The 852500-nt window shown below is 42.5% G+C and overlaps 21 protein-coding genes, 1 long non-coding RNA gene and 3 pseudogenes across 57 annotated transcripts in view; 11 read left to right on the forward strand and 14 right to left on the reverse strand.

The window, feature by feature from the left end:
- Window positions 1-27835, forward strand: part of myt1la (myelin transcription factor 1-like, a) — a 54096-nt gene extending 26261 nt beyond the window's left edge. For 8 of the 15 annotated variants that reach the window (XM_052470759.1, XM_052470763.1, XM_052470771.1 and 5 more), the window contains 18 exons: window positions 2081-2616; window positions 4305-5480; window positions 7529-7663; window positions 8321-8411; window positions 11424-11534; window positions 11867-12093; window positions 13170-13417; window positions 16118-16351; window positions 17288-17436; window positions 17560-17628; window positions 17796-17858; window positions 19227-19325; window positions 21844-22065; window positions 22219-22310; window positions 22426-22529; window positions 22828-22971; window positions 23955-24017; window positions 24884-27835. In XM_052470759.1, coding sequence (XP_052326719.1) covers window positions 2081-2616; window positions 4305-5480; window positions 7529-7663; window positions 8321-8411; window positions 11424-11534; window positions 11867-12093; window positions 13170-13417; window positions 16118-16351; window positions 17288-17436; window positions 17560-17628; window positions 17796-17858; window positions 19227-19325; window positions 21844-22065; window positions 22219-22310; window positions 22426-22529; window positions 22828-22971; window positions 23955-24017; window positions 24884-25024 — 3904 coding nt within the window. In that variant the 3' untranslated portion in view covers window positions 25025-27835. The remainder of the gene's footprint in view (window positions 1-2080; window positions 2617-4304; window positions 5481-7528; window positions 7664-8320; window positions 8412-11423; window positions 11535-11866; window positions 12094-13169; window positions 13418-16117; window positions 16352-17287; window positions 17437-17559; window positions 17629-17795; window positions 17859-19226; window positions 19326-21843; window positions 22066-22218; window positions 22311-22425; window positions 22530-22827; window positions 22972-23954; window positions 24018-24883) is intronic. The other 7 variants (XM_052470764.1, XM_052470765.1, XM_052470766.1 and 4 more) reach the window with 7 other exon arrangements.
- Window positions 27836-28395: 560 nt separating this feature from the next.
- On the forward strand, window positions 28396-42828 carry cep43 (centrosomal protein 43). 16 transcript variants are annotated; one of them, XM_052470774.1, is made up of 20 exons: window positions 28398-28624; window positions 29013-29062; window positions 29227-29281; window positions 29408-29496; window positions 29620-29757; window positions 30200-30226; window positions 30868-30924; window positions 31074-31144; window positions 31399-31460; window positions 31991-32052; window positions 32167-32247; window positions 32690-32746; window positions 33526-33755; window positions 37518-37586; window positions 38079-38156; window positions 38527-38613; window positions 38838-38938; window positions 41488-41515; window positions 41669-41759; window positions 42252-42828. In XM_052470774.1, the coding sequence occupies exons 1-20, from the start codon at window positions 28537-28539 to the stop codon at window positions 42330-42332; spliced, it is 1602 nt and encodes a 533-aa protein (XP_052326734.1). In that variant the 5' UTR covers window positions 28398-28536; the 3' UTR covers window positions 42333-42828. The 16 variants fall into 16 exon arrangements, with proteins under 16 accessions (XP_052326737.1, XP_052326734.1, XP_052326736.1 ...); XM_052470776.1 differs by having other exon boundaries at window positions 37521-37586; XM_052470775.1 differs by having other exon boundaries at window positions 28401-28624; window positions 41672-41759.
- Window positions 42829-45161: 2333 nt separating this feature from the next.
- LOC118398461 (C-C chemokine receptor type 6) lies at window positions 45162-50640 on the forward strand. The gene is made up of 2 exons (XM_035793830.2): window positions 45162-45454; window positions 46004-50640. The coding sequence occupies exon 2, from the start codon at window positions 46010-46012 to the stop codon at window positions 47201-47203; it is 1194 nt and encodes a 397-aa protein (XP_035649723.1). The 5' UTR covers window positions 45162-45454; window positions 46004-46009; the 3' UTR covers window positions 47204-50640.
- A 13211-nt stretch (window positions 50641-63851) lies between these two features.
- Window positions 63852-68804, reverse strand: LOC118398462 (kelch repeat and BTB domain-containing protein 11-like). The gene is made up of 2 exons (XM_035793831.2): window positions 68457-68804; window positions 63852-68017 (listed from the first exon to the last, which is right to left on the reverse strand). The coding sequence occupies exon 2, from the start codon at window positions 67384-67386 to the stop codon at window positions 65263-65265; it is 2124 nt and encodes a 707-aa protein (XP_035649724.1). The 5' UTR covers window positions 67387-68017; window positions 68457-68804; the 3' UTR covers window positions 63852-65262.
- A 25072-nt stretch (window positions 68805-93876) lies between these two features.
- LOC118398464 (disks large-associated protein 2-like) lies at window positions 93877-104743 on the reverse strand. The gene is made up of 5 exons (XM_052470794.1): window positions 104604-104743; window positions 102382-102800; window positions 100956-101047; window positions 99163-99327; window positions 93877-98914 (listed from the first exon to the last, which is right to left on the reverse strand). The coding sequence occupies exons 1-5, from the start codon at window positions 104741-104743 to the stop codon at window positions 98699-98701; spliced, it is 1032 nt and encodes a 343-aa protein (XP_052326754.1). The 3' UTR covers window positions 93877-98698.
- Window positions 104744-108831: 4088 nt separating this feature from the next.
- LOC118397714 (disks large-associated protein 2) lies at window positions 108832-112414 on the reverse strand. Its single transcript, XM_052468946.1, has 3 exons — window positions 112199-112414; window positions 108951-109374; window positions 108832-108835 (listed from the first exon to the last, which is right to left on the reverse strand). Exons 1-3 carry the CDS (start codon window positions 112404-112406, stop codon window positions 108832-108834), a joined length of 636 nt encoding a protein of 211 aa, XP_052324906.1. The 5' UTR covers window positions 112407-112414.
- A 22432-nt stretch (window positions 112415-134846) lies between these two features.
- On the reverse strand, window positions 134847-260857 carry LOC118398463 (disks large-associated protein 2). Its single transcript, XM_035793833.2, has 6 exons — window positions 260301-260857; window positions 192412-193622; window positions 149625-149851; window positions 142227-142404; window positions 140855-141074; window positions 134847-137033 (listed from the first exon to the last, which is right to left on the reverse strand). The coding sequence occupies exons 2-6, from the start codon at window positions 193543-193545 to the stop codon at window positions 136237-136239; spliced, it is 2556 nt and encodes an 851-aa protein (XP_035649726.1). The 5' UTR covers window positions 193546-193622; window positions 260301-260857; the 3' UTR covers window positions 134847-136236.
- Window positions 178431-464527, forward strand: LOC127909420 (uncharacterized). The gene is made up of 2 exons (XR_008071068.1): window positions 178431-178489; window positions 463426-464527. It is a non-coding gene; the product is annotated as an uncharacterized LOC127909420 (long non-coding RNA).
- Window positions 273343-274628, forward strand: zgc:193593 (uncharacterized protein LOC564090 homolog). The gene is made up of 2 exons (XM_052470797.1): window positions 273343-273510; window positions 273728-274628. The coding sequence occupies exons 1-2, from the start codon at window positions 273445-273447 to the stop codon at window positions 273890-273892; spliced, it is 231 nt and encodes a 76-aa protein (XP_052326757.1). The 5' UTR covers window positions 273343-273444; the 3' UTR covers window positions 273893-274628.
- On the forward strand, window positions 279525-282981 carry LOC118398465 (4-galactosyl-N-acetylglucosaminide 3-alpha-L-fucosyltransferase 9-like; annotated as a pseudogene).
- On the forward strand, window positions 292859-304615 carry LOC118398466 (cytospin-A-like). 4 transcript variants are annotated; one of them, XM_035793837.2, is made up of 12 exons: window positions 292859-293313; window positions 294694-294860; window positions 295765-296289; window positions 296415-296488; window positions 298469-299088; window positions 299898-299991; window positions 302251-302326; window positions 302456-302504; window positions 302598-302694; window positions 302797-302913; window positions 303011-303070; window positions 303172-304615. In XM_035793837.2, the coding sequence occupies exons 2-12, from the start codon at window positions 294806-294808 to the stop codon at window positions 303259-303261; spliced, it is 1857 nt and encodes a 618-aa protein (XP_035649730.1). In that variant the 5' UTR covers window positions 292859-293313; window positions 294694-294805; the 3' UTR covers window positions 303262-304615. The 4 variants fall into 4 exon arrangements, with proteins under 4 accessions (XP_035649730.1, XP_035649729.1, XP_035649731.1 ...); XM_035793836.2 differs by lacking the exon at window positions 292859-293313 and adding an exon at window positions 293581-294038; XM_035793838.2 differs by lacking the exon at window positions 292859-293313 and adding an exon at window positions 293583-294038 and having other exon boundaries at window positions 302459-302504.
- On the reverse strand, window positions 304664-306433 carry grcc10 (gene rich cluster, C10 gene). Of its 2 annotated transcripts, none has more exons than XM_035793844.2 (4): window positions 306330-306433; window positions 305888-305946; window positions 305351-305527; window positions 304664-305249 (listed from the first exon to the last, which is right to left on the reverse strand). In XM_035793844.2, exons 2-4 carry the CDS (start codon window positions 305937-305939, stop codon window positions 305110-305112), a joined length of 369 nt encoding a protein of 122 aa, XP_035649737.1. In that variant the 5' UTR covers window positions 305940-305946; window positions 306330-306433; the 3' UTR covers window positions 304664-305109. The 2 variants fall into 2 exon arrangements, with proteins under 2 accessions (XP_035649737.1, XP_035649738.1); XM_035793845.2 differs by having other exon boundaries at window positions 305351-305524; window positions 306330-306421.
- LOC118398467 (SAYSvFN domain-containing protein 1-like) lies at window positions 306542-307537 on the forward strand (annotated as a pseudogene).
- Window positions 315535-323966, forward strand: bpnt1 (bisphosphate nucleotidase 1). Its single transcript, XM_035793846.1, has 9 exons — window positions 315535-315668; window positions 316486-316607; window positions 316717-316821; window positions 316974-317081; window positions 317209-317257; window positions 319817-319908; window positions 320056-320256; window positions 323544-323649; window positions 323751-323966. Exons 2-9 carry the CDS (start codon window positions 316488-316490, stop codon window positions 323897-323899), a joined length of 930 nt encoding a protein of 309 aa, XP_035649739.1. The 5' UTR covers window positions 315535-315668; window positions 316486-316487; the 3' UTR covers window positions 323900-323966.
- On the reverse strand, window positions 324675-333893 carry LOC118398472 (serine/threonine-protein phosphatase PP1-beta catalytic subunit-like). The gene is made up of 8 exons (XM_035793849.2): window positions 333742-333893; window positions 328383-328514; window positions 327663-327893; window positions 326937-327041; window positions 326792-326863; window positions 326555-326706; window positions 326337-326471; window positions 324675-326251 (listed from the first exon to the last, which is right to left on the reverse strand). Exons 1-8 carry the CDS (start codon window positions 333791-333793, stop codon window positions 326147-326149), a joined length of 984 nt encoding a protein of 327 aa, XP_035649742.1. The 5' UTR covers window positions 333794-333893; the 3' UTR covers window positions 324675-326146.
- On the reverse strand, window positions 334060-364523 carry LOC118398471 (phospholipase B1, membrane-associated-like). Its single transcript, XM_035793847.2, has 42 exons — window positions 364331-364523; window positions 363689-363742; window positions 362806-362869; window positions 362638-362672; window positions 361453-361534; window positions 361295-361346; window positions 361111-361188; window positions 360940-361005; window positions 360781-360851; window positions 360576-360651; window positions 358492-358602; window positions 358241-358306; window positions 358064-358135; window positions 357545-357619; window positions 357357-357417; window positions 356701-356759; window positions 356445-356524; window positions 356225-356268; window positions 355916-356024; window positions 355719-355770; window positions 355513-355593; window positions 355291-355356; window positions 354783-354889; window positions 354462-354543; window positions 354230-354334; window positions 352512-352607; window positions 347998-348069; window positions 347706-347783; window positions 347434-347494; window positions 347126-347184; window positions 341586-341653; window positions 341393-341436; window positions 340693-340795; window positions 340422-340473; window positions 340079-340159; window positions 339881-339946; window positions 339656-339750; window positions 339456-339537; window positions 339129-339233; window positions 338923-339018; window positions 338433-338507; window positions 334060-334713 (listed from the first exon to the last, which is right to left on the reverse strand). The coding sequence occupies exons 1-42, from the start codon at window positions 364377-364379 to the stop codon at window positions 334447-334449; spliced, it is 3297 nt and encodes a 1098-aa protein (XP_035649740.2). The 5' UTR covers window positions 364380-364523; the 3' UTR covers window positions 334060-334446.
- LOC118398475 (protein yippee-like 5) lies at window positions 380115-383205 on the forward strand. 2 transcript variants are annotated; one of them, XM_035793854.2, is made up of 3 exons: window positions 380115-380320; window positions 381111-381330; window positions 381986-383205. In XM_035793854.2, exons 2-3 carry the CDS (start codon window positions 381190-381192, stop codon window positions 382208-382210), a joined length of 366 nt encoding a protein of 121 aa, XP_035649747.1. In that variant the 5' UTR covers window positions 380115-380320; window positions 381111-381189; the 3' UTR covers window positions 382211-383205. The 2 variants fall into 2 exon arrangements, with proteins under 2 accessions (XP_035649747.1, XP_035649746.1); XM_035793853.2 differs by having other exon boundaries at window positions 380116-380320; window positions 381165-381330.
- On the reverse strand, window positions 383564-401165 carry LOC118398474 (AN1-type zinc finger protein 3-like). The gene is made up of 7 exons (XM_035793851.2): window positions 401014-401165; window positions 400518-400885; window positions 397599-397639; window positions 394310-394507; window positions 386052-386120; window positions 385784-385957; window positions 383564-385597 (listed from the first exon to the last, which is right to left on the reverse strand). The coding sequence occupies exons 2-7, from the start codon at window positions 400580-400582 to the stop codon at window positions 385443-385445; spliced, it is 702 nt and encodes a 233-aa protein (XP_035649744.1). The 5' UTR covers window positions 400583-400885; window positions 401014-401165; the 3' UTR covers window positions 383564-385442.
- LOC118398473 (BTB/POZ domain-containing protein 9-like) lies at window positions 401853-429271 on the reverse strand. Its single transcript, XM_035793850.2, has 11 exons — window positions 429107-429271; window positions 427880-428098; window positions 425556-425919; window positions 425042-425309; window positions 424639-424858; window positions 416015-416134; window positions 415796-415905; window positions 415430-415619; window positions 415211-415318; window positions 415021-415099; window positions 401853-403522 (listed from the first exon to the last, which is right to left on the reverse strand). The coding sequence occupies exons 2-11, from the start codon at window positions 428065-428067 to the stop codon at window positions 403322-403324; spliced, it is 1848 nt and encodes a 615-aa protein (XP_035649743.1). The 5' UTR covers window positions 428068-428098; window positions 429107-429271; the 3' UTR covers window positions 401853-403321.
- Window positions 433342-436630, reverse strand: LOC118398477 (lactoylglutathione lyase-like). Its single transcript, XM_035793855.2, has 6 exons — window positions 436465-436630; window positions 435996-436078; window positions 435506-435646; window positions 434925-434992; window positions 434721-434810; window positions 433342-434534 (listed from the first exon to the last, which is right to left on the reverse strand). Exons 1-6 carry the CDS (start codon window positions 436531-436533, stop codon window positions 434392-434394), a joined length of 594 nt encoding a protein of 197 aa, XP_035649748.1. The 5' UTR covers window positions 436534-436630; the 3' UTR covers window positions 433342-434391.
- LOC118398478 (uncharacterized) lies at window positions 444416-460412 on the reverse strand. Its single transcript, XM_035793857.2, has 3 exons — window positions 460306-460412; window positions 445900-448739; window positions 444416-445146 (listed from the first exon to the last, which is right to left on the reverse strand). Exons 2-3 carry the CDS (start codon window positions 448380-448382, stop codon window positions 445062-445064), a joined length of 2568 nt encoding a protein of 855 aa, XP_035649750.1. The 5' UTR covers window positions 448383-448739; window positions 460306-460412; the 3' UTR covers window positions 444416-445061.
- On the reverse strand, window positions 452578-455139 carry LOC127909418 (uncharacterized). Its single transcript, XM_052470791.1, has 2 exons — window positions 454462-455139; window positions 452578-454232 (listed from the first exon to the last, which is right to left on the reverse strand). Exon 2 carries the CDS (start codon window positions 453993-453995, stop codon window positions 452631-452633), a length of 1365 nt encoding a protein of 454 aa, XP_052326751.1. The 5' UTR covers window positions 453996-454232; window positions 454462-455139; the 3' UTR covers window positions 452578-452630.
- LOC118398479 (4-galactosyl-N-acetylglucosaminide 3-alpha-L-fucosyltransferase 9-like) lies at window positions 460474-464527 on the forward strand. The gene is made up of 2 exons (XM_035793858.2): window positions 460474-460738; window positions 461473-464527. The coding sequence occupies exon 2, from the start codon at window positions 461481-461483 to the stop codon at window positions 462579-462581; it is 1101 nt and encodes a 366-aa protein (XP_035649751.2). The 5' UTR covers window positions 460474-460738; window positions 461473-461480; the 3' UTR covers window positions 462582-464527.
- A 2739-nt stretch (window positions 464528-467266) lies between these two features.
- Window positions 467267-468038, reverse strand: LOC118397782 (ankyrin repeat domain-containing protein 9-like; annotated as a pseudogene).
- A 20872-nt stretch (window positions 468039-488910) lies between these two features.
- LOC118398480 (leucine-rich repeat and fibronectin type-III domain-containing protein 2-like) lies at window positions 488911-635856 on the reverse strand. Of its 2 annotated transcripts, XM_035793859.2 has the most exons (6): window positions 635011-635856; window positions 592714-592838; window positions 560751-560864; window positions 553947-554047; window positions 513089-514485; window positions 488911-491856 (listed from the first exon to the last, which is right to left on the reverse strand). In XM_035793859.2, the coding sequence occupies exons 5-6, from the start codon at window positions 514462-514464 to the stop codon at window positions 490821-490823; spliced, it is 2412 nt and encodes an 803-aa protein (XP_035649752.1). In that variant the 5' UTR covers window positions 514465-514485; window positions 553947-554047; window positions 560751-560864; window positions 592714-592838; window positions 635011-635856; the 3' UTR covers window positions 488911-490820. The 2 variants fall into 2 exon arrangements, with proteins under 2 accessions (XP_035649752.1, XP_052326758.1); XM_052470798.1 differs by lacking the exons at window positions 553947-554047; window positions 560751-560864; window positions 592714-592838; window positions 635011-635856 and adding an exon at window positions 535847-535994.
- Between the last annotated feature and the right edge of the window lie 216644 nt (window positions 635857-852500).

Consider the following 852500-nt stretch of genomic DNA (forward strand, 5'->3'; position numbering starts at 1 on the left):
GAATTTTAATTGGTGTGGCCTGCCTGTGGGAAACGTTGAGGTGTCCAAGGTCATACTGAGCCGAACACACACACGCACACGCACACACATGCACGCACAAGTACGCTTGCACACACACACACACACACACACACACACACACACACACACACACACACACACACACACACACACACACACACACACACACACACACACACACACACACACACACACACACACACACACACACACACACACACACACACACACACACACACACTGAGACAGATGACAGTCTGCACCCACAAGCTGTTTGCCTAACAGATATAAGATAAATAATATTGGTTAACCCAGAACTAAAGACTTGCGAAATTGGTCAGATGCTCGATTCAGTTCTGGGTCCATACATGTTAATTGAAGAGATGGAACGAGGATCGGAACCAGAACAAAGAGCTCCACCCTCTCTCTTTGCAAATTAGAGACAGGTCTATGGGCCAAATGTCCCCTCCTCTGTCCCAAATTTCGAAAGATGCTAACACCTGTAAAATAGTGATTTCTCCAAGGCACTGGAACTAATGCTGTTGGTAATCTCACGCATCCCGTTGTACCGTGACAGATCCAAGGTGCCATTTATGTTTACATGTTATGTCCACAAGAGATGATAGGATAAAAGGGAAAGAGGAAGAGAGGGATCATGCGAGGAGAAGACACCAGGGCAAAAATAAATGTCAGACGAATGCAAAATGAAAAGGGATCCTTCTCTGACCACAGCCTGTGCTCTCCCCGCACATCTTTGGCACCTTCTTTTTGTTCTTACTCTCTAGTCTGTACAGCTGAGTCGACAATAAGAAACGGATCCACCAGTTGGACGTGTGATACGTTGTGTGTGTGGGGCGTTTGTATGTGTGTACCCTAACTGTTGTGTACGATTGATAATGGAGCAGAGATGGAGAGGCCCATTAGCTGGGAATGCGTTGTTGTTGTGCCCGATTGCCGGTGGTCCTTCAGTCGGGCCGAGACTGACGATTTGCACACGTTAGGGCAGGCTAGGCCGGATCCGTTGGCTGAGTGAGAGGGCGGATAAACGGCGGTAAAAGAGAGTCGAAATGTGGGCCATTTCACAGCCCGATGACTCCTAACCAAGCATGTGAGCTGCATGCACGACTGTGAGGAAAATATACAGGACGGATGAGCCTCTACACAGTATGACCGGTGTTCATAGTCAAGTTATGTTATGTTTTGATGCGCATACAGTAGAAACACATTGGACAATGTATGATTGTTTGACTTGGAATTCTCTATAAAAGAGACAATGACAATACATTTGAAATCTCACTATGTCTGACCGGAGTTTCAGGTGTGGTCCTGCTTTTCTCGCCTGGGATCCACACTGAACATCGCTCTGTTTTTACTGTTGTTTCACTTCAACAATAATGAAACATATGATATTGAGTGTGGATTCCAGGTACACTACTTCGAGTCTACATTTTCACACAAAGAACTGTGGCATATCATCACTGTCTATTCTAGTCTCATTGATAAAGAACACAAACCTACTCTCCCTTCCTCAATAGAAATAAGCCCTTTCATATGGAAATAGACTAATTGATTCCCCAAAACCCACATTAAAACCTTGTATAATTGCAACCGCTGTTTTGGAGCAATTAAAGGGGAATTTCTCAACAGCTAATGATTATTATGGGATTTGTGTAATTGAGGGCTGGTTGAATAAGCTTTTGGTTTGGAGTCTTCGAAACTAAGTCTTCTGGCTTTCCGCAATGCAGTGGCTTTTGGGAATGTAAGTGAAGTAGAGCATGCATGTTCCCAAAATTACGGTATGTAAAATAGGTTTGGAAATATGTATTTCCGTTCTTGTTTAGTTGATATTATGCAATTATTGACCTCTTCACAATGCTATTGCATTGTAATATGAAATAGAAATCATGTAATTTACCTTGATTGCCAGATTGCCAATATACTGCATCACGCTATCTAGATATCTCTACATTTGTAGTTATCTATATATCTCTAGATATAGAACACTTACCTTACTAAGACCATTGAACAAATCTCTATTCCTCTCATGTCTTTTGTATAGTGTCTATGGCTGCCCCCTGGCCAAGAAGAGGAAGACCCAGGAGAAACAGCCTCTGGAGCCTTCCCCCAAGAGGAGGCCCTACTTAAACCCTACCGATCCAGAGGTGAACCCTGCTGCCATCTTCCCCTCCTATGAGCCTGAACCCATGGATGAGGGAGAGGAGAAGGAGCAGGGGGAGGTAGACGGGGAGATTCAGGAGGAAGGAGAAGAGGAGGAAGGGGAGGAGGGGGAAGAGGTAGAAGAGATAGAGGAGGAAGGATTTTCTGAGGATAACGGGGAGCTAGGTGAGGAAGAGGAGGAAGGAGAAGAGGCAGATGAGGAGGAGGAGGAGGTGGAGATGGAGGTAGTAGGGCCAGTGGAGGTGGAACAGGTGGAGGAAGGGATAGAGGAAGATGAGGAAGCAGATGATGGGGATGATGAAGAGCAAGAGGAAGGGGAGGAGGAAGAGGAACAGGAGGATGAGGGTGACGAAGATGAACATGAGGAGGAAGAAGAGGAGGAGGAGGAAGAAGAGGTCCAGAGTCACCATGAGCCAGGTGAGTCCATATTTCCAATGTTCTGTTTTCTGGGGAAATAAGAGGGGGTAATTGTGTTGGGTGGAGCTGGGAGTTATTTGCCACACTAATAAGCTGCCACTAGAAATGAGATCCCTGAGTCTAGGATATACTTCTTATCAACGTGGTGCACCTTTGATGTGGCCAGTGAAAGCCATACCCAATCATGGCGAGATGGAGGCATAATATCCCAGAGAGAATTGAGTTGTTGAAATGGGACTGTCAGGGTGGAGGGAGAGAGGCATGATGGTCAATCTGGGAACATGTGGCCAATAGGGTCCCCGGGAGGAGAGGGGGGTGTAGTAAGAGGTCCTCTACCTTCAGTGAACCAGATGCGCCTGCTCTCCCTCCATCAGCCCTCTCCCTCGCTCTCGCCCCCTCTGCGTGTCCTCAATCGTTTCTGACAGTGCCTTCAAGAGCAATGGAGAGAGGAGCTCTCTGAGTTATTTAACCCCCCTCCGTCTCAGCGGACGTGTCACATGTGCTCAGTCTCCCCCCTTCCTCCCATGGAAATGGCTTCTCTCGAGGATATTTTGGGCTCCCGAATCAGAACACCTCATATACGTCTCTCTCATTCCCTCCCACTGTTTCATTTGCCGCTGTCCCTAAAACCAACACTGAAACGTATTAGGTGAGGGTGTTACATGGTTCTCAGACGCTCTGGATTATATGTTTTGTGAAGAATGGAAGAATTAGAAAGCATTTGGTTCATTAGTATATACTTTCAATTTATTTGAGGGATTTTTTTTCGGGGGGGGGGGGCTCTAAAGTATAAATATATATATATATATATTATGATAAGGCTACTATTGTTTCCTGGGCGCAGTTTCGTTAGCGTCATACTTGCACAATTTCTACAGCGAAAACTGTTTGTTTCTAGTCCAAACCGTTCAAAAGATCTGACCCATAATACTGACGCAATGTATTTTATTCGGGGGCCCCGCATTTTACCCTCATAAACCATGTCGCGATCGTTCAAAAACTATCTGCGGGTTGTTAACCATTTGTTTTACACCTTGTTCAGTCATGTTTGTTTTTTTTTGTTTTTAATTTTTTTTTTTACAACCCTGTCTACAACATCAAACTATAAAAAGGGGCAATCAGCAGTTGAAACAATAACAAAGGTTCCTCCCTGACACTGTTTCAGTAAAAAGCTGAGGGATGGGGTTGGTGTAATGTAACCACTTTCAAATGCGGCGCTAAGGATGCAAGGACCGAACACCCATGATATCAAAATGATAGTTTTAACCACGTTTTAAGACACCACCGTGTTTGTTTACATTTACTTTGTTTACATTCATTGGAGTAAAACACGGTTATATTTTGGATTCTGATGGTGTACAGCAGTTGAACTAAGCTCATGAGGCATTTTCTAAGTTATATTAAGACATAAGTCCAAAAACGGACGTAGCAACTGCAGATTGTCCCTTAAAGCTCTCTAACATAATCAATTCAATGTGATCATTAATATCCAAAACAATATACATTAATACATTGAGGCCATTTAAGGGCTTAGTAGTCAGCAAACATCACATAACTGGCATAAATGTTTTTGAAAAATGTTGAATATTATACTAATATCCCAAAGAATTAAACTATGACGAGCTAGTTCTTCATCTACCCAACTATAGTAAGGGCTGAAAGGTCTATCCTTCCTTTCCTGACCACAGAGAACCGGCACAAAAATGGCGGACAATCAAAGCATCACCCTACGGGACAGAAGGATAACATCAACAACAGTGCCCCTGGCCCTAACGTCGGCCCTAATGGTGAAGAGTATGAAAACTATGATGAGCTGGTGGCCAAGTCCCTTCTCAACCTGGGGAAGATCGCAGAGGACGCCGCCTACCAGGCCATGACCGAGTCAGAGATGAACAGCAACTCCTCCAACAGTGCCGGCGAGGACGACGATGACGATGATGATGATGATGATGATGATGATGATGATGATGATGATGATGATGAGGGCAACGAGCGCGGCGGGGGCAGGAAGGGCAAGCTGAGCGTGGATCTGGACAGCGACGTGGTCCGGGAGACGGTGGATTCGCTCAAGCTGTTGGCGCAGGGCCACGGCGCTGTGCTCCCCGACGATGGCTACCCAGAAGGCACTGGTTTGGAGGATGGCAGGCATCCCAATGGGCGAACCCACCACCATGGCGTCAGGGGTCAGGCTGAGGAGAGCGAGGAGGAGGTGTGCCTCAGCAGTCTGGAGTGTCTGAGGAACCAGTGCTTCGACCTGGCCCGCAAGCTGAGCGAGACGTCGCCTTCCGACCGCCTTGGACACCCCGGCCTGCAACACCACCAGGCCCATCAGAACCACCACCCTAACCAGTCCCACCACCACCTGCAGCATCAAACCGGCCACCACCACCACCAGGCTCAGCACCAGCCTCCGGCTCAGGCCCACCACCTGCCCAGGTACGAGAGCTGCCAGGAGGGCCAGCAGCCAGACGAGCGTGGGTCCCTGGAGCGCAGCTACTCGGACATGGTCAACCTGATGAAGCTGGAAGAACAGCTGAGCCCGGCCTCCAGGGGGGGCTACTCGGCCAGCTGCCACCAGGAAGGGGACGAGGACACCACGTCGGTGGCCTCGGACCGCTCGGACGAGGCCTTCGACATGACCAAAGGCAACCTGTCCCTGCTGGAGAAGGCCATCGCCATGGAGTCAGAGCGAGCCAAGGTCATGAGGGATCGCATGGCCTCTGAGGGACATCATATGGTGGCCCGAAGGGACAATCATCATCACCACCACCACGGCGAGCACAGCCCCAGACAGAGCAGCGGGGCGGAGGAGCGCAAGTCCAGAATGCACCACGATGGGTCAAAGAGAGCATACTACCCTAAAGGTAACCACTCCCTGAAAATCTCAACACACCCATTCACGACATGTCAGCTAGTATCCTCACCCTGTTGTGTACAGTATTGATGATCCACACAGTGCTAACTGCATTTCAGTCAAACTGGACCGCCTCTGTATTTAATTAACACTCAAAGGCTAACAGGCCCTGGCCTACTGATAGTGTTTCAACAGGCACCAACAGGCCCCGCAGTAACAGACTTGCGTAACATCAAGCAGTATAACTGACGTCTTATTTCGCTCATGAATCTAATAACATTGGACGTTTGCTTGACCCCTGCCCAGTAGTTCAGCTCCTCGCTGGGAGTAGACGGACACATTTCCCCTGGCTGGTCTCAACGCTGCATATCGCAGTGGCAGCAGCAGCATCGACTGCAAGCTTATGTTGTTAAATAGGCCGGCATGCTAACATCAGAGGCTTGGCTTGTCAGGCATGAGTAATGGCAATCTGCAAGGCCCGTTAGGACAGCAAATCTCATCTGCGGGATTCCATCCACGGCCTATTTCTTTTAAATCCACTCTGATACACACCCCCACCGCCTGTGGGAGTGAGTCGTACCGTCTCTGTGTGTGCATTTATTAACCCATAAGAAAGCTTCAAAGCAGATCAGTGGGGAGCGTTTCAGACAGGGTCATTACGCTAGCATCAGGGGGGTGTCGGTGGCACATGGCGTTCATGATTGTTGGATTGTGCTGCTGTGTTTTGAGTGACATTCCAATGGACACAAAGGACGTTGATCTAAAAGTGAAATACTGCAGATACTGGTCTGCTCTGGTTGAACCAAAGGGGACATTTTAGTAGTTGAAATCCAAAGCCATTGGAAGTCATTTCTCTAGATAATTCTGCCCGTTGTTCTAAGTCTCCAACAACACGTCTTGCCATCAGTAGCCACAGATCGTTGAATGGCACGATTCAAATCATGCCAGCCCGACTATTAATAAGGGCCACCCATCGTCGGTTATCACAGATATGTACTGTAATAGTATGTAATTATCTTCCATTAGCACAGGAAGCGAGTGGGGGGAATTCTCAAGGAATAGGATTAGTATGCATAATTTCAGTCTCGAGAACATATAGCTGGCTATACTATGTGTATAAGGCTCTGGTAGGACCCTACAGATCTGTCGACATGCTATTTGTTTTTTCCAAAGGCCATAATAACATTCTAAAAATCTATCCTCAATGAATCATTTTAAATTCAGTCTTCATCATCAAAGGAAGGGACTATGGCCTTTTTTCTAATATTTGCCATGGGGTCGGGACTACTGATTAGTATTTCAGAATAAAAAACATTTTGGGACAATGCTCATACACACAGTCTGTGCTCAACGTGGTTGGGTTTGAGCCGTGTCCTTGGGGGCACCATTGACGATTGGTGGAGATGGGGGCGATAGTGAGCTCCAGATATACACATGGGAGAACTGCTGATAAGCCAGTTTCACACAGGCTTAGTCATTCTGTGTTATCGCCATAGCGAGTGTACATTTTTTATGAAATATGAAATTGCATTTCTGGGGTGTTGGGATTGAACAATTGCACCAATTTTCCTATGTGAGAGTGTGTGTGTGTGTGTGTGGGGGGGGGCTTGCCATTACATGTTAAACAGGTGAGAGTAGTCTGCACTCTTAGAAAAAAAGGTTTTCAAAGGGTTCTTCGGCTGTCTTCCAGTTAGAACCCTTTTTGGTTCCTGGTTTAACCATTTTGGGTTCCTCTGTGAAAACCCAAAGGTGTTATACCTGGAACCAAAAAGGGTTATTTAAAGGGTTGCCCTATGGGGACAGCCAAAGAACCCTTTTAGGTTATAGATAGCAACTTTTTGTTTGCTTCTTACCACCTCCTAACTACTAGGGCCAATTTGGTGGGATAATACTGTTAAAAACCCATATGAATTTATGACACTCTAAATGCAGTAAATGAAACAACAGTGTAATGGGACATTCCATTAATAGCGGTGACATACTGTAGTACCCTGGATGCAATGCTCACCTAGATAGTGAGATGACTTTTTAAACCCCCAATATTGTTCTTCTTGGTAGATTCTGCAAGGGGGGACAAGAAGGAGAGTAAGTGTCCGACCCCGGGCTGCGATGGGACAGGCCACGTCACGGGTCTCTACCCCCACCACAGGAGCCTGTCAGGCTGCCCCCACAAGGACAGGGTGCCACCAGAGAGTAAGTCCCATTGAAAACGTCTTACGTCCTGCTTGGGGAGACTGGATTGAGCATTGCCCTCCCATCGCCTGCATTTTTCAGTTGGATCTCATTTTCTGTTGAGTTTCTGGGTAACTCTTTTCCAGCAATTGCCCTTCAATGGTTCTTGTGTTGGGTTGACACACGAGGTCGTCTTCCGATCAGCATGGGGCTGCACTCACTCTCTTTTGCTTTCACCCTGCTTGATCACTGTTCATGCCTGCATGCAAAGTAATGTCTCCTCCATAGACCAGATACCTAATGGCATATGCACATCCCTTTGTGAGACTGCTTATGTTGACCCGACGTACCTCGAACTCTGCTTCAGTAAAGGACATAACGTACGTACCATGTAACATTGGTTAGTACAGCTAACGTCTGCCTAGATACCGCTTTCAATCCCACCTGATTGGTCTATCAAGATTCTGACGAATGACAAACAACATGCCCGACTACCTCTGAATGCTGCTTGATTGAATCCATTCTTTTTTTTGCTGCCTGCAATGAGCATCAACGTTACATTTTAACAGTGCATGCCACTGTCTCCGCTCACTACCTAATAATAGTTGAACAATAACCACTGACTCTGGGTGCTCCTAACCCCTTTGCTGTCTCTCACCTCTCCCTATCTGTCCTAAGTTCTTGCAATGTATGAAAATGTTCTAAAGTGCCCTACTCCTGGCTGCTCGGGGCGTGGCCATGTCAATAGCAACAGGAACTCCCACCGCAGGTGAGTGGCCCGGCAACTAGGCAGAGCATGCACTGGGAGAGACAATAAGAAATAAAATAGTGGAGTCAATGTATAGTCTGATAGAACATAATAATAAAAATGGTGAAAGAAAGAAAGGGTTCAAAACGGGTATATGTGGGGGTGCCTTAGGAGTCTGCCACGAGGTACGGTGTGTCTCAGGGTGAGGATTCTATTGCCTGCAGGTACAGTGCCTTCCCTGAATTCACACCCATTGACTTTTACACATTTTGTTGTGTTACAGCCTGAATTGAGACTTTGTGTCACTGATCTAGACATAATACCCCCATAATGTCAAAGTGGTTTTTTTTTTACTAATCAATTAGAAATTAAAAGCCTAAATAAGTACAGGAGTAGAAATTGTCCCATAATAAGTTGCATGGACTCACTCTTGTGTGCAATAATAGTGGTTTTTGAATGACTACCCATCTCTGAAACACACACATAAAAATGTTCTGTAAGATCCCTCAGACGAGAAGTGAATTTGAAGTATTTTTTATTCTGTACAGGCTTCCTTCTTTTCTCTCTGTCAATTAGGTTGGTATTGTGGCGTAACAAGCATGTTGTTGATCCATCCTCAGTTTTCTCCTACCACAGTCATTAAACTAACTGTAACTGTTTTAAAGTGACCATTGGCCTCATGGTGAAATGACGAAGCGGTTTCCTTCCTCTCCGGCAACTGAGTTAGGAAGCATGCTTGTATCTTTGTAGTGGCTGGGTATATTGATCCAAAATGTAATTAATTCACTGCTCGACTGAGTGACCTTACAGATAATTGTACGTGTGTGGTTTTTTTCATTTGTTATTCATTTGTAAACATTTCAAAAAACATAATTCCACTTTGACATTATGGGATATCGTGTGTAGGCCAGTGACATTTTTTATATTTTTTTATTCAGTCTGTAGCACCACAAAACATGGAAAAAGGGGTGTGAATACATTCTAAAGACACTGTACATTGTATAAGTACGCAGACAAAATCACACACAAGGCATACACTATGAATACACAATGCACACACACACACACACAAGCACGCACACAAACACACACCTCCCTCTCCACCCGCAGTTGCTGTAGGCCATGTTATATAGAACACATCTTGTGGGACTGGCACACACACACACACTGTGTAGTCATTAGTAGGATGGGGGAGCAGTGCATAACAAAATGGAGAAAAAAATGGAGATGTATAGCTTTTGTGTCTCTCGTTTCTCTCCTCCTCGCTGTTGTCATGGAAACTATGATACTGACAGCAGTCCTTCTGTCAGGTTGTCACATGGTCCTCACAGATTTCTCTAACACTTTGAAATGTGCGCGTCTGTATGCGTGTGTGCGTGGGTGCGTGTGTGTGTGTGTGTGTGTGTGTGTGTGTGTGTGTGTGTGTGTGTGTGTGTGTGTGTGTGTGTGTGTGTGTGTGTGTGTGTGTGTGTGTGTGTGTGTGTGTGTGTGTGTGTGTGTGTGTGTGGGTGGGTGTGTGTGTGTGTGTGTGTATTACGGGGCTGGCCGTATAACATTTTTATACCACTCATGGATATGAAATGATTAGGAGAGGCCCCCGGCACCACATTTGTCTCACACACAAAAGCAGCGACGGTTTATTTGTGAGAACAACTGATTTGTATGTGTATGAACAGCCTGGTCTCATAAACTAGACGTAACATAGTACACATAAGTCAAATCGAATTAGTATGATATGTTACATTTGGTATGGTTACATAAGACAGAAGGTTATTTAAGGCAAAAACTACAGTAGGATGGTTGGTCGTGCCGGATGGGTGGGCGTATAACGCAAATGTCTAGCAACCCAAAGGTTGCGTGTTCAATTCTGATCACAGATAACTTTAGCATTGTAGCTAATTAGCTACTTTGCAATTACTAACTACTTTTTAGCTAGTTTGCAACTACTTAGCATGTTAGCTAACCCTTTCCCTAACCCTAACCCTAACCTTTACCCGTTAACCTAACTCCTAACCTTAACCCTAACCTTAACCTTAACCCTAACTTTAATCCCTAACCTTTAGCCAGCTAACATTAGCACCTAGCTAATGTTAGCATTGGCCACATAGCTAACATTAGCCACAACAAATTGGAATTCGTAACATATTAAATGTTTAGCAAATTCGTAACATAATGGACAAATTGCAATTCTTAACATATTGTACCAATTGAAATCCATAACATATCATGCAAAAAGGATGATAGACATCCACTAATTAATACATACCATTCAAAACTTAACATATCATACTAGTTGGAGTGTCCCAGATTTACATTTGCTATGTTACGTCTACCACTGAGTCCAGGTTAATTTGAAAAAATACTCTCATATACTGTAAGAAGTGCAAATGTGAGGGAGAAAGGGGAATAAAACGAGGAGATAATAGAGGATGAGGAAGCAAGAGGGGGAGAGGTGATAGGGGAAGATATGAGGCTGTACAGTAGCTGGCATTGTGGTGAATTAGTTCTCCCCACTGTGCCTACCCAGAATGCCTGAAAAGACTGAGGTATATAGCTAAGCTCAGCAGCCCCTCTTGCCCAGGCAGCCAATAACATGTATCTGCAAAGCTCCGGCTTTGCAATTAAGAACTAGGCCATAGAAAATACATAATTCATACGTGGGGCCCCATCGTATAGCAGGACATTTGTAATTCTGTTTAAATCAAAGCCAAATTTAGCTGATTGACTGGATGTGCCTGTTATCGGTGAGGCAGACTGTGTAGGTGTGTGGGGGGGTACATGTCTGTGCAAGTGATGTCTGTGTGTGTGTGTGTGTGTGTGTGTGTGTGTGTGTGTGTGTGTGTGTGTGTGTGTGTGTGTGTGTGTGTGTGTGTGTGTGTGTGTGTGTGTGTGTGTGTGTGTGTGTGTGTGTGTGTGTGTGTGTGTGTGTGTGTGTGTGTGTGTGTTTGCTTGCGTACGTACATGCATTCGTGTGCATGTGTGTGTGTGCTCTGGCCAATTAGGCCTCACTCTGTTTTGTGAATGCTGTTACAGTCTCTCGGGGTGCCCCATCGCTGCTGCAGAGAAGATGGTTAAAGTCCAGGAGAGGCACATCCCATGTGACGGGGGCCCCAAGTCCAACCAGGCTTCAGACCGTGTGCTGAGGTACTCACTCACACCCTCATCACATGACCACCACTCCCCCAGCCTTCCCGCTCATCCCAGTGCATTCCTGGTAGCCGTGAATATAACCTCTGACCTGCATCAATCTCTCATACCTCATATAGACGTAGAAAGGGAGAACATACGGTAACATCATGTACATTGTACATACAATAGACAGGACATAGCCGACCGTAGTAGCTCTCATGATTTTGCTCTTACAAATGAAGTCCCCCTAGTGGTTCAGTGAGGACGTACACCATGCAGTCAGACAGTCAGACCGCTCTCACCGCGTGTACACAAACACCGCCCCCCTGTCCATGGTTATCTTCCAGGCCAATGTGCTTTGTGAAACAGCTGGAGATCCCACAGTACGGTTACAAAAATAACGTCTCCACCAGCACGCCGCGCTCCAACCTGGCCAAGGAGCTGGAGAAGTACTCCAAGACCAGCTTCGACTACGGCCAAGGCTACGACAGCCAGCAACACATCTACGGTGGGGGGAAGAGAGGCCTGGTCCCCAAGCCCCAAGGACGGGACTTCTCGTCTAAGGGATATGACGGTAGGGAATGACTGCCTACGCCCTCTCACGCATGCACACACACACACACACACACACACACACACACACACACACACACACACACACACACACACACACACACACACACACACACACACACACACACACACACACACACACACATGCAAGCACGCATGTTGGCACACGCATGCAGGCGCGCACACACACATGCACAAACACAGACAGGAACACAAACATTACTCCCAGGTTCTAGATCACTGCTAAGACAAGGGGGTAAATGTGTTGAATAACTCTATGCAACACATATACAACGCAAAGAAACGATTGAAATGTGTATTTCTCAAACCCAATTTTTGGAGGCTATGTTTCATTTCCATCAATTTGATACTGCATGGCATAGTTCATATCAGATGGAACAACTCCAATCCAGATTGGAGATGAATATAGAACACCGCCCATTTCCTTGGCCCTGATGCATTTTCAAGCTGCTTGGATGCAAGGTTTTTCTCTCCCTGTAGCGTGGAGATGCTTTTAGGGCAGGTTTCTGGTTTCCCCCGGCTCACTCACACACTCTGCTGCCTACAAACCCTTACTGTGAAGCCCGTATTCACTTGTCACACCGCTCCCATCCCTCTCGCTCGCTCGCGCTCTCTCTCTCCCTCCTAGCACTCCCGCGCTCTCCATCTCTGTCTCCCTCGCCTCGTTCTCCAACCAAGAGCACAATCATTTGCTCTGACACAGCATTCACCGTGGAGCAAACCATCCACGGGAAGACTTCTCTGTAGGTGTTAGAAATGATCTATCTACCTATCTTTCTATCTATATCTATATATACAGAATGTGTATATATATATATTCTTTACATTTTTCTATATTTCATGTCTTTTTATACATCTCTGAATTTTTTTAAATTGGCGGGGCCAAAATCTGGCCTTCGGCATCATTGTGTGTGAATTTATCTATGTACTGTATGTGTGTGTGGGTGTGTGTGTGCATGGATGATGTCCTGTCCCTGATGGCTGCACTGTATGTGTATACCGTTTGTGTGTCTATATGTCTGTGTATGATCTGTATGGTGTGCTCCCTCCCTGCAGCCAAGCGCTACTGTAAGAGCCCAGCCAGCAGCACGACGAGCAGCTACGCTCCCAGCAGCAGCAGTCTGAGCTGCGGAGGGGGAGGGGGCGGCAGCAGCGCCAGCAGCACCTGCAGCAAAAGCAGCTTCGACTACACACACGACATGGAGGCTGCCCACATGGCCGCCACGGCCATCCTCAACCTGTCCACGCGCTGCAGGGAGATGCCCCACGGCCTGGGAGGCAAGCCCCAGGATCTCCTCTCCCAGGTAGGGAGGACTACGCCCCAGACTCATGCTCATACTCACCCGGCAGGCTCCAGCTCCGCCTCTGGGGCGTTGCGTAGCTCTCTCTTGCTTTTTTTTTCTCTCTCTCTCTCTCTCTCTCTCTCTCTCTCTCTCTCTCTGTCCAACATCCCTTCTCTCTTTATCTCGCTCTCTCTTTCTCTGAGCCTCTCTTCCCTTCTCTCACTGTCTTTCCCCTATCTCTCTCTCTCTCTCTCTGTCCAACATCCCTTCAGTCTATTTATCTCCCCTATCTTTCTCCTCTTTTCTCTATTTATTTCCTATCTTTCCCTTCTCTCACTTCTTTCCCCTATCTTTCTCCTTTTCAGTCTATTTATTTCCCTATCTTTCTGCCTTTCAGTCTATTTATTTCCCCTATCTTTCTCCCTTTCAGTCTATTTATTTCCCCTATCTTTCTCCCTTTCAGTCTATCTATTTCCCCTATCTTTCTGCCTTTCAGTCTATTTATTTCCCCTATCTTTCTCCCTTTCAGTCTATTTATTTCCCCTATCTTTCTCCTTTTCAGTCTATTTATTTCCCCTATCTTTCTCCCTTTCAGTCTATTTATTTCCCCTATCTTTCTCCCTTTCAGTCTATTTATTTCCCCTATCTTTCTCCCTTTCAGTCTATTTATTTCCCCTATCTTTCTCCTTTTCAGTCTATTTATTTCCCCTATCTTTCTCCCTTTCAGTCTATTTATTTCCCCTATCTTTCTCCCTTTCAGTCTATTTATTTCCCCTATCTTTCTCCTTTTCAGTCTATTTATTTCCCCTATCTTTCTCCCTTTCAGTCTATTTATTTCCCCTATCTTTCTCCTTTTCAGTCTATTTATTTCCCCTGTCTTTCTCCTTTTCAGTCTATTTATTTCCCCTATCTTTCTCCTTTTCAGTCTATTTATTTCCCCTATCTTTCTGCCTTTCAGTCTATTTATTTCCCCTATCTTTCTCCTTTTCAGTCTATTTATTTCCCCTATCTTTCTCCCTTTCAGTCTATTTATTTCCCCTATCTTTCTCCTTTTCAGTCTATTTATTTCCCCTATCTTTCTCCCCTTCAGTCTATTTATTTCCCCTATCTTTCCTGCTTTCTTTATTGCTCTTTCAATCTATCAGACCATATTTGCATTGTATCTCTGACAAAATAGGGGATATTATATCTTCCTTACTGCCACCCTGAGTCAATTCTAGTGACAAGTGGGCCCTTGTCTGATTCAGTCAACAATGAGTCAGAGGCCTCCTCCACAAGGTTAGGTGTCAGAGGCTTTTCTATGCCATATCATTTAGGCTTTGCAGCTTTGCTTATTACAGAATAACGCAGTCTGGCCTGGCGTCCTGTGATTCTGTGCGGCACATTCATTACATTATGGGGTACAGCCTGCGCTAAAGAGCGGCCAATTTGGCAAAATATGCTGTTTGACCAGGAGTTTTAATTTGGGATCACCCTGCAAAAAAAAAATATCCTAAATATATACAGTATATATTTTTTTTACATTTACAAATCATGTCGTGGGCCATTCTAAAACTACTTGTGGGCCGGCATTTGTTTTACACCTTGTTCAATCATGTTTGTTACCTCATTATATAGCTAGCTGACAACCTGGTAACTTTACCAGTATATGCAAACATTTGGGGACACAGAAAGAAAGGAAAAGGGATAGCTTCTTGAGGAGATCAATGGTCATAGCAATGAATACATGTCAGATATCTTGCATGTCATTATCACAAACTTGACATTCTTAAAGAGACAGTGCACAATATTCAATGCAATGCATCTCAATAGGAAAATGGTGCTTTTACACAATGTAGAGACCTAATACTCCACAAATGACTTGTAAATTTCAATGACAAGTATTTGGATCAACGTTTTTGCTTTCTTTATATCAACAAATGTATTTACATGGTTACATTTGTTTTTAAATTCTAGGGCACAACATGTGCTTCAGAAGTAACTAGAATTAACATAGGCTATATCTCAGTAGATACAATAAAACCGTATTTTCTGGTGCTCCTAAATTTGATGTTATGCTACCAATGGTGCACCGGTGCTACCAATATATATTTTTAATTTAGAGCCCCGGTGCAGGGCAAGCACAGCCATGAGAGGAGTATATTATCTAACACTGTGAGACAAAGAGATGCATTGGGCGCGGTGGACTGGAGCCCTTGGCTTTTTAAGACAGCCTGGAATGGATCAATGAGCATTTCAGTTGCCACGCTCACTCTCTCTCTCTCGCTCTCACACTCCCTCTCTCGGTCTCTTTCTAGTAATCATGCCCACTGTGCAGAGGCAAGAGAGAGTGACCTCTCTGTGAGGACATGGTCTTGCTCTGGCGCAGTCTGTCTCTGTGTGCACCATCGTCGTCATCATCATCATCATCATCATCAGAGCGCCGTGGGGATATTCCCTGTGTTGTACATTAATCTCCTCTCTACCACAGTGCGGACTGCAGAGTGGGCCAAAGAGGAGGAGTAATTATTCTCTCCCTCGCTTTCTCTCTGTGCTTCTCTCCCTCTATCAACCCTCTCCATTCTCTCTCTCATTCTCTCTCTCTCCTCTTTACCTCCTACAATCTCCTTATCGGGCTCCTCCTTCTCTCTTCTCCTTCTCATCTTTCTTTCATTCTATTTACCTCCCTCTCCCCCCTTCTCTCTTCATCCCTCCCTCCCTCCATCTCGCTCTCTCTGACAGAGTCCTGATGGGGACGTGGATGACAACAGTACCCTGGACCTGAGTGTGAGCCGTGGGCAACCTGGGGGTCCTGAGGGGAGTGGCACGGTGCTGACGCCCCTGCAGCCCATGTCCCCCCAGCGGCAGGCCCTGCTCAACAGCAGCCGCTGCTACCAGATGAGTGAGGCCGACTGCTGGGACCTGCCCGTGGACTACACCAAGATCAAGCGCATCACTGACGACGATCACAAAGAGGTATGGGGAAGGGCCGCAGCATTATGGGTAATGTAGTTATGGGGTAATGTGTTTTTTTTGTGTTCAAAATGTTTATCTATTGAACAGAATAGTCCTCTATTATACTCCAATGGTCTCTTGCAGTGGAGGCACAATTCAAAGGTGGCTTATCCAGAAAATATTTTACTCTCTGCGAGTGTTCAATATTCCTTAATGAGCCATAGACCGGCAGCACACAGGTAATGGTGATTTGATTTGGGGGGGTATCCAGTATCCACTGATAGTCTTTCACTGACACCTAGTTGATGCTACCGGTACTGCATTGACTCAATGAGTGAATCTCAATTGTTTTCCTTGATACCTCACATCCTCCCTCATCGTCTCCTTCCCAAAGCACATTGGAGCAGAAGATCTGAGGTTCCTCCCCTCTGAGAAGGTGGAAAGGAAAGAGGAGACGTGGAATCAAGGAAATACATTTGAGATTCACCCAATGACTGCTTGACGCACACAATTGTGGATTCATGGTTTGTGAGATACATTAAGGCTCAGCATCATTATATAGTGGGTGCCTGATAGATCATCTTTACACGTTGTACTTGAATCTCTGATATTACACAAAGCAACCCATGCAGTAAATTGATACACTTGCAATGTCAGATTAAAAAGCTTGAAGTTGAAGGGGTGTAGTCGTAACCGTAATTGGGCTTGCTAATAAGGCATGGATGAAACATTTTCAGGGGGGGGCATGAGCATTGAGAGTGAGGGGAGAGGGTTTCTTCGGGATTGCTTGATACCAAGAAATTGGATCTTGCTGAGTAATTGAAAAAATTGGGATGTGAGATGTGTGGGATGCGAATATGAGTATGAATTGTAATCGTGTGCTCATTGGAAAAAAACATGTAGGATGTGTGAATATGCCAACGTTATGATCATAGGCTACATGATGACATGATGTAGTCTTCCTTTTTTTCATCCCTCCACCAGGTCGATGACCTGGACCCATTCCAGGACCTTCTGGATGAGCAGCACTATGGAGAGGACGTGACCATGCCCAGCCCCAAACACAAGTACTCCGCCTGCAAGGAGGGCAAGAAGGAACTCATCACGTAAGTCCAAAACAAGCTTATTTTGTCATCCCCTTTTAACTACTTGACATTCATTGTACCCGCTTTACCTAGTGACCATTTTCCACATCTGATGTTGTCATTGTATGTCTGTGTGTTCTCTAGTCTCTCAAACTGCCAGTTAGCTGACAAAAGCATCCGCAGTATGATGACAACTAATGCCCAAGACCTCAAGTAAGCATAACCCCTATTTATCCAGTGTCTCTGACAGAGACAATTGTGCATTCTATATTTTAGTCTTTACATAGCCTAGCAGACCAACAGCCTGATAAGTGTTGACGCTGTCAGCTTTGGTATTACCCAGTACCCTGTAGTCACTCTCCTTGTCCCCTCTGTCCCAGGTGTCCCACTCCGGCATGTGACGGGTCTGGACACATCACTGGGAACTACGCCTCGCACAGGAGGTAGCTTGCAACCCATCATAATGACAAAAAGCCACGCAGGATATTTGGCAGCCCCTAACATTTCAGATTGTAGAAGACAGTGATGCATAGATACATATACAGTATATTACCTATTTTGTAGTGCATACCTGACATTTGTATGGATTGTTTAGACTTCTCTGTTTTCAGTATCACTGAGCTCTGATAGTCATTTGTTACCGTATATGCATGTACACTACCATTCAAAAGTTTGGGGTCACTTAGAAATGTCCTTGTTTTTGAAAGAAAAGCACTAGTTTGAGAAACAGATGACTCACAAGTCCTCAACTGGCAGCTTCATTAAATAGTACCCGTAAAACACCAGTCTCAACGTCAACAGTGAAGAGGCGACTCCAGGATACTGGCCTATTAGGCAGAGTTGCAAAGAAAAAGCCATATCTCAGACTGGCCAATAAAAATAAAATATTAAGATGGGCAAAAGGACACAGACACTGGAGGCCAGCATCCCGGAGTCGCCTCTTCACTGTTGACGTTGAGACTTGTGTTTTGCGGGTACTATTTAATGAACCTACCAGTTGAGGACTTGTCAGGCTTCTGTTTCTCAAACTAGACACTCTAATGTACTTGTCCTCTTGCTCAGTTGTGAACCGGGGCCTCCCACTCCTCTCTCTATTCTGGTTAGAGCCCGTTTGCGGTGTTCTGTGAAGGGAGTAGTACACAGCGTTGTACAAGATCTTCCGTTTCTTGGCAATTTATCACATGGAATAGCGTTCATTTCTCAGAACAAGAATAGACTGACGAGTTTCAGAAGAAAGTTCTTTGTTTCTGGCCATTTTGAGCCTGTAATCAAACCAACAAATGCTGATGCTCCAGATACTCAACTAGTCTAAAGAAGGTCATTTGTATTGCTTCTTTAATTTAATCAGGACAACAGTTTTCAGCTGTGCTAACATAATTCCAAAAGGGTTTTCTAATGATCAATTAGCCTTTTAAAATTATAAACTTGTATTACCTAACACAACGTGCCATTGGAACACAGGAGTGATGGTTGCTGATAATGGGCCTATGTACCCTATGTAGATATTCCATTGAAAAGAATATCAACCGTTTCCAGCTACAACAGTCATTTACAACATTAACAATGTCTACACTGTATTTCTGATTAATTTTATGTTATTTGAATGGACAAAAATGTGCTTTCAAAAACAAGGACATTTTTAAGTGACCCCGAACTTTTGAACAGTAGTGTATAGGTTACATGGCTTTTCTTGAAAACATCTGATACCAACTTTACAGAGCTATCATTCTGAGATGTGATTTGTCTTTTGATGAACTGCAAATGGACTGATGTTGTACTCATACTCTTAAGATGGTAGTGAACTGCACAAGACCTTTCCCCTCTAGTCTGTCAGGCTGTCCACGGGCGAAGAAGAGCGGGATCAAGATACTGCACAGCAAGGAGGACAAGGACGACCAGGAGCCAATTAGGTGAGGGTTGGAACGGATAGTAGTATAGCATCTTGGTGAGTTTGTGTAACGCCCGTCGGACGGAGTGGACCAAAGTGCAGCGTGGTACGTGTTCATGATTCTTTATTAAATCCGAACACCAAACAAAACAACAAAACAACTTCACGTTCCGTAGGCCACGCAGAGCTAACAAAAAACAACATCAAAAAACAACATCCCAGAACCTAAGGTGGCAAAACAAGTATGATCCCCAATCAGAGACAACGATAGACAGCTGTCCCTGATTGAGAACCGTACCCGGCCGAACCTATAGGGGGGGGTCCAGGTGGGCATCTATCCGCGGTGGCGGCTCTGGTGCGGGACGTAGACCCCGCTCCACCTCTGGCTCACCCCACTTTGGTGGTGCCTCTGATGCGGGGACCACCGCCGCTGACTGGGGACCCTCGTTGCGGGCCCCGGACTGGGGACCCTCGCTGCCGGCCCCGGACTGGGGGCCCTCGTTGCGGGCTCCGGACTGGGGACCCTTGTTGCGGGCCCCGGACTGGGAACCCTCATTGCGGGCCCCGGACTGGTGACCCTCGCTGCCGGCCCCGGACTGGGGACCCTCGTTGCGGGCCCCGGACTGGAGGCCGTCGTTGGAGGCTTCGTGCCATGGATCATCACTGGAGGCTTCGTGCCATGGATCATCACTGGAGGCTTCGTGCAGCAGGTACAGGACTCACCAAGCTGGGGAGACACACAGGAAGCCTGGTCCGTGGAGTAGGCACCGGATACACTGTGCGTAGAGCCGGTGCAGGATATACTGGGCCGAGGAGGCGCACTGGAGGTCTGGAGCGTAGTGCTGGCACCTCCCTTCCTGGCTGGATGCTCACCCTAGGCCGGCAACTGTGGGGTGCTGGCACAGGACGTACTGGGCTGTGGATACGCACCGGAGACACAGTGCGCAGAGCCTGCGCAGGATATCCTGGGCCGTAGAGATGCACTGGAGGCCAGGTGTGCTGAGCCGGCACCATCCGTCCTGGCTGGATGCCCACTCTAGCCCGGCCGATGCGGAGAGCTGGAATATAGCGCACCGGGCTGTGAACGAGCACTGGAGACACCGTGCACTCCACCGCATAACACGGAGCCTGACCAGTACCACGCTACCCACGGTAAGCACGGGGAGTTGGCTCAGGTCTATAACTTGACTCCACCAATCTCCCCATGTGCTGCCTCTCGGGCTTCTGTGCTAGCCGTGTCCCCTCGTAACCCTGGGCCCCTTTTCTATCTGCCTCCACCTGTTCCCATGGGAGGCGATCCCTTCCGGCCAGGATCTCCTCCCACGTCCTGGATCCTTTGCCGTCCAGGATGTCCTCCCATGTCCAGTCCTCCTTACCACGCTGCTTGGTCCGTTTGTGGTGGGATGTTCTGTAACGCCCGTCGGAAGAAGTGGACCAAGGTGCAGCGTGGTCCGTGTTCATGATCCTTTGTTAAATTCGAACACCAAACAAAACAACGAACATCACGTTCCGTAGGCTACACAGAGCTAACAAAAAACAACATCCCACAACCTAAGGTGGAAAAACAGGCCGCCTAAGTATGATTCCCAATCAGAGACAATGATAGACAGCTGTCCCTCATTGAGAACCATACCCAGCCAAAACATAGAAACACAAAACCTAGAAATAAATAACATAGAATGCCCACCCAAATCACACCCTGACCAAACCAAATAGAGACATAAAAAGGCTCTCTAAGGTCAGGGCGTGACAGTTTGTCAACATACAGATGTAGGATCTTAATTTGAGCCAGAAAAATAATCCCGCTGCAACAGGAAATGTGAATTATTATGTAGATTATAATCATTGGACATTTTTTTGTAGGATTTAATACATTTTTCACAAGGGCAAATCAAGTCTGGCATTTTAAAGTGAAAAGTACAAACTTTAGAAGCCTTTTTAAACCTTGAATACACTGCAAGCAAAATTCTCAGCAACAAAAGAGTGATCAAATTAAGATCCTACATCTGTATTCTCTTGAAGTCATGGTCATGCATTTCACCTCAGATTCTCTACAGCCAGTGTAGTACACCTAGTGGGTACAGTACAGTAAAGGTTACCTTTCCACCACTTAAAGAATGCGATAATGTTAAGCGCATATGACCTTGCCGCAAATCAACTAAAGTTCACTATGTGTCCTTTCACCAATCACTTCCCAATCTCTGCACAGCTGTTGCTGCCACCACTATCCCTGAGAGGTTCACTGGATGTACCATCATCATTAACATTGCAATCATAATTAACACTGACCCCTCCACTGTCGGGGTGGAGCGGCCCGCAGAAACTGTGCTAATACTAATCAGCCCAAATGTCACTCTGAAGGACAATGTAGAACCACGGGTAAATGTCTTTTAACCGGAGACCGTTTTCATTAGAGTAGCTCATCTTTTTCTAGTTGTCTTTGTATTGTGTGGATGACATTTACCAGGGACAGGTGTGCTGCAAGTGAGGAGAGCGTGGTCGTGTCCTGACTAACCTTTGTGACCCCCTACTCTCCGCAGGTGTCCAGTCCCAGGCTGTGATGGACAGGGTCACGTGACGGGGAAATACGCATCTCACCGCAGTGCGTCGGGCTGCCCCCTGGCGGCCAAGCGGCAGAAGGATGGCTACGTCAACGGCTCCCAGTTTGCTTGGAAGTCCGGGAAGACAGATGGCATGTCGTGCCCGACCCCGGGCTGCGATGGATCAGGACATGTCAGCGGGAGCTTCCTGACCCATCGGAGGTGGGTGGCGCTCTGCATGGCTCTGGTGTAGATGAGCAACTGTGTCTAAATGTAACCAAGTACTGGATCAATAATGTAAATGATGGTTGAGACCAGCAGGGTTGGAGTCATATGATTTTATTCACCAGTAGTGTATATTCCTTTTTTCCTCAGTCTTTCTGGTTGCCCCCGTGCCACCTCAGCCATGAAGAAAGCCAGAATGACTGGGGTAGAAATGTTAACGATCAAGCAACGGGCAAGCAAAGGTAATAACCAGGCACAAATACCAGTCAGAATGCCCCTTGACTATGCCACTTCCTGGTTTTATCGAAACATATTCAAGCTGAATCCACAGTGCATTCTACGTTTCCCCTTTTCTAGGAATAGAAAATGATGAGGACATCAAACAGCTGGATACAGAAATCAAAGATCTAAACGAATCAAACAATCAAGTGGAATCAGACATGATTAAACTTAGGACACAAGTAAGATTCATGCATTACTTAATCGAGATTAATTCATTAATTATTATAGGGCAATCAGTCATGCTAGTTTTGGGCAAATTCTGAAACAAGTTGATGGATTAAAGCTGAGATCAAGTGCATTTAACTTGATTTTGATGTCTCTACCCCCCAAGTGACTGTGATATGACTAGCGCAGTACATTGTTAAGGATCCATAAGAAGTCCCTCAGTTGTCAGACAAAACCCTCTGTTGTCAGTTGTCAAACAGTCAGTCACTCTGGTTCATCAACTTCCATGCACTTCTGTCTCTCCTTTCCCAGATCACCACTATGGAGACTAACCTGAAGTCCATAGAGGAGGAGAACAAAGTTATTGAGCAGCAGAATGATTCCCTACTGCACGAACTAGCCAACCTCAGCCAGTCTCTCATCAACAGCTTAGCGAATATCCAGCTCCCACATATGGTAAGTACCATCACAACAGTTACTGTCGGACAAGCACTGTATCAAGTCGAACTAAGATGCCATAGGAATCAAGAACGGGTTCATGGGGAAATAGGACGTGAGGTTAGGTAAAAAGGCTATGTTGTCACACTTGAAAGCATGCCAATTTGACGTTCCATGATTGCAAGTGTTGAAACCCAGGGCCATTTGGAGTAAATTAGTCAACGTGAGTGAAAACAAGACATGGTCATATCATGGTAGTGGCTTATTCCACTCATTCTACCAAATTGGATATGTTTATTTCCATATTGATTGTTTGTTGATGCCATTTAAACAGAACACATCAGGAATTCGGAAAGAAAAGTACATCTCTTAACCTGTTATGTGCTTAACAAATCATTGCAACACAAGGGCCGACTGCAATGACCCAGTCGGGTTGTTTCATCTGCTGCTTTCTGTTTGTCACTTGTTTTCTCAGCAGTTCATATGCTTCTGTGCTACAACACTTCCTGTAACAGACTAATAATCTAATCTAATAACCCCCCCACACACACACACACACACACACACACACACCCCCCCTGCTTTGTTTCAGTTGAGAAATAAATCATGGCTGCCTTGACGTGTCATGTGCCTGTATTATCCAATTACAGCTCTTGCATATGAAAGAACAGGGCTGATTGGATATTGCTTGATTTAAAAGGCACCAAAGTTGCTTAGTAATGAATGAGATCTCTCCCTCTGAATATGGCTCCCTGTTGTCTGACCATTAATGTGAGGGGATCACGTTTTACTAGGGTTATAAAGCATTTTGCTAGCCTGGAACCATTTCTGTTTGTGTTATAGCCAACTGCTATAGTCATTGTTATGCCAAACGTCATGAAAATAACTATTAGCAAGCGAGCACAAAAATATCTGCGACCAGGCTAGAATTTTGCTCCCTTTTGTACAGCAGGCTAATAGAATTATATCTATCTCTATTCTCTTCACACCTCTTCCTGTAGAAACCGATGCCACAGAAAGAGGCCCCAGTTAAACATAGCTGCTGTTTACAGATGCCCCACAGAGTAAGAGACTCCTTTTCATAGTCTAATTATTATCCGTTTATTCTGCACTATCATCTCCTCCCTTTAAGTCTTCCTCCTATACTCGTGAACACTCCATACATGTTGCTGCGTTATACTACGATTCAATGGTTTGATCATATTTAGAGAGACGTTTTGTGGCTTCTTAGAATCATTTTGTTGCTGACAAGGAAGTGGCCGTGATGGAGTAACACCACGAGCCATATTTTCACAGTTATAACACAGTCACAGTCAAGGAAGCGAGTATGTTCAGTCTGCTATTGCATATTCAATGTCTGTCTGTCTGTCTGTCTGTCTGTCTGTCTGTCTGTCTGTCTGTCTGTCTTTCTGTCCGTCCGTCCGTCCGTCCGTCCATCCGTCTGTCTGTCTGTGTCCGTCTGTCTGTCTGCTCACGCTACTGTTACAGTGTGTGCACCTATCTGAGAAATGCCTCCCACAACTCCTACATCTCACTAGCTGCACACATTACATTAGTTTCTTTATGCGATGTCAGTCATAATTTTGTCTCCATAAGAAAAGCATCAACCATCATGCCTTCTATGAGTTGCTCAAATCAACCTACACTGACGTTGCATGTTTTGGAGCTGCATTAGGTCCACTGTAGTGTACGTAGGACTATGTAAATGGTTACATTTTATGAAATTGATGAAGTATTGTATAAACGTAGTACAGCCCCCGTGCCCATACTGTCCTTACAATGTTTGCAGCTGTCAATGTCCTTCCCTGAACAATTTCTCTTTCCCTTCCCTTCTCTTTGAAAGAAAATGAATTGATCATCAATATGAAACCCGACTGAATCTGATTGCGTATGTACCATTTTCCTCATTGGAGTCTTTTTCCCCTCACAGGAGCCAATGAATGAACAAAACTTTGATAGTTATGTGAATACTTTGACAGATATGTACACCCATCAGGACCAATACCAGAGTCCAGAGAACAAGGCCCTATTGGAGAACATCAAACAAGCAGTGCAAGGCATCCAAGTGTAGTAGCCCATCTACCTGCGAAAAAGGCACTGTCAGAAGCTAAATCAAATGATGTTAAAGTGACGAAAAAGGGTCAAAAGAGAGAATGGATCAGGATTTTCTTTTGCTGCTGTAAATTACCATCATGTTTCTTTTATTACAATGTTATGCTCTGAGCTTCATGGTTATGATATTTTTGCCTTGCTTTAAAAATATTTCCCGATGGCAAAAAGTTTAAAAGAACATACACGTTTTGTACATTTTCATATGACCTAATATAACGCGATGTACTGTTTATAGCTGCTAATGTATGCACATTTTTGTGTATATGTATTTATTAATTGTAAGCTTGTTTCATTCATTATTTGAACGCTTATTGATAAAAAAAAGGACTAAACTGAGTCCCATGGGTCGGGAGCCAGATGAGGGCAATGTGAGGAGCAATCATTTTTAGATAAGCGTTTCTTTTTGTGATTTAATAGAATACAACAACAAAAAAAAGACCTTTGGTGTGAAGATTGTTTAATGGATGTAAATGTATCGATTTTTGTAACAATGTTTGAAAAAACTCTTTGTCTTCAGTGGTCTGTGTGGAGACTAATAATAATGTCTATGTTTAAATAAAGTACGAGAAGAAACTATGTATAAATATGACAAATTTCAAACATCATGAGACGGAAACTAAGTGGTACAACTCCCATCATCTGGAATGGACTGTACTTCATTAAGTTAGAAATAAATAAAAAAGTCTTAGTAATATGTGCTGTTAAACTATTTCCATTTCAAACACAGAGCGGGAGGACCAATGGCTATGGGAAATGTAGGAGACAATCTAGCGTTACTCATTTATTTTAATCGTAAATCTTATCGAATAGCTAGTAGGTACAACTTATCAGCAATATTGGTATAACAATGATTAAATCACTTGTTTAGATATGGGATGCAATCTATATAGAACAAAAGTTTGGGTATATGCAATTTCTTATAAATAAAATTAGCTGAGCTGATAAATCTTTTTACTAAATGTAAATGTATTAAGTTTTGTATAAATCTTTTAATACAATCATGTTTTCGGGATTCATCATGCGGCGATCAGTTCCAAAGTGAAAGATGGATGAGTTTATGAGTTTCGTTCTCTCATGTTCGATTTTGCACAGGAACACCTTGGTTTTGATGTTTTTATTGACACTTAAAGGGGTACTTGAAGGGTCAAATTGATGGTTCAGAAGTTTTCTAGAAAAGTTATCTTTATAAAGGCTGATTGATGCGCTGGACTTACAGGGTCAATGTCCCCCATTTATCGTAGTATATTATTGCACTGTCTTTGCGATCATGCATAGTATGTGTCTGAGCCACACAACATGACACGAGCTAAAGAACGCTTTTTGATTCTGTCCTAAAAAATGAATCTATTGGTCAAAAAAAACTTTATTGATATCTATTATAACAGCAAAAGAATAACGGAAGTGATACTGCTAATAGTGGTCCACGATTTACTAGCGTTTCTATGATTGATGACAATTTCATGAGGAAATTGCTATCCCTTTCTATGAGACACCCTCAATAAATGTTTTCATAGTACTTAAAAACACCATTATAATGCAATGTGAGTGTCACTGTCAGCCCCCTATAATGCCACAACCTTTTAATCATGAGCCAACTGCAACAAAACTACCCTTACATAGTATTTACTAATGAATCATTACATTTCCTTTACAAATTGGCATAACCATGTGACATGCACTTGCTGAAGATGACTCTAATAATGGATTATATGTGTGTTCTTAATACAGTTTATTGTGCATGCACATCATGGGGAGTATGTCCCAATTATATCAATAAATAGATATCATTATTTTAATTTAAATGAATGTATATGGCAACAGTATCTAAGATGCACTGTCCTTGGAAGTAGCCTATAGTGAAGCCAAGGACTTCATTTAGACCGGCGGTCCAATTCTGATATTTTTTCCAAGTAATTGGTCTTTTGACCAATCACATAGATCTTTTCACACCAGATCTTTTCTGAACTGATCTGATTGGTCAAACGACAAATTAGTGAAAGAAATATCATAATTGGGCTACCTGTCTAAATGCAGCCGCGAGACTTAGAGCTGAGTGAGTCAATTCAATTCAAGTTCAATTCAGACATCCCTTCTTGGTAGTCAACATGAGGGTGCTATGGGCTTAGCTAGTCATTGAGCTGATCTCACACTTCAAAGCATCTTTTTGGACCTCCTACTAGACTTGAGGTCCACATTCCATATGACTCCACATGCCTGTGTCTAAAGCTTTGTGTCTGCAGCTTTTTGCCAATAAAGTAATGCTATAGATAGATCGACAGCTTGTAAAATTTTCTTCAGTCAATTATTCTTACTGATACAAAGGAAATGGGAATTTTAAGCACAAATGTCCTACTCACCAACAGTCAGTACATATTGTAATAACAAATGTAAAAAGGTTATCTGTGATTATTTACATAGAGAACACTAACATGTCACATGCTAGAGTGCAGAAGAATTTTCATATGAATATTTGTGAATTCATCTATTGATTAAACTGCTACAATTACGATTTATTTTGAGTAATGCTTTGATGAAAGGATTTTATACAACATTAATGTCCTTCTATCCTTTCCCCTGTTCCTCTCTCTCCCTCTTGCAAACTTTCCAACTTAATTTTGGTACCACATGGCATGATTTTTGTTGATCTTTAATTTTGTATGTTTAAGATCACAAGTTGCTGTGATATTTCATTTGGAATTGTGAAGTTTGTACGATTTTTATCACGCTGGTGTTGACATCTCTTACTCTGAATAAAACGTGTGTTACAACACTAACTTGTATTGTTTCCTCAAACGACTGCGTCACATATGAATGAAAATAGGAGAAGAGAAATAATCCAAGAACACACTTAGCTGCAGAGTCACTGAAATGACTTTAACAGAGCCAGCAAGCATCTGTAGTCTATCCTCTTGTCCTGAACGACAAACAGAAAGAGGAACTATGTTATTGTGAAGTCCAACTACTGTGAGAGAAAAAAAAACTATGGACAAACAAATGTTAGGGCCAACAAATCATAAACCACCCACAAAAAAAAGAAAGGGATTCACCCAATTTACAAAATACGATATAATACAAATATACACAACCACAAATGATAAGAGACATGAGTCAAAAATGGCTCATGACACATGAGGCAGATCAGCAAATCAAAAGCAATTTTGATCAAAACATCAGATATGTTTAACATGTCTGATATCTCTCTATACATTACTTCCATTTTGATACAGAACTTGCATTATTTGAGCCTAATCCACCAATTGATACAGCACCAACCTATTTTGACATCACTCCCTCCGTGTTGAACTAAAGAGGGGCAAGATTGCGTGTGCCACGATGCTGGTGAATGGTGAAAATCGTGCGCGCGGGCTTGCTGTTGAATTTTTTTCCTGGAATCTGCGTTGCTGAATTAGCAAATAGCTAGCTGCCAGTGTTTGTTTTGGTTGTCTTGGTTGCCGATTAGCTAAAAGAAAGATGTCTGCCACGGAGGACGACACTGAGTTGCGGGATCTTTTGATCCAAAACCTAGAAAACAGTGGTGTCTTGAACAAACTAAAGGCACGTAACTACTGATACTGTAAAGTCATGTGTCGAAGGACTGTTCAAAGACTGAGGATTTTGTTGTTGCAGCTTATCGATGGCTAGCTAGCTAGCTAGCTAACGTCAGCTAGCTACAGTACTGTAACTAGCTGGACCCCGGAAAGTCACCGACTTATCATCATGCGATCTAGTGTCGTGGGATAGCTAGCTAGCTGCTGTACCTTCTACTATTGGATAACCAACAGCTAACGTTAGCTAGATAGCGAACTATTTTACAAGGAGTGCATTTGTTTAGGTACTTAGCAAGTACTGTTACATAGCTAACGTTAGCTAGGTAATTCAGGCCAGTTTGAGGCCCTCTTGCTTGGCTAACACCTTTTTTGCTCGTACTTCTCTTATTCTGTAGGCAGAAATGCGCGCCGCTGTCTTTCTGGCTATGGATGAACAGGATAAAGTGGAGGTAAGACGATAGCTGACTTATGTGCATTGTCAATGAATCCTTATAGTGTTAGATTAGGTTTATTGCTTCTCTTATTAATGACGTTACATTTTTGGGGGGATGTCAGTGTAGCGTATGATTTACATCTGCATAACCTCTGCTACCACCCATTATCCTTCCCCCAGAATAAAACTCCACTTGTCAATGAAAACCTGAAGAAATGTCTTGATACAAAGGATGGTAAGGGTTGTGTTATCCACCGTGATGGTCTGAACAATCGTCTGGTAATCCCATAATAATCAACATGCAGTACAATGACTCATTCTTTCCATGATGAGGCTGATCATATCCTTCCCTTTTTAACAGGACGCCTGGTGGCCAGCCTCATCATAGACTTTCTACAGGTCTTTCACCTGGACTTCACGCTTGCTGTCTTCCAGCCAGAGATAAACTCAGTGAGTGTTTTACTTCCAGTGAATACGGCTGGCCCGGCATTCTGGTCAAATAACTTGGAATTGTCAGTGTTCCATTCACCATTATGGCATGCAATTTATTGCGCGCGTGTCTCCTGTCCTCAGCTAAATGGCCTAGACAGCCGTGAGCAGGTCTCTTGTGAGCTGGATATCACCGAGACTGATATGAACAGGAACACTCCTCTCCTGCTGGAGCTCGTCAAGCGGGGCAGACACAAGGAGAAGGCCTCCATCTTCTCCGAGGTAAAGAAAGACACACCACTGCACAGGGCTTGCCATTTTACAAACATAGGTTTAGTCATTCACTACATTAGTGTATTAGTGGAGAAAAGAGCTTCTGACATTAGCAGTTGTCCAAACCTGAAGCCTCCCTGATTAGCTTTTGTTGTTGTAAGATTGTATTTAATATACATATGTGTGTGTGTGTGTGTATTTAATATATATATTTAAAATTATTTTAAAAGATGAACAATCCAAAACATACACCTACAAACGACAACATACAAACATCCACAACATCACCGCTGCCCAGAAGTCTACCCGATTTGATTATGCTCTTGAATGGCTGTCCTTCCTTTTTAAAATGTATTTTCTTCTGAACGGAGTGTCCCACTTGTGATTTATAATGGACTGCTTTCTTGCTCTACTGATTTCCCCGCTCTGGCCTGCTGTTATCTGATGTAAGGGGGACAAAGCCACAAACATCCCCAAGGTAGTAATTCTTATGATCTTCATTGCCTTCCTTTTCACTCACTAGGGTACATTTACATCTACATACAATGTTATGAATGAGCACCAACTGTTTCATCATGAGCTATTATACATAGCCTACAAAACATGAGCACACTGAGATGTAATCCTTCATACAACAACATTTGAAGTATTCTGTCAATGGACCTGAGCTGCCAGAGAGAAAATAAACTGTATCACTCATAGTTGTCATTTTGCCGTGACGACCTAATTTATAATATTATCTGGGTCAACAGAAGGCAGCTTGCCATTAGTGTAAATGTACCCAGACGATTGAGAGAGAGAGAGCCAAAATGGTTTTCCTGTTGTTCAGCGAGATTCTGACATAACAAGTTTGTCCCACTTTCTTAGTCATGTTTCATGCACTGCTCAGATCAGCAGAATGAGCTCACGTAGCTATCCTTATTCGCCCGTTCGTACAGAGAACTGCGGGCTACGAAGGCGCACATGAAGAACTAGCATGTAACATATCAAACCATCAAGCTCACAATTTCATGTTTTGTATTTTGATCACCTGTATTGATCCCAAGAGGATGCAACATCAAATGTAGAGAGATTTCTCCGTCTGATATCAATGCTCTTCCGTTCTTCTCTTCTTTTTAGGAACTATCCCCCAGGCAAATAGCAGACGCCCGGAAGAAGTTTGATGTTTATGACAAGGTGATAATTTTTTGTTGTTGTAGATGTGCTCATTTTTGGTCATCCTCGTAAGTTCTCCATTGCCATTGATGACCTTGTGGAGGTGTTTAAATGTCCAAGATTCTTCCAAGATCCTGCCTTTTACTCTGTTTAAACTTTCTGTTTCACAGGCCAGAACTGGTGGGATACTCAAAGAGGATTTGAAAGTTGTGTTTGGAGATGTTTTCCCCAACTTCAACAAGTATGTTTGGGCCGTGTCATTCAAGCAAAATGACAAAAGAACTTGAGGGCTCGTTCCCTGGACACAGGAAAGCCCACTCCTGAACTAAAAAGCATGCATTTCCATTGAAAGTGCTTTATCATTCAGGAATAGACTTAATCTGTGTCTGGGGAAAACCTGCCCTGACTGCAACGCTGACACGACAATGCTATTTGTGACGTGAATCTACAGCTCATCTCGTTTCCTTAACAAGTAGTCTGTGTGTCCAATAACAGGAACATGCTGGAGAAGTTTGTCACTGATGAACATAGAGTTGGAGACAAGGCCTCCAGTAAATGTAAGTGTTCTGTAGACTGAAATGAAGTGACATCCTTAATTGAGTGTATTTCATTTAACCCTTATTTAACTAAATTAATATTTACAATGACGGCCTAACAAAAGGAACTCCTGCGGGGACGGGGGCTTGGATTAAAAATATAGGACAAAACACACATCATGACAAGAGAGACACTACGTAAAGAGAGACCTAAGACGACGACATAGCACGGCAGCAACACGTGACAACAACATGGCAGCAGCACAAAACATGGTACAAACATTATTGGGCACAGACAACAGCACAAAGGGCAAGAAGGTAGAGATAACAACACATCATGTGAATCAGCCACAACCGTCCATAAGAGTGTCCATGAATGAAGAGATGGAGATGAAACTGTCCAGTGTTTGATAGTCTTTTGCAGCTCGTTCCAGTCGCTAGCTGCAGCTGAACTGAAAAGTGCGGCTGCTATAGTTACAAGCATGGCAACACAAAGCCGTGGAAAATGTCGTCATCTGTTCTAATGCTTTGCCTCACCTCTGTCTCTGTAGCTATAGACTTCCAGGAGTTTCTGGGCTTGTACAAGCGCTTCTTCAGTCAGTGCCGAAGTGTGGTAAGACACCTTTACTGTCTTGAAGTTCTTTTTTCGATTGTGTCATAGATTGAACTCTGTATGAACCGTTTCTTGGGATGAAACACAATGTTAAATGTGTCCTTCCCCTTCCAGGTCACCCATGACACCTGTGATGTAATTCACAATCCCAGTCAATTTATTGAGGAGAAGAAAAGCACTTCACCGCCGAGTAAGGTACATTGGCACTATTCAAACTATGGTGCAGTGTATGTTGTAGTGCTCTATATAAAATGGCTGTTGTGTGGTTTCTCGTAGGATCACTTTTTTTTCTTACTTTTAATACCTGTTTGTGTGAACTGTTATGTCATAACAGCTTTCTTGTGAATCAATTAATTTCTATGGAACTTGACTTAAAATAACAGAAGAAATCACAACCAAGAGACCTAGCGTTGTATTTGCAGGATGTGAGCATAGGGTATACATGACATGGATATTTTTTAAGAGAATGTTGATTGTTAAAACAAAGCCTCTGTTTTTCCGCTTTCTTTTCGGAAAGGACGAAGAGGTCAGTAAGACTAAACTGTATGCGATTCTCCCTAAATGTAGCCACCTTTACCCGGCATCCATCATGTTAGTGAGTGTGTGAGAAGGCTGATAGCTGTGTTCTCATGCACAGATCCCCAGGTTTAAAGGACATAGGCACAGTGCACAGGCGGAGAAGGCTGACATCAAGGTAAACCGCAAGGCTGGAAAAGGGGTTGTGCTCATTAGGCACCAAACGTAAGAAAAATCTACTGAAACGGAGAGGGACTTGCTGGACTGATATGGAACACTCGTTTTCATTTTGGTTTGCTGTAATGAACACAACCCAGGTGTACAAGTACCCATGTGCACACACCGGTTGAATGCACGTTGTTTGCACGTCATTTCAATGAAAGGACGTGGAACCAATGTGGGAATAGACTTTTAAATTGACGTCTGCCCAGTGGGTAGGCTCATACCAACTCCTCCAGGGGAAGTTCTGATTTCAAAGGCATGTCTGTACCATAGTCTTCTGTTAACCCATGGTTTACTTGGTATGGTGTCACCATTAGCGCAGGGAAGATAGGTTGGCAGTATCTCAGCGCAGCCTCTCAAATGTGCTCTCGATCACCAGACTGATTCTCATGAACGATGAGTGTTTTCCAGTTTTGATTGAAACTCTGACTGTGCTGTGTGCATGTGTTTTACTAATTGCTCAACTTCACAGTCTTAATGGTTCATAGAGTAGGTACGACTAACGTAGCTAAGCCATTAGCCAAACCTCTAACAAGACCTTTACTTGTGCCGGATAGTTCTCAAAATATCTTTCCTATAGCTAATATTTCAGTGCCACTACTAACTCTCCCTGTCGCTTCAATCCTCTAACCATTTGCAACTAAATGCTAGCTGCACCCACTGAAATACACAGAAGCGGCTTTAAACGTGTGTTTTTGTTATTTGTGTTGTCTTGTTCCCACATGTACCCCACAGGGCGTGGAGGTCAGTCACAGCCACAGTGACACCAGCCTGCGCTTTGGCTCTCTCAAGGGCAAAGGGCCGGGTCACGTGACGCCAAGGCACAGCGAGGTGTCCGGGGACAACGACAACGGCCCCACGGCGAGCCTGAAGAAGGGGCTGGACCTGGAGGTGGAAGAGGACCTAGACGAGGACGACTCGTTCTTTGACGACCCTCTGCCTAAACCACAGAAAACCTACGGCTGGTGAGGACGGGGATTGATTGTCATACGCGCGATTGAACATGTGTGCTGCTGCTCCATGATCCATCACATAAAGTCATGCGTAATAGCGATAAATGTAAAACATGGATGCTGTTAATATTAGCATAGAAATTATGTTGCACCATAAGCCATGATCAATATCTTAAGAATCTTAAAATACAGGGGCGTTAATCAACTCTGATGGGCTGGGAGATGTGTGGAGAAAGTCTACAGTACATATTTATGATTGTTAGGTTCTGAACAAACAGAGTTTCTGGTAGGGAGACACTAGAGTGTGCTAATGGGCCACAGGAGATTGCAGAAGGCTAATGTGTAACACGGGAAGGGGGTTTTATCTCTCGCCGTAAATACCACTGTTCCCGAACAACACTTGTTACCGAGGTTACTCCGTTGTCCACCTAATTTCACATAGATCTATGGCCTCACTGCCACCGCAGCTGGGGCTTTAACTCCACTGGGACCCCCCCTCATGAAATGGGTTTCTATGGCTGAGCAGCCGCACACAAGCCTAAAATCACCATGCGCAATGCCAAGCATCGGCTGGAGTGGTGTAAAGCTCGCTGCCATTGGACTCTGGAGCAGTAGAAACTCATTATCTGGAGTGATCACGCTTCAACATCTGGTAGTCCAACTGATTCATCTGGGTTTTGCGGATGCCAGGAGAACGCTACCTGCCCCGATGCATAGTGCTAACTGTAATGTTTGGTGGATGAGCAATCATTTTACGGACACGTTATTTAATTTTGTTATCTTGAAGGGAAATCTTAACGCTACAGCAGAGTTGTAGTACTCGAGTCCGGTCTCGAGACCACATATTAAGTGTCTTGGTCTTGTCTCTGTATCGGATACATTTGTACTGGATCTTGACTCGGTCTCGGACAGTTGAGGACTCGTAATTTCTTCCCGAGACCAGCAGAGTAAAAAACTAATAATTATCAGCTTCCATTCAGTCAGCTCATAAAACTGCTTCGCCAGGACACATATATCCACTTTTTTCTTGAAACATTCATACAGTATCTTAACAGCCTTTATATATATTATAGACATGTTAGTATAGTGGTGAACCTATAGGTCTTCAGTGTGTAACAGGTTAGTATAGTGGTGAACCTAATGGTCTTCAGTGTGTAATAGGTTATTACAGTGGTGAACCTATAGGCCTTCAGTGTGTGACAGGTTGGTGATGCTGAAAGGACAGCCACCGTAATACCAGGTCACTCATGTAGGAGAGAGCACTTTATGTAAAACACAAATGTCCAGTGGTGTAGTGGAGGGTATACACAGGTATTAGCCGTATACCCACCTTTGTTTTCGTGGGCGTTGCGTTTATTCACTTCTTAATCCCTACTGATGCATATCAAAGTAGTGTAGTGGAGGTATGAGACTTATCAACTATGTAGTACAATAGAGAAATCATGCACAAAGTAGCCTACACAATGTCAAAGCTCATTAAATGTATTTACACACACAGCCTAGTATCAGCGGAATATCATTTGCCAGGCAGCAACAGTGTTCAGCTCTCAACTGGTTTTGTCATGGAGCAGCTCACAGAAGAATGACATCGGTAGCCGGTAGGGTAGGAAAGATGTTTCAACTTATATCTACCAGTAAATGCTAACCAAGGCAACAATGGGAACGCAAACCAGGTATTAAAAAAGTTGAATCCGAAGTGTTGGTTATTAGGCTACATGTGATGTGCAAATGTCATCGTGCTCTGTTTGCATCAGGTGCGTAGACTTGGATGTGCCTGGCTGCACAGGGGCACAATTTGAGTATTTTTTTCATTTAAAAAATATATATATATATTTTGAGAGTGAATCTGAAAAATCTAGGAAAACTCATTTAAAAAAACTATAGGAAATCATCTAATGTTTTTACACAGGGTGCCTTTCCTTCGCTGGAAGGGCCGTTTGGGAACTTTTGGGCAAATTTATGCTACAAAACCAACTTTTATAAGAGGTTTAAAAATAGTTCTGACTCACTGTTCCATGACGTACATTATAGAGGTCGATCGAATATGATTTTTCAACGCCGATACCGATTATTGGAGGACCAAAATAAGCCGATGCCGATTAATCGGCTTTTAAAAAAAAATACATTTTATTCTTATTTTTTTGTAGCTAGACCGTGGCAAAACTACTGCTCTCTACCTGTTGGCCTTTTAATAAGGCAGATGTTTCCATTCATGTTTTTGTAATCAAGGTCCCACCCATTAAGTCAAAATGTGATTGGTTGATTTGACTATCACCCCCAAAATTTTGCCCTTATACAGTTGAATGGCAGATGCTTTTATATATTTATATATATATATATACATACACACACACACATACATACGGCTGACTTAGCTAGCTAGATTCATTTACATTTAAGTCATTTAGCAGACGCTCTTATCCAGAGCGACTTACAAATTGGTGCATTCACCTTAAGATTCATTCCCCAGAGACCAGCAAAGTCTTCAGGGTTAATCCTTTTTCCTTTCCAACAAAAACTGAAGACATTAACCAGGACAGCGGAGTCAATCACCACCTTCCGGAGACACCTGAAACCCCACCTCTTTAAGGAATACCTAGGATAGGATAAAGTAATCCTTCTCACCCCCCTTAAAAGATTTAGATGCACTATTGTAAAGTGGCTGTTCCACTGGATGTCATAAGGTGAATGCACCAATTTGTAAGTCGCTCTGGATAAGAGCGTCTGCTAAATGACTTAAATGTAATGTAAATGTAATTAAATCAGAACATCATTGAAAATAATGATAATTATAAATCCTTAGTCCTTCTCTGAAGGCGTGGAAGGCCCATTTGTTCCCCACTGTGTTTGGGTTAGTAATCATTTGTAGAGTGGCTCTGTTTTCCCTCAACATGCATTTATTCACTATTCAGAATGTCTAAAGAACCCATATGTTGTTCTGAAATATGAACACAGAAATACTGGATGTTTTGAACTCTTATTACGGTGGTGATTTGACAAAATTACAATAATGGTCTTGAATTGGACTTTCTTCTGGTCTCGGACCCCTTGTCCCCCTCCTGGTCTCGGGTTTTGACTCTGTCTCGCTCCCCCCCTCTGGTCTTGACACTGACTATATTTACTCTGGTCTTGGTCTTGAATCGGTCTCGTCTTAGGTGCTCTCGAACACAACACTGCGCTACAGCATACAGTGACATTCTAGACTATTCTGTGCTTCCAGCTTTGTGGCAACAGTTTGGGGAAGGCCTTTTCCTGTTTCAGCATGACAATGGCCCTGTGCACAAAGCGAGGCCCAGACAGAAATGGCATGTCGGGATCTGTGTGGAAGACCTTGACTGGCAAGCCGAGAGCTGTGACCTCAACTCCATCGAACAGGCCTAATCGCCCAACAGCAGTGTGCGACCTCACTAATGCTCTTGTGGCTGAATGGAAGCAAGTCCCCACAGCAATGTTCCAACATATTGTTGAAAGCCTTTCCAGAAGAGTGTAAGCTGTTCTAGCAGCAAAGGGAACCAACCCCATACTAATGGCCATGATTTTGGAATGAGATGTTCAAGCAGGTGTCCACATACTTTTGATAATGTAGTATACATTGTTCCCCTTTTCTCTCACAGTAACATTTCATGCACAACGTTCCTCTAATACAGTAGCAGCAGTAAATCTATTTCAAGCTAGAACCCAACATTAGGAAGTATTGTGTGAAGAGAAGTGTGGCTCTGTCGCCGCTCTGCTCACTGTATGTTCTCTCGCTCTCTGTCATGCTGCGTATGGAAGTAGTAACCTTCCCCTGGCTAAGAGTAATTCAGGGGCCAGTCTCTCTGAAAAGAGAAACGGTCAGAAAGAGTAAGTATGGCCTCACTGTAAACTCAATGAGTTAGGATACAGTGACTCATAAGAGTTTGAAATACAGGGCCGTGTTCATTAGGGGACGCCATAACAAAACATTTTGCAATGGAAAACCTAAACACGGGTTTCTTATTTGACAATTCCAGGTAGTTTGTTGGTGCCTAATGAACGCGAACCCTGTTCTATCTATAGCAGGTCATCGCAAATAGATCTCCTTGTTAGCTTAGTATTCTGTACTCTTATTGAAAGTACCAAGGAGGTGTTTGTTAAGATGACTGAAGTGGCTTAGAAACATGGACCAGCGTGTGTGGGGGGCGGTGGGGAGTTTGGTTCCCACATAGGAGCACTGTGCTGTCTGTCTCTGCTCTGCTGTCACTTGTCTCCCCCCCCCCCCTCGGGTTTCTCCTCTGCCTGCCCAGCTTTTTTTTCTATCCTGTTCTTTTCTTCTTTTCTGTTTATCTGTGTGTCCTTTCCTCCCTCCCCAAGCAGCTTCGTCCGCTCTCTGAGGGAGGAGGGCCTCTCAGGGCGCTCCTTTAACCCAATGAGGAGGGGCACTAGCCTCAATGAGTGAGTGTGCATGGTGCTGGTGTATCACTCCTCCATTAGCGGAGGGATAAAGCCGTGACAAGTCTGACCATTTGCTTGCTGCCTCGAAACCAACAATTAACGTTTGTAACATTGGCATTGACCTCTAAATAATAACCGATACTAATATGGTGTTCATGGTCTTGTACTTTTCCGCTTTTGTTTTTGCATGTGTGTGCGTGTTTTATTTGTCGTGTGTATTTCTGTGTGTTGTGTGAGTGTACTTCCTTCACTATGCTCCTGTGTGTTTCCTGCCTCTCCTCTCTCTCTCTCTCTCTCTCTCTGTCTCTCTCTCTCTCTCTCTCTCTCTCTCTCTCTCTGTCTCTCTCTCTGTCTGTCTCTGTGTGCTCAGCCTGTCTGCTCTGGGTAGTGACACAGAGGGCGATGGGGACGAGCTCTTTTCTGACTATGATAATAAACGGAGCTGCTTGGAGCACAGGTGAGCTGCAGGCTTCTCTTTCACGGCAGGCATCTTCTCTCTCTCTCTCTCTCTCGTACCCCATCCCCTCTGTTCCCCCTCTTTCTCTCTGTGCTGTGCAGTGCCACCCTCCTTCTTAGTATCTCTTACATGACATGCCTGTCTCCTGCCTCAGTCAGTGGATGTGAGTTGAATGTGTTTTTGGCCTCCAGCCTTAGGCCTTGCTTCTTTTGTTTTTTCACCAGGAGAGCAGCAGATTCGGACCCGCCCCCCCAGAGGAGTGCTGCAGGTGGGGGGTTCCACTCAGGAGAAGCCCATCACAGAGACCTCTCAGGCAGCAAGAACGGTGAGAGCAGTGGTGTGTGTGTGTGTGTGTGTGTGTGTGTGTGTGTGTGTGTGTGTGTGTGTGTGTGTGTGTGTGTGTGTGTGTGTGTGTGTGTGTGTGTTTATGAACTGTAGCAAGGGTTGTGTAGACTAATTTGAACATGAGTAGGTGAGTTGAGTACATACTTTTATCTCCAGAATGATGCACTTTTTTAAGCGCTAGTACCAGGGCCGTGCACAGAGCATTAGTGGGGCATGTGCTACCCCCCATTAACTTCATTGGTCCATGGCCTCCCACAGGCACAAAGCTGAAGTGTGCTACTTTCATTCATCTGCTTGCTCTGCCCTTATAGTTAGCCTCGCATTGAAGTGTTCTACCATTTTCTTTTAAGGACAACCAGGGCTACACAAACACAAAACATGAACAGTTGCATTCATGACAAATGTCAATAAACAAATAAGATCTTGCTAAGCAAACATCTGATTAAATAATAATAAGCATTTCTGTAAGTACAGAAATTGTTTGCTCAATGGGAAATGAATATCCAACAAGTCAGTGACCACTGTTTGGAGTTTATTACAGTATTATAGACAATATATCCAGGGTTTTCCTATGATCTACTAGTCTAACGACTATTGTGTGGATTTTCATAGTGGGGTCATAAGTCTGTAGCTGAAACCGTTCAGGCTTTACAGACCTTTTTGTGAGAAGAACTGTTTTTACAAACCAGGTAGATGAATCTAATGCAAAAAAATCCAGAACGCTTGAAAGCGCCGGTGGGATTTAAGAGGTTTTATTTCCATGAATAAATCAACCTGAAATCCAGTCATAGACTTCTACTGCTCCTCGAGCCAACAGAGTTTGTTAAAAGTGTCTTTGCTAAAACAACTACTGGGGTAGGCTATACCAGCTGATCATCGCTATTGTAGGCTCGATAAATTAGCTAGTGAGCTAGGCTATGCTGTCAATTTTTTATTTTTTATATTTTTTATTTTACCTTTATTTAACCAGGCAAGTCAGTTAAGAACATATTCTTATTTTCAATGACGGCCAGTGGGTTAACTGCCTGTTCAGGGGCAGAACGACAGTTGTCAGCTCGGGGGTTTGAACTCGCAACCTTCTGGTTACTAGTCCAACGCTCTAACCACTAGGCTACGCTGCTGCCCCAAAACCAGCTAAGTCGAACTGCAGTTGTTACACCAATCAAGTGGGCACTTTTTTTCATAGGGTGCACGTGCCTGACTATTAACACTGGATTCTTTGCTTCTTGAGTAAATCCCTCAAATGCTTTTGTAGGTACTTATTCTAACCCCAGAGACAAAGGATTCAAAGACTTGAAAATTATAAATTATAAAACCGGATCTTCCGTGCAGGGTATGATCTTAACCCAATTCCAGGTTTTCTATCTTATTATTATGCTGTTTTTGGTGGGTTACATATTTTAATTGTATTTATTTCATATACACCATGTGATCAAAAGTATGTGGACACCTACTCGTCGAACATCGAATTCCAAAGTCATGGGCATTAATATGTAGTTGGTCCCCTTTGTTGCTGTAACAGCCTCTACTCTTCTAGGAAGGCTTTCCACTAGATGTTGGAACATTAGTGAGGTCGGGCACTGATGTTGGCCTACTAGGCCTGGCTCGCTGTTGTCGATCCAATTCATCCCAATGGGGTTGAGGTCAAGAGCAGGCCAGTCAAGTTCTTACACACCAATCTCGACAAACCATTTTCTGTGTAGACCTTGCTTTGTGCACGTTGGCATTGTCATGCTGAAACAGGAAACCTTCCACAAACTGTTGCCACAAAGTTGAAAGCACAGAATCGTGTAGAATGTCATTGTACGCTGTAGGGTTAAGATTTCCCTTCACTGGAACTAAGGGGCCTAGTCCGACCATGGAAAAACTGCCCCAGACCATTATTCCTCCAACAAATTTTACAGTTGGCAATATTCATCGGGGCAGGTAGCGTTCTCCTGGCATCCGCCGAACCCAGATTCGTCAAACGGACTGCCTGATGGTAAAGCGCGATTCATCACTCCAGAGACGCTTGGCATTGCACATGGTGATCTTAGGCTTGTGTGCAGCTGCCCGGCCATGGAAATCCATTTTAATTAAGTTCCCGACGAACAGTTATTGCGCTGACATTGCTTCCAGAGGCAGTTTGGAACTTGGCGGTGGGTGTAGCAACCGAGTAGATGCCATTTTTAGACACTTCAGCACTTGGCGGTCCCGTTCTGTGAGTTTGTGTGGCCTAATCGCTTCGCGGGAGAGCTGTTGTTTTTCCTAGACGTTTCCACTTCACAATAACAGCACTTACAGTTGACCATGGCAGATATTCGATGAACCGACTTGCTGGAATCCTATGACGGCGCCATGTCAAAAGTAACTGAGCTCTCTACTGCCAATGTTTGTCTATGGAGATTGCATGGCTGTGTGCTCAATTCTATACACCCGTCAGCAACAGGTATGGCTGAAATAACCGAATCTACTCATTTTGAAGGGGTGTCCACATACTTTTGTATACATAGAGCATCATCCTGATATACCCCTCTTTTGTTTTGCCAGATGACGACTACGGCGATGACTTTAACAGGTAATGTAGGGCGTTGTACTGTGTCGTCCCTCGATCTCACTAGCTATTTTTAGATGCTGCTCGGTGCTCGTTCAGTTTCATGCCCTATCTGTGCCACGAGAGATATCAATCTAAAGGGTTTCCCTTCTCTGCGCATTTCTTGTTTACCACCAGCAGCCATCGATCAGATATCTCCAAGAGTGAGGTGAGCATCGGAGAAGAGATCGAGGAGGTTTCCATCGAGGGACCCGACAACAGCGATAAGGTGTGTGTGTGTGTGTGGGGGATACCTAGTCAGTTGCACAGCTGAATGGATTAAACCAAAATTTGTCTTCCGCATTTAAGTCAATGTCTCTGATTCAGAGAGGCGCGGGGAGCTGCCTTAATTGACGTTCACGTCATCGGTGCCTGTGTGTCATAGGAAGGGCAACAGGCAGTCAACCCTACATACTGTATGTGTAAAGCTAGTCAGCAGTGGGCCCTTGTAGTTACCACAGTTTTAGGTTGAGTTTTACACAAAAGCATATTCCAGTATAGGGTGGGGATAGGAATCAAAATGTAATTGACAGTTTATATTCTCTTTGAGCACATTCTATTAGCTAAATTTGACATGTATCCTATAATCAATGCGTACATAAATAAGTCTAATAACTATGAATTTTATGTTAGTAGGTGTCTTTGGTGGTATTTCTATATTACCTTATCTCACACACACACACACCTTTTCTTTTCTCTTCCCCCTCAATACTGCCCCCAGTTTGATGAGATCACTCAGGACCTGAGCGTATCTCAGCTCAGCCAGAGTCAAGGAGCTGACTACATGGAGGAGGTGGCATGACAATCCCATCAGCCTTACACCACAAAGGCCATTTCTACTACGTTAGCTATTATTTATGTTATGTGTGCACATAATTTGCGTACATTTTGTGTTCATGGATCTAATAAAATTACCACTGTCATTGTGCTCTACTTTTTTTTTATTGGTTTAGTATACAGGTGACTGTAAAGGATCTGATGGGTGACATGTTGAGACATCAATGACATCTTAAGTCAATCTGAAACCGCAATGCGGGGAGCTTACTGTAATCTGTGCTGTGCCATTGACAGTACCTGCAGGTGGTTGGCTGTTTAGATGTCATCCTACTTGCAGACCACTGCAAAATGGTTCCATACTTAGTTACTAGTGAAATCTAGTGAAATGTCAACTTTTGATACCTGTCTGTATAACTTTCAATTTTATGCAGAGGATGTAGACAGCCATGTTATTAATCATAGTAGATCATGACAATGATGGTATGCAAGTACATTAAATAGCTTTATTGCACAACTCTTCAGTGATGTTGTTAGCCTAAATTATTATTATTTATTTTTTGGACCTTTTATTAAAACAGTATCCCCCACATAAAGCATGTCTGTGTACAACCATACTACTGCAATATACCTCAGGTTTGAGCATGTGATGAGATTTTTTCCCCCCCGATCATACCACGCTCAATGTCGCTTAGGTCACTCGTTTTGCCCATTCTAACATTCAATCAAACACTAACTGAATGCCTTGACACCTGTCTACCTGTTTTATTATAGCAAGCCATGGCCACGTCACTCACTGCCCTGTAGGAGCGAAGCATTTCTGTGAACAGGATGGTGTACCTCATCAACTTAAAGCATATTTCTTGAGTTCCCCTGCTTTTATCTTGTGGTTATGTAGGTGTCAGGCTGCCAACTGAGGTTTTGAGAACTTGCAGAGACACTGCTTGGTCACACACATGTAGGTCGATCAAACGGACAAAAACTTTACTTCGTCCTTGTTGATCAGACGAAACAGACATACTGTAATCGCTGAGGTTCACAACTTCACTTCTTCAAACTTGGCTTGGAAAAGTCCCAAGAGTATTTTGTAAAACTTTAATACTCCGTTATTCTGGTAAGTCCTCTCGCACAACAAATTGAAGTATATGTGACCTAGGCAATCTTAGCATTTTTCTATAAAAAATATATAATTTACTCTTACTGTTATATTGTAAGGGGAAAAACTGCTGGGTTAAATATGTTCAATATGCACTTAAATGCTTATTTGGAAACAATGATAATGTATGTAAAAATATTTTACTGTGGATTATATTGTATCTATTGTATACAAATCTGTTGATTTCTAAATCATGCCCTACATGAAATTGACACCATTTAAATTCAACTTTTGTCTGTCTTGTCTGACATTGTATTGTCTGAATTGATGCACTCTGTACCATTTTATTACCCTTCATTATTTTTACAAACACTTTTATCATAATAGTTGTGTGCAAATAGATTCATGCTACATGAGGCAGCTTAAAAAAAATACATAAAAAATGTTTAGGTTTATTATGCAGTCTGAACTTGCATTACCTGAAGAAAAGAAATCCCCTTGGGATCTTGCTGGAATGTATCAAATCCAATAAAATATGCATGAACTCTGCAGCTACGGAAGCGAAGGAAATGCCCACTCTATGCAAATAATAAGTCATATCTCACAAAACATACTGTACAACAACCTATGCAAAAGCCTTTGACTAAACTGTCTGACCCAGATTGATCCTTCATCAGAGACCCACCTGCACAGCCCAGACTGAACAGAAATGGTTGTAATTAGCCCACCATCACTAATAGCTCAGTTTGTTTAGATATTTTAACCTGCGTGTCGTGATCGCGTTTGGTGTAGGGGGACAAAATAAATGTATGCATGATAGCCGTGTAACGTTACTGGCGAATGGTGCTCGTTTAATAAAGTTACATCAAAGCTGAATCAATGTCTGCACGATAACAAGGGCTATTATACATAACCGAATATAATAGCATTGTATAACGTTACTGTAAGACAAAAAAATATAAAAAATGATTATGAGATTTCAAGATAATTGTGCGAATGGTCTGCATTTTTATCTCATGATGCCAAAACTCAACAGTGCGAGCCACTCGGCAAAATATGTGCTTTGATTTAATGATTTAAACTAAACAGGTAGGCTATGCTAGAGTTTAACGCCATCTCACCTGCTCTAAAATGCTACATAATTCAAAACAACCCTATACATCTAAATGCATATCCCCATTAAATTGACTGAGATAACGATTGGTATCAGATGCTGCATGGAAGTTTCATCGGTAAATGTTAAACTTTATAGTAAGAAATGTGACAGGAAGGAGACCACAAACGTGTGTTGAACATGATTCCGATCTTCAGCTCTGGGGAAAGGGGGGTCGACGGGGCGATTACCTACGGATCAGCAGCCTGGCCAAGTTAAAAAGCATTGGATTGGTGTAAACATGGGTGAGAGAGCGTTTCATTCCGCCATGTTATTTTACAACAGTCGGCGCTATTCATCTGAAATCCAAATCACATTGAGATTGACTTCATTATTTAAACCTGACACTAAACTGATTTTCTAATTAAAATTTGAAAAACTAATAGAAATAAAAACGAATATTAAAACACAAAACGATAATAACCTTGGTACAAACAGGAGGTGAATATATGGCTTAACTTCTTTTGTCAGGTGATGAGGTATATTATAATATTGAAGACAAAATATGCAGGAAAAATACAGTATGTTTGAGAAATCTAACATACAGACCCCCCCCTTTTCCTCCAAACATAACGAGGGTCATTATGGCTAAACAGTTCTACTTTTGTTTCATCAAACCAGGGGACATTTCTCCAAAAAGTACGATCTTTGTCCCCATGAGCAGTTGCAAACCGTAGTCAGGCTTTTTTATGGCGGTTTTGGAGCAGTTGCATCTTCCTTGCTAAGTGGGCTTTCAGGTCATGTTGATATAGGACTCATTTTACTGTGGTTATAGATATTTTGTACCTTTTTCTTCCAGCATCTTCACAAGGTCCTTTGCTGTTGTTCTGGGATTGATTTGCACTTTTTGCACCAAAGTACGTTCATCTCCAGGAGACAGAACGCGTCTCCTTCCAAAGCGGTATGACGTCTGCGTGGTCATTGTGCCATTTTCATATTCAAAACACACAGATTGTTTTAAATGAATTACCAACTTACTGCGATAAAGTATTGTGTGTCATTGTACACTAAATTTAAACCACTTTTTTCCCACTTGAGATACTTAACCACACTCTCATGCATTTTCAGGGGGAATTGGGTCACTCAGTGTTGGGGTTATATAACCTGGTTTCTCTGCAAATTTCCAATCTCTGTATCACACCACACAACATCGCTAACCCCATTCAACCCCAGATTACTTTATAGTCACACTTTTGTCAGGATGTTAATTAACTACACTCAGATCTTTGCAAAAGTCCAAAGCCTTTGTAATTATAACAATTGATGTTTACAATAGTTGAAATTGATTAGAATAGATTTAAGTATGTCATGAGAGTAATGCATTTTTTTAGTTAGAGTACATACAGTACTGTATGTTGAAAATAAATGATAATGTCTGTCAAATTCCAAATGCGGTAAATGAAAGGCCTGTTCTTCTCTGAGTTATCTCTCTCTCTCTCTCTCTCAATAGGAGAAAATGGATGGTACAAATTATAGTGAGTCAACAAATGGCATTACAGAGGACTATGGTGAGATGGAATATGTGGAGCCATGTCAAATGACAAAAAACAACCGTGTGCAGAGAGTGGTGCGACTCTACATCCACTCTGTCATCTGCATCCTGGGTTTACTGGGCAACATCCTGGTGATCGTCACCTACGCCTTCTACAAGAAGGCCAAGTCCATGACGGACGTCTACCTTCTGAACGTGGCCATAGCCGACATGCTGTTTGTGGCGGCTCTGCCCCTGATCATCTACAATGAGCAGAGTGACTGGGCCATGGGGATGGTGGCCTGTAAGATTCTCAGAGGGGCCTACAGCGTCAACCTGTACAGTGGTATGCTGCTTTTAGCCTGTATTAGCACCGACCGGTACATCGCTATTGTCCAGGCCCGCCGCTCCTTCAGGCTCCGCTCCTTCACTCTCCTCTACAGCCGCATCATCTGTGCAACAGTCTGGAGCCTGGCCCTGCTCCTCTCTGTCCCCACCTTTGTCTACTACGAGCGTTATGTGCCTGCACACAGCTTCTACAATGTAAGTGAGAATGGATTTTCTGATTACAGCAATGCTATGACACCCGTTGGTCTGAAGAACCCTATATCCCCAGAGTCAGTGGAGGACTCTGTGGTTTGCAACTTCAGGTTCCCGGACAACGCCACGGCCCGCCAGATGAAGGTCCTGGTCCCCAGCACCCAGATGGCGGTGGGCTTCTTTTTGCCTCTGTTGGTCATGGGCTTCTGCTACGCCAGCGTCATCTTCACCTTGCTGCGCGTCAAGAACTTCCAGAGACATAAGGCGGTGCGCGTGGTGCTGGCTGTTGTGGGGGTGTTCATTGCCTGTCACCTACCCTATAACGCCGCCCTGCTCTACGACACGGTCCGTATGTTCAAGCCCCAGTGGTGCGGGGTGATAGACAACACCCAAGTGGCCAAGACGGTGACGGAGACAGTGGCCTACCTGCACTGCTGCCTTAACCCAGTGCTGTATGCCTTCATCGGGGTGAGGTTCAGGAACCACTTCAAGAAGATTGTGGAGGATGTGTGGCGCGTGGGGAAGAGGGTCATGAACGTCCGACGCTTCTCCAGGGTCATGTCCGAGATCTACGTCTCCACCGCCCGCAGGACTGTGGACGGGTCCTCTACCGACAACGCATCCTCTTGCACCATGTGAGGACGAGATCCTGTGTTGGAGACTGCTGTTACTTAGAACCCTAGCGAAGTCTGTGTTTCATTTACCCATGTCTAGTGAAAGTCTACACATTCCTTGCACAATCTTCACAATTTTCTGCCTTCAAATTAAATCTGGGAAAGGGATTAGATAAGCTTTTTTTCCTACTTATCTACACAACCCATTCCACAATTTCAAAGAAATTTTAGAACATAATTTTTTTTTTTAAGACCCCAGAGGTAATACTTGGTGAAATCACATTTGGCAGCCATTACAGCTGTGAATCATTTTGAATAAGATTCTACCAACTTTGCACAACTCTAAGTGGAAAACTCCGAAGTGGGCAAGCGGAGCAAGCAGAGTGAGGTGGGTGGAAAGGACGGGACAGGCAGAGCACGGCCTATATGCCAGCAGGATAGCACATATCTCCAATCATCTTTGCTGATAGCAATTTTGTGTTTCCATAAATGGATAAATTGGTATAATTTAGCATTTAGAGCATTTAAAGCTTCAACCCTTAGTTACCTCTTCCAATTTCAAATGAGCTTGAAATCGGTGAATAATAATATTTGTTATTGTTTTGTGTGACTACAGCTCCAGCGATAAAATACAAAAATATAGACACGTTATATTTGAATAAGTTGTCAAAGCGGTCAATCCGTCTGCCTGGCTTCAGTTGGGTCATTATAATTCAAAACATTCTAAAATCACACGCACGCCTCGCACGCTCGCCTTTAGTGAGTTTAGGCCATTATGTCAAAATTGCTCAAGCTCATTACATTTGGTTGGGATTCATTGATGGACTGCAATATTCAAACCTTGTCTCTGATTTTCAAGCAGATTTCAGTCAAGACTGAGACTGGACCATTCATGAACACGTAACACCTCTTTGAATGCCATTCTGGTGTCTTTCGTATTATAAAACTTGTGTAATTGTCCCACTGGAAAATAAAAACTCTATCCTAGGGTTAGGTTTTCAGAAGACTGAGGCTTGGCTTTGGTCCTTTCAATTTCTTTTGATCCTGAAAAACTCCCCAGTTCCTGGCGGTGATAAGCATACTCATAACATGATGCTGCCACCACAATACTTGAAAATCAAGACATTGCATTCACTTCACATAACTGGCCTGTATGACAAAGTGAAAAGAAAGAAGCCTGTGTAAAAAAAATATATAAATGATGTTTTCAACAAAGCCATTAAGTAATACTGCAAGACAACACGGTGGTCCTTCTGTAGCTCAGTTGGTAGAGCATGGCGCTTGTAACGCCAGGGTAGTGGGTTCGATCCCCGGGACCACCCATACGTAGAATGTATGCACACATGACTGTAAGTCGCTTTGGATAAAAGCGTCTGCTAAATGGCATATATTATTATTATTATTACAACACAGCAAATAAATAATGGCCTAAATTAAAAACTACAGGCTTGGTTCAAATCCAATACAACAAAACACAGAGTAAAACACTCTGTATTTTTAAGTATTGTGGTGGCAGCATCATGTTACAGGGACTGCAGAGTTTGTCAGGATCAAAGGAAATATGAAAAGAACAAAGTCCAGGTAAGAAGTAAGAGGAAACCCCACTGCAGTGTTCTGAAAACCTACCCTTGGGATAGAGTTTTAATTTTCAGCTGACAATTACACAAATTGTAATGCCAAAGGCACAGCAGAATGGATTTCCAAGAGGTGATGAGTTCCTGAGTGGTCCAATCTCAGTCCTGACTTAAATTGGAATCAGAGACAGGTTTAAATGTACAATGCAGCCATTTTTTTTTTTATCTCAATACCAAATCATTTCTGGGTAACAATTACCTTAATGTGATTGTTTTCAATTACAATTGTCAAAAAGAAACAAAAATAGCTTCTTAGCATAGAGACATTTCTAAAGCAAGTATTTTTCTAGGACTATTTGGGAATGTTCTTAGTGGGATGAGGAAAACTGAAAACTAGCGGTGAATCCCAAACCACCACCTCGTCCCTACCAACTCGCTCGGAGGGCCCTCTCTTGTCACGTGTTGCTGACGACCCTCAGTGGATGACTTCCAGAGAGTGACGAGGAGAGCAATAAACCCATCAACTTCAGGACACATTTGTGACTTGAATTATGCAATACATGTCCCACTTCATGTTCCCCCTGTCGTTTTACAAAATATAAACCTCAGTAACAGTTAAACATTTAATTTAGGATTCATTTCATCTGTTATATGTATCAAGTCTCGAAATCAGACATAAACAAATTCACATGGCAGACAATTAGTCACACCTCTCCATTATTTTGTATAACATTGAACAAACTCCATGTCAGGATAGCACTTCGCTCTGAAGCCCCAACAGCCTCAATTATTTCTACTCCCTCAGTTTGGGAAACTTGTGCATATGGTGGAGGCGTGCGTGAACGCGCAAATGGAGGGCCGAGGAGGGGCGAGGTTAAGGGAGTCATTTGGGATTCAGCCTAGCTGTTATTGGCAGAAAGGTTTGGAACTCTTTCTTATTTGTCTATTAAGTAATTTACCGCTTGGTGATGTCACCAGGCAGGCTAAAACTCCAACCCATCAAAACAGGCTGAAATGTCAGGTCTTTTCAAACAGCTCTAAAAGGGCGTTAATCATAATTTTCACAATTTCACAGTATTATTCCAACCTCAGAGTGTGGAAGTATATACAGTATAAAACACAGGAAATCTCATTTTTAACTGCACTGGGCCTTTAAATATTGCTGTCCATCACTGAGTTTGTGCAGTTTTGACAAAAAAACTATGTAACAGTAAATGTTGCCTAAGAGTTGTGCAAAGTTGGTAGGATTTATTCAAAATGATTCACAGCTGTAATGGGGCGGCAGGTAGCCTAGTGATTAGAGCATTGGGCTAGTAACCGAAAGGTTGCTAGCTCGAACACCCAAGCTGACAAGGTAAAAATCTGTCATTCTGCCCCAAGGCAGTTAACCCACTGTTCCTAGGCCATCGTTGTAAATAAGAATTTGTTCTTAACTGACTTGCCTAGTTAAATGAAAAAAAAAATGGCTGCCAAAGGTGCTTCCACCAAATATCAATGGGGTGTGAAGACAAATGTTTTTTATTAATTTGGAAAATATTCTATCATTTTTGTTTTTCACTTTGTAAATTTAGAGTAGGTTGTCTAGATCGGTAGGAAAAAAATCTATAATATAATCAATGTTTTGATTTCATTTTAAGGAAGCAGAATGTGTAGTCTTTCACTAAGCATCTTTATTTAATTAATACTATTAGAGAGGAATAATCGATGTAAAATAAAATCTTAATTGAAATGATAATATCACTGTTCCTGTTTGCTGTTTACTGTTGAATATGAAAGATGTATCGCTTGTTGCTTTTATGCAGCTCTGTCTTTGGTTAATGCACAATTGTGGCTCATGTCTGTGTAATAATTTTCATTGACAAAATAAATCAAGACTTTTTGTGGCTTATATTAATATCTTGAAGCGGAAATCTGGAGTTGAAACAATGACAAAGCAGGACCCCACAACTGTCTTTGTAAAAAGCTGAGGGATGGAGCGGGAGAAATGTAACTACTCTCAAATGCATAGACTGAGCTATGGATTCAACGACAGACAATCAATGAGATCAAAATGATAGTTTTAACCATGTTTTGAAGCTATACAGTGTTTGTTTAAAGTTACGTTGTATATAAACAACTTTGGAGTAAAACAAGCTTACGGTTTGGACTCTAATGGGGACCAACAGTTGAACTAAGCTCATGCGGCATTTATAAGTTACTGTATATTCTTCAAGAATCAATGGGTGTATATAATTCATTTAGAATTTATATATAATTAAGTCCAAAAATGGATGTAGGATTTGCAGAGTGCCCCTTTAAAGTGTGTACTGACAGAAGGATCGGGACAATATATTCAAATCTGTGTTTCAGACATGGCAAACGGCTCACGAGTACAGTGCAGATGTACAGTACATGCTGTAGCATGTTGTTAGTGCTTTTCCTTAGACAAAGGTCTGTTTCGGGAACACACACACACAGTCATTTATTTCACTGGCATGTCAAAATATTGCGTCTCCTGCCGCTAGTCACACCACCAGCCACAAGGGTGTGAGATTGTGTTGGGCAAAAAACCTCACCGTCTATTCCCATGGCAATAACTTGTGTCAGTTTCCAAGACCAATTAAGCGTAATGATACCCCCAAGGCAGTACAGTACCACATAGATCGACTTGGGGACTCTTTTAATTGAATACACTTCTTTTAATACTTTGTCAGGCAGAGACTTTGAGAGCGGAATCCCACATCAATCTATGAATACAGAGTCTATAAGGAGCCAAGTATGTCAATAGGACAAAGAGGTGTGGCTCCTGCTAGCCTGGTTAAACCAGACGGAATGCTGTTACTAGTGCAGCGCCCAGTCTGGTTTAACCAGTAGGAGAAGAGACAGCACAGCCACTGCCATCCAACTTCCCATTAGCAACCAATCCAGATCAAATTAAATCAGTAACTATTTATGTTGTGTTAAGTGTACAAAAACAGACAACAACAAAAAATTGCGAGAAAACATTAAGAACTGAAACGCCAGCGCAACTGAAGAGCTGTAGATAATGACAGCAAGAAAAGCGCTTTGGCCTATATTGCTTTTCAATGTAGGTCACACATTAACATTCTGCTGCAGTGGCATTACAGATATAACGCACATTCTCTGCCTGCATGAACCCTACATGCTTAAATGAGGTAGTACATAAGGAAAACTGAAATGAAGCACACGCACACCATACATCAATGCATTGAGAATGTCATGTAAACCAGTATAGTATTGAATGCGGTTGGTTTGGAGTTAAAAGGCTGTCATTCCCTTGCGCGCTGGTGTTGAGAACAATTGAAGCTGTCAAACCATAAACAGGAAATAAACAGCCAGTGAGCAGACGAGAGGTCCAAAGAATTGTTTTATTACAGCAATTCAATCATACTGAAAAACCCAACACCCATCACTCACAAGCTTATGAGCCTTGCATTAGAATGACCAGTATTTTGCCATTCATCCAGCAAAGCAGCTATGTTTGCACTCTTCTCTGAATATGACAAAATGGCAACATAGTGTAAGGGTGACTTCATATGTCTTTTGGATGTCATTCACTTTGAAACAGGATCTTATATGACTCAGAGGTAAGTGGGATGTTTGATACTATTGTTAGAGCTTAGAGTCCTACATCAAGTAGACATGGCAGACCTAAAGGCACAGACCATCAGCATATGGGCCTGCCAAGATTTGCCAGTAAGTCACAGGACTCACACTGTGTGTGTGTGTGTGTGTGTGTGTGTGTGTGTGTGTGTGTGTGTGTGTGTGTGTGTGTGTGTGTGTGTGTGTGTGTGTGTGTGTGTGTGTGTGTGTGTGTGTGTGTGTGTGTGTGTGTGTGTGTGTGTGTGTGTGTGTGTGTGTGTGTGTGTGTGAGAGAGTGAGAACATTGCATTTTCATTCATTAGCAGACAGGGTTATATTCTCATTTCACAGCTAGCCATTCCCCTTGAGGTCTAAGTAAATGACCCTCTCGTTGTCCCTGCTGGCTGGACTGGGTGACAAAGCAAAACACACATTAGAGCAAAGCCCTGGACCTGCTGTAAGCAGCCTCAGCCCTGTTTCCAGGCACTACAAAAGGAAGCTGTGCAACAACAGTGACTAATCCCAACTGTGAATTTCACAACCTGCTGGCAAGTACATTTGTTTCACAAACTGCTGTACATTGATGAATTGATTCATAACCTATTGCACAATTTCGGTAAGCAAGGGTGTCACTAAAAGTGTAAGAAAACACTGCCCCCCAAAAAATATATACACACACACACATATATATATATATATATGTTTAGTGCCTATCTCAGCGCATTTTGGAGAGTGGCATTGTCAGTCAATATGGATGCCATATACTTTCAGCAATGTGAAACACACATCTGTTATTATCTGGCCACCAGGATTTCGTTACAGATTCAAATCAGTTTCTTGTTGCTGCAAATCATTTACCATACTGTGGGGTGTTCTATCATTCACTGTGCAATAGCACCCTATGTAATTGTCGTAATTGTCACGTTCTGACCTTAGTTCTTTTGTTATGTCTTTGTTTTAGTATGGTCAGGGCGTGAGTTAGGTGGGTTGTGTATGTTCTTTTTTTCTATGTTTTGGGATTTCTGTGTTTGGCCTGGTATGGTTCTCAATCAGTGGCAGCTGTCAATCGTTGTCCCTGATTGAGAACCATACTTAGGTAGCCTGGTTTCACTTTTGAGTTGTGGGTGATTATTTTGCGTGTCAGTGTTTTGTTCCACATGGCACTGTTTCGTTTTTTTTTCTTCACATTGTCCTTTATTGTTTTGTTCAGTGTTCATTATTCTTATTAAAAACCAAGATGAACACTTACCACGCTGCTTATTGGTCCGATCCTTGCTACTCCTCCTCAAGAAGAGAAAGAGGAAAGCCGTAACAGTAGTAGGTTATACCGAAAGTGAATACATTTGTATTCTCATGTCCAATTGTGTAACATTGTTTGCATCTTTGTCTGCCTTTGGCAACAGCTTTGCAGCAAGTTACATTCCCATTCTAAGAAAGAACATTATAACATTTCCACTTTGGTCTAAGAATTAAGTCATAATCATGCGATAGTTGCACTGATGTTGATTTAAATGCTTGGGAATCAATTTTGCTTTGGCAGTGCTTTCGATGCAAAAGTTCTACCTATTGATGTCATGTAAGCCTACAATTTGCATTGTTTCTGTAGAGCTGTACAGCCATAGAAGCAAGATAAGAGAAGCCAATCACCTCTGGTTGGAGTTACAAATACTGCTTATGAAAATGGAAAAATATGATTTCATTTGTCATTCTCATCACAGTACCAACTGGGCACAAACAGGTTAAATCAACCTTGTTTTAATGTAATTTGTCAACTTATTGTGGCGTGGAATCTACAGTGCCTACAGAAAGTATTCATACCCCTTGTCTTATTCCACATTTGTGTTACAGCCTGAATTCAAAATATATATTTTTTATTCTCACCCACACAATACCCCATAATGACAAAGTGAAAACATGTTTTAAGACATTTTATCAAATTAATTGAAAATGAAATACAGAAATATCTCCTTTACATAAGTGTTCACACCCCTTTGTCAAAGCACCATTGGCATTATAGCTGTGAAACTTTCTGGGTAAATCTCTAAGCGCTTTTCTGTCACGTTCTGACCTTAGTTCCTTTGTTATGTCTTTGTTTTAGTTTGGTCAGGGCGTGAGTTGGGGTGGGTAGTCTATGTTCTTTTTTCTATGTTGTGTTTATGTGTTTGGCCTGGTATGGTTCTCAATCAGAGGCAGGTGTCGTTCGTTGTCTCTGATTGAGAATCCCACTTTTTTTTCCACCTGTGTTTTGTGGGTGATTATTTTCTGTTTAGTGTTTTTCGTCACCTTACAGAACTGTTTCGGTTTCGTTTCAACTCTTTGTTATTTTGTTTAGTGTTCTGAGTTTAATAAAATATATATTATGAACACATACTGCGCTTTGGGCCTCCTCTCCTTCCACCGAAGACAACCGTTACATTTTCACACCTGGATTGTGCAACATTTGCCCATTACTCTATTCAAAACTCTTTAAGCTCTGTCAAAGTGGTTGTTGATCATTGCTAGAAAACTGTGTTTAGGTCTTGCCATATATTTTCAAGTAGATTTAACTCAAAACTTTAACTCTGCCACCCAGGAAACTTCTCGGTAGGTAACTCGAGTACTACTTAAGTAGTTTATTTAGGTGTCTGTACTTTACTATTCATATTTTTGACAAATTTGTACTTTTACTTCACTCTATTCCTAAGGAAAACGATGTACTTTGTACTCCATACATTTTCCCTGACACCCAAAAGTATATATCCATTATGGTCCAATTCACACACTTATCAAGAGAACATCCCTGATCATCCCTACTGGCTCTGATCTGGAGGACTCACTAAACACAAATGCTTTGTTTGTAAATTATGTCGGAGTGCTTGAGTGTGCCCCTGGCTATCTCTAAATTTAAAAATCTACTAGAAAATTGTGCCGTCTGGTTTACTTAATATTTTCTGGGTGACTTTTACTTGAGTCATTTTCTATGAAGGTATCTTTACTTTTACTCAAGTATGACAATTGGGTACTATTCCACCACCGCTCAAGTGTATATTTTCCCTTGTTTTTTGAAGTTATTGTCCTGCTGATAGGTGAATTAATCTCCCAGTGTTTGGTGGAAAGCAGACCGAACCAGGTTTTCCTCTGGGATTTTGTCTTTGCTTAGCTCCATTACATTTCTTTTTTATCCTGAAAAACTCCCCAGTCTTTAATTATTACAAGCATACCCATAACATGATGCAGCCACCACTATGCTTGAAAATATGGAGAGTGGTAGTCAGTTATGTGTTGTATTAGATTTGCCCCAAACCTAAAACTAGGTGGGGTGCCCTAGCAGGAAGTCTACTGTATGCAGCTCACCCTGCACTAACATAAATAACATGAGCATATTTACTTCTGCTAAGCTTCCCAGTAAAGCGATGAAAACAAGTAAGTATCCCAGGAAAGTGCTCAAACTAGCCCACGTTAAACATATGTACAGTAGCTTATGAAACAAGGTTCATGGTATAAATAATTTGCCAGTAACAGATCTCTGAAACTAACTTAGATAATACCTTTTGATGATACAGTGGTATGTTATAACATTTTCAAAAAAATACAGAAATTGTGTTGCTGTAGATATTCAGAACCACATTTCTGTATAGCTTAGAGAGGATCTCATGTTAAATACTGTTGAAGTAATATGGACACAGGTTCATCTGCTTCACCTAAAGTCCATTCTTGTATGGACCACAAAGTACTAACAGTCAGTATCCGGATAGCATGTGTGAAATGCTTGATAATGTATGTGATATCAACAGAGGTATATTTTCTGGGTGATTTAAATATCAAGCTGTCCCCTCAAGAAAAAGCTTCAAACTGTAACCAGTGCCTGCAACCTGGTTCAGGTTATCAGTCAACCTACCAGTGTAGTTACAAACAGCACAGGAATGAAATCATCAACATGTAGTTTGCTGTTTCAGTGTCTTTAGATACTTTTGTCAGATGTTACTATGGAATACTGAAGTATAATTACAAGCATTTCATAAGTGTCAAAGGCTCTTATTGACAATTACATGAAGTTGATGCAAAGATTCAATATTTGCGGTGTTGACCCTTCTTTTTTTTCTTTCTATTTTTTTACCCCCAATTTCGTGGTATCCAATTGTTAGTAGCTACTATCTTGTCTCATCGCTACAACTCCCGTACGGGCTCGGGAGAGACGAAGGTCGAAAGTCATGCGTCCTCCGATACACAACCCAACCAAGCCGCACTGCTTCTTAACACAGCGTGCATCCAACCTGGAAGCCAGCCGCACCAATGTGTCGGAGGAAACACCACGCATCCGGCGACCTTTGTTAGCGTGCACTGTGCCCGGCCCGCCACAGGAGTCGCTGGTGCGCGATGAGACAAGGATATCCCTACCGGCCAAACCCTCCCTAACCCGGACGACGCTAGGCCAATTGTGCATCGCCCCGCGGACCTCCCGGTCGCGGCCGGTTGTGACAGAGCCTGGGCTCGAACCCAGAGTCTCTGGTGGCCCTTAACCACTGCGCCACCCGGGAGGCTGACCCTTCTTTTTCAAGACCTCTGCAATCCGCCCTGGCCTGCTGTCAATTAACTTCTGGGCCACATCCTTACTGATGGCAGCCCATTCTTGCATAAGCAATGCTTGGACTTTGTCAGAATTTGTGGGTTTTTGTTTGTCCACCCGTCTCTTGAGGATTGACCACAAGTTCTCAATGGGATTAAGGTCTGGGGAGTTTCCTGGCCATGGAACTAAAATATTGATGTTTTGATCCCCAAGCCACTTAGTTATCACTTTTGCCTTATGGCAAAGCGCTCCATCATGCTGGAAAAGGCATTGTTCATCACCAAACTGTTCCTGGATGGTTGGGAGAAGTTGCTCTTGGAGGATGTGTTGGTACCATTCTTTATTCATGGCTGTGTTCTTAGGTAAAATTGTGAGTGAGCGAGCCGACTTCCTTGGCTGAGAAGCAACCCCACACATGAATGGTCTCAGGATACTTTACTGTTGGCATGACACAGGACTGATGGTAGCACTCACCTTGTCTTCTCCGGACAAGCTTTTTTCCGGATGCCCCAAACAATCGGAAAGGGGATTCATCAGAGAAAATGACTTTACCCCAGTCCTTAGCAGTCCAATCCCTGTACCTTCTGCAGAATATCAGTCTGTCACTAATGTTTTTCCTGGAGAGAAGTGGCTTCTTTGCTGCCCTTCTTGACACCAGGCCATCCTCAAAGTCTTCGCCTCAAATGCACTCACACCTGCCTGCTGCCATTCCTGAGCAAGCTCTGTGCTGGTGTTGCCCCGATCCCGCATCTGAATCAACTTTAGGAGACGGCCCTGGCACTTGCTGGGATTTCTTGGGCGCCCTGAAGCCTTCTTCATGGTTGACAGAGGAAGAACAATGATTCCAAGCACCACTCTCCTTTTGAAGCTTCCACTCTGTTATTCAAACTCAATCAGCATGACAGAGTGATCTCCAGCCTTGTCTTCGTCAACACTCACACCTGTGTTAATGAGAGAATCACTGACATGATGTCAGCTGGTCCTTTTGTGGCAGGGCTGAAATGCAGTGGAAATGTTTTTGGGCGATTCAGTTCATTTGCATGGCAAAGAAGGACGTTGCAATTAATTGCAATTCATCTGATCACTCTTCATGACATTCTGGAGTATATGCAAATTGCCATCATACAAACTGAGGCAGCAGACTTTGTGAAAATTAATATTTGTGTCATTCTCAAAACTTTTGGCCACACCTGTAGATGTGGAAGGTGATATTGAGGTTATACAGCCCCTACCAGAACATTTATTAGCACAACAATTATAATTATTAGCTCTGAAAACAGCTTGTGAATTGTGAACAGCAGCAGGCTCAATCACCAAGTGTGGAGGGAGAGAGGGTGTGCTCTCTGTCCTAGGTCTAGCTTATGGCTACATATTTTGTCTGGCATGCCCTGTTTACCGTCAACCGTGATCTCTACTGTTTGCTGATTGGCTCATGGAGTGAGTCACTCATCAAGGGGGGATATGGTAGAGAAGATTTCGGCCCAATGGTTTTGCCCAAATTTGAATCAGCACGTAGAACAGTTTATTTACCGTTGCGCGACATGTTTGTTATATAACATAGACAAGGGAACTCCACTGCACCCAGGGAAGTTCCCCACTCCAAAATGATCTTTTAGTCCACCTTGCTATGGATTTCATCGACATGTTAGAGCGAAAGGAAAGCAAGAGATGCTGCCTGGTGATAATTGGCAGGTTCACCAGGTGGGTGGAAGCATTTCCCACCACCAACTGCGATGCGCGAACAGTTGCAAAATTGCTAGTCAGGGAAATTATACTCCGGTTCGGAGTGCCTGAGGTTTTGTCTGCAGACAACGGCACCCATCTCATAGGAGATGTGGTTTCCCATGTGGCCAAAATGATGGGTGTTGACCAGAAGTTTGTGTCCATCTATCACTCACGGAATAACAGGGTTACAGAGATGGCTATTCAAATGATCAAAGGGGGGCTTGCAAAAGCCTGCCATTCCACAAACATTAGCTGGGTGGAATGCTTTCCCCTTGTCCTCATGGAAACGCACAGCAGTCTTAACAAAGGTATGGGGTGTACACCTTATGAGATGTTAACATGACGACCCATGAACACACCAGGTGTTCGACCTATGACTGACCGACAGATAAGACATAACTGAGGCACAGTGTGATCACATTGAGTACATGAAAGAACTAACCTCTATTGTCAGGTCTCTCCACTCGTCCCACAAGAAAGCAAACGAGGTTCCCCCAGGTGAAGACCCTGACGAGCTTCCCATAAATGTTGGAGACTGGTTGAAACTCAGAGTCCATAAACGAAAATGGAACCAACCGTGATGGATGGGTCCGTTCCAGGTAACCATTGTGACATCAACAGCCCTGTGAGTGGCGAAGAGGTCCGGGCTGGCATCATCTCTCCCACTGAGAGCACCAGGGGAAGCCATGGATGAGCGACTGGAGCGAGGGAGAGCAGGGCCCAGAGAACATCTGACGGAGGAAGAAGGTTCGAGCCAAAGGACAGAAGCAGAGGACCCAGACCAAATGTCCAGAAAGAAAGATGAAGAAAGAGCAGAAGAAGGAGACATTATTTCACACTCACACTCAGGTTCTATAACTAGGAAACAGAGACTACACCGGGTGTGGTGGTTTGTTTTCCCCATCATCCTTTCCATGGGTCTCCTTGTCCACCTCAGTAGAGGTGAGTCCGTCTTCACGGTAAGAACTACCCACTCTGTACGTTGTAATTATCCCAGCAGGCACCTGTGGATATAATTGTTAGGAAATGGAAGCTTGAGCATCAATCCCATACTGACCTCCCTAAGCCCGAAGTCACCTCCTGCCCTGTGTCTTTGTTATAATGGGAAGGAAGATATGGGAGATACTTGAGCTTGTCGTGTATATATGGGTCAACTTTACCTCCTGGATTGGAGGGATGTTGTTATTTGAGGAGAAAACACATGTACATGTTAAGAATTCAAGTCACCGACCTTTTCAATGAGACAGGTCAAACCAACTCTGGGGAACTGAAGCTCGCCAGACGACTCATTCCAGACAATCAGGAAGCCTATGGTCATGTCCTACACCCGGGTGAGATTTTTGGTATGTCAGTCATAACCTCCTGGGGTGTGGCTGTCCTGGGAAAGTGGGTAAACAATTGAACCTACTCTTTACAGGCCCATATGAATTTAATGATCTGAGGATTTAGCCAACTCTCATTAGATGTCCAAAATCTGAAAGCAGTTGTCGGCCGCCATAGGTTGGCTTTAGATGATCTTTTGGGGAAGGAAGGAGGACACTGTAACGTACTAGGTATTGTTGATCCTGACAATTGTGTTATGCTCCTCCCTGACTCCTCTGAGAATATGACTGCGATAATTGATAAGATTGCTGATCTTATTAAAACTTTCTCAAAATCTGAAAAACCTGTCTTTGACCAAATTGGTGACTGATTTAATGCTACATTTGTAAATGTAACGGGGAAAGTTATGTTAACTTTGTTTTCATTGTTTACTCCTTTACTTGTAGGAGGTTTGGTGATTTGGCTACTGTTTATATTTGTAAGAAAATGACTGGAACTACTCTTGAACATGCTGGAGTGATGGTGTTGGTGGAAGCTGATACAAATCATGCTGAAGGTGAGGCTGGTGCATTTCTGGCTTCTCTTAATCCCATTGTCTATCCAACTCGGGAGGTTCTTCCCAGGACTCAGGAGGGATGGGAATATAGACAAACTCACCCCACCCCACCAGCATTCCAGGAACCTCCGAAGTTGTTTCTCCCCTTAGCAGGCCATCCCTGGGATCAAATGGATCCAGGGGATTTGCCAAATCTGTCTGATTTCAGAGGAGAATATTATGAATGAAGCTGTGAGACTAATTAGTCTCAAAGGGGGGAATGATGGCGTTCACTTTGGGGTCATGATAGGGGCTGCACCAAATGATTGATGTATTATAATAATTGATTATGCTTATGTTGTATTAATAGAAGGGGAAGGGCTATAAGACCCTCCCCCACTACATTTATTGGGTCCTGGACCACAGATTAGCAATGTATGCATTATAATGTGTAATACTGTTCCACAGTTTCTAGTCTCAGTTTCTAGTCTCTGCCGCTTATAAGAAACGGTCTGAGAGATGTGTGAGCTATTGCAGTCAAAACAGGGTGTCTGTGAGAAAGCGCCTCAAGGCTAAAAGAGACACATAGACACAGAACCCTTGCAATGGAGTAAAGAGACAAGTCAGACATACCACTGTAAACCACACGGGAATGGAAAATTACTTCTGAGCCCTTAGAAAATACTGGATTACTGTTCTCTCCTGCAAGTTTGTATAACTGTATATGCATGGGCTTGGTCTCATGAGTAGAAGGTGTTGACATAGGCAGTTACATCACTAGGGGTTGACTGCAAGCATATTAAAGCAACTTTGACCTTTTTTATTTTGCAGAACTTACTCTGAAACATACGTGCTGTGTTTCCTTTGTCGACTTCTGTCTGCAATTGCTTCCAATAAGCCAATGATTGACAAGGAACCTACCCCAACAGTTCCAAAGGCCTGGGCCTAATATAGTGTATAAGAGGTCATACAATGAGTTTTGTAGTGATTCCTATGTTGTTGATGTAAAGAATATTTGCTGGTCCGTGGTGTGTAATTAGGAGCAAACAGACGCTGCACTTAACACATTTATGAAATTGCTTATTCCAGTTAGTAATATACGCATACACGCATTAAGAAAATGACTATAAAAACGGTTAAATCTCCATGGATTGATGAGGAATTGAAGAATTGTATGGTTGAGAGGGATGAGGCAGAAGGAATAGCAAATAAGTCTGGCTGCACAACTGATTGGCAAACTTATTGCAAATTGAGAAATCATGTGACGAAACTGAATAAAAAGAAGGAGAAACTACGCTATCAAACAAAGATAAATAAATGACTTAAAGAATAATAGTAAAAAGCTTTGGAGCACCTTAAATGACATTTTGTGAAACAAGGCAAACTCAGCTCAATCATTCATTGAATCAGATGGCTCATTCATCACAAAACCGACTGATATTGCCAACTATAATGATTTTTTAATTGGCAAGATTATTTAGGCATGACATCCCAGCAACAAACGCTGACACTCCACATCCAAGTATATATTGGGGTAGGCCGTCATTGTAAATAACCATTTGTTCTTAACTGACTTGCCGAGTTAAATCCCAAAAATATCTGACCAAATTATGAAAGACAAATATTGTAATTTTGAATTCCATAAAGTGAGTGTGAAAGAGGTGAAAAAAGTATTGTTGTCTATCAACAATGACAAGCCACCGGAGTCTGACAACTTGGATGGAAAATTACTGAGGATAATAGCAGATGATATTGCCACTCCTATTTGCCATATTTTCAATTTAAACCTACTAGAAAGTGTGTGCTCCCAGCCCTGGAGGGAAGCAAAAGTAATTCCGCCACAGAAGAATAGTAAAGCCCCCTTTACTGGCTCAAATAACGGACCAATCAGCCTGTTACCAACCCTTACTAAACTTTTGAAAAAAATTGTGTTTTTGTTAGACTTCAGTGCGGCTTTTGACATAACCAATCATAGTCCACTACTGGAAAAATGTATGTGTTTTGGCTTTACACCCCCTGCTATATTGTGGATAAAGAGTTACCTGTCTAACAGAACACAGGCGGTGTTCTTTAATGGAATCCAGCATAATCCAGGTAGAATCAGGAATTCCCCTGGGTAGCTATGTAGGCCCCTTACTTTTTCCAATCTTTACTAACGACATGCCACTGTCTTTGAGTAAAGCCAGTGTGTCTATGTATGCGGATGACTCAACCCTATTACACGTCAGCTACTACAGCAACTGAAATGTCTGCAACCCTTAACAAAGAGCTGCAGTTAGTTTCAGTCTGGGTGGCAACGAATAAGTTAGTCCTAAATATCTCTAAAACGAAAAGCATTGTATTTGGGACAAATCATTCACTAAACCCTAAATTAAATATCGTAATAAATGATGTGGAAATTGAGCAAGTTGAGGTGACTAAACTGCTTGGAGAAACCCTGGATTGTATACTGTCATAGTCAAAACATATTGATACAACAGTAGCTAAAATGGGGAGAAGTCTGTCCATAATAAAGCACTGCTCTACCTTCTTAACAGCACTATCAATAAGGCAGGTCCTACAGGGCCTTGTTTTGTCGCACCTGGACTACTGCCCAGTCGTGGCAGTAGTCCAGTCGTTAAGTGCCACAAAAAGGGACTGAGGAAAATTGCAATTCGCTCAGAACAGGGCAGCACAGCTGGCCCTTGGATGTGCACAGAAAGCTAACATTAATAATATGCATGTCAATCTCTCTTGGCTCAAAGGGGAGAAGAGATTGACTTCATCACTACTTGTATTTGTGAGAGGTATTGGTGGCCTTTTTTTGTGAGGCATTGGAAAACGTTCCATGGCCTTTGTGGTTGAATCTGTGTATTTGAAATTCCCTGCCCGGCCGAGGGATCTTACAGATAACTGTATGGGGTATAAAGATGAGGTGGTCATTCAAGTCACAGTAAACTCTGTTATTGCCAACAGTTAGTCCATGTAACTTATTATGAGTCTTGTTAAGTACATTTTTACTTCTGAACCAATTTAGGCTTTGCCATAACAAAGGAGCTGAATACTTACTGACGCAACACATTTCAGCTTTTCATTTTTAATTAATTAGTAAAAAATTCATTCCACTTTGACATTATGGGGTATTGTGTGCAGGCCAGTGGCAAAAAAAAAATGTACGTGTAACTTTTAAATGCAGGCTTTAACACAACTAAATTTGTAAAAACTCTGGGGTGTAAATACTTTCTGAAGGCACTGTATGTGGAAAATGCATTGGATTTGAAAAAAGTCACCGACTGTTGTTTTGAGGATGGAATTTAAAACCACAGGATTATGTCATTATGGTAACCAAATTTAAACATAGACAAACGTTGTATAAAATGTGTTCAATTTGGACCTTTCAGCAATGTCAGATATTCAACATTATAACTTTATTTTATTTATTTATTTGCACAAAAGAAAACAAGTAATAGACAAATATACAGATGAAAACAAATGTAAAAAATAAAAACCGGTGTGTGTGCAGGTGTGGTTGGAAGCCCAAGGGTTTATATGAAAACCACACCACAAACAAACCATATACAATACATAAGTACAAATATAATAAAGGTTTGTTAAAACAGATTATCCTACTAATTATAAATATGCAAATTAACTGATCAGTATAATATCTGCTATCAGAAAAAAATATATAGGCTGGGCGGAACCATACATCTAAGTTAAAGAATAGGACTAAATCTCATAAAACTTTATTTGAAGTGCATTTAAAGTTTGATTTGATTTAGTCCTACTCTTTAACTTAGATTTATGGTTGAGATGAAGACGTGAATCCAACATATCAATTACTAATTTGTTGACAAACTGGGATAAAGCCAGACTAAGTCAGTGGCACTGATGGAACTAACCAAGCAGAAGATTCATCTCCTTCAAATGTTGATATTTGGTTGCGTTGACAACTAAACCCAAAATTGAAATGGAAGAATAGGATTATGACAGTGGCTCGGATGGAACTATCCAAGCAGTAGATACATATCCTTTAAATGTTGATATTTGGATGTGTTGTCAATCAAACACAATTCAATATTACTTTTGAAATACAGTAAATAGCCTAAAGTTAAGGCTATTTTACAAACCAATGTAACATTCCATCTTAAAACGGGTAACTCATCCATGGCCACATTTGAGGTTACTGTAACTATAAATGTATTCTTATTTCATTATATAGACCGTGCATGGTCAAGATAGCATGCATACTGTCGGTTGTTGCAGGTCTGCGGAGAGCTTCACAATTGCTATAATAATCTGTGCAGAATATCGAACGGCATTGATCACTTGCATCATGTACTTATAATGTAATTTCAACTGCAATCCAACGTTTGTTCTGCTGTTAGAATGAAGCACAGCGATAATACATGAATCTGTTGTATAAATAAACAAAATATCTGATATTGCGTTCCCATTTGAACTTTGCAGCGCTTTTAAATGGTTGAAAGCGCAATGATAGCCATTTGGATGGCAACGAAAGCAAAAATCAGACATCGTTTTACCATTGGAATTTGGTTGTGCTTTTAGATGGTTGAAAGCATTGTGAGTGGTAACACATTGGAAATTCAACTCACTTTTGACTGTCTTTTTGAGTGGGTGAATATGGGTTGTAATCTCATTTATCAACTTCTCAACTAAATATTACCCAATTATCCATGTTGAAATGATGTGGTGTGCACTGTGGGTATTTTATCAAACACAACCTATTTTGTCCTCATATGACAATTCTGAGGCCACTTTTAGTGAGTCTCCAAAGAGGTCATTATTGTGCATTTGTCTCAGGCTGTCTTGGGAAGAGCCAGGACAAATGGGACAAGGGCACCTTTTGCCTCTACAGGTGCTTTGAGTGCCAGTGCCTCAGGCAAAAACTGTTCATTCTCCTCTTCCACAACAAACTGCAATGTTTGGGACTTGTTCACACAGTAAATGGTGTTGCCAATGACAGCACAGCGAAAGGGCAAGGGGTTGGTCTGCTCCAGGGACGCACTGTTGTGCCATATCTTTACCACGGTGTTGTATTTGAACACGTTGACACCGTAGTCACGGTTGACATCAAACCTGTAGATGAAGTTTTTGAATGCCACCATGTCGGTGGATTTCTTCCTGCTGTTGTTGAACGGGCATTCCTCCCAGTCGTCTCTTTTAGTGTCATATCTTAGCAGACGATAAAATAGAGAGCCCCCGGACACGAACATCTCTCCATTGCAGGTTGTTGCCTCGTGCGCAATAGCAAAAGCCCCTTTTGGTAGTGGCGCCACTGGGCGCCATCTATCCAGGCGAGGGTCATATTTCTCCACCGTAAAGAGACATTCCCCTCCGATTGCAAACAGGTAGCCGTCCATGGCCACCAGTTTGAGCTGAGACCGACCCTCGGAGAGCGGTCGAATTTCGCTCCAGCTGTCAGTGAGCGGGTTGTAGCAGAACACCTTGTCCGAGACTTTGCCTTTGTCGTCCTGCCTTTTGATTCCACCTGCCACGAATAGGTAATTGTACATGGTGCATATCCCAGAGCCCTTTGTGTTGATTTCATCCGGCATCTTCGTCAGCACTTTCCAGTCCTTTGTCTCCGTGTTGTAATAGTAGATCGCACGATTCTCATTCAGGGACACTATGGATAGAGGGCTCTGAGGACGACTGTTCTCACGACTTGTAGGTCTGCTCCCGGCGCCGTCATACACCTCGTTGATTTCAGCCACCATCAACGCCCTCTTTCCCTCCATTCTCCTGGTGATAATTAGTTCTCTCTCCCCTCCGGTCAAACGCCCATAGACACCGGGATCCCGCAGTATTTGCAAGAAATTGTCACTCATGTACTTGTAGGCTTTCTCCTTCAACTCGCTGAGACGTTGCTTTTTGGCTATTGTCAAAATATCATAGCAGTTCTCGGCTGTAATCTGCTCCGACATTGTATCGAGAGCAGCTTGAACCGCGCAGGGGATTTGTAATATTTTAGCTCCGGTGATGACCTCTACAATATTATCCTTACTAACCTCCATTCGGCATGAGTAAATGTAATCCACCAAAATGGTCAAAGTCTTAAAACTCAATCCCTTCACTCGCAATACGTCTCGGGACTGCCGCGCCTTGAAATAGTCACTTTTCTCTGCCAAAACGGCTTTATGCGCTCCAAGTTTCTTTCCAGACACTTCAATCACTAAATCCGTCTCCTCTTTAGAAGCAAAGACTCCGTTTCCATATCCACATCCTTCCTGCCTCGACTGCAGTGCTGAGTTTCCCCGTGTAGCGTCTGGGTCGCTTTCTCCCCACACAGCATTCTGTCCCGCACTGCCTGTCTGTCCGCGCTGATGTATTGTCAGCGCTTCTGCAGCGATACAATAGGTGACAGACGCAGAGCTCCCCTCCTTATGCTCCACCTGGGAACTCGCTTTATCAATCAGACAGTGATATTTCACAGCTCCTCCGCTGACTTCACACGCGAGAGGGGTGCTCTGTGCTTGCGTTTCGTCATCCAGGCAGCAGACGGAATATCCCAGGCTGTGCGCCACGTCAGCCTGTGCGCGGCAATTATCCTCTACCGCATCGCGCTCTATTGAACAGGGCTGCTCTTTGTTGAGCTGTGGGGTATTGCAATGTGTTAATGACATATGCTTTTGATCATCATTTGCATTTCCTGAGCCATTCCTTGGTTGGCTACCATTATAAAATCCAAGACCCATCCCTCCATTGTCCATTTCAACAAGTGGTCTATTAGTCTCCGTAATACACTGGTACCCAAAGTTTTGATTCTCGTCTGGATCTGTTATCTCGGGTATATTTCCAACGAAGTCCTGCATCAGCAGAGCCATTTTGTCCACCTGCTCTTTCTCGTGACAGGCAGGTGGTGTATCAGCATCAACACTGTGTAGGCACAAGTCTGGGATGCACTGGGCACTGTTATCCATTATCAGAACGCACGGGTTTCTGATCTATGTATTTTTTAAATAATATTCTAGTTAAATCAGACAAGTGCAGTATATTGAAATAAGAGGCAATATAAGAGTCAATAGGTTTGATGGCAATCACCACTTAATGATCTCTTCCAGTCCCTTGGGCTAGGCCCACTACAGGCAATACAAGTCATCTTCTGCACATCTATCACTCCAGTGTTTATTTTGCGAAATTGTCATTATTTCGCCACTACGGCCTATTTTTTTGCTTTTCTATTGTGTTATTGACTGTACGTTTGTTTATCCCATGTGTAACTCCGTGTTGTTTGTGTCGCACTGCTTTGCTTTATCTTGGCCAGGTCGCAGTTGTAAATGAGAATTTGTTCTCAACTGGCGTACCTGGTTAAATAAAGGTGAGAAAAAAAAATGTAATTAAAAATAAAACTGGATTGTCACGTATGATATCTACTCTGGTCTCTTATTCATTTTCATTTGATCAGAGGGAAATATAAAAGAACGGCATTTCCCTTGCAGCAACACGGCGGGTGGATGATGCCACGCAAGGAAACTGGGGATCACCGAGGACACAATCCTGTTTTCCTTTGTCCATCTTCATTTCAGGGTTCAACAGGTGCTGGTGCATCATCTGTGGAGAGGTGGGGAAATTATGCGCATCTGCATCGAGATTTATTTACCTATTCTAAACATAATATACACAACAGCGACAAATGTTTGAGACAGTGGATTGTGGATGTGGCTATTAGCGTTTTCACCACTGTATTCTGACTTTTAAGAATATACTTATATTGATAATGATCTATTTGCATTATACCATCTAATGTGTGCTATAGGCTATCAGAGGATTTGTGTTGATTGTGTAATTACTTTTGTGCGCCATAATATGTATACTGTAAGCAGCTTCATTTGTATCCATGGAACCACTTCAACAATTAAATAATTTCTTCCTTGTCCTATTATTGCAATCAAAAATCTAGTTTTGAAACAAACAATACGATTTGTAACGAACTAAAGAACAAACGCATAAACTACAAAACTACAAAAGCCAAAGTTAATGACATACTTACTCGTACAATAGGCTTACTCCCCAGCTGCAAAATATGGTGCCTGATGTAGTCTGGTTATAGCCTATCTGATGCAGCGCAGTTATAAGGGCTTTCCCGATCGCAAAACCGCTTTGCTTGAAGAAAGAGCGAGTCGAGCCCTGAAACCTTAGGCTATTCGCTGCCGCAGACGACCGTGGCCTGTCAGTTTCGGATTGAGATAAGATTAAAGACTATTTTTCACCATTAATATTCCTTGCAGCATAACTTCGAATCACATCCAAACCAAATTTGATAAAGTAAATGAGAAAAACAGTTAATGATTGAAGATTTGCCTTGCTCCTAAACACATTTTGCGGATGATGTAATATAATGAAGGGATTCTGGTTTGTACATTAAACCCTCCCCTTTTATTAACCCTTCACAGAAGTGTAATCTAAAGTCTCATTTATGACTGGAATGAATGCCAGAGAAATACATGCAGGTCAAATGGTTGAACCTATACCCCGTAATACATGTGGGATTGGATTATTGTTCATTTATTACTGCATCCGTAAATTACTATAAGAAAGACAAACACTTACAAAAGAGAAGTGTGGGGATGGATAGCTAAACAAAAACGTAGGAATCAGATTTACACAGTGTATACAGCGCCTTCGGAAAGTATACAGACCCCTTGACTTTTTCCACATTTTGTTATGTTACAGCCTTATTCTAAAATTGATTAAATAAATGTTTTCCCTTAGCAATCTAGACACAATACCCCCATAATGACTAAGCAAAAACAGTTTTTTAGAATAAAAAAAACAACAGAAATACCTTATTTACATAAGTATTCAGAACCTTTGCTATGAAACAGGAAATTGAGCTCAGGTGCATCCGGTTTCCATTGATCATCCTTGAGATGTTTCTACGACTTGATTGGAGGCCACCTGTGGTAAATTCAATTGATTGGACATGATTTGAAAAGGCACACACCTGTCTATATAAGGTCCCACTGTTGACAGTGTATGTCAGAGAGAAAAAAACAAGCAATGAGGTCGAAGTAATTGTCTGTAGAGCTCCGAGACAGTATTGTGTCGAGACACAGATCTGTGGAAGGATGCAAACATTTCTGCAGCATTGGAAGCCCCCAAGAACACAGTGGCCTCCATCATTCTTAAATGGAAGAAGTTTGGAACCACCAAGACTATTCCTAGAGCTGGCCACCTGGCCAAACTGAGCAATCAGGGGAGAAGGGCCTTGGTCAGGGAGGTGACCATGAACCCGATGGTCACTCTGATAGAGGTCTAGAGTTCTTCTGTGGAGTTGAGAGAACCTTCCAGAAGGACTACCATCTCTGCAGCAGTCTACCAATCAGGCCATTATGGTAGAGTGGACAGATGTAAGCCACTGTAAAAGGCACATGACAGCCCACTTGAAGTTTGCCAAAAGGCACCTGAAGACTCTCAGACCATGAGAAACAAGATTATCTGGTCTCATGAAACCAAGATTGAACTCTTTGGCCTGAATGCAAAGTGTCACGTCTGAAGGAAACCTGGCACCAACTCTACGGTGAAGCATGGAGGTGGCAGCATCATGCTGTGGGGATGTTTTTCAGCAGCAGAGACTAGGAAACAGTCACGATTGAGGGAAATAAAGTACAGAGAGATCCTTGATGAAAATCTGCTCCAGAGCGCTCAGGACCTTAGACCGGGTCAAAGGTTCACCTTCCAACAGGACATTGACTGTAAGCATATAGCCAAGACAATACAGCAGTGGCTTCAGGACAAGTCTCTGAACGTCCTTGAGTGGCCCAGCCAGAGCCTGGATTTGAACCCAGTCAATCATCTCTGGAAAGACCTGAAAATAGCTGTTTAACAACGCTCCCGATCCAACCTGACAGAGCTTTAGAGGATCTGCAGAGAAGAATTGGAGAAACTCTCCAAATACAGGTGTGTCAAGCTTGTAGCGATTCAATGCTTTAATCACTGCCAAAGGTGCTTCAACAAAGTACTGACTGAAGGGTCTGAATACTTAAAAAAAGACATAAATTGTATTTAACCTTTATTTAACTAGGCAAGTCAGTTAAAAACAAATTCTTATTTACAATGACGGCCTACCCCGGCCAAACCTGGACGACGCTGGGCCAATTGTGCGCTGCCCAATGGGACTCCCAATTACAACCGGATGTGATGCAGCCTGGATTGACTTAAGTAAATGTGATAGTTCAGTTTTTTGTTTTGAATACATTTGCAAACATTTATTAAAACCTGTTTTTGCTTTGTCATTATGGGGTATTGTGTGTAGATTGATGAGGGGACATTTAAAAAAAAATCAGTTTTAGAATAAGGCTGTAACGTAACAAGATGTGGAAAAAGACAAGAGGTCTGAATACTTTCCGAAGGCACTGTATATCCAGATTATCCAACTCAATATTGAAGGCACATAAAATGCATTCGTGGTATTGCAATCCCAGAGGAATTAGGCCTACAATATAAAGGGGTAAGGGCTATTACATTTTCCTACTCTCCTTCTGCCAAATGTCTTGTTTCATCTCAAACCCAGAATTGTGTCTTGAATGATCCCCAGGTTGAAAGCAAGTAGAACAACCAGCAACCGCCAACCAGCACCCAGGGCCTTTAATGAGAGTCTATTTTAATAGACCCTGCCTTATCTTCAGGAGAGAGTGCATGGCTCATGACCAGATAACCACATGGGAAAAGCCTCCCTTCTGCACAGTTAATCAGAAATAGCTGTTGGCACAGGAAAGCAGAAGGTCATTTTAAATGGCTCAGAAACAATGGTGAGAAAAAGGAGAGAGAGGAGGGCCACAGGAAAGATCAAACCTCAGTTTCGCCGGGCCACAGTCTCTGATAGGATAGATCAATGGGTCCCAACCAGGGGTACTAGGACCCCTGGGGATACTTTGCCAATTCAAAGGGGGTACTTGAGAAGACCCATGAGACCATAGGCCTACTGGTAAAATGCACATGAGTGGGTACTTCAGGGGTACTCCGGTCAGAGCAAAATTAAATTGGTGGCACAGTACCAAAAAAGGTTGGGAACCACTGGGATAGATAAAGGAGGATGCAGATGGGGACCAATGGAGGTCAACATACACACGCACACACACACACGCACACACGCACGCACACACACACACACACACACACACACACACACACACACACACACACACACACACACACACGCACGCACGCACGCACGCACGCACGCACGCACACACACACACACACACAAAGTCCTGCAGTAGTTCACTGATGCCTGACCTCACTCTGACAGCAGAGATGAGCTGGTGAAAAAGGGATATTAGATATTATAAACCCTCTGTCATGCTTTATGATGCCACACTGATGGAGAGTGGGCAGCAAGCTAAAGGTCACAAACACATACTTAATAAGTCTACAGCCATTCTCGTATAAATTGTTGTTATGGGGCATTTATTCCTAATTTACGAATTCTCTTCGTTTATGAGTGGGCAGGATGAAGATGACCTCTTTCCGCAGCTCCATTAGTGTATTTCAGTATCCAGTACACAGACCAGAAGGAGTAGGACTCATTACCAGGGACATACAGTATATACTTCTCCGTGGAGGAGACCACTCCAGAGCAGGCTATATATAGGCCACTGCAGTAGACGGAAGGTAATAAAAGCAAAGCAAAAGATGGAATGAGAATAAGAATGAAGATGCAAGGGATGTGATTAATCCCAGGCTGTATGTTATTTGCTTCACTGGGTTTTGTACATGAGAAATAACTTTGAGTGAGATCTCGAGGGTAGTTCTAGCTATAAGTCCCTTGGTATATTCAGTCAGTTTTGTCTGTAGGCTTACCTGGATTGTTCTTACCTGGCATGCAAGATCAAAGAATGGTATTTTTTTTACAGCTCTTTATCGTAAAAAGGATCTTGATCATTAACTGCGGATATGTCTTAAAAGGAGAGTTCACTCAAATTACATTAGTTTCCTTATTCTGTAAGCAGTCCGTGGACAAAGGTATGAAAACAATCCATACTTTGGATTTACTTCCCTAGCCGTTTCCAAATGCTAAGTTTTAGCATTTGTGGTACACATCCTATTCGAGTTCTTAGCCATTTTCGTACATCATGCCCAAATCATCCGAAAGTATCTCAAATTGATTGTGAAGCTCAACAAAGTCACTGATAGATGATGTGAACATGAGGCACGGAAAATGCTCATATCTGTCCCATGACGTGAACGGGATTTGTGCCACAAATGCATTTGGAAACTGTGCCAGGGAAGCCAATCCAAAGCATGGATTGCTGTCATACCTTGTCCATAGACTGCTTACACAGTAAGAGAACCAATATGTCATTTTATAATATGGGTGCACTGCCCCTTTAGGGTTGGACAGGAGGAAGAATAAGGTGTCGTCATCATGCATGCAACCCACTGAAAAGAGTTGTGTTTTAATGAATCCCCGTGGCAACTCTACCAGCATGTCTCATTGCTTTGGACATCTGAGATGGAACGCTGAGAAAATCCCATCAAGAAAGACACATCACAAGTTTGAAGTGGGCGTAACATTATTAATGATAATCAATCATCAAGTGGAAACTGAGTTACATCACTGTATGGTTCCCAGTCTTGTGGACAAATAAACAGCAGGCATCTTTTCCTAATTAGGCTTTAATCAGCGCTAATGAATCTTCCAGAGCAAACAGCAGACAGTGATGTGAATGAACTCACTGTCCGGTCCCAAGGGACAGCCCACGGTACTGACGATGAAGCCATAGGCAACTTCACTGAGTGACACAGGAAGTTAGACATAACAGCAGTTTATATCTACACCATGCAAAAAAAAACAGTATGCTGTACTGTAGATGTAAGCAGAGTATGTACTGTATAGTTGCCAATTACAACCTGGCCGGTTCCCCTCTCTCCACTGGGATTCTCTGCCTCTGGTGCTCTTCCATGTCGTCCCTAGGAGGGGTGCATCACTTGAGTGGGTTGAGTCACTGACATGGTCTTCCTGTCTGGGTTGGCGCCCCCCCCCCCCTTGGGTTGTGCCGTGGCGGAGGTCTTTGTGGGCTGTACTCGCCCTTGTCTCAGGATGGTAAGTTGGTGTTTGGAGATATCCCTCTAGTGGTGTGGGGGCTGTGCTTTGGCAAAATGCGTGTGGTTATATCCTGCCTGTTTGGTCTTGTCCGGGGGTATCATCGGATGGGGCCACAGTGTCTCCTGCCCCCTCCTGTCTCAGGCTCCAGTATTTATGCTGCAGTAGTTTATGTGTCGGGGGGCTTGGGTTAGTCTGTTATATCTGGAGTATTTCTCCTGTCTTATCTGGTGTCCTGTGTGAATTTAAGTGCTCGCTCTCTCTCTCTCTCTCTCTCTCTCTCTCTCTCTCTCTCTCTCTCTTTTTAAGTATGATCTCTCTTTCTCTCTTTCTTTCTCTCTCTCGGAGGACCTGAGCCCTAGGACCATGCCTCAGGACTACCTGGCATGATGACTCTTTGCTGTCCCCAGTCCACCTGGCTGTGCTTCTGCTCCTGTTTCAACTGTTCTGCCTGTGGCTATGGAACCCTGACCTGTTCACCAGATGTGCTACCTGCCCCAGACCTGCTGTTTTCAACTCTCTAGAGACAGCAGGGGCAGTAGAGATAGTCTCAATGATCGGCTATGAAAAACCAACTGACATTTACTCCTGAGATGCTGACCTGTTGCACCCTTGACAACTACTGTGATGATTATTATTTGACCATGCTGGTCATTTATGAACATTTGAACATCTTGGCCATGTTCTGTTATAATATCCACCTGGCACAGCCACAAGAGGACTGGCCACCCCTCATAGCCTGGTTCCTCTCTAGGTTTCTTCCTAGGTTTTGGCCTTTCTAGGGAGTTTTTCCTAGCCACCGCTTTTCTACACCTGCATTGCTTGCTGTTTGGGGTTTTTAGCCTGGGTTTCTGTACAGCACTCAGCTGATGTAAGAAGCGCTATATAAATGAATTTGATTTGATTTGATTTCAACTACATAGGGCAAGTGTCATAACCCTCCCAATGGAAAGAAAACTCAACATGTACTCATTATTTGTCTGCAAGAGTTTCTCAAGGCTCTGCTTCAAAGCAGACATGGTTGCAGGAACTGTTATGATATGCATGCTCATGACTATCATATAAAGGTTTGACAGATAGCAGCGGAGGAGAGGAGACCATTAATTTTAAATATATCTCTCCTGAAAGAGAAACACTGTGCTGGAAATTTGAATATGAATCCCAATTCTCTTCTCCATGATGCCATCCATTTGAAGAGTTTGCAAGTGAATTTCCTTTCTTGCTAATGCAGGCAGAATTGCTTGTCTATCTAGCTAGAAGAATCACCTCAAGTGGTTCTTATGTGAAGTAATGTGACTACCTAGAAATGGAAGATAAGAAATGTTCAGAGAGTAAAACGGATTAAATGTCATATTCACAAGTGAAAAGATGCACGCAACGCCTCAACAAACATGACAGTGACTCTAACAGTTAACTGGAAGTTGAAGTCGAGCAAACTTACAGTAATTTGCTGAATTGAAGGCAGGCTTCTCCAGTACATAGCTTTCGGCCTCATCAGCCACCCTCTTTCCCAGCCCAAGGCAGGACACACACACACACACACACACACACACACACACACACACACACACACACACACACACACACACACACACACACACACACACACACACACACACACACACACACACACACACACACACACACACACACACACACACACACACACACACTCACACTCACACACGCCTGCTTACAATATCTTCCACTGCTAAGCATTAAAACCAGACTGCTTACATTTGCCTCTTTAATAAGCAAACTTCTTCCCACTAGTGCCAGAACAAGACTAACCCTAATGTGTATTGACTTTGCGTGGGTCTATTACCAATGTGAAGAAAGGGGATGCTTGGATAGGTCAGTGTACGTATGTTAAGTGTCTCTCACTGGCCCTGCAACCACGTTCATTACACACCAAGACAAATATTTGTCACAGGAACGCTCAACACTTAAATGGATGATTGAGGGTCATCGTACAGCAGTCCCACTCTGGTAAAGGATGAGATCTATTGAATGTGTTGGTGCTTTTTTTACTAGATTCACGCTGATTTTTAACCAGAAGTTGAAACAACCGAGACATTAATTGTGGCAGATACTTCTTCAAGGGCTTTCTAAAGGAGGCCCTTCCAGGAATTCCAAGTGTTCCAAAGACATATTGTGTGGTGCAGATATCTGCTGCCGTATCTCATTCCACATGGTTAAATATGAGTGAGACGATTACATCTCATCTGGAAATATTTCTCCATGCTCCTTTCCCCAGGGCTGGGGACCCCCCCCCCAGCAGATCACAGAGTAGGGGAAGAGGAGAAAAGAAAACAGAGTGGAAGACTGAAAGAAAGGAAGGAAGCCCCATTGGCCAGTGTTTGTTCCTGTTGTTCCTCTCTCCCTCATATTTCCACCCTAATGAGATCACCATTACCCTGCCTCAGCCACAGCCACCTGCAGGGGAATTTGTGCTCCCAGCTGTCCCAGTAGAATCACAGCTAGCATAGCGAATGGCTAAGTTAGCATCGCTATTATTTGCTACTGCCTTCCTGACACCTGAAGTACTATCACCCCAAATCCAGAAATACAGTATCTTGGTAGAATCATATCTACAGCTCTGGAGGCTTTAATAGATGCCCACGCCACTCACTCATTGCCTGCAGAACCAAGAAGGAATCCGCTATGTGTCCAGGAAGAAAATAACTCAGAAGGATACAAAGTTGTTGAGAATCAATGAGTGCGTCACGAATGGCACCCTATTCCTTATGCAGTGCACTACTTTTGACCATGCCCAAAATAGGGCTTTGGTCCAATGTAGTGCACTAGGTAGGGAATGGGGTGCCATTTGGGATGTACAAACTCCTACTCCTACTCACAATCAATACATCTGCCTATGCATGGCTGAGCCTTTACTCCATGACCCTTACACTCTGAAATGACTGTTACAAGCTGCGCTAGCTAGACTCTCTTTCCTACTATGTGTCGCTCTTGCCACAGTGATTATATAAATCTCAGGGGTGGATGAGCAGATGTGTAATTACAGAAAACACTTACCAACTGGTCTTGGTGTGTGATTGCAGGAAACCCTTGCCAACTAGCAGGACTTAATAGATCTGATGCATTCCCTACCCCTGAGCTGGCTCAGTGACCAACCACACAGAATGAGACAACCAACATTAGGGCAGAAAATTGTGTGTATGCTGCTTCTTTGTCACTTGCGTCACAATATCTTTTGAGAATGTGTATCTTAGAGACAGGTTAATCTGATCTGATGTTGAGTCATACTGAGATAATCTGAAATGTTACAGTGAACTAACTATACCATCACCCACTAATATCCTCTTGGGTAATGCTTTGATGCAATTTGGTTCCAAAACCTGTGTACGCATCATACAAGAGGACCGACCGCTCTGATGATAAAATAGCAGGATTGAGAGAGACAGATTGTGGCTTAATGGCCCTACACTTTTGAGGTGAAAGCCAACAAATAGCATCTGAGCTACTTTCAACATAGAGTACAATTCCACGGCCAAACATAATTAACCTGCCGTGGATCAAAGCAGGGAAAAGGCTAGACAGAAACAAAGATGTTACTGTCTATTAGTGATAAGGCATTGACTGTGTCAGTGACATCAACAGTGTTTGTTGTCCTCAGCTGTTGCCACACGACTCATAGAGTAACAGGTAATGGGAAGGGGAAGACTTTACTTTTAAAGCACACTCACTTCCTCTGCAGCTGTCTTTCTGGCCAGCTGACTTCCTGTGTTTAGCTGAAGCATCCCTGCTCTGTAGCCTTGTGGTGTCTCAGGCCACCAGAATCATTGGTTCCGGGGCCATGTGGAAAGAAAGCTCATCGCAATCACCCACTAATGGAATTACATTATAGGTGAGACACGACCTACTCAACAGTTAAAATAATCAACAAACGTTCTAGCTTTCGTAGCACTCACGTGGTGTTTTGTTTGGGCGACGGTCAATGAGACATTCTTGAACTTTTGGCACGTTCTGGAAGAACTTTCTCATGTTGTAACATGGCATGTTGTTGTGCTGTACCCACTGATGCCACTCAGTCGCAAAAATTGGACAGTTTGTACATCTTTGTGTGCACAAGCCAGTAGGCCATTCACTCTGCTCTTATAGCCCTGGAAACCAATCAAAACAAACAGAGAGTATACTGCATGACGCCAACCCTACCACATGGTTGTGCAAAACAGCATGGGGATAGCAGCTTGCAGTTGTTATCTATTGTCACAAAGTGTTATCAACAAAGGAATGAATCCACTGGAAACAAGATAGAAGACACAGCACATATGCCACAGTTTACACAATGGAAAACAGTCATCAAGTCTTTCCAAGTGCATAAGGTAGGCTACTGGATGACAGCAACCGGATGACACTTTTTGTTATCAGAAATATTTTGATGGTGACCTACCAAGTAGAATTCGGTGGTTGTGGATTATGAAGTGACATTACACCAAAACAAACTGAGAGATGCAGTAGTTATTTGAGGGGAACTAGTGTCCATCCCTTCACAGCAGTGGAGGATCCTCAGAGGAGGAAGGACAATTCTCCTCAGTGAATTTCATTAAAAAAATAGTAAAACATTTAAAAAGTTATCCTTTTCAGAAAAAAACTATACTAAATAAAATCACGTCACCAAGCAATTGATTAAAACACACTATTTTGCAAAGAAGGTCTACTGTAGCCTCAACAGCACTCTGTAGGGTAGCACAATGCTGTAGCCGGAGGACAGCTGCTTCCGTCCTCCTCTGACTTCAATACAAAACCTAGGAGGGTCATGGTTCTCACACCCTTCCATAGACTAACACAGTAATTATGACAACTTCCGGAGGATGTCCTCCAGCCTATCAGAGCTCTTGCAGCATGAACTGACATGTTGTTCACCCAATCAAAGAATCAGAGTATTGATCTAGTACTGAAAGCAAAAGCTAGTGCTAGCTAGCACTGCAGTGTATAAAATGTGGTGAGTAGTTGACGCAAAGAGAGAAAGACAATAGTTGAACAGTTTTGAACAAATTAATTTTCTCCAAAATGAAGGAGAAGCAAGAGAGATATATATAGAGAGAGATTGTCTTTTTTTCACTTTCAGTTTCACTTACTTAGCTAGCAAATTCAGGTAGCTAGTTTAGCCTACTGAAACACCCTGCTCAAACAGAGGGATGCTATGTTAGCTAGCTGGCTATGACTATCCAACACAACAATGGAACTCTTCCAAGTCAAGGTAAGCTTTTTGTTTTACAAATTCATTGCCACCTTGGCCCACAGGTGTAATTGCTTATTGACTGTACACTAACGTTATTGCATGATTGCAGCGGGTTTACTAACACATTAGTTCTATTAGGTATGCTGACTATGATGTTACTTTAGCTAATATGGTGACAACGATGTAGGCTGTGTGTAGTGGTTATGATGTGTTTTGGCTTGGAAGGTTTTTTCGCCTGGTCACATACAGCTGATGTGTTGTGCATTGAAGTCCACAAGCGAAATGTGAGAGGAGGAGAGCGCATAGAAGGAATACAACGTGACTGCTATGAAAGTGAACCATTTTTTACGCGTGTATTAATTTAGCAGATTCTGTTGAAAAACAGAAGCAAACGGAACAAAATGGGGATAAACATACCTGGCAAGAGTCAAGGCAGTATTGAATGTCATTGTCTGTCCATGTGTCACTGTCTGTAGCCTCAAATTTGTCTCTCAACCTGTGTGCACCTACGTTGTAAACTTTCGTTCATAGGCTAGCTTGAAGCAACCTCATGATAGGTATAGGGAAAATGTGAGTATCATGGAGTAGCCTAAACCTATCGCTGTTACATTGAACTGGGTGAATAGAACACGAATGAGAGTCATCCAATATGCTGTAATAGAAAAAAATCATCCTCCCTCATCTTAAATGGCACTGACCGCCACTGCTCCACGGTGACATACAGTACCAGTCAAAAGTTTGGACACACCTACTCATTGAAGGGTTTTTCGTAATTTTTACTATGTTCTACATTGTAGAATAATAGTCCAAAAATGGTCCAAAAATCTCAAATTTGAGATCTCAAATCTCAAAAATCTCAGACCAAAAGACAGATTTCCACTGGTCTAATGTCCATTGATCGTGTTTCTTGGCGCAAGCAAGTCTCTTTTTCTTATTTGTGTCCTTTAGTAGTGGTTTCTTTGCAGCAATTCGACCATGAACGCCCGATTCATGCAGTTTCCTCTGAACAGTTGATGTTGAGATGTGTTACTTGAACTCTGTGAGGCTGCAATCTGAGGTGCAGTTAACTCTAATGAACATATCCTCTTCCTTTCTTGTGGCGGTCCTCATGAGAGCCAGTTTCATCGTAGCGTTTGATGGTTTTTGCGACTGCACTTAAAGAAACTTTCAAAGGTCTTGAAATGGTTTGATTACCTCATGAAGCTTGTTGAGAGAATCCCAATAGTGTGCAATGCTGTCATCAAGGCAAATGGTGGCTACTTTAAAGAATCTCAAATATAACATCTATTTTGATTTGTTTAACACTTTTTTGGTTACTACATGATTCCATATGTGCTATTTCATATCTTCGCTATTATTCTACAATGTAGAAAATAGCAAAAAACTAAGAAAAACCCTTGAATGAGTAGGTGTGTCCAAACCTTTGACCGGTACTGTAGGCCTGAAGTTACATTACTCACAATGCTCTCCGTGGGTTGTATACACACACACAGGCAGAGGGGCTTGTTAACACTGCACAAATAAATAAACGAGTTCATTCATTTAAATCACAGTCAAAATGGACAGAGGAAAACTTAAATAGACCACATTAGACATTTTGTTCAGAGGCAGTAGGAGGGAAGTTAATAAGGAGTGCCCAAGGACACTGAAGAGAGCTGCAACCTTGACAACCTAGGGATAGATGTAAATCATTTAGTATGTCATGTTATGTTTCGTATGGTATGTATTCATCTGTAGATGTTCAGCATCCATTTTGTACGATATGTTACGAATTGCAATTTGTACAATATGTGACGAATGTTCTATACGCATGACATGTTATGCATTCCACTTTGCTGTGTCTAATTGTTAGCAAGGCTAGTGGTGAGGGTTAAGGTTAGGGTTAGGGTTAAGGTTAAGTTTAAGGTTAGGAGTTAGGGTTAGGGGTTAAGGTTAGGGTTATAGAGGAAGGGTTAGCTAACATGCTAAGTAGTTGCAAAGTAGCTGAAAAGTAGTAAGTAGTTGCAAAGTTGCTAATTAGCTTAAATGTTAGTGACAGTCGCATAATATGTCTACCAATCCCCCCTGACCAAACTCCCTCCTTTCGTTTTTTTGGCTGAAGTAGCAAATCTGTCTTATGTAACATATCATACTAATTTGAGTTGGTGTCACAGGTTAACATTTAGTATGTCAGAGGCCAGGCTGGTGGAAAAAGGAAAACCCGAGCCACCTCACTACAGCTTCTCGAGAGCTCTGACCTTGACAATAATGATCTACTGTAAGAGAAACATTCCAACCAAACCTTGATTTACTGCAAGTATATAGTGCTGCTTGCAAGTATTTCTTTCCAACAGTAAAACACAAACAAAGTGCTCTGGGTTGATTTTGGGTGTCCAGGCATTTTTGCTAGGATTTGTGAATCATGTTAACCCTAAGCCTCCCGTTAGATTCAGGTGGTAGTAAACAATAGTCACTGACGGATTTCTACCATATATTATTATTATTATTATGAATGTAAATATGCTTTTCACAGATAATTATTTCTGCAAATGTCCCTTGAGGGCCAAAGAAGCTAAACACTCCCATGTTTTGGCACGAAATAAAACAATGACAACCAAAAGAGCATCAAAGAAGAAGACAGGATAGAGTGTAATAACCTCAACGGATTTAAAGTAATCTTAGTCTAATGTTACTTATAGGAAATTACAGATGTCCCGTTGAAAGACTTTGTAATGTTTATACACTCTGATACGCCTAACTGTAATTCTGCTTATATGAAGAAACCCTTTATTGAGTTAAATTCTATTGTCTGGCCTTTTGTTTTTGTGTCGGGCTGAAAGCAGAAGGGTACGCTGGACTTAAGAACATTTTGACTTCTGTTTCTCTTCATGATGAACAACATCACCATTCTGTAAAGCTCAAGCAATTCTTCCTAGAAAACATTCCCAGATCCACAAGTGACAGAGCAACATTCCCAGAACTCTGCGGCAAAGTTATTTTTCAAATAACCAAAGGAGAACTTTTAGGGGATGTTACGGGAACATTTCTGTTCTAGTTGGGAGCCCTCATTTTTCATTATTCTGTGAATCTTTCCCCAGATCAATAAGACAACAGCTACCCAAACATATAAAACATGAGAACACTCTCAATAAATCCTATATTGTCACTCTTCATCATTTCAAAGTATGTACTGATCAATGTTCACAGACAGCAGCCAGATACTAATGACTGTGCCTATCCTGAAAATAGCCTAATTGGCTAATTGATGGATTTTGAGTCAGCAGCAGCAGCACTGTAGATGGATGGGAATTGAATTTGCGGACTGGTTGAGGGAAGGATGTTTATACACAAGGCCAATCAAATATCTTGATGTCAATGTCTTGAGAACCAGTTAAATGCTAGTTTGGACATGTAGTAAACAGAGGAGGTCCTTCATAATGCATTCTTGGCAGAATTGTGTGGCTTGTCGGCAGAACAAAGTTCTTAAGATTATGCAAATCATAGCTGAATGAGCTCTCTCTAGCTTGATGTATTTAGCAACCAGCCTAGGAAACACTTGTGCCTAATATTTAGAAAATGTGTGTGTGTGTGTGTGTGTGTGTGTGCGTGCGTGTGCGTGTTTGTGGTTGATGGGGAATTAGGCTTCACAGGGCACCCTTGAGTGACAGATCACAGAGATGTTCAGTGTCAGCCCTCAGTGAGGGTATAGACCAGGGGACACGGAGGGCAATTGGTGTTGGGAGATCCAGGAGAGCTCACCACGCAGGCCTCTTTGTGAGCATCATCGCAGATATGTAGTATGTGCTGTGGCTCCCGTAGAATCTGAGTTAAGGTACCGAAAAAGCATCTGTGTGTGTGTGTGTGTGTGCACGCGCATGCGTGCGTATGCTTGTGTAAGGCAGTGTGCACACTTTGACTGGTCTCTCCAGGTGATCCCATGTCACTGGCACATGTCATTAAATCATTCCCCCAAAAATGGTTGAGTGTTTTTGAATATAGTTTTGCTGTTGGCATATTTGTATACCCCCATCCTTAAGTGTTCATAACAGCATGAGTCAAAATAGACCGCTCATTAGTAAAACCAAAGATCCCACTGTCACCCTGACAAAGACCCTGAGGGCCATCTTGTACAGATGTGTGTTTATTTTGTTCAAAAGGGAACAGCTAGGATGTATGTCATTCTGTCACTGAAATCCCCCTGTCGCCCTGTCACTTGAGGTCACGATGTCACTGCACTGTATGTCGACAGGTCACATCACTGAGGTGACAGAAGTGACACAGTACTTTGTTTTCCTTTGGTGGAGATGGCTCCAGAACAGAAAGACACAGAGATTTATGACAACAATACGCCAATCAGGAAGAATCTATCTCCAGTGAGGTAAAGCATTCAGACAGGACTAGCACATTCCATCAGCATAGGGAGATTTCCCCTTGCAAAAGGTTGCTCAGCTGCTCTGTGAATCATGGCCAGTACATTCCCCACATACTGCCTGAGGAAAAAAATGGAGGTGGGTTTGGACTAATCGAATGATATAGTATTTTATTGGAGTTATAGAGGGCAGAATTTCCCTGAGAACCGACTGCGGTAAACCTATTTTGATGTAATGCCCGAGGGCATCGATAATTCATTTGGAGGAGACATGACCGCAGACATCAGGTCAGACAATCAGTGGCTCATGTTGAATGAGGTCATATAATTTTGATAATTCTGCATGTACCTCAGCAGGAAGGTGTATAGGCTATTTACCTCTGCAGAGATTTTGCCTACACACCTCAGAGCATAAATAGAAAGCAGACCTACTGCTGCATCTGTTGTTCTGGGACCATATCTAGTCAGGAATGGAACAGCTCTCATTTCCTCCCCCTCTCTCTCTCTCTCTCTCTCTCTCTCTCTCTCCCTCCCACACTTTCCAACTGTTTTCTCTCCTACTTTTCTTGTCCTACTGTCCGTTATATGATCACTCTCAGGAGTGTAACAAACTATTCAACTAGTACAGAAACTATTTGTATTGAACAACTATGGAATATCAACAATTAAACGTCACCCCTCAACTTTCGCTCCTCCTGGGTTGGTACTGACTCAGCACACCCTCCTTGTGCTGACAAAAGACACATCCATTCAGCTCATTTACTGCATTCTTGAGTCTCGGTTCGACACCTGAACAGAATAGTTCACAAATAGGCCAGGGCTCTGTTGATATTATCTCCCAGGCAACCGAAGATGTGAGTGAGAAGCTAGAGTTCCCGACCTCCACTCTAAACACAAGATGAAGATTTAATCCTATCATGTGAGCCCCAGATCAGTTTACAGTCTGCATTCAATCCCCCAGCTTTTCCTTCACTTCACATTGTTCTTTGTTAATTCGTTTGTCATAGATATCTTTATCGAGATTCTTTTGTTGCCGAAAGCTGCAACCACAGCCAACAATTAAACATCCTTAAGAGTCTATTGACACACCCGTGGGTCAATCTAAATAATAAAACAATCCCCACCTGTCAGTTTGGGCTAGAGATATCAGTTTCATGCATGGGCTGCGTCAAATGTTATTGGTCACATACACATGGTTAGCAGATGTTACTGCGAGTGTAGCAAAATGCTTGTGCTTCTAGTTCCTACAGTGCAGTAATATCTAACAAGTAATCTAACCGTTTCACAACAACTACCTTATACACACAAGTGTAAAGGGATGGAATAGGAATATGTACATATAAATATATGGATGAGCGGATGGCCGAGCGCCATAGGTAAGATGCAATAGATGGTAGAAAATCTATACGAGATGAGTAATGTAAGACATCCAAACATTATTAAAGTGGCATTATTTAAGGTGACTAGTGATCCATTTATTAAAGTGGCCAATGATTTGAGTCTGTATGCAGGCAGCAGCCTCACTGTGTTAGTGATGGCTGTTTAACATTCTGATGGCTTTGAGATAGAAGCTGTTTTTCAGTCTCTCGGTCCCAGCTTTGATGCAACTGTACTGATCTCGCCATCTGAATGGTAGCGGGGTTATCATGCAGTGGCTCGGGTGGTTGTTGTCCTTGTTGATTTTTGCCCTTCCTGTGACATCGGGTGCTGTAGGTGTCCTGGAGGGCAGGTAGTTTGACCCCAGTGATGTGTTGTGCAGACTGGAGAGCCTTGCAGTTGAGGGTGGTGCAGTTGCCGTACCAGGCAGTTATACAGCCCGATGCTCTCAATTGTGCGTCTGTAAAATTTTGTGAGGGTTTTAGGTGACCAGCCAAATTTCTTCAACCTCCTGAGGTTGAAGAGGCGCTGTTGCGCCTTCTTCACCACACTATCTGTGTGGGTGAACTATTTCAGTTTGTCCGTGATGTGTACGCAGAGAATCTTAAAACTTTCCACCTTCTCCACTAATGTACCGTCAATGTGGACAGAGGGGTGCCCCCTCTGCTGTTTCCTGAAGTCGTCATCTCCTTTCTTTTGTTGACGTTGAGTGAGAAGTTGTTTTCCTGAAACCACACTCTGAGTGCCCTCACCTCCTCCCTGTAGGCTGTTTTGTCGTTGTTAGTAATCAAGCCCACTACTGTTGTGGAATTCACTGCACCCGCTTATGTCGGCCTTCTGCATCTGCGGTGCAATGTGGTTGAGATACAACAGTGTTTGTCAGACCATGAGACATCCCAAAATCTGTCTTCTCACTAAAACGTCTGTAACGCCACAAGTGTCATGGGACTCATCTGACGGTAACCCATACAAACAAATGGAAGTATGGAGGTAGTTTTGTGCCAACAAAAATAAAGGGTTATATATGCATAAAAAATATATATGCATATACAGTTGAAGTCTGAAATTTACATACACCGTAGCCAAATACATTTAAACTCCGTTTTTCACAATTCCTGACATTTAATTGTAGTAAAATGTCCCTGTTTTAGGTCAGTTAGGATCACCACTTTATTTTAAGAATGTGAAATGTCAGAATAACAGTAGAAATAATGATTTATTTCAGGTTTTATTTCTTTCAACACATTCCCAGTGGGTCAGAAGTTTACATACACTCAATTAGAATTTGGGAGCATTGCCTTTAAATTGTTTAACTTGGGTCAAACATTTTGGGTAGCCTTCCACAAGCTTCCTACAATAAGTTGGGTGAATTTTGGCCATTCCTCCTGACTGTGCTGGTGCAACTGAGTCAGGTTTGTAGGCCTCCTTGCTCGCACACGCCTTTTCAGTTCTGCCCACAAATTGAGGTCAGGGCTTTGTGGTGGCCACTCCAATACCTCCACTTTGTTGTCCTTAAGCCATTCTTCCACAACTTTGGAAGTATGCTTGGGGTCATTGTCCATTTGGAAGACCCATTTGCGACCAAGCTTTAACTTCCTGACTGATGTCTTGAGATGTTGCTTCAATATATCCACATAATTTTCCCTCTCATGATGCCATCTATTTTGTGAAGTGCACCAGTCTCTTCTGCAGCACCCCCACAACATGATACTGCCACCCTGTGCTTCATGGTTGGGATGGTGGTCTTCGGCTTGCAAGCCTCCCCCTTTATCCTCCAAAAATAATGATGGTCATTATGGCCAAACAGTTCTATTTTTGTTTCATCAGACCAGAGGACATTTCTCCAAAAAGTACGATCTTTGTCCCCATGAGCAGTTGCAAAACTTAGTCTGGCTTTTTTATGGCGGTTTTGGAGCAGTGGCTTCTTCCTTGCTGAGCGGCCTTTCAAGTTATGTCGATATCGGACTCATTTTACTATGGCTATAGATACTTTTGTACTTGTTTCCTACAGCATCTTCACAAGGTCCTTTGCTGTTGTTCTGGGATTGATATGCACTTTTCGCACCAAAGTGCGTTCATCTCGATGGAGACAGAACGCGTCTCCTTCCTGAGCGGTATGACGGCTGTGTGGTTCCATGGTGTTTATACTTGCGTACTATTGTTTGTACAGGTGAACGTGGTACCTTCAGGCGTTTGGAAATTGCTCCCAAGGATGAACCAGACTTGTAGAGGTCTACAATTGTCTTTCTGAGGTCTTGGCTGATTTCTTTTCATTTTACCATGATATCAAGCAAAGAGACACTGAGTTTGAAGGAAGGCCTTGAAATACATCCACAGGTACACCTCCAATTGACTCAAATTATGTCATTTAGCCAATCAGAAGCTTCTAAAGCCATGACATAATTTTCTGGAATTTTCCTAACTGTTTAATGGCACAGTCAACTTAGTGCATGTAAACTTCTGACCCACTGGAATTGTGATACAGTGAATTATAAGTGAAATAATCTGTTTATAAACAATTGCTGGAAAAATGACTTGTGTCGTGCAGAAAGCAGATGTTTAAAAGACTTGCCAAAACTATAGTATGTTAACAAGAGATTTGTGGAGTGGTTGAAAAACAAGTTTTAATGACTCCAACCTAAGTGTATGTGAACTTCCGACTTAACCTGTATATATTTCCTGAGCTTTCTTATATCAACAGTCTTCTTTTTTGTTGCCATTTATGATTGTGCTATTCAATGCCTTTCTATGGGCTATAATAGTAAAGGCCAAATTCAATATTTGATCTAATGTTTTTTTATATGAGAATGACCACATTGTTTTTTACGGGTAAGATAACTGAATGCCTCAAATTGCAAATGAAAGAGTTGAACTCCCGACGTTGACACATTTGTTGCAGTAGAAGCATAGTGCCGGTTTGTGCCGTCGTCTCGACGTGGTCTCGACTCATCTTATTGAGATATTTTAAGAAACCATCCATGTCATTGAACAGTCTCAGGAGATAGGCATGTATAATTTTTTGAAGAATTTAGATTTTTTTTGCAATTTAGACAGCTGGCTTGTGGGACACGGGGGTGGGTTTTCATTATATGCACCAATATATGCGCCAAATATCCAAATGCAAGTCTCCACAGCGGAAACCGAAGTAGCATGACCAATACTCCTCTCCAATCCCCACACAGGCCTCTACCCTCTGACAAGGGAGACAGACAGTATGCACTAGGGGCTGCCCTGCTGGTAGTGTATAGTAGCCCATTCAAATATCAATATCAAATATTCAATATCAAATATTCAATATATCCTGTACAGTAGAACCTAAGTGGTGGGAATAGCAAAATATTGTCCTTGTGCGGCTCTAGATATATACCGGTAAGCTTTGCTGCAACATGTTCAAAGTGTGTGACTGTGCGGTGTTGTGGATTAATGTCTGTAAAGGGCTTAAGCCGGTTCCGTTTCAGTCCTACTGCTACTGAGCTGGCAACACAACCACATCCGCTGCTTTGAACACTACAGACAGAAACCTTTTGAGCTTTTATCTTTAGAAACAGCTGTGGTCCCTTTTACTCCCGGACAGATAAGGCAACCCACAAACATGACACTACTCAATTCTCTCACTCTACCATGAGATTAACTCTACCTACATGTACCCCACTAACCGGTGCCCTCGCACATTGACTCTGTGCCGGCAACCCCCTGTATATATTGTTATTTTTTTACTGTTGCTCTTTAATTACTTGATACTTTTACAACTTATTCTTATCTGTATTTTTTAAAAACTGCACTGTTTTTTAGGGGCTTGTAAGTAAGCATTTCACCGTAAGTAAGTATTCGGCGTGTGTGACTAATAATGTTTGATTTGATTTAGAAGTTAGCAACTCAGAGCAGATGGTAGGAGAAGCCGTGTGTGGTATTGCGTAAGTCTATCATGTCATTAGAGGCAGTATCACTTAATCAAATTACTTTATTTGTGTAAACTTACCTTCGAAAGTGAATATCAAAATACCCCAAAACATGCTAGAACTCACAAAAGATCTCTAACATTAACTGTTGTATGTGGTTGCATAGGAGTAGCCAGTTGGGCATTTGAAACATGTTGTTCTAGGATTTTGCTAACTGCTTTAAGTGGGGTAGACTTTCTTTATTCAGTTTCACAATGGTCTTTCAGATGCAGGAAGGCAGGAGTATGCCCTTTAACCGTTACCATAGAGACCTCTGGGAGCTATTGTGACTTTGGCAGCTAGTGACCACCCTGCAGAGCTGCCTGCAGAAAAAGATTCATGACGAAAGACGCTAACCTGCTCCCGTAGCCAGGGTTGTCAAACTCATTCCATGGAGGGCCTAGTGTCTGCTGGTCTTTGGTTTTTCCTTTCGATTAAGACCAAGACAACCAGGTGAGGAGAGTTCCTTGCTAATTAGTGAACTTACTCTTTGTTTTAACAAACGCGTCGTGAGCGGTGGCGATGGCAAGTGTCCACGTAAAAGACAATGAAAGGGTGTGAAAGAGAGGTTGTCTGTTTTTAAACCAGAGCTTTTTTTTTATTGGAAGGAGCAAAAACAAGCAGACACTCTGGCCTCTGTGTAATGCCTTTCAGCATGGTTATTTCCATAACATTTCCCCCCTTAAAGAAATGCGGTCTTTTTAAGTGCATTTTTAAATCATCACTGTATGTCAAGTGAAGCACTGTATGTTCATTTCATGAAAATAACTCCAGATATATTTTGTAATATTTACATTGATTTCCCCGACCCTCCTTTTGCCATTGAAACGTTGTCTGGTCTTGCAGGCATGTTGATACAAATGAGTCTGTCGCTACAATGTTACCTTGCAAAATGCTCTACGTTGATTTGCTCATGTTACCAAGAGGCGTGCTAGAAAGATTAGGAATCACCGATAAATAGGCTTCACCAGACACAAATATGCAATACTTGTACGGGAATGAAAGATGAACAATATGGTCACATTTTACGTTACATTTCAACAAATTCAATGCTGAGGGACAACACTCATAGCGATGTTGTAAACGTTACGGATGTATACCCTAATTCAAGTAAGGTTTTACCCTGAAAGGTATGCTGTCTAAAATGAGGTCAATGGAAGGTTTAGTGTTTTGATGGTCTGTAAAGGTTGAACATGAACCTGAGATGTTTCTCGTCTCGGAGCTACACCCTCCGGTCAACACAGTTGGATTTCACATTGGCTGAGAGAACAGGTTATGGCGGCTTTTAAAAAATGGCGGATAGAATAATAACTTCAATGAAGTTAAGGGACTATTCACCTTAATATGCATTGTTTCTTCTCATCATAACACAGGCATGTTGCTTTTCTCTCGAAAATTATATATGGATGGAAATATTAAAATACTTTCTCTCCCAAAAAAACAGAAGCCGTTTTCTTCCAAAAATGTTTATTTGCAGAACTATTTACAAAAGATGGTCATTAGCAATACTTAATTCAAAGAGTCAGATTGATAAGTTATAGCATAAAAATACTGAAGCACATTGATAAAGCAGGAAAATAATCAAATCAATAGTTCAAAAAGTTATTTGGAAAAGAAAGGTTAACAATCATTTCAGATAATCAACTATATAATTTAAATTGAAATAGTAACTTAAACAGCAAATTAGTCAAATACAAAACAATCTGTAGAATGCTGCAATACTGAACAGCAATGAAACATCAGATAATACATTCATACATACATTTCACTATCATGCATGCTGCCTTAAGTCCTTGTAAAAAAAAAACAGACAAAGGAAAGTTCAAACAACAAAAACATGGTCGACTCAAGAGCGGAAAATAGTTTAAATTAGGCATGAATTTATATATTTATATATGTATATTTCTGTACAAATAATGAATATTTGGCATTATATTCATCCTTATTATTGATGTGATATCTAACAATTCAAAATAGTTTAAGCTTAAACATCTGCCTTTATCCAGACTCTTTCTTCCATGTTACATTCCAAAACCCATGAGAGGCCATTTATTAAATATACCCACAAAACAATAAATTCTTCACCATAGGTAAAAAAAAAAAAAACATACAGTGAAAGCTATCTCCCCTCGCAAAACATTTAGCAAAAAGAAAAAATTGCACAGGTAAATGGTGCCCTTTCTTTTCCCTGGGAAAGTTGTATTGGCTTTTAAAGGCTAAAAACACAACGACTGTCAATGTGAACAATGAATGCACATCTGCCCCGAATATCCATATAGTTGAGTTACAGTGCCTTCAGAAAATATTCAGAACCCTTCACTTTTTCCACATTTTGTTACATTACAGCCTTATTCTAAAATGGTTTAAATAAAAACAAGTCTTAGTAATCTAAACATAATACCCCATAATTACAAAGCGAAAACAGACTTTTTGAAATGTAGGAAAATGTATATATATATATATATATAAAAAACTGAAATACCTTAACATAAGTATTCAGACCCTTTGCTATGAGATTCAAAATTGAGATCCTGTTTCCATTTATCATTCTTGAGATGTTTCTACAACTTGATTGGAGTCCACCTGTGGTAAATTCAATTGATTAGACATGATTTGGAAAGGCACATAACTGTCTATATAAGGTCCCACAGTTGACAGTGCATGTCAAATCAAAAACCAGGCCATGAGGTCGAAGGAATTGTCGGAAGAGCTCCAAGACAGGATTGTGTCGAAGCACAGATCTGGGGAAGGGTACCAAAAACATTTCTGCAGCATTGAAGGTCCCCAAGAACATATTGGCCTCAATCACTCTTACATGGAAGAAGTTTGGAACCACCAAGACTCTTCCTAGAGCTGGCCACTCGGCCAAACTGAGAAATTGGGGAGAAGGATTTTGGTCAGGGAGGTGACCAAAAACCCGATGGTCACTCTGACAGAGCTCCAGAGTTCCTTTGCAAAGATGGGAGACCTTCCAAAAGTACAACAATCGCTGCAGCACTCCACCAAATATTATGGTAGAGTGACCAGACAGAAGCCATTCGTCAGTAAAAGGCAAATGACAGCCCGCTTGGGAGTTTGCCAAAACGCACCTAAAGGAGTCTCAGACCATGAGAAACAAGATTCTCTGGTCTGATGAAACCAAGATGGAACTCTTTGGCCTGAATGCCAAGCGTCACGTCTGGAGGAAACCTGGCAACAACCCATACGGTGAAGCAAGGTGGTGGCAGCATCATGCTGTGGGGATGTTGTTCAGCAGCAGGGACTGGGAGACTAGTCAGAATCGAGGCAAAGATGAACGGAGCAAAGTACAGAGAGATCCTTGACGAAAACCTGCTCTAGAGCGCTCAGGACCTCAGACTAGGGCGAAGGTTCACCTTCCAACAGGACAAAGACCCTAAGCACACAGCCAAGACAAAGCAGGAGTGGCTTCTGGACAAGTCCAAAAAAAAATTGGAAAACCTGTTTTTCCTTTGTCATTATGGGGTATTGTGGGTAGATTGATGAGTGGAAAAAACGATTTAATACATTTTAGTACAAGGCTGTAATGTAACAAAATGTGGAAAAAGTCAAGGGGTCTGAATACTTTCCAAAGGCACTGTACATGTAGGCCTAGGTAATAGCAGGGGAATGGGAGACCTTGTAGGCAGAACCCTCCATTGGCATTGACTAAGGAATAAAGTGTTTGGGTGGCAGATCAAATTAGAAGGCCATACTGTAGATGTTGTGATGTAAAGGCTACAATGCATTGAATGAAGCTTATTGCTAAACGGGCAGTGGGCACATTCAGTCCATGTGATTTTCAATGTAAAGCAGCTCTGATTCGCTCAAACCTTTTAAAATTAAAATAAAATAACATTGCCTCAAGGAAATTAAGAAAGAGCCCATGGTATTTTGTGGAAGGTCAGTGGCCAAAATCAGTGATAATGATAAAGAACAACACTGTGCTCCTTATTGAATCAAATATTTTATGAGGAGAGAGAGAGAGACATTCTTAGAGTGCAACTGCACTGGAAAAAAGGAAAAAAATGAAAGAAAAACTCAAGCAAAGTTTACAGGGCCATAGAAAATCGTGTTGGTGTCAAAATACCTCAAGACGAATTGTTCAAAATAAAGAATTTAGGGTGCCATCTTGAGGACATTTTGTCTTACTGCTGTGTAGTGTGTGTGTGCGCGTACCTGTGTTTGTGCGCTGATTGTCAGAATAAACCAATCTCTGTAATTCTTGAGAAAGAAAACAAGAAAAAACAAGTTCAATTAACTTCAGCACCTTTACTGACTTCTTTGAGGTCTATAGCACAACAGCCCACCAAACACATTTGCCCAAGACGATGTAGCAAAAATGTCACTCATGAAACATTGCACGTTTTAGCCCCTAAAAGAGTTCCACACGTAAAAGGGCTGCAGAACAAAATATCACACCAAAGAACTTTGATATGATGCAATTTGTTATTCTAAATGTCTGTTTATATGTGTGTGTGTGATTAGCTTTTAAGTCTTGACGAGCATTAAAAGGAGGATATTTCCAATCGTTAAAATGCAATCAGGAAAGAAATCCATCATAGACATACTGCATATTAGATGAGGGTGATGTACCGTGTGTTTAATAGAATATCAAGCTGCTTTCAGAATGACCCATCAAAGATGGCCAGTAAGTGTGCAAACACCAACGTTTCTGAAGATAGATCAAGATGACTGAAAACGTACTGAGATTTGAACTGTGCACAACAATTCAATTCTTCAACCTCCTGAAGACAATGTCCACTTCCATAAAGATCAGCAAACAAAGATTCATTTCCACTGGGGACCATCATGCGTTAGAGGGAATGTCTGTAGAAATGGGGACGTGGTGCAGGCTGGCAGGACTACTGCATAGGACACAGGCGTGTGGTGACCGTGTGTTGTCACTGGAACTGACTCTCAAACCACGAGGTAAATAGCTGTATGTGTGCCTGCCTGTTGTATGAAACACTATTGCACTTTTTAGCAGGTCAAGTTTAGTCAGTCTCTAGTTTGTGGTAACGATAATAAGCCATAAAGCATTGAGAACTGGGACGAGGTTACGATATCATAGCAAGGAAAAATACTCCCTGGGATGTTGTTTTTCTCTGCCATCCCCCTCCGAGCCACACACACACACACACACACACACACACACGCAGGGCACACACAAATGCAAACACACGTACACACATAACCTATGTTCGCTCCTGTTACATTGATTCCGTTCAGATTCTGATAAAAAATGTCTACGCTGCACTTTCTGTGTGTCAAAATAAATCAAAGACCATCAACATACAAGATTTTCATGATGATAAATCATATACAGTGTGTACCAATCACGGAGACACTTGCATACCGGTGACATAACGTAAACTTGGGGCATGTACCAATAAATATGAATCACCAAACCTGCGGATCACACCAAAGGTAACATGTCCCCCCTGTTTAATGGGAACAATATCGACCTGTGAGAATGAATGGATGCCAACAATGACAGATCTTACCAAAAGCATAGTTTAAACAAATCACACAAAATGTATCAATTCAATTTTCACATCATCCCATCCTCTTCAACTTGTGCTGCAGTCATACAACAGTATAACAATTCAAAATGATCCAATGCTAATCCAAACTACTAATATCAAGGCATTTGGATGAAAAAAAAACAAACAAAGCTAGCTTTCCTCCCAAACAGCCCTTTGAGGTGACATTGCAACTCAATCAACACAACCAGAGATGGCCAAGCACTCTGCATGGCATCGTATTCCAACCAAAGACCTCCAACTAAGACATTCATTCATAGATTCTTGTAAGTCTGATTTTAAGGCACCTAAGGATTTTTTTCCCCCATCGTACATAGTTGCCAAACGTGCAAACCCTCCTTAGATCATGGGAAAGTATATGGTATGGGACAAACATGATAATAGAGTATGTTTGAGATTGGAGAAAGGGCAATTTCCTTTCTACGAAGACAAAAAAATTGCTGTCTCAATGTATGCACCTAATGTAGAGGGCTATACATTATAATATCACACAATATGAATAACTAAAGACTAGGAAACGATAAAGGGGAAAGAAGAGCGTGAAGATCCATGAACTATTTGCCTTGGCCAATCTATCATGTTTAATATAATCTTGGATTTGGTGTTATGTATCAGTGTGCAAATTGGTAACTGTGGTGAATAGTTACGAGTACGTCGCTATAGCAGCAGTTGTTGACTCTGTGGTTATGAATCTTTCAGATGAGACCACCATGGGTGTGAAAGTGACATCATTTCTAATCTAATGGGAACCTGACTGTTAAATTTTTTTTTTCTTCATTAAGCTATCAATGTCTCTCACTTTCTGCTGTTACCTCACTTAGACCAGACATGGACTTTGTGTCCACATAGAATCACAATACTGTACTGTTTGCTTTTACACAGCACCTACACATCTCCTATGACCTTTTTGTTGTTGTTGCACTGTTCGTATATGATTTTGCTTTCGATGTGTTTAAGGCCGTCTGGTACGTAACGGTTTCATTGCGGTTCACAGCAGAGAGAGGCCGATGTCAGGAAATGAAATTGGAGACGTTGAGTGGTTTACCAGAAGCTATAGAGGAATGAGGAAAGTCCCAGTTTATTCAACTACTTCCCACCCTATTTTAGCAAAATGTCTGGCGTAGTATCTGACCAACTGAACTGTTGCTTACTGTGTGTTGCCCTTCCAAAAGGTCGTAATTAAAATGGTCTTAATCTAGGCTATGTGGATATATAACAGCTCACCCTGTTTTTGCATCACATTCTATTGAAAATTCCTAGTCGACCACTGGTGCTAGAAGCTTACAACCCTAGAACATAACAAGTATATGGGAATAAATGAATTATACTAAGAACATCCAATCAACTGTTCATATGGGTAAATGGAAATACTATATCAATGACACGCAGTACAACGCAAATGCCAGTATATCATGTCATCTAGTATAAGTACAGTTTCATTTTTTGAAGGAAATATACAGTTCATTGAAACAATAAGCTCCCAAGTGTGGTGTTGTCGAGCACCGCCAAAGCAACGGAGTAACGTCATAAAAATGTAAATGCCTTGCTCTCTCTCTCACTAGAATTCCCTAGACCTTTGACTATGGCTACTATTACAGCAACCCTCTTAGCTCATGGCAAGATAGGGAGTAGAAATACCTCATCGTACACATTGTCAATAAACAACCCTTTAAGCAAAAATGAACAATGCAAATAGACATTTTGCAAATATGTTTTTTTCTTTCTTCCCGCAAGTCAATAGCCACTATCTTTAATTGCAGATGCTATGGGCACCATTTTAGTAAATCTCTGTTATTAAAAAGTCCTTGAGTGTGTGTGTGTGTGTGTGTGTGTGTGTGTGTGTGTGTGTGTGTGTGTGTGTGTGTGTGTGTGTGTGTGTGTGTGTGTGTGTGTGTGTGTGTGTGTGTGTGTGCGTGCACATAGGACTGGGTAAAGAACAACCGTTTCAGGTAAAAAGCAGCACCATTTACTAGTAACTGGATAGTGTTAAAGTGACATTTGCACCTGTCTGTCCCACACTACTTCTGTAAAAAAATACTTGATTGCTGTGTGCCGGATGGGATAGAATGTGTGTGATGTGGTCTCTAATAGGTATAAGTCATCTGTCTGTTGGGGCACTGCTCTCTCCGCCCCATCAACAGTCATTCTTTCACAGCGTCCACTATGATACAATTCAAGTTCAATGTAGTTTGTGATGTTGGTCATTGGGTATATATGTGATAGATTACATTATTTATCACCATTATTATCATTACAATAGTACTGGACATCAGGGGATGGACACAAAACTCAAGGTGCAGATTGATGCTGTGTATAGAACAGCATCATAGACATATTCAATAGCAAATGTTCCATTTTTTTGTCCTTGCAATTCAACTGCAACAATATCATGTGAGTGTCATTTACTACATTTCCCTTGGAAATACAAACATGAATAGTATATATAAGGTGCAAAAATGCATTATATCATAGTCAACTTATTTTTTTTTCTTCATGAAATTTGAAACATTTTTTCCCTTTATGTGTTTTACAATAGTGTTGCAATGGAAACATGGATCAGACGAATAAATGCACTGTACAACCCATATCATAACCATGTTTCAACCTTACGACAAAGCCGTTATCGTAACTGAAAATGCATAAATGCAGCCCTAAGGTACTGTCCCAGCTAGCACATTACGTTCTGAGAACCATAAGTTTGGTGACCGGGTGGTTGTCTCATGGTTATTTTGCATTCAACCTTCCCACAACTTTCTGGGAATGGTACAGGATAGTTGCTTGGCTTTGGAACTTTATCAACACATTTAAGGAACTTGACAAAAACACCTTATTTTCTTGTTATTTCATTACTTTAACAGAATGTTTCCTAAAAGTTCAAACATGGTTACATTTAACCAAAAAATGTGTAATGTTAAAGGAATGTTCGTCAACTGGTTTGACATTGGGAATATTCTGAAATAGTTCTGAGAACGTTAAGAAACAACGTTATTCTGTGGGAATTTCAGTACTTTAGTGTAAAGTTTTCTGCAGGTTTCCTCACGGTTCTATTTAAAGCCATTGTTTTAAGAACATTAAGAAAGTGTTACATAAGAACCACAAGAAAAACCATTGTAGCGTTCAAAGAACATTATAAGAATGTTATTTAAAATCTTATACATCTATTCCCAGTGTCAACAAAACTCTCTCTATCCTCTTTCTTCGTAAGTGTGTTCAGGTGTGTTGGCTGGGCCCAATAATTGGAATGTATTTCCTTTGGAATATACTAAAATTAACATCTTTGTATGAGTTTAAAAAACATGGCATGCTACTGTAGCTCCATCCTGCTGTCGCAGTGAACTAATTCCATGGACAGAGAACAGAAGATTACATCATAGGTTTGAATCTCACTGACGCTGTGCCAAAATAAAAAAAATACATGTGTTTGCATGATTAATTTCCGTGTGTCCTATCTCTGCTTGGAGTTCAAAACAGTCAACCTAAGCTAGCAGTCTTATTGAAACGTTCAGTGAACGTTTTAAGTGATTCAAAAACCTCAAAATAACCTTAATATTTAGTTCCAAACATTCACAACATTTAGAGAATGTTCTCAGAACGTTATTCGATCACCTTCAAATAACCTATAATTTCCGTTCTCAGAACGTTAATAAAACCTCCCAGGAAAACTTTCAGGGAACCGTAGTAAAAGGTTCTCAGAACCTCCGTGCAACCTAAAAATGTACATTCCCAGAACGTTTTAAAAACATTCAGTTTTACCGATCAGGAAACTTATGGCTTTGTTCCCAGAATCAATTGGAAACCAAAAACTTCTGTCCCACAACTTCCAAGGAACTAAATGTGCTAGCTGGGTTACTGCTGCATGTCTTTTTCACATCCCATGTCTCAGCAATGTTAGGCAGTGGCTGCAGCAGCAAGCCTGGTAAAAAGTGGTGTGAGTACGTCCCAAGAATAACAACGGAACTACTATACCCAGGATGCTGTGCGACCATATCAGATGTGATGACTACTCCTTGGTCTCTACCATAGAAATAGAATAGACCCCATAGAAATAGATTTGAATTCTATGTCTATGGTTTTTACCCTAGAGTGCCCACTGCAAGACTGAGGTATTTCAATAGCAGGTGTTGATCAATCGCACTACATATTCCCCCCACTTTGACTGACAACCCACAAACATGGGGGAGACATTTCCAGACTTCTATCTTGACAGTGAGTCATCACCACCTCTGTGCTACCACTGGGGAGTAGTAGTCTCCGCACAGGGTGATTTAGCCCAAGACCACTGATGCTGGTGAGATTCTCCATAGAAAAGTTGCACTTTGTGATTCCTTTTGAACACGGTGGGAAAATACTGATATTACCCTTACTTTACCCAGAGGCTCATAATACATGATGGCAATGCGAAAGCTCTTGGGGGGGGATGAATACATTTCCAACAAGAGAATTTGTTACAGTATAGAAAATAATCATTTTGCTTGTAATTAGCCAAATATAATTGTGATGGTGGATCAGTTCGGTTAAAGGGGAGGTTGTAGTAGCAGCTCATTATAATGGGGTGGAGGGGTGGTGAATATTACCTCCGTCTTAAAGGGGAGAGGACATCAGAAGAAGGGCAATAGATGGAGAGAAACAGTAAGAAGTGAAAGTGAGAGACACAGACGACAAGAAAGAGGGAGGAAGGATTCAGGGTGACACCCACTGGCTGGGTCTGGGATATGGGGGCCGGAAGGGGGCAGAGCTGGGGTTGGGGTCAGGCTAGAGGGGTAAATGCTTGGACCTCAAAGGCGGGTCTGGGCCTCGGGGATGTAGATCTCGATGCTGTCTGCCCGCTCTGTGGCTGAGTTCTGTCTGAAGGAAGCCGCCCGCTTAGCTGCCATGAGGCGACGCCGTGCCTCCTGACGCTGGCGGTCCTGCAGGTCCAGAGAGCGCTCCCGCATCACACCGCCACGCCCCTTCGGAGGCCTCTTTGGCAGCGGGGGAGGCCACTTTCTCTCCTTTATAGAGAGTGAATGAGAGATAAAGAGAATGCGAGCGAGAGGATGAGAGAGAGAGAGAGAGAGAGAGAGAGAGAGAGAGAGAGAGAAAAGATTTGAGCCATGTAATTTTCTGAACAAGGGCAGGATAAAGCACTACAAATAAGTAAGAATTGGCCAATACCATTCGACAATACACCTCCGCAGTCCAGTTTGCTAGCTGTGAAAAGCTATACAGCTAAGCAAGGGTAACAACTCCATCAACATACCTGTAATGGTGTCTTCTTCTCGGGGCTCTCCACGGGCCTCCACTCGTTGCTCTTGATTTCCTGCAGCTCGTCAAACTTGGCAGTGACGTCGTCGATGGAGAGCTGCAGCAGGTCCCAGAATCCGGCCAGGTCCTGAGAGGTGGGGCGGGGCATGGCGCTGGGGTCCTGAGGGGTGAAGGGTGGCAGGGAAGGGGGGTGACCGGAAAAGTGAAAGGTGGGGGAGGGAGAACATTTTATATAGTTATCAACACCTCAGTGACCATGATAACGTATAGTCATAACTGTTATAGACTATAATTGGGATTTTTGAAGTGCTTGTGTTACATCACCAGCTATTGCATCTTCCAACACCTGCTTCCAAACCCCCTCCTGTAAAACTGTCCAACCACTAGATGTCCTCCTTAACTCTTTAAAATAACAGATGCATTTCATGTCCTTTTGCCAGCCATGAGCTCCATTTCATGGAGCAAATCAAGGCTACATCCATGTGGCGTTCTACACTGTAAAAGAGCATTCATCACTCCCACGTATCTGTTTGTGTGAACATTCAACGCATAATTACACATAAAGGTCGGCAATGACTCAGCACACAAACGCAACACGGTGTGCTGTATACCTGAACAGGTTCGACATTGACATTTGTGTTACTGACCACTTGCGCTGTCCAGATGACACAAACACGTGCACTTGCACGCACGCACGCACGCACGCACAACTCCACCTCCTCCACCCCCCCACACACACACACAGTCATTACAGTTGTGATATGGGGTTATGCCAGGGGTAGTGCTCTCTCTCTGGCAGGGGTACTAGTCAGTGGGACACGTTTGAGAGGCTCAGGGCAATCTAAGCCCTGTCACAGTAAATGTGGGACTTCATCCATCATCCCATTATCTCTGGGGGAACGCAGATAGAGAGCCCACGGCCCCTCAGAAAGAGAGCAAAACACCGGCTTTAAGGTATCATAGGCATCAGACACAAAAAAAGAATCACGCTACAGCAAAGGAGAAGGGTCATTAAAGCCCCTCCTCTCACAAACTCTTTGCTTTTTTTCATTTAAGAAATGTCTGCATTGTGTGAAGAAATGGCAAGTGAAGCATCATTTGAGCAGTCTCTCTCAAAAAGTAACTTAACAAAGAGGATAGCTCTGGAAACTGTATTTGTGTGTCTTCTGAGACTAGCCCTACAGTAACTAATGCAGGTTGACATTAGGCGGGTAATTAAAATGAGGTCTTACGAAAATGTGAAAACTTCGACTACGTTTGGGGTGAGTAACGAGAGAGGGTGGAAGGTTCGTTATTCAAAACCCATTGAAAGTCTGTCTCTCTTTAATAATGAACGGTGTGAACGTAGACACCTCAGTTTCCTATTTTTATTCTTCTTCCGCTTACTGTGGGGGGGGTCAGTACAAGCAGAAGGCCTGTTTCGATGTCAATTGGGACAGCTATTTCTGGAAACAGCCAGTCAGTGCAGCTTCAGGCACAGCCCTTATCAAGCCCTGTGTGCTGTCAGTAAGTTATCAACAGTGAGAATGTGAGATATAAGGCGTAATTTCAATACACAACACTGACATATGCATGCATATGTTCTCACTCACTCACTCACTCACTCACTCACTCACTCACTCACACACACACACACGCACACGCACACGCACACGCACACGCACACACACACACACACACACACACACACACACACACACACACACACACACACACACACACACACGTCATAGTACACCCATCATGGTACACCCGCCATGGTCTATTATAGTATTATTGGGCACTTACCAGGTTCTGCTGACACAGCCAGTAGAACTGCTGGAATTTTTGAGACATGAGGAGTTGTGCGCTGCCCACGGCACTTCGGATTTTCCCTAGGACTGGAGGACACACACACACAGAGAGAGAGACAGAGAGAGAGACAGAGAGAGAGAGAGACAGAGAGAGAGAGAGACAGAGAGAGAGAGAGAGAGAGAGACAGATAGAGAGACAGATAGAGAGACAGAGAGAGACAGAGAGAGAGAAAGAGAGAGAGACAGAGAGAGACAGAGAGAGAGAAAGAGAGAGAGACAGAGACAGAGAGAGAGACAGAGAGAGAGAAAGAGAGAGAGAAAGAGAGAGACAGAGAGAGAGAGAGAGAGAGAGAGAGAGAGAGAGAGAGAGAGAGAGAGAGAGAGATGCGCATATGGAGTGAGATTAGACTCTTAATTCTGTAAATATAGTCAGGCAAAAAAATACTATAAAATAAATAATACAAATACTGAGCTATATGGTATGCTTCAAAACATTAGAAAATTATATATATTTTTTCTCTACCATTTCTCAGGGAAAGAGATTTTGTTTAATAAGTCATCTTTGTTTCTCTCAAAACGATAGTGGTGAAATATTTCTAAAATGTTTTATGAGATTGGAGAACACATTGGGAGGGATCTTGGACCCTTCATCCATAAAGAATCCTTCCAGATCCTTGATATATTTTTATCTGCGCTTATGGCCTGCCATCTTCAATTAAAACCACAGGTTTTAATAAATGGGGTCAGGAGACCATTTAATGGCCATTTTGATGTGTGCTTGGGGTTATTGCTGGTAGATTCACGCACGACCAAGCTTCAGCCTCCTGGCAGAGGCAACCAGGTTTTTGGCTAAAATGTCCTGGTACTGGGTAAAGTTCATGATGCCGTTGACCTTAACAAGGGCCCCAGGACCAGTGGAAGCAAAGTAGCTCCAAAACATCAAAAATCCACCACCATATTATACAGTATGTATGGGGTTCTCTCCTGCTTATGCATCCTTATTTCGATGCAAAACCCCTCACTGGTGTGCGTGGCCAAAGAGCTCTATTCTCAAGTCATCTGACCACAGCACCGGTTACAATTAAATGCCAATGGCGTTTAGCAAACTCCAGGCGTTTACATTTGTTGGATGACATGAAAATAGAGGTCTTTGGCTACGCACTAGTGTTATCTCACTCAAATCTGTCCACTGCACCAAGAATCAAAACGCTGGACAGGTATTCATTAGCAAATCAAATGTGTTAATAACAACGCTTGTAGGTTGTAATACATTTCCATCCACAAACATGACTTTGCCCATTCAATTCTAAAGGGTTATCAGTGAATGCATTGAGAAACGAATGCATTAGAATATGAACAGCCCCTGCCTTAGGGACTATAGAGCCAGTACATGCCTCTATGCTGCAGCGTCAGAAACTCACTCTCCTCCGACAGGTCATGCTCTTCAGCCTCCCTCTCCATGTCTTTACACCATCCCTCCATCCTCTTAGTTTCATTATGGAGGAGCTGCATGAACCAGCCGCCGTCCCTGCGGAGGGGGGACACTCGGCCCGTCTCAGCCCCCTCCAGAGAGGGCTCTGTCAGCCACGACTCGGGCTGCGGGCTGGGCGGTCCGCTGGAGGAGCGCTGGTAGTCCTCCCGGTAGCTGAAGAGGCCCTGGGTGCGGACGGTGCGGACAGCCCCGTACTGGGTGGGAGTGCTAGGCTCCGAGTGGCCCCCGCGGAAGCCCAAGCCCCCTCCGAACTGCAGGCCCTTGTCCTCCATGGTGGGGAAGCCCTCTAGTTCCATGTCAGCTTGTACGGCCGTCGTCACGCTGTTGGAGCGCTTGAACCTGCCATGCCTGAGGGAGAATACACACATGCAGACACACACATACAAATATATGTATACAGAGAATAATAAATAGTTTAGAAGAATAATATATGGTTCCAAATATATTGATGATATTGATATTGATTCAGAGAATCAATTACTTTTTCCAAATTGTGTTACGTTACAGCCTCTTTCTAAAATTGATTAAATGAAAAAACATCCTCAGAAATCTACACACAATCTACACACAATACCACATAATGACAAAGCGAAAACATTTTTTTTGAAAGATTTTTTTGCAAATCTATCAAAAATAAAAACAGAAATACCTTATTTACATAAGAATTCAGACACTTTGCTATGAGCCTCCAAAATTGAGCTTAGGTGCATCCCTGTTTCCATTGATCATCCTTGAGATGTCTGTACAACTTGATTGGAAGCCACCTGTGGTAATTTCAATTGATTGGACATGACTTGGAAAGGATGTCTATAAAGGGTCCCACAGTTGACAGTGCATGTCAGAGCAAAAACCATGCCATGAGGTCGAAGGAATTCTCGGTAGAGCTCCGAGAAAGAGGCACAGATCTGGGAAAGGGTATCAAAACATTTCTGCAGCATTTGAAGTCCCCAATAACACAGTGCCATCCATCATTCTTAAATGGAATTTGGAGCCAACAACACTTCCTAGAACTGGCCGCTCGGCCCAAATGAGCAAATGGGGGGAGACAGGCCTTGGTCAGGGAGGTGACCAAGAACCCGATGGTCACTCTGACAGAGCTCCAGAGTTCCTCTGTGGAGATGGGAGAACCTTCCAGAAGGACAACTATCTGTGCAGCACCATACCAGTCAGACCTTTATGGTAGAGTGGAAGCCACTCCTCAGTAAAAGGCACATGACAGCCCGCTGGGAGTTTGCCAAAGGATTCTCTGGTCTGATGAAACTAAAGACTCTTAGGCCTGAATGCCAAGGGTCACGTCAAGAAGAATCCTGGCACCATCATGCTGTGGGGATGGGGATGTGGGGATGTTTTTCAGCAGTAGAGACTGGGAGACTAGTCAGTATCGAGGCAAAGATGAACGGAGCAAAGTACAGGGAGATCCTCGATGAAACCCTGCTCCAGAGAGCTCAGGACCTCAGACTGGGGTGATGGTTCACCTTCCAACAGTACAATGACCCGAAGCACACAGCCAAGACAAGTCTCTGAATGTCCTTGAGTGACCCAATCAGAACCTGGACTTGAACCCGGTCAAACATCTCTGGAGATACTTGAAAATAGCTGTGCCGCGACGCTCCCCATCCAAACTGACAGAGCTTGAGAGGATCTGCAGATAAAAATGGGAGAAACTCCCCAAATACAGGTGTGCCAAGCTCGTAGCGTAATACCCAAGAAGACTCGAAGCTGTAGTTGCTGCCAAAGGTGCTTCAACAAAGTACTGAGTAAAGGGTCTGAATACTTAAGTAAATATAATATTTAAATTTTTATTTATTTATTATAAATTAGCAAAAATGTCTAAAAACTTGTTTTTGCTTTGTCATTATGGGATATTGTGTGTAGATTGATGAGGGGAAAAAACAATTTAATCAATTTTAGAATAAGGCTGTAATGTAACAACATTTGGAAAAAGTCAAGGGGTCTGAATACTTTCCAAAGGCACTGTATACAAAAAAACTATTCATTCAACAGAACATGTGCAATATAAGTTTCACAATATCGCTAAATATTGATTTAGTGCAATCAGGACCCAGAGGGAGATTATCAACTGCTGCTGTAAAAGGTCAGAGGGCAAACTGCAACGGTTGTATTTTCTGTTTCCATTTCCTGCATGCGTACCCTTTGTCATCCTCCACCTGGGTGCCCACAGAATGGTACTGAGGAAGCCCTTTGCTCTCCGATTCGGAGTCTGTCGCCGTCTCCACCTGGTAAATACCAATTTGATCATAAACAGTAACACACGTCAATGTCAGTAACATCTTTATTACAGTATCATGGGTGAACTAATTTACTACTACACTAACATAACATCAATGAGGGTGCTTGTTAAACTATAGTGATCTATACTATACAGTGGGGCAAAAAAGTATTTAGTCAGCCACCAATTGTGCAAGTTCTCCCACTTAAAAAAATGAGAGAGGCCTGTAATTTTCATCATAGGTACACTTCAACTATGACAGACAAATTTTTTTTGCCTCACTGTATATATAGAGAGACGAGAGACTGAGAGAGGCCGGTGTTTGTCCTGAGACCCCTATATCCTGAGCAAAGGATTGTCTCCCTGAGAGTGAAGGCGTTTATGGGCCGGTCCCTCTCTATATCCCCAATGCATGGCTCACTTTACACACACACACACACACACACACACACACACACACACACACACACACACACACACACACACACACACACACACACACACACACACACACACACACACACACACACACACACACACACACACACACACACACACACACACAGTCCCAGTGCTTAAAAATAATGACGTAGAAAAAGTTGAGTATGGAATATAATGTCAATGAGTACTTCATAGTACATAACTATTCACACCAGATGCGATGACCTGTATTAATATGGTGCTGAACTGCTTATTCTGCTGATAATAATGATGAGGTTGACGAAGACGATGGTGACGATACATCGGTTTCTATCAACCCCTTGAGAAACTGAATCGCAAAAGAGAGAATTTTGGCATGAAAGGGAAATGAGCGGTTTAAACGGTCACATTAATGCCATATAACGTGTTTCATATCAAGTCAGAGGCCATGAGAAGGTGTAAAACATGTTCACAAGCCGCCGCGGCAGGCGTCCAGAAAATACTTTGAGTCATTAGTAAATGTAATTCCATTTCTTTCATTAGTTTGATTTGTTGCCAGGGTAAAATAGATAACGCGATCAAATTGAATTACACCGATAAACAATCATCATCAACATTTTCGTCTAATGTTATTCTACTCTATTAGTCATCATGAGGTGATATATGTGTGTGTGTGTGTGTTATATTGAGGTGAGTGCTGCCTGGGCTCTCTGGGCTGGCCAGTGGCTGTAGAGCTGTGTGGTCATTAATCCTTATTGGTCAGGGTCCCATTGGGTTAGTGTGAGATTGCTACTTTTCTTTTAAATACATGTTTTATTTCACCTTTATTTAACCAGGTAAGCTAGTTGAGAACAAGTTCTCATTTACAACTGCGACCTGGCCAAGATAAAGCAAAGCAGTGCGACACAAACGACAACACAGAGTTACACATGGAATAAACAAGCGTACAGTCAATAACACAATGGGAAAAAAAGAAAGTCTATATATGGTGTGTTCAAATGGCGTGAGGTGGTAAGGCAATAAATAGGCCATAGTAGCGAAGTAATTACAGTTTAGCAAATTAACACTGGAGTGATAGATGAGCAGATGATGATGCGCAAGTAGAAATACTGGTGTGCAAAAGAGCAGAAAAGTAAATAAAAACAATATGGGGATGAGGTAGGTTGGGTGGGCTATTTACAGATGGTCTATGTACAGCTGCAGCGATCGGTAAGCTGCTCAGATAGCTGATGTTTAAAGTTAGTGAGGGAAATATAAGTCTCCAGCTTCAGCGATTTTTGCAATTAGTTCCAGTCATTGGCAGCAGAGAACTGGAAGGAAAGGTGGCCAAAGGAGGTGTTGGCTTTGGGAACGACCAGTGAGATATACAGTGAGGGAACAAAAGTATTTGATCCCCTGCTGATTTTGTACGTTTGCCCACTGACAAAGAAATGATCAGTCTATAATTTTAATGGTAGGTTATTTTGAACAGTGAGAGAAAGAATAACAACAAACAAATCCAGAAAAACGCATGTCAAAAATGTTATAAATTGATTTGCATTTTAATGAGGGAAATAGGTATTTGACCCCTCTACAAAAAATGACTTAGTACTTGGTGGCAAAACCCTTGTTGGCAATCACAGAGGTCAGACGTTTCTTGTAGTTGGCCACCAGGTTTGCACACATCTCAGGAGGGATTTTGTCCAACTACTCTTTGTAGATCTTCTCCAAGTAATTAAGGTTTCGAGGCTGACGTTTGGCAACTCGTACCTTCAGCTCCCTCCACAGATTTTCTATGGGTTTAAGGTCTGGAGACTGGCTAGACCACTCCAGGACCTTAATGTGCTTCTTCCTGAGCCACTCCTTTGTTGCGTTGGCCGTGTGTTTTGGGTCATTGTCATGCTGGAATACCTATCCACGACCCATTTTCAATGCCCTGGCTGAGGAAAGGAGGTCCTCACCCAAGATTTGACAGTACATGGCCCCGTCCATCGTCCCTTTGATGCAGTGAAGTTGTCCTGTCCCCTTAGCAGAAAAACACCCCCAAAGCATAATGTTTCCACCTCCATGTTTGACAGTGGGGATGGTATTCTTGGGGTCATAGGCAGCATTCCTTCTCCTCCAAACACGGCGAGTTGAGTTGATGCCGAAGAGCTCCATTTTGGTATCATCTGACCACAACACTTTCACCCAGTTGTCCTCTGAATCATTCAGATGTTCATTGGCAAACTTCAGACGGGCATGTATATGTGCTTTCTAGAGCAGGGGGACCTTGCCGACGCTGCAGGATTTCAGTCCTTCACGGCGTAGTGTGTTACCAATTGTTTTCTTGGTGACTATGGTCCCAGATGCCTTGAGATCATTGACAAGATCCTCCCGTGTAGTTCTGGGCTGATTCCTCACCGTTCTCATGATCATTGCAACTCCACAAGGTGAGATCTTGTGTGGAGCCCCAGGCCGAGGGAGATTGACAGTTCTTTTGTGCTTCTTCCATTTGCGAATAATCGCACCAACTGTTGTCACCTTCTCACCAAACTGCTTGGTGATGGTCTTGTAGCCCATTCCAGCCTTGTGTAGGGCTACAATCTTGTCGCTGACATCCTTGGAGAGCTCTTTGGTCTTGGCCATTGGTGGAGAGTTTGGAATCTCATTGATTGACTGCTTCAGTGGACAGGTGTCTTTATACAGGTAACAAACTGAGATTAGGAGCATTCCCTTTAAGAGTGTGCTCCTAATCTCAGCTCGTTACCTGTATTAAAGACACCTGCGAGCCAGAAATCTTTCTGATTGAGAGGGGGTCAAATAATTATTTCCCTCATTTTATAACATTTTTGACATGCGTTTCTCTGGATTATTTATTTATTTATTATTTATTATTTATTATCACTGTTCAAATAAACCTACCATTAAAATTATAGACTGATCATTTCTTTGTCAGTGGGCAAACGTACAAAATCAGCAGGGGATTACATACTTTCCCCTCTCACTGTACCTGCTGGAGCGCGTGCTACGGGTGGGTGTTGTTATCATGACCAGTGAGCTGAGATGAGGAGGAGCTTTACCTAGCATATACTTATAGATGACCTGGAGCCAGTGGGTCTGGCGACGAATATGTAGCGAGGGCCAGACGACTAGAGCATACAGGTCGCAGTGGTGGGTGGTATAAGGGGCTTTGGTGACAAAACGGATGGCACTGTGATAGACTGCATCCAGTTTGCTGAGTAGAGTATTGGAAGCTATTTTGTAAATGACATCGCCGAAGTCGAGGATCGGTAGGATAGTCAGTTTTACGAGGGTATGTTTGTCTGCGTGAGTGAAGGAGGCTTTGTTGCAAAATAGGAAGCAGATTATAGATTTACTTTTGGATTGGAGACGTTTATTATGAGGAAAGAGAATTTACAGTCTAGCCAGACACCTAGGTATTTGTCCACACATTCTAAGTCAGAGTAGTGATGCTAGTCGGGCGGGTGGGTGTGGGCAGCGAACGGTTGAAAAGCATGCATTTGGTTTTAATAGTATTTAAAAGCATTTGAAGGCCACGGGAGGAGTGTTGTATGGCATTGAAGCTCGTTTGGAAGTTAGTTAACACCAGATGTATACAGAATGGTGTCGTCTGCGTAGAGGTGGATCAGGGAATCACCCGCAGCAAGAGCGACATCGTTGTTATAATATATGATATACTTCTCGGTGTGAACGGTTTTTAATGATGTGCATGTGTGTGCGTATGTTTGCGTGTGTCTTTGTCTAACATCAGCTGTCATGGGGAGTGGAGACAGCGACTAGCGGTGTGTTAGTGCGCATCACTGCAGGCACAATGTGCTGTTGTGATTAAGGATTCACGTCCTGTGTGTGTGTGTGTGTATCTATGCATAATGTGTGTGTGTATGAGCATATGTGTGTATGAATGAACTTGTCTTGCCTGAATCCCTATGGAAGAGCGTGGTGTTTTGAGGTATTCCTCAGCCTTGGACACGAGCACCGCCTTGTCACACGTCTGCACGGAGCTGTGGCTGCCCATGGAGGCGTGCCGCTTGCCCGCCGCCGTCTCCATGGCCAACGTCACCGCCTTGGCACTATCCAGGCTGTCGGTGGAGTTGTAGAGGTTTCGACCCGAGCCGCCCAGACCGTCCGGCGCCCACAGGATACTCCCCCGCGGGTGCCTTCCCTCGTGGTAGGCATCCTGGGTGGAATCTGTGCTGCTCTGGGCCGTCACCGAGATGAGGGGCTTGGAGGTGGCGCGAGGTGGCACCGGCGGTGGCGTCTTTGCCTTATAGCTAGGCGTGTGCGTCACCGCTGGAGAGCAAGCAGGGAGAGGAGGGAGAGGAAGAGGAGTTATTGTAAAGCAGAGGTTCTGAAGTGGAGAGAATGGAGGACGATAATATAATAGTGAAAGATGGGGCGAGAGTTCTCACAGCAAGGCGGCCCAGTGCACCAGAGTACGTATGCTACTACAGTGAGTGATGAAAGCGAATGGCGGAGTGATGAGGGGATTATGTTAAATGCATCACAAGGACACTGGGGACACAGAACAGAAGAAAGGGGAAACTCTGAGAGGATTTAAAAAATATATATTTTTATTTTTACTGCCACAGAGATGAACACTCGACACTGATGCGTCTTTCTGGTTAATAAGCCCAGTGTTTACAGGCTATAGCTCCTTCTGTGCAGTGGAGGATTATGTGTAGCAACCCTTCTTTCAAGTGCAAATGAGAATGTGATCTTAATCCAGATGGACTTCATAGCAGAAAAGGGCTAGCAGCAAGGAGCTACAGTATGCCTACTTCAGAGATGGTATAGTATAGCAATGGTAGCAATGGTAGAGTACCATTGCTTCAATGATATTAAATTATGCAGTTGCTTGATATGAACTTCTAATTCTGATAGCCTCACATAATTGTTTTAAAAAAACATAGTTATATGTAACAAGCTATGTTAGACAAAAGGTGAGAAGGTGTTTCTACCAGATTCCTTATGAATTATAACCAGGCTAATTTAGTCTTGAAGAAATATATTAAAAGCCCAATGAAGTAAAACAAAACAAATTCCTGTGTTTTATATATATTTCCACACAATGAGGTTGGAATAATACTATGAAGTTGTGAAAATGATGATTAATACTCATTTTAGTGTAAGACCTGTTTGAACAGCCTGCCTGACATTTCTGCCTGTTTTGGTGGGAGGGAGTTTTGGCCTTCCATGGTGACACCACCATGCGTTAAATTAGTTAATAGACCAATAGGAAAGAGAGTTCCAAACCTCTCTGTTAATAACAGCACATTTTTCAGCACATCCAGAATACAGTACTACAAATAATGACAGTTAACAGGATAAAAGGAACAGCTCATGGGAGTTCTTGTACTGTATCTGAGTCCCAGATACGGCATGCATCATTAAACACACTAGTTACAAAAAGACTGCAGCATGCTGATGGCCCTGTGGACTGTGACATTGACATGCAGAATTTGGAAACCACTATTTTATTAAACTGTTGGATGAGTCATTGAGGGAGAAAAAAAAAAGGCTGTGATTCATTGACGTGTCAAAAATAGACTTCATCACAAATAGGTTGTGTAACTGGGGAACTGAATAGTCCTCAGGTATATTTATTCAGGCATTCAGTTGTTCATATGTTCATCCACCCACTGAAACATTCACCTATTCAGAAAAATATTGAAAAAACCTCCCTAGTCCTTTTAAGGTCACACATATGCACACACACACACACACACACACACACACACACACACACACACACACACACACACACACACACACACACACACACACACACACACACACACACACACACACACACACACACACACACACACACACACACACACACACACACACACACACACACACACACACACACACTGCCGGCAGCTGATTGACACATCTTTGACATAATTATACTACTCGTATAAAATCAGGGATAACTTGAACTTAATCCATTTACAATTTTAACAAGCACATCATTTGATGGATCTAATTAGTCATTAGATGTGGTACAACTCTGCATATACTCTCACTTTAGATGGATTTATTCCATCTTGAAAGGGTTGTATTTTTTGTTGTCGTCGGTGGATACCAAATTGAGTAGGATGGGTGACGCAGTCATAGACAGCGTTCAACTTTACATTTCTATCCCTGAGCTTTAATGGTGTGCAGCTTCAAAGCCACTCAAGAAGTGTGAAACTCAAGACTTTTTAATAAACAGCCTCCTATTCAAACTGAGTGGATTTGAATACTCTGTAGGCAACAGCCTCTTTTGAAAAAGCACAACAATTGTATCCAGCAAGAGACGCCATATTGCCTCCCTACAGAAAGCAGACAGACAAACCCTGTGTGCCTGGGGACCTTGCACTGCAGCTTGACAGGCAGGAGCTGTGCGAGTCTCTCTCTATATTCGGGTGGTGTGTTATAGCCAACAGCCGGTGGGAAAGGCTGTAGATGGAGTTGCTGGGGTCAGTCAAAGTATCTGGGTTAGAGAGCTCCTTGAAAGGAGAAGACATGTCTGTCATAGGCCTCTCCTTACACTGCACTCTAAGAAGGTAAGGAGCCTTGAAGAACCTTTTGGGGTTCAAAAGATTGCCACTGTTGGTTCAAAAAGGTTCCTTGAGGAACCCCTCTAAAAAGGTTCATCGAGGAACCCCTGGGTAAAGGTTCAAACTGGAACCTTTTTGGTGATGGGAAGGGCCTCTCAGAAGTTTGGAGGGGTTGCTTATTGGCGTGGCGTGAAGATTTATTTGGTCACCCGTGAGATGCTCTACAGATGGTCATACTATCAACAAACTATCTGTTGAATGAGGGTTAGGGTTAAGTTTTGTGCTAGGATAAGGTTTAAGGTTAGGGTTAGAGCTAGGGTTAGTAGATAGATAAATGTCACTGATGGTCTGTAGAGCAGACTATCTACAGATTTAACATAAATTCAAAGTGTTCCACACGCACCAGCAAAAAAGGTCCCTCCCGGAACTCTCAATTAACCAAAGGCGTCAATATGAACCTATTGACTGCAATGGTTCCTTGAGAAACTCCAGGGTTCCTCGGGTCACCCTTAATTCAAAGACTGACGGTTTCGCAATGTTGGTAAAGGTGATGAGGACTTCTTTTTTACCTGGAGGTGGATTGGCTCGGTCCACACTGCAGGAAGAAGGGAGGCGAAACTGGATACCTGAAAATAGTAGGCAACACAAGTTAGTAAGGGAAATGGAGGGACAGGAGAGACTCCTCCACATATAGTTCATCTGACTATAACAGTACCTACCATGCCTCAGGCCAACACTGGTATCAGGATCACAGTCAAGCGAGAGTCGCAGACACATTTCACATGATACACACATACATTTCTTCTAATTGATCGTGATATTTGGTCAATCAACGACAAACAAAGAGGTGGACATTACAGTGCTGGGATGGTCCACCGTTTTCAACGTTTGCTGTGTTCGCATCCACAGCAAGAACATTCACACAGCAGTGTCAGAGATGGTTTTTAGTTATGACTGGTGGAACCACAGGTATTAGACTGTGCTGAACAGTCATGATTACACAGCGGAGAGAGAGAACATGCGGTATCATCTAATAATCTTGTAGTACATAGAAACTATGCCCTGATGCGCACCACATAGACAAATAGGCAAACATGAGAAAGTAAACACAAGAGATGAGGCAGGCTAATTAACATAATCAGGGGCGGCAGGTGGCCAAGTGGTTTGAGCATTGGGCCAGTCGCTGAAAGGTTGCTGGATCGAATCCCTGAGCTGACAAGGTAAAAAAAAATATGTCGTTCTGCCCCTGAACAAGGCAGCTAACCCACTGTTCCCTGGTAGGCTGTCATTGTAAATAAGAATGGGTTCTTAACTGACTTGCCTGGTTAAATAAAGGTAAACAAACAAGAAAAAAAATGAAATAAATCATATCAGATACAAATAAATACACGAGTAAATATACAAATAAACTCAGAGGTAGATTACAGGTAATGAGGCATCTACAAAAAGTTAAATGAGAAGGAGCAAATAAAATATAAAAAAAGAAGAGAGGGACTAAATAGATGTGTACAAAAACAACAACTTATAATGCCGATTACAAATGGGGTGGACTAAACAACAGAAGAATATGTTAGAGGGAGGAAAAATAAAGAGAAAGAAGACCGACATATAAATCAAACATTCAATTAACTTGTCCACCAGGCAAACACCACATTAACATGAAATTGAATTGGAACGAGATCTGTCAAGAAGTTGCAGTTGTGTTTCGATCTAGAGGGGGCCATGAGGATCAGACAGCAAGGCGATAGAGCAAATTAGACAAAGCGGGCCTGCGAGGACAGAGACCGAGTAGCTCATTTACACCACAGAAAGGTACCCTGGAAGTCGCAACAAAGGATCTCATTTCTCTATCTGTCTATTAATCTATCCGTCGGTCGGTCAGTCAGTCTCATACTCCCAGGGGCAGCTACCACAACATGGTCAACACATGCTGTGATGCCTACTGAACAGTGCCTCATTAACTTAGCTGAAAGGTTTACATTTTGGGGGAAAAAGGTCATGAAACATTTACAGTAAATCTACCATTTTCTTGTGGGGGGAAATTGTGTTTTTCATTTCCCATGACCGTTGATTCCTTATTACATAACATCAAGTGGCAAGGATAAAATGTTGATCGATTTCAATTTCTATGTGTAATTACAGTAGCGAGTTTTAACTACACCGTTGCAATTAATTAGAGATTTAATTAAGTCATTGTCTACAGGCGTGTCTATAGTTAGTGTACCAGTGCAAAGTGAAATGACACTAGTAAATAGTTACAGATTAGCTACATGGTATAAAGGCAACTTAATGAAAAGTATACGAACAATATCTTGTATTTGTTCTGTCTAGCATATTCTGATTGGTCAGTCTGCCTTTGACTCCTTTTCTCTGTCCAGAGGAACTCTCAGACCTTTTTGTTAGTTTCCTGGTGGTCCATTCACCTCCCTCCATTCGAGCCATTGGCAGACCCCTGCCATAGCCGTGGAACTATGACTGGCGGTAAGGCTGGAGGGAAGGTTATCTTTCTAAGGTCAGGATGGTTCTGATGTAATGTTATGGGATGACTGACAAGCAACATGAGCATGGGGGGCAGCAGCTCGAGCACGAGCAGTGGGCTATGGGTATTCATCATGCTGAATGAATGGGACCAATTCAGATGAGAGAAATGGTGAATAATAAAACACTGCACAGACCTACATACACAATACAATACATGTTATTTGTTCCTAACCTTCACAAAATAAAAAGGCCAAAAGAGCAGGAAAGTATTGCTTTTCTTATAAAAAGTGTCAAATGAATACTACAGAAATTCAACTAATGGTACACTGAGAAAAAAAAGATCCTATCTAGAACCTAAAGGTTCACCATAGGAGAACATAGAATCCTTTCCACATAGGGTTCTACATGGAACCCAAAAGAGCTACCTGGAACCAAAAAAAGGTTTTCTTATGGGGACAGCTGAAAAACCCATTTTGGAACCCTTTTTTCTAAGAGTGTATATTAGACTGTATGCTAATTGTACTGTGCTTTGCCAAAGTGAATGGAGTGGATTAATGAATGGACGGAGGGAAAGATGGATAGATGGTTGGATAGAGGACACACTCGATAGAGGACAGGTTCGAGGATGACAACAGTCCGTTATGGTCCAGCTGACTCCACTACTGTCGGTTTTCTGAGCCAAAGATCTGGTGATTTGGGTCCTCTTTCAGTTGAATGAAGAAAAACAACCATGTTTTCCATAGTCACATACATATATACATACAGTGGTGATGCCCCCATGGATGCAAAGTGGACTAACCATTCATATGTGGTAAATAACTACAAACCTTTACAAATCAATGGCCTGGATAAGTGTTTCAACAATGTACAACGTACTTGAGAAAACCTCCCTAATCTTTGCTTCTGCACTGTAGTACTGCGCTGTGGATACTCTTCAGATGATCCACTTCTCTGTGTCACTTGTAGATTCATATCTTCTGTTCTATCGAGTTCTAGGTAGCAGTCAGTAGCAGTGTAAAGTTAATGCAAACTCAGAAACAATGTTTAAGAACAGTATGAAGATGCAGGCAAAAGTGATAATTTGCTTTGCATCACCAACAAAGCTTCAGGTTTACAACAATGTTCACACAGTAGCTAGTTCGCTTTGCAGACGTTATAAAGTGTTGAAATGAAAACACGTTTTCCAATCTGTAATGAATGTACACCAAGGTTATTAATAGTTTTGTTTCTATATTAGTTTTTATTTCTATGATTTTTTTTATTCAGTTACGTTTGAGTTCGTTTTCCAACTTGATTTATTTGTTTTTATTCAGTTTTAGTTTGATATATATGATTTAGTTTCAGTTTTAGTGTTAGGAAGCTAATGCATGGGAGTCTAGTAGCCATGTATGTGTTGTAGGTTTTTCCACATTTTGTAAGCCTTATTCTAAAATAATAATACATTTAAAAAATATTCATCAATTTACACACACTACCCCTTAACGACAAAGCAAAAACAGTGTTTTTGAAATGTTTGCACATGTATTAAATATAAACACTGAAATACCACATTTAGATATATTCAGACCCTTTAATCAGTACTTTGTTGAAGCACCGCTGGCAGAGATTACAGCCTCGAGTCTTCTTGGGTATGACGCTACAAGCTTGGCACCCTGTATTTGGGGAGTTTCTCCCATTCATCTCTGCAGATCCTCTCAAGCTCTGTCAAGTTGGGTGGGGAGTGTCACTACACAGCTATTTTCAGGTCTCTCCAGAGATGTTCGATCGGGTTCAAGTCTAGGCTCTGGCTGGGCCACTCAAGGACATTCAGCGTGAGGTCCTATGAGCAGGTTTTGAGAGCAGATTATCATCAAGGATTTCTCTGTACTTTGCTCTGTTCATATTTCCCTTGATCCTGACTAGTCTCCCAGTCACTGCCACTGAAAAACATCCACACCGCATGATTATGCCACCTCCATGCTTCACCGTAGGGATAGTGCCAGGTTTCCTCCAGACGTGACACTTTGCATTAATTTCATCAGACCAGAGAATCTTGTTTCTCATGGTCTGAGACTTCTTTAGGTGCCTTTCGGCAAACTGCAAGCGGGCTGTCATGTGCCTGTTACTGAGGATTGGCTTACGTCTGGCCACTCTACCATAAAGGCCTGATTGGAGGAGTGCTGCACAGATGGTTGTCCTTCTGGAAGGTTCTCCCATCTCCACAGAGGAACTCTGGAGCTCTGTCAGAGTGACCATCGGGTTCTTGGTCACCTCCCTGCACAAGGCCTTTCTCCCCTGATTGCCCAGTTTGGCCGGGCGGCCAGCTTTAGGAAGAGTCTTAGTGGCTTCCATTTAAGAATAATGGAGGCCACTGTGTTCTTGGGGACCTTCAATACTGCAGACATTTTTTGGTACCCTTCCCCAGATCTGCGCCTCGACACAATCCTGTCTCAGAGCTCTACGGACAATTCCCTTGACCTCATGGTTTGGTTTTTGCTCTGACGTGCACTGTCAACTGTGTGACCTTATATAGACAGGTGTGTGCCTTTCCAAATCATGTCCAATCAATAGAATTTACCACAGGTGGACTTACGATCATGTTGTAAACATCTAAGTATGGTCAATGGAAACAGGATGCACCTGAGCTCAAGTTTGAGTCTCATAGCAAAGGGTCTAAATACATATGTCAATAAGGTAAACCTGTTTTTGCTTTTTCATTACGAGGTATTGTGTGTAAATTGATGAGAAAAAAACATTTATTTCATCCGTTTTAGAATAAGGCTGTAGTGTAACAAAATGTGGAAAAAGTCAAGAGGTCTGAAAACTTTCCGAATGCACTGTATGCCAGTTAGGCTCTATACCCATTGTAAAGAATATTCATGTGATTCATTCTAAGAAGTTATTTGGCCACTTTAGTTGTGATTACAACCCTTATCCAAACATATAGGCCTATGGGCTAGGCTACATGAGGTGTGTGACTATGATTTGAAAAAAATGGGCATCATTCAGAAGGGATAATATAACATTCACAAGTGATAGGATAATATTGTCACCCATCAGACTGTTGTTGATTTCATCTTGTCTTTACGTACACTAAGTAATATACAGTGCCTTGCGAAAGTATTCGGCCCCCTTGAACTTTGCGACCTTTTGCCACATTTCAGGCTTCAAACATAAAGATATAAAACTGTATTCTTTTGTGAAGAATCAACAACAAGTGGGACACAATCATGAAGTGGAACGACATTTATTGGATATTTCAAAAAATTTTAACAAATCAAAAACTGAAAAATTGGGCGTGCAAAATTATTCAGCCCCTTTACTTTCAGTGCAGCAAACTCTCTCCAGAAGTTCAGTGAGGATCTCTGAATGATCCAATGTTGACCTAAATGACTAATGATGATAAATACAATCCACCTGTGTGTAATCAAGTCTCCGTATAAATGCACCTGCACTGTGATAGTCTCAGAGGTCCGTTAAAAGCGCAGAGAGCATCATGAAGAACAAGGAACACACCAGGCAGGTCCGAGATACTGTTGTGAAGAAGTTTAAAGCCGGATTTGGATACAAAAAGATTTCCCAAGCTTTAAACATCCCAAGGAGCACTGTGCAAGCGATAATATTGAAATGGAATGAGTATCAGACCACTGCAAATCTACCAAGACCTGGCCGTCCCTCTAAACTTTCAGCTCATACAAGGAGAAGACTGATCAGAGATGCAGCCAAGAGGCCCATGATCACTCTGGATGAACTGCAGAGATCTACAGCTGAGGTGGGAGACTCTGTCCATAGGACAACAATCAGTCGTATATTGCACAAATCTGGCCTTTATGGAAGAGTGGCAAGAAGAAAGCCATTTCTTAAAGATATCCATAAAAAGTGTTGTTTAAAGTTTGCCACAAGCCACCTGGGAGACACACCAAACATGTGGAAGAAGGTGCTCTGGTCAGATGAAACCAAAATTGAACTTTTTGGCAACAATGCAAAACGTTATGTTTGGCGTAAAGCAACACAGCTCATCACCCTGAACACACCATCCCCACTGTCAAACATGGTGGTGGCAGCATCATGGTTTGGGCCTGCTTTTCTTCAGCAGGGACAGGGAAGATGGTAAAAATTGATGGGAAGATGGATGGAGCCAAATACAGGACCATTCTGGAAGAAAACCTGATGGAGTCTGCAAACGACCTGAGACTGGGACGGATATTTTTCTTCCAGCAAGACAATGATCCAAAACATAAAGCAAAATCTACAATGGAATGGTTCATAAATAAACATATCCAGGTGTTAGAATGGCCAAGTCAAAGTCCAGACCTGAATCCAATCTGTGGAAAGAACTGAAAACTGCTGTTCACAAATGCTCTTCATCCAACCTCACTGAGCTCGAGCTGTTTTGCAAGGAGGAATGGGAAAAAATGTCAGTCTCTCGATGTGCAAAACTGATAGAGACATACCCCAAGCGACTTACAGCTGTAATCGCAGCAAAAGGTGACGCTACAAAGTATTAACGTAAGGGGGCTGAATAATTTTGCACGCCCAATTTTTCAGTTTATGATTTGTTCAAAAAGTTTGAAATATCCAATAAATGTCGTTCCACTTCATGATTGTGTCCCACTTGTTGTTGATTCTTCACAAAAAAATACAGTTTTATATCTTTATGTTTGAAGCCTGAAATGTGGCAAAAGGTTGCAAAGTTCAAGGGGGCCGAAAACTTTCGCAAGGCACTATGTGTGAAATTGGTTTTGATTTATTATGGACTATTATCATGCACCTGTCTCAAAACAGGGGCAGGGGGAAAAAATACATGTCATCTATGCACTTGGAATTTGACTGCTTTCACGACTCATTTACATTACATTTACATTTAAGTCATTTAGCAGACGCTCTTATCCAGAGCGACTTACAAATTGGTGCATTCACCTTATGACATCCAGTAGAACAGTCACTTTACAATAGTGCATCTAAATCTTAAAGTGTGGGGGGTGAGAAGGATTACTTATCCTATCCTAGGTATTCCTTAAAGAGGTGGGGTTTCAGGTGTCTCCGGAAGGTGGTGATTGACTCCGCTGTCCTGGCGTCGTGAGGGAGTTTGTTCCACCATTGGGGGCCAGAGCAGCGAACAGTTTTGACTGGGCTGAGCGGGAACTGTACTTCCTCAGTGGTAGGGAGGCGAGCAGGCCAGAGGTGGATGAACGCAGTGCCCTTGTTTGGGTGTAGGGCCTGATCAGAGCCTGGAGGTACTGAGGTGCCGTTCCCCTCACAGCTCCGTAGGCAAGCACCATGGTCTTGTAGCGGATGCGAGCTTCAACTGGAAACCAGTGGAGAGAGCGGAGGAGCGGGGTGACGTGAGAGAACTTGGGAAGGTTGAACACCAGACGGGCTGCGGCGTTCTGGATGAGTTGTAGGGGTTTAATGGCACAGGCAGGGAGCCCAGCCAACAGCGAGTTGCAGTAATCCAGACGGGAGATGACAAGTGCCTGGATTAGGACCTGCGCCGCTTCCTGTGTGAGGCAGGGTCGTACTCTGCGGATGTTGTAGAGCATGAACCTACAGGAACGGGCCACCGCCTTGATGTTAGTTGAGAACGACAGGGTGTTGTCCAGGATCACGCCAAGGTTCTTAGCGCTCTGGGAGGAGGACACAATGGAGTTGTCAACCGTGATGGCGAGATCATGGAACGGGCAGTCCTTCCCCGGGAGGAAGAGCAGCTCCGTCTTGCCGAGGTTCAGCTTGAGGTGGTGATCCGTCATCCACACTGATATGTCTGCCAGACATGCAGAGATGCGATTCGCCACCTGGTCATCAGAAGGGGGAAAGGAGAAGATTAATTGTGTGTCATCTGCATAGCAATGATAGGAGAGACCATGTGAGGTTATGACAGAGCCAAGTGACTTGGTGTATAGCGAGAATAGGAGAGGGCCTAGAACAGAGCCCTGGGGGACACCAGTGGTGAGAGCGCGTGGTGAGGAGACAGATTCTCGCCACGCCACCTGGTAGGAGCGACCTGTCAGGTAGGACGCAATCCAAGCGTGGGCCGCGCCGGAGATGCCCAACTCGGAGAGGGTGGAGAGGAGGATCTGATGGTTCACAGTATCGAAGGCAGCCGATAGGTCTAGAAGGATGAGAGCAGAGGAGAGAGAGTTAGCTTTAGCAGTGCGGAGCGCCTCCGTGATACAGAGAAGAGCAGTCTCAGTTGAATGACTAGTCTTGAAACCTGACTGATTTGGATCAAGAAGGTCATTCAGAGAGAGATAGCGGGAGAGCTGGCCAAGGACGGCACGTTCAAGAGTTTTGGAGAGAAAAGAAAGAAGGGATACTGGTCTGTAGTTGTTGACATCGGAGGGATCGAGTGTAGGTTTTTTCAGAAGGGGTGCAACTCTCGCTCTCTTGAAGACGGAAGGGACGTAGCCAGCGGTCAGGGATGAGTTGATGAGCGAGGTGAGGTAAGGGAGAAGGTCTCCGGAAATGGTCTGGAGAAGAGAGGAGGGGATAGGGTCAAGCGGGCAGGTTGTTGGGCGGCCGGCCGTCACAAGACGCGAGATTTCATCTGGAGAGAGAGGGGAGAAAGAGGTCAGAGCACAGGGTAGGGCAGTGTGAGCAGAACCAGCGGTGCCGTTTGACTTAGCAAACGAGGATCGGATGTCGTCGACCTTCTTTTCAAAATGGTTGACAAAGTCATCTGCAGAGAGGGAGGAGGGGGGGGGGGAGGAGGATTCAGGAGGGAGGAGAAGGTGGCAAAGAGCTTCCTAGGGTTAGAGGCAGATGCTTGGAATTTAGAGTGGTAGAAAATGGCTTTAGCAGCAGAGACAGAGGAGGAAAATGTAGAGAGGAGGGAGTGAAAGGATGCCAGGTCCGCAGGGGAGGCGAGTTTTCCTCCATTTCCGCTCTGCTGCCCGGAGCCCTGTTCTGTGAGCTCGCAATGAGTCGTCGAGCCACGGGGCGGGAGGGGAGGACCGAGCCGGCCTGGAGGATAGGGGACATAGAGAGTCAAAGGATGCAGAAAGGGAGGAGAGGAGGGTTGAGGAGGCAGAATCAGGAGATAGGTTGGAGAAGGTTTGAGCAGAGGGAAGAGATGATAGGATGGAAGAGGAGAGAGTAGCAGGGGAGAGAGAGCGAAGGTTGGGACGGCGCGATACCATCCGAGTAGGGGCAGTGTGGGAGGTGTTGGATGAGAGCGAGAGGGAAAAGGATACAAGGTAGTGGTCGGAGACTTGGAGGGAGTTGCAATGAGGTTAGTGGAAGAACAGCATCTAGTAAAGATGAGGTTGAGCGTATTGCCTGCCTTGTGAGTAGGGGGAAGGTGAGAGGGTGAGGTCAAAAGAGGAGAGGAGTGGAAAGAAGGAGGCAGAGAGGAATGAGTCAAAGGTAGACGTGGGGAGGTTAAAGTCGCCCAGCACTGTGAGAGGTGAGCTGTCCTCAGGAAAGGAGCTTATCAAGGTATCAAGCTCATTGATGAACTCTCCGAGGGTACCTGGAGGGCGATAAATGACAAGGATGTTAAGCTTGAAAGGGCTGGTAACTGTGACAGCATGGAATTCAAAGGAGGCGATAGACAGATGGGTAAGGGGAGAAAGAGAGAATGACCACTTGGGAGAGATGAGGATCTCGGTGCCACCACCCCGCTGACCAGAAGCTCTCGGGGTGTGCGAGAACACGTGGGCGGACGAAGAGAGAGCAGTAGGAGTAGCAGTGTTGTCTGTGGTGATCCATGTTTCCGTCAGTGCCAAGAAGTCGAGGGACTGGAGGGAGGCATAGGCTGAGATGAACTCTGCCTTGTTGGCCGCAGATCGGCAGTTCCAGAGGCTACCGGAGACCTGGAACTCCACGTGGGTCGTGCGCGCTGGGACCACCAGATTAGGGTGGCCGCGGCCACGCGGTGTGGAGCGTTTGTATGGTCTGTGCAGAGAGGAGAGAACAGAGATAGACAGACACATAGTTGACAGGCTACAGAAGAGGCTACGCTAATGCAAAGGAGATTGGAATGACAAGTGGACTACACGTCTCGAATGTTCAGAAAGTTAAGCTTACGTAGCAAGAATCTTATTGACTAAAATGATTAAAATGATACAGTACTGCGGAAGTAGGCTAGCTGGCAGTGGCTGCGTTGTTGACACTACACTAATCAAGTCGTTCCGTTGAGTGTAATAGTTTCTGCAGTGCTGCTATTCGGGGCTAGCTGACTCGTGACCGCTGGTGTGGCGGTGATACAGTCACCATAACAGCCCTAGTTCCAAACAGTCCCACACTGTTAACAGGCTCTATGCGCCAGAAATTTGTGTTTGGGGACGAGGTTATAGATGCGATAATGGGACAGTTACAATGTTGCAGTCTCTATTGCCTGGTTAAATAAAGGTTAAAAAAATATATATATATATGTATATATACATACATACATACATATATACACACATATCTCATTGGCTGGAACATTGTTACATTGTGCGAGGTAACCTGTTTGTCTAGACTAGATACTGTAGCTAGTGACAGTGATGCATGAGTTAGGCCTGTTTGAAACATCACAATATCCTGGAAGCTTGAAAATACTAAAAAAAGCTTCAAAACCTCATTAGATGTTTGCCCAATGTTAAGGGAAACACTAACACTGAACATAATTTATGATGCTCTTTATTTTATTTGGTTTTGGAAACAAAGACAATAGTTTAATTATAGTTTTCATTTTTCAAACGGGTTTCTAAATGATTTATTTATTATGATTATTTTTTTAGTTTTAGTTTCAGTTTTAGATGACTATAATGACCTTGGTGTACACCTAAAAAAATACCAGGAATGGTGTAGGCATACTTGTAAGGGATATGTAGTACTGTGTTTAATCCTATCTGGTGGCAACAAAGATTTGTCACTTGTTTTCCTTGCTGCGGATCAGCATCTCATGAGGATTTGATTACTTGCTTTTCATAAAATGGCCTTGCGATAGACTAGCACCCTGTCCGGGCAGTGTACTTGTACATAAGCTGCCTCGTGCTAAAGAAACAGGATATAGGCTCTTGCGCCTACGAGTCCTTCCGGCTCTCAAGGCTACTTACTTACGAAGACAATTTTCATTCAATAAAATAAAAACATTTAGGCAAACTGAAATAAATATTGATTGAATCAAGAAGAGATTCAGGTAAAACACAAATGCCAATACTATGATGTTAATAAGAAAGCTAACAATGCTAATGTTAATTCTAATGCAAAGTCAAACTCGATTGGTACCAATAGTGGTAGTAGTAGCAGTAATAATAATAATAATAATAAAAGGTACAATAAACAATTAAGGACATGCTTAAATAACAAACAAATGAAAGCAAAATGTGTGGCTATTGTATGAAAACTATAATAAAAAATGTAGGGACCTTTTCTGGGTTACATGCACATCTCAAGTATGTTTTGAATGTGAAAACAATGTGTGTAAGACAACTCAAATGCAATGATAGTTTATGTTTTGTATCTTATAAAAGGTACCATGCAGGCACCATGTAATAGAAAAAATATTTAAGTAAAAGAAAATAGTATTTGTGTCAACACTAACCAACTGTGCTATTTTGTGTGTTTTTCCGCATTGTCCGTAACTTATTTTGTACAAAATGTTGCTGCTTCAGTCTCTTGTAACTGAAAAAAGCTTCAGGATATCAGAAAAGCGATTACCTACCTCGAACTGAACAAAGATTTTTTCTTTAATGAGTCCGACACGAAGGATATACTGTTTCTCTGAGACTAGGCCCCAAATCCCCATCATTCGCGTGAAGAAAAGATGGAGGTACAGGGGGCGGAGATCGGGGAGCCTTGTGAGAATTAGTCGGTGGTGGGTAACCCGCCTCTACCATCCGTTATATTGGTTAACGTGCAATAACTGGAGAATAAAATAGATAAGCTCCGTTCGAGACTATCAAAATTGTAATATCTTATGTTTCACAGAGTCGTGGCTGAACGATGACACGGATAATATACAGTTGACTGGGTTTTCCGTGCATCAGCAGGACAGAACTGCTACTTCCGGTAAGACGAGGGGTGGTGGTGTGTGTCCATTTGTCAATAACAGCTGGTGCACAATGTCTAATATTAAGGAAGTCTTGAGGTACTGCTCGCCTGAGGTACCTCATGATAAGCTGTTGACCACACTATCTACCAATAAAGTTATCAATATTTTTCGTAGCCGCCCGTTTACCACCACAAACCGATGCTGGCACCAAGACCTCAATCAACGAGCTGTATAAGGCCATGAGCAAACAAGACAATTCTCACCCAGAAGCGGGGCTCCTAGTGGCCGGGGACTTTAATGCAGGCAAACTTAAATCTGATTTTACCTAATTTCTACTAGCATGTCACATGTGCAACCAGAGTTTTAAAAAACTCACAGAGAGGCATACAAAGCTCTCCCAAGCCCTCCATTTGGCAAATAATTCATAATTCTATCTTCACACGAATGACAATAATTCTATCCTCCTGATTCCTGCTTACAAGCAAAAACTAAAGCAGGAAGTACCAGTGACTCGCTCAATAGGGAAGTGTTCAGATGACGTGGATTACACACTACAGGACTGTTTTGCTAGCACAGACTGGAATATGTTCCCGCGATTCATCCAATGACATTGAGGAGTATACCACCTCAGTCACCGGCTTCATCAATAAATTGCATCAACGATGTCGTCCCCACAGTGACAGTACATACATATCCCAACCAGAAGCCATGGATTACAGGCAACATCTGCACCGAGCTAAAGGCTCGAGCTGCCGCTTCCAAGAATCGGGACACAAATCCGGATGCTTATTAGAAATCCTGCTATGCCTTAAGACGAACCACCAAACAGACAAAGCGTCAATACAGGACTAAGATTGAATCCTACTATACCGGCTCTGAAGCTCGTCGGATGTGTCAGGGCTTGCAAACTATTATGAACTACAAAGGGAAACCCAGCCTAACAGACTGGCTAAATGCCTTTAATGCTCGCTTCGAGGCAAACAACACAGAAGCATGCATGAGAGCACCAGCTGTTCGGGACGACTGTGGGATCACTCTCTACGGAGCTGATGTGAGCAAGACCCTCTAAGAGTTCGGGACTATTTTTTCAACATTTTGTTAAAAATCGCACAAAATTTCAAAGTCCTGCTACTCATGCCAGGAATATAGTATATGCATATGATTAGTATGTGTGGATAGAAAACACTCCGTTTCTAAAACACTCAGTTTCTAAAACTGGTTAAACCATGTCTGTGACTATAGCAGGACGTGTTTAACATGCGAAACTCCAAGGAAAACTGTTCACCCCCCAAAAAAAGAAAGTTGGCTGTATTGTCTATGGCCTGCGAAAATATATACCTCCCAGTTTACAAGTCCTACAGCTTCCATACGATGTCGCCAGTCTTGGCAATTTCCTTGAAGTTGTTCCTTGGTCAAACGAAGAAGAGACACTTGATTTCATCCGGTCCACGACAGGATGTTTTGGAAGAGAGAATTATCTACCATCATTTCAAGACGTGGAGCTATTGAATACACATCGCCCCGCGATCAATTTGATCGATTATTAACGTTTACTTATACCTAAAGTTGGATAACAAAAGTAGTTTGAAGTGTTTTGTCAAAGTTTATAGGCAACTTTGTTAATAAAAAAAAATGACGTTGCGTTATGTAAAGAAGTTTTTTTCCTGGATCAGACGGGCTTCGAAATGGACATTTTGGTTATACATGGACGGATTTAATCGGGAAAAAGACCCAATTGTGATGTTTATGGGACATATAGCAGTGCCAACAAAGAAGCTCATCAAAGGTAATGAATGTTTTATATTTTATTTCTTTCTCTTGTGTAGCGCCGGCTATGCTAATTATTTTGTTTACGTCCCCTTCCGGTATTTCGGGGTGTTGCATGCTATCAGATAATAGCTTCTCATGCTTTCGCCGAAAAGCATTTTAAAAATCTGACTTGTTGGGTAGATTCACAACGTGTGTAGCTTTAATTCAGTACCTTGCATGTGTGTTTTAATGAAAGTTTGAGTTTTAGCGAGTACTATTAGCATTTGGCGTTGCGCATTTCCATTTCCTGTTGGCTCGGTGTGACGCAGACGTCTCACTTATCCCTAAGAGGGATAAGGTCAACAGGTCAACATTCACAAGGCCAGGGGTCAGAAGGATTACCAGGACGTGTACTCAGAGCATGCGCGGACCAACTAGCAAGTGTCTTCACTGACATTTTAAACCTCTCCCTGACCGAGTCTGTAAAACGTACATGTTTCAAGCAGACCACCATAGTCCCATGTGCCGAAGAAAGCGAAAATAACCTGCCTAAATGACTACCACCCCGTAGCACTCACGCCGGTAGCCATGAAGTGCTTTGAAAGGCTGATCATGGCTCACATCAACACCATCATCCGGGAAAACCTAGACCCACTCCAATTCGCATACCGCCACAACAGATCCACAGATGACACAATCTCAATCGCACTCCACACTGCCCTTTCTCACCTGGACAAAAGGAACACCTACGTGAGACTGCTGTTCATTGACTACAGCTCAACATGAGCAAGACAAAGGAGATGATCATGGACTACACGAAAAGGAGGGCCGAACATGCCCCCATTCACATCTAAGGGGCTGTAGTGGAGCGGGTCGAGAGTTAAGTTCCTTGGTGTCCACATCACCAACAAACTATCATGGTCCAAACACACCAAGAAATTTGTGAAGAGGGCACGACAACACCTTTCCCCCCTCAGGAGACTGAAAAGATTTGGCATGGTTGCCCAGATCCTCAAAAAGTTCTACAGCTGCACCACGGTCTTGACCGGTTGCATCACCGCCTGGTATGCAACTGCTCAACATCCGACCGTAAGGCACTACAGAGGGTAGTGAGTACAGCCCAGTACATCACTGGGACCAAGCTTCCTGCCATCCATGACCCATATACTAGGCGATTTAATAGGAAGGCCCAAAACCCCCAAAAATAGTCAAAGACTTCAGTCACCTAAGTCATAGACTGTTCTCTCTGTTATCGCACGGCAAGCGGTACCGGAGCACCAAGTCTTGGTCCAAAAGGCTGCTTAACAGCTTCTACCCCCAAGCCATAAAACTGCTAAACAATGAATCAAATGGCCACCTGGACTATTTACATTGACACCCTCCCCCCCTTTGTTTTTACACTGCTGCTACCCGTTGTTTATTATCTATGCATAGTCACTTTACCCCTACGTACATGTACAAATTACCTAGACTAACCTGTACCCTCGCACATTGACTCGGTACCGGTACCCCCTGTATATATCGTCGTTAATGTTATTTAATTTTGTCTTTTTTATTTTATATTTTACTGTCGTTTATAAATATTTAGTAAATATTTCCTTAACTCCATTTCTTGAACTGCATTGTTGGTTAATGGCTTGTAAGTAAGCACTTCACGGTAAGGTTTGACAAATACACTTTGACTTGATTTGATTAGTAGTGACATTAGTAAATTAATTTGTAACTTTGGAAAAGCAGAAAAATAAAATATTGTTTACTTTTAAATTGAAACGTAATCAAATTTGTGAAAAGCAATATGATGACATTACTGACAAAGAGTTGGAGAGTAATGATTTTTACATTAAAAGGTGGGACAAAAATGGTGTAAACGAATATATTAACATAGAAAAAAAGTATAAGAAAATGGTGCCCTACCAGACCTACCGTACGCTCTACGCCCCCCAGCTAAGCTACGGGTTCCTATAATAAAAAAAAAAGGTGATAGCTTAGTACAAAAATATAACATAGAGAGAGGATCAAAGAAATAGATACTTTGCCTGGCCCATGCTGTGTGTGGATTATGGTAACTGTTGTGTGACGTTTCCTGGATCATTGACATTTTATGAGATGTGCTTTATGAATTCATCGTATACTTAGTTGGATCTTTACACAAAGAAATTAACTTTAACATTTGCAATGACTTTTGACTCTTTCTTCAGTAAAAACAAATGAGATATTTTGATTGCCCATTGTAAAGCTATGATCCCCATAGAAATTGTGAATATACTACACAACCATTTAAAACATCTTCAAGATCATCAAAAATCGTGTCATCATTTTTTTAGATTGATTTATGAAAAAATACCAAAGGCAAATATAACAGAAAATTCACAATTAAAGATCAGAATTAGAAAAAAAAGACAAATAAATAATATACAGTGCATTCGGAAAGTATTCAGACACCTCCACATTTTGTTACATTACAGCCTTATTCGAAAATGTATTCAATTGTTTTTCCCCCTCATCAATCTACGCACAATACCCTATAATGAGAAAGCAAAAATATAGATTTGGTGGTATTACATGGTGTTACATTAAAAAAAATATATATATATATCACATTTACATAAGTATTCAGACCCTTTAGTAAGTATTTTGTTGAAGCACCTTTGGCAGCGATTACAACCTCAAGTCTTCTTGGGTATGACGCTACAGGCTTGGCACACCTGTATTTGGGGAGGTTCTCCCATTCTTCTCTGCAGATCCTCTCAAGCTCTGTCAGGTTGGATGGAGAGTGTCGCTTCACAGCTATTTTCAGATCTCTCCAGAGATGTTAGATCGGGTTCAAGTCCGGGCTCTGGCTGGGCCACTCAAGGACATTCAGAGACTTGTCCTGAAGCCACTCCAGCATTGTATTGGCTATGTGCTTAGGGTCGTTGTCCTGTTGGAAGGTGATCCTCTCTGGAGCAGATCAAGGATCTCTCTGCACTTTGCTCCATTTATCTTTCCCTTGAACTCTCCCAGTCCCTGCTGCTGAAAAAAATTCCCACTGCATGAGGCTGCCAACACCAGGCTTCGTAGGTATGGTGCCAGGTTTCCTCCAGACGTGACACTTTGCATTCAGGCCAAAGAGTTCAATCTTGGTTTCATCAGACCAGAGGATCTTCTCCTCCGATTGCGCCATTTGGCCAGCTCTAAGAAGAGTCTTGGTGGTTCCAAACTTCTTCCATTTAAAAATGGAGGCCACTGTGATATTGGGGACCTTCACTGCTGCAGACATTTTTGGTACCCTTCCCCAGATCTGTGCCTCAAAACAATTCTGTCTTGGAGCTCTACAGACAATTCCTTCGACCTCATGGCTTTGTATTTGATCTGACACAAACTGTCAACTGTGGGACCTTATATAGACAGGTGTGTGCCTTGCCAAATCATGTCCAATCAATTGAATTTACAACATGTGGACTCCAATCAAGTCGTAGAAACATCTCAAGGATGACCAATGGAAACAGAATGCACCTGAGCTCAATTTCAAGTCTCATAGCAAAGGATCTGAATCGATAGGTAAATAAGGTATTTCTGTTTTTTACTTTTAATACGTTTGCAAAAATTTCTAAAAACCTGGTTTCACTTTGCCATTATGGGGTATTGGGTGTAGATTGAAGAGAGAAAAAAAGTATTTCATCTATTTTTAGAATAAGGCTGTAACGTAAGAACATTTGGAAAAAGGGAAGTGGTCTGAATACTTTCTGAATGCACTGTATACTGTAAGTATTATCTCAAATTAAATACAACCAATTATATATAATTATAAAAAACAATATCTTTAATTAGCAGTGGTCAACCCATAGCAAATAGGAATGAAACTTGGACTAGTATATTTATGATACCTCAAACCCGTTCAACATTGAAATAAAACATGATGAACTTGTTGCCTCAGCCTGGTCTCGTAGAAAACATACATCTGGGACACTGAAATTAGTATGATATGTTACGTTTGGTATGGTTACATAAGATAGATTGTTTACTTAAGGCAGAAATTAAAGTATGGTGGTTTAGTCGGGCGTATAAGGCGAACGTCTAGCAACCCAAACTTTACGAGTTCGAATCTCATCATGGAAAATGTAGCAATTTAGCAACTTTTCAACTAGTTACTACTTTTTTTTATTTTTTTTTATCTACTTTTCAACTACTTAGCATGTTAGCTAAACCTTCCCCTAACTCTAACCTTAATCCTTTAACCTAAATGTAAACCTAACATTAAATGTAACTCCTAACCCTAAACCCTAGCCTAGCTAATGTTAGTCAGCTAGCTAGAGTTAACCACCTAACTATAATTTGTACCATATAATACGAATTCTAATTAATGCATACCATAAGAAATGTAACATATCCTACAAAAAGAAGTGTCTCGGATTTAAGCACAGAATAATACGAAATGCTCTGACCAGGTTGGTTACCTGCCAAATGTACGAGGCTGTAATAAAGAATCAAACATTAAGAGGACCTTTGAATGTGCATTTAAAGCTTTTGCTCGTTATATTATACTTAAAGCAATGTGTTTGTTTTCTTTAAAAAAAATCGTAAATACAGGAGAGGAAATCTCTTGATGGGTATAAAATGAATTTGTATTCAAGCAGTGTTACAGTCTATTTGATCATTTTTTAAAATTGAACTACGATCAGATTCCAATCCAAACCCGTGGACTCCAAGATGGGCAGCACAGTATTTGTGTCAGATCTCTGTATAGCAATAAAGACGTCAAAAGAAAACATCTCAGGGGTCCATTAAATAATGATCAACATGAAACTGGAAATACATAGACCAGATTAGACATACAGTATAATTAATATGGTCCCATTACTCAAAAGAGTTAACGGTAAGATTTCATGATACAAACAACATTTGTAAGCCATGCCTCTACCAACATATTTTTACTTTTCTTTTTTGTAATCGACGTACATTTATTTTCCCCAATGTTCTTCTGACCAAATATAAATATTATCCTCAGCATATTGCTACATTTCAAGTTGTTCTGGGGGTAATGTCGTAATTTCTGACTACGTAATGCAATAATTGTGAAGCGTGTTTTACATCTTTCTAGCTAACTGATATGCCTTTATATCAATAGTTGACAATGATAATAAATAAATAAACATTTGTGTGACAAGATCTTAAAGAAGCAACTAAATGAATAGCATTGCCTGAGTTTCATGCAACATATTCTCCACCATTAATGTCTCTGCTCAATCCATTTGTACTTTACAGTGTTAAAAGACTTGTATGAGGGGAACAAACCTAAAGACCTAGTAACAACTACAACAACGGAACATAGCCTGAAACGATACAACGGAAAATGACAAAGGACTTGCATAGAATGAATGAATGTAGTTCTGAGACATCAATAATTCACCTGCCCCATCATAGATTAAGCACCTTTATATAAGTCCATTCTCCCCGGGCTGGGAAGGATGCATTCTCTCCTCTTTGTCATTCCAAGTGAAAAGAGGAAAATGTGAATGTCAGTTTTTCTTAGAATATTCTGTTATATATTTTTTTTATTGAAATAAATTAATATATTTAAATTCAAACGGTTGATTTGTGTGATGCTCTCACATTCTTATTTTTTCCTCTGAAACGGCTGGAAATGTCAGCCAACTGGTACAGTAGCTGTTTAAGTATGGGGGACACATTCAGAGAACATTCAATATCCTTTTTTGTTTTGGAAATCTGGATCTATAACAACAAAAGTGGTATTCCTGTATTGCAAATATATATATATATATATATATATATATATATATATATATATATATATATATATATATATATATATATAGTTACAGTAGAACTCCTTCAGCCAAACTGTCCTATATATGTCCATTTGGTGATATGGTACTGTAACACATGTCGAGAGCAAAAACCAATCCACTGCAAGGCGAAATAACTTGGGCCCATTGGGTTACAGTAACCAGGTGGGGAAATAATGTAACTGCCAGGTCAGAATTTTTGTGCCTGTTTTCTTTTCATCTTTCTTTTTGTGGTACACGTCGTGTCAATGTCTTCTTTCCAAAGTGCCACTTGTTTCTCAAGTAATGTATTTTGGTCCTGCACCCCCAAAAAAAAAAAAAGAAGAGGTCTTTATGTTGAACCATCTCACCCGTAGAAAGTATTTGAGCGATTTAAGTTAAGAGTTGTGATTCGCACATGCCTCTGTAACAGTATGGGTCTGGAGGGTATAACATCCTGTCCTGGAAGGTATAACATCCTGTTCTGGGGGGTATAACATCCTGTTCTGGAGGGTATAACATCCTGTTCTGGAGGGTATAACATCCTGTTCTGGAGGGTATAACATCCTGTTCTGGAGGGTATAACATCCTGTTCTGGATGGTATAACATCCTGTTCTGAAGGGTGCGCTGTAGAACTTGGAGCTGTTGCAGGTGGGCCCCATTTCCATGGGTCCCAGCCGTGACTTTGGTACGCCATGTTGGTATGATGTGACGATGAAGGAGATGAGCAGTTCGGGGTACCATTTGACTTGTTGAGGAACACTCAAACAAAGATAATTGGGGACTCAACCTTTTAAGGTTTCCATAGAGCTAGTAAAGGCGGTGTTAGTACATTGAGGGGTACAATACTACCTTGTGCCTCTGGAAACATTGAGGCAGCGGTAGGGGACTATGCCCTCTGATTGTCTTATAGACGAGAACTATCTATGAGATGTTTGTGACATATAACACACAGGACAGTGATTGCATTTGAGTAATGAATGAAACAACATGAGGGAAAATGGTTTGATTTAGAACCATGTAGGAGAGTTTCGAGCTTAGCTTGTGTTAACCCCTCATATTGGGATAATGTAAGAAAACAGAATGGTCACAATGAATTAGATAAACTTGGAATATATGCCATAATTTTCAGTCTATATAAAAATATTACATTTCCAAAACCATATAGAGTTTAAACATGTAACATAGCTTGTGCTTGAATGAACTTAAGCTTATACATTGGCACTAAGATATCGCCAAACCCTGACTATTTATAGTTTTTCTTTGTTCGACACTGGAATTAAATTGTAAGATTTATGTTCATTCATTTTGAGAGTTAATTTTAGATAAATATGGGGTAAACCACACTTAAAAATACTAGTTAGTAACAATGCAACTAATATTGAGTTAACATAACTCTAAAGCATTTTAAGGTAACTGGGTAAATAAAATGTAGGAGTTACCTTGCAACTTAAAATGTTAAGAAGTCAAATCAAGAAATATTTTTCAATGAAACTACACTTTTTAAAGTGTAATTGTATAATCTATGTGAGATATTATACAGTACTATAACTGACTTAAATTATCATTATCTCTTATTTTGTTGCAAATTCTGAGAATCATTTAAAAATGATTGTTTATATTATTCTCCACTAAAACTAAAGTTGTATACAGCTTTGGCATGTTCTATTTGTTTACTTTAACTCCAAACACAATCCGATTTACGGCTTTCATTTTCATTAACTACCTACCCAAAAATGAACAGAAAAATATACATTTGTATGATGATACAGGGAATGATTAGGGAATGGTTATTGATTCAATTTACTTTTAATCTAACTATTTATAAATATTCAATTTTTTCCTTTTGATTTAATCATACAAAAAATTGGGATTTAAAAAGTTGCTCACAGTATAATTTCAATATAAAATGGTGTTTTCGGTTTCTACATGAGAAGAAACTGGAATGAAGAAGGTTGGGAAACAAGCCACTAAATCACTGGAATTTCATGGACTCAGTTAATACAAACAATTCTAGGATTTAAGTTTCATGACAGTTTTCTCTCTCAAATTTAGTTGTATGCAAATTTGCATTGTCTTTTATCTCTGTTATCTGTTGCCCGGTTTCATAAAGGTTCTTAGCCCCTTTACCCAGCTCCTATTTCCTAGTTTTTCTCAGATCTGAAAGGATATGATTGGTGTAAGCAAAGGGACGGGATAGGACCTAGGATTAGAGGAGGGAGACTGGAAAGAAACGGGGCTGTTATATTCAATTCATATAATATTACATTTCCCCCCAAATTGCCATTTTGTGCATTCAATTAGTCTTAATGGTATCAATGATTTTATACCACACTTCATGGAGTGGCAACATTCTATAGGCTACCTTACCAACAAGATAAGACAGTTGAGAGTGCACATTCACTGTCACTTCTATTTATGGTGGTCCTTCTGTAGCTCAGTTGGTAGAGCATGGCGCTTGTAACGCCAGGGTAGTGGGTTCGATCCCCGGGACCACCCATACGTAGAATGTATGCACACATGACTGTAAGTCGCTTTGGATAAAAGCGTCCGCTAAATGGCATATATTATTATTATTATATATTATATGGTGGCTTGAGCAACATCTTCCTCACCTATTGATTGTAAAACAGTCAAATTGGTGACTAAGTGTTACAAAAAGTATAAACTCAGTTAACACAGAACTAAAGTCTTAAGTAATTGGTCAGATTCTCAATTAAGTTCTGGGTCTATATGTGTTAAGAGAAGAGATTGGAACCAGAACAAAGTGCTCAACCCTCTGGCTTTGCATGTTAAGGGCAAGTCTATGGGACAAAAGTTCCCTCCACTTTCCCGAAATTCGAAAGATGCTAATACCTGCAGAATCGTGTCCAAAGCACCAGAACTAATGCTGCTCGTCATGCATCACATTGTATCATGAAATATCTACAGTACCATTTAAGTTGGCGTAGTCTGTCCACGAGAGATTACATACAGTAAGAAACTATTTAAAATATATATTTGATACACAGTAGCCTAGTTAGGGATGGAAGGAGGGGGGTGCTGAAAGTCACTCTGTGGTGCTTATGGAACAAGACATTCCAAAGTATTCAACACATCCCATTATAATTGCTGTACTGGTCCCTTATTATTGATTAGTTCAATGTTCAATAGTTCACTTGTTCAAAATCGACAGTGTCTTCAGAAAGAATTCATATTGATATTCCGCATTTTGTTGTGTTACAGCCTGAATTCAAAATGGATGAAATAGATATTTTTTCTCACCCATCTACACACAATACTCCATAATTACAAAGTGAACACGTTTTTAGACATTTTTGCAAATGTATTGAAATGTATATATAACACTAAATTGAGCTCAGGTGCATCCAATTTCGTTTGACCATCCTTGAGATGTCACTACAACTTGATTGGAGTCCACCTGTGGCCAATGAAATAATTTGGACATATTTAGAAAGAAACACACCTGTCTATTTAAGGTCCCACAGTTGACAGTGCATGTCAGAGCAGAAACTATACCATGAAGTCCAAAGAACTGTCCATAGATCGCCGAGATTTGCGATGAGGCATATATCTGGGGAAGGGTATAAAACAATTTGTTGAAAGTTTTCAAGAGCACAGTGTTCTCCATCATTGGGAAACTGAATATGGGAAAAAAATATGGAACTACCCAGACCCAGTGTAGAGCTGGCCGTCGGACCAAACTGAGCAACCGGGCAAGAAGGACCTTGATCAGAGAGGTGACCAAGAACCCAATGATCACTCTGACAGAACTACAGAGTTCCTTGGCTGAGATAGGAGAACCTGCCAGAAGGACAACAGTCTTTACAGTAATTCACCAATCTGGGCTTTATGGGAGTGGCTAGACGGAAGCCACTCCTGAGAAAAAGGCACATGACAGTTGAAGTTTGCAAAAAGGCACGTGAAAGACTCTGAGATCATAAGGCAAACGATTCTGTGGTCTGATGAGACAAAAATGGAACTCTTTGGCCTGAATGCAAAGCACTATGTGGATGCTTTTCAGAGGCAGGGACTGGGAGACGGCTAAGGATAGAAGGAACAATTAATGGAGTGAAATACAAGCAAATCCTCAATGAGAACCTGCTTCAGAGTGCAATTGACCTTAAATGTCCCCAAGCATACAGCCAAAGCAACGCTGGAATGGCTTCAGAACAAGAATGTGAAAGTTCGTGAGCTGCCTAGCCAAAGCCCATTGAAAAGCTGTGGAAAATCTTGAAGATTGCTGTTCACCGTTGCTCCCCATCTAACTAAACAGAGCTTGAGGAAATCTGAAAGGAAGAATCAGCAAAGCTGATACAAACATAGTCGAGACAACTAAAAGTTGAAGCCGCCAAAGGTGCTTCCACAAACTATTGACTTAGGGGTGTGATTACTTATGTAAATGATATATTTCTGTATTGAATTTTCAATACATTTTCATTGTGTGAAATAAAATCTGTTTAATCCATTTTGAATTCAGGCTGTAACACCACAAAATGTGGAATAAGTCAAGGGTTATGAATACTTTCTGAAGGCCCTGTAGATCTCTACATAAGTAAATTGTTTTTTTGGCTCCGGCTCTGGTTCTCTAGGGGTTGTTATCAAGGGGAAACCCATGTGTTTTGTTTAATTTGGGTGGTATGGGAATGATTAGAATGACATTGACAGGTATGACATGGGCCCACTGGTGTACTTCCTACTCCACAGTTCCAGACTGGCACTCCTGCGGCCACCGCCCAAAGAGCGCTTGCGGGTCTTCTGCTTCTTGTTGTCCCACGTTGCGGAATTGTCCGATGGCTGGGAGCTAGCAGGGCTGCTTGCACCCTCCTCTGGCGTTGAGTCCCCAGCTATCTCAATGCGGGGAGGGTCCATCAGGTCTGTAATTCTAAAAGCAGCTGGTTCCGGCTGGCACATGACAGACTTGTCCTCTGTGTTCTGCCTGAAGAGCCCGCTGGTGCCAGCCTGGATGCCCACAGACACCCGGTCCCCGGTCTGTGTTGAGCCGTCACTTGCGCTCTCACGGCACAGCGTCCACATGTTGTAGCACTGGGTGAAATTGAAGAAGTTGCTGTTGAAGGTCTTGAGCTCGCCGCACACGTCCCTGCGCAGCTCGGCCAGTTCGTAGCGCATGGCCGAAATCTCGTCTTTCCACTGCATGTTGAAGGCGGCCACCATGTTGGCAGACTCTTTAAAGGCCTGGATGGCCTGAGGTATGGGGGGATCGGGGGCGGCAATGGAGGGGGCAGCAGGGATCTGGTAGGCAGGTGGTGAAGTCAGGGGGACAGAGATGGCTGTTACAGTGGAGCTTGTGCTGTGCTGGCTGCGAGCTACAGCGTTCTCCCTCTCCAGACGTTCCAACTCCACATAGGCCGAGGAGCTGGCCCCGTCGTCGTCTTCTATCATGTCCTCGTTTAGCAAAGAAGTGCCTTCCAGCACATCATATCCCTCTGGAAGACAAATTTGAATATGCAAATAGATGGAGATTCAAAGGGAGGGAACAGCTGGAGTGTTATGTAACTGTGACGCCCAAATGTTCCAACCTAGAGTGTGCATACATATACCTACAATATGAATACAGTATGTGAGTAAAATACCACAACTACCCTATCATTCCAATGGATATATCAGATAAAATACAATATCGTTGGAACAAGGATTTTGACTGGTTGCATTGAGAATATAGAGAAAGGGGTGAACAGCTAGATGATTTGTTGATCATCAATCCCCTGCGAATATGATTACCCTTTTATCAAATTATGCATTTGTGATCCCTTTATCAGATGCATTTGTGATTGTTGAAACTCGAAAAAGAGACAATGTAAAACGTAATGAAGAGGTGCTCTTCAGACACTGAAGTGGTCTCCAGAATTAGAATGCTCTCTAACACAGCTCTATCTGGCATACTAAAATACGGAAAGGAATTATTCAGCCAGGTACACTGAGCCACTTGAGCGATGCATTTTGACTCACATACTGCAGGCTTTTCATGGTGTTTTTACACTGCCTTCTCACTCATCTGAATGAACATCAACCCTCCACAGTCTTTCCATCTTTTCACTGCACTGCACCATGGGAAGCGGAACCCCGTTGGTTCCTAGCGTAAGCCATCATTACCAATCAGTTTCAAATGAAAATACCATTCTCTGAATTAAATCAAAGCATGGTTCTCCCCCGCAAAAAAAATCTTAAGTGTTTTCCGATTGTTTCCTTTTCCTTTTTTTTTGTGCAACAGAAAAGATGAAAAGGGAATGAAAAATCACAACTCAAGTCATTGGGCCGAGAAGCAGTTATGAACCCTATTGAACATATCAGGTCCCTCACCATGAGGTTGATTGGACCATGTGGAGTTCCCAGTGGCGGGTAAATCCTCCCCCCCCCCTCCCCCTACAGGGCTGCACCAGGGAGGGGCTGCAATCCCACAGTCAAAGACAGCTGATAACTTCCACGCCAAGGGTCAACCCAGCCACATGTGGCCTTTAAAGAGGTTGACTTTCATAGGAAGAAAAAAAACCACAAGACTACTATGACAAATGCTCTCACATTTTGACTGTTGACAGTGACAATGTGATAACATTCAGTGCTATTTCATGGCTGAGAGGTACGAACACACTATGTGTTAGACTGGAAAGTACAGCTTTATCATATACTTCCACCAATGAGTCGCTGTTAGCGCACTTGAAAATAGAGACACTTCAAACAACTCGCAAAAGCCAGTGAGGCACCATCATCACATATACAGTATAATTCTTGAATATTAATGCATATGAACAAGGAATTCAAGGCCTCTGAGTTTTGTGAGTTGTTCGGACCCCTGTTGGTTTCTCATTGTGTTTCAATCAGATTTTTCTATCCCGCTGTTCTATCAAAGTGGTCATTTTTTATCTTTTGCTGAGAAGGCAGTGCAAAAAAACACACATATATATATATATATATATAGCTAGATATATGTATGCGTGTTGTCATTAAAATACCTGTGACAGGCATCCAGCTGTTCTGTCCCCCTGGTTATCCTTCCAGAGATGCATGGCTGGTCAGATTGGGAGGGGGTGTTGCTCTTCATCCCAATGGGGCATCATAGGATCCCTTCCCCACTCAAGGGCCCCGCTTGCCTTGACATTCTTGCGTTTTGGTTGGTAAGCGATTTAGAATTCAGATCTCATTTTCGAATTGTATAAGTCAGTGGCAATGGCCAGTCAAATACTGTGGATCATTCACTTCATTTCAAGGCCATTATTCCCTCAAAAATGACACCAAATGGTCGATACCATGTCAAAAATATTTGCAATACGGCTTGAGTTGGAGGCATCAGGGTACAGCCAATTATTTCCCTGAGGATCACTAACATATCCTGTTCCATAGCCCAGTCGGATGTGACTGTATTTTGAGAGAAAAAAAGGCCTAGACAACTACTCATTAAAAAATACAAATATATGCAGAAAACGCTGGGAGTAACCGACACCCATTTGAGAGCCAATTTAGTGAGCCAATTGTGAAGCAGACAATTTGACCAGAGAGCTTATTGGGTGAAAGGAGTTCAGCAGGTAAGACGGTGGGATTGGAGGACTTCCTTGATCCTCAGTATTTCAGTCACATCGTAGGCTGGGGGGTTTCTGACTGTGCAACCCAATTGAGCATGACAAGATAAACAAACAAAAAAACTCCAGATTGTACAAGAAAACAGGTAAACCAACAGAAAACAAACAAATGCAGAGGTCTAATACAATTGATTTTATAAAATGTGTTGATTTAAAAAAAAAAAAAAAATCCCGGTCATAATATTGTCAGATGAAAAACGTCATATGAAATGATAGTATTTCAATAGGGTTCATAGCTTTACTCTTCCAGGCATACACCAAATGCACTAGATCAATTAGGTTAGAGGCAGCAGTGGTTCTGTTTGCACAAAGAACCAGATATGTTGAGGTTTTTGACGATGACATTGTGTGTAAAATGTTGCACAAAACCTTCCCTGAATGTTTAATATCAAAACAGCAAATACTGCAACAAATCGACTTGGTATCCTCACAATTACTAAGACGATGTTTACATTATTCTACATTGACATTTTCGTCATTTAGCAGACACACTTACAGGAGCAATTAGGGTTAAGTGCCTTGCTCAACAGCACACCGACAGATGTTTTCACCTAAGAGGTCAATCTAAATGTGAGATTTAGGACAATGAGAAAGTGTCTTAATACGTTGGCCCTACAGAGTAAAGTAGCTTTTGACATTTCTTTTGCGAGAGCGCTACTGTAGTCGAAACCTCTTCGAACCGTGTCAAACTTCAGGTCAACTGATCAATCTCCCTGAAACACATGATTGCCAGACTACCTGATGAAAGACCATTGAATATTATCTTCTGATCTGGCTACATCAAAAATGATCACTATTCCAAATGAAAGCTTAATTTATAAGAATATCTCCAAATGTGGTTTTATGCAACACAATACAACAATATAGAATAACGTAATATATATTATGCACGCTGAATTGACTCTACTAGTAAGTTCCTTTGTGCAACCAGTACCCTATCTGAGTTTGTTGACTTACCGTATGTCGTTTACACATTTTTGCTGTCTTGTGTTCTGTGGGCTTATAAGCCAAGATCAGTTAGAGACGCTAGTGTAATGAACTGGTCAAACAAAGCATGGATGGGGGAAACCGAAGACCTCTCGAGCAGACTATGAGCCTTCCTAACACTCTCTAGAGGTCTTTACAGCCCTCCTCCAACCACTGTTCTGTTTCACACTTAACCCTTCCCTACCCGACTCACACTCTCTACACACGACACATATCTCAACGAGATTATCATGCTCGATACAAGGCCTGTTTCTCTTACACATGCCAAGTGCTGTGAGTGTGACTGTCGTGTGTCGTGGGTTTAACTTCTCATCGGGCTGGTTTGAATGAGTCCCCCTCCCATCCTCTACTCCTGGGCCAGCTTTGCCACCGCCACACGTGACGAATCAGAAAGCGAATCAGAAAGCTAAAGCTAAGGGTAATGATGTATATGGACTGTGCAAAGCAACACGCTTGCAAGCAAATCCCTCAGAACACTCAGGATATGCAGAGGCAAGACAAACAAGAGACACACAACAGTGACAGTAGCCAAAAGGAAACGACCGGAATCATTCAACCCAGCATCTCTTAAAGCTCAAGGGTACCCCCCACTGTACATATGTAGGTATGTACGCATGTTATAGAATGTATGAGGAGTATGTTTTCTAAGCCTTCTCTCATTTTTCTTTTGATTGTCGTACTGTTACCTGTTGTGGATCTGAGAGTTGAAGTGACAGTGGAGGATGTCATTGAAGGCAAGCAGTCGTCGTCTTGGGAATACCCAGCCTGAATTGCACGCAGGTAACTGTGGCTTCGAGTGCGGAACGAGCCAGGCAGGTCCAAGGCCTCCACGGCCTGGGATTCTACTTCGCTAAAAACGGACTCGCAAACTGACTCAAACTGGCCATTGACCTCAGTCTCACTCACCTGAGAGACAAAAACAGGAATAGCAGTCCTTAATTTTTCCTCTTCCTTTCTCTTTCTCACTTTGACTCTTCCCCTTTAGCACAGTAAATATGAAGGAGTGTTAGCATGGGAAAGAATAAACAAGCAGATAGAACCAGCAAATGAAAAACAACAAAAACATTGCATCATTTTGGTCCACCGTTTCAAGACGTACTATTCCACTGCAGGCCATCGTCATAGTAACATACGTTACTACTGTGACAAAGGGGAAATCAGGTGTCCTTTCAAGAACCTATTCAAAGGCAGAGATGACGGTGCAACACAGTATTAAAAAAAACGACATGCGGTTAAACGGAATTTCAATGTTGCGAATATATATATATATATATATGTCCATCGCAATGCACCCAATATAACGGCAGGCGGGAAGCCGTACTAACGTCATCTGTGTGAGGTGATTTTTTTTTTTGAATAGCACCAAGGTCGGTTGAGATATTGTGCCAAACGTGTATTCCACTCCATCTAGTCTATATTATGCAGTGCATAAAAGCCTGCTACTATGTAATATAAATGACTGCAAAGGATGTATAAAATCATTGTAATCTTGTACCTAATATTCAGCTGCAACGGACAAAATGCATGCTTTATAGTACATCTCCTGCTGTTCAAATATAAAACATTGCCTGGACCGACTGAGCAGTTCAACACAACTTCTAGTGGTGTGCATGAACTTACTTAACGGCTAACTTGAACTTGTAATGTGATAAATATTCAAGTGAACAGATATGTCCAGTATGGTACTGCTTGTTTTATGCAACGTCACCAATCGCAAATCTATGGACTTCACACGCGTAGTTCTGAAGATGTGCACTGAACATAGTCAAAATCGGATTCGTTGTAAATAAGCATTACCAATGACAACTCAACCTATCAATAAAACCTAATCCTGCAGACAATAACGGCTAAACATCTCATGGAGTGGGGGGGAGGGGGGGATCAGGTTGTGACTAATGTATTTCTGTAAATAACTATATTATTTTTGCCACCCCTTTAGCAAACAACAGAAGGTTCCACCCACTCTACCAACATGGTGGCATCTACAGTATCTCTCAATCCTCCTACTCCTCCAGGGCTCCTGGTGTTCCCCCTGTGAGGGGCCTGCGTGGGACTCACCTGGCTGACGCAGCTTGCCTGACTGAGGGTGCTAACCGCGCGCATGTAGCTCTGGTTCCGGGATCGGAACTGAGGGCCGAGGGGTATATGGTGTTGGGGGTAGTTGGTGGCTGGGTCCAGGGTGACACTGGGATGGGGCCGCATCATGTCTCGGGTGGTTTGCAAGTGGTAGCTCTGACTGTACAGAGAGAGAGAGACAGAGAGAGAGAGAGAGTGGATAGACAAATATGAGAGGCATTGTGAGTCAGACACAGGGCTGTGGTGGTCATGACATTTTGTCAACCGGTTATAGTCATGCAAAAGACTGCCGGTCTCACGATAATTGACTGTTAATTAACAAACACGTTTAGCATCTCCAGGCCTCCACACATATTGTACAAGCCGCTGATGTGCGCCTTTGGAACACCTACATTCAAAAAAGTATCATGAATAAATGCAATATATATCATCGCAATAAATCTCTTATTTATTCTAAACATGATGATATTAAGAAAATGTATTTCAGAATACGAGTTGGCCTACTGTTTCTTATCTGGCAAAGCACCATACATTGGTTGTAGGCTTGTTCACTTAGCAGACAAGATACAAGTCCCGTGCCACTATTTTACAGAGGATGTTTCGACATTTTGTTACGTTACAAACTTATTCTAAAATGGATTAAATAAAAACATTTACTCAGCAATCTACACACAATACCCCATAATGACAAAGCGAAAACAGGTTTAGAATTTCTTTTTAATTAATCAAAAATCAAAAACAACTTATTTATATACAGTGCATTCGGAAAGTATTCAGACCCCTTGACTTGTTCCATATTGTTACGTTATAGCCTTATTCTAAAATTGATCAAATTGTTTTTTCCCTCATCAATCTACACACAATACCCCATAATGGCAAAGTATGTAGATTGGTGAGGAAAAAAATCCATTGAATCAATGTTTGAATAATTCTGTAACAACAAAATGTGGGAAAAGTCAAAGGGTCTGAATACTTTTGGAAGGACAATGACCTTTTATAGTAAGAATAATGTCATTTAACTTAGCTGAATAAAATAGAAAGGATATTTTTCCCATTCCAGAGCGAATATGCATATGAAATGGCTATGTGGAGCTTAAAAAGTGATCATTTGAAACACATCCTATACACTAGATTTAGAGGTTTTTGTCAAATGTGGTTGTTAATGATACACCCCTTAGAATGTCTTAGAAATCAAAACCGTAATCCTTGCCTCAGGCTGCACACGCTGTTCTCTCATCAAGTGATCATATTTTCATCTGTCAATTTAAACCGGGTCTTCACTTATGTAAAATTAGTTTAGATTAGAATTGCCCATTCTCAAATGGGCAGGAACAGGGACAGGGGTAAAAATACATGTCATCCGTATGCACTCGAATAGCGAATGGAGGCTGCCTTCCCGCCGGTTCACTTTTCAATCATGGACAAGCTGCTCCCATTTCATAGCAGAACATGTGATTAATATGAGCATCTGAGAAATAAATATAGTAGCAGCTGAGCTCCTTCTCTTTTTAAAGAAATGTCTGGGCTTATAAGAACACTTCTTTGGAGTTTGGAGCATAGCAAAGGTAACCATTCCATCCAGTGTGTATAATAATACCAGCCAGGTCACCCGGGATACAAGGCAGCTTTCGACGTCCCATCCATGTCCACTAGGGGCAACATTGAGCGCTGTTGCCTTCAAGTAGCATCAGCCTCCGATTACAGAAGTTGCAAGTTCAAATCCAGCGATAGAATGTTGTTTCGGTTATATTTATTTTAAGTCTATCCCAAACCTTAACCCTTACCTTAACCATTCGGAGGTAATGCCTAACCTTAAAAATGCAGAGTTAATGCCTAAACGTAACCTTAAAACACATACAAATGTTATATTTGGAACAAGTCGAAATTTGACTTTGAGAAACATGGGCGAACGTCTAATGTTGTCGTGAGACTAAGAGCTGCTTGAATAATACAGGCCACACTCAAAAGCTATTACTGGAATTAGTTTAATTTTGGAGTAGAGGCAAGACTAATTATGTACCAAAGACGTAAATAAAACGTTTATTGTTTTTCTGCCGTGCCTTATATGGGGTAGGTTATGTATTGTATAATAGCACCATCATTATTTTAATTCCTGGGTTTTTGTATGCACAAGTGTATGCATAAGACCTAATATGTGTAACGGCTGTTGGTGGAAGAAGGTGAGGACCAAGGTGCAGTGTGGTACGTGTTCATCCTTTTAATAATGGAACTGAACACTGATTAACAAAACAACAACGACGAAAACAACCGAAACAGGTCTGTCTGGTGCAGACACAAAAACAGAAAACAACTACCCACAAAACTCAGGTGGGGAAAGGCTACCTAAGTATGGTTCTCAATCAGAGACAACGATAGACAGCTGCCCCTGATTGAGGGCCAAACAACAAAGAAATCAAAAACGTAAAAAATTAACATAGAATGCCCTCCCTAGTCACACCCTGGCCTAACCAAAATAGAGAATAAAAACCTCTCTATGGCCAGGGCGTGACAATATGCGTATGTGTGTTTTGAATGAATCATCACCTTAGAAAGCGCTGTCTATTTCGTTGTAAGGCTTTAAAACAACATCCACAACGACCATATTTACACTCAGTTTCAACCTGTTGTTGAACTTCTTTCTTCAAGATGATCGATGAGGTGAGTTTTAAAAGCATGACACTGTTTTGAAGATAAGTGGTTCGATGTGATTTTTGATTGCATTTGCATTGATGTCAGAGTGGTAAGAGGGACAATAGAGCCCTGAGTACCAGGCCATTAGGACCTGATAGGACCGTTAGTGAGTTGGGTACCACCAACGCATGTCCAGAGTTCATAAAAGGAGATTACCGTGACTCAAAGGTCACGTGGAATTTTACTGTGGTCATATCTCATGACTTCCGGTGTGGCGGTAAATACGCTCACCACAACAGTCCTAGTCAGACATCCCTGGAAAATACTCAGGGCTAAAGACCCAACAATGTCACATACTGTTAATCGGGTAACCTGGCTTACATGTAGTACAGATGTATCCAGGTTACGTTGTGTTGTGGTGTGACCAGCAGGGTATTGGTGTGCCCAGCTTATATCGCTCACTGAATATAACACTGTGCTTGCGGCGAAAGTGACTCATCCTCCTACAACATTAGCAGCATTATTGCAATCAACTCTAAACTATGATGACACGTGCAGATATCGAAAGCCCCAAAAACACGGGTGACTCGCTCGCCCAACAATTACAGTTTGCACATCCCACCTACACCTCCCATTAGTAAAATATAAGCTTCTCAGAGCTTCAGTAATAATGGAGCGTGGAAACGAGGCTTAATGTGTGTCTGTGTGTGTGGGACAAAAGCAGGAAGTGAGACAAAAGCAGGAAGTGAGTAGATTCCCAGTGATATGACGAACTTGCACAATTGGTGGCTGACTAAATACTTTTTTGCCCCACTGTATTTTATGCTAATATAATTGCTCAGATGCAGAGATTTTGTTTAACAAGTAATACTTTTTTCCCCAAAACACGATGAGGTCTAAATGATTGCCACCCCTGTTTTAATACCTTTCAATAGCTCACCTTGCAAGGATAACAACACTGAACCTTTTTCTAAAATGTTTAATGAGATTGGGAGGTATCTTGGACCATTCCTCCATACAGAATCTTTCCAGATCCTTGATATCCTTCGTCTGCACTTATGGACTGCCCTCTTCAATTCAAACCAAACAACAGGTTTTCAATGGGATTCACGTCTGGAGACTGAGATGGCCATTGCAAAATGTTGATTTTTGTGGTCAATGAACCATTTCTTTGTGCTTAGGGATACTGTCTTGCTGGAAACTTGCAGCCATGTTTCAGCCTCCTGGGAGAGGCAATCAGGATTTCGGCTAAAATGTCCTGGTATTTGTGTAAAGTTCATGATGCCGGTGAACTTAACCAGGACAAGTGGAATCAAAATAGCCCCATAATATTAAAATCCACCCCCATATTTTACAGTAGAGGTTCTGTTCTGCATATCCATCTTTCTTTGTAAGCAAAGCCCACCATCGGTGTGCATGCCTCTATTATCATGTCATCGGACCACAACACCGGTTCTAATCCAAGTGCCAATGCTGTTTAGCAAACTCCAGGTGTTTACATTTGTTGGATGAAATGAAAATGGAGCCCTTTGGTAACACACACCAGTGGTGGGTTTTGCATCAAAAGAAAGATTAGCATTTTTTTTGTTGCATACAATTTGTATTTATTATTTATTTTATACAGTCTTTTTGCTCATCTTTATCAAGGGTGCCAATAACTATGAATCTGACTATATGTGCTGAGTGAGACGTATCAACCTCTCCTTTATGAAGACATTCAAATAAATAAATGAGATTTTATTGTCAGACTATTTATTTTCATGTTTAAAACCTTGTCCTTTGACCATGACATTGGAGAGAAGTGACAGGGTTGCCATAGCCTTGTCAACAGTGCTGTGATAACATGATGCACATTTCCTCTGTAAGGTGAAGGGCAAATATTGAAATAGCAGTTGAAAAACGTCAGATATACCTGCATTGGTCTGTGACACTCACCAGCTAGAATACTTATTTTATATCAGAGCTGATGAACAGAACTGGGTTCCAATTACTAAACAAAGGCAGTGAAGTGGCTGCTAACCAATTGGCCAAACAAATGTAGCAAAGCTCTTAGTCATGCATTTACACAGGTTGTTGATGCACTGGGGTAGAATAGGAACATGTCACAGCCAATCGTAACCAAGGAGTTATTCTTACTCTGTTGCCCAGCAACATCGAATGACATGTCTAAATCATGCATGCTCCCCCTAGAATGTCCCACTGCAGACAGAGGTCACAGAGACATGAAATGGATATAACAGCCAGGTAAAATAATGTCATTGTTTTAGCAAGCCAGAGGTGTATACAGTATAACTACTGTAGGAGAGTTACTGTAAAAAAAACAGGCAGGAGGGACACAAAAATGACAAAAACATTGTTGGCAGTGTCTGACTTTGATGAAATTCAACGATGAAAGCCGGGGGTTAGGGTTGAGAACAGCTTGCAAAAGCCTAGAGTTAGGGTTAAGTTTTTTTTAAATGGCGTGTCAAAAAGGCGGAGGCCGTGTTCAGAGTTTTGAAAGGGGCTCAAGATCCAGCCAAGATAAAGGTCAGAGCTTTTGCATTATTTACGGTAATCCATGAGCCACTATCGGAGCGAAAATATCATTTTAAATCCTGCCATCCAATCTAATGTCCAAACCAAGATTACGAGCACAGTTATTTAAAGTATTCAGTAATTATTCAGTAATGCAGCCAAATGTTTACCCAAAGCCATGTCAGTAATGCTGTGTAATATATAATTCACACCCGACTGTCATTCCTGTAACAATTCATAAACAATTGTTGCCTTGTCTGTAACAATCCCAAAATATATGACAGTATATTCTAGAGGTCGCCCGATTATGATTTTTCAACGCCGATACCGATACCAATTATTGGAGGACCAAAAAAAGCCAATACCGATTAATCGGACGATTAAAAACATTTAAAAAAATGTAATTTATTTATTTGTAATAATGACAATTACATCAATACTGAATGAACACTTATTTTAACTTAATATAATACATCAATAAAATCTATTTAGCCTCAAATAAATAATGAAACATGTTCAATTTGGTTTAAATAATGCAAAAACATAAAGTGTTGGAGAAGAAAGTAAAAGTGCAATATGTGCCATGTAAGAAAGCTAACGTTTAAGTTCCTTGCTCAGAACATTAGAACATATCAAAGCTGGTGGTTCCTTTTAACATGGGTCTTCAATATTACCGGGTAAGAAGTTTTAGGTTGTAGTTATTATAGGAATTATAGGACTATTTCTCTCTATACCATTTGCATTTCATTAACCTTTGACTATTGGAAGTTCTTATAGGCACTTTAGTATTGCCAGTGTAACAGTATAGCTTTTGTCCCTCTCCTCACCAGGAACCTGGAACACAACGACAACAGCCACTCTCGAAGCAGCGTTACCCATGCAGAGCAAGGGGAACAACTACTTCAAGTCTCAGAGCGAGTGACGTTTGAAACGCTATTAGCACGCACCCCGCTAACTAGCTAGCCATTTCACATTGGTTACACCAGCCTCATCTCGGGAGTTGATAGCCTTGAAGTCATAAACAGAGCAATGCTTGGCGCACAATGAAGAGATGCTGGCAAAAAAACACGAACGTGCTGTTTGAATGAATGCTTACGAGCCTGCTGCTGCCTACCACCGCTCAGTCAGACTGCTCTATCAAATCATAGACTTAGTTATAACATGATAACACACAGAAATACGAGCCTTAGGTCATTAACATGGTCGAATCCGGAAACTATCATCTTGAAAACAAGATGTTTATTCTGTCAGTGAAATACGGAACCGTTCCAAATTTTATCTAAGGGGTGGCATCCATTAGTCTAAATATTACTGTTACATTGCACAACCTTCAATGTTATGTCTTAATTATGTAAAATTCTGGCAAATTAGGTGGCCCAAACTGTTGCATATACACAGACGCTGCGTGCAATGAACGCAAGAGAAGTGACACAATTTCACCTGGTTGATATTGCCTGCTAACCTGGATTTATTTTAGCTAAACATGCAGGTTTAAAAATATATACTTCTGTGTGTTGATTTTAAGAAAGGCATTGATGTTTATGGTTAGGTACACATTGGAGCAACGATACGCACCGCATCGATTATATGCAACGCAGGACACGCTAGATAAACAAGTAATATCATCAACCATGTGTAGTTAACTAGTGATTATGATTGATTGTTTTTTATAAGATAAGTTTAATGCTAGCTAGCAACTTACCTTGGCTTCTACTGCATTCGCGTAACAGGCAGTCTCCTCGTGGAGTGTAATGAGAGGCAGGTGGTTAGAGCGTTGGACTAGTTAACTGTAAGGTTGCAAGATTGAATCCCCCGAGCTGACGTGTCGTTCTGCCCCTGAACGAGGCAGTTAACCCACCGTTCCTAGGCCGTCATTGAGAATAAGAATGTGTTCTAAACTGACTTTCCTAGTTAAATAAAGATTAAATGAAGGTGTAATTTTTTTTTTTTTTAAACGGCCAAATCGGTGTCCAAAAATAATCAGCCATTCCGATTAATCGGTCGACCTCTAGTATATTCATCTCTCACACTCCACACTTGCACTCGTTTGGTTTAAACATACCCTGGTAATGATAACCAGTACAGTGTCCATTTTAGAACATCCTCAGCCTCAAGCAGGAGTGATGTATGTGGCTGAGGGTGTCCTGAAACAGACACAGTAACCAGGATGTAGTGACAATTCATTATTGAAAACCAGACGTACAGTAGCTCTAGTCGAGACACTAATGGTCCTACCTTTGGGGTTCTATGTGGGGTCTCTGCATAGCTGACTTGAGGACGAGGGCGTCGGGTCGGATGGCCTTCTGGGGTGAGGTCTTGGGGCTGCCATCAGATTCACCACCAGAGTCGTTGTCTTCTTCTCCCATGGCTTTGACGTAGCTGCTGCTGCGCATCCGCCGACACGGGATCTCCTCGTCCTGGTCCCCATCCTCTGGGTATCCACTCCACTCATCCTGAGGCACCTGTGGCAGAGAGTAGGGTTGAATATTTTTACATGGCTTAAATAATTCAACATTCAACAAAAACAGTTCTGTAGGAATGAGGTTTGGGAATTAGGCCTAATACATTATCACAGCATATTGGCTATACACTTGGCCTGCCAATATTGTACTACCCAGACCATATTATATTGAGCTTTGATAACAAAATAGATCAGTTGGTGTAACACTTGCGAGGCAAGTGTTTAACCGGAGCTTAAATTGAAATCATTCGCTTTTTTATTTTATTGGACTGAGCTATTGGACTGAGCTCGGAACTCAAAAATCTCCAACTTCAGCGTATTCAAAACAACTGGGAACTCTGGAAAAAAACTCTGTCAACTCTGTTGACAGTGCTGAATAAACATTAACTCACTCATAAAAATAGCAGCTCTGTGGTCATGGTTTTAAAAGTTGTGAAGTCCTACGTAGGGTCGTATCAGACATACTCAATTTTAGCCACAGATCTACTGGTCCGCCGGGTAGGACAAATTAAATAGTTCAAAAGAGGAACACTTTGACAACCCGGTGTGCAGAGCTTCTGAATCAAGCAAACCTACCGCCAGCAGTCCAACACGAATAATAATAGAAAAGGAGAGCAAGCCTTTATCGTTGGCTTTTCTGCAGAAATGTTAGGTGATCGAATATGAATGCCTTGAAGATTGCGATCGACCGGTTGGCAACCATCGCAGTACTCCATTGTAATTATGACCTTATTACACACCTCATTCAAATCATCAAACCGGGAGAGAACATGCAAAGATGGTGCAGGACATGCGGCCTACAAAGTTACAATTAAAGTCTAGCAAATTGATTGAATTTGGAAATATAACTGGGCCTATTTTAGATTTGTATAATTAGTAGGCAGACTCATACCTCGCCTACCTTTCACAATATGTCCCCTGGTAATTTGTAACGTGAGCATGAGTCTACTTCGTCTTTCTGCCTCTAAATGTTGCTTCATTCCCCTCCTCATTTTCAACAGTGAAGTTTCGTTGTCCTCGTCTTCTTCGTGGTAATGGCATGCTTGAATCATTTAGGACTAGAATAAGACGCAGACGGCTTTCACTTCTCTTCACGAAGATTGAATGGGTATGGGTGAGGGGTACAAAATAAATAACTGATTAGCCTACCGCCATCACGCATTCTCTCTCCTCCCCGTCAGTTCTATTGGCTGCTGTATATAACATTCCGCAAATAAGAGCTTGGTATCCCTATTCCAATAGTCTGTTGGTAAACTATACGAAATGCAAACAAACACAATCCAGTCAACTATTCTAGTCTAGTTTTTCGTGGGACTCGAAGAGCGAAGGAGCGTTTTTTTAATGGCCAGCGGTGCACAGGTGCGTAATGCACAAGAGACAAGAGGCTATACACTTTTGCATAACCCATCATTCATTAGATATATGGCTTACACTGCATTTAATTTATTACCTGAAAAGGATTATCTATTTTGGATGCAATTTGAAGGGAATTGATGCAGAGAGAGAGAAAGACGGCGAGAGCGTGCTCGCGTATGTACTGATTTAAAGCAACGATATTCAAGTGATAGACTGCAAAAATATGTATATCTAATGTACAATTAATAAATAAGGGTACCACCGAAAGCCAGAAGGAGATGTATAAATTAGACGTGCATTCAGTCCTTATATTACTGTAACATAGGCCATGCTGCAGCAAATGTAGGCCTACCTGTCACAAGAACCGTGATGAGATCATACATGCATTGTGAATTGCCCTCCTCCTGATAAGCAGTGTCTGGCCCCCACCCTGAGCATTGATGATTGATTATGCAGATAGCAGAGAGAAGCCAGATTTAGACATCTTGTATATACTGAACAAAAATAAAAACTCATGTTTCATGAGCTGAAATAAAAGATCCCAGAAATTGTTCATTTGCACAAAAAGCTTATTTATATCATATTTTGTGCACCAATTTGTTTACATCCCTGTTAGTGAACATTTATCCTTTGCCAAGACAATCCATCCACCTGACAGGTGTGGCATATCAAGAAGCTTATTAAACAGCATGATCATTACGCAGCTGCACCTTGTGCTGGGAACAATAAGGTCACTCTAAAGGTTACTCTAAAATGTGCAGTTTTGTCACACAACACAATACCACAGATGTCTCAAGTTTTGAGGGAGCGTGCAATTGGAATGCTGAATGCAGGAATGTCCCCCAGAGCTTTATTTCTCTAAAAAGCATGTTTATTTCTCTACCATAGGCCAACTCCAATGTCGTTTTAAAGAATTTGGCAGTATGTTCAACCGGCCTCACAAACGTAGACCACGTGTAACCACGCCAGCCCAGGATCTCCACATCCGGCTTCTTCACCTGCGGGATCGTCTGAGGCCAGCCTCCCAGATAACTGATGAAACTGAGGAGTATTTCTGTCTGTTAATTAATTAATTAATCTGTTTTGTGGGGAAAAACTAATTCTGGGTAGGGTGGGTAGGCCTGGTTCCCAAGCCTATTGCTGCGCACCTGCCAAATCGTGTGAAATCCATAGATTAGGGCCAAATGTATTTATTTCAATTGACTGATTTCCTGATGAACTGTAACTCAGTAAAATAATTGAAATTGTTGCACGTTACGTTTACATTTTTGTTCCATTTCACCTTATAATTGACAGTTTTCTCGTAATTATCTATCCCAGGAAAAGGGAATGGGTTTGGGTGGGAAATCTTGGTGTATCTCAGTAACCCATTTTCTGGTATTCAACCCTAGCACAGAGCCCACCTCTGTCAGTCACATAGATCCAACTTGTCTGCACAGGTGAACATGTAGGATGTACTGTATTGTATGTCTTGTATGTCACACACACACACACACACCTCAGCCTTGTATGCCTGCTCTCTTAGCAGTTCCTTTATTTGCAGGGACAATGGGGGCCAATTAGCCAAAGGATTGGGAGAGCTGACTCAGGCCAGAAAGAGTTTTCCCCAAACACACACAGGGACTCACTGAAGCAGAATGATCCCCATTCCCAGCCTCTGTTCTACCTTCAGATTCCCCCTCGCTCCCCAAAGGTCTAGCTACTCTAAATCTCCAGTCTCATTCCTCTCTCCTACTCCAAAGCCCTTTTTGTAATATTCATCTTTCTCTAACATTAAACATCTTGTATTTTAGCCAAAGATCTTTGAACCAGAACAATGGACAGTACGTGTGTATAGGCAGCTGAATAACAGCATGAAATATTTTACAGAAACAACTCAAAAGAAATGATCCTGGTGGCAAGATAATATTCTCTGTATGATAAGCGACAATTATCTCCAAAAACATTATAGGATACAAATGTCCAAAGCACTTAAGTACTAAAATACACAAGAAATGTAGCAAAATATATTTTTTGTAAAGATGTTGTACCGCAGGCTACACCAATTCCCTTTCCACTTGTACTCCCATCTTGTACAGAAGGGTTATGAATACGACCCCCCATTGAGGCCCACGTGTGTATAGCATGGCTCTGAAGTCAGCACAAAGTGGAGTCAAACTTCCTAGGGAATGGAACTGTGGATTGCAGAATTCCATTCCAGATTCCAAACAGGGAATGACACCACAAGCGCCTGTCGGAGTGGCGGGTCCCGGTGAGATGGGCTCAGTGTGATGAAAGGAGGGGTGTGAAAGGAGTGAGAAATAAAGGCATTGCAATCTGTCACCAAATGGCTTGTTTCATATACAGGGAGGCTCTGTGGACTAGCTCCACTGTGCCCTGTTAAAATGTTGGGGGACAGACAGACAATCAATTCTTACATTCTTGTGACACAGGACCAATATGATTTCTCATACAATGCCGGTTTAAGCACAGTGTGGGTTTGTTCGGGCCCTACACCCAAACAAGGGCACTGCGTTCATCCACCTCTGGCCTGCTCGCCTCCCTACCACTGAGGAAGTACAGTTCCCGCTCAGCCCAGTCAAAACTGTTCGCTGCTCTGGCCCCCCAATGGTGGAACACACTCCCTCACGACGCCAGGACAGCGGAGTCAATCACCACCTTCCGGAGACACCTGAAACCCCACCTCTTTAAGGAATACCTAGGATAGGATAAAGTAATCCTTCTCCCCCCCCCCCTTAAAAGATTTAGATGCACTATTGTAAAGTGGCTGTTCCACTGGATGTCATAAGGTGAATGCACCAATTTGTAAGTCGCTCTGGATAAGAGCGTCTGCTAAATGACTTAAATGTAATGTAAATGATTGAACCCTACCTACAGTGGCTGCCATTCATTCACCTGAGGCTGTGCTCATCACTTTTACATTGACACAGTGTAGTTAATAACAAATTATTCATTCAAGCAGCAGACAAGTTAAGTGGCAAATAATCTTGTGGTACTATTATTAAGTTTCAATGTCAGTAATTGTCCTGGACAATGTGATTTAAAGTACCCTCTTTTTTTTTTTACATACAGTATTTACATATACATTTTTTTTTACATACATACAAAAGCATATAGCTTTAGGTACCGCAGTGTACATCAACAAAAAATGAAACTCCACTGATTATAGGAACTATTGCTATGCAAGTATCTAAGATAATGAGGACTTGTCCAGCGATTGTCTTTCCCATGGGCCACAACAGCAGTGAACAAGCCTAGACAAGCGGTGCATCTAAGTAAATGAATGTCCCGTTGTGGTACATTTTAAACTTATACTGTAAATTCACACGTCTCAGGATCTGCCCTAGGGAGAAGAGTGTTACACAGCATAGTGAGTCAGGGGAGAAATAAAGTAATGGATTCCTCCTGAATCCTACAGTATGTCCTTTTACTCCCCCAGATTCATTTGAAGGGGAATGTACTGTAGGCAAGTGTGTAGGTTGCAGCCATAGCAACTGGAGATGAACAAGCGACATTAACACATCATGCATATGCAACAGCGTAGCCTCGACTGTAAAGGACAAAAAGGGGCCTGCTTCGACGAACAGCAGCACAATTAATAGCGATTAAGGGATTAAGGTTAATTACACAGTGGTGTATGGTGCAAACGAACGCTTTGCCGTAAACATACACCAAAACAAAGTGGCTTGTGTTCTACTGTACGAGTTGCTCTAATTGGTGATGTCAAAGAAGGCCTAGTAACAGTCAAAATGATTTTTTTCCCTGTGTTTTATATCACATTGTACAACAGCTGATGAAACTATCACTGTAAAAAATGGGTCAGTTAAACGTATGTATTCCTTTACGGGTAGTGTGATGCGTAAGACACATTTTACTGGAAGTCATTAGTGGCTGTTAAAATGCATGATCCTTTCTCTCTCTTTCATTCTGTCGGAATATAACAGGATATAATGACTACATGGAATGTGTCTCTCTGCTGATAGGATTATAACAGGATATAATAAGGACTACGTGGAATGTGTCTCTCTGCTGATAGGATTATAACAGGATATAATAAGGACTACGTGGAATGTGTCTCTCTGCTGATAGGAATGTAACAGGATATAATAAGGACTACGTGGAATGTGTCTCTCTGCCGACAGGATTATAACAGGATATAATAAGGACTACGTGGAATGTGTCTCTCTGCCGACAGGATAATAACAGGATATAATAAGGACTACGTGGAATGTGTCTCTCTGCTGATAGGAATGTAACAGGATATAATAAGGACTACGTGGAATGTGTCTCTCTGCCGACAGGATTATAACAGGATATAATAAGGACTACGTGGAATGTGTCTCTCTGCCGACAGGAATGTAACAGGATATAATAAGGACTACGTGGAATGTGTCTCTCTGCCGACAGGATTATAACAGGATATAATAAGGACTACGTGGAATGTGTTTCTCTGCCGACAGGATTATAACAGGATATAATAAGGACTACGTGGAATGTGTCTCTCTGCCGACAGGATTATAACAGGATATAATAAGGACTACGTGGAATGTGTCTCTCTGCCGACAGGATTATAACAGGATATAATAAGGACTACGTGGAATGTGTCTCTCTGCCGACTGGATTATTTTATTTTTATTTTTTTATTTTTATTTCACCTTTATTTAACCAGGTAGGCTAGTTGAGAACAAGTTCTCATTTGCAACTGCGACCTGGCCAAGATAAAGCATAGCAGTGTGAACAGACAACACAGAGTTACACATGGAGTAAACAATTAGCAAGTCAATAACACAGTAGAAAAAAATGGGCAGTCTATATACAATGTGTGCAAAAGGCATGAGGAGGTAGGCGAATAATACAATTTTGCAGATTAACACTGGAGTGATAAATGATCAGATGGGCATGTACAGGTAGAGATATTGGTGTGCAAAAGAGCAGAAAAGTAAATAAATAAAAACAGTATAAAAACAGTATGGGAATGAGGTAGGTGAAAAAGGGTGAGCTATTTACCTATAGACTATGTACAGCTGCAGCGATCGGTTAGCTGCTCGGATAGCTGATGTTTGAAGTTGGTGAGGGAGATAAAAGTCTCCAACTTCAGCGATTTTTGCAATTCGTTCCAGTCACAGGCAGCAGAGTACTGGAACGAAAGGCGGCCAAATGAGGTGTTGGCTTTAGGGATGATCAGTGAGATACACCTGCTGGAGCGCGTGCTACGGATGGGTGTTGCCATCGTGACCAGTGAGCTGAGATAAGGCGGAGCTTTACCTAGCATGGACTTGTAGATGACCTGGAGCCAGTGGGTCTGGCGACGAATATGTAGTGAGGGCCAGCCGACTAGAGCATACAAGTCGCAGTGGTGGGTGGTATAAGGTGCTTTAGTGACAAAACGGATGGCACTGTGATAGACTGCATCCAGTTTGCTGAGTAGAGTGTTGGAAGCCATTTTCTAGATGACATCGCCGAAGTCGAGGATCGGTAGGATAGTCAGTTTTACTAGGGTAAGCTTGGCAGCGTGAGTGAAGGAGGCTTTGTTGCGGAATAGAAAGCCGACTCTGGATTTGATTTTTGATTGGAGATGTTTGCTGTGAGTCTGGAAGGAGAGTTTGCAGTCTAGCCAGACACCTAGGTACTTATAGATGTCCACATATTCAAGGTTGGAACCATCCAGGGTGGTGATGCTAGTCGGGCATGCGGGTGCAGGCAGCGATCGGTTGAAAAGCATGCATTTGGTTTTACTCGCGTTTAAGAGCAGTTGGAGGCCACGGAAGGAGTGCTGTATGGCATTGAAGCTCGTTTGGAGGTTTGATAGCACAGTGTCCAATGACGGGCCGAAAGTATATAGAATGGTGTCGTCTGCGTAGAGGTGGATCAGGGAATCGCCCGCAGCAAGAGCAACATCATTGATATATACAGAGAAAAGAGTCGGCCCGAGAATTGAACCCTGTGGCACCCCATAGAGACTGCCAATTATAACAGGATATAATAAGGACTACGTGGAATGTGTCTCTCTGCCGACAGGATTGTAACAGGATATAATAAGGACTACGTGGAATGTGTCTCTCTGCCGACAGGATTATAACAGGATATAATAAGGACTACGTGGAATGTGTCTCTCTGCCGACAGGATTATAACAGGATATAATAAGGACTACGTGGAATGTGTCTCTCTGCTGACAGGATAATAACAGGATATAATAAGGACTACGTGGAATGTGTCTCTCTGCCGACAGGATTATAACATGATATAATAAGGACTACGTGGAATGTGTCTCTCTGCCGACAGGATTATAACATGATATAATAAGGACTACGTGGAATGTGTCTCTCTGCCGACAGGATAATAACAGGATATAGAAACACATACATCACCCATGTCACACCCCGACCTAACCAAAATATATAAAGTTTAATTTGAGATTTTTTTGGACAGCTGCGTCTTACAGGTTGCAAAAATAAACCCGACGAGATTTTCGATGCACTGATTCCATGGCACATGGTATATGAACTCACAAAAAACTACATTTCAAGTTTTTTTAATACAAAATGATTGCCACCAATTGAATGCTATATACATGGTGAATACAACAGTCTCAGCTATGTAGATTTTGCTATGAAGAGACCGATCTTGAACTCTGTGAAGCAGAGCAAGGGCTATTTGACAAAGGAGAGTGATGGTTCTACATCAGATGACCTGGCCTCCACAATCACCCAACTTCAACCCAATTCAGATGGATTGGGATGAGTTGGACCGCAGAGTGAAGGAAAAGCAGCCAAGAAGTGCTCAGCATATGTGGGAACTCCTTCAAGACTGTTTGAAAAGCATTCCTCATGAAGCTGATTGAGAGAATGTGCAAAGCTGTCATCAAGGCAGAGGGAATTTGTTTAATGCCTTTTTGGTTACTACATGATTCCATATGTGTTATTTCATAGTTTGATGTCTTCACTATTATTCTACAATGTGGAAAATAGTAAAAATAAAGAAAACTCTTGAATGAGTAGGTGTTTCCAAACTTATGACTGGTACTGTGTATATTTTTGTAAAAACACTGTAAAAGTGTGAAAAGTTACAGCATTGTCAGTGTAGAATTAATTAATTAATTAAGACCCTTGTAGGTAAAAAGAAAACAGAATAAATATATATATATATATATATATATATATATATATATATATATATATACAGTGGGGCAAAAAATTATTTAGTCAGCCACCAATTGTGCAAGTTCTGGCTAGGCCACTCCAGGACCTTGAAATGCTTCTTACGAAGCTACTCCTTCGTTGCCCGGGCGGTGTGTTTGGGCTCAATGTCATGCAGAAAGACCCAGACACGTTTCATCTTCAATGCCCTTGCTGATGGTAGGCTTTGTTACTTTGGTCCCAGCTCTCTGCAGGTCATTCACTAGGTCCCCCTGTGTTCTGGCATTTTTGCTCACTGTTCTTGTGATCATTTTGACCCCACGGGGTGAGATCTTGCGTGGAGCCCCAGATCGAGGGAGATTATCAGTGGTCTTGTATGTCTTCCATTTCCTAATAATTGCTCCCACAATTGATTTCTTCAAACCAAGCTGCTTACCTATTGCAGATTCAGTCTTCCCAGCCTGGTGCAGGTCAACAATTTTGTTTCTGGTGTCCTTTGACAGCTCTTTGGTCTTGGCCATAGTGGAGTTTGGAGTGTGACTGTTTGAGGTTGTGGACAGGTGTCTTTTATACTGATGACAAGTTCAAACAGGTGCCATTAATACAGTTAACGAGTGGAAGACAGAGGAGCCTCTTAAAGAAGAAGTTATGTCTGTGAGAGCCAGAAATCTTGCTTGTTTGTAGGTGACCAAATACTTATTTTCCTCCATAATTTGAAAATCAATTCATAAAAAAATCCTACAATGTGATTTTCTGGATTTTTATTTCTGATTTTGTCTGTCATAGTTGAAGTGTACCTATGATGAAAATTACAGGCCTCATCTTTTTAAGTGGGAGAACTTGCACAATTGGTGGCTGACTAAATCATTTTTTGCCCCACTGTATATATATATATATATATATACATGTAAAAAATATTGAATTTGGCCATTCATACTATTGCCCATGGAAACCCACTGAATAACCCAGTCATGAATGGCAAAACACATTTAAAAAATACTTCACAAGGAAAACGTTTTTGAAGTATGTGTCCTACATCAGGAAATATTTTTGTTTTTGGGACACATATTTAACCCCTTTTTTATTGGCACAAAACTACCTCCATGCTTCCATTCATTTTCACCGTCAGACAAGTCCCGTGACACTTATGGGGGTCGTAGAGCTAAATGGAGAACGCCATCGTACTTCTGAGATTCTTATCTTTCCATGGAGTTGTCATAATTAGTAGGCCAAACTGTTCGTACACTACAGCCTTTTTTCAGGGTGTGTCCTGGTCTGACAAAACAGTGCTGTAGCTCTGCCACTTTCCACCAACAAAGGCAGTGGATTTAGTGGATTTAGAGCATGCCCATGCAAAAAAACATTAGTTTAAACTGACGGATTATGTGTGGGGATTTTTTTTATTATGTTAATTCGATTGACACACAGGTGCACCAATCGTCCAATAGCAAAAAGAGTTCCAAACCTCTTTGTCAATAACAGCTCATTTTCCCCTCCTCACTCAGACCATTGACCACTAGTCCTAGCAAAAACTCTTAATTGAGAAATTGTTTTTTGCTAAAAAGCTATTTTTCTTAACAATTTTAAGGCATGTTCTAGTCAATCAACATTAGTAGACTGTACATGACCATAAAACATATATTCTATCACTCTAAGAAAGATGATCATATTCAAGGCAATTTATTTTGATCTCAGATGCTTGAATCATATTTATCTTATACATCCTTATTTCACTGCAGATTCATTGTTATTGAGATTTACATGAAATGAACCATCAATGGCCAATCAAATAAATGCTCCAGTCACCGTGAGCAACCTTAGCAGAGTTGCCAACAACCGGATGCATCTGGTTTTCAGGAATAGAGCTATCTTCAACCTTTTCCGCTGAGAACCAGATATGGGAACTCCGCTCAAGCGTTTCTTTTACACCTGCTACATTAGCTTGCACAGTGAGTAATCTGTTTCTTTCCTCTTCCTGGACCTTGGAGATGGCAATCTAAAGCTGTGTGATGTCGCACATGTTGTAGTGTCCAGTATATTGATCAGGTGTATGTACTGTATGTATAACATAACATTCCATTACGCTGCTCACGCTGTACTCTGAGTGGATAAGGGGAGCTGCGGTTCTTAGAACAACAGCCCAGGGCACTAGTGGTCTCTCTCTCCCTCTGCCAGTTACTCACTCCAACCAATCATGGGCCCTCCCCAGCTATTTCCTCTCAACAGTCCCAGTCCCTGGGCTGCTATCAGAAAGAGCAAAGCGGATAATTGTTTTTTTCTTTTCCTGGAGGAATGTTTATCTCTCCCTTTCTTTCTCTCGTTAGCTTTCACCCCGTAATGACAAAGCAAAAATAGGTTGTTCGAAAAAAAATAAACTGAAATGTATAACGTTTACATACAGTGCCTTGCGAAAGTATTCGGCCCCCTTGAACTTTGCGACATTTTGCCACATTTCAGGCTTCAGACATAAAGATATAAAACTGTATTTTTTTGTGAAGAATCAACAACAAGTGGGACACAATCATGAAGTGGAACAACATTTATTGGATATTTCAAACTTTTTTAATAAATCAAAAACTGAAAAATTGGGCATGCAAAATTATTCAGCCCCTTTACTTTCAGTGCAGCAAACTCTCTCCAGAAGTTCAGTGAGGATCTCTGAATGATCCAATATTGACCTAAATGACTAATGATGATAAATACAATCCACCTGTGTGTAATCAAGTCTCCGTATAAATGCACCTGCACTGTGATAGTCTCAGAGGTCCATTAAAAGCGCAGAGAGCATCATGAAGAACAAGGAACACACTAGGCAGGTCCGAGATACTGTTGTGAAGAGGTTTAAAGCCGGATTTGGATACAAAAAGATTTCCCAAGCTTTAAACATCCCAAGGAGCACTGTGCAAGTGATAATATTGAAATGGAAGGAGTATCAGACCACTGCAAATCTACCAAGACCTGGCCGTCCCTCTAAACTTTCAGCTCATACAAGGAGAAGACTGATCAGAGATGCAGCCAAGAGGCCCATGATCACTCTGGATGAACTGCAGAGATCTACAGCTGAGGTGGGAGACTCTGTCCATATAACAACAATCAGTCGTATATTGCACAAATCTGGCATTTATGGAAGAGTGGCAAGAAGAAAGCCATTTCTTAAAGATATCCATAAAAAGTGTTGTTTAAAGTTTGCCACAAGCCACCTGGGAGACACACCAAACATGTGGAAGAATGTGCTCTGGTCAGATGAAACCAAAATTGAACTGTTTGGCAACAATGCAAAACGTTATGTTTGGCGTAAAAGCAACACAGCTCATCACCCTGAACACACCATCCCCACTATCAAACATGGTGGTGGCAGCATCATGGTTTGGGCCTGCTTTTCTTCAGCAGGGACAGGGAAGATGGTTAAAATTGATGGGAAGATGGATGGAGCCAAATACAGGACCATTTTGGAAGAAAACCTGATGGAGTCTGCAAAAGACCTGAGACTGGGACAGAGATTTGTCTTCCAACAAGACAATGATCCAAAACATAAAGCAACATCTGCAATGGAATGGTTCAAAAATAAACATATCCAGGTGTTAGAATGGCCAAGTCAAAGTCCAGACCTGAATCCAATCGATAATCTGTGGAAAGAACTGAAAACTGCTGTTCACAAATGCTCTCCATCCAACCTCACTGAGCTCGAGCTGTTTTGCAAGGAGGAATGGGAAAAAATTTCAGTCTCTCGATGTGCAAAACTGATAGAGACATACCCCAAGCGACTTACAGCTGTAATCGCAGCAAAAGGTGACGCTACAAAGTATTAACTTAAGGGGGCTGAATAATTTTGCACGGACAATTTTTCAGTTTTTGATTTGTTAAAAAAGTTTGAAATATCCAATAAATGTTGTTCCACTTCATGATTGTGTCCCACTTGTTGTTGATTCTTCACAAAAAAATACAGTTTTATATCTTTATGTTTGAAGCCTGAAATGTGGCAAAAGGTCGCAAAGTTCAAGGGGGGCGAATACTTTCGCAAGGCACTGTAAGTATTCAGACCCTTTACTCAGTACTTTGTTGAAGAACCTTTGGCAGCGATTACACTAGATTGTTTTGGGGTATGATGCTACAAGCTTGGCAAACCTGTATTTGGAGAGTTTCTCCCATTCTTCTCTGCAGATCATCTCAGGCTCTGTCAACTTGGATGGGAAGCGTCACTGCACAGCTATTTTCAGGTCTCTCCAAAGATGTTCGATTGGGTTCAAGTCGGGGCTCTGGCTGGGCCACTCAATGACATTCAGAGAATTGTCCCATGCCACTCCTGCATTCTCTTGGCTCTGTGCTTAGGGTTGTTGTCCTGTTGGAAGGTAAACCTGCAACCCAGTCTGAGGTCCTGAGAGCTCTTGAGCAGGTTTTCATCAATGTTCTCTGTGTACTTTGCTCCGTTCATCTTTCACTCGATCCTGACTAGTCTACTAGTCCCTGCCTCTGAAAAACAGCCCCACAGAATGATGCTGCCAGCATGCAGACCAGAGAATATTTTTAGGGGCCTTTTGGCAAACTCTAAGTGGGCTGTCATGTGCCTTTTACTGAGGAGTGGATTCAGTCTGGCCACTCTACCATAAAGGCCTGATTGGTGGAGTGCTGCAGAGATGGTTGTCCTTCTGGAAGGTTCTCCCATCTCCACAGAGGAACTCTGGAGCTCTGTCAAAGTGACTATCGGGTTTTGGTCATCTCCCTGACCAAGGTCCTTCTCCTCCGATTGCTCAGTTTGGCTGGTCCGCCAGTTCTAGGAAGTCTTGGTGGTTCCAGACTTCTCCCATTTAGGAATGATGGAGGCTACTGTATTCTTGTGGACCTTCAATGCATCAGAAATGTTTTGTTACTCTTCCCCAGATCTGTGCCTCGACACAATCCAGTCTCTGAGCTCTACGGACAATTACTTCAACCTCATAGCTTAGTTCTTGCTCCGTGGGACCTTATATAGACAGGTGTGTGCCTTTCCAAAGCATGTCCAATCAGTTGAATTTACCACAGTTGGACTCCAATCAAGTTGTAGAAACATCTCAAGGATGATAAATGGAAACAGGACGCACCTGAGCTCAATTTCGAGTCTGAATGCTAATTATTTTTATTTTTTGCAAACATTTCTAAAAACATGTCTTCTATTTGTCATTATGGGGTATTGTGTGTAGATTACTGAGGAAAAACTTTTATAAAATCCATTTTAGAATAAGGCTGTAACATAACAAAATGTGGAAAAAATGGAAGGGGTTTGATTACTTTTGGAATGCATTGTGTGTCATGGAAAGAGTTTAAATTTTTTTTGTACACTCCGTTTGGATACACTGAAAGAAAATAACAGTTCATATAAGGAAATCAGTCAATTAAAATATATTAATTAGGCCCTAATCTGGGAACACAGATATGCATCTGTTGGTCACAGATACATTACCTTAAATAAAAGTAGGGGCATGGACAAGAAAACCAGTCAGTAGCTAGTGTGACCACCATTAGCCTCATGTAGCGTGACACATCTACTTTGCATAGAGTTGATCAGGCTGTTGATTGTGGCCTGTGGAATGTTGTCCCATTCCTCTTCAATTGCTGTGCGAAGGTGCTGGATATTTTGGGGAACTGGAACATCCCAAATATGCGTCATCCCAAATATGGGTGACAAGTATGGTGAGGATTCAAGTCAAGGAAAAACTTGGATATTTTCAGCTTCCAGGAATTTTCTAAAGATCCATTCAACATGTGGCTGTGCATTATGATGCTGAAACATCAAATCTAATTCTATTTGTCACATACACATGTTTAGCAGATGTTACTGCGAGTATAGTGAAATGCCCAAAAACATATTGTGTACCAGAAAAGTCCAAAACAAGCAAACACGTCACAAAATGTCATCATAATATATACACAAACTCTATCGTGGACACCTTAACAGGGATGAAAACAAATATGCACAAATATTTACCTTTATTTAACTAGGCAAGATTTATACCTTGTCAGCCCAGGGTTTTGAACTTGCAACCTTCCGGTTGCAAGTTCAAAACCCCGGGCTGGCACCGTTAGGTGTGTCATCCCGCTTAACAGAGCAGAGATGCTAAGCTTCCCAAAACACTCAAATCTCCTCACCAATGCCTGACTTGGCAAGTCAACATGATAATTAGCTGGCTCGCTTATATCTTTGCTTCAAAGCTCTATCAGCAAAACCATCACGCACACTAAATTGCTGTTTGTGCATTTCTCTGTTCCCACATGAGAGCATTGAAAAAAAAGCACAGGGATTGTATGGAAACTAAATTAATCAGGCTAAAGACAGCAATAAAGGAAAGGAATAATTTTAAATAATTGTCCTTCTAACGCATCATCTTTGAGCAGCTGGCTAGGGCAGTGGTTAACAAGGCAGGCATCATTCATGTGAGCCCAGCGCAAGCTCGTTAGCATTCCCCTATCTCTTCTCTGAGCGGGTGTTATTATACCTGAAAGAAGAGGTACCAATGTGCCACTGGGTCCAACTATGCTAGCAAAGTTCTGGCATCATTAGTTTCTTCACATTTCAGCCATTACAATGAGCCCGACTTCCCCATTTCTATTTACACCAGCCTCCACTGATCATATATTGTACGTCAATGAGGATGTTTTGAGATGTTATAATCTTCAGTTATGCTGTATCAACAGCCCATCAACAAGCGAGATAAAAGTTGATACGAGGCTAAAATGGACTATATTTATTGAACTTTATTTAACAAGGCAAGCCAGTTAAGAACAAATTCTTATTTACCAAAAGACAAAAGGCCTCCTGCGGGGATGAGGGCTGGGATTAAAAATAAAATATAGGACAAAACACACGTCACAACAAGAGACACCACAACACTACATAAAGAGAGACCTAAGACAACAACATAGCATGGCAGCAATACATGACAACACATCATAGTAGCAAAACAACATGACAACAACGTGGTAGAAACACTACATGGTAGGAACACTACATGGTAGGAACACATGGCAGCAGGACAACATGAAAGCAGAACAAAACATGGTACAAACATTATTGGGCAAAGACAACAGCACAAAGGGCAAGTAGGTAGAAACAACAATAGATCAGGTGAGCAGCCATAACTGTCAGTAAGAGTGTCCATGATTGAGTCTTTGATTGAAGAGAAGGAGATAAAACTGTCCCGTTTGAGTGTTTGTTGCAGCTCGTTCCAGTCGCTAGCTGCAGAGAACTGAAAATAGGAGCAACCCAGGGATATGTGTGCTTTGGGGACCTTTAACAGAATGTGACTGGCAGAATGGGTGTTGTATGTGGAGGATGAGTGCTGAAGTAGATATCTCAGATAGGGGGAGTGAGGCCGAAGAGGGTTTTATAAATAAGCATCAACCAGTGGGACTTGCGACAGGTACAGTATACGGAGATGACCAGTTTACAGAGGAGTATAGAGTGCAGTGATGTGTCCTATAAGGAGCATTGGTGGCAAATCTGATGGCGGAATGGTAAAGAACATCTAACCGCTTGAGAGCATCCTTACCTGCCAATCTATAAATTATGTCTCCGTAATCTAGCATGGGTAGGATGGTCATCTGAATAAGGGTTAGCTTGGCAGCTGGGGTGAAAGAGAAGCGATTACGATAGAGGAAACCAAGTCTAGATTTAACCTTAGACTGCAGCTTTGATATGTGCTGAGAGAAGGACAGGGTCCCGTCTAGCCATACTCCCAAGTACTTGTATGAGGGGACTGAGTAGAAGCTCTAAACCCTCAGAGGGAGAGGGAAATACACACCGGCAGGGAGAGGGGCATTCTTCTTACCAAACCACATGATCTTTGTTTTGGTGGTGTTCAGAACAAGGTTAAGAGCAGAGAAAGCTTGTTGGACACTAAGAAAGCTTGTTGTAGAGCGATTATCACAAAATCCGGGGAGGGGCCAGCTGAGTATAAGACTGTATCATCTGCATATAAATGGATGAGAGAGCTTCCTACTGCCTGAGCTATGTTGTTAATGTATATTGAGAAGAGCATGGGGCCTAGGATCAAGCCTTGGTGTACTCCCTTGGTGACAGGTTAGTGTCTGAGACAGCAGATTTTTTAAGTTTATACACTGCACTCTTTGAGAGAGGTAGTTAGCACACCAGGCCAAAGACCCCTCAGAGACACCAATACTACTTACAGTAACTGGCCCACAAGAATGGAATGGTGTACCGTGTCAAAAGCTTTGGCCAAGTCAATAAAAATAGCAGCACAACATTGCTTTGAATCAAGGGCAATGATGACATCATTGAGGACCTTTAAGGTTGCAGTGACACATCCATAACCTGAGTAGAAACCAGATTGCATACCAGAGAGAATACTATAGACAGCAAGAAAGCAGGTCAGTTGATTATTGACAAGTTTTTCCAATGCTTTTGATAAACAGGACAAAATAGAAATTGGCCTGTAACAGCTAGGATCAGCTCGATCTCCCCCTTTAAATAAAGGGTGCATTGTGGCTGCCTTCCAAGCAATAGGAACCTCCCCAGAGAGGAGAGACAGGGGCATCAACCTTAAATAAGAAAGACTCTTAACCATCTGACCCAGATATTTTTTTGGAGTCAAGTTTAAGACCTCGGACTCAGTGACTGCCTGCAGGGAGAAACTTTGTTGTGACAACCACATCATCAACATTAAGGGACATGGGCAGCTGTGAGGAGGAGGGTTTATTCTCCAGGTCTCCATAACTTCTTGATGTTAGACCCACAGAGAGATAACTGCTCCTTAATGTAACTAACGTTGTGCTTCCAGATAGCCTGAGTGCACTTATTTCTGAACGAGAGCCAGTCATCCTGAGTATGCGTGTGCCTTTCGCCAAATGGAATTCTTGAGGTGGAGTAACTCAACCAGATCATGATTGAAACAGGGGCTGAACCTGTTATTACATTTCATTTTCTTTTTGAGGGCGTGTTTGTTAACAATACCAGTGAAAATAACAAAAAATAACTTCCAAGCGTCTTTGACAGCTTAAGGATCGAAGCTGGAGACAAGAAACAGGTACAAGGGAGTGAACATTTAATAACCACGGACAGGAACAGAATACGGACAGCGTCTGGACAGGGGAAACGGAAATGACAATAATTCTGACACAGGGATGAAACAGAGGAAACAGACCCATGTAGGGAAGGCAATAAAAAAGTGAAGATGTCCAGGTGAGTCCAATGAGCGCTGATGCATGTAATGACGGTGACAGGTGTGCGTAATGAACGGAAGCCTGGCGCCCTCAAGTGCCAGAGAGTGAGAGAGGGAGCAGGAGTGACAGATAGACAGAGGGGATCATGCTGATTCTATACCAACTAACAGAGACCAGGTCATGAAGGGAGGCTTTCTCATTAAAGTGTTTTAGCAAGCGTCTATGACAAATCAGGACAGGTCATTTCACTGAGCAGCCATTACAAACACAGGCTGTAAAACAGTGATCTCTAAGGTCAAACACCAGACTGATACCTATCAGGATTATTTAGCGAGGATAACATAAAGGAGAATAGCCTTTTCTGGGTGTTTGGAGTCATACTTTGTGGGATTGGTAATAATCTGAGAAAGATTTAGGGAGTTCCATTGCTTTAGGACTTGGTCAGATGGTTTAAGCATGTCCCAGTTTAGGTCAGCTAGCAGGACAAATTCAGACTTTGTGTAAGGGGCCAGGAGAGAGCTTAGAGAATTTAGGGTACAGGCAGGTGCTTATGGTGGACAATAACACCCAGAAACAGTCAACAAAGTTAAAAGTTTAATGCTTAAAACCAGCAAATCAAATTGTTTGGGGACAGACTTGGTGGAGACAACCAAACATTGAATGTTTTCCTTGGTTAAGATTGCCATACCACCACCTTTGGAAGATCTGTCTTGCCAAAAAAGGTTATAACCAGAACAGTTAACATCAGTGTTCAAAACACTTTCTGAACCACATCTCAGTAATGACCAACACATCTGGATTGGAGCTGTGAACCCACACTTTCAATTGATACATTTTTAATAATAAGCTTCTAGTGTTAATGTGGTAGAATCCGAAAACGACTTGGGGCTAGCCATTGTAAGTTCAGAGTCACTCGCCCCAACAGTGCGTGTGTGCTGGAGGCGAACAAAAGCTCGGAAGAGAGGTGGGAGTGTGGCGGGGATACCTATACCAGACAGGGGGAGACAGGCCAGGACAGACGGTGAACAGATCGTCAGGTGAAATCCAAGCAGCAGTGCAGCAGGCAACATGAGTAGGTGTCACACTCACATGGGAGAAGCTGTTTTGGGGATGCAGATTCCTTATAGAAAATCCCAGCTAGCTACATCTCTTCAGTTTCGACAAATGGTCCTTTACGACGTCCAAACAAAGTTGTCCTGTGGCTGTTATATTTTGGAGATTGTGAGGAGGATATCTTCTGATGTGATCAAAGCAACAATATTGTTTCTTATTGCTGTAATTTACAATTGAAGTGTCCTGTCTGCATATCAGTTCAAAATAGAGATGAATCAAATCAAATTGTATTAGTCACATGTGCCCGACCTTACAGTGAAAGGCTTACTTAAAAGCCCCTAACCAACGATGCAGGTTAAAAATATATGGATAAGAATAAGAAATAAAAGTGACAAGTAATTAAAGAGCAGCAGTAAAATAACAATAGTGGGGCTACTGTATTGTAATGACCTCTGCACAGATCTAGGAGGCTTCAAAGGCCTTTGAATTTGGGTGATGGAGGCTGTAAAACTATCCTGCCATTGTTGGGCTCAAGGGCTTTGACGCCTCTCACTTCACATCTCAGTGCTCATTGATCTGATCTGTTCTGTCCAAGCATGCTTGGTAGCCTTAACTTAGCATTCAACCCTCATAAAGTAAAATATATCATTGTAATTTAAAATATATATATATTTTATTTTTATGTTTGGAGTTTTGATTTGGGGTGAAGGTTATGTTGTGGAGGGTAATATCCTTGCGGAAAAATCTAAGTTTATTTAACTCTAAATCGATCTTTTTGTAAAAACATGCTGAAAAATGCTGGAGCCCATCTGCTCATGATTTCCCTCTCTTTCTCTCTCTCTCTCTCTCTCTCTCTCTCTCTCTCTCTCTCTCTCTCTCTCTCTCTCTCTCTCTCTCTCTCTCTCTCTCTCTCTCTCTCTCTCTCAATTCAAAATGCTGGGAATAGTTGAGTGTTGCGAGCAGATAGCCCAGCCAGCGAGTGCTCAGGAAAAAATATATATATATGTGAGGCCTGAGTCTTGACAGCTTATTCATTACAATTACTGGGTGCACGTGATTACTGGGTGCATGTGAGGCGGCCAGATGTTGAACCATGCCCCTCAGACAGGGACGTAGACCATTACCCTAATCCGTCTCCATAACGCTTCATGGCACACACGCACACATACACATACGTACATGTACCTTTTTCCTCTCTCAAAAACACACACACAGACTGGGGACAGGTGTGTCACAGTCTCTAAACATATGGAGGCCGGGGTGTTTAGGTCCTGGGAACATAATTTGTTACAATGACTGGTACAAATCATCCGAGGGACACATGGCCATGACCTTCAGATGTGTTACTGTCTAAATCTAACTTCAAATGCCATGTGGATGGACGGATATGAAAATGAGGGACAGAAGGCTGACAGATTCAGCCCAGTCTACTTCTCCATTAGGCTCCAGACTATCCAGGCTCCAGACTATCCCATGAAAAACACATTGGCCATATGATAAAAGAACAGTTGAATGTTTCACCTCTGTTTCTTGATTTTGATTCCCTTACGAAATTAACAGATGCAAACATTGCTGTGTAATGTAATCATCTAATCTGGCCCTATAGTAGATATACCTGTATGTAAACAGTCCTCATAAGCAAGGGCAGGACCAGAATAATTAACATACTGACGGATGGGTAACTGGAGTGACAGTAAGGCCTTGAGTGATATTAATGCAATCAAACTCTCTCCTTTGCAGTGGTGTAAAGTACTAACCTAAAAATACCTACAAGTAGTTTTTTGGGGTATCTGTACATTACTATTTATATTTTTGACAACTCTTACTTCACTACATTCCTACAGAAGATATTGTGCTTTTTACTCCATACATTTTCCCTTACAACCAAACGTACTTGTTACATTTTGAACGCTTAGCAGGACAGGAAAGGGTCAAATTCAAGCACGTATCAAGAAAACACGTGGCCACCCCTGCTGTCTCTGGCCTGGCGGACTCATTAAACACAAATACATCTTTTTAAAATAATGTCTGACTTGCAGTGTGCCCCTGGCTATACATACATTTTAAAAACAAGAAAATGGTGCCATCTGCTTTGCTTAATTTAAGGAATTTTAAATGATTTATACTTTTACTTTTGATACTTAAGTATATTTCAGCAATTACATATACTTTTGATAATTAAGATGATTTAAAACCAAATACTTTTAGACTTTTAATCAAGTATGACAATTGGGTTACTTTTTCCACCACTACTCCTTTGGCCTGAATGCAACGCTTTATTAAACTACCGGCCTCACCATAGTCTTGACGTGGCCACACCGTTTCTAAAGCAGGTGCAGCAGAGGCTAATTGGATATCATTATCATAATGACTTTGCCTGAAAGATGCAGGTGAGACTAATAACATATCATTAAGAGCCCAGCATCGCTCAATCACTGTCCTCCCTCTAAAGTCCTGTGCATTTACCAGGCTTAGGCCACTGAATGTAGAGTAGATCAGAGCCATGTATTTAGAGTTGGGCCAACTCGAATTTTGATTTTTTTTCAAGACATTCAGTCCCATAGCATGAATTAAATCAGGGTTAGGTAACTGTGATGAGGGTGGGGTCCACAAAAAAATCTGAACTCATCATGAGGGGCCTCAGTGGCTCACTGGTCTGTAACCAACAGCCAGTAGCATACCACCTTGCATACCACTGCTGGCTTGCTTCTGAAGCTAAGCAGGGTTGGTCTTGGTCAGTCCCTGGATGGGAGACCAGATCCTGCTAGAAGTGGTGTTGGAGGGCCAGTAGGAAGCACTATTTCCTCTGCTCTAAAATAAATAAATAATAATCCCCCCTGTGTAGGGTGGTCTTTTGGATGGGACATTAAACGGATGTCCTGACACTGAGGTCATTAAAGATCCCATGGCACTTATCATAAGAGTAGAGTGTTAACCCCGGTGTCCTGGCTAAATTCCCAATCTGGCCCTCAAACCGTCACCTAATAATCCCCAGTTTACGATTGGCTCATTCATCCTGAACTATTCCCCAGGTTGTTGCTGTAAATGACAACGTGTTCTCAGTCAACATACCTGGTAAAATAACAGATAAATAAATAAAATTCCATTCCCACACATGCACTGAGAGCTGGGCCCTAAGCAAAATGTTTTTTTTTGTTTTTAATATGATATCTGAGTGAGAGTGACTAACAGAATCAATGGGGATCCCCCGGTCGGTAATTTGACCATGATTATTGCAAGTTTAGATAGCTGACCGCTCTACTCCCTGATTGCTATAAATTTAGATTTCTGTCCGCTAGACTAACTTACCAACCTAAAACATTGTAGGTGACATGGGCTAACTGAGTGACTTTCAGCGACAGACATAAGAGAACAACTGCTGATGAACAACCAAATTTAGAAATTGCACCTTGTATATTCTACAAGGTAGATCGGTGGGCCTACAAAAAGGAGGTAGACCGCCAGCTGCCCAACCCTGATATAAATATTCCCCATGTCATGTTAATGGGGTGCTAACATGACTGCCATATAATTTTGAAGTGTCATGTAAATGCATTATAATGCTTATTTTCTACATTATATTCCCCATGTAATGTTAAATGTGGAGCTAACATGGCTGCCATAGAAGGTTGTATTGTCATACAAATGCATCATAATGCAGATACCTCAAAGGCCCAACTCTCTAAATACATGGCTCTGGAGTAGACCAACCTGCATCTACTAGGCCTAGGTCAATGCATATAGACCAACCTGCATCTTCCAGGCCTAGGTCACTGCATATAGACCAACCTACATCTTCCAGGCCTAGGCCACTGCATATAGACCAACCTGCATCTTCCAGGCCTAGGCCACTGCATATAGACCAACCTACATCTTCCAGGCCTAGGCCACTGCATATAGACCAACCTACATCTTCTAGGCCTAGGCCACTGCATATAGACCAACCTACATCTTCCAGGCCTAGGCCACTGCGTATAGACCAACCTACATCTTCCAGGCCTAGGCCACTGCATATAGACCAACCTACATCTTCCAGGCCTAGGCCACTGCGTATAGACCAACCTACATCTTCCAGGCCTAGGCCACTGCATATAGACCAACCTACATCTACCAGGCTTAGGTTACTATAGAGCAACCTGTAAGTATAGAGCAATCTGCAAAGGTGACAAGACTCATATTTAATTTAGAGCCCAGTGTCGCTCAATCACTGTCCTCCATACATACAGTATACATACCCCACTATACATACAGACATACAAGCCACACCAGACACGCCATTATGGCTTTATTCCCTGTGCCCATACCACAAACAGATTTAATGCGTCTCAGTTATATATAGAGCTATGTGATCGTGGGGTGCTCTGCCACCAGAAAGCAAGTTCTTCTTTATAAAACATATAAAAAACATATTGTATCACAGCACCTATCCTCTTTCTAAAGATCTTATTTAACTCTATATAATAATATGAATATGTATAGTAGCGGCAGGGGTTGTGTGGTGGATGGGCGGTATGTGCCTGCGAGGATTCAGTGTTTTCTGGCTACCAGGACCAAAGACAGCAATGGGAAGTATTCCCCAAAGTTTGGACCATGGGGAAACTTCCAGGGGAAACTTCCAGATTGCAGCAGAACATCCACACCTGTCTCCAGTTGTAATTAGAGACTAAACTGCAGACAGGTGAAACCACTCAGGGCCTCTACTTAACCACGCCCTGGGTTTGCTTTCGTTGACTTTCCTTTGACCCTGGCAGGTGAAGGAAGAGGCGGCTATTGGAGAGACTGAGCATACGGTGGAGAAGGAGGTTTACCAGAATAAAGGAACTGAAGACCAAGAGTGGAGGACCGTCCACTGGCGACAACGTATTTACTTTGTTTGTTTGCATTGTGGAACACTGCCGGTACCTGATAAAAATAAACCGTGTTAACCCTTCCCGTGGACTGGTGGTGTGTGTTTGTACTGTATGTGTAAACCCAGCCTTACCAAGATCATGGCGCCGAAACCGCCACATTGGTGGAGGGCAAGGGCAAGGCAGTCAGGATACACCTACAACCACACCAATATTTTTTTTGGGGGGGGTTGTTCTAAGGACAGACAACCTAGGCAGATCTGTTGAAGCAATTAGTCACATCCAATAACCTGCCAATTGGTAGCAAGCGGAAACCAATCACTTGTTATTGGAGGAACAAAGGAAGTGTCAATTACAGATGACTATGGATATGCAAATGTTAACTGCTGACATCACCCATCGTGGCCACTCGGAAAATTATGCCTTCTGACGACGTTGAGGCTTTCCTAAAGACATTTGAGCGCATGGTAGAACGAGAGACAGGGCCACAGGTAAAATGGGCAGGAATACTTGCTCCATTTCTTTGTTGCGATGCACAACAGGAGTGGTCTGATCTGGAAGCAATGGAAGCCTATGACTATGACACTCTGAAAGAAGGAGATATTAGCACGGTTGGGAGTCAGTTTCTTTGAGTGCACAACGATTCCACAGGTGGACGTATCAACCCGAGAAGGCACCCAGGTCCCATATGTTTGACCTGGTCCACCTAGCAAAAAAATGTCTAGAGCCCAGAAATCTCAATACTGGGCACATCGTGGAAAGAATAGTGATTGACCACTACATCTGGCCCTTACAGTGGTTCCTTCTTTAAAAGTTGTGTTATACTGCAGTACACCTTGCGGGCCGCTGCAGCATTCTGTGGCACGTTATTTAATTGTCAACCGTTTGACCACCAGAGGGCATCTTTGAGAAGCATTTGATAGTCTTCTATATTGGCATTACCAGAGAATTGAAACCCTTTTTAGTAATAACATAGTATATGGGATTGATTAAGAAATGTGGATTAATTAATTAGAATAATATTATGGTGTTTCTATTCTGAGAAACTAAACCCCCTGGGTTTCCGTTTGGGTGGAATGGAAAATGTGGCGCTGTACAACATGATGGTCGGGAGTAGGCTACAGCATTAGAGGATTCTAAATTGTTTGCCTTCATTAGACAACTTTGTTCCAATATTTCTGTAAATCAGTGATATTTATTCCCATAGTAATTCATTATGGATCCATTAAATCAACATCTGCATTTTGAAAGAGTATTTTTATCATTTTATTAACAAAAGAATAAAGATGCTGATGAAGAAATACAGTACTGCAGAGTATTTCCTTTTACATTCATTTTACATTCCCCAATGGGGAGGAAGGAGTAGGCTGTCCTTGTAAATAATAATTTGTTCTTAACTGACTTGCCTAGTTAAATAAAGGTTACACTAAGAGCATAACATTTCTGCACCCTAATTTTCGAAATGTAGTCGAACCAATACCCAACGGAGATTAAGTGAAAATAAAATTCTCATTGATTTATCAAGACTAGTCCCCATGCTAGTCTCAGAGTAGTGCGAAACTGTGCTAAAATAGGCAGTATTTTGATGTTTGGATTAAAAACGTACCCAAATGAAACTGCCTATTTCTCAGGCCCAGAATCTAGAATATGCATATAATTGTCAGATTAGGATAGAAAACACTCTAAAGTTTCCAAAACTGTCAAAATATTGTCTGTGAGTATAACAGAACTGATATTGCAGGCAAAAACATGAGGAAAATCCAACCAGGAAGTGCCTAAGAGAAACGAATCTTCCTGTTCCATTGCATGCCTTCCCTCCATTTAAAGGGATATCAACCAGATTCATTTTCTTATGGCTTCCACGTGGTGTGGACAGTCTTTAGACATAGTTTCAGGCTATTATTTTGAAAAATAAGCGAGAAAGATCACATCGCGACATTGAATGGCTGGGTGCCAGCAGCGTTTTGCTGCTCTCCTTTTGAAGAAGCTACAGTCCGGTTGAAATATTATTGATTATATATTGTAAAAACAACCTCAGGATTGATTATAAAAAACATTTGCCATGTTTCTACGAAATTTTACGGATACTATTTGGAATTTTGGTCTGCCCCATCGTGACCGCTCGAGCCTGTGGGTTTCTGAACATAACGCGCCAACCAAATGGAGGTATTTTGGATATAAAAATAATTTTTATGGAACAAAAGTAACATTTAATGTGTAACTGGGAGTCTCGTGAGTGCAAACATCCAAAGATCATCAAAAGTAAGTGATTCATTTGATTGGTCACGAAAGTCAGAAAAGCAATCTACTGCTAGCTGTTTGTAATGTTTTGTAAGCGGAGAGAGATGTCCTTACATAAACGCTTAGTATGCTTTCGCCGAAAAGCTTTTAAAAAATCTGACACTCCAGGTGGATTAACAACAAGCTAAGCTGTGTGTTGCTATATTGCACTTGTGATTTCATGAAAATTAAATATTTTTTGTCATTTAATTTGAATTTGGCGCTATGCAATTCAGCGGATGTTGACGAAAATTATCCCGCTAACGGGATGGGTGTGTCAAGAAGTTAATATCTGAGAATATCTAAGGGGCTTTTATATAATTTTAAACAAATGAACAATGATAATTATCACTTTGTTTAAAAAGTAACAATATGTTGGAGTTTTCATTTTCTTTTAACCTAGAGTGAGCAAGAAATGGCAATTCTTGAACATAGTATTTTTATCATTATTTTATTAATGAAAGCATAAAGATGAAGAAATACAGTACTGTATAGTATATGCTTTTACATTTGAATAATAATTAATTTAAAGCATTTTGAAGATAGTAGCCACCTGCATTTGTTTATTAGGCTACTGTGCAGTCTGACAAGTAAACATACCCTACAGTAATACTGTAGTAACCATGGGAAAGTGCCTAATTCCTTACATAATGGAGAGCAGGCCATGGCCAGACTTTCTCTGTCACCTCAAGTAATCCTTAAGTCTGTCTTTAATGCTTTTTCGGGTTGCATCAGTCATATACATAAACTTCTGAGACACAGTATTAATGATGAACACAAGGAGTTTCACTGATAAGCCACATTTGCCTCTGGATCCATCCCAGTTTGTATTCTGTGCCCACTAGCAGAATAGCAGAACAGCAGAACGGTCCGGGCAGCCCTTGCTTTGCCTGGTGAGCAGTAGGTCCCGTTCTGTTGTTAGAAGATGAATGAAAATGTAAGGGGGAACTGATGACCTGACGAACCCGCCACATATATTGACTCTGCCTGTCAGAGGTGGCGTTCCAGAGCTCACAGGTGTACCTGGCATGGATTGTGACTCCATCTCATTCCTCACCCCTTGCAACACATCATTCTCCACCAGACTCTCCTCCTATGACGCCTGACTCTCCACAAATGCCGTTCATCTGAGCAAGGTTTTACCTGTGGTTGTGGAGCTGAGTGGAAGTGTGTCTAAAATGTAGTTTAAATAAACATCAGCATTTGAATGTCTTCTTTCTCATTATTTTATTAACGAAAGCATAAAGATATTGATGAAGAAATACTGTACTGCTGTTTTGAGTTCGAAATGTAACACTTAAGCATCGAATAAATTGAAAGTTGAGGAATTTTAATTACAACAGCGGGCAATATAAAGTCTATTGTCTTGCTAATAGGAAAACCCTGATACACCTGCTACAGTACTACAGTACACTTGTGAAAAAACAAGTGTTTGAAAACCTGTTTTCGAAATGCCTCCAGTTGTCCATCACTACTGTAAATAAAAACACAGCATCTTGTTTACATTCTTTATTGTAACCACAATTTCACAAATAATGTGTATCTACCTTTCCAATTACTTTGAGTTAGGGATTTACAAATGTGCGCTTTTCATTAGTAGTTACATTGTTTTAGTTCAAACGTGCAGACTTTTTTTCTTTAAATGATTATTTTATGTAAGGATGCTACATTTTTGACCAGTTACAATTGTATGTAGGCCTAATACAAAAAATCCTACTTCTATTAGGCTGTTAAGCCTCTTAGCCTACCTCAGCCAGTTAAGTTATTTTATATTGGTTTTATATTGGTCTAGGCTCTGAAGAAATAGACTCCAAATAAGCCCACTTGTTGTGTGTAAAGTCAAATTAAAATGAAGATTATTGTTGAAATGAATTGCTCAACTGGTGTAGGTTTTCTCCATCCGTTGGGATGCAACACATGCATAACAAGTTAGCTATATTTTCAGCACCAGCCAATGTTCACCTCCTATTGATTGCGCTGTGGACAAACCCGTAAAACGCTGGGCCAATTGCGCGCCGCCCTATGGCACTCCCAATCATCAAACTGAAAACAGCCTTATGCACTGCCCCTGTGTTATGTTCACTGGATTTCTTGAAACCTCTGATTGTACAGAGAGATGCATCGGACACTGGAATTGGAGCTCGACCCTCGCAGGAAGTTGAGGGAGAGGAACATCCTGTGCTGTACGTTAGCTGTAAGTTGATCCCCTGCTAAACCAAATATACAACAGTGGAAAAAGAGTGCTTGGCAATCAAATGGGATTTGGAGTCCTTGAAATACACTGCTCAAAAAAATAAAGGGAACACTAAAATAACACATCCTAGATCTGAATGAATGAAATATTCTTATTAAATACTTTTTTCTTGACATAGTTGAATGTGCTGACAACAAAATCACACAAATGTATCAAGCCATGGAGGTCTGGATTTGGAGTCACGCTCAAAATGTAAGTGGAAACCACACTACAGGCTGATCCAACTTTGATGTAATGTCCTTAAAACAAGTCAAAATGAGGCTCAGTAGTGTGTGTGGCCTCCACATGCCTGTATGACCTCCCTACAACGCCTGGGCATGCTCCTGATGAGGTGGCGGATGATCTCCTGAGGGATCTCCTCCCAGACCTGGACTAAAGCATCCACCAACTCCTGGACAGTCTGTGGTGCAACGTGGCGTTGGTGGATGGAGCGAGACATGATGTCCCAGATGTGCTCAATTGGATTCAGGTCTGGGGAACGGGCTGGCCAGTCAATAGCATCAATGCCTTCCTCTTGCAGGAACTCCTGACACACTCCAGCCACATGAGGTCTAGCATTGTCTTGCATTAGGAGGAACCCAGGGCCAACCGCACCAGCATATGGTCTCAAAAGGGGTCTGAGGATCTCATCTCGGTACCTAATGGCAGTCAGGCTACCTCTGGCGAGCACATTGAGGGCTGTGCAGCCACCCAAAGAAATGCCACCCCACACCATGACTAACCCACCGCCAAACCGGTCATGCTGGAGGATGTTGCAGGCAGTAGAACGTTCTCCACGGCGTCTCCAGACTGTCACGTCTGTCACATGTGCTCAGTGTGAACCTGTTTTCATCTGTGAAGAGCACAGGGCGCCAGTGGCGAATTTGCCAATCTTTGTGTTCTCTGACAAATGCCAAACGTCCTGCACGGTTTTGGGCTGTAAGCACAAACCCCACCTGTGGACGTCGGGCCCTCATACCACCCTCATGGAGTCTGTTTCTGACAGTCATGCACATTTGTGGCCTGCTGGAGGTCATTTTGCAGGGCTCTGGCAGTGCTCCTCCTGCTCCTCCTTGCACAAAGGCGGAGATAGCGGTCCTGCTGCTGGGTTGTTGCCCTCCTACGGCCTCCTCCACGTCTCCCGATGTACTGGCCTGTCTCCTGGTAGCGCCTCCATGCTCTGGACACTACGCTGACAGACAGCGTATACCTTCTTGCCACAGCTCACATTGATGTCCCATCCTGGATGAGCTGCACTACCTGAGCCACTTGTGTGGGTTGTAGACTCCATCTCATGCTACCACTAGAGTGAAAGCACCGCCAGCATTCAAAAGTGACCAAAACATCAGCCAGGAAGCATAGGAACTGAGAAGTGGTCTGTGGTTATCACCTGCAGAACCACTCCTTTATTGTGGGTGTCTTGCTAATTGCCTATAATTTCCACCTGTTGTCTTTTCCATTTGCACAACAGCATGTGAAATCTATTGTCAATCAGTGATGCTTCCTTAGTGGACAGTTTGATTTCACAGAAGTGTGATTGACTTGGAGTTACATTATGTTGTTTAAGTGTTCCCTTTATTTTTTTGAGCAGTGTATTATGTTCTGGGCCGCAAGTTTGTGTTGATGACAGCTCACGCTCCCCCTACCTGGATGAAGCACAAAAAGGACATTAACGATAGGATAAGCCATGTTTTCTTCGACCGCTCTGACCACAGGGTCAACGCTGGGGGGGAAGTTATGTAGAGGTTTCAGGGGTTGTGTGGTGGATGGAGAGTATGTGCCTGCAAGGTTTCTGTGTTTTCTGGCTGCCAGGATCACAGACAGCAATGGGAAGTATTCCCCAGAGGCATGACCATGGACAGCTCAGAGGAAACTTCTAGAACCCCAAAGACCAAAAGTGGAGGACCGTCCACTGGTGACGACGTATTTACTTTGTTTGTTTGAGTTGTGTATATTAGGAACGCTGCTGGTACCGTGCCAACCCTTCCCGTGGACTGGTGTGTTTGTATGTATAAACCCTGCCTTACCAAGACCATGGAGCCAAAACCGCCACAGTATATATGAATAGTGTGTAAATAGCTCTCTTGTCGTCTTTCCAAAACTCTTATTTCTTGATTTATTTTTAAGTCAAATTTAATGTCCTTGTCTATAACTGTTCTGTACTTTGTTCTGACTTTGTACATTTTATGGGGATCCCAGGAAGAGTAGCTGCTGCATGTGCAGTAGCTAATGGGGAACTAAAGTAAACTAAACTCCCTCTTTTTCAGTTTTTGATTTGTTAAAAAAGTTTGAAATATCCAATAAATGTCGTTCCACTTCATGATTGTGTCCCACTTGTTGTTGATTCTTCACAAAAAAATACAGTTTTATATCTTTATGTTTGAAGCCTGAAATGTGGCAAAAGGTCGCAAAGTTCAAGGGGGCCGAATACTTTCGCAAGGCACTGTAAATAGTGATTTTTAATTGAAATAATAATTGTGTCCTTCAAACTTTCCCTTCGTCAAAGAATCCTCAATTTGCAGCAATTACACCCTTGCAGACCTTTCACATTCCATTTCTAAATTTGTTGAGATAATATGAAGATATTTCACCCCATGCGTCCTGAAGCCTCTCCCACAAGTTGGATTGGCTTGATGGGCACTTCTTACGTACCATACGGTCAAGCTGCTCCCACAACAGCTCAATAGGGTTGAGATCCAGTGACTGTGCTGGCCACTCCATTATAGGCAGAATACCAGCTGACTGCTTCTTCCTTAAATAGTTCTTGCATTGTTCTGTGCTTTGGGTCATTGTCCTGTTGTAGAAGGAAATTGGCTCCAATTAAGTGCCGTCCACATGGTATGGCATGGCGTTGCAAAATGGAGTGATAGACTTCCTTTTTTAAGATCCCTTTTACCCTGTACAAATCTCCCACTTTACTACTACAAAAGCACCCCCAGACCATCACATTGCCTCCACCATGCTTGACAGTTTTTCTGCGTCTCACAAATGTTCTTCTTTGTGTTTGGAACACCTCAAACTTAGATTCCTCTGTCTATAACACTTTTTTTCCCCCAATCTTTCTCTGTCCAGTGTCTGTGTTCTTTTGCCCATTCTAATCTTTAATTTTTATTGGCCAGTCTAAGATATGTTTTTTTCTTTGCAACTCTGCCTAGAATGCCAGCATCCCGGAGTCACCTCTTCACTGTTGACGTTGAGACTGGTGTTTTGCGGGTACTATTTAATGAAGCTTCCAGTTGAGGACTTGTGAGGCGTCTGTTTTAGAGGTTGACCGATTAATCAGCTTGACCAATTAATTAGGGACGATTTCAAGTGTTCATAACAATCGGTAATTGGCCTTTATGGACGCTGATTATGGCTGAATACATTGCAATCCAAGAGTAGACTGCGTGGCAGGCTTGACCACCTGTTACGCGAGTGCAGCATCAAAAGGATCTTGTGGCTGCAAGGAGCCAAGGAAAGTTGCTAGCTAGCATTAAACATATCTTTACAAAAAACAATAAATCTTCACATAATCACTAGTTAACTACACATGGTTGATGATATTACTAGGTTAACTAGCTTCAGTGCAAGCAGAGTCGGGGTGTATGCAATAGTTGCAAACTGTGTGAAGACCATTTGTTCCTAACAAAGACCGTAATTCATTTGCCAGAATTTTACATAATTATGACATAACATTGAAGGTTGTGCAATGTAATAGCAATATTTAGACTTAGGGTTGCCACCCATTCGATAAAATACAGAACGGTTCAGTATTTCACTGAAAGAATAAACATTTTGTTTTTCGAAATGACAGTTTCCGGATTTGACCATATTAAGGACCAAAGGCTTGTATTTCTGTGTGTTTATTACAATTAAGTCAATGATTTGATATTTGATAGTGCAGTCTGACTGAGCAGTGGTAGGCAGCAGCAGGCTCGTAAGCATGCATTCAAACAGCACTTTACTACGTTTGCCAGCAGCTCTTAGCAATGCTTGAAACACTGCGCTGTTTAAACTTTGCAAGGACATTTCTAAGTGACCCCAAACTTTTGAACGGTAGTGTACATCTACCAGGCTTAGTTCAACGCATATAAAGCAACCTGCATGCAAACACCTCCGGTCCTACAAGACTTTATTTATGTGTTAGAAATTCAATTTGCTGACTTTGCAAGACTATAATTCGGGATATAGTGGTAAAACAAATGTGACTAGGTGCTTTTCACAAAATAAAAGGACAAGTACAGTAAACACCATTTGCACATCTTTTTATTTTGTTATTTGTGTTTACCCTCCACTATATTCCTAATTATCTTAGAATACAGTGACATGGCTCAGAAGATGTGTTTAACAAAGCAAAGAGCTATATTGAACAATAACATCTCGACTTCCATTCAAGTGTACTGTACACAGCTCCCAGATACTATATTAGGACTATATTAGGACAAGGCAGTGTTAGACATTTTTGCAATTCAGTGTTGTTGCAATTCAGTTGAAAGCCACAGACCTTTAATGTGTCAGTAGGTTAATAAACAGTCAGATACCCCAAATCTGTCAAACATGGGAATTACATAATTTATTGCCAGTGTGTGTAATGTCATTTTACTTTCTATATACACTGTATACAGTGGTGCAAAAAAGTATTTAGTCAGCCACCAATTATGCAAGTTCTCCCACTTAAAAATATGAGAGAGGCCTGTAATTTTCATCATAGGTACACTTCAACTATGACAGACAAAATGAGAAATAAAATCCATAAAATCACATTGTAGGATTTTTAATGAATTTATTTGCAAATTATGGTGGAAAATAAGTATTTGGTCAATAACAAAAGTTTATCTCAATACTTTGTTACATACCCTTTGTTGGCAATGACAGAGGTCAAACGTTTTCTGTAAGTCTTCACAAGGTTTTCACACACTGTTGCTGGTATTTTGGCCCATTCCTCCATGTAGATCTTCTCTAGAGCAGTGATGTTTTGGGGCTGTTGCTGGGCAACACGGACATTCAACACCCTCCAAAAATGTTCTATGGGGTTGAGATCTGGAGACTGGCTAGGCCACTCCAGGACCTTGAAATGCTTCTTACGAAGCGACTCCTTTGTTGCCAGGGCAGTGTGTTTGGGATCATTGTCATGCTGAAAGACCCAGCCACGTTTCATCTTCAATGCACTTGCTGATGGAAGGAGGTTTTCTTTGTCCTCCAAACACAACGAGTTGAGTTTTTACCAAAAAGTTATATTTTGGTTTGATCTGTCCATATGACATTCTCCCAATCTTCTTCTGGATCATCCAAATGCTCTCTAGCAAACTTCAGACGGGCCTGGACATGTACTGGCTTAAGCAGAGGGACACGTCTGGCACTTCAGGATTTGAGTCCCTGGCAGCGTAGTGTGTTACTGATGGTAGGCTTTGTTACTTTGGTCCCAGCTCTCTGCAGGTCATTCACTAGGTCCCCCCGTGTGGTTCTGGGATTTTTGCGTTCTTGTGATCATTTTGACCCCATGGGGTGAGATCTTGTGTGGAGCCCCAGATCGAGGGAGATTATCAGTGGTCTTGTATGTCTTCCATTTCCTAATAATTGCTCCCACAGTTGATTTCTTCAAACCAAGCTGCTTACTTATTGCAGATTCCGTCTTCCCAGCCTGGTACAGGTCTACAATTTTGTTTCTGGTGTCCTTTGACGGCTCTTTGGTCTTGGCCATAGTGGAGTTTGGAGTGTGACTGTTTGAGGTTGTGGGCAGGTGTCTTTTATACCGATAACAAGATCAAACAGGTGCCATTAATACAGGTAACGAGTGGAGGACAGAGGAGCTTCTTAAAGAAGAAGTTACAGGTCTGTGAGAGCCAGAAATCTTGCTTGTTTGTAGGTGACCAAATACTTATTTTCCACCACCATTTGTAAAGAAATTCGTTAAAAATCCTACAATGTGATTTTTCTTTTTTTTTTTTTCTCATTTCGTCTGTCATAGTTGAAGTGTACCTATGATGAAAATTACAGGCCTTTCTCATCTTTTTTAAGTGGGAGAACTTGCACAATTTAATGGCTGACTAAATACTTTTTTTGCCCCACTGTATACATAAAAGTATAAGGACATCCCCTTCAAATTAGTGGATTCGGCTATTTCAGCCACACCCATTGCTGACAGGTGTATAAAATCGAGCACACAACCATGCAATCTCCATAGACACAAATTGGCAGTAAAATGGCCTTACTGAAGAGCTCAGTGACTTTCAATGTGGCACCGTCATAGGATGACACCTTTCCAACAAGTCAGTTCGTAAAATATCTGCCCTGCTGGAGCTTCCCCGGTCAACTGTAAGTGCTGTTATTGTGAAGTGGAAATGTCAAGGAGAAAAACAATGGCTCAGGCGCGAAGTGGTAGGCCCCACAAGCTCACAGAACAGGACCGCCGAGTGCTGAAGTGCATAGCTTGTAAGAAATTGTTTGTCCTCGGTCGAAACACTCACTACCGAGTTCCAAACTGCCTCTGGAAGCAATGTCAGCACAAGAACTGTCGAACACAAGTCTAAGATCACCATGAGCAATGCCAAGTGTCGGCTGGAGTGGTGTAAAGCTTGCTGCCATTGGACGCTGGAGCACTGGAAATGCGTTCTCTGGAGTGATGAATCTCGTTTCACCATCTGGCAGTCCAACGGACAAATCTGGGTTTGGCGGATGCAAAGAGAATGCTACCTGCCCGAATGCATAGTGCCAAGTGTAAAGTTTGGTGAGGAGGAATAATGGTCTGAGGCTGTTTTTCATGGTTTGGGCTAGGCCCCTTAGTTACAGTGAAGGGAAATCTTGACACTACAGCATACAAAGACATTATAGACAATTCTGTGCTTTTGAACTTTGTGGCAACAGTTTGGGGAAGCATCTTTCCTGTTTCAGCATGACAATGCCTCGCGCACAAAGCGAGATCCATACTGAAAAGTTTTGTCGAGATTGGTGTGGAAGAAGTTGACTGGCCTGCACAGTGCCCTGACCACAACCTGATCAAACACCTTTGGGATGAATTAGAACGCCGACTGCGAGCCAGGTCTAATCGCCCAACATCAGTGCCTGACCTCAATAATGCTCTTGAGGCTGAATGGATGCAAGTCCCCGTAGCAATGTTCCAACATCTAGTGGAAAGTCTTCCCAGAAGAGTGGAGGCTGTTATAGCAGCAAAGGGGTGACCAACTCCATATTAATGCCCATGATTTTGGAATGAGATGTTCAACAAGCAGGTGTCCACATACTTTTCAAACACACACACACACACACACACACACAAATGTACATGCAAGTGCGCACACACACACACACACACACACACACACACACACACACACACACACACACACACACACACACACACGTGTGTGTGTGTGTGTGTGTGTGTGTGTGTGTGCGTGTGTGTGTGTGTGTGTGTGTGTGTGTGTGTGTGTGTGTGTGTGTGTGTGTGTGTGCGCACTTGCATGTACATTTGTGTGTGTGTGTGTGTTTGAAAACGTGCATGGTGTCTGAAAAACAGCAGGAGTGGCCCACAAGATAGAAACCCTGTGGCAGGTTATCCAAGTCAGCTTCCATCCTTATTATTTACAGTGTCTTCCTCCATCATGAAATTGATTCCCTCAATTGATCGCGCCATCTAAATACACAATAGCTCTCCCAGGTAGCACACAATAGGGAATCACAGATAAAGGCTATAGCCTCACACATAAAGGAGCTGGGGTTTTTCCTTTGAGAATAGCAAAGGACAGGTTTGTGTAAGGAGTTTTTACTGACTGGGCTCCCTGATCGATGCGTTCATCATGATGTTTTTCTCGGGAAGGCCTTTCTAAGAATCAATGAAATCAATGGTTGTTATTGTTTGTAATATACAGGTAACTGCTAAAATAAAGGAAACATGAGAGATACAGAGTATATAGAAAGCAGGTGCTTCCACACAGGTGTGGTTCCCTTGAAAGAGGGGTCTCAAAGGAGTATAGATTGACCTTTTCACGAATGAGTTCCAAATATCTCTAACGGTCGTCCCAGCGTGAGTTTATTTATGCGGGTGATGTCAGAAAGCACTCCCTGTTCCAACATTGTTACGCAACAGGACAGTTAGACTGTTTCAACTTGTCAATTTCAAATTATTTTCTAACAACAGATTGAATTGAGTTGCGTTCCTCCTTCTCATTAATTCACGTAAGAAGTAGCCCATTTCACTGTTGCGGACAATTTATGTTTGACGCTTTACTAAGCCGGACAAACTTCTCTCTTTGTGGAGAGCCCAAGCTCTTCTCAGGTATTTCCCCCAGATCAAGTATGAAGACATTGCGCATCTCTAGCAAGACCAAGCCTTGTACAAACTTTGTCCCCCCGGCACATTTTATAGGTGGCACTTGCCTTCATTGTTGTTTTCCTTACAAATAATAACTTTGGTCATGTGTGCGTTCAAAGTTAGTGCCTTATTTTCTGTATATCGTCTTGTCGTTTCTTCTGTAGCATACCGTATGTATGTATGGAGCAAAATGTATTTATTTACTGTTTCATTTAGGTTTTCAAGTACTGGTTACAAATCATGCATTCCAATTCTTGCATACATTGTAATGGACACATATGCTGTGTGTAAAAATACTTTTTTGAAGGTTGTACTGAGCGAATGCTAAGCTATTTGTGGTGTTATGTTGGTTGACATCATACAATGCATTCTGGTTGTCTTCTGAGTTCCCAGTTGTCTTGAATGCACTGAAGTTGAAAGTCAGAGATTTCCGATTTCCCAGTTTCCAGTTGTTTTGAACACGACATCAGATTGGAACTTTGGTACCTCAGAGTTGCCACCTCAGACCCCCCTTTCCAGGAGTTTTATTTTTATTTAGCGGATAAACTTCTGTGTTTGCCACAGATTTATTGAGAAATAGCCCATCATAGTAACATTTCCTGCATCATAACCCCCCACGATACCTTCCCCCATTTCTATCCCCGATGGGCTCCTAAAATGGTTTCATCCATGCTTAGCTTTTACACTATGGTTTGGCTAGGCCGTAGACTTGTATTTGGTGTGATGATCTGTGAGGTGGTAACACAAATACCCTCGAACTAAAGCTGTCAGTCTGCACTTTAACCTCATAGTAATCCAATCCAAAGAGTTTGAGTACAGAGCCAAAACAACAACAAAATTGTCACTGTCCCAATACATTTAGAGCTCACTGTATGTGAGATTAAAGCATTTCTCATCAATATGAGAGAATCAAATTAGGCCTACCTGGGTAATGATAAGCAGTATCCAAGAAATCCAAGATGGCGTAGCAATCGGACGTGTGTTTTGTCTTGTCCCGTCCTGTCTAGTGTAAATATAGTTTTCTTCGTTTTTTTTTTCTGTATATATTTCGTACATATTTTAATCTCACTTTCAAACTAGAGCTGAATATACTCTCCTGCAACCCGCATCACCCAATGTGGTACGGATCTGCTTTTTCTATACTTTACTTTAGAACCGTCAGAAGCTAGCCAGCTAACTAGCTACTACTCAGTTAGCCATTGCTAGCGGTCTTCAAAGCTAACTAGGACACCAGCGCGACATCAACCCAGAGCATATCAGACTGCTCTTTCTCTACCACATCTCCGGATTCCTACCGCAAGCTCTGAACCTTTACACCGGATCATCGCAACTAGCTAGCTGCAATCCGAGTGGCTACTCCTGGCTAACGTCTCTGTCCCAAAACAAGCTACAGTTAGCCTTGAGCTAAGCCCATCTCCCGACTAGCCGAAGAGGCCCAACAATACCTCTTTTGCCAATTGGCCTGGACCCTTTACTGCCGACACGGAGCCCCGCCGATCCATCACGACTGGTCCGCCGACATAATCGTCCGAGGTGGTTTCAACAGGCTTTTTCGTTGCGACATCGCCAAAGATCCATCTGCTGGCCAAGGCCCGCGAGCTTTCTGAAACTGTGTCTCCAGCTCACCCAGCGCATTAGAGCTCCTGTAGCATAATCCTGGGCTACAATTACCCGGGCCCACGACCGGTCTGTCGATGTCACCGCAAGAAGGTCATTCACTAGGCCCCATGTGGTTCTGGGATTTTTTTTGCTCTTTCTTGTGATCATTTTGACCCCATGGGGTGAGGAATAAACAGACTCACCCCATCGCGACGTCCCCCAAAGGTTAGCTCTCTAGCCCTCGCTATCTCCCTGCTTGCTAATTCGGCCTGCTAACGGTTAGCTTGTCTAGCCCGGGCCTACGAACTGTTAGCTTGTTAGCACAGGCCTGCTAACCATCTGGCTCACTGCGTTCTAAACACTCTGAACCCATTTACTTTCTATCTCTCTTTGATTTTTATTTTGTTTATACCTTCCGAAACCTGCCTCACCCACTGTGATAAATCGCTATCACCTTTAATTTTATTTTATTTTTATGACACACTCAAGAACCTCCAGACGCTAACCAGCTAACTAGCTACAAGCTATTTAGTCATTGTTAGTTTTTTTTTTATTTATTTTTTTTATTTTTTATTATTATTTTTTTTTTAACCTGGATAACACTCGCCAGCCCAGCTTCCCTGCCCATCCACCGCTGCCCCCTGGACACTGATCTCTTGGCTACATAGCTGACGCACGCTGGACTGTCCATTAATCACGGTACTCCATTCTGCTTGTTTGTTTTATCTGTCGACCCAGTTGCCTAGTCAACGCCATTTTACCTGCTGTTTGTTGTGCTAGCTGATTAGCCTCGCCTACTGTTTTTAGCTAGCTTTCCCAATTCAACACCTGTGATTACTGTATGCCTCGCTGTATGTCTCTCCCAAATGTCAATATGCCTTGTATACTGTTGTTCAGGTTAGTTATCATTGTTTTAGTTCACAATGGAGCCCCTAGATCCACTCTGCATACCCCTGTTACCTCCTTTGTCCCACCCCCACACATGCGGTGACCTCACCCATTACAACCAGCATGTCCAGAGATACAACCTCTCTCATCATCACCCAGTGCCTGGGCTTACCTCCGCTGTACCCGCACCCCACCATACCCCTGTCTGCGCATTATGCCCTGAATATATTCTACCATGCCCAGAAACCTGCTCCTCTTATCCTCTGCCCCCAACGCTCTAGGCGACCAGTTTTGATAGCCTTTAGCCGCACCCTCATACTACTCCTTCTCTGTTCCGCGGGTGATGTGGAGGTAAACCCAGGCCCTGCATGTCCCCAGGTACCCTCATTTGTTGACTTCTGTGATCGAAAAAGTCTTGGTTTTATGCATGTCAACATCAGAAGCCTCCTCCCTAAGTTTGTTTTACTCACTGCTTTAGCACACTCTGCTAACCCTGATGTCCTTGCCGTGTCTGAATCCTGGCTCAGGAAGGCCACCAAAAATTCAGAGATTTCCATACCCAACTATAACATCTTCCGTCAAGATAGAACTGCCAAAGGGGCGGAGTCGCAGTCTACTGCAGAGATAGCCTGCAAAGTAATGTCATACTTTCCAGGTCCATACCCAAACAGTTTGAACTACTAATTTTGAAAATTACTCTCTCCAGAAACAAGTCTCTCACTGTTGCCGCCTGCTACCGACCCCGTCAGCTCCCAGCTGTGCCCTGGACACCATTTGTGAATTGATCGCCCCCATCTAGCTTCAGAGTTTGTCCTGTTTGGTGAGGTGACCTAAACTGGGATATGCTTAACACCCCGGCAGTCCTACAATCTAAGCTAGATGCCCTCAATCTCACGCAAATCATCAAGGAACCCACCAGGTACAACCCTAACTCTGTAAACAAGGGCACCCTCATAGACGTCATCCTGACCAACTGGCCCTCCAAATATACCTCCGCTGTCTTCAACCAGGATCTCAGCGATCACTGCCTCATCGCCTGTATCCGCCACGGAGCCGCAGTCAAACGACCACCCCTCATCACTGTCAAACGCTCCCTAAAACACTTCTGTGAGCAGGCCTTTCTAATCGACCTGGCCCGTGTATCCTGGAAGGACATTGACCTCATCCCGTCAGTTGAGGATGCCTGGTCATTCTTTAAAAGTAACTTCCTCACCATTTTGGATAAGCATGCTCCGTTCAAAAATGCAGAACCAAGAACAGATACAGCCCTTGGTTCACCCCAGACCTGACTGCCCTCGACCAGCACAAAAACATCCTGTGGCGGACTGCAATAGCATCGAATAGCCCCGTGATATGCAACTGTTCAGGAAGTCAGGAACCAATACACGCAGTCAGTCAGGAAAGCTAAGGCCAGCTTCTTCAGGCAAAAGTTTGCATCCTGTAGCTCCAACTCCAAAAGTTCTGGGACACTGTGAAGTCCATGGAGAACAAGAGCACCTCCTCCCAGCTGCCCACTGCACTGAGGCTAGGAAACACGGTCTCCACCGATAAATCCATGATTATCGAAAACTTCAATAAGCACTTCTCAACGGCTGGCCATGCCTTCCGCCTGGCTACTCCAACCTCGGCCAACAGCTCCGCCCCCCGTAGTTCCTCACCCAAGCCTCTCCAGGTTCTCCTTTACCCAAATCCAGATAGCAGATGTTCTGAAAGAGCTGCAAAACCTGGACCCGTACAAATCAGCTGGGCTTGACAATCTGGACCCGCTATTTCTGAAACTATCTGCCGCCATTGTCGCAACCCCTATCACCAGCCTGTTCAACCTCTCTTTCATATCGTCTGAGATCCCCAAAATTGGAAAGCTGCCGCAGTCATCCCCCTCTTCAAAGGAGGAGACACCCTGGACCCAAACTGCTATAGACCTATATCCATCCTGCCCTGCCTATCTAAGGTCTTCAAAGCCAAGTCAACAAACAGGTCACTGACCATCTCGAATCCCACCGTACCTTCTCCGCTGTGCAATCTGGTTTCGAGCCGGTCACGGGTGCACCTCAGCCACACTCAAGGTACTAAATGATATCATAACCGCCATCGATAAAAGACAGTACTGTGCAGCCGTCTTCATCGACCTCGCCAAGGCTTTCGACTCTGTCAATCACCAAATTCTTATCGGCAGACTCAACAGCCTCGGTTTTTGGATGACTGCCTTGCCTGGTTCACCAATTACTTTGCAGACAGAGTTCAGTGTGTCAAATCAGAGGGCATGCTGTCCGGTCCTCTGGCAGTCTCTATGGGGTGCCACAGGGTTCAATTCTCGGGCCGACTCTTTTCTCTGTATATATCAATGATGTTGCTCTTGCTGCGGGCGATTCCCTGATCCACCTCTTGCAGACGACACCATTCTATATACTTTCGGCCCGTCATTGGACACTGTGCTATCAAACCTCCAAACGAGCTTCAATGCCATACAGCACTCCTTCCGTGGCCTCCAACTGCTCTTAAACGCAGTAAAACCAAATGCATGCTTTTCAACCGATCGCTGCCTGCACCCGCATGCCCGACTAGCATCACCACCCTGGATGGTTCCAACCTTGAATATGTGGACATCTATAAGTACCTAGGTGTCTGGCTAGACTGCAAACTCTCCTTCCAGACTCACATCAAACATCTCCAATCAAAAATCAAATCCAGAGTCGGCTTTCTATTCCGCAACAAAGCCTCCTTCACTCACGCTGCCAAGCTTACCTAGTAAAACTGACTATCCTACCGATCCTCGACTTCGGCGATGTCATCTACAAAATGGCTTCCAACACTCTACTCAGCAAACTGGATGCAGTCTATCACAGTGCCATCCGTTTTGTCACTAAAGCACCTTATACCACCCACCACTGCGACTTGTATGCTCTAGTCGGCTGGCCCTCACTACATATTCGTCGCCAGACCCACTGGCTCAGGTCATTTACAAGTCCATGCTAGGTAAAGCTCCGCCTTATCTCAGTTCACTGGTCACGATGGCAACACCCATCCGTAGCACGCGCTCCAGCAGGTGTATCTCACTGATCATCCCTAAAGCCAACACCTCATTTGGCCGCCTTTCGTTCCAGTACTCTGCTGCCTGTGACTGGAACAATTGCAAAAATCATGAAGTTGGAGACTTTTATCTCCCTCACCAACTTCAAACATCAGCTATCCGAGCAGCTAACCGATCGCTGCAGCTGTACATAGTCTATAGGTAAATAGCTCACCCTTTTTCACCTGCCTCATTCCCATACTGTTTTTATACTGTTTTTATTTATTTACTTTTCTGCTCTTTTGCACACCAATATCACCAATATCTCTACCTGTACATGCCCATCTGATCATTTATCACTCCAGTGTTAATCTGCAAAATTGTATTATTCGCCTACCTCCTCATGCCTTTTGCACACATTGTATATAGATTGCCCATTTTTTTCTACTGTGTTATTGACTTGCTAATTGTTTACTCCATGTGTAACTCTGTTGTCTGTTCACACTGCTATGCTTTATCTTGGCCAGGTCGCAGTTGCAAATGAGAACTTGTTCTCAACTAATACCTGGTTAAATAAAGGTGAAATAAAATAAAAATAAAAGTATTCCACATAACACAAAAGTTACTGTAAGCTTTGTGCAACATTCAGAGTAACATCTACATTACGGTGGCGCACACACACACACACCACAGAACACAGACCACCACTGACCTGTAGGTAGTGACAGGCCCGTAGCGAGGGCTTGAGGTCTGTGTGCATCATGGGTTTCTCGAGGTTGAGGGAGGACTTCCTGTAGGCCTCCTTGGCCTGGCTGACGGTCAGCGTGGACCAGGAGCTCCTCTTCATAAACTTCCCCTCCGGAGTCATGGCCATGCTCTCACATGCTGAGCACTTGACATCGTTGTTGCTCTTGGAGGTCTTGAGGGACAGGTCCCCAAAGTGACTGTGGTGCATGGAGTCCGGGTAGCAGTGGGCGGCATGGGCATGGTCGCCATGGTGACGGCTCATGACACTGGGCGTGCGGTAGGTGCTGTCGCTGTCCAGGTTGTCGTCGGAACTCCAGAAGCCGCCCGCACCCCCCGAGCGGTGCGTCTTGCGCTCTTTGCTCTTACTTCGCTTGCTGCCATGCTTGGAGCCTCCGTGGTGGCTGTGTTGGGAGCCGCCGTGGTGTCCCCCTCCTCCACCGTCACCTTTGGTTCCGTTCATCTTGGATGAGCCCTCCAGGGAATGGGACTTGGTGAAGAGCTTTTGGACGGAGTGGACAAGGTGGCGGATGCGTCCGGGGCTCTCGCTGCGTTGCTCCGTGGTGGTGGTGGTGGACGTCCTCTGGTACTGCAGTGTGTGGAAGCCGTCACGGTGCAGTGGCAGCTGCTTCTCAAACTGGTCAAGCAGGTTTGCCGGGATGCGGTTGCTCTTGCCGCTGCCCTGGTACTGCAAGGCTGAAGTGGTGGGGGCAGCAGCAACATGGGAGGTGGCGGAGGCGGTGATGGCGGCGCAGTCATCCCGCGTGGCCGAGTCATAGTACTGGGAGCTGTAGTGCATTCTGGGGAAGGTGCTGCTGGAGATGTGGTCAATGGCTGCGCCGCCACCAACACCCGACGAGGGTGCCATGATGACGGGTGACATCATCATGCAGTCAGAGTGGATGGAGCTGCGTGGTGAGTAGCGGTGGTGGTAGTCCATTGGGCAGCTCTCGGTGGGGCTGAGCAGGTAGGAGGAGTGGCGCGACTCAGAGGCTCCGCCATGGTGGCCCATGCCATGGAAGTCTTGAGGATGGTCAAACTGGTCTAGCCCATGGGGCGAGGGGATCTGGTGCTGGGAGCGGCCACCCGATAAGCCCTTCATGTTCCTGGCTGGGGGGACAGGGAGGCGTCTGTCTTCATCGAAGTGTCAAGACGGGGACCAAGGGGAATACTGCTGGTCTGTCAGAGATACACAGAGGGAGAGGAATAAGATTAATGCTCAGACTGGTGTAAATGCATTCAGTGACCTTACGTAAGTACAGTAAGTGATCACTCGAAATCTCCATTAAAACAAGAGCTGCTGTTTCAGCTGCTTTCAAAAACAGCAGCAAGGTAACTGGCAAATTGTTCCTTTAATTAAATTCTCGTGAAATCTAATAAAGATTTTGATAATTTACTTTGAAGATCTACTATCGCACATGTGTCAAACTCATTTCATATTGGGCTTTGATATGCAGGTTTTTAGCTCCACCCATGTATATGATTGATTAATTAAGGTCACTAATTAGTAAGGAAATATCATTTTTATCTATACTTTTCATTGCTGTCTATTTACCACCAGAAACCAACGCTGGCACTAAGACCACACTCAACGAGCTGTACAGGGCCATAAAGCAAACAAGAAAATTTTCATTCAGAACCTGCACTCCTAGTGGCCAGTGAATTTAGTGCAGGAAAACTGAAATCTGTTTTACCTAATTTCTACCAGCATGTCATCTGTCCATAACTCTATCCTCATTCTCATCAATGATAAGATTACATCAACTCTACTGTGTAAAGTCTACACATCAGATTTATCGAATTCACATGGAATTGTTGTTCAATGTAAATGTTTGAATATTAAATGATTCGTGATGGGATGAAATGTGATTTTAGCTTCTAAAATGCGAGAATTGGGTTTTCATGAGTGAATTAGGCCTGACTCAATGGCCCGCCCACGAAAATCAGAAAAGCAATCAAATTAATTGTTTACCTTTGATGATCTTCGGATGTTTTCACTCACGAGACTCCCAGTTACACAATATATGTTCCTTTTGTTCCATAAAGATGGCTGCCCAAATTCTGTTACGCATACAAAACGCTGCTGGCACCCAGCCATACAATGATGCAATGTTATCTTTCTCGCTCATTTTTCAAAATAAAAGCTTGAAACTATGTCTAAAGACTTGTGACACCTTGAGGAAGAGATAGGAAATGAATCTGGTTGATATCCCTTTAAATGGAGCAAAGGCAGGCTATGGAACATGGAGTGCCATCCAGCCACTTCCTGGTTTGATTTTCCTCAGGGTTTCGCCTGCAATATCAGTTCTGTTATACTCACAGACAATATCTTGACAGTTTTGGAAACTTTAGAGTGTTTTCTATCCAATACTAATAATAATATGCATATATTAGCAACTGAGACTGAGGAGCAGGCCATTTAGTTTGGGCAACTTATTCATCCAAGCTACTCAGTACTTAATGAATTTATTTGCAAATTATGGTGGAAAATATGCACATATTCATCAAACGTGCACTCTCCACTTCATGTTTCCACAATCCACACCCAGCAGCACACATTAAATCACGGTGCTCTGAAGGAGGGTCTAAAGAACAGGGGTCAAACTCATTCCACCAAGGGCCGAGTGTCTGCGGGCTTTCGCTCCTCCCCTTGTACTTGATTGATGAATTAAGGTCACGAATTAGTAAGGAACTCCCCACACCTAGTTGTCTAGGGCTTAATTGAAAGGAAAAAACAAAAACCCGCAGACACTAGGCCTTCCATGGAATGAGTTTGACACCCCTGGTCTAAAGTCTCATGAGGAGAACATGGTGAGTGCAAGTTATTACTTATCAAATTGACAATAGTTCCACTCATATCTCAGGCTGACTAAGAAGTAATTGAAGCTGTATAGGAACCTGCAGTCCCCTCCCCCCCCTCCTGTGTCAGGTCTATTTAAAACAGATGACAGGCTATTCCGTCTATGCCACCAGTGCAGCACAGGTCCGTGAAGGCTGGTTGTGCCCGGCTGACAGGCTCAGGCTAATCATTCTCTAGGCTTTACCGGATCTGGAGAGGCCCACAGGAATGTTTTATCTCTTCTATTTCTCCTCTCATCTCCTCTCCTCTCCCTTCCATAAGACTCCTTAAGAGTCCTCCATAAACAAAACCATTGTACTCTACATCAGTTCCTGTTCCACTTCTAGTACTATACCTAGGAGCTTAGGATTAAAGACATCTTCCAGTCTGACAGATGAAAGGCAGTTGCACTAGCAATACACTAACATGAGTTTGTACTTGTAACATTTCATTTTGATACAAACTGTTTGCAACAATCCCTTATCAACACACCCCCCAAAAATATTTGGGAATATTCATTAACCAAATATTGTTAAACTGGCTAGGAAATTGCCAAGATGGTCGCACAAAAAGATTACCAAGGACTTATCATTCTGGAATGTCATTTGAACAAAATTATAAACAATATTGAACAAGAACCCCAAACCAGATGATAAGGAGTATCGGAATTAACTTGTTATTTAATCCTTCTCTTGCTGCAGGAAACCCCTGTCATTAATACATTCACAATCTTACATACTGTTAGGGACTCTGATCCCTCCACACTGTATCAAAAGAGCCTGAAATAAAATGCACAGTTGTCATGGCAACCACTGCTGAAAACTGAAAAACATAATAGGATTTTCACATCTGTTCAGGAGGACACTATCTTAAAAGAAAATTGTGCAATGTGATACACGTACACTACCGTTCAAAAGTTTGGGGTCACTTAGAAATGACCGTGTTTTTGAACGAAATGCAAAAGAAGAATTGGTCCATTAAAATAACATCAAATGGATTAGAAATACAGGGTAAACATGTAATGTTGTAAATGAATGTTGTAGCTGGAAACGGCAGATGTGTTTATAGAATATCTACATAGGCGTACAGAGGCCCATTATCAGCAATCATCATTCCTATGTTCCAATGGCATGTTGAGTTAGCTTATCCAAGTTTATCATTTTAAAAGGCTAATTGATAATTAGAAAACCCTTTTGCAATTATGTTCGCACAGCTGAGAACTGTTGTTCTGATTAAAAAAGCAATAAAACTGGCCTTCTTTAGACTAGTTGAGTATATGGAGCTTCAGGATTTGTGGGTTCGATTATTGGCTCAAAATGGCCTGAAACAAAGGACTTTCTTCTGGAACTCGTCACTCTATTCTTGTTCTGAGAAATTAAGGCTATTCCATGCATGAAATTGACAAGAAACTGAAGATCTCGTACAACGCTGTGTACTACTCCCTTCACAGAACAGCACAAACTGGCCCTAACCAGAATAGAAAGAGGAGTGGGAGGCTTTTCTTTCAAAAATTCCAAACTAAGTGACCCCAAACTTTTGAACGGTAGTGTGTATATACTTATACACAATTGTCAGGGTGGTGTACGGCATGTTGCAAGGATTCGTGGAAGTATTGCAGGGGGACCAATTATTATTTTAGAGATTTTGTAAAATATTTTTTATTAAAAAATGTTTATGAATTTCGCAGGCTGCAACAAAATACCACTGTGGATAACATTTGTATTTCTCTACGTCCAGTAGAAAGGAACTTTAGCTTTAGCGCAATGACTGCAATGACTAACTAGCGTTAAAAGGTATGTTAACGCAATGACTAAGTCTACATGGACAGTTAGCATGCTATCTGTTCCTGTTCATCCAAGTCTGGGGAAGTAGATAAATGGCTTAATTTGCAAAATCTCAAACTATGATTTTAATATGGAGGAAATTAGAGTCATTGGAGCTAATTAGAAAATTCCTAGGTGAGCCATCTAAGTGGTAATTTTCAGGATGGAAAAACAGTTTAAACTTACACGACACACTGTTAAAATGAAGTGCTTTGTAACTCAGAACAACTGCCAACAACTTGTAGGAGATGAAACTCTAACTTTGCTGGAGTATTGAAACACATCATCCTGAGATGTTATGAAACATTACATGCATTGTAACATCACTTAATCAAGCATTGTGCAACACCTCGCCAGGGACTGGAAACACTACCGGAAGAGGTTGAAAATACTATTTTGGTGTTTCAAGTCTGTTTAGTGCAGAATTAGGTAGCTTCTCTTTGGGTGTCATTTTCTCTCTCTAAACATCTAAACACTATTATGGTGTTTCAAATCCTGTCTAGTGCAGAATTAAATCACTTCTGGGGTATTTTCATTGATTAAGTATCTGATCATTGGCAGGCGTTGTTGATAAGTGCTCAATCTGCCAGCAGTAACTAGAGGCTTCACAGTAAGCATAGCAAGATCCTTTATCTCCCTCTACCATTAAAGTTGGAAATGGTAATGGGTCTTCTCATCATTGAACGCCATTTTGCCTGATAGTTTTGATGACCGTTCTTCATGATCCATTAGGCCAACACCTCATGGCACAACAAGCTGCTTAATACAAATATAGAAGTATACTTTTTTCTTCAAACATGCATACAACATTGTGTAAAATAATCACAAAGTCGACAAAAATGTCATTACAATCCTCTAAAAATAGAGCCAAGTGGAAGGAGATTAAAACCAGACTTCTAATAAGTTAAATTACTAAATGGTCTTGTTGTTTATCTTATAAAATATACTTAGGCCAATATTTTCAGAAACATGTTCAATTGGATTTATTTAAATTAAATGATCAAATCATTGAAACGACTTACATTTTTATCAAGTGCATGTTTTAAAAAAACTTTTACCCCTTTTTCTCCCCAATTGGTAGTTACAGTCTTGTCCCATCGCTGCAACTCCGGTAAGGAGAGGGGAAGTTCGAGAAACATGCGTCCTTTGAAACAAGTCAGTGCCAAACCACAGTTGCTTCTTGACACAATGCTCGCTTAACACGGAAGCCAGCCGCACTTATGTGTCAGAGGAAGCACTGTACAGCTGGTGACCAGAGTCAGCCTGCAGGCATCTGGCCTGCCACAAGGAGTCTCGAGAGTGCGATGGACAAGGACATACCGGCTGGCCAAACTCTCCCCTAACCCGGAACAATTGTGCGCTGCCTCATGGGTCTCCCAGTCACAGCCGGCTGTGACACAGCCTGGGATCAAACCCGGGTCTGTAGTGACGCCTCAAGCACTGCGTTGCAGTGTCTTAGACCACTGCACCACTCGGGAGGCCCTTGTTGGTTGTTTTTTGAGTCAATTTCAATTCACCCGAGAATACCATTTTTTTTAGTGTGGTCGAGTGTGTAAAATTCCAATGACATGTACCGTTTTACTTCCCCAGAAGTCAGGGGTCCAATTTCCACTTCCACCTGTCCCACATTCACCCCTTCTCTGTCTCCTATTTCTAATCGGTCTAAATAAAGCAATTCAAAAATTAATGTGGAATTCCACAAAAATATTCTTCATAGGCCCTTATCATCAATCAATATTTAGGCAACAAACCATTTGCATTTCTTAACCAATTGACTATATAAGAGACATATAAGAGCCTTTTACATGCACTGAAAACCCCCCAAAATAGTTTTTACCACACTCTTCAAAGCACCAATATTCAGATTGAAGAACCTCTTTGGGTGTTTCAGAGCACATTTATGATTTTTTTTAAAAGCACTTTCCGTGTATCAAAACACTTACATTTGGTTTACATTCAAACACCCTCCAAACACCAGATCTCAGGTTAGATGCACTACTTGTCATGGTTCCTTTACACCTATCATGGTGTATTTGAGTCTTTCTATTTTTACACTGCAGTCAGGGAGAAAAGAACATTCCAAAGACTGGCCATTCAGGGCACATGTCCATTGATTGTGTTGTAATGTTTGAGCAGAGGAATACAGCATTAGCCATGTTAAAATGCATAGAATGGCTTTCACACTGCACCATTTACTCTCAGCTCCATGCCAAACTGTAGAATTGCTGGAAATTAGCTTCAAAACTGCAACATTTTCTCTACGCTGCCTTGATACCTTTCTAGCTAATAGACACAAAGTTTACCCTTTTTTCTTGCTGACATATGATGGGGGTCCCTGGGTCGCAGATTTGCCTGGGCGGGGGTCCCGTACAGAAACATTTTAAAGCCCCTGCTTTAAGGGATAGATGTCTTCTAACTTCACACACACATGCAGGCACACACACACGCACACCTGTAGAACTCACCAGGTCCTCTGACAGACCATCATAGCAATCATGCCTGACCCTTACCTGCCTGGTTTGATCCCAGCCTGTCCAGTCTCTGCTCACCCGGTCCAGTCTCTGACCTTGCCCTACCCGGAAACCTGCTTCTCTGTGACTTCTCTACATGTGACCAACCTACTGAGATCTCCACCTGTGACCTGCTGGCGCCTGGATCTGCCCCTTTCTGTTCTGTCCCGGTCCCCTGCCAAAGCAGAATAATGCTACAACGGCCCCATAGTTATCAATGAAGAGAAAGAAAAAACTACTGGGTCAGTAGAGTAGAGGCAGGGATCAGCCCAGTGAAACTCATCAGACAGGCTTGGCAGCGCAATAAATCAGCCTTAGCGAGACGCTAACCCCTAACATGCAGACGATATGACAGGTCCATCAACGTACTCTACGTAGATATGAGGGAGAACCAGGAGGATAGGAGGACAAGGGCAGTACTGCTGGATGGCTGCCGGCCATGGGGGGAAAAAGTCACTGTACATACTGCACCTGCAGTATAACAATTAAAACCGTAGCCATCTCACTCTTGTTCTCGCTTTCTCTCCCTCTCCCTCTCTCTACAATGCAGCACACAGCAAAGCAGATGAGATGGACTGTGTGGTTGCCAAGGCAACTACGTGTCAAAATGAGGCAAGCAAGCAGTAGTCATACATGTATAGAGCGCTGTACACATTGCACGTATACAGTACAACGTGTGCACTTACGGTACACACAAACATGCACACACACACACACACACACACACACACACACACACACACACACACACACACACACACAAGCACGCAGACACACACACAAACGCATGCAAACATGTGCACACTCAGGTTGACAAACACAATTGAATGTCAACAGAAAATGAACCCACAGCGGTCTAGTATACAGTATTTCCACATGGGCAGGGACCAAGGGGTCATTAACTAGTGTAATCGAAACACTTTCTGCTCTGCAGGCTGGAATAAGAATGAGATACACCACACCTAAGGGACTTAGTCGTACATCATGTTTTTTTCTCCAGGAAACTCTCTGCATTCTCTGGATGTCAAATCAAAGTTTATTTGTCACATGCACCGGATACAACAGGTATAAACAATACATTGAAATGCTTACTTGCAAGCTCTTCCACAACAATGCAGTATTCAATATCAAAGGTAAATAAATAGGAAATACAGAAAAGAATCATAAAAAGAGTAGATATTCAATACTAGGTCAGTACCAGTGCGGTATCAATGTGCAGGGACACGGCGGTAGTTGATATGTAAGCAAGAGTAAAAGGGATTGGGCAAAATGAAAACAGATTTTTAGAAATCTTTGCAAATGAATAAAAATAAAAAACAGAAATTCCATATTTACATAAGTATTCAGACCCTTTGCTATGAGACTCGAAATTTAGCTCAGGTTCATCCTGTTTTCAATGATCATCCTTGAGATGTTTCTACAACTTGATTGGAGTCCATCTGTGGTAAATTCAATTAATTGGACATGATTTGGAAAGGCACACACCTGTCTATACAAGGTCCCACTGTTGACAGTGCATGTCAGAGCAAAAACCAAGCCATGAGATCGAAGGAATTGTCTGTAGACCTCCGAGATAGGATTGTGTCGAGGCACAGATCTGGGGAAGGGTACCAAGCAATTTCTGCAGCATTGAAAGTCCCCGGGAGCACAGTGGCCTGTGTTTGGAACCATCAGGACTCTTCCTAGAGCTGGCCGCACGGCTAAACTGAGCAATCGGGGGAGAAGGGCCTTGGTCAGGGAGGTGACCAAGAACCCAATGGTCACTCTGAAAGAGCTCTAGAGTTCCTCTGTGGAGATGGGAGAACCTTCAAGAAGGACAACCATCTCTGCAGCACTCCACCAATTAGGCCTTTATGGTAGTGGCTAGATGGAAGCCACTCCTCAGTAAAAGGCACATGACAGCCCACTTGGAGTTTGCCAAAAGCACCTAAAGGACTCTCAGACCATGAAAAACAAGATTCACTGGTCTGATGAAACCAAGATTGAACTCTTTGCCCTGAATACCAATCGTCATGTCTGGAGGAAATATTGCACCATCCCTACGTTGAAGCACAGTGGTGGCAGCATCATGCTGTGGGGATGTTTTTCAACGACAGGGACTGGGAGACTATTCAGGATCGAGGGAAAGATGAACAGAGCAAAGTACAGAGAGATCCTTGATGAAAACCTGCTCAGGACCTCAGAGTGGGGTGAAAGTTCACCTTCCAACAGGGCAACGACCCTAAGCACACAGCCAAGACAAAGCAGGACTGGCTTTGGGACAAGTCTCTGAATCTCCTTGAGTGGCCTAGCCAGAGCCCGGACTTGAACCCAATCAAACATCTCTGGACATAGCTCTGGACATCTCTGAACACAGCGACGCTCCCCACCTAACTTGACAGAGCTTGAGAGGATCTGCAGAGAAGAATGGGAGAAACTCCCCGAATATACAGGTGTGCCAAGCTTGTAGCGTTGTACCCAATAAGACTTGAGGCTGTAATCTTTATTTGCAAAAATTTCTAAAAACCTGTTTTTGATTTGTCTTTATGGGGTATGGTGTTTAGATTGAGGGGGAGAATATTTTTTTACATACATTTTAAAATAGGCTGTAACGTAACAAAATGTAGAAAAGGTCAAGGGTTCTGATTTCTTTCCAAATGCACTATATGTGGTGAATGTGTGTGTGTGTTTGTGTTACAGTGTGTGTGTTTGTGTTTGTGTGCATTGATGTGTGTGTATGTGTCAGGATGGAGACTTGTGAGTGTGCATAGAGTCAGAGCAGAGTGTCTGTGGGTGAGGGTGGGCAGCCATTGATTAGCTGTTCAGCAGATTTATTGCTTGGGGATAGAAGCTGTCTCGGGATATATATTCCTGGAATATAACGTTTTGGGATAATCTCCTATACAATGGGTTAAAGTTATGTATAGTAATCATAGGTGTAAAACAGTAAGTAATGGCTACTTCTCAGTATTAAACTATGAAGAGGAGTAAAAGAGGTTGTCCACTATCGGCATATCTATTTAATAAGGCCACAGCTATTAAAATCAGATCCAACATTAATGGGGCTAGAAATACAGGGCTGAAAAACAAAGGTGTCATTGTATGCTGATTATTCATGTTTTTTTTTATCCACAATTTGCCTCACAGAGGATCTACATCATTTTTCCTTACCTCTCTGGATTCCTATCGAATGATGATATATGTACTGCGATATTACATATTGGATCACAAAAAAAGACAACTTTTTCATTACTGTGTAGTTTACCAATACAATGGTCTGACGGTGAAGTGGACATACTAGGTATTCATATCCCGAAAGAAACAAAAAGGATCTCACTAAAATACCTTTTAATATTAAGGTAGCAAAATAGATAAGATCTTGCTACCACGGAAAGGAAAATACATGTCTATTTATGGAAAAATCACCCTTTGGTCTCTTTGCTTTAATCATATCCCAGTTTATGTATTTGCTCATGACTGTCTGCACCAAACAACTTGTTGTATAATTTGATTTACACAACATGCCTACCACTTTGAATATGCAAATTATTATTTTCTTGGGTATGTCTCTCTAAGCTTGGCACATCTAGCAACTGGGATGTTTGCCCATTCTTCAAGTCAAAATTACTCCAGCTCCTTCAAGTTGGATGGGTTATGCTGGTGTACAGCAATCTTTAAGTCCTACCACAGATTCTCAATTGGATTTGACTAGGCCATTCCAAGATATATACATTTTCCCCCTTAAACCCCTCGAGTGTTGCTTCAGCAGTATGCTTAGGGTCATTGTCCTGCTGGAAGGAGAACCTCCGTTCCAGTCTCAAATCTCTGGAAGACTGAAACAGGTTTCCCTGAAGAATTTCCCTGTATTTAGCGCCATCTATCATTCCTTCAATTCTGACCAGTGTCCCAGTCCCTGCCGATGAATAACATCCCCACAGCATGATGCTGCCACCACCATGCTTCACTGTGGGGATGTTGTTCTCGGGGTGATGAGAGGTGTTGGGTTTGCACCAGACATAGCATTTTCCTTGATGGCCAAAAAGCTCAATTTTAGTCTCATCTGACCAAAGTGCCTTCTTCCATATGTTTGGGGAATCTTCCACATGCCTTTTGGCGAACACCAAACGTTTGCTTATTTTTTTCTGGCCACTCTTCCGTAAAGACCAGCTCTGCGGAGTGTACGGCTTAAAGTGGTTCTATGGACAGATACTCCAATCTCCGCTGTGGAGCTTTGCAGCTCCTTCGGGGTTATCTTTGGTCTCTTTGTTGCCTCTCTGATTAATGCCCTCCTTGCCTGGTCCATGAATTTTGGTGGGTGGCCCTCTCTTGGCAGGTTTATTGTGGTGCAATATTCTTTCCATTTTTTAATCATGGATTTAATGGTGCTCCGTGCGATGTTCAAAGTCTTCGATATTTTTTTATAACCCAACCCTGATCTGTACTTCTCCACAACTTTGTCCCTGACCTGTTTGGAGTGCTCCTTGGTCTTCATGGTGGCACTTGCTTGGTGGTGCCCCTTGCTTAATGGTGTTGCAGACTCTGGGGCCATTCAGAACAGGTGTATATATATATATATATATATATATATATATACTGAGATCATGTGACAGATCATGTAACACTTAGATTGCACACACACATTTATTAACTAATTATGTGATTTCTGAAGGTAATTGGTTGCACCAGATCTTATTTAGGTGCTTCATAGCAAAGGAGGTGAATACATATGCACGCACCACTTTTCCGTTTTTTGTTTTCTTTAGAATGAATTGAATCAAGTAATTTTTTAAACTTCACTTCACCAATTTGGATTACTTTATGTATGTCCATTGCAACGAAATCTAAATAAAAATCCATTTAAATTGCAGGTTGTAATGCAACAAAATAGGAAAAACCGGGGATGAATACTTTTGGAAGGCACTGTATATAATGAATATGAATTCACGGGCATAAATTCTTAAATATTACTGCATTAGACCTCTCAAAAAAGGCTTCAGTCATACAAAACATTATACTTAAATCTGAAATGGTTCTCTAGCACAGGTATTCCCAAACTGGGGTACGCGCAATGTGACTCACATAAACAAATATATATACTGTATATTTTCCAACGGAGCTATACATTTGGGTGAGGTTTTTTTCTCGCCTGAGTAGCCTCGTTACACTATCATTTTTTTTAACCATCTAGCAAAATAACAACACAATGTCAAATACAGGTAGCCTAGTCAAATAGTTAACATCCAATCACATTAACCATTACTCTCTGGTGGGAATTCCACTAACGATCTTTAAGTAGACTAATGTAGCTGCTGCTCATGTTGGTATCTGTACTAATGGCACAAAAGTCATGACAGAGAGACACATGGGAGTGGTAACGCGCATGCAAGCAGTTGCTCCCAACGCCACTTGGGTACACTGCAGCATCCACCAAGAGGCTCTTGCTGCCAAGGGAATGCCTGACAGCCAGAAAGATGTTTTGAACACTACAGTGAAACTGGTCAACTTTGTTAAAGCAAGGCCCATGAACTCGTGTATTTTCTGCACTATGCAATGATATGGGCAGCAACCATGCAACACTTTTACAACATTCAGAAGTGGGCTGATTATCAAGGGGCAAAGTATTGACACATTTTTTTTAAATTGAAAGACGAGCTAGTTTTCTTAACTGACCATAATTTTCACTTGTCTGACCACTTGTATGATGCCGAGTTTCTCACATGACTGGCCTATCTCGGTGATGTTTTTTCACACTTTAATGATCTGAATCTAGGATTACAGGGACTCTCCGTAACTATATTCAATGTGCAGGAAAACATTGAGGGACTCTCCACAACTATGTTCAATGTGCAGGAAAGAATTGGAGCTCTTCTCTGTCTGCATTAACAAGGACAGCACACAGGTCTTTCCATCATTGTATGATTTTCTGTGTGCAAATGAAATCAAGCTCACGGACTATGTCAAATGTGATATAGCGAAGCACCTGAGTTGGGTGCGCAATTACGCAGATACTTTCCCGAAACGGATGACACAAACAACTGGATTCGTTATGCCCTGCCTCCAGTCCACTTAACGATATCTGAACAAGAGAGCCTCATCAAAATTGCAACAAGCGGTTCTGTGAAAATGGAATTTAAATAGAAACCACTACCAGATTTCTGGATTGGCTGCACTCAGAGTATCCCGCCTTGGAAAATTGCGCTGTTAAGACACTGATGCCCTTTGTAACCACGTACCTAGGTGAGAGTGGATTCTCGGCCCTCGCTAGCATGAAAGCTAAATACAGGCACAGACTGTGTTTGGAAACGGGTCCTATGCACCAAGCTTCCAGTGCGCCTCCACAGTCCAGTACGTCCTGTTCCTGCTCCTCGCACTCGCCCTGAGATACGTGTCTTCAGCCCGGTACCACCAGTGCCGGCACCATGCGTCAGGTTTCCAGCGCGCCTCCACAGTCCAGAGCTTCCGGCGACAGTTCCCAGTCCAGCGCTTCCAGTGACAGTTCCCAGTCCAAAGCTTCCGGCGACAGTTCCCAGTCCGGAACCTCCAACGACGGGCCACAGTCCGGAACCTCCAGCGACGGGCCACAGTCCGGAACCTCCAGCGACGGGCCACAGTCCGGAACCTCCAGCGACGGGCCACAGTCTGGAACATCCAGCGACAGGCCACAGTCCGGAACCTCCAGCGACGGGCCACAGTCCGGAACCTCCAGCGACGGGCCACAGTCCGGAACCTCCAGCAAAGGTCGCCAGCCCAGAGCCTCCGGCGATGATCCACGGTCCGGTTCTATAAAGGCGGAGGGATCAGCGTAAAGAGGGAGGGCTGCGTCCAGAACCAGAGCCGCCACCGAGGGTAGATGCCCAACCGGACCCTCCCCTATAGGTTCAGGTTTGCAGGCCGGGAGTCATTCCTGACTGATGTCTTGAGATGTTGCTTCAATATATCCAAATCATTTTCCTCTTACTCATGCCATCTATTTTGTGAAGTGCACCAGTCCCTCCTGCAGCAAAGCACCTCCATAACATGATGCTGCCACCCCCGTGCTTCACTGTTGAAATGGTGTTCTTCGGCTTGCAAGCCTCCCCTATTTCTTCCAAACGGCAGGGTAGCCTAGTGGTTAGAGTGTTGGACTAGTAACTGAAAGGTTGCAAGTTCAAATCCCCGAGCTGACAAGGTACAAATCTGTCGTTCTGCCCCTGAACAGGCAGTTAACCCACTGTTCCTAGGCCGTCATTGAAAATAAGAATTTGTTCTTAACTGACATGCCTAGTAAAATGAATAGAAAAAAAATTCAAAACATAAATATGGTCTCATTTATCTCAGAACAGCATCCATGTTTGATTTCTATTAGCCATATATTTTTCAACTGTGCTGTAATGTTTCACAAATATCCTGATCCTTATTATCTTCATAATTTCTACAGATTGTAAATTAAAGATAGTGTTTTGTTAAGACTATTCTTAAATTATTGATTGATTGTGTATTCCATTGTAGAATAATAGTGAAGACATCAAAACTATGAAATAACACATATGGAATCATGTAGTAACCAAAAAAGTGTTAAACAAATCAAAATATACTTGATATTTTGGATTCTTCAAAGTAGCCACCCTTTGCCTTGATGACAGCTTCGCACACTCTTGGTATTCTCTCAACCAACTTCATGTGGAATGCTTTTCCAACCGTCTTGAATGAGTTCTCACATATGCTGAGCACTTATTGGCTGCTTTTCCTTCTCTCCACGGTCCAACTCATCCCAAACCATCTCAATTGGGTTGAGGTCGGGTGATTGTGGAGGCCAGGTCATCTGATGCAGCACTCCATCACTCTCCTTGGTCAAATAGCCTTAAACAGCCTTGAGGTGTGTTTTGGGTCATTGTTCTGTTGAAAAACAAATGATAGTCCCACTCAGCGCAAACCAGATGGGATGGTGTATCACTGCAGAATGTTGTGGTAGCCATGCTGGTTAAGTGTGCCTTGAATTCTAAATAAATCACAGATAGTGTCACCAGCAAAGCACCCCCACACCATCAGACCTCCTCCATGCTTCACGGTCAGAACCGTACATCTCACAAAGACACGACGGTTGGAAACAAAAATCTAAAATTTGGACCAAAGGACAGATTTCCACCGGTCTAACGTGTTTCTTGGCCAAAGCAAGTTTCTCTTATTGGTGTCCTTTTAGTAGTGGTTTCTTTGCAGCAATTCGACCATGAAGGCCTGATTCACCGAGTCTCCTCTGAACAGTTGATGTTGAGCTGTCTGCTACTTGAACTCTGTGAAGCATTTATTTGTGCTGCGATTTGAGGTGCATTTATGAACTTATCTAATAAACGTATCCTCTGTAGCAGATGTAACTCTGGGTCTTCCTTTCCTGTGTTGGTCCTCATGAGAGCCAGTTTCATCATAGCACTTGATGTTTTTTTGCGACTGCACTTGAAAATAATTGATATTTTCCATATTGACTGACCTACATGTCTTGAAGTAATGATGGACTGTTGTTTCTCTTTCCTTATTTGAGCTACTCTTGCCATAATATGGACTTGGTCTTTTACCAAATAGGGCTATCTTCTGTTTTACCACACCTATCTTGTCACAACACAACTGATTGGCTCAAATGCATTTTAAGAAGGAAAGAAATTCCACAAATTAACTTTTAACAAGGCAGACCTCTTAATTGAAATCCTTTCCAGGTGACTACCTCATGAAGCTGTTTGAGAGAATGCCAAGAGTGTGCAATATGTTGATTTGTTTAACACTTTTTTGGTTACACATGATTCCACATGTGTTATTTCATACTTTTGATGTCTACGATGTAGAAAATAGTCAAAATAAAGAAAAATCCTTGAATAAGTAGGTATGTCCAAACTTTTAACTGTTACTGTATATTTTTTTAAAGAAATAAAATACCAAAATAATAATAATAGTACTAGTAGCAGCAGTGTAATGTGGGGAATGTGCGTGCGTGTGTGTAGAGACAGGTAAGTGTGCATAGTCAGTGCATATGGTTATGGAGAGAACAGTGTGTGTGTGTGTGTGTGTGTGTGTGTGTGTGTGTGTGTGTGTGTGTGTGTGTGTGTGTGTGTGTGTGTGTGTGTGTGTGTGTGTGTGTGTGTGTGTGTGCGCGTGCTTGCGTGCGTGCGTGCGTGCGTGCACGCGTCCATTCTATCTATTCACTTACTGTAGGCCTCTTTGAAATCTGAATGGGAATCCCAGTAAATCTGGTTGGACATGTTACAATACCAATGTGAAGTTTTTTTTTTATTCAATTAAAATCATGTTTTAGCCTAGATCCTGAACAGGCAAGTCTCTCTTCCACTAATCATTATATTTCACATGAGATGGCTCTGACATTAATCAGGGAACTTTACATGTAAGTAACACAGTCGAAATGTCTGACCATGAAACTGTAATGGAATACTATGTAGAGCCTACTCCTTCCCCAAGGGTGTCAGAGTTAAATAGTTATCATCAAACCTTGATCTCACCTCAATATGTTATGTGCTTCCAATTCACACCGGTTCATATTCAAAACATCAGCTAAATGAAACACAAATCAGTAGGCTACACAAACAATGTATGTGTGTTTGTATCCCAGTACTACATCAACAGCAACTGAGCGAAGAATGGCCACCATGCACACACACACAAACACACAAACAAACAAACAGAGCTTCTCTAGTTGGATAAATGGTACGAGAGACGCAGGGTCTCTAACCCAACCTACAGTAGATGGCCTCGGCCACCCTGAACCACTCAGCAACACCATTACCACCATACCATTAGTGCCTCCCTCCACCTCAGCCTGCTGAGTTATTACCATAATGAAACATTATAGCGCAGGATAGCAGAGCAATGCTGAGCGGCCCACATGATCCCACGTCACCCCCCAGCCACCTAAAGTCACCCAATAAACTAATACAAGGATCCATCTTGAGACGGGAAACAGGAATTGGATTACACTGACACACACTCATGGATCTCCCTCCAGAGACCACAACATTCACTGATTGGATGGTAGTGGATATTGGAAAGATCCATGAGTTTTGATAAAACATGAAAACATAAAATGATAATACAATATAGAGATTGAGATCCTCTGATCAATTCTAAAATCTCTGCTTATCTAAAACCCCTGATTGCAAAATTGCGGTAAAAATACCACTAGCCTTTGTTCATCTTATATACCATACCGTACATTACATTTGCATGATCTAGTTTCAGGGCCATGAAATCTGTTCATTCATTGGTTGAAGTCAGTTTAAATCCTAATGACATCATTATCTAGGAGATTAGCAGTTTCCACCAACAGCCACCCCATGGTCCTGATTGCCTCAAATCTCAGGCTGTTTTGATAACTCCGTAATCAACATTTTGTTTCGTCAAGCCTACCAGCGTTTTTCCCATGCTCCTGTTTTCTAGTTTTCCCAGTTTTGACCATTCTGCCTGCCCTGAACCTGAGCCTGCCTGCCGTTCTGTACCTTGTCACACCACTCTGGATTACAGAACTCTGCCTGCCCTGACCCTGAGCCTGTCTCCCGTTCTGTACCTTTCGGACTCTGCTCTGGATTACTGACCTCTGCTTGCCCTTGACCTGTCGTTTGCCTGCCCCCATTTTCATAATACACTTTTGCCACTTCAAAACTGTCTGCTGGGTCTTCTCTTGAGCCTTGACAAAAACAGTTTTTACTTTGTCATTATTGGGTAGTGTGAAGATTGGTGAGGGGAAAAAACAATTGAATCGATTTTAGAATAAGGCTATGTTGCGCCTTCTTCACCACACTGTCTGTGTGGGGGGACCATTTCAGTTTGTCCATGATGTGTACGCCGAGGAACTTAAAACTTTCCACCTTCTCCACTGCAGTCCCATCGATGTTGATAGGGGGGTGCACCCTCTGCTGTTTCTTGAAGTCCACGATCATCTCCTTTGAGCTTATTTTCCTGGCACCACATTCCCAGAGCTTTCACCTCCCTGTAGGCTGTCGTCGTTGTTAGTAATCAAGCCTATTACTGTTGTGTTTTCTGAAAATGTGATTATTGAGTTGGAGGCGTGCTTGGCCATGCAGTCATGGGTAAACAGGAAATACAGGAGGGGGCTGAGCACGCACCCTTGTGGGGCCCCAGTGTTGAGGATCAACAAAGTGGAGTTGTTGCTTCCTACCTTCACCACCTGGAGGCGGCCTATTAGGAAGTCCAGGAACCAATTGCACATGGTGGAGTTCAGACCCAGGGTCTTGAGTGATGATGAGCTTGGAGGGTACTATGGTGTTGAATGCTGAACTATAATCAATGAACAGCATTGTCCAGATGGGATAGGGCAGTGTGCAGTGTGATGGCGATTGCATCGTCTATGGACCTATTGGGGTGGTAAGAAAATTGAAGTGGTTCTAGGGTGACAGGTAAGGTGGAGGTGATATGATCCTTGACTAGTCTCACAAAGCACTTCTGGGAAGCAAGACATCGGTGTCCGCGACATTTTGTCATCTATGATGACTTCTCTGTTTGCATTCTGCCATATTCCCAGTCACCTTGCCATGATTAAATGTGGTCGTTTGCGCTTTCAGTTTTGTACGAATGCTGCCATCTATCCACGGCTCATGGTTAGGGTAGGTTTTAATAGTCACAGTGGGTACAACATCTCCTATACACTTCCTAATAAACTCAGTCAGAGTCTCTGTGTATACGTCAATATTATTCTCGGAAGCTACCCGGGAACATATCCCAGTTTGCGTGATCAAAACAATCTTGAAGAACGGATTCCGATTGGTCAGACCAGCGTTGAATAGTCGGGCACTTCCTGTTTTCTGCCTTTAGGGAGGGAGGAGCAAAATGGAGTCGTGGTCAGATTTGTCGAAAGGAGGGCGGTGGAGGTCCTTGTATGCATCCTGGAAGTTAGAGTAACAGTGGGCTAACGTTTTAACAGCACAAGTACTACAGTCGATATGCTGATAGAATATAGGCATCCTTTTCCTCAAATTTGCTTTGTTAAAATCCCCAGCTACAATAAATGCAGCCTCAGGATATATAGTTTCCAGTTTGCATAAAGTCCAGTGAAGTTTCTTGAGGGCTGTCGTGGTATCGGCTTGAGGGGAGATATACATGGCTGTGACCATAACCGGGAAGAACTATTCACAATAAGTGACGTTATTGTGAAGTGGAAATGTTTAGGAGCAACAATGGCACAGCCAGAAAGTGGTAGGCGACACAAGCTCACAGAATGGGACAGCCAAGTGCGGAAGCGTGTAACGCGTAAAAATCGTCCGTCCTCGGTTGCAACACTCACTACCAAGTGCCAAACGGCCTCTGGATGCAACTTCAGCACAAGAACTGTTTGTCAGGAACTTCATGAAATGGGTTTCCATGGCCGAGCAGTTGCACACAAGCCTAAGATCACCATGTGCAATGTCAAGCATCGGCTGGAGTGGTGTAAAGCTTGCTGCCATTGGACTCAGTGGAAACGTATTGTCTGGAGTGATGAATCACACTTCACCATCTGGCAGTCTGATGGACGAATCTGGGTTTGGCGGATGCCAGGAGAACGCTACCTGCCCCAATTCATCGTGCCAACTGTAAAGCTTGGTGGAGGAATAATGGCCTGTTTTTCATGGTTTGGCTAGGCCTCAGTTCCAGTGAAGAGAAATCGTAACACTATAGCATACAATGACATTGTAGACAATCTGTGCTTCCAATGTTGTGGCAACAGTTTGGGGAAGGCCCTTTCCTATTTCAGCATGACAATGCCCTGTGCACAAAGCGAGGTCCATACTGAAATTGTTTGTCGAGATTGGTGTAGAAGAACTTGACGGCCCTAAACAGAGCCCCGACCTCAACCTCATCGAACACCTTTGGGATGAATTGGAACGCCGACTGCGAGCCAGGCTTAATCACCAAATATCAGCACCCGACCTCACTAATGCTCTTGTGGCTGAATGGAAGCAAGTCCCTGCAGCAATGTTCCAACATCTAATAGAAAGCCTTCCCAGAAGAGTGGAGACTGTTTTAGCAGCAAAGGGGGGACTAACTCAATGTTAATGCCCATGATTTTGGAATGAGACGTTCGACGAGCAGGTGTCCACATTTTTGGTCATGTAGTAGTGTATTATCATTCTCCAGGAAAACTTGCCACAGTTAATTGAACAGGGACCATAATTTATAAGTTTCAGAGTCAATAATCTAAATCCTAATTGAATAGCTATGCATTCGTTTCTGCAACACATCTCCAACCATATGTGTGAAGCAACTTGATCATAGCCTGATAAAAACTTCTTGATTCCAGGCTAACTTGACTATTCTTCTGCAGTAAAAAGGGAACGCAGAGGACATGGGGTAAATCTATTTGAATTCAATCACTTTTTGACAGCATCCCTTTTGATTTAAACAAAACTTTCCATCGATTTTTGCCTATAGACCTTTGGACATGAATGCACAATTATATATATTTTTTTACGATAACGGTACATACACATGCATGACACAAATTTAGACTGGATTACAGAGTATAGGCCTACTGAGATTACTAGAGCATAGGAGCGGCAGGATTTGTGACATAAATACAATGACCACACTACTCTTTAATGAAAAGTCCATATCGGCTATAGTTAGCTAACACTCTTTTGTACATCGCGCTGTAACGTACAACTGATCTTATTTTTGCACCCAAAAAATGCAATACTTCCAGGTCAACTGCAATATGAATACTATTGTAAAGCACAATTTCTCCCCTTTCCAGCAAAATCAATGACGAGACCTTCATACTGTCCGTCTCTGCATGATTGAAGAAGGCAATGAGCTCCGTCGGGTCTTTATAAAAATGTCAGGTGGGGAAGCGAAACCTACTGCGTGACAGGGAAAGGTGGGAGATAAGATGTGTGGGGAAACCTCTTTTTTTCACCCGATCTGTCCAACCTATCACCTCTAACATGTAAATAAAACACTATAAAGAGTCTATATAATGTGTCCTTACATACCTATTTGAAGATTTGTGTCAAATTTGAATTGTGTTTTTAGGGCGGCGCTAAAGTTATCTTCAGAAGTAAACAGCGGCTGTCGCGGCTTTGAGAGTCATGATGGCTTGCGGTGTTGACGCAAAAAAACGAATGCATTCAGTTGTACAATTGACTAGGAATCCACCCCTTACCCTGTCCCTTCCTGGTCTTGTTTTAAAACTGTGTTTGAAGTGTTACACCTGGTGAAATGAGGCTGTACGACACAGAATGAGGTGCATTACGCGTGCTGTACGTTACGCCATGACACGTCACAATTTAACGTACAGCGTCGGGCCATTATCATGTCAATCAACGCTTGAATAGAAACATAGTTCACGCCCCAGATTTTGATGCCAACACAGACGCTACAGTCCCATTTGTTTTCATTGCAGCCTCGTTTGAATGGTGCAGTTGCGTAAATTTGTACTGAATGGGGTTAGTCCATATTTGAAAACCTTCCCTTTAGCTCAACTAACAAGTTCTCCCATGATTAGCGAAATGACACAGTAGATAGTATTCTGGCATTGTTTCAACCCCAGTGCTGCTATGAAGGGCAGGGGAGGTTCACAATCATCCATGCACACTCAATCTCCATGAGAGCCATATCACTCATACCACAACAGCTGTAGTTGTACTGTAGTCTATGTGATCAACAGGTATCTCCCTCTCTCTCTACAGTAGGTCTGCTCATGTCAGCACCTGATGCAGCCTCTAAATCTGTTGTTACCGAGGATAAAGGTACTTGCTCATGGGGGAAGGATTAGGAGCAGAGAGGCAGGCACAGAGAAAATCCTCTTCTCCTCCCAGGGAGGGGGGGGGGAGAGAGAGAGAGATGCATGCAGCTAGAGAGAGAGAGATAGAGAGAGAGAGAGAGATGCAGCTAGAGAGATGGGAGGGAGGGAGAGAGAGAGAGATGCAGCTAGAGAGATGGAGAGAGAGAGAGATGCAGCTAGAGAGGTGGAGAGAGAGAGAGAGAGAGATGCAGCTAGAGAGATGGAGAGAGAGAGAAAGAGATGCAGCTAGAGAGATGGAGAGAGAGAGAGAGAGATGCAGCTAGAGAGATGGAGAGAGAGAGATGCAGCTAGAGAGATGGAGAGAGAGAGAGAGATGCAGCTAGAGAGATGCAGCTAGAGAGATGGAGAGAGAGATGCAGCTAGAGAGATGGAGAGAGAGAGATGCAGCTAGAGAGATGGAGGGAGAGAGATGCAGCTAGAGAGATGGAGAGAGAGAGATGCAGCTAGAGAGCTGGAGAGAGAGAGAGATGCAGCTAGAGAGATGGAGAGAGAGAGATGCAGCTAGAGAGCTGGAGAGAGAGAGAGATGCAGCTAGAGAGCTGGAGAGAGAGAGAGAGAGAGAGAGAGAGAGAGAGAGAGAGAGAGAGAGAGAGAGAGATGCAGCTAGAGAGCTGGAGAGAGAGAGATGCAGCTAGAGAGATGGCGAGAGAGAGAGAGAGAGAGAGAGAGAGAGAGAGAGAGAGAGAGAGAGAGAGAGAGAGTAAGAGAGAGAGAGAGAAAACAGCTACACTACTGCTACAGTAGAGTACAGGCCCTGCTTGGCTCCTCCAGAGATGGTTACATAACTTGGCAAAAACTAGTCCTTCCCTCCTCCACACAGACAGTCAGACAGAGAGACAGACAGAAAGAGAGAAAGATAGAAAGGGAGAAAGACAGAAAGAGAGACAGACAGAAAGAGAGACCGACAGAGGGCGAGACCGACAGAGGATGAGACCGACAGAGACCGACAGAGGGCGAGACCGACAGAGAACGACAGAGACCGACAGAGGGCGAGACCGACAGAGGGCGAGACCGACAGAGGGCGAGACCGACAGAGGGCGAGAAAGACAGAAAGAAAGGTGGGCAAACGACCCTGTAGCGACCTGAATCACACAGTTATACATAAACACCCCAAACATTTTCTTTTACAGTGGGGGCAAATGATTCCTTTCTTAAATCAATGCTTATTACTCGCTTCGACCAATTTCTAACCCTGACTGCTGAACCAACGTTTAACCCCGGTCATATGTTGTGAGGAGATCGACACTTTTGTACGTTTACTGATGCTGGTACTGTATGAACGTCAAGAACATTAAGAGAAAGTGTGTGAGTGTCGCATAAGGTTCTTGAGTGATTCAATAAACAAAATGCACTTCTACACAAGAGCCTTGTGAATTAACACTGTTGCTGCTTCTCTTAAAGGGAAACAACATGCTTAAAGGAGACTGAACAAAACCTCCCTCTTCATTCATTCAAACAAATCTTATTTTCTTTACTGGAAGCCATCCCCAACTACAAACACATTAAGCACAAATAAACCAGGAGACAGTTCTGTTATAGCAGTCAGTTTATGTTCACATCAGCACCGAGAGGTGCAGTAACTGTTATGCAAGCAGAGGGAGGAGATAGATATAGACCCTGATCCCGAAACTTTTGAAATTAGACAAGCTTTGCGGCAGATTCTGCATTCACCTTTGATTTCCTCTCCCACTCACTCCTACTGGTGCTGCTCACATTCAACAGACACTGGTTCATGTCATTGTGATGCTATATTCTCTCTCCACCAACTCCAGTCTCTCTAGCAGCCCCCATCGGAAGGCAGACCTAATAGGGAGATAGGCTATAGCCTATCACCACCCACTGTGAACATTCTCCAAAACCTCTCACAACGTTTCTAGCCTAAATGATATAATGATAGTTGTTACGGAAGAGGCTATAATATGCCCTCACTCATTCCTCTGGAATGGTTGCGAGTGTGTGAGAGTGTGTAAGTGTGTGTGTGTGTGTGTGTGTTCCATTCCACATGACGCAAGGTAAAATGATCTGGCGATCTTCTTCCATCTGTCTCTGCGAAGCACTTCAAATGGTAACCAAATATGACACAGCAAGCCAGCCCCCTGAAGAGTTATATTCTAATGGCTTTTCAAAATCAGCCCCAGTACAGTCCCAATTCCAACCAAGCCATTATCCTACTTCTCTGTGGCTTTCAGTATCATACAGTGCCTGGAAAAATATTAAGCATGCATCCATCATTTTATTGGGGAATTGCACCGGCTGAATTGGCCTCGTTTTTATGTTTGCTCCTCAAGAGATAAAGGTGGCCTTGACAGAAGCCAAAAGGGAGTTGGCTTGGGGGTGTGGTTTGATGTGGGGCGTCTCTTTGGTGTCCTTGCCTCCAGCAAGACACAACCATCTGTCAGCACCTTGCCCACAGCTCTTTCCCTCCCACTCAATCATAACAAACAAACCTCCTGCAGGTCGGGTTCAATAAGTACAGGCAGATGTATAGTAAGATGTTGGAGGACACAACACAACAAACAAAATATGAAACAGCAGCAATTTACCTTTAGTCAATAGCCTACAGAGTAATATGAAAATACTGCAATTGCTGAATTTAATTTGTGTTCTGATAACTTTCAAATGTAGTAACAGGTCTGTGTAGAATAAATAATCCTTTACGTACAGTGCATTCGGAAGGTATTCAGACCACTTGACTTTTTCCACATTTTGTTACATTTGCCTTAATCAATTTCTTTTAATATATATCAGCAATCTACACACAATACCCCATAATGACAAAGCGAAAACAGGTTTTTAGAATGTTTTGAAATTGTTTAAAAAGTCTAAAACAGATATTCAGACCCTATGCAATGAGACTCGAAATTGAGCTTAGGTGCATCCTGTTTCCATTGTTTCCGCGACCTGATTGGATTCCACCTGTGGTAAATTCAATTAAATGGACATGAATTGGAAAGGCACACAACTTTCTATTTAAGGTCCCACAGTTAACAGTGCATGCCAAAGACAAAATCAAGCCATGTGTTCAGAGGAATTGTCCATAAAGCACCGAGACAAGATTGTGTCGAGGCACAGATGTTGGGAAGGGTACAATTATTTTTTTTGCAGCATTGAAGATCCCCAAGAACACAGTGGCCTTCATCATTCTCAAATGGAAGAGGTTTGGAACCAGTAACTCTTCCTAGAGATGGCCACCCAGCCAAACTGAGCAGAGGGCTGGTCAGAGAGGTGACCAAGAACCTGATTGTCACTCTGAAGGAGGTCCAGAGTTCCTCTGTGGAGATGAGAGAACCTTCCAGAAGGACAACCCTATTTGCAGCACTCCAACAATCAGGCCTTTATGGTAGAGACTCTCAGACTAAAGACTCTCAGACCATGAGAAACAAGATTCTCTGGTCTGATGAAACCAAGATTGAACACTTTGGCCTGAATCCCAAGTGTCACATCTGGAGGAAACCTGGAACCATCCCTACTGTGAAGCATGGTGGTGGCAGCATCATGCTGTGGAGATGTTTTTCAGCGGCAGGGACTGGGAGACTCATCAGGATCGAGGGAAGGATGATAGGAGCAAAGTACATAGAGATCCTTGATGAAAACCTCTTCAAGAGCGCTCAGGACCTCAGACTGGGGTGACGGTTCAGCTTCCAACAGGACAACGACCCTAAGAACCCAGCCAAGACAACACAGGAGTGACTTCGGGACAAGTCTCTGAATGTCCTTGAGTGGCCCAGACAGAGCCCGGACTTGAACCCGATCTAACATCTCTGGAGAGACCTGAAAATAGCTGTGCAGCAACGCTCCCCATCCAACCTGACAGAGCTTGAGAGGATTTGCAGAGAAGAATGGGAAAACCTCTCCAAATACAGGTGTGCCAAGCTTGTAGTAATAATACCCAAGAAGACTCAAGACTGTAATCGATGCCAAAGGCGCTTCAACAACATACGAAGTAAAGTGTCGGAATAATTAAGTAAATGGAATATTTAAGTGTTTTATTTTTAATACATTTGCAAAAACGTGTCATTATGGGGTATTGTGTGTAGATTGTAAACAATTTAATAAATATTAGAATAAGGCTGTAACATAACAAAATGTGGAAAAAGTCAAGTGTTCTGAATACTTCCCGAATGCACTGTAAACCAAAGAAGCAGTGTTCTGCTACTATAACAATGTGCATTTTTCATCTTTCATTGTCATTCCCAGTCGATACAGTGCCTATCTGCATTTTGTCTGGTGGTAATGGGGCTACCTTGGCAAACATGTAGGTGATCATACCTTTCTGTGTGTTGTCCCGTATGCAACAGGAGTTCCCTTATCCTAGTACAGAATATACCGTGTTTTTCCCTCCTCATATTGACTAATACCATATCATTGAATTTAAAAAAAAAAAGACAATACAATTAAAAGTTGTGTCTAGTCAAATGTTATTGCCGAGTGCCCGGTCTCTCTCCATTCAGTATCAAGCCCGTCTTTCAGCCTGGACTTCATCACATCATATTGCAGGTCTCCAATGTTCTGGCTTCATACATGTTTCTGTGAACACATACACAACATAGTCACTGTTCTAATACCAATGGCAGTTAGGATAGATCATATCGGGCACACAAACAGTTACCATGTTCAAGTTTGAATAGGTCTGATTAAGCCTAACCAATTATGGTCTCCCCGTTACATGACTGAGGGTGCCATCTGGCAAAAAGCAGCTCCAGTCCATCTAAAGAAATGGGCAGAGTTGAGGCAGAGTTCATCAGTGATACATGGAATGAAAAGGGTGTTGCTATTACTGGACATTTGTGCTGTACTGTATTATTAGTCATCACCTCATTGTGGATGTGTTAAGTGGATCTGTTGAGTGCCGGTTCTCTCTCATCTCATGCATCTGTGAACACATACACACAGTCACTGTTCTATTACCAATGGCAGTTAGGAATTGGTGATATCTGAAACACTAACATATGCTATGTTGAACAGAGACTAAACCTGCCTAATTCTGTTCTCCTCGTCAACGACGGTTGGTGAGCAGGCAATAGGTAAAGCTGGAGGTAGAGCCTTTTCCAGAGCCCCATTGATGGGCATAGCACCGTAGATCAGCTCCTAGCCCCTCATCAAAGATACTGGTCGCTAACACACAAACACACACACAGAGCACTGATTACATTATCAAAGGGGGTTATGATTATCCTGGTGGAACTAACCTGATCGCTGCATTCACCTTTCTATTTCACTTCAGATATCATAAAATGTGAAGTAAAATACAATGTTGAACACCGCGATCAGGCTGGTTCCACGAGGCTAGGTTATGCCCTTTACATTATATGCCTCTAAGAAGTGGAAAATAAGCAACAAATAATGTCATTTTACATAAATTCTGTCCCAGAATTGGGTTATCAAATGTTTCAAAGTAATGAAGTGGGTTACCTTCTGTATTTTTACAAATGATGAGCTGATCAAAATTTGTTTTCTCACGTTCGTCCCTCTGCAGCAATATGTTTGGAACATCAAAACGCAATAAAATCACAGTATCAAATCGCAATACATATAGAATTGCAATACATATCGTATCGGCACCTAAATATTGTGAAAATATAGTATCGTGAGGTCCCTGGCAATTCCCAGCCCTATAAATTACACAAACTTAGAGTAGCATGTAAATACAATGACATTGCTAGAGTAGGCAAATAATTAGTGGGAAACAACTTTGGCATATTATGATGTCATCAAATTTACTCTAGAGAGATTGCATTGTTTCCATTACTGTTATAAGCAAAGTTTGTCAAAAATAGCTAGCAATGCTAATGTTAGCTAGCTAAAATACAGTGGCCCCCTCAATCTGAGTTAGCTGGCTAAAGTTATACTGCATCTAAAGTCAATCTGGCGACATCAGAATCATGACATAAGGTTTTCCTACTAGTTATTTGCCTTCTTTTGAAATGGTATTGTGTTTCCAAGCCAAATCAGAGTTGTATTAAGGTAGGCTAAAGTTAGCCAGCGAGCTAGCTAGGTTCCAAACTCTGTTTTAGACAAGACGGACTTTGTGACAAAAATTATCCTTTGCAATCAGTTTTTACACTATAAACAAATGTTCCTGACTCATATCAATGCCACAGGCTGTTTTCAGGGATGAATTGGTTTTTAGGGGCAGTGGCTCTGTAAAATACAAAAGGCCAGTTATTAGGGCTGTGACGATACTAGTATCACAATAGCTTTCCCCCAAAAAAACTGCTGTATGTAAACTATTGTGTGATATAGCTTGGAAAATAAACAAATGTGACTGGATGACAGCTTAATGATGTTAATTTCCAAAATTAGGGCTGTTTTCCTAAAGAAGTTAGATCTGCTTGTTTTCTCTCCTTGCCACAATACTAACGAGTATCGTGATACTGGTATCGACCCAGCCCTACCAGTTATATCAGTGGATTTGAGGTCACATTTTGATAGAGAAAGGGAGAGAGAGAAGAAAAGCATAGGTGCCTCACCCTGACTCACAACTGAGAATATATTGACACATCTACATGGAAACTCATAAGATGATCGAGGCTTGAATGCTGGAGTGGCTTGGACCAAGACATACTTATTTGTGTTCAATCAGTGAAATCAGATTCACTTTCTTTCATGTCATCACATTTCAATGGGGGACCATTTTTCTATTCAAAATATTCTTGTGGCAACCACTTATTGGTATTGAACCATGATAAGAGGTCAGATTACCATAACTATTTCCTCCCAAGGACCAAGGGTGAATTTCCATTTCCTCGCTTCCTCACATCCTCTATACTTAATCCTCTCTATGCCTCTTCTTCAAAACATCAGAGGGAAGTGAGGAGAGGATTTTGAGGAGACAACTAATTTCCTTCTGGCATTTTGAAAAGGAGGCAGGGAGAGGATGGAACAAGGAAAAACTTTGAGATTCACCCAAAGAGTGCCCACTCTTATGGCTGTGCCATTACTGTCTTTTCTCTATTCAACTGTAGAATACATATAAAATTGTTCTCTGGGAATTTAAATTGGGTTCAAGGGGAGATATGAGAATACTGTGATTGAGGTTCAGAATGTCAGTTGTCACTTGGCTCATCGGGACACAAAACCTACAGAAAAGATAGCAGGCTCAAGAAGAAGATCACGAACTAGGAATGAAAAATTCAACAAGCAATTCTGACAGAAAATCACCTTGACATAGGTGAAAGACAGGGGAATTGTGGGGATAGCACTGCCACCATATGTCCTATTCTATATTCTTAAAACTCTCCATGCCTCTGTGAAACAAACTGAAAAACACTTTGTTCTTATAAATCTTCTACAGGATCGGTGTCCGTCCACGGGACAGTTGAGCTAACGTAGGCTAATGCGATTAGCATGAGTTTGTAAGTAACTAGAACATTTCCCAGGACATAGACATATCTGATATTGGCAGAAAGCTTACATTCTTGTTAATCTAACTGCACTGTCTAATTTGATTGAGGAGAGTGCACATTTGGGCAGTCTTGATACAAAGGTTTGAACAGAAATGCAATGGTTCATTGGATCAGTCTAAAACGTTGCACATACACACACACACACACACACACACACTGCTGCCATCTAGTTGCAAAAATCTAAATTGCACCTGGGCTGGAATAATACATTATGGCCTTTCTCTTGCATTTCAAAGATGGCACAAAAAAAATACAAAATAATAGTTTTTTTTTCTTTGTATTATCTTTTACCAGATCTATTGTGTTATATTCTCCTACAATCCTTTCACATTTCCACAAACTTCAAAGTGTTTCCTTTCAAATTATACCAATAATATGCATATCCTTGCTTCAGGGCCTGAGGCAGTTAGATTTGGGTATGTAAATTTAAGCGAAAATTGAAAAAGGGCAGATCCTTAAAAGTTATACAACCTCGGATTAAGCACCCCAATATCCCGCATAACACCCACACACTTTTGCAACACTCTCAAGCTATAATAATTTCACAGTGACTACAGATCGAAAGTACCTATTAGCTAAATCTTGTGCGACGCATAATTTCTCACAGCTTTGAGACTTAATTTGTGTTGTGCATTGTCCCTACCAAATAAATGTTATAAATCAAATGTTTTAAAGTTGTATAACATTTTGGCGAGGAATAGCTGTGTAGTGTGTAGCCTGACAGCTCTAAGATAATGATGCTGAAGAAAGCCATCCCATTAAAGATTAAACAATGATCATACGTTATTGTGAAAAATAAGCTAATGACGATGGGAGAAAGCCTTACAGAGACCCTTATTGTGAAGTAATATAATCACAGGTTACATATATTAATCCCACATTACGCCATGTCTTTCAAACCCATAGATGGACTAAGAATAGGGCCATGCACCTGCATTTAGTTTCTATGGAAACTCCTAATCTCCTAGCAACCATGCATTGAGTTTTTGAAAGCATGATTAATATTGCAAAATTATTTTTATGTTTGTTTAAATGTATTTCATTTTTTTTAATAGCCAAGGTAGAAATAATTATGTAATTTGCCTTCGAGTTCTACTTTGTTAAAGCAAAATTAGAACATATGGCTGTAACAGTGTAACACTGCTCTGTGACTGCATTATGGCCTCCCGGTCACCTGGTTGTATGCTACCAGAATATTTTCTTTACAGCTTTATTGATAACATTATACTGTATCACTTATATTCTTTTTTATATATACATTGAAATTCCCCCATTTTTTTGCTCCTGAGTGGGACAGTGGTCTAATGAATTGCATTGCATTGTTGCGGCATCACTACAGCCTGGGGTTCGATCCCCAGTATCATTACCGGCTGTGACCTGGAGTCCCATAGGGTGGCGTACAATTGGCCCAGTATCATCCGGGTTAGGGGAGGGTTTGGCCAGGGGGGCTTTACTTGGCTCATCACACTCTAGCGACTTGTGGCGGTCCAGGCTCCTGCAGGCTGACTCTGGTCATCAGTTGAACAGTGCTTCCTCTGACACATTGGTGCGGCTGGCTTCCGGGTTAAGCGAGCGGGAGTTAAGAAGCACGCTTTGGTGGGTTATGTTTCGGAAGACGCATGACTCAACCTTCACCTCTCCTAAGCCCGTCGGGGAGTTGCAGCGTTGAGACAAGATCATAATCATGAAATTGGGGAGAAAAAGGAGGTAAAAATTACAAAAATAAAATACAAATAAATATATCCAATTTTGACAATGACCTAAAGAGACCACCTGATCATATATTGGTGCCTGTCCTATTTCCTGTCTGGAATCAAAAGCAGACAGATAAATTATGTCAAGTTGAAGCCAAATTGTGCAGCGCTCCAGATGTATTTACACAACCACTCTCGTGTGTAAAAGTTAATAGCACCTTTTTCATGGAGAACGTTCATTCTGCAAGCTGTCTGCAGATAAGCAATCTACCTTCAGTCAGTGCTGAGAACCTAGGGGGTTTATTTCCAATGGCGGGAGACTTGCAACTCCGCTGGATACGCTGGTACGGCAGTACAGGCAATTTGCCACTTTAGATTCATATCTGCTTTCCTTTTATGCCTTGTCTTCAATGTGTTCAGCTGCCTTGAGAGAGGAATTGATATGATTTGATTTTGTTTGTCTCCCATATGTCCAGGGGTGAACATGAGAAGTACCTGACGTTTAAATGGGCTATTTGTTTCATTCAGTTTAGCAGGAGGCTCACCAAGGCAATCATGAATTCTGGGTGCATTGAGGACACTGGTGATAGTTTTTTATTTATCGAACTAGGCAAGTCAGTTAAGAACAAATTCTTATTTTCAGGAACTTAAAGCTTGATCGCAAATGGATCTTCCAAATGGACAATGACTCCAAGCATACTTCCAAAGTTGTGGCAAAATGGCTTAAGGAAAACAAAGTCAAGGTATTGGAGTGGCCATCATAAAGCCCTGACCTCAATCCTATAGAAAAATTGTGGGCAGAACTGGAAAAGCATGTGTGCGAGCACGGAGGCCTACAAAGTGCCAGCTCTGTCAGGAGGAATGGGCCAAAATTCACCCAACTTATTGTGGGAAGCTTGTGGACGGCTACTCGAAACCTTTGACCCAAGTTCAATCATTTAAAGGCAATGCTGCCAAATGCTAGTTGAATGTATGTAAACTTCTAACCCACCTTCATCTCAACTCTGAAGCATGGAGGTGGAAAATCATTCTTTGGGGGTGCTTTTCTGCAACAGGGACAGGATGACTGCACCGTATTGAGGGGAGGATGGATGGGGCCATGTATCGTGAGATCTTGGCCAACAACTTCCTTCCCTCAGTAAGAGCATTAAAGATGGGTCGTGGCTGGTTCTTCCAGCATGACAATGACCCGAAACACACAGCCAGGGCAACTAAGGAGTGGCTCTGTAAGAAGCATCTCAAGTTCCTGGAGTGGCCTAGCCAGTCTCCAGACCTGAACCCAATAGAACATTTTTGGAGGGAGCTGAAAGTCTGTATTGCCCAGCGACAGCCCTGAAAACTGAAGGATCTGGAGGTCTGTATGGAGGAGTGGGTCAAAATCCCTGCTGCAGTGTATGCAAACCTGGTCAAGAACTACAGGAAACGTATGATCTCTGTAATTGCAAACAATGGTTTCTGTACCAAATATTAAGTTCTGTTTTTCTGATGTATCAAATACTTATAATGCAATAAAATGCAAATTAATTACTTAAAAATCATACAATGTGATTTTCTGGATTTTGTTTTAGATTCCGTCTCTCACAGTTGAAGTGTACCTTTGATAAAAATTACAGACCTCTACATGCTTTGTAAGTAGGAAAACCTGCAAAATCGGCAGTGTTTCAAATACTTGTTCTCCCCACTGTATACATATATATGCTACTGTAGGCTACTAAGTAAACTTTCCTGTGGAACTGACTCACCCAATGATGAAGATGAAACTACCACCGGTGATGGCCGATAGCCTATCTCAAGGTAAGCTGCTGCTAAAAAATGAGGACTAATATCTCTGTAGAAGCGAAAATTAGTTCTCAACTCCCAATTTGAGCGAACAGCATAGTTTTTCTAAGCTGAACGCTTTTTCCAGCAAATGTATTTAGAAATTTGCGAGGGAAACTAACAGCCGCAACCAACCATAGCAATATAATCCATAGATGGCAGTTCCCACTCAAGTCGGAACTGGCGTCCGTTGCTAGTGTAACCATGAGTTTAATTGACAAATTGCCAGGGTCAGAGGTTCCAAAACCTTTTTGGATTATATGTGTGTGACCACAAAGCAGCAAGCTTTTCTATATTTGGCACTCGTACTGCCCAAATTGCGGCCTTCCCTACTGTATGTGCTTGTGATTAATCCACAGCTATTTTTTAGAAGCTATTGATCGCCTGTGGCTAAATGATGCTCTCTGGTATAGTATTTTGGCAAAATACTTTTTTTTTTATATCATTTTGGAAAAATGATTTACATTCATCAGAGGATGCTGCAGCACCTTCAGCACCCCTACTTCCCACGGGCCATGCTCTCCAGGAAATATTTCACACAAGTGTGAGCAAGTCACAGTGTGAGATGAAATGTTGTATTTATATAATCTCATACTCACTAAATATAGCCTAGCATACAAAATGTTCTCAATGCACTTGGTAGGATAAATCTTACTAGCCATATCGGTCTGAATTTCAACTTGTAGTAAAGCTTCTTGGGTCATACATTTTGCATGTACAAATACTGTTAACAGACTTCTCTCAATCATCTCTTCAACTTGCAGTCATTTGCTCTTCATACAACATATCTCTAGGGTACTCCCCCAATAGAAAACTACATCCTCTACGTTATCACCCCTGTCAAGTGAAACTAGTGCTTTGTGTAGTCAGTCACGTTACTGTAGACTGAGACCACTTGGACTGTCCATCAGGAACCCAGTGGAGGAGAATGACCATCTACAGCCACAGTCACACAGGGATTGTGATTCTTTAGAGAGAGTACTGAGTTACCTTCAGAGAACACACACACACCTACAAAACACACGCACGCACAAACATGCACAAAAGCTGGCACTTACACGCGCACACACACGAGCACACACGCACGCACAAATATGACAGCCCATTCCCTGGAAAAAAGAAAACGATTTGAAAGCTATAAAGACAATCGTAGCTCCCTCCGCTCTATGTTCAGCAGCAATATGCTGTTCGCAATCATATACAGTGACTTCAAAAGGTATTCACACCCTTTGACTTTTTCCACATTTTGTTGCGTTACAAAGTGGATTCAAATGGATTTAATTGTCATTTCATTCAACACTCTACACAGAACACTCTAATGTCAAGTGGAAGAAAAATGCTAAAATGTGTAAAAAAATAAAACATGAAAAATAAAACAATAATATGTATATCTTGAGTAGATAACTATTCAACTCCCTGAGTCAATACTGTACGTGTTAGATCAGCGATTACAGCTGTGAATATTTCTGAGTAAGGCTCTAAGCGCTTTCCACACCTGGATGTGCAACATTGTCCATTATTATTTACAAAAGTCTTCAAGCTCTGTCAAATTGATTGTTGATCATTGCTAGACAGCCATGTTCAAGTCTTGCCATATATTTTCAAGCTGATTGTAACGAGTGCACTGAGAGTCGGGAAGCAAGTTCAGGGAGTGAGTGTTTTAATAAAATAAACAGAACATAATACAAAACAAGAAACACTAACCGCACACAGACAAGAAACAGAAACAATAACGCCTGGGGAAGGAACCAAAGGGAGTGACATATATAGGGAAGGTAATCAGGGAGGTGATGGAGTACAGGTGAGTCTGATGAAGCACAGGTGATGTAATGATGGTGAAAGGTGTGCGCCATAACGAGCAGCCTGGTGACCTAGAGGCCGGAGAGGGAGCACACGTGACACTGATTTAAGTCGAAACAGTACCTCTGCCACTCAGGAACATTCACTATCTTCTTGGTAAGCATCTCCAATGTAGATATGGCCTTTTAGGTTATTGTCCTGCTGAAAGGTGAATTAATCTCCCAGTGTCTGGTGGAAAGCATACTGAACCAGGTTGTCCTCTGGGATTTTGCCTGTTCTTAGCTATATTCCGTTTCCTTTTTATCCTGAAAAACTCCCCACTCCTTAACAATTACAAGCATACCCATAACATGATGCAGCCACCACTATGCTTGAAAATATGGAGAGTGGTTCTCAGTAAGGTTTGGGGCAAATCCAATACAACATACCACTTTGTATTCAGGACAAATAGTGAATTGCTTTTCCAATTATTTTGCAGTATTAATTGAATGCCTTGTTGCAAACAGGATGCATGTTTTGGAATATTTTAATTCTTTACAGGCTTCCTTCTTTTCGCTCTGTCAGTTGGGTTAATATTGTGGTGTAACTACAATGTTGTTGTTCCATCCATTTCTCCTTTCACAGCTATTAAACTATTGTCAAGTCCCATTGGCCTCATGGTGAAATCCCTGAGCGGTTTCCTTCCTCTCCGGCAACTGAGTTAAGAAGGATACCTGTATCTTTGTAATGACTGGGTGCATTGATACACCATCCAAAGTTTAATTAATAGCTTCACCATGTTCAAAGGGATATTCAATGTCTGCTTTCTTTATTTTTACCTATCTACCAATAGGTGCCCTTCTTTGAAAACCTCCCTGTTCTTTGTGGTTGAATACTTTTTTGTATACTGTACATCAAATGTAGGCATAATAAACATCCAGCTGAAAGTAGGCAATCTAGGCCTCCCGGGTGGCGCAGTGGTTAAGGCCGCTGTACTGCAGTGCCAGCTGTGCCACCAGAGACACTGGGTTTGCGCCCAGGCTCTGTTGTAACCGGCCGCGACCGGGAGATCCGTGGGGCGACGCACAATTGGCCTAGTGTCATCCGGGTTAGGGAGGGTTTGGCCGGTAGGGATATCCTTGTCTCATCGCGCACCAGCAACTCCTGTGGCGGGCACACTAACCAAGGTTGCCAGGTGCACGGTGTTTCCTCCAACACATTGGTGAGGCTTCCGGGTTGGATGCACGCTGTGTTAAGAAGCAGTGCGGCTTGGTTGGGTTGTGTATCGGAGGACGCATGACTTTCAACCTTCGTCTCTCCCGAGCCCGTATGGGAGTTGTAGCGATGAGACAAGAAAGTAGTTACTAACAATTGGATACCACGAAATTGGGGAGAAAAAAAGGGTAAAATTCACACAAAAGAAAAAGAAGAAAGTAGGCAATCTCTTGGTCATGTGATTCCAAAAAATGCAAACCAAAAGATAACAATTGTCACGATGACTCCAAAATATGTTTATTTATGTCCCCTCATTTAGTACTGAACAACTGCTGTGTAGGGCATTTAATGTGCACACAAAGGAAGAGGTTAACCCCTCTGGCCATCCTCCCTTTCCGCCCTGTCCATGGAAGACACTATTTATTGATCTCCAGTGCCATTTTGGAGTGAGGCCGGGGATAAGTATGCAGTGGCTTTGTCTGACAGAGCATAAAGTCAGTGGTGCATTGATCGCATTACATGAGAGAGAAATAGGATGAGAGCCAGCTAGTTCACTGACTTCAAGCAGCAGGATCATTGGTGTAGGAAAAGCCTATAGTAGCTTTTTCGTTGATGCTAACTAAACTGCCTCTGGCAATGGACAGACAGTAGCCCACTACTGGAATTGAATAGCCCCTGATCACCTCTCTCCATCTCCTGTTGTTACAGCAACACCAACCGCTTATGGGAAAGCATGATGAACATCAATCTCTAACACTATCCGTTCCACTTTAAGGACCGAGCCAATAAGACCGGAGAGATCTTTAGTAACACTTACTGCATTACAGCGAAGTACATTTGGTTTGGTCAGGGCGTGAGTTGGGGTGGGCATTCTATGTTTTTGTGTTCTATGTTTTCTATTTCTGTGTGTTTGGCCGGGTGTGGTCGAGGCAGCAGTCTATCGTTGTCTCTGATTGAGAACCATACTTAGGTAGCCTTTTCCCACCGGTGATTATTTTCTGTTTAGTGTGTTCTGCACCTTACAGGACTGTTTCGGTTTTTCGTTTATTCACGTTGTTGTTTTGTATTTCAGTGTTCAGTTAATCAAAATCATGAACACGTACCACGCTGCGCTTTGGTCCACACCTTCGTCATACGACGACCGTTACAACATGCCAGGTCATGTCCTGCATTTCATAGAATAGGGCATAGAGTACATTCAATTTTTCTCCAAAAAGACAAAATCATTCTAATTGTCACGTCCTGACCTTAGTTCCTTTATTATGTCTCTATTTTAGTTTGGTCAGGGCGTGAGTTGGGGTGGGCATTCTATGTTTTAGGTCTGTGTGTTATATTTCTAGGTGTTTGGCCTGGTATGGTTCCCAATCAGAGGCAGCTGTCAATCTTTGTCTCTGATGGGTTGTGGGTAGTTGTTTTCTGTGTCTGTGTTTTCACCATACAGGACTGTTTCGATTTTAATTTCTTTCCCTCACTTTGGTATTTTGTATTTTTTTTGTGTTCAGTTTTAATAGATTTAACATGGACACGTACCATGCTGCATTTTGGTCCGATCTTGACTACTCTTCCTCAGACAAAGAGGAGAATCGTTACAATTATTATGATTATTAATCCTAATCATCCATATATATATATTTTTAATCTCTACCTCTATAATACCTCTGTTACCTCATATAGTCCACTCTCAGATATATCCTGTTTTGTATTGTCATGGGCTAAATCTTACTCAGACTCTCATATTGCATGCAAGTAATAAGGTGAAGCTTAATAAGCTTCAACATAATCCCCATGTGATAAAGCTGAAAGACCCGAGGATTCCCCTTGATCAACACATAATTCCACTCTGGTGCAACTAGATCAAAAACAAGATAACAGCTCCACAAAACACTTGTCCTAAGGAGCACCCATCTGATATCTGTCCCTATCTCTGGATGTGTTCCAAATGGTACCCCATTACCTATATAGTGTCCTATTTTTGACCAGGGACCATAGGGCACTATATAGGAAATAGCGTGCCATTTCAAACACAACCTCTGAGTGTTTAGGAAATGTTAAAGACAGACTATAGAGAGTGTGGCGGCTTTGATATGGAAATATTAGATCAGACAATGTGGTGGAAGAGTAAAGTAAAGTAGTAGTGGCATCTAAAGTAATATACTGTACTGTTCAGTAGCGATACATTAGACTGACTAGTTTACAATCAACTTGCCCAATCAACTTGCCCATTGCATAGGATGTAATGCCTCCTATGCAATTCATTTCCAGTGTAATAACCTGAAAAACTAGTAAGCAATTAATTTTAAAATATATATATATACGGTACCTGTCACGACTCCCGCCGAAGTTGGCTCCCCCGCCTGTTCGGGTGGTGCTCAGCGGTCGTCGTCACCGGACTACTAACCGCCACCGATCCCTTTTTCTTTTCGGTTACTTTTGTCTCATTTGTTCCACCTGTTCCTATTTTGTGTGTGCGTGATTTTCTTCCCTATTTAGCGTAGGGAACCCGCCCATTTGTTGTGCGGGATTATTTTGATGTTCACGTTGTATTGTTGGTGTTGTTCGTGAACTGGACCTTGTTACTCGTTGTTTGGGTTGGTCAGTGTTTGCGCCCTGCGTGTAGGCATTTTATTTTGGTGCCACTTTTCCCCTGGACCTCTCTGCTTTCTGCGCCTGATTCCTCGCTACACATCTAGCCAGCGGTGACAATACCAGTCAAAAGTTTGGACACCTACTCATTCCAGGGCTTTTCTTTATTTTATATATTTTCTTGTAGAATAATAATGATAACATAAAAAGTATGAAATAACACATATGGAATCATGTAGTTAAAAAAATCTAAATACATTTTATATTTGAGATTCTGTGTGTATGAAAACAAAGTGTTTGTGTCACATTTGTAAACATGAGCCTTTGATTGGTTGAAACAGTCATTAGACCGTTACGAAACATCCACGTCCCTCACAAGCATTTACTGTACACTCAGTGAAGAATGAGTCCACTAAATTTCCCCTCCTTTCATGCTAGCAACCATACACGTGTCGTGACTTGACTTTAACATCAATCTGAAGACTGTTATTTATCTAATTACCTATGTTTAATTGTTACCCAATTAAATTAATCATGTAACAATTAACTCATTAGGATCTGGGGCACCACGAGAGTGGTTCTTTAAAGAGTTACCATCTCCCAAATTAAATTCTAAAAGGTCTTTACCTATCATATCTATAAACAGCCCACTTATTAATCATAAACTCGTATCATATCATCATTCTGAACAGTTGTAACCTCCTTGCATCTGCAAAAACCAGAGCCTTGCTCATGATTCAGTACTACACTAATTGGTTTAATTATTTATTTACTAGATAATTAAAAGGGAACACAGGATAAACATACACACTTTGCATCGTTATTGACTGGAGACTTAATACGCTGAAAACAGGTCCCTAGCAGAATGACAAGATGGCTGCTTGTTAAAGAAGAGATGGAGAGAGAGAGAGACAGAGGCACTTAATATTGGTACATTCAGAAACTACTCCCACCTACAGTAACCATATACTTTCCACACGAACCGCCGCCTGCATTGAGTGAGAAATCATGAATGTATTTACGTGAAATGCCTGGGTTTGCCCCCTTGGAAAGGGGTTGGGCCTTTCCGCGGCACACTTGTAAGGCTCTGATTGTCCAAAATGGTTCCAACACATCTTCTACTGTTGTCCTCCTTTGTAGGTGTCCTGTATCCAGTGACTTGTTGTGTAGTCCTGAACAGAAATACAGAGTTGATTTTCCTTACATTTGCTCTTGAAGATGCTTCTTTAAAGATAGGCTTAGCCAGCCGCATCGATTGTTTCCCAGTGGGGTGATGAGAGTAGTGTAATATGATGGTTTGAGCTGAGTAACAGAATGGTCCTACTTAAATTCCTCATGTTGAGATTCAAAGTGCAAACCACTTTGAACGTGCCGTTGACATACTCTCTGACCTCACTCCAGGCAGTAACTACTCACTGTGCAAAGTTTATGGAAAACAATTATCTCTTATAACTTCTCAAATCTCATCCCTCTCTTAACAAAAACACTTTCACAATTTTTCATATTACATGCACAATGCATAGTATGGAAACTTTGTGTACATAGTGGGTATACTTTCCAAGTAACAGTATTTCCTTTATAACATTTGTAATGACATCACAAAATAACAAAGAAAATGACATTAGTGTTATATAGATAGAACCTGGGGAATGGTCAGATGCTACATTAGAAATATTGTTCCAGTATTCGCTTTTGAACATGTTGGATTTTCAGCGGGAAAAAGTCTGTTAAAACAAAAGACATTCCTTTGGTGAATCTTGAGAGTGCAGACCTGAATCATCTCCCTTGATTTACAACAGGATGTGAGTTGTTAATCTCCACTAGTTCTGCCTTACCCCTCTACGGGTGAGAGGGGGTCTGATTGAAGTTATTCATTGCAAACCTGATCTGACCTATTTGGATTCTCATGGACAGTCATCACACTGTAGCACTAGCACATAACCTCACACGTGTTGTTACATTACACAGCCTAGTAAGAACAAATACGTGCAGGGTAGGCTAACCAACCACATGTTTTCTGAAATGGCACATTTTGCCTTTCATACTCTCTAAAATGGCCATATAATGCATGCCAACAATAATTTCCTAATCCAATTTAAGACTAATTAATAATTACGTAATCCCCTTTGTGGTCAACACTTTACGTTGCCACACTAATACATAATCAGATTCCCCAGCCTATTTGTGGATCGCATGTTGTATTCTTATGCTACGGGATGGGCAGAAAGTTTACATTCTTGTTAATCTAACTGCATTGTCCAATTTACAGTAGCTATTACAGTGAAAAAAGACCATGACATTGTTTGAGGAGATTGCACAACAACTAAAAACATTTATCACGGCAACTGGTTTGATAACTCTGAAGGTAAATAATGTACCCAGTTTTAAATTCACCCACAGGTCAATTTTGTTTGTTGAAAAATCATTATCGGTCGACCTCTAATACAGATAAGGAGACAGACGGACATACAGACAGACGGACATACAGACAGACGGACGGACGGACGGACGGACGGACAGACAGACAGACAGACAGACAGCCAGACAGACAGACAGACAGACAGACAGACAGACAGACAGACAGACAGACAGACAGACAGACAGACAGACAGACAGACAGACAGACAGACAGACAGAAACAGAAATAGGTTAGCCCTTCCAAAGTTCAAACAGTGCGCCTCCCTGTTGAAGCCTATGTGTGTTGAGCCAACACCTGGTCTCCTACTCTTTATCAGTACGTTTGACAGCCTTTTCAAAGATTTGGACAATTGGGACATTGCCAGAACCTTGTTAGTTTGATCTCATTTGGCTGTGTATGTTGTTACAATGGTATGCAGATGGTCTGTTTATGAATGTAAAAACAGTCCAGAAAGGAAATAGAGCTAATGACCAGACACAGACTAATCAACTGCTGCTGAGCATGTTTTAGCATGTAATCTGCAGAGGAATCATTTAGCATCATTTAGGCTTATTGTCTCAACTTCTCAAACTAGGTTCATATTGGCCATCAATCTAAGATATTAGCATAGTTGGGGAATATACTGTGTGGGCTCCCAAGTGGCGCAGCTGTCTAAGGCACTATATCTGTGCTAGAGGTGTCCCGACAGACCCTGGTTCGATTCCAGGCTGTATCACAACTGGCTGTGATTGGGAGTCCCATAGGGCGGCGCACAATTGTCCAGGTTTGCCGGGGTAGGCCATCATTGCAAATAAGAATTTGCTCTTAACTGACTTGCCTGGTTAAATAAATACATTTTAAAAATGTATAGATTCTATACCTTTCCTATTTATATGGCTACATCTGTGTCCTTGTCCTTGAACAGAAATCCCACCTATGGCACCTCATGAGCAGCTAGATCAGTGAGCCCTACTCCATCAAACCATCAGCCCCGGGGCAGGCAGAGGGGAATGGTTAATCAGGGTGACCCATGACCCCTCACTGCAGCATCACATGTCCCCCAGTGGGTCACAGCAGCAAGCTCAATGATAAAACAAAGACACTGAGTGAAGTAACATGTCAGGTGACAGGAAGGAGAAGTCCCAAATTGTAGGGCGCTATGAAAGTCACATGTTCTGTGTTAAATATGTGACAGATCAGGGTTCAACTCTGGGCGTCCTGTGCACCACAAGACTGTGTTAGTAAGTTGAGCTAATGCCTAGGCATTTGCTCAGGGAGATAATCCAAGTTTTCAGGTCCTCAGGCAAGGTTACTCGTCACACTCAAGCGTTGTTCTGAACCACCTCTGTTACAAGTAGAGATGTTTATGTAAACATGATGTACACGTTTGACACTGGGATAAAGTGTACCATACTGCTATTATGCAGAATTATCCTATTTGAGCTTGGACACACAATAATTATAATTTGAACGTTAAAAGCATATGCCCAAACTGGCAATGACCTTGCATTTGTGAAACATCCATTTCATTGTGTTCCAGCAAATAAACACACAATGGCTTTTTAAACCACCAAATGCATTTACAACCTTATTGATTTCTGCCAACAGTTCCTTCCTTTCACTTCACACAATCCCACAGTTCTACTGTAGCTGCCTCTTTACAACCAATTAGGGCTGAAGAAGATGCTCTGGGTCAAGAGTACTGCCTTAGAAACCCTTCCCCCAGCGTTATCCGGATGCTATTCCAATGAAGGGTTACTGGTGAGGCTCTAGTGTATTCAGCGGGGCAAACACCCACAGTGGCAGATGACGGAATTTAGCCTTCACGGTTTCATTTGTTGGACGTAGGTATCCTTCGTATGAAATGCTGTTGCCCATTGCTAGGCAACTCAAAAGATGTCAGTGGGAGAGACACTATAGCAAGGTAGAAAGGTAACCCTCACCCGCTTCCAACTTCATACCCGTATCAACAGAGACTCCGAGTTCACAGTAGGACATGAACTGAGTAGTGAGGCACTCAGAATGAACCTATCTGAACTTTTCGATCAGGTCTTTTTTTCAAAATTATTATTAGACGCCTACAAACGCTCATATGGACACTGCCAGACTTTTGGATCACAAGGATGCTGAAGGTGAGGAAGTGAAAGTAACCCAAAGCAGCCAATCTAGCCAAAACAGCCCCAATAATCTGGATAGACCGTAATTGTATTGCACCAAAACATTCCAACTTAACATAAGAGATATTGTATATGAGGGGTTGGGTGGAATGTAACACTCCTGTTTATGTTCTCTAAGGATACAATGTCTCCTCAGCAGCATCCCAGACGGCACACTATTCCCTATATAGTGCACTACTTCTGACCAGAGTCCATAGAGAATAGGGTGCCATTTCAGACACAGCCAGAGTCTCCTCGTGTCACACCAACAGTCCCACAGCCAACATCTAGGCCCAAAATGAAATGGTTCCAACGTGCTCAGAGCATGTTTACATATCAATGACCCGTAAACACCTGTTCAGCGAATCGAAAAGATAATGCAACCCATTTATCCCACATACCGCTCCCATGTCCATTTCTCATTTTTACATGCTAATTGCCTCTGTTTACTAAACTCCTCTCCTCATTCATTCACTCACTCATATATCATTGATCCTTCTGTAACGGAGTAAAGAACGTACTGTAAGTGCACTCCACAGCTAGATTGAAATGTCGCCAAATTCGTTCTTTTTAGATAATTCAATTGGTTGGCACGTTGTTGTAACGATGTACGCTGAGAGTCAGGAAGCAAGTTCAGGGAGTGAATACATTTAATGAATAAATGAACAAAACAAAAGACAAAAACAGCGCACAGACATGAAACAGGAACAATGACGACTGAGGAAGAAACCAAAGGGAGAGACTTATAAAGGGCAGGTAATCAAGGAGGTGATGGAGTCCAGGTGAGTGTCATTATGCGCATAATGCTGGTGACAGGTATGTGCCCTAATGAGCAGCCTGGTGACCTAGAGGCCGGAGAGGGAGCACATGTGACAGTTGTCAAGGAGTGCGATCATGTGTGTTACGAGGTTCACTGTGGGGACAGGGACAGAGGAGGAAGCTACACTGTTAGCAGCACACTGACATCGGTTTCATTTCTACCTGGCCTATGTGTGATAAGACATGTTTTACAAATGTCTGAGTTTGTTTGTCGACATACACCATTCTTCTCTTTGACTTCCTCCGCTGGGTTGAAAAGGGTAAGTTGAGAGGGGGGAAATACAAGGTGTTAGTGCTCTCAGCCTGTCACAGAGGGACGATCTCTGCCACTATAGGAGGGAAGAGTGTATGTCCTCTAGGGACTTTTGGGAGAAGGGAATGACACAACTTTACATATTTTTTTTTACAAGGTGACTTCAAAAAAAGTACATCTATTTGTGGCGTAAATTCAGGATACAGTATGCTTATTGGTCATTGTACGGATATAGTTACCATGCCAAAAGTTCCTGGATGTCGTACTACACTCAGCAAAATACGGATTATACAAACAGTGGAAACTATTTCCGTGCTTTTAGGGGCCATAATGCAATTCTTAAGGCAAATGGGAGTGGCTTCACATAAGTTTTCAAATTTGAAGAAAATTATGGAAAATATGCACCTGAAGTCCAACAAGAGCGGATACAAATGAAATGCTTTCACTAATTATGACAAATGTTAAGAAAATGTTGAGCAATGTAATAAAGTAGTGACTTTTCAAATAAGTTACCTTACTCGTTATGTTGGCTAACAATTTGTTAGCTACGCTATCCTTACGAACCACAGCATATCATTACAGCAGTATGTACCGGTATGTTCGCAAGCTACCTAACATTAGTTGGCTACCAATACATCAAACTTGACAGTATATTAACTATATATATTTTCTTACCTTTATTTAACTAGGCAAGTCAGTTAATTAAGAACAAATTCTTATTTACAATGATGGCCTACTGCGGCCAATCCCGGACGACGCTGGGCCAATTGTGCACAGCCATATGGGATGCCCAATCACGGGCGGATGTGATACAGCCTGGATTCGACCAGGTACTATAGTGACACCTCTTGCACTGAGATGCAGTGCCTTAGACCGCTGCTATCTAACTAACTACCCAACGTTTATTGACTTGATTATTCCCGTCATTCTTAGCTAAGTGGTATAGTCAATGGGCATTCTCAATGGACATTCAGGTGCTATCGTAAATTCGCTCTGGCTATCTACTCCAATTTCAGAGCACTCTCGTCTGAGTGTACCAGAGCGCAGATTAACTGATACATTTATGAACGCCCAACACCCGTTGAATATGGCTGGTTTCAGTAAAAGTCGGCAAAAAGGCATAATTAAAATGTTGCCAGAAGCACAATTACAGTCACCAACTCCCTGGATAACATGAAAACTGCCTAACCAGTTCTGCTAGTGCGAGTAAAATGGTCAGAGTGAGGTGTTCTCTCATTTGTTTCTGGACGTAGCAAGCAAGTTAGCCAACGTTAGCTTGGGTGTTTGACTGCCGTTGTGAGGTCAGAACGCTCGAATCAACCCTACTCCTCAGCCAGAGCATCCAGTGTGTGCTCTGAATTTACAAGCGGACAGTCTGACAAAGCTCTGAATTTACGAACGCCCCAGAGTGTACTCTGGCACTCCAGATTGAATTTAAGAACACACCCAAAGTCGTAAAATGTCCAGCTAGTCATTTGTTATGCTAGCAATCGAGCAAGAGGTTGCATAGCAACAGCATCAACTTCCGTTAGACAGGAGAAGCACTAGTACGCTCAACTGAAAGGATAACGTTTGTTTACAGTATACTAAAATGAACTAATAGCATGTAGTATATACAGTGCCTTGCGAAAGTATTCGGCCCCCTTGAACTTTGCGACCTTTTGCCACATTTCAGGCTTCAAACATAAAGATATAAAACTGTATTTTTTTGTGAAGAATCAACAACAAGTGGGACACAATCATGAAGTGGAACGACATTTATTGGATATTTCAAACTTTTTTAACAAATCAAAAACTGAAATCGGGTGTGCAAAATTATTCAGCCCCTTTACTTTCAGTGCAGCAAACTCTCTCCAGAAGTTCAATGAGAATCTCTGAATGATCCAATGTTGACCTAAATGACTAATGATGATAAATATAATCCACCTGTGTGTAATCAAGTCTCCGTATAAATGCACCTGCACTGTGATAATCTCAGAGGTCCATTAAAAGCGCAGAGAGCACCATGAAGAACAAGGAACACACCAGGCAGGTCCGAGATACTGTTGTGAAGAAGTTTAAAGCCGGATTTGGATACAAAAAGATTTCCCAAGCTTTAAACATCCCAAGGAGCACTGTGCAAGTGATAATATTGAAATGGAAGGAGTATCAGACCACTGCAAATCTAACAGGACCTGGCCGTCCCTCTAATCTTTCAGCTCATACAAGGAGAAGACTGATCAGAGATGCAGCCAAGAGGCCCATGATCACTCTGGATGAACTGCAGAGATCTACAGCTCTGTCCATAGGACAACAATCAGTCGTATATTGCACACATCTAGCCTTTATGGAAGAGTGGCAAGAAGAAAGCCATTTCTTAAAGATATCCATAAAAAGTGTCGTTTAAAGTTTGCCACAAGCCACCTGGGAGACACACCAAACATGTGGAAGAAGGTGCTCTGGTCAGATGAAACCAAAATTGAACTTTTTGGCAACAATGCAATGCATCACCCTGAACACATCATCCCCACTGTCAAACATGGTGGTGGCAGCATCATGGTTTGGGCCTGCTTTTCTTCAGCAGGGACAGGGAAGATGGTTAAAATTGATGGGAAGATGGATGGAGCCAAATACAGGACCATTCTGGAAGAAAACCTGATGCAGTCTGCAAAAGACCTGAGACTGGGATGGAGATTTGTCTTCCAACAAGACAATGATCCAAAGCATAAAGCAAAATCTACAATGGAATGGTTCAAAAATAAACATATCCAGGTGTTAGAATGGCCAAGTCAAAGTCCAGACCTGAATCCAATCGAGCATCTGTGGAAAGAACTGAAAACTGCTGTTCACAAATGCTCTCCATCCAACCTCACTGAGCTGATGTTTTGCAAGGAGGAATGGGAAAAAATGTCAGTCTCTCGATGTGCAAAACTGATAGAGACATACCCCAAGCGACTTACAGCTGTAATCGCAGCAAAAGGTGGTAGTATGTTAGTATGGGTATTCGAACACAGCTCTGTTCTTCAAGATGAAGGGAAAATGAAGAGATGAAGCACTCCCAGTTCTGCTGGTGTGGAGAGGATAGGGGAAAGTGTTGGGGATGTTGACACATTTTAATGTTTGGAGATTGAGAAAAGGTCTGAATAGGTCAAAAGTGCCGCTTACTTTATGTCGGGTGTCCTGGAAGGCCCTTATTTTGTGTGTGTGTGTGTGTGTGTGTGTGTGTGTGTGTGTGTGTGTGTGTGTGTGTGTGTGTGTGTGTGTGTGTGTGTGTGTGTGTGTGTGTGTGTGTGTGTGTGGCCTCAGGTTACTGCAGCTAGGTGAAAGATAGTAGTGTCAATGCTAGCGCTTAGGGGTACATCACACTGTGTGAAGTGTCTTTCACCTCAGGCATTGAACAACTCAAACACACACAACACTTGTGACCCAAATCTGGGAGAGAGATCAGACAAAGATTCCATCTTTCAGGCTTGCTAAAACCGAAAATAAAAAAAAATGTAATCAAATCAAATTGTAGTATTATCTAACGAGTAATACCTAACAATTTCACAACAATACACACAAATCTAGGTAAAGGAATGGAATTAAGAGTATATAAATATTTGGATGAACAATGTCAGCGTGGCATAGACTAAGATGCAGTATAATAGGATAGAATACAGTACATACACATGAGAAGAGTAAAGCAAAATATTTAAACATACTAAGTGATTTCAAGTCTACAGGGCAGCAGCCTCTAATGTGCTAGTTAACAGTCTGAAGGCCTTGAGATAGAAGCTGTTTTTCAGACTGAAATGTCAGTGTGCATTAACTTTGTGCAATTCCAGACACAATGATAATGTCCTGTTTGAAATACAGTCAGCTCTTAGGGCCAACGGGGCAAAGCAAAATAAATACATTTAAAATGGTGCTAGGGACCTGTTCTGTTCTATGAGCTCCTCCTGTAGCTTCAAAACTGAGTCAATAAGTCTCAAATAACTAACCAATGCGCTGACCAGCAGTATCCCTCCAGCTAGGATCAGAAGTTCAGAACATTTACAAAACCTACTATGAGAGGAGCCCGAGGCCCCAATTCAAGTCATTGCAAATAAAGGAACACGGCACTACAGGTTCAAAGTCACACCCTGACCATAGTTTGCTTTGTATGTTTCTATGTTTTGGTTGGTCAGGGTGTGATCTGAGTGGACATTCTATGTTGTGTGTCTAGTTTGTCTGTTTCTGTGTTTGGCCTGATATGGTTCTCAATCAGAGGCAGGTGTTGGTCATTGTCTCTGATTGGGAACCATATTTAGGTAGCCTGTTTGGTGTTGGGTTTTGTGGGTGATTGTTCCTGTCTTTGGGTTTGTTGCACCAGATAGGGCTGTTTCGGTTGTCTTATTTTGTATTATACATTGTTCAAGTTATCATCTTTATTAAAGCTGTTTATAAATAACCACGCTGCGTTTTGGTCTGCCTCACCTTCCCAGGAAGAAGCCCGTAACATTCAATCAGTTGACAAAGTGTTAAGTTAAAGCCAATACACCCCACAAGCTGTTCCTCACACATAAATCACTGTTGGATATTAGGGCAAAACCACACAAAGGCCCTATAAATAATTTCTATATGTAATTATATGCAAAACCACACCTGTCCTTAAAATACAGACACTGTGATTGTCCTTTATCTGACTGCAATTGATTGAATTGGTGGCATAAGATTGTCTACCCGTCGTACAGGAGTCAGATTCATCCAGACAGGCTTGGTTTATTATGGACAGTCAGACATGCTGATATGGTATAGCCAGCAGGCCCCTTTCAGGCTGCCCAGTATCAGGCCCTGGCCCCCTGGGCCTCCGGTTTCTTTTTCAGTGTCTCTCTCTCTCTCTCTCTCTCTCTCTGTGCAGTGGTTCCACAGCAGCAGATGGTGAGTACATGATGGTCAATCATCACTTATCTCCAAGATCTGTCTCGTCAGCAGTCCACCGCCTGGGGGGCTACAGTAAGAGACAGCTCCCCTCTACTGTTGTCCATATGTGTCAGTGGGGTGTTTAAAGGGGATGGGGGAGTGGAAGGAGGGGTGTGGTACTGATATAGTCACAATGTACTGAGGGGTACTAAGTTTGGTTTTATGTACTGTTGTGTAACCCTCTCACTTGGCTCGAATTTGCCTCTCATGATATTACCTTACTTAGAATATCTGAACAGCATGGGATATTAGGTGAGAAGGACATCTCCAATAAGAATCCCTATTGTAAACTCGCTAGTGTGATGACAAGTAGGGGATTACCTTCAGATAGAATGATTATAGATTTGTGTTATTCCATAAAGATATGCTTTCCCATGCATTGAATGAAACTGAAACTGTAAATTACTCCACCAATGCAACAGACATAAGGTTCAAGATGTACATTACCACATTTGCAATGTACCACATCAAAATAAATACAAATAATAAACCCCAATGATTTCTCACAACCCATGTCCAAATTACTGGCAAGCATGCTTGAACCCATTGGCGCGAGTTGGAGCTCAAAAATGACGATACGCATAGAGTCCCGAAGCAACCCACAGTTGTGGATTACTCACTACTCGTAGATATTTCCTCAGCAAAGTATCGCAGTTCTGTGCAGGTGTCCCCACAAGATCCACAGCAACCACAGCTATCAATGCAGACAGTACTCCTTAGCAGCAACAGATATCCCATGGAAACATGAACTCGTCTGCCACAAGCAATTCTCTCCAGGTCTGGCACAGCTTGGCCACAGCTTAACAAGCTACCTTATTGGTCAAAACTTAAACTTAAAAGTAAACCAACTTGTTCGTTAAAATAAATATTCCTTCAAAATAAATCCATGAACAACATTACAATTCAGGAGCAATTCGATCACCTTTTAAATCGAATACCAATTAAATATAACAAATAGACTCTATACTTGGTTTTAACAAGGGTATTACAGTTGTAAGTAGCAACTATACTTTCCGATGATGTGGTGTGTCGAGGAATCCTCATTCACCTTTAAAAGCCAGTTGTACATGTGTGTGTCGAGGAATCCTCATTCACCTTTAAAAGCCTGTTGTACATGTGTGTGTCGAGGAATCCTCATTCACCTTTAAAAGCCTGTTGTACATGTGTGTGTCGAGGAATCCTCATTCACCTTTAAAAGCCTGTTGTACATGTGTGTGTCGAGGAATCCTCATTCACCTTTAAAAGCCTGTTGTACATGTGTGTGTCGAGGAATCCTCATTCACCTTTAAAAGCCAGTTGTACATGTGTGTGTCGAGGAATCCTCATTCACCTTTAAAAGCCTGTTGTACATGTGTGTGTCGAGGAATCCTCATTCACCTTTAAAAGCCTGTTGTACATGTGTGTGTCGAGGAATCCTCATTCACCTTTAAAAGCCTGTTGTACATGTGTGTGTCGAGGAATCCTCATTCACCTTTAAAAGCCTGTTGTACATGTGTGTGTCGAGGAATCCTCATTCACCTTTAAAAGCCTGTTGTACATGTGTGTGTCGAGGAATCCTCATTCACCTTTAAAAGCCAGTTGTACATGTGTGTGTCGAGGAATCCTCATTCACCTTTAAAAGCCAGTTGTACATGTGTGTGTCGAGGAATCCTCATTCACCTTTAAAAGCCTGTTGTACATGTGTGTGTCGAGGAATTTGATGCCCTATATGAAGTATTTCCTTGTTCAACAGGACACCCGTTGTTCCACAGATGTAATCAAGTCCAATTATCTCTGAGGCAGCTGCTATGCTACTAGTTACAGGGTCCAGTCCAGGTCCTGGGACTGTGTGTGTGTGTGTGTGCCATGAGAAAGGAAAGAGAAAAAAGGAAGAGACAGAGAGAGGTGAGGGGGTTCATCCCAGATTGACATCTTCTTTAGTGAGCCTTTGCTCTCATAACCAGATGTCTATGCAGGCAATTAGTACTGAAGTGTGTGTCTGTGTGTGTGTGTGTGCGCGTGTGTGTGTGTGTGTGTGTGTGTGTGTGTGTGTGTGTGTGTGTGTGTGTGTGTGTGTGTGTGTGTGTGTGTGTGTGTGTGTGTGTGTGTGTGTGTGTGTGTGTGTGTGTGTGTGTGTGTGTGTGTGTGTGTGTGTGTGTGTGTGTGTGCACGTGCGTGTCATGAGAAAGGAGAGAAGAGAGGGGAAGAAGATAGAGAGAGGTGAGGGGGTTCATTCCAGGTTGGGTTTAATGCCCCAGAAAAGCAATCCAAAGATGCAGGAGGGCAGGGGGTTTGTGTCCCGCCACATCAGCTGCCCCCGGTGCGTGCGCGCACACACGGACACATACGCACAAACACATACTGAGCAAACCATCACATCATCCAAATGATGCTTTAAGTTTAGGTATATTACATTGGGGAGTAGTTCCGAAAAGGCCGTCTACTGTAACAGTGTCTGATACAAAAATGTGGAAACAGTTACCTTCTCTCTTGCTATTCCACAGGTATTTTCCCCATGCAGCGAATATGACCACTACAGTCCGGGCAAAAATCTACCGCACCATCAAACAGCTAATGCAGATCATTTCCTGTCTAAATGCTGTTTGCTTTCTCCAAAGTCACCTACTGAGGCAAACAGTTGTGAAGGATCTCGGCGACAGAGACGGTTAGCCCGGCTGAGTGTTTTCACTATGGAGATGGCCCCTGTCCCCTGTAACTAGGCAACGGCCTGCGACAACTCTCATTTCATCTTGCAGAGTAGGCTTGTGTACCAATCTTAGGCATCACTTCAGTAAAGCTTGAGGAGAGAGAAGAGGAGAGGCTCCACAAATAGAGGGAGGAGGGAGGAAATAGGCAAAGGAAGGGGGGGACTGCCGCATCAACACGTTTATTTGCCCTCAACTGATGCGACTCACAGCTCACAGAACACATAGTACTGTACAGTAGATGTTTGCAGAGAGAGATGGGTACAATGTTGTGAGTCCCTGTAGGACAGCCCCAACAGGACAAGACTTGGCGGCGTCCCAAATGGCACTCTATTCACTACATAGTGCACTACTTTTGACCAGAGCCCGAGGGTCCCTTGTCAAAAGTAGTGCCCTATATAGGGAAAAGGGAGCCATCTGGGATACAGCCATGGCCACTCTTCACACAGACCTAGCAATAAATCCATTCCATCTAACTATCACACTTTCCTGTGATACACATACCTTCTGTGACTCTGTAACTGGTGATCACCTCAATCACATGACTTTGCAAATTGGAACAAATAACGTGTAATGAATGATCTATTGTGTGTACAGAAGCTACTGGTAGGAAAATGGAACCTAACATTGCTGGGTGAATTTAGGTCTTGTTCTGTGTTAATGAGTGCCTGAAATGAGTGTTGTTTTATGCGTAAAATTCTTCTTTAGTGAGCCCTAGCCCTCTTGACAGATGCTACGCAGATAATTAGTATTGACGTCTGGGGCTGTGAACCTGTGTACGGTGTGTGCGTACGTACATGCGTGCGTGCGTGCAAGTGTAATCTTGTGTGTGTAATGAATGTTGCACACACCCAGACCAGATGGTGCTTACCATGTGTCTGTGTCTCCAGACTACCATGATACAGTGGGTGGGTGACATCACGACTGGGAACCACCAAAGTAAGGTCATTGAGTCCACTGCCCTAAACTATAAATGCCATTGAGGTCAAACCCCTACCAGATACATTAACACAGAGAACTACTCTGATAATTACCTGGTGTGAACCCAGGTATTTGACAGTCGAACACTAGTCAGTGTTTGCCCATTCACATCCAGCTAGTTTTTCTAGAACGTTTCAAAAACGTTACTGGGATGTTTCTGCAGTTTATTGACCTCCCAAAAGTGTCTGTTTTCTCCCAGTGTCGGCAGTGCCCGTGTGTGATTAAGATAGTACAGGCTGTGCAGAACTAGTTGGATAGGAGGTGTGTGGTTCCCCGTCTCTCTCCTCTCAGAGCACAGCATGACACATTGCACACACGTGCTCCCTCTCATAACCACCTAATCTAATACTCAAGGTTACACAAGGTCAATTCCCCATCGTTCCCTTTCAAAGGAAAACCTCTAAATCAGTCACTACAATCCCCCGTAGGACATCATCAACCTCTTCAGAGAGAACATCAATCAATCATCCAAATGGATTCATTACGCTAACAATCCATCAATCCAAATGGATTCATTACGCTAACAATCCATCAATCCAAATGGATTCATTACGCTAACAATCCATCAATCCAAATGGATTCATTACGCTAACAATCCATCAATCCAAATGGATTCATTACGCTAACAATCCATCAATCCAAATGGATTCATTACGCTAACAATCCATCAATCCAAATGGATTCATTACGCTAACAATCCATCAATCCAAATGGATTCATTACGCTAACAATCCATCAATCCAAATGGATTCATTACGCTAACAATCCATCAATCCAAATGGATTCATTACGCTAACAATCCATCAATCCAAAGTATTTACACCAGCAGTGGGTCACAAAATGCTTTTTACAGAAACATGAACCACCTGGCAGTCACCTGAGGTCCAGCATAAACTTTATACCACCAATAATGTCTACCTCTATACACGGTGACTAATTCATCTGACGAAACAACTGTCGATAATGAAGTGTAACACCCTATTGGGACACTGAGACGAATGACAGTGTGAACTGGACATATCTGTGTTTCCTTCTAACAATGATTTACATTGGCGTTCTCATTCCCTGGTGAGGCTGAACGAGTTAAGCTTGGCACAAATCCAGATGAGTCTTCCCCGGATCAATTACAATGACCCAAGGCTGTATTTCTGGGTTAATTTAGCCCACTGATTGTGCCTGTAAAATGTAGTAGTTTTGCTATAAAACATGCTCATTTTATTTTTAGGTAAGTATGGTACCTGACAGGGCTTACCTTGAAGTCAGGTGTGGCTTGAATGATACCAGGCTGGCTTTTCAAAGCAGACTATTCATGCAGTCTTACGCAAACACATGCAAACACCTGTGTAGGTAATTTGGGGGTTGATTACCGTGTGTGTGCGTCGGTATACGGGAGTGTGTTATGTGCGTGTGAATGTGTGTGGGTTTTGTGTGAGAGTGTCAGTGTAGTGCAGTGGTTCCCAACGAGGGGTACTATATGACCCCTAGGGGTACTTTTCCTATCCACAGGGGGTACTCGAGAAGACTCATGTGACCATAGGCCTACTGGTAAAATACACGTGGGGGGGATAATTCAGGGGTACTCAGTTGGTATTACAGTAACCGAAAAAAGGTTGGAACCACTGATGTAGTGTGTGTGAGTGAGTGTGTGTCTATGGTTTGTATATATTATCTTGTGTGTGCACAGTGTCAGTGCAAGATAGGGTCAGTGCAGATAGTCCACTAACCATTTAATTGAAATATTTAGCAGTCTTATGGCTATTTAGCTGCCTTATGGCATGGGGGTAGAAGCTGTCTTGGAGCGAGCTGGTCCGAGAGCCGATGCTCCGGTATCGATTGCCGGACAGTGCAGAGTGGACAGTCTGGCTTGGATGGCTGGTGTGTGTGTGTGTGTGTGTGTGTGTGTGTGTGTGTGTGTGTGTGTGTGTGTGTGTGTGTGTGTGTGTGTGTGTGTGTGTGTGTGTGTGTGTGTGTGTGTGTGTGTGTGTGTGTGTGTGTGTGTGTGTGTGTGTGTGTGTGTGTGTGTGTGTGTGTGTGTGTGTGTGTGGTGTGTGTGTGTGTGTGTGTGTGTGTGTGTGTGTGTGTGTGTGTGTGTGTGTGTGTGTGTGTGTGTGTGTGTGTGTGTGTGTGTGTGTGTGTGTGTGTGTGTGTGTGTGTGTGTGTGTGTGTGTGTGTGTGTGTGTGTGTGTGTGTGTGTGTGTGTGTGTGTGTGTGTGTGTGTGTGTGTGTGTGTGTGTGTGTGTGTGTGTGTGTGTGTGTGTGTGTGTGTGTGTGTGTGTGTGTGTGTGTGTGTGTGTGTGTGTGTGTGTGTGTGTGTGTGTGTGTGTGTGTGTGTGTGTGTGTGTGTGTGTGTGTGTGTGTGTGTGTGTGTGTGTGTGTGTGTGTGTGTGTGTGTGTGTGTGTGTGTGTGTGTGTGTGTGTGTGTGTGTGTGTGTGTGTGTGTGTGTGTGTGTGTGTGTGTGTGTGTGTGTGTGTGTGTGTGTGTGTGTGTGTGTGTGTGTGTGTGTGTGTGTGTGTGTGTGTGTGTGTGTGTGTGTGTGTGTGTGTGTGTGTGTGTGTGTGTGTGTGTGTGTGTGTGTGTGTGTGTGTGTGTGTGTGTGTGTGTGTGTGTGTGTGTGTGTGTGTGTGTGTGTGTGTGTGTGTGTGTGTGTGTGTGTGTGTGTGTCTGTGCTGTCTGTCTGTCTGTCCAGCCAAGTTAACCAGCTGATTTGCGTTCTTCTACCATGCCCTAACGGCATTAGCCTGGCCCTGGTCACAGCAGCCTCACCCCAATGCCTGCCTGCCGATGTGGTTACAGTCGTTAGAGCAGTAGCATTAGCCGCTCGGCATTACCAGTGTGGACATGTGCAGCCTGGCACGGCTCTGCTATCCCACTCACACTCTAACACTCTCCTTATTAGCGCCCTGCAGTCCCCTTGGCAGAGCCAAGGCATTGCCAAGAGATCAACCAAGCCCAGGTGGAGATGATACTCTGAGCTCCCTCTCTCCCCCTCCCTAATCCTATAAGCATTCTCCCCCCCACAGAGGTTACTGTAACCCCACTGTTTTTTCCACAGGGTAGCCCAGCACAGAGACAATCCTATTATCTGTTGTGGAGATGTTCACTTTGCATGCTGCCCAAAAAAAAAAAAAAAAATGTTGACTTCATGCTTGGTAAGAACACTAATCAGGAAACACAGGTTGATGTAGTTGTCGGCTCATAGTTCTGTGGGTTTCCACAAGGTAAGGTGAGCATACACCTGACCACTCAACACACACGCACACACATGCACAGTCAATCATTTCTGGGCACTCCCTTGACCCTAGCACTTAGATAGACAGATACTCCTGTGTAAAACTCACAACAAAACCATTATTCAAGTATTAACACTAGCCAGGAGGACAGGAGGACAGGAGGACTGGAGGATAGTTGAACATAACAGAGAGAGGCTTTACCCATCTATTCCACAGATAATTGTCAGGATTCTCTGGCTCTCTCTGTTAAGGCCTCTGCATTGCATCAACTCAGGCTGAAACCGAGAAAGACCCTTTCACAGCTTTTTTACATCCCCTCTTTCCTCCAGTCCCATGGTGGCCATTTTGTCTGGCCAAAGGTCACACTTGTCTATCATCCTTGTCACCACAAACCCCCAGTAGTCTGTCTTAACCACTGCTCTCAGTCTTCAGCCTCTGGGGAGATCGGAGCAAATGTGAGGTCAGACACAATCTTTTTTTTCTTCTAGTCGCGTTATGGCTATCACTCACACTAAGCTTGAAAGGGCGGCGTTTACATTTTGAGGACATGAACAGGGGTGAAATATACATTGGAAAAAATATATAAACGCAACATGCATCATTTCAAAGAGTTTACTGAGTCACAGCTCATATAAGGAAATCAGTCAATTGAAATGAATTCATTCGGCCCTAATCTATGGATTTCACCTGACTGGGAATACAAATATGCATATGTTGGTCACAGAAACAGTACCTTAAAAAAAAAGAAGTGGCGCAGACCGGAAAACCAGTCAGTATCTGGTGTGACCACCATTTGCCTCATGCAGCGTGAACAAATCTCCTTCACATAGAGTTGATCAGGCTGTTGATTTTAGCCTGTGGAATGTTGTCAACCTCCTCTTCAATGACTATGCGAAGTTGCTGGATGTTGGCAGGAACTGGAGCACACTGTCATAAACGTCAATCCAGAGCATCCCAAACGTGGTCAATGGGTGACATGTCTGGTGAGTATGCAGACCATGGAAGAACTGGGACATTTTCAGCTTTTAGGAATTGTGTACAGATTGCGATATGGGGGAGTCCATTATCATGCTGAAACATGGGGTGATGGCACGGATAAATGGCACGGCAATGGGCCTCAGGATCTCGTCACGGTATCTTTGTGCATTCAAATTGCCATCACTAAAATGCAACTGTGTTCGTTGTCCGGAGATTCTGCCTGCCTATACCATAACCCCACCACCACCATGGGGCACTCTGTTCACAACGTTGACATCAGCAAACCGCTTGCCCTCATGATACCATACCTGCTGTCTGGCATGTATTCAAGGATGCCAGGAGAGAAGGCTTCCCCAAATATTTGACCAATACATTTTTTTACATTATAAAATCATTTGTCTTACGACTCTTTCTGTAACACAGTGTGTTTTCATAATTTTCTATAAATTCGCAAGTGGCTGAATCTCACCGGAGAAATCATCAGAGTGAGGGAAACAGCACCCCTCTCACCTCAGTATGTGTAGCCCATGTATCTGAGTTTTACTTGAGCGCATGCACGCACACACACACACACACACACACACACACACACACACACACACACACACACACACACACACACACACACACATAGAAATCAGTACCATGGACAGCCACATGATACAGTTGAAGTTGGATGTTTACATACACCTAAGCCAAATACATTTAAACTCAGTTTTTCACAATTTTTTACATTTAATCCTAGTACAAATTCCCTGTTTTAGGTCAGTTAGGGTCACCACTTTATTTTAAGAATGTTACATATCAGAATAATAGTAGAGAAAATTATTTACTTCAGCTTTTATTCAGCTTTTATTTCTTTCATCACATTCCCAGTGAGCCAGAAGTTTACATACTCTCAATTAGTATTTGGTAGCATTGCCTTTAAATTGTTAAACTTGGGTCAAATGTTTCGGGGAGCCTTCCACAACCCACAGTAACCCACAGTAAGTTGGGTGAATTTTGGCCCATTCCTCCTGACAGAGCTGGTGTAACTGAGTCAGGTTTGTCAGACTCCTTGCTCGCACACGCCTTTTCAGTTCTGCCCACAAATGTTCTATAGGATTCAGGTCAGGGCTTTGTGATGGCAACTCCAATACCTTGACTTTGTTGTCCTTAAGACATTTTGCCAGAACTTTGGAAGTATGCTTGGGGTCATTGTCCAATTTGTGCACAACATTTTAGAGAAATAAGCTTTTTGTGAGTATGGAACATTTCTGGGATATTTTATTTCAGCTCATGAAACATGGGACCAACATAGCACAATGTTGCGTTTTATATTTTTGTTGAGTATAGTAAAATAGGTCCGTTCTGATGTGTCAGGATTGAATGTTCTGTAAAATATATACTGATGACCAAGGCCATTGACTTGCATCTATAATTGTGCTATGATTCATCAAACGATATCTTGGACTCCCCCATAAAAACGACTTGACTTTGGCTGATTTTGTCTGAGGAATCTGTGTGTCATCTGTCATTTGCAGGCCTAAATATAGATCCATGGGGCGCTCCTGCTATCAGCGGTGAAACAGAGAAGATCTTGTATTGGTGAATCACAACACATCAGAGGCTGAATAACCCAACGAGAGAAGAGCATAATCCCACCCACTCTTGAACATACGCACACACAGTCAGTTGCACCCCCGTCCATGAACGTACCCCTGCACACACACACACACACACACACTGCCGGTTACTCAGTAACACACAATACACATTAAAACCACCCCCGCAGTACACACACACACACACACACACACACACACACACACACACACACACACACACACACACACACACACACACACACAGTTAAACCTCTAAACAAGCCAACCTCCACACACACACACACACACACACACACACACACACACACACACACACACACACACACACACACACACACACACACACACACACACACAAACACACACACACACACACACACACACACACACACACACACACACACACACACACACACACACACACACACACACACACACACACACATATATAGAACATGTACTCTCTGGCCCAGATCCTATGAAGCACCACCATCATCGTTTGGAGGAATGTACAAAGCGAGAGAGAGAGAGGAACAAAAAGGGGATGGGAAAAAAACACTACAGCTGCTGAGCATCTCCATGGAAACAGGCTGGAGAGGAGAGCAGCGCATTGCGATCTGCGTTACTGTCAGAGAAAGGATGAATCCAGCCCTCATTAGGGAAGCCACGGAAACCTATTATTTACTGCAACATCTCTCTACCGGAGAACAGAACACATGCTTTAATATCCACCATGAAAGGTTTCCTCTCTACAAACACCTGAGCTCTGGTTCCGCATGGTTCCGCATGGTTCCGCATGCACTCTAACTTCGACACAGAGAGAAGGTCTCAATGCGGATCTGTGGTGGGGATATGATATACTCAGGATGTGCAGTCATGGTGTTTAGCTCCATTTTTAACCCACTAAACGTCTGCAAAAGGAGAGCCTTGAGGCCCTGGAACACATGCAGTGTATTAGCCATGCTTGCATGATGTGGAAAGGGGAGTGTGTGTGCCAAATGGACCCATTGACCATAAACGAATGAGTAGTCATGAATAGGGTGGTAAAGAGATTCAACGTTGGATTCACGGTTCAGAATGGGTGCCTACTGTAGATAATGGGTGCCTACTGTAGTTAATGGGTGCCTACTGTAGATAATGGGTGCCTACATCAAGCGGAATATCCCTTTCCCAGCTCCCACAGGAATACCTACACTACGCACACATGCCCAAAAGCACCCTAACGCACATGCGCGCACTTGTTAGTCGCCAAGTCATGAGGAATAATAGTTGTTTTTGATGTGGCACAACATTTTCGGTGTTTATTTTGGTTAAGTTATTTTGAGACATTTTACGAGCAGACCTGGCTGCTACTCCAGCATCACACCAAACCCGCATTGCCAAAATTGAGGTACTCTCTCTCTCTCTCTCTCTCTCTCTCTCTCTGTGTGTGTGTGTGTGTGTGTGTGTGCGTGCGTGCGTGCGTAGGAATGAGTAGGAATGTCACACAATCAAAGAGGAGGCTCTGAATGCACTCTAGTCCAACTCGTATTCACTCACACAACCAGTGCATGATGCTAAGCACCACTATCCCCCAAACAAGGGATCCAAGTCTTTTAAGCAGTAGGCTATGTAATATCATTATCCTGTATACAGTAGTACACACCATGGACCCCAACAGAAGAACACACACTGAGGATCACATCAACCAATGTCAGACATAAATACTACAGCTTGTTAAACACCATAGACGAGGTCATAACACTGTAGGATTAGATATGGAGAGAGAGGGCTACACGCTGCTTTTATTGCCCATAAAACATACGTGGTGGTAGGCCTCCCGTGACTGAAACTAAGGGCCAGATAACGGTGTCACCCGTCTCGTAAATCGAGCTATGAGAATGATTTGCGACAGACAGGTAAACGTGCAATAGTGAGGGAGAAGCTGAAGAGTGGGGCTTTAGGGATGCTAGGATAACTGCTGGGGAAACCGTTTTAAGGTTGCTATCTGGGGGGGAATGGAGCAGCACAGATGCCCGAGACAGCGCAGGTCGCTGTGAGGAGCTTCTGCTGTCCTATCCCTCCGATAATCTCCTCTATATTTACAGGGGATGACAAATCGCTGCCTCGGTTAGACACAACTGTCCAACCATTGTGTGTGTGTGTGTACGTGTGTGTCCGTGCATGCGCAGAGCTCGACATCAACGCTTGTCCGGGAGAATAAAAAAAAAATTGAATTAGATCTGTGTCCTCTGGATGCTATGCTCTTATCCCAATTTCTGCAGAGCTCATTCCGATAGGATTGTATTGCATGACAGGCAGAGCGGACTTTCAATCATCCCCGGGTTGCGAGATGTGCTATTGAGATCAAAGAGCAGATCTGTGTAGCCGCGTCTGCACATTTAATGATCATATTTTTTTTACAAATGATTTGAATAATGTGGCTAATACAGGTATACTTCATACTGACATTTCTGAACACTTTCCAATTCTCCACTTCTCTTTGGCAGCTGGAAATGAACAGATGGGAATTATTAGTAGCATTAAATGTAGTATATTTTACAAAAGTCATTGTGAGCTTATCCGTTTAGATGTTGATTGACGATAATTCAATGGAACATTTTTATTATCATGCCGATGTGGAGTCGGCTTAACAGACTTTTCACACATCATTATGCATTTCACCACTGCTTTCCCTTAGTTAGACTGCGTAAGAGAGCAGAAGGGTTCTGGAAACCTAGATTTCCAACCGGTCTCTAAAAAGTTTCTCACCTCTCCCATGAATTCTGCAATTACAAAAAGGGTATAAGAACCAATAATAAACTGTTGAATAAGAAAAAGGCATCTGAAACTAATCCCATCTCAATGGAAAGATGACCTATAGTGATCCGGATGTTATTTCATGTGAATGTAAAAAATAATAATAATAATTAGGGGAATGTGGATTCCTCTCTGTCAAAGGAAATGGAGAATACTGATGGAAATCCCTGAAGGGACATTTCCCTTCTCTCCTTCAGTTTGATCCATCTTATGTAATGGAGGTGATTGGTAACTTAGATGTAATGGCAAAATGTAGATTTGCGCCTAAATAGACATACCCCCCAAAAAAAATCCAGATTTTTTTTTTTCATTAAATATTTTTTAAAAATGCAACTTGATTGTATTTATTAGTAAGAATTTTAAAAAGAAATAAAGAGCCAGAATCTCAATTGGTGGGAATGAAATGGAACAGATTACATCCACTAGATTCCTCTGAGTTTTAATTGATGAAAAGTTATCCTGAAAAGAACATATTCAATTTGTCTGCAGCAAAGTGATGGAATATGTTGATATCATCCGAAAGATTAGTGGTTTAGTTCATTAGGTTTGCTTGCTAACTTCATGCTATACCTTCATTTACCCACACCTCATTTACTGTAATATTATCAGGGCCAGTACCGTACAGTGCATTTGGAAAGTATTCAGACCCGTTGACTTCATCCACATTTTGATACAGCCTTACTCTAAAATGGATTTTTAAAGAGACATGTCCCTCATCAATCTACACACCCATAATGACAAAGCAAAAACTGTTTTTTAGACATATTTTAAATGTATTATGAATAGAGCATGTAAAAATCAATGTTACATAAGTATTCAGACCATTTACTCAGTACTTTATTGAAGTGCCTTTGCCAGCGATTACAGCCTCGAGTCTCCTTGGGTATAACGATGCAAGCTTTGGTGCGCCTGTATTTGGGGAGTTTCTCCCATTCTTCTCTACAGATCCTCTCAAGCTCTGTCAGATTGGATGTGGAGCATCGCTGCACAGCTATTTTCAGGTCTATCCAGAGATGTTCGATGGGGTTCAAGTCCAGGCTCTGGCTGGGCCACTCAAGGACATTCAGAGACTTGTCCCGAAGCCACTCCTGCGTTGTCTTGGCTGTGTGCTTAGGGTCGTTGTCCTGTTGGAAGGTGAACCTTTGCCCCAATCTGAGGTCCTGAGAGCTCTGGAGCAGGTTTTCATGCCTTTCACTGAGGAGTGTCTTCCGTCTGGCCACTCTACCATAAAGGCCTGATTGGTGGAGTGCTGCAGAAATGATTGTCCTTCTGGAAGATTCTCCCATTTCCCCAGACAAACTCTGGAGCTCTGTCAGTGTGACCATCAGGTTTTTGTTCACCTCCCTAACCAAGGCCCTTCTCCCCCGATTGCTCAGTTTGGCTGGGCGGCCAGCTCTAGAAACAGTCTTGGTGGTTCCAAACTTGTTCCATTTAAGAATGATGGAGGCCACTGTGTTCTAGGGACCTTCAATGCTGCAGGAATGTTTTGGTACTCTTCCCCAGATCTGTGCCTTGACACAATCCTGTCTTGGAGCTCTACAAACAATTCCTTTGACCTCATGGCTTGGTTTTGCTCTGACATGCAACTCTGGGACCATATACAGTATAGATAGTGACTGTTCTTAAGTGTTTGAGTTGCAGTTTTGCCTTAAATCTACTTGAAAATCTATGGCAACACCTGGAAATGGTTGTCTTGCAATGATCAACAACTAATTTGACAGAGCTTGAAGAATTTTGAAAAGAATAAATGGGCAAATGTTGCACAATCCAGGTGTGGAGAGCTCTTAGTGACTTACCCCAAAATACTTCAAACTGTAATTACTGCCAAACGTGCTTCTACAACATATTGACTCAGGGGTGTGAATACTTTCAGTACCAGTCAAATGTTTGGACTCCTACTACTACTTTTTTTGTGTGTTTACTATTTTCTACATTGTAGAATAATAGTGAAGACATCAAAACTATGCAATAACACACATAGAATCATGTAGCAAACAAAAAAATGTTGAACAAATCTAAATATATTTGAGATTTGAGATTCTTCAAAGTAGCCACCCTTTGCCTTGATGACAGCTTGGCATACTCTTGGCATTCTCTCAACCAGCTTCATGAGGTAGTTACCTGGAATGCATTTTAATTAACAGGTGTGCCTTGTTAAAAGTACATTTGTGGAATTTCTTTCCTTGTTAATGCGTTTGAGCCAATTAGTTGTGTTGTGACAAGTAAGGGGTGGTATACAGCCCTACTTGGTAAAATACCAATTCCATATTATGGCAAGAACAGCTCAAATAAGCAAATAGAAACGACAGTCCATCATTAGTTTAAGACCGCTTACTGTGCAATAGCAAAGAGAACAGTCTATGACTTGGGTGCCTGGAGTCTTTGACAATTTTAGGCCCTTCCGCCTGCTATAGAGGTCCTGGATGTCAGGGAGTTTGACCCCAGTGATGTACTGGGGCGTTTGCAATACACTCTGAAGCACCTTATGGTGGTATTCCAAGCAGTTGCCATACTGTAACAAGTGTGAGGCAGCCAGATACGATGCTCTCAATGGTGTAACTGCAGAACCTTTTGAGGATCTGAGGGCCCATGCCAAACCTTTTCAGCTCTTGACTCACTCCATCACAGCCCCGTCAATGTAAATGGGGGCATGATTAGCCCTCCATTTCCTGTAGTCCACGATCAACCCCTTTGTCTTGCTGACATTGAGGGAGAGGTTGTTGTCCTAGCACCACCCTGCCAGGTCTCTGCCTTCCTCCCTATAGGCGATCGTCGATGATGATGCCTACCACCTTTGTGTCGTCAGCAAACTTAATGATGGTTTTGGAGTCATGTGCTGCCATGCAGTCGTGGGTGAACAGGGAGTACAGGAGGGGACTCAGAACACACCCCTGAGGGGCCCCCATGTTGAGGGTCAATGTGGCGGATGTGTTGTTGCCTACCTCACCACCTGGGGGCTGCCCATCAGGAAGTCCAGGATCCAGTTGCAGAGGGAGGTGTTCAGTCTCAGGGTCCTTAGCTTAGTGATGACCGTGGAGGGCACTATGGTGTTGAACATTGAACTGTAGTCAATGTACAGCATTCTCACACAGGTGTTAATTTTGTCCAGGTGGACAGGGCAGTGTGGAGTACAATATATATTGCATCATCTGTGAATCTGTTGGGGTGGTACAGTATGTGAATTGGAGTGGGTCCAGGGTGTCTGGGAAGATGGTGTTGATGTGATCCATGACCAGCCTTTCAAAGCATTTCATATATACTGATGTGAGTGCTACAGGGCGATAGTCATTTAGACGGGTTACCTTGGTGTTCTTAGGCGCAGGGACTATGGTGGTTTGTAGGTATTCCAGACTGGGTCAGGGAGAGGTTGAAAATGTCAGTGAAGATACTTGCCAGCCCTGAGTATGCGTCCTGGAAATCCGTCTGGCCCTGAAGCCTTATGAACGTTAACCTGTTTCAAGGTCTTACTCACATTGGCTACGGAGAGCGTAATCACACAGTCATCTGGAACAGCTGGTGCACTCATGCATGGTTCAGTGTTGAAGCAAGCATCGAATGCATTTAGCTCATCTGGTAGGCTTGCGTCACTTGGCAGCTCTCAGCTGGGTTTCACTTTGTAATCTGTGATAGTCTGCAAGCCCTGCCACATCCGACGAGTGTCAGAGCCATTGTAGTTGGATTTGATCTTTGTCCGTTATTGAAGCTTTGCCTATTGGATGCTTCATCGGGAGTGTAGCAGGATTTCTTATAAGTGTCCAGATTAGTGTCCCATATCTTGAAAGCGGCAGCTCTAGCTTTTAGGTCAGTTCAGATGTTGCCTGTAACCCATGTATTCTAGTTGGGATAAATACGTACGGTCACTCTGGGGATGATTTTGTTGATGCACCTACAGTATTAATGAAGTGGGTGACTGACGTGGTAAACTCCTCAATGCTATCAGATGAATCGCAGAACATATTCCAGTCTATGCTAGCGAAACATTCCTGTAGCTTAGCATCCACTTCATCGGACCACTTCCTTATTGAGCGCGTCACTAGTACTTCCTGTTTGAGTTTTTGCTTGTAAGCAGGAATAAAGAGGATAGAGTTATGGTCAGATTTACCAAATAGAGCGCGAGGGAGAGCTTTGTATGCGTCTCTGTGTGTGGAGTAAAGATGATCTAGAGTTTTTTTCTCGTTGCACAGGTGACATGCTGGTAGAAATTAGTTACAACGGATTTCCGTTTTCCTGCAGTAAAACACCGGCCACTAGGAGCGCCACCTCTAGGTGATAATTTTCTTGTTTGCTTATGGTCCTGTACAGCTTGTTGGTAAACAGCCAGCTAAGAAAAATATAGATGAAAACTCTCTTGTTAAATAGTATGGTCTACAGCAGGGATCATCAACTAGATTCAGCCACGGGGCGATTTTTTTCTTGAGTGGATGGTCGTGCGGCCAGAACATAATTCCAAATCATCTGTAGACTACAAATTGACCGCAAGAAGCCCAAACAGATATAATATTTGACTAAAACACAATAATTTCAAACCTTGCTTACACATGTCTATTATGCGTGGGAATAGTTGGGAACAGATTTCCTAAATTAAAATCACTTGGCGCTGATTTCCTTGTGTTTTTACCGTTTTTTATGGTCCAACAATAAAAAAATGATATATGTATAGATAAATCAGCAGGATTCACATTGTCCATGTCCTCGATCAGCCACGACTTCGAGAAACAAGAAACATGGGATATTAAAGTTCTTCAGATCACATTGATAGGATAGTCTCAAAGGGAGCTCTACCAGTTTTACTTTCCAGTGTTGCAGGTTCGCTGATAGAACAGAGGGTAGGGGCAGTTTATCCACTTGCCGACATAGTCTCGTCAGGTTGGCCTCTATAACGCCGCCTCTTCCTTTTACGGGTGTCGGGATTTGGGCCTGGTCCGGGATGAGCATTATGTCCTTCGCCACCGACTCAATGAAGTAGAAATCCACATCCAAATCAAAGTTGGTGATGTCCAGAAGCTCTTGTCAGTCATAGCAAACGATGGCGGAAACATTATTTACAAAAAAAGTTCAAGTCAGCGCAAAAACCCCACAAAATAACACAATTGGTCAGGAGCCCGTAACACGGCTGCTATTCCCTCCATACCATTCTCTAAAGTTGTCCTACTAAAAGTTAACGTCAAGTACTGGTGTGTGTGTGTGTGTGTGTGTGTGTGTGTGTGTGTGTGTGTGTGTGTGTGTGTGTGTGTGTGTGTGTGTGTGTGTGTGTGTGTGTGTGTGTGTGTGTGTGTGTGTGTGTGTGTGTGTGTGTGTGTGTGTGTGTGTGTGTGTGTGTGTGTGTGTGTGTGAACATGCCTGTTTGTCACATCAATGCAACGGACCATATCCACAGTGAGGACGTCGATCTCTGGATCCGTGTTAAAGAATTGTCTATCACATTGTAGTGCTTGGAGTGTAGTGCTTGGCCAGTCAGACACGCACACACACACGCACGCGCACGCACGCACCCACAAGCCTGGTGAAGCTGTTCAACTGCAGCATGGAGGATTTAGAGGGAGCTGCAGTAGCAGCTTGGCGCCGTCTCTAATTTATAGGGTTGGTGGGGGGTGGACGGACCTAGAAGGTTGAAAGTGACATCTCTTTTAGGTCAGACTAGGGTAAGGACTTAGGGCAGATGTCCCACATGTGATTGAGAAATGCGAGGGAAACCACCACATGTCTGCCCCATGGTTTGCAGAGAGAGAGAGAGAGAGAGAGAGAGAGAGAGAGAGAGAGAGAGAGAGAGAGAGAGAGAGAGAGAGAGAGAGAGAGAGAGAGAGAGAGAGAGAGAGAGAGAGAGAGAGAGAGAGAGAGAGAGAGAGAGAGAGAGAGAGAGAGAGAGAGAGAGAGAGAGGCGAGTGAGAAACGGAGGACTCTGTGACTCTCTCTCGCTCCCTCCCTGCTCTCTTCCCTTGTCTCCCTGTCTCGCAGTATCTGTCTCTATGTTTCAGAAACACACACACACAAACACCTGCACGCACGAACGTACATGCAACCACTGTCTCTCACACACACAAATCACATCTCCCCACTCCGGCCAACCAAACCCCTATGAGATTACTGCTCGGCAACATCATCTCCTTCCCCATTTCATTCATCCATTTCATTTGAGAAACTGAGCCCCAAAGATACACGGCTTCAACATATCAAGGTAGCTCCATCTACAGATGTTAGTCACAGAAAAATTCCCCCGTTGCCCATCAAGAGCATTGGCAGTGGGTCGGCCCTCCCACTCTTCAAGCTTAACGCACACATACATACAGTAGCCGAACGGATCACTGAAGATCGAGGGGGAGAGCATTCGCTCTTCACTTCTGCCCAAGGTGTTATGAATTTCTCAGCCTCCACCGAGGCTTGGTTTGGTGGTATTTTCTACCCGTCCCGAAATCCAATAAGAAGATGAACACCAGGTACTAGGTCAGGGTCCGTCAACTTTCAATCAACCTGTTTCATCAGCCTCTGAGACAGAAGCAAGGCTATGACAATAACATTTATATTACCGCAATAGGTCTCACATTTCTCCTGCTTGTGAAAAATGTGGCTGAGCTTTTAGGGGTAACATGACATGCATCCCAATGCTCTTACCTTGCAGCGAGCCTATATTGTGGAGACATCGGAGCACATATGTCGCTTTTTCACTCGATAACAGGAAAGCAGAGTCATACAGAGACACAGACAGTGGTGTTTCTGATCAGATCTGAGAAAAGAGTCTGCTCCGGTGGGTAAAAAAAAAAAAAAAAAAAAAAGAAGATCCCACTCTTCCTTCCTTCCTTCCGTTTCTTTTTTTTATCCAAGCCCTCAGAGGAATAGAGTGAAGAGGAGAGGAGAAGAGGCAGGAGGACCCGTCTGGTGTACTGTGCTGTGTATCACCAAGAGCAGTGATGGGCTCTGCGTGTACTCCACTGCAGCAGTGTGAGAGACAGAGGCGCACGCTGCCTGTTCCACAGGCTCTACCGGTACACAGCAAAACACGGCTACGAAATTCCTGTTGAATGGATTCAGGACTCTGCAGTTCTATATCTCCACATACCCCCCCACCCCCTTTTTTTACCTATATCTCTAGACTCTAGAGATTCACAGTATGTCTTATGTTTATCTCTATTTCATTGAATCCTTATTTTCCTTTTCCGTCCTTTGCGTTGTCCCTCTCTCCTCTCACTAGATGTCCGTCATGTGTCTGATACTCCTGGCAATAAATTGTAAAGCCCAAAAGCGCCAACCTCCTCCTCCTCCTCTGATTACATCACTGCTTCAGCTGACTGAGATGGAGTGTTTTTCTCGTCTCGTGTGAATATTAACGTCACTGACATCAGACACATTTCTTGGATTCAGTTGGAAGTTCCATTGATGATTTCTCATCCTAGGTGATATCACATGACACAATTACCCAGTTTGGGGTTGCAGATCATGTAATAACGTAATTACACAAGACAACACCGCGTGGTAAAATGTTTTATCAAATAGCCCGAGAAACGCTAACGCCCAAGACAACTTACATTTACACGCAATTGCAAAAGGTTAGGTTTAGGCTTGCTAGCAAGTTGTTGGGATAAGGGTAAGTGGTAGGGTAAGGTTAAGTTCTGGGCCAATTGGTTCGAATCCAGGCTATATCACAGAGCGTTGCGCCGTGATTGGCTCAGTGTTCTGACACTCATGGGGAAACTACGTCACCACGAAGTGTATGTGGAGACCTCGAAGTGCCCATCCAAGAAGGATCAAGGTCATTGGCCACAGATAAAATTACATCAAGTCACGTTATAAACTCAGCAAAAAAAGAAATGTCCTCTCACTGTCAACTGTGTTTATTTTCAGCAAACTTAACATGTTGTCAATATTTGTATGAACATACCAAGATTCAACAACTGAGACATAAACTGAACAAGTTCCACAGACATGTGACCAACAGAAATGGAATAATGTGTCCCTGAACAAATGGGGGGTCAAAATCAGGAGTAACAGTCAGTATCTTGTGTGGCCACCAGCTGCATTAAGTACTGCAGTGCTTCTCCTCCTCATGGACTGCACCAGATTTGCCAGTTCTTGCTGTGAGATGTTACCCCACTCTTCCACCAAGGTACCTGAAAGTTTCCGGACATTTCTGGGGGGAATGGCCCTAGCCCTCACCCTCCAATCCAACAGGTTCCAGACATGCTTAATGGGATTGAGATCCGGGCCTATGCTGGCCATGGCAGAACACTGACATTCCTGCCTTGCACGCACAGTTCGAGCAATATGGCTGGTGGCATTGTCATGCTGGAGGGTCATGTCAGGTTGAGCCTGCAGGAAGGGTACCACATGAGGGGGATGTCTTCCCTGTAACGCACAGTGTTGAGATTGCCTGCAACGACAACAAGGTCAGTCCAATGATGCTGCGACACACTGCCCCTGACCATGACGGACCCTCCACTTTTCCTCATGCCTCCTTGCAGTATGCCTAAGGCGCATTCATGCAGATGAGCAGGGACCCTGGGCATCTTTCTTTTGGTGTTTTTCAGAGTCCGTAGAAAGGCCTTTTTAGTGTCCTACGTTTTCATAACTGTGACCTTAATTGCCTACCGTCTGTAAGCTGTTAGTGTCTTAACGACTGTGCATGTTCATTAATTGTTTATGGCTCATTGAACAAGCATGGGAAACTGTTTCAATCCTTTACAATCATTTTTACTACGTTCTGCTATTATCTTGGCATAAGTCACTTTAACAACTCTACCCACATGTATATGTTACCTCGATTACCACGACTAACCGGTGCCCTGCACATTGACTCTGTACTGGTACCCCCTGTATATAACCTCACTACTGTTATTTTGCTGCTGCTCTTTAAGTATTTTTACAATTTGTATTATTATTATTTTTTCTTAACTGCATTGTTGGTTAAGGGCTTGTAAGTAAGCATTTCACTGTAAGGTTGCATGTGACAAATACAATTTGATTTGATTGCAAATTCAACAATGAGTGGTTAGGAAGAAAGTGAGCACAGCACAACAACGTGAGTCCAAAAATGTATTGTATGCTGCTGCATTAATTATGTAATATGCCAGGAAGATATGTATACTGTAGCTAAGAAAGTAATAACGTTACTAGGTGTATGTTGTGTAGTAAGCTGTTAGTAGCCGTAGCAGTGGTAAGGTATTGTGACTTCTGTTGGGACTCAGCTTTATGTAGGCCTTAACAGTTTGTATGCACCGTTTGTCACTGTTATAGTGCAATTAATGTATTGTTTAGTGTTGTGTTGTGTCATGTCGTGGCTTTGCTGGCATGCATAATTATATATATTTTTTGCCCCACCAAGATTTACATGCTAAAATCGCCCCTGATTATCGTAAGATTTGAATGGAGAAAGAGGATCCAATCCAGCATTGCATTTTTTAGGATCCTATCAGCATCGACATATGCCTCAAAGACGAACTTAGCGAATGCTCTCTCTGCGTGTTTTTGGGGGTACCATACTGTATGTTACAGCTTCGACCGTTGTACAAAATTGTAAGCCTAAATTCAATCGCTATCGGGAAACCAGGCCATGTTCTCTCTCTCAGCTCAACAGAGGGAATATTTGAGGAGAAAATCTTGTGAGAAAAATAAATACCGCTTGTTTTCTGATGATATAAATTTGGGGTTAATGTAGCTCATTGGAATTCTCAAGTCTGACTGAGTGGGCGTGATGATACAAATTTGAGTGAGAATGTTAGTGTCACGCCCTGACCTGAGTATTCTTTGTTTTCGTTATATATTTTGGTTAGGTCAGGTGTGACATGGGTAATGTATGTGTTTTTGTACTGTCTAGGGGTTTTGTAGGTTCATGGGGTTGTTTACCATCTAGGGGTTTATGTATGTCTATGGTTGCCTAGATTGGTTCTCAATTAGAAGCAGCTGTTTATCGTTGTCTCCTGTGTGCCTCCCTAGCCCTTCACGTCTTGTGCCAGCTCAGCGTTACAGTTCTCCGAGCCTTGCTTACAGTGGCAGGCATTGTACTGGTCTGGCACCGTGTTATGCGGTGGAGCGCACGGTGTCCCCAGTACGTGTGCTTAGCCCGGTGCGCTACATCCCAGCTCCCTGCATCTGCCGGGCTAGGGTGAGGATCCAGCTAGGGCGGATGGTGCCAGCCCTGCTATCAAGATCTCCAGTACGCCTTCACGGTCCGGTCTATCCGGTGCCACCCCCACGCACCAGCCCTCCAGTGGCAGCCCTCCGCACCAGGCTGTCTCTCCATCTCATCCCTACTAGTGCTCCCGCCTGTCCAGCACTGCCAGAGCCTTCCTCCTGCCCAGCACTGCCAGAGTCTCCCGTCTGTCCTGAGCCGCCAGTCTCCCGTCTGTCCTGAGCAGCCAGAGTCTACCGTCTGTCCTGAGCCGCCAGAGTCTCCCGTCTGTCCTGAGCCGCCAGAGTCTCCCGTCTGTCCTGAGCCGCCAGAGTCTCCCGTCTGTCCTGAGCCGCCAGAGTCTCCCGTCTGTCCTGAGCCGCCAGAGTCTCCCGTCTGTCCTGAGCCGCCAGAGTCTCCCGTCTGTCCTGAGCCGCCAGAGTCTCCTGAGCCGTCAGTCAGCCAGGACCTGCCAGAGCCGTCAGTCAGCCAAGACCTGCCAGAGCCGTCAGTCAGCCAGGAGCTGCCAGAGCCGTCAGCCAGCCAGGACCTGCCAGAGCCGTCAGAGAGCCAGGAGCTGCCAGAGCCGTCAGCCAGCCAGGAGCTGCCAGAGCCGCCTGTCACGCTGCGATGCCGGAGTCGCCCTCCTGTCCGGAGCCGCCAGAGTCTCCCTCCTGTCCGGAGCTGCCAGAGTCGCTCCTCAGTAAAGAGGCGCCTTTCCGTCCAGTGGCGCTCTCTACGATAAACTTCAGTCCGGGACCCGCTGCAAGGGTCCCCGCTCCTGAGGCGCCACCTAAGTGGGCCAAGACTGAGGTAGAGTGGGGTCCACATCCCGCCACCCGAGCCGCCGCCGTGACAGAGGCCTACCCGGACCCTCCCCTTTAGATTAGGTTTTTGCGGCTGGAGTCCGCACCTTTGTGGGGGTACTGTCACGCCCTGAGTATTATTTGTTTTCTTTATATATTTTGGTTAGGTCAGGGTGTGACATGGGTGATGTATATGTTTTTGTACTGTCTCTGGTTTTTTTTTTTAGGTTTATGGGGTTGTTTACCATCTAGGGAGTTATGTATGTCTACGGTTACCTAGATTGGTTCTCAATTAGAGGCAGCTGTTTATTGTTGTCTCTGATTGGGAACCATATTTAGGCAGCCATCTTCTATGTGATGTTGCATGTTAGCACTCAGTTTCGATAGCGGTCACGTTCGTTTTTGTTATTTTGTTTGTTTGTTTAGTGTACTTTGTGTTTTTTCATCATTCATTAAAAGTATATTCACACCATGCTATGCTTTGGTCTCCTCACTACGATGATCGTGACAGTTAGACTCACAAATAACATACCCCCAAGACATCCTAACCTCTCACCATTACAGGGGAGGTTAGCATTTTTTTGGGGGTATGATATTTATGTCTCTGTAACTTTCTCACTTATCATTATTCACGATTCATTCGGGGTTATCCACAATTATGGTAGTGTCACGTTCTGACCTTTATTTCCTTTGTTTTGTCTTTATCTAGTATGGTCAGGGCGTGAGTTGGGGTGGGCAGTCTGTGTGTGTTTTTCTATGTTGGTTTTTGTGTTCAGCCTAGTATGGTTCTCAATCAGAGGCAGGTGTCGTTAGTTGTCTCTGATTGAGAATCATACTTAGGTAGCCTGGGTTTCGCTGTTGGTTTGTGGGTGTTTGTTTCTGTGTGAGTGTTTGTCGCTGCACGGTACTGTTTCGGTTTTTCGTTTTCATCACATCGCTTATTGTTTTGTATTTCAGTGTTCAGTTTGTTTTTAATAAATCGTCATGAACACTTACCACGCTGCATCTTGGTCCAATCCTTACTCCTCTTCAGATGAAGAGGAAATCTGCCGTTACAGAAACACCCACCATAAAAGGACCAAGCGGCGTGGTAACGGGCAGCAGCAGCAGCAGCGAACACAAAACTCCTGAACTTGGGAGGAGATTATGGACGGTAAAGGACCCTGGACAGCCAGGGGAATATCGCCATCCCAAGGCAGAGCTGGAGGCAGCGAAGGCAGAGAGGCGCTGGTATGAGGAGGCAGCACGGCAGCGCGGCTGGAAGCCCGAGAGGCAGACCCCAACATTTATTGGGCGGCGGCACACGGGGAGTGTGGTGAAGCCAGGTAGGAAACCTGCGCCAACTTCCCATGCTTACCGGAGAGAGAGAGGGACCGGGCAGGCACTGTGTTATGCGGTGGAGCGCACAGTCTCCCCAGTGCGTGTGCATAGCCCAGTGTGGTACATTCCAGCTCCTCCTATCGGCAGGGCTAGAGTGGGCATCGAGCCAGGTGCCATGAAGCCGGCTTTACGCATCTGGTCTCCAGTGCGTCTCCTCGGGCCGGCGTACATGGCACCAGCCTTACGCATGGTGTCCCCGGTTCGCCAACACAGCCCAGTGCGGGCTATTCCACCTCGCCGCACTGGCCTGGCTACTGGGAGCATTCAACCAGGTAAGGTTGGGCAGGCTCGGTGCCCTCTTTGTCTTTATTTAGTATGGTCAGGGCGTGAGTTGGGGTGGGCTGTCTGTTTGTTTTTCTATATTGGTTTTTGTGTTCAGCCTATTATGGTTCTCAATCAGAGGCAGGTGTCGTTAGTTGTCTCTGATTGAGAATCATACTTAGGTAGCCTGGGTTTCGCTGTTGGTTTGTGGGTGTTTGTTTCCGTGTGAGTGTTTGTCACCACACGGTACTGTTTCGGTCTGCATCTTGGTCCGATCCTTACTCCTCTTCGGACGAAGAGGAAATCTGCCGTTACAGGGAGCATCCACATGAATGTAGAAGTGTTATGAAACATATTATATTAATAATAAAAGTGACTCCAAAATAAAAGTGATTCCAAAATAAAACTCACTACAAAATGATACAATACATGATTTACTATTAATTTCTATTGGGCACACAAAATAATCTGAAACAACCAAAACCAACAGCAAATACAGCCGAACAAATGTGTATGAGTCACAGGCTTGATGTAGTCATAGCATGCTATGAATATGGGACCAAATATTTTACTTTTTATAACTTTAATACACATATAAGTGAATTTGTCCCAATACTTTTGGTCCCCTAAAATGGGGGGAATATGTACAAAAAGTGCTGTAATTTCTAAACGGTTCACCCAACATGGACGAAATTATCCTCAAATTAAATGTGAGAGTCTGCACTTTAACCTCAGACATTGTATCATTTAAAATAATTTTTAAAATAGTAATCTTCTAGCTCTGTCAAATTGGTTGTTGATCATTGCTAGACAACCATTTCCAGGTCTTGTCACAGATTTTCAAGTAAGGCCCCACTTTATTTTGTTTCTGCCCCTCATTTGAATAAGGTGAGCATTAATTACACCAGTAAGGGGTAGAGAAGGTGGGTGTGGTAACCGCTCCCCGCTCCCTCAAGGACCCAAGCTTGGTGCTTGACAAATGGCTCCACTCCAGAGAAATGCAGCTCAATGCTCCGAGCCATGAATACAAAGTGATACATCTGAACATTGGCATAATTAAAATTGCATCTGGGCTTTATTTGATCCATTTTAAGGTAATTAGAGGTGCGGTTGTGTTATGATAGGGTGGCTGGTGTCACGGGAGAGAGGCAGATCGATAGAGCAGGGTTGTATTCATTACGCACCAAAACGCACAGATTTTCCAGGTCAGTTTTCAGTGTGAAAATGCTTTGGAGGACACTGTCTCTCTATGAACACTATCTAACAGGATAGAGAGGTCGCCAGTCTTGATTACCTTCCTGAGTAAATCTAGATATTAATATGCAAATGTATTTGTACTAGTGCTGACCTAGAATATCACAAACATATTGCATTGGGTCACTGATGAAGTGACTTCCCCAAAGGCCACACATTGCACATGTAGGCCTAAATTAATATGACTGCCACACTGACTGGTTCTTGTGCCACACTGGTACGTTGGTTGATTTGATGTGTTCATCATCAAAGGAGATAGCGCCACCTAGTGGTGTATAACTCAGAGGATGATAGTCCTGGTAATTTTAGAGTGAAAGTAGAGTAAGATTTGAGAATTGTCAATAAGTACAGTGTTGCAAGTCATTTATATTAAGAGCATTTCATACATACACATTATTTTGGTTCCTCAATACATACATATTAGACTGAACAGTCCACCGAAGTTCCTATATGGTCCCCATCCCCAGTTTCTCACAATGTGTTCTAATCAGGCAGGAGGTACAGTAGATTTGCCAGATTCTCTATACTGAAGTGTCCTGTAAGTGATTAACATGCATAACTTAGGATGCCAAAACCTTGAGAATCTGATGAGTCATGCTAGATAAATTGCGAGGTCTGAGGAGTTGGCGATAAGGAACGCTCGGAACAGTCCTCCATCGCTGGTTCTGAACATCAAAAGCCATGCTGACACTCTGATTCACTGATCGACAGGAGGTATTCTGCTGGTGGGGCAACTTAATATAGGCCTCCGTACTCATATGAGGAGAGATTAACAATCAGTTCATCTAGAACGTGTAAAAAGTAGATGCGAAAGTATCCTTCAACGCTGAAAAGGGGACATTTTAGGAAACATGGCTATTGCATCACATATGCGTGATCATTCACGTCTAACAAGAAGCGGTGGGCCATTATTCACAACACTTTAAAATGTAAAGAAGAAAATGTACATAATGGATAGCCATAAACCACCACCTTCACCCAGACCTCTACAACGATTTTGTTGGCAATAGCTGGCGGTGGTGCGAAAGGGCTGGGTTTTGATGAATGAACAAGTCGTGGGTGTATTGAGGCTTGGCCCCTTACTGGCCAATCACAACGTGCTCCATGTCTAAATTTGTGGTTGCTTCAAGTACAGTCTTTTATATATTGCGTTGTCATCAACTCCAACTTGAATGTTAGTCTGTTATAACCTAGTTTGTTATTAAATAGCCTGCCACACATTTGCTACATATTTTAAACATGTTTGCAGTCTAATTGCATTAATTCAACATGGAAATGCATTGTTAAACATAGTCTATAGCATGCTATAGGGTCTATCCATGCGTGTCGAGGTCGCCTGATGTGTTATTCAAAAATATTGCAGCCGGCCAGCTGCAGAACATTTGCAGTTTCATAGTTCCTCTGACAGTTTCAAGCTCTCCCAACACCCATATCCAAGCCAACGTTTTTGCCCATTGAGTGTGAAATGCAAAATGAACATAGGCATATGCCATTTTCATGAGGTCAATACCCTAATAGACCTATAATCACTTTTCCTAAATATATAGGCGAATGGTAGGCTACATTCTTTAGCCTACATCTTGACCTTCATTTAGCCTACTGACAATGTATTTGTCTATTTTTGGTCCAAAATATATGTTTGCCTTTTCACTTATACCGAACAAAAATATAAATGCAACATGCAACAATTAGTTTATAGTTCATATAAGGAAATCGGTCAATTGAAATAAATAAATTAGGCCCTAATCTATGGAGTTCATATGACTGGGAATACACATACACATCTACAGTATTTGTCACAGATACATTAAAAAAATACAGGGGTGTGGATCAGAAAACCAGTCAGTATCTGGTGTGGCCACCATTTGCCTCATGCAGTGTGACACATATCCTTTGAATAGAGTTGATCAGGTTATTGATTGTGGCCTGTGGAATGTTGTCCAACTGTGCGAAAGTTGCTGGATATGGGAGGGAACTGGAACACACTGTCGTACACGTCTATCCAGAGCATCCCAAACATGCTCAATGGGTGTCATGTTTGGTGTGTATGCAGGCCATGGGAGAACTGGTACATTTTCAGCTTCCAGGAACTGTCTACAGATCCTTGCGACTTGGGGCCATGCATTATCATGCTGAAACATGAGGTAATGGTGGTGGATGAGTGGCGCAACAATGGGCCTCGGGATCTCATCACAGTAGCTCTGTGCATTCAAATTGCCATCAATAAAATGGAATTGTGCTCGTTATCCGTGGCTTATGCCTGCCCATACCATAACCCCAGCTCCACCATGGGGCACTCTGCTCACAACGTTGACATCAGCAAACCTCTCGCAAACACAATGCCATACAAGTGGTTTGCGGTTGTGAGGCCAATTGGGCGTAGTACCAAATTCTCTAAAACAACGTTGGCGGCGGCTTATGGTAGAGAAATTAATATTAAATTATCTGGCAACAGCTCTGGTGAACATTCCTGGAGTCAGCATGCCAATTGCACACTCCCTCAAAACTTGAGACATCTATGACATTGTGTTGTGTGTGGCGTTTTATTGTCCCCAGCACTAGGTGCACATGTGTAATGATAATGCTGTTGAATCAGCTTCTTGATATGCCACACCTGTCAGGTGGATGTATTATCTTGGCAAAGGATAAATGCTCAGTAATAGGGATGTAAACAATAAGGAAATATGTTTTTTGTTCCTATGGAACATTTCTGGGATCTTATATTTCAGCTCATAAAACATGGGACCTTTACATGTTGCGTTTCCATTTGTCTTCTGTGTAGTTTTAGCCTACAATGTGTCATAAGACGTTTGAAGTAGACTACTGTGTTGATTGTGTGCCTGACAAAAACCACAGTTATGCTGTGAAAAAGATAACTCCTCTTACAGTCTACTTTGTTGTTTTCAATTTTTAGAAAATCTGAATCTGGAATCAATTGAATGAGTCAGATATGCACATGAATTTAATATTAGGCTATCTACTAAGGCACTCAGTAGGGCCTACCTATACGAAACTACTGAATCGCCATGACTGTAATACAAGATATTTAACATAATATCACATTTACAGCATTATTCATCACAAATATAAAATATTGGCTACAGTTTTGATGCAATATATGGAGTTTTGTATTGGAGAAATTCAGGTAGGTCCCTCCCTATTTTGTTCTGTTTGCTGCCTTTTAACAAAATGTTTTACAACAGAAACAGTTTAGTCCAAACAGGAAAAGTTTTGCAACAAAAACAAGTGTTCTATTGAACAAATTCAGGTAGGTCCGTACCAAATTCATTCTGTTTACTTCCTTTTGATTGATAAATTGTCAACTGTTTCTGTTGCAAGAGGTAATGAATACACTCTTGGTTAAAGATGTTGAGAAGAAACCTAGACTCAGAGCATTTCGTATTATTATGTATGTAAATCCGAGACACAATTCTTATTATATGTCAAACCTGGAAAATGTCAAATATGTTATGAATTTGCAAAATGTATGAAATGTTACGAATTCTAGCTAACTGGCTAAAGTTAGCTAGGCTAGGGGTTAGGGTTAGGGGTTAGGGTTAAGGTTAGGGGAACGGTTAGCTAAAAGAGTTCAAGTTAGTGTTAGGGGAAGGGTTAGCTAACATGCTAAGTAGTTGAAAAGTATCTAAATAGCAAAAATGCTCAAGTTGCCTGTGATGAGATTCAAACTCGCAACATTTGGGTTGCTAGACGTTCATGTTATACAGCCACTTATACACCCCAACCAACCACCCTACTGTCTTATGTAACCAAACATAACATATCATACTAACGAGTATCCTTTATTTACATTTACTATATTACGTCTAGTCTATGAGACCAGGCTGTGAGGAGATGCTTTGTCAAACAAATGAGAAGGTACATACATGGATGTATTCAAACCACTAGATGGGGTAATAATTTCAGCTTGATTCTAACTAAATCTAGCTGTGTTACTACATGCAATGATGTCAATGTGAGTTGACCAGTTTACCCTTCAGCATTGCCTGTTTATCAAGCAACGCATAGGCCTAATGGCTCAGCAGCTGGGTAGGCTTCCACCTTCTAAGTTAACTTGAGAGATATTAAATGTGTCTATCCATAAGTGACCTAAAGCCACACAACATGTGGTTACCCTAGTTAAACTATCCAGTGATACATGATGATTTGTCTTTAGATGGGGGCATCTCAGTTCTCATGAGTATGGAAACGTTCTGGTTGGCGGTTGCACTGGCTGTGTGGGATGATGCCATGTTGAGGTGTGGCGTCTCCCCATGTTAAAATGTGTCCCCGGCAGAGATCTAGCACTCCAATCACTTCGCCACTGTGAGCCTGCAGGGACCATATTTTGCAAACGGCAATATAAGTGCAGCTAACTGAGTGCGTATGAGGAAGACAGAGGAGCGGAGACGAGTGAAGATAGGGAATAGGGATACTATACTGTATGTTTGTGGTGTGTGTGTGTGTGTGTGTGTGTGTGTGTGTGTGTGTGTGTGTGTGTGTGTGTGTGTGTGTGTGTGTGTGTGTGTGTGTGTGTGTGTGTGTGTGTGTGTGTGTGTGTGTGTGTGTGTGTGTGTGTGTGTGTGAGACGGTGCGTATATACAAACATATGTCTGTCGGAGAGAGAGATGAGGACAGGGTGAACTTTGACACAAACATGTTTGTCTCTCAGGGATACCTTCACCAATGCAGTAGCCAGGAAATGTTGACATTGTTTATTATTCAGATCCACCGGTGAAGTAAGGTGAAGCCAGTAGTAAGAGGCATCTCTATACAATACTTTGTGACTGGGATGGTGGGTGCTTGTTGAAGAGAAGATTCTGCAGAAACATTTGGGTCAGTGGAGACTATGAGGGGATGATGACACACAGAACCGCGGGAGGCTGAGAACAGGCTGCTAATCAGCATGTTCCGCCCACATCTCTGGAACTTTACAAACAAACAGGTGCTGCACACTAGCTCTTTAACGAGCTAGATATTCCCCATGATGCCGTCTCAACGGGCTACCAAGACTGAGTGAGAGGACAAGGTCCACGCTCCCCCCTCTCAAAACCAGCCTACCCTCAGAGAGATAGTCACACAGTCAGTCAGTCCATGGTGTATTGGTCTCAATAACATACTTTTTGCCTATACCATTTTCATACACAAAACAAACATAAGAGCACACGCATACAGTACAATGAACATACACTAAGCAGCACTGCAAGGCGATCTCACATGGATTGCTCATGAAAACAAATACCATACAAATACCGGGATTTGTATCGAAAATGTCATGCAAATCATCATCCAATAATAAAAACTCTAACAAGCTTGACCTGTCAGTAAGTACTGATTAAGGCTTCCCCTCTGTAGAAAGACCTGTTATGCAGCTGCTGATCCTATTATCCTATCTGATCCAGCTCAGACAAATGGCTGGAGATAAGCTCCTTGCTAAACACACACATACACACACACTCTTTCAATGTACACTATTTTTGTGCAGCTCTGCATTACATTAACTGATGAGACATAAGTCTTGATTTCTTGGCATGTTGCTCATGTAGCATAACAACTTTAATGACACAATCATCATATCTCTCTCTCTCTCTCTCTCTCTGTCTTAATGCTTATCACTGTATTTAGCAAAAGTACAAATAATTACTCTTTAGTACTAGAATTAATTCATTTCTTGTCATTACTATAACTGTGCATTTGCTTGTTTGGCCAGGTGTGTGCGTGTCTATGCCATGAATTTAGGATTGGAGCAGCCTGCTGGCCCTGCGTCCAAGCCTCTTATCACTAGGACAGGCCAAACCACGTAGGAGATTAAATTATTATGGAGAGAGCCTTTATATACAGGTTAAGGGTTTGCATCACAGTAGAAAGATAGGAGAACTGAGTGGAGTTGTGTGTGTGTGAGAACAGACTGAAAGCCCAGGAAACTTAGCTGAAACTTTATTTTCTAAGCGCAACCATGAAGAGGGCAAATTTGTTTTTCCAGCTGCCCAGGCTATCCCCAGGGTACATCAAATACCTGAAGGTGAGTGCCCTAAACCATACTACCCATTCTCATTCATGCTTAAGTACATGTAACCATGTAAGCCAATTTTTACATCCCACATATAGATGGAAAAAAATATTGAGTTCATTTTAATGACATAAATTCACTAACTTGTTTTTAAACATTTAAATTCTGACGGGAGATAAGAAGCTCTATTAGGTGACTGGTTTAGTGTGGGTGTGTATGTGTGTTTCAGACTCAGACAAAGCATAACATGGATTGGTTGGAGAGGAGCGGGCCTGGGGAAATCATGACCCCCCACATTGCCTTCCTATTAGGGACCATGGGCATCACCCTTTCTGGGTACAGCTCCCGCCAGCTCACCCTACACAACAAGCCCTGCGCCCGTGTGCTCCGGTGAAGGAGAATATGAATAGATGGAACAAGACACATGGCTTCTTCCCCTATATCCGTGTCTCACTTTATCGCTCTTTAGCATTGATGTCTAGTTTAACATATAGCCTTGACATGCAGTACAGATGGACAGTGTGGGCTGGTCATTGCGTGTGACTGAAGGACTGATGTCATATGAAGAACTTTACCTGCTCTTTGATGAACAACGTTAAACTGGTCCGTTTAAATGGCGATGGGTCTCACAGACATTGAATATGAGTGTTAAGTGTCCTATAGCTAGACTGGGAACACGGTTCTCTCTATACTGTGGTGAGATCTTGTACTTGCTTTATCAGTGTGCTTATTTTAATATGCATTTTGTCATCAAAACCATCCTCACTCTGTATGAGGAGTTTTGTTAAAGAGTCATCTGCGTCTTAACTGACAACAAAAAAAACGGATACATAATGCATTGTGGGTCCGAATCATGTGCACCGGGGTATGCACTGAGTGAGGTATTGTTTTTCAAAAGAGGAGGCATTGAGAGACTATGTTGTAATTATTTGTTGGGTGAGCAGCCTAGAAACATGACCAAGGATATAGACTATATGAAGGCACTGTTGATCCCTGGTTCTGATCCAATCCAAATGAAGAGATTAATACCAAGGTCTACCGGGGAAGACCATGCAGATTTACCTGTTACATGATAGAACAACTTGTCTGTTGAAACGTTGGTTATTAGGTTATTAAATGATTGCATCTGAGCTCCTAGAGTTTGCGGCTCTCATTTTCTTTTTCACGTGATGGAGCAGCCTCAGCTGAACCCAAAAATCACAACAGCTGTCTATCATATTTTTTTTCTGTAGAACGACTGAGAAAGCATGTTGTGTTCATGTCTTGACATTCGAAACAATAATTTGGAGTGTCTCAACGTCATGTGTTCGGTTTAAGAGAGACTCTCCTATTGGTCTAATCGGTGAACCACTGGCACATCTCGCTTGGTCAGAGGGAAGAATAATAGGCAACACAGAGCTACACACAAGGGCACTTTATTTACATCATGGCCATACAAATGTAGTGGGAAAGATAGTGGAAATGGTAGCGGTTCTGTAATGGACTGAAAACAGGGATAATGAGCACACAAATCAATAACTGGTAGCACAAGTAGAGAAACAATAATATTTAACAAAGGAAGGACTGTATACATACTGACCTATGCTACATGAAGAGTATCACACACAGAATAATGAATTAGAATACTTAAGTCATCTACTAGGATCTCAATGATCACACATTACGACACAGTAAACACAAAGGCAACATGCCAACACATCACCACTGCCTGCCCTCCAGGACGTCTACAGCAGCCGGTGTCACAGAAAGGCCAAGAAGATCATCAAGGACCTCAGCCTCCCGAGCAACGGCCTGTTCATCCCGTTATCATCCAGAGGGTGCGGTCAGTACAGGTGCATCAAAGCTGGGACAAAGAGACTGAAAAACAGCTTCTATCTCAAGGCCATAAGACTTAAATAGTTACCACTAGCCAGCCTCCACCCAGTACCCTGGCCTGAACTTTAGTCACTGTTACTAGTCAGCTACCCCCAGGTTACTCTACCATGTATCTTAGAGGCAGCTGCCCTATGTACTGTACATAGTCATGGAACACTGATCACTTGAATCATGTTTACATACAGTTTTACCCACTTCATATGTACAGTATATACTGTATTCTAGTCAAGGCATTTCCTATTTAACTATTGCTGTACATATACTATTATTCAGTAAAAGGCACATGACAGCCTGCTTTGAGTTTTTTTAAAGACACCTAAACAACTCCCACATCATGAGAAACAAGATTAATCTGATAAAACCAAGATTGACCTCACGTCTGGAGGAAATCTGGCACCATCCCTATGGTGAAGCATGGTGGTGGCAGCATAATGCTGTGGGGAGGTTTTTCAGCAGTAGGGACTGGAAGACTAATCAGGAAGGAGGGAAAGATGAACGGAGCAAAATACAGAGAGTTCCTTAATGAAAACCTGCTCCAGAACGCTCAGAAAGGTTCACCTTCCAACAGGGCAATGACCCCAAGGACACAGCCATGAAATGCAGGAGTGGCTTCTCTGAATGTCCTTGAGGCCCAGCCAGAGCCTGGATTTGAACCTGATCTAACATCTCTGGAGAGATGTGAAAACAGCTGTGCAGTGACGCTGCCCATCCAGCCTGACAGAGCTTGAGAGGATCTGCAAGGAATGGGGGAAACTCCCCAAATACAAGTGTGCCAAGCTTGTAGCGCCATACCCAAGAAGATTCAAGGCTGTAATCGCTGCCAAAGGTGCTTCAACAAAGTACTGAGTAAAGGGTCTGACTGCCTATGTAAATGTGATATTTCAGTAATTTTATTTATACATATGCAAACATTTCTAAAAAACTGTTTTTGCTTTGTCATTATGGGTTATTGTGTGTAGATTAATGAGGGGGGAAAAAACAATGTAATCCATTTTCGAACAAGACTGTAACGTAACAAAATGTCTAAAAAGTCAAGGGGTCTGAATACTTTCCAAATGCACTGTGTGGATATACAGTACCAGTCAAACGTTTGAACACACCTTCTTATTCAAGGGGTTTTCTATATTTTCACTATTTTCTACATTGTAGAAATATGAAATAACATCATGTAGTAACCAAAAAAGTGTTAAACAAACCAAAATATATTTTAGATTGGAATGCTTTTCAATTAACAGGTGTGCCTTGTTAATTTGTGGAATTTCTTACCTTCTCAATGCGTTTGAGACAATCAGTTGTGTTGTGACAATGTAAGGGTGGTATACAGAAGTTAGCCCTATCTGGTAAAAGACCATATTATGGCAAGAACAGCTCAAATATGCAAAGAGAAATGACAGTCCATCATTACTTTAAGACATGAAGGTCAGTCAATCCGGAACATTTAAAGAACTTTGAAAGTTTCTTCAAGTGCAGTCGCAAAAACCATCAAGTGCTTTGATGAAACTGGCTCTCATGAGGACCGCTACAGGAAAGGTTACCTATGCTGCAGAGGATACATTCATTAGAGTTAACTGCACCTCAGATTGCAGCCCAAATAAATGCACATTGTTCAGGTAACAGACACATCTCAAATTTTGACATTATCGATCATATTCTGCTGCTGGAAAAACTTGTGTGGCTTAACACCCCCTGGTATAGTGTGGATAAAGTGTTACTTGTCTAACAGAACACAGAGGGTGTTCTTTAATGGAAGCCTCTCAAACATAATCCAGGTGGAATCAGGAATTACCCAGGGTAGCTGTCTAGGCCCCTTGCTTTTTTCAATCTTTACTAAAGTTGATGCTACTGACTTTGAGTAAAGCCAGTGTCTATGTATGCAGATGACTCAACACTATACACGTCAGCCACTACAGTGACTGAAATGACTGCAACACTTAACAAAGAGCTGCAGTTAGTTTCAGAGTGGGTGGCAAGGAATAAGTTAGCCCTAAATATTTCTAAATCTAAAAGCAGTGTATTTGGGACAAATCATTCACTAAAACCTAAACCTCAACTGAATCTTGTAATAAATAATGTGGAAATTGAGCAAGTTGAGATGACTAAACTGCTTGGAGTAACCCTGGATTGTAAACTGTCATAGTCAAAACATATTGATACAACAGTACCTAAGTTGGGGAGAAGTATGTCTGTAATAAAGTGCTGCTCTGCCTTCTTAACACTATCAACAAAGCTACTACTATTCAGTCGTTTGGTCAGGTGCCACAAAAAAGGACTTAGGAAAATTGCAATTGACTCAGAACAGGGCAGCAAGGCTGGCCCTCGGATGTACACAGAGAGCTAATATGAATAATATACATGTCAATCTCTCCTGGCTCAAAGTGGAAGCGAGATTGACTTCATCACTACTTGTATTTATGAGAGGTTTTGACATGTTGAATGCACCGAGCTGTCTGAACTACTGGCACACAGCTCGGACACCCATGCATACCCCTCAAGACATGCTACAAGAGGTCTCTTCACAGTCCCCAAGTCCAGAACAGACTATGGGAGGCGCACAGTACTACAGTACATAGAGCCATGATAACATGGACTCTATTCCACATCAAGTGACTCATGCAAGTAGTAAAATTATATTTTAAAAAACAGATAAAAAAAAACACCTTATGGAACAGCGGGACTGTGAAGCAACACACACAAACATAGGCACAGACACATGCACACGCTAACATCCACACACGTGTCGTGAAATCTGTGAATGTATTGTAATGTATTTACAATTTCTGCTGCCTTGGCAGCAGCTAATGGGGATTCACAATAAATACAAATAGCGACAAATTTAATACATGGCAAAATGCGTAGGATTTGAAATGTTTTTTTTTTTCTCCGTCAACTGTACATTTGATACTTTTCCCATTGTGTTTGGCCAAAGAGTGTTGCCCTCTTTGTGTGGGTGGGTATATACTGTAGCTCCTGTTAGTTTGTTTCACAATAAATGTATACAAATGGATGAAAAAACTCCACACTACAACAGCACTTCTAGCTCATAAAGGTGAAATCTATATGTTGAGTTTTTTCCCCCTAAAGAGTTTTTCTGTGAGTTATTAGCGTACATTTTTCAGGACAGTTGTAGTTTGTTTTATTGCCACGAGGTAGAGAAAAAGGTATGGATTGCGCCTTTAATACACCAAACATTCAATCACAATGAAAGACACAATGGATACACATGAGGTCACTCAAATCTAATACCGACACATAAAACAACCAGGAAAATTGCCTAGAACTAAGACAGGCTAATGGAGTTTTCGCATTATGAAATTCGGTTCCATGGTTCGGTTCGCTGTAGCATTTGTAAGAATTGTACAGAATAAATGTTGCTTTCACAAGAACCCGAAAAGAACTGATCCGGGGTGCGATCAGCATGAGGCACATTCTACATGACGTTAGCGAGCTAGCTTGTTTACAACGGGCAAAAAGGTTCCACGCAACTGGTCTTGAATCCTGGACCCATTACTCATGCAGGTCCAGGATTAATTTCAGCCAGGGTTTGCTTGTGTTTCACACATGCTTTATACCGTGGATCAGGGTACCAAACACTCCAGGATCCGGGTCGTAAGGGGATATGGGAATTCATCACTTTCGAAAGTGTCAAATGTCAACAGAGAATATGTGGACGTTCCATGGGAGTTCTCTAACTGGCACAATGGAACAAAGAGAAGGATGTGAATCATGACTGCACATGGAACGCCACACACGCACCACAACATTGATAGTGACTAAACCACACACCTAGACACTCAATATCATTTATCTTGTTCTATTGGTTGAGGTGAACGGTAAGGTTGACATGTTTTGTTCTCATGAATTGTTGTAGTGAATATGTGTCCTTGAACTATTTGGTTCATTAAAGGTCTTTGTAGCCTAGTTGTTCTAACTCTATGATGTCCATGACATGTTTAGGCATGTTTTTGCTGGTAAGGGAAAAGATACAGGATTTTATTCCCCCTTTACTGTTTATTGGGACATGGCACAATCTGGCCTACCCCCTCCCAACAGAGGCCCAACCTCTATTTCCCTTTTCATGCTTTCTAATCCTGCCCTAAGGGTGTCCAGAAGAACTTGTTCTCTCCCTTCGTTTATAAAACGTCGTCACTGTTTCTTATCGCTTTATTGAACTGATGAGTACCAAAGACCCAGAGAAATGTTTCACAGGTGCACAGCTCACATAGGGAGTGTATATGAATGACATCCCCGGCAGGTCTGAATACAGCATGACAAGAACAACCTGTTCACCGGTGAGGCAATATCTTTTCCTTTGACAGCTACAGGCTTTCACTTATTGGTGCCTCATTGAGTGCAGCTTTGAATGGTCATGTAATAGTCTATACGTCTATAATTAAGTGTTTTTAGACTAGAAAAAGTCAACGAAAATCAATATTAGTCAAGAATTAGACATTTCAACATTCACCAGATGACATTGTGACAAACGAGAGTAGTGGATCAGTACAGCAAAAGGGGTATAAGATGAAAGGACATTTTTATTATTAACTTCAGCACAATCCTGAGGTAGCTAGGTACATGGGCACGTTTCCTCGTTGTTCCTTTTGAATCTAATCTGACTTAACCATTCTCATTGTTCATGTTCCCATTTGCATCAACTGTATTTGTGGTTAATCTCAAATTAAAAGAGAGTGTTTAATCTGCACCTGCTTCTTTTCTCATTCTTTCTCTCTGTACACAAAAGCTATTTAACAACAGTTAAACAAAAATCTTAATTTGGTTGAATTCCTTTGAGTGTGAATGATAATGTAATAATGCGTTTTTTCCTCTCTTCACAGGAGCCAAAATGCTGTCCAGTACTTTCCTTACAGGAGCTTTGCGTATCTTCCTGGTAGGGATCCTCTGTCTAGGAGGATTTGTGACACTGTTTTTTATGCATTACAAATCAGCTCTGGACTGTACTCCCCAGCCTCATTACTCAAAGCGACCTGAGAACAGGTCCTTGTCTAAGCAGCCAGAGCCAGAAAAGCCCATCATGCTGTTGTGGTTCTGGCCTGAAAACCGCAGGTTTGATTTTAGCGATTGTGCCACTTTCTTCAACATTGATGGCTGCCACCTGACAGATGACAGGTCTCTGTACAACAAGGCAGATGGTGTGCTCATCTTTCACAAATCCATCAAACACGATTTATCCAACTTGCCTCCATCACCTCGACCACCATTCCAGAAGTGGATTTGGTATCACGTGGAATCACCTACAAACACAATTAGGATACCTGGTCTAGATAACCTTTTCAATTTGACCTTGAGTTATAGGGAAGACGCAGACATCCCTGTTCGTTGGCGCGTGACCGTAAGGAAAGGCCAGGGTTAGGACTTTGTGCTGCCCAAGAAGGATAAATTAGTTTGCTGGATTGTGAGCAACAATGACCCTACCACTGGAACAGGGGTAAGGCACAAATATTACAGAGAACTTGTAAAACACATTAAGGTGGAACTCTTTGGCACAGCCTTTGCTAGATTCTTGAAATATGAGGACTACTACTCAACACTCTCCAGCTGTAAGTTCTACCTCTCCTTTGAGAACTCAGTCCACAAAGACTACATCACAGAGAAGCTAAACGGACCACTTGCAGCAGGAACAGTGCCAGTAGTATTGGGCCCACCGAGACAGAACTATGAAGACTTTGTCCCAGGAGATTCCTTCATCCATGTTAATGATTTTCCCGATGCAAAAGCACTGGCTGAATTCCTCCTCAAGTTGGACAAGGATGATGAGGCATATCTGCGCTACTTTCAGTGGCGTAGAAACTTCTCTGCTCAGCAACATCTGGTTCAACTGAGTCAAGAGTTCATCCAAGCTATTTGCTATGCCTGTGACCACATAGGCAAACATTGGGAGTACAGGGTTGTTCACGATGTTTACAAATGGCATTTTGGTTAATCAGTCACTTACATCCTCATCGGTGTATGTGCTGTTACCACCATATTACCCTCTTCTCTCCGTGTACAGTATCATGTCTCAGGGTGGAATTTAGTCACACCCAGCATCCCACGTTAGCAACGTTTACACAGTGCCTTTACAACCTATTGCACTACTTGTAAGATAAGTGTACCTGGTTGTTTTACTGTACTAGTGTCATAGCTAGGTATTTAAGTATCCAGAACCATTCAGGCTCTTATCTTTATAACTACCGAACAACTAACCTCTGCACTATTTATTGTGTGAATTATTACCTCTATGTATGTTTTATATCTTTACACTCACACATTTTGAGCTGAAATAATGAAAGGGAAGTTCCACCATTTTTAAAAATGATCTCCAGCACAATACCAGTGTCTACAAACGTGAAAACAGAGCATTTCTAACTGGTGACATCATCAATTTTCAAACACCATGAGAGTAGTTATTGTAGGGTAGCTTCTGTCAAACTAACTTTCACACCTCGTTGATTGGGAAGGGGGGCGGGACTTCTGCCTAGGATTTGAATATCACACCCATTGTTCTGAGTCGCCGGGGCATTGCGACACGATGTATGTAAGCATCACACCCATTGTTCTGAGTGGCAGGGAAATTACGACATGATGTAGAGTATGTAAACATCACACCCCTTGTTCTGAATGGCTAGGACTTTAATATCACACCCAGGTGTGACTTCATGCCAGGATGTAAATATCACACCCATTGTTCAGAGTGGCTGTGGCATTACCACATGTTGTATGTAAACATCACACCCCACTTTTTTGATTACAGTATATCGGATGTGAGGACGGTCCTTAGTGTCTGTGTGCAGACATGGTGTAAAAGGTGCTGATCAAGATATTGTATTGGGGCCTAGTTGCTTCAAATAATTGTTTCATTAATAACCAGAGCTGTGAATTTAAAACATGCAGGGATCATTTAATTCTAACCAGAAAATTGTTTGGTGAATAAAACCATACCAAACACGAATGTTATATTTTAAATTCGGGAATTTTTACCTCGGTTTGCGTGCATATGTGTCTGTGAGGAGGGAGTTAATGTATGGGGGTCTAGGCATGTGAGGTCAGGGTGGCATCTGGGCATGATACCTATACCATTTTCCTTAATCAGAGAGAATGCTTGAACTTGTAAGAGGTGTGTCAAAGATCAATGATGTACAAATAAAGCACAATTATTAAGACATCAACTGCTGACATGACAGCAGACAACATCTTGAGCATTGACTCTTGGGCAGCATCCAGTCAGCCAACTCTATTCCATCACTGAGCAGAAAACACCTGTATACAGCTGTAAGTACATTTTCCCTTGGTTGTTAATTAATTTGATTTTAGTTGTTTTTAGATGCATCTTAATATACACCAACTGGTTTGTTCATTTTTTAAACACCCATCATTGTTTTTTTAATCAAATGTCTGGGAGAACACTCATTGGATCTTTTCAATACAGCTCCTGGAGACCTTACACAAATCTTCGAGTACAGACACCTTGTGAAATTTGTTTCACTGCTTCATCAAGGGTGTAATATCTGTCATTTCAACATGATTTTATTGTCTTTATCGACATAGCTGAGAACCACGGACATGTGCAGACAACAACTTCAGAGCCTTTGTTATTTGTCTGCTGGTGGTTGACAGGGTCCTCATTGGATTCAAACTGGTTAGGTTTTAGGCCTCCTATAGCATTCACACCTGGCCCAAACAAATTCACAAAGTCACTTGTTCACTGCACCAAATGACACTTTCAATTTGGATACATACTCAATCTAAGTATCTGCTTTTCAAAAAACAATATTCACTTTATTTTTATATGATTTTCATAATTTGTTCACAATACAATGAACTATCACTTAATTAAACTGCTCAAAACGGATAACCACTGAACCACAATTATATAGTGCATAGTTAACGTACAGTGCCTTTGGAAAGTATTCAGACCCTTTTCTACGAGACTCAAAATTGAGCTCAGGTGCATCCTGTTTCCATTGATAATCCTTGAGATGTTTCGACAACTTGATTGGAGTCCACCTGTGGTAAATTCAAGTGATTGGACATAATTTGGAAAGGCATACTCCTGTCTATATAAGGTCCTACAGTTGGCAGTGCATGTTAGAGTAGAAACCAGGCCATGAGGTCAAAGGAATTGTCCATAGAGCTCCGAGACAGGATTGTGTCAAGGCACAGGTCTGGGGAAGGGTACCAAAAAAAATCTGCAGCATTGAAGGTCCCCAAGAACACAGTGGCCTCCATCATTCTTAGATGGTAGACGTTTGGAACCACCAAGACCCTTCCTGGAGCTGGTCGCCCAGCCAAACTGAGCAATCAGGGGAGAAGGGCCTTGGTCAGGGAGGTGACCAAGAACCAGATGGTCACTCAGAGAGCTCCAGAGTTCCTCTGTGGAGATGAAAGAACCTCCCAGAAGGACAACCATCGCACCAGCACTTCAGCAATCAGGCCTTTATGGTAGAGAGGCCAGGCGGAAGCCACTCCTCAGTAAAAGGCACATGACAGCCTGCATTAAGTTTGCCAACAGGCAAACTCTCAGACCATGAGAAACAAGATTCTCTGGTCTGATGAAACCAAGATTGAACTCTTTGGCCTGAATGCCAAACCTGGCACCATCCCCGAGGTGAAGTATGGTGGTGGCAGCGTCATGCTGGAAGACTAGTCAGGATCAAGGCAAAGATGAATGGTGCAAAGTACAGAGAGACCCTTGATGAAAACCTGCTCCAGAGCGCTCATGACCTCAGACTGGGGCAAAGGTTCACCTTCCAATAACGACCCTAAGCACACAGCCAAGACAACGCAGGAGTGGCTTTGGGACAAGTCTCTGAATATCCTTGAATGGCCCAGCCAGAGCCCGGACTTGAACCCAAAAGAACATCTCTGGAGAAATCTGAAAATAGCTCTGCAGCAACGCTCCACATCCGACCTGACAGAGCTTGAGAGGATCTGCCGAGAAGAATGGGAGAAACTCCCCGAATACAGGTGTGCCAAGTTTTCAGCTTCATGCCCAAGAAGGCTCAAGGCTGTAATCGCTGCCAAAGGTGCTTTAACAAAGTACTGTGTAAAGGGTCTGAATACTGAAAGTGTGATAGTTTTAAATTTGAATACTGTCACGTTCGTTGTAAGGAGGAGACCAAGGCACAGCGTGGTAAGCGTACATACTGCTTTAATAAAGACACAACACTGAACAAACTAACAAAACGAACCATGACGCAAATATGAGTAGTGCAGACAGGCAACTAAACATTGAATAAGAACCCACAAATACCCTATGGAAAAATAGCTACCTAAATATGGTCCCCAATCAGAGACAACGATAAACAGCTGCCTCTGATTGGGAACCAATTCAGGCCACCATAGATCTACATATACCTAGACTTACAAAACCCCCTAGATATACAAAAAACCCTAGACAATACAAAAACTAACATACCCACCCTAGTCACACCCTGACCTGACCAAAATAAAAAATATTGAATCCATTTAAGAATAAGGCTGTAACATAACAAAACGTGTAAAAAGTCAAGGGGTCTGAATACTTTCCAAATGCAATATATATAGTTTGATAACTGCTGAACACTGTACTTTTCTATATTTTTATCTCATAAATGTAGTGATTTGGCATCAATATATGTTGGAAGGTAAAACCAAATCAGATGGATGTGGCTGTAAGTACTACATCATATGACAAAGTGGAAAGAGTCACTTTGTGCTACCATTTGAAATTACAGTGTCGTGTACAATGCACTGCTGACATACCTGGGTTATACATAAACAATATATTCCACTCATTATCTGAATTTCATTGAGACACTGTGAGCAGAGACAGGCAATACTGTATAAATTGACCAGGCACATAAAAAAAGGTTATCTTGCACAATGTTGCATAGAGCAGAAAGGGCATACAACACAGTGCTACATTTTTAAAGTAGCCAACTGTTTTACAACACCCCTATTTCTGATGATTTGTCCTACGTATGTACTGTATAAGGATAATGAAACTGAAACGGTCATATTTCCCAACCTGCCATTTGATACAAATTATAAGTCAAGTTATAGTCAAGTATTGTATGGAAACTGATATTTACCATCTATTCAGCACTTAATAAAAAATAACAGTTTTGAACAGTGTATCTTGTATTTTTGCTATTGGATTACATGGTAGTGAAAAAGACGAAATGGTGAGCCTATCATTAACTAATGGGTTTTCCATATCTGTCCCCATCACTAGTATATTGTTTATGTTTTTTCGGGCCCTTTACCGCACCACTGATGTCTTATTTACTACCGAACAGTCGTTTAGACTAAACACAAAGGTTGTTATAAAATCCGGTATTCAAATGATTCCATACGGAGAACAGGCATATGCGCTTTTCTGATTTTCTTTGCCGTTTGGATTATATTTATTTGTCTTTTTCATAATCGGTTCGTCTCAGCGTGTTGTTGTTTAGATATGGATTTTGCATTAATTGCATTTTTAAAAAGATTTGTTTTTAGCATGCTTTCATTAAAAGTTTTTCATAACACATCCTAGGAATCATTTTGACACACAATTTTGAGACAAATAACCTAAGGTGAAACAGGGAGACACTAATGATTTATATATTACACATATCCAGAATGCTCATTCTGACAATAAACATGTAGCTTTTAAAGGACGTTACAATATATATTTTAGTTATCGATAAAGTATGTCAGGACTGTACTACTACACTAACACTACATTGTAACATACTACTAATGTACTACTATCCAAGATGGTAACCCTTGAAAATGACTGATAAGTGCCTAAACTGGAACGCAGTGGCAGTACAGTAAAATTATATAAATTATGTCAGTGCTCAGCGTTTGTTGGGTTTTGGCTGACAGCTGTTCTGAATTTGAGCACCGCACTAAACAAGAAATTATCCCCATCCCTCACACTAATTTGGCAACTTTCGCAATTTTTTTGTTGTTTTAGTGAGGGAAATGCTGTAAATTAAGAGAATTCAATGTATTTTGAAAGATGAGATGTTGAGGATTATAATACTGCTTTGATGTCATACAAGCAAGCCAAACACAACCACGAGTCCAAATGAGCACTTCACATTTCCGTATCATAAAACTCATGTCATGTACAGTGTCAACGTTTTTTATCACTATGTTTGATGTAGTTAGTTACAAAATGACATGGCATCAAAACCCTAGCTTGTTCTGAACAGAATGAACAGCAGCAGGAGCCCTATAACGTCATGGAGAAACCAGGCCCAGTGACATACAGGATAAACCAGCCAGATCAGCCGTCAACGGGAGCAAGTGTATAACATTAACCTTTTGAAAAAGTGGGAGGAGGATGATGTTACCGTGGCCTACTGTATGTACGGAGCTTGCAGAGGAAATGACACATTTTTACATCTCAGGGTAAGACCTTACTTTCCAACAACTCCAAGAGGTAAGACACTTCATTGATCAGTACACGGTTGTCTTTTCCTTTTTGCCCGGGTGAACAGATATGCTAGAGCACAATATCCGTACGCCAGTTGGGAAGACTGTACACGTGAAGCCGCACAGGGTCAGTGAAGCTTGTCGCAAAGCCATCCACACTGAGGTCAAAAGGATGTGTGACTTGGACGCCATAGAGGAGTCAAAAAGACCATGGGTCTGCCCCATCATCCTGGTATCCAAGCCAAATAGTAAACTGTGCTTCCTTTTGGCATTCACGGGGCCCCAGCCACCTTTCAAAGACTGGCCAAATTGGGACTTTGCTGTGGCCTACCTGGACAAAGTGGTAATACATTCGGAGACGTGGGAAGACCACACGGAGAAGGGAGGCCGTGTCTTGGGTTGTCTCCGACAGGCAGGCCTGACAGCCAACACAAAGAAGTGGGTGTGGCACCGTGAGAGGCATGAGCATAGGTGTGGCTGAAGGACTCCCAGTGCAGCACCATGGACAGTGGCACTGGCTGCAGCACAGTGGACCACGGCACTCAGTTCAGCAGTGTGGTTATCATCAACACCAGGCCAGCCGAAGACAGCGCCACAGCTATGCTCACCCAACACACCTGTGCAGGATTATATAATCAGCACACCTGCAAGGCATTCCCTAATCAACTGACTGGCACAAGAGTGCAGGCTGGACATCACTCAATCACTCAAGTGAATCAGTTAGGTAGACGCAGCCAGAGTGTGCTTACGCTCCCACTTACACCGTGTTTCGCTCTCCTTCCACAGAGTCCTCAGGAGGAGAGTTACGGACTGGGCCATTGAGGCCACAGCACCGCAGGAGACTACAGGTGACCGCCATCTTTAACCACCCTCTTGCTTGAACAGCTTGTGGACTAGAGTGCCAGAGACACGAAAAGCTAAAGTAAAAGCATCTGGAAATTGAAATATTTTGTTGTGTGTTTATTCATTACCGCTTGTGTAGTCAGGCACAACCACTCTTCCCGACAGGCATATATTGGTAGATGGGTTAAAAGAAAAGCAGACATTGAATATCCCTTTGAGCATGCAGAAGTTATTAATTACACTTTAGATAGAGTATAAATAAGCCCACTCGCTACAAAGATCCAGGCATCCTTCCTAACTCGGTTGCCGGAGAAGAAAGGAACCACTCAGGGATTTCACAATGAGGCCAATGTGGATTTTAAAACAGTTAGTTTAATGGCTATGATAGGAGAGAACTGAGGATGGATCAATAACATCAGTTACTCCCCAATACTAATAGAGTGAAAAGAAGAAATCCTGTACAGAACAAAAATATTTCAAAACATGCATCCTGTTTGCAATAAGGCACCAGAGAAATACTGCAAAAAAATGTGTCAAAGCAATGAACCTTTTTCTCTATACAATGTGTTATGTTTGGGGCAAATACAACACATTACTGAGTACCACTCTCCAAATCTCCAAGCATAGTGGTGGCTGCATCATGTTAGGGGTATACTTATAACCGTTAAGGACTGGGGAGCTTTTCAGGAGAAAAAAGAAACAGGCAAAATCCTAGAGGAAAACCTGGTTCAGTTTGCTTTCCACCAGAGACTGGAAGATTAATTCACCTTTCAGCAGGACAATAACCTAAAACACAAAGCCAAATCTACACTGGAGTTGCTTACCAAGAAGTCAGTGAGTATTCCTGAGAGGCTGAAGTTTTTACTTAAATCTGCTTGAAAAACTATGGGAAGACCTGTAAATGGTTATCTAGCAATGACCAACAATCAATTTGACAGAGCTTGAAGAATTTTTAAAATAATACATTGGCGAATTTTGCACAATCCAGGTCTGGAAACCTCTTAGAGACTTACCCCGAAAGACTCACAGTGGTACTCGCTGCCAAAGGTGATTCTAACATGTATTGACTCAGGGGGTTTAATACTTATCTAATCACGATATATTCATGTTTTATGTTTCATAAATGTTTTACAAATGTTAGGGTGGGTTGCACCAACCTGGATTAACTATTAAACTGGGTTAAATCCCTTTTTCTGGTGTTATTAGAGACTTGTGGAGACTCTGACGTGAAAGCACGTATCGTTCTTACTCTTCTCAACGAGCAGCGGGTGCTGCCGTGGGCTCCACCCCCGTCCCAAAGCAGGACTCACACTCACAGCAGTCCCTCCCAGCTGCAGTCAGAGCAGATGTTCACCCCTCCGTGTCCAGACTGCAAATGAATCGCGCATGCGGGAAGCTTCCGCTGGCTGATCCCGCCCTGGCTTACATTCAGGGCGGGATGTAAATGTAAAATGTGAAATGTGCTTTGTCTAAAATAAATCACTGCACAAAAATAAATCACAACATTTGACTCACACAGGCTCAGTCACTTACTCACCTTGTCCATTGTGTGTGTGCCTCTCTGTGACATAAGCTAAACGTCTAGCTGGCTAGTTCATCATGTCTGTCTAAACTGTACACTCAAAAATACAGAAAGGAGTGGGAATCAAACCCTGAATTCAAAGGCTGGTTGAAGCCGTTTATTCGAGATGATACACGGGCATACTGCCTGTATTGTAAGGCTGATTTCTACGCCAAACTTGGTGATGTAAAAAAACACAACTCAAAAACATACTCAAAAGGCAAAGCCTTATAACAGTTCCACCCAAAACAAGCTGCCATTTATGGTTAAAAAAATGTACTCTGCAAAAAAGGCTGAGGCCACCATGGCATTAGCTATCGCTGAACACTGTTCCATGCTGGCATGTGATCACATTGGAGAAGCATGTAGAGCTGCTTTCTCAGACTCCACTGCTGTCACCCACTTCAAAATGCACCCGACAAAGTGCACAGTAATTATAAATGGTGTTCTAGCACCATACTTTCTGAAAAAGTTGGTCGCAGATGTGGGTGACCAGCGTTTCAGCCTCCTCCTCGATGAGTCCACGGATGTTAAGTGTTTCTAAGTACCTGGGGGTTGTGATAAGGTACTTTAGTGACACCAAGCAGACAATTCTATCAACATTTCTGGGGCTTGTTGAGTTGGAGGGAGGAGATGCCAAATCTATAGCCCGTGCTGTTATGGCTTTCCTCGAGAAGTGTTGTCTTAAAAAAGCGAAACTCCTGGGGATGGGGACTGACAATGCCTCTGTTATGACGGGGATTAACAATGGGGTCCATAAAGTGCTGAAGGAGGAGTATGGCCTCAAATGTCTGGTTCTTATTCGCTGTTTGTGCCGCTCTCTGCAGCTTGCTCATTTGTAGTTCTAAACATGTTTAGGGTGTTTTTAACTCACTTTTTGTCTCTCCCACGATGTTATTCCTCTCTCCTACAGCGTCCATCACAATGACAGGCACATGACCCATTATGCAAATTAGGCGATGACGACTTTTAGGACAGCCAATAGCTACTTTCCTTACTGAGGAGTTGGCAACACTGCGGAGGCCCCCCTCTGGCTCTGGTCTGACATAGCCCCTGCCTCTCCTCTGCTGCAGCAAGCTTTCTACCTATTTGGGCCCCCCTCTTTTCTTTAATCCGTGTTGATCCATTACGTCTGTCGCATAAAATGTCTTAGGTGTCTTTCCTTCTTTTTGACAGTTGTGTTGTCTGTCTTTTTATTCTCCAGTAACAGTTACGTTACTATAGTCCTCCATCTCCGACAATAGTTTTTTTTCCGAAGCGGATACATTTTTACTTTTTTGAAGTGCCATGATCAGGTGGCTAACAACCCATGAGAACCTTTCACGATGGAGTTGCAGTAGTTCTAATGTTACATTGTTATTCTTTTATCAAGGAACAGCAACTTTCTGGCCTCATTTGTCAAATCGGCTAGCTCCTCTGTTTCAACTCACAAAATACCTGTTAAATGTCACTAATCATAGTTAAAAACCGGTAATCATAGATTTACTGATACAGATTTAAAATTAAGTGGTGCGACACATCTTTGATTAATTATAAACATAGATTTACAAAACCTAGATTAGCTCTAATCCTAGATAAATGTAAACCATGTTGGTGCAACCCACCCTTAGATTTATTCTTCCACTTTGACATTAGTGTGTATTTTGTGTAGATCATTGACAAAAACATGACAATGAAATCCATTTTAATCCCACTTTGTAACACAACAAAATGTGGAAAAAGTCAAGGGGTGTGAATACTCTCTGAAGGCACTGTAGATATTAAAATGCCTATAGGTTTTTTAGGTTGTGAAGGTGGGGACCCCTGGAGGTAAATGGAAATGGTGTCTGTGTTCATGTGCTTTTACCATTTGAAAATAAACTTGAAAAAACACGTTTAAAAAAAATAATAATTTCTGTTATACACTTTTACTCTCCCCCATCCCAGTATGTTTCCAATTCCCACTTGATTCTGTAACGTATTCCCTTTCATGAAGCTCTGGTAGTTTCATGATTAAAGAAAATGGTTCGTTGGGATTCTATATGACATCTTTAGGGGTGCCACACATGAAGCAAATGATACAACCCTTTAAAACACAGTTTGAGATCATTGTAGGGGTTTTTCCTCCAGTACTTTGAACAGGGAATGGGGTTTCCATGGGAAATGTTTTCCTGAGGTTCCCACAGTAAACACGGGGGTAGGGCTTAGCGAAGGATCCATTGTGTATTATTTCAGTGTTAAAGCTGTCTGGAATAATACACTTTCATTCCTCCCAAGTCATAAGTCCGCAACCCTCTCTCTCCAGCTCTTGTCACGTCCTGACCTTAGTTCCTTTTTTAGGTCTCTGTTTTAGTTTGGTCAGGGCGTGAGTTGGGGTGGGCATTCTATGTTTTTGTTCTAGGTTTTGTATTTCTGTGTTTGGCCTGGTATGAGAGGCAGCTGTCCATCGTTGTCTCTGATTGAGAACCATACTTAGGTAGCCTGTTTTCCCACTATGATTTGTGGGTAGTTATTTTCTGCTTAGTGTTTTTGTTGCACCTTGCAGAACTGTTAGTTTGTTGTTTTTTGTTCCAGTATTCATCTTTATTAAAATCATTATGAATACGTACCACGCTGCTCTTTGGTCCTCTTCTCCTTCTCCCGACGACAATCGTTACAGCTCTAGACCTATGGTCAGCAGCCATCCTCTCTGTAGTCTCGAAAACCCTAGTTTTGAACTTGATGATACAGTAGGTCTGGTTATTAGTTTGCCATAGTAGTAGAGCTAATGGTCGTGTCCCCCTGCTCCGATGTTACTTATGCATGCCAGATCGTACAATGCTTGGATATGTATTTTACATATCAGGTGAGCTAACCACATCATGGGTGCGTTCCTTTGCCCAGGCGTTGCTGACATGTCAGATCTCACAACGCCTGTATAGGTATTTGACTACATATTTTATAGCAATATGGTGCCGGACTGCACAGTCGATGATGTGGAACGCAACCATTGGTTAATGTATGCAGGGGAACGCAACCATATTGTCAGGGACCGCTTGAAAGTTCTTTGAGCCCCTCGGGAATCCTATAGGCTCCTTGGTTCATCACTGACATAAGAGACTTGCAGAATTTCTTAAAGAAGTGAAGTTCCTTCTGGAAAAATAAAGTTATTCTATTCTATAGCCTAATGTTTAGCCTACCTGCTCTGCCATACCTGGGTCGTTCCATATTCTTTCAATCACTTTCTGACTGCACCCTTTTTGATTTGAACGAAACCTTTCATACATGCTTGCTCATAGTGGAAGTGGTCAGAAAGTGACTTTTTGGACCTGAATGCCATAAATGACCCATTTTGCGAACCCACCCTACCATAAGATGTCGATCTCTTCTTCGCTGAAAAATATGTATTTAATTTGAAAGCTTATAAAACAGGGTTGTCAAACCCTTTTTCTTCTCATTTTCACAAATGCTGTACGTTTAGACCATATTTTACATAATCTGAAGTATTTGTGTTGTGCCCATCATCAATTGAGACAGCATACATACTCTTGAATACAGGGGTGGGTGTCATTTCAATCATAGAAATAGAATGCATAGAATGGGCCTATCCCTTCAGACCACTGCAATTTATCTGGTACACCATTGACATTTCTGCTCTGCATCAGATTCATTTTGTTCACAATCGGGTATTCTAGTTGTGTTCTGACTGATACTTTTCTCTAGTACTTTTCTCCGTGAAGCCAGCCTAATTTTCTCAAGTAAAATGCAAGATTAACTTTAAATTGAACATAAGGAAATGCAGCTGGCTACATTATTTCTATGATTAACATTAGAAATGTGATGGCCAGGCATCATTTTTGCAAAAAAAATACCTTGCTTTTTCATTGTAAATTCATTTACTTGTGTGGCTGTCAGCCAAATAGCGTTGCACTTCTGTTGTCATCTGTTGAAAATGAAGCTATTTTCTGCCGAATGTGTTGCACTAATGTATTTTCTGTGAAGGAAAACTATAGTTGCAGGTCCCTGATACTCTATTGAAGAAAAACAACAACGCTGTTGGTTTATAATTTAAAACGCAACCGCTGTCAATACACATCGGGATTTACCTGCTCCCGCTTTCTCTCTTTGTGCTATTTACACACACTTGACTGGCTCAACTGTTCCGGGGAAATAAGGTAAGCTTGATAATGTAAAATAATGTGACAGGTGAAATGAAGAATGTGATCTGCTTCATCTTCTATGTATTACACAAGTTGACTGCAGGTATTTACTTAAATATAACCATTTATTGAAAGACGTCAAATAAATACTTTCAAAGGTATTGACGATATTGAAAAAACATCATTTGGCTATTTCCAAATACGGTAAAAGGTTATAGGTTAGAGTATACCGTCCGAGCCTATACCCTATAGTTATTTGAGTGTCTCGGATTTACATGTACTATTTTTAAAATCCACGAGACCAGGCAGGCTGCATTGTCATTCTCAACCTAGAATTGCATCACAATGCATGATATCCTCCTCTCTCAACCACTCTAAACTTGGACATATTTATAAACACATTCCCAGTGAAATAAATGAGCCTGAGCTCTGGGATACAACTTTTCGCAGAAGGACAGTAGGCTACCTTGCACAGAGCACCTTAGTCCAGCCCTTTTCTTTTCCCAGTTTGCCGCATTAGAATCGAGTTCCTAGCAAGACCCAACATTATCTTGGGCCGCTCTGTAGTGTATCCCGCTCTCCCCTGCACTCGCGTTTCAACAACAGCAGCAGCAAACAGCCTCAAGCCTGTCTCTGATTATTGAAGCAACAGAAATAGTGGTAAACGGAGAACAATGCGGTGAGGCAGAAAAAGAGAGACAACTGGAGTATTTTATCGGGCGGTACGTGGGGATATCAAGGTGGGTGGTTGATTGCATTGCAATAGCCTACCGTGTTTGCCAGATTCCGGCAGCCCGCTCAGCGATATTGTTTTATGCAGGGATAGACGCAAATCGTATGTGCATTTCTGTGTCTTGTTATTGCATATCCCTCTCTCTTATAGCCTAGCCTTGTACAGAACCGAGTTCTGTACATCATATCAGGGTTTCTTTCATTCAGAATCTGCTCTCTGTTCAGAGTTTTACTGTAGCCTTATTGCCATGCCTAACAATTAGACACTTGTATTCAGCAGGCATTTCTTCTGCAAGACCACACACACACCCGTGGATAAACCTAAGCAGCTGCCTTTCCATTGATCAGGCAACCTATTAATTCCACATGAAACCCAAGGGGGACTGTCAGGTTCTCTTTCCATCACCTACTTGTATGATTAATCTAATGCTACACTGGACACGATGATGGTGAACATCCTGCAGAGATATGCACATCCCAGCAGTCATCCCTGTGCTCAATTAGCTTGCAGCATTTTAAGTATGGGTCATTGCTCTAGATCACTTGTCAACAAACATGGTTGGCCACTGTAGTCAGAGGGTACCTGCTCCATTAAAGGAGAATTTAGTGTTAGCCATACTTGTGTTAAAAGATTTGTGGACTGAGCATTCGCTGTACTTCTAGGTGTATTACTCCCTGTCCACTCTGCGGCGGATCCAAGAGAGAGCACCGGAGGGGAGAGCGAGGGGCGCTGGGACACATAGTCACGTTGCTTCCACTCTGCACCTGCTGCATCATGGGTAACGTCGCTGGCAAGGACGACCATGGCCCTACAGGTTCCCTACATGAACGTACACACACACACACACACTCTCTCTCATTGTCACATGTCATTATATTAAACTCTGACAGTAACTCTGATTAGGACCTTCTCTTCCTGTTTCCCATGCTTCTACAATATTTCCTTTCAAGCTGTTTGTACTCCTACACAATTTGTTCATGATCTTTTATGCCTCCCCTTCTCGATCTGTCTACCTGTGATTCTCTATTGTAGCATTGCTGACTTCTTTTTCTGACACACACACACACACACACACACACACACACTTCCTCCCCTAAACACTTGTTTAAAACCCTGGCCGTTCCTATCCTTCCTATCTGGTCTCAGTAGGCTGGAAACCGACTCAGACTGTAGGAATAGCTCCCTGCATACTGTGTGCCCACCGCCAGGCACATGCAATACATCAGGCGGTGCTAGCTGAATAATGAGTCTGCAGAATTCTGCTGCCCAACACAACGACAGGGAGGGTGAACATGAGACACTAGAGGCTTAGGGTGTGTGTGTTTGTGAATATGCAGTAGAGTTTGACATAGTGGATGTGTTTCGAATGTAAATCAATTGACTACAAGCAACAAGAGATGAGGGAGTAAGTCTCTAGATATGGCCACTTGGGAAAAGAGTGTCTGTTAATGAAAGACAGGCTCTGCCGTGTCTATCAGCCTACCAAGGACTGTGTGAGAGAGAGGAAGGGCATTGACTGTTTATATATGCATATTCTGCATTAAAGTGCAGGCATCCTGCTATAGCCACACCCAACTCTCTGGTCTCCTATGTAGTTTTTATAGACTAGAAAATAGCTTAGGACAGCAGTTCTGTCTCTCTCTCTCGCTCTCTTTTCTGCTCCTCCCTACTCTCCTTTCCCCATTCTCGTATTTCTTTAATCTCCACTCTCCACCCTCTCTCTCTCTTTCCAGGGTCTCATTTAGATCTGTTCCACACTCCTCCCTCCTCCCCCTCTGATTCTGACCTGGCTGCAGCTCTGGCCTTGGCTCCAGCCGCGGCTCAGCTGCTGCAGCAGGGGACACCGTCCTCTGGGGCTACCGGAGGTATCGTCTGCCAGGGTGGAGCTTCCCCCTCCAACAACTCCAATTGGAGCCACACGCTGTCCGTCCCACCAGAATGGGCTGTGATTAGCCTAGAGAGTGGTGCATCGACGCAGGGAACAGGGGTGGAAATGGACGGTGAAAGGCGACCGGGGAGGTGCTCCAGCAGCCACAACAACCACAGCAGCAGCAGCCCTGTGTCCCCAGCCCAAGAGTCTCCGTCGGATCGTAGCCCTTTGGAGCAGAGCTGGCAGGACCGGGACAGTGGGCTGGAGCCTCAGGCAGGGCCGGAGAGGGCTAGGGAGGAGATGGCCCTGGCTCTGCTGAACCTGCTGGAACATCACAGGTCCACACTGGGGCTCAGTCCCGGCCTGGACGCGCCAGCAGGAGCAGCCGGTAAGGTCTCCACATCTGCATGGCCGTAGTAACCCAATCGCTGTAACCCAATTGTTTGTCTTGTCTCAACGTGTGTGTGTGTGTGTGTGTGTGTGTGTGTGTGTGTGTGTGTGTGTGTGTGTCAGAGCTGCTGAGGCGGTTGATGGTGGAGAGAGAAGTGCTGGTCGAGGAGGTGCGCAGCCTGAAGGACACACTGAGGGTGAGTCAGACGCTCCTCCCTTCTCTTCCCCACTGCATTCCCTCAGCACTGCAGACACAAAATCGTTTCAAAGACCACAGAGACTCAAATATATCCATATTACTTTGAAGTGGATTGTGTTTTCCCTTCTCTACCCAGTGTTGTGCTCTGTTAGCTGTATTAGGGCTCGACTCAATCGGTATCGCGGAAGATCCGCAGTATAGCGTGATTGAAATATGAAGGTGATTTCTGATTGAGCCGACATATGCAGAGTTTACCTTGAATGCCGTCTCCACGAAAGCGGGAAACATTGCCTTTTAAGAGTACCCATCAAAATCTGCCAGTTTAAGCTCGAGATATATATTTTGCATGGACTGCATCTCAATCCACCACATCTGCCTATGTCGGCCTTGCGCATCTGCGGTGGAAGGTGGCCGAGCTACAGTGGTGTTTGTCTGACCATGAGACATCCTGAAAATCTTTCTTCTCACGGCCTACAAACTGTAATGACCTGTCTATGGAAAGGGGAGACTCTCACGAAGACTATGTTCTCCGTTTTGCTCTGCGACCGCCACGAAGGACTCGTCTGAAGGTAACGCATACAAATGAATGGAAGCACGGAGGTAGTTCTGTGCCAACGGCTTAGACTTTTAGAGGTTAAAAGTTCAACCACCCTATACATATCTTCCGCAATACGATTTAATCAAGCCCTAAGACTTGGAATGAAATCCCAGCGGTAAGTAAGGCAAATGTCCAGGCAAGTCACAGTGTTTGTGGAAGGCAGGGTTTCTCAATATGTGTGCTAACCTAAGCAACCTTTTTTTTATCAGTGGTTCAAAAATGTGACCTGGCTTTGACTTTTTTTTCCTAGAAGTGTTCTGTTTGAGAATATCACAGTCGGCCTCCACCATCTGCAAACACGGTGCAACAACTACTGTAAATGAGCCAGTGATAAGCAGTGGGGTGGTCCTGACATGCAGTATGGGAGGTTGTCCCTCTCTCTAGATTACTGTGACTAACTGTACACAGGGAACATTGCAAGGATTCCTGGCATACTTTGTTGAAATGTTCACCTGAATTAATTCTTCTTTTGACCAATGCAAAATCCCTGATTTCGACATGTTTACTGTAGACTGTATCAACAGCGCTATTGATTTTCTGCTACGTGTGGCAGCATGCATGTCTGTCTGCTGGCCTAGATGTAAAATGATACCACCTCTACTTCTCACCTTTTAAGTTCCCCTGCCTCTTCTATATTAAATATAAAATGAGTGTACAATACATTAGGAACACCTGCTCTTTCCGTGACAGACTGACCAGGTGAATCCAGGTGAAAGCTATGAGCTCTTATTGATGTCCCTTGTTAAATCCACGTCAATCAGTGTAGATGAAGGCGAGGAGACTAGTTAAAGTTTTATTTAAGCCTCGACAATTGAGACATGGACTGTGTGTGTGTGTGTGTGTACCATTCAGAGGGTGAATGGGCAAGACAAATGATTTAAGTGCCTTTGAACGGGGTGTGGAAGTAGGTTCCAGGTGCAGCGGTTTGAGTGTGAACTGCAGGTCTGCTTGGTTTTTCACACTCAACAGTTTCCTGTGTGTATCAAGACTGGTCCACCACCCAAATGGCATCCAGCCAGCCTGACACAACTGTGGGAAGCATTTAGGTCAACATGGGCCAGCATCCCTGTGAAACGCTTTCGACTCTTTGTAGAGTCCATGCCTTGACGAATTTGAGCTGTTCTGAGGGCAAAAGGGGGTGCAACTCAATATTAGGAAGGTATTTGTAATGTTTTGTACCCTGTATTTCCTGATACAATGAGTCAACTGACTCTTAAGTTCTCCGCACAAATGTATGGCTCTAGTTCGAGTGTACAGAATATTTAAGTCTATGTCTGTATGTCTGTCTCTCAATCTATCTGGTTGTCTCACTCTCAGATGGAGATAGATGGACATTGAATTGTGTCTTTATGTCAATTACTATTTCTTTCTCTCTGGCAGACTGAGCGAGCTGAGTGGCACCAGTTCCAGTGCGATCTGCAGGTGGCAGTGTCTGTGGCCGACCGGCTGCGCACTGAGGCGGAGGAGACTCTGGGCACACTCAGAGAGAGCCACGGGGAACTGGAGGGCCAGCTGGCCCAGGCCCACTGCAGACAGCAGGACACAGACAGGGAACTGGAGAGCCTGAGTGCTGAACACGGAGAGGCCTGTCACAGACTGTCTGCTCTCACCCTGGAGCACCAACGTACCATGGCTGAGCTGGAGACACTGAGACGCATGCAGACAGAGAGAGGGAAGGACTCACACAGTCACAGAGAGATGGAGGGAAGAGACACAGAAGAGAGGCCGGCTGGTGAAGACATAAATGCGGTGGAGGCGCTGGATGGGGAGGAAAGAGAGGATTCTGAAAGGGAAGTGGAAGGAGAGAAAATAATAAATAGTGAGGGAGTGGATGTTAAGATGGGAGGGCAGTCTCCTGAGGAGCTTGTTAGTGGAGGGGAGAACCTGCTCAAAGGGAAGGGGGTGGCGGAGACGTACCTACGGAATTTGGTTGCAGCTGGAGAGAAGGGGTGCGGCTTAAGAGATCCACGGAGGATCGTGATGATGTCAGAGCGTTCCAGGTGAGAGCCTCATCATACCTGTATGATGCACTAGCACAGTGGTCACCAACCGGTCGATCGCCAAGGCCTTCCCAGTTACTCACTTCTGTAAAAAAAACAACGATAAAGCCTTGCATTCCTATTTTTTTTTAAATGTGATTTGTTTTGCACTGTTGGTAGTAGATGCACTTGATTCAGGAGCCATAGCGCTGAGAATGCAAAGTGTTCCCATTTTGAACCATTTCATGTGTCTGATGGTAGAACACAGCTTACCTGGCAGGCCCAGAGAGCAAAACAAGTGTACTTATAGTCCTACTGCTGGCCAGTCAGCTCAGATCAGTGTCTGCACGGTTTCTTTGCGCCATGGACTGTGAAGAAGTTCATAATGTGAGATTTCAAAACTTTTATAGCCATGTCTAGAGAGAGACTCAAAAACAACAGCTCTTTGCTGTATTCAGTATGAGTAAGTTCAGGTTATAAGTTGTTATTCAGCTCTGTCAACACTTTGTGTTGTTGCATAGGCTTACATTTGAAGTCATGTTATTTATTTATTTCATTTGAGTGGTAGATCTCCACTTTTTTGACTCAGAAAATGATCTTGACTCAGAAAAGGTTGGTGACCACTGCACCAGCAATTTGGGGGTTGAGAATCTGTTACCTGGAGCCTGTCCCTTTGACACAACTATTATTTTTGAAAGCAGTCTCGTATTTGATGAAAGCTAGCCTGTGTCTCTGTAGGAGCAAGGGTTGACCTCTGCGCAAGGCCATGCTATATAGACACAAGTGTCCTACATGTATCTGTTTCAACTAAGTCCTTTCTTATGTTTCAGGAGCCTCTCTCGACTTCCCCTGCCCACGGACTCTCTCCCTGCACAGAAGGGTAGCTCCCAAACCACAACTAGTACAACACTGCCTCTATGCAAGGTAATGCTTGTATTCAACCAACACGTTTGTTTTTGGGAGAATCTAATCTCTTTGCAATGGTTTCAAATCTCATGTTATTTGTCACATGCACCGAATACAACGGGTGTAGACTTTACCCTGAAATGTTTGCTTTGCGAGCCCTTTCCAATGATGCAGAGTAATATATAATAAATACACAAAAATGAAGCTATATACAGGGAGTACCAGTACCAGATCAATGTGCAGGGGTACAAGGTATTTGAGGTATTCAGTGCATTCGGGAAAGTATTCAGACCTCTTGACTTCTTCAACATTTTGTTATGTTACACCCTTATTCTAAAATTGATTAAATAACTAAATGTCCTCATTAATCTACACACAATACCCCATAATGACGAAGCGAAAACAGGTTTTTAAAATTTCTCACATTTATTACAAATAAAAAAACATCTATTATTTACAGACCCGTTGCTATGAGAGACTCATGTGCATCCTGTTTCTATTGATCATCCTTGAGATGTTTCTGCAACTTGATTGGAGTCCACCTGTGGTAAATTTAATTGATTGGACATTATTTGGAAAGGCACACACCTGTCTATATAAAGTCTCACAGTTGAGCAAAAACCAAGCCATGAGGTCAAAGGAATTGTCCATAGAGCTCCAAGACAGGATTGTGTCGAGACACAGATCTGGGGAAGGGAACCAAAACATTTTGTTACGTGTTAGCCTTATATTCTAAAATAGATTAAATACTTTATTTTATACAGTCCATATAAGGAAATCAATCAGTTTTAATTAATTTAACCCTAATCTATGGATTTCACATGACTGGGAATACAAATTTCTGTTGGTCACAGACACCCTTAAAACAAAAACAATTAGGCATGGATCAGACAACTAGTCAGTGTCTGGTGTGACCACCATTTTGCCTCATGCAGCACAAAACATCTTCTTCGCATAGAGTTGATTAGGTTTTTGATTGTGGCCTGTGGAATGTTATCCCACTCTTCAATAGCTGTGCGAAGTTGCTGGATATTGACGGAAACTGGAACACGCTGTCGTACACGTCGATCCAGAGCATCCCAAACATGCTCAATGGGTGACATATTCTGGTGAGTATGCAGGCCATGGAAGAAATTGGACATTTTCAGCTTACAGGAATTGTGTACAGATCCTTGCGACGTTGGGCCGTGCATTATCATGCTGAAACATAAGGTGATGGTGGCAGATGAATGGCACGACAATGGGCCTCAGGATCTCGTCACAGTATCTCTGTGCATTCAAATTGACATTGATAAAATGTAATTGTGTTCGTTGTCTGTAGCTTATGCTTGCCCATACCATAACCACACCGCCACCATGGGTCACTCTGTTCACAACGTTGACATCAGCAAACCGCTCGCCCACATGCTGCCATGTTATCTGCCCGGTACAGTTGAAATCAGGATTCATTTGTGAAGAGCACACCTCCAGCGTTCCAATAGCCAATGAAAGTGGGCAAATGCTCACTTAAGTCGGTTATGATGCCGAACTGCAGTCAGGTGAGGACGACGAGCACACAGATGAGCATGCCTGAGATGGTTTATGACAGTTTGTGCACAAATTCTTCGTTTGTGCAAACCCAGAGTTTCATCAGCTGTCTGGGTGGCTGGGCTCTGATGACCCCACAGGCAAAGAAGCCAGATGTGGAGGTCCTGGGCTGGCATGGTTACACGTGGTTTGCGCTTGTGAGACCAGTTGGACATACTGCCAAAATCTCTAAAACAACGTTTTAAGGCTGCTTATGGTAGAGAACATTAAATTCTCTGGCAACAGCTTTCCTGCAGTCAGTGTGCCAATTGCACGCTCCCTCAACTTGAGATATTTTTGGCATTGTGTTGTGTGACAAAACTGCACATTTTAAAGTGGCCTTTTATTGTCCCCGGCACAAGGTGCACCTGTGTAATACTGTTTAATCAGCTTCTTGATATGTCCCACATTTCAGGGTAGATGAATTATCTTTGCAAAGAAGAAATGCACATTTGTGCATTTTTATTATTTTAGGGAAATAAGCTTTTTAAAATTGGAAAATATCTGGAATTTTTTATTTCAGCTCATGATTCATGGGACCAACACTTGTTGCGTTCATATTTTTTGTTCAGTGTATATATGAGTGTGTTTTGTATAGTGCATATACAGTGTATAGTCTTAGTCTGGACTTGAAATTCAAGGGTCATTTTCTGACCAATTTGGAAACAGTCATGCATACTATAGCCACTACTCCTCTCTATCTCTTACCAGAAAGAAGAGCCAGCCAAAGGGAGAAGGATGGACCGCATACTGCAAACACAGGACACCTGGTCCAGCTTCTATACAAGTGTGTTCATTTAATCTACACCTACATTATACTTTGAGTTCAAACATAACTGTTTGCTTTTGAATGTGTATAGTGCATTTTGCTATGTGTGTAAAGTTACTATGCTCTTAACTAATTGCTAACGTCTAGCAGAAAAACAGGAGGAGGACCAGAACGCAGACCCACCGTCCTCGTTCAGGTGATTGGACAGGCCCTCTAAAGAAACGTAAGAAATATGCCCAAATAAAGCATTCTACCGAGCTATAACATTTGTCTGTTATCCACCTTCCAGACCTCAGGATGGTTTCAGCATGCTGCTGCGACGTCATGGAGGCTCCAGGCGGAACTCACTCCTGCGCTGGTGTCAAAGCCGCACCCAGGGTTACAAGGTCAGAAATAGCAAAGAAAAGTACCATTCACATTTACCAACCATTGGTCACCTTATCTGACCAATACAAGACAACCCTCTATTTTGGATTTTTTTTAAATAGAATATTGAGATCACCAACTTCAGCAGCAGCTGGGAGGACGGTCTGGCTTTTTGTGCTGTGTACCACACCTATCTACCCACACACATACCATACAGCAGTCTCAGCCCAGGAGACAAGGTAAGAGAAATGCATTCACATATACGACCCCATAGTTCACACAATATACAAACTGTTTTAATAACCCTATTCACACCTACTGTTTTGTTCTGTGCAGAGTGAGAACCTGGGTCTTGCCTTCCAGACTGGGGGAAGTGTAGGAATCGCATCCACACTGGTGAGACCCAAATTTAAACATGCCAAGAAAGTTGTTGGGAAAGAAACTTTAAAAAAATATAACAGAGGGGTTTTAACAGAGGGGTTTTATTTGCTTGACAGACTGTGGAAGAGATGCTGAGACCAGGTGGGCCCGACTGGCAAAGGGTCCTGGGGTACGTTGAAAGCATGTTTCGTCACTTTGAGATGTAAGGTCATTTTCCTTCTGGCTTCCCTCCCAAACTCGACATCTAACTGGTCCGCCACCACCAGTCTGGTTCCTTTTCTTGCATCATGAACTGAACTGAGACAGCTGATTGGCCGAAATGACTGACGCACCACTAGGGATTGTAGGACAACTGTTGGAAATGATTTCTACTTCAGCTTCACTCTCCGTGTGGACACCTGCTGTCGGCCATTGGTTGTAGGTGCACTGTGGATGGAAGTGAGGGTTTTAGGCTGAGCGCTGTTCTTTTGTTAAATTTCACGGTGATTGCACTGAATATGAGAAGCCATTGGAAATGAGAACACAAGCAGCACCATAAATGAGGAAATTGTGGATGTGACTATCTGAGGACTACAGTATATTCTAGACAAATTGCACCAGGAAAATGTATCAGACTTCAAGTTTATCACTTTGGGTGCGACTGTTCTTTGTTGCACTTATTCTAATGCCTTTTTATTTAAGCACTTTATCAACAATAGGAAATCAGTTTTTAACTGAAAGATTTTTATTTTGTGGACACACTCTGCCATGTTTCACATTCTTTATCAGACTTTATTTGCTTAGAAATGTTGGGATATTTATGTAGCCATAAGTAGTATTCTAATGTCTATGAACCTCAACTCAAAGCACAAAGAGGAGCCAGATGACTTGAATGAGTTTATTTAGTGGCGCTGCATCACAACCGGGATCAACCAAGAGTGACTGCCTTTTGAGGAAATGTATATACAGAACTGTCTAATTAAGCAATAAGGCCCGAGGGGGTGTGGTATGGCCAATATACCATGGCTAAGGGCTGTTCTTAGGCACAACGCAATGCGGAGTGCTAGGACACAGCCCTTAGCCGTGGTATATTGGCCATATATCAAACCCCTGAGGGGCCTTATAGCTATTATAAACTGGTTACAAATGTAATTAGAGCAGTAAAAATAAATGTTTCGTCATACCTGTGGTATACTGTCTGATATACCATGGCATTCAGGGTTCGAACCACCCAGTTTATAATTAGTTATATTTTGAATCTACTATTGGTTTTAAAATATTTTTAAGTCAATGTTTTAAATGTAGAATGAAAACAAGTGCCATAGGTTGGACTAATGAACAGAGGGGTATTTCTCCAGTTATGGGAATGGATTGTCTGTTGCTTCTATAAATCAGACAAAACCTCAATGTGGCCATATAAGGACTGAATCCTACAATGTTTGTCTTTGTGTGAAGGAGAGATGTACAGTATGTGCAAAGTATAAATTGAGGCATGTGCCACTCCCCGAAGAGTTTTACTGTGAATGATAACAGAAACAGTTGCCAAAGTCTTACTGCAATAATAAAGTTGGTGTTAATCTGCTTGGTGTGTTGCTGTCTTCACTTTTTTTTAAATAAAATTTGAACAAATCTGAGTAGCATTTTATTTTTTTATTACATGTATTAACTCTTATCCAGCAGTGACAGATTGAAAAGGTCAAACAGTAAATTATGGTTTAAATGACTTAAGACAAAATGCAAAATTAATAAATACGGAAAAAAATACTCATAAACAAAGGATTTAAGTTAGCTGTCAGGTGTATTGCATTTAAATCCAGGAATGCAATAACTAAACTTTGAAGAATGAAATTTGTCTATCCTGGTTGGAGGTTGCAATTCTGACATTTTGTGTTCATTTGAACCAATACAGGTCTGATTTGTGTGCATTATCCTAGGGTGATATACCAAAGGTAACAAATTCACTTTTTCCTATGATTGATTGAAAAAAACTTTATGAAATTGACAATGCACACATATTTTCAAGTCCAGTAACATTGTTTTTTAGGTGTCCCTTCTGAGAGACCAAGGCGAGTTTCCTAGGAAGCTGTGATGGCACCACCTATGGGTGGAGTGGACAGGGGAGGCAGGAGAAGAGACTTCAGTTTGATGGACATGGCTGCTATCTCTGGGTCCTGAGTTTCATACATCTTCACCAGACGGGCAAATTTAAGGACGCCTGAAAAATTTAAATAAGCAATGATTTCACAGAGCTCGAACTGAACATGAAGCTAAAAGTGTAAAAAGTGACAATAGATTGTCTCTATCCCTTCATCCTACCCTCTCCCTCGTTGTTGAAGCCATACGCTTTGATGACCTCCTGTTGGATCTGGGTGGCCACAGGGAGCACCAGCTGCAGCATCTTGCCCATGTCGTTGCAGGCGCTCTCCCGTGCCTCCTCCATCCGTGCTGCATTCTCTGGCACAGAGAAGGCCTGGATGACCTCACTCAGCACTACTGCAACACACAAGAGCATTGTGAATAGATCTGTGCCACAACCGGGCATTAGTAAGAGTGGGGTGGCAGGTAGCCTAGTAATTAAGAGCATTTGGGCCAGTAACCAAAAAGCCACTGGTTCAAATCCCTGAGCTGGCAAGGTGGGAAAAAAATATTTCATTCAGCCCTTAAGCAAGGCAGTTAATCCCCAACAACTGCTCCCAGGACAGTGGACATCGATTAAGGCAGCCCACCACACCTCTCCGATTCAGAGGGGTTGGGTTAATTGCAGAAGACATATTTCAGTTGAATGCATTAACTTGTGCAACTGACAAGGTATCTCCTTTCCTAGATAAGGCACAATTATGTGACTGTTCATACCTCTGGCCTGCTCAACAGTGAGGGTGGGCTGCTGGGCTGGAGCTGAGGCCATTATATGTCTGGGGGAAAAAGTGTGATATAAGAGCAGATATTTCAATTAATAATGTGTATTTCAGAAAACGTTACCTAACTTCTGCATGTTTATGTACAGTGAGTAATACTTTCCTGTGTCCATTACTTACACAAACATAGGAAAACTGCATAAAGGGGCATATCTATCTAGCTATATATTTAGCTTTATCAAATAAATCCAGAACTATGGATGGAGATGTTTGACATGAGTACAGTATTCTTGTAGTAAGCTAGTTAGCGGTTGTGGCTAGGTAAGCTAGCTAGGTGACAGCATCTAGTTAAGCTACATAGCTATTCCATCTTTAACGTTACTCTGGAATGCGCAATTAAATACCTACATAATCAATTAAATGCAGTATTGGTTACTTACAATATAGCAGTTGAATAAATACAAACAGCCTAGCAAGAAATGTTTTGCTTGTCAGCTGGGTGGTGGGGAGTGACGCTTTACGACTCGAAATTACGTCATTACGTACGCCTGGCTGAACAGGAAAGGAAACAAACTGTGAAACAGCTTTACAATATTTCATAGTTCCTGTAACAGTGAAACATTGAATTCGAGCATTACCATGAAAACACATTTTAGACAATATTTCCGCGATTGAGAAGACGGGATTTCACAGGAAAAATCATGTTGGAACTGCTCAAATTCTAGCTATCCAAGGCAGTAGCCAGTAACTTTATTTCCTAATTGTCGTGCACATGTTGCCGCGCAGTCTTTCATTGCCGCATGACTCAAGAGTGGATTACAATATGGAGCAAAAGCTTTCAGAGTTCAGAGCTCGAAGAAGGGCTGATGTGGCTCCTAAGAAGAGCGAAAAGCAGCCCATAACATCATCTGACAGTGGCAGCACTTTGATCTCGGCAGTCATCAACAGCTGATGCAGACACAGGAGTTTACAGAAGATCCCATCTCTGCTGTCGCTCAGGCTACAAGGACTAAACATTGGGGGGTAGGCTAAAACGCAATACTCAAAATACTATGGTCCGGTTACCAGTACACAGTTTAAACCAAGTCATGGACTAATAAAAACTTTAATTGGAGATTCATTGAGCATGCTGTCTGGGAAACCAGCCCGATTTGTCAAGTAGATGTCCGTTAGTAATACACGTCGATTCCATCTTGTCACTGTTCGCTAATTTAATTTAATCTTTCCCCACCTTTTTTTTTAGGATGGCTGGTTCCTGGAGAGCAATCTGGGTCAATGGCTTGGTTCGAAACGACTGGCTTTCACAAATCTGATTTTGCTGAAGGTGTTGCTTTGGCTGGTTCTACTTGGGCTGTTTGCCGAACTGGAATTTGGGTTGCCTTTCTTCCTTATCTCTCTCTTCTACTGGCTGTACGAGGGGCTGCGGAGCCCAACTGCACGTCAACCAGGAGAACCGAGCGCTTATTCAGTGTTCAACCCAGACTGTCAGCCTCTCCTGGGGGCACTTACTGCAGAGCAGCTAGAGGGAGAGATGGGCTACAGACCACTGGCCAACAGATGAGACCCTCAAACAACTGACTTTATTCTGACATTTAATAGCTACTGTACTTTAAGATTTCCACTGTAATAAAAATGAACTGTAAATGTATTTATTTGAATGGTGCACATTGCTGATGTTGATTTTGAAGTCAAATGTAGCCTATTCCAAACTACAAGATCATTCAACACTGCCACACATTGATGATGCTGTGAAAGCACCAACATCTACTTGTTAATTCCATTAACATGGGTGTACTTGAAACTTAGAACATATTACTGTACTTTGAACACACACACACACACAGGAAGTTGACAGTGTCTGAAATATTTTAGAAAAATTAACTTTTTAATATATTTGACAGTGCTCAGTTTCCTTGCGATTTACGACACGACAGAGGTTATTGGCCCTTCGTTTGGGACTTCCAAACCGTACAAGTTGACATCGACAAGCAGGCAGAGTGGCCCACGTTTTGCGAGCATGGAGAGGCCAGAGATTGGCAGATTAGTAAATTGGGCTAAGGAACAGAAGGTGGGTATTGGAAAAAGGCCAGCAGTACATGTTCTACGAGCCCATATAGCGGATGAAAGCACGGCGTGAGCGTGGTGAACGAATAGACGTGGTTATGGACATCGATGAAGGAGAAGAGCAGAGGGCAGTGGGAAGATGTGTGTTGGGGAAGCGTATTCTGATGGCTCAGAAATTGAACCTGACGAGAGTGAAGAGGAATCTCCTGTGGTGGCAGGCGTGGTGAAGACCTCAAGAGTCCAAGCCTCGCCCCAATGGTCACGCAAAGGATGATTTGGGCCCAGTGAGAGTCACAATTTTGGAGAAAGTTGATCTCTGCCTTATGGATCAGCCAAGCCAAATGTAGTCTCAGGCTGGGTAGAAAAGAAGTTGTTAAATCTGTGAAGAGAGATCATTTTCTGTGTTTCTTCTGTCCAGAGGGAGCAGGTGTTTCATGTCGGGTTTAGGGACAAGACCTGTGACTTGCTTTACTCTGGAGCAGGGCACCTTTGAAAGGAGTGATTACTGGGGTGGCATTGTGTTGAGGTGGAGCAACTAACATGAAAGATCCCCTGTGTCAGTGACACCGCCGTTTGGTGGTGAAACTGAGAAGACAATGTCTTGTCAGTTTGAGTTTTGAATCAGAATCTTTAACTGATGAAGATAAATTAGAATATGTCAGTTATCCAGTGAGAGCTTTGGTGTCGCACCCACTAAGGTGTTACAGATGCCATGCTTTTGGTCATGTTGCAGCTCTGTATAGGAGGGAGATTCCGGGATGTGAGAAGTGCGCAAGAGGGCATGGGACAAAGGAATGTGTAGTATCCGTGGAAAAAAATGTAAATTGTAGGGGTGCCCATGTTGCTGGGGAGCAGAAGTGCACGGTGTGAGAGTGACAGGTTGAGGTTACCAGGGTCAAAGGTTGCCAGGCTCAGAGTAGAACAGAAGGTGTCGTATGCTGAGGCAGTGAAGAGAGTAGAGGATGATGGGTCAAGGGTGAGTACTAGGCCAACACAGAGTTATACAAATTTGTGCTTCAGTGAGGTGGGCTTCTTAGCAGTCATTGCCAATCACAGAACATTGATGTTGTGCTGGCAGTTGCAGAGAAGTACTTGGGTGTACAAGGTTTTACTGCAGAAGAGTTAAGGTGTGTTGAGAGAAAGAGTCCGATCCTCCCAGGCATCAGCCTGGTGTAGGAACAGCTTGGTTCAAAGTAGTGGAATGGGGTAGTGATTCAGTATTTTTATGAAAGTGGTATATAGCTGTAGGGTTAGTTGGTGGTGCAATTTTTTCATTTTCCCCCTTCCTTGTAATTTTGTATCACAAAATGTGACGTCATCGACCACACACTACTGTACAGTAGGTGGCGGCATGCACAACTAACATGTGCAAACGCCATGATACCAAAATAGAAGAAGACAACAACGATGATGATGATGATGAAGAAGAAGACTGACGTCATCACGTACGCCCGAACAGGAACAGGAAGTAAACATACCAAAGTAGAACGGATTTTAAGATTTCGCATCTGCGAATGTGTCATACCACTCTTTGTGGCAGTGAATCACCTCAGTGCATTGAAAGCATCTTATATAACATTTCTGCTATTCAAAAGGCGGGATTTCGCACGATCGCGAGGCAATCTGCTACGTAGACCTCTCAACAATCCATCAAGCTAGATGGCTAGCTAGTTTTTTTTTTTTTACCAGGGATTGATACGCGCCGTGCACAGCGCGCACATTGCATAGATTGCCACGCACTCTATAATTTCTGCATGAGCATGAGTCAGAAGTTGTTAACATTCGCAAAAGCTTGTAGAGTTCAGAGCCCTGTACAAGGGCTAGTGAAATGCAGCCCATAACGTCACCTGGCAACGGCAACACTTTGAAGTCAGCGGGTTGGGAGTCAACAGCTGATACAGACGCACTGGAGTTGACAAAACATCCGATGTCTGCTGTCCCTCAGGCTACAGGGACTTTACAATGGGGGGTAGGCTAAAACTAAATTACTCAAATGACTACAACGTCAGTTACTGGGGTAGCTTCATGGCATAGTCATAGATAGCTAACTTCAATTCCACCCTTCAATGTTAGCTAGCTGACTTGATTCTCTCCTCATTTCTTTTAGGATGACTGTCTGCTGGACTGCATTCTTGGTCGGAGGCTTGGTTCAAGACGACTTGGTTTTGCAAACCGGACTTTGCTGAAGGTGTTGCTTTGGCTGGTTTTGCTTGGGGTGTTTGCTGAGCTTGGCTTTGGGTTGCCTTTCTTCCTAATCTCCCTCTTCTACTGGCTCTACCAGGGCCTGCGGAGTCCAACTAAACTTCAACCTGGAGAACTGAGCGCTTACTCAGTGTTCAACCCAGACTGTCAGCCTCTCATTGGCACTCTCACAACAGAGCAGTTGGACTGTGAAATGGGAATACTACAGCTAACCATGTAAAGCAGTGTTTCCCAACTCCATTCCTCCAGTACCCCCAACAGCACACATTTGTTGTAGCACTGTACAAGCACACCTGATTCAACTTGTCAACTAATCATCAAGCCCTCAATGAGTTGGATCAGGTTAGTTTGTCTGACTACAACAAAAATGTGTGCTGTTGGGGGTACTGGAAACACTGACGTAAATGAACTGTTTTTAAATGTGTGCGAGTTACGCCTTTTGTGTTAAAATGACGTTATGTTTTTTTGGTTGCACCTAGACTCAATGAACAATGCACACTGCTGTTGGTTGTAATGTAAAACTGCTTGTTAATTCCATTAAAATTTCTACATCTCACTAGTTTATTTGTCTTACTTGAATGAAACACGGGTTCACACACACAAATACCAAAGAAAGACAGTTGTCCATTACTTGATGTCACAGAGCAGGGCAAAACCACTTTAAGATCGGTTGACTGCACTGCATATCACCACCCCTGTGATGTAGGTGAGGTCTTTGTGCCTGGGCTTGTAAATGGAGAAGATGAAGAATTTGGGGGTGGTGGAGTTGATGGTGAATGTGAATCACAGGCGGGGGTGAACATGAGACGGCAGTTTCTTAGGTCCAAGCCAGCCCCATCCAGGAACAAGACGTAGGCCCCCTCCTGAGAGACAGCGATACGATTATCTTACAAAAGCTTCTCTTATAAAAGCTTTCCAGAACATGCAAACTGCTTTTTATACTGTTCAGCATACCTTGTGTCAATTGAAGCTTATCCTCAATACTGAGAACTAAACTAATAGTGTTTTCTAATGCAAGAAATAGACCTCTGAACCTTTCACCTATTACTACCTGCCAGGGCAAGGAGATTGAGGTTGTAACCTCATATACATATCTTGGAATTTTAATTGATGACAGCCTCTCTTTTAAATTGCATCTTCAACAACTTACAAAAAAATTGAAGCTGAAATTGGGATTTTATTTTAGTAATAAGGCCTGTTTTTCTTTTGAAGCCAGAAGGAGGCTAGTATCAGCTTTATTTATGCCTTTACTAGACTATGGGGATATTTTATATATGATTGCTTCCACTCAGTTTTGAGATCAATTGACACCCTTTACCATGGCACTTTGAGATTTATTTTAAACTGCAAAACCCTTATGTACCACTGCACTTTGTATACCAGGTTTGGCTGGCCTTCTCTAGTCACTCGTAGGCTGAGTCACTGGTATACATTTATTTACAAAGCCATTCTGGGTTTACTACTTTTTTATTTGGGCATTTTTATTGTTCAGAAATGTGGTGGGTACTCTCTTCGTTCGCTGGACTTTATCCTGCTAACTGAATTTGGTAAAAGGGCTTTTATGTACTCTGCACCATGTCTTGGAACACCTTACAAAATACTTTTAAACTGGAAGAACTTGTCCCAATTGGTGTTTTTAAATCACTGATGAAGGATTTTGAGGCTGATTCCCTGACCTGTCAATGTTTTTAATTTGCTGTTTTTTATTTATTTTGTTATACTCTTGTGAATTCAGTGGTTTTTACTAGATTACTTGTAGTTTTTCATGTTGTCTGTCTGTACCTTTTTGTAATGACTTGGTGCTACCTATCTTGGCCAGGGCGCTTTTGAAAAAGTGATTTTAATCTCAATGAGCCCTTCCTGGTTAAATAAATAAATACAAATTATGAGGGATGGTATTGAGAGTTCTAATGAGAAAGATGTATCTAGCACATGTGTTGTTATATCACACTATTTTGCATGAGTCTACTTAGTCGGAGAGGCAGTAATGTCCTTGCTCTGCTTCAGCACTTCGTTATGCAGGGTGCCTGTCTCCAGAGCCCAGCCCTGGTTACCTCCTGCCTCATGGCTGTCAGGAAACCTGCAAACATAAGTGAATTTCATAAAAATAAAAAAAATAGAAAACCATTTAAAAAGTTATCCTTTTTTTAGATAAAACTATTGATATTGTCTGTAGTGCATTGTTTTGTATTGCATTGTATTACATCTATATAGATAATGCCTTCAGTCAGAATACTGAACGTAAGGGAACTTTCTGCTATCCTTCTCTTATCTGTAACCTGCTTGTTGATCTGTGATCTAAACTGTTTTCTCTGCTCTGTCCAGTGCACTTTCTCTCCACTAAGCCCATCAATGAGTGCTGACGCTGCCACCATTTTATTCCTGAATTTTCTTCCTTTTCATCCAGCAAGTCCACAAACTCATCTACTGAGTGAACTATATTCTATTGTACTTTTCTATCTATACATTTTTATTTATTTTGCATTATTTCTAATTCAAGAAAATGTTTTTTTTTAAGGATTGGACCTTACCTGTTCCTCCTTCATGGCAGCATCAAACTTGGCTTGTGCTTTGTCCAACTCGGTCTGTTTCTCATCCAGCTGAGCCTGAGCCTTGGCCAGCTCAGCATTGGCTATAGTCAGTCTGTCCTCTTGCATAACTAGGTTAGCCTGTCCACACTCTAACCATGCTAACCTGGAGAGAGGAAAGGCTGTTCACAATGGTTATCTAATATCAGTTCCCACATACATGTACACACAGACAAATAGTGCTACAATACTACTTTATGAAGGGTAACATCATTCAGCGCCTGTTCCCCGTACCTTGAGTGGCAGCACTTCCTTGTTGATGCCAAAGAAGATGGCCATGTCGGCGGTCCAGGAGAGCGGGCCGGCCACGATGTTTACGCACTACATGCTTCAGCACTCGGCGGTGAGCTTGTTTGGCCTACCACTTCCCGGCTGAGTCGTTGTTGCTCCTAACCTTCCCACTTTACAATAACAGCACTTACAGTTGTCCGGGCAGCTCCACCGGGGTTGAAATTTGACAAAATGACTTGTTGGAAAGGTGGCATCCTATTACAGTGCCATGTTGAAAGTCACTGAGCTTTTCAGTAAGGCCATTCTACTGCCAATGTTTGTCTATGGAGATTCCATGGCTGTGTGCTCAATTTTATAAATCTGTCAGCAATGGGTGAGGCTGAAATAGCCAAATCCACTAATTTGAAGGGGTTTCCACATACTTTTGTATATGCAGTGCATTCGGAAAGTATTCAGACACCTTGACTGTTTCCACATTTTGTTACAAAACAGACTTATTCTAAAATTGATTTTTTTTTTAATTCCCCTCGTCGCTCTACACACGATACCCCATAATGGCAAAGCGAAAACAGGTTTTTAGACATTTTTGCAAATTCAATCCAATTCAAAAACGTAAAAATTACTTTTCAATAAGTATTCAGACCTTTTACTCAGAATTTTGTTGAATCACCTTTGGCAGCGATTACAGCCTTGAGTATTCTTGGGTATGACGCTACAAGCTTGGCACACCTGTATTTGGGGAGTTTCTCCCATTATTCTCTGCAGATCCTCTCAAACTCTGTCAGGATGGATGGGGAGCATCCCTTCACAGACATCTTCAGGTCTCTCCAGAGAGGTTTGATCGGGTTCAAGTGCGGGCTCTGGTTGGGCCACTCAAGGACATTCAGACTTGTCCCATGCCAGTCCTGCGTTGTCTTGGCTGTGTGCTTAGGGTTGTTGTCCTGTTGGATGGTGAACCTTCATCCCAGTCTGAATTCCTGAGAGTTCTGAAGCAGGGTTTCATCAAAGATTTCTCTGTACTTTGCTCCATTCATCTTTCCCTCGATCCTGACTAGTGTTCCAGTTCCTGCCGCTGAAAAACATCCCCACAGCATGATAATGCCATCACCATGCTTCACCATAGGGACGGTGCCAGGTTTCCTCCAGACATGACCCTTGGCATTCAGTACAAAGAGTTCAATCTAGGTTTCATCAGACCAGAGAATCTTGTTTCTCATGGGGCTGAGAGTCTTTAGGTACTTTATGGCAAACTCCAAGTGGGCTGTCATGTACTTCTTACTGAGGAGTGGATTCCATCTAGATGTTCTCCCATCGCCACAGAGGTACTCTGGAGCTCTGTTAGAGTGACCACTGGGTTTTTGGTCACCTCCCTGACCAAGGCCCTTCTCCCCCAGTTAAGTTTTGCCGGGCGCCAAACCCACCGATTTGTCATTGTTGGATATTATGTGTAGATTTATGAGGATAAAAAAAACGATTTTAGAATAAGGCTGTAACCTAACAAAATTTGGAAAAAGTAAAGAGGTCAGTGGACCACAAGATATCCTGTCCTTTTATCAATGTGGTCTAAATATACTTATAAAGTCTATTTGAACATATTCTTACTTAAAGTAAATGATCTGATAAGCCTTAATTTGTGATTTTATTTTCTTTACAGATCTATTTTTTTAAAAGGAGTGATTACTGGGGTAACATTAGCGGTAAATGTGAAAGCTCACCAACTGAAGGGAATATTCCCGGTGTTTGTGGTGCTCGTCGTTTGGTGCATTGCAGACAGGGTGGCGTGAGTGGAAAAACAGAAGAGTCATTGTCTGTTCTTTTGAGTTTTGATGTTGAGTCTTTGCCCGACAAAGTGATGTTAGGGTATATAACTTATCCTGTACAAGTTTCTGTGCCGATCACAATATGTTGTTACAGGTGTCAAGCTTATGGGCATGTGGCAACAGTGCGTAGAAGGAGGGTTCCTAGGTGTGAGAAGTGTGCAAAGGGCATAAGACAAAGGAATGTGTAGCATTGGGGAATCTAGTGGTATGTGTTAATTGTAGGGGTGCCCATGGTGCGAGAGAGGCAGGTTGAGGTTTCCAGGGTTAGAGTAGTGCAGAAGTTGTCATATGCTGAGGCAGTGAAGAAAGTAGAGGAAGATGGGTCAATGGGGAGAGATCCTGAGAGGAGTTGCGTGAGTAGTAGATCTGTACCAGTACAGAGGGATAAACTAACAAGTGATATTGGTAAGATTGGATTTTGGGCATTTATAGTAGTGGTTATCAACTGTACTGCAGGGATGGAACATAAGTCGCAGAACATTGAGGTTGTGGTGGCAGCTGCAGAGAGGTATTTGGGTGTGCGAGACTTGACATCAGAAGAGTTACAGGGTGTGTTAAGTGGTGGTGTCCCATCCTTTGACTGTTGGCCTGAAGTAGGACTAAATAGATTTAAACAGTGGAGTATGGTATTTAAGATGGTAGGGAATTTGTTGAATTTCTTTATTTTAGACTAAAAAATAAAATAGAAAATAAGCAAAGTATAAGGAAGTTATACTCCAGTCAGGTAGGTGGCAGTAATGCCACATTTAATGGATGCCAACCTGTCGTTGAACATCACCGAAGAAGCAATATGGATGTCCCTGCACCCAGGGCCGCGGTATACCTCACATTCATTGCAGTACAACAAGTCCCGAGCTGTCCCTTCTGGAGATTAGTAAGAGCCATTATATTATTTAATACAAAATGTGCTTACTAGCTCGGTTATTGGTGTACTATAAATGTGTAGTGAAGCTAGTGTACTCAGTGCTGCTGATTGAACGTTCATGTTGTTGTCTCAATTTAGATCGCTTTCCTAAATACTGTAGCTAGCTAATCAGCACTAATTTACTAACGTTCCTGCAGTCTTGTGGCACTACAGTAGCTAGTAGTCTAATGTCGGGGGGGAACAGTCAGAACTAGCCTGGGCAGCCGATACAGTGCATGGACGCTAGATGTGCACTATCAACTACCTAGGCTAAGTCAGAACAGACTTATTTGCTTGAAAATATCACCAGGTTTCTGGTGGTAGTAAGCATTATAACACGCATACATACATAGCTATTAGTCACCTCGGTTACCCAGAAGTACAATTCTCGCGAATGTTGTCACGAGAGATTATAGTAAGCCATCTCATTAGCTAGTAACCTAGTAAGAGTAGAATCATGCGCATCTAATTAATTCCAATAGTTAAGCCAATTGTCCTCATGGCACGTTGTTACTGCAACTTCTTCATTTCGTGTGTGTCATTGAGATATGGTGTGTGTAGGACAGGTAGTATATTAGTGCCTAAAAGGGTGTTTTAGGCACAAAGCTATTTATTTTGCCAAAGTAATGGTGACAGCACAAATCCTGCACATAACTCTACTACATGTCGAGGGTGTGTTATTTACATTGACTTGTTGACTGATGTGAGTGATACAATGAAGTCTCGAGGGTACATAGTGGAAACTTTCTCCCTCGGCTTTACACTTTGGTGTTTCTCTTTCCATCAGCAATGTCTGGAAATCCAGCTGTGGTGATGCGTCTGGTAGCTTCGGCTTACGCTATGGCAGAGAAGGCTGGAGCCATTGTACGAAGGGTTCTTCAGAGCGGAGAGCTGGGCATCGTGGAAAAGGTTTGACTGACTGAACGGAGAGGGGGACAAAATGCTGGAGATTGATGGGCAGTGAAATGGAGCTTGATTGTTGTTTTATAAATTATTTCTCTTTACTCAATGTACACAGACAGGCGCCAACGATCTACAGACACTGGCAGACCGGCTGGTCCAGCAGAGCATCTGTGCCTCCCTGTCTAAAAGCTTCCCCAAAATCACCATAATCGGAGAGGAGGTGGGTATATGAATGTACATTAATAGGATCTGTCCTAATGTTACTGACAAATAAACATTGATCTGCAGATTAGAATACACAACACGTTTCACAACATCCTAGTCTAAACAGTGAACATCTCTCTCTCTCTCACACACACACACACACGTCAGGATCTGCCAGAGGAGGCTGTCAAAGAGGACCTGATTGAGAGCGGTCAATCTGAAGACATCCTACAGAAGTCCTGTCCAGCAGAGTACAGTGCCCTGAAAGAAGAGGAGGTGAGAGAGACACTTTAGAGCTGAAACTGAAACCTAATGTCCTGATTTTGATTATTTTCTGGGTACTGACTGCTCATTCCAGCTATGTTTCTGTGTTTGAATGGCAGATTTGAATTTGTCTTTTTAGCTGGTTGTGTGGGTCGACCCCCTTGATGGCACCAAAGAATACACTGAAGGTAAATAAACGTGTTATTATTTTTGCCAGTCACTCTGTGATAAGAGTCACTGACTCAAAGGCATAAGAGGGTAGAACATATTTGACGACAACCTGTTCCCCCTTCTTTCATTCAGTCGTAACATTAACATCTCCAACATAATCATCAGTGCTGATTCCCTGTTTGCTCTCTGTCTGTCTCTCTCTCCTATCTTTCTTCATCCCATTATTCTTTCTTCCCTGCTTAGCAGCAGCAAAGTGTTTCTACCTGCCAAATCAGATGTGTCACACGGGGTCGGACGCCCAGTTTTTCGGCACGGCTATCCGTATGGTGATGGAGGGAGGGCATTTGGACTGGGAGGGACAAGAGCAGAATAGGTGGAGAGGGAGGGTAAAGGAGAAATGCTTGGGCATCAAATCAAGTTTATTTTCAGCAAATGTTACAAAGTGCTTATACAGAAACCCAGCTTAAAACCCCAAAACAGCAAGGTGGCTAGGAAAAACTAGAAAGGCGGCTAGGAAAAACTAGAAAGGGAGGAGCCCAGGAAGGAACCTAGAGAGGATCCAGGCTCTTGAGTGGTGGCCATTCCTCTTCTGGATGCATCGTGTGGAGATCATAAGATTGGCCATTAAGGTTAGATTGTTCTTCAAGATGTTCATATTTGACCGGCAGGGTCAAATAATAATCACAGTGGTTGTAGAGGGTGCAACAGGAGTAAATGTCAGTTGGCTTTTCATCGAGCATTCAGAGGTCGCGACAGCAGGTGCGGTAGAGTCAAAAACACCAGGTCCGGGACAAGGTAGCACGTCCAGTGAACAGGTCAGGGTTCCATAGCCGCAGGAAGAACAGTTGAAACCACAGCAACAGACTCGCCACAGACACCGTGGATGCCATGGAACCTCATGATGTGATAGCAGGAAATAAGGTGAAATATACAGGAATGGGAAGGTATAGGGGTGCATATGTGTTAATATACAGTGCCTTCTGAAAGTATTCACATCCCTTAACTTTCCACATGTTGTTACAGCCTGAATTTCAAGTGGATTAAATTGAGACTTTTGTCACTGGCCTATACACAATACCCCATAGTCACAAAGTGAAAACATGTTTTTAAAATTTGTTGAAAATGAATTGCAGAAAATCTCATATTAGTATTCATACCCCTGAGTAAATACTTTGTAGAAGCACCACGTTGATCATTGCCAGACAACCATTTTCAGGTCTTGCCGTAGTCAAAACTGTAACTCAGCCATTCAGGAACATTCCGTTTTTTCTTGGTAAGCAACTCCAGTGTAGATTTGGCCATGTGTTTTAGTTTATTGTCCTGCTGAAAGGATCATTCTTATCCCAGTGTCTGGTGGAAAACACTGAACCAGGCTTTCCTCAGATTTTTTTAGCAGAAGTCTGTTTATTTTTTTATCCTGGAAAAACTCCCCTGTCCTTAATGATTACACGCATAATTATAAAATAAATTGATATTGAAGATTGAGATTGAATATATTTTTGAGCATGGTGAAGTTATTAATTACACTTTGGATGGTATATCAATCAATACACCCAGTCACGACAAAGATACAGGCGTCCTTACTGTTGCCGTGCGACCAGACTGGACAGCCAGGCGTCACCAGGCCAGGTAGTCCTGAGGAATGGTCCTAGGGCTTCTCTCTATCGCTTTTTTCCTTTGTACCATTATACTACTTTTACCTCACTGATTTGTTTTTCATGCTGGAAAAATACACTGAACCAAAATATAAACGCAACATGTAAAGTGTTTGGTCCATGTTTCATGAGCTGAAATAAAAGATCCCAGAAATGTTCCATATGCACAAAAAGCTTATTTCTCAAAAATGTTGTGCACAAATCTGCTTACATCCCTGTTAGTGAGCATTTTTCCTTTGCCAAGATAAATCATCCACCTGACAAGTGAGGCATATCAAGAAGCTGATTAAACAGCATGATCATTACACAGGTGCACCATGTGCTAGGGACAAAAGTCCACTAAAATGTGTGGTTTTGTCACAACACAATGCCACAGATTGGCATTGGCATGCTGACTGCAGGAATGTTCCAGTTGCCAGAAAATGTAATGTTTATCTACCATAAGCCGCCTCCAACGTCGTTTTAGAGAATTTGGCAGTACGTTCAACCTGCCTCACAAACACAGACCATGTGTAACCATGCCAGCCCAGGACCACATCTGGCTTCTTCACCTGCGGGATCGTCTGAGGAGTATTTCTGTCTGTAATAAAGCCCTTTAGTGGGGAAAAACAAATTCTGATTGGCTGGGCCTGGACCCGAGTGGGTCGACATGGCTCCCAAGTGGGTGGTCCTATGCCTTCCCAGGCCCACCCATGGCTGCGCCCCTGCCCAGTCATGTGAAATCCATAGATTAGGGCCTAATGAATGTATTTTGATTGATTTCCTTATATGAACTGCAACTCAGTAACATCTTTGAAATGGTTGCATGTTGTGTTTTTTATATTTTCGTTCAGTGTAGTTCACTGTAGTACAATGACGATACTTGTGTGAAGTCCACTGTTATTTGTTCCCTTCAGCTAAAATGTTGTCATGTGATGTCAGGGCTTCTTGATCATGTGACTGTTCTGATCGGCATTGCATATGGCGGGAAGGCCATTGCTGGGGTCATCAACCAGCCCTTCTTCAATTATCAGGTACCAACAAATTACCCTCTCACCCTATCAGGGCATGACATATTCAGTAGGGAGAATTTTTTTGAAATGTTTCATTTTCTATAGTGTGCCTTACTGAACACTTCTTTAGTCTGTGAGTGTATATTTTCCTTTTTTTTGTATCCACAGCTGGGGGCGGAGTCAGCAGACATGGGGAGAACTCTGTGGGGAATGCCCGGACTGGGCGCTTTCGGGTTCGAGCTACAGGAGGTCCCGGATGGCCGACGCATTGTCACCACAACCCGTTCTCACAGCAACAAACTCGTCACAGACACTGTGGATGCCATGGAACCTCATGATGTGATAAGAGTCGGCGGAGCAGGAAATAAGGTGAAATATACAGGGATGGGAAGGTTAGGGGTGCATATGTATTCAGAGAAAGTATTCACAGCCTGAATTTCAAATGGATTAAATTGAGATTTTGTGTCACTGGCCTATACACAATACCCCATAATGACAAAGTGAAAATGTGTTTTTAGATTTTTTTTTGTTGAAAACTTGACTTTATCCTGAATACAAAGTGTTATGCTTGGGGCAAATCCAACAACACATCACTTAGTACCACTCTCCATATTTTCAAGCATGGTGGTGGCTGCATCATGTTATGGGTATGTTTTTCATCGGTAAGTGAGTTTATTTTTACCCTAAACAGAATAGAGCTAAGCACAGGCAAAATCCTAGAGGAAAACCTGGTTCAGTCTGCTTTCCAGCAGACACTTGGAAACATTCACCTTTCAGCAGTACAACCTGAAACACAAGGCCAAATATACACTGGAGTTGCTTACCCTGACATTGAATTTTCCTGAGTGGCCTAGTTAGTTTTGACTTAAATCAGCTTGAAAATTTATGACAAGACTTGAAAATTGCTATCTAGCAATGATCAACAACGAACTTGACAGAGCTTGAAGTTTTTAAAGAATGTGCAAATATTGTACAATCCAGGTGAGCAAAGCTTAGACTTACCCAGAAAGACTCACAGATGTAACTGTAGAATTGTGAAAATTCACTTCGTCTGAGGATGACATAATTATTTTAGGGGTCTATGACCCTACTATGATATTACATCTGACTCCATTATCATGTGAATGCTATAGCCCCATAATCATACCCAGTGGGTATAGCCAAGTTTGCAAGCCTTGCGTCACCACAAGATGCACGTATCTAGGTTTACCATTATGCAATTATTAAGAGGCAAATGGACAAGGAGCTAATATCTTGCAATCAATGTCCTAGCATTAAATGATTGAGTTAACTCTGGCTCAGAGATGCAGTTGGAGAAAGCATACAGTACCAGTCAAAAGTTAACACATCTACTCGTCAAGGGTTTTTCTTTGTCTTCCCTATTATTCTACAATGTAGAAAATAGTAAAACATAAACTATGAAATAATGTAGTACCCCAAAAAAGTGCTAAACAAATCAAAATGAGATTATTCAAAGTAGACACCCTTTGACAACTTTTGCACATTCTGCATTCTCTCAACCAGCTTCACCTGGAATGCTTTTACAACAGTCTTGAAGGAGTTCCCACATATAATGAGCACTTGTTGGCTGCTTTTCCTGCAGTCCAACTCATCCCAAACCATCACAATTGGGTTGAGGTCAGGTGATTGTGGAGGCCAGGTCATCTGATGCAGCACTCCATCACTCTCCTGTTATCCTGTTGCAAAACAAATGATAGTCCCACTTAGCACAAACCAGCTGGGATGGCGTATCGCTGCAGAATGCTGTGGTAGCCATGCTGGTTAAGTGTGCCTTGAATTCTAAATAAATCACTGTCACCAGCAAAGCACCCCCACACCACCTCCTACATGCTTCACGGTGGGAACCACACATGCGTAGATCATCAGTTCACTTACTCTGCATCTCACAAAGCGGTTGTAGCCAAAAATCTCAAATTTGGACTAATCAGTCCAAAGGACAGATTTCCACCAGTCTGTCCTTTGCTTGCGTTTCTTGGCCAAAGCAAGTCTCTTATTATTGGTGTCCTTTAGTAGTGGTTTCTTTGCAGAAATTCAACCACGAAGGCCTGATTCACAAAGTCTCCTCTGAACAGTTGATGTTGATAAATGTCTGTTACTTGAACTCTGTTAAGCACTTATTTGGGCTGCAATTTCTGAGGCTGGTAACTCTAACTTAATCTCTGCAGCAGAGGTAACTCTGCGTCTACCTTCTCTGTGGCGGTCCTCATGAGAGCCTGTTTCATCATAGCGCTTTATGGTTTTTTCAACTGCACTTGAAGAAACTTTCAGAGTTCTTGAAATGTTCCGGATTGACTGATCTTCATGTCTTTTAAAGTAACGGACTGTCATTTCTCTTTGCTTATTTGAGCTGTTCTTGCCATAATATGGACTTGAAATGCATTCCACGTGACTACCTCATGGAGCTAGTTGAGAGAATGCCAAGAGCGTGCAAAGCTGTCACGGTAAAGAAAGTGTGGCTACTTTGGAGAATCTCAAATATAAAATATATTTTGATTTGTTTAACACTTTTTTGGTTAGTACATGATTCTAGATGTGTAATTTCATAGTTTTGATGTTTTCGCTATTCTGCAATGTAGAAAATAGTAAAAGAAAAACCCTGGAATGAATAGGTGTCAACTTTTGGCTGGTACTGTATATTGTGAATAAGATGTACTATTAGACATCTCAAAAAAATAATATTTAAAGGAAAATTACTCCAATGTGAGGACTACGGTTCGTATCTATTTAAACGTGATCAGATTTGGACTTTGACTGGTGCAGCAGTCTAAGGCACTGCTAGAGGCATCATTAGAGCTGGGTTGGCTTGGCAGGGTCATACCAGAAATCGTCATGATAAAAAGAATGCAAAATAGTTTTAACGGCATAGAAAATTCATCACTATGATATACAAACATACATCGAGATCTACCATGACCTAAGATTAAGACAAGCTTTTATTCTTCTAAGAGCGATAAATCCCAGTATCTCCCATCGTCTAATTTAACATCAATTTGCAAGGCCCAAAACAAAACTCATAACTTCAGACACGTTCTCTAATCTAATTATCACATATCAACACTATGATAAGAGCACAGTTGTTGTTCCCCTTTGAACTTTCCGCTGTCCAACGAACAGAATACGTTTCTCTAACAAATCCACAGCACTTACAGTACAATGAAACATCAAAATTCATAGTTCTTTATGAACTCTTGAATTCACATAGTAACATTAATTTTGTTGATTCAAATCTTCACCTCTCCTGGCTTCAGTGACCTTAGGACGTCTGTGGGACTGTCTTGAGTTGACCACTGTGGCCCACAGATGGTCAGTCATTCAAACAATGCCATAAATCGTGATCGAGTAATCACACTGGGCCTCGGTGCCAACGAGACATCTCCATCACTGGCCTTCATCATTCACTCTGTCTATTCAACTAATCACTGCCAAAGGTGATTCTAACATGTATTGTGGTATTCAGTGGTGTGAATATTTATAGAAATGACATTTAATTTTCAATAGATTTGCAGTGTTGTGTGTAGATGGGTGTTTTTGAATTCTGGCTGTAACTCTTTGGAATAAGTAGAGGTATGAATAGTTTGAATACACTAATTATAAAATGTATTCTTACTACTCTGTTGCACCCTATCTTTGTGTAGATTATTCAGCTTGTGGAGGGGAAGGCTTCAGCCTATGTATTTGCCAGTCTAGGAACTAAAAAGTGGGACACATGTGCCCCTGAAGCCATCCTGAATGCAGTAGGAGGTAAGCAACAATCTTCCTCTAGCTTACTGAAAGTACCTCCTAATTATGAGTAAGGACCGTAATGTTGCCTGCCATTTTGTTTTTTGTCTGTCCCTCTGCAGGTAAGCTGACAGACATGCATGGCAGTGCATTGTGTTATGATGCTAACGTGAAGCACATGAACTCCGCTGGGGTGCTGGCCACTCTACGCAACCACCAGTATTATGCCAGCAGAGTGCCCCAGTCAGTCCTGCAGGCTCTCAAGCCCTGAGTGATAAATGTACTGTACCACGCATTGTCCAAAAACAAATTTGCATAAAATGTTCTTTAATCAAGAATCGTGTTTGTTTATTTATATAATAACCTGTGTAACATTTGCACATCAGTGTTAAAAACCACTGCACTTTTATACTGTGTATAGATAATGACTTGGCTTGGAAAATCAGGCCATATTTGACACTTTTAAAAAATATATATTTACTAGACATTTCTACATAACATTAACAGCCCAGACTGATTCGGCCAGCAGCATACCCCCCTGTTTTCCACTGCTGGGTTTGTCTTTTGGATAGGATGTTAAACAGGTGTCCCGACTCTGGTCACTAAAGATCCCATGGCACTTATCGTAAGAGTAGAGGTGTTAACCCCGGTGTCCTGGCTAAATTCCCAATCTGGCCCTCAGACCATCACGGTTACCTAATCATCCCCCCCTCTAACTATTCCCCAGGTCGTTGCTGTAAATAATCATGAGTTCTCAGTCAACTTACCTGGTAAAATAAGGGTTAAATTAAATAATGACCAAAATGGTATGGCATAAAAGTAAGCAAGCCTGATGCCCGTGACGACAAGTCAGAGGACTTCAAGAGCTGGTGTCAGACAGACTTGGCCTTAACCATGTCCAAACGACTTGGTAAAAATCGCTGTTCTAAATTTGTAATTGGTTGACATCCATCCGTATTACCTTTCTGGAAGACAACACTAGGCCCTCCGGCCGATGCACTGGTTTGAAAGGCACCCTAAAGCATAATGACAGACATGAGGCAGGGTCAACAGCACTGTTCCATTTATTCCATTCAAAGATTCTGAAACAAACTTGTACAAATCTCAAAACTGTTTAAAAACAATGACAGTTTCCAACTTGAATAGAGACCGATAAATGAGAACAAGGCAAAAGGTGAGATACGCCCTAACTCAAACTAAAATGTTATTAAAAATATTCCTTAGTAAGCTCATTAGTTGGATGAGAATAATAATTCTGAACCAGATATTGGAATCAGCATACAGGAAAGGTCCACCAAGTAGATATACTCACTGGCTCATGCATTCTGATGCCTTGCTTGTTGTTGACGTCTTCAACCTCTTTAGGCGGTCAATCTACCACTAGGGGGCAGCAATGTCTAAGTAACTGACATTGCCGAGTAAAAAGTGCCATCTCTGCTAGCTTGGTAAACATGAGCTGACCTCCTTGTGTAATATTTCATGTTTACAAGAACTGCAGGGGCAATGCTGAAAATAGCTCATAAGTTTAAAAAAAATAAAAAAAATGGAAATAGTCTTGTGGCCAACTGGTCATGTGTGTGAGAAAAATAATAGGCTACTGAACACCAATTGAAACCAGGTGTCTTGAATCTTGCCTTTAACTTCCCAAGCCACAACGATCTATGCATTCTCACAGGCATATAGTAAAAGCAATGTCCATAACAAACAGTCTTCAGCAATGGAAGCAGGTTCAGTGGGTAAGAAGAGAGGCTGGTGTGGGGGTGGAGGGGCTTGATTCAAAACCAACAGGCATTTGGAACACCCATTTGTGAGCCCTTTGAGTTAGTACACACAACCTTAACTGTACTAGTACTTCTCTGTGTACGCAATACATGCCCTGTGTGTATATACCATCATTTTGTATGGTTCTGATAATATGCATTTGTATGAGTACTTTCAAAGTAATTTTGTTAACTTCATTAGTGTCCGCATAAAGAGAACATTGAGTCCAACAGGGTGAAAATGACATTTTCCAAACTCACTAGGAGGCTAAACATTCCAATCAGTTACTGTAGCCAAAATCTGGGAGGAAAATGGTATGTTATTAGTAATATTGTGAGAAGGTTACATACGCATTAGGAGGGAAAATGCAAGGGTCTGGAAACGTTATAGGTCTGGAAGAGTTAACGTTGGCTGGGGGTAAAGAACCCACCTCAATCAAATAAAAAGCTACACTTTTTACTATGTTTGAAGGCAGAAAAGCAGCGGTTCCAAATGTGTTGGCCCTTTCCACAAAAGGTTTGTATCGTATTGCTGCACCTTAACCTGAGCAACACATTTCATAGCATTGAAAAACCACAGTCACCTACATTATGAATAAAAAAACAAAAGTTCACAGCAAAGATTTTATGTTTTACACATATATGAAAGAGGTGAGTGGGGGTCAGGGGGGGGTAGAGCGCTTCCTATAGATGGGAGGGAGGGGACAGCAGGGGAAAGGGTGCGAGGAGGATGCGTGACGTGGGGGGGGGGCAGACGCTCACCTCTTCTTGGGGGCTTGGGCAGTACGGGGCGGGGTTACGGGGCGTCCCGAGTTCACCCCTCCATACTGGTACTTAGCTTTTTTCTCTGACGGCTTCAAAATCTGAGAGAGAAAGTATTAATACTCAGTTTGTTTCCAGCATTGGGAGACTCATCCACAGTAAGTGTGTTTATGTGCGAGTTCTCACCTGAAAGGAACACATGAGGGACTCGTCAACGCTCATCATGCCCCCAGCGTTATCAAACTCCCCGCAGTAGTTGGGAGCCGAGAACAGCGTCACCAGCTGCCGTTTGGCAAAAAACTCATAGCCGTCCTCAACAACCTTCCAGTACAGAACACATAACTTAATGAACCTTCTTTAGAGATGCATCCAAATTAACATAGCCCTCATACATTAGGCTCTACCTGGTGGGCTCTGCAGATGAGGTCCAGGTCGTGGCGGTTGAGGAACTTGCTGACCACGTCAGCCCCAAAGGTGAAGGAGACGCCCCGGTCGTTTTCCCCCCAGCCCTGCACGTCTTTGTCTGGATCCGACCACAGCAGATCACACAGCAGTCCTAGCACAGAGAGAGTGCAGTCAGAGCCACCACAAATAAGGCACATGTACCACACACACACACACACACACACACGTTTACACACCTGTGTCAGGGACATCGGTTGGCCTCATGATGCGTCGAATTTGCTCCATGGACTGTAGATCAGGAGAGAGACCTGAGGAAGAGGGATGATTGTGAATTAATAATATTCATAGAAAAATAATTGATAGAAAAGCACCCACGAATACCTCCATGGCAGCAGAAGATCTTCTCATCGATTATAGCGGCGATGGGCAGACAGTTGAAGCAATCTGTGAAGGTCTTCCACAGCTTTATGTTGAATCTGCGTTTGCCTGGGGAACACAACATAGAAAGACATGGAATTACACTGAGTATATAAAACATTAAGAACACCTGCTCTTTCCATGACACCAGGTGAAAGCTATGATCCCTGACTGATGTCACTTGTTAAATCCACTTCAAATCAATATAGATGAACAGTATGAGCGTAGCTTTTTGTTTTTAGCCTAGAGACAATTGAGACTGGATTGTTTGTGCCTTTGAATTGGGTATGGTAGGTGCCAGGCTCACCGGTTTGATTATGTCAACACTGCTGGGTTTATAACGCTCAACAGTTTCTCGTGTCTATCAAGAATGGTCCACCAGCCCAAAGATATCCAGCCAACTTGACACAACTGTGGGAAGCATTGGAGTCAACATGCGCCAGCATCCCTGTGGAACGCTTTCAACACCTTGTAGAGTCCATGCCCAAATGAAGAGACTGTTCTGAGGTGGTGCAACTCAATATTAGGAAGGTGTTCCTAATGTTTGGTATACTCAGTAGAGAACACAAAACCATTGCCATTATGAATTCCATTTGTGTGTTGGCCCTTTCCACAAAAAGTGCCGCAGACACAGAAAGATAACCGATTCAGTGTGTGTATGTGTGTGAGAGACACTGCTTTCTGTCTTACACTCATCATAGAAACCGTAGATGCGGTTGATGGAAGCACACTCGTGGTTGCCTCTGAGTAGGAAGAAGTTCTCGGGGTATTTGATCTTGTAGGCCAGCAGTAGACAGATGGTCTCCAGGGACTGCTTGCCTCGGTCCACGTAGTCTCCCAGGAACAGGTAGTTAGCCTCCGGTGGGAAGCCCCCGTACTCAAAGAGCCGCAGCAGGTCTGTGTACTGGCCATGGATATCACCTAGTGGGAGAACGAGAGCAGAGAGGTTATGAGACAACCATTATTTTAGATTTTCTTTAACCAGGGTAGTCACATTGACATAGCCTGGACAATTGGCAGGAGTGGAGAGTGAGCTTGATCCAGATTGTCCTTCCACATCCTGCAGAGCAGCATACACTTGAGGGTAACACATACCACTTACATCCTAAATACCAGGGTTAGAAATCCTACTGCTCTACTTACTGAGCTAGGCCTATGTCTCTACAATGTGTTATCCTATCCTCTCCTTTCTCTCTGACATGTTGGTTTAAAGACAACTGTGTGTGGGCGAGGATGCCCTTTTCACGTTCATGTAAATTCAAACATTAGGCCTATGTCTTTATTCAGACAGCTGATATTTTTCTAACCCTGGTATTTCTCATGTGCTATTTGTCCTCTCAGGGGGAAAGAGAGGGCCCATGAGTAAGGATATAGCAGTAGGAAGGAAGAGGAATAATTAATTGTACTGACCGCAGATTTTGAGCGGAGCCTCCAGCTCCAGTAGAATGGGCTGACTGAGGAAGATCTCCCGGGACTTGATGCACAACCCCCGCACCTCCGCCTCCGTCATCTGGACTATCTTCCCTGGACGACATCCTCGTACTTGAGAGAAAGATAGGGCTATCAATCACAACCACGAGTCATGACCAGTCTCTCCATTTTAAATCGTGCTGGCTTTAAATGGGTAATGTGCTTTTCATTGTCTTCAAACCAGTGCAGCAGAATATGCAACCACTTAAAGTGGCAATCTGCTGTTGAAACAAAGTGTTCGCCCCACCTGTTTCGTTAAACAGCTGAGGGACAGGGCTGGAGAAGTGTAACCAGTCAAATTCATAGACAGTAGGGTTTTCCCGACTAAAAAACATCTTGTCGACATGTTTTAAAAAAGAACAGACGACGACACATGTACACTACCGTTCAAAAGTTTGGGGTCACTTAGAAATGTTCTTATTTTCCATGGAAACATACATTAAATTAGTTGCAAAATGAATAGGAAATATAGTCAAGACATTGGCATGGTTATAAACAATGATTTTTAATTGAAATTGTGTCCTTCAAACATTTATTTTGCCAAAGAATCGTCCATTTGCAGGAATTACAGCCGTGTAGACCTTTGGCATTCTAGTTGTCAATTTGTTGAGGTAATCTGAAGATATTTCACCCTATGCTTTCTGAAGCACCTCCCACAAATTGGCTTGATGGGCAATTCTTACGTAACATACTGCTCCCAAGCTCAATAAGGTTGAGATCCGGTGACAATAATGGAGTGGCCAGCACAGACAGAATACCAGCTGACGGCTTCTTCCCTAAATAGTTCCTGCATAGTTTGGAGCAGTGTTTTGGGTCATTGTCCTGTTGAAGGAGGAAATTGGTTCCGATTAAGCGCCGTCCACAAGGTATGGCATGGCGTTGCAAAATGGAATGTTACCCTTCCTTCAAGATCCCTTTTACCCTGTACAAATCTCCCACTTCACCACCGTACAAAGCACCCCCAGACCATCACATTGCCTCCACCATGCTTGACAGATGGGGTCAAGCACTGCTCCCGCAACTTTTCCCTTTTTTCTGCATCCCACGAATGTTCTTCTTGGTGATCCGAACACCTCAAACTTAAATAAGTCTGTCCATAACACTTTTTTTCCAATCTTCCTCTGTCCAGTGTCTGTTCTTTTGCCCATCTTAATCTTTTCTCTTTATTGGCCAGACTGAGATAAGGCTTTTCTTTGCAACTCCCGCGGGGTCACCTCTTCACTGTTGAGGTTGAGACTGGTGTTTTGCGAGTACTATCTAATGAAGCTGCCAGTTGAGGACTTGTCTGTTTCTCAAACTAGGCACAAATGTACTTGTCCTCTTGCTCAGTTGAGCACCGGGGCCTCCTGGATTCAAACCAGCTGTAGTGACGGCTCTAGCACTGAGATGCAGTGCCTTACACCGCTGCGCCACTTGGGAGCCCACAAATAGTTTGGCTAATACTTTTCAGGGAGTCACTGGGTGACTTAGGCAAGCTCCCTGCTAGTGGTCTGGATGGAATTGAGTTGGGATTAAGGATGTCAATTTTGCTGCTGAGCAAACAAATTTCCGTGCCGAGTAACTGACCCTCAATGTCAAAATTGTTTTTATTTTTTAAAATGACATGACCAACAGAAAATACTATGCATGCATACAAGGAACTTACATTTTTCAATAAGAGCTTAATGGAAACATGCAACAGCAAGCCTGTCGTCAGCTAACAAAATGTTATTTTCAAATATTTGCATGAAAAAAACCATTCTAAATAGCGCACCTAATGTGAGGAGTTTCATATGTGACAGATAAAAATCTCTTTTAGATACTTAAAAAGAGGGGGAATCTAATAGCAACCACTTGGATGGGTTGCTAATATGACTAGGATTGTACATTTGGCTTCTGGAAAAACAAAGAAAGTTGATAGAAAAACCAATAGAACAGGAGAGAAAGGCTGGTTAATGGCACAATGAAGTCCTTATGAAATAATTGCCTCCATGTTTCATGGAGGCATGTTTCAATGTTGTGAGCAAAGCATCAATAGAGGACTAAGATCGAATCGTACTACACCGGCTTTGATGCTTGTCGGATCTGGCAGGGCTTGCAAACCATTACAGACTACAAAGGGAAGCACAGCCGAGAGCTGCCCAGTGACACGAGCCTACCAGACGAGCTAAACTACTTCTATACTCGCTTCGAGGCAAATTGCACTGAAACATACACGAGAGCACTAGCTGTGCCGGAAGACTGTTTGATCATGCTCTCCGCAGCCGATGTGAGTAAGACCTTTAAACAGGTCAACATTCACAAGGCCGCAGGGCCAGACGGATTACCAGGATGTGTACTGCGAGCATGCACTGACCAACTGGCAAGTGTCTTCACTGACATTTTAAACCTCTCCATGACCGAGTCTGTAATACCAACATGTTTTAAGCAGACCATCATAGTGCCTGTGCTAGAGGTCGACCGATTAATCGGAATGGCCGATTAATTAGGGCTGATTTTAAGTTTTCATAACAATCGGAAATCTGTATTTTTGGACACCAATTTAGTCAATGTTTTTTTTTTTACACCTTTATTTAACTAGGCAAGTCAGTTAAGAACACATTCTTATTTTCAATGACGGCCTAGGAACGGTGGGTTAACTGCCTCGTTCAGGGGCAGAATGACAGATGTTTACCTTGTCAGCTCGAGGGATTCAATCTTGCAACCTTACAGTTAACTAGTCCAACGCTCTAACCACCTGATTACATTGCACTCCACAAGGAGCCTGCCTGTTATGCGAATGCAGTAGAAGCCAAGGTAAGTTGCTAGCTAGCATTAAACTTATCTTATAAAAAACAATCAATCATAATCACTAGTTAACTACACATGGTTGATGATATTACTAGTTTATCTAGCGTGTCCTGCGTTGCATATAATTGATGTGGTGCGTATCGTTGCTCCAATGTGTAACTAACCATAAACATCAATGCCTTTCTTAAAATCAATACACAGAAGTAGATTTTTTTAAACCTGCATATTTAGCTAAAAGAAATCCATGTTAGCAGGCAATATTAACCAGGTGAAATTGTGTCACTTCTCTTGCGTTCATTGCACGCAGCGTCTGTGTATATGCAAGTATTTGGGCCACCTGCCAGAATTTTACGTAATTATGACATAACATTGAAGGTTGTTCAATGTAACAGGAATATTTAAACTTATGGATGCCACCCCGTTAGATAAAATACGGAACGGTTCTGAAAGAATAAACGTCTTGTTTTCGAGATGATAGTTTCCGGATTCGACCATATTAATGACTTAAGGCTCGTATTTCTGTGTGTTATCATGTTATAACTAAGTCTATGATTTGATAGAGCAGTCTGACTGAGCGATGGTAGGCACCAGCAGGCTCGTAAGCATTCATTCAAACAGCACTTTTGTGCGTTTTGCCAGCAGCTCAGTTGTGCTTCAAGCATTGCACTGTTTATGACTTCAAGCCTACCAACTCCCGAGATTAGGCAGGTGTAACCGATGTGAAATGGCCAGCTACCGGAGAACCAAGTCTAGGTCCAATAGGCTTCTTAACAACAAGAGTAGCTGTTATCTATGCATAGTCACTTTAATAACTCTATCTACATGTACATATGACCTCAACAAACCAGTGCCCCCCTGTATATATTCTTGCTATTGTTATTTTACTGCTGCTCTTTAATTACTTGTTACTTTTAGTTCTTATTCTTATATATTTTTTAAACTGCATTGTTGGTTAGCGGCTCGTAAGTAAGCAGTTGTATTCGGCTCATGTGACTAATAACATTTGATTTTACTTTAAATGTCTCATTTGAAATAAGTAAAACTAGCCTGCCTACCGTTGACTATAGCCTATGCACTCGATTGGGGAACGGGAGGTGAGCTAGTTGAGATTTAGAAATAAAAATAGAAATAAAAATAGTAGCACTTTCCACTCCAGTACCAGCCTTTTTTAGGAGCTGCTTCCGCACTGTCTGACAGGTGATAGGCTATTCCGTTCCTAAAACTAGGCTCTGTATGCTTTGCAAATGTGACAAATAAGATACATGAAGACCAATGTAATACTACACACACCAATTTTATTCCTCACAATTATTAAAATTAACCGATAGACTGGTAAGCATGACTGGTCAAGTGTATTTTCCAGGGCTAACCAATTAAAGGTTATCCATTAACATCCCCAATTGGGATTTTTCAAAGGCCTGCAATTTCAGTTCAGCAATGTGCTGAACTGAATAAAACAGGTGGTTGTCACTTTTGCTGAGTGTTCCAAGTGGGCCAGTGTCACGAAAAGGTGTTTGATGGCAAAATGTACAGCGTGTAATATCAGGTTGACTGTGGTCTTCAACATCTCAACAATTTATATTAAAAAAATAAATCCAGACAAAACATGCTTTTCATGTAGGCTGAAGTGTGACATCTTCCATAGGTGATTTCAGTACAGAAAATAAAACGCTCAGGTGGGTACATACCAAACCAACATTGAAAGCGGTTTGTAAAATGACTAACTCGCTACAGATGCGAAACTGAGTAGACGTCAATGGCAGGTTAAATCAATGTTGTGACTGCTCTCGAGTTGACGCATACTAGCTAACTCGGGCTTTTCTGTGTTATTGCTACCTATAACGTTACACATAGACATATGACTAAGTTAGAGGCATTCTTACTTCACTAACAACGTAATAGCCCCTATACAGCCCCGCGTTGAAAACAAATCTGAATCTAGCTAGCTTAACTGACTACCTAGCAACACGGACGGAGAGGGGTGTGTGTTCACGCTGGCAAAGCCCCCTCTCATCAAGGTTTAAAAGCTAACACTAGTGCCTAAAGAGCAATAAAAATGTGCATACATATATAAAAAAAATAACATCCATGTCCTGCGCTAGGCAAAGAGTATCTAACTATCTAATTTCGTAAACTAGAGTAACGTTTGCTTGCTTGATCATATATCTAACGTTACTGTAACACACCGCGTTAGCTAGCATAACACAAATCAAACGTGACAGCATATATTTATAGTCAAACAGATGTTGCTTTTTTTTGGCAAATTAACTAGTTACAGTTAAATTGTAGTTACCTAAACAGGGCATAACACAGTTAGCTAAGGCTAAAGTCACTAGTTTGTTGAACCACTCTCCCAGTCCCACCTTTCTCCTCTGACGCGTTAGCTAGCTAGCAAAGTCAACTGGCGTCACCAAATATGATTTTACATTCGTTCTTCGACACCTGAAAATGACATAAAATTGTTACATCCTTTTCTTTGCTGTCCCCACCAAGTAACCACACGGTTTATTGCAAAACAAAAACAGCATACCTTCAAGCAAACGAGAGATGATGCTGTCAACGTTGAGGTCGCTTTCCGCCATTTTCTTTGAAACACTAAAAACTACTACGCAGAGAGAACTACGTCGTGCTCACCAGCAGAGGGCGTGGTCTACTACTGTACAAACGGTGTAGTTTATTTTGGTTCACTCAGGCTTTCTGTATTTTGGCAAAGATTTGTAACCAGCAGTACGGTACGAGCTTTTTTTAAATCGTATTTGGGGGTACAAAACATTTTGCAGGTAGCTTTCTTTACCCTTCATTGAAGCTGACCTGCCTGCAAACAAAGTACATTCTAAGTTTATTAACATAATTTGGGGATATCCATTACTTTTATTGTAACCCCTCTGTCATAGCTCTATCAAATATTAACATGGTGAGGCAACTTGTTGTGTACCCTCAATAAAATACCACCCTTTCTCACCTTGTGTTAATCTCCATGGACAATGGCTCCAACTTCTATTGCAATGGGCTTGGGTTACGCTGACCTATTCATCCTGGTAATTCATAGGGGCTCACATGATGCAATTGAATGCCAACATTTCTCTTGAAATACCCAATGACATAGTTACTGACAATTTAACAATTTCGGTTGATACAAAGCTAAATGATTGTCCATGCCACCTACATGCTTTTGACACTGTATTTCCACATTCAAACTAGAAAAAAAGTATTTGTTATCTGTTGCTGAATATCATTAGAAACCAGTTCCTTTCATCTCAACCTCTTTCTCTCCCATTTTCCTCTTATTCCGCCGTTCTCTGCAGGACATGAGTAGCCATGTGATTCCCCAGCCGATCAGTAAGCCAGTGACGCCCAGCAACACGGGCACCCACACAGGTATGGAGGAGTCACACCGGAGCACAGGGCTGGGAGTGGTGGTGTTAGTCACTGGGACAGGGGTGGTGGTGGTAACAGGTGGACTCGGGAGGCTATTGACCTTAGTGAAGATGAAGGGTTGATCCTAAAGGAGAGAGAAAATTTCAGTTCAGGGGAAACTAACCTGAGCATAGATCTTCTTCTTAGACATTGTAAGAAATAGCTTTCAGTAGGTGATATGACTAAAATGGTCTACTGCTCAACCAACACACTCGACAACCCACACGTACTGTCAAGTAAGCCGACAACTGACTCACTGATTGCCAATTCAGCCAACACCTTATCAACCCTGCTAAAAAAAACAATATAGACCAGCACGCATTTCAAGCTGGTCCTTGCTTGTCTATGCTGGTCCATATTGGCCTATGCTGGTCAAGCTGCTCTGACCAGCATGGTCTAGCTCAGGGATGGGCAACTTTGATTGGGGTGGGGGCCACAGAAAAATCTGAACTCATCATAAGGGGCTCCACTCTTGACATCGGAGATAAGTTTTAGATTTAATTTCCTGCCATTCTTGTTTGCTATGGGCTGTAAGGAAATGTTGCAATGTTAAAGCAAGTTTGCTTCAATTCTGCACATTTTGCCATGGGGTGGAGAGAAGATATTGAAATTGTATAATTCATTTCATGCAATTCTACTCATTTTGCCATGTGGCAGGGGACAAAATAGCAGTTTAACAGCTAATTTCCTGCAATTCTACACATTTTTCTCTGACAGTTACTGACATAACAAGAGAAAAATGCTGATGCACAACCAGATTTTGAAATTGTACTTTGAGTATTTTAATATTCTAACACTCAACAGTAAGTTCAAATCAAATCAAAGTTTATTTGTCACGTGCACCGAATACAGCAGGTATTACAGTGAAATGTTTACTTACAGGCTCTAACCAATAGTGCAAAAAAGGTATTAGGTATTAGGTTAACAATAGGTAAGTAAAGAAATGCAAACAACATTAAAAAGACAGTGAAAAATAACAGTAGCGATGCTATAAAAGTAGCGAGGCTACATACATACCAGTTAGTCAGACTGATTGAGGTAGTATGTACATGTAGATATGGTTAAAGGAACTAAGCATATATGATGAACAGAGAGTAGTAGTAGCGTAAAAGAGGGGTTGGCGGGTGGTGGGTGGCGGAACATAATGCAGATAGCCCGGTTAGCCAATGTGCGGGAGCACTGGTTGGTCGGGCCAATTGAGGGAGTATGTACATGAATGTATAGTTAAAGTGACTATGCATATATGATAAAGTTGAGACTGTGAGTAAAAAAATTAATTATATATATGTACAGTGGGGCAAAAAAGTATTTAGTCAGCCACCAATTGTGCAAGTTCTCCTACTTAAAAAGATGAGAGGCCTGTCATTTATCGTAGGTACACTTCAACTATGACAGACAAAATGAGGAAAAAAAATCCAGAAAATCACATTATAGGATTTTTTATGAATTTATTTGCAAATTATGGTGGAAAATAAGTATTTAACTTATAAGTAAGTAACCCGTGGTCCTCATGAGAGCCAGTTTCATCATAGTGCTTGAGGGTTTTTGCGACTGCACTTGAAGAAACTTTCAAAATTCTTGTAATTTTCCAGGTTGACTGACCTTCATGTTTTAAAGTAACGATGGACTGTTGTTTCTCTTTGCTTATTTGAGCTGCTCTTGCCATAATATGGACATGGTCTTTTACCTAAATAGCTCTATCCCCATCCCTAGTCTAGCTGGTCAAGCTGGTCTGACCAGCAGGGTCTAGCTGGTTCATAGATTGTATATATACTGTAAATGGATAAAGCCATTGATCACGTGACACCATTCATTCCTATGTGAAGACTCAATAGCACATTTGAAGCCAAGGGGAAGATCTAAATTGCATACTCGTTGCATCCTCTCTCCTCGTATCGTTCTAAAAACAAATTGGAGGAGAAGGTCAGGGGAGAGGGACCTCTGTCTTTCTCATCTAATGTGTTTTGAGTAGGAGACGAGGAGACAGGATGCGTGCAGTATGCCCTTGAGATCTTCCCATAGAAGTAGATTTTTAGCTAAATAAGATAGTGTCTCATAGAGACATAACATGTGCAGATTGAGCTAGTCCAGGAAGTAACGTTGCAGGCTAGGTCAGTGCTGCCCCCTCTCATTGAGGATCGCAAGTTGAAGGCCGACTGCGGTACTGCAGGTTGCTGGTAGAATCTAAATGATATTTTCTGGTTTCCTGGTTGCTAAGATTCTTATTGTTAATTTTATTTCCGTTTATTTGGCAAAACAAGCAGTCATTGTGTAGAGAATTGTACCATCTAAACCGGTGTGAAATATATTTTCCATATCCACAAATATTTTCTTTTCAGCTGTTTGAAGCTGGTGTACAAAACCGAAAATAAAAGATGCAAAATTGAAACTTAAGAACGGGAAGCATAGAAATAGCGCACATAGAACATATCCACCACTTCTTAGACTTGCTTTCAATGACAAAGACAGATCTATAACTCACATTTCTATGTGAATTTGGTCGGGTCACCTAAAATGTTACATATTGTAGCTTTAATGTCTGCAATTTTAAATAATTGGTTCAAGGACATACACTATATATACAAAAGTATCTAGACACTCCTTGAAATTAGTGGATTTGGCTATTTTGGCAAAACCGTTGCTGAAATGTGTATATAATCAAGCACACAGCCATGCAATCTCCATCCTTACTGAAGAGCTCAGTGACTTTCAACATGGTACCGTCATAGGATGCCACCTTTCCAACAAGTCAGTTCATGACATTTCTGTCCTGCTAGAGCTACTCCGGTCAACCGTAAGTGCTGTTATTGTGAAGTAGAAATGTATAGGAGCAACAATGGCTCAGTTACAAAGTGGTAGGCCACACAAGCTCACAGAACAGGACCGCCAAGTGCTGAAGCGCACAGCGCTTAAAAATCATCTGTCTTTGGTTGCAACACTCACTACAGAGTTCCAAGCTTCACCATCTGGCAGTCCGACGGACAAATATGGGTTTGGCGATGCCAGGAAAACACTACCTGCCCGAATGCATAGTGCCAACTGTAAAGTTTGGCGGAGGAGGAATAATGGTCTGGGGCTGGTTTTCATGGCTCGGGCTAGGCCCCTTAGTTCCAGTCTAGGAAAATCTTAACGCTTCATCATACAATGACATTCTAGACTATTCTGTGCTTCCAACTTTGTGGCAACAGTTTGGGGAAGGCCCTTTCCTGTTTCAGCATGACAATGCCCACATGCACAAAGCGAGGTCCATACAGAAATGGTTTGTTGGAATCGGTGTAGAAGAACTTGACTGGCCTGCACAAAGACCTGACCTCAACTACATCAAACAATTGGGATGAATTGGAACACCATCGGCGAGCCAAGCCTAATAGCCCAACCTTACTAATGCGCTTATGGCTGAATGGAAGCAAGTTCCCACAGCAATGTTCCCACATCTAGTAGAACGTCTTCCCAGAAGAGTGGAGACTGTTATAGCAGCAAAGGGGGGACAAACTCCATATTAATGCCCGTGATTTTGGAATGAGAAGTTGGACAAGCAGGTGTCCACATACTTTTGGTCATGTAGTGCACAGCTGGTCTAATAGAAGCAAGTATTGGCACCACGAATGTCTAACAAAGAACACAACAGCCTGTGGTCGCCCTTGAACTTCTGGGCTTCTATGAGAGGGGGAAGTCATTGTCACCAAGGCTGGTCACCAGCGAAACCAGTACTAGTCACCAGCATATGCTGGCCTATGCAGTTTTTTCAGCAGGGAAACTTTCTCCCAATAAATGTTGTGTTCATGTCATGTGCATTCAGCATACCTCAGAGGGGCAGTTGATCTTGGTGCGGTCGTATCTGAAGTTGTTGTAGCCCTGCTTCATGCCTACCGGCTCCAACTGTAAAAACAAAACAATAACGTTGTCAGACCACAAACCTGTATGCCTGGAAATACACTGACCATAGAGCTCATGTGTTTTGAGTTAAGCTTCAGAGGGGCAGGTAGCCTAGTGGTTAGAGCGTTGGACGAGTAACTGAAAAGTTGCAAGATCGAATCTCCGAGCTGACAAGGTAAAAATCTATTGTTCTGCCCCTGAACAAGGCAGTTAACCCACTGTTCCTAGGCCGTCATTGAAAATAAGAATTTGTTCTTAAATGACTTGCCTAGTTAAATAAAGGTCAAATAAAAAAGAGTGCTCTTTATGTAGCCTGGTCCCAGATCTGTGGGTGCTGTCTTGAAAATGAACATGGGGAGTTGGCAAGACAGCACAAACAGATCTGGGACCACACTACTCTTTATGTGGCTGTCTTTACCATGTTGTTCCAGAGAGCAATGGCCATCTCAGCGTGTGCTCGCTCACTGATGTGGAAACAGTCCACTGAGAAGAAACTCAGGTCAGGCTTCCCAATCTGAGGAGACAAGAGAACGCAGTGTCAGTGTGTGTGTGTGTGTGTGTGTTTGTGCGGGCTTGCGCATACATGCATGCATGTGTGTGTGTGCGCAGTTAAACCACACTCACCCCAATGAGAGGGACAAATGCGTTTCGTAAGTAGGGTTGAACAACTACAGTGAAGTCCTCTCGCCCATCATAGCGCACCCCAGAGACCAGTCTCTCAGTCTCGATCTGGACAGAAGCACAGAGAAGGTAGAGAGAACAAAGAGACACTGTTAAGTATTGTAGAATTGTGTCGGATTGATCGGATCACATCAAATCCCTGTGTCTTTATCTGTGGAGCTTATGTATCTCTGAGTAACACACTTTACATGACACATTGGAACATTGGCAAAGACCCTTCAAATTCCAGATGTTTTAAGACTGGTAGTTCAGACCTTTTTCTGCACTTACCTGGTACTCCTGGTTGATCCGCCTAACCTCTGCAAGCTCAGGAGAATTCTCTTCAGGGTTCAAAAAGCAGGGGCAAGCGTTCCTGTGCAAAAACAAAGACACTTGAGAGGAAACATTCTGAATATACACATTCTACCGACATACGATGCAATGGGTGTGGCTGCCGTCTTCGTGGAGGAATGGGGAGGTCCCAAACAAACCTCTGTATGAGGTTGCAGACCAGATCGTTCTTCCTGACACTCCTCAACGGATTAATTTCCAGAACCTCGATAACATTGACCATTACCCTGGGTACCTTGGCGAGAGAGATGGAGGGAGAGAGAAAAGAGGGGTTTAGATCTTTAGATTCTGCAAATGATCCTTGTTGAGTAAGTACAGGCTTTCACCTATAATAGATCTCCATTACCAAGCTGTCCATCACTTACCTCTTTGTACAGCATGTCCAGGCTCAACATCAGATTCTCACTGTAGTTCTTGGGTGTAAGGTTGTTCTGTGCAAAGAAGAGCATACAGTAAATAACACTATTTTTAACACTACCACAGTTCCCCAGTGTGCAACAAAGTTATTAAGATTGTAATACTTTTTTGTGTCTTTTGTTTGACTTTAGGATAAGAATACATACATGGTCCATGCAATAATCACACAGATCCCTGGCACCAACTAATAAGGTCACGAGCTTCCAATCCTGTTCAAAATTCACCTTCTGTGTGGAAGACGAAGGGATACAATGAGAAGAGAGAAAAATAGCTATAGATTATCATACACGTATATAATACAACAATATGGAATTATGATTACTAACTGAGTCCAGTATAACTATTCAACACATTGAAGAGGCTGCGTCCCAAATGGAAACCGATTCTCCATGTGGTGCACTACTTTTGACTAGGGCCCATAGAACTCTGGTCAAAAGTAGAGCACTATGTATGGAACAGGTGCCAATGGGACATAGAACAGAGTCTCACCTTGTCATCTTTCATGGCCTTGATGAGAGCTTGGACTTGGGCTGCGATGTCACTACAAGAGACATTTGTTAAAATGTGGTGTTTATTAGGCTTTTATTCAAATGAGAAGAAAAGACAGGAGAAACTCAGGGGGGGGTGATAGGCTAGCAGCCAGAGCTGCTGGAAATGAAAGGATGACACAAAAGAAAAGGAAGGGAAATAGATTGACAGGAAAAAGAGGACAGTGAGTGGACGAGGGAACAGAGAGGTCTAAACTTAGCTCTCTACTCACAAGGCCATGGCTCCAGGCACAGCCATGTTGAAGCCGTTATTCTGCAGAAAGCCCTGACCCTTGGAGAATCCCTGGAGGGAAGGGTTGAATTTCTTCAGGATGTCTGAGAAAGAGAGATGGGAAATACTTATTGGCTTATTCTGGTAAAGCACACAGACATTTCAGTATCAAATGGTCCATTTTAGCTAAACTACAGAGAGGGTGCTTGATGAAGAATGTTTCCTCTATACAAGGAGGCTGCACTCCAAAGGAATGTCATGATATCATATGCTGAGACCGCCATCTTGTGGATATGTGGAATGCTGCAAAGCCACAAGATGATGGGACGGGTGATGTCATGTCTTGTGCACTGTGAATTCATTGAAGTCTTTCTCCAAAGATGTGACAGAAACGGGTCGTATGTGAAATCATCAGTGTGAGGAAGCTACTCTGAAAATATAGCGTACCAAGCTACAAATTACTTCACCCCAGAAGACGTATAGTTTACTTAACTTTTCAAAAGTAGCTCGCTACATCCAAACTGCTGAGTAAAAAAATGTCATACCTAAATCTGAAATGCCATAGACTACAAATTGCAAGAACAGATCACTCTGGAGTCAGATGTTAACCAAATTTGTAATTTATCCTACTAAACACAAAAAACAAGTTTTCCTTTCAAATGAGCCAATATGATCAGTGACAAGAGGAAATAGTGCCTCACTTGGTAGTGTGGTGACTGTGTCCAAGGTCTGATCTCCTCCGATACTGCAGAAATGCGCACACATTTAGTTAATTTCACTGATGACAATTGTTAAAAAAACAGTATCGCAGTGTCAATGTGCTCTGCAAGTGGTCCATAATATGTATGCTGTGTAGTATGACTATTTTTATGCATGATTCATTACAGTAGGTACCTCCATGACACTCCTTTATACTGCGTGTTGAGTTGCAACACGTTCTTTGCCTTGGCTCCAACTGCTGCCTGCAAACAGATTACAACAAATGCACATAAACAACCCATCATGTAACAAATATACTGTATCCTCTCAGCACAAAGGATAATATAACAGTCAGACACAAGCATGTACTGCTGGTACATTAGTATGCATATGAATACCCTTGACTTGCACAAACACTTAGAACATCAATGGGGCATCACTAATGCCAAACGACTCCCTGATAACAAATTATTAGATGGTTCATATCAGGGTTTTTCTGGATCACAAAGTGGCTAAGGTGGTGGGCATGGCACGGGGCGTGGCAGAGGGTATGGCGATATTCCAAGATGGCGTAGCAGTGCGGACGTGTTTGTTGTTGTCCCGTGTAAATTGTATGTTTTTTAATATTTTTTTGTTGTATATATTTCAATATATTTAAACCTTTTTTTCCCCATTTTCAAATTAAATATACCTTCCAGCAACCCGCCTCACCCAGTGTGATACGGATCTGCTATTTTTAGACCTTATAGCTAGAACCTCCATCAGGGGCTAGCCATCAGAAGCTAACCAGCTAATTAGCTACTAGCTATTTAGTCATTGTTAGCCACTGCTAGCTGCTTTTACCTTTAGCTCAGACACCAGCTGCTTTTAGCCTGCATAATACCTGCCAGTCTGCACAGCACGATATCAACCCTGAGCATATATTGGACTGCTTTTGTCCACTACATCACCGGATTCCTGCCGTAAGCTCTGGACCATTACACTGGATTATCGCAGCAAGCTAGCTGCTACAGAGTGGCCCAGCCCCGAAGCTAGTTTTGAGCCAGGCCCATCTCCCGGCCTGCTCAGTGGACCCTATGATCACTCGGCTACACAGCTGATTCCTGCTGGACCCTTCACTAACACGACTAGAAGCAACTACATCACCAGATTCCTGCCGTGAGCTCTTGGCCTTTGCACCGGATGCACCGGCGTGACTATAGTGGCTAACACCCTTGTCCCGAGCCATGTGCATCTCCCGGCTAGCAAACTAAATTACTCCAGCTACAATACCTATTTTGCCAATTGGCCTGGACCCGTTGTCGACAAGGAGTCCCGCCGAATCATCACAACTGGTCTGCCGACGTAATTCCGTCCGATGTGCCCTCAACCGGCCTTTGCCAGAAGTCGGTGACGACCTTGTCCCGAAGCTAGCACCAGTTAGCCTTGAGCCACGCACATCTCCTGGCTAGCGTAGTAACGACTGCTTAACGGCTTTCCTGTTTCATCTATTGCTGTTCACTGGACCCTATGATCACTTGGCTACATAGCTGATGTCTGCTGGACTGTTCATTAATCACGGTACTCCATTTTGTTTATCTGTCGGCCCCAGCCTCGAACTGGCTCAGGCCCTGTGTGTAGTTAACTGACCCTCTCTGCCCATTCATCGCCATTTTACCTGTTGTTGTTGTCTTACCTGTTGTTGTCTTAGCTAGCTCTCCAAATCAACACCTGTGATTGCTTTATACCTCGCTTTATGTCTCTAATGTCAATATGCCTTGTATACTGTTGTATAGGGTAGTTATCATTGTTTTATTTTACTGCAGAGCTCCTAGCCCCACTCAACATGCCTCAGATACCTATTTTGTCCCACCTCCAACACAAATGGTGACCTCAACTAGCATAACTAGTGTCTCCAGAGATGCAACCTCTCTTATCGTCACTCAATGCCTAGGTTTATCTCCAATGTACCCGCACCCTACCATACCCGTCTGTACATTATGCCCTGAATCTATCCTACCACGCCCAGAAATCTGTTCCATTTATTCTCTTTTCCCAACGCACTAGACGACCAGTTCAGATAGCCTTTAGCCGTACCCTCATCCTACTCCTCTGTTCCTCGGGGGATGTAGAAGTTAACCCAGGAACTGTGTGTCCCTTTGGCGCTCTCATTTGTTGCCTTCTGTAACCGTAAACACCTTGGTTTCATGCATGTTAGCATCAGAAGCCTCCTCCCTAAGTTTGCTGGCTTAGGAAGGCCACCAAAAACTGCAATTTCCATCCCCAACTACAACATTTTCCGTCAAGATAGAACTGCCAAAAGGGGGAGGAGTTGCAATAAACTGCAGACATAGCCTGCAAAGGCCTGTTATACTTTCCAGGTCTATGCCCAAACAGTTCGAGTTTCTAATTTAAAAAATTAATCTCTCCAGAAGTAAGTCTCACTGTTGATGCCTGTTTTCGTCCCCCCTCAACTCCCAACTGTACCCTGGACACCATATGTGAATTGATTGCCCCCCATCTATCTTCAGAGTTTGTTCTGTTAGGTGACCTAAACTGGGATATGCCTCCTACAATCTAAGCTAGATGCCCTCAATCTCACACAAATTATCAGGAAACCCACCAGGTACAGCCCTGAATCCGTAAACATGGGCACCCTTATAGATATTATCCTGACCAACTTGCCATCCAAATACACCTCTGCTGTTTTCAATCAGGATCTCAGCAATGACTGCCTCATTGCCTGAATCCGTTATGGGTCCGCGGTCAAACGACCACCCCTCATCACTGTAAAACGCTCCCAAAAACACTTTTGCAAGCAGGCCTTTCTAATCAACCTGGCCAGGGTATCCTGGAAGGATATTGACCTCATCCCGCCAGTAGACGATGCCTTGTTGTTCTTTAAAAGTCATTTCCTCACCATCTTAAATAAGCATGCCCCTTTCAAAAAATGTAGAACTAAGAACAGATATATGATAGATATGCCCTCGACCATCACAAAAACATTCAGTGGCGTACAGCACTAGCATTGAATAGACCCCGCGATATGCAACTTTTCAGGGAAGTCAGGAACCAATACACACAGTCAGTTAGGAAAGCAAAGGCTAGCTTTTTCAAACAGAAATTTGCATCCTGTAGCTCTAACTCCAAAAAGTTTTGGGACACTGTAAAGTCCATGGAGAATAACAGCACCTCCACCCAGCTGCCCACTGCACTGAGGCTAGGAAACACTGTCACCACCGATAAATCCACAATAATCGAGAACTTCAATAAGAATTTCTCTTCGGCTGGCCATGCTTTCCTCCTGGCTACCCCAACAGCTCCGCACCCCCCCCAGCTACTTGCCCAAGCCTCCCAGCTTCTACTTCATCCAAATCCAGATAGCTGATGTTCTGAAAGAGCTGCAAAACCTGGACCCTTACAAAATCAGCTGGGCTAGACAATCTGGACCCTCTCTTTCTAAAATTATCCGCTGCGATTGTTGCAACCCCTATTACTGTTCAACCTCTCCTTCGTATCGTCCAAGATTCCTAAAGATTGGAAAGCTGCTGCTGTCATCCCCCTCTTCAAAGGGGGTGACTCTAGACCCAAACTGTTACAGACCTATATCCATCCTGCTCCGCCGTTCTAAAGTCTTCAAAAGCCAAGTTAACAAACAGATTACTGATCATTTCGAATCCCACCGTACCTTCTCAGCTGTGCAATCCGGTTTCCAAGCTGGTCACGGGTGCACCTCAGCCCCGCTCGAGGAACTAAACAATATCATAACCGCCATTGATAAAAGATAGTACTGTGCAGCCGTCTTCATCGACCTGGCCAAGGCTTTTGACTCTGTCAGTCAATCACAGTATTTTTATCGGCAGACTCAACAGCCTTGGTTTCTTTTCTCAAATGACTGCCTCGCCTGGTTCATCAACTTCTTCTCAGAAAGAGTTCAGTGTGTCAAATCGGAGGGCCTGTTGTCCAGACCTCTGGCAGTCTCTAATGGGGGTACCACAGGGTTCAATTCTCGGGCCGACTATTTTCTCTGTATACATCTGGCCCTTCCTTGGACACTGTGTTAACAAACCTCCAAACAAGCTTCAATGCCTTACAACACTCCCTCCGTGGCCTCCAACTGCGCTTAAATGCTAGTAAAACTAGATGCATGCTCTTCAAACCGATCACTGCCCGCACCTGCCTGCCCGACTAGCATCACAACTCTGGACGGTTCTGATATGTGGACAACTACAAATACCTAGGTGTCTGGCTAGACTGTAAACTCTCCTTCCAGACTTATATTAGGCATCTCCATTCCAAAATTACATCTAGAATTAGATTCCTTTCGCAACAAAGCCTCCTTCACTTACGTTTCCAAACATACCCTCGTAAATCTGACTATCCTACCGATCCTCGACTTTGGCGATGTCATTTACAAAATAGCTTCCAACACTCTACTCAGCAAACTGGATGCAGTCTATCACAGTGCCATCCGTTTTGTCACCAAAGCCCCATATACCACCCACCACTGCGACCTGTTTGCTCTCGTCGGCTGGCCCTCGCTACATATTTGTCGCCAAACCCACTGGCTCCAGGTCATCTATAACTCTTTGCTAGGTAAAGCTCCGCATTATCTCAGCTCACTGGTCACCATAGCACGTGCCCGTAGCACGTGCCCCAGCAGGTATGTCTCACTGGTCATCCCCAAAGCCAACACCTCTTTTGGCCGCCTTTCCTTCCAGTTCTCTGCTGCCAATGACTGGAACGAATTGCAAAAATCGCTGAAGTTGGAGACTAATCTCCCTCGCTAACTTTAAGCATGAGCTATCTGAGCAGCTTACCGATCGCTGCAGCTGTACACAGCCCATCTGTAAATAGCCCATCCAACGACTTACCTCATCCCCATATTGTTTTTATTTACTTTTGTGCTCTTTTGCACATCAGTATTTCTACTTGCCCATCATCATCTGCACATCTATCACTCCACTGTTAATTTGCTAAATTGTCATTACTTTGCTACTATGTCCTATTTATTGCCTACCTCCTTTCTCCATTAGCACACACTGTATGTAGATTTTTCTATTGTGTTATTGACTGTATTTTAGTTTATCCCACTTGTAACTCTGTGTTGGTGTTTTTTATTGCACTGCTTTGCTTTATCTTGGCCAGGTCACAGTTGTAAATGAGAACTTGTCCTCAACTGGCCTACCTGGTTAAATAAAGGTGAAAAAAAAGAATGAGCTAGGTCAGACATCAGCGCGGCTACATTTTAGAGTCCCCCATCTTGGTGCTGGAGAGAAATTTTAGCATTTTTATGTCAATTTCCAGCAATTCTACACATTTTATTTTGTTCAAACATAATAACAACATTAATACTGCTAAATTCATAGTTTTTGGAATCTTTAATTCTCTCTGACTGTAGCTTTTATTTCGGTGATTGTTAGTTCCCAAAGATGAGATTATAAAAAAATCTATATGTCCATTCTCTTTTCTACATACTTTGTATCTGGTTTTAGTCGTTTAAGTTTACACTTAAAGCGTTTTTCATCCTTAAAATGAATTTCCCCAAAAATGCACCAAATGTTTGTTTTTTTTACACTGTGTGGACTTTTAAGGCCAGCCCAAAGATTACAATGGCATGAAAATCCCTGGATATGTCAGCAAATGTACTATCAGCACTTTCAGATTGTTCTATTTTACAAGAACACATGCATGCACACAGGCGTGCACACACAAACACACATCAACATATCACACCAACATAAACACTCTCTTACAGTGTTTGAGTCTCCCAGTGCTGCCACCACCTTGATGTCTCCTGGTCGCAGCTTATGAACTTGGGACAGAGAACAGATTGATACATAAACACAAATACACCAGCATCTCTTTACTTTTCATTGTCCATAATGTTACAACAAATGAATCATACACTGTTGGGTTTTGACACCTATCTCAGACACGTTGTGAATTGGAGTGGTGAGGGGGTTGGACAAATGTCATGCAACCAGATCATTGGCCTTCCCTTAGTCATGCACTTCCTCGTATGAAACCTTGTCACCTCTTACTACACTTCTCTCACTCTCACCTGATGTAGGCACAGAGGTGGATGGAGCAAAATTCCCACAAGAGAAGTCACTTCCCCAGTTCTGGGAGAGAAGACAGACAATATATTGACAGATGAATGTGAGACAGTATTGTCAAATATTGAATACCTAAATTAACTATGAACACATTGCTGTAATAACAGTTATCATTACTCCTCTATCGCTTGAAAGTTTTGACTTGGTCCACCTTATCTACACATGTACATTTTTTTACCGGAAGGCACAGAGATTTAAACCTGGAATGGTGGCCTACTGTAATTGGTGGAAGTGTTGGGGTGGGTTCCTCATAGGTGTAGTTGCTGTTGACATAGGTCCGCACGAATGGTGAGGTCTTGGGGGAAGTCAGAGACACAGTTGTATCAGCTAAACATATAGTACTATCAACACTTTATATTCATGAATTGACATGTTATAATTGCACTCTTTTCTGTAAAACTCCCAAAAGGGTGACCAAAATATATCAGTAAATGCAATTAAATAAAGTGAAGACGTCACAATAGTTCTATAGTTCGGACAATTGTAAACATATTGTCCTAATATTGTACCTTAGAGGGGCATTTCACAGGGATAGCATCATTAAAGTCCTGTTGGGCAGTCTTCTTGCCCAGAGGCTCCAGCTAGTGGAACGCAAAAGCAACAAGAATTATTCAGCAACATGTCAGATAATTGAAAAGAACTGGGAGGATTGTCTTATAGCTTGCGTTTCAACTCAAGGTGTTATTTGTGTTTCAATTTTGTGAATCTTCCTTTATGTCCCTCAGTGCAACACAGTGTTGTGTTTTGCGTAGTGACAGTCAGAGCCACATACTGTATATGTTATGACATGTCACATGTATTGTCACATGTATATATGAAATGTCAGGTTCTATATAATATATAGATGGATATATGTGAGGTGGCCTACGAGAACCTGCCGGGTGTCACAGATGACTTATTGTTAGGAAAAAAGCTAAATGCAAGCAACAAAAATGTGTTTTTGTGGAAATTGAGATTTAGGTTGTTTTGAATATTTTAAACCCTACAGATAAATTACATCAGGCTGGTTTAGACACAGGATAATTAGCTAGATTGTTATTAATGTAGTCGTATAAAGTTGTCATTTACAATCAACAATGTAGTTATGAATACAAGTGGGTCGGATTTTAATTTAGTCTAAAAGTAGCTATACGCCGTAGCTAATGAGTAACGTTCACAAAAGAGGTTCAGACTTTCCTCTGATGTTGCTTGATCAGTGGTTAGCTGGCCAAAATGTAATGAAAAGTGATTCAAATATATTAAAAGTATTGCAGTAATTTCAGCCGTTCAGAATTATTAAGATTATAGGTAGCAAAGCAATCAAAATCATATCAGTGGCGGTTTTTAGCTTGTACGGCTCCCTGAGCAACAATATGCAAAATGCAACAATATGTCTGTGAAACTATATATTCACACTATTATGAATGAATTGTGGTTTATTTGGTAGCATTTCATAGAGTGACTGATTTGACTAATTGCATTTAGTACTGTATAAAGTTAGAGGTGCGCTATTTAATAGATTCCCCTGCTCCCCCTACCTTCCCAGGCAGTAGCCTGCCCAGCTCACAAACTAGAATCAGGGTGCCCACTCCGACAAGGTTAATTGACCCACAGTCCCACACGGTGACATGATATCATTGACTTGCAAATGAGCGATAGAAAACCGATCACGCAAATGTCACCATTCCAAAAAAATGTCGCCTATACCTAAATCCACCACTGTATCCTATCCTAAACTTGTTGGAAGCGAGAGGCATATTGTTATTAGTATTCTTTGTGTGGCTTTCCTGCAGACTAAACGCCATGTTGCGTATTGCTGCCTTTCACAGTTTGTTAAAAAGGAAAAGGGAACTGGGGAAAAAGGAAATTGCACCTCCATCTAACTATATATATATATATATATATATATATATATAAACATACAGTTAAAGTCGTAAGTTTACATACACCTTAGCCAAATACATTTAAAAACTCAGTTTTTCACAAATCCTGACATTTAATCCTAGTAAAAATGCCCTGTCTTAGGTCAGTTAGGATCACCACTTTATTTTAAGAATGTGAAATGTCAGAATAATATTTGAGAGAATTTTTTATTGAATCTTTTATTTCTTTCATCAAATTCCCAGTGGTTCAGAAGTTTACATACACTCAATTAGTATTTGGTAGCATTGCCTTTACATTGTTGAACTTGGGTCAAACATTTCGGGTAGCAAGCTTCCCACAATAAGTTGGGTGAATTTTGGCCCATTCCTCCTGACACAGTTGGTGTAACTGAGTCAGGTTTGTAGGCCTCCTTGCTCACACACGCCTTTTCAGTTCTGCCCACAAATTGTCTATAGGATTGAGGTCAGGGCTTTGTGATGGCCACTCCAATACCTTGACTTTGTTATATATTATTATTATTATTATTGTCCTTAAGCCATTTTGCCACAACTTTGGAAGTATGCTTGGGGTCATTGTCCATTTGGAAGACCCATTTGTGACCAAGCTTTAACTTCCTGACTGATGTTGTTTCAATATATCCACATCATTTCCTTGCCTCATGGTGCCATCTATTTTGTGTGCCATCTATTTTGTGAGTCCCTCCTGCAGCAAGGCACCCCCACAACATGATGCTGCCACCCCCGTGCTTCACGGCTGGGATGGTGTTCTCCGGATTGCAAGCCTCTCCCTTTTTCCTCCAAACATAACGATGGTCATTATGGCCAAACAGTTCTATTTTTGTTTCATCAGACCACAGGACATTTCTCCAAGTACAATCTTTGTCCCCATGTGCAGTTGCAAACCGTAGTCTGGCTTTTTTATGGCGGTTTGGAGCAATGGCTTCTTCCTTGCTGAGCGACCTTTCAGGTTATGTCGATATAGGACTCGTTTTACTGTGGATATAGATACTTTTGTACCCGTTTCCTCCAGCATCTTCAAAAGGTCCTTTGCTGTTGTTCTGGGATTGATTTACACTTTTCGCACCAAAGTATGTTCATCTCTAGGAGACAGAATGCGTCTCCTTCCTGAGCGATATGACGGCAGCGTGGTCCCATGGTGTTTATACTTGCATACTATTGTTTGTACAGATGAACGTGGTATCTTCAGGCGTTTGGAAATTGCTCCCAAGGATGAACCAGACTTGTGGAGGTGTACAATTTGATTTCTGAGGTCTTGGCCGATTTCTTTTGATTTTCCCATGATGTCAAGCAAAGAGGCACTGAGTTTGAAGGTAGGCTTTGAAATACATCCACAGGTACACCTCCAATTGACTCAAATGATGTCAATTAGACTTTCAGAAGCCATGACATCATTTTCTGGAATTTTCCAAGCTGTTTAAAGGCACAGTCAACTTAGTGTATGTAAACTTTTGACCCACTGGAATTATGATACAGTGAATTATAAGTGAAATAATATTGTGTCATGCACAAAGTAGATGTCCTATTACTACAATTATACGTGAAATCTGTAAACTGTAAACAATTGAAGTCTGTAAACAATTGTTGGAAAAATTACTAACCGACTTGCCAAAATGTTAGTTTTTAAACAAGACATTTGTGGAGTGGTTGAAAAATGAGTTTTAATGACTCCAACTTAAGTGTATGCAAACTTCCGACTTCAACTGTATCTGCCCTAGCATGACTATCTGGAAAACACTCTGCATCAAAACTCAGAAGGACAGACAGGGTCTCCAAGTCTTGCGCTCGCCACCGGGTCTGAGTAGCACCAAATGGCATCACAGTCACCGGGGATCCTCAACTTCAGTTGATCCACCCTAACACTCAACACCACCCCAGTTATCACTCCTTTCAGCGGTGCACCGCTCCGGAGAGCAAAGCAGGACACCAATTTCACCTCTTGTCTCGAAACGCGCAGCACCCTCTTCACCTGAGCAGCAGACACACACAAAATAAACACAAGTCCACCTCTGGATACTTTGACCGAATTAACAGAACCCAACTCCTTCTTCACCCAAGCCTGATACCACAAACGGATCGGCCAAAAGTCACCTCGGCCAAAAGTTCACCTTCTTAATGAATCGTACTCCCACTGGGCCAGAGTCATCTCAGGCATTTTCCTGGTCATTGGGGTGAGGCTCGGAAGCCTTCACCTCACCTCATTCTTTCTCCTCACTTTCCGTCGACTGCTCAGGGTCTCAGGTGAGAGAGGATCTTCAACGTGGAGCAAGCAGGTATGTTAAGATAGCTAGCTAGTTAAGTAGACAGTGCATTAGCTAGACATTATCAACTATCAGGCCACTACCTGCATCTACTTTGAATTTGTTCAAGGTAGACTATAGCCAGTGTTGTTGGAGTAACAGTACTGTTGAAGACAAGTTTGAAGACAAGATGGCATAGCTAATTATTACCATTATTTTTGCCATCTTTCATGCCATCCAGTGTTGTATATAGTCGAATCAAACAGATATTTCTTTAATGTTTTTCATTTTAGGGATTTGTTGTTGACGGTTCATAATCGCAGTGAAATGTACGTTCTTTTTTTTGTATCATTATATTATACTGTATATGTATCTATGATATATAGTAGAATAATTCATTCTGGTAATGATTATTGAATGCAAAACAATACCAACAGTTGCTGTTTAAAAAATAATAAATGTAGTGACAATCTCTTTTGAAACAATCCAGTTGAGTGTCTTTGAATGCCGTTTTCTCCGTTTTTACGTTTTGGCTGAAGTCAACTTTAAAACCTCCTAACTTGGGACAGTCTGTAGTTTTCAGAACTTCAAAACTAGTTCAAAATTTGACGATGTGAAGGGTTTGCCTAGGCTGCCATACATATTATGTGTTACACTTATAGCACATTTCTTTCTATCTAGAAGCAAAAAGGGTTGTTGTGCTGTCCCCATAGAAGAACTCTTTTAAGAACCCCTTTTGGTTCCAGGTAGGACCCTTTTGGATTTCATGTAAAAACCTTTTCCACCGAGGGTTCTACATGGAACCCAAAAGAGTTCAAGCTGGAACCAAAAAGGGTTCTATCTGGGGACAGCCACAGAACCCTTTTAGAACCCAATTTTTTCTAAGAGTGTATTGGGTCTCACCATGTTGTTCCAGAGACCACGAGCCATCTGAGTCTGGGCCTTCTGACTGAGATGGAAGCAGTCAGGACTGAAGTAAGTGCGGTCTGGACGTCCATCCTATGTGTCAGACAGAGAGTGTAGTATGAATATGTGTGCTTGTGTGTGTGTGAAAGACAAAACATTTAAAAGGTGTGTAGGTGAGTTTAGAAGCCCAATAGGATATATAGACCCCTTGACTATTCAGACCCTATGCTATGAGTCTCAAAATTGAGCTTAGGTGCATCCTGTTTTCATTGATCATCCTTGAGGTGTTTCTACAACTTGATTGGACATGATTTGGAAAGGCACACACTTGACTATATAAGGTCACACAGTTGACAATGCATGTCAGAGCAAAAACCAAGCCATGAGGTCAAAGGGATTGTCCGTAGAGCTCCGAGACAGAATTGTGTCGAGGCGCAGATCTGGGGAAGGGTACCAAAACATTTCTGCAGCATTGAAGGTCCCCAAGAACACGGTGGCCTCCATCATTCTTAAAAGGAAGACGTTTGGAACCACCAAGACTCTTCCTAGAGCTGGTCGCCTGGCAAAACTGAGAAATCGAGGGAGAAATCAGGGACGTGACCAAGAACCCGATGGTCACTATGACAGAGCTCTAGAGTTCCTCTGTGGAGATGGGAGAACCAGCCCGCTTGGCACATGACAGCCCACTTGGAATGGAGCAAAGTACAGAGAGATCTTTGATGAAAATCTGCCCCAGAGAGCTCAGGACCTCAGATTGGGACAAAGGTTCACCTTCCAACAGGACAACAACCCAAGCACACAGACAAGGAGTGTCTTTGGGACAAGTCTCTGGATGTCCTTGAGTGGCCCAGCCAGAGCCCGGTCGAACATCTCTGGAGAGACCTGAAAATAGCTGTGCAGCAACGCTCCCCATCCAACCTGACAGGGTTGGGAGAACTCTCCAAATACAGGTGTGCCAAGATTGTAGCGTCATACCCAAGAAGAGTCAAGGCTGTAATCACTGCCAAAGGTGCTTTAACAAGGTACTAAGTAAAGGGTCTGAATACTTATGTAAATGTGATATCTGTTTAAAAAATATATATAAATTAGCAACATTTCTAAAAACCTGTTTTTGCTTTGTCATTATAGGGTATTGTGTGTAGATTGATGATGGATTTAAATAAATAAAAAATAGAATAAGGCTGTAACCTAACAAAATGTGTAAAAAGTAAAGGAGTCTAGATACTTTCCGAAGGCACTGTGTATAGAGAAAAACCTATACTTTGCTATCTCTCTCTCTATATATATATATTGTTCACTCAATGAAACAATGCATAGTAATTACAATTCAACATGATGTGTGTGTGTGTGTCTGTACATGCGTGTTTGCGTCTGCCGGAGTATGTATGTATGTGTGTGTGTGTGTGTGTGTGTGTGTGTGTGTGTGTGTGTGTGTGTGTGTGTGTGTGTGTGTGTGTGTGTGTGTGTGTGTGTGTGTTGTGGGTGCGTCCATATATATGCGTGCGTCTGCCGGAGTATATGTGTGCGTGTGTGGTGTGGGTGTGTCCGTACATGCGTGCGTGCATCTGCCGGAGTATATGTGTGTGTGCGTGTATTTGTGCGTTGGAGTGTGTGTGTGTCTAGCCATTTAACGGCATTGGAATATTCACACACATTGTACAGTCTTACAATTGTTGTTTTAGAGAACAGGTGAGTGACAATGCAGTGTGCCTAACCTCCATCACTGGAATGATGATGTCTCGTAGGAAAGGCTGCAGGACCACCGTGAAGTTGTTATGGGTGTCGTATCGTCCTGACTCCACTAGCTCATGCAGTCCACGCTGAAAGAGTTAACAGTTCATTTTTGTTATTGGTAATCAATGAGCAACCACCCTCTTATGGTATTTACCATAGCGTCATGTATAATATTGTGGTCTCAATGCACTGCAGAATTAGTCTTTTCCATACCTGATAATCTCTGTTCAGAACATGGAGTTTCTGAAGTGTTACAGAGCCCTCCTTAGGCGAGATGACACAGGGACACAGAATACTGAAAGAGAGACACACGATCAGGTGTTACTGATCTAGACTTCAGAGATCCGTTGGTATATTACCCTGCATAATGGCAAATATATGAAAGTGGTGGCTTGATGAGGAGGATTGCGGATAGGGGGCATTCCGACTCAAAGTGTGCATTTGCACCCTCCCTGTAATGGATTTTACAATTGTGAAAACTCCCTCCAGCAACTGCTCTAGTTATATTCTCCACTTGCTGGGAGGGACTCTTACTTGGCAAGCCAGGTAGGGCACTTGAGATAGGCATTTTCTTCTGTGTGCATCTGTCTCAGAATGGGGATGTAGAGAGGCTCCACCAGGTTGACCAGGGCCCTCGGCACCTGAGAGAGAGAGAGAGAGAGAGATGGAGACAGAGACACAGAGAGACACAGAGAGAGAGAGATGAGACAGAGAGACGGAGAGAGAGAGAGAGAGAGAGAGAGAGAGAGAGAGAGAGAGAGAGACAGCGAGAGACAGAGGGAGACACACACACAGAGAGAGAGAGACACAGAGAGACAGACAGAGACACAGAGAGACAGAGAGAGACACAGAAAGACAGAGAGAGACACAGAGAGCGAGAGACAGAGAGACACAGAGAGAGACACAGAGACAGAGAGAGAGAAAAAGTGTTTGTGTTAAACAACAAGTAATTGAAAACACAGGAATGCATGTGCTTGCTGATAAGATTTGTAAATGTAAGAATGTGGAAATACTGTAACTGTGACATGTCTACAGCTCTTACCTGTTTATGAAGGTAATCGAGAGACTCACGAATGTGGCGCACGTAGTTGTCAGTGGAGTAAAACAGCTGTGGGAATGAAAGGTAGTGACAGTCAGAGCAATGGAACATGCACATCTGGTACAGCATCACTGCAGACAGAGTTCTTAGAGGAGGTCACGATACAGAATGGTATTGTATTGTATCTTAATGTAGTGTATCTTATCACCAAGTATTGGTACTCACAGAGTTGTAGCAGTACTCACACATGTCATTGCCTCCAATGAACAAAGTGATAACTTTCCAGTCGTCTTGGAAATGAACGCTCTGTGAAAGAGGACAGAGGACAGAGGACGAGAACGTGTTTTCATATAAGCTTGTTTATTATATCAATCTATGTGTGGTAGGCAAACAAAAAGTAGATTGAAATATAATTCAGGATTGTCTTTTACCGAGTCATTCTTCATCCTGGCCACCAGTGCTCGCACTTGGTCTGGGATGTCACTTAAAAACAAACACAGACAATCCAACATCACTCTTCGGCAACAGTATAAAAACTACAAAACATATTCAGTAAAACATAGTCAGTCAGAGAGGCAGGTGTGTCTGGATAGAAGAGTATCATATGGACTGGTGATGAGAGACTCACTTGGCTCTTTCTCCGGCCACAGCCTGGTTGAGGAAGGCCTGAGTGGTGTGCTCTTTGCCTTTGCCCACTGAGTAGCCAGTCAGGGAGGGGTTAAACTCACGCAGGATATCTGAGCAGCAACACAAAAGATAAAAGACATATCCGTCAAACCTGAATACATTGATAACGATGCACATAAAACAACAGCATTTTTCTTACTCTTCTGAATGTAAAGGTGTGAATGTGTATTCCAGTCTTTTTGGCAACATTTTGGCTCCACAATTAGCCTGATAGCGAAGACAAGACGACAGTAACACGAAGGGGACTCACTGGGAAGAGTAGTGACGGTGGTGAGGTTCTCGTCTCCACCGACACTGAGAAACACAGAGGCTGGTTATAGACTATTTAGTGATGTAAACCATATAGATTAGTGTTCACCTCTACCTCCAGGTAACCCACAGCAAAAGAAGACGAACTGACAATGACTCTGCACTTTGTACTTGCTGTGTCGTTGTAGGAGCGATAAGGACCCTTTATGATAAGGACCCACCTGTATGATAACCCCCTGTACTGCGTCCGGACATCCAGTAGGTTGATTACGCTGGATCCCGATCCGACACCGTTGCCCGCCTGCCGGATAGGTCAAAGCGTGTGTTATAAATATAGCAATAGCATGAGTGTAATAATACGGCTAGCAATAAAATATGATGAGCAACAGTCCTACAACTGGGGTAATGTAGATTACTTCACTAATGTACTGTCCACTATAGTACAGATAAAAGGTAAACACGGGACAGGTGACTTACAGTCAGAGAGTCGCCCACTGCAGCTACTACTTTAATATCGCCAGGCCGGAGGGCGTGAACTGTGAACGCATAGAAGATCAGGTGATGAGAATGATGTAAGGCAAACTTTATCCAGGGAGCACAATCAGAAACCTGTTGACATCTGTTTTCTAAAACTTTTTTTGCCCATTTTTAATTGGGGCTATAACAGTCTATTACTAGTACTTTTGAAAATCTTTCAACCCGAAGGAAGTGTGGTTTGAATAGACTGTAATGCATCAGAAAGGTGTTGTGAAATTCTGAAGATCATGAGGCAATATTGTTTTATGATCTTTGGTGTAGAAAATAACTTTATCATTGATAATGTTCTTTTACCACCAAGTGCCTGGTCTTATTCATTCGGTTCTATTGAGTCTAATGGGCAAAGTAGAGGGAAACGGAAGGCTTATCTTTCAGCGATGGGGTCATAATATGGTGTAGCTTAAACAGGTCAAAGGATAGAGCCACATTTGCAAGACGAAAAACAGAAACCGCTTTGTTTATTGCAACGATCCCTAGTTTGGGAAACACTGCAGTAAGTGCAGGGGTTATACAAGACCAGGGCATACTGGCTGTGTCTCAACAAATACGCTGTATATTGTACACTGTATGTTGTATAGTGCGAGGATTCCTCTCACCTGAGGTGGGTGGGGAGTTGGAAGGGCTACGGTCTTCGCAGGGCATATGAGTGCCCATGATCTGACGACAAGGCACGCAGAGCACATCCAGAGTCATTACTATGTATAATGGGTATGCAGAGACCACCGTGTGCAGGGGTCTAATAGTCATACAGTATCAGGCCTCATACATGACAACAATAACTCACAGGGTCGAGAAGAGGAGAGGGCTCACTGGTATGATCTGATGGAGAGTTACTCTCTGTTCTCAGGAAGGGCCGGTCCTGTGTGTGTGAGTGAGTGAGTGAGTGAGTGAGTGAGTGAGTGAGTGAGTGAGTGAGTGAGTGAGTGAGTGAGTGAGTGAGTGAGTGAGAGTGGAGGATGAAGGTTTGAAAACAACAACAGCTTATTTATCAGTTGTATGAATCATACTATACTGTGTGAGACTTTTATAGGCAGCTCATAGTACAGTATGTGCACAATGTACATTATTAATCCGACACTATGCTGTATTTGCCAGACTTTAAGCAGGGGTTCAAATAGTATTTGTGTTCTTTTAACTACCTTAGCTGCACTTTATTGAGCTTGGTTGGTGCAATGGAACCAATGAGTAGGCCCTAAAGTACAAACTACACTCATCTGGCACTCCAGGCAGTCTCAATGAAAGTATTTGAAAGAAAACTACTTGAACCCAGGTGTGGTGTGTGTTGGAGGCCACACTCTCTCACCTCACTGGGGCATAGCAAAGAGGTAATCATGCTATTTTCCTCCATGTTCTGCTGGCCTATGGTGGGCTGCAGCTGAAAAACAGAAAACAAGTCTCCTTTGTTTGCCTTGACTAGAATTAAGAGCCGAGACAATGCCACAGTGTGTTAGCAGCATGTGTAGTATTTTGTGTGACGCACCAAGTTGGTCCACATCTGTACTGCCAGTTTGTCTGTGTGTTGTTCACCCGCTCTGGGGGCAGCGCTCTGTACATAGATTAACATTTGTGTTACACACACTGACACACGTATGCATCAGAAATGCTAGCGTACGCACGTACCAGTATGCAAGCGTACGCACACACCATAACAACTCAACTCTGCATCACACAATAGGATAGGCACATTAATGTATAAACATTGTAGGGAGGGTTTAATGGCTTGTCACTCACAATAAAAGAGGCGGGGTCTGATGTGATGAAGGGGGCATCCTGCAGTAAGACGGTGAAGTCATCTCTGTTGCTGTACCACTGCTTCTCCACCAGGTGTCGATCAAGGGACTCCTATTGACCACCATGAATAGTAGTTTGTAAAAATAAAAATAAACTATATATAACCTTTTTAACTGAAATATTGGTCTACTAAATCCCCAGCAAGGAGAGACGAGTGTGCCACTTTCATTTTAACTTGTAAAGTCCCCTGTACTACAGCCCCTTTCGTCCATAGCTCCTATAGACCTACTGTATGTGGTCTACCGTATTTTATGCCCCGTAGGGTTTTTTTTAAGATGCAAAATATTTTTGGGGGTGAAAACAGACAATAACATGCAATCTAACCTCATTTTATCTTATTTGTATAGTGGAAAAAAATTTAAACAGCACATACAGTGGGGAGAACAAGTATTTGATACACTGCCGATTTTGCAGGTTTTCCTACTTAAAAAGCATGTAGAGGTCTGTAATTTTTATCATAGGTACACTTCAACTGTGACAGACGGAATTTAAAACAAAAATCCAGAAAATCATGTAAGATTTTTAAGTAATTAATTTGCATTTTATTGCATGACATAAGTATTTGATACATCAGAAAAGCAGAACTTAATATTTGGTACAGAAACCTTTGTTTGCAAATACAGAGATCATACGTTTCCTGTAGTACTTGACCAGGTTTGCACACACTGCAGCAGGGATTTTGGCACACTCCTCCATACAGACCTTCTCCAGATCCTTCAGGTTTCGGGGCTGTCGCTGGGCAATACGTACTTTCAGCTCCCTCCAAAGATTTTCTATTGGGTTCAGGACTGGAGACTGGCTAGGCCACTCCAGGACCTTGAGATGCTTCTTACGGAGCCAATCCTTAGTTGCCCTGGCTGTGTGTTTCGGGTTGTTGTCATGCTGGAAGACCCAGCCACGACCCATCTTCAATGCTCTTACTGAGGGAAGGAGGTTGTTGGCCAAGATCTCACGATACATGGCCTCATCCATCCTCTCCTCAATACGATGCAGTCGTCCTGTCCCCTTTGCAGAAAAGCATCCCCAAAGAATGATGTTTCCACCTCCATGCTTCACGGTTGGGATGGTGATCTTGGGGTTGTACTCATCCTTCTTCTTCCTCCAAACACAGCGAGTGGAGTTTAGACCAAAAAGCTATATTTTTGTCTCATCAGACCACATGACCTTCTCCCATTCCTCCTCTGGATCATACAGATAGTCATTGGCAAACTTCAGATGGGCCTGGGCATGCGCTGGCCTGAGCAGGGGGACCTTGCGTGCTGCAGGTTTTAATCCATGACGGCGTAGTGTGTTACTAATGGTTTTCTTTGAGACTGTGGTCCCAGCTCTCTTCAGATCATTGACCAGGTCCTGCCGTGGAGTTCTGGGCTGATCCCTCACCTTCCTCATGATCATTGATGCCCCACGAGGTGAGATCTTGCATGGAGCCCCAGACCGAGGTTGATTGACCGTCATCTTGAACTTCTTCCATTTTCTAATAAATGCGCCAACAGTTGTTGCCTTCTCACCAAGCTGCTTGCCTATTGTCCTGTAGCCCATCCCAGCCTTGTGCAGGTCTACAATTCTATCCCTGATGTCCTTACACAGCTCTCTGGTCTTGGCCATTGTGGAGAGGTTGGAGTCTGTTTGATTGAGTGTGTGAACGGGTGTCTTTTATACAGGTAACGAGTTCGAAACAGGTGCAGTTCAAACAGGTAATGAGTGGAGAACAGGAGGGCTTCTTAAAGAAAAACTAACAGATCTGTGAGAGCCAGAATTCTAACTGGTTGGTAGGTGATCAAATACTTATGTCATGCAATAAAATGCTAATTAATTACTTAAAAATCATACAATGTGATTTTTGGATTTTTGTTTTAGATTCTGTCTGTCACAGTTGAAGTGTACCTATGATAAAAAAATCACAGACCTCTACATGCTTTGTAATTAGGAAAGCCTGCAAAATCGGCAAGTGTATCAAATACTTGTTCTCCCCACTGTAGATGTTGGGGATATAGGGGAGATGACGTAGATGTAAGACAGTGAACCTGGAGGACTTGAGTGAGGATGGCCTTCAGTAGTCTGAGCTCCCCTTCATGTTTTTCCTCCATACATTGACACATCCTGTCAATAGACATAGAAGCAGTCAAATGCCTACCAGAAACTATAGCTTGAAATCACTGAAGAATTTCAAACTCAGGGAATGAGTGCACCGACTGATTGAGGAGTTGTGCAATTGGTTGAGAAAGTCACCTGTTCTGATAACGAAATCCAGTATCATACTCTCCATACCACAGTGCAACATTGACAATGGTCCGCTTCAACTGCAAACACATTAAGAGCAATCTTAACGATCATCTAAATGAATGTACTGTAGCATTGCTGAGAGTGTCACGAGTCACCAAAACCCACCTGCGACTGCAGCACCTGCAGCGCAAGATCCACCTGATGGACAGCTGCTTTGATTGTCTCGCTGACCTGCATACACACAAACATTCACTCAAAGGAACGCAGCCACGAACACTGTAAAGTCATGAAATGAAGACGTGGACTGAAATCCAGACATGTGAGTTGACTGCTGACCTGGTCCTGACATACACAGAGCTCATCCACCTGAACGAATAGCATCACCAGCTTCCAGTCTGTGTCTAGCTCAACAGCCTATCAGAGAGAAGAACAGACACAGTCAGAGACGACAACCAGGGAAGCTGTTCTGATTCTATAGAACAGTGTGTTGGGTGGTGTCGAAGGAGAGTCGCTCGAATACCTGGTTACTCCTGAGGGAGAGTGGTAGTTCCTTTGCCTGCTCGACAAGAGCCCTGCAAATGAACAAAACATGGTCTGAAATACTACTTTTCTCACTCTTTCTTTCACGCTCTTTCTCTGTCTTTACTCACACAGGGCGCAAGTGTAGTTGTGGTTTACCTGTGCTGTGAGGATTCAGAATAGAGGTTTGTCTGACCAAGGAGAGTACTGGTCATTGCAGGGTTGAACATGGTCAGCAACTCTAGCAGGGCAGAGAATAAGGGGGGAGGAAGTTGCTTGATTGTAAGTGAAATCAACATTGTCATATGCACACGACTTGGCACTTTATGGCGTGAAAAAAAATATTACAGGAAATGGCCCCGCATGATTTATATATTAAGTACTGTATGTACTGTCTATATAGATATACTGTAGATACACGTGGGCAAATTGGTTTGACCAGACACGTAGGACTGTCTTGGTACTAACATGCAGTAAGTGCCACGTGAGTTGAGAGTACAGTGTGTCTTTCACTTTCATCTTTATTCATGTTCTTTTGTATTGTGTGAGAGGTACAATAGTCTTTATTGCTTCATTGTGAAATGATTTCTTGTGAAATTGTTGGCAGTAAAGACCGGTGGTTCTATCGTTAGTATTGTCGGGGTTGGTACTGATACCAGACCGATAAAGATGTCACACAGTAGTGTGAGGTTTATTAATTGATACTAAAATGAACATAATAACCTATTAGATGGGAAACTGTTCATTCTTATATTTGTGTATTGTCTAAAAAAAAACAATTATTTGTATGTAATGACATGTGAAACCGTTCAACAGTTACAGTAATTTCTATAAGAGCAGGCCTAACACTCCCACTATCTCAAGTACATCATTTCTTCCAAACGTATTCAGTTTTTCAATGCTTTTATCCTTTCCCGCACAAGCCCATCGTTGAAAATGGTTCAGAAGACAAATAAATTGTTTAAAAGGTAAAAACCTCAATTCTGTCTGGTTCTAGATTATCTTGATGAAGTGAGATGAGAATTTTACGTAAGTATACACGAGGGTCAGATTGCAATGGGAGGACATTTGGCATGGGAGAGGAAGATCTACCAGCAGGCCAAAATGTCTTATCAACCAATAAGTGTGTTTTATTGAGATATTATTTGATGCAGTCTGTAATTTGGTGCTGAAGGTAGAATTTGTATTTGTGTGTACTTGTGTCTGTCTATGTTTATAGCCTGGGTTTGAATACATATTTTCACAATAATATTAGACCTTGGAGCAAGATCTTTTCTTCTGTTTCAAAGGACTAGTTTGATACATTGAGTAACCCCCCAACCCTCATGAATAGCAGGGGCTTACCATGAAGTCTCGATAACACTCTGGACAGCTCACTGCTGCAGAGAGGGAGAGAAACAGAAGTTTGAAAAACCTTTCTGCGTTCACATTGACACTATGGATGATTCAATATTGACACCTGGTAGTGTTCCCTTATCTATCAAGGTTAGATACATTTGATGTGCTGCTTACCTGTGTGTATGGGGAAGTCCAATGGCAGAGAGCACAGCCACATCTGAGGGTCTGACACTGTGAGCTGGAGAGAAAATAGTGAAATTAGGAGCCGACCTGAGGCGGCACTGGTTGATCGTTCAGAACAGCCAACTCAACTCAAAAATGACTAAAGAGACTGAAGATATGCACTGAGTATACCAAACATTGGGAACACCATCCTAATATTGAGCTGTGCCCTTGGAACTGCCTCAATACGTCGGGGCATGGACTCGAGATGTTGTCGAAAGCGTTCCACAGGGATGCTAGCCCATGTTGACTCCAAATGCTTCCCATAGTTGTGTCAAGTTGGCTGGATGTCCTTTGGGTGGTGGACCATTCTTGATACACACATGGAACTGTTGAGTGTGAAAAACTTGTTGTAGTTGCAGTTCTTGACACAAACCGGAGCGCCTGGCACCTACTACCATACCCCATTAAAAGGCACTTCCATTTTTTTTGTCTTGCCCATTCACTCTCTGAATTGCACACACACACACTCCATGTCTCAATTGTCTCAAGGCTTAAAGATCCTTATTTAACCGGTCCCCTCCTCTTTATCTACACTGATTGAAGTGGATTTAACAAGTGACGTCAATAAGGGATCATAACTTTCACCTGGATTCACCTGGTCAGTCTATGTCATGGAAAGAGCAGGTGTTCTTAATGTTTTGTATACTCAGTGTATCTCTACATTCTTGTTGGCCAGACATATAATTGAATGACCTCAAAGACATCAAGCAGAGTACAAGGCCAGATCGTACTGTTCTTTACCCAGTAAAGATGTACATTCCCTCCTCGGGCTGTCAAGCCATTGATAACAACTACTGTATATCGCTAATGACTGATTAGTGAACAGACTCACCTGAGGAGGGAAGGGTCTTGGAGAGAGAGATCTGAGTGCAAGGCAGTGCAGAGGCTGGGAATAACAAAAGCGACAGGTCACATACTGTGGAGATTAATACAGTATCTTTTTTATACAATCAATGTTGCTTACTGCTATATGAATGTGGAAAGCATACGTGAAGTGTGCACACATTAAATAACATCTTCGTTTTTCTCAAATGCTTTCTCAGAGCCTATTTGCTCCATGAATTTAGCGTTATCATCTTAGAAGAGAGGCGACAAGAACACATTCAACAAGAGTGCTGTCGTGTCCCCTACAGTATCAATGAGAGAGTTCGTTGTCCCATATGATTTATACTGTTTTTGTCTCACTCCTGAAAGTCTGTCAAGGTCCCCAAGATGTTACTTTAACTATGCAGAAATACATTAAAATGGTGTAACCAAAGTGGGCAAGAGTACATCAATTACACTGAAATATGAGAGACCTCAGGCATGCCAATAATCACCACAGAAATACAACTTGACTCTACTTGTGATATTTCCCAAATACCATTCCTGCCACCACGAAACACAAGGCCACTGGTATTCTTCAATTTACCCCGTTTGTAAACTTTTATGTTTAAAATAATCAGAGAGTTTGAGTATAGAAGTGCATAGAAACCTGTTGCTGTGGAGAACCCCAGCAGAGCTATAACCAGTAATGGAAGCATCCTTTTGTCTGTCAAAGTTTGTCCTCATAGGCCATCTGTTGTCTTCTGTCTGTCTTTATGTCTGACTATCTGTCTGTTTGTCTAACTGCTCAGTTGGCTGGGCTTTATTGTCCTTTACCGTCCTACTTCCTCAACCTCGCGGTTTGAAGTGATTCAAAGGTGCACCTATCCAGGATATATAATACACATCATGCATATGCATATTATACATAGTGGGAGGGGTTGGGCATGGCTGTGAAATTGTTACATCCCATAATTACAGGAAGAAAGAATGGAAGTGAAAGCAAAGACAAGGTAGAGAGAGAGAGAGGCAGCCCAATCTAAGCTATTCCCTTTCCTTGCACCCCTGAAGCTAGGACAGCATAGTCCCTGCCCATTTTACGAAAACCTCTGATCCTTGATGAAAACCTGCTCCAGAGCACTCAGGACCTTAGACTGGGGAGAAGGTTCACCTTCCAACAGTACAACGACCCTAAGCACACAGCCAAGACAATGCAGGAGTGGCTTCAGGACAAGTCTCTGAATGTCCTTGAGTGGCCCAGCCAGAGACCTTACTTGAACCCGATCTAACATCTCTGGAGAGATGTGAAAATAGCTGTGCAGTGACGCTCCCCATCCAACCTGACAGAGCTTGAGAAGATCTGCAGAAAATAATGGGAGAAACTCCCCAAATACAGGTGTGCCAAGCTTGTAGCTTCATACCAAAGAAGACTCAAGGCTTTAAAGCTGCCAAAGTTGCTTCAACAAAGTTCTGAGTAAAGAGTCTGAATGCATATGTTTGTAGATGTGATATTTCAGGGTTGTTTTTTTTGTACATTTGCTCAATTGAAAAAAAAAAGTATTTGCATGGTCATTATGGGGAATTGTGTATAGATTGATGAGGGGGAAAAAACTATTTATTCCATTTTAGAACAAGGCTGTAACGTAACAAAATGTGGAAAAAGTCAAGGGGTCTGAATAATTTCCAAACAGTAAGTCGTTCTGGATAAGAGTATCTGCTAAATGACTCCAATATCAATGTGAACAGTGCCAATGAGAACCTTCCTCAACAAACTTTTTTTTAATGAATCATTATTACATACTTTAAAAGTTGTTTAGAAATGTGTGAATGACTGCCATTAGCCTGCTAACATTTACAAATGTGGGAGTCATGATTTAAGGCGAGGAACCACAGGCTGAAAATAAAATGTTCAATTTATAAATTCTGTGATTTTTTCGTATATCTGTAACTTTCACTAATTATTATTCACGATTCAATCAGGACTATCCATAATCATGGTAGCTTCCACATTAATGTAAAAGTGTTTCGAATAAAAGTGACTCCAAAATAACAGCATCAATTATTATTATTGGGCAAAAAAAAAAAATCTGAAACACAATCAAAACAAAGCAAAGCAAATGCATTCAACAAGTTTGTCGTCACTATCATTGTATGCTAGGAATATGGGACCAAATAGTATACTTTTGACTACTTTTATATACAAAATCATTTGTCCCAATACCTTTGGTCCCCTAAAATTGAGGGACTATTTAAAAAAAGGGCTGTCTTTTCTAAACAGTTCACCCCAAATGGATGAAAATAACCTCAAATTAAAGCTGACAGTCTGGACTTTAACTTGGGGCGGCAGGTTAGAGTGTTGGACTAGTAACCGGAAGGTTGCAAGTTCAAATCCCCGAACTGACAAGGTACAAATCTGTCGTTCTGCCCCTGAACAGGCAGTTAACCCACTGTTTCTAGGCCGTCATTGAAAATAAGAATTTGTTCTTAACTGACTTGCCTAGTTAAATAAAGGTTAAAAAAAAAAAAAAATCTATTAACTTCATTGTAGTCATTGTATCATTTCAAATCCAAAGTGTTGAAGTACAGAGCCAAAATAAAACAAAATGTGTCACAGTCCCAATACATTTGGAGCTCACTGGATGTAGTAACTTAATAATAATAATAATATATGCCATTTAGCTGACGCTTTTATCCAAAGCGACTTACAGTCATGTGTGCATACATTCTACGTATGGGTGGTCCCGGAATCGAACCCACTACCCTGGCGTTACAAGCGCCATGCTCTACCAACTGAGCCACAGAAGGACCTTACTTTGAAGAGATTGCGATTGGGTCTACAGTGCCTTCAGAAAGTATTCCATTGACTTTCCACATTTTGTTGTGTTACAGCCTAAATTTAAAATGGATTGAATTGAGTTTTTGAGTCACTGGCATATACACAATACCCCATAATGTCAAAGTGGAATTATGTTATTTGAAACTTTTACAAAGTAATAACACATTTCAAACTGAAATGTCTTGAGTCAATACGTATTCAACCCATTTGTTATGGGAAGTAAAAATGTACTTAACAAGTCACATAATAAATTGCATGGACTCTGTGTGCAATAATAGTGTTTAACATGGTTTTTGAATGACTACCTCATCACTGTAAGGTCCCGGTTGAGTAGTGAATTTCAAACAGTTTCTACCACAAAGACCAGGGAGATATCCTTTTGTGCACGGTGAAGTTATTAATTGCACTTTGGATGGTATATCAATACACCCAGTCACAACAAAGATTTCCATGATTTCCATAGGCAGACCTCATACTGTATGTGTGCACTCGCTAACACACTTTAAAAAAAATGTAATCATGTAATAGTAAAGACCATAGGCAGCTCATGACTTTCAAGTTTTGGGGAAGCTTACAATTTGTCCTATCATTTTACCAATCTGCATGCCAGTTATTAATATTTATATACACACATTTTTGTGTGAACAGTCTAATTTCAATAACATTTTTGTTTCTCAAACACTACATTAATTGCACTATACCACTGCTACACCTGGCTATCAGCGGAGCCTTGTCTGGCTGTGAAACAGTTCATTCAGCCTCATTTATTGTCTTTAAAAAAAACATAGCTTATATGGCTGACTTGATTAAAAAAATGTGGTTTCTTCTGACAATTGAGATGTACAAACTATTGCAAGGGGACAACAAGGGGATAAGAGGCAATCTGTAATTTTGATTAAGACATTAATGAGCGAGCTAGGACAGACAAGGTCAATAGAACTATTTGTTCAGCACTTTTGAAATGTACAGAGACATAATTCAGAACATGGGCCTTACATTACCGTGTTCTCCCAATACACCAAGTCAGAACTGTAGGATAAATAAAGGAGGCATATAAACAGACAATGAAAGCTCTTACAATATTCAATGATTACATTTCTCTAAAACAGGTTATAGGCTACATGTGCACCACCAAGTCAGAACAATAGGCAAAATTAAGAGATGAACATATACCAAATGATTAGGGTGAGGCACATGGGCTACTAGTTGCACGCCCACGTTCGATTGTGCATCAATAATTCAACGTAGCAGGTTTGTATGGAGGTCTGGTTATTAAATGGTTAAATAGTTGAATCCATTCTCCATTTCATTAATTTATTCACAGGTAAATAGTAATATGCTCTAAAACGCTCTGGTGACAAACCCACTTTGCTGCCCTGTTTCCAATCATCCACATGGCTGGGAGAACCTATTCAAGTAAGTAAATACATTTAAAAAATGTAAAACAAAATGCTGTATTATTAGCTAACTAGCTACAGTGAAGGCTAACTCAAATGAGCTGCTAACGTAGCTAGCTAGCTATCTAGCCAACATAACATAATGTATAGCTAGCTAAGTGAATTAAATATCACCAACTACTTAACTTCATATTAGATAGCTATCTTTATGTATTTATCACTGTAAAAAACAAACTCCAAATGCATTTGTAGGTAGCTAACTAACCGCCATGGAGGAGGGTAAAAGGATAGCAGCCCCAACTGTCAAAGTGAGTGAGGAGGCTATTCTGGATAGGGCAGGTACTTTTGTGTAGTTCCAGTCCCTAGAAGTGAGGATGGGGATAATAGTAACATAATATTCACTGCGGTCTAATTTGAGTATAATGAAGTCTGTTTCTTGTGAGGTTTTCTGTCCTCAGATACAGAGAGCTGTGAAAGCCTGTCTGCAGATGAAGAGGTCCAAATGAAGAGCAGTGGTTCTCAATCCTGGTCCTGAGGACTCAAATCGGTGCACATTTTTGTTTTTGCCTTAGCACTACACAGCTGATTCAAATGATCAACTCATCATCCATCTTCAAGTGGTATTTATTCATTAATTTGTGATGCTAACCTTGATATGATCCTGCTTTTTTCACATGCTACACATGCACATGTGTGTGCACATTCATGTTATCATGATTTGTTATAATGGACATTATACTTTAGTAATCCACAATGACCTGGTGATGTTAAAGTCTAATAATGACATTATCTTCCATATTCCTACAGATACCTTGTAACTGGATATTCCTTCAAAACGTTTGCCTACAGTTACTGTGTAGGGCACTGCAAGGTTGGGTGACCAGGGCCATCTGGGACTGCCTCCTGGGGGAATTCAGGTGTGTGAAGGCTACCTGTGTCCTGCATAACTTCCTAAGGATGGACACGGGGACCAGGAGGGGATCTGCAACTCACCAACGCGTGCCAGAGGAGAAGACTGCTGCTCTGCAGGATGTTTCAAGGATGGGGTCCAACAACGCAGCAAGAGAGGAAACCTATGTGTGGGAAGTCTTCAACTCCTACTTCTTTGAAGAGTGTGCTGTTCCCTGGCAACACCATAGACTATGCACAACCAACGGTTCTTTTAAGAGCCATTCACATTGCAATAAGAGTGTTCTTCCTTTTACTTAGCTATGTCAACTGCAGTTCTTCAATTACCAGTTTCTTGCTCTTTGATTTCTACTTATTCAGGTGAGGGAACTGTTTCGGTAAGGATGTGATGCCTGTACAAAAACAAACAGGCTATTTTAAGTCACCCATATTGAAAAAATTTAGAGCAATTAGACACCCTGTAACCCACACCTACACACTCATGTATCAATCTGATTGGCGAACTGTGTTGTGCAGTAAGCAGGCTCAGGTGTATAACAGTGACTCCTTCCACCTTCAAAGAATAGGCAAGAGGGCCAACCATGGAGAATAGTAAGACACTTCATTATTTATATAACTATACTATATTGTTTGTCCTTGTGTGTCTGTGCATGTTTTTCAGCATAAAGGACTCTGCAGCCACTCTGCAGCCAGTGTGGACATTAGATGAGGCCACACACACAGATTCCTGTTGAACACTGTCTCTTTAACTACCTTATTTTCTCAATAACAGCCTCTCTCCTTCACTTTATCCCTCACTACCCTTTTCCCTAAATCCTCTAGGTTATATCAGCTGTGTCGGTGAACCCCTCCCGCATCTGAACTGGCTACATGGAGGGCACAGCATGATCAGAGGGGAGGGGTGAGAGGTCACTTGGTCAGCTCAACAGGAAGTATTATTAAAGAGATGCTCTACGTTGAAATACAAATAGATGTAGTAGTCCCAGATTTAATGATCCAAGGTCAGTTTTGCATTTCACCTCCTGATGATTATGTTGACTGACAATGTTAGAAAAAAACAAGGCTTAAACATGCTTTCTCTCTCCATCTGTCTCTCGTCTGCAGGTATGTTTTGATGTGAGAGAGGATGCCAACCCCCAGTCCCGTCATCGCCACCTCACCCGTTCTTAAGATAATTTTCGGGCCGACTGGGAGCCCAAGGCTGGTTAGGAGACACCACTAGAGACACTATTATGTAATTGTGATGACCTGAGAGAATATGAAGTTTAGCAGCACTGTTTAGTAATCCCTGCTCCTCTGTTCTTACCTCTTCCCCTTTCTGTCTTTTATGCTCTTTCTCACCTCCTCTTTCTTCTTCTGTTTTTATAATGCACACCAGATGTGCATTGAAGTACAGATTTACTTGTATTTATAATATAACAATTATAATAGTATAATGCATGTATTATGTATTTATAAAACTTGAAAATTCTTTCAATAAAGCGTTTCACATTCTCGACTGGTTGAAATTAAGTCTCATTTGATGAAATACTACACCTATCCTTTGTTTATCAGATCAATACAGATGAAGGAAATTAGATATTGAGACGAACCGGTTTTAGAGTACTTACATGATGCATAGGAAGTGTAGTGTGCTGTTTTTTAAAATTATATTTCTGTATATATGAATTACAAATCAGCCTTTAACTAGTTAAATCATGTATCTAGTCTAATGCATAGTTACAATGTATAAAAATTGATGTCCCAGGACCAAGATTGATAAACACTGTTGAAGTATATAATTGTAATACAGGTTGGAGTCATTAAAACTAATTTTTCAACCACTCCACAAATTTCTTGTTAACAAACTATGGTTTTGGCAAGTCGGTTAGGATATTTTTTTTTCAACAATTGTTTACAGACAGATTATTCACTTATAATTCACTGTATCACAATTGTAGTGGGTCAGAAGTTTACATACAGTAAGTTGACTGTAACTTTAAACAGCTTGGAAAATTTCAGAAAATTATGTCATGGCTTTAGAAGCTTCTGATAGGCTAATTGACATAATTTGAGTCAATTGGAGGTTTACCTGTGGATGTATTTCAAGGCCTACCTTCAAACTCAGTGCCTCTTTGCTTGACATCATGGGAAAATCTAAAGAAATCAGCCAAGATCTCAGAAAAAAAATTGTAGACCTCCACAAGTCTAGTTCATCATTGGGAGCAATATCCAAACGCCTGAAGATTCCATGTTCATCTGTAAAAAAATTGTACGCAAGTATAAACACCATGGGACCATGCTCAGGAAGGAGACGCGTTCTGTCTCCTAGAGATGAACGTACCTTGGTGCGAAAAGTGCAAATTAATCCCAGAACAACAGCAAAGGACCTTTTGAAGATGCTGGAGGAAACGGGTACGGTAGTATCTACATCCACAGTAAAACGAGTCCTATATCGACATAACCTGAAAGGCCGCTCAGCGAGGAAGAAGCCACTGCTCCAAAACCGCCATAAAAAAAGCCAGACTACGGTTTGCAACTGCACATGGGATCAAAGATCGTACTTTTTGGAGAAATGTCCTCTGGTCTGATGAAACAAAAATAATTTGGCCATAATGACCATCGTTATGTTTGGAGGAACAAGGGGGAGGCTTGCAAGCCGAAGAACACCATCCCAACCGTGAAGCACAGGGGTGGCAGCATCATGTTGTGGGGGTGCTTTGCTGCAGGAGGGACTGGTGCACTTAACAAAATAGATGGCATCATGAGGAAGTAAAATGATGTGGATATATTGAAGCAACATCTCAAGACATCAGTTAAAGCTTGGTCGCAAATGGGTCTTCCAAATGGACAATGACCCAAAGCATACTTCCAAAGTTGTGGAAAAATGGCTTAAGGACTGTCGTGGCAGAATCTGAATTCTTTAGGTAACATTTATAAATAAGATGTTTTATTCATTTTCATAAGCTTGCCTATGTGGGCTAAAGTTAGAGGGGAGAGGTCGGGTTAGTCTTATCTGTGAATGTGTCTGTAAACTATTCCTAAACCATGTGAAGGGATGGGGTGATTAATGAGGAACCAGTCTGTGATCTTGTCCAGGGGGGGGTGTATTTGATATATGCCATTGGATGAGGTAATGTTTTTGGTCCTAAGTGGTACCAAGAACGAGATAAGAACTTAGTTTAGGAGACCAAACTGAACGATAATTTATAGCCAATGCTGTCTGGCTATGTGTGTCTTTGCTATAAAGGATCTCAGTTGCCAATATGTAAGCACTCTCAGATAATTCATTTATAGACACTGAATTGATCTGAGAGTCACAGGGCTATGGTGAAGCTCATATAATTAAAGATGGACTTTATGACAACTCTGACTTGTGTGTGGTTTGCTCTCTCAAGATTTGGTAATACAGGAAATTTCCACGACAGGACAACAAAGTCAAGGTATTGGAGTGGCCACCACAAAGCCCTGACCTTATTCCCATAGAAGATTTGTGGGCAGAACTGAAAAAGTGTGTGCGAGCAATAAGGCCTACAAACCTGACTCAGTTACACCAGCTCTGTCAGGAGGAATGGGCCAAAATTCACACAACTTATTGCGGGACGCTTGTGGAAGGCTACCCAAAACGTTTGACCCAAGTTAAACAATTTAAAGGCAATGCTACCAAATACTAATTGAGTGTATGTGAAATTCTGACCCACTGGGAATGTGATGAAAGAAAAGCTGAAATAAATCATTCTCTCTACTATTATTCTGACATTTCACATTCTTAAAATAAAGTGGTGATCCTAACTGACCTAAGACAGAGAATTTTTACTAGGATTAAATGTCAGGAATTGTGAAAAACTGAGTTTAAATCTATTTGGTGTATGTAAACTTATGACTTCAACTGTACATGCAGACAGCATCATTCAAAGACTGGAATTTGATACCCCTGGTATAGGATTTTATCATGACACAAGGCAAGACCCAGACACAAGAGACAGATGGTTGGAGTCTTACAATATTTATTAATTCAATAGGGTAAGGAGAATGGTCGTGGACAGGCAAAAGGGTCAAAACCAGTTCAGAGTCCAAAAGGTACAGAAGGGCAGGCTCAAGGTCAGAGCAGGCAGGATGATCAGGCAGGCGGGAAAGTAGTCCAGAGACAGGTAGGGGTCAAAACCAGGAAGACTATCAAAAAAGAGAAATGCAAAAGGAGAATGGAAAAAACACGCTGGTTGACTTGACTAACATACAAGACGAACTGGCACAGAGAGCCAGGAAACACAGGGATAAATACACTGGGGAAAATAAGCAACGCCTGCAGGGGGTGGAGCCAATCACAGGAAGAGGTGAAACAGATCGGGGCGTGACAGGATTTGACTGACGAATAATCTGAAAAGACATTCATACCTGAACTGCATCTTTATTTTCCAAGGTAGAATACATGATCAGTGAATATATTAAATGTACAGGCTACAATGTTATTACATGCATGGTAATAACTACATGTATATACATATACTACATGTATATACAATCCTTGGCACAAAGTTATATTATATTCTACTCAATCCATAGTCTTCGTTAATGTCATTCAGACTGTTTTGAAGTTGATACAACAGGCTATGATAACTGAGATGAATAGCTAGGTTCTGAACTAATATGTATACTAAACGTTTTAGGGTCCATACACAGATTGGCTACATAGCAAGCTACACATCTATAGGCATACAGGTATTTTTATCCTCCACTGCACAATAAGCAAGAAAATAGCTAGCTAGCTAGCTAGCTACGTTACTTCTTCTGCATTGCATGGCAAATATCAGCAAGGCAAGCTTACAAAATTGTACGCTAAATTTACAGTAAATGCTTAGCTAGCTAGATTCTTTACATCCACTGTTTCACAAGATGACATCCTGGTTTGCTGGTTGTTTCAGGAGTCCCCAAAACATGAAAAAACTGAATTTCAATTTCATATGCATGTCACAACACCCATAAAGCTAGCAGATTAATATTAGCTAGTCAGCTAGCTTGCTAAATAGCGATTTTTGTCAATTAACATATGCATAATCGTTTGTCACTACATTAACATATTCCTCTCAACTTTACATTTATTGCATGATTAGTTATAAAGTTATAATTACTTACATTTGCTTCCATCCTAGTATTTTTGTCAGCCATCTTTGCTGAAGAAAGTCTCCAGCCTTGGGTTGCATAGCGTCAAATTTGTTGTGGGAACAACTTGATATGATTGGTCCTCGCCCAGCGGTCGCCGCTGGTGATTTGCATAAAGTTGGGAAATGTTGAACTTTTCAACCTCTCGCACACCACATTCGTGCCGTCCAATGATCCACCGCCCTCTCTGCTTCTCACCGCTTTCCTTCCAAATTAATGGGAAGAGGTGTTTCACCGCGCGGCACCACGTGCTAGTGTACACGGGGCATGAGACTTGGGGGTGATTCAGCGTCCACATGAGTGACAGAACACTGAGCCAATCACGGCGCAACGCTCCGTATTTTCTGCTGGCTTGCCTCATCACCACAGAAAGCACTGAGCTAGGCTGAAACACCTGCATTTTGGAGCTGCCTTACTCAAGAAAACAATAAATAGAACATGTTTGTATGCGGTTTTATTAACTCAATGACATTTACACATATATATATATATATACACATACATACATACATACATACATATATATATATATATATATATATATATAACATTTGTTTTACATTGCTCTGCCCCACCTGATGTGAATGACGGGTCACCACTAAGCCTCTGCCATATGGACACATTAATACACTGTGATCCATGGCGGCTAAATAAATGAGAGCATAGAACTCAGCGATAACCTATAGTCCAATGCAGCAGTAGGCCTATAACTTCCATCATCAACTAAGTAACATACATAGGCCTAAAGCCGAAAAATAAAAACAGTAGAAAGTAAACTGATGAAAATTCTGGTTCTTTCAATCACATTAATCTCTTTTCTCCGCCTGTATGCCTCCATTTCTATATGTCTTGACTTGAGGTATTGCTAGCGAAGTTCAACATCATATCAAATTGTCACAGGGTCCGGCCGGAAGTTGTCGCTAATGAACTTGCAATATTGTATCAACTAGCCTATTCCGGGCCCTCAAATTTCCAGCGCCAATGAAAGAAACAAAGAAACAAAGACAGAAAGTGGTCTTTTATGACGTTTCCACTGCATATATGGAATCATCAGATCATGATATTTTGATCTTTCACACTGAGGCTTGGTGAATATCGAGGCCGGGCGTGTTGGAAAGATTTTTTTGAATACTGAGGACTATCTGAGGACTACTGAGGACTGAACTATCATTCGCAATGGATGTTATTTAAACATACTTTGTTGACTTGTGTGAGGCAAAGAAAAAATTTGTGGTGAGGTAGACAATCAGAAAAAAGACTGCCAAATGGGCACCTGCCTACATATGTATGCATTCTGGAGAGAAACGCACAATATCTTTTCAACATTGCTCCTCAACTTCTTCTTGAGGCAACATTTTTAATTTTATACTCAAGACACTATCTTCACACATATTTTAGACGCTTTCACTGACAGCCGCAACTCAGTCAGCTAGACATATTGCCACAGGCAATACCCACATTTCGGGCTTCCCAAACACACTTTAAGAAGCTAATGATACCCTGTGGCTAAGTCATGCTCCCTGGTGAAGATTTTAAATTATTTTATTTAGACAGGAGTAATTACAGTGGGGAGAACAAGTATTTGATACACTGCCGATTTTGCATGTTTTCCTACTTACAAAGCATGTAGAGGTCTGTAATTTTTATCATAGGTACAGTTCAACTGTGAGAGACGGAATCTAAAACAAAAATCCAGAAAATCACATTGTATGATTTTTAATTAATTTGCATTTTATTGCATGACATTGTTAAAGTTCCAATATTTAAAGTGACTAGTGATCCATTTATTAAAGTGGCCAATGATTTGAGTCTGTATGTATGCAGCAGCCTCTCTGAGTTAATGATTGCTGTTTAAAGTTAACAGTCTGATGGCCTTGAGATAGAAGCTGTTTTTCAGTCTCTCCGTCACCTGTTCTGACCTTGTCTTCTGGATGGTAGCGGGGTGAACAGGCAGTGGCTCGGGTGGTTGTTGTCCTTGATGATCTTTTTGGCCTTCCTGTGACATTGAGTGCTGTAGGTGTCCTGGAGGACAGATAGTTTGCCCCCAGTGATGCGTTGTACAGACTGCACCACCCTCTGGAGAGCCTTGTGGTTGAGGGCGGCGCAGTTGTCGTACCAGGCGGTGATACAGCCCGACAGGACGCTCTCAATTGTGTATCTGTAAAAGTTTGTCAGGTTTTTAGGTGAGAAGCCAAATTTCTTCAGCCTCCTGAGTTTGAAGAGGCATTGCTGCGCCTTTTTCACCACACTGTCTGTATTGTTATGCATGTATTGTTATAAATTACTTTACTGTTGGAGCAAGCATAATAAGCATTTCACTAGACCAGCAATACCATCTGCTAAATACTGTATGTTTAGGCAACCAATAACATTTTACTTTATTTGAGATTGGTGAGAAAAATAATATATTTAATCCTTTTTGAATTTAGTCTGTAACACAACACAATGTGGAATAAGTCAATGGGTATCAATACTTTCTGAAGGCACTGCAAATAGGAATTTGGCAATTGGTAGGCTACATTCTTTATACTTCTCTTTAATTGCCGTTTCCCAAAAGTAAGACTCTTCCCACACACCAACAACATTTTATCAGCTTCAGAAGCATCTGCATTCAACACATGTTTTGTGGTTGTCCTTAGATAGATTCTCCAGACTTGCAAAGAAAGAATTGTTGATTTGTTGCCAAATCTAGATTCTGAATAGCATTTTATTTGGAAATATGCACCAACAATTATTTCACAGATAGAAAGATGAAAAAAAGTATGTATCAATAACCTGCTCTACTTGTTCAACCAAAATATGTAGGCTTTCATATACAGCAAAAACCATTTGCGGTATATGCAAATATGCACATATATAATGAGACATTGCCTAATTAGCATGTTTTTTATAAAACATTTTTTTAAAAGTTGTAATACAAAAAAGTATTATATTGGTGTTTGTATTTAACTGATATAAGTTCCTTGTGATGTGATTAAGAGGAAAAAAATACCCTATTGGAGTGTGACAGCCTTAATGATGAATTAAATGATGATGAATAAACTATTTTCTAATCCTTTATTACATGGTGTTATTATAAACTTTTACCTTATTATCTGTTCTGCCTCTGGCAATGGTTGTATTCCATAGATGCAAATCACAATCCTTTAGTAGGCTATACATTGTGTAACATTCTAACAAGCAATCTCGTGGGGAAATGTCCTTAAAATGGCTAAGCTTCCTTGGTAATAGATTGACAGTGTCACGCCCTGACCATAGAGAGCCTTTTTATTCTCTATTTTGGTTAGGTCAGGGTGTGTCTAGGGTGGGTAATCTAGGTTGTTTATTTCTATGTTGGCCTGGTATGGTTCCCAATCAGAGGCAGCTGTTTATCGTTGTCTCTGATTGGGGATCATATTTAGGCAGCCATTTACCCTCTGTGTTTTGTGGGATCTTGTTTATGTGTAGTTGCCTGTGAGCACTTAATTGACATCACGTTTCGGTTGTTCTTTATTGTTTTGTGCGTTTCACTTCAACAAATATGTGGAACCCATATCACGCTGCTCTTTGGTCCGAATGTTCTTATGACAATATTGACAAAAGATCCCACCAAACCAGGACCAAGCAGCATGCCCAGGAGGAGAGAGTATCCTGGACTTGGGAGGAAATCATGGGAGAATACGAAAGCCTTCCTTGGAAGCACACACAAGGAGATAAGGGAGGTCAGCGACGACGCTGGTGTTTGTGGCCACAACGAAAGCCCAAAAAACAGCCCGAAAGATTTTTTTGGGGGGGAGGCACACGGGGTGGTCAGCGACGCCGAGGAGTGAACCAGAGCCAGTCTGGGAGAAATTGGAGGAGAGTGAATGGAAAGAGTCAGAAACCGTCAGTGAGTTGATGGATGGCTAAGTCTCCTTGGTAATAGATTGACAATGTCACGCCCTGACCAAAGAAAACCTTTTAATTCTCTATTTTGGTTAGGTCGGGGTGTGACTAGGGTGGGTAATCTAGGTTGTTTATTTCTATGTTGGCCTGGTATGGTTCCCAATCAGAGGCAGCTGTTTATCGTTGTCTCTGATTGGGGATCATATTTAGGCAGCCATTTCCCCACTGTGTTTTGTGGGATCTTGTTTATGTGTAGTTGCCTGTGAGCACTTCATTGACATCACATTTAATTTGTTCTTTATTGTTTTATGCGTTTCACTTCAATAAATATGTGGAACCCATATCACACTGTGCTTTGGTCCGAATGTTCTTACGACAATATTGACAGACGGTGACATAAGAGATATTTTTAAATACCTTATATCCTTGACTTAAAGACTTCCTGCTTCAACTTCCTGCTACAAGGACAGGCACCTAATGACTCCCTGTTACAAAACATACTTCATTTCAAACCGTATGAAAATAAATAAGAATTGTAATTAGTGTGAATTAATATTAGTATTAATTATGGGTATAGGCATGGGGCAGTTGGTTGATGGAATAGCCATCATGCAATAGAAATTACAAGAGCAGTTGTCTTTCATGGTTTCATCATAAATTGATATGGATGTACACACATTTGATTTCTTTATAGATTGTCAGGGCCAATCTCTTGGTCAGCAACATAGGCACGTGTTTCATACGTGAAGTTAAATTGAAGTTAAATTGACTGCTCATCACTTATGATTATCAGTCTCTGTTCATTATCTATCTGTAATGATTACAGAGGAGAGGGACTGCCAGATGGAAAGGTGAGGGAGAAATATAGTTGATTACACGATGTTCACTACATTACCAAAAGTATATGGATACCTGTTCGAACATCTTATTCCAAAATCATGGGCATTATTATGGAGTTGGTTCCCCCTTTCCTGCAATAACAACCTCCCCTCTTCTGGGAAGGCTTTCCGCTAGATGTTCGAACACTGCTGCGGGAACTTGCTTCCATTCAGCCACGAGCATTACTGAGGTCGGGCACTGATGTTGGGCGATTAGGCCTGGCTCGCAGCTGGCTCGCAGTCGGTGTTCCAATTCATCCCAAAGGTATTCGATGGGGTTGAGGTCAAGGTTCTGTGCAGGCCAGTCAAGTTCTTCCACACCGATCCCAACAAACCATTTCTGTATGTACCTTTGCTTTTTGCAAGGGGGAATTATCACACTGAAACAGCAAAGGGCCTCCCCAAACTGTTGCCACAAATTTGGAAACACAGAATGTCATTGTGTGCTGTAGCGTTAAGCTTTCCCTTAACTAGAACTAAGGGGCCTAGCCTGAACAATGAAAAACAGTTCCAGAACTTTATTCCTCCTCCAACAAACTTTACAGTTGACCGGGTCAGCTCTAGCAGGACAGTCAATTATGTTTCTTGATTTGCCGTACTGTAAATGTAATGTACATCTGAAATCATGTTTGTGTTTATGCTAATAGACTTTATGATAATGGATCCGAGTTGAAGTTAGAGGAGAGTGGATTTAACGTTTAGATCTAAATGATTAAGACGACACGGGCGGGGGGGGGACTGATCCTAGATCAGCACTCCTAATCTGATACAATAATCACATGCTCACTTCAATTGTGATAACTGCAGAGATTAGTCTTTACACAAGACTCTTATCTGTCTCCCAAGGACACTCAAGCATGACAATGCTCCATCTATCTTCAGGAGTGCTGCTTATCTTAAGTCTACAGCTGAACAGTTTGTGCAGCTCAAGATGCCAGGTAAATCTATTTGTAACCTCGTGCCCAAAGATTTTCTGTACTTGGGTTAATAAAGGCCAAGTTTGACTTTCCTTGGGCGGAAGTGTCTGGGAATGAGATTAACATTTTTGTGATATTCTTTGTGATCTTCCTGCTGTGTTCTTTCATGTGAGTGCATGTCCAGTTATTGCACTGCATTGTTCCAGCACAGGAAGTATTTTGATGCAAACTTTTCTACCTGACTGTCAGAAGGCTATGTTCATTATTAGACAGCCTACCTGGATTTTGATCCAGGAGTTTCTCATATCAGCTGCCTGAAATCCACCACACCACAATGTACAATGAAGCCTGAGCTGAGCTTCATAATTTCAGTCTGCTTCCTAAAAAAAATAATTATTTGTCATTGCATCAGTTTAATTTCAAACACTTTGGCTTTTACTCAATTTGGTCTCTGCTGCCTCCTTGGGGTCTGTCTAAGAACTCCCCTACCCAGTAGGGGCGGGACCACATCTACCGGATGTTGATACAGTCTGCGGAACAGCTGTGAGAGAACAACAAAGCTGACGCCACTTCTAGCTACAGAATCGACGAGAAGGACGAAAAGAAGGTGAAAATAGAACAACAAAACTGGATTCGAGGTTGATAAAGACTAAATAAGTGGTCAAGAAAACAGGTTATTAACATTCGTGTCGACAGAACTCTGAAAATTACAGATTCAAGGTAAGAGAAAGTTGGGCACGCGATGTTTCGTCGACAAACATTGGCTTTGTGTACTGACGTCATATTTGCTACTTTAGCTAGCTATCATCATTATCAAACCCTATTTGATTGTACTAGCTAGCCGTGAAATGCTATGCTGTCCATGTGTTTTATAAGAGACAACGGTTGATAAACTTCTAGATTTGTTGTAAATCTGAATGAGGTCATGGTATTGTTGACAACTTGAATGAATCGCTTCACACATCGACCAAGACTGATTGATTGGCATTTGGTTCCCAAAAAGCTACTATTTCGAGAAAAAAAAAGACTGACCGCTGACATAGTCTTATGACAACTGTTGACATTTTAATATACGCGCAGGTCTTGTTTAACTTCTCGATTACATGTTGTTCAATCAAACGTCGATTTAGTTTGGAATATTTTCCAATCCAGTGGAAATGGCAAATGGGATGGAAATGGCAACCGCAGCGGCTCTCTGACGCAGTCACAATTCAACTGCCCTTGTTTCTATGTAGAAGGTAGATAGATGTAGCAGCATCGTTACTCACCCCCAATGAAGACAACCGTTCACTATGAAACCGAATAGAAGATACACTTGTTAATTCTAGACACCTTTGCTATGATGTGTTCACCTAAACTAGTTGGAATCCATATTGATCTCAATAGGCTCGCACTATAACACAAACTCTAACTGGGCAGTTTGCAGTCTCAAACCCAGTATGTGTCTTTGTGAGTAGTTGTCTTATGTGCACCTGTTTCACTCTGTGCCTCCCGCTCTCCTTTCTTTCAGCTGCTGTCTGTGAATGAGTTAGTGTCTTACATGACTTACTTGCCCTTCCTAAAGGTCGGTCTCTGCTGACAACAGCACTATGGGCCGGATCTTCCTGGACCACATCGGCGGGACCCGCCTCTTCTCCTGCGCCAACTGTGACACCATCCTGACCAACCGCTCTGAGCTCATCTCCACCCGCTTCACTGGCGCCACGGGCCGAGCCTTCCTCTTCAACAAGGTGAGGCTGGTGAGGGTTGACTACTTTTAAGAGGCTGGTGAGGGTTGACTACTTTTAAAGGCCCAGTGCAGTCCAAAATGTGATTTCCCTGTGTTTTATATACATTTCTCACACTGAGTTGGAATAATAATGTGACATTTTGAAAATTATGATGAAACCTTTTAGTGTAAGAGCTGTTTGAAAAGATCACCTGAAATGATTTGATTGGATGGAGTTTTGGCCTGCCTGGTGACATTACCAGGCGGTAAATTAGTTATGAGACCAATACGTTGGTTTCAAACCTCTCAGCCAATAGCTAGTTTTAAATGTTCCCCTCCCCACTCTGGCATTCCTAGCTAAATTCTTGCTTGAAAAATTGCTCTTTGCTAAGAAGCTAAATTTGTTTCACAGTTAGATACTTGTTACCCAGAAATGATTTGAGATAAAAATGGCTGCATTGGAACTTTTTTAATAGGTTGTAGTTAAGAGTCCTGTGAATAACACCATGTCCTTACACAAAACGCATGACACCATGTCATTGTTCTCTAGCCTCGTCCCATACTGTATGTGCTGTTCCAAACTCATTGATAGGGCATACTTCTATGGGACACGCTGCTCGTCCCTCTTGCAGGTTCAGATACTTTGTTGAATAAATCTATATGTTTGTCACCCACAGGTGGTGAACCTGCAGTACAGCGAGGTGCAGGACCGTGTGATGCTGACGGGCAGACACATGGTACGAGACGTCAGCTGCAAGAACTGCAACAGCAAGCTGGGCTGGATCTACGAGTTTGCCACAGAAGACAGTCAGCGCTACAAGGAAGGCCGCGTCATCCTCGAAAGGGCGCTAGTAAGGGAGAGCGAGGGCTTCGAGGAGCATGTGCCCTCTGATAACTCCTGAGTCCCCCGTCCCTCCTTTCTGCCTTGTGCACCCAACATCTCTCCCAATCCCCAGTGTCCCCTACACTCCTCTCCTTATAGGCAACTACCTGTGTATCAGCTTCCCACCAGCAAGAATTGTGTCGAGCTAGACAAGCCTGTAATTATGTCCGCCCCTCACACATATTGTACACAACATTTGAGAATGCACTCGCTCACAGGCTAGTGCTTATAATGTACATGCATTAGATTCTGCAAGATACATGTGTAGACATTGGACTACAACTGCCTGAAGAGTAGGGGTTGTGGTGGGGGGAGTAACTTAATGACCCAAAGTGGAGAGCATGGACAGATGCTAATGCCTTTGTCAGTGATACAGCTGTGTATGATAAAACCGCTGTTGTGTGGGAGTGGGGGGGGATGCTTGTGTTTAGGATGAAATATTATTTAAGTTTTAGTGAGAATTGATTTGAGGAAATAATCTTTCTGAATGTTGTCATTAAACCCAGTTTCCATTTGCTTTTATTAACAAATATTAGATTTGATAGTGCTGATTTTAGTTGACTGTTTGCACATTATAAAACTGATGTCAACCCTCACTTTGATCCCGATGACAAATGCATGTGTGTACTAAAGCCTCATGTCTGCCAATTGAACGACAGCACACCTAGACTATAGAACCTGTGATCAACCTCAAATGCTGACAATTGTGTAACAATTATCAAAAGACAACTTGACCATTGTGTAAATGTGACCCAAAAAAAACATTAACTGGTATTGTTGACAATATTGTGGTTAAGTTCTGTATTAGGATTGGTTAGTGCTGTGTTTTCTTTTTGGGTTGCATAGCTTGCGATGCCATCCTTCCAATCCTCGTTCATCACTCAGCTATTGGAACAAAATGAAAACGTGAGAAAGCCTGGAAAACTAAGTAGGGGTTGAGTTAAAGCTACTTTTTTTCTTTGTCAGGCCTCCGGGTGATGGATTATAATAAAGAAATGGATCATGTGAAATCAACTTTACCTCTTGTATTGTATCACTTCTCTGGTCAATATAGGACACTAATATGGGGGAAGGGTATTTATTGGGCAGGACTAAATCCTCAAAACAAGAACTAGATTAGGTAGCCACCTCAAAGCATAAGGGTACGGGCATGCAGATTAAATTCATTGTCCGTGTCAAAAGTACAACTCATGTCAAAATGGAAAAAGAGAATTTGTGGCATTTTAGGCAGAAAAATCACATCCATTGTCATTCATTCGGCAACCATTGGCCCCATCTGGAATTTTTAGAAAATCTGAATGTGGCCACGGCCTTAGAATGTTGGAAAATTTGACCCCTGAAGGCTGACAGAAAACACAAAGGGTCATGTTCGTTGTCTATTTTAGAGAGCTTTTTATTTTTCGTTACAGACATTTGCAAAATTTTCCATAGAATCAGGTTCACACTTTCCATTATCACTTGTTTTGATGAACTGCTTTAAGTTTCTGTAGAAAATAATGCAAAATGTTTACCCTTATTTTAATGAAATAATTCAAATGTTTTAAAGATCACACAGGCCACCCAATTCCTCTAATCCAGTTTATTCATCCTCAGCAAAAAGGGGAAAATAATCAAATGAAAGGAGAACATAACAATTGTTCTGGTTTTATACATTTAACTAAATATGCAGCTATGCTAATGTGTAAGTAAATCAAAATAATATATGGTTAAATAAAATTTCTTTTAAGATACAGAAAGATAACATTTCTTAAATTTTCCCCAACGGCACTCGAGAGATGACGGGTCGCAGAAATACCAAAATAAAACCACCCACTATGCCACTCTACACGTTGCTCCTGCCATCCTTCAGTCATTCCTCACACCGGAGGAAGGGGGCCAGTAAGAGAAGGAAGCAGAGAGGGAAGTGAGGAAGAAGAATGAGATGAGCATTGGGACCAGCACACTCAAGTAGTGTGACTGGGGTAGGAGGAGTAAAATATGGAACAGACTAGCATACTACAAAAAAAAATGAAGCAATGTATTATGCATGCTTTTTAAGTGCTCTGCTTGTATGGCCATACGAATAGAGCCATAGTTTGACAGTCCAGTGAGTCAGGGATTGTGTAGTGTGTATGTAAAATTAAAGGGAGTAAGAGTGCACGGGGTAGTACAAAACAGAAGGAGAGCATTAACAGCAACAGCATCACTTATTCAAAGAGCAGCAGGCAGAGAAGGGCTTCTGCTTCAGAGAGGTTCTGTGTGTGTGACTCTAGTCCATTTGTTCAGACTCTAAATCCAGCTGAGAGAAGCGGAGGAGTAGGCTGCAGTACAAGGGTTTGTGGTCCGGTTTATAGTCAAACCAGTCTAGCAGTCTCATAAGAACAAACATGGTCACACAACAACTGACCCATGTCCGGGGACGACGACGTCCTTAACACACGCTATTTCAATCCAATGCCATGCAGGAGCCATTGGGTGAGGAGGGAGCAGAAAAGGAAGGGGGGGGTTAAAGGTCAACATTCCACCCTACAACCTGAGGAGTGGTCAAGGGACAGACAGGGCTATGTTCCGTTTATCTGTCACCAGTGATGTACTGAAAACCTGCTTACCAAGATGACCAAGGAGCCGAGAAAGAGGTCAGTTTTATTTAGAAAATACTGGTGCAGACTAAATCTTTTGTGATCAGTGAAACAGACTGAGGGGTAAGATTGTTGTTGAGCGATGGCGCTGCTGTGTGATTAAAAAGGAAAAAAAAATAGTTTGCCAGCTAACTTGTGTAAATATTGTGAAATAACTTAATTCTTTAGAAAGATAAGCTTGAAATGGGCATGGTCCAATTTACTCAACCAAGTTGAGCTAAGTTGAGCTTTCTTAATTGAACCTGAAAATCAATAGTTAATTCTGTTTGTTCATCAAAGATAGCTGGCTAACCAATTGATCCTGCTTTGTAGTATACCCCTCTGACAAGTTAAGGCTGTGTGAAAACGAACGTGCGATAGTGACAGTGTGGCTCCAGAGGTTGCCATGGTGACCGTGTCCAGGGCAGTGTCCAAACTGTTTCCCTCTGGAGGGGTCAAGACTAACAGGAGTGGGTCAACAACCCTCAGCTCCAGAATGGTGGGGTAAGTGTGGATCTATTACAACCATGCTCTCTCCTTCTTCCCCTTCCCTCCCTCTCTCTCTCTTCCTTGCTCTCTTACGTCCCCCTCTCTATTTAAGTGCCGCTTCTCTGTTGTGTGGATGGGTGGTGACGGGCGGGCAGCGGGGGCAACTCAAGAGCACTCTTCTCCGATGCGTTGGCACGAGCGGCCCACCTTGCGGTCCAGCTTCACCATCTTGAGGACGGCCTCCTCGCGCCCACGTCCCAGGTGGTCGAACAGGCAGTCGTGCTGCTCAGGTAGACGGTGGAGCATGCAGAACACGTAGCCTAGAAGACAAAACAAAATAGGGAGGGAAACAATGAGAGAAAGAGGGGAGGCGAAAACGAGAAAACGAGACAGAAAATGAGAGAATAAAAATCTGTGTCAAGGTGAGGAGACACGGGGTGAGGAGACACGGAAACCAAGGGCAGACGTGTTCAGATGTGTTTGCGCTGTTCCTATGTAGTACTGACCGCAGCGACAGGATCCCAGTTCCTGCTGTACCAGCTCCAGTTTGGTTTGGCAGCGATAGCAGCGCCGGCGGTTTTTCTGCTTGGGTCCTCGGCTAGGCTCCTCGCTCGCCGCCTCCCCCTCCAAGTCCCGCCGTGCCCGTTTCTCTGGTGACGCCTCGCTCTCCGACCCTGAAGCTGAGAGAACAGGAGGTTACACGGATACAGAGTAAACCGTGGGACGTTCAATATTGCACAGAAATATACACAGAGAGCAGGAGTATGGCTGTACCTGATTCGCAAGGACGTTTTGTGGGTGTACAGAGGGTGCCTTGGCCTGTTTCTGTGCATGACGATACTCCTGTGGAACAAAAAGAGCAAGACAAGGGAATCATTCTTCATTGATCAAGAGCCCAAATGTGTGTCACCTAGAACAAGATGTTTTGGAGCCAGAAAGACAATATCAGAACCTTGAAGGATTTAAGACCTCGTGGCCATGCAACCAGATAAGCTCAAATCCTGACATGCCAAGTCTATTTACGTCAACATATCGCTCGACTTACATTCTTAACATGAAGGTTAAAAATACTAGGGATGTTCATCTTTCCCTTTCAAGATGATTCAATGTGTATCTAGATACATTGGCTCCGATACGATCCAGGAACGATACGTTTTAGTTTGAAACGAGTCTGTGCAATTCGGTTAGTTAGAGAACAAATCGATTCGGTGCACTGACATTTGTTGCATAACATTAATTTATTCTAAATTAAAATCCGCTGCTGATGGAGCTCATGAGCTGGGCCTCCCTGTGCTGGATCTGTCTGAGCTGGCGTGCCTGTTTAAATCAAATAACATTTCATTGGTCACATGCACCGGATACAACAACAGGTGTAGACTTTACAGTGAAATCCTTACTTACGAGCCCATTCCCAACAGTGCAGTGTTAAAAAGTAAGACAAATATTTGCTAAAGGCAATAGTAACACAAAAACAAGGCTTTATACAAGAGGTATGTAAATTATGTATGCACTATTTAGGGGGAGGTGCGGCAATGTAGCCTTTTTTTGGGGGTTTCTTTCTTTGGTTCTAAAATCACCATCACCCACTAATTAACAAGTCATTTTAGCAGATTAAGTGCTTGAGCTAGTAATGTATCAATATTTATCGTATACAAATTAGCTATGACGTAGACAATGAATATATAGTGTAACAGTATAACTTTAGACCGTCCCCTCGCCCATACCCGGGCTCGAACCAGGGACCCTCTGCACACATCAACAACAGTCACCCATGAAGCATCGTTACCCAGCGCTCCACAAAAGCCGCGGCCCTTGCAGAGCAAGGGGAACCACTACTTCAAGGTCTCAGAGCAAGCGACGTCACCGATTTAAACGCTATTTAGGGCGCACCACCGCTAACTAAGCTAGCAGTTTCACATCCATTACAATAGCACAATTTGGATTTCACCTCCCATCTAAAAATCAAATGGTTTTGACTGCTTGGAAGTTCACATCCTGCGTCGGCCACGCAGTGCGCCTCGCAAAAGTGACTGCTGTCCTCGTTAGTAAATTATCAACTTTACCCTGTATATCAAAAAAAGATTATATATATATATATATATATGCACTGATTGTTTAACGCAAAACTACCCAAACTATTGCTAAACTACCCAAACTCAGGTGAACCTGAAAAATCTAAATAAAATATTGGAAAAAACAATTCTGCAGGTATAGCCAGATGAGAGATGTGTTTCTGATAGATTACTACTACTCCAGTAAAACACCATTAACAGCTCATACGTTGCCTTCGGAAAGTATTCAGACCTCAACTTTTTCCACATTTTGTTACGTTACAGCCTTATTCTAAAATGAATGAAATATACTTTTTCCCCCCAAGCTATCTACACACACACACTACTACCCCATAATGACTAAGCGAAAACAGGTTTAGACATTTTTGCAAATAAAAACATAAATACCTTATTTACATAATTATTCAGACTCTTTGCTATGGGACTCGAAATTGAGCTCAGGTGCATCCCGTTTCCATTTCCATCCTTGAGATGTTTCTACAACGTGATTGGAGTCCATCTGTGGTAAATTCAAGTGATTGGACGTGATTTGGAAAGGCACACCCCTGTCTATATAAAAAAAGGTCCCACAGTTGACAGTACAAGTCAGAGCAAAAACCAAGCCACGAGGTCAAAGGAATTGTCCGTACAGCTCCGAGAACCCATTGTGTCGAGGCACAGATCTGTGAAAGGGTAGCAAAAAATGTCTGCAGCATTGAAGGTCCCCAAGAACAAAGTGGCCTCCATCATTCATAAATGGAAGAAGTTTGGAACCACCAAGACTCTTCCTAGAGCTGGCCGCCCAGCCAAACTGAGCAATCGGGGGGAAAGGGGTCTTGGTCAGGGAGGTAACCAAGAACCCAATGGTCACTCTGGCCGAGCTCTAGAGTTCCTCTGTGGTGATGGGAGAACCTCCCAGAACCATCTCTGCAGCACTCCACCAATCAGGCCTTTATGGTAGAGTGACCAGACGGAAGTCACTCCTCAGTAAAAAGGCACATGACAGCCAGCTTGGAGTTTGCCAAAAGGCACCTAAAGACTCTCAGACCATGAGAAACAAGATTCTCTGGTCTGAAGAAACCAAGATTGAACTCTTTGGCCGGAGTGCCAAGCGTCAACATCTGAAAGAAACCTGGCACAATCCCTACGGCGAAGCACGGTGGTGGCCGCATCCTGCTGTGGGAATGTTTTTCAGCGGCAGAGACTGGGAGACTAGTCAGGATCGAGGCACAGATGATCGTAGCAAAGTACAGAGACATCCTTGATGACAACCTGCTCCAGAGCATTTGCATGCCGAAAGTGCTGCACAGATGTGCAAGATCAGGAACAGGCCGGGCAGTGTGTGCAGTTTAACCAGTACCGATATTGCCTGGGGTTGTTCAGCACGCAAAATGACTGTCAACACATTTACATGCAGTTTGACACTGAAGGAGAGGACTTCAGTTGTTATAAAATATTTTCTGACGGTAGACAGAATGGAATGAGCCAAACATTTTAGTGAACCAGCTATTTGTAATGCTTGAATCGTCTTTCTAACTGATGCATGCTACATTTGGATCGGTTTTGGGTCCACGGACCGATGCACTTAAATCTTAAACATTTGAATCGGGAACCGATGCGCATTGATGAATGGTTACACCCCTAAAAAAACACCAAATGCAACAAGAAACTGCAATTGGTTGAAAACTGGAAATCTTAAGTGAAATCCTGGGAGAACCATGCAGGTCTTAAAAGATGGTCAACGTGACCATACTGCCCCAGTATGATTCCTATCTGGGCCAGGCTTAGTACATGTATTGCCAACGGAGTGAGACACACACACACACACACACACACACACACACACACACACACACACACAACTCCTCCTAAGGCAGAAATAGAAGCAGGCTGTCACCATATCAGTCCAACCTTACAGACCTCTGCCAACAGAGACTTCATGAAATGCATACGTATATACACACACTTCCCTCCGTATCTTATTTGACAACGGAGCAAAAATGTTTCAAATTGTGTCTATACCCCAGCATTTTTTAAATTTGAGATCAAATGTTTCACAGTGACAGTATGGAATGTCACCTTTTATTTGAGGGTATTTCCATTAGTGCTGGTCACAGTATACTGTATTTTACTACACACAGATGTACGGTTTGGGTATTTGAATGTTTGGTTTGTTAAAATGTGATATGCCGTGTGTAACGTAAATTTGTATAGTGTACACAGCTACTTGAGTCAACCCTCTCCGCTCTCTCCATGCCACTTTCCACACAATCCCAGCCCCGTCACTCAAGGAGTGCACGTTGTTGCCTGACCACGAGATGCTTCCGTTCAGTCTGAACAGGTTAATGCAGCACATGCAACAATGTTGACGACAACAATGTTATTTCCACTTTGCTTCTTAATATAAATCCACAAGCATTCTATAAATGGAACCATTACTTTCGTACATCTGCAAAAAGCTAGTTTGTCTTTTCTTAGCAAGTTTTCCTTAAATCGTGTTAGACGCTAATGCTAAATCTCTAGTTAGTTAGCTAATAAAATGTAAGAGTCAGAGCAAAAGTAGCTAGCTTACACATAATAGTGATGGTGTAGGCCTAAATCTACATGTTTGTGCAACAGTATATTCTAAATCAGAGGAATAGGCGAAGCATGAATGTTGGCTACATGAAAAAAAAAAAACTAGTGAAAGATTATAGGGTCTCCTAGGAAACACTGACCAACACCTTGGTTCCTGCCACAATAACCCCTCCCTGGCATTTTCATTCATTGCCATGTCAAACACTATATTTAAAGTGCCCACTATTATATTCGAACTATAGAATTAGAACAATAATTTATTGCCATGATTCCAACAGTTCACTGTGTTTTGATCTAATTCGGAAGTCAAATCGCAATTGCAACATTTGGTTAAAAATAAGGCCTTGATTTTTCGCCCATATTGTGCAGCCCTACGTGGGAGTGTGGGAATTATCTCAAATTAATGCAGGAAATGCACAAATTTATGAAAATGCTGGAAATTATTTTAGGTTAGGGTGATTCACAATATATATGATTTCTTAGGCTCACTAAATAAGTCAATCTAATTCAGTGATAAATATGCCTATTCCACAACCATAAGACCCACTAATCATTTAATTTTATCAAAATAGTTTAATCTGCTTTTTTTTGCAAATAATAATTATATATATATTTTTTTTAATCACTGATCTCTGGCTTTCAGGTCTATGAAAATAGCATTTTTGTTACAAATTTAACCAGAACCATAATGCACATTCATTCACTAATAATGACAAATATCTTGTAGCAGGCATAATAGAAAATGAACACAGGTCTCAAACGATCCCACAAGCACAAGTGCAAGTGAGTATTCAGCTAATCTTTATATTTCAAGTTTAGCCAACTTGGAACTACTTGCTAGCTAACAAGGCAGAACAGTTAAATTATGAACACACCCTTCTGTTCATCTCCAACTGTTTGAACAGCATGCTAGCCTGTCCACTTCGTTTAGACGTTGAAATCAAGCGGCCCATCTTATTTCTCAGAAGGAGAACGAGTTGCCAACTCCTTACATAATTGTGTTTTATGCTTATTGTACATTTATAAAAACAGACTAGACAGCTAGTACAAGTCTTTGGATAAAATGCTGCTAGCGGTACAATACTGGGCGCGACAAACTTGAGCATTAATTCTCTAGAATCAATGTTAATTGATACTCCTGTTTTAGTAGTGTCTGCCCCTGGCACAATCTGAGGAGTTGAGACATAAAAAAAAGGGTATCGCTAGAAAGGTTAACTACTCTATTACAGTAATGTCTAAATGTCTTTGTGAAAATATGACTGAGTCGGTTGGACTAAACCGCAAAAGTAAATAGCGAGTTAAAACCGCTTGTGAGAGAAGTGATCGCTCATCTTCGATGTAAGTGACAGAGGGAGGGGCTTGGTGTGTGTGTGTGAGTAAATGGTTGAAAGGCTATACAGACACGCTTGATGACACGTCTGATGATGCATGTCGCGCAGCTGAGAGTCGAGAGGAATGGATTTAGTTCACCCAGGTCATCCTGATGAGTCCTTCCCAGCGAACTAGTTCAAACTGGCATCAGCAGCAAGACTTGAGGTAAAACTTGGAAAAGAAAGTAGTTTATTTCGCTGGGCGAGGGATAAATAACTTGTAGTATAAGTTTCTAGCTACAAGCACAAACTAGCTTTTTGTAGAAACATCTCAAGGATGATCAATGGAAACAGGATGTAACCGGGGCCCAATGTCAAGTCTCATAGCAAAGGGTCTGAATACTTAAGTAAATAAAGTATGTTTTTTTTCTGCTAAAAACCCATTTTCGCTTTCTCATTTTAATTTGACTTAACTAGGCAAGTCAGGTAGGAACAAATTCTTATTTACAACGACGGCCTACCAAAAAACAAAGGGCCTCCTGCGGGGACACTTTTTTTTTTTTAAATGACAAAACACACAGGAGACAACACTACATAAAGAGACTTAAGACAACATAGCATGGAAGCAACACATGACAACACAGCATGGTAGCAAGTTAGCAGCACAACATGGCAGCAGCACAACATGGTACAAATATTATTGGGCACAGACAACAGCAAAAAAGGGCAAGAAAAGTATAGACAACAATACATCAAGCAAAGCAGCCACAACTGTCAGTAAGAGTGTCCATGATTGAGTCTTTGAATGAAGAGATGGAGAAAGAAAACTGTCCAGTTTGAGTGTTTGTTGCAGCTCGTTCCAGTCGCTAGCTGCAGCGAACTGAAAATAGGAGCGACCAAGGGATGCGTGTTCTTTGGGGACCTTTAACAGGATGTGACTGGCAGAACGGGTGTTGTATGTAGAGGATGAGGGCTGCAGTAGATATCTCAGATAGGGGGAGGGGGAGTGAGGCCTAAGAGGGTTTTGTAAATAAGCATCAACCAGTGGGTCTTGCGACAGGTATACAGAGATGACCAGTTTACAGAGGAGTATAGAGTGCAGTGATGTGTCCTACAACGAGCATTGGTGGCAAACCTGATGGGCGAATGGTAAAGAACATCTAGCCGCTCGAGAGCACCCTTACCTGACGATCTATAAATTACATCTCCGTAATCAAGCATGGGTAGGATGGTCATCTGAATCAGGGTTACATTTACATTTAAGTCATTTAGCAGACGCTCTTATCCAGAGCGACTTACAAATTGGTGCATTCACCTTATGACATCCAGTGGAACAGCCACTTTACAATAGTGCATCTAAATCTTTTAGGGGGGAGGATTACTTATCCTATCCTAGGTATTCCTTAGTTTGGCAGCTGGGGTGAAAGAGGAACGATTATGATAAGAGGAAACCAAGTCTAGATTTAACTTTAGCCTGCAGCTTTGATATGTGTCGAGAGAAGGACAGTGTACTCCCAAGTACACTACCTCAAGCTCTAAACCCTCAGAGGTAGTAATCCCACCTGTGGGGAGAGGGGCATTCTTCTTACCAGACCACATGACCTTTGTTTTGGAGATGTTCAGAATAAGGTTAAGGGCAGAGAAAGCTTGTTGTAGAGCATTTAACACAAAATCCAGGGAAGGGCCAGCTGAGTATAAGACTATCATCCACATATAAATGGATGAGAGAGCTTCCTACTGCCTGAGCTATGTTGTTGATCTATATTGAGAAGAGTGTGGGGCCTAGGATCGGGCCTAGGATCGGGCCTTGGTGACAGGCAGTGTCTGAGACAGCATATGTTCTGACTTCATACACTACACTCTGAGGTAATTAGCAAACCAGGCCAAAGACCCCTCAGAGACACCAATACTATTTAGCCGGCCCACAAGAATGGAATGGTCTACCGTATCAAAAGCTTTGGCCAAGCCAATAAAAATAGCAGCACAACATTTCTTAGAAACAAGGGCAATGGTGACATCATTGAGGACCTTTAAGGTTGCAGTGACACATCCATAACCTGAGCGGAAACAAGATCACATACCAGAGAATACTATAGACATAAAAAAAATCCAGTCAGTTGATTATTGACAAGTTTTTCCAACACTTTTGATAAAACAGGGCGAAATAGAAATAGGCCTATAACAGTTAGGATCAGCTTGATCTCCCCACTTAAATAAAGGACGCGTCATGGCTGCCTTCCAAGCAATGGGAACCTCCCCAGAGAGGCGAGACCGGTTTAAAAGGTCAGAGATAGGCTTGGCGATGATAGGGGCAGCAACCTTAAAGAAGAAAAGGTCTAAACCATCCGACCCAGGTGTTTTTTTTTGACTCTGTAACAACCATATCATCGCCATTAAGGGACATGGGCAGCTGCGAAGAGGAGGGTTAATTCTCCAGGTCTTTAACTGTTTTCTAGAACTTCCTGGGGTTAGACCCACAGAGAGAACTGCTCCTTAAAGTAACTAACTTTGGTCTTCCGGATAGCCTGAGCGCACTTATTTCTCATTTGCCTGATCGAGAGCCAGTCAGCCTGAGTATGCGTGTGTGCCGAGGGTATCTCTGCAAGATCACGTTCGAACCAGGGTCTGAACTCATGTTTTTAATTCTCATTTTCTTTATGTGGGCAGGTTTGTTAACAATAACACTGAAAATATCAAAAAAGGTCCAAGCATCTTCAGAGAGGATCAAGCTGATTCTATACCATTTTACAAAGGCCAGGTCATGAAGGAAGGCATGCTCATTAAAGTTTTTTAGCAACATAATAAGTTCCTGATTATGGGGTATTGTGTGTAGATTGATGAGGATTTATTTTTAGATGTAATACATTTTAGAATAATGCTGTAACGTCAAACTGAAAAAAGGGGTCGGAATACTTTCCGACTGCACTGTATAAACCATATAGATTGAAAATGCTGAAGAGTGAGGGTCCAGTCTGATATGAGATTTAGTTAGAACTTGGTATGATTGACAATGATCTCAGCTATGGTAATTCATTCAAAGGTTTCAGAATGTGCGTCATCGCAAAATTCTAAAGTTGTGGACCCTCCATCTTACCCTCCTGTGTAGTTGTTAATGTGGGGACAGGGTCTTCGGTTGACACCGATGGCTGCTCGGAGCTAGTGGGTGGTGACGACGATAGGGATTGGCTACTGTTGCTGCTCGCCTCGCCACTGAAGACAGACAATTGGCTACTGCCAGTGCTTGGGCTGGGCTTTGAGGTACAGTCCTCGTCTGTCTGCTTCTGCTCGATATCTGAAAGACAGACAAAATAATGGTATTTAGTGACCCCAGCACCACATACTGTACGTTGGCTCTTAATGGACCAGCAGCTTCAGAGCCTTAGTACACACAAACATACACATGTGGGGGCATGAGTCACCATTCCCTCTCCCGAAAACATCATTCAGAATTGCAGATGGTCCGACCTGAGAGGATGTCAATACCTCAGAATGACCCTTTAGCATGATTAGGGCTGTGGCGGTCACAAAATTGTGTCAGCCGGTGATTGTCAAGCAAATAACTGTCAGTCTAACAGTAATTGCAAATAAATGAACCTAAACACATTTAGCATCTCCTGGCTTCCACAAGCCACTTATGCAGACCATTGGAACATTACATTTTAAAAAGTATAATAAATCCATGTAATATAACCTTCACCTTCAAAATAAATCCATTATTTATTTTAGACAGAGCTAAAGAAGCATGATATGAAGAAAATGTAGTCTTTTTCAGAAGAACAGAATAGCATACTCCGAGATGTCCTTATGTTAGGTCCTGATGTGGCTATGCCAAATGGCTGTGCCAAATGGCTGTGAGCTACACTAGTTAATTTAGCAGACAAGATTTGCTTAGAATTCCATGGCATTATTTTATAGTATGAAGAAAACTGAACAAAGCTGAATAAACTATAAATAAAAACTATCCAAACGATTTGCGGGAGTGCGCACACTAAGCAAATCTAACCTGTGTTGAGCAGTTAACAAAGGAATAGGTACTCCTATATGCTTCACTTTAATAACTAACTCCATTTGTACTACAAACTTTGGGCTGTGTTTAGATTTTTAATACATATTAAGGCTGCATGATGCGACTAATGATGATTTTAAAAAGTTGCTTGAAAGGCATGAGCTCTGCTTTTTTTTGCGCATGCTGTACACACTTCATTAGTCTCTCATTCACAATTTGACAAGCATGACAGCATCCCCTTTGTGCCTTTAATACACGCAAAAAAATCCATGCCTTCGTTGTGCCCTTCTCCCCGAGTGCCTGTTCCGAAGCAGTCACTGAGTGCTGTGCGCTCTCCATCACGTGATCGGGTCTTTCTCACAGGCTACAAGTGAAGACAGACACAGGGGGGACGCAACTGCGCGCATCCTTATCCAATTCTGAGGTGCATATAGAAGAACTGTCCACATTTACTTTCCGTCAGCCAACAAGATGAGTAGGCCTAACAGATAGTTAGATTGACATAGGCTAGTGCTTTTGCTATCCCCCACAGTACAAAAGTCAACCTATTCTATTCTGTGCGAGAAATAACTACTCCAAACAGTCTGGGACGGTTGTGGGATGCAACAGATCCTAAATTAATATAACCACAAGCATTAAAAAACAACATTTAATCAATGTAGCTGACAACAGATCAGAACATTTATCTTTAAATTTTGATAAACTATTAAGCTATTTCTTCACATTATAAGCGCAACACGCACACGGCAGTGGGCTAGAAGCGTGAATGTTTCATTAGCGGGAAAACACCATTATCAAAAGTGACTGCAAATGTGATTATGCATGTAATGCTTTTATTATAGAGGTGCATTTTTATGGTGAAAATGATCTTCCCCAAACTTGAAACTCACTCGCAGCTTATGTATCCCAGTTAGACTCTAAACCCCCTTGTAAATGTGATTAATGTTCTTCATTTTAAAGAAGTTATCTGGCCACTTTAGTTGTGATACAAACCTTATCAAAACATATAGGCCTATGGGCTAGGCCACACGAGGTGTTCGACTATGATTCGAAAGAGTCACAAAAAACGGCTTTGTTTCTTGCCTTACGCTGGGCATCATTCACAAGTGATAATATATAATTCACAAGTGATAGGCTAATATATTCACCCCATCAGACTATTATTGATTTAATCTTGTCTTTACACATACTAAATAATGTGTGAGATTTGTTTTGATTTAGAACAGACCATTATCATGCACCAGTCTTGAAACATACATGTCAAAAATACATTTCATCTATGCATTTAAAATAGCAGACGGGGGATGCTTTTCCCGTGATTCATTTTCATGCCAACCAGGAAGGCTATACTCCTATTCTAAAGAACAGCAATGTGCTTAATATTAGGAAAGGTGACAAATAAATAGACAAAGCCGATCCTCTATTTAGTAAAAGCCACCCCTCTGCTTTATCACGCCATTATATAGCCCATAGAAAAGTTGTGCAACATGAACTCATGGGCCCTCATGAAGCGTTTGATTCGATTTTCGATTACATTTGTATTGATGCCAGAGTGATTAGAGGGACAATAGAGTGATGAGTACCAGGGAGTTAGCAAGTTTGGTAGGCTACTAATGACCATGAGCCGCATCAGAGCTTGGAGAAGCATAATTACCGTGACTAAACGGTCACGTGATATTTGACTGCCTTCATGACTCGTGGACGCCGGTAATACGGTCACTGCAACAGCCCTAAGCATGACCCCAGTTTAGGCTACCAGGGAGTCTATCCATCAACTCCCAAAACCCAGAGGGCTGCACAAGGTCAAAAGGCAGCTGGGCCTTATCTTAATCCTCTATAGAACCCATTTCTGCTGTCGTGGTGCTCTTGTGTATTGAATCTATTCTAGGCAATGATGCTGCTGAAAAGGCCTACAGAAGCCCATCTCAAAACTTCAGTCATAAGCTCCATTTTAGAGCTGCAATCTTTATCCACAGGAGTATTGAGAGCCAACACCCCAACATACAGCAAAGCAAGATATCAGACCTGAGAACATATTTTTCCTGACACCAGTTTTATTCTTGAGATAGCTATTATGTCAATGAGATGTTAATCTGGAAATTGACTTTTTGGATTCTGAAAATAGCCTTGTATTTTTACTGCATGCCTTTGGAATATTTCACAGGATTTTTTTTTTTATACAAAAAGGTACATACATTACTTCTACAAAACATATCTAACAAACCAATATACGTAACCTAATCGAGGTGTAAAAAAACCCTGCAATTTCCATTCTGATGTCTCAGGTACACACAGGGCTCTACCACATAACAGAAACCTATTGTCTTCCACCTTTATGGGAATTTAGTTGGCTTTCGCAAGGAACAGCAAGACTTACCAGCAAAACATTTTGAGCAGAGGTTCATGGTTTTACTGGACCTGGGGAGAGAAAAAACAAAAATAAAAGTCAGTCCCAGAAAGGAATTGTACCAAGGTGGAGATGGCCAAATAGGATAAAGGCTCACTAGACACACGTCAGTCAATGCAATATGGCCCTCTTATTTGCAACAAAAATCACACTTTAAAAAAAATTATGCATTTCAATGGCTCTTGGGACACTCAAACCTGACCCATTTTTTTTTGTACTCAGACAGTCAGACGGCTCTGAGGTTGCCATAGCTACGGAGAGTGAGTGAAAACAAATGGGATGGCAGGGGCGACAGATCACAGAAAGTCATGGCAGGGAAGAGAAGGGGGAAACAAACAAAGGTGGGGGTGGGGTAGAGGTTGTTGCAAACAGTTGAAAAGGGAAGGAGCATAAGGTAGCAAAAGTCAATATTTTTACAGCAACAAATGACAGGTAGGCCTACACCATTGCACTCATTTGATACCATCTCTCACCGGTTAACAAGCTAATCAGTCCAGGCTAATCAATTGTGCCAAGAAGCCTAACCTGACAGGGGCTTTTGACCGCCATTGACATTGGCCTGAGGGTTCAAGGGTTCATTACTGACTGAAGTAGGGTAGTCAACTCAACATTGATAACAACTACTACATAAGCTCTATGTGTATCAATCACATTTTTTTTTGCATTACCCTATGTATACATTACACTAAATGTTGTGGTCAGAAATAGCCTAGAAAAAAAATTGGCATAGATTTACATTTTAAAATCTAAAATCAGGTTTACTTCCCTCACAATCCTAATGTGTAATAGGCTAACTAACGACAGCAGACTCAACTCCAGGTACACAACCCAAACCCTTCCACATAGCCTCAAATCTGTTCAACTGAAATCTCCCACCTAAACATGCACCATTTTCTCAGGCTTTCCTTTGAATCCTTTCCTCAATGACATTACATTTCCAGTGGTAGACTAATGGTTGTTCTCCTTCTGGACCTCTGACACTCACTTTAACAGGAGGGCACAATGCATAATGCTGGTATGTTTCTGTTCTGGGCTGTGTGAGCTCTGTCAATACAGTAAAATGTTGGAACTCCATAGGGTATTCAGCCCATTGTGCCCTCAGGAGGGAATGTGACCAATGGAGTGTTCCAATTGACCTGGGATACATTTAGTACTCATCCTACCATGACCTTAACTGCAATTGGACTTTTCCTCCCAACATCACGTGTGTCATTCAGTGGTAGAGTAACTAGACCTCAACCGAGAAGAGGATTTGCAGTATACCTAGAAAGACCTCAATCATAGATGAGAGTTCTGACAAGCCCCATGCTAGCCAAATCCTTGCACTACATTGAAGATGTGTTTGCCTACCCACTTTCAGCTAATGCATTATAACCTAATGTCCTCCTTCACTCCCCATCTCGATAAGGGCTTCAACTGAGCTAACATGTTCGTCAAAACAGAGTATCAGTCTGGAATAGTTTGTCACTATCAAAATAATGTCCTTTGAATTCGGTCAAATTGATATGCACAGGCTCCATTTTACCAGAGAAGAACCAACTGACCTAAAAACAGGAAAGCTGGAAATTCAGCCCAGATTTTTTTAAACTAGCCCACTTCTAAAGGCGAAGCCTATATCCTGCAGTCTCACGATAGACTCCCCTCCCAATGTTTAATGAGATATCTCAAACTGAAGAGGATGTTTGTTCCTGGCTCTAGCTGTAATCAGGCATACTCAGAAAGCGAGATAGTTTGAACACAGCAGGGAAGGGCTACAAAGAAAGCCGGAGGGCTTCAAAATGGAAAACTGTGACAAGCTTCAGACGCCTCGAACCAGGTGTTGACCGCAAGAGCCGTAAACATGCTTCCGATTGTGTCACCTGACATTGAGAGGTGTGAGTAATTCTCAGTTCGCTCACATATAACACACCCTAAAGATCAGCGTGACTAGTTAGAGAGCATGGCACAAGAAAGAAGGGCAGGGTTTTAGTACATAAAATCATCCATGGAGTTATATCCCAGAGTCCTCATCTCGTTGCTACACATGGTGCTTTCAAGACAACTGGGGGAAAAACGATGTCAATTCACGACGTCAGTGATCTTTAGGTCTGAGCTCTAGACAGATGCCAGAGTTTCCGACTTGGAATTTGAAGTCGTAAACAATTTCCCCCCAGTCAGAGCTCGTTTTTTCCGAGTTCCTAGTTGTCTTGAACGCACTAAAGTCGGATATTTCCAAGTTCCCCGTTGTTTTGAACGTGGCAATAGTTGACCATACAGGAAGAACTGTCCAGCTCAAACAAAGGCCCCATTTTTATTATAAGTAGGCCATACCCTTTGGTTGGTCGCTCTATTTCACGAAAGATGGTTTAATGTACTGCCTAAATGGGCTCGATTAAATAACATCAAATAAACATTTCCGGTATGTAATCACAACTTGACTGGAATGTGAGGGATGAACGTGCTGTAACTTGATAACTAATGTGGTTACAAGGCAATGACAGTCTGGAGAATATTGGACACAAAATGTTAACGTGTTAACGTTTAATCTTTAGTTTGGATATAATTTCTTTAGAATGGATACATTTCCATTTAAGGAGACACAGAGCCTAACTAGAGCGAATGATGATCAGATTATAACCAGACATTTTAATATAACGCGTTCAGAACCACAGAACATGATTCGACGCTTTGATATATCTACACTCATGGATAGAGAATGAAAACAAGCCCAAACGTTCAGCAAACCTCAAAACATTCAGATGGGAATCAGTTTTGTAACTCAAACATTTGCCCCAACCCCCACCCGGTATGCCCAACATAACAATGGCTTTAACGTAGGCGACATTAATATCCATCCTCGTTATCACTACAATAAACCATCTCCACAATACATGATGTGCGACATCTTACCCCCAAAATCCACATGGACACCGAGGTGGTAAGGGTTTGCTGCGCTCACTACCAGTATCCCCCATGACTTCAACAAAATGATCAAGGGTACGCAAGGCTGGGGATGAGACTGGGGCCTTGTCGTTGTATAGGATCTTCAGCCAACTCAAGTAGCAAATATCCGCTTCTATAAATAGTCCTCGGTGGTCAAATTGGACAACGAAGGTGGATGGCTTTGCCGACACGAGCGGCCACAGGGATCCGAATAGTCCTAAACAGCTCAGTTTGGATTAATTGATCATCCAAGTGTCCTCACTGGACTCAAAGCAATCAGCTGGAGCTCGGCTACTACTAACAGCCACAGGGGGGGTGTTAACGCTTTGTCCAACCTGTAACATGAAAGATACAACACAAAACATAAACACCACAACAACAAATATTTCCAACAATCTCAATATTAATCACGAGTATTCGACACAGAGTAAGCAGCAGTCACATCGACTATCATTCCACTTACACCATGTGCTGCGTCCCCCAATCTTCAGTGGGCCGAACTGTACGAAGTAAGCTGTTCAGGAAACTACCGGTACCTAGACCTTCATTTAGAATAAAACGTACTGTGCCGTATCAACAGAATCAAAATGGCGTTCATTGAACGTAATTCCCACTAGCGTTGCTGACTAACTAATGTAAACTCACACACACAAGCAACTATTTGGATTCATATATTTTAAACAGAAGCAATATAAAAACGTTTATTTCCTTATTTCACGGTTTGAACGTTGAAAATTACTATGACCAAAACGCGATAATGAATACGTCCCAACCCATTGGTCTTTTTGGGACAAACCAAAACATGAATCAGCTGTGAAGCAGGAGGATCACAAAATATATTTAACGTCAGAGTAGCCATTTGCACAACACATATTATTCGAAGTCACTTAGCTATCTAAATATATGGATCAACAATATATGGATCAGCGAAAATTTGCAATTGGAGTGCTTGAAGCATGAACGAGAAGCATTCTTGAGATAAAATTGGTTTGCAATCTATCGTCTCGACCTTCCATAGAGCGTTTTAAATCTTTCACAGTATTAATTGGTACATTTACAGTGGTGTAAAACATGTCAAATACATACTGACTTACATGGGTCTTCATGACACACAAGTTGTACATATTTTGTTCCACATCTTTAATACAGCATTGTTTAAAAGCTTGATTGCCAGCTGGTAGGGTATCATGAGGATGGATGGACAAGGGTGCATTTAAAATGTATTAAATCAGCAATGTTTAAAAAAAAAAACATTTGGTCTTTCAAGTTTGATGAGGGTTGCTAACAATAAGTACTGCAAAATGAGTCAGACAACATTTAATGCCGTTTCCTGCAGCCACTGCCTGCAATAAAATGTACATGTATTGGCCCACTAACATTGGCCATAAGCAGAAATCACCAGTCTGAAGAAGCCTTTGGCACTCACTAATGCAAAACCTACTTGACTTTAGAAATCAATCAATATTTTTTTAACACTAAGAGGTTGAGAGACTTTTCTGCTGAATCTCTATCAACATCTACAAAAGAGACCTCTTCTGAAAATAAATCCCAACGTATGTTAATGGCAGTGATATAGAAAAACAGATAAAAGTCATCCCAAGCAATGGTGATATAGTACAGTAATGATATTGTACTAAGATGATACAAATTGCAATCAAAACTATTCAGGAAAGAGAATGGAAAATATATAGATATGAGAAGGGTAATCTGCTTTCTACTTAATTTTACTTTAAGTCAATGTTCAGCCCTCATGCAATAGCAGCAATGTGAAAGTATCTAAAGGATTGCTCAAATCTACTCAAAAGCTTGTAAAATAACAAAGGAGATATGAAAAAGTAGAGAGCAATATTAAGAGCCAAAAAACAAAGAAAGAGGGAAGAGGTGAGAGATAATAGGAAGCACAGCACTGAGAAATAAACTGTAGAGCCAACACAAAACTGAACAAATCAAACCACACAAACAAAATCATTGACAATATACATATCATATCTACATTTAGCAGTAAGCACAAGCAGCAATTAAAGTTGTCCTCATAAAGGCGAGGACAATAAAATGACAAAAACAAATCCATAGACAGAAATAGCTATTACCAGCACTGCACATTTCCCCAGTGCTTAATATACCTAGGTAACATCTTTCTTACAGTAAATATGGGGAACAATAAAGTGCCAAATATCAGCTGCTCATAGATTCTCCCTCCGATTTCCAAAGTGCTGATGAATTTACCAAACATTGAAGTGCTGCTCAGCCAAGACTGCAATATTAGTCTTTAAGTCCAAATGGGGGGGTGAATCAAATTAATTTCCCGGATATAAACCTTGAGCATAGGTGAATATGACCATGTTCACCTATGATTTTTCTTCTTCAACATGATTAGAAAATCATTGATAGTGGTATTGCATTGGTTAATCTTTGGATGAGCAGTACTGATTGCGTCTCCACTGGCTGGATAGCACCTGGCCCGACTAAGCTTTGAAGAGTGCCAACTGAGTACCCTTAAACCGGCAGCAAATGTGGGCTAATACCTTCACAGGAAATGTATGGACCAATTTACTCCATAGCCTTTTTCCCCACCATTGTCTATCATTTCAGACAGGGAGGACTGTATGAGCACCCTAAAAACCTGAAATTGATGGAAGATTCTGTTAACGTGTTAGAGGCTTATTTTTGTTATCAAAATGAATTGTATGTGTAGCAGCATTTTAGCAGTGCATCTTGTGTGATAGATAAAGGTTGTGCAAAATTGTTTTCTTGGGGGTTTTCCTTTTCTCTCAGAGGTGGGGTTGTGAGGAAGTGGAGGATGAGGATGAGGAGGGCTGGGAGGGGAGAAGGCTGTGGGTGCAGGATGGCTGCATGGGTCTAGGGTTCTGGGATGTGGAACTGGACTCAAAAGGTGATGCCTGCCCGAGACTACCCTCTTTCACCTCCTTGTCCAACTGGGTCGGACACTCAAAGTGGACACAATGGAACACCTGAAAGAGAGAGAGAGAGAAACAGGGAATGAGGAACGGATATACAACATTTTCCCCTGGTGCCACTAAGTTTTTCCAGATGGTGGCACCAGCCCATGATTTGCTTGCATCATGTGTTCTCCCGCATCGTCATGCAATAGAAAAACATATGTAATTATCAAATAAGTGCTTTATTAAGAAGTGAGATAGAGGAATGTGATAGTCATGAACATTGGGTTGACAATTAGACCATTGTCATTATATTTTACTATTAAAATAGGGCTCCAGAGATCTCCAGATGTTTAGAGATCTTTATGTGCACTAATATAATAGGCACATTTATTTGGGACTAATTTCCCACCTGAGTAAGTGGTGATCTAGTTAGCTAGATCACTAACTAATTATGAATTGGGTGGTTTGAGCCCTGAATGCTGAGCCGTCGTATATCAGACCGTATACCATGGGTATGACAAAATATTTATTTTTACTGCTCTAATTACATTGGTAACCAGTTTATAATAATAGCAAATAGCTGTGGTATATTGGCCATACACCAAACACCCTCAGCCCTTATTGCTTAAATATAATACCCACTGCTAGTAGCCATGTATTAAATCAGGCATAGCCTACCAATGAGGCCTATACAATCACAATGGCCAATGCGCATTTCGCACACATGATCTCAAAGCCATATCAAAAATCTTGGTTGTAAAATAGTTGCTATTAAGCTCAATATGGAGAGTTGAGATTTTTTTGTTATACCACCAGAAAGCTGAGAACCACCTGTCCTCCCTTTAAAAATCAGTGATATTAGTATTACACTGGATAGCTGTGTTTTCCCCGCAATTGGATTTTGAAATGCTTTAAGATGTCCACCCTTGCTCCTGTACTCAAGAAAGTGAAAGTAACTGAAATAAATGACTATGCTACCCCGTAGCACTCACTTCTGTCATCATGAAGTGCTTTGAGAGGCTAGTTAACGATCATATCACCACCTTACCTGACACCCTAGACCCACAACAATTTGCATACACCCCAACAGATCCATGGGTGAACTAATCACCATCACACTGCCCTATCCCATCTGGACAAGAGGAATACCTATGTAAGAATGCAGTTCATCAACGACAGCTCAGTCTTCAACACCACAGTACCCTCCAAGCTCATCACTAAGCTCAGGGCACTAGGTCTGAACCCCACCCTGTGCAACTGGGTCCTGGACCTCCTGACTGGCTCACCCCTGTTGGTGAAGGTAGGCAACAACACCTCCACTACACTGATTCTCAACACGGGGGCCCCACAAAGGTGCGTGCTCATCCCCCTGTACTCCCTGTTCAGCCATGACTACGTTGCCAAGCATGTCTCCAACTCAATCTTCAAGTTTGCAGACGACAACAATGGTAGGTCTGATTATCAACAACGACGAGACAGCTTACAGGGAGGAGGTGAGGGCCCTGCAGATTGGTGCCAGGCAAATAACCTCTCCCTCAACATAAAAATAAATGAAAGAGCTGATTGTTGACTTCAAGAGACAGCAGAGAGAGAGCACATCCCCATCCACATGGCAGTAGTAGAGGATGAAAAGCTTCGTTCTTCAGAGTGCACATCACTGACAACCTAAAATGGTCCAACATACAGTGTGGTGAAGAAGGCATAACAGCGCCTCTTCAACCTCAGGAGGTTGAATAAATTTGGCTTGGCCACTAAGACCATCACAAACTTCTACAGATGCACCATTGAGAGCATTCTGTTGGGTTGTATCACCGACTGGCATGGCAATTGCACCGTCCGCAACCTCAGGGCTCTCCAGAGGGTGGTGAGGTCAGCCTAACACAACACTGGGGGCACATTGTTAATCCAAAATGCGTAGCAGTCAAACTTGTGTTTGTCTTGTCCCGTCCTGTGTTAATTGGTCTGTAAATAGTCTGGTTTTCCTTTTTTCCCCATATATATTTTAATCTCAATTTCCATCTACTAAACATACTTTCCTGCAACCAGCCTCACCCAATGTGGTACGGATCTGCCATTTTTTATAGATTATAACTGGAACCTCCATCAGAAGCTAACCAGCAAACTAGCTACTCGTCATTGTTTGCCACTGCTAGCGAAACTAGCCAGCTTTAGCTCGGACAATTACCTACCAATCTGAACAGCACGATATCAACCCAGAACATATCGGACTGGTTCTCCACTACATCACCGGATTCCTGCCGCAAGCTCTGGACCATTACACCGGATCATCACAGCTAACTAGCTGCAAACGAGTGGCTAACGCCTCTGTCCAAAAAGCAAGCACCAGTTAGCCCTGAGCTAGCCTCGAGCATGGCCCATCTCCCGGCAAGTCGGCAGAGATTACCAGCTAATTCTTGGTCTACAAATACCTCTTTTGCCAATTTATTCACTGCTTTAGCACACTCTGCCAACCTTGATGTCTTAGCCTTGTCTGAATCATGGCTTAAGAAGGCCACCAAAAATTCTGAAATCTCCATCCTCAACATTTTCCATCAAGACAGAACTGCCAAAGGGGGCAGAGTTGCAATCTTCTGCAGCGATAGCCTGCAGAGTCCTGTTTTACTATCCAGGTCTGTGCCCAAACAGTTCGAGCCTCTACTTTTAAAAATCCACCTTTCCAGAAATAAGTCTCTCACCGTTGCCGCTTGTTATAGACCCCCCTCAGCCCCCAGCTGTGCCCTGGACACCATATATGAATTGATTGCCCTCCATCTATCTTCAGAGCCGCTGCATCTATCACAGTGCCCTCCGTTCTGTCACCAAAGCCCCATATACCACCCACCACTGCGACCTGTATGCGCTCGTCGGCTGGCCCTCGCTACATATTCGTCGCCAGACCCACTGACTCCAGGTCATCAATAAGTCTTTGGTCCAGCAGGTATATCTCACTGGTCATCCCCAAAGCCAACACCTCTGACCTCTTTAGCGATCGCTGCAGCTGTACATCGCCCATCTGTAAATAGCCCATCCAATCTACCTACCTCATCTCCATATTGTTTGTACTTACTTTTTTTGCACACCAGTATTTCTACTTGCACATCTATCACTCCAGGGTTAACTTGCTATACATTGTAATTACTTCACTACTATGGCCTATTTATTACCTTACCTCCTCACATCTTCTAGATACACTGTATATAGACTTTTTCTATTGTGTTATTGACTGTACGTTTGTTTATTCCATGTGTAACTAACCATGTGTTGTTGTTTGTGTAGCACTGCTTTGCTTTATCTTGGCCAGGTCACAGATGTAAATGAAAAATTGTTCTCAACTGGCCTACCTAGTTAAATAAAGGTTTTAAAAAATTGAACATTTGTGGGCAGAACTGAAAAAAAAGTGTGCGAGCACAGACGCCTACAAACCTGACTCAGTTACACCAGCTCTGTCAGGAGGAATGGGCCAAAATTCACCCACATTCTGGGAAGCTTGTGGAAGGCAGCCCAAAAAGTTTGACCCAAGTTAAACAATTTAAAGGCAATGCTACTAAATACTAATTGAGTGCATGTAAACTTCTGACCCACTGGGAATGTGATGAAAGAAAAAAACTGAAATAAATCACTCTATTACTCTGACATTTCACATTCTTAAAATAAAGTGGTGATCCTAACTGACCTAAGACAGGGATTTTTACAAGGATTAAATGTCAGGAATTGTGAAAAACTGAGTTTAAATGTATTTGGCTATGGTGTATGTAAACTTCTGACTTGAACTGTACATTTGAATTGACTAAAACCGTATGTAAACATCATTTCATTGACCAGTGTTCAATGACAATGTACACAGGGTAGAGTAACGGGTAGTAGCTGGCGAGTAACAGTGACTAAGTTCAGGGCAGGGTACTGGGCGGAGACTGGCTGGTGATGACTTAACAGTCTGATGGCGATAAAAGCTGTTTTTCAGTCTCTCGGGCCCAGCTTTGATGCACCTGTACTGTCTCCACCTTCTAGAAATTAGTAGAGTGAACAGGCCGTGGCTGAGATCCTTGATGATTTTCTTGGCCTTCCTGTGACACCGGGTGCTGTAGATGTCCTGGATGGCAGGCAGTTTTTATTTTGTTTCACCTTTATTTAACCAGCTAGGCCAGTTGAGAACAAGTTCTCATTTACAACTGCGACCTGGCCAAGGTGAAGCAAAGCAGTGCGACAAAAACAAGAGATACACATGGGATACAGTCAATAACACAATAGAAAAATATATATACAGTGTGTGCAAATGTAGAAAGATTAGGGATGTAAGGCAATAAATAGGCCATAATGGCAAAATAATTACAATTTAGCATTAAAACTGGAGTGATAGATGTGCAAGTAGAGATACTGGGGTGGAAAAGAGCAACAAAAAATAATATGAGGATGAGGTAGTTGGGTGGGTGGGCTATTTACAGATGGGCTGTGTACAGCTGCAGCGATCGGTAAGCTGCTCAGATAGGTGTTTCTTAAAGTTAGTGAGGGAGATAAGTCTCCAACTTCAGTGATTTTTGCAATTAATTCCAGTCATTGGCAGCAGAGAACTGGAAGGAAAGGCGGCAAAAGCAGGTGTTGGCTTTGGGGATGACTAGTGAAAAATACCTGCTGGAGTGTGTGCTACGGGTGGGTGTTGCTATGGTGACCAGTGAGCTGAGATAAGGCGGGGCTTTACCTAGCAAAGACTTATAGATGACCTGGAACCAGTAGGTTTGGCGACGAATATGCAGCGAGGGCCAGCCAAGGAAAGCATACAGGTCGCAGTGGTGAGTAGTATATGGGGCTTTAGTGACATAACGGACTGTGTTAGACTACATCCAATTTTCTGAGTAAGTGTTGGAAGCTATTTTGTATATGACATCACCAAAGTCAAGAATCGGTAGGATAGTCAGATTTACGAGGGTATGTTTAGCAGCATGAGTGAAGGAGGCTTTATTGCGAAATAGGAAGCCAATTCTAGATTGGAGATGCTTAAAGTGAATCTGGAATGAGAGTTTACAGTCTAACCAGACACCTAGGACATTGTAGTTGTAGAGTAGTGATGAAAAGTCGGAAGGGCGGGTGTGGGCAGTGATCGGTTGAAGACATGCATTTAAGTTTACTAGCATTTAAAGAGCAGTTGGAGGACACGGAAGGAGTGTTGTATAGCAATGGAGCTTGTTTGGAGGGTTATTAACAGTGTCCAAAAGAAGGCCAGATGTATACAGAATGGTGTCGTCTGCGTAGAGGTGGATCAGAGAATCACCAGCAGCAAGAGCGATATCAATGATACATACAGAGAAAATAGTCAGTCTGGGAATTGAACCCCGTGGCACCCCCATAGAGTCTGCCAGAGATCTGGACAACAGACCCTTCGATTTGACACACTGAACTCTGTCTGAGAAGTAGCTGGTGAACCAGGCGAGGCAGTCATTTGAGAAACCAAGGCTATGGAGTCTGCCGATAAGAATGCAGTGATTGACAGAGTCAAAAGCCTTGGCCAGGTCGATGAAGACAGCTGCACAGTACTGTCTTATCTATGGAGGTTATGATATCATTTAGGACCTTGAGCGTGGCTGAGGTGCACCCCTGACAAGCTCAGAAACCAGATTGCATAGCAGAGAAGGTACGGTGGGATTCGAAAAGGTCAGTGATCTGTTTGTTAACTTGGCTTTTCTAAGACTTTAGAAAGACAGGGTAGGATAGATATAGGTCTGTAACAGTTTGGGTCTAGAGTGTCTCCCCCTTTAAAGAGGGGGGATGACTGCGGCAGCTTTCCAATCTTTAGGGATCTCAGACGATATGAAAGAGGTTGAACAGGCTAGTAATGGCGGTTGCAAAAATGGCAGCGGATAATTTTAGAGAGAAAGGGTCCAGATTGTCTATCCCAGCAGATTTGTAGGTGTCCAGATTTGCAGCTCTTTCAGAACATCTGCGATCTTGATTTGGGCAAAGGAGAAGCGGAGGGGGGCTTGGGCAGGTTGCTGTGGGGGGTGCAGAGCTGTTGGCTGGGGTAGGGGCAGCCAGGTGGAAAGCATGGCTGGCCGTAGAAAAATGCTTATTGAAATTCTCAATTATCGTATATTCATCAGTGTTGACAGTGTTTCCTAGCATCAGTGCAATGGGCAGCTGGGAGGAGGTGCTCTTATTCTCCATGGACTTTACAGTGTCCCAAAACTTTTTGGAGTTAGAGCTACAGGATGCAAATTTCTGTTTCAAAAAGCTCGACCTGTCCCAAGTGTCCTGGAAGGATATTGACCTCATCACATCAGTAGAGGATGCCTGGTTGCTTTCCTAACTGACTGTGTATTGGTTCCTGACTTACCTGAAAAGTTGCATATCGCGGGGACTATTCGATGCTAGTGTAGTCCGCCACAGGATGTTTTCGTGCTGGTCGAGGGCAGTCAGGTCTGGAGTGAACCAAGGGCTATATCTGTTCTTAGTTCTACATTTTTTGAAAGGGGCATGCTTATTTACGATGGTGAGGAAATTACTTTTAAAAGAACAACCAGGCATCCTCTACTGACGTGATGAGGTCAATATCCTTCCAGGACACTTGGGACAGGTCGATTAGAAAGGCCTACTCGCAGAAGGTTCCTTGATAATTTGTGTGAGATTGAGGGCATCTAGCTTAGATTGTAGGACTGCTGGGGTGTTAAGCATATCCCAGTTTAGGTCACATAACAGAACAAACTCTGAAGATAGATGGGGGGGGGGCAATCAATTCACATATGGTGTCCAGGGCACAGCTGGGAGCTGAGGGGGTCTATAACAGGCGGCAACAGTGAGAGACTTATTTATGGAGAGATGAATTTGTAAGATTAGAAGCTCAAACTGTTTGGGCATAGACCTGAAAAGTATGACAGAACTTTGCAGGCTAACTCCTCCCACTTTGGCAATTATGTCGATGGAAAATGTTATAGTTGGGGACGGAAATTTTTGGTGGCCTTCTTAATTCAGGATTCAGACATGTCAAGGACACCAGGGTTGGCAAAGTGTGCTAAACCAGTGAGTAAAACAAACTTAGGGAGGAGGCTTCTGATGTTAACATGCATGAAACCAAGGCTTTTACGGTTACAGAAGTCAACAAATGAGAGCGCCTGGGGACATGCAGGGCCTGGGTTAACCTCCACATCACCTGAGAAACAGAGGAGGAGTAGGATGAGGGTACAGCTAAAGGCTATCAAAACTGGTTGTCTAGTGCGTTGGGGACAGAGAATAAAAGGAGAAGATTTCTGGGCATGGTAGGATAAATTCAGGGCATAATGTACAGACAGGGGTATGGTAGGGTGCGGGTACAGTAGAGGTAAACCTAGGCATTGAGTGACGATAAGGGAGGTTGCATTTCTGGACGCACTAGTTATGCTGGGTGAGGTCACTGCATGTGTGGGAGGTGGGACAAAATAGGTATCTGAGGCATGTTGAGTGGGACTAGGAGCTCCGCAGTGAACTAAAACAATGATAACTATCCTAAACAACAGTATACAAGGCATATTGCCATTAAAGAGATACATAAAGCAAGGTATAAAACAATCCCAGGTTCTGATTGGGAGAAGAGCTAGCTAAGAAAACTGGTAAGACAACAACAGGTAAAATGGTGATGAATGGGCAGAGAGGGTCATTTAATTGTACACAAGGCCTGAGTCGAGGCTGGGGCGGACAGATAAACAAACTGGAGTACCGTGATTAATGAACAGTCCAGCAGACATCAGCTATGTTGCCAAGTGATCATAGGGTCCAGTGAACAATAATAGATTAAACAGGGAAGCCGCTAGGTAGTCGTTACTACGCAAGCAAGCATGAGACAAAGCATTCCAAAAAAGTTAGCAGACCGGGGCTAGGCCGGTTGAGAGCACAGCGGATGGAATTACGTCGGCAGATCAGTCGTGACGGATCAGCAGGGCTCCGTGTTGACAAAGGGTCCAGGCCAGTTGGAAGAAGAGGTATTGTAGCTGGAGTAATTTCGTTCGCTAGCTGGGAGATGCACCTGGCTCACGGCTAACTGGTGCTAGCTTTGGGACAAGGGCGTTAGCCACAATAGCCACTTGGTAGCAGCGATGATCTGATGCAGAGGTCCAGTGCTTACTGTAAGAATCTGGTGGTGTAGAGGATTCTAGTCCTGTTATTGAAGAGCCCAGGAGGCATCAGCTGTGTAGCCGAGCAGGCCACTGAGCAGGCCGGGAGATGGGCCTGGCTCAAGGCTGGCATCGGGGCTGGGCCACCTGGTGGCAGCTAGCTAGCTAGCTGAGTAAATGGTTCAGGGCTTACGGCAGGAATCCGGTGTTGTCGTGGAGAAAAACAGCCCGATATGCTCAGGGTTGATAACGCGCTGTGAAGACTGGCAAGTATTATCCAGGCTAAAAGCTAAAGGCCGCTAGCAGTGATTGACAATGACTAAATAGCTAGTAGCCAATTAGCTGGTTAGTTGCTGATGGCTAGCTTCTGATGGAGGTTCAGGCTAAGGTTTAAAAATAAGGTCTAAAAATAGCAGATCCGTATCACATTGGGTGAGGCGGGTTGCCGGAAAGGTATATTTAATTAAGAAAAATGGAAAAAGAGATCGAGAATATAAGAAAAAATACAAGAAATGTACACGGGAGAATGACAAACAGTCTGCACTGCTACGCCATCTTCGAACAAACGGATTGGGGTCAGGGATATAGGATTGAGTTCAGGGCTTTGTGATAGCCACTCCAATACCTTGACCTTCTTGTCCTTAATTGGAAGTATGCTTGGGGTCATTGTCCATTTGGAAGACCCATTTGAGACAAATCATTAACTTCCTGACTTATGTCTTGATATGTTGCTTCAATATATCTACGTATTTCCCTACCTCACAATGCCATCTATTTTGTGAAATGCACCAGTCCCTCCTGCAGCAAAGCACCCCCACAACATTATGCTGCCATCCCCGTTCTTCACGGTTGGGATGGTGTTCTTCGGTTTGCAAGCCTCCCCCTTTTCGCTCCAAACATAATGGTCATTATGGCCAAAAAGTTCTATTTTTCTTTCATCAAACCAGAGGACATTTCTCCAAAAAGTACGATCTTTGTCCCCACGTTCAGTTGCAAACCATAGTCTGGCTTTTTTTTATGGCGGTTTTGGTTATGACGATACAGGACTTGTTTTACTGTGTATATACATACTTTTGTACCCGTTTCCTCCAGCATCTTCACAAGGTCCTTTGCTGTTTTTCTGGGATTGATTTGCACTTTTCGCAGCAAAGTAGGTTAATCTCTAAGAGACAGAACGCGTCTCCTTCCTGAGCGGTATGACGGCTGCATGGTCCCATGGTGTTTACACTTGCGTACTATTGTTTGTACAGATGACCGTTGTACCTTCAGAGGTTTGGAAATTGCTCCCAAGGATGAACCAGACTTGTTGTCTACAATTTTTTCCTGAGGTCTTGGTTGATTTTCCCATGATGTCAAGCAGAGGCACTTAGTTTGAAGGTAGGCCTTGAAATACATCTACAGATACACCTCCAATTGAATCAAATTATGTCAATTAGCCTATCAGAAGCTTCTAAAGCCATGACATGATTTTCTAGAATTTTCCCAGTCAACTTAGTGTATGTAAACTTCTGACCCACTGGAATTGTGATGCAGTGAATTATAAGTGAAATCTGTAAACTGTAAACAATTGAAGTCTAAACAATTGTTGGAAAAATTACTAACAGACTTGCCAAAACTATAGTATGTTAACAAGAAATTTGTAGAGTGGTTGAAAAACAAGTTAATGACTCCAACCTAAGTGTATGTAAACTTCCGACTTATATAGGATGAGCCTTGACCAGAATACAATCTAACTACTGCTGTACACACATTTTCTATTCATATACTGTCCATACACACCATCATATACAGTGGCTTCAGAAAGTATTCAGACTCCTTGACTTTTTCCACATTTTGTTACGTTACCGGCTTATTCTAAAATGGATTTAAATAAAAAACAACTCAATCTACATACAATACCCCATAATGACGAAGCAAAAACAGGTTTTTAGAAATGTTTCCAAATTGAAATATTAAAACCAGAAATACCTTATTTACATAAGAATTCAGACCCTTTGCTATGAGACTTGACATTGAGCTCAGGTGCATCCTGTTTTCATTGATCATCTTTGAGATGTTTCTAGAACTTTATTGGATGTGATTTGGAAAGGCACACACCTGTCTATATAAGGTCCCACAGTTGACAGTGCATGTCAGAGCAAAAACCAAGCCATGAGGTTGAAGGAATTGTCCGTCGAGCTCCGAAACAGGATTGTGTCGAGGCACAGATCTGGGGAAGGGTAGCAAAAAATGTCAGCAGCATTGAAGGTCCCCAAGAACAAAGTGGCCTTTATCATTCTTAAATGGAAGAAGTTTGGAACCGTCGAAACTCGTCCTATATCTGGCTGCCAGGCCAAACTGAGCAATCGGAGGAAAAGGGCCTTGGTCAGGGAGACGACCAAGAACCCAATGGTCACTCAGAGAGCTCTTGAGTTCCTCTGTGGAGATGGGAGAACCTTCCAGAAGGACAACCATCTCCGCAGCACTCCACCAATCAAGCCTTTATGGTAGAGTTGCCAGACGGAAGCAACTCTTCAGTAAAAGGCACATGACAGCTCGCTTGGAGTTTGCCAAGAGGCACCTAGAGACTATGAGAAACAAGATTCTCTGATCTGATGAAACCAAGACAGAACTCTTTGGCCTGAATGCCAAGCATCCTCCTTGGCCTGAATGCCAAGTCTAAAGGAAATCTGGCATCATCCCTATGGTGAAGCATGGTGGTGGCAGCATCATCATGCTGTGAGGATGTTTTTCAGCGGCAGGGACTGGGAGACTAGTCAGGATCGAGGCAAAGGTGAACGGAGCAAAGTACAGACCTGCTGCAGAGCTCTCAAGACCTCAGACTGGGGCGAAGGTTCCCCTTCCAACAAGACAATGACCCTAAGCTCACAGCCAAGACAATGTAGGAGTGGCTTCGGGACAAGTCTCTGAATATCCTTGAGTGGCCCGGCCAGAGTCCGGAGCTGATAGAACATCTCTGGAGAGACCTGAAAATAGCTGTGCAGCAATGCTCCCCATTCAACCTGACAGAGCTTGAGTGTATCTGCAGAGAAGAATGTGAGAAACTCCCCATATACGGGTGTGCCAAGCTTGTAGCGTCATACCCAAGACGATTCCAGGCTGTAATCTCTACCAAAGGTGCTTCAACAAAGTACAGAGAAAAGGGTCTGAATACTTGTTTTTTTTTATTTGTAATAAATGAACAAAAAGAAAATATTGCTTTGTCATAATGGAGTATTGTGCGTAGATTGAGGGAAAATCTATTTTAGAATAAGGCTGTAACTAACAAAATGTGACAAAAAGTCAAGGGGTCTGAATACTTTCCGAAGGCACTGTACATATCTATTTCTATATTCCAGATATATTCTGGATGCGACCAATACAACATTTGACTTACACAGCCAAGTCAAAGGGTTGCAAAATGTGACTAAATGGTTGCAGTATGGAGACCTGTAAATGAAAAATCCAGACAAAATATTATTTTTTATTACAGTTTATGCGCAATCCTCTCACCTCATTTGCAGTGTTGTTAGTTCCCACGATGCGAATAAAAGAGGCAGGCTGCTTGTCGAATTTGAGTGTCTGCCACGATCTGTTGAAGAAAAACAAAACTGGTAAAATATCTCAGATGGACAGTATTATAAAAAGATAATCTGAAAAGAGTATGGGAAAGGGAGACTTGAAGACAGACTGGGAGTCTTACCGACATGGCACCTTGGTGCGGTCCACCACCTTTGTCCACTGCTGCTGATTGGTGGAGATCTCAATGTAGTAACTGTAGGATCGCTCATCACAATCCCACAGTAGCAGTCTGTCCAGATAGAAAATAACTAAATCATTAGCATAATTTTTTTAAATCAAATGTGCAGACGGATACAAAACCTACAAGACTCAACATGAGTGAACACACACACATCCCTACCTTAAGGAGCCAATAGTGTAGGGTTGAGCCAGTTGAATGACAATGGCCCCAGAGCCCAGCTGGTGACAGGTGTAGCCCGAGTCCCAGTCGTAGTTGTGCGTGTCCCCGTTGAGCAGAGCGTTTCTGCTCCGACTAACACCCTCGATGACACTGGAACAGGCTGCGATGGTAGCCACATTCTCATTTGGGACTGCAGATATGAAGGATGAATAAAAGCAGAGGCAAAAACCAATAGAAGAGAGAGAGAGAGGATTGGGAATAAAGAAGATGATTGGAGAGAGGAGTAAGAGATGTTTATGTTGATCCGACCTGGCATCTTAAGAATCATATGTAACACTAGTATAACGATTGATATTCCTGCCTTACCGAGAATACCCTTTTCCAGAGTGAAGGAGCGGTGTGTGAACATGCACTCGAAAGCCACCAGATGGAAGACCTTGTTGACAGTGTTATGCGTCCCCACAATGCGCACATACCTGGGACACAAGGGAACAAATAAAAATCACACCCATTGTAGAACCAAAAGTCAAAATTGGTGCCAACCATAGGAAACCACAGGTAGAGATGCAAAGGGTGAGGCTTTACCTGGCCACACGTGGTGTAAAGAAGAGGTTCTGCCAAGAGCGACACAGGTACTTGGAATGGTCCACAACACGCACCCAATCCAGCTCATCCATGGACACTTCAATATAGTAGGAGTAAGACCTACACCAAAACAGATAGACCATACAAAACCCAGTTACCAAAGCATAGTTGATGAGTATCTCTATTATCAGCATGATAGAAACATTACTGCAATGTATACAGTACCAGTCAAAAGTTACTCATTCAAGGGTTTTTCTATATTTTTACCATTTTCTACATTGTAGAATAATAGTGAAGAGATCAAAACTATGAAATAACACATATGGAATCATGTTTAACACTTTTTTTTGGTTACTACAAATCAAAATATATTTTATATTTGAGATTCTTCAAAGTAGCCACCGCTTGCCTTGACAGCTTTGCGCACACTTGGCATTCTCTCATCCGGCTTCACCTGGAATGCACATATGATGAGCAATTGTTGGCTGCTTCTCCTTCACTCTGCGGTCCAACTCATCCCAAACCATCTCAATTGGGTTGATGTCGGGTGATTGTGTAGGCCAGGTCACATGAGGTCACTCTCCTTAGTCAAATAGCCCTTATACAGCCTGGAGGTGTGTTGGGTCATTGTCCTGTCGAAAAACATAGTAGTCATATAGTCCCACTAAGTGCAATCCAGATGGGATGGCATATCGCTGCAGAATGCTGTAGTAGTCATGCCTTGAATTCTAAATAAAACATTGACCGTGTCACCAGCAAAACACCCCGACACCATCACATCTCCTCCTCCATGCTTCACGGTGGGAACTATACATGCAGAGGTCATCCTTTCACCTACTCTATGGTCCTGTAGCTCAGTTGGTAGAGCATGGCGCTTGTAACGCCAGGGTAGTGGGTTCGATCCCCGGGACCACCCATACGTAGAATGTATGCACACATGACTGTAAGTCGCTTTGGTTAAAAGCGTCTGCTAAATGGCATATATTATTATTATTATATATTATTATATTATATATTATTGCCAGCTAGCCTACTTTAGCAGTACTGTATCATTTTAATCATTTTAGTCAATAAGATTCTTGCTACGTAAGCTTAACTTTCTGAACATTCGAGACGTGTAGTCCGCTTGTCATTCCAATTTCCTTGCATTAGCGTAGCCTTTTCTGTAGCCTGTCAACTATGTGTCTGTCTATCCCTGTTCTCTCCTCTCTGCACAGACCATACAAACGCTCCACACCGCGTGGCCGCGACCACCCTAACCTGGTGGTCCCAGCGCGTACGACCCACGTGGAGTTCCAGGTCTCTGGTAGCCTCTGGAACTGCCAATCTGCGGCCAACAAGGCAGAGTTCATCTCAGCCTATGCCTCCCTCCAGTCCCTTGACTTCTTGGCACTGACGGAAACATGGATCACCACAGATAACACTGCTACTCCTACTGCTCTCTCCTCGTCCGCCCACGTGTTCTCGCACACCCCGAGAGCTTCTGGTCAGCGGGGTGGTGGCACCGGGATCCTCATCTCTCCCAAGTGGTCTTTCTCTCTTTCTCCCCTTACCCATCTGTCTATTGCCTCCTTTGAATTCCATGCTGTCACAGTTACCAGCCCTTTCAAGCTTAACATCCTTATCATTTATCGCCCTCCAGGTTCCTCGGAGAGTTCATCAATGAGCTTGATGCCTTGATAAGCTCCTTTCCTGAGGACGGCTCACCTCTCACAGTTCTGGGCGACTTTAACCTCCCCACGTCTACCTTTGACTCATTCCTCTCTGCCTCCTTCTTTCCACTCCTCTCCTCTTTTGACCTCACCCTCTCACCCTCCCCCTACTCACAAGGCAGGCAATACGCTTGACCTCATCTTTACTAGATGCTGTTCTTCCACTAACCTCATTGCAACTCCCCTCCAAGTCTCCGACCACTACCTTGTATCCTTTTCCCTCTCGCTCTCATCCAACACTTCCCACACTGCCCCTACTCGGATGGTATCGCGCCGTCCCAATCTTCGCTCTCTCTCCCCCGCTACTCTCTCCTCTTCCATCCTATCTTCTCTTCCCTCTGCTCAAACTTTCTCCAACCTATCTCCTGATTCTGCCTCCTCAACCCTCCTCTCCTCCCTTACTGCATCCTTTGACTCCCTATGTCCCCTATCCTCCAGGCCGGCTCGGTCCTCCCCTCCCGCTCCGTGGCTCGACGACTCATTGCGAGCTCACAGAACAGGGCTCCGGGCAGCCGAGCGGAAATGGAGGAAAACTCGCCTCCCTGCGGACCTGGCATCCTTTCACTCCCTCCTCTCTACATTTTCCTCCTCTGTCTCTGCTGCTAAAGCCACTTTCTACCATTCTAAATTCCAAGCATCTGCCTCTAACCCTAGGAAGCTCTTTGCCACCTTCTCCTCCCTCCTGAATCCTCCCCCCCTCCCTCCTCCCTCTCTGCAGATGACTTCGTCAACCATTTTGAAAAGAAGGTCGATGACATCCGATCCTCGTTTGCTAAGTCAAACGACACCGCTGGTTCTGCTCACACTGCCCTACCCTATGCTCTGACCTCTTTCTCCCCTCTCTCTCCAGATGAAATCTCGCGTCTTGTGACGGCCGGCCGCCCAACAACCTGCCCGCTTGACCCTATCCCCTCCTCTCTTCTCCAGACCATTTCCGGAGACCTTCTCCCTTACCTTACCTCGCTCATCAACTCATCCCTGACCGCTGGCTACGTCCCTCCCGTCTTCAAGAGAGCGAGAGTTGCACCCCTTCTGAAAAAAAAACCTACACTCGATCCCTCCGATGTCAACAACTACAGACCAGTATCCCTTCTCTCTTTTCTCTCCAAAACTCTTGAGCGTGCCGTCCTTGGCCAGCTCTACCGCTATCTCTCTCAGAATGACCTTCTTGATCCAAATCAGTCAGGTTTCAAGACTAGTCATTCAACTGAGACTGCTCTTCTCTGTATCACGGAGGCGCTCCGCACTGCTAAAGCTAACTCTCTCTCCTCTGCTCTCATCCTTCTAGACCTATCGGCTGCCTTCGATACTGTGAACCATCAGATCCTCCTCTCCACCCTCTCCGAGTTGGGCATCTCCGGCGCGGCCCACGCTTGGATTGCGTCCTACCTGACAGGTCGCTCCTACCAGGTGGCGTGGCGAGAATCTGTCTCCTCACCACGCGCTCTCACCACTGGTGTCCCCAGGGCTCTGTTCTAGGCCCTCTCTTATTCTCGCTATACACCAAGTCACTTGGCTCTGTCATAACCTCACATGGTCTCTCCTATCATTGCTATGCAGACGACACACAATTAATCTTCTCCTTTCCCCCTTCTGATGACCAGGTGGCGAATCGCATCTCTGCATGTCTGGCAGACATATCAGTGTGGATGACGGATCACCACCTCAAGCTGAACCTCAGCAAGACGGAGCTCCTCTTCCTCCCGGGGAAGGACTGCCCGTTCCATGATCTCGCCATCACGGTTGACAACTCCATTGTGTCCTCCTCCCAGAGCGCTAAGAACCTTGGCGTGATCCTGGACAACACCCTGACGTTCTCAACTAACATCAAGGCGGTGTCCCGTTCCTGTAGGTTCATGCTCTACAACATCCGCAGAGTACGACCCTGCCTCACACAGGAAGCGGCGCAGGTCCTATTCCAGGCACTTGTCATCTCCCGTCTTGATTACTGCAACTCGCTGTTGGCTGGGCTCCCTGCCTGTGCCATTAAACCCCTACAACTCATCCAGAACGCCGCAGCCCGTCTGGTGTTCAACCTTCCCAAGTTCTCTCACGTCACCCCGCTCCTCCGCTCTCTCCACTGGCTTCCAGTTGAAGCTCGCATCCGCTACAAGACCATGGTGCTCGCCTACGGAGCTGTGAGGGGAACGGCACCTCAGTACCTCCAGGCTCTGATCAGGCCCTACACCCAAACAAGGGCACTGCGTTCATCCACCTCTGGCCTGCTCGCCTCCCTACCACTGAGGAAGTACAGTTCCCGCTCAGCCCAGTCAAAACTGTTCGCTGCTCTGGCCCCCAATGGTGGAACAAACTCCCTCACGACGCCAGGACAGCGGAGTCAATCACCACCTTCCGGAGACACCTGAAACCCCACCTCTTCAAGGAATACCTAGGATAGGGTAAGTAAGGGTAAGTAATCCTTCTCACCCCCCTTCTCCCCCCTTCTCCCCCAACAAGATTTAGATGCAAGTGGCTGTTCCACTGGTTGTCATAAGGTGTATGCACCAATTTGTAAGTCGCTCTGGATAAGAGCGTCTGCTAAATGACTTAAATGTAAATGTAAAATTATATTACTCTGTGGTTGGAACCAAAAATCTCAAATTTGGACTCATCAGACCAAAGATTTCTACCTGTCTAATGTCCACCTCTTCATCTTATTGGTGTCGTTTAGTAGTAGTTTCTTGCAGCAATTCGACCATACAGTTAAATAGTTAACACACACACACGCAGCGGTCGAGAGGCATCACTACAGTCCCTGGTTCGAATCAGGCTGTATCACTTCCGGTCGTGATTGGGAGTCCCATAGGGCGGCACATAATTGGCCCAGCGTTGTCCAGGGTAGGCAGTCATTGTAAATAAGAATTTGTTCTTAACTGACTTGCCTAGTTAAATAAAAAAGGTCATACACACCAAAAAGTTACTTTGTTGGCATTTACGTATGTCCCCATTACCAGTAAAAGATCATCAAAACCTATTTATTTCACTTACTTGCTGTGCTGTTTCGTTGTTCATTTGTTCAGTCGTTTCATTCTCAACCAGGATTTCATCATATATGTCAAGCAGTGAAGTTTCAGCTCTGTCAGTCCATGGCCTCTCTTCCTAGGTGCGCACTGTTACTGTCTGTTTCCATCTTGTCCAGCTGTTCATGTAACATTTCACGTAAACCCTGTATTCAGGTCTGCATCGAAGTAGCGGTCCTTGTACCTAACTCAGAGAGAATGGCACCGAATCGCTTGTTCATAGCCTTGAGTACTTTGGTAAGTTAACCCCACAGTCTGTGTCGGCAGTTGTTACGCAGGCGTTTCAGTGCCATGACAGAGGGTACCACGTCTGCTGCAAAAGCAGTTGATTAGCTTATTTCTCCAGTCAATTGTTCAAATGGCGCTAGGAGTGTTCATGTTCCCAAGTTTCAAACATACTCTAAAATGCAATTGAAATGGCAGCAGCGGTATGAGAACAAGTACATTATTCAGCAAGCAAAACGACTTTCCTCAGTACGAAATCCTCGTTGACCCACTGTGCTTTCAGACTCTGCATGATCATGGGGCTGACATCGTTGGTCCAAATGTCAGTCGTGAAGCTAATAGCAGTGACACTCATAGCAAGTAGCTCAAATATGTACGTTTCAACAACACTAACTCCGGTAGGGTAACATCTGAAAAAGTGTGCACTGGGGCTCGACCAGTCGGCGAAAGCCAACATCATCCACGACAGAGGACGGTTGATTGTCAAGGGCAAATAATTATATTATTATCTTGGCGTTAATGGATTCCGACCTTTGAGTCGTCTTGCTGAAATTCTTACTCTTTATAATGACTGCTCAACTTTTTTTTGTTCTGTGTAGCGCTGAATTTTCCATTGCGTCATTACGTCATCTACTTACATTATATAGATGTCAGCTTTGACATCGGTTTTGCACATTGCCGTTAAACTAGACAGACATTGGGCCAATGTCTATGTTGGCATTTTTAGAAAATATCGTCCGATTCCAATATGCTCATCGACATATCGTGCATCCCTACTGTGAAGCATTTATTTGGGCTGCAATTTCTGAGGCTGATAACTAATGATCTTATCCTCTGCAGCATAGGGAACTATGGGTCTTCCTTTCCTGTGGCAGTCCTCATGAGATCTAGTTTAAAATCAAACTTTGACACGTGCCGAATGCAACGAGTGTAGACCTCCCGTTAATGCTTACTTACAAGCCCTTAACCAACAGTGCAATTCAAGAAGAATTAAGAAAATATTTACCAAAGAAACTAAAGTAAAAAATACAAACAAAATAACGAGGCTATATCCAGGGGGTACTGGTCCCGAGTCAGTGTGCGGGGGTACAGGTTAGTTGAGGTAGTTTGTACATGTAGGTAGGGGTGAAGTGACTATGCATAGATAACAGCGAGTAGCAGCAGTGAAAAGAAATGGGGGAGGGGGGATGTAAATAGTCTGGTGGTCATTTGATTAATTGTTCAGGAGTCTTATGGCTCCGGTACTGCTTGCCGTGCGGTAGCAGAGAAAACAGTTTATGACTTGGGTGACTGGACTGATAATTTTACGGGCTTTCCTCTGACACCGCCAATTATATAGGTCCTGAATGGCAGGAAGCTTTGTGAATGTTGACCTGTTTAAAGGTCTTGCTCACATCGGCTACCGAGAGCGTTACCACAGTCACCCAGAACAGCTGGTGCTCACGTGCATGTTTCAGTGTTGCTTGAAGCGTGCATAAAAAGGCATTCAGCTCGTCTGGTAGGCTTTCGTCACTGGGCAACTCGTGTCTGGGTTTCCCTTTGTAGTCCGTAATAGTTTTCAAGCCCTGCCACATCCGACGAGCGTCAGAGCAGTTGTAGTAGGATTCAATCTTAATCCTGTATTGATGCTTTGCTTGTTTGATGGTTCGTCTGAGGGCATAGCAGGATTTCTCATAAGCATCCGGATTAGTGTCACACTCCTTGAATGCGGCAGCTCTAGCATTTAGCTCAGTGCGGAAGTTGCCTGTAATCCATGGCTTCTGGTTGGGGTATGTACGTACGGTCACTGTGGGGATGATGTTGTCGATGCACTTATTGATGAAGCAGATGACTGAGGTGGTATACTCCTCAATTCCATTGGATGAATCCCGGAACATATTCCAGTCTGTGCTAGCAAAACAGTCCTGTAGCGTAACATCCGCGTCATCTGACCACTTCCGTATTGAGCGAGTGCTTTATTGGAGGATCAGGAGGATAGAATTAATGGTCAGATTTGCCAAATGGAGGGTGGAGGAGAGCTTTGTATGCATTTCTGTGTGTGGAGAAAAGGTGGTCTAGAATTTTTTTCCCCCTCTGGTGGCACCTGTGACATGCTGGTAAAAATGTGGTAAAACTGATTTAAGTTTGCCTGCATTAAAGTCCCCAGCCACTAGAATCACCGCTTCTGGATGAGCATTTTCTTGTTTGCTTATGGCCTTATAGAGTTGGTTGAGTGCAGTCTTAATGCCTGCATCGGTTTGTGGTGGTAAATAGATGGCTAAGAATAATATAGATTAGAACTCTTGGTAGATAGTGTGGTCTACAGCTTATCATAAGGTACTCTACCTCAGGCGAGCAATACCTCAAGACTCCTTTAATATTAGACATCGCGCACCAGTTGTTATTGACAAATAGACAACCCCCACCCCTTGTCTTACCAGACGTAGCTTCTCTCTCCTGCAGGTGCATGGAAAATTCCACCAGCTCTATATTATCCATGTCATCGTTCAGCCACGACTCGGCGAAACATAAGATATTACAGTTTTTAATGTCCCGTTGGTAGGATAATCTTAATCATAGGTCATCAATTTTATTTTCCAATGATTGCACGTTAGACAGTAGGAAGGATGGTTGTGGGAGTTTACATGTTTTGCCTATGGATTCTCAGAAGGCAGCCCGATCTGTGCCCCCTTTTCCTCCGCCTTTTCTTCACGCAAATGACAGGGATTTGGGCCTGTTCCCGGGAAAGCAGTATATCCTTCTCGTCAGACTTGTTAAAGGAAAAAGCTTCTTCCAGTTCGCGGTGAGTAGTCACTGTTCTGATGTCCAGAAGTTATTTTCGGTCATAAGAGATGGTAGCAGCAACATTATATACAAAATAAGTTAAAAAGTAAGTTAAAAACAATGAAAAAATAAAAATAGCAGTTGGTTAGGAGCATTTAAAACATCAACCATCCTCTTCGGTGCCATCTTAGCGCTTGATGGTTTTTGCGATTGCACTTGAAGAAACTTTCAAAGTTCTTGAAATATTGTGTATTGACTGACCTTCATGTCTTAAAGTAATAACGGACTCAATTCTCTTTGCTTATTTGAGCTGTTCTTGCCATAATATAGACTTGGTCTTGTACCAAATAGGGCTCTTCTGTATACCACCCCTACCTGTCACATCACAATTGAAAACACATTGAGGAAAGACATTGCACAAATTAACTTAAGGCACACATGTTAATTGAAATGCATTCCAGGTGATGAAGCTGGTTGACAGAATGCCTAGTGTGCAAAGCTGTCATCAAGGCAAAGTGTGGCTACTTTGAAGAATCTCAAATATAAAATATATTTAGATTTGTTTAACACTTTTTTGGTTACTAAATGATTCCATGTGTTATTTCATAGGTTTGATGTCTACACTATTATTATACAATGTAGAAAAAAAGAAGAAAAAACTTAGAATGAGTAGGTGTGTCCATACTTGACTGGTACTGTATATAAAAACATTGCTCATCAGTTGAGCAAAACCTTCAGAGAGGAATTAATGTGTGTTTGATAGCTTACAATGCAGTTAGACTTAGCAGAATCACTGATTGGCATATCACCTTGCATCCCAAATATTTACTCATTATGTGATCAAGATTGGAGATTGTGCCTTGCTTAAACTGATACCTTAAAACATGCTGGATGTCTCACTCACCGGCTGTCCCGGTCCCAGAGCAGGATGCGGATGTGGTTGATGATAGAGGCCTGGCCCAGTTTGATCTGAAGGCCAGCGCGGCCGTCCTCCTCGATGGGGTGTCTGGAGAAGCCGTGGTCCAGGTCGTAGTTCTGCGTGTCTCCGTCCAGCAGAGCTGACTTCAGCTCTCCCTTCACCACCTGGGCCCCGTACTTCATGGTGGCAATGTTCTCCTCGGGGACTGTAAGACACAAAGGCATCACATTGAATACATAATATTAATATTAATACATATCGCTCACACACACGGAATACAAAGAGACACAAACAGAATTCACACGCAAACAGAATACACAGACTCCCATTGACAATTTAAGCTATTAGTTGCTGACTACTAGAACAGGACCGGAAGCGACAGACTCACTGAGCATGCCGCGGTAGTTGAGGTCCATGTCACGACTCTCTGAGCGGGTCTTGATGGCATCCAGCAGGTCGTCTGGGTTGAGCAGTCCCGAGGGACGCACCACGTTTAGCATCTCCGTCAGGCTCATGAGCGGCAGCCGCACAGCTGCCATCACATCCTGCGTGGAGCTTCCCTCGCCGTTCTGCCGGCTCCAATGACACAGCGCCTGGAAGATCTCCTTCTCGCTCGCTGCAAATGAGTCCCTCCGTAACACGGTCAGCAGAGCAGTCTGCACAGAGAGAGAGAGGATAAAAATATATGTAATACTACTTCTATCAAATTGGATTCAGTCATATTTACTCAATCTGTGTCTTGTTCATTAGGGCACAATGAAAATCGTTTGAAAACATTTCACAAAATTATTATTTTTTTTTAAATGCATTTCTTAGTAGTCCAGGTAGTTCCCTTCCTGTTTTGGTCCTTGTTCTTCCATGTTTGTTGCCTAATGAACAAGACCCTGCCAACTCTCACTCACCTTGGACAATGTGAGGAAGCCGTCTGAGGCCAGGACCTCCGGGGCGTGACGGTCCATGAAGGCACAGCACGCTGCACTGAGCGCACTCAGACAGTACAGGCTGGCCACGTCAAACACCAAACACACATTGTGCGTATGCAGGATGGTGCGCAAGAACTCTGAGGTAGAGTCCTCTAGTGGCTGGAGGCCATAGCGGTGGGCCAGACCCAGGAAGTCCAGCAGCACCTCCTCACGGGCTGAGCTGAGGCTAGCCCGGCCCGTGTAAAGGTAGTTGAGGAGCATGGAGAAGGCCTCGGCTCGCGTCTCCTCCAGGGTCACCTCCGCCTGCGGCTGGGACTCCTTCATCCCGCCATACAGCAGAGCTCTGGGAAAAAGGATTACACAACTCAGACTGTTACCTAGTCCGAGCTACTCCTTTTAGTATGCTCATATGGAGTATGTTAAGATTCTGAAATACAAATGTTCACAATTTATTCAAGATTAAAAATATGAATATCTAAAATGTCTACAAATAAGCTAAATAAAAAATGGTAGTTGAGATATTTATAATGTTGAATAAATTAATGTCAACATTTGTATTTTAGAATCTAGAGGTCGACAGATTATGATTTTTCAACGCCGATACCGATTATTGGAGGACCAAAAAAAGCAGATACCGATTAAAATCGGACGATTTTTATATATTTGTAATAATGACAATTACAACAATACGGAATGAACACGTATTTTTACTTAATATAATAAACTCAAATCAATTTAGTCTCAAATAAATAATTAAACATGTTCAATTTGTTTTAAATAATGGAAAAACAGTGTTGGAGAAGGAAGTAAAAGTGCAATATGTGCCATGTAAAAAAGCTAACGATTAAGTTCCTTGCACAGAACATGAGAACATATGAAAGCTGGTGGTTCCTTTTAACATGAGTCTTGAATATTCCCAGCTAAGAAGTTTTAGGTTGTAGTTATTATATGACTATTTCTTTCTATACCATATGTATTTCATATTCCTTTGACTATTGGATGTTCTTATATGCACTACAGTATTGCCAGCCTAATCTCGGGAGTTGATGAGCTTGAAGTCATAAACAGCGCTGTGCTTTAAGCATTGCGAAGAAATGCTGGCAAACACAGGAAAGTGCTGTTTGAATGAATGCTTACGAGTCTGCTGCTACCTACCACCACTCAGTCAGACTGCTCTATCAAATATCTAATCATAGACTTAATTATAATATAATAAACACACAGAAATACGAGCCTTAGGTCATTAATATGTTCAAATCCGGAAACAAAACGTTTATTCTTTCAGTGAAATACAGACCCGTTCCGTATTTTATTGAACGGGTGGCATCCAATAAGTCTAAATATTGCTGTTACATTGCACAACCGTCAATGTTGTCATAATTATGTAAAATTCAGGGAAATTAATTACGGTCTTTGTTAGGAAGAAATGGTCTTCACACAGTTCGCAACGACCCAGGCGGCCCAAACTGCTACATGTACCCTGACTCTGCTTGCACAGAATGCAAGAGAAGTACCACAATTCCCCTAGATAATATTGCCTTCAAACATGAATTTATTTTAATTAACTAAATATGCAGGTTTAAAAATATATATTTGTGTATTGATTTTAAGAAAGGCATTGATGTTTATGGTTAGGTATACTGGTGCAACGACAGTGCTTTTTCGCAAATGTGCTTGTGAAATCATCACCAGTTTGGCGAAGTAGGCTGTGATTCGATGATAAATTAACAGGCACCGCATTGATTATTTGCAACACAGGACAAGCTAGTTAAACTAGTAATATCATCAACCATGTGTAGTTAAATAGTGATTATGTTATGATTGTTTTTTATAAGAGAAGTTTAATACTAGCTAGCAACTTACCTTGGTTCCTTGCTGCACTCGTGTAACAGGTGGTCAGCCTGCCACGCAGTCTCCTCGTGGAGTGCAATGTAATCGGCCATAATCGGCGTCCAAAAATGTCGATTACCGATTGTTATGAAAACTTGAAAATCGGCCATGCCGATTAATCGGTCGACCTCTAATCTAGACATACTCCATATGTTAAAGCACTCAATAAAGAGTAGATTGACATCAAGATGTTCTGTATCATATATGGTTCACCGATCACAAGGTCTTACAGGAGGCATCCTAAAAAGGATGTAAAATGGCCACTTTCATCATGATTTTCTCGAAAATGGTTTTTGATACAAATGTAAAAAGCATGTAAAACAATCCTTCCTCCCAATGCAGTCCCTATGTGAGAATCGCCAGAACAATCTGAGATACCAAAAATATTTTACAACCACCCAAAACAGCTGTACCTGAAGTAGTGACAGCGTGCTGCCAAGATGACCCTATGGGCCGGAAAGCGTTTCTCCTCCACAATGAAGGTGACATCACTGTACTCTTCACCTGGAACCAAAGCACCCAGCTGCTCGGAGAGTAGATGGATGTGGTCTATCTCTGACACTGAGGCCAGTGGACGCAAAGGATGGCTGTTGCTACTCATTGTGGTTAGACTTGGGGCGTCTCAATAACATCTGACAGAAGAGAAGACAAGCTGGTTAATTGGTGTCATTGAACCTGACAGTGCACACACTGTCTCAAGTATCTAGCTACAGTAGCTAACTTTTGATAACTGTAGACCTTGAACAGCCCTGTTCAATGAAGGTCCTGGAGGGCGGAAACACTTCTGGTTTTCATCATCTACTTCTAATATTGGACTAGTTCATCATAAGTGCAATAAACTAAAAGGCAGGTAGAAACAAAAAACAGAAGTGTTTCGGCCCTGGCTCCGGGACCGGAATTGAACAGTCCCGCTGTAGACGGAGCTAGCGTATAACAGTTAGATAGCTACTGTGTAATGTGGGTAACAATGACATTATGTATTTGTTATAATAGGTAGACAACTTGAATTACAGGAATCATCTAACTAGCTAATAAATCATGAATGTGAAACTATTCAGCGTAGCTAGCAATATCAGCCACTGAGGCAAAGATTCGTATAACTAAACCAAGCCACACCACAGCCTGTCGTTTCAAATGGGAAGAAATTAGTAATAGTGGGCAGAACAGGCAAGGAGGGCCCAGCCACTGCACGGGCTAGCGAGAGCTTATTGGCGCGTTCGAGATACTATTTGCATATTTCCTTTAAGGGCCGCCTACTCTGCGAAGGGCGTGTGTGCAATAACTTAATTCGCCTTTGCAATCTTGCTTAACGACGCAATTATTTTTTACTTTGGCAAATGGTGAAGTCTACAAAACGCAGTCCACTCAGTTCGTAACAAATTCTAGTTTTTGGAACAGAAAAATGTATTGAGATCAAATGTTTCATCGATGAGAAAATTAGGAGAATGTCGGGCAAAATCCATCTCGTTCCATCCTTCTTCCACTACCTGCCACTGAGCTTCCCCTCACTACCATAACGCTAAGCGGTTGCTTCACATTTGTACATCCGGTGAAATATCTGTCTCATTGTTATATCTGTCCTACTGATCTGTGATGCGGTCAACTGATACAGCAGCTTGGGTTTCACCCGTGTGACAAACCTGCACAATAAGCATATCCACGTCGTTCACCCTTCCACGAAGCCTCTTCCTTGACGTTATTTTCCGCTTTATTCAATCAAATGATCGTATTGAACATTTCGTCATGAATAATTGCTAGCAGTACTAAAAAAACGCTACCATTGCAAACACCACTAAGTAGGGTGACAACCCGGATGTTGTTAGGGTGGGGAGAACGGCACTGTTCCATGAAACAACAGCGCCCCTTATGTATGGACAAACATTGTAAATGCAGGTGGTGGATGTAACACATGCGAAAATGATCACTTAACAACAATGTAAATTCCTGTAAATCTCAACAGTTTGTGATTGCGGCTCGCAATTCGGGTTGTTCCTGCATCTGGACATTCTTGAATCTGCAAGAACTCCCTTTGAGCATACCATTGGTTCCTGCATGAACGCCCCCCTCAATTATGCAATCTCAATTTTTTACACTTTTAAGCGCCATCTTCATGCATGTGTGAAACCACAGAGTTACCAATGTTTTTGTTGTTGTATTACTAACCCAGCTCATCTCTGAAGTTACTGTCTTGGTGATACTTTTGATATTCTCGGTTTCCTCTCATTGTCTAAGGGGTGGCACTAGTTATCAAAGCCACACAGTCAAAATTGGCCAAATGGTAAAAATTCATTAACACAGGCATTTGCTTTTTGGACTTCATTTAAGGTTAGTCGTAATGTTAGCAGTGCAGTTATGGTTAAGTTTAAAATCAGGCTCTAAGAAGTTACGTTGTAGAAATAGGCAGGGTTTAGTCATTGTTATGACTGTGGCTGTGGTAAAGTCTACTTTGCCATGTGATTATCATGTGGACCAAATGTAAATAAAAGTATAGTTGTCATAGTTAGCTAGCTACCGGTGCCCCACCTCCCATCTGCTGTGTACCGGAATCCTAGCTAGCTAGCTACCTATCCCGCCTGCAGTGTACCGGAGTCCTAACAATGGCCGTGTTCGAGAGGATGTGATGTATCATGGGTAAATTGTGACTGATCTACAAATAATAATTAGAAGTTATTTATGATAATAAATCATTACACACTTCTTGTAAATCTACATAAGGAAACTAATGATGCTGTGGTTACCAAATAAATAGGCGGAATGGTCTAGTTGGCTAAATCTTTACAATTTGAATAAAAACGCGATGTCGAAAATACGTGAAGATGATCCACATCTCTGTTTATTGCAGACACAGGCTGGGATTAGATCAACTTCAGCCAAATAACATCAGGAGCAGCTAATCACCCTGGCTTTAGTAAATCATCTTCATTCTCAGTTTGTCTCATCCAAATATATCCAATAATTTCTCTGTATGTTACGAGTATCCCATCCTTTTCTTTTAGTCAGTTTCTTAGGTGTCCATAGTATACCCAAGCAGATTAAAGAATATATATACAGTACCAGTCAAAAGTTTGGACACTCCTACTCATTCAAGGGTTTTTCTGAATTTTTACTATGTTCTACATTGTAGAATAATAGTGAAGACATCAAAACTATGAAATAATACATATAGAATCATGGAGTAACCAAAAAAGTGTTCAAAATATATTTTACATGTTCAATTCTTCAAAGTAGCCATCCTTTGCCTTGATGACAGCTTTCCACAATCTTGGTATTCTCTCAACCAGCTTCACCTGTCATGCTTTTCCAACAGTCTTGGAGGAGTTCCCACATATGCTGAGCACTTGTTGGCTGCTTGTCCTTCACTCTGTGGTCCACCTCATCCCAAACCATCTCAATTGGGTTTGAGGTCGGGTGATTGTGGAGGCCAGATGACCTGTCCTTACACAGCCTGGAGGTGTCATTGTCCTGTTGAAAACCAATTATAGTCCCACTAAGTGCCCCGTAGCACTCACTTCTGTCATCATGAAGTTCTTCGAGAGTCTAGTCAAGGATCATATCAGCTCTATCTTACCTGACACCCTAGGCCCACTTCAATTTGCTTACCGCCCCAATAGATCCACAGATGATTCAATCGCCATTCCACTGCACACTGCTCTCTCCCATCTGGACAAGAGGAATACCTATGTAAGAATGCTGTTCATTGACTATAGCTCAGCATTCAACACCATAGTAGGTCTGAATCCCTCATATAAAATTCAACTGCACATATGTTTTGAAAATATACTGTACTTAAATACATTTTGTGAAAATGTAAGTTAAAAATAGTTTAATTGAAAGCTAAACCTTTTTCAAAGTATCCCTGTTTTTCTAACAAGCATTGCAGAACGGGTTACAATTTAAATTTCATCCCCCAGAAAAAATAACAAATATTATAACAAATATTATGTTTGTGCTGGTTGATAAAATACTTTTATTTATGAAAAAGATGTTTGAAAAGGGTATTTTGTTTTTAAATTATATAGTTATTTGGAATGGTAAAGTTATGTCTTTCATGGAGCTATTGGAATTGTATGGGAAGGTCTGCTCAATCCAAGATTACAAACAATTGATTACAGCATGACACCAAAAATGGAAAAGGAGGTGGCAGCGGAAGGAGGTAGGGAACTGGTCTGTCTACCCAATATAAAGGATCAAAACTGGCAGAGGTACAAAATAGCATAAATAGGAAAGTATACCAGTTTCATTTGAGGACCAGGATGTTTACAACTGTGCCATACAGATTGCAAAATAGCTGGGAAGAGATTAGTATTATTTATTTTAATTACATTTTTTTGTAGGGGAGGGTTTGGCCGGTCAGGATGTCCTTGTCCCATCACGCTCTAGCGACTCCTTGTGGCGGGCCAAGTGTTGTGCAGACTGACTTCTGTCACCAGTTGTTTTGTACATTTTCATGATATGTAGTTGGTAGTTACATTCTTGTAACTGGCAGAGGTACAAAATAGCATAAATAGGAAAGTATACCAGTTTCATTTGAGGACCAGGATGTTTACAACTGTGCCATACAGATTGCAAAATAGCTGTCAGTCTTGTAACTACCACTTTCTGCCACTTTCAAGGAGCGGGACTCTAACCCGGAAGCTTATACGAAATCCCGCTATGCCCTCTGACGAATCATCAAACCGGCAAAGTGTCAATACAGGACTAAGATCGACTCGTGCTACACTGGCTCTGACGCTCGTTGGATGTGGCAGGGCTTGCAAACCATTACAGACTACAAAGGGAAGCACAGCCGAGAGCTGCCCAGTGACACAACACCATTATCCCAGAAACCCTAGACCCACTCCAATTGGCATACCGCCCCAACGGTGTCAGAGGAAGGCCCTAAAAATTGTCAAAGACTCCAGTCACCCTAGTCATAGACTGTTCTCTTTGCTAACACATGGCAAGCAGTACCGGAGCGCCAAGTTTAGGTCCAAGAGGCTTCTAAACAGCTTCTACCCCCAAGCCATAAGACTCCTGAACACCTCATCAAATGACTGCCCAGACTATTTGCATTGCCCCACTCCCAACCTTTTACACCGCTGCTACTCTCTGTTGTTATAATCTATGCATAGTCACTTTAATAACTCTACCTACATGTACATATTACCTCAACTAACCGGTCCCCCCCACACATTGACTCTATGCCGGTACCCCCCTGTATATAGTTTCAGTTTCGCTATTGTTATTTTACTGCTGCTCTTTAACTACTTGTTACTTTTATTTCTTATTCTTATCTGTATTTTTTTTAACTGCATTGTTGGGGCTCGTAAGTAACCGTTTCACTATATGGTCTACTACACCTGTTGTATTCGGCGCATGTGACTAATACAATTTGATTTGATTTATTTGGTCAAAATCAATTTTTTGCAACATGACAGTTTTCTAAGAGCTGGCAGCAAGCTGATAGGTTGGCTGTTAGAACCAATAAATGTCGCTTTACCATTCTTGGGTAGCGTAATTACTTTGGCTTCCCTCCAGGCCTGAGAACAAACACTTTCCTCTAGGCTCAGATTAAAGATATTACATTTAGGAGTGGCTATAGAGTCAGCTACCGTTCTCAGTAGCTTTCCATCCAGGAGGTTTGTCATTATTAATCCATAACAATAATGTTTCCACCTCTCCCACACTAAAGAAATCTAACTTACAATGGTTTTCTTTCATTATTCGTTTTTTTATGCATGAATACGATGACTCACTGTTCGTTGTTGGCATTTGCTGCCTAACTTTTCCCACTTTGCCATTTAAGTAATAATTGGCATCATCAAATGGTTCAAGATAAATGAGCCATCTGATTTGATGAAAGATGGAGTTTAATTTGTCTTTCTGCCCATAATTTCATTTAAAGTACTCCAAAGTTTTTTTTCCATCATTCTTTATTTCATTGATTCTTGGCTTCATAATACAGTTTCTTATTTTTTGTTGTTGTAGTTTATTCACATCATTTCTCAATTTGCAGTAAGTCTGCCACTCCTTTTGCCCCATCTCTTTCAACTATACAAAATACATCATACCGGTTGTATTTTTAAAGTTATATACCTTGAAAACGTGATTGCTGACATGCAAATTATTGTGGGACAATATCAACAATGGACTAACGAAACATATACCAACAGATAGTTTTTGGGTGGAGTTTTCTTTAAGTATATTTTCTTGAGATATGAAAAGGGAAGCATGTTCTCAGGAAGCATGTTCCTCAGCTGTGCATGTTTCCTTATGTGGAATTAACAATTATTATCATTGTCAACTTTCTCTTTCTCTGCACTCTTCTGAACAGGAATTCAGAAAGTACCTCAAAACATCTTTTTTTGGCACTGAAATTATACTTATAGTGTACTTGATCACTCACAGCAGAGTTTCATTAAACAAATCAATGGTTCAACTTAAAAACAACTGTAAGTGTATTTTTAATGAATATACTAAAGTACAATTAAAGTATATGAAGTATTTGTAAGTGTGTTTAAGTGTAATGATAATGACCATATAGTATACTAAAACACTGAAAACAATTAATTAAAAATACAATTGTAATAAGTGTGTTAAGTGTAATGATAGGTAACATATAGTTTAAAGACTGAAAATCAATGCATTTTAAGTACACTTGTAATAATTGTATTGAAGTGTAATGATATAATATGTATAGTAAACCCAAGATATACTAGAAAAGTACATCTCGTATTTGCAGTATATTATATGAACTTGTAGTATATTTAAGTATACGTCAGTATATTTGTAATATATTAAAATATACTTCCGCTATTGTTATTTTAAGTAGGCCTTCAGCGGGTATCTGTATGTGATCCCAATCGTAAGCAAATACTCAATCTTCACCTCTTAATTTCCTCACATAACACCCTTTGGTTCCTCCAATTTCTCTCTAACTTTTTCATCACATCCTTTTTCTGACCAAGTCAGTTTGTACTATCTCAGTTTGACGCTTGGATGACGTTACGGTGAACATGTTGTTTGGACTCAAAATCTCAATCCAGTATCCATCAGGATCCTGTATAAAGGCCAGTCCCTTCATTTTACCTGTGTGGAGAAAGAACTTTGAATGTTGCATCTACAAATTGAGAGAATACAGATAAAGCAGACTGATACAGATGAAAGTAAATGGTTATGTTTCCTACACACAAATGCGTTTTTCAGAGAGACCCTAAACATAACACAAAATAATTGTGTGAGAGGGTTATGTCAGGGAAGAGAAAAAATAAATACCATCATCTGGCTTCTTAACAAATGTTACTCCTTTTTCTTCAAATACTTTGCAGGCTGCATAAACATCAGGTACAGCAATTCCGATGTGCCCTGTATGATACGAGTGGAGAGGAAACATTTAAATAATGTGAAATTGCCTCATGGTGGAAAAGGAAAATGGCACATTCAAAAGGTTGAATTTAAAAGATCACATCGTTTTCTCACCAAAACCTTTTGGCTCAGCGTTTCCGTTGTGATAAGATAGATTTTCATCTGATTCAGAGCCCCAGTTGCTGAAAGAGAAGAGAGTAAAGAGATAAATATGTCATCACCATCATAGTATTGCGACAGGGTAGGAACCATCGTTTCTAATGAACATAGTAACAAAAACAATTACAGCGATTGTTTTCAGAAGACAGACGGAAGACAGAGGGACAACTAATGAAACAAATACCGAAAGATCGTTTTTGGGTGAAATGATTCTTTAACACCTATGAATGGGATACTTAAAGAGTTACTCATTGACAGCCCACGAGCTATTGATAGCTTGGCGATCTGCCTGTTGGACAACCCTGGTTTGATGTTACTGGATCATCTTCTATTATATTCCATTTTTACAGTTCACTTCATAGTTCTACTTACTAGCAGATCTGAAATCTATGTGCTTGTGTGCTGACCCACAGGGCACAGACGTCAATTTATTCATTCTATTCCACATTGGTTCAACATCATTTCATTGAAATGACATGGAAACAGCGTTGATTGAACCAATGTGTGCCCAGTGAGGTTTTAAGTGGGGTGCCTACTGTGTGAGTTCAATGGTGGCTCGTCGGGAGAAAGTCCATGCTGTCTTGTCCTTTATGTCTGCAGGGATTTCCTTCTTTTCCTCATAACCCAGGAAGTAGAGTGTGAAGCACATTGATGGGAAGTCTATTTTCTGCAGCAACCTGAGGCAAATAGCAATCACAACTGGTTCAACTGGTGGGACAATTGGAGGTGAAGATGGAGAATTACAACCCTCAAGGATCGATGAAAAGGTCACTACATCACATGCAAAAGCAGAGGTTCATTTCTCATAACTCTGAAGCATCCAGTTCAAACTGATCACTCTACATAAAGTTAAAATGGATAGGGCCACATTAACCACAAAGGTAGAAACACATGGGAGAAGTTTTAGTCATAAACATATATAAATCACTATTTCTTGTTCAAGAGAATGAGAACTCATCTAGAGGGGTAGAGTACTTGGCCCGAAAACCCCTTCATCTTTGTGTGAGAGAGACGTCTGGGACTCACGTCATGCCCATGATGCGTGTGTAGAAGTCTAAAGACTTGAGTGGGTCTTTCACCCTCAGCATAGTTTGCTGCAACATGTAATCCTGGGGAGGGACAGAGGGAGACAGAGAGAAGAAGGGGGAGTGTCGGGACGAGTTGTTGCTTGCAAAATATGTCTTGACCCCCTTACTTCTCAGCTATGTTCTCAACTTGCAACTCTAGAAGAATAAGAAGAACTTAAACTAGAGCCAATACATTACTCAGTATAAGTAATTACATTCTAAGGCCTGGGACTAGTTCCCTAAATGTTTTTCTCCCATTGGTATTTGCTATAGGGGCTTGGCTATACAGCCTACAACTCACATAGCTGAGGCCGGAGACTCTTGCTCAACAACAGGTTTGCTGAGACAGACTGTGTCAAGCGAGTAAAATAAACCTACTGTGAATAAGTGACAAAGAAATGCTAGACATTCTACTGCGTGACACTAACCTGGGTGATAGGGTCCCCTTCTTTGCACGCTGCAGACACAGCCTCATCCGTAAGTCCTTTATCTGTCATTTTGCAGTGAAAGACCAAATTGACAGCAGGCAAATTCACAGGCCGAGTAGCTTGGGATAGGCGCTCCCAAAGCTGACTGTGGCAAGTCGAGACAATTGACAGCGAAGTATGACACTCCCTAAAGTTGGCAGGTAGGAGGGGTTCACAAAAAAATGTAACCGAAAGCACTAGGAGAGTATGTTAGTTATAAGTGTATAACCAATGCCGAGGAGGTGTGCATTGCAATGGAGGCTACAACTGTCAGAAAGCCTAGTCGGTTTTAAGTGACACAGGACCCTGGCAGAGTAGAGGAGTAGGTGCAGAAGGATCTATGACAACTTTCCCTGGTAAATAATACGGTTGGAGCTATAAATGTGTGAAAAAGCAGGCCCTTACGATCCCCACTGTTAGACGTTTCAAGAATGTGGAATTGAGTGATAGGTTAGACATGTAAATAACATGGAGGACCTACACTGTATGTATGGTTGAATTAAATGCAATTAATGATTGAGTGGACATGATGTAATTAAACATCCTAAAAATATATGTTTTGAAAAAAGCACATTCCTTTACCACTAGAGGTGCTTAAAAATCAATAGTTCAAAATTAGGATATTATTTTTGATGTTGTGTCGTTTTGACAAAATAGCAATATTATTTTTGCACTAGTAGGCTTTACCTGCACCAAACTCCCGTATTTTAACTTCCTAGCTTGTTCTCCATCTTCTGTATAAATAGGGAGCCAATTTGTTTTCAACAAATTCCAGTCTTAGCATCTGCTTCATCTGCTTCATCTTTTGCTTGTAAGCTGGAATCAGGAGGATATAATTATGGTCAGATTTGCCAAATGGAGGGGGAAGGAGAGCTTTGTACCTGTCTCTGTGTGTGGAGTAAAGGTGGTCTAGAATTTTTTTCCCTCTGGTTTCACATTTAACATGCTGATAGAAATGAGGTCAAATTGATTTAAGTTGCCCTGCATTAAAGTCCCCGGCCACTTGATCCAATCAGTTGTGTTGTGACAAGGTACAGAAGACAGACCTATTTGTTAAAAGACCAAGTCATTATTATGGCAAGAACAGCTCAAATAAGCAAAGAGAAATGACAGTCCCAAGTTACTTTAAAGACATGAAGGTCAGTCAATCTGCCAAATGGGAAAGTTTCTTCAAGTGCAGTTGCAAAAACCATCAAGTGCTATGATGAAACTGGCTCTCATGAGGACCGCCACAGGAAAGGAAGACCCAGAGTTACCTCTGCTGGAGAGGACAAGTTCATTAGAGTTACCAACCTCAGAAATTAAAGGCCAAATAATTCCTTCACACAGTTCAAGTAACAGACACATCTCAACATCAACTGTTCAGAGGAGACTGCGTGAAGCAGGCCTTCATGGTCAAATTACTGCAAAGAAACCTCTACTAAAGGACACCAATCAGAAGAAGAGACTTGCATGGGCCAAGAAACTCGAGCAATAGACATTAGACCGGTGGAAATCTCTCCTTTGGTCCATATTTGAGAGTTTTGGTTCCAACCGCCGTGTCTTTGTGGGACACAGAGTAGGTGAACGGATGATCTCTACATGTGTGGTTCCCACCATGAAGCATGCAGTAGGAGGTGTGATGGTGTAGGGGAGCTTTGCTGGTGACACTGTCTGTGATTTATTTAGAATTCAAGGCACACTTAACCAGCATGGATACCACAGCATTCTGCAGCGATACACCATCCCATCTGATTTGCGCTTAGTGTGACTATCCTTTGTTTTTCAACAGGACAATGACCCAACACGCCTCCAGGCTGTGTAAGGGATATTTGTCCAAGAAGGAGAGTGATGGAGTGCTGCATCAGATGACCTGGCCTCCACAATCACTCGACTTCAACCCAGTTGAGATGGTTTAGGATGAGTTGAACCGCAGAGTGAAGGAAAAGCAGCCACCAAGTGCTCAGCATATGTGGGAACTCCTTCAAGACTGTTGGAAAAGCATTCCGGGTGAAGCTGGTTGAGAGAATTCCAAGAATGTGCAAAGCTGTCATCAAGTCAAAGGGTGGCTACTTTGAAGAATCTATAAATGCAGAGGATGTGCACAGTGCAACAATATGATGAAGTGTGAATATTTCTGCCACCCACATACAGGAAAACGGTTCCAAATAAATGTCATTATTACGTGTTCCACCACCCATGTTATTTACATGATTAAATGCCCATGTGGGCTGTGCTATGTAGGTAAAACCTTTCGTTCTTTCAAACAGAGAATCAGAGAACATAAAAGTTCAATCAGGAGAAACGACAGGGATTATCCAGTTGCAGTACATTTGAATGACCTAAAGCATGACATTTCTACCATTAGATTTTGTGGCATAGAGAGAGTTAAGATATCAGAGGGAGGAGATATTAATAATACTCTGAGTAAAAGAGAATACTTTTAGATTTTTACCCTCCAGACATTATTTCCTAAAGGTCTTAATGATGAAATGTCTATGTATGTTATGTTGTAAATGAGAATATGAATTATGCCCCCATTTCAGATTTTTCATATGATGTACCCAATAATTAATGAAAACTTGCTCGGTAGGTCTATGTCCTCATTGTGGTTTTACAGACGTGTTTAATACGTCTTATTTACACACTTTATTTGAATATTTATGAAATGCATATTGTTATATTTGGTAGCACTTATTTGTTTTTCCTTTGCCTCCAACCACTTCGATGCGTGGAACGGATGTGGGTGTGGCCAGGTCTACATAAGGGTGCTAATTTTAAAAAAGCTCACAAAAGCTCAAAAGAAAAGCTCACAAAAGGCGGTCAGACCTATACGTAAGCTTATTAAAGAACAGTGATACTATCAAGAGCAGTGTGTGGGTTCCTTTTTCCTTCATCTTGTTCAACTGTTACCATGTACCTGCTAAAAAGATTGCTCAGATGTGCGAGTGCCTTTTGAATTAAGAATCTAAAATCTAAAATATTTTGATTTGTTGAACACTTTTTTGATTACTACATGATATTTGTTACTTCATAGTTTTGATGTGTTCACTATTATTCTACAATGTAGAAAATAGTAAAAATAAAGAAAAACCCTTGAATGAGTAGGTGTGTCCAAACTTTTGACTGTTACTTTATATATATATATAAAACAGGCAACCCAAATATTTTGGCATTAATAAGTGTCACATATCAGTTTGTAAACAATGTAAATAAAAAATCATTGAGTTAATAAAAACGCATACAAACATGATGTCATTTTTGCTTTCTTGAGTAAGGCAGCTCCAAAATGCAGGCGTTTCAGCCTAGCTTAGTGCTTTCTGTGGTGGAGGGTCAGCCAGCAGAGAATACAGAGCGTGGGGTTTGGTAATGCTCTCTAGTTGTCGTGTGATTTGCTCAGTGTTCTGATGCCATGAGGATACTAAAGTCACCACAAAATCAAAGGGAGAGCTCGAAAATTCAAGCCCCTTGGGTGCTGTTATAGAGTTACATCAGAAATGCCCATCCTAGAAAGCGAAAGGTCATAAAATGACGTTAAAACACGTTATATCTACCGTAGCTTTAATTGTATTGATCATGTCAACATCATACTTTCAAAATCTTGGCAAGCAAGCTGGCAGTTATCATCATGAATCAAGTCGACAAACTACTTGCAAATTCTTTTCAATCCTTTTCATATGAAGAGAAATTATAGATAAGACGTATTGGTGCTCATCGGCCATGAACATTAGACAACAAGTTGAAAATCGCAAATTCAACAATGAATGGTTTGGAAGAAATCAGTGTCGAACTGAAAACATTGCAAAGCAATCAGTCTGGGTTTAAGGGTCTCTTTTCCAAGCTTAAAATTATAAACATTTGACATTGGACATACTGTCAATCAAGCATGACATTTGCCACGTTCAAAACAACTGGAAACTCGGAACTAGGAAATCTCAGACTTTAGTGAGTTCAAGACAACTGGGAATTTGGGGGGAAAAAATGAGCTTCGACTGGGAAAATAAGTTTTGAATGGTCATCGAACTCGGAATTCGGAGTCAGGAACTCTTTGCCTCTTTCTAGAGTTCCGACCTGAAGATTACTGACATCATGATTCAGTATAATTTTTTTCTTCAGATTTCCCAGTTGTCTTGAAAGTGCCATAAATCCAGAGAATGGTAGACATTGATGAATGGTAGACATTGATGAACCTTCCTGTTCAAGTGAGCACAGCACAACACGGCGAGTCCAAAAATGTATTGTATGTCGCTGCATAAATGATGTAATATGCCAGGGAGATTTGTATAATGTAGCTAAGAAAGTAACACTAAGTGTATGTTGTGTAGTAAGCTGTTTGTAGCCCATGTGCCTCATCCTAAAAATTGTCCCTTTCCTCCTCATAACTTAGCCTACTGTTCTGACTTGGTGGCGCACATGTAGCCTATAGCCTGTTTTAGAGAAATGCCATCATTGAATATTATAAGAGCTTTCATTGTCTGCTTATATGCCCTCTTTATTTATCCTACGGTTCTGACTTGGTATACAGGGAGAATACTGTAAGAACGACCCATGTTCTGAAATCTGACGCTGTACATTTAAAAAAAGCTGAACAAATAGTTATATTGACTAAGTCCGTCCTAGCTCACTCCTTAATGTCTTTCTTACCTGAAATTACGGATGGCCTCTTATCCACTCATTGTCCTCTTACACCATAGTTTGTACATCTCAATTGTCAGTCAAACCACATTTGTTTAAGCAAGTCAGCCATATCAGCTATGTTTTTTAAAGGCAGTAAATTAAGATGAATTAACTGTTTCTCTACCAGACAAAGCTCCGTTGATAGCCAGGTGTAGCAGCAGTAAGGATTCACTCCATGGTGCTGAAAAGAAAGTTCTGCTGTTGGGACAGCTTTATGTATGCCCTAACATACCTCCTTACAGTTTGTGGGCACCGTTTGTTACCGTTGTAGTGCAATTAATGTTGTGATGTGTAGAGGCTTTGCTGGCATGGATCTAATAAATATTTGGGGAGTTCTCCCCACCAAGATTAACATGCTAAAATCGCCGCTGCTAATAATGAAAGAAAATCATTGTAATTTTGAATTCTGTAAAATTAGTGTGGTTGAGGTGGGAAAATGATTGTCGTCCATTTAAGTGATAATGCCCAAGAAGCCGGTGTTGTTTGTCTCGGGCCGGCAAAACGTGCCAATATATCCTCCAAACACAGGCTTCTAGGGCATTATACAACAGGTTACCAACGTAATTAAATAATGATTGACATATTATAATTAAAAACGTTATTTAGTTACTATTTCATCCTTCCTTCCAGATATAGTCCCGAAACAAATCTAGGGTTGCTACCCAACCCGGCTGGTCGTTCGTTCTATTGATTATCACGTTGCCAGAGACGCGACCCAGTCGTTCAGTCTTTTTGTTCTGTATTTACGGACGCGACCCAGTTGTTCGTTCTAAATGTTCCATTGCCATACTGGCTGGCAACATTCTTATCCCTTGCTTGCTAGCTAGCCAACTAATTTAGTTACGTCAAACAGCGTAGACAGAATAACAGCAGCAGTTGCATTTGTTTATTAAGTGACATTTAGTGACATTTATTTGGATACGTCTATAACAATGAGCTGATGAGGCACTATTTCACCTGCCATAGAAAAGGTGCTCTCTTGTTAGGACACTTTTCAGAGGAACTAGCCAACCACACAGAGCTCTAACACTAACTTCAAACTGAAGCTGGAAAGACTGGTTTCGTTTGACCTTTTTTTCAATTGACATTTCTTTGTATATATCCATAAAAAATGATGCCAGCTGATTCATGATTTCGAGTGGCTGAGAAATGCTGCCTGCCTCTCTCTCGTCCACCCGGACCCCTACACGGTCATTACAATGGGACAGTTTGAAATGTAACATTTAAACAATGTTGTAAATGTCAGAGAGACAGACAGCAAGGTTTATACAAATCTCTGCTGTTGAAAACTAAATGTTAGTGTAAAAGAAATGTGAGATAATGTCTAGATTCTTTTTATAGTGGAGAGCTGATGATACAGTGGATTGCGCAGTCAGATGGAACAGAGTAAATAGGTATTCTAACGTCATAGATTTAACCGGTGCTAATTTGCGGAATAGACACAGTCTGGAATGCGCTTTTAACCAATCAGCATTCAGTATTGAATACTTAAATGGAAAGCTACTGAACATGGTAGCGGACTATATTGCCACTCCTATTTTTAATCTGATTTGGAGGGAAACCAAAGTAATTCCGTTACCCAAAAATGGTAAAGCACCTTTTACTGGTTATATCAGTTGACCAATCAGCTTGCTGCCGGCTCTTTGCAAACTTTTGGGAAAAATGGTGTTTGACCAAATATAATGCTATTTTTCTGTAAACAAATTAACAACAGACACTCAGCATGCTTATAGAGAAGGGCACTCAACATGTACTGCACTGACACAAATTACTGATGAATGGTTGAAGGAAATTGATAATAAGAAGTTTGTGGGAGCTGTACTCTTAGATTTCAGTGCAGCCTTTGATATTATTTACGTTAACCTGTTGTTGACAAAACATATGTTGTGTCTTTTTAAGTTCTGCAATTCAAATTCCGTATCAATTCAAATTGTTTTCGAAAATGAGCAGTTTACTCTTTCCTGAGGAAGACATACTCCATTATCAGGTCAATTAAAAAACAAGTGTATAACCTATAACAACAGAATATAACCTATAATGATTGTCATGCCAGAGGTGTCATGCCCATAGGGGGCACAAGGGCATGTACAGCCTCAGATTTGTCCTTTTACATTTGATTTATTTATTAATAACTAAACTTTATTTTTTTTAGCACACGTTTTATCACAATTATTTAGAACGAGATCTGTCAGCTGTATTTTGTGGAGGGAGCGCACTGACTGGACCAGACAAAGAATACCTCCCCATTCTCCCTAGTAAGTGGTTCCTTCCAAGGTGCACCACGGAGCAAAGACATGCTAGGTAGGATTCTAGATACTCTAGTATCTAGTGCGTGCAGATATTATCATCAGTGGAAGAGGAGAGAGAGTGTCGAGTGACACACACATGGGGGTTTGATCTGATTTTAGCTGCAGGTGATGGGCAGGACTCGTAGGAGGTGTATTTGTAAATTAATTTGATCAAGCTACCGTATGTACCATATTGATTCCTTCTTGAATAAATAAAACTAATACATTGTGTTGTGTATCTGTAATACTAGCCACCTAGCTTGCTAGCTAGACAGCTGGATAGGTTCCCAATCTCCCAACATCCTAACTAGCTACCAAGCCGTTTCAGGCTATCAATCAAGTTAATCAAGTTGTCTAAGCGTCTTAGCTGGCATGTTTTAACTATTGGATCATGATACTGTATACCAGTGTGGCAGTTGTACTAAACTCGTAAGGCATAAAAGTTCCTAAATAATCAATGTGTATCATTAATTCAATTGAACAGGTAAACATTATGCATAATTATTATGGAAAAGGCTGTTTCAGGTGTTTGACTACCCCCCTCAGTCCTCACATACTTTGTGCCCCCTCTAAAATAATGGGTACATAATGCCACTGGGTGTCATGCCCTGACCATAGAGAGCTGTTTCTTCTCTGTTGGTTGGGGCGTGATAGTGACTAGGGTGGGTCATCTAGGTGATTAATGGTTTATTTTGGCCTGGGATGGTTCCCAATCAGAGACAGTTGTTTATCGTTGTCTCTGATTGGGGATCATATTTAGGCAGCCATTTCCTCATTGTGCTTTGTGGGATCTTGTCTACAGTTAGTTGCCTGTGTGCACACGAGTAGCTGTCCGTCCGTCGAGTTTCTATTAATTAAAATATGTGGAACTCTACGCACGCTGCACCTTGGTCCAATTATTTTGACAAATGTGACACTGGGACTCATGCTCACAGAGAATTGTATGTGAGAGGAATCAGGAAGCTATTTATGGCTGGGTGAGGTAATGTGCTGTTTAAGTCACTGCTCTTCTCATGAAGCACAGACAACAAAAAAATGTACAACATTTCTTAGGAACAAAGTTAGGAAGAAGTAGAATTAAACTAAATACAAAAAAGGTGACTATGAATAACAATAATAAAACAACATTTATAAGCAAACACTGTAGTTACTGTATAACAAAAATGCCAACAGTTCAAACACAAATGCTAATTCAAAAACAGTATGACATGAACAGGAAACAAATAATTTTACCAGTATATAATTAGTCATAGTCAATCATACATTTTTATTTTCACCAATGTATTGACAGATTGCAAATATTATTATTATCATATATTATATAATTATTAATCTTCAACAAATCCTAATTTAGTACATTTTATTGTTGTTGGAATAACGTTTTCAGTAATTACTGTAAAACTTAAGATTTCAGAGGAAGTTATAGAACCAACACATATATTTAGTATTTTTCTCCATTGCAACCTAACACACTTTCTTAGAATAAACCTCTTCTCTCATTAGAAGAGACGGAAAACCTCTAGCTTTCAGAGTCCTAATCCATAATCCCTTTCTATGCTCAATCATCACCCTCTAATTCGCTTGGTAGATTCTGCCCTGGCAGGCTGCCATGAACTACTGCTCAGGGTTCAAGTCAGTAGGAGCAGCATCACTTGGATCTGATTGGTTCTCCCCTTCCGTCACAAGACCCTTGACCATCCTATAAAACAACAGGAAAACAATAGGCTTCAGTGCATGGGTGGATTATGTGGGGTAGCGGGCCAGGTAGCTGAGAGATGCAGTGGGGAAGGAGAGCTAATCTGTTCAGGATTATGCCAAAGGGTGGTTTTCAAATTAAATCTGGAGCCAGTAGGTAGGGTGTGTGGGTGATGATGATGGAAACACTGCTAACAGGATATTGGGTTAAAAAACAGATGCCAGCATCCCGGAGTCGCCTCTTCACTGTTGAAGTTGTGACTGGTGTTTTGCGGGTACTATTTAATGAAGCTGCCAGTTGAGGACTTGTGAGGCGTCTGTTTCTCAAACTAGACACTCTAATGTACTTGTCGTCTTGCTAAGTTGTGCACCGGGGCCTCCCACCTCTTTCTATTCTGGTTAGATCTTCAGTTTCTTGGCAATTTCTCGCATGGAATAGCCTTCATTTCTCAGAACAAGAATAGACTAGTGAGTTTCTGGCCATTTTGAGCCTGTAATCGAACCCACAAATGCTGATGCTCCAGATATCAACTAGTCTAAAGAAGGCCAGTTTTATTGCTTCTTTAATCAGAACAACAGTTTTCAGCTGTGCTAACATAATTGCAAATCGGTTTTCAAATGATCAATTTGCGTTTTAAAATGACAAACTTAACATGCACACGATGGTGCACGCGCACGCCTCCCGGAGCCTGTTTGATCATCACATAAGGTGCATTGAACTTTTAGCTAGACCCAGGGAGTAAAGGGAGACACTCACCTCTCACTGTTATTGGTGATATTTGACGCACTTCCTCCAATCCTGGCCTGTGATGTGCCTGGGACAAGGGACTCGTCTCGTTGTGTCATCAGGCTGGGTCTCTGGTCAGACTGGCTGCGCCTACTGACAGTCTGGGACCCTCGTGTGGACAGCCTTCCCCGGGAGGGCTCACCATAGGCCCTGGGTAGTGTAGAGCTACAGGAGGGGGTCCAGATCTGGGAGTTCGATTTGCTATTTTGACAGAACACCGATCGGGCATCATTGAAGGACACTGAGGGTGACCTGTCTTCTTCACCACTCTTCTCTGTGCTCAATCTCAGGACCCGGGGTGAGGATGGACGTGAAGGTGGATTAGGCTGTGATAAAGCAGGGGGGATTGGTAGTTCTTGTTGAATAGAGGGACAAGAGGGTGGTAGGCGAACTCTGTAGACTGTTGGGATGGTTGGTGGCATGCTGGTGGGGTAATACTCCCCCCCATAGTTGTTGCTGCTTCCTTGCCTGAGGCTCACCCCAGCTCTAAGGGGTCCTCGAACCCCCTGATCAGGTCTCGTAGGAGTGGATTCAGTTGCATCCCGCAGGTGGATGATCTTGCAGGCCTGACTGTATAGCGATGTAGCCTGATGATCTCCCCTCACCATGGTATCTTGCCTGATTGGTCCGACACTGCCACGGTTGGGCAGAACCGTCATGGTCTGCAACGAGGCTCTCAGGCGCTGACAGGTGGTGCTTGTTTGGTGTGACACAGGGTGGCCCCTACTGGTGATGTCCTCCTCTTCCCCGCCCTGATCATCCGGGTTCTCCTCGTTGCTCTCATAGGAGTTGTCCATCAGGACCTCAGGGGGAGGTGGGGGCAGGTAGTCCACATCTAGGTCCTCCCTGCCTTCCACTGGCCAGGGAGGACCTGGAGTTTCACTCCTCCTAGACCCCATAAGGTGTGTACTAGTGAGACTTTGGACTTGTCTAACATCCGTCCCACCACTGAATGTGTTTATGAGTCTTTTGACGGAGTTACGGCCAGGGGGTTGTGGTGCTATCGCTGGTAGAGAAGTTGGTGTTTGGTTTGCCTTCGCGGACCCTTTGAGTTCATATCTAGAAACCTTCCTCCTTCCTGAAGAGTGTCTCCTCAGAGTGTCGCCTCCCATCCGCTGGTCCAGATCTTTCTGTTGCAGCTCATGAACATCGAAAGATTCTATGGACTGTGAGTGTGGCGGTCTCACTGGCCTGCCCAAGGAGGCAGCGGTCTGGGGTTGTTTGGGTGGCTGCCTCTCACTGCGCTTGGGGGTCTGAATGGGGTCTGACGAGGAAGAGTTGGACCGCACCCTCCCTGACCTCTCTTCATCCTCATCTTCATCATCATCCACTTCCTCATTTTCCTCCTCACTTTTATTAAGGCATACCTTGTCAGGTGAATGGCTTAGGGGTGTGGGGCGAGCACTGCCACCGGGCCTAGAACTCCCCCGTTGGCGACGTTGACGCTCTGATCCCGTCAGCGACTCATTCTCTCCCCCAATGCCGCTGTCCTCGCTGTGAAGAGACAAGTCATCGAGGTTGCACTTGGCGGCTGCCTCCACGCATGCCCGCACCTGGCTCAGACGCACCTCTACCGCTCGCTTGGCCTGCAGCCTCTTGCCCAGTAGTTTAGATAGCGAGGCAAAGTAGTCTGCCGCCTCTTCCAGTGCGGTGTCTCCCAGGCGTTGGACCGAGCTCCCCACCAGCTTAAACCTTTCAGTGGAATCCTGGAGCAGCTGCTGCAGCAGGTCTGGCGGGGGTTCTGATGGGTCAGCACTGGGCTTGGCAGGGATGGGATATGGTGCCCTTGTCTTGGAGGGCCAGGCCATGTGGTTACCATGTTCCTTCAGCATCAGCTCGCCATCATCAGCCATCTCCTCTAGGGCCTGGTTGACCTCCTCGAAGAGCATTACAATGACTGTTATGATGGGCTGCAGGGAGAGGTGGGTCTGGGCGACCTGGTCCAGCATCTCCAGCAGGGTCTCACACTTGGAGATGTTGGGGTTCAGGTATTTGTAGGCGGCCTGGTGAGCTCTCACAATGTGTATGGGGAGGTCCACCTTCCCCTGCATGATGGAGGTATTTATCTCCTTTTCTTTTCGGCAACCCTGTTTGACGCCCTTATTTTTCCTTCGCTGCTCTACCTTTTTCACCTGCTTTTCCAGTAATTTCTCACTCTGTATGTCTCTCACCTGAGACGTCATTTTGACCTCGATTTCAGAGACAGCCCCTGGGTTTGACACAACGGCTGTGATGGGGGCCATGTCCGACACGTTGCCCAGAGGGGCAATAGGATTCACCTCTGATAATGAGAATTCCTCTAAATCTTTGTCAATATCCATATCGTCAATATCTTGGTTTTCTCCCTCAACAGGTTTGATGTCACCCAACTTTGGTGGTCCTGGCAGCGGATCCTTGTGGATCCCATCTGCGACCCCGGGGAAAAGCTGACCCTTGGATGGGGAACAGCCCATTTTTACGTCCAGATGTCGGAAAAATAGTTTTGATTTAAGTTCTTCGTTTACGATGTAATTTCAATAAAGAGATACAGAACCATATCTTTAACCTCTTACGTGTGAATAGTCTTGCTCATCCATTGGTGCGTATGTCTGATTGCCTTTGAAAACTTGTGTGTTCAGCAGGGTGCGTATCTTACAAAAACTTAACAACAATTCAGCTTCTCAATCCATCTTCTTTACTGGGTTCTTCAATAGATGGCTCATACCGACTATCTATCATTTTTAACATTCTTCTGGGTTTCGTGGATGTGCAGTCCGGCTGAGGCTTCTGGAAGCTATGCAGTCCTCCCCAACGAAATGCAGCTAGAGAGACTGAGGAGCTAAACGGATCAAGTAGGATTGGAGGACTCATGCACACAGATGGTCACATTAAGTGAATGATGCACGCACGCACGCACACAAATGCACATAATACTAAGCCCATCAAGGTAATCGGGGCCAAGTTTGTCAGGTGTCTTTTTCAACCTCTTCCACCGTAGGTCTAATGAATGTTTACATGCAACAGGCAACAGTGGAGTTAAGATACGGGTCAAATCAGAGACAGGAAGCTGCCCATGTTCTCTAGTTGAGTTACTTTGTTTTGTTTCCCAACTATCCAACTATTCTTGTTCACAGACACATACCACACTCTCCTCCGTGTGTCCTGTAAAGTTTCCCTTGTCTTGTGGTTCTAAATGTACAGACGTGTTATTTACTGAATTGAAAAACCGATATAAAGTAATCTACAAGTTCTAAGTTCATTTTGATAATAAATCAAACCAATTGATCAAACCAACGGTCCATACTGAATTGCAATACGTACAAGTTTGAATATAGTTGTGATTGATCAGTAGACACCAGAAGTCATAAAATACAGGGTACATTGAGATGTTATGTTTATAGTTTCACTATCGCCTCTGTTAATCTTCTTTCTGAGCAAAGTGACATCAGGGAGCGTGCTTTGCGAGAATTGAACCTTGAATTCCTCTTCTGGTGCGTGCCTGTCAAGTTCCCCAGAAGAGACACATGATTGCGATTATGATACTCTACACAGACGGAAATTAATGAACCACAACAGGGATCTTTATGCTAAATTAGACATACTGTATTTTCTCAGTGCCTAATCTACTCATACCAAAGCATACATAAAAACCTGTTTGCTCTGCTTGGATCGTATACATTTAGACATATTGAATGTCACAGCTTCTGTCATACATTGGACAGGTCATACAGGTCATTGGACAGGTCTTGTGGGCATACATCAGGGCTAAGATAGGAATCCAGGGTAATCATGCCCAGTCTGAGCCCATAGCCAACTGTCTCAACACAGTTAGTATCTCACTGTAATCCCTGCCACACCTGGTTAGTCAGGTGCACACACAAATGTAGGCTACCAGGAAATCACCTCCCACTGGGCACAAACTGCTTTAATCAACAATGTTTCAGCGTCATTGTTCGATGTATTTTGTGGTGTGGAATCTAGGTGGAAAATACATTGGATTTGTTTTTTTTAGGCTGGCATTTCAACCACAGGATTTTGTCATCATGGTAACCAGATTTCAACAGACAAACCTTGTATAAAATATGTTGAATTTCTACCTTTAAAACACTGTCAGATCTTCAACATTATATCCACTATCAGAAAACAAACTGAAGGCTGGGCAGCTCCTCCTACTGCAGAATATATCCACAGCTACCCTTTGGTTTCCCATCCAGGTTTTAACCCAGTACAACCCAGCTTAGCTATGATATTTGTCACTGACTATTACCAATGTGCTAACGTGAAAATGATTGAGAGGTCTCCACTTAAACTAAATAGATTCACTGTTGCTCTCATTCCAAAGGATAGGTTTAACAGAGCAAATTAAATGCAACCATACTTTATCACTCATACTGTATATCATCATTGATGCTATTTAGGCCTATATAGCATTTGCAAAGTCATCAACAGCTATCGTTTCAATTTAACCTAGAATTAAACTAAAATACAATACAACAGGCCTAAGGTTTCAAGATCTGGTTGATTTCAAAATGTATATTTCATGATACTGGATTGTGTTTGGTTGTCAATGCAACCAAAAATCAAAGTTAAAGAATAGGACTAAAATCAAATCAAACTTAATTTAAGCATACAAATACACGGAATGGAGCTAAACACAAGCACAATCCTAGAGGAAAACCTGGTTCAGTCTGATTTCCACCAGATCTATGATCAACAACCAATTTGACAGAGTTTGAAGAATTTTATAAAGAATAATACAATAATTGGCAAATGTTGCACATTCCAGGTGTGGAAAGCTCTTAGAGACTTACCCAGAAAGAGTCACAGCAGTAATCGCTGGCAAAGGTGCTTCTACAAAGTATTGACTCAGTGGTGTGAGATACTTCTGTATTTAATTTTCAATAAATTAGCAAACATTTCTAAATCCTTTTTTCCCCCGCACTTTGTCATTATGGGGTATTGTGTGTAGATGGGTGAGAGGGGAAAAAAAACTTTCATCCATTTTGAATGTGTTTTCGGGCCGTATTCTCACGGGGCAGAAATCTCAGAGATGAATTGATAAACTCTGATTTACCACCCCAAGATATCTCTGCACAACTTCTATTTGCGTCCCTACTGGATGGAAACTACAAGTTGTACTCAATGCAATGGCACTTATAAATGTAGATCCTTTAAACACCCTCAAAAAGGGAAACAGACCCCAATCAAAGGTGTAATCATCACGTGCTCCATTAAAGCAGTTATTTATCTTATAACTTGTCCTTGTGGTTAAAAAATGTGGGTAAAACAAAGTGTGAATTAAAAGTATGAATCTCGGGGGCATCGTAGCAGCATTTTAACGAAGTACGCTGAGAGTTGGGAAGCAAGTTCAGGGAGTGAATACATTTAATCAATAAATGATCATAAGAAACACAAACAGCGCACCGACATTTCACAGGAACATAAATAATAATGCCTGGGGAAGGAACCAAAGGGAGTGACAGACATAGGGAAGGTAATCAAGGAGGTGATGGAGTCCTGGTGAGTGTCATGAGGTGCTGGTGCCAGCGTGATGATGGTGACAGGTGTGCGGGATAATGAGCAACCTGATGACCTAGAGGCCGGAGAGGGAGCACAGGTGACAGTACCCCCTCCCCGATGTGCGGCTCCAGCCGCAGGACCCCGACCAAAGGGACGATCCGGGGATCAGGAGCGACTGGTCACCTCCGCTGAGGTGTCAAGCCGGCTCATACTGCTCTGTCTACTAGAGATGAATGTACTTTGGTGCGATAAGTGCAAATCAATCCCAGAACAACAGCTAAAGACCTTATGAAGATGCTGGAGGAAACAGGTACAAAAGTATCTATATCCACAGTAAAATGAGTCCTATATCGACATAACCTGAAAGGCCGCTCAGCAAGGAAGAAGCCACTGTTCCAAAACCGACATAAAAAAGCCAGACTTCGGTTTACAACTGCACATGGGGACAAAGATTGTACTTTTTAGAGAAATGTCCTCTGGTCTGACTCAGTTACACCAGCTCTGTCAGGAGGAATGGGCCAAAATTCACCCAACTTATTGTGGGGAGCTTGTGGAAGGCTACCAGAAACGTTTGACCGAAGTTAAACAATTTAAAGGCAATGCTACCAAATACTAATTGAGTGTATGTAAACTTCTGACCCACTGGGAATGTGATGAAAGAACTAAAAGCTGAAATAAATAATTTCCTCTACTATTATTCTGACATGTCACATTCTTAAAATAAAGTGTTGATCCTAACTGACCTAAGACAGGGGATTTTTACTAGGTTTAAATGTCAGGAATTGTGAAAAACTGAGTTTAAATGTATTTGGCTAAGGTGCATGTAAACTTCCGACTTCAACTGTAAATACCAACTCTATATTTGAAAATGGCCAAAAAACTCTACATACACTAACTCTATTAACACACGGCAAACCCGACTCAATATCTAATCTCTGTCAAAACACTAGCACGTTTTCTATCCAAGAGGAACAAATAGTATTTTGAAAGTCGTTGTGCTATGATTGACTAACAGTTTATAGCATTACAAAACTGCATTACTTTTCATGTCTCAGTTCTACCTGCTAACAACAGGCAATACGAAACGCATTGTTTTTTATAAATCAGTTTCCTTTTACTGTAAACCACTCTACATTTTTTGGTTGAGTGTCGAATGTGTGCATTTTTGGCAACAATGCTATCTAAAAGTGAATGAGTCATCTTTACTTTATAGAATGTACATCAGAAACAAATAGTGACAGAATTGCTGCAGTAACAGCTTTATTAGCAACAAGAAATTGCTGCCAGTGATCAACAACACATCCAACATACATGGCCTTTGGTTCAACAACACATCCGACATACATTGCCTTTGGTTCAACAACACATCCAACATACATGGCCTTTGGTTCAACAACACATCCAACATACATTGCCTTTGGTTCAACAACACATCCAACATACATGGCCTTTGGTTCAACAACACATCCAACATACATGGCCTTTGGTTCAACAACACATCCAACATACATGGCCTTTGGTTCAACAACACATCCGACATACATGGCCTTTGGTTCAACAACACATCCAACATACATGGCCTTTGGTTCAACAACACATCCAACATACATGGCCTTTGGTTCAACAACACATCCAACATACATGGCCTTTGGTTCAACAACACATCCAACATACATGGCCTTTGGTTCAACAACACATCCAACATACATGGCCTTTGGTTCAACAACACATCCAACATACATGGCCTTTGGTTCAACAACACATCCAACATACATGGCCTTTGGATCAACAACACATCCAACATACATGGCCTTTGGTTCAACAACACATCCAACATACATGGCCTTTGGATCAACAACACATCCAACATACATGGCCTTTGGTTCAACAACACATCCAACATACATGGCCTTTGGTTCAACAACACATCCAACATACATGGCCTTTGGTTCAACAACACATCCAACATACATGGCCTTTGGTTCAACAACACATCCAACATACATGGCCTTTGGATCAACAACACATCCAACATACATGGCCTTTGGTTCAACAACACATCCAACATACATGGCCTTTGGTTCAACAACACATCCAACATACATGGCCTTTGGATCAACAACACATCCAACATACATGGCCTTTGGATCAACAACACATCCAACATACATGGCCTTTGGATCAACAACACATCCAACATACATGGCCTTTGGTTCAACAACACATCCAACATACATGGCCTTTGGTTCAACAACACATCCAACATACATGGCCTTTGGATCAACAACACATCCAACATACATGGCCTTTGGTTCAACAACACATCCAACATACATGGCCTTTGGATCAACAACACATCCAACATACATGGCCTTTGGTTCAACAACACATCCAACATACATGGCCTTTGGATCAACAACACATCCAACATACATGGCCTTTGGATCAACAACACATCCAACATACATGGCCTTTGGATCAACAACACATCCAACATACATGGCCTTTGGTTCAACAACACATCCAACATACATGGCCTTTGGATCAACAACACATCCAACATACATGATCTTTGGTTCCAAATGTGTAAAAAATAAAACAATTACAGTAAAAAAGTTACAGAAGGGATCAAACACTAAAATGCCCCGTCCTGTTCTAATCTATTCCATCTTCAGCATTTGGCCACATGTTCTCGTCCACATCACATCTTATGTCGTCTCTCGCCATGCGCCTTGGATAGAGACGCTTGGCCTGCCTTATCCACCCCTGGCAGTCTTCAGCTGAGATGTCTCTGCAGCTGGCATCTGTTGCATCCAGGAGGGACATTTGGTCATGTGACCAATGATCATACACTTTCCACCTCGACAGAAAAACATTCCTCAATGGGGTTAAGGAAAGATAAGTAGGGGGAGGAAAGGGGAGTAGGGGGTAGGAAAGGGGAGTAGGGGGGGTGAACCAGTTTGTGATTGCATGTGAATGGTGGAATGCTACATTGTCCCATGCAATCACAAATGTCCTCATGTTTCCTCCCACCTGTTTCCTTCCTGCTTCTGGCACCAGTTGTTGGTCGAGGTCATCTAGAAAAAAAAGAAGGCGCTCAGTATTGTAGGAACCAATCTGGTATTTCTGCAGGACCAAACCAGCACTCGGGATTGCAGCACACATTATGATACTTGCTCCTCTCTGACCCGGCACGTCAACGGTGGCCCTTTTCCCGGTGAGGTTTCTTCCCCGCCGTCGTGTTTTTGCCAGGTTAAACCCTGCCTCGTCTACATAAATGATTCAATGTGGGGTCTGATTAGCCTCCAACTCCACTACTCTCTGAAAGAAGTCAAACACAGTATGTGTAAATGCTTTTCAGTATGTCCTACTGAATGTACTGTAACCCATGTTTACATGTAGAGTAGCATAGTGTAAAACTCACTGTAGAACAAGACATAATGGATAGACCATACCTGGACGTATTGGTGCCGGAGATCCTTGACCCGCTCACTGTTCCTTTCAAAAGGAACTGTGTACAACTGTTTCATTCAAACTGTGTGTCCAACTACTCCTCTGCCTGGTCCAACTACTCCTCTGCCTGGTCCAGCTATTCCTCTCCCTGGTCCAGCTACTCCTCTCCCTGGTCCAGCTACTCCTCTCCCTGGTCCAGCTACTCCTCTCCCTGGTCCAGCTACTCCTCTGCCTGGTCCAGCTACTCCTCTGCCTGGTCCAGCTACTCTGCCTGGTCCAGCTACTCTCTCCCTGCCTGGTCCAGCTACTCCTCTCCCTGGTCCAGCTACTCCTCTCCCTGGTCCAGCTACTCCTCTGCCTGGTCCAACTACACCTCTGCCTGGTCCAGCTACTCCTCTGCCTGGTCCAGCTACTCGTCTGCCTGGTCCAGCTACTCCTCTGCCTGGTCCAGCTACTCTCTCCTGGTCCAGCTGCCTGGTCCAGCTACTCCTCTCCTGGTCCAACTCCTCTGCCTGGTCCAGCTACTCCTCTCCCTGGTCCAGCTACTCCTCTCCCTGGTCCAGCTACTCCTCTGCCTGGTCCAGCTACTCCTCTGCCTGGTCCAGCTACTCCTCTGCCTGGTCCAGCTACTCCTCTGCCTGGTCCAGCTACTCCTCTGCCTGGTCCAGCTACTCCTCTCCCTGGCCCAGCTATTCCTCTCCCTGGTCCAGCTATTCCTCTCCCTGGTCCAGCTATTCCTCTCCCTTGTCCAACTACTCCTCTGCCTGGTCCAGCTATTCCTCTCCCTTGACCAGACATGATTTTTTCTCTCTCTGCTCCTCTGTGTTGTTCTGTATCCACATTAAACTAAATCAGTCCAAAGAGTCTCCTTTTTACTGTGTATGTCCATGCAATTGAAAGAACTTCAACACCTGGCTATGTCTCCGATTGAGATTGGAATCAACTGTGGTTGGTCTATTTTACACAAGTTACAGTAAATCAGCTATTTCTCAATCTGTTCATTCAAAGAAATGCTTTTCAGCTATTTCAATATAGCTTTTGAGCTGCTGTTGTTGCAGAAGTAGAGGCTTTATACTATATTTAAGGTTTTGAACATTAGGTCTTCATTTCTGGAATGCTGTGTGCAAGCATTTGTAAATAAGACAAGAAAGATCCATCATTTTGGAATTGGGTGAGCTTGTATGTAAATAAAATGTAAACATTTTAGAAACGTGTTAATTGACTGGATATTCTGTGAAAACAACATAAATTGTGTTAATGGTGTATGGTCCACAACAGACAGATGTTGTGTTGAGAGTTTTGAAAAAGTGACTATAGATTGGACTAAAGGATGTTAGCGGTTGTAAAGACACTCATTTAAAATGGCTGTTTTTTCAGTAAATGTTGATCAATGTTGCCATCAAAAGGTTGCATGAACCTCTACAGGTGTATTCTTCAACAAAGATTCTTCACATCTTTAAAGTGTACACGTGGCGCCACCTGGTGGTCTAGATTGACAGTTTGCCTGTTTGTAATAAAATGTTGCCACTGTCAGTAGTTTCCTCAGTAGACAAGGCCACATAAAGTAAGTATGGGAGAGTGGGGTAACTTGAGCCACCCCTTGTTTTTAGGAAACCATACACAAAATGAATAATTTGACCAAATAGTTAGGAAGAGGAGGTCATCATTTCCTGGAGTCTGTAATAGAAGAAACCAAATGGAAAAGTGGTAAGCAAGTTAAGTATAAAAAACTGTTTTTCACCAAGTCAAATTAATTTCTTGTGTTAGAGGTTCCAGTATCTAAACCAAAATAGATTATTTTAAGATTGTTCTATACATCAATACATCAATTGATGTCTCTAGCTTCAACATGAGGTTGTAAACCTAGCATGAAGTGCATCCTTGTACCTGTGTGGGCTAATATAGTAATAACGTTCTCCTTGGGGTAAGTGTTTGTTAGGCATTAAGCCTGTGTTAAAAGATGCAATGATTAAAAGACTAAAAAGTGATTGTGATTGTGTGGAATGGTGTTTGGGAAATAAAGATAGACATGGTTTTTAAAAAAGATAGAGGTCATATTTAATTCAGTACAGAAATTGGTAGGCGGCTCGTCTTACCCTGTCCCTCGGCTCAACTTGTGCCAAGAGACCACTTTTTTTGGGGACAAGCTATGTTCTCAAAACGGCAATGTTTACATTAATTCTGATTATTTCCAGGGATACACAATTATCCTGAAATGTATGTAGATATATTTGTTAGAAAGAATACAATATTTCCCTCGATGGAGTGATGTTACATGTAAACATACTTACCCCACTCTCCCTTAAGTAGCCTTGGCCAGAAAGGCTCATAGGAGCAGGAGCCCATCTCCTGCTTCTGTAGCGTGGCAGCTTGATGTACAAGTACACGTCCTGGACAAGACAGTAGGCTATCGCATGGCCTTACCTCCAATCCATCTCCTTGATGCTGAGTACCGAGCAGAGACGCATTAGGTCCCATTTTTTTGTCTTTGGTATGACTCAACTGGGGAACAAACTCCCCGACCTTTCAATCTCAAGGTGAACCCTCTAACCACTGAGTTGGCGAGGCTACATGGTACCACCTAATTGCTATTGTCCACCTTGCAAAAGAGGTTTCTAACCTCAATAGTCTTTTCTGGGTTACATAAACGTTATTTAAAAAAAAAGAGGATCAATTCAAGCCACAGGTTTTCAATAAGGTTTAAGTCTGGAGGCAGAGTTGGCCATTGCAAAATGTTGATTTTGTGGTCATAGGACCGGTTCCAATCCAAGTGCCAATGCTGTCTATTAAACTCTAGGCGGTGCTATTGTCAGATGACATGAGCTCTTTGGCCACGCACACCAGTGGTGGGTTTGGCGTCGAAAAACAAAAGCATATGCAGAGAAGTAACTCATACCTACGGTAACATATGGTGGTTGCATATTTGATGTTATGGGACTATTTTGCTTACCCTGGTCCTGTGGCCCTTGTTAAGGTCAACAGCATCATGAGCTTTACCAAGTACCAGGACATTTTAGCTCGAAACCTGGTTGCCTCTGCCAGGGTGCCAATACATTTGACATATCTTTTTTAGATTTATTCTATTACTTGTTAAACAAAATATCTTTCTGGAGCAATTGTATTAATAAAATATAACCTCCTCAGCAGCAGGAGCAGGTGAATGTAAGGCTGAGAGATTTACCAGCTAAAGGAAACCGTGAAGCATTTTCCAATCAGAGTTGTGTTTCCATCAAATTGACTTGTTGCAGATACAAGTCTGTTCTTAAATACTGATGTTTTTTTGTCACTTAAAATGTTGTGTAGGCATAGCAGATGTGCCACTCTGATATTGGCATGTGCGCTCTAGCCAACAGCTTGCAGATACAGTGCAGCTATAGCATAATACATGATGAGATTATTACGGACAAAAGTGCAAGATTATTTTTATCGATCATCATGTCACCAGAATAAGACCCTCGATATTTATTGAAAGAACCGTCAACCTCATCACTGTGCACTTTTATCACTCTGTGAAGTTCATCATAGCTTATTTAACCTGTAGCCTAATAAACTGCATGCTTTCCCATGATGTGGTGACATTATTATCAGACATGTAGGCTACTTGGTTGATGATCGGCAACAGACAGCTCATTCAGCATCAGAAGAAGAAAATACAGCCAGACTGTCTTCAGTGTTCTTTCATGCACAATGATGCACCTGTCCTTTCTGCTGCATATCAGCAATTCTTATTTGTTCTTGTCGATTCATGTAAAAAAAAAAAAAAGGTATGCAGCTTTGAATGTTTTTATGTGTGGTATGATTGGTAGTTAGCCTATTGCAGATCTGGGCCTGGCGTCAGGGCTGGAAAATGCCAGGGTACCAGTTTTTGCATGATGAAATTGCAAACTAGTGTGTGTTTGGCATACCAACTACTGACATACTGTCTTAGTTTGACTTACCTGTATAGGTTCAGCTAGGTTGTTAAATGTTCTTCTTCAATAAGATCATTCTGACATGTAAAAAATCTAGCAGATAGACCTACTAGCCTGACATATAGGCTTAGCCAGCTAGTTGGCTAGCTGCTAGCTAGTAGCCTACGCCAAATCAATTCAGACCTGCTACCTATTTAATCTGAACTATATCAGACACATCTGACACACAATGTAAAATATACCAGAATAAACCGCTAGCTATCTGCAGTAGCCTAGGTTTGTTTGCATACACTTCTTATGACTGGCAGAAAACAAACCTACTCTACTCTACTGCAAGCAGCTGTGTTGTCCAAAGAATTCTGTATGAAATAAATAACACAAAAACAGGGCTACAGTGCATTCGGAAAGTATTTAGACCCCTTCACCTTTTCCACATTTTGTTACATTACAGCCATATTCCAAAATTAATGAAATCGTTTTTTCCCCCTAATCAATATACATAATTTGCTGGTGTGGTCCAAGTATGGGTTTAAGGATTTAAAAAGAAAATCTATCTGAAAGTGTCTCTTTTCCAAGCTTAAAAGGATAAACATTCACGTACAACACCATGGGCCAGAAAAGGTTGAATACATTGGCCGTGCTGTCAATGTAGCATGACTTCATCCAGAGAATACCACAGTTGGATGACAAGGTTTGATGACAAAGTCCTAGCTCGCTCATTAATGTCTTAATCTAAATTACGGATTGCCTCTTATCCGCTTGTCGTCCACGTATGTCATAGTTTGTACATCTTAATTGTCAGTAGAAACCACAATTGTTTAAGCAAGTCAGCCATATCAGCTATATATTTTTTAAAGGCAGTAAATAAGGCTGAATGAACTGTTTTGCTGCCAGACAAGGCTCCACTGATAGCAAGGTGTAGCAGTGGTAAGGTGTTGGGACTGCTGTTGGGACTCTGCTGTTGGGACAGCTTTATTTTGGCCCTAACAGTTTGTGGGCACCATTTGTCACCCTTATAGTGCAATTCAAGTTTTGTTTAGTGCTGTGTAGTTGTTACGGTTTTCTTCTGGTGAAAGAGAGGAGGACCAAAATGCAGCGTGGTTATCTTTAAACATCTTTAATGAAAGATGGGGGGGCCCACCATGATTTACATGCTAAAATCGCCACTATAGCTAACTAACTAACATTACTTGTTGGTGGCCCTTTATAACTAATCTGGTGAAAGCTAGAACATTTGAGCGATGGTCAGGTAACGTTATAGTCACACAGCTTTTACTTTGAAAGCTGCAAGCACATGTATCTTGTTGCAGCCCCTCTCCATGCCCACAACCTGCAACTGTTTAAAATGTGATTTTATCTTATTTTACTAGTTTCGGAAGTGTTTGCACATATGCCAAGAGCATGTTTGGCATACGACACAGAGTACCAAGTGTGGAATGTTAGCTTAAAACAGGTCTGGATTTCAGGCTTTACACAGGTATTCAAATTCATTTCACAAAGGTTTTGTGCTTACCAGCTATGAGGTGATATCAGATATGTTTGTTTAGTAGATCTTCTTGGCAGTTATTCTCCATATGCTTAGAGATTGAAGGTTCTTCCAGGTCAGGTAAGGGCAAAATGAATGCTCATTGGCTGTGGCTAAGACCTTGCCCCTCCCCTAATTTCCTTTGAAACGTAATGAGAAGGCTTCCTGTTTCTGTAGGAGGGTCTGTCGGCGGTTTCTTCCTTTTCAAACTTAAACAATAGCTATATCTTTTGAAGATAATTTGATACAGCTTCTCACTGTTTCAAATGTATTTACTTGAACAGATTACTACCAAAGTGACAGTTACAAAACTCATACAGCTGCACAGTTCTCACTGGGAGTGTGTTTGAATTAACCCGCAAAGCAAGAATAATCACCAAGCAACTCTGAGTACTCTGTGACAAGAACAACCTGTTGACTGGTGAGTCGTTATCTTTCTCTCTTTAATTATATAACTCATTAAACTACAGATTTAAACTAAGACCAAGGTTTGCTATGCAAACATGGTTTCTTAGTTTCATATGTCTGTTGTAAACAGGAAGGGAGTGGTTCATGTCAGAGTGAGTGCAGTTTTGAGTAAAAGTAAAATAATCCAAAACACGTATGGCCGTTTACTGTATTGGCTAACCCTCAGGTTGAGTCTGGTTTAATGTTTTTTACACAAAAGAGCACAGCATAAGGCAACACAAAGTAGAACTGCAGGTTAGTACTATTAGATAAGCAAAATTGTAAACATTAAAGCACACCTCACCCACCATTGTAAAAATCCCATTAACTTTTGTTGTACTGAGAACAAAAGTTAACTATTAACTTAGACACAAAACTGAGGTGGTGGGTATATAGTGAAAGAGTGAGCCATGAGCACATTTCCTTATTGGAAGGAGGAGGTTTACACCCCAGTTATTGGGTTCATAGGTGGTTGTCTTTCTGATACAGGGGGAAATTATGGATAAAAGCAGAATACGTACTTTTGAAGCTAGTCTGACTAGTTGGTTCAACTTCGCTGATGTGTAAAAGGATATGGTTTACAGTTCCGGGCTTTCTGCCTTTGTTGCATTTGCTATGTTTTCATACTTCCTGTACACAAAACAGGTTGTTAATACATAAAACAAGATTGATCTGACTTAAAATAATAAGTTCTCTGTTTTTTTGCAGGACCAAAAATGGCTTCTGGATTGGAACGTGTCATCCTGTTCTCGATTCTTGGTCTAGGAGGATTTCTGATGCTGTTTTTAATGTACCATACATCAGCTCCTTCTCAGATCTGCCCCCCCAAGCCTGCTTTGCCAGGTCCTTACTCAAAGCGACCTGAGAACAGGTCCTTGTCTAAGCAGCCAGAGCCAGAAAAGCCCATCATGCTGTTGTGGTTCTGGCCTGAAAACCGCAGGTTTGATTTTAGCGATTGTGCCACTTTCTTCAACATTGATGGCTGCCACCTGACAGATGACAGGTCTCTGTACAACAAGGCAGATGGTGTGCTCATCTTTCACAAATCCATCAAACACGATTTATCCAATTTGCCTCCATCACCTCGACCACCATTCCAGAAGTGGATTTGGTATCACGTGGAATCACCTACAAACACAATTAGGATACCTGGTCTAGATAACCTTTTCAATTTGACCTTGAGTTATAGGGAAGACGCAGACGTCCCTGTTCGTTGGCGTTTGACTGCAAGGAAAAGCCAGGGTGAAGACTTTGTGTTGCCAAAGAAGGATAAATTAGTTTGCTGGATTGTGAGTAATAAAGACCCTGCAACTGGAACAGGGGTACGGAATAACTATTATAGAGAACTGGCCAAACATATTAAAGTGGAACTCTTTGGCAAGGCCTTTGCTAGATTCTTGAAATATGAGGACTACTACTCAACACTCTCCAGCTGTAAGTTCTACCTCTCCTTTGAGAACTCAGTCCACAAAGACTACATCACAGAGAAGCTAAACGGACCACTTGCAGCAGGAACAGTGCCAGTAGTATTGGGCCCACCGAGACAGAACTATGAAGACTTTGTCCCAGGAGATTCCTTCATCCATATTAATGACTTTCCCGATGCAAAAGCCCTGGCTGAATTCCTCCTCAAGTTGGACAAGGATGATGAGGCATATCTGCGCTACTTTCAGTGGCGTAGAAACTTCTCTGCTCAGCAACATCTGGTTCAACTGAGTCAAGAGTTCATCCAATCTATTTGTTATGGATGTGACCATGTAGGACAACATAAAGAATACCGGGTTGTTCACGACCTTTACAAATGGTATTTTGTGTAATTAGTCACTTAGCTTTTATCATAATTTGCATGTCTATTATCTTCAATATACCAAAAAGGTATCTTGATTTATCCCACAGCACATAGGGAGTGCATACACCGCATCGAATGTGTGTTTTAGTGACCAGCCGAAGATGGGTGTCTGACTGCCAACATTTTTGCGAGATTTTACATGTAGAATCACTTTACACTCTGTTTGCACATTATGGCTGGCTCTCTGTTCAGATTTGTTAAGTACTCTCGGCTGACAGACACTTCTCCGTGCCTTTACTCACATTTGTCTATGAAAACTTGGTATTTGTAGACTGGCCTAATATACACTGCTCAAAAAAATAAAGGGAACACTAAAATAACACATCCTAGATCTGAATGAATGAAGTATTCTTATTCAATACTTTTTTCTTTACATAGTTGAATGTGCTGACAACAAAATCACACAGAAATTATCAATGGCAATCAAATTTATCAACCCATGGAGGTCTGGATTTGGAGTCACACTCCAAATTAAAGTGGAAAACCACACTACAGGCTGATCCAACTTTGATGTAATGTCCTTAAAACAAGTCCAAATGAGGTTCAGTAGTGTGTGTGGCCTCCACGTGCCTGTATGACCTCCCTACAGCGCCTGGGCATGCTCCTGATGAGGTGGCGGATGGTCTCCTGAGGGATCTCCTCCCAGACCTGGACTAAAGCATCCGCCAACTCCTGGACAGTCTGTGGATGGAGCGAGACAAGATGTCCCAGATGTGCTCAATTGGATTCAGGTCTTGGAGAACGGGCGGGCCAGTCCATAGCATCAATGCGTTCCTCTTGCAGGAACTGCTGACACACTCCAGCCACATGAGGTCTTGCATTAGGAGGAACCCAGGGCCAACCGCATGAGCATATGGTCTCACAAGGCGTCTGAGGATCTCATCTCGGTACCTAATGGCAGTCAGGCTACCTCTGGCGAGCACATGGCCACCCCACACCATGACTGACCCACCGCCAAACCGGTCATGCTGGAGGATGTTGCAGGCAGCAGAACGTTCTCCACGGGGTCTCCAGACTCTGTCACGTCTGTCACATGTGCTCAGTGTGAACCTGCTTTCATCTGTGAAGAGCACAGGGCGCCAGTGGCGAATTTGCCAATCTTGGTGTTCTCTGGCAAACGTCCTGCACGGTGTTGAGCTGTACGCACAACCCCCACCTGTGGACGTCGGGCCCTCATACCACCCTCATGGAGTCTGTTTCTGACCGTTTGAGCAGACACATGCACATTTGTGGCCTGCTGGAGGTAATTTTGCAGGGCTCTGGCAGTGCTCCTCCTGCTCCTCCTTGCACAAAGGCGGAGGTAGCGGTCCTGCTGCTGGGTTGTTGCCCTCCTACGGCCTCCTCCAAGTCTCCTGATGTACTGGCCTGTCTCCTGTTAGCGCATCCATGCTCTGAACACTACGCTGACAGACACAGCAAACCTTCTTGCCACAGCTTGCATTGATGTGCCATCCTGGATGAGCTGCACTACTTGAGCCACTTGTGTGGGTTGTAGACTCCGTCTCATGCTACCACTAGAGTGAAAGCACCGCCAGCATTCAAAAGTGACCAAAACATCAGCCAGGAAGCATAGGAACTGAGAAGTGGTCTGTAGTCACCACCTGCAGAACCACTCCTTTATTGGGGGTGTCTTGCTAATTGCCTATAATTTCCACCTGTTGTCTATTCCATTTGCACAACAGCATGTGGAATTTATTGTCAATCAGTGTTGCTTCCCAAGTGGACAGTTTGATTTCAAAGAAGTGTGATTGACTTGGAGTTACATTATGTTGTTTAAGTGTTCCCTTTATTTTTTTGAGCAGTGTATAAGGACCTTCTCAGAGAAGGTATTTTACAAATGTTCTCTGTTTCTGTTCTGGAGGTGTTTCCCTGGTACAATTTGTAATAAATCGGATAGATTTTTTATTGGTATTATCAATGACTGCGCTCCTTTTGTTTCATCTGGAAAATCCCTTTACAACTGTTCCACATTTTGTTACGTTACAGCCTTATTCTAAAATATATATATATATTTTTAAATCCCTATCAATCTACACACAACACTCCATAATGACAAAGCAAAAACAGGTTAATGACATTTACATAAGTATTCAGACCCTTTTCTCAGTACTTTGTTGAACCACCTTTGGCAGCGATTACAGCCTTGAGTCTTCTTGGGTATGACGCTACAAGATTGGCACACCTGTATTTGCAGAGTTTCTTACATTCTTCTATGCAGATCCTCTCAAGCTCTGTCAGGTTCGATGGGGAGCGTCGCTGCACAGGTATTTTCTGGTCTCTTCAGAGATGGTCAATCAGGTTCAAGTCCGAGCTCTGGTTGGGCCACTCAAAGATATTCAGAGACTTGAAACATGTCAAATGTTTTTTATAGTCAATCCTCAGGTTGTTTTTAAAATATATATTCGATAATATATCAAACGGGAGTGTAGGTTTTTCAATAGGACAGGGAGAAACAATGGCCGCTTTACTCTGTTGCGCAAAACTCACTCTGAGAGCCCCCACCTATCCACTTACGCAATGTGATCTTTCTCGCTCATTTTTCAAAATAAAAGCCTGAAACTATGTCTAAAGACTGGTTAGGGAAGCCATATAAAAAGGAATCTGGTTGATATCACTTTAAATGGAGGATGGGCATGCATAGGAACAGAGAGGTTTCAAAATAATTTTGATTTTCCTCAAGTTTTCGCCTGCAATATCAGTTCTGTTACACTCACAGACAATATTTTGACAGTTTTGGAAACTTCAGAGTGTTTTCTATCCTAATATGCATATTCTAGTTTCTGGGGCTGAGAAATAGGCCGTTTCAAATGGGTACGTTTTTTAGCCAAAAACAAAAATAACGCCCCCTGCACGCAAAAGGTTAACAAAGGGCTTTCCAAGAGTCCATTCTATAGAGTAGAGAGAGAAAAGGGGCAAAGGTATTTATGGGGGTCATAAACCTCACCAACAGGGAAACGTCATGACACTGGGAATACAGATGGTCACAGATACCAATAAAGTTGGTCACGGGTACCTTTAAAAAAGATAGGGGCATGGATCAGAAAATCAGTCAGTATCTGGTGTGACCACCATTTGAAATATGTTGGTATTACAAAACATTGCCAGTTGGTCCACGCGTGCTTTGAGTACACGTCCTGGAATGTTGCTCACATTGGCTACGGAGAGCATTATCACACGGTCGTCTGGAACAGCTGGTGCTCTCATGCATGCTTCAGTGTTGCTTGCCTCGAAGACAGCACAAAAGGCATTTAGCTTGTCTGGTAGGTGAGGTTTCCCTTTGTAGTTCGTAGCAGTTTTCAAGCCCTGCCACATCCTACGAGCGTCAGAGCCGGTGTAGTAGGATTTGAATCTTAGTACTGTATTGACGCTTTGCCTGTTTGATGGTTTGTCTGACGGCATAGCGTGATTTCTTATAAGCGTTCGGATTAGTGTCCCGCTCATTGAAAGCGGCAGCTCTTGCCTTTAGCTCGGTGCGTATGTTACTTGTAATCCATGGCTTCTGGTTGGGATATGCACGTACGGTCACTGTAGGGACGACGTCGTCGATGCACTTATTGATGAAGCCGGTGACTGAGGTGGTATACTCCGCAATGCCATTGGATGAATCCTGAAACATATTCCAGTCTGTGCTAGCAAAACAGTCCTGTAGTGTAGCATTAATGTCATCTGACCACTTCTGTATTGAGCCAGTCACTGGTACTTCCTGCTTTCGTTTTAGCTTGTAAGCAGGAATCAAGAGGATATAATTATGGTCAGATTTGCCCTATGGAGGGCGAGGGAGAGCTTTGTGTTCATCTCTGTGTGTGGAGTAAAGGTGGTCTAGAGTTTTTTCCCTCTGGTTGCACATGTGACATGCTGGTAGAAATGAGGTGAAATGGATTTAAGTTTGCCTGCATTAAAGTCCCCTGCCAATAGGAGCGTCGCTTCTTGATGAGCATTTCCTTGTTTACTTATGGCTTTATACAGCTCGTTGAGTGGGTTCTTAGTGCCAGCATTGGATTGTTGTGGTAAATAGATGTCCACGAATAATATAGATGAGAACTCTCTTGGTATGTAGTGTGGTCTACAACTTATCATGAGGCTACCTCATGCAAGCAATACCTTGAGACTTCTTTAAGTTACCCAACCCCTCTTCCCAATCTGCTTATCAGTGGGCTAAACACCAGGCTTTTATCATTTGTAAGGAAGGAATAAGCCAGAAGAGAAGAAACAATGATGCGAGTTTCAATTTATTTGTTTATCAAGTTTTCTTTTCTATTGATAATGAGGAAAGCCATCACTGGAGAAGCATAATGGAATTGTTATTACCATTTGAAATATGTTTAAAAGTTCCGAGATCAAAATTCCTATTAAGATATTATACATATTGAGGTAATCATTAAACAGATAACAAATCATACATTTTCTATAGGCTACAAAAGTGTAAAATTCAGCACTGCGATGAAAATGTTGTTATCCTGTATTTAGTCTCCAATCTGAGACAGTTGCATACAACTTTACATAAAAAGGTTTTAAGAAAAATAAAATGATTTACCAAATATATCTTCCATTTTATTTGAAACTTGAATCACAGATATGATCATAATTAGCACCCATTCATTTCATACAGGGGTTTGCATTTATAAGATCATACATAGGACCTACAGGCTCATCACACAGATATCTTGATCAGTCATGCTAAAACATTCATATGGGTCAATAAATAAATAATGCAGACAGATTTAAAACACGTTCAAAGCACGTTAAGCTGTCCAAGCAGTTGGCAGGGTAGTGGTTTCAAGGAGGAAGGTATGGGAAGCTCATCCAGGCTGTCAGGGAAATGCTCTGGGGGAAGCTGCCTCAGATATTTTTGCATAGCGATGACAAACAATGGAGCTGGCTTCTGTCCAACAAGATATTTTAATTTGCGCTCACCAAGGACTTTGGACCAACAAACAAATCTTGGGTATAAACATTAACAGGTTGTCAAGACACAGATTTTTGGCCCCAATGTTCACTTTGGAGTCCCACAGCTGTCCCAAAATTACATCCAGTGGTGTCACACCGTTGTGATCCTCTGCCAGTGGTGAGGCTCCATTTCCCAATAACAGAATGAATGCTTCGGAGCGCAGGAGCTCACAGGCCAGATGTAGTGGGGTCTTACCATTCTTCATGTGAAAACATCCGCCTCGGTTCATATATGACTGCAGACTAGGTTAGTCGATGTGCTTCTTGCAGTATGAGACCCAGTATGTCCCGTCTGTCATTCCCGACAGCCATCACTAAATCGTGGCCGATGATCGACAACAACAAAAGCGCTTCATCAGTGTAGTGACTGAGCAAGTATTGATAGGCTTGGTGGTCATGTACGATAATGTATAGCAATGCCTCTTGAGGGAGATTAGGATCTCTTGCTCACATCCTCCTCCCAGTAAAAAGTCTCCATTGTCCACATCCTGTGAAGAAATGGACTCAGAGCTCAAACGCCTTCTCTTATACACAGAAGTCAGATGGCTAGATCGCTTGCCAGAGCGTTTGAGTTAAGAGAGCCGCTGCAGAGATTTCTTTAGGAAAAGAAGTCACCACTATCAGCACATTTCAATGACAAGGAATGGGTCGCAAAACTCGCTTACCGTTGCGACATATTCAACCTGCTCAATGAACTCAATCTGTCACTTCAGGGGAGAATGACAGCTGTCTTTAAGTTGGCAGATAAAGTGGCTGCATTCAAAGCCAAACTGGAACTGTGGGGACGGCGAGTGGACAGGGGCATATTTGACATGTTCCAAACATTAGCAGGGATTTTGGGAGATACCGGGCCCGTCTTTATCCCAGCTGGTGCACGACCACCTAGCTTCGCTGTCAACAGAGTTCGAGCGTTACTTCCCAACCGCCAAAGACCCACGAAGTGCGAAGGAATGGATCCGCGACCCATTTGTGAATATCCCAGGTGAATCGTCCATGTCTGTGCAGGAAGATCAACTCCTTGATGTTGTAAATGACGGTGGCCTTAAAAGTATGTTTAAAACTTAATCTCTGCCGACCTGGATTAAAATCAAGGCTGAATATCCTGCACTGAAAACATTGCTTCCATTGCCAACATCCTATCTCTGCGAAGCAGGGTTTTCCGCAATGACGGCAATAAAAACAAAATTAGAGTAGACTGGACATAAGGAACATGTCACTGTCTCCCATCACCCCTAGATGGGACTGTCTTGTTGCCGGGAAACAAGCTCAGGGCTCCCATTGATTCAGTGACATGGTGAGTTGCAATGTTTTTATTATATGGTCATTAGAGAAAAATATGCCCTTTATGTTTTTATAATATCATCACGTTAGACCTACTTAAACTAAAATGTTATGAAAAAGCAGCTATACTAAACTTATAGGCCTAATCGATATTGTAGTGTCGTGACCCCCCCAATTGTGCTCTGAATTAAATCGCTACAGTGTAGCTGCTGATGTAGTAGACCCAATTTTACACTGGAGGGAATCTCAAGACATTCAAGAGTGCCTTCCTGCAGAGTCACCTCCCTCCAAGCATTGCAGTGTAAACAGAATTGTCTCATTGAGCCAAATGCTCAACAGTAAAACATTTAATAGAAGAGATATTTTCCTTGTATCCCATCTGTTTTATTGAGATTTTGCCAGAATATTTTTTAACAGCCTGTCAACAATTTTGAAATTTTAGCAGTTCCGTGAAGAAAAGGAATCTCAACTGTGTTTTTTTTCTTGGCTGCTCAGAGGGAGCTATCATCTAGAGCAAGGGATCTTAAACTTTTCAGCCTGGGACCCAAATGAGAAATTCTGTGTTTTCCTGGGCCCCAAGCTTAGGAAAATATGCAACTATATGTAAATATCAGTACATTTCATTAACCTTATGCCTTAAACAAATGCAATATAGACAAAAAAACAAAAAACAATTAAAATAAATATCTATTAATGTTTATTTTCCCCCGTTTAAAAACACTCTTACACATCTGTCTAGGTTGGAACTGTTGCTCTTAAAATACAATAAATCATTTTCATTCCGAACTGGAATAAAGTGATTGATCACATCACACAGATGAATAACAGAACACACACACAGGCTTTTTCATAGTGCAACCCTAAGTAACAGTACAGATGAAAAATGATCAGGCCTACTGTACATCTTACTGTATAAATTATTATTGAAAGAAAGTCTAGGTTGGAACTGTTGCTGTTGAATTACAATACATATTTTTTGGATTCTGAACTGGAATAAACTGATTGATCACATCACACAGATTTAGACCAGAACACACACACACACACACACACACACACACACACACACACACACACACACACACACACACACACACACACACACACACACACACACACACACACACACACACACACACACACACACACACACACACACACACACACACACACACACACACACAGTCCTAATGAGAGGTGTGTGGCTGGTTAAAGTTTTCACCTAGCATGTCTATTCTGGGCTCAGTTTCTGACAGTACAACACATAGGTCATACTTAGCATTGGCACGGTTTCAGAGTTGATAACCCTGACTCGCATAGGTATGTGGTGCCAAACTGGATCAGAACATCTACAGCTTCCTCAGTCAGCCAGGAGACCACTTCCTGCTGTAGACGAGCAACCCAGAACTGTGTGAGTGTGTTTGCCTCAAAAAGCATCTTGCTTAAATGATTTTATTCCAGTTCAGAATAAAAATGATAACTTGTATTTTAAAAACAACAGTTCCAACCTAGACTAGTTTTCAACAGTCATTTCTACAGTAAGGTGTACAGTAGGCCTGATCTTAAAAAAAATAAACTTCATCTGTGCTGTTTCTAAGGGTTGCACTAAGCTAGGTAGTTTGCTTTGGTTAATGTTAGCTATTATCTGTGTATAAGGCCAAGGGATTGTTTGAAAGAGAAATTCACATCTACTACTATGAGAGTTAGTACGCCCTTATTTCTGCTCATCATCACCCGTTATAAAATGACAACAATGCCCTGCTAGCTGACTTACTTTCCCACTGTTGAAGCACTGTTTCCTGAAGCCCTGTTCTGAAAGAACTCCCTGGGTTTACCATCATCCTGTGGATGTTTGGCCAGGATGTGTCGTTTTATTAATTTGTTCATTTTGAAGGACTCATTATTAAGCACTTCCCCGCACAAAACACATTGTGGGCGCTCCTCGTTTTTTCTCAAAGTTTGTATGAAAGAGAGAGAAACTCATCGCTGTATTTGCGTTTCATGACAACTGAGTTCAGTCAGAACTTGTGGCTAGCATGAATCCATTTGATGACAGCAGTGAGTGATGGCGAGTTGAAATGACAAGTCAATGTGTGTCGCAGAGTGATCTTCAAGAAAACTGCAGAAAAAATATCCGGTAAAGCGCGAAGCACACGGACATCTGCTGCTAAGCAGAGAGCGCACCGAACAGAGAGCGCAGTTGCACTTGGCCAAATCAATTCCAGTAATTCATGAAATAATTATCAAGTTACTCTGATAGGTCGCGACCCACGTTGATACCCATACTTTTTAAAAATAAAAAGCTACGGTTATGCAAGCAAGCAGCAGGGAATTATCAATGTTTTCAGTCGCAATTGAGCTTTTACTAAATATAATCCTTCCATGATACTGATAAAATGAAACGTGGTTTGTTCTAATGCAACTTCAAGATGCTAGCGTAAGAGTTATCTAACTATGGTTCAGCAAATTGTCTGCATTCAGCTAACAGCTAGCATCTGCTAAATGACTTAAATGTAATGTCTAGCACGTCCCGTTGTTATTGTGAGGACGCAGAAATTATTTTGATTAGTTGGTTAGCTAACGTTTCCTACCTGTGTATTGTAGCTATATTATGCAATTAATGACACTGTATAATAAGGTTACTGAACTTCTATATTCATATATTGATCATGAAGCATGTTGTTAGTTAGCTAGCTGTGTATTGTCTGCTAATGTAATGTGTACGGACACGAAAATAAACCCAGTCTGCACATGCTTGTGAATTGTTTGGTTGCATTATTCAGGAGTGTACAAGTTGGTTGCATTGTTGAATAATTTGTAGCTATGCTTTAATGTGTAATACAAGTGGCTATTGTGATATTTACGTTAAATATTGCTTCGGAATAGAGGTTGACGCACTGGAGTGATGTGATGTGTCCCATCTTGTATTTTTTTTCCCAGCACTGTCTCGATCCCGCAACAGTTATATAAATAACCCCATACATTTCCTGTCCTGTTACGAAAGATCATTACTGTCCTGTGCTCCTTTTAACACCCTGAAATCAGAAATAACTTATTCCGTTAGCTGCGCGTCTGTCTGCCCCACCTCCCTGCAATCTGCTGCCTGTGAGTTTCCATAGCAACACATTTATTTTGGGCTGTGTGAGACGAGAGGAGAGCGAGAGAGAACTGTCAGCTGTTAGCTAGCTACTTTTTGTTGCCTGCTCATCTGATAAATGCCTATTATCATTTTTAAAATAGTGATTGAAGAATGTGTGTTACACAATTAGAAATTAGGGTTCTTCAAGGGTTCTTTGGTAAGGTTGATGGTTCTTTTTGGAACCATAATGACTCAAATAACTGGGCTCATTAGCATATTTTGGGGCGTGGTTTGCGCACACCTCTTTTTGTGCAACTATGAGTGACATTCCATTTGAGCTAATCTGTTGTGTTTCGCTCTTAGTTAAATATGAATATGGCCAGTTACAGTGTATTGTGGAAGATTCGCTTGTGTTATTTGAGAACAGTTGACTAAATTAGTGGTTCTCAATTCTCACCTCAGGGACCCCCTGCTATTCTAGAGCTAGTACACCTGATTCAATTTGACTATGAACACAAAAATAACACATATGGAATTTAAAAAATATAATATGGCTAACCAGAATAATAAATACCATGTTGGTTGTTAAAAATTATACACTGCTCAAAAAAAAATTAAGGGAACACTTAAACAACACAATGTAACTCCAAGTCAATCACACTTCTGTGAAATCAAACGGTCCACTGAGGAAGCAACACTGATTGACAATAAATTTACATGCTGTTGTGCAAATGGAATAGACAACAGGTGGAAATTATAGGCAATTAGCAAGACACCCCCAATAAAGGAGTGGTTCTGCAGGTGGTGACCACAGACCACTTCTCAGTTCCTATGCTTCCTTGCTGATGTTTTGGTCACTTTTGAATGCTGGCGGTGCTTTCACACTAGTGGTAGCATGAGACGGAGTCTACAACCCACACAAGTGGCTCAAGTAGTGCAGCTCATCCAGGATGGGACATCAATGCGAGCTGTGGCAAGAACGTTTCCTGTGTCTGTCAGCGTAGTGTCCAGAGCATAGAGGCGCTACCAGGAGACAGGCCAGTACATCAGGAGACGTGGAGGAGGCCGTAGGAGGGCAACAACCCAGCAGCAGGACCGCTACCTCCGCCTTTGTGCAAGGAGGAGCAGGAGGAGCACTGCCAGAGCCCTGCAAAATTACCTCCAGCAGGCCACAAATGTGCATGTGTCTGCTCAAATGGTCAGAAACAGACTCCATGAAGGTGGTATGAGGGCCCGATGTCCACAGGTGGGGTTTGTGCTTACAGCCCAACACCGTGCAGGACGTTTGGCATTTGCCAGAGAACACCAAGATTGGCAAATTCGCCACTGGCACCCTGTGCTCTTCACAGATGAAAGCAGGTTCACACTGAGCACATGTGACAGACGTGACAGAGTCTGGAGACCCCGTGGAGAACGTTCTGCTGCCTGCAACATCCTCCAGCATGACCGGTTTGGCCCTGGGTTCCTCCTAATGCAAGACAATGCTAGACCTCATGTGGCTGGAGTGTGTCAGCAGTTCCTGCAAGAGGAAGGCATTGATGCTATGGACTGGCCCGCCTGTTCCCCAGACCTGAATCCAATTGAGCACATCTGGGACATCATGTCTCGCTCCATCCTCCAGGAGTTGGCGGATGCTTTCGTTCAGGTCTGGGAGGAGATCCCTCAGGAGACCATCCGCCACCTCATCAGGAGCATGCCCAGGCATTGTAGGGAGGTCATACAGGCACGTGGAGGCCACACACACTACTGAGCCTCATTTGGACTTGTTTTAAGGACATTACATCAAAGTTGGATCAGCCTGTAGTGTGGTTTTTCACTTTAAGTTTGAGTGTGACTCCAAATCCAGACCTCCATGGGTTGATAAATTTGATTTCCATTGATCATTTTTGTGTGATTTTGTTGTCACCACATTCAACTATGTAAAGAAAAAAGTATTTAATAAGAATATTTCATTCATTCAGATCTAGGATGTGTTATTTTAGTGTTCCCTTTATTTTTTTGAACAGTGTATACAATCTCTGCCTTGGTGTCCGCCATTGCCCAGATTGCTGATTTATACGGTTACCACAGTTTCCCTGTGGGTGTGAGCCTTTGGCTGCCATGGTGCGTCCATGAGGCGGCACGGGAATGCGCATTATCAAGTCACAGCAGGTGCCCTGTTGTTTTGGACTTGCTGTTCCTTGAACGAGTTCGGACTTTTCAGGCTCGCAAAGTAAGTATTGTTCTTGGAACTGTGGGGTCTATGGACTTTGGCAGCATTTTGTCCGGGTTACCACAGTTTGCCTGTAGGTTTGAGACTTGGGCTGCTATGACAGCGCTCGTGTACAGTTTTTAGGTTACTGCAGGTTCCCTGTGGGTTTGAGCCTCGGGCTGCCGTAGTTCATCGACTCTGGTTGATGCTATGCAGTGTGCGTGTGCGCTTTACCAAGTCACTACATGTGTTCTGTGGTTTTGGACTTGCTGTTCCTTGTACAAGTTCTGCCATTTCAGACTTGGAAGGTAAGTATTGTTCTTGGAACCATGGGGTCTATGGACGTGGGCTGCAGTGGGGGTTTTGCTGAAGATCGGTACTGAATTGAGGAAATGGATGCAAGCCCAGAAATTATAGGCAGAAAGGATGTGGCTTCAGAGGGTGGACTCGGCATCCATTATCTCATTGTGCGTGAAAGGATTGGTCGTTGACTCCCATGCTATGTTATACCTCATTCCCTCCTTCGGGGAACAGTATATAGCTCTTGTAATAGCCTATGAGTAGGCTACTCAAAAGGCAGAGACCCTCAAATTCAGCTAATTATATCAAAAAGCCACAATGATCATTTACAAAGTCTTGAAATATCGAAAGGAGTACAAGGAAAAATGTTGACATAATAAATATGAATGTTAAAATATTAGTGGTGGGCTTCAATTGCCTATCGATAGTTTGATTGATATGATATCAATATTGTTTAATATCGATATAAGCAAAGCATTGTGATACCGGTTTACCCTTCCTGTCACTATTATTGTAAAAATACATTACAGGCTCTCAACTTCAGGACTTAATCTACTGCGTTTATTTTCGGCAAACTTAACATAAGATTCAACAACTGAGACATAAGCTAAACAAGTTCCACAGACATGTGACTAACATAAATGGAATAATGTGTCCCTGAACAAAGGGGGGGGTCAAAATCAAAATTAACAGTCAGTATTTGGTGGGGCCACCAGTTGCATTAAGTACTGCAGTGCATCTCCTCCTCATGGACTGCACCAGATATGTCAGTTCTTGCTGTGAGATGTTACCCCACACTTCCAAGGCACCAGCAAGTTTCCGGACATTTCTGGGGGGAATGGCCCTCGCCCTCACCCTCCGATCCAACAGATCCCAGACGTGCTCAATGGGATTGAGATCCGGGCTCTTCAATGGCCATGGCAGAACACTGACATTCCTGTCTTGCAGGAAATCACGCACAGAACGAGCAGTATGGCTGGTGGCATTGTCATGCTGGAGGGTCATGTCAGGATGAGCCTGCAGGAAGGGTACCACATGAGGGAGGAGGATGTCTTCCCTGTAACGCACAGCGTTGAGACTGCCTGCAATGACAACAAGCTCAGTCCTATGATGCTGTGACACACTGCCCCAGACCATGACGGACCCTCCACCTCCAAATCGATCCCACTCCAGAGTACAGGCCTCGGTGTAACGCTCATTCCTTCGACGATAAATGCGAATCCGACCATCACCCCAGGTGAGACAAAACCGCGACTTGTCAGTGAAGAGCACTTTTTGCCAGTCCTGTCTGGTCCAGCGACGGTGGGTTTGTGCCCATAGGCAACATTGTTGCTGGTGATGTCTGGTGAGGACCTGCCTTACAACAGACCTACAAGCCCTCAGTCCAGCCTGTCTCATCCTTTTGCGGACAGTCAGCCCTGATGGATGGATTTTGCGTTCCTGGTGTAACTCGGGCAGTTATTGTTGCAATCCTGTACCTGTCCCACAGGTGTGATGTTCAGATGTACCGATCCTGTGCAGGTGTTGTTAGACGTGGTCTGCCACTGCAAGGACAATCAGCTGTCTGTCCTGTCTCCCTGTAGCACTGTCTTAGGCATCTCAAAGTATGGACATTGCAATTTATTGCCCTGGCCACATCTGCCGTCCTCATGCCTCCTTGCAGCATGTCTAAGGCACGTTCACGCAGATGAGCAGGGACCCTGGGCATCTTTCTTTTAGTGTTTTTCACAGTCAGTAGAAAGGCCTCTTTAGTGCCCTACGTTTTCATAACTGTGACCTTAATTGCCTACCGTATGTAAGCTGTTAGTGTCTTAACGACCGTTCCACAGGTGCATGTTCATTAATTGTTTATGCTTCATTGAACAAGCACGGGAAACAGTGTTTCTACTAATTATCTTTGAAAGACAGGGTCCTGAAAAAGTTCATATGCTCGCTGAGTTCATATGCTTCTTTCTTGCATACAGTACCTCCTTTGGCAAAAGCAATACAACATGTAATTCAACATAAGACCACTGGATGATGTCCTTAGCAAAGCTATAATGACCGAATTAGCCGAATCAGTCTATATGTTTTGTAGGCTATATGTCTCTGAATAAAACCGGCATAATAACATGGTAATAGGTGGTGGGCACCAATATTGATAGTTCAATTTGATATCAATATGAGCAAGGCATGTCCTTCTAGTTGCCTCCCAGAACATTCACACCTGTCCCAATCAGCAATCAGTTGTCTAGACTTTACAGACCTGTGGAAGTGAACATTCACACAGTTACAATGCTTGTTTTGAAATAAAACTGATGTGTCAATGTTGTATCAAAGAATGTAGCGGATATTGATATATAGATGAATTGTCAAGACAAAGCATAAATACATATAACATGGGGAAAAAAAGTCACTACAGTAATAAAATATAGCAAGAACATTTTCAGTAAGACCGGAAAGCATTCCCTAATGTTCTTCCCGTTGGGACACTATTAGTGAACTGACAGATGCAGAAATTGTTCACACTCCCCTCAGACAGTTCAAAAGGGAACAAAATAGGCAATCCTAGTCATAACAACAAAATTATAAGCAACAACATAGCAAAACAAAAAGGAATTTATAGGAGTGGAGACATGAGAAGCTCGGTTGACCCCAACATATCCTTTCTGTATGTCAATATTGTTTACAATATTCCTGAGTCCTGTGCAGAAAACAAACAAACACTTTAGTACTTGTTTATGGCTACAAGCAAGAGTTCAATTGACCCAAAATATCAAGGCAAGGTATATCACCAGTTGCCTTGACATGAGAAGAATTAGCCGTCAGTTATAGTTATATTGCCATCTAGTGGGACAGCAAATATGTGCCCTGTGGCATATTAAATCATTCCCGAACCAGCATCTCTTAAAAAATTTGAGGCCACTGAGATAGCACATGAATTCACTCCTTCACAGTATTGTTCTATGGTTTGAAATACAGTATTATTCAACAGCTGTCTCCAGTCATCTGTTTGTGCTAGTCACTGGGATGAGTGACCTTTACCTACTCCTTTAACATTTGACACCGGACCCCCCAAATTGTGTCTTGTTGTGGTTCCCAGTCTGGCTATCATATGGGAACACAGCTATTAGCTATCACTCACTCCACAAATATCTGGTGCAGAGAGAGTTGTTGTGTTCTTCCCAGTGTTCTGGCTAGCTACTGTAGGTTGATGGTCATAAGAGTGACCAACCATTTTTCATCATATGCCCTGAAATGTCCCTGGCTTTTTATAAATGTGTTACATTTCTGATACATTCTTGATGCCCTATGCGAAGTGGGTAGGCTACAGCAGTCATGTACACAGAAGGCATATCCTGATTTTATCCAGTGGAACATAAACCTGGGACATGGATTTTTTTTTACCCAGAAGCAACCACTTTGTTGACCAGTCCAAAATGTGATTGAATGACACAAAGCGTCCTCAAATGATATATCATGTTTGTATGTTATATGTCCTGTTTGTATGGACCTATTGAAAAGATATTCAACTTGGAGGGGGGCAGTCCCGGTCAAGGTGCTTAATGTAGGTAAGTTCAATGAGCTAATATTAGCGTTAGGGTCACTTTCATCTTTCGGTCATAGACATCGGTCATTATGTTGACTTTTGGTTGTATTTGATCGGCCTCTTTACAACCACCTGTACAGCTACTTTAGAACCACAGGGAGGCACCAGCGTACTATGAATGTAGGTTTTTTTTTTTTTACCCATTATGCCCAACACATTGGGGTCAATCTTTGCATAAATGTACTTTAAAGCTAATTAATTTAAATGAAGCCACCTATCCACTTTTACCTCATCTGTATTCTCCTTGAGTTCACTTTAACTGAAGTTGCAAACGATACAAAATACAGACATAATCAAATATGGAAAACATATAGACTGTGTATTGTGCTCTCTAGAGTTATTTTAAAATAGATCAACCTTTCCATATGCTAAATAAGCCCATAATGGCTGAGTGGAAGGATTCAACCCATGGGTTCTATTGCCCCAGGCGCTCCCCATGGCTCCAGTCCCCATACGCTCCAGCTCAGAATTCATGTTCTAGTCATGGCAACATGGATCCTATCACCATCCAAGGCCATTCCCTAATAGCCTTGGAAGAACAGCCACACATGGACCCAGTAAATAATGCAAACCAGTCATGATGACCCTGATTCTGTGGTGCAGTAAGGACACACTTCTTGAAGGTTCCATGGAGAACAATCTCAAGCACTTCTTCAGTTTTGAGGTAATGACCATGGACAATGCCTTCAGAAAGTGTTCATACTTATTATTACACATTTTGTTGTCTTACAGCCTGAATTAAAAATGTATATATTTTTTGTTAACCATCTACACACAATACCCCATAATGGCAAAGTGAAAAAAGATTTTTAGAGTTTTTTTGCACATTTATTGAAAACGAAATAAAGAAGTGTCTAAGTTACATAAGTATTCACACCACTGAGTCAATACATATTATAATCACCTTTGCCAGTGATTACAGCTGTCTTTCTGGGTAAGTCTCTAAGAGCTTTGCACACCTGGATTGTACAATTTTTGCACATTATTCTTTCTAAAATTCTTCAAGCTCTGTCAAGTTGCTTGCTGATCATTGTTAGACAGCCATTTTCAAGTCTTGCAATATATTTTTAAGCCGATTTAAGTCAAAACTGTAACTAGGCCAAGAACATTCAATGTCGTCTTGATAAACAACTCCAGTGTATATTTAGCCTTGTGCTTTAGGTTATTGTCCTGCTGAAAGGTGAATTTGTCTCCCAGTGTCTGTTGGAAAGCAGACTGAACCAGGTTTTCGTCGAGGATTTTGCCTGTGTTTAGCTCTATTCCATTTCATTTTATCATAAAAAACTTCCTAGTCATGGTGGTGTCAAGCATACCCATAACATGATACAGCCACCACCATGCTTAAAAATATGAAGAGTGGTACTCAGTGATGTGTTGTGTTGGATTTGTCCCCAAATGTAGAAAAAGGCCAGAACTTCAGATTTAGTATTTCTCTATGCAGCTCTAGTTTGTCCCTTTTAGTTAGAATGTCTGACAGCTCATCAATCAATCACCCCTAACATGCTATCCAATCAGAGACATTCTCTTTAGCCTGTCGTTGTAAGTCCGGCATCCAGCCTGTGAGTTTTGGTGTAGACAGGGAATGGACAGTTGTGATTATCCACAGAAATAATAAGAAGACATGTTTCAGCATGTTTAACTGTATTTGTGCGTTCATCTAAAACCAAGTAAGAATAAGTCATGTTTATTACACTGTATGTATGCTGTCAGGGGGGTTATTCTAAAGTTGAAATTGACTATGTATCGTCATTACTAGCAAATGAAGTTACGATAGCTACTTAGCCAGGCTAACTATTTTCTATGCGTCATGCACACAGTGCATTGCAGTTATGTTTATGCTATTATCGTGGTCATAAGATGCAGAGTTGGTTTACATTTACAGCCTGCTGGTAACTGCAGCAGCTCATTAAATATAGCAGGTTTAAGTTACGTTAGTGTGCGCTTTCGCTCTGTCCCACCAGTTTCATGGTCAGTACGCAGTTATTGCGCCTTCCTGGTGTCACGTGTCCTTTCGGACCACTTTATAGTTTAAGGTTTAGCGGTTTATGGTTAGCATACTAGGGCTGTATTGTGTAGCGTTGTATAGACTGCAGCTGTATTCTGCGGCTGGTATTCATGTTCTCATAAACTGCATAATCTTTTAGATGTAATAGGAGCCTATTACATACCACATATCATTTTAAGTCACCATTGTATTCACATCTGTGTCTTGTTTCATTAGGTTACGTTGCCTACGTAGTAAGCTCATCTGATTAAGCCTTTATACTGTATGCATCTTATAGTAATATACACATATTATTGTGTCCTATAATATGTTCCTTTTCTATTCCTTGTAGAACCACATCCTACAGTTGTTATGTAAAGAACCCTAAAGAGTACCAGTGTGTGGTTCATGGTGGTGAGGGGACAAGCCAATTATGAGTGGCATCCATACTGCTCTAGCCGGGCAGCCTTGTAGTGATTCAATATCCAACCCAGCAACCTAGCTTAGCAATCAGAACACCGGTGTAAACCTGCCCTATTTTACAACAAACATAAAGCTTTCCATTCTGGACATAAAGTAATTTTCTTTTACACATTTTTTGCCGTTTTTCTTTAGTGCCTTATTGTAACGGGATTCTTCCGTCGAAGGAGAGGCGGACCAAAACGCAGCGTGGTAAGTGTCCATGGTTTTAATAGGGAAACTCAACATGAATACAACTACAAAACAAGAAACGTGAAAACCCGAAACAGTCCCGTGTGGCACAACCACCCACAAAACAGGCTACCTAAATATGGTTCCCAATCAGAGACCATGACTAACACCTGCCTCTGATTGAGAACCATATCAGGCCAAACATAGAAATAGACAAACTAGACACACAACATAGAATGCCCACCCAGCTCATGTCCTGACCAACACTAAAACAAGGAAAACACACAAGAACTATGGTCAGAACGTGACACCTATTGCTATCATGATGCATGTTTTTGGAATATTTTTACTCAGGCTTCCTTCTTTTCACTCTGTCATTTAGGTTAGTATTGTGGAGTAACCACAATGTTGTTGATCCATCCTCAGTTTTCTCCTATCACAGCCATTATACTCTGTAACTGTTTTAAAGTCACCATTGGTCTCATGGTGAAATCCCTGAGTGGTTTCCTTCCTCTCCAGCAACTGTGTTAGGAAGGACGCTTGTATCTTTGTAGTGACTGGGTGTATTGATACACCATCCAATATGTAATTAATAACCACCATGCTCAAAGGGATATCCATTGTATGCTTTTGTTTCTTATTTTTTATCCACCAATAGGTGGCCTTTGGGAGACATTGGTAAACCTCCCTGGTCTTTGTGGTTGAATCTGTGTTTGAAATGTACTGCTCAACTGAGGGACCTTACAGATAATTGTATGTGTGGTGTACAGAGATGAGGTAGTCATTTAAAAAATCACTATTTTTGCACACAGTGAGTCCATGCAACGTATGTGAATTGTTAAGCAAATGTTTAGTCCTAACATATTTAGGCTGTCAGCGATTGGGTGCAGAGTGAAAGCGGAGTCAGGCGCAGGACACAGGTATGGAGTAATCCAACTGAGTTTACTCAAAGAATAAAGCAAAATTCCAAAATGGAACATATAACAAAACTCTAACACGACCACTTAACGACATAAACAATCACGGACAGAACAGAAATGTATGTCAGATGGTTAAATAGGGAATGTAATGAGGGAATGTAAAACAGGTGTGTATGTAATCAGACAAAACAAAACAAAACAGAAAAATGGATCGGTAGTGACTAGAAAGCCAGTGACGTCGACCGCCGAACACCACCTGAACAAGGAAAAGAGCCGACTTCTGCGGAAGCCGTGACATAGGCTTGCCATAATAAAGGGGTTGAATACCTACAGTATTGACTCAAGACATTTCAGATTTGCATTTTTATTACTTTATTTGTGTAAGGGTTTTCCTGTGGTGAAGGAGAAGCGGACCAAAATGCAGCGTGGTGGTTATTCATGTTCTTTAATCAAGGAACTAGACATGAAATAACTAGCAAAACAATAAATGTGTGAAAACCTAAACAGTCCTATCTGGTGCAAACACAGAGACAGGAACAATCACCCACAAACACACAGTGAAACCCAGGCTACCTAAGTATGATTCTCAATCAGAGACAACTAATGACACCTGCCTCTGATTGAGAACCATACTAGGCCGAAACATAGAAATACCCCAAAACATAGAAAAACAAACAGACTGCCCACCCAACTCACGCCCTGACCATACTAAATAATGACAAAACAAAGGAAATAAAGGTCAGAACGTGACAATTTGTAAAAAATAAATAAATAAATACATTATTCCATTTTGACATTATGAGGTGTTGTGTGTAGGCCAGTGACACAAAATCTCAATTTAATAAATGTTTTATTCAGGTATCACAACAAAACGTAGAAACAGTCAAGGGGTGTGAAAACTTTCTGAAGGCACCCATAGCGGTTGTTTTGGCGGTGTCAGAGGTGGAACTGTGCTAGAGCTGTCCACATGTGGCTCCTGGCATTAGGACATGCCTAATGCGGACAATGCCATTAGCTACACAGAGTCGCATTAAGAGAAATCCCATGCAGTATTGTTTAGAAGTTTGAACACTGGAATGTGAGAGAGCCTAATCTACACCTCGATTAGGTTGACAGAAGCGTCATTATTTCTATATAGCCTACACGTTCTTATTCTGAACTTCTAGCAGGAGTGGGACAGATGTGGCTTCATGACAATGATCAAGAGCAGCTGTTGACTGGTTTGAGAGATCCAATGCAGTTACACCTCCGACACCACCAAAACTTCAGCTATGCGGGTGTCCGCTATCACCGGTTAACACTTGATCTGATTGAAATGAGGCCTAAGTGTCAAACAGGAGCCATTGTATGTGTACTGACAGTACTGCACGCACCGTTACCTTGAAACACAATGTGACTGGCTTCTGCATCTGCAAAAGGTCCTCATTTCTATGCAAAGCCATTGTTTGATTCTTCCACTAATTGATGCTGTGTTGTCTCCTGCTGGTTGGGGAGGCTGCTGTGAGTTCGTGGTTTGTGGTGGAGCTGATGTGGCTGCTCCTCGGGGGAAGATAGCTGAAGCCGAGGGCCCCATATCCTATCCTCTGGATGGATGTGGCGTGAAGGATCCGAGTGGTGGGCAGCCTGCCAATCAAGCTGTGCGACCTCCACATTGAGCCAGCACAATCACTCCTCCCTCTTTCTCACCCGGCACAGAGCGTCTCACACCCTCTGAATATTCTTCCACACACACATTCCTCCACATATTTTTCACATACGCACAAATGAACGTTTGAATGCATGCACGTACACACTCACAACACAGCCCCTCAGTTGGGACTAGGTCTACTGGAGAAAGGCTGGCCACTACACACAGTGTTGTGGTCAACAGGTAGGGATGATTCTGACTAGAGGAACCACACTGTGACCAACAGAAAGAGAAGAAAGAGTGGCATTTCTGGTCGAGTATCTCATGGGGAGTTGGATTGCATGCTGACTGTTGTTGTGTTGTGTGCCGGTGGTGCCACGCAGAGTGAGTGGACTTTGTAATGAAGAGATGCTGCGTTGTTTGATGTGCATTGTGCAAAAGCTCTTTCTGCTTTGTGTTTGTCTTAAGGCTGGAATGTGGTGCAGGGCTGATAAAATGGGAGAATACAAATAAGTCTCCATACTGATGACCTTGGCAATGTGAAGATGCTGGAATACAGTTTCTATTTCTGTCAACATAATCCCCTTGATAATGTCGGTCCATCTCTCTTGTTAAATCAGCTGATCATAAAGTACAGGGCACAGTAAGACTTTTTGGTTTACAGTTGGACAGATCTCTTATTTGCCCAACCTGGTTCTAGATTCATTTAGACTGGCGCTAGTCGACACCTGCATCAGGCTGGCCTCTGAGCCAGGGCTGGCATTATGGGTGGACCTTAGGGGCCCGCCCTACCGTACCTACTTGCCCGTCCAATTAAAATATTGAAATAATTTATATGACCGTGAAGCGCGCCGACAGAAAGACACATCAAGCTCAGTTAAAGTGTCTGAGCGAGCAAAACAGCGCCCCCTTTGTCTCAGTATGTGTAGACCATGTATCTGATGCTGTCTGGACAAAAATAGTATGACATGTCATATTATTTCTGGCCAGACAGTATCAGATACATGGGATACATATAGACGGGTGCTGTGTCGCTCCCTCGGATGCTTTCTCCAGTGATATTGTTTCAGCAGAGAAGCATTCTATGTGAATGATTTGCAGACCTAATCTTGTCTCCTGCCTTACCGCCTTTGGGACAGACTCCCATTGTTAGGGCGGAGACATGAGCCTCTGCTCATTATATACAGATCTATGGTTTAAGCCTCTTGCGAATTGGTAAGGAAAGTTGGTGGGTGCACAATGCTAAATTGATGTTTCACCAAAATTATACTATTGTTATTATTATACTACCAAAATATTTCACCAGGGAGCATGACGTAGCCACAGAGGATCATTAGCTTGTTTTTTGAAAGAATTGCTGTGGATTGTTTCAAATCACAAGTGTGCAGGACTATGCCTCTTTTTGGGTAGTGCGTGTGGCAATAGGTCTAGATGATTGAGTTGCGGCTGTCAGTGTGAAGATAATGCGTCTTGAGTGTAGTTTAAAATGTTGCATCAAGAAGAAGGGGAGGAGAGGGGTGTGTGGCAAAGATATGGTGCGTCTCTCTCCAGAATGCATGTAGGAAAGAGACAATTTGGCAATGTCTGATTTCTGATTGTCTCAACTCACCACATACACCACTAATATGCTGAGCTTCTCAGTCATTTTGTCTTCGCCTCACAAGCCAACGAAGTCTGTTATTTTAACATCCAGTGTGAATGATAGTTCCTCAATATTTTACAAATCTTTCTGACACTACCGGCCTCAAAGCCTTGGTGTGAAAGAGAAAAATAGAATGATCTGATGATCCCACATATCCAGTGGATACGTCATAAAAGACTGTCTGTCCCGAGCTCACTGTCGCAGGAAACCGCGAGGGCCCGGAATATGCTAGTTCACACGTGTCAAACTCATTCCACGGTGGGCCGAGTGCCTGCATGTTTTTGCTCCACCCTTGATTGATTAATTAAGGTGACTAATTAGTAAGGAACTCTACTCACCTGGTTCTATAGGTCTTAATTGAAAGGAAAAACATAAAACCTGCAGACTCTCAGGCCCTCCGTGGAATGAGTTTGACACCCCTGCGCTAGTTGATGCAGTGTTGCAAGCGCTTCGGGTTGGACCCAACATGATGTTTATACAATGTTGCACTTCACTAGCAAAGGCTCAAGTCAAACAGATAGAAAGGGAAGCAGACAGGTGGAATAGAGAGATTCATGTGATTGAAAGAAACAATTTTCATTAGGATATTTTCTACTGTTTTTATCTGTCGGCTTTAGGCCTATGTATTTTACTTAGTTAATGGAAGTTATAGGCCTACTGCTGCATTGGACTATAGGTTATCTCTGAGTTCTATGCTCTCATTTATTTAGCCCCATGGATCACAGTGTATTAATGTGTCCATATGGCAGAGGCTGGTGCTCTCGCCATAATTATAATTTAATTTGAACTTTTAGATTTGTATCATTATCCTACATATTTTGACAATTAACCACGACAACGATGTTGAGAAACAAAAATGCACATATAAATGATAAACTTTCCCACACTTGAAACTCACAAGTTGCTATGGTCTTTATTATTACACCCATAACAAAAATTGTGAACTCACAAGCGTGTGCACACAGGAGTTTCTGTGAAAGAACGTGCCCCCCTATGGAAATCAAATGTCCATCCAACTGATTTGTTCTGATGCCAGCCTTGTTCTGAGGAATAAAAAACATACTTTAAGTATTTTACGTATACTGCATTGGTTGGGGAGAATTGGTGGGCATAATCCGTGAACATCTAACAATCCAAAGGTTGCGTGTTCGAGTGGTGTTGGTGACAACTTTAGCATTTTAGCCAACTCTTCCCCTAACCTTTCTTATAAACTTAACTCAAACAACCTAACCTGCTACGTAAATTCACCTAACCTTTGTCGTTAGTTTCCCTAACCATCAATGTAAATTATCCCTGTAATTCTTCTTTGTTGTTACAGTGCAACAAGCAAACTGGTCTCAGGGAAAGACGTATAATACAATACGTCATCCAAGAAGGATGATAAATTAAGTAATCCAATTCATACACTACCAGGTAAGTTGACTGAGAACACATTCTCATTTACAGCAACAACTTTGGGAATAGCGACAGGGCAGATTAATAAACCAATTGGAAGGAGGGGATGAAGTCCAGATTGGGAATTTAGATAAAACACTGGGGTTAACACCCCTACTCTTACAATAATTGCCATAGCATCTTTAATGACCATAGAGAGTGAGGACACCTTAACTTCCCTTCCAAATGACAGCACCCTACACAGTGCAATGTCCCCAATCACTGCCCTGGAGCATTGGGATGTATTTTATAGGAAAGAGTGCCCCCTACTGGCCCTCCAACACCACTTCCTGCAGCATCTGGTCTCCCATCACAGGGACCAACCGGACACAACCCTGCTGAGCTTATAATAATAATAATAATAATATATGCCATTTAGCAGATGCTTTTATCCAAAGCGACTTACAGTCATGTGTGCATACATTCTACATATGGGTGTTCCCGGGGATCAAACCCACTACCCTGGCGTTACAAGCGCCATGCTCTACTGACTGAGCTACAGAAGGACCACAGGCAAACCAGCAGTGGGATGCAGCATGGAACACTGCTGGCTGTTGTACAACTGGGTAAGAGGTACTGTATGATACTATAGGTCCTATAATTCATATGCTATTGTACGACCGCTATTCCATTCGTAATATAACTTAACATAGCGTAATATATCATACCTTTGACATGTCACATATTTACTTACATAATGATACAAATTGCACTGAGACCACGTTGCCAGCCCTGCATAGCGAGAAGGGTACAATTTCCGCCGGCAATTGAAGCCTTTCCTACATGTGGGCATTCTTGCATTTTATTGCTACATTTTTCAGCTAGGACTCCTAATCACAGGTGTGAGGCGGTGATACTCCAGTACAGTAGGTGGCGGTAATGCCCCATAACGTTGGGTGCCAACTGCCAATAAACCCCACAGAACAAGAACGGGGTGACAGCACTGGTAGCTAGCTAGGACGACAATAAACAGTGTCCTTCGACTCCGCCTGTCGAGCACAGTTTTCCCGCAGTTCTGTTAATGACGGCGAGGGCAGGTGTTAGCAAAGGACACTGGGTGCTAGCTCGCTAGTTAGCTTGCTAGTTAGGACTCTGGTACATAGCAGGCGGGATAGGTTGCTAGGTAGCCAACGATAGACAGATAGACAGTGTCCTTCACCCCCCACCTGTCGGGCACTGCTTTCCCGCAGTTCTGTTAACGATGTCAGGTGTTCGGCAGGTGGGATCGAAGGGCACTGTGCGCTAGCTAGAAGGAGGCGGGGGTGACACCGGTAGCTAGCTAGGACACCGGTAGACAGTGTCCTTCGTCACCCCAAAAACTCTGATAATACTTCTATTTCCATTCTGAATATCAAAAGTGTCACACAAGCATGAAGATGGCGTGCTCAAGGGAGGCCTTCATGCACAAACTAATGGGATACTCGAGGGGAGGAATACCCACATGCAGGAACGACCCGAATTGCGGCCTGCAATCACACACTATTGTGCATAGCAGGTGTTTTGATAGTGTCGGAGGTGGAGCTACGTTCGAGCTGTCAAATCCACAAGAGGATCCTGGCGTTATACCTATTATGGACATTGCCATTGGCTGCATGGAGTCATGTTAGTATCATTCCCATGCAGCTTTGTTTACACTTTCAAACACTGGAATGTGTGATCTACACCTTTTTATAGAAATCCTCATTATTTGGTTTAATAATTTGAGTGTCATTTTTATTTCTATATTGCCTACACTTTCTTGTTCTAAACTTTTAACGCGTGTGGGGCCCATGTGGCTTCGTGATAATGACCATAACAACCAATTTGAAAGCTCTAATGAAGTTACACCAAACATACTTATAACTGACCCACGATAGTTCATCTGCATCGAGCTGCATGAGCTAACAAGATCCTACTGGCGTGTTTGAGCATGTATTTGCACTTCCGTTAGGGAACGCGTACTCTGTAAGTGCAATAACTCATTTTGCCATATTTGGTAATGAGTTGAATTTCCACCCAGACGCTTTAAATGTTCACCCCCTGTGATCCATCTGGGTTTCCGTCGTCCATCTGTGGTTACACGTCCAACACGACCAAAACACCAGCTATGCGGGTGTCGGCTATTGAGGGTTAATACTTCATCTGATTGAATCTAGGCCCTAGTCTAGGCCCTAGTCTAGGCCCTTCATCTAAAATAGACAGTGCATTTCACATTGGATAGCTACACAGATTCAAAGATTCAAGATTCCAAATAAAGCTTTGTTAATTAAAAATAAAATGCATACAGCATAGTATTGCCACTGTACCTCCCTGGTTGATTTTGGTGCCTAATGAATATGACCCAGTGTGCACTCTGCCTGTATTTAGAAGAAAGGGCTTCATACACTTCACTCCACCTTTAACACTTTAAGTCCATACCTGCCTCCAACTCTCTGCCGAAACAACCCAAGTGTGTTTTAACATTATAAAATGCATTTCATGGCTACAGATATGAGTGCCTCGAGGCTACAGTCATTTAGACAGGTTACCTCATACGGATCAGATTACGGTTTACCCCAGAACTACCAGAGGCTGACAAAATTGCAATGCCGAACAATTCAATACATTTATATGGAAAATGTTGCACATTAGCATATCTTATAATAAAGGGTCTGACACAACAAAAATGTTTTAGAATATCTTTATTTTTATTTTTGTTCATTTTGTAGCAAAAAACAATAGGTTTGACCACCGAAACATTGTCTACAATTCCAGGTGAGAAATGTACATGGTTACGCTGTAATGATACAGTGAAGCACCTCTGTATTTCTTTATGCTTACAAAGAAAAGAAAGACACTGGTATACATTATTGTTTTTCGCCATTGAACATTCTCACTCAATTATTGTACAAAAAAAGCCAGTATACAGAGTCAATGTACAGAAGCAATGGAAGTCATTCAGACAACGTGAGAAAGGACAGATCGAGAGAGAGTGTATAAGGTCCTTCGTGGTCTTTATGAGTTAGTCCTCGATAAACATGCAAGTTGTACACGTTACAGAAAAGCCAACAACTTCACCATGGTTGAGAGCATAACCATTGTGGACTGTACGTTTATGGTACCTTACAATGGACTTTTTTTTTTTTTTGTAAACTCAAGTTAAATCAGTTGCAGTTCATGTTCTTGAAGGGCTGTCTTGACACGATCACAAAGAGATGGAGGGTTTTGTAACACTGCGAGTTTATGCTACCAAACCAAAAATCCGGTTGGACAATTCCTAGACACTGATAGTTCAGTACGAATTCCCTGTACATTTCTCATGCCAATAACTGGTAAGGGTGGCAAGCTGTATGCTTACTCTCAAATGTCGATCATTTAAGGTGATGAGTTCCAGATAGAGAATAAAGGTCAGTGCATCAAAGTTCATAAACATGTACAAATGTTCCTTGGAATTGGAGAAGAATGCTTGTCTCTCAACAATTGTGCATGTTGAGCTGCAGTTTTTCTGGGGGCTCAATCTTTCTTGCTGGAGAGTGTTAACTTGTGCTGGTTGTGAGCTCTATATTGGGTTAATTCACGATAACAGTTCCATTTTCACGTAAGACCTTACCATTTTCACATTGTTAACTTTAAGAAAGAGAAATTGTTTGCTTGCTTTATACATTAATCCAACTTGATAGGGTACCAGATATGGAGCTATTTAATGAACCCTCAAATATATACTCTGTGTATAAAGTTAATATATTCACAGACATTGTTTTCATGAAATCTTTTTTATATATTTTTGTAAGGACTCATTACATCACTGATATATAAATACCATTCAGTCCAAATGGATTAAGAAACAAAATGGTTCTGTGGATATAAAAACAATGTGGCTGGATATACTTGTGTATTGTGGTTTTTCATAATGCAAATATTGAGGTCGGAGCCCCATCTTGTACAGAGGCGAAGAACAGTATTAGACAATGTGTATTTGATCGGCAAAATTAAATATATAAAAATTCATGACATATTTCAGATGAACTTGCAGCAGTAGTATAGTCCAGAGGCATGGCCCAACATCTCAGCAACAAGAGTGGCTTTTATGGTATGCCATTTTACAAGTCAACAAATACAGTGATTTGTTTTACGTTCCTTGTGTCTGAGAAACTAAGGCCCTCGTTTTGAACAACAGGCCTGCTTCCAATTTCTGAGTTTCCATGTGACTCCATACCGCACACAAATTGCACAATCCACTAGGTTTCATTGCATGACTTACTTGTAGTTTGTGGTTGACCATTACTGTGCGTCCCCCCCTCCCCATGTAGAGAACACACACATACAAACACAAAACATCCTCACTCCACCAATCAGCTCCGTCCACCGAGCGTCTTCACCCTATTTACCCATTTTGGGGTTCGAGAGGTGTGGTTTGAGCTTTACTTATCTGTCACAACAATGGTGGATCCACAATAGATTAACATGAATTAATTCCATGTAAACAAGGAAGGAGGGAGGAAGCAGGGACTTCTCCACTCACCGGTGGGTCTATCAGAACTTAGGCGTATTGCCACCTTCCTGGGGCAGTGTTTAAGAAGATGTAAAGTGTGTCACCATCTCTCCTAGACAGTACTCTCCATGACCCACTCTTGGCTCTCGAAGGTCCCCTTGCTCCCTCCCATGTCACCCTCCTCGTCACACTGCAGCAGCATGCCGTTCACCGACAAGCTCCTCTTAGTCCAGATGCTGCTGATGCGCCGGGGGTAGCTGCACACCGGCGTTGTGGCCGTCGAGGCGCTAGAGGCCATCGCTTTTTCTGTTTGGCGGTTTGTATCCATACAGTCCCCCATGTCAAACGACTGGCTTCTTCTTGGCTTGGAGTCCAGAGGCAGCATGAGCACCCGGCTGAGCCGTGAGTCCATTGTGTGGCCCAGCAGGGGCTCCCTGTCCGTGGGGGGCCTATCGCCGCCCGCCACTAGAGTGCTACTGCTGGAGGATGGCTCCCCCAGGTCTCCCCTACCCCTGGCCTGGCCCGCCCGGAGCTCTAGGGAGTTGAAGGCTCCCAGCAGGTGGTCCAGGTTGGCCCGGGGCTTGGAGGGGGCCGCCTGCCTCCACATGTTGGCCAGGGTGCTGTTGGGGCTGTGAGAGCCACCCCCAACCACCGAGCCACCCGACGAGGAAGAGGAGGAGGTGAGGCTGCTCTGGAGGGATCCGCATTTAAACTCCACCACCTCGTCTTTGATGGTTACTTTGGCCTTGGGTTTGGGCAAGGGCAGGGGCATGCCATTCTGTCCCAGCCGGCCCCCATTGGTCTGTGAGTGGGTGGCACTAACGCTGGTCAGCTTGCTGATCCCCCCCGTGCCACCCCCCTCATTGTCGGTGGCCTTGTAGCGCAGCATCAGGATAATGATGAAGACGAGTAGCGTCGCCACAATGATGCCACCCACCACCAGGATCATGGTGCCCCCTAGGAACTGGCTGTGGAGAGACTGGCACTGGGTGTAGTCATCGCGGGTGAAGAACTGGGCACAGCCCACCACGTTGGTGGCAGTCAGGGTGGTGGCGGTGTCGTCCCAGGCGGCCAAGACACACAGGTCGTACTTTGTCCCCGACACCAGGTTGGTCACCAGGAAGGCATTGCTGGAGGCCGGGATCATCCTATAGAAACACAGAGCAAGTGTTAAACACGCATGGTGAAAACCTAGTAGCTTTGGTACAATTGAATTGATTTGGAGGGATAACGCTATCAACATGCGTCTTTCTTCAACACCATACATGTAATATCTATGCAACGGAAATAAAACTGTGTTTGATTGTTCTTTATGAGGTCATTTCCACTAAAAGGAAAAGAGGGCTTCCGTGTTCCTATGTTCAGTCCCGAGGAGATGTCATTTGTGGTTTCTGTTCTCGTCTAACAGACAGCCAGTTGTAATTGGCTTTATCTCTTTAAGCAGTCTGTCCTGCTGCAGCAAACAGACGCTCCACCCCATGTCTGAGCCACGGAGATGAGAGAGAAATAAATAACCAGAACACAGAGGAAGAGTGAAAGATAGTGAAAGAGAGAAGATTGAAAGCCTTGTGTAACAGCGAGAGCCTCAGATACCTATGTCGCTCAGGCAGCTTCAAGCGCTTTCTTACATTCAGAAGATAGAGTCTCTGAGGCGAGAGACAGGTAGCCTTATACAACAGTAGTGGATGAGACCATCTCACCTGTCCAGAGGAGGGTCTTATACCCCTTAAGGACAGAACAGTCCCTCCAGGATTTAGAGATTTTTCCTTCTCGCAAATCAACAATTCCCAACATATTTGAGGACTTGCAAATTTGACCAATCACCTCACTATTACCGCATAAAACAGCAAAATCATTACAATATTCCTTCATATAACTGTCCGATCACCTCACTACAAAAAGAGGGCTCCCCACTCAGCGCGTTTTGAGACAAATTTGACAAAATCATTGCAAATTGCCTAGCAAAATGTCAGAATTTTGGCACACAGCTATCAATAAAAAGAAAGAAAGGAGTCCTGGAGGAGCTGTCAGAAGTAACATGTCTGAGAACATAGTGAGTGATGTCCAGGGAACTGGCTCGGAGCTCGTAACATCCTGTCAAGTCCTCGACAACATCAGTCATTCAGTCAAGGTAGCTGGCCACGAATGCCCATGCTGGACTAACCCTTTAGTTTAACGGTCTGAAATACATTATTTATAACAAAGCATTTACTAACAGTTTGCTCGTCATTTCTTAATCACTACTATCACAATTGTAAATATCAGTAAACTCGATTTTTACACATTTATTTAAAATGCTCAGTTTCCACTAGATGTTTCCTAAAATCCTTAAACATCCTGTGTTGTGTTCTTATTCTTTTACAGATTATATATTTGTTCTAGGTCATTTTCAGCATCAGGTACCGCTGGAATGTCTACCACTGGTCACGCAAAACATTTGTAGAGTATTTATAAAGCATAAAAAGTGAAAAAATACTTTAATAAAGATTTGAGAATGGTTGATTAATGTGGGAGTAATGATTAATAAAGGTGAACAAACACATAATTTATAAAGGCATTATAAATGGTTTATTATGGACCATTAAAATAAAGTCTGACCAGCGGGCCATGAACACCTATGTAATATGCTGGCCATGCAGGTCCATGTAATATGCTGGCCATGCAGGTCCATGTAATATGCTGGCCATGCAGGTCCATGTAATATGCTGGCCATGCAGGTCCATGTAATATGTTGGCCATGCAGGTCCATGTAATATGCTGGCCATGCAGGTCCATGTAATATGCTGGCCATGCAGGTCCATGTAATATGCTGGCCATGCAGGTCCATGTAATATGCTGGCCATGCAGGTCCATGTAATATGCTGGCCATGCAGGTCCATGTAATATGCTGGCCATGCAGGTCCATGTAATATGCTGGCCATGCAGGTCCATGTAATATGTTGGCCATGCAGGTCCATGTAATATGCTGGCCATGCAGGTCCATGTAATATGCTGGCCATGCAGGTCCATGTAATATGCTGGCCATGCAGGTCCATGTAATATGCTGGCCATGCAGGTCCATGTAATATGCTGGCCATGCAGGTCCATGTAATATGCTGGCCATGCAGGTCCATGTAATATGCTGGCCATGCAGGTCCATGTAATATGCTGGCCATGCAGGTCCATGTAATATGCTGGCCATGCAGGTCCATGTAATATGCTGGCCATGCAGGTCCATGTAATATGCTGGCCATGCAGGTCCATGTAATACGTTGGCCATGCAGGTCCATGTAATATGCTGGCTTTTCAGGTCCATGTAATATGCTGGCCATGCAGGTCCATGTAATATGCTGGCCATGCAGGTCCATGTAATATACTGGTCATGCAGGTCCATGTCATATGCTGACTATGCAGGTCCATGTAATATGCTGGCCATGCAGGTAGGTCCATGTAATACGTTGGCCATGCAGGTCCATGTAATATGCTGGCTTTTCAGGTCCATGTAATATGCTGGCCATGCAGGTCCATGTCATATGCTGACTATGCAGGTCCATGTAATATGCTGGCCATGAAGGTCCCTGTAATATGCAGGTCCATGTAATATGCTGGCCATGCAGGTCCATGTAATATGCAGGTCCATGTAATATGCTGGCCATTCAGGTCCATGTAATATGCTGGCCATGAACACAAAGGGGGTGCACAAAGGGGGGAACACAAAGGGGATGCACAAAGTATTGAAAACAGGGGTGCCAATCATTCTGGCACATTTTTTATTTATTTTTTAAATTACAAATAAAACATTTAAAATTATCTCTGAGAAATTGTATTAGTATAAAATAATGTGATTTTTTTGGGGGAGCATACAATATAGCTCCGTATTTGTAATATTGATTTTATACAGTCTTTTTTGCAAATCTTTATCAAGGTTGGCAATTATTTTAGATGTGCCCGTATAATCATCAACAGGGATGCTGTGGAGAAATTGTCAGAAATTAGAAAACCACATCGACACTGTAGTGAAGAAGGCAAGACAGCGACTCTGTAACCCTTTCCTGACTCTGAAAAACACCCTGGATCCCTGCTCATCTGCGTGAACGTGCCTTAGGCAGGCTTCAAGGAGGCATGAGTTCTGCAGATGTGGCCAGGGCAATAAATTGCAATGTCCGTACTGTGAGACGCATAAGACAGCACTACAGGGAGACAGGACGGACAGCTAATCGTCCTCGCAGTGGCAGACCACGCGTAACAACTACTGCACAGGATCAGTACATCCGAACATCACACCTGCAGGACAGGTACAGGATTGCAACAACAACTGCCCGAGTTACACCAGGAATGCACAATTCCTCCATCAGTGCTCAGACTGTCCGCAATAGGCTGAGACAGGTTGGACTGAGGGCTTGTAGGCCTGTTGTAAGGCAGGTCCTCACCAGACATCACCTGCAACAACGTCGCCTATGGGCACAAACCCACCGTCGCTGGACCAGACAGGACTGGCAAAAAGTGCTCTTCACTGACGAGTCGCAGTTTTGTCTCACCAGGGGTGATGGTCGGATTCGCGTTTATCGTCGAAGAAATGAGTGTTACACCGAGGCCTGTACTCTGTAGCGGGATCGATTTGGAGGTGGAGGGTCCGTCATGGTCTGGGGCGGTGTGTCACAGCATCATCGGACTGAGCTTGTTGTCATTGCAGGCAATCTCAACGCTGTGCTTTACAGGGAAGACATCCTCCTCCCTCATGTGGTACCCTTCCTGCGGGCTCATCCTGACATGACCCTCCAGCATGACAATGCCACCAGTCATACTGCTCATTCTGTGCGTGATTTCCTGGGTGAGGGCTAGGGCCATTCCCCCCATAAATGTCCGGGAACTTGCAGGTGCCTTGGTGGAAGAGTGGGGTAACATCTCACAGCAAGAACTGGCAAATCTGGTGCAGTCCATGAGGAGGAGATGCACTGCACTACTTAATGCAGCTGGTGGCCACACAAGATACTGATTGATACTTTTGATTTTGACCCATCCTTTGTTCAGGGACACATTATTCCATTTATGTTAGTCACATGTCTGTGGATCTTGTTCAGTTTATGTCTCAGTTGTTGAATCTTGTGTTTTTACAAATATTTACACGTTAAGTTTGCTGAAAATTAAAGCAGTTGACAGTGAGAGGTCATTTCTTTTCTTTTGCTGAGTTTATATACAGTATTATACTGTATTCTTGTCAATGCCACTCGACATTGCTCGTCCTAATATTTACATATTTCTTAATTCCGTTATTTTACCTTGAGATTTGTGTGTATTTTTGTGAATTGTTAGATACTACAGCACTGTTGGAGCTAGGAAGACAAGCATTTTGCTAGACCTGCAATAACATTTGCTAAATATGTGTATGTGACCAATAAAAATGTATTTGATTTGTTTCACAGTAGGTTTGTTTAAGACTACCAAGAAACATTCTGCGCGACCCTGATTCATCCCACTGCAGTAAACCTCAGGAGGCTGAAGAAATTCATCCTGTCCCCCAGAGCCACGGCATGTTCTCCCCACTTCCATCACTTGGACGCGGGCAGTACAGGCAGGAGCAACATGGCAAAAACTAACACAGGCCAATAGCTTCTACCCCCCACTCAACAGACATCTACCCTTCCCCACCCAGACATTTATCATGACGAATAGCCCCGTTTTACTGTGCACTGCTCTCTCCTCTGTCCATGACTGATTGATTTTAAACATATTTGTTTATTCAGATGAATTGAAATACAGAACAAAGTGGAACTCAAGAAAAACATCTGCTGGTGCTTATCATGGGGAGATAAACAAAAACTCTGCGCTGCAAAAGCAGGGCATGAGGCCATAACATTAATCTCAGAAAGAGGGAGAGGGATAGTCCTGAAACATTGCTTCTGGGAAGGAAATGGAGAGGGGAGCCACAGTATTGTCAGTTATAGTTTCAACACACTTCCTCATTGGCAAGAAATAGACCCAGCGAAAACAAACAAACAAACTAAAGCATTTCTTTTTTGGCCATCTAATCTCATTCGTAGAAACTCATAATCGGGTTTAACGGTCATCTCGCGCCGAACTGCGCATGTGCAGGCCATCAAATCAAAAGCACTCCTTCGATATGAAGTTGTTTTTGACGAAAATGTAAACGTGACAGTTTGTCACTGTCAGGAGGTTGGAGTAATAACAAGTTCAACTACTTAACACCATGGCTCGAATCTAGGTTGTGCCTTTAGTTTTTAAAATAATTTTTCACTTCTCTCATTGACTTCCCAACCCTCGGCCGGGTCTGTTTGGTCAGTGGAAGCCTTGCGATGTTGCACCTCTGGGTTTATAAACTCTGTGACTCATGTTTCAAAAGCATAGCTCATTCTTCTCATTGATTTCTTAAAGCGGCCTCTCTCTGGACAAATTCAGACAAGGTCATGCCAAATGGGTCTCTTGCTCCATTGATTTAGCCTAAACATCAGGGTGCTGGGAAATTTGATTATGCTTTTATAAGCAAAAATCCCTAATGGACTCTGCAGTCCCTGCTAGGGCATTTCTTGGGAGATGCTGCTGTACTGTATTGTAATGTAGCAGCAGTGGGGAGATTAAATGAGCTGTGACTCTCGCCAGTGTCTGTGTCCATACCCTTGAGTGTATATCTTGCAATAAAACTTCCCGCTATACTAACTATAATGGATGAATGCAAAAATAAAATAAAATAGGGTGATAGGTGAGGGGGATATCATTTTTTGTTGCTTTGGGGAGGTTTGTGTCGATTTTTATTGGGGATAGGGTAGGGTAGTGCGTTTTTTGCCTGGTTTGCATTCACAATTTTGCAGGTTTTCATATATAATTTATTCTATCCTAGCCAACTTTGACCATCTGCTTGCATGCACCTCCCTTATCAGGGTTTTTTGGTACTTTCCACATCACCAGCCTGTGCCACAGTCTCCACATGGGTTGCCGCCGTCAGCTCAGGGCTCATATTCATCACACTGGCACAAGAATCGGGAGGTAGACAGCACATGGTGCTGAAATTATCCAAATTCGAGTAATTCATTTCAGCAGTCTTCATTTTAAATCAAATTAACTAACAACTAGAGGACTTTGTATTGGAGCCTATTTCTTCCTATTTAAGAAATAGAAATGTAGGCATACCTGTTTGACAGACTAAATTATAGGCTATCCATAAATATTTTGTCCAATTCCTCTTATAGTCACCATTCATTAATTACACTACATGACCAAAAGTGGACACCTGCTCATTGAACATCTCATTACAAAATAAAGGGCATTAAAATGGAGTTGGTCCCCCCTTTGGTGCTACAACAGCCTTCACACTTCTGGGAAGGCTTTCCACTAGATGTCGGAACATTGCTGCGGGGACTTGCTTCCATTCAGCCACAATAGCATTAGTGAGGTTAGGCACTGATGTTGGGCGATTAGGCCTGGCTCACAACCGGTGTTCCAATTCATTCCAAAGGTGTTCGATTGGGTTGAGGTCAGGGCCCTGTGCAAAGTTGGAATCAGAGAATCGTCTAGTATGACGTTGTATGCTGTAGCATTAAAACTTCCCTTCACTGGAACTAAGGGGCCTAGCCCGAACCATGAAAAACAGCCCCCAACCATTTTTCCTCCTCCACCAAATTTTACAGTTTGCACTATGCATTGGGGCAGGTATCATCCGCAAAACCCAGATTCCTCCGACAGACTGCCAGATGGTGAAGCGTGATTCATCACTCCAGAGAACACGTTTCTACTGTTCCAGGGTCCAATGGCTGCAAGCTTTACACCACTCCAGCCCATGCTTGGCATTGCGCATGGTGATCTTAGTACTGTGTGTGGCTGCTCGGGCCATGAAGCCCCCGACGAACAGTACTTAGGCTGACGTTGCTTCCAGAGGCAGTTTGGAACTCGGTAGTGAGTGTTGCAACCGAGGACAGTGTCACACTCTGATCTTAGAGAGCCTTTTATTCTCTAATTTGGTTAGATTGGGGTGTGACTAGGGTGGGTACTCTAGTTTTTGTATTTCTACGTTGGCCTGGTATGGTTCCTAATCAGAGGCAGCTGTCTATCGTTGTCTCTGATTGGGGATCATATTTAGGCAACCTTTTCCCACTTTTCCCATCGCTGAATCCACAAATTTGAAGGGGTTTCCACATACTTTTGTATATTTAGTGTACCTGTGTCCGTGAAGGGTTTGGTCTGTTAAAACCAGTGCTCAAATTGAGAGGGGAGGCCTATGTAAGGGTATGCCATAGCCTACTTTTTGAAAAAGACAACGACAAAAAGCATATCCCTTTTCAGCTTAAAATTTGAATTCTGATTATATAAAGCTGTCTATAACAATGTTTTCCTCCGCAATGGTTTATGCTAGAAATTTGCTGAAAAATGCACAAGACAGATGTGACTCTGATGCATATGGGGATGTCTTTAGTAAGTGTCTATGAAATTCAGCTACGATACTGAGCTACAAAGTTCTTTAGCCGTGTAATAATTTTAGTTTTTTTTGGCAAGTCATTGAATAGGCCTACAATTCTGACGCTATCAGTTGAGCTAGGCCCATTCACATTCTTTAAATGAAAATATATTTAAACCCAGGCAGCTCTGAGGGACGCACTTGTGACCTTCTCTTGTTGGGTTACGCCTAGGAAGAGTAGCCAGCAGTTAAGGATACTTTTTTTTGCTTAAGTCCTCTGTCTAGGGTGGAAAGGTAACTTTTGAAATTAGGCTACAATGCTTATAATCAGTCATATGATGTCTCAGATTTAGTTATTTGCAAACAGCGACTGTTCTGTTACAAGTCAGGTAGGATCACTACTTTTTTAAGAATGTGAAATGTCAGAATAATAGTAGAGAGAATTATGTATTTCAGCTTTTATTTCTTTCACCACATTCCCAGTGGGTCAGAATTTCACATACACTCAATTAGTATTTGGTAGCATTGCCTTTAAATTGTTTAACTTGGGTCAAACATTTTGGGTAGCCTTCCACAAGCTTCCCACAATAAGGTGGGTGAATTTTGGCCCATTCCTCCTGACAGAGCTGGTGTAACTGAGTCAGGTTTGTAGGCCTCCTTGCTCGCACACACTTTTTCAGTTCTGCCCACAAATTTTCTATAGGATTGAGGTCAGGGCTTTGTGATGGCCACTCCAATACCTTGACTTTGTTGTCCTTAAGCCATTTGCCACATCTTTGGAAGTTTGCTTTGGGTCATTGGCCATTTGCGAGCAAGCTCTAACTTCCTGACTGATGTCTTGACTTGTTGCTTCAATATATCCACGTAATTTTCCTACCTCATGATGCCATCTATTTTGTGAAGTGCACCAGTCCCTTTTGCAACAAAGCACCCCCACAACATGATGCTGCCACCCCGTGCTTCACGGTTGGGATGGTGTTCTTCGGCTTGCAAGCCTCCCCCTTTTCCTCCCTTTTTCTTCCAAACATAACGATGGTCATTATTAAAGCCGTAGTCTGGCTTTTTTATGTTGGTTTTGGAGTGGTTGTTTCTTCCTTGCTGAGCGGCCTTTCAGATTATGTCAATATAGGACACGTTTTACTGTGGATATAGATACTTTTGTACTTGTTTCCTCCAGCATCTTCATAAGGTCCTTTGCTGTTGTTCTGGGATGGATTTGCACTTTTCGCACCAAAGTACGTTCATCTCTAGGAGACAGAACGCATCTCCTTCCTGATCGGTATGATGGCTGAGTGGTCCCATTGTGTTTATACTTGCCTACTATTGTTTGTACAGATGAATGTGGTACCTTCAGGCATTTGGAAATTGCTCCCAAGGATGAACCAGACTTGTGGAGGTCTACAATTCTTTTTCTGAGGTATTGGGGGATTTCTTTTGATTTTCCCATGATGTCAAGCAAAGAGGCAGAGTTAAAAGGTAGGCCTTGAAATACATCCACAGCTACACCTCCAATTGACGCAAATGACTAGAATTGCATTAAATGCATTTATAAAACACATTTTTTTCGGGACCCGCAAATAAAACTAGAGGTGCATGCAATGCTCTATTATAAAGCCAATTTTTTTCACCCCCTGATTGTAATAACGAGGTAGGCCTAATTTGATCGTAATCATTGTTTTGGGTTAATTCAATGAAGAGGGAGGGTGCTGCCATTTTTTTAAAGTACAAGAGGAGAGTCATGTGAAAATATTTTTTTTACGTTTCAGACCCTGGTCCCTTAGGCTATTCATATCTTACATTTTTTCACCCCTTCTTTGTGGTGTCCAATCGGTAGATCAGGTAGAGGCGAAGTTCGAGAGACATGTGTTCTCCGAAACATAACCCTACCAAGCCACACTGCTTCTCGACACACTGCTCATTTAACACAGAAGTCAGCCGCACCAATGTGTTGGAGAAAACACCATCCAACTGACGACCGAAGTCAGCTTGGAGTTGCCCGGCCCGCCACAAAGAGTCACTAGAGCACGATGAGACAAGGATATCCCGGCCGGCCGAACCCTCCCCTAACCCGGACGACGCTGGGCCTAAGTTCCATCGTTGTCGGGAAAGGTCTTTGTGAGAATTGACTCATCCTGCTGGAGTCTGTAGTTTCTTTCATCTCAGGGGTTCAAAGGGCTTTGTGCCTTTTTTTCACATCTTTACTATTCCTTCTGTGCAGTGGTTTGCTAAATGACTCATGTTTCCTCTCTTGCAATACCTACAGTCTGTAGTGACGACTCAGCACTGCAATGCTGTGCCTTATACCGCTGTGCCACTCGGGAAGCCCAGGCTATTCAAATGTAAGAGAATCCTGCTATGAGCCCACCAATACACAAAATGTTCACAAATGGAGTTCCTAAATCCAAAGTGAATTTTATTTATTTGAATTGCTTAGCCTTTATTTAATTAGACAAGTCAATTAAGAACAAATTATTATTTACACTAACTGTCTACCAAGAGGGAAATGGCCTCCTGCAGGGATGGGGGAAAATAAAATAAATAAATACATGTAGGATAAAACACTACATAAAGAGAGACCTAAAGCAACAACACAACTGGCAGCAACACATGACAACACAGCATGGGAGCAACAGAACTTGACAAGAACACCATAGCAACACAACATCGTAGCAACACAACACGGCAGCAGCACAACATGGCAGCAGCACAAACATGGTACAAACATTGTTAGGCACAGACAACAGCATGAAGGGCAAAAAGGTAGAGATAACAATACATCACTCGAAGCAGCCACAAGTGTCAGAAATAGTGTCCATGATTGAGTCTTTGATTGAAGAGAAGGAGATAAAACTGGCCCGTTTTAGTGTTTTTTGCAGCTCGTTCCAGTCGCTAGCTGCAGCGAACTGAAAAGAGGGGCGATCCAGGGACGTATGTGCTTTGGGAACCTTTAACAGAATGTGACTGGCAGAACGGGTATTGTATGTGGAGGATGAAGGGTTGCAGTAGGTATCTCAAATAGGGGGGAGTGAGGCCTAAGAGGGTTTTATAAATAAGCATCAAACAGTGGGTCTTGGGCCGAGTATACAAAGATGGCAAGTTTACAGAGGAGTATAAAGTACTTTTACATCTGCATTGCTTGCTGTTTGGGGTTTATAAATTACGTCTCTGTAATCTAGCATCGATAGGATGGTCATCTGAACCAGGGTTAGTTTAGCAGCTGGGGTGAAAGAGGAGCGATTACGATAGAGGAAACCAAGTCTAGATTTAACCTTAGCCTGCAGTTGAGCCTTGTTTTGGAGCTGTTTAGAGCAAGGTTAAGGGGAGAGAAAAATTATTAGACTTTATGAAAGCTTTGTTATAGTGTTTAACACCAAATACTGTATCATCTGCATATAAATGGATGAGTAGAGCTTCTGACTGCCTGAGCAATGTTGTTGATGTAAATTGAGAAGAGCGTGGGGCCTAGGATCGACCCTTCGGGTATTCCCTTGGTGACAGGCAGTGGCTGAGACAGCAGATGTTCTGACATTACACATTGCACTCTTTGAGAGAGGTAATTAGCAAACCAGGCCAAAGACCCCTCAGAGACAGCATTACTTCTTAAGACCCACAAGAATGGAATGGTCTACTGTATCAAAAGCTTTGGTCAAGTCAACAAAAATAGCAGCACGACATTGCTTAGATTAAAGGGCAGTGGTGACATCATTTAGGACCTTTAAGGTTGCATGGACACATCCATAACCTGAGCAGAAACCAGATTGCATACCAGAGAAAATACTATAGACTATAGATCAAGAAAGACAGTCAGTTATTATTATTGACAAGATTTTCCAACACTTTTGCTAAACATAGCAAGTTAGTAATTGACCTATAACAAAAAGGATCAGCTTTATCTCACCCTTTAAATAAAGGATGCACCGTGGCTGCCTTCCAAGCACTGGGAACCTCCCCAGAGAGGTGAGAGAGGTTGAAAAGTTGAGAGAAGAAAGGTAACCTTAAAGAAGAAAGGATCTGAACCATCTAACCCAGATGTTGTTTTTTGGTGTTGTTTAAGGAGCTCGTTTAGCACCTTAGACTCAGTGACCACCTGCAGGGAGAAGTTGTGTAGCGGGGCAGGCGGAAAAGAGGGAGGAGCATCAAGGGCTAGTTGCATTAGAAGGGCTGGGAGATGAGGAAGTGTTGGATGTGCAAGGAGGCATGGCTGAGTCAAATAGGAAGTTATTCTCTAGGTCTTTCACTGTTTTCCAGAACATCTTGGGGTTAGACCCACAGAGAGAAAACTGCTCCTTAAAAGTAACTAACTTTGGCCTTCCGGATAACCTGAGTGCACTTATTTCTCATTTGCCTGGACGACAGCCAGTCAGCTTGAGTTTTTGTGTGCTGAGCTTTTCTCCAAATGGTGTTCTTGAGGTGGGGTGACTGCCAGATCACAGTCGAACCAGTGGCTGAACCTGTTTTTAATTCTGTTTGGAATCATATCTTGTGAGAATGGTAATAATATGAGAGAGATTTAGGGTGTCTCATTGTTTTAAGACTTGGTCAGGTGGTTTAAGCATGTCCCAGTTTAGGTCACCTACTGAAGTAGGATAATTTGTGACTTAGTGTAAGGAGCCAGGAGGGAGCTTAAGGTAGGTAGGTAGGGTACAAGGCTGGTGCTGATGGTGGACAATAACACCCAGCAAAAGTCAACAACGTGCTATTTGAAAGCTTAATGCTTAAAACCAGCAAATCAAACCTCCTTTGGAAGATCGGCATTGTGTAACGATCGTCTGTGGTGGAAGAAGGTGAGGGCCAAAGCGCAGCGTGGTAAGTGTTCATGTTTTTTAATAAAGTAATGAACACTGAACAAAACAATAAACGTGAAGTAATCAAACCGAAACAGTCCCGTGTGGCACCAACACTAACACGAAAAATAAACACCCACAACTCAAAAGTGAAACCAGGCTCCCTAAGTATGATTCTCCATCAGGGACAACGATTGACAGCTGCCTTTGATTGAGAACCATACCAGGCCGAACAATCCCAAATCAATAGAAAAAAGAACATAGACAACCCACCCAACTCACGCCCTGACCATACTAAAACAAAGACATAATAAAAGAACTAAGGTCGGAATGTGACACTTTGCCAAAAAAGGTTATTACTAGAACGGTTTACATCAGTGTTGAGAACACTTTCTTGACCATGTCCCAGTAATGAACTACACATCTGGATTGGAGCTGTGAACCGACACTTTCAATTGACCAATTTTAGATAATAAGCTTCTAGTATTAACGTGCAGAAAACCCAGGCTTTTACGAGAGCAAAAATCAGTGAAGCCGAAATCATCAGAGCACAAGTCGGAATTGGGGCTATCAACAGTAGACGGGCCAGGGTGTACATGCACATTTCCAGATATTATCTGCAGTAATACAATCATCATCAGATGGCAACAAGATCATAGTGTACAGCAATTTCATCAGGTAACATGAATACAAAGCCTGGCGAGAGGGGGTTTGAATAGAATGGGAGGCCAAGATACCATGCAACCGATAGAGAGTCACGAGTTGGGAAACAAACATTGCCTGTCCCACAGTCAGGGAACAAGCAAGTTCATGGTCAACAAAGCATGCAGGGGTCATGGAGCAAATAGTACAAACCAGAAGAAAAAAGTGAAATGGTTTGGGGCTAGCCATTGTCACGTGCCCCAACAAAAAACGTGAGAGAGTAGCTCTTTATGAGTTCAGTAGGTTATAAAAGTCTAATATAAAATAAATAAATAGTAGGCTTATGTTAGTTAATTAAAGTGTTGCTGAGTAAAGCTCAAATAATATGATTCACAAGTTAATTAGCCAACATAAAATTCAGATCAGTCAAAATTCTGTGGCGTGTGTGTATGTGCGTGTGTGCTCGATGCGAGCGAGCGAAAGCTCGGGAGAGAGGGGGAGTGTGACTAGGATACCTGTGCCAGACAGGGGGACACAGGCCAGGGCAGACGGGGCCCAGATCGCCGGGTGGGATCCAAGCAACAGTGCAGCAGGCAACGGGAGTAGGTGTCACACCCACTTGAGAGGACACATTCAACCTTACCAGACACGTGGTGGAGCAGATAAAAACATCCAAAGGGACAAGCTGTATGAAAAACGTTGGGCGCAGACAAAAGCAAGACGCCGGTAAAAATGCTCAATTCCAAAGCCAGATCAAACAGAAATGAAAGTAAAGAACGAAAAAGTAAACGCTGTAATATCCCAGCAGCGTCCAGAGCCAGCAGTCATTCGTTAGAAAGGTATTCATCATAACTTAAAAAGACGAACGTATCCATCTCTACCTCGGATTTCTGTCTGAAATGCACCATTAAAATGCAAATGCAGATCCCATCTCCCTCCCTTAAAAAAAACTCATGATCTGCCTGAATATTTCATTACGTTATGACTAACACATGAAGTCATCCGTTCACTTGTACCCAAATGGGACACATTTAAAAGACCACATTCTCAAGTATTAATGTCTTGGCCTAAGGATAGGTTCAAGTTCAACAAACAGAAATGTAAAATGGGTTCAGGGAAAGGCTCTAGATGGGCAAGAACCCCCTTTCTGTGTGTACTATGGGCTAATGCTTACACAACATACAGTAAAAAGAGTGGAGAAAATTATCTTGACATTACATGATGTTGAGTACTATATGGCATGAGGCACATTAACCGTTTCTCACAGAGAGTGCTAATCAAAGCAGCATGTTTCTTTGTGATGCGTGAGCAGTGGAGCGTGGATCCACACCACTCTCTTCAACTCCAGCTAATAGCCAATAATAGTGGCCCCAAGAGCTTGCTATCATTTCTGAAGCACATCTCCAAACCGAGGAGAAGTACAGGCATTAAATCACATGGCATGCGACAATCCAACCATTATATGGGGGGTCTCATTGCAATTCAACTGAAATATCACTGAATGTCCCTGTCTCACACATAACTTCCATTACTATGTCCATATACACTCTTAGAAAAAAGGATTCTTTGGCTGTCCCCATAGGATAACCCTTTTTGGTTACAGGGAGAACAATTTTTTGGTTCTTTGTAGAACGGTCTGTGGAAAAGGGTTCCCAAAAGGGTTCTATCTGGAACCAACAAGGTTCTTCAAAGGGTTCTCCTATGGAACCCTTTTAGGTTCTAGATAGCACCTTCCTTGGCTTCCATCTCTACCTCTAAAATCCTGATGGATAAACATAATGCCCTTAACATATTCATGATGATACATCCTCTGGGTAGACAGCATATTATTTCTATCTTTCCCTAAACCATATGGTAAATCAGTATACTGTTTGATTCTCTTCCAAGCCCTTTGTCAATTCTACATATTTTACCCTTGATGATTTAGGTTTGGCAGAGACACGAGAAAGCATGTCATATTTTGAGTGTCAGAGATTTGTGTTGAAGAGTAAGAAGGACTGTTTTTCTCACTTGCTGTTATCAAAATCAAATAAAAAAGTATTGGTCAAATGCGCCAAATACAACAGCTGTAGACTTTACAGGGAAATGCTTACTTATGAGCCCATTCCAAAAAATGCAGAGTTAAAAAGTAGACAGTACCGAGTCAATGTGCCGGAGTATGAGGTAGTTGAGGTATTTGAAGTAATTCAGTATGTGCATGTGGGTAGGGATAAAAGTGACTAGGCAATATATAATAAACAGAGCAGCAGCAATGTACGCTGCCATTCAAAAGTTTGGGGTCACTTGGAAACGTCTTTGTTTTAAAAGAAAAGCACATTTTTTGTCCATTAAAATAACATTAAATTGATCAGAAATACAGTGTAGACATTGTTAATGTTGTAAATGACTATTGTTGCTGAAACAGCTGCTTTTTAATGGAATATCTACGTAGGGGTACAGAGGCCCATTATCAGCAACCATCACTCCTGTGTTCCAATGGCACATTGTGTTCGCTAATCCAAGTTCATAATTTTAAAAGGCTAATTGATCATTAGAAAACCCTTTCGCAATTATGTTATCACAGCTGAAAACTGTTGTTCAGATTACAGAAGCAAAACATGTCACACCCTGACCATAGTTTGCTTTGTATGTTTCTATGTTTTGGTTGGTCAGGGTGTGATCTGAGTGGGCATTCTATGTTGTGTGTCTAGTTTGTCTGTTTCTGTGTTTGGCCTGATATGGTTCTCAATCAGAGGCAGGTGGTAGTCATTGTATCTGATTGGGAACCATATTTAGGTAGCCTGTTTGGTGTTGGGTTTTGTGGGTGATTGTTCCTGTCTCTGTGTTTGCACCAGATAGGGCTGGTTTAGGTTTTCACGGTTCTTGTTTGTCTGTTCATGTATAGTTTTCTTCATTAAAGAACCATGAATAGAAACCACGCTGCATTTTGGTCCGCCTCTCCTTCAAGTCAAGAAAACCGTTACAAAACAACTGTCCTTCTTTAGACTAGTTGAGTATCTGGAGTGTCAGCATTTGTGGGTTTGATTACAGGCTCACAATGGCCAGAAACAAAGACCTTTCTTCTGAAACTCATCAGTCTATTCTTGTTCTCAGAAATGAAGGTTATTCCATGTGAGAAATTGCCAAGAAACTGAATATCTCGTACAACGCTGTGTACTACTCCCTTCACAGAACATTGCAAACGGGCTCTAACCAGAATAGAAAGAGGAGCGGGAGGCCCCGGTGCACAACTAAGCAAGAGGACAAGTACATTTGAGTGTTTAGTTTGTGAAACAGACACCTCACGTCCTCAACTGGCAGCTTGAGTAAATAGTACTCGCAAAACACCAGTCTCAACATCAACAGTGAAGAAGCGACTCCAGGATGAGGCCTTCTAGGCAGAGTTCCTCTGTTCAGTGACTGTGTTCTTTTGCCCATCTTAATCTTTTATTTTAATTGGGCAGTCTGAGATATGGCTTTTTTTTACCCCCTTTTTCTCCCCAATTTCATGGTATCCAATTGTTAGTAGTTACTGTCTTGTCTCATCGCTACAACTCCCGTACGGGCTCGGGAGAGATGAAGGTCGAGAGCCATGCGTCCTCCGAAACACAATCCAACCAAGCCGCACTGCTTCTTAAGTAACACAGCGCGCATCCAACCCGGAAGCTAGCCACACCAATGTGTCGGAGGAAACACTGTACACCTAATGACCTGGTCAGCGTGCACTGCGCCCGGCACACCATAGGAGTCGCTAGTGCGCGATGAGACAAGGATATCCCTACCGGCTAAACCCTCCCTAACCCGGACGACGCTAGGCCAATTGTGCATCACCCCATGGACCTCCCGGTCGTGTCCGGCTGCGACAGAGCCTGGGCTCGAACCCAGAGTCTCTGGTGACACAGCTAACACTGCGATGCAGTGCCTTAGACCACTGTGCCACCCGGGAGGTGAGATATGGCTTTTTCTTTGCAACTCTTTCCAGCTACAATAGTCATTTACAACATTAACAATGTCTACACTGTATTTCTAATCATTTTGATGTTATTTTAACGGATAAAAAATGTGCTTTTCTTTCAAAAACAAGGACATTTCTAAGTGACCCCAAATCTTTGAACGGTAGTGTATGTGAAGTGTGAAAATGTGTCTGTGTGTGGTGTCAATATGCATCTGTGTGTGTGGTGTGTGTGTGTGTGTGTGTGTTGGAGTGTCAGTGTAGTATGTGTCAGTGTGTGTGGAGAGTTTTGTGAGGGTGCATAGAGCCAGTGCAAAGGAGTATGTGCAAAACAATTAAGATAAAGATATCATTTGATTAAATGCTCAGCAGTCTTATAGCTTGGGGGTAGAAACTGTTCAGGTGCTTTTGGTCCCAGACTTTGGTGCTCCGGTATTGCTTGCCGAGTGGTAGCAGAAAGAACAGTCTGAATTGGGTGGCTAGAGTCTTTGACAATTGTTAAGGTCATCATCTGAAACTACTCATATTAGAGGTCCTGGATGGCAGGGAGTTCGGCCCCATTGATGTACTGGGCCATACACATTACCCTTTGTAGCGCCTTGTAGTTGGATGCCGAGCAGTTGCCATGCCAAGTGGTGATGCAGCCAGTCAAACTGCTCTCAGTGGTGCAGCTGTAGAACGTTTTGAGGATCTGAGGGCCCACGACAAATCAGTTCAGCCTCCTGGGGGGGGATGAGGCGTTGTCATGCCCTCTTCACAACTGTGCTGGTGTGTTTAGACCATGATAGGTCCTGAATGATGTGGACAGTAAAGAACTTGAAGCTATTGACCGGCCTCCACTACAGCCCTGTCGATGTGAATTGTGGCAATAAGCTCCTTTGTCTTGCCCGCGTCGAGGGAGAGGTTGTTGTCCTGGTACCACACTACATTCTACTTTTACATTTTGGAACACAGCTTGTGTGTTTTGTAACAGACTTTTTGACGTGTAACTGTAAGTTATATTAATGTTTTATTTTTATTAGATAATCTGATTTCAGGTCACATTATCTTCTTGACACTGAAATATGATGTAATATTATTACTGTCTCATCATCATCGGTGATCAGGCCTACCACCATTGTGTCGTTTGCAAAGTAATGATGGCGTTGGAGTCTTGCACGGCCACCCAGTCGTGGGTGAACAGGGAGTACAGAAGGGGACTGAGCACACACCCCTGTGGGGCCCCCGTGTTGAGAGTCAGCGTGACAGATGTGTTGTTGCCTACCCTCACCACCTGGGGACAGCCAGTCAGGAAGTCCAGGATGCAGTTGCAGAGGGAGGTGTTTAGTCCCATGTTTCTTAGCTTATTGATGAGCTTGAAGGGCACTATGGTGTTGAATGATGAGTTGTAGTCAATAAAAAGCATTCTCACATAGGTGTTACTTATGTCCAGGTGGGAAAGGGCAGTGCAATAGAGATTGCATCACCTGGGAATCTGTTGGGGTGGTATGCAAATTTCAGTTGGTCCAGGGTATCTGGGATGATTGTGTTGATGTGAGCCATGACCAGACTTTCAAAGCATTTCATGGCTACAGATGTCAGTGCTATGGTGCGGTAGTCCTTTAGACATGTTACCTTGGCTTTCTTAAGCACAGGGACTATTGTTGTTTGCTTGAAACATGTAGGTATTACAGACTGGGTCATAGAGAGGTTGAAAATGTCAGTGAAGACACATCCTGGTAATCCATCTGGCCCTGCGTCCTTGTGAATGTTAACCTGTTTAAAAGGTCTTACTCACATCGGCTATGTATCATACAGTCATCCGGAACAGCTGGTGCTCTCATGCATGGTTTAGTGTTGCTTGCCTCGAAGCGAGCATAGAAGGCATTTAGCTCGTCTTGTAGGCTCGCTGGGCAGCTCATGGCTGGGATTCACTTTGTAATCCGCGAGAGTTTGCAAGCCCTGCCACATCCGACAAGTGTCAGAGCCGGTGTAGTAGGATTCTATCTTAGTCCTGTATTGATGCTTTGCCTGTTTGATGGTTCCTCGGAGGGCGTAGCGGGATATCTTATAAGCATCCGGATTAGTATCCTGGTTCTTGAAAGCGGTAGCTCTAGTTTTTAGCTCACTGCGGATGTTGCCCATAATCCATGGATTTCTTTTTTGGGGATATGTATGTATGGTCACTGTGGAGATAACGTTGTCGATGCACTTATTGATGAAGCTGGTGACTTATGTGGTAAACTCCTCAATGGCATCGGATAAGTCCTGTAGCTTAGCGTCTTGTACCAATGCTTCATTGGACCACTTCCGTATTGAGTGTGTCACAGGTACTTCCTATTTGAGTTTTTTCTTGTAAGCAGGAATCAGCAATATAGAGTTATGGTCCCATTTGCTGAATGGAGGGTGTGGAGAGCTTTGGATGCATCTCTGTGAGTGGAGTAAAGGTGATCTAGAGTTTTTGTCTGTGTGAGTTGCACAGGTGACATGCTGGTAGAAATGGGGTAAAACTGTCACACCCTGATTTGTTTCACCTGTCTTTGTGATAGTCTCCACCCCACTCCAGGTGTTGCCCATCTTCCCCATTATCCCCTGTATATTTATACCTGTGTTCTCTGTTTGTCTGTTGCCAGTTCGTCTTGTTTGTTCAAGTCAACCAGTGTTTTGTCTCAGCTCCTGCTTTCTCCAGTCTCTCTTTTTCTCACCCTCCTGGTTTTGACCTTTGCCCGTCCTGACTCCTAGCCCGCCTGCCTGACCACTATGCCTGCCCCTGAGCCTGCCTGCTGACCTGTACCTTTGCCCCCCTCTGGATTACCGATCTCTGCCTTACTCTGAGCCTGCCTGCCACCCGGTACCGTTGCCCCACTGGTTTACTGACTACTGCCTGCCTTGATCTGTCTATTTACTGCCCCTGTTGGAATATTAAACTATTGTTTATTCAACGTGGTCTGAATCTGGGTCTTACCTCCATACCTGATAAAAATGAATTTCAGATTTCTTGCATTAAAATCATCGGCCACTAGGAGCTCCGCCTCTGGATGAGCATTTCTTGTTTGCATATGGCCTTATAGAGTTGGTTGAGTGTGGTCTTAATGCCAGCATCAGTTTGTGAAAGATGAAATCTTTCTTGGTAAACAGTATCGTCTACAGCTTATCACGACGTATAGTATCTCAGGCGAGCAGTACGTCGAGACTTCCTTAATATTAGAGATTGCGCACCAGCAGATTTTTCCAAAGAGACACACACACCACCCCCTGGTCTTAGAGGACCCTGCCATTCTGTCCTGCCGATGCATAGAAAAACCAGCTAGATGTATAGTATCCATGTCCTTATTCATCCAAGACTACGAGAAATATACGATATTACATTAATGTCCGAACGGTGCTTCTCCAGTTTATTCTCCAGCGATTGCACATTTGCCAATAGAACAGAGAATGTAGATTTAAATTTTGAATTCTCCACCATATTCTCACCAGGGTGCCCGTGTGCCGGCCCCTATAGAGCAGTCTTCACGTCCTTCGGGTGTCAGGGATTAGGGCCTGGTCCAGGATAATCACTGTCTTTCGCATCCTACTCATTGAAGTAGAAGTCCTCGATTTAGTGATCGCTGTTCTGATGTCCAGAAGCATAGGAAACGATGGCGGAAACATTATGTAACAAAAAAGTTAAGATCAGTGCAAAAGAAATACACAAAATAGCATAATTGGTCAGGAGCTCGGAAAACAGCTGCCATTCCCTCCTATTCTAAAAATGTTTGATTACACTGACTATAGGTTGCAAGATTTACACTATAATTTTAATCATCCCTGTTATAATGGCAATTTATAATCTACCGTCCGATTCCAGTGAAATAAGTAATGTTTTAAACTAAAACGCTATAATAACGAACTGTAGTGGCAATGACTGGAAAAAACTGATGACAGAGAAATAAAATAAAATATATAACGAAAGGGGTACATCTCCGAGGCTCTAGCTGAAATTATCTGACGTTCTCAAGGTTTTAACAGAGTAACTGATTTAAATGGCATTAAGTAATTGGATTTCCTTTCTGGCTGGTTTCACAGTCGTTTGGAGATGTGCTACTTTACAATGTATCAGCTTCCAGTAATACATTTTCAGCCTCATCAAATAGCTCTGGATTGACAGAATATCCACCCATTGATTTTAGGGATGGAATTCTCTTGCTTATGGCCTACTAAGCATAAGTGAGCCGAACGGCCATGCAGCGCTTAGCGAAAAAAGGCAGTGTAAAATTGGAGAGAGTTGTTTCGCTGTTGAACAATTCAACAGACAGACAAAAGCAATGGATGATGGATGGATCACTTTGGATCGAGCTATATTAGCTCTATTATTATAGGCAACTCGGTTTGAAAGGCTGAAAGTTCTGTACACGTGGCAGTGTTATTGATGCTGTGCATTTTGTCTAGTGTAAAAGGCATTGTTTACTGTACACTATCTTTGGTGAAAGCTGAGAGACAAATTCTCTTCAGGCAATCAAAACAAGTCACCTGGAGTGTTAAAACAACACTTGTATTGAGTGTCTCCTCCATACAATATATCACAACTTGTTATTTTGTTACGTCATAGATCAAAGCTATCGGTGTACTTTCTCATCTGAAAATGAATTTAAAAAAAATTAAAAGTCTGCATTTGTTACCTGTAGATGAGGACTTCGTCGTCCGAACAGTTGTACTGGAGCTGAAACATTTTCACCTTGGGCGCTGCCTTGCTGACTGTCCACTTAACCAGAGCTGAAATGGCTGTCACCTCTGACACAGTGACCACTTTCTCAGGCGGGCTCTTAGGAACCCCCTTGCTGATCCTAGTGGTGCCTGTGATGTCTGAGAGGCGGGACTTGGGCTGCGAGGCTTGACTGGTGCCGTTGCTAAGGTGGGGCAGCTGGATGATTGACAGCTCCACAGAGGCGGTGGACTCTCCAGCCACGTTGGCAGCGATGCAGGTGAAGGTACCGTAGTCCTTGGAGGTGGTAATGAGGATTTCCAGGGTGCCGTTGCGGTAGACAGCGTTACGGGATGAGTTGCCGAGGAGACGGTCATCGGGGGCCATCCAGTGGATGGTAGGGGTGGGGTCTCCAACAGCCTCGCACCTCAGGCTGGCCGTCTGGCCCTCCAGCACCAGCATCCTGTGAGTGTGCTGAGTGATGAGTGGCGGCTCGCACACAAACTCCTCCTCCCTCACATACCAGAAGTAGCGCCCTTTCAGGCTGGGAGGGGAAGCGCAGGTCTCCAGGTCGTCATCCCTCTCCAGCCGCCGCAGCCACAGCACCTCGCAGTTACAATGCAGGGGGTTTCCCCCGATGCTAAGGGACAGCTGAGGGGTGTAGGGCGTGGTCAACAGCACCAAATCCTGTGCCCTGGCGAAGATGGGGTCCGGGGGCAGCTTCTGCAGCCGGTTGGAGGTGAGATCCAGGCGAGCCAACCTTTCTAGATTAGTAAAGGTCCCCTCAGGGATAAAGTCCAGGAGGTTATGATCAAGACTCAACTGGTGGAGGGAGACCATCTGCTTGACTGAGTTCCAGGGCAGGCTCCTCAGGTTGTTGTAGGACAGATCCAGATCCTCCAGGGAGGGGGCCAGGTCTTCGAAGGTCCTGTCTGAGATGCTTCCCAGCTGGTTGTTGTTGAGGATGAGGTGCTGCAGGTTAACCAGGCCCCGGAGATCCTCTGGACCCAGCTCCATGAGGCGGTTGTTGTCCAGATGTAAGGAACGCAGGGTCTCCAGGTCGCCGAAGGAGAAGGGCTGGATGTAGCTGATGGTGTTGCGGCTGAGCGTCAGGTCCACCAGGTCGGTCATGTTGGCAAAGTCCTGCTGAGTGATGCGGAGGATGTAGTTGCCACCCAGCCGGAGCTCCACAGTGCGCCGGTCGAGGTCCAACGGGACGAAGAGAAGGCCTTTGGAGGGGCACAGGGTCCCAAGGGACTCGGATAGGTTCTGGCAGACACAGTACTTAGGGCATGCATGGGCCATCATCACTGCGGTTCCCAGGACCAGCAGGCAACAGAGGATGTGGTCCATGGTAGAGTCACACAAAGGAACCTACACACACAGAGAGAGAGAGACATGATTAGTTATTTTATAGTGGGCACTTCTCATTTCACTATTGCTATGGCAGACAATCATGAGCTCATGCTGCTGTAAACTATCTATGCGGGTCTCTGCCTAGAGCAGTGGGGTTTTGGGGCCTGTTGTTGACAGCCTCCCTGGGTAATCTTGATGTGTATTGATTGGACTGCATTTTGATCAAACTCAACAGCTGCCATCAAATCCACATGGATTATAACTAGATTTGATCTGTTATTTATGGCCGGATAGGAATGTATGTGGGTGGATGTGTGTGTGTGTGTGTGTACAATAAATCTGTGAATCCTAATTAATCATTTAAAAACAATATTAGGTCACTTATCTACTAACAGCTAGTCGTAAAACAGTCATACATAGAGGCAGATTTAACCAAGTGTTGCTCCAGTGAGACATCAAAACATTTATATTTACCATGTTCTGTTTGCATTTTTGTCAAAATTAAGTTATAACTTTGTTCTGTTCAATGTTCTCTACCTACACCATATGAAACAAGTATGTGGACACCCCTTTAAATGAGTGGATTCGGCTATTTCAGCCACACCTGTTGCTGACAGGTGTATAAAACCAAGCACACAGCCGTCTCCATAGACACACATTGGCAAGTAGAACAGCCTTACTGAAGAGCTCAGCAACTTTCAACGTTCCACTGTCATATGATGCCACCTTTCCAACAAGTCAGTTCGTCAAATTTCCTGCTAGAGCTGCCCCGGTTAACTGTAAATGCAGTTATTATGAAGTGTAAATGTTTAGGAGCAACAACGGCTCAGCCGCGAAGTGGTAGGCCACATAAGCTCACAGAATGAGACCGCCAAGTGCTGAGGTGTGTAGGGCGTAAGAATTGTCTGTCCTCAGTTACAACACTCACTACCGAGTTCCAAAGTACCTCTGGAAGCAACATCAGCACAATAACCACACACAAGACTAAGATCACGTCCGCCATTGGATTCTGGAGCAGTGGACACAAGTTCTCTGGAGTGATGAATCACGCTTCACCATTTGGCAGTCCGACAGACAAACCTGGGTTTGGCGGATGCCCCAATGCATAGCACCAACTGTAAAGTATGGTGGAGGAGGAATAATGGTCTGGGGCTGTTTATCATGGTTCGGGCCCCTTAGTTCCAGTGAAGGGAAATTTTAACGTTACAGCACACAATGCCATTCAAGAGGATTCTGTGCTTCCAACTTTGTGGCAACAGTTTGGGGAACGCCTTGTCCTTTTTCAGCATGACAATGCCCAAGTGCATAAAGCGAGGTCCATACAGAAATCGAGTTCGGTGTGGAAGAACTTAACTGGCTTGCACAAAGCCCTTAGCTCAAGTCCATCGAACACCTTTGTGATGAATTGGATTGTCGACTGCGAGCCAAGCCTAATCACCCAACATCAGTGACAGACCTCACTAATGCTCTTGTGGCCGAACGGAAGAAAATCCCTGCAATGCTCCAACATCTAGTGGAAAGCCTTCCCAGAAGAGTGGAGGCTGTTTTAGTAGCAAAGGGGGGACCAACTCCATATTAATGCCCATGATTTTGGAAAGCGATGTTCGATGAGCATTTGGCCATGTCAAATCAAATCGAATCAAAGTTTATTTGTCACGCGCGCTGATTACAACAGGTCTAGTAGACCTTACAGTGAAATGCTTACTTACAGGCTCGAATCAATAGTGCAAAAAAGGTATTAGGTGAACAATAGGTAGGTAAAGAAATAAAACAACAGTAAAAAGACAGGATATATACAGTAGCGAGGCTATAAAAGTAGCGCGGCTACATACAGACACCGGTTAGTCAGGCTGATTTAAATAGTATGTAAATTTAGATATGGTTAAAGTGACTATGCATATATGATGAACGGAGAGTAGCAGTCCCGTAAAAGAGGGGTTGGCGGGTGGAGCACAATGCAGATAGCTCGGTTAGTCAATGTGTGGGAGCACTGGTTGGTCGGCCCAATTGAGGTAGTATGTACATGAATGTGTAGTTAAAGTGACTATGCATATATGATAAACAGAGAGTAGCAGCAGCGTAAAAAGAGGGGTTTGGGGGGGTGTATATCATACTCTAAATACCCCAATTCTGGTTGCTAAGTTCAAAAGAATGCAATATAAAAATAGCTGACACCAGTCAAACCGATGAGGGTTCTGAAATGTAATGCCAATTATCTCAGAATCATCTTTTTGCAGGTAGAACGTTATAGTCCCAAGCTCCCGATGTGTTATGGTGGTACAGTAAGTGTGGTAGCACACTACCATAATAGAAGTCACTAATAACCTTTAGACGTACGAGTTACCATACCCAATCTCATGGATGACTAACTCTGGAAAATCAGCTGTAAATGTCTTCGCAACCCATACGGAACAATCTTCAGAGTTGATGGTGTCCTCTGAACAGTCCACAAGGTTAATTGAGGACCTCTTTGAGTGACGTCATCGTTTTTCGTGAGTGTGTTTGTAATTTTGTTAATTTGTATTCTATTATATTTAGTCAATTGTGTGCATGCAGGGCTCCCTTACGGAAGAGACCTTGGTCTCAATGGGACTGACTCCCTGTTGAAACACAGGTCAAATGCATCCTACCTATAGGGGGCAGTGTCAGCTGGGACCAGGTAAGGAGCCGTCGGTATGCAGAACAAGTCTGTGGTGTGCACAGGTAGAGGGAATTACCGAGCTAATCAGCTGAATGAGTGTGATGTGTGATCTCCCGACCAGCGGGGCTTTTGATTTGGTGTCTTTCGTTTGACATGCCCTTTCGGAGTTTCATTTTGGTATTATAATTTGTTTGTCACTGTCACGCTCGCTATCCTCAAACTCCCTGTCATGAATCGACCAAGGTGCAGCGTGCATGTAGTTCCACATCTTTAAATGAAAGTGAAACCGAAACAACCAAAAAACAAACAGGTAAACAGCAAAGACCGTGATGCAACCGAGGTGCACACAAACACACACGGAAAAATAATTACCCACAAAACACAGGTGGGAAAAGGCTACCAAAGTATGGTTCTCAATCAGAGACAACGATTGACAGCTGCCTCTGATTGGGAACCATACCAGGCCAAACACATAGAAATAGAAAACATAGAATGCCCAACCCAACTCACGCCCTGACCAAACCAAAATAGAGACATAAAAAGGAACTAAGGTCAGGACGTGACAGTCACCAACTTAAACATCAACGACCCGCCTGTGCTACTTTCACGCTAATGCACACACCTAGTCAGGATACAGAACAATTGTGCAAGCTTAGGTTGTCTAAACAGTTCCGCAACACATGTACAATTTGTCTAAAACACACGGCATTTATGACAGAGCCATTAATCATGGAAAAGGTTGCCCTTTAATGGCTCCTGTCATTTATGGTCCTCTGTGGACACCGTAAGGTCCCTTTCGGGGAAGTCATGTGACACAGGTCAATTCCAATAATGGATAATTCACTCAAGTGGAGATAATTCTGTAAACAGAATGTATTCTTTGTGATCAGGGAATTCAGGGTAATAACTCAAGCCCAAAGCATTGGCGATGTCTATGAGTTGCTTCATTAATCTTCCTCTTATTAATCTTGATAATGTCAGCTACACACACATGCGGTCTACAAACATACACACACACACGAGGCACGCAAGCGGGCACAAGCGCAAGTCCTCACACAAACACACATACACACAGACACACACACACACACAAGGCTGCTGATGGGACGATGACTCATAATGATGGCTTGAATTGATTAAATGGGATGGTATCAAACACATGGAAACCACGTGTTGGATGTGTTTGATACCGTTCCATTTATTCTGTTCCAACCGTTACTATGAGACTGTCCTCCCCAATTAAGGTGCCACCAGCTGCCTGTGACACACACATACACCTCTATGACCTCACTGTCTACTCATCCGTCAACATCCACACCCTCTTTCATCACACCGTGATGGACGTAACCTGTTTATCCAACAACATACAAGCCTAGTCTCTCTCTCTCTCTCTCTCTCTCTCTCTCTCTCTCTCTCTCTCTCTCTCTCTCTCTCTCTCTCTCTCTCTCTCTCTCTCTCTCTCACTCTCTCACTCTCTCACTCACATACAGGTAACTACCAAAATAAAGGAAACACCAACATGAAGTGTCTTAATAATGTGTTGAGACGCCAGAACAGATTCAATGAGCCTTGGCATATATAAGTGTTTGGAACTCTATTGGAGGGATACGACACCATGCTTCCACGAGAAATTACATAATTTGATGGTGGTGGAAAACGCATTGTCAGGCGTTGCTCCAGAAATCTCTCATAAGTGTTCAATTGGGTTAAGATCTGGTGACAGACGGCCATGGCATATGGTTTACATCGTTTTCATGCTCATCAAACCATTCAGTGACCACTCGTGCCCTATGGCTGGTGGCATTGTTATCCTAGGAGAGACCACTCCCATCAGAATAGAGTTGTTTCCCCATAGGTAAAAGGTGATCTCTCAGGATGACAGTGTGTTTATTGGTGTTCACCTTTCCCTCAAAAGGGTTTAGTGGACCTTAACCATGCACCCCTTTCAATATACTTTGTATCCCTCATTTACTCAAGTGTTTCATTTATTTTGGCAATTACCTGTATATTATCTTGCAAGGATTTCCATATAAAGTAGCGTATGCTATAAAGCAGGACATTTTTTTGGCATCAATTGATTTGAACCACATTTGTAATTATGTCGACTTGCAGCAGAATTCAAAGACCTTTGGTAACACAAAGCATCTCTGGGGCTTTTGATCTCCAGAAAATGGAGGTGGCTAATCGTTGGCCCGGTGATTCGAGAAACGGCAAAGCTGTAAGGATGGATAAGAGAGCACGCTTCACTTTAAAGTGGAAATCAGCAGTTGAAACAATAACAAAGCATATCCCCGCCCCTGTTTCAGTAAAAAGCTGAGGGATGGGTCTGGAGAAATGTAATCACTCTCAAATTCATAGACAGAGCTATGGATGCAAAGATTGACCAGTTTTTGCTTACATTTACCTTGTTTACAAACATTGGAGTAAAATACATTTATATTTAGGTTCTGATTGAGTCAGACAGTTGAACATAATAAAGCATTTAGAATGGATTAAATTCGCTCTGGATAAGAGCGTCTGCTAAATGACTTAAATGTAAATGTAAATGATTAGTAAAATGTTTATTCATATTGATCATTACACCATTCATAGATGTTTAATATAGGTCCATATTAACCATTTACTAATATTTATTTAAGTATTTTTGTGTGGCCTCATCTAACATGGGCTGTTTATACCTTATAAACAGGGGCGGCAGGTAGCATAATGGTTAGAGCGTTGGGCCAGTAACTCAAAGGTTGCTAGATCGAATCCCTGAGCTGACAAGGTAGAAATCTGTTGTTCTGCCCCTGAACAAGGCAGTTAACCCACTGCTCCTAGGCTGTCATTGTAAACAAGAATTTGTTCTTTAACTGACCTGCCTAGTTACATGAAGGTAAAAATATAAATAAATACTATTACAAAAAAATGGAGTGACCAGTGTAATTTCTCACAAAAAGATGGACATGCCATTCGTAGCAGTACCTGATGCTGTTTAGAGAGAGAGAGAGGACGTTTAACACACGGACGTTTAAGGAAATATAATTAACTTTTGATTCCCAAAAACCGTTGTGAAAGAACTGCAATTTGAAGTTTTTTTTGCTAATGAATGTGACCGGATAGGACAGATTTTCTGTAATGGGTTTGTATTCCTTCATTACTACTGATATGTGATTGAGGCAGAAGGGGGGCTGAGAGTTTCTCTTTGCGAGGGTTGAGATTTCGCATCCCGGAACTCCTGATTTCTGACAAGGGTTCATAATATGACCGGCAAAAAATTCACCACAGGTCTAGCTTCTAACATGCTCACCCACTGGCAGGTGCATCAGAACATTATCACAGAGGTTCAAATGTCTGCTTACAATATGGGCTAATCAGTTGCCTGAGGAAAAGGAGAGGAACACATGGCGCCTGGATAGAATGTTGGTCGCAATGTTGGTAGCATAGAGGCCACGACAACATGATGAATAATTTGTGATAATTCTGGTGTTATCCATTGTATAACAAATCAAATCAAACCCTTATTAGTCAAAGGATTTCAACTGTACTGTGAGCTCTTCAAATCGAATGTTGGTTGTATCGAAGAAGCTCGCTCGTTTCTTATCATTCTTGTATTATTCATTGTTATTGTCAAATCATAATTTACTCAGGGGAAAATAGATTGTCGACGTTCAGATGTTCTTGACGGGGCGCTGACTGTTCAGGTCCTAGACGATAGCACAGCAAATATAGTCGAAGACCTCAAGGTACACTTCCCGGAAAATAAACCATGATTCATATTTCCATGGATATGATACTCCTACCGGTTTCTTGCATTGTTTTAGCAGGTATCTCTCTCATTAAGAGGCTCGGCTGAAGGTGAGATGTTTCCGACCCAGATAATTATCAAGCCTCCGCATCACATTCAGACGTGGGTACTTGCAGTTCTATAATTGGTATCGCAGGCAGGTACAACACATCTTCCCTTATATATATGATCATAACATAGCCTACAGGGAAGAACGTGTGGCTGAGATTTATATATTCACCCACACATTTACTTTGACAGTGCCTGCCTGTACATATGCTGTATGTTCCGATTGTATACCATATGTTTTCTAGTGAGATTGAGATATTGAATTGTCTGTGCATGTTAGTATTGTGTGCTGCATAGTTCTAGTCAGATGAAGATATCGGATTGGGAGAGTTCTGCCTGGCTGCATGTGACAATCCCATCTCTGTCACCTTGCAGACAGAGTGATCCAGTGTAAACGTCTCGATCTGGGTGTTGAGTCTTTGTCTGCAGAAGCTGGATCAGGACTGATACTTTATTTCATCTTCAAGACCGGGTGCCTATTAGCATCCTTCTGCTCGCGGTTTAGTGAACGTGCTCTAAGTAGCTTTCAGAACAGATATCTCCTCTCCCCTATCCCCTTCCTGAATGGAGGGCTGCGTGAGTCTGCAAAGACGTCTGTTCTGAGTGTGCACTTTAGAGAGGGAACTACCAAGTTGATGGAGACGGTTGTGTTTAGGGGAAATGTCGGTGATTTGGGCCGGGAAGGAGGGCCTGAAGGACTAAATGGCAGGGGTACATGGTAGGGTGGGAATTGCGGAGGGAGTGGAGAGCTGTGGTTCACTCGGCTTGTTAAATGGAGCATCCTGCTACAGACACACAGAAGGCAGACAGATATAGCGAGACAGACAGACAGATGCCCGCACGCACGCACGCACATACACATACACACACACACACACAACATCACGCCCTGTAAGGCTCCGCTCTTGTGATGTGTCGCCTTTTTTCTGCTGCAGTGCCATTTTAATTCTTCCCGCATGGCTGCATGGTTTCTCGGGCAACACTGATCTCATTTATCAAAAGTGACAGCCTGGGCTAAAGATCAGCATATTCTAACTAAGAGAAAAGAAAACAGTCTCTCGCCCTCACCTTTGCATAGCCCTGTCTCTTTCTCTCATTTTAATAACCCCAGAACTTTTTATTTGGTTTTGTGGGTTTTTTTTCAGACAGGGGGTTATAGGTACAAAAACAATCAAAGAAATGCACAACAAAGATAACCCCAAGCCATTCCCCCTTCAGTCCCCATCCACCCGCCCACATCCTCCCCACCTGTTTTTCGTAGCAGCGATGCCTGCCAGCTGCAATCTTCTCTGATTGATTGAGAGATTCGAGGGACTACCATCGTCAAGTAACATACTGTAATAGATGCAACGCATTACATTTTTAAATTACCCCAGAGCTTCTTCATTCACCAACCAGGTCTTCTGTCTTCCGCTGCCAAGTTTCCTATGACTTTGAGGAGCAAGCTCCCATTAAAAAGATGAAAAAGAATAATAGCTGTTGGTGACACAACGAGATGGATTCTCTATTGTCTGCTTAATTAACCTCATCAGCTAATTCTCCGTCCACCTACTCAAAGGTTTCTTTGGTGTGACATGGCAAAGGATTCCTTCCTTCTAACGCAGCGGTGAGATTACATTTCAGGGGAAATGATTTGCCCTTTTGGGAAGACATATGACGGGATTACTTTTACCTTCTCCACAATTAGGAATCGAAATTAAATATATAACCATTGACAACTCAATTGTTCAGGCCATCATTTGGATCCTTCCTTGGTCCAATAGAGAAGAGTCCCTGGCATGCCTGCAATGTGGTAATAGCCTTTATCTCCCGAGCACCATAGATCACATTGCCACAGATCAGCAGGCTTCATGACCAAATCTCTCAGGGGAGAATACTCAGGGCAATAACAGGCTGCAGGGAGAGAGAGAGGCCCTCTCAAATGCCAGCGCAGTCATGCAAGGGGCAATATACGTTAGAGTATATTGGCAGAGCAGTTAAATAGGCATGAAGACACACAGGTGCACTAGCATGCACAAACATACACGCACACAAACTATGAGTGCGCACACACAGACTAAACATGCATGCAAACACACACACGCACACACCCATTTTGCACTGGGAACAAGACATACAGTGGGGAGAACAAGTATTTGATACACTGCCGATTTTGCAGGTTTTCCTACTTTACATTTACATTTAAGTCATTTAGCAGACGCTCTTATCCAGAGCGACTTACAAATTGGTGCATTCACCTTATGACATCCAGTGGAACAGCCACTTTACAATAGTGCATCTAAATCTTTTAAGGGTAAGAAGGATTACTTTATCCTATCCTAGGTATTCCTTAAAGAGGTGGGGTTTCAGGTGTCTACTTTCAAAGCATGTAGAGGTCTGTCATTTTTATCATAGGTACACTTCAACTGTGAGAGACGGAATCTAAAACAAAAAAACAGAAAATCACATTGTATGATTTTTAAGTAATTAATTAGAATTTTATTGCATGACATAAGTATTTGATACATCAGAAAAGCAGAACTTAATATTTGGTACAGAAACCTTTGTTTGCAATTACAGAGATCATATCTTTCCTGTAGTTCTTGACCAGGTTTGCACACACTGCAGCAGGGATTTTGGCCCACTCCTCCATACAGACCTTCTCCAGATCCTTAAGGTTTCGGGGCTGTCGCTGGGCAATACGGACTTTCAGCTCCCTCCAAAGATTTTCTATTGGGTTCAGGTCTGGGGACTGGCTACTTAAAAATCATACAATGTGATTTTCTGGAATTTTGTTTTAGATTTCGTCTCTCACAATTGAAGTCTACCTATGATAAAAAAAATTACAGACCTCTACATGCTTTGTAAGTTGGAAAACCTGCATAATCGGCAGTGTATCAAATACTTGTTCTCCCCACTGTAAATCAAGACGGACACATCTTCATTCCAATCTAGCCTCCCTATTGGGCATATAGTCACAGGTAATGGGATGAGACAGAGAGCTCTGTGTCTCAGGGAGCATCTGCCCAGGCTGACCCCCACACTGTACCTGCCAGTCCCCCTCCGCCCCCCTCAGTCCCCCCGGTCTCCCTGGCTGAGCGGTCAGCTGTAGTTGGCCCATCTGGCAGCTCAGATAGTCAGTAGACTTCCCCTGATGCTGCACCTGCTCTAATGAATGACTTAGAAAATTAGGAGCATTAAACACAGGCTAAGAAATGCTGTCCGACAAAAACAGGTTCTAAATCTCTCTGGGAGAGGCGTTTGTTGTGTTCCAAGTGGTAAGAGTGTGAGAAGAAGCTACCCGCCTGAGGCGATCAATATAAGCACGGCTGTTTGTAAAAAGAGATGCGAGAGATAGAGAGGGGGCAGCATGGGAAAGGGAGGGAGAGATATGAAGGGGAGAGAGAGAGGAGGGAGAGAGACAGAGTGAGATATCACTGATAACAGGGCAGTCTTATTCACCAACTAACAACTAACCAGGGCTATTCCTGCCGCTGTGGTGTCAATTGCACCTGTGAATGAGTGAGACAACACCCACGAACCCCAGCCCCTCATCCTCCTCTTCATCAACATCTCTGAATATAGCACTCCACAACATTGCAAATAGTCACCATCATTTAACACTGTAGTCAATGTTGTGTTGATGTAGCTCATTGTCCAATCCACATCATATGACTCCTGCCCAGCACACTCTCTCTCTCTCTCTCTTTCTCTCTCTCTCTCTCTCTCTCGCACTTTCTCTGCCTCTCTCGCACTTTCTCTGCCTCTCTCGCACTTTCTCTGCCTCTCTCGCTCTCTCTCCCACTCTCTCCCGCTCTCTCTGTCTCTGCCTCACTTTCTCTCACGCTCTCTCCCACTCTTTCCCGCTCTCTCTCGCTTGCTTGCTTTCTCTGCCTCTCTTGTTTTCTCTGTCTTTCTCTCTCCCGCTCTCTCTTTCTCTCTCTCCCCATTTTCTCTGTTTGAGTAGGACCAGGAGAGGCGACTGCTCTTATCAGTGTATGTCAGACAGCATCCCACGTCCTCCTACAGTACACGAAGCCCACAGGCTCACACACGCAGGAATCACATTTATGCCTAAAAAGAGTCAGTGAAGATCATAGACAAAGAGAAAGAGGACCAGAGGGACACACAGACCCAGAGAGGCAGAGATGGACAGAGGAATGGAGAAAGGGATCGACAGAGATATTTCCTTCTCTTACATACTGCACATTTCAGAACATTACAGTATTTTGGGTGGTGGCAATGGTCATGGTGGTGGCGGTGGCAATGATGATGATTGCGGTCTTGCTACTGCTATGAAATAAGCTACATTACTTCTACTCCTACTGTTATGAATGTCAATGTAATGGTGCAACACTCTACTCAGCCCACAATATATCAAACAAGTAGAATATTTTGTAAAATAGTTTCAATCCCACTTCTGCTTTGGATTTTGTATTGCCAAAGCTGTTTAATAAAAGATTATACGATCATTAGTTCAGAGAGTATCAAATTCACTGGGCTTTTTAGTGAAGCACGATAAAAGGCAGATCTTATCCAGTGTGCCCTAGCCTTTAAACTAATCAAAAGGGAGGAAGCAACATTTATTTTAATCTTTTTAATAAGTGTTACATAACCTTTTTTCATGTAGATTAGAGATTGGGCTAAAAGCACAGAGAGATTTCACTACAGAGACACTGTTGTTATTATGTCGCATTATCTATTGACTTCTGTTGGCACAGCATGTCTTCCAAGGTCATCTAACCATCATAGTTTTGTAAATGGCTTTCAATGGAGTGGAAGTTTGCTGCCTTGAGAAGATCAATGGAGTTCTCTATTGGGATTCTTCTGGGGCTTTTGTGAACAACAAATTGAGCATGAGTGGTGTTGGCCCACTTTCTAATGTTTTTTTTTTCTTTCTGTTTGTTAAGCCATGTCTTTGTTGAGGTGCTTCACATAGGGCATTCAAGGGGACTTTGAATACTATACTGCGGATTGTTGCATGCGTACAGTCGAAAAAAGGGATTCATTATCGCATGAAATAATTATAGACAGAGCTCAGAGCAATCTCGAGGTAATGAGAGCAATTAAACGGGGATGAAATATTAATAGGGTAGGATATTACTTTCCTCCAATACAAGTGGCATAAAAAGTAAAAAGTCCTGTTGCTTTTCGGGGGGCTCCGCATGGCTCTTTGGTAGCATCCTTCCTACTCAGGAAAACAGGCTAAAGACGGAAACTAAAAGAAGCAGAAATCGTCTAGAGAAATGGCTTACAGTAAACAATCCCCATCCATAAACAGCCTTCATGTTTATGTGAGCCTCTCTTATCTCCTGTCATATAACTCATTGGAATAATGAAATGCCGTGGAGTCAGTGCCTATGCAGTGGCTGCCCAGAGGGGGTTATAGCTAGCCTGCAAATAAGTCCCATCTGGCCAATAACTAAATGTCATTCCATTGTCTCTTTGAAACTTCCCAAACAATAATAACGTTGTGCACTGAGTTTACCAAACGTTAATATTGAGTTAATATTGAGTCCCCCCACAACCCCTCTTTGACCTAAGAACTGCCTCAATTCGTCGGGTCATGGACTCAACAAGGTGTCGGAACCATTCCACAGGGATGCTGGCCCATGTTGACTCCAATGCTTCCCACAGTTGTGTCGAGTTGGCTGGATGTCCTTTGGGTGGTGGACCATTCTTGATAAACACAGGAACATTTTCTTAAGGCTTAAAATCCCTCTTTTACCTGTCTCCTCTCCTTCTGACTGCAGTGGATTGAACATCATAGTTTTCACCTGGATTCACCTGGTCAGTCTATGTCAAGGAAAGGGTTTTTAATGTTTTCAGTGTATAGGGTCAAATCCAAGAATGCAATCCGGAGAGATCAAAAATGGAATATATACCGTCAAGAGTGTTGGATCAGATGAAATTACGACGGGTTTAGTTCCGGCCTTGCCGTCTTAATCGGAGCCACACAGCGCTGCTGTGAAAGAGACGAGAAGACAAATAAACAATAAGTTGCTCAAGAAATGATGACGCCACATTTTAAATAGAGGTAATGGAAAGCTCAGGAAGATGCAATTATGTCGACTCAGTGGGAAGGAAGTGAAGTTATTATATCGCGGCAGATTTTCAATACACACCTAACCCACCTGGGGTGGCAGGTAGCCTAGTGGTTAGAGTGTTGGGCCAGTAACCGAAAGGTTGCTGGTTTGAAGTATTGAGCTGACAAGGTAAAAAATCTGTCATTCTGCCCTTGAACAAGGCAGTTAACCCACTGTTCCCTGGTAGGCAGTCATTGTAAATAAGAATTTGTTCTTAACTGACTTGCCTAGTTAAATAAAGGTTACATTTACTCAAGAGTCTCGGGACACTTGAGTAGCAGAGTAGTAGCAACAGTTATTCATACAGGCAGAGGACACCATTTCAAAGTGCCACACATATGCAGTGCATCAGTACATTTCAGATATTTGAAAACATATATTGATAAAGTGATATGAAAATGAAATTAATAAAAAATAAGTGCACCAAAAATAAGAAGCAGTAAAAATGACCAAAATTACTATATATAAATGCTGTATAAATTACTATTTGGACTACTATAACTGTAAATAATCAGCACTCTTTACTGTCTCAATGTCCTCTCCTTGTTCGGGCGCAGTTCGGCGGTCGACGTCACCGGCTTTCTAGCCATCGACGATCCACTTTTCATTTTCCAAAACATTTCTGCAGCATAGAAGGTCCCCAGGAACACATTGGTCTCCATCATTCTTAAATGGAAGAAGTTTGGAACCACCAAGTCTCTTCCTAGAGCTGGCCGCCCGGCCAAACTTAGCAATCGGGGGAGAAGGGCCTTGATCAGGGAGCTGACCAGGAACCTGATGGTCACTGTGATAGAGCTCTAGAGATCCTCTGTGGAGATGGGAGAACCTTCCAGAAGGACAACCATCACTGCCTGGTATGGCAATTGCTTGGCCTCCGACCGCAAGGCACTTCAGAGGGTAGTACGTACGGCCCAGTACATCACCTTCCAGAAGGACAACCATCACTGCCTGGTACGGCAATTGCTCGGCCTCCGACCGCAAGGCACTTCAGAGGGTAGTGCGTACGGCCCAGTACATCACTGGGGCAAAGCTGCCTGCTATCCAGGACCTCCACACCAGGCGGTGTCAGAGGAAGGCCTACAAATTGTCAAAGACCCCAGCCACCCCAGTCATAGACTGTTCTCTCTACTACCGCATGGCAAGCGGTACTGGAGTGCCAAGTCTAGGACAAAAAGGCTTCTCAACAGTTTTTTACCTCCAAACCATAAGACTCCTGAACAGGTAACCAAATGGTTACCCGGACTATTTGCATTGTGTGCCAACCCAACCCCTCTTTTTAGCTGCTGCTCCTCTCTGTTTATCTTATATGCATAGTCACATTAACTATACATTCATGTACATACTACCTAAATTGGCCCGACCAACTAGTGCTTCCGCACATTGGCTAACCGGGCTATCTTCATTGTGTCCCAACACCCGCCAACCCCTCTTTTTACGCTTCTGCTACTCTCTGTTCATCATATATGCACAGTCACTTTAACCATATCTACATGTACATACTACCTCAATAAGCCTGACTAAACAGGTGTCTGTATATAGCCTTGCTACTCTTTTGTCAAATGTCTTTTTGCTGTTGTTTTATTTCTTTACTTACCCACACACACACACACACACACACACACACACACACACACACACACACACACACACACACACACACACACACACACACACACACACACACACACACACACACACACACACACACACACACATCTTATTTTCCCGCACCATTGGTTAGAGCCTGTAAGTAAGCATTTCACTGTAAGGTCTACCTACACCCGTTGTATTCGGCGCACGGGACAAATATACTTTGATTTGATTTGATCTCTGCAGCACTCTACCAATCAGGCCTTTATGGTTGAGTGGCCAGAAGGAAGCCAGTCCTCAGGAAAAAGGCACATGACACTCTAGGTCAAGGTCACCAGCCTGCTCATTATTACGCACAGCTGTCACCATCGTTACGCGCACCAACGCCTCATCAGACTCACCTGGACTTCATCACCTTCCTGATTACCTTCCCTATATCTGTCACTCCCTATGGTTCCTTCCCATTTTTCTGTTTCATGTCTGTACGCTGCTCGTGTTTCTTGTTTTGTCCAATTTCGTTAATTTATTAAATGTATTCACTCCCTGTACTTGCTTCCCGACTCCCAGCGTACACGTTACACATGACAACCCGCTTAGAGTTTGCCAAAAGGCACCCAAAGACTCTCAGACCTTGATGAACAAGATTCTCTGGTCTGATGAAACCAAGATGACATATTTTGGCCTGAATGTCTAAGCGTCACGTCTGGAGGACACCTGGCTCCATCCCTACGGTGAAGCATGGTGATGGCAGCATCATCTGGTGGAGATGTTTTTCCGAGGCAGGGACTGGGAGACTAGTCAGGATCGAGGCAAAGATGATCGGAAACAAAGTACAGATAGATCAAGTCAAGAGTCAAGAGTCGAGTGTGCAACGCTGTCATCAAGGTAAAGGGTGGATACTTTAAAGAATCTCAAATATAAAATTATTTTGATTTGTTTAACACTTTTTTGTGTTATTTCATAGTTTTGATGTCTTCACTATTATTCTACAATGTAGAAAATAGTCAAAATAAAGAAATAACCTTGAATGAGTAGGTGTGTCCAAACATTTTTGTTTGGTACTGTATATATAATATTATTATTTTTTAGTTTTGTCTTGTATTGATTGTATGTGGGTGTTTTAACGTGCAGGGTATTACATTCCTCGTTTTGTTTATAGTGTGCAAGGGGAATTCAGCAGGGGAGAATTGTTTCCACTTGCTGCTGCAGAAATGTGTATTTTATGCTTATGTATTCTAATTGGTTGGTTGAAGTCAGGTGTCAATACGATGTCGTGTCATTGGCATCCTGCACGTCTAATATGCTTTCTTGTGTCTATCGTCAGAATAAACACCAATCAACTGGGCTTGCTGGCCGGACAACTGGGCTTGCTGGCCGGACAACTGGGCTTGCTGGCCGGACGATTTATAGAGATCAATCTTTTTGTATCTGCTGAACCATTGTTACATTATCAGCCTGGTCACATAGACTAGACATAACATATTGAATGTAAATCCTGTACACTAAAATGAGTATGATACATTACATGACAAAGTATGTTGACACCTGCTCGTCAAACATCTAATTCCAAAATCATGGGCATTAATGTGGAGTTGGTCGCCCCTTTGCTGCTAAAACTTCCTCCCCTCTTCTTGGAAGTCTCTCCACTAGATGTTGGAACATTGCTGCATGGACTAGCTTCCACTCAGCCACAAGGGCATTAGAGAGGTTGGGCTTCTTGTATGTCCTGTGTTGGTTTTTGCTAAGTACTTTGTAGCCTCTGCTTTTAAGGTATGTGTCCCCATAGGAGGCAGTGTTTTTATTGAAATTGTTTACTTACTTTGTGTTCTGTTTCCAGGCGGGAAGGGGAAGTCGCCTAAGGAGTGCTTAGGCAAGAGGCCTGCGGGCATACATAACCCGTAGTATTCACTGTCTATGTGTAACAGAATAATTTTAAACCGTCCCCTCGCCCATACCCGGGTGCGAACCAGGGACCCTCTGCACACATCAACAACAGTCACCCACGAAGCATCGTTACCCATCACTCCACAAAAGCCGCGGCCCTTGCAGAGCAAGGGGAACTACTACTTCAAGGTCTCAGAGCAAGTGACGTAACCGATTGAAACGCTATTTAGCGCACACCGCTAACTAAGCTAGCCGTTTCACATCCGTTACACTCACCCCCCTTTTGACCTTCCTCCTTTTTCCGCAGCAACCAGTAATCCGGGTCAACAGCATCAATGTAACAGTATCATTTTAAACCGTCCCCTCGCCCATACCCGGGCACGAACCAGGGACCTTCTGCACACATCAACAACAGTCACCCACGAAGCATCGTTACCCATCATTCCACAAAAGCCGCGGCCCTTGCAGAGCAAGGGGAACTACTACTTCAAGGTCTCAGAGCAAGTGACCTAACCGATTGAAACGCTATTCAGCGCACACCGCTAACTAAGCTAGCCGTTTCACATCCGTTACATATGCACACTAGGTAAGACCTGGGCGGACCACCCCTGTATATTGGTTAGCGCACCAGGTGGTGCTAAATTAAGTATTGGGTAGGAGAGGGGGCTTTGATATTTACTTTCTTTGTTTCCTCTTCCTAGAGGCAACAGGTAACATCGTCATTTTCATGGTATCCAATTGGTAGAGAGAGCCATAATCTTCTGAAAAACAACCCAAAAACAACCCAGCCAAGATGCACTGCTTCTTGACACAACGCCCACTTAGCCCGGAAGACAGACACACCAATGTGTCAGAGGAAGCACCGTACACCTGGCAACCGTGTCAGCATGCATTGTGCCCGGCCCGCCACAGGAGTTGCAAGTGCCCAATGGTACAGGAACCTCCCTGCCGGCCCTCCCCTAACGACACTAGGCCAATTGTGCGCCGCCCCATTGGTCTCCCAGTCGCAGCCGGCTGCGTCACAGCCGGCTGCGTCACAGCCTGGGCTCGAACCAGATTCTCTTTTGTCACAGCTAGCACTGTGTTGCAGTGCCTTAGACCACCACTGTGCCACTCGGGAGGCCCTGCACAAACATTTTTTGATTCATCACATATACTGCTGCTACAGTTTACGATCTGTCACTTTATCCATAGTTACAGTGTATACAGCATCTACCCCAATTACATCGTACCCCTACACATCGACTGGTATCCCATGTATATAGCCAATTTATCATTACTCATTGTGTATTTATGCCTTGTGTTATTGTTTATTTTATCTCTGCATTGTTAGGAACGGCACTTAAGAAAGCATTTCACTGTTAGTCCACGCCACACAAGTATAATTTGATTTGATGTACACAGAAAAACATACACACGCCAATTTAGGTAGTATGTACATGAATGTATAGTTAAAGTGACTATGCATATAAGATAAACAGAGAGAAGCAGCAGCGAAAAAGAGGGGTTGGGTTGGCACACAATGCAAATAGTCCGGGTAACCATTTGGTTACCTGTTCAGGAGTCTTGTGGTTTTGCACGCCCAATTTTTCAGTTTTTGATTTGTTAAAAAAGTTTGAAATATCCAATAAATGTCGTTCCACTTCATGATTGTGTCCCACTTGTGTCCCACACGATTGTGTCCCACATGATTGTGTCCCACTTGTTGCTGTGATGTTGGGCGATTAGGCCTGGCTCGCAATCAGTGTTCCGATTCATCCCAAAGGTGTTCGATGGCGTTGAAGACAGGGCTCTATGCAGGCCAGTCAAGTTCTTCCACACCGATCCTAACAAACCATTTCTGTATGGACCTCATTTTGTGCACGGGTCATTGTCATGCTGAAACAGGAAAGGGCCTTCCTCAAATTGTTGCCACAAAGTTGGAAGCATAGAATCATCTAGAATGTCATTGTATGCTGTAGCGTTAGATTTCCCTTCACTGGAACAAAGAAACCTGAACCATGAAAAACCTGAACCATGAAAATGGCCTATACCTTCTCCACCAAACTTTACAGTTGGCACTATGTATTGGGGCAGGTAGGGTTCTCCTGGCATCTGCCAAACCCAGATTTGTCCGTCGGACTGACGGATTGTGATCATTCCCAAGAACGCGTTTTTACTGCACCAGAATCCAATGGCAGCGAGCTTTACATCACTCCAGCCAACGCTTGGCATTGCGCATGGTGATCTTAGTGTGTGGCTGCTCGGCCATGGAAACCCATTTCATGAAGATCCTGATGAACAGTTATTGTTCTGATGTTTCTTCCAGAGGCAGTTTGGAACTTGTTAGTGAGTGTTGCAACAGAGGACATACAATTTTTACGTGCTACACGCTTCAGCACTTGGCATTCGAGTTCTGTGAGCTTGCTGTTGTTGTTCCTAGATGTTTCCACTTCACAATAACAGCACTTACAGTTGACCGGGGCAGGGCAGAAATTTTATGAACTGACTTGTTGGAAAGGTGGCATCCTATTACAGTGTCACATTGAAAGTCACCGAGCTCTTCAGTAAGGCCATTCTACTGCCAATGTGTGTCTATGGAGAATGCATGGCTGTGTGCTCAATTTTATACAGCTGTCAGCAAAGGTTGTGGCTGAAATAGCCAAATCTATTAATTTTAAAGGGTGTCTGCACACTTTTGTATGTATAGTGTATATTATGTTGGTATGGTTACATAAGACAGAAGGTTACAAAACAATTAAAGGAGGGGGGTTGATTGGGCTGGATGGGTAGGTGTATAATGTGAAGATCTAGCAATGCAAAGGTTGTGTAAACAAATTTCATTATGCAAACTTCTGCATTTTAGCTACTAAGCAATTTTTCAACTACTTTTTAGCTACTTCGCAACTACTTAGCATGCTAGCTAACCCTTCCCCTAACCCTAACCATTTTAGCTAACCCTTCCCCTAACCTTAACCATTTTAGCTAACCCTTCCCCTAACCCTAACTCCAATCTTAAACTTAAACCCTCACCCCAGCCTAGCTAATGTTAGCCAGCTAGCTACCTAGCTAATGTTAGCCACAACATACTTTGACTAATTCGTAACATATTATATATTTCAGCAAATTTGTAACATATTGGACATTTATCAAATTCGTAACATATCATACGAATTGTGATTAATACATACAGTATCATACAAATTAATACATACTGTACGAAATGTAACATATCATACTAAATGGAGTGTCTCGGATTTATGTACAGGTTGGTCTTAGTCACTCTCAGTCCACTCTGCACACACACACCCAACCACCCCCCCCCCACACACAAAGGCCTCCTGCACATTGCCTGTGCTCAGGGTGGACACACTCACACACAACTTCAATGCATTATCAATGCATCTTGTATTAGAAAAGAGGTTCAGAAGAAGAAATAGGCCTTCATAAAAACCTATTAGGGATAGGCGTCCCGTTAACGGGACAGTTGTAATCAATGCAGAGCCTTATGTCAACATAGCAGATTTTAGAGAAACAACAAATGTTTAAGCTGAAAGTCAGTTAAGAACTTATTCTTATTTTCAATGACGGCCTGGGAACAGTGGGTTAACTGCCTGTTCAGGGGCAGAACGACAGATTTGTACCTGGTCAGATAAGGGGTTTGAACTCGCAACCTTACGGTTACTAGTCCAACGCTCTAACCACTAGGCTACACTGCCACCCCTGCCATGCTATTGTTTGAGGAGAGCTCCCAACAAAACACGTTTTTCACCGCAATAGGTTTGATAAATTCACCTCTGAAGGTGAAATGTGTACTTACATTCTGAAATCGTGGTCTGATTTATCATCCAAAGGGTCCCAGAGATAAAATGACGTGTCGTTTTGTTAGATAAAATCCTTTTTCATATCCTAAAAAGGTCCATATAGCATGCACAATCGATTTTGTATTTCCACTCTGTCAATTTGCAAAGAAAGGAATTTGTTAAAATCTAACCCTAAACATTGTTTCAACCAGTAAATTCATGTTTGTATATATTCCTCAGAGATCCTACAATGTAACCAGACTTCACTATTTCATTAGGTGTGTCGTATATCCTATAGGACACCACATTTGGTCAGAGAGTGATGCTTTCATGGCACGCTGATGACGAGGCCGGACTTCATTTGATCGACTCTCTTTGTCAAATAAGCACCAATCGGGATCAAACAAAGCTAGCTCGATAGCCAATGAGCTAGGCTTTAGGGGAATATCCGGAAACCCTGTCTCGGTTGCAAAATGTAGGCGCTAACCTTTTGCGAGAGCATGCCTTTTCCTTTTGGACGAAAAGTATAAGAATATGCAGAGTTATATGTGAGTTATGAAGTTATGAAAACTGGTTGTTTTGCAAATGCTGAACTTATATGGCTACTAATACTGGAAAAGCTAAATCAAAGTCTAAGTATACAGATTTGACGATATTCTTGCAGAAAAAATGTAATATGAATGCAAATGGCTCCTTCACAATTTGCCCAAATGTACCTGATAAATACACAGTAAATGTCATGTTGCTAGCTTCAAGTTATCCATCTGAAACTATGCACATACACTGCTGCCATCTTGTGAACACCATCGGAATTAGAACCAGAGTGATGGCTGGAAGTGGGACCTTTCTGTTGCATTTCAAAGAGGGTGGTAGAAAAAAAACATTTTTGTTTCTTCGTATTCTCTTCTACCAGATCTATTGTGTTATATTCTCCTACACTCAATTCACATTTCCACAAACTTCAAAGTGTTTCCTTTCAAATGGTACCAAGAATATGCATATCCTGAGCTACAGGCAGTTAGATTTGGGTATGTCATTTAGGCAAAACTTTAAAAAAGGGGGGCTATCCCCAACAGTTAAAACTGCGTAGTTTGACTGTGTGTGTACCTACATGTATTTGTGTGTCTATGCACACGTGTGTATGTTTTTCTGTGTACATCAAATTATATTTGTGTGGCGTGGACTAACAGTGAAATGCTTACTTAACTTCTTGGATATAGGGGGCGCTCTTTTAATTTATGGATAAAAACGTTCCCATTTTAAACAAGATATTTTGTCACTAAAAGATGCTTGACTATGCATATAATTGACAGCTTTGAAAAGAAAACACTCTGACGTTTCCAAAACTGCAAAGATATTATCTGTGAGTGCCACAGAACTGATGCTACAGGCGAAACCAAGATGAAACTTCAAACAGGAAGTGAGTAGAATTTGAGGCTCTGTTTTCCATTGTCTCCTTATATGGCTGTGAATGTGCCCTGAACGAGCCTACGCTTTCTGCCGTTTGCCCAAGGTGTCTGCAGCATTGTGACGTATTTGTAGGCATATCATTGGAAGATTGGCCATAAGAGACTACATTTACCAGGTGTCCGCCCGGTGTCCTTTGTCGAAATTGGTGCGTAATCTCCAAGCTGCACGCATTCATCCATGTGATTTAGGGGAGAGAGGAGACTTCCACGAACGATATATCATCGAAGAGATATGTGAAGAACATAACCATCAGCTCTATCTGAGAAACAACCAACACAGAATATCACCCTCAGCAACAATCCCAGAACATAACATAACATAACCATCAGCTCTATCTGAGAAACAACCAACACAGGATATCACCCTCAGCTCTCTTCTGAGCAACAGAACACTGGCTTATATAGCTGGAGAAGGAGTCTGTCATGGGATACAGCCGTATCCTGACGAGGGGGCGTGGTCAGCTCTCCAATTAGCAATGGGGCCGACCAATCAGTTGCTTGGGGGAATTTAAGGACGCCATCCTGAAACACACACACACACATACATACAAAACTACAACACAGAAACTGGGGAACGTAACAGAGGAGAAAAAAAAGTTGTGCAAAAAGGGTCAATGCAGATAGTCCAGATAGCTACTTACTAACTATTTAGCAGTCTTATGGCTTGGGGGAGAAGCTGCTAAAACTTGGCATGCGGTAGCAGAGAGAACATGCATGTGTGTGCGCCTGTGGACGGCATGTAGCCTAGTGGTTAAGAGCATTGGGCCAGTAGCCAATGGGTGGCTGGTTTGAATCCCCTAGCCGAATCGGTGAAAAATCTGTCAATGTGCCCTTGAGGAAGGCACTTAACTATAATCGCTCTGGATTAGCAAATGCTAAATGACCCCAAAATGTTTGTTTTTTTAATGTAGTGTGTGCCCACACTAAACAGAAAGCGGGTGGGTCTGTTTTTTGTTCCATTTGAATGCTTTCTCCACCACAGCTAGTGTTGATTCCCTTGCTCTCCCACACGTATTCCTCCGCCGGTTGGACACAGAGTCCCACTGTTGGCATTAAGATGGAAGGAAGGATTACAGAGGAGCTCTGCCTTCCCATACAGGACCGAGAGCTACACTCTCCACAACAGCACAACTCTCCAGAACATTGCAGCAAAAACCTACGCACTGGCTGTCGGCATCAAATAACTAATCCTTTTGGATGAACACCAGCATCTCACAGAGGCTCGCAGAGGAACAAACTGGGAAAATATGGGTCCCTTTAAGACGGAAAAATACACAGTGTCTTTTAGAATAAAAGTTTTCCTCCACTGTTGGGGAGAGCGAGACGGTTGTTAATATTGCTGATTAAATTGGGTTACATTGGCATCCATATTTTCTCGACAGTTTGGGGGATTCCCCCAAGGATACCCGGCGATGACATATTTCCTTTGAACAGCAATGATAAGGCTGATTACATTTATTCTGAATAATGTAGAATATCTTTGCGATCTGAATTTAAAAATGAAATATGTTATCAGACGTAGTCTGTGGTGAACACGTGTTTGACCAATACAAGCGCATATGTGCGATTGCATGCACAAACATGCACACATATGCACGCATTGTGTGTCAGTGTGTGTCAACGTGTGTACGACACTGAGCTGGATGCACCCTCCCTTTCATTCTGTGAAAGTGCGTGTAAAGCCAGTGATGACAGCCGACAGTGTCCATATGGTAGTTCTAAGGAGCCATGACTGCTGCTATTTCTTTGCCAAAGAAATGTTCTCTCTCTCTCTCTCTCTCTGCATGCTGGGAGTGTTTGGTGCATGCTGGGAATTGTATGAGCGAGCGATTGTATGTTTTCTGGACTTAGATTGCCTGTGTTTTCTTTCTTGTATCCCTTTCTTGGTGGTTTTCCTTTTTCTATGCATGATTAAGGTTATTGTTTATTTAATTTATTTGTTGTGGTAGAATTAAGTATATTGTTTTTTCTTGTCTGAATTGCCCTGGCTTTGGCAGGGATGACGACCCACATGGGGATGCCGTCCCTGTCACTTCGGCACGGCTTTAGGTGTATTACTGAAGCTACTGTCGCTGTGGAGGAGTTTCTGGTCACCGTAGAAGAGAAGGTAGGCTATGAAAATGTCTCTTATGCATCGTGGATGAATAAAGCTGGTGGTGGTTTTTCTTAAAGAAGCGCATCTTTTTGATCGGATGGTTGAGCGTACTTCTTAAAGGTATGTTTATTCAAGTTAGCCACTTTTTCTCTCTGTCAACAAGGGCAACGATTTCGAAGGTACTGCCATTTATTATTGGTTTGCAAACACGTCGTTTTGATGACAGACGTTCATGTTTTTGGACTCACCGGAAATAGACTATGCAGTTATAGTTTAAAGTCAAGTATGACAACAGACTATGTATGGCTTATACTAGTACGGGAAGTCAACAGTGTTTTGAGTGTGGGGATGTTGGCCACAAGCAACATGCTTGACCGAAACGGGAGAAGTTGGAGGGAGGGGTGCAGGTGGTCATCGTAACGCCTGGGCCCACTGATGTAGGGAGAGGTGGGCCGACAGTGGTAGACCAGCCACAAGCACCTGTTGCTGACGAACAAGTTGTCCGTGTTGAGGGTATGGAGTTGCAGCTTGTACCAGAGGGCAACATAGCGTGTGATGTGCAGCATAAAAATATTGTTGTAGGAGGTAAGGACGGATCTGGGGAGACATTTCCTCAGACTGGTGAGGGGGTTCATGTGGAGCTCGTCTCCCAGCTAGTAGAGGAGATGCCCGGTATGATGGGGTGCAAGTGGGGAGTGTTGAGAGAGATGTGGCTGAGGGAAGTCAGGGGTCAGTGGCCTCAGTTGAGGAAAATCAGGAGAAGGATATGGATATCTCTATTGATATGATAGCAGCTGGCAATGACTCAATTTACAATCTAGAGGAGGTAAATGGGTCCTTTGATCAGACTTTTGGGAAATCTGTGAAATTGGCAGATTTTTGGGATGTTGATAAGTTTGTGAGGTCAGCTGTGTTGTTACAGAAGACGGTGGGGTTGGACCAGTTGAGTGTGAAGAAGCGTTTTCGCTTGAGGGAATGTGTTACTGCTCTCATGGCAGCAAAAGGTAGTGGGAAACGTGGTAAGGTTAAAAAGAATGATGATCATCCCTCATAGGGTGTTTTATTTTCTTTGTCTGGTTTCTCTGTGGTTTGTTATGCTTTTTCTTTCTCTTTTCTATATGGAGGTACTGAGGGTAGGTTCTCTCAATTTTAAAGGGACAGGAATAGGAAGGCTTGGGTATTAGAAGTAATAAAACAGAAAAGGCTTAATGTTGTTTTTCTACAGGAGACACAAAGTGATGAGGTTGACTGGGGTATGTGGTGGGAGGGGCAGCATATATTCAGTCATGGTGCTAATTTCAATGCTGGGGTGGCAATTTTATTTTCCTCAGCCTTAGTGGTGACTGTGGTATCTACAACAGAGATTGTCAAGGGTCAGGATGTTATGTTTTTTTTGTTAGTTTAATTATTGTTTATGATCCTAATGAGGGTACAGAGCATATTGCTGTATTTGCTAAAATAAAGACAACCTTAAGACAGTGTGACCAAGAGGGGTGTATGGTTTTAGGTGGGACTGGAACTTTACAGTGGATTTTACTGTTGACTGCACTGCTGAAGAACGAAAGTTTCTATTAGACAAATTCAGGTATGTTTATCCTCGTCACAGTTCACTTTCTTAGCAGCCACATATAAACAGCATGATCACTTTTCTTGTTGTATAAATCCTTCTTGCATCTACATGCTCTCCTCCTCTCACATTTTCCCTTCGCTTGTGGACTTCATTGCACAACATAACCACTGTCTGTGACCAAGACTTACATTGTCACCATATTAGCTAAAGTCATAGTTAACGTAGCTACTAGAACTAACGAGTTAGTAAACCCACTATAATCATGCAGTACAGTTTACAGAAGGCTGATTAGTTTTTACACCGGTGGGCCCCAGTGGCAATACATTCATAAAACCAAAAGCTTGCCTTGACTTGGAAGAGTTCCAGTGTTGGATAGCCATAGCCAGCTAGCTAACATAGCATCCCTCTCTCTTAACTAGGCAAGTCAGTTAAGAAAACATTCTTATTTTCAATGACGACCTAGGAACGGTGGGTTAACTGCCTTGTTCAGGGGCAGAATGACAGATTTGACCTTGTCAGCTCAGGGATTCAATCTTGCTGTGGTCCTTCTGTGGCTCAGTTGGTAGAGCATGGCGCTTGTAACGCCAGGGTAGTGGGTCCGATTCCCGGGACCACCCATACGTAGAATGTATGCACACATGACTGTAAGTCGCTTTGGATAAAAGCGTCAGCTAAATGGCATATATTATTATTATTATTGCTACCTTATGGTTAACTAGTCCAACGCTCTAACCACCTGCCTCACGAGGAGCCCGCCTGTTACGCGAATGCAGTAAGAAACCAAGGTAAGTTGCTAGCTATTATTACACTTAATCAATCAAATCACTAGTTATAACTACACATGGTTGGTGATATTACTCGTTTATCTAGTGTGTCCTGCGTTGCATATAACCGATAGAGTGCGAATTCGTGAAAAAGGACTGTCGTTGCTCCAACGTGTACCTAACCATAAACACCAATGCCTTTCTTAAAATCAATACACAGAAGTATATATTTTTAAACCTGCATATTTAGCTAAAAGAAATCCAGGTTAGCAGGCAATATTAACCAAGTGAAATTGTGTCACTTCTCTTGCGTTCATTGCACGCAGAGTCAGGGTATATGCAACAGTTTGGGCCGCCTGGCTCATTGCGAATTAATTTGCCAGAATTTTACGTAATTATGACATAACATTGAAGGTTGTGCAATGTAACAGGAATATTTAGACTGATGGATGCCACCCGTTAGATAAAATACGTATTTCATTGAAAGAATAAACGTCTTGTTTTCGAGATGATAGTTTCCGGATTAGACCATATTAATGACCTATGGCTCGCATTTCTGTGTGTTATTATGTTATGATTAAGTCTATGATTTGATAGAGCAGTCTGACTGAGCGATGGTAGGCACCAGCAGGCTCATAAGCATTCATTCAAACAGCACTTTTGTGCGTTTTGCTAGCAGCTCTGCTGTTTATGACTTCAAGCCTATCAACTCCTGAGATTAGGCTGGTGTAACAATGTGATGTGAAATGGGTAGCTAGTTTGCGGGGTGCGCGCTAATAGCGTTTCAAACGTCACTCACTCTGAGACTTGGAGTAGTTGTTCCTCTTGCTCTGCATGGGTAACACTACTTCGAGGGTGGCTGTTGTCGTTGAGTTCCTGGTTCGAGCCCAGGTAGGAGCGAGGAGAGGTACGGAAGCTATACTGTTAACACTACTAAAGTGCCTATAAGAACATCCAATAGTCAAAGGTATATGAAATACAAATGGTATAGAGAGAAATAGTCCTTTAATAACTACAACCTAAAACTTCTTACCTGGGAATATTGAAGACTCCTGTTAAAAGGAACCGCCAGCTTTCATATGTTCTCATGTTCTTAGCAAGGAACTTAAACGTTAGCTTTCTTACATGGCACATATTGCACTTTTACTTTCTTCTCCAACACTTTGTTTTGCATTATTTAAACCAAATTGAACATGTTTCATTATTCATTTGAGGGTAAATTGATTTTATTGATGTATTATATTAAGTTAAAATAAGTGTTCATTCAGTTAACCCACCGTTCCTAGGTCGTCATTGAAAATAAGAATGTGTTCTTAACTGACTTGCCTAGTTAAGAGAGAGGGATGCTATGTTAGCTAGCTGGCTATGGCTATCCAACACTGGAACTCTTCCAAGTCAAGGCAAGCTTTTGGTTTTATGAATGTATTGCCACTGGGGCCCACCGGTGTAAAAACTAATCAGCCTTCTGTAAACTGTACTGCATGATTATAGTGAGTTTACTAACTCGTTAGTTCTAGTATCTTTTCTCTGTATATATCAATGATGTTGCTCTTGCTGCGGGCGATTCCCTGATCCACCTCTACGCAGACGACACCATTCTATATACTTTCGGCCCGTCATTGGACACTGTGCTATCAAACCTCCAAACGAGCTTCAATGCCATACAGCACTCCTTCCGTGGCCTCCAACTGCTCTTAAACGCGAGTAAAACCAAATGCATGCTTTTCAACCGATCGCTGCCTGCACCCGCATGCCCGACTAGCATCACCACCCTGGATGGTTCCGACCTTGAATATGTGGACATCTATAAGTACCTAGGTGTCTGGCTAGACTGCAAACTCTCCTTCCAGACTCACATCAAACATCTCCAATCAAAAATCAAATCAAGAGTCGGCTTTCTATTCCGCAACAAAGCCTCCTTCACTCACGCTGCCAAGCTTACCCTAGTAAAACTGACTATCCTACCGATCCTCGACTTCGGCGATGTCATCTACAAAATGGCTTCCAACACTCTACTCAGCAAACTGGATGCAGTCTATCACAGTGCCATCCGTTTTGTCACTAAAGCACCTTATACCACCCACCACTGCGACTTGTATGCTCTAGTCGGCTGGCCCTCACTACATATTCGTTGCCAGACCCACTGGCTCCAGGTCATCTACAAGTCCATGCTAGGTAAAGCTCCGCCTTATCTCAGTTCACTGGTCACGATGGCAACACCCATCCGTAGCACGCGCTCCAGCAGGTGTATCTCACTGATCATCCCTAAAGCCAACACCTCATTTGGCCGCCTTTCGTTCCAGTACTCTGCTGCCTGTGACTGGAACGAATTGCAAAAATGGCTGAAGTTGGAGACTTTTATCTCCCTCACCAACTTCAAACATCAGCTATCCGAGCAGCTAACCGATCGCTGCAGCTGTACATAGTCTATAGGTAAATAGCTCACCCATTTTCACCTACCTCATTCCCATACTGTTTTTATACTGTTTTTATTTATTTACTTTTCTGCTCTTTTGCACACCAATATCTCTACCTGTACATGACCATCTGATCATTTATCACTCCAGTGTTAATCTGCAAAATTGTATTATTCGCCTACCTCCTCATGCCTTTTGCACACATTGTATATAGACTGCCCATTTTTTCTACTGTGTTATTGACTTGCTAATTGTTTACTCCATGTGTAACTCTGTTCACACTGCTATGCTTTATCTTGGCCAGGTCGCAGTTGCAAATGAGAACTTGTTCTCAACTAGCCTACCTGGTTAAATAAAGGTGAAATAAAATAAAAAAAATAAAAATGGTTGCAATTGTCATTATTACAAATAATTTTAAAAATCGTCCGATTAATCGTTATCGGCTTTTTTTGTCCTCCAATAATCGATATCGGTGTTGAAAAATCATAATGGGTCAACCTCTGAGGGAGTGAAATTATCCAGCTCAATTATGTAATAAATAATTCAATCCAAAATTACAACCAATTGATTACAGCATTACCCCAAAAATGGAGAAGGCAAGTGGCAGCAGGGGGAGGTAGGACATTGGTCTGTCTGCCCAATTTAAAGGATCAAAACAAAACTAGCATAAATAGGAAAGTATTCCAGTTGAATTTGAGGATGTTGACATCTGTGTCATACAGATTGCAAAAAGCTGGGAAGAGACTTTTGATGTACCCCATGGCACAGTTGATATAGATGACGCAAGATTCAAGACTTTGTTTATTTTCAACAAAAATTATTGTACAGAATTCTTGCCACCAACAAATTGTTGAATATTTGGGGCATACAATCATCGCAGCTCTCCAGATTTTGTTGTGAGGATACAGAATCAATAGACCATTTGTTCTAGTATTGCCCGTCCACCAATGAGCCAACAACCAACAAAATGAACAAAAGAGAAAAACAACAATGAAAAAACTAAAGACATCAAGGAAAACAAAAATCAAACCAGCAAGGCTAACTCTATGCGTTGGAGTGCATGTGTGGCACTATTTACATGTGTGTATGCATGTGTACGCGCGTACAAGCAGCCTCCAGAAAAAAGGTATTGGATGTAACAGCGGTCCCCTCAGTGTCATTCAAACATATTTAAAAAAAAATAATAATAATAATAATTTTTTACTTTTACCTTTGACTGTCATTCTATCGCTCGCCCAGCAACATCACTCCCGCTTGTCTCCAGTTCCACATTTCAACCCTCAATTTCCCTCAGCCCACCCCCACTTATCTCTGCTGGCCACCCTCTTCAGATTTCTACCAGCCATATATCTTTCAACTATGCTGTGTATGTTTATAATACAATGTAAATCTGTCTAATCTAATAGAATCCACAGATTGTGAGTTGAAGATACTTGTACTACGAGTATTAGTAATTGACTGACCAGGTCTCTCCAGATCTCCCCAAAAATGCTATTTCTAAGGTCAATTTTAGATGCATGTTATGTTTTTCATCCATTCCTTTAACCTCAGACCAGAAACAAGCTACTGGGACAGTGGCAAGGCATTTTTCTTCAAAATATATACTTTAATGTTCACTAGTTGGACACGCTAACGCAGCCGGGTACTAAACTGTAAACCAATCACAACTTTTGTACCAGCCATGGTACTATCTCTACTGATCACATTATCTAGACAGCTGGTGACATCTCAAGAGAGATCTCCATCTGACAAATTGTTATCAGGTAAGTTAAAGTTATTTCTAATCAAACTATTTAGTAATAGAAACATGACACCATCAATGCAAGCTATAAAATGACTCCCAATTTAGAACACAGCAACCTTAGAAATGTAAGTAGTGTAACGCTCGTCGTCGGTGGAAGGAAGAGTGGACCAAAAGCGCAGCGTGTAAAAGTGTTCATGATATTTATTTACAAGAAACACAAACAAAAATTACAAATCCAAAAACGAACGCAAACAGTTCCGTCAGGCACAGACACTAAACAGAAAATAACACCCCACAAAACCCAAACGGAAAATCACAACTTATATCTGATCCCCAATCAGAGACAACGATAGACAGCTAGCTGCCTCTGATTGGGAACCAAACTCGGCAAACCAACAAAGAAAAAGAAAACATAGATTTTTCCCACCCGAGTCGCACCCTGACCTAACCAAACATAGAGAATAAATAAGGATCTCTAGAGCAAGTAGATCCGGAGCAAATAGCTTTATCACAAGCTGCATGTCATTCCGGGACTAGGAGTTGTTTATTCCAAGTAATAATTGAAGTCAACAAACACACTGTGGTCAAATCTATTCTTGTTGGATTATGCAAGGCTTTAGCTAAGTCATTATTGTTTAGGAGCTATTACTTGAATTGCATGACTAATATAAAGTTAAATATTCTAACCCTCTACTTTTCTTTCCCTGAAAGTGGATTTTCAGTCTAAAGGCAAATAGCCCAAAATCCTACAATCTGTGCACGTAAATAGATTTGATGTACATTATACGATGTTTTAGGGCATTCACTTTTACCCTCTGAAAAATATTTTGAAGCAATCATTAACAGTTTTATTTTAAAGGGACCGGGGGGATGTTTTATTGGAATGAATTGCGGATCTCTTTAACAGGAGAGGATTTTCTGCAGGAGAGGATTTGATGTACTTTACTTTCTCAGTCACTGCCCTTCTCTCCGGCTCCACAAAGAGTTTCCACTGAAGCAGAGTGCATCAATATTAGAAATGCCCGTGAAATTCTACGGATTCCTCCGTGCACTGTATATCATTTCACGGACATAGGGGGATTCTGACATCCTTCATCTCCTCTTTCCACCCTGCCCGACTCAGAATAAGAGGACATATCACCTTTCACTGGCGACAAGACAGGTGTAATAAAACAAGACTGAAACATGTATCCTCCCCTGCAGCATGGTCCACTACATTGTTTTTCACCCCCATCGTTGGTTGATGGATTTGGTCTGTATGAAAAACACAGGACACAGCTAGGCATAGTTGGCATTAGGCTATGGCAGATATAAAGACAAAATGGCTGCCATTGAGAATAACCCCATTTACGGCCCCTCTGTTACCTCTCATTATCAAAAGTAACAGTATCCCCACATCTAGAGGTCGAATCTTATCGTCCTCTCCATCTAGAAGGAAGCATTACTGAGCAACGTAAAGCAGGGCTACCTGTGGTGACTGGGTCAGAGAGGTGTAGGATGTGCCTCCTTCTCACACCATGGATCTAGGCAACTCCAGCTGTGTTCACAATAGAAGCCAGGAAACAGCCCGTTTCAAAAACAGACAAAAACTATTGCTGTCAAAAACATATAGAAAAATAGTATTTTTTACTCAAGCAATAAGACTTTTCCTTTACTTTTATAAAGTAACAACAATTGGACAACTTTGACTCAGCAGCACCAGATTTTACTTTAAAGTTTAATGAAATTAGAGTTTGAGATTGAGATTCCTCCCGCTGTTTTCTATTTACTTGAAGAGATACAAATGCATAATAAAAACATTTATTCATGTTTTTCTGTGGAAATGAAACAAATCGTTCTGGCAAGGCATGTGCAGTAGGGAGGGACACAACTTTTGAAGACCTCTGGCTTTGTAGTTGGCTAGCAAGGCAAGAGACATTTTTAAATCTTAAACATATTTCCCTAGGTGGTGGGCCATACATAGCAAGCTATCTGCTTTAGTTTTCTAGATGATCAATCTCTGTCTAAGGAGGAGCTGGTTTTTACATATTCTGTATATTTATTTATTCTGAACACATTTCCATATGTTGGCAATGTAAATTCTTGCAATTCTTTTCAAAATACATACTATAATGTTCACTATCTAGACAGGCACATGCAGCCGAGTACTAAACTGTAAACCAATCCCAACTTGTGTACCAGCCATTGTTTTTTTGCCTTGTTGTAACTTATTTTTTTACTTGTTTTGTACATAATCTCTCATGACCGAAAAATAACTTCTGGACATCAGAACAGCGATTACTCACCAAGAACTGGAAGAAGCTTTTTCCTTTAATGACTCCGACAAGTCCGACTTGAAGGATGTACTGCTTTCCTGGGAACAGGCCCAAATCCCTGTCATTTGCGTGAAGAGAATTCGTAGGCGAGCAAGTAAAACCCCACTGCTATCCGTTCTATTTGCAAACATGCAATCATTGGAAAATAAAATCAAAGACCAACGAGCAAGATTAAACTACCAACGGGACAATTAAAAACTGTAATATCTTATGTTTCACTGAGTCGTGGCTGAACGATGACATGAACATCATACAGCTGCAGAGTTTGACACTGTATAGGCAGGATAGAACAGCAGCCTCTGGTAAGACAAGGGCAGTCTATGTATATTTGTAAACAACAGCTGGTGCATGATATCTAAGGAAGTCTCAAGGTTTTGCTCACCTAAGGTAGAGTATCTCATAATAAGCTCTAGACCACACTATCTACCTAGAGAGTTTTCATCTGTATTTTTCGTAGCTGTCCACATACCACCACAGACTGATGCTGGCACTAAGACTGCACTCAATGAGCCATAAGCAAACACTCATCCAGAGGCGGCGCTCCTAGTGGGAATTTAATGCAGGGAAACTTAAATTCGTTCTACCAAATTTCCACTAGCATTTTCCAATAGCATGTTAACCCTATTTCCACTAGCATGTTAAATGTGCATCCAGGGGGAACCCTAACCCTAACATTTACTCCACACACAGAGACATGTACAAAGCTCTCCCTCACCCTCCATTTGGCAAATCTTACCATAATTCTATCCTCCTGATTCCTGCTTACAAGCAAATATTAAAGCAGGAAGCACCAGGGACTTGGTCTGTAAAAAAGTGGTCAGATGAAGCAGATGCTAAGCTACAGGACTGATTCGCTAGCACAGTCTGGAATAAGTTCCGGGATTCTTCCGGTGGCATTGAGGAGTACACAACAGTCACTGGCTTCATCAATAAGTGCATCGATGACATTGTCCTCACAGTGACTGTATGTACATACCCCAACCAGAAGCCATGGATTACAGGCAACATCCGCACTGAGCTAAAGCGGGACTCTAACCTGGAAGCTTATAAGAAATCTCGCTATGCCCTCCGACGAACCACCAAACAGGCAAAACGTCAATACAGGACTAAGATCGAATCATACGACACCGGCTCCGACGCTCATCGGATGTGGCAGGTCTTGCAAACTATTACAGACTACAAAGGACAGCACAGCCGAGAGCTACCCAGTGACACGAGCCTACCAGACGAGCTAAATTACTTATATGCTTGCTTCGAGGCAAGTAACACTGAAACATGCATGAAAGCATCTGCTATTCCGGAAGACTGTGTGATCACGCTCTCCACAGCCGATGTGAGTAAGACCTTTAAACAGGTCGACATTCACAAGGACGCAGGGCAAGACGGATTACCAGGACGTGTACTGCGAGCATGCGCTGACCAATTGGCAAGTGTCTTCACTGACAATTTCAACCTCTCCCTGTCTGAGTCTGTAATACCAACATGTTTCAAGCAGACCACCATAGTCCTTGTGCCCAAGAACACCAAGCTAACCTGCCTAAATGACTACTGACCGGTAGCACTCACGTTTGTAGCCATTAATTGCTTTGAAATGCTGGTCATGGCTCACACCAACTGCCCTAATAGATCCTAATAGATCCACAGATGATGCAATCTCTATTGCACTCCACACTGCCCTTTCCCACCTGGACAAAATGAATGTGAGAGTGCTATTCATTGACTACAACTCAGTGTTCAACACCATAGTGCCATCAAAGGTCATCACTAAGCTAAGAACCCTGGGACAAAACACCTCCCTCTGCAACTGGATCCTGGACTTCCTGATGGGCCGGGTAGGTAATAATACATCCGCCACGCTGATCCTCAACACTGTGGGCCCATCAGGGGTACGTGCTCAGTCCTCTCATGTACTCCCTGTTCACTCATGTATGGCCAGGCACGACCCCAACACCATCATTAAGTTTGCCGATGATCACCGACAACCAAGAGACAGCCTGTAGGGAAAAGGTCAGAGACCTGGCCGTGTGGTGCCAAGATAGCAACTCTCCCTCAAAGTGATCAAGACAAAGGAGATGATTGTGGACTACAGGAAAAGGAGGACTGAGCACGCCACCATTCTAATCGACAGGACTGTAGTTGAGCAGGTTGAGAGCTTCAAGTTTGTTGGTGTCCACATCGCAAACGAACTAACGTGGTCCAAGCACACCAAGACAGTCGTGAAGAGGGCACGACAAAACCTATTCCCCCTCAGGAGACGGAAAAGATTTGGCATGGGTCCTCAGATCCTCAAAAGGTTCATCAAGAGCATCCTGACTGGCTGCATCACTGCCTGGTATGGCAACTGCTCGGCCTCCGACTGCAAAGCACTACAGAAGGTAGTGTGTATGGCCCAATACATCACTGCCCCCCCCCCCTTTTCACGCTGATGCTATTCTCTGTTATCTATGTATAGTCACTTTAATAACTTTAATATATAATTTATATATTACCTCAATTACCTGAACTAAGCTGTGCCCCCGCACGTTGACTCTGTACCGGTACGCCCTGTATATATCCTTGCTATTGTTATTTTACTGCTGCTATTTAATTATTTGTTACTTGTATTTCTTATTATATTATTGTATTTGTAAAAGTTTTTATATATAACTGCAATGTTGATTAGGGCGTGTAACTAAGCATTTCACTGTAAGGTCTCTATACCTGTTGTATTCGGTGCATGTGACAAATAAGATTTGATTTGGTAATATCTCTGCTGATCACGTTGCCAATCACCTTATATAGACAGCTGGTGACAAATCTCAAGAGAGATCTCCGTCTGACAAGTTGCTATCAGGTAAGTCTTTTAGCTCTTTCCAATCTATTTAGTTATGGAAACATGATACCATCAATGCAAGCTATAAAATGCCTCACAACACAGCAACCGTAGTGATTTAGCGAGCTTGCTAGTGAGCTAGCTAGTTGCAACAAGTAGATCCGGAGCAAATAGCTTTATCACTAGCTAGCATGTCATTCCGGGACAAGGAGTTGTTTATTCCATGTAATAATTTAAGTCAACAAAAATCTATATGACATGTAGTCTAAATCTAATACAGTCATCGGGGCAGAACCCATACATTTAATTCATACTGAAACATGGCAAATGCTACATTAATAGTTGGAGTAGGATAGTTGGAGTTGTAGTCCGTCAGGATCATTTTCTAGCTCACAAACTACATTCCTTTTCTGTGATTATTTATGTTACTCATTCTTGTCTCTCACTTTTGTCTCACGTGGGCTATTCAACTCTCATGTCCTGCTCTCAGAGCTCAAACACAGTGCTATTAACCAATCATGGACTGATTCACTCACCTGTGAGGAGAACCATCCTGCTGCAGGTTGAACTACGCCCTGCCATCAGTATTTAGACATTGGGACCACATGCATTTGCCTGTTGTCTTTTCTTTGTTGGTTTTGTCTTACGCAGTCTAGTGCATTTTAAAGTTGAAGAAACACCAACTACAGATACACATGTTTTTTTTTGAGCATCTCAAAGACTAAATTCAATGTGGAATTAGTTTAACAAGTCCCTGTCAGGAGCCCAGGCGTATGCCATAGATGATAGTTCTCGTCTTTGGACCACACAATATTTAGACTGCATTCTTCGAAGGGACTTGTCTCTCTCGGTCAGCTACATTGGTGACCAGGGTGGGATCCTTTCGATATGCCTATGGGGCCAGGGTACACACATTCTCCTAAAGAGAAGGGGCAATACTGAAGCATGCATTGATGACCGTTCGACAGTCTCCATCAGAGATTAATTTGTATTGCGCCTTTTTTTATGTCAGTCACTAATAGTCAGTCAATTAGCCCATGTCAGCTAACATTTTTTAGATGTCTAAGTTAATTTAGCGGCCAGGTATCTAAACCTATTATCATGGTCGAATTACCGGCCGAGGGGCCCACTTGATTTTGTTAGTCAGTCTCACTCAGATATTATATTCAAAACTGCAAACATTTCTCTCCACCCAATAGCAACATCTGTGGAATTGCTTGAAATTAGTTATAAAATAGCAACATTTTCTATACACCGCATGGCAAAATGTTTAGAATTGCACAGATAATAAAATATCTCTTTCAAGAGGGGGGTCACTAAAATGTTTTGCTCGCAGTGTGTGTGTGTGTGTGTGGGGGGGTATAGATGTGGGTACGCAGGCCGGCGAGCAACTGCAGCCCCTCATTTAGACTTCTGTTTTTTTGTGGCCCCCACCCCCATCAAAGTTGCCCATTCCTGGCATAGATGGTAAAGTTCTCGTTTATGGACTGCAACACTGTAAGATTGTGCCCTCCTAGACACTTGTTATACATTGATTGACAAGTTAAACTATATTTAGATACTTCAAATACTGCCTGAGACGCCTCACTTGCTATTTGTCTCTGTGAAACAGTTTGTGATGGTGTTCTTTGTTGGAATGTATATGCATGAAACGTACATTATGGAAAACATGTCTCACACTCAGTCACAGTCAGTAGAATAATGAATGGATTGGCAAGATTTTGGGACCGTCAACTTTTAGAAGGTTAGTAGGAAAGTTAATATACTAAATATATTCACATTCACTGAACATTTAGTATTTGAAACTCAGACATTAATTTCCCAACTGCCGTTTCTATAATCCTGCAGGCTCTTTATTATTCTCCATACCTTATATTCCAATGCATCCAACATTATGCAGGCCCACCATGGTATTGGACAGCTGCTATTTGAGACCTCATCTGGTTTAGAAATCAAACTCTCAAAATCTTACTGCAGAGCACATTGTACAATTGTTTTTAGAGAATATTGTATTACAAGGTATGCGACAAGTGCAAGCTATGCCACATGTATTGGCTAATATACATATATAGCTGTTTTCTTTTTTAAACCTCCATTCTAACATACAGTATCAGTCAAAAGTTTGGACACACCTATTCATTCAAGGGCTTTTCTTAATTTTGACTATTTTCTACATTGTAGAATAATAGTGAAGGCATCAAAACTATGAAATAACACATATGAAATCATGTAGTCACCAAAAAAAAGTGTTAAACAAATCCAACTATATTTCATATTTGAGATTCTTCAAAGTAGGCATCCTTTGCCTTGATGACAGCTTGGACACTCTTGGGCATTCTCTCAACCGGCTTCATGACGTAGTCACCTGGAATGCATTTCAATTAACAGGTGTGCCTTGTTAAAATGTTATTGGTGTTGTGACAAGGTAGGGCTGGTATACAGAAGATAGCCCTATTTGGTAAAAAACCAAGTCCATATTATGGAAATAACAGCTGAAATAAGCAAAGAGAAACTACAGTCCATCATTACTTTAAGACATACAGTTCAGTCAATACGGAACATTCCAAGAACTTTGAAAGTTTCTTCAAGTGCAGTCGCTAAAACCATCGAGCGCTATGATGACACCGTCTCTCCTGAGGACCGCCACAGGAAAGGAAGACCCAGACTTACCTCTGCTGCAGAGGATAAGTTCATTAGAGTTAACTGCACCTCAGAAATTGCAGCCCAAATAAATGCTTTACAGAGTACAATAACAGACACATCTCAACATCAATTGTTCAGAGGAGACTTTGTGAATCAGGCCTTCATGGTAGAATTACTACAAAGAAACCTCTACGAAATAATAAGAAGAGACTTTGCTTGGACCAAGAAACACGAGCAATGGACATTAGACTGGTGGAAATCTGTCCTTTGGTCTAATGAGTCCAAATTTGAGATCTTTGGTACCAACCGCCGTGGCTTTGTCAGACGCAGTGTAGGTGAACAAATTATCTCCACATGCGTGGTTTCCACCGTGAAGCATGGAGGAGGAGGTCTGATAGTGTGGGGCTGCTTTGCTGGTGACAATGCCTGTGATTTATTTAGAATTCAAGGCACACTTAACCAGCATGGCTACCACAGCATTCTGCAGCGATACGCCATCCCATCGGGTTTGCACTTAGTGGGACTATCATTTGTTTTTCAACCTGACAATGACCCAAAATAAACTTCCAGGTTGTGTAAGGGCTATTTGACGAAGAATGAGTGTGATGGAGTGCTGCATCAAATGACCTGGCTTCCACAATCACCGACCTCAATCTAATTGAGATGGTTTCAGATTCCTCCACAGATTGAAGGAAAAGCAACCAACACGTGCTCAGCATATGTGGGAACTACTTCAAGACTGTTGGAAAAGCGTTCCTTATGAAGTTGGTTGAGAAAATGCCAAGAGTGTGCAAAGCTGTTATCAAGGCAAAGGTTGATGCTCTGAAGAATCTCAGATATCAAATATGTGTTGTTTAACACTTTTTTTGGTTACTACATGATTCCATATGTGTTTTTCTTAGTTGTGATGTCTTCACTATTATTCTACAATGTAGATAAATAGTAAAAATAAAGAAAAGCCCTTGAATGAGTAGGTGTGTCCAAACTTATGACTGGTACTGTACATGACCAACACACACCTTTCTATCAACATGCTTTTATTTGGGTTTCAATGCAAAGTATATGATTGAATGTCTATTTAAGCATGCAGCTAGTTACTTGAAATGAGACATATAATCATGCCAAAACGTGATTAAAAAATGTAGTTCACTGACAAATTGACATTTACAGTAGCTGGCTAGGCCAGTCAAACTGTGCCATTGGCTATCTTTCAATAAATTGGCTAAATGGTCAATAGAGTTACTTCTTCATAAGATCAAGACAATTCGTGTTGCATGCTGGGTATTTCAAATGCACTCAAAAAATCTAATCTTATTTCTAGATATGTCTGTTCCTCGTCATCAGACAGCAGCTCACAAGAGGCTGTGTTTACATCATAGATAGAAGCAGGCCTTTGGCTGAAATATACTTTGTATGAGAAAAAGTGCAAGAATTTAATTATCCCCTCTCTCGACAGGGATTGATTGATTTCACGTTTTTTGGAGGCTGCTGGAGGGCCCTGGCTGCATTCTGGAGCTTCTCTTCCACTCTTAAGGTCACCCAGGTGTTGGTCTGAGAGAAATCATAAACCGGCATGCTTCTACGTGCCCTATGCTGCTCAACAATCACCATGCCAGCACTCAAAACCATCATCAGTCCAGCCTCATACCACTTTGTTCCACCTAAACCTTTCATTTCCCAAGACTTTCTCCATCAAAAACAAAGGCCTTTAAAGGATTTATCAACCTTTGTTTTTCCTCTAGAGAACTTTGTTTTTGTACCAGTAAGGTTAAGGCTCTTAGGTATTGGGTATGCTGTAGGTGTGTGAGATGAGTGGATTCCCAAACACCTGTGCTGTGTTCTGTGCTACTTACCTGTATTGTGTTGTGTCACTGCCATAGGTTCACTCACGGGGCATCGCCCGTCAATCACAGCCTGCAGGTCTCTTCCCACCACACCAGAGGGAATGGCCAACCTGGAGAGCACACACACAGCAACACACACAATCTGCTCAGTTCACACATGGAAACACGCTTCGATCAGCTCAAACACAGATCATGTGTAAATAGCTAGAGGAATTTTGAAAATCCAATGGATGTGGAATTCCTGTACAAGTAGTGGTCAAATTAGCCCCTTCCAATAATACAAATCTAGTCCTGGTGGATGCATAAGAGCTATTTATTGGGCATCAATGCAATAGACAGCCTCAACTTAAGTCCTTATGATGTAATGCTTTGTGTTTGATGAATTTGATAAAGATTTTCAGAGCAGCATTGCTAAAAAAAACTGATTCCTCTAATAACCCAGTGGAATCTGAATCTGAATATGACCGTCAAATGCCCTGCAAAGGGGATTTCGTTTCTAGACGTATCCATAGAACAGCCTACGAGATGCAGGGGAGGGGATCCCAGTATCTGGGCGGATTTCTGAGAGCTTTGCGACAACGCTTTAACACACCGTAAGAATGGTTCCTCAGGCAGACCCCAGCCTGTCAGTGTCTGCAAATCCTGTCTGATAAATAAAAAATGAAAGAAAAAAAAACAATGAGGTGCACTCACTCACAGTGTGGGAGCTCAAACTGAATATAGATGAAATGCACATCCATACCAATGTAGTCTGCTCCTGCTCCTGCAACTGGAGCCTGAGTCTCTAATCAAGATAGGTGGAAAAGGGTGGCATGTTACCAAGTCTGCCATCTAAATAGTGCCCAAGTGGGACATAATAAAGATGACTCATGCACACTGAGTATGATGATGCTAGGAAATAGTTGTCTTACTGAATACAGTGAAGAGGGACAAAACAATAGAATCAAAGAGCTACCTAAACTGTGCCACAACACAAGTAATTGCGTTCCACTAGTTTGAACAGACAGAAAACACAGACACCTCCCAGACAGACAGCTGAATGGGTTTGCTTGACAGAAACATGGATAAATAGTGTGAAGCCCATTGTAGCAGTGTAGACCTCTCAACTACATTGAAGATAATTCAATCTGACAGAGAATAATTGTGATAAGAAAGTGTTTAATAACCTACTTCATATAATTACAACCTAGCGCACCTGCCAAACTCATTAGCTCTGTGATATTAGGGTGAAGGATTGAGCCGCATTTATGTAAATTGAGAGCTTGATGAAGTTATAATAAATCGGATAGCACTGGATTATGAGGCTTTATGGGATAGAGACATTACATGTTGTTTTATTGTGTAGCTTCCTGTTCTTGCAAAAATGTTCAGTTCAAAAGACACGTGAGTCATAAACATGTTAACTGCATAGGGAGGTATGTGCAAGACCGATTGCTTTCTGCATTTTTGCAAGACTTCAGGGAATAAATGTTTGCTTTCGAACATAAATAGAGCCTTCAAATCAATTTCAGGCCTAACCTATTTTCATAATGATCTATCTCTATTCATCTAGCACTTGGATGTGCCATACACTGCAACAAAGAGCCGAAGGTATAAGAGGATTTCGATTCATTCACCCCTTAAAACCCTTGACTGCTCAAACTCATCAACACACACTCATCTATCAGTATTTGAATTCCATCTGTATAAATATGCAGAACATTCTTTGAACACAGTTAGTTTTCGACTAACGACACAAGCTAATGGTCGCTTTTTTCTTTAGCCTATATTGAAATGAGGATTCTGCTTTCCCATTAAGTGGCTAATGTTCCATAAGATTGACAGATCATCACATTTGCACAGCTATTTTTGCTTCTGTGATGGGCCATCGTGCAAGATAAACAAAGTGCAAAGCAGAATCTTACACACAGGAAGAGAACTTGATCTCTCAGCCTCTTAGCAGCCACATCTGCTTAAGGGACAGATCAACATTTACTGGGGAAGAAGGGTGGTCCAAACTCAGGGAGGGTTGTCAAACTTCTTCTTTTTTTTTGCTTCGGGGAGGGTTATGTGGTTTTTGGGATGGCACAGGGGAGGGTAGTGCGTTTTTTCCCCTGCTTTATATTTGCTCTTCTGCTTCTATTTTCACTATAAACTATGTCTTGACTTACTTTTGACATTACCCTACAAAAACATAGAAATGTTTGGTATGGTGTGGCTATTATTAAGCTTTAGTTACTGCAGGCCTACGATACAAAGGCAGTGCGCCAAGGCGCTCCAACTGACTCCGACTGTTCAACTTGAGGTGCGGAAGAATGTTTCAGGCCTACCAGAGTTACTCCTATAATCTAACAATATAATGCTTATCTTTATACAAAATATTTGAATTAAAAATCTCTGACAGATGAAATGTAATGTGGACAATTATTGTTTTAAGAAAGTAACTCCCCCCCTAAAAAAAGTCTATACCTAGCTAGAGATACCCTAAAGACTCTGGCAAGTGCGCAAGTCCAGTGTTACTTTGATTATGCCGGCACATCATGGTTCACCAGCAGCCCCAAACATCTAAATAATAAGCTTCCAGCCAAGCAAGCTTCTAAGAATTGTACTAAAACTCCCCCTCATATTCATCTGGAGGTTATTTCTGTGTCAGTATCTATGTAATGTGTCTGTATCTATGTAATTGCGTATATTTGTATGTAAAACATAGGGACCACAATGATAATAAGTCCCCGACTTTATTGTGCAATCCTGGTCACTATAAAAAATATTTGTGTATGTATTGTTTTTAATTAACGGACAAATAAAATATATCAATCAATCAATCTGAGCTGTGCAGCGGCCAATTGATAAATGGAAAGAGACATCTATTACAAAACACTAAAAAGTTTAATAACATTTGGATATTGTCAAGCCAAGCCTTCGATACTGGGTAAGCCGATGTATTTTCTGTTTGTCAAGACTGACAAAGTCAATTTATTGTGGTGTTAAAAACACAAACCATGATATTGAAGTACTCGAAATCGGTATGCTTTGTTTATTGGTTGCGTGGTGCATTGGTACAGAAACATTGGCACAGAAATTCGTTGCATATATTTTATATAATTATAAATATGGCATCAAAATGTTGAAAATCTGATTTTCCCCTAGCTAAACATTGTCTGCAGCTGACTCTGATCATATTGTAATGAAACAGGCAGGGAGAGTGAGCTAGTCTGTGGTGGTCGGCAAACCCACAACCTTCTGGCCTGTAACATTGTGTGGCATCGACTGTGCCAGAAAAGCATGCTGAAGTGGCAAAGTCGATATCCACATATATAAACAGAGGGTAGCTACATTTATTGTTATTTGTGGTCGTAGACATTAGTTTGAGTTAATTTTATGAGGGGGAGGGTGTTCAATTTATTTTAAAGTACAAGGGGAGGGTAATGTGACAATATTTGTAACGTTGGGGGGGGGGAGTGCATTTTTTTTAATGACACGTACATTTGGATCTGTCCCTAATCTCTCATGGCCAGACTGCGTAAATCGAGCATCTGACCAAATTACACCAGATTTTAGTTCTGTGAAATGAACATCTGCCAGGTATTTCTCACCTCATCCAGAGCCAAATCCTTTGACTTTCAAATGATGAGATCTGAATGACTTCTACCTATTCCATAGAGAGAGATGGAGATAAATGGAGAGAACTCTGCTCCAAACACAGGGCCGGTAATTAGTCAGCTGGCGAACGAGAAATGGCTGCCAAGTGAGTCAGACTATCTTGGCTGTACTGTATCTCATTCTTAAAAATCACCAGAAGCTTTGCTTCAGAACGCTTTGCTACAACATGGATTGATTTAGAGAGATCATTGCTAATAATAATAGTAATATCTACAGGGAACACTTTGGTATGGTGAAATATGCTATCTAATGACCAGCCTTTAAATACGCTGATCAGGAGTGTGTGGGTTTCACAAGCTATCACCAGTTCCCTTAATCAATGACTACTGTTTATTAACCTAATGAGCATAGTTAGAATAACAAATGTTGTATTCGGGAAATATTGGACCTCTGTTTACGAGGTGGCAAGCTGTTTTTGATGTGGCTTGACTGTATGGTTGTTCTAGTTCCCCAAAGAGCCAGCGTAGAAATGAACTCTCTCCAGATCATAAATTCAACATTAGTAATTTATTCCCCGGCCTCCATCAGAACACTAATGAGAAAAACAAGGCATATTCAGAATTTTTATACAGCAGAGGGGTATTTAACTCTTACCCTACGACAGGAATCATCAACTAGATTCAACCGCGGGCCATTTTTTTCTGGAGCGTATGGTCGGGGGGGCCAGAACACAAATTCACTCTGACTATCTACTCCGATTTCAGAGAACTTTCGTCTGAGTGTGCCAGAACACAGAATAACTGATGAATTTACGAATGTGCGACACTCGTTGAATATGACTGGTGTCAGTAAACGTCTGCAAATATGATTTTTTTCCCCCAATTGTTGCCAGCAGCACAGTTACAGTCACCAACACTCTGGATAACATGACAAGAGCCAAATAAAGGCGAGTAAAATGGTTAAAGTGAGGTGTTATCTCTTTTGTGTCTGGAAGTAGCGCGCAAGCTAGAGCCAACTTTACCCAGTTAGCTTGGGTGCTTGACTGCCGTTGTGAGGTCAGAACGATTGGATCAACTCTACTCCTTGGCCCGAGCGTCCAGTGTGCACTCTGAACGCTCCAAGTGTGAAATGTTCCGAATTTACAAACGGACAATCTGACAAAGCTCTGAATTTACTAACGACCCAGAGTAAACTCTGGCACTCCAGAGTGAATTTATGAACTCACACATAATTACAAATCATTTGTAGACAAAAAATGGACTGCAAATTGACCACAGTGTTACGACTTCTATGAATGGTGGGTGGAGGAGTCAAGCGCAGAGAGCAGGTAATTCCGTACGTGGAACTTTTATTCCAATGACAGAGGAAAAACAGACATGCAAAACACAAGGCCACATGAAACAACCCGTCCAAATAAACAGGACTAAAACTGTCCGGAAAAATAGAGATCACACTAATCAACCAACACCAATAAACAGAGAACAAGCCCGCACAATACCCAGCGGGCCTAGGGCCCTTAAATAGCCTACAAACAAAACTAAACTCAAAACAGGTGTAACCAAACTAGACCCAACTAACAGAAACAAAAGGAAAGGGAATCGATGGCAGCTAGTAGGCCGGCGACGACGACCGCCGAGCGCCGCCCGAACAGGAAGAGGCACCATCTTCGTGACACACAGATATAGTTTTTGACTGAAACACAATCATTTCTAACCTTGCTTACATTTGTATATGATCATGTCTCTCTATTATGAGTGGAAATAATTGGGAAAAGATTTCCAAAATGAAAATCAATTGGAGCTGATTTCCTGGTGTTTTGAAAGTCTTTTATGTCCAACAATGAACATACCATTTCTTTTTACATGGGGGCCAAAGTAAACCCTGCGCAGGATGCCATTTGGAGAACACTGCCCTTTGAGGTCCGGGGCCTGCTGGTTTTCTGTTCTATCAGACAATTCATTTGCAACCACATGATGTTTCAGGTCGAAATCAGTCCCTGATTAGAGGAGAACAATGGAAAAACGCAGTGGAACTGGCTGTGAGCTCCAGAGTTGAGATTGAGTGACATACAGTGTCCTTAAAGTTACAGCTAGCATGACAAAGAGGTTTATCAATATTTTTGAAGTATTTGGTTTTAAATATACTTAAGTATCAAAGGTGAAAGTAATTGCTAAAATATAAAATGATATATAATAGTAAAATATAAAAGTAAAAGTAGAAATCATTTCAAATTCCTTATTTGAAGCAAACCTGAAGGCACCATTTTCTTGTTTTTAATTTATTTACGGATAGCCAGGGGCACAGTCAGACATCATAATTTACAAATAAATCATGTGTTTAGTGAGTCCGCCAGATCAGAGGCTCTAGGGATAGCCAGGGATGTTCTCTTGATAAGTTTGTAAATTACACCATTTTCCTGTCCAGCATTCAAAATGTAGCGAGTACTTTTGGATGTCAAAATGTATGGAGTAAAAGTAGATCATTTTCTTTAGGAATGTAATGAAGTAAAAGTAAAAGTTGTCAAAATATAAATAGTCAGTGAAGTACAGATACACCCAAAAAAACGACTTAAGTAGTACTTTCAAGTAGTTTTACACAACTGCTCCAGAGCCAGTATTTCCTAGATACAAATAGGTTTGAAACATTCATCCCCCACATATCACAGAGGAGAAGAAATTCTAGTGCTGACATTTTGTGGACAGTTTTACACCATCCTAAGAGTCCTAAGACCATATTCTACTCTTTCACATGTAGACCTTCAGAGGCCCAACACTGAAAAATTAATCTTAAATAAAAGGCAATCAATGGTGATTTTCTCTCCGCCAACCGGATTAAACATAACTTCCTGGAAAGCCATCTCCAGGCGCTAAACAGCACTAAGAGGCTGAATTTAAAAGGCGATTCCTCTTGGCGGACACACAGAGGTGTGGATTCTGCCTCCTCTCATCGGATGCTATTTATATCTGCTGTATGTGATCATTCTCCCAGTGGCCACAATCAGACCGCCTGAGGAGGTGTGAGCTATTCTAAAGGGATAGAGGATTGTATAGAGGTGTGTGTGTGTGTGTGTGTGTGTGTGTGTGTGTGTGTGTGTGTGTGTGTGTGTGTGTGTGTGTGTGTGTGTGTGTGTGTGTGTGTGTGTGTGTGTGTGTGTGTGTGTGTGTGTGCATTAGTGCATGTGTTCATGTGTGTGTGTCCCAGTGAGAGATGGATATAGGATGTAAGACTCACAGCGACCAGGCTATGGATAATCAGGTGGAAGGTTCTCCTTGGGTCAGGCTTCCATAATTTTCACCTCAGCAAAAGCCTTATTCCTGAGCTCATTCTGACCATCATAAGACCGTCCTGTAGGAAAGAGAGAGAGAAGGTAAACACAGTTTAAACATCAAATCCACCTCAGAACTTCATGGAATCAAAATCATCCCTCGATTACAAAAGTAAGGTTCTGTGAGTTGCTTCCTCAGTGAGAGGATCTCAGCGTTGACTGTTTTGCCCTAGAGCAAGCCTCCGGGTGTCAGTCTGCTACATGTGTACACAGTGAGCTACAACAAGAAGGTGAGCTAGACTGACGAGACCATAACTGACAAATTCATGATCCTCATCCATATAGTATGACTACGTATCTGACTTTGGGATGAGCTAGTTCCTTTGCTCAAGGTCACAACACTCTACCGCCTCTCCTGTCCCTTATAGATGGGTTTCTCTCATGAGCGCTGTGACTGGCGCACATCTTACACCAGACGCTATTAGCGAGCTTTGGTGTTAGCACGAGGCAGCGTCATCCGTCAGAGGGTCAGACACCCCATGATTCACCACACAGCAGTGACAACAACAACAACAACAACAATGCTAAACTAAACCTATCACTCACTCTTTAGTACTCTTTAGGTCCACAAACCACTTACTTAACATTAATGCTTACTGCTTACTGTACTGCCTACTGCAATGATAGCATCCGCTAGATATCGATGGGCTTGTGGATTGCACAACTGTTTTGGATGGTGAACTTGTCTACTGGGCCTAAAATGATATCATGATGCATGATGGTTCCAATATGTCCATTCTTATATCCAATTTTTTTTTTTTACCTTTATTTAACCAGGCAAGAACATATTCTTATTTTCAATGACGGCTTGGGAACAGTGGGTTAACTGCCTGTTCAGGGGCAGAACGACAGATTTGTACCTTGTCAGCTCAGGGGTTTGAACTCGCAACCTTCCGGTTACTAGTCCAACGCTCTAACCACTAGGCTACGCTGCCGCCCCAATTACATAATCATACATTCTGGGAAGCTCATGTCCCCATAATACACTTTGACATCAGCCATGCACTGTATAGGGCTGTGGCGGTCATGAAATGTTGTCAGCCGGTTATTGTCATGCTGCCGGCCTTATGGTAATTTACCATTAATTAACATAAACAGGTTTAGCATCACCAGGCCTCCATGCATACAAGCCGTTGATGCGCGCCTTTGAAATAAATCAATCAGTCAATTTCCTTTACACCATCACAATAAATCTACTATTTATTTCCGTAAGATCTAAAGAAACATTACGATATGAAGAGAATGTATTTCAGAAGAACAGAATATGAGTTGGTCTACTGTATGTTATCTGGCTATGCTCCATGCCATAGGCTGTAGGCCCATTCATTTAGCTGACAACATATGCTTATAAGTCCGTAACATTATTTTATATCAAATCAAATCAAATGTTATTTGTCACATACACGTGGTTAGCAGATGTTAATGAGAGTGTAGCGAAATGCTTGTGCTTCTAGTTCCGACAATGCAGTAATAACCAACAAGTAATCTATCGAACAATTCCAAAACTACTACCTTATAGACACAAGTGTAAGGGGATAAAGAATATGTACATAAAGATATATGAATGAGTGATGGTACAGAGCGGCATAGGCAAGATACAGTAGATGGTATTGAGTGCAGTATATACATATGAGATGAGTATGTAAACAAAGTGGCATAGTTAAAGTGGCTAGTGATCCATGTATTACATAAAGATGCAGTCGATGATATAGAGTACAGTATATACATAGAGATGAAGATGAAGATGAGATGAGATGAATAATGTAGGGTATGTAAACATTATATTAGGTAGCATTGTTTAAAGTGTTTAAAGTGATATATTTTACATCATTTCCCATCAATTCCCATTATTAAAGTGGCTGGAGTTGAGTCAGTGTGTTGGCATATTGTATGATTTTATAGTAAGAAGGATACAATTGAACTTAGCTGAAAAAAATCAAAATTATATTTTCCTCATTACAGTGCGAGTGTGCATATGAAGTGGCTATGTTGAACACAATAGTGATCGTTTGAAACATGCTCGATTTAGAGTAATTGGCAACTTTAGCTGTGAATGACACAAACCTTAGAAATCACAACATATATGGGCTGCATGACACAACGACAGGCTGTGGATGATTTGAGAAAGTAGCTAAAAAAGCTTGCTCTCCGTGTCTTGCCTCAGGCTGCACAGCTGTTCTTTCATCAAGTGATCCTCTTGTCTTTACTAACATGTCAAATGAGTTTAGATTTAGATTTAGAGCAACAAAAAATACATGTCAACTGTATTCACTCTATCAGCCTAGCGAAAGGAGGCTGTGCGCTTTCGCACTGGTCTATTTTGTAGGTTAGGGCTACTTCAGTTTTATAAAGGATCATCAGTGGTGTAAAGTACGTAAGTAAAAATACTCTAAAGTACTACTTAAGTAGTGTTTGGGATATCTGTGTTTTACTTGACTATTTATATTTTTGACAACCTTTACTTTTTTTTATTCACTACATTTCTTAAGAAAATTATGCACTTTTTAGTCCGTACATTTTCGGACACATACAAGTACTTCTAACATTTTGAATGCTAAGCAGGACAGAAATGGTCCATTTCACGCCCTTATCAAGAGAACCTCCCTGGTCAACACTACAGCCTCTGATCTGGTGGATTTACTAAACACAATGCTTTGTTTCTGAGAGATATCTGAGTGTTGGAGTGTGCCCCTGGCTATCCGTACATTTTTAAAAACACGACAATTGTGGCATCTGGTTTGTTTAATATAAGGAATTTGAAATTATTTATACTTTTACTTTTGATACTTAAGTAAAATTTTGCAATTACATTTAATTTTCTTACTTAATATTTCACCAAATATTTTTAAACTTTCACTTTTACTTGAATCATTTCCTATTACGGTATCTTTACTTTTACTCAAGTATGATAATTGTGTACAATTTTCCACCACTGTGGATCATGTGCTAAGTATGCAACTGAGAAATAAATATAAAAACACTTATTTCACTCCACACATCAAACACTGTTTAAGGAGCATGCTCTCGCTGCCCGACAGGTGATATTCCGCCCAAACTCTGTATGCCATGGGCTCTCCAACCTTGCTCTTGCAGCTTCCCAGTGCTTAAGTTGGGAGATCTCTTTGGGAACATCAAGAGTAGTATGTTTTAGCAATGAAAATATATTTAACTAAACTGTTGACAGTTTGTCTTCGCGCTCAATAATGAAATAAAGGAGATAGAGGAGGAGAAGGAAACACATGGCAGTGAGATATTCTGTATAGCTGAAGGTAATGTGTCACTCAATTCATTATTAAAATCAAATCAAATGTTCTTTGTCACATACACATGGTTAGCAGATGTTAATGCGAGTGCAGCGAAATGCTTGTGCCTCTAGTTCCGACAATGCAGTAATAACCAACGAGTAATCTAACCTAAACAATTCCACAACTACTATCTTATACACACAAGTGTAAAGGGATAAAGAATATGTACATAAAGATATATGAATGAGTGATGGTACAGAACGGCATATTTTATTTACCTTTATTTAACCAGGCAAGTCAGTTAAGAACAATTTCTTATTTTCAATGACGGCCTAGGAACAGTGGGTTAACTGCCTGTTCAGGGGTAGATGTACAGTATATACATATGAGATGAGTAATGTAGGGTATGTAAACATAAAATGGCATAGTTTAAAGTGGCTAGTGATACATGTATTACATAAAGATGGCAAGATGCAGTAGATGATATAGAGTACAGTATATGCATATACATATGAGATGAGTAATGTAGGGTATGTAAACATTATATTAAGTGGCATTGTTTAAAGTGGCTAGTGATACATTTTTTACATCAATTTCCATTATTAAAGTGGCTGGAGTTGAGTCAGTATGTTGGCAGCAGCCACTCAATGTTAGTGGTGGCTGTTTAACAGTCAGATGGCCTTGAGATAGAACTGTTTTTCAGCCTCTCGGTCCCTGCTTTGATGCACCTGTACTGACCTCGCCTTCTGGATGATAGCAGGGTGAACAGGCAGTGGCTCGGGTGGCTGTTGTCCTTGATGATCTTTATGGCCTATATAATGATCATATAAAACATTCCCTATTACTAGGCTATTCAAAATCAAATACAAATTAACTTATTGCAGGCTAACTGTAAGCAGCCCTACACAATCAATGAACCGACTGTCACACCCTCATCTGTTTCAACCGGCTTTATGATTGTCTACACCCCCCTCCAGATGTCGCCCATCTTCCCCATTATCCCCTGTGTATTTATCCCCTGTGTATTTATACCTGTGTTCTCTGTTTGTCTGTTGCCAATTCGTTTTGTTTCGTCAGGCCTACCAGCTTTTTTCCCCTTGTGCTCCTGTCTCTCGATTGTTCCGGTCTGGATTATTGACCTTTGCCTGCCCTGACCCTGAGCCTACCTATCGTCCTGTACTTTTGCCCCACCTATCTGGATTACTGACCTCTGCCTGCCCTTGACCTGCCTTTTGCCTGCCCCTGTTGGATTAATAAACTGTTGTTACTTCGACATTGTCTGCATCTGGGTCTTACCTGAAACATGATACCAACAGCATCGCCTAGGGCTATACGTTCTCTCCCAGACTAATAGATAGACATTTTCAAGCATAGCGTAAGGTAACCAGTCCATCCAGAATGTATAATAATACAGTTCACACTCAGACAACACCTGAGTATATGTATATGGTAGGAACACTCATATCCTCAACACCGGGGCCCCACAAAGGTGTGTACTCAGCCCCCTCCTGTACTCCCTCTTCACCCATGACTGCATGGCTACGTTTGCTGATGACTCAAAAGTGGTAGGCCTGGTTACCAACAACGACTAGAGAGCTGACAAGGAAGTTAAAACCCTTGTGGAGTAGTGTCTGGAAAATAACCTCCCCCTCAACGTAAAAAAAACAAAGGAGCTGATCATGGACTACAGGAGACAGAAGAGGCATCACATTCACATCGATGGGGCCGCAGTGGAGAGGTTCAAAAGCTTTAAGTTCGTCAGGTGGCTGAAGAAATTCACCATTGAGAGCATTCTTTCGGGCTGCATCACCGCCTGGTACGGCAACTGCACTGACCTCAACCGAATGGCTCTCCAGAGGGTAGTGTAGTCAGCCCAACGCATCACAGGGGGCATGCCCTCCAGGACATTTACAGCACTTGTGTCAAAGGAAGGCTAAGGACGTCAGTCACCCGAGCCACGTTCTGTTCACTCTGTTACCATCTAGCAGAAAAACACTTAGTTCCTATTTATAGCCTAGTGGTCCATTGAGACACAACAATGTAAATAAATTACAATGATAATATGTTTAAAGGTAAATGGCAATTATAGCACAAATAATAAGATAAATAGTGTGTCTCATTAATCAATAGGCCATGTGTCACGAGTCCGACCGAGGGTGGCCTCCCTTCCCGGTCGGGTGGCGCTCGGCGGTCGTAGTCACCGGCCTATTAGCTGCCACTGATTGTCTTTCCTCCCCCTCCTTGTATGTTTATTGGTAGCACCTGTTTGTGTTGATTAGTTGGGCTTCTTTAGACAGCCGGCCTGCCTGTTTGTTGTGCAGGATTATTCATTGTAACCTTCGGCTCTGTAGTAGAGGAATGTGTTAGTTCCTGGTCGTGCATTTTTCAGTAGTCATTTTTCATTCCCTGTGTTTTGGGGCCGTTATTATTGTGAGCACCCTGTGGTGCATTGGTGCAATTAAAGAGCATAGCATAGCACTCTCTGTCTCCTGCGTTTGACTCCACACCCACGACACCCGGAGCATTACAGAATCCCGCACCTAAAGATTGAATGGAGTCAGCAGGAGCAGCAGCCAACCCTCTCCCATCGATGGAGGAACGGGTTCTCCACCACACCACCGTCCTACATCGAATCGGATCCGCGATGGATCAAGTAATGGAGAGAATGGACCGATGGGAGAGGAGTGGTCTCCTCTCTCCACCTTCGGCACCCCGGCTCCGGACTCCCCATCTCCCGACTCCAGCACCCTCCGTCTGACGCTACCAAGGGTTATGATGGAGCGGCGGCGGGTTGCTAGGGGTTTTTGCTTCAGCTGGAACTATACCTGGCCACCATCAAACCCACTCCCTCGGGAGCAGAGAGGGTGAGTGTCCTCATCTCCTGCCTCACGGGTCGTGCTCTGAAGTGGGCGAATGCAGTCTGGAATGGCCCAGACTCAGCGTGGGAGCACTACCCAGAGTTTTCCCGCCGCTTCCGTGCTGTGGGAGAACGACTATTTCATCTCAGGCAGGAGAGGAGGCGTGCCCAGGATTACGCGCTGTAGTTCCGGACCTTGGCAGCAGGATCTGGGTGGAACGACAGGGCCCTTATTGACCACTACAGGTGTAGTCTCCGGGAGGACGTCCGCAGGGAGTTAGCGTGTCGGGACACCGCTCTGTCACTGGATGAGCTGATTGACATGTCTATTCGACTGGACAATCTGCTGGCTTACCGCGGGCGTTCGGAGAGGGTCCTGTGCATTCCACCACCCAGTCCCTCCGCTCCCATTCCAATGGAGTTGGGAGGGGCTGTGCCGAGGGGTACCGGAGGAGGAGGCCTTCCCTGCACCAACTGTGGTCGGAGAGGACACACGTCTGATCGGTGCTGGGGGGGTCCATCTGGGAGTAGAGATGGCAGGCGGAACGCTTCTCGATCACCCCAGGTGAGTCAGCATCAAACTCACCCAGAACCCCTTGTTGGCCACATGTTTGTCTTAACTTTTTTCCTTCACTTTTCTCCCACTTCCCAGCATAGGGCGCTAGTCGATTCAGGCGCAGCTGGGAACTTTATGGATCGCGGACTCTCCCTTTCCCGTGCACTCCCTAGATAGCCGGCCATTAGGGTCAGGGATGGTCAGGGAGACCACGGTCCCGCTGGACATGGTGACGCAGGGGAATCATAGGGAGCGTATCAGTCTTTTTATTATTGATTCGCCTGCTTTTCCAGTGGTTCTGGGGATTCCCTGGCTGGCCCGGCACAAACCTAAAATTTCGTGGAGACAGGGGGTTCTCCAGGGGTGGTCAGAGGAGTGTTCTGGAAGGTGTTTGGGAGTTTCCATCGGTGCCACGTCGGTGGAGAGTCCGGACCAGGGTTCCACTGTGTGCATTCCCCCCGAGTATGCCGATTTGGCAATCGCTTTCAGTAAAGTGAAAGCGACTAAATTACCACCTTATCGACCGGGAAGGGATTGTACGATAGATCTCCAGGTAAACACTGCGCTTCCCAAGAGTCACGTGTACCCGTTGTCCCAGGAGGAGACGTTGGCGATGGAGACATATGTCACAGAGTCGCTGGGACAGGAGTACATTCAGCCCTCCATCTCACCCGTCTTCTCGAGTTTCTTTTTTGTGAGGAAAAAGGAGGGAGATTTGCGTCCGTGTATTGATTATAGAGGTCTAAACGGCATCACAGTGGGGTATAATTACCCTCTACCTCTCAACGCTACGGCGGTGGAATCATTTCACGAAGGTGTGGAGACACTGGCTTGAGGGGGCTAAGCACCCCTTTCTCATCTGGACCGACCACCAGAATCTGGAGTATATTCGGGCAGCTAGGAGACTTAAGCAAGGTGGGCCATATTCTTCACCCGGTTCCGGTTTACATTGTCGTATAGACCGGGCTCCCAGAACGTAATAGGCTGACGCACTGTCCAGAGGCGTCTTTACGACACGGAGGATGGACGTCCACCGGGGTGGGTGCCGTGCCTACTCCCATCCTTCCCGCCTCTAAACTGGTAGCACCAGTGTGTGGAGACATGGGAGGGGGGCTGGGACCGACCACCAGAATCTGGACTCGGACATCGAGCGGTCATTGTCGGGCGGAACCCGCGCCTCCTCAGTGTCCGGCGGGGCGTCGAGCGGTCGTTACGGGCGGAACCCGCGTGCCGTTTGGTGTTCGGGACAAACTGGTTCGGTGAGCTCACGTCCTACCCTCCTCGGGTCACCATGGGGTGACGAGGACAGTGGGGAGCCTTCGGGGGAGGTATTGGTGGCCTACTTTGGCAAAGGACGTTAAGGGTTATGTTTCCTCCTGTTCGGTGTGCGCCCAGAGTAAGGCTCCTAGGCACCTTCCTAGAGGGAAGTTACTACAACCCCTCCCCGTTCCACAACGGCCATGGTCACATCTATCCGTAGACTTCCTGACCGATCTTCCGCCGTCTCAGGGGAAGACCACGGTTCTAGTGATTGTGGATCGGTTCTCTATGTCCTGCCGTCTGCTCCCATTGCCCGGTATCCCTACAGCCCTACAGACTGCGGAGGCATTATTCACCCATGTCTTACGGCACTACGGGGTGCCGGAGGACATCGATTCTGATCGGTGCCCCCAATTCACGTCCCGGGTCTGGAGGGCCTTCATGGAACGTTTGGGGGTCTCTGTCAGCCTGACCTCCGGTTATCACCCCGAGAGTAATGGGCAGGTGGAGAGAGTGAACCAGGAGGTGGGTAGGTTTCTGCGGTCGTATTGCCAGGATCGGCCAGGGGAGTGGGCACGATACATTCCCTGGGCGGAAATGCCCAGAACTCACTACGCCACTCCTCTACTAACATGTACCCTTTTCAGTGTGTGTTGGGGTACCAGCCGGTCCTGGCACCATGGCATCTGAGCCAGACCGAGGCTACTACGGTGGTGGAATGGGTACAGCGCTCCAAGGAGACCTGGAGGGCCGTCCAGGAATCTCTACAACAAGCGAGTGGACGGCAGAAGAGGAGTGCTGACCGCGACCGCAGTGAGGCCCCCGTGTTTGTACCGGGGGACAGGGTCTGGCTCTCGACCCGAAACCTACCCCTCCGCTTGCCGTGCCGGAAGCTGGGTCCGCAGTGTGTAGGGCCCTTTAAAGTCCTGAGGAGAATAAACGAGGTGTGTTATCGATTACAACTCCCTTCCTATTATCAGATTAACCCCTCGTTTCATGTGTCTCTCCTCAGGACGGTGGTAGCTGGTCCCCTGCAGGACAGTGAGGTGCCGGAGGTCCCTCCCCCCCTCTGGACACCGAGGGGTCCCCGGCGTATACGATCCGGGCCATTCTGGACTCAAGACGCCGGGTGAGGGGCCTGCAGTACCTCGTGGACTGGGAGGGGTACGGTCCGGAGGAGAGGTGCTGGGTACCGATGGGGGACATATTGGATCCATCCAAATAAAAAAAATATATACATAGGTGATATTTGCGTTCCAGTGAATCCAGAGACACAGAGAACCAAATAATCAAGGCAACAACATTATAGAAACGAGGACAGTGACAAATCATCACTTAGACCCTTAGGATCCACAGAGTGTCAGGAGTACAGCCGGAATGCCAATTTTTGTTTTAGTTTACTTATGATGTCACCTCCTCTCGGTGAAATTTGTGATCTATGGCTTCAAAGCACAGGGAGGAAGGTGAGCCAGCACAGGGAGGAAGGTGAGCCATTGTTGGCTTCAATGCAGTGGATCGCAATAACATAGTCCGTGTTTTCATTTTGAATAGCAGCCTTATGTTCTGCAATGCGAAGTTTAAATGCTCATTTAGTTTGACCAATATACGCAGCCCCGCAGATGCATTTCAGCATGTATATGACATTTGTGGTGCTACAATTAATGAGGCTTTAGATTTTGCATTCTTTACCTGTTCTTGGGTGGTAAAAACTTTAGAATTGGTCGTATTGTCACAACGTACACAGTGGCCGCATTTGTAATTGCCATTGGCTGGGCCTGGGAGTAAATTGTCATGCTACTTGGGTAGCTGTGTGCTGTCTGTAACGGAATCGGCTAGATTGCGCGCATGGCCAAAAACAAATATGATGGGGCAATTTTGTGAATTTTTGAAGATGTTCCAGTGTTTCAATACTCTATGGAAAAACACAAACGTGGGGGCGTTTTGTCCTGGTTTCTGTTTCTGACGTTCAGAAAAGGCCTGTTCAATGACACTAACACTGGAACATCCTCAAAAATGACCCAAATCTACGTGAGTTCACAACATTTCCCCCTCTCATTTGTTTTTGCCGTACACGCAATCTAGCGGATTCTGTTATACACAGTGTGCAGCTACCCAAGAAGCTGACACGTGGCTCCCAGGCCCGCCCAAGGGCAATTACAAATGTACATTGTGACAATATGACCAATACTAAATGTTTTACCCGAGAACAGTAAAAGAATACAAAATACGAAGCTTTAGTAATTCTAGCACCACAAATGCCATATATTTGCTCAAATGCATCTGCAAGGTTGCGCATATTGGTGTATTAGTATTGTATTTGTGAGACAATATACAGCACTATTGGAGTTGGCAACAAGCATTTCACTGCACCTGCAATAACACCAGAAAATCTGTGTATGAGACTAATAAACTTTGATTTGATTCTGAAAGTTCTAAAGGAACCTTTACTGAGCATTCTGTTATCTTCCTCTCTCCCTTTCTCCCTTTCTCCCTCTCTCCCTCTCTCTCTCTGTGTGTCTGTGTGTCTGTGTGTCTGTGTGTCTGTGTGTCTGTGTGTCTGTGTGTCTGTGTGTCTGTCTGTCTGTCTGTCTGTCTGTCTGTCTGTCTGTCTGTCTGTCTGTCTGTCTGTCTGTCTGTCTGTCTGTCTGTCTGCCTGCCTGTCTGTCCATGTCTGACTCATTTCAAGGTCTCCCAGCTCATTAAGTCGCTTTCTTTTTCCTTCCACCTGTATTGCTGCGGGGCTATGCGCAGTGCTCAGCCCCAGGTTGTTACAACACATCAATCGCCTTCATGTCACTTCACAAATGGACACGATTACTGTGACTGAGGAGCCCAGGTTAAATGTGAATGGTGTGCGACTGTGCTCCTAATCAAAGTGACATGGCAATACTGCGAGGCAACACCCACGGACCGGCTGCACCAGCCAGTCAGCCGCCACAGCCAGGAGCAGATTCATCACCCGCCAACTGCCGCCTAGTTGACTGAGTCACCGCCGCTCAACTAGTGTTTTACACGTAATAGCTTAGCTGTCAATCCCACAGAGAATCTGTAATGCACTGTACTGTGTGTGACCAGCAACATGGTGCAGTGAGTACTGTTGTGACACCTGTTGATAAAGGTTATACGGTGTGTAATGGTGTCATATATAACAGTGTCAGACTATTGACTGTGGATTCTCTATTGATTTTGCTTTTTTTTAAATCCAGGACTAGCCTTAATCTGTAACCCAAAGTGTTTAGCTTCACTGTAATTGTGTACGAAAACAAACAGCACAATATAATCTCAGTGGACAGTTTATTAGGTACATCTAGTACCAGGATGGACCCCCCTTTGCCTCCAGAACATCCTGAATTATTTGGGGCAAGGAAATGTTTCTCAGTTGGTATCAAGGGACCTAACGTGTGCCAAGTAAACCCTAGACACTGTCGTGCGTGGAATCCCAGGAGGCTGGCTGTTTTTGAGATACTGGCGCACCTGACATTGCAGATTATACCACGATCAAAGTCTGTTTCACCCATTCTAATGTTCAATCGAACAGTAACTGAATGCCTCGATGCAGGTCTGCCTGCTTTATATAGAAAGCCCCTACTGACTCACTGTCTGTAGGGGCAAACCATTTCCGTGAGCGGGGTGGTGTAAACAGTCACTCCTATGTAAAACTACGTAAACAGTATGTGCACATTGTTTCTTGATAGCACACGACTGCTTCATCATGTATAACAAACTTGTTGTCCTGTCTTATTTCTTAATTTAACAAATATAATTTAGCCCCCAGCTTGGTTTTATCATTTTGCAAAGAGAGAGAGAGAGAGAGAGAGAGAGAGAGAGAGAGAGAGAGAGTGAGAGACTCCCAGCTGGGTGCTATGAGCTGACGGTGCAGTTCGTCTGTGATAACTATATATTCCTAACAAGACCACTTTTAATAGGGAAGGAACCCAACGGAGCATTTTAATATACTCTGTAATTACATACTGACTATGACTACCTTTTAAGCAGAATGATAAGACTGGAGCCACCAGCCACGTCTGCATACAGGCATATAAAACCCTATTAGAATACAGTGCAGAGCCAGCAAAAACACCTTCAACTAATGAGTGTGAACATAACGCTCAGAACCAAAACAAATATTGATACTTTTCATTACTACATGCAAATAATATTGCCACTGAATATCTTATGGAATTTGAAAAAAAGCATTCCAAATACATGTTTTTGATGTGATTTCTCGGCATGAAATCTCTGATCTCTCTCATCTTCTGGACCTAAATCTCTCATCACCAATTGGAGGGTCATCAACAAATAAAAACATGGCACGTAAATAAAATTGATTCTGGGAGCATAGGCTTGGTTGCATAAAGCGCTATGGCTCAGTCCTTCAATAGTCAAAGATTTGAAATTAATATTTAATTTAATATCAAACCAAATTCGCCACTCTCCCTGCATTGATTCTTACTCCACAGCGTTTCCATTTAGTTTACAATGGAATAGTTCATGATAAGAAGAACGGAGAGTCTAGCTCTTAAGTGAATTACAGAATGTTGAAATTAAAATATATCACATAGACTGTGTTTTCTACTTTAGAGAGGCGCTGCCGTGTAATAATAACACTGGGATTTGTCCTTCTCCTAAACTGACCCTTTGAAGAGGTACTGCAACTACTGTATCAATGCGAATCAGATGCATTTGAATATTACAGTGTTAGGCTACATGAGGTAAATGGGTTAACACTGCAGACTGCAGCTCTGATAAAGGAGACGGATCTCTGCAAGCCCGTTCATTGTGAATGTTCATTCCCAAAGGATAACGGAACAAAGGAAAGCTATTTCTGTCTGTCCATTGCAGACATATCAAATCCTCTCCAAAAATATGCCGTCCCAAAGGGCTGGTCAGTAACACTCGTATCCATTAAAAAAAAAAAGGATGCAAGAGAAAATAGAACTTCCATTGAAATCCAATTTATCCATTTTATGATACTTGGCATTCTTACTTGTAACTGATTTCTGTTTGCCTTGTGTTGAACTCCATCCCTCTCACTCTACCAATTAGGTAACAGTGCCTGGGCCTGTTCTAAATATAGCACTGCATCGCTGATGAAACCCAACATCTGTATCTAGAGCAGGGATGGGCAACTTTGATGGGGTGGGGGCCACAGAAAATCTGAACTCATCATGAAGGGCCTCAGTGGCTCGCGGGTCTGCGTACTCACATCTTTACCCACACATGCAGTCAGAGCCAGCCCCTAGCGTTTTGGGGGCCCTAAGCAAATTGCTGTTGCAGTTTTCAAGCAAGTTTGCTGCAATTGTACAGGTTTGTCTTTTGGGTGGAGAGAAGAATTTGCAGTTATGCAGCTAATTTCCTGCAATTCTACATATTTTGCCATAGGGTGGAGACAAATGTTTGCTGTTTTAAATATGGTATCTACTGATCAATGGGGCCACTCCTGGTCTGTAATTCGACCACTTGACTAACTTACCAATATAAAAATGTTCGCTGACATGCGCTAATTTTGTCAAAAGACAAACTGCTGATGCACAACCACTTTTGGAGATTCTATTTTTTTTCTCTCTCAACAGTAAGTTTGGTATTGTTATTTTATTAGCTGTAGCAAATGCAGAAGCTACTCTTCCTGGGGTCCACACAAAACATGAAACATGACATAATACAGAACATTAACAGACATGAACAGCTCAAGGACAGAACTACATCAATTAATTTTAAAAAAGGCAAACAGAGCCTACATATCATTACCAATACATACACACAAACTGTCTAGGTTACATAGGGGAGAGGTATTGTGCCGTGAGGTGTTGCTTCATATGTTTTTTTAAAACCAGGTCTGCTGTTCATTTGAGCAATATGAGATGGCCCTATATAATACTGTACACTTTCTTGAATTTGTTCTGGATTTGGGGACTGTGAAGAGACCCCTGGCGGCATGTCTGGTGGGGTAAGTGTGTGTGTCAGAGCTGCATGTAAGTTGACTATGCAAACTATTTAACACGTTGTTTCTTACAGAAAGAAGAAGTGATGCAGTCAGTCCCTTCTCAACTGTCACGCTCTGACCATCGTGTCGTGTCTTTGGCATCATTAAAATGAAGATTAATCTTTATCAAATAACTCTCTGTAATTATTATCACTGATTAGTCATGTAACTGTAATTAACTAGGAAGTTGGGGCACCAAGGAAAATATTCAGATTACAAAGTTATAATTTTCCTAATATAACTTTCAGATATTTAACATCTGATCAATTAGTCTTCGAATTAATGAATTATTATTTTCCTCACGTCAGTCTCATTCCAAACGTCGTAAATTGTTGGTTATCTGCACGAACCCAGTCTTCACTATGAGTCATCCATACATCAATTGTCTTAAAATATTTGTTTACTAACTAAGTACTCACAGAAATGCACAACAAACAGTAGATATGGTTACAAAGAAATGATAGCGGATGTGCCCTAGTGGGCTAAACCGGCATCGCGGCTTGGTGCACAAAAGGAAAGTGGGGTCGACTGAGATAAGACAACACACAGTTGATAATTATAACAATTGAAATGCTAATCCTTTGCACATGAATGCTCACTCATTCGGGAACAATTGCAATCAATATATATATTTACGCTCAGTGTGTCGTCGGGATCTCTGTTGAAAAGTTTGTTTCTGTTAGAGAGTTTGTCCTCTCTCTCTCTGTCTGTCGTGGTTAGAATGGATAGCTCAGAGTGACATTCATTCATGTCGTTATAGAATAGATGTTCCGGCGGTTATCGGTCTTCGCATTCAATGATACCGAATTCCTAGCTGCAGAATAGTAATTAATATCAAAGACTTGTTCTTATTCTGTCACTATTGATAGTCTAAGAGTTTAACCACGTGGTATGGTTAAAAGATTCAGCCATCTACTCAAACCTTAGCTTATACTCAGGTTTATGGTCTCCTCTCAAACCTTGGCCCTCTCGTTATCGAGGTAAGCTGGTCTCAACCTTAGTCCTCTTGTAATTGAGAGAAACATGGTCTGTTGAGAAATTCTCAAGGTTGGGGTTTTATTCGGAAGAGCAGAAAGGGGCCTGTCCCAGGACGCCAGACCATAACTGTGCTCATGGGCGGTCCTCTGATTTAGTTAAACTCCAAAGGGAATTGCAGTTTCCTTCATTAACTTCTAGTGTAGGGGGCAGTATTTTCATTTTTGGCTAAAAAAACAGACCCATTTGAAACTACCTATTTCTCAGGCCTAGAAACTAGAATATGCATATAATAGAAAACACTTTAACGTTTCCAAAACTGTCAAAATATTGTCTGTGAGTAAAAAATAACTGATATTGCAGGCGAAAACCTGAGGAAAATCCAACAAAGAAGTGCTGTTTTTCCTGAAAGCTCTCTGTTCCATTGGATGCCTTGCCTTCACTTAAAGGGATATCAACCAGATTCCTTTTCCCATGGCAGTCTTTAGACATAGTTTCAGGCTTTTATTTTGAAAAACCCATCCCGTCGGTGGATGGCTGGGTGCCAGCAGAGTTTTTCATGCGCAACAGCCATTTTCTCTCTCTCTCCTATGGAAGAAGCTACATTCCGGTTGACATATTATCGATTATATATTGTAAAAACAACCTGAGGATTGACTATAAAAACATTTGACATCTTTCTACACACTTTAAGGACACTATTTGGAATTTTCGTCTGCGATGTCGTGACCGCTCGAGCCTGTGGATTTCTGAACATAACGCGCCAAACAAATGGAGGTATTTTGGATATAAAAATGATCTTTATGGTACAATAGGAACATTTATTGTGTAACTGGGAGTCTCGTGAGTGCAAACAAGGTAAGCGATTTAATTTATTGCTTTTCTGACTTTCGTGACCAATCTACTTGGCTGCTAGCTGTTTGTAATAATTTGTCTACTGAGAGAGATGTGCTTACATAAACGCTTGAATAGCTTTCACCAAAAATATGTATTGAAATCTGACACGCCAGGTGGATTAACAACAAGCTAAGCTGTGTTTCACTATATTGCACTTGTGATTTCATGAAAATTAAATATTTTTAGTAATTTAATTTAAATTTGGTGCTCTGCAATTCAGCGGATGTTGATGAAAATGATCCCGCTAACGGGATGGGTGCGTCAAGAAGTTAAACAGTCCAAAATCACATTACACGATTTCACAATCAGGATCATCCTCACTCATTAATCTTATACAATACTTAGATGTAAGCCTCATATCTGAGGCTATTGTATAAACAGCGTTATGGTAATGTTGCCATATTTACTCCCATGAGTTTCACAAAATTGTACCAAACGGACCAGTTCGTAGCTTGATTCTTCACCGATCTTTTATACCTTCTCCAGAACATAAATGTTGTTTCGGTCCTCAAGTTCTGTGAGGTGGAAGAAATTAATTTGTTCTCTCTATGAAAACTCACTCTCTCTTTATACTGTGGCCACGAGGAGATAATCTCATCCAGGATTTACGACCTGAGGTCACAGCAGCCTGAGTGTAGGTGACAGAGAGAGGGGGATGGTGCTCGCTGTACCCAAAGAGGGCAACGTCATGACAATAGAGAGCTGTTTATTCTCTATGTTGAGATTTAGGGTGGGTTATCTAGGGGAATTGTATTTCTATAGTGGCCTGATATGATTCCCAATCAGTGGCAGCTGTTTATTGTTGTCTCTGATTGGGGATCATATTTAGGTAGCCATTTTCCCCATTGTGATTTGTGGGATCTTGACTATGTTTGTGTGTAGTTGCGTTCTGCACTGCATGTAGCTTCACATTTAGTTTATTCCCTGCATTTTGGTCTACTCTTTATGACAAACGTGACATCAACTGTTAGCCAAGAGAGACTGGCATGCAAAGTATTTATATCAGCCCTCTGATTACAATGAAGAGCAAGACGTGCCGCTCTGTTCTGGGCCAACTGCAGCTTAACTAGCTCTTTCCTTGCAGCACTCGGCCACACAACTGGACAATAATCAAGATAAGACAAAACTAGACCTTGTAGGAATTGCTTGTAGGAATTGCTCAAAAAAGCAGAGCATCTATTTATTGCAGACAGACCTCTCCCAATCTTCACAACCATTGAATTGATATGTTTGACAGTTTACAATCTAGGGTAATGCCAAGTAATTTAGTCTCAACATTTTCAACAGCCACACAATTCATTACCAGATTCAGCTGAGGTCTAGAACTTGTACCAAATACAATGCTCTCAGTTTTAGAGATGTTTGCTACCAGACACCCATTCCAAAACTGACCGCAACTTTTTGTTAAGGGTTTCAGTGACTTCATTAGCTGTGGTTGCTGATGCGTATATGGTTGAATCATCAGCATACATGGACACACGTGCTTTGTTTAATGCCAGTGGCAGGTCACTGGTAAAAATAGAAAAGAGTAGAAGGCTGTCCTGATGTACACCACACTTTACATGTTTGACATTGGAGAAGCTTTTCCAATAATGAAAACCTTTTGAGTTCTATTAACAATGCACAGACATGAAACAGAAACAATGACACCGGGGGAAGGAACCAAAGGGAGTGACATATATAGGGCAGGTAATCAAGGAAGTGATGGAGTCCAGGTGAGTCTGACGACGCGCAGGTGCGCGTAACGATGCTGACAGGTGTGCACCATAACGGCAGCCTGGTGACCTAGATGCCCGAGAGGGAGCACACGTGACGCAGAGGATGAAAAGTCATAACACAAATGTTTTTTCAACAACAGGTTATGGTCAATAATATCAAAAGGCAGCACTGAAATCTAACAGTACAGCTCCCACAATCGTATTATTATACATTTCTTTCAACCAATCAGTCTCTTGTGTCAGTGCAGTACTCCATATGTTGAGTGCCCTTCTCTAAAAGCATGCTGAAAGTCTGTTGTTAATTTTTTACAGAGAAATAGCATTGTTGAGGCCCAGACTGAGTTCTGCGGTCCTACAATGAATGACACACGAGAGGGAGAATGAGGAAAAGAAGAACAAATTAAGTTTAAAAAAAGGATTGTTGACAAAAAAATAGGCTGAGCCCAAGTGTTTTACATGGACTGGGCTGACTGCGACGTAGCTTCATAGGTCGTACATACCCCGGACTGTCTCTGACACCCCAATCAGTTGCAGTACCATGGGCCCCCATCACATTTACTATTGATTAATATCAGTCATGGTGGTGGCCAAAGGGTTGGTGTAGAGAGGGTTAGAGAGAGGCGAAAAGGCAGCAAATGTCCTTTGTAGCTCAGTTGGTAGAGCATTGTGCTTGTAATGCAATGGTAGTGGGTTTGATTCCCGGGACCATCCATACATAAAATGTATCCATGCATGATTGTCGCTTTGAAACACTTTTATCCAAAGCGACAATCATGCAGGGATACATTTTATGTATGGGTGGTCCCGGGAATCAAACCCACTAAGTGGCATAAACTGTATTATTATATTAGCCAGTAATAAGGTTGTCAGAGTCTTGACTAATTGGGGGGAAAACACAGCACCAAAGAAGCTTAGACCTCATTGTGTCTTTGATCCATAAAACATGATGAGTTCCATCCCCTTCTCTCCTTTCATTACCTTAATAAACATCCCAGAATAAATGAATAAAACATCCATCGAGGAAAACACAAAGTAAAAAGAAACAAGAACAACCAAAACACAAAATGATTTCGTGTATAAATGATTTGGAGAGATGATAAGAGCTTTTGATGAGGGATAAAATTGAGACTCAACAACAACCACATAACATACATCAAGGCCAGTGTAGCCTTGTGTAACAAGATCCGACCCAGTCATATTCACAGGGATGTAATCTACTGTATTCGATGCTATGTCCCTGAATGGTGAGCCAATGGCAAATGTGCATAAAGATGAAGGAATTCAGGTATTACGTCAACGATGCGCAACATGGTTCAATGTGCCTCCATCTTGTAGCTACAATTGGGATCATGTATACTGTGCTAATGCCAATAATTGTTGTTTCGGCTTCCGTGCTGCGTGTATTGTGTACTCGTTATTACGGGTCTCGTCCCATGTATTGTTGTGCACTTGTTATTACAGGTCACGTCCCGTGTATTGTTATTACGGGTCTCGTCCCATGTATTCATGAGAGGTTTAACCTTGCTCTTTTATTTGGGTTACATCCCTGTGTTTTGGGCTTCGTCCCTGTGCCTTTTCATGGCATGTTGTAATTTTAGGTGGAGTATTAAAACCCCCTGTTACGTAGTCCTGCGCCTGTCTCCAATCATTTATACAATGTGACAAGAGCACTGTCCAATCTGGCAAACTTAGCAAATAAGGCGTTTGTGGTAAGTACATGGGGGCCGCCATCTTTCCCTACAGTTACCTTTTGAAGATGAAATCTTTTCTCAAATCTACTGCACTTTAATGCTAGGAGTATCTACACAGTCCCAGCTCATACGGCCACTGCACATCCAAAAGTACCCAAACGTCCAATATACAGCCTGCTGTACATAACTCCTGTTCTCAAATAGGGATGTTGATAACTAATTAGGGGGCAATGGAGTCCATTTTTACGAAGACTGCCTTATAGTGAGGTGAGTAAGGCAAAGCAGAGGAGACAAGGTTATTATAGTGTGTTTTAAACACTTTCATACTGCAGCTACAAAAATTGAGCAACAAAACACATTTGTTCCAATGAGTCTAATATTCCCTGATGCAATGTGGAGCACCATCCATTGTAGTGTGCTCCAGTTTCAAGTGGAGTGGGAGGTGCTGCACAAATGTTTGCACATGTGCTTGACCGCTTCACCAATCTACTGACAACTGCTCTTCAACGATGTTATGAGGCCCACTCAACATTTGTTACATCCTGCATGCAGCTAAGCATGCGACAGTAAGACAAGGTACGACGTAGGTATGACCCAAAAATATATAATTGATTGTTGGCAAGTGGAGGTAAGCATGATCGGCTTTATGCAAAGCAGCTTATAGGATATAGTGGCGATTGAGCATGTTTCATAGATAAATGAATTAACAAAATACAATGAGGATGTTCTGCTTCGGGAAACCATCAAGGTAATCCTCCCCATGGGAATATGGGTGAGTGTCACAGGCATCATTTCTCATAGGAGGCACAAGGGCATGTGCCCCCTCAGATTTAAATTAATTACTCAACTTCATTCTTAAGCCCACATTTTATCATAACTATTTATAAAAAGATCTGTCTGTCGGCTGTATTTTGCAGATGGGGCACACTGACTAGACTGTGCAAAGATGGTGCACCACAGAGCAGAGATATGCTAGGGAGGACGCTACATACTCTAATGCATGCAGACAGTATCGTCAGTGGAGTAGGAGAGAGAGTATAGAGTGACACACACAGTGTTTGATTTGATTTTAGCTGCCGGTGATGGGCAGGACTCACAGGATGTTTGCTAATTAATTTGATCAAGCTATATAGCCTATTGATTCCATCTTGATGAAAGAATAAAACACAAATGTTTAGCCACCATGCAATTTTATGAAGTTGGCTTTAGTGAGCCAGCTAAATACTGTAGGTTCTCAATCTGTCACACCATGATCTGTTTCACCTGTCTGTGTGATTGTCTCCACCCCCCTCCAGGTGTTGCCTTCCCCAGTATCCCCTGTGTATTTATACCTGTGTCCTTTGTTTGTCTGTTGCCAGTTCATTTTGTTTCATCAAGCCTACCAGCGGTTTTCCCTCTGCTCCAGTCTCTCGATTGTTCCTGTTTCTTATTTTTCCCGGTGATGACTGTTCTGCCTGCCCTGATCCTGCCTGCCGTCCTGTACCTTTGCCCCACCTTTCTGGATTACTGACCTCTGCCTGCCCTTGACCTGTCTTTTGCCTCTCCCTGTTCAATTAATACACTGTTGTTATTTTGATGATGTCTGCATCTGGGTCTTACCTGAAACGTGATACAATCTCCCAACCTCATAACTAGCTACCAAGGCATTTCAGGCTGTCACTCAAGTTGTCTCACTTTCTTAGCTGACTTCAGGAAAGACTAAAAGTGCTTCCATTCTTGGGTTATGATACCTTATACCTGTGTGGCAGTTGTATTAAACTCCTAAGGCATGAAAGTGAATTAATTAAAATTACAATTGAACAGGTTAAGATGTATTCTTAGATAACCTATGCAGATTATTATCATTATAATTTTTTTTACATAGAATTAGGCATAATGATTATGGTTTTAGATTGCAGGAAAAAAATCAGTCTCAGGTATTTGGAAAATTCTAAGATCACCCCTGCTTCCATCCTCACACACTTTGTGGTCCCTCTAAAATAATTGGTGCATGATGCCCATGGCGAATGTAACGGAAGAGAAGCGAGGTCACTGCTTGGACGATTGTGTGCGTCACAGCTACTGTACAATACTACAGTCGTAATACTATGAAAATCATGTGGCACCATCTGGAGCCGGAAGCCTCTCCCACGCTGTGTGAACACAGCACTAGGTTCTGAGTAATGCAAACATCAGCATATGCATTTGGCCTTTATGTCATCCCTTACATAAATCTCACTTATGGCCCTCTATTACACAGTCACAACCATATAGATAGATACAGCATAGAGATATACACAGTATTGACTGTAACAACTATGATAACATTTTCTGACCTAGTGCTATGAGAACATGACTGGATTTATGAAATGAATGTGCCATTATCCACCAAAAGCACACAACTAGGTTTGCTATAAAGCTGAGGGATGGTGTTGGATAAATGTACAGCATTTATGTACATGAACATTGAACAGCAGTTAATATTGCAGATTGTGCCGTTGTTCACCGATGTATATTTTACATTTCACATTCACATGTCACCTTCATGCCACCGTGCCAATCAAATGGAATTCTCTTTATCCTTCACCCACCTATCACAGGTGGTGCCAAAGCTTAGCACACATTAAAGCATGCAACTTAAGCTGTAGAGGCCCACGGACACTAGCTAAAATCCTCCCCCTGCTGTACACTGCTATATATTGTTATCTGCTTTGCACACAGTGTATATGATTCCCTTTAGTCTGAGAACAGAGCACGTCTGTGGATAGCCTTGGCGAGCAATTAGTATGTTTCTGTTCATGGCACCACAACACATTGTTCCAAAGAAAAGGTTGGAACTTTTAGTAAGTTCTCTCTCTTTAATGGCAGTGCAGCCACCCAGAAAAGAGTTTAATCTCTCTCATGCAACACACATTTGAACAACAATTTGAGTCACACATACATACCGTACCAGTCAAAAGCTTGGACACACATACTCAAAGGTTTTTCTTCATTTTTACTATTATTCTACATAGTAGAAGACATCATCAACACAATAAAATAAAACATATGGAATACTGTAGTAAATAAACAAGTATTTAAAAAAATTGAAATATATTTGCCTTGATGACAGCTTTGCACACTCTTGGCATTCTCTCCAACTGCTTCACCTTAAATTGTTTTTCAAAAGTCTTGAAGGAGTTCCCACATATGCTGAGCTGCATATGCTGGCTGCTTTTCCTTCTCTCTGTGTTCCAACTCATCCCAAACCAAACCATCAATTGGGTTGAGGTTGGGTGATTGTGGAGTCCAGGTCATCTGATGCAGCACTCCATCACTCTCCTTCTTGGTCAAATAGCCCTTACACAACCTGAAGGTTGTCCTGTTGAAAAACAAATGATAGTCCCACTAAATGCAAACCAGATGGGATGGCGTTTCGATGCAGAATGCTGTGGTAGCCATGCTGGTGAAGTGTGCCTTGAATTCTAAATAAATCACAGACAGTGTCCCCAGCAAAGCACCCCCACACCATCACACCTCCTCCTCCATGCTTCAAGGTGGGAACCACACATGCGGAGATCATCCGTTCACCTACTCTGCGTCACACAAAGACACGGCGGTAGGAACCAAAAATCTCTCATCAGACCAAAGGACATATTTCCACCGGTCTAATATCCATTGCCTGTGAAACATCTGGAATGTGTAGGTGTGTCCAAACTTTTGACTGGTCCTGTATCTGCTATGCTAAATGAGACGTTAAAATGATCCTGGCAACCTAAACAAACCACAACAAGACTAGAATGTGTAAATCACATTCACTCAAATGTGCATGCGTTATATTGCCTGACACCAGCACCACAGAGACCAATGTACTGTACAGCATCATCAGTGAAAACTATGCCTCAGTGAAAACGCTCTAATTCCTGAGCTCAGAGGGTATCTATCCAAGCTTCAGAGCTATTTCCATATGCACTGGCAGATGGCTGGACACTTTGAGCAGCCCAGCGATATTCACACCTAGGCTCACACACAGCACATACTTGGCTAGCTTGCCATTGTCATGTTGTCCGTGGGCGAGTGACTGTAGGCCAGTGGCGGGTGACCAGCCAGGGTGAATCAGTGGGGTCGTGAGTGACACATACCAATGAAAGGCTCTGTAAAGCAGCCTGGGGGTGGAGGATGTTGGCAATATTCTGCAGAGCAGAGTAGAGAGGCCATGCCATGCTTTAGTGTTTCTGGCTCTGAGCTGAGCCTGTATAATAGAGACGGGTGGGCATGGGGGACTTGCTCTGACTACACATAGATCACACACTGTACACAGTGCACCAAACTGCCATGAATTATGAACAAATCCATTTGGAAAGAAGAGAAGGAAAGATCAATCTGTGTGAAAAGGAGAGCACATTAAAGGGGAATGGAAACACTTGGCTTTAGAACACCAGCTAACTGTATAACTGTAAATTGCCATATTGGCATTGTTGCGTCACTGGCAGGAGAGTTTGGGAATTTCTGAATGTACTGACACCTCTGCATGCATTAGTGAGCATACTGTGTTGGTCTCAAACCATATATGAAAACATGATACATATTTTGAAAGCTGAAAAACAGCCCTTTCAAATGATACGACAAACAATAGCACCACATCAATCAAATGGTAATCAGTCAAGCAAAAACACCCGTGAAAATGTGTATCTTATACAAAAATCAACACTTTCCCCCCCAAAAAGCTGCAATTTATACAAATTCCTAATGAAGATAGAGAAAAAACAGTGTCACGCTCTGACCTTAGAGAGCTGTTTTATTTCTCTATTTGGTTAGGTCAGGGTGTGATTTGGGTGGGCATTCTATGTTTTCTATCTCTTTATTTTTGGCTAAGTATGGTTCCCAATCAGAGGCAGCTGTCTATCGTTGTCTCTGATTGGCAATCATACTTGGGCAGCCTTTTTCCCACCTAATGTTGTGGGTAATTATTTATTTTCTGTGTGTGTTTGTGTGCGCCACGGTTGCGTCACATTCGCGTCACATTCGGTCTCTGTTTACCTGTTTTTTTGTGAAGGTTTCACTTTATTTAAAAAAAAATGTGGAATTACATGCGCGCTGCGCCTATGACAGGGAGTTTGACAGAATTACCCACCACAAAAAGACCAAGCAGCGTGCTCCAACTTGGAGGACGAGCTGGACCGGGGAGGAGATTATGGCAGGGGACAAGACCGGGTCACAGAAGGCCGAGAGGCGGGGAGATTGGGGAGATTGGCGGAGTCAGGGTTTAGACCTGAGCCAACTCCCCGTGCTTACCGTAGGGAGCATGTGACCGGTCAGGCACCGTGTTATGCGGTGATGCACACTGTGTCTCCAGTGAGCATTCACAGTCCGGTGCGCTCTGTGCCAGCGCCCCCCAGAAGTGGGCATCCAGCCAGGATGGGTTGTGCCAGCTCTACGCTCGAGACCTCCAGTGCGCCTCCATGGCCCAGTGTATCAGGTGCCTACTCCACGCACCAGGCTTCCAGTGCATCTCCCCATTCCGGTGAGAACTGTTCCGGTTCCACGTACCAGACCTACAGTATGTCTCCCCAGCCTGATAAGCCCTGTGGCAGCTCCATGCACCAGGCTTCCAGTACGTCTCCTCAGTCCGGTGAGACCTGTTCCGGCTCCACGTACGAAGCCTCTAGTGATGATCCATGTCACGAATCCTCCAGTGATGATCCATGGCCCGGAGCCTGCAGTGAAAATCCAGGGCACGGAGCCTCCAGCGACGGTCCCCAGTCCGGAGCCTCCAGCGACGGTCCCTAGTCCGGAGCCTCCAGCGACGGTTCCCAGTCCGGAGCCTCCAGCGACGGTCCCCAGTCCGGAGCCTCCAGTGACGGTCTCCAGTCCGGAGCCTCCAACGACGGTCCCTGATTGTCTGAGATACTGGGTGAGCTGGACATCCAGAGAGTTTAGATTGGTCTGCCATGAAGCACATCTATTTGAGCTGGTCAATATGTGTAGTAGGTAATCCTTTCTAACGAGGGTTTTTTAAAAACGATATCACGTAGTAAAACGGCATAAGTGCTGCTCTCCACTTTCTGGACTGAGTTTTGAAATCAGTGGAATTAGAGTATGATAGCTAATGAGATGGAGAAAACACCTGCCTCCGGATTACATCTTCAAACTAAGGCCAACCATGGCATCTGTGACATAGGGCGAAGCGTCCATTCATGTATACGGGTAAGATAGTCTAGCTTGCTACGTTTTCAGACATTACAATTTTTTTTTTACAGAAAGTTATTTTCACTTTAAGTTAAAGTGTACTGTTAGCTAGCTAGCGAACGTTAGCTGGCTTCCTCACTAGCTAACGTAACGTGTGATCTGTGTAGTAATATTTTTTGTATTTCAGAGCCATTTGCTTTGCTAGTTATAGCCTGATGTTAGCTATCTAACATTGAACCTGGTAAATTAGCTACCTGCAGATTCATGCAGGGTAGTAAACATCATTAGTTGGGATTATGATTCATTGTTTAGCTAGCTAGCTACACATCTTAACAAAATACTTCACTATGCAAGTAACCATTTCAATAGAATGTTAATGATGTCACTGCGACAACTGTTGATAGACGTAGCCAGAGCGAATTTACCAGCTATCTACTCTGGCTATTTCAGAAGACTCTTGTCTGAGTGTGCCAGAGCACAGAATAACTGATACATTTACGAATGCTTAACATCCGTTGAATATGGCCGTTGTCAGTAAACATTGGCAAAATGTTTTAATTAAATTGTTGCCAGCAGCACATTTGCAGTCACCAACGCTCTGGAGAACACAAAACCAGCCTAACCAGCTCTGCTAGGGTAAGTAAAATAGTCAGAGTGAGCTGTTCTCTCATTTGTTGTCTGGAAGTAGCAAGCAAACTAGCCAATGTTAGCCAGTTGTCTTGGGTGATTGACTGCTGTTGTTAGGTCAGCTAGCTAACATTATGTGCATGATCTGTGTCGTAATATTATTCATATCTCAGAACAATTTGATTTGATAGTTATATATAACACAAAACCAGCCTAACCAGCTCTGCTAGGGTGAGTAAAATGGTCAGAGTGAGCTGTTCTCTCATTTTTGTCTGGAAGTAGCTAGCAAGCTAGCTAACATTAGCCAGTTGACTTGGGTGCTTCACTGCTGTTGTTAGGACAAAACGCTCAGAGCAACCCTACTCCTCGGCCTGATTGCCCAGTGTGCGCTCCTGAAACAGATGGGCGGGGCTAAAGCTTAAGAGGCCGTGAAAGATTCTGAATGTAGACAAAGAAGTCCAGTACTGTATGTGTACCAAAACATTCAAGTTCATCAAAAAGTAGTTTCCCGTTGTTCTCCAACTGTAGTGTATGATATACCATTTTCTATCTCTGAGTCTCTACTTTTGTCCAATGTAAAAAAAAAAAAACATTTCAAATTTAGTTAAATAAGACCGAATCGAGCCGGTCGGCCACATATTGAGTCTTCCTTATTTAGTAAGGGTTTCAAATTTGAAATCAGAATAGTAATACATTTTTTTTTACTGTGAATGAGTTAAAGCACTTTTAGCGAGAACAGTGGAACTTTTCTATAATTATATAGATATATACTGTATATAGCTGTCCGATGACACATTCTGATGGAATGTTAATTTCTAAACATAGCAATGTGAATGCAAAGAGGACTCAGACCACAAAATAGATTAAGTGAACTTGCAAAGAGTTTGTGTCCTCATTCAAAGGCGGGGGCCGTGTGAATACATTGTTTTTGCTTTGTTGTTTTTTTACCCAAAAGTTTGCTTTAAAGAGGACTGAGATCGGTTAAAAGAGGACTATATGTGAAAACACCCTTTGTCTGAAATATGACAAGGAAAGACATACACAAGTAATATATTATGAATAAAACCAAAACTTTATCGAAACAACAGGGCTAGGGGAAGATATTGTCTCATTCAAACCTGAAAACAATGTGGCTCACTTGCGCACATCGCTGTCATGACCAAAACATTATATCCAAAATTAATCTCAGGGATATTGTTACCAAAATTGTTATGTAACTACAAAATATGATAAGAATAAGGGATATTATGACATAATATTACAACTTCATTTTCTTTTGTATTACATTCCACTAGGCCGATATCCTAATACACAAAGAGTCAGAATGGAAAAAAATGAAAAGCATGTAACAGAGGCGAAATGACCAGTGACAGTCTGAGATACTGAAGACTTGGAGTCCCTTTACTCGTGCCTATGTGCGCAATGAGTCACACTCACTGGAGTGCCACTACCTAAAACTATTTTGGTCCCCTACAATTTATTTACCTTAGCAAGTCAGTTAAGAATATATTCTTATTTACAATGATGGCCTAGGAACAGTGGGTTAACTGCCTGTTCAGGGGCAGAATGACAGATTTGTACCATGTCAGCTCGGGGGTTTGAACTTTCAACCTTTTGGATACTAGTCCAACACTCTAACCACTAGGCTACCCTGCCACCCCAGCATAACTGCTCTCCCATTCAGGTGCTACACAAACAAACCACATCATATTCTCCTTTCTAACTTTCCTGTAACAAAGTCAACGATTTCTACGGAAGTACATTGAAGTTCATCTAGGCTCAGCTGGCTGTGAGGGTGTGTCATGTGAGGGTGTAATTGTCCCTCAGCTCTTTTGAAACTTCAGCAGCATCTTGTCCACTCTTTCCAGCCCCTGCATGCCCTCACAAAGGTCTGAGAGCTGACAGTCCACCACAGTGTCAGAGAGAGAGAGATAGAGAGATTAAAAAAACACCCACTAAAATACAGTGCCTTCGGAAAGTATTCAGGCCTATTGACTTTTTCCTCATTTTGTTACGTTACAGCCTTATTCTACAATAGATTCAAGTATTTTTTCCCCTCATCAATCTACACACAATACCCAATAATAACAGAGCGGAAACAGGTTTTTAGAAATGTTTGCAAATGTATAAATAATAAATACCTTATTTGCATAAGCATTCAGACCCATTGCTATGAAACTTGAAATTGAGCTCAGGTGCATTCTGTTTCCATTGATCATCCTTGAGATGTTTCTACAACTTGATTGGAGTCCACCTATGGTAAATACAATTGATTGGACATGATTTGGAAAGGCACAAACCTGTCAATATAAAGTCCTAAAGTTGACAGTGCATGTCAGAGCAAAAGCCAAGCCATGAGGTTGAAGAAATTATTCGTAGAGCTCTGAGACAGGATTGTGCCGAGGCACAGATTTTTGGAACCCTTCCTCAGATGTCTGCAGCATTAAAGGTCCCCAAGAACACAGTGGCCTCCATCATTCTTAAATTGAAGAAGTTTGGAACCACCAAGACTCTTCCTAGAGCTGGCTGCCCAGCTAAACTGAGAAATCGGGGTACAAGAGCCCTGGTCGGGGAGGTGACCAAGAACTCGATGGTCACTCTGACAAAGCTCTAGAGTTACTCTGTGGTGATGGGATAACCTTCCAGAAGGACACCCATTCATGAAGCACTCCACCTATCAGCCCTTTATGGTAGAGTGGCCAGATGGAAGCCACTCCTTAGTAAAAGGCACATGACAGCCCAGTTGAAGTTTGCCAAAAGGCATCTAAATGACTCTCAGACCAAGAGAAACAAGATTCTGTGGTCTGGTGAAACCAAAATTGAACTCTTTGGACTGAATGCCAAGCGTAACTTCTAGAGGAAACCTGGCACCATCCATATTGTGAAGCATGGATGGTGGCAGCATCATGCTGTGGGGATGTTTTTCAGCGGCAGGGTCTGGGAGATTAGTCAGGGATGAGGGAAAGATGAATGGAGAAAAATACAGAGAGATCCTTGATGAAAACCTGTGCCAGAGTGCTCAGGACCTCAGACTGGGGAGAAGGATCACCTTCCAACAGGACAACGACCCTAAGCACACAGCCAAGACAATGCAGGAGTGGCTTTCGGACACGTCTCTGAATATCCTTGAGTAGCCCAGCCAGAGCCTAGACGTGAACCTGATCTAATATCTCTGGAGAGACCTGAAAATAGCTGTGCAGTGAGTCTCCCAATCCAACCTGACAGAGCTTGAGAGTATTTGCAGAGAAGAATGGGAGAAACTCCCCCAATGCAGGTGTGCCAAGCTTGTAACGTCATACCCAAGAAGACTCAAGGCTGTAATCTCTGCCAAAGGTGCTTCAATAAAGTACTGATAAAGTGTCTGAATACTTGTGTAAATGTGATATTTTCCATTTCCATTTTTATTTTATTGTATACATTTGCCAACATTTCTAAAAACCTGTTTTTGCTTTGTCATTGTGGGGTATTTTGTGTAGATTGATGAACAAAAAATATATAAATACATTTTAGAATAAGGCTGTAACGTAACAACATTTTAAAAAAAAAGTCTGAATACTTTCCGAATGCACTGTATATAGTCCTAATAGTACATAATTTACAATTACCTTCCAGTCAAAAAACTTGGCTTAGCTACTATTTTATGTCACAGATAACAAACACCTAAAGAGATATCTAGCTATGTAGTTATCTAGCTACCTAGCTAATAATTATAAGTACGGGGATCATACATTTTACTGGTAAAATAGCAATCCTGCATTAGCCCTCTCTGGCTGGTTAGCTACATATCGCATCACTAGCAAATTTGTTTGAGCTCTGAATAATTCCTAAAGACAAACACTCTTCAAATTGTCAATAAGATAATTTTATGTTGTACAAATATCAAATAAAATATTAGCATAGACAAGACGAGCTAAATCAAGTACCGTTATGCTAGCCATCTACCTTCCTTGCTGATTGTCTACTCGGCTGACTGTCTACTCGGCTTGTTATCAAAAGTTAATCTGATTAATCAGAAAAAATACTCTAAAATGTAAATATTATAATTACCAACATAAAAGTGATTGTATCAGTTACTTACCTTAACATTGTTGTCCCGATCTCAATGACAGAGCAGTGTCGAAGTTGGAGGCGAGTGGAGGAAAGGGCAACATTCACTTTCAGTCCCCATGCCAAAACTCACCATTTGGTCAACACTGCCAATGACGCAGTCGTTACTATAGCAATGCACGATGGCGCTACCCATACCACTAATAAACATTGTTCAAGATCAAAATCCCCCAAAATAGAGATGTTCCCATGTTCAATGCACATGTTTAGTATTAGTGAATTGACGACATCTCTTTACTTTCTGACGTGTTTCTAGTCCCCTTTAATTATCCAAAAGATCATTGTATATCGTGGTGCTTCTTTCTTCATCCTCAATCCTCCTTTAATCTACCCCAAGTTGGACAGAACCGAGGAGCCGGGATATTGAGATTGCTAAAACATTGAGCCGGGCAAATCAATCTCAAATCTAGTGACTTTCTTAATGGTGAAGAAGTGTGAAATGCTTTGAGACCAGTAACAACAGCCACAACAACAGGACAGCCACAAATGGAGTCCTAATGAATATAAAGACTGATAACCACTGTTTGATAAAGCACAGTACAGACAGACTATCAGTGGAGCTTAATTTCCCCAGGCTCCAGTGGCCTGTCTAGTGAGAGTGGTCAAATGTGTGTAATTTACCTCTGTGTGTTCCTTCCTTCCTCCTTTATTTTGCCAAATGGCTTGGGAATGGGGAGTGAGTCAAGGTTAAAAGCGTATACCTCCAGGGAGATCCAGCCAGCCACAGACAGGATACAGTTTAGGGGGGTATCTAGTGTAGCTCCAGCAGCACTCAAGGCCCTGGGCTCTGCGCTTTAAGGCAGGATATCTTTGGCTTTGTAAACATCCCCATCTCTGTCTCAGTGAATTCACAGCCATAAAACAGCTGCGGCCGGTATGGGAGAAACCTGACAAACACATTACCCGGGTGCTACCGCGTACGTGCAGCCGTGATCGCATCTGCAATCAACAATTTGTTATTCCATGCAGATGGCAATTACACCGTTTTAGCGCCGTTACCCAAATAAATCTGTATGTCCTGGGAGACGACCGATGAAACCAGAGGGAATCGTCAACCTTGGGAGAAAAAGAAACCTAAGCAGCCGAATCTATGGTAGTGGTACATACAATTAATGCCATGGACTGGGCCACGATTGTGTATGGGGGACACGTCTCACTGTGAGTGAAGAGCAATCAAACTCACACAGATTCTCAGTCGAATGAATAAAATAAAGATGAGGCTGTGTCTTTGTCTGACCCTTTCCCACTCCTAGCCTGGGCTAATGGGATTGTGTTAGCCATAGGACAGGTGTCTTGTCTAGTCTCTAATGAGTGACACAGCACAAAAGGGAAACTTTTCACCAACATTGCTCTGCTCATCTGCTGCCATTCTTAGTGCCTTGCGGCTTTGAGAGGTGGATCAGTGTACGTTTGAAATGGAATCTCTGCTAGGAGGTAGCATTGGCAGGGAGCAACATCACATTGGGATATTTACTATATTTCTACATACATCTAGGGTAGTTAGTTACAGTAAAGTTAAATTACTTAATTGGCGTCACTGTCTGCTGCTAGAAGGTAGCATTGACTGTCGGCAACATCTCACTGGGAGGTTAAGTGTGTTTCTATGTAAATCCAGGGTAGTTAGTCACAGTTCTGTTTAATTAGTTAAAGAAATTAGCCTGATTCCCCACTGCACTGCTGTTCACCTCTGAAGCCAACATAGGCAGGCTACACTGTTATAAAGTGTTCATCTTGACAAATCCAACAAATTTCTTGTTCAAACATGAGTGAGGTAGAGTAATTTATGGTATAACAAAGAGCACAAACCTTTCTGCCTCTTTGACGGCAGTAAACAAGGTATGTCTCGTTCTCCTCTTCCAGAAAATTCTTGGCAATTGCTCTCCCTTGCATGTGATATACATGTATCATTCTTCATCGGGTTACGCTCTCACCTAAAAGAAAAACACAAACAAACACCAGCGTGAAATATTCATAAACTTCATAATGTCGGGACCAAAAAGAGGAACCATACGCAGAGGATGCCTCTGCTGGCTGTTCACTTAGGGAAGGGAACTCTGTATTCTAGGTGGTTTTTGGATAAAGATCTCAGGTTGGTCTGTCAATCTGGCAATTAACCAGTGCAAGGAGCCTAAAGGAAATCCAATATATTTCCATTATGGTGTTTACATGGAGCAGCAAAGCCCAGGGACTCCCTCCCCTGCAATTCATTACGCCGATACGCAATCCTTCCCTTGGGGCCGAGCCAATACTATTACACTGCACCCGCCATTTCTAATTTCGTCTGCTGATATCACAATCTGTGAAACTCAAGAAGAGCTAGTGGTCTTTCACAGTCACTCTCCTCCCTAACAGGTACGTTTCCCTTACAACAACTATATGTGTTCACAATTTATACCCCCACATTGTATAGGATATCGTTCCCTCAATCCACATTTAGTTACACTCCATGTAATGACACCTCCAGTCATTTTCATTAAGATGGCTTGTTTTAAGATGATTTACAGCTACATTGTCACTTGACCACTTCTATCAATCTCAGCGTAATTTACAGTTCAGCATGTTTTTCACAGGAATATGAAGATAGAATAGAAAAATATCTAATAAAAAATATAGTTTTGGGGGGAGTGTAGATTGATCCAGACATGCATTATTGGTTCTGCACAGGCAGGGATATAAATTAAAATGTTTCATTGGTAGCACTTTAAAAAGTTAGGAGCACCACATTCAATTTTGGAGCACCAGAAAATATGATTTCTTAAATTGATTGAGATTCAGCCTATATTGGGCTTATATGAATTCTAGCTACTTTAGAAGCCCTAGAAACTAATATGTAACAGTATAAATACATGAATTTATTATAAAAGCTCAAATGTTGATACCTGCCACTGAAATTACAACGTCATTTGTGGAATAATAGGTTTCTACATTGTGTAAAATCACTATTTTCCTGTCTTTAAAAACATCAGGTTTGTTATGACAACATGCAAGAGTTCTCATTCATGCATTGCAAGAGTTCTGTAGTTTATTCATTCACCACCTTTTATTGCACAAAAATGTTTGGATATATATACCAGGTTTTTAGCTCTAGCTAAAAAGGTAACTTGATTGAGCAAAGTGTGAACAAATGGTTGAAAGGATAAGTCGAGATTTTGTCATGAAAAGGGTATCCACAAGTTCATCTGACTCTGAGCAAGTAGATAAAGGGCCTCATTGCCAAAATCCCGAAGTATCCCTTTAACGACGTAGACAGACGCTCAAGTCGTTTTAGAATAGCACAAAGTGGTGTAAAGTACTTAAATAAAAATACTTTAAAGTACTATATAAGTCATTGTTTTAGATATCTGTACTTTTACTCCGCTACTGTACATTCCTAAAGAAAATAATGTACTTTTTACTCCATACATTTTCCCTGACACCCAAAAGTACTGGTTACATTTTGAATGCTTAGCAGGACAGGAAAATGGTCAAATTCACGCACTTATAAAGAAAACATTCCCTACTGCCTTTGATCTGGCAGACTTACAAGACACAAATGCTTTGTTTTTAAATGGTTGTCTAAGTGTTGGAGTGTGCCGTTGAGGGCCGAACAGGCCCGGGACTGAAGTGAAGTGGGTCGAGAGTTTCAAGTTCCTTGCTGTCCACATTACCAAGAAACTATCATGATCCAAACACACAAAGACAGTTGTGAAGAGGGCACGACAACACCTTTCCCCCTCAGGAGACTGAAAAGATTTGGCATGGGTCCTCAGATCCTCAAAAAGTTCTACAGCTGCACCATCTAGAGCATCCTGACCTGTTGCAATACTGCCTTGTATGGCAACTGCTCGGCATCTGACCATAAGGCACTACAGAGTGTAATGTGTATGGCCCAGTACATCACTGGGGCCAAGCTTCCTAACATCCAGGACCTATATACTAGGCAGTGTCACAGGAAGGCACCGAAGCACCAAGTCTAGGACCAAAAGGCTCCTTAACAGCTTCTACCCCCAAGCCATAAGACCACTGAACTAAACTATTTACATTGAACCACCCCCTTTTTGTTTTTACCTGCTGCTATTTGCTATTTATTATCTAGTCAATTGAAAAATTACCTCGACTGACCTGTACCACCGCACATTGACTCGGTACTGGTACCTCATGTATATAGCCTTGTTACTGTTATGTTGGGTTTTATTGAGTTAATTTAGTAAATATTTTATTAACTCTATTTCTTGACCTGCAATGTTTGTCAAATTCTTGGTGACAGGGGGCAGTATTTCCACGTCCGGATGGAATGCATGCCCAAATTCAACTGCCTGCTACTCATCGCCAGAAGATATGCATATTATTAGTAGATTTTTATAGAAAACACTCTCTGAAGTTTCTAAAACTGTTTGAATCATGTCTGGCTGGAATCAAGATTTCTAAGGGACCTTCTTGCAGTTCCTATCGCTTACACTGGATGTCAACAGTCTTTAGAAATTGGTTGAGGTTATTCCTTTGTGTAATGAAGTATGGCCAATTTGAACGAAGGTCACTTGAAGTGTACTGTTAGAGGCGTGTGACCAGAAAGCATGCTACAGTTTGTTTTCCTCCTGTATTGAACACAGATCATCCAGTCTTACATTTTATTGATTATTTACGTTAAAAAATACCTAAAGTTGTATTACAAAAGTAGTTTGAAATGTTTTGGCAAAGTTTACAGGTAAATTTTGAGATATTTTGTAGTCACGTTGCGCAAGTTGGAACCGGTGTTTTTCTTAATCAAACACTCCAAATAAATTGACATTTTGGATATTTATTGGCGGAGTTAATTGAACAAAAGGAACATTTTTGATGTTTATGGGACATATTGGAGTGCCAGTAAAATAAGCTTGTCAAAGGTAAGGCATGAATTATGTTTTTATTTCTGCGTTTTGTGTTGCGCCTGCAGGGTTGAAATATGCTTTATCTTGGTTTACGAAGGTGCTATCCTCAGATAATAGCATAGTTTGTTTTTGCCGAAATGACTTTTTGAAATCTGACATGTTGGCTGGATTCACAACAAGTGTAGCTTTAATTTGCTATCTTGCATGTGTGATTGAATGAAAGTTAGATTATAGTATTTTTAAAATTTTTAATTTGGCACTCTGCATTTTCCCTGGCTTTTGGCCAGGTGGGACGTCCCACATATCCCAGAGCGGTTAAGGGCTTGTAAGTAACCATTTCACGGTAAGGTCTACAGTCGTGGCCAAAGGTTTTGAGAATGACACAAATATTAATTTTCAAAGTTTGCTGCCTCAGTTTGTATGATGGCAATTTGCAAATACTCCAGAATGTTATGACGAGTGATCAGATTAATTGCAAAGTACCTCTTTGCCATGCAAATGAACTTAATGCCCAAAAACTATTCCCACTGTATTCCAGCCCTGCCACAAAAGGACCAGCTGACATCATGTCAGTGATTCTCACAGGTGTGAGTGTTGATGAGGACAAAGCTGGAGATCACTCTGTCATACTGATTGAATTTGAATACCAGACTGGAAGCTTCAAAATGAAGGTGGTGCTTGGAATCATTGATCTTCCTCTGTCAACTATGGTTACCTGCAAGGAAACTGTTACGGTTTTCTTCTATCTCCTCTGAAGAGGAGGTGTAGCAAGGATTGGACCAAAATGCGGCGTGGTAATTTTCATACATCTTTAATAACGATGAAACACGAACAATACCAAACAAAACGTAACACGAAAACCGAAACAGCCTATACTGGTGCAAACTCACACAGAGACAGGAACAATCACCCACGAAACATTCAAAGAATATGGCTGCCTCTGATTAAGAACCACTTCAGGCAACCATAGACTTTCCTAGAAAACCCGACTATACAAAAAACCAAGACTAAATACACCACATAATAAACCCATGTCACACCCTGGCCTGACCAAAATAATAAAGAAAACACAAAATACTTAGACCAGGGCGTGACAGAAACACATGCCGTCATCATTGCTTTGCACAAAAAGGGCTTCACAGGCAAGGATATTGCTGCCAGTTAGATTGCACCTAAATCAAACATTTATCGGATTATCAAGAACTTCAAGGAGAGTGGTTCAATTGTTGTGAAGAAGGCTTCAGGGCGCCCAAGAAAGTTCAGCATGCGCCAGGACTGTCTCCTAAAGTTGATTCAGCTGCGGGATCGGGGCACCACCAGTACAGAGCTTTCTCAGGAACGGCAGCAGGCAGGTGTGAGTGCATCTGCACGCACAGTGAGGCAAAGACCTTTAGAGGTTGGCCTGGTGTCAAGAAGGGCAGCAAAGAAGCCACTTCTCTCCAGGAAACATCAGGGACAGACTGATATTCTGCAAAAGGTACAGGGATTGGACTGCTGAGGACTGGGGTAAAGTCATTTTCTCTGATGAATCCCCCTTCTCGATTGTTTGGGGCATTGCCTTATGACAAGGTGTTCCATCATGCTGGGAAAGGCATTGTTCGTCATCAAACTGTTCCTGGATGGTTGGGAGAAGTTGCTCTCTGTAAGGGATTTCTTTCATTGATGGAGAGGCGGACCAAAGCGCAGCATGGTTATTCTGATTCATGTTTAATTCAAAGATAAATACGAACAAAACAAGAAACGTGCAAACCCAAAACAGCCCTATCTGGTGCAAACACAGAGACAGGAACAACCACCCCCAAACACAGTGAAACCCAGGCTACCTAAGTATGATTCTCAATCAGAGACAACTAATGACACCTGTCTCTGATTGAGAACCATACTAGGTCGAAACATAGAAATACCCAAATCATAGAAAAACAAACATAGACTGCCCACCCCAACTCACGCCCTGACCATACTAAATAATGACAAAACAAAGGAAATAAAGGTCAGAACGTGACACTCTCGGAGGATGTGTTGGTACCATTCTTTATTCATGGCTGTGTTCTCAGGCAAAAGTATCTAAAGACACTGAAGCAGCAAACTTTATGGAAATTAATATTTGTGTAATTCTCAAAACTTTTGGCCACGACTGTACACCTGTGGTATTCGGCGCATGTAACAAATCAAATGTGATTTGATTTTAATTTGATTTTTACAACTCTTGGTCAGCAAAATACTTTGCTGCATATGTGACCTAATTTGTTGCTCTATAGTGGAGGACGGGACATGTTCCCATTTTGGGAGATGATATGTATACCTAACCCCTGGGACACCTGCACCAGTCCACAGGAACACAATCTTCTCCAAGAAATTACTTGGCTTTTTGGCATCTGCTGTTGAATCGTATTCACACCCCCTGGAATATAAGCCATAGTGCAACTAATATTCTGATAGCCTTGCAGGAAAAATATGTGCACTGCATACATTTAGCATAATTCTGCACAACACGACTTAAATATTCACAGAGGCAAAGGGAAGCACTGCCAGGATAAAGTCTAACGTCTTTGTACAAAACTGATGAACAATTTTTTTTATGGCCCATTGAGACTTAAGATATGGAACACACTCATTTTCACAACTTTGGAGCACCAATGCAGATGTATTATGACAATGGAGTTTTTTTTCATAGGCTTACAATGCCATGGTGAGGGAGAGGGGCAAAAGAGACAAAAAAGAGACAAAAACAAGCTTTGTACAGCGGTGACCTTCATATGAAATTACAAATGAAACATTAAAACATACATTCATAAATCTACCTAAGAATGAATGCAGCCAACTGTTATTAACAATGATGGGAAATAATTGCAGCTTGTAGTTTGTCTGCTAATTACAGTGGTTTAAAGCAACATTTGCTGAAAGGTACTCAGTGCTTAACCATTCAGCACAATCTTAACCCCTACCAGCCAAGTTGAATCATACTATGCGAATAGCTTTTTAATTATTAATGAATGTTGGTAAGGAAAAAAATCCGTCAGTAATTATAAATCTAATAGACATCAGGGGGTACCAGAGAGTTTTTCAGGTTCGCCATATTGCTTTGATCACCTCAGTAAGAAGATGCTGACCTACTATGTTTCTTTCTTGTGTTAGTTTCCCTTTATAACAGAGCTGTGACTTGAGGCCATGGCAGATATGCAGCACAGGCACATTCGGTCACGCACCAGTGGACCAAAGCAGTATGTGAAGGTTCTTCTTCCATAGCTTACCCCTTACAAAAAAAAACGTATATAAAAAAATCACGTGATTTTCGGACACGTGTGAACAAACCCCGTACTTTTCAGACACTTGGACTTCAAACATTACTTTTCGACATTCACTACTTCCAGCTACATTAGTACTATGTCAGGGAAAAATTACATACTTACCTGATTTGTTTGATATTAATAGTAAACAGTTATATATTTAACTAAGAGTAAGACTGGCCTGCTAATGTTGAGTTTTTATGGTGTCCACTCTAGCTTCCTGCAGTTAGTCTGGGCATTTGGTTAAGGAAATGGGTTTTGCTAGGGATAGCTTGAGACGACAATGACTTGGTGATTAACATCTAAAAGCTGGCATTCGAGAGACAAGATGTTTGTGTGTGACCTGAGATAGAGATGGCCTAGAAGAGTTTAGAACAATTTCTCATTGTCTCATCTTCCTGGCAACTGGGAAACTAAGCCGGTTTGGAAGTAAAACAACATCCCGTGCAGATAACCAGGAGATGGATCAAGGTGGCTTATGGGAACGGTAGAAATGTCTGACTGAGCATTTAGGGCCTATATAAGATCGCTGTTATTTCATTCATCAGTTAAGCTCTCGGCAACACAACCTAGAGTGTGCGGTCGACGGTTTCATTATAGCAATGATTAATCGATGTTGAATAAAGATGATTGTTTGAATAATTGTCCAAGTCTCTCTCAGAACTGACATTTCCACTACAACTTCCATCCAGGGAATGAATGGTCTAAAATGTGCAACTTGCAAAAAAGGCAGCAATAAGCAAAGGCCAGTGAAACAACCAAAGATAGGGGAAATTACAGGAAAGAGGAAGGCGTTTAATTTAATCATGTAATCATTTTTTAAAAATCACTGAAAACTATTGCATCCATTTACAATTAATTTGTTCTCACATTTCGAAATTATTTCCTATCAATATTTTGTTTTGCTACCAATACTTTTGGTTTTATGTTTTGCTTGGGACAAGCTGGGACAGCTTTATGCATGCCCAAACAGTTTATGGGCACTGTTAGTTATCGTTAGTGCAATTCATGTATTGTTCAGTGTTGTGTTGTGTAGTGGCTTTGCTGGCATACATTTTTTGTTTTGTTGTGTTTGCCCCGCCAACGTTTACATGCTAAAATCCCCACTGCTATGGATGCAAGTACTGACCATCCATAATATTACAATTATAGTTTTAACCATGTTTTTAGGCTATACAGTGGTTGATTACATTTATTTTGTTTACAAACATTGGAGTGAAACAAGCTTATAGAGCATTTGGGGTTCTGATGGGGTATGACGTTATATTCTCAAAGAATCAATGGGTATACAGTGGGGGGAAAAAGTATTTAGTCAGCCACCAATTGTGCAAGTTCTCCCACTTAAAAAGATGAGAGGGGCCTGTCATTTTTATCATAGGTACACTTCAACTATGACAGACAAAATGAGAATAAAAAAATCCAATTTTTTGCAAATTATGGTGGAAAATAAGTATTTGGTCATCTACAAACAAGCAAGATTTCTGGCTCTCAAAGACCTGTAACTTCTTCTTTAAGAGGCTCCTCTGTCCTCTACTCGTTACCTGTATTTAATGGCACCTGTTTGAACTTGTTATCAGTAAAAAAAAGACACCTTTCCACAACCTCAAACAGTCACACTCCAAACTCCACAATGGCCAAGACCAAAGAGCTGTCAAAGGACACCAGAAACAAAATTGTAGACCTGCACCAGGCTGGGAAGACTGAATCTGCAATAGGTAAGCAGCTTGGTTTGAAGAAATCAACTGTGGGAGCAATTATTAGGAAATGGAAGACATACAAGAACACTGATAATCTCCCTCGATCTGGGGCTCCACGCAAGATCTCACCCTGTGGGGTCAAAATGATCACAAGGACGGTGAGCAAAAATCCCTTTGGACCTAGTGAATAACCTGCAGAGAGCTGGGACCAAAGTAACAAAGCCTACCATCAGCAAGGGCATTGAAGATGAAACGTGGCTGGGTCTTTCAGCATGACAATGATCCCAAACACACCGCCCGGGCAACGAAGGAGTTGCTTCTTAAGAAGCATTTCAAGGTCCTGGAGTGGCCAAGCCAGTCTCCAGATCTCAACCCCATAAAAAATCTTTGGGGGGAGTTGAAAGTCCGTGTTGCCCAGCAACAGCCCTAAAACATCACTGCTCTAGATGGATCTGCATGGAGGAATGGGCCAAAATACCAGCAATATTGTGTGAAAACCTTGTGAAGACTTACAGAAAACATTTGACCTCTGTCATTGCCAACAAAGGGTATATAACAAAGTATTGAGAGAAACTTTTGTTATTGACCAAATACTTATTTTCCACCATAATTTGCAAATAAATTCATTAAAAATCCTACAATGTAATTTTCTGGATTTTTTTTCTAATTTTGTCTGTCATATTTGAAGTGTACCTATGATGAAAATTACAGGCCTCTCTCATCTTTTTAAGTGGGAGAACTTGCACAATTGGTGGCTGACTAAATACTTTTTTGCCCCACTGTATATCCTTGTTTTAATTATATTGACATCATATTTCCACATGTGAGGAGAATAACATTATTTCAACCCCACATGAATCTGGATTTCCACACGTGCAAGTGAGATTTTAACAGTTGGGAGTTTTCTTCCATGTGAACTCTTAAATTAATGTGAAGATATAATTGTACTATAATTAACTATTTAAGCTCAACATGTAAAAACAGCTATTTCACGTGTGGAACTGCAGCAAATTCGACATCTTTTTTTGATGTTGTAAGGGACCAGCCTGCTGATGGTGCACACACCACATTCTACGCACATACACCCAGTGCTTTCTATGTCTCACTCTCACTCGTACATGTAACACCTCTTCTTGTTCTTATGCTAAAATCACGTCTTCATGCACACTGTGGCATATGCATGGCAACAAAAATTATCCACTCTCCATTGTGTGCACACGCATGTTTTAAAATGCACTGTCTGCAAAACCCAGGGAACTAAAAGCACTGCCAATCTAAAGCAGCCCTGAAGTAGAAGTGCGACTGTTTAATCTGCATCAGTACAGAGCAGGAGCTGGGGCAGTCTCTCACGCTGTGAGATGCAGTGAGGTATTCCTCCTCACTCTCTACACCCCACCCTGGTGTGTTGCTCTACATGTCAAAGTGTTGGGACTGTTCTAAATGTCAATGTGTTGGGGCTATTCTACATGGCAGTGTTGAGACCTATTCCACATGTCAAAGTGTTGGGACTGTTCTACATGTCAGTGTTGACCTATTTCACATGTCAAAGTGTTGGGACTGTTCTACATGTCAAAGTGTTGGGACTGTTCTACATGTCAAAGTGTTGGGACTGTTCTACATGTCAAAGTGTTGGGACTGTTCTACATGTCAAAGTGTTGGGACTGTTCTACATGTCAGTGTTGACCTATTTCACATGTCAAAGTTTTGGGACTGTTCTACATGTCAGTGTTGACCTATTTCACATGTCAAAGTGTTGGGACTGTTCTACATGTCAGTGTTGACCTATTTCACATGTCAAAGTTTTGGGACTGTTCTACATGTCAAAGTGTTGGGACTGTTCTACATGTCAAAGTGTTGGGACTGTTCTACATGTCAAAGTGTTGGGACTGTTCTACATGTCAAAGTGTTGGGACTGTTCTACATGTCAAAGTGTTGGGACTGTTCTACATGTCAGTGTTGACCTATTTCACATGTCAAAGTTTTGGGACTGTTCTACATGTCAGTGTTGACCTATTTCACATGTCAAAGTTTTGGGACTGTTCTACATGTCAGTGTTGACCTATTTCACATGTCAAAGTGTTGGGACTGTTCTACATGTCAAAGTGTTGGGACTGTTCTACATGTCAGTGTTGACCTATTTCACATGTCAAAGTGTTGGGACTGTTCTAAATGTCAGTGTTGACCTATTTCACATGTCAAAGTGTTGGGACTGTTCTACATGTCAGTGTTGACCTATTTCACATGTCAAAGTGTTGGGACTGTTCTACATGTCAGTGTTGACCTATTTCACATGTCAAAGTTTTGGGACTGTTCTACATGTCAAAGTGTTGGGACTGTTCTACATGTCAAAGTGTTGGGACTGTTCTACATGTCAGTGTTGACCTATTTCACATGTCAAAGTTTTGGGACTGTTCTACATGTCAAAGTGTTGGGACTGTTCTACATGTCAGTGTTGACCTATTTCACATGTCAAAGTTTTGGGACTGTTCTACATGTCAAAGTGTTGGGACTGTTCTACATGTCAGTGTTGAGACCTATTCCACATGTCAAAGTGTTGGGACTGTTCTACTGTCAGTGTTGACCTATGTGTCAAAGTTTTGGGACTGTTCTACATGTCAAAGTGTTGGGACTGTTCTAAATGTCAGTGTTGACCTATTTCACATGTCAAAGTTTTGGGACTGTTCTACATGTCAAAGTGTTGGGACTGTTCTACATGTCAGTGTTGAGACCTATTCCACATGTCAAAGTGTTGGGACTGTTCTACATGTCAGTGTTGACCTATTTCACATGTCAAAGTTTTGGGACTGTTCTACATGTCAAAGTGTTGGGACTGTTCTAAATGTCAGTGTCATTTCACATGTCAAAGTTTTGGGACTGTTCTACATGTCAAAGTTTTGGGACTGTTCTACATGTCAGTGTTGACCTATTTCACATGTCAAAGTTTTGGGACTGTTCTACATGTCAAAGTGTTGGGACTGTTCTAAATGTCAGTGTCCTATTTCACATGTCAAAGTTTTGGGACTGTTCTACATGTCAAAGTGTTGGGACTGTTCTAAATGTCAGTGTTGACCTATTCCACATGTCAAAGTGTTGGGACTGTTCTACATGTCAAAGTGTTGGGACTGTTCTACATGTCAAAGTGTTGGGACTGTTCTACATGTCAAAGTGTTGGGACTGTTCTAAATGTCAATGTGTTGGGGCTATTCTACATGGCAGTGTTGAGACCTATTCCACATGTCAAAGTGTTGGGACTGTTCTACATGTCAGTGTTGACCTATTTCACATGTCAAAGTGTTGGGACTGTTCTACATGTCAAAGTGTTGGGACTGTTCTACATGTCAGTGTTGAGACCTATTCCACATGTCAACGTGTTGGGACTGTTCTACATGTCAAAGTGTTGGGACTGTTCTACATGTCAGTGTTGAGACCTATTCCACATGTCAAAGTGTTGGGACTGTTCTACATGTCAAAGTGTTGGGACTGTTCTACATGTCAAAGTGTTGGGACTGTTCTACATGTCAAAGTGTTGGGACTGTTCTACATGTCAAAGTGTTGGGACTGTTCTACATGTCAGTGTTGAGACCTATTCCACATGTCAAAGTGTTGGGACTGTTCTACATGTTAAAGTGTTGGGACTGTTCTACATGTCAAAGTGTTGGGACTGCTCTACATGTCAAAGTGTTGGGACTGTTCTACATGTCAGTGTTGAGACCTATTCCACATGTCAAAGTGTTGAGACCTATTCCACATGTTAAAGTGTTGGGACTGTTCTACATGTCAAAGTGTTGGGACTGTTCTACATGTCAAAGTGTTGGGACTGTTCTACATGTCAAAGTTTTGGGACTGTTCTACATGTCAAAGTTTTGGGACTGTTCTACATGTCAAAGTTTTGGGACTGTTCTACATGTCAAAGTGTTGGGACTGTTCTACATGTCAGTGTTGAGACCTATTCCACATGTCAAAGTGTTGAGACCTATTCCACATGTTAAAGTGTTGGGACTGTTCTACATGTCAAAGTGTTGGGACTGTTCTACATGTCAAAGTGTTGGGACTGTTCTACATGTCAAAGTGTTGGGACTGTTCTACATGTCAAAGTGTTGGGACTGTTCTACATGTCAAAGTGTTGGGACTGTTCTACGTGTCAAAGTTTTGGGACTGTTCTACATGTCAAAGTGTTGGGACTGTTCTACATGTCAAAGTGTTGGGACTGTTCTACATGTCAAAGTGTTGGGACTGTTCTACATGTCAAAGTGTTGGGACTGTTCTACATGTCAAAGTTTTGGGACTGTTCTACATGTCAAAGTTTTGGGACTGTTCTACATGTCAAAGTTTTGGGACTGTTCTACATGTCAAAGGACTGTTCTACATGTCAAAGTGTTGGGACTGTTCTACATGTCAAAGTGTTGGGACTGTTCTACATGTCAAAGTTTTGGGACTGTTCTACATGTCAAAGTTTTGGGACTGTTCAATGTCAAAGTGTTGGGACTGTTCTACATGTCAAAGTTTTGGGACTGTTCTACATGTCAAAGTGTTGGGACTGGTCAAAGTGTTGGGACTGTTCTACATGTCAAAGTTTTGGGACTGTTCTACATGTCAAAGTTTTGGGACTGTTCTACATGTCAAAGTTTTGGGACTGTTCTACATGTCAAAGTGTTGGGACTGTTCTACATGTCAAAGTGTTGGGACTGTTCTACATGTCAAAGTTTGGGGATTCTTCTACTTGGCAGTGTTGGGACTGTTCTACATGTCAAAGTTTTGGGACTGTTCTACATGTCAAAGTGTTGGGACTGTTCTACATGTCAAAGTGTTGGGACTGTTCTACATGTCAAAGTGTTGGGACTGTTCTACATGTCAAAGTGTTGGGACTGTTCTACATGTCAAAGTTTTGGGACTGTTCTACATGTCAAAGTTTTGGGACTGTTCTACATGTCAAAGTGTTGGGACTGTTCTACATGTCAGTGTTGAGACCTATTCCACATGTCAACGTGTTGGGACTGTTCTACATGTCAAAGTGTTGGGACTGTTCTACATGTCAGTGTTGAGACCTATTCCACATGTCAAAGTGTTGGGACTGTTCTACATGTCAAAGTTTTGGGACTGTTCTACATGTCAAAGTTTTGGGACTGTTCTACATGTCAAAGTTTTGGGACTGTTCTACATGTCAAAGTGTTGGGACTGTTCTACATGTCAAAGTTTGGGGATTCTTCTACTTGGCAGTGTTGGGACTGTTCTACTGTTGGGACTGTTCTACATGTCAAAGTCAAAGTTTGGGACTGTTCTACATGTCAAAGTGTTGGGACTGTTCTACATGTCAAAGTGTTGGGACTGTTCTACATGTCAAAGTTTTGGGACTGTTCTACATGTCAAAGTGTTGGGACTGTTCTACATGTCAAAGTGTTGGGACTGTTCTACATGTCAAAGTGTTGGGACTGTTCTACATGTCAAAGTTTTGGGACTGTTCTACATGTCAAAGTTTTGGGACTGTTCTACATGTCAAAGTTTTGGGACTGTTCTACATGTCAAAGTTTTGGGACTGTTCTACATGTCAAAGTGTTGGGACTGTTCTACATGTCAAAGTGTTGGGACTGTTCTACATGTCAAAGTTTGGGGATTCTTCTACTTGGCAGTGTTGGGACTGTTCTACATGTCAAAGTGTTGGGACCGTTCTACATGTCAAAGTTTGGGGATTCTTCTACTTGGCAGTGTTGGGACTGTTCTACAGGGCAAAGTGTTGGGACTGTTCTACATGTCAAAGTGTTGGGACTGTGTTAAATGGCAGTGTTGGGACTGTGTTAAATGGCAGTGTTGGGACTGTTCTACATGTTAAAGTTTTGGGACTGTTGAACACTGCAAATTTTGGGACTGTTCTACATTGCAAGGTATTGGGACGGTTCTAACCACTAAAGTTTTGGGACTGTAGGACACAGCACAGTTTTGTGACTGATCATACATGGTATGGTGTTCTGCACACCATGATAGCAGAAGCCAGGCACACTCTCTAAGACAAAGTGTGTGTTCACTCACTGCACCTCCCTCCCTCTTCAATGATTCATCCTGACTGAGAGAGAGACAGCTCACCGAGCAGGTGGTGTCACACCTCTCAGCATGCACAGCGGTATTGTATGATGCCCCCAGTCAATGCAGTGAAGGCTTTCCTGCCCCAGAGGCAAGATGTGTCTGTCATAATGGCGTTGGTTGGTCGGCAGCTTGTTCACACTCAGGGCCGAGATGTACTGGAGGTAACACACCGAAGTGGGCAGAGAGTTAGAGACATCAGTGCCCAAAAGATAAGGAAGTAAAAAAGGTTGATGTGCAAGCATACTTAAGAGTAGACACTAAATAGTTGCCCAGATAGCTTAGTTGATAGGAGCATGCATAGTGCTGTCAATTTCAGCAACAGCACATATTTGAGATATCTTGTTAATCAGTACAGTATGTTGCTTTGGATAAAAGCATCTGCCAAATCACCATGCTATTATTATTATTATTATTGCCATTACACTGACACCAATAATGAATTGGCTAGGCTCTGATTGAAACCCCCTGTGTTGGAAGGGTCAGAGGTGGCCAGGAGTCTTCAGAGAATGCGTGCTCGGCTGATTAGCACGCATCCCATCTCATCGTTCTCACGAATGCCAAGGAAACCTTTTTGATGTTTCTGGAGAGCATAAATAATGGATTTACGACTTCTGATGTGTTGCCGGGTGAGTTCTCCCAGGCACAGCAGCACACGAGTAGCAGCAGCCCTCTGGCTGGAGTTGCTTCCCCTTGTCACTGAAACCTATTTGCCTCAGGTGCTACTGAGGCAAAGCTACACAGTGTGTCTTTGGCAAGGGGAAATAAAATGAAATCAAGCAACGATTATAAGGGATCTGGCACTTGATTGGTTGTTCGTTAGTTTTGTTGGCACATAAAGATTACCATCATCAAAAATATAGTTAACTGTTAGCGACAGTTAGGTTTCGACTGAGAAAAAAAAGTGCTTCATTTGAATTACCTCAGCCAAACGTAACTAAAAAAACTGTACACCCAAACTCAAAAGTTGAGCCAAGCCGCCGTGTTACGAAGTTGGACAGTTCTGGTTTGGGTGTAATGTGACCTCAATCCCTGGCCTCCCTGCCTACTTAGATCATCAGTGTCTACAACGGTAAGAGCTGCATCTTCGTCAGGTCTGGCTAAAGAGCTCAAACGCGCACAGACACACACCACCCATCCCTGGCAGAGATTAAAAAGGGGCTATCACCAACACATGGGTCTGCTTCGCTGTCTCTTCTTATGGACTTATTCTAGAGTTTGTCATTACAGTTAGCTGCTGCAGCTCTGCCCCTCCCGAAATCATCACCCTAAACCCCTAGATGCCATGACTCCCGGATATTTCGCTTGAAAGCATCATCTTCGCAAAGTATAAGCTCCCAAACCCAAATCCAACACAGTCGTGTTGCAGTGAGCCATGGTGCCTTGTATTTCATTCCTAGGTGAGACAAACTTCCTAAATAGGAATCTTGCTGTGTCATGCAAATCGAGCCCCACTGTCAGCTTTAGAATGATTTATGTTCAAATTGCACTACTAATCTCATGAAAAAAAAACTGTGGTTTGGGGCTGTGGAAAGAAAGAGTGAAAGAGAGAGAGGTAGAGAGAGAGATTGAGAGAAAGCGAGAGAGGGAGCGAGAGAAGATTTTCCAGGTAATGAATTAATACTATTAGGTAAGAAGAACACAGGAAAACACATGGGACTGACAGAATGCGCATGGACATGCTAATAGCGGAAGAGTTTCAGACATCTTTGTCTTAAATGGACCATCCTCTGTGTGCTCCACATTTAATCGTCTGTGACTGCACTTCTCTACAAGATGCAGGAGAAAGCGTACACAGTGAAGTGATAATAATTTGCATACCCTTCCACTTTGGTGGCAAAAGGTCTTGGAGAAAAGACAGTTAAGTCCAGAGAAAAACAACTAAATCTTAATGGAACAAACTATTACCGTCCATGTCTACACACAACAATAAGACATAGAAACAGCCTGCACAGGCCTCACTTACAAAACAATGTCTCGAGAAGCCAGCCAATAAATAAAAATGTGTGTACAGCTGACAGCCTATCCGGAAGGTGTTTTTTTATATTTTTTGCCTTGAAATGCAATTGTATCACTTTCCGCTAGCTTCTCTGCTCCGCTATATATAGATAGGTCTGTTCTGGGGACATGAATAAACATCAGTGTGACTTGGTGTTGGCAGGGCCGTCCTCAGTCAGTCAGGTAGGGTGACACGGTTGACAAAGGTGCCCCTCAGAAAAGACGCCTCAATTCCGCCTGTCACCCTCTGAATCCGCCTCAAAAAGGCACGTTTTTATGCTAAATCAAAGTAAACATGTTTTTAAAATGTCCATCACATCTAAGGGAGTAGGTGCGCTAGGCTTGGGGAGAAAGTGTTTTTGCACGTCCGCTCTCAAACGGGGTTTGCAAAGAGTGAACGCTGTTTACCATGTGCTTTTTATCCATTTGTTAAATTGTTTGGAAGAAAGACTAAAACAGAATAAAAACATTACCAGAGACCTAAATTGCTTTGACAACAACGATAATGCTCCTGAGTACTAATGCAACAAAGAAGAAAAATGCACAACCCAGAAAAGAGAAAAGACTTACAAGAGGTGACTCATACAAGAACCAGGTATCTAGCTAGTCCACACAAGTATGAATGACTGCAACTTAAACATCTTGCCAGGGGTTGATGTAGACTTGCTCCACCCTGTGCTATTCCTGTGCACAAGGCTTCACACAGAAGCACTGCATGAAATCTATTCTGCTTTCCACTGCATTACCTCCTCCATCTATCTCTTATTCAAATGACACGGCATCGAGAAGACATTACATTTTAATCAGAGCATGATGACGCATGCTTATCAATCTTGACAGGCCCAAATGAACTCTCAGAGGCCGGAGCATGGAATGAAACAAAGCAAGAAACTAAATGAGCAATGGTGTGTTTTTCTGTGCACACTGTGTGCAGTCTGCTCTGCTCTCTTAACAGGTTCCTGACTCGCTCATTGACACACTCAGATCGGAGACCGCTGAAGGGATGTTGTGACTATTGTTGTCCTGTTTGACTGGACATGCACACTTAGGGGGAAATCAGCGTGTGTGCCCTCACTGAATGTCGAGTTGTGTTTGGGTTGAGATAGAGTCATACTGTATGTATATGATATGGTTCTGGGTTGAGATGGATCATCTTTATGATGTCTTTCAGGGGTAGATTACATTACTACTGTATGGGCTTGGCATCAGGCATAGGCCTATAATCAGAACTGAATAATCATGCACGGTGAAGAAATATGAGTAGATATCCTCTTAACTAAAACAGCCATTTTGGACTCACATGCTGAATACTTAAATAAAAAAGCTCTCTCCTGGAAGATTAACCCAGTGCAATCATACGTCTCAATTCCAGCTAATATAATATTAGTGTCCATTAGTGTCCATAGTAATTGTACATCTCCTTCCCTCCATTTAGTATAATATGTTAACGTTTCCTACGGTATTTATTAATTTGTGGATGTCCATCATCCATTTCATATGATCTGTGATGAATTGCAATTTGTACAATAACTTAGGGGTTAAGGTTAGGCTCAGGGGTTAGGAGTTAGGGTTAGGGGTTAAGATTGGTGTTAGGGTTAGGGTTAGGGTTAGCTTACAGGCTAAGTAGTTACAAGGAAGCAAAAATGTAGTATACAGTTGCAAAGTTGCTAATTAGCTAGAATTCTAAGGTTGTCTGTGACGTGATTCAGACACTCAACCTTTGGCTTGCTAGATGTTCACGTTATACACTCACCCACCCGCCCAACCTCCCTCCCTCCTTTCATTTTTGGCTTAAATAATCTTCTGTCTTATGTAACTGTACCAAATGTAACATTTCATACTAATTTCAGTGTCACAGATTTAGGTTTACTATAGTACATATAGTCTTTGAGGCCTGGCTGGTACAGTTTACTGCTCTCAATCTAAAAATGTATATAAAACCAATATAGGCTCCTTAACCACATATAAGTTAATTACATTATTTACTATAAAATCCCAAATGGTAGGACCCTAATAATTGTATTGAAACACAATATCCAGCCCACCAGTAGCTGAAATTCAAATTCAATGTGCTAAGGGCTAAATGACATGCCTATAACTAATTACAAAGTAATGCTTCCTAATAGTCTCCTAATGTGAATGTCCCCTTCCACTAAACTGTTACCTGTTACAGTGAGAATGCTACAATTAAGTAGGTTAAGCACAGGAATGCCCGAAGGCAATTTGTCTTTCATTCCAAGTTTATCTGATCATCTGTGCTAAATCCTCGTCTTCCACACATGCCCACTGTATCGTATCCTCACATGAACACTGCATGGGAGATGGGAGCCTTATCCTGAACTATGGGGATTGAGCCGGTTCTTAACAGGCACTAGCAGGACTATACTCAAACACAGCAGTAGATACTGTAGAGTACAGAAGTGCATTTCTAAACAACTGATCAATAGTTGTTTGTGTGAGTCATCACAGAGCAGTCCCAGTCTCGGTGGAACCTGGCAAAGGAAAGATGGAGTGATGGAGTCATTTTGAAAGGAGGAATAGGCTGAAGGTGCAAAAATAGAGTGGGTGCAAATCAGAGCCTTTGAATACACGCTGACACATGCAGCACCAAAACAAATGCACACACAGGCACAGGCACGAGCACACACACGCAGTTACACCCCACACAGACACTGCAGTTCCCACGCACAACGACAACCTCCCTTTCACACACACACACAGCCACCAGTCAACAGAGGCAGAATGGCTCAAGATGTATGTTTTAGTAACGTGCGAAAGTAGAGCTGCACGGCCTCTTCCTCTCACCATCTATCTTGTTGACTCTGTTTACTGTGGACACTGTTGATGGCACAATTCAACTGCCGAAGGAGGCTAGAGACAGCCTAGTAGGAGTCCAACATAACATTATCTAGTATTACTCCTTTATCAGCGTTAAGCACCTTTAAATACACCTTTATAGGCAGCCCAACCGCAGTGGCGATAGATCATGAAGAAATGCTCAGGCCATAAATGACTCTCCTCTGTGTCGCCCAAATTAGGCTACTTATCTCAAGAGTGAGCTGCCGGTTTAATACCTACAGTATACATTTACTTAAAACATTCAGTTATTCCATCAAGCGGACTCCTGGACACACACACACACACACACACACACACACACACACACACACACACACACACACACACACACACACACACACACACACACACACACACACACACACACACACACACACACACACACACACACACACACACACACACACACACACACACACACACACACACTCTCTCTGCCTATTCCAATACACGTTCACTGTGACCTGCATCCTAATGGTGAAAGTCAGTGTCTGACCCTGAAAGACTGTCTTAAGACTGTATGTCACTGATGAGGGTCTCATCTTAAGGTTCTAAACAGACATTTCAAGGGGCTTTAATGAGATGGTCAGAACAGGGATTAAATCACTTCTCAGAATCTGGAGTAATCAAAGCTTTGGTCCACTCTATTTACCTTGATTAAGAAGAGGATTCGGAAACACTGCTGAGGGGTTTAACTGACTGTATGCATGTTGGTGTGTGTGTGTGTGTTGGGCTTTCTAGTATGCCTGGTTGTCACGTGTGCTCCCTCTCCGGGCCTCTAGGTCACCAGGCTGCTCGCTTAAGGCGCACACCTGTCACCAGCGTTACGAGCATTTGCGCATGACACTCACCTGGACTCCATCACCTCCTTGATTACCTGCCCTTTATATGTTCCTGTTTCTGTGTCATGTCGGTGCGCTGTTTGTGGTTCTTGTTTTGTTTATTTATTAATTAACTGTATTAAATGTATTCACACTGTATTCACTTCACTTCCCGACTCTCAGCGTACATCGTTACACTGGTGCCCTTCTGAAGTCTGAATGGGGCTTTTAACCGGTTTGTGAGAACACATTGGGAATCAATGGAAAGCCCTGCCAAGGTATTGTATGCTCACAAAGGTTATTCTAGTTAACTAAACTAAAAGGTTGTGCAATTACTACTATACAGTACATCCCAGTAGTAGACACAGAGAAAGCATTGCGAGAAAGCTTTCTAGTTGGAGAAAGTGCACCAACAACATGCTTCTAATGTCACTTTTATTTATTTAACTAGGATAGGGTTAGGGTCAGACACCATTGCATCATTGCACAACATTATACGCACGATAGAACAGCAGAATATGTATTATGATTCATTTTAAAACGTTTTTTTTTTTAAAGAAGCTATATTTCATGTGTCTGGGGGAGGGGGGCAGTGCCACTGTTTCTCTCATGAAGATGTCAGCTTTAACAAAATCACAGAAGACTATTTTTCAAATTGGCCTGGTTTGGCGATGTAGCCAATCGAGAGCCTGGGTTAATAAATAGTTACAATTAAAGTTGATCTATTTAACCTATTTACTCTATTTGAATTGCTAGAGGGGTTACCAAACCTAACGCGATGCTCGTCTCAATGTGTAGCCACTGAGCCTGTATAGTAGGGTGTCTGACAAAGGGCAAAGCTGATCGAGAGGTAGGGGGTCTAGTGTGCTTGGACTCAGGGTGAGTAAGACAACCAACACGTATACAAACAACAGGGATTTGGTGAGGGTTGAGAAAGAACAGCGACACGTAATCTCATCCAAATATTGCAGCTGAACATGGCAGTGTGTACTTTCTTGTCAAAGTCTATTTTAGCTACTCCAGCATGCACCACATTTATTTAACAGGCAAACATGGCCACAATAAGCAGCTATTTCAGATTCTGTAGGAACCACAACAACCACTCCCCACCACATTTTGTGATAGAGAATTGCAGCAATAGTACATCGCTTATCATACAACGCAGTGACCTCGCAGGTTTTCAGTCAAGCTCTTTGTCATCTTTATTTTTTTTTTAAATGCCTCTTTTTGCATGTCCAATAACCTTCAATAACCATTTTTGATACATCATATGATATACAAGGAGTGTACAAAACATTGAGAACACCTGCTCTTTCCATGACACAAACTGACCAGGTGAATCCGGGTGAAATCTAGGATCCCTTATTGATGTCACTTGTTAAATCCACTTCAATCAGTGTAGACGAAGGGAAGGAGACAGGTTAAAGAATGAGTTTTCTAAGGCTTGAGACAATTGAGACTGTACTGTATGTGTGCCATTGAGGGTGAATGGGCAAGACAAAATACTAAAGTGTCTTTGAACGGGTGTGATAGTAGGTGCCAGGTGCACTGGTCCGTGTCAAGAACTCCAACACTGCTGGGCTTCTCGTGCTCAACAGTTTCCTGTGTGTATATCAGGAATGGTCCACCACCACACAATGGGCATCCAGCCAACTTGACACAACTGTGGGAAGCATTGGAGTCAACATGGGCCAGCATCCCCGTGGAACGCTTCCGTCTCCTTTCCTTGTAGGTGTCCGTGCCCTGACAAATTGAGGCTGCGCAACTCAAAATTAGGAAGGTGTTCTTACTTTTTTGGTACACTCAGTGTATCATGACAGTTTTGATATTGCGGTATTGACCCACATACGTTGGTATTAAAATTAAGTGAGACATAAATAGCTGTATGGTGGGCTGCAGGACATTTTTCACTGGGAAGCAGAGAGGTGATTTGTATTCTTCTTGCCATCCCCTGTAGCCTTGGTCTTTTTGTGAACTGGAGATTAAATTCAGGAAAGCTGGACTTTATTTTGTAGCCAATAAATGTTATAAATATTACATTGGCTGTGCTTACTAACAGGCCTGAAACTGCAAGGCTGCTCTTTTTATTGCTGGAGCAAGGGCCGTTGAGGAGAACGACTTCCCCACTCCTCCTTAGCGATTGATTTTCATTTATCTTAATTCATTAAATTCATACTGCATATCCATGTAGATGATTTGTGGTCAATGCATCAAAGAGCATATTGAACAATCCAGCAGTTTTGCAATTTAATTTTCAGACAGTGAAACTGTTTGGATTTGGCCACCGTATCGAAGAGGTCTGAGTGTCGCCATACATCCATACAGCCATGATCGTAAGCGGGAAATAGAAGCAGGCTATTTACTTGTTCAGTCACTCAAAACATTTCTAATCCCAGTGGTATAAGGCAGCTGAGATCCTTGAAGAAGTTCAAATATACTATTGAGGCAATCTCCATTTTAAAAGAAGCCATTCTTAGTCTTCTGCTATGAGTTGGCAAACAAACTGAAAGGGTGCATACTGCCTCTCAATGTTTATTCACAAGAATAATTCATTAGCTGGTCCCCCCCTGATTACCCAGATGGAATCATGTGATCCTTCCTTAACCCGCCCAATTGACTACTTCAAAATGGTGGAAGCCCTCAATGGTAATATCCATGCCAAAATGGGTTTATCCATCTAGAGACCTTTAACTAACTATATGGCCATGGCACAACAGCATAATAGTAGGATACATTTTGGGGTTGGCTGAGTTCAATCTCAATCCCCAATGTCCCCTTTATGAGTTTGCATCCACCAAATCATGCTGTAATAATCCAAGGGATCATGGGAGTACTTAACTCCCATAAAATTGAATAGATGTACTCTCGTAGGCAGTGGCAACACCAATGACACCTCTGTATTATAACCCTGAGCTAAGAGCCTCCATTTTGACAGTTACGACTGTTTGTACATCAGATCAGTGCCATTCAAAAGTCAATGCCACAATTCAAAGTTTCAGTACTAACAAGAATACAAGGATGTTGCTTTGACACATTTGTAAGACATTTTTTAACAACCTGTCACTGAAGTACACAAGAAGGTGCCAAATGTCAACATGCATTAAAAAAAAAAAGAAATCCTGTTCCACATCAAAGTGCTGTGTGTTTCTCTTCCTTCCTCTCGTTCCCCCTCACCTCTGTTTGATGTCACGTCGGTCTGGGTGTGTTCAGAAGAGCCCACCCTGTCTTACATCTGCTTTCACCAGCTGCATGGAGACGGCTAGAGACAACTACAGACGAAGAAGAGTGCGGGAGGGGTAGGCAAAGAAACTGTGAGTACTGTACGGTATAGCTGTGCCTGCTCTGCTTCCCCATGCAGTAGTAAAGAGTAGGGGATAGGCCTCTCTAATGGAGGGCTGCTGGGCCATGTATAATACATTGGGCTGCATTAGTGCTCAGGGTTCTGTTATCACGTTAGCCCCTTTGTTATTGCCGCAACCTTCAGCTACAGAGTACAGACTATGAATCCATTTTTGATGAGAAAACAATAACGCTCCAAACACAATACACACTGACACGTCCTAAGGATGCGATGCAAACAGGTCGAGCTGATCTGTTCTGCACTGCCTTGCTATTAACTGGTCTCAAAGCTAGCCCGGTTCCCGATCTGTCTGTGCTGTTTCCAAACTCGAAAGACAGCACAAACAGATCTGGGACCAGGCTATCTCCAAATTAAAGTAGGATGGTTTAAAATACCATTATCTATGTTATCTATGTAAGGATGCATATAGAAATACTGACCTTGCATTAGGCAGAATCCAGCACTTGTCATTTGGTAAAAACATGATACAGACGTAATCCCTATCGTAGTCTACAAAAAATAAAACATTACCCGATACCTCCAAAAACACAAGCCAACGTAATATTTCCTAGCAGCTATGAAATACATCAAGTCAAATCTGTCACTGATGAAAATACGATCAAATAAAGTGCTTTTCAGAAAACAAGCTCTTTGACATTATTTACTGACAACTACAGCCCAGATATTTGGGATATAAAATGTGCTAATATTTGAGTATCAAAAGTCTGATCTGTCATTTGTCCTGACATGGGCATTCTGACCTAGGTCAATCCTAAGGAGGCCAGTTGCCAACGCTGGGCCAAAATTGCGCCGGATGGCGGACTGGCAGACTAACTGATTGCCTGAGGGGGAAATGGGGCTAATCCATGGGCGAGACCTTAGCTGGCTTACTTCAAAGGAAAAATTTAACATTTTATGTGTCTAATAGCTGGACCAGTAATGTGGTTCCACAGTACAAGCACAGCCAGAGGCAAGGCCCGAGTAGGGAACAAACTGTGGTCTCCGCTTCACTTAACAACTGATATTTAGAGCAACCAAAAGGTCAGATCCTGCCATCATGCCATGCCAATCAAGAGGCCTTGCCTAACGTACTGCAGTGAGGCAGTTAGGACTCAGTTATTAAGTAAGCGGTACTGTATCATGCAAATATTAATTATACGATTTTCCAAACTGTGTCGATAACACAAAAAGGGGTGGTACCAGGCAAAAAAAAACGGTGTACCTTGAAGATAAACAAACACTGTGTCACGCCCTGACCATAGAGAGCCCTTGTTTCTCTATGGTGTAGTAGGTCAGGGCGTGACTAGGGGGTGTTCTAGTTCATAATTTCTATGTTGTGTTCTAGTTTATATTTTCTATGTTGGTGTTTTGTATGATTCCCAATTAGAGGCAGCTGGTAATCGTTGTCTCTATTTGGGGATCATATTTAAGTAGCTATTTTTCCCACCTGGGATATTGTTTTGTTTGTGCATGTGCACCACGTTTAGTTGTTTGTTTTTTGTTAAATGTTTTCTTTAAGTTTCTCTTTTAATTACATTTATGGAACTCAACATCCGCTGCGCCTTGGTCCCGTTCTTACGACAGCCGTGACACTCTGAGTGTACACATATATGCACACACACACAAGCACGCACGCACGCACGCACACACACACACACACACACACACACACACACACACACACACACACACACACACACACACACACACACACACACACACACACACACACACACACACACACACACACACACACACACACACACACGTGTTTGTTTTACTATCCTTGTGGGGACCAAACAATTCCCATTTAAAATCCTATTTTCCCTAACCCTTAACCCTAAACCTTAATCCTAACCTTATCCCCAAACTCCTAACATTAACTCCTAACCCTAATTCTAACCCTAACCCCTAAGTGTAAAATTGTTTTTTTCCTTGTGGGGACGAGTGAAATTTCCTCACTTGTCCCAATTTTCCTTGTTTTACTATCTTTGTGGGGACTTCTGGTTCCCAAAAGGATAGTATAACCTAAAACACACAAACAGAGACACAAAACACAAAACGACACAAAATGTGGGCCATGAAAAGCAACCATGTGTTTCTTCTTCACAGCCGTATGTAGGTTGAATTCTCCACTATTAGCATCACTTCAAAGCTCTTTTTTTTGTGTGCTGCGCTGGTCCTCTGGGCTCTTCCGTCCTCTTTTCAGGCTCGCCTGGCATGAACGGCTATGCAGTGAACGGGATATCAATTACACAATGAAGCTGTGTGAGAAAATTGCCATAAAAACGTAATGCCCTGGATAGAGTTGTCCTCGACAAAAGCCTGCTAATTAAGGATGCTAAGTATTGAACATTTCAGTGATATTAGCGCTGAATTGTTGATATAGTAAACAATTGTATCCATTGGGGAGATTAAGAGAAAACATTATCATGACCTATTTATTTTATACAATCATGCTTCTTCATGAGCCAAATTCAGTAACAAGGTTGAATGAGATGATCCTTGATGTCTTTGAGAGAGGAAATAGTGCCATTCATTGCCTGAATAATTTAATGAAGTTAACACAACATGCTAGCACTTGAGCAGGGGTTTTGAACCAAAATTTTTATATGTTTAGCAGACGCTTTTATCCAAAGAACAGCCACTCATCCCTTATACAATGGCTGAGGACAACGTGCAAAGCACAAATGCATGCGTGGGCCACATGGAGAGAGAACAGGGTGAATTATATACATGTGGAGAGGAGACAGAACTCTCTAAAGGCAGCTAAGCATTCCTGACAGGTGAACAATGTCAGGAGAAAACAATGGGAGGTTCGCCAACATGGTGACAACAATAATCCTGAGCGTTTATCTCTGCCAAGGCCTGCCTGATACTACCCTAAGGGGAGGGGAGGACATATTTCAGCTACTCCCTAAGGAGATAACCACTTTACAAACCGCTCGAGTTACCAGGCAGCTAGGATAAATAAGGGCCAATGTAGTTGCCAAGAAGCCAGAGTTGCATTGCTGTTTGAGGGCGTTATCTTTACACAGCTCTAATAGAACTAATTCATACATCACAACGGTTATGTTTGAGTGTGCTTGTGTATTTGTGTGTGTGCGTGCGTGTTTGTGTGTGTGTTTTGTAGAGTGTATCCGCGACCTTTAGAAATCCAATAATTGCCAAACAACATTTCTTGCCACATGGCTCCCCGATATAAAAGCTTTATGTAAGAAGAGAGTGCTATCGAAGAAGGGGAGTCATTTCAAAACAAACCCAATCTTGACCTTTCGGGCAGTCATTTTCTTCTATAATATAGGGTGTTATATAGAGAGTTATCAAATACAAGACGGAAGCTATATTCTGCAGGAGACCCATGCCGTTCCAGTGGTTTTAGCATCAGCAGCAGAACCATGCTAATCCTGCTCTTCTCCCTCCCACTACACACTCCCAAAGCTGTTATGGTTGATCCTCTGGGACACAGCTGTGTGTGTGTGTGTGTGTGTGTGTGTGTGTGTGTGTGTGTGTGTGTGTGTGTGTGTGTGTGTGTGTGTGTGTGTGTGTGTGTGTGAGTGTAATTTACAGTACTTTGACTTTTTGTTCAACTGTATACAGTATTAGTAATAAGACCAATACTGAGCTCCCTGTCCTTGTCAACAAGTTTATCCACGTTCTCCAACCATCAAATTTCAAAGTGTATTTGTTGCTCCTGCTGCTCTGCATCATTCCATTTCTCTACATTTTGAAGTTAAGTGTTAAGTTTAGGCACTCATTCCAAATGGTTATGGTTAGGATTAAGTTTGGGATAGGGTTAAAAACCACCCCAAAGAAAGCCAATGCCACTACAGGGATCGAACACGTAACCTTCTGATCCAGAGTCATGGGATTCCCCATCCAACCTGATCAACAAAGCCCTAGCAGAACCCAAGTCTACTTTATCATAATAGAGCTTACTGTTGCCCCAAGTAGCCGGTTTTGAAGGCATTTCCCAAAATCCACAGGATTTCGACGTCAATCTTGAACAACCTGGCTGGTACTATTAGGAAATCACTGTCTAAGATATGGGCATTATTGTGAAAATAACAAACTTTCCCTTTTCCCCTGCATTAGGCTACTGTAGTAGCCAACATGTTCTATCATCTCTATGAGAGGGAGGGAGAGAGAGAGAGAGAGCGATGAAGAGAAAGAGAGGAAGAAAGAGGTGAGTGTTCACGTCAAGAGAGAAAGATAAAGAGAGAGTGTTCAGAGAGCGTTCATGTGGAGGCATTGTCCCCTTAAGCGTCTCCTTTCACATTCAGATCACACTCACTCAGCATGCAGTCAGCATGCCGAGGTGTTGCAGTGAGCAAGGAAATGAGCAGGGCCGATGTGAGCCTCTAATTGGCTCAAGGGCCATGGCGCAGCGTGGCAGAAAGCGGGTCAGCTGTGGCACACTGACATGGACACAGTACCCCCCTCAGATAGGGCCCTGTGTTAATGAAAGCCTCTTGCGCAATGCCGGGTAACACTCCTCTCTTTCTTCCCCCATTTCATGGTTCTTGCTCATTCCCCAGCTCTCACTCGCTGCAGCCTACATTCTTTCTCTCGTCTATCATTTTTCTTTCTCTCCTCTGTCACTGTTTTTTCATCATCTCACTCTCTCCTTGTTTCTTTCTCATCATACGTTGCTCAATGATTCATGAGTAAGGCCCTCTCTCATTCTGTATCACTTTGTCGCCCTCAGTACCTCCTCTTTATCTCACTCTGCACCTCCCTTTCTCAATCTTTCCGCTCCTTCTTGTTTGCTCTCTTTGCAGTGTCTCTTTCTCCTCTCTTCTCTCTTCTCTTGCTCTTTCTCTGTGTTTGGCTATCCCTCTGTCTATTCCATGTCTTCCCCTCTTTAGGCCTTTGGTTCCTTCTCTCTGTCTATTTTTGCAATGGCGTCTAAAAATGAGTAGGGCCATTGAGTGGCTAAGGTCTGGCCCTCATTGCAAAATGAATCTTTAGAAAATTACACAAAGGCCAACTGGAGCTCGCCGTAAATCTGTGGCTTAGAGTGTTTCATTTTAGGGCCACAGTGGGGAAGAGCTGACACAGGGCTTCTTCTCTGGTGGCTGAGAGAGACACACAGCTCAATTTATCTATTTTTATGTCTTTACCCCCGTTAGCCATCTTAGTATCCCACAGGAGCTAACAAGTGAGACAAATGCCTCAGGTTACACTTCTGTTAGGCAAAACATTAAAGATGGAATACTTAAAGATGGAATCCAATGCCAGTGAAACTGCCAAGTCCGTTTGTGATATTCCAACAGCAAAGACGCTACTTCAAATAATGAACACTGTTTAATTATCATTGCCCATCATTGCACGCGCCGTAGAACAGCAGAGTCCAATGTACTACGGTTTTTCCCTGTTTTTTTTACCTTGATGCTGAAGTTCCACTCCACCGTTGAATAAACAAAACAAAAACAAAAACAACAACAAATGCGCCAAAGGCGGCTCCGTTTCTCCTAAGGCGGCTCCGTTTCTCCAAAGGCGGCTCCGTTTCTCCAAAGGCGGCTCCGTTTCTCCTAAGGCGGCTCCGTTTCGCCTAAGGCGGCTCCGTTTCCCCTAATGCGGATCTCAACTTTAATGGTGAAACTGCAACATCCATTTACGATCTTACAACAATAAAGAAGATACTGGAAACAACGCACACTGTTTTGTCTGTGGGACATCATTTCATGTGCGATAGAACAGCAGAATCTGAAGAGTTTATTTCCAAAATGCTGTTTCCACCAATTTTTTTACATTTGTGTTTTTTCATCAGAGATGATTGGTTATGTGTGTGTAAACTATTTGTGAACAAATTTGTTTACATCCCTGTTAGTGAGCAATTCTAATTAGTCAAGATAATCCATCCAACTGACAGGTGTGGCATAGTAAGAAGCAGATAAAACAGCATGATAATTACACAAGTGCACCTTATGCTCGATACAGTAAAGGGCCACTCTATAATGTGCTGTGTAGTCACACAACACAATGCCACAGCTGTCTCAAGTTTGAGGGAGCGTGCAATTGGCATGCTGACTGCAGACTTACTCATTCTACATTGTAGAATAATAGTGAAGATATAACAACTATAAAAGAACACATCTAGAATCATGTACAACCCAAAAAAGTGTTGAACAAACCAAAATATATTTTAGATTCTTCAAAGTGGCCAACCTTTGCCTTGATGACAGCTTTGCGCACTGTTGGCATTCTCTCAATCAGCTTCATAAGGAATGCAATAACAACAGTCTTGAAGGATTTCCCACATACAGGTATACTGAGCAATCGTTGGCTGCTTTTCCTTCACTCTGCGGTCCAACTCATCTTAAACCACCTCAATTGGGTTGAGGTCATGTGATTGTAGAGGCCAGGTCATCTGATGCAGCACTCCATCACTCTTGATGGTTTTAGCGACTGCACTTGAAGAAACCTTCAAAGTTCTTGATATGTTCCGCATTGACTGACCTTCATGTCTTAAAGTAATGATGGTCTGTAATTTCTCTTTGCTTATTTAAGATGTTCCTGCCATAATATGGAGATGGTCTTTTACCAAATAGAGCTATCTTCTGTATACCATCCCTACTTTGTCACAACACAACGGATTGGCTCAAATTAATTTAGAAGGAATGAAATTCCACAAATTAACTTTTAACAAGACCCACCTGTTAATTGAAATGCATTCCAGGTGACTAACTCATGAAGCTGGTTGAGAGAATGCCAAGAGTGTGCAAAGATGTCATCATGGCAAAGGGTGTCTACTAGGAAGAATATAAAATATATCTTGATTTGTTGAACACTGGTTACTTACTACATGATTCCATATGTGTTATTTCATGGTTTTTATTTCTTCACTATTATTCTACAATGTAGAACATAATAAAAAATAAAGAAAAACCCCTGAATGAATGGATGTGTCCAAACATTTGACTGGTACTCTATGTAACGTAGTTATTTCAATATTTCATTCTTAAATACATTTGAAACATTTTCTACACACATGTTTTCACTTTGTCATTATGAGGTATTGTGTGTAGATGACTGAGCGAAGACAATCTATACAGGCTGTTACACAACAAAATTGTGGAATAAGTCAAGTGGAACAGTATGAATACTTTCTGAAGAAACTGTATATGAAAATACATGTCCTTGATGTGTACTGATCAGTCATGACAAGCATGCAGTTACTTGCTGAATAACTCTGATGATAGAGGTAAATGTGGAATAATCAGAAATGTGTAGTTCTGAATATGTTCTTCAAAAGGTGATGATATTAAAGCCGAATAGTTCTGATATTTATTTACCATTCCCTTGCCAACGACACATAGTTGTCAATGGTCTTGGGACTCCCCCCCAGCAGCCAAATCGAACACTGCACCATAATTTGACGTTTTAATGATAATGATAACTGATATCATAAATGTATTATTTGTACGTTTCTTTATAACAAATTTAGTATTTTGTTAGATTATTAATCATAATAAGAGAACATGTAGGCAGCAGTTTACTCAACATTAACTTCTAGTAAGTATGCACCGTGTGCCTAAATCTCTCAAATATCTTAATCAATTACCAAAACAGGAAATGCATGCAGCAAGGACTGAATCATACATTTCCACTTGACAAAACAACTAAATACTGTTCAGTATGCAATTCTGCTGGGGCAGGTTTCTAACTCTCTATGTGCTGACCTGTCAGTTGCGGGATTGGGTTGTCCATAGAAGAGAGGGATCAGGGAATCATGAATAAACATATAAATAAGGAGAGGATTTGGCTTTGGCCACAGTTTGGCTATGCACAGACAGGTTTGAGACAAAGGAATTATGACATTTTGTCCCACGATTGAGCTTTGATTGGCTGCAGACATAACCCACTGTGCACACCACGTCATTTAACTGTGGAACCTTGGGTAATATTTGGTTGAGACATTGATCAATAAGATTTCAACCTTTATTCACCCACCCCAAAAAAGACAGCCAGAAGTTTGTTGAATTCCCAATGTGTTATCGCTATGCTTTCAACCGTCTAAAGCACAACCAAATTTCAATGGAAAAACATTGTCGGATTTTTGGTTTAGTTGTCATCTAAATGTGTCATCACTTCGCTTACAAACAATTTAAAGCACAACAATGTTCAAACGGGAACGCAATGTCAGATATTTTTGTATTTACACAACAACTTAATGTTTTATAACTGTGCTTCATCTAATAGCCCCACCAAATGACCTCAATTGAAGTTGATATTCCATTAAATGTACATAGTGCAAGTGATCAATGCTGTTTAAGATTCTGCACAGATTATTAGAGGAATAATGCCTGTGACCTTCACATGCCTGTGACCTTTGCATGCTATCTTGAACATGCATGCTTTCTATGATTACATAAGAAGACATTTAGTAAAAGTAATCTCAAAATGTGGCTATGGATGTGTGTTATTCATTTTAAGGCTGAATAAATACTGTTACATAAGTTTGTAAGATCGCCTTAACTTTAAGGCTATTAACTATATTTCGAAAGTAATATTGAATTGTTTTTGGTTGACAACGCAACCAAATATCAACATTTAAAAGACATGGAATCTAATACTCGGATAGTTTCATCAGAGCCTCTGGCTTAATCTTATTATTTAACTTAGATGTTTGGTTGAGATGGAAACATGAATCCAACATAAATTATACATTTTTAGACAAACTGACATTAAAAGCCAAACTAAGTCAGTGGGGCACAGATAGAACTATTAAAGCATAAGTCACATCTCCTTCAAATGTTGATATGTGGTTGCATTGACAACTAAACATAATTCAATACCTAATTTGTCTACAAATTCATATTGGATATATTGGATTCATGTTTCCATCTCAACCAAAAAGTTAAATTAAAGAATAGGACTAAATCAAATCAAACTTCAAATAAATGTTTAGTGTTTAGTGTTATTCTTTAAATTTAATTTTTGGTTAAAATGGAGATGAGAAACTTGAAGATTACATTTTAAATCAACCAAAGCTTGACACTCTAGGCCTATATATACTGCCTATTGTTAGTTTATTGATGAGCTTTGAGGGCCCTATGGTGTTGAACACTGAGCTGTAGTGAATGAATAGCATTCTCACATAGGTGTTCCTTTTGTCCAGGTGGGAACGGGCAGTGTGTCGTGCAATAGAGATTGAATCATCTGTGAAGCTGATGATTCAAATTGGAGTGGTATGCAAATTGGAGTGGGTTTCTGTGATAATGGTGTTTATGTGAGCCATCCCCAGCTTTTCAAAGCACTTCATGGCTACAGACGGTAGTCATTTAGTCATTTAGGCAGGTTACCTTAGTGTTATTGGGCACAGGCAATATGATGGTCTGCTTAAAACATGTTGGTATTACAGACTTGGACAGGGAGAGGTTGAAAATGTCAGTGAAGACACTTGCCAGTTAGTCAGTGAATGCTCGCAGTACACATCCTGGTAATCCGTCTGGCCCTGTGGCCTTGTGAATGTTAACCTGTTTAAAGGTCTTACTCACATCTGCTGTGGAGATCACACAGTCTTCCAGAACAGCTGGTGCTCTCATGCATTTTTCAGTATTACTTGCATCGAAGCGAGCATAGAAGTAGTTTAGCTCCTTTGGTAGGCTCGTGTCACTGAGCAGTTCTCGGCTGTGCTTCCCTTTGTAGTCTATATTGGTTTTCAAGCCCTGCCACATCCGACGAGCGTCAGAGCCGGTGTAGTACGATTTCAATCTTAGTCCTGTAATGATGCTTTGCCTGTTTGATGGTTCGTCGGAGGGCATAGCTGTATTTCTTATAAGCTTCCAGGTTAGAATCCCGCTCCTTGAAAGGGGCAGCTCTAGCCTTTAGCTCAGTACAGATGTTGCCTGTAATCCATGGCTCCTGGTTGGGGTATGTACGTACGGTCACTGTGAGGATGACGTCATCGATGCACTTATTTATGAAGCCAATGACTGATGTTGTGTACTCCTCAATGCCATCGGAGGAATCCTGGAACTTATTCCAGTCTTGTAGCTAAACAATCCTGTAGTTTAGCATCTGCTTTATCTGACCACTTTTTTATTGATCTAGTCACTGGTGCTCCCTGCTTTAATTTTTGCTTGTAAGCAGGAATCAGGAGGATATAATTATGGTCTGATTTGCCAAATGGAGGGTGAGGATGACATTTGTATGAGGTAGTCATTCAAAAATCATGTTAAACTCTTTTATTGTAGAGACTCTAGAGCTAAAAAATGGTATATCATTCACTGCATTTGAGTAAAAATGGGAAAGTAATTCTGCTTTTAAAGTTGATCAACTTGTAAACTCACTTTTGAGAAAATGGCATTTGAATGTTTTGGTATCTAGTGAGGAGATCTTCTTTGTCTACACCCATTCAGCATCGTTCACACCCTCTTAAGCTTTAGCCCCACCAATCTCGTTTAGCTCTCGGAGCGTACAGTTGGCGCTCTGGCCGGTGATTGGATAACATGAAAACAGCCTAACCAGCTCTGCTGGCAACAATTTGCAGACGTTTACTTACTAACGAGCTCAAATAGACAGAAGCCTTCTATATGGCAGACCAATCCGAACTCATCTCTCGACTGCCACCTGAACCCTCGCCAGAAGGCTCATTACTTCCACCTCTGGATGACTCAGAGGTCACATGACCTCCTGCTCGACACTGAGGAACAAACCAAACATGCCTGGTCCCAAATCGGTTTCTGTTGCCGAATCGTGATGATAACCATAGGATTTGGCAAGACCTGGAACCAGGCTAAACCAAATACATCGTCCTGTGTATAATTCACCTCCATGTCTTTGTTTGAATACCCCTCTCCACCCATACATGTTTCTGTACACTGGGTGATGGAGTGGGCTGGCAGGCATGACCTTCTAATCCCAGTTTTAGGGATGCTACTGGTCCAAGGACAGAATAAATGGCTGATGAGGAGACATTGTAGTGGCTGTAATGACAAATTAGACTTGCTGCTGTCTTGTCCAACATGACGAATAAGGCAGTTAGGAAGACCAGGCTAGGCCTATATAGTTGAGTGCAGTGCCTGTCTGTGCTGTGCAGGGGATACTTCATCTCTTGAGCCTTTTAGTCTAATGCCTTTTCTGCTCTGACTGACATTCAGGCTAGCAGCCTCCACTGGCAAGCACAACAGTAAGGACACTCTGACCATTCATGACACAGCACCAAACAACACTCAACCCAGAGATGAGAGTGAACACATCCTAGCAACAGCATACAGTGCCGTCAGAGAGAATTCAGACAGATTGACTTTTTCCAAATTTTGTTACGTTACAGCCTTATTCTAAAACTAATTAAATAGTTTTTTCCCTCATCAATCGACACACTATAATGATGAAGCAAAAATACAAATAAATAAAAAATAAAATATCACATTTACATACTGTAAGTATTCAAACCCTTTACTCAGTACTTTGTTGAAGCACCTTTGGCAGCGATTACAGCATCAAGTCTTCTTGGGTATGACACTACAAGCTTGGCACACCTGTATTTGTAGAGTTTCTCCCATTCTTCTCTGCAGATCCTCTCAAGCTCTGCCAGGTTGGATGGGGTGCGTTGCTGAACAGCTATTTTCAGGTCTCTCCAGAGATGTTCGATCGGGTTCAAGTCCGGGCTCTGGCTGGGCCACTCAAGGACATTCAGAGACTTGCCCTGAAGCCAATTCTACATTGTCTTGGCTGTCTGCTTAGGGTCGTTGTACTGTTGGAAAGGAAACCTTTGCTACAGTCTGAGGTCCTGAGAGCTCTGGAGCAGGTTTTCATCAAGGATCTCTCTGTACTTTGCTCCGTTCATTTTGTCCACGATCCTGACTAGTCTCCCAGTCCCTGCTGCTGAAAATCATCCCCACAGCATGATGCTGTTACCACCATGCTTGACCATAGGGATGGTGCCAGGTTTCATCCAGAGATAATCTTGTTTTCATGGTCTGACAGTCTTTAGGTGCCTTTTGGAAAACTCAAAGCAGGCTGTCATGTGCCTTTTACTGAGAAGTGGCTTCCGTCTGGCCACTCTACCACAAGGGCCCGATTGGCCCGAGTGCGGCATAGATAGTTGTCCTTCTGGAAGGTTCTCCCATCTCCACAGAGGATCTCCAGAGCATTGTCAGAGTGGCCATCGGGTTCTTGGTCACCTCCCTGACTAAGGTCCTTCTCCCCCAATCGCTCAGTTTGGCTGGGTGGCCAGCTCCAAGTAGAGTCTTGGTGGTTCCAAACGTGGTTCCAAACGTCTTCAATTTATGATGGAGGCAACTGTGTTCTTGGGCTCTTCAATGCTGCAGAAATGGTTTGATACCCTTCGCCAGATCTGTGCCTTGACACAATCCTGTCTCTGAGCTCTACGGACAATTCCTTTAGCCTCAGGGCTTGGATTTTGTTCTGACATGCACTTGTGCCTTTCCAAATCATGTCCAATCAATTGAATTGTAGAAACATCTCGAGGATGATCAATGGAGACAGGATGCACCTGAGCTCAATTTCAAGTCTCATATCAAACGGTCTGAATACTTATGTAAATAAGGTATTTCAGTTTTAAATTTTAATGACATTTTCCCAAAAGTTTTAAAACCTGTTTTCACTTCATCACTGTGGGGTATTGTATGTAGATACCTGAGGATTTGTATTTATTTAATCTATTTTAGAATACGGCTGTAATGTAACAAAATGTGGAAAATGTAATGGCGTCTGAATACTTCCCGAAGGCATTGTATATCTTCACAGCACATAACACTTTCGAGAGTTAAAATGAAGGGAGGATGTCATCTCTGCACTATCACTAATATACACCATGATAAATAATTTGTGCCAATGCACAAGAGCTCAGCTTTGACAAACTGCTTAGCAATATGGAACACGAAAGGCAGTGTATAGATATAAAAAGGCTCCTTTAAGGTGGCTACATTTGTTTTACATTTTTAATGGGGTAGATCAGCTTTAATTTTGCAGAAAGATTGTAGCTTCCATGAATGTGACTGTCTGCGTCATTTCCAATCCCCCATGTAATGTTTTGTAAATATATACATATATAGATGAGATTACATTTGAAATTAACTGAAAGTGAGAGGTTGTAATCTGAATGAAGGGAAAAAGGCCATTCTTGAACATTCGGTGAGACATTCTTACTAATTTGCTAGAGTACCAGTTTGGATTTAATAAGTACAACTTTTGTATGACTGAAGCCTTTAGTGGGAGGTTTAATGCTTGAATATTTAATCTGCCCATATTAATTATACAAACAGGCCCGTTTCATTTTCTCTGGTTTGCCGTTCCATATGAAGGGAAAGATTTTTTGCTCATATAATTTAAAACCCGTCACTAGGTGTAGGTAAGGCCATAAACAAATAGGTACAGTTGAAATTTACATACACTTAGGTTGGAGTCATTAAAACTCGTTTTCAAACCACTCCACAAATTTCTTGTTAACAAACTATAGTTTTGGCAAGTTGGTTAAGACATTCCAACAATTGTTTACAGACAGATTATTTCTCTTATAATTCACTGATAAATTCACCCCATAAATAATTGCTGAAATAAATCATTCTCTCTAATATTTTTCAGACATTTCACATTCTTAAAATAAAGTGGTGTTCCTAACTGACCTAAGACAGGGAATTTTTACTAGAATTAAATGTCAGGAATTGTGAAACTGAGGTGTATGTAAACTTCCGACTTCAACTGTAAATTACGATATGACTAAAGAGTTAATCAGGGTGATTTTTCCACAAATAGACAGGTATTTTTCTTTCCATAGTAGCAAGATCGGATCTATTGTTGCTAACTTTCTATAAAAATGTATTGCAGCGAGATCATTTCTTTGAATACCAAGTATGTCCACATCACCGTCAGACCGTTTAATTGGAAAACTACACAAGTTGTATTTCTTTGTGATCGAATAAGTAATATAATATACTTATCATAATTTGGTTGTAATCCAGAGTAGTTAGAAAAAGTATCTAAGATACTTGGAGGAATCTATATTGTGGATTCAAAAGAAAACATGAATCATCAGCGTACAATGACAACTTTGCTTTTAAGCCGTGGCTTTCTAGCCCCTTGATATTATTGTTGGATCTGATTGTAAAGCTAACATTTTTGATGGCCATAATACAGTAAGTAGACATGGCGATAGTGGACAACCTTGTGTAACTCCTCTTGACAGTTTAATACTTTCTGAGAAGTAGCCATTATTTACTATTTTACACCTGTGGTTACTATACATAACTTTAACCCATTGCATAAAAGAATATCCAAAATTGAAATATTCCAGGCATTTATGTATAAATTTCAGTTGTACTTTACCGAAATACTTTACAAAGTCAGCAGGCCTGGTTCCCCAGATTTTTCATAGCGTTATATTTGTGTTATATATTATAGTTTCCAGTACTTGTCTTATATTATCTTCAACCCATCATCCGTGTATAAAACTGATTAGGATGAATAATATCCAACAATACCTTTTAAATTACAGTATATGAGCTATGCATTTTGCTAAATGGCCTAGAATTTTTTCCCCCCTGTTTCAGTAATAATTAAATCAGACTTTCTTGTTGAGTATCTGATCATCAAAAAATTGTCATAGGAATTGGTTAAAGCATACTAATATTGGTCATCTGAGTACATAAAACAGGTTTGGTATCCCTCAACTGTTATGCCATCCAGCCCTGGAGTTTTCCCGGACTTAAAGGCTTTAATTACATCAAGAAGTTCCGCCTCTGCAATTTGGCCTTCACATGAGTCTTTCTGTACAGATGTTAGTTTTACATTATTAATAGAAACAAATCCATACAATGAATTTGGTTAGTGGAAATGAAGGAGACTGAAACGAAAGCATATGCTTAAAGAAAAGAACTTTGCGTCCTCTTTCAAAATGTTGAATGGTGAATCATGGGTGACTATACAATTTGTAAGAAGTTTCTGTAAATTATTTTGGGTAGCATTTCTAAGTTGAAAATCTTAAAAGAATTTGGTGCATTTCCCCCCAATATTCCATCAGTTCATTTAATTTTTTATAGTACATTGCACTTTATCTTTCTTGAATAAGTTCCTCAATTTCTTTTTGTTTTTCCTCGTAACATATTCTGTGCCTCTATCGTACAGTTTGTATTGCTCTATATCTGTACTGTTAGTCCTTGTATTTCCTTTGTTAATATGGACTCTTTTGACCTAAATTGCTTTTGTTTTAGAGATGAGTATTGAATTGTATGGCCACTAAAGTCACATTTAAAAGTGTCCTTCCTATACAATAAGGGGATCTGCTCTACCTACTATGTTATGTTGGAAAAAGTCAGTTAGAAATTCTTCTGACGTAGATAAACGTTATCCTCCAATAGGCTTTCATTGTCTAATATCCTCGCCCAAGTGAGAATTCTGTAAGAGTAATGTATATGACAATTATTTGATGGACCAGCGATGTTGTCACTCTTTTGAAATGCATGCTGCGTTTTAGAGCAGGACCGATATAAATTCATATTTAGCCATATTCTTGCTATCAGATGACGCTACTCTTTGTTATTTGTTCCAACCATGCTATAAGAACAATACATTACTTCAAGGGGGTATACATACGGCCTTTAATAACACCCTTTATGAAACCAGTCATCACAACTTCATGGGTGTTGCATTATCAAAAGTGTTATAAATACCTTATTTACAGGAGGAATTTACACCATCAATGAAAGTGTTAACTCACTATAACTTGGTATATGGACATTGTGGGAATGCCTGTAGCTGAAAAGCTTGTGAATTCATTTTTTTGTCCCATCTTACACCTGATATCCGGCCTGTTGGCCAGCATTTTTGTAGTAATTGTGTGTGTGTCCCTGTGGTTGGTGCTGTGGTTTACAACTGTAATGCTATTTTCATGATATCAGTGCTTAGCACACCAAGCAGTTTTTACATGTCCCGTGGTGATGCTATTGTTTCCTTCTGCTGATGGGCCTATAAAATTCTCTGAAATATATTTGGCAAAACAAAGTGCCAGTAACCTCTTTCTCTGACAGGTTAAGAGTCTGCCAGTCAGGAGTGCAAGCTGGGTGGGAGGAAAATGAAGGGGTGGGTGTAGAGAGGCAGAGGATAAGAGAGAAAGGAGATGAAGAAAACAACAGTGATAGGGTGAGGTTATAGTGATAAAACAAGAATGACAAATATGACGAGAAAGATGAAGAGATAGAGGGAGGCACGCCTGAGGCCTATGTCACCCCCAATACCCTACAGACACACACACACACACACACACACACACACACACACACACACACACACACACACACACACACACACACACACACACACACACACACACACACACACACACACACACACACACACACACACACACACACACACACACGTAGTCCTATCACTCAGCTCCTCAGTCATACCACACAGCAGTGCATGCATTGAGCTCTCTGTACTGTGTGTCCCAGTGTACTGTGCAGGCAGCTAAGGATGGGGCTTAGCGTGCGTCAGCCAGAAGCATGGCAACATATGTGCCATTATTTATAGCCAGCAGATCCTCTGAGAGGCCCAGCCCAGGGGCTGCTTAGAGAGGTGTTATTTGAGAGCCCAAAGACCTGTCTGCGTCGGTGCCATCCAACCCAACCCGCAGGACATTTCACAATGAATACTGAAGTTCTTCTTGAAAAATTAAGTAATTCAATTCGATTCAATTGACCAAAAATTACAACTGCATAAGGAATCAAGTATACTTATTAGAGTGGTTGTAATGTAGTCATTTGAAGACAATTATAAGAATAGGTGACTGTTTACAGAACTGCTGTATTTACAGTATATACACATAGGCACCCAAGATACAGATGGGGAGGAGGGGATGGATTCATATGAATGCATGAGTTAGCAATACAGATGTCTTATAAAGACAATCGGTTCCCTGATGGTTGCAAGTATATTGAATGTTTTGCAGTAAAGATGTAAGGCACATATTCAATGTTGCCTACCTTAAATGTAAACAAAACTCACGTGGGGTACCTAATATGTGATTACCAAGAGATTAGCAGTTTGATTGGGCTAAGCCCAGCATTTGTTTCACACACAGGGCAGCATACATTTTAAAATGACGGAATCTGGCTCTGGTCTTATTGGCTGTCACTTAACCTCTCCGCGACATCATGGTGATTTGAGCTAGGATCTCCATGCATGTGTCACCATGGGTTTGGAGTGTCCTTGTGAGTTGTATGGTGTAAAATGGTTCATGCTAAGTCAATTAGAGGCACGCCTCTAATCCCTGTGAGGCAAACGCCATCTCTTAAAACAGCAGACAGTGGGTTCGCAGTAAGCACTATAGCGAGGTTCTCTTCCCTTCTGTATGGCCTGGCGTGATGTTGTAGTGAGCTCTGGCCATGAACAGCTAGCACCGCCAGAGAAGGAGTTAGTGTTCCTGCATGCACAGTACAGGTATCAAAGCTATTGTTGGCCCTGTATTCGCAGGGATTTCTTTCCTCTGTAAAACACTTCACACATACTGTATTGACCAACCCATCTGTGGACTGACACACACAGCTCTGGCAGGACTGAGAATCTAGGAGCAGTGCCACAACTATCTTAGAAGCCGAACTGGAGGTTTGGAGAACATGTTGTGGAAGGTGCTCATTATTTGTCTTCACACATTCTTGAACTTGCGGCTGCATGGCGTTTGACAGGAGAGTGCAGGTCATCAACTAGATACTGGACACAGAAGCATGCCAATAGTGCCCAAGAGTTCATCTGACTCTGGGGAAGTAGATAAAGGGACTCATTGCCAGAATCCGAAAGTATCCCTTTGATTCTTAAGTCTAAGCCATTAGAGGGGAGGGTCACAAAAGTTTGAAGCCCAAACGGTTCGGACGCTACAAACAGAAGTTGGAACTTTGACGGTACCGAATTCAGACGAGTCCCGTGGGACTTGCAGTTTCTAGGCCAAACCGTTCAGAAGCTACAGAAGTGTCCGCGAGAAGAACCATTTTCGGGATGTCCCATAGTGTTACAAACATCGAGGTGGCTCGGCCACCTTCCACCGCAGATTATCCCTCGGCAGGGGATAAAACCTGACAGTGAAGTGATCCAATGTGTAGAACTTCTAATTTATTTAAAATTTGACCAAAATAGATTTATAGTTGGTATTGTAAAAATCCATAACGATTTATGGATCCATACCTTAAAATACCTTAAAATACAATATATCGGCCAGCCCTAAAAAAACACATTAGAATGATACAAATTGGACAAATTACTTGAATTGCATAAGCGCTTCAAATGGAGAGTAAAAACAATGGGCTACATCAATATCCAACACATTTTTTTGGTGTTTATTTTCAATGGTGCTCTTTCCATCCACACCACTAAATGGAACCCATCCTATTCAGGATGACTCCACACTTTGAATCCGATTACTTTCCCAGAAGTACTTCGATGTGTGAAATAGGGAGTCCTTTTCAAGAACTAGTGAATACTAGGGCTACTCTGCAAGTACCATAAACACAGTATCCAGTGGTGTTGCTTTCCCAAGTTGACTAATCTTAATAGATTGATGAAAGGTCACCAGAAATTCCAGCCATGCAAGCAGTTCACTCTTTAGTCTGGGTCACATGTGTATTATGCATTCATACACAGGAGAGTGCAACATCGGGGTCAGATGTTAAGGTCAAAGATGGCTCCAAATTGTTAACATGCCCAGATAGTCAGTGACATGCATTTAGAAATCTTCGTTGGTCATACAATAACTGCCGTTCATCTGCACTGGGGTCTTACTAAGATAAGAATCATGTCAAATTCCATTCTCCTTTCATATGTCCCCTAAAAACGTATACTTGTATCTTTGCCTTTCTATAAATAATCGAAAATCTGAATGAATATGGGTATTGTTATCTTACATTCCGGTTTGATCATGGGTGTTGAATATTAGTTCATGTGGATGCGACTGGGGTAGGGGCGCGGGTGAAAAATGATATAATGCAGAAATATATCCTAAACAACAACAAGAGTAATTCCATCTAACATCAAAATATTTTGCCAATAATGGCACAATGATTTGCCACAAATTATTAGAACATGTTGATAATAATTTACTAGGCATAAGGGCATAAGAAAGTATGTTTAGACAAATTGATGGACTTTTCAATATGCCATTCTAACGACTTGATAATGATTATACCTCACCCAAAAACGGACAGGTGCTTTTCTTACCATTCATGGCAGGCGTTTGTCCATCGTGTATTCTACCAAGGAGATGTTGCATCTTCGGTGTTCTTATTTTCACTTCACCATTATTCCAAAATCGTTTTTAATTTCCAATATAGGCTAGCCTACTGATCGCAATCCCGACCTTTTTCACCACCGGCTCGCTCTGTGGATAGCGCGCGTTCCAAAGCGACTCATTCAGTGCGAGACAACCTCTCCAGTCTCTCAGCAGTTTGAAAGACGGGCACTATATTGGTGCAGCGAAACTGGCCAAATGTAGGCTATGTTGAGTTATTTCAATCAAACTCGAACGCTCACTCAATTTGACTGTAATCTATAGTTCTGATCTATCGTAATTCGTCTTTACTTGAATCGATTTCCATTCGTCCTTAAAATACTTGAAAAATAGCACAGGATTAAAAGCATACCAGGACAAATTAATTAAAAAGCAATATCCTATTGTTCAATTCAGAATTAGTTGATTTTTGGCAAAACACCTATACCAGATAATTTTGCGTTCCGAGCAAAACCTTGTAGAAACGAGTAGCCCAATCCTCTGCAACAATCACACAAGCTGTACACCGCGGCACAAAGGGGATAACGCAGAGCAGCAGATAGCTGGTTGAGGTATTTAGGTGGCACGACCAGCCTGCGTCTCGGTAACCGCAGGAGAGACAGGCAGTGAGAGGCTGAGAGGAAGCGCTCATTCGCCCGCAACAACACTATTATAGTCAGGGTTCCATCTAAACTTTGACCAACATTGACCGCATATTTGCGCATTATCGTCCTCTTTGTCGCACATTCAATCTAACGACATTTTTTTTTTTTTTTACAGCCTAATGAAACGATAAGTGGGTCTATAAGCGTGCATTCAGAAGATGATGCCAAACGCATTGGTTGAAATGTCACATTTGGAGTCATAGTTAAAACATTAGGCCTAGATATTTGAATATAAATAGATTTAAGTGATTCAAGATTGAACATGCTTGCATTTAACAGCATTTAACAAAGTGATTTTCGGTCCTCCGTAAAATTGCGAGGGCGACACACAGGCCACTTGAAATAGTCTGAGTCAGAGTTTTGCAATATCATTTCACATGTCACTTGCTTTATTTGTGTTAATTTTATGTTTTCAAATGGCGCAAATAACCCCAATCATAATGTTATAAATACACACAGAAAAAAACGTCATATATAGTGCCAAATGAGGGTTATTTGGCTTGTAGGCTAACCATAGCAGATTGTGGTGCTATATAGAACCCTTTTTGTAAGGTTCTATAAAGAACCATGTTCATAAGGTTCTACATGGAACGTTTATGGTGCTATAAAGAACAGTTCCATAAGCTTCTACAAAGAACCATAAGAAAGCCCCTTTATTTGTTCTTTATAGAACATTCATGGAGAATGGTTCTATATTTTTATTTATTTAACTAGGCAAGTCAGTTAAAAGAACAAATTCTTATTTACAATGATGGCCTACCCCGGACGATGACTCCCCCCTATGAGATGTGATGCAGCCTGGATTTGAACCAAGTACTGTCGTGACACCTCGTGCACTGAGATGCAGTGCCTTAGAATGCTGCCCCACTCAGGAGCCCAATCTTAAAGGCTCTACAAATAACCTTTTCAAGAACAATAGAGGGTTTTTTTAAAATTCTGGTTTAACATGCTATTTCTTAAAATTCCATAGGTGTTAATATTGTATTCATTGACAAGTTGAATAAGGTTTGGTAGCTCTGGGACAGCTGATTTGGTCAACATTTCTCAATTGAAGCAATTGAAGACTTGAGTCTTTCACAAGACAGCAGAACTGGCCATGGTCATATTCAGTGCTGTGAAAAAGTATTTGCCCCCTTTCTGATTTTCTCTATTTTTGTGTATTTCTGTCACTGAATGTTATCAGATCTTCACCAAAACCTAATATTAGATAAAGGGAACCAGAGGGAACAAATAACACAGCAATTACATACTTATTTAATTTATTTCATAAACAAAGTTATGCAACACCCAAAGCCCCTGTGTAAAAAAGGTATTCGCCCTCTTCAAATCAAATCAAAATCAAATATATAGCCCTTCTTACACCAGCTGATATCTCAAAGTGCTGTACAGTAACCCAGCCTAAAACCCCAAACAGCAAGCAATGCAGCTGTAGAAGCACAGTGGCTAGGAAAAACTTCCTTGAAAGGCCAAAATCTAGGAAGAAACCTAGAGAGGGACCAGGCTATGAGGGGTGGCCAGTCCTCTTCTGGCTGTGCCGGGTGGAGATTATAACAGAACATGGCCAAGATGTTCAAATGTTCATAAATGACCAGCATGGTCAAATAGTAATAATCACAGTAGTTGTCGAGGGTGCAACAGGTCAGCACCTCAGGAGTAAATGTCAGTTGGCTTTTCATAGCCGATCATTGAGACTATCTCTACCGCTCCTGCTGTCTCTAGAGAGTTGAAAACAGCAGGTCTGGGACAGGTAGCACGTCCGGTGAACAGGTCAGGGTTCCATAGCCGCAGGCAGAACAGTTGAAACTGGAGCAGCAGCACGGCCAGGTGGACTGGGGACAGCAAGGTGTCATCATGCAAGGTAGTCCTGAGGCATGGTCCTAGGGCTCAGGTCCTCCGAGAGAGAAAGAAAGAAAGAAAGAAAGAGAAAGAAAGAAAGAGATAATTAGAGAGAGCATACTTAAATTCACACAGGGCACTGGATAAGATAGGAGAAATACTCCAGATATAGCAGACTAACCCTAGCCCCCAGACACATTTAGCTGCAATGACTACAACCAAAAGCTTCCTGTAGTTGTTGATCAATCTCTCACATTGCTGTGGAGGAATTTTGGCCCACTCTTCAATGCAGAACTGCTTTAACCTCAGCAACATTTATGGATTTTCAAGCATGAACTGCTCTTTCCAAGTCCTGCCACAACATCTGAATTGGGATTAGGTGTGGATTTTGACTAAAGGCCATTACAAAACTTAATGTGTTGCTTTTTAGCCATTTTCAGACTTGATTGTGTAGACCTGATTGTGTGTTTTGGATCTTTGTCTTGCTGCATGACTCCGCTGCGCTTCAGATTCAGCTCCCAGACAGATGGCCTTACATTATCGAATTCTCTGATATAAAGCAGAATTCACGGTTCCTTCTAATGAAACCAGACTCAGTAAGCGCTAAATTAAATAATGCACTTTCTATTTTGGTTTATATCTCCCAAATAAGAGATATTACGGCTTAACTATACCTATTCAATGCTTTGACGCCACAGCACTGGAAATACCCAGCTTTTTAAAAATATTCACCCCTTCAGGTTTGTTTATATTTTTCAGTTGATTTCTCAGCCAGGCGAGGTGATGACATAGGGCTCGAGTGTAGGCATTATGTAATCTCGCTCACGTGCTGAGTGATGTTTATAACTCAACTGTCACTCTGCCATATTGCAGTTTAGCCTTGCAGCCAATCCAGTCGGACTATAATCCTGGTAAGTACTTTTGGAATAAAACATTCCATTTTTTTATTTTATTTTACCTTTATTTAACTAGGCAAGTCAGTTAAGAACAAATTCTTATTTTCAATGACGGCCTAGGAACAGTGGGTTAACTGCCTGTTCAGGGGCAGAATGACAGATTTGTACCTTGTCAGCTCAGGGGTTTGAACTTGCAACCTTCCAGTTACTAGTCCAACACTCTAACCACTAGGCTACCCTGTGATTAGCCATTATGCATTATATTGTACACTTTGTTCTGTTCTGGAAAATATGTAGTTTCTGATAACCTGTTCTGCATGTTTTGTAGTGTTTAGCTGTGTGCCGCCTGTTGGCTAGACTAGTGGGCTAGCTAGCTGGCTAAATTAGTTAGGGAGCTAGTTAGGGAGCAGAATTAGCTAAACAGTTAGCTAAAGTTAGGTTCATTGTAATATAAAATGCTTGTTTTCATTTCATGTATTAGAAAACATTGAGTGTATTTTTGTTCGCTAATGAGTCACGTTTGTTTTTCTTCCACAACATAAAAATCCAAAGGACTAACATTATCAGAGATGGCAGATCATGTCGAGGTAATATAGCTAATATTTAATGACCATATACATTTATCAATAGTTGTAGCTAAGTTAGCTAGCTACCTATCAGTCAAGGCTTGGTTAACAAAATATTTACAGTAAATACTATTACCATCTACTAATTGTTATTCATACAAAGAGTATATTTTCTGTCAATTGTTGGCAGCACCATTTCACCAGGTCAAATATTTGGTACATGTAAATGCACTTGGCGGATCGTGATTCTTGAATTATTCCCTTTCGGACAATCTGTTGCCTGAACATGGCACAGAGAAGCCTACACAGAAAGAGAAAGCCAGGGGCAGATGTCAAATGGTCCGTGGAGGACTGCTGAGGGCCAGTGTAGAGACAGGGGCTCATGTAATGAGTAGGGCAAGAGGATCAACCAGTTCCAGGGGAGGGAACAGGGGAAGAGGTAGAAGGGGCAAATTCAGAATCTGGGAAATATCCCTGGCTGACAGGGAGAGAGTTGATCATCATAATCAAGATAGAAGTGCACTGGTGGAGGTTTGTAAGCCACATTACACCATGTCTGATTAGTCTAAACCAAATCTAGACCAGATTGTCAACTCCGGTACTCATGTCAACCAGGAAATATAGCTCTTATTTTTACTCATTAACTTTAGTTGTGTCATAAACAGCTGTCGTAGAGAGAGAGAGGCATGATGTCTTGATGCTGATGCTGGAGAGGACATCCAGGCTAACCAGGGAGGTGGTGGAGATGTGGGGGGAGGCCCTTTTTGCACTATTGGTTAGAGCCTGTAAGTAAGCATTTCACTGTTGTATTCGACACACGTGACAAATCAACTTTGATTTGATTTTTGGTGCACCTGTGGCAGGTGTGGTGAAAATGCCAACTGACTTTGAGAAGAAGGGCTGCAGTGGGGGGCCAAATACCTGTATCAGTACAATGCCACACACATACACATACTGCCTGGAGCCTGGAAACCTAAGGAACATCAGGCTTATAGGAATGATCTGTTATCCCTGGTTGAACGCGAGGAACAGGGAGAAGACCATGCAGAGTACAGGCATGCTGCCTACCGGCAGTTCATCTGTTGGCAGCGTGGCATAGACAAGTCTTTTAAAATGAAACGGAATCATAGAACAAATCATTTGACTCTGTGTAACTACATTTATTTAGACGTAAGACAACATTCATGAGTGACAAAGTATTCATAAGGTATATTTGCAGGTGGATTGAGTCGAGGGGACTCTATAATACATGATCAATAACATGAGGTTATTTACAATTGCTATTTATAAGCAATGAGGTCTATTTAATTGAGTAGAGGGGACTGTACAATAACACAATGTACAATAACAATGGTGGTTATTTGGAATAGCTTTTTACAAGAAACTATAGGAACTAATTGTTAGCTATTGGTATTCAGTGTGTGTGTGTGCTTGTGCATGCATGTGTGTGTGTGATATGCATAATCACACACACACATGCATGCACAAGCACACACACACACTGAATGTGTGTGCATGTGGACATGGGGTTTCCAGTCAGTGCAGCTGTTCAGATCCTAGGGAGAGGGAGGAAAAGATGCATCTAGAAACACTCTGTTTGACCCTCCTTTGTAAAAACACTGTTTTAAATCTTATCACACATACCTGGCCCCCGGCTGACGTGTGCCTGACCCAGTTCCTGGATGGGTGGTGTTGCAATGTCACGGAGAAGGCCAAGAGTTCTTGGGTCACTGGCTACACAAGGGATGATCCTTGGCATTCCTAAATTGGATGCCAACCTCTGTCTGTACACACCTGCTTGCTGCTCAGAGATGTAGCTAGGGGTTTTGGGGTTCTTCTCCGCAAGCACTGTCCATCTTTTGGACTTGTTTTGAAAGTGTCTGTACTGTGAGTAGCTCAGGGTATAGAACACCGAACAGCGAGGAACGAGTAATTATCATTACAACATCAAGATATAACCAATGTGCTGCTGCATTGAATACGTTTGGGCAGGTTCTGGTTCTTACCGGAGATGTACATAACAGATGAGTGCCCAAAACGGGTACGGAAACAGGAATCACTCACATCTTGTTGCCAGCTTTGTTCCTCGAGAGCAGGCCTCTCTCGATGTTGATTGTCGTCCAATGCTGCCAGGAGAGTTCTGTCCTCATATATGCGCAGTGTGAAGGCAAACCTATTGCTATATATCGGAATGCCTCCAGCTCTGCAGTTGACCTCAGAAAAGCATCACAATTAGCCTTATGCGTGTCATCTCATCAAACACAGAAAAATATATGACACATATATGATTTACAAGACCTAAAAGCCAGGTGTTTGGGGATAACTTTAAGCCACCTCTTGTTGAGCACAATTTCAGTCAGTCTTGTGGGCTGCTGAACCTCTCTCCATCCAGGACTTTGGGCCTTTCTCAGGAAAACTGTCATGCTGAAAGCTGCCGAAGGCCCATTCGCGTTCTACAACATGGTGCAACATGCCTCTCATGTTCTACAGCAGTGAAAACCATTTATCAGTAACCATTTATTTACAACACAATTGCCTGACATATCATTAATCACTGTAATGGCAGTGCTGAAATTACAGTCGAGTACGATACCAGTCATTACAAATATACATTTAAAATATAAATCATTCAATAGTAAGCTGTTCTTAGTGCCACAGTATTTCACTTAAAATGAACTCTTCATATGTCCCAGCCTCCTTATAGCTCCAACAGAAGTGGTTGACCACAGGAGCTTGGTGGCACCTTAATTGGGGAGAACGGGCCGGTGGTAATGACTGGAGCGGAATGGTATCAAAATACATGGTTACCAGGTGATGTCTGCCATTTCTTTGGCTCCATTCTGGCCATTTATTATGAGCCATTCTCCCTCAGCAGCATCCACTGTGTTTGACAATATCTGTACTCCACTGGAGAAGGATGGAGTACGCTGCCTGCTGCTCAGCATTTCTTGAGAGAATGTTTGAAAAGTGAAAAATGTCAGTTGAAACATAAAGTAAAATATAATAAGCAGTAGAGATTGCATGACTTCCTCAATATAAATACTTTACAGCATCAATATTTTTGCCCATGTCCTTTTGACCCATGCCACATATGAAACGAGTGCTTCACTTCTTTGTATCGGCCTGTCTGGTTCTGAGGACAAAACATTGCACATCACCGTGTGTGATGTTTGAGAATTCAAGTTTGTGCAATTACACAATTTGAACGCCTATTCCAACTTCGGCAGGATGACCAGACTGATGCTGAGTACATGCTTAACCTGGTGAGTAGCAGCATCCAGCGGATGGAATGAGCCGGTACTCTGTATGCTATTCTGAAGAGGACTGCGCAAGGAGGTCCAGACGGAACTGGCATGTTCGAGACGACAACCTCTCATTGGACGCACTCATCGCAATGGCCATACGTCTGGATACACTACTTTGGGAACGTCGGTACCCTCATTCTTCTCTCCCTCTCTCAGTGACCAATCAGAATCAGAACCCATGGAGGTAGGGGTCACACGCCTCCCCGCGGCTGAGCGATACAGACGGAAACAGCTGGGGCTCTGTCCCTATTGTGGTCAAGGGGGCACCAGCTTCAGCAGTGTCCGGTACGTCCCAACTCGGGATCCACGAGAGCAGAGGAACGGTCACATGCTCTTCCAACTCCTGGGGCAGGTGTGAGTATCTCATCGTCATAATTTTATGTCAACACCTTTTAGTGTCAATTACACTAGCTGGCTGTCCCTCATGGACTGTTTCAACAGTGCTAGTGGACTCTGGTGCCGCGTGGAACTTCATTGACCAGACCCTTGCTTCCTCTCTGAACATCACCTTATACCCGCTCTCCTCTCCGTTTCCGGTTTAAGCCATTGATAATCGGCCACTAGCATCCGGAACCATCACACACGTCACACCACTCACCCTAAATGTGGAGTCCATTCATCAGGAAAACATTTCCTTCTTCATCATTAGTGCACCAGCTCACAAGATCATCCTCGGCATCCAATGGCTCCAACGACATAACCCCACCATCTCATGGTCAAGGATGATAATCACGGACTGGGTACCCGAAAGCCGGAGGACCTGCCCCTCTCGAGTCGTAGCCCCTGTGGTCTGTGACGTAGATGTGGACATTCGCCAGGCTCTGGAGAGGGAACCTGCACCCACTACCTGTCCACCTGAACGCATATATGTTCCCACAGGGAGAAGGGATCGGCTGCTGACCTGGGCATAAACAGCTGTCATCGCTGGAAATCCAGGGATCACCCGTACCATTCAATCTCACTCCAAAAAATATTGGTGGCCCACCTTTGCGCAGGACGTTATTTGCTACGTCAACTCCTGTTCTGTGTGTGTCCAAACTAAATCCCCCCTATCACACTCCAGCAGGGAAACTCCCTCCCCTTCCCGTGCCTCAGCGTCTCTGGTCTCATCTATCCATTGATTTTGTCACTGATCTCGCCTCTGACGGTTTCACCACCGTTTTGGTGTTGTGGATAGATTTTCCAAATCCTGTCATTTTAACCCTCTCTCTGGTCTCCCGACTGCTCTCCAGGTCACTGAGTTACTATTCCAGCAGGTCTTCTGGCATTATGTCCTTCCAGAGGACATCTTCTATGACTGTGGCCCCCAATTCACATCACAGGTATGGAGAGCCTTCATGGAGTAGCTCGGGGTCCTTGAACGGCCCTACAAACCGGGGACTCAGCTTTTCCACCAGTACCTGGTGGACTGGGGGGGGTCACGGTCTAGAGGAGGGCAGGTGGAGTGGGGTGTTCCTGGTGGAGAGCCAGACACAATCACCAGGATGAAACTTGGTAGCCTCCTTGCGGTGGCGATCCGCCTGCTCCTTCTGACAGTTGACGGTGCACTGGAGTCTCACGTGGGCATCGCTCCACACTTCATCTGTGTGCCTGAACCACTCATCCACCGTACGATCTTCTGATATATTTTTCAGCCTCACTTCCGGTTATAGGCTTCAGTCTAAAGGGCAGGTGGAGAGGACGAACCAGGAGCTGGGGAGGTTCCTGAGGATCCACTGCCAGGACCGGCAGGGGGAGTGGGCCCGATTCCTTCCCTGGGCAGAGTACGCTCAGAATTTGCTACGTCACTCCACCTGGCTGACTCCCTTCCAGTGTGTTCTGGGTTATCAGCAGGCCGTGTTCTTAGTTCCAATGTTGTGCCCCTTCAGAACCCAACATATATCTGAAGATCCTGCAGTGGATGAGTGGTTCAGGGACACAGATGAAGTGTGAAGCGATGCCCACGTGAGACTTCAGTGCACTGTCCACTGTCAGAAGGAGCAGGCGGATCGTCACCTGGTCCCCTGGTCCCCTGGCTGAGGTTGTCCCCCACGATACCACTCCACCTCCCATGGATGTCGAGGGAGGTCCCGCCTATGCCCTCAGATCCTTACTGGACTCCCGATGTCATGGGGGTCGGCTACAGTACCTGGTGGACTGGGAGGGTCACGGTCTAGAGGAGCAGTGTTGGGTTTGGGTAGAGGACATTGTAGATCCCAACATCATCCGTGATTTCTAATTTTGTTATGTGGACCAGCCCGCTCCACGCCCTCTAGGCCGTCCTCATCTTGCGGCTGGATCTGTACATCAGGGGGGTACTTCTAATTTCTGATCCCCCTCTCCAGCACTTGATGCTGCTGGTTTACTAATTACGTGCACCTGCACCTCATCATGTGACACACCTGGAGTCTATCACTACCCCTATATCTGTCACTCCTGTAGTTGCATTTCCCAGTCAGTACTGGTTATGTGTTTCATGTCCAAATCACCTCCCTGCACTTGTTTCTTAACTCCCAGCATCTACGTTACAAGATAACATTCTATTGGTTGTAAGAATTTTGAATCTGGTGTATAGGTAAACCGATACATAAACCATGTGCCATGGAATCAGTACTTCTAAAATCTCTTTCCAACTATTTTGCAATCTACATGGCACAGCTGTCAATTTTTGGTACTGAATTTAAACTGGTATACTTTTTTATTTATCACAATTTTCTTTAATACAAGGCTGACAGACAAATATTTGAGGCATTGTTTGTCATGGACATCGTCGTGGAAATGACCGGACCAAGCAGCATATATAAATGTCACCAACTAAACAACGCAAGTTAAGCTTATTAGGGCTATAGTGCCACTAAAAAAGTCAACTACCCACAAAATACAAAGGAAAAAAGGCTGCCTAAGTATGATTCCCAATCAGAGACAACGATAGACAGCTGTCTCTGATTGAGAACCATACCCTGCCAAAACATAGAAACAGAAAACATAGAAATAAAGAAACTAGAATGCCCACCCCAGTCACACCCTGGCCTACCCAAAATAGAGAATAAAAGTCTCTCTATGGCCAGGGCGTGACAGTATCCCCCCCAAAGGTGCGGACTCCGGCCGCAAAACCTGACTTTAAAGGGGAGGGTCCGGGTGGGCATTCCCTTACAGCGGCGGCTCTGGTGCGGGACGTAGACCCCCCTCCACCTCCCCCCACACCCTCGTCGCGTGATGAGACTTTACTGTCAGCTTCACAGTGGTCACAAGTTGTCTGCCACGGTTCCTTGTCTACTAACAGTTCCTCTTTTCCTATAAACATACATTCAAGAATTCTAGTCTTATGATTCACAAACACATTTCACTCCATTATACTGTGACAGGGTGGAATACTTGTTAGTTACTGCCTTAACTGTCATGCCCTGGCCTTAGTATTCTGTGTTTTCTTTATTATTTTGGTCTGGCCAGGGTGTGACATGGGTGATTTATTGTGTTTTGTATTGTCTAGGGGTTTATTAGATTTATGGGGTTGTGTTCAGTATAGTTGTCTAGGAAAGTCTATGGTTGCCTGGAGTGGTTCTCAATCAGAGGCAGGTGTTTATCATTGTCTCAGATTGGGAACCATATTTAGGCAGCCATATTCTTTTGGTATTTTGTGGGTGATTGTTCCTGTCTCTGTTTTGCACCAGTTAGGACTGTTTTTGGTTTTCCACGTTTTCTTGTTTTGTATAAGTACATTGTTCATGTTATCATCTTTATTAAAGATGTTTATAAATAACCAAGCTGCGTTTTGGGCCGCCTCTCTTTCACCAGAAGAAAACCTTAACATTACTTTAAACATATAAATCATTGAGTCATTATCTTATCATTACCTTAGACATATAAATCATATGGATTTATATAACACACATATGATTAGTACATAATAAATTCATTGACAATAAGATAATAATTTTGATCTGATTATTCTCATAAAATCACTGTGTCTCTGTGCGTTGATTGGTAGGGAAAAACAGGTCTACATAGCCTACTGAAGGCTACACAAATGTTTTTAACATTAGCATTTGTTCAGAACAATGTGCCTGATAGCAAGATAAAATGTCACTCAAAATGTATCAAGAAGAAAGGTGGATAATGAAATTGGAATTTTCAGAGAAGAATGTACAGAGATATGCATTCATCTCTCCATAGTGATATTTTCATTTCAAATAAGACAGTTGAAAATAATTCAATCTCAGATGTAATTATGAAGTGGCCTTCCCGCCCCAATACGAGGACCGACTCAGAAACATTGAATCGTTAACAGCAAACTGCACACGCAATTTTTTTTGTGGACAGTGGTTAAAGGCGCTGTACTGCAGTGCCCGCTGTGCCACCAGAGACTCTGGATTCGCTCCCAGGCTCTGTCTCCGTGGTGCGATGGACAATTGGCCTAGCGTCGTCGGGGTTAGGGAGGGTTTGGCCGATAGGGATATCCTTGTCTCATCGCGCACCAGCGACTACTGTGGGGGGCTGGGCGCAGTGCGTGCTAACCAAGGTTGCCAGGTGCACAGTGTTTCCTCCGACACATTGCTGCGTTGGATGCGCTAGCAGTGCGGCTTGGTTGGGTTGTGTATCGGAGGACGCATGACTTTCAACCTACGTCTCTCCCGAGCCCGTACGGGAGTTGTAGCGATGAGACTAGATAGTAGCTACTAAACAATTGGATACCACGAAACTGGGGAGAAAAAGGGGTAGAATTTAAAAAATATATATTTGTTTTATCTGCAGTTACAAGGAAGAGGAAACAGTCGTGGACATGGTGGAGAAATTTGAGGCCTTTACTAGGAAGCTTGAGTTGTTCGATTTGGACTTGTCATCTGGAAGGCTAATGACAGGCAGAGGGAACAGGCCGCAGCATTGTAACAGAGGTGATGGAAGATGTCATCAAGCAGCTGAGGGACAACTTATCCACCAGATTTGAAGATGACAGCATGCCCAAGGATATCATTGCGTTTGTGCATGATCCTCTCACTGTCCACCCAGGTGGAAAATTCTCCTCCCTTGCTAAGAAAACGATACCCTTCGCTGGATGAGGTAGCAATTCAAACAGAGCTGATTGAATTCCAGACATCGAGCCAAATCAGGGATGCGCTCAGGAGTGCCGAGTCCCTGTGTGCATTGTGGGTGGCATGCTCAAGAGGGTGGCATGCTCAGAGGGTGGCATGCTCAGAGGGTGGCATGCTCAGAGGGTGGCATGCTCAGAGGAATATAGCACAATAAAAAAACTTGCATTGTATCATCTTACACCTGCAAATCCTCATTTTCCTCTATGAACACAATATAGACTCACGACAGGAATCGGCTATCACATAAGTCAATCGAGGTCTGCCTGCACATCAAAATCACATTCAATTGGTGTGCAACACTTGCATAACAAGTTAGCTATATTTTTTATTTAGGTACAGTGACTTCCTTTTTGGGATATTGCATTTGGGAGTATTTTGTTTATAGTTATTTTTTTATGAAAACAATTTTCACAATTAATATGGGCGGCCAAATAATATTGCCGCCAGTTGTTTTTTAAAATAAGCAAATCAGTTAAGAACCAATTCTTAACTACAATGACTGCCTTCCCCGGCCAAACCCGGTTGACGCTGGGCCAATTGTGCCTCGCCTGTTAATAGCCCATCCTAGAAACGGTGTTTGCAGAATTCACAGTCTGCGACGCAGGTGAAAAACAAAATGCCTCCAGCTGTCCATCACTACTGTAAATAAAAAGGGTATTGATATTGATATTGATATTTTTTTTAATCAATTAGTTTAGTTGAGTTTAACGACAATATTTCTTGCATTATTTGTTCTGTTTTTTTCTGGTGCGCTAAACTGAAATTGCAACCAACTTTCTACAGCTTGGTTAAAAAATAACGATATTTTGGAGATTATTTCCTTTTCAAATAACCAAAAGTGAGCAATTGAAATCTGACGAAAGGGTAAAATGCCATTTTTGAACATGGGGTGAGACATTCTTACTAATTTGTAAATAATAAATCATTTAGAATGATTTCTTTCTGTTTTTAGAGGGAGAGAAACCAAAAGCATCTATTTTCTGGACAAGAACATCCCGGCCGGCCAACCCCTCCCCTAATGACGCTGGGCCAATTGTGCGTTGCCCCATGGGTCTCCCGGTGGCGGCCGGCACGGGTATCGAACCAGCAGCTGTAGAAACTCAGTTTGAACTGCGATGCAATGTCTTAGACTACTGAAACACTCAGGAGGCCCCATCCACACATTTTTTTATGCTGATCTATTGCTTTGCACAAAGTATCAAAATCCTAAAATACAACTTAAACAGAGCCATTCGGTGACATCAGCAAGAGTTGTGCTGGACCCTATGTCAGAGAGGTGTTTTTGGGACCACATCGTGTCTATTGTCCTGCTAATAGCCCTTGTGAAAAACAAGTGTTCGAAAACATTAATGATATTTTGGAGATGATTTTGTTTTCAAATAACTGAAAGTTATTGGCTGTACAAGAGAATTTAAAACCTTTTTTTGTAAGAACATAGCACATGGGATTGATTTTAAGAAATGTAGCTTCATCAATGTGATTCATTTTATGCTGGTTCTATTACAAGAAAAACAAAAAAACGAACCCCTCAGCGTTTCCGTTTGGATAATATGGCGTTGTACAAGGTGACTTATTTAACTAGGCAAGTCAGTTAAGAACAAATTCTTATTTACAATGACGGCCTACACCGGTCAGACCTGGACGACGCTGGGCCAATTGTGCTCCGCCCTATGGGACTCCCAATCACGGACGGTTGTGATACAGCCAACCTAACTAAGAAATACATTTGACAATACAATTCTCCCCCTACCCTCCTTCTTGGCAAGAGTCTATTGTCCTGCTAGTAAGCCATAATGCCACTGTGCCGCTGTACAACTTGACCTGTTGGGAGTAGGCTACAGTACTACAGTAAATAATCCTTACATTTCCACACCCTAATTGTAGTCTAACCAATAACCAAAACGAAGATTCAGTGAAAATAAAAATCTCATTGATATATCAAGACCAGTCCCCATGCTTGTCTCAGAGCAGCGCTGTCTTCACCTCTGAATGTTGTCTTTTCCCCCTTCCACTTGCCTCTTCCATTCATTTTGAAAGAGTATTTTCCAGTAAACAACTATTTGTTTACCTTCAATAGCCTACTTTGTTCCAATATTTCTGTCATTCAGCGATATTTATTCCCCTAGTAATTCGTTATGGAACCATATGGAAAATGACATGCGCAAGAGACGGTGATAATATTTTTCCTTTAGAAACTATAATACATGTTGTCCAGGTCAGGATAACCAAAACATGTCTTTATTAACGGCTACCAGAAAGAATGTTGGTACTTATTTATTTTGATCCAAAGCCATGAATGAGTGAGTCACTCAGCTTTATGTAGGTGCCGAGGTCTATACCACTGCGCCATCAACTTGATTATTTAGCAGACATCACTTGCTTATATTCAGCGGAAGCGACCGGCCAGCTCATGGTCCTCCGGACCGTCCCTCTGGGGGCCATCGTCTGTCGGCTGGAGCCGCGGGTCAGGGAGGGGGTACTGTCACGTTTACTACCCGCATCCCCTCTCAGGCGCTCGACGTCACCAGTTGTCTTATTATTATGCACACCTGCAACAATCGTTACGATCACCTGCGCCCCATGACACTCACCTGGCCTCCATTACCTTCCTGATTACCTCCACATATATTTGGGTTTCCGAGTGGCACAGCAGTCTAAGGCACTGCATTTCAATGTAAGCGGTGTCACTACAGTCCCTGGTTTGAATCCAGGCTGTGTCACATCCGGCTGTTATTGGGAGTCCCATAGGGCGGCGCACAATTGGCCACATGTTGTCCGGATTTGGCCGGGGTAGGCCGTCATTGTAAATAAGAATTTGTATTTAACTGACTTGCCTAGTTAAATCAAGGTTACATTAAATATATATATATATATATATATATAAATAATACTCCACTTGGTTCTTTCCTCAGGCGTTATTGACTCTGTTCATGTCTGGACGCTTTTAGTGTTTCTTGTTTTGTTCCATGTTCGTTTATTTATTCAATTTGCACTCCCTGTACTTGCTTCCCGACTCCCAGCTTACACGTTACAGTTGAACAACAAGTTATTGAGCGTAAGGGGCCGATTCCTTTTTCACAAAGGGGAATTGTGTGTTGCAAAACTTTGTTAATTAAATAAGTATGAATTTTCTTTGTTATTCGTAGACTTGCGTTACTTTTATATAATATTAGTTGAAGATCGGAAAACATTAAGTACCAAAAATGTGCATAAATAGAGAAAATCAGAATGGAAGCAAACACATTTTCATGACACTGTACAACACAAAACATTAGATAACCTGGAATGACACTCACTCACGGTTGCACAAAAAGATCTGTGCTCAAACCATGGCCCAAAATATTCAAATGAGCCAGCAGCTCTGCATTTTCATTATCAGTATAAGAAGAAAGAACCCTTTTCTGAACGGCAAAGAACCATTGAAGGGCTCAAAGTGTTTATTTGAGTCATTATGGTTCCTCAAAGAACCCTTCCAAAGAACCTTTGAGGAACCCTCTTTTTGTAGAGTTATGCTGTGCATCTCACTTCAGAATCAGTGGACATCTTGTTTTCATTAATACTCGTTTTCTTCCTGTCTGTGACCAAGCATGGTAGATAGTTAGAACAACAGAGACAAGGACAATTGTACATTCCTGTTCCATATCAGTAATCAAAAAAAGCTCCCCAAATTCCTTTTCATTTTACAATAATCACAGGGGGAAATTGTCTTTAGAGTGAGACATAGAGGTAAAGTAAATGGTTCATAGAACGAGAGCAACTTGATGCTGGATTTCAAGATTCCACTCCTCTCACTCTAGATTTTTAATTAGGCTTTTCAGCACTGGCCTACAGCAAATTGGCCTGAGAGAAAATAAAACACTAATATTAGGGTACGATTGCTATGCAAATTGAAATGGAAATCAGCTTGAAATTGTTTACTTATCATTGAGAAATAAAATCAACTATGTAAGCTGTGTAGAAAGCAGTCAACACTATCTATTTGTCTGGTTAATTTATACCTTGAACCAAGAGCAAAGTGTTATGGCATCTCAGTTTCATGCTCTTACCGATAATTGAAAGAAAACAATGATTGCCAACAAAGTCTACACTACACTAAATGGTGTGTTAGACATCTGTATTAGTATCTGTATTAGTGTGTGTGTGCATGCTTGCGTGGGGGAATGTGTGTGCAATACTCTCCATGTGCACATGTCTTTACATGGTTGTTGACGGAAACATGGATCACCACAGATAACACTGCTACTCCTACTGCTCTCTCCTCGTCCGCCCACGTGTTCTCGCACACCCCGAGAGCTTCTGGTCAGCGGGGTGGTGGCACCGGGATCCTCATCTCTCCCAAGTGGTCTTTCTCTCTTTCTCCCCTTACCCATCTGTCTATTGCCTCCTTTGAATTCCATGCTGTCACAGTTACCAGCCCTTTCAAGCTTAACATCCTTATCATTTATCGCCCTCCAGGTTCCCTCGGAGAGTTCATCAATGAGCTTGATGCCTTGATAAGCTCCTTTCCTGAGGACGGCTCACCTCTCACAGTTCTGGGCGACTTTAACCTCCCCACGTCTACCTTTGACTCATTCCTCTCTGCCTCCTTCTTTCCACTCCTCTCCTCTTTTGACCTCACCCTCTCACCTTCCCCCCCTACTCACAAGGCAGGCAATACGCTTGACCTCATCTTTACTAGATGCTGTTCTTCCACTAACCTCATTGCAACTCCCCTCCAAGTCTCCGACCACTACCTTGTATCCTTTTCCCTCTCGCTCTCATCCAACACTTCCCACACTGCCCCTACTCGGATGGTATCGCGCCGTCCCAACCTTCGCTCTCTCTCCCCCGCTACTCTCTCCTCTTCCATCCTATCATCTCTTCCCTCTGCTCAAACTTTCTCCAACCTATCTCCTGATTCTGCCTCCTCAACCCTCCTCTCCTCCCTTACTGCATCCTTTGACTCTCTATGTCCCCTATCCTCCAGGCCGGCTCGGTCCTCCCCTCCCGCTCCGTGGCTCGACGACTCATTGCGAGCTCACAGAACAGGGCTCCGGGCAGCCGAGGGGAAATGGAGGAAAACTCGCCTCCCTGCGGACCTGGCATCCTTTCACTCCCTCCTCTCTACATTTTCCTCCTCTGTCTCTGCTGCTAAAGCCACTTTCTACCATTCTAAATTCCAAGCATCTGCCTCTAACCCTAGGAAGCTCTTTGCCACCTTCTCCTCCCTCCTGAATCCTCCCCCCTCCTCCCTCTCTGCAGATGACTTCGTCAACCATTTTGAAAAGAAGGTCGATGACATCCGATCCTCGTTTGCTAAGTCAAACGACACCGCTGGTTCTGCTCACACTGCCCTACCCTGTGCTCTGACCTCTTTCTCCCCTCTCTCTCCAGATGAAATCTCGCGTCTTGTGACGGCCGGCCGCCCAACAACCTGCCCGCTTGACCCTATCCCCTCCTCTCTTCTCCAGACCATTTCCGGAGACCTTCTCCCTTACCTCACCTCGCTCATCAACTCATCCCTGACCGCTGGCTATGTCCCTTCCGTCTTCAAGAGAGCGAGAGTTGCACCCCTTCTGAAAAAACCTACACTCGATCCCTCCGATGTCAACAACTACAGACCAGTATCCCTTCTTTCTTTTCTCTCCAAAACTCTTGAACATGCCGTCCTTGGCCAGCTCTCCCGCTATCTCTCTCTGAATGACCTTCTTGATCCAAATCAGTCAGGTTTCAAGACTAGTCATTCAACTGAGACTGCTCTTCTCTGTATCACAGATGCGTTCCGCACTGCTAAAGCTAACTCTCTCTCCTCTGCTCTCATCCTTCTAGACCTATCGGCTGCCTTCGATACTGTGAACCATCAGATCCTCCTCTCCACCCTCTCCGAGTTGGGCATCTCCGGCGCGGCCCACGCTTGGATTGCGTCCTACCTGACAGGTCGCTCCTACCAGGTGGCGTGGCGAGAATCTGTCTCCTCACCACGCGCTCTCACCACTGGTGTCCCCCAGGGCTCTGTTCTAGGCCCTCTCTTATTCTCGCTATACACCAAGTCACTTGGCTCTGTCATAACCTCACATGGTCTCTCCTATCATTGCTATGCAGACGACACACAATTAATCTTCTCCTTTCCCCCTTCTGATGACCAGGTGGCGAATCGCATCTCTGCATGTCTGGCAGACATATCAGTGTGGATGACGGATCACCACCTCAAGCTGAACCTCAGCAAGACGGAGCTCCTCTTCCTCCCGGGGAAGGACTGCCCGTTCCATGATCTCGCCATCACGGTTGACAACTCCATTGTGTCCTCCTCCCAGAGCGCTAAGAACCTTGGCGTGATCCTGGACAACACCCTGACGTTCTCAACTAACATCAAGGCGGTGTCCCGTTCCTGTAGGTTCATGCTCTACAACATCCGCAGAGTACGACCCTGCCTCACACAGGAAGCGGCGCAGGTCCTAATCCAGGCACTTGTCATCTCCCGTCTTGATTACTGCAACTCGCTGTTGGCTGGGCTCCCTGCCTGTGCCATTAAACCCCTACAACTCATCCAGAACGCCGCAGCCCGTCTGGTGTTCAACCTTCCCAAGTTCTCTCACGTCACCCCGCTCCTCCGCTCTCTCCACTGGCTTCCAGTTGAAGCTCGCATCCGCTACAAGACCATGGTGCTCGCCTACGGAGCTGTGAGGGGAACGGCACCTCAGTACCTCCAGGCTCTGATCAGGCCCTACACCCAAACAAGGGCACTGCGTTCATCCACCTCTGGCCTGCTCGCCTCCCTACCACTGAGGAAGTACAGTTCCCGCTCAGCCCAGTCAAAACTGTTCGCAGCTCTGGCCCCCCAATGGTGGAACAAACTCCCTCACGACGCCAGGACAGCGGAGTCAATCACCACCTTCCGGAGACACCTGAAACCCCACCTCTTCAAGGAATACCTAGGATAGGGTAAGTAAGGGTAAGTAATCCTTCTCACCCCCCCCCCCCCCAACAAGATTTAGATGCAAGTGGCTGTTCCACTGGTTGTCATAAGGTGTATGCACCAATTTGTAAGTCGCTCTGGATAAGAGCGTCTGCTAAATGACTTAAATGTAAAATGTAAATGTTGTAAATGTACAGCAGAGAGTCTGCGAAAAGGAAACTAAGCTTTAGGTTGATACCCATCCAGGACTATTTTAGGGATTACAGTCATGAAAATTATATACTTCCATGTTCCATGTTGAGGCCATCCTTAGAAAGGCCCTAACATGTCTGATAGGAACTGTCAATTTTCTCAGTTAGCTTGTATACATGCAAGCATCTGCTACGGAGGCGATTCATTTGTTTTATCTGTCTCTGGTTGATGCAGGGTGTGTTTGGGAGCAAGGTTTAATAACACCATTTTTTGATACTTAAAATCTAAGAAAATGCATCTTTAATTTTCATGATTTTATACTTTGTTATTTATGGCAGATCAGTTCAATAATATGCCCCTTCTCTCAATTGACATTGCTGATAGAATATGGCCTGTGGCAAGTGCATTTTGTCATAATAATGCCTTCTGGGCAGATATGAAATGACTGTGGTAGTTGGCTACACAACACGTGTAGCTTTAATTAGGTATCTTACATGTGTGATTTAATTCAAGTTTCATATCTATAGTAATTTATTTGAATTACTATAAAACGCTCTGCATTTTCCCTGGCTTTTGGCTAGCGTCCCACATATCCCAGGGAGGTTAAATCACACATGCAAGATAGCAAATTAAAGCTACACTTGTTGTGAACCCAGCCAACATGTCAGATTTCAAAAAGGCTTTTCGGCAAAAGCAAACGATGTTATTGAGCATTTCATCCAGACAAAAACTCAAAGTTCCATTACAGTCCTTTAGAAACATGACAAACGATGTATGGAATCAATTGTTAGGATGTTTTTAACATAAAACATCAATAATGTTCCAACCGGAAAATTAATTTGTCTTCAGAAAAAGCACAGGAACGCGAGATAACTATGTTGGGAGCGCGTCATGAGACCGAGGCACTATGCCAGACCACTGACTCAAACAGGTCTCATGAGCCCCTCCTTTATAGTAGAATCCTCATTCAAGTTTAAAAAGATGGTTGACATCTAGTGGAATCCCTAGGAAGTGCAACCTCATTCATATCTCAGTGTATACTCGGTAGGCCAAGCTTTGAAAAACGTCAATGTCCCACTTCCAGGTTGGATTTTTCTCAGGTTTTCGCCTGCCATACGAGTTCTGTTATACTCACAGACATCATTCAAACAGTTTTAGAAACGTCCAAGTATTTTCTATCCAATACTATGCATATATTAGCATCTGGGACAGAGTAGGAGGCAGATCACTCTGGGCACGCTATTCATCCAAAAGTGAAAATGCTGCCCCGTATCCCAAAAGAGAGTATTTTGAAAACACCTTTTGGGGTTTCATTGCATGGAAAAGACAGGCTCAAATCACACAATTGTTCTTTTTTTGCAGACAGTCTCTCATACAATTAAATGGTTAAGAAATGCAAATGATTTTTTATAGCCTTAAAATTGTTGAGTTTATTTTGACATATTAGAAACAGGAGGAGACAGGGAAGGAGTGAAAGTGGGACAGGCGGAAGCTGGCATTGAACCCCTGATTTCTGGGTCAGCAAGATGTTATATTTCATTGGAATTTTACAAACTCACATCACAGCTACATTGTAAAAAAAAAGATAAAAAAGATTGGTTTAAACACTTGATTAAACATGTAATGTTTTAATACATCTCAGGATGGTATGTTTCAATACTCCACCAAAGTTAAGGTTTCTTCTCCTTCATGCAGCTCAGTTGCCACTAGTTTTGGTGGTACAAATAACTAACAGTGTAGAGACAGCTGGGAAATGCAACCATTATAGTCCATTAACACACTTGCTACTCATACTCTATCATACTCGAAGTCAGTGGAAACATCAGGCTACCTCAGGATAAGACAACAGCGTGTTTTGTCTCATGAAGAGAAGATAAGCAATCAAGAAAAATGTTTCCTTTCACATAATGTTTCCTGCATTGTAATCCCTGTTCTATGGATTAATACTGTTCAATGCATTGGTTTTCAGTAACAGGGATTACAATATTTATTCAACCGGATGTTCACTTTTACATGTCATTCATTTATTTCCTGGTAGTAATAATAATGCAAATGTATGTTCCCTGAGATTATAATGTTGATAAGCATTTAGAACAGGCAGCTAAAGAGAATCGGTCAGCGGACAGGGATGATGTCGCGACTAGTGATTACAGGCATCTGTCAAGATCTAAAAGGGGATAGGTACATTTACATAAGGGACACACAGGACAGATATGATATTACATGCATGCCTAGACATGTGTGTGTTGTTGACTGACATTAATGAATGCAAAAACTGGAAAACAATGAGTGTTGTTTTCCAATGCTTGCATTTTTTTGCAGACACCTACCAATTAGAAGATAGCTATTGTACTTCTTAGAGATTTACAGCATTGCAATTATTGGTTCTTCATCTCGAAAAATGTTGCATAACCACATGCCTTGTCATTACATGTACTGTATCTCTACTGTTGGAGGGGAATAGCACCTTTCTCATATGAAACCACAATTGTTTGTTCTGCATGGGGTGATTGCCTCCTGCCGCGTGCCCTAGCAACTGTTAACAAACACTTGCCTTCCACTCAAATTGCTATTACGCACACCTGCCGCCATCGTTACAATCACCTGGACTCCATCACCTTCCTGATTACGAGTGGCGCAGTGGTCTAAGGCACTGCATCTCATCCCAAGTGGTGTCAGTACAGTCTCTGGTTTGAATACAGGCAATTGGCCCAGCGCAATTGGCCCAGCGTGGCGCGCAATTGGCCCAGCGTTGTCCAGGTTTGGCCGGGGTAGGTCATCATTGTAAATCCGAATTTGTTCTTAACTGACTTGCCTGGTTAAATAAAGGTTACATTTAAATAAATATTTATGTATACAGTGGCTTGCAAAAGTATTCACCCCCCTAGTCATTTTTCCTATTTTGTTGCCTTACAACCAAGAATTAATATTGATTTTTTGGGGGGTGTTAGTATTATTTGATTTACACAACATGCCTATCACTTTGAAGATGCAACATATATTTTTTTTATGGGAATCAAACAAGAAATGAGACAAAAAACAAAATTTGAGCGTGCATAACTATTTACCCCCCCCCAAAAGGCAATACTTGTCACGCTCGCTATCCTCAAACTCCCTGTCATGAATCGACCAAGGTGCAGCGTGCATGTAGTTCCACATCTTTAAATGAAAGTGAAACCGAAACAACCAAAAAACAAACAGGTAAACAGCAAAGACCGTGATGCAACCGAGGTGCACACAAACACACACGGAAAAATAATTACCCACAAAACACAGGTGGGAAAAGGCTACCTAAGTATGGTTCTCAATCGGAGACAATGACAGATAGCTGTCCCTGATTGAGAACCATACCCGGCCAAAAACAAAGAAATACAAAAACATTGAAAAAACAACATAGAATGCCCACCCTAGTCACACCCTGGCCTAACCAAAATAGAAAATAAAACGCCTCTCTATGGCCAGGGCGTGACAATACTTTGTAGAGCCACCTTTTGCAGCAATTACAGCTGCAAGTCTCTCGGGGTATGTCTCTATAAGCTTGGCACATCTATCCACTGGGATTTTTGCCCATTCTTCAATGCAAAACTGGCCCAGCTCCTTCAAGTTGAATGGGTTCCATTGATGTACAACAATTTTTAAGTCACACCACAGATTCTCAATTGGATTGACGTCTGGGCTTTGACTTGGCCATTTCAAGACATAAATGTTTCCCCTTAAACCACTCAAGTGTTGCTTTAGCAGTATGCTTAGTGTCACTGTCCTGCTGGAAGGTGAACCTTTGTCCCAGTCTCAAAGACTGGGACAGGTTTCCTCAAAAATGTATCTGAATTTTGAGCCATTCATCATTCCTTCAATTCTGACCAGTTTCACAGTCCCTACCGATAAAAAACATGCCCACAGCATGAGGCTGCCACCACCATGCTTCACTGCGGGGATGGTGTTCTCAAAGTGATGAGAGGTTTTGGGTTTGCCCCAGACATAGCGTTTTCCTTGATGGCCAAAAAGCTTCAGTTTAGACTTTAATATTAGGGTACAATTGCTATGCCAATTGAAATGGAAATCAGCTTGAAATTGCTTACTATATCATAGAGAAATAAAATCAACTACTTAAGCTGTTTAGAAAACAGTCACAACTATCCATTTGTCTGGTTAATTTATACCTTGAACCTAGAGCAAAGTGTTATGGGATCTCAGTTTCATGCTCTTACCTATAATTGAAAGACAACACAATGATTGCACACAGTCACACTAAATTGTGTGTCCGTTGCCCATATCTGAGGTCCTGAGCGCTTTGGAGCAGGATTTCATCAAGGATCTCTCTGTTCTTTGTATTAGTGTCTGTATTAGTGTGCATGCTTGCATGTGTGTGCAAATGCTGTAAATGCACGGCAGAGAGCCTGAGAAAAGGAAAATGGAAATTATCCCTAGAAGCTTTAGGTTGATACCCATCTATCCCTATCTTAGGGATTACAGTCATGATAATTATATACTTCCATGTTCCATGTTGAGGCCGTCCTTAGAATGGCCCTAACATGCTTAGCCTTCGGAATAAAATCCCTACGCCAACGGAATTGACCAGGGTGTGAGGAATCCGAGGGAAGCCCAATCAGGATAACATGAACTTTGTTGCTGCTCCTTGTCTGAGTGAGGGGTTGATTGGGTATTACCTGTCATGGTCCTTCAGCATCACATCTAACAATCCCTCTGGCTATGGCACAGTCCATTTTCTCAGATCGCTCGTATACATGCAAGCATCTGCTATGAAAGCAAATTATTTGTTTGATCTGTCTCTGGTTGATGCAGGGTGTGTTTGGGAGCAAGGTTTAATGACACCATTGTTTGATACGTATTTCAAAGTTGTGGATGTGATAAAATATAAGAAAATGCATCTTTAATTTTCATGATTTTATACTTTGTTTTTTTTATGGCAGATCAGTTCAATAATATGCCCCTTCTCTCAATTGACTTTGCTGATAGAATATGGCCTGTGGCAAGCACATTTTGTCATAATAATGCCTTCCGGGCAGATATGAAATGACTGTGGTAGTTGTCTTTTTTGGTCATGCATAGAAAAAGAGGAAACTTTAACCGAGCAAAAATGTGTTCTGTTCTTCTCAATGATTCTTCCATCCTTGCAATGGGATGCAAAACCTCTTGATGAATGCAAGGTGTTTCCTGCTTTGTACTGAGATCTAAGTTGCACAGGCCTTTCAAAGTGTCGGCTCGATTATAGCTTACACACTCTTCTAGAGAGATAGAAAAGGAGGAAAGAGGCAAAATCCATCGCATCCAGTTTGATCACCTTCACTTTTGGTGTGCTACATGACAATTAGCCTCTGCCTACTTGAAATAAATGAAGTGGAGTGTGTGTTCATGGATGTGTTTGAGGTCGATGGGATTGGTTGAAATGACATCACTTCAACCTGTCGAGAGGACATCTAAAATCCTCTCAGACCCAGAGGTGTTTGGGTATGGTGAGTCAATGCAATTTCAAAGACCACCATAGACTCCATACTCAGAGTGCTTTGAAGTTGTGAAAAAAGAACACCTTCTCCACAAAGGCAGATTTAAAATAATACAGCTAGTCTTTGCCTCGCTAACTAAGAATCATGGCCGCCATCTTGTAAAAGTTGGAGAAAGTTGTGTTAGAGTTACACTAGTCTACAGTTTCTTTGGACATACAGTGCATTCATAAAGTATTCAGACCCCTTGACTTATTCCATATATTTTTGTTACTTTTACAGGCTTATTCTAAAATGGATTAAAACGTTGTATTCTCTCACAATACCTCATAACAACAAAGCAAAAACAGATTTTTTGAATTTTTTGCAAATGTATTAAACATGAAGAACTGAAATGTCACATTTACATAAAGATTCATACCCTTTACTCAGTACTTTGTTGCAAACCCTTTGGCAGCAATTACAGCATTGAGTCTTCTTTGGTATGACGTTAAAAGCTTGGCACACCTGTATTTGGAGAGTTTCTCCCATTCTTCTCTGCAGATCCTCTAAAGCTCTGTCATGTTGGATGGGGAGCGTCGCTGCACAGCTATTTTCAAGTGTCACAAGAGATGTTGAATCGGGTTCAAGTCTGGGTTCTGGCTTGGCCACTCAAGGACATTCAGAGACTTGTCCCGAAGCTTCTCCTGCGTTTTCTTGGGTGTGTGCTTAGGATCGTTGTCATGTTGGTAGATGAACCGTTGCACATGTCTGAGGTCCTGAGCGCTTTGGAGCAGGATTTCATCAAGGATCTCTCTGTTATTTGCTCTGTTCATCTTTCCCTCGATCCTGACTATACTCCCAGCCCCTGCCGCTGAAGAACATCCCCACAGCATGATAATGCCACCACCATGCTTCACCATTGGGTGGGTGCCAGGTTTCCTCCAGACGTGATGCTTGGCATTGAGGCCAACGAGTTCAATCTGGGTTTCATCAGATCAGAGATTCTTGTTTCTCTTGGTCTGAGAGTCCTTTAGGGGCCTCTTGACAAACTCCAAGCGTGCTTTCATGTGCCTTTCACTGGGGAGTGTCTCCTGTCTGGCCACTCTACCATTAAGTCTGATTGGTGGAGTGCTGCAGAGATGGTTGTCCTTCTGGAAGGTACTCGCATCTCCATAGAAGAACTCTGGAGCTCTGTCAGAGTGATCATTGGGTTCTTGGTCTGATTAACTCCCTGACCAAGGCTCTTTCCCCCGATTGCTAAGTTTTGCCAGGCAGCCAGGTCTAGTAAGAGCATTGGTGTTTCCAAACATCTTTAACTTAAGAATGTTGGAGACTACTGTGTTCTTGGGGACCTTCAATGCTGCATACATTTTTTCGTACTCTTCCCCAGATCTGTGCCTCAACACAGTCGTATCTCAGAGGTTTATGAACAGTTCCTTCGACCTCAGGGCTCTGTTTTTGCTCTGACATGCACTTTTAACTGTGGGACCTTAAATAGACATTTTTGTGCCATGCCAAATGATGTCCAATCAATTGAATTAACAACAGCTTGACTCCAATCAAGTTGTAAAAACATCTCAAGGATGATCAATGGAAACAGGATGCACCTGAGCTCAATTTCGAGTCTCATAGCAAAGGGTCTGAATACTTTAAATAATGTATTTCTGTTTATTACATTTAATAGATTTGGAAAGAAATCTAAAAACCTGTTTTCACTTTGTCCTTATGGGGTATTGTGTGTACATTGATGAGTTTTTATTTAGTCCGTTTTAGAATAAGTCTATAATGTAACAAAATGTGTAAAAAGTCAAGGGGTCTGAATACTTTCTCCATGCACTGTACGTGGCTGTTCTGTTTTGAGTTGCAAAAAATGGCTGTTATAACTCACAACCAGAAACTGTGTTCATACTTTCTCTGAAGTAAGACAATGGTTTTGTTTAAAAAGGTTACCTAGACATATCCTGTGTACTGATTGGCATTGATGATGTCTTTGCCAATATCATTCTCACAGTGTGGGGTGTTGATGTTCAAGCACTCATATGCTTTAACTGCCTGTACACTGTAAAAATAGAACGAATCAAAGCACCATGATTGTGTAATGAAAAATAACTAAAAGCCTGTTTTCGCTTTGCCATTATGGGGTATTGTGTACATTGATGAGGATTTTTTTTTATTTGATCCATTTTAGAATAACGCTATGATGTAAAAAGTCATGGGGTCTGAATTCTTTCCGAATGCACCTCTATGTGGCCGTTCTGTTTTGAGTTGCAAAACGGACTGTTATAACTCACTTTCATCACAACCAGAAACTGTGATCATATTTTCTCTGAATTAAGACAATGGTTTTGTTTAAAAAAGTTGAAAAACCCAGGCATATCCTGTATACTGATTGGCATTGATGCTTACGGATTGCCAATTTCATGCTCACAGTGTGGGGTGTTGTTGTTCAAAACACTCATATGCTTTAACTGCCTGTACACTAAAAGTAAAATAGAATGACTCAAAACACCTTGATTGTGTAAATGAAACCATGAAAGGCAGTGCACATAACCTGAGATCAGGTGTTTGGAGTGTGTTTGAATAGAACAAATCAAAACATCATCAATACCATACCAAAGTGTTTTGATACACAAAAAAAAGTGTTTTAAAGCAGAATAGAAGTATGAAACACCCAAAGTGAAACTTCAATCTGAATATTGGTGTTTTTAAGAGAGTATTTTGAAAACACCTATTGGGGTTTCATTGCATGGAAAAGACAGGCTCAAATCACACTTTTTTTTTGCAGACAGTCTCTCATATAATCAAATGGTTAAGAAATGCAAATTCGTTTATAGCCTTAAAATTGATGAGTAGGGGCCAGGGAGCTTGTTTTTGTGGAATTCCACAATTTTTTTGTTTTTTTATTTGTATTTTGACATATTAGAAACAGGAGGAGACAGAGAAGGAGTGAAAGTGGGACAGGCGGAAGCCGGCATTGAACCCCTGATTTCTGGGTCAGCAAGATGTTATATTTCGTTGGAATTTTACAAACTCACATCACAGCGACACTGTAAAAAAAAAAAAAAAAAAAAATTGGTTTAAACACTTGATTAAGTGGTGACACAACACATCATGTAATGTTTCAATACATCTCAGGATGATATGCTTCAATACTCCACCAAAGTTAAGGTTTCTTCTCCTTGGTGCTGGTGGCAGCTCAGTTGCCATACAAATAACTAAAAGTGTAGAGACAGCTGGGAAATGCAACCATTATAGTCCATTAACACACTTGCTACTCATACTCTATCATACTCGAAGTCAGTGGAAACATCAGGCTACCTCAGGATAAGACAACAGCGTGTTTTGTCTCATGAAGAGAAGATAAGCAATCAAGAAAAATGTTTCCTTTCACATAATGTTTCCTGCATTGTAATCCCTGTTCTATGGATTAATACTGTTCAGTGCATTGGTTTTCAGTAACAGGGATTACAATATTTATTCAACCGGATGTTCACTTTTACATGTCATTCATTTATTTCCTGGTAGTAATAATAATGCAAATGTATGTTCCCTGAGATTATAATGTTGATAAGCATTTAGAACAGGCAGCTAAAGAGAATCGGTCAGCGGACAGGGATGATGTCGCGACTAGTGATTACAGGCATCTGTCATCTGTCAAGATCTAAAAGGGGATAGGTACATTTACATAAGGGACACACAGGACATATATGATATTACATGCATGCCTAGACATGTGTGTGTATGCATTATGTATGTATATGTATATGTGTATTGTTGAATAACATTAATGAATGTAAAAATTGGAAAACAACAGTTATTGTTTCCCTGAGACACCTACCACTTAGAATATAGCTATTGAGATTTACAGCGTAGCATTTATTGGTTCTTAATCTCTACAATTTTGCATAACCACATGCCTTGTACCTCTACTGTTGGGGGAGAATAGCACCTTTCTCAGATGACACCACAATTGTTTGTGCTGCATGTGGGGGATTGCCTCCTGCAGCTTCCCCTGGCAACTGTTAACAAACACTTGCCTAACGGGTGACTAAATTATTTAGACTCAAATTGTCTAACGGGTGATTTAAAGTGAGATTTAATTGTTGCCCGATGGCTCACTGCAGGTTTTTATTTTGAAACAAACTGCAGTGAAACCGCTCAACATTTACATTACATTCAGTCATCTAGCAGACAATCCCATCCAATGCGAGTCACCGGAGAAACCAGTGTCAAGATCCCCCCCCCCCCCACAGTTCACCGAGAACTGCACCGAGACCATCCGAGACCCTCACATAGACCCCTCCCGGAACCCCCACCACACACACACACACACACACACACACACACACACACACACACACACACACACACACACACACACACACACACACACACACACACACACACACACACACACACACCGCACCTTCACCGTTCCCCCAAGCCACCGTCCCCTCCAACCCAACCAGAACAACCACCCAATGCGCCAACAACCAACAAAATGGACACGAGAGAGAACAACAACAGAAAACAACAACACAAAAACAAAGGACGTCAAGACAAACAAAAATCAAAACAGCAAGGCCAACTATTTGCATGTGAGTTTATGTGTGGCACTATATACATGTGTGTATGTTTCATCATGTAAATCTTGGTGTGGCAAACAAAAAAAAAAGTGGTTTCTACTGACAACTGAGATGTACAAACTATGGCATAAAGGGACGACAAGGAGATAAGAGGCAATATTGTAACGGTTCTCATCCTCCTCTTCTGCGGAGGAGTAGTAAGAAGGATCGGAGGACCAATGCGCAGCGTGGTAAGTGTTCATTATATTTATTTATAACTCAGAACACTAAATAATAAAACAACAAAGAGAACGAAATGAAACCGAAACAGTCCTGTACGGTGCATACATAAAACACAGAACAGAAAATAATCACCCACGAAACACAATAGAAAACAGGCTACCTAAATATGGTTCTCAATCAGGGACAACGATTGACAGCTGCCTCTGATTGAGAACCATACCAGGCCAAACACAGAAATAGCAAATCATAGAAAAACTAACATAGACAACCCACCCAACTCACGCCCTGACCATACTAAAACAAAGACATAACAAAAGAACTAAGGTGAGAACGTGACAAATATGTAATTTCGATTAAGGCATTAATGAGCAAGTGACGACAGACATTGTCAATATAACTATTTGTTCAGCACTTTTGAAATGTACAGCCTCAGAATTCAGAACATTGGCCGTTCTTTCAGTGTACACGTCAGAACTGTATGATAAATAAATGGGGCATATGAACAAACGATGAAAGCTCTTACACTATTCGAGGATTTACATTCCTCTAAAACAGGTTATAGGCTATTTGTGCACCACCAAGTTAGAACTGCAGGCGAAATTAAGAGTTGAAAATTAGGGTGAGGCACATTGAATACCGTTCGGGTCTTTGCGTGTCAAAAAAGACAGATATCATATCAACACTAAATAAGCTTTAATTTGACACGTCAAATAACACAATTATATTGTAGAATGTTGTGTGTGCTGAATTCGCACGTGCAAGCCAAGCACTACTATCGGTAGCACTGTCAAAGCTAATGTTAGTGGTTAATTTGCAACGCTTGCAGTTAGCCACTGATTCTTTCCAAACGACTCATTGTTGTATTTGCGATTTCCAACTTGTTGTGTAATCTTTATGTACAGTGGCCGATGAGCATCGGTATGTTTTATCTATAATTTCTCATTATTTCTCTTCATATGACAAGGATTAAAAAGGATTTGCCAGTAGATTGTTGTCTTAATGACAACTGATGATGACTGCTAGCTAAGACTTTGAAATGAAGATGTTATATATCTACAGTAGCTTTGTCCAATCAAAGCTACTGTAGATATAACGTGATTTGATGTCGTTCTATCTGTGACCAATGACCTTGAACCTTCTTGGATGGGCACTTCTAATATAACTCTATGACAGAACCCATATTTTCAGGCTCTAAGCTTAGAATTGGGGATGGTGTACTGTCCCATAAGTGACAGAAAACTGATCCAATCATGACAGAAAACTGAGCCAATCAGGAGCAACGCTCTGTATTTTCTGCTGGTTAGCCCCACCACCACAGAAAGCAGTGAGCTAGGCTGAAACGCCTGCATTTTGGAGCTGCCTTACTCAAGAAAGCAAAAAGTAGACCATGTTTGAATGCAGCTTTAATAACTCAATGACATTTTGACTGATATGTGACACGTATAAATGCCAAAATACCAAGCAAAACAGGCAAGTCCTAAAAGTGTGGTGCAGAGCACCACTTGCCATGAATGACGGGTCGCTACTGTGTATCATACACAGCTTTGGGAAAGGAGGTTGATGTGCAGACAAATACTCTTTTTACATTGCCAGATTTTTGCACCCAGTCAGTTCAGCGATTCAAACCAGCAACCTTTTGGTCACTGGCCCAACGCTCTTAAGCGCTAGGCTACCCACCACCACTAATTAATGCTTTAAAGTAGAAATGAAAATGTCTTGAAAAAGGACTGGTTCTTATCACAGGTAACACAATCCAGTCTGCCATATTATGCTGGTTTAATATATTAAATGTACAGTACATGTCTACATCCCCTTTCACCAACATTTCTACAACCACAAATATGCCTGTGTGTCACGCCCTGAACGTGAAGCTTTTTATGTCTCTATTTTGGTTTGATCAGGGTGTGATTTGGGTGGGCATTCTATGTTTTGTATTTCTTTGTTTTGGCCGGGTATGGTTCTCACTCAGGGACAGCTGTCTATCGTTGTCTCTTATTGGGAACCATACTTAGGTAGCTTTTCCCACATGGGTTTTGTGGGTAGTTATTTTCTGTTTAGTGTTTGCACCTTACGGGACTGTTTCGGTTTAATTTATTCTCTTGTTATTTTGGATTAGTGTTCAGTTCAATAAACAACATGAACGCTGCGTTTTGGTCCGACTACTCTTCCTCATCCGACGATGAAAGCCGTTCCACTCTGGTACACATACACTGGAGGCACTACTACAGTGGAATCCAGTGGCGGTCGGTGCCATTTATGATGAGGGAGGACCATTTTGTTTTCAGGAGCATGGCCTTATTTCTATTAAAAACAAAAAAAACTATATTATTTAAGTGAGCATATGCATTGGTCTGAAGCCAAAAAAGAAAGGAAATTCACATGAGCACCACAATGCCTATTCCACACATGCTCTACCAAGGTTTTCCAGCAGACATTTGACCTACTGCAGTAGCTCATACTATTCAGAGGGATAATGGACTTTACAGTGTCCTGCTATTAAAATGATTTACATGCTTTATATAACAATAATACACATTTACAATAGGCCTATATATAAAATTACATACAACCAAATGATATATATATATATATACACTGTATCTAATTTTTTTTGTATGGATTTTTAGATATAGGCCTATTGTAAATGTGTATTATTGTTGAATCACCATCTTTATTGGAAAAGAAATACAAGTACAAACAACTTGAATTACACAACATTATAATACCTCTCAGTGTTGTGCTTTTTATTGATTTTATTGATTGGTCAAATCCCAGATCATAATCCTACTGATCTTTCCTCTAAGCAAATTGGCAAGAGCAAGGAAACAGACTGAAGCAAATATTTACTATGCGATTACACAATGTAGCTGACTGGATGACTACCACAGTGTAAAATATGGATGAGCTGTTCTCAATGGAAGGGTTCTGAAATGTTCTCTCTTGCCAAGGCAAGGTGTGACTGTGAATATATCATAGTCATCCACCTAGTCGGAAACAACTTGGGACACAAAGCGGACAGACCTGGTGCGTCAGATGCGAGCTGATTTAGGAGGTAGTCATCCAAACGTTCCCTGGGACATGGCGGTCTACTCTGACATCACACAGTGGACGACTTGGATGTTCAGAGGAGGACATCAACAAGCGCATAGAGATGGTCTGGCACTCTATCAACCAGCTGGTGTTTGCATTTCTCTGTGACTGGCACATGCCAACAATCCGCCACTCTGCCATAAATCACTGTGTCCCTGGGCAGTACCGTAGGGCAGGGTTTTCCAAACTTGCCTGCCTCTCCATGAATGTAAAGGCTCTTTTAATAGCCACCTAATAAATAGGTGTATCGGGAGGGTGCTTTCAAAACTATAAACGGCAGAATGGTGAAAATATTTCCTCTGGGAGGCGGACATGCACTATTCATTACACTATGAATCCTGTTCTTAACATGCTGACTTCGACAGACAAATCGTTGGAATGTCTGGTAGTAATTGTTCTAAAATTATTTTGTTGATTCACTCTGTTAGTGATTGCTGGTTAATTTATCTTGCTTGGTTAAAATACAATAAACTAAAACAGTTGATTTGTGGAAAACTGACTCATTTAATTATTGTTTAATAAGCAATATGTTCTCTTTTGACTGCACTTGGCTCGACTCTGCTGCGGGCTGCAAACTGATCTCATAGCATTTCATATTATTCTGTACGTACTGTAAGCATAAGACACTCCATTTAGTATGATATGTTGCAAATTACAATCCATATGACGTTACAAATTACATTTCGTATGATATGTTACGATTGGCAAATCTTATGATATGATATACAGTGGGGCAAAAAAGTATTTAGTCAGCCACCAATTGTGCAAGTTCTACCACTTAAAAAGCTGAGAGAGGCCTGTAATTTTCATCATAGGCAGACTTCAACTATGACAGACAAAATGAGATTTTTTTTTCTCCAGAAAATCACATTGTAGGATTTTTTATGAATTTATTTGCAAATTATGGTGGAAAATAAGTATTTGGTCAATAACAAAAGTTTATCTCATTACTTTGTTATATACCGTTTGTTGGCAATGACAGAGGTCAAACGTTTTCTGTAAGTCTTCACAAGGTTTTCACACACTGTTGCTGGTATTTTGGCCTATTCCTCCATGCATATCTCCTCTAGAGCAGTGATGTTTTGGGGCTGTTGCTGGGCAACACGGACTTTCAACTCCCTCCAAAGATTTTCTATGGGGTTGAGATCTGGAGACTGGCTAGGCCACTCCAGGACCTTGAAATGCTTCTTACGAAGCCACTCCTTCGTTGCCCGGGCGGTGTGTTTGGGATCATTGTCATGCTGAAAGACCCAGCCACGTTTCACCTTCAATGCCCTAGCTGATGGAAGGGGGTTTTCACTCAAAATCTCACGATACATGGCCCCATTCATTCTTTCCTTTACACGGATCAGTCGTCCTGGTCCCTTTGCAGAAAAACAGCCCAAAAGCATGATGTTTCCACCCCCATGCTTCACAGTAGGTATGGTGTTATTTGGATGCAACTCAGCATTCTTTGTCCTCCAAACACAACGAGTTGAGTTTTTACCAAAAAGTAATATTTTGGTTTCATCTGACCATATGACATTCTCCCAATCTTCTTCTGGATCATCCAAATGCTCTCTAGCAAACTTCAGATGGGCCTGGACATGTACTGGCTTAAGCAGGGAGACACGTCTGGCACTGCAGGATTTGAGTCCCTGGCGGCGTAGTGTGTGACTGATGGTAGACTTTGTTACTTTGGTCCCAGCTCTCTGCAGGTCATTCACTAGATCCCCCCGTGTGGTTCTGGGATTTTTGCTCACCGTTCTTGTGATCATTTTGACCCCACGGGGTGAGATCTTGCGTGGAGCCCCAGATCGAGGGAGATTATCAGTGGTCTTGTATGTCTTCCATTTCCTAATAATTGCTCCCACAGTTGATTTCTTCAAACCAAGCTGCTTACCTATTGCAGATTCAGTCTTCCCAGCCTGGTGCAGGTCTACAATTTTGTTTCTGGTGTCCTTTGACAGCACTTTGGTCTTGGCCATAGTGGAGTTTGGAGTGTGACTGTTTGAGGTTGTGGACAGGTGTCTTTTATACTGATAACAAGTTCAAACAGGTGCATTAGTACAGGTAACGAGTGGAGGACAGAGGAGCCTCTTAAAGGAGAAGTTACAGGTCTGTGAGAGACAGAAATCTTGCTTGTTTCATAGGTGACCAAATACTTATTTTCCACCATAATTTGTTGTGGTCTTGGTTGTTCTTAGTCGAGGAAATGTTAATCTGTCTGAAATCTGGATATCTCGTCTTAATGTTACTGTAGCTTGCTCTGTGCAATTCAAATTCATGTGATAATGTAGCAGTTTTCCAAAGTTTGGTGGTTTTAAACTTAACATAACTATCTAGTTATGTTTTGCATAAGAAGGTACGATATATTGTGGTGAATGAATTGTCAATACACGTTAGCTAATGTTGGTCTTACGTTGGCTAAGGTTAACTAAAGTTATTTGGCTATCATTACAGCCAAGGACGTTCGCAAGTATGTTTGAGCATATTTGTTTGTACCTCGATTACACGCAAGTGTCTAGACCAGCAGTTTACACATGATGACTTCAGCATGTGAAAAACCTTACTTAGCAAAATACAGAGAACTTTTCTTGCTTGTTGGTTACCTACCTTGCCAACGTTAGCTGCCATCTGACTGGTATAATGTTATAATAGCTAGCTAGCTCGCTACTTAGCTAATCAAAACAAAACAACATCCATTAGCTGGCTACCTTTAATTGCCTGTTCGTTAGCTGACTGGTGTTATTTAACTACAAGGCTAGTTGCTGGACTTTGTACAAGCAACCTAACAATAGCTAGGTAACATTAGCTAGTAAGCTACCTAGTTTATCAAAATATAAGTGGTCATTTATTGATGACCTCAGCTTGAAAACCATCATGTAGCTAGCTATATATGGTGGCCTAGGTTTGTTCGCATACACTTCTTATGACTGACAGCATGTTGCAAGCTGCTGTGTTGTTGCCGAGCAACCGACCCGGTGCTGAAATGCTACAAAAAGGTAGCACATCATTGTTTCTCAATGGACAGAAGTGTGCATGTGTTAATGGGATTTATCTGTTAATTGAATTATTAGAATATTCCACCCTGAAACCATATAATTGTATGGAATTGAATAGAATGTATACAATTATAATCAATAAATGTGTAGATCTAGTCAGAATTAGGGTAAAGAAATATAGCTAATGTTTATGTCTTTATAGTGTCTTAAAAACAGACTGTCTGAGCAGGATTCGGCGCCAACCTGGCTAGGGGCCTCTGAGAGATTGTTGGAAAGAATGGGACGTACTTCCCAGGGTCTCCCTATCTTGAGGGAGGACGGGGAGTGATTCCCACGGCCACCCCTATTCTTTGTCGGCTGGGTAGTGAGACAATATGTGCGTAGGATACCTACTGTTGTGTGTGCATGTATGTGTGTAGGATATCTACTGTTTGTGTGGAAGTATGTGCGCAGCTATAAAATGGATGTCTTTGTATTCTTGACTTTAGAACGTTCTCCGAATAAACTGTACTAGCCTTTTGCATAAGCAGAGTCTTTGTAACGTCTTTCTTCGTTTGTCGAAAGAGAGTCGGACCGAAATGCAGCGTGGTGGTTACTCATGACTTTAATGGAAAAAGTGACACATGAAATAACTATACAAATACAAAAACAACAAACGGAACGTGAAACCTAATTACAGCCTATCTGGTGAAACTACACAGAGACAGGAACAATCACCCACAAAATACACAGTGAAACCCAGGCTACCTAAATACGGTTCCCCATCAGAGACAACAAGAATCACATGACTCGGATTGAGAACCGCCTCAGGCAGCCAATTCTATACTAGACACACCCCTAATCAACCACAATCCCAATGCCTACAAAACCCCCAATACGACAATACAATAAACCCATGTCACACCCTGGCCTGAACAAATAATTAAAGAAAGCACAAAATACTAAGACCAAGGCGTGACAGAACCCCCCTAAGGTGCGGACTCCCGGACGCACCTCAAAACCATAGGGAGGGTCCGGGTGGGCGTCTGTCCATGGTGGCGGTTCCGGCTCGGGACGTGGACCCCACTCCATTAATGTCCTAGTTCCTCCCCTTCGCGTCCTGGGATAATCCACCCTCGCCACCGACCATGGCCTAATAGTCCTCACCCAGAACCCCACTGAACTGAGGAGCAGCTCGTGACTGAGGGGCAGCTCGGGACTGAGGCAGCTCGGGACTGAGGGGCAGCTAAGGACTGAGGGGCAGCTCGGGACTGAGGGGCAGCTCGGGACTGAGGGGCAGCTCGAGACTGAGGGGCAGCTCGAGACTGAGGGGCAGCCCGGGACTGAGGGGCAGCCCGGGACTGAGGGGCAGCCCGGGACTGAGGGGAATCCCAGTACTGAGAGAAAGCCCAGTACTGAGAGGAAGCCCAGTACTGAGAGGAAGCCCAGTACTGAGATGAAGCTCAGGTAGGTAGCCGGCTCCGGTAGATCCTGGCTGGCTGGCGGATCTGGAAGATTCTGGTTGACTAGCAGATATGGAAGATTCTGGTTGACTACCAGATCTGGAAGAGACTGGTTGACTGGTAGATCTGGAAGAATCTGGTTGTCTGGCAGATCTAGAAGATCATGGCTGACTGGCGGATCTAGCTGCTCTATGCAGACTGACAGCTCTGACTGCTCCATGCAGGCTGACAGCACCCTGCAGACTGGCAGCTCCTTGCAGACTGACAGCTCCTTGCAGACTGACAGCTCTGGCTGCTTCATGCAGACTGACAGCTCAGGCTGCTCCTAACAGGCAGGAGGCTCCGGCAACGCTGTAGAGGAGGAAGGCTCTGATAGCGCTGAACAGGCGGGAGACTCCGACAGCGCAGGAGGGAAGGAAGGCTCTGACTGTGCTGAACAGACAGGAGACTCCAGTAGCGCAGGAGGGAAGGAAGGCTCTGGCTGTGCTGAACATACAGGAGACTCCAGTAGTGCAGGAGGGAAGGAAGGCTCTGGCTGTGCTGAACAGGCAAGGCACACTGACGGCCTGGTGCGTGGTGCTGGAACTGGTGCTACAGGATAGAGGACACGCACAGGAAGCCTGGTGCGGGGAGCTGCTACCGGAGGACTGGTGTGTGAAGGTGGCACAGGATGGACTGGACCGTGAAGGTGTACTGGAGAGCCTGAGAGCAGGACTGGCACAGGACGTGCAAGGCTATGTAGGTACACAGGAGGCCTGGTGCGTGAGGCTGGCACATTTTTCACCAGCCGACTAACACGCACCTCAGAACGAGTATGGAGCGCTGACCCAGGTGCCATTAAATCCCCGACACGCTCCGTCGGACGAATATCGTACCTATAGCACCATAGTAGCAACTCCCTCATTACTCTCTCCTCCACTTTCCCCATTAACTCCTTTACAGTCTCTGCTTCGCTCACCTCTAACACCGGCTCTGGTTCTGGTCTTCTCCTTGGCTCCTCACGATAAACAAGGAGAGTTGGCTCTGGATAGACCGGACCGTGCAGGCGCACTGGAGCTCTTGAGCACCGAACCTGCCCAACCTTACCTGGCTCGATGCCCACTCTAGCCCGGCCAATTCGAAGGGCTGGTATGTGCCGCACCGGGCTATGCACCCGCACTGGAAACACTGTGCTCTCCATAGCATAACACGGTGCCTGCCCGGTCTCTCTAGCCCCCTGGTAAGCACAGGGAGTTTGCGCAGGTCTCCTACCTGGCATAGCCATACTCCCTTTAAGCCCCCCCCAAATATTTTTTTGGGGCTGCTTTTCGGGCTTCCTTGCCAACCGTGTTCCCTCGTATCGTCGGCTCCTATCTCCGGCTGCCTCTGCTCTCCTTAGTGCCTCCACCTGTTCCCACGGGAGGCGATCTCTTCCGGCCAGTATCTCCTCCCAAGTGTAACAACCTTTGCCATCCAACACGTCTTCCCATGTCCATTCTCCGAATAATTCATCCTCCTTTTGCTGTTCATGCTGTCGCTGCCTGTTAACACGCTGCTCGGTCCGTGTGTGGTGGGTGATTCTGTAACGTCGTTCTTCGTTTGTCGAAAGAGAGCCGGACCGAAATGCAGCGTGGTGGTTACTCATGACTTTAATGGAAAAAGTGACACATGAAATAACTATACAAATACAAAAACAACAAACGGAACGTGAAACCTAATTACAGCCTATCTGGTGAAACTACACAGAGACAGGAACAATCACCCACGAAATACACAGTGAAACCCAGGCTACCTAAATACGGTTCCCCATCAGAGGCAACAAGAATCACCTGACTCGGATTGAGAACCGCCCGCCTCAGGCAGCCAAGCCTATACTAGACACACCCCTAATCAACCACAATCCCAATGCCTACAAAAAAAACAATACGACAATACAATAAACCCATGTCACACCCTGGCCTAAACAAATAATTAAAGAAAACACAAAATACTAAGACCAAGGCGTGACAGTCTTTGGCTAATTATTATTATACCCATGGTCTTACAAACCTGGGGGATTAGTCAAAGCTATTGATTGTTATTATCATTGGGATTGAAATCTCTCGTGACAGCATATGAGAGCGATAAATTATACATTTAATAAAAACTGTTCAACAAATTTTGTCAATCCTGCAATTTTTAAGTTAATTTGTCACTTTATGTATGCTATTGTCTCGTTTTAACCCGAAGTCTAGAATTTGAGCTTGGTAGGAAAAATAATTACTCTTAACTTAACTCAAATGCTAACGACCTTGGGTTTTTGCCTGCCATATCAGTTATACTCACAGACATTATTTTAACAATTTTAGAAACCGCAGAGTGTTTTCTATCAAATGTTACCAAGTATATGCATATCCTGCTTCTGGGCCTGAGTAACAGGCAGTTTACTTTGGGCACGTCAGTCATCCAATATTCCAAACAATGACCAGTATGCTAATGAAGTTAAACAGGTCAACATTCACAAAGCCGTGGGGCCAGACGGATTAACAGGACGTGTACTCAAAGCATGCGCTGACAAACTGACAAGTGTCTCACCCTGACTGAGTCTGAAATACCAACATGTTTCAAGCAGACCACCATAATCCCTGTGCCCAAGAAAGCGAAGTTAACCTGCCTAAATGATTACCTCCCCATAGCACAAACATCATTAGCCATGAAGTGCTTTGAAAGACTGGTCATGGCTCACATTAAAAGCATCCTCCCAGAAAACCTAGACCCACTCCAATTCGCATACCGCCCCAACAGATCCACAGATGACACAATCTCAATCGCACTCCACACTGCCCTTTCCCACCTGGACTAAAGGAAAACCTATGTGAGAATGTTGTTCATTGACTACAGTTTAGAGTTCAACACCATAGTTCCCACAAAGCTCACTAAGCTAAGGACACTGGGACTAAACACCTCCCTCTGCAACTGGATCCTGGTCTTCCTGACGGGCTGCCCCCGGGTGGTTAGGGTAGGCAACAACACGTCTGCCACGCTGATCCTCAACACTGGGGCCCCTCAGGGGTGTGTACTCAGTCCCCCCATTTTTTTTACACTGCTGCTACTCACCGTTTATTATCTATACTTAGTCACTTCACCCCTACCTACATGTACCTCGACTGACCTGTATCCCCGCTCATTGACTCGGTTCCGGTACCCCCTGTATTGCCTCGTTATTGTTATTTTGTGTTACTTTTTATAATTTTTTATCTTCGGTTTATTTGGTCAATATTTTCTTAACTCTTCTTGAACTGCACTGTTGGTTAATAAGGGCTTGTAAGTATGCATTTCACGGTAAGGTATACTCTTGTTTTATTCGGTGCATGTGACAAATTAAGTTTGATTTGATGTAACAAAATTTGAAATTGTTTTTTACATTGGATAAAAGCGGAAACACAGAGATACAAAATTGTATATCATACACTGCATTTGAGGAACAATGGGAAAGTAATTATGATTTGAATGTTCCTGAACTTATAACCTCACTTTTGAGAAAATGGCCTTTCAATGTTTTGGGACCTACTGAAGAGCTCTTCTTTGTCTACTCATCTCTTTAAGGGTTGATATGAGCGTTCTGTCCTAACAACAGCAGTCAAGCACCCAAGCTAACTGACTAACATTGGCTAGAAAATAAGAGAACAGCTAACTGACCATTTCACTCACCCTAGCAGAGGTAGTTAGGCTGTTTTTATGTTATCCAGAGCGTTGGTGACTGCAACTGTGCTGCTAGCAACCATTTTTTTTTTTACCAACGTTTACTGACACCGGCCATATTCAATGGGTGTTGAATTCATCAGTTATTAAGCTCTCTGGCACACTCAAGCGAGAGTGCTCTTAAAGGGGGATAGACAGGCAGAGCGAATTTACGAGCTACGTCTATCAACAGTTGTCGCAGTGACATTCTAATGAAATGATTACTTGCGTAGTGTCTTTTGGTTACTTGCATAGAGTCTTTTTTTAAGGCATGTAGCTAGCTAGGTCAACAATGAACCATAATCCCAGCTCATGATGTTACTACCCTTCATGAATCTGCAGGTACATAACCAACCAGGTTCAATGTTATCTAGGTAACATTAGGCTATAACTAGCCAAGAAAATGGCTCTGTGATACAAATAATAAGATCATACACGTAATGTTAGCTAGCGAGCCAGCCAGCTAACGTTTGCTAGCTAACAGTACACTTTACTTGAAATGAAAACGACTTTGTCAAAATTAGAAACGGGTAATATATTAATACGTAGTTAGCTAGACTACTCTTACCCGTGCTCTGAAATTGGAGTAGAGAGCCAGAGCGAATTTACCAGCTATGCCTATCAACAGTTGTCGCAGTGACATTCTATTGAAATGGATACTTGTAGAGTGGAGTCTTTTGTTAAGAAATTTAGCTAGTTAGCTAGCTAAACAATGAACCATAATCCCAAGTTATGATGTTAATACCCTGCATTAATATGTGGGTAGCTAACCAACCAGGTTCAATGTTAGTTAGCTAACATTACGCTATAACTAGGAAAGCAAATGGTGTAAGATCATACACGTAATGTTAGCTAGCTAACCAGCCAGCTAACATTGGATAGCTAGCTAACAGAACACTAACTTTCAAATTTAGAAACGTGTTATATCTGAAAATGTTACCCATATTCATCATGGATGGATGCTTCTCCCTGTCACGGAGGCCATGGTTACCCTTAGTTTGAAAATGGAATGCATCTTCTTAGCTATCATACTCTAATTCCATTGATTTCAAAATTCGGTCCTCCAGAAAGTGGAGAGCACCGCTTATGCAGTTCTACTATACAATATATATTTTTTAAAGCTGCGTTAGATATGATTACCTACACATACTGACCAACTCAAATAGACAGAAGCATGCTATTTGGCAGACTAATCCAAACTCATCTCTCGGCATGTCCAGCCCACTCATTATCTCAGCCAATCATGGCTAGCGGGAAGGTTGCCCCTCTTGTTCTGTGGCTAAACCAACTAGGCTCGTAATTTAACAAAAGTATTTGTATTTAAAAATGGCATACAAGTTTGCTATTAAGGCAAATGAATGGTCACATGTTACAGAAGACATTTCTGCCCCAAAAATGTACCTTCAAATGGCTCTCCTGTGAAATAGTGACATGCGACATAGGCCTAGTTTCCTGAAACATGTCCCATATAGCATTCCTCACATTAGGTAGAGGTATATTTTTAGATGTGGTCAGGAGTTTGATCTGGGGATTGATCTAGGCCTGGTTTTCTATAACCTTTGTAGCATTGAAGGCACAAAATTGCTCTGTTTTTTTTAGCTTTTTGAAGTCAAAAGAAGCGAAAATAAAACTTACGAAGGGAAGCATAAAGATATCGCACATAGAACTGATCTACACCTTATCAGAATTGGTTTCAATGAGTGGCAGATCTGTAACTACCATTTCTATTTTAAATCAGTCAAGTTCTACACAAAACTACATTAGGGACATTTAATGTACTGCCCATAAAACCCAACAAATCCCTTTGAAAACGGACTATGTGGCATCAACACGAGTCAGAAACATTTCCAAAATGGAGTTTGGAACTTGAGTGTATCGCAATGGGTAAATAAGGTTGGGTTTGGATTACAAGTACGTCATGCAAAACAAACTCGCCCACTGGAATGTCTCCCCCAGACAAGACGTGTGGTTAGTACATGACCTTGCTCGGGAAATTCTACTCTTGTGAAAAATGGCTTCAAAAATCTTGGGCAGATGGCAAGGATATGGATTACCTTCTACTCTGACTTCTACTCAGAACCTCACGCAGAGAGGTGTGCATGTCAACGTGTTAGGCAGCAAAATCCTTAGATTTGTGCAAATAAGACCCTAGAAATAGAAATGACATTCTAGTTCTGGTTAGACAGCTGAAGTTATATGCAAAACACAAATGATTTTGTTAGGTAAAGTGTAGGCCTACTATATTTATATTTATAAGTACATCAATATTATATTTTTACAGCAGGAAATGTTTTGCCTTTGTAACACGAACACATCCATGGACTTTTATTGGAATGTATCTTCACTCAAGCTGGGCGATGTTTCTGCAATGTCCACAGGTAGTCTACGCCTGTAAGGATATTAGTTCTGGGATTTGTCTCCCAGAAAAGATCTAACAGCAGATGTAAGACAAGCCAAATCTAGCCAGTCATAGAATATCGTGTAGTCGGAAAAGCTGAGCTGACTGAAGACCGGGCATTCAACTTGCAGTTGATACTGTTTCCATGATAACATTAATTTACATGACATGATGAAATGTTGAAACTGAATGACAATCTACTTTCGTAGCAAAGTGTGTGTTGTCAAATGAGTGTCTTACCTTGCCATAACTGATTTGACAGAAAAATATAATCAAAAATTAGATAGCTAGCTGCTGTCAGGTTGACTAAACACAAAGTCAGTGCAGGCTTTAGTCTACTCATAGAACTGAATTAGCTGATTATCATAAGATGGCAGTCAGTCAGGAGGGGAGAAGTCCTCAACTTCAAAAAAAGTTTATCTCCATAGCAAAATTAGCTGGCTTACCTCGCTGTACTCACTACTGCCCTTGTTTGTTGTGATTGAATGGCAAAGACACGCCCACATCAGACATGACTTCAGTCATGGCAGCTAGCATTTCTTAACTAGCATGGTAGAAAAATGAGGCAGTCGCCCTTTAAGATCAACATGTCGAACCCTGACAAGGAAGTACCGTATCACATTAGTGTTCCCCTTGTCCAGAATCATCATTACAAATATTCCTCTTGAAAACCTCCATACATTACAGTAATGCTCCAGACTTCTGGTAAAGCAGCAAAGCGCATTGATAAGCAATTCCTACCCCAAACACCCAAGTTCCATCTAACCTGAGAAAAGAAGCATAGATCTCGATCACACTCTATCCAAGCCAGTCTAATGCACAGATCCAGGCACTCTGAATGGCAGCCTAATGCATGGCCCTCTGACTCCTGCTTCTGACCTAATCACAATGCTGCTGATGTGGGTGAACCCTGAGCTCCCGCTCTGCCCTGACCTCCGTGTAATCCTGCCTCACTATCGTCCCACCACATGATCCTACTCCGGACACAAAATATTTACCCGTGTCCTCTGGGCTGCCTTGCCCTCCTATCAGCTCTTACATCAGTGGCGGTGAGCCAAGGCAACAGGACACAGCCTACTAACATGTAGAGTTGCAGTCTTCTCACTGTCACAACACCAGCTCTGTTCCTCCGCAGCAGCCCCAAACTTGGTTACTACTTCGCTCACAATCAGTACCCTACGGCAAGTTTACCTTCCTCAGCCTCTTTGAGAGGGGCTTCTGAGAATATGCTAATTTGATTCAAATGCGTGGAGTCCAGTGTGCTGATAATGGTAGGAAATGAGATGGAAGGGCAAGCTATCTGTGTAGGATTACATGCCGGCCTCGCTTGGCCTCAGTTCTAGTCTAGGAGGGTCTCCAGTAGTGCCGAGGATTAGTGATACACACACATCCTTATTATTAAAAACACAGAGATGAAAACCCCAGGAATATGCTACAGCCACACTGTCTTACAACTTTACACACCGCTGCAGAGAGGTTTGTCAGTCTAGATCTGGAGCAGACAAACGTGACAAACTGCCAAGGCAGCAGCTACTCTTCTTGGGATCCTTTTACATTACATATAAAACTAAAGATAAAACAGTATGTCATATAACATTATTACACAACAACATATCTACAATACAAAATGTATAATATCACCATACAACAATATTACAATGTACGTGTTGTGGCAAAGGGGGCATAAATGACAGATATGTGAGGGCAGAACTAATAAATGACCTCTGCCCACTCACTAAAATGGCCACCCCGACAAGAACTACAGATGTCCAACCTCAAAAAACTACAATCTCCAGAAGCAAGGGGAGTGCTCGGCTGGGGCCGACCCACAGATAAGGGGTCAAGACAAACCAGGAAGAGTGAAAGAAAGGAGCTGGGGGGATCTGTGAACTATAGAGAAAGAGAAAGTGACTATATATATATAATCTGGATTTACCGTGTATGACCTATACTGTTTGGATTTACCTGTTGGTGTTTGGATGTGGACCTACCGAGAACCCGATTCATGTGCCGAACCCTGCTACTTTCCTTGACCACGCCTGCAGCCTGGGTGGATCAGGATGGAGAAAGCAACATACATGTACTCTCCTGTTCGAAATAACTTGACGGTCTCCTAACCTTGAAGAGGTTTGTCACAGTGTGTAGAATGTGTGTGCTTGTGTGCGTATGCGTGTGTCTGTACCTTTGTGTATTTTACCTTTTTTTTTACCTTTAAAAAAAAATGTTTATCTGATTCAACTGCTTGCATCAGTTACCTGATGTGGAATAGAGTTCCATGCAGTCATGGCTCCTTAAAGTATTGTGCTCCTCCCATAGTCTCTGTTCTGGACTTTGGGGTTGTGAAGAGACCTCTGGTGGCATGTCTTGTGGGGTATGCATGGTGTCCGAGATGTCTGCAAGTAATTTAAACAGACAGCTCGGTACATTGAGCTTTTCAACACTTCTTACAAAAACAAGTAGTGATGAAGTCAATTTCTCTTCCACTTTGAGCCATTAATGATAGCTCCCCATGTACTTTTAAGGGCCAGCCATGCTGCCCTAATCTGAGCCAATTGTAATTTTCCTTTGTCCCTCTTTGTGGCACCTGACCACACGACTGAACAGTAGTCCAGGTGCGACACAACTAGGGCCTGTAGGACCTGCCTTGTTGATAGTGTTGTTAAGAAGGCAGAGCAACACTTTATTATGGACAGACTCCTCCCCATCTTTATTTTCATTAATCACAGTGGTTTGATCGCTGGTGAAAGAACAGACTTAAACCTGGAATCCTTAATCCTTGTCAATCATCCCGCCTGTGTTATGGTGAAACAAGTTGAGGGATGGGCCACACAAAGCGAGAGCTTTGTATGCAAGGACTGACCATCCATGATATCAAAACAATATTTTTACTAAACATGTTTTGAGACTATACAGTGTTTGTTTACGTTTACTTTGCTGACAATATTGCAGTATAACGAGCTTATATTTTGGGTCCTGATGGGGTACGAAAGTTGAACTAAAAGGCATTTCTAAGATACATTCTTCAATAATCAATGGGTATATATCAAATATGTTAAATCACAATGAAGAATTCTAGCTTTAATTATTATTTGCTAATTTAAAATACTTTCAGCGTTTGATGGTGCATGCCAGAAGTGGGGGTTTGCACATTTTGGTTTATCCCATTTTTTCCATTGCATCAGGCAAGCTCAATCAATTCTCAGCTAAGGTACAGGTATTTCAAAGAAAACAAGGATTATTTGACGTCTGGGTGTTGACAGACCCCATTCTTCATCAGGTTAGAGCTATAGAGTTGTCGCAGAGGCACTGTGTCTATGGTTGTAACTCACTATAGGAGTTTAACCATGAAGAGAGATGGGGGAGGGAATGGGTGTCTACTACTCTAATCCATTGTAGCGAATAAGTCTGTTGTGTCACTTGGAATGAGAGCGCTTGTTTGCGAAGGAACAGCGGGGGACCCTTGAAATTTGGTTGGAAATCCAAATCCAAAACCGCCCACCGATTACAAAGCTCCACAGGGAAGCAAGGCACTTCAAAAGACCCCATAAACTGGTCCGCTCTACAGCGTACACTTTTGACTCCTTTCATCACGAGACTAACGAATGTGGTCTCTGAATCTCTGGTGTGAAAGCAGTAGCGCACCTTTGTGCTAGTTTCACTTAGGTCATTCTCTCAGCCAACATTCATACAGAACAATACCAATGGGCAATTGAGAGATGTGAATTTGCAATGTATTGAGCTCCTGTTGCTGGGTTTCGCTGTTGTGCTGTCCATGTTGCTGAATTTCCAAAGCCTGATATTGGGGTAAATACCAACACTGTCCATTGTGGTGAATCACATTAGCCTTGAATCAGTCAACACCGTCCAGGGTGTTGATAAAAGTGCTAATTTACACTATTATGGCTTTCCATCACTTGCTGTCCCTCCTTTCCCTTGCTCAACCTCCATTTTCCTGCCTGTGTCATTGACAGTATCCATGGTGCTGAATTACACTGAACCTGATGTGAATTGTAACATTTGTCACTGTCTATGGTGCAGAACCATGACACTGTCCTGCTGGAGATCTCTGTGTCGTGGTCCATGGTACTGAACCACCACAGTCTACTTATAATGGTAATTGCAACAATTGATGCTGTCCATGGTGTTTAAACCACATGGTGCTGTTCAATGTTGATCATCCCTCTCTTGCTTTTCTTCTCAGCCTCCCTTGTTCTTTCTTTCTTTGTCTGTTTACCCCAGACGTTAATATAAAAAGACATGTAAAATAGCATGTCTCCAGAGTAATTTTCACCTTTCCCACAGAGTAACAAATCAACTAATCATAAAACACTATTTGATGTTTTTTTCCCAGCTAGGAGGTGTTATAATTTGGTAATAAGTGATGGGGAAATGAGAGGTCTTAATCTGCAAGTCACTCCAGCTCTCTTGAACACACTCCTCTGTCTGTCCGTTTTGTGTGAATGGATAGCTGTATGAGCCACAATTCAACGAACAGGAAAGACATAAGTGAAAACAACATTTATTCTTATGAATCTGATCAACAACAACAACCAAAAAAACACTGCCTTTTATATATCAAAGGGTGCTAGAATTGCAGTGCCTTACTTGGCGCTATGCAAACGTTGTTTGTGTGCTGCTATGAGCTAAACAAACTTTTTCTCGGAGACTTTGAAGTTAATGTGACCTTTTTCGCAACTTGAAAGGACTTCTAAACCCTGGTAAATGGAATGCAGTGTTGTAGGAACATATTAGGTAGGTAAATTGACTTTTCAGCAGGTGAAAAAATAACCTCCTCTGCAATTCCCTTTTCTCTCTCTTTTCGTTGCTCCTTCATTCCCCTTTAACAGATGGCTGCTGTTTCAATGGATAGTTTTAAATGAGCTTAGGAGCAGATGTGACATGTATCCCTCAGCTCTGTGTTTTAACAGTAGTGATTTCTGTGATAGGCAGTAACAGTTTAAGTAAGAGAGACTAAATGATTGATTGAGCAAAAATGATTTGAAGTACCAGAAAGTCAAACTAATGATAAATGTCTTTGGAATTTCCAAAACATGATAGAATGAAAGTCATTTTAATGTCTATCAGACTCAAACAATTTGACAATCATAGATAGATCTAATTGTCCATGCAGCCAGCATGGTTCTCCGTACATCGCAGGGACAGGAAGAAATAACTCTCCGGGAAAAACAAAGACGAAGGTGTATGTTTCACAAATAAATACTCATGGTGTGATTGTGGTAATGTACAGGAACTCGAGTCATTTTGTTCTACCACTGGAATACCTCACTATCAAATGCCGACTGCATTACTTCCCGAGATTATTATCTTAATTATCATTGTCACGGCCGTCATGGCAATGTGTAATTCCCCTCAAGCCGACACCACGATGGCTCTCAAGGAACTGCACTGGACTTTGTGCAAACTGGAAACCACATATCCTGAGGCCACACTTATTGTAGCTGGGAACTTTAAGAAACCACAACTGAGGAAAACAGTACCAAAGTTTTATCAACAATGAAAACACACCTGCACTACCTGCTTATCAATACTTCTTTACCATTGCTACTCCCTCTTTCTGGGATGCCTACAAGGCCCTCCTCCTCCCTCCTTTTTGAAAATCAGATCACGCCTCCATTCTGCTCCTCCCCCATTCCATAGGCAGAAGCTTACACAGGAACTAGCCGTGGTAAGGACTGTTCAACGTTTGTCTGACCAATCAAAATCTATGCTTCAAGATTTGTTTTGGTCAAGCGGACTGGGATATGCTCTTGGTTGCCTATGAGAATAACATTGATGTATACACTAACTCGGTGACTGAGTTCAACAGGAAGTGCATAGAGGATATTGTTCCCACTGTGATGATTAGAACTTATCCAAACCAAAAACCATGGATAGATGGCAGCATTTGCGCAAAACTGTGCGAACCACCACCACATTTAACCACGGTAAGGTGATTGGGAACATGGACGTGTACATGGACGTGTACAAACAGTCCAGTTAGGCCCTCCATAAGGAAATAGAACAGGAAAAACACCAGTACACTCTTAGAAAAATATTCAAAATAGAATTATATTTGAACACCCTACCACGGCCCTCATTTCTCTTGTGTTCATTGCACGCAGAGTCAGTTTATATGCAACAGTTTGGGCTGCCTAATTTGCCTAAATTTTACGTAATTATGACATAACATTGAAGGTTGTGCAATGTAACAGGAATATTTAGACTTATGGATGCCACCCGTTAGATAAAATATGGAACGGTTACGTATTTCACTTGTTTTCGTGATGATAGTTTCCGGATTTGACCATATTAATGGTGTCAGGCTCGTATTTCTGTGTGTTATCATGTTATAACTAAGTCTATGATTTGATAGAGCAGTCTGAGTGGTGGAAGGCACCAGCAGGCTCATAAGCATTCATTCAAACAGCACTTTTGTGCGTTTCCCAGCAGCTGTTTATGACTTCAAGCCTATCAACTCCCGAGATTAGGCTCGTGTAACCGATGTGAAATGGCTGGCTAGTTAGCGCGGTGCGTGCTAATAGCGTTTCAAACATCACTTGCTCTGAGACTTGGAATGGTTGTTCCCCTTGCTCTGCAAGGGCCACAGCTTTTGTGGAGTGATGGGTAACGCTGCTTCGAGGGTGGCTGTTGTCGTTGTGTTCCTGGTTCGAACCCAGGTAGGAGCGCGGAGAGGGAGGGAAAATTTACTGTTACACTGGCAATACTAAAGTGCCTATAAGAACATCCAATAGTCAAGGTTAATGAAATACAAATGGCATAGAAAGAAGTATTCCTATAATATGTAACTACAACCTAAAGCTCTCATATGTTCTCATGTTCTGAGCAAGGAACTTAAACGCTAGCTTTCTTACATGGCACATATTGCACTTTTACTTTCTCCTCCAACACTTTGTTTTTGCATTATTTAAACCAAATTGAACATGTTTCATTACTTATTTAAGGCTAAATAGATTTGATTGATGTATTATATTAAGGTAAAATAAGTGTTCATTCAGTATTGTTGTAATTGTCATTATTACAAATACTTTTTTTGGTCCTTCAATAATCGGTCTCGGCGTTGAAAAATCATAATCGGTCGACCTCTATCACTGACAATCTGAAATGGTCCATCCACACAGACAGTGCTGAACAAATGTGTCATGGCCCCTATGACCTACAAGAACTTCTACATATGCACCATTGAGAGCATCCTGTCGGGCTGTATCACCTTCGGCTATGACAACTGCACTGTCCGCAACCGCAGTGCTCTCCATAGGGTGGTGCGGTCAGCCCAACACATCACTGCCTGCCCTCCAGCACATCTACAGCAACAGGTGTCACAGGAAGGCCAAGAAGATCATCAAGGACCTCAGCCACCTGAGCCACGGCCTGTTCATCCCGCTACCATAGAGCGGGGACAGGCAGTGACAGTACAGGTGCATCAAAGCTGGGACCGAGAGGCTGAAAAACAGCTTCTATCTCCAGGCCATCAGACTTTTAAATAGACACCACTAGCTGGCCGCCTAGCCCTGAAATTTAGTCAGTGTTACTAGTTGGCTTCCACCCGGTACTCAACCCTGTACCTTAGAGACTGCTGCACTCTGTACATTGTCAGTACATACTGTATTCTAGTCCATGCTTATCCTATATAACTACTGCCGTACACACCTTTTATATTCATATACTGTCCATAATGTCTATACACACCATCCTATACAGGATATAATTTATTTATATATATAAATATATATGAACTTAGCAAAAAAAGAAACGTCTTTCCACTGTCAACTACGTTTATTTTCAGTAAACTTAACATGTGTAAGTATTTGTATGAACATAACAAGATTCAACAACTGAGACATGAACAAATTCCACAGACATGTGACTAACAGAAATGGAATAACGTGTCCCTGAACAAAGGGGGGTCAAAATCAAAAGGAACAGTCAGTATCTGGTGTGGCCACCAGCTGCATTAAGTGCTGCGGTGCATCTCCTCCTCATGGACTGCACCAGATTTGACAGTTCTTGCTGTGAGATATTACCCCATTCTTCCACCAAGGCACCTGCAAGTTCCCAGAACATTTCTGGGGGGAATGGCCCTAGCCCTCACCCTCCGATCCAACAGGTCCCAGACGTGCTCAATGGGATTGAGATCCGGGCTCTTCGCTGAACACTGACATTCCTGTCTTGCAGGAAGTCACGCACAGAATGAGCAGTATGGCTGGTGGCATAGTCATGCTGGAGGGTCATGTCAGGATGAGCCTGCAGGAAGGGTACCACATGAGGGAGGAGGATGTCTTCCCTGTAACACACAGGGTTGAGATTGCCTGCAATGACAACAAGCTCAGTCCGATGATGCTGTCACACACTGCCCCAGACCATGACGGACCCTCCACCTCCAAGTCAATCCGTCTCCAGAATACAGACCTCAGTGTAACGATCAGTCCTTCGACGATAAATGCGAATCCGACCATCACCCCAGGTGAGACAAAACCGTAACTTGTCAGTGAAGAGCACTTCTTGCCAGTCCTGTCTGGTCCAGCGACGGTGGGTTTGTGCCCATAGGCTGTACCAGTCCCGCAGGTGTGATGGTCGGATGTACCAGAAGTCTCTTTATAGTGTCCTAGGTTTCATAACTGTGACCTTAATTGCCTACCATCTGTAAGCTGTTAGTGTCTTAACGACAGTTACACGGGTGCATGTTAATTAATTGTTTATGGTTCATTTAACAAGCATGGAAAACAGTGTTTAATTAAAGCCTTTCCATTGAAGATCTGTGAAATTATTTGTATTTTTACTCATTATTTTTTATGATTTTTTACAAATCTTTGAAAGACGCGGTCCTGGAAAAGGGACGTTTCTTCTTTTTTGTTGAGTTTACACACAATAGTTGAGTTTAGCCTTCAATAGTTCCTTTACTAGAGAATTTGAAACCTTTTTTTGTAAGAACATAGTTTATGGGACAGATTTTAAGACATTGAGACATTTTGCTTAATTAATTTGATTCATATTATGGTATTTCTATTCCAAGAAAAATGAAAAAATCTGGTTTTCCGTTGGGATGGAACGGAAAATATGGTGCTTTACAACGTGACGTCGGGAGTAGGCTCCATAACTGGGCTATTTAGCTAAAGAATCCCTGTGTCATGTGGGCACGCGGGAGACCGGGGTTTAATTCCCTGACGGGGAGAAAGATGTAGGCTGTCCTTGTAAATAAGAATTGACTTGCCTAGTTAAGTAAAGGTTACACTAAGAGCATAACATTTGACGTGACTCTCCGCCAATAATTACATATACAGGATTGGAGGATTCTAATTTTAAACCAAAAGCCGCCTCATGGGTCTTCTGGTGGCAGCCGGCACGGGTATCAAATCTGTAGCAACGCATTTTGCACTACGGGAGTCCTCATCCACCCAGGAGCCCTCATCCCACAAAGTATCAAAATACAGAGAGGTGTTAGTAAAGTTACACTACCGTTCAAAAGTTTGGAGCCACTTAGTTAGAAATGTCCTTGTTTTTGAATGAAAACCTACTTTTTTTGTCCATCAAAATAACATCAAATCGATCAGAAATACAGTGTAGACATTGTTAATTTTGTAAATGACCATTGTAGATGGAAATTTTTAATGGAGTATCTACAGTACGTAGGTGCAGAGAGGCCCATTATCAGCAACCATCACTCATGTGTTCCAATGGCACGTTGTGTTACCTAATCCAAGATTATAATTTTAAAAGGCTAATGGATCATTAGAAAACCCTTTTGCAATTTTGTCAGCACAGTTGAAAACTGTTGTCCTGATTAAAGAAGCAGTAAAACTGGCCGTCTTTAGATTAGTTGAGTATTTGGAGCAAGCAGGGTTGGTCCTGGTCAGTTCCTGGATGGGAGACCAGATGCTGCTGCTGGAAGTGGTGTTGGAGGGCCAGTAGGAGGTGCTCTTTCCTCTGATCTAAAACAATATCCCAATGCCCCAGGGCAGTGATTGGGGGACACTGCCCTGTGTAGGGTGCCATCTTTCAGATGGGACGTTAAATGGGTGTCCTGACTCTCTGAGGTCATTAAAGATCCCAAGGCACTTATCGTAAGTGTAGGGGTGTTAACCCCGGTGTCCTGGCTAAATTCCCAATCTGGCCCTCAAACCATCACGGTCACCTAATAATCCCCAGTTTACAAATTGGCTCATTCATCCCCTTCCTCTCCCCAGTAACTATTCCCCAGGTCGTTGCTGCAAATGAGAACGTGTTCTCAGTCAACTTACCTGGTAAAATAACGGATAAATAAAAAAATATATAAATATAAAAATGTTTAAAAAATCAGCATTTGTGGGTTCAATTACACGCTCAAAATGGCCAGAAACAAAGGACTTTCTTCTGAAACTCATCAGTCTATTCTTGTTCTTAGAAATGAAGGCTATTCGATGCGAGAAATTGCCAAGAAAGTGAAGATCTCGTACAATGCTGTGTACTACTCCCTTCACAGAACAGCGCAAACTGTCTCTAACCAGAATAGAAAGAGGAGTGGGAGGCCCCGGTGCACAACTGAGCAAGAGGACAAGTACAAAAGTGTGTCTAGTTTGAGAAACAGACGCCTCACAAGTCCTCAACTGGCAACTTCATTAAATAATACCCTCAAAACACGAGTCTCAACATCAACAGTGACGAGGCAACTCCAGGATGTTGGCCTTCTAGGCAGAGTTCCAGTGTCTGTGTTCTTTTGCCCATCTTAATCTTTGTTTTTATTAGCCAGTCTGAGATATGGCTTATTCTTTGCAACTCTGCCTAGAAGGCCAGCATCCCAGAGTCGCCTCTTCACTGTTGACGTTGAGACTGGTGTTTTTCGGGTACTATTTAATGTAGCTGCAAGTCAATATTTTTGACTGGTACTGTATTTATATTCCGGACTCTGACATTGCTCATTCTAATATTTCTACATCTCTTAATTCCTTTATTTTTATTTGGGGGATTTTGTGCATTGTTTTGTATTCTTAGGAATTACTCCACTGGTGGAGCTAGGAAGATAAGCATTTTGCCATACCCACAATAACATGCGTACGCGACCGATGCAATTTGAGTTGTTAACACATGTCGGGTTTTCTGTAGTCATAGCAGTAGTTGTATTTTCTGTCCTTTTTAGTATAAAACTGAGATGCTTGTTAAGGAGAAGAGTACTTTCTTCTCTCCTTTGGCTACTCTCTGAAGACGACAACTTGCTCGCTCAGCAAGGAATAAACAAGCCTCAAAATCAAATTTCTGCTCCACTAAAGCAATTTGCTGTACATAGTTTTTCGAGCCTGGTGAAATCAAATGACGGAAACTGCAATTTTGTCAAACAATTGTGGAAAGATATTGTGTCAGCATTACCCAGTGCCAAGCTGAAGTCCTGTTAGGTCTCATGCCAGTGTTCTGACATGACAGATATTGTGTGTGTGTGTGTGTGTGTGTGTGTGTGTGTGTGTGTGTGTGTGTGTGTGTGTGTGTGTGTGTGTGTGTGTGTGTGTGTGTGTGTGTGTGTGTGTGTGTGTGTGTGTGTGTGCACACTCATTAGGCCTGGGAATGGCCAGGGACCTCACAATACAATGTTATCACAATGCTTAGGTGTTGATATGATGCGTTTTGCGATTCTCACGTTCCTCATGATTCCAGGAGACGCATGAGAAAACACATTTCAGAAGGAAAAACACCGGAGTTTCTGCGCAAGTACAGCCGTCTAGCGCAATTATAATATTGCAATATCGTAAAAACTAATATTATATCCCTAACACTCAAGCATATGTGCCTGGGCATGTCTTTGTGTTGACTGGGAATAAATCCATTATCCTCCAGCACTTCACCACAATCACAAAGAGGGCCAGTCAGACTGACCCACGAGGCCTCCACCAAGGAGAGCTATAATCACCTCTGCTGGCCCTGCTCCGGTGTGTACTTTATTTACTGTAATTCTGCTCCTGGATTCTCTCTGGCTTTATGGCCCCAGACACAAGGAGAAAAACGCAGCAGTAAACAAGTACAATGACAGGAAAGGTGGAAGGAAACATGGTCTGGCAAGAGGGTGGCTTTTGGGGCTTTTTATCTATCACTGTTTTTCTTTCTTAGATTACAGAGGAGATTTTATAGTCAATAAGCTATTTTCACCTGTCCAGGCTTAACAGGAACCTTTATTTAACGGAACAGTGTTGTTTCAAAGCTAAATGGGTTACAGTTGTTTCAACTATATAAATGGGTTATTTTGTTTGTCTTCCATACATTCACTTACTGTAAGTGCACCAATCAGAGTAAACAATCCTGGGAACAGGAGGATCAATGATTCTAGTTCCTTTTGTAGCCACAGTAGAGTGGGAAACTAACATGGTTTAATGGAGACAAGATGCCCATCACGGATCAGACTGGTCTTGTTGTAACGACCGGGGTGTAGTGGGGAAGAGGTCAGGCGCAGGAAGCAGAGAGTTCAGGGAAGCGCTAACTTTTAATGCATCACAACGGTGAACAGACACCAACCAAAACAAATGCCCCAAACTCGGGGGACTTGCACAGTCCAGCAAAAAAAAAAATAAACACACGGACAACCGTGGCATACAGACATTTACACATGTACATTGAATAATCCCGCACAACCAGGCGGGTCTGCTGGTAAATAAGGCTTTATTTACCATTCAGCCTAAACCAAACACAGGTGAACCCAATAACAGAAAAGGGGAAAAAAAGAGATCAGTGGCAGCTAGTAGGCCGGTGACGATCACCGCCGAGCGCCACCCGAACAGGAAGGGGAGCCACCATCGGTAGGAGTTGTGACACTTTTCCCATAGCCGAGTTTTCACTTTTTCAGTTAAACAAAACTGTTATTGTTACTGTTGTTGTTGTTAAACCTTGGCAACAATATTATCAAGGTGGATCAGTGTGATCTAATTGGTAAGTAGTAATGTATTTCATTAGCATACCAAGTCTCAATGATTTTCCAAAATGATCAGAATACATGATTTAATAATGACCGCAAACAACATGAATATGTGAGAATAGAGAATGAATGCAACTTATGTTAATGCCATGTCAATGAAGGCCTGATTAGAAATACTTGACTGTATTAATTGACTAACTCTCAATCATAGTAATTCTGAATAAGGTTATGTTTGAACGCATTTATGACAACAATACACAGGCAATTTCATATCGTCCACTGTAAATAAACATAATTTCCCAATAAAACGTATACATGTACACAGGAAATTAATTTTCTGTATATAAGGTGTTATTTTAACTTAATGTAAAGCAATATGTTATGTTTTAAAGTTAATTAGGCCACTTAATCTGACACTGCTCAAACTTTTTTTATTTCACCTTTATTTAACCAGGTAGGCCATTTGAGAATGTCACGCCCTGACCTTAGACAGCATTTTATGTCTCTATTTTGGTTTGGTCAGGGTGTGATTTGGTTGGGCATTCTATGTTCATTTTCTATGTTTTGTATTTCTTTGTTTTGGCTGAGTATGGTTCTCAATCAGGGACAGCTGACGATCGTTGTCTCTGATTGGGAACCATACTTAGGTAGCCTTTTCCCACCTGTGTTTTGTGGGTAGTTGTTTTCTGTTTAGTGTTCTGCACCTGACAGGACTGTTTCGGTTTAGTTTCTCGCTTTGTTATTTTTGTTCTAGTGTTCAGTTTTTTAAATAAAATCATGACTTACCATGCTGCGCTTATGTCCGATTCTTCATCAGACGACCGTTACTGTTACGGCTTTCTAGGTGTGAAGGAGAGTCGGACCAAATCTAAATACAAACATTACAAAACATTACAAAACAATAAACGTAACGAAAACCGGGGATAAACACAAAATACTTCGACCAGGGGCGTGACAGAACACCCCCCCCCCCCAAGGTGCGGACTCCCGGAAGCACACCAAAAACAATAGGGGAGGGTCCGGGTGGACGTCTGTCCATGGTGGCGGCTCCGGCATGGGACGTGGACACCACTCTATCAAAGTCTTAGTCCCTCCTCCTTGCGTCCTTGGATAGTCCACCCTCGCCACCGACCATGGCCTAGTAGTCCTCACTCAGAACCCCACTGGACTGAGGGGCAGCTTGGGACTGAGGGGCAGCTCGGGACTGGGATAGCTCGGGACTGAGGGGTAGCTCGGGAGTGAGGGGTAGCTCGGGAGTGAGGGGTAGCTCGGCACTGAGAGGAAGCTCAGCACTGAGAGGAAGCTCAGCACTGAGAGGAAGCTCAGCACTGAGAGGAAGCTCAGGCAGGTAGTTGGATCTGGCAGATCCTGGCTGACTGGCGGTTCTGGCAGATCCTGGCTAACTGGCGGATCTGGAAGAGTCTGGCTGACTGGCAGATCTGGAAGAGTCTGGCTGACTGGCAGATCCTGGCAGACTGACGTATCTGGCTGCTCCATGCTGACTGGCGGCTCTGGCTGCTCCATGCTGACTGGCGGCTCTGGCTGCTCCATACTGACTGACTGCTCTGGCTGCTCCATGCAGACTGGCAGCTCTGGTGGCTTCTTGCAGACTGGCAGCTCTGGCGGCTTCTTGCAGACTGGCAGCTCTGGCGGCTTCTTGCAGACTGGCAGCTCTGGCGGCTTCTTGCAGGCTGGCAGCTCTGGCTGCTCCATGCAGGCTGGCAGCTCTGGCTGCGCTGAACAGGCAGGAGACTCCGGCAGCGCTGTAGAGGAGGAACGCTCTGACAGCGCTAAACAGGCGGGAGACTCCGGCAGTGCTGTAGAGGAGGAAGGCTCTGGCAGCTCTAAACAGGCGGGAGACTCCAGCAGCGCAGGACAGGAGGAAGGCTCTGGCTGCGCTGAACAGGCGGGAGACTCCGGCAGCGCAGGAGAGGAGGAAGGCTCTGGCAGCGCTGAAGAGGCGAGGCGCACTGTAGGCCTGATGCGTGGTGCGGACACTGGTGGTACTGGGCCGAGGACACGCACAGGAAGCCTGGTGCGGGGAGCTGCCACCGGAGGGCTGGTGTGTGGAGGTGGCACAGGATGGGCTAGACCGTGAAGGCGTACTGGAGATCTTGAGAGCAGGGCTGGCACAGGACGTGAAAGGTTAGGGAGGTGCACAGGAGGCCTAGTGCGTGAGGCTGGCACCATCTTCACCAGCCGACTAACATGCACCTCGGGACGAGTATGAAGCGCTGACCCAGGTGCCATCAAATCCCAGAGACGCTCCGTCGGGCGAATTCCATGCTTAAAGCACCAACACAGCAACTCTCTCATTTCTCTCTCCTCCAATTTCCCCATTAACTCCTTCAGTCTCTGCTTCGCTCACCTTCAACACCGGCTCTGGTTCTGGTCTCCTCCTTGGCTCCTCACGATAAACAGGGGGAGTTGGCTCACGTCTGACTCCTGACTCTGCCACACTCTCCCTGAGCCTCCCCCCCAAGAAATTTTTGGGTCTGACTCTTGGGCTTCCATCCGCGTCGCCGTGCTGCCTCTTCATACCGGCGCCTCTCCGCTTTCTTCGCCTCCAGTTCTTCCTTCGGGCGGCGATATTATCCAGGCTGTTCCAGGGTCCTTCTCCGTCAAGGATCTGCTCCCAAGTCCATTTCTCCAAGTAATGCAGCCTCTCCCACTGCTGCTGCTGCTGCTGCTTCTGTTGCTTCTCCTGCTGTTGCTGCTGCTGCTGTTGTTGCTGCCTCTGTTGATTCTCCTGATTCCAGCGCCTCTCCGCTTTCGTCGCCTCCAGTTCTTCTTTGGAGCGGTGATATTCTCCAGGCTTCGCCCAGGGTCCTTCTCCGTTTAGGATTTCCTCCCAAGTCCAGAATTCCTTATTTCGTATCTCCTGCTGCCACTGTTGCTTCTCCTGCTGCTCCTGCCTGTCGACACGCCGCTTGATCCTGTTGTGGTGGGTGATTCTGTTACGGCTTTCTAGGTGTGAAGGAGAGTCGGACCAAAATGCGGCGTGTAGATTGCGATCCATGTTTATTAAACTGAAGCAACACAAATCTAAATACAAACACTACAAAACAATAAACGTAACGAATACTGGTACAAATAAACACAGAACAAGGACATCAGGACACTAAGGACAATCACCCACGAAACACAAAGAATATGGCTGCCTAAATATGGTTCCCAATCAGAGACAACGATAAACACCTGCCTCTGAGAACCACTTCAGACAGCCATAGACTTAACTAGAACACCCCACTAAGCTACAATCCCAATACCAACACACCACATACAAAAACCCATGCCACACCCTGGCCGGACCAAATAAATGAAGATAAACACAAAATACTTTGACCAGGGCGTGACAGTTACAGAGAACAAGTTCTCATTTTCAACTGCGACCTGGCCAAGATAAAGCAAAGCAGTGCGACACAAACAACAACAGAGTTACACATGGAATAAACAAACGTACAGTCAATAACACAATAGAAAATTCTTTATACAGTGTGTGCAAATGAGGTAAGATTAGGGAGGTAAGGCAATAAATAGGCCGTAGTCGAAGTAATTACAATTTAGCAATTAAACACTGGAGTGATAGATGTGCAGAAGATGAGTGTGCAAGTAGATATACTGGGGTGCAAAGGAGCAAAACAAATATATAACAATATGGGGATGAGGTAGTTGGATTGGCTATTTACAGATTGCCTATGTACAGGTGCAATGATCTGTGAGCTGCTCTGACAGCTGGAGCTTAAAGTTAGTGAGGGAGATATGAGTCTCCAGCTTCAGTGATTTTTGCAATTCATTCCAGTCAATGGCAGCAGAGAACTGGAAGGAAAGGTGGCCAAAGGAGGAACTGGCTTTGTGGGTGACCAGTGAAATATACCTGCTGGAGTGCATGCTACGGGTGTGTGCTGCTATGGTGACCAGTGAGCTGAGATAAGGCGAGGCTTTACCTAGCAAAGACTTATAAATGACCTGGAGCCAGTGGGTTTCGCAACGAATATGAAGCGAGGGCCAGCCAACGAGAGCATACAGGTCGAGGTGGTGGGTAGTATATGGGGCTTTGGTGACAAAATGGATGGCACTGTGATAGACTGCGTCCAATCTGCTGAGTAGAGTGTTGGAGGTGATTTTGTAAATGACATCGCTGAAGTCAAGAATCGGTAGGATAGTCAGTTTTACGAGGGTATGTTTGGCAGCAAGAGTGAAGGATGCTTTGTTGAGAAATAGGAAGCCAATTCTAGATTCAATTTGGGATTGGATATGCTTAATGTGAGTCTGGAAAGAGAGATTACAGTCTAACCAGACACCTAGGTATTTGTAGTTGTCCACATATTCTAAGTCAGAACCTTCCAGAGTAGTGATGCTAAACGGTCGTGCAGGTGCAGGTAGCAATCGGTTGAAGAGCATGCATTTAGTTTTACTTTCATTTAAGAGCAGTTGGAGGCCACGGAAGGAGAGTTGTATGGCATTGAAGCTCGTCTGGAGGTTATTTAACACAGTGTCCAAAGCAGGGCCAGAAGTATACAGAATGGTGTTGTCTGCGTAGAGGTGGATCAGAGAATAACCAGCAGCAAGAGCAACATCACTGATGTACACAGAGAAAAGAGTCGGCCAGAGAATTGAACTCTGTGGCACCCCCATACAGACTGCCAGAGGTCCGGACAACAGGCCCTCCGATTTGACACACTGAACTCTGTCTGAGAAGTAGTTGGTGAACCAGGAGAGGCAGTCATTTGAGAAACCACGGCTGTTGAGTCTGCCGATGAAAATTTGGTGATTGACAGAGTCAAAAGCCTTGGCCAGGTTGATGAATACGGCTGCACAGTATTGTCTTTTATCAATGGCGGTTATGATATCGTTTAGGACCTTGAGCGTGTCCAGCTCGGAAACCAGATTGCATAGAGGAGAAGGTACGGTGGGATTTGAAATGGTTGGTGATCTGCTTGTTAACTTGGCTATGGAAGACCTTAAAAAGGCAGGGTAGGATAGATATAGGACTGTAACAGTTTGTGTCTAGAGTGTCTCCCTCTTTGAAGAGGGGGATGACCGTGGCAGCTATCCAATCTTTGGGGATCTCAGACGATAAGGAAGAGTTTGAACAGGCTAGTAACATTGTGGATTCAAGTACAAAATGTTATGATTCAAAATGAATTAAATGTTGTCATATTGGTGGATATCTTGATGACATATTTTGATTGGATAACATGAAGTAAGTTAATTTGATTTGCCTTAGCCTATACATTTACTTTCCTATGCCCTGTGAATTCACATCAACAACACTATCAAAATGGACACAATGACATAAAGCCATCAGGAATCATTCATGAAAAAATAGAGACTGACAATACAAAGCCAGAGAGAGTTTATTCAGTACTATGTTGAAGCACCTTTGGCAGTGATTACAGCATTGAATCTTCTTGGGTATCACACTACAAGATTGGCACACCTGTATTTGGGGAGTCTCTCTCATTCTTCTCTGTAGATCCTCTCAAGCTTCGTCTGGTTCGATGGGGGGTGTTGCTGCACAACTATTTTCAGGTATCTCCAGATGTTCGATCGGGTTCAAGTCCAGGCTCTGGCTGGGCCACTCATGGAAATTCAGAGACTGACAATTACACGTGCCAAACTGCAGGTAGAATGATGAGATGTCACTTTATTCTAGCCACATGAACATCCATATGGAATCTTACCAACGCTGCTGTATTTGAATCCAATGCTATGGAGTGATTACTAATGTTGGTGCTATTGTATCGCTTGCTGGGTGCTTTACATCATTCAGTGTGCAGTATGACTCTCTTGCAGAGTGTTAAAACAGACAGGTTCATTAATTATCGGGGCAATCAGGAACCCACAGTGAGAGGACTGACCTGTGTGGCAAGGAGCAAGCTGACCTAGTTTTCTGACAGCTCTCGGACGAACACATCGTTTTTCATCAGGGCCCTCTGCCGACTGCCTGTCTGCCCCAGCAAGCTCGAGTTTGTCAGCGGAGAGCGAGAGACTGAGACGTGAAAGATTGGTAGCAGGGCACAGGTGTTGTTGGTGAGATGGAAGGGTGTGTGTTTGGGGAAGGGGGGTGGAGAAAGATTTGATTGTGGTCTGACTTTGCAACATCACTGATTGCGTCAGATTTTTTCCCCCTTGCATGTTGATCTCATTTATTGGACATCCATCTCTGCGACACTCCCAGATAATACTTGACCTCCCAAATGCAATACCCTAATGAAACCATGAGACGACCATAATCATACTACTTCTATCCTCATATCATTACCATCATCATGAAAGACCGTATTGTAATAGTGCCATTTTATTTTCAGGGCAAATTCCTATAAATATCACTTGGCTACCGTGTTGAAGAACAAAGAAATGTCACAATACCATAGGTTCACCTGCCCATCACATGAAAAATGTTAGACCTCAGTGAGCACCCAGCCATGCAAAAAAAACATGCTGTATGTGTACTAGATGCGGTAGAATAAAGTATGACCCAAAATGCACTACGAGATGGAATTCAACTCAAATTGAAATCTCTGCACCAGAGACGTCGATAAAAGGCCAAAAGAAACTCATTAGGTCAAAGAGTAGGCAGCACTTGAGGTTTTACTTGAAGGAAAATGACACTATACTAAAAGGTTTCGTTTTACTTAGATACGGTACAGTTTCAGCACTCGGTACATTCATACTTTCAACATCTAAATATTTTTAAACTTAACATATCCATGACCAGTGGAAGAGAGATGCGATGTTCTTGTACCTGTTTAAACATGTATTTGGCACATGAGAAGACATGAAACATATACCTTCACCATCATGATTAAGCCCACTCTTTATCATATGGTCAATGGTCATGTACTGTATGTCTCCACATTGGACACATTATACAATAGGGGCTGGTGGCATATGTATGTGTACAGTATCGACATGTTCCATTACAGTATGTTCATTTCTACTGCATATGCTTTGGTGTCTAACAGAGCAGCTCAGCTCTGAAGTGAAATCCTAGAAAGATGAGGTACTGTACCTTGAGATCACCCTGTGTTGCACTGTTTTCTTCCCTATTTACATCTATGGCACATTCAGTTGAAATTCATGTGAAAACAAGATGGTGTCGTATGCTAATTGAGAAACTCATTAGAATTGCAACCAAATCATTTTTGACCATATATTTGATAACACCTCTATATCCTTTTGAATCCATAGAAAGTGTTGTGATTTTTCTCTCCCTTTCCTCCCTCGTGCTGTTTGGTCGAACCCCCAGTGCCCTTTCAAGCAGAGTGCAAAAGCAATTATTTGAGAAGTTCATGGAGTGACCCGGTCACAAGGCTCTGTGTAAGTTGGCTTCCTTCCCACTCTCTCCCACTCCCTCCTACTCCAGTTGAGCACTCCATTCATTAGGCTTGATCAAACTGTCAACCAAGCACTGGCCGGGAGCTGACGATGGTCAGGAAGATCAGGAATGACGGGAATATCGATTCACAACAATAGAACAGAAGCATAGAGCGTAAAGCAGTTCACCCCCACTCCTGTATTCTACAATCACCATCTGTTAGGAGAGGAATTCATTGTTCAATCATTTGTTTTATAGTAATGGAAGGCTTAGTGCCACTGCTGACTGGGCCTCCATGTGTGCTAGTCCAGAGCTCGTGCACCTGCTCTAGTGTTGCGAGTGAAGATATCGTACCATACAGTAATGGGAATTACATGCAGCTGAACACAAATGTCTGGATCTGAAAACATGCTCCACTGTAGTTTTTAACCCCATATGTTTCACCTTCCACATTGCCATATGAGTTTCCTAGGTTGACCCCATCGCACTAACATCCCACTATAGCATGGACGGCCATCTTAAACAGTTGCTCAAAACAAAAACGACAGCACTTCTAGCCAACGAACCCAGTTAATACTGGGTTAAACAGAACGTACTTGAGGCTAGTATATGATAATTCAAGTAATATGCCAGTACGGCCTCTCCTCTTACATTGGAAACACATCCCATCCCCTTTGAGGATTTATGAATTTGGTCCAGGGGATGTATTGATGCAGGTATAGAATGAAGCCAGGTAGTCACGAGAGAGGCAGAGAGGCAGAATGGGGTGCACTAGAGAATTTCCTGATGCGTTGATTGATGCCATGCTTACACAGAGCCTCACAGAGTCTCACACTAGGTAAAGCGGAGAAGGTTGGGCTAGTGATTGGTGGAAAGCCGCTCTCACATTGTTCTTTGTCCTCCCTAGTGGCAGATCATTTGCAATAAGAGCAGAGCTCGATCGGGAAAGGTTACCAAAGTTTAATTGAAGTTCTGCGGGTATCCATCATCTTCTTAACAACTCTGTAATAGTAGCAGGATGGAGAGGGATTGTCATTCTTTAGAGCTTAAGGTTTAAAATAATAGGAGATGTTCCGGTTTTGACGGCAGTCATAACTTTCATTTAACCTTTTAGTCATTTAGCAGATTCTCTTATCCAGAGTATACATTTCCCCTACTTTTTTTCATACTGGTCCCCCGTGTGAATCGAACCCACAACCAACTGAGCTATACAGGAATTCATCCAGAATAATCTATCAACCTTTACCTCTCAACTGTACTATGTTTCACTAGTAAGTCATACACATATGGTCTGCTGTGCAGGGGGAAGACCTATTATCCAGAGCAAAGTTATTCATGGGGATTAACTCACTTTAAATCCCATGGATTAGAGACAGTTGGAAATATAGGTGTTATAAAACATTTCACATACTTTTATGTGCAATTTGGGGATTATGGAGGCTGGCATGTCACTTAGCCTTTGATGTTCGAACGTCCCAATTAACACTAATGACTAGTGATTATATTTTGGAAATGGAAATGGGGTTCCTTAGAAATGTGACTAATTCTTGCTGCAGAGGAAGGCTGTGGAATGGAACTGAAAACTGTAATTCTTCTGTTTCAAGCTAAAGGGTTGAATTGTGAAAGTATTCCCTCCAATTTCTAACCTGCAAGGTCTCATTGAATCAGTGTTGTGTGGAATCAGGGTTTAAGTGTGAGGAGAGGAGTAAAAATGTACAATGCCATCCTTCATAACTGGGCCAAGGGATGAACATTTCTGAAAGAGGAGGAGAGAGAAATTGTAAATATGAGCGAGGGGGGGATCACGAATCAAAATAAACCAATAAAAAAGATGCCAAGGTGAATTTATGGGGCTGCCAGAATGTGGCAGAATGTGTTGCATGCAATCTCAGCCGGGAAACAAGCCAAGGCAAAGTCTAGCATTGGCATTCAGAAAAACAGTTTTAAGAGAAAGCAGACTTTTTTAGAGGAAGCAGTGCTGTCGCAGGAAGTAGCAGAAAAGGAGCAGGTCGGGGCCGAGCCAACTCGGTCAGAATAGAGAGAACAGTGTCGCAGGGAGCATCGAACTTGGCACCACAGAGAGATGAAAGCTGCGGTCCTTGTCACCTCATTATCATGGTAAGGAAAGGCACATCAAAGTAAAAGTAAAATTAGCAGAGGAGAATGGCCTCATTCTGGGTCAGCCACTTTTACTGCCTCTGATAACTGCTCGGCCACGATGGGCTGATTTAAGTCTTTCTTCATCTAAGCTAGGGTTGAATGGCAAGAACCCGGTTACCTAGATTTACTGGGATTTACCGCCCAAAACCACACACTTTTCCCAGGATAAATAAGTGCGAGAAACCAGTAAATTATAATACATTATGTATATGAACAGCATGGCGTGAAATGGAACTGTTAAATGATATGTGAAGTCTAAATCTGTCTTCTCTACGGCCTCTGCATGATGAATCATCAACGCTCAGGGTGAGGACAGACAGCCCATCTCAGTATGGAGCACAGCTCACAATGCATGTAGGCCTATCGTCTCATGTTACTTTTTTTTGCACGTCTGATTTGCTAATGAATTAGCATCTAATTTACCTATCTGCATCTGACTTTTGGGGGTTACCTTAGTTTTCAAATTGTGAAGATTTAAAAAAAATATTGAACCTGCAGAATTTTTTAAAACAGCCTGTGTTGCTTTAAGTCAGTGCATGTGCAAGCACTCTCTCTCAGTCTCTCTCTCTTCATCAATTCCATTCCAAGTGCATCCAAAATAGATAATCCTGCTCTGGATTGTTATATAGCCCTATATACAGATGTTGCAGCCTATCTCTTTCAGGTAATACATCCAATGCAGTATTAGCCTTATATTTAGCTAATTCATGATCGGTTATGCATAATAAGCTCTAACTTAAAGGCTCTGTCTCTTGCACAATGGAATACCCACGCGCCTGTGATCCGCTGGCCTCTAAAAAAACGCTCCTTAGCTCTTGTAGTCCCATGCAGGAAAAATTCAACTAGAATTGCTTGCTGGACATATTTTTTTGAGCATTTCGATTAGAGGGATGCAAGCTCTTTTTTGCTGGATGTTAAAAGCCATTAGAGCTCACGGGTAGTTTGAAAGAAGAGCGAACACGCGATTGCAGTATTCATTCAGAACCACATCCCTTCGATCTTCATGAAGAGAAGTGAAAGCCTTCTGCATCTAATTCTAGTCCTATATTATTGAAGGATGTCATTAGAATGATGATGCTAAGGAAAACTAAACTTTTCTTCATAGAACTTTTGAAAGCCAGGAAGGAGTGAAGCAACAACAGAGCGAGAAAGAAGAGGTAGGCTAATAACATTAGGGAAAATATTGTGAATGTATTATATGCATCAGTTGACTAATTATACAAATAGGCCCTATGATATTCACTAGACTATACTTGTCACTTTGTAGGCCGCATGTGCTGCACCAGAATCTCATGTTCTCTCCCTGCTTTAACATGAATTGAACGATGTGCGTAATTCCAGTACATATACAATACAGTATATAATATAGATCACATTCAAAAAGATCAGCCTCCTAGCGCTAGTTTCATGTATTTACTCAAGAGAGTATATACTTTAGCTACTTACATCCATGGGCTTTTATGTTTTTCTGCCGTGCGTAATATGCAGTAGCCTATATCATATAGTATATGTATTGGACAACGACACAATAATTTGTTTTTTGGGGGGCTTGAGCTCATAAAATGTATTTAAAGTATGTCTCATCAGGCTCTGGTAGCATCAGACTCAAATTTTCCATTAAAGCAGATCCAGACAGGCCTATTTATATGCTTTTGAATGACTCTGGTTTTGGCGGGAAATATCGGGTTACCTGGGAGAAAAGTTATTTATTCTCGGGATGGAACATTTGTAAAATACTGGAAAAAAGATAGTACCTAATCCAAGCTATGTGTTTAAAGAGAGGGAGGGGGAGAGGGTGGGAGAGGGAGATGAAGAGATGGGGGAGAGAGAGAGGGCAACAGAGAACGTGATAGGGAGAGGGATGGAATAACAGAGAACAAAAGAGAGAAATGACAAGGACAGAGATGATTTGAATTTCAAATAAGAGCCAGATCAAAATTAAGAGGACTGGAAGGACTGGAAAGAGGCATCTTCCCGGGCATGAAAACAAACGCTGATTGCAACATTGAGAGGAAATTAGTAAAATGAACACAACACAAAAGAAAGGCAACAACTTCCCGACCAGGAACACCAAATTAAATTCCCCACTAAAACATTGTAGAGAGCTAAGGTGGTGAACAGCACGGAATACATTAGCCTGTAACTCAGTATGTGCAAAATTCCCTTGCTGGGGTATATGAACTATTAAGATATATGAAATGGCTGGATTCCATCCTGCCAACTACGCCAAGTGATGTCACATACCTTAGTTAAATAAAGGTTAAATAAAAAAATAAAAACTTGGCTCCAGACCACAGAGGAGCAGGGAGCTCTGCACAGTATACGTAGATGATGCAGGCTATGAACGTGAGCTTATTCTCTTTCTCTATATACATATTTGTTTTTGAACCAATTGAACGATGTTCTTTGAGGATCATGAGGCCTATCAAAGCATTGGGAAATGACAAAGCAGTAAGTCTAATAGTCTCTCTCTCTCTCTCTCTCTCTCTCTCTCTCTCTCTCTCTCTCTCTCTCTCTCTCTCTCTCTCTCTCTCTCTCTCTCTCTCTCTCGCCCTTTAAGTCATCCCTTCAAACCATGTACTTGGCTATGTTGGAAGACATAGAACAGCTGTTTTATATATCTGGTGACAAGAAGAGCAGTAACAGAGAATTTTATGTTCACAGACTATCTACCTCTTCAGCTAAGTGGCTCTGTGTATGCAGATAACCCCCCTATAGTCCTGACTACTCTTCCCTCGACTTCCACACATGTCCCCTGATACCCCTCTCTGTTGTGGAGTTATCACAGCACTGAACACTGATAATATGGTTCAGCGATGATAATACATCATTAATTAAAGCAATAATTGACAGCGACAGATAACAGCCTCTCATCTTCAGCTGACACCTGAAATTGAGTTCAAGGCAAAACACTGCAGCTACGCTGTTACTTCTTAATTTGCACTTGACCTAATGGATTGCGTCTGAACACCAGCTGTTTATGTATGTCTCTTTCTTGGATAATTGTTTATGAACTTTCGGTTGTTAAACTCTGTATACGAACGCTGAGTTAAACAAGCAATTACTTTCTTATCAAAAGTTAATCTGAATGAATGACTTGTGGTGCATCCAAAGCTTGTCAACACCTCAGTTACCTCATAGTGTCTTGGACTTTGGGCGTTGCAAGGAACCAGGCATGTGCACAGACAGGGCTCAACCAGTGCCCTCGCTCATATGAAAAAGTGCCCTGTATAATTTGATGAAGTTGGCTACTTTTACATTTTATTTCAAGTCTCATTTCAACGATTTCATTTTAAGTGCACATTAAACTTCCCAATTTCATAAACTTGAATGTCAGAAAATTACCCCGTCCTCCAGATCCAAACCAGCACTAGTCGGACTTCTGCATGCAGTGGCCACTGGCTACAGACGTCGGGTGGAGAGTTTGAATACTGGTAGGCTACATTTGAGTTGGATCTGTCATGTGTGTCTCTTCCTGTTAGGAGCAGAGAAGGGGACAATTCAACAGCTTGTTTGTAAGAGGTGTCTTTTTTGATCTTTTAGCTCCTGCCTCCCGAAAGCTCTGTGCACGGATCTGCAAGGTAGCAAATTAGACGCAGTGGGTTTTGCAGACCGGCCCTTTCCACAATCCACATCACTATTCATCTGGCTTCGACTTAGAGTGCTAACTTTTTTTTAAAGTCAGAAGTGAACTCTGATAGGAGACCAGGTGGAAGTCCTGAAGTGGACCGTGGAGTGCGATGGCAGGTCACACCAGTTAAGGCTGAATCCCCTCAGGATAGCTGACCTGCCAGCGGATAGCCAGATACAGTTCCAAAGTGTATTGTGTTGCTACTCATGAGTAGCTATGCTAGGATGGCTGCGTTTCCCTGCGTTTCCCTGCGTTTCCCTGGGGACAGAAGCTCTTGCTCTGAGATAGTCTTTGGCTGCTTGTTTCTGTTATCTACTAAGTGGGTGGCTTTGGAACAAGTGTGGCTCGGTGATGACCCAAAATTCACCATATCCAAGACTTCACAGTATCCAATTCCAGAATGTTGTAACGTTGTATATTCAAGGGCACTTTTTAATAGTCCGTATCAAGGAAAGTTGAAAGAACAACTTTTCAACATTGGTATGAGGATCAACAGATGATGTAGTACATGCTAAGATTATAAGGTGTCCTTATATAGCAACTCTCACAATTTTCATCACTTACATGGGGCTTGAACTGAACTTGAACTGAACTTACACTGGACACCATCAGAATGTCGGGGAATAGACTGTCGTGGAATATTCTAATCAAGTGAGAGAGACATTCTAATTTCTTCAAACAATCATCTTTATTTAATAGTAATTAATTACTGCAATAATGAGGCTGGTTGACCCCCCCACCGTTGAGTGTTGGACCGAGTAACCTAACCTTTACACAAATGCAGAGTTCTTTACATAGATGACTGCTTAGTCATGGCTGGTTCCACCCCTCCAATGCAGACCAAGTGGCATCATAAACCACTATGGGTTCATCCGGTCGTTATCTGCACGGGGGTGTATCGTCTTTACCGCACCCTGGCTTAGTCTCCCAGATGCAAGGTTGATTTTGAGACAATGAGGGATTGTTCTACTCCTAAACTATCTCTAGTAAAACACATTCTTGTCTATGTAAGGCAGTCTTTAACTCATGTGTCAGCTTGTTAGGAATTTTATGAATAAATGACTAAACAATATCCTAATTTTAAATAGAACTGTAACTAAGTAAACTTATACTCTGTTTTATTATATCTGATTAACAATATGAGTTCATAAGAAGGGATTATGTGGCATGGACAAGGAGTAATTAAACATAATGAACACCATTCTAACTAGTCTGGGGAGGAATGGGTTGTGGGTTAAGTAAGCAGGGTCGTTAACCTATGGTTGAACCGACGAAACTTAGCTCTGGGGTGTTTTAGATAAGGCAGTCAGTGCATTCCTAGGTTTTCTGTTAACTAGAACTGTCAGCTAAGTGTGATCGATAACGGTGAGGGATCAAGAGTTAATTCAGTTATGTTGTGTGTCCTGTGTGTGTGCTAGTGGGTCAAAATGAACTTTTAAACTAGCTTTGTCTCGGTCGAGAGGAGGAGATTCATTCACCAATGACGTCATATTTTGTATATAAACTGTTGTTCGTGGTTACATGGCAGCGCTCTCCGAGAATAAATACTATTATCTATTATTGATAAGACTCGTCTCAGTCTATTTTATGTTTACAAATCTTACAAATTCTCATAAAATAGATTAAGTGAATTCAATTAATGAAAACATATTGGATTAATGAAATTACGTTAACACAGCTCAAGCCATCTCTATTGACCATACGCCCAGATTAGCTGCAGAGAACTAGAGTGGAGACCGTGAAAACACAGCATTAACAGGACCTATAATTGTTCTCTCACAAGACTATTGCAAGGCGTCGAAAGCGTTCCACAGGAATGATGGCCCATGTTAACTCCAATGCTTCGGTTCTCACAGTTGCGTCAAGTTGGCTGGATGTCCTTTGGGTGGTGGACCATTCTTGATACACACAGGAAACTTTTGAGCGTGAAAAACCCAGCTGTGTTGCATGCAGTTCTTGACACAAACCAGTGTGCCTGGCACCTACTACCCCTTTCAAAAGCACTTAAATATTTTATCTTGTCCATTCATTCTCTGAATGGCACACATACAAAATCCATGTCTCAATTGTCTCAAAATCCTTTTTTTTTAATTAACTGGTCTCAACCCCTTCATCTACAATTATTGAAGTGGATTTAACAAGTGACATCAATAAGGCATCCTAGCTTTCACCTGGATTCACCTGCTCAGTCTATGTCATGGAAGGAGTGTTTCATTTACTCTGTGAATATTGTTATGATAACCACTATTTGTTGTACAGTGAATGTGTACCAGGCCTAATTATCATATACACTAATTGAGTCTGGTTTATGTTTCCATTACAACAGTATAACAATTCATGCCCTGTTGTCACAAAAACACCATGGCAGACATTTTGAATGTCTAGTACTACAAAGCCAGCCTAAATGCGTGTGGGGTATCCATATCCCCACCAGGCAGCCAGCCAGGGACAGAGTTAGAGCGTCTGCCAAGTAAAAAACAATTAATACTGCACTGAAAGCACAATTACTCTACAATCCATGTACAGCTGTTCGGTGTGATGCTGAAATGTTATGTGCTTTGGCTGCTGGCCCTTAACTTCATAAACAGTTTATTGTCAATGTTGGCCAACTCTGAACTGAAGGGCTCATCTAGAGTTCTCCATGTTGGACCCTGATCTCCAATAGAGAACTAATTAATATGGGGAAGGCTGGTTCAGTGGATTAAATAACGATACTGTGGTGAGTGTGTGGCTGGGATGCCTTGGCAGCTCAGATTGATGGGGAACACCTGGCCGATCCCTGTAAAGGTGCTGAGAGGGAGAGAGTCAGCATGGGATATTACCCCCTCATAGCCTCCATGTGAACAACAGCCCTGGTTCATTAGTCACATTTGTCAATGCCAGAAAGACATGAGGATATGATTGGGAGAAAAAGCTCAATAGTGAGGGAAGGGGTGATGCGAGAGAAAGAGAGGGATAACGAGAGAGTGAGCGAGAGAGGCAAGGAGAAACAGGGAGAGAGGGAGACAGGGAGAAAGATAGTGGTACAGAGGGTGGGAAAGGGAGCGAGGAAAGAGCGGAAGAGAGAGATGGAGAGACGTTCCTCGAAAGCAAACCTTGCTCCGTGAGAGAGGGTCAGCTACACTCCCACGCAGTGATACAAGAAGATATCCCCTGATGGTAAGGTTTGTGGATATTTGTGCACATTTTAAATGTAATCAAATTATAGTGGTTTGGATGAATTGCCTGTTTCAGCAAAGTTGGTATTTTCAGCATGTATCCCTTAGTTGGTGCTATCTACTAAGCTATTTATTAGATTCTGACCGCTGTAAGTATAAAATGTTGCCCCAAAAATATGTTGTCGTTTACTGCAATATCCCATAGATACATTTAATAACACATTTGTACATGGCAAAACAGACCATCCCATAAATCGTACCGAATAAGGTTTTGAAGTGTCTGTCCTACATCTGACAGATATAAGAAAACCCTGACAAATAAAACATTTAGACACGTTTGGTCACTTTACTCAAGGCACTTTTACCCCCTATTCGCTTTGAGTCATTTCTATGGTCCGGTACTGGGGTTACATTCATATGACTGTGGGCGTTGACTGTGGGCGCCGTAGAGGAAAATAACCGTGTCCTTGTTTGTGAGTCTCTGCTTCCGATGCATGTTCATCATTAGTTTATAGTTCAAACCAGTCGGACGGGACAGACGGTTTGTGAGAAGACCTCTTAGAAATGATGACCCCGGGCGACAGAGAGGTCAGGCGTAAAGCTTGTGGATGTCATAGAGCAAAGCAAACAACACTGTCGCGTTCGTGTGAGTCTCCTCTTTCGTGTCAGGTTTTACAGATGATTTTGTGACGATTTTCTCATCCGGATTCTCTCATGTGTAGAAATCAAAGCTTTCACAAGCCCCATGCTATGGAATAAGGGCAAGCTTTATATTGGAGGAAATTGATTGAGCTGCAGCCACTGCAAAGAACAGTAGGTCTCTAGCATAAACACACGTGTGACGCATGAGCGCGTCAATCAACTTTAGGGTTGACCCGGTATTCAACCAGCCTTCCCCAACTCTATCATAAGCTGCCTCCAAGGTCATTTTGGAGAATTTGGCAGTACATCCAAACGGCCTCGCATCCACAGACCACGTGTGTGGCGTCATGTGGGCGAGTGCTGATGCTGATGTCAACGTTGTGAACAGAGTTCACCATGGTGGTAGTTGGTTTATTTTATGGGCAGGCATAAGCTACGGACAACGAACACATTTCCATTTTATCGCTAGCAATTTGAATGCAGAGAGATACATCAAACAGGTATATAAAAAAATACAAAATAAAATGTTTTCTTATTGGGTAAATCCATTTGAATTGGACCTGAATGCCAAAACACTCAAGAGACACAGGTGTCAGAGTTGACCCATTTTGCATACCCCACCATACCATGAGACATCCATGTCTTTATCACTGAAAAAGAGAAACGCTTGAGATTGATATAATTTAGAAGCTTTACAAACAGGGTTGTCAGACCATTTTATACTTTCAAATCTTTCAATGTAAATGATCTAAAAATGTATGTTTTGTGTTGTGCTCGCCATCAGTTGAGACATAACATGCTCTTGAATGCAGGGTGGGTATCCTGTTTTGGCTAATAACATGTACTAAAATGGGAATCAAATGGAAATGTCAACTTTCAAATGATATCACAAAGATGGTTGGTGGTCCACACATCGATGTTCATTTGAATGGGAATATCTATTGTTTTTAAATGATACTGTCAGTCCTCCATAGGACACCTATTAAAATCATATAAATAAATAGATAATAGAATAGACATGACCATTTAAGTTGACATTCGAAGGTGGGTGGACCGGCGGTCTTTGTGGCAGTAATGAGAAGTTAACACTTCAATGGTGTACCAGCTAAACTGCAGTGGTCTGAAGGGATAGGTCCAATCTATTGTCGTCTCTTTACTATCATTAAATTGAAGACTTATAGTTTTTATCAAAGATTCTCTGTAATTAGTATTACGCGATCAACTGATTAATCGTGTAACTGTAATGCTTGTCTTTGGAAGAGTATCAATGTCGGCGTGATAGGCATACAGTATATATACAGTACATAAAATAGGGCTGAAAAGTGACTGGTAGCAGGAATAAATAAATACTTACTGCAATATATAGTAATCAATAGATATAAATGTAAACAGGAGTAATAGTGACCACTAGCAGGATAAATATACTGAACAAAAATATAAAAGCAAGATGAAACCATTTCAAAGATGTTTCTAAGTTACAGTTCATATCAGGAAATCAGTCAATTTAAATGACTTCATTAGGTCCTAATTGATGGATTCCACATGACTGGGAATACAGATATGCATCTGTTGGTCAAAGATACCTTTAACAATATGGGCCTCACAATTGGTCTCAGGATCTCGTCACCGTATGTATCTTTCTGCATTCAAATGGCTTGACAACAGCTCTGTTGGACATTGCAGTCACTATGCGAATTGCATGCTCCCTCGAAACTTGAGACATCTGTGGCATTGTGTTGTGTTACAAAACTGCACATTTTAGAGTGCCATTTTATTGCACCTGTGTAATGTTAATGCTGTTTAATCATCTTCTTGATTTGTCACACCTGTCAGGTTGCTGAATTTTTTTTGTCAAGTAGCAATGCTCACTAACAGAGATGTAAACAAACATGTGCACACAATTTGAGGTACATATAATGGTAGCAGTAAGTGGTAGTAATTGGTAGTCATTTTGGCAGGATGCCTTACAGTTTTTGTGAATGGGAATGATGGTAGTCAGCTTGAAATGTGGGAAATATAGACTGGGACAAGGACAGGATGAAAATGTCATTGAAGACAGCTGCCAGCTTCCAGTTGGTCTGCACATGCCCTGCGGACACACCCTGGAATACTGACTGACCCTGACGCCTTATGTGTGTTGTCCCATTTAAAAACAGTCCTCACGTCAGGCTCGGAGAGAAAGATCAACCAGTCCTCCAGATCAGAAGATGCCCACATTCTGGTACATGTGTTGTTTTTGTAGAAGGATGAATAAAAGGCATTGAGATCATCTGGTAGAAAGGCATCGTTGGGCAGATCACCGCTAGGGCTTCCTTTGTTGTCCATAATGGACTTGCTTAGTCCCCTCCTGTACTCTCTGTTCACTCACAACAGCATTGCCAAGCACGACTCCAACACCACCATGAAGTTTGATGACCGACAACGATGAGAAAGCCTATAGGGAGGAGGTCAGAGACCTGGCATTGTGGTGCCAGAACAACCACTTCTCCCTCAATGTGAGCAAGACAAAGGATTTGATCGTGGACTACAGGAAAAGGAGGACCAAATAGGTCCCTATACACATCTACAGGGGTGTAGTGGAGACTGAAAATATTGGTATGGGTATGGGTCCCCATAGCCTCAACAAGTTCTGCAGCTGCACCATCGAGAGCACCCTGACTAATTGGTTGCATCACCGTTTGGTATGGCAACTGCTCAGCATCCGACCGTAAGGCGCTACAGAGGGCAGTGCTTACAGCCTAGTACATCACTGGGGCCAAGCTTCCTGCCATCCAGGCCCCCAAAAATTGTCAATGACTCCAGTCACCCAAGTCATATATTGTTCTCTCTGCTACCGCACGGCAAGTGGTACCAGGGAGAGAAGTCTAGGACCAAAAGGCTCCTTAACAGCTTCTACCCTTAATCCATAAGACTGCTGAATACTTAATCAAATCAAATTGACACCCACCCCCCCCTTTGTTTTTACTCTGCTGCTACTCACTGTTAATTATCTATGCATAGTCACTTTATTCTACCCACATATACAAATGACCTCGACTAAACTGTACCCCCTCACATTGACTCCCAATACCCGCTGTATATAAACTCGTTATTGTTATTTATTGCCTTACTTTTATTTAATTTGATGCTTTAGCCTGTAGTTGTTGCTGTCCTGAGGTAAAATTAGGGTTGTAAAATCCGGGAACTTTAAAAACATTCCTGGTTGGACGATTCTGGATTTACAGCCTGATTCCGGGAACCTGCAACCGGATTTCGGGAAAACCAGGAAATGTATTGAATTTTCCCATAATTTTGCAACCTTAGTTGGAATATATAGAGCAGTTACAATACGAGATCAACTCTCTCTGAAGGTAGAAAGGTCTGGTATTCCAAGACTGGTGAACAATAGATTCTGCACACCATTTGTTGTTGATGAAGATATATACACCTCTCCCTCTGGATTTCCCGGAATCCGATGTCCTGTCCGCTCATTGAATGGAGAATCCATGGAGTTGGATAGCCATTGGTGGTATCTTGTCAGGATGCCATGTTACAGAAAAACTTAGAATATTGGTGTTACGAGAGTCCCCCTTTGATAGCAAAATCTGCGATCCATCCTCTTCTCAAGTGTGGCCACTACCACCCAATAGAATGGAGGGAAGTGGTGGCTGGGTTTCCTTCGCCTTAGTCTCACAAGGACGGCAGCTTTCCTGCCTCTTTTTCGTCAGTGTTTCCTCCTGCGTAGATGGAGTCAGAAGTTCACAATGTTAGGTCAGAGCATGCAAGACTGTAGCCATACAGCATGGTGCCATCATCCACTTTCATCATGAGTCCCCAGATCCTCAAAAAGTTCGACAGTTGCACCATCGAGAGCAGCCTGTCCATTTAGTTGCATTTTCTCAAAAAGAATCAGTGAACATAAAAGTTCAATCAGGAGAAATTACAGGGATTATCCAGTCGCAGTACATTTTAATGACCTAAAACATGACATTTCTACCTTTTAGCTTTTGTGACTTAGAGAAAGTTAAGATATCAGACAGGGGAGGGGATATAAGTAATAGTCTGAGCAATGTCACATATACTCCCTCTCTGGCCTCTAGGTCATCAGGCTGCTGATTATCCAGCACACCTGTCACCATCATCTCGCGCACCTGCCCCTCATGACACTAACCTGGACTCCATCACCTCCTTGATTATCTTCCCTATATCTGTCACTCCCTTGGTTCTTTCCTCAGGTGTTATTGACTCTATTTTCAGTGCGTTGTTTGTGTTTTGTGTTCATTGATTCTTTATTTATTAAAACACTCACTCCCTGAACTTGCTTCCCGAATCTCATCGCACTCAATACAGAGTAACACCTCACCTAAGGGAAGCATCAGGGGGTGTTTTTTTCGTATCAGAGTAATTACGTCGGGTCTGAGAACTGCTACAGGCTCTCATGCCTCAACCAGATTGCCAGGCTTCCTTGCTCGTCAAGCTTTCAATCCTCAACCGGATTGCCAGGCTCCCCTGCCTCAGCCGGCTCGTCAGGCTTTCATGCCTCAGCCAGATTGCCAGGTTCCCCTGCCTCAACCAATCTGTCAGGTTCCTGCACCCCAGCTGACTCGACAGGTTCCCGTGCCTCAGCTGGCGTGACAGGTTCTCGCGCATCAGCAGGAGTGACCGGTCCGCTCCTGATCCCCGAGTTCGTCCCCTTTGACGGCGTCCTGCGGCTGGAGCTGCGTGTCGGGTATTGTCACATATACTCCCTCTCTGGACTCTAGGTCATCAAGCTTCTGATTATCCCGCACACCTGTCACCAGCGTCTCACGCACCTGTGCCTGATGACACTCACCTGGACTCCATCACCTCCTTGATTATCTTCCCTATATCCGTCACTCCCCTTGGTCCTTTCCTCAGGTGTTACTCTGTTTTCGTCGGTGCATTGTTTGTATTTCATGTTCATTGTTTCTTTAATTTAGTAAAACACTCCCTCCCTGAACTCGCTTCTTGTCTCACAGCGGACTCGTTACAAGCAAAAGAGCATAGTTTTTGGATTTTCACCATCCAGACATTATTTCCTAAAGGTGAAATGCCTATGTATGTTGTAAATGTGAACATGAAGGGATAGGGGGCAGTTTTCGGAAGTTTGGATGAATGAGGTACCCAAAGTAAACTGCCTGTTACTCAGGCCCAGAAGCTAGGATATGCATATGCATAACAGAACTGATATGGCAGGCGAAAACCTGAGGACAATCCATCCAGAATTAAATTTTCAGCTCACCATTGATTACTATGGCTGTCAATGGGAATATAAAATGAATAACTCCAAGATTGCAGTTCCTAGGGCTTCCACTAGATGTCAACAGTCTTTAGAAAGAGTTCCAGGCTTGTTTTTTTAAATGAGCTAGAATTTGTAGATTTTGTAAGTGGCTCCCATTTTGGCTTAAGTGTTAGTAGCGCATTCCGGAGAGTGCGCGTACTTCGTTATTTATCTCCGGTAATGACAATAATATTCTCTGTCTTAAATTGTATAGTTTATTTACATATTAGGGTACCTGAACTTTGATTAGAAACGTTGTTTGACTTGTTTGGAGAAGTTTATTGGTAACTTACGGGATTCATTTGTATGCATTTTGAACAAGGGAAACCGGTGGATTACTGAGTCAAGCGTGCCAATGAAACATAATTTTCAGGGATAGGAAGAAGGACTTTAATGAACAAAAGGACCATTGGTTATGTAGCTGGGACCCTTATTATTACAACCAGATGAAGATCTTCAAAGGTAAGTGATTTCTTTTATCGCTATTTCTCTGCTTGGTTGGAAATGTATGTAATGCTTTTGTGTGCGGGGCGCTGTCCTCAGATAATCGCATGGTGTGCTTTCGCCGTAAAGCCTTTTTGAAATCTGAGAAAGCGACTGGATTAACAAGAAGTCAAACTTTTAACTGATGTAAGACACTTGTATTTTCATGAATGTTTAATGTTACGATTTCTGTCATTTGAATTTCGCGCTCTGCAATTTCACCGGATGTTGTCAAATCGATCCCGGTATCCCGGTAACAGGATCCGGGCGTAAGATGTTTTTAATACCCCTATTTCAGATAACTCTGACGTTTTTCATGCGCTGTACCCAATGATTTATGAAAACTTACTTGATGGGTCATCCTCATGCATTCTCATTTCGACCCGTGGCCAAAGAGCTCTATTTTCCTTTCATCTGAATCAAGTTCCAATCCAAGTGCCAATGCTGTTTCACCAACTGCAGGTATTTGCATTTGTTGGATGACATAACAAGAGAGCTCTTTGGCCACAAATACCAGTGGTGGGTTTGACATCGAAATGAGAATGCAAGAGCAGAATATATCTCCATACCTACTGTACAATATGGTGGTGGATCTTTGATGTTATGTGGCTGTTTTGCTTCCACTGGTCCTGGGGACCTTGTTAAAGGTCAACGGCATTATGAATTTTATCCAGTACCAAAAAAAGCCTGTTGTTCCCGAATGATAAGGTATAATACAAGGTAACAAAACCCCTTCGCTCATTCCTTCTTTTAACAATTTGTATGAATCAATGATACTTTGATGCCAATGTAATGCCAGTCTAATGACTGCATCCGTGTTGAGAATACATTTAAATATGGTACTTAATATTGCAAAGGTATTAATTTATGGTTCAACTGATGAGTGCACAGATAGTTGATGAGGTTTTATTGCAATGAGACATGAACGTTTTTGCATCTGTACAATAAACACTATATACATGTTTATATGCTGAAATAACCTTTTTGATATAAGGTAAAAAAAATGTCAGAAATGTCAGTCAGAAAATAGAAATCTGACACACTGTGGACTCAAAAGCCAACCATTTGTGGCCATAGAATATACAATTTAGCTCAACCCATTGAATAAAAATGCATATCTGCAACTCAATGACACAATATGAAGCTGAATTTATATCAAATATCACAGTCAAACAAAATGTTATGCAAACGTCATTGCCGACTTCCTTCACATCTCTCTTCCAACTGTTAGGAGACAGGGATGACAGTTGGGTTCATAGCATTGACACATTGCTGGTGAAGGAATAATTCAAACTACTTACTTGTCTTTTTACTGTTCATAAGCGCTGCCAGCTGCCATCACTGTATGATGAATGATGGCAGTTTAATTGACAGGGCAACCACTACTCTTCTAAGATAAACTTGACAGATGTGAGTGAAGCCCACTTATGTCTATGCGACCAAGTTTTCACCCTCTGTGTGGCACTTTTGTTTCAAAGGAGATGTAAAAATGATCAATTTATTCATCAAAATATTTTATATAAATCATTTGGATAAGTAGCAGGTGCTGAAAAGCTCTTGGTTTTTGTACCAATATTATATTGCACAATGCGAAGGAATAACCTTATTAAATACAACTCTGATAACTAAGATTCATTGTCTTACAATGCTAGCTCTGCATTAGCTGCTGATGACTGAATAAGTGAGTGACAAGAACAGTGGATTATATTACATAACTGCCATCTTCCAGATCTTTGGCACTCTGCAATGTTATCTTGTGTCGTCCTCACGTATGACTGCGCAAACACTCAATGAGTGTGTGACGAGGAACAGAGCCGAAAAGAACAGCCAAATGGAACAATTACTAAACAATTACAATTAACTCAAATGTTAAAAGCTGGCTCCTTATCATGTGCTAATGAGATGATGAATAGAATTCTGGGCAGCGGAGCGCTGGTCACCTCTCGGGCTACTGTACCGCGAGACGCCAGACGTCCCTCCTCCCGAGGCTGAACTTTTCAACCTTCCACAGGCTAATCTCCGTTGCAGGTCGAGGGAGGTTAGAATAATCCTACAAAACACACTGGCCCCAGGTGCAGGATTATCTTTAGCACTTTGCTTTAATCCCACCCAAACAGACTTCAGAAAGAACTGGGGTTTTCACACTGGTGGTTACCTGTGTCAAAACAGGCACGATTGTGTGGGCATGCACAGGCACAGGCCCGCACATGCCAACTAGCACAATCAAGCAGTTGCAAGCAATAACACACACGCACATACACACACGCTGTGTAGAGAGGCCAAATGTTGGCTCCTTTGAGAGGACTTTCTCCCATTGGACTGGATTTGAGATATCGATTTTTACAGTAGAGCACCTAGACTGATTGGCGCTGGCTGAAACTCAAAAGAAAACTGCAATGTCTTGTTACTGTTCTCATAAAATGAGAACCTGTCCTCTCCAAATTCTTGTGGATGACTGACCGTAATCATTTTGTTTGTTTGACTGTTTTCATTGTCTAACAGTGTATCACCATAACGCTTTCATCAAACAGAACGCTGCTTTACATACTCACAGAAGAGTCCGCTCTGTGCTACAACTAATGGTACAGTACAGACATATGCTGCTGTAGGGATTATGAGTCATGCTAGCTGACTCCAGAGCTCTGGGCTCTCTTTCACCCACTGTGGGGACACACCGCAAATATACTAAACACAAGCTCCGCACAATATACTATACACTCATGTTTGGTTTGGAAATCGAGGCCATGACGTAGTATAAAGGCCTACTTGCAAAAATACTACTACTACTTGCAATCTAATGTTCAGTGCAACATAAAGGGAGTGCTCCAGTGGTGAATGTTCACTGATCTCTGTTAATACCTCTGCCAAATATTACATCATATAGCTGCAAGGAATTCAGTTTTGGCTGTCGTTGAGTCCATTATCGCAATGAAAAATATTGTGCCTACTTTTCATCCACAAACACAAGGTATGTATAATTAGTTAATTACTTGATCATAGCTTTCCCATCACTGTCAGGGAGAGGTCGATTTTTACACAATAGGACGAAAATGGGGGAGATGCTTTTTCATTTCAGTCAGGGGGAGGGTGTAGTATTTTTTTAAATGTATTCCAGGGGAGGGTCATGTAATGTGTAATCAATGAAATGTCATATTGCTCAGGGTTTGATAATGAGTTGCTTTTTAGAGTATGTCATGTGTGCCCAATGGTGCGCCTTGTGTGGTCTAAATATAATTATCCATAGCCTATACCAGCCTTTCTCAAACCCCAGTGTGAAGCCTATTTGTCTTGAATAAATACTTGCCATAGGCCTACTTGTGCAATGCACTGAACTATGCATGACGCAGTAAACAAATTGTTTTTCCATGACTAAGTATAGCTACACTAAACACACACACACACACACACACACACACACACACACACACACACACACACACACACACACACACACACACACACACACACACACACACACACACACACACACACACACACACACACACAAGCTCGCCCTGCTGTGCAGCCGGCGCGCTCTCTCTCGCTGCCTAGATTTGTTTCAAATAACAGCTGCCCACCAAAACCGGTCGGTGTGATATGTCAGACTTGCCTCAGCATCGATGCCATGAAGCCGTCGAAAATGTGCAGACATTTAGAAACAAGGCGTACACATCTCAAGGATAAATCAGAATATATTGTTTTACAAAAAAAGATGACCAACCAAACAAAAATGCTGCACAATAATTTCACAGACAACAAGAATTTACTGAAGGCTTCATGGTTACTCTCTCATAACATTTACAAGTGCCAGGCTACTTTCACTGTTTAAAAGCTGGTAATGCACTCAGTCGTGGATTCTTGCCTAAAGGTTTTAGGCCCAAGTGCTGCTACAAAGATCAGTAAAATCCTACTTTCCAATGACACTCTCACACACAGAATCCTGAATATAGCAGACAATATTGAATCACATGAAGGTTTTAGACCGAGCCCGCACATCAAATTGGTTTGCAATCCAATTAGACGAGATGACTGACATTTTAAAATTGCTCTACTTCTTGTACATATTCGCTACATTCATGAAGAATGTCTGATGCAAAGAGTTTCCTCAGAATATAACGGCATGTGAATATTCTGTGTTCTGAACGAGTGCATACTGCAATGGGACATGGATTATGATGTAGGCCTACTAACAAGGATGCTTGCTCAACATATCCATGCAGGGACGTCCAAGTGACATTTTCATTCAATTGCGGATTTCAAGAAAAAGCTGGACATCTGGAGAGACCGAGTGGATAGAGGCATTTTCGATATGTTGCCCCTATTCTCAACTGTGGGTGATGTAGACATGGACCATGTGAATACATTGATGGGGTCACTTTTGAGCCAAACTCTGCTCAAATTCGAGGAATACTTCCCCTCGCAATCTGATCCATACCAGGGAAAGCAGTGGAGGCGTAATCCGTTCACCACCACCGAAGAGACTCACAAATTGTCACCAGTTCTTGATGATAAACTATTAGTGCTGTCCTGTGACCAAGGCCTGCGCGCTCGTTTCAACAATGACGTTTTAATGAGATACGCCTGTCCACATTCTGGCTGTTCAGCAGTGGAGAATACCCGCAACTCTGCGAAATGGCAGTGAAGACTTTAATCCCCTTTCATTCAACCAATTAATGTGACACCATCTCCTCCTCTCTTGCTGCAACAAAGTCAAACTATAGCACGACTGGCTGCTGAAAACGCCTTGGGGTGTCCCGGGCCCAAAAAGGTTTGAGAAAGGCTGGACTATACTATAGGCTATAGACCTCGACTATATGAAGAGCATGTTCGGAGAAGCACAGGAAAGGTTATATTTCTAAGAAAATGTACTTCCTTCCTGAGTTTTTGCACTTCTGGGATGGTGGATATAAAACTAGGCTACACTGCATTACACACTGCAATGAATAGGCATTCCCAATCATGAGCCCGGCCTGCCCTTTTGTGCTGCCTAACCAATGACTGTGCTGTGTACGTTGGCACTTCAGGAGGCGAGTCAATTTGTTTGAAAATTCACAATATCTGTGCTCGCGGACTAGGCCTACTGATGTCCTGTTCAGCTTGAGAGGAAGAGCGAGAAGGTAAGCTTGCTATTGCTATAATTGATTTGAATAAAAACGAAATGTTCTGTTGCCCATAATGAAGTTATTTGTAAGAGTTATTGACCTTACAATAAGCCATATTTGAGTAATTTACATTACTATGAAGCGGCAGCTGCAGAGATGGACAGCGCAAGGGTGCTGAAAGTAAGATAAATCGAGAAGACCTAATTCAGTTTAACATTCTTCATTTTAATTTGACTTGAGGAAACTAACAACAAGAGTTTTTTGTGTTGGAGCATATTTCTTCCTATTCAATAAACAAGAGGTAGGTCTACTTGATGTGACGCCAATGCATATGGGAAATATTGGGTTTGTCCCAATGACATTCAGAGGCTGCGATATAACCTTTTAGAGCCAAGGACAAGTTTACTTGGTTTGGGAAGTAATGATTCTGTCTCTATCAATTGACGTTTGAACACTTCAACAGGTTATTAAACAGCATTCAGTAGTAACTCGAAATCAGTCAGGAGCAGGCCAAGTAGCCTATCAATTATGGTCCTTCTGTAGCTCAGTTGGTAGAGCATGGCGCTTGTAACGCCAGGGTAGAGGGTTTGATTCCCGGGACCACCCATACGTAGAATGTATGCACACATGACTGTAAGTCGCTTTGGATAAAAGTGTCTGCTAAATGGCATATATATTATTATTATTATATATATGAATTATTTAGGCTATATTATTTGTATTATCATTTAAGAAATCAATTGTAAAGCATTTGTGATACGCTACATGCTGGCAGGATCACTCAGTATTTCAACAACAGCACTTCAACAGCACGCGTATACTTTTAGCATTTAGACTGTACAGTATGAAAGTATAAAGAAATTCTTCGAATTAAGTAATAATTCAACAAAAAATGCATTTTTAGGCAATACAGTGCCTTTGAATTCACTTTTAGAAACATGTGTTTGGCCAGTCTTTGGTTTTAAGGATCATGTGGTGAGCTAATAATGCCTACAGTAGTTTGTTAATTTAGCCTAGCAGATACTTTTACAGTGCCTTGCGAAAGTATTCGGCCCCCTTGAACTTTGCGACCTTTTGCCACATTTCAGGCTTCAAACATAAAGATATAAAACTGTATATTTTTGTGAAGAATCAACAACAAGTGGGACACAATCATGAAGTGTAACGACATTTATTGGATATTTCAAACTTTTTTAACAAATCAAAAACTTAAAAATTGGGTGTGCAAAATTATTCAGCCCCCTTAAGTTAATACTTTGTAGCGCCACCTTTTGCTGCGATTACAGCTGTAAGGCGCTTGGGGTATGTCTCTCAGTTTTGCACATCGAGAGACTGAATTTTTTTCCCATTCCTCCTTGCAAAACAGCTCGAGCTCAGTGAGGTTGGATGGAGAGCATTTGTGAACAGCAGTTTTCAGTTCTTTCCACAGATTCTCGATTGGATTCAGGTCTGGACTTTGACTTGGCCATTCTAACACCTGGATATGTTTATTTTTGAACCATTCCATTGTAGATTTTGCATTATGTTTTGGATCATTGTCTTGTTGGAAGACAAATCTCCATCCCAGTCTCAGGTCTTTTGCAGACTCCATCAGGTTTTCTTCCAGAATGGTCCTGTATTTGGCTCCATCCATCTTCCCATCAATTTTAACCATCTTCCCTGTCCCTGCTGAAGAAAAGCAGGCCCAAATCATGATGCTGCCACCACCATGTTTGACAGTGGGGATGGTGTGTTCAGGGTGATGAGCTGTGTTTCTTTTACGCCAAACATAACGTTTTTCATTGTTGCCAAAAAGATCTCTGCAGTTCATCCAGAGTGATCATGGGCCTCTTGGCTGCATCTCAGATCAGTCTTCTCCTTGTATGAGCTGAAAGTTTAGAGGGACGGCCAGGTCTTGGTAGATTTGCAGTGGTCTGATACTCCTTCCATTTCATTATTATCGCTTGCACAGTGCTCCTTGGGATGTTTAAAACTTGTGAAATCCTTTTGTATCCAAATCCGGCTTTAAACTTCTTCACAACAGTATCTCGGACCTGCCTGGTGTGTTCCTTGTTCTTCATGATGCTCTCTGCGCTTTTAACGGACCTCTGAGACTATCACAGTGCAGGTGCATTTATACAGAGACTTGATTACACACAGGTGGATTGTATTTATCATCATTAGTCATTTAGGTCAACATTGGATCATTCAGAGATCCTCACTGAACTTCTGGAGAGAGTTTGCTGCACTGAAAGTAAAGGGGCTGAATAATTTTGCACGCCCAATTTTTCAGTTTTTGATTTGTTAAAAAAGTTTGAAATATCCAATAAATGTTGTTCCACTTCATGATTGTGTCCCACTTGTTGTTGATTCTTCACAAAAAATACAGTTTTATATCTTTATGTTTGAAGCCTGAAATGTGGCAAAAGGTTGCAAAGTTCAAGGGGGCCGAATACTTTCGCACGGCACTGTATATTCCCATGCCCTAATCACAGTCAACACATCTATTTTGTAACAACAATATCATAGAATAAAATAGAATTAAATACAAAATTAGAGATTCCAAAATGAAGAAAAAAAGGTTACAAGTGCACACCTGATGATATGTGGCTGCTATGTTAAACAATGAATGTATCTTTCTCTAAATCGTTGCAGATCAGATACTTCAGTTGTACCTGGTTTTGTTGAGCTCATTTTTTACTGTTGATAGACAACTTTAGCACTGTTCCTAACTTAAAATATCCTATTTTTTAACAATGGCCTGTACTGAAATCCAAACGTCTCAGGTGCTGCAGCATTCGCACATTCATTGTCATGCTCTGTTGTGGTATAAAAAAAAGATTATGCTTGTCTCCAGTCAAAAATGAAGTAGAATGGCATGAAAAGCATTTCTAAAAGGCAATTTTCTTTTCTCAGACTGTAAATAAGATGATAGATTCATGCAGTGCTTTTCTTGTAATGGATAACTTTCCACCCTTGTCCGTGATTGTCTGTGAATCCACAACCTTCTGGCTACTTTGCCATGAAATGCTCACAAAATGAAGAACGGATTCTAAAACGTCATATCTAAGGCTCTCCTAGGAGTGAGGGTAAATGGTAGGCATGTTCTCTGCTATAAACGTTATGTTTTAATAATTATTTTGCCTATAGGGGAGAATCATTTCTTTTTGTTCAAGCATTCAGGGAGGGTCGGGTAAAAATGTATGTTACTGAAGGGAGGGCCATCCATTTTCATTTCAGAGAGATCTGAATTTCTTCAAGGTATCCCTCGTTATATATAATGTACAGTCAATAACGTGATCGTGGTAACACATTTGTAACACATTGGGATAGAAGAACACTCAGCACCAATTCCCCATCCCCCATTCTCCTCCCCAAACAGAGTTTGTTACCATGTCTGTGTCTATCTGTGCAGTGCCGACCCAGGGTGTCGTTGTGTCTGTGATGTTGGCCAGGAGAATGTGTTCTGACAGATAGTGGTCTACATCACTGCTTGTGGAGAATAGACTCTCAATATGTTTTATTCTATCTGCACTGGATCTGACAACTGGTTTGTGAATAAAAAATATAAATAAATGTACAAATACGGAGAAACTTTGTCAATATTCCGAATGCTGAAATAAAGATATTTAGAGAAACAAATTGTCTCGATACCTCTGGAGTCTCCATATTTTATAGAAGAGCCACAGATGGTTAGGGCTTAAGTGTGTGTGTGTGTGTGTGTGTATGTGTGTGTGTGTGTGTGTGTGTGTGTGTGTGTGTGTGTGTGTGTGTGTGTGTGTGTGTGTGTGTGTGTGTGTGTGTGTGTGTGTGTGTGTGTGTGTGTGTGTGTGTGTGTGTGTGTGTGTGTGTGTGTGTGTGTGTGCGTGCGTGTGTGTGTGCTTAAATTTCTCAAAAAACAACACTTCCTCAGTCTGTTACTCATAGTCTGCCTTTATTGAAGAAACAATGAACTGAGGGGAGAATCAGAACTTGGCTCCAGCTATACTTCCAGCCCCTCGAAGAGAGCATTCAACAAGGCACTGTAAAAGAGACATAATAAAAGGTCAATAAAAAGGTCATGGCCAACAGTTTGATAGTATAAGCATTTCTCTACTCCAGCAATAACATCTGCGAAACGTGTATGTGACCAAAAAAGTATATTTATATTTAAGTATAAATCAACGACACTCATACCCCTAGGTCAGAACTGTCAGAACTCAACAATATTGTTCAAAAGGAAAAGTTTTCTTCACATCTACAACAACCCTCTTCCTCTCTTCCAATAATCTTAGTTAACTAATTATTATGAAAAGAAAGTACAGTAGCCTTGAGTGTTTCCATCTCATCTCTTCAAAAGCCATGTTTAAACAAAGGAGGCCCATCATCATCATCATTGGAGTGCTCTTACTTACAGTAGGATTAGGATAGTCATCTAATCTTAAACATCTGCTGTAATATCACTCAACAAGTAGAGTATATTTCTCCATAATCATTTAGATCAGGTATTACAATTTGTGGAGACTGTATATTACTGTATTATTATCATTGAACCCCAACAGGTTGTCTAATGTAATGAACTCTAGTACAATGCCTACTGTATTTGGATAATGGAAAAACTGTGTTTGCATAATGGGGGCACTTACAAGTGAAAATGTCTTGTAGCTGAATCAGGAGTTCAAGAAGGAAAAGCTAAAAATATGGCACTGAGTTAGGATTCAAGCTATTCACGGTCCTCTTTTCACTCTCCTGCTCCCCCACAGAGCAAAATAATTCAGCATCAGTGGATGAAAGAGGGCACAATCCTGCAGGTTTAAAATTCTCTCTCAACCAGACCTAGAGCACAGAGCCAAATCAGGCAAAGAAAGACAGACAATATTTGAATGGAGTGAATCATAAGAGAGCTACATAGCTCTATAATTGAACACATGTATATCTCTCCCCCTCTCTCTCCTCCTCTCTTACCCTCTCTGCAGGGATGCTGGGCTGTGACGCAACATGTCTACCAAATACAATCCCTTGCCCTCCCCTCCCTTCCCCAATGCCCATTTTTGGATATTGTCTAGAACAGACTGTGTGCTAATCCTTGCTCCCACGGAATCAACCTTTTTAATGATCTCATTGCATTAGTGTCCCATAATGCACTGCAGATGGCCCATTCTGGTCTGGTGCCCAGTGTGTCGCCAATCAAAACAGTCAACCCTCACCTTAATCAGCTGTCCGGTGTTAGTTTGCAAACATCCCAAGGTCTGTGGGTATTTTGCAAAGGCGACACTAGGTGCAATGCCTCCAACAAAAGGTTTTTGCACCTCATTATCGACGACAAGTACATCCGCCCACCCTGTTCAGTGATGCTCACTCCCAGGGTCCCAAGCACTGAATGAACGGAGCCTTGAAAAATAAGGCAATTATTGCAAAACATTTTCACAGGTCAAAGACATTCCACAGGATTATCTTTTTGATCCACTTGAAAAAAGAACAAGGTACACAATGTTTTTCTCCGGGATAAAATGCTCTTACATGAAGAAAGGGGCATTAGAAGGGAATATTCATCTTATTTTCAGTATGCCTCAGATCCAATAGGCTATTTAATTTGGATTATATTTAGGAGGAATGTTATTAAGATACCTGATTCACTTACAGTACTCATAGTCTCCACAACAGCTACAACTGTACAAAGTGAAGATGACATTTAAAGGTTAGCGAGGCTCTTATCAAGGTCCTCTTAGTACGCCTCATCCCGCATGCGGGATCGTGACTACAGCCTCAAGCTCATTACCATAACACAACGTTAGCGATTTCTAAAAATCGCAAATGAAATGAAATAAATATGCCTGCTCTCAAGCTTGTCCTTTTCTTAACAATCCTGTCGTCTCAGATTTTCAAAATATGCTTTAGAACCTGTCACGTTCTGACCTTTATTTCCTGTGTTTTGTATTTAGTTAGTATGGTCAGGGCGTGAGTTGGGTGGGCAGTCTATGTTTGTTTTTCTATGTTTTGGTTATTTCTATGTTTCGGCCTAGTATGGTTCTCAATCAGAGGCAGGTGTCATTAGTTGTCTCTGATTGAGAATCATACTTAGGTGGCCTGGGTTTCACTGTGTGTTTGTGGGTGATTGTTCCTGTCTCTGTGTGTTCACCAGATAGGACTGTTTTGAGTTTTCACATTTCTTGTTTTTGTTAGTTTGTTCATGTGTACCTTTACGTATTAAAAAGTACCATGGACAATTACCACGCCGCGTATTGGTCCTCTGATCCGTTTCGCCTCTCCTCTTCGGAAGAAGAGGAGGAAATTCATTACAGAATCACCCACCAAAATCGGACCAAGCGGCGTGGTAAAGGACAGCGACGACAGCAGCAGCAGCATCAACAACAGAGGCCACCATCACAGGACTCCTGGACATGGGAGGAGATACTGAACGGAGAGGGACCCTGGGCACGGGCTGGGGAAAATCGCAGCCCCAAAGCAGAGCTGGAGGCAGCGAAAGCTGAGCGGCGGCAATATGAGGAGCCAGCACGGCAGTGCGACAGGTACGAGAGGCAGCCCCACATTTTTTTTTGGGGGGGGGCACACGAGGTGTGGTACTAAGCCAGGTAGCAGACCTGAGCTCACTCCTCGTGTTCATGATAAGCAGCGCATTACTGGTCAGGCACCGTGTTATGCGGTTAAGCGCACGGTGTCGCCAGTGCGTGTCCATAGCCCGGTGCGCTATAGGGCAGCCCCCCGAGAGTGCCATGCGAGTGTGGGCATTGAGCCAGGGCGTATGGTGCCTGCTCAGCGGGTCTGGTCGCCGGTACGCAGTCTTGGTCCAGGTTATCCTGCGCCGGCTCTGCGTGCTGTGTCTCCGGGGCGCTGGGAGGGTGCAGTGCGTCCTCTGCCTGCGCTCCGCTCGTACCGGGCAACTTTGGGAGTGGAGCCTAGGGGAGAGGTGTGTGTAGTAAGCACTAGATCTCCCGTGCTTACCCACAGCCCGGTTCAACCTGTGCCTGCACTCTGGAGGGTCCGGGCTAGAGTAGTTGTCCAGCCTGGGGAAGTGGTGCCAAGGTTGCGCACCAGAGCTCCAGTGCTCCCTCACAGCCCGGTCTTTCAGGCTCCTCCTAACACCAAGCCTCCTGAAGGTCTCCCCAGCCTGGTGGTTCCTGTGGCAGCCCCACGCACCAGGCTGTCTCTCAGTCTCCTCCCTGCAGGTGCTCCCGCCTGTCCGGCGCCGCTGCCGGAGTGTCCCACCTGTCCGGCGCCGCTGCCGGAGCCTCCCGCCTGTCCGGCGCCGCTGCCGGAGCGTCCCGCCTGTCCGGCACCGCTGCCTCCTGTGGCAGCTCAACGCACCAGGCTGTCTCTCTGTCTCCTCCCTGCAGGTGCTCCCGCCTGTCCGGCGCTGCTGCCGGAGCGTCCCGCCTGTCCGGCGCCGCTGCCGGAGCGTCCCGCCTGTCCTGCGCCGTTGCCGGAGCGTCCCGCCTGGCCGCTGCCGGAGCGTCCCGCCTGTCCGGCGCCGCTGCCGGAGCGTCCCGCCTGTCCGGCGCCGCTGCCGGAGCGTCCCGCCTGTCCGGCGCCGCTGCCGGAGCGTCCCGCCTGTCCGGCGCCGCTGCCGGAGCCTCCCGCCTGTCCGGCGCCGCTGCCGGAGCGTCCCGCCTGTCCGGCGCCGCTGCCGGAGCGTCCCCGCCTGTCCGGCGCCGCTGCCGGAGCCTCCCGCCTGTCCGGCGCCGCTGCCGGAGCGTCCCGCCTGTCCGGCGCCGCTGCCGGAGCCCCTCAGCCCAGAGGCGCCAGAGCCCCTCAGCCCAGAGGCGCCCAGAGCCCCTCAGCCCAGAGGCGCCAGAGCCCCTCAGCCCAGAGGCGCCAGAGCCCCCCAGAGGCGCCAGAGCCCCTCTGTCCAGAGCTGCCCCTCTGTCCAGTGGGGTCATTGAGAGGGGTTGCCATGGTGAGAAAGCCACGGAGGCGGACAATAAAGCGGACTAAGACAATGGTGAAGTGGGGTCCGCGTCCCGCGCCAGAACCGCCACCGCGGACAGACGCCCACCCAGACCCTCCCCTATAGGTCAAGGTTTTGCGGCCGGAGTCCGCACCTTTGGGGGTACTGTCACGTTCTGACCTTTATTTCCTGTGTTTTGTATTTAGTTAGTATGGTCAGGGCGTGAGTTGGGTGGGCAGTCTATGTTTGTTTTTCTATGTTTTGGTTATTTCTATGTTTCGGCCTAGTATGGTTCTCAATCAGAGGCAGGTGTCATTAGTTGTCTCTGATTGAGAATCATACTTAGGTGGCCTGGGTTTCACTGTGTGTTTGTGGGTGATTGTTCCTGTCTCTGTGTGTTCACCAGATAGGACTGTTTTGAGTTTTCACATTTCTTGTTTTTGTTAGTTTGTTCATGTGTACCTTTACTTATTAAAAAGTACCATGGACAATTACCACGCCGCGTATTGGTCCTCTGATCCGTTTCGCCTCTCCTCTTCGGAAGAAGAGAAGGAAATTCATTACAGAACCAGAGAAAATCAATAATTTGTGTAAGAGTGGTGATAGCTAGCTTAGCATTTAGCGTTAGCATTTAGCACGCAACATATTCACAAAAACCAGCAAAGGGATCAAATAAAATAATTTACCTTTGAAGAACTTCAGATGTTTCAATGAGGAGACTCTCAGTTACATAGCAGATGTCCAGTTTTTCCTGAAAGATTCTTGTGTAGGACACATCGTTCCGTTTTGTTACTATGCATTTGGCTACCGAAACTAACCGAAAATTCAGTCACCTACACGTCAAACTGTTTTCCGAATTAACTCCATAATATCGACTGAAACATGGAAAACGTTGTTTGAATCAATCCTCAAGGTGTTTTGTCATATATCTCTTCATTGAAATGGCAGTCCTAGAAGCCTTTGTTCTCTGATTCGGATGGAAAAATACTGGTAGCTGACTTTTGCGCACCAATTTCCACGCAGACACCGTGCGGGACACTTGGCAATTGTAGTCTCTTATGGTCAATCTTCCAATGATATGCCTACAAATACGTCACAATGCTGCAGACACCTTGGGGAAACGCTAGAAAGTGTCCGTTCATTCCTGTCGCATTCACAGCCATATAAGGCGATCATGGAAAACGTACCTTCAGAAATCCTGTTCATTTCCTGGTCGCTCAAACATCTTGGTTTTGCCTGAAGCTTTTGTTCTAAGGCACTCACAGTGAAAATCTTTGCAGTTCTGGAAACGTCAGAGTGTCTTCTTTCCAAAGCTATCAATTCCAAGCACAGTCGAGCATCTTTTCGTGACAAAATATTGCGCTTAAAACGGGCACGTGTTTTTATCCAAAAATGAAATACTGCCCCTATAGGACTAACAGGTTAAAGCGAATGGAGTCACGAGTTTCCTCACATCCTTACATTCTGTATTGAATGTTACTGTCACGTTCTGACCTTCATTTCCTTTGTTTTGTCATTATTTAGTATGGTCAGGGCGTGAGTTGGGGTGGACAGTCTATGTTTGTTTTTCTATGATTTGGGGATTTCTATGTTTCGGCCTAGTATGGTTCTCAATCAGAGGCAGGTGTCATTAGTTGTCTCTGATTGAGAATCATACTTAGGTAGCCTGGGTTGCACTGTTTGTTTGTGGGTGATTCTCTATGTTGATTGCTTGTGTCAGCGCAGTTCGCATTAGCTTCACGGTTGTTATTTTGTTTATTGTTTTTGTATAGGGTTTCAGTGTTCAGTGTTTTCTTTATTAAAATGAATGATGAACACATAACACGCTGCATTTTGGTCCTCCGATCAATCTCGCCTCTCCTCTTCAGATGAAGAGGAGGACGACCGTGACAGTTACTCTAATGTCTGGATCTTGTTAAAAACCTCTATGGGATTGGTGGGTCCCCCGCTGGACGGTTGAGCTAACGTAGGCTAATGCGATTAGCATGAGATTGAAAGTAACAGGAACATTTCCCGATATTGGCAGAAGGATTAACAAGAATTTAAGCAAACTGCACTGTCCAATTTACAGCAGCTATTACAGTGAAATAATACCAATGCTATTGTTTGAGGAGAGTGCACAGTTATGAAATTGAAAATCTATTAATGAACCAATTAGGCACATTTGGGCAGTCTTGTTACAATATTTTGAACAGAAATGCAATTGTTCATTGGATCAGTCTAAAACTTTGCGCATACACTGCTGCCATCTAGTAGCCAAAATCTAAATTGTGCCACGGTTGAAATAATGCATTATGGCCTTTCTCTTGCATTTCAAAGATGATGGTACAAAAAATACAAAGAAACACATTGTTTTTTCTTTGTATTATCTTTTACCAGATCCAATGTGTTATATTCTCATACATTATTTTCACATTTCCACAAACTTCAAAGTGTTTCCTTTCAAATCTTATCAAGAATATGCATATCCTTGCTTCAGGTCCTGATCTACAGGCAGTTAGATTTGGCTATGTCATTTTAGGCGAAAATTGAAAAAAATGGGTGGATCCTTAAGAGGTTTATTTCATGCTCTTATCTACCATTGAGAGCATGGGGCATATCACTGGGGGGAAATTCAATCAGATTTGTGGGAAAGTATAGCTGGATTATGACATGGTTCCTACATATTATACAGATTGGTTTCAAGTTATGCCAATATGTCATGTTAGTTTATATAAAAAAGGGAAATGCTGATTGATGATTTGTTACTTATCTGAATATTGGGCCATTTGCGTCTCCCTACTGTTTAAAAAATATTCCATTTCATCGAGTGCAGGGATTCAGTTATTAACAACATTTAGTCGATATCTGGTGTTTAATATCAAGGGACTATTATTGTGGAACCACACTGGTAGAACCTTCCCTGATTATAGATATCACTACATGTTCCTGTGATGACAAAGCCACCAACACAATAGCCACAATAGCCATCAACGCTTGCAGATCATCTGTCAAATCAATGTCATCCAATCAACTCATTCGCTGTGCCATACTGGCAAGACAACAACAGCAGCCACTTTTTACTATCTATCTCAATCGCCATCTCATCTACGGTCCCATTGTGGGGTTTGTTTGACAGGTCTTTTTTGTTTTCCGTTCCATTGGTTGCTCTCTATCATCTCTGGTAAGACTCAGTCATTATTGCCTGCCATGTCTGGAATGTATAGGGACAATATTGATTTGCTTCCAATAGAAAATGTGAAAAGAGATGTTTTGAAGGACGATTTAGAGCCTGACTGTAGGCTACTGCCTGCAGTAAACCACTCCAGGCTGCTGGAGTCTCTGTATTGATTGTATGCTGTAAGTATTCCCTTGCATCATTTCATCATTCTGCATTATTTAAATACAGTCTGTCAGTTTTCTCAGGCAGTCATTTCACATCATTCATAGTCAAATCTTGGAACGTAGATATAATTATTGGACATGGAATTGCAGGTATATATCAATTGACTATTTCCTTTTGATTTCACTACATTTTTGTTGGGTCAGTGCAGAGGCAAAATGAATTCAAATTGAGGTTGGTTCTTTTTTGTGTGTGGAGGCCTGGAACGCCCTGGGATGATTGCCAAACTTCAACTGCCACCAGAGTAGCTGTAACATTTAACAAAATCTGACATCAAACAGTCCCTGAACACTGTCCACCTTGGATCAACTGGACACTGCGGTTTGCATCAATGGGCCTTGAAATGTGATTAGAAGCACACCACTGCCATCTGATAGAATACTGCAGTCTGTGGTCTGCGGCTTTACACCCAGTCAGCCCACTAGCCTTATCTCGCTCCCTCACTGCCCCACTGCTATACCTGGACATAGTAGGTCGTCTTAGCGTGGACACACGATCAGCTCCAGGATATGATCTTAGCTCACAGGAAACAAGTTCAAAAAGGTATCACGAAGTCAGTGAACCAAGTCGTCATGGAAAATCAGAGGTCAAAACGGGAGATTTACTTCCCTGTTAATCTCAGTGTTTCTAAACTCATTCACCTATGATCCTTTAATTTGTAATGAGCTTCAGCCAAAGGACGGACAATAGGCAAATGGATCATCCGGTGATGAACCTCACAAGAAACATGTTTTTCATTTTAGGCGTGTGTCTCTGTAACAGTGCTCCCTGATGTCCCGACAACACTTCATTCATTATTCATTCTCAGAGGCGTCACCCGTCTCTTCTCTCCACCGACGCCGCCACTACGACAACGCTCACACAAGAATATTCAAACTTTAATTACTTTTCACCATTCGTATTTCACTTCGTAGAAAAAAAACACAATATGTTACATTAGCTGTCATGCACTGGCTATGGGTTTTGTGTCTTCCTCTTAATAAGGCGTCTCGCTAATGGAGAGCCGCAATGACTAATGATGTACCACTCTAGGGTGTATTAACTAACATTTCACGCTTCGTTTGCAGAAAATGCAAGTGCAAACATTTATTGTGTCTCTCTTCAATTAAAACACAAACAGCATAGCCGTCAATAGATTGCGGAGCCATATATGGGAGGGCACATAAACCAATAAAACGTAGGGTAAGCGCAAAAGCACAATGTTCTTGTTGTCTTGACCTGAGTTGCTATATTTGCCTGCGGCATTATAATCACTTCAGATCTTCCAGACTGGTACCCCATATTGACGCTGAATCTAGAAGGCTGAATACAAATGTGATTGCTCTACTGATTTCCTCTGCTTCGGGTTGCGACCCTAACCCCCCCCACACTCTGTGACATGATAAATTACTTTCAGCTGCAGCCACGGTGACGCAAACCACGACGATGGCATTTGAGGAAGCACAAGTCTGTCTTGGGACAGCCGAGGACGGAATGATAACAGCACAGAGTTTTGTCGCAAATCAAGAGATGGCTTGTAATGTGTTGACATCAATAAGAGCATCTCCAGTTACAGATGAATCAGTGTCATCAGTGGGGAAGAGCAACAGAAAGGCTGAAAGGAAATGAATACCAACACAAGGTCCAGGTCGAGAATCTACTGATCCACCTAATAGCTGCTCTCAATGTTCTAAAACAGACTGATGAGGAGAGACTGCTGATTTAGAGTTGACATGACAACACTCCAAGCCATCCTTAGTCAGCTGTCTGAGGAGAACAGCAGCAGGTAACAGGAGCAAAGGCTTTCAGACAAAACGATCAGCGGAAGAGATGAATGTGAATATTACAGTAGGTTAGGTAACTCTCTAAAGCGCATTTGGTATCTCTTACCCAAGACAATTCCGTTTGCCAGGAGTATGTAGGAAGGAAACAATAATAAATGTGATATACAGTCCATTCTGAAGGTATTCAGACCCCTTGACTTTTACAACATTTTGTTGTTAGTCATATTATAAAATGGATTTTTACAAAATTGACATTATTCTATACACAATACCCCATAATGACAAAGCAAAAACTATTTTTTTTTTTACATGTTTGCAAATGTACAAAAAAGCATGATGCTGCCACCACCATGCTTCACCGTAGGGATGGTGCCAATTTTCTTCCAGATGTAACGCTTCACATTCAGGCCAAAGAGTTAAATCTTGGTTTCATCAGTCCTTTAGGTGCTCTTTGGCAAACACCAAGCGGGCTGTCATGTGCCTTTTACTGAGGAGTCGATTCAGTCTGGCCACTCTGCCATAAAGGCCTGATTGGTGGAGTGCTGCAGAGATGGTTGTCCTTCTGGAAGTTTCTCCCATCTCCACAGAGGAACTCTGGAGCTCTGTCAGGGTGACCATCAGATTCTTGGTCATCTCCCTGACCAAGGACATTCTCCCCCGATTGCTGTTTGGCTGGTGGGGCAGCTCTAGTAACAGTCTTAGTGGTTCCAAACGTCTCCATTTAAGAAGTATGGATGCCACTGTGTTCCTGGAGACCTTTAATGCTGCAGAAATGTTTTGGTACCATCTGTGCCTCAACACCATCCTGTCTTGGAGCTCTACGGACAATTCCTTCAACCTCATGGCTTGGTTTTTTGCTCTGACATGCACTGTGGGACCCTACATAGACAGGTGTGTGCCATTCCAAATAAATAACGTGGACTCCAATGAAGTTGTAGAAACTTCTCAAGGATGATCGATGGAAACAGGATGCACCTGAGCTGAATTTCGAGTCAAAGGGTCTGAATAGTTATGTAAGTAAGGTATTTCTGTTTTTTATTTTTAATACATTAGCAAAAATTCTATAAACCTGTTTTCTCTTTGTCATTATGGGTTATTGTGTGCAGATTGAGGAGGATTTGTAAAACATATATTACATTTTAGAATAAGCCTGTAACATTACAAAATGTGGAAGAAGGGAAGGGGTCTGAATACTTTTTTGAATGTACTATTGTATGCATAGGTTGCATGATTTAATAATGAATGGGAAACATATGCCTTTTTTTAACATTATATGAGAACACAATGAATAATGTAAGTCATATAGCTATAGACACACAGGCTCATCATGCAGACAACTGTTCCTGCTGGCTTTCCTGAGAACTAAACCTTATGGTTAGGGGCGGCAGGGTAGCCTAGTGTTTAGAGGATTAGACTAGTAACCGAAAGGTTGCAAGTTCATATCCCCCAGCTGACAAGGTACAAATCTGTCGTTCTGTCCCTGAACAGGCAGTTAACCCACTGTTCCTAGGCTGTCATTGAAAATAAGAACTTGTTCTTAACTGACTTGCCTAAAAAATGGTAGATTTCTAGATAAAAGAGATGGAAAAGGGGTCTCAGAAAATATCGACTAGAAAAAGTCTTAAAATGTATCAGAAATAAAACCAAAACTGTCACACCGTGATCTGTTTCACCTGTCTTTGTGATTGTCTCCACCCGCCTCCATACCTGTGTTCTCTGTTTGTCTGTTCCCAGTTCATTTTGTTCGTCAAGCCTACCAGCATTTCTTCCCTTGCTCCTGTCTTTGCAATAGTTCCTGTTTCCTTGTGTCCAGGTTTTGACCATTCCTGCCTGACCTGACCCTGAGCCTGCCTGCCGTCCTGTACCTTCGCCCCACCTATCTGGATTACTGACCTCTGACTGACCTGACCCTGAGCCTGCCTGCCGTCCTGTACCTTCGCCCCACCTATCTGGATTACTGACCTCTGCCTGACCTGACCCTGAGCCTGCCTGCCGTCCTGTAACTTCGCCCCACCTATCTGGATTACTGACCTCTGCCTGACCTGACCCTGAGCCTGCCTGCCGTCCTGTACCTTCGCCTCACCTATCTGGATTTACTGACCTCTGCCTGACCTGACCCTGAGCCTGCCTGCCGTCCTATAGCTTCGACCCACCTATCTGGATTACTGACCTCTGCCTGACCTGACCCTGAGCCTGCCTGCCGTCCTGTAGCTTCGCCCCACCTATCTGGATTACTGACCTCTGCCTGACCTGACCCTGAGCCTGCCTGCCGTCCTATAGCTTCGACCCACCTATCTGGATTACTGACCTCTGCCTGACCTGACCCTGAGCCTGCCTGCCGTCCTGTAGCTTCGCCCCACCTATCTGGATTACTGACCTCTGCCTGACCTGACCCTGAGCCTACCTGCCGTCCTGTAGCTTCGCCCCACCTATCTGGATTACTGACCTTTGCCTGACCTGACCCTGAGCCTGCCTGCCGTCCTGTACCTTCGCCCCACCTATCTGGATTACGGACGTCTGCCTGACCTGACCCTGAGCCTGCCTGCCGGCCTGTAGCTTTGCCCCACCTATCTGGATTACTGACCTCCGCCTGACCTGACCCTGAGCCTGCCTGCCGTCCTGTAACTTTGCCCCACCTATCTGGATTACTGACCTCCGCCTGACCTGACCCTGAGCCTGCCTGCCGTCCTGTAGCTTTGCCCCACCTATCTGGATTACTGACCTCTGCCCACCCTTGACCTGTCCTTTTGCCTGCCCCTGTTCGAATAATAAATGTTTGTTATTTCGACACTGTCTGCACCTGGGTCTTACCTCAAATGTGATAAAAACACAATAATGTGGACGTAAAGGCTCCTGCCAACTAATATCAACATTTACATTTAGACTTGGTTAAATTGTTTACCTACTGTAAATAAAAATATATTGCCTTGCGCCTTATAATTCCGTTACCAAAAATGTTATATATCTTTAAGATATTTTCAAATTTCTCTCCCTCATATGGAGAGAAGGATCATGAAAGTTCACAGAATAAGTAATAAGTAATGGTAGACTGACCAATTCGTTATAGCAATTTTACTGATATAAATGTTGTTTATGATTTATTAAGTGATTTAAAAATTGTACTTCCGACAACAAATTCGTAATGGAATTACCAAAACATTTGTAATGGATTTTACTGCAACTGAATTGACTACAATGGGAAATCATAATAAGTCACAAATCACAAATAAGTCACAAATCATAGTTGGGTCACCTGCTACTGTTCCCCTTCCACTGCCATGCATACTATTATGTTCAACTCATAAATGTTTTCTTTGTCTTTCTGTTTCTGTCTGATGGTCAAATCAAGAGTGTTAAAACAGTCTGAATTTGGACAACTCCTGCCTCTCTCCCTCTCTATTTCTCTCTTTGCCTTTCTCTCTCACTCTCGTTATTGTCACCTCTCTCAGCACTTACTGACACCTACCCATAAGCCCCCTCTCTTTCCATGTACTGTAACCAGCATCCTCACCCACTGAGCACCCACCGTCTGACACCAGATGTCCATTGACGTTGAAAAGCAGTTGAAAGTCCACCCTGGCCTTGATGTTATAACGTCCACAGACGGACCGGTCTTAACCAAATGTGAACTGATCATAGATGTAGGTTTCACAAGTTTGGAGTACAGTACAGTACTGTACAGTGTGTAGAGCACAATACAGTACCGTACAGTACTGAGTGCAGTATAGTACAGTACAGTGAGTTTAAGCACATTATAAACTGGGTGGTTCAAGCCGAGGATTATGATCTGGAATCTTTTCAATAAATAAAATCAATAAAACGCACAAGGAGAGCATGTGTTATGCTGTATTATCAACTGGGTGGTTGGAGCCCTGAATGCCCTTTAGCTGAAAGCCCTGGTTATCGGACCATATACCACGGGTATGACAAAATATATATTTTAACTCTTCTAATTACCTTGGTAACCAGTTTATAATAGCAGTTAGGCACCTTGGGGGTTTGTGGTATGTGGCCAATATTCCATGGTAAGGGCAGTAATCCCGGCACTTCCATGTTGCTTCATTAATAAGAACAGCCCTTAGCCATGGTATATTGGCCATATACCACAAACCTTATTGCTATTAGGTGCCTTTATTAGGTGCCTATACGGTGCCTTGAGGTGCCTTATTGCTATTATAAACTGGTGACCAAGGTAATTAGAGGAGTAAAAATACATATACCACACCCCCTCACGCCTTATTGCTTAAGTATAGTACAGTCCAATACAATTGTACAGAACAATACAGTACGGTACAGTAAAGAAAAGTAGAGTAGAGTAATTTACAGTAGAGTACATTATATTGTACTGTACCTAACTATACTCTACTTTACTGTACTGTATTCTACAGCACTGTACTGAACTCTACTCAACCCTACTCTGCTCTACTCTGTTCTCATCTGTTGTGCTGTGTTGTACTGCAGTGTACTCTACTGTGCTCTGCTATGTTGCACTATGATGTCTGAACTTGTGAAATATGAGAATGATGTCCATAATTATGCATTTCTGTGTTGTACACATTCTGCTACTATAATTCTGTTGCCGTGTGTAAATTCATGTCTCTTAATAACAATACAAAAATATGTGTATTCTGTTTTGAATTTTACCCCTTTTTCTCCCGAATTTCATGTTATCCAATAGTTTTTTTAAAGTAGCTACTATCTTGTTTCATCGCTACAACTCCCGTACGGGCTCAGGAGAGACGAAGGTTGAAGGTCATGCGCCCTCCGATACACAACCCAACCAAGCCGCACAGCTTCTTAACACAGCACGCATCCAACCCGGAAGTCAGCTGCACCAATGTGTCAGAGGAAACACCGTGCACCTGGCAACCTTGGTTAGCGCACACTGTGCCGAGCTCAACACAGGAGTTGCTGGTGCGCGATGAGACAAGGACATCCCTACCGGCCAAGCCCTCCCTAACCCAGACAACGCTAGGCCAATTGTGCATCGCCCCACGGACCTCCCAGTCGCGGCCGGTTACGCCAGAGCCTGGGTGCGAACCCAGAGTCTCTGATGGCACAGCTGGCGCTGCAGTACAGCACCCTTAAACACTGCGCCACCCGGGAGGCCCAAAAAATATGTGTTTTTTCTGCAAACATCTTTGAATGTTGATTCGGAATAGATATTGAACAGAGTTTTGGGAAAACGTGGTCGCATAAAAACCTGAGGGAGATTTTAACATAATTCCATTATCAAAGTTGGCATCTGCACAGTTCTTCCACTAAATTAGTTTTTGAAAATTATTCAGTGGTCCTTGTGCATAGAGTTGGTTTGTTAAACGTTGAAATCGGTGATTTTTGTTTGGCATACTGTACATTTTAAAGTGAGTCAAAGCGCGTTATTCCGTTACCGTGGACTTGCCCCCAAACAACAGGTTTTAAATTAATTCAAACAACTCCTATAACTTGTGAAATCACAGTGATTCACAAAAAAAACAAACAGACATCTGCAATGTATATTCAATTGAAACCCACTTCAATTTGACAGTTTTCTGTCAGCTACACACTGTGAGTGGGCATGTGTTTGTATCCCATACAGCCAAGAATAACAGTCATTTTACATGAATTAAATCACTTCTTTGTGTTGATGTTACCCATCCAGCTCGAGATAATAGAAAACTTTCAGATACAACACAAGGCTTAATAATTGTCTTTGATATGAACAGTTTATTTTTCCCGACGAGAGCTCTATGACCTTCATTATTTGTGTACGCTCAAATTCCTTTGTTTTCCTCCTCCGCTGTTTCTACGCAGTATTACACTAATGGATTTAATTGTGTTTCATTCCAGCTCTTTGAAAGTAGGATATTGAACAGTGGTCCCTTGAAATGTGAAACACTGATTAAAGAATCTCTCAGAATAGTCAAACATTCCCAGACAAATCCATAGACACTGGGGGTCTCACTGAGGCGACAATCAAGGAAGTTCTGAGTAGGAATATAAATGTATTTTTGCAGTGAAGCATATGAAAAGATATTAATACATAGTTACCATATCCCATTGGGCACAGATGTCAGTTCAACGTCACAGGTGTCAGTTCAACGTCACAGATGTCAGTTCAACGTCACAGGTGTCAGTTCAACGTCACAGGTGTCAGTTCAACGTCTAGTTTTTATTTACATTTGGTTGAGTTATCAACTGATGTGAATTCAACAAAACATTTCACCTTGTCATTGGATTTAGGTGAAAAAAGACTAACTCACTTTTTTCAAATCCAACCAGCTTTCCACGTTAATTCAACGTTATCACATTAACTTTTTTTTGTTCAAATGGTTGGAAACCAGTTTTTTCCAAGTGGGATGTTATTTACTAAGTGGACGAAATGCAGCCTAATGCAGCCATCATGAACTAACCAGTGCATCTAGCCAGTGTAAAACGCAGACATAGTCACCAAAATGGGTGAAATATTGATGTCCCCCCAGGGTCCAGATTGGCACAGCTGTGTAGCTGGGGCCCCAGGGGAGTGGAGGCTGAGCCCACCACACTAGCCTCACCGTTGGTTACTACGGATAAAGAAACCAGGGCCTTTAGTACTTTACTCTACTGTACACTACTGTGTCTGACTGGAAGGGACCACACTCAATCTTTGCACCCACATCAGCAATGACAAAAATACAAACAATTGCAGATTAACTGTAACACAAAGATGCTTTCGTTGATAATGTATCATCATGGTATACTGTTATATGAAACATCTGGACCCCCAATGCCAAAACACTCAGTGACTAGAATCACAGGGACCTCATATATGTATACAGCCTATAGACGTCCTGTCTCTTCAGCTTATCGGCTTTGTAGGAGATTAAAAACAAGGTTGAAGTAAAGACAGGGGCATTTCAATACAGAGGGGGTCAGTGGGATGGATTGTACAGCAGATGCCAAGAGAGAGAGAGAGAGAGAGAGAGAGAGAGAGAGAGAGAGATTCCCATTACTGTATAAACTCCATTTTGGGCTTAAAGGACAGATGCTGAACAAAGAACATTGTCAAGACAAATTTTTCCTCTGACAATGTATCATTGGGGTTAATTGAGTTTCAGTCCGGCTTCTTCCGTTTGGGGCCCTAATGAACACAACCCTGACTTGCTGGATGGCTGCTGTTTGCAAGAATGATTTGCTTGTGTTCAATGGTCTGAAGTTAGCCATGGATTCACTGGCTGTAACTCAGTCTTGTATTACTGATGTTGAATGAGAGTTATTTTCTGTACCACAGGCCAAGCACAACTGTTATACTTTGCAGGGGCGCAACTTCCACGGGTAAGGGGGGGGGGGGAAAGTCATATCCTGTGTGCTTTAGAACCATGCAGGCACCTCGGAACAGGCGGACGGGGCGTGTAATTCTGCATCCAGCGATTTCTAAAGCAAGTGTAGCATCCTTTCATCTTAAGAATTTGACTCCCCACTAAGTCGCACATACAGTTGATTTAGAACGATTTTGCGGGAGATTCGTGGGACAGTGTAACCTAAATGAAGAACTTTTGGGGGCAGCAATTTAATTACTGTTTCCTGAGTAAATTAGAGCCGGTGGTGTTCCGTTTTAGGACCACTATTATTTTCACTATATATTTTACCTCTCTGGGATGTCATTCGAAAACATAATGTTAACTTTCACTGCTATCCAGATGACACACAGCCGTACAATTCAATGAAACATGGTGAAGCCCCAAAATTGCCCTCGCTAGAAGCATGTGTTTCAGACATAAGGAAGTGGATGCTTGTTCTAGGTCCCAAAAAACAAAGAGATCTTCTGTTGAATCTGACAATTAATCTTAATGGTTGTACAGTCGTCTCAAATAAAACTGTAAAGGACATTGGCGTTAATCTGGACCCTGATCTCTCTTTTGAAGAGCATATCAAGACTGTTTCAAGGACAGCTTTTTTCCATCTACGTAACATTGCAAAAATCTGAAACTTTCTGTCCAAAAATTATGCAGAAAAATTAATCCATGCTTTTGTCACTTCTAGGTTAGACTACTGCAATGCTCTACTTTCCGGCTACCCGGATAAAGCACTAAATAAACTTCAGTTAGTGCTAAATACGGCTGCTAGAATCCTGACTAGAACCAAAAAATGTGATCATATTACTCCAGTGCTAGCCTCCCTACACTGGCTTCCTGTCAAGGCAAGGGCTGATTTGAAGGTTTTACTACTAACCTACAAAGCATTACATGGGCTTGCTCCTACCTATCTCTCTGATTTGGTCCTGTCGTACATACCTACACGTACGCTACGGTCACAAGACACAGGCCTCCTAATTGTCCCTAGAAGCAAACAGCTGGAGGCAGGGTTTTCTCCTATAGAGCTCCATTTTTATGGAATGTTCTGCCTACCCATGTGAGAGACGCAAACTCGGTCTCAACCTTTAAGTCTATACTGAAGACTCATCTCTTCAGTGGGTCATATGATTGAGTGTAGTCTGGCCCAGGAGTGTGAAGGTGAACAGAAAGGCTTTCATCCAACTGTGAGTCTGTCCATTCTCACCCCGAAAGGAAAGTGTACAGTCAGGGCGGGGAAAGTACCTCAGCTGAAGGTGCCATTATTTGTCGGGAGAGACTGTCCCCTATATAAGGAGCTTTGGCAGACAACTTTATCCACCAACTAAAGGGGACCATGTCCCACTATCACACCCCAAGGTCCGGCCCGCCACAGGGGGGCAGGAAAGCAGACAAAGAAAAAAAACAAGCCCATGAATGAGGTAGAAGCCCTACAAGGAAACGTAGCCTCGGCCTCGTCCTCTGGAGCAGAGGAAGAAATACAGACCCAACGCCTCCGACAGCTATTCCAGAAAACCTCCGATGAAGACACCTGCGAAGGGTTGTACACGACGAAGGAAGGAACGAGCAACCAGAGGCTACGCGATATATTTGAAGCCCCGTCAAAGGAGGGAACATGGAAGGGATTTTCCTCGGACACCCCCGACGGGGATGGGGAACAACCTCCACACCTCTCTACCGAGGTCGACCTGCCCCAAGAATTGAAGGTACAGTTCGGCACCGCCCAGCATAGAGACCCAGACCTACGGGATGCCATAAGGAAGGTGAAGGTGATCGACGGGAGAAATGTTGAAGGATGAGGTGAGCCTTCTCTTCCCTAATATCCAATCAGACATATCCACACCAAACCTGGCCATACAGGATTCCTGAGGCACGCTGAGTCATCGCTAAGAACGAGGTAAGGGAGATGCTGAGGATGAGAGGGATTGAGCCATCTATGAGTACGTGGTCCAGTCCCATAGTCATGGTGCCCAAACCCGATGGTAGTATGAGGCTCTGCAACGACTTTAGGGGTGTAAACGCCATCTCTACATTCAACGCGTATCCCATGCCCCGCGTGGATGAACTCTGGGGCGCTTGGGAAAGGCCAAGTTCCTTACCACCCTGGATCTGACTAAGGGATATTGGCAAGTGCCGGTGGCTCCGGAGGACTGCACAAAGACTGCCTTCGCCACGCCAAAGGGGCTTTTTCAGTATGTGAGGATGCCCTTCGGACTGCATGGTGCTGCGGAAACTTTCCAACGGCTCATGTATGCCATTCTACGGCCCAATCAAGAGTATGTGGCGGCATACATAGACGATGTGGTCATCCACAGCGAGAACTGCGATAGCCACCTGCTGCGACTGCCGGCGGTGCTCGTGTGCCTCGAGGCTACAGGGCTGACAGCCATTCCAAAGAAATGCTGCCGAGATCTGTCCAAAGCGGAATACCTGGGATACACCGTGGGGAGCGGAAAAATACGCCCAAGGCAGAAAAGTCCATTTCAATTTGAAACTGGCACCAGCCCCATATGAAGTGGGACGTCCGAGCCTTCTTGGGGATAACGGGATATTATCGTCGTTTCATTCCTGGATATGCAACCATTGCCACCCCCCTCACAAACCTCATCAAGAAAAACCTAACAAACTGTGTAGAGTGGAAGGAAGAGATGGAAGACACCTTCCAGTTGTTAAAATATAGCCTGTGCTCTGATCCCATCCTGCAGGCTCCTGACTTCTCCTAAGAGTTCATTGTTCAGGTAGAGACCTCAGAGACGGGGCTCGGGGCCGTCTTAGCTCAAGGGGAAGCAGAGAGGCCTATTCTCTTCATAAGTAGGAAGCTAAGTGATCGGGAACAGAAATATGCTACCGTAGAGAAAGAGGCCCTAGCCATTAAGTGGGCCCTCAATTATCTCCGGTACTACCTACTCAGGGGTAGGTTGGCCTTCATTACTGACCATGCTCCCCTCACGTGGATGGCCGGTAAGAAAAACAATAACAGAATAGCCAAATGGTTTCTTGCATTACAACCATTCTCTTTCCATGCCATCCACAGGGCCGGATCGAGGAATGGGAATGCGGACTTGCTGTCCAGACGTGACCAAGACGGTGCGTCTGGTGCCCAGGCCCCCATGTCCGGTCCTGAGGGGGAGGTATGTGGAAGGACCACCAGGGGCTGGCTGGTCCCACGGATAGTAGCCCAGCCCGGCATGTGAGTCAAGGTGATCAGAGGCAATTAAGCACTAATGACCTATTATCTTCCCCCTACAAGAGAGAGGAGGGAACCTGCAGTGGGGGAGACTGGAGAAAAAAAAAGTTATTGCTTCTCCAAAGGAGAGGACTTACCGGATGGAAGGGAGAAGAAGAGGACAAACTACCTCTGGGGAATGGCAACCACGGACCAGCACCACCACCCTAAAGGAGCTCTCCACGAACAAATAGTTAAGTTAATGCGGTGACACACCCGTGATTTATGTTATAGTTAAAAGTTACTCTCTTTGTGTTCCTTATTCCTGCAAAGAAGATGATTTGTGTTTTCCTTGTGAGATCATCCTTGATTGTATGTGATTGTTTGAGAAGAAGGAAATACCTCAATAGAGAACTTTGTTCAATGTAAGTGTCACGCCCTGGCCATAGAGAGGCTTTTATTCTCTATTTTGGTTAGGCCAGGGTGTGACTAGGGTGGGCATCCTACGTTCATTTTCTATGTTTTGGATTTCTGTGTTTGGCCGGGTGTGGTTCTCAATCAAAGGCAGCTGTCTATCGTTGTCTCTGATTGGGAACCATACTTAGGTAGCCTTTTCCCACCTGGATTTTGTGGGTAGTTATTTTCTGTTTAGTGTTGGTTGCACCTTGCAGAACTGGTTTGACTATTCTTTTGTTATTTTGTATTCAGTGTTCAGTCAGTTAAGCTAATAAAGATGGACACGTACCCCGCTGCATTTTGGTCCAAGGACTCCTCCTCTTCTTCCGACGAAAGCCGGAAGACTCATTCGAGTCGGGAGCAGGTTTTCTTACGTTCCACTTTAGAGCAAACTAAAAATACTTGGTCCCTTCACATTTGTTTCAATCAATCAAAGCACATTCGGCATGGTAGGATTATTCAGATAACCATCCTATAATCTCATTTAAAAAATGTGGTTGTGTTTTTGGTCTAACAGTAAAGCTGTACTATGCTATTATATTTGGTTCTGTTATGTAGAATGCTAATTAATCATTATGTGATTTTCCTATAATTTTTTTGAGATTTTATCTAACTTTACAGAAACGAGAGACCACGTGGGGCTGATTTATGAAAACCTGGGAATATATGGCTAATGAGAAAATTCTGGTTGGTCTCAGGGAATGTAAAACAGTTAGGAAGGGAGACATAAAACATAATTGATTGAAGTTGCAGTAAATATATTGAATGAGCAACTAATGAGCATGGAGACTGGAGAGCCTCACAAGTTTGATAAAATTACCTCATATCTTTCAGTCTGAACATGGCCCGTGAATTTAGCCCGAAAGGATTTGAAAGATGTGATTGGTTGACCATAACCCTATGACATTGGCCTACCTATGGTCTTGCGCGGCAGAATATCAGATCTCAAAAAGATTTCAGGTGTTTAATATCACCAGTACCACATTCTTATGATATATATTTGTTCATAAGTGCAACGTGACTGCAAGAGATAGGTTGGAATGTTTGACTGAAATACTGTACAAATCAATCATTTTTTCTACTTGTTGATAAAGTTCGGGACATGATGTGGGATAAAGGGACAAAATGCGTGACTGTCCTACACAATACGGGACATGTGGTCACCCTAGTTGCACAAGACTCGTTAGAAGGGTCTGTGACAAAAGAATTACAGAATGACTGCCGGAAATTCATTGCATGCAATTGTAACCTTCTTTCTATGAATTTGGCTCTAGCGTTTGAACGGTTTGGGCTATTGGCAATTATGACTCCATCCCTTTGTCATGATGGGGTATTGTGTGTAGATTGATGCGAGAACCCCCCCGATTTAATCAATTTTAGTATAAGGCTATAACATAAAAAAAAATGCTAAAAGTCTTATGTTTCCCTCTACAACACTCACCGGTTGCACATGACTCATTAGAAGGGACTATGACAAAAGAGCACAGAATCGAAATCGATCTTCTGTTCAAAGAAGTATCATTTTCATCTTTACTAAACTTTCCAATACTTGCCTGATGCATTTCAGTCACTTCAAATCGTACTTAATTTACAGTGAAATGTGGCATAACCCGATTTGACATATATTTGTGTTATTTATGAGGCTAGATTCAAATGTTTCTTGAAATCATCTGTACACCTTTTTTTCCGGATACCCCAAGTGTCCTAATATAGAGAATAATATGTTATCACTGTCTTAAAACAAATATATGTTAGGGCAGTAATATAATGCAGAAAATGCTTAGTTTAGAGGAATGCACTGTACTTCAGCATTGTAAAGGTCTGCCCCATCTGTCTCTGTCTTTCACCATCCATAAATAGTGGTTTTCAATCAGAGCCCTAATAAAGGTGCTTGTCAAACCTGATTGAGCTTTTCACATGTACCAACACACGGGTGTGATCATTCTACAGTGGTCCCTGTAGCGTACGATCAAACCGGTGTGATTAGAAAACGTATTTAGAACGTCCAGTTTCGGTATGAAGCAACAATCAGCATTTGAGCTGGCCACACTGTTTTTTCAGAAACACTTTGCACAAACACAGTCCTTACAAAGTTATGTCCAGAATGTGAGCAGTTTATTTTTGGATGCAATGTTCAGACATTCACAGAAATAGCTACTGTCACGTTCTGACCTTAGTCCCTTTGTTTTGTCTTTGTTTTAGTATGGTTGGGTGGGTTGTCTATGTTAGTTTTTCTATGATGTTCTATTTCTGTTTTTGGCCTGGTATGGTTCTCAATCAGAGGCAGCTGTCAATCGTTGTCCCTGATTGAGAACCATATTTAGGTAGCCTGTTTTCAATTGTGTTTTGTGGGTGGTTATTTTCAGTCTTTGTGTGTCTGCACCAGACAGAACTGTTTCGTTTGTTTGTTATTCAGTGTTGAGTTTTTTCCTTAGATGAGATGAACCCTTACAACGATGAGCTTTGGTCCTTACCTTCTTCCTCTGTATTCCGTTACAGCTACAGCATAACACATTCCTACAAACCGGAAAAATGTAGGCTACATTTGTCCTAGCGCTGAGGAAAGATCGACATAACACAAGCGTTCATATTTTTATAGCTCTCAGATGACCGACACTACAATGAATTAGCTAATAGCAATTACTATTTATAATTAATCACATCACAGGTGAGCTCACCATTGATCAAAATAATTGAATAAAACACTTTCTAGAAATCGAAAGTAATCCGACGATGGGTAGATTCTGCACGTCGCTATGTTTGTTTTTTTCACAGAAACCAAAGGTAATAACAGGAGACAAGATGAACTTGGTCTGTTTTTAGTATGCATTTTGAAGGGGGTGTGTCGTCTACCATTGTTCACATCCCACCATTCACTTCCGGAAGTTCTCAAAAGAATTAGTGAGTCCTCACAGACCTCATTTTGTTATAACATCTTGGGTACGACAGACGATTACGTGAAACCCAGAATAGATTGTATGTCAACAAACATGGCTCCACACATAGCTGGAATTAGCTTAGCGCACCATAATCAGTACAAACTTCAAAAAAGTATCTTACACACATAATGTGTCCATTACAATCTATGCAAGAATCAGAATGCATGTTTTGTCACCCGTACTTGAAAACATTGTCATGCCCTGCTCTGTTTCACCTGTCCTTGTGCTTGTCTCCACCCCCCTCCAGGTGTCGCCCATCTTCCCCATTATCCCCCGTGTGTTCTGTTTGTCTGTTGCCAGTGTCTTGTTTGTCAAGCTTACCAGCGTTTGTCCTGTCAGCTCCAGGTTTTTCCCAGCCCCTCTTTTTTGGTTTTTGACCCTTGCCTGTCCTGATCCTGTACTCGCCCGCCTGCACACTCTGTCTACCCGTATCTAGATTTCCGACCTCACCAGACCTGACCCTGAGCCTGCTTGCCGTCCTGTACCTTTGCCTCTGTTGCAGTAATTAACATTGTTACTTCTTCACAGTCTGCATCTCTGGCTTCCCTTATGGTGCTAAATATGTGAATAAAACAGTAAATATATAAATTATCACCACATGAAACATTTTCTGATTGTGATTTATTGATACAAGTGGTGCATGCCGGCAGTCAATCATGTAACCTCTCACTCCCACTCTGAGCCATTCAGTGCTGTTCTTTATGTATGTAGCTAGTGAACTAAGCTGTAGCATTAGATATGTCTTTCAAAAGGAGACAACTCACAAATGCGGAAATTCTGGATATTTTTATAAATTTGGACGATGAGCCTGAGTATGAAAGTCAGGAATCGGATTCTGACAGTGAAAGTAAGGAGCTGCCCCCCAACCTTGTAGCCATTGAGAACCCTGAATCTGAGGACACCTTTTCCACTGATGAAGTCCCAGGTCCCTTTGAAGATGCTGGTGGTGATGGAGGCAGACCGACAGTGGATGAAGTACAGGAGTTCTGTGGTAGCTGGAAGGCCGCCAGCCATTTCATCCCTCCTGGCCCTGCTGTTTGCTTTGATTAATCCCAGTCTGGAGTGCAGAGCCCCTTGCCATTTCCATCTGAGGCTTCAACTTGAGTGCTTCAAGTTTTTTCTGAAAGAGGAGCTGGTGGGAGACGTAGTAGAGAAGACCAATCGCTATGCCTTGCAGCAACAGGAGAAGAGAGAGCCCGGAGTGAGGGGGAAACTTAATGGGTGACAACCACAATTAGTGAAACATATACCTTCCTGGTGACAGATCCTATGTTTGCAACTCCCTTCTTCTCCACCCTCTTTTCCCAAGACAGCTTCCTAGTTCTGCTGCGATGCCTACATTTCGTCAACAATGCTACTGCCAACCTAACTCACCCGTTATACAAAATAAGAAATGTTCTTACCAACCTGACATCAGCTTTTGGTCGGGTCTTGTGCCATAGAAGGACCTACGCATTGATGAGTCCCTGATGTTCTGGAAAGGTAGGCTGGTGTTCCCTCAATACATTCCCTCAAAGGCTTGGGGTGTCCGGGTCCATGGTAATGACCATGCCACCTCCCCATTTCAGTAAGGGACACACTTTGTATATGGACAATTGGTACAGCAGTCCCACACACTTCCAGCATCTGCTCTCCAACAGCACAGGGGCCTGTGGCACAGTCAGGTCAAACAGGAAGGGGATGCCGGCATTCGGATGCAGGAAGATGTAGAGAGGGGAGGTGGCGTTCAAGGTGAACGGTCAACAGCTGGCAGTAAAGTGGCACGACAAACGAGATGTCCATGTCCTCACCACTGTCCATACAGCAACCATGTCGGCCACAGGGAGGATGGACCACCTGACGGGAGAGAGAAAGATCAAACCAGACTGTGTGCTTGACTAAAACTTCAAAATGGGGACAGTGGATAAGGCGGACATGATAACCAGCTTTGTGCAATGCACTCGGAAAACGATCAAGTGGTGTAAGAAGATATTTTTTCCATCTGATCGACACTGCTGCCCTCAATGGCCACATAGTTCACCGCACATTAACAGGTGAGATGATCACTGAACAAGGTATTTTTTTGTGATTGGACATACAAATCACATACAGCTCCATTATGCAATTATAGTGACAATATCTCACCCACCTACCCACTGCCTCATCATCCTCATTATCCTCTCCCTTCCCTTATCCTTGCCACTCCCTCATGGGTAAAGTAATTACCTACCAAAAGTACAGAGAGAACCTTATGAGAGAGCTGCTGGAGGAGCATGACACCCCTCGGCGCCCATCCACTGGGGGTCGTCCTGCTGCAGACAATCCCCTATGCCTCACTGCACGGTATTTTCCCTGCAAAGTCCCTCAAACTGCTGCTCAAGGTAGTCAGTCGCACACGGAGGCACTGAGAAGTCTGCCTGTCTGGCACCAGGAGAAGGAATCAGAGGAAGTTGACAAAATAGATGTGTTTAGCTTGTGACAGCATGCTTTGGAGAGTACCATATGCTCAAGCACTATTATTATTTACAATGACTGCCTACACCGGCCAAACTAGGACGACGCTAGGCCAATTGTGCGCCGACCCTATGGGACTCCCAATGACGGCCGGATGTGATAAAGCCTGGATTTGAACCAGGATGTCTGTAGTTACGCCCTTAGCACTGAGATGCAGTGCCTTAGACAGCTGCGCCACTTGGGAATCATAAGGCCAGGGTAGCTTCAAAATGCAACACAAGCTAATACTTCTCTGACGCAAATAGCATTGTTTTACAGAGCTAATAGAAGAATGTAGCTAGCTACATAAGCACGATTGACTAGAACACCATAAATGTTACCTCGCATGTCCGTGGTTATAAGGAATATACAAAAATATATTATGCTCCATAGTGAGCTATAGTAGGAACGGCGTAACACGACATACAGAAACTATTAGAACGTTTCCATCAAAGTAAGTACCTTATCTTTGATGGAAACGCACACATTTTCAAAGTAATTATTAGGAATGAAAATAACAATGACTGTGATGCGGGCACCAGACGGAAAATATGAACACGTGTGTGCAGATCCTGTTCTGAAGGGAGATGCGCAAATGTCTGCAGACTTGAACTGCCCAAACATTTGGGAAGTGCTTGGGGAATTTTGTCCAGGTCAGAAATTCAAAAAAAAAAAAAATTGTCCGCAAAAGTAAAAAGTCCCACTTTTATGTGAATTAATGAGGAGGTGGAACACACCTCAGTTCAAACTGTTCTTAGAAAATAAAAACTTGTTAGAAAATCATTTGAAATTGACAAGTTGAAACAGCAAAAACAAGCAGCGTGCCTTGGTTTGAGGGCAGTCCGGTTTAAATATCCTGTTGCGTAACAATCACATTTTGGAATGGTGAGGGCATTCTAACATCACGTGCAGACAAACCGTTAGAGATATTTGGAACTCGCGTATGAAACGTTTAACCAATGCCATCGCAAAATGCCGCATAAATCAACCAAGAAATCCTCTTTCAGAAAAAGGCCTATGTAACTGCTCTCATGAGCACATCATTTGATCGTATCCTGAGGGTGTGAAACCATATGTTGTTCATCTTGAGCTAATTTAACCAAAAAACAATGGATATGGGGAACGCTCACCATGTTCAGAATTGCATAACCAATTCAACTCACAGACTTGGTTTGAAGCTACCTAGAGGTGATTCGAAAATCGTGAGCTTGCATTTATCACTCCCATTGTCCTTTTGTTATTTTGGATTGTTCGCTCAAGTTGGCTGTTGCTTATGAAACAAATCTGAACCATGGATGACTGTTTCTCCTGGCCCCATTTACTATATATTCATAGACACTTGAAATATTGTCTGACTAAGATTGGTGATGTTTTATTAGGGGAATTCTTCATAAAAAAAACTAAGTCTTTGTATTTAGTTTTTTCTTAAGAGTTCAAGGTGCAGCACAATATTGATAATTGAATTACCTTTTCTCTAGTTCAGTTCAGGAACTTAGCTTTAGGTGGATACAAAACAAATCTGGGGGAGGACCCCCAGATCACCTACAAGGTTCTGTCCCCCACCCCACATCTAAAACCATAGTTGAGCCCTTGATAGTATGAGATGAGCGAAATCTGCAAATAGACAGAGGGAGAATGAGCAAGCATCATTGAGCTGACTTGAGAGAGAAAGATATATATGCAGAGATGGAATTAAGCTAGCTCGCTAGCCCGAGGCAACTGCTTTTCAGACAGGGCTAATAGAAAATGTACTTGCTCGTTTAGTAGAGAGGGGGGAAATGGAGAAAGAACAGGAGAGAAGGAGAGAGAGATAGAGAGGGAGAGCTAGACAAAGGAATAGAGGATATAGCTGGAGAGCAGAGGAAAGAACAGATGTGGGCCAGCCAAGTGTCCATTTACAGTATGTACTGTAGTAGTGTTATTAATTCATGAGTCCATCGGAGACATAATTGTAATAGACATGATGTGTCTCTCATGGTGGAAGGGATGTGCAGCAGCGTGGCTGGCTGGCTGTGTGCATGCTACTCTGCTCCTATGTACTCGAAACACTAATGACTAGAGTTGGGCTAAAGAGGTCCATTCCCCAGGCTCACTGACTGGCCATTGGGCTCATTAAGAAGCCTTTGTCAATCAAGCATTGAGTGATTAGTTCGAAGCAAATACACTGGCAGCGCTCCTGCAGAGTAGGGAGCAGCTATTGACTACTGTACATCTTAATTCATTACACAATCAGCCACTTGGAGCAGAAAAGCCAAGATGGCTGTCTCTCAAATTGACGGCACTTGACCTTGTGGTTAATATTATCAGCTGCAACATTTGGATCAGGCATTTATGGGGGTTTTCTCCCTCATGTAAGGACACATTTGTCTGTTTGTCTCTATTTGGTTTGGGCATTCTATGTTTTTGTTTTCTATGATTAGGTATTTCTATGTTTTGGCCGGGTATGGTTCTCAATCAGGGACAGCTGTCTATCGTTGTCTCTGATTGGGAACAATACTTAGGTAACCCTTTTCCCTCCTTTCAGTGTGGGAAGCTGACGTTGTTTATGGCACATAGCCGTTAGCGGCACGGTTTGTTTCGTAGTGTTTATTGTTTTGTTCGGCGTCTTTTCTATTAAAAAGAATATGTATGCTCACCACGCTGCACTTTGGTCCAGTTCTTTCAACGGCCGTGACACTGTTTTGCATAGTTTTTACTAATGTGACTAATAAAGGAAATTTTGCATGCATTATTTGAAGTTTACAGAGAATGGAATTGCACTCGTATTTTATTCACATTATTTCTGATAAAGATTAGTTCAATCTACGTCTTTGGGATTCTGAATGTTAGTGGGCTTTTCACAAACTCATTTTCAATTTAGTAACAGTTTAGATGAAACAGTTGCTGCTAAATTTGACACAATGCAATTACACATTCTCACTACAGTTGAACAGTGAATTGGGAGTGGAAAACAATGCTCAGAATCAAATATCTCTCTCTGTGAGAGACTCTCAGTGTAAATGCAGTCACTCTGATTTCTAGTCCCCATGCATTGCTCCCTGGTAGGTACTGCAAGGAGGAACTTTGGGAGTGCCACTTCCATGCTAATGCTCATCAGTCTTTCATCCATTCTCTCTCTCCCCTCCCAAAATAACACTACCTCCCCACGGAGGCAGAATCCTTTCGTCAAAATTACCTATTCACATTACAGCTTTTGAGTTTGCACACTGGGAAGAAGGCACCACTGTTGTGTTACAAATTTAGGAAACCGTGCCATTTTGTGTCTTTCCAGCAGTATTGATGCTACATAGAAGGTAGATACCAAACTTAATTGACATCCCACTCTGTGTGGCACTCCACATACTATGATGACAGTATGGCTGCTGACAAAGGAGAGTGGTCACTAGAAACCAGCTCACAGCAGTAGACATTTGTCGGACTTAACCCGATTTACATCAGTTATAATCCCCTCCCATTTGGATCCATGCACTCAATAAGCTTCATTGGAACAAAAGCCTTATCTGTCTGGTTCAGTTGTACTGTTAATGTACACTACCATTCAAAAGTTTGGGATAACTTAGAAAAGTACATTTTTTGTCCATTAAAATAACATCAAATTTATCAGAAATACAGTGTAGACATTTTTAATGTTGTAAATGACTATTGTAGCTGGATTTTTATGGAATATCTACACAGGCATACAGAGCCCTTTATCAGCAACCATCACTCCTGTTGTCACACCCTGACCTTAGTGTTCTTTGTTTTCCTTGTTATTTTGGTTAGGTCAGGGTGTGACATGAGTGATAATTGTGCTTTCACTTGTCTAGGGGTTTTGTATGTTTATGGGGCTGTTTTCTTTCTAGGTGTTTATGTAAGTCTATGGTTGCCTAGATTGGTTCTCAATTAGAGGCAGGTGCTTATCGTTGTCTCTGATTGGGAACCATATTTAGGAAGCCATGTTCTTTGGGTATTTTGTTTGATGATTGTTTTCTGTGTCTGTGCCACACGGGACTGTTTCGTTCCCAGTTCACGTTGTTATTTTTATATTTGTGGTCATGTTCAGTTTTCCCTATTAAAACATGGACACCTACCACGCTGCGTATTGGTCCGATCCTTGCTACACCTCTTCAGAGGAAGAAGAAATCTGCCGTGACACCTGTGTTCCAATGGCACGTTGAGTTAGCAAAATTCTTCTGAAACTCATCAGTCTATTCTTGTTCTCAGAAATGAGTGTCTAGTTTGAGAAACAGACGCCTCACAAGTCCTCAACTGACAGCTTCATTAAATAGTACCCGCAAAACACCAGTCTCAACATCAACAGTGAAAAGGTGACACCTGAGATGCTGGTCTTCTAGGTAGAGTTGCAAAGAAAAAGCCATATCTCAGACAGGCTAATAAAAATCCCAACTAGCAATCCCGGATCCGGGAGCATAATCATAGCCTCAAACGAATTAGCATAACGCAGCGGCCATAAATACCTCTAGAAACTTTTCCTATTCATGAAAATCGCAAATTAAATATATCGAAACACAAGCTTAGCCTTTTGTTAATCACACTGTCATCTCAGATTTTCAAAATATGCGTTACAGCCAACGCTAGACAAAGTTTAAAAAAGGTTTATCATGGCATAATGCTAGGCTCTGCTGGCAGCAGGCAGCATTTTCACGAAAATAAGAAAAGCAATCAAATTAAATAATTTACCTTTGAAGAACTTCGGATGTTTTCACTCAGGAGACTCCCAGTTAGATAGCAAATGTTCCTTTTTTCCAAAAATATTATTTTTGTAGGCGAAATAGCTCCCGTTTGTTCATCATGCTTGGCTGAGAAATCGACCGGAAAATGCTATCACTACAATGCCGAACTTTTTTCCAAATTAGCTCCATAATATCGACAGAAACACGGCAAACATTGTTTAGGATCAATCCTCAAGGTGTTTTTAACATATTTATTCGATAATATATCCGTCGAGGCAATTGGTTTCTCATAAGAGGCGATTGGAAAAATGGCTACCTCAGTATTTTACGCAAGATTTTCTGCGGGAGACACCATGTGACCACTTGCTAAATATGGTCCCTTACGGCGGTGAAAAGACGTCACAATGCTGTAGACATCTTGGGGAATATGTAGAAAACGTAAGCTCATGCGTAGCTCATTCACATCCATATAAGGAGTCATTGGCATGAGGCGGTTTCAAAAAATGTGGCACTTCCTGATTGGATTTTTATCTGGGTTTCAGTTGCACTCACATCAGTTCTGTTGCACTCACAGACAATATCTTTGCAGTTGTGGAAACGTCAGAGTGTTTTCTATCCAAAGCTGTCAATTAAATATTTTGTTTAAAACGGGAACATTTTTCATCCAAAAATTAAAATATCGCCCCCTAGTCGCAAGAAGTTGATGGGCAACAGAACACAGACAACGGACAGAGGAACTCTGCCTAGATGGCCAGCATCCCAGAGTCTACTCTTCACTGTTGAAATTGAGACTGGTGTTTTGCATGTACTATTTAATGAAGCTGCCAGTTGAGGACTTGTGAGGTGTCTGTTTCTCAAACTAGACACTATAATGTACTTTGTCCTCTTGCTCAGTTGTGCACCGGGGCCTCCCACTCCTCTTTCTGTTCTTTGAAGAGAGTGGTACACAGCGTTGTAAGAGATCTTCAGTTTCTGAGAACAAGAATAGACTGATGAGTTTCAGAAGAAAGCTCTTTATTTCTGGCCATTTTGAGCCTGTAATTGAACCCACGAATGCTAATGCTCCAGATACTCAACTAGTATAAAGAAGGCCAGTTTTATTTATTCTTTAATTAGCACAACAGTTTTCAGCTCTGCTAACATAATTGCAAAAAGGTTTTCTAATGATCAATTAGCCTTTTAAAATGATACACTTGGATTAGCTAACACGACAAGCCATTGGAACACAGGAGTGATGGTTGCTGATAATGGGCCTCTGTACACCGATGTAGATGTTCCATACAAAATCAGCCGTTTCCGGCTACAATAGTCATTTACAACATTAATAATGTCTACTGTATTTCTGATCAATTGGATGTTATTTTAATGGACAAACAATGTGATTTTCTTTCAAAAACAAGGACATTTATAAGTGACCCCAAACTTTTGAACGGTAGTTGATATATTTACCTTTATTTAACTAGGAGGGTCCATTGAGAACAAATCCTTATTTACAATGATGGGCTAGCTAAAAACAAAATGTCGGACAATACTCAAATCATGACAAAAGAGACACCATAGCACCACACAAATGAGAACAAATGAGTGGAAAAGTCACCGTCAACCCTTAGGGGTTCAAGCAAGGGAGAGTCAGACAGCCTCCTTTTGCTTATTAATAATAATTTGTATATTCCCCGAAAGTTTGTGCTGAGTTGAAACAACATACAGGAAGATGGGGACACACTATGGGAAAATTGGCAGCCTCAGAAAGCAATTCTGTTATAAACACATTTAATAATAATTTGTCTTTACTGATATTGCAGTAATACTTGCTATCCTTAATGCCCTTTGCTGAACTACATTGGTTTGGACAAATGCACTCCATTTAGTCAGAGATAGGTGCTTTCGATTGAATGAATTCTGCATGCTTTCCACAAAAAAAATGGAATTAATTGTAGCGATCCATATTAATCATACAAATACAGGTTAAAGATATCAATGCAACTTTGTCAGGCAGCCAAATATCTAATCTAATGAATATATATGATGCTTATTATCAGTAATGCATTTATGTGCAAGGTTTTATGGGATAATTAAGTCAGCTAGGCAGTCGGGTACTACTGTCATGTAAAGCCCCTACTTCACATTTTACCACCAATGTTGGCCCACGTCCTTTCAGTGAAATCAAGTTGAACACTAATTGGATGTGTAAACAAGCATGTGTGCTAATACACAAATGTTAGAGTGGATGATAATTATAATTAACATTTTATTAAGTACAACGGATACATGAGTCATTTTTTTGTTATTCTATCCTGCCAGTCTTTTCACTCTAAACACTTTACTTTTGCCAAGCTCGCATAATTCCAAAATATAAACGCAACATGCAAAGTGTTGATCCCATGTTTCATGAGCTGAAATAAAGGATCCTTGAAATGGTCCATACTTTGCCAAGATAATCCATCCACCGGATAGGTGTGGCATATCAAGAAGCTGATTAAACAGCATGATCATTACACAGGTTCACCTTGTGCTGGGTACAATAAAAAGCCACTCTAAAATGTGCAGTTTTGTCACACAACCCAAAGCGACAGATCAGGTTTTGAGGGAGCATGTAATGGGCATGCTGACTGCAGGAATGTCCACCAGAGCTATTACCAGACAATCTAATGTTAATTTCTCTATTATAAGCCACCTCCAAAGTCGTTTTAGAGAATTTGCCAGTACGTCCAACTGGCCTGACAACCACATACCACATGTAACCACGCCAGCCACATCTGGCTTCTTCACCTGCGGGATTATCTGAGACCAGCCACCTAGACAGCTGATGAAACGGAGTATTTCTGTCTGTAATAAAAAGCTTTTGTGGGGAAAAACTCCCAAGTGGGTGGGCCTATACCCACCCATGGCTGCACCCCATTCCCATTCATGTGAAATCCATAGATTAGGGCCTAATGAATTTATTTCATTTGACTGATTTCCGTAAAGGAACTGTAACTCCATTTCAAAATCATTTAAATTGTTGTATATTGTGTTTATATTTTTGTTCAGTACATAAATAAATGTTCTTAACATAGTACTGAAAGAAGTCACTTTCACCACACGTTCACACCACTTTCATCCTCGATCTTTATCAAACTGTGTTTGACTATTAAAAAAACTGCCACCATAATTTGTTCATTTTGTTTTTACTTTACCTCAACTATTTATGTCAAGGGTATGCGTTGTGTATGTGCCAGTGCTTCCTACTCTCTAAGGCTATATCATCAAACACCACCTGACCTTATGTATGCCTATGCTTGGAATTCGAGTTGACTTGAGCTCGCCGTCTGATGATGCAAGGACACATTTACCGGCTGCCGAGTTCTAAACCGCCTTCTCACCTTGTTTCATCGCGATTCTCTTTCAACAAAATGAACTTTTAACAGGCCAATCCCAGAGTTCTATCACCCCCTTCCTTGGCTGAAGATAAAGTGAAAATCACAGCAGGGGTGACAGTGGAGGGCTTCATAAAGCCAGAGAAATGAAGGGTGATAAAATGTAACCTTTCATATCCCTGCCTAAAAAAGGGAACACCACAATCTTTTCTCTTTTATTGCTGAATCATCTGGAATTATACATTCTTCTCCCCAAGTGAGAGAGTGTTGCGGTGTTGTGTCTGTTCTTCAAAGCACAGGAGATAAATGGATGGTGGCGGCAGCAGAGCAAGTGTCAACCGACTGATGATCTAGCAGATAATCTCTTGGGATGACGTTGATGAGGCTTAAAGGTTGGAGCACATTTATATTTACAACGCCACTGTTCTCGTAGCTTCGTTGTTATAACTTTACTTGCCATCCATCAATAAATGTAATCGGTGAGGGCAAACTAAAGTGCAGACGAGAGAATAATATACTCTGAGACTTTACTGTTTTGTTGAATAGTTTAGGCCTTTGGAACAGTTCTCTTCTTGCGTTGTGTTGTGAAAAATCACTGACAAAACTTTAGCATGTAGCACCAGTCACAGATTTTTTTATCTGATAGGATAAACAATATATACATGAAACCCCACCCCCAGACACAGTGAATAGCCAGCTAGCATGAGCTGAAATCATTTTAGACAAAATGCACCACAAATATCCACAAAGGAAACACCACATCTCAAGTACAATATTGAGGCAATGTCCAGGCAAATTGATATAACATGTACATTCCGATTTGCACTTAGGGAGTATAAAAATAATTTTGGATGTACAGTGCTTTGCAACCGTTAACTTATTGCTGGTTTTGTACTTGTTAACTGGGACGATTCTAGCTCAAACACCACCCCACATAAGCAAGCCACGCAAACTAACCAAACTAACAAAACAAAATACAAAAAACCCATTGGTATACAATAGAGTGGCAAGGGGAATCAGCAATAACAACTCAGTTACACATTTGCTATTCCAAGTACTATCCCCATTTGCGATACCATTAAGATGTTTCCAAAACTGTCCCAAAACTGTCCCAAGGCATAAGAAACTGAAAATGTCAACAGTACATACATTTTTAGAACATTTATCAAAAACAATGTTTCAATGCTGCCAAAAGGCTTCACACCTACATAAAGGAGAATGTGTGTCTGACAACAAAGATCATCACTAGCCATACATAACATGGATCTGAACCTGAGCCTGAAAATGCTTTCCATCTATTTCCTATTATTTGTCAGGTCAAGCTAAGCACTGTCCATTGTTGAGACAGATGTTGTTTTCATTCTGGCTCTATTGAAAACAAAATAAACAGAATGGGAAACAAAGAATGGCTTGTAACACATTCATTCAACAACATCATCCAATTAGCAGATTGGTTAGACATGGTTCCAACCACTCATATTAAAACAAATGAGCATTTTAATACCTAAACACACCTATTACATTTCTCGTCTCACTGAAATTGTATATACTATCTAAACTTACATAGCAGGGTCTTCCAATACAGAATAATACACTAGGATTGCAATAAATATAACATGTTATAGTCTATAGGTTATCTCTTCTAAGCTAAGCTATAGCAAGCGAACCTGCCCCTCCATTTTCATTACATTCAGTCAAGGGTACATGGGTCTTCTCATCTAGACGGCTAGAGGGATCAATTGAGTGCTGTCCATTCTCTCTTTATGCTCCCACCTCCATTGGAGCGCAGGTGGTGCACCAGCCAGCCTCGCTGCCTACCCCCGGCATCTCTGTTTATTGATTCAGATCTCGTATGTCAACTCTGAGCGAGCAGATAAGGCTTGGTCCAGCTAATAAACACTACTTGGCTGGTTCACCAGGTGAACAGATAAGGCCAAGGGCAGCAGTAACTAACCCAGGGTTTTTGTTCAGCCCCGCATGACTGCCCCACTTCATCTGAACCGATAAGGCTGCTGCAACTACAGTACACCGGCACTGAGCCATCTGATTGTTGGAGAAACATTATTATGAGGTTATGACGGAATTGTGATTTCTCATGCCATCTTAAAAATAACCTCTAATAATTTGGGGATGTTATATATACTGTGTATATATATATATATATATATATATATATATATACAGTTGAAGTCGGAAGTTTACATACACCTTAGTCAAATACATTTAAACACATTTTTTCACAATTCCCGACATTTAATCCTAGTAAAAATTCCCTGTCTTAGGTCAGTTAGAATGTGAAATGTCAGAATAATAGTATAAATAATTATTTATTTCAGCTGTTATTTATTTCATCACATTCCTAGTGGGTCAGAAGTTTACATACACTCAATTAGTATTTTGTAGCATTGCCTTCAAATTGTTTAACATGGGTCAAACATTTCGGGTAGCCTTCCACAAGCTTCCCACAATAAGTTGGGTGAATTTTGGCCCATTCCTCCTGACAGAGCTGGTGTAACTGAATCAGGTTTGTAGGCCTCCTTGCTCACACACACTTTTTCAGTTCTGCCCACAACTTTTCTATAGGCTTAAGGTCAGGGCTTTGTGATCACCACTCCAATACCTTGACTTTGTTGTCCTTAAGCCATTTTGGGCTTGGGGTCATTGTCCATTTGGAAGACCCATTTTTGACAAACCTTTAACTTCCTGACTAATGTCTTGAGATGTTGCTTCAATATATCCACATAATTTTACTCCCTCATGATGCCATCTATTTTGTGAAGTGCACCAGTCCCACCTGCAGCCAACGTGCTTCACCGTTGGGATGGTATTCTTCGGTTTGCAAGACGCCCCTTCTTCCTCCAAACATAATGATGGTCATTATGGCCAAACAGTTCTATTTTTGTTTCATCAGACCTGAGGACATTTCTACAAAAAGTACGATCTTTGTCCCTATGTGCAGTTGCAAACCGTAGTCGGGCTTTCTATGGCGGTTTTTGAGCAGTGAATTCTTCCTTGCTGAGCGGCCTTTCAGGTCATGTCTATATAGGACTCGTTTTAGTGTGGATATAGATACTTTTGTACCTGTTTCCTCCAGCAGGTCCTTTGCTGTTGTTCTGGGATTGATTTGCACTTTTCGCACCAAAGTACGTTCAACTCCTTCCTGATCGGTATGACGGCTGAGTGTTGTTTATATTTGCATACTATTGTTTGTACAGATGAACGTGGTACCTTCAGGCGTTTGCAAATTGCTCCCAAGGATGAACCAGACTTGTGAGGTCTTGGCTGATTTCTTTAGATTTTCCCATGATGTTAAGTAAAGAGGCACTGAGTTTGAAGAAAGGCATTGAAATACATCCACAGGTACACCTCCAATTGACTCAAATGATGTCAATTAGCCTATCAGAAGCTTTTAAAGTCATGACATCATTTTCTGGAATGTTCCTACCTGTTTATAGGCACAGTCAAGTAAGTGTATATAAACTTCTGACAGTGAATTATAAGTGAAATAATCTGTCTGTAAACAATTGTTGGAAAAATGACTTGTGTCATGCACAAAGTAGATGTCCTAACAGACTTGCCAAAACTATAGTTTGTTAAGAAGAAATTTGTGGAGTGGTTGAAAAATGAGGTTTAATGACTCCAACCTAAGTGTATGTAAACTTCCGACTTCAACTGTGTGTGTATATATATATATATACACTGTACATAGGTGACTGGTATGAACATTGGATTGCACAGAGTGTATGTTGACAGCAATACCAACTTTCAGTCCTTTTCTGTCCAAATTCAGATGAAGACAGTGACAGTATTTATTAAACGACAGCAATGTGTATTTCATCTATATCACAAGCCTTTTCTACTGGACCTCTTCTGAACTCTGATCATTGGAACACTAATTATTACATAGATTAAAATCCAGAGCTCCATGGACATTTACTGAGCCAGGTTTATAGCAGCCATTCACAACAGGTTGTTCATTATAACCTCACAAGGTCATTTCACCTCAAGAGGATGGAGGACGAATGAGAGTGCAGGCACGCACACACACACACGCGCACATATACACACGTTCACACCTTTGATTGCTTTCACCTCAAGAGAATTGTGGAAGAATGAGAGTGCAGGCACACACACACACACACGGACACTTTCACACCTTTGATTGCTTTGAATTATGAATTTAGCCGCTGAGTTCTAATCTTTCTAGTTGGATGAATAATTTTCTTTCAGATTGCTTATGCATTCTATTTTTCATAGAAATGATAGGTGAAGACCGGTGTTATTTGTGCCTAACGATATAAAGTCATGGGAGCTACAGAGTGAGAGGTTGTTTTGTCTCGCCATAACTTTTCTTTGCTACATCTGTCACAATATATGACCTTCAACCCATTCTGTGAGGGAAATAGCATGCTAATGTCACTCTTCAGCAATGCCAAAAGTGGCAGACATTTGGATATTCTGCCGATTGATGCTCTCGGTCCACCAAACTCATACGCCAGATTACTAGATCTGAGAGAAGATGCACGTCTCAAGGGGGACATTTTGATCTAACAAATCACCCTCGAAGACATTGAAATGACTCCATGTTTTTGCACCCATATTTGGATCACGTCGTGGTTTTGATTCAATGTCAATGATAATGAGATTTTTAAAGTCTCCTTTATCAAGATCTTGATTTTAAGATAAATTGCAATTATCTGATCATTCTATTTGTCAAAGTAAAGTGCATGAGGTAAAGAGTCCATGTTTTTAAGTTAAATAACCCTGGAAAAATAGAGCTATTAACTGCAATGTTAGAACTGATTTAATTTAACGAGAGGCCTTGATGGCTTTTGTAATAGTTTGTGGCCAGTTTTCTTTCAGAACAGGCATTTTCTTTCCTCTTACCTTTCCCTGTCTCTTGTGGTTTTACAACTTGAATATTTCATGGGCAAAATTTGATAGTAAACTCAAGTAAAATGTATATATCAAAAAAATCTTCCCCCGTTTCTGTCACTATACTGAATATAAAAACGATGCTCGCTCAGGCCTCGCTCAATCATGTGCCACTCAGGACCGGTGTTGGGGAAGTAATGGATTATGTAATCAGATTACTGTTATGACTAATAGAGTAAAATAATGCATTGCTTTTCAAATTGGGTAATATTATTACAGATACTTTGTCAAACAATGTATGTGTTACTTTCAAATCATTTCTGTACCGGGCGCGTTTCCATGATCTGATCTTGACTTGTTTCCTCATTTAGCTCTCGAGCGAGCAGAGAAAGGCTGTTTGGAGAAATGTCATGACAGCTGCTGTCCATAGAAATGTATAGAGGGTGCACCTCTGATCTTTGCCATTGATCGCTTCTGTGATAGCAAAACCTATCGAGTGCTTTTCCGTCTAGTGGCAAGTGTGCCCTCTATTCATCACTTTGGGCCCGTCTATAACTAGAACTGGCAACTCGAGAGAAAGATTTTGATTGAAAGGATAGGAAATCTGTACAGATGTTTGGTTTACAGTATTTTGGTCTAATTAAGCATCCCATATATAGCCCAGCACCAGACGAGCACAGGAAAGCAGCGTCTCAGATGAAAGGACAAACTAGAGATCAAACCTGAGTTAGTAAGTAGCTTGTCTTTGATAGAGCGCGCTGGGCTCGCCTTGCTCCCCTCCATAGTCAAACAAATGTTGAGATTTAGAGATTTATTTTTTACATGGAAGTACTCATATGTAATATATTACTTTTTCAACTACATAATCCCAGCACTGCTTGTGACTCTTGATATGCATGTGCAGGCAATCCTTGTAGGAAGCCATGCACTTACCGTGAACCCACTATGGCATCGATTGGATCGGACATGCGTACATTAAACATACTGTATGTTGTCTTCTCTCCTGCTATATGGATCCAGGTATTAGTCAATCACAGTTCCTTCTCAGCCCGTATAAATATGAGGACATTACTGGACATTTTATGTGTTGAATATCAATATGAAGCACTCAAGCTTGGCAGACTAGAGTGGCTTGTGAAAGTAGTCATCCCCCTTGGCATTTTTCCTATTTTGTTGCCTTCCATCCTGAAATTAAAATACATTTTGGGGGGTTTTGTATCATTTGATTTAAACAGCATGCCTACCACTTTGAAGATGCAAAATTATTTTTCTTGTGAAACAAACAAGAAATAAGACAAGAAAACTGAAAACTTGAGCGTCCATAACTATTCAATCCCCCCAAAGTCAATACTTTGTAGTGCCACCTTTTGCAGCAATTAAAGCTGCAAGCCTCTTGGGATATGTCTCTACAAGCTTGTAACATCTAGCCACTTTAATATCTGCCCATTCTTCAAGGCAAAACTGCTCCAGCTGGATGGGTTAGATGGGTTCTGCTGGTGTACAGTAATCTTTAAGTCAAACGACAGATTCTCAATTGGATTGAGGTCTGGGCTTTGACGAGGCCATTCCGAGTAATTTTAATGTTTCCCCTTAAACCACTCGAGTGTTGCTTTAGCAGTATGCTTAGGGTCATTGTCCTGCTGGAAGGTGAATCTTCGTCCCAGTCTCAAATCTCTGGAAGACTGGAACAGGTTTCCCTCAAGACTTTCCCTGTATTTATCCATCATTCCTTCAATTCTGACCAGTTTCCCAGTCCCTGCCAATGAAAACATCCCCCACAGCATGATGCTGCCACCACCATGCTTCACACTGGGGATGGTGTTCTCAAGGTGATGAGAGGTGTTGGTTTTGCGCCAGACATAGAGTTTTCCTTAAGTGCCAAAAAGCTCAATTTTAGTCTCATCTGACCACAGTACTTTCTTACATATGTTTGGGGAGTCTCCTACATGCCTTTTAGCGAACACCAAATGTGTTTGCTTATTTTTCCTTTTTGTGATGTCTTTTTTTCTGGCCACTCTTCCGTAAAGCCCATTCTATGGACAGATACTTTGTTACCTTGGTGGGTGGCCCTCTCTTGGCAGGTTTGTTGTGGTGACATATTCTTTCCATTTTTTAAATAATGGATTTAATGGTTCTCCGTAGGATGTTTAAAGTTTCTGATATTTTTTTATTACCCAACCCTGATCTGTACTTCTCCAAAACTTTGTCCCTGCCTTGGTCTTCATGGTGCACCTTGCTTGGTGGTGCCTCTTGCTTAGTGGTGTTGCAGACTCTGGGGCCTTTCAGAACAGGTGCATATATGCTGAGATCATGTGACAGATCATGTGACACTTAGATTGAACACAGGTGGTGTCAAGTGTCAGTGTGCAGCGGTGAGGATGGAGTCAGGCGCAGGACACAGAACTGAGTAAAATAACATACTTTCCTCGAAAAGAAACAACCATAAATTCCACGCAGGAAAAACACACCATGACACAGCAGTCTATAACACTCAACAAGGAACAAACACGCACAAAACATATTGGGAACCAGAGGGTTAAATAGGGAAAATAATTATAACGTAATGGGAACCAGGTGTGTACAATCAAGACAAAACAAATAGAAAAAGAAATGTAGATCGGTGACAACGCCGAACGCCGCCCGAACAAGGAGAGGCACCAACTTCTGCGGAAATCGTGACAGGTGAACTTATTTAACTAATTAAGTGACTTCTGAAAGTAAATGGTTGCACCAGATCTTATTTAGGGGATTGATACCAAAGCGGGTGAATACATATGCATGCACCACTTTCCGTTTTCTTTAGCATTTTTAAAAGAAGTGAGTATTTTGTGTATGTCCAATACATTAAATTCTAATGCAATAAAATAGGAAAAAACACCAAGGGGGATTAATACTTTTTGCAAGGCACTGTATTTGGTACATTATGGATATGGTGAAGTTACAAATTCCAAACTTGGACATTCAATGCAAATGACTGAACTTGAAAGTTAACAGGCCTTATTAAAAGAAACCGATTCATTTTTTCACAGTGTCACAGTGTGTCTCTCTCAAGTAATAATGGCACACACATATACTCTATTTTATATTATTATTCAGTATGTTCAACATGGGAAAAGGTTGATGTCAAGATACTGATACTCAGTGAGTATTAAACGTTTGGGGAGTGGGTGGGAGATGTTGACACTGTTTGAGAAGAACTTGACTGAGCTTTGTAGGAAAACAAAAAACAAACTGTCAAAAAACAACAGCACGTGAACCAGTAAAATCATAATTACCAGTCTGTATTCAGCCCCAGCTATTGAGGTGTGCTGGGCAGGTTAGCAGTGTGAATGCTTCAACCAGACTTGCAGCCTTAATGCCTGAAACAGGGTTTGACATTCAATACAGCACCTCAGTGCCTGATCGCCATGATTGTTAGACGGCAATTCCATGGGAAAGGAATGATGCTGATATTCAGATATATCACTTTAAAATGTATACCAAACACAAACAATTGATATCAAAGTTTAATAAACCATGTAACTCTGCGCACAAGGATTAACATGTTCCACAGAACATTTCACGAAAACAAATTTACAGGAAGAAATATGCAAATACAAATTTTAGTAACAGAATATATTGCCCAGATCCACTGATGTGAGTGGCCAGAGGAGCAGTGGACTCAATCAACATAAATCTCAGCTCAGTCTGAGATCTAACACAGCTGCCCGTCTGTCTAATTTTTGAAAATATGGTAATATACTTCAAATACGAGATGAATTTCAGTATTGTATATATATAATATCATTACACTTCAATACACTTATTAAAAGTGTACTTTAAATTAATTTATTTGTATTTTTGTATATTATAAATATACTATCATCAACCTTCAATACATTTATTAAAGTGTACTTTAAATGCATTGACTTTAATTAAGTAAACTATATGTTCACTATCATTTAGGGCTAGGCCACTTTTTTCTAAGCTTCCGTTCCCAAAGTAAACTGCCTGTTGCTCAGGCCCTGAAGCAAGGATATGCATATAATTGGTACCAGTAGAAAGAAAACATTTTGAAGTTTGAAGAAATGTTACAATAATGTAGGAATATAACACAATAGATATAGTAGGAGAAAATCCAAACAGAATTATTTTCTTTTGAGAGGCCATGCTCTTACAATGGAAAGTATAGGGGTATACTGAGTTCTAGCTCCCATGATGCAATTCCTATGGCTTCCACGTGGTGTCAGCAGTCTTTGTTCAAGGTCTAAGGCTTGTAAGTTCCAAAACGTATAATAAATATCAGTTTTAGTACAGGGACATAGTCTTGGAAATTCGTGTTTGGGAGCGCCATGAAGACAAGACACGCCTGTTAAAATTGGTTTCCTATTGAACATATTTCTTTCCATAAGAAATATTACATTTTAGGGTATCTGAGGAGAAAATAGAAACATATTTTGACTTGTTGAAACAAAGTTTAGGGGTAGATTTTCGGATTCCTTTCTCTGCATGTTGAATGTGTGGATTACTCATATCCATGGCGCCAACTAAACAGACTTCATTGGATATAAAGAAAGATTTTATCTAACAAAACAACACTACATGTTATAGCTGGGACGCTTTGGATGACATATCAGAGGAAGATTTTCAAAAAGTAAGTGAATATATAATTGCTATTTGTGAATTTATGAAACCTGTGCTGGTGAAAAAATATTTTAATGTGGGGCGCTGTCCTCAAACAATCGCATGGCAAGCTTTCGCTGTAATAGCTACTGTAAATTGGACAATGCAGTTAGATTAACAAGAATTTAAGTTTTCAGCCGATATAAGACACTTGTATGTACCTAAATGTTTAATATCCATAATTTTAAAGATTATTTACTTGAATTGCGCGCCCTCCCTCTTAGGGCTAGTGGGAAGCCTAGCCATACGTTAAACACACTCATTTAAACTGTACTTAAATTACAAATGCTTTAATTGTAATTCAGTATATTCAGCTGCCAGAGCCGCCCGTCAGCCAAGAGCTGCTAGAGCCGCCCGTCACTCCGGCGCTGCCGGAGTCGCCCTTCACGCCGGCGCTGCCGGAGTCTCCCGTCTGTCCTGAGCTGCCAGAGTCTCCCGTCTGTCCTGAGCTGCCAGAGTCTCCCGTCTGTCCTGAGCTGCCAGAGCCGCCCGTCAGCCAGGAGCTGCTGGAGCCGCCCGTCCGCCAGGAGCTGCCGGAGCCGCCCGTCAGCCAGGAGCTGCCCGTCTGTCCTGAGCTGCCAGAGTCTGCCGTCTGTCCTGAGCTGCCAGAGCCGCCCGTCTGTCCTGAGCTGCCAGAGCCGCCCGTCTGTCCTGAGCTGCCAGAGCCGCCCGTCAGTCAGGAGCTGCCAGAGCCGCTCGTCAGCCAGGAGCTGCCGGAGCCGCCCGTCAGCCAGGAGCTGCCGGAGCCGCCCGTCATTCTGGCGCTTCTGGACTTGCCCTTCACGCCGGTGCTGTCGGAGTCTCCTGCCTGTCCGTTGCTGCCAGAGTCTCCCGCCTGTCCGGTGCTGCCGGAATCTCCCATCTATTCGGGACCCGCTGCAAGGGTCCCCATTCCAAGGTGGGCGGCGAGGGTCGCCGCTCCAAAGGCGCCACTTAAGTGGGCAAGGACTATGATGGAGTGGGGTCCACGTCCCGCGCCAGAGCTGCCACCGCGGACAGACGCCCACCCAGACCCTCCCCTATAAGTTCAGGTTTTGCGGCCAGAGTCCGCACATTTGGGGTGGGGGGGTGGGGAGGTACTGTCACGTCCTGACCTTAGTTTCTTTTTATGTCTTTGTGTTAGGTTGGTCAGGGCATGAGTTGGAGTAGGCTGTCTATGTTCTTTTTTCTAGGTTATATTTTCTACGTGTTATATTTTCTACGTGGCCTAGTTTGGTTCTCAATCAGAGGCAGGTGTCGTTCATTGTCTCTGATTGAGAATCATACTTAAGTAGCCTTTTCCCACCTGTGTTTTGTGGGTGATTGTTTTCTGTTTAGGTTGTTTCCCTGACAGAACTGTGCGCTTTCGTTTTCTCCGTTTTGTTTGAGTGTTTTTTTGTGAACATTAAATATGAGCAATTTCCATGCTGCGCTTTGGTCTCATTCCAATGACGATCATTACAAACCCAGAGCAAGATGCATCATCTGTAGATGAAGAATAAACCCCCCAAGCTGAAAGAGAGACATTTTTGTCAAAGAACAGCAACATAGCATGGTCCTTGTCACCATATGACAACCAGGGCAGGATGGTAGCACAAATGTCATAAGGATGACCTCAGAGCCAACAAGACATGCAGTTGCCCATGCCCAAGACATCGACTCAACATTCTACATGTTCATCACACCAGCCAGCCTCCTGGCGATGACAAATTTAAAGTGTTTCCGTAAATATGGAAGTAAACTGGAAAACGATGGATGAGATTGACATGCGTGCCTACATAGGGCTGATAATCTTAGCGGGTGTGTATAGGTCCCGAGGCGAGGCTACATGTAGTCTCTGGGATGCAGAGAGTGGAAGAGAGTGGAAGGGCAATTTTCGGTGTCACGATGCCACTGAAAGTCTTTCAAACTTTCTCAAGAATGCTACGATTTGATAAACGTGAGTCTGGGAGAAGTGGGTGGAGCACCTGCCATACATCTACAACCCTGGGCCTGAAGTAACAGTGGATGAGCAACTGGTTCCATTCAGAGGTAAAAAAAGAAAATTCATATCTGTAATGTAAGTGATTTTCACTGTTAATTTGTAACCCGACACATTCCAAGAAGGGAGCACCCACCGCACAGCAGCCTCTGCAGCGCCGATGAAAGCTGTTCAGGGGGCTGAATATTGTCCTGATCCACCTGAGGCTGCAGCTGGGGCAGGCAAGAGGAGAAGATGCCAATTCTGCCTCCCAAAGAAGGAGTGTAAAACAAATACTATGTGCTGCACATGTGAGAAATACATCTGAAAGGTCTTCCCCTTAGAGTTGATTGATTTATGTTCTTCACCTTTTTTTGTATCTATTTTCTTCTTAGTTATTGTTGTTGTTTATACACCTTGTGAGTGGGGGCTGTGGTTAAAAAAAATGGGAGAAGACAAGTATTTTGTACAGTATATAAGAATATATCACTATGTTGCCAAAAAAGACTGTTGACACTACTTTCTGCACATTTCTGCTACTTTCTTAGGCTATACAAGTGATACATCTTGCTCAAAAGTGTATGTTGACACCTATGCAGTACCTTTAGTAATACTAATGATACAAATATTAAAACTCTACTTTAGTAAAGAAAACAATTGCCACAGGTGTGATGTAATAAAAACAAGTGGTGTCCACTGATTTAAATGCCGTCTTTCTGCATCGTGTAGAGGGAAAAACCCAGATGTTCACAAAGTGTGTGATGAATGACATGTTGTTTCTTCATGCAAAATAGATTTGGGGTTTAAAATTGAATTAAGCTGTTTTATTTTAGGGGTTTAGTGAAGGCGGGACAAGGAGTGTACAGAATGTTAAGACTACACAAGGGTTAACTGTAATTTGTTTTCAACATTGAACTCAAAATACTATGTATTGTAAAGGGGAAGAAAAAGCTAATAATAGTATTAATGCAAATTTGATACTCATAGAATAGGTATTCAGGCTCTTTGTTCAGGCAAGCCTAAATCGGCTTAACAAATCACAGAATATGTTACATGGACTGTGTGAAATAATAGGGGTTGACATTATGTTTTTTTAACTGCTCTTCTCTGTATCACGGAGGCGCTCCGCACTGCTAAAGCTAACTCTCTCTCCTCTGCTCTCATCCTTCTAGACCTATCGGCTGCCTTCGATACTGTGAACCATCAGATCCTCCTCTCCACCCTCTCCGAGTTGGGCATCTCCGGCGCGGCCCACGCTTGGATTGCGTCCTACCTGACAGGTCGCTCCTACCAGGTGGCGTGGCGAGAATCTGTCTCCTCACCACGCGCTCTCACCACTGGTGTCCCCCAGGGCTCTGTTCTAGGCCCTCTCCTATTCTCGCTATACACCAAGTCACTTGGCTCTGTCATAACCTCACATGGTCTCTCCTATCATTGCTATGCAGACGACACACAATTAATCTTCTCCTTTCCCCCTTCTGATGACCAGGTGGCGAATCGCATCTCTGCATGTCTGGCAGACATATCAGTGTGGATGACGGATCACCACCTCAAGCTGAACCTCGGCAAGACGGAGCTGCTCTTCCTCCCGGGGAAGGACTGCCCGTTCCATGATCTCGCCATCACGGTTGACAACTCCATTGTGTCCTCCTCCCAGAGCGCTAAGAACCTTGGCGTGATCCTGGACAACACCCTGTCGTTCTCATCTAACATCAAGGCGGTGGCCCGTTCCTGTAGGTTCATGCTCTACAACATCCGCAGAGTACGACCCTGCCTCACACAGGAAGCGGCGCAGGTCCTAATCCAGGCACTTGTCATCTCCCGTCTGGACTACTGCAACTCGCTGTTGGCTGGGCTCCCTGCCTGTGCCATTAAACCCCTACAACTCATCCAGAACGCCGCAGCCCGTCTGGTGTTCAACCTTCCCAAGTTCTCTCATGTCACCCCGCTCCTCCGCTCTCTCCACTGGCTTCCAGTTGAAGCTCGCATCTGCTACAAGACCATGGTGCTTGCCTACGGAGCTGTGAGGGGAACAGCACCTCAGTACCTCCAGGCTCTGATCAGGCCCTACACCCAAACAAGGGCACTGCGTTCATCCACCTCTGGCCTGCTCGCCTCCCTACCACTGAGGAAGCACAGTTCCCGCTCAGCCCAGTCAAAACTGTTCGCTGCTCTGGCCCCCAATGGTGGAACAAACTCCCTCACGACGCCAGGACAGCGGAGTCAATCACCACCTTCCGGAGACACCTGAAACCCCACCTCTTTAAGGAATACCTAGGATAGGATAAGTAATCCTTCTCACCCCCCTTTAAGATTTAGATGCACTATTGTAAAGTGACTATTCTACTGGATGTCATAAGGTGAATGCACCAATTTGTAAGTCGCTCTGGATAAGAGCGTCTGCTAAATGACTTAAATGTAATGTAAATGTTAACCCTTCCTCTGTCCCACACACAACATCTGTAAGGTCCCTCAGTCAAGTATTGAATTTCAAGCACAAGACTCAACTACAGAGACCAAGGAGACTTTCAAAAGACCCATAGAAGGGCAGTGATAGGTAGATCGGTAACAGTATCAAATCAGAGATCGAATATCTCTTTAAGCATGGTAATTACGCTGTGGAATATATACAGTGCATTTGAAAAGTATTCACACCCATTGACTTTTTCCACATTTTGTTACATTCCAGCCTCATTCCAAAATGTATACAATTATATTTTTTCCTCATCAATCGACACACAATGCCTCATAATGACAAAGCTAAAACAGGTTTAATACATTTTTTATACAGAAATACCTTATTACATAGAGCCTTTTCTATGAAACTTGAAAATAAGCTCAGGTGCATCCTGTTTCCGTTGATCATGCTTGAGATGTTTCTACAACTTGATTGGAGTCAACCTATGGTATTCAATTCATTGGACATGATTTGGAAAGGCACACACCGGTCTATATAAGGTCCCATAGTAGACAGTGCATGTCAGAGAAAAAACCAAGCCATGAGGTCGAAGGAATTATCCGCAGAGCTCCAAGATAGGATTGTGTCGAGTAAAAGATCTGGGGAAGTGTACCAAAAAACGTCTGTAGCATTGAATGTCCCCAAGAGCACAGTGGCCTCCATCATTATGAAATGGAAGAAGTTTGGAACCACCAAGGCTCTTCCTATAGCTGGCCTCCTGGCCAAACTGAGCAATCGGGGGAGAAGGGCCGTGGTCAGGTCGGTGACCAAGAACCCGATGGTAACTTTGATAGAGCTCCAGAGGTTCTCTGTGGAGATAGAAGAACCTTCCAGAAGGACAACCATCTCTGCAGCACTCCACCAATCAGGCCTTGATGGTAGAGTTGCCAGACATAAAAGGCACATGACAGCCCGCTTGGAATTTTCCAACAGGTACTTAAAGACTCTCAGACCATGAGAAAAAATATTCTCTGGTCTGATGAAACAAAGATTGAAATCTTTGGCCTGAATGCCAAGCGTCACATCTGGAGGAAATCTGGCACCATCCCTACAGATGGTCGTGGCAGCATCATGCTGTGGGGATGTGTTTCAGCGGCATGGACTGGGAGACAGGTCAGGATCTAGGGAAGGATTAATGGCGCAAAATACAGAGAGATCCTTGATGAAAATCTGCTCCAGAGTTCAGTTCACCTTCCAACAGGACAATGACCCTAAGCACACTGACAAGACAATGCAGGATTGGCTTTGGGACAAGTCTCTGAATGTCCTTGAATGGCTCAGCCAGAGCCCAAACTTGGATATGATTGAACATCTCTGGAGAGACCTGAAAATAGCTGTGCAGCGATACTCCCCATCCAACCTGACAGAGCTTGAGAGGATCTGCAGAGAAGAATGTGAGAAACTCACCAAATACAGGTGTGCCAAGCTTGTAGCATCATACCCAAGCAGGCTCAAGGCTGTAATCTCTGCCAAAGGTGCTTCAACAACGTACTGAGTAAATTATCTGAATACTTATGTAAATGTGATATTTCAGTTTTTATATTTTTAATACATTTGCAAAAATGTCTAAAAACCTGTTTTTGCTTTGTCATTATGGGGTATTGAGTGTAGGGGAGTGTAGGGGAAAAAACGTTCATCCATTTTAGCAATGTGGAAAAGGTCAAGGGGTCTGAATACTTTCAGAATACACTGTATTAAACCACCCAGACACATCAAATATTGTGTCATCCTTCTGAACGGAGCTGCAGGATGTTACCTTTTGGCCATTGGGGATCGAAAAACAGTTACAGAGTTCAATGTCTGTGATGGGAGAAAACATTGTAGTGACTCTAGAATAATGATTTAAATGACAGAGTGAAAATATGAATACATATATACAGAATTTCTTCCAAAACATACATCTTAGGCATCGAGGCACTAAAGTAACACTGCAAAGGCCTTATATTTGGAGCAAAGGCACTAAAGTAATACTGCAAAAGCCTTATATTTGGAGCAAAGGCACTAAAGTAATACTGCAAAAGCCTTATATTTGGAGCAAAGGCTCTAAAGTAATACTGCAAAGGCCCTATATTTGGAGCAAAGGCACTAAAGTAATACTGCAAAGGCCTTATATTTGGAGCAAAGGCACTAAAGTAATACTGCAAAGGCCTTATATTTGGAGCAAAGGCACTAAAGTAATACTGCAAAGGCCTTATATTTGGAGCAAAGGCACTAAAGTAATACTGCAAAGGCCTTATATTTGGAGCAAAGGCACTAAAGTAATACTGCAAAAGCCTTATATTTGGAGCAAAGGCACTAAAGTAATACTGCAAAAGCCTTATATTTGGAGCAAATCCAACACAACAGATCACCGAGTAACCTAATTTTCAAGCATGGTGTTGGATGCGTCATGGCATGGATATGCTTGACATCGGCAAATACTAGATGAAAACCTGCTTCCATCTGTTTTACAGCAGACACTGGGAGTGGAATTAACCTTGCAACAGGACAAATCAACAGTTTTGACTTTGCTGTGTAGCTATGAGCACCAACATCTTGACAGAGCTTGAAGAATAAAGGGCTAATATTGCACAATCCAGGTGTGTAAAGCTCTTAGACACTTATCCAAGAAGACTCAACCTCTGTAATCGTTGCCAACATTGTTTCTAGCATGTATTTGACTCAGGGAGCTGAATGCTTATGCAATTACTATATTTTAGTTATTTAATTTCTATAAATCTAATATATAATATAAATCTTCCACTTTGACTTTCAAGTATTTTGTGGTAGATTGTTGCCTAAAAAATTACAATGAAAGAAATGTTAATCTGACTTTGTAACAACAAAATGTAAATAAATCCTAGGGGTATGGATACTATTGCAAGGCACTGTAGTTTCAGTGCCAATAATGAGTTTTGAAGTGTTTTCTGAATTCCTGTTCAGAAGAGTGCAGAGAAAGTTGACAATGAAAATGACTGTTTACTGCACAGCTGAGGAACATGTTTCCTGACAGTATACTTTTCATGACTCAGGAAAAGATATTCTTTAAAAAATATATGTTCAACTTACATATCCACAAAATATATTTAAAGTATACTTTCAAAAACACATTATTTTCTGCAGCGGAAGTTTTTTATTTATCATATAATATTTTCCCCCATGTTTAGCTTAATCAAATGTTTTGATGTTCATTTTCAAACTGAATAATGTTGTAATTTTAATTACACATTACATTTTTTGTTAAAACGTTAATTAATTACCATAATGTGAACAACTAAAGTGTGAAATGCCAACGGTGTGCATTTCTCAAAAGTGTTAGTTGTAAATTGCTGTTCCAGCCACAACTGCTTTGTAAATAGTGTAGCATGTTAACATTCCTTGGTCATCACTAATTACAATAGCTAATATGGTTAGAAGCGTATTTGTAGAAGTATGCTTGAAACACATTATAAATACTATTTTTTGTAAAGAAAATACAGGAATTCTAATAATTCCATTTTAGTATATTTCACATTTATGAGAAATATACATGCATTTAAAGTATATTTGTTTTGCTCTTTTCATCTAATATACTAAGAAAATTCTGAAGTACAAAAAGTGTCCCAAATTCGATTGTTTTAAATGTTTTTAATATACGTAAATGCTAATAAAATACAAATATAATTGACATTAAAATGTAATTCATTTTTTTCCACTTAATATAATTTTAAATCATACTTCAAATATGTTAATGAAGTATGATTTAAGTGTATTTAAATCAAATAATTCCACTTTGGTATACATTTTTAATGGTTTTCACCTGTTGCCCATCTGTCACGCCTTGGCCTTAGTATTTTGTGTTTACTTTATTAAATCAAATCAAATCAAATCACATTTTATTCGTCACATACACATGGTTAGCAGATGTTAATGCGAGTGTAGCGAAACGCTTGTGCTTCTAGTTCCGACAATGCAGTAATAACCAACATGTAATCTAACTAACAATTCCAAAACTACTGTCTTATACACACAAGTGTAAGGGGATAAAGAATATGTACATAAAGATATATGAATGAGTGATGGTACAGAGCGGCATAGGCAAAATACTGTAGATGGTATCGAGTACAGTATATACATATAAGATGAGTATGTAAACAAAGTGGCATAGTTAAAGTGGCTAGTGATGTATTACATAAAGATGCAGTAGATGATATAGAGTACAGTATATACGTATACATATGAGATGAATAATGTAGGGTATGTAAACATTATATGAGGTAGCATTGTTTAAAGTGGCGAGTGATATATTTTACATCATTTCCCATCAATTCCCATTATTATTGTGGTTAGGCCAGGGTGTGACATGGGGGATTATGTGTTTTCTTGTCTAGGGGTTTTTGTAGATTAATGGGGTTGTGTTTAGTATAGTATTCTAGGTAAGTCTATGGTTGCCTAGAGTGGTTCTCAATCAGAGGCAGGTGTTTATCGTTGTCTCTGATTGGGAACCATATTTAGGCAGCCATATTCTTTATGTATTGCAACAGATAGGGCTGTTTTGTTTTTCATGTTTCTTGTTTTGTAAATGTTTTTTTATTTTTCATCTTTCATTAAAGATGTATAAAGATAACCACGCTGCATTTTGGTCCTCCTCTCTTTCACCAGAAGAAAACCGTAACACCATCCTTCTCCCGATAGTTGAAAGTGCAGTGTCCAATAATCAGCCTGGTAATTGCCTCTAAACTGAATCTAAACCATACCAAAACGAATTTTACTCACATAACAACAAATTAAGTAAAGTATGATGGGGATAAAGGGGGAGAATGGGTGAGTTGATGAGTGAGCGGAAGCGAAAGCAACCAATGCATACTTATGTGATCAACAATTGTGAATGAAAAACAGTGCATTCCATTCCTTTATATTGATCCATTGTAATTCTAATCACAAAATGGTATGGTACCCTAAATCAGTCCACCGAATCCAAGCAGTCATATCAGTCTACTCTGGCAGGTGCGGTCTGGGACAATAATTCGACCCTGGCATTTTATCCACATTCAACCCCCCCCCACCAACCCTTGCCAAATCATCATGATGATGTGTTTTGCATCATATGACAAATGTTGGACTGTCATAATGATGTGGAAAGTTATAGTATGCTTTTTGAAAGTCCTATATTTTGAAAACTTGATGGAGGACTTGCAAAACACTTTGGTACTCGATCAACAGTGGACTAATGAAAAAAAAAAACATTTTTTGTTGTTGTGGATTATCCTTTAAGCTTTATACATTATAAAAGCCAAGCTAACTTTTTAGGATATATTGCAAATTAGTGCCTGTCGTATGTGTTCCCCTGAATCAACACACACCCTAAATGCTAATTTTACAGGGTTCCAGACTAACATGTTCCCATGGTGTCAGGGGTGCCACTAACTTTTACAGTTGCGGCACCAGCCCATGATTTGGGTATTCAAGAAATATGTTGTAACACATCCAAGTAAGAATGCATGATCCAAGATATTTTGATATAGAATACAACTTTATTAATCCCTGAAGGGCAATTCGTTCAGGGCTGGAAGGGTGCTTCAAACTGGACATTAACACACAGACAGACAATATAGAAATAATAATAATACATCAAATGGAAAAACACATATTAAGGCACCTGTTAAAAGTGCATGGTGCAATTTAAGAAACTAAAATTCAATGGTAGCCACATGTCTTATTAATGGCAGGGCTAAACTATCTCTAAAATAGTCCCTAGCGCTTCCTTAGTGGTCCTTTTCATATTTCTGAAATGAAAACCGACGACATTTCCAGTTCGGCAGTCAACATATCATTAAAATATCCAATGTTATTATCTATGAAAAAAGGGAGGCAATTCCGGTTTCATGTATTTAGTCTGTGACAGTCTTCTACCATTCTAAATTCCAAGCATCTGCCTCTAACCCTAGGAAGCTCTTTGCCACCTTCTCCTCCCTCCTGAATCCCCCCCCCCCTCCCTCTCTGCAGATGACTTCGTCAACCATTTTGAAAAGAAGGTCGACGACATCCGATCCTCGTTTGCTAAATCAAACGACGCCGATGGTTCTGCTCACACTGCCCTACCCTATGCTCTGACCTCTTTCTCCCCTCTCTCCAGATGAAATCTTCTTCGTCTTGTGACGGCCTTTGGCCAGCCCAACAACCTGCCCGCTTGACCCTATCCCCTCCTCTCTTCTCCAGACCATTTCCGGAGACCTTCCCTTACCTCACCTGGTGTCATCAACTCATCCCTGACCGCTGGCTACGTCCCTTCCGTCTTCAAGAGAGCGAGAGTTGCACCCCTTCTGAAAAAACCTACACTCGATCCCTCCGATGTTTACAACTACAGACCAGTATCCCTTCTCTCTTTTCTCTCCAAAACTCTTGAGCGTGCCGTCCTTGGCCAGCTCTACCGCATCTCTCTCAGAATGACCTTCTTGATCCAAATCAGTCAGGTTTCAAGACTAGTCATTCAACTGAGACTGCTCTTCTGTATCACCGGGGCGTTCCGCACTGCTAAAAGCTAACTCTCTCTCCTCTGCTCTCATCCTTCTAGACCTATCGGCTGCCTTCGATACTGTGAACCATCAGATCCTCCTCTCCACCCTCTCCGATGTTGGGCATCTGTGGTGGCCCACGCTTGGAGACCTGCGCCTACCTGACAGGTCTTCCTACCAGGTGGCGTGGCGAGACTGTCTCTCACCACGCGCTCTCAACACTGGTGTCCCCAGGGCTCTGTTCTAGGCCCTCTCTTATTCTCGCTATACACCAAGTCACTTGGCTCTGTCATAACCTCACATGGTCTCTCCTATAATCTTCTCCTTTCCCCCTTCTGATGACCAGGTGGCGAATCGCATCTCTGCATGTCTGGCAGACATATCAGTGTGGATGACGGATCACCACCTCAAGCTGAACCTCAGCAAGACGGAGCTCCTCTTCCTCCCGGGGAAGGACTGCCCGTTCCATGATCTCGCCATCACGGTTGACAACTCCATTGTGACCTCCTCCCAGAGCGCTAAGAACCTTGGCGTGATCCTGGACAACACCCTGTCGTTCTCAACTAACATCAAGGCGGTGTCCCGTTCCTGTAGGTTCATGCTCTACAACATCCGCAGAGTACGACCCTGCCTCACACAGGAAGCGGCGCAGGTCCTAATCCAGGCACTTGTCATCTCCCGTCTTGATTACTGCAGACTCGCTGTTGGCTGGGCTCCCTGCCTGTGCCATTAAACCCCAACAACTCATCCAGAACGCCGCAGCCCGTCTGGTGTTCAACCTTCCCAAGTTCTCTCACGTCACCCCGCTCCTCCGCTCTCCCACTGGCTTCCAGTTGAAGAGTCTCATCCGCCTACAAGACCATGGTGCTTGCCTACGGAGCTGTGAGGGGAACGGCACCTCAGTACCTCCAGGCTCTGATCAGGCCCTACACCCAAACAAGGGCACTGCGTTCATCCACCTCTGGCCTGCTCGCCTCCCTACCACTGAGGAAGTACAGTTCCCGCCAGCCCAGTCAAAACTGTTCGCTGCTCTGGCCCCCAATGGTGGAACAAACTCCCTCACGACGCCAGGACAGCGGAGTCAATCACCACCTTCCGGAGACACCTGAAACCCCACCTCTTCAAGGAATACCTAGGATAGGGTAAGTAATCCTTCTCACCCCCCCTAAAAAGATTTAGATGCACTATTGTAAAGTGGCTGTTCCACTGGATGTCTTAAGGTGTATGCACCAATTTGTAAGTCGCTCTGGATAAGAGCGTCTGCTAAATGACTTAAATGTAAATGTAAATGTAGTCTAACAGGCACACAGTGACAGAGGAAACAACTATACTACAGAAACACTGCAGACAAGACAGAACTGTCCGATCTGAATAGCCATTCAGTGGTCCTGGTAGACTAAGAGCAGAAGAGAACATGAGCAAAATTGAAAAATCAGACAATAGTATATGTGAAATACTTAACAACGTGATGATGAAATTGGTAACTACATAATATACTTATACCAACCTAATCTGTATTTTTCTCAGAAGAATGTATCTTCTTCAGGATTGCGCTGTCTTTGGCCAGCTTCTCTATGAACTCCTGGCAATGGGAGGTTGAAGTTTTGTCTTCACAATAAGCATGGCCTTGATGATAGGAACAGTGAACCTATTTCTTGCTGGTGTCCTTATATCATTCTGTCACACCCTGACCTTAGTATGCTTTGTTTTCCTTGTTATTTTGGTTAGGTCAGGGTGTGACATGGGTGATGAATGTGTTTTTTGCCTTGTCTATGGGTTTTTGTATGTTTATGGGGCGAAGAGGAGGAAACCAGTCGTGACAGATTCACCCACCAAAACAGGACCAAGCAGAGTGGTGACAGGTAGCGGCAGGAGGAGCAGCGCAATCAGGGCTTCTGGACTTGGGAGGAGATCCTAGACGGGAAAGGACCCTGGACGCAGCTGGGGGAATATCGTCGCCCCAAGAGAGAGCTGGAGGCAGCCAAAGCGGAGAGGCGGCGGTTTGAAGAGGCAGCACGGAAGCAGGGCTGGAAGCCCGAGAGTCAGCCCCAAACATTTCTTGGGGGGGCACACAGGAAGTGTGGTGAAGCCAGGTAGGAGACCTGCGCCAACTTCCTGTGCTTACCAGGGGGCGAGAGAGACCGGGCAGGCACCGTGTCATGCTGTGGAGCAGCATGTGTCCCCAGTGCGGGTGTATAGCCCGGTGCGGTACATACCAGCTCCTCGGAGTGGGCATCGAGCCAGGTGCCATGAAGCCAGCTCTACGCACCTGATCTTCAGTGCTTCTCCTTGGGCCGGCGTACATGGCACCAGCCTTACGCATGGTGTCCCCGGTTCGCCTGCACAGCCCAGTACGGGCTATTCCACCTCGCCGCACTGGCGGGACGACCGGGAACATTCAACCAGGTAAGGTTGGGCAGGCTCGGCGCTCAAGAGCTCCAGTGCGCCTGCACGGTCCGTTCTATCCAGTGCCACCTACACGCACTAGCCCTCCGGTGGCAGCCCCCCGCACCAGGCTTCCTGTGCGAGCCCAGTACTCCCTGTTCCTCCTCCCCACACTCGCCCTGAGGTGCATGTCCTCGGCCCAGTACCACCAGCGCCGGCACCAAGCACCAGGCCTACAGTGCGTCTCGCCTGTCCAGCGCTGCTAGAGCCTTCCTCCTCTCCAGCGCCGCTAGAGTCTCCCGCCTGTCCAGAGCTGCTAGAGTCTCCCGCCTATCCAGAGCTGCTAGAGTCTCTCGCCTGTCCAGAGCTGCTAGTCTCCCGCCTGTCCAGAGCTGCTAGAGTCTCCCGCCTGTCCAGAGCTGCTAGAGCCTTCCTCCTCTCCAGCGCCGCTAGAGTCTCCCGCCTGTCCAGAGCCGCTAGAGTCTCCCGCCTGTCCAGAGCTGCTAGAGTCTCCCGCCTGTCCAGAGCTGCTAGAGTCTCCTGCCTGTCCAGAGCTGCTAGAGTCTCCCGCCTGTCCAGAGCTGCTAGAGTCTCCCGTCTGTCCAGAGCTGCTAGAGTCTCCCGCCTGTCCAGAGCTGCTAGTCTCCCGCCTGTCCAGAGCTGCTAGTCTCCCGCCTGTCCAGAGCTGCTAGAGCCACCAGAGCCGCCAATCTGCAAGGAGCCGCCAGAGCCACCAGTCTGCAAGGAGCCGCCAGAGCCGCCAGTCTGCAAGGAGCCGCCAGAGCCGCCAGTCTGCAAGGAGCCACCAGAGCCGACAGTCAGCCAGGATCCGCCAGAGCCACCAGTCAGCCAGGACCCGCCAGAGCCGCCAGTCCGGAGCTGCCCTTCAGTCCAGAGCTACCACTCAGTCCGGAACTGCCCCTCAGTCCCGAGCTGTCCCTCAGTCCCGAGCTGCCCCTCAGTCCAGTGTGGCCATTTTGTAGGGTTGCCAATCCTAGGTTGACAGCGAGGGTCGCCGTTCCTAGGAGGAGACTTAAGAGGACAAAGACTATGGTGTGGTGGGACAGACGCCACCATGGACAGACGCCCACCCAAACCCTCCCCCATAGGTTTAGGTGTGCGGCCGGGAGTCCGCACCTGTGGGGGGGAGTACTGTCACACCCTGACCTTAGTATTCTTTGTTTTCCTTGTTATTTTGGTTAGGTCAGCGTGTGACATGGGTAATGTATGTATTTTTACACTTGTCTAGGGGTTTTTGTATGTTTATGGGGCTGTCTCATTTCTAGGTATTTTGTATGTCTATGGATGCCTAGATTGGTTCTCAATTAGAGGCAGCTGTCTATCGTTGTCTCTGATTGGGAACCATATTTAGGCAGCCATATTCTGTGGGTACTTTGTGGGTTATTGTTTCCTGTCTTTGTGTTCTCTGCACCAGATAGGACTATTTTGGTTTTGCCACGTTTATTGTTTTTGTATTTGTGTAGTGTTCACGTTATACGTCTTTCATTAAAACATGTTCAGCACGAACTACGCTGCATTTTGGTCCGATCCCTGCTACACCTCTTCAGACGAAGAGGAGGAAATCAGCCGTGACACATTCATGACATGACAACATATGCTAATCTAGCCAGGTTAGTGTGTGGGATGTCATTCTCTTTGAAGTGGGTAACTACCGTGCTACATCTCTGACTAAGCAGTGTCTCAGATGTTTTCCATACTTCAAGTGATCCCCCCTTTATGGCTACTAGAAGTGTCAAGCAAAGAGGCTCTGAGTTTGAAGGTAGGCCTTGAAATACATCCACAGGTACACCTCCAATTGACTCAAATTATGTCAAGTAGACTATCAGATGCTTCTAAAGCCATGACATCATTTTCTGGAATTAACCTGACTGGCTGCATCACTGCCTGTTACGGCAATTGCTCGGCCTCCGACCGCAAGGCACGACAGAGGGTACTGAGTACGGCCCATACATCACTCGGGCTAAGCTGCCTGCCATCCAGGACCTCTACACCAGGCGATGACAGAGGGAGTCCCTAAAAATTGTCAAAGACCCCAGCCACCCCAGTCATAGACTGTTCTCTCTACTACTGCATGGCAAGTGATACCGGAGTGCCAAGTCTAGGACAAAAGGCTTCTCAGGAGTTTTTACCCCCAAACCATAAGACTCCTGAACAGGTAATCAAATGGCTACCTGGACTATTTGCATTGTGTGCCCCACCCCACCCCTCTTTTACACTGCTGCTATGCTTTGTTTATCATATATGCATAATCACTTTTAACTATACACTTATGTACATACTACCTCAATTGGCCCGACCAACCAGTGCCCACGCACATTGGTTAACAAGGCTATCTGCACTGTGTCCCGCCGCCCACCAAGCCCTCTTTTAAGCTACTGCTACTCTCTGTTTATCATACAGTGAGCACCATAATTCATTCGACAGTGTCCATTATTTTGTTATTTTGGTTCTGTACTCCAGCACTTTGAGTTTGAAAGGATACAATGACAATGAGGGTGAAGTGCAGACTGTCAGCTTTAATTTGAGGGTATTTCATACATATCTGATGAACCGTTTAGAAATGACAGCACATTTTTTACATGGTCCCCCCATTTTAAGGTACTACAGGTACTGTATTTGTTGAATTGGCTTTGTCATTTGTGTGTGTCGTTAGGCAGGTGTATTCATTTGTGTCGTTAGTGAACACTGGAGAGCTGTTGATGAATAGTATTGATTCTAGACTATGCTATTGCCTTTGGAGGTTGTTGTTGGGGTGTGACAACATGAGGAAGACAGCAGTGTCGATGCAAATGACGTTGGCCTTCATAAGGCTCAATCAATCAGGAACATTGCAAAAACCCTGGGCATGCCCAAGTCAACAGTTTGGTTCATCATTAACAAGAAAAAAACAACCGGTGAACTCAATTATGTCAAAAGACCCGGTAGACTGAGGAAGACCACTGTAGTGGATGACCGGAGAATACTCTCTATGGTGAAGAAAACCCCCCTGACAACAGCCCAACAGATCAAAAACACTCTCCTGGATGCAGGTATAGATGTGTCAAAGTCTACCATACGTAGAAGACTACACCAGCAGGACTACAGAGGGTACACTAAAAGATGCAAACCACTGATAAGCCCGAAGAACAGAAAGGCCAGACTACAGTTTGCTAAAAAGCACCTAAAAGAGCACCAAGAGTTCTGGAAAAAAGTATTGTGGACAGATGAGACAAAGATTAACATGTACCAGAGTGATGGTGAAACATGGTGGAGGGGGTGTTATGGCTTGGGCCTGTATGGCTGCCAGTGGAACAGGCTCACTTGTCTTCATCAATGATGTGACTGCAGACAGAAGTAGAACAATGAATTCTGAAGTCTACAGAAATATGTTTTCTGCTCAGATGAAACCAAATGCCTCCAAACCTGTTGGACGGTACTTCATCATGCAACCAGACAATGACCCTAAACACACTGCTAGAGCAACGAAGGGGTTTTTGATGGCCAAGAAGTGGAAAATCCTTGACTGACCGAGCCAATCACCGGACCTGAATCCAATTGAACATGCATTTTATATGCTTAAGAGGAGACTGAAGGCAATAAGTCCCCGAAACAAGCAGGAACTGAAGATGGCTGCAGTACAGGCCTGGCAGAGCAACACCAGGGAAGATACCCAGCATCTAGTGATGTCGATGCATGACTTCAAGCAGTCATTGCATGCAAAGGATACAAAATATTAACCAAATATGACCAAATATTAACAATGATTACTTTATTCTACATTATGTTAAACCGTCCAATGTTTTTTGATGCTCAAAATGGGGGGAACTATGTACAAAAGCTTCTATAATTTCGAATTGGTTCATCCGATATATATGAAAATACCCTCAAATTAAAGCTGACAGTCTGCACTTCACCCTCATTGTCATTGTATCCTTTCAAACTCAAAGTGCTGGAGTACAGAACCAAAATAACAAAGAAATGGTCACTGTCCAATTAATTATGGTATATGGTATACTGTATATGCATTGTCACTTTAACCATATCTACATGTAGATGCTACCTCAATCAGCCTGACTAACTGGTGTCTGTATATAGCCTCGCTACTGTTCTAGCCTCACTACTGTATATAACCTCACTACTGTTATTTTTCACTGTATTTTTTACAGTTTTTATTTCTTTACTTACCTTTTGTTTTGTAAGTAAGTAAGCATTTCACTGTAAGGTCTACACCTGTTGTATTCGGGTCATGTGACAAATAAACTTTGATTTGATGGTGAAAATATCCAAATATCTTTGTGAGCAGGTACTCAACATCAAGGGAAATCATATCCAAAGCTGTTCTGGCTGTGTTATGAATGATGTGGGCAGGACAACCTAAGCAAATCACCTACTGCAGCAATGCATTTATAACTTTGGTATGGACATTGACCCTCCCCAGCCTATTCAGTCCTCCAAAGTTGGTATTTGTGTTAACTGCAGAGAATGCCACAACTTTGTTTTCCAGGTAAAATATGTGGATGACCACCTGGACCTCAGCTGCAATTTCCTCTACTGTTTCTCCTTTCAAATCAACAAAATCATGCAGTTTTGTTTCCACAGATGTGCTGCAATTATATACAGTTGAAGTCGGACATTTACATACACTTAGGTTGGAGCCATTAAAACTTGTTTTTCAACCACTCCACAAATTTCTTGTTAACAAACACAGAGTTTGGCAAGTCGGTTAGGACATCTATGTTTACAGACAGATTATTTAACTTATATTTCACTGTATCACAATTCCAGTGGGTCAGAAGTTAACATACAATAAGTTGACTGTGCCTTTAGACAGCTTGGAAAATTCCAGAAAATTATGTCATGGCTTTAGAAGCATCTGATAGGCTAAATAACATAATTTGAGTCAATTATCCCTAAAGCCAACACCCCATTTGACCGCCTTTCATTACAGTTCTCTGCTGCCTGTGACTGGAACGAATTGCAAAAATCGCTGAAGTTGGAGACTTTTATCTCTCTCACCAACTTCAAACATGTGCTATCTGAGCATCTAACCGATCGCTGCAGCTGTACATAGTCTATCGGTAAATAGCCCACCCAATTTTACCTACCTCATCCCCATACTGTTTTTATTTATTTACTTTTCTGCTCTTTTGCACACCAATATCTCTACCTGTACATGACCATCTGATCATTTATCACTCCAGCGTTAATCTGCAAAATTGTAATTATTCGCCTACCTCCTCATGCCTTTTGCACACAATGTATATAGACTCTCTTTTTTTTCTACTGTGTTATTGACTTGTTAATTGTTTACTCCATGTGTAATTCTGTGTTGTCTGTTCACACTTCTATGCTTTATCTTGGCCAGGTCGCAGTTGCAAATGAGAACTTGTTCTCAACTAGCCTACCTGGTTAAATAAAGGTGAAATAAAAATAAATAAAAAAAATGGAGGTGTACCTGTGGATGTATTTCAAGGCCTACCTTCAAACTCAAGAGTCTCTTTGCTTGACAGTGTTAGTAGCCATATATTCATCCAACAGTAAATGTAATGTCCTAAAAAAAAACATTTAAGTTGTAGGCCCTCGCAATTGCAGGTGCGCATTTTGCTCTGACGCCACTCCACATGTTGTAAAAAAAAGCAGCTATTGAGGTGAATATTGACAGTTGAGAAATAACAACTATACATACAGAAAGTTGAGACCCCACTCTCTTTGAGGGACGAAGCTTCAAAATCGGTGTTTTCCCCACAATTGCATTTTGAAATGTTATTACAATCAGAATAACTTTTTCTCTCAAGCTCGCTCATCACAGCAGCCCACTCCAGTGAAATAGGAATAGGGGCAGACACTCCCAGTACAGTAATTATGAGGATAATACACTTTACTGTTTGACTAAATCATGATTTTAATCACTTGCTGAATTGAGTGAGGTGACAATGTAGAATGTGCTCTTTTCTAAGTTTATCGGCACCAGCATTCCTTTTTTAATGACCCATAACATTGGCTATCTAACTGATGACAGTGTCGAACCAGGTATCTTTTCTGATGCCTCATTTGACTTTTAATGTGAGTTTGCATGACTTCTGATCAGAAAACCGGGCCGGCCAATCTTGGTAGGGGGGACCGGCCATTGCCCACTGATCAGCCAAAGGCTTATTACAGATTACTATAACACAGGAATTATGAAAAAAATCATAAAAAAGGCATTATTACATTTTTGGGATATATATTTTGGGGTCTGTCAATTTCAACCAGCCCACCCAACACCAAAAACATGTCCAGCCCATCTGCCACAATTGCCAGATGTCCAATCCGCCCCTGTACTCTGACCTACTTGGAGTATGCTACACATTGAGAGTGTGCATAATTGTACATGCTGAATGGCTTTCAATATCTGTGAAAAGATCTACATCGGGCAGCAGGTGAGTGAATGTCGGAGAATGTGGTGATGAGGCTTGTGGAACCTTACCGTGGCAAGGGGAGAAATGTCACCATGGCGAATTTCTTTACTTCGCAGTCTGTTGAAGTTTGAAACCAGAATGCATAATGTAGAGAATACTAATTGAGCGAACAACATATCACTTGGACCTTGATCACTGAAATGAAACTTTTCTTTTAATTTTGACCGATGAAATACAGTATATTTATATCAGCCACAAGTATTACCATTTTAGACCGTTTACATTGGTGGTCTACAGAACGAGTGTTACTAAAACAATGCTACTAACTAATCAACTAATTCCTAGTTAATCTCTCTTTCGCAACACCCACAAAATCATAATTTTCCATCCAGCAGACCTTTGTATTCTTTATAGAGTGGAGGTTAAATCCATTATAAATGACAGTGACATGGTTCACAGCCAAAGCCATTGCTCATCAAACGGATTGGAGTCCTGCGTGTGTGTGCGCGCGTGTGCGTGCCTGCGTGCATGTGCATTGCCTATGACCTTTACACTGGGAGAAGCTCAAAAGCATACTCCTAGCTCCTCTCTACTCCTTTGAGAAGGAGGCGAGGAGAGAGGAGGGGACGTGAGGACGATGCAATTGAGATTCTCCCAATATCTCTGAACTCCTCTCAACAGCCCAGAGACACACCCTGCTGCACCACAGATGTATCACTGAGTTCTAAAGGCTTCATTTCATAACTGTTCTAATGTGTAATTCAAGCATAATATTTGCAGTATGTTAATAATTTATCATGCAGGCTATTGATCAAGCCTGTTTTAACAGCTGGTACAGTAACTCTATATAACTCTATAGCCTACAGTTTCCCCAGTAGACATTAACGTGGGCATCAGATGACTTGACTTCAAGGAAATGCTTTCAGGTCATTTGAGAGTACTGGTACACTTTCTCTTTGAACATGAGAGGTGTGAGACGCAGCGAACTGAGTCACAGCACACTGCAAATTAATTAGCCTTCCAGAAGTATGTATTTATCTGCTTCCCTTGAATGGAGCACAATGGCTGCACACCTAATTGATCTCCCAGCGCATTCATATTAAAACAATCTTGTTCTCTTCTCTTTCAGTCAATGAAGCCAAACTACTGTTACAGGTGTTCCTTGATCAGTCACATTTTCAGTCTTGAGACTTTGAATGTAATTTTTTTTTAAATTTAAATAAAATGGCTCAGGGATGAGTAACATGGCTAAATCTAGACGTTTTTTATCAGATGTGAAATCAGAAGTGGGCCTGCGGGCCGGGGTAAGAAAAGACTGAGTGCGGGTGAACGGGGAGCCACAGGGAGAGCCAGGCTGCATCATCACCACCTAACCGCCGTGACTCATCGCGACAGCCAAGAGGCCAGTGAGCATTTATCCTCTTTAGCACTTGTCAGGTCCCATCTCCCCACGGCCCAGCAATGGACAATGTCAAGATAGGAGCTAGGGTCTCTCCGGCTCCACACTAGACGCCAGCAAGAGGTCAGAGCAGGACGCTCCAGGCTAACACCACGCCGCACTGACCAACCCTGCCAGCAGCGTGGGCGGCCTTCTCCGAGCACGGTGCGAAACTCGCTTAATGGTTGCGGGTGACCTGTGGCCCATGTTGACATCTCTCGCCAGATTTAAATTCACCCACCGTGGGTGGCTGGCAGTGTATCGACACGGATAGGGGTGCTCCCTGCCTGATAGCTTTTTCACATCAAGAATAAAGAGGGTATTGTCGCAGTGTCCATGGAGGTACTGCAGGGTTAGGTCAGACTTATTTTCTGCATGACTGGAGCCAGATATGTAACTACATCTTACTGTATCTGTTAATGTGTCTGAATTAGTTAGGTCATGAAACATTGGCTTGCATTTCTGAGCTGCGGGCAGCTCTAATGGAGCGGTGAAAAGTGGAATGCCAGATTGATCGCCCTGTAATATATTGTATACTGTAAGCTTGGAGAGTGTGAAGAATAGACTGCATTCTGCAGTATTCTTCTATCTACCTGAGTCTCGAAAAGTATGCATTTATGGATATACAGTCTATGTATGTACATATTTATATCCCACCCTGGGAAGAGGACATAAAATGGACGGTGGAGGAGAAGGTTCACGTTTAAAATATTCTGCTCCACGCCTTACCACTATTTGACTAAACCCAAGTATTGAATGCTGGGTAACGACGCTGCATGGCGCTGCATACATTCAATGCTAAACAAGCAGAGACACTTCATCCAGAGAGAGAGAGACATCACACTGACCTCTTATCAGAAGCCTCGTGGAAATTCAACATAAATAGACCCACTTTGGTGCCTCTTTATTAACTCGCCCAGTCAGAGGAGTGTTATTTTCGCCCTGAATCATACACCACTCACCATTACTCCCTGAAACAAACATGGCCTGAGACAACTCACACGGAATACAGAATACATTTCACGTCCTGGTATTACAAGAGGTCCCTTTTCTGTTCATTGTTGTCGAAAGTGTGATGGTGGTGCACTGGAAATGAGAGAGCTTTCAATGTGTAGTGAATAGAATGACCAAAGGTTAAATTAGAACATGGGACGTGTAAAACCACACCATTCACTTTCCATTCCATTCGTCCTTTTGTCCTCTCCATTGTTTGCAGTTCTATTTTATTATAGTCTACTATTTTCCTGTATATCCACTATTGTCAGTACAGTACATCTCTTCCTTTCACTCTTGATGTAGCTCTTCTTCCTGCCAACATTAAATGTGTAAATCAAATCAAATGTTATTCATCACATGCTTTGTGAAAAACAGGTTCAGACTAACAGTGAAATTCTAACTTATGGTCCCTTCACAACAAGGCAGAGAGAAAGGCAATAGAGAAATAATAGAAAAGTAAAACACGTCATAATAAAAGTGATAGTAAATAGACAATGACTACTGATAACTTGGCAGGTACCAGTACTGAATCGATGTGGAGGGCTAGGTAATTGAGGTAGATATGTACATATATGTACACGTAACTAGGAATAAAGCGATAAACAATAGCAGCAGCGTATGTGATGAGACAAAAAGGTTAGTACAAAAAGGGTCACCGCAGATAGTCGGGGTAGCTACTGTACTTGGTTAACTACACTGAACAAAAAATATAAATGCAACATGTAAAGTGTTGGTCCCATGTTTCATGAGCTGAAATAAAAGATCCCAGAAATGTTCCATACGCACAAAGCTTATTTCTCTCTTTTTTTTACAACCCTGTTAGTGATTATTTCTCCTTTGCCAAGATAATCCATCTACATGACGAGTGTGGCATATCAATAAGCTGATTATACGGTATGATCATTACACAGGTGCACTTTGTGCTGTGGACAATAAAAGCCCACTCTAAAATGTGCAGTTTCTTCACACAACACAATGCCACAGATCTCTCAAGTTTTGAGGGAGCGTGCAATTGGCACGCTGACTTCAAGAAGGTCCACCAGAGCTGTTGCGAGATAATTTCATGTTAATTTCTCTACCATAACCACCTCCAATGTTATTTTAGAGAATTTGGCAGTACATCCATTGTGTGTCAAAACCACAGACCACGTGTATGGCATTGTGTGGGTGAGTGGTTTGCTGAACAGTGCTCAATGGTGGTGGTAGGGTTATGGTATGGGCAGGCATAAGGTACGGACAACAAACAGAATTTCATTTTATCAATGGAAATTTGAATGAGATACCGTGACGAGATCTTGAGGCTCATTGCTGTGCAACTAATCCGCTGCCATCACCTCATGTTTCAGCATGATAACGCATGGCCCCATGTCGCAAGGATTTGTACACAATTCTTCAAAGCTGATGTCCCAGTTCTTTCATGGCCTGCATACTCACCAGCCATGTCACCCATTGAGCATGTTTGGGATAGCTCTGGTTTGACATGTACGACAGCATGTTCCAGTTCCTGCCAACATCCAGCAACTTCGCACAGCCATTGAAGAGGAGTGGGACAACATTCAACAGCCTGATCAACACTATGTGAATGAGATGCGTCATGCTGCGTGAGGCAAATGGTGGTCACACCAAATACTGACTGATTTTCAGGTCCACTCCCTTACTCTTTTTTTAAAGGTACTGTATCTGTATCCCAGTACGAGGGGATTTCTGTATCTATATATTTCTGGATATCTGGCATTTCATTAGATATAAAGAGTACACATGCTCCAGATACGCACGCATGTCTTTAATTTCATATACAGAGCTAGGATATTCTCCGTAATGGGACAGTTTTTACATGAGATATGTTCAAGAGACACACTTGATGCACATGCATCCACTTCCATGTTTGTAGGATATTCTAACTCCGGAAAAGGTATGTGTCAATATTCCTTTTATATATCCTGGTTCAAGTGTTCATGACAGTACCCTGAGGAAGGCACAGTGATGCCGAAACGTTGGTAATTACCCATTAAATTGCTGGGAGATTATACATGGAGTGTACGACTTTCATTATTTTGATATATCTTAGCCTTTATACTTAGGCGGAAACAAATCCGCATTTTCAGAAAGGTATCATATTATTGGTCATTACCTGATCATTTACAGTATGTATCCCTATTTATAGAAATAAATCATAATTTTAATAAATATGCTTACGTCATAAGTAAGATAATAACACAAGGGTGAATGCTCAGCCCCTTCCTGTACTCCCTGTTCACCCATAACTGCGTGACCATGCACGCCTCCAACTCAATCATCAAGTTTGCAGACAATACAACAGTAATAGGCCTGATTGCCAACAATGACGAGACAGCCTACAGAGAGGAGGTGAGGGCCCTGGCAGAGTGCTGCCAGGGAAACAACTTGTCATTCAATGCCAACAAAACGAAGGAGCTGATCGTGGACTTCAGGAGACACTCGAGGGAGCATGCACCCATTCACATTGACGGGACTGCAGTAGAGAACGTGAAAAGATTCAAGTTCCTCGGCGTACACATCTCTGACAATGTGAAATGGTCCACCCACACAGACATTGCCTTGGGAGGCTGAAGAAATTCTACTTGGCCTCTAAGACCCTCATGATATTATGCAGATGAACCATTGAGAGCATCCTGTCGAAATGTATCCCCGCCTGGTACGGCAACTCCACCACCTGCAACTGCAGGGCTCTCCAGAGGGTGGAGAGCACTGGGGGCACACTGCATGCCCTCCAGGACATCTACAACACCAGATGTCACAGGTCAGCAATAAAGATCATCAAGGACATCAACCACCCGAGCCACGGCCTGTTCACCTTGCTATCATCCAGAAGGCCAGGTCAGTACAGATGCATCAAAGCTGGGACCGAGAGACTAAAAAACAGCTTCTGTCTCAAGGCCATCATACTTTTAAAAAGCCATCTCTAGCCGGCCTCCACTCAACACCCTGCCCTGAACTTGGTCACTGTCACTAGCCGGCTACCATTCGGTTACTCAGCCCTATGTACAGTGCCTTCAGAAAGTATTCAGACCCCTTGACCTTTTCCTCATTTTGTTACGTCCATTCTAAATTGGGTTAAATGTAAAAAATAAATAAAAGCTCCGCAATCTACACACAATACCTCATTATATTAAAGTGAAAACGTTTTTTTTTTTTTTTTTTTTGCAAATGTATTAATTAACATTTTTAAAAACAGTAAGTATACATTATTTGGAAAGGCACAAACCTGTCTACATAAGGTCCCACAGTTGACAGTGCAAGTCAGAGCAAAAACCAAGCCATGAAGTAAAATTAATTCACCGTAGAGATCCGAGACAGGATTGTGTCGATGCACAGATCTGGGGTAGGGTACCAAAACATTTCTGCATCATTGAAGGTCTCCAAAATCACAGTGGCCTCCATCATTCTTAAATGGAAGAAGTTTGGAACCACCAAGACTCTTCCTAGAGCTGTCCTCCCGGCCAAACTGAGCAATCAGGGGAGAAGGGCCTTGGTCAGCGAGTTGACCAAGAACCCGATGGTCACTCTGACAGAGGTCTCTAGAGCTCCTCTGTGGAGATGGGAGAACGAGAAGGACAACCATCTCTGCAGCACTCCACCAATCATGCCTTTATGGTAGAGTGGCCAGACGGAAGCCACTCCTCAGTAAAAGACACATGACAGCAAGCTTGGAGTTTGCCAAAGGCACCTAAAGATTCTTAGACCAAAATGTAACTATTTGGCATAATGCCAAGAGTCCGGCCTGGAGGAAACCTGGCACCATCCCTACGGTGAAGCATTGTGGGGGCAGCATCATGCTCTGGGGATGTTTTTCAGTGGCAGGGACTTGGAGACTATTCAGGACCGAGGCAAAGATGAATGGACCAAAGTACTGAGAGATCCTTAATGAAAACCTGGTCCAGAGCGCTCAGAACCTCAGATTGGGGAGAAGGTTCACCTTCCAACAGAACAACGACCCTAAGCACACAGTCAAGACAACGCAGGAGTGACATCGGGGGAAGTGTCCGAATGTCCATGAGTGGCCCAGCCAGAGCCCAGACTTGAACCCATCGAACTTCTCCGGAGAGACCTGAAAGTAACTGTGCAGCGACGCTCCCCATCCAACCTGACAGAGCTTGAGAAGATCTGCAGAAAAAAAAAAAAAAAAAAAAAAATGTAGAATAAGGGGTCAGTCTACTGTGCATAGACATGGAATCACTGGGCAGTTTATTAATGGAACACTGGTCACTCTAATACTGTATGTCCAAAAGTTGAAGAACGCACATCCAGGTAGTTTCCGCAGGTGCTTTAGTTGTAGACAAACTCATGGAAAACAGAAAGGAAAACGCTGCACACTGCTGCTCATGCTCCCAGGTGAAATGTATTTATAACGTTTTGACCCTTAGGTCTTCATCAGGCATCCATATCCCAGGTGGGGGTGGAAGGTCCTCTATACAGTATAAGAGCAGAACCCAGTGACATCACTTCCTGAAAACAGGAGGTAAAAAAATGTATAAGGTAGGTTCACAATATTAACATTCAATGTAACAAAATATATGATCATACAGAAGGACTGTGATCAATATTTACAGTAATATACATACAATATTCAATTAGGATTTTGAAACTATTAAAACGGTTTCAACTCCTCGTTAAGGCCACGAGGAAACAATGTGTAGAGCCTGTGGCTCCAGAACGATTCCCTTTGAAGAAGTATTATCCTCTCAATGTCCCCTCCCGTGTGACATCTTGACCACTTCCATTCCAATGTATCTCAGAGAACTATTAGGATGTCCAGCTTGTACAAAATAAACAGCAACCTGATTTGTTGTTTCACCTGTCTGTACATTGCTGCTGTGCTCACTGATCCTCTGTGTTAAGAATTCTACAGGGTTTCCATATGTAAGACAGACCACAAGGACATTTTAACATGTAAATAACATTGGTGGACATGCAGGTAACCAGGCCTTTGATCCTAAATCTTTGTCCTGTGAGGAGCTGGGTAAATTAGTTGCATTTGTATGTGAAGCTGCACTGAGCACATTGGCCACCTTTGTAATTTCCCTCTGGAACCTTGTCCAAGAACGTTTCCCTTTTCTCTGGTGTGTAATCAGATTTAACCCCAATGTCTCTCACATTTGGTGGTCTTACACCATATGTGGGAAATATTGAAAAATGGGTTTCAATTGTGGGTCAGTATCAATAATGTACCAGTGCTTCCTGATAATGTCCTTAAATACCTTCCCCAATGGAGAGTTTTGGGTGAAGCATCAGGGGACATATTCTGCCTTTTCTTTTACTTTGGGTTGAAGGCTTTCCAAACTGTGTTAGTCCTTCAAAACGATCATTGGCATGTTTTACCCAGTTGTCTTTGTACCACCTTTCCTTAAACCTTTGTGTGAGGTCCGTGTTCTGTCTCTGATAAGAAGCATCAGAGCTGCATATTCTTCTGATGCGACTGAATTGGCTTATAGGGAGACATTTAATAAGTGGACGTGGATGAAAGCTGACACCTCTAAGGAGGGTATTCCTGTCCATAGGTTTCCTATAGAGATGTGTAGATATTAAGATTTTGTCCTTAGTAACCATCACATTAAGAAAACATGTTGGTGATAGGGAGAGATTGAATATGTCCATAAACACACCAGCCAGCTGGTCTGCGCATGCTCTGAGGACGCGGCTAGGGGTACCGTCTGGGCTGGCAGCCTTGTGAGGGTTAACTCATTTAGATGTCTTACTCATGTCGGCCACGGAGAAGGCAAGCCCACAGTCCTTGGTAGCGGTGGCACTGTGTTATCCTCAAAGGGGGCAAAGAAGGTGTTTACCATCCTGTTCTTTTTGTAGTCATGATTGTCTGTAGACCCTGCCACATACATCTCATGTATAAGCCGTTGAATTGCGATTTCACTTGTTAGATTTCCTTTGCCGGGTGAATAACTCAACTCTTTGTGTTCGGCCATTTCCCAGTCACCTTCCCATGGTTAAATGCTGTGATCAAAACAATCTTGAAGCGTGGATTCCGATTGGTCAAACCAGCATTGAATATTCCTTATCACGGTTACATCCTGTTTCAGTTTCTGTTTATAGGAAGGGAGGAGCAAAATGGAGTCGTGGTTAGATTTGCGAAGAGGATGGTGGTGGACGGCCTCGTATGCATTGCAGAAGTGTTTTGCCAGTGCGAGTGCTACTAGATTTTAGGTAGCCTTGTTCTCAAATTTGCTTTGTTAAAATCCCAAGCTACAATAAATGCATCCACAGGATATATATATGGTTTCCAGTTTGTATAGTGAAGTTCCTTGAGGGCCATCGTGGTATCAGCTTCGGGGGGATATACACAGCTTTGACAATAACCAACGTGAATTCTCTTGGGAGATAATACGGTTGGCATTTGATTGTGAGTAATTCTAGGTCAGGTGAACAAAAGGACTTGGCCATATGTTACAATTACACCATGAGTCGTTAATCATGAAACATACACACCCCCCATATAATGTGTTAACTTAAATGTAAAACATTTCTACAGAGAAGATTAGGGGTTGGTCATATGTTGATGAGAAGAGGGAATAAAATAAAACTGAACCAAGGCTTATTATAGCATGAGGGTCTGCATGGGGGAGCCGAGCAGATGTGCACTTTTCCAAACTTTGAGCCTGTGAGAGTGAATAAGTGAGTCTCGGTGAGTAGCTGACTTTTTAAGGATAAATGGGGCAACAGACTCGTCATATTATTAAGGTGGGCCACTACCTCTCCACCGATCCTAAGCCTTGATTAAATTGTTAGATTACCAGTGTATAGGCTGCCTTTAGGAGCTCCTCAATGTCTGCATTTACTCTCTGAATGAACAAATAATGGTAGATTGATGCCCCTGGGGTGATAGACTTCATTTTACATTTAATGACATACATATCCAAGATTATTGACAGAGGACTTAAAATGCCTGTGTCGGGTCTTACTCAGTAATGATCAATACGGTCCCACTTACTCTAAGCACTTGATTAAAAAATGGCTTTGATATGGCTGATCCCATATCCATAAAGACCTGATCCCAGTCCAAATGTTTGGATGTGAATAGCTTTTATCACTGAAATGTGCTATACAATTTTAATCTTATGGATAATACAACACTGTTAAAACGTAGATTTTTCAATATACACTGAACAAAAATATAAACGCAACATGTAAAGTTTTATGTAAATGTTTTATGAGCTGAAATAAAAGATCCCAGAAATGTTACATATGCATAAAAAGCTTATTTCCCTCAAATTCTGTGCACAAATGTGTTTACATTCCTGCTAGTGAGCATTTCTCCTTTCTCCTTTTCTCCTAATCCACCTGACCTCCAACCTCGTTTCAGAGTATTTGTCAGTACTTCCAACCAGCCTCACAACCGCAGATCACATGTATGGTGTTGTGTGGGCGAGCGTTTTACTGAAGTCAACGTTGTGAACAGAGTGCCCCATGGTGGCGGTGGGGTTATGGTGTGGACAGGCCTAAGCTATGGACAATGAACACAATTGCATTTTATTTGAATGCACAGAGATACCGTGACGAGATCCTGATGCCCACTGTCGTACCATCCGCTGCCATCGTCTCATGTTTCAGCATGTTAATGCACAGTCCAATGTCGCAAGGATCTGTGCACAATTCCCAGTTCTTCCATGGGCTGCATATTCACCAGACATGTCCCCCATTGAGCATGTATGGAATGCTCTGGATCGATGTGTATGATAGCATGTCCCAGTTCCTGACAATATCCAGCAACTTTGCACAGCCATAGAAGAGTGCTTGGGCAACATTCCACAGGCCACGATCAACAGCCTGTCCAACGTTATGCGAAGGAGATGTGTCACACTGCATGAGGCAAATGGTGGTCACAACAGATACTGACTGTTTTTCTGATCCATGCCCCTACCTTCTTTTCAAGGTGTCTATGACCAACAGATGCATATCTGTAGTACCAGTCATATTACATCCATCGATTAGGGCCAAATTACTTCATTTCAATTGACTGATTTCCTTATATGAACTGTAACTCGGTAAAATCTTTGAAATTGTTGCATGTTGCGTTTATATTTTTGTTCAGTGTGTTATGGAAAAATGATACAACCTTGTTATCTAGGTAAGGGAGATTCAGGATTGCTGTTATGCTGAAAAACCTGGAGTCGCTGAATTGCTGATGATTTCTCTCAACAAGGAGATTAATGCCGTCGCTCGATTAAGCATTTATTTATTAGCTTCATTGATGTGCTCCAAAACTGAACTCACCCTGATGGGTTGCAGAAGACGAGCTCCCCAACATTTCCATATCAGAGGAGAATTGCAATCAAGGGGTTTTCCTATCAAACCATACTGCTGAATCTTCCCTAAAGAACATTGCAAATGGAATTTTAAAGGTCCAATGCTGACATTTTATCTCAATATTAAAGCACTTCTGGGTAACAGTTAAGAACCTTACTGTGATTGTTTTCAATTAAAATGGTCAAAAATCAACAAAAAATATATTCTTAGCAAAGAGCAATTTCTCAAGCATGAATTTTGCTACGACAGTCTGGGGATGGTCTGAGTTAGAAGGGGTAAACTCGCTGTTATTGGAAGAAATGTTTGGAACTGTCTTTCTTAGTGGTCTATTGACAAATGTACCTCCTGGTGATGTCATCAGGTAGGCCAAAACTCCATCCCACCAAAACAGGCTGAAGTTTCAAGCTCTCACACTAAAATTGCATTATCATAATTTTCACAATACTATTCCAACCTCGTATTTTCAGCAAACTTAAAATGTGTAAATATTTATATATTCAACAAGATTCAACAACTGAGACATAAACTGAACAAGTTCCACAGACCTGTGACTAACAGAAATTGAATAACGTGTCCCTGAACCAAAGGAGGGTCAAAATCAAAAGTAACAGTCAGTATCTGGTGTGGCCACCAGCTGCATTAAGTACTGCACCAGATGTGCCAGATCTTGCTGTGAGATGTTACCCACACTTCCCCCAAGGCACCTGCAAGTTCCTGGACATTTCTGGAAGGAATGGCCCTAGCCCGTACCCTCTAATGCAACAGGTCCCAGACGTCCTCAATGGGATTGAGATCCGGGCTCTTCGCTGGCCATGGCACAACACTGACATTCCTGTCTTGCAGGAAGTCACACACAGAACGAGCTGTATGGCTGATGGCATTGTCATGCTAGAGGGTCATGTCAGGATGAATCTGCAGGAAGGGTACCACATGAGGGAGGTGGATGTCTTCCCTGTAATGCACAGCATTGAAATTGCCTTCAATGACAACAAGCTCAGTCCGACGATGCTGTGACACACCGCCCCAGATCATGACGGACCCTCCACCTCCAAATCGATCCCGCTCCAGAGTACAGGCCTCGGTGTAACGCTCATTCCTTTGACGATAAACGCGAATCGGACCATCACACCTGGTGAGACAAAACCGTGACTCGTCAGTGAGAGCACTTTTTGCCAGTCCTGTCTGGTCCAGTGACGGTGGGTTTGTGCCCATCGGCGACGTTGTTGCCAGTGATGTGTGGTGAGGAACTGCCTTACAACAGGCCTACAAGCCCTCAGTCCACCCTCTCTCAGCCTATTGTGGACAGTCTGAGCACTGATGGAGGGATTGTCCGTTCCTGGTGTAACTCAGGCCATTGTTGTTGCCATGGCCGTTGTTGCTGTCCATCCTGTCTCCCTGTTGCGCTGTCTTAGGCGTCTCACAGTATGGACATTGCAATTTATTGCCCTGGCCACATCTGCAGTCCTCATGCCTCCTTTCAGCATGCCTAAGGCACGTTCACGCAGATGAGCAGGGACCCTGGGCACTTTTTTTTACAGAGTCAGTAGAAAGGCCTCTTTAGTGTCTTAACGACCGTTCCACGGGTGCATGTTCACAGTGTTTTAACCCTTTACAATGAAGATCTGTGAAGTTATTTGGATTTTTACAAATTATCTTTGAAAGACAGGGTCCTGAAAAAGGGACATTTATTTTTTTGTTAAGTTTATATGTGAAAGGGTGCGACTAAGATTTTCCTAACCAAATCACACAAATATTATGTACAGATTTGAGGATGAACTTGGGTTCATTAGGTGATGTCATCTAGGTAATACACTACATGACCAAAATGTGTGTACAACTGCTCGTCAAACATCTCATTCCAAAATCATGGACATTAATATGAAGTTGGTCCCCACCCTTGCTGTCCCCTCTTCTGGGAAGGCTTTCCACTAGATGTTGGGACATTGATGCATGGACTTGCTTCTATTCAGCCCCAAGAGCATTAATGAGGTCGGGCACTGATGTTGGGCGATTAGGCCTGGCTCGCAGTCGGCTTTCCAATTCATCCCAAAGGTGTTCGATGGTGTTGAAGTAAGGGCTCTGTGCAGGCCAGTCAAGTTCTTCCACCCCGGTCACGACAAACTATTTCTTTATGGACCTTGCTTTGTGCACAGGGCCATTGTCATGCTGAAACAGTAAAGTGCCTTCCCCAAACTGCTGCCACAATGTTGGAAGCACAGAATAGTCTAGAATGTCATTGTATGCTGTAGCATTAAGATGTCCCTTCTCTGGAACTAAGGGGCTTAACCCGAACCATCAAAAACAGCCCCAGACCATTATTCCTCTTCCACCAAATTTTTACGATTGAATCTATGCATTGGGGCAGGTAGCATTGTCCTGGTATCCTCCAAACTCAGACTTGTCTGTCAGATTGCCAGATGGTGAAGCGTGATTCCAGTGAACACGTTTCCACTCTTCCAATGGCGGAAACCTTTACACCACTCCAGCCGACATTTGGCATTGCACATGGTGACCCATTTCATGAAGCTCCCGACGAACAGTTGTTGTACTGACGTTGCTTTCAGAAGCAGTTTGGAACTCGTTAGTGAGTGTTGCAACCGAGGACAGATTATTTTTATACACTACATTCAGCACTCGGCAGTCCCGTTCTGTGTGCTTGTGTGGCCTACCACTTTCCGCCTGAGCCGTTGTTGTTCCTTGACGTTTCCACTTCACAATAACAGCACTTACAGTAGACCGGGGCAGCTCAAGCATGGCAGAAATTTGATGAACTGACTTGTTGGAAAGGTGGCATCCTATGATGGTGCAATGTTAAAAGTCACAAGCTCTTCAGTAAGGCCATTCTATTGCCAATGTTTGTCTATGGAGATTGCATGGCTGTGTGCTAGATTTTTTTACACCTGTCAGCATTGGGTGTGGCTGAAACAGCTGATCCCACTAATTTGAAGTGGTGTCCACATACTTTTGTATACATAGTGTATTTTAGAATGTTAAACTGCAAACTACTTTTGAGCTATCTCATTACCCTTTGCGAGATTCGAGACTAATCAGCGCAGGCGGAATCGACATGCTATCTGACTTAAGACAATGGAGGAGGGGAGGCATTGGAGTGTGAAGGCCTCTGACTCTAGTTAGTCAGTTAGCCATCGACACTAAGGACAGCAGCTCGCTAGCATGCACACCGACAGGCTGTATCCATCCAATGGCCTGTGACTACACAAAAAAAATGTCAAGGTTCCCAATCAGATCTCTTTAAATTGATAAAGTGTATTAGATAAGCTTGATAGTTTGTCTTGAAAGCATATTACATTTCCATTAACCAATTCTGTAGTGGTATTAGAAACAGACAGTGGCTTAGTAAAGAACACACACACAGACATCCTCCCCTGTCTCTGCATTGAAAGGCTGGAACACACACACCATAATGCACAAACTCAATGCTGTGTAAAGCAGCATGCATGCCTGTAAATGAAGGAGCTTGATCAATTTCATGCTTGTAAAAGGATCCTGGCACTCATTTAATCTCTTTACTTTCCAGTGGGTCTACTCTATTGTTTGAGTGAAGTCTCAATTCTTCCCCCAGACAACCAAGAGTTTCTATCATTTAAAATGGCATGCGAAAAACAACCACATTTCACTTCTCTGAGGAACAAGATGACTAAATGCAGAAAATCACTATTTTTAATTGAAGCGGGTAAAAAACAATAACCTGCATTGCTATCGACATTAGTTGATACATGTACTGTACATGGCGAGAGAAATCCCTGTCCTTCTGCCAGTGAATGAGCGATATGTCTCCATGCAGAGCCAACAGAGGGACAGTGGTGATCAAGCCATTGTGATTACCATAAAACAGTTTTAATATTACATTGGTGTAGCGTAGCTCCCTTATACCCTGGAGGAAGTGGAATAGATTAACCCTGCTCGCTTGTCAAACTGTTTTCTGGTTAAACAGCGTACCACTGAGTCAAACTATTCTTCCACAGGGACCACCTGCTGGTTTTAGCTACCGCTCATGTGACTATCACTGGGACTTTCTCCTTAGCTGTTTAAATAAAAACTCAGTTGACAATGGAAGGAAGACAGGATCGCCTGGTTTGTGTCCACCCTAGAGGGAAAATCAAAGATATAGAAAATAATGACTTCATGATAACTTGACACAACTGTGGGAAGCATTGGAGTCAACATGGACCAGCATCCCTGTGGAACGCTTTCGACACCTTGTAGAATCCATGCCCCAAAGAATTTAGGCTGTTCTGATGGCAAAAAGGGGAGGTTCTTTATGTTTTGTACACTCAGTGTATGATGATGACGAAGACAATATGGTTAGTGATAATACTACCACTATTGCTAATTATTATACATTTTGGTATCAACACTGCAATTATTAAATATTAGTAGAATAAGTAGAATTAGTAGTAGCCTATTATTCGTAGTAGTCGTAATAGTCATAGCAGTAGTAATTCTAGTGGTATCATTATCTTCATTGTCATCATTACCAACATTATATTCATTATTGCTAGGAAGTCTTTCTTTTCTGGGGCTTCATTTTTTTTGTGTGAAAGACAATGCCCGAAGAGATTCAACCCACTGGGCACACTACATCATTTAATGTAATAGCAGAACCAAATGACCTGGATTGCAGTTGAGATTATATTAGAAGTACATGGTGCAAGTGCCATTTGACCAGGGTTGGGTAGGTTACTTTATCAATGTAATCCGTTAGAGTTACTAGTTACCTGTCCAAAATTGTAATCAGAAACGTAATTTTTGGATTAAAACGGAATCTGATTACATTCCATTACTTTTAGATTATTTCCCCCTTAACCCTCCTGCTGTGTTCCAGTCGAATTGGACCGATTTACAAGTTTTCTCTCTTAAAAATGTAGTTATTTTACTTTGATTGTCATAAGGTTACATGACTTTGTCCACAAAGGGCATCTGAACACACAAAATACATTTTGATGATTTTCATTACATTTTGGGTGTTTTATTTAACTTTTGTACAACTGTGGTGTTCCCGGTCAAAAATGACAGGTCATTAGAGATGAATGGGTGAGACTACAATTACTGTATACAATTGAGTTCAGGCACATGCCCAATCATCAGATGGACACGCTTCCTCTCCCAAAACCCCACATGCATGTGTGTTTGAGCACACACACACACCTCACTCCCCTTCTTGGCTTCCATAGCAACCCCCACAGGAACCTTTCCCCAATAGAATCTTTCCCCCCATGGGAATCACACCTGTCGGCATTCTCACTCGCTCTGGTATATGAAGCTTTTTTGAAGCCTTGCTCACAATTCATTCTGCAGCAGCACAATGACCAAATAATATACTGTATGTGAGGCTCTTGGTCATATCTTTGACCACGACACAAAGTAGTCTGTGATAAATAGTACAATGTCTTTCATCTGAGTATATCTTATAGTCAAAATAATCCAAACATTGCTTTTAGGAGAGCAGACATGTCTGAGATGCGTACTTTTAATAGACAAGTCCACCAAATACAGGTGTGGCACATTCCAAAAGTCAAATGCCCTGACAACAGAGACACCCGTTACTCACGCAAGGAGGAACAAACAAAGCTCCTAAATAACACACTCTTATTCAACGCGTGAAACAAAAAAATTGGGCACAACCTCACCGAGCTACATCACAAAATAAAACAAATCCCGCACAAACCTAGGGTAAATATATTCACACATAAATGAAGGCAAATGAAACCAGGTGTGAAAGAAGTAAAGACAAAACAAACAGAAAAGGAAAAAAAGGATCGGGGATGGCTAGTAGGCCTGCGACCACCGAGCGCCGCCAGAACAGGGAGAGGAACTACCTTCGGTGGGAGTCGTGACATGAATAGTAAATAGAAGTTCAAAACTTGTAATGTTCACAAGAACTTAAGTTGATAAAAAGATCTAACACAACATTAGGTGATAATATATGTATTATTGTGGATTTATAATCAGCTAATGTCATTTTGGACCGGGAACACAGAATGAATTAACATGAAATGAACACAACAGGAGGGTTAAGAGACATTAGAAGAAGTCAAACAGGTATGTTACTGTACCAATTGAACAACATCTATGGCTGGCCATTAATGCATGTTAAATATTACTTAATGGGTTGGTTATGTAGGCTTCTTCTAACCCATTGCTTTCTACTACATATTATAGGATACAATTATATATTGACATTAAAAACAAAGTCTTTCCAGTCATTCTAATTAATGTTATGCCCCTTAAGCTTCAATAGGACATGGAAATATGGAATTATAGATTAGCCAAATTGTTTTACCTGAGCATAACTCCAAAACTAAGGACTTATTAGCCAACCCTACTCTTTTATGATTTTGTTGACATGGAGGACTGATTGGGCAATTTAAAAAAAAGTGTATGTTTTTAACCTTTATTTAACTAGGAAAGTCAGATAAGAACAAATTATTTACATTGACGGCCTACCCTAGCCCAACCCGGACGATGCTGGGCCAATTCTGCGCCACCCTATGGGACTCCCAATCATGGAATCATTGATTCCCAATCACAAATCATTGATTCGAGTTGAAAAATAAATGCTGCGCTCATGGAATGTCATGCCTTGAGCACTACTGAAAAGTGCTATTTACATGTGAAAATGAATTCCATATGCTGCATCTATCGTTTACTTTATTGTTGGTGACACTTTGATATCTTGATAATATGCAGCTGTTTAAAGGGCAAGTCCACAGATGAAACAATAACAAAACGGACTCCCTGCCTGAGGGATGGGCCTGGAGAAGTGTAACCACTCTCAGATTAACAGACAGAGCTATGGATGCAAGGACTGGCCATCCGTGATATCATATATAATTATTGTTTTAACCATGTTATGAGGCTATACAGTGTTTGTTTACGTTTACAAATATTCATCAGACATTCATCAGCATGAATTCAATTGAGCAATAAAAGCCTCAGTTTTATTCCATAGGCTTGGATCTGCACTATGCAGCTGTTGCAAGAGCCCATTTTTCACTGACTGTCCACTGGTTTCAAAAACAATGATTGATAGGTAGCTTAAACTTCTTGAATTCAACCATTATTGGGTTCAAATACACATTTAGATTTGCGAACAGCCATCCACAACAACCACAATCCGTAAGCCGCAAACAGCTAAATGAGAGAGCAGCAGTGTGATTCACATCAATGCACTAAGTAGATATCAATAATAAGTGATATCCGTATCGTTGTGGACTATATCACTGCTGTCATCCTAACCTCCAAGCGTTTATTCAAGTTGGATAATCGTTGGATGCCGACAGCAGTCGCACCATTGGAAGACATAGCTTGGACTGTAGCCCACAAAAGCCTATTCCTGCTTTTTTCCTACAATCCATAAATCACATTTGGTGTGTCATCATAGTGGTCTCTGAATGATGGTCAGACTCTCTCATGTTGAAAGAATTTAAACTTGCACCTTTTTTTAATGATGAAGTGTCAAAGATTTTTTTTTTTTCGCAAACATCCTTTCTAAATTTAAAAGTAATCCTTGAAGTATTCACCTAGTTTTTCTGTGATCTGATTACAATAATTTAGCTGGTAACGTAAAAGTTAGTTTTTTTTGTAATCCGTTACTCCCCAACCCTGCATTTGACATTCTACACAGATTCTTACAGCAATTGTGAAGCTCTCCACATACCTGCAATGACCTACAGTATGCATGCTATCTTCAACAGGCACGCTTTGTGTGATAACATAAGAAGAAATGTATAGTTACAGTAACCTCCAAATGTGGCCATGGATATTACTAATTTTAAGGTTGAATGTTAAATGAGTTTGTAAGATAGCCTTACCGTTAGACTATTTACTGTATTAGCACTCAAATCCATGAAAATGAATAACCCAAGGAGACCGAGATGCAAAAATAATATACTTAATTTAATCCGTGCTCGAAAACATAAAGTGTGCAAGGTGCTATAAAAAAAATTAAAAAGGAGCATATGTTTCAGCCTTATGCCATCATCAGTGCTGTACAAACAGGTTTTAAAGAGAAACATATGCCGTGTGTAACAGGCACAAGTGCAGGCAGATACAGTAGTTGATTAGATACTGGCGAAGAGGGAGTCAATGCATGTTATCAAGGAATATGTAGAATAATTAAAAAAATGCCTATTGTCATGCCTACAGCCTATTGTTACTTTTTTCAGGTAGTGGATATAATGTTGGTACGAATACAACATATTGTTTTCCTCCATTCTATTCACTGCCACTTAAAATTCCAATAAAAACCATTGTTTGTAATCCCAGAGCCTGAAAATTACGCTGTTTGAAAACTACTCAATTACTAATAGCTATATTTTTGTACAGGCTCTTCAGTTTCATCGATCCCACTTTTTCACAACTCCCTGACAAATTTACAGTTTACAAATTCTGACATTATGCTAAAAGGACACTCCATTTCTAATATGCTTTGTTGATTCATCGGGGGGAATGGAGAAATAGGAGGAACTTGAGGAATAGAAGGAAGAAAGGAAGGTCCTATTTTATCATCATGGCAATGAGTGTCACGGAGCGGATTTGGTACTTTACTTTGCTTATAGGATTTAAACTTACCGGCAAGTCCCATTAAATAATCATGATGCAATGTAGTAAAAACATGAAAGATGTTATAGGTTGGATAAGATATCTCTTGACGAATAAAAACTCGCAAACAGTGTACCGTAATCTTCATGTGCAGTCGGTGTTGTGGGATGTGGTTGGTAGTCTGGCTGGGTTTTCCTTTAACCATTTGTCACACCTTATTCTGTACATTTTGAATGCTATCATTGGCAACTCCCGAAATAGGAGTGATACTTTTTTTTACATAAGTAAATCTTTTTCTTTGTGACCGGGGAGAATTGTGGTTAAATGGTGATGACAATTGTGTGTGGGTGAGGTAATAACAAGCTTCCTATCTGCAGCTTGTGATGCCAACTAGATGACAGGCCCAAAGCAGTTTTAATCATTGTTTTCCTTTTTAATTATACGCTGACTGAGGTCATATTATATTCATCATGCCGTGCTTTGATGGATTGCTGAATCCTCCTCCCATTCCATCTACCCGTATTCATTTTTTGATACGTCATATTCAATTCCCAAAGGAAATGTGATAAGAATTAACACTGGCAAGTACCGAGTAGAGGCCGAAAAAAGGGATGACCTCTAAAATTAAATTAAACACTGTCAAAATGTTTTGCCTAATTCGTAATGAAAAAAAGCACATTTGCCCTTGGCTGATTAGCAGGATCCGATTGAATATCTGCTCCCCCTTCTGAGGTTTCACGAGGGTCAGTGTTAACAAAAGGTTGCGCCATTGAACGTCTGCGTGTCATCACCAGGATTACAGCCTATTACATGGGCTCATCAGCTGAGGTCAGGGAGGCTACCGTCAAACGTGCTTTAATTAAGAAGAAGTGATGATATCCCTAAACTCCTGCTCGCTTACTTGCTCTCTCTGTCTGTCTCTCTTCCTTTCTTTCTCCCCCTTTCTTCCTCCCACCCGTTGCCTTCCTTTACTGCTAAAGGAACATTGAATTACAATAGGTTCCATCTGTGGAATCTCAGGCTTTCAGCAAGGTCAAGGTTTTTTTTGTAGGGAATGTTTCAAATGGAGTGCGACATCTCTGCAGTGTTCAGGATACTGATGAAAGTCAGTATGTTGCAAAAGAGGTTCTTCTCAGAGTATAACTTAACATGGATTTACAAAATTCTGAGCAGAGAATGGAGGTGAGTGTGACCTCATTAGAGCACTGGGTAGAGCAGGGCCTTGGAGAGATTGGCCAGGTAAACAAACTTCCTGTAATTACACTGTCTGAAGCACTGAAATTTGCTGCTATGTAAATTGGCTGCAGTGTTTGAACACAGAAGGCCAATTGACTACCTAGTTATCCCCATTCATCCTTGTAATCTCGACAGTTCTTGACATTGGCATTTGTGTATTACAAAATACTTATTGCAATCACGAAGATATGCGTTTTAATTTGTGGCTGTCACGATCTTGGAAATTAGCGGACCAAGGCGCAGCGTGAGTAAAATTCCACATATTTATTTAAGTGAAACAAACAAAACAAAACTTACAAATACTGTGAGGACATAGTGCCCAAACACACCAACAAACAATCAATATCCCACAAAACACAGGTGGGGAAAATAGCTACCAAAATATGACCCCAATCAGAGGCAATGATAAACAGCTGCCTCTAATCGGGAACCACATTAGCACCAACATAGAAATAGATATACTAGATCAGCCCCTAGTCACGCCCTGACCAAGGGCTCTCTATGGTTAGGGCGTGACAGTGGCCTAATTTTTGAAGACAGTGACAGTGGACAAGACAGTGGAGAAGACTAGAATAGAATAGGAGCATCACAGGCAGTGAACAACCGTATACAGAATTATAGATGGGCATTTCCACATTAAAGACCCATGAGCATTAACATATGAAGGCTATAGGAGCATGTCAAATTGGGTGTCAAATTAAAGAGTCTTCTTAAATATTTTATTAAGGAATACATATACATTTTCCAAACAATTTTAAATCCTAAAAATATGGAATAAGCAAAGGCATTGATTTCAGGTCAAACAGATGGAAAAGGGGTCTTAGACAACACCTACCAAAAAAAGTCTTACAAGCTAGCGCAAATAGATCAAAACACATTCATGTTGAAGTAAAGACAAACTAGTATCAACACATATTTCGTTTTGAAAAAAGTATTTGCCTTATGTAAATTTAAGAAACACTGCCTTGTGATTTTGAACTACTAAAAACCAACATATCTATGAGATATTTAATCATTTCCCTCCTTCGCGAGGAGGCAAGATAATGAAAGTTCACAGGAGAAACAATTAAACGTAGACCCACCAATTAGTTATTCAAGTGTTTTTACTGATATCGTTCATTATTACGCTTATGAATTATTAAGTTATTCGAACGTGCAACGCTGTTACCAAATCGGTAACGGAATGACTGAAAAATCAGTAACAGAATTACTGCAGTTGAATTGGCTACAATAGGTTATCATATTAGCCACAAACCACAGTTGGGTCACCTGCTGTCCCTCCCTTCCACTGACATAATGTTATGCCCAGGTCATAATTGTTTTTTTCTCTTTCTGTGGTCTGGAGGTCAAAGCAAGACTGTGAAAATAGTCTGGTCAACCTCTCTCTCTCTCTCTCTCTCTCTCTCTCTCTCTCTCTCTCTCTCTCTCTCTCTGTTCTCTCTCCCTGTTCTCTCTCTCTGTTCTCTGTTCTCTCTTGCTCTTTCCAGTTAATGTAAACTCTCCTGGCTCTTACTTACACCTACCCTCTTTCCATTTACTGTAACAAGCATCCTCACCCACCCTCGCCTACAGTATTAAAACAGTAAAGAAGAGTACAGTACACTAGAGGAGAGTACAGTGTGGTGTACTCTAATGTACTGTACAGAACATATCTACCTTGCTGTACTCTACTGTACTGTACTGAACTCTACTCTACTCTACTGTGCTGTGCTGTGCTGTATTGTGATGTTCAAACTTGTGAAATATAGACATTTATGATTGGTTCAGATTTGGTCTGGTCCGTACCAAACAAATGGTGTCTTGTTTGGGGGTGGATCTCATTACAATAATAGCCAGTGTGGAGAATAATACCCACATTTGCTAAAGAATGATGCTGCTTATTTCTACCTTTGTGTGCCTATTCCGGATACATCACCATGCTGTTAATATCCATAATGATGCATTTCTGTATAGTACAGATCAGGGATACATGATGTTCTATTACCATAATCATGTTACCGAATGTAAATCCACTTCACATACTGTAGTTCAATAACCACAATAAAGGTTTTCAACCTCAAGGTGTCATGTCATAGCTGACAGCCCCTTCTTTTTGCATAAATCTTGGAATCTTAATTCGGAACTGAGTATATGGAAAACGTGGTCGCATTAAAAACTGAGGGAGATTTTACGGTAATTCTGTCATCTGGACATTTATTCCAGTCAATGTGTTTTTGTGAATTTTTTGTAAATTGAGCAAAGTAGTCCTTGTGGATGGAGTTGCGTGGTTTGTTAAACTTTGAAATCAATGTTTTTTGTTCGAAATGCATTTTAACGTGTCAAATCTGAGTCAAAGCAAAATTCCATTATCGTGGAATTGCCCAGATCTGATTGTGACTCCCTCTGTCGTGGCGTACTCACACCCTATCCCTCACCATTATCACCTCTAAAAGTAGTGGCACAGGAGGCGAACAGAGAACAAATAACAGAGTGAAGCTGCAGATGTTGTAGATATGATGTGGGGAAAGTATAGAAGCGGCCCAGTAGGTCAAGGCTGAACACCTATTCCTGTGCAAATTAAGCAGCCGTATGAACAATCATCCAGGCCTCTTGAAGACCGCATCCATCACATGAGTAATACCATTATCGTTCACTGTTCACTGCGGCTGAAAGCCGTATAATCGTCCTTATTCCCTTGCATCAGTCACTGGATATTGAACCTCTAAACACATACACCCATGGACACACACACACACACACACACACACACATCCTGTATACGTTCTAACAGTGTAGTGTAATATAGGTTATTAGAATGGCACATGATCACTTATTACCTGTACTTCTAGGACACAAGATAAAGTTATCTTTGACCGTTTATGTTTTATTTCTAAATTAGGCCAGGTACATTAATCTTCATGGTGACCTGATTATAAGCGTCTCACAGACTGTGTCTCTGTGTCCAGGTTGACCTTGTTTTGCAGGGTATCTATCATAATCCCAGAAGTTACTAAACTCTCAAGGGTCAAATTGCCATGAGAGATGATCTCTCCCCTACTGTTCATCTCTTCTACAGTCAGAGGGGCTGTCAATCATGGACTATGAGTTACATGTTTTTGTTGGTAGACGTTTCAGAAATTGTATATCGACTTCCAGGTGCTGTGCACTACATTAGCTCATTTTTGCAGAGATCATTATCGCTGTGATAGAGTTCTCTCTGTTACAGAACCACCTAGCCAGTATACAACTATAGCTATTCTCGATATGTCCGTCAGCCTTAGGCTTGGTTAAATTATATTTTACCTGTCCTCAAATACATTTTCCTAACATCTCTGATGCTGTCACTCATCGCATTGTGTAACGTATCGATAAGGGCCAGAAAATAGAGATCGGTACCCAAACCACTGACTGGGCTGGCCAAATCAATCCAATGTCTCAACAGAGCCAAGAACAAATGCCTCTGCTTAAAGTCTATTCAAATTCCTGCCTTAGTCCGTGAAGCAAATATAAACAATGCTAATGCATTATATTTCCATTTCTCTAGTTCCAAATCTCCGACAGAGCCAAGCCACTTAATTACCAGGTTCAATCATTACTGAGCCTTGTCTTATTTTCTGTCTAGGGACGTTTTTGCATCGGTCTGCTGCATTGATTCTAGTCAGACTTAATGAATAATTACAATTTCTGCCGGCGTGCGGGGGCATGCAGCATCAACATCAGTGGCTCCCCGTACTGACCTCTTTTGGTTCTGGCATCATTGCATTACGAAAGTTGGTGATTGTGTGAATTGAAGATATTTTTCAGTGACTGCCTTTGTGAGAGCAGCTCTCCGATTGCAAGATCAGTTTCTTGTTTTCTATTCTTATGATGTTTGTTTCAAAACACACCATCGACCCCAACAGGGACTCTTACAGATAATTGGCCATTGTTTCTGTCCCTCTGGAGATCACACAAATCGCAAGTGTTTACGCTTTTATCATGGCGACTTGAGTACAGTCATCTCAGTGTGAGGTGCAATACAGCATATTATAGCTGGCCAAATATGGATTTTTCAATGCGTTTCAGATGTTTTCGGAAGATGGGCAGGGACTCCACTGTCCTGACTTTAGGGAGAAGCTTGTTCCATCATTGGGGTGCCAGGACAAAGAAGTGCTTTGTATGGGCTGAGCGGGAGCTGCCCTCCCATAAGGGTGGGAGGACCAAGAGAGCAGTGGTGTCAGACCGGAGTGCTCAGGTTGGGTTGTAAGGTTTGAGCATAGCCTGAAGGTAGGCAGGGCAGTTCACCTTGCTGCTCCATAGGCAATCGTCAGGGTCTTGAAGATGATGCAAACTTTGAACTCTGAATGTCAGTGGAGTGTGAGGAGGAGCGGAGTTGCAAGGCAAGGTTGAACACAAGGCAGGCTGTGGCATTCTGGATAAGTTGCAGGGGTTTGATGGCACAAGCGGGGAGCCCAGCCAACAGAGATTTGCAGTAGTCTAGATGGGAGATAACAAGTGCCTCGATTAGGACCTGTGCCACTTCCTGTGTGAGGAAAGGTCACACTCTAAGGATGTTGCAGAGCATAATCCAGCAGGAGCGAGTCACTGCTTTGATGTTTGCAGAGAATGACAGAGTGTTGTTCAGGGACACACCAAACTTCTTTGCACTCTCTGGGAGGAAGAGCATCTTCTGTTTTGTTGAGTTTGAGATGGTGGGCCGACATCCAAGTTGAAATGTATGCCAGGCACACAAGATGCGTGTCGCCACATGGGTGTAAGAAGGGGAAAACGAGAAGAGTACTTGAGTGTCATCCGCAAAGCAATGAGAGGAAAGACCATGTCTTCGCACAGCTATTGAAGAGGAGAGGGACAACATTCCAGCGGCCACAATCAACAGCCTGATCAACTTTATGCGAAGCAGATGTGTCACGATGCATGAGGCAAATGGTGGTCACACCAGAGACGGACTGTTTTTCTGATCCACACCCTTTTTTTAAGGTATCTGTGACTAACAGATGCATAGCTGTTTTCCCAGTCATGTGAATCCATGGATTATGAATTTATTTCAATGGACTGATTTCCTCATGTGAACTGTCAGTGAATTCATTGAAATTGTTGCGTTTATATTTTTGTTCAGTGTATAAATATGCATATAAACCCCATGGTTTCTCTTTTCTGTTTTTCTTCTCCATCATCCTCTTATTCTCATCCTACTCATCCATCTTGGTTTGTCTTACCTATTCGCAATTAACTTAACGTGCCTTCAGAAACTTTTCATGCCCCTCGACTTATTCCATATTTTTATAACCTGAATTCAAAATGGATCAACTCAACTTTTTTTCTCACTCCTCTACACACCCTAATGACAAAGACAAAATAAGTTTATTGAAAATGAAATTCAGAAATATCTCATTTAGATCAGTAGTCACACCCCTGAGTCAATACTTTGTAGAAGCAGTTTTGGAAGAGTACAGCCGTGAGTCTTTCTGGTTAAGTGTCTGGTGGAAAGCAGACTGAACCAGGTTTTCCTCTAGGATTATGCCTGTGCTTAGCTCCATTCCATTTCCTTTTTATCCTGAAAACCTCCCCAGTCCTACGATTACAAGCGTACCCTTTACATGATGCAGCCACCACTATGCTTGAAAATATGGATAGTGGTACTCAGTACTGTGTTGGATTGGATTTGCCCCCAAACATGTTGATTTCTATTCTGGACAAAAAGTTAATTGCTTTGCCACATGTTTTTGTTTTTTGGGGGATATATTGTGGCTTCTATCAATGTAATTGTCTGCATCTTTTCTAATCCCCCATATCTTTTTTTTGTGTCATTTTTTGTTGTTGCCTTGTTGCAAACAGGATGCATGTTTTGGAATATTGTTATTCTCTACAAGCTTCCTTCTTTTCTCTCTGTCAATTAGGTTAGTATTGTGGAGTAACTACAATGGTGATGAGCATCCTCAGTTTTCTCCTATCACAGCCATTATACTCTGTAACTGTTTTAAAGTCACCAATGGCCTCATGATGAAATCTCTGAGCGGTTTCCTTCCTCTCCGGCAACTGAGTTAGGAAGGACGCCTGTATCTTTGTAGTGACTGGGTGTATTGATACACCATCCAAATTACAATTAATAACACCATGCTCAAAGGGATATTCAGCGTCATCTTTTTTCTTTGACCCATCTACCAATAGATGCCTTTCTTTCCAAGGCATTGGAAAACCTCCCTGGTCTTTGTGGTTAAATCTGTGTTTGAAATTCACTGCTTGACTGAGGGACCATACAGATAATTGTATGTGTGGGGTACAGAGATAAGAAAAATATAATTCCACTTTGACATTTTGGATGTTGTGTGTTGGCCAGCGACAAAAAAAGTGTTAATTTAATCAACTTTAATATCTGACTGTAACACAAAAAAAAATGGAAAAAGTCAAGTGGTGTGAATACTGTCTATATACTGTACAGTATATACTCCTACTGTGGACTTTACAATCTCAGTTCCATGCTCTAAACCAATTTCCTCTCGTCAAACTAACTACGTCATGCTGACCTGTATGCAGCCAGATTTACGGCACAGTTGCTGAGTTGGAAACAACATTCATATTTTCGATGACCACATTATACAACAAATTTGGCCCAATATAGAATTTGAATTTTAAGAACAACAATAAGCAATATCGTTACGACCTGCTGAGGTCATCCCTTGTGAGATAAATAATAAGAATGATAATAATACATTTCATTTGTATAGCCCTTTTCATACAGAATCTCAAAGTTGCAAAAATATATATTTTCAAGGAGCTAGGAGTTGATGGGAGATGGTCTTCCACAGTTAGATGATGATGCAGTTCAGTAAAGGAGTAGGTTGTACAGAGGGGTTGTCAATGGTACAGCCGTGGAGGGAGAAACAGTCAGACAGGCAGGCCCAGAATTTTTCATCAGACACCTCTATCTCTGAAGTTCACAGCTCGTACTTCTCCTCTGTACGAAGGCTGGAACATCCACCACCAAAAGTGTAGCACCCACTTAGGTGATGCTTCGGAAGCTATAAGCACCTCAGAGACCACCACACCTCCGAAGTAATCAGTAACAGCGTCCTACGAGCCGAGCCTCTGTAATCCCCTCACACAGTCAACATCCTTACCAAAACAGGTGGCAGCTGGAATAAAAAGCTGGTGCTGTGTTGATCAGTTGTTGATACATCATTCAAATTAGATTAGCCAGCTAGCTAGCTGTAGCTAGCCATGTCAAGTAAACAGACTTCCCATTTGCAGTCTTGCAACTCCATGCGTCACCACCAGATATTTTAGCTCAACCCTCAACAGGTTATCAAACCACCCACTCAAAAAATACTTAGCTGAAACAAACAAAAATAGCTACAATATTTACAGATCTTTCTCACGGCGCCATGGCAACCACAGAACATGATACTTAGGAGATGGCAGTGTCAATGCAAGATTATTTTCAAAGTGGTTAAAGAGGACTCCTAATGAGAGAGAAACAATTATACATCACATTTTAGTCTAGAAGATTCAATCAAACTACATTTGCTTCCGGTGCATCCCATTAATGATAATGAGATGAAAGAAACACATAAACTCACACCTGTTGTCATTCCTAACACATGTTGATGGGAGAGTTTCAACTGTTCTGCCTGCGGCTATGGAATCCTGACCTGTTCACCGGACGTGCTACCTGTCCCAGACCTATTATTTGACCATGCTGGTCATTTATGAACATTTGAACATCTTGGCCATGTTCTGTTATAATCTCCACCCGGCACAGCCAGAAGAGGACTGGCCACCCCTTATAGCCTGCTTCCTCTCTAGGTTTCTTCCTAGGTTTTGGCCTTTCTAGGGAGTTTTTCCAAGCCACCGTGCTTCTACACCTGCATTGCTTGCTGTTTGGGGTTTTAGGCTGGGTTTCTGTACAGCACTTTGAGATATCAGCTGATGTACGAAGAGCTATATAAATACATTTGATTTGATTTGATTTATGGAGTGTAGTGTTAACTAACGAGACTGGTAGTCAGGCTAGGTAATACAGCGTTCTCCAGAACAGTGTCATGATAGGGGACAATAAGATTGACCTATATTCATTATAACCCATTTACAATCATATTTTTGTCTTTATTTTCTTACGCATTATGATCTTTACTGCCTCCCCGGTATTGTTTAGGTTAATTATGGTGGTGGGAGAATCTATAGGGAAGATTGACAGGCGGAGGACATCAATTCACACCTACTACCTGAATAAAGTGGATTGATGTATGTATTGTATACATCCTGTTCATGTTTGTGTTGACTGTTGATGTATGGTCTTGGGTTATCTTTACCTTGACCCTTGACGATGACGTTTGAATGGCTATTAAATGATGTATACAATGCCTACAGCTAACTGAGTCTCATTATGTTTTCATATTGTTTAGTGTTGACTCATCCACCTTCAATTAACAATAGATCTAAGGGTATTGTTGAAGTGTTTACCCATGTGCTGTTACACAGACATCTGTGGTAAAGTAGCACACCTCGATTAAAATATTAGCCTACCAGAAATCTTTCAAATACGTTCAACGTTTACTTTAGCCTGTCTGGAGTGCCAGATGGTCGGGGTTTGGAGTTTTGTGGCAATTCAATTGGTTCCTTTCCAGACAAGCTCAATGAAGCCCAGCTGAAGTATTTAAACGGATTGCCAATAGTGTTTGAACCAAGGGTCTGGTAAGCAGCAGTGTCCAGTGTCCATGATGAGATGTGCCGGCTAGGCTGAAATTGCTGCTCACCCACACACTATTATTTCGCCACCTAGGATGATGAAATGTACAGCTGATAAAGTTACCAAGTGTGCGACACGGACATCAAAGGACTGCGAAATAAATATTTAATATTAATATAGAGCAGAAAATATACTCTGGCTAAATCACCATGTTTTAAAAATAGCATTGCGCCTCAAAATAGACTCAATGTTTTTGTGGCCTATATTTTACTTTGTGTGTGCTTACGGTCTCAGAAATAATAAAGCGACAGAACTAAAACCATCACGAGGCCAATTTAACTGAATTCTGAGAGGTATTTGCAGCATTAAAAGTGTCAACATAACGGCTCGCTAACTGAGATGCCGCTTCCATCTAGTGGACTGGAAGAGAAAGTTTAATCTTTGTGACATTTAGTTCACAACACCCGCTATTTTATAGGCAATGAACATATCATAGGCTATACGCTGACTCATAAGCTAGTTTACACGCTTACCAAATGCAAAAGAATGGACGTCGAACAAAAATAACCCACATTTTATCACCTGAAAAGATTTGGCATGGGTTGCCAGATCCTCAAAAGAAGTTATAAGGCGGCACCATCGAGAGCATCCTGACCGGTTGCAACAGGGACTGGTATGGCAACTACTCGACATCCGACCATAAGGCGCTACAGAGGGTAGTGCGTACGACCCACCAGGACGGATTACCAGGACGTGTACTCTGAGCATGTTGGCAAGTGTCTTAACTGACATTTTCAACCTCTACCATGTCGGAGTCTGTAATACCAACATGTCATGGCTCACATCAACACCATTATCCCAGAAACCCTAGACCCACTCCAATTTGCATACCGCCCCAACAGATCCACAGTTGATGCAATCTCTATTGCACTCCACACTGCCCTTAAACACCTGGACAAAAGGAACACCTATGACTGGTTGCATCACTGCCTGGTATGGCAACTGCTTGGCCTCCAACTGCAAGGCACTACAGAGTGTAATGCGTACGGCCCAGTACATCAAGCCGAGCTTCCTGCCATCCAGGGCCTCTATACCAGGCGGTGTCAGAGGAAGGCCGAAAAATTGACAAAGAATACAGTCGCCCAAGTCATAGACTATTCTCTCTGCTACCCCCCACCCACCCTTTGTTTTTACACTGCTGCTACTTGCTGTTTAATATCTTTGCATAGTCACTTTACCCCTAGCTACAGTACATGAACAATTTACCTCAAATAACCTGTACCCCCGAACGTTAATTCGGTACCGGTACCCCCTGTAAATAGACTATTTTTTGTTGTGTTACTTTTTATAAAAAATTTTACTTTAGTTTATTTGGTAAATATTTTTCAAACTCTATTTATTGAACTGTATTGTTGGTTAACGACTTGTAAGCATTTCACAGTAACCTCTACACCTAGTGTATTCGGTGCATGTGACAAATAACATTTGATTTGAATGGGATTTTATTGCGTAAGATAAGCAGGATGTCAGTTTTATGGAGGAGTGGATTGGTAATGGAAGTTGTGGTGGGCAAATGCAGACAGAGGTCCCGGGGCGTGATTGACACCCTTGCCGCCCTGTTCGGCTGAAGTGCTGAGTGGGTTGGCATGGCCGTCATATCCCATCAGGCCCTGCCTAACTCAGGCCCATCAGTATTCACAGGTAATTTGTCTCTGTGCCGCATGTCTGCTTGCCAGCACGACAGAATATGCCAACTCGCCGTCTCTTTCTGGTCCACCCGGGGTGGTGTCTTGGGTCCCCTGGAAAGGACAGAGACAGAGCTCTGGAGCACTGCAGGTCATCGGCCACAAAGAGAAAAATCCTCATCCTCAGAGAGTAAAGTCACCTTCCAGCGAGAGAAAAGTAATCATCCAAAGATAGACAAATCTGCATCCACTGAGAGAAAAATAAATGATTGTATTTCCCACAATGAATCCTAGTGTCTTGTTAGAAGAAGCCTTTCAAAAAAGGTTTTCAGAGAGCCTCATCAGTTATCTCCTCCCCTGTCTTTAGAAGGTAATGGTAAAGTACATGTTGTGAAGAACTCACTGGTGCATGAGGACTAATGCTAATAGCTACATCGAATTGTTGCTCCTCAGAAAAAATCTATTTAACAGGTGGGTGGGTGTGGGAAACAACAACTTCCTGTTAGCCTGAGGCTACTGTGGTGCTATTTGCCCAGCACCAGAATAATGGCCTGTGGCCATGATTGCTAAGTCAATAATTCAATGCAAGAGTGCTAATCAACAGCTAGCCACAGCTAGTCAATTGTTATACAGTTAAAGTCTCACATGTTAACCTCAATGTATTTATTCTGAGGCGGCAACAGCAGAATGGGTAATATAGTGCAAGGTTCCTCTTAAGTGGTCAATTTCAAGTCTATTTCTCCCTACTTCTCTATATACAGTATGTCGCTTTTTCTCTCTCCCTCTCTCTTTCTCTCTTGTCAATGGAATACAGCACCTTTGAAAGTGAGAGAGTTTAAATTTGATTTGTAGAAGATTGGAAAGGCCTGAGGAATAGTACCATGGCGGTAGGAGAAAACATTGAAATGGAACTTTATTTCAACAACAAACCTAACCATCCTGACCTCCTCTCCAACTCCAAGTGAAAGGGTGTGTCATCATCAACAAAGAGAACATCACTCAATGCCAATCACTGGAGGAGCCTCGAGTAGCCAATTCCATTATTCTCCACATGAATCTGTAATGTAAAATGTCATGTAAATGTAATCTTCCACCCCATCTGTCCTTTTGGTTCCAAGAGAGGTTTATTAGAACAATATGATACTGTTAACTAATTAACCCCTTAGAGTTCATGTCTGCGCCCTAAAAAATATAATTAGCATAATAAAAAATCCCCATAAAAATCTGTCAGTTAAAGCTAGAGATATCTGCTTTTTTTGCATGGGAGGCATCTCAATTCACCACATCTGCCTATGTGACGGCGCTATAATGCTGTTTGTCAGACCATGAGATATCCCCAAAAAATTCTCACAAAATCGTCTGAAGCATCCCAATGGTTTGGCCTAAAAAACTATTACGACCACTCTATGGAAAGCGTATTAGGACTTGTATGATGTTGGGTACAGCCGATCTGCAAACTTCTGTCTGTAGTGTCCAAACTATTTGGGCTACACACTAATAGTCTCATGAACACGTAGTCGTCGGTTGTTTTGCTCAGTTTGTCCGGGAGGCCAGCTCGAGGAAGAGTCTTGGTGGATCCAAACTTCTTCCCTTTAAGGATGATGTAGACAGCTGTGTTCTTGGGGACCATTTTGTGGTACCCTTCCCCAGATCTGTGCCTTGACACAATCCTGTCTCGGTGCGCTACATAAAATTCCTTTGACATCTTGGCATAGGAATTTGCTCAGACATGCACTGTCAACTGCATCGGAGTTCAACTTCAAGTCTTATAGCAAAGGGTCTGACTAGTTATGCAAATAAGTTATTGCTGTTTTATTATAATACATTTGAAAAAATAAATGTTGCTTTGTCATTATGGTATATTGTGTGTAGATTGACCAGGATTTGTATTTATTTAATCAATTTTAGAATTGTAATGTCACAAAATGTGGAAAAGGTCAAGGGGTCTGAATACTTTCTGAATGCACTGTATATGGAAACGTTTTAGTGCCAAAACAAAAGGGGTTAAATACATGTAAGAAAAAAATAACAAATGTTATTTAACATTATATTACAAATGTTAATAACAAATCAAATCAAATGTTATTTAACATTATATTACAAATGTTAATAACAAATCAAATGTTATTTAACATTATATTACAAATGTTAATAACAAATCAAATCAAATGTTACTTAACATTATATTACAAATGTTAATAACAAATCAAATCAAATGTTATTAGTCACATGCACATGGTTAGCAGATGTTAATGCGAGTGTAGCTTGTGCTTTTAGTTCGGACCATGCAGTAATATCTAACAAGTAATCTAACAATTTCACAACAACTACCTTATACACACAAGTGTAAAGGAATCAATAAGAATATGTACATATAAATATATGGATGAGCGATGGCCGAACGGCATAGGCAAGATGCAGTAGATGTACAGTATATACATTTGAGATGAGTAATGTAGGGTTTGTAAACATTATATAAAGTGCCATTGTTTAAAGTGACTAGTGATACATGTATTACATCCAATTTGTTATTATTAAAGTGGCTAGAGATTTGAGTCAGTATGTTGGCAGCAGCCACTCAATGTTAGTGATGGCTGTTTAACAGTCTGATGGCCTTGAGATATAAGCTGTTTTTCAGTCTCTCGGTCCCAGCTTTGATGCACCTGTATTGACCTCGGCTTCTGGATGACAGTGGGGTAAACAGGCAGTGGCTCAGGTGGTTGTTGTCCTTGATGATCTTTTTGGCCTTCCTGTGACATTGGGTGGTGTGGGTATCCTGGAGGGAAGGTAGTTTTCCCCCGGTGATGCGTTGTGCAGACCTCACTACCCTCTGGAGAGCCTTGCGGTTGTGGGCGGAGTAGTTGCCATACCAGGCGGTGATACAGCCCGACAGGATGCTCTCGATTGTGCATATGTAAAAGTTTGTGAGTGTTTTTGGTGACAAGCCACATTTCTTCAGCCTCCTGAGGTTGAAGAGGCGCTGTTGCGCCTTCTTCGCCACGCTGTCTGGGTGGGTGGACCATTTCAGTTTGTCCGTGATGTGTACACTGAGGAAGTTACAACTTTCCACCTTCTCCACTACTGTCCCGTTGATGTGGATAGGAGGGTGCTCCCTCTGCTGTTTCCTGAAGTCCACGATCATCTCCTTTGTTTTGTTGACGTTGAGTGTGAGGTTATTTTCCTGACACCACAATCCGAGGGCCCTCACCTCCTCCCTGTAGGCCGTCTCGTTGTTGTTGGTAATCAAGCCTACCACTGTAGTGTCATCTGATGATTAAGTTGGAGGCGTGCATGGCCACGCATAGGTGAACAGGGAGTACAGGAGAGGGCTGAGAACACAGCCTTGTGGGGCCCCAGTGTTGAGGATCAGCGGGGGCGGCCATTTTGAGCCTGTAATCGAACCCACAAATGCTGATGCTCCAGATACTCAACTAGTCTCTCAACGAGTCTAAAGAAGGCCAGTTTTATTGCTTATTAAATCAGCACGACAGTTTTCAACTGTGCTAACATAATTGCAAAAGGGATCAATTATCCTTTTAAAATGATAAACTTGGATTAGCTAACACAACATGCCACTGGAACACAGGAGTGATGGTTGCTGTTAATGGGCCTCTGTACGCCTATGTAGATATTCAATAAAAAATCAGCCATTTCCTGCTACAATAGTCATTTACAACATTAACAATGTCTACACTGTATTTCTGATCAACTTGATGTTATTTTAATGGACAATTTCTTTTGATTTTCTTTCAAAAAGAAGGATATTTCAAATTGACCCCAAACTTTTGAACTGTAATTTATATATAAAAATGTATACCCCCCCCCCTCGGCTTAGTGAAAGTGGGTGAAAGTGCTGAAGCAAAGTCACGCTCTTCTCTTCCATTTGCTACTCCTTTCTTTGTTTTTTTTTCTCCTTCAAACAGAAGGTGCTTCATTGTGGAATGTCTATGAGTGCCTTGACCCTACCACTTGCACTTGGTCCTTCAATTGGCGACGGTAACTTATCCTTCTTCAAAACAAACATGACCACTTGGTGAACCGTAAATATACAGCAATTAGCATAATAACTGTGTGGAATGCAACATTGAGACAGTCTGAGAATATTAATAATTGTACATTTTATTTCACCGCTATTTGAAGATGGTACAGTGAACATGAAGTACTGTATTTGTAGGTGTTGATGGTGCACAATGTCGCAAACACAGGCAAGCACAGCATGCGCACACACACTACTCAAAGTATGATTGTATACACACATGCCAGAATCTTAAGGTCAAGATTCACTGAGTGAGTGCACAGTGTGTTTTGTCTGAATCATCAGACGGTCCCACAGATGGTCTGTTACATATGAATATTTATGGTTCATGGATTAAATGGTTTCAATTATTCATAGTTTATCCATAACTTCACGGTTACATCAAATGAGTGTGAGGTGATTTGAACATTTCTCATGAAATCAGAACCCTAACCTCGATTAACCTCATGAAATAATTCTGTACTTCTTTAGACTAGAATTGTATCAAAACATTTGTCACATACACCAGATAGGTGCAGTGAAATGTGTTGTTTTATGGTCAGCCATAGTTGTACTATATATAGTCGTTTTCTGTTATAGTTTTTTCGAAGGCTGAGCTTTTGTCTTTGATACATTGCAACGCTGTAAGTGGATAAATCAAATATGTAGGTATGTATTGTCACGCATCTTTCATTGATTTTGCATTAGTTTACACACGTGAATCTCCCATAATTATGTATCTGACGATTCATTGCAGTAAGGGCGTTAGGTACCCTTGTGCCAGTAACCGAAAGGTCACTGGTTCGGATCCCCGAGCCGACTAGGTGAAAAATCTGCCGATGTGCCCTTGAAGAAAGTAGCTCTGGGTAAGAGTTCTTGTGCTGACATTGCTTCGAGAGGCAGTTTGGAACTCGAGAGTAAGTGTTGCAACCGAGGTGTTTCAGTACTCGGCGGTCCTATTCTGTGCGCTTGTTTGGCCTACCACTTTGCGGCTGAGCCATTGTTGCTCCTAGATGTCAGAAATTGGACTAACTGCCATATTGAAAGTTACTGAACTCTTCAGTAGGGCCATTCTACTGCCAATGTTTGTGTGTGGCGATTACATGGCTGTTTGCTTGATTTTATGCACCTGTCAGCAACACTTGTGGCTGAAATAGGCGAATCCACTAATTTGAAGTGGTGTCCACACACTTTCATACATTTGATTTACAAATATTCTAAAGCTGTATGTGGAGTTATAAGCCAGCTCAGACTTTGAAAACACTACAACAGAGAATATATCAGCCTCTTAAAAGAAGATCTCAATGTTTTGATGTAACGTGTACAGAGGAAAATGCAGATTGCTCCATGTTCAACCTGATCAAAGGATTTTTAGCTATTCAAGTGATGACTGACTGTCATGGCAGATAATGTGGATAGATGACTCAGCAGCAATTAGCTGAGGGATATGGGCCAGAACCACATGAATTGTAATGGGGCTGTTGTCACTTCATTGCAAGTCTGACTGCATTTCAAGGTTTTCTCCCAAATGGCACCGTATTCCCTACACACTATGTAGGGAATAGGGTGCCATTTGAGACACAGCCAGTGTTCTGTTCAAACCCAAGTACGTATTGCATCCTCATCGCCATGCATATCTCACCTCTACTCATCGCACATACTCACTGAACCCTGTCACTGAATCCGGTTTGCTTGATGTCTGAATTCATTGATACTCATTCACCCCAGTCATCTTGCAAGTGGATGTTTATTGGGGGAGATTTGGTCATATCATAGGTTGATACCACGCAAATGGCTTTGTATTAAACTATATAGCTGTAGGGAAATTCCACAGTAAGAGTGACACAAACTCACTTTAAAATGTATACCAAGCAAAGGCCACTGATTGTGAAGTTTAACAAACCATTAACAGGAACAGTGTACATGCTAAGTTTGATAACAGAATGACAGTAAAATCTCTTATGCGATCACGTTTTCCAAAAACTGTTAAATATCTACTCAGAATTAAGATTCAAAGATGTCTGCAGAAAGAAAGGGGTGTCAACTACAGTGTAGGCTCCTCAGAGCAGGAAGGGGAGGACCATCATCCTCAGTGAATTTCATAAACATATATATTTTTAAACATTTAAAAAGTTAGAATCTTTAGATTAAACTATACTAAATATAATCACATTTCACCAAATAACTGATTAAAACACACTGTTTTGCATAGGTCTACAGTAGCCTTAACAGCACTCTGTGGGGTAGCACCACGGTGTAGTCAGAGTGTGCATGCCAGTATTGTTGGTCACTGTCTCAAATTTGTCTCTCAACCTGTGTGTTCCTACGTTGTAAACTTTCATTCATTAGCTAGGTTGTAGCAACCTCATAATGGGTATAGGGAAATTTGAGTATAATGTAGAAGCCTAAAGCTATCGCTGTTACATTGAACTGGGTGAATGGAATACGAATAAGAGTCATCCAATATGCTGTAATAGAAATAAGGACAAGCACATTAAAAATAATATCCTCCCTCATCTTAAACGGCACTAACCGCCACTGGTAAGCTATGATATGACACCTTAGGCTCTATTTTAATTAACCTAATGTGATGGTAAATCTAAGCACAGGCGGTAGAACTACAGGTTCAGTGGTTTGTCATAAATGGTTTTTCTGTTTTCCCTCTTACAATTATTGGCACACTTGCTGGCATTTGCACGAGAGGGCAGTGTTTTTATGAATGAACAAGTTGTGGGTGTGGCTTGACCTCTCACTGGCCAATCAGAGCGTGCTCCATGGTGAAATATGTGGTTGCTTCAAGTTGTGTATTTACGGTCTTCTATGTATGGCCTTGGAATCAACTCCAATTCCAATGTTAGTCCATTATAGTTTGTTAAATGGCTTACAGAAACAAAATGCTAAATACGTTAACTTGAACACATTTGCAGTACACATTGTTCTATGTAATTACATGACTTCAATAGCATTCCCACTGATATAGGGGCAATGCCTACTGTAAATTTCATTATGGCTGAGCTTGGACATGCCAAACATTGTCAATAAGCAAGTTTGAGTTTGAGTTTATTTTTACAGGGACAATGCACATGAATCAATGTTTCAGTAAAAGGGACGGTTTTAGCCGGCCGGCTAATTTTCAACCGCAGTCCCTTGGCAGGTTATTAAAAATAATTACAATAACAAAGCAGACAAGCAATTAGCAGTGAGCACATGCAGAGCAACATAGGACAAGCAACACGTAGCACGCAGACAGAGCAATGGTATAAAAAGCAACAAAGAAAATACATAAAGCAACAAAGTGCTTCCGCACCTCACAAGTTACAGGCAAGATGGAAAGCGGCAATACACAGCTAGGGATTATGTCCACAAGTCTGATTGGCCTTTAGCCATGTCTTTATGTTTTTTTGTGAATGTGCGATAGGTGGTACAGTTGTTTGTGTCTGATGACAGTGTGTTCCAGACATGGGAAGCTGTTTAACAAAAGTACTAAGTGGAGCCAGACCATTTAGGATCTTGACTACAAGACATGCGTCGGTGTATTGCTCAAGCTTTTCCCAACTCAGGAGCTCATGCTTTCTGAGGATGTAACAGTGATGATTGCTATTGGGCTTTCTATCAAGCACTTTGAGAGCCTGTTTGTCGGGTGGTGGTTATTTCTGTATTATCAAATGAGGGGAGACAAACGTATCACACAAGTCAAAGTTAATCTCAATCAAATATCTTTACTCACTTATTAATAAAGGAGTAAGGTCACTACATGCACACAGAGTGAATAGAGTGAGAGCTCTGCAATAACAAGGCTGGTCAACACAACACTCTTGACTGTTGGGCTGAGAGACCTGACACAAAGAACACCAAGATCTTTTATATGGAAAAAGATACACCCCCTTAGTCTACATGACAAACAACAGATGTGTGGAATGGGTCGTAAGGTGAGACTTGATATATGAGAAAGGAGTATCCCCCAGCAAGATAGCATTTGCTATGATGACTGTTGTTATTATACAGAGTTTGACCCCTAAGACAAGGCTCTGATCTCGTCCCTGGTGCTTCACAGTACAGAAACACCAACTCATTCTATGGCATAAATCAATTGTCAGCTCCAGATACCCATATTTCAAGCAAAACCCATGTCTTGACCACACGCCTAGACTATCTGCAAGGAGCTGGAGTAGAACCCACCCCTTTGCAAAAACACAGCCTTAGTAGAACAGAAATGGTTTACTATTTGTTAACCGTTAATATTAAACAAATCAGGTAAATACATGATTCTTCTCTGACAGAGATCACTGAGGGGAGTGAGCCTCTGGGTCATGCACTATCCCAGGATAGGTGTAACATCAGAGATGGCATACAATGGTTCCTGACACTACCCCACATATCCTGCCTCAGACATTATCCCCCCCAAGGCCAAAGGAGGGAGTGACATGCGCACAGACATTATGGAGACAAGTAATTGGTTCCCCATTAATCACGTCATCCCTTCACATGGTTTGCAATAGGTAAAGAAACATATTCACATATGAAGACAATGGTCCCTCTTGTCCTCTTCTCTTTCTGAAATTCTGCGTAGCAACAGAGACATGTGATAGACAAGCCTGACTTCTCCCCTCTCTGATATGAGGGAGGAAGTACAACTTCCAACACCAGAGTCCGAAGGGATACATTCTAATAACAAGAGATCAACAGTTCAATCATATGACCATATATGCAGAGAAGACATCTTAATTATCTATGTTACGGAGCTAATTCTCATTCTTCCACCACAGTAGACAGACTGAATGGGTTTTAATATTGTACAGCAAGTTTGGGCCCAACTAGTCAAACAGTATGTTACGTTGGGGAGTATCATAGCATTGAGGTACAGTTTTGCTACGTATGTAGTCAAACAATTTAGTTTGAATCAGAAATTAGCTAGGTGGAAATTGCTTATTTGAGTTACCTTTTTCATCAGCTTTTTAAAAGAGAGGTTGGAATCAGGTATGATGCCAAATTACTTACATAGACATCTGGCTCAGTAGCATCAGTTGCCCTTTTTGTAAAGAACATGCAGACCATTTTTTTCACATTGAGCTGCAAACAAGAGTCACTGAGCCACTTTGTAACATGGTCCATTACAGTAGTAAGTTCTTGTGCAGCTTGTTGTTGGCTCTTTGCATATGTCACTGTAGCGTCTGCATACATTTGAACTTCAGACCCTTACAGACAGATGGCAGATCATGAATGTACATGTTGAACAGGAAGGGCCCCAGTATTGACCCTTGGGGCACGCCCACATCCTAACTGAGAGTGGGCGAACACTCATTGCCATTCCAAGGTATAGGAGGAAAAGTTGAACTTGGACAGTTTTGTAATGAGAACATCTTGGTTAACAGTATCAAAAGCTTTACTTAGGTCTTGAAATACAGTCCTAATTATTCCCCCTTTGTCCATCTTGGACTTCACATTTTCCAGAAGAAAGCAGTTAGTTGTTAGCCTAAAAAGAGAACAAATAACTCTAATCGAAACGAAACGAAACAACAACTTATTTAAGTCGGCTATGTCACACTTACAGGCACCATCATTTCTCCCTATGGGATTATATAATTACAACAATGCAGACTATGGAAGGTTTTACGCACATCCAAACTTTTTACAGTAGCAGGACAAAGATCCGATATATGAATGTCCACTCATCATTATACTGCTCCCAAATAGGCCTATGTTTGATGAACATAATCAGAATCATTTTACAGATCAGATTGCATTCACACATCTCCAGAAGTTGCATTGCAAGTGTGCCACAGACGTTGACACCATAATACCTGGAAGGTGAATCGTTCTAATAAATTTGGTTGTAATAAAATTAAATGAAAAACAAGCAATCAGTTTGTTTTTAAAACAACAAAGACATGTGAAATGTAATGATATCATAAAATCAGCAGGATAAAAAAAACAGTCATTGCTGTTGAACCAGCCTTCGTTAGAGGGAGGGCTTGGGATTTGAGCGTGTGAAACGGAAAACAAGTCATTTTAAAGGTTACAGATAACTTCTGAATACCGCACCGAGGTACTCATCTCTCATTTCACGATGGACAAAACGGTACTCGCATGGCTAAAATCACATGGGCCTGCCTATTATGCATAGATAAAAAGGGAATGTCATTTCACTATTTTAATCTTCTCAAACTTGATATTCTCATTAAGCTTTGCTGATTAAGATTTATTTCCAAGCAGTCTCAGGAGCCAACCCCGTTATCGACAGTCTTGACTACTTCGCGATTGCATTGGGCAGACAAAGAAATTACTTTATTGGGAGGAGGGGAGGCTATGCTTGGTTTTTAATAAAAATTAAAACTAAGTATACAGGCACCGAAAGCACGTTGGCTACTCTTTTTCCATGCGCATTATGGGCAGTGTGCGTCACGGGTGGATAGGCTGCGTTTGCTGTCAAAAGTCATGCCATAACCAACTGCGTTACTGCTAAAACCGAATTTTGGTTGGTCTTAAATATTTTCATCAGCGCTGCCTGAAATTAACACTTTGGATTGTGTTTCTAAGGACACATTTTCCACCTGCCGAAGCACAAGCGAGCTGATATAAGACAAGTATATTGCCGAACCTGGCAAATTATGAATGTCATTCTCTTCATGGTGATGTATAGGTAAACAAAGATCGAAAAATGTAATATCCTCCTTTGCATGTTTGGGTATTGTTGTAAACATTGGATATTATTCTAATGAGCTCCACCCCCAAACAAGACCACATTTGTTTTGTCTAGACCGGACCAAATCAGTACCAATCATAGACGTCTATGTTTCACAAGTTTGGACATCACAGCAGAGCACAGTACAGCACAGCACAGCACAGTACAGTACAAGTACAAGTACAGTTGAGTAGGGTTCAGTACAGTACCGTAGAGCCCAGCACGGTAGAGCGCAGCACAGTAAAGCAAAGTAGATTACAGTACATTAAATAAAAGAAGAGTAGTTCAGTACAAGTACAAGTACAGTTGAGTAGGGTTCAGTACAGTACCGTAGAGCACAGCACGGTAAAGCAAAGTAGATTACAGTACATTAAATAAAAGAAGAGTAGTACAGTACGAGTAGAATAGAGTATAATAAATCTTACTGTACTCTACTCATGCTCTACTGTACTGTATTCTACTCTACTGTGCTCTACCGTACTGTACTGTGTCTCTACTCTAGACTGTACAACTGTGGTTTGTGACTACTATGATTTCCAATTGTGGCCATTTCAATTGTAGTCATTCTGATACAGATTATGTGGTCTGTTACCGATTTGGTAACAGAGTGACGCGTTTTAATCACGGAATAATTAATAAACAAAATTGCTATCAGTAAAAACACTACCTTTACTTGTCACTTCTGTGAACTTTCATAATCATCCCTCCTCACGAGTGAGAGAAGTTATAACATATCTTAAAGATACAGTATGTGGGTTTTTGGTAACAGAATGCCAAGACACTAGGCAAATTTTCTTAAATTTACAGGGACATAATTTCTGCAAAACGTAATATAAATGTTGATATTAGTTGGCAGGGAGCTTTACTTTTAAATTATTGTGTTTTTATGTATTTGTGATACCTTTTTTAAGACTTTTCTATTTAAATTTGTGTGACCAGAAATCAGAGCATTTGCTTATTCCCAATATTTTGGATGGAAAATGGTTGAAAAATGTATATATATATATATACAGTATGTCTTCATTTCCCAAACATTAGCTTTAATTTGGTATTCTACTCTGGGTTTTCTACAACTAGCTCCAGTTAGCTTCACATTCAAGCTCAGGCTTCATCCGTAATATGACAGTGGATATTGCTCGTCTGCCTGACGCTAACTCTAACAGGCGTGTAACTGCGCATGTATGTAGCATGTAAAACAAAATATATATATACAAATGTTGTAGCACGTGGCTAGTTGAACGCCAAACTCTTTATTGAGACAATACTGAAACATCAGTCCATGGGCAAGTAAGTGACACATTTTCATTTGTACTGAAATCAAACAAAATAAAGGAAAAGTTGCAAATTTAGCAGGCTATGGTGTGAAATAGGCTTTTAGAAGTGCCATCTTTATTTTATTACTTAGGGTAATACTATCTTTGGTGTGCTTATCATTGCATGAGCAGCTTTTTTCCCTCTCCTATCGATAAATTAATTGTATCATATGCAAGTTTTACTCTGTGTGAAGTTTAAAAGTCATTCTGTCATTACTAAATAATGTGATAGGTATTTTAACATTTTATGATTTTTTTTTAAAACAAAAAACTACTTTTGATTAATATAAATATTCCATTAGTCTTGTTCCTCAAATGAAGGGGAGGATGACACAGGGAGGGAATCTGATTTCATTGATTCTCAACTCGCGGCTCAGACATTTCACTCAGGATGAATTGAGTCGGTCCTGAGTTAGCCTGCCCCGGAGCAGGTTAGTTCTGTATGATGCCATAGAAATGTACCTGACTAAAATGTGAGCCACATTCATGTGACTGGTCATCCCGAGATAAACTCAGAGTTGACCAAAGTTATCTTGCTAAATCCTCAAACCTGATTCATAGGATACCCCTGACGCCTAATGATTTCAGAGTTTCCGAACACACTCTATAGCTCATATATGGTTTTCTAAGAAAATATCATCAAAATAAAAATGGAATTCTCTCTTCAAGTTTATGATACACAGTCATGTAATGACAGTATGGGAACATAAAGTCATTCCACCGTCTCTATGATCGCACCATACTGTCGAAACACTGTCTAGTGTTACGTGGTCCTTTACATATTAATGAAAACAACAATGTGTGTGTTTGCGTGTGCATGTGCGTGAGTGTGTATATCAGCCTTTTATCTAAGAGCACTACTCTCAATCAGAGGCGGTCACCCATCTGCTCCTGAGGCGCTCCACTGTGTTTTAATTAAAAACAAGATCAGGAAGTCAGTCTTGCCAGCAGCAGGGAAGATCCCCGCTTTGTACCTAAACCTGAGAGTTTACCAAGTGTATCTGGTCATGGGCCCCGTTTACAAACAAGTAATCTCAAAACCTAAAACCAAATCGGTTAAAGGGATAGTTCACCGAAATTACAAAATGACAAGACATGTCACAGGACAGTAATAAACAAGCAAAATGTGTAGCCTTGTGCTGTACAAAGCACAATCCGTATCAGCGTCCTCACAAAAAAATCCTCTCCCCTCTGTCATTGCGCTGATGGAGATTGCCGCCCTATGGGTTGTCCTTCCTGACAAAAGGGGATAACTAATTCCAGCATCCTGCTAAACATAAGGATTTTCTCAAGCACCGATTAGATCAAGGGACTCAATGTTACGAATGTGCTTGACAACATGTGTTGGAGTTTTAGGCTTGTTTACTGTTTCCCTCCATGTCCCAATGGGTGCCTGTGTGTTTATCAACAACACAGTGATTTGCCACCGCCACCACGTTGATTTTCTGTTTATCTTCTAAAGTGCAAACACAGTCAATGGCAATGAATGCAAATTCCAATATGTCTTCTTCAAACACTGCTCTCCCTTTCACAGGCGTGTATTGTATGAATAACCAACGACACAGAGTGAATTGGTTCTAGCACTCAAAGAACACCCTGGAGTATATGATGTTCTGCTTGGGAGAGGTCATTGCTAATAGGATAATAATGAGGCCCATAAAATGTCCTGCCTCTGAGCACATTGAGACAACGAAGCAGCAGAGTCTCGGTGACATAAAGTTAAACTGTAGAGGGACCTGCACACTCTGAGTGGGCCCCAAAAGAACACGGCCCCCTCCAGATGCGTTCCCTCCTTGCCCTGCTCCCTGGCTCCTTGCCTTGCGTGACAGCCTGGGGGAAAACTGTCTGCTGCTGGAGTTTGTCACTGATTGACCTCGACTTGCTCTCGTCCCCATTCGCTCCCCTGAGACATTTTCCCAGGTCCTCCCATGCGACATCACCCACCACGACACACACATAACATGCACACACACACACACACACACATACACAAAGCTACATCACCCCCCACTCACCCACCGCTCCAGGCTTGATTTAAATATGTGCGCAGTCGAAGTGGCTGAATGGCAAATCCATACTGACTGTTCACAGTGGTAGCACAGCCAAATGAGAAGGCATCGATTCGTACGATTGATGCCGATTATTACACTTGTTAAATTCCCCACTCCTTCTTTGTTACCCCCCTAGTATAATGTTTTTAATCAGAACCTCTTTATGCCTGTCTGGGCTACTCTGTGTTTTTATTAGGCCCGGCTTTAAAAGAGATGACATTGCCACTGAGAGGATAACAGCTTCACACTTGAGCCGTAGCACCTAAGTCTGGCTGCTCTGTCCCCGTCGCTACTCCTACTCCTTCTATTCACTTTCTGGTCATGTTGTTATATTCCCTGTCAAACTTTGTCCATATCTGAAAAGCATATGTCCTTGTGCATTCCTTCACGTCAATCAAGCTAGTCAACCGTGCATTCTTTGGATGATCAACAAAGCATGAGTCCACTATCTCCCAGCAAGCACGCAGGCTTGGCGTGTGTGCCCGCCAGTCACCCTAGTTGATTGATGTACTACAGATGAGGCTGATGGGTTGTGTTATAGGAGGATGGGCTCATTGAAATTAAATGGAGTCAAACATGTAGTTTCCATAAGTTTGGTACCGTTCTGTCAATTCCTTTACAGGCACTACAATGAGCTCCTCCCACCAGCCTCCTCTGATGCTCTGTACAGTACCAGTCAAAGGTTTGGACATACCTACTCATTCCACGGTTTTTCTTTATTGTTACTATTTGCTACATTGTAGAATAATATTGAAGACATCAAAACTATGAAATAATAGATATGAAATCATTTAGTAACCAAAAAAGTATTGAACAAAATATATTTTATAGTTGAGATTCTTCAAAGTAGCCACCCTTTGCCTTGATGACAGCTTTGCACATTCTTGGCAGTCTTGAAGGAGTTCCCACATATGCTGAGCACTTTTTGTCAGCTTTTCTTACAGTCTGCGGTCAAACTCATCCCAAACCATCTCAATTGGGTTGAGGCCAGGTCATCTCATGCAGCACCACATCATTCTCCTTCTTGGTCAAATAGCCCTTACACAGCCTGAAGGTGTGTTGGGTCATTGTCCTGTTGCAAAAACAAATATTGTCCCACTAAGCGCAAACCAGGTGGGATGGTGTATCGCTGCTGAATGCTGTGGTAGCCATGCTGGTTAAGAGTGCCTTGAATTCTAATGAAATCCCTGACAGTCACCAGCAAAGTTCCCCCACACCATCAAATTAAAATCAAATCAAATGTTATTGATCACATACACAGGGTTAGCAGATGTTATTGCAAGTGTAGCGAAATGCTTTTGCGTCTAGATCCGATAGTACAGCAGTATCTAACAGGTAATATCTAACAATTCCACAACAAAAACTAATATCTAACATATTCCACAACCAAACCGTATACACACACACAATCTAGTAAAGGAATCGGATAAGAATATATAAGTATAAAATATATGGATGAGCAGTGATCGTGCAGCTAAGATGCAATAGATAGTAAAGAATAAATAGTAAAGGATGTAGTATGCATTATATACACATGAGATTAGTAAACATTATTAAAGTGGTATTTTTAAAGTGACTAGTGTTCCATTTATTAAAGTGGCCAATGATATCAAGACTGTAGGTAGGCAGCTGCCTCTCTGTACTAGTTGTGGCTGTTTAACAATCTGATGGCCTTGACATAGAAGCTGTTTTTCATTCTCTCTGTACTAGCTTTGATGCACCTGTACTGACCACGCCTTCTGGATGATAGCAGGGTGAACGGGCAGTGGCTAGGGTGGTTATTTTATTTTATTCTCTTTTTTGCCTTCCTGTAACATGTGACAGGATGCTCTCAATTGTGCACCTGTAAAAGTTAGTGAGGGTTTTTGGTGACAAGCCACATTTTTTTCATTCTGCTGAGGTTGGAGAGGCGCAATTGCGCCTTCTTCACCACACTGTCTGTGTGCATGTACCATTTCAGTTTGTTGGTGATGTACACCGAGGAACTAAAAACTTTCCACCTCCTCCACTGCTGTGCCTATAACTTTTCAGGTAAGACCCAAATACAGACTGTGTTGAAGTAACAATGTTTATTACAGCAACAGGGGCAGGCAAACGACAGGTCAAGGCAGGCAGGGGTCGATAATGCAGAGTGGTGGGGCAAAGGTATAGGATGGCAGGCAGGCTCAGGTTCAGGGGCAGGCAGAGTGGTCAGGCAGGCGTGATCAGTGTACGCAAGGGTCAAAACCAGGAGGACAAGACAAATAGAGGCTGGGGAAAAGAAGGAGCTGGGAAAATACTGGTTGCCTTGACAAACAAGATGAACTGGCACAGACAGACAGAAAACACAGGTATAAATACCCAGGGGATAAGCGGGGAAGATGGGCGACACCTGGAGGGGGGGGGGGGTAGTAGAGACAAGCACAAAGACAGAGGAAACGCATCAGGGTGGGACACCCATGTGGCATTGATATTGGTCCGAAACATTTATTCTACTGTTAGAATTGACAACAAAGTATAAATACAAAAAAATGTGTCATCCAAAACGGAGATTTGTGAGATTATTAGGAAAAAAGGATGTTACGAATTACATTATTCTGATGGTTGGGTATGGATCAGTTACAGGCCCACCTATGTCAAGGATGCCCAGTTGCCCAGAGACAACAGTGTAGCCCGGCCCCAGCTGCAATGTGGAGATGGTGTCAAGTCTGCATTATTGGTCATTTTGCTTGGCAAATATGAGTGAAAATGGATCTTCATAAAGTTGGTGTCCACTCTACCATAAAGACAGGTATGTGCCTTTCCAAATCATGTCAAATCAATTGAATTTACCAGAGGTGGACGCCAAATAAGTTGTAGAATCATCTCAAGCATGATCACTCGAAGGGTTCTGAATACTTTCTGAATGCACTATAGATTGATCACACACTGGAAACTTGAAGACAGAACTTCACCCGAAGAGATGTGCATGTCAGAGTGTGGTTAGACAATCACCTCCATAGATTTGGCCAAATAGACCAGAAAAATATAATGCCATTCTAGTTCTGGTTAGACAGCTGAAGTTGTACTCTACACAATATATTTTGATGTGCTATGTAAAGTGTAGGCATACTTTCTTCATAAGCACATGTGATATTTACAACAGAGATTGTTTTGTCTGTGTAAAATGAACACTCCCATCAATTTATCTTATACATTATATTATTATATGTTTTTGCAATGTCCACATGTAGCCTACACCGGTAGGGGTTTTAGCAGTTCTAGCATTTGTTGCCTTGGAAAGATCTAACTGTTGAAAAAAGGAGATATGAGACTATGAAAACTATCCAGTTATATATAAAATAAGACAGCTGGACTGAAGACCTGGCATTCAACTTACAGTTGATATCATATTCATATTAATCTTAGGTTTTATTACATACAGTCGGGAGAAACTATTGGATATAAGAGCAACGTCAACTCACCAACATTACGACCAGGAATACAACTTTCCCGAAGCGGATCCTCTGTTTTGCCCACCACCCAGGACAATGGATCGGATCCCAGCCGGCGATCGTGCCGAAGTGACAGGGACGGAGTCCCCATGTGGGTCGCCATCCCCGCCAAAAGCAGGGTAATTTCGACACGAAAAACAATATACATAATTCTACCACAACAACTAAATAAAAACAATGATAACCTTAATCATGCAGAGGAAGAAGAAACAAAGATAGCACCAAGAAAAGGAAACGTAAAAGAAAAACCAAGATATCTAACACTCGCACTCATTCACACAATTTTCAGCATGCACCAAACACTCCCAGCATGCAGAGAGAGAGAGAGATAGAGGGACTATTGGTGGCATTGGGGCTACGGCTGCCTCTATCAAATCAAATTGTATTTGCCACATGCACCGAATACAACAGGTGAAGACCTTAAAGTGAAATGCCTACTTACTACAAGCCCTTAACCAACAACGCAGTTTTAAGAAAGAATACCTAAAAAATAAATTAAATAAAGGTAACAAATATTTAAAGAGCAGCAGCAAAATAACAATAGCGTGGCTATGAACAGGGGTACCGGTACAGAGTCAAAGTGCGGTTAGTCGAGGTAATTGAGGTAATACGTACATGTAGCCAGAGTTATTAAAGTGACTATGGATAGATAAGAAACAGAGAGTAGCAGCAGACTTGGCGCTCCAGTACCGCTTGCTATGCGGGAGCAGAGAGAACAGTCTATGACTAGGGTGACTGGAGTCTTTGACCATTTTTAGGGCCTTCCTCTGACACCACCTGGTATAGAGGCCCTGGATGGCAGGAAGCTTGGCCCCAGTGATGTACTGGGCCGTACGCATTACACTCTGTAGTGCCTTGCAGTTGGAGGCCAAGCAGTTGCCATACCAGGCAGTGATGCAACCAGTCATAGGTGTTCCTTTTGTCCAGGTGTTTAAGGGCAGTGTGGAGTGCAATAGAGATTGCATCATCTGTGGATCTGTTGGGGCGGTATGCAAATTGGAGTGGGTCTAGGGTTTCTGGGATAATGGTGTTGATGTGAGCCAAGACCAGCCTTTCAAAGCACTCATTGCTACAGACGTGAGTGCTACGGGTCGGTAGTCAGTTAGGCAGGTTACCTTAGTGTTATTGGGAACAGGGTGGTCTGCTTGAAACATGTTGGTATTACAGACTCAGACTGGGAGAGGTTGAAAATGTCAGTGAAGACACTTGCCAGTTGGTTAGAACATGCTCAGAGTACACATCCTGGTAATCCATCTGGTCCTGCGGCCTTGTGAATGTTGGCCTGTTTAATAAAGGTCTTACTCACATCGGTTGTGGAGAGAATGATCACACAGTCGTCCACAACAGCTGATGCTCTCATGCATGCTTCAATGTTACTTGCCTCGAAGCGAGCATAGAAGTAATTTAGCTCATCTGGTAGGCTCATGTCACTGGGCAGCTCGCGGCTGTGCTTCCCTTTTGTAGTCTAACAATTTGCAAGCCCTGCCACATCCAACGAGCGTCGGAGCCGGTGTAGTATGATTCAATCTTAGTCCTGTATTGACGCTTTGCCTGTTTGATGGTTCGTCGGAGGGCATAACGGGATTTCTTATAAGCTTCCGGGTTCCGCTCCTTCAAAGCGGCAGCTCTACTCTTTAGTTCAGTGCGGATGTTGTCTGTAATTCATGGCTTCTGGTTGGGGTATGTACGTACGGTCACTGTGGAGACGACGTCGTCGATGCACTTATTGATGAAGCAGGTGACTGATGTGATGTACTCCTGAATGCCATCGGAAGAATCCTGGAACATATTCCAGTCTGTGCTAGCAAAACAGTCCTGGAGCTTAGCATCTACTTCATCTGACCACTTTCTTATTGACCAAGTCACTCGTGCTTCCTGCTTTAGTTTGTAAGCAGGAATCAGGAGGATAGAATTATGGTCAGATTTACTAAATGGAGGGTGAGGGAGACCTTTGTATGCGTCTCTGTGTGTGGAGTAAAGGTGGTCTAAAGTTTTTTCCCTCTGGTTGCACATTTAACATGCTGGTAGGAATGAGGTAAAAACAGATTAGAGTTTTCCTGCATTAAAGTCACCGGCTACTAGAAGTGCCGCCTCTGCGTGACCGTTTTCCTGTTTACTTATAGCCGAATACTGCTCATTGAGTATGATCTTAGTGCCATCATCAGTTTGTGGTGGTATGCAGACAGCTACAAAATATACAGATGAAAACTCTCTCAGCTTAATATGACATATTCTAACTCAGGCGATCAAAACCTTGAGACTTCTATAGATTTTGTGTACCAGCTGTTTACAAATATACATAGAACTCCACCCTTTGTCTTACCAGAGCCAGCTTTTCTATCCTGACGAAAAAGCTTAAAACCCGCCAGCTGTATGTTATTCATGTCGTCGCTCATCCACGACTCGGTGAAACATAAGATATTACAGTTTTTAATGTTCGGTTGATAGGACATACGTGATCGTGGTTCGTCCCTTTGATTATCGATTGATTGTACGTTGGCTAAAAGGACTGATGCTAAAGGTAGATTACCCTCTTGACAACAAATCCTAACAAGGCACCAGGATCTTCGTCCACGATACCTCCGTCTCATTCTCCTACGAATAATGGGGATGAGGGCCTTGTCGGGCGTCTGAAGGAAATCCTTCACGTCCGACTCGTTGAAGAAAAAGTATTCCTCCAGTACAGGGTGAGTAATCGCTGTTGTCACGGCCGTCGTAAGAAGAAGTGGACCACGGTGCAGGCGTGCATTTTCTTTTATTTGTTAAATGTCGCCAACAAAACAAGAAATAACAAAAACGACCGTGAAGCTTACAATGGCTGTAGTGCTCCTAAAAAAGACAATTACCCACAGTTAAAGGAGGGGAAAAGGGCTACCTAAGTATGATTCCCAATCAGAGACAACGATAGACAGCTGTCCCTGATTGAGAACCATACCCGGCCAAAACCTAGAAATAAAAAACCTAGAAAGCAAAACCTAGAATGTCCACCCCACATCACACCCTGACCTAACCAAATAGAGAAAAAAAACGACTAAGGTTAGGGCGTGACAGCTGTCCTGATATCTAGAAGCTCTTTTTGGTCATAAGACACAATGTACAATGTACAAAATAACTTGTAAATAACGCTAAAAAACACAATAGCACAATTGGTTACAGGATCGTAAAACGGCAGTCGTCTCCCTCAGCACCATTGTCACAACTCTGTATTACCACTAGTGCTGAGCGATTTGTGCTTTTTGAGGTTGGTTCTTTTGACAGTAAATGCACTATTTATGATGTGGGTTGAATGCTGTAACAACACAGAATAAAACAATAAAAGTCACATGATGGTAGTGACTGCCCATTACTGCTTATTACTTATTAACCATCATTTATATACATTACTTACTATTTGATGACGTTATTATTTAATTCCAACTCATCATCTCATCTCTATAGAGCTGCTGACTATGCTGTCTGGCAAAATCACTATTTTTGTAGTTCTTCAAAGTAAATAAGGCATACTTTTATGACATGCTGACTGCCAACTATCAATCGCGTAGATCATGTATTGTTAGATAAAGATACCTATCGAAGCAAGTGCTTTCTATCCTTCTCGCATGTTCTCTCTTCTGTCCATCTCCGTCAATGAGGTCTCTTTGTCTGCTCCACACAGACTGGACAAGTAACCGGGTGTGCAATGGTTTATGGTCATTGTAGTTATGTAGAAGATGTAAAATATTGGCCTGTTGGAAACTACAACTCCCTTACTACATCAAAGTTCAGGCTTGAAATGATTTATCTACAGAATCTGAGCATTGAGCTCACAAGAAAATAAAAATTGAAATAGTTGAACTGAAGTCGGTCAATAAGCTATTTAAAAAAAACATTTGGGTTAATCACTCAGCACGTGCGCACACACACACACACACACACACACACACACACACACACACACACACACACACACACACACACACACACACACACACACACACACACACACACACACACACACACACACACACACACACACACACACACACACACACACACACACACACCCTCTGCAGCAACCTTTGGACAGACAATCATTTATTCAGTGGATGCACTTAAGGTGAATCACATGGCCCGAGGGCAGGACGGTGCTGTGTTCTGGCTGTATGTCAGTAAAGGTCAGCGGCCAAGCCGTACTTTGCCACTCTGCCAGACGTGTTCACGTGCAGTACCGAATCAAGTGCAGACATAATTCCCTGTGCCCCTCAGGTCTGTCGGGTGGTCAGTGTGCCAGGAACTGTGTGTGTGTGTGTGTATGTGACTTAGAGGACATCTGTTGGGTTTCGCATGTAAAAATATGAGTGCAGACCATTACAACCCTGCTAGCACCTGTGGTACCTGACTAACTTTCTTTATTCTTTTTCTTCATTCTTTGACTTTGAAAATCAGTACATGCAGGGGTTGAATTGGGATTTTGTAGGTGGTGTAAACTTCAATTTTAGCCCCAAATTGGCTGCTTTGCCATGATCCTTTTGAGCATCAATGCGTTCTATTCCCATTTCATTCCCCTCTATTACCCTGCCATATAACCCATGTGAGAGCATCACAACAGGTCTCGATGGAGGACGGGAGTCTTAAGCCAAAACAACTTGTCCCACAATGACTGCCTTGCAGAGCTGTGTGTTTGGATTAGCCAGCCAGACAGGGGAATGGAGTGCTGGCAGATGTCATTAGCATCATCTACTGTTTCCACAGCCCTAATTGGTCTGGGGCCCATTGTTATGGTCCTGGAGTGAAACTGTGAGTGTCTTAACTAATAACACCCTTTCAAATGTGACAGAGGTGTTATTTTATCACGGATGTGTGAGCAAAAACTGAATACATTTAAGAAGACCACACCTAGGTGATAATGTAAAAATGTGAAGAGAGCATTCTATTTCATGCATAGTCTATATTTTATGTTTTGAGACAAGGCATACTGTATCCTATGGTATGGCAGTCAGTTCGTATTTGCAACAGTATTGGTATGCTAAAGTTTAGGGACACAGCTGCAAGAGGGCGTTCCGGGTCTATTACCAGAGTGCATTCCAGGCCTATGAACAAGAGTCAATTTCAGTCCTGTGTACAAGAGTGCATTTCAGGACCCCGGAGAGCAACACAAAGGGCACATTTAGTTCACTGTCTAAATATAGAGTAGATACAAGATAAACTGCAAAAACCTTTCAGTGAGCAGCAAAGTCGTTAAGGGCATTTCCATCTAAAAGGACAATGAGTACCAATGTGGCGTTCATAGGAGCATGTCAAATTGGGTGTGAAATGAAAGCTAAGAGTCTACATTTTTGAGAAATGAAGGCATATATACATTTTTCAACAATTTTTTATCCAACAATGTAGGAATACGCAAAGGCTTTGATTTCCGGTCAAAGAGATGGAAAAGGGGTCATCGAAACATCTACCAGGAAAAGTCTTAAAAGGTATTATAAATACATCAAAATAATGTTGAAGTAAAGACCCCTCCCAAGTAATATGAACACGTCTTTAGTTTTGGGGAAATTATTTCCCTTTAAGATTAAGAAACATTGCATTTCATGCCCTGTGCCTTGCAATTCCGTTACCAAAAACGCACATATTTTTAAGATATTTTCTAATTTCTCTCATGAAGAGGAAGGATAATGAAAGTACACAGAAGTAATAAGTAAAGGTAGACCTACCAATTAGTTATAGTGTTTTTACTGAGATGAACTTTGTTAATGAATTAATAATAAGTAATTAAAACTCGTAATTATTTTTACCCAATCGGAATTGTTGCAATTTAATTGGCTACAATAGGAAATCACAGTAGTCACAAACCAGTTATACTGGTTATATACCAGGCATACTGTTATGTTCTGCTCAAAACTGTTTTGCTTCTCTTTCTGTCACCTGGTGGTCAAAGCAAGCACTCTCCCTTCCTCTCTTTCTCTTTGCCAATCTCTTTCTCTCCCATCCCTCTCCAGTTAATGTCACGTCTCCCGGCTCTTACTGACACCTATCATTACACCTTACACCTACCTGCTTTCCATTCACTGTCACAAGCATCCTCACCCACTGAGTACTGACCAACACCAGACATTCATGGATGTTGAAAAGTAGCTTAAATTTGATCAGTCCGGCCCTGGCAGGATCAAATCGGAACCAATCATAGATGTCAATGTTTCACAATTTTGGACAGTACAATACTGTACAGTTTAGTTCAGTAAAGTACAGTAGAGCACCTTAGATGTACTGTATTGTACTGTTCTTCATTGTACTCTTGTCACGAGTGGCGCTCGGCGGTCGTCGTCACCGGCCTATTAGCTGCCACTGATTGTCTTTCCTCTCCCTCCTTGTATGTTGATTGGTAGTACCTGTTTATATATGATTAGTTTGTCTTTATTAGACAGCCGGCGCGCCTGGTTGTTGTGCGGGATTATTTCAGTGTAACCTTCGGCTCTGTTGTAGAGGTACGTGTTAGTGCCTGGTCGTGACTCTTCCGTTGTACATTTTCATTCCCTGTGTTTGGGGCCGTTACTATTGTGAGCACCCTGCGGTGCGTTGGTGCTATTAAAGACGCACAGCATTGCACTCACTGTCTCCTGCGTTTGACTCCACACACCTACGACACCCGAAGCATTACAACTCTACTGAACATACAGTGGGGCAAAAAAGTATTTAGTCAGCCACCAATTGTGCAAGTTCTCCCACTTAAAAAGATGAGCGAGGCCTGTAATTTTCATCATAGGTACACTTCAACTATGACAGACAAAATGAAAAAAAATAATATCCAGAAAATCACATTGTAGGATTTTTAATGCATTTATTTGCAAATTATGGTGGAAAATAAGTATTTGGTCAATAACAAAAGTTTATCTCAATACTTTGTTATATACCCTTTGTTGGCAATGACAGAGGTCAAACGTTTTCCGTAAGTCTTCACAAGGTTTTCACACACTGTTGCTGGTATTTTGTCCAATTCCTCCATGCAGATCTCATCTAGAGCAGTGATGTTTTGGGGCTGTTGCTGGGCAACACGGACTTTCAACTCCCTCCAAAGATGTTCTATGGGGTTGAGATCTGGAGACTGGCTAGGCCACTCCAGGACCTTGAAATGCTTCTTACGAAGCCACTCCTTCGTTGCCCGGGCGGTGTGTTTGGGATCATTGTCATGCTGAAAGTCCCAGCCACGTTTCATCTTCAATGCCCTTGCTGATGGAAGGAGGTTTTCACTCAAAATCTCACGATACATGGACCCATTCATTCTTTCCTTTACACGGATCAGTCGTCCTGGTCCCTTTGCAGAAAAACAGCCCCAAAGCATGATGTTTCCACCCCCATGCTTCACAGTAGGTATGGTGTTCTTTGGATGCAACTCAGCATTCTTTGTCCTCCAAACACGATGAGTTGAGTTTTTACCAAAAAGTTATATTTTGGTTTCATCTGACCATATGACATTCTCCCAATCTTCTTCTGGATCATCCAAATGCTCTCTAGCAAACTTCAGACGGGCCTGAACATGTACTGGCTTAAGCAGGGGCACACGTCTGGCACTGCAGGATTTGAGTCCCTGGCGGTGTAGTGTGTTACTGATGGTAGGCTTTGTTACTTTGGTCCCAGCTCTCTGCAGGTCATTCACTAGGTCCACCCGCGTGGTTCTGGGATTATTGCTCACCGTTCATGTGATCATTTTCACCCCATGGGGTGAGATCTTGCGTGGAGTCCCAGATCGAGGGAGATTATTAGTGATCTTGTATGTCTTCCATTTCCTAATAATTGTTCCCACAGTTGATTTCTTCAAACCAAGCTGCTTACCTATTGCAGATTCAGTCTTCCCAGCCTGGTGCAGGTCTACAATTTTGTTTCTGGTGTCCTTTGACAGCTCTTTGGTCTTGGCCATAGTGGAGTTTGGAGTGTGACTGTTTGAGGTTGTGGACAGGTGTATTTTATACTGATAACAAGTTCAAACAGGTGCCATTAATACAGGTAACAAGTGGAGGACAGAGGAGCCTCTTAAAGAAGAAGTTACAGGTCTGTGAGAGCGAGAAATCTTGCTTGTTTTCAGGTGACCAAATACTTATTTTCCACCATAATTTGCAAATAAATTCATCAAAAACCTACAATGTGATTTTCTGGATTTTTTTCTAATTTTGTCTGTCATAGTTGAAGTGTACCTATGATGAAAATTACAGGCCTCTCTCGTCTTTTTAAGTGGGAGAACTTGCACAATTGGTGGCTGACTAAATACTTTTTTGCCCCACTGTATGTGACTCGTTTCAAGAAGCTAGGCGTATGTCGCATTTCACTACTTCAAAGGGGAGGCATTTTAACGTCACGTAAAAAAAATCTAAATGAGTTTTTGCTTATAAATGCCTTCTCAAACATGTGCATGTCCCTTAATAAAAAATGTGTAATACATCTGTAAATATTAATACAATTGTTAAATGACAAGAATAGTTGGTTTAGCCATGGAAAAAGGCAGGAACTTTCCCACTAGCTTGGTTGGTTTGGTTGAGATAATGGATGGACTGGACATGACGGGAGATGAGTTTGGACTGGTCTGCCATGTAGCGTGTTTCTATCTATTACGTCAGCTGCTCAGTATGTGTTGAGAATCCTGTCTCCCGCTGCTTTTTTGAACGTTAGCCTTCGAAAACTACAAACGTTTTGCTACTTTTCTCAACAACATTGATGCCCTGAATTGAGAAGGCGCTATTGACAGATCAGTTGGAAAAAGTTGTGATGGGCTACTTTCTGCACACGCCACGGTCAATGTGAACCAGAACACTGGTCAAACAAGATGTAGCTACAAACAAAACAGATTTAAATGGTTCCAGTCTGCCGTAAAGCATTCATCCAAGAGTCTAGCTATATTTTCAGATATATGTTTCTAATTGTCAGAAAGTCATTTTCATTGCAAATTAAAGCGTACTGTTTGCTAGCAAGCGAACGTTAGCTTGATGGCTCGATAGCTAATGTCGTGTATGATCTGTGTAGTAATATTATTCAAATCAGAAATACACATTTGCATTGCTATTTATAGCCTAATGTTAGCTGGCTCGCTAACATTGAACCTAGTTTGTTAGCTTTACCTACCTGCAGATGCATACTACAGGTATGACAATCAGTTTGTATTGGTACTAGTATGAGTTGGGATTATGCCAGTTCATTGTTTAGCTAGCTAACTGCATGTCTAAAAAAAAGTATAATCTTCGCCAGATGATTACATGACCCATCAAGTTAACCAGGTGTGTCTGTGGGTGATTATGGCCATCTATTGTATTTCATGAACAAGTGTACATCCACTTAGCTAGATGTGGCTGAGGGGTGGTTATAGCATTTTTTTCACATGACCCATCGCTGTGGCACTCCACCAACGTTCTGTCAAAAAGAAAGATCTAACATAAATCATGTTGCAGAAATAGGGTATGGCAGAAAGAGCATGTGTCCTTTTCTGTAGCCTACAGGCAGGAGATAAAATGTATAACAATGTAATAAGACGGACACATTTTTACATCATACTGGTTTCTCCGATCCAATAGCCTAACCTAAATGGCCCCCAATCAAAATATCCTAAAAACAGTACAGGTCGAAGTAAAATGGACAACATGTAATGGACAATCACAAGTGTTGTCTAGGAGTTTCACCCCATTGTCATGATCAGTGGTTTCAAAATGTATCGATCAATTTTTGACAAGCTGATCAGAACAAAAGACCAAGTGTATGGATAAGCATCATCTAATAATTATAAAATGTTTATAAAATATATTTATCTGGATATTATTTTGCTACTATGCAAATATACAAGTAGCCATTTCACTGTACTGTTTACACCTTCTGTATCCTGTGCATGTGACAAATACATTTTCGATTTTATTTGATATAGTGTGTGTTTACTAGAGATGGTAATGTGAAGAACAACATGACCTGCACCAAAATCAGATTAGGATATAGGCCAAGGACTGGAAAAAGTGTATTTTTACTGGAGTTTTTCCTTATTGTAGGCTACTACTTTTATCCCTTTTAGTCTTGAAATATTTGGTTGTTTACTACTTTACTCACTCTGTGTTGCACATGACCTCAAATGTGAATCCATAAAGAGATGGGTGGAGCTACGTCTTAAGAGTGTGTGAACGATGCTGACTGGGTATAGACAAAAAAAGAGCTCCCCAGTAGGTGTATGAAAACATACAAGGACAATTTTCTAAAAAGTGGGGTCACAAGTTTATCAACTTTCAAAGCAGAATTCCTTTCCCATTGTTCCTCAACTGCAGTGTATGATATACCATTGTCTAGCTCTTAGTCTCTACTTTATCTAATGTAAAAAAATGTGCTACATAGGGCCCAATCCATAGGACCGAATCCAGGTGATGGGTCACATATATACTTTACTGTACTCTACTGTGATGTCCAAACTTGTGAAACACAGATGTCAATGATGGTTTCAGATTTGGTCTGGTCCAAGCCAACCAAATGTGGTCCTGTTTGTGGGCAGAGCTCATTACAATAATAGCCAGGATGTAGAATAATACCAAAATATATGCAAATTAAGGATATTGCAAATTTCTATTCAGGATACATCACCATGAAGAGAATGATATTCATATCCACGGCCAGCCAGCTCATTAGGCAGGATTAGGCGGCCGCCAATGGTGGCAGATTAACGAGGGCGGCATTTTCTGAGCTAAACTGACCAAGACGCACCTCCAACAACAAGACATAAAATCCCTGCTATTGGAGAGACGCATCGCTTCGGCACTTCTGTAATAAAAATGATCTCACACAAATCATGTAGCAGAAATAGGATATGGCAGAAAGAGTATGTGTCCTTTTCTGTAGCCTTCAGGCTGGAGATAAAATGTACGACGATGTAATAAGATGGACACCTTTTACGTCATACAGGTTTCTTCGATCAAATAGCCTAACCAATCACAACTGTTTTTATTTATTTTATTTTATTTCACCTTTATTTAACCGGGTAGGCAAGTTGAGAACAAGTTCTCATTTACAATTGCGACCTGGCCAAGACAAAGCAAAGCAGTTCGACAGATACAACAACACAGAGTTACACATGGAGTAAAACAAACATACAGTCAATAATACAGTATAAACAAGTCTATATACAATGTGAGCAAATTAGGTGAGAAGGGAGGTAAAAGCAAAAAAGGCCATGGTGGCAAAGTAAATACAATATAGCAAGTAAAACACTGGAATGGTAGTTTTGCAATGGAAGAATGTGCAAAGTAGAAATAAAAATAATGGGGTGCAAAGGAGCAAAATAAATAAATAAATTAAATACAGTTGGCAAAGAGGTAGTTGTTTGGGCTAAATTATAGGTGGGCTATGTACAGGTGCAGTAATCTGTAAGATGCTCTGACAGTTGGTGCTTAAAGCTAGTGAGGGAGATAAGTGTTTCCAGTTTCAGAGATTTTTGTAGTTCGTTCCAGTCATTTGCAGCAGAGAACTGGAAGGAGAGGCGGCCAAAGAAAGAATTGGTTTTGGGGGTGACTAGAGATATACCTGCTGGAGCGTGTGCTACAGGTGGGATATGCTATGGTGACCAGCGAGCTGAGATAAGGGGGACTTTACCTAGCAGGGTCTTGTAGATGACATGGAGCCAGTGGGTTTGGCGACGAGTATGAAGCGAGGGCCAGCCAACGAGAGCGTACAGGTCGCAATGGTGGGTAGTATATGGGGCTTTGGTGACAAAACGGATTGCACTGTGATAGACTGCATCCAATTTGTTGAGTAGGGTATTGGAGGCTATTTTGTAAATGACATCGCCAAAGTCGAGGATTGGTAGGATGGTCAGTTTTACAAGGGTATGTTTGGCAGCATGAGTGAAGGATGCTTTGTTGCGAAATAGGAAGCCAATTCTAGATTTAACTTTGGATTGGAGATGTTTGATATGGGTCTGGAAGGAGAGTTTACAGTCTAACCAGACACCTAAGTATTTGTAGTTGTCCACGTATTCTAAGTCAGAGCCGTCCAGAGTAGTGATGTTGGACAGGCGGGTAGGTGCAGGTAGCGATCGGTTGAAGAGCATGCATTTAGTTTTACTTGTATTTAAGAGCAATTGGAGGCCACGGAAGGAGAGTTGTATGGCATTGAAGCTTGCCTGGAGGGTTGTTAACACAGTGTCCAAAGAAGGGCCGGAAGTATACAGAATGGTGTCGTCTGCGTAGAGGTGGATCAGGGACTCACCAGCAGCAAGAGCGACCTCATTGATGTATACAGAGAAGAGAGTCGGTCCAAGAATTGAACCCTGTGGCACCCCCATAGAGACTGCCAGAGGTCCGGACAGCAGACCCTCCGATTTGACACACTGAACTCTATCAGAGAAGTAGTTGGTGAACCAGGCGAGGCAATCATTTGAGAAACCAAGGCTGTCGAGTCTGCCGATGAGGATGTGGTGGTTGACAGAGTCGAAAGCCGTGGCCAGATCAAAGAATACGGCTGCACAGTAATGTTTCTTATCGATGGCGGTTAAGATATCGTTTAGGACCTTGAGCGTGGCTGAGGTGCACCCATGACCAGCTCTGAAACCAGATTGCATAGCAGAGTGATGATTCGAAATGGTCGGTAATCTGTTTGTTGACTTGGCTTTCGAAGACCTTAGAAAGGCATGGTAGGATAGATATAGGTCTGTAGCAGTTTGGGTCAAGAGTGTCCCCCCCTTTGAAGAGGGGGATGACCGCAGCTGCTTTCCAATCTTTGGGAATCTCAGACGACACGAAAGAGAGGTTGAACAGGCTAGTAATAGGGGTGGCAACAATTTCGGCAGATAATTTTAGAAAGAAAGGGTCCAGATTGTCTAGCCTGGGTGATTTGTAGGGGTCCAGATTTTTCAGCTCTTTCAGAACATCAGCTGAATGGATTTGGGAGAAGGAGAAATGGGGAAGGCTTGGGCGAGTTGCTGTTGGGGGTGCAGTGCTGTTGACTGGGGTAGGAGTAGCCCGGTGGAAAGCATGGCCAGCCGTAGAAAAATGCTTTTTGAAATTCTCAATTATGGTGGATTTATCAGTGGAGACAGTGTTTCCTATCTTCAGTGCAGTGGGCAGCTGGGAGGAGGTGTTCTTATTCTCCATGGACTTTACAGTGTCCCAGAACTTTTTTGAGTTAGTGTTGCAGGAAGCACATTTCTGCTTGAAAAAGCTAGCCTTGGCTTTTCTAACTGCCTGTGTATAATGGTTTCTAGCTTCCCTGAACAGCTGCATATCACGGGGGCTGTTCGATGCTAATGCAGAACGCCATGATGTTTTTGTGTTGGTTAAGGACAGTCAGGTCTGGGGAGAAGCAAGGGCTATTGTTCCTGGTTCAAAATTTCTTGAATGGGGCATGTTTATTTAAGATGGTTAGGAAGGCATTTAAAAAAAATATCCAGGCATCCTCTACTGACAGGATGAGATCAATATCCTTCCAGGATACCCCGGCCAGGTCGATTAGAAAGGCCTGCTCGCTGAAGTGTTTCAGGGAGCGTTTTACAGTGATGCGTGGAGGTCGTTTGACCGCTGACCCATTACAGATGCAGGCAATGAGGCAGTGATCGCTGAGATCTTGGTTGAAGACAGCAGAGGTGTATTTAGAGGGGAAGTTGGTTAGGATGATATCTATGAGGGTGCCCGTGTTTAAGGCTTTGGGGGGGTACCTGGTAGGTTCATTGATAATTTGAGTGAGATTGAGGGCATCAAGTTTAGATTGTAGGATGGCTGGGGTGTTAAGCATGTTCCAGTTTAGGTCGCCTAGCAGCACGAGCTCTGAAGATAGATGGGGGGCAATCAGTTCACATATGGTGTTGCAGAGGAGTTTCACCCCATTGTCATGATCAGTGGTTTTAACTTTGTATCCATCAATTTTTGAACAAGCTGATCATAGCAAAAGAGAAAATACTTCTGCATTTCCCGCTGCGTATGCACATACTAACTCCTGATAATGTTGGGTAGCTGATATTCAAAGCTAGCCAAATTGATTAGTCACAGGATTCAGGACTAATAAAGCCAATGCAGCAGCCTGTATTACAAATGGTGGGCCTACCACATGGATGGGCATTCATAAAATTCCATTGTGGGCCGACATGGCAGGCTACACCTCAGTAAGCACAAGTCTTTTTTTTTTGTATTTTACAAACGGTAGGCTTTCCAAATAGATGGGCATTAAAACAATTTAATTTCAGGCAACACTGTATGCACCTGAGTAAACATGGACTGACGCTGATGCCTTTTGAGCATCTTTGTTTTGGTGCAGTCCAGTTTTTTGTGAAAAACAAAAGTTTCCAAGAGATTGCTGTGCGTTGGTCATTTGAAGTAAACAGTTTGTGAGCACACCCCATCTACCTAGCAGGGCGGTATCTGCATTCGCTATGAATGCTGGACTTTGTGGTTCACTATGAACAGACGAATACACAGGATGTTGAAACTTCCCGATTCTACCAGTGAAAATGTGCTCCTCCTAGCTTGTGGTTTGGCTAATCTTGATGTTTATGACAAAAATATAATGTTGTTCATATTGTAATGACTATATGCCGTGGCAGAACCAGGATGAAATTCACCTTCAACCTGTCATATCACAGCTGACTCACCATTTTTTTTGCAGACATCTTTGAATCCTAATTAGGAGCAGATATTCTAGAGTTTTTCGAAAATGTGGTTTCATAAAAAACTGAGGGAGATATTACTGGAACGCTGTAACCAAAATTGTTCAAATTAGTCCTTGTGCATAGATTGAAAGGTTTGTTAAATTTTGAAATCAATGGTTTTTGCTTGGCATACATTATATTTAGTGTGAAAAATCTGAGTCAAAGCGTAATTCCGTTATGGTGAAATTGCCCTTATACAAATATTCCTGACCTAAAATATGAGGTCTCAACCTCACTCAAGACATTCAATAATTAATCCCTTACTTATTCTGTCCGTGCTGTTTGTGTTCTCTGTTGACAGCAGACTTTATATCCTCCTGTCAGAACTGCCTGAACCCCAAACAGACTTCACCAAGCATATGTTCTTTTATCCACTGACAAGACAACAACAACAAAAAACTTTTTGATGTGAAAAAATTCCAACAAATAAAATCCTGTGGTCTTCTGAAGTGGAAATGGGTGTTGGAAGACGCTCATTGGTTGACAAACAATTGTGTGGATTAGGACGTTTTTCTTAGGCTCTAACTGCCAAAGACGCATAAACATCACAATGGAATAATTACCCAAACAGAATCTTTCCACTGCAAAAGGACAAAAAAAATCTCTGAGTAGTTGAAAACAAATTGAGGAAAAAAGGGACAGTTTCCCTGAGGGGTCTCTGCAGAGGAGTCTTTATATCAACTCTCCATGGGTTGTATTATTTGTCACGTAGTGTTCTTGTTGGCTACAGAGCCAACATAAAACCTGATTTAAGATGGCTGCAGCAGCTAATTTGTTCCAGAGCTGTGTCTGTGATAGCAAACTGTATTGCAAAAGCATCCTCATTCTTCAAAGCAAACTAGATAGTGCCATATCATGTGGCGCAAGTGCAGTAATACGAGACAAATAATTATTTTAAAGGAAGTCACTTCATCACATCCTACCGTCCCATTAGGCTGCGGGAAACTGTTTGAGCTCCGGAATCGTTGCAGCACAGCAATTGAGCTTTGCCCGCCCGCCTGCCACATGACAAACTTATAGTATGTTGATGGAACAAACAGCCCTGGTTGGCGTTTCCTATTGAAACAAGTGTAATTCCCTTTAATCAAAATAATAGGGGTAATATGCCTACAACAACACTGTAGGAATAACATACACTTCCCAAATCCTGTCCGGTGCGTTGAGGTGGGTGGATGGAGATGGGGACAAGTGGGATGGGAACAGGGGGATTAGCACTGCTAATTATCCTTCTCCCTGTCAGTCAGCCCAGGAAAGCCAGAGCCAGGCAGTGATATATACTGAGGCGCATTAGGATTCACAGTCACGGCCCGGCCCCCCTGAGTTTCCTGCCTGCCCACACTGCCTGATTATCTGCAGCATTCTGTGTACAGGGACAGACAGGGGCTCAGCCACAGAACACTCTCTATTTAACAGCGAGCCTGACTGAAATGTGCTCTTTCACTACTCAAAGACTGGTGTACTGCTGGTGGCCTGGCTGTCAGTGACTTGCTGTTACACAGTGTACTGTTGTTGGCAGTCTTTTTGTGTGCTGTAGGTAAACATTTTGAATGTACAGTATAGATATACTAGGGTTTGTAGTTAAAAGGTTGATGTAGCCGCAGTTTATGCAGTCAGATGTTGGCTAAGAGAAATCCTTTGGGATTGGACACTCAACTGCAGCTTCTACATTATCGGTCCAATTTCCGTGGTTTTTAGTTTCTCCTTTCAATTAAGACCTAGACAACCAGGTGAGGTGAGTTCCGTACTAATCAGTCACCTTAATTCATCAATCAAGTACAAGTGAGGAGCGAAAACCAGCGGGCACTCGGCCTTCCGTGGAATGAGTTTGGCACGTGCTCTACGCTAATATTAATCGTGTAGAGAATTACTCATTAATACATGGTGGAAATATTCTAAGACAACAGATATGCACATGCAGCCCTGACTGAGGCAGTTACTGTATGTGTAAAAATGTGTTTAAAGTGCACTTTGTATGCATACTACTGCCCAGCATAAGCCATATGGCAGCAGTTATTTTATCCTGGGAGACTCACTGGATACAAAACTGAACGTTGTAAAATCGTTGTCCTGCGCAAACAACCACGGTATAACACCTTGTTTTTTGGGTGATTATTCGGGTCTCAAGTTACCCACAGTGACAAAATAAAGGACGCATTTTCAAGCAATGGATCATTGATTTTAATCTTAACAAAATTGCTGTTTAATGACTTTGAGAAGGATCCCCATTGGTTCCCGCCGATAGGGTAGACAACTGAAAAACTACGAACAGCAAAGAATGATAACGGAACATATCTTTTTTTTGCTAGCCAATGGTTCCGAGCTTTGTTTCATTCACCGCCTACCAGTGTCTGAATGTACGCCCACCACGTCCTCTAATCGACGCACGCTGCAGATGGATTCCTAACGGGGAAACTAATGATGATTACCTAATGAGTTGTACCTGGCACTTCCATTATGACTTTCCAGTTCAACACACTGAACCAATGCAGTGAGGCGGCTGCCAGCGAGGACGAAACATATGGGCATACATATGAAAGCAAACTTCGAAGGCAATAAGCGTGAAAGCAAAGCTGTGTGAAAGGAAAATGAATATTGGGGAAACAACATGTGAATTCCCTACAAGTCTGCCCTTCATTTGACACAAACAACACCTTTTCCGAGCTGTGGCTGAACGCAAATGCTACAGGGAAAAGGGGGAGGTGTCGGCCTTATCACAAGAACACACACTTGTCTATTGTCATGTTCCATAGAGGTGTAAGACATATTTCCCCATCTTGTGGCAGTATGAATCTCACATGACAGTATGCTCTGGCTTGTTTTGATACAGTTTTTCTCTGGCGTGCCCTTGCGGGAAAAAAGCGAGTGAAGAAATGGTACTATGGAGGCCTAACCGGACCCCTTTATCAAAGCACCTGTGCCTCAGACGGAACACAGAATGTAAATCAGAAACTGGGGCCTAGACTGTTTAAGAAATGACGGGAATACTAATGCAGCAGTTAGGGCAGCAGGTAGCCTAGCGCTTCGAGTTTTGGTAACGGTAACCAAAAGGTCATTGGTTGGAATACCCAAGTTGAAAAGGTGAAAAATGCAGCAAGGCACATAACCCTAATTTGTTCCAGGGGTGCTGTACTACTATGGGTATGTGACAATACATTTGTATTGTTTTTTTTCTCCTGTAGTTTTGCGTAGTTTTGCGTAGTTTTGCCTACTTTCTCCATTACACATGCAGCAGTGGAGATGAATGTGGTGTCAAATGAGGGCTATCTGACAGAGATAGCTGACAGAACAGTACCACCGAGGTAGGCTGGAGGAGCTAGTCTGCTCACTTCTGCATAGCCCCAGGAAATGAGAAGAGAACTGCTGCATTTGTCTGGAATGAGGCATGAATCACTTTCTACCTCTGGTGTGGAATTAACAAGACAGGGATGTCGGAACGGAGAAACGGAAGAGCTAAGAGACAAAATCCCTATGGTAAAGAGCTGTCTGCAGAGTCTCTCTGAAGTCCATCCCAAAAAATGCTATTGATCGTATGATATCATCTACACTTGGTAAAAATGTATGCTTTGACTTTTCCCCACTCCCGTCAATGTGAGTTATGGGTATTGACTCAAGGAACTCTGCCATGACGGGAGCTGTGTGAAATCATCAGGGAGGAGAGGGAGTGCTCGGAGAGTCCTCCCAATTAGTCCCCTAATTAAACTGATTTAGACATCAAGAGCTGAGTCAGACCTGAAACATATGACTGCGCAGTGTGTGGCCCAGAGCTGACATTCTTAAAACCCCCCTCAAGATTAAACCTAATGAGCCAAAAAAATAAATGTCACTCACTGTCCAGTCACTGAGTCCTCCAGCCTTATGTAAGAACTAGCACTCA

This window comes from Oncorhynchus keta, chromosome 19, assembly GCF_023373465.1.
Source record: "Oncorhynchus keta strain PuntledgeMale-10-30-2019 chromosome 19, Oket_V2, whole genome shotgun sequence".
Lineage (NCBI taxonomy): Eukaryota > Metazoa > Chordata > Actinopteri > Salmoniformes > Salmonidae > Oncorhynchus > Oncorhynchus keta.

What these genes read in the sequence shown, in the direction of transcription:
- LOC127909418 (XM_052470791.1), bottom strand. Translation starts at nt 453,995, where the DNA reads ATGTATGTTGGATGTGTTGTTGATCCAAAGGCCATGTATGTTGGATGT.
- LOC118398473 (XM_035793850.2), bottom strand. Translation starts at nt 428,067, where the DNA reads ATGAGTAGCAACAGCCATCCTTTGCGTCCACTGGCCTCAGTGTCAGAG. An exon ending in TTTACACCACGTGTGGCCAG is followed by an intron (nt 415,906 to 416,014) that starts GTAAAGCCTCAC and finishes CTTGTGTCCCAG; the next exon opens with GTATGTGCGCATTGTGGGGA. An exon ending in CGCACCAAGGTGCCATGTCG is followed by an intron (nt 415,100 to 415,210) that starts GTAAGACTCCCA and finishes TTTCTTCAACAG; the next exon opens with ATCGTGGCAGACACTCAAAT.
- LOC118398461 (XM_035793830.2), top strand. Translation starts at nt 46,010, where the DNA reads ATGGATGGTACAAATTATAGTGAGTCAACAAATGGCATTACAGAGGAC.
- LOC118398471 (XM_035793847.2), bottom strand. Translation starts at nt 364,379, where the DNA reads ATGCTTCCATTACTGGTTATAGCTCTGCTGGGGTTCTCCACAGCAACA. An exon ending in CAGACCCCGCCTCTTTTATT is followed by an intron (nt 358,307 to 358,491) that starts GTGAGTGACAAG and finishes ATCTATGTACAG; the next exon opens with AGCGCTGCCCCCAGAGCGGG. An exon ending in GTGATTATTGCATGGACCAT is followed by an intron (nt 339,947 to 340,078) that starts GTATGTATTCTT and finishes TTCTTTGCACAG; the next exon opens with AACAACCTTACACCCAAGAA.
- LOC118398478 (XM_035793857.2), bottom strand. Translation starts at nt 448,382, where the DNA reads ATGGGCTGTTCCCCATCCAAGGGTCAGCTTTTCCCCGGGGTCGCAGAT. An exon ending in ATCACCAATAACAGTGAGAG is followed by an intron (nt 445,147 to 445,899) that starts GTGAGTGTCTCC and finishes GTTGTTTTATAG; the next exon opens with GATGGTCAAGGGTCTTGTGA.
- cep43 (XM_052470774.1), top strand. Translation starts at nt 28,537, where the DNA reads ATGTCTGCCACGGAGGACGACACTGAGTTGCGGGATCTTTTGATCCAA. An exon ending in AAGCCACAAACATCCCCAAG is followed by an intron (nt 30,227 to 30,867) that starts GTAGTAATTCTT and finishes TCTTCTTTTTAG; the next exon opens with GAACTATCCCCCAGGCAAAT. An exon ending in GCACTTCACCGCCGAGTAAG is followed by an intron (nt 32,248 to 32,689) that starts GTACATTGGCAC and finishes TCTCATGCACAG; the next exon opens with ATCCCCAGGTTTAAAGGACA.
- grcc10 (XM_035793844.2), bottom strand. Translation starts at nt 305,939, where the DNA reads ATGGCCTCAGCTCCAGCCCAGCAGCCCACCCTCACTGTTGAGCAGGCC. An exon ending in CACTGTTGAGCAGGCCAGAG is followed by an intron (nt 305,528 to 305,887) that starts GTATGAACAGTC and finishes TGTGTGTTGCAG; the next exon opens with TAGTGCTGAGTGAGGTCATC. An exon ending in CTTCAACAACGAGGGAGAGG is followed by an intron (nt 305,250 to 305,350) that starts GTAGGATGAAGG and finishes TAAATTTTTCAG; the next exon opens with GCGTCCTTAAATTTGCCCGT.
- LOC118398480 (XM_052470798.1), bottom strand. Translation starts at nt 535,909, where the DNA reads ATGAATGCGTGCAGCTTGGAGATTACGCACCAATTTCGACAAAGGACA. An exon ending in GGACACCGGGCGGACACCTG is followed by an intron (nt 514,486 to 535,846) that starts GTAAATGTAGTC and finishes CTGTGTGTGTAG; the next exon opens with GTTCCTTTGTGTGACTCTAC. An exon ending in GACGAAGTCCTCATCTACAG is followed by an intron (nt 491,857 to 513,088) that starts GTAACAAATGCA and finishes GTGTTTCTATAG; the next exon opens with GATGATCCCGGCCTCCAGCA.
- LOC118398475 (XM_035793854.2), top strand. Translation starts at nt 381,190, where the DNA reads ATGGGCCGGATCTTCCTGGACCACATCGGCGGGACCCGCCTCTTCTCC. An exon ending in GAGCCTTCCTCTTCAACAAG is followed by an intron (nt 381,331 to 381,985) that starts GTGAGGCTGGTG and finishes TGTCACCCACAG; the next exon opens with GTGGTGAACCTGCAGTACAG.
- LOC118398463 (XM_035793833.2), bottom strand. Translation starts at nt 193,545, where the DNA reads ATGAAGGGCTTATCGGGTGGCCGCTCCCAGCACCAGATCCCCTCGCCC. An exon ending in CCCCACATAGAACCCCAAAG is followed by an intron (nt 142,405 to 149,624) that starts GTAGGACCATTA and finishes CTCTCTGTACAG; the next exon opens with TCAGAGCTACCACTTGCAAA. An exon ending in AGGCAAGCTGCGTCAGCCAG is followed by an intron (nt 141,075 to 142,226) that starts GTGAGTCCCACG and finishes TTTGTCTCTCAG; the next exon opens with GTGAGTGAGACTGAGGTCAA.
- LOC118398466 (XM_035793837.2), top strand. Translation starts at nt 294,806, where the DNA reads ATGGGTAACGTCGCTGGCAAGGACGACCATGGCCCTACAGGTTCCCTA. An exon ending in TACAGGTTCCCTACATGAAC is followed by an intron (nt 294,861 to 295,764) that starts GTACACACACAC and finishes CTCTCTTTCCAG; the next exon opens with GGTCTCATTTAGATCTGTTC. An exon ending in ATGATGTCAGAGCGTTCCAG is followed by an intron (nt 299,089 to 299,897) that starts GTGAGAGCCTCA and finishes CTTATGTTTCAG; the next exon opens with GAGCCTCTCTCGACTTCCCC.
- zgc:193593 (XM_052470797.1), top strand. Translation starts at nt 273,445, where the DNA reads ATGAAGAGGGCAAATTTGTTTTTCCAGCTGCCCAGGCTATCCCCAGGG. An exon ending in GGTACATCAAATACCTGAAG is followed by an intron (nt 273,511 to 273,727) that starts GTGAGTGCCCTA and finishes TGTGTGTTTCAG; the next exon opens with ACTCAGACAAAGCATAACAT.
- bpnt1 (XM_035793846.1), top strand. Translation starts at nt 316,488, where the DNA reads ATGTCTGGAAATCCAGCTGTGGTGATGCGTCTGGTAGCTTCGGCTTAC. An exon ending in TCGGCGGAGCAGGAAATAAG is followed by an intron (nt 320,257 to 323,543) that starts GTGAAATATACA and finishes ATCTTTGTGTAG; the next exon opens with ATTATTCAGCTTGTGGAGGG. An exon ending in CATCCTGAATGCAGTAGGAG is followed by an intron (nt 323,650 to 323,750) that starts GTAAGCAACAAT and finishes GTCCCTCTGCAG; the next exon opens with GTAAGCTGACAGACATGCAT.
- LOC118398462 (XM_035793831.2), bottom strand. Translation starts at nt 67,386, where the DNA reads ATGGATAACAGTGCCCAGTGCATCCCAGACTTGTGCCTACACAGTGTT.
- LOC118397714 (XM_052468946.1), bottom strand. Translation starts at nt 112,406, where the DNA reads ATGTGTCTGCGACTCTCGCTTGACTGTGATCCTGATACCAGTGTTGGC. An exon ending in CCGAGCCAATCCACCTCCAG is followed by an intron (nt 109,375 to 112,198) that starts GTAAAAAAGAAG and finishes CTTGCTCTCCAG; the next exon opens with CGGTGACGCACACGCCTAGC.
- LOC118398474 (XM_035793851.2), bottom strand. Translation starts at nt 400,582, where the DNA reads ATGGGGGATACTGGTAGTGAGCGCAGCAAACCCTTACCACCTCGGTGT. An exon ending in CTGCTCAAAATGTTTTGCTG is followed by an intron (nt 394,508 to 397,598) that starts GTAAGTCTTGCT and finishes TCTGTCTTTCAG; the next exon opens with ATATCGAGCAGAAGCAGACA. An exon ending in ATTAACAACTACACAGGAGG is followed by an intron (nt 386,121 to 394,309) that starts GTAAGATGGAGG and finishes TTTGTTCCACAG; the next exon opens with GAGTATCGTCATGCACAGAA.
- LOC118398472 (XM_035793849.2), bottom strand. Translation starts at nt 333,793, where the DNA reads ATGGCGGAAAGCGACCTCAACGTTGACAGCATCATCTCTCGTTTGCTT. An exon ending in GATCTTCTGCTGCCATGGAG is followed by an intron (nt 326,864 to 326,936) that starts GTATTCGTGGGT and finishes CCTCTTCCTCAG; the next exon opens with GTCTCTCTCCTGATCTACAG. An exon ending in CCCTCATGTGTTCCTTTCAG is followed by an intron (nt 326,252 to 326,336) that starts GTGAGAACTCGC and finishes TTTCTCTCTCAG; the next exon opens with ATTTTGAAGCCGTCAGAGAA.
- LOC118398479 (XM_035793858.2), top strand. Translation starts at nt 461,481, where the DNA reads ATGGCTTCTGGATTGGAACGTGTCATCCTGTTCTCGATTCTTGGTCTA.
- LOC118398464 (XM_052470794.1), bottom strand. Translation starts at nt 104,743, where the DNA reads ATGTTACTGACATTGACGTGTGTTACTGTTTATGATCAAATTGGTATT. An exon ending in GCATGACCTGTCGGAGGAGA is followed by an intron (nt 101,048 to 102,381) that starts GTGAGTTTCTGA and finishes TGTGTCCTCCAG; the next exon opens with TCCTAGGGAAAATCCGAAGT. An exon ending in GGCTGTGTCAGCAGAACCTG is followed by an intron (nt 99,328 to 100,955) that starts GTAAGTGCCCAA and finishes TTCACCCCTCAG; the next exon opens with GACCCCAGCGCCATGCCCCG.
- LOC118398477 (XM_035793855.2), bottom strand. Translation starts at nt 436,533, where the DNA reads ATGACAGATAAAGGACTTACGGATGAGGCTGTGTCTGCAGCGTGCAAA. An exon ending in AAGGGGACCCTATCACCCAG is followed by an intron (nt 436,079 to 436,464) that starts GTTAGTGTCACG and finishes GTCCCTCCCCAG; the next exon opens with GATTACATGTTGCAGCAAAC. An exon ending in TGTTAAGAAGCCAGATGATG is followed by an intron (nt 434,535 to 434,720) that starts GTATTTATTTTT and finishes TTCTCCACACAG; the next exon opens with GTAAAATGAAGGGACTGGCC.